We start from the raw sequence: 1,153,433 nt of genomic DNA, 5'->3' as shown, positions 1-1,153,433 counted from the left end.
CTGATTTCTCCAAAGAAATCTTACAGGCAAGAAGGGGCTGGAAAGAAGTATTCAAAGTCATGAAAGGCCAGGGCCTGCATCCAAGATTATTCTATCCAGCAAAGTTATCAATTAGAATGAAAGGGCAGATAAACTGCAACCCAGATAAGGAAAGAGTTAAAGGAGTTCATCATCACCAAGCCCTTATTATATGAAATGTTAAAGGGACTTATCTAAGAAAAAGAAGATAAAAAATATGAACAATGAAATGACAACAGACTCACAACTATCAGCAACTGAACCTAAAAAAAAAACAAAAAAATAAAAACTAAGCAAACAACTAGAACAGGAACAGAATCACAGAAATGGAGATCACAGGGAGGGTTATCAGTGGGGAGGAGGATGGGAAAGAATGGGGGAAAAGGTACAGGAAATGAGAAGCATAATTGGTAGGTGTAAAATAGAAAGGGGGAGGTTAAGAATAGTATAGGAAATTGAGAAGGCAAAACATTTATATGCAGGTAAGGGGGGAAATGCTGGAGGGTGGAGGGGTGCAGGGCAGAGGGAGATAAAGAGAAAAAAATGGGACAACTGTAATAGCATAATCAATAAAATATACTAAAAAAAGAGTTTTCAAATTGGAGGTGTCAATCAAGGAGAAAATATAACATTTACGAGTATTTGTTTTCAGTTTACAAAACCATAGCCTACTAAATTACTATAAATTATAGATACCTTATGATAAATGATTCCTTGTATATCAAGAAAATACAACATTGACATATGAACAACATGAATAACATTCCAAATGCAAAACACAATTATCCTTTATTACTTTGTTGATGTGTAATTAATTCTTACTCTGCTTAATCTTGGGTTGGCAGTCTCATGAACCCACTTGTTTCTTGCAAAAGTTCTGAAAATCCTGACTCAACTCACTGGTATGCTCTCCAAGTTATTTAACTGATACAGTATCATCAGATGCCTGGATTCAAAATTATCTGGCACAGACCTTTTCGGCAGGGCTCTGACAAAGTCCTTCTTTGTTGAAGACAAAGTACTCTGGCCTGTGACTGATGGCAAGGGCTTTCAGGGAAGCATCAGAGTAAAACAAAAAAACTGTCTGTTGATGACTAGAGACTTAAATGGCTTTGGTGAACTTATTACTATAATTTTCAAAAATGAAAGATCTGATGTGTGTTTATTTCCAAAATAATGCAACTGACAAGAAAAGTCAGTTGTTATGGTGTGCAAAATAAGATAATAAAATCAATTTTTAAAATTGGATAAAATATCTCTAAACATAATGATTAACCTTATTTTCACAGAACAGCTAATGTTGCATCTAATTTGTAAAAATGGAGGAATATAATCTTTTACAGAGAAAAATATGTTTACATATATAACCATCCGAAGACACAATATGCAATGAATTTACCAAATGGATATAACAACCTATAGTTAGACCATATCAAAAACATTAAGTAAAGAGATTCTATAAGCCTAGAGTGGATAGGAAACATCTGTATGTTAATAAAGCTTCATAGGTAAGTAGGTGAATCTTTAATTAAAAGCCATGCCCTGGAATATGCTAGATTCAAATTAAGGAAGTGAAATTGAGATCAAGTTAACATTTTTAAAAGCAGCTAAAATTGTGACATAATATTATACATGTATTGTGGATATCAGAGAAAGCAGCCGCAGAACTCTGTGGAGGGAACCATGTGAGCAGTGAGGGTGCTGACAAAGTCTTCAGTAACTTCCCACCAACATACAACTCCTGAAACATTTATATCAATAACATTTTCCATGCAAACCTAATCTAGCAAAGGCTAAATATCTTTCCTGATTTGACAACACTCTCCGTGCAACTAATCAATAGTAACACATCAAATACCCTATTTCTTGCACCTCTCTATAAACTGGAAGAACAAATCCTTACTGATATTCCAGGGGCCTACGGTAAAATCTCAAAGACAGTTGTAGCTATTGGATTAGTCAAAAAGTCAGTTTAGTTTTTTCTTTAAAATGAAAGGCACATTTTTCATTTTCATCAGAACTTTATTGATTTGGATATTTTGAGTATGTCAGCTATCTCCTGCTATTGGCTTCTAGTGAGTAGGGGCCGAAGGTGCTGCTAAACATTTTCTCATGCATAAGAAAGCCCCACAGCAAAGAATTATTTAGCTGAAATGTCAACAGTACCAAGAAACTTTGCAAACCACTTTGGACACATTTGACCAGTCACAGCACCTTCTCCATACACTGCACAAATCTTTTTGCATTTCAGTTGTGTTTTTACCTTTCTTGAAATAACAAAGCATAACACAGCAAAAATGTCACATATTTTCTTCCATCTTAAATATTAAAATGGCTACACAAAAATTCACTAATTTTGATAAGGCTTCTTAAATACACTCTGATAGATAGTTGTCACAGTACAGTCCAACAAAATTGTTTCAAACAAAGTTAAAGACAACTAAGCACTGCTAGAGCGATCTTCTGAAAAAAAAAAAACTAAACACACTTTTTGGGCAACCCAATACAAACTATATTAGTTAGAATTCAATTTTAGAAAGAAAAAAATAATAAAATTGTCAGCATGTGTGTGCTTGATTAAGGTAGGATCATGGGTCTTACCATAATAGAATTTAGAACTTTAAATATTTAATAGAAAAGAAAACAGATAGGCTATGGGTGACTGTAAAACAGTAGTTAGCTACCTATTAAACTAAGTGACAATAAACTATTTTAAAAGTAAATCTAGCAGGTAACATGATTGTAAAAATATTTAATTGTTTCATTTCTGAGAAAATATTGTAAATAATTAAGGACACAATAAAGTCAACATAGATCACAGACATTATTCTGGTAAGACCCAGAAGTTTTGCTATCTAGGTAGATTACATGAAATATATACAAAAACAAACAAACAAACAAAAACAAAAAAAAATCTTTCTAGCCTCTTAGTAAAAGCAGACCAATACTTCTGGAAAAAGTTCACTTGGAGAGAGAGAAAACCAAATTCTAGTAATGCACCAATATAACATTTACTGTTCTGGCTCTTTCTGAAAATCTTAGAAAGTCCATCATGACAGAGTTCTCTGTCCATGAACCTTTTGCTGTATATATCCATGCATATCCCATAAAACAACTTCTCAGGGTGGCAAAAATGGATACTTTCAGTAACAGCCTCAAGCATGTGTGTGTGTGTGTGTGTGTGTGTGTGTGTGTGTGTGTGTGTGTATATATATATATATATATCCTTTCTGTACACACAAAAATGAGAAGCAGAGAGTAGAAGCTTAAAATTATGCTTAGGGATTATACAGTCTATCTTAAGTAAGTATTCTTTCTCACTTAGAAATAACCTAAGTATCTAATGAATATTCACTCATTAATTCAATTTAGTGTCAATCCAAGAGTTTAAGTACCTAAAGATCTTAGGAATTATCACTAAGTTACATGCTACAAAACATAAGTAGTATTGAAATAAGTGTATCAGGATAATGATTCAATTTGGTTAAACCCAAGTTTACATTTTGCATAATGTTAGGCACTAAGTGGAAAAGATGCCAGCTTACTCGATCAGTGAACTTGTCCAAGTTCAGGAAGAACATACCCACGTAGAATAAAATCTATTTGTTTATTTCACTCACCACTGATAAATCAGAGGATACATAGTTTTTTAATTAAACCAAATATATTAAATTAGTTTTATTTGCCAAATATTTCCCAAAATTACATGATCTTGATTTCTCAAAGCACTTGATTTAGTTTTTCTAAGAATTTTTTAGCACATTTAAAGAACTGGAAGTTCAATTTTCTTACTTTCTGGGAAGTTTAGGTATATTCATTTAAGACAAGTATTTATTTATCTTTAAGCCCAATCAGAATACAGCGCCTTTAAGAGATTTTCTAATCTAATTTATTGGGACCATCCCGAGACAGAAAAATTGTATAATATTTGTATAATATCATACAATAAGAAGTAAAAGCATTTCTGAATTTCATATATAAACATACAAACAACAGATGGAGTGCATTTAGTTTCAATTCTAAAACTTTAGCCCTGGATCAAGAATAAACACAAACTTATAAAACTTACAATTTTGAATCAAAGCGTTCTCTTCTCAGGAGATATGAATTCTCAATTTGAGCTCAAAATAGACAAACAAACAAACAAAAGAGATCAATAAACCAGATTCTGTATTGCCTTTCACCCAACAGAAACAAGATCTCTATAAACCATCAATCCATTTACAAAAATTGTCAAATGGTTAAATCATGAAATCAAAAGTAACAGCACCAGAATCAAGTAAATACTCAAAAAATGAATACTCAAAAATAATCAATCAAATCCTTACTGTGCTACCAATAGACAAGAGTTCAGAACACAGGATCAGGAATCAGACACACCACCGGGTCTGCAGATCACTAGTCCTAAAAGACACATGGACAAAGCCAAAGGAGGTAGGTTGGAGGGTGGGAGGTGGGGATGGGTGGGGCAGAGGGGGCCCACAGTGGGGCAAAAATGGAGACAACTGTACTTGAACAACAATAAAAAATAAATAAAATAAATAAGAATTAAAAATTAAAAAGAAAGAAACTGAACACAAAGGTCTCTGAGAGGCCCCATTGTGGAGATGGAGTAAACAGGGATCAAAACTCGAGCTTCAAGTTCATCTAAGCTTCAAGCTCATCTAAGTCACAGCACCAAAGTATCAAAGGCAAAATTTACCAGACAGTTGAGGACATGATCTTATTAGCGCTATTGTAATTGGGGGAACATTCACTAATGAGAAAATAAATCACCTCAAAGAAAATAAATGAGACCTAGGAAGAGGCCGGTTAACAAAGGGGTCATCCAGGAGTCTTATGAGACAGATGAGGAAGGATGAAGGTGGGTCTTTATCTTAGTCATTGAGAAAAGTGGAGAAGGGTCTTATCTTACAATGTGGGAGAGCTAAAGGTCCTTGGTGGGTGTAGCCTGTCTCCGAGAACAAAAGGGTGAGGATTTCTTTACCTTGCTATTCTCCAGGAGAACCAAAGTCCTTTGTCAAATATAAGCTCTTGAGGAGACTAAGAAACTATGATGATAAAATGCAATGTTGTGTCCTAGAATGGATCCTAGAAGAGTGAATTATATGAGTGAAAGTAACATGAAGTCCAAAGAAAGTTCATACAAATGTACCAACATTAATTTCTCACTTTTGAAAAATGTGCATAGTGAAAGAGATATATTGTGGAAAAATAAGTAAAAGCCATATAAGAATTCTCTATACTATCTTTTAAACTTTTCCATAAATATAAAGTTTTGGGGGACAAAAGCATCCTGGAATACTACTACACACCAAGCTGAATGACAAAAATTAAAAGGACTGACACTTCCAACTGTTGGGAAGAATGTGGGGCAATAAGTACCCTCAGATACTGTTAGTTTAAGAGTAAATTTGTCTAATTACTTTAGAAAAACATTGGGCAATATTTTTGAAAGTTGAAAATGCATAAAATTGAATGTATACATACCATTTAATCCAAAACTCTACCTGTAGGTATATATTCAACATAAAAATGTGCACTTGTACCTCAAAAAACATATATAACATGTTCATAGCCATATTTTTTAACATTTTTAAAAAAAGTTTTACTTTTAGTTTTAAAGATTTTTCAGCTTTATTGAGGTATAACTGACAAATAGGACTTGTGTATATTTAACGTGCGCAGCTTGATGTTTTGATACATGAACATAAAGAAATGATCACCATGATCAACTTAATTAACATACTCATTACCTAACATAGCTTCCATTTTCTTTTTTTTCTCTTCATATTATATAATTCTTTCCCCTTTCCTTGTCTACTATATACCCATTGAGCACAACTCCCCACGCCTCCCTGCCCCCATCCCTGGCAACCACCATTCTATTGTCTACGTCTCCACCCTTTATTACTTCAGATGTCTTATGTACAGTAAGTGGGATCATGCAGTATTTGTCCTCCTGAGACTGACGTATCTCACTTAGCATAATGTCTTTCGAATTCATCCACTTTGCACACAGCAGCTTTATTTGTAATAGTTGGAAACAAAAACTGGAAACAAACCAAAGGTGCATTTACAATGGAGTGAATAAAGACACTGTGATGAATTTATTTTATGGAATATTATACCCAATAAAAATAACTGAACTATAGTTATGTGCAACAACAACATGAATAACTCTCTCATTTGGCTCCTGACTCAGAAAATCCAGGCATAAATAAATTCGTACTTAGTGATTCTGTTTATGGAAAGTTCCAAATGAGATTAGCCTATAGAATTAAAAGTAGGGCTGGTGTCTCTGTGGGTTCTGTGTCCTTGGGCAGGGAAGCAATGTGATGTAGAAACCAAGGGCTGGGTTGAATTGACAGAATTGTTGGTTATGCCTCTTTCTCTTAAATGCCAATGAGTCATTGCTTCTTTCTCAAACAAAAACAAAATCCTTTAGCTCAATCACAGACATATCTTAAGACAAAAACAAAGTTCACAAATAAAATCATGCAACAGAAGTCTAGTTTATTAGGAAATCAAGTGATAATCATGCAGGGTTGAGCACTGTGACTCAGAGATTAGAGCTTCTGTATACAAGTCCACCTCACACCCCCCAAGAGTAGTAAAAGATATTGGAATTCAAGGAAAACACCCTGGATATTATGTTGTACAATAGTTTACTGGTAGCTTACTATTATGAATGAGGCATAGGTACATAAGAAGTTCTAATTAAGGGAATTTGGGGGGGGGGATATTAAAGTTGTCCATTATAATCTTGAGAAGAGAAAGCACATTATCCCAAAAATCCTTCTCCAAAAGCATCCAGACCAGCACACATCACACACACAAGGTCGGCAGTTTGCTGTAAGAATTCCAGAAGGCATCTCCCCTTGGCCCTCTATTGTATTAAGTGAGTCTTTAATAATGAAGAAAATGATTCTTGTTTCTGGTATTAAACAGATAGTTTTGAGAAGGTATCCCAGGACCCTTTGGAGTGTTAGCTGCTAATTCTGTGAAATTTGTAAAATTGAGTCACATAAAGTAACTAGATTTGTTGAATCAAAGTGCTATGAATCTGGACTTCCTTTTTAAATTAAATTTATTGGGGAGATATTGGTTAGTAAGGTCATATTGGCTTCAGGTGTGCATTTCTATGATGCACGGTCTGTAGATTATATGTGTGTCCGCCACCCGCAGTCAGATCATTTGTCACTTTATACAGGGACAGGCAAACGTAAGTTTACAGTTGTTCATATGGAAAAAGATAGCAGGTTATGATTATCACAATAGCTTTATTATTTCAGTAGAATGTTACAATGACACCATGCACTTATATACAATCTCCTAAGTGCTCAAATTGCTGGCCTTCATTATTTACACATTCTTGCAGTCTACTCACTATACTCAAGCACACTTTGGCACAGAGTTCTTTATTGTCATTAATTTTTTAAACATGTTTCTCTTATGCAGCCAATCATATCATCCATAGTACATGGTTTTTGTGAAAAGACTTTATCTTTGACAACACTGCAAAAGAAGTCCACAGGGTTGAGAGGTGTGGTTATTGTGGTAGCCATGCCACTGGCCCTCGTCAACCTATTCCCCATTGGGTACTCACAACTGTAAACTTACTTTTGTCCACTCCTGTATTTTGCCCCTTTACCCTCTACTAACCCCCACACCCCTGCCCTCTGGTAACCACCATACTGTTGTCTGTGTCTATGAGTATCAGTTTTATTCATATATCCTACATATGAGTGAAACCATATGTGGGAAACCATATGTGGGTTCTTAGGTTTTTCTGACATATCATTTAGCATAATATTTTCAAGGTCCACCATGTTGTAGCAAATGGCAGTATTTCATCTTTTCTTATGGCTGAGTAGTATTCCACTGTATATATGTACCACATCTTTATCCAGTCCTCTGTCAAAGGAAACTGGTTTTCTCCATGTCTTGGCCACTGTAATAGTGCTGCAATGAACATAGGGGTACATATATCTTTGTGGATAAATGTTTTTGAGTTTTTTTGGTAGATACCCTGAAGAGGGATTTCTGGGTTACATGACAACTCTGTTATTAATTCTTCGAAGGAAACTCCATACTGTTTTCCATAGTGGCTGTACCCATTTTCATTTCCACAAGCAGTGGGTGAAGGTTTCCTTTTCTCCACAACCTCTCCAACACTTGTTCTTACTTGACTTATTGATAATAGTCATTCTAACAAGGTGTGAGGTGGTATCTCATTATAATTTTGATTTGCATTTTGCTAATAGCTAGTGAAGTTGAACATCTTTTCAGGTATCTGTTGGCCAAATTTATCAGATTTGTATGGAACTACAAAAGACTCTGAATAGTCAAAGGAATTCTGAGAAAAAAGAACAAAGCTAGAGATATCACACTATCTGACTTCAAAATATACTACAGAGCTATGATAATCAAAACAGCATGGTATTGTCAGAAACACAGACATACAGACCAATGGAACAGAATTGAGAGTCCAGAAATAAACCACATATGTGTGGGCAAATAATTTTTTGACAAAGGAGCCAAAAACACACAATGGAGAAAAAAAGCCTTTTCAATAAATGGTCCTGGGAAAATTGGAAAGCCACATGAAAAAGAATGAAGCTAGATTACAGTTTGTCCCCATGTACAAAAATTAATTCAAAGTGGATCAAAGACATAAATATAAGATCTGAATCAATAAATTACATAGAAGAAAACAGGCACTAAACTTATGAACCTTGTTTATGAATTTGACCCCTAAAACAAGGGAAGTAAAGGCAAAAATAAATGAATGGGACTATATCAAACTAAAAAGCTTCTGCACAGCATAAGGAACCACCAAAAAATCAAAAAGGTGACTAACAGAATGGAAGGTAATATTTGCAAACAACAGCTCTGACAAGGGCTTAATAGCCAAAATATATAAAGAACACATACAACTCAATACCAAACAGAAAATCCAATTGAAAAATGCGCAGAGGACCTGAACAGATGCTTCTCCCAAGACATACAAATGGATATCCTTTTTGACTGCACTCTAGAGATTAGATGTGGGATCCAAGTTGTCCATGTAGAGGAGCTGATACAGGACAGAACACAAAACCTGACCTAGGACCTAACATCTGAAAAACAATGACTCAGACTGGGTTTGTGTCAACTTACTATTCATCAACACCAAGCAGAGCAATGAATAAAGATTGAATGTGAATTCAAGAGAGTGGATGTGGCTTCCCATTGCTTCCCTAGTTTTCATGGAAGTTCAGTGGTTAATGCAGCCAGTGCAAAGCTTGAAATCTGTGGGGCGAGAGTACCTCTGAGACCCGGATCTCCCCCTTCAGGCTGAAGGAGAATCACCTCAGCACTCAAGCCTGTCCAGCAATGCATGAGGACACTATTCTTCTGCTCAGCTTGGGAAAGGGCAGTACAGCACCGAAATACACCTACTAACATGTAAGGAAGTTCTTGTCCTGCTACAGTCATATCCTTTAGGGCTACTCATAGCAGAACTCACCACAGTCTCCCAAATGCAGCATAAGAGGAGTTTCTTTGGAAGTCTGACAAGTCAAAAGAGCAACAGCAAGAATCTATCAACTTATATACATGGTATTCTTGCTCTAACAAGTTCCCTTTAGGTAGTAAGTACTACTTATTTAAGTGACATGTGGTTGAGATTGTAACTTTTACCTTTAAAGTGCCCATTGGGAGGGAAAGTTTAAACTTATGAAAAGAAGAAAAGTACAAATCCTAAGAACAGAACCAAAGCCTTAACTTCTAGATAGGAATTATAAGAAAAAAGCCATCATCTTTATTGGAAATTTCCATGAGAATATTAAACAGGTGGACAGACACTAGTAGTCAGCATAAAATAGTTGTAAAGAAAGATTACAGAAAATTACTGAATGGTTTCTGTCATCACTGAAGATCAAACTGGAACAGGATTATGGACATCTGAGTCTGGATTATTCTTTGTTGTGAAGAGCTATCCTATGCATTATAGGACACTTAGCCATATCCTTGGACTCTCCCCTGGCAAGATGCCTATAGTGACGTTCCCTCATCTTGGCCATCAAAATTGTCTTCAAGTATTGCCTGGGAACACTCAGAGCAGAGAGTTCATGGAAGTCATCCACTTCATAGGTAGGTGGATGGAGCTGTCAAAATGGAGGCAGGGATGGAAAGAAAAGGAGAGGCTGGAGCAGAATCCCAGGGATGACAAAACCCAGGAAAAATTACTCCCAGTTGGAAACCACTGACCTAGAGGAATGATCACAGAAAATTAAGGCAGAATCTCTAAGAGCAATGATTAAATCTTAAAAAGAATATCAGAGAGTGAAAAATAAACACTTCTAACAATGCGTTACTTAGCCTCCAACAAACTATAGCCCCGCCTAGAAGAAGGATGACAAGAAATTAAAGTCTCTTTTAGCACGAACTAGATCAAAGAGTTCTGTTGCCAGTGAAAAGCTTCCATCTACTGAGACTGGTAGAATTAAAACTTTAAGTATTTTTAATAGTTAAATAACATTACAAATTAAAGAAAGAGGAAATCAGAAGAAGGTAATAACCTTAGAAATAAAGCCTCATTAGGGCTAATTATAATAAGGATTTCCTTTTCAGAAATGACCTTTTCAATAACAAGCCAATTTGGATTACCTAATTATCATCTTTACTGTAGACTTTTTAAATGTAGGAAACTGGCTTTACAGATTTTGTGGTTTACATAAAGAAAGGTCACTAAGAAACCAAGGGTAACATACCAAACTTGTACACAATACTTCTGTGCTATTATTTGTGAATGCTTCACATGGAATTTGTTTATGCTAGAAGTTGTACCATCAATTCAACTCAGTTTAGCCCACGTGCCAGGCTTGAGGGGATAGAGAGATAATTGAGACAGTCTCCTTGTTATCCCATGATGGATGTAGAAATACCCTGAAATAAATGATGGTAATAACTGTCCTAAGGAAATTAATTTGATAACTTACAAACAAAGAATATAAATGACATTGGAAATGCAAAGAAAGAAACATTTAATTTCAGATGGCTGAGGTCAGGCTTGGGGGACACAGCAGGACAGAAGGTTGGACATTATTTAATGTAGATTTGGAACTGAGCCTTAAACTGGTAAGAGTTCAACAGTTACTATTACAGGATGGACATAAAATGATCTTATAGGTAGAAGAATCAGAAGGGTCAAAAGCCAAGAGATCAGGAGTGATGAATTCATCTATCACGACTGGAGTGTGCAATGTATGATGACACAGATGATGGTGCTAGAGAACTAGATTGCAGTTAGTTGTGGAGATCATTGGATGCCAGGGTAAGGTACAGAGGCTGATGATATAAAACTTCTGCATTTCACTTAGCATATTTGGGCTTTAAATTATAAACTGCTCTCATTGCTCCAGTCTCTAGACAATTGATTTAAATAAAGAGTACATTCTTACAAAAGTAATAATCTTTTCAAAAGCATAAATGCATCTGAGATGACTTGATTGGCAGCAATTCCAGAATTTATATTATAACAAAACGGCTCTTCAGATGCAGTGTTGATATTGCATTTGCATAGCAAATACACTATTTTTACTAGAATTTCAAATTCATTTGGAGTGGCTTTGAAGAAGAGGGTGGAGATTATAGAGTGCTTAAAGTTTTATAAAAATCTGATTTAGATACTACCATTGTACTTGATTAAGTAAGAAGCCATTGGGTTAAGGATTAACGAAAACTCTTTCTTCTCTGTTCAGGTATGAAGCGACACGTTAGGTCCCAAAACCCAAAACATTTATTTTTACATATACAGAGAATAAAAGAAAAAAGCTCTTTGGATGTTACAATGGATCTTCTGGAAAGTGCCCATTAGATAATAGGACAACAAAGGCAAACACTTTACATTATTACCTACTGTGCACCTTTCAAATCAATAAACATCCTTATGTCTGCCATTAAGCATTTTATGTTCTGCAGCAAGTTCTATCTTTTTACAGTTAGGAATCAAGGACATAACATAATGTCAAATTGATGTCAAAAAGAAATTCACAGTTTTACCAGAAACCTTCCCACTTAGCAGCTCACATATGAAAACCCCTTTGTAAAGAGGATTTGACATCTTTCCAATCTGAATAATCATGCATCTAAGAAAACAAAAATGCCTTTGTGAAAGGTGCCATAAAAATATAGTTATGTAGATTCCATTATCACTGCCCTTGCTCTATTAATATCATATTTCTGAGACACTTCATGTATCCAAAATCTAGGGAAGAGGTTAAGGTCTACTTGAATTATGTTTTTCTACTTGAATTACTGAGGGCAGCAGAGAACACTTGAGTGGAGAATTCTCAGAAGCCACCCCTCCATGGGTGGATGGGGCTGTCAACTGAAGTCAGGGAAGAGGAAAAAAGAAAAGGCTTGAGCAGTACCCCTGAAACAATAGGGGTGGAAATGTAGGAGCATAGAGGAAAATCAAACCAGCATCAAGAATGGAGTTGGGTATGGCACTGGGCAACTGAGAAAAATCTTTAAAAAACTGTTCTTCTTTAGCAGAATCAGAAAATAAGGAATATAGCAACTCAGGGAATTCGGCATTAATAACACTAACCTGTCATGTGGGGGCTTTACAGATTACCATGCACAGTCATGTCCATGACTTGATGGTGCGGTAGATCCATCACCAAACCCATACAATAGCCTAAGTTTAACTGTTCAGAAAGTCAAAAAACCTGCAAACCCCACTATCACACAAATTTGTAACCTTCATGTTTTAGAAATCAGTTCACTATATTTCTAACCTTATGTTAGAAAAGGGAAGCATATAACTGCCCAGACTTCCAACCTGTGGGAAAAGCACTCAAAAAATAGCTCTCACATGTTCTCCTAGAGAGCCTAGAAGTAATAAGTCCCCTGGCTAAACATTGCTGCACCATCAGCACGGTCACTCATCAATGCCTGAGCAATCGTAAACCCTAATGTCAGCTGGCTAACTGCTGGACCAGGGCCACCAGGCAGTGCCAGAGAGGTTAATATAGTGTGCTGAAATGTACTTCCCCCAAAGCTACCAATGCTGACTCTTCAATGGTTGCTAAGGGGGAGAAATAGCCTCTTCACTGCTAAGCAGCCCTCGTCTGGGAAAATTGAGCTCTTGGTCATCCAGGCAATTTAGTGGACTCTATGAATCACTGACCAGCCAGGAAAGAATGTTAAAGAACCCAGAGTCCTAAGTCTGCTGATTGGCTCTTTCAACAGAGAAAAATGGAGAGCCAGTCACTCTCAGTGAAGCAGGTCATATCAGAGATCCTTCCTGCCAACTGCGGCTCGCCTGTTTCTGTCCCTGGAGGACCATAGAGATAAAAGCTGCCATAAACCACAATTCCTTACAGACAGCAAAAGAAAGTGGAGGGAAAAAGGATGGATTGAATCATCCTGTATCCTTCAAAATTTTTCATCTTTGTCTCATAGCAGGAAAGAGTACTGAGATGAGTAGAGCCTTCATTTTTCAGTAAGAAACACCAAATTGATTGAGACACGACGCAAATTAGAAACAAGGATCTTAGCCTTAAAAAGGAAATTAAAATTCACTACCCTACCCACCCCCAAACCATTTTATAAATGTGAAATCTGAGGCTGAGAGGCAAAGAAGAGTGCCAAGTTCAGACTGTTCACTGATGGCAGGACTGAAACTAGATCCTGTGACTAATGTGCCCCCAGTCAGTGTGGAATAGATCAGGTTGCCATATCGGGTGGGCTGGACAAAAAGGAAGCAAAATTTTTTACAAGTGACATGTGAGGAGCTAGAGCATCAGCTGACTAGAAGCCGACGACTTCACAAATAATACATACTTTGAAGCCATGATTTAGTTCAAATATTGGCCCTGCTGCTTCTCCCAACTGAAGACATGAGGAGACACTTAAATTTTACCTTAGCTCCCTATCCATGAAATGAAGATAACACAATTTTACAGTTTCATAGGAATTCAAGAAGTTGATGCACCTAGCACAATGTCAAATACATGACAGATATCCAACAAGTGGCAGTATTATAGAGGTTTAAAAAATGGATTCTGGATCAGGAGACTTGATTTTGAAAAGAGTTTGGGTAAGATACCCTCTCAAACTAATTTCTTGATTATAAAATAGATGTGTTAATACTAGTGACTACCTCATAAGGCTGATTTGAGAACTGAATGAGAAAATATATACAAGGAAGCTCCTGATGGGCCTAGCACATGGTAGAAGCTCAGTAAATATTGCACGTCACATTGCTATCCTCTTTCTCACCCACTTGCTCTGCCACCCCTCTGCCATCATGTCAAGGGTGACTTCCCATCACTCATGCATCATTTGTTCCATAAAATTCTCTGGCCTTGGATGGCCCCATTATACCAGTGATATCTGATTCTGTTCTTCTCTAGCAACCCACATTATTTTCTGAAAGTTTAAATTCCAAATTCCACCTGTTTAATCACAACCTCATTTTTCCCACCCACTCTCTTCAATTCCCATTTCCCCACTCTCCATAAACTTCTGTCAGGCCCAGTCATCAAGGGTAGGATTAAAGAGAGTAAGCTTGCCATCCAATGTGCATGACCACCACCAGCCTCATCAGCTATTACCTATTGTTAACTTTCAGTTGCTCAGCCTTAGAATAAGACCTGCAGTCTAGTCAAGCACATTTGATCAGCCATGGCCTAATGAATACATCAGTGACCTAGTGGATTTGAAATCTCCATAGCCTATACAGTTTATCTGCTAGATTACAAAAGCACCATTTACTTCTACACATTTTACTCTTTGACTCTGTTAATACTCTCTTGGCAAAAGAAGGAACCTGAAATACTGAATGTAATCAGATCATTGGATGGCATGGTATTGATAGCAAGAAGGTTGTTGCTGTCATCCATGGCAACACATAAACCCTGAGGGAGTTTTTGCCTATGTCTCTACCCTAGGAATTTCTGATTTAATTGGGTTGGGATGAGGCCTGAGCATTACTGCTTTTTAAATGTAGCCCTGGTGATTTTAATATTCAGAAAGAGTTGAGAGCCACTGCAACAGAGGGAAAGAAGAGATTATTAGAAGTTCCTTCTATCTAACACCAATAACTCAATTATAGGAAGCTCACTGTTTAGCAGTATGCAAAAGTTGGCTTATACTAGTTCAATAAAACTGATTGTTAAGTTTCAGAAATTCTGCTAGCCAATTGGTTCACATTGGTGGTTTGAAAGCAATCATGTAGGAAAATTTACACCTTAATGGATACTACAAATCAAAATTTTCCTCTTGATTTTTGTACATATATCCCAAAGTAGAATTATGGATAGATTGGTGCTTCTTTTTTTTTTTTCATCTGACGTAACATTGGTTAATAACATTATATGTATGTTTCAGGTGTACAACATTACAATTTAATTTCTGTATACATTATAGTGTGCTAACCCCTAAAAGTCCCATTTCCATCCACCTTAAACTTTAATGCACATACACATAACTTTGAAATCTTGTTGACAGTGTTTTATTTTCCTTTCCCTCTGCTTGTCCTTGAATCAGAAATTATATGTAACTAAAAGCACTCTCCTCTTAATAGTGTTTCAGATGAAAGTTTTTTCCCTGTCGTTCACCATGAAATGTCTCTGCTTTCTCTTTTTTTAAATAGAAATGGCTGCCCGGAGTGAAGTAGCCCAGGGTGAAGTCGATAAATGCCTTCATAAATGGGAACTGACAGAGTTGAGCAGAGGGCCCCAATTTCTATGCAAATCTATTTACTTTCATTTCCTTATTGGTCTGGTAATTTACAGTTCCATTGATCTATTAGATCTATTAATCTAATTTTCATGGCTTTCTAGACCTGCTTGCGATCCTGCCAATACCACAACACAAGAATTACTATTTTCCATGTATTTTATCACAAGTGTGTAAAAGAAAATAAAATGTACCCAAACCAAACATGATGGCCAGAATATCAGAGAAGAGAATGACCTTAAAAGTTATCTAGCCCAAGCCCCTGATTCTGTAAATGGCCTAATAGGCCAAGAGATTTTAGGTGGCTTACCCATGGCCCTACAGGCACCGGTGGAGCCAAAACTGTATGTAACTCAGATCTCTTTATTTACAAGGTATTTTACTTTTTTCCTATGCTCTTATATTTTAGTGTGTGGTCTGCACACCAGCAGCTGTGATATCACCTATGAGCTTGTTAGAAATGCAAAACCTACTGAACCTACTATTAGGTAGTATGTATTTACATATTACCTACAATTAGAACCTACTGAAAGGTAATATGTGTTTCAACAAGATCCCATATTTATTTGTATGCACATTAAAGTTTAAGAAGCAATAATCCATCCAGTAACTCCACTCCTGGGTATACACCCAAAATAATTGAAAGTTGAGTCTCAAAGAGATATTTGTGCACACATGTTCCATTATTCACAATAGCCAAAAGGTAGAGACAGCCCAAGTGTTCATTGACATATGAACAAATAAACAAAACATGCTATACACATACAATGAAATATTACTCTTAAAAGGGAGTAAAATCCTGACACATGCTATAATATGGATAAACCTTGAGGATATCGTGCTAAGTAAGATGGGGCAGTCACAAAAAGATAATACTGTGTGACTTACATGAGGTAACTAAAGTCAAATTCATACAGATGAAAAGTAGAATGGTGGTGGTTTAATGGGTAAAGAGTTTCAGTTTACAAGATGGAAAGAGTTCTTGAAACTCACTACACAACAATGGGGATGTACTTTACACTACTGGGTTATACAATTAAAATGGTTAAAATGATAAATTTTATATTATGTATATTTCACCATAATTTAAAAAAAATCTCCATGTAGTAAAAAAAAGCAGTAATCCATACCTATTTAGTTCTGATTTTTGGAAGTTTTCATTCAACAAACCAAAAGGATGTCAAGTAAAGATAAAACTAAGTAGGAAGACTATTGAAATGAGTTGAATAAAAACATTTTTCATTTACTTGAAACTATTTTGATGAGGCTTTCTGCTAGCTCAGAATCTTCACAAAAGCCTTCAGGTAGGTGTTTAGTCTTCATGTTATCAAATAGGATGACCAACTTGACCTGGGACTTTCACTTTTAACAAGAAAAGTCCCATGTCCCAGGAAACCCCAGTCATAAGCCTATCCAGAGAATTGGCCACCTTATTTATTAACAAACTTCAGAGAGATTATGCAGCAGCTAAGTAGAGCCAAGGTTCAAACTCAGAACTGACTGACAAAAGAATCAAAAGAACTTCATTCAGGCCACCCACCCCTGACTACCCCTGGCTGGGTAGCTCAGTTGGTTAGAGCATCATCCCAATACACCAAGGTTGTGGGTTCTTTCCTGGTCAAGGCACATACAAGAATCAACCAATGAGTGCATAGCTAAGTGGAACAACAAATAGGTCCCTCTCTCCCTCAAATCAATTTTTAAAAATTGCAATCAAATGAATAAGAAAAAGAGAAGAGTGACCATAAAACCTTTAGACTGATGTCATTATGCCATAAGATATTACTATTGTAATACGAGGTCTATCTGGAGAAAGTCCAGCCATTGTTAGTATAACAAGAATGGTTCATACGACATCAAAATAATGTGGCAGTCAAAGAGAGTGGGCTGGAATGTGCATGTGTGAACAATGATGACTTCACTGTACTAGTGAGTGAAGGCAGTAGACACCATTGAGTGTGCATGGATACTGTGTGGCCATTACATTCAAAATGACTGAGTGAGTAGAGCAACGAATCTGCATCCAATTTTGCATTAAGCTTGAACATTCCTCCACAGAAACTATTTGGATGGTTCAGAAGGCCACAGCCATGGACAACTGGTGGTTGGCAGTTTCATCACAACAATGCACTCATTCATGCATCAGGTCTCATGCAGAGTTTGGTGAAACATCAAGTCACCCAGGTGACTCAGTCCTCCTTCTGCCCAAATTTGGTGCCCTGTGACTTCTGGCTTTTCCCGAAACTAAAATCACCTTTGAAAGGGAAGAGATTTCAGACCATTGATGAGATTTGGGAAAATACAATGGGGCAGCTGATGGTGATTGAGAGAACTGTGTGAGGTCCCAAGGTGCCGACTTTGAAGGGAACTGAGGCATCATTGTCCTATGTACAAAGTTTCTTGTATCTTTTATCTTCTTCAATAAATGTCTCTATTTTTCATATTACATGGATGCATACCTTCTGTACAGATCTCATATATCTTATTAGAGTTTGGGTTTAGATTTAAAAGAAAGTTAATATGCTATGTCCAACATTCTTAGCTAACTGGCTTCTCTGTGTCTACTTGTTTTTACTTACTAATTTTAGAGAGAGGTCAATTTGTTGTGCCACTTGCTTATGCATTCAATGGTTGCTTCTTGTATGTGCCCTGACCAGGGATCTAACCCACAACCTTGTTCAGGATGACAGTCTAACCAACTGAGCTTCCCCTCCAGGTTTCTGTCCCTATTAATGATGTCGTTATAACCATTATTCTTCTGGGAAGTTTGCAAGACTCTTCTCTTCTAAAGCAAATCCAAATCTCACATCTGTGCATTATATTTGGAATGACTGTGGGCACAGGGAATTAAAAACAGGCAAGGACCCTCAACATGTAGCGTCATCAGGGCTGTAGTCAATGTGTGCCCTAAACTTTCTTTATAAAGGACTCTGGAAGTGATGGAGTTTGGGTTTTAAAAATCACTGTTAAATTATCATAACTGCTTACGACATTCAAAATATAGCCTAACAATGGGATGGGCAAAGATGTTTGGATTGCAGTCAGGGAAAGACCTGATTTGAGTTTTCCTACATTTAGAGAGGGGGTGGAGATGGTCAGGGGAACAATGAAACCAGAGGAATGGGGTCCACCTGATTTCCTAATAATCCATTTGAGTTGAGATATATTAGACTACTTCACAGATCTGCCTTACCTCTCTCTTCTTCAGTCTTAGGTACTAAAAGAGAGAAATTATTTTAAAAAGGGCTGAACAAAACAATGGCAGGAAAGGGGAATGCTCCACTTCCAGGAAAAAAAAGTTAAGAATGAGAGCTCTGGCCAGAAATCACCTAAGAAAGAAAGACTGCCTGAGCCCCAGGGATATTTCAGAAGCAGACAGAAAATGGATTCCCTAGATCTCATTATGGATCAAGGAACCACTCTGATGATGCTATAAGGTCTGAAAAAACTTTGCCACTATACCTTGCAGCTTTGCTTGCTTTTCATTCTGTAAATTCATTGACATTAATAATAAAACCCTTAAGTTAGAGGTAGAGGGAAGAAAACTAGTGAGGACATGTACTGCTTCAGTAGTGCCTCTGGTATTAAGGTGATGGAGAACTGAGAGAAGAATTTACAGGTGTTTTCTGTGGAGGGAAAAAAAGAGAATGCTAGCTACCCTTGAGCATGTAGAAAGAGAAAATGTAGCTCTTAGAGCTGGCCTTGAATGAAGTAGGGAAGCAGCCCAGATGATTTAACCCTACAGCCACTGAAAAGTGCTCTTGTCCATTCAGAGACCAGCCCTTCAGAAATGAGTGCAGCCAAGCTAATTGTAAAACAGAGATACTCCCAACCTTTATCTTCTAGAACAAACTTGACAATTGATGTTCACATGCCTGGCAAACACCTGTGATTGCCTCTTCAAGGCTAGTCCAAATTGTCTTTGTCAACAAATTTACTCTTGCAAAACAGAATGCAAGGAAAAGTGATGTGTTTACCACTGATAGTTAATGAGGTATTAATAAAAGAAAGGGAGCTAACTAGATATTAATAAAGTAAAGAGTAGCAAAGGAAATTAGACATTGAGCTTAATAAACAGGGGAGCATAAACCTGTGTGCTTCACTAGAAAGCTACAGCTTCACACCCCAGGGGATTATAGCATCGTTCCACCAGAGGGATTAAATCTCACTTCCCCTTCTTATACAGGATTGTTGTGGGGTGGGGGGAGTTGCTTTACCAAAGAGTCCAGTCAGTGTTCTCTCTCTCTCCTTCTCTCTCTCTCTCTCTCTCCCCCACCCCCCATCCTCTTCCTCTTTCTCTGTCTCTCACTTGTGGACCACACTTGCTCATTTGTCCATGCAGTCTCTCTCTTGCCTGGGAGCACATGACCATGTGGGTCTAGCAGCTACTGGGCCCTGCAGCAGGTGGCATGGACTTCAAAAGGCTGAGCTTTAATAAGAAGCAGAAACTCTGGACAATGGTTTTGGTTTTGGCCTTGCTGAGAACATGGTTGGACTTTTTCATGGCAAGACAGAGGGAAGTGGGACATTGGAAACCTACGGAACAGTTTCTATTTCTATCCACACAAATCATCTTGCTATATCACAGCTTTCCTTGGAATGGTTTCCTTGTGATCCCATGAAGAGCCTAATTTGCACTCAAAATATCCAAATTAATAAAGTTATTGGTGAAAATGAAAAATGAGTCTTTTATTTTAAGGAAAAAAAAACAAACAGACCTTTTGGCCAACCCAATAATATTTAGTTAACTAACAATGGTAACAATGTTATGTGAATATATTTTTATTTTCCCCTCAAATTTATTATATAACATCAAAAAAGGCAACTAAGCTGCAAACCTTAATTCTTTGTCAAGAATGACAGCTTTCACCCAAAGATCAGTATGTTTATAGCATAATTATTCTCAAAAGTGAACAAGCGGAAACAATCCAAGTGTCCATCAGCTGATGAATAAACAAATGTGGTATATTCATGAATACTATTCAGCAATAAAAAGGAAGAAAGCAGTGCAAACAGATGAACCTCAAAAACACGCTAAGTGAAAGAAAACAGGCACAAAAGAATATATTATTTCATTTATATAAAATGTCAAGAAAAGACAAAAATATAGAAACAGAAAGTAGATTACTAGCTGCTCGGGGGCTGAGGGTGAAAATGAGGAGTAATTGTAAATAGGCTTGAGGTTTCTTTTTAAGTTAATGAAAATATTCTAAAATTAGGTTTTGGTGATGGTTACACAACTCTGTAAACATACTAAAATTCATTGATGTGTACACTTAAAATATATGAATTTTATGCTATATAAATTATATCTCCACAAATTGCTTTAAAAAAGAAAAAATCACTCAGAAAAGAAAAAGAATGGCTCCTGACATTCCTCATCACACATTCCTCCTCCCTGATAGAGAATGGCCCTGTGTATGCCTGCCAGAATCTCCCGCACCCAAAGCTGTTCTCTGGCACCTCCTGGCACTTAGTTCAAGATTTTAAAAATGTGCCCGGTGTCTTCTTTGTTGATAGAAGTGTGGCACCATCCCCGATGGCACATTGTCACATTTTTGTAAATATAATTATACCCATTATATTTGCAGAATTGCTTACGGTCAATGCTAGAAGCAGAGAAACCAGGAAGTGTTTTACATGGCTTGGTCTCAAAAACAAAACACAGGAAACAAAATGTAAAATGTGTTGTCATAACTTACCTGTTGTTTATCCTTAGGGCATTTCCCCAGAGGGGGAAAAATAATGATAATGATTTCTGGGTGTTGGTAAATGTTTTATATTAAAGAATATTTATATGTGTGAAATGAGAATATAAAGGTGGTATTTTCTATTGACACTCAATATAAATAACACTGGATTGCAAACAACTTGCAAACTCAGTTTTAACAAGTTCTTATTACAACATTCGGATCTGAAAAAATACAATAAACTGATTATAGGTTTATAATAACTTTTGCAGTTGGTATAATGCTATGAAAAAAGGTTTATTTAAGTCACATCTCTGATTGCAAAATTTTTAAATCTAAAATACGCAAATTGGAAGGGAACTAAAATAACATTTATCCAATGCCCCCCACCTGAGGGAACAAAGGACTATAATAGGGAGCTTGCTCCAAATCACACAGAATAGGGAAGGCAGTTGGGGAGCTGGAGACCTGGTCTCCTGACTCACTATCATGTGCTCTGTGTATTATAACTGTAGTTCCTAGTGCATGAAGACAAGGCTACACACTGGATAAATCAGCACAGAAATGGTGTGTTTCCTCTGACACACTCCGTATTCAGTCAGAGAAAGAATTAGAGTAGAAGTGACCAACTGTCATTTTGTGGACTAAATTTAGACTGCAGACAAGTTTGCTTGATCAACATGATTTTTTCAATTTAAATTAGTTGTCAGATGTTCTGGGGAGGTTTGTTTGTTTGTTTGTTTGTTTGTTTGTTTGTTTTTAAAGAAGATTAGCACTTGGGCAACACTGGGCCAGCGATTTTCTATAACAGCAGTCACTGAAGGTGAGCAGTGACTGTCCTGTGTAGGATGCTTTCCCTCTTCCGTGTGTAGTTTTTCTAACACCTGAACTGCATCTCTCATTTTAATTTCCCAGACCCTTGTAGGCATTTGAGTTGTGACACTGAGCTAGAGGATCTGGGAATACTGACTTCTACATTACATATATCAAGGTAGAACTTTGGGGACAGATGTGTGGAGCTTAAAGTCTGGCTTAATTATTCTCTCTAGTGGGACATAATTTATGCAGTGGACAGCCATTGGGAATACATGTCAGCAACAGATTTATTTAGGGACCTCCCAGAACTGACTTAGGAATTATTGGGTTGTTTTCAAGGACAGAGCACTGGAGAGCTTAAGATAAGTTTGCTCTCAATATTTGTGGGGCTCTGAGTAAGAATGTAAATAAAGGACCATGTATCCTATGCCTATATTTATAAAAATTACAGACTTAAGCTAACAGACTATTCGGCAAAATCTATATTCCATTGACAGTGTACTTAGCTTACATGGAGGCCAGTTTTAAATTTAAAAGTCTCAGACCTGTTGGAGTTCCAGGCCTGAACAAGATTACATATTGAAAATTAGCCAGAAGTCCCAACCCCACAGCCATCCCTGTCTCTTCCTCTCCCATTCTCTCCCATGAGGGGTTTCATGCACATATGTGTAGACATTCAGCCATTATACCAAGCCCTGCCCACACCCCTCCATGAAGCCCACTCCCTGGCCAGTCCTTGGGCCAAGACGACCTCACACAGGTGGTTGGCGAGGTTCAGTGAACCATGGTCTTCATGCTAAATCCAACCCACAGCCTGGTTTTCACATTTTTAAAGCATTGTAAAAAAAATCAAAGAAGAATATATGGCAGGAACTCAGTACCTGCAAAGACCAAATCATCTTGCCCATCCTTAGTCTAAGGCCTAGGGCAGTGTTCCCTTTTCCTCTGATCCAAGACCCAGAACCTTGTAAAACTATCATGGAGCAATTTAACATTTACTTGCATCCTCCAAAATCCCCCAATGACCTGGGAACCATCCCTCTAGTCCCACCTTTTGTGGGGTCTTCCAAATCAGAGAGGATTTGGGTGAGGTGGAGGGTAAAGGTCGTAGACTAGCCAATGTACATTGTACACCTCCTGTGTATCAGGCACAAGCTAAGTAGTTTGTGTACATCATCGTGTTCCAACCTCTCAGGCCATCTCCAGTCAAGACAGAAACCTAGATAGGTCATGCCCACAAACCCGGTAGGCAAGGAGGCAGGAAAAAGCCTGGTATTCTTGAGTTTGCTGAAATTAGCATTATCGTCAACAGCATCATTTAACTTTACATTGATGATGTCAGTGATGGAGAGGAGGATCAAACATTTAAAAATAAGTACAGTTTCAGTTAAGTGCAAAAATGACCCTTCCCACAGCAAAGGCATTGGAGAGCTTCGCTGCAGCTCAGAAATTGGGAGTTCAATAGCCTGGAGACCTTGGTGATTAAATTCCACCTTTGCTTCTCTGCTGTGCCTCTCCAAGGAGAGAGACAGATGGTGTGTCAAGCAAGGAAGGTCACGTGGGCATGAATATCTCTCACACTGGCTCAAAGTCAGCCTTACGTGAGGCCAGTGGTGTAGAAGGAATCAAATACTTACTTTAAGAGGGGAGGCATCAGGGAGTTGCCACATCATGAAGCTGTAGCATCTTATCTCACAACCTGCCTCAGGTATTATGACCTGCTATTTCCTTATACCACACAATGCACAACGCTCCCAAAGGAAAATAGGCTTTTCCTTCACACAGAAAAGCATCATTTCAGATCCCTGAACTGCTTGAAGAACAAAGAAACCTCAGAAAAACCATTCATGACCTTTCAGGTTTATCTGATTTTCTTATTCACAGCCATACAGATGACTTTTATTTTTTTATGAGCAAAGGCAAAAGCCTTGCTATAATTAAATAAATCAAGGAGTAGGAGGTTGATTTTTATGGGCTTTCTTCAGTAAGAAACAGCTTTATCTATTGCTAATACAGAAAACCTTGGCTGTAATCTGGCAGAGAATTAGGTGAAATGTTTTTGAATAATAATAAATACACATATACACATCACCAAGATCGAATAAGGTTTTGTCATAATTGTTTCAGATCTTTTTAAAAAATAAGTTGAATATTACTTTCGATTTCAATTCCCTTTTAAAGCACATCTCATGATCCCATCAAACCTATTATCTGATAAATTACATTAATAGTCTTAATTCTGAATTATTGTTCCCTACAGTAAATCTTATTTACTCAAGTATGTGTGTGTGTGTGTGTGTGTGGAAATACTGTGTCAAATTTTGCTTTTATGATATCATATATGATTTGGGCATTTATGTTCATTAGGTATATTGGACTATTATAATAACCTTAAAAATGAGTTAGTTATATAACCAGCCTCCTTTTTCTATTCTCTAAAACAGTTTGCATATTAAAGGAATTATTTATTCCATTTAAGTTTGGGGAATAAACAATCTTATTTAGCTTATGTTGGTAAGACTTCTTACTATTAATACAATTTTTAAAAGTTTTTTAATCTGTTAATTTTTAAACATTCTTTGGTCATTTTATATTTATAATTTCCAATTTATTGGCAAAAGTTCATATTATTCTTTTAATAGATCTTAAAAATGTAATTGTATTTATAATATGTTCCCTTTCAGATTTCTTTATTTATTTGTGATTTCTTTTTTCTAGTTAATTTTGTTAGATGATTGATTTAGTATTCAAATAATTTCTTTTTTTAATTTCACTCAAATAATTTTTTACTTATGATAATTTCTCTTTAATTCTTTATTTCACTAATTTCTGATTATTTCCTTTTCCTATTTTTTTCTGTATGCTCTGATTTTTTCTAACTCCTTGACCTGAAATTTGATTGCATTTATTTTCAAGATTCTTTAAAAAAATTAAGCATCACAAAATTTTATATGTAATTTCTGTGTTTTGTTCAAAACTAATTATTTTATCTATTCAATTATGATTACCTCTTAACTTATGCATTGTGTTTCCTTGTTTTCATATAAACTTACTTTTTAAAACTTCCAATTAACTTCTGATTTAATTGTCTTTGGTAATTGAATGTACCCTGTATGATATCGGTTCCTTGGAATCTGTGGTGAGTTCTACTGTGTCATTATAGCAGACCAATCTGGGAGAATGTTTTTGTGTATGCTTGAAAATAATTTAGGTTCTTTATTTATTTATTACTTTTTAATATATTTTTTAAAGATTTTATTTATTTATTTTGAGAGAGGGAAGGGAGGGAGAAAGAGAGAGAGAGAAACATCAATGTGCGGTCGTGACCTGCAACCCAGGCATGTGCCCTGACTGGGAATCGAACCTGCGATGCTTTGGTTTGCAGCCCACGCTCAATCCACTGAGCTACGCCAGCCAGGGGGTTCTCTATTTATTTAATGCTAAGTTCTATATAGGTGCTGCATCAAGTTAATTAAATGCATTATTCATATTACTACAGTACTATTATTTTTCTGCATAAGCTATCCATTTCTAAACATGATGTATTAAAATCCCCCTCTGTGATTATATTAATATAGTAAATTGCATTTATTGACTTTCTATTGTTAAACTAGTTTTGCATTCCTAAAGTAAATCCTACTAGGTCATGATTATCTCTTTTACTTATTTTGTTAATGATTTAAGGTTTTTGTTTCTATGTGTATAAGAGAGTTTAGCCTGTAAATTTCCTATATTCTAATATCCCTGCAATAAAAATGATTTGGGAAATGTCTCTTCTTTTTCAGTTCTTTAGGAGGTATTAAGTGGGATCATTATTTCTTCCATAAATGTTTCAAAGATTTATCAGAGAAATGATCATGGCCAGTATTTTTCTTTGTGAGAAGGTTTTTGAAAATGGATTCAGATTTCTTGGCAACTATGAGGATTCAGATTTTCTCTTTTTTCTTGCATCAGTTTTGATAAGTTCTACTTTTTAAAGAATTTGTACATTTTATGAAATTGTCAAATTGGTGTAAAGTTGTTTATAATACTTTTATTACTCTTTAAATATTTGTAGGATTTATAGCCATGTTGCCATTTTTAATCCTGATATTTGTAACCTCTGTTTTCTGTCTTTTTTTAATCAATTTTGTTAACTTTATGAATTGCATTAACTTTAAGGGTTTTGGTTTTCTATTTCATTGATTAGTGCCATTATCTTTATTATTTTCTACCTTCATTTTGCCTTAGTTTTAATTTGTTATTCTTTTTCTAGCTTAATAAATTAGAAAACTAAGTTTTAATGTTTTTTCTAATATATGCATTAAGAGCCATAATTTTTCCTCTAAACATTGTTTTAACTTACATAAACTTTGACATATCATATTTTCATTATTACTCATTTAAAATATTTTTTGATATTTTTATTTTTATTAAATTTGTTATTATTAATTTAGTAGTTATCCTAGAGATTGCTGCCTAAACCCTCAACTTACTGTTGTTTGATACACCTTATTACTTGTTACTACTTCTTCAGTATTGCCAGAATCTTAGAACATATTAACCTTATTTCTCTTCTTCTCTTCCTTTGCATTATTTTTATGACTTTTAATTCTACATATATAATTTTTAAACTCCACAAAGCATTATTGTTCTTTTCTAAAGTAAAAATTTATTTAAATTTACCAACATGTTTTTTTTTGCCTTTATTCTTTTTGTATATCTGCACTCATATAATTATTTTAGTGGAGGATACTCATGACAAATTATTTCTCTATTTTTCTCTTTTGAAGAAAATTTATGTTGAGTATGGAATTATAGATTGCCAATTATTTTCTTTGGGAACTTTAAAGCTATTATACCACTGTCTTCTAAATTTCATTATTTCTGTTCTAAGGTCAGTTGTCATAATAAAAGGATGAAATAAGGTCTGTCAATGAGTAAATTATACACACAGCAAAACTTGATACTGCCTATTTTATATCCTAAAGGACTTTTATTTTTACACCTCCCAAAGGCCCCATCTTCAAATACCATCATATCCAGGGTTAGGGCTTTGATGTATGAGGTCTGGGAAGAAACAAACATCCAGTCCATAATGCTCCCCAACCCAGGAAATCTACCAAAAGCACTTGTTAACACTTCAGCCACTGAAGAGCTGCTTTGAACTTGGTTTCTCATCTCCTCATTTTCCCACACATGTACAGCTAAGGCCACAGTGAAAAATTGTGTGTTGGGTTTATTTCTCTAAAGTTTCCTTTTCTCCATTGTCATGGCCCCTCACATCATAGCTGCTTTGGTTGCTCCTTGGTACTTTTTGACATCTGTGTTGTGTATTTTACTCAGCTTCTATAGCTGTTTTCAACAGGAATTTAGTCTGATACAACTTATTCCTTTTTGTCTTTAAGCAGCAGTACACTCTTTGTTTTCTGAATTATGCAATTCATAATTGCATAATTTGCACTGATGAATGAGAAAGAATAGAAAAATGTAAAACACATTCTTTCCATAATAAGGTTACATTAGAACTTCTCTTGTATTCTCTAGGATTTCAGAATGTGGTTAATACTGATTCCTTTGTCCTCCACTTTTAAATAGAGTAAGTTGGTAAATCCTCCAATTTTTAGTTCATTTCATGTGGAAAACTATTTGATCAGTAAAATTGTGCTTGCCTCAAATGTGCATTTGCTCTTTAATTCTAATTCAGTGTGTCATGAAAAATAAGTTTTAGATTAAAACATCAAAGGATGTCTTTGATGCTCACACCTCATGTAGCTATCATGAGGCAAGGGAAAATTGGAAATCAGTCAGCTGTGAGTAGCAAGACCGCAAATTTTGAATTCCAGGGTCTTATTGTACATTGCATTTCCCTGTTTCTGCACTACTAGGGGCTCTATATCAAGATAGTTGATAGATAGATAGATGATAGATAGATAGATAGATAGAGATAGACAGGTAGATAAAGACAGGCGTGAACTGAAGCATAAAAGGGTCTCAAATTTCTACTCATTATCCCAGCAAGAATAGAAATGAATAAAACTTTCAAGATAATTTTATTAGCCAGTTAATAAGCACATAAATTACATGTCAAACAATTCTCAGCATAATATTGGTGCCCTAACATATATGTCCAATTCAAATATGCAATCTCTAAGAAATGGATTATGATGTTTTGTTACGGTTACCCATGAGTTTCCTGTGTTACAATATTTCTGACTAGACTTCAACAAATTACTGTCACCAACATAGCATTAAGATAGTTTCTTATTGAAGATAAGTAGCAAGAGCAAAACTACTTAACCACTTGAATAGTGCTTTATATAAATTAATCTGCACTTGGCAAGTATTATCTTGTTCTCATTTAACAATTGAGAAAATGAAGACCAAAAGAGATTAACTTTGTAGAAGAGAATTAGCATCAATAGCTTAATGAGGAAATTTGCTTAGATATAATTATCTCATTTCTTCGATGCACTTCTTAGGCTAAAATTAACCAAATCATCAAAACATACCAACTAACCAAGTAAATAAATGAATACAATAACTCCTTTTTAATGAGGTCACACATGTCTTTTTTTTTAAACACTTAACAGAGAGAGACTGGAAAAATGTTATTATAAAAGATTCAGGCTATTCTGCTTTCTAAGGGATGGAGGCTAAAACTTCCAAGGAGATAACTTCCTTAGTTGTGGACAGGTAGGACATGGAGAATCCACTACTAGACAGGACAAGTGTCCATCCATTATTGTTGGGAAAGACTTTTCATGTGCAGTATAGTGACCCAAGTGCTGATGCTTTAGTTTAAAAACGTAAGGAACTGGTTAGTAATATAAATAAGATTAAATTTTTGGCAGATCTTTGTCATTTTAGGTAATGTTAGTTTGCTTTATGTTTATATGTTATTGCCAGATCCTGGTAGATGTAAATGTTATTATTCAAACTCTTGCTCACAAGAAACCAGCATAAGATCTCAAGACTTGAGCTGCAAAGAGATCCAAAGTCTGTGGCTGCATCTGCTCGGTCTTGGTGTAAGTGGGAAGGACCAAGCTGCACACCAAGCTTCCACCAGCCCTGAGCTGGAGGGCAGGTCAGCAAAAGGCCCAAGGCACCCTGAGATCTACCCCTCCAGTTTCCACCTGCCAGCTGCCAACAGGCTCAGTCACAGAAAGAGCCTCTGGCCCTATTCAAATTGCAGTAGATAGGTTCTCAGTGAGTCACCAGGTAAGGGGAGAGATGGTCACCAGATTAATGCAGGTTCAAACTCGGTGCCAGTGCTGGGTCTGAAGCCACTCAGCAAAAGTTCCAGGGTATATTAAGTCTAGGTGTCCTCTACCATGTGCCCGTAGACCCTTGTCGTGGGGCAGGATCTCAGGCAGTCCTCAGGGTGACACCAACAGAGTTTATCAGGCCCAAACTGGCCAAGATGTGGCCACATGTAGGGAGACCTCAGCACCAGTCTGAGTGCATGTGAGGGAAAAACGACCCCTGTCCTAGAGCCACACAACGCAGTCTGTCCCAGAATTTGCCAGGACCCTGAACTCAGCAGTGCGAGGTCACCGAGTCAGAAAGGTGACAATAATGTTTGTGAATCCCTGCCAGAGGCTATCCCTATGTTGGACCTTTATCACCTACAAAATTCACAGCTCTCACTCACTGTAAATGCTCAGAGCTAAAAACAGCCAAATTTTTTAAATATAAACATAAAATTCAAAAGTTGAAAAAACACAAGGATAATCACTTTTTTTTTTACCAGTAGAGTAAAAGCATTTGAATTCATATTGAATTGCTGGTCATTGTGAAATCGTAGCGCACTTTATAGCCTTGGGGACCACTTGTGATAAAGCCAGAAGTACCCTCTGAGGATCCCCAGGCCTCTATCACCGGCTCTGGTCTCCCTCCGCGGCGCTATCTCCATGGCAGCAGCTCCCAAAGAGGCACACTAAGAATTTCTCCACCATATGAGAATCCTGACAACTGATGCTCCCTTGTTTCTCCTGGTCTCTGACCCCCTCAGCCAGATTCAGTATACTCATACCATTGGGTGGTGGCTTTTCTTTTAGCCCTAGAATTTCTAGCCAGCCAATAACATTCACTAATTATTAACTGTCACTTTTATCTTACCGTGGTGATCGATTCATATTTCTTATCACATTGGATTCACATCATTCTTTGATATTTTTTTCTCTAAATGCTTAGTATACACCCTGAGTTGGTATCTTTCATATGGCACCTGGACATACAGTTATTTTTGTACATGTCTCTTTCCTTTCTCCCTCCCTCAGTCCCTCTCTCTCTCCCTTCTTTCCTGCTCCCTCCCTTCTTCCCTCCCTTTCTCATTTCTTTTTTCCTCAGAACATTTTCTGATATGTCATACAAACTGTCTCAGGACCACTCAGGATTTGTTTTTCAGAGCATTAACTCCTGGCAGGTCTGGATTCTGCATATGTGGTCTCTGAGCATGGGAAATGAGAATCCCAAATGGGGTCCTGAGGCACAGTCCTGTCAGACTCACCTGCATGAAGCTGGTAAAAACCCATATGGAGCCACGGCAGCAACTGAAATAAGAGACAGGTGAGGTGAGAGATTTTGAAGTGGTGTGCAAGAGGTGCCAGAAAGAAAAATCATGGCAGGTGGGAGGACTCCAGGTAGAGAGACTAACAAATGGAGAGAAACCAAAGCATGAAACAATGAACTGTGTACAGAAACCCATAAGCAGTTCTACTTTGGTAGAACGTAAAATTTAAGGAAGTAATGACAAGATGAGGCATCTCCCTAAACCTCTTTATAGAATTGAAAACTACTCTGTTGTTTTTTTAATATTTTATGTTAGTAGAGTTGTTTTTTCTAAATTTTATGGTTCATTTTAAATTGTATGGTTCATATGGGGCATGCATGTCTTCTTCTCTGCCACTGTCCAGTGCATGGTAGGGAGCGTGACTGAAGAAGAGTGCAGGTCATGGAGGGCCTGGTGCTCCTTTCCAGAATCTCCCATCCCTCTCTGAGATGCCTGAGGACAAGAGTCATGTCTATGTCATTCTCCTCAGGGGCTAGTGCAGAGCTTTCCACTGGTAGCTGCCCAAAGACTATTTACTGAAAGAACAGTGAATTACTTTTTTTTTATTGGTGTTCAAGTACAGTGTTCTGCCTTTCCCCCAGCCCTCCCCACCTCCTTCCCCTGTTTTCAACCTGCCTTGTTATCGCCCATGTGTCCTTTATAATTGTTCCTGTAAACTTTTCACCCTTTTCCCCCATTATCCCCTCCCTTCTCCCCTCTGGTCACTGTCAGCCTGTTCTCAATTTCAATGTCTTTGATTATATTTTGCTTGCTTTTTGTTTTGTTGATTATGTTCCAGTTAAAAGTGAGATCATATGGCATTTGTCCCTCACCTCCTAGCTTATTTCACTTAGTGTAATGCTCTCCAGTCCCAACCATGCTGTCGCAAAGAATAGGAGCTCCCTCTTTCTTTCTGCTGTGTAGAATTCCATTGTGTAAATGCACCATAGTTTTTTAATCCATTCATTTACTGATGGGCACTTAGGTGAAAGAATAGTGAATTAATTACTGAATTCTATTGAATTAAGGGGAAGGTATGGAAAAGTGTATGTGTGCTTGGGAGTCTGCTGCATTATAAAAGAGATACTGGGAACATGATTTGAATAACGTGAAAAAAGACTAAAGATGTTTTTGACATCTAGCTATTTTCCAAACTAACTTGACTAGACAAATCATAACACTCACACTAATTCACGCTGTCAGACTTAGCCTCAGAGTATCTTTTCTGGACTCTGGCACGTGAATTTCCCAAGACAACAGAGAAAACACTTGCTACTACTTACATTTATGTCTAAAAATTAATAGTTGTCACAGTGGTAAGGTGTCAGCTTTAGAATATAACTGTGTTTAAGGCCATTGAACCCTCATTGGCACCTGCTCTGAGACACAGTGCAGTCAGTGTCCGTGTGAGGAAGCAAACGTGTCTGCGTCCAGGCAAATTAACAACCTTTGCATCAAAGCCACCACACTTCTGCAGGTGCACACCTACAATTGTGGCATCTCTGACAAAGACCCAAAGCAAATATAAAACCTAAATAATGGAAGAGATGCCATTTCAGGGTTTTTTCCTTATCAAAATGGCATTTAACATTCCCAATGAATGCATCTGGCCCAGAGAAGACCAAATATACGAAGATGAAGGTCAATGAGGGCCTCCAGGGTGGTGCTTGATATTTGGCAGGGTTTTTACATGAGTAAGCCCATCAGTAGTTCTCTGGTGAAATCTTCTTACTTTTTTAATAAAAAAGAAGTCTACACTGTATTGTTTCCATAACGACTTGATAAGTTTAGTAAGAGTAAGATAGGCAACATCTGGTAGAAAATATGGAAGAATCTTTGGTAACTAACTTACATTCTAGAAAATAGGATCAAGATCTCAAAGACAGAGAAGGTACCTTAAAGATACTGTGGTTTACCTGGGAATTGATAACTTACCAAATTAAATCTGACATACAGATAGGTTTTATTTGATCTGCATTTGGTGCCCCCTCCAAAAAAATCTGAAGTCATTTAAAATTTAAGAAGTTTCCTACACATGTGCAATTCTGCAGCTTTTCTTCATCTATGGCAAGAGCGGACCTTTCTCTCTGCGTGGCAAGCAAAACCTGGAGCTGCCCACTGCTGCTCCCTGGCCCCACCTGTCCCCACTGTCTCCCACTGACCCACTTGAAGCATCATGGTTTCTGGCCTGGCCTCTGTAAGCATGTGAACTTCTGATTCCTGTACTAGTTTAATGGTAGAGGTATTTTAACTCTCATATCTTGACTACCCAAAGTTGAATAACTCATGTTGTACTCTTATCTGGCTAACATGGGTAATATTTGTTCAGTATAGTATTACCTGACAATATAAATAGTACAATTTGTTTAACATGTTACAGTTTTAAACTAATTAGGGATTTACTTCTATCTAATGAAATTTGCCTCTAGTAGTTTAATGTTATTTTGTTAGTACAAACTGTAAGTACCAAATTCTCTTTAAATATATCTTGCTATAAAGTCAACTTGAATGTATCAGCAATGAAAAGGAAATATCATTCAACAATATTCAATATATATGTATTTATATATATTCAGAGTTTTTCCTCCTGAACATTTTTCAAACTATAATACCAACCAGAATTAGAATTATTTTTGAATGGGGAAATAATTGACAATGAATATTCTGATGCATAATTGGGAATCTGATGCTCACAGTCAATGACTTGGCCTACTTTATTTAGCAAATGCTTATCATATTTCAAAATCTCTGTGCAAAGGACAATTGGGAAATATAAAGGTGAATGAGACATGGTCTTTGCCCTACAAATAACTTACACTCTGGTCAGGAATACAAATGCATAAGTGATTCCAGGCAGCAGGGCCAGGGGAGGGCAAAGGGGGTGGCCTGCAGAACTGAGCAGTCACCGGGGCAGAAATGGGGCGAAGGTGTGTGGTGGGGTGGAGGTGAGGGCATTACTCCAGGATTCTAACCCACTGACCCAGTGGGTGTTAGCAAGCCCACACACGCTTGGGACAAGACTGCAGACCAAATGGATGCTCGATGCTGCCTGAAAAAGGGTAGATTTCAGGCCCTGGTCTTGTAAGTAAGAATTTTTTTTACCAGCTTATGTAGCTTCATTAAGATGCAACTTGAAAGAGTTAAAGGTTGACTTCAAGGAATGTGAATATTAATCTAATGAAAGATTAATATAGCCTTCCTTTCTGTTTGGAGTTGTTTTTATTTTCACAGGGATTGTTGTGGATAATCCCAGTGAACTGAGTTTAATGGTGGTTGCAATATTTTCTAAGAGAAAAAATAATATTCTCTTAGACTGTGTCTGTATAACATGGAAAAATGGTCTATTAAAAACTTTTTCTATAATGAATTGATTCGGTGCTAAAATCAGCTAGATTTACTATTTGTTATCATAGATGTTAAAAAAAGAAAACAAATAATAACCATAACTTTTGGGTTAAAATATCCCTTTCCAACGTTTGCAAATTCTTCTGTTTGGAAAAATCTGGGGACATTAGGAAATCTCCCTTTAAATGACCAGACTTCACTTGGTACCTCAAGGGAAGGAGGTGGGGATTGAGCGGCCCGGAGCGTCCCTGATAAATGTGGTGGAACGTGTCTTCAGTCGCAGGGCTGCTGTAAAATGTCATTCCTGGTTACACATTGTTGGTGTGTGCTCAGCAGTAGCAGCTGGCCAAACGCAGACAGGAGAAAAGTGGGTAAGAGAATCTCACATTGTTAACTTAAGTTGTCTTATACTTTAGTTAAATCCACCTTTTCTCATCTGCTTAAGTGCCTCCATCAGGCCTATGTATCTGATTACTTGTCCTTTGCCAACAATTTTCAGTTCAACGTTTTCTTTTTTTTCTTTTCCTTTTTTTTGCCATTTTTTGTTATTTTTTCCTAAACACGGTCAGTGAACTATTTCATCAAAATCCACATTTATTGAGCAGAATTAAGGGAAAGCACTAGAACAGATATACAAGACACAGGGATGGAATGACTCAGTTGCCGCCTGCAATATGCTTATAGTGTGTGAGGGGAGGGAGACAGGAGGAGGAAGGGAAAGTCATTTGTTAAGAACCTGTAATTTCCAAGCACTGTTATCTCAGCTTCTCCAAAGTTGTTAAACTTGCCTGCATATTTATGGAGGTGTTCACGGAGAAATCAGGTACATAATCCAAGCTAGAAAATTATGCACCCCTCCAAACAGCCTTCAGTCTAGTAGCTGTTGCTTACCCCTTTCTTGTTGCACTGATAGATTTTTGTCTTCTAGTCTAGCTAATTGTGGGCATCTGCCATGGACACCATGAAATGCATTTTTATAACTCTAGTTCCTAGGTGAACATCTAGCCCTAGTAGGCACGCAGTGAATATTTATTGAATTAGTGGAATTTCCCTAACTAAAAACGAGTACTGGTGAGGAGATCACACATGGTGCTACAAAGCTGTGATTTAATGTCTTCTCGGCACAGGGCTGGAGCACTTCCACAGAGGTGGCAGAACACCTTCCTGTTAATCAGTGAGCAATTTCCCAGGTTGTCAGTTTTCCCCAAGAAAACTCAAAAAGTGCAGGTGACTTTAACTTCACTTTATTGGTGAATGCTCTGCGTGTATGAGCACCTCACTTCAGCAAAGCCTGACATGGAAATGGCTGGATGTAAGAGGCTTTTGAAAAATGAAAATTTTATGAGCTGGACTTCTAGTGCATTGTGAGCAGTCCACTGATTGTGTGATATCCATGTGTTAGGCATAAAGGATAACGTGAGAAAACAGATGAGGTGTATCTCTGCCTCTGGGAACCCATGTTTAAAATGGTTACTTTCCCAGACACACAGCCTCACCCCACAATCACTGGTCATTCTGTGATCAGATGTTCCTCCCGACCTGGAGGGGGCAGGCTGACGGTTTTACGTGCCCAGCCCCTGGTTCATCTCCGGCCAGTCTGCTCTGGAACTGAGAGAAAAATTTCTTTCCTTGGTTTGCTTTTCTCACCTTTTCTTCTCATGGAGAAAAGGTAAAAGGGGTGGACTTCAGGCAGCACAAAATACGGTCCTTGGATGTCTGGTGGGCTCTAGTTACTCATATCTATCCAGCTAGCAATTTCAAAGGAAAAGTGATAAAGCAATACAATTTTCATAAATTAGAAATTATTTTTCCCCCCAGAAATCATGTTACATCCTACAAATTTACATTCTCAAACTCTACACAATGTACTTTAATGGTGAAGTTGGTTATGTAGTTCAGCTAACAGTGTGCAGTTTTTTGCAAAAATATATTTCCCATTGTTTTCATATTATTGTTTATTTTGAAAAATTAACAGCTTTAATGATTTCTACTATGTTACATCACATTCTTTGAAAATGGCTCAAACGTAGGTCATTAAAGCGTTGGCTATTTAAAAAGTAATGCAAATGCAACTCTAATGAATCTGAAGTTGGAATGATTTTACACAAGCATCTGGAAAAAGGAAAATCCATATAAGAAATAAAAAGTAAGTATTCAAAAATCAGATATTACTGGACAAGGGGCCCATTTGCTCCCTGTCCCCAGTTCCATTGTCTATGAAACTGTCATTTAGTGGCATAAAGCCATAAGTTCTTTCATCATTCTGCCACAGAACAGCAGCCCTCCTGCTAAACCACTCACATGTTCTTGGAATGAAAACACTATAATGTTTTTTTGTTGCAAATTGATTAATTTTGTTATTAAAGTTAGATCTGACACAGAATTAGGCATGCATCTAAATTACTCAGGCATCAAAATAAGTCATTTTCATTACATACAGTAAAAATAGATATGTCACTATTTCCAAAAAGTATGTTAAACCAGAGACAAAGCAACATTTGTCATAAGCAACATTTTATGTAGAGAGAAAGTAGAATGAGTTCTTGGCAAATTTATCCAATGGCACCTTTAGTCTTTGTGTGTTATCAATGGCATGTGATGCGATCAAGCAATCGGCATTCCACAGGCATGCCAGGAGATGCTGAGCTTTACAAGGAGATGAAAACATTGTTTTGTTTTGGGGGTTTTTTGAGAAGAGGGTAGATCAGCTTTTGGCAACTATACTTTAAGTAATGAAAAATACTCAACGACTTCTTATTCTGCTTATTCCTAAAAATATATGCTAGAGAAGAGAGGCTTCTCAGTTACATAACACCTGATTTTGTGAGCCAGGACAGAGTCTGAAAATGCCATATTGGGGTCAGAACTGAAGGCGCACCAGCTACGTGGGCAGCAAGAAAGGGCTTCATCATGAGGATAGCAGAGGCTGCCCCTGGACGCCAGTCCACACACTGGTTTACTCACGGAGAACAGGTGCAGTCAATGATATACCTCCTGATCTTGATTCAGCGTTGAAAGAAAGAGTGAAACTTATGACTAATTCCACTGTAGATCCTGAGTATGTCTTTTAGCCTGCTGTTCAAAGAAATAGGCAGCAAGAATAAGAATCTCTCCATGTATAAGTTTGCCAATTCTTGAGGAGAAAGGTGCTCAAGATGAGAGGATGAAGAAGGTAGGAAATGAAACATATTTTATGGCCCTGTTAGAGTCAGCGAAGACCATCTCTATAAATTTAAGTGACTTGCTCAAATGGAATGATTTAACAGTAGAGTCAATCTCTGAATACCTTGAATCGATTATCCTAGAGATAAAATATAATGTTTAATACAAGGACTGTGCAGAAAGTATCTAGCCATGTGCTATGAAAAACAGAGACATTTACTGAAGAAGATACAAGAAACATTGCACATAGGACAATGGTGCCTCAGTCTCTTTCAATGTAGGCACCTTGGGACCTCACACAGTTCTCCCGATTGCCATCAGTTGCCCTATCATTCTTCCTGAATCTCATCGATGGTCTGAAATATCCTCCCTTTCAAAGGTGCTTCTAGTTTTGGGAAAAGCCAGAAGTCACAAGGCACCAAATCTGGGCTGTAGAGGGGCTAAGTCACCTGAGAGACTTGATGTTTCACCAAATAACTCTACATAAGATGTGATGTATGAGCAGGTATGTTGCCATGATGAAGCTGCCAGTCACCAGTTGCCCATAGCTGTGGCTTTCTAAATCATCCAAATAGTTTCCATGGAGGAATGTTCAAGTTTAATGGAAAATTAGATGCTGATCCGTTGCTCTACTCACTCAGTCACTTTGAATGCAACAGCTGCACATCACACAGGACACATGCTCACTCAACAGTGTCCACAGCCCCCACTGACTCATACAGTGAAGTTGTCATTGTTTGCACATGCTCATTCCAGTACACTCTCCTCAACTGCCAGGTTACATTGATGTGGTGCATACCATTCTTGTCTGGACTTTTTCCAGACACACCTCATATATCACATTTACTAAGAAAACTGAATTATGGTGAAGCCAACATGTCATCTGGGATTTGTATCTTTCTCAGAATTTGATGACTTTTTTACTCCGATCAGAAAAACAAATTAATAAAATATAAATCAGAATTTTTTAAAAGCATCCAAATGCCACAGCAGAAGACTCTAAATACATTAAGAATAAAAGCACTAGAGAGTAGATTATTAATCTACTTTCTGCTGTCTCCCAAGTTAAAACATCCAGCCTTACAGTTTTAAACATGATATTCCCAGTTAGGATGCAAAAGAAGGTTGAAATTACAGTAACTCGCAATGAAATGTCTCTCTGCCTTGCCAGGCTCTTCCCTGACCATCTGTAATTATCTGACAGAGTCATTAAACACTTGCTCCCATTTCTGATGACCTATAATTGTAAATTAGGATTTTCCATTTTCATTTTGCAAAAAAAGTTAAGAAAAAAACAGATATGAAATATGACTGGCAGCTCAACGTATATTCAATATAGAGCCAGGCATCCGTGTACTGATACTCGGTGAAAGGTGGAAAGGACACAGCTTCACTCTATTTCAAGTCTAGATAAACAAAAGCTCAAGGAGTTACGCTGAGGTTGGAAGTAAAACTCTCTTGGTTAATAGAGCGGATGACTTTGTCCTTTGCCTGCAGACACCTGAGGAACCTCCTCAGAGACCGTGGGAAAGATGGAGGAGAGGGCTGCCGAAGGTCGGGGTTGGAGGATCCTGGGTTTCCCACCATTTTCCTTTTCCTTCATCATAATTTATTAGGATAATTTTAAATTTTGCATATAAGTATCAGTATTGCTTTGAAAACATGTTATATAATGAAAAATTTTGTGGCATTTATGCTAGCTAAATTGGAATCTTTTTACTCTTATGTTTTAATATCTAATGTTATCCTTTATTGCAATTTCAATAATGACAATGCTTTCTACTCTTATTGTCTATTAAAACTTGGAATTGCATAATCATGCAGTTAAGTTCTCACAATGATAATAATTGTTATGTATCTCTATGTTTCTATGCAGAACATTTTTATTGCATATATCTTTATTTCAGTAATGCAAGGGTAAGCAGTGTTTCCAGTACAAGTGCAAGCTGTTCTTAATGTAAACATCAGTATTCCACCCACCTTACAAATCCACAAGCAATGACACTTCAGTAAGCATCAGCATTCTTATCTCTATTCCTCCAGGGGATGCATTTTCAGTTTGGAAATTTTGCCTGTATTTTTAAGATTAAATGTATGTTTCTCTTACACTGCAGTGAGGAGGAGCATCTCATTTATCTTAAAGCAGGCAGTCTGTCTTCCAACACTTAAAAAAATAGAGAGAAAAGAAAAGACCCTGCTGTCTAATTTGACTGCATACAAATTTTCCAGCATTTTGGACTAGGTGACGAGGGACCATTTCATCTCTGTCCATGGTAGCACTCATTTTAGGTGACAGATCAAACTGTAGAGGAGAGGATAGATATTTATTTGTTCCTCCTGTCAAGGGCCCATCTAGTTCTTGGTCCTACACCACTGCAGTGTCTGTGGTCAGCATTAAGGTGCTATTTCTGGAATGGCATGGAACCAAAGGGATTGCCCAGGACAGGTAGAAGCAGGTAAACTACAATAGGAGCCACTTGCTTTCTTTACTGTTTTTTTTAATTCTGTTTTAAACACTTGAGCCCAATGTTCTTTACCAGCAAGCCATGTTACCAAAACTACCACTCCCTAATAATAATTAATAATAAGTATAACTTAATCAGTACACACCGTATGCAAACAGCTGTGCTAATTATTTCACATGCATCACTTCATCTAAAACAGCTATAAGCCCCATGAGGGAGGTGACATGTCCTCCAAATGTTCAGAGCAGGCCGTCGAGGCTCGAGTTAAGTAGCCTGTCTGCGGCACTGTGGCAACCGAGCGTGGGCCTGTTGCCCGTTTGTCCTCCCGTGACTGTGTTGTCACACAGCCCCTGAGACTCCAACGCCTTGACTAATGTGATATGACAGACCGATTTTCTACGCCTTTCTCTTATTTTGTCCTACAAACAATATTCGTGAGCCCTTGAAGAAGAAAAGAAATAAACCTTCCTTCAGCCAACAGTAACTAAACGAGTTACCTCACTAGTCTCTCTGAGGAATACATTAAGTAAGACACAGATTCTTTCCTCAGGGAATTTGGGATTTAGGGATAGAGATTACAGACTGTAATCTAGGATACAGATCTACCATAGTTTGATTTAAGATTTTTCCACTTTATCGTGGTGTGAAAGAGGTATGCATTCAGTAGAAACTGTGCTTTGAATTCTGAACTGTAGTCTTTAGTCTTTCCCCAGGCTAGCAACACGCAGTGTGACCTCTCTCACGAAGCGGGGCAGCAGTTGTGAGGGCAGCTCCCAGTCAGCACATGACCATGAGGGTAAACAATTGATACTCCACAACGTAGTATTAAACACACTCTAAACTTACAATATTTTCATTACATTTTGTGTTTATCAGGATGTAACCCCAGCATAAGTCAAGGAACATATCTATATAGATGCCAAACTTTTTTAACACTGTAAAAAATGCTAGCTATCACAGAATAAGTACAGATGAAGTTCATTTGGTAGAGAATTAACTTGCACCTGGGGAGAGCAATCTTTATGATACAGGCCAGACATAAGCTGATGTAGAAATGTAAAAATGGAGATACGTACTAATAGTCTGACAAGAATACCCCACACAGCCAACCATTTTACAAGGTTCCCCAGCCTCTGTCATTCCCAAGGCAGGCAGATGCTGTGTGTTCTTGAACGAAGTATATTCTCTCTTCCACCTGCCTCTGTATCTAAGGCCCATAGGAACAACACGGGCCACATTCTATGGCTCTTCGCTTAGACTCTGATTGGATCTGTGGCCAAATGGAGAAGCAATCCAGGAGAGCTAGGAGAGATCTGTTACACACTCCTGAGCTACTATTGCAGAAGGAGAGTGAGATGGACTTGTTGTTGCTAAAAGAAGACAAAAGCTCTTCTACAAGCCCTAGAAGATCTGGTTCTGGGAAGAACCTGCCCTTAGCCATTACAGGATGATGCTTGATGTCCATGTTGTCCCAACCCTTGGGGGAAATATATTCTTACCTTGCCTTTTCATAACATGATTTAAATAGTACAAAGGGTTACAGGCTGGTCTTCAAATTCAGGCTGCTTCTTGGAGGTGGTTAGCAGACAGCCTGGACTGAGACGATTTGCATCTATTAGATTTCTAGGGGAAAACCCCCATGATGCTACAATTCAAGAAACATCGAACAAGTACCAGGCACAACAGTGCTGCGTAGTAGGTACCCACTCGCTCTCTACGGGAAGTCAGGAAAGGTGTGCTTGAATCAAGCTCAGGGCAGTTTTCCAAATGGTCTATCACCTCTTTTTCTGGTGGTAACAATTCCAGGAGCTTGCTAGAGATTTGAGACTCTTTCTCATTAGCCACCCTTTCAAATTATATTGGCAAAAAGTTCCTCTATAATTTCCAAAGGGAACTATGCCATAAAAAGTAGACATCGAATCAATGGACAATTAAGCATCCATTTATAAAAATATGCAGACTATGTTCTTAGAAAAGCACAAATGGATACAATTAAGTAGAAAAGTCAAAGAAAAGTTATTATATATGCACTCCATAATTACTATAATGGTTACATACCAAAAGATTTAAAATAGGCCAAGAGATGATAAAAAATAGTCCTTTAAGCACAAAGAAAAAGATACAATTCCTTGTGAAACTTATTTAATAATAAATTCTTTTTCTAATGAAAATGTCATTGTACTTTTTCTCATTGTTGTTAAAAATGCAAACCATGCAGAGAATGCAGAGATCCAGCAGACTGCTGGAACACCTCCAGGTTTTTAATGCATATATAAACTTACACATATTTCTCCACAAATAGAAACTTATTCTGCTTGTTTTATGTTTTTGTTCTTAACACCAATAGTTTTTAAGGATAGTTGAAATGATAAAAGCTAATCTTTCAAAAATAAAGGATAAATCATCAATTTAGGTACAAATAATTCTAGAGGTTCATATACAAATGACAAGATAGAGTCTTTTCCTTAATTTCCATGAAGATCCCAATCAGGTCGATCCCAACCGTTCCTATTTGCAGCAGCCAGGTAACCAGGCTGTGTCCTGCAAGGTCGGTAGGAAGGGCAACAGTGTGGATGGTGTCAGGGAAGGGGAGCAGGACTCAGCCCCATCTGTCATTCTGTGCCTGACCTTCAGGACAAGGATCCGTGGACTGCTCCGCAATGAGGAAGAAGTTGCCTCTCGTTAATTAAATAGTTGTTAATTGAATAGATGGGAGTCCATAAGTGAGCCACACAGAGGCGACTGGTGTTAAGCTGCCACATATGTGCCAGCGGACCCCACAGGCTTGATTTCGATTTTCCGAGTTTACGCTCTACTTTCCAAGGAGGCCTGCTATCCATATTCTCCAGTCTCGAGTCTGTGTGCTGTCTCTCCCAAGGGATGCTTCTCAGTTACAGAGGTTATTATTCATTATCCTCATGTCATTCTAGTTAATAGGACTGAGGGTTTCCTGAGGTCATATGGCAGTGCTGCTCCATCTTCGAACCAGGCAGGCTGGAAAATGCCTTCTCCTTCTGCGCTGTAACTAGGAGAGTAATGAAGTAATGGGAGGTTATGCAACTCGGCATATGGCATTTCCTTGGAGAGCAGAATTGTCGGAATGGAGGCCTAGGAAGTTAGTCTTTAGGTAAAACAGCCTCATTGAAGCCTCTCAGATACACTAGAATTGCTATTTTTAACACAGGCCTCATCAATTTGAGGACCTACAAATGCTGGCCACTGGAAGCATTTGCATTTTTCTGAGGTAAGAGCCTAATGCATGAATTGGGTCTTCAAAGAGGTTTATGATGCTCTAAAATGTAAAATTGCATGGCATTAAAGATCTTAGGCTGCCATCGCAGACACTGTGGGTGGCTAGCCAGATTCTCTCAAATTCCTTTTATTATTTCAGCACACTCTTCCCTCATTTCCTTTGTATTTTGCTTCTAAAGGCTCACACTTGTGACCCTGTTGAGAAGCACTTTGCATACTCATGCAGAAAGCAGACATATCTGGAGTGTATATCCCCCTGGGGTGGCCCTTGGCCAATGACAGACTGATGAAGAGATATGAAAGCCCAGCTCCCTTGCCCCCAGTGGGGCAATCTGATGTGCAGTTTACACTCCAGCGTGTCCATGGAATCAGGCTAGAGTCAGAGCTTTGCCAGAAATTGCTTGGCTTCTTCCCTTCCACATCATATTTCCCTCACTACCTTACTGGATTCTCCTGGGGACCCTTTCTTAATACATAACTCACTTACACACAAGTCCTGTCTCAGTGTCTCCTGGGAAACTTGTCCTAAGACACCTGCATACAGAATGCCGGCAGGATGTCAGCAGTCTCTTTACCCCTAAGCCTTTTACAAAACAGCTGATCACAACCTAGAAGTGAGATGGTTTATCATGGACAAGATGGGGGCATGCACAGTAAGAGGCAAAGAAAGAAAATGAAGCAGATGGATGGGCATAGAAGTAGGACAGAGGAAAAACAGAGGAAAGAAGAAAAAATGTTTCATAAGAAATTATGAGAATCTTGCATTTATTATGCATTTGGTATTGTTACACTGGAAAAGATTTTAAGTAAGAATTAAAGGATCTAGGTTCTTGTTTGGACTCTGTAAATTATCAACTGTTTGGCCTGAGACTAGACACTTAAATTCTCTGGGTTTCAGGATTTGTTTTTTTTTTTACTGTAAGTCAGAGATCATGCTACCTAATTCATAATATTATTGGGAGAGTCGAATGAAACAATGGAAGTGAAAATACCTTAAAGTAGTAAAGCATAATAAAATGCTGTCTTTCTTTAGCAGTTTTTTGAATGTCATTATTTGGACTAAATTAATACTTAACTAAGATATAAGAACATATAATACTGCCATACAAGAGGTTTTCTTCTCACTGGAGAAACAACTGGTAAGTATGTACCTATACACAAAATTATGTAGACAGTGAGGCTGCAAAAGATTTCAGAATATGGGGAGGTCCCAGCTGCCCAAGGGAAGGGCATGTGCATTGAGTCATTTCTCCCTGTTAGATGTCTGCAGGGCACCTGTTCTCCTTTTTGGGGCACTCCTCACATTGTTGGAAATTAGTTATTTAATGTCAGTCTTTTCCACTGCATTGTAAATACAGATCAGATCTGAGTTACTTGCCCAAGAATGTCCAATGCCTAGCATATAGTTAGGGCACAATAAGTATTTCCTAATGAATAAGTGATATCAGATGGACATTTTTGGGTAGATGGAATTTGAATGGCAATAAAAAAATATGTTGCAATGTGAAGGAAAGTAGAAACTGTGGATAATCCTAGTTAGACTCAAACAGGATTCCTGCTCAGTATTGCAGGAGAACAAACTGTAGATCTGGGGTAAGAGCCACACTGTAAAATTATTTGACTGCCAAAATGATGATGAGAAATTTGCGCACTGGAGTCATTGAAAGTTTTGTGGCAGAACAACGGGATGGAATGACACAGTAGGAAGGTCTTTCTGGCAGAAGGTGCGGAATGTGCTGTGGGGGTATGTCAGTGGTAGCCCAGTTAGAGAGCTGACGTGGCAACTCTGAGCCATTGCGGGGTGAGCAGTTGGACAAAAGAGCAGCAGTTGTCTAGAGGGACAAGGCATTGCCATAGGTCACCTATGCTTGTCCCAACTTCCCTACCAGAACTCAACCAGAACATTTGTATTAAAGGTAATATAGCCCCAATTCCTATTTCCCAACAAATGAATTGGCAAAGGGTAGATTTACATAACACTAGAAGGTCAAATCCAACTATCCATCTGATGCATTTATCTCCAGGTTTTCAAGTAGGATTTGGGCTATGCTTAACCACTGCCATGGCTGAAGACCTCACAACTTCTGAGGCAGCCTGTCCTCTACCAGTGTTATTGGAATTATGGAACTACAGGGCACACTGGCATGACTGTTCTGTTGTTGTTGTTGTTGTTGTTGTTGTTGTTGTTGTTGTTTGAGAAACTCTGAAAGAATTAGCCTTCCCCTTGGTATGGGACTGGCAGCTAGTAAACTTAGATTTTATTTGCCAATGTGCCACTAGGTTCCTAGGCAAAACTGAGTAAGTTGTTTCTTGTTATTTTACTTCAGTTTTCTCATCTTAAAAATGATAACGTTGGACTAGATCATTAATTTTTAGATGTGGATAATCATTGCAGTCACCTAGGGAACTTGTTAAAACCACACCAAACCCCCTGAGCCAGAATCTTTGAGAACTAGGCTCAAGCATCATACTGTTAACAAACTCTCAAGTGATCTTACAAAGCCAGCCTGGGTGTGGTGCAGGTAAAAGCCCGTGGGAACTGATGGACTCTATGAAGATCTCCGTGATCTTCTCCAGCTCTCAAAATTTGATTTAAGAATTTTGCTCTGTGGTTCCTTTGTTAATAATACAAATAATGATATAAATATAACTTTTTGTCAGAATATACCAGCCTAAGTTTTAAAAGAGGAGTGGGAGAGGCTATCAAACAACGTAAAGAATTTTCTCTAACTCCACCACTTCCTGCTATTGTAGATGGTCCAATTCCCCTCTTTTCAGGACTTCATGCATCACTGGGGTATACACTCAAAAACACCCCACTGCAGGTGTGGTGCTATTCCGCTTTTCTCAGGCTCCAACTGTGAGGCACATGCCTTTTCCCTGCAGTGACACGCTTGTTGTCTCTCGAACCCAGGAATTCCTCCCAAAACTATCTTGGTGCCACTGTTGTCACTAGGCCCTGCCGGTGACAATTGTGCCCTGCTGTCACTATGCCTGCTGATACAGCTAAGGAAAAGGACAATAGGCATCACTAAATTTCAGGTAGATCAAATGGGTTATGTCTTATATGCTAAGCAAGACCAATTGGCAGTGGGAATTTGGAGGCTGCTCAGGTTGGGGGGAATGCCATCACCAATCCTTTATGCTTGTTATGGGAACAAGCATGAAAAATAATGGTATGCCAAGGACTGGCCATCTAGTTCAAATCCCTTCTTTTATTTTTGGCTATTTATTCTGTTCTACAGACGGAAACACAGAAGGCCAGAGAAAGACCAACCCGAGTTTCCATGAGCACTCCAGGGTCACCAAGCAGAATTTTAGTTGCAGGCAGCTGACCAGTGTGCTGGACCTGAGGTCTGTGATGTCCTTCCGTGCGTGTTTCTGTGATGTGTGTGTTCGTGTGTTCCGTGAGGAGCCCGGGCAGTACTCCACATTATGACACAGGCCTTTAATGCAGTGCATGTGCACTTTTTAGATGTTTATCTGTCTTTTTGAAGTTTCTTTCTTTTTCTTGAAACTCTGTAGGATTTATCCAGGCAGCATGGTCTCAGGACAACTGCTGACTACATTTTCCAACAGCTGCTATCTCCCCTTTGTTGAAGGGTCAGCTACATAATAACGCTTCCCTTGCAGAAAGCCTGTGCTGCCAGACAGAGTCGATAACTCAGGGGATTCGCAGCAGACAGTGCGGCCTTTAGCCCTGGGTCACTGTTTCATCTCTCACCCAGATGAGGCCCGACAGCTGTTCAGGAGCCTCCCTGGAAGGGAATGCCCAGCCATTTGTCTCAAGACAACCAGCACCAAGTGATGGACCCTTTTGGAAAGTCTTGAAATGCTGTTTGTCATTGCTTTTACTTCAGTTGACTGTCATTCTGCAAATTAGGAGAGACCCCACAATGTCTGGATGAAATGTAGTGGCACAGAGCAAACAGGTACTGATGGCTGGCCCCAAAGCTCTGTCCGTGGGCAACATGTAAAAAGGTTGTTACCACACAGTGTAATCCTGGGTCCAGGCTAGGTGCTAGAAGAGCATCACTTTTGAATTGATGAGAGGTCGTTGGCCACATGTCAGTAGAGGTCTATGTGCCCCACCAGGCCCCTTCCCAGAGGAACGCCCGCCACAGCTACAGCACCACTCCCAGGCTGAAGTCCTTCGGTGTGTGGATTGACCTCAACTCAGTCAGAAACGTAACAGAATTCACCTCAGAAAATATCACTTTGCATGGTAATTCTCGTGACTGTTGCTTTTATCATAGGAATGAAGACTTAGTGGAAAAGACTACATTATAAATGGGGTATTTTTTAATTTAATCTTTATTGTATTTTATTCCATTACCATTTAGTCCCCTTAAACCTCCCCCCCCCCCACCCCGCCAACACCACACTGTTATCCATGTCCATGAGTTCTTTTTCCTTTTTTGCTCAATGCCTCGGGATACTTTTAATATTATTGACCTGGAGGAGTCTCTGTTCCTACAATTATGCTTTATTTTCATAGATGTACAACAATTATAAAAATAGGGTGCAGATAAAGGCAGGTCAGTGACAATTTTCAATTCAGGTTACTATTTATTTACATCTATTTGTAGCCAAAATCTTTCCACAGGAAGCTACAGCAACTCAAAAGATCCCCCATGAAACACCTGTTTTGATGTTGCTGCTGCTGCTTTGTTATTTTTCTGCTTTCATAAATATCATCAATAAGTTGTTGGGGATAATTATAGAGAATTGTTAGACTATCGAAGGAAGGTATTTTTGAGAACTGTGGTATGATGGAGAGACCTTTGGATTAATAGTCATTCTGATTATTAGACTGAGTATTAGCCATGCAAATTAATCTCTCTGAGCTTCAATTTTGTCATCTATAAATTGAAAAACATAATTTGTTTCTGCCTCACAGCAAAATTGCAGAGATCAAACACATGTACATGAAAGAAACTGCAAGCTACTAAAGTTTTGTGTGTTACTTATAATACACTTTTTCTGATTAGAAAAGTAATGGTAGTTTATTATGGGAAATTGCAAAATATTACAAAATATGTAATAAAGTAATGTAATTCATAATCTCACAATTCAGAAATATCACTTGTTAAAATTTTGACATGTAAAGAAACTTTGGAACTATTTTTTCTCTGCATATGTGTGTTTAAAAATCGAAATCATACTATAAACATGGTTTTTAATGTATTTTTTTCAGTTACAATATCTTGAGTGTTATGGACAGAAGTGTGTTCCCCCCAGATTCATGTATCAAAGCCCTAACTCACGATGTGACTGCATTTGGGGACTGGTTCTTTAAAGAGATAATTAGGGTTAAGTGAGGTCATCAGGGTGAGACCCTAATCCAGTCAGTGTGACTGGTTTCCTTTGTAAAAAGAGGAAGAGACACCGGGGTTGTGCACACACAGCGGACAGGCCAGGTGAGGACACAGGGAGAAGGCAGCCATCTGCAAGCCGCCAGGACCAGAAGAGATAAATATCTGTTGTGGGAGTCACCCGGCCTGTGCTATTTGGTTATGGCAGCTCTTGCAGACTAAAGCAGTGAGCATGTCCCTGTAACTATTTTAAAAGAATTTGATTTTTAAGGGCTACAGAATCATCATTTTGATATAATTATGTAATGAATCCTTTATTTTGGAATATTTAGGTCATTCTCAATTTTTGTTATAATTAGTGCTGCTAATATCCTTGTATGTTGATAAATCATTATTTAGTTGCAAAATGCTCTCCAAAAAGACGGTAGTACAAATTAATGGAAATAAACTATGGAAATTCTATGTACTATTTTTGCAACTTCTCTGGGTCATTACAAAGGAAGATATAACCTGAAACACGAGAAAATAACTATAGTATATTTCTACAAATACTATTCTGCAGCTTATATTATTTAGGTACAATAGCAGACACGCCTTCTTAGAGATCAATATATTGATTGCAAATACTACCAATCAAACCGAGACCCTAACATAAATGTGTTTTGTTAGTGAGAAAATGAGAACTTGATGAACAAGTATAGATGGGGGGAAAGGATGTTCTACAAGAAACATCTATCTAGAGAGCATTGCCCCTATGCAGAGAAGAGCAAACATGAGAGTGGAGGGATTCCTGCCTTAGCTGGTCTCTGCACGGACTTGATAAGCAGTGGCCAGGGCAGCTGTCACCCTGGGTTCTCTGTGTTATGGAAAGATTTGCTATGCTGGCTCTTACAATCAGAGTGGTGCACCCTGGGTTTTTCTGGGGGTATGACAATTCAATTAAAGTCAAATATTTACTAAGCACCTAATGTTTGCAGAGGTGTTTTTGGTTTTTGTTTTTTTTTTGAAGGTTACAGAAATGAATAAGGAAGAGCCCCTACCCTTTAGGTAGACAAACTGGTGAGACAGACTAATAGAAAGGGAAACCATGAACTATCCTAAAAATGGAAGGAAATAAGCCCCACTGGTGGCTGGAAAAGTGCTCAGCACACTTTAAGGAGATCAAGGCATCATTCATAGGAAAGGCAGCAATGCAGGACCAATAGGGTACTTGCTAAGCAGAGTCAGATGGGAAAACTGCGAAAAGTCTCTAACATCTGAAAGGAAATGCGGAGGGGTCAGAGGAGGTAGAGAGCATAGGGTGCATGATGGGAGATGAACTTGGGGGTTGGAGCCATGAAGATTGCCGTATGGATTTGGGATTACTAGGAAGCCACCGAAGCACTTTATTCAATTTGTATTTGAAGATTTCTGAGAAAGCTGCAAGGGATTAAAAAAGACTAAAAGAAAATATATCTTGCTTTCAAGAATGACAGAGGAGAAAGATTTGCTCCCTACACCACCCCACCCCACCCTATCTCCCAAAACTCAGTTGAGGAGGGGATCCTGTTACACTCCACAGAGCCAAGAAGTGAGTTCTGTCTTAGTCACACACTACGAGGCTGAGCTCACACAAAAGCATCCACACCTTTCTGCTGAGTGCTTGACAGATACATCTAATATTTGTTAAGGCTTGGAATAATGGTTAACTCTTCAGTTGTGTTCATGTATAATGCATCTTCACTTCTAAGGTTTAAGCCCTGCATCTGTTGATCACTGTGTGACTTTCTGCAAGTTACCTACCCTCTCTGACCCTCAATTCTTTCTTCTGTCTAATGTGGGTAATACCTACCTCATAAGGATCTTGTAACCATTGAACGAGATAATGCATGGTGAAATGTTTGTTAGCTATAATGTGTAATACAAATGTTATTGTTATTACAATAATATCTTTTTTTTTCTTTTAGAGGAAAAACAGAGAAAATATTCTGCACTATTTGGCCAGGAGGTGGCAGTACATTGTTTGCTGGCACCTCCTCTCTGTTTTAAATCTAGGGGGTATATTCTGGAGACTTCATCAGGCAACCATGAAAAATCTAATGGGAAGGTGAGTTTGAAGACCTCATTCCTTTTCATCCTTTTTTATTTTGTTATGTTCTGTTTTACACTATAGTAGGATTAATATATAGAAAAATTACAGGAAGCAAAGTCTTCTTAGCCACTCGAGTAGAGAAACCATTTGCTCTCTGGCCCCACCTCTGCAGGGTGTGCAACATTCAAGGCCTCACATTTGTGTCTTTTTAAAATGCCTTCTCTGCCGCCTGGTGTTTAAAGCAGTGGCTTATGCTTTGGTTTTATGGATCCGATTAACGCTTTTATCTAGTCTTGTCTCCTACATGTTAATCCACATCAGCATACTAACATGCATTAATTGAACACTTTCTGGCTGCAGATATGATGTGAAGGAAATGTCAAAAATGGTCATACTCTTCCGAATCTTACAGTCAGTTCTGTTGGTAAGACCAAGCATGAAAGTGCTTGAAAATAGTTACAAAATAACACATCAATGTGAAAAACAGAAGCACTGCTGGCTGAGTATTTGAGGTCCTGCAAATGCAGAAACGGTCAGAATGAGGAAGATGCTAAGGGCTCCTGGAGGAAATGCACTCTACATGTTATTTCAAATCAAAATTTCTTTGTGATGTTTCACAAGCTCCCCTACCATATACACACTCCAAACAGACCCAATACACCCTCCTCACCACCATTTTCCAAAGTGTTTTATTTATGTATATATGTATATTTTTTGTATGTATATTTTTAGAATAGCTTTTTACTTAATTAAAATATATTATTTTTAAATCCTCACATGAGGATATGTGTTTATTGATTTGAGAGAGAGAGAGAGAGAGAAAGAGAGAGAAAAAAAAAACATCAATGTGTGAGAGAAATATCAATCCATTGCCTCCTGTACATGCCCAGTCCAGGAATCAAACCCACAGCATTTTGGTGTAAGGGACGACACTCCAACCAACTGAGCCACCTTATAATGATACAAAACAGAGGTCTGGATATATTGCAAACCTCAGAGCAGCTTTAACCATCTTGTTTGAAATTTCTTTCCAATACTCTACTTGGATACCAGTGTTTCCTAAACTTGGCTTTGCTTTCAATTGAAAGTGATGATAGTTCCATAGTGCTGGCGCAATATCTAAGGAATGAAGCCAAATCTGGTGCACTGTCAGCTTCGGACTCACAGGCGCAAGACCAGGGCCCCACTCCTGATTCTGTCTCTGTGATTGATCGCTGTGCCTCAGTGATAGGAGTGAGGAAAGCATTCAGGTCTATAAATTTTTTTCCTGAAGCCTATGAAATTTATAATTATCACTGCCACCATTTCATTTCAGAATTAGTTCAAATATCTGTCTGATTTTTGCCCAAGATCCAATTTAAGTAGCCTGCTAGTGCAGGATAAGGAACGAAGATCATTTTAACCAGGCATTTCTTTGTCATATTACACAAATAACTAAACCACAGTGAAAGAGGTTGTTCTAAGACTGCTGGGGACATTTGCTCACACTCAGGTTGACTCACGTAACTCATTTGTCTTTCCTGAATCTCATTTTACCCATCAGTAAAATTTTTAAAAAGAAAAGAAAGGAGAAGGAGGTGGCAGAAGTTATCTCTGAGGTCCTTGCCACCTTTGGACTTCTGTGATTCTGAGAGAGGTCAAGTTTTGACCCATGTTCAGTACTAGGCCCCTACAAGGAGCAATGAGGGTCTTTTTAATTCAGTCCTTTCTGCTTCATGTATTTGTATCAGCACCTGAACAGGGCTGATTGACTGCTTGGTTGATAATGGGCCTAACATGAAAATTCTGCCACAGTATCAACCTCCCCCTACCCCTCACTCTAGCCCCCACCCCAGTTAGGCAGACACCTTTCAGGTAGTGAGATTTCCATATCTACACCACCCAGGTTCCCCCACAAATGTGAAGAATATGAACGCTGCCTCTGGTGAGGAGTGTCACGGAGCTAGAGGAATTGTAGCTACGGTTTGGCTGAAAGAGCATTTTCCCTGGAGTGATAAAGCTTAAAAGGAAACGTAGCTCTCGCCCTAACTTGATTTGAGTCCTTGGACCTGAGCTTCCATTTATACATATTTAAGATTTAAGAAAACCATCTACCTGCACAGCTACAATGTTCCTCAGGTGACATAACATATGTGAACTTTTATAAAGACATGTCATTCAGTGATCATTGAAAATCCACACTGTGGGAGAAATATGATTTTCAAGAACCGTTCTTGTTGTTTTCAGGGAATAGGAGCGTGGCAGGCATGTACAAAAGTAACATTAAAAAGGGCCAAAGCTGATAGGTCAATAAAATGACTACGAAATAGCATGAGCAGAGACTCCATTCACGTAATTTACTACATTAGCAGAGAAAATAAATTAAACCCTAAAATATTCTCAACAAGCAAGAACTAATAATGAAAAATAAAGTGCTTGATAAAATTCAACACCTATTCCTGATTATAAGCCATCAAAAGATATCCCCTGAAAACTTTCCAAACTAGAAAGAAGCCATATACCAGAAGCCTAAAACAAATGTCATAATAACATTAGAAATAGTCCTAGATTAAATACGAAACAAGTTAATGGTACACACCAAGTTACTACTCATATTCAGTGTCACACTAGAGATTTTATCCAATGACATAAAACAAACAAAAAAGGGAACAAACAAATCTATTAAATATGGGGGGAGTGAAAAATCTCATTATTTGCAGATAATATAATCATCAATCTATAAATTCATGAGAATCAACTTTTTAAATTATGAAGATTGAGTCCAGCAATATAGCTACAATTAATACTCATAGCTTTCCTAAATATGAGTAAAGCCAATTAGAAAATATAAAATAAAAATCACAATCACAGTAACAAAAAGGACAAAATGATATAAAAGGATGCATTCATGTTTTTTTCAAAAAACAAAGCTTTTCATTTCTATGTACGTGAGTGCAAGTAAATACCTAGCAACAATTAAAGTGCTTTCTTCAGGGAAAGAAGCTGGGATTGGGCCCAGGAAGGGATTCAGCTTTTTCTGTATTCTTAGAATTTCTTTGAGCAATATATATTTGTGTATCACTTGTGAGAGGTATTAATACCAACAAAGAGAAGAAGGGGAGGAGGGAGTATTTCCCAGATCAGCACTTTGAAGAGGAAGTTCTCGGCACGTGGAGACACGTGGCAAAGGCATTCCAGATGGGGGAAATGCCTTTGGGGGAGCAAAGGCTGGGGGAGCAAAACCGTGAGGGAGGCAGAAATGCTGCAGTTACCCATGTACACTGTGCGAGTTCACCCAGCACCCGTGTGAGGCACCGTAGTATAGTAGTTTACAGCAGCAATTCTGGGTTTGAATTCAATCTCTGCCTAGCTAGCTGCGTGGCCTTGGGTAAGTTCCCCACCCTCTCTGAGCTTCACTTTTCTCATTTCTAAAGGTGAGCTGATACAAGTACCTGACTTAGAGTCATTTCTTAACTAGAAAAACAAAAAGAAGAGGAACACTTAAAGCATGGGCACCCATCGAGGGCATTCTCACCTTTTCCAGTCTACTCTGAAGTTGTGGAGTTCTTCCATATGAAAACACCTCATCTTCTAATTTTCTATCGTGGAAATCATTACTATTTTATATGAATAATATCTTTACCAACCTCTTTCCCTGAGATGCTCTGTGATGAAATGTTAACAGATCAAGTATGTTTTAGAATTTGCACTAGACACACACACACACATTGCACTGAGCAGGGGCACTCCTCTGAGGCACAGGGGACTCCCTGGTCAAAGAAGAGCACTGTAGAGAAGCTTCCCCAGCATTTCTTTTCTTTCCAATTTGCTATGGATTGAGGCCTTTCTATTCTCAGTGAAAGAGGTGCGAACAGGATAAATGAGAATGCATAAGGCAGTCAGCTTCCAAAGAGAAAGCCACTGCCAGAAAAGAGGGGAGGCTTTCCCCTAGCATGGCTGAAGGTGAACCAGAAGTCAGCAACCGTGTTTAATATTTTAACAAGGATGCAGGCATGAATAACAACACTGCAAAATGTGATTCCATAAACCAGAGAGGTTGTACTGGTGAGTTTTTGTGTGATTAGGTTTTTGGAGAATGAAGAAGGAAGGTGATAGAAATGCAGTCAGAATTTTATTTTTATCATCTTAGAATTACAGGGAAGATGATGAGCCAGTAAAGCATAAGAGTTAGTGTTTAATATCCCAAGGGAATTCTTTATGTTTAAAAACCCCATGCAGATTGTATGAATTATGCATGTTGGAACTGAAGCTCCCAAAATCTAAATGGGAGAGTCACTGATCAATAAGAACACAGGGTAAATTCTGAGTTAGCATCAGTTTATTTTCCCCATTACTGTTCTTGTATATTCTGTAACATTCACTCCTCCGTTGAGAAAAAAAAAATTTAATGTTGTCCACATTCCTTTTTAACTTTCAAATTTCCTTAAGAGCCTGCCTAACCCATTCTACAGATAAGCTGATGAATTTTCAACGATGTAATTGGGAATAGTAAATGAGAAGCTCAATGAGATAACTTCTCTTCTCAACTCTCCTCCCCAATTTTTTTATGTACATCAGTTTATTCTCTTTGACACAAACCTTCTTCATTAAAAATCTCACATCGAGCTTTTATTTTAAAAAAATAAGCGCAATATTCACTAGACTAGAGCAACAAAAGACCTGTGTCTGACGTGCTCAGCCTGTGCTGGTGCCCCTGCCCTGAGGCCTGCCCGTTTCATTCCACGGCCCCCAGGTCCACAAGCCCAGGAGGTTCTCAAACAGACTCAGGCTCCTCGAACTGCCAGGTTCAAAGAGAGGCTGGAGAACTCTTTCAGCCCATGTCTCATTACCACCTCTGACTCCTGACTTCATCCTGTCACAGGCCCTTTGTAAAACCCAGAGCTAATTCATGAAAGTCCCCAGAGCAATGGTTACATTGTACATTACACTTAGTGGCTAATAAGTCATTTCATCATCATCAAAAGCATTTTTCATTGTCTTTTGCCAGAGGCAGTATATAATACAGAGTGCTTGCCGTGTGGGTCAGTGTTTAAATGGCTGGTCTGGGAAATGTTTTCTGGAGCAGCAGGGTCCTTAAAGGAATTGCAGAGTTAATAGTTTCTCACAGGTCTGGGTGTCACTAGGTTGATCCATGTGATCAACCCTAAATCATGTCATAACATGAACAAGCGGGGGCTGGGCCTGTCAGAAGCCAGAGCTAATGTGATAGAGGTCAGGTCTGATTCTATCGGAATCAGAAAAGTTCGGCAAAGACTAGGCCACACACAGTAACCCCAGGTCCAGCTGGGCACGTACAGATGCCTGTTCTTGTTTTTGTTGGGTGTAACTGGGAATAGCTTCCTACAGAGTCTCTCGTGACTCCTGGGGACAGAAACAAACTCACAACACATGCTCCACTGATGATAAGAAGGGAACGCTGGGCTCGGGGAGAAAAGACCTGAGTTTGAGCTGGGCTCCCTGTGTACATCTCGGATAAAAATGTAAATCACAATGAACTGCAATTGCTTCAATTGTAAGACAAGAATAATGGCATTGCCTACTTTGTAAAGTTATTGGAAAGCTCAAGTCCAGTAATGATTGTAAAAGTGCTTTGTAACAAGCAAAAAATTATTATACACACGCATACAAATATTTGGAATTATTTGTGTTATATTATCACCATTATTCTAAGAGGTGCCGATGCGCATATTGAAACATCTCAAACATCACTTAGTACAGTGCTTTAAATTTTTAATGTATATGAGAAGCACCTGATATTCTTGTTAAAATGTAGATTCTAATTTGGTAGATCTGGAATGAGACCCAAGAGTCTATAATCCCAATAAGCTCCCAGGTGATGATAATACTGCTATGTATGCAGCAAGGACTCAAGACAACTTGGGACCCTAAAAAGGGACAAAAATGCTTCCATATGTGACCCTGGGATTAAGAATCTGAATATCTTAGGTTATTTAATTTCGAACACAAAGACAGTTTTCACTTGGCACTAATAAGGTGTCCCAAGGGCACAGGAATCTGTCACATAACTTAGGCTGTGGACCATGGAGTCCGTGACCACAAGCTGTAAACGCAATCAAGAAATATTGATGACTGTGTTCTATACACTTTTCCTTCAGACTTTTCTTTGCCTAAATACTTAGCTACCCTTTAGAGAAAATTCAATTCGGCAGCTCATTCTGGCAGTCCTGAGAAATTATTTCCAGCAGAGAAGAGCTGTAACTGAGTGGCCCGAAAGGGGCTTTTCCTCTACACGTGTCCACCGGGCCCGGCAGCCTCTCGGCGGCTGTGCACACTACGAAATTCATCTTTGTCACAAATAGCAAGTCACGTGCTACGGAATATCACAATCTCGTTATGGGATGTCATCTCACAGCAAAAATACATTATTTTCTCCAGATTCATAGGCAGTGCAGCCCACGTCACCGCCAACAGGTGATGGATAGGCTCTCCCTGGATGTGTCCGGGTGTGTGATTTACACACGCAGGACCTGACAGACCTGACCACAGCCAGGCCCAGGAGGGCTCTGAAGGAGGTGCTCCCTCACAGCCTCTGAAGCACAAAACCTGGAAAATGTTGTGGCACTTACTTCAAAGGGAAAAAAAATAGGGACGACCCCAACCCCTCCCTGTAATACTTTTCTTAGCTTTTCCTGTATTCGAATTTAGAGCTCCTGGGAAGGGCTCTTCGGTGGTTTTCACGTCTATGCCATTAGATAGGCCAGCCGGTAAACATCTGGTATTAAATTTCATTCTCCAGAAAAACTGTAATTTAAGAAAGCATTTATCAGACATGAGAACTACTCTGCTGTAGCATTTCAGAATTTCTGTGGTGAGCAAATCATCTTACCAAGAGTATAAGAAGTGAGAAGGTTACCTGTATCCATTTTCAGTAGTCCACTCTTGTCCACAGGGGATAGGTCCCAAGACTACCCGTGAACGCCTGAGACCACGGGTACTACCCCACGTGCACTACGTTTTCTCCTGTACATAAATACCTTTTCAATAACAGGGAGCCCTTTACAGCTTCTCTTTAGCATATCTGAATTCCCAGCATCACTACTCCTGTGCTTCAGGGCCAAGATTAGGTAAGATAAGGGTCACTTGAACACAAGCACTGTGACACTGTGATACTGGGACAGTGGATCTGATCACTGAGACAGCTACTGAGTAACAAGTGGGAGGGTATACAGAGCAGATATGCTGCCCCAAACAGTGATTCACAACAGAGCAAGACAGAGCGGGACAGCATGAGATTTCGTCACACTGCTCAGATGGAGAGCAATTTAAAAGTTATAAATTGTTTATTTCTGGCCCTGGCCCATGTGGCTCAGTGAAGTGAGCACTGGCCTGTGAACTGAAAGGTTGCTGGTTTGATTCCCAGCCAGGGCACATGCTTGGGTTGCGGGCCAGATACCCTGCATGGTTGGGGGCGTGCAAGAGGCAACCAATCTATGTTTCCCGCTTTCTCCCTTCCTTCCACTCTCTCTAAAAATATATAAATGAAATCTAAAAAAAGAAATTGTTTATTTCTGGAATTTTTCCATTTAATATTTTCAGACCACAGTTAACTGCAGGGAACCGAAACCACAGAAAACAAAACCATGGATGGGGGTGGGGGAACTGCTGTACTTGTGGTCACTTTATTTCCTTGGAAAGAGAAAGCACATCTTGGAGAGAGATGGGACAATACAAATCTCATAATGCGGAATTTCCATTTTAAAAGGATCTAAAACCCCTCATCCCTTGTATTCAATGCTTTAATCTCTTCCTCACATTGTAGTTCCCTAATCTCTGTCTGGATATTTGGGATATCATCCTCTCTAAAAAGAAACGTGTTTTTATTTCTGAAATACTTGGGCTGTTGGAAAGTTCTTACACACAATGAGTCCATGTCTCCAATTCCCACACCCTGTTCAGTGCCAAGTCTTAGCAGCTCCCAGAATAAGTCTGTCTCCTCATTTCCCCGTTTTCCCAGCCCTCTGGCTCTCTAGATTTTGCCTTCCACCAACACGATCCCTAATATCATTAATGCTGTATTGGTCCTGGTGGGAAATTTAATTTTATGAAGTAGCATCATACACTAAATTTTTAATTTTTTTTATAAATTCAGTCACATATGCTTTTCAGAGAGAGAGAGAGAGAGAGAGAGAGAGAGAGAGAGAGACCTCATTATCCTCAATGAAGTTGGTGACTGACTGTGTTCCCCATTTATCCCAGTGATTGTGCACCGCAGGATAAGATGAGAATCCCTTTCTTTTGCTGGCTCATTTCCTGGTTTCTCCCACAGTACAGGCAACTTAACACACTGAGAGTGCTTTACGTACTTCAGATGATTTTTTTAATTGTTTTTGGTATAACATAGCACCTACACATGACCCAACTACATACTTCATTTGGCAAACTGCTAATATTTGGCAAACAAATATTAATTATAAACCAAGTAAATGTATGAGTTTTTTATTGCTGCTATAACGTTAAATTACCACAAACATATGAATGGGTACCCCCAAAAAACTGGAATTATCTTCTGGAGGGCAGAAGTCCCTTGCAGTGCAGGCTTCCCCTGCTAGGTGAGTGTCCTAGGAACCCATCTGTATCAGTGGACCAGCTGGCATTGTTGTGAGAGGGTGCATTCAGCTTCAGGGAAATTTTTTTTGAAGACTCTTTCAGTGCATTTGTCCATTTCATGATGGGTGATTTACAGGCTCACCTGCCCACACCACACTGAGTGTTCAGCAGTTTTTGACCAAAAACAGCATGACCCCCATGCTTCACCCTTCTGGGTTACCTGATCTCTACCCCAAGTGACTTTTTTTTGTTTCCCCAGATGAAAAAAGTCCTCAAAGAGAAACATTTTGCTGATGTGGAAGAGGTGAAACAAACAGCAGAAGCTCTAAAAGGTATCAAAATCTGTGAGTTCAATAACTGTTTTGAACAGTAGAAAAAAGTCTTGATAAGTATATTGCATCAAATGGAGACTACTTTGAAGGTGACTGAAGTTTAAACATTTAATAATAAATACTCAATTTTTTATAAATAAATTCTAGGGTTTTTGGGGGGTCCCCCTCATAGTGACCCAAACAACACGAAGGTATTTTCTGATAGTTCTGGAGCATCAGAGGTCTGAATATGGGGCGACAGGCTGACCTCGGTGCATTGGCAGGACTGTGCTCCTTCTGGGGGTATGGAGGGAAGAATCCCCCTTGCTCTTCCCATCTTTAGAGGCTTTCTACATTCCTTGCCCCATGACCTCCTTTCAACAATGGCGTCACTTCAACCTCTGCTTCTGTCATCACATCTCCTTCTCTGACTCTGTCCCTCCTGCCTACTTGTTATGATTTAGGTTAAACAGGCTAATCTCACTTCAGAATCCTTGACTTGATTATATCTGCAAAGTCCCTTTCGTCCTACAAAATAACATATTCCCAGTTTTCAGGATTAAGATGTGGGCCTCTTTGGGAGGTGAGGGGCATTAATCAGCCCACTACACTAGGATAAAGCAGAGGCAATTCTGCATTTCCAATATAAGTGTCTATTTCCTAAAATTAGCACAGTGAGAGAGCACAGGTGCCCCAGAGTTTGATCTTAGCATCTCTCCCCGCACTGTCTGGTGTCTGGCTGTGGGATTGGCCTTGGCTCACTTTCCAAGCTGGGACTAGGATGCGATGAGGAGCACATGTGAAGGCAGCACTTACCCTCAGGTGCCAACCTGCCCTCACACAGCCCTGAAAGTCAAGGTCTCCTTAAATTTTGAGCTCTGGGCACCTTACTTGTGGCATCCTAGGCTCTATATCACTTTATCTATCCACATTTTGGTTTTCTCTTCTGTGGCACCGCAGTATAAAATTCATAATCATTAGTGGTTTTTTATCTTGCTTTTTTGTTTTACTCTGCTTCATAAGAAACAAATGAACTAGTGGACATGGAAGCACTTTGTCAACGGTAAAATGCAATACACTCCATTTGGGACAACTAATATTTTCTTAGAGCATGAGGGTAGTATAAGTAATGCTTTCTACTTTTCATCCAATTAATATAAAAGTTAATTCATGTACTCAAAAAGTATTCATGTATATGTTTACAAAAGAGAAATCTGGAATGCCCAAAAGGAAGTGTATTCTTTTATGGTGATGATTCCCTCCCTTGGCTGCACATTGGAATCACCCAGGGAGATTTACAAAGCACCGATGCCTGGGTCTCGTCCCCAGAGAATCTCATTTAACTGCTGCGGGGTGCAGCCCAGGCACTGGGATTTTTAAGACTCCCCAACTGGCTCTAATGTGCAGCCACAGTTGAGAATCACTGGTTAATGACTACCTTAGAAGCCTCAGAAATGTGTTTTGAATTGATTTAAATTTTACAGAGAGTAGAGAACACACTTTTTCCATTTGTGGAATTTACTCCATACAATCAATGTGACAGGGAAAATTCACAGTATTATATTCTGATTCATACACAAAATCTGTATGTTAATGTATAGGAGGCATCTAAACATCAAAATGTAAGTAAATGTTTGTTTTCTCTCTCACACACACATACATACAAAGTATTGTGGATAGATAGAAAAAGAACAGCCAAACTCAGTGTCACTTGTGTAGACTAAATCTTGTCTAACACAGAGGTTCTTAACCTTGGCCCAGGCAATGGTTCTGGATCTTGGCAGCACATTAGGATGAACTGGGGGCTTTTAAAACCCTAATACCATAACTGCATCTCACACCAGTTGAGTTAGAATCTCTGAGGGTGAGACTCAGGGATGATACTTAACCTCCCCTTGTGACTTCCAAGTACCAACAAAGTCAGAATCCCTGACCTAATTTACATAAACTCAATATGGCCACATTTATTGAGAACAGACCATTTATTGTCAGAAACGACAAAAAGGTCACTCTCTATGCTCCAGAGGCACCCAGTCTAGTGAAGGAGAAAACCATGGGAATGTGTAGGTAAGAACAAGAAGCAGTGACAGCATAGAGGAAGGCAAGCTTGGCACTTCTCTTGGACGTGGCATGGGGAAGAAGAGTAAAACAGACCACTGCAAGGCTCTGCAAGGAATTTTGTGAAGGTGAGACCCGAACTGGGGCCGTGTGTGGCGAGAAGGGCACTACTATGAGATGATGTAGCATGTGCAGAGGATAAAAGCCTAAATGAAAGTCATTGACCATACCATACAAGATTACTAATTTTCTCAGCATAGAATTGTCTAAACAATGCCTATTGAATACAGAACATCTTAGCATTCATCAAATCACTTAAACACATTCTTAAAATACTACCCAGCGATAGAAAGGATTCACCCATTGATGAACACACAAGAAGGATGGATCTCAAGGGGATTATGCTGAGTGGAAATAGCCAATCTCAAATACTATATGCTGTGTGATCTTGTTTGTATGACATTCTTGAAAGGGAAGAACTATAGAGAACAGATTAGAGGTTTCTAGCAGTTAAGGACGGGGTGCGTGAAATGGACGGGTGTGAATACAATAAGTTAGAAAGGGGGAGGTTATTGTGATACATTTGTTCTGTAATTTGATTGCTGAAATTGTATCAATCGATGTGTGTGGTAAAATGGCATAGAATTACATGCTTACATTGAACCAGTGCCAATGTCCTGGTTTTCATACTATACTACATCAAATATATTTTGCATATATAAAGTAAGATGTCACCAATGGGGAAAAGAGGATGAGAGATACATTGGACATCTCCATACTGTCTTTGCAGTTTCCTGTGCAAATATAATAAATAATTTCAAAATTAAAAGAGTTTAAATGAACTAATAAAATAAAATATTATTATGAAAGAAATTCCACAATTCTAATATTACTATTCTATATCAAAAGGCAGTTTAGGACCTTAAAAAATAAAAATATATCATTTTCCTTTTTATTCCTATATTCTGTCCTTATTTCTCTTTTGCTCTCCTTCCTGTCATCCTTTCCTTCTTTCATTCTCTTACTTTTTCTTCTTTCTTCCTCACCTTCTAATCACTTTTCCAAGATTACAGCTTAAAGAATACATTATAAGATTATTCCAAACAATAAAAAAAAGAAAATATATTAAAGAGCTTAAGTGACAGTGAAAAGTTAATAATGTTCCAAAGAGTCTCAGTTGTTACTAGGCTGTGAGCCCATTCTCAGAGTTTAGTTTATAATTTCCACAGCAGGACACTCATGTGCAGTTTATTAATATGCCAGCTTTGGGCTAAAACAAGAACCAAATAACATCTCAATTACAACCAATTTAACTCCTTTAATCTAATGGTGATGTATTAACAACAAAGAGCAAATTTTGGGATAAGAATGAAAAACAAAGCTTTAATTTTAGAGTTTAGAATATTTATGTATTTATAAAATTGATTACACAGAATGATATTTTAAACTCCGTTTTGCTTAAAATTTTTTCACATAACAAAAATAAAATGGTATTTTATGGAGGGAATTCATATGCTAACCTCACTAATATAACTAATATGAATAGGCACCCCTGTTGTTGCTAAGTGCTCTTGAGAAATTATCTATAAAGAAAATCACATTTTTCTTTTGATTTCCATTTTGGCAAAAAACATTGTTCGTTCCATCAGTTCTTTCCAAGGATATGTGGAGTGATTAGAAGCTCCCCCTGAGGACTGGCAGCCAGCTCAGGCCACAGTCTGGGCCCAGGGCCTCATGTATGTCTTCCCTGCTCTTCTCACTTGGTGACTGATTTTTTGGCAACAGACAGATGCTGAAATTCACAGGCCTCAGTCCCTTCTCCATGAGGTACCAGTGCTGTGAAGAAGCCATTCATTGATCTGTAAATGTCATCATTTATATTTCCAAGTAAATAAGGGAGAAACATCTAAATTATTCAAAGGGATGAGTGGGCTTTGTTCAAACAACAAAAAGGAAATAAAGCCTTTTCTTTTACAAAGAAAATTACATACTTCAGAACACCTAAAAATATCTTTTAATTGAAGAGACTATGAATATCCCTTAAGGAAAAAGAAGTAACTAATTATACTAAGAAATTTCATTAGATGATTACATATCTTAATGGTTCTAGAATCACTGTGGGCTTTTTTTTTAATTGTTAAGATCTGTAGACTTGCTGACTTGAATAAAAAAAAAAAAGAACAATGGCCCCCTACTTCATTGGAAGCCATTTTATGAAGTTCTTCCAACTCCAAGCAATCAAAGTCAAATTATAAGAACAAGCTGTGAATTTAAAGAGATGCTGCGTCTTCTTGAAAGTGAAATATAAAGCAGATACACCAAGAGCTGCTTTCAAAAAATGAAACCCTGGGCCAAGTGCCACACCCCAGGGTGCAGACGGCAGGCTCTCATGCATGAGTCTGTTCCTGGCAACCATAGAATGTGATGCACTGGGGAGCTAAGCTAGAGAGCTCAGAGGACCCCAAGGATCAGCTCTATCATTAGAGACCCTCTGCAACATGGCAGGAACCTTCCTTCCAGCCTTTCTTTTGTTATCTCCTGTCCATCTCTCCTCACTCAGTTACCCTGGATCCTCTCTGGTCCTGATCCCACCCAGTGCTCTCCGCTCTCAGTGTGTTCCCCACGGCGGGTATTGCCTCTGTCGGAAAGACCTTGCTCACTCAGCACATGTTTGGTGAACATTTACTACCTGGCCAAGGCAGAGGAAAAGATAGGCAGGGTCCCTGCCTTGACAGAGCTTAACTGTAAGTAGGGGAGAGGGATAATAAATAAGTAAATAATTAAACAAGATATTGTTGGATTCTGATAAGAGCTAGGAGGGAAATCAATAGAGCAACGTGATAGAAATCAGCTGGCCAGAGAGGCGGGGTTGCTTCACACAGAGGGGGCATGAGGGAAGGCACTGCTGAAAAGATGACATGAAACCGAGAATTAAAGAGTGAAAAGGAGCCTGCCATGCAAAAAGCAGTACAGCAGCTTCCAAGGGTGAGGGGTGGAGGGATTGAGCAAAAAGGAAAAAGGACTCATGGACATTGACAGCAGTGTGGTGATTGCTGGGGGAGGAGGTATAAGGGGACTAAATGATAGTGGCAAAAAATACAATAAAGATTAAATTAAAAAATAAAAATTTAAAACAAAACAAAACAAAGAATAGGAACTTCCCAGGCAGAAGAAAAGAAAATGTGAAGGCTCTGCAGTGGGAATAGAATTGGTAAGTTCAGGCAATTGAACGGAAACAAAAAATGGCCACAATATAATAAATGATCCCAAGTGAGCTTGGAAGGCTGGGACTGCATAGCAGCTTGTAGGACATACAGGACAAGGCCGTGGGAAGGAGTTTATGTCTTATCTTTTATGAGATGGGAGGTCAGTGAAGAATTTAAAGCATAATAATAATTTCATCAAATTTATATTTTACAAATATTACTCTGGCAGAAAAAAGTACTTGAACAACAATTAAAATAAAAATTTTAAAAATATATTACTCTGTCTGCAGTATAGAAAGAGCACTTTAATTGGGCCAAACAAAATAAAAGCAGGAAAATCTATTTGGAAGTTATTGCCATAGACCAGCTAAGTGAGAAAGGCGGCTTGGACTAAGGTAGTAACAGTAAAGATTAAAGGAAGGAAGTGGATTCTAGTTATGTTTGAAGACAGACCCAACAACCCTTGTAGAAGAATTGGTCCTGAAGGATAAGGGAGAGGGAGAATACAGGACGCCTTGTGGTTGGGGACCAATCACTACTGCTAAACTCCCACCCATTCAGTTTTCTATCTACATTTGAATATATATACTTCTGTGTGTCTTCTCAGGAATCCTGACTTACATGTACAAAGAAGCGCATACTAAGATATTCATTATAGCATTGTTTGTGACAGCAAATATTGAGATCAACCATAGTGTTCACAAAGAAAGAAAGTGCCTCATAAACTGCACTACATTTATAATGTAGGTTCTCTGATAGTAGTTGATGGAGAGCCCCATTGTTGTGAAAAGAGAAAATCACAAAGCTATTTTCAAGTTAAAAAAGCACACAAGCTATAGAGTTACATATAATATTATTTCATTCATGGGAAATTGTGGATTGTACAAAGATAAATACATATGTAAAAAATCCATAAAAATGTGACTCCAAGAAGCTACATCTGGGGAAATGTCACTCATTTATTTTACAGAAGAGTGAAGCAAGGACAAGAGGAGGTGAAGTGCTTTATCAAAGTTGCACAGGCGGTTAAGACTGAACACAGGTCTCCTGATAGGCTAGGCTACTGGCTCTTAGGGATGTCGACTTGTGTCTTGGTTTTGCTATAACAGAATACCATACACTGGTTGGCTTATAAACAATAGAATTTTATTTCTCACAGCTCTGGACACTGGAAGTACAAAATGAGGGGCCAGGTCAGTCTGTTTCTGGAGAAAGCCATCTTCCCACCTGCAGACGGCCATTTTCTCCTTGTATTTTACTTGGTGAAAAGAGGCTGAGAGCTCTCCAGAGTCTCTATGGCACTAACCTCACAACAAGGGCTCCACCCTCATGACCTGAGCCCATCCCAAACACTCCATCTCTTAATACTGTCACGTTGGTGGTTAGGATCCAACACGTGGATCTTGGGGCAAGTGGGGAACACAAACATTCACCCACAAAAACACCGTTAGTATCTTTTGTTAGCACATGTGTAGGTTTAGTCTCATTTATTAAGTATATCTCCGGCTGCAATGTGTGGATTTTGAGAAAAAGATGTATGCAGCTAGTCTATAGGTAAATAATACATGTATTTTTCTCTCTAGTTGTGGGAATAAGAAAAGATGAATCCAAAGAGTTCAGAGTAAGCTAGACAGTTCTTGAATAAGCAGGAACTCTAATAAGGACAGGAAGAACTCCTGAGAACCTGGGATGACACACACCAGATAGAAGGAGAATCGAACAGTCTGGGTTAAACTGATGGACTGGCCACATATCCTAAGGAAAGAGCTGACTGCAAAGACCTACTTCCCTCCCCACCATGTCCTAAGAGACAATGCTTTGTCATGGTACCATTCATTAAATTATTATTTTAAAGTATAATGAAGTAAATAGTAAACTGAGGCAGAATTGTCTGTGACCAAGATTTGATGGACACGGGAATAAAAAGGGGTAATCTAAGAGAGAGGAAGGGGCAGGGAGCAGAGAAGAAAAGAACTAAAGGAATGCATCTCTGTTATTTCCATTTTTTTTCCTCCTTGCATTTCATTCAGTCTGCAGCTGGTTCTTTCAAGTAGGAATGAGCTAAATATTATCCCCGCTACACAGACTTCAACTTGTTTCTCAGAGACATTATCGTGGGGACTGGGAGGAAAATGCTTTTTTCACACTATCCCTTCCATGTGCTTCACTGCCATAGCAGCCAAGTCCTCTCTCTGCTTCCATCTCTCTCCTCCCTGTGGAGAAGAGGGGATGTGTCTGCTTGGTTAGGACTAAGAAATGAATCTGCATAATCTTGGCCCTCACTCTCCCCTTTTCCACTTCGAGATCTGATCTTTCCATGAGAAGCATGCTTTCTGCTCTTCTTCTCCATGCCCTGAATTTTACAAAGACATATGTGAGAAATCATTCTATTTCTGGGATCCAGTATTAGTAGCCCACTAGCCCATAAATAGAAACTACACCCTCTGGCATCAGCTTCCTTGATAATAAAATATGTTGGCCTCCCACATGCCTTACTGTTAAGTCTTACACATCCCTTGGTTCAGAACCCAAAAGGAGAAGAAAGGGCTATTAAATTGGCCCTGTTCAAATCTGAACAACTACACATGGAATGGTAGGATACAATCCTTTGGCCACACTGGATTTAAGGCTGGTGGCTTGGGACCTGGTAGGGACATACAGCCTCACCCTGTGTTCAAGTGTTCAAGTCAGAAAACAGTCAGCATATTTTTAGCTATTATTGAACAAATGTCACCATAGAAATAAACATTCTGTTATTAATACAGATTTGTATGCCCTAATGAATTAAAATATTTTTATTGCAATGAAAATAAATCTTACTGTCTGGATGACTTTGAGTCTCAGAAAAATGTCAGCCAAGTCTCTCTTGCTGTCACCTGAAAAATATGCTTCCTCCTTCCTCAACTCCTAAAATGCTTTCTTTGTGCTAGTCAAGCCACTTACCACAAACAGCCCTCTACAGCAGCAGCTATGGATATGTCTTGGCTTCCATTTTTAGTGTTGTTTGTTCCTGAAGCCCAGGGACCTTATCTCATTCATGGCTATGTGCACTGCAGTGTCGATTATAGAGACTTGTAATTTGTAGATAGCAAGGAAATGCAATTTTAAAATGTTTAAAGGCAAGCAGATCATAAACCAAAAGGCTTAGAGTTGATGGCAAATCATATCATGTATTAATACTTTTCCTCTCCATAGCCATTTCATTACATATTTAAAAACCAATGGGCATCAAGGACATTCTTAAAGAGGAGAAATTCCAAAAGAATAGCCTTGGGAAGATGAAAAGGGTGAAAAAAGGGAGGGGCAGTGTCTCTCATCCTATGTTATCTCAAGTTTTTCACTATTTCTTAACCTTAATAACACATATTTCTCAGGCTTTTGCACCCCACCAGTGTCGTGCAGGAATTGATCTCCCGACAAACTTCTCCCCTTTCCATTCTCAGATGGCTATCTCAGGACAACTTGCAAACATTTCTATCAATGTAGCCTACCCACAAAGCTCCTTGAGAGTCATGCAGTCCTTCTCCCTGTCACAGCTTCCCAGTCCTTGACTGAGGCTCACAAGCTCATTCTCTCAGGTTTCCCAAAGTTGCATTCTCAAGCTGCCAGTTGGATAAAAAGATAAGGGGTCCTCATAGATGCTAAGGACACTACCTCATTTTTCCACCCCACATCAGTTGGGTTCAAAGAAAGGATGCTTATGTTCATTGTCTCCTGCAGAACTTCAGGAAAAGAGTTCCTTCAGCATCTGCCTGGAGCCCATCCTTCTCTTTGTCCTTTCTCCTGCTAGATGAATGTACAAACCTCTTCCTCACTCTCCTTCAGAAGAAGAGAAATCCCGCATGAAAATTCATGCTTGGAGAACCTGTTCTCACCTCAGTTGTGTGCCAAAGTACTTAAACAAGAATTTTCCCTACATCAGTGAATCATTGCTTCAGGCTCTGCCTCATCCTACACTGATTGGTTAAAGAAACAACATGGAGCCTGAAAAACCCCCAAGAAGTCATCCCAAATTAACCATCCATATCATCCAGCTTTGAACCTGGGGGCTGAGAAACCTGCCACCTCTGGTTCCATCTCAGCGCTCATGAAAACAAGTCATTGCCCAGCACTGTCCACAGTTCAGACTTGGCCACAGTGGAGCGGAGCTTGATGCAGGAGTGTGAGAATATTGAAAAGAGCCCTGAGTGAATATGAACTGCATGGTCAATCCCTCTAGGGCCAATTATGTGGCTATATTTATGTAACTTTGGAAAAGTAACTGCCTCCAAGATGGTTAGACTCTGTGATCACACTGATCACATTGACATACTAAGCATAAATGAGCTCATCTAAATATAAATCCCTAAACATTAATTTTGGCCCTAGTTCAGTCACTTGGTCATTTAGACAGGCCCCATATAATTCCATGCTCATTCATATATTCAAAGGTTGAGCCCATTTAAGATTATACAAACTCAAGATTACTAATGTCGGAAGTCTTGTTCAGATCCTTTTAAGATAAGAAAATGCCTTGTTTCAGGTTCACCTACTGCATGAAGATAAATACAAAGGGCCTGAGAACAACCTAAGAAGGAGTGACTTTTATTGTTCCTTCTGGAATATCCAAACCTGTGGTGGAAATTTAGTAGCCAGGTAACTATTTGTGTTTTAAGTGAAGATGTTTTCCTTGGCTGAGGACATACACTGAAGCATTGGGTTTCATCAGACACTCAGAGAAAACCGGGTTGCAAAAGGAATAATAGAACTGGGGTTTGCATTGCAAAGCAGCAAAGATTAACCCTTAACTTGAGCTGAAGGAAGCCTATGCATTGCACAATTCACGTATGTGATAAGTTGTACCTCTTCTCTCAGTGAGAGGCTAGGTTCAAATTCATCTCATTAATTCTATTGACTTATAGTCTGTGTAAGAAAAAAATCATGTGATTGCATGGCTAACCCTGTTAATATTCCAGGTTCCTTGACAGGTTTTCTGATAGGTCTAAGAGTTATTTTTCCCTCCAGGCCATATCTTAAACAGTCAACCTCAGCATTTTCATAGGAGCTCAATATACAAGAGATCTCATGGGTTGCCCATGTTAAAACTCTCTTTCCAGCACAATGATCCACAATTTCTTAAAACTTCTCCTCTAAGAATCATCCATGTTAGGAAATGTTAGGAGAACACACTTATGTGGCAGGGAACTCATGACTTCTTTAGTCAATTCCTTTCATTTTTGGATAGCACCAATGATCAGAAAGTTCTTAAGAATCATAAGCCCAAAATCTGTCTTTCTACCCTTGTTTCAAAGTATTACCTTAATTTATAAACATTCAGTTCACCTCCTCACACATAGTAAATACTTGAAAAATAGAAAGTATGGTCAAGTGGTGGCAGAGGTGAACACAGCTTGCCTCCTTGCACACCCACATCAAAATTACAAGTAAATTATAGAACAACCATCACTCAGAACCATCAGAAATTGAGTTGAATGGAAGTCTGACAATTATGAATTAAAGAAACCACATCCATCCAGACTGGTAGGAGGGGCAGAGATGCAGAATTCAGAACAGGCTGATTCCATATCCACATGTGGTGGATAAAAAATTGGGAGGGATATCCTGAGAGCAAGGAGTGCAAGCCCCACACCAGGTCCCCCAGACTAGGGTTGCAGTACAAGGAAGATAAGTCCTCATAACTTCTGGTTGTCAAAACCCGTGGGGAATGAGTAGGTGAAAGAAACCTAGAGTCCCAAGTGGTTCCCTTTAAAGAACCCACATACAGACTTATTCAGATGCACTCCCTCTGAGCTCTAGCACTGGGGTAGCAGCTTCAAAGGTATCAGTGGCATACAGGGAGGAACTGAAGTGTCAAGGCAAAAGCTGAGGACAGCTTTCTCCCTGACACAAAGCTAGGAAGAAATTATCATCCCTTTTCTGAGCTCTCCCCATACACAGTCACAAAGCCAGTAGGAGGATGCCATATCTGAGACTCCATCAACCTGGCTTACACTGTTTGCCCTGCCCTGGAGATCCCCTGAGACTCTGTCCCACTCAACTCATGGGCCCAACTGTTAACTGTGAATTTTCCATGTGAATGACTCATCTTGACTCGTGCTTCACAACTTTCTAAATCCTCTCAAAAATGGAGCCAGCCTCAGTAAGTCCCCAGCATCCATACCTCTTGTTAATTGGCTCCAGGCCCAGCACTAGCAGCAATGAGCCAATATTCAGTTTGGCTTTGCCTGGGAATCTCCAAGCCCAGCAAAAGTAGCAGCCATCTAAGATTGCTTTATAGCTCCCATAGTGTGGCCCAGGCAGAACACAGAAGGGGGTTGACCTTGTCCCCCACCACCCAGGACCCTCAGAGCCTGTGAACCCAGTGGACAGCTGCAGACCACATTGAAGTATCACCATTCTGCCCCTAAACAGCTGATCCTCCACAGAAGGAGGAGGTTGGTGGTCAGTGGTCATAGCCACTCCTGCAGCTGACTGGCCTGGGAAAATCCCTCCCATTGATCATCCAACAGCAATCAAGCCTCAACTAAAAGAGGAGGGAGTACTCAGCCCACATGAAGGGCACACCTCAAGTACCCATTTGGGTTATACAGAGGCTGTGCCACTAGAACCTATAGGACATCTACTACATTAGGTCACACTACCAAAACACAGAGTCAAAGCAGCTCTACCTAATACATAGAAACAAACACTGGGAGGCTGCCAAAATGAGGAGACAAAGAAACATGGCCCAAATGAAAGAACAGATCAAAACTCCAGAAAAAGAACTAAACAAAATGGAGATAAGTAATCTGTCAGATGCAGAGTTCAAACTACTATTTATAAAGATGCTCAAGGAACTTAGTGAGGACCTCAATAACATAAAAAAGATCCAGTCAAAAATGAAGAATACACTAATTGAAATAAAGAACAATTTACAGGGAAACAACAGTAGAGTGGATAATGCTGAGAATCAAATCAATAATTTGGAACATAAGGAAGCAAAAAACAACCAACAGAACAACAAGAAAAAAGAATTTAAAAAATGAGCATAGTGTAAACACCCTCTGGGACAACTTCAAGCATTTCAACATTTGCATCATAGGGGTACCAGAAGGAGAAGAAAAAGAGCAAGAAATTGAAAATATTTTTGAAAAACTAATGAAAGAAAACTTCCCTAATTTGGTAGAGGAAATAGACATATAAGTCCAGAAAGCACAGAGTCCCAAACAAGATGGATGCACAGAGGCCTACTCCAAGACACACCATAATAAAAATGCCAAAGGTTAAAGATAAAAAGAGAATCTTAAAAGAATCAGGAGAAAAACAGTTAGTTACCTGCTAAATCAGACTGTCGGCTGATTTCTCAAAAGAAACTTTGCTGGGTAGAAGGGATTAGCAAGAAATATTCAAGTTCATGTAAAGCAGGGACCTACAGCCAAGATTGCTTTACCCAGCAAAGCTACCATTTAGAAGTGAAGGGTTAATAAAGATCTTCCAAGACAAGAAAAAGCTGAAAGAGTTCATGATCACTAAACCATTATTATTATTTGAAATGTTAAAGGGACTTATTTAACAAAAAGAAGATCAAAACTATGAACAATAAAATGGCAATACATACATATCTATCAACAATTAAATCTAAAAAACAAACTAAGCAAACAAGAAGAAGAGAGACCATGAACACAGAGAGTGTTTTGATGATTGCCAAATTGGAGTGGGCGTGGGGGATTGCGTGAAGAGGTGAAGGGATTAAGAAGTACAAATACATAGTTACAGAATAGCCATGGGGATGTACAGTACAGTATAAGTATAAGAAATGGAATAGCCAAGGAACTTATATGCATGACCCATGGACATGAACAATGATGTGGGAATTGTCTGAGAAAGTGGGGCATGTTGGGTGGAGGGGGGCCAAGGAGGAAAAGTTTGGACAACTGTAACAGCATAATCAAAAAAACATAATTTTTAAAAAGTATGACACAGGTGTTATACTGAAGTAGTTCACTGTAGTATGTCAAGGTCATAATGTTGAAGGCATGCAGGTCACAACAAATTTTTCTCCAAACCTCAATTTCCTCATCCATAAAATGTGAAAAACAATAGCTTCTACCTTATAGTGTGCAGAGGATTAAATGAGATCATGCAAGCCAAGTACTGAGTACAGCGGTTGATATTTAGTTATTTTTAATATTACCAGCAATAATTATTTATGGCAATGCTATATTCAATTGAAAAACTATCAGACACTGAAAGGAGATGGACAAAAACAACCTGTTGTGAGAGTTAACCAGAAGGTCTCTAACTGACGGCAGGAGCTCTCAGTCCAGCTCCTAATCTCTTTGTGAAGCACAGTTCTCAGCAATTTTTTGCATCCATTGGGATATTGGACCTATTTTACTATTGCTTATGTAGATGCATATCACAACCTATTATTTCTATTAATCAATGGTCATAAAGTTGGAAGGGGCCTTGGTGATTAAATTCATTCTCTATATTTCACATGTATTGAAACGGAGACTTAGAGAAAGGGAGCAATATGACCAAGGTCATCCAGAATTTTAATAAAAGAACTAGAACCCTCCCCCTCACCATAAAAAACCTCTGACTCCCACATTGAAATTGCTTTACCATCTCCTCTTAGTATTTTAGATACCAGGAAATGTGCAAACGCTTTTGCATTTTTGAGCTCTATTCTGTGAGGGTTCCTAGATGTGCAGCCTCCCTTTATTTTTGCTAGAGGCATTGACAGAGATTAGCTGTCCTTTCTCCCCTCTGCCCCCACCCCTAGTTATTTCCACATATTTTCTACTAAGCATCCTCTTAACTCATATCACTTATATGAGTCTGGCCTCTTAAGTGCATGTAACGGAAAACCAATTCAAACTAACAGAGGCAATGGGAAATTATTGGAAAAGACAGGCAAGTGTCCTCCAGAACTGAAGGAACTGTTAACTTTGGAAAGGAAATTCTGGGGTTTAGGGACCTTCTCCCAGAGTACTGCCATTAGTGCAACATGATTCCAATGACACCCAGTCTCTGACACTTTTGTTCTCAGTTTTAAATGTGAGAGAAAGAAAGAGAAAAAGAGTGACAGAGAGACAAACAGACACACAGAAAGAAATTAAATGATTCCAGCTTGGATCCAATGTCTAGCCTTAGAGCAGTTTGCAATTGTGAGAGTTAGAAGGTGATCCACCCTATATAGCCCCCTAGAGACCTCCCTCCCCCGGGGCATGAGGGGGCTCTATCTAGAGAAGAGAAAATCACTGTGAGCCGAGCGGCCACCTCAAGAGGTGTGTACTACATTTCACCAAGTGTATCTCCAAGCAGATTGTGAGATTTTAGAAGGCAGGACTGTCAATTTCACCTTCAAACAGCATTTTCCTCACATCCAATGAATGTTTGTGGATTTGAATATATTATATCTTCAGTTTCTCTTGATCCAGGCATAGCAAACCAAGCTAAGAACACTGTAGTATCCAACTAACAAAAAAGGGGGCCTCTGCAGTGTTTGTGGTCACTTGGAAAACATACATCACACAAAAGCACACAAGCAGTACATCTGACTCATATGTAGGTGATAGATCTTGGCTCCAAGGACAGCTGTCCCGACCACACTCCTCTCTCTGGCTTTCTGTGAGGACAGGGCCCCCTTTCCCAGGCAGCCTTCCTACTGAAAATGTCTCTTCCTGACAGCCTGGCACTGCTCCACAGCGCTGTCTTCCATGGTTAAAAAGGAGCCCTGTAGTGCTTAGGTCATTGGGATTCTCATCTTCCCTCGTCATATGACAGCCATCAAGAGGACATATTCTCCTCTCCTGAGAAAAAGCCCCAATTAAATACACTCATTAATGCCTTGTGATTCTCCTGCTTTCTTCAAATGCATAACAAAAGTGAATCATTTTCTGCTGACCCGAAGCCTGGACAGGGAGTGCTTGGCCCAGGTTTGGGCTGACCGCTAGAACCTTATAGGATGTAATGGGCATTTTTCACTCTCAAATGCCAGATTTTCTCTGCTGCCCCTCCATCTGGTTATCAGATGCTGGCAGGCAAATGCATAAGGAGCCCTGAAAAAAAATAGCACATTTTATCTAGAATCAAAAGAATGCTAACAAATTAAGGCAAAATTGAGTTCAAATCTGCCCAGTCCAGCCCCTAATTGACCACATCCACCATCCTTTGCTATGTAAGTGTAGGTGGTGATGCACTGTGGAGGTAGGACAGGAAGGAGATCAGAACACCTGAGTTTGCGCACAGGCCCTGCTACTACCTGGTTGTAAAATCTTTGAGCCTCAGGTGACTGTGTGAAAAGAAGATACTGCTAAGACTTTGGAGTTCACTGACTTTATTTTAAGGTATGATCCCAACAAACTTTACTACCACTGAAACACTACCACCACCACTATTAAATAATATTTATAAAATGTTTACTCTGTGTCAGGCACAGCTGTGTGCCTAATTGCTAATATAAATAGCATTTTATCCTTTGACAACCCTCTAAATGAATTTAGTAATATTATTCTTCCTATTTTATAGATGAAGAAACTAAGATTTAGAGAATGAAATAACTCGGCCAAGGTTACACTAGCCAGTAGAGGACAAAGCCTCAGACCCCATGTTTTGCTCACCTGTGTTACCCCAGTGGTCTCTCAGCTACCAACACCAATATGGCGACGCTATGCTTCCTCTTGGCCTCTTTCTACCCAAAACACTTGGTTTCTAGTACTAAGTACATGGTTTTGCCTCCTTTAGATTGTTTCACTATTTCTACATTAAATGACCATTTCTGAAGACTTTATCTCCTCTAAAAATTAGTCCATCTTTGCCTTCTAAAAACCACCAAGGTATAGCTAGTCTGTATTTGCTCTGACCTCCATAAATTCACCATCTGCATTTCTCATTTGGTAATGAATATGTTGCCTCATTAAATCATTATTTTTATTATTATCACTTATCTCTTGATTATCTTTTGCTATTTATGTCCTGTCTCATCAACCAGATTGAATAGCTTGAGGATGAGGACAAGGATCACACTGCTGGGAACTGCTCTTAGCTCCTGACACAATGCCTTGGGCCAATCAGTAAATGTGAACTGAGTTTGGGACAGCTTCTTGCCCAGCTTCAGCCTGAATTATACTCCTCATTAGTCAGTGTCTATATGATGATAGGTGTCCTCTGCGGAAACCATGGTATTAGAATTATTGCCAAAAACCTGGTGGCTTTCATTGTGCAGGCAGCATACCCTGACCTAGGCCCCTGCTCCTGTGCCAGCCTAGGTGTACCACTTATGCCAGAGCCTCACCACATCTGTACACTCCTGTGTGCCTGATGGTATCAAGACGAGCTTTTCTGGTGATGCCAGCCAAGAAAAAACAGCTGGCAAATGTGGGAAAGACATTACCAGGCACTTGCCATTTCTATCAGTTTTCTGTGCCAACTTCATATGTTGCATTAAGGCTAACATTGAAAGTAAAAAGTAACTATATCTTCTCTCCTTTCCAGAAACTGATCTATGGCTGCCAGGTCCATAACAGTCATCCATTGGGCTGTCTGTCCACAGCACTTGCAGCTCAAACAACCAAATCTAGAGGTTGCCAAGACCTTGGCATTCCCAGGGTATAACAGCAATGCCAAGGGCTGAGCAGGTGATGAGTGTCCAAATTATCTTGTCACCTCCCCTTGGAGGTTCCAACAGCCAAGTGCTGAGAGGTTTTCCAGGTGCATTGTATTTTATAAGCATCATGCATTTCAGCAAACAAAAGTGGTACAAAATGATTTAGCAAATTATGAAGTGCTCGGTAATTTTCAGGAGGGATAATGTCCTTTTATTGCTTCCACAATAATGAGTTATTAACAACCTTCAATGTGCTTTTAGTAGGCAGCTTTTCCCTAGTTTTACTGACAACAAGGCAAGATAAACCAACTTTGGGTACAGCAAGAGAAGAAGGTTCCAGCCATAGTTTTGAAGTTGTACTTCTAAGACTGCTTTCAAGAAGGTGATGAGCAGGCTGGCTCCAAACAGAGGGGAATGGTAACAGTGGGAGTAAATACAGAAACATTTTTATTATTTTAACTTCTGTAAAGATAATTGACATTTTAAAACAAAAACAGTTACAATAAACTGTGGGGTTTATAAATAGGTAGAAGTTAAATGTATGACAACGATAGCATAAAAGCCAAGAGAGAAGTAGAAATATATTCTTATAAAGTTCAAAAACTTGATGTGAAGTGATATAATCTCACTTGAAGATAGACTAGGAAAAATTTAGATGAATAATCCCTAAAGTAGCCATTAAAATAAAACCACAAATAATTATAGCTAATTTGCAAAAAATAATATAATAAAATAGAATCTTAAAAAAATACTCATTTAACCCAAAACAATACAGAAAAAAGGGAAGGAGAGCAAAAAACAGATGAGACCAATAGAAATGAAGTATCAAGATAGCAAATTTAAATCCAATGATGCCTATAATCACATTAAGTGTAAATGGTCTGAACACCCCAATTAAAAGGCATAAATTGTCATATTGGATTTAAAAAACAAGGTACAGCCATATGCTGCCACAAGAAACCAGTTTGAATATCAAAATAGAAGCAGGTTAAAAGTAGAAAAGTGGGAAAATTCCAACCATGTTAGCATTAAATGAAAAAAATAAAATATGGAGTGGCTTGATTAATAGCAGGCCAGGAAGATGTCAAAGCGAAGAGTATTAACAAACATAAAGAGGATCATTTCACAGTGATAAGTGGACAAACTTACAGCAGAGCTAAAAACTGGTATCCTGTTTTAAAGTATTTATTGAGATGATTATACGTTCATGGATTGGAAGTCTTGATATTAAGATGTGAATTTTCCCCAAGTTGATCCATGAATTATAAGCAATTTCAATTAATATCCCAGCGGGACCTTATAAAAGAGACTGACAAGCTGGTTCATCCAGAAATGCCAAAACAACCTAGAAGAAGACCAAATCTGGGGGAATCACACTGCCTGACTCTAGTATTGAGCACAAAGTTACAGTAATTAAGATAATGCAGTAGTAAAGGTAAAGAGAACATAGCAAAACAGAAAGTCTGCATAGAAAACCACACATATAAGGTAATTGATTTTTGATGTAGGAGAAAAGGTAATTCAGGAATGAAAGAATTGTCTCTTCAACAAATGGTAAGGGAAAATTGAATATTCATAGGCAAAAAAGTGAGTTTTGATCCATACCTTTCCACATATATAAAAGTCATTTCAAAATGGATCATAGACCTAAAGGCAAAACCCAAAACTGTAAATCTCCTAGAAAAATATCATAGGAGAAAATTGTCATTGCCTTGAATTAGGCAAAGATTTGTTAGATATGACACCATATGCAGGATCCGTTAAAAATTTTATAAACTCCCTTCAGTGAATTGCATGTGCTGTGCTTTCACATGACGAGCAGTGCAGTAGGTTTGTTTCCACGAGCATCATCACAAACACGAGAACGTGTTGCATTACTACATTCTAACGGCTACAACATCACTAGGCAACAGGAATGTTTCAGCTCCATTGTAATTTTATGGGACCACCATAGTATACATGATCTGTTGTTGGCCAGCCCATCATATGTGGTGCATGACTGCAAAGCTGTTATGAACACATATGAATGCATACATATAAACATAAACATATAAACACTGGAGAAATTTGAAAATTTATGGAATATATTATCCAAACATCAGAGATGTCATAAGTAAGTGCTAGCATGAATAGAACTCCCAGAGTTTTATTTTGCTTTCCCAGCTCAAAAAGTTATTTCTGTTTTCCTCAGATCACCTTTGGATCTGTGATGTTTAAGTCCATGTTACTCATTACCAAGAAATTTAATTCCTAAGTGGTTCCCCCTTTTTTGTTACAATAGTGACAGACTATAATAATAGGAGGAAGCTTTTCAGAAATTTTCTCAATAGGGTTGAAATAAATTCTAATGTTGTTTTCTAGTTACCTGTATATGTGCATTGGCATCACACTCCCCTGAGAATTAGATCTGAAGCTGCTGCACCAGTCCAGCTAAAAAGGCTGCACAAGTTAAGTACGCTGGCTAAACTGTGGTGCTGGCAAGTAAATAGATGGTGAATTTATTAGTTGGTTTTGAAGATATGGGATAAAGGAGTTTATAGAAATCATTTAATTTCCATGAAGTCACCTTGAGTTCAATCAGTTTTGAATTCATATCCCCAGTTAATCAGCCAAATCACCAGACTCTGTGAGAGACTGCACTGGTCATGACTATGGAGAAAGAAAGGAAAAGTAAGTCATGGTGCCTACTTCAAGGAATTTCCAATCCAGCTTGGTGATCAGGCCAATAATGCCCTGCAAACAATAGGCATAATAGAGAGACGATGTCCTGGGCAAGTCCTCTGATCTCTTTGTGCCTTAGTTTCTTTAGTGCCACAGTCACTAAGCTCCAGGCACACTGGCCCTTTGCCCCTCCAATGCACCAAGCTCTTTCTTGTCTCCATGCCCTTGAACATGCAATTTTCTCTGTCTGGAAAAATTTACCTTTCATATAACTGACCTCTTCTTCTCTTACAAGTCACACCCTCAGAGGAGTCTTCCTAGACCTTTGTAGGCAAAGTCACTCCCTACTTCATTCCACTTGACTCCCAGTCACTGATTATCATATACCTTGATTTTTTCTTTTCTAAAAGGTCATCAACTTTTAGAAAAGAAAATGAAGAGAAAAATGTTTAACTACAGGCCACCTAACCCATCCCCTTTGTTTCACAGGTGAAAAAAAACAGAGGTTTGGGGAGGAATGATAACCAACCAGATTTGCAGCTGGACCAGAACTCAAGTTTTCTGTTTGGGGGCAAATCCTCCCATTACATCATGCTGCATTCCAAGACAAATAACAGAATCACTTCTTTGTCAAATTAGGTGAGATGCCAATGTTTATAAAAGATTTATTTTTGCAATTTAGGTTGGTTTGACTTATTGTGAAGATCTTGAAATTAAATAGTTGTAGATATGATTCTGTCCCCCTCAGGGTTCAGATAAAATTATATTCATTAACCACATATCAGAATGGCAGACATTGAGCCAGTGTTTTCCTTAATGTAGCAGGAAGGGCAGGGATCTGTTTGGACCTGAAACAACTGGTAATGGGGACTAGAGCACTGCAGAGCTTCTGTCGCCATCTGTCACTTTTGCTTCCCTCTGATCATCATTTTATTCTCCCATTTTGATAGATACCTCTGTATCTGGTTCTCTTGGCTGAAAACAAGATCTGCAACAGCTGTGGAAAGATGTTATACTGTCAGTAAATGGCGCAGCTCCCTTAGTTCCAGTACTAAATTCCCAATGAAGAAACAATAGGCCCAGGGTGCCCATCCCTGGCTCATCAGTTGTAGCCAGGGGCTCAGAAGCACACTGTACAACATAGCTGCCCCCTGAGTAACTACAAGGGTGGGAAGGGCAGTTCTAGGAAAAATGGGAAAAGGCTCAGACAAAACACTGATTCCAGTGTACATATATGAATCAATTTAACACACTACTCCCATTCACTAAATATTTATTGGATGCTGTTGCTTTTAGATAATAGGGATACAGCAGTGAGAAAAATAAACAAAAAATATAAAAACAAGATGAATAAACAAGGAACTATATTGTGCACCAGATAGTGGTAAGTGCCATGGAAAAAATAAAGCACAATGAAGAAGAGTAAGGGTGGGAGGGAAGGGGGGTGAATGTGCATGCATGCACTATTTTATGAAGTGTGGACAGAGAAGGCCTCATTTAGAAGAAGATAATTTCAGTTGAAATCTGAAAGAAATGAGGGAGCAACCAGGAGGCTAAGAAATAAATACATTTCTGACAGAAAAACAAGTGCAAAGATCCTGAAGTTGAAATGTGCCTTGTGTATTTGAGAAATAGCAAAGTTGCAATGGCTCTCCCAGAGAGAGAGAGGGAGTGCCAGGAGGTGATGTCTGAGAGGTGAGAGAAGCCAGATCATGCAGGGCCTTGGGCTCTCTGTCGATCACTATAATGCTTTTACCCCAAGTAAAATGAAACATTATACAAAGGTGTTAAGGCTGAAAGTAACATAAGTCACATATGTCTATTGTATTGAGAGGGTGGTAAGAAAACAGGGTGGTAGTTGAGAAGGTGGTCAAATATTGGATTTATTTTGAAGGTGGAACTAATGAGATATGCTAATTGATTGGATATAAGAAATGAGAAAGAGGACATTTAATGATGAGTTTTGGCCTGAGCAGCTAGAAAGTAGAGTTGTTGTGTACTATCATGAGGAAGAATAGAAAAGAAGTAGATCAATGAGGGAAAGGGAACTGAGAGTTTGATTTAAGACATAGTAAGCCTGAGATGCTTTATATACATCCAAGTGGCTACTGAGTGGACATTTGGCCACAGCAATATTGGGTTCACTTGGGAGACTCTGCTGGCGATAAATATTTTGGAATTATTAGTACATAGATAATACTCAAATCCTTGAAAGTAAATGGTATCCTCTTGGAAATAAATATCTATACAGCAGAGGTGAGGACAGCAGAGTGATACCCAGAGCAGTCCAATATAGAGAGGGAGGTTGAGGAGATGAGGCAGGACTACAAAGTCTATTAAACAGGAGAGTACAGGGAGGTCAAAGGGAACCAAGAGAGAATGGTATTCCAGAAGCCAGGTCAAAGGGTTGTTTGAAGGAGGGAAAAATTAAGTCAGTCAATAGTTCCTAATACTCCTTTCCAGACAAGATCACTAAATTTAACAACATGGAGCTCACAAATAACTTTCTAATTTCTTTCTTTTTTTTTTCAATGACATTGTGGTGACAAAATCCAAGCACAGTGAATACAAAGAGAAAGTGAAGGGCAGAGGAGCGAAACCAATGACATCTAGTATGGAAAATTCTGCTGTAAAAGTGAACAGAGAAGTGGGGTGGTAGGTGGAAGTCCGGAAGATTTTGTTTTGTTTGTTCTCAAGATGAGAGTATTGAAGTATTATCTGCTTATGTGAATGACCCCATAGAGAGAGGGGAAAAACTGATTGTATGGGTGAGAGAAAGGAGATGTGCTGGAGGGATATCCCTACGTAGGTAAAAAAGGATGGAATATAGGGCAGGAGTCTGAAAGTTGACTTTAGATATGAGAGAAGGTTCAGCTATAGTAACTGGAGGGAAGTGAACCCTATGGGTACAGATGCCACTGAAGTGGTAGATGTGGTGGTAGAAACATATTGAAATTCCTTTCTTTTCCCAACTTCTCTTTTCCAAGTGATGTAAGAAGTAAGGTCATCAGCTGAGAGTGAGGATGGAGAAAGGGATCTTGGAAATCTGAAGAGATAGGAGAGAGTATGGAACATAAGCAGATAAGAGATTAGCTGGACCAGGGAAATTGAATAGTGTTACCAGGCTTCACTAGAGGCCCTTTTGAAATATGTGGTCATGAATTTACCAGACAACACAGTTAACTGCTATTTTCCAGCGACATTTAGCTTCATGCCTATAGTCACAGTGTGGATGAGTGTTGGATTTAGCCAGCTTTGGGGTCTTGTTAAGCAAATTTGATCAAGGAAGATAGGGGAAGAAAATTGAAAATGTTGGTAAAGGGATGATTATAATTATAGACTATAAAAAGTAAGCTGAGTGAGGTAGGAGAAGAGGACCTGAAGAGGCACAAAAGGAGCAAAACGAAAAAACGATCAATGACTGTAGATCTCTGGGGTTAAAAAAAAATTTAAAGTATAAGAACAAGTGAACTGCAAATCTACAGGTTGGATCAGAAAGTGAAATGCATATGAGATACTGAAATCAGGAGTTGTGATTAGAAAAAGCCATAATTGGTAATTCACCTGAAAGCTGGTGAGTGGGGGAGTTAGTTTCCAGTCTAGTCTATTGGGCCATGCTGACTGCCATCATCAGTATTCTCCTGGTGTAACCGCCAGAGCTGATGCATTCTCTGCCTTCTGTCCATCCTTGTTTCCCCCACACCCTCTTTTCTAATTTTCTCACTACAGATGACTTCCTACATGCACAACAGGAAGCTGAGGTTCAAAGAAGATAAGACCATTGCCAGAAAGTGGAATCATTTGCTACTCAAGAGGCAGAATGAGAAACATGCCAAAGAATTTAATGCTTCCAGTGAAAGAAATAACAGTGGTGTAGAATTCAGATGAGGCATGAGCAAGCTTTTGTGGTAGCCCGGAAGTCTCAGAAACCCTTTTAGTTTCCTCTCACTTGCCCCCTAAATGTTGGGTGATGAGGGGTTGGTCAGGGTGGAAACCTCAAAATATTTAATAATAATTTTTAAAGGTCATTACAAAGTGCTTTATGACTGTTCATCTTCATGTTTCAAGTTCTGTTGTGAGAAACAGGAAGAAAAATAAACAGGAAAAGTGCATGAAAACCCCCAAAGGGATCCAATAGAATAAAAATAGTGCTAACAGGAAACAAACATCTTAAAACTCTAAGCGCGGAGGGGCGGGGCGGGGGGGGAAGGCAGGGGAAAATATAGATTGAGAAGTTCTACCAAACTAATTGCTTTTAATTTATATGGAAAAATTCAATTACTTAAATGGAGCAGTGACCAACATTTGGGCAATGGCTTATTACCTCCTTCCAACCCCTTTCTGCCATGTTAGACATTTTCCCCTAACAACTATCTGCCAGCACCTATAAAGGAAAGAGTATCAGACTTGGCAGTGTCTCTGGATTAGTGGCCAAGTTATGCCATCATATCTTGGCCTTCTAGGCAAGTACCTAAAAATAATAGCCAGCATGTATTGAGAGTTACTCTGTATTAGACCTTGGTCTGTGAATTTTACATGCAAAATTTGAAAGGGGCAAGAAAAATTGCCATACCTAAAGAGTTGCTCTTTCATTTGAAACATTCCTACTTTATCATTTCTAAGCTGCGATTAGCTTTCAGTGCCTCAAATGTGAATAATTGATTAATTTATCAGATTACCCAGAGTTTAGCTTATCACTGTGGACACAGAGATAGACAAGACACCATCCTCCAAAAGCCAGTATTCTGGTTAAATATTAAGGTTTGTATTTGTCATATCTGTACTATATTGCTGCCTACTATGTGTTGCTTAGTCAAAAGAATACTTGATTAGAAACCAGGAGACTATTATTACCTCCACCCCTCCCCCCACCCGCCACCCACTAAACTGTGAAGGCTGTAGGTGGATCATTTCCCTCCGCTGGAAATGGAGGAAAATTCCCTACAATTCCAACTGCATCTTTTGAAAGAAATGGTTTGGCCCACAGCCCCTCCATCTCCTTCCAACACAGACCTATGAGTCTCCCACTATTTTGTTTTTATTCAGTCTACAAACATATAAAAGCACAATGTGCTGGGCACTTTACAAATATCAACCCCCTTATTAGTATAACAATCTTATTATATAGTCACTGTAACTATCTCTAAGAAAACTATATAATAAATATAGTAATAAAATATGATAATAAAACTACTATTGTTAACCCCTCTTACAGATGATGAAGTTGAGGCACAGAGTCACTTGAAGTACTTGAGATTTATTTTACTTTTGAGACACCTATAAATTGTTTACTTTGGTTTTGCTGAGTGATTTATGGCAGCCTTTGATATTTTATTGCCAGTATAGTTATGTTGCTGGTGCTGTGGAATCTGTTTCCTACTTGGATAGAACAACGGCAGTCATTCACCAGAGACTGTGGTGCAATGAGGATTCCATGTCACACTCGCAAACACGCACACTTGAACAGTCAGTGGGGAGCTCCTTTGCGTCCGTCCATCCTTTCTGTCCCCACCCTCTACACCATCCCCATCCCTCTCTTCAATGAAAGAAAGTATGTGGAAGTGCCCAATGCAGAAACTGTCTCACTGTACGCTAAAAAAAGATTTTAAAAAATCCCCTTTCCTTCCTCCAATTTTGTTTCCTCTCTCTCTCACTCAGTCTTTCAATCTCACCACCTTCAAAGTGATGTTCTTTTCTGCCCTTCTAACCATTTCTACCCAAGAGTAATTGCTAAGTTCCATCAACAAACTGCCAATGTATCTAGCTTATGATTCTAAACTCCTCTGGACTTCCCCTCCCTCTCCTCCAGAGTCCATTTATCTATCCGCTGCTGCTGTGACCACCCTGCAACTGGACTCCCTGCCACAGCCCTGCAATCTGACCTAAAGGGCCCCCCCTTTCCTGCTACCACCAGCTCCCTCTCTACAGCATCCATGCCCCTACAATTCCATTTTTCTGTGTCGTCCCTCTACTTTGAAATCTCAACATCAAAAGGCTCTGTAAGAACCAGGCTTGACCTGATCTACACCTTCTTAACACCCTACCTATGTGACAACATGAAGTGAAGTTTTAACAATGTGACTTCATGATATATTATTGCATGGTGCCCAAAAGATATCAGTTTTAGACACAACAGCATGGGCAGAGCAACAGTTTTTTACCAGTCACTTGATTCTAATATTGAAAGTACTGACATTTGCAACTTTTCCAAAATCAGAGAAGAGGCAAGGTGATACCTATATTAGTGTAAGTCGTTTGCATCATGACCTCATTCTTGAGAAGCAGAGATAAAGAAAGATACTGCTGCGCTGGCTGTCCAGCTATTACGCACACTCTGGCTCTGCCCAAGGGAGAACCTCAGTCAGGTGAGCATTTCTTATCAAACATGTCATGGGGGAGAGGTGTCAAAATCCTGGGGAAGGGAAAAGAACATGAATTTTAAGTCAGAAGCCTTGGGATTACATCTAAGCTTTCAATTTACTTATAGTTTAACTTTAGGAAAGTCACCACCTCTGTTTAAACCTTGAAATTTATTTAGTCTGTAAAATGACAAATTTGGTATATTAATCCTTAAGGTCCCTAATACTTTCAAGTGTTAAGAGTGTATGATTCTATGCTTATTGTTCCAAATACCCAAATGTCCAACTTATCAAGTTGCATGTAATGCAATAATTTCTAAACTCCCAGTGGTCCTCAGTGATGAGTTCCACTGTGCTAGAGTGTAAATAAATATAAAATATGTTACATGTCCTCCAGGAGTCTTACTCTATTTGTGGAGAAAACAATTGGTAAGGATAATTATTATGAATAAGTGAAATAAAATTATTCTAACTCTAGTTACGCCTGATACTCTGAATCATAATTAAGAATTGGAGTGATCATGATATTAACTCAAAGCTGGGCTTTACAAAATGGGCAGATTTTTAAAAAGATTTTATTTATTTATTTTTAGAGAGGGGAAGGGAAGGAGAAAGAGAGAGAGAGAAACATCAATGTGTGGTTGCCTCTCACGTGGCCCCCACTAGGGGCGTGGCCCACAACCCAGGCATGTGCCCTGACTGGGAATCAAACCTGCGATGCTTTGGTTCACAGTCCCCACTCAATCCATTGAGCTATGCCAGCCAGGGCAAAAATGGGAAGATTTTGATTGGTGGACAAAAATGAAGACTTTCAGTAGAAGGAACATAAATAATGAGTGTTTGAAAGGATGTGTGGAGAATGTGATTGGACAGTGAGAATGGGACTATATTAAGGAGAGTTTAGAGAAAGTTAAGCAGCAAATTTCAGATTTATTTCCAGGAATGACTGGAAGCCATTAAAGGTTTTTTAAAGCAGGTAAGTAATGTAACAGAAGTACAAACTAAATAACAAACTAAAAATGAAAAACTATATATCAATTCTGGAATTCTTAAATGTAGTAAGTCCCACAGCCAAGGGCATATTAGAAGTTTAAAAATATAATTAAAAATTTTTAAAGGATGAAAATCTCTTGCCTCTCATTTTCTGGTACTTCAATGTGAGGACCATTAGCTGAGCAGTTGAGAGTTTTAATTGCCTGTTAATTGACACTGTGTGGGGAGGGAAGCAATTGCTAAGGTAACCAGGTCCCAAGCCATATGGGGCTTTGCAGAGTCATTCCAACACCTTGAGCTACCCTTGGAAATGAACAGGCAGTCCTGTTAGGCAGCTCAATCCATGGCAGAGCACCTGCTCCTAATAATCACTTAAAAGAAGGCAGGGCCATGATCTGGGCCAGGTGATGTTTTGGGCTGATTTTAAAAAGTTTGATTCTGAAATCTCATTAGGATATGTGAAAATATTAATGTCTCTCATGAAGCATAATCTCTCCACTAAAACAATTTTAACCGGACATTGTACAAATTTTTCAGCAAAATTTTGTAGCCACATTGTGTTAAAGCTGGAGTTGTCCTGAGATGCCAGCATATTGGGGAAATCAGCCCAGAGTGGAGAAGGAAACTTTTCAAGGTCAAATTTTAATTAATGGCAGACCTGAAATTAGATCCCAGGTTTTGCAGTTCTCACATTAATTCCTTGTGAGTTAAAGAAGGAATTCTGGGCTCTACTCAAGAGGAGTGTGGTGGTTAGCAATGGTGAAGGTAGAAATGGGGGTTGGGGTGGCTTCTCTAGTTCCTTGAAATTCCCACGCATGTAGAGTACTACCTGAGAAAAAGACTCTCCAATTCTGCCAGGCTATTAGCTGTAACTACATAGTGAGGGAGACCTTAAGTTTAGTGATCCTGTAAGCAAAACTGATTATTCCTTGACAGAACAACTTCCAGAATTCTGAATACTGTGACAAAACTATCCTATGTAAAATCCACTTTTCAAGCTACTCCTTCTTGTTCTCTATCCTCCTTTTGCCCTTCTCTACTTTTCTCACCTATAGTACTTATGACTTTTTAAATTACTATGTGAGTTTTTTAATTAAGTTTTTTGCGTATTATGCACTAGATTGTTAACTCCACCAAGGATCTTTGTCAGTTTGGTTCACATTTGTATTAAGGACCTGGAGAGCTAGAAATATAATTTGAATGAATGACTGAATAATAAATGGATCTATTATTTACTTTGAACAATGGGCATACTTTAAATTTATTTATTTATGTATTTATGTATTCCTCACCCAAAGACATGCTTATTGATTTTAGAGGGAGGGGAAATGAAGGAAAGAGAATAGGAGGCAAACATCAATGTGAGAGTTCACACCCTGACTGGGGACTGAACCCAAAACCTAGGTATGTGATCTGACCACGAATCAAACCTGTGACCTTTCAGTTCACAAGACAATGCTCCAACCAACTAAGCACACTGGCCAAGGTACAATGGGCATACTTTTAAGCCATGGTTTCTACCTGCAGAAATGGGCAGAGTGGTAATTCTCATGTAACAGGATGGTACGAGGATCAAATGAAGTAATATGGGAATGTATCTGGCACAATACTGGACCCCAGTGTGGCACTCATTAACCACTGGCTCTCTTCCTCTAAGGGTTTAAAATCACAAATACCCACCTCTCAGTCATCGCACTCTTTCTCTGACTCAATCCACACTAAGGACTGCACATCTTCCTGCTAGATGCCTTGGCCTCCTTCCTGTGGCTTTAGATGGTAGTGATGGGGCTTGGGGGCATGTTGAGTAGAAGCAGTAATGAAGTTGTGGGACCAGGGAGGAGCACTGGCTTTACAGACAGACCCAATGTTGAATCTTGGCTCCGCCACTCTTCAGCTATGTGATCAGCTATAAGATCACTTGGAAAGTGATCTTATTTTTCTGAGCCCTAGTTTGCTGCTCTGAAGAATGTAGATAACAATGCCCAGTTTCCAGATTCAGTGAGAGCTGCTAAGGACATAATGTGTATGTTACTTCTATAATCATAAATGCCCAGAAAAATAATAAAAGCACCTATCATTGCTGGAAAATTGGTTTGTTGAAAAGTTGTCTTTCAGAAAGATGAGCTCAAAATTAGCATATCTGAAACCCTCCATGATTGGGTATTGACATATATCACATTAAGACTGGTATATTTAGGAATTACAGAATTTTACAACCAGACTTTCTACTTACATATCTCATTTTGCAAAAAAAGGCTCATTGCAGAGAATGCTAGCATAAAAACTCAATCTATTAAGGAGTATTTCTTAATTAAAGCAATTCATAGATGTAAAAACCCTTATAGTTTTCAAAGAACTTTATAGTTTACACAGCACTTTCATACCCACTACCTCATCCCGTAATCCCATACCCCTGGACAGTGAGTTAGCACTCTGTCCTGTATCCTGTCGGTCATCCTTTTTGTTGTTCTCCATTTATGTCCTTACATTCCAGCCAGGCTTTTCCCCACTCCCAGATCAGGATTTGTACTTGTATTCATCCTTTCTCCACACCTTCGTTCCTTCTGATTGGAATGGCCTCTTTTGTCTAGTCCCCCAACTCTATGTTTTCAATTCCTGTCCATTTATTATAGCTTAACTTGAGTCCTTTCCCTTCCAAAATCCTCTCCAGGTCCCTTTAGCAGATGACTGTAGAGTCCTGTAGAGGACCTCTGTTGTTTTGTTTGTCTAGCATCCTTCTTATGGCATCGATGAAGCTTCTTTTCCAAGTGGTCCTAGTAAAATGATCAAATACAGTGCTCAGCCTTCTCCTTTTCCAACCTCTACACCACCACCACCACCACACACAAATACCAAGGCTGGACGTATGATCCAAGCCAGGCAAAAGGTGGTCTGCTGAGAATGTAGCGTGGGGTCATAGGGTGGAGGGTTATTTTGTTGTAAGCTCTTAAGTCTGGAGTTTTCTTGGTAGTAGGATCCCAAAGACACTCTTCATGACCTCAGGCCACGAAGCTCACAAGAGTTGCCTTTGTATTCCTGTATTTCCAAGAACTTGTTGGTATCAAATCTTCCTTCAATTTTAAGAAAGGCTAAATAGAAAAAATGGGGGGTGGGGAATAAAAATATTTCTAAGTGCAAGCTCTGTTTCTCTCCTTTAACACTCAAATAATTTCACACCATTCTTGGAATAAAACCCAAAACCCTTATGTGGTGTACCACTCCACGCATGATCTGGCTCCCCTCCACCTCTCTCATTTTATCCCTTGCCTTTCTTCCCCTCGCTTCCCTGTTCCAGATATACTGGCCTTCTTCCAGTTTCTTGATTTCTTCATGCATCCTCTCTCCCATAGAATACACCCTCCTCCTTAAAAAGTAAAAATAAAATAAAATTCTTGTCTTTTATAGACATTCAAATGTTATCTCAAATGGCTTACCTTAAAAGGCTTCCTGTCCTGAGAGAAGCCTTTTCTGAGCACTGGAACCCTCTACCCCAAACTGGAGGAAGTTATTTAATATTTGGTCTCACATTTCCCTGCTCTTTCCCTTAATTGCACTTGATAGTCCAGTGTTATATACCTGTGTTGATCAAGGTATCTCTCCCCCACTAAATGGTAAGTTGCCCAAGGAGCCAATCACTCTACTTCCAGGACTTAGCCTCTTTGTGTGCCTGGCACAAAAGACAGTTGAATAAATACTTGCTAAATTAATGTCAATTTTCTTAATCTTCTGATCAGATTGGTAAACATTCCTCACTTGACTCCTTCATCTGTTATTGCATTACCATAGACAGTGAATGTCAATGTATGGTCCCTGGATCAGCAGCATCAACATCACCTGGTAATTTGTTAGAAATGCATGTCCTTGGGCCCCAACCCAGGCTCACTGCATCAGAAACTCAAAGATGAGGCCCAGCGAAGTGTTTTGACAAGCCCTCAGGTGATTATGTTGGGCAATGAAGTCCGAGAACCACTGCTCTAGGATATCATTAGTTTCGGCAAACAAGAAACTTAATTATCAAATGGTTTAATCTCTCTAAAAGTTTCTGATTCAGTCATCAGCAGTCCAACATGAGTGCTCCACAAAGTCACGCAGAGACCTGGGGCTGACAGGCTTTACAGCTTTAACATGTGGCTTCCAGGGCTGGCCTGGACTGAATATCCAATGGAAAGTGGAATAAGAGGGCGTGTTGATGGGGCACCAGCTTCTTAATCACCATGGCCTGGTCGTGACATGTAACACCCACTCACATTCCACTGGCCACACCTTTCATGTGGCTCCATTGAGATGTAAGGAGTCTGGGGGACGTAGTCAGTCTTCTAATGCACAGCAGCTTCTCAGCAACAACTCTGTACTGTGGAGGAGAATACACATGTTTGATGGATAGTACCCATCTATGCCAGTTATAGCATGAAAATGTTACTTCTGAAAACTTACTTTTCTATAACTCCCTGCTTCAGCAAAATATCTAGGTAGCAGGCTCAAAGTCTCTCACTCTGGTTCCCATGGTGTAATTCACATGCGCTAGAGCCATGTTAGATAGAGCCATGCTAGCCATTTCATCCATTTGGTGGGATTTGCTCCATCTCCCACTCTGTGCTGGCTATGAATTCAGTTCCTGATGTCCATCTTGTCATCAGGTAACCTTGATTTGCCACAGCCACTCCCCTGCTGCGGTATCATAGCCACCATCATGGCATGAAGGGTGGGTTCCTCCAGGCTTCCCTTGGTCCCCTGGTCCCTGGTGGAGGAAGAGAGTGGGTAAACACACTGTGGTACACACATATAATGGAATGTTATTCAGCCAAATGAAAGGAATGAAGCACACTGGTTCATGTTTAAAAGTGAAAAACCGCTTTTCACTTATGCTAAGTGAAAGCAAGACACAAAAGGTTACATTTTGTGTGATTCTATTCATATGAAATATACAGAGTAGGTAAACCTATAAAGACGGGAAGTAAATTGAGGAGCTGAAGGGAGGGAAGAATGTGGAGTAAGTGCTTAATGTATGTGGAGTTTCCTTTTGGGGCAATGAGAATGTGTTTGGAACTAGATAGAGGTGGTAGTCACGCAACAATGTGAATGCACTAGATTCCAATGAACTGTTACCTTTTAAAGGGTTAATTTTATATTATATGACTTTCTTCTCAATTAGAAAAACCTGACATCCTCATTCTAAAATCACAGCTACATTTTTGAAGTCTTTAATTAATCATTGGTTTTTTAAAAGGTAATTCAGAACAAAGCAAATGAAGGCATTTTTAAACAACATTACTTGTTAGCTGGTGCTCTGATCTCAACCACTGTAAATAAAGATTCTGGCACTCAAAAAGGTATAAGAAATATTTCCAAACAAAAATAAATAAAAGTGCAGTAATAAACTTGGATTTAAAAAATTACAGATTTTTAAACATTCCTTTCGTTTCAGTAAACACTGTAAAAATGTTTAAAAATAAAACTTGCAACTTATTCTAAGGTACTGAGATATGCTGAGACCCTGTGCTATTGTTTTGATATATGGTAAATCACTAAGAAACTATGAATAACTAAGAAAAATCTGTGACAACAGATGGTGTAGGGCCCTATTTGGTAGCAGAGGTCTATTATAAGCGCAACAAGAGACCTGAATTAGTGGAAGCATCTTGAGTGTCCTGGAAGTGTGTCTGAAGGATATCAGAGTCAAAGTCTTTGCCACCGGGGGCAGCTCTGCAATGACTGGCAAGCTGAGCAGCTTCACTGACAAAACCGAAGTCTACAGCGTTAGAGGTAACTGCCGGTCTCAGCTCTACCAGGACTGGTGATCGCCCAGACATAATGGTATGCACTGATTTGCCCTCAAAAGGGTGAAGTTTACTGAAGATTGGTATTTCCCCTCAAATTCTTACTGACTCCTGGTGCAGAATACAGTGGGTTGGCTCCCTAAGGAGTGGTGGTGTAATTTTATCAACAGCATTTCCCAGGACATTCTTGCCTCCTCCACTTATTTTTGAGCTTATACCAACAGAATCTTTTTCACTGCCTCCATCTTTGTCTCCTTTGTTTCTCTCCTGTTTCCTTCTCCCCTCTCTTTTTCAACAGGGAATTTTGATGCTATGGGTTGGAAGAGAATGTGTACTAGTTGGTACTCGCTGTTCACAAAAGCAGACCTGAGTAGAGTCAAGACAGGCCTTAAACCTAAGGGATTAGTTTCTTCTACTATGTTTAAGCTAACTTTTAGCTATCTATGATAACTGATTAAAATAATGTATGATTGCTAATAAAAAAAACCCAAAAGTTACTATTAGAATGTATCTTAGGCTCTCATTTTGATGTACCCTCTAGGAAAGGTCAAAAGGATGAATGTGAGAATTTGCCTTCTTGCAACATCGGTGAGAAAGACAAATGAGGTGTGAAATGGAAACAAGGAAAGGTGCGAGAAAGAAAACAGGGTCTCGGACAAACCACTGACAGGATAACCAGCCTCTAAAAGACTCATGATGAACATTTTGAGCCCCTATCTTCAGCCAGGCAGTGATCTGGACACGTAAAGTGATGGGACAGGGAAGATAGAGTGAAAATGATAAACAAATCGTGGTCACCACCCTCCAAGAGATGGAATTTGAGCTGGGACTGGACATTACTCTACCTGATTGTAACAGTCAGCATGGGGGAGTGCGGTTCTGCCACACTGAAGCAGCAGTCAGCGTATGATACCTGGTGTAATAAACTTAAAATTTTAAGTTTGACTCTTGCTTGTTTAGGTGCTGATTGCCTAGTCTGTTTATAGTCTTTATTCATTTTAGGGTTTAAACTTTTCTTTCACTGCAACAGATTGTCATCATTCCAGGTTTGTACATATTTTGGAAATTTTGTGCAATCTTAAGTACTTTGCTTATTACAGCTAAAATTGATTCTCCCCAGCAGAATAACTCCCTCCCTCCTCTGTGTTCTCATAGTGCTCTGTTCACACCTTTATGGAGCACAGATTACACTGTGTATTAATATCTGTTCGCTTTCCTGGCTCCTGCACTAGAGTGGGAGCTCCTCATAGAATATGATTACATCTTGTGAGAAAGGAAAACATAGCTGTTAGGCATTTAGGCTCTCAGCTCATTCTCCACAAGTTTAAATCCTTGCTCCACCATTTCCTATCTTGCTGTATAACCTTGTACAAATTATCTGTTCACCTCCCTGTATTTCAGTTTCTTCCTGTTGGTAATAATGAACCTGCCTCATAACGATGTGTAGTGAACATTAGACTACATACAGGAGGACCTTTCTTCAGTGTTTGGCGTATAGGAGATGATCATAAATACAGGCTCTTATCCTGTAGCCCATGTTGTTTAGCATGCAGTAAGTATTGAATAGAGTTCATAGAAATATTAGATAAATAAATTAGTTTACAAGAGCTGCCTAGTTTGGGGAACCATTGTAGCCTAATTTTGCTGCCCAAATTTCCTTTGGATAAAAAGAGAAATCCCCTTTCAGACATTCCATGAGGCTGGGCTGAGTCACTCACTTCCCTTTGGTTTGGTGGGGAAATGACGGGGACTGTTTCTTCCTCATCTTGCCCAGAAACTGCTGGGCTTAGCTGAGAACTGAAGACAGGGAACATTAGCCAGAGACCTGGGGTGGGGGGGGGGGCGGGGAGGAAGAAAACTCCCTGGCCTTCCTAGTCTCTGAGGGCTGCTTCTGATCATCTTCATGGAGAATATACCATGGCCTGGTGAACACTTTAGCATCTCTGCAAAAAAAGATGTCCCCCTCCAGAGATACTATTACTACACATCCTGATTTTGTTAATAATGTAGGTCATCACCTATTCCTATGATGAGTTAATGCTCCTCTTCTGTGCTCCCTTAATACCTACATCATGACAATTGCTAACCTTAATTGAGTACATGCATTAAAACATTTAATCCATACAACAAATCTACTAGGTTGGTGTTATGACCCCATTGTGTAGGTGAGGAGGCTGCAGCACAGAGAGCTGGGGTAGCTGGTGCTAAATCACACACACAGCTGCTAATGGAAGAGCTGGGATGTGAACTGAGACCATCCACTACCCGAGTTCATGCTCAACGGTCCAAGAGACTGCCTCGCTGATTGCTTTCATGCCATGTATTCCCTGTTGTGAGAAATCCTTAAGTGGTCACATCCCCATGGATTCCCCTGCTACTGTCACAGTGCCTGTTGCCTTTTAGGTGTTCAGTACACATTGAGTCAATGAGTAAATGAGAGAGTATCTTAAGACATTGCTTTAGGCAGAAGATCTTTTGTTGAGTTGAGTGAAAGAAAAGGAAGCTGATGAATCATTTCCACCTCAGGCTCTGTAACTAGTTGGGATCCTTTCAGAAGAAGCCTCAACTCTTCCAGATCCAATGACCCAACATGGTGAAACTAGAGCCCTCCTCTTCATACCCCTCAGCAAAACATTTCAAACAAATCATCAAATAGGAATTCTTTACCTTGCCCATCCCCACTTTCACTGCAGGCTCTGAACACTCCTTTACCTGGCTCAGGGCCTCCTGGTGGGGTTTAATTTCTCCATCAGCTGTAGTAACAGACTCCAAGCATCTGCAAAACCCTCTCAAGAGAAACAGTCCTCAGTGGCTGGAGATATAATATGTCCAGGAATTGGGCTTGTGAAAGCATAAGAAGCCCTTTCTGCATAGACCTTTTTGCAACATTTTTATCCCAAGATTGAGCTGCTTTTTCTGCCTTTGATGGGTCCTCTCCACATATGTCTAAAGACAGAACTGGACTCTTCTACTGAGCTACCCTGTTGACTAAAGAGTTCATGAAGAATTTCACAAGGATTAAAGATCCCACAGTATTTTGCTGAAGAATAAAGCTTGGTTTGTACCCAGGAATCTATGTGCACAGCAGGCTTTGCATGGACTGAACTACATTTCCCCAGCAATTTCCTTCATTTCTGTCTGCAAGAGCTTGCCATCCCTGCCCAGGTTGAGAATACATTTCTTTCCAACTACCCATGACCACATGACTGTTAAACAGCTCCCCTTCCTTTAAACAGCACACAGACATACATCATCTATTCCAAAAACAGCTGAATTCAGGACTCGCTCAGTGATTTCATAGACTCGAAAGTAAAGCCTTGTACAACATGCATCTTTAGGTGGTTATATAAAACATTTCTATAATCAACTTTCAAAAAAATTGAGTTAGTTAATGCAACATTCTCAAAAGGTATGTCAGTGTTATTTAATTTGTGAATTAAAAATTACCAGTTCATCTTTAAAAAAAAAGTTGCCCTTCTCATCTGTGTTTTACTGACAGTAAAAAATGAAAATGACCCTTTTTTTTCACCTGGTATCATCAACCATTTTTTGCTCATCTAATATTTATTGACCCTCAATGGGCAGAGCACGGTATACTCTAGTGGTTCTTTTCCATTGTTCTAAATAGCCAATTTAGAGATAGAACTAAAAATGAATTCATATTAAGAACAGATTACAACCAGAAGAGGTAGTGACTTGAGAGGAAAATTTTTAAAAACTCATGGGACCATGTATACCAGAGTCTTTCTAAAATTTTCTTCAGTTTCAAAAACTCGTCACATCATATTTTAATTGAGAGCTTGATACATCAAATAAAGCCATTTTCCTACTAGAGGCTGATGAAATTCAGAGAGGATTCAAGACAAGCCAGCCAGCACCTCCAATTAAGTTCATGGGGGCACAATAGGGTCTAGTCCTCTTATCTGTAGCCATGAAAGGTTGTCCCCTCCTGCTGAACTGCAGCCTCTCTCACGTCGAGAAGCTGAGTCTTACAATGTCAGGGACAGAGTGCAGACTTTAAAACTTGCAACAGGACTCCTGGTTCTTAGCCTGAGCTGCTGACAATATATCTGCTTAGGATGAGCACTAGTCCCCTCTGGATTTAGAGAATGTATCTGTGGTTCAGGATCTCTTCCTGGATCTAGTGGAAAATAGTTAGATCCTAAAGAATTTTAAATGGAACGGGAGTGGAAGAGTAGTGAAGGCTTGGACGACTTGGACGGCACTGGGGAAACTGGAATTTTAATATTATATGAAGAAATACAAAGCTGTAGCCCTACGTTATGCCACATTTCAACGTGGGTTCCAGGTAGACCAAGAACCTAAAAGTTAAAGAAAAATCTCTAAAGCTGTCAGAAGAAAACGCTGGGTGTCTTTGTAAAAAGACAGAGAAACTCTTCTAAAGGAACATCCCATATCATACACCATAAGGTTTAAAATTGATGCTTTTGACTTCATCAGAATTAAGAATTTTTGCTCAGTGAAAGACACAACAGACAAGCAGTAGACAGAGAAGAGACTGTAAGAATGCACTTGGAACATCTATAACAGTTAAGGATGATTATCCAGAATATGTAAGGAACTCCTGCAAATCCACAAAAAAGAGAGAGGAAAACAAACAGAAAAGTACTCAAAGGCTATGAAAAGATAATTTATAAAAGAAAAGACCTTAAATAGGTCACATAAGAAGTATGTGAAAACATTTATAATCAGAAGACCGCAAATTGTAACGATGCAATACCACTTGACTCTCATCAAAACGGCAAAATAAGAAAGATAAAATCAAATATTGACAAGGATATGAGCAGACAATGAGGCACTGCTGATTGCAGTATAAAACATATAGCTTTGGGGAAAAAATCTGACAATACTTAGTGAAATTAAAAATGGATATATCCCATGACCCAAGAATCCCACAAATTGGTGTACCCAGAGACGTTCTCCCATGAGTTCACTAAAGGACACTTAAAAGGATATCAACTACAGAATTGTTTGTGGTACCAAATACAGAAGTTACCTAGGATCCACCAGAGGGGAATACAAAAGTAAAATTTGGTAGTTAGTACTATGGACTACTAGGCTGTGGTCAGTTACTTAGCTAAATAAATGTATAGCCACATAAATAGGCCTAAAAGCACAATGTTGAGTGGAGGCTTTTGGCACAATACATTTGGCACAATACATTCAGTAAATTAAAACACATACATAGAACAGTATTTACATAGTTCGGAACAGATCATATACTGTGGAGAGTCCAAGGGGGAGACAGGGCTGGGAATGACAAGCGTGAACAAAGGATAATACACGTGATAATAAGGCAGAAGAGAGTATTTTCATGCACTAAAAATGATAGCATTATATGAACAGATGAATAATCAAATAAATGCTGCAAAACTGGGCTTAAAGAATTTAGGAAGAAAAGAAAATAGGGAGGACCGTGGTGGAGAGGTCCTGCGGGCGGGAGACCTGGGTTCCCGTCCTGACTCGCCCCTCACTGGTTGGCGCCACAGCACGTGCCCCGGAGGTTCTCCAGATTTCCCTTCTCCCCTTTGATGGGATAAAGATACTAGGCTAGAATTTCGAAGGTCTTTTCCAGCTTTATACGTTGAGTATTCTGTTTTCTGTCTTCCATCAATAACCTCCATGATGTCATAAGCAGCAATAAAACCATATCATCCATTTCAGAACATTTTTATTCACAATGAAAAATAATCTAACTTCTGAGAAATGTCTTTTGCTGAAGGTGTGTTTTCATATACTCAGCTGACGGAGTGGCATCATTACTCTAAATGCGCAGGCTTTGTCATCTTAAAGTAACAGTTTCCCTTTTCATGGAGCAATGGACAAAGGAAGAAGAAAGGTTTTTTTTTTAATGATTTAAATAATATTCAGGAAGACTAAGGGTACTATAGAAGCAAGAAGCCCCTCCTGGGTGACCAGAGCCTGGTTGATGAGGATGATGACAATGACGACAAAAAAGATACACAGGTTAGCAAACCAGAAAACCGTAAGTCCAGAAGAGTTCAGCTTTTGGATGGCTAGCCTACAGAGGCCACAAGGCTTCTAACTGGCTCTGGGTTCCTCAGCTTCTAGCTGACTCTGGGTTCCTTTAATTTATTTTCAAACACAACCTTGAGCTGGGAGATGAAAAGCATTATAAAATGAAGACAGCCACTTTTATAGACCTGTGGACTTTATTTATTTGTAAATTAAAATAACAAGATGGAAAAATACATACTATCATAGAAAATCGATTCAGCATTGTGCTGGAGGAATCCTTTTGCCCTTTTAAAAGCTCATTAAAATGCAACAGTGCTCATCTTAACCAATTAATATTTGCCTGTGAATAGGAAAATGTGTGTAAATGGCAAGTCCAGGACAAACTAAAACATTTGCATGACACCAGTTCTTTATTAGGCTGCATAATTAATCATTTGGGATTATCTATTTGTAAGCATAATTTTTTCAGTGTCAGAAGAAATTATGTTTTACTTATTAAAATACTCTAACGCATATTTACAACTATTATTTACTGAGCACCAACTCAGTACCAGGTATTATACCTGTATTAATTGTTGTGCTCACTGCAATATTATACAGTAAATATCATTATTCCTGTATTTTGGGTTAAGGGACAGAAGTTCAGAGAGGGTTATCAACTTGTCAAGATAACAAGCAATGCAAAGCTATGAATGACTCTCTGTGGGGCTCGTGTACCTTTCACCATGGCATGCAGTCTACTCTGAAGATTTTTCTTCTGAAAACAGTGACTCCATATAAACAGCTAATACTTCTCGTGCCCTCACTCCAGGCCACTGCACATGCAACTTTATATACATTGCCTCTTTTAATTCATCAAACGCCTTTATGAAATGTGGAAACTTATATGCATTTGAGGTAATAGAAACACCTGCTTCAATATACAACAGCTAGAAAGCAATGGAATCTGGATTCAAGGTCTTGGTATCAGTTCTCTTTTTTATTTTAGTTTTTAAATTTACATATAGTAAAATTGACCTTCTTGAAGTACAGTTCCATGCATTTTAACACATGTATAGATTCATGTAATCACCAACAGTCAGTATACAGCATAGTTCCATAACCCTGGAACAACCCTCCCATGACTCCTGCATAGTCCCACCCGCCTCCCACACCAGCCTCTGCACTCACTGATCTGGTCTCCGTCACTGTAGTTCTGTCCTTTGGAGAATATGATATAAATGTAATCATGTAGTACACAGCCTTTTAAAATAGCTCTTTCATTCAGTATAATGCCTTTGAGCTTCATCCATGTTATTGCCTCCATGTCTGTTCCATTTTATTGCTGAATAGTTATCCATTGTATGGATGGGGTTTTTCCATTCATCTATTAAAGGAAACGGGTTGTATTCAGTTTTTGGTGATTATGCATATAATTGCTATAAACATTTATGTACACTTTTTCTGTGTGAAATAAGTTTTCAATCCTAGTGTAAATACCTAGGAGTGGGGTTGTTGAGTCACATGGTCACTGGTTTTTTAATCCTATTTGTAAACGAAGTTGTCAAACTATTTTCCAGGATGGCCTTACCATTTACTCTCCAGCAATGCAAGAGAATTCCAGTCCTTCCACATCCTCATCAGCAGTTGGTATCGTTAGTTGTGGTAGTTCCTTAATTGTTTTAATTTTAATCAGTGTGTAATGGTATCCTATGGTAGTCTAATTTTCATTTCCTATTGCTTCCCTTTATGCACTTATTTGCCATCTATATCTCTTCTATTGGCAAATGTCTGTTCAAGTTTTTTGGCCATTTTAAAATTGGGTTGATTGCTTTCTTGCAATTGAGTTTCAAGGGTTTGTTATGTGTTCTAAATACAAGTTTTTTTGTCAGAAATATGATTCCCAAATATTTTTATCCAGTCATTAGCTTGTCAGTCATTATGGTAATAATGTCCTTTATAAACTCTAAGTTTTAATTTTTATGAAGTCCCATTTATCAGCTTTAGCTTTCCCTTTGCCTGGACCACCAGGGAGTGCCCACCGAGCACACTGTGTGTCCATATATGCATGCAGCATAGTCATTTCCTGCATCTCTGTGCTGGGTGCCATTACAGGTTCCGAGGAAGAACAGAAGAGAGAATACAAAAGGTTTTTCCATCTGTGAAGCTTATGGCAAACCAGTAAAACCTAACACAAGAACAAACCAAGTGGTTATTCTCTGGTGAACCAAAACTGGGTAAAATGGGAAGAATGACTCAGACGTCTTAGATTGCTTGGCCAAGGAAGGATTCTCTGAAGAGGAGACACATTGAGATCTGAAGGGCAATAAGAAAGCAGATGGGTGAACACTGAAGAAAAGACCATTCTGGGCTTTTAGTCTGAAGAGCCTTAGATGAAAACAAGTTTGGCGTGTTTGAAAAGCAAACAAACAAAAAACGCCTGATGTTGCTATAGAGGAGCGAGCCAGGGAGAGAGGAGGTATAAGACAAGGTCTGAGACGTAGGCAGAGGGGGGTTGAAGACGGGCTTTGTCACCAGGACAGGAAGCTGGGTTTAGCTCTGTGGGAAGCCGTGAGGCAGTTTAAATTTAGATGGGTCATGTGACCAAAGACAAAGCTGTGCTCCCAAACAAATGGGGATAAGATGTAAACTGAATCTCCCCAACCCCCATTCCCACCAAAAATAAAAGTTCCCTGCCTACATTAAACCATTCTCTACACAGGCCTAATGTGCATACAATTGTAAATCAGTAGTGTTCAGGGCTTTAGTCCTCAATTTACTTGTCACTTCTTCCTCACATAGACTCCAAGGGTGCTCTGAGAGGGGAGCGAAGTCCCTCTCAGTCTTGCATGGGAGGACTTTCCAGGTATGGGGGGATCATAGCACTGGATTATATTTCCGAGCAGGGGTGTGTACAGAGTCTCCCAGAGACCACATTCTTTCTGTTTATTTAAACACCACTTTGGATAATAAACACCGTTGGGGAAACATAAACACAGCACCTCTTCCCCAGAGTCACAATTTCCAATTCTATGTCTTCCCTTCTATTACCAGTATGTATAGGTAATTTTTATGGAGTTATAATCCATGCGATGCTTGCTTCCTGGTGTTCAGTTCTTTGCTTAGCATTGTTCCATGTAGCAGCACAGTGTAAATGTTTACCATCTGACAGAACTATGCAGTGGTACAGTACAGTAAGAACAGTTCACACTTACATAATAATCACTGTATGCCACACACTCTTCCAGGCACTTTACCTATTTTTACTCATTTACTGTTTTCTTCACTACCACTCTCCGAGGTGGGTACCATCTGTCTTCCTCTGCCTTCAAAAGAAAGCAGAGCCTGAAGTCAAGGCTTCCACACACTGCTTTATCCTGGGGGCAAGTCCAACAAAGCAGGGGCGAGCAGAAAGTGAAATGAGGCTCGGAGGATGGGGAAGAGGTGATGGAGGGAATGTCATCAAATCGGTTGCCACCAAGGAGATGGATTGCTCCTTCTCACAAAACCGTCCTCCCAAGAGACCATCCACAAAGAGCTGCATAAACTGCATCTCAGACAGTCGTACAGGGAAGGAAGGAGAAATTGTTTATCCACCAGTTTTCATCCACTCAGGAAACTTTTTCTCCACCCTACCACATCCCCCAACACACACACACACACACACACACACACACACAAACACACACACATTTCTGGTTTGCCACATGCCACACCACACCGCAGTATCAGCAGGGAAGTCTCAAAGTAGGTGACAAGAGGCAGGCTTAAGGGCTTTAGGCTAGGTACTCTGGAGTTTGCCCACACAAAATCATTAAGTGGATCAAAGCCCACATAAACCTAGTGTGGCAGCAATGGCTGAAATATACAAGAGGTTCTATTATTGCACTGATTTTTTCAAATGCAACACGAAGAGATTAAGTATCTGCCCTAAACCACTCAGCTAGTAAGTGGCAGAGTTGTGATTCAAGCCTAGAAAGCCAGATTCTTAATAAGGATGCTAGACTAGCTCCTTGATTTGGGAAGGTCTCAGTTGTTTTCAGCTTTTCACTGAAATGCTTCAGAGCATAACAGAAAGATTACTGGACAGGAATAGATTATAACCCTGGCTCAGAACCTTGGGAAATCATTTTTTATATAGGACTTAAACTGCTCATCTGTTTTTGAAAGAGCTCAGGCTCCATGAATTTAGCAGTTTCAATTTCTGAATAACACGATTTAAAAAATACTTGAACAAATAATATTCTTTTTTAAAATACATAAATCCTTAGCATATGAATTCAGAAAATAGACTACTGGATCATAGGGTAGGACCTCTTTATAATTTGCAGTTTAAATTAGCAGATTCCCTTTGAAAATAGTTGTACCAATTTAAAGCATTTGTCTCCTTCTTTGCCCGATCATCATTGAGATAAAATTAAATTACACTTACAAATATTCAATTTTGGGTGACTTGATAGATGTGAAGTGGTGTCATAAAATTATTCTGTTTTTCATTTATTTAGTTACCAAATAAGTCAAACATTTCTCCAAGTGTTTTATGTGAGATTTTCTCTTGTGCTAATGTATTTTTAGCAAGTTATTTCCCCTCTCTGTGGGATCCACGTTGTCATCTCTAAAATGATAGAGTAGACTGAGATCTCTAAGGCTGTTTTGAGGGTTGAGAGGCAGTGCCTACTTAAGTACCACCTCAGTTCTCTAACTAAATGAATGAGTATTTCTATGAGTCTGGAAACCAGCAAGCATGCCCCTTGACAAGAAATTAAAAATGTCATCAGCCAGATTCTCTTCCTCTCTGAATTGTTCATATTTTAGTCCTTCCTGAAAGAAGGAGTGATGAACTTAAGTGAACTGCATGTTTTTCCCCCAAATCCAAACAGTTTGTGACATTATTACATGATGAAAAACATTTACCAAATGGCTTCCCAGAAGGTAATGGGTTTTCTGGTTATTTCATTTGGCTTAAACTTCCAGTTTTGCTCTAATAATTTGTTTTCACTTTTTATTTATTTTTTCAATATATTTTATTGATTATGCTATTACAGTTGTCCCATTTCCCCCCTTCACTCCCCTCCACCCTGCACACCCCCTCCCATCCACATTCCCCCCACTTTAGTTCATGTCTATGGGTGGTACATATAAGTTTTTTGGCTTCTACATTTCCTATACTATTCTTACCCTCCCCTTGTCTATTTTCTACCTACCATCTATGCTACTTATTCTCTGTACCTTTTCTCCTTCTCTCCCCCTCCCACTCCCCTGTTGATAACCCTCCATGTGATCTCCATTTCTATGGTTCTGTTCCTGTTCTAGTTGTTTGCTTGGTTTGCTTTTGTTTTTGTTTTAGGTGTGGTTGTTAATAATTGTGAGTTTGCTGTCATTTTACCGTTCATATTTTTTATCTTTTTCTTAGATAAATCCCTTTAACATTTCATATAATAAGGGCTTGGTGATGGTGAACTCCTTTAGCTTGACCTTATCTGAGAAGTACTTTATCTGCTCTTCCATTCTAATCGAAAGCCTTGCTGGATAGAGCAATCTTGAATATAGGTCCTTGCCTTTCATGACTTGGAATACTTCCTTCCAGCCCCTTCTTGCCTGCAAGATATCTTTTAAGAAATCAGCTGACAGTCTGATGGGAACTCCTTTGTAGGTAACTGTGTCCTTTTCTCTTGATGGTTCTAGGATTCTCTCCTTCATTTTAATCTTGGGTAATGTAATTATGATGTGCCTTGGTGTGTTCCTCCATGGGTCCAACTTCTTTGGGACTGTCTGAGCTTCCTGGACTTCCTGGAAGTCTATTTCCTTTGCCAGCTTGGGGACATTCTCCATTACTATTTGTTCAAATAACTTCTCCACTTGTTGCTCTTCCTCTTCCCCTCCTGGTACCACTATAATTTGGATGTTGGAACATTTAAAGATGTCCTAGAGGTTCCTAAGCCTCTCCTCATTTTTTGAATTCTTATTTCTTCATTCTTTTCTGGTTGGATGTTTCTTTCTTCCTTCTGGTCCTCACTGTTGATTTGATCACTATTCCCATCACTATTGGTTCCCTGTACATTTTCCTCTATTTCACTTAGCATAGCCTTTATTTTTTCATCTAATTTGTGACCAAATTCAACCAATTCTGTGAGCATCTTGATTACCAGTGTTTTGAACTGTGCATCTGATAGCCTGGCTATCTCTTCGTTGCTTAGTTGTATATTTCCTGGTGCTTTGATCTGTTCTTTCGTTTGGGCCATTTTTTTGTCTTGACACACCTGTTATGTAGTGAGGGATGGAGCCCTAGGTGTTCACCAGGGCAGGGTAACCCACATCACTGTGTTGTGATGCTGTATATGGGGGAGGGGTCCGAGAGGGAACAATGTCGCTTGCTCCACTCTCTGCTGGATTTCAGTCACTTCCCCTGCTTCCCACAGGCTAAGTGAGCCCTTCTGGTGCTGATTCCCGGGTGGGTGGACTTGTATACATTCTAGGATCCTGTGGGTCTCTCCAACAAACTCTCCTGTGAGGCTGGGAGTTTCTCCCGCTGCCTCCTCAACTCCCACAGGGGTTTTCAATCAGTGGTTTGAGGCTTTATTTTCCTGGGCTGGGGCCCTGGGTTGCTCCATCTGTATCGTTCCCCAGCTGTTCCTCCTGGTTTATCTATGCTCAAATGTGGGTCCGCCCACTGTTGCCTTGCTGGCCAGCTACAGCCTTGAGCACCCTGCTCCACAATCCAGCACTTCACTGGGCCTGCCAGCTACCTCCTTGCTAGGAATCCTCTCTGATCGCCTGTCTCTGCCCCTCCTACGGGCCTGGATGAGTCTGTCTTCTTTAACTCCTTGGTTGTTGGACTTCCACACAGTTCAATTTTATGTCAGTTCTGGTTGATTTTTGTTTTTAAATTGTTGTTGTCCTTCTTTTGGTTGTGTGAGGAGGCACAGTGTGTCTACCTATGCCCCCATCTTGGCCAGAAGTCCCCTCTAATAAAATATTTAACATATTTTTTCCAAAGAGTGGTGACCTACTTATTCTAAATCTCAATCTTTCAGCAGCTTAGATTAAAATGATCAAATCAATTAAGTCATCATAGTCATCCTTTGGAGATTTAAAAGAAATAGGGCAGCACTCTCAGACACCAGGGGAGTTGGGGGCCTTGGGAACTGGGAATCTGCAAGCAAACAACCATGTTTTCATCTTGGGAACTAACCAAAGAAGAGGTTCTGACTATAATAAAGAACATAAAGCCTTTATTTGGGTAAAAAGAGTTGCAACCCAGAAAATTCAGATTCAGGTAGCAATCTAAACTGTGCTCAGGAGAAAACAAAGAAAGGTGGGGTTTATAATGGCAAAACCCACAAACCATAGTTCTTTCATGCAAATGAAGGATGGCTGGCTAGGTGAACAGGGATTGGTTAATTCCAAGAACAAACAAGGGTTGGGGTGGCAAACTACAAGGAAGAGATAAAGGCCAGTATGATCCATGTAGCTGTTGTTCTAGGATGTTTATGGCTCAGCCTTGAGCTGAGAGTAACAACAGGTTTAACAACTCAAGAGCAGCTCTTAGAATGGAGGCATAAGATGGGCATAGACCCCGATTCTTTAATAACCTCCTGATTCCCTTTTAAGTGACTCTTAGCAATGCTTATTCGATTTTATTTTCTTCATTATCAGGACAGAGTTTAAAAAGAAGTAAAAAGAAAAAAAAAAGCAGGAGCTGATCCTTGAAGAGTTCCAGCCTCCTTTCTCTAAGCCTCTTTCTCCATCCCACGGCGCTCCACCTCTTTACTTTTATTCTCCTGTGAAAATCTGTCTTCAGAACTGAACTAGGAAACAGAAGAGATGGATTTGAGCCCAGTTCTGCCACTTGATACTCCTGTGGATTTTAGTAAGTCCCTTCTCTTCTTCGAGTCTTGATTTCCCCATCTGTTCACTCTGACTATTCATTCTCCACTAATTTGTATGTAAGATTCTTGAGTTAGGAGCAATACCTTGTTTACCCCTGTGTCTCCCATGAAGGCCCACTATAAAATTTGTCATAGAAAAGTGCATTAGGGTCCTGCATGGCCTTCCTGGCCAAGCACTGGGACTGGCTCTGTGGCCTCCAGAGTCAGTTATGTAAACAAGGAGGTCCGGGGCAATTCTGAATTTGAAAGTCATCCTCCCATTCAGCAACAAGTTGCTTATGTCATTGAAAATGAATGGAAATGACTGAAACTTTCATATACATCCTGATAGTCTTATTGTCTTTCTTTTTAACTGAAAATCTCAACCAACAATTACATTCAAGGCACACTCTTATCAATGAGCAGGAACCACATGATCAATGTCACTATGAACTGACCCCACAGCTGCCTCCTGCCTCCCTTTGTCCCTCTTAAGAATGTCTGGGCCTCCCTTCCTCATGATGGACCAGCTGTAGTCCAGGCAGATGTGACCTCTTCTATGCATCACTTGTAGCAACAGTTTAGTGAGTGAATGTTCGTGGATCTCAGCATTTCTGAACCCCCACCCTCCACCTGGAAAATGTCTCCAGACTTTTCAGAACCAGTGACACTGGGGCTCAGAAATGTCCCCAAATGCCCTGCCTTATGTGGTACTTGATTTAAGGCACCCCTCAGATACCACCATGCCTCTCTTTTTGGAGTCTCCAAGGTGTAACTGAATGTGGCATCCAGACTTCCCTAATTCAGAAACCTGATGATTTTGCTGCTTGAGAAAAATGGATGGAAATATTTTCTCTCACCTCCTGGGAAAATAAGAAAACGAAGCCTTTGCCATCATCTAGGAAAACAGGACTGGATTTAATAGGTCATAAGAAGATATTCTGATTAGGGAGAATTGGAGTTTCAGAAGTGGGTGGGAGGAATCTCTGAGGGACATGGGAAGAGGGAAAGAAGCATTTTCCTGAAACAGAGGCTGGATGAGGATGAGAGTGACAGGCTTTGCTCAGCACAGTGACCTCATGGGTCCCAGGTCTACTTCACCTTCTGCTCCATCCAATCATTCCATGTGGTGCCCCACTTGGTGAAAGTCCCAGGATACCCACCAACAAAAGAAAAGTAAGGAAACCTTAGAGGGAAAAATTTAGAGCCTGTGACCAGTAAAGCTGAGTGGCCCAACATCCCATCCTCACTTCAAAGGGGAGGATGGCCCAGGCATCATCAGCCTCTGCCCTCAATGCTCTGGGAGGAAATACCCACCACATTTGAGAGAGATTGTCCCAAAGAAATCTTCTCCTCAGGCCTCTGCAGGCCTTTGGGAAGGTAGAGATAGAGAGTGGGCAGCATGTGACAACTATAAACCTTGGAGTCCTTCTTAATGATGAAGGAGTTGATATCTTAATTCAGTTTTTAAAACTTTTGTTTTTATAGCTAGTCTCTTTCGAAGATTAGTAAAGAAATATGTGTTGGGGGAGTGCTTTATCTTCATTAGCAGACTGAATTTTTATAAATTTCTCCTTGTTCCTGAGGGAAACCACTAACATCCAGTGTTTCTAAGGTTGCCCCAGTGCATTAATTGCCTAGAGCTGTTGTAACAAACTACCACGCACCTGGTGGCTTAAAATAGCAGAAATGTATTCTCTCCTGGTTCAGGGGCTAGATAGAGGTCCACAATCAGAGTGTCCATAGTGCTGTGTTCTCTGAAAGCTCAAGAGAAGAATCATCCCTTGCCTCTCCCTAGATCCTGATGGTTACCAACTATCCTTGATGCTCCTTGGCATGTAACTGCATCACTCCAGTTCCTGTCTCTACTGCTGCATTGCCATCTTCCCTCTGTGTGTATATCTTTCCATGTCTCCAAATCTCTCTTACCCTTATAAGAGCACCAGTCATTGGATTAAGGCTCAACCTAATCCAGGAGGGGCTCACCTTAACTTGATTGTATCTGTAAAGGCCTTATTTCTAAACAAGGTCACATTCTCATGTTTCAGGTAGATGTGAATTTTGGAGGACTACTCTCTTCAAGCCAGCACACCAGGACATCCCTATATCCTTACTCTTCCCATCACATAGCTTGGACCTTGGCTCCTCCCCTCTTCACAAAAAATCCTTCCCCCAGAAGGACTCCCCATCACTGGCATCATGATGGTCATCTCCACAGGTCTCTGTGACAGGAGGCTCACCCTCCTTCAATGCCTCCATCCTTGTTCCACAGGAGATGCTCTTAGGCTAACCTCATAAAAATGACAGCTTGGTTATCTTAACTTCCCTGCTCAAACTTTTTGATGTTCCCTATCACCTATGGCATAAGGGACATACTTCCTCAGAAAGTCATTCACAGACTTTACCCCTGACTGCAACTCACCCGTCCAGTCCTATTCTCACAGTTCTCCTCCAAACACAGCTCAGGTGAACTGATCTGATATCTGCCCCCATTTCTCCTCCATCGTCTTGTCTTTCCCTGGCCATCTGCTTTATCACACTATGTATTATGCCCACCACACTTGAAAAGCTACCTCTTTTTCAAAGTCTACCAAGATCTCCAGCCCATGCCCATTCAGAGCAGTTACTGCTGCTCCAAACTCTTATACTATTGGGCTGGCCAAAGAGTTGATTTTGTGTTTTTTTTTGTAAGATGGCTCTAGTAGCACTTGGCTGTCTTTAACTTCATTCAAGACAATTTTGTTAGAGTGTATTGTGACAGCTGACATATCAGCATGAAATTAAAAATGAACTTATCAAAATTGGTAAATTTTTGTATAGTCATTTTAATATTGAGGATGGAAGAAAATAAGCATCATTTTTACATGTTATGCTTTATTATTTCAAGAAATGTAAAACGCAACTGAAATGCAAAAAAAAGATTTGTGCAGGGTATGAAGAAGGTGCTAGGACTGATCAAACATGTCAAAAGTGGCTCAGGAAGTTTTGTGCTGGAGATTTCTTATTAGACTATGCTCCACTGTTTGGTAAACCAGTTGAAGTTGATAATGATCAAATTGAGATATTAATTGAGAACAATCAATATTACACCATGCGAGAGATTGCCAACATACTCAAAATATCCAAATCAATAAAGTCATTGATAAAAATGACAAATGTATTTTTTATTTTATGGGAAAAAATGTATGTACTTTTGACCAACCCAGCATTGTGCACTTCACTTGACACTTTTCATCTACATCAGTCATGATCGTACTGTGTCTCTTGTTAAAACATGAGCTCTTAAGGGCACATCCCTTGCTCATTCTCCCCATTTCTGGTTCTTAGAAGAAGATGTTTAATGTACCAATATTTTACAGAGAGAAAGGAAAGAAGAAAAGATTCTAAAGTAACACTTTTCAGAAGGTGCTTCAGTAAATAGGCAAATTTTTTTTGTATTTCATTAATAGTCAAGCTGATAAAACTTAAAATGCCATCTTCACTCCTAATTTCAAATTTTCACATTTTTAAAAGTAGTTTACTTCTTTACTAAGCAAATGCTATACATTTGAACTTACCAAATAAATACGTATACTTTAATACAAAGTGTTTCTATTTCATAAATAGATTCTGGGTAAGATTTTATTGCACTGTAGCAACGGGGTCATGCATTACCCTTGGCAGATGAAGTATCTGTGTTTCCTCTTTGACCCTCTTAATCCCAGCAGCTATGACGATGGCTGAGTTTTTATCCTGTGTGTGAGGTTAAAGGAGAGGGATGCTGTAAGGCCAAGAAGCAGAGGACAGTAATGGGTTTTGAAGTCACCAAGACACTGACAATGCCACCATTTATTAATTGTATGACTTGAGGAAAATTACTTAACTTCTCAAAACCTGTTTCTTGTTAATATAGAGATTATACAGCTGTAACTCATAGGACTGTTGAGAAAATTGAATAATATATGTAAAATGAATAACATGAGATGTTTAATAAATGATATCTACCTCAATTACAAGTTCTGGTCAGAGTTGTGGTGGGTGGTTTTTGACTTGTCTGGTGACTTGCAGCAGTAATTCTAACAGCAGCTGAGAAAGTGGATGAGTTGGCCTTAACCTCTAAATTGCCCCAAGGGAGAGTTAGCTAATGAAAAGCCACAAGAGTGAATTATCTGCTGGCTACACTCTTTTGCTGAAGTACAAAATTACTTTTGTATAGATATCAGTTTGCTAGTTATCTTGAAAATCAAATGAGAGGTCTTTCTAAAGTCCTGCCAGTGACCAAGAAAACATATTAAAGGAAAAAAGCATTGAATTTTACCCAAGAATCAAGAAAAACTCATTTTGAAATTAAATAAGTACTTAAATACACAGCATTTGGTATGAATTTGGATTAGATGAAGCATTCTCTTGACTGGGGTCCCCCTTCTTCAAGATTTGGGTAGAAAAAAATTGACAGATGACTTTGAAAAAAAGGAGTCAGGGAGTCTTCCTGAATGTATTTGGATGTTTAAAAGAAAACAACTGATTTTTTTCTTTTATGAGTCAGGTTTCAAATCTTACAAATTGGGTTTCAAATGCTCTGCACTTCCTGAAAAAGGTTCCTCCTGGGTTTGACTCATTAGTCCTAGGGGCTTTCACCCACTTAGCCGGCTGTGGCTGTAGCTTCACTTTCATTACTAGAGTGTCCCAGAGAAGTATTCCTGCCCTTGTAGAGCTTTTCAGGAACCTTGCTCTTCCTCTGAGTAACTTCCTAACAGTAAGCCCTCGGGCCATTTCTCAGACCTAGGATCTTTTTATCTTCATTGCCTTAGGCCTCCAAGAATTTAGCCTTCTGCTCCTCTCCCTCTATCTGCTTCCATCACTTCCCACTCTATCCCTTGGATAAGCTACCAGGAGTCTAATTTCAAAAATTTTACTACCAATCAGAATAGGAAACAAATATTAGCCAACAGGAACTATATGGGAGAGATGGAAAATTTCTAGCATCTTACAAAGTATGTAGAGCCAGCGTCCAGAGCCAGGACGGACATCCTAACCCTTTGCTTTCATTATTCCAGTAAAGCTTGATCAAAGTTCCACATGGGAAAATTCCCCTAGCACCCTCACGCTCACACACACACACACACACACACACACACACACAGAAACACACATTGGAAGAAGCCACCCAGACAAAATAGATGTCTCTGGCTATTAGGAGTACAACTTTGTCTCTGAACACTCCAGACTGAGGATCTCTGAGCCTTCCACAGGAATGGTTGACACAGGACATAGTACTGCGGAGGTGACAAGACTAAAATAATTAGGGGATCAGATTATTCGGTGGAGGGACTGTATTCTGCTTACTCTTACACTCTGATCTCTTGTCATCCTGCAAACTCGGCCTTCAAGTTTGATTTTGAATCAAGCTGGTCCCTTCCTGATGGTTCTTAAGCTGCTTAACCTCCTGTCTCTGAGAGGATTGTTGATTTTCTCCAAACTTCAAATTCCCAGAGGGTACTCAAAGTCACAGGCTGAACATGACTTATCTTCCTGGTCTATAGTTCTACTCACAGATAAGGAATTTTAAATGCAATCTTTATATTAAAATAAACAGGTATAATAAATGGTAAACAGAAAGTAGAGTTCTTATATTAGTTTGAACCATAGGAAATTGCCAGTATTCAGCCACCATTTTTGGCCTATAAAATGACAATTCCAGCCCTGGCCTGTGTGGCTCAGTTGGTTGGAGCATTGTCCCATGTACCAACCAAAATGTTGCGGGTTCGATTCTCAGTCAGGGCGTATACATTTGTTCAGGGTCAGTGCCCCGTGGGGGAGCCTATGAGGGGCAATCAATTGATGTTTCTCTCTCTCTCTCTCTCTCTCTCTCTCTCTCTCTCTCTCTTCTTCTTTCTCTAAAAGCAATGAAAAAATGTCCTTGGGTGAGGATTTTTTAAAAAATTACAATTCCATGGGCTTTATTCTAATACATTTAAACAGTAACAGAAATGTTTCACTTTGGGCTTCATTCCCAGGCCCGTGGATAAAACTTCTCTTTCTGTTGACATTAGGGATATTCAAACAAAAGTTTGAGAAGCAATACTTTGATGAATAGTTCAGTTTATTCAACGACATTTGGAATATTCATTGATATTAGGAATAGTTGGCTCTGATTCAGAAATGGCTATTTTCCCAAGCAACTAGCACTGGATTCTGAGAGCGAAGATGAAGGTGATAGGCTGCACTTTTTGAGTTATCTTAAAAGCATCAGCTCCTTCAGAGTCCTTCAGTCTCTTACTCCACACCAAAAATGTCCCCTCTTCTCTTGCACAGAACTTGATTATATAGATTTATTCAGTTTCTCTGATATTTCCCCTATTTCTCAGAGCCAAACAATAGACCATACACAAATCCACATCATGTCCTATGTGTCTCCAGGGGGATTGCTCTCTATCTGCTTTCTTTTGTGAATTAGGCAAAAGTAATATTTTTGGAAAGATGAGAGGGGTGAAACTGAGCTGTTTCACGAAAGTTGAGGGGTCAAACTGGAAGAAATCTAGAAAACCCACACATATTAAATTATGTTTCATTCACATCTGCATTAAATTTTATTCATGTGATCAGGAACCTGTTACTCTTCTTTCTCTTTTTCTCCCCCTCTCTCTTTCCTCTCATGTATAAAATGTAGGCATTTAACTGCATGAAAAACCCTTCTAAGTCTAGCATTCCAAGATTCTACAATTTAAGAATATTCAAGCATGTTAATGAAGCTAAGAACAAGGTAAAAATACAACCGTTTAGCTTCCCATTAACAGGGGACATCAGCTGTTGTCTTTGGTGATAGAGCCAACCTACGTTTTTCATATTCTCACACATATTTGCTTTATATGTCTAGATTTCAAGCTGTTTTGCAAAGATTATAGATCCAAAATATCTAATAAATGCAAAAGGAAGGAAAGTATTAAAAATGCTAATATGAGAGGCACATGATAATTATGTAAACAAGGCAGGGTATATTTAAATTGTTTAAGTGGCATGATTCACTAGAGTGCAGGAAAATGTCTAAAGACAAAGAGCTATTCATGAAGTGTATGGGCCTGTCTACACCTTGCAATCGGCAATAATCATTAAGAGCAAAAGAAAACTGACTGATGAATCAGGTTACCATTTAAATGTTAGTAGCAATGTGTTCATTTAGAACAGAGAAGACCATGAGTTTGTTAAAGAATTTAAGGGTGAAGCTCAGTACCATGCCGATGAGACCTGTCACAGGCGATGAACAGTTTGTGGGTTTAAGGATCTTAGTGAAAGGGAGTGTAGAAAAGAAACTGAAGTACTGTGGGTTTTCTCATAATACTTAGAGGAATTATCAAGGAGGAAAGGTGGCCTGACTCAACAGATTTCCAGTATATGAAGTAAATTGGTTATTTTTGCCAAAGAAGTTGGAAGAAAGGTATACCCCTAAGGAAAAATATGAATACTTCAAAGTTTTGAGGGCCACCCTCAACTGAGGGTATACATGATTAGATTCAACTTGTCTGAACTTGTTAAGGTAAGTTCCAATTCTCACTGGCTTAACACAATAAAGGTTTCGTATTTTTCAGATTATAAGATGTACTCCCCCCAAATTGGGGAGGAAAATGAGGGTGCACCTTATAGTACAAATGTAGCTAACCTGGCTTGCTGGACGGGGGGTGAGTGGAGCAGAATCACAGGTTATTAAATATTTTACCACATATTTTGCTTCAATTTTTTCCCCCTATTTTCCTCCTCTAAAATCTAGGTGCGTCTTATGATCTGGTGTGTCTTATAGCCCTAAAAATATGGTATATTTTTCAATCATGTAAGAATTCAATCACAAGTGATGCTTCTGGGGTGACCCTTCATGTGCAGGAAGTCAGGAACTCTCCATCTCATGGCTTAGTTGTCCTTTGGGTCTTAGGAGGCTCTCTACTCACCTAATAGAGAGAAAGTGCTGAGGGGAGACCACAGCCACCTCCTACCCTCCACCACAAGGGACAAACATCACTCCGTGTACCTCCCATCAGCAAGAACTAGCAGGAGCAAGTATTACAATCCCAGGCTGGGCATCACTTTCTAGCAACAGCCCTACACTATAAAAGAGGGCTTGGGGGTCGGCTATCCAGTTCTGCTTCTCCTTCTGATTCCAGTTATGAATAAAATGATCTACAACTCACTTTTCAGACCCTGACTTGTTTGCATAGAGAGAAACAGAGAAAGTTCTGCGTTAGGTACTAAAGGATAGGAGCTATGGTTCACAGCATTGAGTGCCTACAAAATGGAAGTATAAAAGCAATTTTTAAAGGAGCAAACTACACTTGAAAGAAAAGAAAGGTGTTCTATTTTAGATGGCAAATGTGTTAAAGTCAAGTGTGGGTAATGTGTGCGTGTGTAAGCAAAATATCCCATCTTTTGAGAAATTACTCCACTTTCATTCTGTAAACATCTAACTCAAAGTTTGCAGTTAAATGAGGTGGGGGAAAACTGACCAGAGTCATCTCTCTACCTGAGGGATTGTGTATGGCCTGGTCCTGGCCAATTAAACAGTGTCATCCCCCTGCCCACCCCTGAGTTTTCAGGGAGGAGTAGCAACCGCACTGGGCCAATCAGAGCTCATGATGGGTGCCTGTCTCCAGAGACTCTTTCTCAGAGCCGTGATCTCTGAAACCCATGCCAGCCTGGAGCTGCTGACAGCCATTTCACCACTGTGTGAAGATAGCCTGAGAAAGAAGCCAATCAGAGAGCTGATGACGTGATTTGAATGCCTGGGCAACCATGACAGAAGTCCACTACTTGAACTTTCTAGTTATATGAGCTAATAAATTTCTCCCCTTACATTTATCTTTTTTCTTGGCTTAATTTGATTTATTTCTGATAGTAAAACCTTCAAAACTTAGAGCCCTACCTATGACGCTTGATTTGGATTTTTTATATCTTTTCATCATGTTACTGTTCTGTTCTAAAAGCTTTCACAGGCTCATTAATTCCTCGCAAAGCCAAATTAAAGCTCCTCTACTTCACTTTCAGAACCTTCCACAGAAAGGATTTACCATCCTAATCCAAGAACATAAACCTTAGAATGCCCAAGCACTTATTTCTTATATTGACATCTGGTTTTAGTCTATTTCTGCTCCAACCTGTCTCAACCTCTGAAATTCACACATGTTAGCACAGTTCCATGGAAATTATCACCAGTTTGAGGGTAGGGATCAAGTCTTACAAATAATGGTAATCAACACACCGACATCACCATCTGCACCCCTCCCATTTGCAATAGTCCAATTCTTAGCAGGGTACAGAACCCATAGAACACTAGGAAATACTTGTTGAGTTACGTTTTCACAGTGCTACTCATTTGATAGGTAGATTTTTTAAAATCCTTGCCTGAGGATACATTTTATTGATTTTTTAGAGAGAAAGGAAGAGGGAGAGACTAAGAGAGAGAGAGAAACATCAATTGGTGGCCTCCAGTATGTACCCTGACCAGGGATTGAACTATAACCTAGGCAAGTGCCCTGACCAAGGATCGAACCTGCAACCTTTTGGTGTATGGGACTATGCTCCAACCAACTGAGCCACCAGGCCAGGGCTTAGAAATAGACTTTTAATTTTGAAGGGTCTGCAACTTTTTTCTTTCTGAGGAAGGAAAAACTATCTAAGTAGACAATTTCAGGAGTAATTTACAGCTTGAAAAGGTGCTGAATTGTCCAAAGCTTACTTGGAGGCCAGCATTAAGGTCACTCTTTAAAAATTTCATTTTCAACACAGTTATAGCTCAGGCAGCAATTCAGAGTGGGTTTTCCAGTAACTGATCTAAGTGGTAGTCTCTTTTAAATGTGGAGAAAGAAATGAAGTTCTTCACAGATCGGCTATGCTGACAGTGAACTACCTGTTCCTCATTATTCCTGGTGCACCGTGGTGCATGGTGTGTGTTAAATGAATGAATAATATTCATCTCTTAAAGTCTTTCCTCCAACCCCAGGACTCATTAATTCCTGAGAAATATTAGGAAAATGTAAAATTAAGGTGTAACAATTTCTTTTTTTAAAGAAGTTTGTTTGTTTGTTCATTTGTTTATAGAGATAGGTGAGGGAAGGAGAAAGAGAGGGAGAGAAGCATCAATGTAGGGGAGATGCATCAGTTGGTTGCCTCTCACACATTCCCATCTGGGGACCTGGCCCACAACCCAGGCCTGTGCTGACTGGAATTAAACTGGTGACCTTTCGGCTCTCAGTCTGGTACTCACTCCACTGAGCCACACCAGCTGCGGCAAAGCGTAACAATTCCTCATATCTTCCATGCATGTTTACAGTTTATTCACATTCCTTCTATTAAAAATTTTGTAGCTTAATGGGAAGGAAACTGAGGCTTAGTAAAGCCAGGAAACCTAAATGTCCTACAGCTGGCAAAACAACAGATCCGAGTTGTCAGGCATCCTAACACAGCTGCACCACTTCCCTCCTGGCACTCCATGTGTTGCCCCACGTTCTGGGAGGGGACCAGGAAGGTAGCCCAGAGTGGTGGTCAGGATCATAGAAGTCCAGGTGTGCTGCTTACTACCGCATGATCAGTTCAAATCTCAGTTGGCTCCTCTGAAAATGAAAATGGTCCTACAACCCTCTAAAGATGTTGTGAGGGTTGAAATTTGCCACAGTATCTGAAATTTGATAAGTGCTCAGGAAATACTAGCAGTTAAGGACAAAGTTGTTAGAGAATTGGAGAGCCAGCCAAGTGCAGAGAGTGATTACTGCAGGTCTGAAAACTGGACTTCGAGCCCCTTCAAGATTAAATACACCAGTTATTTTGTTTATTTAATGGCCTGTGAAGGGCTGCCACTGTGGTAAGTACTCCCTCATTGGAAACCATCAAGAATAGGTTGCTAGCATCTGGTCTCTACCTCCATGGGTTTATCACTGAAACGTTATCCCTGGAGGAACATATGAGGGAATCACTCCTTAGTCTGTGTAAACTCAGGCTAAGACCTCCCAAGGAGGGCAATGGCGAGATTAGGATCCCGGAGTGGAGGGGCTGGATGTCTGCTAACCCTGTGCCAGCTGAGACTTCCTGTTCCCAAAGACATTTCTTGCTCTCTCCTAACACGTCAGTGCTCAGTCCTTTAACGATCAGCCGCACCTGCAGCTCTTCCAATCCACTCTGTGGTGTATTCGAACCCTGGGTGAAGGAGATGGCTCACCTTGCTGACATTCCTCCACCCACCCGCAACTGCCCAAAGGAACCTGACCCATCTGGAAGTGACTCTTGACATTCATACTCTTCAAGTTCCAATTCCAAGTGAGTGAGGCTTCTTCTTTTCTATCCACCTTGGACCTGCCTTAAGTACTTTTCTGAGTCCCTGTATTTGCCATAGTGATTGTCTCCGAGAATGTTCACTCTTTTTAGGGGACACTCTATCACTTTGGATAGAAAGGCAGAGTGTCTATCCTGAGACTAGAGTGAAACACAATAAATTAACCTCGTTACAATAGATTATTACTCACTCTTGGAGGGGAAATTTTCTTTAACAGCAACCATTGGATAGTTGGTGTGATGACCATTTATCTTCATGCTCCATGACTGACTCTCCAAACCCACCCTCCTCAAAGACTCACAGACACCCTCCTAGACACACACCTACTCAGGTGTTATTTATGTGCTGTGAAGGTTACACTCTGCCCTCCAAAATGTGATCCAATAGTTTGTGAATCTATGGTTTGACTGCCCTACAGGATTATTGTGGGGGTTAGCATTGAAATGATGTCGTATACAATAAATCTAAAGCATTATGTAAATTAGAAATAATATGCCTTTATATAGGGTTCTTAGCCCTTACACGCTTTCTAGATCTCCCTACCCTTGGAAATAATACATGAGCATCACCACAAGACAAATATTCAGCTCTCTGCTGAGGGGGCTGAACTTCGGTCCCCCTTGAGCAGTCTGCACATCTGTGAACATCACTCCTTGGTGATGTCCATTTATTTAATACCTCTGATCAATAACCTCATCTCTCCCCAGTCTCCCATTTACCAGTTTCTTTGATAGATTTAATTAAAGTAATGTACTTTATGGAGCCGTGCAGCCAGGCATCGGATGACATCATTTCCTGGTGTGGGTCCTCTGCTTCCTCTTCACACAGTGGGAAGTAAAAGGGGCAGAAGGGAAGGAGAGGCACAGTTCCCTTCCGCTCAGTTCACAGTGATGTGAAGCTGAATAAAGATTTCTGTGGAAACTATCCAGAATTCCTCTAACTCCTATAATTATCGTAATTTAAAAAAATGTTGCATTAGTCTCAAAGCCACACATATTGTTTTGGGTGCCATAAACCAACAGTTTGGAGAACAAATACATGGGTGACTAGCTCAGTGGTAGAAAACACAAATCCTATGCAGGCAAAAGGATGATTGAGTTGAATGCAGGGATAGGGGAAGCTGGTTGTAAAGTAAGGTAGGGGCCACATCTACTTAATGATGACTTGCTAAACCAAGAGCTATTCCTTGAAATGAAGGAGGCACTTAGCACATGCAAACAAGATGGCTGATGCTGAAAGGAGCTGTAACAAACGGAATATACAAAGCATGTGGCTGTGAAGCAACAGGAGCCCTGGGTGAGTTTGATTTTCTCGTGAATGCCAAAGCTCCTATGTATCTTTTCTCTCCACCATAGCCATCCTCTGACCATAGCAATTTAACTATGGTACAAAACCCCAGAAATACCCTTAACTGAATGGTGAAAGTGATGAAGTTTTAATTTTATGGTATACAAACCTCTGAGCCACTCATTTGGGTCATTGATATCTATATGTTCATTAAAAATTAGGGCCTAGTAAATTTTTTCATTTATCGAAGAATAACATGATTTTTTCAAAGATAATTAACTGAAACAACAAAGATAAAGCATAGTCTCCTTTCTCAGGGATGGTAAAATCATTCTGGAAGAGTCAACAATATCTAATATTTGAAAGAACATGGCACTGACTTGTGTGTAAAGGTTTTCTGTGTGACTATGCAGGAGTTTCTTGATCTCTCTGTTGCATCTGCAAATGTTTTAATATTTTTAGAATGAGTAGTTGAACAAGCACTGAGTAATCACTGGCTAAAAAAGAGGTTTTGATGAATGCTTTATATTTCCAAGCCAACTGAACCACTTCATGTTTCTATACACATCACACATTCTCCTGACTCTGCACTTTTGCTGCTGCCATTTCTTCCACCAGGAATCCACCCTCCTGCTTTCCTTGTTCTAATTTAACTTGGTCTCCAAGGACAAGGTTAACTGTCTGCTGTGTTTTCAGCTCTTCCTGATTTCTTTACCTGGAAATATTGTTTCTTTTTCAGACCCTCAAAGATAGCTGTTGTTCTCTACTTCTCTTATGAATTTGTAGAGCCATATTTCCTATTTTATGTACTTATTTAAGCAATGACTTAGTTTCTTCCTTTAGAAGGCAGGGACTGTGCATGATTTATCTCAGAACTTGACATGTGATAAGCAGTTAATAAATGTTTATTGGCTAGATTATATGATGATTAGTTTTATGTGTCAACTTGGCTAGGCCATAGTAGCTAGTTATTTAATCAAACACTAATGTAGGTGTTACCGAGAAACTATTTTGTAGATGTGGTTAATACCTACCATCAGTTGACTTTAAGTAAAGTAGATTACCCTAAATGATATGGATGGGCCTTATCTATCAGTTGAAAGTTATCAAGAACAAACAGTTTTATAGAAGAAATTCTGCCTCAAGACTGTAGCATTAACTCCTATTTGAGTTTCCTGCCTGCCAGCCCATCCTATAGATGTTTGACTTGCCTATTCTACAGATTTTTAACTTGCCAGCCCTCACAGTCTCAAATATCAACTCCTTGAAATAAATGTCTTTATATATGTAAATGCTGTTGGTTCTTTTTCTCTTGAGAACCCTAACTGATACAGAGGGAGAGGTTAATTATAAGTAAATACATCCACTTTATCATTTAAATTAAGTGACTTGAACTCTTAAGTTGCAGGAAGACATGAATTTTTTTTAAAGGTTTTATTTATTTATTTTAAGAGAGAGGGGAATGGAGGGAGAAAGAGAGGGAGAGAAACATCAATGTGTGGTTGCCTTTGGAGCACCTCCTACTGGGAACCTGGCCCACAACCCAGGCATGTGCCCTGACTCGGAATCGAACCGGTGACCCTTTGGTTTAAAGGCTGGCACTCAATCCACAGAGCCATACCAGCCAGGGCAGCATGAATATTTTTTAAAGATTTTATTTATTTTTACAGAAAGAGGAAGGGAGAGAGAAACATTGATGTGTGAGAGAAATAGTGATCAGCTGCTTCTTGTACAACCCCAGCCGGAGACCTGGCCTGCATCCCAGGCATGTGCCCTGACCAGTAACCAAACTGGTAACTCTTCAGTTTGCGGGGTGATACCCAACCCACTGAGCCACACCAGTCAGGGCAGGACATGAATTTTTGCTTTGCTCACTGCTATTACCTAGTGACTAGAGCAGTGCCTGTCGCATAATAGGAATTTAATAGATAATTGTTGAATGAATAAAAAATAAAAAAGACACTTTATAGAAAATACAGCTTTTGGCTATTTACTGGGCTTAAACTTACCCTCACATACTTTGGCTCCTGTGTTGATATGTATGGAAAAAAAATCCCAGTCCTGCATCTGTGTGTTCCCATTGGCAAGTTACTTCCATTCTCGGCACCCCACTTGGTCATCCGTATTATTAAGGTTTCAATCAGGTAGAATTCTGAGTTCCCTCCTACACTTCTTTGATGCCAATGACTTTTATACACAGCTATGAGGTCCTTAATCTCGCATCTGTTTTTGTCATCATACACACTTGAATGCTATTTATTGCATGATGATTGTAATTATTTTTATTACTAATAAAGCTATCATCAATTACTGCTTGAGATTTATAAAGTTACTTTTCTCCAAAGCACTTAAAAAAAATTTTAGCCTAGCTGTGGCTGGGTAACTTAGTTGGTTAGAGCATCATCCCCATACCACCAAGGTTGTGGGTTCAATCCCTGGTCAGGGTACATGTAAGAGGCAACCACTGGATGCATAATAAGTGAAACAAGAAATCAATGTTTCTCTTTCTCTCAAATGAATCTAAAAAAAAACAGATGGAAGGAAAACATCAACCTATATTTCTAGGATCAGACTTCTTCCATATCATGGTTGTAAAGAAATAAAAAGATGCCTTAAAGCTTTTTGCCTAAACCACAATTCCTTGTCCCCAAGTGCTTTATAAGCCAGCTATAAAGGCCCATAAATATATTCAGTCTGCACCTGGGCTTCAAAACATTAAAACTTTGCTTCTAATTTTAGGGCCAGGAAATTATTTTGTAACTGTTTTGTAGCCTCTTGTAAATAAGTACTTCCCAGGGTACTTTCTTTGGGTAACCTTTGTTTCCTCTCATCCTGTGGAAAGTAAGATTTTTGAGTCTGAATTTACCCGCTGAGCCTTGGCCGAGCCCTAAGGACCCAGAGGCCGATTACCCACACCCCAGGGCCAAGCTACTGAGTGAATTTCAGCCGCAGGCTTTGCTTCATCTGCCACCAGCAGAGAATAAGAGGCTATTAGCCAAGATGTGCCAAAGTGGGGGTCTTAATACACAGATTCTGTCTTGATTTCAGGCTAATTGTTTTAGAGCTGAGATAGCCACCCCTCCCCCCCGCAAAATTCTTGTAATGCCCTACTATGGAATGTCAAGCTGTGCAAGGATAGACTGGGGAAAAATAAACAAATAAATAAAATGTGGTAAGAAATTGTACCGAGCACAAGATTGCTTTATTTGTCTTTTTACGTCAGTCCCAGTCTCAGAATGTTGCACCTGGGTGACACCTTATTCCATTCATTTATTTACACTTGAGGAAAAGGAGTTTCTGAGAAAGGAGAGGACTCTCCTCTGATCCTAAAACTAACTAATGGCAAAAGCCAGACTAGAATCAGTCCTCTGACGCTCGGCCCACTACTTTCATCTGAATTTATTTATTCATAATGTATATCTATATACCCCATCTCCCCCTGCCTTCCCCGAAAGAAACCAAATGAACCTAAGGCAAGTCAGTGTACAATGCGCACGCTCATATCCCCAGGGCAGTTCAAGTAGACTTGAGTCATCAGAAATTAAATAGAGCCAGGGGCAGTGGTTTATTTTTTTTTTAATTTCCTCTTTTTCCCCCCTATATTTCTTTTTTTTTTTGTCTGTTTTTCCATTAGACTATGTAGAACTACTAGGGAATTTAAGGAATTCAAGAGGATCTTTGGTTTTGCCTTTTTTTTTTTCCTTAATAACTAACAAAGAAAGAATTAGAAGGCATAGTCCAGAAAGTGTATTTACACTTGGGTTGGGTGCGATAAGGTTGTCAGAGCCGAAGGAATGTCAGTGTTTTCCTCAAATGCCCTCTCTCCAGGTTTTGCAACTTGGAATTTAAAATGAGCTTTGAACCACAACTCAGCACACCAGGTCTCAGGATCAGGGGAAACGCCTCCTTCCAGTCACGTTCTGTGTCAGGTGGGCATAGTTCGGGGGTGGGAGGGAGCCAAGGTTTTCAAACAAACTTGTTACGGTGCGTGCGGGATATAGAGAATCATCTTCTGACAAGCTTTAGAAAATAAACAGGCATTACTGTCATTCTGTAGTCGATTTTGTAGGCCTGCTCAGGGAGCTAGCTTTTTGCATCACAATATGAGAGTGTAAATAAATATGTTAAAGGAATACCTTTTGTTTCTTCTTCCTGAGAGCTTCTCTGAATGCGAATTTGGTGTGGAATCTGTGTCTGATGTCTGTGGCACGTGCTGTACACGGCACTTCTTTGTGTGGGGTGGAATGAAATTGCCAGCCAGAGCTGGACAACAGAAAAGCCAGAAACAATGAAATATGTATGTATTTTAACCCTAGAAAAAGAAAAATACAATCCTTAAGCACAGGACCTTATGTGAAAATGAATATAAAACACTTAGTATTTAGAGTGTGAAACAGTTCTGTTGTGAGGTGGGTGCTGGTAGGGAATGTAGCTTCTCGGGGCTGAAAGGCACCTCTGGAGCCAGAGCCCAAGCTCCTTACCCCGTCAGGAACTCCCTGGAGCGTAACCCTGACAGATGAATAACAGGGTTCTGAAGACTCCCGTGATGGGGAGTTTATTAATTCATAAGGCAGCATACTCCATGCCGTGTGGCTTTCACTGTTAGAAAATGCTTCCGTGTCCTGAGAAGAAGCCTGTACTTCTCTAACTGCCACCCGTTTCTCCTGGTTCTGCCCTCTATAGCCACCCTTCAAAAAATACAAATTAATTTCCCCTGTGACAATCCTTTGTTTAATTGCTCACGGCAGAGCACAACAAACATCTCTAGCCTTCACTGACAAAGTATTGCCCTCCACTCTCAGCATCTGGCCCAGCACCCAAGGTGCATACAAGGCAGGATATGAATTGGTATAGAGGACCTACAGTCTAGACTTTTGGCAAGTTCAAGGGCTAAAAGGGGATGGAGCAATGTCAAGGGATTGGTAAGAGGGTCTCCACAGTTTCCTCAATCATCAAAGTTAAAGCATTTTTATAGAAAGGATTTCTAGGGCAGTTAATCATTTTGCTTTTTCTTGCCTGATGTGTAGAGGTCAAATCACCTAGGTTTCCCCAAAAGAAGAAGAATTGAAATTTTTGACTTAAGTTTTGTTTTATTTTCTTATAGAGTTTCTTGAGCAAATGACCTGAGCTCAGATTTTCAGGTAGCAAAAAGAGGAACAAAAGCTTTGTTTGCCATGATGGAACTTGAATTGAGTTCTAGGATCAGATTGTGTGTATGAAATTCTGGGCAAAATTTAAAGCCTTCCAAAATGTAATAGGTTGTTGGTGTTTTTCTGGATGCTCTGTGGTTGCTAACAACAGTCAGTGGAGTTTGATGAAAAGAACGTAGGTCATAAATCAAAAGATCCGAGTTTGGGATCTGAGCCAGCCACCCAATTCATTTACTCTTTCATTATCAAACATTTATTGAATAGTTACTGTGTTCCAGACGCAGTAAGAGGCACTGGGGATACATCTATGATCAAGATAGACACAGTCTGTGCATACATTAAGCACTGGTGTTTGTTAAGGAGACAGATAAGTTACCGGGCAGCTACAATGCAGTGTGAGGAAGGGTGAGAGAGTCCAATGGCGATGTTTACCTGACCTAGACTTTGGTATATGGGGTGGAGTTGGTTCAAGAAAATCTATTTACCAGCAATTACATCTAAACAGAGAGCAGAAGGATGACAATAATTAGCAGTTGACCTCAGAAAAACTACCATCTCCCTGAACTTCAGTTTCTTATCTCTAAAATGGGAATAATAATAACAGTTCAGACTAGGAGGCTGTGATGATCAAATAAACAATAGATTTTTATGAGAAGTGACTTGTTGAATCCTAAAGTGCTCTATCATTGTAAGGAATGACAAATTGTAAATAATTGTTATCAGGTATTGTTATTGTCAATCCCAGAGTCTATTTTCTTCTTTCTACTTAAAGAGATTTGGCTTCCCTGAGAATAATAGGAGTAGAAAACCAAATGACAGATTTGGGTGGAGAGATTTACATTGCTAGTCCCTTCACAGCTAGACCACCAAGGCCCTCGGGTAGGAAGAGTGTGGAGAAGGGCCCTCTGAACCGTGTGAATGCACCAGAGGGGATGGGCTTCACTCCGGGCCCCCCTAGTGAGAACAGAGTAGCTGAATCAAGAGGCTTATCTCCAGTGTTCTAGGAACCTCACTAATATTGATAGGGGACTGAAGAGTTGGAAAATTTTAGTTTAAGGTAAATAGTTAAAAGCCTAGTAAGTAATGCATATGTTAAAGCTTTTGTTTCAAAAACTACAGGTAAGGCCCATCCTGGCTCCTGGGAAAACAGCTGACCTCCTAGGGCACTGCTACAGATTAGCGCCTGGGGACAAGTGGAGGCCTCCAGGCCCTAGTGTTTCAGGGAGCCACAGACGACCACCCATCCCTGGGAACAGCTAACTGCCCAGGACAAGAATGTTGCTGTTTCTTTCACTTAATCCTTCCTGAACTTCAAACCCCTTCACCGCACCTTGTTCATTCCCTGTTACAAAAACGTTGTCCTGGAAAGAAAAGATAAGCTGGTCTGTTAGAGTGTGAACCCACCATCTTCTGGGATCACCGGCCATCTGAACAAAGCGCCCATGAAGATTCAATTGCTGTCCTTGCTTATTGGGTTTGGTAGTGACAGGCAGACGGAATGCCAGTGTCTTTTCCGGTTTCAATATTACAAAGGCCTAATCTCATCAGAGGTAAAATTGCCTGACTTGCCCCAAACCAGGCTGTGTGCACCTGCATGACTTTGTGAGATACCAGAAAGATTCAGCTCTAGTTCTAATATTCTACCTGTTGGCAGGGGAAAAGCAGTAGCCCAGTAATTCCCAACGTCAGCAGTTCCTGGTTTATTGAGATTTAACTTTTGCATGCAATGAGTGTATTTTGCCCAAGGCCTACTCTCTTCTTTTGATTTAATTATGATTGTGGTTAAATTTCATGGCATTTTTCATGTCCCCTCTGCTGGTCTGGAAACACTATAAATATTTACTAAATTTGAAGTTAGTTATGGAAAATAGAAACAGCACTCACTGTCTCTACTATTTGGGCAAATTTCCTTTCTCTTTCTGTGTCTCAGTTCTCCTGTCTGAGGAATGAAGGTGGAGGGAAAAGTGTATCCCTCAGGTGCCTTCTACTATCAGCATTCCATAGGACTATGCTGTTTGCCTCTCTTTTTCCTGCCTGCATTTTCAAATCATAAGAACTTCTGGTCACTTTCCTTTTTTAGACTTTTATTGAAAATGAAACTGCCCCCAAAGGCCAGATCTTGTAGCTTTGGTTGCTATTTAAATCTGTCTGACCAGAGAATCCTTGTTTAAAATTACATTTTGTTAATCCATCATATGGTTGCGGAACTTGCTATTTTTAATACATGCTCTGCACAGCCCAGTTATTCATGGCTGAGAGTTTGCCACAAACAGCTCCAGAGAGGTTAGAAGAAGGCTTCTTTCAGAAGCTAACATAATTTGGGAGTGGAAAAGTAGATGGGCAGTTCTGCCTATAAGTGGGGCAGCAGTTTAGAAAGGCAGCATGTTCCTTTGGTCTGTTTGATGCTGCAAGAACAAGCACCGGAACAACCTACCTTAGTGCTCACTTAGCTGGTAGACTCCACTGACCTTTCCTGAGTCATCTTTCCAAACTCTAGAAATGTGTGCTTTTACCGTAAGACCCAGACACTCTTTAATATCGTGTAATAATTATGCTCTGTTTCTCTCTTCACTTTTCTTTTACCCTTCCTTCTCTTAGGCCACATAGCATACATAGGGGGAAAAAGGCATGAAAATATAAGCACTTAATTAAACTCAGGCAGAAATGCCTATATTTATAACAACTCATAAGTGATTGCTGGGAAACTATAGATAGCTTACATTCAGATATTTAATTGTAGCAAATATTACCTAATGCTGGCTTCCTGGACTTTGAGAAATGGTACCAGTTTTTTCATTCATTTATACATCTATTCATTCAAGCATATTAATGAAGGTCATAAGATGGACTACAAACTATATTAAGTGCAGTGTTTACAAAGATAGAGAGGCACGGCACTTGCCCTTGAGGAGCTCATAGTCTACGGGCCCGGAGGATAAAACATCTCCTAAGAGACCAATTCAGGAAATTATGGTTTCTTTCTTTCCTTATTTAAAAAAATATTTATACCATTTTATCAGATTCCTCTAAGAGCAGAAAAAGGTATTTAGTTAACTATTTAGTACATTATCTAAATATACAGGTTCATTGAAAGTCAGTGATTTATAGAATTCTGATCTGGCTGATGGACAGTAGGACAGACAATGAAAAAGGGAGACCACTGACTCACTCATTTAAAACGTTCAAGACCCATGGCTAAGGCACACTCAGAACAATTCCTGCTAGCCACCTATTTTCTCTCTATGAATATAAGTATCACAAGGAAAGTAAAACCAGGGAAGAGCAATGCTTTTGGAAATTAACAAGGAGCGTTTTGGCTTTTCTGCCAGAATTATTTTAAGTTGTATTACGTAGGTTGGAGGTTGTTGCTTCCATGGGTGAACTAGGGTCCTTCAGATTTACAGTATGACTGTGGCTCGGCCAGCTGCCTCAGATCCATCAGTCATGACAGAAGCATTGACAGATGGGCACGGATCAATTTTTGTTGCCGTTCCAACCACTTTCATGGCTTATACCACTGCCCAAGTAATGGTAACACACTCTCATGACTGTGTACGTGGTAGCGCAGGAGACCTGCAAAAGCCAGATGCTTTAAGAAGCTGCCTCATTAGTCCACCAGCATTTATCTGGTCATGCATCTGCCCTCTTTAACACTGAGTGGCTGAGAAAGCTTGTTTCAAAGAGAAGGATACCAAAAGCAAAATAAATTAACTAGTTATGCCAAAGCTCTTTACTCATTATTTTATTCAATAAACATTGAGGACCCTGGTGCAGGGCTAAATGCTGTGGGGTAAAAGTTTATAACAACAATAGTAGCAGTGAACATTTAAATACTTATTATGTCAGGCTCTGCACTAAGTCTTTGGCCCATTTTATTTCTTGTAATCCTTAAAAAAACCAATGAGACAGGAATTATTATTATCTTCATTTTGTAAGGGAAGGCATGGCCGAGCCTAGATTAATTTTTTAGTCTAACAAAACAGTTTGTATTCTTGGCCATGAGATCCCAGGTAAGAAAATAAAAAAGGTCTTGCCTAAATCAGGGACTGCAGTATAGAGAACAGATGGATTTTGGAGAATTACCTTTGTTTCTAAGAACCAATAGGCCTCCTATTTGTTTGAGTCAAAACCTCATAAACAATAAAAATACCTCTGAGATCCTATTTTAACTAAAGGACCATGACTTAGAAGGAACCTGCCATGTCAAATAAGTGTAACTCCATTGTAAGGACTACGTCCTTTGGCTTCTTTGTCTTATCACTGTCCACCCAGATTCTGGCACTCTGCCTAGCAAATAGCTGGTGCTCAAATTGTATTTGTTGAATGAGAGGATTTTCACCTTGTCATTCAACAGTCATTGGAACCTGAGGTAATTCCTCCTGTTCTCCCTCCCCCACACCTACACCCACACTAGTTTCCCTAGCTTTATATTGGAGCAGGCAGAATCTTATTAACTCATTATATGTTAAGTTGAATAAGATGTTATCCAGGAAAATAAATTACCCTGGGCAAAGGTAAGTGATACTGTAGTGGCTAATTCCTATTATGAGCCTATACGGGGGGTGGGTGGGCACTCTATTTTATTTATTTTTGATGCGCTTAATCCTATCTTGTTTGGCAACCTATGCAGGAGGCTGGTTTCATAATCCTTAAGGCAGGTTCCTTCATCTAAAGACATTAGGTTCATTGAGATGGAAACGCTTCCGTAGAGATATCTTCGCTCAGGACACCGCCCTTAAAATCAGATTGAAGAAGACTCCCTTCTCTTAGAATAAGCTTGGCAAGCCCTGCCCCGCAAGAGGGTGGAGGTAGAAAATGAATACGTCCACACCTAGCACGTCTGCCCGAGCACAGACTGGCAAGTGGCATTAGGCGCGCAGACCTCTGTCATTTATTTTTCTTTCCACTGGGTGCGCTGTCCCTTTAAATGGGGACGCTGGTGCTAGCTCGGTAGCACCGGAGCCGGCAGCTTGTTGATTTCAGAGCTGGTGAATTTCACATTGTTTCCACTTCACTTTCCTCGCTCTGGGGGAGGTTTGGGTTGGCGCTACGGCCGCTGTCGCTGCTGTCAGCGAGGGCCAGGGGAGGGCAAGGACCTGCAGTACCAGGGCCGGCGTGGGGCCGCAGGAAAGGGTGCTGGGGCCACACACGCACCCTCGCTGCAGTCCAGCTCCTTCCGAAGCCGGGACACCCGGAGCGCACCCAACTGGGACCGCCCGCCCGGACGCCCGCCCTCCAGCCCGCCCACGGGCCGGGGCTGGAGCCTGGGAGCCGGCGAGGGGAGGAGGCCCAGGGGGGCGGGGTGGGGGGCGGGGGTGGGTGCTGCCGCCGCCGCGGAGCTGCTACTCGGCGCGTTTTGCATGAAGATGGCGGCTCCCACCGCCAGCAAGGCAGCCTCCTTGGGCTGTAACAACAAGCCTACATTCCCGGAGCTGGATTTCAGGTCCGGAGCTCGAGTGGAAGAATTGAACAAACTCATCCAAGAATTCACGAAGCACGACCAGCGGGAATATGACGACCAGAGAGCGCTGGAGATTCACACAGCCAAGGATTTCATCTTTTCCATGCTGGGTAAGAAGCAAAAAGGGGGAGGTGTGTGTGTGTGTGTGTGAGATGGGAAGCGGGGGAGCGAACCCATTCCCCCTTCTTGCTCTCTCTTTCCTTCTTGGCTTCCTGCCCGGAGTCGGGTGCCTGGGGTATAACACTTCTCTGTTCTGCCTCTCCTCCTCTTTCTCTACTGCAAGCAGAGCTCCCTTATCTCCCTACCGTACTATACTTTGCGCCTGGTCCCTTTCCCCCAGCTGTTAACTGGCTCTTTTGTTAATTTCTCACCGGCCAGGGATGGTGGGCGGTGAAGTGTTCATGGTGAAAGGTATCACCGGTGCGGGGAAGCTCCTGGATGCAGCGCTGACCAGATGAGACCCCGCGGCGCCTTTCAATGAAGGGATTTGGCCCCTTAGGCTCGGATCTGCGCCTTCCCAACACAGAGCCTCTAGTCCGCTCCTGAGCTTGGAAGTGAGGATAGCTTGGGGCTTTGGCTCAGCGCCCGAGCGACAAGTTGCTTCTCTAGTCCTGCGGCGCGGCGCTGTCACGCCAAGCCCCCGGTGGCCAAACTTGTTGGGTGTTCCTTAGTAACCCGCTGAAGTAGGCTGGGCGCGGGGAGTTAGCAACTTCGATTTATAAATCGACTTCCCTTTGAAGCGGTCGGAAGCATTTCCGGTGCTTCCCCAGGGCTCTGGCGGAGCTCGGAATTCCCAATTCGCGGACCCCTTGGGGCGCTGGCACCCTCCTCTTTGTGTACGGTCGTTGCTCTGGCTGAGAGGTGCCCTGAGATTAGAATCTGGGAGATGTCGGGGGTTAGAAATATGCCGCCCACTGCTATTCCCCGAAACTAGCACCTACAGGTCTTTAAACTGATTGTTGAATGGTGTGTGAAAGAAAATAATGGCCTGCGAGACCGAACCCCTCCTCAGGTGCCCGGTCCTTCGCATTATTGCTACTGAAGTGTGGTGTGAGTGTCCGCCGTTGGGAGCCTCCTTTGCAGCTTGCGGCTCCACCAGTGCCACCTTGGCGGGCATGCCAGTAAGTGGCCTGGCCGTTAACATCCCGCTGATCTGGGGTGTCTGCGTTCTATCTTCGGCCAATTTTCCAGATAGTGGAAAATTTGATCGAAAAAAGTCTTCGACCAAAGAGGAAGACAGAGCTCTTTTGCCTTTCTCCTGACCATCTGCTTGGATTTCTGCTGGCTGGCTGTTGTTGCTGGTTCTGTCGTGGAGTACCTTTTCCCTCTCGGCTTTCTTGTTTTCCGAAGCCCAAGGAGGGGGTGGGGAGTAAAACAGATTGAACTTGTGGACTCTAGTAGTTGTAACGCTTTCAGAAGTTGGATAAAGCAGATTAAACTTGGGGCTGGATTTTACCTTTTGCTTTACACTCCCTAAGTGTAGCCTAGATTGTGTATGGGTTTGAAAAGCTCTCTATTAGGATATTTGACAATTCAACTCTTTAGATGAATATGTTTTTTTAAATTGATGAGGGGGGGAGAGGGAGAGATATTTGTTGTTCCACTTAGTTAATGCAATCATTGGTTGTGTGTGCCTTGACCAGGGAGAACCCCCCAACCTTGGTGTGGAGGGCTGTTTTTATTTATTTTTTAAATAACTCCCAAACTGGGTGGAATGACCTTCCAGAGGGAAGTTTACAAGCTTACAAAGCTACCAGATGTGAAAACCAGCACAGTGATTGTCGGGAAGGTGGGGGCACACAGAGAGGGTTCAGAGCAGTTATTTAAGTTGCTTAATGAGGGCCTTTCTCTCTGACATAAATGATGGAAGTCTGCCAGTGTGTTGTTATGGCCCTGGCATCGGTTCTGGTGTCTCCTGCCCTGGATCGTTAGAAAAAGATGCTAGGTCACTACCAGTCAAGATAATCTTGGAACAGAAAATGGGAGAACATGGGGAGGGGTAAGTTTACATGTCCAGCACATTAGGAACCCCTCCACTAACGCCACAACCAATACACTGATTTAGCAAAGCCTTATCCAGGTGTGAAGAGTCTTATTCTTAGGTGCTTAATTTACATGTGTGTTTAATGGTATGAGTAGCATTGTGTTGACAGGTGAACTAAATTCTCTTTTATTCCTTTTTACTCAGTTGACATTGCAAAAGAAGTCTTTCTTGCCCCCTGAGAATTTGAGAGTTCCACCTGCAGGAAAGGAAAATCAGGACAGTGTGTCATTTAAGCCTTTTGCCCTTCTGGACACTAGAAGGCAGATGGTGAAATGAGCTTGCCTTGTGTGTGGCGCTACATTCATTTGTGAGTTCCTTGCTTTCCCTTAATGAGGTGCTTGCTGGCAGCTCTAGACAACTGAAAGGTTGGAGACAGCAAGGGTCCCTGTGTGGATTTACTTTTTCTAAAGTGGATTTTCACTTGGCTTAAAAACCAAAATCTCTTTTTGTGCACTTTGTCTCACTTGCCATGGCCTTGAGTCTTTCATGAATATGCGGATGAGGTATCTTAATGACCCTCAGCTTGTTAAGGTGTCACTGGGGTGGCACCAGGCCTTTATTTCTTGGAGTTACGGGGGTGCTGAGTCCTCCTGGCTTTGTTCTGCCTCTGAGCTGTACCTGAGGATTGTCAGCAGCTTAAAAACATTATCCCCCTATACAATGAAATGGCAGAGCAATTTGGTGCAAGCCTCTTTAATGGAGCTGTGGATGAGCTCTCTGTTTTTAAGTGGTTGGCAGCCACTCTCTATATAAGATTGTTAGCTCCAACTAAAGCCCCCCCAGCTTCCCAAACCTTTATCTGTTTTTCTAGTTTGGAGGCAACTATATGCAAAAGAAAAAATGGTGGTAGGCGTTTGTCATAACCAATGACCTTTCAGCCCATCCACGCTGGGTTCTGTAGGCTGTGGAGTTGATCAGAGTGTGCTGGTGTCATTGTGGTCTCCGTGGTCTGTCTTGACATCATCTGTACAGAGATTCTTTTGGAGGCAGGTGTTCTGTGGAATCATCTAGACTTCTTATTTCTCTACACCTTGGTCTTTTAGAAGAGTGATTGCTGTTATTATCTAGTTAATATTTGAGAGCCCAGATTGTGTGAGAGGCTGGCAGTGCATAATAAACACCATTTATCAAAATTCAGGGAAATTGCCAGAGTTCATTAATGTTTTAATAATATTTGGTATTTGCATAATGTCTCTATCAGCTTCTTTGTTATCTTCATTCCCTGGTGAGGTCCGGTGGAGACTGGTCGTGTCCCCATTGAGCAGATGAATAACGGGGTTATGCAGAAGTTAGAGAAGCCAGGAGGGAGACAAGCAGTCACACAAACTTCCTAAAGTCTGAATGGTCACTACCATGGCCTGGTTATTAGAATAGCTATAAATTACTGCTTGCCTTTTGGATGCCAGGAACTTCAAACAACCTTAGGAATAATGTTTTCTCATTGTACAGAAGAGGATATTGAAATTTACTGGGGTTAAGAGTCATCCAGGGCCCTATGGCTAATAAACGGTAGAGATACGGCTAAAATACATACGGGCCTGACTCTTAACATTCTCCTCTCCTACCTGAAACTATTAATAATAGATGCATTAAGTCCAGAGAAAGGTCTTTGTTTAAAAAAATATTACTGCCTCTTCTTTCAGGATTTCGTTCTGGATTTCTGAGTTCAGCTGTCAATATTAGGATGATCCAAGCAGCCTCTGAGGTGATTTCTGGAGCAGTCTGAGTTTAAGTATTTTATTCCACAATAAAATCACTCGTTTGAATTTCTGGTTAGGAAAATGATGGCCATTGTAACAAAATGTTAAAATCTGTACCCATTCCAGTTTGCTTCTTGCAGGTTGCACAGTCTTAGTTTTTTCATCTACTAAACATTGATAATAGTAGTGCATCATTCCAGAGTTGTATGTGAATGTGAAGTTACTTCGTAAACTGAAAAGGAATGTATACCTGATTTTTGATATTTACTGTACGAAATCGGTTTTATTAGGAAATCTAGTGAACTTCAACTGGAATTACATCTGCAATTTGGTATCAGAAAAACTACGGAGTATGATCAGAGGCAGCCTAGGAGAACATGGGCACTGACTATAGTGGGCATGATTAATTCAAATGTGCATTGTCATTCGTTAAGCTCATACTGGGTGCTGGCCATTGTGTTGCCTACTTTGCATAAGTCCATTAGTTCATGTAATTTTCTTCTAACAACTTTGCAAGGATAAATATTATCATGCCTATTTTGGAGGTAAAGTGGGTTGTGTTATCTCCTTTTTAAGATGAGACACTAAGGCTCAGAGTTCTAGTACTTATGCCAAGGTCATACAGAGTTTGAATTTGAACCCAGGTATGTCTGACTCAAAAGCTCATGTTCTTTCTGCTGTACTAGCAGTTACTTTCCATCACTCTTGATTCAGACAACCAAAAAGACCCTACTCCCTGGGGAATGCTACACTCAGTAACCTACTTAGCCTATAGGAGCAGGAATGGCTTCTGTTTCTTTCTTTCTCTCTTCTTACTTTCATGCACTCAACTAATATTTACTGAATGTTGTATTGCCTGCAAGCAGTATGCAGGGTCCTAAGGACAAAATAGTGAGCCTGAACTTTGAGAAATTCATATGGTCCTTTGGAGACCCTTCTTTCTTTTCTGGGCACTGACTCTAGGAAAAGAGTTTTGCTGGCTCTTGTCTCTTTTCAGGCCCTTGAACACCACAAGACCACTTCTAAGTTCTAACTTATGGTGTGGTACTTTGGAGTGCTGCCAGACCTACCGCATTTTAAGACACTTTCTGTAACTTCAGAGGAGGCCACTTTGGAGCCCTGTCTCTCCAGTGTTTGAATGCCACTTTTCTCTTCATGAATCATCCAGCAGTATTTATTGAGGGGATTTGTTGCAGATCATTGCTTGGTGGTCTTCCAAGTCTTGATCAGTTCCTTAGCGTTCAGATCTCAAGTGTGCTGTATCTGTATAATGGACAAAATCATCTTTGACTCCTGTTTCAGCTCTGGCAACATTATGCATCTAGAGCAGGAAGGTCCCTCAGAACATTTATTTTTGATGCTGGTTTGGGTTGACTTCAGTTCTCCATGGCTCTGGGCAGTTGCTGCCCTTTGTTCTTGACAGAAGAGCCCTCGGTTTGTTGATGATCCCGGTCTTCCCATGATGTCCTTGTTGTGTCATCCATTGGGTAATGCATTGCTCAAAGCTGAGAATGGGACCCTTTTGTATTCACAGAAGTATTAGACTCTCTCTTGTCAAACTGAGAACTTGTCGTTGAGTGTTAGCTCTTTAGACTCCCCTGGAGCTTTTTAACAATTTGGAATCTCTGGTCGCATTCTGAATCAATCCCTAGAGCTAATAATTACAGTCATGTGTTGCTTAACAGCGGAGATCTGTTCTGAGAAATGCATTGCTGGGTGATTTTGTCAGCGTGCAAACAATGTAGAGTTGCTTACAGAAGAAGCCTAGGTGGCCCAGCCCACTACACACCTAGACTATAGGGGACAGACAGCCTGTTGCTCCCAGGCTGCAGACCTGTACAGTTCGGTACTGCACCAAACACTGCAGGTGTACATAGAACATAGGAAGGGTACAGTAAAAATGCAGCAAAAAGATAAAAATGGTACACTTGTATGGATAGGCACTTACCATGAACGGAGCTTGCAAGACAGAAGTTGCTCGGGGTGAGTTAGTGAGTGAATGGTGAGAATGTGATGGCCTAGAACAGTACACTACTGTGGGCTTCATAAACACATAGGAATTTTTCAGCTCCGTTATAATCTAATGGGACCACCATTGACTGAAGCATCCCATGCAGTGCATGACTAAATTCTGAATCTGAAAAGTTTTCTGTAGTGCAAAAGAAGGACATTTCAGAATTCTAGTACCAGCTCTGTTTTGTATTCTGTGGTGTGTGTCAGCCTGAAGAAAGCCTAACTTCATTTGGGCATGCGTTTTGCCCAATTTCCAGCTATAGAAAATATAAAGATGAAAGTAAAATCACTTCCAAATTCTAATTCCATTAATATTTGATGTACATTTTTCCAGACATCTGTGTTTACACACATGCTTACACCCACTCATTCTTACGTGCATACGGTTTTACATCACAGTATTCATAGTGAGTATGTGTTTTTTGGTAAATCTATCAATATGTTGTCATCTGCCACACTTTTATAAAGAAGCTACCACTTGAAACCAGTGGAAAGATGTTCTGGCTTATTTTCATTCCTCTTTTATTCCAAAAGAAGACCCTATTCTGGAACTTAAAGCACATTCTGTGATTTAATAATTGAGGATGATGAACCTTCATATTTTTGACTTCTGAGGGTTTAACTGACCTTTCAGTGTCATCTCCTATCTGTGTTTGCATGTTCTCCATGGTCACACAACATGCCCATGGTTCCCACTTTCTTACTTTGTTTAGGCTGCTTTCTCTATCAGTTCTTAACCTGAGTCCATGGAAACAATAGCATAGAGTTTGTGAACTTGACTGGGAAAAAGCTACATCTTTATTTTCATTAACCTCTAACTGAAATAATAGCATTTTCTTCCATTATAAAAGTTGGTAACAAACCATAGTAGTATCTGTGCTTTTTGTTTTTGTTGCCCACAGAAATCACAGATATTTTCACTTCATGTTAAAGTTGTTACAGATGTCTCAAAAAATCATCTATTGCTGCTTTGAACTGATGTTGGCTATTAGACTTGCTCCTGGATTTTATTTACTGCTTTAATAAAGAATCGCATATGGTACTCTATCACAGATTTATTTTTTGAATGCATTTTGTGTTTTAATACCATTTTCTTTGAAGTCCTATATAATTTTATCATATTCATTTTATTTTTTGCAAGGGTTCATTGGCTTTTCCACCCCATCAAGACATCTTTGTTACAGAGGCAGTTAAGACCCAGCTTCTAAATACCTTATCTCCGCTTTGTTTTCTTCTCTCAGCTCAAATGCCACTTGACTCCTGAAGCTTTCCTCTATCTGTCGCTCCAAGGAGAAAACAATTTACCTTTCCTCTGTGTTTTCCTAGCACCTGGTCCCCTTTATATCCCTAACACATTCTTTCCCATACTCCAGGTTAAAGAATCCCTGGCTCATTTATCTTTGCAGCACCCACTGGGGGCCTATCTATACACAGTAGGTTCTCACAGAGTGTTAAGTGACTTGATTTGCTTTAAAAGAGCCCTTCTGTGTAAAGCTTGTTTCAGGCTCTGTGTAAGGAGTGAGCACTTTCTGACATTGTCTCTTTATGATTTTCCCTCTCCTTGATGTCCTGCTATATCATCTTTGCTGTGGTCAAGAAAATCTTGATCTGATCTCCTTATGTGATTAGCGGAATTTTTACTGCACTTCAAGAATGATGTCTTAAAACTTACCCTGTAGGGTAGTTTAAGAAATGTCCCAAGTGATCTCTAAGAGCAGTACACAGTGACTTGTGGGAATGTCCCCTTTCTTGTGGACCCTGACTTTTCTTCCGTGGGCATCTAGGGTGCACATGGACCTCCCGCATGCCCACCCTGGGGGCCTTGCAGAAGGCAGAGGAAGCCTGAGTCATCCGCTGCGTGGAGGTGTTCCGTGTGTTCATCAGTCAGCCTGCAAGTGTCCATTCAGGTGCCTGCTCTGGAATTCAGATTGTAGTCCTACTTTATTGTTATAAACTACTATTACTTGCCATCAATAACTCACCTTTGTACAGTGCTTTATTGATTGTAAGACACATTCACATCTGGTATGGTGTGGTGTTATTCTTTGGACAGGCCTCTGAGAAAGGTTATAAAGAACTATTAGTCCACATACAAAGGTGGGATTAGTACTGAGACTGGGAGGTGAAGTGACTCAGAGGTCATGGAGTAAGTTGTAGAACAGGACTCAACCCAGATCTCGAGTGTCTTCTGCTGCAGCACACTGCTGCCAAGAGCTCGTGGGCTTTTTTACCCTTGGGAATCCTTCATGGGTTGCTGGGGTGAGCCTGGATTCTCGACCAGACAAGGGCGGCAGGGTTTTTCTACCATCCCCCTGAGCCGCAGGTGTATAGCTGTTGAGGCTGACTGATGGTGGACCAGGTAAGCACATGCCCTATAGCTATGCATTCTGCATGTGTGGTTGTTAGGCCCTGCCCAGCTGGTTCTTAGGGTCCATGTCTGTTTCACAGTGGACTTGGGCGAGTACTTGCCTGCTGAGTAATTTCTTTAAGGACAGATTATAATTATGCCATTACAGGAGGCCCTTTCTCCAGGAAACACCTGATTTTTGTCCACGTACGCGCCTTTCTGTGAATTCCCTCTATACAAGATACAGAGACAGATAACTAGGGCCAGGGCTGCTTTGACTAAAGCTGGCATGGGGAGCTGTCGTTCCTTTTGTTTAGTTTTTATATTTTTTCCTCAATGTAAGAAGCTATGATTACTATTTGTGAAATGAGGTAAGTCAACAGTGGGAGTTGGTGTAAGTCTTCTTTAGTTTTTTTGTTTCTTCTAATCAGTATTTGTATATGTGCAGTGTGCACAGAAGGGTGTTGAGCATTCACTCATTAATTCACAAATTCATTCAGTGTATGCTGCACTGCGTGTCATGTACCAGTGTGATTACTGTGTTACATTACTGTGTAAGTGCACAGACTGGAGAATAAGACAAGCAAGGTCACTATGTCCGTAGGACTTCTCTGGGGGAATTCAGCGGAACATAGGCACACAAATAACTGGGGATGTGTGCTATAGAAAACAAAGTGCAGAGAATAATGATGGAGGGTAACTGGGTGGGATGGAGTGGAGACTGGCAGAGAGGGCCTCTCTAAAGAGATCCTGAAGTGGAAGGGTAAGGAGGACCTGGCCACCGGAAGACTAGCTGCAGGAGCATTCCTGGTGGCCAGGACAGCTTGTGCGAAGGCCCCAAGATGAGCTTCAAGTTTCAAGGCTGCTTAAATCACAGCGAGTCTGATTTGGTCTCTACAAGGAGGAGTGTTCTATGTTCTGATCAGCCCCCAGGTGGAAGGAATGGGCCGCCTGCCTTGGAAGGTAGTGACCTTTTTGCAGGTGAAGGTTTTTCAGGTGGGGCCACTCTTTGGCTTGGCTCTGGTTCCTGGCATTCAGGGATTGCCGGGGAGGGATGCAGTGCAGAAAGGTTGGGTTACAGGTCCTCAGAAGGCCCCTTGTAGTCATGTGATTATCTGATTTCAGTAGATAGCCCTTGGCAGAAACAGGGAGTACTACCTTAGACGATTTATGAGTCAAACACCAATTTTTATGGGACAATAACGAGCCTTTTATCTAGTGCTCCACAGTTTACAAAATACTTTTACATGCACAGTCTCATTTTAACTATTCATAACAGCCATATAAAGTAGATATTACTTGTATCTGTTTTAACATAGGAGGAAACATGGTTAAGAGCAGTTGACAAGGTCAGTCACTAAAGGGTTGAGGTAGGATTGAACTTAAGTCCTTTAAAGGTTACCTTGAATTCTTTGTGTTAACGCTAATTCTAAAAATCTCCACTATCCACTTACCCTGTCCCAGACTGTGGCAGAAGGAAGATTTCTGGCCCAGGGAGTCAGGGAGGATTGGTAGGAAGAACAGAGCCAGTTGATTGCGAGTCTGCATGTGTCTGTTATTGGTATTCAGCTTGTGAGCACTTTTCTAGGCTGCTCCGAGATCACTCTTTTAGCAGCTGCAGCTGTTCTTACAGCAGCTGTTTGTATGGATTGTGATTAATAAAGGAAACTCAACAGTTTGTTCATTTAACGGTGCCCTTGGTGTGTGTAGCCTGCTGTCACACAGGCTATGGTTCTGATTTGGAATGAAACAGCCCTGGCGTCAGTGCCCGAGGTGCTTATAGCCCAGTCGTGAGATGGGGTGGTCCACCTAGACAGGAGCTGATGCGCCAGAGGCCCACCAGGGACTAGACAGTAAGAAAACGAGAGTGGTGGGCTGCTCAGGTAATAATGCCAGCTGGGCCTTGGGGGTCAGAGTCAGGGACACCTGGGAATGGAGGGCGTGCACTGGGGAATGAGTCACCTTTTACATCTTTCTTCTAAAAGAGGCCACTGCTCTCAGTGCCTGCCCATTTTCCCTCTGCTGCAGTGCTTCTCCAGCTTGATTTTTTTAAAAATATGCTTTATTTAATTGTGTTATTATAGTTGTCCCAGTTTTCCTTCTTTGCCTCCTTCCACCCGGTACCCCCATCTCCTCTAGCAACCTTCCCCCTTAGTTAAAACAGATTGCCAGCCCCATTCCTGCAGTTTCTGATTCTGCAGGTCTGGAATCCAGCCTTAAGGATTTGTATTTCTAGGAGGTCTCCAGCTGATACAGCTGCTACTGGTCTGGAGCCCACACTTTCAGAACCACTGCTTAAAGGGGCCAGGGCTGATAGAACTTGAGATGTTTTAAGAGACCTGATATTTAAATATTGAGAATAAAATCAAATGTTAAAGGAACATAATATGATTTAAAACTGCAGGTCAAACGGAATGCTCTGGCTGCCAACATATCGCCTTTGATCTGAATACTTTTAGGGCAACCTTATGCTGTCTGCTTTGGAAACCGAGGCCCAGAGAGGAGCAGTGTTTTGGTTTATGACATACGAGTAAGCATGCAGCTAGTTTTGGGGCAGAGTCATAATTAGGACCTAGGTTTCCTGTTTGTCTGCCGTGTGTGAGTGTGTGTGCATGCGTGTGTGCAGGCGTTAGTCCTAATGTGCTCTTTCCCAGATATTCCCTTTCAGTAAAAGTTATGTAACTTTGAAAATAACCACACTAGGCACAATTTTTACTTTATGTATATGAACTGAGTTAATCCTAATACCTACTCTATGAGGAACGGTTATTCTTCTTGTTCTTATTTGCTGATGGGACTTCCAAAGCACACAGAGATTCATATGCCCAAAGTCACAGAGCTACTGATAGAGTGGGGATTTGAACCCAGGAAGTCTAGGTTCAGGCAGAAAATGATAAGTAACTATGAACCTTCTTTTTTATCTCATTAAAAAAGATTCCTTTCTCCCTGCAAAATGGAAGTCATTGATGGAATGCTACAATTTTAATGTTGCTAGGAAACTTGGAAATTAGTTGGCCTGAATTCTGCCCTCCTCCATTGTAAAGAAGTGGAAATGGAGGCCCAGAAAGGAAAGGGGACGTGAGCATCCTGAACACTGAACACTGGGCTGAGTGGAGGTTAGGGAAATGTCCAGCAGTAACTGCTTCTGAGAAAGCTGCTTCTACCTGGGACCATTCACTCTGAAGAGTTTGCTCCCCATGGGGGTGGGGGGGTGGGGGTAGGGTTCTGCCTGGGTTTGAAGGGAGGGGTAGTCCCTCTGAGGGCCGTGCTTCGAGGTGAGGAACCTTCCCCCTGCTCCCAAGCTGCCTTGTGTAGTTCTAAGTTCTCTTAATTGCTGTAAGACAAGGGATGCTAAATAAATAACCCAGTGGGCACAGTGTGTTTCTGGTCTTTCGTGTTTGCTTTTGTCTCGATTGTTCCTTGGCTCTCCTTGCCTGGTTTCCTTCTGCGAAGTTTGTCCTTTTCTCACGCCTGTACTGCTCCCACAGCTGTGAGTATCACGAAGATTTTCATCTCTGAACCCTCTGTATCTATAGTAAGGAAGTGTGGACTGCCGGACTCTGCAGCCAGCCTGTGGTTGGGAGGAGCTGAAGCTCCACGGGCTTGTAAGCCTCTGGGACCTGACCTGACCTGTCGGACAGCCGGCACTACCTTCCCTCCCTGCTGCCGCTCTGAGAGTTCAGAGCCTGAGCAGGATTTAGAGTTGTAATAGGATTCAGCGCATTATGGAGGAGCTAAGCCATTGGGAATCTTCCTGAGATCAGCTCATCCACCCCATGATTTCACTGGTGGGGAAATTTAACCCCATGGTGGACAGTGACTTGCTCAAGGTCAGACTGATGGTCGTAAGGATAAGGGCAATCTTGGGAAACTCTTCCCTGTTGTTTGCCAGGTATCGTTCCAGTTGCTTTAGGATCCTTCACTCATTTAATCCTCACAGCAATCCTGTGATGAGGGTGCTATGACCATCCCCACTTTAGAGGTAAGGAAGCTGAGTTAAGTCACGTTCAAGCTGGTGAGAGAGGATGGATTCAAACGTAGGCAGTCCCACTCCATCCCTTTTTGCACTTTTCCAAAACGTGAGTACCATCACGATGCCAGGCTCTGTGTTGGTTGCTGGCATATCAACATGAAGTGGGGCCATGCCTTGAGGCAGAGGATGGAAATGTGGGAATAATGGGTGGAGTGGAAAAGGTGGTGGTTTGACTGTCCTGGAAGCCGTGTGTTAATATGGACATTGTGGTCCCTGGTCCAGAGTCTTCCCATTCCATCATTTAGTCTTCCTTGGCAGTCCTTCAGAGCAAACATGCTGTTGATGATTTTGGTTTATGTTTGTAGAAAATCCTTTGCATGACACTGTAACCAAGCAGACAGGGGCCCGTCCACGTGGAACCTTGGTGAATGACTCAACAATTACTGCTGGAAGGAGTAGGTTTTTGTTTACACTATCCCAACCTTTGGGGGCTCTCAGCACTTATGCTTGGTGCCCTCCTTTCCCATGAGACCCAGCACTTCCCTTGTTCCGCCAAGAGTTACAAGCTAAAAGCAAACCCAGTAGTACCCCATATTCTTAAGCTGGCTGTGCAAACAGTTCTCCAGTCCCTCTGAAGGTACCAAAGTCTCCATCCTCATGCAGCCGCTCTGTCCTTCAGGATCTGGGGTACGTTGTCATCAGCCTCCATGTTATAGCCCAGGAAATTATGTGCTGTGTTACACTGGATCATGGTGAAGTCCAGGAAAGGCACAGGTCTCAAGAGTGCAGAGAGAGTCCGGGTTTGCAAGGTAGTGGGTCAGCGTCTTGCAAGGCAGGATCCCTGATGGCCTCGGAGTTGGCTAGACCAGGCACGATCAAAGCAGCATGCCTGCTTTCTTACTGGCCCATGGCGAACCAGCTTCTGCAGCCTGCATGGCTCCTGTGTCACTGCTGGCAGCCTGCTGGACTCTGCCTTCACTTCCAGCTGCATGGTGGCTCTTCCTCCTCACTCCTCACTCACTCACTCACTCACTCACTCACTCACGGCTCTCTTCCTTCACTGCCGGCAACATGGCTCTTCTTCACCCCTCCAGAATGGCTCTCCTCCTCATGGGGGCCCACCCTTAGTTTAAATCCTGACCTGGAGCCTCCTGTGTGACTTCATCTCTACTCTTCTGACTATGAGTTACATTTGCCAGTTTTCTGTCTAGTTTACATTCTGTCTGCTGCCATCCCCAGTCATGGCAAGAGTCACTCAGTGATGGGGGGGGACCATACCCCCTGGCTATTTCAAGATATATCCTGAAAGTCACACCCACCTTGCCCCTGAGGGGGTAGCACAGCTATTATTTTGCCTTTGTTATGTAAAGTACTTTAAGCCTGTATTTCCCCCCTTCCCTCACCCCCAACCAGGGGCTGTGAGGACCTTGGGGACCCCTTGCTGGACACCCTATTACAAAACCACACCTTATCCATAGTCTCCTCATTCTGAAAGTAAGAAGGTGTGCCTTTGGGAAGTGATTGATCTAAGGCTGGGTAAAGTCAGTGGGGCCCTTGATGATAAGTAAATTGGGGCAGTCTTAGGAAATCATCGGCTTTTTCCTCTCTGTCCTCCACTCTTCCCCCACCTGCAGTGGGTTTCATTCCAGATTTAGAATGTTTAATTAGAACGTAGTTAATGCAGTGTTACCATTGTGGGGACAATGGGGAGCACATCGTTTTTTTTTTTTCAGGGAAAGGCAGAAGCGAAAATGTAGTCTTAAAAAAGTTACTTGGAAATCAAAATTGATATGTTGAATTGGGTTTTATGTGAACTAAGGGATCTGCCTCTTTAGTGCTGTAAGTGAGTACTTTTGAAAAGTGAGCATTTGTTAAATAACCCAGTCCAGTTGCCGTGCTTTTTAAGGGCAGATGTTGGCGCATTTTTTTGTCTGAAAGCCTTGAAGCATGTTGGCATCATGCTCTGAAATCTCTTGTTGGGATGAAATAACTTCTTGAGATCTTAGCGCTGCTCACAATTCAGAGGTTTGGAATTGGAATGCTCAGAGAAGCCTCATTTCCAGCCTACTTTTAACTTACGGTTTTCCTGCAATAAAATATCAGTGGGAATGGAGATACCCTGGATTGGCAAGCCCACGTGGACAATAGAGAGACTCGTGGGAGAGGATTTTACACTCGCTGGTTCTTGGGGAACAGGATTGGTGGGAAGTGATTTTACTAAGTATTTTTGTGTAATTCAAGATCAACCAACCCCTGCTCCTGTTTCCTGGATCCCATTCTTTCTCTGGCTCCAACACCTCCCCTGGGGATTATTCCTGCCCCCTTCATCTGTCATTTCTCCTTCGTTACTGATTCCTTCCTAAACACTCATGGCTGCATTCTCCATCCACTCCTTCAGCAGAGACCTTGGAGAGCCTCTGTGCAGCGAGTCCCCCACCAGGCAGTAGCAGTACAATGAGTCATAAACCGTCATCTTGTTTGTACAAGTCTTAGGAGGAGACCGACAATGAAGAAAAATATACGGATTACAATTAATGCCCTGGAGAAAAAAAAAACAGGGCAAAACAGAACCCAGTGCTGTGGTCTGTCATTCCTCCTCCAGGTTGACACTGTTGACCATTCTCTCCCGAACTCACCTCTCATGGCTTCTGTAGCAGCATACTCTTTCTGGTTTCTCCTGTTCCTCAATCTCGACGAAAGGACAGACTTGAATTCTTTTGTCTGACCCTTGATGACTACGTGTCTCTTCTCTCCTTACACCTTCTCCAGTCTACCATTTTACAGCAGTGTCTGCTGCCGCCCCCCAAACCTTTGTCCCAGCCTGGACCTCTTGACTGCCTCTGTGCCTCCTGTGTGTCCCAGACCTGCCCCAGTCAAGCATTGGAAGGGAATTTGTGCTCCAGACCTGCTGTTCCCCAGCAGCCACGCTGCCGTTTGCCGGAGCGCCCAAAGCAGGAACTTTGCAGTCCTTCCCCTGTCCCAGTGCTGGGAGGGAACTGAGGCCTGTAACGCCGTCCCTTTCCTTAGACTCTGTTTTCTGATTTCCATTCCCGCTGCCACCACTACCATGCAGTTCCTGAATTTCTGCAGTAATCTCCTCACTGGGTTTTCTGCTTCTGGTCTTACACCTTTTCCATCCATTCTCCATGCCAACTCATCTTTTCAATAGGCCTGAACCCTCCTGGGCCAGCCCATTATTCTGCATGTGAAGGTGAAACTCCTCAGCCTGTTTGAAGAGGCCCTCGAAGACCCAGCGATTCCTGCTCACTCTCTGGCTTCGCCTTGTGCCACCATTTCAGTTTTACTACATCCTCGTATTTCTTGCATACCCTGCTCTGAGATGGGCACCATGTGAGGTATTGACGTTGTAATCTTTTTTTTTTTTTTTTGTGACGTTGTAATCTCTTAAAAACTCAAACATTCTGAACGTGATTAGAAAGCCTCAGTGCTCTGTCTCCTCTGACCTCGTCAGCCTCAACTCAAATCTCAGAGGCCCTCACGCTCTTAGTTTCAGCCACACTGGGCTTTCAGTTCTTTGGAAATACCACATCCCCTCCTACTGGGGGCTTTTGCTGGAATGTCCCATCCCTTCTACCACCGTCCACACCACTCACTAACTTCTCCTTACCCGTAAGATCTCAGCTCAGTCACATCTATTCCGTAAGGAGGCCTCTCAGGCCAGCACAGAACAGGCAGGTCAGCTTCTCCCCAGCTGGCAGCTCAGCCTCACAGGTTTCTTAGCTGCACTGATCCGTTATGAATTTGTAATTACTAATGATTGATGTCTGACATTTCCCGTTGCCATAAAAACTCAATTCTAGTCTATCGCATCTGTTTTTTGTTTGCCTTATTTTTTTACTTGCCTGGAACATGATTATTCAATAAATATTTGGGAGGGGCTCAGTAAATATGGCTGGTATTGTTGGCTGTTTTGCTTTTGTTCTTGAACTTGGTTAGCAGTGAGGTCGTATACAGTTTGTGATGATGGCTGCATATGTACTGAGTTTTAAGTTTATACCTGGGTGTGTTGGGCAGCTGCTTTTCCTTTCCTCATTCCCCACTTCTCTGCTGCATATAATCATGGAATTGTAAAAATGGGGACTTTAGAAATTGTCTGGTCCAATCATTTTCATCCTTTTCCAAATACATTTGAAGACTCAAATGTTAGTGGTTATAGTTTTACATTGGGGAAAATGAGTAATTATAGAAAGCTATTTTGAATTTAGTTTATCATGTACATTGCTCTGAATATTTTAATAATAGCATCTACGCATAGTTGAAAACTAGAGTGTGCACACATGAGAAACAGGGCGTGGGGGTGTGTGGCTTTAGAACATCCGTGACGCCACGCCACGCCACGCCCTGGGGGTCCTGGCCATGTGATTTGGGTCTTTGTCTCATCTGCATCGGACTTAGAACTGGTTACCTGTGGGCTCCCTCCGTTTCCTCTCTATATGCACCTGATTTGAACAGCATGGTGTTTTTAAAAATCTAGAGTGTTTTAAAAAGGTGGGAGATTTTTCAAACATGCGATGTCCAACTTACCACATTAAAAGGGTGAGGCCTTATTTCTTGGATGGCCCAGATCACCTGGTCTTGAACAGCAGGTGCCTCCTTTCGAAGTGCCACTTTCTTAAGTTTGTCACAGTCCTCACCTATCTCTGTTGCTACATTGCATGTTGCAGGTGTGAATGGTAACAGGAAGCCTAGTGACTTTGCCCCTAAGTGGGGCAGGCCTCCTGCCCCTCTCTCTCAGGCTTGTGAGCGGAAAGAGGGGCCGAGGAACCTGGGGCCTGGTGTTCTCACCGTTACCCACTAGCTTGGGGGCCTCGCACAAGCGATGTAGCTTCTCTGAGCCTCAGTTTCATCATCTGTCACCAACTTATAGCAAATACCTCTTGGCCCCCAGAGAGCTGTTTGATCTGTGGAGGGAAAAATATCCGTGCAATGGAACATGTCTGTTATTAATTCCCCCATCTTCTCCTTCCTTGCCTTTTCTGTCTCATGGATGGGATTTATTATTTATTGTTGCCCCTTGAATGAGAAGGGAGCTGTTGGCTCTCTCTCGTTGTCTCCCCACTGTTTCTGACCTGTCATGTCTGGAGGCAGCTCTGCTCCTTTCAGCCCATGTCCTCTGCTCCTGCTGGGGGTCCCGTAGCCATAAGCCATCCCCTGAAATGACACCCAAGACACCCCAGAGTTGCACTCAGAATATCAAAGAATTGTAGTTGCTGTCGTCTGTTGAGATACTCAGTAACTAGTTAACTGCGGCGTTGTAGAAATCCATGAAATGCTAACAGGACGTGAGGCTCCTGTCCTTGTAGGCAAATTCTGTGTTTCTACGTAAGTAAAATGTTATTGTTTGAGAGGAACAATACCAGTGCTTTTGTCCTGCTTTATCCGGAAGAGAGTGCAGGCATTGGTGCCACAAATAGGAAATATGCAGGCGTGTCTGTCTCCGGGGTGATGGAAGCAGGGCAGGGTGGGGCAGTGGGAGGAAGGAATGTGGACTTTGGAGTCAGGCAGACCTTGGCCTGTGAGGGGACAGCTGTGTGAGTCTGGGCAAACTGTCCTTTCCGAGCCTGTTTTTTCTTTAATCAAGCAGGGATAAAAGGTGTCATGGGGCTTCGTGAAAGGTAGCAGTTCTGGAAAAGCTACTGGGGATGAGACAGGTGCTAAATGGAATGAGCTGATGGGTACCAGCCGCCAGTCCAAGAATTTGTTTAAAATTCAGAATTTTAATGGTGACAAATAAAAAAAAATCCTATTCATGATAAAAAAGGACATGTTTTATCTTTTAATTTTATACTCAGTTTTACTAGTTTTTAAAGATTTTGATGAGAATGCCAACTTCATAGGGTTGTTTTAAGGATTAAATGAGCAACACAGCACATGAATCTGCCCTTCTTTCCCAGGTTTTTCTGAAAATACCTTTGTTTTTTTTTTCACCTCTTCTACGTAGGATTAGTGGGTCAGCCGGTGAACAGAGAAGCGGTGTAAAGTATCTGCCCAGGAGTCCCAGTGGCCTAGTGTGATTCAATGTTCAAACACCTTGGCTCAGCCTTTTCTTGTGTGGGTAGAATGGAGCTCCTCCTGACTTTTAAAATTTTCTCTTGTAAACAAATGCCAGCTAGATAGATTTTCCAGGAAAAAACTAAAGATATTTCTTCTACCTTAATAATTTCCCAGACAAGAAAGTGTAGGGTGGACCCAGCAGGACTCTTACCTAGTCACTCTGTAAATGCAGCTCCAGGGTCTTCTACGGCGGGGACTTGGAGGGGCCGAATGGACTGAAAACCTCTTCCCCGGCTGCTGCAGGGAAGTAACTGGTGCTTACACTAACAACTTGCACTTAGAAGGGAGGGAGATGAGTTAGGGAGGCCTGACTTGGAGAAGACAGTGGTATGTGCCCAGGGGTGGCAGCTGGGGGAATTCCCACTCAAAAGTCTGCACGTAGAGCTGAAGATGCCCCTATTCTTTTTAAGAATTTAGGGTGGGCCGCAGATGGGCACCTGCTGGTGAAATGAAGCAGGTGGGCCCCAGACCAGAAGTCAAGGGTTGAGAAGACGCCTGTGCTTCTCCAGGTCTCTCGAGAAGGGGCTGAGAAGGGGCCGTGGAGAGTTCCCTGGCAGGCCCCCACTCTCCTTTACCCTGCCCCCCATCCAGTTCCCTCCATTTCCTTCTGTAGGACTCAGTCACTGGTGGATTGTGTGGAGGGGGTCAGTGAACTTATAATGAGGTAGATACCAAAAAGAATCTTGGAAAGACTGAGAACTTGGGAATGTGTCCTGAGACGCGAGACAAAGATAAGATTAAGATTTCTTATCGATGCTTCTGTTTCTTTATCTTATCTTTTTGTATTGGGATTGGGGGGGAGTAAGCCTAAGGAGCCTTTCCCTTGAGGGATGGCTCCTCTGTGAAGTGGGTGCACCCCACTGAGAATGCTTGCTCCTGCTGCCTCTCTGCTGTGATGAGAGGCAGAGAACTCCAAGGAGAAAAAGGGCCTGTGCTTGTCTTCAGAGGGTTCAGGTCTACGGCTGGGCAGACAGGAAAGCCGCAGGAAAGCGGGGGTGGGGGGGTGGGGGGTGGGAGACCGTGCTCTACTCAAAAAAACCAGCCGGGGGTGGGGAAAAGAGCCTGGGCATGGGGAGCACCTGGCCTGGCCTGCGCCTGGGCCGGGCTCTGGTGCGGGGAGCCTGACTCAGCAAGGCTGAGGGTCCTTAGGGGTGTTTCCCCGGGTCCTTCAGGAAATGGGCTATTGTCCTATCCTGGGCATCCGAGACCATGTTCTATCACCGTCAGTAAGTTACTTCCCTCTCCAGCCCTCACTTTCCCCTTCTGTCAAATGAGGAAATTGGGCTGTCCTTCTAGTCTATGGTCTTAGGATTTAGTAAGTTGAGTTATGCTCATGTTGATATCAAAACTTAGATAACAACCCTTTTGAAATTCCTGGCATAGATGTGGAGATTAGCTGCAGCGCTTGGTTTGGGGGCTGTTATTTATTTTTCGAGGGAATGTCTGGAGAGCAGTTTCTGTTCTCATCTGAGGAAGTCATGGCATCATGTCACAAGATGTCACAACATAGAGCTGGGCAAGCTCAGATCCTCTCCTGGGTCTTTCAGTGGGATGACTCATGAAGCTCCGGAGGAGCTTGGCCCAGGCTAGAGGTTGGTAACCTGGCCCCTGCTGCTGCTGGTGGTACAAAAGCTCAGGGTGCCCACTGAGCTGCTGTGCCTGCACTGTGGAAGGCACTGAGAAGGCCCTGAGCAGTGTACACTGACAGGGGCAGCCAAATATTTTCATGCAAATTAAATAGGACACCAAATGGGAAATTCATTGTAATCTTCTTTAAATACTTGCTGCTCATTTGCCAAGGTTCTAAGTAATATAATTTCAAAGGTTCAGAGATGTCTAATACAATTTCTCCCCCTCTGTACAAAATTCTATGCCCATTGTGTAACTATTAGACACAGGGTAATTAATAGAGCTACTTTCTTCTTTCCAATGCTGTAACATTAGCCCTTAGTTGGCTTGTATTGGCTGTATTCATAAGCAATGACTGAGAATTAAGAAGAATTCAGTAGACTCCTAAATTAAGATTTTTTTTTGAGCCTTTCTACCTAGCATTTATGTGCTACTACAGGCAGGCAGGCTAGTACGCGGGGATGTGTTTGGATTAGATGTTCAGAGACCCATTTTCTAAATTCTCATCTGCAAAATGGGGACGGAACCATCTGACTCCCGGTCAGGGGTGGATGTGAGGCTCAGCGCACCTGTTGGGAGTGAGGGCACTTTGAAAGTGATGGTGGACCATCAAATGGTGAGCAGGGAGGGTTGCTAGTGATTTAGCATCACTCCTGAGGTGTGGGCGACAGGGAACTGCCACTTTCTTCTGTGCTCTGGGTTGTCTTATACATGTGTTTCCTGGAATAGAAATCTTATATTTAATATGTGGGCTAGCAGTTGTTATATTTGATATGCGCAATGTATTTTACCCCAAAACCCTGTGAGGAAAATGTTTTTTGTTTTATTTTTTAAATTTTCCCATCCTGCACACCAAGTAATTAAGGTGCAGATGGGTTAAGTAATATGACTAAAATCAGATTATACTGTTCTAAAATAATTTGCTAAAACTTTTGTCTGTGTTCACAGCTTTCTGGGATTTTCTTATTTGTCACATTTTACTTTGGGAATGGCTTCCTACCCGCTGTAAAACAAAAATGATAGCAGCCCTGGCTGGTGTGGCTTACTGGATCAGGCACCACCCTGCAGACCAAAAAGTTGCCAGTTTGATTCCCAGTCAGGACACATGCCTGGGTTGTGGGGCCAGGTCCCCAGCTGGGGGCATGCGAGAGGCAACCAATCAGTGTTTCTCTCACACATCGATGTTTCTCTCCTCTTTCTCCCTCCTTTCCCCTCTCTCTAAAAATAAATAAATAAAATATTAAAGAAGAATATTGGAGCTTGGTCTATGCCACATGGTACAGATGAGGACAGCGAGGCAGCAGTGTTAAGTAGCTTGTGTTGAAAGAGGCACAGCTAGGTAGCAGAGCTGGCCAAGCTTTTTCTACTGCTGCAGATAAAGCATTAACGTTTCCTGCTGGTAGGTGCTGGGCACTGTGTTAGATAATGCCTGTTTAGAACCTCATTTGGAGACACACCACTCTGGGAAGGAAGCTTCTGAAAACGTCCTACCTGTGGGAACTCTGTCATCTCCCCTCTCTCAAAGTCCATTTGCAGAATCCTGCCTTTTGCTTTTCTCTCGCCCATTTGGAAACAACCAAAGTTGGTACCTTATGAAGTTTTTCTTACTCTCCTTCTGTTGTCATTATTCTAATCCAGCTGTTAGGTATTGTACTGACTCTCTGCAGCCCGAATTTGGCTTGTACCCTGTGTCATATTTGGCCTTGATTGTATTAAACACAAACCCGCAATTGAATTAGGTAGTCACATCTAAGAACTCAGGTGGCTATTAAAACAACTGGACTTCCTCTGTCTCTTGGAAACCTGTGGCAGTGCGGGATCTGCTTCTTCACAGACCAGCATCAAACTATGTACTCCCTGTAGACGGGAGTGATCTTCAGTTTTTCTCCCTGTCTCTTTCCTCATTCCTTTTCTAACTACCACACTGTGATCGCTAGGAGTGTATGCTCTTTGTAACTTTGACATAGAGAAGAAATTCCTTAAGGGTATGTAGAATTCAAGTCGGTGGTTTAAGAAACAGGTTTAGTTTCGTCACAGAACACTTGCTGTGGGGGAGGTGACTTGTTCTTGTGGTACTGTTTTGCATAGGCAGGCGTATAAGTCTTCATCTGTTATGCTTAGAAGAAGGGCTCTATCCCACTGCTTGAAGGTTTGTGACTTGTCAGAAGTTAAAAGGTGACATATTTAGACCCACTCTTGATAGAATTACTTTTATGGTACCACCCAGTATAAGGGAATATGAGGAAATAATATTTTATTTAAAATAAATTATAGATTTGATGAGTTGAATGAGGTAATGCGTGTGAAAGCACTTTGTATATTATTGGGTATATTGGAGATGTTTTGAGAACATTGTCACTTTATCATCATTTCAAGCTTGGATTTTTTAAATCTTTGCTCTCTGCAGCTTTGTACCTGGCTTGATGAGCCACTCACCTTCTCTGAGCGTTTTTCATATCGTGTATATAAATGTGGCAGATGTAACCTCTTCGTACCCAGCACAGTGCCTGGTATGGAGAAGGTGTTCAATATTTTTATGTTGGGTGAGTGAATAAATAAACAGGGATTTTTGAGGCCTTACTGAGCTAATGCACCTAAACCATTAGGCAGCGTGTCAGCATGTATTAAAATTTTTAGTGTAGGCTGTTTTCTAAAACTTTCTCCCAGACACAGGCTGGAGGACGATCTGTGCTCTTGGAGGAAGGGGACCCAGAACTAGCAGGTGAGCTGGCAGGCAGGTGACAGGAGGCCACAGAACTCTAGCTATGTGTGAGACACCGATGGACAGAAGCAAACTCATGTTAAGCACCAGAGCTACCTGGAAGCTCTGATCTATATTCTTTCTATGTGGAGCATGCTGGGGGCAAGTGATCGGGCAGGGACAAGGTGCGTTCCTGTGTGTGGAATTCCGGACCTGTAGATTAACACTCTTGTAAACAGCATGCTGGATCTTAGCAGCCAACAGGTCAGCCCTTTCTTTTCACCAGTGCTGTCTAGAGATACAAACAGCAAGCACTTTGGGGTCGGACAGTCCTTGGTCTGAGTCCGGGCTTTGCTTTTTCCTATCTTACTGTTAGCACCAGGGTTAGCTTCCTTGACCCCTGTGGCACTTGCTTGGTTATTATTGAAGCTTAAATTAAGTGTAAAACATTTTTAGCACATTATCTAATGTGTAGTTTGTATCTAAGAAAAGTGACAGCCATCATTATTACAGAATGGAAATGGGAGCCCAGGGAGATATAGGGATGGGTGGTCAAGGTACTGGCTGTGGGGTGTGGAGCTGGCGCTGCCACCTGCTGACTTGGGGGCATGGAGGGGAGGGGAGGAGGTGGGTATGCATTGTGGCCAAGATTGACTTGCCTCTTCGGGGAAGTGAGAGCTAAGACAGCAAATTTAGGAACATCAAGGCAGGACCTTTAACTCTTTGAGATTAAATGGCTCACCCAATTCATTTGTCGAGCAAGAAGCTTCAAGAGGAACTTTATACAAGTCAGTAAATGATGTGTGTTTTGCATTTAAATAAATCTTTGGTTTCACCTTCCCTCAAGTGGTGGTGTTTTTCTTTGAGATAAGCTGTTAAGAAATGATGAATATGACCTCTAAAATACAACTTTGAAAAAAGTCACCATCATTTTTCCCCCCACCCAAGACAATATTTGAATTTCTAGTATTAGGTAGTATTTTTTTAATCCTCACCCAAGGATATGTGGAGGATATGCTTTTTTTAAAAAAAATATTTGGAGAGAGGAAGAGAGATGGAGGGAGAGAGAGAGCAAGAGAGGAACATCGGTGTGAGAAACATTGATCTGTTGCCTCCTGCACGTGCCTGGACCAGGGATCAAGCCCACAACCTTTAGGCATATGGGATGACACTCCAGCCAGCTGAGTGGGGTTGGGTAGTATTTTAAAATTGCAATTCTTTCTCCCTCTCCCCATCGCTTAGCCTAGACCTGGTACTTAGGGACTTTTGAAAGGCACATGTGTCCTATATCAGTATCCACCTGCCCTGGGGTATGTGATGGCAGCATTATGGCTTTATGTCATAGCCTCACACTGGATATCATTTCTGCTGAAATTCACTTGTTTTGAGGGTTTTACAAGATAGCACAACCACTTGGCTTCAAGGCTCTCAGAATTTATGAGTTTGTGCCTGTGTAGTCAGGAAGGGTCATGGTTTTTTCTTTAATCATCGCTTACAATGCCGATTGCACGAGACGTTGTCAGTACCTAGAACAGTACCTAGAACAGTACCGTGCAGGAAGCTCCAGTTTGCTTTTTGTCGTGATGCCCCATCAGGCATTAAAAGCTAAGCCTGCCATCCTCCAAAACCCAGGCTTTCTTTAAAGGGCAACTTCGAGCTCTTTGTTTATTTTGAAATTTTAAGATACACTCAAATCATCTCTTTAAGTCTGAAAAGTTGAAAAAACTAGGAAAAATCCTCTTAGTCCTTTTATTTCTGATGGGAATTTCCCCTGGCAGCTGTGATCTGTGGAAATAGACTACACAATGATGAAACTTTTGGTTAGTGTCTGCATGCCCTGTTAACGAGTTGCTTTTAGTGACAAAAACCAAGAACCTACAACCTACATGATTCTGTCTAGCAAAGCTATCATTTGGAATGGAAGGGCAGATAAAGTGCTTCCCAGACAAGGTAAAGCTAAAGGAGTTCATCATCACCAAGGCATTATTACATGAATGTTAAAGGGACTTACTTAGAAAAGAAGAAGATCAAAACTATGAACATTAAAATGGCGATAAATTCACAACTATCAACAACTGAGTTTAAAAAACTAAGCAAACAAGGAGAGCAGGAACAGAATCATAGGTATGGAGATCATTTGTAAGGTTATCAGCTGGGAGGGGGGAAGGGGAGAATGGGGGAAAAGGTGCTGGGAATAAGAAGCATAAATAGGTGGGTACAGAATAGACAGGGAGAGGTTAAGGACAGTGTAGGAAATGGAGAATCCAAAGAACTTATATTTATGACTCATGGACATGTACTGAGGGTGGGGGATTGCTGGAGAGGGTAGGTGGTACTCGGTGGAGGGGAGCAAAGGGGGAAAATTGGGACAACTGTGATAGCATAATCAATAAAATATATTTTAAAAAAGTAAATTTTTTTTTTACTTCAAAAATAAATAAATATTTGATCCTCCCACCTCTTCTGTGTTGGAGCATTCTTTGGTTACTTATTCCAAGGAGCTGTTAAGAATGTCAGGAAAAGGTTGTTCTTGTTTCTGTGTATTCTGGGAATTAAAAAATAAAAATAAAAAGAGCCCTGGCTGGGTGGCTCCTTAGTTGGAGTGTTGTCCCTTTCACGGGAAGATTGTGGGTTTGATCCCTGGTCAGGGTGTGTGTGGGAGGCAGCTGATCGATATTTCTCCCTCACACATGGATCTTTCTCTCTTTTTCTCTCTCACTCTCATTCTCTGTCTCTCTCAAATCAACATACATATCCTTGGGTGAGGATTAAAAAAAAGTGAAAAATTATTTTTCTTCTAGTTGTAGTTTCAGAAATAACATTGGACTTTTCTTACTTCTTGAAATCCATTCTTCACTGAGAAGACATTTCTGAAGTTGAAACTTTGGGTTCCTTTGGGTTTCTTACTAAGCAGTATTTTTATTATGTTTCTTTGTTAAACCTAGTGTCATGTCTCTGGATGTGGGTGTTCTGACCCTGAAGTCTTTCTGTCAGAGGGTTTGGACTGGGTTTAACCTTAAGAATGGTGGAGTTATTTCTCATTGTGGATTAAAACCTTTACCATAATGTTTCACTGGTAGGCCACACACTTTGCAAATCTATAAAATACTTTTAAAGCCTTTGTCCTTTTTTTCATTCAGTATTCTGGATGCCAGCTGGGCTCTGTGAGCCGTCCTGGAACATGCCTCTCGAAACTGGGAGCGTGTTTTGTTGTCATTCTGGGGCAGACAAGTAGGCCAGGTAGGGCCCAACCTGGACAGGTGACTTATAGTTTCCTGGCAGGTGATAGCCTCAGGGAAATGCTTCTGGGGCTAAGCCCACCAAAACTTAAAAAAAAGACTCCATATTAAATAAACATTTAATATTAAGTGCAAATTTGGACATTCAGAGCCAAGAAATCTCTCCAAGTTACCAGTGTGTTTAATTCTCCTCTCCAGCGAGCTCTAGCCGTCTGCGTCTCTGCATTTCAGCCGTTCCACGCTGCTCACTGCTCTAGGGTTTCATGTGCTTCAGTGCTTTAGTCCCTGTGTTCCTTCTTAATGTATTATGAGTACCTGTATTTGAAGGCGCAGCCTGAAAATTATTTTAATGGAGACTTCCTTAATCCTTTTCTCAGAAGGATTCCCTCTGCCTGTTCTAGAGAAACTACTGTGTGTGTCAAATAAATATATTTCCATTTTCTTGCTGGTGACTTTTCTGTTGCATTATATGTTGAAGGCAGGGAGTGTGGGTTTCTTCTGTACCCCCTCCTGGGGTCAGTCTCTGTCGTGCCTGTGTGAATGGTGAGGGGAGGGGGAGTGCGATCCATTCCTCTGGATTTTGACAGCTTGAACCTGGAATTCTCAGGGAGGAGAGTGTGGTGCCTTCTCTGTCACATCACGCCCTGTGGAGAGAACCAAGAATTAACATTTTAGGAAAAATATTTGCAAAGAATGGAGGGATTTAGAAGCTTATAATTAGATTTCAAAAGACAATGTGTAAAGACATCGTTTTAAGTGAAATAACTCACGTAAGGTATTTGGCACTTACGGAGCGCTCAGCAAGCTCTCAACAAATGGAAACTGTGTGATGCTGTGGTGACTGTTCAGTCACACGCTGGCCCGCGAACCGGGGAATCCTGAGTTGCAGTCCCTGCCCTCTGGGCACGGCTGGTCTGACAGACAATGGAGCTGTCTCTAAGGACTGAAGATTGTGGTCACGTCCCTCTGATGACCATAAATTAGAGGAACTAATTGTATTTTGTGGACAAGATTTTTATAGGTGAAATTCTTTCATTTGTTCTTCAGAGATTTGATGATTGTTCAGGAATGGGCACACATAAATGGATTTTATTTCTTTATCAGATGGAATTTATCAGAGCTTCCAAGCCAGTTTGCTCTCTTAACCTTCTTACAGTATGTTAATGATTCCCATGTGTTCCTGGGCCTCTGAACTTTGACTTCTGGCTGTGTAGCTTTGGTTTAGTCATTACTTAATAGATTCTGGAGCTAAAATCTCTCAGGGCAGTGATTTTTCATTGTTAGTTAATGAGTTGAGATGGACATGACTGACCCTGAAAAAAACAAGTCCAATTTCTAGGATTCTTTTGTTTTGTACTGTCCTCCGTCTTGGTGGTTGCCACCGAGTGAATGGCGAGGCCTGGTGTTGGGATGCAAGGAGTGGGGAGACCTTTCTCCAGGACGGAGCAGCAGTGTGGGTGCCCTTCTTGCCCCCAGGGAAGCAATCTACATAAAGCTTCGCTGGCATCTTCCCATGCAAATAAATGCCTGCTCCCTGCCTGTAGGTCCCCTGTTGCCTTGCCACTTAATGGGTGACCCATGGCAGCTGCATCACCTTCCCGACCCTGTCCCAGACCTGCTGATCGGCAGCTGCATGTTAACAAGGCCCCAAGTTGGAATCTGTGCTCGTCAGGTTTGACTGGCACTGTCCATTCTAGCACCACAGCCGGCGAAGGGAGTGTTGAACCGTTCGTATTTGAAAATACGCTGCTTTTTATTTCCACCTAAAAGCGAAACAGCTTGTTAATGAGATGAAGTTATTTTTTGTTTGGGTTAAACCTTTATTTAAGACTTTTTATTTTTGAGAACTGTAATCATAAAAGTAAGGAGCCTAGCGTATTAAACCCACATTACTTGGCCCGTAGCTGCAACAGTTAGCAACTCAGTTGATTTTGTTTTCTCAGTAATCCCCATTACACCCTGGATTATTTTAAAGCAAATCCCAGACATAGAATTTATCTCTACATACATTTTGTCCCTTTTTTCAAATGTTTGTGGTAAAATACACATAACATAAAATCTATCATCTTAATCATTTTTAAGCGCACAGTTAGTTCAGTGGTGTTAAGTATGTTCACATCCTCGTGCAGCCATCCTCAAGAACTCTTCATCTTGCAAAACTGAAACTCTACAGACATTAAACAACATCTCTTTCCTTTTAACATAACCACAGTATTGTCACACTTGAAAGAAGTTAATATTATCTCTTTCGTAGCATCAGATACCTGGTCAGTGTTCAAGTTTCCCAGATTGCATTTTAACTTAACGAAATGAAGCCATTGAGTTCAGCATCGTCTGTACAGGAAGTTAGTGGGTCTGTCTGTCCTGTGAAGAATCTAGAGACAGCCCTGGCTGCTGTGGCTCAGTGGGCTGAGTGCCGGCCTGTGAATGGGAAGGTTGCTGGTTCGCTTCCCGGTCAGGGCACATGCCTGGGTTTTGGGCCAGGTCCCTGGTTGGAGGTATGATGTTTCTCTCTCACACCGATGTTTTTGTCCCCCTCTTTCTCCCTCCCTTCCCCTCTCTCTGAAAACAAGGGAATAAAATCTTAATAATAATAATAAAAAAAGAATCTAGACACGGTGGTGAGAATGGAGGCTTTTCTTTTTCTCCTGACCTGTCAGCTGGCAGGATTTTGTGTAAAGGTTTTGTAATTTCCAGTCTTCTTCTACTTTCAGAAGTCAAGAGTTTTCCTGGAAAAAGAGCATGAACTTTGTGTAAGAAGATCTAAGTCTGAGTCAGTCATTGCTTCTTAGGTCTTGGCGAAATATTTGCTCTCATCACTTTAGGCACAAGGTTATGGTGAGAATTGAATTAAATTGGAATATCATATAGCAAGCAATTAGAATGAATGAACTAGTTATATTTCCAACATGGGTAAATCTCAAAAACAAAGTTTAGAAAAGTAAGTTACAAAATGATTTGTACCACATGACACCATTTATTTTGTGTTAAACCATAAACAGTACTATAAATTATTTGTTACTACACAGGTGTAGGAAAGTCTGAAAAACTGCTTGAGAATGATACCTGCGCATTTCAGGGTAGTAATCACCTCTCTAAATGACAGGGCAATAGAGTGGAATAACTGACTCTCTGTTTTTTTATTATTAAATTTTATTCTGAAGAAACTGTGGCAAAGTGTTAAGATTTGCTAATGCTTCCTGGCGGATGCATGAGTGTTCATGGTATTATTTCTGTGATGTAGTTCAGAAATATTGCAAAACAAATACTTTTTAAAAATTCATCAATTTATGTGCAGTATTTTGTAAGCTCAAGTACTCAAAAACGTTAGTAAGTATGATCTAATTATACCCCCAGCTCATCACAAAAAAGTACAAAAATTACGAAAATGATTTAATTGGTGAGGTTCCTAGTAGAATTAAAGACATTAAAAAAAAATTAAAAGGAGCCACTTGTGAAGTGTTGGGCCAGGGCCATTTAAAAAATTTTATTGGAATTTGTACTTCTGCTGCTTCCAAGGAATATTCGAGGCGACACTGTGCCGGGTCTGCTGCGGCCTTACTGCACGCACCCAGCCCGCACTCTGCCCTCACCTCCATCTGTTGCTGTCCCATGTGTGGATCGCACTGCTTCCGAGTCCTCTGACACAGGCGGTGGTTTTAAAGGTCACCAAGGAGGGCTTCCGGGGCCTTCCTTGGAGGACTGCTGCACGTTAATTGCCTTTGCCTTCACCATGGCCTTCCTCACATTCCAGTTCTGCTGCTGTGCAGGTGCAGACAACCGGTCACCCGTCACCAGTCTCATGACGATAATCCTTGCCTAGATGGTGTGTTAAAGGTCACGCATAAGATATTTATTCATGAGTATGGAACTGAAACCAATCACTGAGGATGTTCTTTCTGACAGTCGGGAAGATTTAGGCTTTTACAACAGAGTATGTGTGCTGGGGGTGGGGAGCAGAAATGTTAATTAAGCCATGCTGACAAAAACGATAGAATGCTCCTTGCCAAGAGTTTAAATAATGTGCTGTTTCTGCAGGTTGTCTAGCATCATGATTCCTTGGTGATGGGTGTTTTATTGTTAGTAATTAAGTTGAGCTTACAATGTATCCAGTACCTGAAGACAGCCCGAAGGTTTGCCTCTGATCCTCATGGCACCCTTGCAATTATGATTTTATTTCCCTCATAGAACTGGTTTTTGTCCCCTTAATCATACTTATTGCTCTTATCTCAACTCTCAAATATCTCTAATCTTCCAGAAACATATATAATTGTCTTTGCCAGGTGTAGCAGAAGAATTGCTTCCTGGCTCTTGCATGGCACTAAATCTGTCTATATCAGGTTTTACCTCTTTAGGAATGAGACTCTGTCCTTTCTCTCTCTAAGTGATTCATGGATTTGTCCTCTTGTTCACGTGTTCATCAGATACTGACTGAGCTCTCTTCTGTGCAGGGTGCTGTGGTGGGTGATCTCGGGGAGATGGCATCATGAGTAAGAAAGAGATTCTCAGTGCAGCCTCCAAGTTCCTGTTTGACTTTGATCAGGATGGGGACAGTTGCTGGTTTTGAAATAAGCTCATGTACCACTGTGTAGCTCAGCCTGCTGCCACTGCTGTAGTTCACTTTCATTTTCACTTGCAGGTAGTTAAAAAGGAGAGAGGGTTAGTGCAAAATCACAGAATGAGTTAGTATGTTTGTATGGTGGGGACGTTATGGAATGATTCGTTTAGGTTATAAGCAGTAGCAACTAAGGAAACACAGTACACTTCCATGCTAACATCATTGCATAGACACTGGACCCTGACTTTGAAAAGTAAGGGAATGTTTCATCTGATGTATCTGATGTATTCCCATGTTAAGACTTTGAACTTGGTTTTTCATGTGTGTGAATCTGTGTTCTTGTGACTCTTAAGTGATTTTGAGTCATGTCTGGCTGTTTTGCTGTGACAAGGAGTCTCAGGTACCCAGAGACAACCATACACACAGACCAAACCTGAGCGGATTGTGAGATTTCATCCAGAATCGACTGGTGCTGTCAGGCAGCAGCACCATCATTAACAGAGCTGATTTTTTTTTTTTTAAGCAAATGAAAGACTCTCCTGTCTCTGGCTAGCACAGTGAGATGCCTCTACATGGAATGAAAGCTGTAACAAAGGTGAATGAACTCTTTCAAGTCAGGGAACTATTAAATAATTACATAACTGTAGCTGGGGACTGGGATTCAGAGCGAACCGACTCCTGTTTCACAATAGCATCCCTGAGACTGAAACTTCAGTCTACCTGACCCTTCCCACAGAACTGCAGCGGAGATTACAGCTGCTGTATGATGTTTATAGGCACCTTCTTCTAATGGATTGTTTCCTTTTCCTTCTCCTTTTGGAGAGTGTCAGGGATTTATATTCTTTATAATACCCATAGAACCTCTTTGTGAACTAAGCTAGAAGCAATCCTTTGAATTCTCTGTACTTTGGTATTTCTTTATATCTATCTGCAGTACTACCCTTTCTAATCTAAAATGTTTGTTAACATGTTTTACTTCCATGCTGGGTGAGAAACTAGATTTTTTTAATTGTATTTCTCCTGTCAATGTATAATTTTTAAAAGAAGTTATAAATGTGATACTCATACAAATGTAAAATTAGCACATGTCAAAGAAGTATTTAGTTCATAAATGAGGGAGCCAGTTGGAAGATAAAGCTGGTTCAGAAAGCATTGGAGGAACTTTGTAATTATAATCACTGAAGAATATTGGAATAAGAGTGGTAGGTTAGATACAAAACTAGTTAATGTCCTACAGGGCAGTAAAACAATTATATTTGGGGAATTTATTTCTATCAATTAGAAATCTTATGCATCTATAATGAATAAAAATGGACAAGTTAACATGCATCTTCACAAAGTATGAAAACCCAAATCAGTGGTAATTAGCCCATCAAACCAGGTACATCTTAGAGAATCATATAATCCTTGAGTGTGTCTGTTAGATCATACTCCGGTTGGGTGCTGAAACTACACACTGCCTTCCTTTTGCCTTATATCCAAGCTTGGCATAATGTTTTTCTATTATCCCTAGTGTCGTTGCACTTAGCCAAGGAGCTTATGCATTCATTTATTTGTTTATTTTGTTTAATAATTATTGAATGTCAGTTTTGTGCCATGCAGCGGGGAAGGCATTAGAGACGTGCCAGTGAATGAGACAGGCGCTCCTGCTCCCTCGGGCCTCGGAGGCTGCTCCGCGAACATCCTCAGAGGGAGGCAGGGAGTTGTTTTCAGGAATCAGGAGCAACGGGAACGATCTTTAGGAGCTCTCATTTCCTTTAGGTCTCAGTGTTTACAAGGCTTGGATAAAACACAAATATTGCAGAGAATGACAACCAGAGTGCAGTGCCTTCTGGGACGAGAGCAGACAAACACCGAGGCCACTTTTTTTTCTTCATGCCCCATTTCTACCTTTCTAGTGATCAAATTTCATAGGATCAAGATTTTGCCATCCAACATGGAGGGCTTCCATTGGCCTGTCCTGCCAGGTGTCTCCACACGCCCCCCTCTCTTTGCTTCCACAGGTACAGATGTGCTTGTTCTTGGTTTGACCAGTTTGGGACATGAACCGCAGCAACTTCTGGAGTGAAGGTCTGCCAGAGCAGCTGCTTCTTCCTCCTCTGAAGGGTTTTGGTAACCGATAGCTCAAACTTCCTGGCTGGCAGTACAGTTTTCTTACAGCAGATATACATACATTTATTAAGGGTATTTTGGGTGTGTGTCAGTTCAGTTTACTTTCTCGTTTTGAAAAATAATGAGGTGGGGGAGTGGCTGACATTATCTTTAAACTATAAAACATCAAGTTGCAAGGAGTTTTAGAGCTTTTCCACCTTCCCATGACCCCAGCTAACAGGTGGGGAAACTGAGGTACAGAGCGGCCAGAGATCAGCCTTTGTTCTCTGAGGTAAGTCACTGCTGGCCCTGAGGCTTTGATGTGGTCCTGGGTTCCTTCTTCTAGGGTGCAGGTCTCACCTGGAGTCGTGGGTGGGATGTAGCGGTCCTCCGGAGAGGTTGCTTTGTTTTGATGGAGGTTGCTCCATCTCTGTATCCGTTTACAAAGATGGAGCCTTGTAACAGGAAATTCAGTTAATACTGAAAGATAATAAGAAAGCAAAAATCCCCCAAAATGATAGCACCCAGAGATGAATATACTAAACATTTTTGGAATATTCTTCTAGACCATCCTCTATATAAATATATGCATCTACATCTGTATTTATATACAGATACAGATGTATATATTTTTATACTTTTAAGTTGATGGGCTGAACATTCTTTTGTGATTGGTTTTCCTTTAATCTGAAAAAATGATTGTCCACTTAAAATACAAATGGAGATATTTTCCTGTTGGTTTCTATTTTGCTCCTATTAATATATCCCCAGTAATACTACTTAAACTTTTAATATTCTTAAAGTTAATCATAAGTATGAGGATGAGCTATGTGTTTGGAAGAGGTGGGTGTGCTAACCGCAGAGGTGCACCACTGGGGTTTCCTCCGAGCGAGGGACTCGCCTGGCAGTGGGGTGGAAGGAGCCCGCAGACAGCCTGTGCGAGCTGTCAGTTCCTGGAGGGTCCACTTGTGCAGACAGCTGCTCACTGCTGACCACGCCCTTCCTGGGGCACATGTCTCTGGTGCCATCTGGCGATATGGAGTATTAAGTCTCTGCAGATACCAGAACAGCCCACTGATAAGCTGAGCTGTCTGGTTGCTTTGGCATTCCATCCCTTCTTCTGCTCAATCCACTCCCACTTTCCTTTGCAAAGGTCAATTCCTAATAAACATCTTTACCTCACACTCCATCTCAGCTTCTGCTTTTGGAGAGTCCAGCCCAAAACGGTGGGTTTTGTCATTGTGTGTGGAATGGTACCGTAGCCATCGGTGTGGGATGGGCTACTGTAGCCCCTCCTGCGGCAAAGCCCTGGGAGCCAGGGGCATCTCCTAGGAGCTCAGGATCTCATAATCCATCCCACTCCTCCGAACGAGCTCACCCTCCACTTCCCAGGACCTCCTCAGACGTTTGGCATTTGAAGGATTTGGCCTTAGGCCAGGTGCTGAAGCTGACTGCTCAGTGGTTTTAAGGGAAAACTTAAAAGGCTTTCTTGCTGTGGACTTCTCTACAATAAAGATCTGTTTTAATTGTTTGTGACATTAATCAGTTAAAGATTTATCTGCTTTGGGAGAAATTTCTCTATGACAGTTTAAAAGCTCTTACCTAGGAGTTGATTAAGAAAGGTTGCTTTTTAAAAAAATTTTGTGTTTATTTATTTTTTTAAATTTTGCCTCCAACTGATCCTCCCCCCACCCTCACCTTTTTTGGCTCTTCCTACTTTCAACCTGCCACAAGATGAATAATTTCCTCTCTTGGGATCCCCTATTTGCATAGCCTCTCCAATCACTCTTTAATTTCCAGCAGAAATTATAATTTCACTAACCAGCCTGAAGCAGATATGGAGATGGAAGGAGATGCTTTTTTGAAGCCTAATGGGGGTTTGTTCCAGTCAGTGCATCTGCTCACATGCTTCGTTGTCTTGGTTAGTGCTGGGAGCAGCCGTGGACCCTGTCCTTGTATCTTCCTGAGGACCTCAGGGAGAGCTGCATTCAAGACTGTCTGTGCTGCCAGCTCTTCTGCTGGTGGCATCTGGCTTAAAGACAGCCACACATGCTCTGGGGTCCCTTGGAATCTCTCCTCTCTCTCTATTAAGTGTCACTGGAGGCAGAGAAAGTCATTCTTGATTCTAATTACCCCCTAATGCCCAAGACTCAGTTTATTGTGGTGTCTTTAACCTTCAGCTTTAGTCAGTAACTGCTGTGTGTATTTTAGAATCTATGTGAACTTTAGGGAGATAAGGACGACCTGCAGTAAGTTTGGCCATTGCTCGTTTAGCACCCTTTCCCGTCTTTTGGGGGGCGGGAGGGCTCCTTGAGAATTTTGCTGACACAGTAATCCCGCTCTTTGGCACGAGCACCTACCACGTGATCAGCCTGAACCCTAGCGAGGACTTAAGAGGTCTGCAAGACATAGTTCATATAAATGCAGACGTTCAAAGGCCTCACTTAATGGATGCTTTTTAAAGCTATAAAAAGTTATTTTTCCCTGAAAGGGCCAACTAGATGAGAAGATGCTGCTCAATCAGTCTGTATTTCGTAAGAGGTAATAGGCAGAGACTAGTATCAAAGAAGTTGTTAAGCTTTTTATCCTTGCCCAATAGTCTCTGTAGGGGGAGAAAGGTCTACAAAGGTACTCACTCACCTGTGTCCACCTTTTTAATGACTTAGTCCTGCTTGGGGAAAGGGAACTTGTGAGTAGATAATACACCATAGAGTCCAAAAGCCTTTTGAAACCATTTTGGGTGGTGGGAGATGGGGAGGCAGGGAGGGGTTGTTGAAAGGCAGGTGTCGGTAGGGCAGCCCCTGCCTCTTCCAAGTCCTCTCACCGCCATCGTGCTGCCTCTCGGGGTCCCCCATCCCAACCATAGCTTCACGTGAAAGGGAGGTTATAGTTTACTTGGGAACCTCAAATTCCAAACCACAGGTATCTTTGGCCCTTCGGGTTTTAACAACAAAAATGTCCATCAGAATTTAGATACAGAAACTTCTGTAATGAAAGCTCTGTGCAACATATGCATCAGTCTGGAATACTTGCATGTGAGTTTACCAAACCCCCTTGTCCTCCGATCTGAGTGCCTGGTATCATTCAGTTGTTACTTATTCTTGTTAATAAAGATGCATTGGCTAGGAGTTTGAGCTAGATTCCTTGGGCAAACATTAACTACAGATAGTGACATGCACACACAGTATGTAACTGCAGATTAACAGTGTATATTTGAGTAATTATAGAGGAACGTGTAGCCCATGGGAAGATCTCTGTGTGAAGGCGTGTGGGAGGAGAGTGAGAGAATGCTACTTCTAGTGCCACAGGTGTGGATGGCCAGGGGAGCCTTTGTGGATGAGCTTGTAGTTGAGGTGCGCAGAGCTCAGAGTGGAGAGGTGGGAATAGCAAGAAGAGAGTTTCAATACGGGAAAGGTACATGCAGGACCTGTTTGGTGGAGGGTAACTAGTTTGAACTGGCTCTCAACACTCAGAATGAGTGTCAGATTTCATTACCCTAAAAGTTTCACGTCAGTTTTTTTTTAACAAATTATACCTAGATAGTTATGGGTGTTCTTTTAAGATGAGCTTGGAGTCACCTATAGTGATTCGAGGGTAGCACAGTGAATACAAAATAGCAGATAATGGTGAGTTGTGAAGGGCACACAGGGAATGTAGTCAGTTATGTTGTGATGACTTTGTGTGGGGTCAGGTGTCACTACACTTACTGGGGGGACTCAACTCTTAAGTTGTGTAAGTGCCCAGTAAATGCACACCTGGAACTAATATAATATTGAATGTCAACTGTAATTGAAAAATTAAAAATGCTTAAAAAACAAAGCCCTCCAGATACACACGGTGATCTCTGAAATTCTAAGAAACTAAGGAAATAGAAGTGAGTAGCCGAGGCCTTTGTGGACTCCTTGGGTCCTGGCTAGGACAAGTTCTGAGTAGCCCAGAGTCTTGGGCTGGCCTACAAATTGGTTGCTTTCCACCCCATCCTCCCTTCTTTTCTTGTGCTCATTCTCTTTCACGGATGTATGTTATTCTTGTGCTCATTCTCGTTCATCCATGGATGTATATTAATTACTGTGGGCTGGTCCTGGAAATAAATAACGAGCAGGTCTCTGCCCTCAAGTTTCACTCAGGAAACAGACACCTACCATCCCGAGTAATTGGTATCAGGTACTACAAGAGCACTTAGGAAGAGCACCTTACCCAGTTTTGTAGTCCTAAGGAAGTTTTTGAAGAAAGCTGGAGCGTGAACACCAGGCCAGTTGTAGAAAGTAGCTGGACCAAGGAGGAGAAGCGGGGGGGCGGGGGGGGCGGAGGGGGGCAGCCTTTCAGCCAGAGGGCGTATTGCATTCAAAGGCCAGGAGCCCAGTGAAAAGCCCCTGAGGGAGTCACCTGCAGCTTAGTGTGACTGACTGTGGACAAATGGAAGGAGTGGCAACAAGTGAGGCTGAGAGTAAGAAGGGGCAAGAGCCTTGTGCACCAACCTCAAAATATAGGGCATCAACCTCAAGAAATAGGGCAACTGGAGGGTTTTAAGCAATGGAGTGAAATGCACATTTGGAGGACTACTGTGGCCCCTGAAGGAAGAATATATTGCAGTAGTCCAGGAGAGAGATGGTGGGAGCCTGTTATGGAGAAAAGTGGCCAGGTTCAAGAGAGAATTAGAAGGCAAAATGGATCAGTTGAGTGTTTTTGATGTAGATGGTCAGGAGAGGCAGAAATCCAAGGTCTTGGGCACAGGAGAGCCTGGTGGAGCCATTCACAGACAAGGAGTGTGGAGAGCAAAGGGGAGCAAGGTTCCGTGTGAGATGGAGTGCGTGGCATTGGGCCTGTTGGGATGACAGTGCCTGGGGAACATCCAAGAAACTAGATTGACATTCTGCCTCTGCCATCGGGCATCCTCACACCGCAGGCCGTGAACATAGAATGTCAGAACCACAGGGACTCTCAGGTTTGCCAAGGAACATCTGATTTTATGCATGAAGACAATGCTTAGGGTCACGCAGCTACTTACCGGCTGACCTGGATCTGGTACCTAAGTCTCCACCATTGGTCTAGGAGTGTTTCTACTCCTGTTTGCTGGTTTAGTAGCATCTGAAGAAGGTGCAGAAATAAATGTATGTAGCCATGCTTTCCCTCTCTTGGGAGGAACTGCCGACAGGGACAGTGAGGGCCATAAACCCACGAGGGGACTGTTGCCCGTTTACATGCCATTTGATTCCATCTGCCCTGCCCTAACGCATGATTGCGGCAACTTTGTCGGGCAAGTGGTTGTTTAACACAGTGGAAAGTCTTAATTACTCTTCAATAGCTTTGTACAGAGAGAGAGCCAGCTTTAATGTTTAAACATTTGGTTGTCTCTTGAAAAAGTTTTTTTTAAATGTATTATGTTTGTGTGCCTATATAGATGCATCTTTTTTACATTTCCATTTTCATTCCAGGTTTCAGCAACACAAAATAGTTTCCCTTTGAAGTATAATTGCTATATAAACAAAGCAAATTTAATGAAAAATTAAAAATTAAAAATCCACCCACAGTCTTTATATAACAACAATAAAATTCAAGCTTTGTGTGCTTTTACTTCCTTTCTCTTCACGTCCATATGGTAATCCTGGTTTACATTCACTTTTCTAACTTTTTTCCCCTTCAAATATGTTACCATATTGTTTGTTTATGCATTTATTCATTCACTCAGTTGTTTCATTTGCAAACATCTGAATATCTTACAGAGGCTGGGACTCGGGCAGGTATTATGAGGCAGTGGGGGGCCAGGTGTGGCGGTGTCAGTTCTCGTGAAGCTGACGTTTGAAGAACAGGATAACGGTTGGGTGGGTAACTTACTAACAGGTACCAGATAAGACCTAGTGTTGAGTTCGTCAGCCTGGCGCGGCTTGCTCCCACCCTGTTGCTGTAACCGAACTACTTTCTTGTTGTTCAGGACGGTATCAGTCGTGGTCTCAGGAGCAAACAGGTGGCACACTCAAATCAGGATGAATAATGGAGGAGGGTTTCCTGGAGGGACAAAGGTGTGGTCTGAGTGTCAGGAAACCACCAGGATGGTGCAGTTCTTCAGTGCTTGTGACTGTAAAGCATCTCTTCACCTAAAGGGGCAGGGGAGGGGGCATTTAAAAATGAACCTTTCTACGTCACCTTCCATGTGGTAGGCCGTCCATGTGCTCAGTGCTGAAGACAAGGGAGCTGACGTACCGGGGGTCCTCTACCCCCAGGGAGTAAGCTTGCGGACCAGGGCAGCAGGTCAGAGTGGAAGGGGAGGAATGAAGTGGGAGAGGCACAAAAGTCACTTGGTGTCTTGTGCTAGGAAACTGACTGAATGGTGGGGAGGGAGGGAGGGAAGGGAAGGAAGACTGAGTTGACCTCAGTTGTTCCTTCAGGCAGAGCTTTTCAGCTCTGGGCAGTGGGTGGGCTATAGATGGTGAGGGGGAGTGGGCAGGCCTCCTGAGACTGGTTACTCCTGGCCCTGGCAGCCTCTTCCTGTTGACCTCAGTATCACAGAGACGTTATCAGTGTCCTTTGTGTGCTGTGACCCGGTGAAGTTGGGGAGTGTCCAATGGCTCTTCCACTTATTGAGCCCTGTCTTTCTAGAAATTCTCCCTGAAGTGTTGGAAGCTACTCACTTGAGTAATAATGGTAATCGCTCCTCAATTCTAATGGAATCATATCAACAGTAACTGTGTGTAAAGTGACCCTTCCATTGTGCAGGTGGAGGAGGGCAGGCAGATGGGGCTGGGGCGGGGTTTCATGTTGAAGAGTGGGGAGTGAGGCACACACACACTCCTCCCACTGGTCGGTGCGTGGGACAGGGATGGGGCTACTTTGGGAAACCTGTCTTCTGAACTTGTGAATTTGATTTTGGTGCTTGGCCAAGCAGTGCCGATTTGGGGATCTGTTGGGTGGGGGAGCTAATGAATTAGTCACTTATGCTGAGCTTCACAGGGAAAAAGGGAATGGAGGTCAGAATCCAGTGGCAACTTGAATGGCTGTGTGTGTGTGTGTGTGTGTGTGCATGCGCGCGCAGGCACGCCTTTGAATGAACAAATCCTTGGCTGTATCCTCAGTTTTTGAAGGGCACAGCGTTGTGTTTTTACTGCTATCAAACAATTTATTTTTCCCTTGTTCCGTTTTACTCTCCTGATGAAGGGAGAGGGGCTTGTCCAGAGATGAGTCTGGACACACTGATTGTGCACCTTTTTTTCATTTGTCCCCTTACTCATAATTCTTTACTTTGTATTGAAATTTTGGCTGTAGAATCTGAGCCTTGTCCCTATCCCAGCTTTTTAAATTGGCTTTTACAGAAAGGAGAGAGAGAGAGAGACAGTCAGACCGACAGAGAGATTTGTTGTTCTGCTTATTTTTGCACTCATTAGCTGATTCCAGTATGTGCCCTGACCTGGGATTGAACCTGCCACTGTGGTGTGTCAGATGATGCTCCACCAGCTGACCATCTGGCCCGAGCCCAAGCCTCGTTCCTTTGGGTGGTGTGGCCTCTGGGAGTGCTAAAGGCCAGCAATGAGCCCCCCTTCACCTTGGGATACGTTTTGGTTGGTCTCTCCTTACCTTTTTTATTGTAAACTGCCTCAAGTCCTTTTTTGAAACAGTTGGGGGTTTGAGTAGTAAATGAGTAAATTTTCTTTTATCCAAATCTAAGTAGCCAGAAAACTATGCAAGTTTTATTTCCACATTTCAGTTTTATGAGAGACAAACTTGGATTTTGATTGTTAAAAATAATGAATGAGTTGTCTAGGCCATGTCAGAAGGCTAGGTCAGCTCTACAGGTAATCTTTCACAGTGCTTCATTGTTTTTCTTCATATCTCTGCACCACATGATATCGCTATCTAGTACCCGCAGGTCCTTTCTAGTTACTGAAGTGCCCTGAACCAGCCAAGGCAGTCTTAGTTAATTGCTGTCCTCACAAGCTGTTTTGTCCCTATCTTGTCACTCCTCTGTTTGAAACCTTTTATGGCTCTCACTATCGTTAAAGTAAAAATCGTCTCTGCACGATTTAAGGAGCATGTCTTTAAGGACCACCTAGCCTGTGCCCACCTCCCCACCTCATCTTCTGCCTCCACTCTCTTCGCTGTCTCCACTCTGCATTCCTTCAAGGTCCTTTTGCCTGATTGACTGACTCCTGACCTCAGACCTCAGAATGTGCTCTCTCTTCCCTCTCCCTCTCTTTATGCTTCAGGTCTTTCCGGGGCCCCATTGATGAAGCTAGATTTTTGTTATGGTCCCACATCTGTACCTTGGAGTTATTATTACTTATGAAATGTCAGTCCTTCTCCATAGAAGATACTTCCTATGCAGACAGATTCCGTGTTCTTGTTTCTGTTGTATCCCTGTCATCCTGCCCAGTGCCTGGCAAACAGTGCGTGCTCAGGAAAGGGTTGTTGGGGGGGGAAAAAAAAGAAATGTGTGCTTTATAGTAGTCAAGTTTTTTGACATTAGTAATTCGTCTTTAGCAGGTCCCATCCACTCTTAGATAACTATAATTTTAAACAAGCTAGCATCCTTCCTTTTCAGATAAGTCTGTATACTTTCAATCTGCAAATATTTGTCATTTTTCATGCCAGGAGATTGTCACGGGGTGGGGTGGGTGGAAGGTGAATTGTATGTAGAAGTGGCTGAGTCAGCCCTTGCCTTCGTGAGCATGCTCACTTTCCACGTGAACTGAAGCTTTACAATTGGGAATTTTCACTCGCATGATCTCTGTGATGGCCTCATAAAACCCTGTGAACTTGGCAGAGCAAAGGTCTTTATCCCCAACGCACAACTTAGAGATGTTCCCAATGGTAACTGAATAGTGTCTGGTTGAGAAGGTGCATTGAATATTTGCCCTCCTGGAATGGAGATGACCAGCAATGTCATGCTGGTTGGAAGGAGAAAGGGGAGAAAGGGGACAAGTTACAACAGCCACGGTAGAACTTTCTGAGTTGGAAAGTCAGGTATTTTGCTCTTAACAAGGTATTTGATGAGAAACTATCTTTGGACCTGCCTGTTTCAACATGGGTTTTGTGTTTTTAAGCATAAGGGTAGCAGGACCGAAACTCTCAGCTGATCCATTGTGCTCACTCATTGCACTTATTATCCTTAAATGTTTCAGTTTATTTACCCATTTTACAGGCATGAAGCTGAGAGTCTGAGGCTGTCATTTACCAGGAGACTCAGTTGGGAGTGGAGGTGGGATTCAGATTCAGGTGTCCTGACTCACATTGGGTGGTCTTCTCTGTGCACCCGGAGTGAGGGGCAGCCCTGATTGCGTGGTTCTGGGATCATCGTGTGCCTTAATCAGTTCTGGCTCAAGATAATCAGAATTTGGTGATTTGGTATAGTTTATTTCATGACGATTATTGTTGTCCTTCGTCAGTGAGCTATTCTGATACGTTTCAGGCCCTTGTTCCACTCAGGCATCATCCATTCAAGTGCTATTATTGTACAATTTATTGTCCTTTAGGAATTGCGCTGTATGCCTCTAACATAACATGCATTCTGCAGCTGCCCTATTTCCTGCAGTTCGATTTCTGTTCTGAGCTCGGTTCAGCAGACTGTAGACAGTGTTGGGGTTGCCTGGAGAGCACTGGTATTTTCCATTATTCATGATGCTAGTGACAGGTTGGTGGCTTTGGCCTGTGCAGGCTGGAATAGGCTCATTGATGGCAGCAGGTGCAGCTGACTCTTCCTTTCTGTAGAACTAACTGGTCATAGTCCCAAGTGCATGCTGAGGTCAAGGGCTGTTGGGTGAGGTTTGCAGAGCAAAGAGTTTCATATGTGTAATTGGCAGCTTTCACTTTTCTTTGGCACTGCCAGCAAACCCAACTGTGATTAGAACGTGGGGCAGGTCAGCCACATACTAAGTGACTCTGGATAATTGTGTGACCAAAGACAGGGTGGTTAGACCATCAGCCCTCAGCTGGAGCCCCATCCAGTGATTCTGGATGGTTTCATTCACTGTGTCCATCTCCTCCACCACCCAGTACTGTTCCTCTTCCTCTTACTTTATTACTGAGTGCAGAACATTTATTTTAACAGCTAGTCTGTGGCCTATTTAATCACTTAGTGTTGTATTTTATGCTACATTTTCAATTAGTAGCATAGTCCCCAAACTTACCATTCATTGGCTTCAGCATTTCCCACTGTGCTTTCTAAGGTGGTTTGCTTAGCTACCCATTCAAACCAGTCTGCTGGATGGCCTCCAGATTTTCATGATTGTATGTGGCAGTGAATGGCATGGAAGGGTTGCATTCACAGAATCCCAGGGATGGTGGAATCCTTCCTTCCCTGGACATAGCTCTGTCCAGTCTTTGCACTTTGAAGACCAGAAATGGGAGCCCTGATATGCTTAAAATTTTTGACTGTGGGTCTTTTCCTCCCGTCTAAGAAGAATTCTTTCTTTGCCACTGATGACTGGTTGTCTAGTCAGGGGTAGGGCTGGCTTGGTGAAGAGAGTCAAATGGTGTCATCAGTCCTCATTTCTTCCATTTTTCTGGCTTTGTTTCTCATTGTGTTGCTCCCTGAATTTCAGAGATTCTCTGCTGTTTCTCCACCTGCCTCTTCTCTGTTTCAAGTTCAGTGGTATTGGTGGGAGTGTTGGGAAGCTCAGCCTCTTCTCCAGCATTCCTGGCAAAAGCCTTATTGCGCCTCCTTGGCTTTGGGTGAGTCAGTTACCTCCCCCTGAATCAATCACTGTGAACAGAGGGATGATTAGGCCAATGGGCAGAGGGGGTGGGATTACCTCTGGAGTAATGGGAGCCTCTTCTTTTATGTGGACTGAGAGTGGGGAAAGGGTGGTGCCTCAAATGAAAGTCTTGTTATACGGGGACGACTCAGACAGTGAAGGTCCAACATAAACATTCACCCAGCCCTCAGACCTCTAGATCTGGCTGCCCTGGTGAGGATAGGATGAGAAGTGGAGCACCACGGAGATGCACAAAGGTCACAGTTGTTAGAGCTGGAAGGGCTTTTACTGGTCCCCCTTTCAGTGGCTGCATAAAAACCACCCTAAAACCTAGTGGCTTAAAATAATTTATTGTTTCTGAGGATTCTGTAAGTCAGGGGTGCTGAGTTTATTGTTTCCCTCCAACCCATGGGTTGGTGCCAGCTGGTGTGGACACATGCCCTCCAGAGGGACAGGAAATGGTTTCTTCCAGTCCCTCTCCATTTCCTCTCTTCTGGGAGGAAGGAAAATTTACCACCTTCCCTCACTCAGGGCTTGACCTCTGTTTCTAGGTGTGCGAGGCAGGAGGACGAGATGGTTAGAGAGGGTGGTGCAGGGCATCGCAGCAGTTTCTCCAGCAACCAGTGAACTCTCCTCTCCTAGAGATGGGACCTTTCTTCTCTCCTCTGAGTGACTTATACCTGGTGTGAGGACAGATGGTTTTTTATGTCCTTATGTGATCACCCAAATGTCCCAAGGGCAGGCATCATCTTCATGGAAATGCAAGACAGTTCAAGGAGTTGAGAATTCATCAGCCTGGGCTATCTGGAAAATTACAGATGTGCGAGCGTGTGTATATGTGAGTGTGCCCATGTGTGCTGAGATGCACTGTGTCTTTAACATTATACACCAGGCACAAAGACATCCTGTAGAACACACTTTTTGGGCTAGGGGGTAGGAGGAGGTAAGGAGATTAATTAAATGTAAAGGTTACATTTGTAACCTTTATTTATTGCCTTGTATTAATTTCCTTTTTAATCAGAGAGACATCCAGAAGATGCGATCTATTTGATGCTCTTTGTTTTTTAGTCCTGGCAAAGTAAAGGGACAATGCCAGTGATGTCCTCAGTGCCGACGGGAAGAATGTGACTCCTGTGAGCACTCGTACCTTGTAGTTTCAGTCCACATTTAAGTTTACAGTTGCTTTCTTAACATGGATATTTGGGAGAAACTCTGAGTCCTGGAAATGAGCAATTAGCTTAATATAATGAAATTTAAGGAAAAGTCCATGAGGTACAAGGGGCGGTGCTTTGTTCTCAGTTTTTGGTGAGTTGATTGCATCATCATTTTCCCTGATAGCAGCGACTTGTGCTTGTGTTGTTTGTTTGTTTGTTTGTTTTGTTTTCCAGCAGGCAGATATGGTCCTATATTGAACACGGGAGAACGAATGGTGGAGCTGGGGGCTGGGGAGGCACTAGCGGGGGCTGATAGAGCAGGTCTGCTTCCTTAGCTCTGTCCTCACTAATGCATCCCACAACTCGAATTCTTACTTTACTCTTGACTCATCTCTTAAGGCTCCCACATCAAGAATGCAGGTGTGTGGTTTTTTCAATTGTGTGCATGAATGTCAATCACTTGTAAGATGAAGAAAAGCAGGACTTGCTCTTTTTGTCCTTCCACTGGACTCTTCAGCCATGTGGTTGGAGTAGGTTCCACTCACTCCCGCTGAACTATTTTAATCCCAGAAGCTCTGTTTCATGCTTCAGAAGAAAAATATACAAAACTGTGATGGCAAGAGCATCCTGGGGGCAGGAGACGGAGATCAAATCTGGGTCACCCCCTAACTGGCGGTTCACCTAACCCCTGGGCCTCCTTTTAGCCCCATCGACACCACTCGGCTCCCTGGGTTGCTGTAGGAATGATACTCAGTGACTTGAGAGAGGGCTTGGGAAACGGGAAGCTCTAAATGCAAGAGGTTATGCAATTGCCTTCTGAGGATGCTCACAGCTGTCAAGTGTGACACTCTGACATCCTCCCATGCTCCTCCACTGTTGGGAAGCAGCTGTTAGTTTCATCTCTGCCTCCCTTCTCCATATGCCAGAGTGGGGGGGAATGAACGGTTTAGAGGTCTGTTGGGGGTGGGGGAAACCATCTGATGTGTCTTCTGTTCAGCTTTTCATCAGCAAGTATTCGAGGTTTTGATATCCCCACTAAAACCTCAAGGTGGGCACAGGACCAATGTAGGGGAAAGAATGTGAGGTCTGTTGCCTCTGGAATGACACATGATGATGACGTAGTGCTCTGGGTGGGAGGGGAGTCACTGGACAGGCCTCTAGAATTCGGACTGGGAAAGAGCCGAGCACCTGTGAGGTTTCCTGGACTAGATTCATTCACGTTGCGGTGCCTGTGAGACTGATTTCTTGTCCCTCCGTTTACTCTGCATTTACATGTATCTGGAGGAGTTAGGCCCAGGCCTCTGAACGTGGGCTACTTCCCGACCTTGTTCACCGGGAGAACTCCTATGTTGAAAGGTCTAGTGTAGATATAAAAGTCTCCCCTGTTAGGCACTGTCACAGGTGACCGATCCTGTCTTTTCCTCATGTCTGTGTTTATAAATGCCTCTGTCACAGCCCCCGTCACAGGTGTGCAGACATGTGTCTGGTTATGGTGGGAGGTGGAAGGTTAGCTCTCTGAAGGCAGGAATCGTGTCTCCTTCATCCTTGTGTCCTCCAGCCTTAGGAGAATTCTTGTCACATATTAAGTACATAGTGACTGTCCAGTAAGTGCAGGAATGAGTTAAAAAGAGAACAAAATTAAAGCATTTTCCTGAAGTTCCTCTGATTCAAGAATTCATGCTAGTGCCTCATCAAAGTTTTTGAGTAGAAAACAACCATCGGTTCCGAAGACGTAGACAGAGCATCACCAGGTTCAGGCGCTGACACGCGTGTTCATTCCCAGGGCTGCAGTAGCACGTGATCACCCGCGGGGTGGCTTTGACAAACAGATTTATTCTCTCACTGTTCTGGAGGCTAGAAGTCTCAGTGAAGGAGGTGGCAGGGCCATGTTCTCTCTGGAGGCTCTAAGGAAGAATCTGTTCCTTGCCTCGCCCTGGTTTCTGGTGACTGCTGCCTATTTTTGGCATTCCGTGTGTTGTGGCTGCATCACTCCAGCTTCTGCATGCATCTAACATAGCCACTTCCCCTCTGTATGTCTGTGTCCAGATGTCCCTCTTCTTTGAAGAGTACCTGTTCTTTGGATTTAGGGCCCCCCTGAATTCAGTAGGCTTCATTTTAACTTGAACGTCTGCAAAGACACTATGTCCGAATAAGGCCCCATTCACAGGTAAAGGACTAGAGGGAGTTGGGACTTGAACATAATCTTTTTTTTTGCAGGACACAGTTCAGCCCACAATGGTGCTTTGACCTCTTGTCAAGGAATCTGGACTCATTTCCCCCTCTCCCCCACTCCCAGGGGTGGTCAGCCAGCTTCTGCATCTCTAGCCCTGGGGAGTTACTTCCTTCAGAGGCAGATTTTCCATATTTCTGAGGCAACTGTTGGGGGATTTTGCCTGTGATTAGACCTAATGCTACCTCCCTGCCATCTCCTTCATTGTACAGTCAGGGTGAATATGGAATTAATAAGCTTATTCCTTTTTGGGGAAAGAGTGGGAGCTTCAGGTTTTGAAGACGGTGCTCCTGGCCTCCAAGGCTCCCTCTAAATTTTCCCAGTTTCTTCCGAGCCTCCAGGGTATAGTTTTATCACCAGGCTTCCTCCACAGTGACAGAACTGCTCATTCGTCAGTGTGTTGGGCAAAACTAAATGAGAATCTTCCAGGTGTGGTAGGAGCACAGAGCCAAGCAGACACATCTGCTTCCAGGAAATCCATTTCTGTTCATGCAGCCTCAGTCCCACTGTCTTAGTGGCTGTAGCACACCCTTGAAACATTCGAATTCGCTCTTGGTAGTGTGTCGTGTAACTAAGTTTTGTCCTCATTTCGCATGTAGACCTCGAGAGTGGGGCCTGGCCTCGTGTGGTTATACTGTTCCCTGTTGCACTATGGCTGAAACGGCTCTTATCATGGAGTTGTCATTGCAGGGGGCCCGATGGGGAGGACCGAGCAAGGGGCCGTCACTAGAAGTGGGTCTATGTTAGAGGCCATTGTGCTGTTTCTTGTTCCCACAGAGCTGGTCAGACCCCAGATATGCTTTGGGGCTATGGAAAAGGCTTTAGAGTTTTCTGTTGTTACTCTGATTTGCTGCTGAGGTAGGGGATAGCTCCTTCCTACCACTAGGTGGGAGGTCTCCTCTAACACTTGGGTGCTAGTTGGGTGCATGTAGGCTCTAGTGGCCCCAACCCTTTCAATTTGAATGAATGTACACAGATGGAAAAATGAATGCCGTAGATGGTCAGAACTAACAGGGACTTGGAGATAATAGCCTGAGGGCTGGATAGGGTCCGGACGAAGAACACAAGCCTGGGAATCAGGTGGATCTGCACTCCTGGCTCCATCTCCTGTTTGGAAAAATTCTGTTATAAAATGAACCCATTTTACAAAGAACCAGGTAATTTTTGTAGTTAGGAAGGGATGCCAAGGCCCAAAGGAGTCAGAGGATTTGTCCAAGGTCAAATTTGTCCGAACTGGTGTGTGCTGTGCCAAACCAGTTCAGCTCTTTGGTTTCTAGTTGAAGGCTTTTTCTCTAAACCACTCCAGCACTTCAGAAATCATCAGTTTGTTATTTATTGCCGATCAGCTGTTGTTTATGGAATAAAGAGAAATAAATAAAATTGGTATTTAAAGCCTCTCTCACCAGAGCACTGAGTGTCTCTGTCGTGTGTGTATAGATTTATTTCAGAGGTGTCTGGATTGCTGGTGGGAAATGGTTGCCCTCTGAGCCGGAGGCATCAGTGGAGTTGCCCCAGCCTTTGGCAGTGTCACCTGTTTCTGGTGGGCAGCCCCGGTGGCACTGGCCCTGGGGGCAGGCAGGCACAGGGCAGAGGCGCTTAGTGCCTGCATCCTGAAGTCCCTTACCTCTGATTAATATGCACTGTGTACTGTATTTTCTCTCAATTTCCTGTGAATTGGAGAGGTGCACTGTGCCAGCTTTCCTAAATTGCCGCAATCAATATTGTGCTGCCTTTATTTTTTATGCATGCTAATGACTTTTCTCCTTCTGAAATGTACTTGTTTCCCAAATCAGTCTTTGCAACTTTAAAAAAAGAAAAACTTGAAAAAGTTAAGCCCCTCTCTATCACCAGGAGAGTTTCTGCCTGGAGTTTTGGGGCATGAATGTGAATAGGGGTGGAAAACTCTACTCTGCAACACCGGAGAGACCAGCTGGCCTTTCTGGGCAGCTCTGCCGAAGCCAAGGTGGCTTGGAGAGGGAGGCGGGGTTTTGGCTCAGAGAACCTCCAGGCCTGTGAGCAACAGCCTGAAGGCCCGAACTACATGCATCGGCCTTCAGAAACCATTCCCGCATGGTCTACCCCCACCCTCTCAGCTGAATTTCTTCCTAACAGGGCCTGTGAGCTTGGGGATACCAAAGTAGCCTCCTGAGATTGGGTGGTAGCCTTCTGCCCCTATTCATACAGTGTTAGGAGTGTATTCTTTACCGGAACTTTGGGGCTCCATTTGGCATTATTTCTGCTTTAGTTTTCTTCTTTCATCTTATATTTCAGATGAAGAAACCCCTCACTGTGTGATGTGGCACTGTTTGTACCATCTGTGGCATCTGCTCTTGTCCCTCCTTCATGGCGGTGTCTGTTTTTCCTCTGGATGCCGTCTATCATTAAGCATGAGATCAACTGTTCTTTTTCCTGCAGGCTTCTGTGATTTCTGTTATTAATTTATTTGGTTTCAATAAGCTTTTTACTGAGTACCTCACATGTGCTCAGTGCTGTGCATGAAACACTGGAGAAGACAGACAGAGATCACTGCCCAGGGCCTAACCTTCCGCTCTGGGGGAGGGGAGGAAGGTTCATGTGGGCTGTCAGGTGACGGAGATGGTGGCGGACAGGTGAGTCTGCTCTCTCCTTTGGCCCCAGTCTCATGTGCCTCTCACGGTTTATACGTGAAAACATGTTGGCCCTACCTTTTGGGTGCTTTTAGGGATTTCCAGAGCTTTTCATAACATGTGAAGTTTGCCTTACCCATGGACTTAGGGACCAATTTCCTGGTGTGATTCATTCCCACGTTTTTCCCCGTCACAGGTGAGGAAACTGTCAGAGGGAGGGATTTCCCCCCACCCTGCATGAGAAACAGGGTGAGTGAGAACTGAGCACACGCCTTCGGAACCTGCAACCAGGGCTCTGTCCTCTTCAGCCTTGTTTCCGTGATACCACAGCGATTGTGTGCATGCGGCCTAGCAGTGCCAGTGGGAAGAAAGGAGCCCAGAAGCTGGGCAAGATGTGCAGGCTGGATGGCTGAACAGGCGTGGTTGGTTCCCTTTGAGTGTGTGGCGGTCCTGGGCCGCCTCCCCCTCCTCTTGGCCTGGGCTGGAGACGCCTGTTCTGAAACCTGTAGTGGCTTCTCTGTATCTAATGGATTCAGGCTGACTTTGAATGCTCCCCCGCCCCCCAGCCCTTGCAGTTCTTTAAAGCCCATCTGCCACATGGAACTGGCAGGTTCACTTAATTATTTGGGAGCCAGATAAAAATGCTTGGTTCTTTGTTCCTACATTATGCCATTTCATAGTATCTCTTCTCCCACAAATTGCTGAGACTGTTCAATTTGAGCCTTCAATTGGTTCTCTCAGAGGCAGATCTTTCAATTTATATTCCAAGGCCTGTTCTTTTTGATTACATGTTTAGGACATCAGTTACATTTCTTAATCTATTCATTCATATTTGTTTTTGCCCTTCTCGTTTTCTTCCTGTAAATGTGTTCCATTATGAAAAGCATGAAGTCATGTGACTGTAATGAAATGCAAGTACCTTTTTTCCTCTTGCTGGCTATAGTGAATGATTTTTTTTTTTTGCTTAATTTTCCCTATGTTTTTAGGGTCCTGGCAATGATGATGATGGAAGTTTTCTCTTTTTAAATCTGTTCCTGCACTTAGATATCAAGTAGGCAGGAGGTTATTCATGGACAAGAGAGACACCTAGGAAACCATGACCCAGACTTCAGAAAATGTGCCAAGTGCAATGCCAGATGTAAAATGCCAGGCACTGGGTCTCTTTGCTCATGATGCTTTGAGTGTGGCTTCCTCCAGGTTTCCCCATTTATCCTGTGGGGTACACACTGGGTCTCCTTTAACCCACGAGGAGGCTGAGACTAAGGCTGCTGAAGTGATGGGCAGGAGCTCACACGGAGTAAAAGGGTCAGCTGGGGTTCACACCCACCTGCGGAGGCTCCAGGCCAGTGTCAGTCTGTGAGCCAAAGGAAGGCGCCCCAGGACTCCCGCCTCAGCCGTGAGCTCTGATAAGACAATGGAGGCAGCCCCTCCTGAGAGTAGTTGGAGGCTCTCCTGATTACCTTTATTCAGAGCTTTGGAAACATTACTACACGCATGTAGGTCTCTGCTGCATTTGTCGTGTTTTACAACTTCTCCAAGCTTCATTTTTGTTTTCCATTCATTAAATGGAAGCGAGGGGGTGGTGTTGCAGATGGAGGAGAGAGGAAGAGGGAGAGGAGGTTAATATTCCAGAGAATGGGTTCTGGAGTCACCATACTCACTGCAGAGTCCTGGCTCTGCCATGTTTTGACACTGTGATCTTAGAACTTGAACTTCAGTTTACTTATTTGTAAAATGGAGATGATAGTACCTACCTGAAGGGTCACTTGAGGACTTAATTGAGAAAACAAACAAACAAACAAATAACAGAAACTTACGTGAAACATTTAGTACAGTACCTGGCATTTAGCACAGTGCAAAATAAACATTTGCAGGTATCGTTTTTCTATTGGGGGTCATTTATTCGTTCACGTATTCGGTGTGCATATACTGAGCAGCACTCAGGCTGTCATCCTGACACTGCTGTTATAACCCTGATTGGGGCCCGTGTAGGAACTCAGTAAGGCTTTGAAGATAAGACATGGCTGCATTTGTGGTGAGCCAAAACTTGGTGAGTGTGAAATGATAAAATCACATCCTATTAAAATGCTACCTTTGTGTGAAAATCACTTGTCACGGAAGTGCGCTGTGGAGAAAGGAGTGTTGAGTTCTGACAGGGTCACCGGGGAATGGAGTGGCTGCTGGCTGGTGGAGGGATGCGGCCTGAAGGGGCCTGACGGGGAGGGGCCCGGAAGGCCCGTGTGGTTGGTGGGCACGTGCGGTCTTTAAGGTCAGGTTACAAAATTTACACTTCATGCAGGCATTCATTTGTTCGTTCGTTCGTTCATTTATAGTGCTGGAGTGTGTGGAAGATGGATCAGGGAGCCAATAGATTAAAGATAAACCAGGTCAATGGAGGTCAAAATAATCTCAAAGGGAGAGGGATGATGAGGGCTGGATTTGGGGCAGTGATAATGGGAAAGAAAAGTAGCTGAGAGAATTCAAAGATGATGAGATGGTTTAAAAGCCTTTTAAAAAAAATGGAGTTCTGGGTGGTCATGGAAGGAGAAACAGGCAAACCCGAGTGATTTGGACCAGTAGTAAGAGTGCTCCAGGCGGGGACCAATGGGCGACTTGATTACAGTGACCTGCAAAGACTGGGCAGGCTGGAGTGCGTTCTGAAAATTCTTAGGCATGGTTTGGGCCTGGCTGGACAACTGAGCTTCCCCCACTCTTCATCCAATTCCTGATTGTGTCAGTCCTACTCATAACTTTTATTTTGTTTTCATTGTTTTAAATTTTCTATATTTAGAGCCTTCCTAGCAAATGGCAAGAAAGAAATTTTATTTTTTCTCTCCACCATAAAATAGACTATTTTTCTTTTCTTGTTTGAGGCTATATCTCATTTGCCCTTCTTCTGTTTTTTCCCTCCTTTAAAAATTTCTGCTAAGAACATGTATATGGAACAGGTTGCAAGGATGGCTCAGCTGAGTGCTGGAATATATTTAAGAATTCTTTACTGTCTGCCAGCTCAAGCAAAGAAACTGTTGCTTTGAAATATGTGCCTATTTATTTCCTGTGGCATTCTCTCTGCTTACAACCCTCCTTTCCGGTTCATTTATTTTTGCAGCCATCACATCGATTAGAGAGACTGTATAAATAGGTCTGCATGTTGGGAACTGATGCTGTGCATGCTGATTGCCGTCTCTGGTTATGAACCCAACTGAAAGGATGAGGTAGCCCCCCCACACTGCCTTTTCTCTCCCTGATCACGTTCATCCAAGTGCTGCCCCTGCTGGCAGAACCTGCCTTTGACCCTCAGCCACAGGGAGCCGGTCTGTGCTGGTGCTCCTCCAGATGCCCAGGGGATGGAACTTTGCCCAAGTTGGCCAGTCATTCCTCACAGCTGCTTGAGTGGTGCCAGTTGTTGTTGATATTTCCTAGAAAATTTTGGCTCCACATTTGTCATTGATTACGTGGTTTATTTGACACTTAGCATGTCTTGCAAAGTTTTGTTGGGGACCTTAGGGAAACATGGCAGTAAGACTGGGGCTCCTAGTATTTGCGGAAGACGAGGAATAATCCATACTTCCTTTTTTTCCAGTGTGTAATTGAATGGTTTTAGTATATTTACCGAGTGGTGCAGCGATCCCCATGATCTAATTCCAAAGCATCTTCATCACCTCAGAGAGAAAGCCCATGCTCCTGAGCACTCACGTCCCTTCCCCCCTCCTCCACGCCCCCTGGCGTTCAATAATCTACTTTCGATACCTACTGATTTGCCCGTTGTAGACATTCTGTATAAATGGAATCATATACTCCATGGACCCTGTGTCTGGCTTGTTTCATGTAGCACAGTGTCTCCAAAGTGTTGTTGCCTGAATCTGTGCTTTATTCCTTTTTATAGGCAAATAATATTTTACTGTGTGGATATACCACATTTTGTTTATGGGAACGATATCTTGAGTGTCAGCCTTGGGTGGTTTCTGTGTCCACGTTCCCTGAGCTGTACCTGTTTAAGTTCATTTGTCCTCGCATTAAGCCTGCTTTGTCAGTACAATGATAATCGCCGTTTTATGTCTAAGGAAGTACGTCACACAGCTAATAATTGGCAGAGCAGACTGGGTTTAACCACAGCCTGTGCTCTTAACCACCCCATAATTCCACCCCCCTTATAAGTCAGGGCATATAAGACATATGTAAACATGATTATAAACATGGAAAAAGTTACAACGGCCTTAAATGACTACTCTGGAGGTCAGTAGCTCAGAGCTGGGTGGCCTATGGTTCCACAGTGGCTGATAAAATGTGAGCCATTCTTACGTGCCCTTTGGGTTATGTGCTTTCAGGCCAGCAAAAGTAATGGTGTCCATATGGAGGTGGGATGGGGCTCCCAATCCCCGGACTCAGTGGGAGGGGCTGAGCCTGGTAAGGAGGGTTTTAGGCTGTCTGTGTATCTGGGTGGGGCAGGGGAAGGGGCAGGCAGGGACTTGATAGCAGACAGCTGTTTTCTGCTGGAATGCAGAGGAGTGTACATGCAGGACTGAAGGCGGTGCCTGGCTCACCACACATGTGGTGAGTGACCGAATGAATGAGAGCTGCCATGGGTGGGTGCCAGATTAGAGAGCCTTGAGCCGCAAATGATAGAGTCCACACCATGGGGTGCCTTGGAGGGTGTTAAAACTTGCAGTGATGAGATGCTTGCTTGTTGGATGGTGTACATACATCCTGCCCGAGTCTGCCCGCATTTGTTACTCTGCTGGAGCTTCTGTCCAGCATCTGTCTGGGGTCCTTTCCAGGTCCTTTCCTGTGGCATTAGATAGGGTCAGTGCCCTGGAGATGGGACCCTGCAAGCCTAGTCTTTGCCCCATGGAATTGTTTTGTGATAGAATGCTCCTGTTTCTGCAGACCAGTTAGTCATTCAACAAATATCTAAGACCCTACTATGTGCTAGGGAGTGGTCTAGGGACTGGAGACAGATGTCCTTGAACAGAATGGAGGACTCCCACTCTCTTGGAACATAGTTTATCAGGGGAAAGCGGAAATAAAGAATTGGCATGACAAATTATTTTGTTTTTCATTTAATACAGTGAATATTGCAAAAAAAAGAGGAAAAGTAAAGCACAGTAAAGGGGGATGGGAAGAGGTGGACATTTTAAATAGAGTAAGAAGGTGATGTTGCAGCAAAACTTGCAGGTGGTTAAAGATGGGCTAGAAGCCAGGGCAGAATTCCGGGGATGTTCGTGGAGGAGGTGAGTGCAGCTGGTGTTTGCACAGGGGCAGTGGTGGGAGCAAGGCTTGTCCCTGCTCCGGTCATCTGGGGACTGTGGCTTTTCCTGTGAGAGGAGTGGCACATTGTGGGACTGAACAGAACATGACGCGTTTGCACATGTGGTTTACAGCGCTCTCTCTGGCTGCAGCATTGAGGATCTTAGAACGATAATGAATCTGTAATATGTTAAGCACATTTCTTTGAGTAAACAGATGAACTACTTATGACGTAAAAACTCATGACTGCCGTGGGTCCAGGGTGTGGGAGTTCTGGAATATTTTTTAGGCTCCCAGGGGCCCTCTGAATTCATTTGCTTCTTTTCTTGTCTTTGGTTGACCAAAGTCTCAAGGGGAAGCGCCCACCTTCCACAGCAGAAGCTCAGCCATGCCTCGGCCATGATGGATGGGTTTCCTGCTACTGGCTGTACATGACCAGGCCTTGCGGGTGATTTGTTCTAGGAAGACTTAGAGATTAGTATTGAATCATTTGCATACTTTATCGTATCTGCTTTAAGACATAACTCTATGTCATATAGCTCCTGGATGCTAGTGCATAAACTGTTTTAGGTTGACTTACTTTATTTCACAAGGTTTTCTTCAGCTTTAAAAAAATGAACTCAGAAGTGTCCTTTTAGTCTGCCAACTTACCCCATTGGAGTAGGAAACAGGTCAAACAGGAGTCACGTTCTCTACTGTATGAATGGACAGCCCCCTATGGCATTTATGCCACCAGTGTGACTTGTTTTATCGGGGTGGTGTGGGGCCTTCTTTGGGCCAGAACTTTGGGAAGATACTTTGGTGTTTGAAATTCACGTTATAGCTGTTGTACTCCCTTCTCCCCTCCCTGTTAGAGAGTATGCGATAGCTCTTTGGCAAAATGTCAATTCAAATGTTTGTAGAGGTGGGTGAATGAATTAAAAAGCAGAGCAGGCATTTAACTGGCAGGCTGAAAGGAAAATGTCAGTTCTGCGGGTTAATCAGGATCTTTGCAGCATATTTAGCACTTGACTTCTTCCAAATTTGTCTACATGAAATAACCTCTGTTTTCACACAGGAAGTATTTGAATAACTTTGAAACATGTTTGTAATGCTGGGTATGTGACCAGATGGAAGAGCATTTCTGGGCCAATGAGTGTAAACAAGCTGCCACTAGTGTTGATGTTACAGCTGTAGACTCAAGTGTATTTTTGTTGATTATATTTTATTTTGGAGAGTGTACAGTACTTTGAAGCTAAGCCCAAATTGGGTTTCTATTTGAATTTTGTTGACAGAGCTTTCATTTGTGTTATTGATTTTACCTGCCCTTATTGGCTAGAATGTTTTATCACCGTGTGTAACGGATATAACTGTTTACATTTTTCAGATAGTTTCCAAATAGTCATTTCTATTTCTGCTTTCCCTGGGGGGAGAGCGCTTTGCAAACAGCTTTAGGATATTGTAGTTAAAGTAAATTGTCGGAAGCTGGATGGATTACTGAGTCTGTAGAGTCTGGGTAACTGATCTGCTGCTGTGTTGAATTGGGAGGCATTTGCCACGCAAGAATTTAGACCTTTGGAATGTCACGAGGAGTGGTGTTTCCTTGCTGTGACCTGGCAGTGAAGGCAGGTGAAGGACCTGCTGTCTACCTATTACTAGCTGTCTTGTCACATGCCATCTTGTTTCATCCTAGCTCATCGTGCCAGTCCACCTGACTCCTATTTTACAATGTGGAAAAGTAGCCTTGGAGAGCCAGAATCCGTAACATCCCATTGGCAGAGTTAAGATTTGGACCCAGTTCTAACCTATTCTAAAGACCAGGCTCTTTTTGCTGTCTTTGGTTGACCCTAAGGAGGGTGCAAGCTGATGTTTGTCAGCTTATCCCAAGTGACTGGGTTGGACAGATGTAGTGTTTCTTAACCTCTGGACAAGTACATGGAGAACCAGTGCCTTTACCTGATGATGAATTTATTTTCAATATTTAATAAGTGTAGTCTGGGTCTGTGAGACCCACTCACCTGGATCTTGTTTTGACAAATAATTGTGTGACTGTCTCGGGGACTAATGAAGCCTTAGGTCTCTTCCAGCTCTGTGATCCTGAGACCGTGAGACTCAGGAATGGCTGCCTCCAGGGCTTTCCAGAGCCTCTGCCTCCATGTGGTGGCTCCTCTTCTCCAGCTGGGCCTCGCTGTCTCCCAGGAAAGGAGTCCAGGGAACCCTGAAACCAGATCACTTAGGAGATCTTAAATTAATTGGCATTTAATAAAACTGTTTGCAGGAATCAAGGTGCCATGCACACAGTTGCCTCTGGGTGTGCCACACGTTTGCATCTTGGCCCAAGTGTGGTAGAAGCGTGAAGACGGGTCCCTGGAGACCATAGACTAAAAGGCTGTGATATTAGGAGCGGGAAGGACCTCTGGCCCCTGGCTCTGGGATTCTAGGGAGCTCTTTCCGGCAGTGCCTGTCTGAGTGTGGCTTGGTCAAATGATGGCTGTTTCTCTGGTTTTAAATCAAATTGTATGGCAGGGTTATTCACTGTAGTCTTGGAGTGTTTCAGTAGAAAGAGATTTGTCTGGGATCCCAAATCTCCTGATTCCACGAGAGGCAGCACTACGAGTGGGCTAGGAGTGCGATGGATATGTTAGGAGTGGGACCAGTGGCGTGGACCTGGGCGTGTGTACAGAAGCGCATTGATCCATGTGTGTGGTTTGTGGCATGGAGGAAGGAGAAAGAGGGATTGGTATTCTGGGTAATTACCGTATTTTGCCTTGAGAAATGCATTCCTGTGTATCATGCACACCCACGCCTTAGCATGAATTCCCATGTATAATGCACATCCTTATTTTTCCTTCAAAAATTTCGGCAATAAAGTGTGCATTATACATGGCAAAATATGGTAGCTATAAAAATAAAGCAAAACAAACAAAATGCCAAAGCAACCTATGTCATAGAATTATAATGAGGATTTACTGAAATAATATACATGAAATGCTTTACACCTGGCTTATAGTAAGTACTCAATAAATAGTGCTTTTTATATTTTTACTCTTGCTTCTTTTACTATTGCATTTATACAGGGCCCGGCAGAAGTAATGCCTGCTTGAGTGTGGTTTGTAGTTTAATGATATGGGTGTAATAATTTATACTTTTAATTTGAACATTTCACCTAAAATGTCATATGGTGTGCTTGAGTGTGATATTGTTATGTTACAGAATTACATGCTCATGATTTTGTAATAAAAATGGGTGTTATTTGTGCTGGACCCCTGTCCTCTGTATCTGTGTGTGTGTGTGTGTGTGTGTGTGTGTGTGTGTGTGTATGAAAGACTTATGAACGAATAGGTTGCTGTGTAAGTCTTATAACATTAATAACTGATAGAATTAGATGATGACTATAATTGGGGTCTAAACCAGGCAGGTGAGAAGTCTGAGTTTCCAGTCAGAATTTTACAATGATTCTGCTAAAGGCATTATTTAAGACAGTAAAGTGAATGTGGACTCTCGGGTGCCGCTTGTCCCAGACTCTGGTGGAGGGAAAGAGGAGTGGGCCAGAGTGACATTTGACATTGCAGTCTCTGCCCTGTCCTTCCCGTGAGGCCCTTCGGAGTGGTTTGGTGGGGATGGCAGAGGTTCCAAGCTGTCAGGGAGGAATCATTCGCTGCTGCGATGCAAACTGTAGGTTAAGGAGGCTAAGAATTTCCTCCCGGTGTGACCCTTCTGTCTTGCGGATTGGGGCACAGGCGAGGATGCTCGGCAAGGCAGGGCATGGGGAGAAAACATTCTCTAAATGGCAGTTTTGATTATAGACACAGATGGTCTCCACCACAGACTCTGTGCTGTGACAAGAGTCGCACTGGGTGTCAAGGCTGCTCGCTTGAGTTAGGGATGGGCGGCACTTTGTTCTTCCCTCGACTCCTAAGTGATGAACGTTACTTTCTCTGTGGCTCTTAATTACAAGGGGGAGAAAACCTTACTCAGTAAATTATGTCATTTGAAGACTATGTGGCCGTCACCCTGCAATCGTTCTCTTACAGTTTTTTTAGAGTTTTCTTTCACCATTTGGTCCTCAACTTCCGAGCTTCCCAAGGAAACCAGACAAAGAATACATGTGTTTCTTTTCATTTTGAATCAGATGTACTTAGCAGCCAAATCTATAGTGAGCAGAGGATCACTCTTGTTCAAGAGGCCGTTAATCACCAATTGTGTAAGTTCCAATTAGGGACTAAAGGCCAGAGCTTGACTCTTGTTGGCCTTCCTCTGGAGGGAAATAAGGCAAGAGGCTGCCAACCGCCTGGCTGAAAGATGGGAGGGTGAGAAGCAAACTTTCTCCTGCAGATCAAAGGAGGGCCCTTTGCTTATTCCAGTTTCTCTTTTTCAGGCAAAATATGGCTGCGTGTGAATGGCATTCTTGTGAAGGGACAGCCTGGAATCGGGCCCTGAGAGCTGATGTGGGGAGGGCCATGTTGGGGGAAGGGTTTGGAAGTACTTCATCTCTCCCCAGAATCCCCTGGGAGCTCTGTTATCGGGGTGACCTGGGGCTCCATCTGATTTCTCTCAGTGGGTTTTGCTGGTTCTGTTCGCCAGTGCAGAGGAATGATCGGGGAGACCTCCTGGTAAAGAAATGGGCAGTGCCCGTTGGTTTTCCTTCCTCATTTGTTGGGTTGTACTTGAAGCTTTGGCATCACAGTGGCTATGAGGTGTATCTGCCAATGTACCCATCAGTTTGTGGAATGGAAGGGGAGGGTGAGGAGCACTGCAAGGAAACAGGTGCCTGGGAATTGCCAAAGGTTTTGGGAGAGGGTGTTTCTGTCTCTGAAATAACCACTATGGTGTGGGCATCCAGCCCATACCAGGGCACTGAAATCAGGGAGATTTAATGTCCGTGAGTACTAACTCGGATTTGGGAGTAACAAAAAGAGTCTAAACCCATTCCCTCCAAAAAGTCTGGATGTCGGATACGCTGGAATGTGGATGGGTGCCATGTACCCCAGCCCAACCATCCCGGAGGCACGGACCTGGCTGCCTCCATGATCTCCTCCAGCTGGTGGTTTCAGTGTGGGCCTCTGGCCAAGGGAGGCAGAACTAGAAGGAACAACAATGCTCAGGAATCAAAACCTGGACAGGGGCAACATATTTCATAGTTGGCAGTGGTGTGCGAGGATGGAAGCAGGGGTGGTGGTTCTGGAGCGAGGACGGCAGGGGTTCTGGCCCCAGTCTGGCGGTTTGGACTCAGCATACAGACTGGGAGCAAGTTCCAGGGGCTCCTGGTCTGATTCTGCCTGGAGAGGAGCCATGGCTGCTCACAGGCCTGGGCCGGGGGCTGGAAGCACGCCTCTCCTGTAGTCTTCTTGATGGGTGGGCAGAACAGAGGGTGTTTTTATTTTTACTGATGGAGAAACCAAGGTTCAGGAAAGTGAAGTACCCTGCAGGTCACCTGGCTGGGAGGTGGCAGAGCCAGGGTGGGAAATCCGGTTTTCTGACCAGCTCTTCTCCTTCCCTGACCAGTGCTCGTTCGTATCTACAGACCGGACACCTTTCCTCGGGCAGATTTCACTGTTTCACAAAGAGAGACACGTTTATGTTTCTGTGAATTAATTGGGTTCAGTTTCTATGAGCAGGTTTTTCTACCTCTATTTCTTTTGCGCCTAGAAGGACGCTTAGCATCTCTGTAGTCCTAACACAGTGCGGGGCGAGCAGAGCTGGCTCCGAAGCTGGGATGACAGTCCCTTTCCATCACAGCAGATGGAGAGGCAGGCTACTGACGCCGCGTTGGCAGTGTCTTCCCTCACGGGAAGGCAGACCAGCGTGCTGCCACGACATGTCAGCAGCAGGAAGGAGCTCCGCTAGTCTTTCATAGTTCCGCTGATAGGACTCCGTGGCAGGCAGTCTCTCAGCAAGTTACAGACGTGGGTGACTGGATCCCGTTAGTTACTTCCTAAGCATGGCGCAAGCATCCATGTCTCCCTACTGTCCGTGAGGTCAAGTTTAAACAACTTCTGGGATTCCAGGCTTCTGTAATTTGGCTCAGTCCTTCCTTTGCAACTGGTCTCCATGATGACTGTCCCTCCCAGGCCTCCCTGAGCCAGGCATCCTGCCTAGACCCGGGCCTTCTGGGCCGTTCTGAATGGCCTTTGCCACCACCTGCTTGTATCGGGACACCAACGGCCTTTTGCATGTCACTTTCATTCTGTTCCCCCTTCACTCTTGACCACTTTTTCTTCTAAACTGACCCATCTCTGCTTCTGGAAGCTCATATACTCCTCTCTACCTCACAGGACCTAGAAGATGGCTGCATTCATGGGAAAAGGATTCAACTTTTGTCTCTGAGTGAGATCAGTATATCTCAGAGCATAGTGCATTCACTGGACGCTCTTTGGGAGACTCTTCCTTCATCACTGTCTTCTTCTTCATCAAGGGGTTAAGTGAAAGCAGAAGAATGCTGGGCTGGGGGTTGAGAAACCAGGTTCCCCATCCTGATCAACTGTCCCGCCTGTGTCACCTGGGCCAGTAGATTTGCTCCCCTTTCAGCCTCATTTTCCCTAATTGCAAAACGAGTGTGGGTCACACTGCCCACCAGGCATGCTTAACCGGATGGACACTAGCCTTGCATGTCTGGGAAGGAAAAGCCACATGTGTTCTTTCTTTCCACCCCAATGGCATGTTGCTTCCTTCCCTCCGGGCCCTCACAGCTCTGCCAAAGACATCCTGCCCACAGGCAGGGCCCTTGGTCAGTTTTTCTGCTAGTGTCACTGGAAGGGCCGGAGCCCACCCGGCATGAGCAGCCGCTTCCACAGTCTCTGAGTAATTGCACAGTGTCCACTTCCCAGAGAATCCCAGCATCCTCATTGAATCTCCACTGGCATTTTGATGCTTTTTCTCCTGTTACTTTACATAGGATGACTGGACCAGATTGATAATACTAATATTGCTTCTCAGTGCTTTCCTCTTCAGACCTGTCACTGTGGTGAAAGATTCTTGAATTTTCTGTGTATCACTTCCACAGTCCTCTTTTATTAGTACTTGACTTTATTTTATTGAAGATAACAGTGTAATTTGGCGTCAGCTCTTGCAGTTGAGGTGATATAAGAGGAGACAAAGCTTACACATTCACTCTGATTTTGTGACTGTAACATCTCCAATATTTATGGCATTAATTTTGTAGTGCAGTGCCTTGTACACCAGGACAGCGTGCCTGAGTATGCCTGAGCGGCGGCGCTTTGATGGAAGGCTGTGTCCCTCATAGTGTCGTCATCAGGCGTGTAACTAAGTATGCACACAGAGGAAATGACTGAGGGAGTGTTTGGAAACCCCAGCTCAGGCAGGTGGCGTGGGAGGCTGGTGCGTGACACGGTGGACCAAGTCCGTGCTGTGCCTCCTGTTCATCTCTTCTCTCCATTCCCACTTCAGCTACACCCTGGCTCAGCTCCTCATTTATTTCCTCCCCGGGTCCCTGCAGATGGCTCCTCTTTGACTTCCTTGCCTCTGTCTTAACGTGGCTAATCCATCTTCTGCATGCCCACCACTGGGAACTCTCAGTCCTGGGTACTGCCTAGGCATTTTCTTGCTCAAGGACCTTACTTGCTCTCCGTTGCCTGAAGAAGTAGTGGTAGACACCCTGGCCTGGCATCGGTGTCTCTGTGGACTGCCCACTGAACTTGCCTGATGCTTTCCTGCCCCTCCGCCTGGTTCACTCACGTCTGTGGCACATTACCACCCCCTCACCACTCACTAACTCATCCTTCAAAACCTACCTTCCTGACAAAACTTCCAGCCTCCAGGACTTTCTCCCTCTCTCTTCCAGGCCTTGCAACTATTAGTGTAGCCTAATGTATTAGTTATTTACTGATGGTAACAGATTATTCTACAACTTAAAGCAACAAACCTATATTACCTCCCCCAGTTTCTGAGGTCAAGAATCTGGGAGCGGTTCAGGGGAGTGGTTCTGGCTCAGGGCTTCTCATGAGGGTGCAGTCAGTCTGTGAGCCGGGGCTGCCGTCATCTGAAAACATGAGCGGGGTTGGAGGAACCCCTTCTGAGCTCACTCTGGAGGCTCTAGAGAACTGGCAAGAGACTCCAGTTCTTCTTTATGGGGCAGCTCAATGACAAGTAGCTGGCTTTCCCAAGGTGACTGATGAGAATGAGAGAGAGAGAGAGAGAGAGGGGCTAAGATGGAAGCTGTGGTGGCTTTTGTGATCTAATCTTGGAAGTAAAGACCATCCCTTCTATTGACCAACTGGCATGCTGTGGGAGATGACCACTCATGGATGTGACTAACAGAAGGTGAGGTCATCAGGGGCCACCTTGGAGGCTGGTTACTGGGTGTGCCTTGTCTTTCTGCATGCATATATTTTATTTTTCCAGACAGCTGGAAAGCATTTGAGACCAGAGGCTGGTCTCATTCACTGTTGAGACTTTCATAATTCATTTAGAGTGCTTTTTGTGGACATGTTTGTCTTACCTTTTGGGCTTCTTACATTTTATTTTTTATAAGCTGATGAGGGACACTAAGGCTCAGAGGAGTTACATGGCAGAGCTTGTGAATTCAGTACTGGTCTTTCTGATCTAAAACCTGTGTTCTTTCCACTATAACATGGTTTGCTGATTGTGATTTCTGTGTTTCCTCCACCCTGCTTCCTGTCTGTTAGCTGTGGTGATAATTAAGAGGAACAACTGGATAGCACCCAGTGATGTGGGGAAATATTTGTATACAGCAGTTCCCAAATAGGGAATGTTTCTAAGGAGTTGTTTAAGGCAACTGAAACCTCATCTTCCTGGCCTTTACTTATTCAGCAGTTGTCCATTCAAAGCCTCTGATTTGTCCAACTGTTCTGGACAAGGCCCTCAGGAGGCCACTAAGAATGCCGTGTTTCGGCAGGAGTGTTCATCCCCGGCTATCTGGGGAGATCCAGCCGCCACCTCCCACTGGGCTGCCCTCGCTCATCTGTTTCACACAGGGAAGGCCGCTGGAGACAGACTCTGGGTTCTCCAGACTTAGTGGGATTGGTCTGTAATCTAAATTGGAACATCTGATAAATTGCCCTAGATACTGTGATTCAGCTTCAGAGGGTGTGTGTGTGTGTGTGTGTTCTGTGTGTTGGGTAGGAGGTGTTGGGGAGATGGGAAGAAAAGAAAAGAAGAAAGGAAAAGTTCTTGCTGTACCCTCAAATTCAAAAGTTATGGTGGTTGAATTAAAGGAGCTTTGATTTTCTTTTTCATTTTGAACAAAACTCTGGCCCCCTTACCTGACTTTCAAAGTATGGAATGAGTGTAAAAGTTTCTAATTTCAGTCACTCTCCTTTTATTTTCTGCAGAAAGGGGAACACCACAGGTAGGTTTCTGAAGCTTGAACCCCCGATTCTTTTGTGTTACCGCTCAGCATCATCTTTTATGTCTGCAGGGGACATTTTCACTTCCTCTTAAAGTTCTCCTTGGATTTTTGACTTGCTGGCTAAAGATACATTTTTCAAAAGTTCTATTTGATTTGGGTATGACCTCCACCCCTCAGTGCTTCCAAAAGTATTGAGTGTTGTTTTTCCAGCACTTTCCTTATTTCTGCATGGATATTCTTTTTTGTTTTTTTCCTGTAACGGCCATGAGTCTCCCCCAAACTGTGGAATTACTTGGTTCTCTAATTTAGGGAATCTAAAAACCCCAGGGAGGAGGAAGGGATGAGAAGGGATTTGAAGAAGAATGGGGGGTGAGCTTTCTCAGGGACTTCCTGCCTCCCGGTGGTTCTGAGCTGGTTTTGTGCATACTGTGCATTTCTCTGCAGTTGTTCTCTGAGTCAAACTCTTTTCCCTGGAGCTCTGAGGAAGACCCTGTGCTGCTGGCAGTAGAATTCCGTCTCCCTATTTAGTTTTTTAATTCTGTGTGTATCTACATTCATAGACCGAGCTAGATGAATACTATTTAAATGTGTATCGGGAGACATAGTGCAAGCACAAAATATTTCTAGAAGTGTCCATGTTTATTTGCAGTTGCTTCTCACTCTGACCTTCAACAGTAATGGCCATTTACAAACTGAAGGGCGCAATTGTATGTCCTCGAGAGGAGTTACCTCATCAGGTAGCTTTGGGCAGTTGCTGAGGCACATTTTGCAGGGCCTGTCCAAACATAATTGCTAGAAACACCACAGGTAGGACACGTCCACTGGGAAGGAAACCCAGTGGAGCAGGGAGTGGGAGCAGGGAGATGAGTGTCCCTGTGGGTGGGATTTCCTCAGAGAGCACCAAGGGGCTGCCTTACCCCAGAAGAAGGTACACAGATCTAGAGGGTGGGGTGGGTGTAAAAGGAATTAAGGTGACTTGGTATATTGGCCTCATCACCTTCTGAAATGTATGCCCTGGCTTATAGTAAACATGTTAGTAATCGTGATTGTTAGTATGTGTAGCTCTCAGTGATTTGTCCAGTTTGTCCAGTGCTGGCACAGGCTTTACCTTCTGTGCCTTCACGAATCCCTGCCCCAGGTCCAGCCTGACCCACGAAGTAGAATGTCTGACGAATGGGGTTTTGGAATGAATACACGCACACACACATGCATACACACACACACTCGCACTCGCGCACACACACACACACACACACACACATCATCATCATCATCCTTTGGAGTGAATATATATCCACCCAAGGATTTATATATATATATAAATTTTTCGAGTTGATACAGATGCAAATAGCCTGACTGTGTCCAAGGAATATCACTAGGGAACAATTGAAGTAGAACCTTTTCCTTTTTCTTTAATTCAGTTCCAGTAATTAAGGTTCACTGTGGGTAATTACATTTTCGTTTTCTTTCAGGGCCGCATCTTAACTTCATGTACAGTAGTGGGGCATGCCTTGGGATGATGAACCCTTGGTACAGCTGCTGCTGGGTCCCGGTTGGCGCCCCCATCTGGCGCTGGGCATGGAGCCTTGTACCCGATCAGGCATGTGTGTGACCAGGAGCAGAGAATGGAAATAGGCTCCAGGGCAAATATTGAGTCTAATGCCTGGTGTTAGTTTTAAAAACAGACATGTTTATGTTTGAGTGCCTCTGTGTGTACAGACTTCGGAAGGCCCCTCGGGAAAGAAAAGAGCACCGAGGAGAGCCAGGAGCTGTGCGAACAGAGCGCTCCCTGGAGGGAGGGAGCTGGCCTCCGGATGAAGGGAGAAGTCTTCATGCCGGTTCTGGTCAATAGATGCTGACAGAATTCTGGGCACAAATAGGGCCTATTTTAAATGTGTTTTTAGCTCTCTACCGAAATATCATAATCCACATATACAATGAGTTCTTCCAACATTATAACTGTACACTGGGTAGGCGTTCTGATGCGTATCATTGGTGTGTCAATGCCAAGTTTTAATGTTTTGTTGTATAATCTGCATTTTTTAAAGGAAAAAGTTCAAGTGGTTGAGGGTACAATAGTAAGAGCTCTGTTCTAGTAACTCTTCCGGCATTAAGTAACTGTGTGACTTTGAGAAAGTTATTTTCCTGCTTTAGAACAAAAGTCTTTTCACTAGAGAAGGGAGAGATAAAGAGGAGATGATCTCAGTTCTCATCTGAACAGATGAATCAGCTCAGCGTTGTATTAGCTGACCAAGGCTGCTGTAACAAAATACAAGACACTGGGTGGCTTAAACAACAGACATTTATTTTCTCACAGTTCTGGAAGCTGGGAAGTCCAAGGTCAAGGCGTCAGCAGGGCTGGTTTCTCCTGAGACCGCTGTCCTTCGAGTACAGATGGCTTTCTTCTCACTGTGTCCTCGCATGGTCTTCCCTTTGAGTGCCCACATTCCTGGCGTCTCTTTGTGTGTCTAACTTTCTCTTTTTATAAGGACACTAGTCTGACTGGAATAGGGCCCATCCTAATGGCCTCATTGTAATCTGACACTTCTTAAAATGTCCTATCTTCAAATATAGTCACATTCAGAGACACTAGGGGTTAGGGCTTCACAGCATGAATTTTGGGGGAACAAGTTTACCCTTTATTAAGCATACAAATTACTTTTGGGTACTAGAGATTTATTATGGAGCAGTGGCTGGGGGTGGGTATAGGGCACCCCTGGGTGTCTATAACAGAGGTGGAACAGATAGAGTAACCCCCCTGAAGACATCTGGTTCTTGCCCTACTTTTCCAGAAACAAGCTCGGAGGTTATCCCTATGTGTTAGTACAGTCAGAGTCACAGAGCAGTGGCTATTAAGGGGAACTTTGAGTAATGCCCTTATTAATATTAGAGGGTGCTGAGGCCCAGAGAGAGATTGTGCTGTGTTTATGATGTAGTCTTCTGATTTATAGTCCACTTGCATCTACGGGAAGACAAATCAGAGTATATAAACCATACTTCCCATCTCACCTCTCCAACACCTCTCTGGTACCCCAGCTGGGGTACCATTTTTCATGCTCCAAGGAGGGAAGGATATAATGGTATTTCACTGGGAATGTGCTAAGCATGTTAAAAAATTGATGACATTCTCTAATCAAAAGCTTTTTGTCTGAGGGAGGGCTTTCTTAATTTTTTTTTTTTAACATTTTCTTGTTCTTCCAAAGAAGGGTGGGTTTTCCACCATGAGCTGTTGGAGCAAGGCTAGTAAATCTTCAAATTACAAGTTTTGTTCTATTTAAACAGGTAAAGAACAAAGAAACGGTAGTAGGAATGGTCCACTTCTTTAGTCTAATTCCAGAATCAGGACTAGAAGTGACTTTTGATATCTAAATAGTTTTAGACCCAATGGACTATTAAACTGTTTAAGAAATTACATCCAGTTGTCATCCTTTTTTTTCTAGAATGGATCAAAGACTTGGGAACCAGAAATGTGGCCTGGCCCTTTCTCTGGGTTAAGTGGAATAAAATTTGCAATTGTTGTTGCGGGCTTTTGAGAAATTTTTAAAAGAGCAGTGGACAAATGAATAAGAATAATCCCCTGTGATAGCTGTACCTGTGGAAGAACGCACCCGCCTGGGAGCCAACAGGCATCTAAGTCTTCCCTGGGAAAGAGATGCTGCGAGCAGCACGTGGATGGCCCCAGTGTGTTTTCTGTGGGTAAAATCAGCAGCTGCTCCTTGCTGTGAACCTGCTGAGGGAAGAAAAGCTGCTGCACATTCCCCTGGAGTCTGAGGCAGGGGCGTCTGCATGGAAGGCTGCGTTATTCATAGAGGGAATTACCTGAATGCAAAAGCAGAGATGCCTTTTCATGTTGCAATAAGAATGATTTGTGTCCTTATTGTATGTCTGCTGTTCATGAGACAGAATATTTGTGCCACCGGCCCACTCCCTGTTTTTGGAGAGTTCTTAAATGATTTATTCATTCAACACATATTTTAGTTGAGGCTTCTTGCACTGGGCACTAGGGTTATAGCAGTAAACAGCATCCACAAAGACGTGCTTCTACTCTCAGGGAGTTTATGTTTTAGTGAGAAACATAGGCCTTCATAAAATAATTGTGCTTTTCAAACTATAACTGCATGTTGGGATAAGTTAACTCTCCAAAGGAAAGGAGCGTGATTGTAGTGGATATGGGAGCAGATAGGAAGGAACCTGCCCCCTGGCGGGAAGGCTTCCCCCTGAGAACTGGTTTGGGGTTGAGAAATGATGGGTGAGGGAGACACGAAGTTGGAAGGTCTGGGAGGTGGTTGGTGGCAGAAGACCAGGGTCAGGCGGAGGAAACAGTGTGGGCAGAGAGGTGACGTAATGGAAAAGCACTGGGCTGGGAATGAGAGTTGGATTTTTGTCTCTCTTGTTTTTGTGTTTTGTTGTGTGAGTGTTCTGTGTGTGTATAACTTTTGGGGGGAAAATCACTTCTTTGGGCCTGGTGTCCTTATTTGCATAATGAATGAATTTGAATCAGAGGATTTCAGGGACCTCAAAGTCCCTGAACTAGGTTCTTTCATTCACACAGATCTCCCGAGTGCCTACCATCTACCAGGTAGTTTGCTTGGTCCTGCAGGTCAGATGAATCAACTTGGATCCTTGACTTCAAGCCGCTGATCTAGGAGGAGTAGTTGACAGATGAGACTACCAAACGCGGCGCCCTGTTACGATGTGGGAGGGTCACGGGAGGACGGTGGGAATGGGGGGGGGGGAGAGGGACAGTCTGCAGAGGACTTCATGGAGTAAAAGGCCTTTTGCCAGAAGAACAGGATGAAGTTAGACTGGGCAGCCAGGATGGTATGAAAAAAGTTGTGGAGTTTCAAAATATTCATTGGAACAACAGTGAGTAACACTACTACATACCCCTGAACTATTATTGCAAGTTAGTCATGTCCTTTTGAGACTCCATGGGTGCCTTGGTCTCCAAGGTTGATTATGGAAACCTTTGCCCTATGTCTTCCTGCTCCTCAAGGCTGGGAAGAGTGGGAACGGCTGACATGCTTTGGTTTGGTTTCCCATCTGTTAGAAAATGCCCTTTTCACAGTAGGGTTCTATTGACTTAATTATTGTCTGTGGGTTATTTAGAAGTGCAAGTCAAGGATGAATTTCTGGTGCAAAACCAAAGGCACATGAGTAAGATGTTTAAAATGAAATGGGAAGTTTTTGTTCTGTTTTGTTTTTCCAGGGGAGAATTTCAATGGTCTGATCTGCTGCCGTAGTTGGATCAAATTGTCAGAAAATTGTTGTCCACCAGAGAGAGACAAGGAGAGCCTTTTGAGGAGCTACGTTAAAATTATTTTCTGTTTATTCTCTTAAGTATTTGGCTTGAGTGGAAAATACTTCCCTTGCCAAGGAAGGGCTGACATCCTGTGGTGTGTTAGCAGCTGGCCACGGGATTGGCGTGAGAGGGGCTGACCCACACGGCTGGAGGCAGAGGTGCTAGAAATGGGGTCGTGGTCGCTTAGTCTAACTGTGATGAGAAACAGAACAGAACAAAACAAAACTAACAGTATTGACTTTTAAATGTATTTCCTGTCTACTTCCAAAAGGACTGGAAGGTCTTAAGCAAAAAAGACGTGACACAGCATGCCCATTGGAGTGTAGGGGACAAAAGCAATGCCTCACAAAAAGGCTCCTGTAATAGCAGCTACATTGGTCTTTTTGATCAAGGTATCTAACTATTGTTAGTGTTGTTATTGTTTTGGGGAATGAATTTTAGGTGAAAGTTTCCTGGTAATCGCAGCAAAAAAAGAAAGTATGGTTGCCCAACAACTTTTATTAATGGATGAAGAAGGAAATTGGTCAGCCTACCAGGAGATGTATTCCTTAATATATATAATAAAAAGATGTCTGTATTATAAACATTGACTAGTATAATTTTCCCATTACTCAATAAGTTTTCTAGCCAATGGCAAGCCCTAGTTGGTAAGACAGTTTTGTGGGGTTTTTTTGTTTGTTTGTTCATTTGTTTTTTTCCATTGACCTTCAGTAAAATCTTATACTGGGATGAAGGCATTTTTTTATATGGGGATGTAGCTAAGGAAACTGGTTTTAAGTTTTGTACTATGATTTGATGTGAGGAAAAATATTAGCAAGTGGGTGGGTATTATCTTGTTTAGATCAGTGTTTTAAACCTGTGTGTTTATAAGAACTGCCTGGGGCCCTTGTTAAATATGGACTCCAATGCCAGCCCAGCCCTGATGTATTGAATCAAAATCTCTAGCAAGGGGCCTGAGTGTATATTTAACAAACGCACCAAGTGATTTTCTAGGCTCAAGCAAGTTGAGAGAGCACTGCCGTGGGTGGTTTTCTGTGACTGTTGTTGGGCTTTGTAGCAGTCATTCTGAGCATACATTTTGATAGGGGCCCAAGGCAATAGCATTAACAGTGAGATGATGACCTCCCAGTAGAGCCAGCCTAATTAGTCAGTCTGGAATGGTAATTTTGTTTCGCTTTCTCAAGTCGTGGTGCTTCATGATGCTGCCATCAGGTGCCTCCAGGTGCCTTCTCATCTGCTGTATCTTTCATCCTCACAGCATCTCTGTGTGGTGGGCAGAACAAGTATAAGGCCACAAAATACATTGATTTAATATGCACATTTCCCCACAACTTTTCATCTCTAAATTAGTATGCATTTTAGAATCCATGATGTATAAATTTGATGACACCTTTTTTTGGGTTAGTGATATATGAATTAATAGGGCAGCTGTATGTTTACAGGTGTTGAAGATTTGATGAACTGTGGTTGTTCCTTTTACAGATGAGACATCTGAGACACTAAGAAGGCTATGTGACTGCACTAACTGGGGGAGCCCAGTCTCAGACCCAGCTCTCTGTCTTTGTACTAGTGATTTATAGGGGAGTGAAAAAGTATCCCAAAGCTTAGTGGCTTAAAATAACATTAAATACCATCACACAGCGTTGTGGAGCCAGGCATTCGTGTGTGACTGGGCTGGGGGACTCTGGCCTGGGGGTTATCTCCTGAAGTTGCAGAGAAGGTGTTGGCTGGGCCTGTGATCATCTGAAAGCCTGACTGGGGCTGGTGGCTTTCCTGACAAGCTGAGTCACTCACGTGGCTGGGAAGTGGATGCTGCTGTCAGTGGGAGGGAGGCCTCAGTTCCTCCCCACGTGGGCCTCTTCACAGAGTCTTGGAAGTGCCCATGGCGTAGTGACTGACTTCCCCCGGAGTGAGTGATCCAAGGGACCAAGGCAGGAAAACATTGCAATGCCTCCTTTTAAAATTTTATTTTTCAATTATAGTTGACGTTCAATGTTATTTTATATCAGTTTCAGGTGTATAGCATAGTGGTTACACAATCACATACTTTACAAAGTGTTCCCATCGATATCACCTGATTATGGACTATGTTCCCTGTGCTGTACTCCACATCCCCGTGACTATTTTTTGACTACCAAAATTTGTACTGCTCAATCCCCTCACCTTTTTAACCCATTTCCCCAACCCCTCGTCCCTCTGGCAACCACCCGTCTGTTTTTGCATCTGTGAGTGTTTCTATTTTGTATATTCATTTATTTTGCCCTTTGGATTCCACATATACATGAAATCATATGGTACTTGTCTTTCTCTGTCTGACTTACTTCACCTAACATAATGTTCTCCAGGCTCATCCATGCAAGCTGCAAATGGTAAGGCTTTATTTTTTATGGCCGAGTAGTATTCCATTGTGTACATGTACCACAACTTATCTATTGAAGGCAGTTGGGTTACTTCCATGACTTGGCTATTGTAATTATACTGCAATGAGCATAGGGCTGCATTTACCTTTTTGAGTTAGTGTTTTGGGTTTCTTCAGATACATACCCAGAAGTGGAATCACTGGGTCATAAGGCAGTTCCATTTTTAATTTTTTGAGGAATCTCCATGCTGTTTTTCACAGTGGCTGCACCAGTCTGCATTTCCACAAACAGCACATGAGGGATCCCTTTCTCCACATCCTCTCCAACACTTGTAGTTTGTTGATTTAGTGATGACAGCCATTCTGAGAGGTGTGAGGTGATATTCCATTGTGGTTTTAACACCAAAAGAACAATCAAATTTAAACATGGTCCGAGGATCTGAATAGATGCTTCTCCAAAGAGGACATACAGATGGCCAATAGACATGTGAAAAGACACTCGACATCACTAATCATCAGACAAATGTAGTGCCTTTTGTGGCCAGGCCTCAGAGGCCACACACTCTCATTTGTACACATTTGATTTGTGACAGACCAGCCCTGACTCAGTGTGCAAAGGGCTGACACAGCACGTGAATATCAGAAAGTGAGGATCCCTGGGGGCTGGCGGTTTCCTTCCCACCACACCGCCTTTCCAGAGCAGTTTTGTCTTGAGCTTGCGCATCTTATGCACATACATCAAGTTCTTATATTGAGTGATTGAAAGGGCTTTGGGATTTCTATACTATTCTAACACTCCCGAAACTTTAATATACCCAGGAATTCCCTGGGTCGCCTATTAAAACACAGACTCTGATTCAGGAGGTGCAGAATGCAGCCTGAGAGTCTACATTCTAATAAACTCCCATATGATGCCCTTGTTTCTGGTCAGTGATCAACACTTTGGGTAGCAAAAGGAATAGAGCCAGCAGGCCTCCAGTAGCACTCTCTGCAGGGCTGCACTGCAGCCAAGCCCTCTCCCCTCCAGGGGTACTTGCCTCCCCCTTTTATTTTGGCAGAGAAACAAATGATTTGGGGGAAGGAACTAGGGAAACCAGCCTACCTCGCTAAGTTGGTTGAGGGAAAGAGAGGTTAAAGCAGATAAGGGTCCATGTTTTATTAGGTAGGCAGCCACTGCAGCTGGGAGCCTCTTCACAGTGAAGGTCAGATTTTAGACAGCAACAGCTGGGTGCTCGACATGGGGAGGTAATTAGCCCACGAGTGGTGGGGGTGGGATGGAACACACACAGTGCTTAAAGTGAAACGTGTCAATGCATTATTCAAAGCTCATTGCCCATCAGTGGATTTCCCAGTCCTCCTTTCTTACCTCCTTCCTTTCTCCCCCTTACACTCTCTCTCTCTCTCTCTCTCTCTCTCTCTCTCAGAAAAACTCCAAACGCACAATCCCATAAACACTGCCACACTTGAAGGGGCTTGGCTGAGACCTAGAATCCTGGCCCTGGAACTCTGCCTTTCTTCTTGTTTATGGCAAAACTTCTGCCCTGTGTCTTCCTGTGTTTTCCTGCACATCAGTTAAGAGGGATGTATTGGACTGGAAGCTCAATAAGAGAACAACTGTGCCTGTTTTGTTGTTTACTCTCTCTTTCCTGCTGCGACGTGCATATGTGTATACATTATAAATAAATAGAAGAATGAGTAAACCAACGTAGTATTGGAGAGAGGAGACCCCTGAACCTTGTGAAGCCCAGCTGGAAAGCGTGGCGGGGTCACTGCTGTGGGACACAGGGAACATAATTTGTTCCTTCTTGTGGTGGTTGGGGCCCTTTGGAAGGGGATCCAATTTATCTCCTTCTGCTTCTTCATCAGCCACACCAGTCTGTAACTGTAGAAGCTAAAAATTGCTATTTGCTGAGGATGTACTATATATGCCAAGCATATGCATTGCATCACTTACTCTTCCAGCACCCTGAGAGTAAGGTAATCGTCACTTCCGTTTGTGGAGGAGGAAACTACATCTGTGAGAGGTGAAAGCATTTACCTTGCACAACTAGTAGGTGGTAGTTTTGTGGTCCATCTCAGGTGGGTTTCAACCTGAATCTGGCATTTAGTGTCTACCAAGTAAGATATCCAGAGAAGGAAGAAGAGAATAATGAGACTGTCAAAGCTGGAAGGGCCCTCAGCACTAAGTTCGTGCACTTACATTGCTTCAGTCCTTATGCTGTCGGGGGTACTGAGATGCATTTCGTGGGACCTTTGCTCCAGATGAGTCAACACATTAATGAGACATTGTTAGGAATTACAGTTCTCTGAGCCTACCCACCGAATGAATATCAGCCAGTGGGATATTCCCGCCGTGGCTGGTGGGAATGCAAAATAGTACAGCCACTTTGGAGAACAGGGTGGCCATTTATAAAATAGTTAAACACATGTTACACACTTACCAAATGGCACAACTTTCATACTCCTGAGCATTTACCTGAAAAAAAAATGGAATTCATGTCCCCACACAAAGGCCTGTACACAAACGTTTACAGTGGTTATTCATACTAGCAAAGATCTAGAAACACCCCAGCTGGCGTCAGCTGCTGTAGAGAAGCAAACTTTGTCACATCCGTGCAGTGGAATACTACTCAGCAGTAAGAAGTAGCAAGGTGTTAATCTGATGAAGTCAGTGACATGGATGAATCTTAAAAACATCATGCTAAGTGAAGAAAACCAGCCACGAAAAGGTCCACACTCTGTCGTGTTTGTGCTGTTCAGAACATGGAAAGACAGTAGGGCCAGAAATCAGATCGGAAAGTGCCTGGGGGCCCGAGTTGACTGTAAAGGGGCAAAGTCAATCCTGAAAAAACAAGACTTTCAAAAATGTGCCAACCAGTTCAAACCCACTGTGTTCCAGACGGGGACACCAGCCCCCGCTGAGGAAGTGACTTGTTACAGCAGCTGCTGGGTCGGGAATACGGGTTCGTTGGCCTCAGTCCTGAGGCAGGAGCGAGCGGACCCTGACCCCCGGTCCAGGTAGATCTCAGCTCCCCGGGCAGTGCCGTGGGCGGCCGTTTAAAACCCACCGTCTCCTGTGCTGCTCATCAGGCTGTTGACCCGAGATGGGCCAGGGGGCTCCTAATTAGAAAGTGAATTTGCAGTCAGCCAGACTCCAAAGAACAGAGAACTCCAGCAGTGAACTTTTCTGGCCATATTCCATTCTCCTTTTTTTTAGAGGGGCAAAAAAGAAAAAAACAGTACTATTAATTTGTTCAGTGCCTTGTAGGGCATTGCCACCCAGCCAGTCTAGAAAGAACAAAATGTCCCAGAGATCGACACCAACCCCTGGTCTCAGAGAACAGGCGAGAGTTCAGGTGAGCCAGACCTGGCTGTAGTTCCCAAATCTTTTACTCTCTGACTCCCTGTCCTTAACTAGCACTTAAGGTCTCTGTAAGGTAGTGAAATTCTTGCCTCCTAGGGTTTTGTGAGGTGTGAATCAGGGACTGGGAGACAGCACTTAGCCCACAGAGGACAGACTTCCCCTGTGTGTTCCGGAGTGGGCTGGGTGCTTTCCGGTCCTTATCTTAAATCCTAGCAGTTGTTACCCCACTAAGCGGACGGCCAAGCCCAGGGTAAGTGATGTCAGAGAGTGCAGTCCACCCCCGGCCAGAGCTGCTGGGCTACTCGTGGGTTCCAGTAAATGCCCGTGGGTCTGAACTGACCTCTGTTTATAAAATAATCGGTTAGGGAGGATAAGGATTACAATTCTGCTTCTTGATTTGAGAGAGAGCCTTGTTTCAATTTTATTTATTATTTTTTTATTTTTTGCTTCTAGGGAGAGCCTTGTTTCAATTTTATTTATTATTTTTTTATTTTTTGCTTGAGGCAAAATCAGGGCCCTCAGCCAGCGCCAAACCCCCAGCTGAAAAGAAGGTGTCCTCCTCACTCACAGCCTTACTCGGCCTCTTCTCTTTGTCCAGAGAAGATGCCCTAACAGTTCAGGAGCCCTTGTGCTCCTTAGGGCCCGGCTGACACCTGAGAGCTAGGAGACGGTCCCGTGTCCCCCAGCAGGGTGGCTCTCTGGGGACATTCTCTGTAATCGCAAACCCTCTCTGCCTTCTGAGGCTTCGAGTCTGGTTTAACACTAACTGAAATAGGGTTGGTTTTATGAAACTTAACCAAGTAAGTTTTCTCCCATTTTCCCTTGAAAATATTTCTTATTCCTTCCCATAGCCAGTAGAGTCCTCGATTTACGAAACACCAACTAGTGTTAATAATGAGAGACACCTGGCAAATGTCAATGGGCAAACTTACTGAGGACAGTAGGGTTGGTTTCTACACGTGTGTTTAAATCCTTTCATTATATACCTCTTGTGCCTGGGCTCAGTTTTGCCTTCCTCGCCATCATCTTCCAGCGTGAAGGGGCCAGTTAGACTTACAGATCCTAGCGCATCCTGCCAAGCACTGGGCACCAGTGTATGTCGTGGCTGTTGTACTCAAAGGGCGTGATTTAGGCTGAAAGTAAGCCAGCCAGGTTCCAGTATGTAGAGAATTGGATAAATGTTAAAGCTGTGTATGGTGGGTGGGGAATCCCACATGGTTGAGGTGCCAGAGACTTCTCCCCTGCCCAGGGCAGAATTCTTATTCTCTTAAATAGTTTGGGGTCTGGGGGCTAAAATTCTGGAGTCAAGGCTTGAGGTCAGAGTGAGCCTTCGAGGCAGTCTCCCAACATCCAGCCCAGCCAGAGCTGTTTCTGCTGGCTCACACCACGTTCCCTTTGTGTGGGTTATTTAATAAATTCATTTCACAACCCGTAGAGCACAGTAGGAAACAATGCAATTACTGAACCGTAGGAACACAGCTGCCAACATCTTGTTGATTCGGAGTTGTCCAAACACTTCCATGTGGGGGTGGGACTGATACAACTTGCTGGTTCAACAGTTGACATTGATAAATTGGAGTTTCATTTCCTCAGCCTTCTGTTGGAGGTGCTAATGAGCACTGAAAGGCTAGAGAAACACAGGAGGGAGACAAGGAGACTCTCGCCTGATATACGTACTAAGTAATTGAGCCTGGGTGATGGGGGCTTGACACCCCTAGGTAATAATAGGTGGACAGGTTTGAAAGCACTAATAAAGGTCAAATAAAATCAGCATTGTGAATGGTTTAGGTTCCACTTGCACATTAAGTGGACTGGTATCTTCATTTATTAGAGAGAATGTTTGCTTTTCCTACTATTCTTTTATATGTGTCCTGAAATGTTATTTTGTGTCACCCGGGGCACTACGCCAAAATTCCTTGACTTCTGGAAAACGAGAGGGCTGGACCAGATGATCTCGCCTGAGGTCTCTTCCATGCTCCTTCTTGACTGGCTTGGCAAGAGAATTTGCCTGCATCAAATTGCATTCCCCGCTCCGCTCACACACAGTTTATCCAGGCCTCCGTTTTCCCCATTCATTTCCTCATTTGTTCAATAAGCATTTTAGATGCTATGCACCAGCTGCTGTGCTAGGAACTGGAAATGCAATAGGCACTAGGCCAGAACACCACCGGCCCCTCACTCTCAAGGGCTAACATTCTAATAGGGAGAGAATTCAGTCACTCGTGTGTCGGGGACATGCTGGGGGAGCCCACAGCAGTACAAAAGCACACAGGAGGACCCCTGAAGTCAGGCATAACCAAGGAAAGCTACGCAGACGATCTTGTAGTTGAAGTTGCTCTGTAAACTGAGAAGGTGAAGACTGGGAGGAAGAAGTGTTTTGGTGGACTCCCCTCTGTGCGCCTCTTAGGACGGTTCTGTGCACCTTTCCTGTACAAAGCAGAAATGGGGATTATGAGAATGTGATAAAACATGGGCTGAGCTTGGTGTGGAGAGAAGGAGGAATGGTATTTGGAGAAGGGATGACAAAAGATGAACGCTGTAAATGCTGGCATTATTAAAAGGCTAAAAATTTAAAATAAAAACTTTAAAAAGAGAAAATTTTCTCCTTAAATAGAGTCTGTGGACCACAATGGAAGTCAGACACACGTTTATGAACATCAGCTATTTTAACCAGATTGTTAGAGATGAAAAAATTTTAACTTGTCTATACTTATTGTTTCACACATGAGGCAATTGGTGCCCGGAAAAGTTCATTATTTTTTTTCAGAAATCAGTTTAATGGCAGAGCCAGCTCTAGAATCCCACCCACATTCCAAGCCATCTTCTTTCCAAGTTCGGTTTAAGATATCACCTCCTTAAGAACACTTTGTCTTACCCTTTACTTATTTTCTAGTGAACCCCAACTTTAAACTTTCCTTCATTAAAAAAAAAAAACTTGAATTTTTGGCCAAGATATTTGACGTCTTATTACACCCCCTATCGTTCTTTAGTAATTTTTTTTCTTTTTTTATCCATCATACGTACATTGAACTTTCACAGTGGGGGTCTTAGGCATGTAGCACATGGTCCCAGCCCTCAGAGAGCTGGTAGTCTAAGGGAGGAGAGGGAGAACAGGTCTTAAAAACTGGAATCTCACGTTCTTCCTTGGAATTTAAGTCCCTCAGTGACCTGAACCTGTTCCTACTGTCCAGGATTCTTGTAGTAAAGCCGAATGTATTGCCAGCACGAGAGGTTGCTGTTTACACCTGCAGAGTCCTCACAGAAAAACTCCTACCGAATGCACATCAGCATGGAGAGGAGGTGCCGTGATTGCTAGTGGTCTTTTTGCCCCAAAGGGCACAGGCTGTCTGTGGGATGTCGGAGTGATTTTGTTATGTTTTGGCATAGGAGCCAATTATTATTTCCAGGATTTTTATATTTTCTCATTCTTTTAATCTGTCAGTCTCATTAAGGAACAAGTCAGTTTGGATAAGTCAGGCTGGCATGAGTGCTGGTCCTTCACGGTGCACCTTTCGCGTCGTGGATGAGCACCTGCACGTCCAGGCTGGCCGCGGCCAGTCTCTCCCTGTGCGCTCAGCGCTTGGCTGGAGAGCAGACTTCGCCCGGAGAAACCCCGCTGGTGGAGCTGCGAGTAGACCTGGTTAGGAGTTCTCCAGCTGCCAGTCACCTCAGAGGTTCTCAGATGTTTATTTACACAGTGTTTTTTTTTAAAAAAGCAAATTGGGTCTATTTTTGTATGACATTAATGAAAATCAAACCTGTTTCAACAGATTTTCCTTACAGGTAATCTTGATTTTCTCTCTTTTAAATGTGTTTGCTTAAAGCCATCTATAAATAAACCACAGCTCAGAATATTCAGTGTGAAAATATGTGTGAAAATGTAGATTTAACTTTGAGTGAATACTATATTGGCTTATAAATGTGTCCAAATGACTTCTATCATTTTATATTCTATCCTTTCTGTAGTAGAAACTGTAGAAATTGAATGTCAGCTGATTGTTGGCATTGGTATGGTAGGCTGCCTGTAAAGGATTGATGTTTGCACATTTGTAGTCCATCTCACCGCCTCTCTGTGCTAAAACTTGACCCTGATACTAGGGTATCAGAGTGCCAGGTTAAGACTTAGGAGGCCTTGATCTCATCATGGCTCTGCCACTCACTAGCTCTGTGGGTTTAGCGTTCAGTGTTCTCCTCTGTAAACTGTCGCGGTGAGACTGGATGTTCTGAGGACCCATGCACTTTTGAGATGAATCAGTGTGAGTGATGGAACGTTTCCTTCCGTTTTGCACACAGAGAAGAAAAAGCCATATAAGCTAGTGACCTACTTGTAGCCACAGAGAGTCACCAGCTCAACTGGGATAGGTCCGGCTCTTTCCAGTTTTTAGGTCCTCCCATCCCTTTGGGCCTCATGCTTCCTCAGAGTCACCCTGATACCACCCACCTGGTATTGGACTTTATTGTTTTCTTTCCCTTTTAAAAGGTGTTACTCATTTATTTTTAGAGAGGATAAGGAGGGAGAGAGGGAGAGAAATATCAATGTGTGGTTGCCTCTGGAGTGCCCCCTGCTGGGGACCTGGCCCACAACCCAGGCATGTGTTTTGACTGGGAATCAAACTGGCAACTCTTTGGTTTGCAGGCCAGACCTCAATCCACTGAGCCACACCAGCAGGGGCTGGACTGTATTGTTTACAGTGCCCGGTCATTTGAATTTGCTGTTATGTCTGTTAGGACAAACTCTAGGTGGATATTTAAAAGGCATGAGAATAATAAAGTTGGCAAGGTCCTATTTTAATAATGAATTCTCTCCCACCATGCCAATCAAAATTGGTGTCTTAAATAAACTTAGATTACCTCTTCTGTTGAATCTCATTTTGGGGAGAAACCAGTAATAACAGTGAAACAAGAGAAGCCACTCACTCCCCAGGGCTTTACAGGTTTCCTCTTCAACTGCATTTACAAACAGCATCTCTCAGGAGTGAACAATGTGAGCAGGTTCCCCACTCCCTGTTTTCCTTCGGACGAAAAGTAGTATTAAGCTTGTTTGTGGCACTTGTAATTAGCCTGTGACTTTCTTTGAATAATGCCTCTGGACAGCCACATATTGAGGAATATGAGGGGTGTCTAGGGCAGGGCCAAAGTAGGTTTACAGTTGTTCAGATGGAAAATAACACAGTAATTAATACGTAAGAATACAAGAACACACTCCGTTGTGCACACTCACACCTGTAAGGCTACTTTGGCCCCACCCTGTATACTTGTATTTGATTGCTTAGAAGCAGATCACATATTTCCATGTGAAACACCTTCATCAGTTCCCAGGTGCCATTTTAACTCAGTTTGCATCTCAATGGTAGTATTGTCTTACAGCTTGTGTTCGGGGAGCAGGAGTCTACATAGGAGGAAGGAAGAGGAAGAGAAGTGAGCACAGCTTTGGAATGAGCTAGCCGTCTCCTGGGTACTGCCCTCGGGACCCTGCAGCACGCGACGTCCCACCACGGTCCTTTGTTAGCCTGTGAATCAGTGCACTCGGAGTCACACGACCTGTCCTTCAGGGCAGCTGGTCTGCACTGTGGTGGGAATGCCCCACGTGGATGGAGCACATTTCTACCCGGAGTCAGTGCTCATTGAGCCTTAACTTCCAAGAAGAAATTTCTGGGTTTTTTTTTCTTTTTTAATGTGAAAATGACCCCGATGGTAGAAATTCAGGCATAAGGAGAGGAGAAACACAGAAAAACAGGCCTGAAGTGGTTGCCAGGTTCAGTTCTCGTCCGCCCTGTGCTTCCTGGCTTCTTTCACTTCCTGTTTGAAAGCCTTCCCTACGTCACCATCTCCCAGGGAAACAGCGAAGCTGTGGGAGGGTGGGAGGAACGGGAAGGGAAAGCAGACATGGGAAGTCGTCACCACTCACCTGTGTGAGACGTTTCTACGTCTGCTCTGTCCTTTGCGTCAGAGATGTGGGTTCAAAGATCAGAGCCACAGGCTGTGTGACTTTGGGCAGCATTTAACCGCAGAGTCTCCATGTCTTCACTACGCAGGGGCGTCGTAAAAGCGAAAGATAGTGCGTAAAAAGCCCTGGGACCAAAGTAGATGCTCAATGAATAGATTATGTTACTAGGAGGCCAGAATGGTCGGATAATAGTATGCAAGATCTGGAAGGTGGCAGCATCCAAGAGAATTTCCTAGTAAGTCGTCTACGTTGTTATTGGAAGAATGGATAATGTTGGAGTATTCTGTTTGTTTTACATAGATTTCTGGGAATGGAAAACAGGTGGTGAAGCGGTGAAGCTGTGAAGCAGGCGCCCCAGGGGTCATACCTCCAGATGTATGCAGATGAGGCCAGCTGAGCTGCTCTGAGGAGGCTTGGGCCTTTGCAGAGGGAGCCTGGTGCCAGATGCCGGAGGAGGGTTGCAGGCCCAGCTGAGCAATCACTGAGCCACACGCACTTTCATCAGTAGTCATCCATCGTCCGTCTGAGGCGAGAATCAATACCAGAAGGAGAAGGTGACAGGTCATTCATTGCCTATAGACTGGCTATAAAACCAGTGCCCGTTATTTTCTTTGTAACCACTTTAAAGAAACCTCCACCCACGTCCCTTCCCTGCGGCCCAGAGCCCCACCTCAGGGCTGCCAAATGGATCTGCAGTTGCCCTTGTGGTGTTGGGAGTCGCTCTTTCCAGAGGATTGGTGTATCCCGTTCCATTCTGCACAGGCTACGTCAGCATTGATAATGTCTTCCCTCCCCGCAGTCTGTTCTTCAGTACTCATGAATTTTAGAGAAATAATCTCTCTGAAAGGTCTATTTGCCTCTGCGTGTGTCTGTGAGGCATGCGCTTTACACCTTGCTCTGACTTACTACAGACTTGCTTTTTATTTTACCCTCCTCCAAAGATATGTTCAAGGGTCCTAGAAAGAGAGAAAAAGTAGGAGAGAGAGAGAGATAAACATCCATCGGCTGTGTCTCCCTCATTCGCCTGACTGGGGATCGAACCTGCAACCTAGATATATGCCCTGACCGAGGAGGAAACCCAGCCTTTGGTGTATAGGACGATGCTCCAACCAACTGAGTCACCTGGCCAGGGCTACAAACTCTCTCTTAACACACCTCCCCCTCCTTTCTTTCAACTCAGAAACACAGACACTCTTTTTCTGTGTAGACTCCCAAAAGTCAGAGAGAGCATCATGGGCTATCTAGTCCAAACACTCTCTCGGTAAGTGAGGAAGAAGCCAGGAGAGGTGAAGTGACCTGATGCCCTCTCAGGGAGCCCCAGGGCGGGGCCTGGCTGTTCTGCTTCACGTTCGGAGCTCCTTTGGTATCCACCGCCTCTCCCCAGGGCACAGGCCGCAGACCTGGAGGGTCTGCTTTCCAGCTGCCCGCACCCCGCAAGCTCCTGAGCTGTCCCAGAATGTCAGGAAAGGGGTAGAGATGGTCAGATGAGCCAGGAGAGTCCGTGCAGAGCGAAGCCTTTTTAGACAGCATTGGAATGATTAGAGCAGGGACTTGGGGGCCCCGCAACAGCATTCTGTAGAGAGTAGATCTTTTGTAAGCACTGATTTATTTTTTTCCGCTGGAGACCGGCCTCAGGCAGAATTGGGAAATAGCCAGATAAATATGGTGCAGTGATTTTCAAACCTCCCCCCCCTTTAAAAGGTAGGACTCTCACTTCAAATAGAAGCATCTGAGGAAGCCCAATACGTAAAACAAGTAAAGGCGTTTGAGGTGGGGGTGGGAGGCACACAGTCTCCCGACACTCCTCGCCTGCCGGCACCCCCCACTCCTTACAGGACCCCAGGGCAGGCTTGTCTGGGAGCCACCGCTGCGGGAAAGCCAGTGTCTGGAACTCAGACAACCCCTGTGGGAGTTACCTTAGGCGAATCCTGTAACCACTGAGTCTGACTTTCTTTTCCCGTAAATTGAGGCTAAAGGTTCGAACGGATTTTTGCATATAAGTATTGAGATAACAAACAATATACTTGGTTCCTAGGAGCATGTCCTTTGTAAATGTTGTTTTCTACCCATTGTTTATCTTTTTTTTCCTTTCCCCCTTTCGGTCCCTTTCCCCCTTAGGTGTCCTCTCCCTCTTGGGGAGCCCAGCCTCCTCCAGCTGCAGCACCCTCCAGACATGCTCGCTCTGCAGGAAAATTACGAGTCACTTACAGCCTAGTCTCTGCCCTGGTCAGCCCGTCCTCCTCCTGCGCCTCTCTGGTGCTCAGTTAGATGAGGCCTGGCTTGAACAATTGACGTCAAGGGAATTACCCAGAGGGACTTTACAATTGCCAGTCATTCCTTTCTTGTGACCGGCTGTCTGACTTCTGTCTCCGGTCATGTACTAGTCTAGACATTTATGTAAGAAAACAGTGTATGCATTCCTCAACATCCTCATGTTCTATGAAATTGCCTTCTAAAAACAACAGGGATTGTGGGGGAAATAGGGTTATGAGCAAATCACTCAAAAGAAACCCATTCGACTTTGTAACCAGGATGTTAGTAAAAACAATAACAATACTAAAAAAGAAAGAAACATCATGCTAAGATGGGACTTGACCTTTAAAAAGAGGTTAAAGGTGGCTCGATGAAAAGGGTTGTAAAGAAGGGATACAATTGTTAAACTTTGGAGGCAAGGGTAGCATGGACTAAAATGATAATAAATAAATACACGACTAAAAACCCCGCGAGTCTGTGACAGACCACATGCCAGTCTGAGCCCGGAAGCATGTGACTGCCATCTCCACAGGTCAGGTCACTGCAGGCTGCTGTGATCCAATACATTTGGTTTGGTGCCTTTCCTCGTGCACATGAACCGGCACTACTTTTACTGTGCTGATTGTTTCCACCATTTGCCAGTTCTGGACAAGCTAGTTCATAGTACCGCATCTCATTCTGCATCAGGACAGTCTGTTCGAGATGTCAGTAACCTCGCACCCCGATGGAGAACTCAGGGGGACATGGCTAAGTGAGGCTCCATCCCCATTCTCAGGAAATAATGTGTCCCGTTGTGGGGGGTTAGAAGGCAAAAGATTGTAGGAGGATTAGAAGTGGCAGGATTTTATGAGGTGAGGATGGGGGGCAAAAAGAAGAGTGAGCAAAGGCTGGGAGCCAGAAAGCACAGCACATGTTGGGGGGACCAGCGGAGTCTGGGGGCTCCACGCTGGGGCTGGAGCCACGGGGACGCCAGGGAGCAGGAAGATGAGGTTGAAATGGGGTCGGCTTCAGAATGTGCACGGCCTCGGCTCCAGGGGTGAGGGTGGGCGCCATCAAAGGGCTGTGAGCAGGCAAGAGGGTGATTAGAGTCACACCTGGAGGAGCTCCTGTGGCAGCGTGTGCTGGGTGATGGCAGTGGGGAGCGGAGACCAGTTAAGAGGCGTTGCAGTTGTCCCTGTGCGAGATGTGGGGGCCCGAGCTCCACTGTGACAGTGACACACAGTGGCAGTGGGATGCGTGGGGAGGGCGCAATGCAAGGGACATTAGAGACAGAATCTCAGCATTTATCAACCGAATTGAAGGGGTAGGGCTCTGGTAGGTCCTGTCTGATGATGACAAATTGACTGCTTTTGCTGAGGGTAGCCATGGGAGCTTGGTTTTGGAACGGTTGAGAGCTCATGCTGAGGGCTGGCCCCAGGCCGCTGGCACACTTGGATTCTGTGACTGGGCTGCCCTGAAAGGTGACCCTTAGGTCCCTACTGGGTGATCCACACAGAGTAAAAGAGGTTGCCCTCAGTTCTGGGAGGGGACAGGGTGTTCCATCTGTGGACAGACCTGCTCACCTGAGCCCCAGCCCCCGGTCATGTTCCAGACCATAGCATTTTTAAGTTTGGAAGATCTCTGAAATCATCTTATCTCTAAACCGTTTGCTACATGTAAAACTATGGCCCCAAAAGGTCAAGTGTGTATCCAGGGTAAGGCAGAGGCAGAACCCAGACTAGAACCTAGGACTGTCCCTTCTAATCTTTAGAAAAATCTTTTATGACTTTCTTTGTATTAGCATCATTGAGAGAGAGAGGACCAATGGGACATAGAAGGAGATTTCTTACGAGGATCAGCTCACGACATAGGAAGGCTGAGAAAGCCCCCTTACCTGTTGTCTGCAAGCTGGAGACCCAGGAAAGCCAGGGGTGTCGTTTGGTGAGAGTCCAAAGGCCCGAGAACTTCAGGGCCAGTGGTGTAAGTCCCTGTGTGAGGGAGGGAGAGATCAAGAGATGAGGTGCCCCAGCTGAAGCAGCGAGGCCGGAAAAAGGGTCAGATTCCTAGTCTTCTGCCTTTGTGTTTTGTTCAGGCCCTGCAGAGATTGGACGCGGCCGCCTGCGTTGGGGACAGCAGTCTCCCGAGGCCACCGATTCCATTGCTAGCTCCATTTGGAAGCACCCTCACAGACGCACCCAGAAAGACCTGCCCAGAAATCTGGCACCCCCCTGAGGCCGGCAGGTCGACGACACTCACGTTCACCATCACAGGCTGTTGGGAATTGTCAGCCACGTGCTCTGCTCCTTCTCCGGGTGCTTCTGCATGCCAGTTAGAGAACCGCCATGGTGACCAGACGGCATTTGTGCACTGTGCGGGATTTCGCCACATTTTGCTCACAGACCGTTTGTCAGAGAACAGGAAAGGTGGCATTAAACTAAAACTGGCCATACAAATCAGTACATCTGCCTTTTTCTCTTTCTCCTGTTTCTCTTCCTCCCCCTTGTTTCCTCTCTTTGCCTCCCCCACCAGCCAGGTGCTTCGTGGTGCCGTCCACTAAACATGTTTCCTCACAAAGCTGGGCTGTCGGGAGCTGTTACTCATGCAGCCCATGTGGCTTGGCCCTCACACAGCGTGGGGGACACTGAAATCAGAAGGGGGGAACAAGGAAGGAGGGAAGGAGAAGGTTGAGTAATAGATAAATATTGGATCATTTCTTTAAAAAAAATAAGTCATATGCCCAAGTAACAAGATAAAAAAAAAAACAGTGTTGTTAATTGACCTAGGAAAGTGTGAGTGGAATGCTATTTTGAAAACAAAAAGTACATTTTCTCAACATCTGTGAAGTTCCGGGAACTGTATTGGGAGCTTTGTGTGCCTGTTTCAGTCACGTGAAAGAGGCAGTATTATCCTCATTTTTTAAAACATGAGGAAAAGTTTCAAAAAATCAGCTTAACCCAAATGTCATCCAGCTAAAAAATCATGCAGCTAAGGTTCTCCCTCAAGCTTTTCTTGTATCTTAGATTCATAATCTCTCCATCACATTATCCACATTATCTCCTGGTATCTCTTGCTTTTCCATCTGCCTTTTTTTTTTTTTTGTCCCAAAGCTGTGGCGTTTGCGCATTGGGTGTATGGCATCCCACTGTCTCAGTAGGGCTTCTGCAAACAGCGTGTGGGCCTGTGGGCCTCATCAGTGAGAAGCACTGTCTCTGAAACCCGGATTCCTTTCTGACTCCCTTTGAAAGCATTGCAGTAAAATCAGGCATGAATTTTTAAAAGTATGTGTATCTCCAGCCTTCAGGCCCTCTTCCTCTCCTTACCTTTTTGGTTGGAGCCAGCTCGGCAACCGGAGAGAAAAATTAGGAAGGTGTGCCCTCTAGTGGAATCACTGAGAACTGGGGCATGGTTTTGTTGGAAGGTGTCTGTCCAAACCACCCCCTCCTGCTGTTTTAACGGAATTACGGAATTTTCCACCTGAAAGTTACCCTCGTGACCAGACGTAAGTCTGTGCACAGATGCCATTTGTGTCACTGCCTTCCCAGTGGGCTCTCTGCCTCTCGGATTCTGCACTTGGGTTGGAGTCCTTCAGTGACCTTTCTCACAAGTGCCATCTTCTCCGCAGCTTCTCCTGCTCCGCATTTCGTCTTTTTCTTCCTTAACTAAAAACCTAATCTGACTGGATTTTCGTAGGGACTCTGTTTGAATGTGAGTGTCTAATTTTGCTTCTAGGACAGTTGATACATTTGGAAATTGTACACTTCTGCTCAAACGGTGTGATCTCCGGTTCCGAGGACTGAGCGCAGCTGTGCCCATCAGCACAGGTTTATTGTCTGATCGCCCAGTCAGCCCCACGGCGGGCGCTGACCCACAAACGTGCTCCCAGCGGAGGGGGCTGCATGCCCAGAGCCCTGAAGGGTTTTTGGTTGATCATACAATTGCTTTGTCCGAGCTAAGGATTGAACAGGGTACAAAAATCAGCCATTATCTGCTGCATGGAAGGAGGTAGAAGGTGTTAAAAATATATCTTTTTCATTCAAAAAATAAAAATAGCTGGGGGACTGGGGATATTAATCTGTCTCCCGTGGTGAGGAATGAGAGATGTCCTATCTTTCCTGAATCTCAATTACTGTTGTGTTCCCAAAAGTTCCGCCAAAGTCGTTTTTCCTGATTTGAAGACTAGGTAACCTCAGCACTTGCACACTTTAGAGATTGATTGTATGGTGAATCCCTTCCCCTGATTTGTCAGCGTTGCCTTTCTTGAGTCCATGCAATTAAATTTTCTGCTTTAAAATTGAGGGAGAGAGCAGACAGTCTCAGTTTTAAAAGCATTCACATTAGTGGTTTAAAATACACATGTTTCCTTGGAGATGGCACTTTGGTCCTTGTGGGGTGGGATGTGGGACCTGTATTTTCCACTGGCCCCTTGGTTAGAGATCCTTGGTTATAGGCAGGTGGGGTGGAAAGAACTCTGGTTGGGGATCAGGACTTTGCATTCTGTTCTCAGCTCCTGGGTCAGGTGCTTTGCCACTTAGCCGTTTGGGCTTCAGCAACCTGGTCTGGACCGTGGGAGCTGGAGCACATAGCTCTGCAAGTCAGTTCTGGCTCTAGCTGTCTGTGCTTCCTTCCTTGTCTGCGTGGGGCATACACACAGAACTTCAACTTCATCCCGTGGAGTCCAGGGGTTACAGAACTAGCAACTGATTCAAACAACATTCTTCAACACTATAAAGTTTAAAAGTTTTAGCTCACAATTTCTGGCTAGACTACTGAGTTCACATTTTTACCCCCAAACCACTGATTCTTGCTCCATTTCTTTTTTATCCTCACCTGAGGACATGTTTATTGATTTTGGGGGGCAGGGGTGGAAGGAGGGAGAAAGAGGGAGAGAAACAGAAACATCAGTTGGTCACTTTCCTTACGCACCCTGACCAGGGATGCCACACACAGCCCAAGTGTGTGTCCTGACTGGGAATCGGACCCATGATCTTTTGGTTTGTGGGGTGATACCCAACCCACTGAGCCACATTGGCCAGGGCTCTTGCTCCATTTTTTGATGTTTGGAGTAAAAGAAGAGGAAAGAAGCCATCTCAAAATATCACTTTCCCCACATCAGCATTATGAGACTTTCAACCTTCTCTTTGACTTCCCTTCCTTATCGTGCAGGTGCGGATTTAAAAACTCGGCAGCAACTTGCCCCTGTTTCAGATTCTCTGCTCATGCTTTTAAACTGCATATTTCAGCTTCCCCACAGGGCTTTGATTGGTTTGTTTTTTAAGTCTGATTTCTTTTGATGTGAACATTTTCAAGCTGAGACAATTAAGAGTTTTTACCTGGATACCGAAAGTAATTACCAGGTAGGGAATTGTGTTCAGAAGTGGATTCTACTCTTCACTAGTCTCTCAGGCCGTCAGTACTTTGTTCCACGTCTGTCTTCCCTGGAAACACTGGTTTGATCACTCAGCCCTTCTTTGAATTAGGGGGATAGGCATAGTTGTGCTCATCTGAAATTTGGAGTGGAACATTCCAGTTTCATGCTGTGGGAAACATGACTTAGAGGAGGAATTTCTTGAAACAGCAGAATTTTTTTTACATTACTACTCTGTTGTTTGGAAACCTGATTGAGGGTGTCACTGTTTGAAATAACATTCATTTAAATGAAGATAAATACAATACAGGTCATCATTATTCATGTTAGGTATTACAACAAAGAGCCGTTTGAAAAATTGATTAGTAGCTATTGATATCTACGTGTGGGGTATGTTTACCCTGCCGGTGTAGATGAGGAAAGAGGGCGGTCTCTCAGTGTCCCAGTCAGTGTGGGCGTAGCTAAGATCTCTGAGTTTACCCTCTCCAGATTGCCCCTGGCGAGCAGCTTGGCGTTTTGAGTCCTTTCTTGCCCTGTCTGCCCATTCTCAAGAAACAAATTGATAACTTGGTGAAGAATCCGAAAAACATGCTTTCTTTCTTCAAAATAATAGTGTGTGGTCAGACTAGTTTTCAATCTAGTAAGCCAAAGAACTGCGTGGCTGCTTTATGCACTTACGCAGACTAGTCAGGCTCCTAGAGCCTCAGTTCCCACACTGCAGTGAGAGCTGGAGTGCTTGGGCACAGTCACTGCTGGGACAAATGGGAAAACGGCTGGGGATCTGCAGAGCGTCACACGGTGTGAAGCGATAGATACTTGTTTTGAGTTCATTGAAGCCAGGCTTAGAAAACCGGTTTTCTTTTTACTCATCGTCTGGCCTCCTGCCACCTTTTAGTGTATTTATTTGTAATCAGAATCAAACAGTTTTGCAAAAAGAGTAGGGCCTCATCACAGGACAGATTTCTTCTGCTTTTTCTCCACCTTATTCTTGGCACCTGAAGTTTTACATGTTTTTCCCCCTTTATCTCAGCTGCAACAAATGAGACAGCTGAAACTCCGTGTCTTGTGACAAGGTCTTCAATACACTTGGAGAATCAGTTGTCAACCATACTGCCTGCCTAGACAAAGCATCTTTCAGTCTTGGTTCAACTTAGGTGGAACCTGTGAGCTCCTGAGTCACTAGGAGATTTTCTGTGGGAGACGGAAAGGCCAAGTTGTGAGTCACTGGGTGGTACCTGGGAGCAAATAGGTCCTGGGGTGATGGTTTTAATGTATTCTTAGCTCATGCTAAACCTCTGTTTTCCCAGAGCTTTCACTGGAGGATTTAATGACTTTGGAGCCCAGCTCATGAGAATCCCTTCAGTAAATGAATAGAGTGAGTGTGCCATCTGCTGGCGCTTATTGAGAATTGCTTAGTAAGACAATCGACAGTATCTGTTCTTGCACATCAAAGGAAAAATTCACCATCATGATCTTTTTAAAAAAATCAGGTATTAGCCCTGGCTGACGTGGCTCAGTGGATTGAGTGCTGACTTGCGAACCAAAGAGTCGCCAGTTTGATCCCAAGTCTAGGGCACATGCCTGGGTTGTGGGCCAGGTCCTCAGTAGGGGGTGCTTGAGAGGCAACCACATATTGATGTTTCTCTCCCTCTTTCTCCCTCCCTTCTCCTCTCTAAAAATAAATAACTAAAATGTTTAGAAAATTAAAATAAAAAATCATGTATTAGACTTTGATCTTAGATCACACTATAATTATATAGTCATTTTTCTCCTGTTCTCTGGCCATGATTGTTGACTGAAAACTGGTGCTTCGGGAGATGTCCCAGAGTTGAACTGTTGTCGGAGAACAAGAGCAGATAGATGCCCTTGTGTAGCTGCCATATAGTTCACGATCAGCTCATAACAAGCTCCTAGCTTCTCTCTGCCATCTCTTCTGAGTGCATAATATAATACGACTTCCTTGCCTCTTCAGATACAGTGCCTCTGAAATCTCTCATTCCGCCTGGAAATGACAGTGTCACGTGGACCCTGCCAATCTGAGTGTCTCACCCTGACAGTTTTCATTCTGGATGAATCCTGTAAACTGTTTCTTCAGGCTGTACCTTCTACTCATTTATTCAACTGAACTGCGTTGTGTCAGGCATGGAGCTAGGCCACAGGTGATCAGACACAGGGACACTGGCAGGTCAACACATGATTGATAATTGGCCCCAGCTAAAGAAAGGGTGGACCAAGGTCATTGAATAGAGAGATTAAATATGTCATTTGGACTGTTTTCCTAGGCCAGTTTGCAGAAACAGGCAGAATAATCCCAAACAGGCTAAATGAGAAATGGTATTCTGATCTTTGTAAATGGCTTGAGATGTTTGCATCTGAATGAGGAGGGTCCATCTGAACTAAGCCCCACCCTGAAGCTTGCTTCCCGCTGCCAGCTGGGAAGCCAGACACACCTATGTTTTAACTTTGTCTCTGTGAACCTCCCTCCCCATTGTTTTCTTTGTAGTTTGGGGAAGAAATGCCTATCTCTAAGTGATGTGTGAATTTACATCTCTCCAAAGTTCTCCACAACTGGAAAAAGTTTAGAATGTTCTTTGGTAAAGGAGAAGAATCGGGTTATCAACAAAGCCAACAATGAATAGGCCAGGTGCTAACTAAAAGCACTGGGAAACGTGTTTGCTGATGGGAGGAAGGTGACGAAGTCTTTTTGAACACAGTGCTCCGATCCAGTTTTCTAACAGTCAGATACTAGGTCTGTGACTTGATGTGGGAAAGAGCAAGTAATTCAGTATCATCGGCATGTGCTGCTGTTCTTATGGCCTGTTACACATCTGAAGTGTTATGATCTCATCCAGAATTGCTAGCAGATGTGAGCCCGTCTAGCACTGTTAGACACACACACACACACACACACACACAGTTTTAGAGATGAGAACCACCTTGGTGTGGTGGTTCCTGTAGGAGGGGGTATTATGAAGCACAGGTGTGGAAGTAGAGCAGTTGGAGCAGAGAAGCAAGAAAAGTCAATAAGGGTCTGTTAATGAGCTCAGTGAGCATTTTAATCTTGTGGGACCCCCTGCAAAATTGTTTAGAACTCATTTTTGAATTCTTCTTTTTCCATCTTAGAATTACTCTCTGCCCCCGTGGAGTCTGGAGAAGCTAGGGCATTTGTCCACGGACTCCTGTTGGTTGAGGGGTGCCCCCTGTGATGTCAGTCCCCCGGCCTTGCCTCCACTGCGACTCCCCTGCACATCCTGGTAGCTCCTGGAGTGGAATCACTGGCCTTGAGGAGGGAAGCTGCCAGCTTGCAGGAAACTACCCACCAAAGCTCCAAGTGAAGTCAGGGGCAGGCTCGGGGTGCAGGCAGGGCATCAACAGTGTCTCCTCCACACACACCAGGAACACGTTCATGTGTTCACATATATAAGGAAATGGTAAAGCCAAGTGAAGTCTATACTAATAATAATGAATTATTATTAATTTTATCTATATGTGAGAGTGGTGCATATATATCACCAAGTGGGAAAGGAATGTAGAATGTATACCACACTCAGCTGGGTCCTAGGCAGAGGGGATTAGGATACAGTTGGCTTATTTCTGAGCATCGCAAGTTCATTGCTGCTTCTGAAGATCACGAGAGGTGGTCTGGTCCTCACTGATACATTTCTGTATCCTGATGCAGCCATTGACACCATATTGGCGTTACTCTTGCTTTTCCCTTGCTGTTGCTTTTGTCTGTTAAGAATGAGCGCTCCTCTTGTCAATCGAAGGTCTGGCTTTTGTGCCTTGTTGTGGCTGTGGGAAACTGCTACCTGGGGCTGACCAGACTCCTCTTTATTCTTCACAGGAAGTTCTCATGGGCAGAAACCATGCACTTTCTAACTGTGCTAAGAACCTAGAAGAAGGGAAAGGGAAGGTTTCGTGGGTGTTGTGCTCGCACAGGCCCAGAGCCCTGTGCTTGCTGACTGCCAGGGAAGCACCAGACCACACGCTAAGTGATCTGGTGCGTTTTCCTGTCTCGTTCCCATGGCTGCCCGGCCAACTTGCAGGTGTTATTCTCCTACTGTATTTAAGGAAATGAGCCCAGGGTGGTTAATTATGTTGGTCATGGAAGAATTGGAAAAAGTAGGCTTTTTCCCCTTCAACTTGACTTTTGGGTTATTAGTAAATGATTTTTTTAGACATATGCTGACTTTATTTCACATGATATCCTGTAGCAAATTCCGTGATCCTGGGGTTATGGTTAATGAGGTATCGAGTTGATGGAAACAAATGATACTTTCAGTAAGCTGTTGCTTTCTAGCCCAGGGTCTGTATTAGCCACTGCGGTAGTAAAACCTTGACGGCCTTGCCGACTGAGCTTACAGGCTGTTGACTGTGATCCTGTCTTTCATCTGCCAGTTACAGTGCCAAACACTTCTTATCAGGGGCGTCCAACCTTTTGGTGTCTCTGGGCCACACTGGAAGAAGTTGTTTTGGGCCACACATTAAATACACAAACACTAGTGAAAACTGGTGAGTGAAAAAAAGGTCTGTGCACAATTTCCATGATATCTGCCACCATAGATAAGCAAAAATGTCCTTACATAATAACCCTAATTATGCAGTGATGCTTTTGATATGCTTTTAAAATCATTGAGCAGGTCCCAAGTTTGTGACTACTAATACAGAAAATGTATATATCTATGTAATAAAATATCAGTGATCTTTAAAATTTTTATATTATAAAAGTATAAGAAAAGAGGGCAACATAAAACTAGTGGGTGTTTGACGTTGTATTTGAGAAACTACTGCATACATTACCTGGTTTGAAAGCAGTAGTTGCAATTCTCAGTGAGTTCTCAAGGGGCTCATCAGATATTTTGGTTCTAATTTTACTCGTAATGTGTTTCATTCTTGAAAATAGTTGCTCACCAGTTTAGGTGCTGCCAAATAGTGATGACATAAATAAGGCATGGTTATGAAGCAAGGAATATTTGTCCCTAGGAAGAAAGGACCTATAAAAGTCCAGTAAAGAGACATGATCAAATTTCTCTTTATGTTGAAGGTCAGTTTGCAGCTCTGAGTGTTCTATTTGAAAATTGTCAGGTAACATATTAATGTTGATTGAAAATAGAGTCTCAAATATAGAAAAAGTTAACTATTTTCCTGGAAATCTTGAAATCTGTTTTCAAATTCTTGTATCAAATCGAAAAGCAAGAATGCATGTTTTTTGCTGTTCATAGGACTGTGTTTAGCCCACGTGTCGAAGTGCATGAAATTGCTTGCCTCATTTTGAGCTTACCATAGTCTCAGTTTCATTTGGATGCAGTTATGGTTTGAAACATGGTATTGATAAGCTTGTTTGCATTAAATTTGGTGGCATGTTTTTGCATGTAATGACTTTTCCAGTTATATAGTCTTTAAAACTTGTACAAATTCCCTACAAAATAAGCAGAGTACCTTGAAGATGCATGTTTCACTCACTTAAATGAGCAATTAAATCCACTAAAAATGCTAAATCTGTAAGCCAGTTTTCATTGTCAGATTCTGGCACACATTTGTTTTTTTTGACACCATAAATGACTTGATAACATGTTGCAAATCATAAAACCTTTTCAACTTTTGGCTATAACTGACCCATCTTCTGGAAAGCAAATGATGTCGCCATAGTCAGCAACAATACTTTTAAAGAATTCCTGGAACTGGTGATGATTCAGTCCCTTGTTTCTTATGAAATTCACAGTCTTGATGATTTGCATGATGTTACTCATTTTTAAAGCTTTTGTGCCTAAATTTTCTTGATAAACTGTGCAATGATACTTCATCAAATGTCAGTTTGGGGCAGCAATTGCAGCATCTTCTGTTAATTTTACAAGTACCTTCCTTTACCTGCCACCGCTGAGCACCATCCGTACCTCTACCAGACATGTTGACAATGGACAAGGAAAATCTCTTTAACATATTTTTTACTGCTTCATGTAAATCTCTTGATTTAGCTGTGTCTTCTAATGACACTAAAGAAGCCAGTTCTTCAGTGAGATCATGTTCATCATCAATGCCTCTAATAAAAATAGCAAGTTGAGCCGTATCTGTAGCATCAGTGCTATCAGCCATTGCCGAAGCATGAAATTTAAAACTAGCAGCTTTACTCTCCAAACTTCTTTCAATGGATTTTTCAATTTCTTCAATTCTCGTGGCTACAGTCTGGTGAGACATACTGATTTTAGAAATATCCTGCTTTTTTTCAGGGCAAATTGTACCTGCCATGCTTTCTATACATTGCTTAATAAACTCACCATCAGTAAATGGTTTTGACATTTTTGCTATTAAGTATGCTACCACATAATCAGCTTTTACAATGGAATCCACCTGAGGTATAAGTTTTTGAAAAAATTTTTGATCAGAAGACAGACTTTTTTCCTGTTCCACTATTTTGTCCTAATGATACAGTCCTTCCTACGCATTGAATTTGGCAGCATGTTTTTGCATGTAATGACTTTTCCAGTCATATAGTCTTTGAAAACTTGCACAAACTCCTTACAAAATAAGCAGAGTGCCTTACTGTTTGCCTCGACAAAGAGTAGTCACCTGTCCAATTTTCACTGAACAATCTTCCTTCATCTGTAATTTCATTTTTGGAGTTCTTTTTTCTTTTGAGATGTTGTAGAAGCCATGCTGGGATTAAAAAAATAACAATAGATAAGGGACTGTATGTACTTTTATTATGAAAAGTAATTGACAGGAAAATAGAAAGCAAGGTTTGGGCCCTTCCACAGCTCTCACAGCCGCCTCTCTCAGGGCAAGGACCCATTGTAAAGTGGGATGGGCAACGTACAAGGTGCTGCTGAGGTGTGGAAATACCTTTAGTAAGCAAGTAAGGACGCTTACCTGACTTCTAAATAACATTAAATGCCTAATGTTGCAGTGGTTGGTTGAAACATTATTGATAATCGCTGCCTTACTGAGTCACCACAAGCACACACAATGTCTGACGGTGTCAGTTCTACTGTCTGCCTTTGGAAGATGACACGCTGGCAGCCACACACCACCATGAAACTGAAGCCACACATGCGTACATATAGCGAGAGCATATGTACATTTATTTAATGTGACATTGTGACATGCAATCACACACACACAAAATCTCATAATGTTTTAAGTAAATGTACGATTTTGTGTTGGGCCCTGTTCATAGCTGTCCTGGGCTGCATGCGGCCTGTGGGCCATGGGTTGGACACCCCTGCTTTGCATTGTCTTCTTCCTTAGGAGGGAAACTAGGCCATGACTATATGACCCCCTGTGACAGCAGGTGTGGAAAGTGCTAGTGTAAGAATCAGGTCAAGACCCTTCGCAGGGGTGGACAGGTCACTCAGGCCGCGGGGAAGTTGTCCTGAGGGAACAAGGAAGAGCTAAATCCAGCCTGCCTTCTACCGTGGCCTCCACGGAAGCAGGCGTCCCCAGGCTGGCAGCCTGCTGGGTGCAGCGAGGGGAAGGAATGGCCATTCATTCCCCTTCCTCTCACATGGTTTGTATGCCGCTCATGGGCCAGAGGCTTTAGGGAGCTTACCTTGTTTGGGTAAATTTTTAAAACAGCTCTGGGGAATAGGTGTTATTTGGCTATTACAGTTTTATAGGTGGTGGAGAAAGGGAAGAACATATGGGAAAATTAATTAAATATCTACTATGTGCTTAGACATTTTATATCAACTCTAAAATGGCAGTTTTATGGGGTTTTTTTGTTAGTTTAGAATAGATGCGGTATTAGAAGCTCAGGGAGGTTCAATAACATGTCAGGCTTAAGTAGTAAGTAACAAACCTAGGATCCAAACCCAAACCTGTCTTATTCTGACTCTGATGCTCTTGCACACTTATTAGTGTCAAAATTAGACAAGATCAAGGAGGACTTCTTTAAGGAGGCATCTTTTGAATATGTGTGTGTGTGTGTATACATATATAGTAACCATATATAGGTTCACTATGGTTAGTATATATAATTTGGTCAATAGTCATTCCCATATGTACATTAATGAGTTTTCAGAAGATTGAAATAAAATGACATGCAGATAGCTGAGAAATTATGCCAAATAAAACTGACTCTTTGATTTATAAAACATTACTATGTTAATATTAATGATCACTCAGCAGATTATTGAATAGCTGGGAAGCTCTATCAGTGTCTCACTTCTGTATTTCCTGTGTCTGATAGTATATTTAGTTGTGAACACAGTACTAACAGCTTCTTGCCAGCCAAATCACGTCCATTCTTTTTTATAATAAATGTGCACGGCCAGCTGTGTTCTACTGCGTGTCCAAGATCGCACTAAGGCATTGACCAGTGAAAGCACAAAGTCGGTGCTTTGACCTGAGACCTCTGCTGCTTCCCCTCAGAACCACTATATATATATAGTGGTTCCATATATATAGAACCATATATATGGAACCATATATATATATATATGATTTTATATATAGAAACATTCTATATATAGAACCATATATATATATATATGATTTCTAGTCATAAGTGAGAAAAATATTAAGGTATTTTCCAAACTGAGGACATTAAACATCCCACAGATGGGTGACTTTGTTAGAAGAAGGTGGCCATGCCTGCTTCGAGGAGTGTTTCTTAGAATCTCAAGTATGCTTGGCAAAAATAGTTGCCTTTTTGAATCATAAATCTTAATATTTTTATTGGAAGGTTGCATATTGTTTATTAACAAGGAAACTGCTCCCCTAGTGGACGCCTCAGAATCACAGAAGGCCTTTTCCAGCCCGGCCCCACATAGGGTGCGCCCTTCCTCCCAGTCTGGGTCCTCCTTTACCACGATGGGGCATGGGGCGCTGCTGTGGGTGCCCCGCAAGTTGGGACCAAGGAAATAACGCTTTCTTATGCAACAATAAACATTATGGAGATAGGTCCTTTTTAGCTACATAGAAGTTTTTGTATGTACATGGTCAAAGATAGAGATAAAATTTAAAACTTTAAGACATACACATTTTACCTCTTTGAGAGATTTTTTTCTTTTCAATATAGGTAACAGTTTTTTTTTTAAAGGAATCTATACAGGTACTCATTTTACCTAAGTGCTTACTATTTACTAAGCCTCCTGCTGGATGTCAAATGACACCTAGTGCTTGTGCTCTGTTAGTGATCTGGCATCCTGCATCCCAGTGACGGAGATCAGTTATTTGAATTCAGTGGAATGTGCTAAAGGTTTACTCATTAGAATATAAGGGCATCAGGGACAGAGTTACAGCTGGCAGTTGATTGTCCAAAGATAATCGGCAAAGAACAAGGTGAGTGACAGGGAATTCATTCCTTCAACCCAAGGCCCCAATGTTAGGGTCTTCTTAGGTAGGAGCTATGAAATAAACTGAAGTCAAGGAATCAGTTACAGGAATTAAGGCCATTGTACTTTGTGGTTTAAGAGCCGAAATGACATGCCAATGTTTCCCTGAAAAGAAGAGACACCTGCCCAGAGGAATAAGCTCTTTCTCCCTCCTTTTCAGTGGTCAGTGTGCTGCTTCCTTCTGTTGGGCAACTTCACTAATAGCTGAACAGCCAGAGTCACTCGACGACGTACTGTCCTGCAGTTGCACACAGATCTTTGGATCAGTCAGAGGTGGCACTGGCTGGAGCTGATGCCTACAGCCAAAGTGTACAACCAAATTGTTCTCCTCCTCTCTTTCCCTCCCTGCCCCTGGCTGGGTTTTAGTTGCATGGCAACCCATCTGCTGTGATAGCTGATGTCAGCTCATTTGCACTTAAACTTAGCCCAGGAAAGTTCTCAAGACAGCACTTGCGTTTGTGCAATGCTGGGGAAGGCTCCAGTTTGTGTTACCAAATCATAATACTGCAGACTGATGGGCTGGGGCAGGCTAAATATAAATGCGGATGTCACATGGGATTAGCTTCCAGAACAATGTGGCCTGAGGGACTTTGTTTCTAACTTTTCGGAGCTTAGCAAATGAGCCACAGCCCTATTCTATTTGCTGCTCAAGTTCTTTCTGCACTTTGCAGGAATAGGAAGTGTCCAGAGTTACCCTAACTCCTGAATATTAGCATTTACCTAAATACTTGATATGGATTTTGTGGAAGAAGGGCCAACATTTTACCTAGGTGCATAGGCAGCAGTTGGGAGGAAAGAGTATATAGTAAGTATTCGAATGAGTGAAAAATATAACTTCTGTAAACCAGCAGGGGGCAGAAGGGAGCTTTTGCTTTTTCTCACCTGTGACTATCCAAATTTGTGACAATCTAAGGTAGAATTCAGAGACACGTTTGTAAACAAATTATCCTCAGCCTGTTACTGCATGAATCATTTTGGTTACAAAGACAGGCTCTAGTTGGTGTGCTCAGAGCCGATACGGCCCTGTCTGTGCGAAAGGACGGACAGAATATTGAGTTATTTATGCCTCAAAGGGGACAACAGTGTTGTACCCAAGTAGCAACACCACTTCTAATCGATTCAAATGTTAGTCACTAATGGCAATACAGCATTTTACAATTTTTCCTATTTACAGTTATGACACTCTAAATGCTAGAATGAAAGAATATTTGCAATAAAGATGAGTAAATTTTTTGATTATCAAATGTTTCCCTTTTAAAGTGACTGGACCTCCATGTCACTCTATAAAATAGTGAAAATGATTTTCATAACCTACTCTGGCTTCTAAAACATCAGCGTTATCCTCTCAGAGCAACGTGGGGTGGCAGCATCTGTGCCACTGTAAAGATGGGGTAGTACTGACATATGATGACGAGAAATGAATCTCTGTCTTGCTGTTTGTATGATTTTAAGTCGTGGTTGTTAACGTTTGGATTTTAAAAACACTTTTAAAAGGAACATAAATTTCCTGTGCTGATTTGTAACGAAGACTGTTTTTGCTTGGGTAGTCTGTTAGTATCTTTTTTTCCCCTGACTTTTTTCTTTTTTTTTTTTTATAGCATATTAGTGTCTTAATTTGGGTTCCTCAGGAAGCAGCCCCTGAAATGGAGTTGGGATATTTATCAGGGAGCAGCCTTAGGCTCCGCAGCTGTGGAAGGAAGGGGAGGGAAGCAGAAACGGGCAGAGGAAGAAGCTGGATCTCCCCGCAGGCCCAGGACCAGCCTTAGCTGACTCCACAGAATCTCTGGATTCAAATGGCTCTTCAGAGTGTCCCGAACGGGGTGATCCCGCACCTATCAGTTACTGGGCATGCACCCTCCGCCCCCACCCCAACCACAGGACATGAGCTTGGTTGAGGTGGCTCTTTGCAGCTGACACAAGTCATCCTTCACTGAAGAAGGATCTGGGTGCGGCATCATAACACAGGTTGTGTGAGAAGGAGCCCAAAAAATCAGGCACCCTGGATTTTCTTTTTGATAAATCGACTCATTAACATTAGATAACTTACTGATTGCTTTAAAAAGAAAATGATAGCTTGCTGTATTTCAGTCTGTATGGAAGGAAGCGGTACTAAATAAAAGACTTTTTTATGGTTTAGTGTGGTTTGAAAAATAGGATTTTAAAGGATAAAAAAGAGAACTTTTTTTAATAAATCAGCATTAAGTTCTGAAATATAGTGGTAGCATAAATACATATATGTGGCTTATGTATTTGCATTGGGGTTGTCCTCTGAATAACAAACGGCTGATTCAAGGTGATGTCAATGAATAATGGAATTGTCATTTGTGATGGTTCTTTGCAATTTGTGGGGAGAAGTTGTTAAATAAGTCACAGAGAGTGATGCTGGCAGTCTCTCGGCTAATAAAGCACAAGTAAGTATATTTTAAAAGACAGGAGGCAGGGAAGGTGCATTTGTATGTTGTTCTAGAACAGTCACTCGTGTCTGGCCTTCATTTCAGCACTTCGTGTTTAATTCCCCCGAGCCATTCATCATTCGGCCTTCGTGGCGGCTGTGTGTCCGCTGGGCGCAGCCCTGAGCCGGCTCCGTGTGTGCTGGAGACACAGTTCTCACTCAGAGAGCCCAGAATATCATCTAACAGTCACCTCTGTTACATTACCACCAGTCTCATCAGAAAAGTGTACTATTTGGGAAGATGTGCAGCTCATGATGCAGATGATTTTTCTAAAAGTTAATCTTTTTATGGAAAGCTCCAAGTTTTTTCATTGGCAATAAATATTTCCGTTGTTTTCGTGAATACAGTGCTCCTTGTGGTCCTTTGTTATGAAGATGTCTATCAAATACCTGTCTGAATACCCGTATTTTATCAATTGTTTTTTAAAGTAAAAATGGGGTTCCCTGAACAAAGCAGCTAAGTTAGGCCACAACTCAGAGTCACATGTCACACAAGTACTTTATTTATTTATTTTTTAATCCTCGCCTGAAGATACGTTCATTGATTTTTAGAGAGCGGGGGTGGGGGGAGGGAGAAAGAGACAGATAGACATCGATCAGTTGCCTCCTGTATGTGCCCTGACTGGGGATCGAACCTGCAAACTTTCGGTGCATGGGATGATGCTCCAACTATCTGAGCCTCTTGGCCAGGGCATGAATGCTTTTCTTAAGAACAGTGTTTGTGTTTCATTATGAAGAGGATATAAGCATTGGCACCACTGTCTTGACTGAGATGAAGGTGTCAGCAGCTTTGTCCTCCATTGCTTTTGTACTGTCCACTCAAGTGTCCATGCAGTGAAAAGACAGAGTGTTAGTATTCTGAAAACAATTAGGACCTCACTGCCCTCTGAAAGTGTCCCACTCTCAGTGTCTGTAGCCCATGTTGACTTCCACTGGTATAGAGAGCCTTGTTAAGCAGGGAGAGCCCTGGGGGCGGAGACTGCTTTGGCAGGAGACCAGAGAGCCTGGCTTTGTGTGATGGCCCCAGAGCTAGAGAACTAAGAAGGAAGAGTTGAAGCTTGCCAAGGTTTTTCAGCCTGAATGACTGAGTGGATGGCAAAACCATTAACCAAGGTGATGATTGGGGAAAGGGCAGCCCTGGTTTATGATTGAAAATGATACTGCTGTCACTGAGGAGGAAGAATCTATCACAATTCTCCCCTTTGGAAAAGGATGGGTTCCCTGTTCATGGGTAATGAGTAGTGGTTTTTGGAAGCTCCATACATGCTGTATCAGTGCATGAGACTCTTGCGTCTATGCTTCCTGTAATAGTACTTTTCTCTTTCTGTTTCTAGGAATGGTGCAAAAGCTGGACCAAAAACTTCCAGTGGCCAATGAGTACCTGTTGCTCTCTGGAGGAGTCCGGGAAGGCGTGGTAGACCTGGACTTAGATGAGCTTAATATCTATGCCCGGGGGACCGACTACGATATGGACTTTACCCTTCTGGTGCCAGCCCTTAAGCTGCATGACCGTAACCAGCCTGTGACACTCGACATGCGCCACTCAGCCTTGTGTCACTCTTGGCTGAGCCTCCGACTCTTTGATGAGGGGACGATCAGTAAATGGAAGGACTGCTGCACCATCGTGGATCACATCAATGGTGCCACCAACTACTTCTTCTCCCCAACCAAAGTGGCTGACTGGTTCTATGACTCCATCAGCATTGTCCTATCAGAGATACAGAAGAAACCCCAGCGAGGGATGCCCAAGGTGGAGAAGGTAGAAAAGAATGGGACCATCATCTCCATCATTCTGGGTGTGGGGAGCAGTCGCATGTTGTATGATATTGTCCCTGTGGTATCTTTCAAGGGCTGGCCTGCGGTGGCCCAGAGCTGGCTCATGGAGAACCACTTTTGGGACGGGAAGATCACTGAGGAAGAGGTCATCAGTGGGTTTTACTTGGTGCCTGCTTGCTCCTACAAGGGTAAAAAGGACAATGAGTGGCGGCTGTCCTTTGCCAGGAGCGAGGTGCAGTTGAAGAAGTGCATCTCTAGCAGCCTCATGCAAGCTTACCAGGCCTGCAAAGCCATCATTATTAAACTCCTGTCTCGGCCGAAGGCGATTAGCCCCTATCACCTCCGGAGCATGATGCTCTGGGCCTGCGACAGACTTCCTGCCAACTACTTGGCTCAAGAAGACTATGCAGCCCACTTTCTGCTGGGCCTCATCGATGACCTGCAACACTGTCTGGTCAACAAGATGTGTCCCAACTATTTCATCCCTCAGTGCAACATGCTGGAGCATCTGTCAGAGGAGACGGTCATGCTCCAGGCGCGGAAGCTGTCCTCCGTCCGCTCAGACCCCGCGGAGCACTTGCGCACCGCCATCGAGCACGTCAAGGCTGCCAACCGGCTGACGCTGGAGCTCCAGAGGCGAGGGAGCACCACCAGCATCCCCTCCCCGCAGTCGGACGGAGGGGACCCCAACCAGCCCGATGACCGTTTGGCCAAAAAACTGCAGCAGCTAGTGACTGAGAACCCGGGGAAGTCCATCTCTGTCTTTATTAACCCTGATGATGTCACGAGGCCCCATTTCAGAATTGATGATAAATTTTTCTGAGCATTTTGCTGCCTTTCCCCCCCACCTCTGGTTCTAAAACTCTCATCACGTGTTGTGTGGTTTGTGAGCTGTCTTTCCGTTTTTTACATATCCAGCCTAGATTGGATCTGTTAAGAACACATTGTAAGTCTCCTGTTTCTGCAGGATGGTGCAGGCTCTGAAACAGTATATTACTATTTCATATTCTGCCTCTGGTTTTGTTTACTTTTTATAGTTACTGTCACATAGTTAGTTTTTGTTTTTTAAGGAGAACTTGAGCCATAGGTGAAGATGCCCAAGAATTCCCTTGCTTTTTGCTATTTCAAACTTTGTGCAAATTTGTTAATGGGAATGGGGAAACACACCTCTTTCTGACACACAAGGATTCTGTTATTCTTTTTGTTTTGTTTGTCTTTATTTTTTTAATCAGCCTTCATCACTACAGATATTTGAGAATCACCTGAACATGGGAACTACCTGGTATATTAGCTGGATCAAATTCTTTTGACCAGTGGCCAGAGTCGTTTCCCCTTTTCCAACAAGCAATGTAGACTTTGAAAGTGAAAATGCCACAAATTCTGTTTTGGAGCAACTTCATTGAATGTAATTGTCCTCAAATCAGAACTTTGGAGGTTTGGAAGGGTGTGTTTGATAACTTTCCAAACAGAGTTAAGGTTTCCAAATGGTAGTTTTAGTGTGTGTAATTATTTGAAGCCTTATTTAATCCTTGTTAAAGAACATACCATTATAATTGTTATTTGCACTAATGAAATCTTTGCCATTGTCAGAGTCCCAGTGTGTGTGTGTTTCAATATAATTTGATGTCTGTTGAAATGTGATCTTTTAGTTTTTTCCATTTAGCCCATTTCTCTCAAGCACTGGAATGATTCTTTACGTTTGTTTAGCTCTCCTTTAACCCTGGGCTCCCATTTTGCCCTCTTTCATATTCCTGGTTCCTATCTTACTGAGAGAAGTTTTTAAAGCTTTATACCTGCTGGGTGACTTTATCTGAAACTGGGAAAACTATATACTTGATAGAATAGGTGTCTTTGTATGCATTTCTTTTGGGGTGATAGAGGTAAGCTTTTTTCTAAAGTCTCTTTGCTAAACTCTCTACTGAGAGTTTTGAGGAAAACTGGCAGGAGGAGTTTGTAATCCCCAGGCAGAAGACACCATGCCTGTCCAAAAGCAGGCTTTGCTACAGAGCAGGAGCCAGGACACGTCTGTGGGCAGCAGCCTCGGTGCAGAGCCATCCCGTCTTCATGAATGGAATGTCCTGCCAGTTTTAGGTGCCATGGGCATTGATTCCCTTTTGGTGTGGACTCTGCCAGCTGTGGTGTTTGCGAGGTCAGGGGCCTGCTGATCTCCCAAAGAATGACCGGAATGTCTACTGTTGAAAAGGTCAAGCAACATTTTAGTTTTGATCTTGAATGTCCAGACTTAGAGGTTCGCTTGAAATCGGGCATATGCGGTCTTGGGTTTTTGCATGGGAATTAATGTAATGTTTATAAATGAAAATGAAATCATTCAACCATCTTAAGTCAAACACAAACATGATCATAATAAAAGAAACGTACTGACCTTGGAATGTTGTTGTTGTTAGTTTTTAATCTGGAAACTATTTTCTTATTAGTAATCCCAGTAGTAATTTTCAGTAAAGTTGGGGCTTACTATTGTCTTTGAAGCCAGTTGTTCATGGAGTGAACACCCAATATCCTTTCTTCCCTTCCCCTAATTTTTTAACTAGTATCTGCCCATCCTCCACATAATCCATGTCCTTCTTGGGGAATGACTTTATCCCCAGCTCCATACTGCACCCTGACTGGTATAGGCTGATGGATATCGCCGTTTCCTCGGCCACAGCCATAATTTAGGGTTTGGGCATGGCCTGTACGCTGCTCCAGTCAGGGACGTGCTCCGGATTCCAGCTGGGGATGCTGGGCATACCATGCACCCTGGACATGGACGAGGAAGCACTTGGCTTCTGTCCCTGTGACAGACATCACACAGTCACAACTAGAGCCAGCCTGAGGATGAAACTGGCGTTGAGTGACACTGGAGAGCTGGGGGTGGGGGGTGGGTAACATGATTCACCGGGCTCTGCCTTCCCCATCCCAAGTCTGAGACCTCTCCTCCTACTGGACTTTCTACTTAAATGAGTCAACACTTAGTTCTTGTAGCAATTCAAACATGGTTCAATTCATCAAAACGTTTAAACTGGTAGACCAAACTATTTCAGTGTATTTAATCTGTTTAAGTTGGTATGTGTCTCTTTTCTTCCTGAGGATAGATATCAAGGGTATCCATATAGTTTATCAAGAGCCGGTATATGCTGATTTAATTAATTCCAAAGACTAGCGTAGCCTCTATAACTCACAAATATGTACCTGGTGAAGTCTTAGCATTTATTATACTTTGGTCATTTTACTAAACTTCCTAGGTTAAAAGAAATCATTACAAACCCCTGAAGCAGCAAACATATTCAAAGGCATTGGTTTCCTTTAAAGTCAAGTTTAAACGGCTGTACCTGTGCTTTGAACTGGCACTTCCAACACAAGTAGCAACATTGACGGTATCTGAAATGCTATTTGCACACGACATCTCATTGCAGGCGTGATAAGAACTTGGCTTCGGCAATCCTTTTGGCACCTCTTTTTCCATTTGCCACCTGTAGGTCTAGTGAGAACCCTACAGATTCTTGGTTAAACTTTATGGAAACGTCCAGAGGCCCCTGGCATCTAATGATTTTAAAAATTTCTTTTTTAATCCCTGGAATTGCTTTAAGTACTATAAACCTAAGACATTGCTGAAGGTAGATAGAAATAGGATATAGTCTGATTCCTTTCCTTGTCTGAAACTTAGAAAATCATTGAATTACTAATCTCTTCTTCTGAAGCCTAGAAGATTGGCTAATGTCACTTCTGTTTTAAGTGCAATATAAAATACCTTAAGGCTGGAGTTATAATTTCAACACTACTTATTACTGATTTTTTTGGCTGTGGGAATTTACAAGCAGTAACTCAACAGGTTTTCAATTCTCTCATGAGACCTGGTTTCACTTATTTTTAGAGTAGCTTATTCTGTACTCTCTGTCTTTGTCACCTGATATGGAAGATCCCAAAATGTAAGTATCGATTAGTTTTAGAGTGAACGAACCCTAATCCAAAATAGGAAATTCCCTGAAATTCCTGTACAGAATTGTTTCAGAGAAAATGAGAACCAGGCGTACATTGCTAATTGTACTTTCAGGTGGAGATGTGAGGAAGCAGGAAGGCAGGTGGCTCCCATGATGAGTGAAGAGTCCTTAGTGACTTCTGCCCCACCCTCTTCACACACACACACACACACACACACACACACACACACACACTTGCTTTCACATCACCAATTGGAGGTTTCTTTAGGGTGACTGTGTTGTAACGCTTCCTGGGAGGATTAAGCCCATTGGCTGATTGTTTTGGATCAGATCATTTACCTTGCTGAAGAAGACTTCCTGCCAAGCAGTTCAGCCTTAGGTGGGATTGCTGGGAAGAAAAAGGAAGCCTGTGCTTTGCAGCAGCTGCGGGACTCCAAGGTCGGGGCTGCCTGCTGCTCCAAAGCTCTGTCGTGGTCTTCAGGGATGTCCCTGAACTTGTGTTCTAACCAGCTCTCTCCAGAATCTCTTTCCCTGGAGTTGTCCGAGAGCTTTGTATATGGCTGTTTCACTCCTCAGCTGGTCATTAATAGGGGTCGGGAAGATTTTTATTCCACACTCCCCGTGGGCTGACCTGGAGGGTAAAACTTGGCCATTCAATGGAGCACTGACTACTATTTACACTAACGGAAGGATGGGCATCACTTCCTGTTACTGTTACTTTGTTAATGTGCGGGAAATCCACATGTGTTTTTAACTGATTGAATTGATGTAATTAATGCTCCTGAGGAAAATAGCTAATTTAAAAAATGGACATCCTATGATGTAATTTACTCAGTGGGTAAACATAATGTATGACCTAAGCATTGTTTAGAATAAATATTTGCCAGTGGAGAATTATTGGCAACATGTCTAAAATTCTACCTTCTGTTTATCAGCTGGAAAATACGTAATTTTTTAGTTTTTAAGAAAGCATGCATTGTATATGGTAGAAATCAAGCTGTCATAATTTAACTACAATAATTGTGTTTTTTCTCCATTTTATAGTGATATCCTGTTAGCAATACATTCAGAAGCATCATGTTTCATGGACCACTTGCTATATGGCTCTGAACTTTGACACTAGTGTAGTGTGATCCTGGTTTTCTAAGTTTAGGTGGCAGTTTCAATCTACAAATTGGGTCTAGACGTCCAACAAACATCAGAGAGCTCAAGTGCTTGGGTCTGAGTGGTTAAGAACAATACAGAAATTTCAGAAAAGTCAAATATTAATCTTCCATGTAAAAGTACCGCTGTTCAAAGATCATTCAAGCCATATTTAGCCTTATTTTGGTATGGCAGTTGAGATAAGAATGTTTGAATTTCTGGACTACTTTTCCATTTCTTTTCAGGATGAACAAACTCTTTAAAAATTTTTATTGTGGTTTTCCATTACCATTTAGCCCCTTCCAGCCCCCTCCCCCCGCAGTCACCACAATGCTGTCTGTGAGTCCTTTTTCCTTTTTGCTGGAGCCCTCCACCCCCTCACCCTGCCCCCATCGCTGTCTTCCTGCTCTGCATCTACGAGTCTGTCTCTGTTTTGCTTGTTAGAGGGTGGACAGACTCTTAGCGTGACTTTGGTGGGGCAGACACATGGACGCACGTTCCATCCGCTGTCTTCTGCCCAGTCACAGACACTGAAGGGGCCGAGTGTGAGGAGAGGCTAAGGCTTGTTTTTCTGACTTTACATCCTTATCTGTAACATGCAGAAATGGGGTAGCCCCTGGCTTCTTTTCTGGATTTCCTAGTCTAAGATTGCCAAATAATCTTAATTTTAGATTTTTACATTTATTTAGACACCTGAAATTATGGCTGTTTATGACTGATAAATGGGGTTTGCAGACCCAGGCAGGGGCTCCGGACCAGCGGAGCCAAGGTGGGTAGGAATGGCAGGGAGCGCTCAGACAGGGGAGGCTAGTGAGAGGAGGTTGCTTTTGCGCATCCCTTCCTGCCCCTCCTTTCACTCCAGGGTGGCTTTATTGTTCTGAAAGCTCCTTGGGGCCAATCTCGTGGTAGGTACGGATCTCACTGTGCCCTCCACACAGATGTCTTTGTGACATTTTACAAAGTGATGGCTTACAAAAGGATACTACTGGAAAATTGAAAGGTTTTTTTTGACTCTCAGGTCACTAAATATAGCTTGAGTGTTGACCTTGTTGAACTCCACACATCAGTTTTGTTCAGCTTTTTAAATACAGTAATTCTGAGAGAAACAAAACCAAGAAGGTAAGACTATATAGGGTACACGAGTATAATACACGTAAATTTGGTCTCTACCTACCGTGTGTTCACCTTGGGGTAGGAACCCTTGGGGCAAAGTCTCCCATCATAATCCTGTGACTCTGACAAGATCACAGCATGACTCCAGCCAGCGAGATGCTTCCTTGCTGTCATAGTGACCTTCTAGTTTGCCAGTGGGTTTTTTTCTTTATGCTGATAGTGTGGAGCAGAGTCACAATAAAGCATAACAGAGAGCAGGACAGAGGAACATGGTCCAAGAATGGTTTCCTCATCTTCACAATGAAGGCCCTAGCCTAGAAGATCTCTCAACCTTGGCACTGACTGCCTGTTCACTTTCTCTTCGTTCTGTGCCCACACTCAATCCTCTTACAGTTTTAGCAGCATCTATGTGGGACGTTGAATGGCCCCAGGTCATTACATGAAATTCCCTGTTTTCTACCTCCTGCCTTGAAATACCCTGCAGTCTTTTGGTAAATACAAAACTTCATGCTTCCATCTCTCCTGGTAAAATTCTCTTAGACACTCCTTTTCCAGATTCCTATTATTACAGAATCACCGTCTTTTAAATATTTCTACAGCCAGCGAAAAAGTATTTTGACAAGCTTTCTGAGGTTTGTATTATGAAAATTACAGGTACCAGGGATCTTTAAAAATAAATTTATAGACTATGCTTTTTTAAGCTACACATTCTAATCCCAAAATGCCATTACACACCAACAGTCTCCCCATTAATAATCATTTATCTACATGGAAGGGCGAGTGGATATTAAAGGAATTAACTAATTCTCTCCTGCCTAAGTTGATTTCATAGAAGTACCTGTCTCCCTGGAAAGGGCCACTCACATTGAAATGTCTCGGTAGCTAGTTGATCCACAGATTTTGTTTAAGTCTTGAATCCCCATGGTGGAGAGGGACCTCATGGAATTTTTAACCTAGTGAAATGGAGATGAATATTGTTCAGGGAGGTGGTGAGCATCAGCCCTAGATGCTCAGATATTTAAAAAAATAGTTCTAACTACATACACACAGTAGCATAGTGTGATATTTAATTAGTTCAATTAGTTCAATAATATAGGGACCTTTGTCCTGCTCCTGCCTTTCAGGGCACTTAATGAAAAATGCAGCTTCAATTAATGATGGGCCACTGTCTAGTCTTGTGACTTTATTCTAGTTACTTCTACTTTCTACTTCAGTTTTAGTTGTTATCTGAGTGTGATTTGAATGGGTTGGGTTTTCAGTGTTCATGTTAGGGGATCCCACCATCTTCTGGCTATTGGGCTCCAGATCCCTCCTCCCCTTTGACTCGAGATGGACACCCCTGGTTTTGTCTAATTTATATATTAGAGTTCCCCATGATAAGTTATGTAAAGGCAAGCTGTCACTGTCTTAAACATTACAAAGTATGTAATGTGATTATCTCTGAAGGTCCTAGATTTCTCAAGGGTCAGTAGTTCTAGAGAGCAAGGGTTAAACCAATGTGTTGCGGAGTGAAAGAAGTGTGCATAACATTTCCATACTCCAGTATTCATTCGACATGTTTCCGGAGCACCTACATAAGAGAGAAGGACCAGTTTGCAGCCCTGTGAAGTGCTCAGTCTGGTGACAGGGTAATGAATGTTGAAGGAGGACATCACGCCCAGATTCTCAGATACAAAAAAGCAAGTCACATGAAAACTTCATTATCAAGAAGATAAAAATGAATATTGAAAACTATTTTCACATATCCCAGCCCACGTTGGTACAGTAAATGAGGGTTTCTCAACCTTGGTACTACTGACATTTTGAGCCGGATAATTCTTAGCTGTGGACAGCTGCCCTGTGCTCACAGCATCCCTGGGCTCCATTCACCGAAGGCCAGGAGCATCCTGCACCTCCCGCTGTGACAGACTAAGCGTGTTCTGACATTGCCAGATGTCCCCTGGGGAGCAAAACTGCCTGCGGTTGAGAGCCGCCGCAGTAAATAATTCTACCTAACCTTTTATTTCCTGGGGGCAGAGACAATTTCATCTTCATTTCTGTGACTAGCCGAAAGTAAGTAAATACCTAGGGTATGTTGGGTGAATTAAATTTGTAACAGCAGAGTGCCGATAAGTCTTACCATACTCCTTCATTCATCACTTTTATATTTGTAACTATCAAAATACTTGCTCAAGCAGTTAATGAACCAACCTTTTCCAATGTTTTAGCTATTGCCAGCAGGGCCTACTGAGTTACATTCTAAGGTGTAGCTCTTTTGCTCAAGGAACCTAGTGTTTATGGGAAATACTGGTTGTGTAGGTGGATATATAATAAGCAGAAAAAGTTATGTACTGGATTGGCCAAGAAGTCTGTTACGTTTTTTCCATATGATGGCTCTAGTAGTGCTTAGTTGTCTTTAACTTCATTTGAAACAATTTTGTTAGATTGTATTATAGTAGCTGTCATATCAGCATGCTTTAAAAAAACTTATCAAAATTGGTGAATTTTTGTGCAGCCATTTTAATATTGAAGATGGAAGAAAATATGCAACATTTTTGGTATATTGTGCTTCATTATTTCAAGGAATGTAAAAATGCAATTGAAATGCAAAAAAAAGATTTGTGCAGTGTATGTAGAAGGTGCTGTGACTGAACATGTCAAAAGTGGTTTGTGAGGTTTCTTGGTACTATTGACATTTTGGCCAAGTAATTCTTTGCTGTGGGGCTGACTTATGCTTTGGAAGGTGTTTATCAGCACCCCTGGCCTCTACCCACTAGAAGCCAATAGCGGGAGGTAGCCGACATACTCAAAATATCCAAATCAATAAAGTTATTGGTGAAAATGACAAATGTTTCTTTTATTTTACGGAAAAAACTAAATGGGCATTTTGGCCAACCCAATACATACAGAAAGGGTCAAATGAAAGAGCAGCTAATATTATCACAGGAGCTGAGCTTAGAGAGAAATCTTGGTCTGGGATGTTGAGGGAAAACTCTGACGGGTAAGAGGCTTTATAAAACTACGCAAATGGTTGGGAGTGTGGTAGAATGAGGGAGAATCTTAGGGAATGAAAGATAAATTCAGGTAGTTCCACTTTTTTCATATATTGAGGTATGAAAATGCTGCTGCAGCTGAAGTTTAGCCTTGGCAAATGTATCAGCTGTAAACTCATGTGGAAGTGGAATCTCACTTCTTGTTTTAACTTTTGACAGCGTGGATAGTGAGATTCAAATGTTAAGTTGTCACCAAAATGACTTTATGACTGGATAAGTTTTCACATGTGACACTGTTTTGTCCAGTTATTTTTGGTTGAATTCATTAAGAAACATCAAGCTTGTAGCAAGAGCTATTTTCCAAAGCCATTCAAGGTTTAACAGTAACCACTGAGGGCAGTTTTTCTCATTCGGAAAATTTGTAATCTTGGCCCTGTGCCCCCAAATCACAAAAACTGTTTACCGGAGCTAAGTTCTAACGTCCTGTGTGGTTGGACAGTTAAAGCTATCCCACTTCCAAGTTCTTAGAACTGCTGATGGTTATGTCTACAAGAGCAAACGAAGTTCATGGTTGGTGCCACTGTGTTTACAATGCATGATCGATTCAAATATTGCCTCAGATACCTGCTGATGAATAGCACAATGAATAATAATAGGTTTAAGTATTACATTTTTACAAGTTTTATAAATTTGTCAATCTAAGCTTTTGTTCTGCGCCCCCGCCCCACCATATTTTGACTGCCATCAGTTGTGTGTGACACATCTCAGCAGATCCCACTTCACATTGTGCAGAGTTAGGGGTTTTCTCAACTTCCTTGAAAATGTTCTCATACTATGTGTTTTTCCACACAGCCTGGTCTTCAGTCACTTCAAACTCTGTGTTGGTTCCTCAAATAAACAACAACTGAGCAGTATTGATAATACCTATGAACTAACTCATTAAGAGCGCAGGAAAACCACTCAAAATCACTTGTCTTGGTTTTAATTGACTGACTATTCATTTTGTCCCCAATATCATTTTGTCTTCTGTTTGAATTACCCATTCCCGTGGTTTATTTTTTTATTTTTTTTCTAGCATTAAAATTAGGATAGGTTTTGGTTTGACCATTTTGGGAAATATTTAGCAGTTCCCTGGAGTTTCACTTCAGCATATATATTTAAGGGTTTTTTTTTCAATTTGAGAAATTTTTCTTAAAATACAGTTTAAAATATTTGTTTATGTTTTCATTATTTGGGGGAGAAACATTCTATTAATACCTCTATTTCATTTCCTTTGCTGGTCTTCCGTATCTGTCATTCTCTTAAAATCTTTTTCTTTTCTGTTTTATTTTTATTTCTTGCCATGTTTTATTTTCTTTGTTTTATTCTCAGTTGTGTTTTTTTCTTATCTTCTTTCTAATTTACTCTTTTTTGAAGCAGTGTCAAACTAGGAGAAAATTTCAAAGTACAAATGCAAAAACATTTTCCCCCTGAATCTTCAGAGAGTAAGTTATAGGTGTGATGCCCCATTAGCACCAAATACTTATGTGTATTTCCTACCACCAGGAAAGTTCCCTAAGTAACCACAACACAGCTGTCAAAGTTGGAAAATTGACACTGATATACTGTTACTAAGTAAGGCTCAGACTCCATTCATGTTTGGTCAATATCCCTAGCAAAAGGATCCAGCCCAGATTCTCATGCTGCATTTAATTGTGTCATTTATTTAGTCTCCTTCACTGTCTAGAACCATTTTTTCAGTCTCTTCTTAGCTTTTGGGGCTCGGCACTTTTGAAGATTACTGGATTGTTAACTTCCATGACTGTAAAATGTGATGCACCTCAGTGACAACTTGTCCTGCATGTTTAGAATTATTTTTTCGCATCGTTGGCCATAAAAACAAAATGTATGAGTTCTTGAGGCAGTTCATTATTTAGATTTTCCTATTACTAGTAATGGGAATTTGATTAAAATGTTGTCCGCTAGGTCTCTGTGCTGCAAAGTTAACTTTTATTCTCAAAGAAAGGAAGTACATTCGAACTATGTAACTATCTTGTTCCTCAACATATTATTGCTTAGTTCATTTGCTTAAATTAGGACAAATGTGGATTTTTTAATTTAATGTCATATAATCTATACTATGATTGTTTATTTTGAGATTTGAATTGTCCCGGACTTAGCCGGTGGGAGTCCCCTAAAGGTGGCTTCTTTGTCCTCTTGAATTGGCCCCATTACTGTTGGAGCATTTCTTTATTTTCATGTACAGTGAGATGTTCCAGGCTGGTCTTGTACTTTCCCTGCCCCAGGCATGAAATCATTCATTTCCCCAAGGAATTCTGGTTCCTTTTAGTAGAAAATGGCATTTAGAAACCAAGATCTGAATGCTGGGTATGCTAGTTACTATAGTATGTCACTTCTCCCAGGACCTGTCAGTGGAGAGAACTGGGGTACACATACACACATATTTATTTCTATATCCATTTATATTTTAAAAACAATGAGGTCATTCCAGTACCTTCAATTCCAGTCCTCTTCCACAGGATTTATTTTAGTTTCCTACTTTTGCATCTTTTCATATTGTGTCTTTACTCTCTGATAAATCTGTTTGTAATATATTTACATATTTGATCAATTTCTCTGTTTATAAGTAACCTTTCATTCTTTCTGCCCCTGTTTGGCACTCTTGGAGTTCTGACATGCACTGCACCCCGCCCCAGGCTACTGTCCTCCTCCCACCCAAGACACTGCCCTCCCCTCTAGCGCATCTTCTCCAGGCTAATATACGCCCCCACCCCACCAACGCACAAACACACAACCTTCACATGGATGTCTACCGTGTTTGGTTTTGGCTAATAGTTTTGGACTGAATCTCCTGAAGAGAGGAAAACTTTTTTTAAATTATTTCCAGAGATCTCTTGGTTCTTCTTTCATGCCCGCCATATAATTTCTAATTAACTGCTGAGCTTTTCTACTTTTGATCTGTGCTGTTCTTTCAAAGGTGCAAGGATTTTCTTAATGTGCTTTAGCTCATTTTGTAATCTTAGTTTTTACCTAATTCATGGGCCCATTTTCTGTGTTCTCATAGTCAGAATATTATAAGGTTCATTTTAATGTTTTTGTTTCTTATAATTTGTATTTTAAGGGGTTAAATTATACTTTTGTTCCCCATGTTTAAACAAGGCGTGTCTTCCTGGGCTGTTAAGAGCAGTTTCCTGGTGGTTGGGAAGAACGGAGGGAGATATCTTTCCCAGCTTCAGAGCTCAACAGCTTCCTTCTCTTATCATGAAAAACTTAAAACAGGGCCTATCTGTGCAGCTTTGTTAGATTGTTACGTTGGATTCCAGCACCAAGTAGGGTTCAGTGAGATTTTCTGCCTCTGGTCCTGTGTGCTCCAGCCTCCGCCTCTATAGGCCTTGCTTCCTGGTAGGTGCTCTCTGCTCTTCTCTCACCTCCTGGGGTCTGCTTTCTTAGACTCCTTCCTTTTATTCTCTTCACTGTCCTGCTATGCTCAATTTGCTCCCAATATTTTCCTGGAAAAGAATATTTGGTGGTTATGTCTGAGGTTTATGTCTGATGGCCTTAGTGATTTTTGATCCAGATGGCCTTTCTTTTCTTCCTTTATATGTGCCAAAACTCTGACCTTATGAAATATTTCCCTGTTGATATGTCTCAGAACAGTCCATACAGGTTGCCCGTCATGATGGTGTGTTCTCTTCTTGTAAATGAGCACTTGGTAAGGTTTTAAATTGCGATAGCTTTGAGGATATGATAGTGGACTTCCACCACACAGCAGTTCTTCCATGCAAGTCTTGCTTCCATTGATGGTTTTGCCCAAATGGCTTTTGGTGATCTCGTTAAAGGTGTTCTTCATTCTTCCTTCCCGCGCCCCCCCGCCCAGGTTGATGGATATGTTTCTCTTTCAGGAAGCTTTGGTAAAATTATAAACAACATCATACAATGCCAACTTGTGGCTAGTACCTTGGTTTTAGAATACAGTGATTTCTTCCTGGACTAGTTATTTCCAATAGGATAGTTTGGAAGGGCCAGGAATTCTCTCTGGTTCAGAATGCAGTCCCAGTGACACAGGGTTTGTGGTTATGAGGAGTTAAGCCCTGTTCTACACTTTGGATGAGAAAGATGAGCAACGGCAGAGCTTCTGGCCTGTCACAGATCCTCTCCTACCTGTCGTGTAGTAGCTGGTGCTCCTTACTGAAAGCTTCTTTTCTTTTGTTCCTTTCCTCATTTATCCTTAATTCCTTTGCCTCTCTCTCTGTGGTATTAAAGGGGAACCAAAGAAGTTCCCAGGTGCTACTTCCTCCTCTCCAAATGAAAGGTCACTGATTTTGCCCCCTTCTATGTGCCTCATACCCAGAGGCAAGAGGTTAGCTGCTTTCACTCGAGCTCTGTAAGGAGCGTGCCTCTTCCACATCCTCCCACCCTGGTCCAGTTCTTACCGCCCTTACAAGTTCTTCCTCAAATATATAGCACTTGGGGCATGGGTGTTTCCTAGTTCTGTCTCAGAAAAGATTTGCCTTTTTCTCACTTCAATTGATTGCTACAAAATGTGACCAAGGATATCTTTGCTTCACTGTTTTACAACTCTTTGGCTGCTTATTGATTTTTTTCACATACGGAAATGTTGAGATTTTTTTACTTAAAACCTACTAATCTTTTTGTTTATGATTACTGGTTTTAAAATTTTTCTCAGAAAGGTCTTTGCTTATAAGAATGTTCATGTACATTTCCTTCTCATGTTTTAACATTTAACATTTCTGTACATTTAACAATATTTAATCCCTAATCCTACTGGATTTTTTTTAATGTAAGGTTTAACCTGAAATGTTCCAACTATGGCAAATGTAATTTCCACTCTTATTTCATTATATAGGTTTTTAAAAATAGTAACTAGAGCTAGAGAAATTTTTAATGTCAAAAGATAAGACTGGTCTCTTGAAGATAATTGAAAAGATTGCCATTAAAATTCACTTAAAGGGTTTAAATATTAAGAATAGTTTATTCCTTGAATATTTAAAGAAATTCCATTAAAACCAACTAAGACTGATGCCATGTTGTGGGAGGGCTACATTTGCATTTTAAAAATTTTAATTGATTTGATAGGACACAAGAGAGATAAAACCATCCACTTAATTCAGTCATATAATAAACATCATATGCCAGTCACTGCATAGTGTTAGGGTTACTGAGACAGATATGTTCTTTGTTGCTTAGTTTCTTGGGAATTTATTTTAACTTATTAAGATGTCAAATATTCTGGTATTAAATAATGATCACACTGGCAAAATAATCTGAGTTTAAGATCTTTTCACAGGTCTTTCTTTTGATGTTATCACTCCTTAAACTAATTCTGGAAGGTTGACTGCTATGATCCTAGAAAGAGTCATTGACCAGTTTTCTACTTGAGCATTGGCAGTCTTTTCTCTATCCACACCCAGCACACCAAAGGGCTATGATGCTACAGTATTAATGCCAGTGAGCCATTGAGTTTGTGTTTAAATTCTCTGAGCAAACTCCGTGCTGGATCCCCACCACCCACTCCACACATGTGAAATCATCTTTTTGGAGTTTATGAAACTTATAGAAATCCCTTTCTTATGTATAACAGATACATAATTATACACCTATGTGTAAGATATTACAATTTTTTTCATTTGCTTCTCAGAATATCCTATGGGATAGTTAGGGCAAAGATTATTGTCTCCCATTTGCAATTGACAAAACTGAGGCTTAAACAGAATGACTTTTCCTAGGACAGAAGGCTTGGGGAGGGGCGCTTAAAAGGCATTGTTGGAAGAGGTCATTGAGACGACGTGACCTTTGGTTGACGTGAGAGCAGGACCCAGGCAATCAGGCCAGGATGGGGAGGTTTCTCCACCCGTCCCCAGCCCTCGGAGTGAGGATTCTGCCCACCACGTCCCACAAGGACACACCTTGCGAGAAGACCATGTTGCTGAGACCATCTGGGTGACACGTGTAACCAAAACGCATTAAGGCTTCTATATTAACTTTTAAGATTCTGGCGATCTGGTGAGAAGATCTCACGTCTTGCTGCATCAAAGATGAGCCTTGAATGTAAGTCCTCTTGCTCATCAAACCTGCCACCTGCCACCCGGAGTTCCCTTTTCTCTAGTTCCTCTTGCCCCTTATGTATAGGGGCCAGCTTTCAAAACACTGCCATAGATCCAGTCTTTTTACTCTACATTTTGAAGAAAGTAGTTTTTAACGTACATAGTTTTTACTACAGGGAGTGATGTTTTCATTGTTTGGGCCTAAATTCTACAGTGACTAAATTTGCTTTTGAATTATCTTGTAACTAGAGAATTCTCCCTCTGTGCCTGGCAATGCCTCCGATGCTCCCTTTGAAAACAAGAGCTACAAACGGCCCTTGGGTCAGCCTCCCGACTCAGCCATTGGGCCCTGGCAGGAAGCGTAGGAGTTGCTTCTCCATGAAGATGCCTTGTTTTACCTTTCTAATCTTCTAGTTTTGTCCGACTCCATCCCAGTTTCTTATTTGTAACTTTTTTCCTGGGGAGGATAGAAAACAGCCTGTGTATTGAGAATAGTAGGGAGATGTAATTTCATGTTATTGAGATATAATTTTCTATTATACTTTGTATTTTATAATGAAAGGAGAGCTTTAATATTGTGTCATACCTTTGGGATTATAGTCTTTAAATGAGTGAGATAATACTTCCAAGAGTAAGCATGTAATTATAGGCAGATTATGAAAATAGAGTTCATTTTTATGCTGTCTATTTGTTTTGAAATGTAATTTCATTCAGAAAATAAATGAAGTATAAAGATACAATGTAACTTTAACTAATTTTGATAAAAGTAAATACCCACTCAACTACCACCCAGATCAAAAAACAAGGACCTGCTTTTGTCCTAACAGATGTAGCTTGGCTAATGTTTTGATAATCTCCTATTCACAGGTTTTCTGTATGTTGCTGCAGTTGGATTGTGTACAGTTGGATTGTGTTTTTGAATTGTGCATATATGGAGTCATTCTTCTGTGTTCAATTTCTTCCACTCAACTGTATGTTTGTAAGATTCATTCCTGTTGTTTCAGGAAGCTGTAGTTTGTGTATTTCCAATGCAATCTGATATTTCATTACACAAATCCACCACTATTTATCTAATTATTTAGTGGTGGTGGATATTTGACTTGTTTCCAGTTTTTAGTTATGATAAATAATACTGTCATGAATGTTTTTTTATTCATGCCTCCTGGTACTTAGGTGCACACATTTCTTTTTGACATAATTCCTGGAGTAGAATTATTAGTTATGAATGTTTCAAATATCTTCTCCCACTCTGTGACTTGCCTTTGCATTCTTTTAATCATCTTTTGATGAGCAAAAATTCTTAATTTTATCTTAATGTAAACTTATCAATTTTTTCATCCTGTTACAAATTTCTTCCTCATCTCATGGTTGAAATTATTCTTCCATATTATCTTCTAAAATTTTATATATTTTTTCTTTTCAAATCTGTGTCTACATCCATCCAACATTAGGTTTGTTTCCAAATTTTGCCTCTTTTTGGCAGTTTAAATATAAAGGTCCAGTGTACATTTTGTACATGTATTTTTATTGGCTATGTACTCTTGTTCCTCTTGGGTATATATCTAGAAATAGAACTTCTGATTCAGATGACAGCCGAAAATTCTAAACAGTAATATAAAGAGTTGTGCCAGTTTATACTTCTACCAGCAATGTAAGAGATTTCCAGTTTTTCCACATATTTGCCGAACATAATAGTGCCCGTCTTTTTATTTGTGGTCATTTTGGTGGGTCTATACTGGTATCTCATTGGCATTTAATTTGGACTTTCTAATATGTAATGATTTTGAATAATTTTTCTAGTGCTGATTGGATATTTATACATCTTCTTTCAAATTATGTGTCCATTTTTTAAACTGTTTTTTTTTCTTATTAATATGTAGGAGTTTTCTAAATATTCCAGGAATGTCCTTTATCATATAAATAAAAATATTTTTCTCAGTCTATCTATATCTTATCTTTTTCAATCTCCTACTGATATCTTTGACAACAAAAGTTTAATTGTAACGAAGTCCACTTTCTCAAGTTATTTTCTTTTAGGATTATTGTTATGTGTATTCTGTTGAAAGACCTTTGCCTGCCCTGGCCCCACTAGTGGCTCAGCTGGTTGGAGCTTCACCCCTTATACCAAAAGGTGGCAGATTTGATCCCCTGGCAGGGCACGTGCCCAGGTTGCAGGTTTAATCCTCGGTCAGAACACGTATAGGAGGCAATTGATTGATGTTTCTCTCACATTGATGTTTCTCTCTCTCTTCTAGATCAATGAACATGTTCTTGGGTGAGGATTAAAGAAAAAATCTATGCTTACCCCAAATGCCACGAATGTATTCTTTTTTGTTTCTTCTAGAAGCTTTATTATCTCATCTTTTGGCATTTAGATTTATAATCTATCTTAAATAAAATTTGTGTGTGAGATAGGTGGTTAAGATTTGTTTATTTTTCCTTATGACTATCCAGGTGACCCAGGACCGTTCATTGACAGGTAACTTTGTTAAAAACCAAGTGAACACACACACATACACACATTTCTGGACACTTTGTTCTGTTTTATGGTTGATTTCTCTAACCTTGTGCCCATTGTCATACTGTTTCAATTACTGTGGCTGAAATCTGGAGGTGTCTTTTGTATTTGTTCTTCTTCCAAACCTATTCTAGATTTTATGCAATTCCACATAAGTTTTAGAATCATTTATAATCAATTGTCACACACACAGCTTGGTGGGATTGATTAGGATAGTGTTGACACAGCAGATTAATCTGAGCAGGACATTTAATAATTTTTTTGGAGAAGATGCAACTAAAAATATTGCATCTTCTGATCTATAAATATGGTATAGCATTGCATTTATAAGATATTCCTTAATTTCTTTCAGCCATGTTTTTTGGTTGTGAGTTAAAGGTCCTGTACATATTTTATTAGTTTTATTCATAGGTATTAGGCTTTCTTGATGCTATTATAAATGGTGTTGTTTTTAAATCTTATTTTCCAGTTATTATTTTTTACTAAGTCAAAAAATAATAATGTTTTCAGTTAAATCTATTTCTTTGGGCATCTTTTTGTGTTAAATGAGAAAATTTTGTGTTTTCTAATTTTTCCTAGCTTCAGTCCATTTTTATTTCACAATCCTCCCATTTCTTTGTTTTCTTCTATTCTGGTTTTTTAAATTTCTAAATTTAAATGCTTTTTCATATCTACAAATTCTTAATTTTTTGAAATTTATGCTGGAACATTTTTGGTACATTTTTCTTTACTTGGCCATTTTTGTTTCATTTTGTAAATAAAGATTTCTTTCTTTTTTATTCTTATAATAGCTTCATATGGGTGTGGCCTGCCAAAAATCTGTTCATTTTTGAAATGTCTTGGGTTTTCCTATATTAACTCAAAATTTAGATAACATCAAATTTAGGAGTAAAATATTTTCTCAGGTCTGTAATCCTAAACATTATGAAAATCTATTTAACTTATGTCTCTGCTGATTTTATTGTGAATTTCTAGTGACATAGAAATGTCTCTGCTCTATATTTAATTCCTTGGTTTTTGTTTCTTCTGTGACAATTAAGTTAAATGCATTTATTTAAAGCTCCTAGTCCTGATAACAGTAATATAGAAAATATTTTGCATTTATTAACACTAGTTACTTTTATTAGAGACTTTCAGAGCACTTTATGGGCATTCTCTGGTGAAGAATGTTATAAGAAAGAAGCCCCAACAATTAAGATCCTTTCTGCATAACTTCATTGTGCTTTATTTTTTTTTTTTGGTTTTGTCTAACATGTAAAGAAAGAACTGAAGTTTTAGAAAGGCTGAAAGACTAATCTAGTGTTTTATTATTTATACTTCTTCTGGGCTTAAAAATTTTGGAGAAATTATTTGAAAATGTTGAATATGAATCAGAAAGAAAATGTCCAGATACTAAGTATAGTATCTGGTGCCAATGTATTGCAATCCTGTGTACAAAGTCTGAGATATTTTAATATAAGCTTCATATTATGGGAGAAAGTTTCAACCCTGAGGCTTAACTTATTAGTGTATCTATTGCTTGTGATTTTTCAGAGAAATGAACATTATTCTATCCTCATAGATCCATCCATCACTTGGATACTCCCTTGAAGGTCGTTACATCAGCAGAACAAAGACTGTGTGTGCTGGCCGAGATCCCCCAGGGGGCAGCAGAGCGGCAGTTGCCATCCGCTTGGCAGTAACTGGAGGAGTGAGGAGTCCAGGGGTTATGGAGAAGCCCCAGCCTGAGAGGAGGACCAGGAAACAAGAGCAGAAAAGTATCAGGATGTTAGGATCAAGGAAAAATATACACATATAATCTAAAGGCAGGACTGATACTGAACTAGAAATAGGAGCTGGGTTTGTGGCAATTAAATAGAAAGCGCAGTATTTCTACTTTTCTGTCGAATGTTCCCCGAGTACTAACAGGCCCATGAGGGATATAAGTTTTCCACCCAATGTAGTGTTAAGACACATGAACAAGTAACTAAGTACAATGTATTAAGTGCCTTGAAAAACTGCACAAAGTGCAGTAGAAATTCAAGAACAGTGACTACAGGGGTGCAGGGGTGGTGGAGAGGAGGGCTTTGGATGAGGATGCCATTGATCCCAGGCTGTAGAGAAGGAGGAGGAAGAGAAAGAACAGGGAGAGTATAGGACGTACTGTGGGCCACGGTGAGCTGTCGCTGCTGCAATGTGCTGTCCACGTGAGGCAGTGTGGAAGGTGCAGTGGCCAATGTTCCTCCAGCACATCCCCGTTCTAGAGCAGAATGTCTCTGAAGATAAGATTGATGAACCCCCTTCATAAATATCACTTGTTTTCATGGGTCTTTGGGGTTCTTAAGAGAATAAAGATTAATTTGGTTTTCAGAAAATTGAGAGGTTTTAATATTTTGTTGAAGCCAGAAAACCCCAAAGGAAATAAGCAGGGGAGCCCTCGGTCTGTGACAACAGTGCAAGGCAAGGACACGAGGGTTGGGAGCAGGGACTTTACTAGGAAAGACAAGATACATCAGTTTACCACACAACCTTTGTTCTTTGTGCCCCTGGCAGCTTCTCTGTGAGATCTAGGCACCTTGAAATTCTTGGGCTTCAGTATTGAAGAATCTAGGATTTTTCAGTGCCTGACTCTTGGGTACTTCCCTCTCACTTGGTATCAGTGTATCAGACAAGCACCCAGAGAAACACAGATCTCACAAGTCAGCTAGTGGAGAGGTGACACACATGCCATGAGAAAGGAGGTGCTGGCGATCACTGGCTAGCTCGTTCAATATTTGATGTTATATGGGATAGGGGGCGGGAGGGTAGTAACATGGCCTTATTCCAGTGTTAAAATTCCAGACTCCCAGTGCCCGAGTAAAGGACCCAGAACCTTTTCTCTATTCATTTGCAACAATATTTAAACTAACATTAGCGCCTGGCACAGAGTAAGTACTTGGTCAATAGTTGTCAGATACAGAGATGAATGAATCATCAATCAATCAATTGGACTGCATGAAAACAAAGACATTTATGAGAGTTTCTGGCCCTGAATTTGCTCTCTCTAGCCATGTCTTTAAAAAATTGAGACATTGGTACATGTGAAAGACAATGCTAATTGTTCTCTGAAACAGAGCTTCCCAGCCAGTGTACTCGGATCAGATTAATGCATGTATTGTAGAAATTGATCAACTTGCAACCGATCAGGCTCTGCAGCAGCCTGGGCTCCCAAGCCAGCTGCCTCAGGTCTGAGTCTCCGTAGAGGGCAGCATGATTGTAGACTTTGAGGGTGTGCCCCATGATACCTACAACTGGAAGAATGAAGGCCAGCATTGTCTGCTCTGACGGGCAACTCTGAGTGCCCAAGGAGGTTCTCCTCCACCCAGAGTTCTGTCTCAGCTGCCAACTGCAGAGAGTGGCTGACCATTTTGGACAACAGGAGTGCACTGATGCTAAAAGTCATGTTCCAATTGACTGAAACGTATTGCAGATATGGCCTACGGTGCAGCCAGTGAGGTTTGTGGAGGGCTGCCCATGAGCTCCTGGTGGTAGTTTTCAAATGTCTTCATTAATATCTGATACTTTTGTCATTTTGGGGGGACAGGGTATCCTTTTAGTGTAGTCTGAGCCAGTTTCAGTGTGACTGTGCTATAACACAAGTACCATCTGCAAGTGAAAATGTTTTTTGTCACCATTTTGAAATATTTGATATGAAAAAAATTTATTGCATTCAAACCTGCCTACAAGTCACAAGAAAATTCACTATTATATTTTTTAATAGTTAAAATTTATTTAACTTCCATTTGATAATGGAAGTTAAAGAAGAGTTGTTAGAGTCTTTAAATGTAATTTCAACTGTTTTAAATATTTAGATAGGGAAAAAGTGGCTCTAAATTTTTTATAATCTACTTTTGCAAATGGTTTCTCATCAACAATGACTATCAAGAATTTGAAGGGCTCATCATTAAGAAGTCTTGTCAGGAATCAGATGTCAGTCACCTCAAGCACAAAACTTTAATTAAAATTTTTTTGTCCATTGACAAAACTTCAACTTTCTCTTCACATTTTTAGAATACCTGATTCATAAATTTTATCAACATCAAATTTAATATTTAATATTTTTCTAATATATTATTTTCTTTATCTTATGATTATATATTAAAAATAAAGTCTAACAAATTTTTTTACTAAACCTAGAGAATTTCCAAAGTAATATTCTCTAGTGTGCCATACCAGTATTATCACTTACCACAAGTACCAGTATGTAGGTAACCACTCCTCCACACCCACGCAAAAGGAGGAACGCATGCTCCAAGTCTCTGAGACTGGTTAGGACACTTGACTTGACTTTGCTGCTGGCCCCTTGAGAACTGTCATCAGGTTTTATGATTTAATTCTTTACACTGGATTTATGTGTCACAGATCACAAAGTTGCTTCATTTTCAGCGTTTTAGACGTTGCTTATTAAGTTATCCAGATTGCATGAGCAGGAACCTTTTTGAACACCTTATTCCCCTAATGGCCTGGTGGACTGTGACGTGAATTTCTTTACCATCTAGTGAGATGGTTCCTGTTTTCATTGGCTTCCATTATGGTGATCTCAATTGCATTGACAATTATCCTTAGGACACATTTGAACTGTTGAAGTTTAATATTAAAATAGAAAAATTATGCAGAAAACAGGCAAAAATTATAACCCCTCTCATTGCAAATAACTTGATGTTACATGAACTAGTAAAGCATAATCACCCAAATTGATCTTCATACAGATTTTTCTTTTCTTTCCTGTTTTTCTACCAACATTTTAAATAATGTCTTTGCTGATGCCTACACATTGTCCTTGCCTAGTATCATTTTTTTATAAAGATCCAGACCACTCCCCTATCCTCCACATATATAAAAGTCAGGCAACTTAGGATCTGCACAGACCAAGCAGCTGGTTATGACCTGTGCGAACTGAAGTGGTGTGAAGCATCGACATCTCAGTTAGCAATGCTACTTACCACAGAAAGGAATGAGGTCAAGCTGGGGAGTTGAGGGCATTGAAAGTCTTGTCTTTCCCTGGTGCACTGTTGGTGGGAATGCAGACTGATGCAGCCAGTGTGGAAAACAGTGTGGAGTTTCCTCAGAAAACTTAAAATGGAACTGCCTTTTGACCCAGCAATCCCACTGCTGGGTTTATTTCCTAAGAACCCTGAAACACCAATCCAAAAGAACCTATGCACCCCAATGTTCAGAGCAGCACAATTTATAATAGCCAAGTGCTGGAAGCAACCTAAGTGGCCATCAGTAAATGAATGGATCAAAAACTGTGGTACATTTACACAATGGAATACTATGCAGCAGAAAGAAAGAAGGAGCTCCTACCTTTTGTGACAGCAGGGATGGAGCTGGAGAGCATTATGCGAAGTGAAATAAGCCATGTGGTGAGGGACAAATACCATATGATCTCACCTATAGGTGGAACCCAATCAACAAAACAAACAAGCAAGCAAAATATAACCAGAGACATTGCAATTAAGAACAATCTGACAGTAACCAGAAGGGATGTGGGGGGAAAGGGAGAAGATTCTCAGGAACCTGTATAAAGGACACATGGACAAAACCAAGGGTGGAGGATGGAAGAAAGGGAAGGAGGTGGGGATGGCTTGGGTCAGGGGGTAATTGTAGAGGATAAATGCAGACAACGGTAATTGAACAACAATAAAATAATTTTTAAAGCATTTTTATTTACTTATTTTTAGAGAGGGAAGGGAGGGAGATAGAGAGAGAGAGAAAAACATCAATGTGCAGTCGCTGGGGGTCATGGCCTGCAACCCAGGCATGTACCCTGACTGGGAATCGAACCTATGACACTTTGGTTCGCAGCCTGCACTCAATCCACTGAGCTATGCCAGCCAGGGCTTAAAACAATTTTTTTTAGAAAGAAACTCTTGTAAAACTGTACTTGAACAATGATTAAAATAATAAAAAAAAGAAAGTCTTGTCTTCTACTGTACATAGAAAAGAATTTTTAAATGATTTTCATAAATGTGGGTCAGATTACAGATTTGGGGAACACTAGAGGTAGCACATTGTCACATTGTCTCTTCCATGGTGTCCCTCAATATAGGACCATAATAATATTTTCAAAATACCTGTGACCCAGCTTTTTCTGTTTTCAGAACCACTAGTTCCTCATGTCCTTCTTCTTCTTCTAAATTGTGAGTAATATCTGTTCTTTCCTATACGTGGTATATATTAAAGAGAGAAATTGGCAGGGGTGCTTATATAGTTATATTTCTTAGGAATTTATTTATTTATTTTTCTTAAAGTGTAGTTGACATACAATATTGTATTAGTTTCAGGTGTACAATATGGTGACTCAACACTTACAAAGTTTATGAAGTGGTCACCACAGTAAGTCTTATAACCACCTGAAGTTATGATGATATTATCGACTCTGTTCTCTGTGCTGTGTATTATATCCCTGGGGCTTATTTATTTTATCACTGGAAGTTTGTACTTCTTAAATTCCTTCAAGTGCACCACTAATTTCTTCTGTTACTCTGAATAATTAGAAATGAACTTCATTATATCTTATCTTTAGCACCTGTCTACCTGGGGTCTTTCAGATTACATTCCCTTTGAGGACATGTGCTCATCAGGGCTTGTATCTCTTTAAGAAATCTAGCAACCAATGAGTATATTCATGAGTATTTTCATTAGTATGTTCTAATGAAAATAATAGATGCTTACCCTACTCCGTTCGATTTTACTTAATACAATTTGACCTTAAAAACGGTATGAACAGGTTAGGAGTCAGCAGACTGGGGACTGGGAGAGCCCTGGATTCCCGAGTGTAATTTTGGTGCTAATTTGCATTGTGGTTTTGGGTAGATTTTCACATGTTCCAGTATTGTTTTTCTTACCTATAACATTACAGGATTTGAGCTAGATGGTCTTTAAACTGTCTGTCATCCTATAGTTCTGATAAAATTCTGTATTTCTGCAAAAATAAATTATTATAAACCTTAAAATATCTTTGAGTTAGCCCTGATTAAATTGAACATTGAAACCTGAGTCTGCAAGTCACTTTTTTTAAAAGCAGGAAACTTGAGGGCCGGCTCAGGTGTTGGCAGAAGTGCTTTGAGAATGGGAGATGGGGTAATTACTAGTTTATGTTTAAACAGGGAATGGAGAAGGTTGATAAATGTTTACATATCATCATTTACTATAAAATGCATATAAATGTGTGCTTACCTGTGTCTAGCCATTAAAAAAACAATGGGATATATATCTCAATTACTTTACTAAAAGGGACAGATAATTTTTTCTATAATATTAAATTTTTTATCTTAGTAGTTTCAAAGTCAGTTGGCTTATATACTTGCAATTATATTTATTATCATTAAATGTATTTGATAAAAATATTTGTTGAAAAAACCTTTTTTATTTATTTAAAATCTTAGTGTTTAACATGGGAGATTATGCATGCTCAAAAACTGATAATTAACCTGGTATGACCTTACCAATTTTCCTTAATTAACTCAACTAGTGCCAAAACTGTATATGTTCTCTATGAATGAGAACACATCTTAGGCTTCTTACACATAAAATAAATGTTTAACAGATTAAGTTTAAAACTTAAGACATAGTATTTGTTACAATTGTTACTCAGAAATCTAACAATCATCACAACTTGTTTTTGAAAATTGAGTAACCAAATGTTTTTTCTTTTTCTTTTTTTATAAAAAGTCTCACATTTGATGATATAGGTTGTGGAGCATCTTTTCATATGCTTCTTTGCCTTCTGTATATCTTCTTTGGTGAGGTATCGATTTTTTGGTCCATTGTTAATAGATTTTTTAACTTTCTTATTGTTGATTTTTAAGAGTTATTTGTATATTTTGGATAAGTCCTTCCTTAAATGTCTTTGCCAGTGTTTTTTCCCTGTTTGTGGCTTGTCTTTTCATCCTCCTGGCAGTGTTTTTCCCAAGCAGAAATTTTTAATTTTAATGAAGTTTAGCTTATTAATTTTTTTTACGTGGATTGTGCTTTTGGTGAAGGAGTGTATGAAATATGTACTTCATATATATGACATATTTTTAAAAATAAATGCAAGTATTTGCCACTTCACTTGAAGCTGAAGGTGTTTAAAGTGAATTTCTTTATTGTTGTTCAATTATTGTTGTCCTACTATAGTTGTCCCACTTTTTCCCTCGGTTGCTCTCCCCTGCCCCACCCCGCTCCCACAGTCAACCCTCACCCCGTCGTCCATGCCCATGGGTCCTTTATACATGTTCCTGGACTTGACCCTTCCCCTTCTTTCCTCTATTATCCCCTTCCTCCTTCCCTTCGGTCACTGTCAGTTTGTTCTTTATTTTCATGTCTCTGGTTCTATTTTGCTCACTTGTTTGTTTTGTTGATTAGGTTCCTCTTATAGGTGAGATCATATGGTATTTGTCTTCTACTGCCTGGTTTATTTCACTTAGCATCATACTCTCCAGTTCCAGCCATTCTGTCATGAAGGGTAGGAGTTCAAAAAAATTCTGTTTTCCACCATTGTCAATCATTATAAATTAAACATGTATTGCCATGTAAATCAGTGCTTCCAATACACTGAATTAATATATTTTGTCTGGAAAAGGTTAAATTGATTGCAATCTCCATCACATAGTGGCATGTAAAATATAAGTAAAAATGTGCTTGAAGTTGACCTTCCAACCAGGCCACTAACTTTCTCACTGCAGCATTATCCCAAGCTTACTGTTGTCTTTCAATTACTTTAGATACCCTGAAAATAATTTCTCCCTTTATTTCAAACACCAACCTTGTACTCAGCAAATCTAGAGCTTCACTGATGACGAGAAAACCTAGAGGTAGTCCCTCTAGGGGACTAAAAGGGACTACCTTTTAGTTACACAGTTAGAAGTTACACAAGTTACACAAAAAGAACCCCTTTTGTGTAACTGTTTTTTTTATCAACTTGCTTATTCAGAGAATTGTCACATTAGTGCCTCAGACCCTAACCATTGATCCCAATTATTTCATTCAGAGGCAGGCATACATAACACAGGCCAGGTTGGCGTCACGCCCCTCTGAGAGTTTTGGTCTTTGGGCTGAGAATAGTGTCATTGTCTCTGTGCGGGATGAAAACATCATCATTGTTCATGGCCATGTTCCCCGAAGTGTGGAGAAAGATGATCTATTATAAGAGGAGACCGAAGCCACTTTCAAAGTGAGGCAGTGGGAAGAGGTGGAGGGCATCCCAAGACTCTCAATCCTTGATTCCAGCTATTCTGGGAGCCAGGTATAGCTCTGCTGTCCAATTATTTTATAAGATACTTATGTATTCTACCAACATAGTCTCATATTATTTAAGTCTTCTGAGATTTTTGTCACTTATACCAAATAGAATCTAACACATCTTCTTTTTATTACCATGGGTATTACCAACAGTATCTATGGAACTAGTCTGAAATGCCATATTATTAAATGCCATGATATCATATTATATCCATGGTCTCTTCAGAATGAGTTCAAGAGCGAAGGTGAAGATTGTAAAAACTAGTGTACCAATTATTTCTTATTTATCAGTAAGTTCATACTCTGGAATACTGAGTTAACTTGGAATAGTGTATATGAATACTCGCCCATAAGGGAAAATACAGATATGGATGTGAATCTAAGCATATTTTTAAGGGTGAGAAAAATACATTAGAAGTGGAAGTTTTTTTTAAGTGATCATCTAATTCTCATTTTTTTCAGATGGATAAATTGAGGCAAGGATTGAAAATTGATTTATAGTAATTAGCAATGCAACTATGTTTTCTTGACTTCTGAAGCAATTCCCATGAAGAGAGCACTAACCTGCTGTACGACCTTTTCTCTCTGGGTCTCAGTTTGGCCTCTATAAGCTGAGTGGGTTATACCAGATAATCACTGTGATTCACTCCAGCGCCAATATTTTATGACTCAATGAATTTATGGTGCACATGATCATTATACAGTGTTCATGTAATGCCAGAGGCCTTTGATTTTGTTTGAAAATCTGGATTGAAATTGTACTTAGAAAAGAGAAAGAAAAGACTGAGTGATGAGAGGAGCTGGGTCAGAAGGACAGAAACCCAGAAGTGTTACAAAAAGCAAAATTTAATGGATTTATCCATTGGCAATTTACAAGTGGAATCTTTATTGCCATTTATATCAGGCTTGCAAACAGATTTTGCTATTTACTCTTTCGCATTTAGTCTACGCACAATGTTTTTCAATTAAAAATATATCATATTCGGGTTTGTAGAATAATTCAGTGAAGAACACTTACAGCATTAGCCTTGAAGATGAAGGGGATGAAATGGGTTATAGTTTAAAAGGCTTAGCTATAAAGATACTATTGAACTAGTCATATCTTAAAGCAAGTTATAGGGAGGCCATTAACAATAATGTACTTCTGGGTAGTGTAAAAATTTCTATGACATTTTAAGAAAGACAAATTAAAACACACTCATTTTATTGATAGATTTTGGTTTGGTTCTAATTTCTAGGACTTACTACCGGTGTGTCCTTGAGCAATTTAAACAATTTTTCTACAACTCAACTTTCTTTTGTGTAAAATGGAAATACTACTTATGATTAATTCAAAGGATTGTTGTAGGTATTAAATGAGAAAATACATAGAAAGAGCTTACCATGGGACTTGGCATGTAGCAAGTTCAGTGGCTGCTTTGAGTAGTGGGCTCTGTTGAAATAGGACATTTAAACTGTAGATAACTCTGATAAAATGGAAAATCTTCAGGCAATGTGGACCTCAGATTTCTCTTTGCATTCTTATAAATAAATAATCTTATTAAATCAAGCACATGAGTCTTTAACAATGAATGGGAAAATCTCAGTATAAACATATGTTTTAGTTTTTTAAAATTTTTATTTATTTTTTTTTTAGAGAGAAAGAGGAAGAGGGAGAGAGAAAGAGAGAGAGAAATTTGTTGTTCTGCTTATTTATGCATTCACTGGTTGATTCCTACATGCTCTGACCAGGGATTGAACTTGAAACCTTGGTATATTGAGACGATACTCTAACCAACTGAGCTACCTGGCCAGGGCACAAACATATATTTTAGATAATTGAAAATAGCACTTATTATTGATAGAGTTTGTAGTCTACAGTGCTGTCAGATATAAATAAAAGTGTGTGTGTATAATTTTGATTTTTTTCCTGTTCACTAAATAACCATATTGTGATTTCCACTCTTTTTTTTCCAAAGATTTTATTTATTTATTTTTAGAGAGGGAAGGGAGGGAGAGAAAGAGAAACATCAATGTGTGGTTGCTGGGGGTCATGGCCTGCAACCCAGGCATGTACCCTGACTGGGAATTGAACCTGTGACACTTTGGTTTGCAGCCCATGCTCAATCCACTTGATTTCCACTCTTTAGATGATGAACTGCTTTAGAGAGCTGAAGTTTACCCATAGTGGGTTGATGTTGACAGTAGCACTTGAAATCAGATTTTCTGACTGCTTCTGGTATAGTGCCATATTTAATGAATGTTTACTGAGCCCTTCCTTATAAGGAACAAAGCACCACGATGGGCACTAAGAGAGATGCATCGTGATGCGTGCCCATTGTTGTCTCATCCAGCACTTCTGCCAACTGTACATCCTAGGAACTTCCCGCAGCTGTCTGAGAACTGCTGATAGTCACCAAACTCTAAGCACTGGGTGATTGAGAGGGCTTCCATGTTAACTTCAGCATCATCGTTCTGGGACAAGAAGGAGAGAGAGGATATGAATCTGTACATGTATTTGTATAGTGTTTACTTTGAGGATAAGAGACACCTGATGTTGCCAAATTCAAATCCTCTTCCTGAGAATCCGTACCTGTAGGAGAGGAGGTCATCTGGGTGTATGGACTTAGCATGGGGCATTGGGGAAAGGCTGCAGTCACAGTCAGCCACTGAGGACAGGAGAAAGTCTGGCCGAGTGAGAGAGAAAAGCCAAGTGGATATTCAGATGTCAGTTGAGATGTGAGACAGGAAGGGTCCTGGAGGTAACTTTCCAGCTGTTCTTGAGCCAACCGCATTCTGTCTTGGTGTTTCATGATTCACTCCCTTCATTAACCATAAATCTCTCTTTCTGAGAGATTTATTAACTTAAATTAGTTAGAATTATATTTTTGCTATATGTAGTAAAGATTTAGAATTAATGCCAACATCAAGATTAAAGACATGAGGTCTCTGCTTCTGTGAGTAAGAAACCAACACTAGCATTTTCCAAATGACTAATATTAGGGGGATTGCAGAGAAAGTGCTGGGAAACTTGTTATGATGCAAGTTCTAGAGCAACACTCCCACAGGTCCTGGTTCAGGATGTCTGCAAGATGGCCTGGAGGTCTGTATTTTAACACAGTTTTGAAGTGGTTCTGATTCACGTTCAGAATAGGAAACGTCTGGCAGAAGTACTTTTGTCTATGTTTTGGGGACACAGCGCTGTAACTTCAGGATGGTACAGGTTTTATCAGTTATAATACACCAGCTATACTGAAGGTTGAGCAGGGATTAGATGATAAATTAAGCATTTCTCTTATGTGGTTACTATCTCTTTCATGTGTTAGAATGAGGAAAGGAGAAAAGGCAATGCAGTCAGACTTGGGGACAAAGGGTTTGGTGGAGAACGGGGAAGAACTGAAGATCAGCATGGAATGTTACACAGGAAAGGAGCAAGGAGTGGTGAGCAGAGGGAGAGGAGTCGCTCCTGGCCGACTCACAGGGGCAACTGCAGTATGAGGCACGTCTGGCCAGAAGCCAGAGGAAGAGGAAAGCCGAGCTCAAGCTCTTCTGGTGGAGGAAGTCATTTTCATATCCTTGACCTGGCCTCTGCTGGGACAGTAGTTCATACCTGATCTTTTCGTCCTCATCTCATGGGCTATGGCTCGACGGGCATCTTGGGAAGAATTACTTACCACCCTCAAAGTGACCCTGCTGTAGTTTATGTTTACCTCCACACCCTGCAGAAATGCAGGTCATCAGAAATTCATGGGGCAGCTTTGACCACAATCAAGGACACTCCTGTGAGAAGTTTTTCCAACTGAGAAACACCAGCAGCTCCATCGATCTTACCAACACCCTAGAGGTAAGTGTGAGAACAATAAAAATGGTCCTGGGGGTAGAGTGGGGAGGAGGGATGGCATAATGATTCTCTAGAGTTGTTTCCTGGCTTTGCCAAAAAGCAATAGTAGGAAATGGAAACTGGGTGTGGTTCAGTTCTCAGTCATTTTGGATGTCATTGCAAGAAGAACACTTAGAAATTATCCAGTGCATAACTTTCTGAGCCTTGGAGAAAGGGAGTGACCTATCTAGGCTCACACATCTACAGGTGGCAGAGCCAAGTCAAGAAGTTGCATTTCCAGCACTGAACTTTGTATTCAATAAATGTTCACAAACAGCACAGCATCATTCTGTGTACCCCAAACAATTTGAGTAAACTGAGTAAGTTTACTCAAATTTACTATGAGTAAAACTCATGACTGTGTTTAAGGCATGAGAAGACAGCCAACATGAGAGGAAAAATTATGACAATAATTGTATAAATCAGCCTGGCCTACAATAACAAAATATCACAGCCCAGGTGATTTAAACAACAGAAATTTAGTTCTCACAGTCCCTGAGGCTGAGGAAGTCCAAGATCCAGCTGCCAGTCAATTTGGTTGCTGGGAAGACTCTCCTCTTGGCTTGCAGGCAGACAGCCACCTTCAGAGCACTCTGCTATCTCTTCTTGTAAAGGCACCAAGCTCATTAAATTAGGGTCCCTAATTTGGTTATGACCTCATCTAACCTTATTACCTCTTTATGGAGGTGTATCTCCATATAGGATCACTTTTTGGGGTTAGGGTTTTAACATATGAATTTTGGAAGGACACAATTCAGTCCATAGCAGTAATTACCTTCACACTCGCCCTCATCCTTCTATCTTTCCAGTGTCCCAAGGCCACACTGATGATTTAGGTGGAGGCAGGTACTTGTTCTCACTGCTAATGACAAAGATGCTGCTTTTGAAAGAAAAAGAGGAAGCAAAAATATCTATCAATAATGGTACCTTCTGTCTATTTTGGTTTCTGTGGTGGTTCCTTGTGACATCAGGAAAGGTCTATAGGGAAAATCAACTCTGCACATGCCACCTAACATTGATAGCTGCCTTGAGAGATGTATGGAAATCTCAGTGTTAGTTGACTTGAACTGAGTCATTCAACTACTGAGAAGTTTTACAGATCCACAGTCTTTTATCTACAATTCCAAAATCCAGGATGCTCCAAAATCTTACTGTTTTCTGGAAATGTGCAGCAAACTCACTTGATGGCAAAACCTGACTTGTCCTGATGTGAGACCATTTGTAGTCTTTACTGTCCCACAGTTGAAATCATTCCTGTGTTTTGCTGAAGAACTAGTAAACCATTTGCTTATGGGTCCTGTCCCAGATCCTGCTGAGGTATTTGTAACATATTAAGAATGATCTGAACTATCTTTCTAAAATCCAAATGAGTGTGAGTTCTTAAAACACATATGACCTCAAAGGATTCATATAGGGAAATCAGAGTTTGTAGTAAAGTAAATCCTCTCCAAGGACTGAAATTATGTGTGATATGGTAGCAAGGTTAAGCAGAAGCGATCGCCCAAAGTTCCCAGGAAACGAGCTGTTGCTGAAGCCATCAGAACAGGTATGAGTGAGAAGGTGACCGAGTTCTGCAGAACCAGCACTTCTCCATCTGCCTGATTCCAATTACCTCAAGTAGGGTCACGGGATTCTTCAGATGAAAATTTTAGGTCAAACTATATGGATCTGTATCATATAGGATTCTGAAGAGGAGAGCAATGGTGATTTGAAACAGCAAGAGAATGCAGTCATTTCTGCAGTTTGGTGATGTGTCTCTTCTGGCATGTTGGCCTCCAAGGACAAACCTGCTGTTTGCTCTTTCCTTCTTATTCATCTCATCGTGTTGGAACTTGGCCAGATTGCTTGGTCTCATCTCAGCGTGGATGGTGTGAATAGCTTTCCTTATCATGTTCTGGATCAATACATGAAATATCATTTTTAAAAGATTTCAATTCTCACATAGGCCTTGTTTGGGAGGTTACTTGATAGCACTGCCTCTGGTTCAAGTGGAGAGACTTCTGGGCAAGGGGGGGGGGCACCAGGAGTCATGATATCACTTTCAACCTTGGTATTAATTTCCAGTGTGACCTTGAGCATGTCACTTCCTCTCTCCAGACTTGTTTCCTCATTTAGGAAACAAGAAGCTTGGAACTAATAATCTCTGAGGTCTCTTTTATGGTTAATAACACACTTGCAAATAAAATAAATCATAATCATTATAGTGGGACCCCAATTTGTTTAGCAATTTATAATTTATAGACAACATGCACATCCATTAAGTCATTGGATACTTACAACAAACCTGTTAGTATATGTGGGGCACCTAGGCATTATTATTCCCTTCTGAAGAAGTTTAGAGAGAAGGGAAGTGGCTTGACCAAGGTCACAGAGAAAACTAGTTCTAACAAAGAGATGGCCAGAACAGATCTTCTGACCTCTAACTGCTTAGCATGTATTTTTCCCACTCCACCTCACTAAATCACTAGTTTCGAAGGTGCTTTGCTCAAGAGCTTCAAGAAAATGCATGCACACTTGTTTGTTCACATTAGAGGACAGCATTACTTATGACCAGTTAAAGGCAGAAAAATTTCTTATACCTTATTTGGATTTTATTTTATTTTTTCCTAAAATACTCTTTTTTAAAATATATTTTATTGATTATGCTATTACAGTTGTCCCAGTTTTCTCCCCTTGGCCCGCCTCCACCCAGTACTCCCCCCTTCCCTTCCACAATCCCCACCCTCAGTGCATGTCCATGGGTAGTGTCTGTAAGTTCTTTGGCTTCTCCATTTCCTATACTATTCTTAACCTCCCCCTGCCTATTTTGCATGTACAAATTATGCTTTTTAATCCCTGAATCTTTCCCCCCATTCTCCCCCTTCCCTCTCCCAGCTTATAACCCTCCAAATGATCTCTATATCTATGATTCTGTTACTGCTCTGGTTGTTTGCTTAGTTCGCTTTTTTAGATTCAGTTGTTGATACTTGTGAATTTGTTGCCATTTTAATGTTCATAGTTTTTATCTTCTTTTCTTAAATAAGTCCCTATAACATGTCATGCACTAAAGGCTTGGTGATGATGAACTCTTTTGGCTTTATGTTGTCTGGAAAGCACTCTATCTGCCCTTGCATTCTAAATGATAGCTTTGCTGGATAGAATAACTTAGGTTGCAGGTCCTTGCTTTTTATCACTTTGAATACTTCTCACCAGTCCCTTCTGCCTGCAAACTTTCTTTCGAGAAATCAGCTGACAGTCTTATGGGCACTCCTTTGTAGGTAACTAACTTCTTTTCTCTTACTGCTTTGAAGATTCTCTCTTTATCTTTAACCTTTGACATTTAATTATGATGTGTCTTGGTGTGGTCCTCTTTGGATCCAACTTGTTTGGGACTCTCTGTGCTTCCTGGACTTATATGTCTATTTCCTTCACCAAATTAGGGAAATTTTCATTCATTATTTTTTCAAATAAGTTTTCAATTTCTTGCCTTTCCTCTTCTCCTTATGGCATAGCACCCCTATGATTTGGATGTTGGTATGTTTAAAGTTGTCCCAGAGTTTCCTAAGCCTATCTTTGTTTTTTTTAATTCTTTTTTCTTCCTGCTGTTCTGATTGAATGCTTTTTCCTTCCTTGTGTTTCAAATCATTGATTTGATTCTTGGCTTTATCCTTTCCACTGTTCCCTGTACATTTTTCTTTACTTCATTTAGTGTAGCCTTCATTTCCTCCCTTATGTTTTTGTTGTACTCAATGAATTCTTTGAGTATCCTCATCATCAGTGTTTTGAATTCTGCATCTGATATGTTGGTTATCTTCATTTTGTTTAGTTATTTTTCTGAAGTTTTTGTTTGTTCTTTCATTTGGGCCATATTTTTGTCTCTTCAATTTGGCAGTCCCCTGTGTTTGTTTCTGTGTAGTAGGTAGAACTGCTTTGACTCCCTGTCTTAGTGGTGTGACCTATTGTAGAAAAGGAGAAAAGGCATTTGTAAATTCTGTGAGGTGAAGCCTTAGATATTCACCTGGGCGGAGAAACCCACTTCACTGTTCTGTGACTCTGTGTGAGGGGAGTGCTTGGAGAGGGGACTGTGCCGCTGCCTGGCTTCTGGAGGTTTGCCCAGTACTCACCACTTTTCCAGTTACTTCACCCACTTCCAGTATGTTACTGGTGCCCTTCCACCTGTTTCCCTGGCGGTGAACCCCATAGTGGATAGGTTTGCATATGTTCTAAGTCCATGCAGACCCTTTAAGCTGAGTCTCTTGAAAATCTGGCAGTTTCTTCCACTACCACAATCCTCCCCTGGTTTTTATAGCCAGAAGTTATGGGGGCTTGTCTTCCCAATTCTGAAACCCTGGGCTGTGTGCAGTGTGGCCTTGGGCTGTGATTGCTTGCTCCCAAGGTATCCCGCCCAATTTTTATACACCATACATGAATGTGGGATCTTCTGTTCTACCACTGCTGCTGCCTCTCCACGTTATACCGCATCTCCATGCCTCTCCTCCTGTGTCTGTGACTCTGCCCCTCCTACCCATTTGGATGAATGTGGCTTCTTTAAATCCTTGGTTGTTGGACTTCATGTGGCTCAATTTTCTGATGGTTTTGGGCGTTATTTGTTTTGAGATCTAGTTGTAATTCTTTTGCTGGTTGCTCAAGGAGGTGAAGAGCATCTACCTATGCCTCCATCTTGACCGGAAGTCCCCTTGTTTGGATTTTAGTAGTTGGCACCAGGCTCAGAGCAAGGGCTTAGGCAGTTAAAGGTGATGTGAAGAGGGACTGAGTGTTACTGCACCAATGAAATTCTTAACCAGAGCACACTGGGAGAAGTTGAAGGAGGCAAGGAAACTCAGTGTGGGATGAGGCACCATGGTCAAGTGGAGATGCTGGCACATTTCCAGGGAAAACACTGTGACCTGGGTCTTGTCCAAAAGCTTTCTAAAGCCTAGTCTGGGTCTAGAATGAATAGCATTTTTTTTTTTTTACCTTTTGACTATATTGTATTTGGGGAGAAAATATCCTGGAACAGTTTTAGCTTTTGTAAGTCAAGATAATGGTTTTCCTTGTTAGCTGACAAAATGTTGGCAGATGCAATTTCAGAAGTGTGTGAGACAAAAGAGCAAAAAGAGGAGGTCCTACCTGGGCCTGGTTTTCTCATCTGTAAATGAGCCTGCGTTTGCATTCAAGGCCACTGCCACCTGACTCAGCCTTCTCTGACACTGCTTCTCTGTACACTCTACCCAGACATCCAGCTTCTCTCCTGCCCATGAGGCAATCTGACTCCACTTAGGCTTTGCTTAGCCCTTCTCATCTTGATTTGTTTCCCTCATGATTCTAATTCTCCTTGTTTTTAAGGCCAGTATGAATGCCATGAAGCTTTCCCTCCACACCCTAACTGGCAGTTGGTGCTCCTTCCTAACCTACCAGTCGCTTGCAGATGACATGCAGCCTGATGTGCAGATGATACTTAAAAATGTTCACCCTGCATTATAGTTGTTTGTTACATATTTCATGCTGTAGCCTGACTGGGGTCCTTGCTGACAAACACATCACTGTGCTCTGTCCCTCCCTAGACCTATGCACTTGCACTTGCTTCGCGGTAAAGGAAGAGCTAAATAAATATCTGAACAAATGGAGGGATGAATGAGTTCTAAGGCCCTTTGTAAGACCAACTGTCTATGATTTAAGGCAACATAATATCTGTTTAAAAACAATGTTACCAAAAATCTATTTATAAGTAAGATACTTTTTACAAAGTTATAATTGAGACTTATTAAATCAAAAACTGTTGGCTGAATTATTGCTGTTTCTTTAAAATTAAATTCATTTAAAAGTAGGTGCCATGTCATAGAAAAAATGCTGCCTGGGGGTTTTTCCTTAGAAGAGTTAATTCTGAGATCATGTTATATTCCTTACTAGCTGTGTGACTCGAGGCAAGTCACATTACTTTTGTGAGTCCAATTTCTTCAACCTGAAGAAATGAGTTCTCAGGACTGTTGGGAGGAGTTAATGAGATAATGGGTGTGCAAGTTCTTTGCAAATGGAAAAGAACTCCACATTTAAAAAGGGTTATTATTATCTTTATCATTATTATTATTTTAGCAGTCATTTCCATGGAACATAAATGCAGTCTCTAGAGCTTCTTTGAGCCTCTAAGTGTACAGCTTGTATTTAGAACTTTATATCATGCCCAGTATGCAGTTGAATAACAGCTAATCAATGCTAATAGCCTTGGGTCTTTATTTACAGAGTGCCCTTCCTCTGAGCTCAAGAGCCGTTAAAAGCTGGATCCATCATTCCTCAGTCAATTTCTATTCAGTCAGTCATTCAGCAAATATTTACTGTATGCCTACTATGTGTCGGGCAATATTTTTGACAGTGACTGGGTTGCTGATATTGTTGATGCCATTTCATGGCAGGAAACTGCAGATCCATAGAAGGAAAGGAACTTTTACAAAGCTGCATGCACAGACAGGGTGGAGGGTCAGGGGTCAGCCCAGAGCTTAGGGCAGGTTGTGGCCTACATTGTGCTAACAATAATTGTTTCATGAACTGAAGCTGTGCCCCTTTGGTTTGAGTCATAGATCTTCATCTATAGCACACTGGGCCTTTGCCTTATTTGCTCCTAATGTGACATGATGTCATCGGCTGAAAGGCGTATCATGTGACCCAAGGTACATAGGTTAGGTTTCTGAACTGCTTTGGTTGGTTCAATTTCAGACGCTTTGGAAAGAAAAGTTTAAATGTAGCCATCGATTGAGAGAGATTTGCTTCTGTCCCAGAGCTGACTCCTGCGGAGCCTGCACCTGGCTGCAGACACATTTCACAGAGTTGCAATTCCACTTTTATCCTCCAGAGAGAATAGGCTTTTTTTTCCAAGTGGAGGATTTTTAAGATGCTGGGATGAAAGCTCCCCTTTCATGTGCGGTGACTCAGAGAGCAGGGAGTCAGCAAGAATGTGGTAAGCCAGCCCAAGGTGCTACAAGGGGAGTATGAGGCATGTTCCCCATTTTCAGTGTTGTTGCCTCTTAAAGGTATTTGCTACAGGGTCTCAGAGTGAGCTTCCCCAGCTTTGGAATAGCCCTCACAGTTTTAGCCAGAGCAGGAACATAACATAGGTCATTTGTACTGTTTTCAGCGATATGATTATTGATAGTCAATTTGACATCTGTAGGGACTATTGACCTAGAGAAAGACACAGAGGTGACAGCACCTTCTCTCTCCAAATGCTCAAAATGGGGTGATTAAGAATATGCAAAAATAATTAGAAAGGGCCACTCAATCAATAAATAGTTTCTGACAGAATTTGTTTACTCAAATAATGCAAAGAGTAAAACAGATTTGGTGGAACCAAAAAAAAGGTTTTCCATTTTGTTCTATTTGTAGGATATGGTGTTTGGGATAGTTTTGTAGAAACTAAGAAGAATTTTGGGGGAAACGTTTGCTCAACTGATATAAGGTTTCAGTCATGCAAGATAAATACCAGTAAGTTTCTAGAGATCTGCTGTACAACACAGATCTCCTGTAGTTTAGTATAGTAACAATATTGCATTGTGCACTTAAACGTGTGCTAAGAGCATAGGTTTCATATTAAGTGTTCTTACCACACACACACACCCCCCAAACAACAAAACTAGATTCAAAGAAACTTTTGGAAGTAGTAAGTATGTTCATTACCTAGATTTGGTGGTAGTTTCTGGGTTTATGCATATATCCAAACTCATCAAATTACAAATTAAATATGTGAAGTTTTATTGTGTATCAATTATACCTCGGTAAAGCTGTTTTAAAAAAGGATTGGTTAGTGAACAACACCCTAGGCACAGACAGGGGGAAGCTGCTCCTTGGCACTGGAATGGCCACCTTAGGATAGACTGAAGTGGGCAACAGGCGAATGTTATGGGAGAGGGTTCTTGTCAGTCACCACAATAGCCATCTTCACTTCTGTTTCATTGGGTACACAACATTGCAAAACTTTGAAAGTGCTATTTGGAAGCATTTAAAGAATACTCATCACAAACTAAATCCTTGGTCAGAAGTTACTATCATGATTCACCCAGTCTCTCATAGGCCATAGATTTTTTTCCAAGCAACTGGAAATTTGGCCTCTACTCCAATTATAAATTACATTAAAATTCCTGATAAATGAAGGCTTAGAAGAATATGAGAAGGGACCCTCAAAAACCAGAATTATCTTCTGGAGGGTGGGTCCCTTGTAGAACAGGCTTCCCCTGCTATGTGAGTGTTCTAGGAACCCATCTGTATCAGTGTATCAGCTGGCGTTGTTGTGAGAGGCTGCAGTGAATTTTTTTGGAGACTCTTTGAACGTGTTTGCCCATTTCATGATGGATGATTTGTGGGTGTACCTGCCCACACTATCTGAGTGTTTAGCAGGTTTTGATCTAAAACAGCATGACCCCCATGTCCCACCCTCCCTATTCACTGGATCTCTCCCTGAACGACTTTCATTTGTTTCCTCAGATGAAAAAAGTCATCAGATGGAAAGAGTTTGCTAATGTGGAAGAGATGAAATAGAGCAGAAGCACTAAAAGCCATCAAAACTGACAAGTTCAAAAACTGCGTGAGCAGTGGGGAAAACATCTCTATAGGTGTACTGCATCAATGGAGAGTACTTTGAAGGTGACTGAAGTTGAAACATAAGAATAAATACACAATTTTTTATAAATCAATTCCTTTTTTGGGAGGGTCCCCCCTCCTGTGGTTTTCCCAACCACTATCTTAGTGGGGATTTGGTATAAATACCGTGCTTTTGGTAAAATGGCCCTAGAAATTCAATAACCATATGGGTCATTAGTTTTACTTGATAAATAATATTTTGGCTTGAATGAGACCAAAAAAGAAAACTTCCCTATCTTCCTTTTGACTATATTCCTTTGAATCACAGAATAACCTTTCTCCTTAGTTTACGTATAAGTAAATATATAGGTATATTTTTAGAAGTAACTTCCTCTTGTTCTTCACTTTATTGTGAAGATTGCAATAGACTGATTTCAATATTCCTAGTGATTTAGGAATTGGTATATTTACCAAGGTGTATAGTTTACATCCAAGTAATGTATTTACTTTTAAGTATTTCTGTTTCAAATTTCTTCAGAAGTTCATCAAATGAATACATCTATTTGTGCATATGTATAGATCCACTCTTTAAAAAATACCCAGAGCCCCAACCTAGGGGCACCCATAGACGTGCGGAATGTTGCATTGGGCCTGGCCCAGGGATGCAAGGAGAATGGATTCTACAGGGACTCTGCCAGTTATCAGCTTTGTGATGTTGGACAAGTCACATACCTGCTCTGGGCCTCAATTTTTTTCAGGACCGCCCCCCTTCCTGCCTTCAAGTGGTATTTATTATTGTCTGTTAGGTGTGCTGCCCTGTGGTAGATATGGTACCTATGATTCCACGGTGCTTTACCTCACAAAAGTTAAAAAGTCTGCAAGGCAAGACTAAGGTCGCCCAGCAATGTAAGTCATGAAAGAGGAATGATCGGGTTCTGTGCACACCCAGGGTGAGGAGCATCGATCACACAGAAGGAAAGCTCCCTGGAGGGGCTCAACCCTGTGCTGAATTTTGAAAAGGGAGCTATAAAAAAGGGGCACGAAGTCTTCACAGGTGGAGAGAACAGCGCAGATGAATGCACAGATACATGACACAGAGTGATGTCCTTGGGGGAGTGAGGGGAGATGGGTGGTTGGAGAGAAGGATGGGCATGGGCTGAAGTGGGGCGTGGGGCTGGGAATGTCTCGGTGAGAACTCCACTGCTGCTCAGCATAACTACCTTTTGTTTACTGGAATGAAAATGCAAGTTTAGCATATTTGTAGAGTTTAAAGATTGGCAAAAGTACTGTTTTAGAGAGCCTAGGTTTTTACCAAATAGTCACTTCTGGTACATATACCATTTCTCAAATGTAGGCAAGTATTAAAAAGATCTGGGGGCTAACTGAGACCTACTAACAGTGTCAATGGCTGAGGGTATGGAACCAATGATATCCTCCCACGATACAAAATTTTACAGATGGTCACTTAAGTACTCACCGAAGTGCTGTGGTAAACTAGTCCAAATATTAGCATATTCTTGAGAATAATAAGACTTCTGGTACTTGGTATTATTTGTCCTACTTGAGTTCTTCTGAGCATAGACATTCAGGATATTTTTCATTTCTCGGCACAATTTCCTGAGCATTCAGATTAAAATAATTTTTCATGTTTGTTGTAGTGGTAGCTTATTAAAAATTAAACAGAAATAAATTGGAGAAAAAAGTTAAAGTAGAAATTGCAATGGGAGGGAAGCATTGAGGTTCAGTTCACCAATGATTACCAATTCCAAACACACGTGAACTTCAACCACATTTGTTAGCCTTATTTACTTGTACCCTTGTGAAACTTGGGACTAATCATTCACAAACTTGAAGAGCTGTAAGGATTAAATATAATATATATGCAGTGCACAGTACGTAGAGTAAGTGGTATAAATTGTACTATCACTTCTCAGGCTCTGGGCCGAGTGTTCTCTTGACCGTGCCCCCAGGGGAGGGCAGATGGGAAAGGTGAGCCAATGGGACTTCTGGGGGAGCAGCAGCCCTAGAAGAGGTATAGTTGGAAGGGCTTTCTGAAGGTTGTTCTAGAGCTTGTGGAGTTAAGAAGGAGAGATAAAAGCACAGCTGGGAGGTCAAAAGTTGGATCTTGCATCATGCTGATTAAGGAGGTAATTAAATGCAAGTCTGATGGAAAGCTGGTGGCAAGGAGAGAGAACGACTTCAGGATCAAACAGCTGAGTGGATGAGGTCAAAGGATGAAGATGTACATTTGCCTGTGGCCACGATTTGTTTTGTGCAGTCTCAACCAACTGGAAAGTCAAGCTCGTACTTTCAAAGGAGCTGCATTGGAAGGGATAGGTCTTGGGGAAGACATATGTGCAAGACACAGTCTTTGCAGCCAAAGAGCAGAGCCTGATTGATCAAATAAATGTGAAAACAGGAAATGCTAAATCCAAGGGAGAGCATTCCAAGAACTTTAACGAAGGGAAATAAGTGACACTTGGGGGCTCTTCCATTCAGGCAACTCCTCTGCTTCAACACTGTAAAAGCTATCTGAAACAGCCAAGGCCACTGGGGCAGAAGTTAAAATTGGCCCCTCAGATATGGCACCAGGGATACTCTAATGGGAATCCTGAGTGGTATGGCCCCATCTTCAATTCAGTACCTCTTTTCTCTCCATCTTCTCTCCACTCCAGCAGCACCAGACTAGTAGCTGCACCTCAAATTCACTCTGCATCCTACTCCACTGAGAGTTTAATGCTACCTCTTATGCTAGAAGTAGCTTTCTTCTCTTCACTGGAAAGGCTTTTTCATCCTTCAGGGTTTATTGCCCTTCTCCAACTACTAAAGAAATGCGCTGTCTCTCTTGAGCTCCTGAAGCACCACTTTATCCAGAGACTGGTGGTGGAAGATGTCCTACCTACCAAACATATGTCCTTGAGGCACGTGCAAAGGCCAAACATTTAAATCCTGAAAGTAAGTAGTTGGGTTTCTAACTTTTAGCTCATTGGCCAGGTATTTTGGGCAGATAATATATCTTTTTGGAGCCTCAGTTCCTTATCAGTGTCAGTATGGGGATTTAATTAGGTAGTATATACAAAGCACCAGCATGATGTTACAAAAATTAAGATGTTTGTTAAAGTCAGTATATGGAATCCATAATATAAATAAACATAAATATAAACTAGCCAAATATCTTTAAATAGGTCTTATGGGCTACCTTTAACTTGAGAGAGAAGTTTGCTTTCCTACATTGTCACACTTTGATACATTCTCTGATGCTACAAGAACAAGTCATTCTCCTCTCAGTAATTTTATGAGAGTCATAAAGTGGTGACATTTTAATCTTGTTGGATACATGGTCTACAAAGGAAGATGCTTAACTTAGTTTTAAAAATTATTGGATTTTCTCAGTGTTGATATCTCTTCTGAATTCTGATTTTCAGTTTATAATTAAGATGGATGAATTGTATTCATTGTTTTTCAATTTTATTTTGGTTGCATTTATACTCTCCTGGTCCTCCATTCAGGGTCTAGGTGACACCTGTATAACTGCCACCTTTTAAAATAATTAAGAAACAAAACTCAAGTGTAAGAAAGGACCATCCTGTTGGTGACTCTCCCCTTTCCATCAATGCCGCCCCAAAATGTTTGCGTTCTGTACTTCTAAGACATTAGTCTTTTGGCATTCTTATCTGGAGCAAATAATGCTGAGTGTAATAATAGCAAATGATTTGGCATATTCATCAATGTGGAGATGAGTTTACAAATACTCAGTAATGTATCCCACAAGAATACATCATCTTTTTAAATGCGTTTTTCTAACATACTTATGTTCAATTGGGAAAACACCACATTCATTATTAGAAAGGTAGAGAGGCTCTTTGTATTCTGGGAGGATTCTTGATAGATGACTGCTGTGTTTAGCCAGGGAAGCTAACATTTCACTTAAGAGGGGAAATAAAAACTATCTATTCAGGGAGAAAACCAAGAATTGAGTTATTTTAAGTTCCCTGCTTAAAATGAGAAATAACTGGATCTCATTGACAGTCTGAGATGTCTTCCCTTTCAAAGGTGAGTTTAGTTTTTTGAAAAGCCAGAAGTCTCAGGGTGCCAAATCTGGGCTGTAAGAGGGCTGAGTCACCTGGGTGTTTCGATGTTTCACCAAAAAACTGCACGAGACATGATGCATGAGAAGGTGCATTGTTGTGATGAAGCTGCCAATCACCAGTTGCCCCTATCTTCGGCCTTCTGAATCATCTGAATAGTTTCCATGGAGGAATGTTCAAGTTGAATGAAAAATTTGATGCAGATTTGTTGCTCTGCTCATTTAATCATTTTGAATGCAACAACCACAAAGCACACATGCTCACTCAATGGCATCTACCACCCCCAATGACTAGTACAGTGAAGTCATCCCTGTTCATGCTTGTACATTCCAGTTCACTCTCCTTGGCTGCCAAGTTACATCAGTGTTGTGCAAACCATGCTTGTTATGTTAACAATGGCTGGACTTTTTCCCAGACAGACCTTGTATTCAGGAGTTGACCCTAGAAAATAAAAATCCATGGAATATTTGTCACTCATGCATTACTTTGTCCAAATCATTTCTTCTTCTCTTGACTGAGTTACAATGCTGGTTCTGTTTATGGACATTTATGATGCCAAGCAGGGGGTGAAAAAGAAAGAAAAAAGTGAAAAGTTTATGAGAGGAAGGGGCATTGGAGCATGTGAAAAAAAGACCATTTGGGTCAAATTTTTAACTGTTCAGAGGTTGAATGGCATTAATGGGGCCTAGTAGACTGTTTTCACTTCAACCTTGTCTCTGTTTTGTACTCAAGTGCTTTGTACTTCATTAAGATAATAGTTAAAAGAACTGATTTTGAAGTCTAGAACTTCCAAGTTCTTATCCAAGAGTCTTACCCTCCATCGGCCTCATGTTTCTTATCTAACTAAAGGAGCCCTAGTGGTCCTTTGAGCTCTGACATTGGAGCCAAAAGGAAGGTGACATCCTGTGTGATAACCAAGGGCTCTTGTGCTCTCTAATGAGGAGGATGCTGTGGTCCATGTACACAATCTCCCAGTGTTAGGGCTGGAAGGAACTCACAGGTCGTTTTCTCCAATTCTTTCCTTTCAAAGGAAGAAATCAGGATTAAGTCTCAACCCCTTCCCAATATCCTTTTTGTAACAACTAATAATTATTAACTCTTAATACCTTGCCATTCTGCAGAGAAAATAAAAAATGTTTGTTGAATGAATTTGGAAAAGATTGGGTAGACTGCACGAAATGTTTCCCAGTCATAATGTATAGGCCTAAATTTAAGATCAGATGAAAAGCAATAGGTATTTTAAATTGAGACAGACTTTGGGTGACTGAGAGAAGTTGTGGGGACATCAGCAGCATTATGACCTCACTACCTCGGGATCTAGAAATCAGTACACAAGAGAACTTTGTGCGCAGCAGCAGTCTGAGTCTCATCTTTAACTACAACCCTTGTCTTTGCTGTTCTTAACAGCTTGTCCAATAGAGTCATTTCAGTGGGGTAGAATGATTAAAGAGGAAAAAAGACAATGTAAGGCTCTAGAAAATACTTTTTTAAAAGATAACAAATACAAAAATCCATTTGGCTTTTTTTTAGTGAATTGTGGAGTGTCAATATTATCAGCATTTGGTCATGATCCTCCAAGTTCCTGTTAATGATGCTCTTGGGTTCATACACCTATGAGGTCCATTGTGATATTGTGCTCTCTTGATGTTACTTAATTTCATTTGGCTGAAATTACTTGTTATTTTTTCCACTTTTTTAATAGTATGTTTTTTTTGGCATTAGTAATATGGCTAATTGTTTCATTTCTGCATTTGACTTTGCCTGGATAGCTGCAGCCACTAAATGAATAGGAATTTGAATATAAACACAAACAGAAAGATTGTCACCCAGTAAGAACACTGGTACTGAGTGAAATCTTTGCTGTTATTCATCATGCAAGTGTATTCATAATACACTTGAGGCACATCAATCAGGCATCATGTAGGGCACATTATAGAGGCTGTTTCTGGCCACATATTTAGTTAGTATAGTTAGCATTTTTTAGTCTTGCAACAAGAACTTCCCATTGTGTTTACCAAGTGAAATGAATGAAGTTCTGAAATCACAGTTTGCAGTGTAATGCAAATAGGACAAATCCTCCATCCGAAGAATGCACAGTGTGCACACCATTATGGAGAAAGCTGCAAAGAAATGGGCCTTAGCAGGCTTGGCTTCTAATCTTGTTTGTGTCTTGCCACTTGACTTGGGCAAAGTTGCCTTTTCCCCACTCTAAGCTCCAATTAATTTTCACTTTTGTATAATGTTTAAACTAGAAGATTTATGAAGTTTCTTCTAGCTGTGAAACTGCTATGTAAGCACTGTGAGTCCACAGACTACTGGTATACCCCAACACCTAGCCTGGTATCCAGCATATGGCAGATTCTCAATAAATATGTATTAAATGAATTAATGTTGATTTTTTAGAGCTACTTATTCATGAGATACTTTTACCAGAAAAAATATTGAGCATCCATATATTTGAAATTTGGGGCATGGAGAGTACAGGGTGAGCCAATGGCTTTATTGCAAATGTCTACATTCCTCTGAGGCAGCATTGTAATGGTGCACCTTTAGACTAAAAGTTGATGTGCATTTGGTATGCTCTTATCATGGAACTAAAGGATTTAGTTGGTCTTCATAATGATCCCAGCCAAATTCAAGAAGTTACTTTTACATGCCATTTTGCTATTGTTATCCCCAGAGCATAAAGGCGCAATCAGTTGAAAAGTGCTTTCCCCCCAGTATTCTGTTTGGGCTGATTATTTCAACCTGTGTCTACTTGGGACCTAAACATACTGAGACTGGCACACCCCATTTTAAGTAGGCATCGTGCTAGTGTAGCAGATGGCCCTTGAAATTGGCAGTTAATAGTTTATGTATAAATCTTTAATATTGTCAAGTGGACAAAGTCCTTAACAAGAGATGTCACAAATGCTTGTCAGTTGCCTCTAGATGCCTTCCCTCTGCACCATTACCGTGCCTCACCAGTGCAGGTCTCTTTAGACTCGTAAGAGCCTCCAGAGAAACGACTGTTAACTGATGTAGACAGGTGGTCCCTTGGGCAAAATACACCCAGATGACCTGTATCCTCTTTTGCCATCTCCTGTATTTTATATATTGTTCCTTACCTACATTGTGTACCTGCAACCTGAACCAATTCTATTGAAACTTTATCACGTCATTTTCTTCTTAGGAAGACTATTATTTCACCATCACTCAAGGAATAAAAACCTCATGCATAGTGTATAATCAAGATAAGTTCCTTTCTGAGAGACATGATCTAATCTCAAGCAGGGGTGTCTAACCTGTGGCCCACAGCCTGCATGCAGCCCAGGATGGCTATGAATGAAACTCAACACAACATCATAAATTTACATAACACATATGATTTTTTTTGTGATTGTGCATTGCAATGTATTTAATGTGTGGCCCATGACAACCCTCCTTCTTCCAGGGTGGCCCAGAGACGCCAAAGGGTTGGACACCCCTGCATTGTCACTCTCATGGGGCTTTGCCACATTGACTCATCACTTGTTTTCCTTTGAAATTTTTGTCATCTAGTTTGTTCTTTCTTCTTCTGTAATTAATTTCTTCCAACCTCCTAGACTCATTGTGAAGGCATGGTCCACCTATTAGTCTGCCTGAGAGATGCTTGAACCAAGGCCTGATAATTTATGTTTTTTTCCCCAAGAGTAAACAATGAAGATATTTGTTAACCCCCTCTTGATAATCCCGTTGCCTCTTACAGGTCATTTATGCCCTTGTTTATGTCATCAGGATTGCTGACTGATGCCAAGTGAACTGGTTTTGTGGCCATGGAAAAAGCTTTATTTCATTAAACTCACTCAGCAGGTGTTATATGAAACCTCCTAAGTTCCACACACTGTTCTAGATGCTGGAGTTACAACAGTGAACAAATGGACACAGTCTTTGTCCTTGTGGAGCTTTCATTCTGTGACGGCTTGGGACTGACACCCTCAGTAGAGACTGTGAGCTGATCACCTGTTCTGTCCTACAGTGAATTCTCGTTTGTGGTGGTGAGCTGATCTCACTGTCATCATCAAAAACAGTTCTAAATGGTCAACTGTTATTTTCCTTACAATAGATTATGCAATTATAAATGATGAATAGGAAGAAAATAATTGGACACAAAGAAAAGGTCGCAAATTCCTCTCAATTTATAATTAGCTCTTCTGGAAGAACAGAGGGAATATATGGAAAAAATCTCTGTGGGCTTGAAATTGATTTGATATATTATGGAGTCTCTTTAAATTGTTAATTATAATTTAACACATTGCTGTGAATTACTCCCACTCATTTTTATTGTTTCTGTACCTTCTGGTAGGAACCAATGCTAGAGACTCTGAATATGCACACATAGACAATCAATTACACGGGTTACTCACAATTAGGCTGGAGGGTCAGTGCAGGTGGTGCTCCTCTGATTCATCTGTGTAGTATATATAATATGGTCGTGCAATTAGTTGTCCAAACTAGGATAGTTTCTGATCATGAAGGGCATACACCAAATTCAAGGGACTTAGTTGCACCTAATTTTGGCATTCTGAAATAGCAAATTACCAGGCTACTAATCTATTTCCTTTTTTTTAAGGTCATCATCAAGCAAATTCATCAAAATTAGGTCAAATTATTTCTTATTGACACTTTCTGTTTTTCCCTTAATCCTTACTCGAGGACATGATTATTGATCCTAGAACGAGAGAAAGGGAGAGAGGGAGAGAGAGAGAAGAGAAGAGAGAAACGCCAGTCAGTTGCCTTCAGTATGCACCGCCACCAGGGACCACTCCCAAAACCCAGGTGTGTGCCCTGACTAGGAGTAGAAACTGCAACCCTTTGGTGCACAGGACAATGCTCCAACCAACTGAGCCACCCTGTCAGGGCTCTTACTCACACTTTTATAAAGCAATTCTGCCCTTAAATCCTCTCCCACTTTGGTGGTAGAGGGGGTGGGGGTGTAGACCCCTATCTTTTTTAACAGGGAGAAGACCTTGAAGGCTTCCAGCCTCTGATTTTTAAAACCTACCTACAGGCTGGCTCACTGCCTGTCATCTTCTGTGCTCCCAATCCAACTGCGATTGTCTCTGTTTTACACTTTATTATATCTTTTAAAATTATTTATGTTCCTATCATCTTTAGTAAGCTTTATGCCTCTGTAGGGCAGAGGTCATATTTTATTTATACTTTAACCTCTCTGTGCCTCTGGTTGCTCATCTTTACAATACAGGTAACAGTACTAACCACATAGAATTTTATGAAAATCAAATTAATTAAAACATTTGGAATTCTTATAATAGTGCCTGGTACTTCTGGCACATAATAAACTGTTAGTAGTGTTAGCTCAATATTATTATCATCATTATTTGTTATCATAGTACCTAAAATCAATGTCATATACACTATATATATATATATATATATATATATATATATATATACACACTAAATATTAGTAACTCATCAAATATTTATTATTGTTTTCTGTATTCAAGATACTCTATCCACTACAAAGATGATCCAGGAACACATTTTTAGTAAGGATGGGGAACAGGAATGAGATATGCATATAAGTAATTATAATAAAAAATAAAAAGTAATAGGTGATGTAAGAGAAGTAAAGATACAGCAATATTGTTATTTTTTAATAGAGAATATTTTCAGATGGAAAGAATTAGGGAAGACTGTAGAAGTGAGATGGAATTTTAGTTGAATCTTGAGGAAAGGACAAGATTCAGATATATGGACTTTTTTGTTAGGGGTGAAGACATTCCAAGGATGACTATGTAAGTAAACTACGGAAGAGGAAAATCTTGTAGCTTGCTTAGGATGATGACAAGTATTTTCTAGGAGTTAAGCTTGGAGAAAACTTGAGAGATAGCCTGGAACCAGATAATGAAAAGATCTTGAATGTCAGACCACAGATTTTGTATTACATTTGATTTACTTTCTATTTAATAAAGCATCTGGGTTTTTAAAATTATGAATAAAATCATGAAAATTCATGAACTAGGAGGCTCTCCCTGTTCTTGTTCATTTATCTTGTAGATAATGGGGAGGTGGTTACTTATGGTTACATAAGAAACCATCCTAGAATAGATGCATTGCCTCTGCCTGTGAGGCAGGACCCTCAGTTTCTTTTTTTTAAGGTCATCATCAAGCAAATTCATCAAAATTAGGTCAAATTATTTCTTATTGACACTTTCTGTTTTTCCCTTAGTCCTTACCCGAGGACATGATTATTGATCCTAGAACGAGAGAAAGGGAGAGAGGGAGAGAGAGAGAAGAGAAGAGAGAACCCTGATCCGGGTTCTGCCGGTTCTCCCCTATGGGACTCTTTTCAAGTCTGTACCCTCCCTGCCTCTTTATCTGTAAAAGAGTAAATATTAGGGTGTATGTAGATGGCCTCTAAAGGTATCTCTTTCTAAAACTTTTATGGAGGAAAGAGGATATAATAGAATATAGTGTTAGGAGCAGAAGTTATTTATCCCAAAGAAATGGAGTACTGTTTTTTTTTTTTTTTGAGTAGTCAGGCTTAGAAGTTGCTTTATTGTACTTATTTGTTAAGCAAACTATATTTTCACATTATTGAAAAATAAGATAAGGAAAGAGAACATATAAAACCACTGAAAATACTGTCTCTAAGAGATCTGCACACATTCTGCTCTGATGGTTTTTATCCATTGCCCCTTTCTGGGTCTGATGGTGGCACCTGCCCGGTCCCCTTTTTTTCCTGTTCTCCCCTTCCTCACCTCTTGGTTGATGAATTCTCTCATGTGTGTTTTTGTGTATATTTCTCTTTCTAACCACTCACCTCTCTGTTTGTTATTTCTCTGACCATCTGTCTCTTCATCCACCTGCCAGATGTATATTCATCATAATATTTTACAAGATTGTGAGAGTGAGAATAAAAGTATCAGAAAAACTTCATTAAGAGTAAGTTTAAGGAAATAATAGACTGTTGTTCTTAAGGAACAACTCTACTCTCACCCTTAGCCTACTTCCTAAACCTATCCAAATTTAAAGAAATCCTGAGGTTTTCCAATGATTTTCTTGGGCGTGCAATTGGAGAGCCCAAAAGTTAGCAGCCCTCAGGTTGCAGCCTCTGTAATCCCCCACCCACTCCAGTGCTTTAATTCCTCAGTGTTGCCTGGAGGTAGGCTTTGCTGAGCCACAGCAGTTCTTCAGCAGGAGTCCCCCACTAATAAGTGTCCCAGTCTGGCTGAACCATCATGATTAATATTTGTAATCAAGGTCTTCAGGCATTACAAAATTCCAAGATGCCTTCTGAATCACCAGAATATTCAATTATAATCGGCCTCAAGTTTCTTGTTGGGAGTACATTTTATTGTACTTAAATGTTTTGAAAATTGGGATTAGAACTTTACTATGGCAGGTTCTTTGTGTAACCTGCAGTGTGTGATTAATCCAATTAATCTGCACACCTCTCTCCTTGGCCATTCCAGATAACGTAGTTTTCTAGATTTGTTGTTATGCCTGAGAATAAAACTATTATTCTCGAGGAGAGAATATTTCCTTAGGAGAATTTTGACTACTGAAAGAATAAAAGATGATAAACACACATTGCCCATTAAACATTTTGCAGATAAATTAAATACACTACGGGCTTTAAAAATATTCTCTTATGAAAATGGTACTTCACAGAATTTTTGGTTTTATGTCTTTCCCTAGAGCCTTATACACAAGAAAACACTCTTCTTCTCCATCTTCATAAAACGCTCATGTATACAGTTTTAAAGAACTTAACATCAATAAGCTGTCTCCCCACTTTTGGAGACTCTACGTCTTGGTAGAATATTGGAAAAAGATTAAAAAGAGGACCCCAAAATGTCCTCAGTGACGGTGTTTGGAGAACTTTCCAAGCCTTGGAGCCTAGTCATTGAAGTTTTGTGGTAGAGGCAATGGGAATCTCAGGAAGGCAAGGAAATTCAAGTCTGAGCAGCAAAGAAGTGGGAGAATATTGACCTTGGATAGCTCCAGAACTACTCCTATCCCATCCCCGAAAAACACAACAAATACGGGAATGCAGAAAGACACATGAAGCCAGTTGGGGAAGTGGGTCCTCGAGGGGGAATCGTATATCTGGAAAGTTACTGCAGTAGCAAGGAGAGAAACCTAAATTATGACCCTTAAATAAGACTCGTAAATCTCCTTCTCTCCCTTCCCTCACTTCTGCCTTAGGAATAAAACTGTACCCAGCTCCGGGACCATGGTTTCCTTTAAGGCTTCTGAAATCCACACTGGGAAATTGTATGGGACTAAAAGCACAATCTCAATCCAATCCATTTTCTGGTTCGCAAAAGAAAATCCAGTCCGGCGTTTATTTTTAGCAGCGCTTCCCTGTGACCAAACGCTACCGCTCCTCAGCCAGGATAACAGGGGACCGTATTGGGGAGAGAAACGAAGGGGGCGGGGAGCAGGAGGCGGTGAAAAGGGGAGGAGGACGTCCTGCGCATGCGTGCCAGTGCCCAGGCAAATCGTACATCCAGAGAGCAAAGTGGGATGATCTGTCACTACACCTGCAGCACCAAGATCCGAGGACAGCTCCTGCTTGCCGCTCTCAAACCCAGGTAAAAAAAAAATCTGAGCGGGCACTGTGCATGCATTTCAATGCCAGATGTGCTTCGCAATATATCCCCCATTGAGGCAATCTGGTGCTGCTGCTGCTAACTGTCCTTTGGTGGCTGATTGCAGCTTCAAGGTTTAAGAAATCCCATCTTTCAGGAAGCCTGAGGGGAAGGAAGGAAGTACGGGCGAAATCATCACATTGGCTTCCCAGATTTGGGAATCTGAAGCGGGCCCACATCTTCCGTCCAACTTCCACTGAACTTCCCAGCACTTGAAAGGGACCGAAATGGAGAGCAAAGGTATGTAGCTGTCCCCATCAGGGGACTTCCCGCTGCATGCGCGTGTGGCCAGGGCAGTCCTCAGCGAGGGGACTGCAGTGCTTGGGGAGCGAGCATCGTATTAGGTCGATAGGAGGAGATGCTATGTCCGTTGCAGCACCCGGGAATCCTGGCAGGAGGGCCACTTCTTTTTTAACTCCCTCAGCTTGAAGACACTGTTTAATACTCCATCAGTTGCTTAGTGAAGTGTGATGAGTTGTTTTTATTTATTTTTTCTTTCTTGGGTGGGGGAGAGTCCATAGATGGTGGGGGAGGAGAGATGTGTTGATAAAACAATTTCTCTTCTGTGGAATGGATGGGTTCAAATAAATAAAACTCATTTGCTTTAGGATTGCTGACAGTCATGTTTGTGTCCGATATCCAATAATGCATTGCTATGAAAAATGTTTGGATACCTCCACCCCCACCCCACAAAGATGGTATTTCTGGGTGTGTATGATCACATCCTACTGCATTTTCAATATATATCAGCAGAGAAATTGGGTCTATTTGAAATGGTGTGCGTTAGAACTGACCTCCAAGAAGAACAGTGTATCAGGAGTACTGCTTCACTCCCAAGCATGATGCATTTACTAGTTGTGGACATGTATATATTAATATTCTCCTCCTAAGCAATTCTGCATGGTGTACACATACTAACTGGGAAATGAACTGTGAAATTCAACTTCTGAAGGCATATTTAATACACATTAAGCAAAACGGTTGTTAAAATTGTAAGGTTGGATATCCTTTGAGTTTAACTCCGTAGATGCAGGTCTCCTCTTCCTCCCCTGCCGCCTCCTTAAAACGCCCACCTGGTTGCAAGAGCCTTGAGCGATGTAGTCAGATGCCCAGTAGGAATATTGGATGTACTTAATTTTGGTAAAATAAGAAGAAATGATGTCAACTTTTATGAAACTATATTCATTACCCAGCACTTGAGAAGCTATATTTGAAACAAGGTTTTATTTTTAAACCAGGAATGTCAGTCATTGTGCTAATGTGCTCTGGATCAGGGAATGGTGGTGGGTTACCTATTTCTGGGCTGATTAATAAAGCTAGCGTATTGAATGGTAGCTGGTATATTTTCTAAGTATTTTAAGTGTTTTAAGTATTTAATTAGTAGAGTTAACTATTTGAACCTAGGTAAGCATTTACAGACAGTATGAAAAGAACTGAATTGACATGGATTCAGACTAAATGGCAATTTTCAGTTTAGGCAAATTATTCTTATGATTCACTGATGGGCATTTCCATGACTAACAGCAATGTACGTGGGGAAATCTTTGTCTATAAATATAATGAGGCATATATTTATTAACTGTATTGTGGAATCCATTTAAAAATGAGAAACTTCTTAACTCATAGAGGTCTTCCAGTTAAGTATTTCTAGAACATAAAATTAATGATAGAGTATCATTCTACTATAAAACAGTTTTTTTGTGTGCTTAGATGACATCTGCTATTTGGTTATTAACTTTTTTTTGGCAAGGATTCTTGGTAACATTTTGGCCTCCAATTTATGTACTAATTTCTGATCCATCATAAAGGGGATGTATATCTTAGTAATAAATTTTTATTTCCCTTCCTTGCCCAGGAAATATATTACATGTCACTCCAAGTTCCAGGTAGTTTATATCTCAATTTGATAGCAGCAGAGTTCTAGATATTCTGCTGGTCTTGGGAGTTTGGAAGGGAAAAAGAATCTGAGAAATATGTCGGAGGAGGATCAGGCCAGAACTTCTTTGCTGTCCAGATAACAGTGATATTGACAGGAACCGCAGCACTGACTGAAAGGCCATGAAGAATTTTGCCCCAAGCCAATATTGTGGTAATTTTGCAGAAGTACCTTAATTGCCTGATGTATAAGACTTGATGAAAGTCTTTATGCAAGTTAGTTCTCAGACTTCTTTTACAGAGCTGAATTAGCCAGGTAGTGATCTCAGAAAGAATGGCTAATTTTTGACATTCTGGACTTATTTCCCAAGTTGGTGCAAACGGCACAGCTAAAAGTTGTAGCTAACTTAAAATTTTTACTATAGAAGAAATACAGAGTATATTAAGAGGTGTGTATCTGTATCTTATTCAAACTGGCACATTTTTCAGACTTTATGCTCCTGTGTACAAAAAGTTCTTTCCCCAACAGATTCAAATCTATTTCTAGGAAAACATTCCCAAATGTAACTACATATAATCATTTTTTTCTACTGGAAACTCTTTTAAGATAGATTCAAAGAGTATTATGGCATAAGCCAAGTGAGGGTTCAAGAATTTTTCACCCCCCCCAAAATCTGATGGCCCAATTAATCTTGAACCCTGTCACCAGCATTTGACAACCTTCACGTTACCTCCAGCATTTGAAAACCTTTCTCAGAGCGTTTGTCCAGAGTCTCCAGCAAGTTGATCTTCAGTTATTCACAAATAAGGTCAATTTTCTTTTGCCTCCTTATTTATTGCTTTGCATCACTTCCTGTCATCCAGCATAAAAAAGAGAGGAAAATAAATCAATTGACCTAGCAATCAAGTTACCATCTAATTTTAGTGATCTTTATGGACCAGGGTAATTAATATTGCTTCACAAATTTGGGGTAGTTGGTACACAGTCTGAACAGCTTTGGCAGAATTTGGGCCTTGCAGTGGTTCACGAACTTTGTTGCCCACTAGAATCATCTGGAATGCATTCTGACTATCTTCATGCCCAGGTTACACCTCATACCAATTGCCTCAGAATGTTGGGGTGGAAGAGATGTAGGTAGTTTTAAAAGATTTTTATTTACTTATTTTTAGAAAGAGGGGAATGGGGGGAGAAAGAGAGGGAGAGAAACATCAATGTGTGGTTGCTTCTTGCGCCCTCTACTGGGGACCTGGCCTGCAACCCTGGCATGTGCCCTGACTGGGAATTGAACCAGTGACCCTTTGGTTTGCAGGCCGGCACTGAGTCCACTAAGCCACACCAATGGGGGTGGTATAGGTAGTTTTAAAAGATCCCAGATTCAGCAATGTTTGGGAACCACTGATTTAGGCTCTTGATAATCAAAATGTTGTTTGAAAGCTAGCTTTTTCAAATGCAGAATCTTGTTCTTATACTCCAGGACTACTGAGTCAGAATCTTAATTTAGCAAAATTCCCAGGTAATTTGTACACACATTAAAGTTTGAGAAGCATTGATGTAGAGTGAGGAAAAAGATTTGTTCTATCTATCTATGTATCTATCTATCAGTCATCACCTATCAATCATTTCTCTCTTTCTCCTCTTTTTTCCCTCTCCTGACTACTTATTACAGTTTTGGGTTTTTTTTTGATCCAGCTGTGTTCTCATCATCAGGCTGGCATATTAGAAACACCCGTAGAGCTTTTGAAGTGTAAAGATGCTCAAACCACATTTCTAGACATCCTAGTTTAGTTGGTTCTGGAGTGGAGCCTGGGCATCAGTATTTTGAGAAAAGCTCCCCAGCTGATGCTAATGGAGAGCTAGAGTTAACCACTGGTCTAGGCCCTTGCTGCTCAAGGCGTGCTCCACAGACCACATTGAGAGTAGCATTGAAGCAGCATTAACACGACTTGGGAACTTGTTAGACATGCAGAGTCTCAGGCCCCACCCTGCAGTTGCTGAATCAAAACTGCAGTTCAGCAAGATACACTGGTCATTTATATACACACTGCAATTTAAGAAGCACTGGTCTAGATCTTGGGGAACTGATTATATCTGAGAATGACATCATTTCAGGCACCTCAGTAGAGATTTGATAGAATCTAACTAATCAATATGGAAGCTCCTGGATATTTATTTATGATATAGATCTTCTTGTTGCTTTTGGACAGAATGGAAATGATAGAAAAAAATAGACTGCCCCATGGTTAGATTAGAAAACAAACTCACTTATTAAAATATTTTTATTGAATTTCTTGGGGTAACACTGGTTAATAAAATTATGTAGTATTCAAACCCACTTTTAAATGGCCTCTCTGCTCTTCTTCAAGCCGTTTACTTTAAACCCCTGATTATCTTTGAACACTTATTTTCTAGGTCCCCTTCGAGCTCCTGACAGTGTCCTGACAGGCACCCTTGCATGTCAGGTGATGCGACAGGAGGCTTCCTAATCAAGGCGCATTTAACAGAGTGGATATAGCTTTGCCCTGTGCCCATTGCCATGTGTCTCTGTTCAGTTCTCCTGAGATTCGTCTGAGTGGCCCTCACTCCATAAAGTCTCCCCTGACCTCCCCACATCTAATCCATATTTTATTGGCATACTTGATATGACCTATGTACTGATTTGTCCCTTATATACTCCATTTCTTACAATCAACGTTATGATTTTTGTGCTCCTTATTTTAACAAATGTTTATTGAGCACCTGCTATATTCCCAGTGTGCTTAGTTCAGAGAACAGAAAACTGAGATGTAATCTCTGATCTTAAAGATTTCACTCTCATATCTCCACTAATAGATTGACTGTATTGTGTGAATAACATTCTTGCAGCTACCCATGAGCCTGCCTCAGATAAAACATTTTCATGTACCTTTGTAAATGGGTACTCTAGGGGCTTGGATTGAACAGCTTTCATTAGTTTACTATGCCATGTTTGTGTAGCAGGAGATTGTAAATTAGGAGAGAGAAGATAAGTTTGGCTGGCAGGAGAGCTACAGAAACATCGATTTGATTCCAGAGCGCAGAAGTCAGTAACGCGACCAGCTTTCTCTACAGAGAACTGCATATGTGTTCCCAATGAAGATTCAACCCTGTTCTGGGTTTCACACCATCCACTGGAGTCCAGCCAGGGCCATCAGCTAACACATTTAATGTATAGAAAAGTAATTTCTCTGAAATCTGGTCGGTTTACCCTACGGGAGAGAAAGAACATGTCTATGTAGTACTCATTTAAGGAACTGGGAAGTGATTTTAAGAAAAACTACTTTGTGGTTAAAAACAACAACCAAAACGCAGAGTTGATCATGGTGGTATAAGTATAATATAATGCAGTAAAATAGAATAGGCATTGGACATAGGAGATCCCTGTTCTTACCCCAGCTTTAACGGCGTTACACCGTTTAGACAAATCATTCTAACTCTCTGAATCTCAAGATTCTTAAATATTACAGGAAGCTCATTTTATTTAATTCAGTATATTTACTGAGTTGCCACATCATTGCGAGCACATTGTTAATGCAGGGGATAGAGGTATAAATAGTGCACTGGCTTGCCTTCTAGGAGCTTACATTCTAGGGACACACGAGCCAGCTTAAGAGCTGCGGATTTTGAACATTGTATGCCTCTTATGTATGTCTACCATTGTATGTCATTTGTCCTTCAGAGTGTGAGTAGGTTACCCAGCAGGCTGGAATATAAAATCATGTAGTAATTAATGACCACCACAGAGGCACCTAACATTTCACAGCAATAATGCCTACCTTTTGTTCCCTCTTTGGGTTTTTTAAACAAAATTGTTGTGTGGGAGAACGTTTGAACTCATGCTAAATATCTGCTCTAAAAGCTGTTCCGGTTGACTAGATTCCTAGCCAGTAATCTATTGTCTGAGTTAGGTGGCTGTTGCAAGGCTTGTTAGCATTAGGAATGAGTCTGGAGGTGGCCAGTTAGTTATTTTCTGTTGTTCTCTTATCCCTGCCCTTTTCTACCTTTAAGCTTCTGAAGTACTAACCCTCCTAGGCATGGTTTTTGTGCCAATTAAATGGCCACTAATGGTGTATTGGATTTGGTAATATTTGGTTTCCTGATTTTTTCATGTATTAAGAGCCATAAATAACACTCGTGAGCATTTTGTATTTTTCAAAGGGCCTCTATTATGTCATTTCCCTTAAAACCCTGCAATTAGACATTTTATTTTATAGGTAACAAAACAGAGTCTCACAAAGACTAAGTTAACTTAGGCGACTCATCTTAAATTTGCTTCTCTGTGAAATAAAAATTATCTTACTCACCTCAGGCCCCATACCATGAGTATGAATTAAACTCATCCCAGTGAAGCATTTAGAGCTCTTTAGAATGAGTATTGCATTGGGATTGGCTGCGTTTGTCCTTTCACTAGACGGTGAGATCCTGGAGGGGAGAAACTGGTCCTTTGCCATCTTTGTGGTTTTAGCAGCGAGCATCCTGCATAGACACTCAACAAATCCTCTCCATTGACTTCCACAAAAGCTTTAATTTACCAAAAGGGATTTCTTTTGAGCTTACTTATTTACAGTAAGTCCTAGAACATCCGAATTTGTTTCTATGGTGCTCAGGCTTAGTTTTGAGGCAGTTATATAACATCTTGTTGGGTTGGGGATGGAGAGATATTAGGTCAAGTATTACACCTCGGGTGGGTTTAAACACAGACTGTGAAATCTGGCCGAACAGAGATTCTCAATCAGAGGTGCACAGCAGGATCGTGGGGTACCCCATGGTACCATGGACCCAGGTGTTTAAGAAGCACCTCAGGTGCTGAGGTCATGCATTCTCAATCACAGATCAATAGGTGAGCTACAGGGTGGTTAGTGTGAAACTATAGCATGTACCTGTGTCCCTTATGAGGAGGACAGCAGGACTCATGCTGCCTGGGCTTTGACTTTGATTATCGTCCTCTTTAGTGTTAAAAAAGTGTACATGAAGAAGAGAGACCTAATTTCTGTACTACAGGCTGGGGATAGAAAATAGACATGGGGAGTGTCTGAGGCTAAGATGACACATTGTTTCCGTAACGTCTTCATGCTCATCTCCTTATTAGCATCCTTGCATGCAGAGCACGGTGGGATTTTTTCCAGGATCTATGTCTATAGTTCTAATTTTAGTTTGCCCATCTTTTCAGTTACTTTTGGAACAGTCTCTGTCTCCTGGTCTCTGGGAGTGTAGGACTCCCACCCAAGCAGACTGTGGCAGTTTGGGGCTTTGGTGCCATGGATGGTGCCTTGGCAAAATGCCAAAGGACACCTGTTGTCTCTCCACAGACATTGTCTTTCTTTCCTTAGCACAAACTGCCTTGCATTTTACCTGAAACTAAACCTACTGCCAGGAGTCAGAGAGGACAGATCATTGAAAGCAGGGCTTTAAACTCTGAAAGAAGTAAAAGGAAGCTGTTATTCTGTGGTTAGGGTTTTGTTTCTCTTCTCTTTGTGGACTGGCCATAAGCCTGCAAAGCAGCCCAAAGGGACTAGACTGCAGGAAAAGAATCCAGTAGCTTTCAGAGGCCATTCAGAAGATGACTAAACACATCAAGCATTCCCTTAACCAGCCGGCAGGAAGCAGCAGCAGTGCTAACCTGCCGAGGGTCCCTCTCTCCCTGTCCCATCCATCTCTACGCTTGTCACTGGTGTGAAACAGGTTTTATCAAACCCTCCGACATGGCTAACATTCAAAGGGGGTGAATGAGCCTCAACACCAGGCAAGTTAGGAAATGCATTCTCAGCTTTTGGAAACTGAAAATCTAGATACGTGTGACTGCAAAAAAATGTTGGGATGTCTTAGCCCTTAGTCTTGGTTGTTGGACTTCCAGGCCCACAAATGACAGAATTGCACAGGATTTATCATGTGATCACTCTTATTGTTATAATCTGGATGGTTTAAAATCAGATTATTTAAGCAGTGTTCTCCAAAGGCTCTTCTTTCACTTCAAAATAGTTCCAACGTTTCCAGCACAATTTAAATTTGCATTTGGTTTACTTCTTTCTCTCTTCTGTAACTTCAGGGAGAAATATATGTATCAGAAGAAAGGCTTCCGTGTAAATGTCACTTTATTTGCAAGCATACAGATAGTTGAAAATGAGATGACAAGGGTATGTTTTATCTAGGGACTTTGCATCAACATCATCCTAAAAAGCAAACTGATAGTGCATGCAAATATAGCAAACCCTCAATAATACCATGGCAAAGGAGGCAGTCAAAGCAATTTTAAAACAGGTAGTTGATTGCTTTATTTAATAAGAAGCGTGTATTGAATATAGACTACGTGTTAGATTCTCTAAAGCCAAACTTTCAAACTAGGGTGTGCATGCTGGTGGGATTATGAGAGTGTATACTGGGGTGATTCAGTGAGGCATAGAAAACACAGTGCATGCTCTGATGAAATAAAACTAATAAGAGACAACACACTAGAAAACTGAGGCTCAGGTTCTAGTCCCTCTATTCAGTGGTGGAGCCTGGGGGAAAACTCTCTTCTTTCTCCTCTCTGGAGCTTAGTATCCCAAGCTGTTTTTTAAAACTCTATTTGCTTATTGACTTCTACTTTCTTATTACAAAGAAACTGTATTTTTCCTTTACTTGCTCTTCTTTAGACTTCATGTCTATAGAAAGTAAAACAGGGTGGGTATAATCACCACATTAATTGTTAAGTACCCACTGTAGGTTTGAGCTGGCTTTTTAATGCTGTGAGTTATGTGACTGAAGTTGTTGGGTCCATAGTGGGGTCAAACAAGGGGGCTGGGTCAAACAATTAATTTGGTTCCAAGTGAGAAAGCACTAAAACTGGGGGGAAATTGCTCTTTGGCTGTTCATGGATCCTTGACTGTGACCACAGTAGAGGCCCATATATGTCTGAACCGATGTGTGACTGCAGGGCCTTTTGGAGAAGACCCTGGCTTGGGGGCCTGGGAAGTTGAATTTGAATCCTGAGTTCTGCCCCAGCACATGTGTGAGATTAAATTGGTCACATCCTTTCTCTGCCATTGGTTCTTCATTTGTGAAACAAGGGTGATTAGAGGCAAGATTCTTTTCAACCCTGCAATTGTAAGGACCAGCATTTGTGATGTGTTGATGTAGAACCTGCAGTGGATTGTTTGTAAGGGTTTTTGGTTGGCGCCTCGGTCCCTTCTATGTCTTTGGCTAACTCAGTGGCATTTTTGCTCAGCAGATTGTACATTATGTTTTTGTAACTTTTTTTTACCCTCACACATATCTTCTTTAAAATTAAGATTAGTTTATTTATACATTAGTCATATGTAAAGTTGATTTGGTGAATATAGTTTTCTCTTCCTTCCCAACCCTAACCAGCATGTACCCACTACAAAAGGAAAAGACAAATGGAATAACGCTAAGAGTTCAAGAGCCTAGTGTTTTACTAACATTATAGAAAGGATATTTGACAGTTCTCAATCATTAGGAACGTATTATTTAAGGTAATTGCACTCAATCCCTCATTGTCTTCAAGCAATTTAAAAACCAATAATCACGTCTTTTGACATTTGACTGGCTACTCATCATTTTAGATAGGGGAAATATTTTTTTTATTTCCAGATGAAAATTATCCAAAGTATAAGAGTTTTATGGTTGATAAGATGAATTTCTGGATTGTGCAAAAAAAATAAAACTCAGTGATGGGGTAAACTATTTAACAACTATTAACATCTTTACGAGCATGAGTTACAATTGGAAATACTTGTGGTATGATGATAATTACAGAAACGGTGATGTGAGTGTATGTATTGATTGCAATCATGTGAAGTTTGTGTGTTCACGAACAAAGAATAGATGGTAATATGCAAGACATGGCAATATTTAGGTAATGGTGATTGGATTGTGAGCGAATTCTTTTCCTTTTTCAAATCTTTCATCAATAGTTTATTATAGTTTTTTAATAAAGCAAAGTACACTAGATATCAGATGCAGTCATAAATGTTTAAATCGATCTACTTAAAGAGAACCCAATCAAATCTCTTCATGCTTCATGTCATGGTTTCCTCATATGAAACACTGAAAGGACACTGGAGGAGATACCTGAGTCTTTTGAAATAATGCTTATGTATCTTCTACTATGTACAAAACACTGTGCTTTATAAATATTGACTCATTTAACCCTTATAACAATCCAGTGAAACAGTCAGTATTGTTATTCCTATTTCAGGGAGTGGAAAACCCAGGCATAGAGACGTTAAGTAACTTGCCCAGACCACACAGCTAGTAAATGGCAGACTGGATTCAGAGTCTGTGAGCTTAAAACCACTAGCAACCGTCTAAGATATACTTTTTTCAAGTCTGGTAAGTCAATTAGTTACTGAAAACTAATAAAGCTATTTACATATACTTAAAATTTATTTTTCACTTAATTAACCTTCAGAACTCCTGGTTTCTGCAGGCTCAGTGTCCCCCAAACCCTGGGCCAATGAAAGCCAGGCTTGGGGAGACATTAGCAGCTCCTCCCTGCTCTCAGGTGGGTTTGAGAAAGCTTGCTGCTCTCCAGTGCCTTAGGTCGGTTCCAAACCCTGGGGCTTAAGTGAGCATGGAGTTGCAATTTCCTTTTCTCAGCTCACCTTGAATAGCTGTTCTCCCTATCTGGGAAGCTTGTTTGAATGTCGGAAAGATTACAAAACTTGAAATCACATGCATGACTAGCAACGTGTTAATCCCTATGACTTGCGTAAGATATGTCTGTATCTTTACATCCTCATTTATACAATGGCTCTTTCAAGTTTAGTGGGGCAAATAAAGAGAATCTATAAGAAGAACCAAACATAAGATCAGTACGCACTAACAACAGCTTCTGCTTTGGTGTTTATTATCTGACCTTTAGGCTTACGACTTCTATTCCTTCTGTGTGGCTGGGTTCTTGCCTTAAACTCCCCACCATGATGGTAGCCCTTTTGCGTAGAGCTAGATGCAGTGATTTGTCTCTTTCGCTCCACCACGTGAGAAATTCCTGATGCATGGAAGCATTCCTACCTGATGCTGCAACCTGCGCCCTTGTTTACCCTAACTACCGTATTCCTTCCCTTCCCTACCATTTCCCCTCCTCCCTCCTTTGACACAGCTGTGATTGGTCAGAACTGGTTTCATTCCTTCATATTCCATCTACAGACTGCTCACCTTTGCTGTTCTCACTCATTTATGCCTTCATCATTCCTGCTTCCAGTTCACTCATTTTTCTCTGTTGCAACTACCAGGGTGCCATGGGACACTGCTTAAAATGACAGTTTTTAAAGACATACTGGTTTGTCACATTATGAAAATTAGAGTAGTAACATCAATTAGTTCATCTACTGATCTCCTTGATCCGAATTTTACTAATTTGTTCCCATTATCTGGCCTCAAATGAAATCCAGTTCCTTCAGAAGAGAAAATATGACTCTTGTGATAGGGTTGTTAATACTGTTGGTGAGTCTAGGAAACATTCCACAGTTCATGCCAGAATAGCAAGGACAGCCTTCTTCCCAGGGTGCCCAGTCAGGGGTTTTCTGACCAAAGTGTGCATCATGATAACCCACAGGCTCACTGGCACACATTTTTCTGGGTTTCGCTGCCATAGTTTCTAGTTCAGTGGGGCTGGGGTGGGCCCAGGCATTTGCATTTCTAACAAGTTCCCAGGGCTTCTGATGCTGCTAGCCTAGGGATCACATTTAGAGAACCACGAGTGCAGACAATCTAGTCCAAGGTTCTCTTGTACTTGGATATTCCATCGAGACATACATGCATCTTTTGCTGACTAGTGAGGAATGTCAGAATAAGGGATCATGAGGTAGCATTCTTATGAGGTGAGGAAAACCCCCAGCTTACAAGAGCATAAACAAGATTATATCTAAAAATTCACCTAGCATTGTCCACAACCACACTGGTTAGTTAATTAAGGAATGATCCATGTTTGGATATATGCGTTTACCCATTTATCTGTGCCACGCACATTGCTTGTCAGTGGGACTCAACATGAAAGGTGATATAATTTCTGACCTCATGCAGACCTCACAGATTAGCTTTGGAAGATAAAAGCCTATGAAAAGCTGACAGCTGGCAGTGCATGTGAAAATTTAGATTAAATTTTACATTTACTGTCGTATCTTCTGCGTGGATATCTGAAGATACGTGTTGTAGGCCAGGAGCCAATGGGTGAGACAAGGTTCATATCCTTTACTGTTATACCAGTTATAGATGTATAATCTGTGGGAATACAGAAAAAAGGAGTGGGCATTTGAGCCTAGTTTGCAGAAGGGATGGGGCTGAGCCATTGGAAAAGTATCCCAGGCTGATAGCATAGTATAAGCAAAGGTAAAAGAGTTCTTAATATATATATAGCAACTAGGAAAAAATAAAGGTTTGGCTAATTCATTCATCTAACCCATATTTGTTCTGCTGCCCACTGTTCTCGGTGCTGAATAGGGCAGTGAAGAGGTAAAGAACCTGCCCTCATGAAGCAGGTAGGGTGGAGAACAGGGTACAGTGGATAATAAATCATCAGAGAAAAATTGGAGGGCGGATTGGGGAGGCCCATTACAAATTATACAGTGTGGGTGATAAACTAGATTTACAAAATATTAACTAACATAATTGTCTTTTACAAATTAGTTTTTCAGAGTTTTTAGAATGCAATTCTACTTGCAAATCTTCCATGATTGCCTAGGTTTTTAACAAAATGTCAGCTGTAGGAAGCTAGGCATGTCTGGAGCTCACTGCCACGGCCAGAGGGTGTGGTCCCGAGTTTCATTCCGTGACCTGCCAACCATGGTGCTGACACACGCCCTTTCCTTAATGGACCAGTGCATTTCATTTCTGGTCACTTCTGGCTCTCAGTTCCCCCCAATTTTTACATTAAAACTTGATTGGCATTTTAGGGAAAAGGTCCAAAGACTCTTTTTGAAATGTGTTTGTCTCAAAAATTGCTCCCTGAAGATCAGTACATTATTATCAAGTCTCAGAATTAGAATGAAAGGCAAAACTATACAAGTACTAATACACATGGTTGTTGTAACTATTTATGTGAAGGTCCCTCTTCTGTATTTAAGTAAATGAAAACCCATGTATGAAATAAATTTGCTTCGACTTCACCATAACTCTTTCAATGATACGTTTTGATGTCCTGGCTCTTTTTCTTTAGAGAACATAGAAAAATTAAAAATAGCAGTTTCTGAACCAAATTCTGGTTTGTCTGTCTATTTCTAGCTGAGGATATTGGGCAAGGTTACTGATGTCCTTAATCCTAGATTTTTTCATCTATATAATGGAGATAACACTAGTCTCTATTCATAGAGTTGTTTTGAAGATTAAGTGAGATAATACATTAAAATGCTTACCACACTGCTCGGCATATATTAAGCACTCAGGGAAATGTAGCTATCAGTTAAGTATCTCAAAACTGCCCTTATGACCTTTGGTACAAAATCATAGCCACAGGCTTTTGCTGAGTCTGTGGGAATCAGGTTTACTTAATTGTTTAAATGAATTCCAAGCATAATACTTTCCATTCTGAGCTTTTAGTGGTAACTGAACATAGAGCTGTAAAATACAGTAACCTCACAAAGACATTGTTTTGGGATCAAGTCTTGAAACTGTTCCAGCAAGACATTGTCAACTGGACCGCCTGAATCAATGGTTACAATCTAGAGCACCACCTTGTGTAGAGACGGTCTGGGCCTGGCTGGTGAAAGATTTATGGAGAAGATTTTTAAATGAAGGTCAGCAGATGATTTTCATCTAATAACCATAAGGAGCAGTTAGACAGATGGCCAGGACAGCTTTGTCTTTTCTCTGAACAACCTCCTTTGTTCTCAACTGACCGTCAAATCAGGTCTCAGAAATGTTTCTGGAGCAAGGCAGGTGCAAAGACAATTCCTCATGAATAAAATTTGAGGTGGTTTGCTCCTTTTCTTTTTCTTTTTTTACATGTTATTTTTGTTACATAGAAAGTGTATTATCAAAGTTCCTTGTCTTCTTTTTCAACGTTTTTTCTTTTCAGAGATAAACACTTTCAACTCTTTTTGATTTTTATCTCCATATTCTAAACAATATTCTCTTCTTACTGCCTCTCCCCTTCTTACCTCCATTTTTCACGCCCCACCTTGGAAAATGGAGTTTTCGTCTCTCTCTCTCGTATTCCCGTTCTCACCATGGCAGGCTTCCTGTCCATCCCACTGTCTTCCCAGGGCTCTTACAGTGTTTTGCTTTATTTTATTTTTGTCAGCATGCAGTCATTACATTATTTTAACTAGGTAAGTACTTTTTATGTCTAAGCCAAGTTAAACTATGATTATTTTTGCTTTCCTCTTAAGATTTTGTTTTTTTCTGCGGTTGATAGTTATCTTGTTGTTTTGTTTGCTCAGCTTTCTACATACTTTTCATTATTAACTCCAAGTCTCTGCCAGTGGTGTGAGCCTCGTCTCAAGACATTCAGATACACAGATTTTTTAAAAAAATTAAGTTCATCTTCTTGACGTAATCCCTTTCAGAACCTTCTGACTTCCCTCTACACCCTGAGCATTGGCCTGATCCTGGGATCTCCCTTTTCATCACCCTGGAAAATTTCTGCAGGACCCTTTGTCTGAATGTCTGATTTTCCTGAATTCCCTGTATTCTTTCCTAGCTCATGCCCTTATTTAGGTCGGAAAAGGTATGTAGTAGATAATTTTCTAGGCCTTTGCATATCTGAAAATATCTCCATTTTCCCTTCATATTTGAACAATAATTTGACTAGGTACAGAATTCTATGTTGAAATAATTTTCCCTCAGAATTGAGACAGCGTGAGTCTAATGATTTCCCCCTCCTGGTTTTGTTGTGCGGGTCTGATCGTGTTCCGAATCCTTATTTTTTGAACATGCCTGATTTTCTGTCTTTGAAAGCTCATAGAATCTATATTTTTCCCAGAATTTGAAAAATTATAAAGATGTGCATTGCTGTGGTTTTCTTGTCATCTGTTACACTGGGTACTTAGTAGGCTTCTTTAATGTGGGAACTCATTTTCCTTACATATAGAACATTTTCCTGAATTTTTTTTCTTAATGATTTTCTATTCTCAGTTTTTTTTCTTTTTTAGTTGCTATCTGGCTTCACCTTTCTGGATATCTTGTTACTTAGATATTGATATCCTAAATTTATTTTTTATGTTTTTATTTTTATATGATTTATTTCCTATTTTCCAACTCTTTTACACAGTTTTTCATATTTTCTAGATAATAAACTCAACTCTATCTTCTAGTCTTTCTCTTAGAAAGATTAGAAGATTTATTTCTGATATTAGAGTTTTAGTTTCCAAGATCCTTATTTGTTAGTTTCTTTAATGTTTGATTTTATATTATGCTGTTTTGTTTCACTGAGATAGTATTTTCTAATACCTTGCTGATAATATTAATGATATATATTTGAAAACTTTTTATCTCCTTTCATAGCCTTTGTTTCCAGTAAGCTTTTTATTTTCATTATACATAGTTAAAAAATTTTTATTTGTGTTTTAATTGAATTTATTGTGGTAACATTAGTTAATAAAATTATATAGGTTTCAGATATACAATTCTACAACACATCATCTGCATACTGTATTGTGTGTTCACCACCCAAGTCAAGTCTCCTTCTGTCACCATTTATCCCTGATTTACTCTCTTTCCCTCTCCTCACCCCCTTTTCCTCTGGTTATCACCATACTGTTGTCTGTAAGTTTTTTTTGTTTGTTTAACCCATTCACCTTTTTGCCAGCCCCCAAACCCCTTCTACTCTGACAGCTGTCAGTCTGTTCTCTGTATCTGTGAGTCTGTTTCTATTTTGTTTGTTTTGTTCATTAGATCACATAGACAAGTGAAATCACATGGTACTTGTCTTTCTCTGACTGGCTTATTTCACTTAGCATAATATTCTCCAGGCCCACCCTTGTTATTGCAAATGGCAAGATTTCCTTCTTTTTTTATGACTGAGTAGTATTGCATTGTGTACATGTACTATAGCTTTTTTATCTGCTCATCTACTGATGGGCACTGGGGCTGCTTCCACATCTTGGCTATTATAAATAATGCTTCAATGAACATAGGGGTGCAGATATTCTTTTAAATTATTATTTTGAGTTTCTTCAGATATATTCCCAGTAGTGGAATCACTGGGTCATAAGGCAGATAGATTTTTAATTTTTTGAGGTAACTCCATACTGCTTTCCACAGTGGCTGCACCAGTCTGCATTCCTGCCAATAGTGCATGAGGGTTTTCTTTTCTCCACATCCTCCCAGCACCTGTAGTTTGTTGATTTATTGATGATGGCCATTCTGACAGGATTGAGGTGATATCTCATTGTGGTTTTAATTTGTATTTCTCTGATGATTAGTGAGGTGGAGCATTTTCTCACATGTCTATTGGCCATCTCTATGTCCTCTTTGGAGAAGTAACAATTCTGGTCCTTTGCCCATTCTTTAATTGGATTGTTTGTTTTGGTTTCATTCATGTTAGAGACTTTCTGCAGATGTTTTTATACGTGATTACTTGTTCATATTTAAGAGTGGGTGTGGGGGCTAAGAAGGTTACTGGAAGCTCTGTGCACGTGGGTGGGGCTTGTGAACAGTGATCTTAGTTGTAGGGTGATCTTCATGGGCTGTTCATTGCAGAACTCCTGATATCAGTATCTTCAGGTGTTGCCTCCTATTATTTACAAGATTCCTCAAAGAAGACTCTTCTGCCTGGATGGCAAAGACCTGGCTGCCAGGCTTTTGTGGGTCTCAGAAATCAGTGTCCCCTTAGTCTCCCAGTTTCAGTGCGGCCTCCCTCTGCCCCTGTACAGAGCACTTCTGCTCTGTCGTCTACAAAGAGTCACTCTCCAGCCTTCTGCTGAGATTGGGGAGGGCCACTGCAAGATGCTCAATGTTTAGGGAAAGGTTTGAGATTATGCCTTCTTGAAAACAAACTTCCACCAATCTTGCATATTTTACTCTTTTCCTTTTCACCCTACTTTTAAATAATATGTATATATATAATCTTTGTTATATTTTTTCCATTACCATTTAGTCCCCTTATGCCCCTCTGCCCCCCGGCAATCACCACTCTGTTGTCCATGAGTCCTTTTCCTTGTTTGCTCAATCTTTCTACCTCGTAACCTCCCCCCACCAATTACACTAAGTAAAATAAACCAGTCAGAGAACGACAAATACCATATGATTTCACTCAAATGTGGAATCTAATGAACAAACTGAACGAGCAAGCAAGACAGAGACAGTTTCACAGATGGAGAACAGATCACCCTACTTTTAGACAAACCTTGGGCTGCCACTGTCTAATCTCTTGAAGATTCTTTAGTCTCAGTTAGGTTGCTGATTGTCTTCACTCACTGCTGACTTAGAATTCGGCTCTCTCTGGTCTGCTAAATCCTTTATATCTCCACCAGCTGGTTTCCCATTTCTAAAATGTGGTTGTGGTTGTCTTCTGTCCCTTTTGCTTCATCTTCAGAGATGTATCAAACACACACATGCGCGCGCGCCCACACACACACACACACACACACACACACACACACACACACCCTTTATTGTATGTTCAATGGTGTTTCAGGTAGGAATGAACTTAAAACCCTGTGTACAATCTCCCCATCTTTATTTAGATATCTCTTTACCTTCAGAAGATACTAAATAATATTGCAAAATGATAATCTTAGCTCTGAGGCCCTGGAGATAGCATTTTGGGGAATTCTCAGCAGTGCCCTGGCCAGCTTCCTCTCTTTACCCATTATAGTTAGGTTTTGGGCATCAGGGTCATCAAAGTAGTCTTCTCATGAGAAAGCACCTGTGGACAGACACCTTAGAAGAATTACAAGGTTAAGAGACTGCCAAGATCATTTCTAGCTAGTTTTGGAAAGTTGCCTTGACATACTGACTCATTCATTTTCCCACTACCTGCACATCCATTGGACACTAACCCTGACTCATGCATTATTGGGCATTAGCAAAACCATGAATAAGAGACAGTTCCTGAATTCTTGAATCTTCCATGCTAGCATGAGAGACACCACTGCCCAAGATGTAATATGGTAAATGCTGTAATGGGAACACTGCCAGAGGCTCTAAGAGGTGGGAGTGGTTAAGTCTACCTTCAAGTTCATGATTGGAGAGAAGTCTCAGGTCTCACATTTCAAACAATAGTATCCCCAGAAAAAAAATCTTCTTATGGATTCCAGCACTGTGGTAGGATCTTTATGGTTAGAAGGGATTTTGCAAGTCATTTTTAGCTTCTTGATTTTACCTGGAAAAACTGAGGCTAAGGGGAAACAAAACTCAGTCCTGCTAAAGTCAGGACTGAAGCTCATTCTATACACTAAATCAAATTGTGCCTTATCCTAAAGCCCAGTTATTATTAAATAGGATTAAAATTATTAAGTCCAGCTCTGAGTCTCAGAGATCTGAAAGTACCAGTTTTGGAAAACCCTGAAGATGTCTCTAAAAAGAGTAATTCAAATGAAGGAGCTATGCTTTGTACCTGGGTACAGGACTCCAAACTCTTTTGTGTGATGTCCTAAAGACAGAATGGCTTGGAGTTCTCATTATGTCTTTTGAAAACAGGGCCATAGGTCTTCAACTGGAAGAACAGTGCCCTTTTTATTTGCACAGGTTAATACTGATTGAATTCAAATTCACTCAGCAAGTTTAAAGGACAGCTTCCCCAATGAAGCTTTGGTTATGCTATTCTGCAGTATAGTTTTGAGATTTTTCCATGTTTATATTGTCTTGAAAGCACACAACAGATGTACAAACATAGAATTTATACATTTTGAAGAGGCAGAGAATGTTGTCTTCAATGAACACTTAAGAATGTAATGTATTCTGCTAAATTTATAGTTTCATATGTAACTATTAGCAAATATGCTAATAGTATATATTGTGGGGGAGCTAAGAAGTATAAAAACATTGTTCAATAGCAAATTCTTTATCAGCAATATAATACTAACAGTGATTCCATTACTCATTAAAACTAAACACAACTTAAAAGAGATCTTATAATATCTTCCCAAATTATAGAGTGGCACAAAAGTAGACTTATAGTTGTTCATATGGAAAATAATACAACAATTAATGAATAACAATACAGGAATGAACTCTGTATTTTACATACAGCTGTAAACCTACTTTTGCCCCACCCTGTATATAAAATTCTTATATCCACAAATAATGAGATTGTAATTTCCTTAATAAAGTGTTTTTTGGTCCTCCTCTGATGAAAAGTCTTTCCCTCCTCTTGTCCTCTCCCCCCTCCCCCACCCTCCCCCAGCCCTGCAGTGTCGATTTCTCTCTGCAATGCATGTAAGTCTCTGGGCGCCTGGCAGAGCTGCTCTTCTAGGCTATAAACATCATGAAGGCAAAAACTATTTCTTTCTTCTTTGTAATCCCAGTGACTTGACGCATATGAAATATACAATACAAAGTTAATTGAGTGCGTAAAAATATACAGTCCTTGATATATAATAATATTTATTTGTTTCTTTTTTTTGTACTGCTTTTTATTATACCTGCATGGACACAGACATAGCACGAGCACTCGGACACATGAGTAGCGCACAGTCTCTACTTGCCCTTCCTTCTTTCTGGAAACATCACCCAGGGCTCATCCCAAGCTCAGATGCCCTGTAAATAAGGGATCACATTCACTGTGACTTAACCTCCTATTGCCAATGGGAGAGCACTATCAATCTTCATCCCCAGGAAATCTAGTTAGGCATGAAAACTTCCCCTTTCACTTTGTTAGAAGAAATTTCTCTGCTGTTTCTAAAATGAGAAATAAAACAGTCACTTCTCTGCTCTTCTTGCCCTTGTGCAGTGGGGGGTGGCATGATTCTTCATTATTCTCTGACCATGTGTACCTTGTCACCAGTCTTCAGGACCTCCCTGCCACCAGAGCCATCAGATCCTGGCATGCTGTTCTCTGTCAGCTCCCTTGAAGACTGCCTGGACACCATCATACATCCTAACGCTTGTCTTTGGTTACATCCCTGACCCTAGTGACTCGGAGGTACTGTCTCTACTTCTCAGGAGCTTCTGCATGCCAAAAAAAGAGAGACTTTTGTATTAGTTCATATGGGTGCATTTTTGGAGCCACAACCACCACAATTTTTGTTCTTCAAAATGCCTTGGGATTTCTGCTTTCTGGGAACTGGTGGTAAAGGTGTCTCAGTTCCCTCAGCTCAAAACTGGAGGCTGAAATAAGTAGGTAAGGAAGGCCTTTCTTGTCCTTGATGTCTAAATCATTGTGCTGGACATGCATTTTGGTGGCTGTTCTGCCCTGTTTTTCAGTTTATCTATCCCCTGTACACAGGTTATTCATCTGGTTCGTGTTCAAGTTCTTTTGAAATAGCCTTTACATTCATAAGCCCTTCACAAAGTTACTGCGGAAGGCCCCGTAGAATCTTGGCTTAATTGAACACAGATGAGGATACTGGTGGAATATCTTTTTTCTTTACCTGATGGTATCTTTGGAACAGAAATTGATGTGAATTTATATACAGGGAGTTAGGTTTGTAGTAAGAAAAGTCTGAGTTCAAATTTAGCTCTGTGACCTTGGACATCTTACTTTACATTTCTGGGCCTTAGTTTATTGTAAAAGGAAGTACATCTCCTGTCTCTGGGGTTTTGGGACAGAGTCAGGGAGAGAGTCTATGGGAAGTGCTTTGTAAACCATGAAGTACTATAATAAAGTGAGTCGTTATTAATAGAGGTCTGAGGTCTGACCGTTCCCAGGTGTTTTCTCCTGGTCAGTTCTGGATGAATAAATTGGAGAGGACAGGAAGGAAGGAGACGGCACTGAGCTGGAGTCAGGTGACCTGGAGTCTATCCTGGGGCTGTTCAGCAGCACTCGGTCACTGATTTGCTGTGACCTTGGCAAAGTCACTTTACCTCATGAACTTCCCTTGCATCATCAGTAATATGAGGTGGGCTAAATAAATGATTTAGAGACTCTCTTCCAGCTTGAAAAAATTCAAGGTTTTTTTTGAGTATAGGTGATAAGAAATTGTTATATATTTAAAAGTATTACTAACTTTAGATTATTTCATCAGAAGTGTTACCAATTATAAACCCACGTAATATATTTTGAGTACATGATTTTAAGGAATTATGTTAAAGAAAACAGCAAAGTTTAACCTTTTAAGCACTGAAAATGAACTAGTGAAATATCCTATCCATTAACTTTTTCTATTGTCTCTTGGAGGAATGTGAATGTTGAAAAGGAATGCTAAGTATTAATCACAGGTGAAATTCTGTACGAGAAATTATGCCTACAACACCTAAAGCACATTTGGTTGTGATGCATTTTCTAGTAACTTTAGATGTGTTTTTTCCTTCATTAACCAAAAATATTATTGATTATTTGTTTTAAAAATGGCACTATGCTTAGCACTGTAGATGGACAAGTGAGTAAGACAATTTCTTTTAGAAGACATGGTTGTTCTTACATGGAAAAGAGCGTGTGCTAAAAATTTTAAGAGAGGTGAAATAAAGTTCCAGTAGTATAGGTTAAGGAGAGATTAATTTTGCTAAGGAGATGGAAGGAAAGTAAAGAAAATATGGTATCTTTAAAATGTTCTGTTGATTATACATGTTTTCCCATATACTATCTTGTTTAAATATTACATAAACTCTGACAGATATAGAAAAAGATACCATCTTTTGGAAATTAGTTGGGGATTCTTGGAAACTCCCAAAGCCTAAGCAAAGTAGAGAAAATATCAGTATATAATTTTATTTTAAAAATTAAGGTGGGTACCTATAAACAAGTCGTTCAAATTTCTGAAAGTTTTTCCCAAAATAACTTATCAGGACTATTTTTTTTTGGTCATGAATATCATCCAATTAACCATCCTCTTTTAGAATGAGAAGCTGTAAGAAACTCCCCAAGTTACATGAGAATTTAATTCCATTTATATTTTAAGGTGAATTTATCTAATATCTATACCACATTGGTTTGTGATCACAAAGCTAGAAGAGGTCTTTCTTCAGTTATCTATCTTTATAGATAAGGAATACAATATGCTCTTAAAAACTTATTACCACAAAAGAAGTGTCTTGCCTAGGTATAAAGTGAGGATTATAATCAGGGTCTCCTGGGCCAGTTTCTTTGTCCCCACACCGCAGCCCAGGGTCTGCTGAAAGAATGGCAGCAAGTAAAACTTCACTCGACATGGGAGATTACTAAGATGATCTCCATCTCTGTTCTGCTGTTCACACTGTATTATTCAATGAATGCTTTTTAAGATAACTAATGCTGTATCCAAAGTTACTAATACTGTGCAATGCTAATATTTCAAGGAGCATGACTCTTTGGTGGTACCAACTGCTTTAATAATGTATCTGCTCAAATGTGTTAAGTGTTGAGAAGTCATTGCTTCATCTCCACTTCATTTTCGGTGAAAAATCTTTTAAAAATGAATGTATCTTTTTATTTTGATGCAACAAGACTTTGTTTCATTGCAAAATGAAATTCTAATTTTATTTTATGTGAGCATGTTGAATATAGCAAATCTTTTACTTTATTTAAAGAAGTATACTTTCTGGGTTCGTGAATGTGATGTATGGTTATATTCTGTATTATCTGAATATTTTAAAAGCCTTGTGTCCATTTTTGTACTCTGCAGTTTAGAACCTAGTAAAAATAGAGTTTCAGCATCTAAAATGAGCACTTTAATGACAGGTTGAGGAATTGAAGTTGCTTAACCTGAAAAAGAAAGAGCTCTGGACATGTGCTGATGACCTCACTCAGGCTTCTGACGTGGCTTTGTGAGGAGCCCTGTGGTTTCCTCTACTCTGAGAGGAGCGGTCTGGGTTCTGTTAGTGGTTATGGAACATGGCCAAGATTCAGCAAGGGGACTGACTCTTGCTGAATCTTAATTCATTTTTTTTAAATCTTCACCCAAGGACATGCTCATTGCTTTTAGAGAGGGGGTAGGGAGGGAAAGGGTGGGGGGAACATCCATGTGAGAGAGAAACATTGATAGGTTGCCTCTCGTATGTGCCCCAACCTGGGACTGAACTCGCAACCTAGACTTATGGCCCTGACTGGGAACTGAATCCATGACTTTTTGGTTTACGGGATGATGCCCCAACCAGCTAAGCCACACTAGCCAGGGCCTACTTCATTTTCTAAGACCAGAACTGACACCCACCAGGTTTTTAAGTTACTTTTTGTTGTGTCTGAATAAAATGGGATTTTCCAAGTTATCTTTAAGTTCTGTTGTTAATTTTGGAGCAGAGACATTCAAATGATTTTTTTGCAACAATGGTGATTAGGTACATTATAATAACTGACTCAACAAATGTGGGAATTGTCTCGCCAACCCCTTATCCTACAGAACAAGAACTGGAAATCCAGAGAGTGGTGGAGAGAGAGGTCATATGAAAGTCTAATGACACTTAAGTCAGAGTTTTTTCATCTTTCTGCAACACTTCTGAATACTCACTTGACTTTGTGACCTAATGTGCAATGGATTTGAATGGTCATTACACAAAATTAAGGTGATGATTTGGATGGGAGGGCAAGCTCATGGCAAATGGAAATGCACCTCCTCTTTCGAAGTAGTGCCTTATTCTGTCATATCAGTGGCTTTCTGCCAGTGTGGCTAAGGAAGACTAGATTTGTTAATTGTGGCTGATAAGCAATTAGGAATTATGGAATGTTTGTTATGTGTCCTAGATCATTGCGCTCTTCTCTCCTGAGCTAGAAATAAATGAGTAGGACTGGGTATCTCACACCCCACCACAGCCGAAGTTATTACTTGAGATTTATCACACCCAGTAGTGCTGTTAATGTCCCATTAGGTACAGCTTCCTGAGAGCCATGGTCACCACTGATTCACTGCTCTTCTGCACCTTCCAATTGTGTTGGAAACGAGAGGGCAGAAAGGTCCAAACAGATTTCCTTGTTGTGAAAAATACTAAGTAAGGTATTGCAAAATTACATGAAAGCTATTTTACGCAAACCCTTGTCTTACAGATGTAAAACCTGAATCCGGAAAATAAGATGTGGCTGGTATATGTGGCAGGTGAGGATTGGAAACCAGAAATGAGAAGGGAAAAAAAAACACATTTGAAAGTCACAAATGTATTAGGGGACTTCATTGGGAAAGGATGACTGCAGTTTTTTTAAGGACAAAGACAAAGTTATCAGGCGTGTCTTTAGACAGGATAAGGGAAGATTTCTTTCTCACGACATGTAATTCTCTTTGTGGCATTGACATAAGAGAGTTTTCTGAAAGGGACAAAGGGACTCATGTTTACAAAAGAAGACAACAATATGATGGGACTTCTGAAGGGCTTAGGAGCTGTTGACAGCAACTCAGATTTTCCTCCTGGTGTTTTGTGGTTTCCCTTTGAAAAATGGGAGTGATCACCACCTTTTGGAAAAGGATTAAAAAAATAGTAAGAGCTCTGTTGCTGTTTGTTCATCTTTGGCAAATATCTATGCCTTCCCCATCTCCAGAGAAACAAAGGTAAACTGTAGAGCTGGCAGGAATGTCAGAATTTATCGCTCCTATTCAATATTAGGAATCTAATCTGTTTTGGATTAATATTTAACTTTTCATTACATTTTTGGCATTTCTGTTCTTGCTCTCAGTGATGTAAGTAAGCTCTATTGGAACTAAAGTCTATATTTAGCTGGTCTTCATGTCCTAGACACACAGTTAATATTCAGTAAATATTTTTTATTGCTATTGCTATGTATGAAATTACCGCTATTCTTAATTTTAATATTACATGGTGTTGGTATTTGGGGGAGACTTAGGAATCTGGTGTAATTCCTATATTTTGCAGTAGAGACTGAAGTTAAGAAAAGAGCTACTATAAATTCATATAGCTACATAGCTGCTGGTCCCACACAGAACTTACATACCAGCTTTGTTTATCTCCCAGACCAGAACACTAAATTTTAAAGTAAATAATATTGTTAGAAAAGCATGTGTATATTATATATGCTATATATATATAGTTATGATGAGCAGCCACCTTATCTGGGATCAGCATCTTAGTAACCCCATTATTAATTAATCACATAATGAATTAAAAGATTTATTTATTTATTCACCAGTATTTCTTCAGGCCTATTGTGTGCTAAGCAATGGCCTACATAGAAAAGTGAAGAAAAGAAAAACTTTCCTGACCTCATGGAGTTTATCTTGGTAGAAGAGCAACTACTGAATTAGTGGAACATTTATGTCAGATACTGAAGAAAGTACCATGAAAAAAATGAGCAGGAAAGGTGGGTCGGGAAACTAGTAGACATTGTGGGGTTAACTTAGGATTTTAAGTAGGTAGGCCATGGAAAACCTCACTGAAGAGGTGACACGTGGGCAAGGACCCAGACAGGTAAGGGATCAAGCAATGGGAAAGCAAGGATCCATCTGGGGGAACAGCATTCTAGGTGGGGGGAATGACAATTGCAAACATTCTGAGGTGGGAGAGAGCCTGGCAGGTGTGCCCAGCAGCAAGGAGGCCTGTGAAGCCAAATGAAAGAGAGGGTTGGATATGAGGTTTGGTGAGCCCTGGTACATCTCCATCTCCATGCCCTATTTCTCCCCACAGTGGCTTCCATCACAGTCACGTCTCATGTCCAAGAGGACACCCCTGGGACTAGTCAGTACACTAACACACCCCTGTCGTAGGGGTACTTTCCTTCCCATCCACCTCCTCCAGACAATAACACTTGAGCCCGTCAGGAGAACAATGAGTGCTCTGGAATTCTGAGCTGAGACAGGGAGTTAACCTGCTGTGAGTGCCCTTGTATACCACAAATTTGGGGCAGTACCAATAATTTTCCCTTAGGAAATGTGAACATCTTTTCTGATCTTGCTGGAGCCTCACATTGCTGGTGGAAGAGACAAAAATGCAAATGAGTTTGCAAAAGGCAAAATTCTCTTGATCCTGTTTGCAAAAGCAATGTGAGTCCAGAGGATACCTCTGAAGAAATGCTGGCAATCCAGACAGACCCTGTTTTATTTTTAAAGGAGCTGTGTGTTTTTCCACAGGGTTCTTCAGAGACTACCCATCCCATCCCCCAGTTACTTTTGGGGATTCATTGACTTGCTAAATCACTGCATTAGCCTACAGCCTTCTGGAAAAAGCCAATCCCACTGCTTCTGTCTGAGGGAGAAGTCAGCCTTTGGGCTGGAACCAACCACATTGACAACAAAATGAGAGGTGGGGGAGGTGGGGAAGCCCTCAAAAAGAGGTGCAAATCTTCAGGGTAGGGTTGGGTACAAGCACCCCTAAAAATGCTGTACTGAAGCATACCCAGAGAAAGCACCTGTTTCTATTATTGCTAATCATAATACCTTTCCTTAGTACATTACAGTTGATAAAGCATTTCCCTACCCCTTCCCTCATTCAGTCTCCTCTGCGGTCCTATGTGACTTTGTTATCAGAATGAGCTCTACCAGCCAGCAGATCTGCATTACCCCAGAGCTTGTTGGAAATGCCTCACCTAGACCTACTAAGCTAAAATTTGCACTACTGAGACTCTTAGCCCCTTAGCCCCTTAAGGATTAACAGACACTGCTGTAAGGTCCCTAGGACACTCATTTCTCCCCATTACAGCAAGGAAATGGACAATCAGCATGGCTGGGTGAGTGAGACAAAGTTACCTACCTCAGTAATGGTGAGGCCAGGCCTCATACTCCAGCTTTGTGCCTACTGGCCCAGCAATCTCTGGGCTGAGGTCACTTCTTTCCACCCCAAGGTCCCCTTTGTAGCTTATTTGCGACAGACTAGCTTTCAAAAGAAATGCAACTGTTCTTCTCTGAACCTAGAGCATCACCTTCTCTTACTCTTTCCACCAGTCACCCTGTGGAGGTGCCCCTCCCTCATTTGCTTGCTGGTACTAGTAATGCAAACACCCTGAAAAGCTCTGCAGCATCACCAGAGTGGAGCCAATAATGAGTGAATCTGATAAAAGCTGCTGGCATCACTTACTTGCACTGGACATCTTTGCAAAACCTTTCTAGCTTCACTGAAAGAAAGGGTTACAAAGTTGGAACAAGACAACCGAGGAATGTAGCTGGGACAGTCTGATGGGTGCACATGGGTTGTTCCCACTCTTGCTCCTGGTTATAGGATGACAGATAACGTTTAGCTTAGTACCGTGGGAAACCAATTGTATAAAGCTCTTTCACGTCTGCAGCAAGCTCTCTAGCCCCGCCATTCACCACGGCTCACTGTAATCTTGAAAGTATTACTATTCCCACTTTCGAGATGTAAAACTATGCCTTGATATCACTTATATGACACTCAGAAAGTGGGTGATTCATCCTTTGCTAACTGATTAACCTGACTGTAGGCAAAACTGAGTCTACTGGGTAAATAATTCCTATGCATAAGAGTCGTGCTTTGGGTAAAGAAAAGCTCTAGCAGAATTTTGAAAATGTGACTCAGATCCTGAGCTATAATTGTTTAAGTAACTAAAGCTCACTAATCTCAAATTGAATCTTCATATTTTAGTCAGTTTGTTCAGTGAAAAAAGATATAAGACACCTACTGTGACCCTATTATGTGCATGGAAGTCACCATAGTAGGTGGTAGAAAGGGTTCAGTAATGAATGAAAATCCTCTCAAAGAGAAGATTTCATTAATGGAATGTACACACATGTATAGAACAAACTAGAATGAGAGTCACTGCCCCCAACCCAACCCCCACTCAGAGAATGAAGGCTCAACCTAGGAGGTGGCATGTGAGTTCCTCTGGACTGAGGCAGGCTTTGTACATTCAGAGTCTGCCCGGTAGGCAAAGTCATTGGGGTGAGGAGGCAGTGTGAGCAAAGGCACAAGATGAAAATGCTGTTTGTATTTAGAGCAGAAAACAAATGTTGCACTGAGTCTGAGTTGTAACCTATTAGCTCAGAGGCAAAGCAATATGCCTTTCTTTTCTTTCATTTCAATCAACTTAAATCTGACTTTGATTCCCTATGCCTGGTGGTAAATGCATTTTTGGGCCTTATTCCCTCTCCCAAGCGGAGTCAAGTGGAGACCCCACCTGGGTCTCTGAGCCTCAGAGCACTTGTGGTCATTGGCCACTGTTGTAAAGAGGAGTGGAGTGTATGCCATGCCTGGGGCGTGAGCATATTGATTGCTACCAGGAACTATTCTTTGCCTGGGGTTCAGCTCCCCAGGAAACCATGCCACCATCAGTCCCCAGAGTGCTCTGCTTCCCTCCTCCCTGCTGCCCCCAGCATTCTCTTCCATGTGTTTTTAGTCCCAAAGGAAAATTTCCCCCCATCTAGGTGCTATTAAGAGAGCCCTTGCATGGTCTCCTCAATGACTCCCTTCTGTTCTAGGAGCCATGCTCTTCAGGTAGCTTATGTTTTTCTTACTGGAAAAATGCCTGAGTCAAGGAACTACTACCTTAAGTGCCCTACTTCAAGTGGCAAAGGAGAAGGGGAAAAATGAAAGTTAACATTTTCATAAAAAGTTGTACCACATTCAGAGTACCTTGGGCAGGAGGTGGTGGAAGGATCATGTGGGTGCTCGCCCTGGACATGCTGTCGGTGGTGGGGGTGGGGGGACAGAGAGTGGAGGTGGCACAGCCCACTGACTCCAGTGACTTTCCTGACTAAGATCACAGGGCCTGCAGTTCGGTCTTAACCCCAGCTCTCTAACCCCTGTCATCATGTGGTATAAGAACTTGCCTTCATCTGTGCCTGTCTTTCCCTCTTGCTTGTTGAGAACAAGAATTGGCTTTCTATTCTAAGTGAGTCAGCTTTTACCCTGGATCCTGTCACCTTGTGTGTCTTGTGGGACAGATGCTGTCAGCACTTACTCCTAAATCTCTGGTGTTCTCATCCTCTCTACGAACTTCTCAGCTTATTAGCACGCTCAGGTCTATCCCACTTAAACACAAAACCAGCACATGACAAGTCCTTCTCTTTACCTTCCATCTGATTTTAGCTCCTTCCTTATCTCTCTCCTTTCTTCAAAAAATCCCTGATTATCTCACAGCCTTTCGCCTCTAGGACTGAGAAGTGCTGGAGAAGCAGCCTGGACCACTCCACTCTTAGGCAGATGGGCTCTGCCACTTACAGTATATTCTTTTTCTTTAAAAGAAGATTTTATTTATTTTTAGAGAGAGGGGAAAGGCGGGAGAAAGAGAGGGAGAGAAACATTGATGTGGGAGAGAAACTTTGATTGGTTGCCTCTTGCACACCTCCAGGTGGGGGCCTGGCCCACAACCCAGGCATGTGCCCTGACTGGGAATCGAACCAGCCGCCTTTCAGTCTGTGGGACAATGCTCAACCCACTGAGCCACACCAGTAAGGGGTCACTGGGTATTCTCAAAAAGTATATTATAAGGCTTTCTGAGTCTTAAGTTCTTAATTTCTAAAGTGATAGCAGTGAGACCAACCTTGAAGTACTGTTGTCAGGATTCAGTAAAACATAGGTAGTTAACACAGTTTTGTATATAGCAGATGCTAGAGATTTGTCAATATTGATAGTACTCATGTATATTTGACTCTTGGCCTGAAAACCTACTCTCATCCTCTGGCATCTCTCTAGTTTACCTGGCAAATTTCAGCTCATCCTTTAGTACCAGCTCCCTGGGCTGATACCTGCTCCCACCTGCCTTCTTTCCCTCCCCTGCAGTCCCATATGTTCCCTCTACTCTTTCACAGTACCCAAGAAGTTGTTTTATATTTTTTTAATGTTCTGTCTTCCTCTCAACACTGCTGTGGGAGGTCCTTGATGACAGCAACTGCAGTGTAACTCTCCTGTCTCCTGGCCCTGTTTTAGGACCTGATAGGCGGGAACATTCAAATGCTTCTTGAATTTCATGTTATTTCACAAACTTCGTAATAGTGCTTATTATGTGCCAAGCACTTTATCAGTATTAATTTGTTAATCTTCAAAACAAAACTGTGAGGTGGACCCTATTATCTTCGTTCTACAGATTTAAAAAACCCTTAGGCACAGGGAGGTGCAGTTTTCCAAGGCCACTTGGCCAGTAAGTGGGGAAGCTGGAGCTGAGATTTGAATCCAGACTCTAGCTCTCGCCCATGTCTGGGTGCAATACTCTCAGCCCTGGGGTAAGCTGTGTATGTGCCTGTCTGTTTGAAGAATTATCACAAAGACTATGACAGATAGAAGGTGAATTTTGTAAACTGCATAATGGTGAATGCATAAGGGAGGTGTGTTCTTTGATTTATGTTAAAAGTGCTATAAAATGTGCATCGTGACGACAAAAAAGAGATCATTGTAAATATAACACCATGAAAATTTAATGAATATCACCAGAATATTTTTACCCTGATTTTGAATTACTGAAAGAAGAAATTACCATTCACATTTTCTTTTCCATCAAAGGAAATAAAAAATGGAAAGTAGTTTAACATATGCCACCTCTGGAGTGCGGTCGCCCACTCGTTTTTCTGCAAGGATCAATTCTATTTGAGAGCAGCTGTTGGGAGCAGATGAACTTCCTAAAATGGCCCTGGGGAGAAAAAAGCAAATGGACAGCTGCTTGACCTTTTTCCAAGTGAAAAAACAAGCCCTGATCAGTTGGTCTTGATTGGCATGTGCAGAGTTGAGGAGTCTTTGATCAGTTTTTATAATGAATCATCCGTGATGATTACTCACTGCTCACTAACATTACACCACAGATCTGGTGGGTCTGATGTGTGTTTCCGTTTTAGCTCCATAAACACAGCCAGCTGTGGACAGCATGTGCTGGTGCCATGACAGGGGTGACTTAGGGGAGAAGCACTAGAGGCTATTTTAGTGTTTCTATAGCTCATCAATGTTAGGGTCACCTGGAAGGGTTAGCCCATGCAGGTTTATGGGATGCAACTTGGATCTACTGATTCAGACCCTCTTTGAGACATTGCATGGAGAGTAAGCACCCCCAGGGTGACTCGTACAACAGCACAGTTTGAGTACCGCTATCTTAGTCAGCCTGGGCTGTCTTCACAAGACACCACAGACTAGATGCCTTAAACAACAGGCTTTGTTTCTCACAGCTCTGCAGTCTGGGAAGTCCAAGATGAAGGCGCCAGCAAGATTCAGCTCCTGTGGGGGCCTGCTTCCCTGCTTCCTGGCTTATAGAGAGGAACCACTTTCTCACTGTGCGATTACATGGCCTTTCCTCAGTGTGAGAGCATGGAAGAGAGAAGGAGTAGTGGAGAGAGAGAGAGCGAGAGAGAGATAGGGAGAGAGAGAGATAAAATGTCTTCTTCTGAGGACACCAATCCCATTGTGAAGTACCCCCCCAATGACCTCATCTAAACCCAGTTACCTCCTGAAGCTCTCACTTCCAAATACCATCATTTTAAGGTGTGGAACTTCACCCTTCACCAACATATGAATCTTGAGAGGTACACAAACATTCAGCTGACCACTGAGGTACACAAACATACAACCACTGAGGTGGGGCCATCTTTTACAGTGTGGTGCAGGGAATGGCTTAAGAACTTAATCTAACTGTTCCGGAAAGGTTGCCACATTTGCGCGCTCTCTCTCTCTCTCTCTCTCTCTCTCTCTCTCTCTCTCTCTCTATCTCTATGTCTATGTCTCTCTCTCTCTCTCTCTTTTCCTGCTGGTTGTGATCAATTAACTGATACTTATAACTGCACAGGAGCTTAGAGATTGACTTTGCATTAGAACAAAAAGATATTCTTTAGTCAGTTTTGGCTCAGTTGTGTTAATGATTTCCATTCTGTTTCCCATGCCTGTAGGAAGGAATAAAAGGAATGAATTTTCTGGATGACCAACATTGGAATTGCTTGAGAATGATAAAAACAAGCCTCATAGAGCAGTGGTTAAAGAGATGATGTATTAGGCAGGGCTTTAGTCAACACCTGAATGATGGCAGCTGTCCCCCAGAAATTTTTTTAAAACTTTGTAACAGCTGCTTAATATAGCAGGGAAATGTATCTCTTTAGAGCCCTGCTAGGAGGTGCTGGTGCAGATGAGTGTGTCCTTTCTGACATTTTGGAACAGTTCTTCATGTCATTTATCACACCAGCAGAACCTAATCTCAAAATGATGGCAGCTGATTTCTTGTAACCACACAACGGCCACGCTGCTGCCAGAGCACATCACTGACTGTCAGCTGCAGAGCATTGGTGGCATTTGTCTAAGGACATATGCAAATTATAATTATTGTCCAATAGGTGTATCCCATGCAACACTGCAGTTCAATTCAGACGCTGACCACCTGGAGTAAGCACCTCCTCCACAGGTTGAAGGCCCAATCTCCAACAAGACCGCCCTCACTTCAGATGAATTCAAAGAGGGATTTCCTGGGAATCCCTCATATTAGATAGTTTGCTAGAATTGATCTTCCCATAGAACTCAGGGAAGCACTATACTTAGAGTTGTTGTTTTAAAAGCAAAGGATGGGATTCAGGACCAGTCAGGTGAAGAGATGCGTAAAGCAAGGCCCGGGAGGGTCCTGAACACGGGGCTTTCTCTCCCACTGTCTGTGGAAATAGGACGTGTCACCCTCTTGGCACACGGACGTGTTCCCCAACAAGAAAGCTCACCTGGGTCTCAGTATCCAGAGATTTTTAACTGGGATTTCATTACATACGTATAAATTATTGAATCATTGGTCAAGTGAATGGACTCGTTCTCTAGCTTTCCACCCCTCTTAAACCCAGGCTCAAAGCCCCAACCCTCTCATCTCAGAGTTGGCCTTTCTGCCACTACCAGCCCCTTGGTGAGTGATCTCCTTAAAATCAGCTGTGGTTCAGGGACCCACCATGAGTAAAAAAGACACCCCTATGACTTGGGAAAGTCAAAAAATTTGGAACCTCCATCCCAGAAATCCAGGACAAAGACCAGACACACTCTTTATCACTCAACACTTTAACTGCCAGAAAAGTATACTTCAGATAAAATAATCTTAGTCTTCAAAGCCTCATACATTGTTAGAGGAAGAATGAATCTTTGAAATGATTTAGTGCAAAACTCTCCCTTGACAAATGAGGAAACAGGTCCAGAGGGGAAGGGCATCCCCAAGTTAGCAATGACTGACCAGTAGAGGTGGAATTGGAACTGCAACAGGTTTAGGTTTTCTCATCCCAGGGCACAGACTTGAGACCAGAGCGGAAAGTGTTTTAGGAGAGCTGTGCATCCAAGTGGGAGACAGCGGGGCTTGGGGACTGGAGGGGGAGAAAAGACACGCGTGTTGGCACGTGCACTTGCGTGAGTGTGTGAAGGGCCTTGCAGCCAAGAATGTCGGGCATCTGCTGTTCCCCTTGCTTGTACCAGGGCTGCCTTTTGGCGAGTAGCTCTGTAGACCACTGTTGGAGGAATCACTGAAACAAAACATCTTGAGGTGTCTGTCGCTCTTTGTCCCGGCCCAAGGAAACCTCGCTGTAGAAGGGAAGTCAAGATTGAGGGCCTGACTCTGTTTTGAACCCAGGTCAACACGTGAGAAAACGGTCAGGAAACATTTATGTCTCTCATTCTCTTAACATCTCCATTTTTATAAAACACAGGAGAGAGAAGAGCATCACATCCTGACTCTATAGAATGTCTATGAAACACTGAAATTTTTTTTGAGGAACTAATAAAATGAAATGTAAAGAAAACAAACCTGGTCATCGCATTGTGACCCTGGCCATGTCCTCCTTCCTCCTCTTCCAGATTTAGGGACTGGGCTGACTAGGTGATGTTTGTGTCCCCAACCGGCTTTTAGAGTGAGTATGTGGCTGATTGTCTTTGCTCCTTGCATCCTATATAGATACTTCCTTAAAATAAAAGGAGGATTTTTGTAATGCTTAGAAAAGGAAAAAAACAAAAACAAAATGTCCTCCAGCTGGCTGATATTTTTTCTTTTTTATGAACTTTCTTTCTTCCTTTTGAAATCTCTCTGGTCAAGGAACAACTTTTAAAAGTCGGTGCCCTCTGCTGCTAGGTTTCTCTTTTTTAGAGAAGGAACAAGGGAAAATAGAGGCCTCAGCGGAGCCCCTCTCTGTGGAGGATAGGATGTACTCCTTGTCTTCAACTGCCTTCTGTGTTCCTATGACTTGTACATCTCCATGCCAGAACTTTCTCCTGAACTTCAGATCCAAAGCACCTCAAACTCGACTGGCCCAAACTGAGCTGTTTATTTCCTCCCCACACATTCTCCTTTCCCTGTTCTCTCACCTTACCAAATGGCACCACGGTCTACTCAGGCACTCGAAGCAGAAACATAGAATCACCTTTAGCAACCCTCCTTCTCACACATTCTGACTTCATGTATCCTTTTATCACCTCCAGTTTAAATTACAATGTCCCTGTCAGACACTCTTCACCTCTTACCTTGTCTCCTGAAATGGGCACCTCCCGGACCTCCTTTCTGGACTGTGGCCCTTCTCCCCTCTACCGTTCGCAATGACACATACATTCTGTGCTGTATATTATATTGAGTCAGTTGGCTTGTATTCAGGAACAGTATTGAATGAATAAAATATTTACAAGTGCATCCCTTGCTGACTATATTATTGAACAACAGAACAAGTTGGGGACCTAGTCTTCAGCATCAGACCCTTATTAAATGCCTTTGTATAAATACCACAGTATTTGGACTAGATTAGGGCAGGCTCCAAGTCTTCCTGTTTTGTGATCCTGGCTGCTCATGAGCCTGATCCTTAAAGGTTGGGTCACTTTTGTGTATTTTTATGGGTCTAGCATCAAACTGTCTCCAAATAAAAGGTGCTTCTATTTTTGTGGACTGAATGAATGCAAGACAATACTTCCTCATGTACTTGAGAACTAGGAGACCCTCACAGAACAATTCAAAGCATTCATTTACATATTAATATAGAAGCTATGGTTAAAGAAGAGGAAGCAGGTCACGTAAACCTGAACTTGCCTGGCTGGGCTGTTCTGATGCCTCTCACATCCCGGTCCCCGTTGGGTTTCCTGCTGTGCAATCACTGCTCTTTTCTGTCGCTAAGTTTTTTTCTGTTGCTAAGTTTTCTTCTGTCTTCAGCAGAACTCACCTTATGGTCTAACCTTTTTGGCTTTCACCATGTTTTGACCTGAATAACCCCTGCAATAAGCCTTTTCTTCATTGTCCTTTTCTACCACCACCTCCTGTCAGCTGAGTCCACTTGGGAGTACAGGTCCTCTGGCTCCTTTCACGTCATCAACCTGGGCAGAGTCTCTTGTTCCCTTCGCACCACCCCCTTCTGCAGCAGTCACCACCCCTTCTGTCTTGTTTTGCTCCTTGATTCTTTAATGACTCCCCACTCCCTCTCATTCTTTGTTCAGAAGCAGATTTGCGGCAGTGATGCTTACTTCCGGACTTGGCCGAGGGTCCAACAAAATCCCTCCGCTGCCATATCTCTGCTTTTGCCTTTTAATAACTGCTTTCTTAGCATTGAGGGAATGGGACACATGGGGAAGACTATTTTTTCCATTGACAGAAGAAGCCCACAGTATAGAAATCCTTTGCCAACACAGAAGCCAAAGAGAAGATTTGTTTTTGTTATTTCCATTTCTTATACCGTGATGTTTTGTAAGCATTCATACAGCTGGTGGCAAAGGGAAGGGGAGAGAGAGAATTTTACGCTCCTCCAGCTCAGGAAGAATTATGCTCTCCTGCCCTGACATTCTGAAATGTAACTCCAAGTCCAAAGCCCTGTTTCCTGTTTGGCTGGGCCCCACAATATTGCACAGCTATATGGAGGAGCTGCATGAAGCAGCCGTAATGGTTTAGAAGCTTTAGGACAATGAGATGTTTGTCTCTTGGTTCTGCTCCTTGAGTGTGGTAGGTAGTGGGGCTGGGAGCTGGCGCCTCTATAGTGAATCCAAATTTTATTATGATCTGAACATGAAGCTGAACTGCTTATCTTTTGGGTCAAATCCAGATTTTCTGCTTATCTACCGATGCCCCACTTTGCACATCTATGCCCCAGCTTTACCCAGCTGCTGGTGTTACCATACACACCTGACCTTCCATGCCTCCTTTATTTCCTTCATTGCCTTACTCCACCGGGGAGCTGCTTACTTATCTATTTATTTCTGTTTGACTTGAAATAATTCCTGTGCTTCAAAGCTGGGATCTAGAGCAGTACTTCTCAACAGTGTGGCTCCCAGTCCTGCCCATTAGCTTCCTGGGGGAACGTGTTAAGAGTACAGATCTCATGCTCCATCCCACACCTCCTGAATCAGAAACTTCAGGGCAAGGGCAGCAATCTTTGTTTCAGTGAGCCCCCCAGGGGATTTCTGAAGCACATTTAAACTTGAGAAGCTCTGCTCTGGAGTGAATTCCAAGTCCTCCCCATGCCCGGGTGAGCACTGTCAAGGTCCCATTACAGTGGACGTTGGAAGGGGGGCCTGCGATGGCTTTCTGGAACACCCTGGATTCAGATTCACGCCATGGAACTGACTCTGGGTTTTTTTTTTCATTCCTTAAATGTTTATGGAGAAAACCTTACTAAAAGCAAAGGAATAGAGTCTAATTTGGGGGAAACTTTAGACATGACTCAACCACGAATTTTGCCCATATACACACAGTGGGAAAAGGAGGAAGGTTTAGGGTTCGCAAGAAACGATGAAGGAGAAATTGTCAAGTGATTTAAGGGGAACCTAGAAAGTTGCGTGAAGGGAGAGAATATTTCTTGTTAGGGCCTAGGGACACCAATGAATTTGAGTCATTCAACAACAGTCATTAAATGCAAGTGATGAGGACAAGGCTGAGAGAGGAGGAGTCCCCAACCTCAAAAAAATCATAATGAAGAAAGAAAGATAAATTCAAACCATGGCTACAGTGCAAGAAGCAGTCTCGCATGGTGGTTGAAAGTGGGAACTCTGCCACCAGCTCGGCTTCTCATTCTGCACCTGCCATTTACCAGTGAGGTGAATTTGAGCAATTTATTGAACCGTTCTATCTCTGCTTCAGTTCCCTCATCTGCAAAGGGGAATAATAAAACTATTTCATAAGGCTGTGGTGAAGATACGCACACAACAATGAGTAAAAGGAATCTGAAACATTTGGCCTGGCATGTGAAGTATTGTGATAGAAACTGGTCTATGACATCCAGAAGTGGGTGTTCTGTAGTATAACTGTCCTTTTGATGCTTTACCAATGACAGAAGAGCTATAGAAAGCATTCAGACAGTAAGCCCGCCCCGCTGGGCTCAGTGGAGTCACGTTGTATTGGTCAAGAATATAGTGCCAGGACTCGCTTAATTTGGAAATGGCTTCCATGTTTCTTCTCTTGGTGAGTGGATTCTCAATCAGTCTGTTCCAAACTTATAAGCTAGTATGTATTGCCTAATTCAGAACTTCTGATGCCTGGTCCACTTTGGGTACAACCTTTGTGTGAGATGGAAAACAGGCCAGAAGCTCTTTTTGTCACCCATAGGCCTCTGCGTAGGGCAGCTTGCATTGAAAAATATAAATAAAATGGTGAGGTCCCTTGCATTTCCATTGGTGCCATGGCATTCTGCTCAGACATAAACCAAGTGGCTTTTATTTTTAATTTCCAAATTTAGAGTTATCTATTTTTTGGAGTCATTTGCATCTTCCTATTAGAAAAAAAGAGAATATATTGAAGTAGCTAGTAAAGTGATTGGAAAATATTCCTGATGAAGCAGTTGGAAATACAGCTCAAAAAGAAGGCAATTTTCTCCATGTGTATGTGTCTGGTGCCCTAGGCCAGAGCTCTGAGAGCATCACTGTGCACCTAGAGTTTGCCTGATGCATCCTCCAGTTTCTTTCTGGCCTAGCCTCTGCAGGGCTGAGATAAGGAATGAAGGGACAGGATGAAATGATCTCAATCCTGAATTTTACAGTTATTATACATGCTGGGCTCAGGTTTACCTACAGGACTAGGCTCAGTCAACTCTCAGTGTGAGAGCTGAGGGGTCTTGTGCTGTTTGTTTGGAGGGTTATAGTTTGAAAGGTGAAGAGGCAGTGAGGCCACTATTTGGAAAGTCATCTTTAGTGTGTGTGTTTGGGCTGGGATCAGGAAGGCAGCCTGTTACTATGGAATGAGAAAATCCAGACTGAAGACCAGGGGCTTATTAGGCATTGGTGAAATACTGTGTCTATCCCAAACTCATGGTGTTAGTTTGCTGGGCTGCTCTGATAGAATACAAAAACAAAACAAAACTGAGTGGCTTAATCAACAGAAATTTATTGTCTAGCCATTTTGGAGGCTAGAAGTCCAAGATCAAGGTGTTGGCAGGGCTGGTTCCTTGTGAGAAAAATCAGTTCCATTCTTCTCCCCTTGCTTCTGATGGCTTCCTGGCAGTCTTTGCTCTTCCTTGGCAGAGAGAACCCTCACTCTGTGTCTGCCTTCATCTTCACATGAAGATGAAGGGGATGAATGCTCTCCCTGCACGCATGTCTGTCTCCAAATTTCCCCTTTATATAAGGATACCAATCACATTGAATTAGGGAGCATCCTCTTGACCTCACTTTAACCTGATTTACCCTTGTAAAGACTCTATGACCCTATCTTGAAGTATGATTACATTGCAAGGTACTGGAGGTTAGGACTTCAATATATGAATTTGTGGGAAATAGTGCAACCCACACGCTCACATAGACCGAATCCACTCTAATTTAACCCCGTACACTAGTGCATGGAGAGAGTGGTGGACCATGAGACATCAGGCCTGAGAGGTGATGCCACCTATACCCCTAATTTTCAATGTGTTATGGACACATAGACTCTGAGGCCTTGTCCCATTCTGTAAAGAGAGAGCTTGGTGTTGCTCTCTTAAATGTCTTCCAACCCTGCACCTCTTTCTCTGAAGTTCTCATGTCCTATCTAGGAAGTATTGTGTTGGTTAATAGCATCATACTTACCCTTTTGGCTTGTTGTGATGTGAGCTGGGGTAGGGACTGCCCTAACAGAGAAGTCCAAGCACTTATCAGTCACAATGGGGGAGGTGAAACTGATTTATGCTTTTTTTGACCTTTCAAGAATACTTGTGCAACCTTCAGGTTTTATGGATATTTGATGGGTCCCCCCAAATGCTCTTATTATCTTCTCTATTCTCCACATGAAGAAGCCTTGTTGAAAGTGTAACCTTTCCAGTTTGACACTACCTAGGACATGCCAACCTGAACGAGCCCGAGCAGAGGTGGTGTCCTGGGTTTAGGACCCTACTGGAGTATGGACACTGCTGGATCTCACCACGTCTTCACAGCCAGTGCACATGATGAGGCACACGGCACAAACCTGAGTTGTTTCCATTGCTCTGCTTAGCCATTCTTGAGTCTCTTATGAAGCACCCCTGGGGAATATTGAATTTTAAAAATATCAGTAACCAATTTTTTATGTGCACCTGACCTTTTGATTCTTAATTTGTTTTTCATGTTTTGTATGTGTATACTCATATATACTTTATTAGAGCATTGATTATCGAGTACTATAAGCTATTTGTATGTCTTGGGCAAGGTGCTTTGTGTCTCTGTGCATCAAATTCCTCCTCTCTAAAACAGGGATAAATACTTCCATTCTCTCCCTGTCTAAGGATTGTGAAAATGGATCAGGTGAAATGTGGACTGAGAGCAAAGGACTTTATGGAGAGAGAGCCTGTATGTCCCCCTTTATGTCTGTTATCTCGGGTTGAAAATTAGTAGCATCTCCTTATACTCGACTTTGAGTTTACATTTTATAAAATAATAAATATAAGGATTCTTGGTTTTATCACTCATGTTACTATATAGATGATTCTAAATTCTGGGTTCTTAAATTGTTCTTAAAACACTTGAGAGCCCTTTTCTTTGCTGACTTTGAAGGACAGAATAATCAACTGAACATGAACTCTATCCAAACAAGCCCATTCATGTAATTGGTGTTGTGGGCCATGGTGGACCTCGGGTGGACCCTGCTGCTGCTTTACCCCAGGACAAACCCAGGCCCTGCCAGTGCTCAAGCTGTTCACAGGTTTCAGTCATTCAACTGCTCTTCCCCTACTGCTTACAGTAGCCCTAGGACTGGCTACAGGATAATACTGGTAATTCACCCTTTCCTGTCTGCTCCTAAAGACAAGTAGTCAGGCCATGTCCATTCTGAGAATAAAACCACTGATCACACTGGTAGGCAGATGGTGCTAAACAGAATAAAAACATGGGAAGCCTGTAAAACTTAAGAAAGCATATGATGTTTTTATAAAGTCCTTGGTCTGTATTTCCCTACTCTCTTGGTCACATCAGCAACTACAAACCTCAGTGGCTTCTATCCCCTGCATTTGTGCCTCTGGCTGGAACCACCGGTTTTCCTTTTCCTTAGACTCCATTTTCTCCTTTGGAAACAGCACACCTCTCTCAAAGTCTTGTGCCTCAACTAATGCTGAATAACACGGTAAAGCCTTTCCCTGAGTGAGCATTTGCATCTTTGAGGATTTACAGATGGGAGACTACTCATTTAACAGGAACTTTTAGTCATATTATTGCATATTTTTTATTATTATGATTCAAACTTTTATCAGTGGAAAGCTACTCAGGGATCACAACATACGCTGGGCCCCATCTCCTAGTGTACAGTTGAAGAAAGTGGACACCCAAACATTAGTAACTGTGCTTTAATCACAGAGTAAGCCTCATGCTAGGTCTCCAGGCTCCAGATGCCTTCCTCACATACCGTTCACAGTCATTTATGTATCATTTTGGTCCTCACATGCTGTATTGAATATAATAAGTGTTAGCTAATGAATAATGAAGTTCTAGATGGATTGTATAATTTCTAAATGCTCAGCCTCTTCTTTCTGTGGGTTACAGCGGGCAGATTTGGCATCGGTACTTTTAACATTCATGGTGTTTTGTTCATTTACAAAGCAATTGACCAAAGTTTATGACATGTAATAACTTGTCATGTAATTATTATATAATTCTCATGTAATAATTATGGTGTGTGATAATTTGTCACAGAACAATAACTACCACTTGGGTGGCTCTAGGGACTACATGAGACAGGGCAAGAAGAATTCTGAACATGAATGCAAATTCCTTGGGCTACAAAGCTGAATGTGGGAGTGATTACTTAGTAAGAAAGCGAAGTCATAAAACATCCAGCATTGACATTTGAATGAGTTGGATTCAAGGATTGGGTGATTTGCAATGGTCCCTGGATATAATTTTCATGAATGTAGGAGGTCTATTATAATTTTACATAATAGCGTTCTTCTCATTTTTCTTGCTAGCACCATGGCCTCTTTATGGTTGGCCTCTTTTTGGTTGCCCCCTCTCTGGGGCTGCTTGAGGCAACCTGCTAGCATGAACATGTTACTTGCAGAGCGGGAATTGGGAATGATAGCACATCCTTTTGCTCAGGAGGCCCAGGGAGGTGAACCACCTGGATTTACTTATTTCATAGACAAAAACTATTCCTCTAATCCTTAATTTCCTGCCAAGATCTGGTTCAAACAACATCTCCTAGTCAGAAGCTTCAACTTGCAGTGATCACTCATTCCTCTAAACCATGGCAGCTTTATCTCTCTCATGTATGCCTGCCTCTTACTGTCTTTTATACTGCTCTCAAGTGTATGCCTTATTTCTCTCTGTATCTCCCGGCATGCCTTGCACAGAATCTGACACATGAAATGTGCACTGAAATTGAGTTGAGCAGGGAAGATAGGGTGAAGGGACTCAGTGGATCCAGGCCAACCCATTACTTCTAGTGAAGCACTTTCAATTCTTCTCATTAGTGCCAAGGGTTCTGAACTTCATTTATTTGCGTACCTGGGCTGCATATTTCTATGGCTTTGACATGTTGCTTGGCAGTAACTCGGCAGCAGAGACACTCAGAAACATTTATGGAAATTTAAGCGAACTAGTTAATAAAGGGGACAGAAGCCCACACAACCTTCTCCTCCTGTTCTCTATTACTTTGAAAGAAGCCTGTTTGTGTTATCACTTCAACAGTTTGGTAAATATCTGTGCCTTCTCATGGATCTGTCCTCTTGTTCTTGCAGTGGTAAAGTGTGATGATTAATTGTGGGTGAAAGCTGTATGTATTTTTCCAAGCTGCTTGGCAATATGCATGCAGGAATTGGAGGTAAATACAGATGAGTACATGGGTGGCAGCTTGGAGTGACAATTTTAATGTGTTCATCAACTTGGAATTTTTAGGTCAGTTCCTACCAAACAAAAAAATTTCTGACAGTGTAGTGATTTTATTATATTTATTTTTTGGCAGCAGGAGAATCTTATTTTTCAACACTATTATAAAAATTCAGAATTCTTCTTAAAGCAGTTTGGCTGGGAGGTGTGTGTTGGAGGGCTTGCCTCTTTTTATTGCCTCTTCCCACCCAGTTGCTGGCCCTTCTTATAACTGTTGGGCTCTATGGAACACAGAAAACCTCTGCGTTTTTTCCACAATTATATTCATGCAGTTTACTGTGGAAGACTATTGGATTAGAATTCGAGAAAGATCACCTCTAGTCCCAGCATGGCCATTAATTTGCCATAACACTGAGTAAACCAAATACTCTTCCTGTGCTTCAGTTTCTTTAGTGAACTAAAGAAATTTGTATGATCACCTTGGTATAGTGCCCTAAGGGCTGACAGTTTTATTTTAGTCTAGTTTATAATGAAAAGTTTTTTGTTCTTTTAAAATTAGCTGCAAGTCACATGATTTTAGCACTGACTGTGGGCTTGGTTAGCTTCTGAAGTTTTACATGCGTTTTTACATGCTGTTGGAATTTCATTTCACTTTATTTATTTATTTTTGTTGGCCAAGATACTTTGCCGAATGCCTCCATTTCACAATAACCTTCAGCTTCTCACCTAACTAGAGAAGTATTTCTGGTCTGTAAGGGACTATCCTATCCATCATCTCCTTTGCTCTTAAAGAAACTGTGTGAAGTATTAGGGAGGGAATTTCACCAACTCCCCTGATGTCACACAGCTGGTAAGTGATGATGGACATTCCCCCTACTCACCCAGTGATTCTAACACTGTTGGGTCAACTTTTGACTGCTAGGAAACTGGTGGTTAGAGAACATAAGTAATCCATGGAATTTCCACTGAAGGCCCATGATTTTTTTATCTTTAATAATTGACTTCTTTGGTTCCTGTTTTCCTAATCCAGAAGAAATAACTAGTGGAGTGTATAATTTCTAAGGAGTCTCTTAACATTTCACCTAATGTCCTGACTTCTGCTATTGTCTCCTCCAATGAATCTTCTATTTTAGAATCAGAGATATTTTTTCTAAAGCACAAAATAATCTCCTTTAATGTTTTCCTATGTCTTCCTGGCAGCTCTGTAGGGTAATCTAAGTTCCTGTGCTTGACATATAAAACAATTCATTATCTGGTCTTTGCTTTCCTCAGCAGCACTCCTCTCCACCCACTTTCTATGTCCTCCATTGATTTGTTCAAAACCAACTTTCTCACTCATGATATTCCACTTTTTCATGCTAATAAATATTAGCGTGAAATATTGCTGATTCTTAAATATTACTGATTTTTTAAAAAATAGCATACCTAAATATGAGAAGAAGATGACAATGCCAATATAAAAAAACTGCAAATTTAATTCTGATTTGGATTCCTTCTAAGCTAGGATGGGGATGAAAGGTGATGAATGAGCTAGACCCAGGTGATGCCCTGTCTAGATAACCATCTGCAGTCTAGCTGAGCATGCTCGGTCCAGTTTTTGCTTCCATTTCCTCCATCCTTCCCCCACTGGCGAACATCCACTCACCTTCAAAACTCAGTCTCTATCACCTCTATGAAGCCTTTCTTTTACTCTCTATGAGAAATGAACTAAACTATCCTTTTTTGTTCCCATTGTACTTTGTACATATCTCTACAATAGCTTTAATAACATTTTAACCACATTCGTTGGTGTACTAGATTGCAGATGTCTTGAAGGTAGGACATTCAATAAATATTTATTCAGAGCATTACAGTTTGTGAGTCATAATACTACACAATCAATAAACCTCTGCCCAAGAACACAAGACAATTTGCTGTGTTTGTATTATTTTTAGAAAGGTTGATATCTCTTAAACTCTATGCCAGTGTATTATCTTTTGTGTTAGGTCCACTTCCATTTCAACAAAGTATACTGAGACTCCTGAATGATGCCGTTGGCTTGAGTTAAACTTTAAAGAGCAACAGAAAGTGGCAGCTAATGGATGATTGAACCAGAGCCTTACCTATGCTACAGACATTTACTCTTGACATAAACCTTCCTATTGCAGACATATAAATGAGGAAATAGCTACATAAGAGCCATGCATTGTGGCCAAATTAGATTATGTAAGATCATTTACTATTATGTTATTTAAACATAAATGAACATTTACATATCATTTCAGCTTCATTAGGAATGAAAGATTTATCTTTAGAATCTTAACTATTACTGATTTTTTAAAAAATAGCATACCTAAATATGAGAAGAAGATGACAATGCCAATATAAAAAAACTGCAAATTTAATTCTGTCTTGGATTCCTTCTAAGCTATTGTTTTTAGTGTATGTTACTCAATGAATCTACACAAACCTATCTACCTTCCATTTTCCAAAGTTATCAAAGAAAACTTGTTAGCAAATGAACATATAATTGCTCCTTGAAATTGAAACTTGTGCTGTGGATCTGTGCATTTCTAATAGGTGTTTTACTCTGAATCCAATCCCTACATAAAATGCATGCATTCAGTTGAGAGATAATGTTCTGTGTCACTCTCCAGACACAGGTTCAAAGTCACCTCCTTTAAATACCTTCCTAGGTAGCCCACCCATCCCTGAGCACCTCCTTAGCACTTGGGGCACTTTTTGGAATTCTAGCCATTCCTGCTAGTTGGCATATTCAGTGTGTTTGTCTCTTTCTTGTTTTCATGTTCATTCAATCAATTTTTCATACTCCACTGGAGCTCTATCATGCATCTGTCTGTTTTCTCTTATTCTCAAACAAAATTATGTCTTCCCCCTTTCCAGTTAATCTATAAAACTGATCAAGATTTATAACCATATATTTTTTCTCAATTCTTTGCTAGACTATGAGATCTATGTGGGGATGGATCATGTCCTTTTTGTTCACTACTGCTAAGCCGTTGCCAAGATAACATTTGTTAAATAACATTTCTTCAATAAATTTTTACAGAAAATTTGGAAAATTCAAATACATATAAAGAATAGAGGGAAAATCACCAAATGGCTACTAAGTATCAAACAACCAATGTAACATTTTTGTCATGTGTACATATTCTCTTTCTCTCTATATATGATATCAGTATTTATTTGTAAAACAGGATCATATTCTATATACAGTCTGACTTACTTTTTATGTATCATATCATGGCCTTTGTATAGTGTGTCACTATATATTATTTACATTATCATTAAAACTATTCTTTAAAAATATTATCCATATGTTATCAGTTCTCAAATGTTTTGGACTTCAAAATTACTGAGGATTCCAATGAACCTTTGTTTGAGTTGTGTGTATTAATATTGACCTTATTAGAAATTAAAACTGAGAAATTTGAAAATTAAAATTATCAACAGGGAGGCAGAGGGAGGAGAATGGGGGAAAAAGTACAGGGAATAGGAAGCATAAATGGTAGGTACAAAATAGACAGGGGGAGGTTAAGAATAGCATAGGAAATGGATAAGCCAAATAACTTATGTGTACAACCCATGGACATGAACCAAGGGGGAGGGAATGCTGGTGGAAGGGGAAGTGCAGGGTGGAGGGGGATAAAGTGGAGAAAAAAATGGGACAACTGCAATACCATAATCAATAAAATGTACTTAAAAGAGAAAAACCAAAAGAATAATAAACAAATGATTATATATTAATTTGAGCAACACCTTAAAAATAACCAGAACTTTCAAAACAAAAATATTAGTTGCAAAATAACATTGTTTTACATTTTCACCAATTTCTTTTCATGTCTAGCTTAATAGATGACAGCTGGGTTCTCCTATCTGCTTCTGCATTCAATCTGTGACAAATACTATTTTGGTTAAAGTATATTTAAAAAAAATTCAGCTTCACACAGACATATAGTTGGAAAATGGAGGAATATTTCTATAGTTCTTTCAAATAACTGTGTATTTCTTTTTTAAACACTACATCAGAACACAAAGAGTGAAGTTTTCTTAAAAGTTCGTTACAATTGAATATTTTAAGTCATACCAGTAAACTTTTTTTTACACTATGTCTTACATTGAATGGATCTTTTATGCCTGCTTTATGTTTTAACATCTTATATTGATCATTTAGAAAATATTTGTTCACTGAGTTACACAGATCTTTCAAACGTTGACACAATTTATTATACAGTGTTAGCACATAGCATGGGGCCTCTAAGAAACACATTGTCATAAGAGATTGATAATGGAAAAGACATAAAATACTTTAATGTTATTGCAGTAATAGTTTTGACCTTGTGGATCCCATGGAAAGATCCCAGGAACCCAGGATCCCAGATCCTAGGATTCTGTGAAACACACTTTAAGAGTTGATGCACTCTGCATTCCCACCAACAGTGCACTAGGGTTCCCTTTTCTCCACATTCTTGCCAGCACTTGTTTGTTGATTTACTGATGATAGCTACTCTGACAGGTGTGAGGTCATATCTCATTGTGGAAAGCAGTATGGAGATACCTCAAAAAATTAAAAATGAACCTGCCTTTTGACCCAGGAATCCCATATATTCTGGCAATGTATCTGAAGGAGCCCAGAACACTAATCTGAAAGAACATAAACACCCTTGTGTTCATTGTGGCATTTTTTACAATCACCAAGATCTGGAAACAGCCCAAGTGTCCATCAGTAGATGAGTGGATAAAACAACTATGGGACATTTACACAATGGAATACTACTTGGCTACATAAAAGAAGGTTTTACCCTTTGTGATAGTATAGATGGACCTGAAGAACATTGTGCAAGTGTAATAAGCCAGCCAGAGAAAGACAAGTACCATATGATTTCACTCATATGTGGAATCTAATGAACAAACGGAACTAATAAAGAAAATAGAGACAGGCTCATAGAGAGCAGGTGGACAGCAAAGGCGGGAAGGGTAGAGGATGGAGGGATTGAACAAAAAGGAAAAAGGACTCATGGATGTGGACAGCAGTATGGAGATTGTGGGGGGAGAGGGATAAGGGGAATAAATGGTAATAGAAAAATACATAAAAAATGGGAAAAAGGGTTGGTTCAATCTGTCAGTCAGGCTTGTGTCAATGTTCAATTCTTGAAAATTCTCAGAGTGGGAAGAACTTCATCACATTTTCTTCAGGTGGGCAGTGCAACCTGACCTTCAGGATTTTTTTGGTGAGCCCATCTTTACCTCTCCTGCCATGCACTAGTCACATTTGTTTTCCATTGCATGTTCCCATCAAAAATCCTGACCCAATATGTACATGTGTTCTCAACCCCCTATGGATGAGTAGCTTTCCCTCTGTTTACTCCTATGGGTTGCCTCTGTTTTTGCCATTCAGAATTTGTCCATTCTTTGTTGAGAGTATTCTGTTTTCAGTTGTACTTAATTGATGTGGTCATTTCTTTTTATTTATTGTATCAGTTATTTCTGAGTTCAATGTGGAAGAGGGAATTGTTGGTATATGTTTAAGCTGCCATCTTGTCACATTCATCCACTTTAAGAGTTTTTCAACATTTATTAAACCAATTCTCCATTATTGGATATTTGAGTTGTTTCTAGTTCTTGTTATTCTAAACATAATGACAAACATCTTTATAGCTAACTATTTGCATGTATCCAATAGGACATCCTTAGATCACATTTTCAGAAATAAAATTATTGGTGACTTCTACATTTTTATTATACAGGTCTGACCATGTCCTCCTTCCAATTTTTTTTTATTAGCTTTTCATTGCCTTCAGGATAAAGTCCTAACAGCATGGTGGGGTGTTAAAATGCATCACTGTCTGACTCCTATTGACCTCGTTAGCCTTATATTTTGCTACTGTTCTTCATTCACCATACTTGCAGTTCTCAATATGCTATGCTCACTCACTCCCCTGTGTCTTTAACTGTACTGTTCCTTCTATCAGAGATCCTTTCTCTCCATCTCTTTGCATAGTAAGCTCCTGCTTTAAAACACTGCTCAGGTGGGCCCCCTGCTGTGGAGTGCTCTGACCTTTCCATAAAGTGCTTCTCTCTTCTGCACTATTGTGGTCCCTCTATTATAGCATTTACTTCTGGTATTATATGCTTGTCTCACCGCTAGGTTGGGAAATTCTCAGAAACCGTTGTGTGGACCCCAGCACTTAGCACAGTGCATGAGACACTAAAGGTACTTCCTTGATCAATGTATAATTGAGTAATGAATGACGTTAAATAACTATGAATAATATCATGTTAAATCACATACTTTGTTTTTGCTTCCCTAATCACACAGTAAACTTGTTTTGGGTGAGAACTATATCAATGTTATCTCCTATCTAGCTCTATCTATCTATCTATCTATCTACCTACCTACCTACCTAATCTATTGTAGTGTCTTTTTATCTCCAATCTACTAATGCAGTGTCAATCATATTCTCAGCACCCTCTGAATATTTATTATTTGATCAACTATTAGGAAAAATTGAAGTATCAGTGAGGTTTAAGAATATTCATTGTGGAGTTCTGCTGTAGGTCATTACACGCTAGATCTTCAGGAAGTTTGCACTCAAAACTGAGCTGCTTTCCCTTTCTTAGTTTTGTTGGATTAAATCAAGTCTTTGGATTTGAAGACCTCCAAGAGAGCTTCCAGCTGTAGTAGCTTATCTTCCTACTTACAATTCCAGTCCATTGTCCAAACCTAGACTATGGCCCCTGTTCTTTGAAAAGTGAGTGAGCTACATGTTTCATAATAGCTCCTGTTTGTAGTGTATGTCTAGAGTGCTGGGAGAGGAGTCATAACACTTGTATTTATGTTTTAACATACATCTGAAAAAATGACTTAAGCAATTTCTACAAAGAAGGCTTATAAATCTTTCCTGAAATATTCTGACTACAGATGAACAAGTACTTGTATTTCTGGTGAATTTGGAAGTGATAGAAAAAATGACAAACCCTTTGTTGCTTTCTAAAGTCAATTCATAGAGTGAAAATAAATTCTTAAATTAAGCAAAGTTGAATAAAACTGAGTAGAAAACAGCTATAAAACTTGATAGCCTATTGAATTCATTGTAGAATAGGAAGGTATAAAAGTACAGCCTCCCTTTTCTTTATTCAGGAATTTATTTCCTGCACTCAGGAAATATTTTGTCTGGATTTCAGTAAAAATCTGCATCTCTCTAACACAGAAATCATATTTATGATTATGCTTTGATCAACTGTGGGCCTGATTTTGCTGGATTTTTAGGATGAATGCACTAAAAATCTCATTGAACATGGAGTGTAGTTCCTGGATATTTTGTTTTGCTTCTTTATGCTTATCTTTGTTTTATAGTTTTTCTATACTAGGCAGTATAACTTAGCTGTACAAAAACTAAATGTTACTAAAAATTTTCAGAGTAGAGATCACTTAGATTTGTACTGGATTTTGTATTCCTTGCAGAAGAAATAACAATAGACAATCAAATGGATGTGGGGTTGGCTTTTTGGTGATTAAAAAAATTTGTCGTATAAATTAAGAAAGTAATGCTTGTGATAGTTTTAATGCTGTCATCTAATTCCTCAAATCAAAAGCTATATAGTCCTAGGAGCAACTGTGGGGAGTGGTTTTAACCACGTGGCAAGTCTGTCGCTCATTTAAACAAGAAGTACTAACATTCAGTGATATCAATTGCTACTGCTTGTCTAATTTAAGTAGTGCTAATTTTATTGGATTATAAGAGCTCTTCCTCTTATTATAAGGTGTCTTTTTTTTAATCTCATGGAGGATTTATTTGGTTGGCACAAAATGAATATTAAGGTACGGTACAATGAGGAAGACATTGGGTTAACTTCAAAATGCCACACGCTTCCTGTCCCACATGTCTTGAGAGAAGTGGAGGTAGATAATGTGTTGGAGAGCATGTTAGTCTCCATGTTTATAGACCCAGGATCTTCTCTATCTCTCAGTAGCAGGAATCTGAGCAGCCCACATGGCACTTTGATCCTCAGGAGCTTGGTGTCTAAAGTAGGGGTATTGCTACCTGCTAGTCTAGCTAACAGCATTACATAATGCAAACACGCAAGTGAAAATGCTAGGGTAACTGCAAAGCATAGAACAAATGGATGTTGTTAGCATTACTGTAGGATCTATATGTATGGGCAACAGTGAAATGCTTGGAAACAAGCTGGAAGATTTTTTCTTTAGCCTCCCTTCTGCCAAAAATGTGTACTGATGGCAGCTGGAAGGAAACCATTCTGAAAGGAAAATTGATGCTGAATAGGTCAGAGCCTGTTTAATATTCTGAAAGCTGGACCATGTTTCTTTATGTTTCATAATAATAATTTAGCTTCTAAGTGACTTCTCTGACATGAGGAAAGCTACAAAATGCTCTAAGTTTTCCCTCAGGGAGATGCTCAGGAAGGGGCCAGCGGGACTGGACAGTGCCTTTGCCCGAGGATACTCAGCTGCCTAAGACTTTATAGACTTCAAAGAAGTCAGTTCTGTGGAAAATGAAAGACCGAGAGAGCTAGTCACCTACCAGCCTTGGACTTCATCTATTGAGACTCTACAGTGTGCTAAACTCGGTGATAGATTCTTTGACTAAAGTATTAGATTTGACCTTCAGCACAACTCTTCCCGAAGAGCACTGCTATGCCATTCATGCACGGAGGAAAACTGATGCTCCGGGTGTGATGTGACAGTCTCTACACTGCAGTTATGCTGAGGTCATCTCATTCTAAATCCAGTACTCTTTTCCTTTTATAGGCTCACCCCACTCCCCAGCACATATCACTGTATCCATAACTATGAATTTACAAAGTGCTTCCGCACAAATCATTTCACCTGATTGCTGCTTTCTCTGTCCTCAATCTTTCCCAGGCATGCCTGGGTGTTGTTTCTTTCTGAGTTCAGGTGGATGCCCAAAGAGAACAATGACAACCAGAACTCTGGCCTTGCCTCCTTCACTGTGTTACCTCAGTCCCCAGCAGACAAGCATGGCCTTCAATCTAGTTAGTTGGTAGAAGCCAGAGAAAAACTCAGGTCTTTTTAAGTTCTTTGGAGGAAAAAAAAACATACTAAATAGATAAGTAGCTGTGCATTTGCTGAGGTTATTATTTAATTAAAAACATTAATTATGATTTATTCCTTTGGGTAGTAGGTAAACCTTTGACTGTGAAATGGGATAAAGGAAAACAGTGTTAGAAAAAGATTTGCTGTAAAAGTGTGGTCCTAACCTATAGTTAAAATGACACTTGGGGACAAAGAAGAAGAAGCTGTGTGAAGTTTGCATTATTTGTAGAAGTCCCAGCTTTAGACATTAAATCTGTACAATATTGGGAAAGAGTTTGGGCTGTCTTTAAGAGAATATTTCACACCAAGTACCCGTCTCTTTTGAGGGCCCAGGTCAGCCAGCCATAGAGTGAAGGCATATTAAAAGTCAGCCTGTCTCACAGAAAAGGAATGTGCTAGAAACTTACTCTAACCTGGGTAGCTTTCAGGTAAGCCTAAGGGTAGATCACATTAGAGTGCTAATTAATGTGCTGACTAATGTAGTTATTAGAGGCTATTATTTTGGATTTTTCAGTGACTCATATTTATGAAAATGAATTTGTAATGAAAATAAATGACAGATATAGCTAACAAGGGGAATGCTTCAACTACTCAGGCAAAACTGCCTCTAAAAATAAGACAAGACTATCACCTCTGGAGGACGGTGGTAACATGTCTTTGGGGATATTTTATGAAAAGTTAATTGTAGTTCTCTTTGGAGGTCAGTTGCTGCTACTCCAGGGAGGGTGATCGTGAGGCTACTTCCTTCTCCCTCTGACATTTCCTTTCTTTTCCTGACATTACATCTCTGGACACACCCTGGTGAAGGAAAGGCGTGGGACATGGAGTGAGGAGTAAGGAACCTATTCACACCGAGTCAGATGCAGTAGGAAAGGAATGAAAGGGATTTTTCATTACAGAGGCTGATGTTTTGGGGTGAGAAAACTTCCAGAGGTAGCATTTTTATGTCAAACTCAAGGCTACATTATTGCCCACCCTTACACAGGTTGTGAGTGGTAAAGCCATGATTTGAACTGGCTCCTTCCGGCTTGAATACAGAGGACCCAAGGAATTACCAGGTCTGATTCTCATTGGTCTGGGATAGCAGCAGATGACCCTTCAAATGCCAGTCATTATTTTATTTGCCAGATTGATTACATTTTGTCTGGAATATGGTCATCGTAATCTCGCTCTCTGGTTGGTTTGCAACTGAGGAATTCTTTTCTTTATTTGTTGGAATGTTAGTTTTATTCTAGTAGGTAAGACTTGTTCTTCAGGGACCAAAATTAATTATAACTATAAATCTGTACTCTTGGTTATATTTATGATCTTCCCTTTCATAAACTTTCATATTTTCTGATTTGAGGGAAATCCCTTCTTTTATATCAATGGTTTATCTATTTTTTTACAGTGCCAATTTTGTTATTTTCCATTTCCAATGTAGATTTAATTTGGCTTTTACTACCTTGCTAGTCTCAGTCAGGTTTCTTAATAATTTCATTGTGAGTGTCTGTAAATTACTTTTTTATCTCCTCATACATCCCTTCCTTTAACAAGTCTACTATTCCACATATTTACTGGAAAGCACAAAGCAAACATTTTCAGATGTTTTTTAATATTAAATTTTTAAAAATACAATTATGACTTCCTTCTGCACCTTCAGAGTAATTTCCTCTCATTCCAATTTTGTAGCATGGGTCCCACTGGTGTGCTTTTTCTCTCCCTCTTTTTACTCCTTTTTGAGCATGGAACCAAGCTCAGCATTGTTCAATAACTAAGCTTCAGTGTTCTCCCTTATTCCACAATAAGGAATGTAGTAGATTCCATCTCTTAGACATTAAACTGGAGGTTTATTTGATGTGCAAAGCTATTCACTGATTTTTAGGAGATCAATTAGTAAGTCTCTACCTACATAGGGAGTCTCTTTGGCTTCTAATGCCTGTGTATTCGGGTGCTATAGAGAAAAAGAACCAGCAGGATATACAGTGACTCACATGTTTATGGAAGCTGCGAAGTCCTACAATCAAAGCATGTGATCTAATTTCAGTCTGAGTTCCAAGGCCTGAGAACCAGGGAAGACAGCGCTATAAATTACAGGTCTCATCCAAAGGTCTAAGACCAGAAACATCCATGTCCCAGGCCAGGAATAGATGGATTTATCAGCAAAAACCAAAACCAAATGGTCTTTTCTTTCCCCTTTTTCTTCCAATCAGGCCCTGGAAAGATTGGAAGTTGCTAGTTGGCATTGCTCAGTTTACTGATACACATGCTAATCTCTCCCAGTAACTCCCTCACAGACACACCGGGAAGAATGTTTTACCAGCTACCTGACCATCACGAATTAACACATAAAATTAACCAGCACAGTCTTGTCCTTTGGCTGTGAAAAAGTTAATTTTGTCCCCTGAGTGATCTGAAATAATTTTCTGATGTTTTTTGAGAAACAGAGTAGACAACTCTTAAGTTTCTTCCTGTCTTCTCCAGTGCCCACCACCAATTCACACTCCTTTCTTGAGCTTGGTCTTTTTGTACCACTGGGCATTCCAGTTTGCAAATTTTCATTTAAGAGAGCACATTAATGCTGCATTAGGAAAAGAGTAGATATCAGGCGAAATGAAATAATCTCTGCTTGCACAGCAACCCATTTTCTTGCTGTACGGGTGGGGAGGTGGATGTTGGGTTTCTCTCTCCTGTGTCTCTGGGGTAGAAGCACACAGTGGAAGACTGTGATGGTGGCTGCCTTTCCAGCCCTGTGTGGACACAGCATCCCAGATTGAATCCATAGGTTTGTCCCTTACAGAGGAGTACCTCAGAGGCTGAAAAATTGTTGCTATATTTATCAGTGTCTATTGCTATTGATATCATATCATATTTCTGTTTCTGTGAGTTTTAATGTAACATGAAGAGAGAAAATGAAGTGCCTAAAGATGTATCAACACTCCTTATGATGTCACACTAATTAATGTACTGCCATAGACTTACCGTCAGTGGCTGCAATTTCCTGGAATCTTTTTAGAAGAGAAGATATTTATCCTGAGCTCATGTTTTTCTATCAGTGGCAACTTAGCCTCAGCAGCCTAGTCTAACAATCTTGTGATTTCCAAACCTGATTTGTTCTGTGCCACGATCCACTCAAAGCACGTGGGGAAGCAGCTCAGCATCCTGGATAGCCAGCTGAATCCCAGGAAGACAGGGTTCAAGTATAATTTTTTTTTTGCAGTGCTTTGCAAAGGGTCTAGTTTGGGTTTCTAGAATGTACCAACTTATGGATATTCCAGAACAAGTGCAGAGGCCTGTGAAGGTTTCAGGGGAAAACACTGGTTGCCTTTTTAGTCATTACATCTTCAGGCCCAATTGGATAACTATTTTGATAGGTAGCCAATGAGTTTTCTGATCATCTTAACTGTAGTGGTAATTTCATGCTGAATCTCCCACTGGAGAAATAAATTATTTTCATTGAAAAGTTAAGTTATGTAAAACCATGATTTAAGAGAAAGGCAGAATTTTTAGCTCTTCTTAAGCCCACCCTTTATGTTTCAAATAAACCAAATGCCCTGCTTTCTAGGGTAAAGCTAATGCCCTCTAAAATTTCATCTGCTAGTAAGCATGCTCCAAACTCTGCATTGCTCTGCTCTCCACAATGATCTCAGTGCAAAGGCTGAAGCTTGCTCAGCTTCCTAAAGTCAAGGCAGAAAGTAATGAAACTGCTGGTAGCAGAATTCAGGTACCCAAGGGAACACTCTGGCAAACCAGCAGATGATTTTGAGTTGAAAGAGGCCAGCGGTGAGCCACAGAAGCAATGCAGTGTTCCAGAATGCCAAGCTCTCAGTACCTGACAACTGGCAATTTCTCTTTAAAAACAACTATTTACTTTTATTGTTTATGCTATTACAGTTGTTCCTGCTTTTCCCCCATGTCACCACCTCCACCCAGCCCCATCCCCGCTCCCCAGGTCAGTCCCCACATTGTTGCCCCACATTGTCCATAGGCTGTGCATAAATGCCCCTTGGCTTATCCCTTCACCATCTTTCATCCAGCTTTCAGCCAAAGCATGGGTCTGTTTTGTTGACATAAGGCTATACTAAAATTTTTTTAAATATGATATTTTTCAAACAATTGACTGATAGGTTACTGAGCAGTTTTTTCATTCTTTGTTTTGCCATTTCCAGAATCACTGATGTGTCTGATTGCATTTTGTCCTGGTTAAAGCTCACAGTGTCCCTGCCGTGCACCATTTTGCACCTGCAGCTGGAGATAGGGGTCTATTTTATTCTCTAAAGGAGCAATGATGGAGTGAAAAAAATCCCAAAGATCTCGTGGGCTTCATTGGGGAAACATAGCTTTCCTCAGAATAAAACAGCCTTTAAAAATTCATATCTTGCCATGTTTATTAGTTTTGATAATTTTATTAGTATTTTAATCCTTTTCCAATTCCAATTTAAAAATAGGGAGCCACATGTTTAAAAACTAAAGGCATTGCTTGGGTTCATACAAGACCTGTGTTTTTATTGATAAATTTGCATTTCACTGTTAGACATGCTCAGTGTGGGGGAAGCATAACACAACACTCCATGAAAATACATTTGGCATGAAAGTCCTACATGCCAAATATAGGATTTTTTAAATTATGATGAATAAAATGTCCATTATGGTTAACACCTCATGAGTCTGAAGCTCCTATATTCAACAAAGTCAGCTGGCTAGAACCTAGCTGCAACGCACGAAATAAAGCCACAATGAATTTGGAAGAGATAAAGAGATACCTTGAAGTTTCCATGTTCTCAGTCCCTCCCTCCACCCTACTGTGGGATATTCTTTTAGGATGTAATTTTAGATACCGTTCTCATAGACCTCGTGGTTTTTTTTCTTCTTCACATGGAAGACTAGAAGCCCCTGAAGGCAGGCATAGTGGAAAAGGCAGTTACAACTCGGCTAGAAGAGGTAGAGAAAGAAAAATGATAAAAACCCAGGCAGAAAGACTAAAAGCATTGGGGCATCCGGTGAAGAGACAGGAGGCCCTGTACATTTTATTAGCTTCAGAGGACATGGCAGTACAGGAAAATGTGGATATTTGTCTCAACCATTCTAACAGGTTAGGAAAAGATTAGACTAAATTATGTTAAATACTATATGCCTAGTAAAGAGCAGAAATATATAATGTATTTCAGGAAGCACTCTGTGTAGGAAAGCGAATGTTTTTATGAACTTCAAGGGAGAAAAATGTTCTCGACTCGCTAAACACAAGTATCCAGAATAGCAGCAATTTCATGATTACATATCAGGCTTCCTGTGGTTGTTTTACTCTGGGATTTTTTTTTTATTTGTAAGTTCTATGACCTTGGACATGGGATAGTCTCTTTCATAATCTTACATCTTACAGTTCTCGTAGTAAAATGATTATAATCAGAGCTACTCCACAGGAATGTTCTGTAGGTTCAATAAGATTTCTTTATAAAGTTTTTTTGCATTACTCCTGCTAAGTAATGTGTATTTAATAATTGTGGCTATTATTTATTTCCAGCCTTTTGTAAACAAGGAGATATAGTGGAGGCCTAGTAGTACCAAATATTACAAACCATACATTATATTTGTATGATACTACACTGTTAGGTGTTTTCTTGTTAAATGCTCTGAAAAATATTCCATGAACTAAACATGAGCTCATAAATATTATAGAAACTAAAAGATGGTCAACACTGGAGAAACTGCACCATCTCCTTGAAGTAGCTGTACTTTGGGTGGGGTAATTTTTTCTGAGGTGAGGGCTGTCCTGTGCATTACAGTGTGAGTGGTTAACAGCATCCTTAGCCTCTGCCCACTAGATGCCAGTAGTACCTCCCCTCATCCCACTGGTAATGACAGCTCAAGAGGCTGGGGGCCAAACCACCTTGGTTGAGAAGCTGATGTGTCAATATCAAGTGCAGAGTTTTAAAGGCAGACACAAGTTAATGCTGAGTGTTTTAAAATTCCCTTTCCCTTCCTACTTTGAGGCTTTGATAATATGTAACTGCTGTTGGCAATTACTTCTATGTGTATGTTTTCTTTTTTTATTTTTTTTTCAATTTCAGGTCAGATTCAGTATTATTTTGTACTGGTTTCAGTTGTACAGCATAGTGGTTAGACAATCATATTCTTTACAAATTGTTCGTCCTGATATTTCTAAGACCCAACTGGTTTCACACATAGTTATTACACTATTATCATTGATGATACTCCCTATGCTGTACTTTACGTCCCCACGACTGTCTTTCCCCCTTCAATCTGGTGTTCTTTAGTGGCAGCTAAAGGTGAGTGAGAAAGGATTGGGCTGAAACAGTGTATCTCGTGCATGTAGTCTTTTGAGAAGAAGGCTTCCCAAGTGAACTTCAATCATTGGTTTTCTGGATAGCTATAAATTAATCAACATACATTTATTGAACATATACCCATTGTTAAATTCTATGCCAGATATTGCAAGAGAAAAAAATATTTTTTCCAGAACTACTGGGTTACGGGAATTTCTTTTCTGACTCCTTGTCTCAGGGGGTTGGTAATGCTACCCCCTTAAGTTCCAGACAATGTGCCTTTCCCTCCAGCTCCCTTAATCTTTTGCTCTGAGGTTCTCATGCCATACTTCACCCCCCACACCCTTCACCCCCACCTCTGCTGCATCATTATGCAGGTTCCAAACACCATCATCTTTTTTTTTCCTGGCATGACTCAGACTCCTGATGAAGTTCCATTTCTGGTTGCCTATTTAGGGAAAATTATCTGCTTCTTTTAGTTCATGTTGGTATGGAATACTGGCCCATCTATTACTCAGTTGGTCCTTAATTCTAAAATTCAGCTGTAAAGTTTTTCTGACTTTTTATTCTGTCCATATTTGGGGGGTTCATAAGTTATGATTAAACTGGTCAACTAGTCACAGAGATCTGAAACAATCATAACTTAAATGAAATGGAATCGACTTTTCCCTGACACAGAAGTCAAGAGGTGGGCAATCCAAAGCCGGTTGGTGGTAATAGCGTTTTATCCGTCTCTCAGTTTTCCTCTGTCCTTCCATTCTGCCACTCCTGTTGGGTGGCTTCCATCTTCAAGGTCACTTAATGGTCAAACAATGTCTGTCCTCAGCTGCAATCACTACATCTGAACTTCAGGCAGAGAGAGGGAGAAAAAGAGAAGGGCAGAGGGAGGGCCTGCCAATGGAATACTTTCTCATTTCCCTAAGTCCTTCTTAAAATTGCTTTGTTTAGATTTGAAAACCTATCTGTGTAATATGTAGCTGGGTACCTACCTGATAGAGACTGTTAAGAAGGAGGAAGTAAGAATAGATATTGGTCAGGTAGCAGACGTCTCTGCCACACAGAGAATTTGGGGAGGAATTCATATTATGGACACTATATACTGGATGCATGAAGGAGGACTTCAATGAAATGTTTTATATTCTGTACAGCAAATACTCTGCATTATGTTAGAATGGAGTTTTTACTTCTGGCCTACGTTTCTTATTCTTAAGCACAGAATTGGAAGGATTCTTTTTTTTTAAAAAAAACTTTTTTATTGTTGTTCAAGTACAGTTGTCTCCATTTTCCTCCCACCACTCCCCCCACCCCAGCCACCCCCACCTCCCATCCTTGATCCTACCCCCCTTTGGTTTTGTCCATGTGTCCTTTATACATGTTCCTGAAACCCCTTCCCTTCTTGCCCCCCCCGCTTTATCCTCCCCCGGATTCTTCACTTATTGTTTCAGTGGATGAGGTAGAAAACTGTAACATTCCTTTGAAAAGTGAAAGATGTGGTCAGTCAATCTAGTTGACTGTTTCTTTCCTCTTCTGATTTGTCAGAAATGGCTGAGGAGTGGTGGGGTTTTCTGCACAGCCAGAGATGATCAGGGAAGCCTCATGAGAACACTCTTTCTCTTGCACACATGAAAACTGTGAACCTTTTTGACATGCACAGAGAGGAGTGGTACTCAGGTCTGTCCCACCTGACGTAGTATGTGTGGGAGAAGGAATGAACTGTGTTCAGGAATCTTCTGTTTGCTCCAAAGCAGCCACTCCCAGGTTCTTTTACTTTTGCCACTCTCAGGCTGCATTTTTTATCTATAAAATAGGGCTAATAATTTTTAACCTTCCTGTTATTTGTTTTGTCCTTTTGTTTTGTCCTTTCTTATGGATATATTGAATGCCCACCTATGGCAAGAAACACTGGTAGGACAGAGCTTAATTGAAATATCACATATAATAGCATACGTACATTCAAAATGTTATTGCTTGCTTTTATTATGTAGATCCAGATCAGATTTTAGCCATTCGTGGTAGCAAAAGGCAACAAATAAACTCTGTTTTTCTAAAATTATCTTGTATCCATCAATTATCTAAAAAATAATCCTTCCTGTGTGATGTAACGACATATCACCTGTTAATACCAGTTAAGGAGGGCTTAAGAAGCATAGCCAGATAACCAGTAGCTTACTCCTAGCTCCCTTACTTGCCCCCAAAATACTAGGTTCCTTCATACCTACTCCCAAGTCTAAAATTCGTAAGTAACATAATAGTCCTTTATCTCTTCATGAAATGGCAAAACCCTGAGGTCCTTTATATATCTGTTATGCAACATGTAATATTTATAAATTCTGTGTGGCACTTATCACCGTAAGAATTCCAAAATGAGGAATAGATATTAAAAGGAGTTTTATTTATTTATTCTGGTTTAATGAAAATTTGACCCATTGTCTTTTCCTTACTTAGAAATAGTTTCCATCAAGGTTTTCTTATGGGGCTTATAGAAACTAATGAGAATATTTTTAATAATATAGATAGATCTGTTGCATGTCCCCAGAAGGCCACAGGCCTCTGTAAAGGAGAAATAAGTCTTTGGTCTGTGTTGTCTAAGAGGAGATTGTATATGGTGGAAGGGGGACTAGTGGCAATGGAGGCCAGCTTTGACAAGTTTCACTGAGCAGAGACAGTGAGGCTGGGACAGCATTTTTGGAAGGAGCTCCTAAGACAGGAGTCAGAGAGACTTCTAGGGGTAGCTGGGGAAAAGTGAGAACAATTTTGAGCATTAAAAATAAACAGAGTATAAACTCCTTGAAAACAAGAACTGCAACTATTACGCATCGCCACCTGCTGCCTAATCATGGTGATGACATGGAACTCGGTGATTAGTTATCAAATTGGATTGCAAGGGTTCTAAGCTAAGCCAGAAGCTTGCAGAAAAATGGGTGTACCCATAATCTCTTCCGTAATTGTCACACTTGAAGGTGGCAGAGGTGTTCCATGAAGAGTATTTTTCAATTCCCATTTGTGAGCCATTGAAATGTGGTATTCTAGAACGGCTGACATTAAGTCCTGTGTCACAAGAGAAGTTTACCCCAGAGAGAGCACCGTCTTAAACAGCATCCACTCAAATCAGCAACAGTTCTGGAGAGTGGTGACTCTGTACCTCAGCGAAGTTCCTGCTTCATTCCCAAATAGTCCATTTTACCTTTGGTCACCAAACTTAACACACACACACACACACACACACACACACACACACAGATTTAGTCTGCAGACTTAGGGCAGTGGCTCAGGGCACTTGGCTTAGGGCACCTGGTCACAAACCTAATTATTAAAACAAAGTGGGACCCCACTCCCAGAGATTTTGATTTGTTGGGTTTGTGACTAGGGACTGATCACTTGCATTTCTGCAAGCTGCCAGGTGATGCCAGTGCTCTTGAGGGGCACAACACACAGTCAGAAACTTTCTTTAAGGCTATTCTGAAGCCCAAAGCAAGTAAGCACCCTCTCAGGGAAAGCTTGGAGCATTAAAGCACAGGGAGGGGGCTTACTGCGCAGCCTCAGAGCTGGCCTGGCTTTCTCTGAACAAAGCTGGTGCCTGTTCAGTCTTCATCTTGCCATCCTGGCCAAAAGAACTGCCTCCCTAGATGAGCCTTGCACTCTCACCATCTGAGCTGTGACACATGCGTTTCTTTTCTCTTTGGCATGTCTTCCCCTCCTGTGTCCCTGTTGAAATACTTCTCATTCATCAAGGTCCAGCTTAGTGCCTGAGACTCGCCGTGGTTCTCATAAACAGAGTGAACTGTGTAGACAGTGTACTGCCATGGCTCTTTTTCTGTATCTCTGTGTGGCAGGTGTAACATCTGCCCTGATCATCTAGTTAGTTCTGTCCATTTGAGTCTCTCCTGTACAAGTACAGGCTGGGAGTCCAGGAGGGCAGGATGTGGAGCGGGGGTTGGTTTTCCCTGGCACCTAGCAGAGTGTCTGGCATAGAATAGGTACCTGGCAAATATTTCTTGAATGTGTAAATAAATCCTTTATTCCCTTTTCCTCTCACGTAGCAGCATCCCCTTCATGAATAATGTGACCGAAAGACTAAGTTTGATAATAATTGAAACTTAGCTCTTCATTTAATGGTTGTCTGACCTGGGCCATCCACTGACCCTTTCTGAACTTTAGTCCTGTTATCTGTCTAATGCAAAGAATCTTAACTACTAGAGATTTATTGAGCATTAAATGAGATACTGTATTTGAATGCTCTGGCAAACTGTAAATCCTATGTAAATATAAATATGATGTTAGTTGCTTAAAATTTCTATGTATACCAAAAGGATGTACCTCTTCCAGCATGACCCAAAAGAACAGTGGTTTGAACACATTTGTAAAATAATAATGTGCTAGACTCAATGTTTTGCTGATCCAGATTAAATGTGTTGCCTATAGGAAAAATAACTGGTTTTGTTTTTTTGCTTATCTTCAATTTAGAAGGACATCTATTATTTGTCACTTACCCATGACTGTCATGCAACTTCATCATTTTCTGCAAACATGAAATAGGCCTGATAGGATGGGTGAGGTGGGTGCCCTCAGTGATGTTCCCTCGGCTCCTATCTTAGAGAGAAGGAACTACATAGTTCACACAGAAGTCATCTCCCCAGGTTCACATAGCTGGTTGGTACCCAGTGCATCCCACCTCAAAATCCCAGCCCACGGGCTGCAACAAATGTCTTTTATCTACTAAGCTTAGTGTGTTGACATTCCTCAGCCCTGGGATTGTTTCCACCAGTTCATTGACCCAAATAATTTGGACACTTTTTTGGATTGTGGGATTTTACCTGAATTTACTCTTTTAGGTTCTAGTAGATATCTTTGTATATGAATATAGAGGAAAAAGATATAAGATTTTAGCTGAAAACTCTTGTTCTGATGTTTTCATCACCATCATCTTTGTGGCAACTTGAGACACTAGGAATGAAGTATATTTATCTTAATGTCTTATTCATTGTTTTAGCATTAAGTGTTGATCAATAAAGTGTGTTAGTTACATTTTTATTTATATTATTCATATTTTCTCAATAGAAAATCAGAATATTCCCCAACTAGCCTATGGTTGATGACAGGACAGAATTTTTAAAGCTAAGATTGTCTCGTTAGAAATATATTAATATGGCACATCTATGAGAGTGAGTAATAAAAACAAAATAAAACCATGCTGGCATCCTGACAAAAACAACAACTTTGTTTAAAATACAGTGTTTTCTCCTTTAAGTCATGAATACATCAGCTTCATTCACAACCTTTTACGGAACATTTCCATGTGCCAGGGACATTGCTAACTGTTAATGATACAAAGTTGAGCAAATGCACAGGTCTTGTTTGGAAGAAACTTACAGACTGATGAGAAAAATGTCCTTAAAACAAATTATTACAGTGAAGTAGAATAAATGCAACGATGGAGTAAGCGATAGGTGGAAGGTTGGCACACGCGAAAGGGCGTGGGCAGTTGTTTGGGTGGCTCATGGAAGCACCACAGATGGGAACTCTCTTTCAGAACGAGTGGGAGTTCATCAGAAGCCAGGCTCTAGGGGAGGGGCTGGCGGCTTCAGTAGCGGAAATGGCAGGTGGGAAGGCACGAAGATGTGGAACAGTATGCCGTATTCAGCAGGTGGACATAATTCTGTTGATAGCTCTGGAAGGCAGAATTTGTATAGGTAGGTGGTAGAGACCAAGGAGCAAGAAAAAGGTAGAGCAAGTTTCCAGAAGGCCTTGCCATTGCTAATACAGGATTTAAACTTTGTTCTTCAGGCAAAGAGGAGTTTCGAGTGTGTGTAATTTGGGGGACATGGGACGTGGTCAGATTTATATGAAAGAAGGTATTTTTCTCTCTTTGTTGCTTTTCCCACAGTTCTCTTTGGTTCCTCTTGCTTGTAGTCTATAACAGAGTAAAAGATGGTTTTTGTCATGAGATAGACAAGAGAGGCAGGGGACAAAGTTGCATTTTGCCAAATGATCAAAGATAAACCATTTGCTTCAAAACCAATGATTTTCCCCACAAGAAAAATATCAGGAATGGCATATACCACAGAATAACCTTAAACTGAATTAAAGAAGGACTATTATTTCATATGAAAAGCATTCATCAGTGAAAACACTAAAATGAAATTTTAGTATAATTTTAATAACACACAAAACCCAGGATATTTATTACAACCCAAAGTTAAAATAAGAAGGGGAAAAGTAGATTGTCAAGGTAATCTATGAGTTAAGAACTAAAACTGTTTTTAATTAAGCAACCAAACTTACGGAGAAGTCAGTCAGTAACGGGGTCCACTGCACTTTGAGAGGGCCACCCCTCCTGCCTGGGAGCACACATTATTGTTGAGTTGCCCCATTTAGTACAGTCACTTCTGTTGTGTGGAGTGGCTGAGGTTTTGGCTTTGGGGATTAGTCCTCTGCTGACGGATGGGGGATAGATGAGATCGTTTGCTGGGTCACAGTAATAGATTTCCCACTGTCTGGGGATCTGTTTAATCAGATGATGGCCCATTACAGGTGTATTGATCCGAGAGCTGAGATATTTGTTTGCAGCTGAGTAAGCTGACTCATATGCCTTTGACTTTGACACCCTGGTTGTGCTGATGTTCGGTATGATCTAGTGACTTCTCAACATTGACACTCCCCTTCCTCCATACTCCACATCTATCTTCCAAAGATAATAATGACAAAATAATTCCAAGAGTGAGTCCATTGATCTACTTGAGAATCCATTTTGTAGATTAATCAACCTTAAGTTCAAGGAAGTTTCTAACTGCCTTCCAGCCTCTTACTATAAATTTAGTTCCTATTGAATTATTACTCAATTGAAAGCCTTATTTCCAGGACAAATTATTCTACTTTCTGCAAGTTTCATTTTTCCTCTCTGTTTTCTCCCTTCTGATGATATTTCTCATCTTTTCCTATTTCTCCTAAATTTGGGAGCACAGAGCAGAATCATGAGTAAATGACTTCAATCAATATAATTATCATTTATTTTGGAGATGCTTAACTAGTAGGAGAGGAAGGAAACACAACAAAAGATGGAAGTTTGGTGGGTGTTAAAAAGAATTTCTTTCTGGCCAAGGCAGAAACAACAATGATGTGAGAATATGAAATGCCAAGAGCTTAAAAGAATTCTAAATATTCTTTGTTTCCATAAAGCTGGAAGTTAAGGCTTGACCATCTGGTGGCAGAGTCCCTCATTTCGTGTATATATGGGTATCTTAGGGCCTTGATTATTTTTAATGAAATGAACAAAAGCAATGACAAAACCAACAAAACCAACTCTTTTTTTCAAAAAATGCATTATCTTCTAGGCTACTAACCAGTTTTCATACCATAAACCATTATTCACTTTCTATCTGTAGTTTGTGTCTATCCTTTTTATCATGTGATAATAAAAATAACAACAACAATAATGAAAATAATGATAGCAGTTGGGTCATGTTAGAAAAGCACTGGACTTGATGTCAGAAGATGTGAGCTGATATGAATCTGGATAGGCCACTTACAAGAAGTGTGAGTCTGCCTGGTGGCCTTCCCCTGATATGTTTGCTTTGCCTCTCTGTGAAATGGGCCCTCCTTCCTGCACTGCTTATTTCATGGAGCAGATGTGAAGATCCACTTGTTAACAGATGTGAAAAACCTTTGAGACCTATGAAATACTGACCTATTTTTATTTGTAAATACTTTCAACCTGTTTCTTCTGAAATGTGTTCTCTACTTAGTTTGCTTGCTTGTCAATTTACTTTTTATTTATTTCTTTATTTGCATCATATTTTCTAACAAATTTACTAACTTGATGCAATCTCCATCATATAAATTCATGTATCTATTTTTCTCTAAACACCCAAAATAAGTATCAGGCCATGTGACCCAGGTTGATATAAATTTCAGATAACCACTTGTTAATTACTAATCATCAAGAGGAAACTGAAAAATTAATAATAATACTTGTTTCTCAGTACTTTCTGAGTACTTGACAGGACAAATCAAAATCTTGATAAGTCACTGGGCTTCTTTTTTTAAAGATTTTATTTATTTATTTTTGGACAGAGGGAAGGGGTAGAAGAAAGAAAGGGAGAGAAACATCAGTGTGTGGTTGCCTCTCACTCTCCCCCAACTTGGGACTTGGCCTGCAAGCCAGGCATGTGCCCTGACTGGGAATCGAACCAGCAACCCTTTGGTCTGCAGGCTGGGGCTCAATCCACTGAGACACACCAGCCAGGTCTTGATAAGTAACTGGGCTTCTTAAATTGGAAATATATTAAGATTTTAAATCTTACCTTGGCTGTTTTCAAAATATTGGATATATTTAAATCTCTGTCCATTTTCTTGACTGAAATCAACTAGTAGGTTAGTACTGGAAGGATAAATTGTGTGTGAAATACATTTTCTGGTTCACTGATATATATGTCATGTCAGTAAAGTCCAAAGCCTCATTAAAGCCTGGTATATTATGATTCTGCCTCATTTTAAAATCTATCATCCTTATCATTTAGCACAAGGAATGAGACCCCTTGGTAGTAAGTACCTTTATAGGGCAGTAAGTGGCAATGCTTTATAAGACACTTGGGCTCTATCTTGTTCACATTGTTTATGTGATAGATTACTGAAAACTTTTTCATCATCTTTCCAGGTAAAAAACATCTTATGGAACTGTAACTCCAAAGTCATTATTAAATGCAGGCATAACTCATTCAGCCACAGATGCAATATCACATGCAATATCAGCTTTAAAAAATTAATTCTGGTAAAATTCTATATAAGCATGCTATCTGGATTAGTCTATCTTTATGTCTGTCTATCATCTACTGAGACCAACAGAATGCAGGGAGGAGTCCCATGAGATGTTTTTATTGATACATAATTCACATCCCATAAAGTTCACCCTTTTAAAGTATACACTTCAGTGGTTTTTAGTATATTCATAGAGTTGTGCGTCCACCACCACCATCACATTCCAAGACATTATTATCACTGCAGAAGAAAACCCCATACCCATTAAGCAGTCATTTCCTACTTCCCCTTCACCCAGGCTCTGGCAACCACCATCTACTTTGTATCTAAGAGTTTTTCTGTTATGAAGATTTTGTATTGATGGAAGCACACAGTATGTGGCCTTTTGGGTCTGGCCTATTTTACTTATGGTATCTTCAAGTTTGTCTATGTTGTAACACTATTGATATTTCATTCCTTTTTTTATGTCTGAATAGTATTTCATTGTATGGATATACCAAATTTAGTTTATCCATTTCATGAGGTCTTCAGTCTCACAAAAGTACGTAATCAATCCCTCCTCCAACTCCCAGAAGAGAATGCTTTTTCTGGGAGAAATCAATCGTGAATGACAGCTCCTTTATTCATATTAATTGAGAGGAAGAGGCTCATTAGTACATACCATATCATGTTTGGAATTATAAAAATATGTTCTTTTACAGACTTTTCTTCTCCTGTACCCCTAATTAAGTCTTGATTTCCTATATCCCTGGGAATGATTGATTAATTGATTATTTGATATTGTGTCCCCGGCTACATTCCTTCCCTGGATGATTGTCTGCTTGAACTCACCTCTTCCTACCTCTCCATCCTGGGCTCATGCCTTATGTTCTGATAATATCTACCTTCTCTGAGTATTTCAAATACAACTAACTCTAGCCTTAGGGCCTCGCATATGCTGTGCTCACTTGAAGTGGTCTCACTCTATCAGGTTTTAGATCTCCATTAAATGTCCCATATCTCAGAAAGTCCTTCCCTGAATGTCCCACCTTCCACCCAGTTATTCTTTTTCATTGTACTTTATACTTTTCCTCTACAGCACTTAAACAATTTGTAATTGTGGATTTATTTGTGGGCTGTACAATCTTAACCTCCACTAGAATGTTGGGTCCAAGAGAGTAGGACTTTTTTTTAAACCTGTTTTTTTAGCTGCTTATTCCTCAGCATCTAAAACAGTTTCTGGCACACAATAGGCATCAATAAATATTTGTTGAACAAACAATTGGCTTTAATTACCACCTATATCCTGATGACCCCAACTTGGCCTCCCAGACCTACCTGATGCTCCATTCTCGTGAGGCTGCCATCTTGCTCCATTCTCCTGGGGTTGACATCTGTGTCTGGATATTCCCCACATGCACCAGAGTCAGCATTTCTTAAACTGGGCTCATTATCTTTCTCCTCCAACCGGCTTCTATCTGCCCCGTCTAGTGATTTTTTATTATCCAGAAATGTGAACATCACCTTAGATTATTTTCTCTTTATCCCTTCATATCTAATTGGTCATATGGTCCAGCTGATTCAGTCTGCTAAACATCCCTTTAATATGTTTTCTACTTCCACCACCACTACCTAAGTTCAAGTTTTCATTTTTCTCAGTTGTGCAATTGTGGTGACTTCCTAACTCCTATCTTTCTCTCTATCTCTCTGGTTTTATTTGCTACATATTTCACACCACTGTGGTCTTTTTAAAATCTGAAATCTGACTACATCACTCTGCTTCAAAGCCTTTGGTGATGAGCCATTTCTGCAGGTGAGGTTCCAACTCCATTACTTGGCCTGCAAGACCCTGCCTGCCTCTTCAACATTAACAAGAGCTATAGTATCACTTACTCTAATTATGGCAGGCTTCTTTTGGTCCCCCAAACATGCTATTGTTTAAAGTAATGCACCCTGTTCTGTAGTGTTCCCTCTATCCACAATGTCCTCTTTCTCTTTTTTCTTGTAAACATTTTTCCATTTTTTAAATTTACTGTTGTTCAGTTACAGTTGTCATGCCTTTTTCCCCATTGCTCACCCCTGCCCCGTTGCTCCCCTGAACTCCCACAGTCAGACCCCCCATTGTTCATGTCCATGAGTCCTCTATTCGTGTTCCTTTGCTTGCCCCTTCTCTTTCTTTTCCCCATAACCTCCCTTCCCCCTCCCCTCTGGTCACTGTCAGTTTGTTCTTTATTTCCAAGTACCTGGTTCTATTTTGATCATTTGTTTGTTTTGTTGACTAGGTTTCACTAACAGGTGAGATCATATGGTATTTGTCTTCCACCACCTGGATTATTTCACTTAGCATAATACTCTCAGGTTCCAACAATGCTGTCGTGAAGGGTAGGAGTTCCTTCTTTCTTTCTGCTGCCTACCATTCCATTTTGTAAATGTACCACTTTTTTGAAAAAAATTATTGTTGTTTAGTTATAGTTGTCCCATCTCTTTTTCCCCCTTGCTCCACAGTTTTCTGAACCACTCATTTACTGATGGGCACCTAGGTTGCTTCCAGCCCTTGGCTATTGTAAATTGTGCTGCTATGAACATTGGGGTGCATAGGTTCTTTTGAATTGGTGTTTCAGGATTTTTAGGATATAGTCCCAGCAGTTGGATCACTGGATGGGAAGGCAGCTCCATTTTTAGTTTTCTGAGGAAATTCTATACTGCTTTCCATAGTGGCTGCACCAATCTGCATTCCCACCAACAGTGCACTAGGGTTCCCTTTTCTCCACAACCTCACCAGCACTTGTTTGTTGATTTGTTGATTTGTTAATGATGGCCATTCTCACTGGTGTGAAGTGGTATTTCATTGTGGTTTTAATTTGCATCTCTCTGATAGCTAGTGATATTGAGCATTGTCTCTTGGCCCTCTGTATGTCCTCCTTGGAGAAGTGTCTATCCTCTTTCTCTTGTTTGCTCACAAACTTACAGTGATCATTTATAATTCTGCCCAAATGCCATCTAGTCCTTTAAAATTTGTTTAACTACCCTCAGAAAAGTTAGAGTTCCTTCTATGCTCATGACACTGTATATTTATCTAAATAATAATAGCTTGCACCACATTGCTTTAGCCGTTATGGTAAATGTCTCTCCCAAATACTACATATAGTCAGTCAAGGGAAACACTGAGCTCTCCTGAGGTCTCAGACTTTGGACAATGACAGACTTGGGTTAAAATCCTGATCGTTATTTGCAGCTCTGGGCTTTGGCTGAGGCATTTGACATTTTAAGTGAGGAGATGTGTGTAAAGTGCCTCATACAGTACCTGAGATACAGTGAATGTTTAACATTAATAATAATTATTGACAATATTATTTTTAATAGTAGGAGAAGTGACTCTACTGTCCTTAGGGCAGGACAGTGGCTGTTATATGATAACAGCATTTGTTGAATCCATGATTAAATAAAAATTTATGTTTAGTTTTAGTGAATCATGATCAAACTGCCATAAAATACAAACAGACGTAAATGTAAAGTTGTGAGCTGGGTCCTGAAAGACAGTTGCACAAATATGAATGAAAGAGATATGACTTGGTTTGGAAAGAAGGCTGGGTGAATCAGCCTCTCTTTCACCCTAACTCTGCTGAAGACAAAGTCCCAAAATTCTAGAGGATTTGTAAAAGACTCCATGATACCTGAGGTGGGTCCTGACTAAGCTATTTACTGAAGTTATGGTTTCTGGAGGAATCTTCTAAAAATGTACATATGCAATATTAACAGGAGCAAAGCATGCACACATGTGCTTGGGTTTTGGGAATGGACGTCAGCAAGAAAGGCTGTTAGGAAAGGAAGCATGATCGATGGAGAACGTATGGGCATACAGAGCCAGAGACCTAAGTTTTAGTGCCGGGCTGTCCACTTTACCTCTTTAGATTTCCATATTTTATGTGTGGGGCTGGAAGTTTGGCCTGGCAGGCCCCTTAGCTTCTTTTAAGTTTGAACATTCTAAGGTTACGTGAGTCCCTCTTCAGTAGGGGTGGTGTTGATGATGTCTCTGAGCAAGAAAACTCCTGAGCAGTGAACGGCGATCATTGTTCAGTGAACGATGAGCAGTGTGGGGACTTAACTTTTTTCCCTTATTATATTATTTTACCAAAATTAAGGTATCAAAAACCTTCTATCACATACCAGTCTTTTCGACTTTTTAACATTTGGTCTGGCAGCAATAAAAATATGTAAATTATTCATAATCCTATCACTCATACAGACAGTGAAAACCAGAAGGATGGATGAATAAAATTTAAATGCCATTGGAAATGGCTACCAATAGAGTTGCATAGGAATTCAGAGAGACAGAGCCTTGAAGAGTGGGCATGATATGAATACAAAATGTAAGAGGAAAGGCCATTCATATCATTTAGAAAGAACAAGGAGAGGAAAGTATAACATGACAGTTCCGGGAGTGGGTTGAGAGACAGTATAATTTGCATGAAGTACAGTAGCTGGTAAGATTAAAAGTATAGTATTATGCTAAATGAAATAAGCAAGGAGGTGAAAGACAAATACCATATAATCTCACCTATAAGTGGAGCCAAATCAACAAAACAAATAAGTGAGTAAAACAGAACCAGAGACATGGAAATAAAGAACAAACTGACAGTAACCAGAGGGGAGAGGGGAAGGGATAAGGGGGGAAAGAAGGGGAAGGGTCATCAAGGAACATGTATAAAGGACCCATGGACAGAGACAGTGGGGGAGGTGGGAGGTGGGTTGGGCAGGGGACAGCTGTAATTGAATAACAATAAAAAATATACAGGTTAAAGCCAGATTGCAGGTCAATTAAATGTATGTATAATCATTACTTCTGAGATTCATACTGGACAACATTCTCTTTGGTGGCAGTTTCCTTACTGATTAAGAGAATTGGACTGGATTACCTGCAGTAGTCCATTCAATAATGATGTTCTTTAATTTTATAATTCTCCAGGATGCCTGGATCAACAAACGATAAGTATTCATGCTGCCTAGAGATAGATAGATAGGTAGATAGATAGATAGATAATCTATTCTAGAGAATTCCCAATTATTTTCAGAAGATTAAAAGAGTAAAGAATGGCCTTAGTAATTTTGTCTCTGATTGGAATTATTTTTTAAAAATTGTGATTGCCAACTATGTGCAGAAAACTCTTTTGTGCAACATCATTTCTTGAAGAAACACGTATTGATTATGAATATAGTGCAAGGACATTTGTTACTGGTAAGAAAATGTAATAGACAGCTGGTCTTACTGTAAGTCATAGCATTTAGTAGTAAAAAGAAAGAAAAGGGAAGGAAAAAGAGTGTGACCTGGGGTGGGTTACTCAGGACTTCCCTCCACACCCCTCCTCAGTTGCTTGCCGGGGCTGACATGATGACAGGGAGCCGTGATGCCCCCACCATTTCCTTTAAGCTACAAATAAATGGCCCATTGAAATGGGCTTCATGGCAAGTGCCACACTGACGTTAGATTAACATTTAATTGGAAATTCTCTTTTCCTTGGGGCCAGTGGGAACCATGGGCCAGTCCTTTCTCAAATAGAAAAAGGCAGTTCATACTAGCAGGAAATGCTGCCATTTGGTTATCCTCTATTAGTTTGGATATATGAAAACCTTATTTTTTGAATAAGTAATATATGCACATGGCACAGATACTAAAAAAATATATAGTAAGTATCCCTGAACTCTCTCTTCAGCCAACCAGAGACAAAATCCTTCCCAGACAGTCTTCCAAAGACAACTATGCATGGGAAAGAATTAGAACTTGTGTTCCTATAATGTCACACTTATTACATTTTGGGCATTTCCTACCCCAGCCACGACTGTGTTTGCTTCTTTGGATGGAGTGCTGCTTTCCCAGGGGTGCCTGGGTTCTGGGGCAGGGCAGGGCTCTTTGGCCTCGTGCTCTGTGCTCTTAGGAAAGTCGCCTGAATATTCTGAGCCTCAATTTCCCTTTCTGTAAAGCAGAAATAGTAGTTCTTTCCATGGGCACCTCACCTGGTTTTTGTGAAAGATTGATGCAATAGTGGCTGTGAAAATGTTTTAAACAATGAAGAACTACATGAATATGGTTTGAGAAGAGAGTAGTGATGGTTGGGAAGTTAGAAAAAATTCTCTGACACTTGATATCTTGGATGGAACAGTCTGATAAGCTCATAGATGTGTAAATAAGATACAGAATTGAATTCTGGTTGTCTATAAACAAAAGACAATCTGTTTGCAGACATATAAATATACAACGTCTCTGAGAAAGATATAAATTGAATTCTGGTTATCTATAAACAAAAGATAATGTATTTATAGACATATATATGTATATTTAATGATTTAATTTATTTATTTTTAGAGAGAGGGGAAGGGAGGGAGAAAGAGAGGGAGAGAAACATCAGTGTGAGGGAATCATCAATTGGTTGCTTCTCTCTATGTGTCTCAGCCAGGGACCAAACCAGCCATCCTGGCATGTGCCCGGCAAACTTTCACTTTGTGGGATGATGCCCAACCCAATGAGCCACACTGGTCAGGGCTTGCAGACGTATAAATATGTAACATAGCTCTGATATATGTCATTTAGAGAAGGAGTCAGCAAACTTCTTCTGTAAAGAAACTGGAGAGGGAATATTTCAGGCTAAGTGAACTACGTGTTCTTTGTTGCCACTACCTAACCCTGGCATAGCATGAATGCCACCACAGACAAGGAACAAACAAATGAGCAAAGCTGTGTTTCAATAAAACTTTATTTATAGACACTGAAATTTGAATCTCATACAATTCACTTACTGCAAAACATTATTCTCTTTATCGTGTCCCAACTATTTAAAAGTGCAAAAACTGTTTTTTACTCTCAGCCCACACACATTTGGGCTGCAGGCCAGGTTTGGCCTGTCAGCCATCGTTTACCAAACACTAATTAGAAAAATTTGTATCAAGAAAAATGAACTGTCACCCACCAAAATTTTTATTTACTTACTCACATGTTTAACATAGTCTATGCAAGACTGGCCTGATTGTGCAGAGGTGGGCAGTCCCCATTATCCTCTCAGCCCCATTCTGCTTTCTGCAACACGAGGGAGATGCATTTGTAAGCTTTTAGGAGCTTTCCTTCCCTCACATCTCCTGGTTCAGTGGGTCTGGAAAACTTCCCACTATGGGGGTCCATCTTTACTTATAATGTGATATATAAAATGCAGCCGTGAAAGCCCTTCTCCCAGCAAGCTTTTGCCATCTAATATTTTAAATACATTTATAACTAGAGCTTGATTTCTACATCTTGGTAGTTTCAGTTTTTCTTGGTTCTTAAGTTTCTCTGTATTAAATGAGCTGTTTTGGATGTGCATTAATTCCTCAGTGCCTCCTGGGTATCACCTGGGGCACTGCCATGTTATCGCTGCATTGCCCAGTGAATCGGAAAACATTTTAATTCGATGGAATTTTTCCTACCCAATACTCCCACGAACGTGGGTTGCAACTCATACTAAATGAGCACATCCATAAAACGGAATTAATCCCTACCTTGTGGGCATGCGGTGAAACTTAATTAGTTAATGCTTCTAAAGAAATTTCAAATCCGTGGATAAAATGTATTATTCAATTGCTAAGAGCTATTATTGTTTATTATTTCCTCTAGATATTTCCCAGTGGGTGCTTTGCTATTAGGATAAAATGGCAGTAATTTGGAAACAAGTTGACATCTGAATGTGTTTGCAGAGTGCAGGAAGCTACAGGTTACGTTTTAATGAAGTCTTCTCTCTCTTCACCCCAGTCATTAGGTGCACAGTTATTACCTTCTTCTAGATGTTCATGTGATTTATTAGTATTTAATAGTAACATTGCTGTCAGTGTAAGAAAGGATCAGTGGGAAAAAATTTTTCCAATTATATCAAGTGATTCAGTAACATATCTAAGTTTGTTATTTTCTAAATGCTAAGTCTGTGTCTAAAGCGAGTAAAAAAGATATTATCTAGTAATTTGCTAATAGCCGTAACTGACCTTTCATTGTAATTTGGACAAGAGCCATTGGACACAGCCCTTGATCACTCTTCCATGAGAGGTGAGTGAGCTTAAGAGGAGCTGCAGTTTTTAGATGTTGTACCGTTTAGAGCCCACTTGCAAACCTGTGAAAGCCAGCTGGCGTGTTATAGTAGAAGGGACACTGGGCTGGAAGCAAACAACCCTTTAGAGACTTAGCTTTTCCCCTTCTTGGCAAGTTTCTTCTCTCTTTGGGCCTCAGGCTCTTTATTAAGTTGGAATATACCATTGGTTTTCAAATTGTGCCCCTTGCCATTTAAGACTCAGAACAGATGTTTTAGGGTTAAGTGTTTTCCAAACATTGAAGATTTATAATCCCAAAAGGCCTAATTTATTGCCTTTTCTTCTTCTATATGTTGAGCTTCCTTTTAAATGTGCATCTGCATATTTTCATTGCTTAGGAAAAGATTTCAAAGGCACTCTGTGATCCAAAAGATCCCCGCTGGCTCTGTCAGCCTGTGATCCTGCATCTCAAAAGGAGCTGAGTGACAGGCACACACACACAGCTATTAAAAACAGCGTTTGAAGGTTTCAATCACAGGCTGTGGGACCAAAGACAAGTTTAATTCTTCAGGCTTATGCACCAGAGGACTTCTGTTAAATAATAAAATATTCAATGAATAAATAAATAGCATTCAAAAGGCACATGCTCTGTGAAACTGCGACGGGAATGCTTGGCAAACTACCTGCCTTAATTTTTCTCAGTATTGATTCCCTCCTCAGTATTTGCTGTAGCCAAATTTTCACTTCCAAGATCTCTGGACTCATTTGAAGTCAGGGAGGTGTGGCTGAAGTGGGAAAGAGCTGCGACATGCTGGCGTAAGTGCTTGCTGCCCCGGGAGTGAGGTAAGCAGGGAGAAGGATGGAACTGAATAACCTGTGTTATATTAGCACTTTTTATTTCACAAAGTAGAGGCTTTTCAAGTGCTAGTTTCAGTGCCTGTGTATTCTTCCCCTGTGGAAACTTCATAGTTCTGACCCATAGGAACCACTGCAGATGTAACTGTTAAAGGCTGGGCTTGCAGTTTTCAGTTGCTGCACAGAATAAAATGGTAGGCATATATGCAGTGTGTGTGTATATCTATATTCACATATATTGGTATATATATTTGTACACACATATACCTTTATACTTAGAGGCAGAAATATTACCTAATCTTGTCAGTGTAAACATGTTTTGATTAATAAATTAAAAAAGTGCCCAGAATCACCTGTTGATAGCACTCCATCTCAGGTCCTTTAGGCTGAAAAATAACTCCACCCTTAATATTTTGTGTGACCTGTTGTATCACCCATCTGAAAGCCAGACTTCCCAGGATGCTGTCATCATTGCCTGTCACTTGGAAAGATGAATTCACCAATGACACCGTGAGACGGGCATTACCGTATCTGCTGCTCCTTGTAGGCCTGGATTTTTGAGTTCATCATACAGCACAGAGACTCCTTCACCCGGCGTTTCCCACCATGCACCGCCGGCAGTGTACTCTGCATAGCTAAAGGATAAAATGAAAATCTGCCACTGAGGAGCCCCTGTTCTGCTACATTCTGATTTGTGACCTTGAACATGTGCTGTTTCTGGTGTACATCTCAATTTCTTTCTATGTGAAAATGTGGACATTGTGCCAGAAGATATTTAAGGTCTTCTCAGGCACAGGGCAAATATCAGCAGTCAGGCTCACTTTGTATTTAGTTAATGCCCAACGACTATCGTGAGCAATGCCCCTGTGTTGCGCATTGTGCTAAGAGCTTTACTTTCATTATCTCTTTAAAACTTGACCATTCCTGAGGATACTGTTGTTCCAATTTAACAGAAGAGGAGAACAAGGCTTAGGGCAGGGAGCTCTCATTCTGAAAGTCACAGTCAGCCAATAGCAGAGAAAAATTTTGATCAGAAGCAATCAGACTCCAGAGCTCACAATGCAATGCCAATGCCGTTTAGGGCACTATGCTGGACCTGTCTCAGGCCACAAAGACCAGTAAGGCACTGTTCCTGCCTTCCCACAGCTTACAGTTGTATTTTTGCTGAAAAGAAATACAAGTGGAAGGGTTAAGAGAACTGCCCAGCAGCCTTGCATTGGTGGCCAAAGGAGAGGTCCTGAGAGAAGAGCAGTAGGCACTTGGCACCACCGAGGTGTCATTACAGAACCAGCCAAAAGCATTGTCAGCATCTGGCAAGATTTCCGTTGCCTTTCCAAAGAAATTGGAGCAGGAGGGAAATGTGATAAAAAGAAGAATAAAGGAAAGAGCTATTTATGAGATGTGTTCTCAGTAATCTGTGATGGGGCTGAGCTGACAACCTATGATAGTCAGGCCAGAGGTGGTTTGCCAGGTGATTCTGTGCAACCCAGTGCATCTTTAGCTTCTCCTCTCCCTCATCAGTAGCACTCTCTCAGTGCTATTGCCCTTCTCCTCTCTCTGGCTTTATAAACACCTTGTCCCCCTAGAAAATGTCTTAGTTACCATTTGCGCTTTCAGTTTAGGATTATGAAATGGCAGAGTTTTAGGACAGGCCTCTTTGATAACATCTGGTTTTTCTCCTGTACACCTGAGTCACCTCTGCTGACCAGCATGGCTAAGTCACCTCATGGCAGAGGACTCAGCAGGCCAAGCAGCCAATAGCTATGACTCTTTCCCCTTCCCACATCAAGTCTGGCACACCCACACTCTTGTAAGAGACCAGCCATTACTGTATCCCTGACTCAGAGAGAGAAGCAGTGTCATCTTGGAAGAGATTTATGAACCCATTTGGGAAGGGTTGACTTGTACAGATTTGAATGTCACAAAACGATGATGCTTTTATTGGAAATTTTGCAATTCTGCAGTTCTGTTGGTTGTTGAAAGTTTTGCAGTGCTACTCAACAGAACTCAATCTAGGAGGATCTAGCCTACTTGTGCTAATATTAGTATGGCGTCTTCCTAGTCATATCACATGCTTTATGAAGTGGTTTTCTGTGCAAAATTGTATCCAAGGTCCTGAGTGTATCATGGGCTCAGAATTTATAAATTTCTGAGGAGTACATATGTGCCGTTTATCCTCCAGACCGCAGGCTCCGTCTCTGCATCTTCAATGCATTCTTCCAGGTAGTTAGTTGGTCAGATTTGTCAAGAAAGAGAAACCTGTTTGCCATCTCTGAGGTAAAGACAAAAACTTTAGTGTACTTTGATACAAATATCTTCAATGAGAAGTTGATGATGGTATGAATTTAAAGTCTTATCATGAGATTGTATGATTTCTTTAATTAAAAGAGAGTAAGTTCAATGTCTTACTGAAGTGTGGATTTCTTTTTAGAAGTTCCACAGAAAAACCTTCTCTGCAGCACTAAGTTGATGGCCTCTGGCTTCCAATAAATCCCTTCTCCTTACATGAAAATAGAACAGAAATAAAAAATGTGCAGCACAGATTTTAAAGAATCAATTTATTGGCTTAAATGAAATCCAATAACTGATTGTTCTCTATTTTTGGTATCATGTATACTTAACCTCAGGCCAAGTCATGACCATTATAAAAAATGTATTAAGGTCAAGCACTATTAGGTCATGGTATACCTAGGGGAATCAATGTTAAGTTACTAAGGATTATAAAGTGACATTGCAAAATTAACAGGGCTTTACTAGGTTTGCTTAAGTAAAACACTAATGCTTTATGATATATTTGTATGTGATCACGTCAGTTTCAACATTAAATCTGTGGGCATCTTCATGATTTTGACGCGGATATTCTTAAGTACAACTAGGCTTGGCACGAAGGAAGAAGAGTTGTGACTATGCAGGTACTTGAAAAATATTTAAAATATTCTAAACACTGAAGTAAAATCCAAGTGTTTTGGACAGGTCTGAAACCATGTTGTGGCTCTGATTAAATTTTTTTTCTCTTTTTTATTTTATTTTTTTCTATTACCATTTATCCCCCTTATGCCACACCCCCCGCAATCTCACCACACAGTAGTCGGTGACCATGAGTCCTTTTATCTTTTTTCTCTATTCCCCACCACTCCTCCTGCCCCAACTGGCTGTCAACCTGCTCTCTATCTATAAGTCTGTCTCTATTTTGCTTGTTAGTTCAGATGGTTCATTAGATTCCACATTATGAGTGAAATCATATAATATTTATCTTTCTCTGACTGGCTTATTTCACTTAGTATAAGTTCTCCTGGTCTATAATTATAAGAATATTTTCCACTTATTTTGTGATTATAGTAATCAGTCATGGTATTTTTCTAAACAATTCTTATTTCTTGCTAACCATGAATTTATACTTAAAATCCTTTCTTCTTTTTAAGCTCTTATAATTACTTCATTCTTAAATATATAAATGTATTCATTTATTTATTAATGATTTAGTACCTTCCTGATAGAAAATGCAGTGCTATATCTTCTCTGACATAATTAGATGTTAGCCCTCCTTTCTAAGCGTTTGGTTTCTATGTTTGGTGTTAGGGTTGTGTGTACATGTGTACATGTATGTATGTACATGTGTGTATCTGCACATGTGTATGTGTGTATATAGAAAGAAAGAAAGAAGGAAAGAAAAAAAGAAAGAAAGAAGAAAGCAAAGAAAAAAAGAGGAAAAGGGAACAATAAAGTCTTATTCAAGTTCAATTTTGATTAGTACCATCTTTAAGCAAAGAAGTAGTCTTAGGAATTAACAGGACAGAGATTTATATCTGCCCTTGGCCTATAAAGGTGAATTTGGACTTAGGCTGATTTTGAGCATGCAGAGGGCAAGTACATTCCAGGAGAAGAAATGAGGGTATAAAGTTATAAAAAGGCTGAAGAAGATGGGGACAGTTAGTCAATTCATCTTGTTGAACTTCAAGGTTGAACATGAAGGGAGGCTGAGGTGTGAGAGAGATCACTGGGAGTGACGGTCAGGTGCTGACCAGGGTATCGTGTGTGTGAAGACCACGAGCTTTCTGCTGTTGGCTGAAGGGGGTTGTTGGAAGCCCTGTAGAGAACGGTACAGATATTCCACTCTGTGTTGATTATCATGGTTGAGAACAAGTTGCATGAAGCAGGGGGTCCTTTGCAAAGTGACACAGAGTGACTCCAGTGCTACAGCAGCCCCTCTGAAATTGTTTGATGGGAGCAGCAGAATCTCATGGAGGGAGCGTGCGATGTGAATATGGCTTTCTAGACCTTTGAGTGGGGCTCAACTCCATAACTGATTAGCTGTAGGATTTTTGGAAATAATTTAACCCCTTCGTAATGGGTTCAGTTGTGTCCCCCCAACAAACATGTCCACCCAGAACCTCAGAATATGATTTTACTTGAAAAAAGGGTCTTTGTAGATGTTGTTAAATTAATTGATGTTGTATTAGCTTAGACTGTAAATCCAATGGTTTGTGCCTTTATAAGAAGAGGAGAGGGCCCATGGAGGAAAACACTATGTGGAGACAAAGGCGCAGATCCAAGTGATGCCTGTGCTACCAGGGAACCCCAAGGATTGCTGGCAACCGCCGGAAGCTGGAAGCGTGGCACTGGACAGATTCCCCCTCACAGTCTCCGAAGGAACCGACTATGCCAACACCTTGATTGCAGACTTCTGGCCTCCAGAACTGTAAGGGACTAAATTTGTATTGTTATGAGCCCTCCCCGAGTTTGTGGCACTTCGTTCTGGCAGCCCTAGGAAGCCAATATACCTCCAAACCTTAACTTCCTTCATTGTACATGGGGATGATGATGCTTACCCTCTGAGAGTTTTGGTGAGAATTAAATGAACAGGAGTTGAAATAAGAAGACATTTGTCAACCGTAAAGTGGTCTACAAATATTTGCAAATTTCAATATCGGTTTTCTAGGGTTGTGAAATCCGAGTTACTGAGCATTAACTGTGTGTCAAGGGAAGTGTTAGTCTCCTACCTTCTGCCTGTTATCACACAGTAGAATTAGCAGAATTTATTGTCTAATACCATATCATTTTGCCTCCTTGGTATTTGAAACTTAATGCCAATAAAATTTTATAGACATTTACATACACGGGGAGGAAAGTGAGCGCTTTAGCCAAAATGGAACAGTTAATGCGTTTGTAGCCTTTCTGGCAGTGGTTTTCATTCAGTCAGAATCACTTATTTCCCCCCACAGATATGCACACTGTTATGCTATGGTTTAATGAGTAAAATATATACATACGGTTAAAATAAAAATCTCCATGAGCATTCAGATTCCATGTTCCGCTTTTCAACGACCACTTACTTTTCCCTGTAGAAGCACACATGTGCGTTCCTGCCTGATTGGGATTAGGTGAGGGTAAAGGAACTCCATGTACCTGGAGAAAATGTGTGTGTAAAGCTATTTAGCTCAGTTAATTTTCAGGTGATTTAGTAAATATTGGCTAGTTTGTTCTCATTGCTTTCCTGAGAGATCTATGGGTTGTGTCCTTTTGTAACACAGATGCTGAAATTGGGCAGTTCAGTGAGTTACCAAATGAGTAAAAGGAATAGGTGTAGCTGCTGGAGCTCAACTCCTGGAATTTTAGGATTCTACTTACTAACGGGCCCCCTCCCCACCCCCTGCTGACATGAGAGGACCCCAGGCACCCCCATCCTGCTCCTGACCATGCTGCAGGTGTTCAAAAAATTTCAAGGCTTGCAATCCATTATTTATTACAAAACCTTTTGCTCTTTCCTGAGAATCCTAGTTTCTAATCCATTGCCTTATATGTAGAAATAACAATGGTAAATATAATCACTGGACTTCACCCCCTGCCTTCAATGTGCTGTGTCTAGTAGGGGATATTTGCAATTATGGGACAGTGTGGGAAGTGACATGGCATTTGTCAGAGTTCAAGATTAGCTGGACAAGGCTACTTACCTGTATTTCACCATGAATAATGCACACTTTATTGCCTACATTTTTGAGGGAAAAATAAGAATGCGCATTATGCATAGGTGGTACCTGAAATACCTTGAATCTGTTCTTGTGTTTTGTGATTATTTGTTACATAAAATTTCTTATACCATAATATATTCAAAAATAAATGCTAAAATTCCTTTAGAATACAAAAAACAAGTATCTAAATATAAATATATAAATAAAATTTTGAATTAAAAAATCAAAATGAAAGATCTTTTCCTCTGAAAGTTTGGGCCAAAAACATGGGTGCTCATTATACACAGCAAAAATACAGTACTTTCAGCAGGATGTGGCAGAAATGAGTAGACTGAGACATCCTGGTGCTAGACTTGTCAATGGGGTGGCATGGAGGTTGGGAAATATCATCCCGCTTTGGGTGCAAAGAAGGGACTCAATTTGGATAACAAAGCATGTTAGCAAGATTTTCAGTTGTAGCTAAGCGGGAGCCACGCGAAACCGGGAATGATCTGTTGGATGAAGTAGTGTTGTATCCCGACAGCTGAACTACATGTAGTGATAAACACTCTGGGGCAGCCTGTCTCAGATATCTGAACAGTTGTTCGAGTATAGGGCTCAGCCACTGGCCTCTGGTTGAGGAATGCCTTTTCTTTATGAAAGGGAAACTGAAGAGCAAATTAGGGCCAGCAAACACACAGGGGGCATCAGATTATGAGGCAGGTTCACAGACAAAGATCCGTGTTATGAGAACAAAGGCAAAAAAAAATGTGGCCAGAGTTTGGGAACTGGGGAGTGGGATAAGGGACAGACTGCTAGCAAGAAGGACCTGATACTACGAACCCCAGAATGGGGACTGGAGCCAGCTGAGTAAATTGTGTCATGAGACCAAGTTTTAGGGGGAAACAAGGATTGGAAATAAGCTTGCAGGAGTGAAATACAGCCCTAGCCTCAGCTGTGGGGTGGATGAAGGATAAAGTTTGTAATCATGCTGGGACTTACACAGTTTCTATTTTAAAATGTGGATTTTTGCTGTTGTTAGAGAGCATGTATCACAAAGGGTCAAGTATACATGAAAGAGCACGAGTTCTAGTTTCAGCCTCTGTTAGTTATTAGGCGCATGACTTTAACTTATTGGGAAAATTCTTTCTATCCCAGATTTCTCTATCTATAAAATGAAGGTGTTGCTCTATATTAGTAGTTTCCAAATGCCAGGCCACAGGACACTGGGTTACTAGTAAGAATCTCCTGGCAAGCTTATTGCAAATGCGTGCTCCTAGGCTCTGCCCTTTAAGATTATGCTTGAAACAGTCAGCGATGGAGCCCGGAAGTCTGTGCTTGTAACAAGTACCTCATGTAATTCAAATGAAGGAAACTACTGAGACTACATAAAATTAGCCACTGGAATTTCTTCAATGTTCCGTTTTTATTATTTTCTCTTTCAATCATTTGCTTTGTACCTCTTTGTATTCATGGGCTGAGCTGATGCTCAAAGAATCAATAAGGAAGTTTATTGGCCTATTATTTCCCACTGACACTTGAAGTACAGGAGCCCAGTAGTGCAGGTGAGCTTGTGTTTTGTTGCCTTCTCAGTGCTCACAGCAATGCCAGCCGTCACAGGTCTCACCATGGAAGCTGCTCTCGCCTGACTCCAGAGCCCATTTTTGCAGAGCAGGATTTGGCTTTCTTGAGATTTCTGGTGTTCCTTTACTATGGCAGGAGGCTTTTCTGAAGCCTAATAAGTATCATCTAGCTATCATTTGAAATTCTTTAGAGAAACAGAGTCTTCATAAGTAATTATAGGATGAAGCTATCGTGAAGATTAGGGAATTTCTATTATCATGTAGGACAAAGGGGAAATTTCCCTTGGAGTTCATCTTAGATGAAGTAAATCAACATGATGTTCCATGGGATATTTGAGGGAAATAATATATCCTAGGGCTCACATATTGTCTAGTTCCCCAGGACAATAATTTCCTAAACAGTAAGCAAGTTAATTTTTTCTCTTTTTTTGTAGACACTTCATATTCAGCCACAGAAGTCTGTTTTTGTCTTAGATTTATATAAAATTAAAATTGAAAGGACTATTGGGAATTTTCTGGCTTATTTACAGGAAAACCATGTCCCAGAGAGTTAATGGCTTACTCAAAATCACACAGCATGTAGTGGCAAGATAATCGCGATCTCTAGCTCTTAACTCTGCATTCGGTGGCCAATAAAAATATCCTCCACACCTACCCGAATGGCCAAAACAAAAAATAGTAGTAATACCAAGTGCTGACAAGGATGTGGAAAAAAGTGAATTATTCATATATTACTGGTGGGAATAAAATATTGTGCAGCTACTCTGGAAAACAGTTTGGTAATTTCTTATAAAATTGAACATTAAATGACCATGTAATCCTACAACTATAACCAGAAAGAGGAAAACTATGTTCATTCAAAAACCTGTACATGATTGTTCATAGCAGTTTTACCTGTGATAGTATATAACTGAAAACAGATGAGGTATTCTTTGTTGCTCGTGGGTCACCGGCCAGCAGTGACCACGGAACGCTGTGGATGGCTCGTCGAAAAACACGCGAGAAAAAACACATGCACAGAGACAGACTAGTTTCTGTGGGGAAGTAGGGACGAAATGGCCACGCCCCCTAGTGGGGAGTGTGCCGATTTACAGTTCATACCTGCTTTTATTGGGCTCATTTTGCATAATAATTCAGGTAAAGTACAGTACTCATTAGGGGGAAGTAAGGAACCATAGAAAACAAAGAACTCTGCTGGTCTATTTTGAGTTGGGGTCAAAGAGCTGTAAGACTTTGAGGAACAAACTAACTTCCTCCTTGGACCCCTCTCATTCAACTGAGAGCATTCTAAACAAAGAAGGTTTCACAGTAATTTACATGTTCTTTCTTAGGCCTGATTACTCGGGGAATCCGCCCTTTTCAGCACAAAGCTGCACCACCCTGTCATTGTTTCAGGCTTAGGTGGAGCAAGGGAACTAAGGCAACCGGGAGACAAGGAGGTTTTCTCCCAGACTCTGAGAACTCAGGCTATGTCAAAGCTGAGGAGCGAGGGTCCATCACCCCCTTTTGCTGCAGCCCCCCAAGTCCTTCTCTTGGGGGGCCTCCCAAAGTGATCGTGCCTGTCTTAGGTCGTTCCCCCTTTGGGGAATCTTCCCCGTCTTTGGCTAACCGACCAAGCTTTGGGGTTCAGTTATGATAAAGCAGCAGAAGCAGCATTCCTGCCAGGGAGATAAGCTCTTGTCTCCTTGCTGGCTTACGGTTCCAAGGGCATTCCCTTAGCCTTAGCCTAGGCGGGGGTTTCAGCTTCTGATACCAGGCAGGGCGGTTCCCAACAATTCTTCAACAGGTGAATGGTTTAATGAACCACTGCATCCATACCATGGCCTAGTACCATCAATAAAAAGGAACATACTATCGGTATGTACAACAAGCTGGAGGACTCTCCAGGGAATTATTTTGGGTGAAAAAAATCCAGGCCCAGAAAGTATATGCTGTATGATTGTACTTGTATCACCTGGTTTCAATGACAATATTTTGGAAGTGGAAAGCAGATTTGTGATTTCCAGGGTTAGTGGTGGTGTGCTGCAGCGGGCAGAAGGGGAAGTGGGTGTGGGCATAAAAGGGCAGTGTGAGAGATTCTTGTAGTGAGAAAAGTCATGAGTTTCTTGATTGTGGTGGTGGGCACATGAACCTCTGTGTGAGATAAATTCGTATAGAACTACACACACACAGTGCAAGTCAAACTTGGGAGATCAGTGGGTTATATAAGTGTCAACATTCTGGCCTGTGATAATAGCTTTGAAAAATGTTATCATTTGGGAAAACTGGGTAAAGTATACATGGGACCTGTCTGTATATTTCTCACAATTATGTGCACATTTACAATTGTCTCACGCAAATTTCAGTTAAATAAAAGATACTTTTATTAATAAGCAAGTTAAGTACTGTTAGTATTTCTCTTTTGTCAAAATTAATAAAAGGATGCTTTTATGCTGCTCTAGCGTTGGTGAGGACAGAGTTAACAGACATTTTCTACACTGTACTTCTGGAAATACAAGTTGCTACACTTTTGAAAGTAATTTTACATATTAAAGTTTTTTGATGATATATACTATGAAATGGTCCTATGATATATATCTATGAAAATATTGAGATATGAATTGTTTCTGCACAAGTATTTTCACTATAGTATGTAGTAAAATTTATACTATACATTATGAGATATATTATGATAGCAAGGAACCCAAAAACAACCCACATAATAAAAGACAGTCTTTTTATGTACTTCATTAAAATCATATTTACCCAAAATATTTATTAATTGGAAAAATGCTTGTCACAAATATTAAGTACAAAATATAAAATCATATGTTATTTTTTATATTAGGAACTCTATATCTACATACAAACTTGACTCTTGCACCTAGCAGCTATGTGATCATGGGTAGATTGCTAATCTTCTCAGGAGAACTTTTATCTTACAGTGGGGATGTAATAGTCTAATTCAACCTTTCTTTTTTTTTAATGACTGAAGCTCTTCTAAGGTTATCTTAGTACATAAATTTAAGTTGGTAGTAAATAATAATTTCATCTGGGTAATAATAATACTCCCCATCTTTACACTCTTCTGAATTTTAGAACTATTCCATAATGATCATGCAAAACTGTGTATTTAAAAAATGTTATATGTATTGAAAATATTTAACTTGAAACTACTCTAAATCCTATCATGACTAATTTCTATTGATGCTTGATCATACCCAGAATGCCTGCAGCTAGCCCATTTCTCAGAGAGAAGGACTTTGCAAATTTCTATCCAACTGAAACTTTCCTTAGAGATTCTCTTAGAAAGGGAGAGAGCTGTTGAACTATTTAATTTTTTAAATTTTAAATGTGACCAATTTTACGGATTATAGTTAAGAAATATGGTTTGATTTTTAAGAACAAAAACAAAGTATCGAGAGATATATACTGTTCATTTTGGCAGTAGATTATTAAATAATTCCTCAGAAAATTAATCACTGGTGCAACCATGAAATCAATAACATTGCTGATTATTTGTAAAAGATGTCTATGGATATTGGTGATTAGAATTGAGAACTCCAACCATTTACTGGTTTATGTTCTGAAGAACTCAATCATTTACCTATTCTTGATGAACTTTAGTCTGCCTTAACAATGGCTGTCATTGTAGTATTACAGTAGGAAATTCTGTAAACCTCACACATTGCAACCTTGTCAGGGAAAAGGGTGATCTTGGGAAAGCAGACTCTACAGAACACGCATAAAACTGGGGACTAGCCCATCTATCTTACTCCAATACATCTTATCCATCCAGCTGTTCATCAATTTATCAGCCTACCTCTCTTTAACTCTTTACCCAAACTCAAGATCTTATAAAAAACTGTAATTTATGACATTAGGTTTCTAAAGTTTAAAAATGTAATATTTAATGAATTGTTTGTTCCAGTGTTTACTCTCACTCTCCCTTTTTTAAATATGCTTATTAAATGAAGTATAATTATTTCATAATGGCAAATGATTTTTTAAAGTTTACAGAGAAGAACTAGGCTTTACAATATGGAAATCAGTTTTTTGTTTCTATTCATATGTGAAAAAATATAAACACCTAAATAAATGAAGCTCTTCCTCCTCCACTTCTCCTCCTTCTCCTCTTCTTCCTACTCTTTCTTTTTCTTACCCTTATTTACCTTTTTGTAGCATTGATTACAGCTGAGAGGATTTTAAAATTACATTCACTGAAGTATGAGTACATGGATGGTTCCTGTGAATTATATTTCTAAAGTCATTTAAATTAAGTGTTCTCTATGCTCAGATAAATGGTAACATACCATTCTCATTTTAGTAGGATGCTTATTAGTTATTGATTTAATTTCATTTGGAACTATATTTTATTGAAAAATAGGGAGTATTCCATATTTGCCAAGGGGATGTATGCCTTATGTATTTATATAAAGATCATCATTACATTTCACTACTTTTGGTGTAAACTCTTGAGAAGATATGGAAAAAAGGAGCTTAAACCATGGAGCCTCATCATTCCATCCTGGTAGGATCAAGATACAGAGTGTTTTCATATTTAATTAACCTCTGTCTAATGCTGTGATAACCCAATCTTAAAACTAATTATACACTCTTGAACATGCTTTTGGAGGCTCCATAAAATAATTACACTTCAAACCTGCAGTTTTAGCACCTACCCATAATTACGTCTCCCTCTCGTAAGGCAAAGAAAGACTCAGATCTGATGTGCCACGAGAAACCTCAGAGCTCACACAGGAGAGGCAGGTGAGATTATCAGACCACTTAACTTTCTACTTCCCTGTAGTGCCCCATCCCTCATGCTGCTTCTGCCCCAGGAGGAGCACATTTATGTCCTTAGGAGCCAGCACTTCACTCTGGGCAAACAGAAAGGAACCCAGTGGCTTTCCATATTCATAATGAGTCAGGCACTCTCTACAAAATACCAACACACCTGGGTGGAAAACAATGCAAAATAAATACCAGGCCTTTCTGCACAAAAAGAAGGGACAACAACAATTTTTAGGGCATATTTAGAGGAACTTGGAAGGAATTAAGTCAACCTTGTGGTATCACCTTCTAATTGGTTACTGTACCTTACATTTGTGTTCAGCTTTGAATATCAAAACGCAGTTTGAACAAACATTTTAATCCCCTGATCAGAAAGTTGATCCTGAGTGATTAACAAAAACCATATTTAGCATGTTTAAATTTTCTTTCGTCTGGGCAGAAATAGATGATACCTCTCTTGTTCCTCTCCTGGGCTATTTAGCACTTATTTTACTTAGGCCTTGTTATTAGTGGTTGTTCACCATCCCCCATCCCCCCACCCCACCCCCACTCCCTAGAATGTGAACAAGGACAGGTGTGGTGTGGGTGGAGCCATTTCTCTATCCCCATCTCTCCAGCAGGGGTACTGAACACAGTTGTCACACAGCTGATATCCATTTGATTGAACTGAATTACGAGTGATGCCAGAGTTGCACAAATGTAAACAGCTAGAGGAAAGGGTAAGCTAGGTCTGAAATATAAACTGGCTCTATTTCTAATATATTAAGCTCTTGCTACAAGTGTCATAACCTTAGAAAGGTGTTTGGTCATCCCTTGGTGTCTGTGAGAAGAGGTGCTACTGGTTTGCTCACCTACCTGCCAGCATCTTAGGTTAACTGCACAGGCCCTGAAGAAAACAGTGAAGCCCCAGTTTCTCTAGGTGAGAGAGAGAGAGAGAGAGAGAGAGAGAGAGAGAGAGAGAGAGAAACATCAATGTGCGGTTCCTGGGGGTTATGGCCTGCAACCCAGGAATGTACCCTGGCTGGGAATCGAAGTTGGGACACTAGTAAGGGCTGGAAGCAAAGCTTACTCCTGGGTCTATTAGAAAGGGGAAGGATGGAATTTCAGAATCGCCTAGAGAGTCTTCAAACTTCACAGGTATCCTCCCTTAGCAGTGTTTCCTGCTTCCTTTTTCCCTTTGTCACTGTTTCCATGAGACAGTGTTGTATCCCTGGGGTGTCAGGATACAGTGGGGATTGAAAACTTCTGACCCAGTTATTGGACTCCTAGGTCAGTGCTTTCTGCTCAGAGAATTTTCTACCAAATAGCTTACCTATCGTCTCATCCCTTGGACAGTAATTCTAAAGAATGGCTCCAGAAGAGGTGGAAGGGAGCTCTTGACCAGGTTACTGGGATCCAATCTGGCCCTTTGCTTCTCTTTGCTCTGCTCTGTAGCCTTCCTATCTCTTGGCCACTGCATTTTGCTTGGCATCCTTGGGCTAAAGGAGGGCATGCTGTGCAAAATGATTATATCTACACGCCAGTTGGCAAAAGGAAGCCACGCTGTGCATATTCATTTGTGCGCATGGCACTTGACAACCGTTAGGTTTAAAATTTGGCTTGCATCCGTCAAGAGACGGGGAAGGAGGCCTCTTCCTCAGTGGGCTGCTCACCAACAGCTGTGAAGATCTGAGTGCTCAGTCCTAGTGAGTTACAACTTTCTTCATGTGAGTCTGGCAGTACTTGACTGCACAGAGCAAAAATGTGGGATGGAAGTCATATACCCATTTCCTTATTGCCTCAGGGAGAATTTGTGGTCATACCATTTCCACTATCGGTGAAGGAATATGGTGCCAAGCACCTTGCCAATCTTTCCAAATATTCTGAGCTCCCTTCTGGTTCTGAGATCTGTGATTCTTAGGGCTGGAGATGGGAGGTTGTGTGTGTGTGCGTGCGTGCGTGCGTGCGTGTGTGTGTGTGTTTATTTGTATTTGGTTTTTGCCTATGATTTTCCTTACTTATTTAACTTAACCTTGCTGCCCCCCTAAACTGGAGATGCACTGTCCCACCAGTAGGAACATCTACTTTGTGTCAGGCCCTATGCTTCAGGAGTTATCTACATTATCTCTGATTTCTAAAATAGCCCCACAATGTGAGGACTATTATTCCCAAAACCCAGTGGGGAAAATGAGAGACTATGGTACTCTGTGAGACCACCACAGCAGAACTTGAATTTCAACCCTGGATTTGTCAGGTTTCAAAGCCCATACTTTATCATACACAGTATTAGATAGCTAAACTACATGGAACCTTAGTTTTAAAAATGGTAACAATTTCTTATAGTGTTTCTTACTCAACCCACTGTCCATTGGGGGAAACTCTTATCATTTTGAGGAAAGAAATTTGTCTATAAAGTTAATTGGCTAACTGCAGGAAGGAAATGTAAGGGAAAAGTGAACCTATCATTTTAGGAGAGGGTGAAAATAAAAGCAATGATTGGATTTAACTACAGCAATAGGTTAAAGAGAATGGAAGGATCAAGAGAGGGGTGTTTGGCATTTTCAAGTTAAGTATAATCATATTTTCTTAGTTTGCCTGACCAGAAATGCAAAATTCATAAATTAGAGTTAGGTGGTACTGGGAGTCTACCGGCCATTTTGCAGATGGATGCTAAGAAGGTGATGTTCCCGGAACTCACGTTGGAAATGTGTAGACGTACAACTTGAGTTTCCTTATCTCAGCCCAGTTCTCTTTTGTGGCTGCCAAGATAAGTTTTGGTCACCCACAAGATGTAGGGGTTTTGTGCTTTATCTCAAAGTTGAATCCAGTGCCCACCACATTGATACCCAGTTCAGAGCTGAATACATGACAGTTTAGACACTCTGAGTGTAACAATATATCTGGAAACATTTCTGGGTCAGAATGGTCCTCATAAATAAAACATAACTGTGACACTCATAGACTGAAGCTCCCAGTGAATGATACACTAGGGAAAACAACCCATTAGGTCTGGAGTGACAATGTGACCTCTCCTATCAGCTGTTCGTCAAGCAAGGAGCTTGGGCAGCAGGTTGGAAGCATGCTGGCCAGCTTTGGCAGAGTGGCATTTTTCCTACCTTACAGTTTTTATGCAGAGCACACAGCATGCAAGTGATTCCCAGCGGGGAAGGATACAGATTACTTCTTGTGTATTACATCCTTTGGGATAGCTGAAGTATGGGTCCTGGAAGCCTTTTTGGCAAACTCTCCAGCTACCATGAGAAATGCTTATAAGGAAGAAATGCATGTGGGTTCTTCTTTAGTTTATTGAAAGCTCAAAATGTTTCTGGGCTTTGAGTGTGTGTGTCCATTTTATTTTATTTTTTTAATTGAATCATGAATAGGTTTTTGTAAATTCAAAGTTGGAAAAGATTTTCAAGTCTCCCTCACTTGAAGCCGTGGGGACGGAATGGGCAGAAGTAGAGCGGCTGCCGGGGAGAGCTCGTGTGAATGTGGGCAGTCAGAAGGGCTCCAGTACGCTCTTCTAACCCGTCGCCCAAAACGACCACAGGATATCCAGGCCCGAAACAATCGATAGTTTCTTCCATAGAGTGCTGTTGTCCTTTTAACCACCTCCCCCAAGAGTTCCTGAGAAGCCCTTGCCTCCTGGGTTATCCCAGGTTGCCACACTCCGTGGCGCGGAGCCTGCTGAAAAATCACCCAGCTGGAGATGGCTTTCTGATTTAGGACAGGACTAAATAAAGCATAGTGTTTAGAGATTACCAATTTCTCCTTCAGAGTGTTGAGTTTAGAGTCAAATAAGCTTGGAGTAGGGCGGTTTATCTCAAATTTCTCTCAATATAGGAAAATTAAACAAATTTTCAATTCTAAAACAAAGTGTCAGAATTGAATTTAGGTTGGAAGAGGGCATCATAAACCTCAGATTATACCAGGGCCAAAGTTGCCAGTGAAATGTCTGCAGTAAATAAAGGCTGTGACCTTGATGAGAAGCCCTCAAAGATGTCATCAGGAAGTGCTCAGAGGAGCTGGGCAGAAGAGGCTGGTGGGGATTCCAGGTAAGTCCCAGATGCACTTCTCTGGTCTCAACCTGTACCTTCCTGGTATCCACACCGGTCAAGTACACCTTTTGCAGCTTCTGTATTGTGTTCTCTCTCCTCTCTGCTTTTGTACATGCTTTGTCCTCTACCTAGAAATGCCTGTTCTTTTTTTGAGGCCAGACTCAAATGTCACTTATTCTATAAAACTTCCTCTAGGTTCCCACCCCTAGGGGAAGGAAGAAGGATTAATTTTTCCCTCATCGGTGATTCAAAATATTTTATAGCTCTATTTTAAGTAGTGAGCATGCTCTATTATTTTCAATTGGATATCTGACTGCAACCTCCATCAGACTGTAAACCAGTCCTTGCCTGTGCATCCCCAGCCCTTGGCAAGTGCTTCACACCTGGTAGGGACTCAGTGATGTTTGTTAATTTCAGGTCAGTTTTTTAAAGCCATTCTCAGCGAAGGAGCAGATAATCTTACTTGTATGCATGAGACAGTCAAGTTTTGATCTATGAAGGCAGAGCAGCATTTGTAATTGTGAACAGGTTTATTACTTTTCTTTTGTCCATCCGTGTCTGATCTAAAAGCTTTAGTGGCTAAGATTTTGAAGCCTTCAATTTCTGGGCCAGAAGAATAGGGAGAATATTTTTGGCTCTCCTTCTGGGGAGGAAAATACTCAAATTTATCATTAACATGATGTATTTCTTATATATTACCAAGCTCTTCCTATTTTACTATATATCATACTCTTTAAGTTTCTTTTCCCCTCCCTCCCTCCATTTTTCCTTCCTTCCTTCCTTCCTTCCTTCCTTCCTTCCTTCCTTCCTTCCTTCCTTCCTTCCTTCCTTCCTTCCTTCTTTCCTTCCTTCCTTCCTTCCATCTTTCCTTCTTTCCTTACTTTCTTCGTAGTTTTCAGACTCCACCTCAATTTTCAGAAGTCCATTTCTTTATTGCCATCCTCTACATCTAATGGCATATAGCTGCCAAAAATTGGATGGAGTCTAATCGAAGTTCATGACACGCACATTACATTAAAAGACTCCTATGGATTTGGAGTCCAATTCTATTGGCAGTGTTCTCCCCTTAATTTAGCTCATTTTAGTATTTTTCTTAGCTCCTCAACATGAGCACTCTTAAAAAAAACAAAAATACATAAAAGCATAAGCCATGAGTGTTCTTTGTAGCCTGGGTGATTCCTTTGTAGAATAAGAACAGGGTAGAATAAGAAAGGGTCTTGGCAATCATCTGAACAAGTCATCTGTAATTCCTGTGAAAAGAGTTCACATAGTTTCAATGTGAACACTTGCACTGAAAGCCATTAATTATTTTCCAAGTTGGCACATTCCTTTGTTAGTCAGCTTTGATTCTTCTTTGCCATCGTGTGTGTATAGGTGGAGTCATATCTATATAAAGAACCCGGATTTATTGTCCTTTTCAATCTACGTGTTCCTAAAATACATAGACTAACGGCAGCACTCCCAGGGTTTCTGGGAGTGTTTGGATTGTAGGTGGTGGGTAGTTCCAGAATATTCATAAAACATCTTGTCAGCTTCAGCCCCTGTTTTTCAGCATCTCCCCAATTCCGTCTTTCCCACTCTGGGTTCTCCTTGTCAGTTTCTTCTCATCATAAAATCTCTACCAAAGTCCTACCTAGAGGTTGCTGGACTAACATCACCAGCATCACCTGAGAGCATTTGAAATGTGGAATTTGGGTCCCACAGCTCAGTCCCACTGAACTGGATCAGCAGTTTTACAAGGTCCTCAGATGAGGTTTTTGCACATTTGGGTTTGAGAAGTGTTGCTCTGTTTAAACAGTGCTTTATGATGCCGTGGCCCTGCCCCGCCTGCTAGCACCAATGTCACAACCAAACGAGGTGCTGCTGGATGGTTCCCAGTTCAGAAGATCTAGTTGAGGCAAGCTTTGTGCAGCAATTTGGAGATGACCACTCCAGTCTTATGACTCACTTTGTCTCCTGAGAAGGGCCTGTGCAGTCCCTCCCCCTACACATCCCCCTCACTTCCTTTGTATGAAAACTGCTCCTCAGTCTTCTTTTCTTCTCCAGTTCCCTTCTCAGAAGGATAATCTGCACTTCTGCACAGATACCATCATGTCCTTTCCAATGACGTTTTCAAACCTCCCTCCAAGCTCCAAATATATCTCTTACTCTTTCTCCCTCAGCCTGAAATCACAAAGCTTACCTAGAAACCAGCTGATGCCAATAGACCCTTATGGACTCATTGGTTGCCAGCAATACGCCTGAGGCACAAATGAGTCTGAATTCCCTTTGATTTAACTGCACCACACCTATTCACTTATATTGAGCTGACATGTCCCTTTCAAAAACTCCTTTAGTTTCTAAGTGTTGTCTTCTGGAGCCCTGAAAAATAAGCTTTACATTTCTCTTCTATGTGACTGTCTTTTAGGTATTTGAAGAATATTTTTACACCACCATTCTCCAAAACTTCTCATTTCTAGGCTTTTTCTTACGATAGATTTTTGGTTATTTCTCAGAATTAGCTTAACAGATGATATTCTCATCATGAATGAGGGAGCATATAATAGAGCAGAAGACTTCCACCAGCAGCCAAACCGGAAAATAATCCTGTCACTTTACTGCTGCTCATGTATTAAGCAGAAGAGCTACTGGTATTCTCTTCTTAAGGTATCATTGTCCATACCACCTTTCCCCCCAGTTTTTTATAATCTAGGTTTTAGTTTCTCAGAGCTCATTTTAGGAGCTCTTCAAGAAATAAAGTTCTGAGAGTCTAAGCTTCAAAGGCTCTGCATATCCAGGGCTATTCAAGTTATTGAATATCAGAAAGAGTAAATGTAGGGATGATAATAAATCTGCTATAAGAATTGTTATGGTGGTTGAAGCTTTTATAAGCTGATGAGATGCATATCTAAGTAAACACTAAACTATTTTAGAATCATAGACAAAAATGACTTGTGATATTCTTTTGTTTATCAGATTGCAGGTCTAATGCTTTAGAAATAACAAAACAAACAAAAAATACATCAAATAAAATTTTCAGTGCTTTTGAAAATTCTCTGAGCCTGAGACAAGGTGACACACTTTCTTTCCTTTTTTTTTTTCCTTTTTGACAATGATTCAAATAATCAATGTAACCTAAGTTTAAACTTGTGGTAAAATTTACTCCATTGGAAGAGATTACATATTGATAACTATACAATATAGTAGTTATCAATAGAGTACACTTAAGGTTATATGTATTATATTTAAGATATATTTTTAAATATAAAGTTAATAACTACCTATTATAGAACTTTCAAAATTATAAATTATTTTAATCACAAAAAATTAAAATCACCTATAATTCTATTAACTCTTTAATAAGCAATCTTTTCATGTACTATTTCCTAATCTTCTTTAACTAATGGAAAATATGAACATATACATAGGTATGATCGTTGATTGTATATAATTTTGTATTCTCCTCTTACTACCTGCCATATTATCATGCTATTAAATATTCTTTGGCTTTAATTATTGCATACTATTTTGGGGCATGAATAGACCCTAAGTTACTTTGCCATTCTGTATTATTGGACATTAAGATTTTTCCACTTTTATTTCCACTAGAATAATCCCCTGGCATGTAAATTTTGACCACTTCATTATTTCCTCATGAAGAATTCCATGAATTGGGATTGAAGAGTTAAAAATTATGCACATATCATGTATATCTTTTAAATGTACAGGGTGTTTACTTTGTCAGGTAATGAAAATGGCATTTAATACATGACATTTGGGTGAGGTGGGTGATACGTTTTATTGGAGGATGTGGAGAATTAGCATTACATATTTTCAGGGAAAGAAAAGGAAAATGATTTGTTAGTAAATGGTTTTAAGACCTTACCAGATAACTAATCTGAAGTACTCAAAAATATAATTTTTATGATGGAAATCTTAGTTCTGTAATTATAGGAAAGGGAGAATTTCCAATCTTTTGGTTTCCTAAAGGAAAAACACATAAACATTTAAGTGTATAATTAGTTGTCTATTTTTACACAGACTGTCAGTATTGGAAGATTGAATAATCACTTTTAAATTCCTTAAAGGAGGTTTATAATCTTTTTATCACATCATAAAAGTACAGACACAGAAGAGCTAGATTCCGGGCCCCACGAGGCAGAGGCGGCAGCTGCTGCAGCAGGTCTGTCCCTCAGCCCTGAGTGGAGCTCTCGGCACACGCAGAGTGCATGGTGGATGTCTGACAGTGTAGCCTTCATGTCATGGCTGTTTGAGTATAGAAAGATCTGGTCAAGATAATTTTATTCTCATAAAAATTCCCAAGTGGAGGGCAATAAAATGGAAGAGAAAATTCTCTGTCAATGAATACATGGAATCCACAGAAGACACTTATCTCCCTCGTTTTTCAAAGGCAGGTTGCCTGAAACCCTGTTGGCACAAGACTCTGGTCTCTCCTGGCCTTATTGCAGCATAGAAAATATTCTATAACACTTTGAAAAGTGTTTCCTTTCAAAATTTAATCTAGTAGTACTGAAAAAAAAAGAAATTTAATTTAAAATATCTAAGTCCTAACACCTATAGCAGCATGAGGGAAACATGTTTTGCTGGGTCAATATATTTGAGGTAATGAGCAATTTTAAGGAATAGTGCAGAAAAACACAAAAAGTTAATTTAAACTAAATATTTTCTCTCCTGAACTGACTCAAATTCTTCTCCAGCTGTCAGTGAAGGTTTTTTGAGGTTAAACGAATGGTTGAGGACTATAGGCTTTTCCTTCTTGCCACCAGTTAAAAGCATCCTAAATACTGAGATTCTGTTATCTTCATTTTAGTCTAGTTGTAGAAATAAAATGGCTAGTAAACAAAGGATCTATACAATAGATATGATCAAAAAGAAAGGTTTATAGAAAATAATTTTAGCTTTAACCACAGTGAACATAGATCCTTGGGGAGGGGGATCATAAAAAAGCAATTAAAGGACTACAAAAAGTATGGATGAAATTACAATTTAGAAATAAAATGATCTGTGTAGGAATGCACAGAGTACCACATGGAACATTCTTTCTCACCCCCAGTGCTCCTTGGAGCAAGCCTGTATGTGTGTGTGGGGGAGACGAATGATAGTGTCTCTCCGGGGGAGCAGTGGGGATGAGGAGGAATGCTAGGATGCCAGGGAGCTGTGGCCACTGGTACTTTGAGCCAATTAGTAATCCATCCATCACACCAAGGTTGATCATTCTTGCTGCTGATGAATTAATTTACATTCCTTCATTTAATGGCCTTATTATAATTGTAAATTTATAAGTGATGTTTTGGGATCTTATGTATAATTACTGAGAAAAGAAAGTTGGCATTTTGAAACCTGCACATGGTGTTAGAATTTTACTCCTCAAAGATTGTATTTTGGACATTCCCTATGATACAACTGTCACTGGGAATGTCTTTGAGGTTTGTTTATCTAATGTACTGGGGATCATTCATTCTCTACTCCCCTTAATTGGAAGGATAATTGGGAAGATCACTCTATACCAAGAAACATTTTTGAGCATGCCATAATTCTTGGCAAATATTTGTAAATCTATGGAAAACTGAAATGTCGACAGGTCACAGAACATTGGTTACAGAGTCATTTACTGGACTGTTTACTGGTCACTTGTATTTGGGCCCCAAACACGATCATCCATCAGATCAGGGGAAATGAGTTGGATACTGCACTGTTTCGCTTTCAGTCTTCAGTGTCATGTTTTTGTGGCAAACACCTCCTCATCGCACTGTTCTAGAAAAATAAAAGAGCAAAATATCCGTGGCGCACCTGTGAGGAAGTTGTCTACATTACTTACTTGCTCCATGATAAAAGCCATTAATATAAAAATGCTCATAAACAAAATGAGAGAGAACTTGGGGGCAATCAATAAGGCGCAAATTGCACGATAAAATCACTAATCTCTTTTCCGAGAAACTTTTCAGCAAGGAAATTGTGCAAAGAAAGTCTTCAAGGAATAATTGACTTCAACAAGCTTTCTACTGGTCAGCAAAACCCTTTTTTGCTTTGAAGGAAAAAATAAAACAAAAAAGATCAGCAAAAGAGCAGCAAACAGGAATAATACATCTTCCCAGCAAGAAAACTGAGCAGGAGAAGTCACCCTCTTGTGTTATTAGCATTATTTATCTCACAGTTTGTGGTTCCAAAGTATTTGAGTGTTAATTTGTTTTTGTTGTTTGTTGTTTTTAAAAAATCGGGGAATATTCAACTCCAAATAGTTATGCCAAATTAATTCTCAAAGTAAAATTTGGTCATCATGTAGCCTGTTTCTTGGAGGAGGGGTGTAAAGAAAACTGATTTCTCTTTATTTGCTTTTCATTAAAACACCACAAATTATTAGCTTTAAGTTGTCTCATTGTTTTGTTTTGAAATTAATATGTGCTCACCTAAGGAGATTTCAGAAATATGTAATAGTCAAAGAAAATAAATAGCATTCATAATCTTATTTCATAGATATAACTTTTATGTCTTATTTTGTATCATGTTAAAAATATCTTTGTATCTTCCACTCAAATGTTTTTTCTTACCATATGGTGAGCATTTTCCCATGATATTTCTAATTCTGCAAAGTTTTCTATCATATTCATCCATCATTTAAAGTCTTCTTTATTATTTTTGTTTTGAATTAAGGAGCATATTATCAGTTGAATAAGAAATCAGGCAAGCCAAACGCAGTGATGAAATCAGATAATGTTCATTACAGATGCTAACTTAGCAGAACAAAGTACAACTTGTCTCTCTCCAGAGAGATTTAGAAGGCAGACAAAGGAAACCATATACATACTCCATAGGTTAACAAATGCAAAAGTCTGGTCCAAAACCATGAGGAAAATTTGAAGAAGACAGAGGTAGGAGTGCCCAAGGGAAATGTCATGGAAGGCAAACCGGAGCATACTTCATCTGGCCACTTGAAGCGTGTTGTAAAAAATGTAGTAGTCTACTTCTCTGGATGACTTGCTTTCAATGGCAAAGAACCGGCTTTGCTTACCCCTCTCCCTGGCTGAGATAAAGGGCATATGTGGAGCTATGTCCCCAAAGATGATTCTAACCCTAGAGACCCTGCATGGCCCTTTTTAGTGGGGGCTAAGCCTAAGAAGGGCTTTTCCTAGCACCTCTGCCTAATCTCCCACAACTCCCTGCAGTGTGGAGAGGATCTCTGGGGCACTGAGTCTCCAGGGGGAATGGGAAATAAGTAGTTCTCCACAGTTATTCAAACACAAGGCTGTTTATTTTCCTTCAGACCCAACAATTAACTTTTTATGAATGAATGCTGTTCTTTGGGACAAAGTTGAGGAACTTAACTTTTTGAATTGAACTTTTTTTTGTTTTGAATTAAGGATCATCTGATTAGAAGTGGTTACTCTCTTGCAAGTACACCTAACTCATATCTGTTGCACACTCAGTACCTGTACCTTTTATGTTATAACCATGGCAAATCCTGGGATGAAAATAGAATCACTTGAGGAATACTTAAAATTCTCCCCTTGTTCTTCAGATTGTCTGGAACTGGGCACCAAGCACTGGCTTGTTTTTAAGTTTCCTGGATGATTCTCTTGTGCAGCTGTGTTGAGAACCATTACCTGATGGCATACTTTTTTCTTTATGCATTTGAGAGAATGTACTTAGTAGAGCTTCAGATTCATAGGGACCTTGCAGATGGTAGGTTCTCAAAAAATATTTTGTTGAATGAATTAATACAGCCTTAATGTAATACTGTAAAAAGTATTGAAGTGATCAAATATCAAAGATATGGAAACAATCTCTGATTGCTGCCTCTTTTTCTTGGTTGTGTGGGTTTTAAAAGCTAGAAATAATTTTGAAAAGTAGCCATAAATGCTTCCTAAGTATGCTCTGATCTTTTAGAGGCCTATAGAGTTTATTTTTTTTCAGAAGCAAAGTAGAAAGCAGAATTTTTTAAAAATGTTGAGCTACAACCTGGGAGGCAACCCACTTTCCTTCCTTCCTTCCTTCCTTCCTTCCTTCCTTCCTTCCTTCCTTCCTTCCTTCCTTCCTTCCTTCCTTCCTTCCTTCCATGTTTCCTCCTTCCTTGTTCACTTCCTTCCATTACTGATTATTAAGTGATTGCTATATAATAGACACTTCTCTAGACTTTGAGAATATGCTAGTGAACAAAAATTCTGATTGTTACGGGCATTACAATCTAGTTGGGAAAAACAGCATGTATGCAAGTTGACAATAAGGGCTAAAGAGGAAAATAAAGTTGGAAAGGGTATAGGGAATTGAATGAAGCTGCAATCCTTAGATGGTGGGCTAGCCAAGGCCTCACTGGGAAGGTGATACTTGAGTAAACAGTAGAAGGTGAAGGAGTATCTAGGGAATAAGTTTTCCAAGACAAGGGAACAAGAAGAGCAGAGGTTCTGACCACACACCCGGTATAGTCCAGAGATAGCCAGGTAATTAAGAGTAAAGAAAAAGCCAAAGGAGAAATGGGGAGGCCAGGTCTAGCAGGGCCTTCTTTTAGGTGAGGTGTGGACATTGGCTTTCATTCTTAAAGAGACAGAATATCACTGAACATTCTTAAACAAGGAGTGACCTGAGCTGACATTTTAACAAACTCACTCTGGTTGCCATGTTGAATAGATGGAAGGAAATAATGGGTGAAAACAAAGAGAATAGTTAAGAAGCAATAGTAACGATCCTGGTGAGATGGTGATGGTGTGGACACGAGTGTTAACACTGGGAGATAAAGAGTGGTCAAGGTTTTATGTGCATCACTTTTTTGACCTATAGGCCAAATGTATGAACAGACAGTTCATACTGGAGAGAACAGACAGTTTCCTCCCTGGACGTAGGTTGTAGCAACCTTAATCTTCAGATTTTTCTGGAGCTCTGTGTAAATGCAAAATAAAGGAAGAAAAATGTGATTCACTTTTAACAGTCCTCATCTTACTTTTCTTGAATGCTTTTCTTGTGAAGAAGCTGAAGTTGGCAAGGGAGGGGGGCTTCTGTACCCAGGAGAGAGTGGAAATAGATGATCATGAACATTTCTTGTGATACAGAGATTCTATGATTCTGTGATCCTTAGTAATGCTGAATGTTAATAGTGACACAGATTGTCACAATAAGTTGGAAACGAATACTAGTGATCATGGGTGATAGTCAAAATATTTTCCAACTGGCCCCGCACAGACACTGACCAAGTCAGAACAGATGCCAACTGAAAGCAGCAGGTGCTGCCACCCGTCTGACCAAGCATCCGTTCTGCTCATGCGCGGGAATGAATCAGCGCAGACTTCAGCAGACATGGTTTTTGACAAAGGTCAGACAAAGGTCTGCGTCAGTTAAGTCAATTCAATTGAACAGGTGTAGTGAACATGGATTTTGTGCCTGTCACTCTGAGAGGAATATAAGAGAATAATAAGTTATGGTTCTGACTTCTGAGTGCTTTTAACCACTTTAGAAAACTTCACTTTGCACACAGAACAAATTGAGAATCACGCAACCTAGGATGCAATACAAGTACCTGATAGGTTCTCGGCCTCCTGACACTTTAGTACATGTGTTCTTGCTGAGGCCTTGGCATAGTAGGATGAAAGAAGAAACCAAGCTGACTTACAAGATTTTAGAAAATGTTGTTGACCTTGATGCTTGCTTGGTGGAATCATGGGGGTAGAAATGCAATGTTTCTAGCAAATGGCACTAACTTCAGCTGTGAGACTGAGATTCATCTTCCACGATCACATCCCGTCCTAGTTTAGGTATTTCCCAGTGCAGCCCTGTAAGAACCAGCAGTCATAAGCATATGTATATATGAGTGGAAAGGAGCATTCCTAGAAATGCAGTCTTTTCACCTGCTTCACCCCCTCCCGCCCCCAATTTATGGTTCGCTTTAAGAGCGTTTTTGCTGCATGGGATCTCATTAAGTATATTCAAGGCTTGGATCAGATTCATCCATTCAGCACTTAAAGCAAATATCTTCATCAAGGTTATGACTATTGTCCAGAATCAACACACCAGGACTTTATAACAGAATTTATAGAATTTTAGTTTACTTGACCTACTTAGACCTCATTCGTTAAAAGGTGCCTATGGGGAGAACAGCGCTAAAGGCTCTGTCCGGAAGGAACATGGAGTTGCCAAAGTAAACTCACTACAGATTCTGCCCCTTACGCTCGATGCCCATTATAGCTCAGCCAAATGCCTTTTTTAGTATCTCCCCCCCCGAGCCTGCCTTGCTAAGCCAGTTAAGAGCCAGAATATGTGGAACTGACCATGCCATAATGGAGTTCTCCTGTGTTAAATCTTTCAGAACTGGTAAATTTAGACAACTTAAAGAGCATATTACACCTGTACTGCTTATCAAATTGGCCTAAGAGTTACTGACTTAAAACTGAGACCTGGATTTTCCCAGAGGTCTGAATTATTTAATCGTCAGCAATTTTGAGGTTCACATTGAAGTAGAAATAATGGAGTTACCTCCTTCTACATGTAAAAGCCTCTTCCCAGAAGGTTAGAAGGCATGTGCAACCTTTTTTATTATTGGGTGGTCTGGGTCCTGCCCAACAGGAATAGTTTATCTGAGCAGAGATGTGAGAAGATTCTGTTATAGAGCAGGTTCTGTGCAAATCAAAAAGGCAGACTCTGCACCTCACTGATTGCTCCCTGTAAGGGGGAAAATCATCAAATTTGCTAATACTCCTCTCCTTCTGGTAAATATTCTTCCACATAGCTTTGGAGCTGTGGAGTCATATTCTGAATCCTGCATCTATCACCGACTAGCTGTGTGACTTGGGCAAATTACTTACTGCTCAGTCATGGTTTCCTCATCTGTAAGATGGTGATGACACTGGCCCCTCCCCAGCAAGGTTGTTGTTGCAAGGCTGACTTCAGTTTCTTTGGGATGGTGACTGGCTCAGAGTATGTGCCCAGGGAATGTCAACTACTCTTATTTGCTGGTGTTAAAATGGAGGCAGCTGAAAAAATTTCTATCAAAGGGTTTGTGTCTTTTTTTTTATTGTTGAAGTTGTATTGAAATAGATGGAGAGCTTAAATAAAATTAATGAAGCATGCACTGGAGTAACGAGGGTAATGATCAATTTATTTTTAACATGATGGATTGAAAATGAAGAAAATCCTGTACCCCAAACAGAAATCTGTACATTTGGAGAGCGTGCTGTGTATCAGGCAAAGGTTATAGCAATCATCACATTTCGCCTCTCCTCACCCTGGAGTTACAATCTGCGTTTTATCATGAATGCAGGGCTAGTGATCAGCAGGGTGAAAACTCAAGTCTGCCATCTTGACAACTCCTCCTTTCCCACTAACTCCAAGTACATTTATTTCTCTTTCCTCCCCTTCTTGTTCCAAGCCTCAATTTCTTTTCTGTGATGTTGAGATACCCTCTCTCCATGCTCCCTCTTAGCAGAGTTGCTCCTCTGGCACGGCCCCTAAAAGCCCTAACAGGGTCCCCCCTGATGCAAGTGATTTCACAGGAGTTGCTATGTGACAGCTTAGCAACAGCTTAGTTTGAGTTCACCCCTCAACTTTAGGCATATAGCAGGCTTTCTATGTCCAATAGTCAGTGGCTGACTAACGACTCACTTTGTGGTCCCACAATGAAAACATTTCAAAAGTTACTGAGAATCAATCAGAAGATGAAAGGTAAAGTTAGGGTCAAATGTGCACATGTGTACATGTGTGTGCATGTCTGCACGTGTTGTCCTTGAAGCTGTGTCTTTGCAGTCTTATTACATACCAGTAATAAACATTTGTATTCATGTGGTTTACTCAGCCTGCTACTGTGATTGCTCTAGGATACAGCACTCTGTTTGGAGAGGAAGATTTACACTTCTAAGTCAGAGGAAGGGCCCTCTGACAAGTTTGCCAGGGGAGAAGTTCCTGGTTGGAAGTTCTCTGGCAGCCCGGACCTCGCAGTGGCACAGACCTGGGTTCAAATCTTTTCTCTGGTTTTTAATAACTTTGGTATGACCTTGGATAGTTTCTATAACTCCTTAGCATTTTTTCTTCCTGTGTAAAAAGATAATAACTCTATTTTTGGTACAGGGCTTCCTGTGATGATCAATAGGTAATGAGAGTCAAATACATGGTACAGTTGATCAGCTAGTGCCAACTGAATGGCAGTCATTATTACTGTGCACTGATTTTAATTTTAAAAGCCAGATATTCTTAATCAGCAGTGTTTTTCCTGGGTTATACACAGAATGGTATCCTAGATAGTCTCCTCAGCAAGTACCTACTGTAATTTTGCCCTCTAGATAATGAGTTTAGATAACACCCTATGGCAGCAATGCATGCACCCCTCAGAACACACACTTCTCATCAGCATAATTCAACTTTATGTCATGCCCCTGAGAATATGCGCAACCTCCAACATGTCCACAGACACAACATGAGCTGAAAGCTTGAGAGAAGAGGTGAGGCTGGGTTTGTGTGGTTGGCTCCCTTTCAGCATTCAAGTTTTACACAAACTCCACCTCTTCCGAGGAAACTTCCCTGACCACAGTATCTCAAATACCCCTCACCCTACCCAGCCCTGCCAGCATCTCCCCCTGACTCTCCTCCCTCCCTCCCTCTTTTCCTTCCTTCCTTCCTCTCTCCCTCCCTCCCTCCCTTCCTTCCTTCCTCCCTCCCTTCCTCCCTTTCTCCCTCCCTCCCCTCTTTCTCTCTCACATAGATTTTATTTTTAGAGAGGTTTTAAATTCACAGCAAAATTGAGCAGAAAGTACAAAGTTCCCATGTACCCCCTTTCTCCACTCATGCATGACCTCCCCCAATATCAATATTTCATACCAGAACACTGTATATTTTATGATCTACAACCCTACATTAACACATTATAATCACCCAAAATCTGTAGTTTACATTAAGGTTAGTTCTTGGTGTTATACATTCTGTGGTTTTGAGAAATGTATAATGATGTGTATCTACCATTATAGTATTATAAAAAATATTATTTTATTGCCACAAGAATCCTCTCTGCTCCACCTATTTGCTCCTCCTGTCCTGACTCCTGACCACCCTGATATTTTCACTATCTTCATAATTGTGATTTTTCCAGAACACCAGTAGTGGGATGCTTCCTTTGAAAAAATCACAATATTTATGTATGTATGTATGTATTCATTGTTTTTTCCTCCCACTGGAATGTCAGCTGCATGGGGACAGTGTCATTTCCTGACTTCTTAAATGAGGGATCCTCAGTCCTTGACTATGCCTGGCTAAGAAGAGCCCTCAATAAATAGGTATTAGTTTAGTAAATGAGTGTAATTGTCCCCCATCAAAATTACTCTCATCCTCCTGTTTAAATTAGAAACTAGTAATTGGAGATACTTACATAAATGGCAGTGATAACATTGGTTGTCATTTCTATTATCTCCCAGATGCCAGGTACTATGGTATGTATTTTAAGTATATCATTTAACTTAATCCTCGTAACTACCTCCTGAGGTAGGAGACGTTTAACAGATAGTGTGTAAGTATTCTAGCCATTTTACAGGTGATAAAATGAGGTCAGAAAAGTTAACTCACCCAAGGTCACAGAGTTAATACATGACAAAGTGAAGGCCCACACTTGCATCTATAGGATTCCAAAGCTGACATTCTTTTTTTTTTAAATATTATGTTTATTTATTTTTACAGAGAGGGGAAGGGCAGGAGAAAGAGAGGGAGAGAAACAGCAATGTGTGGTTGCCTGTCACATGCCCCAGGCTGGGGACCTGGCTGGCAGCCCAGGCATGTGCCCTGACTGGGAATCGAACCTGTGACCCTTTGGTTCACAGTCCAGTGCTCAGTCAACTGAGCCACACCAGCTAGGGCCCAAAGCTGACATTCTTAAACAGTGTGTTGCAATTTGGAGCGGGAGGAAACCTAGCTAGTCCATTGCTCTCCTTGGATTTGGAACATGGTTGGCTGCCCTAAGTGCCATGACCTTCACCCTGGTCCACTTTGAGTGTATAAAGCCCCCGCTACCGGCTGTGCCATCTGCTCTAGGGCATGACCTGGATAGCCTTAGCAGTGCGGAATCTCAGGTTCTACTCCAGATGTGCTGATACAGAATCAGCATTTTAACAAAATCCCCAGGAGATTTATGTGGGTGAGATACGTATATCTGAGAAGCACTACTCTTCAGGGATATCAAGACCAAAAACTCCAAAGCTCTGACTAATAGATTATCCAGGGTATCAGCTTTCAGAGAAGCTTGTACTTTGGAGGAGGAAATAGTCACCCACATAAAGTGCTTATCCCACCCCTCAGCACAAATATATTTTTGAAATTATTATTAATGACACAAGGAATGAAATATCAGCCAGGTAGAAGAGTTAAATGCAGCTGAATACAACCAGGCCAACCTCCAGGCATAATATGTTCTCCTCCAATAACGCACAGGAACAACAGCTGTTTTCTCTTGCCATGACTCAGTGCTGGTGGTGGGACCTTGAGGGTCAGTGTCAGGCTTTTCTAAATGCAGTTGGTTGCATTTCTGTAATACAGGGTAAACTGGAGCACATCTGCAATGACACGGACGTGAACATGGCACAGGATTGATGTTTTACTACAGATCACAGAAATCCTGCCGCATTTCCATCAGGGAAGTTGTGGGTGGTCAGTCAGCTTCAGCACCACTGGAGGCTGCTGTGTTCTTACAATAGGGAACAAAGTGTTAGGTGTTTTCTAACATCAGTCAGGCTCAACCTTCACCACACACTTGATTGTTTATGAGCATATACACCAGGGAAAATGCATTTAGCTGCTCCAGATATGCCATCTATTCCAGCATCCTCTACATCAAAACGCCAGGTTGCCATCCACTGAGGCGCCCCGTTTCCTTGTAAATTGTATTTGAGTTGAGGATGAATTCAGCACTTTGATCAGCGGCTTTGTTTTCTGCTTTGTCATACACATAACTGGCAACTCCAGCCCCTGCGCTGTTTGCAGAGGAATTCTTCCTGTGTCTGGAATGCAGAGCAGGCCAGTTGCTCAGATCCTCTTCTCTTCTTCCCTGGCCAGCACCACCCTTTCCATTTGTTCCCAGCTCTATGCAAACCATAATTGTGTGTATTTTCTTTCATGCCACTTACAATTGTATAACATTTCTGCATGAGGATGAATGCAATTCATCCAATTTTCTTTCCCTTTCTCTTTTGTAATTCAAGCTGTTGCCTTGTTCTTTCTCATTGATTTCTGCACCACAACACAATCAAATGAAAATACATTATGTTACACCTGACCTATCCATTTAAATCACCTGCTGTATGCTAATAGGTGCTGACAATTTCTTATTGTAGCAGCCAATGGTGAATCGTATCAGCACTGCAATAATATGCCCGTCTTTGCTTTTTCTGGAATATGTGGTGGTTTGATGCTTGAACAATTCAACTAAATTGTGAAGATTCAGTGAGAATGAGCAATAGATGTTCACCCAACATCTTGATGTTTGAATCCTAGTGGTCCCATTGGATTCTTCTGCTCTTCAGGGAACTAGAGTGAAGAAGGTAGGAGCCAGCCCTTATTGGCCACTTCCAGTGCTCTAGGCCCTGGACTAGGTACTCTTTATGTTTATCCTTTCTTTACATATATTTTTGCTTAATTTTTAGAAGGTTTTGATGTATACATATCATTTATTTTATAAATAATGAAATTAAAATTCATACAGATAAGATGATCTCTCAGGGTTTTGCAGCTGGTTAATGACAGAGTGGAGATTGGTCATCCATCCCATTTCCACACATTGTTTTCTCTCTTTGCAAAATGTTATTTTATTTTATTTAGAAGAATTTATTTATTTATTTTTAGAGCAAGGGGAAGGGAGGAAGAGAGGAGAGAAACAGCAATGTGTGGTTGCCTCTCTAGCGACTGTACTGGGGACCCGGCCCACAACCCAGGCATGTGCCCTGACTGGGAATCAAACTGGTGACCCTTTGGTTCACAGGCTGGCACTCAATCCACTGAGCCACACCAGCCAGGGCTCTCTTTGCAAAATTTTAAATTCCAGAAAGGTCAGTGCACTCCTTTGCTATCTGAAGCTGTTCGATTGGGTGCATAGAGTTCATTTTTTATCGTATTCTAAGTGGACACTGACAAACTGTTGTGGGAAATAGTTTTTAAAAAAGAATAGATGTCTTCTGCTCTTTGTGACCAAAATATTTTTACTGTGGGCCCAACTGCATTTTAAGAATTTTTTAGTTTTCCATAAGCCCTCATGACACTATCAGTCGGGTCATTGCGTGTCCGTAAGGAATTCTGCTGAGCAGCACAGAAGATACAGTATCGGCCCTGGTGTTGTCATGCGTTTTCTGTGTTTCCTAGGGAAAGCCATGTGACCCCTGCGACACAGTATGATGCACATGGCTTCTTTACCTCATGCAAATGCTGTGAGTGTCGAATGAGATAATGACTGTGAAAGGCTGTGGACACCGTCAGGATGGATAGACATGTGTCAGTGAAAGTCAGCAGGGATCTTCTGGGCCCGTGCTGTGAGCTGACATTAGGCACTGCCCTGGGAGGGAAGGCTGCAGGGACTTTCTTGCCCTCGCGGAGCTAAAAATGAAGATAAATAAAGAACAGAGTCATTGAGCATGGCCTTGACTTTATAATACATTGACAATTGCTATTGTTTTTCCTTCAGTACCATCAACAGTTGATTCTCAAGTGGAGGAAACATCTTGCAAAAATGCTCTCCATTATCTGATATTTCATAACTTACATTTTAAGAGTTTTTAAAATGAAACTTACTTTACTGTGTCTTGCTTTCAGCTTGTCAGATTGTTATAGTGGAAAATATCTCCTCGCCCATGAAGACCAAGCTCAAGGCCCATCACTTACTATCGCAATGATTTTCCAAGTGTGGTTTCTGCACCAGCAGCTTCAGAATCACCCAGGAACTTGTTAGAAATGAAATACACATGGTTTCACTTATCTGTGTAATATAATGAATGGAATAAACTAACAAACAAAACAGAAACAGACTTCTAGATACTGAGAACAGACTGAGAGCTGTTAGAGGGCATGGTATTGGGGGGTGGGTGACAAAGGTGAAGGGATTAAGCAAAAAAAAACCCCCAAAACCCTCATAGACACAGACAACAGTATGGGGACCAGAGGGAATGTGGGGCAGGGGAGGTAGAAGTGGATAAAGGGGGGATAAATGGTGATGGAAGGAGACTTAACTTGGGCTGGTGAACACGCAATATAATATACAGATGATGTGTTATAGAATTGTATACCTGAAACCTACATATATAATTTTATTAACCAATGTCACCCCAATAAATTCAAATTTTAAAAATCTTAAAAAAAGAAAAAAAGAAAATTCTTGAGCCTCACCCCAGACCTACTGAGTCAGAGACTCTTGTGGTGAGCCTCAGCACTCTGCATTTTAACGAGTCCGCTTGGAGAGTCTGCCGGGGGTTCAGCAGAAGAACCACTACTCCAGGGAACCCTCCTGGTAGAAGCCAGCAGTTATGGACAAATGGCCTAACAGGCCAGGAAGGATGTGTGAGTGAGGGAGGGGGCTGGGGATAAGATTATAGGCAGCAGGAGGAGGGGACTACTGCATGGAGAGCCCCTTGCTTAATGGTGGCCGCTACTGATTATTTCGGCCATAGGATGCACTTAAGAATGTGAAGCAGGTCCAAATAAAATTTTCCAAAAGATAGACTGTCTTACAAACACAGTGAATACCTGTCAAAGATAAATTTAAATAACTCATTAATAAGAAATTAGCAAGGTGATAAATCTTTTTCAAAGGAAAAAACGAGACACTGGCATATTTAAGTGAACAATAGAAGAAAGTATGGAAAAAAAGCTTAAGCAAGTTATAAAACTGATTAACTCTCTACAGAGCAATAAAGCTCTTACCTGTGGGATTATTTTTCCTTGTGGACAAAAATAATTTGCAACCAATCTTCTACAGGTTAACATCTAACTTTAAAGAGTCTTGACCATAAACAATAGCAAATAGTAAAGCAAACACTATCGCATCCCTGGAGTCTGGGGATGAGGCAATTGTGTGGATCTTAGGAAGGCTCATTACACAATGCTTCGTCTGTTATGACTGAAGAAGCATATAGGAATCTTTTGGAGTTACTTCCAATGTTTAGATACTTTTTGCTTTTACAAGTAAGAATGGCAGACTTTCCACTTATAAAAGAAGACTAAGAATCAGGACCTACATGTGAAAATTTTCCACGGATAAATACAGACTAGCTAAAACACACTTGAGGACAGGTAACTGTGTACTGCTGCCTTGCAACCCAGGTATAAACCACTATTGAGTTTGCAGACTCCAAAAATACTCCATTCATCAATTGGTGCCACTCATTCTATTCATTTTCTCCATTGTGTCCAGTTAAGCACTCTGTGTTTTATTATTAAAGCCTATTATTTGACGTTTGAAAGCAGAGCTCACAGGGCAGCTTTTTGTTCAAATGTCCTTAGCAGACATTTCAGACCTCAGCTCCCCCTGTGCTCTTCAAAATTCAGCAGCTTTGCTTTCTATTTTATAACTTCAACCTAAGACACAAGCAGCTTACCCTATTAATATTTAAGGAGTTCCAGGCAAGATTGAGAATGAGAGAAGTATCTAGGCGCAGTAAGGCCAAAATGATTTAAATCCTTTCTACAACATTCTTAGGTAGAGGGATGTGATTTGAGGATTTTCATAAAAGAGGAGATTTTTCTTCCTGCTTTCCCCTCGTTGTTCCAGAGTTTTCTGCCTGTTGAGCCCGTATCCTTCAAGCCTCAGAGGGAGGACAGATGTAATCCAGAGCAAAGAAATCAATGCTCAGCTTTGAGTTACAAAATAGAATTTTAAAAGTTCCCAACAAGAGGAAACAGCCTTGAAACCTAATGCAATCTTCCTGCGAGATTTGTTTTTCATTTTCAAAACATTGACTTTGCATAAAAAGAGTCAGAGTTTGACTCATAGTTTAAAATTGATTCATTCCTCTATCCACTCACTCATCCCACAATTAGTTATTGAGCATCTAAAATGTACTAGGTGCTGGGTATACAGTAGTGAACAAAACAAAGTGTTCTCATGGAGTTTACATCCTGATGAGTGGAGTTGGACAGTAGGGACATCACAAATAAACAAATGATAAGTCGAGTGGCAGTAAGTGCCATGGGGAGAAAAGGGCCGAGAGAAAGAGACGAGAAGTGTCACAGAGGAGGTACAGATGCTGTTCTATATACAGTGAGGAGGGAAGGGCGGCCTCTCTATATGCAGTCTGAGCAGAGAGAACAGCCTGTGCAACTGTTCGCGTCAGGAGGTGGCTGGAGCGGTGTCCGACAGGAGGGAAGGGCAAATCGCATAGGGTTGGACAGGTCAATGTCAGGGCTTTGGACTTGACTCTGTGAAGAGGAAATCAGTGGAGAGTTGCGTTGAGCAGAGGACTGATGATATAAGTTATGTAATTTGCATTGTCAAAGGCATCACTGTGGCTGCTGCTCTGAACACAGACTCTGGAGAACCAGGGGAGGAAACAGAGGGGCCAGCAAAGAGTCGGTTGCAGTGATGCCAGTGAAGAACGAGGGTGGCTCAGGCCATGATGGTGGAGAGGAGAGGAATTATCAGCTTCTGGATATATTTTAAGTAATGAATCAGAACCATAACACACAAAAGGGGATAAGATTGTGACTAGAGGGCTGGAAGAAGCACCTGGAAGAGCTATGAGTTGAGCTGACATGCACTGGGTCTCCAAGAATGGCCCAGCCCAAATTTTCCTTAGCCTCAGGCCAAGCTCTGGAGATAAAAGGAATAGAGGACCCTTGGGTGGGTTGGAGAGAATTCTGGAGCAGTCGGTGTTTGTCCTCCCCATGGAGAAGTGCTGAGCCTGGCAGGATGTTAGGATGGCACAGTGGCATCAGCTGGATGAGGAGCCTGAGAAGATGGACAAGAGGACCACCCTTCAGACTCTTATGTACACTGCATGGTGAGCCAACAAAAATTTCCCATAACGCTGAGAAGGAACTAATGGCAAGAGAAAAGAAAGCCAGCAGATGCAAAGGATCTGTTGCCAGGAGTAGGGTCCATGGCTGAGTTGGAGATGCTGGTAGCAGCAGAGGAAGAGGATTGGATTCTAACACCCAAGACCAGGTAGCTCCAGCTGTCTCTGCTGGCATCTCTTGGGGCAGTTTACAAGGACAGATTTTCCTCTTGCAAAGGAGAGAACTTAGCCTACAGAGCTTTGTATATAGTATGCAGTCTCCAACAACGCTAAGACAATACTGATAAAACAACAGCTCCAGACAGAATTCCTGTTGACTCTATCAGGGTGGAGTTGAAGGAGAAGCAGACATAATTCCAGGGTTATTTGCCCTAATAGAGATTTCCCCCCTTGCCTAATCTATTTTTTTATTGTCTACACAGCCTGTAGCAAAGTAGAGTGAGAAGAGTAGTCACTTAGTTGTTCTTATAAAATTCTCTAGCTAAACATTGTAATTAGGCACCATGGCAAAAAAGTGCTAATAGCTTCGAATTTGATTCCTGGTGGCAACAGTCTCGGCCCAGCTTCCTGACTATGCACACTCATACATCCCCGCCCCCGGCCCAGGTCATAAAGTCTCCATCTGTAAAATGTAGGGCTTGTACAGAAAATCTCTATACTTCCTTTTTGTTTTCTTTAACTCCAAATTAGTGGACTTTCTGAAACTAAACATTTTTCAGCTAACTGTGCCCATTCCTATCATTCGCCTCAGCACCTGGCACAGCGCCTTCCTCATACTGGGTTCCAGATGACTTTTGACCTCATGAGTAAATGATGAATGAGGAGGTCACTGCACACTGAGCCCACTGCAGGGCCTGCTCCTGGTAAAGGGCCTGATGGACGATGGCCTGAAGCCTGCTGGGGGATGGGAATAGGGTAGATAAGGCTGGGAGCTGTGGCCACCTTATTTCATAATCTGTTCTCCTTGGTACCCCACCTACTGCTTCCTGGTTTAGTCCCTTAGAAAATACAAGAAGCACATTTGAACTCTACTCATCCTTTCTTTTTCCCTCACTCTTAGCTATTTTAAGGCATTGAAACTGGGAGCTGGCAGTGTCCTGAAGCTAGAGACCCTCTGCTGGTGGCTTAGTCTCTCTCTCTCTTTTTTTTATGCTGCATGTGACAGGGTTCTAACCAATCATCCACAGGACTGGCTAGAAACTTCCAGTGACCAGGTTCATTCTTGTTAGGGGCATAAAATGTCCTTCTCAGAGTGAAGCTGCTGCATTGACCGGATGGTGCCTGTGAAGGTGCCCGTTCTGCCTGGTCTGTCTAGGTGCCTCTCTCCTCACTGACTTCATCTCCGCAGCTTCAGCAGGATACTCAGACTCATGCCGTTTCCTATTACTAGGTCGGAAGGGATGGGGACAGAAATGGGGAGAGGAGATCCCACAGGACCTAGGAGAGGTAGAGGTGGGCTGGTGAGGAGGGGAGGGAGTTGCAGACGCAGAGAACTGTCACGGCAAGTATGCGAAAGGGGATGGGGGAGAGCAGGGCTGCGCAGGGAACAGCACCTATCAAGTCATTGATTTATCTGGAGTCCCGGTCCAGAAACGTGACCGGGCCAGAACCGTGAGTTCATGGTGCCATTTTTAGGAAGGTTTAAAATCTGAGGCCAAGAAGTCTGCATTTCACAAAGTCAATAATTCAAGAAATCAAGAAAATGTGGCAAGGGACGTGTGGCTTATGCCAGATGTGTGGTGCAGAATGTAGTAGAACACGAATAATTGTGACTCACACCTCCATCTTTGGCCTTCACACAAAAGGAAGTTATTTATTTTAAAGATGGATGTGTAAATAATTTTTGAAAAATTTCAAGCAGCACTCGGTGTCTGTGGGCTTTTTGATTTGGAATGAATAAATGTCTACATTATTCAATTTCTTTGCACTGCCGGGGAAAAAAATGTTTTGCTGCTGAGAAGAAAAACCTTCCAGTTTTTAGAAACCTTTTTGAATTCTCTGGAGTTTCTATTAACATATTAACATAAATTTTGGTTAAGAATAAATGAATTAGAATTAAAAGGATTTAATTTCCTAGAAACTATCCATGTTTTCTCAGTGAATGAACTCATCTCTAAGGTACCAACAGTGTGCAAGAAGGTTTAGGCTTTAATGTTTTTTTCAGACTTTTCTCTATATCCTCTCTGTAGAAACTGTATATTTTATAATTCTATATAGAACCCTGGTTCTGTACATATTCCAGGTCTGGATGAAACCACTAGGTTTTCTAACCTTGAACACCCGTTCCATAATTTTTGACTGAATTGTATGTCTGCAGCTTAAGTTTCAGATTGAGCACAGCGGTGCAGTGGAAAGAGCAACCTCAGAGATGGGAGAACCAGGGTCAGAATCCCCATTCTACCACTTCATAGACTAATGGCCTGAAGCAATTCTCAAAAATTCTTCCAAGATTATTTTTTTCTCATCTGTATAGTAAACAAATGCTGCCAGCCTCCAGCTAGTAGAGAAAAGAAATGCGAGTTTCTCTCTGCAGCTTGCAAGTGGTAGGTGCTGAATAATGACTCCTTCTAGTCTCTCTTCTCCTTTCCTCACCCCTCTCCTCCCCCACAGAATGTAGTATTTGCTTGCTCCATCCTTTGCTTAAAAACTCCAGTTGCCACTCAAATTACCACCCACTGTGATTTCTGTCCTCTAGGTGTTAGTCACTCTCCGTTAAAGTGAGGGGAATAAAGGTGACTGCTACCACTGTTATTCGGTGAGTTTAGGGACTTCCCAGCTCAGCCTTTCCTCAGCTGGCCGTTCCCTCCCTCCAGCCGATGAATCCCATTTCGTTCCAGTGTAACTTTCATTGCAGGTGCTCTGTATCAGACACACCTGGCCTGCTGATAAGACTTAAACTTCAACATAGGCTAATAGAATTTGCTGAGAGCTACATATGGAGCAGTGTTTTTCCTCTTGTTAGCTGACTTTGTTTCATTTCAAAACATTATGATTTGCAAGTCTCTGATAATTTTATATCTTCCTAACAATTTAACACAATCTGCTTGTATAAGTGATTTGTTACCCACTCCTCTAACAATGACATTAGTTACTCTTATTTTATAAAGATTTCTTTTATTTATTTTTAAGGTTATTTTTTATATTGTTGTTCGTGTATAGTTGCCTCCGCCACTACTCCCCCAAAACCCCTACCTCCTGCCCTCAATCCTTCCTCCCTTCGGCTTTGTCCATGGGTCCTTCCATGGGTCCTTTGTACATTTGCCTTGATGAAATTTTCTCCTCTTTCCCCCCTTAGCCTCTTCACCCCTCCCCTCTGGTTACTGTCAGTTTGTTCTTTATTTCAATGTCTTTGGTTATATTTTGCTTGCTTGTTTGTTTTGTTGATTGGGTTCCACCTATAGGTGAGATCATATAGTATTTGTCTTTCACCATCTGGCTTATTTCACTTAGCCTAATACTCTCCAGTTCCATCCATGCTGTCACAAAAGGTGGGAGCTCCTTCTTTCTCTCTGCTGCATAGTATCCCATTGTGTAAATGTATCACAGCTTTTGATCCACTCATTTACTCATGGGCACTTAGGTTGCTTCCGGCACTTGGCTATTGTAAATTGTGCAGCTATAAACATTGGGATACATAGGTTCTTTTCAATTGTCGATTCAGGATTCTTAGGATTTAATCTCGGTAGTGGAATTGCCAGGTCAAAAGGCAGTTGCAGTTTTAGTTTCCTGAGGAAATTCTATACTGTTTTCCACAGTGACTCTACCAGTCTGCATTCCCACCAACAATGTACTACGGTTCCCTTTTCTTCAAAACCTCACCAGCACGTACTGTTTGTTGATTTGTTAATAATGACCTTTCTCATCAGTGTGAAGTGGTATCTCATTGTGGTTATAATTTGCATCTCTCTAATGGCTAGTGATGCTGAGCATCTTTTCATATGTCTGTGGGACCTCTGTATGTCCTCCTTGGAGAAGTGTCTGTTCAGGTCCTTTGTCCAATTTTTACTTGGATTTTTTATCTTCCTGGAGTGGATTCATGTGAGTTCTTCATATATTTTGGAGATCAAACCCTTGTCTGAGATATCATTGGCAAGTATATTTTCCCATATAGTTGGTTTCCTTTTTCATTTTGCTGATGTTTTCTTTAGCTGTGCAGAAGCGTTTTATTTTCATGAAGTCCCATTTGTTTATCCTTTCCTTTATGTCCCTTGTTCTAGTGGACATATTGGTGAAAATATTGCTGCGTGGAATATCTGAGATTTCCCTGCCTATGTTCTGCTCTAGGGCTTTTATGGTGTCATGACTTATATTTAAGTGTTTTATCCACCTTGAATTTATTTTTCTATACGGTGTAAGCTGGTGGTCGAGTTTCATTTTTTTTTTTTGCACGTAGCTGTCCAGATCTCCCAACACTATGTGTAGTTTCTAATAGTAAATTCCTTTGTGTCATTATAGCTGATTTATGTGCTTTAAATATAATTGTATGGCTTGGTTTTGAAAATAAGATAATAGAATATGAAATTCTTGACTCTGGCACCAGACTGATGCAGATTTCCAGGGACCTCTATTACACCTTATTTAGTCTCTGAACTTGGGTATGAAAGATTCTGTTGTCAGATCTGAAGAAAGAATCACAACTGTCAATACTTGTAACTGCTCATAACGTAAAATGATAGGATGTTCCATTCCTTGAATCCCTAGAAAACTATGAATTACTGATTGACTTACATAAAGAAAAATCCCAAGAATTCCAGGATATTTTAATGTGGTGAAAAGAACTCTGAACTCAAATTAGAAAACCTAGGTATAAATACTGTCTCCCACTTTCTAGCAATTTGACTTGAATGAGAACTTTCTGAACTGTAGTATTCTTGAGTATAAAGTAGAGATAATAATCCCTACATCCTAGGATGCTCCATGGATTAAAAGAGTTAATATATATTAAATAACATGAAAAGTATAAAGCACAAAAGTTGTCATTATTATAGAATAACTTTCATTTTGTTCATAATAACACCATTATATTATATTATATTATTTAAATTTTTATTATGCAATACCATATGCTGGATCTTAACGTGTATGTCAATGTTTTAAAAAAGTACAATAAAACCCAAGGAAATCATAAATGCCCCCCAAACTAATAATAATCATTAATGCAATAACTAAATTAAATACCCAAAAGAGAGGGCAAAAATAAGTTTATTGTTTGTTTTTTTTCAGCCGCCGACTCTCAAGGTTGTGCCCAATGTTTTAGGATTGGAAATTGTTTCTCTGTCCTCACCCTTGCAAGGGTGTCTTGAGTTGATTTTGAGCATGAAACTACTTCTTTGTCATTGTACGTGAACACAGACCAGACATTTAGGTGACACCTTTCAGTAATACTGTCTGGAATGTTATAATATTGAAATACCGTATTCTGCTGATGCAAGGCTCTTCCATTACCACCACCTTAGCCTCTGCCAGGGGGCTCTTCTCCAACCCTCTGCTGCCCAGGAAGAAATGGGTTAACTCCTGAAACAGCTCGGGACTTACAGAACTCTCTCATCTGAGCACTGAAGACATCCCTTCTAGCTGATTGATGACCTACAGGACTTATTGGTAGCCGCTTTGAATACCACTCTTAACTTAAGTTCTATATCAAAGGTTGAGTGGCTCCATTACAACCGAAAGGTGGTATCTTTTCATTGAGACAAGTGCTAGATGGAGAGCATATGAGCAGCACTTTCCCTTCATATGCCTTACTGGCACTAATCTTGAATAGCTAATGTGATTCTGAAATTGATTTGAGACCTAGAGCTTTTGAATAAGATTTGAGCCCCCAGGATTTAGAAAAGATAGATAGTGTATGTATAATATATGTGTATATTACATATACATATACTATATTAATATGATCTGTATATTATATACATAGTGTGTATATTTTGTGTGTGTATATAATATAATGCATTATATATAAAGTCAGGCACAAGTAGGTTTACAGTTGTGAATACATGAAACACAGAGCTTATTCCTGTCTTATTTATGAATGACTGTAGTATTTTCCATATGAACAACTGCAAACCTACTTATGCCCCACCCTGTACATTACACACATTACCCTGAGAAAATCACCAGAGGTCAGTGACTCCAAAAAGTTTAAGAATCATTGTGTTGGTTCTTTCTGATGTTAATGTTACTAGATTTACAGAGGAGAGACATGAGGTAAATGTGCATAAATGGAAACCATACTAACAAGACATATAGTTGTCAACATTTTAGTAGGAAAAGTTTTAACAAGACTTGAATTATTTAAAAGGGATTGAAAATGAGTTTAGTCTTCAGCTGAACACATGCACATTTCCATCAGAAACAAATGGATCTCCATGGAGTTCCCAGACTTGCAAGTATATTTACTAAAGTTCCTCTGCGAGAGTGAGAGGATGAAAATTACTCTTTCCTACTTTCCTCTGGAAGAAAACAGAGCTCTCCCTGTGGACTTCCTGCTCTCTGCTTGTTTCAGGTGAAGTTCTGGTGCCAGAGACCATGTGTTAGCAGCCATCAGGCTTTGCTGGTGATGGTGAAGTCAACTTTTCAAGCACCATGTCTGAACAAAATAATAATCATAATAGTAATAATAGTAGTAATAATAATAATATCTATGGTAGCAGCTGGTTTTACAAGTTCTGTTATAATAAATAATTTTACTGCTTACTAAGGGTTTATTTACTATGTATCAGGTATTATACTGGGTCCTTTCTTTATATTATTTTATTTCATCTTTATAACAACCAATAAGATGGATATTACTATGTCTTATATACAGGTGAAAAAATTGGTGTTCAGAAAATTAAACTTTTATAAATTTACAAAGCTAGTAAATAGCAGAGCCAGGAATTCAATGTAGATAAGTCTTAACTGCCTCAGTATTCCAACTGATCTGATAATTCTCTGGATCAGTTGTAGGGGATGTTACCTATTATTTATCTGTTTGTTACATATTCCTGTCTCATTTGGGTTATTCAACCACCCTATTGAAAAATAACAATAATCACAAGTACATAGTAAGCAATGGCTGCTGACCTCTGCATTTAATTTTTGTAGAGTTGCTTTTTACACATGGATATGGCAAATTTTTATGTAAAATAATCATGATGATAATAATGAATGTTTTCTTTTATGGGCCATGCCCTACTTTTTCCAACAGTAAGCTCTTACCTCTTGCCAGTTTAGGCTCAATACAATATCTTATCTTCATATATTATTATAGCAGCTATATGCTCTTTTCACTAGCTCTAAATATGTATAAACTAAATATGTATAAATACATTTAGCTAAATATAAGTAATCAAGGGGTTTCATTGTAAAGATGCCCTATTATACATATACATAATATTCAATTTCTGTAAGGATAATTAATCCCCTTCCCCACCTCCATACAAGGCAACTGACAGTTGGCTCAAGTCTTCCTACTGTGGTTATTATTTGCCTATTGTTTTGGGGAGTAGGGTGGGGAGTTCATGGAGGGCAGGAAATGGCATGTGACCCCTCCTTGGAAACTAGGGATCTGTAGAGTGGGTCCTGGAGTCTCTAGAATTCTACAAACCCAGTTTCCCTGGGTCAATTTCATGAGACAACTACTAGAATCTCTGCTTGTGTCTGAAAGCCCCTAATAGTCACTGGGCTTAAAATCTCTATGACATTTAAGTGGAACAGCAAAATTACCATCAGGTGGTGCCAAACCACACTTGAGGGTTGGAACTAATTATTTACCTAAAACTGCTCCCATGCCCTACCACTGCCCCCAGTTGAAAAGAGGCAAATTCTCATGGAAAATATACAGACTTGGTGTTGAACAGACCTGAGTTGTATCCTTTTGCTGCCAAGGTTATTGTGAAGTCTAAAGGGGCACAGTAAAGCTGGTATAAACAATTAGGAAGCACAGCACTCAGCATCTGTGAGGTGCTCTATATGTGTCATTTGGTATTGACCTAGACAGATCCGACTTGGTCTGAAATTTGCTCCTTAAATATTGAATTGACTTCTGCATTACTACTTTCACTTTATTGAAAGCAGAGCGACCTTTCCTCACTTGATGCTGAATCCAACAGAACAGCCTGATTCCAGAATGAGAATTTTATGTCAGTGATTGACCCCACACCTTGTCTTTAACTGATTCGCTGGCTCCCACAGGCACCCAGCTCGGGCCTGGCATAAACTACAGAAACGCGTGGGCCCTATATTCCAGAGATGTCTGGGGATGGGAATGACATTTTCTGTAGAGGATCTCTGTGGAGGATCGGAGCTTTGCTGGCAGCTTCCCAAGGATCCGTCAAAAGAGGAAATGCAACATTGAGTAATAGCCCAAGGAGAGTTGGTACCAGAGGAGGCATCTTAACCAAGCAGAGGGAGCAGAGAAAGGAAAGAGTCTTAGAAACTGATAATAAGACACTCTGGGAGCAGACAGTGTGGGACAGCCTGGCACCACTTAGATGGGTAGGGCAGGAGTATCAGATTTCATCTACAAATTTTGGTGATGAGGTAAAAGATGGATAATGAATAAACAGAAAATGTGGCTGAAATTCTGGTATGTTACTAAAAGAAACCAAATCCCCTATGTGAGAGCAACAGGGAGGTGATCCATTAGATGTGAAAGCCTCAAGTTCTAAACTTCTAGGCCCAGAGGTACCTGTGAGTTGGAACTCAGATTCAGGTGAACTGCTCTCTAGACCTCTCTGGACCTCTGTTTTCCACAGGAATTTCTAGTGTAACTACTAGATAAACAAATTTAAAATAACTGTGTACTCAAACATGGAAGAAATGAATGCAAATACTTCTGTATGGGTAGGTGCAATTTCACATCAGGCAGAAGAAAATGGCCATGCCACTTTCAGGAAAAAGGCTACAGCTTTTTCATATCACAAGTGGGAGGAGCTGCACCCAGGCCCTGAGGAAATGGCCAGTGATTGGAAGAATTAACAAAGTGTCAGGGAAACAGTAGTTATGATGGCTAATCTTCCAGCACTTTAAAAATTTTTTCTATTCTTCCTAAAAAAGAACATAGGATAAAGCTGGTCCTAGGTCCTTGAAATGGCTTCTCGTTGAATTCAGAAACACCTTAATCATTCAACTTCGTGATTCCCTGGTACATCAGTTTGATGTTCCTTCATATTGCTAAAGAAGATTATGAGCTCAGATATCTTTTTTAACTCAGTAGAACCATATTTTTCAAAGCAGTTCAGCAGACTTTATGAAGCTAGTTAGACAAAATTCGCCCCAGGATTTAAATTACCAGAGAAAAAGATAAAAAGATAATTTCAGAAACAGATTTTAAGGCCTATAAAGTAAGCTAAATCTGAAATTCAGTTTTAGGAGAGAAGATTTTTGTAAAAGATGTCTTGGGTTTCTCGTACTCTTGCGGGACTCATTTCCTGCCTCATCTTCTCATCACCAGCCATCGGGTCTGAGAGTCCACCTTGCTCCAAAGCTCTTCAAGCCATCTTGGCTTCAGACCTTCAGGACCCCCTCACCTCTTTGCTTCTCTTTGTGCTACACTGGGTGTTACAAGGCTTAGCAGCTGGAAGGCTTCATCATTGTCAGGGGTCAGCTCATCCTCTTCATTGCTTGCTAAGCTTTGTGCTAGGAAATACTAATCCAGGAATAAGAATGAATGGCCGTAATGCTGATACAAACCTTAACTTTAAGGAGGTAAAACTTTTCCACTTTTTCAAGGCAAGTTTCTCCCATTTGTGTTTATGGAATGCAACTTGGAAGGATATAAAAAATAAAATATAAACATGTTTTTTATATTACTAGTTTTGACAGATCTGCTAGAAGCCTTAACTGTACAGAAAAGATTCAAAATGCACAGCCATAGTTATTTTTAACAGCTTAAAGTTATTTTTAAAGCTGTCATAATTTGAGTGATTCTGAAACAAAACAGCAGAGCTTAATGTGACGTTGAGTTACGTTGGACTCAGTTCCGCATCTGCAGAGGTCCTATGTGTAGCTGCGTGATAGTCAAGGGTTTCAAAGGACTACATTTTTACTGGACCTAGCATTATTTTATTTTTTCTTATATTCTAAACAAGTGTGAAAGGAGCAGAAACATTGTCAATGAGTAAAACATTGAGTTTATTAGAACACTTGAATATTCTAAAGCGCGGGTGGCAAACACAAGGCCGGCGGACCGAATCCCACCCTCCACCTTGTTTTAGGAGCTCCTTGCCCCTAGTGAAGGAGTGGTTACATTTATACAGTCTTAAAGTCACATTTGGCCCTTTGAAGGCTGCTGCCAGGCTGATGTGGACCCCGGTGAAAATGAGTCTGACACCCCTGTGCCTAAAGAGAATAAAGTGTTCATAATTTTAGGCATTTTCATATCTGCTCTAATATTTTAGCAAATTCAACATGATGGTATTTTTGAGGTAACTATGCTCATCACATTGATGGATTAAAAATTCACCATGCCATTTGGATTCAGAAAGATGTGGGGAAGTTTTGAATTATAGTTTCCTTAGAAGACTAAGAAGTCATTGAGTCATTTGGATTCTGAAGGATAGGAAATTTTGCATTCTTCTAAATTATTTTCATTTACATTTTAATGAAGATTTTCAAAGGCCATAACAACATATCTAACATTGATCTCGTTTGAATTGTGAAAGAAATAGGTGTTCATTGAAGAAAATGCGTATAAAAGAGAAAAGTATTAAGAAGAAAATGAGACGATTGATTTACCCTTTTCATAAACTGGCTTTGAACCTGAACCATGTGTGTCGGGGCTGCAGATGCAGATTGAAGCGCATCAGAGGATGTCTGTGAGGAGCTGACTGTGTCTCAGACAAGCGAGCTCACAGTTGAAATGAGGTGTGCAATAGTGGTACGATGGCCGGAGTGCAGGGTGCTGTGGTAGCATGTAACAGGAGCACCTGACAAGGGGGAACTTCCTGGGGTAGCTGTGAAATCCAGGTGGACACCTGAGGGTGAATATGAATTCTTTAAGTGAAAAAGTGGTGGAAGTTGAGTGTTTCATCTAGAGGGGATGGAAGGAACACTTAAGGACCTTGGTTAGAAAGATCATGATGAAATTTGGGATGTCTCATTGATCAGAGTTAATATTTTTGACATTCTTGCCTATGCTATTCCTCTTTTAAAAGACGTCTTGAGTATGTATGGTGCCAGGTGGGAACTGGAAATATCGGGGGAACACTTTGTAAAGTGCATGATTGTCTAATCGCTGTGCTGTACACCTGAAGCCAATATACAATAATATTGAATGCCAACTGTAATTAAAAAAATTAAAAACAGATGTGTTGAAATATATTTTAACAGACTTTGAATCATAGTTTTTTTACCCGCTTTATTCACTTAGTCATAAATTGTATCTATGACCCACATCATTGCAATTCTTCTATATAATGTTTAATGGCAGCAAAATTATCTATGTAAATAATATCATAATTAACCAGTCCCCTTTCTTTGAGTATATTTTGCCCACTTTTTCTCTATTATGAAAATAGAGCATTTTAATAGATATTTTATACATATCTCCATTTCCTTAATGTTAGATGTAGTTGTATTTCAAATAACAGCATCACCCCTAATTAAACACCACCATAAATGAGTGTCCTTCAAGGCTCTTTATTGAGAAGCATTTATTGAAAACCTCACACATGGAACACAGACCAGTCGTCCTCAGCAGCTATAAATGGACTTGGTGCCATACAATAGACCCTGGTGTTGGAATATTATGGCGCATTCCCTTAGCAATTCCTGCTCCGTGGTTTGGCAGTTTCTATCTGTATCTTCCGAAAACTCCCCGAGTTGGACTTCAGGGAAAGCTTGAAGTAGTTTTCATCTCTGATTAATTTTTTTTTTCAAAATAAGGATTTCAGTAACATTTGCAAAATGCAGAAATCTTGACTCCACAACAAATTCCAGTAGTTTGCGCTAATGCCACACATTGGCAGTCATCTCTGTAGCCAGGGACACAGAACAGTTTGGAACTTTAAATAGTTCATTGCAATGACCTGAATTGGCTCATTGCATAAAGTGCCTTCACAAAAGATAGTAATGGGATTACTATCTTTTAAATGAACAAATAAAGACATTGGCTACTATATTGCTTGTCTCAGATTTTTATAAGAGAAAAAGAAGAGAGCGAGTGCCGAATCCAACCTCAGAAGACCCAGCACTGGTCTTCCTGCCTCCCCAGACTGTAAATGCCTGGAGGCCGGGAGGTAGGATCTGTCATCTCTGTGTCCCTCTACTGCCTTTGACAGCACTAGCAGATGGCACTTAGTACAATCAAATTGAATGAATGAATGAGTGAGTGGGTGAAAGGAAGAGAGGGAGGGAGGGAGGAAGGAAGGAGAAGGGAGAGAGAGAGGGAGAAAGAGGAAGAGAGAGAGAAGAAGAAGACGAAGGAGGAGGAGGAGGAGGGGAAGAGGAGGAAGGAGGAGGAGGGGGAAGAGGAGGAAGGAGAAGAAGAAAAGGAAAGGAAAGGAAAGGAAAGGGAGGAGGGAAGGAAGGAAGGAAGGAAGGAAGGAAGGAAGGAAGGAAAAGAAGAGGAGAGGAGAGGAAAGGAGGGGGAGGGGAAGAGAGGGAGGGAAGAGGAGAGGAGAGGAAAGGAAGAGAGGGAAGGGAAGGGAAGGGAAGGGAAGGGAAGGGAAGGGAAGGGAAGGGAAGGGAAGGGAAGGGAAGGGAAGGGAAGGGAAGGGAAGGGAAGGGAAGGGAAGGGAAGGGAAGGGAAGGGAAGGGAAGGGAAGGGGGAAGAATTAAGCCCGAGGCTTTTAGGAGAATCAAATGTGGTTTACAGCAATGTGGATGTAGTGCTTGTACATCCTGAGCCCATCCACCTGAGAGGGAATATTTCCATAGAACAGAGGGGGTGACACAATTGAATAGGTATCTGCACCCCTTTGCTCAGGGCCATGTGTGAACAACTTAGTTTTTAATCTCTTAAATATATCTTGAGGGAATGAGCTTTAACTAAATAAAGAGCTGCCTGCACGTTTTTTCCTTTTTGTGTGTTTTTAAGGGTTATTTCTCAGTGTTATTGCAGCCAAGTCTCATACCTTGAGAAAAGATAGATCATCCTATTTTTTCCTTTGAAACAGGCTTAGTACCAGGCTACAAAGTAGTGTCTCCCCAAATATTAACAATTTCCTCAAAATGAAGAGCCATAGATGGAAGTAACATTAGAATCCTGCAGTCTAAAGATCATTGTCTATGACAGCAAGCTTGGCTGATGAGCATCAGGTACTTAGTTGAAAAAGAATTAGTGAAAGCTATGGAAACCAAAGTGAATGAAAAAGAAATCATAGGCTTATAGGAGTCTTGGAATAAAGATTTGGTGATAGACATTTTACAAACCAAGGCAGCGTGGGAGGGCTTCAATTTATATTTTTAAATGTGAGCAGATGGGCGAGCGTTCTTGTAGAAAGGGGATGTGTGTGTCTCTAAGATGAAAATGTAGTTCATGAAGGCTGTTCCTTTGCAGGTGGGAATAATATGAGCTTACTCACTTTGCAATGATAAGAGAGCTAAAAATCAAATCTCCAAAATGTTTCACATATGGTGACCCAGTTCTTATTTTCTCATTAATTGTCTGGAGAGTTGTTCTTTCTTTACATTTAACAATTTGAGTGAAATATACTATTTTCAAAAGAAATCCGCATGTCGGTCATATAAACATGAGACATGACACAGCAGAGCTCTTATCTATTGTGTGGCATTTCCAATCCTGGAGTCACAGGAGTTAAGGATGGGGCGGGGAGTGAGGGCATGCTTCCTGTTTACAGATCTCCTTTGAGAGGCAGAACCACCAGGGCTTGAGAAAGAGCAGTTGATAAGTATGTTTGTTATACATACATTGGTGTACACATTGTTGTTGTTTCCCCTTGAAAGATGGTAGAGGGTTGGAAAGAATGCAGAGTCTGGAGCTACAATGCTTGAGTTCAAATCCTGGCTCTGCTACTTCCTGGCTGTGTGACCTTGAGCAAATCACTTAACCTTCTGCTGCTTCTATTCCCTCACTAGTAAAATGGGAAGGAGAAGAAGAGTACCTATCAGCAGGGACATTTGAGAGGGTTAAATTAGTGGATGCATAGAAACTGTTTCCAGCAGTGTCTGGCATACTGTCATTGTTATATACACACAGTGGTTGCCTGTATTATTACTTACTTATTAGTATTCTGATATAATACAGGTACCTAGAGTCTGAATTTCAGACAAATGTACCAACACTATATTTTTGGTGACCATCGATAACCCCTCTTACCAGACCTACTGTAAGCCTGTACCTTTTTGTGGGGTATTGTGGGTATTTACTCACATTTGCTGTCATAAAAATGACTTTTTTAAAACTGAAAGATTCTTTTAGGGCTTCCCTAGTGATCCCATATTAACATTTTCAGATGTATTGGATAAATTCATGATTATTCAGCCTACAAACCACCATTTAGTTCAGGTACCTGCTGTCACCCAGGACTGTGCCCGTCACCATAGAATTAGAAAAATGAATCAAGAATAGTTAGTAGAGAGATTAAAACCCAGTGGGATTCAAACATTAACATGTATGATAGATTGTTTTATGAACTTCAATCATTTCACTCATATCCCCTTTGTCTTAATCTGCCTCCATCTAAGATAAGTAATTTTTAAATGAGTTCTTTTATGTCATAAGGAAAAAATTTCTTCTCCTTTCTTCTCTGCCCCAGCTTTTTCCAAAGTACATTCCAGCTTCCTCTCTCTGACATTGCCAAAGTGCACACAGTATTCCAGGTAAATCTGGCAGGAACATGTTTCCACTTTGTTACCAAAACCGCTTCTGAGAATTTTGCTCCTGGAATTGAATACAATAGTACGTGAGTCAAATATTTAGGAAACCACGCACAGTGACTCTCAGGACTGTTTTTTCATTAAAACATAATAATTCTTTTCTTGTTCTAAGAACAGCAGTATGTGCACAGTTCAAAAATAGGAAAATATAAAATAGAATAAAGAAAGAAAAGCCATTTATAGTCTTAATATGGAAAAGAACATATTTTGGTATTTTTCATTCATTTCCCCCCCATTTCACTCAACAGATATGACATTAAACTTGTTCTTTTCTGCTTTCAAACATAATGTTATTAAAATGTGGGCACTTTCCCCACGTCACTAAGTATTCTTAAAGGACCCATCTGATGGATTGAACTATTATGATTTATTTATGATTTATTAATCAGTCTCTTTTTATAAGCAGAGGTCATACTATTCAAATAAGGCATTTACCTGGTTTCTCCTCAGCACCTTTATAAAACATTTCTCTTTAGTTTGAATCACACAGCACTTTCTTATTTTGTCTTTTCTAATCAGCCTTCCTTCTAAAACATTTGAGAGTTATGGAGAATGTACAAGAGTTAGAGTCAACTATTCTTATACTTGTGTTATAGCTTGTGTTATTCAGCAAGTCATTTCCTCTGAGCTACCTTCAGCCCTCTCATCCTAAAAGGGGGTAACATTCCTATATTTCATCACAGCACAGTTTCTGTGCAGATGAACTGGGATGGTACCCTTGAAATTATTCTACAGATTATAAAACCAGGGCTTCTTCTCACTCTGTGCTTGACTTTTCTAACCCAAAACAACATTGATTTTTTTTCCAGGAGAGAAAGGCTGCATTAGGTGCTTGAAAAAAGCATTATTCAACTACCTAACCTCCCAAAGGATTAGTTAGTGTTTAACCTCAACTCACCCCTTTCTCACACTGACCTGATTTATGACTATTTAAAACTAAGGTTACTTGGATGGTGAAAGTACAATTCTCAAATGTCCATTATGAAGAGCAAATGCCAATTACTTCTCATATGCTTATTATAGACTATAACTTTACAGTTATAACATTAATATTAATATAATAATTACAATGTATCAAGTATCTACAAAGTGACAGCTAGGTACTTCATGTATCAGTTTAAATCTTCTCAACAGCCTTACAAGTTACATATTGGGGTGAAATGTCTATCATGAGGCCAGAATCACATAGAAAAGAGATCCAAAGTAGACCTTAAATGAATCAGTCTTAATTAGAAAATAACTAGACTCAAGAGAAGGCACCAAAGGCAAGTCTAGTGGCTAATGGAACGAAACAAAAGAAAAACAAAGACTCCAGCATGGGCGCCCTCTAGTGGGAGACAGAGAGAAAGAGAATTCCCACCCTCTTCCCATTGCATTGTGGGTAGTAGCTCAGTGAAATGTCCTTCATTCCAATCTTGACAGCACTAGGACTGTACCAACGCCTGGATCACTTTTTATTAATTATTTTTTTATACTTACTAAGTATAAAAAAGTGTAATCGAAGTTGAAATGGTCCAGAATTAATAAAGTGTACAATCTGGTAAGTTTTGATATGAAATTACCATCACAATAAAATCAGTGAACGTAACAACCATGTCCTTCTGCCACCCCTTGAAATCCTTCTTCCCCTCTTTGCCTCCTCTTCATTCCTAGCTCATCATTATCTGCTCTGTCATTACCAATGAGTTTGCTTTTTAAGAATTTTATGTAAATGGAATCATACAGCAAGTACTCTTTACTTTTGACTAGTTTATTTCCCTCAGTGTAATTATGTTGAGATTGTAAGCATAATGTAGGCTGTTGCGCGTGGGTCACTGGCCAGCAGTGACCACGGAACGCTGTGGATGGCTCGACAATAAACACGCGAGAAAAAACACCACATGCACAGAGACAGACTAGTTTCTGTGGGGAAGTAGGGACGAAATGGCCACCCCCCCTAGTGGGGGAGCACGCTGATTTACCGTCCATACCTGCTTTTATTAGGCTCATTTTGCATAATAATTCAGGTAAAGTACAGTACTCATTAGGGGAAGTAAGGAACTATAGAAAACAAAGAACTCTGCCCTGTCTATTGAGTTGGGGGGTCAAAGAGCTGTAAGACTGAGGAACAAACTAACTTCCTCCTAAGACCCTTCTCATTCAACTGAGAGCATTCTAAACAAAGAAGGTTTTCACAGTAATTTACATATTCTTTCTTAGGCCTGATCACCCTGGGAATCCGCACTTCTCAGTACCGAGCTGCACCACCCTGTCATTGTTTTCAGGCTTAGGTGGAGCAAGGGAACTAAGGCAACCGAGAGATAAGGAGATTTTCTTCCAGACACTGAGAACTCAGACTTTGTCAAAGCCGAGGAGTGAGGGTCCATCACCCCCCTTTTGCTGCAGCCCCCCAAGTCCTTCTTTTGGGGGGGCCTCCCAAAAGTGATCGTGCCTGGCTTAGGTCGTTCCCCCGTGGGGAATCTTACCCGTCTTTGGCTAACCGACCAAGCTTTTTGGGGGTTCAGCAGCAGAAGCAGCATTCCTGCGAGGGAGATAAGCTTTTGTCTCCTTGCTGGCTTACGGTTCCAAGGGCGTTCCCTTAGCCTTAGCTAGGCGGGGGTTTCAGCCTCTGATAGCAGTCAGGGCGGTTCCCAACAGTAGGCATCAATAATTCACCTCTTTTATTACTTAGTAGTATTCTATTGGGTCGATATGCCACAATTTGTTTATCTTATCCATTTGTCTGTTCATAGATGTGCACATTATCTAATGTTGCAAAATGGATTATCACAAAATTTAGTGGCTTAACACAAGTGTTCATTTACCAACACTTTTTGTGGCCCAGACACTTGGGAGTGGCTTCGCAGGGTAGTTTTGTCTCAGGGTCTCTCACAAAACTGCTGTACAGATAGATGTTGGCGAAGTCTGCTGCTGTTTGAAGCATTTCCTGGGGCTGGAGGATTCACTTCCAAACTGGCTTTTCTATCTTCTGTTCCCAATACTGTGCCTCGAGTACCACTATGTATTTATAGTCATATACTATATGTGCATGTGTGCTGCTGGAATAGGTTGAACTATGATTATCGACATCTTTAAATTTTAAGCTAAGCAATTTAACACTTGTCCCTTTCCCTCTTCCTCCCCCCACTTCAGGCTATGGAGAATCAGTGCAGGGTTTAAATTGGGGGATGTGCTGGTGGTCTCTGTTATAAGAGTGTGGTTTCAATGATAGGAGGTGGCTCATTTTTCAGTGGAATAACCACCATCAAAATGGGCAGTGCTGGTCAGAGAAGTTCAGAGTTTTATTTTCTTGGTCTTATCCTTTAGGCAAAAGTGTCTATGGAAAAGGATCAGAATCATAGATTATGTTTTAGGAGAAGTAGGTAAAATTATAAATTGTGGAGGAATCACCAAAACACCAGAGTCCCATATATTTGAATCCCATGTGGGACCCCTTCCCAAAACAGAATGATGGAGCCTCCAGCGTTGGGGGTTATCAGTCATGTTTAATCTGGATGGATAGATATTTCCCTCACTTCCCTCATTAGGGTGTGGCTGGGCAGCAGCCCAAACTGCAGGCGACCTTGGGCTGGAGAGTCCGGGGAAGGAGAGAAGTGGGTTAAATCTGTCATCATACTTTTGTTCCTAACTCACATGAGAACTAAGTGACATTTACTAAATATGTAAGAGGCAGGGTATAATCTGATGGCAATTAAACAATGCTGATCTTTTTAAATTCAGACCTTTTAAGATGACTTCTTGCCATTTATTTTGTATATCTTAACAAATTGCAATTTTATTAAGTGTTATTTTCTCAAAGGTGTATTATAAAATTAGTAGGTATTGTATTAAAAATCAGAGTTCTCCAGAGAAACAGAACCAATAGAATGTATGTAAATGAATATGTATAAATAAACTATATGTATTTGATACATATTCATATATATACATATATATATAGAGAGAGAGAGAGAGAGAGACTTATGAAATGCAATTGGCTCATGTGATTATTGAAGCTGATAAATCCAAATCCACAGAGCCAATGTCCCAGTTGAAGCCCAAAGGCTAGTTGGATATCTGCTGTAGTACAAGAAAGAGCTAATGTTTCAATTTCAGGGATGACAGGAAAATCCTCTTTTACTCAGGGGACAGTGAGCCTTTTGTTTCTCTTCAGGCCTTCAACTACTGATTAGATATGGTCCACCCACCTCATGGAGGGCAATCAATTTAAACATCAATCAGTCTATCAATTTCAAGGTTAATCTCATCCAAAAAATGTCCTTGCAAAATCACTCAGAATAATGTTTCAGCAATTATCTGGGTACTGTGTGGCCCCATCAAGCTGACATATAACATTAACTATCACAAGTATATTGACTATGCTTTTTTTTGTTTTGTTTTGTTCTAAGTAAGCATCATGGGGCACTTCCCACTCCACCTATTTGCAAGATGCTGTTTAAAACTAGTTCAGGAGTATGTTACATGAGCGTTGGAGAGCAAGAACCTCTACACTAAAGAAAGGATCATCTTCCTCCAAAAATACCTTTATATCTCTGACCACCAAATGTAGAATGGGATTCTTTAGTATAAACCTTTGTTTATCACTCCAGAGCTCAGATGATCCAAGTATCAAAAACACCTCTTTTAAATGACATTCCTTTGCCCTGGGCAGGTAGCTCACTTGGTTAGAGTATTGCCCAGAGGGGCCCTGAAAGAGACCCCAGGAGCACAGACAGCTTCTGGCGGGAGGAGCTCAAGGCAGACCTCTGCGAGGCATGGGCGCTGGCCATAGGGATAGCCTGAACAACCAGAACGGGTTTGGCCTGGGGTGGAAGCAACAGCTACTTGCATTGCTTTAGCAGCGAACAGACTCCGAACAAGGGGCAGATTCAGAGGCAGAATATGGATATGACAGATTTCTTTTATTCAGGCTCCCAAATTCTATTAAGTTGTCTATCCTCTAGTAAGGTAGACATTGAAAACTTGTGACTTTCTTGGCTGCCAGGGCGCACTGGGCCCCGGCCCCTCAATGCCGTCCTGCTCCCGTGCGTGGTGCTCCGCTCTGGCAGCGGTCCTCGAGCTGCGATGAGTCAGTCTTGCACTGAACCTCGGCGTAATGGAGAAAGGTGCTATTTTGGGATAACAAGCATATGATGAGCTCTTTTTTGGGCAGATTTCACAGGCCGCTATGTTTGCAGAAATAGCGACTTTCCAGAATGCCTCCTTTTCTGCTGGAACACAGAAAACAATCTCATGAAGTCGTTGCCTCTCTGGCTGAAAGGATTTCACATTGGACATTGACAGCCCATTGTGCTAACCACAGGGTTGGCTTCAGAGCAGTTTAAAGGAAGATGTTTATGTGTGGTGAATAAGCTGCATTGCTTTTTTTTCAATGGTAGAGAGAAAAGGGGAGAGTAATTCAGAAGGTGTGGAGGAGCTATGAAGCATCAGAAGGTTAATGGAATCACAAAACCCTAACTGAATCGAACTCCTGCCCTCTCCCCTCCCCTTTCCGGGGCCGAGTCACTTTGCTTTCCTCACCTTCCTCAGACGCGTGCCAAGAAGCAGGCTTCCAGACTAGAATAGTTACTAAGGAGGAATGTGCTGGCTTTGCAACCAGTTTTACTTTCTTTTTCTGACAAATTTCATTACCATTATTAGTTCCAGTAAACATATATTCTTTTGGTAATAAGCCAAGACATATATCTATAAAAAGATTAAAAATAATGTGTAGGTCTTGATTTCAAGGACTACGAAATTTGGGGACTGCAACCTACTTGATCTAAACAATGTGAATGCTGTGAATACAGTGGGTTTTAATCCTGTTTCCAGATGCCAGCACTCAGGTGTGCTTCTGCTTCACAAACTTAGTCCATCATACTGGGGAAACTCTTTTGGACTCAGTCTGAGTTAGACGGAGAGATCTACGGTGACGAGAATGAAGCCCCTGCCGTCAGAGGCACTTTAAACCTTTGCATCTCACAGAGCTCGCTCCGTTCTCCACTGTCTTTTCTCTCTCCCTTGTCAGTTTCACCAGTCATGTGATCAGGACATGACTTTTGCATGTTTTCCCCCAACTACTTATGTGTCAACAAAGCTTGTTTTGATAAGCGTAAGAGATATGAGCTGAAATGTCTGCTGGAGCTGCCTACTTGGATCTGCACAGGCCACTCAAATGCAGCCAGTTCCCATGCGAACCACCTGCGCCCCTGCCCCCAGAGAAGAGGGAAACGAATGAGCCCGGGCAACCTGAGGTCCTGCCTCCGCACTTGGCGCCTCGCACTCCCAGCCACCCAAGCCGGACGCTGCTCATCCTGTTCTGTCCCTCTGTCCTTTGTCATCATCCTTGATATTCACATATCCATTAAAATGGACATTTTATAAAATGGATAGTCACATATCCATTACTCCGATTGCTAGTTACCTTTAGGTCTGTTGCCTCCTCAGACCTCAGTTTATGCCCCGCCCCGGTTAGGGCCTTGTGATTGGCCCTCAGAAAGCTTTCAGAGTTCCACTGGCCTCGAGGCCTCAGTCTCAGCCCTCCAAGGCATTGTTTCACACACATCTTTATAAAATTCAAATAGGATTTTTAGTCCCCCTCCTATAACCTTCAATACCTGCCTTTTTTCCTGTGGGATAAAGTCCAAACTCATTTGTGTGGTTTACACATTTCTCATTAAAGAAAAGTATGGGGTCAAGAGTTAGTGCTGAGTTCAAGTCCTGATTCTACCTCTTACTGGCCGTGTGACCTTGAGTAACTTCTCTGTGTCTCCATATCACCAGCTGTGAAATAAAAATAATCATGGTAGCTAGTTACCGATGCTAAGTCTTATTTCCGTCCCCCAATACCCGCTTCTCCTCCAACTCTGGACATGACATTTCTCTCTCCTTTTAAGTTAGCTGTGCCCAAATGACCTGCTTAAAAATGTAAGCAGTCATGGAATGTGGGACTTCTGCGTGGAGGCAATCAGTTACTGGTACTGGAGTCTCCAGCCCGGTTTTTTTTTTTTTTTTTTTATGAATGTGAAAACTCCTGTTGATAGGAAGGTGCTATAAGAATTAAGTAGAGTGGATGCCCCAGATTGTGTGGGTAAGAAACATGCATTCGTTATGTGAAGCAGTTGAGATTTGGGGGCTGTGTGCTACCTCAGCACAGCTTAGCCAAAAAGAACATTCTTCCTGCTGTTGTGAGAATTATGGAATGCATGGAGGCTTTTGGCATGGTGTTTGTACAAAGCAAGTGTCCAAGTAATCATAGGGATAATCATGCCTATCTTTCCAGACAATATTTTATTTTATTTTATTTATTTTTAGAGAGAGGAAGGGAGGGAGAAAGCAAGGGAGAGAAACATCAATGGGTGGTTGCCTCTCATGCGCCCCCTACTGGGGACCTGGCCCAAAACCCAGGCATGTGTCCTGACTAGGAATCTATTGGTCATCCTTTGGTTCACCAGCCAGTACTCCATCAACTGAGCCACACCAGCCAGGGCTTTCCATATGATATTTTTTCCTGTTTTCCTTCTTTATTCTGAAGGCACCTGTCCACTTGCTGTTTCACGTCTCAGCATTTTTAGACATCTTGATTACTCTGCATGTACTGTTGTCTATGATCTTGCTTAGATGATGGAATTTATTCAACCTTCAAGAACCAACAGAAGTGTGTCCCCTATGGAGACTTTCCTTACACCTGCGTCCTTACACCTGAGCTCCTGCGCTTCCTCGCTCTCAGATGTAGACGCCCTGTCCATAGCACTTCCACACTGGAGCACAGTCAATCTGGTTCTGTGTCAGTCTCTCCTGCAGGGGGTGGGGTCTCTGAGAGAAGGATGCTGCCTTGCTCCTCTCCACAGTCTCAAAACCGAAAACACTGTCTGCCACACAGGAGATACTTAATAAGTTGTGAAAATAAACAAATGTACAACTGAAGAGGGAGATAACTAAAGAGGGAGATAAAGAAATTCCACTACAATCTGACAAGTGATTGGCATAAGTGCCCTCATTTTTTTCTGAAGCCTTCTCTGTTCTTCATTTCCTCTCAGACTCTGCAGGCTTTTGGCTTTGTGACCATTGGCTGGTCTAGCTTTCTCATCTGACAGAGAAGGAGACGGAGCCCAAGGAGAGAATGCAAGTGGCACAGCAAGATAGTGTCAGACTCTGGAGCAGAAATCAGATGTTATTGCTCTGTAACCACTGAACAAACAATTGTGAGCTCCCCATAGGCAGATATAAGGAAAGTAATGAGAACATTATAGTGGGGTGAATGGCAGCCCCCCCAAATATGTCCAAATCCCAACTCCTGGTACCTGAGATTGTGGCTTTATTTGGACAAAGGGTCTTTGCAGATATGATTCCAAGATGCCGTTCTCCTAGATTATCCTTGTAGACCCTCCATCCAATGACAAGTGTCCTTATTAGGGACACAGAGAGAGGAAGAGCACATGAAGATGGATGTAGAGATCGGAGGCCCAGAGCCACAGAAGCTGGATGGACAAGGGAAGATTCGCCCTTCCAGCCTTTGGAGGGAGCGCAGCCTGAAAACGCCTTGCTCTGGGACTTGTGGCCTTCAGAACTGTTGTGTGAAGGCACCAAGTTCATGGTGGTTTTTTATAGCAGCCCCAGGAAACTAATACAAGTATTATTTGGAGGGTGATGTCTTTTCCCCCAGGCTTACTTTCTTTGGGTTTTGCTTTCTGTAGTTGTTTTAGAAAAATATGTTAATCTTTGTTATAAAATAATAAAAGACTTTTTCTCCTCTTCTTTTTTTTTACTTTATTTTTTTCTATTATGGTGAGGAGTTTCTTACAGCCCTCAATCCCTTAAAGTATTATCAGTTCTGTCAAAAATATTGGACTTTTTCCTTCTGAAGTCGAAGGTGCAGTATCCCCGTTTATGTGTTCTTTCCCCTGAAGCACATCTTACCAGAAACAATGGCAAAATGTTGAGCTTTGCCTTAACTTTGAGCCTTTGAGGCATTTCTGGTACCTACAGCAAAACTGCTCTTTATTCTCCACAAAAGTCAAGATCCTTGTGGACTTTGCATGGGGGTGGTCAGGATAGGATGAGAAATAGTATTTTTGAGAGTTTTCTAAACTGTGAAAGCTTTGTGGAGATGACAATTATATGTCAGTATAGACTAACATGTATGAAATATACACAAAATACAGGGAATCTGATAATGTTTACTACAAGGCGCCCTCCAGGACTGCTTCTCAAGCTGCTTTTATACTATACTTTGCTGCCATCTTGTGGCATTTTTGGTAATTGTAAGTGATGATTTTTCTAATAAACTTGGAGCCTTTTTTTTTAAGGATTTTTCCTGTTTTCAGAACAAGATTGGAAACATGACTCTGAAATTGTCCAATATCTTTCTGTTATTATTTGATAGAAGCTGGGAGACTTGGTGTGGAAATATTATTTGAAAAATTATGGCTGATAAATCTAGAGATTGAAAGTCTCAGGCTGGTCAGAAAGACAAGGACACTACTGGGGACTTTAGACAGAGGAAAGACCTGGCCCCATCCAGGGGACAGCCACCAAATACTGTTGTTGGAGTTTCAACATTTCCTGCATATAAAGCAATAGTTCAAATGTTCCTGGGCCCCCGACAGCAGGTGGTCTCCATGTCTTCTTAGTTCCTTCTCTGGTATCTTTTTTTTAAAAAAAGTTTTTATTTATTTATTTTTAGACACAAGGGAAGGGAGGGAGAAAGAAAGGGAGAGAAACATCAGTGTGTGGTTGCCCCTTGCGCTCCCTGCACCTGGGAACCTGGCCCACAACCCAGGCATGTACCCTGACTGGGAATCGAACCAGCAACCCTCTGCTTCGTAGTCCTGCGCTCAATCCACTGAGCCACGCCAGCCAGGGCCGGTATCTCTTTCATTTATTTCACAATCTCCAGCTTTATGATTATCATGTATTCCTGGTCCTTGTTACTTCTTGTCTCAACCATTTCAATACCTGGTCTCCCCATCCCCATAATCTCTCCCTTCCATTTGTCTTTCATACAGAGCTAAATGCTTGTCACAGAGCTCTAGAGACAGGTACAGAGCAGTGGCAAAGGGTAAGACCTGGAGCCAGACTGCTGGGATGCGATTCTGACCTCCATCATCCTGGTTCTGCCCGCACAATCCAGGGCAAGTCCCGTCACCACTCTACACATCAGTCTCCTTATCTGTGTGATGATGATAGTGTTGGTAACCACTTCATCTGTTTAGGATAAAGATTAAATGAGCTAATCCATATCAGAGAACAAAGTAGTTAGTGTTCAGTTAATATTCGCCATTATTTTTCCCTACTAGAGTGTGAATTCCTTAAACACAAGACTGTCTTGGACTTGCCTTTGCATCTTCAGATTTATGTGCCAGTTTTACATCGTAGTCATTCAATGACATTTTCGGTTATGTCGTAGGTGAAGAATCACTAAGTTTATTATTATTATTATTATTATTATTATTATTCTGTATTTTCCTATTGCCACTTATCCCCCTTATACCACCCTCCCCACCACAATCACCACACTATTGTCCATGTCCATGAGTCCTTTTTCCTTTTTGCTCAGTCCTTCCACACCCTAACCCCTAACCTCCCCCCTAATAGCTGTCATCCTGCTCTCTGTCTATGAATCTGTCTCTTTTTTGCTGGTTAGTTCAGTTTGTTTATTAGTTTCCACATATGACTGAAATCATATGGCATTTGTCTTTCTCTGACAGGTTTATTTAATTTAGCATAATGTTCTACAGGTCCATGCATGCTGTCACAAAGGGTAACTTTTTCTTCTTTTTCACAGCTGAATAGTGTTCCATTGTGTATACGTACCATAGTTGTTTTATCTACTCATTGACTGATGGACACTTGGGCTGCTTCAATATCTTGGCGATTATGATTAATGCTGCAGTGACGATGTGGGTGCTTATAGTATTTTGAATTAGAGTTTTGGGTTTCTTCAGATAAATTCCCAGATGTGGAATCACTGGGTCATAAGGCAATTCCATTCTTAAATTTTTGAGGTATCTCCATACTGCTTGTATAGTGGCTGCACCACTTTGTATTCCCACTAACAGAGCAAAGGGGTTCCCCTTTCTTCACATGCTCACGAGCTCTTGTTTGTTGATTTATTGATGGTAGCCACCCTGACTGGTGTGAGGTAATGTCTCACTGTGGTTTTAATTTGCATCTCTCTGATGATTAGAGATGTTGAGCATCCTTTCACATCTATTGCCCACCTGTATGTCTTCTTTGGAGAAGTGTCTATTCAGGTCCTTTGCCCATTTTTTATCAGATGTATTGACGACCATATTCTGTCATTCAGTGGGTTGTCTTTTTATTTTGTTGATGGTTTCCTTTGCTGTGCAAAACCTTTTTATTTTGATGCAGTCTCATTTGTTTATTTTTTACTTTTGTTTCCCTTGCCTGAGGACATGTATTAGAAAAAATATTGCTACAAATAATGTCCAAGATTTTACTGCCTATGTTTTCTTCTAGGGTTATTTTTATGGTTTGGGATCTAACATTTAAGTTTTTAATCCATTTAGAATTTATTCTTGTGTATGATGTAAGAAGGTGGTCTAGTTTCATTTTCTGCATGTATCTGACCAATTTTCCTAATGCCATTTATTGAATAAACTACCGTTAGCCCATTGTGTGTGTTTGCTTCCTCTGTGAAATATTAATTGACTATAAAGACATGGATTTATTTCTAGGCACTCTATTCTCTTCCATTGATCTGTGTATCTGTTTTTATGCCAGTATCATGCTGTTTTGATGATTATGGCCTTACAGTATAGCTTGGTATTAGGTAGCATGATTCCTCTAACTTTGTTCTTCTTCCTCAAGATTGCTGTTCCTATGTGGGGCCTTTTGTGGTTCCATATAGAGTTTTGAAATATTTTTTCTAGTTCTGTAAAATATGTCATTGGTATCTTGATAGGAATTGCATTGAATCTGTAGGTTGCATTGGGTAGTGTGGAGATTTTAATGGTGTTAATTCTTCCTATCCATGAACACACTTGTTTGTATCTTCTTTAATTTCTTCAGTGTCTTATAATTTTTTGAGTGCAGATCTTTTATGTCCTTGGTTAGATATATTCCTAGGAATTTTATTCTTCTTGAAGCAATTGTAAATGAGATTGTTTTCTTAATTTCCCTTTCTGATAGTTCATTATTGGCATATAAAAATGAAACTGATTTCTGGATATTGATTTTGTATCCTGCTACTCTACTGAATTCATTTATCAGGTCTAGTAGTTTCTTGGTGTAATCTTTAGGGTTCTTTATGTAAATAATGACAATTTTACTTCTTCCTTTCCAATTTCCATGCCTATTATTTCTTCTTCTTGTCTGGTTGCTATGGCTAGGACTTCCAGTGTTATTGAATAATAGAGGTGAAAGTGGAAATGCCTGTTTTGTTTCCTATCTTAAGGGGAATGCTTGTAGTTTTTGCACTTTGAGTATAATGCTGGCAGTGGGTCTGTCATATATGGCTGTTATTATTTTTAGTATGTTTCCTCTATTCCCACTTTTTTGAGAGCTTTTGTCATAAATGGGTGTTGGATTCTATCAAATGTTTTGTCTGCATCTATCGATATGATCATGTGGTTTTTATCCTTCATTTTATCTATGTGGTGCATCACATTTATTGATCTGCAAATGTACCTACCTTGCATTCCTGGCATAAGTCCCACTTGATCATGGTGTATGATCTGTTTGATGCATTTCTGTAGTTGATTTGCTAGTATTTTGTTGAGGATTCTAGCATCTATGTTCATCGGGGATATTGGCCTATAGTTTTCTTTCTTTGTAGTGTCTTTCTCTGGTTTTGGAATTATGATAATGCTGACTCATAAAGTGAACTTGGGAGTCTTCCGTCCTCTTGAATTTTCTGAAGCAGTTTGAGAAGAAGAGGTGTTGGTTCTCAGAATGTTGGGTAAAATTCTCCTATGAAGCCATCCGATCTAGGGATTTTATTTGTTGGGAGGGTTTTTTTTTTTTTTATTACTGCTTCAATTTCACTAGGTGCAGTTTAATCTGTCTATTTAGATTCTCTGATTTTTCCTGATTTAGTTTTGGAAGATTGTATCTTTCTAGGAATTTATCAATTTTGTCCAAGTTGTCCAGTTTGTTGGCATATAGTTGTTCATAATCTTTTCTTACAATCCTTTGTATTTCTTTGGTGTCAGTTGTTATTTTTCCTCTTTGATTTCTGATTTAGTTTGTTTGGGCCCTCTCTTTTTTATCTTGATGAAACTGTTAAAGTTTTGTGAGTCTTGTTTATTTTTTCAAAGAATCAGCTCTTGGATTCATTGATCTTTTATATAGTTTTTTTAAGACTCTATTTCATTTACTTCTGCTCTTATCTGTATAATTTCCTTCCTTCTACTCACTCTGGACTTTGTTTATTTTTATTTTCCAAGTTTCTTTAAGTGCAAAGTTAGATAGTTTATTTGAGCTTTTTCTTGAGTAGGCATGTAATGCTATAAATTACCTTCTTAGGACTGCTTTCCCTGTGTCCCACAGATCTTGCGTTGTTGTAATTCCATTTTCTTTTTCTTTCTTTTTTTAAATTGTATTTTTCCATTACCATTTATCCCCTCATACCGCTCCCCCGCCACAATTACCACACTTTTCAGGGGATCTCCTCTGGCCACGGAAATAGCCTTCAGAACTTCAGCTGCTGCCTGTGGGAGCCCAGCCAGCCCTCTTGAGCTTCCTCACTCCCCACCAGTCTTGTGGCGGTGAATGGTTTCTCCGTATAACCAAGTCCTTGGTTATACGGCTTCTCTCCAGCCAGTGTTCAGTTGGCTATTCAGGATGATTTTTCTATAATTTGGTTGTAATTCCAGTTTAGTACTGGGAGGAGGTTAATGTAACTTCCCCCTGCTCTGCTGCCAACTTGGAGAGTCTGTCCAGGAAAAATCAAGAATCACTAAGCTTTTAATAAGTACATTCACTTCACTTCTTGGAACCCTCATATCATCCAAACATGCCTAAGGCCATACTATGATATTTTCCCCTAAAATGTACAGGAAGTTTTGAAATGCTGTATTTAAAATTAACAAACAGTGATTAACATTTACTGAGTGTTTACGATGTAATAAATTTATTCAAAATGCTTGTTACAGTAGGTAAGACAATGATCCTATTCCAAAAGCATATTATTTAACATCAAAACCAACCTTCTGCTCCAGTTGCTGGCTTGGGTTGAAAAGTCTTCCCCAGATTACTGTGACCTTGAAGCTTACGTAGACCTGAAAGATGCATTTCCTGAAGAAGCAGAGCAGTCTAGCTCCCAGATCTTCTAGTAAGACTGTACATGGTCTAGTTTTTAGACTTGGTCCCATTGTCCTTATTTTTACCCACATACCTATTTTTATGGTATGCCTATTTATCCACACTATAAACAATTATAAAGCATCCTCTAAATCCAAAGGACGTAAGGTCACATAGAGATTGTGTCTTTCCCAAGTGAATTTCATCTATCTGGTACATCTTACTGCACATAATCTCTCATTTATTTTTTCATTCAAAGTTTATTCAAAACTACGCGTGATCATGTACTATACCTAATGGTGCCAGGTGTCAAGAATATTAAATATGGTAAATATATTTAAAAGTAGATATAACTGTAACCTAGGCATCATTTTATCTTTTGAGATGGAAATTAAAGTGGTTGGAATTTTTATTCCTCCTTCCTCGTCTTCTTTCTGGTATTTTCTAGGGAAGCTGTATGTCTCCTAGACACCTCTAACTCAGCATGCGGCCAAATTTTGTTGAAGATGTAGGGGGTAGGAAAGTTCATGTTCACAAGTTACTTCTGCCAACCCGCCACATGGAATTTCTCATTGGCCTCATTTCTGTTTGGGATTTAGTTGAACACTGCATGGTGACAGGACTCTGCTATGGTCTGAATGTGTGTGTCTCCCCCCACATTCTTATGTTGAGAACCCACTGTCCAAGGTGATGAGGAAGTAATTAGTTAAGAAAGGCATAGCCCTCATGAATGGGATTAATGCCCTTATATAAGAGAGCCTCAGAGATCCCTAGCCCTTTCTGTGAGGACACAGCAAGAGAGGCCAACTATAAACCAGAAAGTTGGGCCTTCACCAGAGCTCAACCATGCTGGCAGCCTGATCTTGGACTTCCCAGCCTCCAGAGCTCTGAGAGATAAATTTCTGGTTTTTATAAACCATCCGGTCTGTGGTATTTTGCTACAGCAGCCCGAGCTGACCAAGACAAGAATCCATTCTTTCTTTTCTCATCTCCTCTCCCCTCCTTCAAGACCATATTCTTAGTTGCCTTTGAAGCTATAATCCTGACCAAAAAAAGTGTTGTCTCAGGAAAATTTCTTCTTTTTAACTGATATTTTTTTTCTGATATACAGAAAATTTGAACTTTAAAAAATGTATGCACACTATATGGTAATGATCAATTATTAATAATAAATGGGTATATATTGCTATACATTGTTCTTAAGCTTGAGATGAATTCATTTAATGCTATAAAATTCTATGATATAGCTATTCTCATCGTCCCTATTTTCCCAGAGAATAAAACTGAGGCTTAGAGAAGTTAGGGTTCCAATCTAGGCAGCTGTGCTCCCAAGCCCGTGCCTTAACAATGAAGGCATACCAAAGATCACTGAATCTGTGATAACTACCTATCACTGCATTTAGGTATTGATAATAGCAGTTAGATATTGATTGATTCTGTTGTTCTCTGACTGTCTCAAGACACTAATGATACATACTTGTTAATAAAGCTCCTCCCGTGGCCTTTGTTTGGATGAAATTATGTTCACGCATTTATATATACCAACTCCTTTCAAGACGCCCTCCTCGGCATGCTTTCACTTGTATGTGGAGTCTAAAAAGAAAAACAAAACAGGAAAAAACAACCCCAAAACAGACTCATAGAAACAGACCTAAGTGATGATTTCCAGAAGGGAAGGTCTGGGGGATGGGTGGAAATGTGAAGGGGAATAGAGTCAGTAATATCGTGACAAGTTTACACAGTGACAGATGATCACTAAAATTCGTTGGGCGATCACACTGTAAGATATAGAGATGTTGAACCACCATGTTATACACCCGAAACTAATACAACAAATGTAAGATTGTATACAAACTGTGCTTCAGTTTAAAAAAACTGTTAAAAAAAGATGTCATCCTCAAACATAACCATTTTTTTCTTTCTGGGTTTAGCTAGATGTTTACTCTTTAGGAAGTAGCAATAAGGAAATTAACTGGGTTCTCCTAGGTCTCCAACATCAAACCATCGCAGCAGCTGGAAGCAAGCTAGGAGGAAGACGGGGCTGTGTATGTGAAATCATAGTTGTGTGAGCAACTGCTGAGCATGTGAGTTCTGTTAGGAAAGCGAGCCTTAAACTACTCTGTCATGATTAGAAACCAAAGTTCTAGAACGTTATCCATTATGTCTTCATTTAATAGGGCATATACAACTCATTCTTGGCTGTTAGGGCTCCTGACTTAAGTGACTCTTTAAATCTCACAGTTATGTGTACTCCAGGGAAAGGGAGCTAAAATCAGTGCAGTAATAAATTTTGCTCTTTTTCTTAAAAGAAATTAACAAAAAGAGGTTTGTATTCTTTAAAATATTTGAAATAACTAATGTACTTTTTTACTTCATTTGTTGAATTCATGACAAAACCTTTATTGACTCCTGTTTCTTCTTGAATGAACTCTGAACTCTCTGGGTGCGTACTGGAAATCCTCCATTGTGTAGCTCCAACCTGCCTGTCTGCCTTTGCCACCTGTGTTCTCCAACCTGACACTCTAGTTGCATTTGACTATTTGTTCTTTCAAAAACAAGCCCTCTCCCTTTCTTTGTAGCCTAGCAAAGATGACCTGCTGTGTTCCTTATGATTCATTTTCTTATCTCTGTTTTCAAATGTGATTTCCCCTCCTTCTTGTTCCCATATATGATGCTTCCCACATTCTACTGAGAATAGCCATTATTCTATCATTAATAAAAAAATGTCTACGCCAGTCTCCTTTTTGAGTCGAGCTCCTTTTCTGCTTATCCTAATGTCAGGCCAGGAGTGTGGACATCGGTGCTTCCTCTCTTTCACTACTCACCTGCAGCCAGTCACAAACTTCCCCCAGTTACCTGTCCTCTGCATCTCAGTCCACTCTCTATCTTTATTTCATAGCATTTGCCCTCATTTAAGGTCTAACAATTTCTTGTCAGAACAACTTGGTCTCCTCCATCTTAATCCTGCTACCAGAGTCACCCTTTTCAAATACACATTTGATCACAGTAAACCTCAAATTAAAACCTTTAAACGGTTTTGATATAATAAAATGTCCAGGTTTCCTAGCCTGGCCAACCATTAGTATAATTAGGCTGCCTGGTATAGTTTAAGGAAACATGTCCTAAAAAACACTCGCTTTAATGCCTACTACGAAAAGCAGTAGGGGTTTGTGGTAAGGAAGCAACACAAAGATTTATGAAAGGCCATTCTGGAAAACAAATCAAGTGAACTTTATTTTCAGATTTCAAGAATTGTAGTTGTGTTTTAATATGTTATTGCCATAGGAATGTATCGTAGGTCAGGTGTGAGAATTGGTTTTCCTTTCTGATATTTAGGTTAATAGTGTCAGTTTTTTAAAAATATAGTGTGTTGTTATTTGAGTAAGAATGAGTAGGAATGTCAGTACATGTGTTTGGAGGGCTGCCGCACTGCAGCTGAGTAAATACATGCCTGCTTGTCAATCTGCCTGCTTCTGGCACAGCATGGTGACAAAGTCATTAGAGAACAATTACCATCAGAATTAATTATAATGCTCAGAATCTGACTAATGCATACTTTGATGAATCAATTGACCCCGTCCTAGGAATGGTGTGCTGGTTCTGGGACCTTTTGGGAGGGACTCTGTGCAGATCAATGTCAGACACTGCCTGTGACCAGCCCTGGGATGCCTGTTAGGAGCTACGAAGTGATCCATGGCTGGTGGCTTCCTCTGCTGGGTCTGGGTTTGCATGGGGGAGGCCAAGCTGTGTACCAAGGCCAGCTTCCACTAGTACGGGGCCTAGGGAAGGTCAGCAAAAGGCTCCTGGCACCCCGAGTCTGCCTCTGCCTGTCTCCTGCCTATTAGGCTCAAGGGGCCAAGAGCTTCTGGTGGTACCCAGGCTGCATGAAGCAGGTTCTCAGCGAGTCACCGGGTAGGGGTGAGTGGTGGTTACCAGGATGATACAGATTCTAGCTTGGTGCCAGTGCTGGGTCTGAGTCCACTCAGCAAAAGTTTCAGGGCACAGCAAGGCCAGTCTCCGCCTGCCTGGGACCTGAGGACCTTTGCAGCGAGTCACAGTCTCAGAGGGGGATCGGGGGGAGCCCGTAGAGTTCATCAGGCTAAGGCAGATTAAGGTTTGGCCTGCGGAGGGAGGACTAGGGAGGTATTTCTGTGTGGATACAAATCCTGTAATCTTCAACATTAGAATAATAGTTCTCCCATTCACCCAAATATTTAATATAAAAGTGATTATCCCCATCCATTATTATTATTCAATCACATTAATTCATTCAGCAACACTTAATTTTGCAAAGAGCACTGCGAAGAATATAAACAAATAAGATGTATTTCTAATGCCCCCAAAGAACTTAAAACCTGCTTCTGGAAATAATGCAAATGTGGTTAAGAATTATAACTAGCAAAGGAGAACAAGTGCGATCTACGAGAACGTCATTTCTTCGCCGCGCATTTCCTGAGCCCGACCTAACCTAGAATTGGTCTCTCAGAAGTCTGCTCAGAGTGTTAAACTGGAGGGGAGAGCTAGTAACTAGATTGCTTGCAGCTTTTCTTAGCATTGTTCACAAGTATTTAAGCAGAAAATAGAGATCCTGAGTAAAATTAGTTTAAAAAACCCCGCCGTGTTGTAAAAACCCACTTTACAGAGAGGGATGGAGACGCGATGCTGGGCACTTGGGCTGGTTTCGTCCACGGTCAGGACCGCACAGGCTCCCTCTGTCAGTTTATTTATTCAGTTATCTACTTATCTATTTTTTAATTTTTATCTATCAATTCATTTATTTATTTTCTTGTTTGAGGAAAGGGCGCTGTCAGGAGTCACAGTTCACAAAGGCCAAGGAGACATGGGGCTGTTCCTCAGGGAATTTCCGTGCTGGAGGGAGCGGTGTAGATGCCTACAGGGTGCCAGCCGGTCCTCTGACTGGACACTCTGTGGAAGGGCTGACATTCGACCTGGCTCTTTTATTATCATCATTTTCATTCTCAACTGAGGGTTTTTTTTTTTTAATTTTAGGGAGGGTGGGTAGAGAGACTGAGAAACATCGATTGGTTGCCTCCCATATGCTCCTTGATTGGGGATTGAACCTGCCATCTGGGTATGTGCCCTGACCAGAAATCATACCCGTAACCTTTTGATGTCGGGGATGACACTCCAACTAACTGAGTCACCTGGCAGAGGCTGAACTGGCCTGTTTAGAATTTAGTAAACTAGAAGAGATGCAGAGGACATTCTGGACTAAGAAAAGAAAATGAACAAAGTCTCACAAGTTCAAGAGTCTATGACCAAGAAAGCAAGTGCAAGCTCATAATCCACTATTCATAATTTCTAAATCCAAGAAGCTCTGAAAACCATTATATTTTTCTTGTTTGTAGCAAACTTATTTGGTAGCACAACCTGACTGAATTGACATGAGGCTGTTTATAATCATTATTTATTCCACTTATGACAATATTTGTAGAATTTTCTACAGAAATATCAGTGTTTTCAATTACAGGTGCTGTCCCAACATACAGATTATGCTAATATTCTATTCATTTACTGTATTACTTTAAAAAATACCATCTTGTGCCCCTAAAACCTGAATTGCAATTAACTCCTTTTCCCAAGTGTTTCAGACAGAGATTATGGACCTGAAGTAATTACGGTCGATGCAATGTTATAGAAGCTATAGTCAGAAAGCTACATAAAGATTATGCTTGTCCATGAATGCCTTGTGAAAGATGTTGGGAATTCTACATTAGGTTGGGTGATAGAGTTTTAAAGAAGGTAGTCAGCAATGTTTTATCAAGAAGGACACGTGGCCCTGGCTGGTGTAGCTCAGTGGATTGAGCGTGGGCTGTGAACGAAAGTGTCGTAGGTTCGATTCCCAGTCAGGGCACATGCCTAGGTTGCAGGCCACGGCCCCCAGCAACCACACATTAAAGCTTCTCTCTCTCTCTCTCTTTCTCCCTCCCTTCCCTCTCTAAAAATAAATAAATAAAATCTTTAAAAATTTTTTCAAAAAAAAAGGACACGTGGACAGAGTCAAAGCAGGGTAGGATTGAGGGTGAGAGGTAGGGATGGCTGGGGTGGAGGGTAGTGGTGGTTGTGGGGAAATGGAGACAACTGTACTTGAAGAACAATAAAAAAATAAATAGAAATAAAAAAGGTTAGTTTGTATTCCTGATGTACTCCATTTTAAATTTGTTTCTCCAAACAACCACTAAACCTGGGGTATTTTCCTTCGAGGATGATAGTGGTGTCAGATGAACTGCCTTTTGGAAATAGACATTCACATCCATCATTTGTTCCCTTGTGAAGGCATGTGGGAGAAATGGGGTTAGAGAAAGCAATACAGAATAGTGTGCCGATTGCTATGTGTTGTATTGTATAAATATGATCAGGATTTGGTGTCCCCAGATGACTTTGCTTTGAAAGTGCAAAAACTGGTTCCTGGAAGAAAAACTAAACCAGCAAAATACCACAAGAAACACTTATATATTTCAACTTCTATCACATTCTCTACAGAACAATTCCATTTTAGTTAGGTTAGGAAAAGTATTTGAAAATGGAAGATGTTGTCATTGATGGTGTTGTTGTTATTAGTGTGTGTGTGCGTGTGCGCACGCATGTGCACCCCAGTGAGGTTTTAAACTCTGTGGCTGGAAACAAGCAGGAAGAGGTTGGGAATTAGAAAATTGACTCTGGAAGGCACACATCTCATTTTGTCTTGGCGCATCTGGAGAGTTAGGTGGTTTCTCACTTTCCCTGAGTTTATGATTAATCTCAGGACCCCAGGAACAAAAGTGCATTTTCCTTTTACTTTAAAAAATGTCATTTGAGGGGCTAAAAGCAGAGGTAGGTGTATGTGATAAAACTGTAAACTGGTATAGCTTCGAAAAGAGTGTCTGGTAGCTGCATTAGGAATATTACTAAATGCACTTCCAGGAGGTCATATTTTAATCCCTATAAGTCTGTTCAGGAAATCAGAAAATTCCATACAATTCATAACTATGCTTTTTCAGAAAATTTCAACATTTGACTTTCAAAGTACCGAGAATAATAATAGCATACTTGCAAACACTTCATGACTCTCACTAAATCCAAGGACCCCCCAAAGCAAGACTATCTTCTAGAAGGTGGGCCCCTTGTAGTAAAGGCTTTCCTGGCTAGGTGAGTGTTCTAGGAACCCATCTGTGTCAGGGCGCCAGCTGGTGTTGTGAGAGGCTGTGTTTTTTCAGTGAATTTTTTTTAAGACTTATTCAGCGTGTTTGCCCATTTCATGATGGGTGATCTGTGAGTGCACCTGCTCACGCTGCACTGAGTGTTCAGCAGTTTTTGACCAAAAAATGGCAGGACCCCCGTTCCCCATTCTCCCTATTCACCAGATCTCGCCCTGAGTGCTTTTATTTTCCCTCAATGGAAGAAGTCCTCAAAGGGAAATGGTTTGCTGACATGAAAGAGGTGAAGCAAAGAAAATGACAGAAGCACTAAAAGGCATCAAAATTGACAAGTTCAAAACTGTTTGAGCAGTGGAAAAACATCTCTATAGACGTATTACATCAGATAGAGAATACTTTGAAAGTGACTGAAGTTTAAATGTGTAAGAATAAATATACAGTTTTTTATAAACAAATTTCTTTTTTTTGCATCCCCCCTTCTTTATTTGGTCATGAAAAAAGTGTTTTTGATGCTGTAACCTCAAGAGTTGTGGTCTGAATTTTTAGCATTCTTATAAGTTTTTAAAAAATTACTTATAAAAATATGCTTATATTTAAAGACATAATATTTACTTCTGCTTTTAAAAGTATTCAACACTAGTTTTGGAAAATTTTAAAAATATGGAAATGCTGGCATAGAAATTGATGATAATATCTATGGCGTGTTTTAATGTTCCGCAGGCCCTGTACCTCATGCACTGTATACATTATCTCAGTTAAGCATTACCGTGTGATATGTTATTATTCTCATTTTATGTAAGTAGAAACTGATGTGCAGAAAGGTTAGGTGACAAGCACAAGGCATCCTGGTGGGAAAGGCGAAGGGGAAACGAAGCCCCGGAGGTCTAGTTCCAGCAGTCACCACAGTCTGCTGCCTCCCTTCCACTGCCAGTGCCCAGCGAAGGGTCACTCAGAGACAGTCACCGTCTGCTTTGCCGTATATAACTGAAATCCTAGTGCAGACATTTTTTTCACCTTTGTTGTTGGACTTTTTAAATAGTTAAACCTGTTAAATAATAAAATGGCAAAGGTGTGATCTTGGTTTACTAATCCAGAATGGAGCCCCGATTCTGAGTGTCTGAGTGATGCCTTGTATTGAAAACAAACCAACAATGACCAAAAACCAAACAAAAAAAGAGACAAAAAATGAAAAGAAAAACACTCTCCTGGAGATCCTGCTAATGTGCTCTGTGAAGCAACCACTGTTTCCATTTCTCATCTCGAGGTGTCAGTGACAGCATAAGGCACCTGATAGAAAATGGAAGAGGGACTGATTTTCCAAGTGTTATCTTTCTATTCCTTTCCTTCTCACATACAAGAATTCAAAGCAAGGTTAATAACCTTAAAGTGTTAGAATCAGTCTTTGAGACAAATATTTTTATTTGTGTGTACAGATTATAAATTGTAAATGCAGGAGTGGTCAGTGGGTGATTTATACCATGTCCTGATTAAAAAAAATTAAGCCCCTTTTTAAACATATACTAGTCCTTGTAAGCAGAAAGAAAATCTTGGGAAAAAGAGACAAGAAACATATTTGTGTGGAGTCTGTAAGTGTTGAGCTCAGCCTTAGGCATTTTCTCCCTTCATGCCTCCTCCACCACCCCCTTATTTTGTTACCACAACTCTGCCCGGCAGATTATTAGCCTCACTTTGCAAATGAAAAAAGTAACATTCAAAGGAGCTGAGAAATTCATCCATGAGCACATAAACTGGTAACTAGTAATGCTGGGATTTGAACTCAGAAATGTATGCCTCTGAAGTCAATCATTTCAATTAATGTTGTGGTTGTAAAATAGGCACACTTGCTTTTTATGATGTTTTAAAAAATTTATATTTAATTTCATAAAATGTATCATAAAATGCACCCTTTGAAAGGGCACAGTTGAGGGTCGTGTGTGCACATGCTCACAAGACTCTGAAAGCACCACCACTGTCTAATTCCAGAACCTTTTCATCAGCTCCCAGAGAAACCCACCCCATCAGCAGTCACTTCTTACAGAGTTGTGATGAAGCAAAACTCTTCAAAACTGTTCTACCAAAAGTCCAATTTTCTTAGCTTCTTTCCTCAAACAAAAATGGTTCTTAGTTATTTATATAGATGTTGTGGAAAAGTTATAAAAATAATCTCAAATAACAGATGATTGATGTTGCTGAATGTATTTTTAAGTGAGGAAAGGTTTACTAACGGCAGACTTTTCCAAAGTTATCAGTGTCAGTAAAATCCCCACCACCTCGACAACCATCATTTCCATTGTTGACTGGGCACTTCTGCTCCGTCATGCACAATACTGAGATATTCTGTTTCATTTAATTCTGACAGCAATCCTGCTAGGTATTTATTAGTACTCACACTACTGTGCAGAGAAGTAAAAATAAAGTTTGGAGAAGTGAAACTTAAGTGTCGGGGCTGAGAAGTAAACCCTGGTCCCATTTGATTTGAAAGCACAAGTCTTATCCAATGAACTTCTCCAAGGGAGAGGAAATGGATCAAAAGAGAACACAGATCTAAAGTGTAATTAAAATTTGAATCCAAATGGAAAATTTATACAAGCCCAGGATCCTGAAGAAGGTCATTCAGTGTTAGCTTCTGGAAGTATTATCCCAGTGACTTATATATTCACTTAGTCAGATAAATACAGTATATACTTGCTTACGGCTCTATCAGCCAGATTTTCCTGATCCTTCCATTGAAAAAAAATGATAATTAACCCATCAAACCAGAAATGGGAAACAACTGCAAATTCAGGAAGTGGGAAACCTTTCAGATTGGTTCTCTAGAAACCTCTTCTCCCAGGCATTTGTTGGTCTTTCACGATTGTTATGTTAGACTATTCAATTAAAGTTTTCTAAATACTGCTTTTCTCCTGGACCAAGGTTCTTTTCACTTATATGAAGGCCTCCTTTGTGTTTGTCATACCTGCCACCATCTGGAAGGTGTGTCATTGATTTTCAGGAAAGGCAGAATGCATGACACGTGTTGCTTTTATATGTAATTGCCACATAAGGTTATAATGAATGTGATTAAAGCCCTATTTTCAGATGAACAATAAGGTTAACAGTATCTTGAAAGAAAATCATATAACTATTCTATGACACAGATGAAAATTTACATTCCATTCAGCAGATATTTGCTGACCATTTCTTATGTTTTGAGCAGAGTCTGTGTGTGGAGGAATGTAGTAGTGGTAGTGTGATACCATGAGTAAAACTCATACTTTCCATGAAAGGGAATAGTGTGTGTGTGTGTGTGTGTGTGTGTGTGTGTGTTTGAGGTGAGAAAATGTATGTAAAGCATATGCCCAAGTAATTGTGATACGAGGCATGGCATGGTAAGTTCTTCAGCTTTTCCTGATTCTTCCAACTAGACCAACACTCACCCCCTACTTTACGCACTATAGCACCATGTACTTTCCTTGTTTGTACCATTCACAGTTGCAGTTGTTTGTGTGATTATTTGGCTAAAATTTCAACAAATGCTTTGGCTCTGCTATAACTCTATCAGATATAAAGGTTGTAAATTAAATGGATCAAAGATTGCTGTTGTGAAAGTTCTGTGCTATGAAATACGCATAGGTGAATCCTAAAGAGGAGCATCCAACCTACTCAGGGAAGGGTTTTGGTGGAGGCGACTCTGGGCCCTGCTTTTGAAAGACGGTTACATGTGTCCACTGGGATAAGAGAGAAGGCAGGATGTCCCAGCAATGGGGAGAACATGTGAAAAGATACACACACTTGAAAATGTGTCTCAAGGACGTCAGAGGATATCAATGGAGTTAAGTTCATGGGGAAGATGGAGGAAAATGAGGCAAATCACGAAGTGTCTTTGGGGGTAGCTTAAATTGTTGACTTTATCTTGAATGCCCTGAAAAGTTTCTAAAGAACAAAATCCTTCAGGGATTTGAGTTTCGGGGTGATTATTTTGGCAGTGTGGAAGGTAAACTGAAGAGGGCTGGACTGTCTTTCACAATGATGTTGCAGTAATCATGCAAGAGGTGAGTGGGCACTGAAAGAAGACAGGAACGAAGTGGAGGGATGTGTGAGATGTTAAGGAAATAATATCTCACCCTCTGCCTGATTGGAGGTGAGTTAGCAAGAAGAGTCTAGGATGGTTTACAGGTTTTGGAACTTGGGAACCATATAGATGGAATCTTTTACTAAAATGTCCAACTTTGGGGGAAAGAGATGTGCACAGATTTGTTGTTTAGTAAGTGCCTGTGGGTCATTTCAGGAACACTTTCTAGGAAAGCCTGGGTATATGAGATTAAAACTATGGAGGGACTAGAAATCTGCTCAGCAGTCATCAACAGACTATGACATATGTAGAAGGATGCCCAAGAAAAGTAAAGAAAGGGAAAAGATAAAAGGATGCAACTCTGGAAACAGTAGAACTTGGAGCATGGCCAGGTGGGAAACTAAGAAATTAAACAGAGAAGTAAAAAGCAATGACAAGAACAAGAAGAAATGGGTGTCTCCAATGACAAGGGGGAAGAGCTTTATGAAATAGAGAATGATTAATAATTTTAATACATATAATTACAGTTTGTGTATAATTAAGAGAAAATGCACCTACGGAAAGTAAAAGAGCCTATTTTAGAAGAAGAGCATTAGTGGGGTGCATGGGCAAAAGGCAGAATGCACAGGCTTAGGAGAGAGTGAAAGGTGCTAAAATGGAAGCTGTACAGGTACTTCTTTTTAAGGCAGGGATGTCAAACTCACCTTCACCGGGGGCCACATCAGCCTCAAGGTGGCCTTCAAAGGGCTGAATGTGATTTTAGGACTGTATAAATGTAACTACTCCTTAACAGTTAAGCAAGAGTTCAGTTCAGTCACCAGGTAGAAACAAGGTGCTGGGCCAGATAAAACAAGGTGGAGGGCCGGATTCAGCCCGCAGGCCTTGTGTTTGCCACCTGTGTTTAAAGGTGTTTGCATGTTTATAGGGAAAAAAGGATAGAAAAAAATGCACAAAGAGGGGTTTTGAAAATTTGACATGAAGCTCTTGCATGGTACATGCAGTGGCCATCAGGGCCTCACACTGTGCTCTGCAGAAGCACAAGGACAGGCACACATGTATATTTGTGAGTGCATTCGTGTGCATAACAGGCACCTTAAGGGACGCTAAAACATTCCCTTTCTAAAGTCTGACATCATCATCAAGTCTTCGCTATGGCTCAAGTCAATGGTTCCAGTTAGTTCTTCCCCTCCTCCCCTGTCTTGACCATAGGTCCACAACCACTTGTATTAGCACAGTTAAAGCTCATTGTTATCACAGTTAGCCCAACCCATAGCTAAGACTCTCTCCCAGACCCTATTCGGAAAGCTGACACTAGTACATACCATACAATCCCTGTAAAAGCAATGTTATATTTGCTGCTGTCAGGTCTGTAAATGACTGACTGCCCTCTGCTTCTGGAAAGCAGATGACTTTGCAGAGAGAACATTTAATTTTCAGAAAAGGGAAAACTCCCTGAAATAATTTCTATGTTATTTTATAAAATAAATTTGAGTTTTACACTATCAAAACCAGAAGAAGCACATAGTGTCTTGTACAGAATGTTGCACTGAAATGTTTTTTTGGTTTTTTTTTTTTGGAATGTAGACTGATGTAACCACTGTGGAAAACAGTATGGAATTTCCTCAGAAAACTAAAAATGGAACTGCCTTTTGACCCAGCAATTCTGCAGCTGGGATTATACCCTAAGAACCCTGAAACACTAATTCAAAAGAATTTCTGCACCCCAATATTCATAACAGCACAATTTACAATAGCCAAGTGCTGGAAGCAACCTAAGTGCCCGTCAATAAATGAGTGGGTCAAAAAACTGTGGTACATCTACACAATGGAATACTATGCAGCAGAAAGAAAGAAGGAGCTCCTATCCTTCATGACAGCATGGATGGAACTGGAGAGCATTATGCTGAGTGAAATCAGTCAGATAGTGAAAGGCAAATGCCATATGATCTCACCTGTAAGTGGAACATAATCAACCAAACAAACAAGCAAGCAAAACAGAACCAGAGACATGAAAATAAAGAACAAATTGACAGTGACCAGAGGAGGGGGAGGGTGATAACAGGGTGGAGAGGAAGAAGGGGAAAGATCAAGTCAAGGAACTTGTATAAAGGGCCCATGGACAAAGACAATGGAAGGGGGAAGATTGAATGTGGAAGGTGCAGGGTGGGTAGGGCAGGGGAGAGTAATGGGGAGAAAATGGGGACAACTATAATTGAACAGCAATTAAAAAATGACAAAAAAGGGGGGAGTATTGCACTGGGAGGCAGTGTCCTGATGTGAGTGGTAACTCTGCCACTAGGAGCCATGTGACTTTAGGGGAAGTCACTGTCCCCTTTTTAGCCGTCAGTTCTGTGAAAGGATAGAGCTAAATATTGCCTATTTTTGTTTCATTTATGTTGAAATTTTATTCCCTTAAATCCTGAATGGAGTCATTCCACAAATAAATTTCCTTTTCCTATCAGTCATTTGGAAAAACTCCATTCTTGTCAAATGTCACTATATTGGAGTTTATCTTTTTGTCCTTTACCAACTTCCTAGACAAATGAAATTGACCCCTTCATTTTTGCTCTACAATAGTTTTCAAGCATCTTTATCCTCATCACCACTATTTGTATAGCTATCTGCTCTTCCCCACAGCCTTACATATGAGGTCACAGAGGGCAGGGGGCATCTTTATGATATGCACTGTATGCTCAACAAACATGCATTGAACAGGAATAAAAATCATTTAACTCATTCCACAGGTAGGCAGTATATACGACTGGTATCAACAATGGCTGGGCTTTTTTGAGACAGACCTGATTCATACTATAGAGTTAAGGAGACTTAATCTGGCAAGAACGGGTGATATGAAAGCTAGAAGGGGTTGGATGAGTGTTTATTATGAGTTGATGGGGTCTTTATTGTTTTTTGTTGCCTTTAATACCCAAGATTGTTGAAATTCCTCAAAAGCATGGGGGAGTCAAATACAGTTTATTTCTATTGTAAGCTAATATTAACTATTTTCTCTCACTGTCACCTAAATTTAAGACCTCACTTAAAAAATTAGTACATAAATTATAATTAAAATAAGAGAACTATCTCTGACCTATGACACTTAGTACTTTTCTCATTTTTTATGTCATGTACCCTACTCATTGTAGAGGACAAGTCTTATCTATGTGTAAACACTTCTTGGGATGAACATTCTGTTGTTAGGCATTGAGAAGGTGGGATTCTGACTTAAGTCTGCTGACTCAGGGCATCAGGACCATATTCTATCGGCTAATTGGAAATGACATTTTCCATTTTCAGTGTATCTCCTTCTCTTTCTGTATTTTATAATCAGTCTCAGTAATAAATACTTTTTTAACCAAAACAAAATTTATATATTTAACTATGTGACTATATTTTATATATCCTTTGTATTGAAGAATTAATGTACATACATAGTACCACGTTTTAAAAGTACAAAACGAGATGCAGTCCTCCGTGCCCTAGTCCCCTCCCTAGACCACACCTGCTGCCAGTTTCCCGTGTGCCCTTTCAGAGAGAGTCTGTGAATTTCCATACACAAATGTAAGCACATTCTTTTTATATCACACAAATTGCAGCATACTTTATATTCTTTTACATGTTTGTTAAAGTTCATGTATCATAAATTCATGTAATTAAATTTCAAATAATGAATTTTAGAGGTCTTTCATATCAAGACAGAGTTGATAATTTTTAAAATTTCAGAACACTCCCTGCTGACGGGTCAGCATCATTAGTGTCAGATAGTGCATCGGCAGAGTGGCACTGGTATCCTGTGTGCTGTCACTTGTTCACCCCACAAAACTGTATCCGGATGTTAAAGCCTAGAAAAGGCATTTGGGAAAAGTGGCTTTTTAAAGTTTGATAGATGGTGACAAATTGCCATCCATGAGTATATTCAGCGTGTACTCTGCTCAAGAATGTAAGAGTTCTATTTCCTTTACATTCTCTCTAGTACCCTGGCTTATCAAACATTTTTATCTTTGAAACCCAAATAATTATATTATTGATATTTGATATATTTTATAGTTCTCTGATTGTGAGTGAATCTTATGAGTTTTCACACGTGTAAAAGTGAATTATATCTCCTGCATAGTTCAAATCCTTGCTCTAAATTCTTTGTGGGTTGTTTATTAATTTGGTGCACAGTTGTAAAATACCTCCCAAATGAAAAATCCACAGTACAGTCCCCATATTATTTTACTTCAGCAATGTGAAATATTAAATGTTTATTAAATATTAAATGTTTATTTAATATTGATTTCATTCTATCAATATTTAATAAATAATTTATTAGAAGTTCCAGGTACTAAGATAAAAAAATGAAAGATATAGATACCTCAATTTGTAAGTAAAGGAGCTCATAATCTCTTGAGGGAAGAGACATATGTGCAGGCAGAATAAAATTAATTCTATGGTGCAGGAACAATATTTGTTACGGGAGCCCTCCCATATGTGTGAATGACTTGGGGTAGAGTTAGAAGGCAGCAGAGAACATTTCCCAAAGGAAGCTGGTGGCATTTTAGGGCCTGAGTGGGGGTTTTAGGGTCTGAGAAGAGTTCAGGTGACAGCAGTGAGAATGCCCACTTAGAACTCTGCCATCCTTTTGTTTGTTTATTTTTTGACCCTTGCCTGAGGACATATTTATTCATTTTTTTTAGAGGGGAGGGAGAAAGAAAGAGAGATCGGTTGCCTCTTGCATATGCCCTGACCAGGGTTCGAACCTGAAACCTAGGTATGTACCCTGACTGACTATCAAACCCACAACCTTTTGGAGTACATGGTGATGCTCCAACCAACTGAGTCATACAGCCAGGGCAGAACTGTGCCTATATTTTGGTAGTGAGTTTTGACTAATAAGCGACTGTTGTTTTCTTGAATTTCATGAGTATCAACTATCTTGGATTGATTGACTTCATATTTCTCACATAAAAACAACTCGTACTTGGCTATGATGAGGTAAAAACATTTTCCTTCTATTTGACTTATATAACTCACATTTAAAGGTTTTTTAAAAATATAAATGACAAGCTCTGCATTGATTCCAAACAAAATGTTACAGAGTTATTAGAATGGCAAACCTCCAACGCTAGCAGCAAATCCTGAAGTATTATTTATTTGAAGATTGGTATCTAGGGTGGGATGGTTGGAAGAAAATGCATGAAAGTCTTATACCTTAACTGGATGTCAGAAGGTTTTACCAGAAAACACCTGTAAAAGTAACAACATTATTTGTTGCCTTTTTTTTTTAGTCAGTAAGGTAAGATGTAGTGCGCTTAGGTTAAATGAGAATTACTACCCTGTGTCTCCTAGTGATGTGATGGAACATAGGGCAGGGTCGGGGGTAAATACAGAGTCTGAATTTGGGTGCTGGGTCTTTCAGGGGTGGAGTTTGTTCTTTGGTGGATGTAGTGCCCATTAGTTGTGGCTAGGAAGTAAGATGGTAGCATTTGTTAAGCTTTGGACATTGGATGTTTAGAGGAGAAATGCCTCCTTCAGTTCAGCTCACATTTCTTAATCTACATAAAGCTTTTCCTAACTGCTGTTTCTCCCTCAAAAGATAGAATGACCCAGTTTTTTCTGTGTATCTTCACTGAGCTCTGTAGTGCTACCTGTATTGCAAAGCTGTGTTTTACTTATGGCTTATATATCTCTCTTTACTAGCTTTTAGGGCAGGGATTTAGTTTTAGTTTCCAAATATTTATGGAAAGTATGAACGGATGAGTGACTGAAAAGTTATCTTAAAACCTTACCCCCTTCTTCTAATGACAATGACCTTGTTTTGAACTTCTGTATCAAAAAATGTTTAAATTAGTATAATTTAATTCCACTGCCCTTCTTGGTGGTGATTTCTGGTATTTTATTTTATTTTCTTAAATATATTTTATTGATTATACTATTATAGCTGTTCCATTTCCCTCCCTTTATTCCCCTCTGCTTTGTACCCCTCCCCCCACCCACATTCTTCTTCCTTAGTTCATGTCCATGGGTCATATATAAAAATTCTTTGGCTTCTAAAAGTGGTGTTTTTTTTTTCCTAGTAGCAAAATGGGAAAATAACATGAACAGGCAATTTCTTTGAAAAAATATAAGCTATCAAACAAATTAAAAATGTTCAAACTCACTCATAATTAGAGACATGCAAATTAAGGTGACATTACAATTACACCAACAAAAATAAAACAGTAGGACAATACAATCTATTGGTGGGGCAATGGGGAAACAGGAACTCTCATACAAGGAATTTGTGCAAGGTTCTTAGGACATTACAGATGTTTTACATACTTAAATAATGGAGAAATAAATCTAATTAATTTTAGTTAATTAAAATCAGCCAGTATGGAATACAAGTAATAATAAATGGACATAACTGGATTACAATCAAATAAACTACACTGAAAAGGAAGAGGAAGAAAGGAACTAATCTAAGTCATTTTGAAAAATATTATTTTGACTAGACAATGTAAAAGGCTAAAGATAAAAACATCACTTCTGTGGCATTCTTGCCAAAATTAATAACCTTTGACTAATCAGTAGAAAACACCAGAAAATCCAAATTGAAAGACATTCAATAAAATATTTGAGCAACATTTATTAAAAATGTCAATGTCCTGAAAGACAAGTAGAGACTGAAGCTCTCTCATAAACTGAAGAAGATTGAGGAGACAACTAAATGCAGTGTGGGTCCCAGTTGAATCCTGAAACAGAAAAAGAAAGGACATTAGGGATTTAAAAACTGGTGAAAGTTTGCAGTTTATTTTAATAGCATGGTGCATGTGAATTTTCTGGTTTTGATGGTTGTACACTGGCTATGTAAGTTGTTAACATTAGGAGCTGGGTAAATAGTATACATGAGTGCTGTATTATTTTACAACTTTTCTGTAAGTCTAAATTTATTTCAAAGTAAAAAATTTAGAGAAGAAGAAATAGAAGAACAAATAATAAAGAATAAGAGGAAGAATATAAATTTTTTTTAATATTTTCTTTTTTTAAAATTTATTCACTTTTAGGGAGGGAGGGAGGGAGAGAGAGAGAGCGAGAGAGAAACATCAATGTGCTGTTGCTGGGGGTTATGGCCTGCAACCCAAGCATGTATCCTGGCTGGGAATCTAACCTGCGACACTTTTGGTTCGCAGCCTGCGCAGCACTGAGCTACGCCAGCCAGGGAGAATATAAATTTTTAAAAGACTCGGGTGTTAGCTTTCTTTGAAAATAGTTAAAAGTTATTTAGACCTTATGTCATTAATACAGTAAACTTAGCTTCTAGTGGCTATTTCTGTCACATTATCTAATAAAATTGATTTTATTGCCATCTCTGTGTGTTTGGGCTATTCTAACAAAAAACACCATAGACTGGGTGGCTTAAGCAACAAGCATTTATTTTTCACAGTTCTGGAGGCAGGGAAGTCCAAGGTCAAGTCACCAAGATCCTATGTCCATTAAGGACTGGCTTCCTGGTTCACAGATGACCATTTCCTTGCTATGTCCTCACATGATGGAAGCGGAAAGGAAACTCTCTGGAGTCTCTTTTATAAGGGCAGGAATCCCATTCATGATCCAGAAGCTTCCCAAAGGCCACACTTCTACTACCTGAGGGGCTAGGAATTCAGTGTAAGAATTTGAGTGGGGGATACATTCAGTCTGTGGCAGTTGCCTATCCAAATTGGATTTGAAGGTATTTCTGATACGTGAGATACAGGCCTGGTTGCACCCCAACAGTCAGTGGAGTACATACAACACAGACCAAAGGTGCTATCACACTGATGTTGGTCTTTTAGTTTCTGTGTTGGTTTCTGTTTGAAAATATAACTTACTCTCCACTTGATAGACATTTTGTCATTAGTATACTCATTAAAAGTTTTTGGCCTGACACAATTTTGAATATCTTATTACTGATTCAATGTGAACTTCCAAGCAGATAAATACACTGATTAATTGCACAGCTGTTGCCAAGAGTCGGCAGATTCCTATGTTTAATATGAACAGAAAATGTCTTAGATAAGCCACCACTTAAAAATGTCAGAACTCCCTCAGACAATTATTAATTCCTACAAACTATGAATAAATAACTCTTTATAAAAAGGAAAACTTTAGATACTAGGAGTTTAAACAAGCTCACCTTTCATCATGTACCAGATTTTCTAATCACTCTTAGAAAGTGATTATTTCAGCCTGAAGCCACATGTGTGGGTCACATGCTGGAGCTGGTCCAAGGTCAGTTAAAAACCAGAAAGAATGCCTAACGTAAAAAACAAAAACAACTCAATAATTCAATCAGAGACAGACACATAATTTAAAATTTGGTCATTAAAATAACAATGTATCCTGAATTTAAAATTTAAAAATATAATTGCCAATACAATTTTGATTTTGTCTTATAGAATAATACAAACAGAAAGCAGAAAATTTGGAAGTTTTGCTTAAACTTCGATTTGCCACATCACTACCGTCCATTGTGCTCCTGGCTAGTACTGTCTGTCTTGTTTTGTCTTGTGTTTGGATGGTGTGGTGGCTGTACAAATGTATTCTCCTTGAGTACCGCCCAGGACACTTTAGGAAGACTACATCTGTGTGCCTAATAGTGGAACTGGAAGTCCCCTTAGGAGTTGCTTTAACAAACAGGTACATTGAAGTCCTGATAAGGGTAAGAACCTTTATTTTTTTAATAAGTTTAAGTAATAAATTTCTAGTGATCAGTAAATACTATTTTATATCTGTTTTGATCCAGTTTCTATAATGTATAGTAAGAAAACAATTTGCATTAAAAGGCTCTGTGCTTTCTTTGATTTAATCTGAACTCACTTGAGAGTTCAGTGACTATAAAAATCTGTTAATGTGATCCCTTGAATTGGTTTTTCAACTACTGTGATGATTCATTTTCTTTGTGCTGAATACGCTTGGACACAAGAATCACTTCAACAGCCATTTAAACAGAAGACAACAGACCATTTGAATATGAATTGTGACAGTTACCTTTCCTGCCCTGCCTTCTAATAGTTTATAGTTTTGTTGGGGAGGCAGAAGGTTCACATGTAAACCCTTCCTGTAATGAAATAAAAGAGCTAGTATATTAAGTCCTTGAGGAGCACCTAGAACCCAGGAAGTTGGGAATAGCACCTTATCTTGCAAAGCTAATAAAAATCTTCAAAGCACTTTCACGAGTTTCACCGCACCGAATCCTTGCACTGACTCTGGCCAGTAGGCAAAGAGGTTCATTATAAATACAAAAACTGATACTCAGGATGTCGTGTGTATTTTAAATTCACACATGGACCTACTTGTCTGCTCTGGTCCCTTTGACGGTATCAGGATCTTGCCTCATTTGTGTGTGTGCATGTGTGTGCTATGTTTCAAGGAAAGCATTTACTGTATCTCAAAGTAAACAGGTAACTCTGGCACTGGGTTCCAGAGCAGGAGCGCTCTACCGGAAAGCTCTCTGCCCGTGCTCCAGCATGAAGGACTATTTTAAGGTGTTTTTCTTTTGCTAATTGCCTCTCCCTCCATGGGGAATTTCTATGGTAGAATCCCCAGGTGAGCCAAGTTTCTCACTAATTCCCGAAGAGACCGGAAAGACGATGGCCCTGACCCAGGTTGCCCAGAGATGACAGTGCAGCAGCGTTAGCAAGATCTTCAAGGACCTTGCAGCCCACAGAGCCTGGGTGATTCTAGGGAACAACAGTTCTAAGAGATGATTGGAAGAAAGGCCTGGATGTATCTTACTGAGCCCTGGAAGCACCTCTAATGACCTTATCTGGCTTGAGCTAATTCTGAAAGGAACTAAGAGAGTGTGGAGCCAGGGGTGGCGGTGGGCTCAAGGCCGTCCAGATGTTCTGGCTTTCTTCTACCATCTTTGAGAGGAAAAAGGAAGTGACTTCTGAAAGAATATTTTTTTCAGACAAAGTCAATATTTTCTTCAGCATTTAGAGAACATCATAGGAACTGTGAAGTCTTAGCCTAGAGAAGAGAAAAAGGAAAGCGGTGTTGAAAACCATTTTTACTCCTTTGGAGGGAGGAGCTAACTAGCTAGTGCTAGGTGTCTGTGGGACAATGGGTGGAACAAACTTGAAGTTTTTGGCTCAGTGTTAGTGTAAACCTTCTAACAGGTTTTGTGCAATGAACTAACTTGGGAACTGGTGATTTCTCTATGCCTGAACTGGCCAAGCAGAAATGCAAGCAGAAATGTCGACACTAGTATGGACACTAGTGTTCGCTGGAAAGTGAAAGTGGTGGAAAACCCTCAAGTGGGGTGCTAAGTGATCATCGTTAACACTATTATAGCAGTTATTTTATATCAAGTGTTTTCTTAACCCTCAACAAGGGGTGTATAAGGTAAATGTTGTAACTTTTTTAGAGATGAGGAAACTGAGGCACAGAGAGGTTAAATAATTTGTTCAAGGTCACATAAAGAAAGAATTTGAATCTAGGCTGTTTATCTCCAGTGTTTATATTCTTAACCATTTGCTATATTGCTGAGTCCTCTACAGTCCCTCTTGCTGTGAGATTCCAGGTAGGGTGGGTGGAGTTCAGTCCCACTGTCGGCATTCTTTGCAGGTTTTGTGCATAAACCTTCCAAAAGGGCTTTGATGGCTTCCCCTGGGAGCAAACAAATGAACACTCTAACCATCAAGTCAATAAATAAAGCCAAAGAGGTTGTTGGTGAAAAAATAATCAAGGCCTTCAGACCCACATGGGAAGCTCACTGGTCATCTTTGGGGTCAGGTGGCAGAGGCAGAGACATCAGAGTTTTGAGCCAAAGGGAAGTGCTCTTGTTTCTGATTATCTTCCTCCTCTGCCTCTTCTCCCTGGTGTCCGGAGCCCCCTTCTGGCCTCCCTTTCCTTTGCACTGGCCTTCCCACTGGACCCGTGTTAAACTTCTCCAGGACACTGGAAGGCACAGGGACGATCACGAAACAACCAATTCTCTATTCCATACCCTTCGCCACCCCTGTATACAGAGGGGCAAGTGTTATCCAAGGTTACAGAGCCCCCATCAGAAAATCCAGGTGCCCAGACTCCCACATCAGGGCTCGGCGCACACCTAGGCACACCTTCCACTCACTCGCGCACCCGTGAGCTTTCTTTATTCCATATCCCCTCCTCCCCACCCCTACTCTCCAGTTCCCTGGAGTCGCATCTTAAGCTTTGCAGGCACCGGGGTCCAGTCCTTCCAGCGGGCGCTTCCCTTCCGCCGCATTCCCACGCCCAGTCGCCCTCTGCACGCGCGCAGCCCACGGGGGCCCAGGGTTCACCGCCCCACGCTGAAAAGAGGAGTAGGGCCCTGAGCCAGGAGTCCAGAAGGCCAGGGCCCGCACGGGACCCCCCCTCGTCCCCCCAGTAGTCGGCACCTGGAAAGGGGCACCGACCCAGTCACCCTCCAGCCCTCAGACCAGTCGCCTCTTGGAAAAGTCCCAAAGTGTCACGTTCGCTCCCACGGGGGTGTGGCCGCGCCTGTGGCTCCCCGAGGGGCTGCCCCAGCGGATCCGCACTTCCTCCTCCCCGCGCCTGCAGTGGCCGGGGCGCCTGGATCGCTCCTGCCCTGCGCCCCGGATCCTGCCGGGTCGCGGCGCAAACTGCTCTCTACCTGGGACGCGCGCACGATGGACGCGAGAGCCGGCCGTACAGGACAGGCCGCCTTTCGGCTGGATCAGTAGCGGAGGTGGGCGGGGAGTGGACGAACCCCACACACGCGCTTCTCCATGAAGATTCTTGAGCTTTCTTTGAAGAAAGGAGTGCATATGCTGCAGTGTCTCTGTGGAAGGAGCCTGAGGACCAGCAACAGCCTAAGTGGTGAGAAAATGTTCTTTCCTTAGTCCTAACCCCCCCACCCCCGCCCCTCCACCACCTCGTTCAGGGCCTCGCCTCTTCCCTCCCCTTCTTTATTCAGCGCGGTAGGTGGTGGTGTGGGGCGAGATAATGGCCCCCGTCGCGGGTACTGCCTTTTTTTTTTTTTTTTAAATCCCTGAAGTCATCAGCGCTTTATAGAGCGCTTTAGCTGTCACCTAGCGCCTGAACTGGAACCTGCGGGTCTCTTTTGGAGGGGAGCTTTCAGTGACCTGCTTTCGCACTTCCTCGCGGCTCGCTCCTTGTGACTGGCGAGGGCGGCGTGCGACTGGGAGTTTCTCAGTGCCTCCTCCGAGAAGTTGCCGGTGCGTTCGACAGGAGAGGGGACTTCTAAACAGGTGGCTGGCGAGGCAGGTATCTTTTATTTTTCTTGCTTTGTTTGAAAAGTAGACATCTGGCCGTCATCCAGGAGTTCGTTTTGCCCTGGAGATCAAGCAGTTTCTGTCCTTCTTGCGGGGACAGGAAAGCTCCTTTTAGCTCGGGGGCTTCCCAAATCCGGTCCCCCAGGCAGGGCACAGGGAGGCGAAGAGAAGCTGGCTCTTTTTAAATGACCAGCGATATTGAGAAAAACAATAAAAAACTTAATGAAAAAATAACAAACTAAAACAGTGTGATTGTTTTCTGCGAAGTCCTTGGAAACAGGGTGCTGTTTTACAACATTTTCCATTGTCCATCTTTTTCTTTTAAGATGTGAGTCCCCTGGAAAATGATTACCTCTAGTAATTTTGCAAGTGCTAATCAACTTTTTGTGTCTTTGGTTTTCTCTTACAAAATGGGAATAGTGTGTGGGGGCAGAGGAAAGCTACCGCTGTCATGTCTAAACAAGTGTGTCTTCTAAAAACAGTATTTTGGGGCCCATGAATTACAAATGACTTTAAAGTTCAAAAATTCAGCAATATTATAATAGGATTCATGTTTAAAACCTCATATGCTATTTTGGTGGGTCTGATTCATTTGGTTACTTACCTATTTTCACTCTTCTGGAGCAATTAAGATTATATTTGGACAGACTGGAATATATATAGGTTTCATTCATCCTTCCTAAAACTTGGACTTCTGGTTACTCATCACTCCAAATGTGAAATAAAACTGTTTTAAAAGAAATAATTAGATAGTTTAACTATATGTGAGATATTAGAATGTATACCTTTGAAGTGAAATCAGTCATGAGATCTCATGTTTTTACCTTTATTCAATTCAGAATATTATTTAAATATTTTTAGCCATGTTTATAAGTGCTAAAAGATTCTGAGCCACTATATTCTAAACTAACACAGTTGATACTGATGTTTTATGTTTGAAAATCCATATTTCAGGAGGCCAATGAAGATGTCAAGTTTCCTGTTCTAAATTAAATATGAGTTGATTGTAACTTGAATATCTTTCCTACATGTAAAGCATTTTAAAGTATGTATGGTGTGTAATGAAGACAGGGCACTTCCTCATGGTAAAGTAGTAAATATATTCAATTTACATGTAAAGCCAGTTTCCCAAATAGTAACAGATCCAAACAGAATTGATTACATATGTGATTGGGCAGCATAGGCTTTTGTAAGATCATGAGACTTAGAAGACTTAGTTCTACAGCAGTCTCAATAAAATCACTAAGAATTTTTTAATTTAGCATTATTATCTGAAAAAGTGGAAATAAGGATAGCTCTAGCCTGGTCCCTGTATCTTATTTAATCTTAGATTTAACATGTGACCCTATAAAAACAATTGCATTTTATTTATGCATGCATTTTTATGTAGTGGGGTAATTGGTTATATGGGGAAACTATCATTCTAGGGGAATTCTTTTTAAAATGGTGTAGTCATCATAGTGAAGGAAGGATGAATTCTGCTGAGATATATGTTAATCTCTCTGAGTTTGAAAGCCTTTAGGAGTTCAAAAGTGAGCCTGACAAGGCCTCTAATGGAAAGAAACAGTATCTTTGGATATTTTACTGGAAGAATGTATATGAATTAAAATAAGATGTGGGTATAAAAAAGCAGTTTTTAAAAACAAAAGTAAGTACCCTACAACTCAATTCAAATGTAGCTAGCATTGCTCATATTCAGATATCCTGCCTAGTTATTTATGTTAAACCTCTTCTCTGAATGTACTTCAACATAAGTTCATTTATTCATGGCCAGATATAATTCATTGGCTTCTAAGGAAGGTGCAAATTCTATTCTGTGAGTTAGAAAGGGACATCCAGGGAGTACTTATACTTCTGTTCCCTCAATTTCCATGAAATATTTTAAAACAATGAAACTTTCCTTTGTACAGCTTAGCCTATGAAATTACTACCCTTATGGCATATTATTTTCATTGTACAATGCTATGAATCCCATGCCCGAATACTTCTAATGCTATTAAATGTTGCAGGGCATTTGCATTTCATAGGGAGCCAATCAGAAAGACACTGAATCTGCCAAGACAATCTCTCTTGCTGAAATGATATTTCTTGTTTATACATAAGCTTCTAGTACCTTCCTACCCCCTCTACTCATTACTGTTTATAGAAATGATAGCATTGCAGTTGGTGTCACTGATTGCCCACGTTGTTTCTTCAATGAAGCCAGCTGGGATTCGATTGCATGGTCTTTAAATAAAACTTAGTGGCACAAAATCACTGTCTCTCTCTCTCTCTCTTCTTTTTTGAGGGGAGAGGGGTTGTTGCTGCTAGCTGGATCATTCTCTAAGGCACTAATTATTTGCTTAACTTGGAGGAACTTGAGAATCAGTGAACGGCCCTGTCGGCTCAGTGTCTGACCTCGGTGCTAAGGAACTTGTGGGTAGATAGCATAGTTCAAGTTTTCAGAGAGCCATTCCCGAAGTGACAGTGATAACGCCTTACCCCCTAACCCATGTTAGCCCTCTGCAAGTAATTCATTGACTAGAGACAGCGGATGTGCCTGTGGTTCTGGGTACTCGAAGGCCGAAGCCAGAAGATTAATCGAGACCAGGAATTCTAGGCAGTAATGTTCTCTGCCAGCCTGGTGACTGTCCTGTGTCCACAGACACCATGGGGATGACCTGAATATGTTGAGAAATAGAGTGAAAAATTGGTGTTGCATTTTCTGAAATTGCCGCATATGGAAAATAGAGGCTATCAGTCACTTCTTTGGCCTTTTGGCTTCCAAACTTGAATAAGGAATTGACTTAGTAGAAAGGCTTGACAAGATAGTCCCTCTGAAAACAGAGGAGATTCTGACAAGGGAAATTCTAATTTCCAGCCTAGTGAGCAAAAATTACTAACACCTTACCCCCTCCCAAAAGATATCTATCTAGTTAAAGAATGCTAAGGTTCAGCTTCATTGGCTATCCTATTGCTTAATTTGTTTAGCTTTGGAAAAGCAAGGAAATTATGGAACATCACTTCATTTATATATTTATTCAACTAGCATTTACTGAGACCCACCACGTGCCAAGCCGTGGGCCTGGCCTACAGGAACCTGGTTCTAAAACAACTTATTATTTGATAAGGGAGATAATATGTGAGCACAATAAATCCTAGTGAAGGTATTAGTGGTGTCTATAGTGTGTCATTCTTAGTCAGCACTGCCATTATTCTAGAACGGACTGCAGTATTTGGAGTGGCAGTAAATTCTCCTCAATGCTTTTTGCTTTTGTTACCTTCTCTGATGATTACTTTTCGCTTCTGTGATTGCATGTGTTCAGTTCAAGTTATGGTTGAGTAGATTGGTTGTTAACTCGTTTTCATCACTCTCAGCTGGAGATGGCTTAGTTGTAGTTGACTTTAGGCTGCCTAGCCCTTGGTGAATGACCATGTGATACTGTTTTTCCAAATGCAATATTATGGATTTCATTACCTCAACTGGAAATGGGCGTTCATGGCATTGGAATTTGTAGGGCACTAAAAAGAACAGAAGGTCAAATTATGTATTGGATTGACCAAAAAGTTCGTTTGTTTTTTTCCGTACGATGGCTCTAGTAGCGCTTAGTTGTTTTTAACTTCATTGAAAACAACTTTGTCAGATTGTGACAGCTGTTATATCAGCATGCATTAAAAAAACATCAAAATTGGCAAATTTTTGTGTAGCAATATGGAAGAAAATATACAACATTTTCAGCATATTATGCTGATTATTTCAAGAAAAGTAAAAACACAACTGAAAGGCAAAAAAAGGTTCATGCAGTATATGGTGAAGGTGGAATGACTGATCACATGTATCAAAAGTGGCTTGCAAAGTTTCTTGGTAGAGATTTCTCACTGGAAGATGCTCCATGGTCAGTAGACCAGTTGAAGTTGACAATGATCAAATCAAGACATTAATTGAGAGCAAACAATGTTATGCCATGCTGGAGATAGCCAACATACTCAAAATACACAAATCAATAGTTATTGGTGAAAATGAAAAAATATCTTTCATTTTATGGAAAAAACCACACAGGCTTTTTGGCCAATCCATTGTTTATTCTTAAGGATAATATACAGAAATGGCCGGTTATTAACATAACAAATACTAATATACTTAAGACTCAGAATGAACAAATTAACTTTATGCCATATGTCTTTCAGGTATTTTTAAAGTAAAGAAGTCCAGCCTTACTGATTAATTAAAGTCATTTGGAACCGCTCCCAGCTACATGCCATAGTCCCTTCCTTCTCAGGTGTGACACCTAATACCTATAAAGGCTTTGACAAGTGTCACTCCAGTCCATGTGTTTATATTTTTAACACATATCATACATAATATTGTTTGGGGTGTTTCTAAAATTATATAAATGGCAGGGAGAGCAATGGGGGAAAATTGGGACAACTGTAATAGAACAATAAAAATTATATAAATGATTTTGAACTGTAATTATCTCTCTGCATCTTATTTTTTACTCAATTTTATGTTTTTGAAATTCACCCCTATTAATACAAATATTTGAAGTTCAGAAACTTGCACTTGTGATGAGGTAGTCTGTTGTAGTCTGTTGTAGTGGCTGAGAGTGTGGTGCCAGGATGTTTGGGTTCAACTTGACTGTGAGACTTGCCAGCATGTGACCTTGGACAAGTTCCTTAACCATCTGCCTCCCAGGGCCTCAATTTCCTCTTTTGCAAAAAGGTAGTAACAATAGCACCTACCTTATGGGGACTGTGATGAGGAGTAAAATGAATTAATATACATGGTGCTGTTAGAATGCTGTCTGACATGAAGTGCCACATATGTATTTATTATCTGTATGTTCATTAGGGGTGTATGCTGATTTGTAATAGGAGAAGCAGCCTTGTTTGACTAGCACTACCTGATTTTTTACATCCAACATCATGCTAACTAGAAGAAAAACCTCTTTGTCCAGGGTTGGATTTCTGTCAGAGGCCATTGGGCATTGAATGGGGCAGAAGGAGAAGTAACCTGAGCTGGGGAGGTTAGTGAGTCAGTGTGAAACAAACATCTTTTGATCCAGGCTGTTGCACAGTGGACTGGAGTGAAAGGAATTTGCACAACTGCTGAAGAATTGCCTATTTGAGGGTTTGGTTTTATTGTATCGTGAGTCCCCAGAGACAACTGAAAATGGTCTGAAGTCCAGTCTGTTTGCCTTTAATTATATGCAACACCTTCCTTTCCCTTCTCTTGGGAATTATAAATAGGTGCACTCTGTCATCTCACCTTTTGAATTGAGAGGGAGTGATTCTTGGTTGAGCTGGAACTATACTAAATGCATAAGACTGAAGCACACCCCTGGGAGATTTAAGAGGAAAATAAATGAAAGAGAATAGGTGGAGCTGAGATTGTCCAGTGACTTCAGATCTGTGTCAGCTCTGTTTTCCAAGCCACCTGATCCTCCTTAGCGGGTTCCTTGCAGCTGGGAATAGCCAGCTTTCTCAAAGAGATGGAAGTGCCTTTCAAAGGCAGATGTTAAAACTGAGCTAAGGCTTTCTTTTGATTGATCTCGCTACCTCATGAAGCTTTTGAGCATAATCCAATTTCAGCAAATGTAATGAATCTTGTTGTCATTATCACCACATAGACAGTGAGAAGCAAACATGAAACCGGTGCTGTCATCTTCTAAGGAGGGCAGGCCAACGATCATATTGTGCATGCAGTGTAAGTGATGCAGATATTGAATCATGGTCTTGTATTTGGGTGCTAGCAACAAGTGTAGGAATTGAATACATACTTTTATTTGGTAGATGAAGACACTGAAGCCCAGGTAGCCTGAGGCAGCTGCTCAAATCCCATGTCTGTGTAGTGGCTGGATCTTCAAATCCAGGATTTTTAACTCTTAGTATATTTGGGAATTGGACTCTAATGATGTAGATTGGAATCTGGTTCTTTCATTCACTCCATGCATGACCTTAAGTAACTTTCTTAACCTCTGTAAGTCTCAAAGTTCTCATCTATAAGGTGGTTATAATCATACTTACTCCATCGAGGCATTGTTTGAAGTCTAAATAGTGGAAGTGCAAAGTGGCAAAGCCTAAAATGCATGATACAGATACAACTTATTTATTGTTATTGTTATGTTTGGTGCATTTATGACACAAGACTATCCCAGAGATAAAATAAAGCTCCATTTTATATTGTCTTGAAGAGGGAGTTAGTGGCAAAATTAATATTGGCAACATGTAATTTATTGCTTCTTTAGAATATATCTTCCAATAGCTATGACATTGTGTTGCATATAAGTTTTTCTGTTCTACATTGTTATGACAAAGAACGCTGTTTCTATCAATAATATAGAACCTTTTTAGTCTGTATTGTGAATTGGGACAACACAATAGAGGTTAGGGCCTTCTGTTGATTTAAGTTTACTTTAAACTCTTTCACTGATGACTCATAACCAGAATATTGCAAAGGCTGTGATAATGGAATCCAATATCTAGACCAGGGATGTCAAACTCATTTTCACCAGGGGCCACATTAGCCTCGAGGTTGCCTTCAAAGGGCCAGATGTAATTTCAGTTCTTTAACAGTTAAAGAGTAGTTACATTTATACAGTCTTAAAATTATTTCGGCCCTTTGAAGGCAACTGCGAGGCTAATGTGGCCCTGGTGAAAATTAGTTTGACATCCCAGATCTAGACTAGCTTCTATTATTGAGAATTGGCTGGCTCTGGTCCTCAGTCAATGGTGAAAAAATAGGTACTACATCAGGGTATAGAGAACAAATAAACTACTTTTAGGCATACTCACCGTTTTAATAAATAGCAGCTTCTGATTAAAACAACTTGGCATAGACAGCAGGAAATAGGAGCATCCATGTGAGCACTAGTGATCAGACCTAGTCTAGGCATAACTAGATTCCTACATGTGCTTGGCATTGGGCATATAAAGAGAAATTAACTCCTGCCCCAAGGAGTTCACAGTATGGCTTGAGAGCAAAGATATAAAAAAAGCATATCTTTGAGGGTAGGTGCTAAACTAGAGGTAGGAAAAACTGATCTTAAAAGCAGAGGAAAATGAGAGAAGTTCCCTTTGGTGATGTGTGTGTGTGTGTGTGTGTGTGTGTGTACTCAGGGAAGCTTGTCTGGGAAGTCTCCTGGGGAAGATGTCACCCCAGATGCATGTTAAAGAATAAATAGGCAATCAACTTGCATAGAAAATGAGGAAGGGCATGTTGTGTAAAGAGAAAAACCTGCACCAATGCAAGAAAGAACATGCATTTCAGGCTAAATTTTCTCCTTTCTTTCTTCATTTCTTCACTCATTTATCAGTGACCTACTCTTTGCATAGTACTATTCTAATTGCTGGGGTATTCAGTGGTGAACAAAACAATGTCTATTTTTAAGAGCTTACTTTCTAGTGAATGAATAAAACAATAAATAAATAAACAACTGGCCTGCATGTAGTAAAATAAGTGCTGTAAAGAGACATAAATGCATTAAGGAGACAGACAGTGAAAGGGAGAGCTTTTTGGAGAGTGCAGTCTCCTCTGAGAGAACAGCTTCCCCCCTAAAGACCAAAGGAAGTGGGGAGCAAAGGAACAGAGGGAGACCTTGCTGACGCTGTAAGGGACAGTGAGTGTGAAGGTCCTGAGGCAGGACTCTGCTTGGCATATTCAAAGAGGAGCAAGGAGGACTGTGTGGTAGTAGTAAAGTGAGGAAAAATGTAGGGAGGGAAATTGTTTATGGTCCTGTACACCTTTGGTAAATACTTTGGAATTTATTTTGAGGGTTATGGGAAGTCATGAAATAGTTTTGAACAGGGGTGTGATAAGCCACTTACCATTTAAACGGACCACTCCGGCTTCATAATGAAAATAGACTGTACCAGGAAGACTATTTAGGAGGTTGTTACAATATTGCTGGTGAGCAGCTTGGAATAGAATCATAACAGGTGGATCTGAGATATATTTTGAGGTAGAGCTGACAGGATTTTCTAATTGAGAGAAAGACAGAAGTCAAAGGTGACTCAAATAACTAGGCCTGAGCAAATAGGTGAAGAGGGATGTTTTTTGTTGAGTTGGGAAACAAGGATGGATAGAGTTGCTTTGGGGGGATAAACTCAACTGTTGTGTTTTGCATATGTTAGATTTGACATAGAGTATAGGTACTGGATGGAAAGATAAAGGTGTGGAATTTAGAGGAGGCAAGGTCCGGGGATATAAATGTGTGGTTCATCAGCATATAGATGGTATCTCGAACTCCAGAGCTAGATTTAGTCATAAGGAGTTAGTGTTGATATGGAGTAGAAGAGATATAAGGAATAATCCTAAAATACTCCTTATATGTAGCCATCAGGAGCTAAACCCTGTCCAAGAGACTCCAAAGGAATAGCATGAGAAGTGGAGGAAATTCAGGAGATTGTGTGAACAGCAGTTAAGTGAAGAAAGTATTATCAAAGAAAGAATGACCAGCTGGGTCACATGCTGATGAGAGGTCAGTCATATGAAGAGTGAACTTGGATCTTCCACCGGGGAATGTGGAGGTTATCCGTAACCTACAATGAGCATAGGAAGTCTTTCTAGGAGTTTTGCAGTAAAGTTGTGTGGAGAAATGACAGAATGTGGGATCATGGTAGCATTGTTTTTATGAAAAATATTGTGGTATATTCACATGCTGATGAGAATGATTGCCTAGGAAATTGAAGCTGTGCCAGAAAGGGCCCATGTGCTTGCACTTTTCAAAAGCTCCCCCAGATTAGAAGGTATAGCTAGATTTAGGAATGTCTGTTTTAGGCCATGGTGGCGAGAGTCCATTGGCTTGAGTTTGCGGAAGACAGGGCTATAAATTTTGACTTTTTATAAATGTTTAATCTCTTAGCTTTGGCCTATCCTTTCCTTTCCTTTCCTTTCCTTTCCTTTCCTTTCCTTTCCTTTCCTTTCCTTTCCTTTCCTTTCCTTTCCTTTCCTTTCCTTTCCTTTCCTTCCTTCCTTCCTTCCTTCCTTCCTTCCTTCCTTCCTTCCTTCCTTCCTTCCTTCCTTCCTTCTTTCCTTCTCTCTTTTTTTTTTCTGTATTTCCCCTCCTATTAGCATTTTGTGGCTGAAGGCTGCTAATAGTTTTTGGAGCTCATGTGGTTTTCCTGGGGGATATTAATGGAAGTGTCTGACTGTTACTATTTGTGATTAGAAACACTTTTATTAATATTTTAGGCAAACAGTTATCCATTGAAAAAGTGATGGGTCATGTGTTTTCTGTTCTTGTACAAATATACAGAAATAGCCATGAGATTGCCAAATCAAGCTCCAACATGTTCAAAAAATTAGGTCAAAGGGGGCTACTAAGATTTACACCTAACATATAGAGTCTTAGAACCAGACTAGGTGCTCAAACACCTGATTATTTAGGGAGAATAATACTGTGGAGAGGGACTGGATCTGGAATTCAAAGGCTTGGGTTACAGTTTTGGCTCTGTAATTTACAGATTCTGTGAATTTTGACAAGTTTTGTATGTTCATATGAAAGTGAACATGTTAATTTTTCCCTACTTTCATCTTAGATGTATGAAGATCAAATAAGTGAAAAATATTTCATGATTAGTAATGATTAACAAATACATAGTTGTTGATATGATAGTGAAAAATAAATTTTGTAAACGTGGTTTCATATTACATGACATAAATATCTTGGAAAGATGCCTGTTCATATTCCACCACCATTTGTGATGCAATGCAAGACTGATTGAATAAAGTGTATACATATATACATTATATATACATATATACACATATATACACATAAATGCATATGTAGGTGTCTAACTTTGTCCACCTATGGTTAGTATAACTTTTTTATTATCATTAATGAGACTATAATGAGACTATAGAAATTACACATTAACCCAGACACCAAAATTCTTCCTACAGTGGTTTCAAAAGCAGATAAGCCCCAGAGCTTCACTGGTACCTTTCTCTGTGCTATAGCTATGTTTCAATCTGTGTCCCCAAAATTAGGGGAAAAATTACAAATGAGAAAGGAAATAGAAAGATAGAGTAGGTTGTACCTTTGTACTCCACACTAGTCGCTAGATGTTTGGAAGTGGGAAGCAGGATACTGTATCTGGTCTTGGGTGTCATGCTTCCCAAGGGATATTACTGCACAATAATGCAAATAGGAGATGATAACCAGAATAGTAAGAAGACTTGAAGTCATGACTTCTAAAGATTAGGCAAAGGCCACAAAGATACTTAGCCTAGAGAAGATTGCAGTGGAATATGATATTCTGTTGATTTCAGGGAAGTAGAAGTCGGTTTGATGGATTGAGTTTGGAAGGTAGCTCTGGGATGAACAGGAAGTGCAGGGACTGCGATTGTAGAGACCACACATGAATGTTTTGCCTGCCAATGAGCTTCCAGTTATTGTTAGTGTACACGCAGATGCTCTGTGATTGTACAGATATTGCAGCGGGATGTAAACCTCCGATATGAAGCAGGAATTGATGACCCGTGTTGTCTTTTCTAGCTCCAACACATTGTGTCAAATGTAAGATTTCATGTGAGAAAGAGCTAGTTCATTTTCTGAGCTCTAATGGAAGGTCAGGGAGAACACAGGAAGGCACAGATGGAAGACATGGTTGGTTGTGCTAAGCAGTGGGAAGGATTCTGAGTTTAGTTTAGAAGATGCCAAGGAATACAGTACTTGCCATTTCAGCTCTCAAGTCCTCAGGTACTGTATTTTTAGGACTATAAGATGCACTACCCCCCTCCCAAATTTGGGAGGAATAATGGTTGTTAATGCTGCTGTTGAGTTCTGTTTACATTTACATTGGTGAAATGTTATGTTATTTATGTTATTAAACATTTTACCACATTTTTTGCTTCAAATTTTTTTTTCCTATTTTCCGCCTCTAAAAGGTAGGTGTGTCATATGGTCCAAAAATACGGTAAACCCCTGGGTGTATGTTGTCATTGTCTTGTGATCCAGGCAGTCAGGACAGTGTCACTGGTGTGTGCTTGATCTCTTCTAAATGACAGAAAAAGTGTCTGCCTCTGGGGCTTCTTTAGATCCTTCTTTACAGGGTAAAATTCACTGTAGAATAATAAAGCCCTTGAACACACAGCTCTGAAGAAGTAGGTATATTGAGTGGAAGAAGCATCAATTTAATGTATGCTCCACCTGGTTAATAATAAGCAATAATAAGTCTATTTGACATATTTAACAGCTAACTGTACTCCTAATGCAGAGTTAATGTTTTATACTTTGACTCATAGATTGATGTTGTTGGCAGGAAGCCTGGAGAAATTTAGTCCTTTTATAGATGAACAAGCTAAGTTCAAGGAAGAAATATGCTTAAAGGCACACAGTCCCAGAACCGACATGGAGAACCACGGTCTCAGGTGCGCCCTAGCTCCCCACACTTCGTAGTCTCCTAAAGTAGTTATTCCTTTGATCACATAGTAAGATGCGCATTTTTCTATTTTTCCTGGATTAATTTAATATTACAGTATTATTACTTTTTATCTTTTGAATCCTATCATGAATTAAAGTAATTTTTTGGAGCCGACTCACAGGAAAGTGTCACTAAGGAGACTTTTCCACACCTACTGATATGTAAGGAGCAAATATTAACTAAGACAGTAGCTCCCAAACTCTAGACATTCATGTACCTCCTGCATAATTTTGCTATATCTGTGTGCTCCTTAAATTATTTTTTAATTTAAATTAACATTTTAAAAATTAACTTAGTCTTGATCTAGCAATTGTATCTTTAAAAGCACATGTTTAACTTTCTGGAGTTTTTATTTTATATTTATATTTATTTATTTATTTTTAACATTATGAGTTTTTTAACATTAAAATAGTAATTTTACTATAACCTTAATTTCTTAAAGTTTTATTTGGGTGTCACCAAAAGTCATTTGCATACCACACTTTGGGAAATACTAAAGGAATAAAACTATTTCAACAAATTCTCTGCCAATGTAATGAATGATAGTCATTTCTTCCTCTTCAACCTTCACATTTTACTACTAATATCTCACTAATTTCAGAGGAAGAACACTAAATCCTACCTGTGTGTGGGGGGGCAGTGTATTTTTTCACTCTTTCCCCATGGGAGTGGAGAAAGTAGAAAGGGAAAAATTTAGAAACGATTTGTTAGAAAAGGAATGAATCAGGTTGCATTCATTCATTAACTAATGATAAGTATCCTCTGACTAGAAAACATGATTAAACATGTGAAATAAGTGTATTCTTCCCGTTCAGATATCAGTCAGTTGTTTACCAACTCTGATTAGAGATGTAAGATGAAATAAAGGCTGTGGTGCCACCAAGAGATCCCCGTGAACATGAATGTGAACATGAATAAACACAGCAATGTACGTTCCATTTTAGACATTGGAGTCCGTGGTCTGATGCTTTTACGTGATAGGCAACACACCTGTCTAGTTTTAGCTGATGCTTGGGATGGTCTATCTCATAGACCTACTTTATGTGCTTGAGCTCAATTCACCAATGGAGACACCCAAAGAGGGTGGGACAAAAGTAGGTTTACAGTTGTGAATACATAAAACACAGTTCATTCCTGTATTATTACATTTCCTAAGAACTGTATTATTTGCCATATGAACAACAGTAAACGTCCTTTGGCCCCACCCTGTATTGCTTGAAGGAGAGACAAAAACCCTTGATCCCACCTGAGCCAGAATTTTTAAATTTAATAAATTATGGTTTTCTAGAGTAGGGCTTTCTAACCAGTGTGCATTCTTACTGTCTTCCTGCGCTGTGGAGCCTTGTCATTTCACTCAAGAGTGGTGCAGTAATTGTAACGGTCTAGGTGTGCCACGACATGGAAAAGGCTAGGGAATACAACTGTAAGACAAGGAAGAACAGTGTCTATAGCCTGCATGGTGCTTTGGAGTTTACAGAATACTTACGCACATCATCTCTCTTGAGACACATAGCATTCCTGTGAGGCAAACATTATTTTCCCATATTACAGGCGGGGAAACTTCAGATCCAAGAGGTGAAGTTACCAGCATACATTTCCATGGCTTAAATGATTGGCAAGGGAAGATTTACAAGTGAAGGTGTTGCATTTTTAATCCAGAGAACCTTAAAGAACACTACACCTGCCTTCAGAATTTCAAATATTCATATTAATAGATTATGAAAACCCCAAAACAGACACCACATACCAACAACTGATGTACATTCTATTTGAAAGGAAGCCATTTTGAATTCACACTTCATTCAGAGGAGTTTCCTGACCTAATTTGTGCATTGTAGTGTGAGATGACACAGATGCGGTCCTCACCTTCAGGGAGCTCACAGTCTTGCGAGGAAGGGGGGCGTTGCATATACAAACACTTTAATACTAAGCAGCTTGGGATATTTATAAGGAGTTAAAATTCTATGGAGGAATAAGAGAGAAAAGTTAAATTAAAGTGAAGAAGAAGCCAGAGAAAGGATTATAGGAGAAATGCAGTTATGTTAATGATTTTTTTTGGCATGCCTAAACTTTGTTTTGGAAATCTTTTTATTTACATTCTACATATAGAGAAGTATATGAGTAATATATTTGTAGTTTAGTATAATTTCACTAAGAAAGCACAGCCATGTAAGCGTCGTGCAGACTAGAAACACAACATGGCCAGCCCCCAGGTAGCTCTTCTTATGCCTCCTTCCAGTCATTACCTTCCTCAAGAGCAGCAATTATCTTGCTCTGACACTATAGATTAGTTCACCTATTTTGAAACTTTAAAGAAGTGATACAGTGTATATTCTTTTATGTCCGGCTGCTTGGTCCAATATTGTGTTTGCAAGACCTATCCATATTCTTGCATGTAGCTATAGTTGCAATTTGTTCATTTCTGTTGCTGTAAATCTAGCACACATTCATTATCCATTTTACTGTTGGTGGCCATTTGGGTTGTTTCCAGTTTGTGGTCATCACAAATACTGCTGCTATGAACGATCTTCTACCTGTCTCCCTGTGAATGCAACTATGCATTCCTCTTGGGAACAGTCCTAGGAGTGGATTTTCTGAGTCATGGGATATGCTTATGACAACATAGCTTTTGATGAGGAAAAACAAGGATGGCAAAAGACTGCTAAAAGAGGACGAACCATTCACAAAGACCCAGGGTGGACCACAGAGAGAATTCAGAGAGTCATGAGCAATTTGGGTACCATAATTATACTGTGTATATACTGTGTTTGAGAGGTCTGATGGTATTTAGATTTGGAGAGAGAGAAAGGAAAAAGGGAAAAATTTTGGAGAAGCCCTGAGCTGTTTTACAGGAAGATAATCGTATAAGTTAGAAAGGCACTTATCTGAAAGTTACAGAAGACTTCAGTAAGTGTCTCAGTCAACTGGATTGATTTTTCTCAAATACTAAGAAATATGGAAGTAGACATTTTGTTGGATTTCATGCAAAATTCAACAAAGTCATCCAGGATCTAGGAGCTGTGTTTGCACTGTGGCATCCTTAGCATGTTGCTATTCATCTTCTTAACTTGCTATTTTACCATGAAGATAGTTGCTGTAGCTGCAGATATCCAGGCTAAACTCAAAGCAAAGGGTGAGAGAGTGAAGCCAACCACATCCACTCTCTCTTATCCGGGGAGCAAGGGTTTCTCAAACATCTCCCAAACACTTCCTCCCAAGTCTCACTAGCAAAAGTGGGTGGCCCCTTAGCTGAAAGTGAGGCTAGGAGTTGGGCATGATATTATTAAGATTGGCTTATATTAATTACAGCACATTGGGTCTAAGTGTATCACTGCCCTGAAGTATACCAGAACTTTGTTAGCAAAGAAGAAAAAGAAATGGATATTGAATAGGCAATTAAATGGGTCTTCCATAGCAATGGTGGTCTCAGAGTGAAGAATAGGTTAGGAGAAAAGGTTTTAGGTAATGTGTAATTTTATATCCACATAAAAATGGAAAATTTTTAGGGAGAAAATTAACATAGTATTTGATGTGATGATTTAAAACATCTCCAAGGCCTTTTATTATTACTGTTTTTTTTGTATTATTTATTTAGCGAGATGATGAGGTAGAGATTTATCAGATGGTATCTTAGTGAGCTTGTCCTAGGAAATTATCAGTTCTACAAAATGACTTCTTACCAGCTTTCCTATGATAAAGTGAAACCAAAAGCAGGCGGGCATCATGAGCTGCGGTGATTGCAGCAGAGTGGTGTGAAGAGATTTCTATGATGCATAAATTAAAGCATCCCGTCATGAGGCTAACAGATCCAAAATAGCCCTAATTTGGCCTTTCATGTGACTTTATTTCTATCTGCAGCCTGCAGTTGTTGATTTCTGGTGAATTGTCATGAAATCAGGTGAGTTAGTGCACAGGAGGACAGAGTGCCGAGTTGGATGTTTTCAGAAACCCGTATGTATTGCTGTGAAGAGGGAAGAAGGCTCGTATGAAGTTCCTTTTGTGATAAGCAAGTCTTAGAGATTGGATCAGTCTACAAATTCAGTTTCCTCACAATTTATTCCCTACCAGGAGCACAATGAAGTGCTTGTTTGTAAGGTTCACAAAACATACATCTGTCTCTAGTGGTTGTTGGTTCATTATTTTGTTTGGTGATGTGGTGGCACTATTAAATCAGCGAGGGTTAGAGGTGTCTGCACTGGGCAGGACTAGAGAAGTAGAGCGGAAGCACAACTGTGTCGTCTCCAGAGCGAAGTTGACAGAGGTGGAGCTAAGGGCCTGAGAGGCTCTCATTTCATGCTGAGGGTGATGAATGTCTGTTCCACTCAATTGGTCCTAGGCATGCATGCTGGCTTGGTATTACTGAATTTTCCAGAAATAAAAAAAAAAGCCGGTGATGCAGGAAATCCAGATATTTTAGGTAAAAATCTCAATTTTCATAATTTTTACAACTTAAAATGAAACAAAAACCACCTGTAAGCACTGCCAGGGCTCCTGGTCCTTTGAAGGCAGCTGTGGCCCCAGGTGAAGGAGGCTTTGGGGTTTTGTCCACGGCATATCTAGCTGTTTTTCCCACTTCAGCCTAACATTTTTTAAAATATAAATTAGATCTTATTTTTCCACTGCTGTACTCCTCAGTGGATTCCTATTTCACCGAGAATAAAATAAAAATCCCTAACATGGCTTTCAAGAGCCTGAAGGAAGCTCCATGCCTCCCTGCGCTACCTCATTTTATCCCATTTCCCCCCATGCTCGCTACTGCTCAGACACATCACTCTTTTAGTCCCTAGGATGCACCACTGGTTTTCTGCATCAGAGGTCTATAATTTCATATTCCCTCCTCCGGAATAGCTCCCCTTGCTGCCCAGGTCTACTCTTTGTTCAGAGGGCTTATTTTTCCATCTGGGGATCACCTTACGCAATATGCTCTTCAAGAAGCCCCTCCAGATCATCTAATCTCAGCCGATCCTCCGGCTTCTGCACTTACCATCTGACCCTCTTTACTTCCCTCACACCACACACTGCTGGCAGTTGGAAATTTAGAAAGCAATTGTTTGTTCATATGTTAATTTTCTGTCTCACTCATTTGGTTTTAAGCTCTCTGAGGCTAGGGACACGTCTGTCTGGGTCCCCGCTGTGTCTAACACACAGCGGGCATTCCACACATGTGAGTGAGTGGGTCGTTGCCGCAGAGGACCTGGCAGGTGTGTGGCATTCATATGTGGAACTGGTGGCGAATTCTTCTGACCCAGATCTTCTAGAGCAGTGTCCCTCCAATTTAGGTAAGGTCATCCCCTCTATTAATGAAAAACTATATTAATGGCCATCCAGTGCAGTTTAAGTTCTTTTTATTATGTCTTATAAGCATGCATTTATATGGGTAAACTCTTATTTATAGCTCTTGTAAAATTACAAAAATATAAAATTTACAAATTATGCTATAAACAAATCTATACGAAAGCAGTTCAAGTTAATATTCACATCATGTTACAGGTGATGTTTTGATGACAAAAAATTACCTCAGCTCAGGTGTAGTTCTATATGTAATGTTTCTCTGCTTTCATTTTAATAATAGTTCTGCAGAGAATACTGGTTCACATAAGTGTGTTGAACAGAATTAATACTTTCTTGGTTTTCTTTGTTAATTGAAGGTATTTGAGCTTATACTTAACCAAATCTCTGTGTACCAGATATCCTAAAGTGTTAACTTTGCTTGCATATGACTCCAAATTTGTTTTTTCCACCTAAAGATGAAGTTAGTGAGGCAATATTACTGAAAACCACCTTAAAGTGTTGTATGAACTAATTGCTGGAATGGGGGACAGAGACATTTTTTATTGCATATTTGCTATTTATTGTTATTGTGAATAGTTGTTGCAATAATGTATGCCCAGAGCTGGGATTTCTTTCTTTCTTTTCTTTTTTGATGTGAATTATTTTTTTAATATATTTTATTGATTATGCTATTACAGTTGTCCCAATTTTTCCCCCTTTGTCCACCTATACCCAGTAACCCCATTTCCTCTGGCAGTCCCCCCTTAGCTCATGTCCATGGGTCATACATATAAATTATTTGGCTATTACATTTCCCACACTGTTGTTAACATGCCCTGTCTGTTCTGTACCTACCAGTTTGTACTTCTTAGTCCCTGCACCTTTTGCTCCATTCTCTTGCTCACCCTTCCCAACTTAACCCTAACCCTCCTAATGATCTCCATATCTATGATTTTTTTTTTTGTTCTGCTGGTTTGCTTCGTTTGTTTGTTTGTTTGGTTGGTTGGTTGTTTGTCTCAATTGTTGATAGTTGTGAATTTATTGCCATTTTAATGTTTATAGTTTTGATCTTCTTTTTCTTAAATAAGTCCCTTTAGCATTTCATACCATAATAGCTTGGTGACGATGAACTCCTTTAGCTTTACCTTGTCTTGGAAGCACTTTATCTGTCCTTTGATTCTAAATGATGGCTTTGATGGGTAGAGTAATCTTGGTTGTAGGTCCTTGCTTTTCATCACGTTGAATACTTCTTTCTAGCCCCTTCTTGCCTGCAAAGTTTCTTTTGAGAAATCAGCTGATAGTCTTATGGGAACTCCCTTGTAGGAAACTACAGGGAACTCCTTTGTAGGTGCAGCATCCTCACCATTCTCTGCAGTGATGAGGTTGGTATGTGATAATGACGAAGTCTTAAGCACCTGGGCCCAGAAGAACCCATTAGTGGCAACGCCTAAAATCATCCTACCTTCTTCAGATGGCCTCTCTGGCTCTTCATATGTGGGCAAATAAAAATGTGCTCAGCATGCTCTAGGAATCGTTCTCCTGGTCTCTAAGTGTCGACTCTGGGAGAAATGGAACAAAACCCATGGTGTGGTGGTGAGAATGTGTCTGACTTGAGTTTATGGCAAATACGACTGTGTGGTTTAGACACCAAAGAGATCATCTGGCTTGTTTTACCGAAAAAATCCAAGGGTCAGTCAGACTTCAGGGTTCCGTGGTGTAACTTTCTCTTCAAAAACTTGGTTTCTCCTCTTTCGCTCAGCTGCCGACAACGCTGTTGGCATCACTCTTAGGCTGGTGCCGCCTGTGGCCACAGGCAGGCTGCTGCCTGATGCAAACTGGGAGCACACCCAGGTGGGAACAGTTTGGTGCCACCAAGTAAAACATGTAAAAATCTCCCTGGATGGAGAATTGTCATTCGTTAACGGTTATAGACTTAATTTACCTTAAACAAATGTGGTGAGTAGCATTACCTGGACTGATAAGGATTAATTAAGATTTACCCCTAGAGCTGGGGGGTAGTGGTAAAACCTGTTGGGAACCACCCTGCCTGGTTTCAGGAGCTATAACCCCCCATGACTAAGGCTGTGAGTGACCTTCGAACCTTAAGCCTCTAAGGAAACAAAGCTTATCTCCCTGGCAGGAGCGCTGCTTCTGCTCCTTTACTTCATCCATAACTGGCCCCCAGTGCTAGATCAGTTCGCCAATGAGGGGTAAGATTCCTCAAGGGGAGAACGACCTAAGACAGGTATGATCACATGGAGGCCCCAGGGAAGGACTTGGGAGGCTGTGGAGAAAGGTGGTGATGGACCCTCGCCCCTCGGCTTTGACAAAGCCTGAGTTCTCATTCTGCCTATCTCTTGGCTGCCTTACTTCCACTGCCTGACTTAATCCTAAAACAATGACAGAGGGCAGTGCAGCCTGTGCTAGAAAGGGCGGGTACCCTGGGTGATCAGGTCTGAGAAAGAATACATAAACTCCTGTGAAACCTGCTTCACTAAGAATGCTCTTAATTAAATGATAAAGGTTTGAGCAGGAAATGAGTTTGCTTCCCAGAGTTTTGTGGCCTGTTAGCTAACAGACCCTGACTCAGGATAGGCCCTCAGAGTTCTTTGTATGTTATCTATTGTTTGATCCTTACTGCCTGACAATGCTTAATGAACTTTACCTGTATTCCTGGGCAAATTAAAAGCCAATAAAAACCCTTTGAAGGAATGACCGGGGCGCCCTCCCCTTGAGAGGGTAGCTGTGCCGTCCCTTTTCCTCCACAGGATTTGGTAGTCCGTGTGAATGTCTCATGTCTCATCCATGATGCTGTGGACACAGCAGGCCAGTGTCTGCATCAAAACCTATCAAAACGAAGGGTCTGCTCTTCAGTGGTTACTGAAAAGGAAAACTAGTATCTTGTAAATATCAGGATAAATGATATTTTTCACCCATTCAAGCCATTTATGCTTTTTACAAAATTCAAAGAGGTTTTAAAAAATTTGTGTCAACATACCTTTACATGAAATTTATTCTGGGGACTCCTGATGAAGTCATTAATCAGCAAACCCTAGAAGCCTTTGAAGTAAAATGTCTATTATATACAGTATTCTGAGCTGGACACGCAGGGAGTGGAAACTTTCATCTGTCAGAATTATAGTTACCTCCGTTGGAGGGAGGTTAACTTCAGCATGTTTTTGTCAGAAATATAAATTAAGTGCATGAAGCATTAAACCCTACCATTCTCTTCCTTGCTTCCATGATTACATCTAACCAGTTATAATGCGATCTCCTCTGATTACTTTTAAGTGGATATGGGAGTAATTAATCTGTGTTAGCACAACATGTTGACAAAGAAAACACTTTGATCAATCAGTAGCAATTGAAAGTGTCAAAAGATAATGCAGTTAAGATGATTTGGTTTCCCTTCTAAGTATCAAAATGTACTGAGCTATCTTTCTGAAGGCAGAGTACGTAAATGGCCTAAGACTCTCTGTGACTTTGCTGCGTCCCGTATTACTAACGATTGGGACTTTGGACGGGAACTTTTTATGTTGGTTAAGTTTAGGGAGAGTTAAAGGAGATCTCTTAATGTTCCCCCATTGTGAGATACCCATGTTCTGCACTTAGTAATTACTCCACTCAATTAGCATCTTTATTTGCGAAATACCTTGCCCTTCTGTTGTGTCTGTACTTAGCACCATTTGCTTCAGAATCCCCTTAGAAGATGGGACCACCTTCTCTATTCATCAGCAGACTCTTTTCCCACTGGCAAGCACAGCAATCCTATGTCTTTTCTGCAATGAGCGACATTGCAGAAAATTAGTCCTGGGTTTTCATGCTGACATTCAGTACTGTACTTGTATCTAGAAAAAATGGATGGAATTTAATGTTGAGAGTTGAAGTGATTATACCACCTGGAATGTTAGGGTCCAATAGTCCTAGTTTTGTGGGAGAAAGAATGGACTTAATGGGAAAGGGTGAGAAGAATGATGAGGTTTCTTTGCAAAGTTTCATGGTTATTTCTTTTCTCTTTATTCTGCCTTTATCATCATCAACATTTAGCATTGTGGTTACTTCCAATGAGTTGTCATTGGATTATGTGATTCCCAATCTTCATCCTCACCCCCATCAGTACCAGAGTACCGATGTCCTCTTGGAAATGATCTTTATACCTTCTGCATGACAATCTGGAAAAGCCTTCTTCCCTCTTGTTCCTGATCCAAATTCCGTCTTTGAAACCCAGGCCGGCTCCTAGCTGTGGTACACACTCTTTCACAATCCTCCACTGATAACAAATTCCGTATCTTATGTGCTACAGTCTTTAGGGTCCTGACAACCCACAATTTTTATTCTTTAGCCTAACCCATCTTGCTGCTTTTATAAGTGTTATGCACATTAATATTCTGGGGAACGGGGAATATGACAAAGATTTCAATGCCCAGAACTAGATATGCGGGACACACTCAATTAAAATGGACTGAGTGAATCAGGCAGCATTAGTATGAGAACATAAAACATGCTTTTGTTTAGCCAGACCAGATAGACCCGATCACTAGACTGATTCTGTCAGTCTCCCCATCTTGCACCCAACATTGAGGAACAAAGAATGTGTTTGTATTTGTTTGGGTTTATTATTAAAGATATTTGGTTTATTGAGTCTATAAACTTTTAAAGTTTATAGATTTAAAAAAAGTGTCAGTTTTTTTTAGTGAGGAAGAAACTATATAATGCTTAAAGTCTCCCAGGGTTTTCACAGTTGGACAACTGATCGCAGATGTTGACAAAGCCTGCGTTACTGACTGCATGCGGCTTTACGGGATGGCATGTTCCAGTGATGTCTGGCCCAGGTGGAGACTGCATCCTTGTCCAGGTGGGCACCCACTCTGTGCAGGGACCCATCCTACTGGTCTGTCTCTTGAGATAGCCACTGCTGCTGGCTGAAGGGGTGACAGAGTCTCCTGTGGCCTTGAAAGAGACTTGGAAGTGGGAGCATTTCCTATATTTATTTATAAAAATAATTCCCGTTATTTTAAGGAGAAGGGGGAAAGGCTCAGACATATTGCCTCTTCAAAAGAGAATGCATGGCCTGTATCCAGTGGAGAGGAAGTGGAAGGAGAGCGGAACTGGACTTCAGAGGCGGGCACCTGGGTGTCTGATGGCGCCTTTCACGCGGTGCGCCTCTTTTAGGCTTCTGTCTTTTGATCAGTGCACACAGCGAGGGCTTTATTCTGTTTCATTGTGTCTGTTTGACAGGAAAGTGGGCTGAGCAGGTTCTGAGGAGAAGAATGGGTAGTCAGAATAAAGATACACAGCACATCATCAAGACAATGCCGCAGAACTGTTGCAGGCTTCCCGGGACATGCGACCATGCCTCTCCGGAGTGCATTCACGTCAGCACTCCTCCTGAAACAGCGGCTTTATTCTGAAGAGCAGCTAATAAACACTGTGGTATTAAGGGAAAGCTTATGGATTCCTTAGTTTTCTAAACTTTTCTTTCCTTTCAGTCAGCGTTCAGTTTTCAATTACTTTAAGTATGCTGTCACACAACCTAGTATTTGAAAATGTTGCCTCAACACAGGAAAACACAAAATCATTAATATACAATAAAGATATATAGGTATATGACAGGTGCATTGAATTTGAAAAGTTTTCCTTAGGAGGTGGTGATGAATGTCAGGATTCATAAAACAAAACCTGTGCATTTATATAATATTTTACCTTTGCACAGAACTTTAACTTTTTTTATCCTCACCTGATCTCAGGATCATGTTTATTGATTTTAAAGAGATTGGGGAAGGGAGGGAGGAAGAGAGGGAGAGAAACACTGATCAGTTGCCTCTCATATGTGCCCAGACAGGGGACCAAACCAGATACGATTTTTTTTTCATTTGACACTGAAAGACTATTATGGGATAGGGGGACATAATGTGAGAGTGTGTAGTTTGGAGTGAAGTCGAGGTTTGGGTTCACATCTTGGCAGCACTGGCTGCAAGGCTATACGTAAATTACTCAACCTCCATCAACAAGACAGGTTTCTCACGGAGATAACAGCGGTGCCCGCGTCTTGGACTGTTGTGGTGAGTGGGGGAGACAGGCGCGGTGCTTGGACTCAGTGAGCAGTGAGCACTCAGTGCATACTTTCCGTGAGAGGTCAGACAGAGCAAGGAGGCTGGTTAAAACGGCCAAAAGACTTGCCCAGGATCAGAGGGCCAACATGGGACTAGGTCTCAGGCCTACTGAGGCTATTTTAATCTCATCAATTCTTTGCAGAGCCAAGCCAGGGGCATAAAAGTGTAACCCATGGATATCCACGTGCAAAAGCAATGATCAGGAATTGAATAAAGTATCTACTTAAATGATATAAAGTACAATCACCTAGCTCTTGATTAGGATGCACCAAAATGTGTTTGTGGGATCTTTCTATTTTGTCATGAACTTGAAAGATAATTGATCAGATGGCATATAAAACTATTAACATCAATATGTGGCTTCAAGTGAAGTTAATTTTTAATTATCCATGCTCAGTTGTCTACTATTAATAATTCTTAGCTAATTTTTCACACTACATCAAATTATCTTGCACATACTGCTACACCAGTCTTGACTCTTCCCCTTTGTCTGCCCCTACCCTCCCTCTGAGTAGCTGTCATACTTGTAGAGACTTGAAATACAATGTAATTGAGTTGAATGTTTAAAAATAAATATGATTATGTTACATAATCATTGGCTATAAATTATCCTGTGCACTGGTAACAATTTCAGCTCTTCTGTCATTGTTTCTGTTTGCTCTTCATCTCTGTTAATACAGATAACTAAAAATTGTCTCTAAACTGCAATAGAATTGTCTTTGTTAGTTGGAAAACTTTGAGCCAGATAGATTCTGCTTGTGTTTCCAGATCTCCTCTGCACTCTCCTATTTCTGCTTTCTGCCTGGGAGGCTACCCTGTGTGAATTCTTCCAGGGGCTCCTGTATACAATGGCTGCCTATTGGATTTGCCCAGCGGGGAGCCTTGCCAGGAGGCAGAAGGCAGAGAGAGTGAAATCAGGGTATTTATTCCTCTACTTCCTTTTCTATGAAGCCATCTCTGGGTAGCCACGACAGAATGTCACTGCTTGTTTCTGGGCAGGCTGCTTTGCACAACGCTGTCTCCTGGGTTTGAGCAATCCCTGTTTCTTCATGTCCCTTCAAGCTAGTACAGCTCTGCTGGTGTTAGCCCAGGGTTCCTATATTCTCCTCGTAGTTTCTCTACATCTTGCTCTCCTTCCTGTAATTAGTGCTTCTGAAAGTAAAACCTTTTCAGATTGAGTGCAAAAAAAGAAACAGAAATATGTTTCTTTTTGGATCCAGTCTTACACCAGCCTCAGTAATTCAAAAGCCTTTATTGGACACTTGCGTATGTGTGACCCCAGTCAATCCCGTTCCCCCTCCCTTCAGGAGTCATACAGTGGCTCCCTATTGCTTGCAGCATAAGGTCATTGGCATCTACACAAGTTGCATCTTTTGTAGGGGCTTCGTTTAGCTTCTCAGCCTTCTGTGGCCTGATCATTCCAATGAAAGATGAAGGGGAAGGCGTCTTCTCCAGGTGCAGGTTGCAGCTCAGGGAAAGCCTGTCTCGGGTCCTCCCTGACTGTGAGCGGGAGCAGACACTGGTTTAGGGACTGTGGGTGGCAGGCTCCAGGAGCACTATGTTTTACAAGCCAAGGACTTGGATTTGGATCTGCTTAATGTTTTGCTCTATTTTTGTTTATAAAGCCAATGGTTGAAAGCTACGTTAATTCAAGTTCATTAATTCAATAGTGTTTCTTTAGTTATAGATGCAGAATCTCGATTTGAATTTAAGTAAAGAGGGGGTTTTAGCAAGACACCAGGATTGCTCACACGAGAAAGAACTGCGTGGATGAAGTTAGATGTGGGACGTCAGAGACTCGGCAAAGGACTCCAGCCCTCAGAACACTCTGCCACTTCTACCGGTCTCCCTCGGTTGGCATTGTTTTGTCCCCCCCCAACCCTGTCCCCCTCCAGTGCTGTTTGGGCGTGGCTGCAGACTGATGCAGCAGTGGGTAGTTTTCTTCACCCATTTCAGTAAATGCAAATACAAGAAAAGGGTATCATCTTGAGTCATATTCCTGTCCAGTTAGTCACTGTGACAGAAAAAAGGGAGTGTGTGATTGGCCAGATCTGGGGCATGTGCCTCGTACTGTGTCTTAGGAGACCAGTGTCCTGTCATTGGAAGCTTAATCACTTGCCCCTGAGCGGGCGGATGTTGCTATTGGAAATGGAGAAAGAGATTCCGAACTGACCAAAACAACAGATGTCCAATGCACAAAGGGAAACTCATTTTTAAAGTTTTCAATTCTCCATAAACAAAGCCTGTTTTACCTTATTGTACTTATACTCACTCAAAAGTGTTTATCGGGCACTTTTCACGTGCCAGATTATGAAAAGATAAATATGATGTGTTCTCTCCCCTTAAAAACATAAGTTTTAAAATAATTTACCCTCTGTATTAGCTGGGTTTGCTCCCATGGGCTGGGTAACAACCCACCACAGACCTCAGTGGCTCACGGTGGTTGGTGTTTAATTCACACCTCCGTCCCACACACGCTGCACATCCTGAGCCTGGAGTCAGCACAGCTCCTTGTGCCCTTTCACGCTGGAAACCGCTGGAAGAGCCAGCCCGTCTGAGACACGATGCTGTCCTGGTGGAAGGCAAGAGCGAGAGAGCTTGGGCCACACCACACTTTATGTTGAACTCTGCTTAACTCAGTACGGCAAACATCTGCCTACCATTCTGGGGGCCGTTCATGTCAAGTGGCCAAGCCCCTAATCCGTGAGGCAGGAATGCGGTCCTGTCCCACAGACTGCAGGGCAAGTCACGGGGCCGTGGGCAGAGCTGTGGGGTCCTGTTATAATGGAGAGGGAGCAGACGACTGAGGACCGTAGCACAAATCACTTCCCTGCGCAAAGCAGTGTTGTTTTCACTCGTACTCACTGGTGTGCACCTGAAATAATGACACGTTGGTAAATAACTAATAATTGCCATCCCTTTGCTTTAGAGTGGATGGAGGTTGGACAGATTGTGGTCAGCCTACCTAGTGTCACTTCCGCAGTCAGTTTCCTGGATTCATCACCCACGTGTGCAGGCCTCGATGACTGCTGTGTCTTCAGTCCCCCTGCTTTACTCAGCTACTCATGACAAAGGATTTCGAGTAATGGCAGCCGGTCTAGAAAACCTGTTGGAATCGGCATGGGAATGAATCAGTAAAAGCATTCATCAGTCAGTCTCAGGCATTTCTAAGGCTGAGTCAAACCTTTGCTGTTTACAGGGTGAGGTGTGGCCCAAAATTTCTCCCTGTCTGTCTCTTTTAAAAGATATTATTTATCTTTAGAGAGGGGAAGGGAGAGAGAAAGAGAGGGAGAGAAACATCAATGCGTGGTTGCCTCTTGTGCACCCCTTTTTGGGAGCCTGGCCTGCAACCCTGGCACATGCCCTAGACTGGGAATTGAACCAGAGACACTTTGGTTCACGGGCTGGCACTCAGTCCACTGAGCCACACCAGCCAGGGCTGAAAATTTCTCTTTAATGCTAACTTTCAGTTGGTGCAAAAAGGTTCCCTGTGTCCTCCGTTTCTTCTGTTCAAACAAATGTTTACCCATTTACTGAACATGCACTAAGAGTCCGATTTAAAAAGGAATAAACTCATGGACCCAAAGCAGTCACAGTAAGTAGAGTGAAAAACATGTAGATAATAGATGCTTTTTTCAAGTACAGAAATAGCATTAAAGGAAAAATAACTCTCTGGAGCTTGATGTGAGCAGGCAGGCAGAGACTGGGAGACACTGCCCAGGACAGGGGTGCTTGAGCAGAGCTGTGAACACCGGATAGGGATTATTCAGGCAGAAACTGAATTTATGCAGCAGGAGCACCAAGGAATGGGAATAGCAACTCCAAACTGAGAATGAGGGAGACGTTGACTTTTTTCTCTTTGTTTTTAAATCCCCTTGGTAGGAATCAGAAACATGTCTTGGAAGGAGGTGAGGAAACAGGACCGAGGGGCCCAACAGACGAGAGAGCAGGAGAGCTGGAGGAATGAGACCCTCTTCCTTCCTGGAGGAAGGAGAGTGTTCATCCTTCTTCCCCTCCTGCTCCTCTTTCTTCTTTTCGGAGTAGCTGCATGTTCTTTAGCAATTTAGGTTATTGGGCTTTGGGGAATTTCTGGGAGATTTGAAGTTTTATTTTGGAGGTCCTTGAGCTGTGGGCTTTTGAGCATCTTTGGACACTAGGAGATGGTAGAAATCAGAGGGAGCAAAAGCCAAGTCACAGCACAGAATGGCACAGAATGGTGCCCAGGTTCCACGGGAAAGGGAAGCTGTCATCAAAGGGAGCAGTCTGTTTCACTCTGACTGGTGGAGCCCATAGGACGGGGTAGCAGGAGGGGGCGGTGGGCAGTGCTTCCCAGCACAGGCAACAATGCAGCATCGTGCTGGGACATCTGAAAACGCTGATAAAGCCGAATGGCATCCATATGCCTTTTATCATCAGCCTTTGCAGGCGATTCGAAACAGTGTCACAGATAACACGCTACTGTTACAAAGTCTGCTGCAGTTGCTCACTGTTGAGTTTTGAGACTATATATAAGCTTCAGATTAGCACATTTAAAAATTTCTTAGCCTTTAAAACACTGAATTCTACATGGGCACTAGTCTGGAGACCTCTCAGTGATACAGGCAGCCGGTAGATACATGTACGCTCAGAGCTACCTAAGTCCATTTTAAGTGAGTAATGGCTCCCAACAGAGTGCCTGGCTTTGGGGGCAGGGTGTGCCTGCACATTCCTGGATTTAGAGAGCAGATTCGACAGGGCTTGTAAAGATGAATAAAAACTAGAGTTGCTTTAATTCTGTGACCACCTGGAGAGGTTTTGTGTCCAAAGTTTAAAATAGTGAATCAGAATGCCAAATATGGTATACATTTTTCTTCTAAGAATTACATGAGTATAATTATGTTATTTTTTTATTGTATCATTTTGATATTGTTCCTGGCCCGATGGTACATAGGGATCAATAGAGTAGCTTTTTGCCATTTGCATTTCTTTCTGTTACTACTACTAAAATAATTTTGTGACATATGGAGGGAAATTTGTAAAGTCTGCTCTGGGTGTCCAATGTACTTGTCGCGTGCCTGGCTCCCGAAGGCGGGAGTAGAGGCGGGGTCTCAGGGCGAGCTCTGTCCCAGGATGAAGCCTGCGCCCGAGTGATGCCTCCCCCGCGGAGCACACGCCTGCAGACCGAGCAAGGCCTTTTCGGGGCAGCCAGTCCTTGCCTGGCACCGCCCCAGGCGCCTGCATCGTGGCAATGAGCACGTGTGAAGGGCCATGCCTGACGGGAAACTGCCCAGTGAACACAGGGAGGAAGAGCGGTCTGGCGGAAGGGTGGGCTGCAGCAAAGGCGCAGACGGGCTTCACGTGCCCAAAAGACAGAGAGGGAGAGAAGGGCTCCATGGCTGCAGTAGACGGAACACGTGGGGGGTGGGGTGGGGTGGAGGTTTGTTTCCTGTTGTGGGAGGAAACCGACCTTTTGGAGCCTAGAGAAACAGCAGTTGAGCTCTGGTCTGTGTGTGTCCACGATCGGTATCAAACTCCATCATCCTAACGCTATATTTAATAGATCAAGTGTTGGATTTTCAAAGCATTGTGATTTGTACAACTCTCACATGCTAGTTCAAAGGTTTTCAACACTGACTTAAAAAAAATCTTTCTTACCCTTGAACTTCTTGAGGCTTTGAATGACAATAAATTTAATACAACTAAAAACTTTATTTTCAAATTAATTTTATTATCATTCTTTTTATTATTTCATTGATTTATTGTACATTGCCTAGTTTTAGGTTTACCTCCAGTGAGGAAATCAGAATTAACTATACTCTTCCAGTTCATCACACGTTATCATCTCGGTTCAGTGAAAATGCATCATCACTCATTTTATTTTATCCTAAAATACTTTTCCCCTTTATACACAGTTTCCACTCCTGTTCTCCTTCCTGCCATAATGTGCGGGATCTGATACATGCCAAATACACACACACGTCTTTTCAACATATGTGGTGTTTTATGTAGCTATGTGTTTTTAATGTACATAAAGGACATTGTTATTTCTTTTCTTTTCTTTTTTTAAAGATTTTATTTATTTATTTTTAGAGAGGGATGGGAGGGAGAAAGAGAGAGAGAAACATCAATGTGCGGTTGCTGGGGGTCATGGCCTGCAACCCAGGCATGTACCCTGACTGGGAATCGAACCTGCGACGCTTTGGTTTGCAGCCTGCACTCAATCCACTGAGCTATGCCAGCCAGGGCTGTTATTTATTTTCTTCTGGCTTTTCATTCAACGCTGTGCTGGAGGTCTGTCTGTCCATGTTGTCTGCATGTCTTGTGTGTTGCACAGTAGCCCACGTTTTGCATCCGTTGCCCGTTCTGCTTCCACTTTCCCAGTAAAGGATGCCAGGTTGTCTTCAGGCCTGACACCTCCAACCAGCACTGCGAGGCCGTTATTATTCACATTCCTCTGTAGGCCTGGTATATTGAACGGATGGAGTTTTGAGTCATAAGACATGTAACTACTTAATTTCACTTAGCCTGGTTTCAATCCTCCATGATTGAACAGAGTTTGTCAAACACGCACACGCCTTTGTCTCAGCTGAGCTGGTGATCGTGGAGGCTGTGCGGTCAGTTGTCTTCGGAGAGCAGGTCTTCCTCCTCAGAGAAAGAGTGACAGATGAAGACATGAGGCTGACGTCATCCCGTGGTGTTCGATTGGATCTACAGGTGTCAGCAGGAACTCATAGTACTTAATATGCATGCAGGTAGACAAGGAAATACAGGTGTGTAAATATACATGCGCTCGTAAATGCACACATATTTCCTAGGCCTGTGGACTGACAGGTTCTAGAGACAAAGGCATGCCAGCAGCAGTGAGCACCCTGAGCTCACACAGAGTTCAGTTTCTAAACAGCACTCGGCCACACAAGGGGCCAAGCTACCCTGGAGAAGGGTTTGGTCCCAGGGCTGGGGCAGGCCAAACACCAGAGGAGCTTGGAACCTTTTGTGAAACCAGAAACTAGGAAAAAGCTAAAAAATGAGTGAGGGCTTGTCAGCAAACAAACAGCAACACCGCCAACAAAAACCAGGGGTCAACCTGAAGGGGCTTTTTAAGGGCCAATACAGGAGCAATTTGAGCAAGAAAATAAAAAATGATAATACATTTTAATCCATAGGATAAAATAAATATCCATGAGTTCATAGTGACATAAATAAATGATCAAATAAATAAGTAAATGAGGGGAAGGATGGCTCCTCCTTACAGAATTCAATTAATAAGTGCAGAGGGAAACGGAAAAATTGCTCTTAGACCAACCCCTCAGAAACAGAGACAGCAGCTAACACGCCTGATGGAGAAACAGGGTATGTGTATAGTTTCAAAGTCTTTCCCCCGCGGTACCTGTTCTTTCCAGCAGAGAAACCCGGCAGATACCACCTTAACTACGTGGTCAGAGTTCGTGTCTCTGGGAAGGAGACACACCGGCGGGTCCACTCCTCCGGAAATGTGCTGAGATGGGCGCGCGGTGGCGTCTGCGGCTTCCGTCCCCGCAAATGCACAAGCTCAGTCTAATCACTTGAAGAGATCGGATAAGCCTGCATTGTGAGACAGTCTGCAAAGTGACTGGTCATTGTTTCTCCAAAGTGTAAAAGCCATGAGAGACCAGGAAAGATGGAGGACCGGCTTCAGACTGGAGGAGGCTGAGAAGTAACAGTGACATACAACTGGGGACCTAAATAGGATTCCGGAATAGAAAAAGGACCTTAGTGGGAAACCTGGTAAAACTGAAAAGTATGGTATAAATATTAATTTGCTGGTTTTGTTCATTGTACTTTGGATGTCTAAGTTGTTACTGTTGGGGGAAGTTATATGAAACATAGTTATATGTTTCATATAAGTTATATGAAACATATAGAAGAACTGTACTGATTTTTCAATTTTTAAATAAATCTAATATGTACTTTATAAATCTTATACACATACGTATGAGCTGTTTGAATCTGTATGTCAGGAGCGGGGTGGGCCATTTACACGTGGTGTCCCAGTGAACCAGAAGTTCAGCAGGCCACAGGCACAGAGCACTGTGAACTCCTTCACAGTTCCAGTTTAAATGAATTTTCTGAGAAAGCTCTGCTGTTTTAAGTCCAAGATATTGGCCTGGCGGGTCAAGGAGCTGCTTTCAAGTTTGAACTCTGCCATTACCCAACAGTGAGGCACTGGGCATGAGGTAGTTCTTTATAGGCATATTAGGGTTATCTTTTAGAAAAGTACATAATCACTACAGCCTTTTTCAGCTTTTGCTTCTGTGAATTTACAATCATTTTTCTACTATAAATTTATCATCACAAACTCCGTTTTTAAATTAAAAACAAACAGAGACCCTTTTCTCTGTGTATGTAGCAGTCCTTCCCAACACAGCATACGGCAGGCAGCTAACACGTGAATGCTTCTTGCTTAAAGAAGGTGATTGCAACAGAACATAACCTTCCATATGCTCTGGGTGGCTTATCACCCACTCTTCTCGCACTCTGATAAAGTAATACTTTTCTGCCACCTGCTGGCTTATTGTAGGTACTACAGGGCCAGGAAACAAGTAGCAAACAACCCAGGAATTACAGAATCATAGACCTTTAGAGGTGGAAGATCTCTCAGGCTTCATCTAAGTGAGCCCCTTTGTTAAAAAGGAAATTGGTGCCCAAAGAGAGACAGTGGCCTGTCTTGTACTACTTAGTGGTCAGTAGTAGAAGGGGGAGCAGAATCCAGAATATTGCCAAAGAAATTAATTTGTTAAATGTTTAATAACAAAGGGAAAATATTCCAAAATTTTTGATTAACTGAAAATATTCTAAAATCTACTTGGAGCAAGTTTTCAAATATAATATAATTGCCTCTTTTTATTTTTTATATGAAGATGCTACAAACACACACAAAATTATATCTGGAAACAGCCACCACCTGTTATTTCTATAAGCTTCTAACAAGATAGGTATTGTAACCCTAAAAAGGTAGACTGCAATTAAAAATATGTGGCAACTCTTTTATGTTATGTCTTTATTTTTTCTCATTTCCCTGGGGTGGGGGGTGGTCATGCGACTTCTTTGCTGGTGGAAGTGCCTGCACATCACCTTTGTGGGGACTGCTGGCATCTGGGAAGGAGGCAGGGGCCTCGGATGTGAAGATCTGGGGCTGAATCAAACTCCATCACACCTGTGAGTGTGAAGTAACATTACCTTTATGAAAGCATTGGTTTCCTGCTTCTGCTCCTCCATTTCCTCATCTATAATACCTTCCTTTCAGGAGTTTTGTGAAGATTAACTAAGAAAATTAAGGTAACTGTACAGCAAAATAAAAAAAGCTTTTAAAGCCCTGGATGCTGTAGTTCAGTGGATTGATCGCTGGCCTGCAAACCAAAGGGTCGGTGGTTTGAGTACCAGTCAGGGCACATGTCTGCGTTGTGGTCCAGACCCCAGTAGGAGGCGCATGAGAGGCAACCACACATTCATGTTTCTCTCTCTTTCTCCTTCCCTTCCCTCTTCTCTAAAAAGAAATAAAATCTAAAAATATATTTAAAAATAGGCTTTTTAACTGTGATTGTGGACTGATTTTAGATGAGGTGAATAAATTTGTCAATGATATGAAAGCCTCAGAGACTGCTGTTCCCCTCCTGCTAAGGGAGGAATGGTTAGTAAATGCACTTGGCATATTGTATGTAGGTACATGTGGCATGTTGTGCTCTGGTGCTGAGCCACTGTACACATGTGAATTTATTATATGCTTAATTTTCCTCTGAGTGTGCATGTGTGTTTAAGTGCCTGTTTCCGGGACACTCAAAACTACCCACACATTCTGTGATCTACTGTGAAGACCCACAGGATTCAGGGTATAGTTTTACTTACCGCTAAAATGAATCACAGGGAAAGGTTACATGATAGGATCAATGGGGGTGGGGAGGGGGAAGAAAGGCAGAGTCTGTAGAAATCTGCCTGCAGGCTCCTGGTGCGTTCACTACCCTATGAGGGACCACACCCAGCCGGTTCCTTTCTCCAGTGGAGGAAAATGCAGAAACAGGTTGCCTTGTTTCTGCCTGGAGGAGTTTGTTGGAGACTCTGGGAGGATTTCACTGTGGGACTGGTCACACAGGCTCTCTCTGCCTCGTAGCTACCCGAATTCTGGACTCTTAGAAGGATGCAGGTGTGCAGCATAAGGCATCTTGTGCAAACAGTTTCAGTGCAGTGACTCACTGTCAGTGAGACTGGAGAATGGAGAGCCCACTCTAACAGCCAGTTCCCACAAACCAGGAGGGCCAGCCAGTGAGCCTGCCGTTCCAGAGTCGGCAGACTCGCAGATGCGGGCCTACTTTATTCAGTGTGCTCTGCCCAGGGCCCCAGACTCAAACCGCTGGTCAGGAATTGTTCCCACAGACCTGAGTGCAGGGAAGTCTTGGGTTTATTTTATCTTGGCATCTACCTGTGTTTGCAGATTTGTATGATAACATTTTAAAATGGGGATTCTTTTGAAGATATTAAGTCTTTCCCTGTTTCCATGCCGAGTAGTACTTTTTGAAAAGTTAAGTTTTTCAGTGAAGTTAAGTTTTTCAGGGGATTCACATGTGGGAGAACTTTTGTGTTGCCTTCTTCACCAACTAATTTGAGTTTACCTTAACAGAAAGTTCTGCAATGTACAAATTCTCCCACAGCCTTTAGCGAATAATTGGAACCTTTTCCCCAGCTCTGAGAGACAACCGGCATGAGGTTGTATAAGTGGGAGGTGCACAGAATGTTGGTGTAATGTGCTTTGATGCTGCAAAATGACTAGCACTGTAGAGTTAGCTGCCACCCCCATCATGTCAGGTGACTACCATTCTTTGTGATAAGTTAGCTTACACCCACCTCCACCATGTCACATATTACCACTTATTTCTTTTTTGTCAATGTTCAAGTATATAATACAGTATTTTCAAATATAATTCATGCTGTAGGTCAGATCCCCAGAACTTACTCACCTCATAACTTGAAGTTTATACTCTTTAAATGAGACTTTGAATTTAGATGCTGAAAGGGTATTTATATTAATGTGCACCCACAGAAATGCCCTTACAGAATAGAAATTGTAACATGCTGTATTAATTATAACATATGTGATCTCTAATAAGGAAATCTGTGATAAAAAATCAAAACCAAAAGAAAAAAAATCACTAGAGACTTAGGCCTTTTCTTATTAACTTCAGAACTATGAACATGAACCAGAATTTTTTTTTTTTTTTTTTTTTGCATCAGCTTACTCTTTTGGCCACGGGGTATTTCTCTTCCTCACAGTCAGACCTCTTGGAGGCATTTCCAGCACCCACTGTCTTCCCTGCCCCCTGCTCACTCCTGCACACACTCAGATGGGGCTGTGCCACCCTCTCCCTGTGTACTGGAGAGAGCTGTAATCCTGATGTGCAAGGCAGAGACCCTTCCTGCCCAAGTGCATCAAAGAATGAAACACATGGACAGTAGGTGCTGTGGTTGAAGTGTGGCAAAGACCTAAATCTCTGCCCCTAGGCTCTTCTCTGTCTTCCATAACCCTTTCGAGAGATTCCTTAACATGCCTAGAGCTTTTAGAAGCAGAGTTTCACAGTATCTGTCTAGGGTGGAGCCACCCACCATGTTGGGCTGGAAGATGTCTAATGTTCATTGGAAATCAAATGCACAACTTGAGTGCAGCTCCAAGGATGTGTGAGCTTGCCAGCATGACTAGGTACACTTGAAGAGTTCATTCCCAAAGGTAGAACAGTAGCCAACCTCAGTTAACGAGAACGAGGTTAATTCTTCCAGTGTAGGGAATATTGATTATTCCAAAAAGTTGAGAAAAACAGAAACAACAACAGCAAAATCTTCTATCATCCAAAGATGACAGCTTGACACAGTTGGGCCTATTTCTTTCAAGTCTTTTTTTTTTTTTTAAGATTTTATTTATTTGTTTTTAGACAGAGGGGAAGGATGGGAGAAAGAGAGGAAGAGATGCATCAATCATTGCCTCTCTCACGCCCCCTACTGGGGATCTGGCCTACAACCCCGGCTTGTGCCTTGACTGGGAATTGAACCAGTGACCTTTTGTTCACAGGCCGATGCTCAGTCCACTGAACCACACCGGCCAGGTCGCATCTTTTTTCTTTTTTAAATTTGATGATATATTGCCCCCCTACACATCTGGGGCTTTATTATATTTATAATTTTATAGTTTGCCCTTCTCACTTAACAGGATAGCATGGGCATGATTTCATATCTTTGCAGACTTTTCCTCTGGCTTATTTTTCATGTCCCTGCAAGCTTTTCGTAAGCCATTAGAAGAGAATGGGTTCCATAAATTACTTTTTGTATGGTAGGATGTTCTAATTGTTTGCATTTAATTATATATTATTTTACATTATTTTATATATTAAATGCGTTTTATATATTATGTGTAACTTTTTACATGAAGTTTTCTTTAAATTTTTACTTAAGGCTATTTCCTCTTGTGGACACTGAGATTAAAAGTTAGGGACCATTGTCCTTAACACCTCAGGGAACTCTCCCAATAGTGGACCTTGGTGATGCCACCTTGGGCAGGTAGACTCCTGACAAGACCTCTGTCAAGAGCGATTTATATTCCCATCATTTCATTGGCATTAGGAATTCTTACTAGTTTCAACATTTTAAATTATATCTTTTTTGATGTGCATTCCTTTAGTCACTAGTAGGTTTAAAAATATACCTTTTAAATTTAAAATAAAATAAAGCCCTATTTTAATTATTTCCCTTTTCACTCAATAATCTTTAAATAAAAATTATCTATTTTAAACATTACACACACACAGACTTCTGTTTAGGGTCAGATAGTTAGAAAGTGAATTCAGTTATAATCTCAGCTTTATGCTTTGTAGAGATGAAAACATAATGTTCCTTTAAGATATGAGAAGCCATTTGGAATAAAAGTATTGGTTAGGATTTAGTAGATGCCAATTTGTAATTTCTTTTATACATAAAATATAATTCCAATCACTGTTAATACTTCATAGGAATTCTTTGTTTCTCTCTTACTTTGGGGTATTTAATGGAATTTGGGTGTGTTCTATAGTACTGATTTTTTTCCACATTGCAATGCCAGTAATTCCCATTGCAACAATTAATTTGTCAGGTGTGTTTCTGCAAAATTTTGTTTATTTTTTTATGATGTCAAGTCTATTTTGTGAATTGGAAAGATGCATGTGCATCATGCTTTTGATGTCTTCAACTCTTAAAGAATATCCTTGTCAATGTAATTCAATGTAATTACATGACATTGTTATTCAAAACTATAACAAATATTTTATACTATTTATTTTAAAATGCTCTCTTGTTTATATAATTGAATTTTCCAAGTAAACTTCAACCTGGGAAAAATTTGTCCTTCATGGAGTATATTTTATTATGTTGAAAAAATATTGACCTTCTGTAGGCAGAGGTTATAGCTTATTGATTTTCAAACTGTTCTCCCTCCACCCAGGTCACTTCGCATGGTTCTGAAAAGCACCACGTGTTTAATAAATGCACATATTTTGGTTGAAAAGGGAAAGTTAGTAACAGCACTTCATGGTGGGAGGTACATAGGAATTACAGTGCTTGGTTCCTTGTTCCCGTTTGATTCAGGGGACGGGAAATTTCATTTCCTCTCTCTGAGCCCCGTAATCCTTACAACTGCACTGCTTCAAAGTGTTCTTGTAAGAAGGAGGTTAAATAATTCATGGGAAAGATGTTGCCAACTGTAAAGCATTATCTAAATGCAAGGTGGATGCTTTTTAGGGTAAGAAAAAAAATAGTACTTTTTAAATACTCAGGAGAGACATAAAGAAATTCCTTCCCAGTTCCATCTTCTTTTTAATGTTAGATTCAACATTTACTGAGCATCCCGCTAGTTGTCGATGGTGGGAGAAAGCTGACACAGACCTTGAGAGCCGCAGTCCCTGAATTCAAAGAGCCCAGAACCCAGTGGGAGAGGACTTGGACACACAGCTGTGAGATTAGTGTTGTTGCTATGTTAGAGTAAACTTTTCTTTTGTAGAAAAAGATTTGCTGCAAAGAGTATGTTGTGTTACAGTGGCAACAGCCTCCTGCATCTTCTGTTGATCGTGTCTCTTGATGGCATCATTTTCTCTTGTGCTAGATTTAACATGGTGTTGTTTTGTGCAGTCACAGATGGGCAGCCTTGTAGCCCAGGAGCAACAGGCTCTACCATACAACCTCAGTGCACAGTAAGCAGGCTACACCATCCAGGTTTGTGTAAGTTCACTCTAGGGTGTTTGCACCCCGGCAACAAAATTGCCTGAGGATGTCTTTTCCTGTGGTTAGGTGGACATGACGGTACTCTAAGGATCCATCATGACCTAATTGGAGAATCTGTAATTTCCTGCTGAAGCTTGTTGTCCCAATCAACTTTGCTGAAAACTGCACGTCCCAGGGTGGGAATTAGAAAATGCTGTAGGCAGGCTGCAGAGGTTGAGAGGAAGGAGAACATGTTCTCTCTCCTGAGAGTGGCCTCATTCGGCAAGGGCTGCCATGGTTACCAGGGACAGGTAACAGGGAATCCTGACGGTGATGAAAGAAAAGCAGGAGGTAGGGCCCTTGTTGAACCGGGTGAGGGGTGAGGATGGACAGTGTAACAGGAAATGGAGAATTTATTACAGTCAAGGCTCCGATTGCCTACACACATTTATTCCCAAACTGGTTTTCCTTCCAGCACTTTGCATTTTGACAGCCACCCCTCACTGGTCGTGATTTCTCAGGAAACTGAATGCATGTTCCTGTTAGCCTAAGCAAACCTAAGGCAGGTGTAAGCCTTAGGTGAAAGCTCATGTCTGGTTTGGGTAACTTGTGCTACTGTCTCTTCAATGATATGAGTTAAAAGTTGTTAACAGCAAGGGTTAAATTCTCCTCGGAACTTGAAGAAGCCCCAGTCCTCCAACAGTCTTCTGTGGCCCAGTATGTTGGAGTTTTAGTTTGTGGTGTAAGTGAACATCATCTAGAAGATCCCGAGTACGACTTAATCCGCTCTTGTGTTCTGTAGGCCTCCTCTTCACATACAGGTGAGTTTACTTCTGTGTCAGGAGATGAAACCCTTCTCTTCTCTGGAGAAGGCACTGGATTATGTTGCCAGCCAGGTGGCCCAGGAGGCCCGCGTGTCTGTCAGAGGACGTTCTGAGCTTCATTGTCATTTGTCCAGCTCAGGTCTGGGACTCTAGGTGAAGCTCCGAGCATCGAGATAGGTTTTTGAATTTAAAAATAACTCTCTCTCTCTGCCCAACATGAAGATGAATATGGACATATTTGTAGGAGCCAAAAGGCTAGTGCACTCGGTTCCTTTGGAAGAGGAAGCAATTCAAGGAAGGAAGGAGATTGGAGCAGGCTTTATATTTTCTTTGCCTCTATGTTTTCCTTTCTCATTAAGTTGTTAATAGCTGTGGCTCTCTGACACATGACGTAGAGTTCACTTTACTTCCCTCTCACCCACCCAAACTGTCCTTATATTCCTTATTGCCATATTGTTAACGCATCTGTTTCTCCCTATCCTATAGGACACAAAGATGGGGTTTAGTTCACCTCTGTAGCTTACATACCTAACACTGGCCTCCTCACATGGAAGATACTAAATAAAGGTTTTATGAATGTTGAAACACACACACTGATACACAAACACACAGAAGATTACCTGTAGGGTTATTAAGATTTTTAAAAAATATGCAGCTGCAATTATGAGCATCACCATATTTTATCTAGTCAGATTAAAGCACATACACTTCCAAATTAATTTATTTTTCCTTTTGAAAATTGTACAACTATTCTAAAATCAGTTCTATTGGTGCTAATCCACGTTGACCTTTGAATCAGTGCACGTGTTGTGCCCAAGTGCAAGGCTCATGCAGAACAGTGCTGTTTCTGTCTTCTTAGAAACAAGTTTAAAATTTGTCTGGTTTCCATGGGAACCAATCCACAGACATAGAAGAGATGAAATAAGATTCATAGTTTTGTGATTATTGCTGCTACATAGAGTTTTTCCAATCATTTTACTTTGAAGGTGGCATTCCCAATCAGCAGGCATGAAACAACTTTAGTTGACCAACTTTGTCTCCTAAGTGCCACACAATTTCTTTGAATAGCAAGAGAACCAGAAAAGGCCTTTTTTTTTGGTCTTGTCATTTTGCATTTGCAGCAAGACTAAGGCTTAACTTTTAGATCTGATGAGTTTATTACCTGAGTTAGTGGAACCAAGCAGCCCCAGTATTTGAGAATTCAATTCTGAATTCCTATGAGATGTAAGAAATTATGGCACAAAATTCACTACGATGACTTCCCTAACTACCTGAGTTTTTTATCTTTTGGTCTAGAGGTGAGTGAACAGAGTTTGTGTGCGCAGGGTTCATGTATTTCTGCAGCGATATCTCTATCACTGGAAACTAGTTTAACTGAGTCTTGAGATGTTTACTAAGCATCTATACTGGTCCAGGCTCACAGCTAAACACTGCAGGCTGTGATACTTACTGTATAGTCCTTGTCTGCAAAGAATTCAAAGACTAGTATGGAAGACAGAATGAACTGACTTGTGATACAGACAGACTCTAGTAAGTGCCAGCAGGGTTTAGGAAGAGCGCATGGTGAGATTGCAAGGTGGAAGGGACTCCTTCTGGATGATTAGACTGGGGCCTGGTGTAGAAAGTGCTCAGCATCTGCTTCATGAATGAATTGTTCAATCATAATTTTAAATAATAATCTTAAATGTTTGTACTAACCAAAGAAATGTAAGAGTAAAATATAAAAATAAAAATGAGATATTATTTTAGCACATATAGGTAGCCAATTATATACTTAGGAAATTCTTTTTTCTTTAAAAGTGGATATATTTAGCCAATTCTTTTTCTTCAAAGCGAAAATGCCTGGTGCGGATGAAGTCATCCAGAGCTGAGAGAGGGAGGGAGGAGGGAAGCATGTTTTCATCTTCGTGGGGTCTTATGCATAGGTGTTGAATTGAGTTCGGTGGGCCAGTGGAATTGTCGGCATTTAGTGTTCTGGAGACACGTGGTTATTTGGATTGTGTTCTCAATTCTATTTATTCCTTCAAAGGATAAAAATCCCAGAGTCATTTATGCTGGTAGAAACTGAAAATGCCCTGCCTCTGCAACAGTAGGGTAAAGACTGCGTTCCTTAGGAGAACAACTTATTGGGCTATTATTCAATTATTGATAATTTTATAAAATGCTCTCTAACAACAAAACATGTGCTTATTATATAATGTGGAGTGAGAAAGCTGTAAAATGTGACTCATGTCATAAACACAATAGGCCGTGCACCCTTCCAAAGTAGAGATCACAAGAGGGCAGGGGGCTCACCCTGACCATCTGTCCATCTAAATACATTATTGTTTCTGTTCCGCTGGAGGTGCATGTTGTTGGTGTAAAGGTTCCCTGCAAGCAGTGCCCTTCCCAGAGTTTCAAACAAAAACTGGGGCCAGAGCTCTGTACACTTCCAGTTTCTTCTTCAACGTGTTTCCGTCTTCCTGCCTTCAGCTCACCCTGATCTGAGACCGGCGTGATGGAGGTACTGGGACGCCGAGGGCCCCAGGCAGCTTTTGACCTTTTTCCTCTCCCCTCTAAAAACCCAATATTTCTTCCTCAAAATGTTTCTGTGTCCATTTTCCACTCTGTACCTGATATTTTCCTTTCCTACTCTATAGACTTTTAATCTAGGAACACGCTTACCCACTCACTCCTCTCCAAGCAGTAAGTTCTGTGATTTGGCCTTGATACCAGAAGTTCAGTGGAGGTAAATTTTTCACCACTAAGAGAAAAGTACATTTGGTTGGGGAATTATTTCACAGATATGCTCCCCACTTCAAATGAATAACAACTAAAATAAAAGTAAATGTTAGTGTATGTTCCAGGGATGTCAGTACTAGAAAACTATCTGGGACTGAGGTCTCCAAGCCCAGAGACACCCAGTGTGCCTGTGAGGTGGCTGTGAGCTCATTCCAGAGTCTTTGTGATCATTGTGTTCACATTCGGGTGTCTGGTTCTGTACTAGAATTTTTCTGAGTGTCACCAGACTCTTTTCCTAGGGTGACATCTTGCCCTCCTCAGATCTGCAGTAATAAACCACCAGTATCATTTCCTTCTTTGATGAAGTCCTGGCTGGTGCTTGGTACCCTTCATCATTTTCTAGAACCTTCCTTCACTACATGAAAAGGGGTTATTCACATAGTCTGTTGAACATGCTTTTCATAATTTGCTTTGTTTCTGTCCTTACTGCTTCTTAAGAGGATTTTCCTATGTTTCTGTGCTGTATTTTTGAGGTGTTCACCACCTCTTTCTTTCTTCTCTTAACCAGTGAGCCTCTTCTCTATTTAAACTTCTAAAGAAGAACTTTTATTCATGAACTTTTGCTTTTTCTTCTCCTCCTGCCAGACATAGTTATTTTTTCTTTTGTTATATATCTCTCTCTTTTTAAAGACTACATTTATACTAGACACTCCCCATGTTCATTCCATTCTGCTGATAAAACAGAAAAATTTATATTTTTATGTGAGAACTGTGGAATTGGAACATGCAAGGTTTCTTTTGAAAAGGAATATGGATATGTACATGTTTATATTTTTGCCAAATCTTGATTAGAAATGAAATCATTGACCAAGAATGCTGCACACAGAGAAAAAAATCTTCTTGGTCCTAATACATATTATTTACACAGATGCACAAGTGCCATACTGTTTTTTAGAAAGATACTTTGATCTGATTTCAAGAAAGAAATTTAAGCCTAAATTAGTTAAATTTGATCTAAATAAATAGACTTGGTTATGATGTGGACTCCGGCTCATGGGATCTGCAACATTGTGGATGAGACATGACCAATTCACACAGACTACCGAGTCCTGTGGAGGAAAAGGGACGGCACAGCTTCTCTCTCAAGAGGAGAAAAGCTTCGGCCCTTGCCTTGACAAGCTTTTATTGCTCTTCTGGTCACATTACATGATGGTCCTCATTTACATTCACAAGTTCAATTTAGGTGGTTATCTTTTACAGAAAACAAAGGAGAGGATGCCACTAATCACATCACAAAAGAAGGATATTTGCAAATGCAAAGGGAAAAGTGGTTGAACTGGTTACACTTGTCCTTGGAAGGTTTAGCATGGATTTTAGGAAGTTACTTTAAAGATATGCTGTAAACGTTTGCTGCCTCAATTCAGGGTGAGGGAGTTATAGCAAAAGCAAGCCTCAAAGTGACCTAGGCACATTGCAGGCCTGATTCCCCACCAGAGAACCTATCCATGAGCATGGGTCCTGTGCATCTCCCAGTGGGAGCTGGGCCCATTCCATGCAGAATGGTCTCCTATATGGTTAACTGACTAATCAAGGCAAAAGTTGGTATGAGTGTGACATTGGCAGCCATTATGGTGGGAGAACTGAGCTCGAAATTTCTGCTTTTAAGCAAAGACCCCCTTCCCCCTGCCCCCCAACAGGCAGAAGTGGTCACAAGTCAGTAGCATCTTACAGCTTTAGATAAAAAAGGGGACAAATTTGAGAATCTTCTCTAGAGGAAAGTTACTAAAATGATCATTTTTGAATAATACCCTAAAGAATTATAGTGCAACTTCTAAGAAGATGGACAGATTCTCATAATTTAAAGATATTAGATTTGATCAAATTTTAGCTTGCAATTAAATATTATCAAACTGTAAAAAAAGGGATAAGTCATTCTTAATGAAAGTCACCAAGTACAACAAATATCATATTTAGGCCCTCAAAAACCAAAATTTTTATATATTAGAATCATCAGTTTCACAATATGAAAGGGATCTCCATAAAATATTTTAGAAATATGAGTTTAAAAACTTTTCATGAAAAAGGAACAAAAGATTTTCAAATGTGAACAAATTCATTTCCTAAAATAATCAAATGTGACTTCAGAAAAAGAAAATTCAGTGGATGATTTAGAAGCAAATCAGGTACAGCTGTAAAGAGAGTTTGTGGAGTGGAAGCCATATATGAAATGATTCTCCAGATCATAGTAATACAGAGACACAAGAAGACAGACAGTGTGCAAGGTTAAGTGATATGGCAGCTGATAAATATGTAAATACAACCAATTAAAGCCCCAGAAGGAGAGAACAGAGGTAATTGAGAAAACAATTGACTGAAAATTACCTGGAAATACATGTATCATAGATTCATGAAGAAACATGTGTGCTAGTTTCTCAGTCCAGCTGGGCTGCTGTAACAAAACAACCCTGGCTGGGTGGCTTGTCAATAACAGACATTGATTTCTCGCAGTTCAGAAGGCTGTGAAGTCCACAATCCAAGCACTGGCAGATTAGGTGTCTGGTAAGGGACCTCTTCCTGAGTCAGAGATGGTATTCTTGGTGTGTCCTCACACAATGGAAGGCACAGGGGAACTCTGTATTGTCACTTTTGTAAGGGCACCATCTGCATGGCCTAATCACCTCTCAAAGGCCCCATCTCCAAATTTCAGCACATTGGGGATTAATTTTCAACAAATGGAATTGGGAGGGACATAAACATTGAATCAATAGCAATTAGATAAGATAATGAAAAGAAATACATACCTATGCATAATGAAATAATAGAACACCAAAGGAATTATAGTGAAATTAAAGGGAAAGAGACCTTGAGGGTAGCCAAAGAGAAAAGACTAATTACTTGCAAAGTAATAATAATTAGGTAAAGAGGAAACGTCTAAAAAAATGGAAGCCAGGAGACAGTGGACCAAGGCTGTTAAAGTTTTGAGAAAAATCACAGCCAGGCTGCTGCATGTAGCACACAAGACCGTGTGCTGACAGCCCCATGGGCGCCGCTAGCACAGGCCGCAGCCGGTACACAGCTCCCTGCGATGGCCAAGGCTAAGGAAACAGAAGTTTGGACCCAACAAAATTGTCTTTCAAGAATGACTCCAAATTGTTCAGGAAGTAGAGGAGAAAGCAATTCCAAACTCAATTTATGAGGCTATCATAACCCTGTTACTAAAAACCTGACAAAAATATTAGAAAAATTAAAAATAAAAATAAATTAGAAAATTAAGAACAAAAAAGTTCTTAATGCAGCATTAATTAATCAAATCTAGGAATATATAAAAAGGATAATAAACCATGGCTAAGTGGAGCTTATTCTTGAAAAACAAGTTGGGTTTTTCACTTGAAATTCATCAATCAGTCTAATTCACCATATTAACAGTAGAAAGGTTATAAAACCACATGATCATTTTGACAAATACAGAGAAAATATTTGACAAAATTAAACACCCTTTCATGAAAAAATAAAATAAGAACCTTGAAGAAAACTAGAAATATAAAGAATTTTTCACTTTTATAAAAGTCATCTGTAAAAAAATAGGGCTTATCTCAAAATCAATAGTTAAATAGTGAATGCTTCTATTACAGAAAATTGGGAAGAAGGGAAGAAAGTCCATTTCATTAATTCTGTTCAGTATTATACTGGGGGCCCTTGCCAAAACAGAAAGGCAAGGAAAAGAGCATAATCTGCTAGTGCTGAAAGTATGCATTGCCTATAATTGTTCTGCTTTGAGGCAAATGCTGTATATAAAACTCTCACACGCCACCGAGACACATATAAGAACGTTTAGACAGCATTGCTCAGACTAGCAAAAGTCTGTAAACAACCCAGGTTTCATTAACAATGGAATAGATAAATAAATTTTTATACAGTGGAATATTACTGAGCTATGAAATGAATGAAGTATGACTGTATATTACTGGAGGGATGAGTTTTAGAAACAGATTGTTGAATAAAGAAGCAAACTGCAGAAGATTAAATGCAATCCATTAAATATGTGTGAAACTGTACTAGATCTCAACACATTCTATGTGTGTGGGCTTTTTAGTAACCTACTAACTTTAGTAGTTTCCTCATTCCCCAACATTACTTATCAGCAGTTCATTTGATATCCAAGGGCCTGATAATCATCACAAACATAGCTTTTTATGTGATAGTCCCCTGCTCAATAGTCATAATGACACCAGATAAATTCCAAGTTCTGTAGGCTGGTTTCAATTCTCATGGTTTGGCCATAGACAACCTTACAAAATTATTCTGTTGTTGCCAAGTGTAATTCATATCCTGCTGTCAAACTGGTAAGTCTCATAGTCCTATCCATTCAGCTCTCCCCCCCCAAAGCCTGATTTTATATACTTAAAACTCGTCTGTTGACATTTGCAATGGTACAATATGAAGAGAGCTCTCAGAAAGTCAAGAGGCTTGGATTTTATTCCTGATCATTCCATACACCTGTTGCGTGACCATGGGAAATTATCTAAATCTTTATGGTTGAGCACTATCAGTATGGAAACCGTTGTGTTTGCAGTTTTGGCAATAAACCCTGCCCATGCAAGATATTCTGTCCCCAAGTGACATAGTGCATCCCAAGAAACTAAGGGAGATATATAGGGGTGGGGGGTGGGTCCATACAAAGCAGAGCACAGTACACGTCACAAGAGAAGCACAGACTGTCCTGCAGGGCTTCCAGTGACGGAGAGTCACATTTCATGTTGTTAGTGGAGACGAGGAAAGGCTTCATGATTGAGGTGGCATTTGAGAGTAGGGGTTGAACATCATTGGAAATGCATTCCAGGTAAAGGAATGGTCACGCACAAAGGTGAGATGAACATACATGAGAAAGTATACCCTAGGGAAATTAGATAAGGTAATGAAAAGAAATATATACCTATGCATAATGAAATAATAAACACCAAAGGAATTATAGTGAAATTAGATTCCCTAGGATATAGGTACTATTCCAGGGTACTATTTGGGTGAGTTCTGGAGGCTGAAAGAAATGCAGGATTGACATAGTTTAGTATTTTTACTCTGTTTGAAATGAAGACCTTTTGGCAAAGCGGTTAAATGATCCGTTCATTATCAGAAATTGAGAAGGAACCGAGGCCAGCTTCGTCACTCTGGATGCTTAATTCACTGAAGTGTGTTGCATTGGATTTTCTTTAGAGTCTAATTTTGGGAGCCAACTTTCATTTATGTGCTAAGTAAATGAATCTTGACTAGGATGAAGAGTCAAGTATCTTTTCTATGTGGTTCGGTTTATTTGAGTGAGCCATAGAATTAGGGCCTGATAACACAGTGTATGTTACAGTTATGTAGTCATTTCATCAGAAGTTAGGATGTTAACCTACTCAGTGTCCTGCACTTTACTTGGTGTCCTGTGTTCAGTTTTCCCTGAGTATTGCCCGTGGTTTCCAGGATTCACTGTGCTTCAAGTTGGACACAGAGTCTATCCTTGGTTTTGCTCCTTACGAACCCCTTCAAGCCCATCTCTGCATCAGTGTAGGGCTTGCTGTGTTGTGATGAAAGCATTACGCTTTGCTTTTGTCCTTGAGCGTCTCAGATCGTGAGTGGGAAGGAGGCTGCTATAAGGTGACACAGAAGCCAATCATTTTATATAGTTCAGAATTTCTTTCTAACTTAATATGCCTTTATTCATGGAAAGAGTGTTTTGCTATAGTGGAAACATAATAGGATTTTGGAATTAGAAAATCTGGGGTTTGGCCTTGGCTTTGTCTGTGCTTCACTTGAAGTTCATCTTGTAAGATAGTGTATCCGTCAGGGTCTAATCAGGGGACAGAAACCAGACACTAATTTGAAAAGGGGACATTTAATATAAGAATTATTAACTATAATGTAGACTGAAGTAATGGAAGAAATAAAGAAATAAAGGAAGTGCTATAAAATGTAGAAATGACATATATGAAGAACAGCTGCTACCCATAAGTCCAGGGAAGGGCCTCCACCCCCACCCAGGCTGAGATCCAGATCTCCTTGGGGAGGGCATAGCCACGGCTCATTGGGTGATGGAGAAGTAACTCAAGTATTTCACCATTGGGACTTGCTAGAAACCTGCCTCCTGGGATACCAGGAAAGCAATACACAGGGAAATTCTGAACCTCAACACTCCAGGTTGTTGGAGTCAGTGCTGGGGGAAACCGTTTGCTTCTGGGCACTGCTGGCTACCAGATGCTACAAGAACTATGAGCTTCAGAAGCCTTCCTCTGTGGCAATGGGGCACTGGACAAACTGCAGAAGTCTGATGCTGGAGAAAGCATTCATGCTGCAGGAGCTGACTACTGGCAGGTATGCAGGGAGAGCTGGGGTGTCAGGATCTTGCTCACCTGCAGCGTGATATAAGGCCTGGGGTACATGGCATGTACATTGGGAGATCCATGCCAAGCAGGCACTGGTCTGGGGTTAGGGACACAAGCTCCCTAAGGGAATGCCAGTTCTGGGCATATGGCTTGGGCAGAGCACCACTGGATTCCCCTCACATAATAGCTGCTGGCTCCCATAGAGTAAGAATAAAAAGAAAGGGTGAAAAGTTTATGGGAACAATTATAAAGGACACATGGACAATAGCAAGGGAGGTGGAAACAGGGGAAGGAGGTGGGGAGGGCTGGGGTGGTGGGGACAGCTGGGGTAGTGGGGAGGGGTGGAGGGGAAAGGCAGACAACTGTACCTGAACGACAATAAAAAATGCTTTTGTCCTTGTGGCCATTAGGTATTAATCACAAATACTCAGCTCTGACATTGTAGCAGTAAAGCAGCCATATACATCATGTCAATGAAGAATGTGACTGAGTTCCAGTAAAATTTTATTTGCATGCACACAAAAAGAATAAAAAGAAAATCAGTGTAGTACGGCACACCAGAAGCAGGAAGAAAATCTCCTTCCTCCAGCGCCCTCTGCTCACAAAGATTAGTATTGCACTTTCTGCAACTGATTGAGACATAAACAGTGCAAGTTCATTATCACAGAGCAGATGGAGAAGAATGAATTTGAGCTGATACAATAAATTGATAACTTGCACAGATGGAGTCATACCCCCAAATATCAGACATGTTGAATTCAATTTGAATTTAGAAGCACTTTTGAACTCTCAAATGGAATACAAAAATGACTCATTGTTGCTACACTTACAATCTGCTGTAATTAAACATTTTACGGACATAAGCTGACAGAGCCTGAGTTGGATTGTGCTGTACAAAATAGGCCATTCTATTTTTTAGGGAATATATTTCAATATCATATGTGAGAAATGTTTCATCTGAACTTAAACTTATTTGGTCCCTTAAGCTAAAATACATTGCACGTTACTGGCCATTAGTCAATAAAAAAATGTTTATTGAAATCTAATTACATGGCAGGCATTAAAAATGCACTTACTCCTGCTAATACTACTATTATTAGCCCCATTTTAAAAATCAAGAGCTGAGATAAAGTGACTTAACCAAGACCAGTCGGATAGAAGGAGTTGAACTAGGATTCAAATTCAGATTTTTCTTATTTCTAGAACCTGTGCATTTAGGGTAGAACCAAAGCATAGTATCCCCCAAGCTTAGGCTGGTGTGAAAGAGCTACAATGTGGGGAAAGGCATATTTCCCTTGGACTTTCAATGTCTATGTGCAGCTTTCCATGCTGCTAAGGTGTTCTTCCCCCACCCCCTTTTCTGTCAATGAATGTTTCCTTTTGTAATTGGTTGCTCCTCTGTCACTCACAAATTTAGCACTACACTTAAAGAACAGATGAGGAGAAATTAGAGTTGGTTGCCTAGCTCTAATATCAGAAAATGATTTATTTACAGAGTGCAGAATAACTGGATAAGACCCATTCAGGTAAAAACAATTAATCTTCCTCAATGGTGGATAGATTACTGTGACTTATTTCACTAAGATGTCTTTCAGGCTAAAAATATAACTACATTGAAACCAAGTTCAACATAAAGACGTATTTGTAACAGTTCTAAACAAGAAATAATCCATGTGTCCAGGAACAGTGGAATAGATGATAGAGTATGGGATATTTATATAATGAAGTCCCTTAAAGAAGTGAATATGAATGAATTGCTATGCTGAAGAGCATGGATGAATATCACAGATATAATGTGAGCAAAAGAAGTCAGGCATGAAAGACTATGAAGTTCAAAGACAGGCAAGACTAATTCAAGGGAGTATGAGTCATAATAATAGTTACCTTTGGAGGTGACTGCCTGGGGAAGCACAGATGGGAGGCTTCTGGGGTTGTTAACATTAAGAATGGATGCGAGTGGTAGTTATCTGTCAGTAAATTTTATAGAGAACAGCTGAGATGTATGCACTTGATTATATAATATTTCAAAAAAATTTTAAATGGTTAAAAACTTAAGTTTTAAAAAACAGGAAACGAGTAAGTAAAAAATAATACAGCAACATGATTGAATCTTTAAGCCATTGAATGAAGCTTATGGAAAGTTTTTAGACGCCAAGAAACACGTGCCCCGGTTAGAATGCTGCTAGGAAATGCGACAGAGTCCAACCTGAATGTGCCCTACAATCCCCGTTGTATAAAACAAATGTCTAGAAAATTACTTAAAAAAATCATATGACAGTGCTGTAGAGATGGATCATTTTTATTCTCTGTATTTCACTGAATTTTTCAGATTTTCTGCAATAAATGCATAGGTGCTCTTAATAATCACCTGTAATAGTTTTCCGGAAAATGACTATTTGGGGAGCCTCTTCATCTTCAATGACCCCACTTTCTTCCCGTCACCTGGACCATAAGCCAAACCTACTTGTCTGGTTGCTCAAGGTCTCTGGAAAACGGCTTCAGCCCAACTTTCCAGCCTGAATTCCCAGCTGCCAGAAGCATTCTCTGCGCCTTGGCCACATTGCACTTTATCATTTTATTTATTGATTTAACACATAATTTTCAGCATCGTTTTGTTGCTAAGCACTCCAGACATACAGCTGTGGATAAGAATGACAGCGATTTCTGCTCTCCTGTCTTCTGTTCCCTCCACTCAGGGAGACAGAACATAAGCGATTGTCCTAGAAGTTGATTAGGTTGAAAATGGGAGGAAATCAGGGTACTACGAAAGTATGTATAGCAGGAAAACCACATCTGGTTACAGGGACAGGATTATTGCCCAGAAAACAGCTTTGTTTAGGCAAAGACTGAAAGATGGGTAGAAGTTCTCCAGTTGTGAAGGGAGAGGAGGTGAGATGTGGGGTGGGGGTGAGAAGTGTGAGTGCCGGAAGTGAGGGGGCGTTGAGTCGGAGTCGGACGACAGCGGGAGAGGTGGGTTGCTGAGTGCGGTGGAGGACAAGATGACTCAAGGTGAGGATGCCCATGATCTGAGAGCAGGTGTTGGACGGGTCATGTTCGTGGATGTTGGCCTCGCCAAGAAAGGCAACGGGGAAGGGGTGCTGGTCGGCTGCTGCTCATGCCACTTCCACTGCCTCCGATCCCTAGCCTGGGCGTCCTTTAAATAAAGGCCTGCATAAAACAGACTTGCTTCTATCAGACCATCCCTGAATTATCCAGTTTGATACATGCTCCCTTCCTGTGATGGCCTAGCATCTAGTGGCTCGTTACACTTGTTGCTGCTCAGTAAACATTTGGTGATGTAATACTTCCACGAGCCGTCACTATTAGAAACAGCCATGTTGAGCTGAATGAACACTCTGTTTAAACTAGAACTATTGTTATATTCCAGTAGTTCAGAAAAATTGACTGACTTTTTCTGAAAGCATTTTGTCTAGAGAATAACAAATAGTGTTTTGCATTTTGTATACAGCAACATTGTTTAGAAAAAAGTTTTCACATACAAGGTGGAGCAAAGTAGGTTTACAGTTCATGTGGACAGTAACACAACAATTAAATAATTATACAAGAACAAACTGTGTGTTGTGTATTCACAACTGCAATCCTACTTTTGCCCCGCCCTGAACTGGTGCTAAAAAGACAAACGTATGGCTTTTTAAGTCGTGCTTCCGTTCAACGTCTGGCTGTCCTCTCACTTTTGTGCAGATAAACCTGCAATCTCAAACGAAAGGCATGATTCCGGTCAGATGCCTCCAAATGTCTGGGATCAAGATAAGTTAAATCACGTGTCTGCCATAGAGAATGCCTCTTTTGACATTATGAAGCAATTTGTTTAATGACACAATTGCTAGTGTGTGGAACGGATGACTGCCACTCAGGATTCCCCGGGGCGCTCACTGCGGGGTGCTGAGTGGCTGGGCCCTGGCTGGCATGTCTGGGTAATTCCACAGTCTCAGTGCCCGAGTGGGTCAGGGGCAATGGCTCTGTTCCACTGGAGGCGGTTGGTTTGCTGCTTTTAGGGCGGGTGGAAGGCTGTTTTCTAGTGGCTCTAGTCTTCTTGCTTGGCTAAGTCTTCGAAGCCAGAAGATTCCAAGTGCAATTTCAAATCTTGCCCTTGGGCAATATGCCCCAGCAGGTTGTGCTGTGGGGTCCCATGAACAGATGAGTGAGGGCACCCCTCCTTCCAGTGTCTCAGCAAAGAGGCAGGTCTCCAATGAGTTCAAGTCAAAAAGGCAGAATAAAATCACTACTTGTACACATGCAGTATAAGAATTTGATGGGGCTGAAGGATTCAGAGGGGCGCATTTGAAATTTCTGAAATTAATTGGGAAAGCTTCCTAGACAAGTTTCCAAGACGGCGATTTTCAACCCATGTGCCACGAGGGTTTTGTAAACGTGCACCAGCTGCCTGTTCGGTTAGGGCTCCTTTCCCTTAGCTCACGACAACAGCCAGCACAGCGGTAGCCCTCTGGTGTGAACGAATCGAAATTACACCTATTTTTTTGTCAGATTGTCAAAAATATATTTTTTGGTATGCTGCAGAATTGTAGTAATTAGTTTACATGTGCCATGAGATGAAAAAGGCTGAAAATCGCTGTTCCAAGAAACTCAGCTATGAAACACGAATAGCCCAGCGTGCAGGAGTCAGGGCAGTTGTCTTCCTACGTGGCTTCATTTCTGGACCCAGTGCACAGGGTGCTGGGTCCCTGACTGGAGACAAGGGGATGAGCTGGGTGCTAACTTCAAGTGCCCATTCCTAGGTTCTAGCCCCCGAAATTCTGATTTAATTGATGTAGGGTAGGGCCCAAGTAACTGCAGGTTAAGAGAACATTACAAGTGATTTTAATGTAAATGGTCCATAAAGCATTCTTTTGACAGTCCCTGGTGTTAAATATGTAAAGATAGCTAGTTTTGGTAAAATGGGTGGCAGTTCCAAGGAAGGAAGAGATTTCCTCAAGGAAAATTTAATGGAAGAGTAGTAATTAGTGCTCTGCTTTAAAGCATGGGTGGAATGCACTGCTCAGATACTATGTAAATTTTAATGTGAATGCAATCTGCATAATTAGAGCCCCCTTTTCTCGGAATGTCTGACTGATGCAAATCCTCTGTTTAAAGAACGGAAGCTAGGGATTGTCCTTCACTTTAAATTTTACCTGAGCACAGATTCATTGTACAGATATTTCGGCTGCTACTCAGAAAACACCTAGAATGGAGAATTCATAAATTCAGGATTCGCTTCAGTGACTGGAAGGTGTTCAAGGCATTTAAAGTACAGGTCTCTTTTATACGTGTTTTGAGAGCTAAACTGAAACTCAGTCTAGTTCACGGAATGACACATTTTCTGTTGAGTCCACGAGGTGGCGCCCTCCTACCATCCCTGGCCCCCCAAGCCTCGCTAGGGGCCTGTTGAAGCCTCGGGAAGCCGAGAGCATCTGAGGAGATCCCGTCAGCATTATGGAACAGGCTTGCTTGAATTATTCTTAGAACATTAGGGATGACAATATACTCTGCTCTTTTCCCACTTGTTCCAGTCTTGTCTAATGTTGAAGGTCACCTTATCCTGTTCCCGAAGCAGTGTTAGAATCAATTGGCCAAATAAAGAACACAAAAACAACCTCACACAAAGGCAAGGGTGGGGCGGTGTGGTGGGAGTGGGGAGATGAATGAAAAAACAGTAATGCCAAAAAACGAAATGAGTTCTGAGAGTGACAAACATGTAATATTTCTAATAAACACTGAATGGGAAGCATGGGGAGGTGAGAGGGGGGAAGGTAAGTGTGGCAGATGGAGAATACAGGTTCAAAGAAATTGAACTCAAATCTTTCTTACCCTTTTCCCAAGGTCAGCTCTCAAGGTCAGGTTGGCCAGCCCTAGAGGGATCGAGGGCCTTGACATGCTGGTCCAAGTTCTAGGGCTTGGCTAAAGAACCTGGGGCAGCCAGATGGTCGGTCATTTTTCTATTTCTTTCCCACAAGCAAATTGTTTGAATTCATGCAAATGTCTCTGGTCCCGAACAACCTTATTATTTTATAAAGGACTTTAGGAACTCCAGAAATCCGTTGTCCCTGATTTTGAGGATAGATCCTCGAGTCCCTGGATGGGCCCGATGCCTGGCATTCAGTTCCAGTGCTTCCCGGCTATTGTGTGTGGCCCCCCTGTGGCCGCCTGGCCCACGTTGCTGCTCTCCACCCTCCCATGAGGTAGAGAACCTTGCGCATCTGTTGTGGACCACCTTGACTGTGAGGGGAGTTTTCATCCAGGTTTTTTTCTTTTTTCTTTTGTAAGCAAATGCCTTAACTATGAGAATGAAGAGCTAAAGCAAAGTCCACACTAAAATGCAGATTTTGCTGAGCTAAAAACGATCTTTAAAACCACTGTTGTTTTCTAAGCTTGTAAAGAATCCTAAGATACATTTTGAACTCAGGTCCTAAACAAAATGTTATTTAAAATAGTAAGCCCAAGTAAAATGATTGGCTGTATATCCTAAAGCAGAATGCTAATTGTGTCACGCCCGCTTTTCGAAACCCTGAGAAGCCTGAAAGACGAAGTCGAATACTAGGTTAAGTATTCAGTGTTCTCCCTCAACCTTCCCAGCCTGTTTCTTACCACCGCCTGTCACCTTTCAAGTTATTTCTTTTTTTATGCAATCTCATACAGCGTCATCTATATTTTATGAAGATTTTCAGGTAAGAGAAACAATGACTATTCCGTTCTGACTGTCACCTTACAGTGTGGACTGAAGTCGGATGTTGGAGGGGCTGTACTAGCGCTGCCCAGAGCTGAGAGAACCTCACCGAGGGCTGTTCCCGAGTGACTACCTGCCGTGTCTGCCTGTGTCACGCAGATGTGCATCTCATGACAAACGTCTGAAGTTCTTTGTAACATCTTAGCTAAAATCCAGTCTTCCCAAATAAAACTCACCCTTTCAGCTTCCTGGTAGACTCCACTGGTCATGGAAGACATGTGGCTTCTGTTTTCCTATCTGATAACAGTAATGGGTTCTTTAGTTAGGGCTCATCTCACTTACCTGGCAGCACGGTTCTGGCACCAGGCAACCACACTCTGATTTAGTCTATGTGGTACACAGCAGATCAAAATCAGGCTTCCAGGATGTATGTGCAGTTGATGGGATTGAGGCAAGTTAGCAGCAAAGACGGTTTTTTATTGCCGTTCTTTCTCAGGGAAGTAGGTTGCACTGAATTGATAGAACCTAGAGAATTCAATTCTGGTACAACTCTGGACCTTTGACCTATGAACAGGGAGATTCTCTAATGGTTGGAGAGCAATTTGGAGTTGCTCTTCTGGAAACCCCGGCCAATCTGTGTGGTAATTGGTATCTGCCTGTTTCTGCCCCACAAGGTCCTGGCTTTGGAATTGATGAGAACTCATGTGTTAACCAACCTCATGTCTCCTGAAGAATTTTTCTTGCCATCTCTTGCACAGGGAGAGGGGGAAATTAATACAGGCCTGACCTGAGGGGTCCATCTAAGTGCTGTCACCTTCTGTTTGAAGAGGGCTTTTCACACTGGAAAGGGACAGTGCTCTCGGTTATTGTCCCCCTCTTCTTTCTCAGATGTCACTGAGTGTGGAGCATGGCTCCCTGGCTCTGGGGCTGTCACAGTAGGATGTCAGAAAAAAGTCCAGCATTGTTGGGAGAGGTTTCATGTGGGAGGAACCCCAGGCACAGACCGGACGAGACTGATCTGGGGTCAGAGAGGGAGCCAGGGGCTGAGCTGAGGTTGGGTTCCTGACTACCTAAATAATACTCTTTCTGCTCACTGCATCTTCTCTTGGCTTTACTTATTCATGTATTTTCACATATTCATTCATTTATACCTTTATTTATTCAGCATTTACTCAAGAAGATAAGGGAAGTCACCGTGGTTTCTGTGATACACACTCATGTTTTAAGGTCCAGGATCTTATTGGAGGTGGCTAGTCGACACAGTGAAGCCCAGGGGAGGGAGAGAACTTGCTCACTTTTGCATAGCTGGTTAAGTGGTGATTCTGGCGTTAGAATTCAAATCCCAAATTTAATTCTCTTTTGATTGTGCCATAAACCACGATATCCAATGTGCTCAGAACAGTGTCATGAGCTGGGAACGTATGGTATGCATTGTGTCTGAACTGAGGTGCTTTATCCTAGAGTACCTTCTACACCTGCGTGGAAATACCAGCTGCGGTTCCTACCTGCAGTGGGCTTGCACTTAATTTGAAGAGAGATTCTACATGTGCTGAAATTGAAGAAAAAACCATAGGTCCAATGTCATCATTAAGTTAGTATAATATTTTATGGGCTGGAGAAATTGTATCAGCCTCCTGACGGATGCTCATAGGGTCGGGGAGTTCGATTGTGTGGCTGGTGAGTAAGGCATCATTTCTTTTATTTTCAATTTGTTGAGTGATTAACATGTATTAGAAGAGTAAATAGAGTTGGATTTTCAAATGTGGCAGATGTTTGAAATCCTCCTACCATCTGCCACACAGGAGATTTAAAGAAATGCCGCCTTACATCTTTTTGCCCTCTTTCTCTTTAATTTATAGAGTTTCCAGAAGAGAACATTTTAAAATGTTCTTTAAAAGTAGGAAGAAAAAGAGGGTCAGTGAAAAAAAAATTGAAGCTCAAGGCAACAAAATTCCAACTTAGGATCTTATTTCTCTGTCGCAGTGCTGGTATGTTCGGTGAATGGTGCCCATCCCATCCCGTGGTACCAGGACCCCAGGGTCACCTCTGACTCTCTGAGTTGCTCCTGACCCACATTCCAGCTGACTGATTGTGGAGCGCTCCACTGCCAGGGCTTTAATCTTGCTTGTTTCACCCAGGCTGTTGCAAACCACTCCCATCCAGTCCGCCCTGGGACTAAGTGCCCCCTCACTGGAGAGTTTCCCAGACTGCAGCCACAGAGACTTCCCAACACGCACAGTTTCCATGTCATCCCACCTGACGCTTTAGAGCCTTTCAATAGATTTCCCATTGCTCTGAAAATGAAGACAATTTTTCCCTTTCAAAAAACTCCTCTTATTCTACATGCTTTCACACCACACAGTCTTCCTACATAGAGTCTCCATGACCTGCAAAAAGTGTTCACTGAGGCGCCTCCACCCTCAGGCTGGGGACTCCGGCTCAGCATTTACATCTCCAGGAAAGACATCCCCGGCTGGCCTCTCCCTGCATTATTACCCCCACACCACCACACACCTCTCCTGCTTCCCAGATGCAATTTCACGTTTAACGTGTGTGATTATTTAATTCCACCTGTCTCTCCTACCACAGGATTTAGCTCAGTGGAGTCAAGAACCAGATCTGGTTTTTCCTGTCATTATATCCTCACGCACAATGCCCAACATGGAGGAGGAAGTCACTAAACATTTGTTGACTTCAGAAGGGAAAGGTCAACTTGTGGCTCAAAAGGGATCTTCCTGGGAAGCTGCACTGCACTGAAAAAAGGTTGAATTTCCTTTCAGCTCTGCTGAGAATGGGTAAAAGGCCTCTGCACTGTGCAGGATATAAAGAAATATTGGGATGAATTGCCAATGGAGTCTGTAAAATCTATATACAGAATATTGATAGTTGCAGAATATGTGTAGAGAGATAATAAAGGCTGAACCAGTGGACTCCCGAAGGGGCTATTGTAGAAAAACAAAGTTACTTTTTCAATAAAAACTTTCAGGCAATTTTACATTCTTGCCTGAGTCTTAGACCTCAAGTCTGAAACTGATTGCCCTTTGCAATCCTACGTAGGAATGTGATAGAGGCGGACGATCCCATGTGGGTTATACTGTATCTTGGACGATACTTGATGATTCATGGCAAAGCACAATCACACTTGTGATTGGACCCACATACTAAGTGTTGTAGTTCAGGACAAACTGGTCCACACTTTGTGACTCCCAGGTAGAAGCTTTCTTATTTCAGATTTAGCCCTGTGAGGTGCTTCTCTCAGGCTAGCCATTCTTCCTCGGAAACCAGAGGGCTGTATAAAGCCAGAGAGGCCTGCAAGCCCGTGGAGCTCTGCAGTGTTGCAGCACATGCAGACTGAGGTCTTAGTGACGCCCCACATGCCATTGTGATGGCATACTGGTCAAGCGTGGACTTCTGCTGGCATTGGGATAAGTGTCTGTCTTGGACAGGGATGTTCCCCTCCTATTGATACCTGCCTGATGACAGCAGCAAACCTGTGTCCTGTGGGTTCTCTGCTCTGGCTTTTACTCTCTAGGCTGGAGCAGGAGACTTATTAACTAGTGGTCTGACTGCATGGGCAGCGGAAAATAAAAAGACTGGAATCTCTTGTTCTGCCTCTTGATTGATAAGGAGAGTCAAGTCTATTCAGATTTCCTGAGGATGGCTTCTTCTAGATTGGCTCTAAGTTCTCAGGAGGGCTTAAAATCAGCCCTCTGTAGCAGTTTTTCTCTCCCCAAATCAATTTAGCAGATGATAAGTACAAACCTCATTGTTGAAGACATGCAGAATAACCAGGCATATGCATTGTCTTCAATGATTCTGGCATCTGAAAGAGGTAAAATCAGGAACCATCATTATAATGCTGTAGAAGAAAGCACAAATGTGAAAGTCACATCCAGTTAGAATCAGAGATGCTTTCATTGTACATTTGAGATTTCTTAAATGGTAAGATCATATCAATGGGTGAAAATGAATAAAATACTACCCTTCAGTTTGAGGCGTCTCAGGGATAACTTCGAAGATATGTCCGGAAGCAACTGAAAATGAGAGATTCAAACTTAGGATAGTTAAAGGTGTTTGAGAGAAAGATTGGTTTTGGACTACAGAAAAAATATTTGTTTAGTCAACTGAGGTGAGGTGACTTCTGAAGAAGAGTAGGGTTCAGACAGTACATTTATTCAAGGAAAAAAGGACTGAGAAAGACAGACAACAGAGCTGGACACGAGAGTGGAGTCAAGTAGGAGGCGGTGCCTGAAGCTCCAGGAAGCTGGAGTTTTTACACGGGAGGCTTCTCAGCAATGTTCCCAGGTTATGGAGGGCTGAAGAAATCAGTAATTTTGGAAGGGGGTCACCAGCATGTATTCTCTCAGTCTTCTCAGAAGTGCCCCAGGCCTTTCCTTAAAACTTCTGGCTACAGGATAAAGCTGTTACCCAATGTGTTCTTTTTAGAAACCTGTTTCTCTTTTATCACCTTGTGCATCATGGATGCCTTTTTTTAAAGATTTTATTTATTTATTTTTAGAGAGGGAATGGAGGGAGAAAGAGAGAGAAACATCAATGTGTGGTTGCTGGGGGTCATGGCCTGCAACCCAGGAATGTACCCTGATTGGGAATCAAACCTGCGACACTTTGGTTCACAGCCTGCATTCAATCCACTGAGCTACACCAGCCAGGGCTTCATGGATGCCTTTTAATAACAGTGGTGATATTTTTATTTTCCTAATGACTTTGAGATGGGATTGTCACTGTTATTTTAATTCTTGCAGCTCCATCAGCTTTTCTCCAGTCACTAGCCACTTCAATAACTCTATTTCCTACCCCCTTCCCCAAAGAGCCCTTCCCCATCCCTCTGCTTCCTTAATTCTGACCCTTTCTCCCAGCATCTCTTGCTCCAAGGACATTCCGATGAATCAAAGGTGCACACTACAAAGATACATCTCAGGTTATATCACTCCCATCCTTAAAAACCTCCATAGCCTCCTGTTTTCACAGAGAAAATTCCTGAGCTCCTTGACCCAGTGCAGAGTGAGCTCTCAGGGAATGTCTTCTAAATGAGCAAGTTAGCCGATTAATCTTTGTGTCCTTCAGCACCTACCCAGTGTGTGGTGTGTCCCAGCTCTGTGTTCTGTAACATGCAGTACAATGCTGGCAGACACCTTCTATGTAGTCAGTGATAGAAAAACAAATATGGGCTGCATTTTAGTCTTTTCTGGGAAATGTTATGCTAAGCATAGCTTTATCTAGACGTTTGAACCCACAGGGAAAGAAATCATTAATCAGGCAAGCTATTCAGAAACAGATGTCAACTTAAAAGTATCTTGTAAGTGCAGTGATTTGGGGAAAGCAGCATCATCTAATGTAGCTGGTGGCTACATTGGTACACCTGGGGGCTTTCGAACCCTGCTGACGTCAGAGCCTCATTGCAGACTAGTTGCTGGGCTCACCATCATTCCTTTCAGCTGAGGTTCTCCGGGTGTGGGCCTCATGCCAGCAGTGTTACCATCCCCTCTGAACCTGTTTGAACTGTAGACGCTTGGCTCCACCCATCACCTTCCGAATGAGAAATCCAGAAGTGAGGCCCTGCAATCTGTTTCCACAAGCCTTTCGGTTGATCCTGATGTATGTGAACGTTTGAGAACCACTGAGTTTCGGCACTAAGCTCTGACTTGTTCCCACTGTACTTCAGGGGTCAAAGCTAGATGCAACAGAAAGCATTTGTCTTTGGTACCTGACTACACCAAATTGGATCATGTTGGGTTCAGGGGGCTTCCACTCCTTATCCGTTAATGTGGTATCACCATCCCAAAGGAGAACCGGCTTCTGGAAGACAGGACTCTGCCTGTGTCACCCTCGGCTCACGTCCTTCTCTCCCCCTCAGAACGCCAGCACGTAGCACTTGGGCTGAGAAGGAAACTGAGGTTCACTCATGCTAACTGGAAGAAGTAGATGCTTTAAAGGTGGTGTGTTGTTTTTCTTAAACTGCGTTGTTTCCAAAATACTCTTAAAAATATTCTCTTTAAAAGTGCTAGAGAATTATAAAATTTAGTTATGCAAATGTTATGTGTCATTTGGGCTTCTGAAAATATGATCAGGAGGCTTAGCGACTCTGCACAGGGAAAATGACAGCGGCAGATCGGATAAGCGGACACCAGACAGAACAAGGAGAAGGAATGCTTGTTTTAATTAATGCTCGGTACACTTCAGCAGCAAGAACAATAGCTTATTTCACTTTTCAGACTAACTTGCCTTTTAAAAAACAGAATTTGTGATATGGAAAGACCTTAAGAAGTAGCTAGGTAAGCTTCCTTTCTTTACAGATGTGGAAAGTGAGGCTCAGAGACTCACCCACAATTCCCTGGCTGAGCAGTGCTGTTCAAGACCAGAACCTGACCGTCAGCACTTCCTCTGACACGCCGAAATGGTGCCCCGGCTCCTCAAACTTGCAAGTGGCCGGGACCCCTGAGCCTGGGGGTTGCCACAGGGAGGAGCTCTGGAAGTAGGGAGCCAGAAACCCAGGGCTCTTTCAGATACTTTGCTAATATTTCCTATCTTTTATAAGTAACTCCTTTTTCTTTTAGTATTAGAATTGAAATTCTCACTGCTTTTTTTCCTTTAAAAAGGTATTCCTCATTTGCCATTCAAAGAAGTCAAGTTAGTTATTTTTTTAAACTCTAGTATTCCTCTAAATGAGAAAGAGATCTGGAGTAAATCCGGGATATTCCCCCCACTCATAGTCCTGAATGTTTTTTTCTTGTGGTGGTTTGAAGGTAAAAGCATAGATCATAGAACATTGGCACAGCTGTATAACCCCTTTCCCACTGAGGAAACTGAGACCAAAAGAGGGGATGAAATTATCCAAAGTGTTATAGGTAGAATGATTGTGATAATGAGACATATGGCCATTTCTCCTACTTCTTTCTTCAGTGTAACCTTCAGAGGGTAAGAAGTCACCACTGGGAGACCTGCTCATAGATCTGGGAAGCAGCTGGATGAGGGTCCTGCTGTCCCACGAAATGGCGAGAGAAGCCAGTGTGAGTTAGTTTATGCAAAGTGGTTTTGATATCCTGCTCATGGGGGTGTCAACTAGCATGCTGTGGTCTGGACACAGAAGACCTGGGATGAGCTTTTTAGTTACTGCCGAGTCTCAGTAACTTTGGGCAGCAGTGACTGCTGTTCATGGTCCCTAAAGTCAACCCCACCACCCATTCTGCCTTTCTACAGGCTACAGCTGTAATCAAGTAGAACAAATGAGAACTCAAAAAAGTTAACTTAGAGCACTCACTTCCTTTCCTATCCTTCAAACACATGCACATACACATGTGCATGAGCATACACGCACATAGGCACACACATGTAGGGCCACAGGTTTGCTCCCAAGACCGTGCACATAGCAGATGGTGAAGAGTATGGGTTCAGGCTGTTGGAGTTGAAGTCCACCCCCACCCTCTAGTGGCTGTGGGACTTTGGGAAGTTATTGAATAGTTCCATGCCTTATTTTCCTCTTTCCACAAAGAGCCTGATTTCTCAGTTTTCAAAGTAAAGCTGAAGTTTTGAACCTCCGCTGATTAGAGGCTAATCAGCCTTCAGCTTCATGGCTTCCTCACTTGCAGACGCCCTTCCAAGGCCCTGAGAGGGGCCCTAGTAATGTGTTCACTGGCTGATATGTTTCTGTCTGTTTTCAAAAGTAAGGTATTTGGACCACAGTTGGTTAGGGTCACTCGCTTTTTCTTCCTGGCCATCCCTATTATCACTCGTTCCCTGCTGAAGGACAGGAGAGTTGTCACTGCCATTTGGGGGATCTGGCTGTGAGGACGTTGAGCTGGGGATACATTTAGTTTGGGTTCCCCAGACTAGCATTTGTGTTCACAGTCACTTCTGAGTAAATCATTGTCAGGCACCCTAGTTGCCCACTCTGCTGACTCACTGAGGGGCCCTGGCACAGTGCGGGGCCAGAGACTGTGTTGTGACATGAACTTAATACACATGGAGGGGAAATTCTTTCAAAGTTTATAGCTCATCTGTAATAGAAGTTAAGTTTGTCTTTAAATTAAATTTGATAATAATCCTAAATATCTACATGACATTGACAGTAAGGAGTGGTAACACTGAATTAAACCTTTTAAACTTCTAATAATTAAAAACATGTAAACCAATCAAGTTAGACACAAAGTTGAGTCATCTATTTTCTCTACAGAAAACATTAGCAAAATTGATATGTTAAGACAACGAAACCATATTCAGACAAAAATTATAAAGAATAATGATTAAAGCTGCTTCTGGATGTTGTGATGTTTATGTTACTGGTAACTTTTCTAAAATGTGCAATTTGGCCTGATTTATTTAAATTAATATTTACTTGATAAATAATTTTGTATTTGTTCCAAACTGCATGAGCTTCAGGCTACACAAAACTTGGCTGCATTCCTGCAGTTGCTGAAATGGTTTGATGTCCTCAGGAAGTTTAAAAATGCTACAGACCCCTCGGGCTCATTTCCCTTAGGGGAGGTGTATTAATTTTCTCTTGCTGCATAGCAAATTATCATACATTTAGTGGTTAAAGCAACATGTGCCCATTATGTTTTGTGTGTCAGGAGTGTTGGCAGAGCTGCCCAGGATCTCATAAGGCTGCAGTCACTGTGTCTGTGGTTTGCAGTTGGAGCTTGGGTTCTCCTTTAAGATCACACCAGTTGCTGGCAGAATTTAGTTCCTTGATGGACTGAGGCCCCCTTTCTTGCTGGCTGTCCTCTGTGACAAGTCTCAGGTCCTGCCCGCTGTCCCCAGGACCATAACACAAGGCCCTCCCCACGGGAAGTTCACAGCATGGCAGTTTGCTTCTTCCAGACCAACAGGTGGTCCTCCTTCTCCTCCTGAGGAAGAACCTCGTATCACATACCCTGGCCCAGGGAGTGACTGTCCCATCGTCTTCACAGCTCCGCTCACGCTCAAGGGGACAGGGAGAGCCACCTTAGACTTCTGACTGCCACAGAAAGACAAAGGTGTATTTTTTGAGTACTGACCATTTACTGCTCTATTTATGTTCTTTTAATTCTCACAATAATTCTGTGAGACAGGTGTGACTGTCTCATTTTTAACAATCAAGATACTAAGACTTGAGAAATCAAGTAATTTGCCCAGAATCAAAGACTCAGGGTCTGGATTTGAATCCAGGCCTGACTTGGAAGCCTGGGATCTTTGCAACACACCCACGGCCTCAGGAACTGATTGCCTGTCTGCACAGAAAGACCTTTTGTGGCCTCTCTGAGCACATCAGCTCATATAGAACATGTGGTTACTTGTGATGTGTCCTGTCTCTTGCAGGGGCCAAGGCTTCATCAATATAGGGTGTATGTATCAATGATCAATAATTAATGCCATATATAAGGAAAAGGGTACATGTTAAGTACCCCAATACCACCTCCTCAGTTTTAAGTTGTCCAACTTTCTATTTTCAATTTAATTTAGCAAATATGTCTTGAGTTTTCCATGTGAAAAGCAGTAGGGGAAATAAAACTTTACTAGGAACATTGTTTCTAAATTCTCACTTGAGGATATGTTTATTGATTTTAGAGAGAGAGAAGGGGAGGGGATGAGACAGAGACAGAAACAGAGAGAGACATCTATGTGAAAAATATCAATCGGTTGCCTCTTGCACTTCCCTTGACTGGGAATCGAATCCACAACCTAGGTATGTGCCCTGACTGGGGATCAAACCTGCAACCTTTTGGTGTACTGGACGACACTGAATCAACCGAGCCGTCCGACCAGGGCTGACAGCTGTTTTCATACACATCACCTGGCAGAGCGCATTAAGCACTGAATGCAGTCCGGCGTCCGGGGCCCAAGCGCCTTCATTCACCAATCACTTCAACTTTCCAACCTGCAGTTTCTCTCGTCTGTAAAATTTGTCTCAGAAGGACACTTGTGAAGATCAAATGAAACTTGATTTATGAGACTACAGATTTTAAACTATAAATTATTACAACTCGAGTTTCATAGGCTGTCCCATATAGGCTACTTAAGGTACTGTAGAAGCGTAAGGGAAATAATGCTTCTCTTTCCCTGAAGGATTTGGGAGGCCTCTTGGATGAGGTTGAGTTGAGGCTGGGCCTTCTTTCCAGATCTCAAGACCCTGTTTGGAAAGTAGGGCTTGTGTACAATGGAGGAAATGCTTGCCATTTGGTTTGAAATGTCTGTGGGTAGTGAGTCATTTCCACCGTACTGCACACTTGTGTCTCGTGTGCAGCCCTGATTCATTTCATACCGTAGAATTCGTGGGGTGCCTGGCTGTACTGCAGTGACGATCACTCGAGTGACTTTCATTTAGGACCTACCCCCAACATTTCTAAGCATAGTTTTTTAAATGTCCAAGCTCAGATTATTTTATCAAGGAAGAAGAGTTTGAAGTAATTTACTTCTCAACATCTTGCCCAGTAAAATGAAGAAGCAAAACTTCCTTTCCTTTGAACAACACACACGACGGTGAAGCTGATAGCTGTGCAGGTCAGAGGCTGTGTGGCAGCACACACGAGGTAACAGAAATGCACGGACAGACCAGACCCCGAGTTGGCTTTGCTCTGCCTAATCAGGGAGAGTCCCAGCATATATAAATTATATATAATTATCAATATATTGATATAATGTTATGGTGTTATATCATGTTATAATATTATATTAATATATTATATATTATATATAAGGTCTGGCAGAAATAATGCCTGCTTGAATGTGGTTGGTAGGGTAATAATATGGGTGTAATAATTTATAGTTTTGATTTGAGCATTTCACCCAAAATGTCATATGGTGTGCTTGAGTGTGACATTGTTGTGACAGAATTTGTGCTTAAGATTTTGCAATAAAAGATTTTGTAATAAAAAAGGGGCGTTATTTGTGCCAGACACTGTATATCATTCTATTTCTTTGATTTGATTTGGTCATGTGATTTTTAAAAGATTGCTACATGTTTCATTGTATATATACACACTTTTTAACTGATACCTTAAACAAGATATTTAGTTAGTTATTTTTTCAGGGCATCACTTACATATTCCAAATTGTCTTCTAAGACAGCTGAACAAGCTGGCCTCTTACCCACTGCTCTGCCTCATCTGCCTGGCCAGCTCTGGGGCCGCCTTTCGGAAACGTGACCTGAGTAGGGCTCATGGTGCGTGGTGTTGTTTAGACCGTGTCTTATTCTTGAAGGCCTGGGTTTACTGTTACCCTTTCTTCCACCTGAATCACGACTCTCACAGCACTTTGAACAAGATCATATTTGTTTATTCTGCCCTGTAGCACAATTATGTATTCAGTTCTGTTATGTTCATTCGATTCACAACTACTTGAAGACAAAGATTATCATTCATTTTTTAAATGTCTGTTAGTGCTTAGGGCAGGGCCTGGAGCGTAACTGGTGTCAGTAAACATTGAACATTGGTTGTTGAAATAAGCCCCTTGAAGAATGGGAACTAAGGGTGAGAAACCATAGGCAGGCAGACCTCGTGTGAAAGGTGCTGCCCGGGAGAGTGCTGGTGGGAGCCCGGGTGAGGGCGTCACAGTGGCAGGAAGGTAGGAAGGAGGCAACAAGGAGATGTTGTGGGCATAAAGTGTTGAGTAAGTATGCCTGTGTGCATGTGTGTGTCGTGCTTGGGGTGTGTGAAGGAGAGGGTAGTTAAATAGGGTGCCCCACCTTCCTTTTTAATGACCTTTTTAATGCTGTCACCTGACAGCTGATGGAAAAGGTAGGCTGGTTTGACATACAGAGTTTAATGTCTCACCAACATTTCTAGATAACAAAAAGAACAGTCTAAGTTACACTTTATAAAAACCATATATTGAAATCCACATGTGTAAGTAATTTATAACCTTTATGAAGTTGAAAATTTTTAAATTCATTTTTTAATGAGTAGAGTTGAATTTACCTAGGACTGAGGGCTAACCTACTTAGAGGTGACAGAGATGTTCGAATTAAGAAAGGTGTTTAAAACCAGAGTGCATTCAGGTGGGAGAGGCCTGATCGATTCTCTGAGGAACTGCTGAAGGAACTAAGAATGTTTTGTTAACAGAGACAAAGAGCAAGAGAAAACATAACATTGCTCTCTGCAAAAATGTGAAAGGCTGCCCAGGGAGAGAGGTGCTAGGATGATTCTGAGTGCCCCCACATGGTGGGTCGGGCTGTGGGAGGTCCATCTCCTCTTACCATGAGAAGGACATTTTAGTAGCCATAGCTGACCAAAGACAGAGTGGTCTTAGAAGGTTGAGACCGTCCATCGGTGGAGATTTCCAAGACATGTTTGTCATTGCAGAGGAGCTGGACAGCCTGAGCTCCAACCCCAGGATTCTGAGATTCTACCAGAAGTGTTTCTCCGTTCAGTGGGTTTTGTGTTTTGAGTGGACTTGTCACTTTTCCCTGTCATTTTTGATTATAGGAACTTGATTATACAATAGAATGGTATAAATACAGCAGTGTCTTGTTTTTCACTTGTTTTCTAGAATTAGTTACCAAAGAAATATAGGAATAAAGTGGTAAACTTTTAAAATTCTCCTCACACTTTCTCTTTTTAATGTGGCTTTACCATCAGGGAATCAAGCAATTTCGCTTCTCCCTGTTAGCTAAGATCTAATCAGCCCCTTTCTGTTTGGGCTTCCAAGCCAATCAAACTGATACAAACCTTAGATTGAAAAGTTGTCACCTACTACATACTGCTTACATCACCACCCAGGTTTCTCTGTTCAGACCTTAGCCACTGAGTAAGCAGAGAGCTTGTCTCTCAGTCCCACTGTGGGTGGTAAAGGCAGGGTTTGCCTTTGTTAGAGTGATCCAAGCAATTCCTCCATTCAGACCCCATTTGTGTTGTGGAGTTTCTGAGATAACTCTTGCCATTATCTGTCCCTTCATTCCTGTGGCTTACAGGATCTCTTCAAAAGGATACTGGGTGTTTGAGGACAGGGGTTTGACTCCACTGCACGGTGGGGCTGACAGGCAACCTCAGGTTTCTCTTGAAACAAAGAAGCCTTCAGTGGAATGGAGAAATTGTCAATATTGTGCATAAACTCATCCGTTAGAGTAACTTATGTTTTCAGAAACTGAGATATTCAGGTAACAAATATGCCCCAATATATTGATTATAGTATAGAAGCAGGTTTTTTGATTCAGTGCCAGTAGGACTCTGACCTGTACTCACTAAGATTCTTCTGGCACTGGCCTCCTTAGAATATTTTCTATTAAAGAAAAATATTCAGTGAAATGCTTATCTTCTTTCTTCTTTTCATCCAGAGCCAAATACACTTACCTTACCTATAACAAGGCTAAATATCTGAATAGGATACCTTCTAGCCAACTTGCATGTCACTTTGAGAAATATTTGTCTGCGGTGAGGTAACTATGCAGAGAGTGGCAATCAGCCAACTGGCAGGGCGGGGTTGGCGTTGTTTCTGGCACACTGTTTCAAGGAAGATCCAATTGAAAAATTAATTATAAAATATGCAACAAAATTGACCATTTTACATCTTTCAAGTGTTCAATTCAGCTGTGGTAAGTGCTTTCACACTTTTGTGCATCAGTATTCCAGAACTTTTTCATCTTGCAAAACTGAATCTCTGTACCCACTTAACTGCAGCTCCCCATTCCCCCTTCTCTCAGCTCCATGGAAACCACTGTTTCTTCTGTTTCCATGGATTTGGCTATTCTAGGTGCCTCATATGAGCGGAATCATGTAGGTTTGTGTGTATGTGTGTGTGATTGGCTCATTTCACTTGGCACAATATCCCTAAGGTTCATCCACGTTGGTGCATGTGACAGAATTTTCTTCCTTTTTGAGGCTGAATAATGTTTCATTGTATATATACCACCTTCTGTGTATTCATCCACTCGTGGATATTTGGGTTGCTTTCACGTTTAGGCTGTTGTTAATAATGCTGCTATGAACATGGGTGTACGTAAGAGGTCCCAATTTCTAAAGTAATTATAATTCCTCCAAAAATGAGCTTATCTTAAAATTGCTAGTACTAACAAAAATGGCATAGTGACAGCTGACATAATTTTTTTTGCCATTGAAATCCCACTCTGTGTAGCTTTGAAGGAGGCATCTGTACCTAGGTATATTTGTCTGATTGTTGCAAAGAACATCTTAAATGCCTTAACCTCATTTTATTTTCTTGCTAGTACTTTCTGACACAACACACCAGCAATGCTTTTTTCAGAATGGCATTAACAGACTTCCTCTCCAATCCATAAATGTTCTTATCTACCTTAACTCATTTGTTAAGGTCAATAAACAGCCACATGTAGGCCGACCTCCACCAAAAGTAAGATAGATTATGTTTTCAACCAGCAAGCATCATCACCGACTAGTTTTTCTCTTTACTTCTTTTTATTGTACCCCTCATTGAAGTACACCTGGCCTTTGGGGTAAAGGGAAGGCACATGGTTCTGGAGAAGGTGTAGTGGATGTAGAAAGTGGGGAGGCACAGCTTTTAGTATTTCATCTTTATGGAAGGAGAGAGAGCACGCGAAGGAAGTGTAAGAGGAAGGAGAGGAGGAAAGAGTGGCGTTAAGAGAGGAATCAAAGCATTGTTTCTTTCAGTCCATCTCTCTTTCAAAGACACTGTGCTACAGAGGACCAGGTCCTGCCCCTCCCATCACAGTAAATCTGTTCTTTAATGATCCCTCACAAGCCTGGTTTTTAGAAAGTGTTTTATTATTTGAAACGATTAGACAGCGAGGGCCATTAGATCAGAGCCAGGTGTCTTAGACTTCACAAAGGGTTAGCCTGATGCTGGCCTCCCTCCAGTCTCTTTCAGGGAACTTGGGTATTTTAATTTAATATCAATTTGTCAAGTCTTTTTTTCAGGCATTTGCAGGTGGGTTAGATAAACATGGTTCCTGTCTAAAAGAAACTCATGGTTGAGTTGGGAAAACCAGCATCTATGTTGTAAATTAAAGTGTAGAAGAGTGACACAGTGAGCTTGGAGGAAGGCTAATAAATTGACTGAGAGAAGCAGGCAGGGTGTCAAAGAGGAGGTGACATCTGAGTGGGGACAGATAAAGGAGAGGTAAGGCCTGGCAGGAGGATTACCTCATGTGGAGTTGTGGAAGTTTCAAGGCATGCAAAATATTCGAGGAAACAGCCTCAGATGCTTCACCCGAAGTTAAGGTGCTGGAGTGATTGATTTCCTGAAATCCCTTCTTAGTCTTCCTGTGACGCTCAGGTTTACAGGTATTGGCTCACGGCGTCCGCTCTCACGTTTCGCTGTTTTCTACTCCGGTGTGGTCCCCAGGTTGGGGACGTGTGGGGTCTTGCCCAGGCTTGGAGCTCCTTCTCTCATATCCTGAAGCCCTGCTCAGTTACGAGAACAACAGGGTAGATTCATGGACAGGCGGTGTCCCTAAGTGGTGCTTTTCCTTTCCTTTTTACAAAATTTCTAATATTCTAACTATTTTGTCATTTTAAAAGGGAGTTCTCTGAATTGTTTGGTGGTCACGAGAGTAAAAAACAACATTATTATCAGAGTGGTTGGCTTGAGTCACAGTAATTTGTCCTTATTATTTTCATACATGTGAACTTTCATTCCCCCTTTCCTCCCGAATCCCTGTTTCTTCTTTCCAACACAGCTTTAATTAGAACACCTGCTTCTGAATGAGGACATTAGATTCCCTGCCTTCTAGGAAATCCAGTCCAGTAGTTGAGAGAGGATACGACTGAAGCACATATCAATATAATGCAAATCAGGATGCTCTCTTTGCTATGAGAAAGCCCTTACCATATATTCAGGTGTGTGTGTGTGTGTGTGTGTGTGTGTGTTTGTGTGTGTGTGTGTGTGTGTGGTGGGGAGTCCTGTTAGGAGTTCACAAGGGACGTGTCGATTGGGAGGAACCTCAAGGGGCTTGAATAAGGAATACATTTCCCACCTGACGCAGCTTTCTACACTGTTAACTTCCCGTGTGTTTGGTTGGAGAAGCACAGTTGAGGTTCTGCGATATTCTTGGTGGCTAGTTACCTGAGTGCTTCGCGTGTGCGCTCTGCTGTAAACAAATATGAAATTAGCAGGGATATTTTGTCAGATGCCATCAGGCATAAGAAGAGGCCGGCGCCCCATACCTGAGACTCTGCAGGCGGCTGCAGTAAGTAGGCTTTCTCTCTGCTTCTTGGAAATTGTGTGGAAGGGGGGGGCTCTGCTCCCTGCTGCTGTGTCTTAGTGGCAACTGATGCTCTGTCAGGACTGTACCAGCCAGAGCAGCTTAAGTGCTACTCAGTATCTTCTCAACGTGGTGCTTACACTTCCTTTCACAAACGCATACCATTAAATGAAATGATGTGGGAACCACTATACCATTATTCATATTGTTTTCCCCAGTGAAGAAAATGTCCACTGTGTTGATTATAATTAACTTTGAATTGCATTTCTTTTTCCATCCAGATAAAACAAATTATAGATTGAATTTCCCCTGCTGATTTAAAATACTATTTGTGTTTTTATGTTTATTGAGTCTAGACTGTTGGATATTACCACATGTTATACAAAAATGCTACACTTACCTACTGTTATGGCTCTCTGCAAATGTTATTGAAAAGCCCCAGATGGTCACATTCCAAAAAATAGTTACCATTTATTCAGCACATACTATGTGGCATGAACCATGCCAAGTAATTTATGTATTTTTTCACTTATGTCTCAAAATAATTATGTTACTAATTATTTTGTTCTCGTTTTTTAATCTGACTGCCAAGCTGAAGTACAATATGTTAGTAATTAACCTAAGGTTCTATAACTACTTAGTTAAAGAATTAAAATTTAAACTTGGGATTCTGATTACAAGTCAGACGCATTTCTACTCTGAAGACATTTGGTTCTTTTGACTCCTGCTGCTTCTTATGTAAGCGTCTCTCTCTGAAACGTAGCTAAAGATAAAAGTAAGTGTGTGCACTGTCTCTTCAGCTCTTAATATAGTTCCTGGGGTGTTACCATCTTTCTTTTGTATCACACATTTTATTACCTACAATTCTGAAATAATTTAGAAAACTAAGAAGGAATATTACTGTACATACTGGATTGCCATCTCTGAAATGGGGCTGTGTCTGGGGTAAAATGGGACATCTATTTGAATAGCCAAATTGCTAAATTTGAAGCCTAATATATTTTCAGTTGTTATAGTCTGTTTGGGTTGCTATAACAACAATACTATAAAATAGCTGGGAATCTTATGAACTACAGAAGTTTATTTCTCACAGTTCTGGAGACTGGGAAGTCCACGTTCAAGGTGCCAGCACTTCCAGTGTCTGATGAGAGCCCACTTTCCAGTCCGTAGATGGTGCCTGGTAGAAGGCATGGCTGAAGGAGCAGTATAGCGAGGAAGCTCTCTGGGGTATCTTTTATAGTCACTTTCCAACGGTTCCACCTCTGAGTACCATCACACTGGGCATTTGGGTTCCACGTCTGAATTTGGCATGGGAGGGCACAAACTTTCAGACCATAGTACCTTCCTACCTCATCTTTTACTTTATACCTTTATTTGTTAATTTTTAGACAAACAAGGAAGAGGATGTCATGTTTTTCCCTCAGAAGATACTGTGGGGTTCATCACCCAACAAAGTATACCCGGCCTCCTGCTGTGCTAAGTGTGGGAGCCGATGGGGTGATATCCAAGGTCCCCATCCCAACAGCCTCATTGGAACCACAGACCACCAGAGCTCATGCAGACTATGGAGGGCCCCACTCTGCCCCGGCTTTTCTAGACGAGGGGCCTGAAGCCCAGGAAAAGGAAGAGGCACCCCGGGTCTTAGGGCAAATTAATGGTAGAAGCAGTACTAAATCCAGGTCTTATGCTCTCTGTCCTGCACGGTTTTCCATGTTTCAATTTAACTTAATTTTAATGTGATAAATTGAATCTGGTTACTACTAACTCTGTTGTACCACATTTATTCCAATTGTTTTGATTACACAATGCAAGAGCACAGAAGTTTATTGATTAAATTGTATCCCAGTCATTTTTTAAAACTTTCAATATCTCTCTGTTGCCTCCAGGATGGGACACAAATTCCGTAGCGGTACATCCCATTCCCTGGGGATTGTGTCTCCAAACTTCCTCTATAAACTGAGTTCTGCAATATGTTTCCATACACCTTGTTTTCTGAACCCAGTGAACTGTCAACACTCTTCAAACACTGTTTATTCATTTACTGTTTTGTTTAATCAATTTAGTTTTATTAACCATGAGGTTGGCAGATAAGATATAATAATGCGCCCGATGCACAGTCTCGGTCACAGCCTGCCTGATGCTGGGTGCCTCTGCGCTTCTTCTCTTTTCTCTCGTTAGAAGGCCATGACAATTAGTTCCTTTCCTGGGAGACCACATCCTGCTCCCCTGGAGTGCGCAGTTCTCCTGTCAGTCGTTGCTGAAACTTTGCACGGTCACTCCAGTGCAGGGGAGTGGGATTCTCTCCTGCCCATCTCAGCCCGGAGCCCATCTTGCTTAGGATATGTTTCCTCCTAGCTGTTATCGCATAAAATATCAGGTTTATCCACCAGATAGTAAGCACTATGTGGGGGAAAACAGTGTTTTATTTTCTTTATTTCCCCTGTGTGCTAAGCAGTTTGGCATGCAGTAAGTATCCAGTGACTGAGGAATGGTGGGACAGAGAAAATGTATGGATAAGTAAAAATAGAGATACAGATAGATGTAGAAGGAAAGAGAAATAAATATTTTGGTATAAAACTTGGGAATAGAACACATTTCATCCCTTCAGTGTCCTTAGCAATTAAAATCTACATATATCTATGTGTATAATATAAAACTATGTATATGCAAAATTTTCCATGTATATAGTGGAGGTGAGTTGTTAAATACAACAAACATGGGTATTTATGTAGGAACTCTCTTTCCCTGGTGTGTGATTCAAATTACCTGTGTTTGAGATGTAGGCAAATTCATTTCTTTACTGAATTTTTCCTAAGCTGTAGTTGTTTTTAAAGATGATTTACAGGCTAATAAACACTCCAGCAATGAGTTGCAAATTTTGCATTTAATTTAATCTTCAAAGCCAAAGAAGCACAAGGGGTGAACTAATTAAAGAAATTATTTATGTGACTCTAAGATGCTGCAGCATCCAATCCATATATTAAAGGCAGTGCCTGCCGTGAACTGACCTGATGGAGAAGATCCCTGGGCGAGATTAGCGCCCACCGTCCAGCTCAGGCGCAGTCCCGGCCTGCCGCAGCAGATGTTTCTCCAGCAACACACCCTGGTGAAGAACATTCTATTAGCATCACAAAGAATTCTGCATCTTGATGACACATCTGTGGTTACAAAGAGAATTATGAGTCCTTTATCCTATGCAATAAAACCAGTAAGAACAATCCCTGTGGTTCTAAAGACTCTCTATCTGAAAATAATGTTGAATGAAGAGGATGAGGGAGAGTGGGCAGTGAGGCAAAACAAAAGAAATGCCTACCTTATCTGCTAACTGGGGACATTGGGGGAAAAGCATTAATATAGCTTGGTGAAGATTTTATAAATATTTGACTTTACCTAAACAGGGAGGTTTAAAGGGGGAGGATGAGTACAGTCCAAAGAAGGAAATAAAGAATTTCAAAGGAAGCAGATCAGTGGGAGAGAGAGTACAGATGCCATCATTTATCAGAGATGTGACCTTGGCCTACTCCCTCAACAGTCTGAGCTGTTTATGCATCTGTAAACCGGGCATGTAATAATAGTGATAGCAATATGTAAGTAACTTACTGGGTGTTTGTGAGGACTGAATGGGAAGTATGCTATATAAATTCACTTTTTTAAGTAATTAATTAATTATGTCTTTCTTTAAAACAAATCCTAAAATATAACCTTTAATTTAAAAAATCAGTCTTATACTGGAGAGACTACTGACTTTAGAGTAAGAAAGCCTGATCTGTCCTTGGCCAGTGTGGCTCAGTTGGTAGGAGCCTTGTCGTGTGGACCAAGGGATCGTGGGTTCGATTACTGGTCAGGGTGCACATACCCAGGTTGTGGGTTTGGCTCCTGGTCACGATGTTTTTTTTCTTTTGCATTGATATTTTTCTCTCTCCCTCCCTCTTTTCTTTCCTCTCTGTCTAAAAGCAATGGAAAAAAATGTCCTTGGGTGAGGATTAAAAAAAGAGAGCCTGAATTGTATTTTGGCTTAAGCCACTGATAAGTATGTGACCTAAGGTATGCTCCATCCTTCTCAGTCTTCAATTTCATAATCTATGAAATGAGGGCATTGGCTTGGGTGGTTTCCTAGGATTCCTTCCAGCCCAGTTCTTATGTTCAGTGATTCCATATCTAAGTCTTTGTAGCAAAAGACTACTGCTTTCATTTTCCAAATGATCCTAAGGAATAAAAAGGATAAGCTGTTTGCTCAGGCTCCATCAATAAGCAAACAACACTTATGCATTAAAATGTGAAATCCCAGAATTTGGTGACTTAGTCCTGAATTAAGTTGCTCTTCTAGATGCATACTAACACCTTGGCTCCCTAAGACTGAGTGTCCTGAAAAGGAAATCCGAGGTTGACATTTTATGGATACTGCCAGTACAATTCTTTTTAAGTCTTCCACACATTTTATTGGCTCTGGGAGAACTGGTTAGCAAAGCCCTACACATTTAAATTACACAGATTATGCAACAGGGGGCTCTCTAACAAAGAGGAAAATTAGTGAGATACACATTTAGGCTTGATTCTGCTTCAGAAGCAGAATAAGCCTCGATTGCAGTTTTCAAGGAAGCAGAGTGAGATGCTGTGCAATGACAGGGCTCGGTTGGGATTATAAACTCGTGGGGATGTCGGCATCAAAGATTACATTTTGATGACTGTAAGACAAGAGTGAGATATTGGGTGGTTAGTGTTCTGCCTGACAAAGGCAGCCACACTGTGAATCCTGGTAAAGCATTCTGAGCAAGCACAGGCCTGCCAGCACCTGGCCCTTGGTGAGGTTTTGGGCTGAGCAATAAAGAAAGATAGAGGAAGATTTGTTCAATGTATCAGAGGAAACTGTAAGGCCTGGAAGGAATTGGTAGAACCAGTGACTCAGAATGAAGAGGACATCCCTTTGGAAATTGACAGATTTAAGTCCTGACTAAATAAATATACCCCGCTTTCAATGTTTTGTGCTATAGTAGGATAATACAATAATAATGATAATCTCTGTCATGCCTATCCCACAGGATTATTGTGAGGATCAAATGATTGAAAACACTTCAGTCCTCAGCTGTGACAGGACTTTTCTCAATGTCATCTCTCAGGCCCTGCCTACCCTCAGCTACCAAGGAAGGAAAGCCTGGCCTGCTCCCAGCCTCTCTTAGTTGAGAGCGTTTCTCATGTCAGGTTTTCCACTCTGCCCAGCTGTCGCATGCCGGGCAGTGGAGAAGGGCTGCGCAGTCATCACTCTCTCCAGCGCTCCACCCTCCTTCCCCCGCTACCGCCAACCAGTACCATGTCACTGGGAGGTGCCTGATTAGTAAGAGGCTAGACTCAGACTTCCTGTGTTCAAATCCTGGTCATTTTGTGTACTGCCTTATAACCTTAGCTAACTTGCTTAACTTTTCGTTCCTCTGTTTCTTCACTGATAATTATAATACCTCCTTCATAGGACTCTTGTGGGAATTAAGTAAGTTGATACATACAGAGTGCTTAGACCAGTTCCCGATAAATCATTAGCACTCAAGAAATATTTGCTTTAATTATTATTGTTTTTACCCAGAGTTATAAAGTAATGCTTTGTGTTAAAAGATAACCAGTCAGTGTCCCAGTTTCGATTCCCAGCCAGGGCACATGCCTGGGTTGCAGGCCACAGCTCCCAGCAACCACACATTGATGTTTCTCTCTCTCTCTCTCTATCTCCCTCCCTTCCCTCTCTAAAAATAAATAAATAAAATCTTAAAAAAAAAGATAACCAGTCATATTTAGTTCTTCGGGGGACTGAGGGCATCTAGCCATGGGCCATGAGGTAAAGGATAACCAATCACTCTCTTTACTTTAGTTACCTACCCTGAAATTAGAAGGGAGGTAAAAGGAAATATCCTAGGTTTTTATATGAGTAACATGATGCTGGTGAGCATTATAGTTAGGGTCATAGAATTTTAGAAAGGTAAGAGATCTTAGCATTCACCTCTTTATCTCACTTAAAGAATGAGAAAATATGCTCATGAGAAAATGGAGACAAGTTTCCATGTTGAATAAATAGCCTGAGAATGAGATTTGAGCTCAGGCTAGGAGTAGATCTATTTGTAACATATTGCTTCTATTGACTCTCTTCACGGTGGAATCATCTCTTTCTTTGATATAAGTTATTACAGAACTGCTTATTAACAGTCATCTAAGAAATTGCACACAGGGGGAAAAACTTAAAGACCTCTGAAATCTCCATGTGATGGGAACAGCTTCATTTTGTATTATACTATCTCGGCCACTATGGACCACTTCATCATTTCTTATTTCTCCTCCATCACCACTCGGGTAGAGATAGAGGGACCCAATTTGAGCTAGAGGTGGGAGAATTTAGCAGCTTCAGAGAGTGCTGCTGGGATGAGAGTCATTTGTTCTCATGACAGCATTTGCTACAGCTACAAATGTTCTTTCTTTTAAGTATGTGGTTACATCGCAAACATTTTCTGTACCTAGATTATATACTTTTTTGTGTGTGTTTCTAAAACTTAAAACTAAATGTCACTATTGGTTCCAGGACACTTGCAAAAGTAACCTTCCATTAGAGGACTTAAAACAGGTAGATCATCTGTTATCCTTTCAAAATTTTCTCATTGATAGATGGGGAAACTGATGCACAGAGGTTAGATGACCTCTCTGTGGACACGCAAGCTTCTCCTCAAAAATGCCTCAGAATGGGGCATGTGCTTCCTCCCCAGTTTTGGAGATAGTACCATGTATACAGTAAGTTAAAAATTGTCAAGCAGGACACAGCGTGGCTGCCTTTCAAAATTCCTAAGTTCAGGAATGGGACAACTGTCAGTTCACCATCTAATACTTGTCCGTCTTCCTCACTGTGCTTCAGAACATTGAGTTAAGAAATCATTTTGTAAGAATATTTCTGAGTTTATAGTAAGTTTTCTCACATTGGTTCGAGTTTTCTCCCCTTGTGATTATTATTATTTTTTTCTCAAAAACAAAATCAAAGGCATGATGTTAAAATCTGTGACTGTGTACCTAGATTTAAATATTCCCTTTGTTTCACCATAAATTGAGTCTCTAGATTTGTCTATGATTGCTGATAGTAGAAATGATGGATGGAGCACACGATTGCAACTCCAGGCCAGTGTTGGTATTTGCTTTTCACACTCCGCTATGAGCCCACATTTTACCAACAGAAGACCATCTACTCAGAGAACCCTCAGAGAACTCCTAATACAATTCTTTGCACTACTCACCATTTTCCTTTGGTTCTCTGTTCACCTTTAAGCTCATTAGCTTTTGGTTACCTTAAAGTCTCTTACCTGAGTATGGGGTCTTTTCTATACAGGCACCTAGAAGGTCAAAGACTATGCTACACAGAATCCACTGTGGTCTTGATTCATCCCTTCAGGCTTTTTACACTGTTCTTTCCTGGGGAGCTTTCCTCACTTACATTTTAATAGGTTCATATGTTTTCTTTTTCTCACTCTAGAATGCTATAACTCAGAGGAATATTATCATGTAGCATTTCAATTGTCGATGCAGAAGCAAAGCCTTTGATCAGCAATGTCAACCTGTGCAACACACATTGATACCGTATAAAAGAAGTGTTAGCCTTGCACTTTCTTTGCAGGGTTATCTCGATATGCTTTCCTTGACAGTGTCCTTGAATATCGAATCTTGCTCCCTTCTGCTATTATTTTTTCCCACCTAGCAATCAGTTTCATCATTCATTTATCCTTACCTTTTCCCTTTCTTTAAAAAAAGTTTTGCCAAGCATTGCTTTGGATGCAGTGTATACTGATTTTGGTTCTTTCTCCATCCTAGCAGTGCTGACTGTAACCATTATACAGAATATCCTTCTCAGTTCTTGGGCCACTCCTCCTGCCCTACTGCTCCTCATCTTGACTTGATTGTCTGTGATGAGGGCAATTCACTTCCCCATTGTGCTAAGCAGTCTATTTCATGGTTTGCCTGCACTTCCTTATATATCACTGCTTACCTGAACCCAAGTTTGCCTCTGGACACACAAGATACCTCGTTCTTTTTTTCAATAAGAACACATCAGACACTTGAAGATAGGCATCACTTTCCTCAATTTCTCTTTTCCAGGCTCTGGTCATTAAGCTAGGACTTCACATGAGGCTGTGATCCCTAGGGAACAATAGTGTGATGTCTCTGACTTAGATTCTGAGTGGCCTTAACTCATGGCTTCTCTTAACCTTTTTAACACTCAGTAATATAAATGATCTTATAAATTCATGTTGTGGATCATCTAAAAACAGTCATGAAGAGAGCTGTGGATTTGGAGTCACCTAAGCTACATTGGAATTTTTGACTGGGTCCAAACTTGAGACAACTAATTAACCCTTCCGACCTTTAGTTTTCTCATTGTGTATGTGATGATAATGTTTGTCCAGTGGGATTATTGTGTATAGAGCCCAGTACTGTGCCTGACGCATTGCAGTTGCCTAGTAAATATTAGTTTCCTCTCTCCTTCCTACTCTATCCTTCCTCTCAACCTCTTCACCATCACTGTTGTCTTAGCATATTCAACCAACCAGAGACAGATTTCTGATATCCTTTTTAAAGTTTCTTTTCTTATGTTCTTTAGCTGATCAACATGTACACATTATCTAGAATGACTTGATGACCTCATGGAATCTCTTCTAGATAACCCTGCAAGTTTAAATACTAATACCCTGTCCAAAACATTACAAAAATATTATTTTTTCCTTCTTGGTTCAAATACTCTTAAAGAAATATCCTTATACAATAATCTTATCCTTTTCTGGACATCTGAGCAGTGAAATATGTATTTACATCTATCTATCTATCTATCTATCTATCTATCTATCTATCTATCTATCTATCTATTTACCTGTGTATCTACCTACCTAGCTATCTATCTTGGTTTAATTTCATAAACACACAGCCATTTTTACCAATGTCCCCTTGACTTCTTGTCACTACATATGCTGGATTATTGGGCAAAATTAGGCACGGGGGTACTGTTTTGTAAAAGGATGATTGTTAAGCAAATGATAGAATTTTACTAAGTGCTTTTATTTACTATCCTGGAATTGAATACTTTCTTGTTTGCCTCCTCATTATTCTGAAACAAAGCTTGCCAGATATTTTTTAAATTTTCATTTTGTGCTATTTTGCTTAGTCTAATAAGAATTTAGAGATTTTTACATGAAAGATACTGTATTTCACCCATCCATTCACCCATTTGCTACTTCATACTTTTTCTTGTTTCAAAACCAGTGCTATCTTTTGAATACATTATTCTAATTTATCTAAGTCTATGTAGTTAGTTTACAGGCAAATAAACTTAGGTTCAGAAAGAGTCAGTAACTTTATGCAAGGAAATATTATTTACTCTAAATTGCTAATGCTTTCTATTTTACACAGCATTTTAAGAGACATCTAAAAACCTGAAGTAGAAATGACCTTACATGTCATCTTGTTCAGACTCCTATTTGCTCCCCTGACAGTTTTCACTGGTCACTGTGTGTGTTTCAGTTCTTCCCATGGAAATCTTACTCAGTATCAAAACCTGTGACCGCAGGATCAGCAGGGCCACTCACTGATTGTTATTTTCCCAGATCCCAGATCCATGCACATACAGAGGACAAAAGTACAAATTTATTACAACTTTAACAATATAGCCTGAGTGCCAGTCATGTGCTGGGTGCTGTAAGAGGCTGCTATTTCAACAAAATCCATTCCCTGAAAATTTGGAGTCTAAAATTAGAAATGGGAGCAACCAAGAACAGTCCATGAAGAAAGCAGCTCCAAAAGATGGGTGACAGCATGGATTTAAAATTATCAAACCACTTAAGGTCATTTTGATAATATTCTGAGACTCTAAAAATTGACTGCTCTTTCTATATGATGTCCTTTCCTTATTGTTTGATCTCTTTTGTGGATGTGTGTACACATTTGTGTAAGTGTGTGTGTGTGTGTGTGTGTGTGTGTGTGAGAGAGAGAGAGAGAGAGAGAGAGAGAGAGAGAGAGAGAGAGAGAGAGAGAGTGAAGAGAGAGAGAGAAAGATATCAGAACTGAAATGACAGGCCTAAACTTGGGTGATGGGGGTTAGTCAGAGTATAAATCTAGGTACCATCTACCCTTTCAGGCTATCAGATTTTAGTAGATAGATAGAATTAAGGGAGATAGTTTTAGAGGTATTGATAAAGCAAAATGATTTACTTGGAAATGTGGAGGCCACTCTTGAGTTAACTGAGTTTTCTTCTTGATATTAGAGTATTTTAATTTTTAACTTAAAGTGATGGATGGATGAATAAATAAATTAAGCCATTTGAGTTCTTACTGAGCCTGTGCTATACACTAAATGCTATCTCAGGCCCTGGAGGTGGAAAAGTAGACAAAATGGACAATCTTTCTGCCTCTTCAGTTTTACATCTAATGGGACTCCTCTAACCATATGTCTCTTCTACAGATAGGGGGTGTCACTGGACTGGTGACCATGGAAACCAGAGAAGGGCTAAAATGATGGGTAGTCAGTTGAGGCAGGTTTTGAAACATCCTCAAACCATTGGGAAGAAGCATAACCAAGTACCAACCATGTGGTTCAAACCAAACCAATGTACATTTTTTTTTAGGAATGGGAATGGAAGAAATGTAATTTTATCCTATTTCAAATTTCCCTAATTCATGTTTTGATTTAGTTTCCCTATAGTTTTCTTATGAAGCTGAACTTGAATTACTGAACTAAGGAGGAGAGTGTTGACTGTGGAGGCTACACTTTCAGAACCAAAGGTTACCATCTTGTAGTCAAGACTGGGACAACCACCAGCTTAGTTAGCTCCCTGGGTGAGAGGCAAAAGCAACAGAAGGAGATTTGGGACATTTGGGTTCCCTCCCTTCCAGCATTAAATGGTCCCTTCAAGGTCATTCATGAAATGTGAAACCCTACTAGGGGAGCACTAGAGGGTGGTGAATGAAAGGGTAACATTTTCATTTTTCTTTCAATGTGATCTTAGTTAGGATATGAGAGACACTGAAGTCAGTAGGCCTGAGTTAAACTCACAGATCTTCACTCATCTGTTTGGTGACCTTGGGAGATTATGTCACTTATTTGGAGTGCTAGTTTTTCTGTAAAATGGGTTATTATTATCTCCTTAACTTTACTCACAAGGTTTTTGAGAATCTTAGTGAGATAACACATGGGAAGATGACTTTTAAACATTAAAACATTAAATACTGTATAAATGCAAATGATAATCCCTTTCTTTATTCTAATATTATAATTGTTCATGGTACCATTTTTATTGATATACAGTGTGTGGGGGCTAAACAAATACCTTTCTTCCCACCTTCTAAGTTCTTCTAGTTGACAGACAGATTAATGGGAGAAAATCAAATTTTAATATGTGCATGCAGGGAATTTATATAAGCATGCAGGGAATTCACATAAGCATAAAAATTCCAAAACCAGTGAGGTAACATTAGGTATGTACAGGGTCTATCCAGAAGGTATCTAGCCTATAGTATGAAAAATAGAGGCATTTATTGAAGAAGATACAAGATACAAGAGACAATGTACATAGGACAATATTGCCATAGTCCCCTTCAAAGTAGGCACCTTGGGACCTCACAATTCTCCCAGTCACCATCAGCTGCCCTATCGTGTTTTCCTGAATCTCATCGATGGTCTGAAATCTCTTCCCTTTCAAAGGTGATTTTAGTTTTGGGAAAAGCCAGAAGTTGTGGGGTGCCAAATCTGGGCTGTAGGGGGGCTGAGTCACCTGGGTGATTTGATGCTTTACCAAAAATCTTTGCATGAGACTCGATGCATGAGTATGTCATCGTGATGAAGCTGGCAGTCATCATTTGCCCATAGCTGTGTCCTTCTGAATCATCCAAAAAATTTCTGCAGAGGAATGTTTAAGCTTAATGCAAAATTTGATGCACATTTGTTGCTCTGCTTGCTCAGTCATTTTGAATGTGACGGCCACACAATACACATGCCCACTCAATGGCATCTACCACCCCCACTGACTACTACAGTGAAGTCATCATTGTTCACACATGTGCATTCCAGTCCACTCTCCTTCACTGACAGGTCACATCGGTGTCATGTAAACTGTTCTTGTTTTATTAACAATGGCTGGACTTTTTCTGGACAGTCCTCCTTATATGATTTTGGACACATGATAAAAGTGGGGGGAAACGTTCTTAGATTTCAAAAGTGAAAATGGTCAATTTGGGGTGGCTGAGAGATTAACAAATTCCTGTTAGGCAATTCAGAAACAATGGGACAGGGAGGGGATCTGGTTAACGGGCCATTGCTTGGAGCCTTGCTGTCCACCATACTTAATTCAATTTAGGCTAAGGTGAAAACACTAGTATTTCCTTCCTGGATCAGCTTTTGGACAGGAAATGGGGATGAAAAGGGGGAAAATGTTCTTTCTGAGTCTTTTGTTTATTAATTACCAGCTTAAAATCAATACCGTAAAAGACTCTTTTGGGGTGGCAAACGTTGGTCTCTTTCAAGTGTATTGTAGAGATAAAAAGAAGGCTCCAGAAATAAATTACATGGGTTACATTTGAACTCTACCAGTTCTTAACTGGGTGACCTTGATAAAGCAACTTAACCTCTCTGTGCCCCAGTTTCTTTATTTATAAAATGAGGATAATGGCAGAAATTACCTCAAAAGGGTTGTTATAAGGATTCAGTGTGTCCATAATTGCAGTGCACTTAGAACGGTGCAGGGAGCTTAGCATCAGCTCACATCAGTTATATCTTATATTTCTCATCAAAAGAGACATGCTCTAAGACATTGACAAGTTCTCTGTTTAAGCTAAGAGGATGCCACCCTTAATGTGTGTTATGAAGAAGAATTAGTGTATTGTCTTTTTTGTTTTGAGAGATAACCAAAACCAGAGGGAAACATATACCATGTAGTAATTCAATTGTTGAACTGTCAAATAAGGCACCATAAATAAATTTATTGTACAAAGGAATTCCAAAATTATTAGAAAGTAATTGTGCTTTTGCTGACCTATTTTAACTGACAATCTGGCAGTGAAAAGAAAATGTAAGTATGGTTACTGTATGGGATAATAATGAATGGAGAAGAGGTCTTCTGCCCATCAAGCCTGCTGTGTGAGAGCCTAGTGAGCTAATTGTTCACCAGACTTGGAGTCAGGGACCTGGTCTCAGAGAGACATGATGTATGTGCAGAGCTAGGCTCCTGTGTGTTCCCAACAGACAAGGACATTGACAATATTCCACTAATGAAAATTTTGTTTGCCATTCAAAGTCAAGGTTAATCATTCATTTCAAGTTGATTTCTAGCCTTCATTAAATGTGTTATGTCCAGGAGTGAATGATGACGTGTATGAATTACAAGGTATGTTTTACATTCTTTGAGCCTTGCAGCAGCCTACTTAGATAGGTATTGCTAGTTTCATTTTCATTGACTGTTTTGCACATGTACTGAAGAGAGACCAAATAACTTGTCCAGTAGCAAACAGCTAGTGGGTGATTAAGAGACAAATAAGGTCATGATGGCATGAACTGTAAGCTTGCTAAGGGCAGGGAAATGTAGATGTGTAGAGTTACCCTGGGTAACCAAAACAGCCTTGGATGCAATCTATGCCCAGTTCAGTTTCAAGTGAATGAAGACAATGGTCCTGATAGTTTGGTTTGGGAAACATGGCCTGTGAATGAGGGAAAGACTACTAAATGTTGTGTTTTGTCATTTTAAAATATGGAGATGATGAAGACTGTCCATGTTTTACTTGTTTGACTGGAGGTCAGGAATATAAATATAACTATATAATTATCTTTTCAATGTGTATCTGGCAACTTTCTCCAAAGTAATTTAAATTGTTTCCACCCAAGTTATCTTCAGAATTGTAAAGGGAAATTCTCAACTTTTGCAAAGAAAGGTAGCCGAAAAGTCAAAGCATTGTTATTTCTGGGATATTGTCCTTTAAAATAGCCTGATTGTTTCCTTAAACCATCAGTGGGCTGATTTAGTCTCATTCCTGGCCCTAAAATGCAAAGATATTGTAAGTGTCCTAGTTAGTGACCATGGAGGAAGGCTTATGAGAATTAATGGCCCAGGGAAGACAGTTATGAATTTCTGGATATCAAAAAATTAAGTATTGCTTCTAATCTCAATGACCCTGTACATAGGTCCTACATAACTTGTCAAAGTTCCCTGCACTTACTTCTTTCTCTCATTGGGGAGATGGAGTAAATGATGATGAGGAAGACTCAATGGGCCAAACAGCTGAAACGCACTCTAGCAATCGCTGCCAGAGTGCAAGAGAAAAGGTGAAGTCTTTGTTGTCTCATCAGCACATTCTTTTAATAGAGATCTGAAGACAGGAATGATGTCGTTCTCAGAGTGCTGGCATTTATTGTTTCCATTTTGTTCCTTAAATACCTAACTTGATGCTGTCGTGTCAAGACAGAGAGGAGAACTTCAAACAGCCACCGTTACCTGTATTTCCATCTTGTCTCCCATCACCCTTTTCTATCTTATGACTGCTACATTTGTTACCTTCTGCATCAAAACATCCTTGTTTCTCATAACCTCACAGAAAAAAAATCAACACATGAAAAGATTAGAGGACATTCATCCTCTTTCTAGAACTGCTGCTGCTTCCTTTTTTGGGGGTCGGGGTGGGGAACTGCAATTTTGGATAAATGTGTAAGATTTTGAAAGTCTGAGTTTATTTTTCCCTTCTAGTATTATCTACACTGAAAATATGTATTAAACTCTCACACTATGACTCTGAAAATCTTGTTAAAAAGTCAAATTCCTGGGTTCTACTCATAAAGATTTCTCCTTCATGTTCAGAGAAACCATCAGGAATCTGCATTTTAAAAAGCATCCGAGAAGAATAGTATGCATTTTCTTAAAAAACAAACAAACAAACACCATCATCATGCTTTCACTCATCTGGTATTTCCCAGTTTTCCAAATGCTCGCTGTGAGGTGGATGGGAATGATTATGAGCATAAAAAAAGAGACTCAGAGTTTAATGATGATTTTCTCAAGGCCTCACTCACTGTACACCCACCTCTTGCCCATGTCTTTAGATTCTTCACCTTAGCTGAACTTTTTACTTTTGGGTTTTGAAGTGAAAAGGGCAAGGAGTCCCCAAAGCCAGCTAGTACTGTCTGCCTTCCCCAAGATGCCTGCCTTCCTCAAGAATGAGACAGGTCTTCTGGTAGCCAAGGAAGAAAAATAATTTTATCCAAGGAAAGTGAACATTTGCATAAGTGGTATAGTGTTACCTTGATTTTAAGGGATGATCCACTTGCTCCATCCAGGTGCACTTCTGAGAATGCATTCACCTGTTTTGTTCTATTTTATTAAAATCCCAAGTTCTCTGTCCTCACTCAGACACACTGAACTGCTTCAGGGGATGCATGCTCCCCAATGACAGCTGGGATTCCCCCCTTGTTGGCACCTTGCTATTTAATCCTCCTTCCAACTGTCTGCCCCATAAATCCCTGTCTGCCTGTGTGATGCCCAGCTGTAGCATGAAAGGTCCAGGCCACCACATACAGTAGGGTTGTTTGACTTAGTGCCTAAACAACACTATAAACCTCAATCATTCTCATAGCCTAACTGAATTTCTGCTAAGTTCACAAGTTTGTGACTACACATCTAGAGACTTCCTAGAGCATCTCCTGGTCTCACATCCATTTTCAGTAGCTTTCAGGGCCTGTGTTTTTCTTGCCCTCTACTAGAGTGGTGCCAACATACACCTGTTTCTGCTTGGAAATCAGCCATGTAATCTATGGGCACTACCCTTGACACTTAGCCAGGTTTCTGTGACTGGGAGACATTAGAGATATTTGCAGACTAGTTGAACAGAGACTTTAAATATAACTGATACCCACTTCTAGACTTTGGCATGAATGGAAGATGATTACACCTTTTGTAGTTCCAGAATCTTTCATGCTGCATTTTAGCCTGGGTGACATTCTCTCCTCTGCTGAGTTTCCTGTAACATACAGCAGTCATCTCAAGCACTCCTGGAGACCTGATCGCATCCTCAAGCGTGTTGTTGACTGCCCTCGCCCACAGTCACCCTCTCTCACCCTACCTCCATTCTTCCTTGTGCAGGGTGCTCACTTGGCCCCTAATTTTAGAGACTGCGCCTGTTTTACAGTTTTCCAGATAGAACCAAGAAATCTAGGTTTAAAGGAAGCGGAAACACTTTTTCCTGTTCCAGAATGAGCTAGAAGTGGGGATCAAACTCAGGGCTCAAGAGGCTGTTACTTTCTTCAGTGTCCACTGCCTTCCTCCCTAAACAGAGAACTATCTCTGCTCTAGGTTATTGGAGACTGGGCGGACTGCCTTCTTTGAGCTCCCCCACCCCTAGCCCCTTCTTTGCACAGATGCTCAGGGTCCTCCAACCGGTTTGTCATAGTGTTTTCTCTTGGGGGAGGGACTGGACAGAGCAGACCCGAGCTGCAGTTCCCTTGCTCTGCCTGAGAATTTCTCATCCAAACCTCAATCACGTAGGATTGCGTAGAGAGGAGAAAAGGGGAGAGACAGAAGACAGAGGGGGAGAGGGGTGACAGGAAGGAGGAGGAGGGAGTCTGGGAGCAGAGGGCGCAAAGGAGGGGAGGAGAACCCGAGCACGGGGCTCTTCCAGCGCTCCAAGAGCCGGGCCCCCACCTGGCCCCACCTGGGCGCCCTGGAGCTCTCTGGAGGGTGGGCTAGCGCAGCAGGAGGTACTCCCACCGCCACCTGCTCTTGGTTCCATCACCGTCTCGGCAGTGGTCCTCCCTGCCTGGAGTTTCTTAGGGAGCTAGCGCTCCAGCCCAGCGTGCAGAGCCGGCTGGGAGGCGGTGACGGCACCCGGGAGCTGGTTCGGCTTTACGCTCCAACAGCCCGAGCCCCTGAATGGGAATCCAACCTGAGAGCCCCCTCCGGGCCCCGGGTCTGCAACGGAGGGCGTCTCGCTAGCCAGTGGCTCTGAGCGGCCACCCGCGCAAGTTGAGCGAGTTGGCAGCAGCCCGCACCTGCCTCCTGGCCTGTGGGGCCCCAGAGTCTGCATCCGGCCCCAAGAACCCGGGTTGGACGCTCCGCTGCCTCCTGCAGTCGCCTCCGGCGGCCCAAGGGCCCCACCTGCGCCCCAAGCACCGGACCATGGTGGGCAGCTCCGGTGGGGAGCCACAGCCACCTCCAGCCGAGGTCGCCCGCAGCCAGCCCCTACCCCACCCGAGCCGACACGCGGGTGTTCGCAGCGAGCTGGTCACTTCTTCCTCAGCCGGAATGGGTCGCGCAGGACTGAGCGATCGGCCTCGCGTCCGGCGGGTAATCCCCATCTGATCTGCTGCCTGTGAGCTACCGACTGCTGGGCGGCGCGAACCTGGGGGGCGGGGGGCGCGGAGATGACCTGATCGAGAGCACGCCAAAGCGCCCTCTCCTTTCTCTGCTCCCTTTTGAGCCTGTACGGAGACGCGCTCGGTGCTGCGGCCCGGCTGGACCATGGCGGGGAGCTCCAGTTAAAAGCGTGTGGGCGCCGAGCTGGAGAGGACACCTTCAGGATCGCTGCCTTTTTAGGGGGCTTATTTAAACTACTGAGTCATTCCAAATTTAGGATTCCCTAAATAATCACCAACTGTGCCCGTCTCCTGAAGACAGCAAGCGGAAAGAGAAAGAGCACCTGCTCTTTGGGACCCCGGTATCCCCTGCACCCGCCTCCCGCGGGGGTTTCTCCCTAAGGACTGCTTAGCCCTCGAGGATCTCCCTGCCGCCCCTCCTTCGTTGCCAGTCCCTCATTCTCTCCCTCCTCCCCGGCTTCCTGCTCTCTTTGCAGTGCTGCCGGCGGGGAGTCGCGCTCCCTCCCCGCAGCTGGAAACAGCTGCGCCCACCCCACGCCCATTCCCCGACTCCGGCTAACCGCTCCCACTTCGCGCCTCTCGGAATCTGAGGACGCAGCGGGCGCGATGCCATCCGTAGACCTCACCCCGCCGGGAAGGACCGCCTAATCTCCAGAACTGCGGGCCGCAGGGAGTTAAATTGCTGCCTTCCTCTCCTTCTCTCTTGCGGTTGGTGGCTTGTTCTCTAAAGGATCGTTTTATTCACTTTTTAGTATTTTCTACCGGGGGCACGCTACCCGCTGTGGTCCAGACTCTGCTTTGTAAACGGGTTTTATATGATGTGTGTGTAGATATACTTTGGACACCTTACAACGCTTGCGCCTCTCCAACAGGGGCACGGCTTGTTGTTTTGGACACCTTCCTCCCCTTCTACTTGGTACTCCCAAGGCAGTGTGACCAAACTCCCCACTGCCCCTTGGACGCCGATCGCCTTAGGGTGCAAGTTTGGGGTGCAAGAGTCGAGTGAACAGGAAGGCTCGGGAGCGCCCCGCCCCCGCCGCCAGCGGTTGGGGAAGTTTACATCTGGATTTTCACACATTTGGTCGCCGCTGCCCAGACTCTGACTAACCTTGTGGGCGCCGGGTTTTCAGAACTGCAGCCTTCTCAAATATTAGCACTGCCTCCCGCGCCTGCCCTGTCCCTCCGGGCCGCCGAGGTCCTGCCCTCACCCCGGGGGAGAGCGATCCCGAGGGCGCAGTGGAGCCCGGGGCCGGTGGCCCTCGCTGAGCAGCTATGGCTGCGGCTATAGCCAGCTCCTTGATCCGGCAGAAGCGACAGGCGAGGGAGTCCAACAGCGACCGGGTGTCGGCCTCCAAGCGCCGCTCCAGCCCCAGCAAAGACGGGCGCTCCTTGTGCGAGAGGCACGTCCTCGGGGTATTCAGCAAAGTGCGCTTCTGCAGCGGCCGCAAGAGGCCAGTGAGGAGGAGACCAGGTCAGTAGAAGCCCGGACCGTGGGCCCCCCTGGGGCTGACATCCCTTTCCCCTTCCGCAAGTCACCTGGGAACACCCAGGGAAGAGAACCAGGAACTCCCCTTCCATTCGCTCCCCACCCCCTTCTTTCTTCATTTTCACACACCTCGTTCAGTCGCCCTCTGTCAGTTTATAGCTTCTTGTCCCATATTTAGGGAAACACTTTATACCTTGATGTAACTATGGTTCGTCTAGGATGAGAGTTACACGCATGGTGTTTCTAGTCCTGTGCAGCCTGTAGAGTCCTTGAAGGCAGGGACTGCCTCATTCATTCTCTCTCTCCCCCGCCTGTCTGTCCATCGTCAGTCCGTCCATCCATCCAACCATCCATCCAGGGCTTATATTATTTACTGAGGACCTAAAAATAAAACCCTTTCTCTCTCTATCTCTCATAATATTAATAGTTCTTGATGCATACTAGTCACTTAGTAGACACCAAACTTATATTTATTCTCTTTTTCTAACTCTTCCTCCACCTCCAGCAACACATGATATTGCATCGTTCAGATCTTTTTATCAATTTCTCGCCTCCCCAATTTCCCACATGCCCTTTCCTTTCCTTTCACACAGGCCTCCTTTTCCTATGTTCTACCCCAATTACTCTCCTGGTTTCTGAGGGCTCTGCTGGTCAACTTTTCCGTCCTGTCACTCCCATTCTTTGTACACTCACACTTACTTTTGGGACACTAAGGGAAACATACAGCATCTGCAATTTGGCTTCAGGGAGGGTAAAGAAAACTTTAGACTTATTAGAGATGTTTTTTTGGCATAGGCTTTCTGAAGCTGATTCTCTTATTTGGCCTTTAATTAAAATGGCTGGTATATAATGTGTGTCTGTTTACAAAGGGAAATTGGATCCCTTGAGTCTCAGGGTGATTATTCCCAGCTCAGGCAGGCCAGTGTCCCAGCTGGAGAGAATGAAAGCAGAATTGCCGAGGTCTGTGCTTCCACCAGACTTTATTGATCCTCTGGCTGTGGTGGGCAGAGTCATTTGCAATCTGCAGATATTCTGTCCTTACAGTGGACAGCTGAAAGCAAATATTGTGTAGAAAGAAATCTTTCCTTCTGTCATTAGTTAACTAGTTTAGGTTGGCGTCTTTGCAACTCTGTGATGTTCTCCTGGGTTCCAGGAGTGAGGTCATTGGGGTGAGGAAAACACTTGAAAAGTTTGGACACTTGGGACTCAGAATTAGTTTAGAAATTTGGGATTAATTCTTGTGAAGAAGCCATCTCATCTTATGTTTCCATTGGGTTTTCATGACATTATTTCTTTCCTAGGGACTCATTTTCTTACTCTGTGATGTTTATAAACTAGTAAATTTCAGGAGTAAACAAAAATCATTATGATCCCAGAGCAAGAGCTACTAAAGTCTCTGTTATTTTACATCCAATTAATATAACCTGTTTATTTCTTAAGGTGGAGATTTATGCAAAAACTAGAGTTATCTCTGCACAGTAAATAATTCACATCAGGGGAAAATAAAATCCCTGGTATTGTGCAGTGATCTTTTGGGGGCCATCTTTTCTCAGGGTTTAAGTAGTCTACAAGGAACTTCAAGCATCTGGATTTAATGTGACCCACATCTCCGCATCTGAAGTATGTTCTTGCACTCTAGTTAGGATAATTATATGATATTTGTGAATAGACCCTACTCAGCCTCCTCAGTTCAAAACAAGGGAATAAAAGCGATAGGTGGATTGTGTTTATGAATGGGTAAAATAAACTCACCTGATCTTTTGTTCAAGCTGGTTTGCAGATGAGCTATTTGCATGGCTGAATTTTGCATAGGGAAATTGCTTCCTGTGGCCCTTCTCTTAGCACCTATTAGAAAATAGAGAATTTGAGGGGATTGCTGAGTTTATGGTTTTCTTATGTTCATTTAATCTGCTCCTCTTTTTCATCTACTTAGTGTGCATCTTGGCAGAGAGGATCCTGACTGGTGACTTCCTTTAGCTGAGGTGTCACAGTAATAATCTGGCAGAAATTTGACAATACCTGTTAAGACCAGCTCAGTGCAAAGGCAGTGGGCATGTATCTGCACATAAGGGGCTTCAGGTTGCCAAAGCTTAGCTTAGGAGAAGAATGGGAGTGTGGGGTATGGAAAAGCATTTTGGGAAGATGATAGTGTGCTGTTATCGTTATTAACAAAGCCAAATAATTAATCTGTTGATTTGCCGTCAGCAACTAAGATTCACATAGCATGGGATGAGCCTATTTGTAGGGAGATAGCACCTTCCACATCTCAATTTCAGAGAGGATTCTTTAACTGGATTGGGAGGAAGTTGCTAAACACCAAAAAGAAAAACTATTTGAGGGAATCTGTTTTATAAGGACTTTGATGTTATGTTCACTTAGTATTTGAGTTATTTTTGAACTCACTAACCCTTCTAAACAATATCCTTGTGAAGTCCAGACTGAGTTACATATGGCAAAGTGTCATGTTTCTTTGACCAGACTTCCCAGGGAGTGAGGCTGAGGCAATACAACTAAGTCAAGTATTGGAATGGCAAGGCCACGTATTTCTGATTTCAGGTCTGACACATTCAGTGTCTCTCAGCCTCTTATTTTAGCTCTCCAAGTTTTGGTATGTATAATGTTGAAACTTTATACATGAGGTAGGAAGACTGAAATTACAAGGTAAAGGTTTCAGATTTCAAAATCATGACATTGCAGGATGAAAATGTGAGAACCAGCAGGGTGGTCCTCACACCACACAGTTCCAAGGCCATGGCTCACATCAGACACTCTGTGAATGGCATCCCCAGAGCACAGCATGTGGCTTAGCCTGGATTGTGTGGCAAAACTATTATTTGGATGAGAAATCCTAGAGTCAGGGTTGGTAGTTTACAACCAACACACAACATACAAGGGTACACAACTATATTGTGGCAAAATTGGGATGAGAACTAGATCAGACTGATTTTTCTCACCTGGCTCTTTGTAACACAACACAAAACAGTGATATGAAGAGGAACTAGGTGTATTCTCTCAAAGGATGAAAATAATTTTGTGTATTTTTATTTTTGTTATCATTAGGGATTATTTTTGTTGTTGTCATTATTATTTTGTAATTAGAATAGGATCCCTGGCTGGTGTGGCTCAGTGAGTTGAGTGCTGGCCTGAGAACCAAAAGGCCATAGGTTTGATTCCCAGTCAGGGCATATGCCTGGATTGAGGGACAGGTCCCCAGTTGGGGGCATGTGAAACACAACTGATCTATGTATCTCTCACACATCAATGTTTCTCTCCCTCTCTTTCTACCTTCTTACCCCTCTTTCTAAAAACAAATAAATAAAGTCTTTAAAAATATTTTAAAAAAGAATATGCCAGATAGAGGAGGTAACTGGCAGGAGGAGGCATAGGCTAAGTCAGGCACATGGGCTCTAAAATGACCATCCCTTTGCTAGCATTACAGAAGTAAATCCAGTTGTGAAGACATACACAGCACAGGAACAGTTAGCTCCTTAGCTATTGTGTGAGCTGTCCATAGCTCTTTGGGAATGAAATTTTGGAAGGTTTTAAACTGTCAAATTGGCTGAAGTCATTGAACCATAAAAAAGCCTTAGAATATTTCTTTTTGTGCACTTTCTAATGAAGAAAGAAGCATTCTTATGGTCATTATTTGAGTCATTATTTATGTGTGAAATACCTGTATGAGCCAGACCTGCTAGAATATTTGCTTAAATGATGATGCCACTTAATTTGCTATATCTAAGCTATTAGTACTATGTGAATTACATGGCTTACTCATTTCCTGCATTTGTTTTACTTTTGACTAGAAATGCTTGTATAAAAGATTGACTTCAAAAGTATTTATGTTCTGACTCTGAAGTTACTACAGGTAATGTTTAGCACTCACAATGAAGAAGGGAAAGGTTTTTATATTGTAGTCTCTGAATGTCAGAGTGGCCATGAACCTGGGAAGTCATCCAGTATCATTCTCCCATTTTTCAAATCAGTGGCTCCCTGGAAGTAAAGAGCATCTAGATAAACCTAAAACTATGTATTTGAAGTGATTTTTGTGTTTTTATTATTTTTCTATAAAATTTAATTTCTCCTCTCAAACCAGAGCATTAAAAAATCAACAATCAGGGAAAATTCCTTGCCTAAGTAAAGTAGATATTTTTCATAACTGAAGTATTTGGTTTTATATTTCCATCCCTTTTTAAAAATGATGCAGTATATTTACATTGAGTGGATACAATAAATCAAAGAACTCATTATAATTTTTGCTAAATTTTATGGCTTTTCATTGTCTATTTTTCTGAGTTTTTGTTTCTAGTGTTATAAAAGTTGTGGTTATTCAGAATATTTCAATATTCCTCCAAATTGTTTTGGTAGATGTATAGTACTTAATGGTGCACTCAGTCAACATTTTAATATCAAACACATCCATTTCAGTAGATGAAGGAACATTACAGAATATCAAAACTTCAAGAAGAAAACTGATGAAAATGGGGAGATGATGCTTACTTATGTGGCCTATGGAATATAATTACATTTTTATAAACTGAAATAATTTTGGTTCATATATACATCAAGAATAGATTCATATAACAAGTGATATGTTACATGTATAGCAAGGACTTTTATTTCCTCTTTCAAAAATATGACTCATGCCTGAACTACACAGTCAGCTTGATCAAATGATATTTGGCTTGATGTTTGTTAAAAACAAAAACAAAAATAAAAAAACAAGCTTTTCAGAAATCCACCCTCGGGGTTAAACTGCTATTTTGCACATGTTTTTTAATCCTTTTTTTCTACAGCAGTGCATTTGCATCAACAAATTAAATTTTGATTGTAAGGACATTATAAAATAGCAGATACTGTGAGCTCTTGATTTCTCTCACCCTACAGAGACCTCATCAAGCCATAACTCAGGATTAAGTCTTTAAAGTTTTAGTGAAGTTGATATTCTTGAACAGAATTAGAAAAACAATTTATAGAAAATGAGGTAGTCTTTGCATTTGAGGAAGCAAGAGAAATATTTTGAAGATCTTTAGGAATTAAGGCTTTGTGTCATAGAATTGTATTTTAAAAATATAGTAGGCTTACTAGGATTGCATTACATTGCTTTGTTCCAGGGGAGAGCATATTTGTGTACGGGTATTACATACATTGTTGATTTGGTTTGGAAAATTTGTCAATAGTGGTTAATTTTTTATTGTCTCCTTCTTGAGTGCTTCATCATAATGTGTATTAGCTATTGACTTTTCCTCCTAGAATTACTAGAGATTTTATGAAGAGTCTCAAAGACAGCCTCATTAAACATAGGGGACCCCTGTAACACACAGTTTTGGATTCTATGAATGGTCCACCCACTATACTGCAGGGCTTTCCTTGTTGTCCCAAGGAAGATGCACCACAGCTAAAGAGCTGTGATTCCGAGGCCACCTTCTAAGCATCTGTGAGGAGGAGTCTTAGATGCTAAATGTCTACAAATTAATCATGTATACTAATAACTCTGAAATATAACAACTAACTACTATATGACTTCAGGATTTACAGATGCTTCACAACTTTTGCCCCTTTAGTTTTTTTTGTTGTTGGTGGAAAATATTATTTATATTTTAAGTATTTTTTTTCATTTTTTTTATTGTTGTTCAAGTACAGTTGTCTCCATTTTCCCGCCACCACTTTCCCCCACCCTCCACCCCCAATCCTTCCCCTCTTTGGCTTTGTCCATGGATCTTTTATACATGTTTCTTGATGACCCTTCCCCTTCTTTCCTCTGTTATCACCCTCCCCCCTCCCCTCTGGTTACTGTCAGTTTTTTCATTATTTCAATGTCTCTGGTTATATTTTGCTTGCTTGTTGGTAAAAGACAAATACCATATGATCTCACCTATAAGCAGAACCTAATTAACAAAACAAACAAGCAAGCAAAATATTTTTCTTTTTTTAAATTAAATTTATTGAGGTGATATTGGTTAATAAGATTATGTGAGTTTCAAGTGTATAATTCTGTAAGACACTATCTGTGTAGTGATCCACTGACATAGTCTGCCCCATCTTTGAAATAAGAAAACTAAGCTTCGAGGTGGCAGAAAAGCTTGTTCAGGTTCATGGAGTCAGGAGCAGGCTAAGCTGTCTCAGGACTCCCAGGCTCACACTGCTGATCATCTGTCTTTATCTTCTACCACCTTTAGCTAAGAAGGCTGAATCTGAATAATTCAGTTTGATTCAAAGTGGGAAATTGTTGTCGAGGGGAATCCAGTGAAGAGTTCAAGGAAGTGTGGAGTGTGATGACACGTTTGCTTTGCTGTGTGTCTGATCTAAGAGCCTCTGGGGGTGGGGGTGGGGGGTCTCCAGTGTGGAGGGCTGGGAAAGTGAGAAGGCTGGTGGAGGTCTTCAGGCCAGAGCTGCAGAAGCAGTCCTGAGTCTATGTTGTTCCGGGCTGGTGTCAAGCTCCTGGCTAGGATGTGCCTCTCTGCATGCCCGGGGCCTAAGAGATATCAAGGGGTGACACCTGGGCACCTAAGCACTCCCTGTGAGACTTGAGTCCAGAGGGACAGACTTTTTTTGACTGTAAACATAAACAATTGCTTCAGATGTTTTTGAATGTAAAGAGGTTAATATCAAGGTCAGGGGAGCCCTGTAGCATTTCATCTTTTTTTTTTTTTTAAGTTATGGTTTAAGTGACCTCAGTTTGCTGGTTCCTAAAATGAAGATATTATCTGTAGCATTTGGTCAGTAAATGTCTCTTTGAGTAAAAGTTTGTCTAGCACCCAATTTCAACGGTGGGTGGGGAAGGCAGTTCCCACACCAACGGAAATTCTCAAGACACCAAATGGGAGTCTTACAGTGAACTCAATTCTGACACTACCTAACTGAAGATAGTGTCAGATTCTACAGGCTCAAGACTCATTCTTATAAGACAATTTCCTCTTCCCCAATTCAGACACCTTTTGCAAGTCCAGGTTGTCACCTATGCTTTTCACCAACCAAGTGAGTATAATTAGGACCCTCTCCTTGGACTTCAGAAGCCAGTTGGAAGTTCAGGTTGTTGCCTGTACTTCTGACTAGCTGGTTATAAATCAGAGGTTCTCACAAACCCCTCCTCAGGTACAATTAATTTGCTAGAGTGGCTCACAGAACTCAGAAAGATTTCACTTGCTAGATCACTCCTTTACTATAAAACAATATAATTCAGGAATAGCCTGGTGGAAGAGATGCTGAGGCCCAGGTATGAGGACAAGGTGTAGAGCTTCTAGGTCCTCTCCAGGAGTTCCACTCTCCCCAAATCTCCCTGTGTTCACCAAGCAGGAAGCTCTTTGAACATGTCCTTTTTGGGTTTTTATGGAGGCTTCATTCCTTAGGCATGACTGAATCACTGGCCTTTGGTAACTGATTCAACCTCCAACCCCTTTCCCTTCCTTGAGCTTTGGGTCAGGACTGAAAGTTCCAACCTTTTCAACACTTGGTTGGTTCTCCTGGCAACCAGCCTCCATCCTTAGTTTTGGTCCAAAAATCACTTCATTAACATAATAAACACATCCTTCCACTCTCACAACTTAGGAAATTCCAAGGGTTTTAGAAGTTCTGTGCCAGAAACAGGGACGAAGGCCAAATATATATTTCCTGTAAATCACATGAGGAAGTTATTTAAGCTGAGTTCTGACAGATGAGGCAGGCAAAAAGGGCAGAAAAATGTTCAAGGCAGAAGAGAACATCTTGCGTGAAGATCAAGGTGAGGAGAGCTGGCTTCTTTTGAACCGGCTGAGGTGTAGCTTGAACAGCGAGAGCTAGGAGTACAGGTGATGTTGGAAAGATGGTCAAGGGCAGAGTTGTGCAGACCCTTAGAAGGATTTTGTATTTTAGTCTGGTTTGAAGAAGAGTTAGAAATAGGGGATGATATAATGTGACTTGTATTTTGAAATGGATTCCATGGCTTTGGAGAGGAGAATGGATTGCAAAGGGGCCAGAACAGAAGCAAAGGAATCATAGGCTTTGAGGACATCAATCTGGGCAAGCAGTTCTCAAAGAGGGGTGCAGGGGCCCTGGGAGCAACTTGGCAAACCTTTCAGTGTGTCTGCAAGGTCAAAACTATTTTCATAATGACATTTAATAAAAATACTATTTATTTGCCTTTTTCATTCATTCCATCATAGTGTTTGTTAGAGTTTTCCAGAGACCCTACGATATATCCACAGTTATCTGAAAGGGCTATTAAAATTTCCCTCCATTTGCAACCACATATCAGATTATATTTTCATACTTCAACCCAAACAACATATAGTGAGAGATTAAATGCAGAAGCAGATTTGAGAATTTGGCTGATTTCTATTAAGTCAGACATTATAGAGATTTGCAAACATCTAAACTATTCTTTCACTTTTTTGTTTTTGCTTTGGAAAATAAAACATTTTGTTTTATTAAAACATACTATTTATGTTAATATTTAATGGGCTTATTTTTTATTGCAGTATAATTGGCATATTATATTAGTTTCAGGTATACAATATGAGGATTTGGTATTTACATATATTGCAAAATGATCACAATAAATCTAGTTCAAATTCATCACCACACAAAGTTACACACTTTTTTTTCTTGTGATGAGAATTTTTAAGATCTACTCTCTTAGCAACTTTTAAATATACAGCATACAGTATTATTAACTATAGCCACCATGCTGTAAATTGTCATCATTTTAAATAAATATTTGAAAAATTTTACTGTAATTTCTAACCCAGGAAGCACTGGAAGGTGTAAGTCACCTAATCAAAAGCTCTTTGGAGCACTCAATGATCTTTAGGAGTGTACAAGGATCCTGAGAATACAAAGTTTGAGCACCAGTGATCTAGGCGATGAATAATGTTGACATGAAACATTTTGTCAGTGGCCATGGGCATGAAAAGAATAAGGGTAGTTAGAATGAGCGGAACCTGATAATAGGTAGATATGAATCAAGACAAGCGGTGGCTGTGTAAGCGGTGGCTTTGCTGAGATGGAGGGGAGCTAGGGAAGAAGCAGGGTTGATATGGGTCAGATAATGTGATTCCCAAACTACAACGCAGTATAAAACACTAAGGTGAAAAATTGGGTAACACTATTTGTTGTTTAATTGTTTTACAACATGGTAAAGATCGCGAATATCCCGTCATATATGTTCATCTGCTTTATTCTTCAAATCTCAAGGAAACATTCTAGGACACTCGCCCTCCTTCATTGGCCCAGGGCTCTTACCTTGCAAGGGCAATTCTATAAGGATTTCTAGGGAGAGAAACATAATATTAAGTAAAGTAAAAAACCTTAATAGTTTTTCTAATATTTTAAAATGAAAACAAAATATATTTACTATTTAATAGGCTTTCAAAGACATGTGACTGGCTCAGCCCTGAATATGTCCTAAATGTGATTTTCATAGGTGCAGCTCCTACATGGATTTCATACTTGAGTTTGGACCAAGTTCATTGGTCTTTGTATAATCAAGTCACTTTGAGAAGACAAACATAAAGTCTTCCTTATTTGTCTGCCTACTGTTAGTTATTTGATTAGTTTGTGGTATTTATATATCCCCTGGCTCCTTGCTTTTAACCACATGTCTATAATGTCTCCTAATTGGAATTTAAGTGTATACTGTCTTTTCTTAGTGACTTTTCAGGTGTTTAAGTCCTAATATCAAACTTGGTTCCTAGAGAAGAAGAATGACGTGGAACAAATGGGATGTAGGGTTGAATCACAAAATGTTAGAGCTTAGAGATTATATAGGCCAGCAGTATTCAGTCTAGCTACAAAATGAAATCATCTGTGAGTTTTTAAAATGTGCTAATGCCTCTTACCCAGGAGATTCAATTTAGTGTGTTTACTCGGGGCCTCAGACATCAGTTATCAGTTTTGTTTGTTTGTTTTTAGGCTCCTAGGTGATTCTAATCTTCAGCCAGGGTTAAGTATCACTGACCTGTTCTAGTTCCATTATTTCATATCTTGTGGCCCTTCAAAAACAAAAAAATAACCATCTCATTCATCAATGCCTTTAGGAACACATTCATGATGCCTAGAAACTATGTACACCAATTTTAATTATAATCGTGATTCCTTCCTGTTGCTGATTGTTGAATCTTTCAGGTGTTTAATGGTGTCCAGAACCTGAGTCTCATTATGTGATATGTTTGGGTGCCTCATCCTCCTGACTAGCATGCTGGCTCCCAAGGACAGGACCCATGCCCTGTTCCTCACTAGATTCTTGGAGCTGAGTATCCCACTTGTGTCGCTGCAGTTCCCCCATCCCTGTTAAATAAATGAGGAAATGATAAGCCGACTCATTGAATCTTACTTTTATTGCAAGCCTTAGAGGAAGAGGATTCTTAAGTTAGTGTCCCCAGTTTTCACATAAAGATGCTGAGGTCTAGGAAGCCTGGAGCTTCTCCAGAGCTTCTCAAGTTTATGAGTAGTTTGCAGTAGATTCTGGGTTTGAACTCAGGCTTGTTGTTCCTAGTCTCCTTTTTTTTTTTAACACTCTGCCAGCACTGGGAATGGATCTCAGTTTCTTCCTGTGAAAAATAGGAAAATAGCCCTGGCTGGCGTAGCTCAGTGGATTGAACGCAGGCTGTGAACCAAAGTGTCGCAGGTTTGATTCCCAGTCAAGGTACATGCCTGGGTTGCAGGCCATGACCCTCAGCAACCACACATTGATGTCTCTCTCTCTCTCTCTCTCTCTCTTTCTCCCTCCCTTCCTTCTCTGAAAATAAATAAATAAAATCTTTTAAAAAATAGGTAAACAATATTAAAGGATATCCAAGAGCCCTTTTAGCATGAAAAGTCATTAACTAGCCCCCTCTCCCAGGAGAAACACTCATGACTAGGGACGTGAAATACTCATCTGCTTCCCGCTTCATACTTACACAGGAAGTAGAAAAAATTTCTCCTAATCTGCCGTTGAGGATGTTCCTAACTGTGTTCCATGGTTTGATTACCTGCAATGTGCTATTAAACATATCTTGTCCAACTTACCAGTCTTTATTTCTTTTGACCTCAATTTAGGTCTATTTTCTTTCTTCAATAGCATGCTTTAGTGTTGTAGACATTTTTAGGGCCAAGGTCAAAAGGAGATTGAAATGAAGAATGAAAAAGATCCAGGAGAGAAAAACTATGAGATTACCTTATTATAAAAAAGAAAAATCAATAAAAATATCGACAAGATGTGTGTGTGTGTGTGTATAAAATTGCTATTGATGATTTAAATATTGTATTTTAATTTGGGGGATTCAAAAGATTACCCAGATCACCTTCATGGTACCCTAGAATCAGTTAGTACTCCTCAAATAATTAAGAACCAAGTAAAAAGTTTAAATAAGTACTAAAAGCAGGGATCTGTATTCACATTGCCTGGTTAGAATACGTGTCAGAATCTGTTTTTATACAAATAGCTCTAGCTGGATTGTCCACATAATATCCATTCCATCTGCGACATTATATTGGAGAGAAGACTTTAAGAAAGGATAGCCACCCAACATCACCTAAAGATACTAGAACAGGAAAAGGTTGGTTGGTGTCTGAGTAATTATTAAAAATGATGGAAAAGAAGAAAAATCTCCAATTCCAAGAAAACCAAGTTTCTCCCTATGGAGAGAGTGAAAGCAGTGGTGTTGTCATGTTTTATTGCTTGAAAAGGAGGACTGCAGTGGATTTTTGCAACCAGAGTGTAGCTGTGAAGTGATGGGCAAGTCGCATGTGAGGTGACGGTCCAGAAACTCAGAATTCTAGGAAAGGAATAACACTGATAGAAACTCAGGCTTCCTCTATAGTCCTTTTCTTGTGGGATATCCCCCTGAGAGACTGGAGATTTACCTTCCCTTAAGAACAGCAGAGAGGGCTCCTGTTTGCCTCCTTGCAGAACCTGTCTTTTCCCAGCATATCCCATGGCCGGGTCATTATCCTCCACAGCTTTTGCTCAGTGAAGTCATTGGCAGTATCTTGGCTGGGCTGCAACTGCATTCTGCAGCTCCAGGATCTTGAGAGAGGTCTGCATACTCCTCTCTGTCCACCTGCAGGTCATGAGGAAGGAAGTACTAAACAGGAGATTCCCTTTAAAATAATGCTTTTCCTAGTGTTTACACAAAATTCCTTTCTTTGAGCTGTTGATGGGCTGCACTTCTGTGCTTCCACATGGCTTCTTGAGTAAGAGTTCTGCTCATTATGGTTCTGCTAGTGGGACTACTGTCTTGGCTGGGAACCATAAGATGGCAGTTCCTTGGCCCTCTTGTTTCTTTCACCTGAACCACAGTCCTGCCCATTTTTTCCCCTAGATAAGCAACCCCATTCAGTCTGAAGCTTTTTCCTTTGGAGCTGGTGAGGCTGGAGAGCAACAAGCTTCATGATCCTCGATTCATTATTTGAATCCAGGCAATGCAAAATTTTGTTGAAAGACTCTAGTTAGAACTGACCCTTTAAGACTTCGCCTCTTGCCATTACATATCTGTAGTTGAAGGTGAGTATCTGTGACATCAGCCTTGGAAAGTCCAGCTAGTGGCGTATACAACTTAACGTGTTGGTGGGTTTGAATTGGAAAACACAGAGTTTATTATAATCACTTACCTTATGGAGGGGGGAACTGAGACTCCAAAGATGTAAGTTAGGTTATTCAACTGGGAGAGGCAGAGCAATCACCAAAACTCAGCATAAGCCAGTGCCTTACTGCTATGCCACAGTTGTTTCCCAGGGGACATTGCGAGATACTGATAGCAAGATCTCTTCACCCATTTCTGGTCGTCAGCAATTGAAATGTGGGTAGTACCTTTTAAATATCTACACTCAAGTTATATTTCCAGACACCTATCAAATATTTGTTTGCCATGTGCTTGGAGTCAGGGTATAGCAATAACGAGGAAGTTCCTGTTTTGTTTTTTTTTTCTGTGAGGCAATATGTCATCAAGATTTGTTAAATCTGATTAGATTTGTTTACTGTATTCCAAGTTGTAGTTTTGCTGTGTTCTTTTGGACAGTTTCTCTTTTAATGTCTATATTTCAAGAGAAATAATAACTTCTTAATTTAAAAGAAAAATAGCCACAATCTGTCTTTTAAAAATTCATGTGTGGGTTTGAGGCCTGGCTGGGAACAGACTGTTTTATTATCTATATTATCGACATGATTAGGCTGCACAATGAAGGTTTTTTCCACCTCTCCTCACACAATGCTCCAGCCAACCCCAACCTTGTTGACATTCCTGGGACATTTACTGCATTTATCCATTTCACTTCCTTTAGTTTATAGTTGTGGTTTCCACCAGGGATGCCATTAACTCCACACCTATCTTTTATTTACCCGACACAGCCCCTCGTTTAACCACCATGCTGTAGTCCTGCCTGCGCATTATTCGAAGCCCAGCTCAACTCCCATCCCTCCTGCCAGATCTCAGATCCTTCCAAGTAGAATGAATGAATCATTGCCTGCCTCTGGGCTTCATTTGGCTTTGTTACTGTATTGTCTGCAGTTCAGTCTGTCTTGTCTTCTAATTACTGTCTAAGCTCATGTCTCTGCCTTTGGAGTGTGAGTTCCTGTAGGAAGAGGACCTTGTCATTTTGATGCTCTTTACATAGTAGGTGGTCGGAAATAACTCATCAAAACAAAGTGAATTCGGTTGGTGTCTGATGTGCTCATGGCATCAGTTCTAGTTAGGGAATTTCTGCACAAATGTGAAAATGCTGAGCAAGAAAAGGAATTAGTACATTAGGCCAATATTAATTTACTTTTATTTGATATTAAAATGCAAAAAATATCATCAATCCATTTTCATTTGATATATAGCTTTTAGAAAAATATTTAGAATCTCATGTCTTCCTCCCCAAAATAACTTCCAATGCCAGCGCTGTTTCACTCAGTATGTACTTACCTCTTTCTCCACAGAGTAGCTGCTTATGAAGGGGTGCTTTCTATGGGAGTGCTAACAGAGGCATCATCTTTATAATAATTGATGTCTTTGCCCCAGAAACCAAGGGAAAGTGAGTGGTGTAACCAGTGTGGGAAAGGGCCCATTTCTATTTCAACTGACTTTGGTCTCTTAACACTGGGTTAATGAGAAATAACCTTTGCCATTGATTTCAAATTCAGTCGTGCCTGGTCCTTACATTTACAGTTGAAACCAACAAGTCATTTTAGTGTTAAATACCCTTGAGGGAACATATTTACTCTGGTTTCACTGTCCTTGGTAAAGCTCCAAGTGATGGGGGAATACAGTATTGATTGCGTCTAATGAAAAAGCTTTTCTCTGTCAACTCTTTATTACCTCATTGGCTTTTCTTCTTCCCTCTTCTCCTACTCGTAAAGCTATTGAGAGCAGCATTAAGTAAGTCTTTGGTGTATGCTGCAACCCTTTGTATTTATTCTTTTGCTTGCTTTGAAACCCAGCCTTCTTCTTAAGACAATATGAATAAACTAGACCTTTGATTTGGTCTGAGATAACACAGTGTTGTAAAAATAGCACTGGACTCCAAGGCAGTGTTTTTGATCTTGGGGAAGTCCTTTTTCTCTTCAGTGTAATTTCTTCATTTTCAGAATAAAGGGGTTATATCAGATGGTTTCTGAGCTTCCCTTCAGCTTTATCATTCTTGATGCATATTTCTGGTGTTAAAAGCTAGAGATAAAAAAGTGGTTAGATTTCAAGATATCTGTATGTGAGATATAAGAAAATCACTTAATAATATGTTGGTTATGAAATTTTAGAAGATTTGGCATGCATATTTAATGGAACAGCAAAAAATTTAACACATATATATTTTTTAATTTCTCTTTTCTATATTCTTTTTTTTAATGTCCATTCCTGTCTTTAATCTGCACAACAAATTTACTATACAGATGATATATGGGAGGCTTAGAGAAATCATGTATCCTGGGGTCAAGGCCATAATCTTGGTCTGTGCAGCAGCACCAAAGCCTGTGTGAGGCCCACCTGAGTCTCTTCTGTCTTGAACACAAATGACTGCATTTCCAAATTTTCCTTGTATGACTTTAGTTTTTAGCATTTTATTGTGCATTCAAGGTAGACTCTTACATAAGTTTGGACTTCAGCCTGAAGTGATTTAATTAGATGGCAGAACCATATTTTGTTCCATTTATTTACTAGTGCAGCCTCAAGATAACATAACAATACAGAATAGACAGTAAAAGGAATCATGTAATATTGAGTGAAAGTTGAATAATTATTTCTGAGTTAGCCAATATGAAATGTTTCACAACAATTTCAAATTAAACAGTGGAAATGTGGTAAAGCATGGGGTGCCATGGAAATTTCAGTGGCGGTAGAGAGAAAAGTCATGCCATAATTATCAAGTTTTCAGATTTCCCAGACCTTGGTATACACCTTATTGATATATTTTCCACTAAGACTTTATCAATAAAGAAAGAAACTGAATATCAGTCTTGACAGACTCTTAAGAATCATTACATTTATATTATGGACAGGTGCTGAAATTTAATTGTGGCCAATAGTGGTAAAATTATAAGATTTATAAAGGAAGGGTATACTTAAAATATTGCCTAAAATTGATTTTAGAGTGTCTGTGAGTTTCATTTATGTGTATCACTCATATCATCTGTTCCTGTAAGTGTTCTTGGTGTTCAGCCTTTCTCTCGTTTAGTGTTTCCCATGTCTTAGTTATGCAGTGTGGTGACAATGCACATGGGGGAAACTCAGTTTTCTCTCTTAAAGCATTGATCATGTTATTTCACCAAAAGTACCATTGATGCTTTCTGAGCATCTGTAACTAGAGTCCTCTTCATATAAACTGTTGATCCTTTGGGAAATCTGAGTTTGTCAGGTGACTTTTCTGACTCACCTTTACCCCACATCTTGGGTAGACATAGGTAGGACATGTGTAGAATTAAAAACAATGTTGGATACATTAACACTGTAACTATAGAGTCTCAGAGTTATGGGGGACTTGAAAGATCATCTAACTCACTTAATACTTTGACCCTGTCACCGTTGTTCATGTATTTACATTTTCATGCAATCACTGGACACACATCCACTGTCTAACTTATAACTCATCTAGCGCCATGGTATGGGGCATTAGAGAAAAGGACACAGGACATTTTCATACAGAGCTTGTGAGTTTGTAGGAGGTACAGAACACCAGGAGTTTCATGTGGAGTCAGCTTTTACCTTGAACAGTTTTAGAGTACTTCAGTTATTTAGTTTACTTCCATTTCTTTATCTGTGCAGTATGGTTATGGTATAAAAGGAGAAATTAAGTTTTATCTTTGAAGCATTGACCATATTATTTCACTAAAAGTAAGCTTGGTCTATTCCCTGAATCTGAAGTCTAACACAATGTAACTTTTAGGATTTATACCACCTAAAAAGGATTTCTAGCATCAAAAATTGCATAGTATATAATAGGCATGCTGATGATTCTGATTTTATGCCTCTGGACAAGCTCCAGTTTATCAGCATCCTTGTATAGGAGCTTGTCTGGTATCAGACAAATCCAGGTTTGGGCAAACAAACCCAGAGTAAAATACCCTTAGAGTTTAGAGTTTTCTGTGAGGTCCTCAGGAGGTCACTTTATCTCGCTGCACAGTAATATTTGGTTAACTCTTTTTGCAACCGCTGTTAATAATGTGTTTTGAAGAAAGAACTTTATAATTTCACAGTAGTAATTTTCCTCTCTTTAAATGTTAACCAGACTCTTAGGATCTTTCTGAGAGGTTTTTGCCTGCATTCTAAATTAAGTCTCCGGTTGGTCTAGATTCAATTAAATTGATTGAAGCACTTTCACAGGTAGATTTCACAGGATGTATCTATATGCTCAAAGGTCTTTTTGTGTTTAAGAGTTTTGAATAAACCTTGTTCACAGTTATAGTCTGTGTGCTAGTATAGTGAAGAGATATGCATTTACTGGTCCCCAGACAGTACTTACTGTCCTTTTGGTGCTCATGCAAACCCCACTCATCATATCTAGTCAGGTACCTCACTGAGTTGATCTGTCCAACGCTTTATTTCTTCATTTATTCACCAGATGCACCTTGAGGACTTTCTGGGAACTATAAGGAATAGTAAGATGAATCAGGTATAGTCACTAGCATCATATGAACTGATGATCTTAGTTTCACATTATCTTTTCTCCATCCCTTCCGTTGCTGCCAAGATTTAAGAGGCTTGTTCTGACCACCTGGATTTTTGTAATCTTCCACCTGGTGTCTCAACATTCCTTTACTAGAGGCCCTGATCATTACATGGAAATTTTGAAAAGACATACTTATGGTAATATCATGGTTGTTCCCTGGAAAAACCTTTCTAACTTCCTAATTGCATACAAAAGCACTTTTAAATGGCTTGAAAGTGGCTATAATTTCCTGAGATCTTGTTCTATTAATCTCTTTCTCCTCCTCTCTCACCAAGTGTGTGTATCCACAGCCCCCACACTGAGTGCCACATTAGAGCCAGGCCAGGGACAGTGAGATGGGAAGGACTTTGATTGGAGTAGCCGGGGGGCAGTGAGCACGGGAGCAAACCAGCGGAGTTGGAAAACTGTGTGGTTGCACGTCCCTGCACTTCTGTTTTTTGCTTCTTTTCACTCCATGAAGTCAGTTAAACATGAAGCAGTAGGAAAGCTTAGTGTCCTTTTTAAAATCTAAGATTAAGAAAGAGGATGTGCTTGTGCTGAAGGGATGGCATTAAAATGCGTGTCAGCAGTTCCCAGCTTTCCCCCTGAGAGACTGCTCAGTCCAAGTGGTCCCAGACCTCAGGGAGAAAGTGTGCAATGGATGTTGTTATGTTAAGTCTTTTTCCCATTTGTAAGTCATTCAATTCTGTTTCACTATAAGATTTTCTCCTTATTTTTAAAAAAGATTTATGTATTTATTTCTAGAGAGAGGGAAAGGGAGGGGGAAAGAGGGAGAGAAACATCATATGCCAGAGAAACTGATCAGCTGCATGTCGCAGGCCCCCAACCCGCCCCCAACCCCGGACCTGGCCCACAACCCAGGCATGCACCCTGACCAGGAGTCCAACCCACGACCTTTCAGTATTCGGGACAGCGCCCAACTCACTGAGCCACACCAGTCATGGCAGATTTTCTTCTTTTTTTGTTGGTTGTCTTTGTTTCCTTATGTATTGACTTCTCTTTCTCTCTCTCTTTTTTCATAATTAGGTATCACAGGCATCAGTATCAGGAAATAACTGGCAAAATTTGATGCTGCTTTATATTTCCTGCTTAAGAAATGAGTAAAAATTTTGTCTCATTTTGTTTTTCTTCTAATTTATGTTTCATTTAAAAAATAAATCTTTTAAATTATTTTTTCAAACTTGAGCACTTAATTAATATGGTATTTTGCAGTCTAGCAACACATATCATGTTGTTTAAAACATGTGAAATGTCTGAAAAATATAAATTTATGATGTCTTTAAGAAACAACTGGTATTAATTGTTTAATTTTTATTTTTTCTTCTATATTCCTTTCATCTACAACTCTTATTTCATTTATCACTGTATTGAAGTTATGTATTTGGAAGTTATACCTTTTCCCTAATAGATTTAATTCTTTTTAGTGAATGATTTCTAATTGTAGTCCTCACAACATCTAGTTTAATATCTGACATATCATTATGTTTCACTAGAAAAATTATTTAATATATGGCAATGTCTATAACTTCACATATTTTATTTTATTTTTTTAAAGATTTTATTTATTTATTTTTAGAGAGAAGGAAAGGGAGGGAAAAAGAGAGAGAGAGAAACATCAGTGAGTGGTTGCTTCTATTGGAGTCCTGGCAGCCCACAACCCAGGCATGCGCCCTGACTGGGAATCGAACCAGCTACCCTTTGGTTTACAAGCTGGTACTTAATCCACTGAGCAACACCAGCCAGGGCTAACTTCACATATTTTAAATATGCATTATATATCCTGATACCCTCTAGTATAACAATATATTCTTTGTAGTTGAAATTCCATTACACTGATTTGGATTGTTTTTCTCTGTAGTTATTTTCATAAACACATTTTAGACACTTTCAATTACATAAAATGAGTCATGCAATTTCTGTTTTGTTACTTTAGTTATTGAAAATAGCCCTCCTGATTTATTGAAAAAATGAAGACATAACATACAACCTATTTTTAAAAATTATAAGACTATTTAAGCAGAGCATGGCTTTCTATTCTAAAAAGTTATGAAAGATTACTTAAGGAGAACATGGCTTCCTGAACTAGTTTATTAATAATCCACTTTCCTTCTCCAAATCAATAAAAAAAGAGACATTCTTGGATGTCTAATCATCTAACAAAACGGCTAGACATACTTTCAGTTCATTTGAAAGCTTAAAATTCTAAGCTTCTGAGTGACTCCTAACGGCTCTTACACTTGTCACACCTATTCTGTGAAATCACAAAAGGGCCAACTGTGAGGTGTTATTGGACTGCTTCCTCTGATAGATCATCATAAAATATTAACCAGCTCCTTTGGAGGGCTTTCCCACAGGCAGGCATGCCAGAGCATGTTCTGATTCACCGGTAATAATGGTATCTGATTACAATTCTTGGATTCAAAGTGCAGTCATCCACATCTGAGACAGGAGGACTATCGATATTTTCCTATTTTTTTTCCTCAAACACAGTGCAGATTCCTGCTAGCAGTTGCTCTTTTTCATATTCATATCATTGTTATTCTATAATTGTTGTAGAATTCTGTGATGCCATATAATTAGCTCCCATGACCATCTGCAGTATTCAGAGAGGAGAGAGCGTAGAGTCAACCTTATGGAAGAAAATGAAGTATATAAAGGCACTGGCCCTGTGCTTGAAACATCATAAATGCCAGTACTATATAGTTTCTTTTTTGCCTCCTGGGTTTTGACACTAATTCCAATGTTCTTTCTATTAAATGGATTGTCTTTCCCAATAGCCTCTTCATTGGGTAGATCATAAATAGTTTTATTTCTGCACTTATCCAATTTGTGTTCTTCCCATACCTCATTGTTTCTGTTCATGCATTGCTATGTATGTAGAAGTGTTACCAGACAGAGTCCTGGCCCTCAGTGTGTCTGCCCAGGGCCAGTTGTAGTGCAACGGTTCTTGACTTCCTGTAGGAAAGATTTCACAACCTAAGTCCAGGTGACTATGAGGACACATTTGTTAGAGCTGGGGACAGTGAAACAAGGAAGGGCTTAGAACAGGCAACAGGAGAGCCTGGGCTGAGCTGCCTTTGTCTACTGGGAAGCAAGAGAAAAGGGAGCTTTGGGGACAGGTTCAGGGGATTAGCCTAGGGCAAGCTGCCAGCTACCCATTGCCTTAGAGTTTAAGAGACACGTGTCTGTGGGGGAAGAAGTGGGGGAAGAAGAAGGGAAAGGAATGGCACTGGTGGCTCTGCAGAGGGAGAGGGCGCTGGGTCCTTTGTCTTGAGCGTTTTTATCTTTTGCTTGCAGGCAGGAATCTTAGGGAAGGTCTCAGGGGAGGGTTTCAGCAGAATATTCATCAGTTCTCCAGGTGCACCATTTCAGGGTCACGGTCTCCTCCAGCTAGTCAGTGACAGGGCAGGGGGCCTTTAGTCATCGCAGTTGGTCCTGGCATTGCCTATCCTGTTTTGCTGCTTTTCTAGACCTGGAGCTGAAATACAACTGAGGCCTAGATGTTATCTCCAGAGAGGAAAGGCCAGGGGAGGAGAGGTTGCCCTGGGGGTGAGGTCCTTGTTTTACCAGTTTTGCCCCCTGCCAGGCACTGGGGCCTTCTGCCCTGGTGACCATCTGCACTTGGCTGTAACTTGCTTGGCCAGTTTGTTCAACCATCTGTCTCAGTTTCCCTTTTCCACTTGCCAAGGAATTTTCCTAGCTTCTTACTATTCTGTCTCAGAAGGATAAAAGAAAAAAAATAAAAATTATATATATTTCTCTCATAATGGTTATATCAGAGCATTTTTTAAACTTTCACATTCATATTTATTCTCCTGGATTTCAGTGGCTGAATGGACTTTATCATCAATAAATCATCAATTTTATCTACAATAAATTTAAGAAAAGAAGAGAAGTAATTTTTGATAAGATTGAATGTTGTTTTGGAGGTTAAGCTATGTACACATTTCATCCCTGAGTCATAAATTAGTCAGAATTTAAGACAGATGAAATTTGTGTAGGGGAAAACCCAATCATGGAATAGAACACAAGAATTGCTATGAATCATATTGAAGGTATGTTCCTGACATCCACTGCAGCTAGAATATTGTGTGTGTGTTCAATGCACATGCAAACTTACACACTAGCAAACAAATCTGGGAGTAAATGAAGTAGCACAAAATATACAAAGCCATAAAAAATGTATATAGCAATAGGTATTTAAGTCAGATCTGAACAGAATTAACTCTAGAGAGATGGTAACCCAGTTCATGTTCAGACAATGTCACCAAGTATGTGTCATTTCTTCTTCATTTATTCAGACTGTATTGAAAGCTTACCATATATTAATAATTGGGCTAAGTAACAGTCAGTTGCTTTACCTTTCTGAGCCTCAGTTATCTTAATGTTAAAAAATCTAATAATTACAGTAACAACTAATTATTCTTCTAATTCTTAGACAGAGGTCTTTGTCCTGAACTCTACTCTGGCCTTCCTTTAGGCTAGTCTTTCTCCATGGAGCAAAGAGGTCAAGGGGCTAAGGAAGGGTTCATGTTCACCTGGAGTCCATGCTTTCTCATTCTATACCCTAGAATTCTCTACCCATTAGCTCTGAACCCCTTGTCAGGGGTTGTGTGGGCCTCTTCCCCCAGGTCTGTATTTCTCAGGGCAAATTGCACTGCAAGAGGCATACCCTCAGACCTGAAGGATCACAAGGGCTGTTTGTAGCAGGTGTGGATGGTGCTTGGACTTGTGGGCTTCTGTGTGCATATGGATCTGTATTAGGCCCCAGTCAGTGTTGGCTGGCTGGAGCCTGGGGTGGGAGGATGAGATGTGAGCTATGAGCTGGGGTACAGATTATCTCAGTACTGCCCTTTTTGGCAAAATATTCTGAACAATTTAAATTTGACTCTGTGTTTTTGAGTCATTAGGAATGTATAATTTTCAAGTAGCAAAACCAAACATGTTTTATTAAATACTTAGTTACCTTGATTTATGAATTTAAATATTAGGCCTATGGTATATGGGTCTCTTGTCCTGAGCCCTACAAATATATGTTAAGAGTGGGTTTGAATAATGTCTACCTTAGAAGTGTAACAAATGGAAGTGTTCATGGAACAAATAGGCTTCATATCCATCCCTAATATTCTAACATATATAAAATTTTATTCAAAGACATCTGCACAAATTCAAGATATGTTATTACTATGCCATAATATAAAAATAAATAGTAACAGAAGGAGCTCAGTAGTAATGAGATACTTGATAATTCACATACAACCCATACAACCTTAGTACACGGTGCTCAGGACATTGTAAGAACTAACTGCCACGGCCACAGTGAAATTCATTAAACATGACAAGCCCATTCACATCTGTGTTTTTGCACATGCTTCCTGAAAGAAACATTTCTTATATCTTTTTCCTGGAATTATCTATTTATCTATCTATCTATCTATCTATCTATCTATCTATCTATCTATCTATCTATATCTATCATCTATCATCTTTTATCACCTATTGCTAATTCTCTACAGATGAAGACATTATAAAACAAAGCATGTAAATGACTTGCCCAAAATGATAGTGTTACGAATAGGGTCAGGTTCCCTTCGAATTTAAAGCAGTCTTTTTTTGCTCTTCTATCCTGACTTAGGAACACACAGCAAACTGGCCTTCCAGTCTGTCTGTGCAGGTGGCTCTCTGAGTGCCACCCCTGGAACTTGGCAGTGGGGAACTCTAGTGACTCTGTGATAAAGCCATTACTCAGACTCTGTGTGTGTGTGTGTTTCCCCGGAATCCTCACATATGTACTGGGAATCTTGAGAGAGAATTACCTGCTGTAAAGTGGGGCCACTGTTTTTAGGAGCTCCTCTACACTTTTGTATACGAATAAGCAAATAGACATCTGATTTATCTTTTCCTTCTGTTACAATGGAGATTTTTTTTCTATTTGAGACCAATCTTCTGTGTACTAAATTTCATCCCTTTCCACTTTCATATCTTAACTCCCCTCTCTCAGGTTCTTGTTGTTTTAAAATCAACAGGCTCAAATCTTTCTTTTTAAACCTTGAAATTACAGTTGGTATACAATATTATATTAGTTTCAGGTGTACAGTATAGTGTTTGGTCATTTATATAACTTATGAAGTGGTCACCCTGATAATTGTGGAACCATCTGACACCACATGCAGTTATTACAATATTATTGATGGTACTCCCTATGCTGTACCTTACACCCCATGACTGTTTTTATAACTGGTAATTTGTGCATCTTAATCCTTTCTCCCTTTTCACCTATCCTGGAGACAAGGAAGCTATCAGATGCAAAGTTTGAAACAGGCTTGGATCTTTCTAAAACAATCCAACAACCTTACTATAATCTCTAGTCCTTTATCAGTATTTACTTTTCTTTTTGTTCATGTTTAAACTTAAAATCCTCTATATTTATTGTCAATGTTTCTGCAGGTATCACCCACACCTTATCTTATTCTTATCTGGCTTTTACCCTCAACACTAACAAAACTGCTCTTGCTGTTGTTGCTAATGACCTGCAGTTTACTAAATCGTGTGGATATTGTCCACTCCTCCTTTTCGTGATCCCTTAGTAGCTAGCACTCAACACTGCTTTGAAATATTGTTTACCCTCATCTTCCTGGATTCTCCTTAGTCTCCTTACTTAGCTTATTCTCTTTCAGTCCACTGTTGGAAATGCTTGAGGCTCAGTCCTGGGACCCAAATACTCACAACGCAGTCTCATGGGTTTAATTCTTGAAAGTCAGCCATTGCCACCTTTCTACCCTTAGTAAAGTCTCCTATCTGAGCTTTAACTCTGTATATCTAACCTCCACTTTGTGCTTCAAGTGGACAACCCTCAAACTGAATTTGAGGGTTTAGGTCCAAATCTATTTTTCTCTTAATTTTCCTCTTATTAAATAATGGCACCGATATCTATGTGTTGTTTAAACCAGAAACCGTGGACTCATCCTTGACTCATTGAGATCTGACTGCAGAGACTAGTCTGGGGTCAACCATGGGGGAGAATGGCTACTTTTAAGATTGGCTTTTCACCTTTTGGTTTACTTTCACACCACATATGAACAGTGCAAAGAGTATGCACCAGAGCAAGGATACAGGATACGTCTCTTAAGTAAGGTCTACTCTATTTTCCTACGAGAACATTCGGGCTGTGCCATGGTTCCATACTTGCACTTTCTATTTTTTCTACCCTTGAATGCATCTCCTTCTCTGAGCACTGGCAATTAAAAACTAAGTCAGGACAATCCTACATCCTGAACAGCATTGTCTCCAGAACACTCTAATCCAAGTCTGCCCTCTCTTGATTGATCTGCTGTTGTTACTCCCTGATTCATTTCCCTGCCTATCCTTCTATCCATCCTTTCTCTTGCAGTCTCTACTGAGCTTTTAAAATGACTTGGATTGTATCATCTTCATGCTTAAAACTTCTCAATATATTTCCATTACTACTTGAAAAAGTTAAAAGTTTAAAATATAGGCATTTCTTCTACATGGTAATTTTTATAATCCGAATTTTATAATTATATATATTAGATTAATACAGTTGGGAAATAATCCATATAAATTACATAATTAGGAATTAACTGTTATATAATTATAACTTCTTTGGATTGATTATTTGCTCTAGGTTAGTAACAGCAAAGGAGGAAAACTAATTTTCTTGCTTGGGCAAACAAGCAGCTTTCTTTGAGTGACTCTACTTTTTTATAATAGTGATGCATTTTGTTATCGCTACAGGCAATAGAGAAGAGAACACTAATAATTAGTAAGGAAAAAAAGCTATTTTTCTTGGAAAAAAGGTATACAAAATCAAAGGCTACATTTGTACAGTGCTATTCATGTTTTTACAGCTATATATTTGAGTTTTTGCTCCATTGACATAGATAGGAAAGGGGTGGCCAGCGTGGGTGTAGATGGACCACTGTATCAGTGGTTAATTTGATGTGAATGTACAATAAAAAGTGTACCTGAACTTTCCCTTCCTATTGTCCTATATGCCTTCTGCTTTTTCAGTCCAGAGCTTCCCAGATGACTCTTGCTTTCTGACTAATTCTTTCAGCATGTCCTAAGCACTCTGAATGATCTTGACTTATCTTGGGGCACATTCCATACTCTTGGTCTCTAAACTCCAGCCACACTTTCAGTTGTTTAAATTCACCAAAGTTTTTTCTCCCCTTGAACCTTTGCTCTTATACTGCTGCCCCTGTGTGGAATGTTATTACTTATACTTCCCATATTTGTTCTCACCTTCCTGCTCCATCAAGCTAATTCTTTCTTGTTCTTCAGGACTTATTCTTTAATGTTGTCCTAATGGAACACACTGTTGACTCCCATCTCCATCCATTCTGGCTGCTATAACAGAAATAGCTCACACTGATTGGCTCATAAATAACACACATTTGTTTCTGGGAGGCTGGGAGATCCAAGTTCATGGTCCCCATAGATTTGGTGTCTAGTGAAGGCCAGCTTCCTCACCTAGAGCCATCTTCTAGCTGTAACCCCACAGGGTTGAATGGGGAGAGGGACTTCTCTGAGAGCTCTTTTAAGAGGGCATTGATCCCTTTCATGATAGCAAAGCCTGATCATGTACTAAGTGCCCCACTTCCTAATATCATCACGTGGGGGGTGAGGATTTCAAAGTATGAATTTTGGGAGGACAAAAACAATTCACGGCAACTCCGTTGAGACTAAGTAGGAGTCCTGGCTTTGTCCTCCACAGCTGCTGGGACTCCTTCAGAGCACTTTTCATATTTGTAATTAATTAACTGTAGGATTATTTAATTAAGGTCTCTCTTTCCCTTTACAGGGTCAACTTCACCAGGGCACTGACCAAAACTGTCCCATTCACACTTGCATTTCTTGGGACAATACCAAAAGCAGAGTGTTCATGGAAGGAATGGCCCATGTGAGGATGGAGGGAAAGGAGGCAGGCAGGCAGTAGGCTTGGGATATAAAATTTTTCCTCCATCTTTTTTGATATGTATTTTTCAGAACGTATGTGGTCTTTGGTTATCGCTATCTTTTTATTCTGAGAATTTACATTATAGGTTACTGAGATAATTGCTGCTTTATGTAGCAGGTACTTAGCTGCTGTTTCGAAAAATATGTCTATCAAGATATGCAGCCCTTTAGAGCCGTGCTGTTCAATATGGTGGTCACTAGCTAATGGGGCTTTTGAACACTTGAAAGTGGTGAATTCATATTGAGTGTGTTGTAACTGTAAAATGCACAGTGGATTTTGAGGACCTAGCATAAACATAAAATATCTTGGTAATTTTTATGTTGATTGCACATTTTGGATATATTAGGTTAAATAAAATGTTACTAAGACACTTTCATCTATTTATTTTTCTTTCTTAAACGTGACTGCTAGAAAATTTAAGTTTGCCTATATGGCTTGCAATATATTGTCTTGGACAGCATTGGCTTACGTATAGAACCCAGCATTCTTTCCCTTGCTAGGAGACCCTGCAGGCGAGGGAAGCCATTCTGCTGAAATGAGGTAACTGCCTTCAACAATGTTGTGCTGGAAAGTTTAAGAAGTTCTACTGTACTCCTCAGTAGACAAGTAAGGGCTGATTTCCCCAGGTTATTTTTACTATCTTACTATGATAAATAGAATTACTGGGAATAAACACCATTTTTAAAAGTAACATCATCTTTATTTACTTTCTTACAGCATTTTATAGTTTAGGTTACTTATTTTCTCTTGTGAATTTCTACTTTGATAGCCACCATCTCTGTTTCCTCTGGAATGTGGTTTGGTAAGTTTTCATTTAAGCAAATGAAAGTTAATATAAAGTTTCAAGCTTTGAAATAGCCTGAGAGCTTTCCTGACATGAAAGTAGATGTCAAAGTCCACCATAAATTATCTGGCAACCATTATTAAGTCCCAGAACTTTTGAATTCCAAGAAGATGCCAGTTCATTAAACAACAGATGAAATATGCCTTGCCCAAAGGTTTGTCTGCAGCACAGTCAATTGTAACTCTTAATAATGGGACACGAAAAGGAGGCCTGGGCACCTGGAAATGAAACTATACATTGCCCACTTAATTATTAAGGACATTAATTATTATTACTTAAAGTTGGAACTGATTTAGTGTTCTCACAGACTTCTGGCACAGCCTTTAATTTAGATCTTGTTATTAATATCTGGCTACTTCCCCCAAGCATTAAGCTATAAAACTTTTGTTACATACCACTGTGGTATTTGAATATGTTCAAATGTGGGTGTAGTGCATGGTACCCAACAACTAAAACATAATAAAATAGTAAGTCAAAAGCTTTATAATTACCACTATGATTGTTTTAAGACCATAGGATAAAATATCTAAAAATGATCTTGACAGTCTAACTCCTTTAATTTTACATGAGAAAACTGAGGAAAGAAGTAAATTGCCCAGTTGTTGGAGCAAGGGCTAGAACTTAAACCTTTTCACTTCTAGTTCAGTGTTCTTTCTATTAATTTCTTCTGAGAGTACACTGGTGTCCAAATGTAGAAATTAAAATGGTTAAACTGGGAAAATAAGGCAATATCCTGAGGTATGTGAAATTTAAGAAAAATCCATAATTATTATTTGTATATGCATGCTGCATTTGTACATGAGTGTGATGTGTGTGTATTGGGGCATTCTGGGGACTAGGCCCTCTGTATATTTCATTGTTTTATCATTTCCAAAAGAACTAAAGCTTTCTTAGTCTCCTTTATGCTCTTATAGTTCTTTATTTATTGCAGATATCAGAGTACAAAGGGAATTTATGACATTTTGCCTAGGTCGTCCCCAGAATGTATATTATAATTTATATTTATTGATACCTTTAGTAAACAGTCATACAGACATGTGTTTATGACATAGTTATATGGTAAAAGTAGGCATGAATTAGCAAAGCTAGATAAGAATTGCTTCTGAATTGAGTTGGGGAAAAGATGAAAAATAAACAAGAAATAACAAATAAATGTTATTTTCTTAAATCAGAATATAAACTATACTAGTCAGAGAATGTTATTCGGGAGCTATTTGCTTAAATGAACAAAATAAACAAAGCCAGTATGTTTATCAGTAATCTGGGATTTACCTTTAGTTTCCAACTGCAAAAGTATGTATGTCTACATCTTTGCATTTTTAGAAAAGTTGTATCAACAACTAGGAGAAAGGGTTCTGCTTGAATCATGATGAGTTTGTGATATCAGGAAGTATCATTTTTCCTATACTGGGGCATCGTTCCTTCACTTGTAAAATATAGAGGGGAGAATAAGAATAGCTTCCCAGCTGGGCGCTTGTAGTCCTTTAGGAAAAATGGTAACTGTTTTTATGTCTCATTTTCCTTTAAAACAATTGAATAAGTTAGTTAAAAATATTTTTCCTTTGAAATTTGAAGTTTGGGAACATATAACTACTGAGCCCTCTACTGTACTCCGGTCTCCTCAAATAGTGCCCGGCCTTGGCACGCTCTCAATTACTGACACTTTGCAGGGATTAGACAAATGTGCTCATTCATAATTCAGTCTTCAAGGCGTTACTTGTTTTTGTCCTACTTTATTGCACAGTTCTAACCACAATGATGATTTTGAATATTGTACACTTTTAATGTTGTCCACATAATGAACCATTTATTAAACACAAGAGACATAAGAAACACTGACGTTGAAATGATGAGACTTTGACTATTATAATGTGAGCAAGCTGTGAAGGAAGGGCTTTGCCTCCCACTTAAAAATACATGGTTAGACAGATAGGGACCAGTAATAGAGTCACTGCTCCTCCTGAGAAATGGTGAGTTAGAAAACTATCTCACTCACCAAGGAAAACTGAAAGGAGCTTGATGCCCACCTGAGGTGACGGGTGGAAAATGCTGCCTGAGAGGAAGTGGATACTTAAACCCGGACCCCTTCCTGGGTGAGGTCCAATATCAAACTGTAAAATAGTAGCAGTATCTCCATGTTTAGCAGGAATTCCAGTCTAAAAAGTTAGTGTAAAACTGTCTCTGCAGTTGGAGAAATCCACAAAGTATCATGCAAACACTTCCTGATGGTTTCAAAGCCCAACGCAGCACAAACCAACTCCCTCTGGAGAAAATCTGGTAGTCCATCCACAGAGACCACTGGAGGATGAAACACAACAAATTGAAGAATTCACACCCTAAATTCTAGATATTAGATCAATCGAATAAATTTTTTAAAAAGAATATTTTAAAGGTTTACTAATTAAACGAAGTAGGAGCAGGGTAGTGTAGGGAGAAAGTAGATTTTTAAAAAGTCTAAGAATAATTAATAGTAATTGCAATATTAGGAAAGAAAATCTATGCATCTGTTCCAAAGTAAATCAATCCCATTGAAAGAATATAAGGATAAGAGGCAAAGAAATGAAAAAAATAGAAAATAGAAATTAAGATGATAGAAATAAAAATAATGAAACCAGAAACTACAATGAATGCAAAATGATTATATTATGTTAGGAGACTTTCAGATCAGATAAAAATTCAAAATTTAAATGCATAATATTAATATAATGTTGAATGAGATTATCTGAATGCTGAAATGGTATGTGCAGCCTGATACATTTTATGCGAAAATGCACAACACACAAAATAGCACTATGTACTTTTGTGGGTACATCCAGAGGGCGTAAGGAACAAAACATGAAGAAGAAAGCTATAGACCACGTTCAGAAACATGTTTGGTTTTGGTTAGGAAAATAATGGAATGAAATTAGGAGATGCCTGTAATGTTTTAGTTATATAAGCAGGTTTGAAGCAGTTATGGAAAATATTAGATTTGTTAAATGTGGATGGTGAGGTCACAGCTATTAGAGAGGTGGAGAGAACGGCAGCATGCTTTGTGGGTTCTGGAGGCAGCCTTCCTGGACTCCAACCCTCCACACGCTTCTACTTATGAAATGGGGGACTTGGGGCAGTTACTTCACTTGGTGCCTTGATTTCATCAGCTGTAAAATGAAGAAAAGAAGTAACCTCATAAAGCTGTTGTAAAGATCAAAATGCATTTTATTTTACGCATATAATATGTGTAATTCTTACTGAGAGCTATTATTATCTCTGTATTTTTCACATGATTGAAATATTTCTTATTAAACAGAGAATTCAAAAAAATGAAAGAGAATGAGTATGTGAAATTATCATAAGTCTGCAAATTGTAATAAAGATAATTTTCACCAAAACCTAAATTAAAATTACTGATCAAAATGCCTTTTTTGGTACATCAAGAAGTTTTTAAAGCCTCGGTATTAAAGTTAACAGAGAAAATCTCATGAACATTAGATCTAGTTTGGTTTCACATTTATGACAGTAAAATGATCCACATAGAGTGATCCGTAGAGAATGAGTTTTGTGTGGATACTTGCTTGCAAAGGGATTCACATTTATTCTCTTATCTTGTCATTTAGAAACAAAGACAGAGATTCTAAAATCAAATCAGTTTTTTATAGAACTAGGTGCAACGTGTTGGAACATCAAATAAAAAACAAAATTTTTCCCATTTTTGATTCTGGAACACATAGATAAAGTTTAATGTATATTTTAATGCTTAGTTGTTTTTCCAAAAAAACCCCATAAAAATTAAAAATTTTATTAGTTGACAAATCATGCCTTTTCTTATTAGGATATGTCACATATAAATGGCAAATGGCAATTTTTCAACAGGTGTTAAAGGCAAGCTGGCTTTCTCTGAGATGTTTTGGAGATCATTAGCCGTGGATGGATCAACGCCTGTTGCAGTGCATCCCGAATCATACTTCTGTAGAGCGCGCCAGGAGATAAGCAGGCGTGTTTCTTTCGTTTGCTTTGCACACAGGTTTTTGGAATGAGAGGACTGGCCGCCCTTGGGAGCATTGCCTTGGCACTCTTGTCGGAAACACTGGTTCGGGTCTTTTCTGTGGAATTCTTTATGTGTGCCTGTAATGGCCCCTCGCCATGAGTCACGGTGGCAGTTCCTCCTACTTCACTTTCAGTTGCTTTTCAGTTGTTTCTGAGAGCATCCCAGTCATGTTCGGGTAGAGCATACAGCCTACATTTACGGCCAGGTGTACCATCCATATTTGATGAATACTTCTACTTCTTTTTTATGTATTATAATGTGAGACAGTAAGTTAATTACATTGTTATTGCCTGTGTAGATATTTTTAAATGAACTTTAAGTGATTTTTATTAATATGCCATGATGAGAGATATAATCTATGAAAATACTTTCTCCACTTTTAATTTAACTTACTGAAAATAGCTTGTAAGTATCTATTTCTAAGTCCATTAGCTTTTTGGAATTCTAGATTTGCAGCCGCTGAACGGTTCCAGTACTGCCATTTTACAGATGAAACCTGGAGCCCAGAGAGAAGAAACCAGCTCATTGTACAAAAGTGTTTATGTCCTGCATTGTATTAGTGGGTACCCTGCTAAGTACTGAAGCGATCGATAAAGATAACATGACTTCACCCTCATGGATGCTACAATCTAGAGGAGGAAATAGACATGAAACTAATAAAGAAAAATAGGTATCTAATTACAAGTTGGGATAAGTATTATGAAGGTGGAAATATAGTGTTGACAGAAAATATGAATATTAATATGAAGGCAGATTTAGATTGAAGGGCTAGGCAAGACCTGTATGAAGTTCTATTTAAGCTGATACTTGAATTTATCTCACGGAGAAATCAATCCAGGAGGAGGGAAATGCATGCGTAATGATCTTAGGTCTGAAGAGGAAGAAGGCATGTGTGCCTGGAGCTTAGTGAGCTTGAGGGAGAGTCAATTTAGATGATGATGGATAGACAGGAGCCAGATGGTAGAAAGCTCTCCAGGACATGCTAAGGGTTTGATGTTTTATTGTAAATGAAAATGGAAAGCTATTAAACGATTTCAGCAAGAGAGTGACATGATCCAATTTATTTTGTAAAATATCTTCACTATGGTGTGGTTTGGAATGGGAATAGGGTAAGAGTGTTAGTGAGGAGGCTGTTGGAGGAATCTAGCCAGGAGTTGTTGGTGGCCTGGACAAAGGTGGTTACAGTGGGGATGGAGGAGGGCAAACAGTTGCGATTAGACTCCAGATGTCAGGGTCCCCCTAGTCACACTTCCCACAGCACCACACTGCCTCGGCTAAACTTGACACTGAGTTGATGTAGACTGATGTGCTTTTGGAGCTACAAATTTTTTTTTTGCAGAAACTATTATTACCCCTTCAGCTCACTTTGGTTGATGCTGCAAATTTTTCTTGGTGAATGCTATAAAAAAGATGATAGATTAAGATCACATTTTATAACAATAGTGTTTCACCTGCAGGTAATTTTGATCTGTGATGTGTGAGGGAATTCCCCGGGCTTGCCAACCTGGATGAGCGGTTCTCCTCAGAGACTCAGGACAGTTTGAGGATGGGTCCAACGTGGCGCAGCTCCTCTGATCTCAGGGAACTGTCATACCTGTGCTTGCCCCGATAACCTGTCCTGTTCATTTATTTCTGGAGCCGAAAGATGTGTCTGTGAAAAAAGGGCCTTACAACCAACTGAAAAGATTTTTTCTATGCTCAGTGAGGGTTGTTTTTTTTTTTACAGAAAAATTTTTGTATGCATAGAAGTGTCTACACGTTTCCCCTTTTTTTGTTCCAGAAGGCCAAAAGCCATGGCTTCATTTAGTTTAATGTTTATTCCCGGCCTCTTGCTTTGTAGGGTTTCTGCCATTTTTGTGGGGCAGTCACAGTTAAGGAAGAAGGGAGAAACAGTGTGTTAAGCTTCTTGAAGAGACGATTGGTGATTGGCAATTGGAAGGCGTAAAGAGCAGAGGGATCTGGTTCTACATTTGGTTCTGGAACTTATAAGTAAATCACTATAATTGCTCTGTGATTTAGAGCAAGTGACTTAACCTCTGTGATCCTCAGTTTCCAATTTATAAAAATAGGCCCAATGATAGGGCCTGACTTAAGTTATTTCTGTGAGAATTCAGAGAGATAATCCACGTAAAGTCCCTCTGGTGTGGTAAATGCTTGGCAAATGTGGCCTGTGAATAATAAAACTCAGGAGAATTTGCCTGTTGCTACTGCTCCTGACCATGGGTCTTTGTAACCACATTACTTCTGTCTGAAAGTTAAGTCTACCACACACGCACGGCCACTGCCTGGTCATGTTATACACTGTCATGTGTATTCTTTGTTTAAATTAAATTTATTGGGGTGATATTGGTTAACAAAATTATATAGATTTCAAGTGTATAATTCTGGGATACCTCATCTGTATATTGCACTGTGTGCCCACCACCTAAAGCCAAATCTTCCATTCGCATATATTTGGCCCCCTTTACCTCCACCCCGCATCGTGTGGTCATGATTCCTTAGAAGAGCCTTCAGAAGCAGGACCTGTTCACTCAAACGTTTTCACAAGAAGCAAGCTATGCCTATGCACAAAGAAATGAAGTGTCTTCCTGGATACCATACAGCTCGTTTGGGTCAAGGCCAGGATCCTTCCGGGAAGCCTGAGACATTTTGTTTTAAGGGGCACAGGCAGAAGGACCGTGGTCTATGAGAGAGCCCTGACTCCCGGGCTTGGAAGACGGGTGCCAAGGGTTCCCCCTGCCGCTGCTCTGTGTCTTCGTCTGTACAATGAGGCTGGATTAGATCATTCTGGGTGGCTTTTCTGGTTCTAAACTCTTAAGATTCTAGGATTATCTTTATGTTTGAAATATCCTGTGTCCTGCATTCTCCGGAGCTCAGCCTTGAGTGGACTGGGAGGCACTATTCATTCCAGGCCTACTCCCCTGGGTGATACTCGGAGACAGACCAAAGAGCTGTGACTCAGTGAGGCTGGCCGGAGTCAACAGCCTCTTCATGGACAGAACTCATTAGAAAGGCAAAAAAAAATAATTTGGCTTTCTGAGAATGCTTATATTAAGCTTTCTTCGCCCTACATTTCAATTACATTTTACATTTAACCGGGGTTTCCTTCCTTAGAAGCCTAATGATTGATTTGGATTTAAGGACCAAGAGGTTGCACATTTCCTGGAACTGAAAGGAGTCGACACATCATGTCATCTCCTAAGTCCTGCCAAGCACAGGGAGTCCTCAGGTGCCAAGCACAGTGAGTCCTCAGGCTGACGTCTTCCGTTCACCCTCATTACCACTGCCTACCCAAGGCCCTTGTGATGTGTGACAGCTTCTCAAGTGGCTTCCATGACCACATTACCACCCACTCTAATTCTCTGTCTCTATTGTTACATAATTGGTCTTTCTAAAGTACTCTACTCATGCTGTATCCCCAGACTTAAAAGCCTTTAATGTTTTCCCATCACCTAACAGAGTGGTACCCGAGGCTTCTCCTACCTGAAGTGGGTGAGACAAGACAATTTGTGAAAAGAAACTATTTTAATTTTTCTTTATGCTTAGTAGTAGTCTCATTTAAACATTTCAACTTTGATTTATGCATATAATGTGTAATATATGAAGTAATACACAATTTATAAATAATAAATATACCGATACAAAGGCTATAGATTTAAATGTTTTTACAGATAGAGATGAATGATTATAACAGTTTGGAGATCATTGGTTTAAAGGATAAAGTAAAACTAACTAGATTTGCTTAAGACATCTTAAGTGTTCTGGACCCATATTTCTTTTCTGCTGTCACCTCCAGCCACTAGGTGCACCCTTTTACCCCTTCATGTCCCTACACTGACCATACCCATGTGCTTGCCCAGCCCCCTGGGCCACTGTTCCTGCTGATGCTGCTCAAAGCAACTCCCCCCCCACCTGTTTATTCAAGGTGAAGTGTAAATTGTCGCTTCATCATCAAAGCCTTTCTTAACTGCCTCTTGTCCCAGAACCTACCATCCCCCATAAAATTAGCATCACCACACTGCTCCTGATTCCAAGGCATATTGTTGGTTCCTCTATGACAGCACTTTTCCTGGTCCCTGCTCTAATGATTGGTTGTGTATGTGTCTCCCTGACGAAGCTGTGGTGCCTTCTAGGCAGGAACTGCATCTAACTCATCTTTGTCCCCAGCACCAAGTGAATGTCAGAAGTCAATAAGTGGTGTTTGAATTATTTTAAATTTTTATGAGCATCTTATAGAGAAGAAACTGGGAGAGGAGGGGGGCAAATGGTATGAGGAATAAAATTGGCTTAGTGTAAAGATCCCCGTCCTTATCAGCACTGCACATCCTAGCTCAATTTCCCTGCCCTGCTTCCCCCCTGCTCAGACTGTTTCAGTGATGCCTATCCTTTGAGAAAGCATGTCCTTTCTTTCCACTTAGCTTTGAGGCAGCATGAAGGTTAAGAATTGCCTGCCTCAAGGTCACTTGATTCCCATTGAAGTGCGAGGCAACTCAGGGCTTTGGAAACTGTGCAGTTTATGAAGGATGCTGCTGTGCTTGTCAGACTGTTCAGTGTGGAGCAGCAGAGACTGAGAGAGGAAGAAAATGCATTGAAGGCCAGAGGCATTATATTAAAAGGCTGTAACAGCTTCCTTACAAATGAGGAGCTCCTCTGAAAGTCACAGGTGACAGTGAAAAATACCAGTTATAACTTATCTACTTTCTTTCAACATATGAGCACTCCTCACCTACCCTGCGCCTGGTACTGTGTTAGTGCCAGGAGGGAATTGATGAATAATTCAAGGTCCCTGCCCTTGAGGAGCTCAGAGTTCCCAGTAGAGACAGCCGCATAAGCAAGCAGCTGTAACAGTGTGGGGAGTCCTCTCCTAACCTGTGCACAGGGAGCTCTGCAGAGGGAATGATTAATTTTCCCTTAGGGTGTCCGGGAAGGCCCTGTGGAAGAAAGCAGAGCTCAGAAGACTGAGGAGCCCCGGGCAGAGGGGGAAGGCAGCGGTAGTGAGTTTCAGGGGAAGGTAATGCATCAGCGAGGGTCTGGAGCAAGCATCACAAGCTCTCTCTGTAGGGGGCCTTCAGTAAATACCTCAGGCTTTGCAGAGTGTAAGGCCTCTGTTGCAACTACTCATCTTCGTTGTTGTAGCATGAAAGTAGCCAGTGCATGAATGAATGGGCCTGGCTGTGCTCCAATAAAACTTTATTTACAAAATTGGCAGCAGTAGGGCTGGAGTTTGCCAATTTCTGGTCTGCAGGAAGGTTCCTCAGAGAGCCTCTAATCCTATGGTTCCTAATCTTTTCAAGTATTAGGATTACTTTGCACTTGCGGTTTCCTGCCCTTGGCCTGCTCTTCTTTTACATATCCCCTGTGGCTGGCTCCCTCTCTTCATTCAGGTCTCTATGATGTCATCGTCTAACTACTCTGTCCACAATAGCACATGCATCCCTCTGTGCTGTCTTTTTCCATTGCCTTAATTTTTATCAAAGCACTTACACTAAACCTGTATTATATATTAATTGTACCCATCTATTCTTTGTCTTTTTTAATAGAATGTAAGCCTACATTCTTACATTCAGAGAATGTCTTGCTCTCTGTTATATTCAGTGGTGTGCTCTGGCTGATTAAGCTCGCCTCTTCCCAGCTCCAACTCTGCCTTCAGTGATGCCAAGTAGTAGTTTTAAATCAGCCATGGTGGGTATGTTTGCACCATGGGAATGAGTCCCATGGGAATCCAGTTGGAGGCATTCTCTTCCTCTCTCTCTCTCTCTCTCTCTCTCTTTCTCTTTCTTTTTTTTTTTTTCTTTTTCTTTCTTTGGCAGCTAGTTTAATAGCACACCACTGAGCCCCTGTGCCTAGAGGAATAATATCCACAAAAGCAGTGCTCAATAAATAGTTGTTTTTTGAATGAAATGTGCTATTAGTGTCTTTTGGTTGAAAAAATGCTGAGATAGATAGATGCAATTATTAGTACTTTACAAAGATTTCTATGGCTCCTTGCAGGTAAGTAACTGCTGGTGGTATCTGTCACCTTCATTTGATGGATGCAGAGACTGAGGACTCAGACAGGATGTGACTGTCTTTACTCTACATCACAGATTCTGCTAGGCCAGGTGACCAGTCTCCTGCCTTACGTGTTCCGTTCCTCAAAGTGCTCCTTACCGTATACCCACTGCAGTCTACTGGATGAATGAAGGGCCTCAGGCCTACGTCTCTTTTTCTAAACAACATGTATTTTTAATGAATCCCTGCAGCTCAGTGTGGTGGTGATTTTTGTAGTGTATTCAAAAGCCCAGAAAAGTTCTGTCCTCTTTCAAATGTCCTACTGTATCCCATTTCTCCTGATTTGTCTGGGACTTTGATTTATGGGGTGTAAATGTGCTATCGTTTATATCCTTTAGCCAGAAATGTATCTGTTTATGAGCAATTTCTAACCCTAACAGTCTAATTTTGAAATCTGCCTCCCTTGAGGCCCCAGTGGCACTTGACAAGAATCCCTGGGACAGCCTCCGCCATCTCGGTCTCTTTAAGTGGGCAACATTAAACCTTCACTCTAAGAGTCCTTCGTCAGCCCGCAGAGGCCAGCCAAAACACCTCATCAAACTATTCCCCATTCATGTTCAGGAGTTCCAAAGAACTTTGTACTTTCAGGATGCCTGGTTACATCTTTTCAGTTCTCTGTCCTAAACACAAACTGAAAACCAGAAAACTGAACTTGTATTTAGTGGGCCATCAGGTTTATCCTAAAGCTTTCCAGAACCTCAGTGTTGGAGAGGACCTTGCGTGGTCTTGCAGAATGCCTTGGCCTTTGGAGACACCCATATTTTTCCCAGCTGTTCTGACCTGCACAGTTTTCGTGCTTTTCCCTGTTTGCTCCTATCAAGTGGTAGAGAACCCATTCTTTCCTTAGACAGCCTGTTCTCTCTTTAAGTACAATTTACAGAAATTTCTGTTTTACCTGCCTTCCAGTAACTTTCACCCTTCGGCCCTAGTTCTGCTCCTGTGTAGCCACATGGGTCAAATTCTGTCTGCTTCTGTCTGCTCTCAAGAAAGCAGGGACAGCTCTCATGTGCTCTGAGCCCTCCCTTCTCTGGGCTGCTTACATGCTGTTCATTCAGTCAGTCTTCATATGAGAGTCCTTAGTAGCCTCTTCATTTGGCTCCCTTTCCTCTAGACAAGTTCCAGTTTTGCCAGTGTCCTTCTTAAAGTGACCAAACAGTGCTGGAGAATTGCTAGGACCATAGACTTTTAAGCTAGATATTTTTCTTCATTTACTCGTTCTGTAACCTTGGGTAAGTGATGTAGCTTTTCTGAGTCTCAATAACCTCATTTGAAAGATGAAAAAAAGTACATTGCACATTCAGTTGTAAAACTGTAGTAAAATCATCAGGGGAGTGTACAAAGTAGATATGCAAAGTAGATGGGTTCGAAATATGGCCTTTGTTTTCATGGTAGTACTACTAATTCTCTGGATATGGCTTCCAGGACAAAGTTTGGATCACGGCTACATTTTTTATTTTAGATTGGAGTTTACATGGGGTCATTTTCTCTAAGTCTGGGTGCAATACTGCACAGGTTCCTAGAATCCTTTTTCTTTATCTCCCTCACACTCCAATAACTCATGCACAACTGGGTGCTCCTCCCCGCTCCTTACGTCTTTGCCTTGTTCCCCCTTTCCCTCAGCTTGTACAGGATACCCATTATATCTTCACAGTCACTTTGGGCCTCAGGTTTTCTGTTTTCTAAGTCTGATGTTGATACTGAAAGGTATTTTGATGAAGGATACCCATTATATCTTCACAGTCACTTTGGGCCTCAGTTTTTCTGTTTTCTAAGTCTGATGTTGATACTGAAAGGTATTTTGATGAAGGAAGATATTGGTTTTCAAGGTACTTTCCAATTTTGAATTTTATTTTATTGTCTACAATCTAGTGTTCATCCTCAGATGTGATCAGGGTGCCTTAGGTCCAGCTCTGTTCTGGGTTTCCACTGTGTAACCAGGTGACTGCCCCACAGCACTGCACTTTAAGCCAGCAGAAATGTCTGGAAAGTGGCTTCTGGTATCAGCTTTTTAAAAGTGGCTTTGAATTCAAACATTTCATTGAAATTGCCCTGTTGTCTGCAGGGGAAGCAGTGTTGAATATGAGTTCTTATCTTTCTTTAATTTTTTAATTACAGTTTATACTCAACATTATTTTATATTAGTTTCAGATACACAGAACAGTGGTTAGACAGTTACATAATTTATGAAGTGATCCCCCCAGTAATTGTAATTCCCACCTGGCACCATATATATATTGTAGTTTTAAAAATATTATTAGCTCTATTTCCTGTGCTATACTTTACATCCTCATGACTATTTTGTAATTACCAATTTGTACTTCTCAATCTCGTCTTCTTTTTCATCCATTTGCCTGACACCCTTCCCATCTGACAACCATCTGTTTTCTGTGTTTATGAGTTTGTTTCTTTTTCGTTCATTTATTATGTTCTTCAGATGCCATGCACAAGTGAAATCATGTTATTTGTCTTTGTCTGTCTGATTTATTTCACTTAGCATAATACCCTTTAGGCCCATCCATGCTATCACAAATAGTAAGATTTCATTCTTCATTATGGCCAATTAATATTCCATTGCATATAAATACCACCTCTTTATTCATTCATCAGTTGATGGTTACTTGAGTTGCTTCCATATCTTGACTGTTATAAACAATGCTGCAATAAACATAGGGGTGCATATATATTTTTGAATTAGTATTTCAGATTTCTTCGGATATATACTGGAAGTGGGATTACTGAGTCCTAAGATAGTTCTATTTTTAATATTTTGAGGAACTGCCATATTGCTTGCCATAGTGGTTGCACAAATTTCCAGTTCTACCAACAGTGGGTGAGGGTTCCTTTTCTCTATATCCTCACCAGCACTTGTTGTTTGTGATTTATTACTAATAGCCATTCTAATAGGTATAAGGTAATAACTTATTGTGGATTTAATTTGCATTTTTCTGATGTTTAGTGCTGAGCAGTTTTATATATCTTTTCATATGTCTTTCATATGGCCACATCTCTATGTTCTCTTTGAAGAAGTGTCTATTCAGGTCCTTTGCCCAGTTTTTCATTGAGTTGTTAGATTTTTGATGTTGAATTGTATGAGTTCTTTATACATTTTAGATATTAACCCCTTATCAAATATATCTTTGGCAAATATCTTCTTTCATTCAGTAGGTTGTCTTTTTGATTTGTTGATGGTTTCCTTTACTGTGCAAAGCTTTTTAGTCTGATCTAGTCCCATTTGTTTGTTTGTTTATTTGTTTATTTATTTATTTATTTATTTTGCTCAAGAAGTTATATCAGGAAAATATTACTAAGAGAAATGTCAGAGAGGCTACTGCCTATGTTTTCTTTTAGGCATTTTTTGATTTTGAATCTTACATTTAAGTCTTTAATTCGTTTGAGCTTATTCTTCTATATGATGGGAAAGGTGGTCTAGTATTATCTGTCTGGTTCTTTCAACACCATTTACTGAATAGACTGCCTTTACACCATTGCATGTTCTTGCCTCCTTTGTTATGGATTAATTGACCATATAAGAAAGGGTTTATTTCTGGGGCCCTATTCTGTTCCATTGATACCTAGGTCTGTTTTTATGCTAGGACCATGCTGTTTTGATTATTATGGCCTTGTTATATAATAATTTGTTGTATAGTGTGATACTTCCAACTTTGTTCTTTTTTCTCAAGATTGCTGTGGTGATCTGGGGTCTTTTGTGGTTCCATATCAATTTTGGATTATTTGTTTTAGTCTATGAAAAAAGTCATTGGTATTTTTATATAGATGGCATTGAATCTATAGATTACTATGGATAGTATGAACATTTTAACAATGTTAATTTTTCTTAACCATGAAAAATGTGTGTGCTTCAATTTATTTTTATCTTCTTTAATTTCTTCTTTTAATGTCTTATACTCTTACATGTATAGGTCTTTTACCTCCTTGGTCAACTTTGTCCCTAGGGCTTTTCTTTTTGATATACTTTAAATGAGATTATTTCCTTAATTTATCTTTCTGATAGCTCATTATTGGTGTATAAAAATTGCAGTTGATTTATAACTATTAATTTTGCATTCTCCTACTTTACTGAAATCATGTATCAGTTCTACTCATTATTTACTAGCATCTTTAGGGTTCTCTGTGTACAGTATCATGTCATCTGCAAATAATGACAGTTTTACTTCTTCCTTCCTAGTTTGGATGCATTTTCATTTTTTTTCTTGTCTGATTGCTGTGGCTAGGACTTCCAGTAGTCTGAGTTCTTACCCTTTTTTTTTCAGCCATTTTCTCTGAGGATAAAATATCTTATTAGCGTCTATGGTTCTTTAAAATTTTACATTGGTTTTATATTTACAGGAAAGTTAAGATAGTACACAGAATCCCCTATATTCTACACCATTTTTCTTTTTCATATTAGCATCTTACATTAGTTTGGTATCACATCATATCAAGGGTACATACTATCAACACGATTTATGATTGTTGATGTTAACATCACGTGACTGAGGTAGTGTTTTGCTTGTCAGATTTCTCCACTGTAAAGTTGCTCCTTTCCCTTCTGCCCCCTTTTTACATTGTATCTTAGGAAGGAAGTCACTATGTACAACCGATCAACAGTTATTTCTTAGTCATCTGATTATTTGAGGTAGATATTTATGATGGCAGTCTTTTCTTCACCAGTGTATCACGGCCCAGAATTCTTGTTTTGCTGACATCCCATAGAGCTTTTTCATCTAAATCCAACCAATGTTGAGGAAAAGAAAATTTGGAGGAGAATGTTTGCTTTTAAAATCCATGGCCTGAAAATGGCACACATAACTGTCACTTAAATTCCATGTGACACTTAATTCATTTGCCAAACCTAACTTCAAGGAAGGCTAGGACATATGGTCTAGCTGGATGCCTAGGAAAAAGAGGAAATTAATTTGGGAGATAAGCTAACAGTGTTTGCTATACAACTTCAGAATACAAAAGGTAACAAGTTACCCCCTCACCCTTCTAATAATACAGTTGTTGATTAATTAAAAAAAAAGAAAAAATAATGAAAAAAACCATAATCTCAGAATCCAGGAGAATAATATAAATTAAAAAAAATCTTAACAAAACTTTTATTTCATTGACCCTATTTTTCTTATTTCACTGTTAACCTGTGAACATTTGTTGAGAGCAGTCACTCACCTGCACATCAGCATTGAGAATTTCTGCCATAGATTACACTATTCCAGACTCTGCATCATCCCCAGAGTCTACCATGCTGGTTTTTTGTGCCTCCCTCCATTGTTTTTATGTCTGGAATGTCCTTTCTCCCCTTCTCTGTTTATTTTACTTTATTTTATTTTTTGCCTGTGAAAATTCTACTCACTCTTCAGGTGACAGATGAGGTGCTTGAGACAGGATTATTCCCTTACTCCTCAGTGCCATCATGTCACATTGCTTCTATCCATCATTTAACAGTCACCCCACACTAGTATTATATATAAATATGTTTCATGCACCACTCTGGGTCCTCCCTGAGGACAGCCATGTTTTATTAATCTACTAGATCCCTATGCATTGCCTGAAAAATAAAAAGCATGTTTGTTGAATGCACCCAGGATACTAGATGTGTCAAATTTGGTTTCATTTTGACCCTCTTCCTTTAATATACAACAAAACATGTCCCCCCAGTTATAAAATTTGATCCTTGTGTATGGTCATTAAGCCTTCATAGAAAAGGTGATCTTGAGCTGAACTTAGAAAGGTTGGTATGGTTTGACAGAGGAGATTAAGGGTACAGACCTGTCAGGCAGGCAATACTGTTTTCTATGACACATCCTAGGCTCAGGACATTTGTTCAATGGATGGTCAGGTCTCCTTTGAAACATCTGTAGTGCAAGACATTCACTTTCATTGATCATCGCATAATTAGAACTCAAACTTGGAGTTTGTTCTTGCATTGCTCTTGGGCTGTGGGGGATGGTATAAAAGCCTAATGCTCATTATCTTGAACAGGAGTAACCAACCTGAATTCCCAGGGCTCCAATGGTGGGGGTGGGGTACAGAGAACTTCACCATAGCAAAAGAAGTGTTTAATTACTGCTACAGAAGAGGATCACTAAAAAACAAACAATCATTTGCAGGCATTAATGACTCATTACCAACCAAAATATAAGTTCTTAAAGTGACCGTATCAAGCTAATTAGAAAGAAAATATGAATTATAAAAGTTGTCCCTTTCATTCTATCCTTCTCTTGCCTCTACTCTTTACCTTCTGTTTACTTCAGTGACTTTACAGTCTAATCATTTTATTAAAACTGAAATCAGAAGACAAAGAGTCTGTTCAAAGAAGTCTCCTTTCATATCACGTTTCCTCAATTTTCATGGTTGAAAAATTGAATCTTAATTAGGATTTATAATCATATGGGGTTTTGCAGTTCATACTATCACACATATTTATTTATTTTAAATTCTCAATGATTAGAGTTAGCATAGGAATTATTTTTTCCCCTATATATATGTGGAAACTGAGGCTTAGATGTTAAATGACTTTCTCAGGACCACTCGGCAATCATGGTGCAAAGCTGGGTCTTCTGATTGCACGTTGAGAGCTCTGTGTGCCATGTCAGGACCTGCACGTCAGTCAGTTAGCCTCATGGCAGAGGCACCTGTGTTCTTCTCATTCCCCCTGATTATGAGAGTGATTCTCACTTACGATCTCCAAGTTTTTATGGAGGAGGTGACCTTAAGCTGAGCCTGGAAAAATTGGTAAGGTTTGGTAGCTGGTAATTGGGGTACAGGATGTGTTTTTGGTGAGTTTAGCTAGCTCCATGTTCTTCCAACATGTCCCAACATGTCCAACATGTGTCAGATTAAGTGGTGACCCTTGAAAGCCACAAATTGAAGATGCATTCATTCATTGATTTCTGCAAGAGGATTCTAATGTACTCAAAGCCAATAGTGACTCACAGAAGGGACCTAAAGTTCATTTAGTTTAACTTCTAGATATTATTGATGAGGAAATTAAAGCACACAAATTAAATTAATTGAATTTAACTTACAAAGATAATTATAGTTATCAATCAGAATGCCAAATTCTCAGTTTAGTTTTTTTATAAGCCTCCTTTCTCATTCCCAATTTTATGGCATCTTTTTGCTTCTTAGTATTGCTTTGAAAAAGATATGTTTATATAGATAGGCATTGCCTCATATCCCCAAATATACATGATCAAGTCATATGTACAAAAGGCTAACTATAGACAAATGTTGTAGGGAACAGATCCATTTCCAGTGAGTTAAATTAATCAAATCCCTAACTAGAATTCTTATTTAGACCTAAACATGAATAAATATGTCCAGCCTAATATACAGTGCCTAGCATGTTGCTTGACAGAAAAATAGATTCAGAGTGAAAATTGGTGCAAAGATAGGTAAAGGAATGAAATGGACTGTCAGTTGTAATTCAGTGATTTTCCTTTTCAGGGTAACATGTTGCTACTTCAGCAATCATATGATTTCTATCTTTGCCTCAGTTTTTATCATGAGAAGCATATTTTTTGTTCTAATTTTTATGAAATATTTAGGGCTATCAATGCACTAGAATAGTGTAATTTTTGTTCAACACTGAAGTGGAGACAAAAATGGTAGCGATGCTATAGAAAATAGATGTTTCTGGAAGCCATCACCCCGGTGAGAAAGCTTTAAATATTTATTTTAGCCAATGCACAAAAATTCAAATGTAGTATACAAAGTTCAGTTTGATGGTAGTAGTGAGTAGAGAGTTTTTATAAGCTGAGGACCACTTCTATTTTGAAACAGAGAAATACGCATGCATTGATTTATTTCAAGGCTGGAAAAATGACTGTAGTACTGGGGCTCTTCTCTGGGGAGGCATTTATCTGAAGGTGAATCTGTTTCCACATTTCCAGTGACATCTCATGCCCATCAGTTTTGCTCTTTCCTGTGATTCTCATCCAAGTCATTCTTTCTGGCTGAACTTGACCAGAATTTCAAAACCCAGAAGTTTCTGATGGATAGTTGACAGTCAGCAGAAATTGAAGTCTTCCAAGGGCTGATTATCACTGCTGGAAGCTTAAGAATTACAGTGGCAGTTTGGTCTAAACAGTGATTCTGGAATGGGACCATAAACTTTCAGTCAGACACTAGATACACGATATAGAGAAATAATTCACTTTTTAGTATGCCTCTGTATTCTGCTAACCATAATTAGCTTTTATTTATTTACATTTGGTTTATTGCTGCATAGTATTATGGCTCTGTCTCTTAAAGGAAAATGAAAGCGAAGATGTGATACTGAAAGACCCCCTTTCTAAATACGTATTTTAATCTTTAAGCCATTGGCATTTATGCATTTACTTAGAGGATGTTTCTGACAATTTGCAAGTGTGCATTTTTATAAACAAAATACAAATGTGAATAATCATTTCTTTTTCTTTTTCAGAACCCCAGCTGAAAGGAATCGTGACAAGGTTATTCAGCCAGCAGGGATATTTCCTGCAGATGCACCCAGATGGCACCATTGATGGGACCAAGGACGAAAACAGCGACTACAGTAAGCAACTTCAGAGCCTTGCAGTGCAATTACAGTGAAATGTTTGCCCAGTGTATCGTGGACTTAAACATGGCCAGGCTGCCTCCTAAACTATTTAACTACAAGTAAACTGGTGTCTTTTCTTTTATTTTTATTGCTATGATTCCCAATAGCTCGGAGACAATAAGGGAACAATATTATGTACTACATGAGAAGTTAGGAGGCTTGAAGGAGTTCAGTTGGTTACAGGACAAGAATAGCCTTCAATCCCAGTCAGCGTGGTCAGAGTGATGAGAAATATTTGGAGGAACAAGGCCCAGACATTACAGCACAAGATGGTGTTTTGAATCCTGGAACTAAATAGTCTAAATGTTAAGCTAATTCGTAGAGCACCATTTCTAGTAGGCCAAAATTACTTCTTAAGGTAAACATTGAATACATACATATGTATATTACATATTATTTTATTTGGATTTAGGAAAAATTGTTGGTTTTAAAAGAAAAGATATATTAAAATAGTATGATGATGTTTTATAGCACATATAATAGTAACAGGATAGTTAAGATCGATAAACTTAAAATTTTGTTTATAATTTTCACTATAAAATGCCAAATATTAAAATATTATTAATAATATCCCTGGAAATAGTTTTTAACTAATTTAACTAAGGAGTTGACAAGTTTAATAACTCAACAAAATCATCAAGGTATGATAGAGTATATTTGCATTTTGGAAAAATTTTGAATATAAGCCTCAGCACCAAGAATGATCACTCTCATCATACCTTTCATTTTCTGCCTAATGGTGTGAATATACTCAGGAAATTTTGTGTTGTTCTAAAATTATGTGGTGTGCCATACTGTGTTCTAAAGTTTGTCTATATTTATTCCTAGATCTTTAATGTTGAGTGCATAGTAAATGCTCATTAAGTGTATGTCCAACTGAATTGTCTTGTGATGGATATGATTTTGTGATCACAAAGACAGACTACCAAAAGGGATATTGCATAAGGTGATCCAAGAAGCCTGATAATTTTATGGTGAAGTATCCTTTCAATTAAAAATAAAGATGCGTGAAAAGATATACAATTCCTAAAGTGTGAAAATGCTCTAGTCCACCCCTTCTAAATTATTCTTTGTTCACTTAATATTACACATTACAAAATATGAATTACAGTAAAGAAAAGATTGTATTTTGAAGAATTTCATTCCAGTTTTCTGCAAAGTAGCTGATTAGCTCATTGTGGTTTGCATTGTTGGTTTGTGTTTGTGGGAATGTATTCTTTAGATGATTCACATTTTCAACTAAGTACAGAGAATGAGGATGGTTTTCCTTCCATGTAGGATTTCCATTTTTGCATCTGCACATGAGTGTGGATTTAGTAAAGCAACAAGTATAGATGCAGAGAACCAGGGAAATTGCTAAGCTGTGTCACCCATGCTGTCTCTGAGGAATCTCTTGGTTTCAGTTTATTTCTCTATAAAATGAGGTTGCTGGAGATAATGACATTAATATTATCTAGCACCATCCACCCCACTTAAAAGAGAAAGATTGAAAAATTTTAAATTGATGACAATAGGTTCAATCCCTAAGTAGGCCCAGTGGCCATACTCAGTTCCATAGGATGCAACTGTAACTCAGACCACTGCTTGGCCAATGTGTGGCGTGTGTCATGGGGCAGCGGGAGAAGGCTGGGCTGAAGGTGTGGGGTCATCTATGACAAATCCTTTCTTTACTGTTGTTAGAAATACAATTGCTGGTACCTTCTCTGCTGGCACTGGGTCCACAGCTAGTATAAATCCATGCTCATATATATATATATATATGCATAAATGATGCACAAGTTCTTACATACAAGGAGGGACAAACTAGGTTTACAGTTGTTCATGTAGAAAATAATACAATATTAATAAATAATAAGAATAAACTCTGAGTTTCATGTACTCCCAACCATAAACCTACTTTTGTTCCACCCTGTATGTATAATAAAATATATTTTTATGCATTAAAGTGTTGTTGTAACACACACATATACATTGAGGGTGATATATTTTGTCAAATACTTTTCAAAATTGTCTAAATTTATGAATTTAAAATATCTTATTTTTATTAAGATGAACTACTACACACACTTTTTGACATTTTGGTATTAAAAATAGTTCAGTTGTACAAAACAGTAAGACTAGGATAAAATCATCTGGGTACCTAACCTTTGGCTTAACATTTAGTCAAAACGGTCAGCACATTGACAGCCCGTGTGAGTTGCCTCAGGCAGAGTCCTGCTTTCTTCCAGTACCAGGCATGAGAACTCTCCAGCATTAGGCGTTTATGTCCATGCTCATTTGAAAATACATGTCTTCACATGTGTGCACTAAACCATTCATACTACTTTTGCATGGTTTGAAGTGTTTTATAAGTGAAAGCATTACTGTACTTCAATTTTACATGCTTTTCTTCCCCACTATTATGGTTATTAGATGCATTATGGTTATATATATGCTTTATACTAGTTATTTTCATTTATGTAGAGTAACCGAGTGCATGAATATACCCAATGTATTTATCCATTCTCTTTTTGGTGGATAATCATCATTTCTATTTTAGGGCAATTACCAACAGTACTGCCAAGATATTTCTTATGAAACTACACATTTCACCTTGGCTCTCTTTATTCTGATACCCTACTTTTTTTCTACTCATAGCTCTAATCATTTCCTGGTATATATATATTTTTGCTGTTTGTTTATTTCTGATGTTTCTCCCAGGAGAATATAAGTTCCATGAATGAAGAGATTTTGTTCTGATCTTTGATATATCTTTAGAACCTAGAATGATCTCTGATATATAGTAAGTACTCAACAAAAATGGAACAAGTGAATGAATGTCTCATTGTGTGGCTATGCAAAAGTTAACGCAGGTCACTGGCTAAATACTCTTCCTACCCACGTATTCTTTTAACCTTTTCTTTTGAAATAACTTTAGGGTTCAGAAAAATTACAAAGTAATACAGGGAATTCCTGTGTACTTTTCACCAAATCCCCCTCATGTATGTAACAACAATATAATTGTCAAAGACAGGGAATTAATATTGGTACAATACTGTTAACTGAACTTAGACTCTGTTCAGATTTCACTAGTTTTTTTGACTAATGTACTTTTATATGGTCACCCCTTCCAATATTTTCACTAAAAAATTTTCAATGAAAACAAATCATTTTTACACATTTTCTGAGTGGGGATTTAAAACATCAGAGAAGGATTTAAATTCTACTCAATTTTTTAATAGAAAATTATAAGCCTCTAAGGTGTTAAAATGCATTTTCTTTCTCCACTTGGTGTGGGTAGGCGTAAAAGCATATAATTGTTTGAAAAAAATCTTGTTACTATGAGCATCTGTCAGAATTGTGCTGTTTGGTTCACTAGACATTATTAAGTCCAACCAACCTTACAATGCTATCTTGCATAGAATAGATAAAGACACCTGTTCTTTTGTTCCTGAAGAAAAAACTAATTACATGTAATTGAGTACAAAAACAAATGGGTTTGTCAGCAGCAACAGATAAGAATCCCTGCAAATGTAATGATCACAAAAGATGCAAAACTGTGTTGGAACTGTGGCAAAAAAAAAAAGACAATTGCAGTGTGGAGAGTATTAATAGGAATATTTTACATAAAATTAGAAAGGTAATTATTCTGCTCAGCTAGTTACTAGAGGAGAAGATGCATTTGAAGAGGTCAACATGCTGGGGTGGAAACAATTAAGATATTCTAACCAAATGCATTGTTCTCTTCCTCTGAGCAAAAAACAGGAAGAGTCATTTGATGTGGAATGAATTGCCTGATAAATTAGCCCAATAGTCAACTACTGGGACTATTAGACTATTGGGACTATTAGACTACTAGGAGACAGTCAAGCAGATGCTATACTGGCACATAGACCTGATATCTTAAAAATCAGCTCTATGTTACGTGAGTTGCAAATAGTTTAACTCTGTTGCTTATCTCTAATATTTTTTGCTATGCTTTATTTATTTAATTTTATTTTATTTAAAATATGCTTTTATGCCCTTGTTGTTTCCTATTTAGAAAGGCATTACTCATTCCTAGATTATTTAAAAATTTTTTCCATGTTTTGTTTTAGTAAAGTGGTTTACAAGAGAAACCCTTTGGTGTGGGAGGAGGAGGGGGATGGTGGTGGTTGGCATAGTCTCAGAGCTCAGTGACTTTTAAAGTCTCCTTCAGTCCTGAGATTCTTTTAAAAATTGTTTTGAGTAGGTGAGATAAGTACATGGCATAAACTTGTGAAGGCACAAAAAAATACACAGTTGATCAAGAGCAAAACCGTCTCTGAGAGCCAGAAGCTGGCCTGGCACCCTCATCAGATCTACCTGTGGTTCTGTCAAGTAGAAACAATTTCACAGGACATTCGGATCAGACAAGGCCACTGTGATGCAGATGGATCAAGACAAAAAAAATCCTTCTGTAATTATATCTGAATGCATATAACAATAAGGGCATTGTCCAAACTACTAAAGATTGCAATTATTTCTTTATCTGGCTTGTATGAGTAGCTGCTTCTTCTTCACCAACTACAGCTTTAACCTTGCTCTGTTCTTCTTGGCTTATAAATAAGAATCATCAAGACAACCCGGTTGTGAAGTTACACACCCACTTCCTTAGGGCTTCCAATTGAAGTAAATCCATATTTCTTGGAACCTCTCTCCAGATCACACAACACTGACCAAATTCTTTAAGTCCTTTTTTGTAACTTCTTCTAAGGCATTCGAATTCTGCCATGTTATGTATTTTTCGTCTTTGCTTTGGATTCATCATTCCTAAATTTGTTCAACTACGCAAGTGTTTCTATGGCTAGAAAGCACTGACGTAATCTAAAGCAATTTTCTGTCCCTCTCTTCTCTTCCATCTGGTCACATTTCTTTGTATTCTTCCACATATAATCTATGCAATTAGCAACATATACAATACTATTTATCTATGTCCATATAGCATATGCCATGTTCAACACCTCTTTAAACTTAAAATGTCGTATCTTTAAGATTTTTCCATATTAGTACTTTTCAATGGGACAATTTTAAAACCTAATTTCCTGTTGAAACACATCTCCAGTCTTTCTAATGTTTTTCTAATGTGAAAATGCCATAAAGAATATCTTGCACATAAGTCATTTTGCATGTGTGCAAGTATATTTGTAGGATGAATTCTTAGAAGTGAAATTGCTGAGTCAAGTGTATGTGCTTTTATAATTTGGAAACATGTTTGCTCTTTGTCATACAAATTCACATAGAGAATATCCTCTTTCTTTACCCTCTAGTCAACAAAATGTATTATCGAACTTTTGGTTCTCAGTTGCCTAAAACCATTAATTGTTCTTATCATGAGATAGACTGAGCACTTGTACGTCTATTTTAAGAGCCATCTATACTTTAAAAATGTATATGTATATCTGTTTCTATAAAATGTCTGTTTTTTTTTCATTTCTAGGACATCTCTTTATATTTTAAAAGACCAGTTCTGCCCTGACTGGTGTGACTCAGTTGGTTGGGCATCACACTGCAAAGCCAAGGGTCACCCGATTTCATTCCAGTCGGGGCATGTGCCTGGGTTGCAGGCCTGGTCCCTATTTGGGGTGCATGCGAGAGGCAACTAATCGATGTTTCTCTCCCTCTCCTTCTCCTTCCCTTAGCCAATCTCCAAAAATAAATTAAATTAAAAAAAATCAATTCTGTTATGTGAGCTGCAAATATTTTCACTCTTTTTGTTGCTTGTCTCTAATTTTTTTTGCCATGCTTTATTTATTTTATTTTTCATTAAAAACATACTTTTATGCCCTCAGGTTTTTATTCCTATTTAGAAGGGATTTACTTATTCCAAGATTATTTTAAAACTTTCCCCATGTTTTATTTTAATATTGTTTCATCTTTATATTTATACTTAATATTTCACTAATTTGGAATTTATTTCTTGAGATTTTTAAATTCTAGACCTCTAATATTTTGAGTTCCTAACTACTGATTACAAATACAAATGTGTTTTTTTTAGATTTTATGAATATGTTGAATCTCCATGAGTTTAGCATAAAGAAAATCTTTTCAAAATAGTCTGCATCTGAGTTGCAGAAATCCAACTGGAAATTTAAAAATGTAGTCATCCAGTTATACTTTCTACACAACACCAAACGTGTGATGTTTTGACACCACCCATCACAAATATACAGATACAGCTAGAGGCCACAGGAGCTCTGCATTGCTAAACTATGAAAAGAAACATGATCCAAATGTTTAGTTGGGAAAAATTATCAAGGACATAATGAATGCTGCAAAGAATTATACAAATGTTTTCTCCCTCTAATGAGGGGCCTTTCTGGACATGGGATTCATCTCTCTCACCTAATGAAATATACACATTATAGTACTAATGGGAGAGTAAGGACTATGCCATATCCAATTATAATTATAGGGATATTATTTTCTTCTAGTGTCATTTGTACTTTAAGAATATGTCCTCAACTGGTAGGTGTGAAATCACACCTACAAGTTGGATGAAAAAAAAAGACATGCATGTGTTATCCTGCTGATTTTCTTTTAAAAACTGAATTCATTGAGATGACACTGGATTTATTGGGATAAAACCATGCAGGTTTCAAGTGTACAACTCAAGTGAACATCATCTGCACACTGCATCGTGCGCTTACCGCCCAAAGTTAAGTCTCTTTTCGCCCTTGTTTGTCCCCTCTTTGCCCACTTATACCCCCCCACTCTCCTTTCCCTCTGGCTATCACCACACTGTTGTTCATGTGTATGTGTTGTGTGATATATAATATATATATGATATATAATATATATATGACATACATATGATTATATGTGTGTGATATATATATAATTTGCTTAATCACCTCACCTTTTTTACCAGCACCTTCCCTTCTGACAGCTGTCAATCTGTTCTATGTATTTATATTTCTGTTCTTATTCTGTATCTTAAGTTATTTTGTTAATTAGAGTATACATCTAAGTGAGATTATATAGTATTTTTCTTTCACTGACTGGCTTATTTCACTGATCATAATTTCCAGGTCTACCCATGCTGTTGCAAAAGGTAATATTTTCTTCTTTTTTATAGCCAAGTAGTATTCCACTGTGTAAATGTACCACAGCTTTTTTATCCACTCATCCACTGATGGGCACGCAGGCCGTTTCCAGATCTTGGTTATAGTAAATAATGCTATAGTGAACATAGGGGTGAATCTATTTTTTCAAATTAGTGTTTGGATTTTTTTGGATATATTTCCAGAAGTGGGATCACTAGGTCAAAAGGCAGTTCACTTTTAATTTTTTTTGAGGAAATTCCATACTGCTTTCCAGAGGCTGCACCAGTATGTTTTCCCACCAACAATGCATGAAGCTTCCCTTTTTCCACATTCTCTCCAGCACTTGTTTGTTGATTTATTGATGGTAGCCATTCTGTCAGGTATGAAATGATATCTCATTGTTCTTTCAATTTGCATTCCTGTGATGATTAGTGACACTGAGCATTATATGTCTATTGGTCATGTGTATGTTCTTTTTGGAGAAATGTCTATTCAGATCCTTTGCCTGTTTTTTAATTGGGTTGTTTGTCTTCTTGGTGTTGAGTTGTAGATGTGTGCAAAAAAATGAAACTAGACCACCAGCTTACACCATACACACAAGAATAAACTCAAATGAATAAAATACTTAAATGTAAGTTGCAAAACTGCAAAAATGCTAAAATAAAACATAGGCAATAAAATCTCAGACCTTTCTCATAGCAATATTTTTTCTGATATATCTCCTTGGGCAAGGGAAACAAAGGAAACGATAAACAAATGGGGCTCTACAAACTAAAAAGCTTTTGCACAGCAAAAAAAAAATCAACAAAATAAAAAGGCAACCCACTACACAGAACCTGCTTATTTTCTTTAGGCAAGATTATTTATATAATCTTCAACATTCTGGTAGATGAAATGGTGTTACTCTCTTAGTGGCATATCTTTTCAAAAGCAAAATTAATATTCAGCCTTAGGTTATGAATGCAGTTATTTCCTTTCTAAATAAAGTATTGCCTTTTGATTTTGTTAGCTAAAAGTAAAGTAATGGACATTTGTTAGAAATGTGTTTTTGTTGATTATATTTTAAGTTTAGACTGTTCCTTCAAATGATATTTGTGGACAAGCTTGAACAAGAACCAATTATTTCCTTGAATAGTTTACTCATTCATGGAAAATCAAAAGAGAATTACTTCTCATACTTATTTTTTTAACTTGGCCTCTTAACTTCTTATTGGTCTTATATTTCTTTTTGATCCTAAGACTTTTGCCCTCAAATGTCCTTCTGGTCAGGAAAGCAAGACATCAGCAATTTGAAATTATCCTCTTTCCTAGTTTCTCTATGACTATTTATGGCATGTTAATAGGCAGTATACATAGTGGTTAAGAATCTTATGGGAGTCAATCAAGTTTATTCCTAGACAGAGCTGAGGACTGAGATTTTCTTTAGTCCATCCTTGGCTCTGTGAGGTTACCAGCACTTGGCCTTGGGTAAATCACATAAATTATTTCAGATTTATACAGTCTCTGATTTTACAAAATGAGAAGGACAGGGAATCTCTAAGGTTTTGATAGCCTTTCCTTTATTTGTATATATAAGTGAATATATGCTCAGTGGAATTGATTGACAGATTCCATTTCCATAAATACCACTTGTTCTTCAAAGTATGTTACTGGCAGGAAATTTTGGTTTACAAGTCCTTTGTGGTCAAGGAGTGTGTAAGAATCCAGAGAGACACATATAGATGATAGAGTCAGAATTTGAATCCAATCTATCTCATTTGAGGTTATGCATCTTTGAGTTAGTTTTTTAATCTCTTCACATCTTAGTTCCCTTATTTGTTAAGGGAGAGTAATCACAGTACTTTGATCATAGGGTTGTTTGGTAGAACACATGGGTTAATTTATGAAAAATGCTTAAAATAATACCTAAAACACAGTTCATTGCTGTTGGTTGCTGTTTTTGGTTATTGTTATTAGTCTATCAGTAGGGGCGAGAGTCCTTTTTTGCAAGGAGCTCATATACAGTGGTCATCTTAGCAGAAGTAAAATTCTTAGTTGTGGCAGCTTTCTTAACATGAAAGACTTCAAAGTCTTTAAGATGGGATGGGGGGTGGTATTGAAGAGTGTTCTAAATTAGCATTTCATAAACTATGTAGTCTTCAGACCACTAGACATCCTGAATCAGAATCCTGGGCTGGAGCTCAGCCTGCTGTGTTTTGACAGGCCTTGCAAATGTTTCTGATGCATTGCAGGAGGGATAACTGGTAACTCTCCTCTGCTTCCAGGATTTGGAGTGTTCACATATGCCAATGAAGGCAATCTCTGTCTTGGGACTGTTGTACTTAGTTCTCTGGGTACCTAATTCCTAATAGACCAGGGAAAGCAGGCATATGGAAAAGCATACTGAAATTCAGACTTTCTGTCAACTCAAGCATGGGTGGAATTTGTTCCACCCATTTCAACTTATTTTCTGGAGAGATTCAGAACTCAATTCTAAACAGGTATGTGATCAAATATAGGTTTGGGGAATTAAAAAAAAACATGTATAATGATATAAGTCAGTCTATACCACATCATTTTATGTCTTGGAGCTTTTACACTTGCTAATCCCATTTGCTTGGAATGGCTTGACCCATCTCATCCGCAAGGTAAACCACTCTTACCCTTCAGAACCCTTCTCAACTCTTATCTCCTTTGTCTGTCTGAGGCCTTCTCCAGCCATCCCCCTCAACTACCATGCCCACACAAAACTCCATGTTAATCACTCATTTTACTCCACTGCAATTCCTTACCTGCATTTACATTTACCCTATTGGAATATAACATCCTCATTTGCCCTTCTGGCTAGCACAGTGATGGACATTTTCCCAGATCTCAAAGTGAACACCTACACAGGTTTCATTTAGCTGGCAAATTTCAGGGAGGAAATTAGGTATTCAAGCAGTGGATGGCCCTTTTTCCTGTCCCCCCCCCACCCCCATTTTCCTCTTATCTGCATAGGCCCTGAAGATGTTTGAGTTTGGGATATTTGTAGCTCTCATCCAGTGTTTGTGAAGTCAAAATGATGGAATAAAACTCCAATAAAATGGAGAAGTACAAACCACTTAAATATCACCAAATGTAAGGCAAAGTAGCTTGGACTATGAGTCAGAAGCCTGGTTTTTAGTCCTGGTCCTATCCTTAATTAGCTCTGTGATCTTGTTTCAGCCATGTAAGCTCACTGGTCCTTGATTTTCTACTCTTTAAAATGAGGTGATTGGAAAAGATTATCTCCAATATTCCAGACAGATCTGAAACTTTGACAGCTGGAAAAAACTTGAAACTTTTCCTTTTCAACATATTGCAAAAAAAAAAAAGGCAAATTTGTGAGAGCAGATGGTACAATAATTTTTGCATTGAATTTGAAAACAGTAGTAAATTTACTCTACATTCAAAGTATGCAAAATTTGACCACTTTTCAATACCCTGTTATCACCACCCAGTCCAAGCTACCTTCATCTTTGGGATTCCGCAGCAGCTTTCTAACTGATCTCGTTGCTACAGCTTTCCCCTTACTTCTGTTATTCTCACAACAGCCAGAGTGACCTAGATAAAACACAGGTCAGATAAACTCACTTCTCTTTTATCACACATTATTAAGGATAAAAGCCAAACTTCATCCTTTGACCAATAAGCTTTTATATAATCCCACCCACTATCTACCCAGAGAGTTCTCTCTCCTCTTTAGCCTTCTTATTGTTCCTGGAACACACCATTCTCTTTCTGCAAAATGTTGGTACTAGCTATCCCGTATTCCTGCAATGTTCTTCCTCCAAATACTGGAATAGCCTACTCCCTCATCATCTTCATACTTTTATTCAAAAGTGAGTTTTTTCCCTCATGCAGGCCTTGTCAGGTGGATCTACATCAACTTCAGTCCCGATCTTCAACACTGCACTGTCCCTGGCTGCTGCTTCTTTTTCCCTTCCAGAACAATTACCACTAATGCACTTACCTATTTTATCATGTCCTCTCTCCTCTAAAATCCTCCCCATATGTACCACACATTTTACTCATTCAATATTTGTTTATGTTATTTTTTCCCCACTGATTATATCATCCTTAAAAACAAGATCAATTGCCTTTCAGTTTTGAAAAGTTTTCTGATTTCTATAACTGGAAGTCCTGCTTTTTCCTTGGCATACACAGTACATCTCTTAAGATATTTATGCAGTTTATTTGTATGTATTTATTATGTATTTGACTTATTTACATCCTTTGGTACATCCTTAAAGGTATTGACTATGCTTGATTGATCTCTAAGTTGGCATGTTAATCAGGCCTTACTATTTGATGTGGATAAGTTAATTCATAGTAGCAATAATGTAATCAGACTACCATGAGAATTGAAAGGCTAAAATGAAATAAGCTCCACAGGGGCAGGGAGCTTCATCTGCATTTTGCGCTGTTATATCTCCCTACCTAGGATAGTGCCTGGCACATGTTAGCTATTCAGTATCTGTTGAATAAGTGAATTAAACTGAATTCATAGAACAATCCCATCAAAAATGAATGAATTTGTGGAACAACATTTGGTTTAAAAGATTAATTCAAATTGGGTCACATTTGCATTTTGTTTTGAGATTGACAATTTTAGATAATTCAAAGGCTAGATAAGGAAGTCATTTCCATTATGAAAATAAGAAGAAATTTGAATATGCTTAGTCTGGAAAAGTGAACTCTAGCAATAATAGTAAAAGAATATGCTCTTTGACAGCACTAAATATATCTTCAAAGTGCTATGTGAATATATAGTCATAGTGAAAATTACAGAGACATTATTTTCTGAAAGTTCGTAACTGGTACATTTACCTGTAAGAGAGGGAGATGTTTCTTTTTTATTCAACTAGGACCAGGAGCTAAATTTAAGCTTGCATTGCAGAAAACATATATAAATATATGCACACACACAGGTGCTTTAAGAGTAAAAAAAGTAGGAGAGGGAGGTTATTGATGTAGTGGTAAGAGTATTAGAGTTGTGAGGAGTTAGAGATTATTAAAAATACCCCTGAAATTGCTTGTTTCTGAGGCTCTACTATATCTATATCCTGTGTTCCTTCCTCAGATTATTGCTTGAGAGGTTATAAGACTTGCCTACATTCTTACACTTAATATAAATAGTAATTAAGGGAAATGGCATTTGTTATATGTGGTTCGTTCACTTAAGCTTTCAGTCTGTAGCCACCAACTGAACAACTAATAAATCATAAATTTATTCTCATGTGGACTGGTGTTTTCTAACAACATTCTACCAGGAAGTATAAAGAAAGAGAACTATGAGGTCTGTCCAGAAGGTATCCAGCCATGTAATATGAAAAATAGAAACATTAATTGAAGATACAAGATACAAGAAGCATTGTATATAGGACAATGAGTCCTCAGTCACCTTCAAAGTAGGCACCCTAAAACCTCACATGTTCTCCCAATTGCCATCAGCTGCCTCATCGTATTTTCCTGAATCTCATTGATGGTCTGAAATCTCTTCCCTTTCAAAAGTGATTTTAGTTTTGGGAAAAGCCAGAAGTTGCAGGGTGCCAAATATGGGCTGGATGATTTGATGTTTTGCCAAAAAACTTTGTATGGGACGTGATGCATGAGCAGACATGTTGTGATAAAGCTGCTAGTCACCAGCTGCCCATAGCTGTGGCCTTCTGAATCATCTGAATAGTTTCGATGAAGTAATGTTCAAACTCAATGCAAAATTTGATGCTAATTTGTTGCTCTACATGTTCAGTCATTTTGAGTGTGACAGCCACACAGTCAACTGCCCCCACTGACTAGTACAGTGAAGTTGTCGTTGTTCACGCACACACATCCCAGTCCACTCTCCTTGGCTGCCAGGTTACTGATGTCCTGCAAACTGTTCTTGTTATATTAACAATGGCTGGAATTTTTTCAGACAGACCTCATACATATTTTCGATGAGGGATTTGGAAAATAAAATGATAACCTATGTGTCAAGCAATTCTTAACCTATGAGTTTGGGGCATATTAGCTAATAATGGCTAATGTTTATTGAATACTTTCTAAGAGACTTGTACAAATATGAAAACTTTATACATTTTATGCATTTAAATATCATAATAATCCTATATATTAGGTACAGTAATCATTCTTCGTTTGTAGGTAAGTAAACTGAGGTTCAGGAAGTTTAAATAATTAGCCCATGGTCACACATATTAAATGGTAGACTCAGCATTTAAACTCAGTGAGTTTTTTTGTTCTAGAGCTAATGCATTTACCCACTTTATACTAAATCCCCAGTTTCTCTTCTCTGGTTAATATTTCCCAGTGTATCATACATTAAACTTGGAGGGTTTTTCTCCAATATGGTGGAAGTATTTAAACTTTAAAACATTTTTTTGGAAATAGTAAACCATTAAAAAATAATTTTAAAGATCTAAAGTAATGTGTTTTCCTGTTTCACATATCTGACTTGGGAAGTTTGAGGTGTGTAGAGTGTGTGTGTGTATGTGTGTGTGTGTGTGTGTGTGTGTGTATTCATGTATTATTCAGTAGCCTAGATAGAGTGATACTGAACAGGCAGGCATCCAGCCAAGATTTAGTGAGGTTGCACTTAGAACATCTGCTTTTCTGGCACTGAGACAGAAAGTGGAGCAAACCAATGTCAAAATGTGTCTCTATTGCATTATTAAGCCGACTCCATAGTATTATAATTTGATTTTTTTAAAAGACCCCAAATAAAGCTTCTCTTTGCTTCCTCTTACTTAGGAATGGACAGAAGACATGATTTTTATTGTTCCTTTAGTGTACCAGGGATCAGTGTTGGTAGCTGGGGAAGCATTGTGGTGTGTGAATAGCCCACAGGGTTTTAGTGGCAGTAATGGGTATTAATATGCACTTCGCAACTTAGTAGCTCTATAAACTTGGGCCATTTTCTTAGCACATTGAAAGCCATAGCTTCTCCTTTGCAAATTCAGAATTGTGTGTAAAAGCTAAAGTATATAACATCACATTTACCCTCTGGGAAGGAAATGCTTTGTAAAGTCTAAAAAGGAGAAATCTACACTAGCTGAAATATGATCAAGAGTAATATTAGGGGAAATGTAGGATTTGAGTAGAGTTTTGAAGAATTGTATAATGGGCCTTTTTTGGCAACTTATCTTCAGTTTTAGCATTCTTTTAGGCTCTAGACCCAGCCTTCATATCTTTGGGGAAATTAAATTAGAGTCTGATTTAGACAGGATTAAACCTCACTGCAATTGGAATTTTCCTTTGAGAGGGTAAGAATGAATAGAGTTACACATGGTCTGTCCTCACTCCTTTGATTTGGCTAATAATCTGAAGAGGGAAAGTGCCATCAAGATGCAAAGGAAGACAGTCTACCTCCCACCTGTATCCCAGTTCTCCCAACAATAGCTCCAAAGTGTTTGCACATTAGAATCACTTGGCTAAGTTAGAAAACCTGATACCCAAGTCTTACTCCAGATCAATAAAAGCAGAATCTCTGAGGATGGAATCCAGACCTCGGTATCCTTTTAAAGTGAAACAGGTGATTTCAAAGTGCATTTAAGTGTAAGAACAGTGATTTCGTTTAGATTATTGCTGCTTATGTTTGAGCGTGCATCAGGATCACCTGGAGGGCTTGTCAAATGATTGATTTGGGGAACTTACTCCCAGAGTTTCTTTTTTTTATTTTTTAAATATGTTTTATTGATTATGCTATTACAGTTGTCCTAATTTCCCCCCCTTTGCCCACCTCCACCCAGTACCCCCTATTTCCTTTGGCAATCGCCCCTCCCTTAGTTCGTGTCCATGGGTCATACATTTAAGTCCTTTGGCTTCTCCATTTCCTATACTGTCCCTAATATCTCCATGTCTATTTTATGCCTACCAATTTGTACTTCTTAATCCCCGTACTTTCTCCCCCATTCTCCTCTTTCTCCTCCTAACTGATAACCCTCCACATGATCTCCATATCTATGATTCTATTTCTGTTCTGCTTATTTGCTTAGTTTGTTTTTTAGATTCCATTGTTGATAGTTGTGAATTTGTTGCCATTTTAATGTTCATAGTTTTGATCTTCTTTTTCTTAAATAAGTCCCCTTAACATTACATATAATAATGGCTTGGTGATGATGAATTTCTTTATGTTGTCTGAGAAGCACTTTATATGCCCTTCCATTCTAAATGATAGCTTTGCTGTATAGAGTAATCTAGGTTGCAGGTCCTTGCTTTTCATCACTTTGAATACTTCTTGCCTGTCCCTTCTAGCCTGCAAAGTTTCTTTTGGGAAATCAGCTGACAGTTTTATGGGAACTCCTTTGTAGGTAACTTTCTGCTTTTCTCTTGCTGCTTTTAAGATTCTCTTTTTATCTTTAACCTTTGGCATTTTAATTAAGATGTGTCTTGGAGTGGTCTTTTTTGTGTCCATCTTGTCTGGGACTCTCTGTGCTTCCTATACTTGTATGTTGACTTCCTTCACCAAATTAGTAAAGTTTTATTTCATTATTTTTTCAAATAAATTTTCAATTTCTTGCTCTTTCTGTTTTCCTTCTCACACCCCTATGATTTGAATGTTAGAAAGCTTGAAGTTGTCCCAGAGGGTCCTTGGCCTATCCTTGTTTTTTTGCATTCTTTCTTCCTCTTGTTGTGATTACATTTTTTTCTTTCTTATGTTCCAAATCATTGATTTGATTCTCGGCTTCATCCATTCCCCCACTGGTTCTCTGTAAATGTTTCTTTTTTTAAAGTTTTTATTTTTATTTTTATTTTCACTTAGTGTAAACCTCATTTCTGCCTGGGCCTTTTTATGCCATTGAAGTACTCAATAAGTTCCTTGAGCATCCTTATAACCAGTGTTTTGAACTCTATCTTTAATAGGTTGTTTATCTCCATTTTGTTTAGTTTTTTTCTCAAGTATTTTTCTATTTTTTCATTTGGGCCATATTTTTTTTGTCTCCTCATTTTGTCAGATTCCCTGTGTTTGTTTCTATATATTAGGCAGAGCTGCTTCGGTCCCCTGTCTTAGTAGCGTGGCTTATTATAGAAAAACTCACCTGTAAATTGGATGGGGCAGAGCTTAGGTAATCACCAGGGTGGGGCAACCTGTGTGAACCTGATTGGTGGAGTCTCTGATATGGTGTTCCCTCTCAGTGTCTTTGTATTGGGGAGGGCTCAGAAAGGGGACCATGCCTCTGCCTGGTTTCTGGAGTTTTGTCTGGGAAGAAGCTGTTCCCTGGCACTTACCCTGATGCCAGACTTCAGTTTCTCTCCACATGCCACTGGTGCCTTTCTAGCTGCTGCCCCAGTGCTGAAGCCCAGAGGGACTGGGTCTGCATAAGTCCTAAGTCCATTTGGGCCCTTTAAGAAGAGACTGCTGAGAATCCTGCAGTTTCCTCCACAAACCCAAACTCCACTGGTTTTTACAGCCAGAAGTTATGGGGACTTATCTTCCTGGCACTGGAACCCTGGGCTGGGTGGTCTGGTTTAGGCTGGGATCCCTTGCTCATGAGATAGCCCTCCTGATTTTGATCCACCACACATGGGTGTGGGACTGCCCATTGGTGTCTCTGCCCCTAGGATCCAACTCATCTGGATGAAAATGGCTTCTTTAATTCCTTGGTTGTCAGACTTCCATACAGCTTAATTTTCTGTCAGTTTTGGATGATATTTGTTTTGGAGTCCAGTTGTAATTTTTGCTGTGGTTTTGCAAGGAGAGCTATGTTTACCTATACCTCCAGCTTGACCAGAAATTCAGGATTTCTGATTTAGTAGGTCTGAGTAGGGAGTGGAGGGCTTGTATTTCTAATAAGCTTACAAGACCATACTTTCAGAATAACTGATCTAGAACAGTGCTTCTCAAACCTTAATTAAGTGTATGGTAATCATCTGGGGATCTTGTTAAACTGCAAATTTTGATTCAGTAGGTCTTGGATGTGGCCTTAGATTCTGCCTTCCAGTAAGCTGCAGGAGATGCCTAAGCTCCCCACGGCAAGCTTTGGCTTACTGACTGGTCAGGTTTAATATGGACCAGCATTTACTCTGAGCTTGTTAGAACTACCATAGAAATGCTGAGTATAAAATTGCTTTTTAAGCCTTATGTCCATTAGAATCAACTGAGGAGGTTTTTAAACAACTCCTTCAATCCTAAAGATTTTTATTTAACTGTCGTGGGTGTAGCAAGGCATCAGATTTTTTAAAAAAGTGACAACAAAAACCCCCAAAAACCTCCCCAGGAGGTTGTAATATGCAGGGGAAGAAAAACCCTTTGAGACACAGTTATGCAATATTTTTTAAAGTACAGTATAAATTGCTGTTATTTTATGAAATGTTTTAGGGTATTTTATTGTAAAAGCTGGAGATGACAAAGAAATGTCCCACATGCCCCTCCTGTGATCATGGCAGACATCACCAAATGTTCACAACATTCATGTGTCCTAGCCTCAGATGTTTTCTTAAGACATGGTTACAGGCAGCAACAACAAAATGATGAGAGTTTCACAAATGATGGCCATATCCATACTTTGTCTTTGTTAACTCGAACACATTGAAGGCTAACTCTGTTTTTGTTACTAGGTTACAAAGATGACTCCAATACAGTTCTTGCCTTCTAGCTGCTCCCAGAGCAGTAGAGGAGGTTGAATGTTTATGTAAAACAAAACTTAATGCAGACAAATTACTAGGTTTCAGCTATGAGAGAGATCCCCAAAAGCTAAGGTGCTTGGTGAAAGCAGATTTTAAATGGAATCTTGAAGAATAGAAACAAAATGTGTAAACTATGATCAAAAGAATTACAGTTCAGGTAAGGAGTCACAGAATCACCTAGTAAAGAAAGCTGCTGCCATGTTGGGGGGAAATGAGCTGATTAGTGTGGATAAAGCATAGAGATTGTATGAAAGTGTCACAGGACCATATTTTAGAGTGCCAGAACTGTCACAATGGGAGTTTAAACAGCCTATTTTAGGACATGGAAACCCGTGATAGTTATGGAGCAATTGCAATTGAGCGATAGATGAAATGTGGTGCTTTTGGGGAATAAAATGTGTAGCTAGGGATGTGTAACTAGAGATGAGATGAAGGAGAGATTTTAAGCTGGAGAATAATAATTAATAACAAAAGTCATCATCTTATTTTTCAAATCCTACTTCTCCCTCCATTTCTTAAAAAAATAGATTACCACATTTATGTCAATAAAAATATTTCTGGAATGAGTCTGATTCACTGGGTGGGGCAAAAGTAGGTTTACAGTTGTTTGTATGGAAAATAATACAATAGTTAATAAATATTAGTGCAAGAATGAACTCTGTGTTTTGTGTACTCATAACTGAAAACCTACTTTAGCCCCACCCTGTATATTTAAATCATGAGAAATAAATATAATTTTTGAGTGTCAACATCAACATAACTTGAGTGGAATTATAAATGTTTTTGTTGTGGCTATCTTACTGACTCTCCACTACTTAAATGTAATTGTCTTCAGTATTGTATGCACAGATTTTCAAAACTGCCTTCTTGCCCTGACCAGGTGGCTCACTTGGTTGGAGCATCATTCCGTACATCAAAAGGTTGTAGATTTGATTCCTGGTTAGGGCACATACCTAGGTTGCAGGTTCAGTCCCTGGTCAGTGTGCATACAGGTGGCAACTGATTGCTGTTTCTCTCTCACATCAATCTTTCCCTCTATATATCTCTCTCTTTCTCTGTTTCCCTCCCTCCCTCCCCTCCCCCTTCCTCTCTCTAAGTTCCAGGGGTATCCAACCTTTTGGCATCTCTGGCCACATTGGAAGAAAAAGAGTTGTCTTGGGCCACACATTAAATACACTGTGACAAGTAATCACCAAAAACCTCATAATTTTTTGTAAGTTTACAGTTTTGTGTTGGGCCATATTCAAAGACATCCCAAGTCACCTGCAGCCCAGGAAGATTCCCAGTGAAGATTTTTTTTTAAAGCAAATGTATCATTTTGTTTTGCTGTTTAATGATAATGAAGTGCTAAGCTTTGGGCATATCTAAACCATTTTAAGCAAGTTTGCTTGTGTTTGTCTCTGTGTAATTTTAATTAAGAACTAAAGATTTTATACTTTTGGGGTGGGGCATTTTTGCTTGGCTCATGAAACAATCTTTTTAAACTTCCAAATATATTTACTATAGTTCTATTTTTCCTTACTTTCTTTACAACAGCTTAGATGTGGTTAATAGAATTTCTCTTTTATTTTTTAAGAGCAGCATTTGCTTACATAGCTTTACAGCCGCCAGAGCCTAGGTTCACATCCTAGCTCTTCCTTGGTGAACTTAGTGACGCTAGGAAAACCACATCTTTTAGCTGCAGTGCCCTCATCTGTGAAGATGGATTCAGAGTACATATGTGGAGTTATTTTTTCCTAATTGAGACTGGCACCAATGTGGTGGCAGGAACCATGTCTGTCTGTCTTTATATAGCATTGCATTACAAGTGTATGCCTCAATGTCTGGAATATGTGTGATGAATTAATGTATAAGCCCAATAGGCCACAGCACCCATTTCGGCAACATAACATTTGATGGAAGATTTGTGGAAGACACAAATCCCATGGCTTAAAAACATGCAGAGATTTCTTGGAGGGTGTTTTTGCCCACTGATCTCATGGACAACACCTGTGCTATTCACTGAGCCCTTCAAATGGACTCAGTGAGACAAGTCTTCTGTGTAAGATGAATTGGCTGCTGAGGATGAGTGATGACAGGCATTTGCTTTCATTATCGATAGTGATGTGCTTCATTTTTCATCTTAAGGGAAAAAGAAGAATAGCATTGAATTGACTTGTTAATTATTCAAATTTCTGAACCTCTCTGAAGTAACACAGAAAAGGTTATATGATAATATCAGGATCAAAAGCCAATAGTAGGCTTTCTACTAGAGCTAAGGCAAACATTTCTATTAGCTTTCACAAAGAAAGTGATCATCATTTGCTCATTTTCACTATGTAGAAAATATAGAATGTTTGCTGTCAGCCAACACTTAGAAGAAAAATTTTAAGTCATTAAGCCCTAAACCACTAATCAGTTTCATAAATCAGTAAATTAAGTGTGCAAAAGAAATTAGTTGAATTATTTTGACCAATTGTTTATAAAATAGGTCATCATATTGAAAGCACCAAATCAACATAGCCTCAAGTATGTTGATTTTTATTCTTTTTTATTGTTGTATTTTAAAGTCATAGTTGTTCTTGCTTTCTAGGTCTTAAATATATAAGATGAAATGAATTACTGCTTTTTGTCCTACGACATATTAAAAATTAAAGGTAAAATATGAGATAATTATGACCCAGTTTCCCTGCTCCCACACCCCCAGTATAAATGGTCTAGATTTGGATGTTTAAAACCACCACCACCAAACACAATGCCAATAATAATACTTTGTATTTTACTTTTATTGTTTAACAAGTGCTTTTAAAAAATCATTCTAATTGATCTTTATGATGTCAATGAAACATTCAGAGCAGAAAATAAGTAAGGGTCAATGAAGTTAGTTACTTCAAGTTGCAAAGGTCACAGAGCTGCTGAACATCAGGAGAAGGGATGGTGAGCAAGAGCTCTGCCCTCTGGCTGAAAGTTCAGTCTTCGTCCCAGTCTTGTTTCCTTGACTTAATAGCTAAAGAACTAGGAATAATCACATCTTTCTCTTAATTTCTGTAAGAAAAGCTTTTTTTTTTTTTTAGAGAATTAAATTTACTGACCAAATTGCTTAGGCTTCTAGTCTACAACATAGTCTGGATAAAAAAAATATTTTATATTCTGAAGGAATTCTTAGTTTGCAGGGAAACTTAGGCAAATACATGAATATGAAAAAGCAACATGGTAAGTGCTGTGTATGGAATGCTGTGGAACTAAGATGAGGGAACAATTAATTTGCCTCACTATATTATAAAATTGTTATTATAGGAAAAGTTGTTCAAATAATGTAAATACAAAGTAATGTAGAAGTAATGTATTGACTTGTATCCATCATGTTGTTAATTAAAATATTTTATTATGTCCCAGATTTTATAATCTTTGTGATAGCTTTCAGCTTTTTAAAATTTAATAATTTTATACTATGATTTGTATAACCGCTTTTGTATTGGAGGATTTAAGAACTCCAACTATCTTCTAGTTTGTTAACTGTTACTTTAGATTATTTTCCTATTGAAAACAGAGAAGGAGAAAATTGACCTTAGTTAATGATAAATAAGTGCCAGACTAAATATTAATTCCATGACTAATGGGAAATTGAGTGGCCTACCAATATTATTGTAAATATCACAGTTACAAATGTTTGTTTTTTCAAGACACTCTAGTATTAAAGGGGAAAATGACATGATACTGACTTTAGGATATGACATTATTTAATTTCTAATGAAGTATATTTATAGAGAACATTTTGAAGTATGGGGAATGATACTGAATTTTCAAGACAATCTTATACTGAGAGTGCAGATTATACTCCCCAGTAGCTCCATTCTCTTCAGTATCATCCACTATACATTTACTTGGGTATTGAGTGGGCAATAAATTGCATTTTTCATTGCCTATTCAGCAAATTCAACCCAGAATTTTAAAATACAATTGTACTTTTTTATAGCTCTCCATTATTATAAGCAATAAGGAGTCTGTTCTTAGAAATTTCTTGGGAAGATACTGGATCTACCTGTTTAACAGCTTTTAACTGTAACTGAGCTTTTTTCCTCCTTCTCTCTCCTTCTTTTCTTCCTCCCTTCCTTTTCTCTTTCTTCTTTGCATCTTTATTGGTTGTCACATTAAGTGCTTTCTGATGTGCTTTGAATTGTCACCTTATTGTCACTGGAATAACTTGTGTGGGTAATAGGTACAAACTGAGTTGAATAAGGACATAGCACTTTTACAAAGTCCTTTTTTGGGTCCAGTATAATTTTACAATGTGTGTACTATCTTGGGTGTAATGGATTCCCTAAACTCCTCTCTTCCTCTTCATTCCCACAAAACCTGACTCACCCTGCACAGACTCGCCTATGCACAGCAGTGTCGTGCGTCTTATGCATACAGCCTCTCAAACTTTGTATCATGTAGGGTTTCTGGTTCTCCCTTTCAACTTCATGTGTAGTAAATGTTACCTTCATTTTGTTCTTTAATGCTTAATTATGGAAAGGTGACCTAGAAAAATATGTAACTAAACAAGTTTAAAGAGATCCACTGCTGATTCATAATGTATTTTGCAAATATTGAGTAGTGACATCTATGACCAAGATGCTATGCAAGGCAATGAGGTTAATGGTACAAGTTTCCAGTGCCTTCAACTTGTCCACAGGACACTAGGAGCCTCAGAAAGATTTATGGCTGAAGATAATTCCTTAGAGACCACATTTGTTGGATGCATCTATTTCCTTGGCCTGAGCATGACATGTAGCATATAGAAAGTGTGTAATAAATATTTGTGGAGAAAATAATTGACTTTTGAAGCAGGGTTATTATCAAGATATTTGCAAAGTGCTATATGAGAATTCAACTAAGGCCATGGAATTTTATACCACTGTTTAGGTTGGCACTTTTGATTCCCTTTATTTAACTACTTTTTACAAAAAAAAAAAGAGAGTAGGATTTTTAGCTCTGAAATACAGCAAAGTGGTCATATATTTAGTTTATTTAAAAAATGATTTTTTTTCCATGTCAAAATGCCTGGCATGGTGTCTGAAAAAAAAGTAGGCATTCGGTGGGAGGTGGGGTGGGTGAGAATGGGGAAGTGGTGGGGGGAAAATGGACACAAGTGTGCTTCCACAACAATAAAAAAAAAGAGTAGGCATTCAACTAATATAATCTTTTTAGTTTTTCCTTTCTTATTTGTTACTTTCTTTCATTCTCTCCTTCTACTTAAATTTTATTCTGAGACTGATGTAAATATTGTAGGTCCTAAAGCTTACATAATTTTGGGTACCCCTTTTGAAAAATAAATATAACACAATGAAATGAAAATTAGGTACATAAGTGGGTGGGGTAAGAAAATAAATCGGAAAAGAGTACATTTTAAAAGCTGAAAGCTATCACAAAGATTATATAATCTGGAGAAATTTAAAAATACTTTAATTAGCTGTTTGAGTCTCTACATATCTTTTTCATTACTTTGTATTTATAACTTTTTAACACCTTTTCATCTGATAATTTTATAATACATTCTCTGTAGTAAAAATAATTCAGTTTTTCCTGTATCATGAGTAATCAAAATTGATCCTTTATTATTATTATTTAATTTATAAAGGTTTATTTAAACTTTACATTTCATCATTGGTAATTGCATGTGCAAGTTGAGGATTATAATCAAATTTGAGAATTCTTTTATCATAGTATTTCAGGGCATTAAAACATCAATTCAAAAGAAGATATGCACCCTTATCTTCATAGCAGCCTTATATACAATAGCCAAGATCTGAAAACAGTTCAAGTGCCCATTAAATAGATGAGTGGATAAAAAAGCTGTGGTGCATTTACACAGTGGCATACACAATGTGGCTGTAAAAAAAAGGAGGACATCTTACCTTTTTCAGCAGCATGAATGGACATGAAGATTCACTGGACATACTTAGTGAACTATGCCAGGCAGAGAAAGAAAAATACTATATGATCTCACTTATATGTGGAATCTAGTGAACAAACTAATTTAACAAATAAACTAGCCTTAATTGCATGCAACAGCAGGGGTTTATGTATTGTTTCTGGGTGATTGGTGACACAGCTCAACTGATCTTTTCTGGATTACATATCTGAAGGTCAGTTACCTATCAGTTTATCTAGAATGGTCTCAGCAGAATTATTGAGGCACTCTGTTATTCTCTGTGTGCCTTCCATACTCTTCCTGGGACTGGTAGATTGGTTTGTGCATGTTCTTAATGCAGTGACAGAGAGGAAAGGCACAAATAGGAATGTACGAGTTCTTTCTCAAGACTCTGCTTGCATTTGCTAACATGCTATTGGCCAAAGCAAGTCACATGGCTGAGCCCAGCATCAAGAGATAGGGCAGAATATCCTTCTAGACCATTGCAAATTTACATAGCAAAGTACATAGATATGGGCAGGATTGAGTGTATCAGTGCAATTCATCTACTAATTTTTAACCATTTTATTTTTTTAAAGATTTTATTTATTTATTTCTAGAGAGGGAAGGGAGAGAGCTAGAGAGAGAGAGAGAAACATCAATGTGCGGTTGCTGGGGGTCATGCCCTGCAACCCAGGCATGTACCCTGACTGGGAATCAAACCTACGACACTTTGGTTCACAGCCCAAGCTCAATCCACTGAGCTTCGCCAGCCAGGGCTATTTTTAACCATTTTTTTATTACCTTTTTAAAGAACAGCTTTATAGAATTATAACTGATATAGAAAAATGTGCATACTTAATGTATAAAATTTTATGAATTTGGACATATGCATACACCCATGGAACCATAATCACAATCAATATAATGAACATATCCACCCATTTCAAACATCCTCATGCCTTTTGCTTTTCTTTGCTTTGTGTGTGTGTGTTAAGAAGATCTACTCTCTTGACAAATTTTTAAGTGCGTGATATAATATTATTTACTGTAAGTACTATGTTGTACAGCATATCTCTAGAACATATTCATGTTGTGCAACTGAAACTGTACACCCATTGAACAACATCTACCATTGTCTTTTCCCTGTAGCTTCCAGTATCTATCATTCTGCTCTCCTTTCATGAGTTCAATTATTTTAGATAATTCATAGAAATGAAGTGACACAGTATTTGTCCTTCTAGAACTGGCTTATGTTATTTAGCATAGTGTCCTCCAGTTTCATCCATGTTGTATAGGACTGGATTTTCTTACTTTTAAGTGCTGAATATTTTTCCATTATATGTCTGTACTGCACTTTATCCACACATGGTACTTGTTTTTGTGTCTCAGCTATTATGAATAATGCTGCAATGAGCATAGGAGGGCAGACATATTCTTGAGATCCTGATTTCAGCTCTTTGAAATATAATGCAGGAGTGGGATTTCTAGATCATATGACAGGGGTGGGTCCATATTTAATTTTTTTAGGAACTTCTTTACTGTTTCCCATAAGTGACTGCATTCCTGTCAACAGTGCACAAAGGTTCTGGGTTTCCTACATCCTCATCAACCCTTGTTACACTCTTCTTTTTCTTTCTTGCTTTCTTGCTTTTTCCCTCCCTCCCTCCCTCCCTCCCTCCCTCCCTCCCTCCCTCCCTCCCTCCCTTCCTTCCTTCCTTCCTTCCTTCCTTCCTTCCTTCCTTCCTTCCTTCCTTTTTTCCTTCCTTCCTTCCTGTTTGTGCTCCTTCTAACAGGTTTTAGGTGATACCTCATTTTGGTTTTGATTTGTTTTTCTGATGATTTGTGATGTAGAACACTTTTCCTGTATCTGTTGTGTTCATTTGTATATTGTCTTTTGAGAAATGTCTATTCAGATCTTTTGCCTATTTTAATTGGGTTATTATTATTATTATTTGCTATTGAGTTGTAACAATTACTTACATATTTTGGTTTTTACTCCTTATCATATACATGGTTTTCAGATATTTTCTCCCACTTTGCAGGCTGCATTTTTTATTCTGTTTATCGCTTCCTTTCCTGTGCAGGAGATTTTTAGTTTGATGTAGTCCCACTTGTCTATTTTTGTTTGTTGCCTCTGTTTCTGGTGTCATAGCCAAGAAATCACTGGTAAGATCAATGTGAAGAAGATTTTCTACTATTTTTTCCTAGGGTATTTACAGTTTCAGGTTTTATGTTTAGCTTTTTAATCCATTTTGGGTTTTGTTTTTTTTTTGTTTATGATATAAGTGTCCAGTTCATTCTTTGGAATGTGAATATCCAGTTTTCCCAACACTGTTTGTTAAAGAAACTATCCCTTGTCCTCATCATCTTTTTCCCTGGGGTTTATTGATTTAGTTTATGGGTCCCTAGAACACCAACTTCATTATTTCGGTTAAAAAATATAAGTGAGATTTACATAAGGATTTAGAATGAGATACTCCTTTTGGAAAGGACAAGATTGAGATGTTCAAATGTCAGATTAGATGCTTGGACTCTATTTGACTTACAATTTCAGTCTTCATTCAGCGAATGTTTACTGGGATCCTGAATATAAGTAGAATATATTCTGTCCTCCTTATTCTCTCTTTCAATATCTCTCACTTTGTTTCTTGTCTTTGTTATTCTCTCTTTCTCTTATGCCTTCCCTCTTGCCTTCTCTCCATATTATACAAATATGGCTTAAATGTGATCCTTTTTCTGGAGATCTCAAATTCTAGATATTTTAGGAGATGAAACATATTTTAAGGAAGAAAATGATAAATTCTAAATATAGTGTAGATCCAGGTCTTGGATAAGTAAGGAATGAGGGAAAGCACTAGGCATTTGGTGTGTCATCTCAAGCATGGCTCAGTGTTAGCCTGGAGATAGGGAAAAGTGATGTTTAAAGCCTAGGGGATGAAGAAAAAACATGGGGTTAAAAGGTAGGAGGAGGGAGATCAGATAAATAAGACAGGTCTTAAAGGATGAAAAGAGTTGACCAAATTTAGAAATGGGAAAATAGGCTTATTTAATAGAGGACAAAAGAAAAAATAGTTCAGCCTGGGTATGTTACATCTTTATCAATGGGGAACTTAGCAAATGGAAAAATCTCTATGAAGCTGATCATGGTGGATGGAATGAGTAGCAGGTGAAAGACTAGAAATGTGGTTTGGAACCAGGCTGTAAAGAGTTTTGAGGGCCAGAGTATAGACTTGAATCCATCTTGAAGACAATGAGGAATCCATCACTAGAAATTGTAAGAAGGGAAATAGTATGTGTAGGAGTAAAGGACTTTAATGATGTGACTTAGCTGCTGTGTGTTAGGACAGTGGCTTTGAGGATGAAGGGAAAGAGTGGAGAAAGGAGGAATTCTCACTGAGTAGCAAAGGGCTCCTGTGAGCTAGAGCCGGTGTGCTACACTGAAGACAAATAATAGATAAGGGTAAGTCATTTTCTGCTTCTCAAGAATTTAGGAGGCAAATGCAGATCCTTCTGAAGAGAACAGTTTGTAGCTTTTACCTCTAAACAGTCTAATTACAAATTGTTTACTGATTTTTTATGGACTTGTTAAATCTTCTAAACCATACCATTGAAAGCCATTATCATTTCATGTTTCACATAAAACTTTCATACATGTTTTTGGCTTTTTTCCCTGCCTAGCTTTAGTAATTTTCTCTCCTCAGATAGGTAAAGCTTTATAGTTGATTTTTAAAAAATTTCTGTTTTAGCTAAAAGATGTTCTGACCTTAGAAAGACATTGTGCACAATTTTGGATTTCATTATGTTTTTTATGAGAACTGTCATCAAACCTGCTGTTTTTCTAGTCGATGCATTTACTTATCATGTATGAAGAATCTTATATTAGTTTGCATCACCCATGTTAACTCTGCTTTCTTTAACAATCTCTATTGATTAGGAAGAGGATTAGCTGTTTCACAGACTAAAATAACAAGAACTATTTTTTCACATAAATGCCTGACCTAGGTAATTGAATGGGCAATTGGTGCCACTGCTCCACGAAGTCCTCTGGAACCCAACTCCTTCCAGTTTACCCACCACCACTCCCTCAGGAGGAGCCCTTGTTTTCACGGTCTGGGATGATCCAGCCCCAATACCCCTGCTCCATCAGCAGTATCACAAAGGGTCCAGAGCAGGGCAAGGGGCACTTTCAGGCTGTGTATGTGGAAGGAGGCTTGACACCTACAAAGACCCTTCAGTCTGCATCTTATTGGCCAGTGATGAGGCCATAGCCATAGCTAGCTGCAGGGTATGTAAGAAAACAGCTAATCATCTGTAACCTCACAGGAAAGTAAAAACATATATTAGGAGAAATTAAACTTAAAGGCAAGAAGGAGGAAATATGATATTTTGGGTAGGTAACCACATTAGAGAGCTAGAAAAGCTTTTTCAGATGCTGTTTAACCCAGGTTACCTCTCTGAATGTGTTTGCCCTCCTAAAAATTAGGATAGGACTCTGGCCAAGATGGAAGCATAGGTAGACACACTGTGCCTCCTTGCAGAACCAAAATAAGGACAATAAAAATTTAGGAAAAAAAAACAACCGGTATTGACAGAAAATTGAATTGTATGGAAGTCCGACAACCAAGGAGTTAAAGAAGCTATATTCATCCAGACCGGTAGAAGGAGTGAAGTAGGGCAGCCAGGTGGAGAGGACTCATGGCAAAGCAGTGGCTGGTGGACCTGGGTGTGCAAGGCAGAAGCGGGCTGACCCAACGAGGCGGTAGAGTATGGATAGGTGCAGTGTGCAAGGTGGCTGGTGGACCAGGCAGCCCACATTCACGCACAGATAAACCAGGCAAAATTGGGGAGCAAGACAGACCCCACAACCCAGGGCTCCAACTCAGGGAAATAAAACCTCAAACACCAATTGAAAACACTTGTGGGAGTTGAGGTTCCGGCAGAGACTCCCATCCTCACAGGGGAGTTCGTTGGAGAGACCCACAGGGTCCTAGAATGTACACAAACCCACCCATATGGAGATCAGCACCAGAAGGGCCCAGTTTGCTTGGGGGAAGTGGCGGAAGGGACTGAAATCCGGCAGAGAGCAGAGCAAGTGCCATTGTTACCTCTCGGACCCCTCCCCCACATACTGCATCACAACCTAGCCACATGGGTTGCCCCACCCTAGTGAACGCCTAAGACTCCGCCCCTCACTACCTAACAGGTGCATCAAGACTAAAAAAAAATGGTCCAAATGAAAGAACAGATCAAAGATCCAGAAATAATACAACTAAATGATGGAGAGCCAACCTATCAGATGCACAGTTCAAAGCACTGGTGATCAGGATGCTCACAAAACTGGTTGAATTTGGTTGCAAATTAGATGAACAAATGAAGGCTATGCTAAGTGAAATAAAGGAAAATGTACAGGGAACACATAGTGATGGGAAGGAAACTGGAACTCAGATAAATGAAATGGACCAGAAGGGAGAAAAAAACAACCAAACAGAAAAGAATGAAGAAATAAGAATTCAAAAAAATGAGGAGAGGCTTAGGAACCTCCTGGACATCTTTAAATGTTCCAACATCCGAATTATAGGGGTACCAGAAAGAGAAGAGGAAGAGCAACTTTATAAGAGCAACTGTATATTTTTTAATAATCTCCTTTATTATTTGTCCGAATAATAAAGGAGAACCTCCCCAATCCAGCAAAGGAAATAGACTTCCAGGAAGTTCAGGAAGCTCAGGAAGTCCCAAAGAAGTTGGACCCAAGGAGGAACACATCAAGGCAAATCATAATTACATTAGCCAAGATTAAAATGAAGGAGAGAATCCTAGAAGCAGCAAGAGATAAGGAGATAGTAACCTACAAAGGAGTTCCCATCAGACTGTCAGCTGACTTCTCAAAAAAGACCTTGCAGGCAAGAAGGGGCTGGAAAGAAGTATTTCAAGTCATGAAAGGCAAGGACCTACATCCAAGATTGCTCTATCCAGCAAAGCTTTCATTTAGAATGGAAGGGCAGATAAAATGCTTCTCAGATAAGGTCAAGTTAAAGGAGTTCATCATCACCAAGCCCTTATTATATGAGATGTTAAAGGGACTTATTTAAGAAAAAGAAGATCAAAAACATGTACACTAAAATGACAGCAAACTCACAATTATTAACACACCTAAAAAACAAAAATAAAAACAAAAACAAACTAGTCAAACAACTAGAACTGGAACAGAACCACAGATATGGAGATCATGTGGAGGGTTAGCAACAGGGGAATGGGAGGAGGAGAGAGGGGGAAAAGGTACAGAGAATAAATAGCACAGATGGTAGGTAGTAGATAGACAGGGGGAGGGTAAGAATAATATGGGAAATGTAGAAGCTAAAGAACTTATAAGTATGATACATGGACGTGAACTAAAGGGGGGAATGTGGGTGGGAGAGGGTGTGCAGGGTGGAGGGGAGTGAAGGTAGAAAATGGGACAACTGTAATAGCATAATCAATAAAATATATTAAAAACTAAAAATAATAAAAAATAAAATAAAAAGTAGGATAATCATTCTGTCCTAAACTCTTCTTAGTGTTTGTGGTTGTGGGTCAAATACAATAATGGATTATCAACATTTTGAAAATTAGGTGTTACACAAATATGAAGTGTATTATTTTTAAAAGTATTAAGTAACCTCCTGAATATAAGCTCAAATATTACTGGAGTGATATGTGAGTTTTTACATTAGATCCTATGCTAACCTTATTTGACATGCAGAAAATAATATATTAGTGACAAATAACTCACATTGACAGACCACCTGTTTTTGTGAAAAACTTTCAAGAATATGATTATGCATTTGATTCTTCTATTAATTCTGTGCAGTAAGACTTATCATACCCATTTTACAGAAAGAAAAGCTAAAGCAGAGAGGTTAAAGGAATGGCTCAAAACCATGCAGCCTCTGAGTGGTAGGTTTAGAAATTATGTTGTCTGCAAGTGTGATGCATTTTTGTAGTCTTGCTTCTTGACTCTTTGTATGTCAACTTCTTGTTGCCTATTTAGAAAAGTCTAGATCTCTAGGATTAGAATGCCAGAGTCTCAGTTACTTATCTATACTTTATCTACATGGTGTTCTTTTCCACATCTTCACAATATGAAATAAATCCTCCAATCTGCCAGTCCCTTCCTGTATACATCCTTTACCCTGAAGAACCACCTGATTTACTGCCTCACTAAATGTCCTTTTGTCCCTGGCTCACTCAACTGCTGCCCTTTCTGTTACTGTCAACTCAGGTCCCATCTTCTCTGTACGACATTTCCTGAATACTTCATTCCACACAGACCTTCCATTTTCCTGAACTCTGTAACATAGAGAATATATATAGAATGCATATTTTATAGTTAATTATAGAAATAAATTATACACTGTATCAGATGATTCCATATGTCTTAGCTCTCTCCCCCACACCTAGACTTTGAGGTCTTGTACAATACTTCTTATTTTAGTAGGACAAGGACAGTGGTAAGAAGAGAGAAAGAAGTTGTGGCACGTGTTACAAAGATCATAATTTATTAGTATTTCTGACTACAAGTATGTTCTGCTATTGAAAAAATTTGGTTTAAATTATTTGTTAATAAACAAACACCTTATATTACATGGTTTGAATATGTGTTCATTTTGTGGAGCAGAGATCTTGCACTCTCAGATCCTTGTGAAATAACCCCTTTATTGTAGGTAAGTTTATGTGGTTTGCCTGAAACTACATAGTAGTGGCACAGAGATAAGAAGGGCAAGTCCTTCTCACCCTTAGACAGACTACCTTCCTTCATTCCCTCCTTCCCTCCTTCCATTCTTCTGTCCCTCCCTCCCCCATCAATTTAGTTCATAGCTTTTAATTCTTAAGAATCATATTAATAAAAAGATGATTTATTCAAAAGATCACTGATCCTTTTTTTCTGTCTTTTTCCCCCTCTAGCCCTCTTCAATCTGATTCCCGTGGGCCTGCGCGTGGTGGCCATCCAAGGGGTGAAGGCCAGCCTCTATGTGGCCATGAATGGTGAAGGTTATCTCTATAGCTCAGTAAGTACCTCATTGTGTGTGTGTGAGTGTGTGTAAAAACTGACATTGGAGTAACCATTTTTCCATTATTTCAGGGAAAAAAATGGGCAGCTGATGTAATTTTATGTTTCCTGAGCTAGTATGTTGGGGTTATTATGAAGATTTTATCATTTAGAATGTTAAAGATCTTGTCCTGTTGAGAAAGAGCTAGATACTTTCCATGCAATATAAATTCTCTTTACCTATCTTCCACTTCTAGAGGATAATCTATTTTTTTAATTTTACCTTCCTGTTCAATGCAAGAGGTAAGTGATTTTTCCTTTCTCCTGTTACTTCTTATTCAGACACAGAGGATGATTTAGGAAACTAGATTCTCCTGTTTGTCTGTGAGTCTTCCCTATCTTATTATGGAGAAAGAACGTTCAAAATAGCTTATACTTTTGTTGTATTCAATACAATCTATATAGTACCAGATACATCAGACTCCTGGGGTCACTGGTCACTGTAAAGGCAACGTGAATTTGTGGAATGAGCTCTGGATTAAGGGCTGAGATATTTGAGTTTTATTTTCATTTCCATTACTATGTAGTTATCCCTTTGGGCAAGTCATGTCCTGCTGTTGACTTAATTTCTGGACCTTTAAACTTATAGAATTTTACAACTGAAACCTATATAATTTTATTAACCAATGTTAACTGAATGACTTTAAAAAATAAAACAAAATGAGGATATTGTCTAATGTCTCTTTTAAATCTAAAGCTAATAAAATTAGGTTACATCAGTGGCTACATTATCAGCACTGACATATTTTAAAGTAGTTAATGCTATTCTGATGCCTGTCTCACTCTGAAGAGAATAATTTATGCATTGAGAGAAAGTGTGGCTGCATTGGATCTTGTGTATATATAATTTCTGTTCTCTAATAAGGGAGTTATCTATTTGTAGTTCATGAACAAATATTCTTGAAAATTATGGTTACAGATTTCCACCCTTACTTTCTGTGTTCTCAGTAATTAATAAAAGGTTATTCAGGAAGTTCACTCATGCCTACTAGATTCTAAATTAGTTATTGTATAACTTCTATTAAACTTTTTGTGTATTCAGTTCAATGAATCTCTGATATATTATGCTTGATATTAATAATATATCTGTCATTCATAATAGAATTCTTAAAGTTATGGTTTTACTCTCGGAAATATTCAGATCTAAATATATGTACTAGATGTGTACATATACTTTTTTCCAACAGTTTCTACTCAAATTAATACTTAAAGGTAAATATATTTTTGGTCAAAACAGTGAACTGTCATTCTTAGTGTGTCTTAATTCTAACAGTTCCCTATGTCCAGTTACTGTGGGTCTATATTTTAGATATAAAATTAAAATAAGAAAAAGAAAGATAACAGGTTGTTATTTTGAATAATCCCAGTTCTCTTAAACCTTTAAAAACAACTTGAATGTACTACAAACTAAAACATGGAGATGGTTATAGAGTAATATTTATTTAAAGATTTAATTAGTCATTAGGCAAACAGCTGAAGGTTGAGTATATTACATTTATAGTTATATTGAGGTCATTATTTGTTTTTGTTTAAAAGATCAGAATTCAAGGTGTAATTCCACAAGAACTGTAGAGTTTATGTCTTTGGACCAAAGTTTATTTCCAAAGGTCTGGAAGGAAGAAAACAGAAAGTCTGGAAGGGGTACTCTAGGCAGGAGGCAGGTGTGTAGAAGCCAGTGTTTGTGTGTGTGTGTGTGTGTGTGTGTGTGTGTGTGTGTGTGTGTGTGGCAGGGGCCAGATGTGGGGGGAGGTCACCCTGTTGGATGCAGTCCCAAAGTTCATGGGAGGAGCCTGGGCATTCTGCATGAGATGACTGAACTTGGTACTCTGCAGCATTTGTAGAGGTGCAGGACTTGAGCCCAATAAGAGGAGGTTTTAAGAAATTCTTGCCAATAGAATCTTACTGTAGGTGCCTTTTCTATAAAGGAGCTAGTTAATACCTTAGTAAAGCCAGTAGTCAGCTGTGGTTGAGTTACCTGTTTAGGGTACCTAGCTTTTCAGTTTTCCTCTTCACTTAATGAAACCTGCTTCATACCAAGAATCTCAGTGACTTCCCTGCTTATGGTCTTGCAGAGCTCCTGGGATCAATTTGCCTTAATTATAAGTGTGGCATCACTGACAGAGATCATCAGGGCTCCTCCTTTGAAATCACCATCTTTCTAGATGAGAGTAATAGGAGATGATGCTGGTTTTTAATTTTAAACAGTGGGTATGGGTCTGAAGACTGTTACAGGACTAAAGGGAGCCCATATGGGGAAGGCATATGTGAAAGAGAATTTGGGTATCAAGGCTTTGTGACACTTCACACTGCTGCTGTCTGTGTGGTAGGCCCTGGTGGGAGAGTACTAATGCAGCCTGGATCCTTGCAGTGGTGAGTTAAAAACAGGCCATTAACATAGGCTTTCCTGGGTGTTTTGGGATGTATTGAGGATTAAAGTTATTTGGAAAGCAATTTGCGACATTATGTGAAACAGTGTAGTTGGGCACACCAGCAAGGGCCACAACTGGAGTACATGTGGGGAAGGGCTGGGAGAGGGGTGTGTGACTGATTTGCCACCTAAGATGTCCTAAAGAAACAAACCGAGCATCCAAGAGAAATTCACAGGTGTTATCATTGATAGAGTGTCATTTACATGGTTTGTATTCACATTTAAGCCAGGAATTCATTCCCTGTTACTTCGGATTTCCCTGCCACCCCCATCACCAGGAAAAGAAGGAAAGAATGGCAAAGGCAGAGTGATTGTCAGGGTAGAGTGAAGCTTTTAAGATCTATTCTGAAAATCTATGCTTTAATAGGTGAGTTTAATCCAAATGTATTTAATGTGATTGTCGATGCATCTGGATTTGTTTTTTATCATTGTAGTTTATATATTTTTGCTTCCATATTCTTTATTTCCTCATACTATTGAATAATTTTTTTTCTTATTTTTATTCTTTTGTTGCTTTGTAGAGGTAGGTTATAAGTCTATTCCTTTAGTGGTTTACCCTTATTTTTAACCTACATACATAAGTATACAGTTTGTTAAATATGTTTAGTGTTTCGGTCCTTCTAAACAGCCTACAGACCTCAGGGTACTTTCTTACTTAGTGAGCACCACCACCCTTCTTGGCAATTTGATTAGTTACATTTTAAAATAAAATCTAGTTAAATGATTCTATAGCTAATAGTTCAACTTACTGATCTTTAAAAGAATTTCTATGCATACAGTTTTTGTTTTGGTGTCTATCAAATTTGGCCCCTCTGAGTTTACTTTTCTTATAAAAGAAATCTTTGGTTTTTGTGTGAGGGTGTGTAGATGGTGAATTCATTTCATCCTGGTCTCTGTGAAATGCCTTCCTGTCACTTTCATTGTTGAATTACAGTTCAGATAGTTATACAATTAGAAATAGACTGTTATTTTTCTATTGCATTGACTTCCAGCATCTGTTATTGACTATGACAAGTTTGCTCCCAGTTTAATATTATTTCCTTTGTAGGTAACTGACGTGGAAAACTTAAAGGCTATTTTTCTCTTTATACTTCATGTTCTGCAAGTTCACTATGTCTAGATGTGAATCTGTATTAATTTATCTTGTTAGGAATTCAGAATTACCTTTTAATTCACAGAATCATGGTTCTTAAATTTTGGAAAATTTAAACTTTTAACCCACATACATTTTATTTCTCTATCTTGTTGTCCAATCTCCTTTGCTGACAATACTTAAATGACTTATGTTAAAAACTTCAAAATTAATCTAAAAAATTTACACCATATGGTTTTTAATGTCACTATATTTTTCAGGTTTGGATGTCTAATGGTTTTTGTTTAATATTTATCTGTTCCTGATTTATCTCCTCCTGTTTTTACTATCTGGCTTTTTTTATAATTAAGTCATCAACTCATTTGCCTCTCTGAGCATTATTATAAGACTTTGTCAAACTTTTCCATAAAGTTAATTTCTTTTGTAATGAATTCAAGTTTCAATTGTTGATTTTTTTGGCCACCATTTTTAGAAGTAAGTTTAGATTATATTAAAATTCAGAATGAGTTCTTGATGTGTTTGTAATTTTTATTTGCAGGCACATTTCTCTCCCTCTCCCAGATCTACTTCATTCAAGGTCTGCCTTCACTTCCTAGCAATGTTTTGGTTGCCTCTATCTAGCCTCCAGTGGCCCTAGCTTAGAGTAAGTTTAACAGTCATTTCTAAAAAAAAAGAGTCATTTTAGGCTCCTAACCTAGGGTAACATTAAGGTTAGGGAAGGGGGCCTAGGTAGGTTGTGGCTTGCTCTCGTTCTTCTAATTGTGAGGCTATGTCTACCATCACTCTTGAGTAAAATAGTAATAGCATTTTAGAAGTTTTACTTTGGCCTTTTAAGAGTGGGAGTAGGGAAACTATCCCAGCCTCTGGTATGGGCAGGTGGCCTGGCTCTGGCCCTCTGCTCTACACAGAGGGCTTTTATTGACATTAACCTGCACAGAGTACCATGGTGGGTTGCAGGGCCTCCTTCAGGACCTGAGCCCAGAAGGCCTGCAGCTGCTGCCTGCTCAGTCCTTTGTGTTTCCATCCTGTGCAGGTGCTTAGCTTGTTTTGATGCTGGCATTGTAATTTAGGCCTCATTTTTCATATTTTATTCATCATTGCTATTTGTTTGGAGCAGAATGGATACACCGTAGTTTGAACTCATACCTTTCCCCCTCTTTTATTTTTAATTGTGATAAAAAGCACATAGCATAAATTTTACCATCTTAATCATTTTTACATGTACATTATAGTAGTGAACTAAAACAACAGTAGCAACAAGAATGAGAGACAGCTTGATCGACTCATATCCTTGTGACCATTTAGAATTATATTCCTAAATCTCATTCTTTGGCAAGAGTAGAAAATATCAAGATTGCAAGATGATATTTATTTTGTATTGAAATGCTGATCAAGAATTACTTAGAAACATGGAAGGGGCCTCTGAGGAAGAAGAAAAGAGAAGGTCAATACTGAGAACCATAAGGAAAAGACATTTTATACTCACAAGGTGAATAATAGGAGAAAATACTTTTTATTGTATTCCCTTAATTTTTTTTGCTTCCCCACTATCCCAGATGCCCAAAATATACCATCATTTGAAGACCCAATACACTCTTTCTGGTTTGGCAGCCAAAAATAATTTTTATATTTTGTACTTTGATAAGATGTTTATCTATATTCTTCCTTTCTTCTTTTCGTTAGATTTATTTGTTTTTATGCCCTATCTAACCTGCCAGATGCAAGCTCCTTGAAGTTAGGGATCAAGTCTAATACAGATTGACATTTCCCATAACACTGAACACTGCAATCCCCGTGTAATGGTACCTGTTAAAATCCTGTTGAATCTGCTGACAGATGCATTTCATGCATTTGATTCTGGTAATATTTCATTGGCCATCTGGTCTAAATGGTTTTTATAAGAGTTTTCCTGATTGTGATTCTACGCACTTTCTTGTTCATTTAATTAATTCAGCTTTGAAGAGTCCATGTTTGTCCTATTAAAATATGGCAGGTTTGGTTGAGGAACTATATTGTTCATACTTCTCTGCATTTAGTCTATATTGTGTTGTAGTTTAAGATGTTGATGTTATGTTTTCCTTTATGAATTAAGTAGGGCTTCTAAAAGAGGTGGGACAAGAAGCAAAGACTGGACAGGATATTCTCCTGTGAAGCCACCTGGTCATTACAGTTCATCTCTCAGTGAAAGATTTCTACTCTATGATGAAAAGAAATAGATTTTTGAAAACGTGTCTAGAGCAGGGGTACAAAATTCTTTGCAAATTGAGGTTCCTCATTAAGCAACTTCCTCACGAAATATTCTGAAATCTGAAGTGTGTGCAGAACTGTTTCTTGGGGCAAATGGTCTCTCTAAAAAGTTCCGAACATTGAAGGACACTGAGAGTGAGGGAGAACACTTTAGCGCTTAATGCCAAATTAATCCTAGAATTTCGAAGTTAATGACACCTGAATAGAAAGAAGTCAAAGGCCAACTCACAATTGTTCAGCAATTAGATTGTTAAATATTCAGTTTAGGTCATTTACATAATTTTTTCTTCCGTATGCTTGTGGTTTCTTTGAATTTTTTGACATTTCTTTCTCATTTTAGGTTATTTTTTTTGGTCATAGCACTAAGAGAGTGATTACTTATTTTGTCTATTTTTATATATATATATGTATTCCATATATATATATGTATTCCATATATATATATATTTTTTTGAACTAATGGAATTCTGTCAGCCCAAGAATCTGGCATTTGTTACTTGTGAACATGTGACATAATTTTTTTGTTGGAACTGTGTTGCCTTTCTTTAGAAAGAATCAACAGATCATTAGTTATACTTTCAGTAAGGACTGAGTAATGATAAGCATCCATTTTTATCTTATTATGATATTTTCAGTTCTAAGTGGTATTGGTTTTATTCCAAGTGTTTATAGCTTCTGGAAAATGTTAATACTTTAGCTCCATGACTAGCCTTAATTGTGAAAATTAGCATATGTGTTCTTAATAACGCTTTTCTACCTAACATTGGCACATTAGGCCAACCTGTAGTCATAGCCCAAATTTCTAGATTATGTTTCTTTAGTCATTAGCAAATTAGGCAGTATTAAATAGTATTTAAGAATGCAAACTTTAGAAATAAATCATAGCTCTGTAACATACTTTTTCAGTGCCATTATAGAAGTTTCTTAATCTTCTAGACTCAGTTTTCCTATATGTAAAATGGGGATAATAATGAAAGTGCCTGCTGTATAGGATTATAGTGAGGATTACATGAAATGATGTGTGTGAAGTCCTGGCATTGTGCCTAGTACATTGTCAATTCTGAGTGTTAGCTGGAAGTAGCAGCTGCAACAGCAGTTGTAATAGCTGTATTTAAGAAGATGCTCAGTGTATTCTCAATTGATTTCTTACCGTCAATCCATGAAGTTCATGCAGGGTTAATTCTACTCTTTGTCTCATTGGGTATGACTAGTTTGTCTAATCCAATATCTTGACCCACGCTGCTCATGCAAGGTTGGTTGCAGAGTATTTGAGTATTTCTCATTTAATTAGAGCCAATTAGCTTCAGGCCCAAAAATTGACTTAATCTGTTGAGAGTTGCCTTTAAAAAAAAAACACTGAATTTTGAGCTGTGAGGATAAAAGGATGACAGCCACTTTAAAAGCACAAGGAGAAATCCTGTCTCAGAATGATTCCAACATTCAGAGGGCAAAGGGTGGAGGTAAAGGAGTAAAGAACCTGGTCTGTTCACCTCCTGTGAAGCTGCACATGAAGAAATACCTTAAGCCAGCCTTACCTCTGGAGTTTTCCATTCATGAGCCAATACTTGCCCTTCTTGTGTGAACCAGTTAGGTTTGTGATTTTTTAACCATATAAACTAATAAAGGGATAAACTCATATTCAAAGTAGTCAGATTTTCCAAGAAAGCTAAATGTTCATTCACTCCATGTTCTCTGTGTTGTTCCTGAAGGATTATCCAAGTGCCTCCTTCAGAAGAGTTCTGACTTTACCACGACTTTCTAGACTAGCCTGATTCCCTGTTCTGATTAGTTCCGCCTTCCCTTACTTGCTGTCCAAAACCAATGTACAGGAATAGCAATTATCATATATATATTTTTTCAGTTTCTAAATACAAAAAAAACCCATCAGAAGTAATAGATCAGTTTTTTTTTTCAACACCTGCCCATCCCTGCCCAAGCATAAGCCAGTTTTGCAATTTTCAGGGACTTTCCTTCTTCAAATTATTCCCTATGTAACCCAGTTGGAGGGAAATACACTACATGAAATAGGTTTGCATGCCATGAGTTTCAGAGACTTGAGGGAGGGGAGAAGGAAATTGTGAATGCTGAATGCAAAGAGAAAATCAGAAGGCTTTCAATTGAGATTCGAATGGAATGTAGATGTAGTGAAGCAGAGAAACAGAGGCCAGTCAGTCTTATGACCAAGTCTGCAGGGAAATGGGCCATTTGAGCAGACAGCATTGTGAAAAAAAACACTGAAAAGCAAAACAACAAAACTTTGTGGTAGGTGGCCAAATGAGAATGTTGGCAGACAGGGACGAATCACCGAGTGCTATATTTTGAGATTTTAAGCCTATGGCCTTATGCAATTATAAGGAACCTAAAGTTTGCTTCTGTACCACAAAATTTAAAATCTAGTAGTTAAAGTGGGAAAATGGATCAGATACATAGAAATGCATATGTCAAAAGTGACATATATTTCAGCCACCTCAAACTGGAAAGAACTTTATTTTGAGGTCACTGAAATATTGCACTCCTGTTTGGTATCTTTATGTCATGGTTTGTCCAGGAGAGTTCCAGTTTATGCCTGATGTCTTAGTGTAATAATGAGTATACCTGTTTGGTTTTCAGAAGAAACCTGGGTTAAGATTTGGGCAATGATTGTGTAGTCACTTTATTCCTGATCCTCTGTGCATGACTGTGTTGTATGTTTCAGTTGGTCATCAAATGGGGTGTCAATATGTGCGCAAAATCTCCCTGGCTCATTTGAAAATTTCCTCATATGATTTTACTTCCCAAGACCAACTAACTGTTCAAGGCTGTTTTCTTAAGTTAACTTTCCTGTATCAAGCAGGAATTGAGCTCAGCCCTGAGTAAAAGACAGACCCTTAAAAGTGGTTGAAAGGGATCAGAGGCTCATGTTACTGGCAGTCTGGAGATAGACAGTTACGGGTATTGGCTCCACAGGCCCATGAGGGTCAAGGTATTTATATTGATTTGGCTTTTTCCTCATGGTATATGGTGTTTTCTATATCACCAGATAATATGGTGATAGGTCTGGGCAATGAAATGGTGACTTTACCAGAAAAACATATTTTCTAGAAGTCACAGTGATGCTCATTTAGGGATAGACCTGTGCCACATGATCACTTATAGGACGAAAGAATATAGTGAAATTTCTGGGTTTTTAGTTTTGTTTTTAATTTTAAGCTACTTACCTTGCTGTATCCATGAAAACCAAGATTCTGTTAATAGGAAGGGAGAAATGGATACTGGGTAGGTGCCAAACTTCTCCAGACTGAACATTTAAATGGACATAGTATAAGACTTTAAGGATGTGGGGAGGGAGAGAGAATTAGCTCACAAGGCAGCAGATGGAGGAACAGATATGCATGTGTAGTCTCATTAGGTTGAATAAGATCTTTTGAGTCACTATAATTATTAGGTAAAAATTTACTGAACTTCTATTCAGAAGAGACTGGAGGGCATAAAGATTACCTGTTATTTAATTCAGATCCAAATAGATTAGCACTCACCTGGGATTTGAGACAGGAGCTTTCTGCATGTTTTCATGGTAGATTGATGGATATTTTCTCCAAAATTTCTTCCTATAGCTAGAGTGAAATTGAATAAGCATTACTACTCCAACTTTCATTCTCCTATTTCACTGGATATTAAAAGGTCTCTCTTTAGGGCACCATCAGCAGTAGTGAGGGAACAGAGAACCACTTGGAAAAGCACATCATGTTGACTTTTATGGGTGTGTTTGCCTGTGGTTTCGAGAGAGCTGCCTGAAAATCCAGGGATCAGCAGCTCTGTATGCTCCCATTTATCCTGTAATTTACTACCTATTTATTTAGAATCAGTGATATGGCAAACATTATCTTAGGCACTGAAAATAAAATGTAAAATCCTTCCACTGTAATGGGAGAGCAAGATATGTAAATGAAAATATGAAAATGTATCACTTAAGATTAGTGCTATGAAAGAAATACATATATGCCTGTAACAGAGAGTAATAAAGAAAACTAATTTAGAAGGCATTGCCATGAATATCATCTTTAAAGAGATGATATTCAAGAAAAAACCTAAGGGCTGAAAAGAAAACAGACATTACACTAGGAGAAGAGTGATTCAACTAGCAGAAGGAAGAATAAGGGCAAAACATTGGTAGGAAGAAACTGTGTAAACCTTACTGGTTTTTGCTCCTTTTGTCATCTTTCTTGTGTCTGAAATACCAGTTCTCATATTCGTTTATTTTCATTTGCTCATCTATTTGATTTTAAATATTTTCCCTTACCATGTGCTGAGTATAATTCTAGGTTCTCTAATCACAAGTGGAAGAGGGCACACACTGTGTTTTCATGCCATAATAAAAGATTGGAATTGTTAAGGGTCATAAAAAAAGGAAGCAGGGTCATAGAAACATGATATACATTATGTCTTGGCATATTTTTTTAATTTTAAAATTTGCATTAACTTGTGAATTTCTGTTATTTGTACTATTTGTGTATCTTGAATCTTTTTACAAAGAATTCAGCAATAAATTGTATGTTTTTTAAAATTTGTATGCTATTTGATGAAATGCTTTCTGTATTCGTAATATACCTAAGGGATTTCCAAGAACTTTCTTAGTTATTTCAATAAAAAGACTTTGTTGGCATTATCTTAGGACTTTGAAGTCTGATTAATAATAGCGTGTTGCCAATTGGCATCTGTATGTTCTCTCTGGAGAAGTTTCTATTAAGGTTCTTTGCCCATTTTTAATTGGATTTTTTGATATTGAGTTTTATACATTCTTTATGAATTTTGGATATTAACTCTGGATGTATTGGTGAATATGTTCTTCCATTCAGTGGGTTATTTTTTCATTTTGTTGATAGCTTCCTTTGCCATGCAAAACTTTTTAGTCTGATGTAGTTCCGTTTGTTTAGTTTTTGTTTCCCTTGCCTGAGGAGATATATGAGAACAAATATTGTTATGAAAAATGTTCAAAATTTCACTGCCTATGTTTTTCTTCTTGGATTTGTATGGTTTTGATTCTAACATTTAAGTCTTTAATCCATTTTTAGTTTTTCTTGTGGTCTAGTTTTATATTTTCTAAGTTATCTGTTGAATTTCCCCAACCCCATTTATTGAATTGACTGTCTTCGATACCAATGCCCCAATAAATTCAATAAAAAATAGCATGTTGCCAAAAATTATTTTAAAAGGTCTGCACTATGTGTAAAGAAATAACTCAGAATTGATCATGGACTCAAGTGTAAGATTTGAAACTATAAAACTCTTACAAGAAAGCATGGGGTGAATTTTCATGATGTGAGATTATGGAGGGATTTTATAGATATGATACCAAAAGCACAAGCAACAGAAGAAAAACAGACATTTGCTTTCATCTTAATTGAAAACTTTTGTGTTTCTAGGGACACAATCAAGAAAGTGAAAGACAACCCAGAGGAAGGGAGAAAAGTTTGCAAGTCATGTAGTTGATAAAGAACATGTATTTAGAATATATAAAGATCTCTTACAGCTAAAAATAAAAAGCAGATAACCCAACTAAAGACATGCAAAGGATCTGGGCACTTTAACAAAAAGATATATTTCCAAAGAAGATATACAGATGGTCAATAGCTACATGAAAATTTTCCCAATATCATTAGTCATAAAAAATGCAAACTAAGCCCTGGCTGGCGTAGCTCGGTGGATTGAGCTTGGGCTGTGAACCAAAGTGTCGCAGGTTCGATTCCCAGCCAGGGTACATGCCTGGGTTGCAGGCCATAACCCCCAGCAATCGCACATTGATGTTTCTCTCTCTCTCTCTCTCTCTCTCTCTCTCTCTCTCTCTCTCTCCCTCCCTTCCCTCTAGAAAAATAAATAAACAATTTAAAAAAAGAAAGTTAATTCCTTATTTAAAAAAATGCAAACTAAAAAGAGATACCCCTTTATACCCACTAGACTGGTTATGTTAAAAAGACAGGTAATGACAAGCATAGGTGAGGATATGGAGAAAGTGAGCCCTTCATTCACTCCTGGTAGGACTGGAAAATGATGTAGTCATTCTGTAAACTAGACTGGCAGGTCCTCAGAAGTTTAAACATAGAGAAACCATATGACCCAGCAATTTCACAACCAGGTATGTATCAAAGAGAAATGAAAACAGGTTCACACAAAAATATTTTGTATACTAATATTCATAGTAACATTATTGATAATAGCCAAAAAGTGTGAACAATGAGAAGGCCTATCAAATAATGAAAGGGTAAAGTATGACATATTCATACAATGGAATATTGGGCATGAAGTACTGATAATTGATACAACATGGTTAGATGGTGAAAACATTGTTAAATTAAAGAAGCCAGTCCAAAAGACAACCTATTGTGTAATTCCATTTATATAAAATGTCCTGAATAAACAACTCCATGGAGACAGAAAGTTATACACATAACTATATAATGATTAGATAGTGCTGAATGGCACTGGACCACTGCTGAAGGGTGTGGGGTTGCTTTTTCATGTAATGAAATGCTCTAAAGTTGGTTATTATAGTAGCTACACAACTCTATGAGTACAACAAAACACCATTAAATTGTACGGTTCTAATGGATGAATATGTGAATTTTATCTCTTTAGTGCTATTATTAAAAGGCATATTCAATTTTAAAATACCAATTCAATCATGCTTTAATGGAGATTAAAAAGCAAATAAAATCATTTTCCCTAATGGAGTCATGACACATTAATTGAATTGCATTTTTTAATTTGTTTAAAGTAACCCAAAGTTGTGAATTTGCTCACGATTGGAGAGGTGTGACAAAATGTTAACACCCTGGTATGGGCACAAAAAGTGGAAAACAGAGTAGAATTTGTGTTTTCATTGTGAACTGTGTCCTAGACATGTAAACACCATCAATTTTGACCACAAAATTGAAAATAATATTAATATTTGTGAGGAATGGTGGTATTTGAATTTACTCACTCAGCTTTGACTTTTAAATTTAAAAGAGCTTTAATAATTCATAAGTATCTGTTGATGAGGTGCTACATTGGGATAGGTATATGTTCAAGTCACAGGATGTATTCCTTCCTCTTCTCTTTGTTTGAATTTTAAAATGCTTGTGGCATTCTTAAAAATATTTATACATTAAAATAGTATCTTGGGGCTATTTAGTGAAAAAAGATATAGAAATATATGTATCTATTTAGCAATGCACATTTTAGTGCCTTGCAGCAGAACATATTACTTCTTTATATACAATGTGGAAACTTCAGATTATGGTGCAGTTTTAAATATGACTATTTTAAATAGGTTTTAAGGAATTTGAAGCCCGTGTGAATATTTAAAGAAAGGTACATACAGATATGATTTTTAAAGTGACATATTTATATTTATTTTATCCATGTTATGGTAGAATTACTGGAAGATCATCTCTAAAAAAACCTGAAATAGCATACAATTGACACATCTCCTCCATTCTCTGTTTAGCTTGTCTTGCCTTCATCATTAGACATAGCAATCGCATCTCAAGTCATGATGGAAGCCTGTTTTGCAAAACATGGTTATTAATCCAGCTTTTATCTCATGGCTTTGTCACAATTACTTTACCGCCACTCTCTTGTGTTCATTACAGCATTCATTATGTCTATTTTCAAGGCCAGTGGCTGGGTCAATCAATAGTACTTTCATTCAGTGAATTGGACGAGGTTTCAGTCTCAAAAGATTTACCATTTTGAATATTCTGTATCTAGTTAGCCTTGTATAGTTTAATTTAGTCCATCTAAAAAAGGAAAAGAGAAAAAATAGAAATACTTTAAAACAAATACCAGAATGCATAGAGTTTCAATATAATTTAGCCTAAAATAACATTTGGTTATTGAAAAGCTCCTGTTCCACGTGGCCACCCCAGTCCCGGAGACTTCATGCTGCAGTTGAGCAATCTGATGTAGTGCCAAGTGTTTGGAGCAGTCATCGTGGGCTGTAGTTTCCTTCTTGCTGATGGTTGAGTTCAGGTGACTTAAAGTCTCTGAGTTACTGTTACCATTTTTTAAATTGAATGCATTATATTTACTTCACATGTTTGTTAGAGGGATATTAAAAGGTAAAATAATAGCTAATGTACTCAGCTCAATAATGAAACAAATACTACTACTTTCACCCAGTAAAAGTAGTATTTTCTTTCTACCCCCTATAAAGGTCAAAACATTTGGTAAGACACAAGATATCTCAGAGTAGCACATATATTTTGCATGTTAAAAATTTATTACTTATCTATTTTGATTACAGTGGAAACATAGCTTTTACTTATGTTAATTCTCCCTCGTAACTTTATCATCTCTGTTCTCTGCTCTCTTCTCCAAACCTTTGCCCTTGCACACTCTGGAAGGGGGTGTTATGTTGCCCACACTATTTTTCATTTCACCATCTTAAGGCAAGCTAGCCCCTTAATGCCTCCAAAACCTGAAGGAGTTCTAGTAACCCATTCTATAAAATCCAGAATTCAATGATTGGCCTTCAATGCCCTTTTAACAATTGTACCCCAACATAACTCTCTGATTTCATGTTCTTTTTCATTTCTCTTTATGATATGTTTTCCTTTCATTCCCTTTTTGTCTTTTCTTCTTAAGCCGTTTGTTTCCTCTGTCTCACCTTTCCATGCACTCAGTCCTAATGCCTTTTTCTGTCATCTTTACTTATCACTGTCCCATTTTTTCTTTGACTCAGTATACCTTCACCATGAAATGTTCTTTATTACAACTACAGAATCAATTCTGCCTTTCATTATCCTTCCGTAGCATTTTGCTTGTATCTCTTGCATAGCAGTTTTTTCTGTCTTAGGCTGTTTGTACTTTTCTCTCCACATCTAAATTATAAGCATCTTCAAGGCAAAGCCTGTATCTGATTTATCCTCCACATCTTCATCTTCCAGTTTCCTGCAGACTTCCATCTCATTACCCAGCTGACAATACCTCCACGGAGGTGATGGAATTGCCTATTACCACAGTTGTTTCACCTTCTGTTGCTCTGCTAACAGATGCAATAGGTTTGTGGCCTGACGGTAGCTCCTCTTGAAACCATCAGATTGAATGTTTAGTGTTCTAATCTTAATGAAAAGAATAAAAGCTATGGTTGCTGTTTTGTTTTTTCCCTCTGCGGTCTAATTATAGAGGCAGGCCTTTTGTTATCAGCTACCTAGGGTTCTTTATTTTATTCTCTTCTTTTTCCTTTTGCATATTTTATAATCTATTTGACTATATGTGTGTGTGTGTGTGTGTGTGTGTGTGTGTGTAAAACTTTTGCATTAAAATGATGTGATATCCAGAAATGGAGTTGCCCCAGGTATTTCCTGCATAGTAAATTAAGAGTGACTCATCGATTTACACAAAGCAAGCAGTATTTTTATAAATGAAATACAATAATGACATTGTATTTTATGGATTACAAAGCATGATTGCATCCATGATTTTATTTGATTCCTACCCCTTTGAAGTAGGCAATGGCAAAAAAATATTGCGCTTACTTTATGGGATAGAAGGAGGCAGCTGTGGGGGCTTAAGAGATTTACCTCATGTCACAAGCTGGTGCCAAACCTTGAGCAAATTTTCTCATGCACGTTCTAAGACATTTTCTGTCATATAATGTGGACATATTTAAAATTCACATAGTTTGGTTTCTTAAAATGAGCTACCTCCAGTTACCCTGAAGTGCTCCCCTGATATGCTCCATCAAGTAAAATGGGTTACTGCTATAGGTTACTATTTTAAAGGGCCTTGTTTGGTTTGAACTTATTTAAATATATAAAAGTTGTTTTGCCATTAGACACAGACTGGTTTATCATCATGGAAGTTTTGAGTGCTTGGGTCATACGTGAGGTAACTATGTGATGGCGACAGTTGCAAATTGGCTTCTGAAGGTTTCTCTCAGGGTTTACTCATATGCCTTTCTAATGCCTGATTTTTTCTTTTAATTAAAATTTTTTTTCAATTACAGTTTACATGCAATATTATTTTGTTCTAGTTTCAGAGGTATGGAATAATGATTAGACGATTATATACTCTACAAAGTATTCCCCTGATATCTGCAGTACCCAGCCAGCACCACACGCTGTTATTACAGCATTATTGACTATATTCCCCATGCTGCACTTTACATCCACATGACTATTCTGTAACTACCAATCTGTACTTCTCAATCCCTTCACCTTTTTCACCCAGGCCCAAACTCCCTCCGCTCTGGCAACCATGAGCCTGTTCTCTATGTCTAAGAGTCTGTTTCTGTTTTGTTTGTGCATCTATATTTTTCTTTAGATTCCACATATCAGTGAAATCACATGGCATTTGTCTTTCTCTGTCTGACTTATTTCACTTAGTGTAATACCCCCTAGGTCTATCCATACTGTCACAAATGGTAAGATTTGAAGTGCATATTGTTAGAATGTGGTTGTTACTCTTGAAAGTTTTTAATGGTATCTGCTCATTCATCATCCCAGTAGCAACTGGCATTACTATTATAATATGAAATATAGGTATGGAGTATACAGTAGTAGTTTAATCCCAGTTTCATCCCAGTAGCAACTGGCATTACTATTATAATATGAAATATAGGTATGGAGTATACAGTAGTAGTTTAATATAATAAGCATACCTTTTTAAGGTTTCTTAATTGTATTTGTTTGTTCTCATTCTTAAATCTATGTTTGTAAACAGGCTGTTTTCCATGTCTAATTCTTTACAAAATAAAGAGACACAGCTGACGTCCCCACTATCTAGATACATTATGTAAAAATGGAAAATGGAGTTGCACAGGCCTTAAGTCTCAGATGAAAAATGCAGAGGGAAGTCACTGGCCACAGTCCAAACTCTTCTGAGAGACTGATCCAGTCATCCAAAATGGAAAATGAAGTTTCAAAAATGCACTCCCCAAAGAGTCATGATTCATCTTGGGTGGCAGTAAATATAACTCCCTGAGCACTGTTATTTATTTCACTGCCTCACTGGAGTCCAAGTGTCCTTATCTCTGCAAATCAGCTTCTCAAAAACTCTTCAAGCCAAGCCCAAATGCTTAATCTGACAATCTGCTATTTTTTTGTTGTTGCTTTAATTCTCCTAGTAGTATTGAGAAATCATCCTAATCTGCCAGTTCTGTATCTTCTATCTTGCACTGTGCCCACTGTGGCTTTATTTTTATGGACATCTCTTAAGATCAAGGACTTTATTACCTGAATTTTACACTGAAGTTGATTGCTAGGATCATCTTCTCTTTATTGTGCCTTTTTTTTTTGTTGTTGGTCTTGATTCTGCAATCTGTAGTCACAGGGAATGCGTGTTAATTGCTTAGCAGGGCTTGGCACATACTATTTTATCTAAAGCTGATGAGTGTTGTAAGGATCAAATTAGGTTTTCTATTCCTATGCCTATTGTATCTCTATTCCAATCACTTTCTATATCCATGTCTGTCTACCTACCTACCTATCTATTTATGTCTTTATTTTCCATCATATAGAATGATACCTGACACTTGGTAAAGGCTTTAAAAGTATTTTAAAAATTATTATTTCTTTCTTATATGACATATTTTCACCTACCTGGTGAAAACATTGAAATACTATAGAAAGTGACTATGGCTTCCATAGGAATATTAATCATTTCCAGTTCTTTATTAACAAAGAAGTTAATAAATATTATTTTTAAGTAAACAAATAAGCTATAGAATTATTATTGTTTTTTTAAATTAAAGGAAACATACAAATCATTTGGTTTAACTGATCCTTTCTTTTTCAGATTAGAAAATAAAAATCTAGAGTCTAGGTTTTTTTCATCCCCTTATCATTTAGAGCTCATGCTTTTTTAAAATTCGTATCTCTCCTTAAATGTGATATAATTCGTGCAAATGATTTTTTATTACTTTCTGCCCTAGATTAATTCTTACTGTCTCTCTGGGGCCACCAAGAAATCATTCATGGTTAATATTCATTGGTCACCATGTGTAAGAGATTCTCTGAAATTGCTTTTATTTAAAACATGGCTTCATTTTCCCTCTGAGAGTGGATTCTGGTGGATCAACTAGCTTACCTGATTTTCTGATATACAATAAATTTACAAAAATGTAGTTTTTCATTGACTGTACCCTTGCCCAGTAATAGTCTTGGTCTTTATTATGTTTCAATGGGTGGCTTGAACTAGATCCATAATAAATTGAATTCATGCTAAGTACAGCCAGGGGGACCAAGAGAGTGCTTCTGGTAGAGTTCCCATTATATGTGCTTTTACTTCCACTTGATAGTGATTTCTTTAAGTCCGAAGGGAATTTCATGCTGTTACAAAATGTTTTCCCTCACTAATATCGACTCTTTGAGCTCTCCTTAAATGTGCATTTTGCCTCTATTAATTCTTTTCACCCTTGCTGGCCCCAACCTTTTTAATAGAGTTCTCCCCTATCTTTGCCTCCCATTACCTTACATTCCAAACAAATCCCTACTTAGCATTTCCATTTGCTCCATTTATCATCACAGCCTTTGGGCAGCCTCAGTCTATACCTAATTCTTTTGTCACATATCCACTGAAAGCCTTTTTCTAAAATGTCTCATTCTCTGCTTACACAGAGGCCATTTCCTTGGCCAAATTTTTGGTAGTCAACATAATGCCCCTGAGAAAAATGATGCTCTTTCTCCATCATTGGAGAATTGGAATCTCCAACTCCTCTCAAGCTGGATGTTAAGGTATGTTTATATATGTATATACATACACAGATATGGATATGGATATGGATAGATATTAGATATATCTGATAGAGGTGTTGAGAATCAGATTAGGACTTCTATAAGAGATGAATTTGTACAGAAGTTCCCAACTTATTTTTTCTCCTACTATGTAATACAGATTCTTATAAAAGAAAGCATGTACCAGGAAATGTTTCTGACTGTGCATTTTTGTGTGCATTGTTTTTTATTTATGTTCAAGAAACTTTCATGTTTGTAATGTCATTAGATCCACATAAAACCCCAGGGAGGTTTATTAGACCAGTGTAATTATCTCTACATTAGAAATATAGTAAGTTATTCAAAGGTGGCAGGAGGCACCAGGACCAGTGTCTGACCTGAGATCTATGTATTTTATTCCTAAGCCTCTTTTCTCTCCCTTATTTGAAAGAGGAATGTTCCATTGCTTGCAGTAGTTGGGGTTTCTATGTAAGAATTCTATTTTAATTTTTTTTTTCATTTGAGGCCAGGGTATTAGCTGGGGTGTGTGTCTGGAAGGATGAGTAATGTGCTGTGAAGGTGTGAGAGCTGGACATAGAGAGTATGTGGCTCAGGGAGTGGGAGGCAAACAGAGAAAGGGCAACTCAACCTGTATTTCTGGGAAGGAATATGAAAAACAGAATCATATCTCTCCTTAATTGTTTTAGTGTTTAGCTTTTTAAATTTACATGAGAATTAATACTAAACTTTTATTTTTCTTTGATAACCTGCATGGTGCCTATTATCCTAAGCATCAAGAAATGGCATAGAAGAATGGCAATAGGAAACAGTGACCCAAAGGTTTTATTTAAAGTAGTTAAGTGTTTTTTAGATCTCTGCCTTTGTGTCTTTATTATCTGTGTTTTTTTCCTCCCATTTCCAACCTTTTTCTCTACTCCTCTTCCTCCATCTTATTCTTCCTTTCTTATCTCCCTTTAGCTCTCTTCTTTTTCCTCCATCACTCCAATCCTTCTTTTCTTATTTTTAGTATTTGTTTATTTAATACACATTTATTGAGCATGTGCTAAGTACAAAGTGAGCTAGGTGCTTGGGAACATGCAATACGAGGAAGGATATAAACTTTATGCTCTTAACAGAGCTTCTAGGCCAGCAGAGTAGGTGCACTATACAAAACTCAAGATATCCAGGGTGGAATCTGCCTAAATTTTAAGTATGAAATAAGCAGTACCTCAGGTGTTCAAAGTAGAGTTACTGGGGTTATGAAATGGAGAAGATATTTTAAAACCTAGGCCTGGAAATATAGTTTCTATCAATGAATCCTACTGATTGGAGTCCAGGAAAATACTGACCATTGTAACCTGTTCTCAACTGTGTGAGGGATTATATTATTGTACCATATAAACTAGGGTATACAAGGTCTGTCCAGAAGGAATCCAGCCATGTAATATGGAAAATAGAAACATTAATTGAATAAGATACAAGACACAAGAAACATTGCACGTAGGACAATGATGCCTCAATCCCCTTCAAAGTAGGCACCTTGGGACCTCACACAGTTCTTCCAATCACCATCAGCTGCCTAATCATATTTTCCTGAATCTCACTGATAACCTGAAATCTCTTCCCTTTCAAAGGTGATTTTGGTTCTGGGAAAAGCCAGAAGTCACAGGGCACAAAATCTGGGCTTTGTGGAGGCCAAGTCACCTGGGTGATTTGATGTTTTGCCAAGAAACCCGGCATGAGATGGATGCATGAGTGGGCATGTTGTCGATGATGAAGCTACTAATCATCAGCTACCCATCGCTGTAGCCTTCTGAGTCATCCAAATAGTTTCTGTGGAGGAAGGTTCAAGTTTAACACAAAATTTGATGCAGATCCATTGCTCTACTCACTCAGTCATTTTGAATGTGATGACCACACAGTACACATACTCACTCAACTGCCCCCACTGACTAGTACAGTGAAGTCGTCATTGTTCATGCATTTGCATTTCAGCCCACTCTCCTTGGCTGCCAGGTTACATTAATGTCACACAAACCATTCTCATTATATTAACAATGGTTGGACTTTTTCTGAACAGACCTCATATGTGATAATATATACCATGCCTTTTAATATTTAAAATTACCATATAAAAATGGAGTTGAGTGTGACATAAGAAGCTGACTACTATAGGTCCCTTAATGAAAATCTCCCATCCTCTTTTTCCTATGCAGGAGAGAAAATTGATAGTAAGATAAAAAGCAGATGCTCTGTTTAGAAAGACTCATGAGGAGCTATGTGCTTGGCAGGCCTGTTTAATCAAACATTACAAAGACTAGCCCATATTTGTATTTATGTGTGGAAAGGGAGGGTAGTAATTTCAAGTCCTAATGGAGAGGTACATGGGGAGGAGGCAAGTAAAATCAAAGTGAATAATTAAAGTCCAATAGGGAATGTAGAAAGCTTGGGGATATATCTTGTGTGTGCACAAATTAGTCAAAACACTGTGGAGGGTAAAGAGATTACTGTGCAAGGTCCCTTGAATGTGTGTGTTTTGAGTTCTACAGCTCATTGCTCTGCGGCCATTTAGTGGGAATAACAGCTCTAACCCATTTTACAACCCCTCAAGTTCTCACAGTAGTAAATGATGGAATGAGAGTGGTCATAATAATTATGTTAGTTAACATTTGTTGAGTGCTTGCTGCATGTTTGGACTATATAAATTTATTCACTCAATCCTCACAGCAACTTCTATAAAATTATGTCCCAGCATTGTCTTCTTTGGACAAGTGAGGAAATAAAGATGAAGTGACTTACTTACCTAAGATTACCCATATGGGAAATGAAGCTATTAGTTATATAAATACTGGTTCTCTATAATAAGACAATGTCAATTAGTATTTGTTCAAGTAGTGGTTGGTAATTTCAAAGGCTTTGATATCCACCATTATTCATGATTCATACAGCATTTCTGTGAGGTATGTTAGGTCAGATTATTTATTCCTTTTTAATGGATAAAATAATGAAGGCCCAGGAAAACTGTCATGTATAAGCACACATGGATAGTAAGTGATAAAACTAATATTCACTTCAGGTCTGTTTAGTCCAAAACCTAAACACTAATATATGGGCATAATTTAAACCTACATAGACAACTGTCCAATCAAACTGGTTAAAATCTGATAGTTTCTGCTGCTTGGGAATGTCGATTTCAGTTTCTTAGTAATTATCTTATGCATTATACTGTCTTCACTGGAGTTGCCAGATAAATGAGATGTCACTGCCCTTCCCAGCAAGAATCAATGCTGCAGGCTTTCCATTGGCTTCATCTGTTGCTAGGAGGAGTTGCTATCTCTCAGCAGCTGCCAGGCAGGCAGGCATTTCTGAGTGGAGCTGATCCAAGGTTGACAGTAGCTGGGAAAGGAATGTGTCCTAACCTGGCAAGGACATCCTTTAAGTCGATGTTTTTGTCAACGAGGCTGACAGAATCCCCAATTTTGATGCATTTCATTGCTTTTCATGAAGCCTATTTTTGTTCTTTTTCCTTCTTTTTGTTTAAATGTGTTTAGTTGCTGACAGACCATATTCATGCACCAACAAAAGAATAAGTAAATTCCAATTAACATCTGAAATGCAGAAGAATTTGGTTCCGGCTCTAGTGGGAGAGTGATATATTGTTTGATTAAAAGAAGTAAGAGCTATTTCTTCTAAATAAGGGCACACATCATTTTCCTGGCAATTACAAAAGGGAGCTTAAAATGTTCCCATTAGGATTTGGATGAAAGAATAAGAATTGTTCGATTTGGATGGCTTCCCATGTTTAAAATCCTGTTTATCTGCAACGTGACTGAAATAGATGCTGGAGAAGGGAAAGCATTATGTTCATTCTGCTTCTTGCCTATACATATCATGATCTGTCTGCCTGAAATGTTCTCCACCCTATTTAGTTAACTCTTCTACACTTCTTAAGATTAGGCTCAAATGCAAGACTTGTAGCAAAACTTTCCACATGCACCTCCCTTTATCATTGCCATTTATTCACTCCCCGTTTTGAGTCTTCAAAATGCTCATTTATATTTGTATTTTTGGGATTTCCAATAGTAAACTCTTTATAGTCACTATGTATTGCATGGCCATTTTCATTGCTAAGTCATTGAATGTCTAAAGGTTCAAAGACCATATTTTATACACTTTTAAATTCTCAGCACATAGCAATGTCCCTGGACCCAGTAGGTACTCCTTGGTAAACCCTCATCAACATCCTCAAGTGTTTAGTGAATTAGCAAGTGAATATTATGATGACTCATTTTCATCAATTTTCACAGAGCTCAATTCAAATTCGAGGGTCTTAAAGGAGAGACTTAAAAGGACAAATAAAGTCACAATTATATCTTTAACCTCTGAAATACGTATATGAACTGCTTTGGACCATTCTGACAGTTGGAGGTGTTGGAATATTCTCTAATGACAGTTTGGGAAATGGAGCACGGTCTGTTGAAACTGGAAGAGATGTCAGAGAGTCAGTTGACCCACATGCTCTTTGACAAATGTGGAAAAGAAGGCATAGAGGGAATGAAACCTGCCCAAAGCCACCATCCAGAGGGTTGATGGCTGAGCTGTGCTTCAACGCCTAGTGCACACTCTATTAGATTTTTCTCTCACAGTTGTTCTGTTCTACACTCAAGTGTTGTGTTTACTTACTTCTGTATTCTCCACAGAACTTTCCAAATTGTCCATTTTGGATTCTTAGTCAATACTGAAATGAAATAGGGTTTCTCTTATTCTCTTCATCACATTCTTCCGGTCTCTTTATTACAAAGGATATGAAAGGAAAAAGTTAACTCTGCTTTGGAGACTAAAAGAAATAAGAGTTGCCCCATCATCTAGGTTGAAAAGTGTAATTTAAAAAGTAAGAGGTACTAGCTTCTTTCTCTTCCAACCTGTTGTTTGCCTTTCCTGGGACACCCATTCCTGGAACTCTGCCCAGCCCACTCCTGCTCATCTTACAGGTCACAGGTTAAGTTTCACTCACTACCAGGCTACTTAAGTCCCTCTTGCTTCAGTATTCTTCCACAGTGCTTATCAAAATTTTTAATGTTTAGTTTTTTTGTGGGTGCTTATTCACTTAATGTCTGTCCCTCCAACTAGACTGTAAATTTCACAGGAGATCTTTTATAGCCTTTTACACTATTAGATATCCATTACAAGCACATGGCACCTGATTCATAATGGGTATTCAATAAAATTTTATTGAATGAATGAGTGAAGCATTTATTTGTAGCCCATCTTTGCCTAGTGACTTTTTAGTGGGACTCTGTCCCTTTAAGACCCTACCTGTAAGATTAGGAGAACACTTGCTGGATGTCCCTGAGAGTTGTCCTAGAAAGATTCCACTCCCTGCCTAGGGACGACCTTATCTTTGCTTCATTTAAATATTCCCACTTCCTGATAATACAAACACATTTTTGTTGCCCTTAGTTTTTCTTCCCCACAGTAAAAATTTAGAACCCTGTTCCTTTGTATTTTCCATACTTCATTTTATTTTCTTTATGGACAGTGACTTCTCTCATCTTTTTGGCCTAATGCCCTTAGGATGGTCACATGTTAACTAACTTCTGAACAATGTTTAGGGATTCTTGATCTTTTTATGCTATGGATCATCTTGGCGTTCTTTTGAAGCCTGTGGATTCCATTTTCAGAGTAATAATTTTTAATACATAAAGTAGAAAATACAGAAGTTTAAAAAGGAAACCGATTGCACATAAATATAATTATCTACAACTCTCACTTCTCGTAAGTGGCCCCAAAGAAGACCTGGTTTGACCAAAATCAACTTCCATCCACTTCCAGGCTCTAATCCCAGGTACAGTTGGAAGGTGGGGAGATTAGTTGTCCAGGATTGTGATGTTGTGCTAACCTATTTGGGCCTTGGTGTTTAAGCTAAATATTTAGGTAACCCATAAACAACTCTTTTGTTAAACTTTAAATAGCCTTTAATAGTTAGCCTCAATAAGAGACATGTTTCAGCAGATATCCAGTTTGACTCTAAAGTTGGTTACCCCTGCATTTATTGATATTTAAAGTGGATCATTATGATTACATAAGTACCACTGCCATACCACTGGTGGCAGGTGCTGAGAAGAGAGCTGCCATGTGATAGAGGACTTAACATTTTCAACCCAGGCCACTCAGTCTATAGATGGTAACAGCGAAACTGGGGAAAAGATCTTGCTGGCTCAACTACATGCCACCATGGAAGCCAAACTCACAAGACAGGTGTTGGTGAGAAGGAAAGTGGTTTATTTTCAGGTGCCAGCAACCTGAGAAGATGGCAGGCTCATGTATATACCTCAGAAATCATCTTTTTTTTTTTCAGAAATCATCTTAACATCTCATTGCAGGCAGAGGTGTTTATAAGGAGGGGAGGGAAAGCAGAACAAAGAGATCAAGAGGAGGGTGTTGAAAAGTCTTCTGCATGCAAACCTGCACAGTCCATTTCGATAAAGACCTTAAAACTGGCCAAGCGATGGTTTGGTGTGTGTCTCCCTGGTTTTACTTTTGAAAGACAGCAAATCTCCTAGAACTTGAATGCCTGAGCATCGGAGTCTGTATCTTTTGTCGTTCGTTCTTAAAACTCTTATTCAAACATGCTGTTTATGTACAAACTATATATTAGTCAGAGTCAGCATTTATAGAAACAATGTCAGAAATGGTAGGTTGGGTTACAGTTCCTCACTGTTACTATAATAGTGGCACTGGTACCTTCCTGAACCAGTCCTGGGGTGGCAGAAAGGATTGCCTCTGTTACCCAGGCTTTGCTAGAGTTTCAATTGGCATTTGTGAAGGGTAGACACAAACCATAGAGAATATAGGCATCTTTATGTTTCCAGTACTGAAATTCAGACCTCCCAGTAAGGAAAAATCCAGTAGAATCAACATACCTGTGGCACATTGGAAAGTATCTTAGTCTTGGATCTGCAAGAGTCAAGTTTAAAGGTTAACTCAATGCTTTGTGCCTTGCACATTGCTCAAAGGGTACTATTTAAAATTTCATGGGACATTCCAGTCATTCTCAATGTCATTCCTCTTCAGATTGTAAACTCATCAGGGAATGTTAACTTTAATAACCATTTATTGAATACTGATAATGTGTCAATACTGTTGAGAACTCATTTTAGGAACTATGCTGTGTCCTGACTAATGCCTAAAGCAAAATTAAACATACAACGTGTATTTGAAGAATTTCTGTAACCATGTTTCCATATAAGTAATTATGATGTCTTTCACCTAGTCTTTCAGCCTATATTCAAAAGAGGATTAAATTCCTCCATTTTTAAATATAATATACATTAGAGGGGAAATAATCTTAGGAATAGTATTTAAAATATATGAAAGAATAAGCTGTATCCTCAAACTCTATACAGGAACACATTTACATAGAATCAATTTGTATGATAATCACAAGCCAGTCTCATCCAGAATTTCTCAGCACCATGAGTCCAGGTTAAATTTACAGGGTGTAGTAAAAAATGATACAATTTGAGCTACAGATTTCCTCAGATGGGTGGCAGTAGGAAGGCTGTTCCTACAATTGGCCTTCCCTTAGTCTTCAATAAACTTCCCCAATTTCTTTTACCTATCAGAACCATTCTCATGCAAAATGCATGTAAAAACTAAATCTTCTCTAAGCATTGTTCTGAATGTCACCAAATACCAATGTTTGTTCCTTCTTTCAAGCTCCTATCACTCTATTTTGGTTCTTAATTATGTTCATTTTTCATTTACCTATCTGTCTCATATTAATTATACACTCCATGAGATCGAGTGACAGATTTTTTCTTTTTTCTTTTCTAAATCATCTAGTTCAGTACCTTGCAAATAGCAGTGTTCAATAGTGGTTGAGGAATGAATGAATGAACAAATGAGTAAATGAAACTGAAAGAATATTAGTTCTTTATTCAATGAAAATTTTGAAATTACTCTTAGGCAACACACTGTTTTTTATCTTGTGTATATGGGGACTGCCCAGAAAGTATCTAGCCATGTAATATAAAAATTAGAGACATTTATTGAAGAAGACACAAGAAACATTGTACATAGTAGGCACCTTAGGACTTCACACGATTCTTCCAATCACCATCAGCTATCCCAGTTGTATTTTCCTGAATCTCATTGATGATCTGAAATCTTATCACTTTCAAAGGTGATTTTAGTTCTGGGAAAAGCCAGAAGTCACAGGGCACCAAACCTGGGGTATAGTGGGGCTGAGTCACCTGAATGATTTGATGTTTTGCTAAAAAACTCTGCATGAGATGTCATGCATGAGCAGGTGCATTGTTGTGATGAAGCTGCCAACCATCAGTTGCCCATAGCTGCAGCCTTCTGAGTCATCTGAATAGTTTCTATGGAGGAATGTTCAAGCTTAATGCAAAATTTGATGCTCTATTCACTCAGTCATTTAGAATGTGATGGCTACACAGTACACATGCTCAGTCAATGGCATGTACCATTCTCACTGACTAGTACAATGAAGTCGTCATTGTTCACACATGCGCATTCCAGTCCACTGTCCTTGGCTGCCAGGTTACATCGGTGTCTTGCAAACCATTCTTGGTATATTAACAATGGTTGGACTTTTTCTGGATAGACTTTGTATGTATCATGGTGAACTTGTATCCGTTGCCACAGCACTGATGGTCTAAGTCAGCAATTTTCAACTGGTCTTTGGTGACACACCAGTGTGCCACAAGAATTTTTAAAACATGCAATACCCGACTACTTAGTCAGGGTCACTGACCTCTTTTTTCTTAGACCATCACATTTAAAAAAATGAAAACAGCCAACACAGCAATAGTCACCTGGTGTTAATGAATAGAAATTATACCTATTTTTTGTCAGATTGGCAAAAAATATAACATTTTTTGGCATGCCACAGGATTTTAGTAGTTTATGTGTGCCATGGGATGAGAAAGGTTGGAAATTGCTGGTCTAAGTTATAATGACACTGTAAACGTCTGTGTTAAAGACTATGTATTCAGAAATGTAGGGATTCTATCACTTTTGAGAATGTATGGAAAAATCTGTGGCTTTTAAAAATTTAGCATTCAAAGTATAGAAATGAACTTTTGAGAAATTCAGTGGACATAAAGAAAACAGTGTGGTTTTGCTATTGGTGTCTAAAAAATATTAGATGTATGAATCACTCCAAAAAGAGCACCGCTGATGTGTGGCCTGCCGGAGATGCTATTTCAGTCTCACAACAGGGGCTCCTAGATGGCCTTGTCCAAACTGTTTCCTGTTTGAAATCTTCTGTTTTATAATCTACTTCTTCTCCCCACAGATGAGTATTTTGAGGATTAATTACTGTAAAGCACTTTGCAAATTAAAGACCTATGTAATTTCTAAGTGGTGGTGTTCTATTGTGGGTGAGATGCAAGGGAAATGTTAACAAAGATCCCCGCTTGCTAAAGCCTGCATTGATGTATTTAACTCCTGCTGTGGAACAATAACTCTGGGGAGTCTCATACATTCTTTTCTTTAGATATATGAATTGGCAATTAAAATAATTATATTGCAGTGCTCATTGTGATGCCAGTCAAGAAATCTGCGTTGAACAACATGGCATGTGGTCTTTGAGTTTTAATTACCAAAGAGTACACTTTTCTCTTCCTTCATCACGTGATTATTGCATCTGGACCAGTGGAGCAGCCCAAAATCTTGCTTTTTTATCTTTTTAAATTTTTTGCTGTATAAGATATTTTCAGAAAAGTGAATGGAACATTCCTGTTTGTGGAATATCACTCAGATTGCTGGAGAATTCAAGGCAAATAGGTTTCTTTTTCTCCCTGCTCCATTTTTGTGAAGCAGGCATACCTGTGCATACATTGAGTTTAATACTTTAAATGTGCTTCCTAGCATGTGCTGGTAGAAGGAATAGCCAAAGGTTAGTGATACCCTTGCTGTGCCCAGCAGAAGCCTAGATGATTAACCTTGCACGAAGCAGTTTGAAAGAAGTGAGGCTGTCTCATTTTGGGCCGAATCTTCTGATTACCTGGATTTTCTCCTATTTGTAAATCTGTGTGTAAGCCTGTGTTCTCTGGTTTGGGCTAAAAGCTATTCAAAATCGTGATATCAGTGCAAGTGAGATAAGAGGATTAGATCGTGCCACTCCAAACCTCCATCAGGTTTCTTTTCCAAAATGTTAGGTTTGGGTTTTAAAGGTTTTTTCTTTTGTTTTCATTTAATGTACTAAATTTGCATCAGATTTTAAAAGGATTATTGAAGAAGCTTTAAGCAAAAATTACAGAATACTTGTGTGTGCTAGATTTGAAGACCTATGTTTTTTATAAGGAACTAAAGAATCTAGAAATTAAACAACTACATATTAATCTCTTATGTTTTGAGATTTTGCTTTCATATTAAGTCATGACAGTTTTGAAGATTTGGTTTAAAAGTAGAATAAAACATCTGTATTGCAGTGTTTTTATAAACCAGGCTTGTAATGGTTGTCAAATGTGGAGATATTTGTGATAAAAATAGTCTCTGTACTAAGTCTTGATTTTTTGGCAGACACTTTAGGGAAGAAATGATTTGATTTGATGTTAAATTGACTATTTTTAAAGAGCAAATCTAGATTGACCTTTAAAAATATTCCATCAAACAACAATTTTCAGTTGGTATATTTGCTGTAGTTTCTTGTTAAAACACTTCATTAGCATTTAATCAATAGTGTCCCTGCTATGATTATATTCAGCTGCTCTTAATTGGAGATAAAATTAGGGAAGAAATGCAGACCCTAATCAGATCCATCCACATTTGGATATTCTGTTTTTCAATTTTGTAAAAATACATTGCATGTAGGTATGTATGTATGCATGTATGTATGTATGTATTAGTTCTTCTGTTGATGATTTCTACAGGAAAAATGGCCCCTAAAGTCTGTAGAGTCATGGCACAGTGATTAGAGTTGTATGAATTCTGGAGAGATGCTTACCATGCAGTTGGTGCCAGTGGTTATTCAAAAGTGATGGCCTAGTCTGACTTCTAGCTCTAGTCCTGCCACTTGTGCAAGTCTTTGCCAGAAGGCTGTGGGCAAGGTTCTCTTGGGTAGGTTTTCCTTTGGAAGCCAGAAAGGGGGAGTGAGAGCCCACAAGACAGCAAAGGAGCAAGGCAGGGTTCATGTCGCACTTCTTTGGATCATTCTGAGTCTCAAAGCCTATCATGTTGTGTCACTAGAAACAATATACTTAACATTTCAGACTATAAGATGCACTTCCCCCTCCAAAATTTAGGAGGAAAATGTGGGTGCCTCTGGCTTGCTGTGGGGGGCGTGGCAGCCTATGTTATTTATGTTATTAAATATTTTACCACATTCCTTGCTTCAAATTGTTTACCCTATTTTCCTCCTCTAAAATCTAGGTGCATCTTATGGTCTGGTGCATCTTACAGTCTGAAAAGTTCGGTACATCTTCACAGACCACTAATCTTTGTAGATTCCACGGGCATCTACATGGAAGCCCATGCAGATGGGCTTCAAATAATGGGCATCATTATTTGAAGATAGAGCCCCATAGCCAATATTTTGAGGGTCTATGTCCCAAGAAACTAAGCTGTTTGATGACTTCCTTGTTCTACGTGCCCAAAGGAATCCTCTTCATGGTACACAGTGTGCATTTGTGGAGAGATCCTGTATTTTGTCCTGCAGTAGTCACCCGATCTGACTGAGGTTCACTTGCCCTTGTCACTTCCAGAGATTACTGTTGCTCACCTCACTCTTCTCTTCAATAGTGGAAAATGTTTACGTGTCTAGTCACTACTCTCTCCAAAGTGAATAAATTATTCTGCTTTCATGTGATCTGATATCTGTAGTTTTTTCAAACCTAAGTTGTCTTATTTCTTTGTTTAAGAACAAAGGAAGCTACACATAAAGAAGGAGAAAGAGGTAAGGATGACAGCAGGCAAAAGAGTGAGAGCTAGGGAAAGTGATGCTGCATGAAAAGAAAAGGCACGAGGATGTTAAATACGTCATAGAAAACTTCTACAAAAAAAAGAGTATAGAGGGTGCAAAAACCTCCAAACCATAAATAGCAATTCAGTATATTGCATCCTGAGAAGTCCAATTTACTAAGGTTTTACTCAACTAAATTGTTCTCTTTAAAATCTTGCAGAATTTGACACTTCTTTCTGATACAGAAGATCTCAAAGTGGTGGCAGATCAAGCCAGTAGAGTTATGCCTGAATCAAATTGGCATGAAAGATGTGGGGATACAGTTATGGAAAGATATGTTAAGTTTTAGAAAACTATCATATGACCTCACTTATATGTAGAATCTAATGAATAAAATAAACTGATGAAGAAAATAGAAATGGAGGCATGGATACATGGAACTGACTGACAGCTGTCAGAGGGGAGGTAGGAGGGGGACTGGATGAAAGAAGGTGAAGGGATTAGCCAAATCACATAAATGCATGACCCACAGACACAGACAGCAGTGTGGTGGTAGCTGGGGGGAAAGGAGGTGGAAAAAAGGGTGTCTGTAAGAGTGTCAACAATCAAAATAAAGTTAAAAATAAATAGGAAGGGAAGGATTTCTGAATGTATGAATGAATGAATAGGACTAGAATTCAGCAGTGGAGAGAGGACTAGAAAACTCTAGATACTTACACTTAATTTTCCCTTCTGTTAAAAAATTGTAATGAGTAATTTATAAAATTTTCTTTCATTTCCCAAGAGAAAGTGTTTTTCCTCTTCTATAACCCATCTTTATTTTTCCTTCAGAAAATATTACATGGGTTCAGAATTAGATTAACCAGAGAAAACATTGATCAACTTAAATGAAATCTCCCTTCTCTACTTTCATTTCTCCTTCTAATTTGTCTATGGAAGAAATCTATATGAAATTCTGAAAGTTTGATCAAAATCACCTGTTTTGAAGTCAGTTATTTAACTAGTATATGTGTGTACACACATATGTATATACACATATACATATATGTGTTTTTAGATAGATGGAGAGAGCCACTTAGAGAAAGAGGCTGAATTTACAAACCGGAAAATTGTATACACTTTTAAAATATTTCCCCCCCTTTTTACTTCACTACCTTAGACGTTACCATATTTTTAGGACTATACGATGCATGTAGGTTTTAGAGAAGGAAAATAGGAAAAAAATTTTGAAGCAAAAAATGTGGTAAAATATTTATTAACCTGAGACCCCACTCCACCGCTGCCCCACCCCCACAGTGAGCCAGGTAAGCTACATTCAGACTATAATACACACCCCCATTTCCTCCCAAATTTGGGGGTGCGTCTTATAATCTGAAAAATATGGTAAGTCAATTATGTAAAAAGCTGAGTAATGAATAAAATGTTGTTTTTCTTTAATATTCCCCGATGACTCAGTGGAACATATTGTATTATGTCTGTGTCTGTGTGATGCCAGATGGGTCTGTGAACACTGAAAACAATACTGGTTGGGATTCTTGGCATGATGCCCAACACAAAGCTACGGCACCTTTGGAAGGAAAATTCAGGTTTGGCAATAGTTGAGTCACTATGTGAATGAGGCAAGCCCTTTGAAAGTAATTATTATCATGCTGAACAGACTTCCGATTCTGAGCAGTGGCAATGAGTGGCTTTAAACTTAGCGTAGGTATAACTAAAATGGGGCATCCCTTTCAGCCATTTTCATATTTTGGTGAGATATGCCTGCACATATTTTAAGCTTTGATTGTGAAATCATCTTCCATTGCCTTCTTATTTCCACTTAAGTGGTATTTTGAATTGAGTTAGACACATGGTTCCAGTGCTAATTTGATACAAACCTCATCAGCCATCACACACTTTGCTTTTAGAAGGACTTTGGGAACAATAGTTTTTTCCTTTGAAGACTCACAGCCTGTTTTTTCAGGAGTTTATTTTCAACAGGTTACATAATATTAACATTTTTGTCTTAAATCTTGGTAAGAGAATATTTCCATGACTACATTATTGCCATGTATTTGTTTCCCCTTACTCATTTCCAAAGGTTTCTTACATATATACCTATTAATATATACCTTTTAATTTGTACTAGTAAACCAGTACTTCCTAGAATATTTATTAGAAGAAAAAGCCATATTTGTGGGGAAATATCCTGGAGTACTACTCCAACTATAGTGCTAATTAAAAGATAAAATAATACCCACAAGATTCCTAAACTCGTATGTCCACAGAATAATTAATAAATTATTTCATATGCCCAGATATTTTCAGATATTTTTAATACTCAAAAAACTCTCCTAGTCAATGGTATGAAATCCATTGGTATAATGGTATGCCAGTCAATGGTATAATGATAAATTTTACATTTATTCATGTAAAAATAATGTACTGTCCATGAACTGGAGAGATGATCATTTAATGCTATTTAATGAGCAAGGGCTAATGATAGTGTGTAAGTAGATAGGCTGATAGATACATACGAGTATAAATACATGCATAGATGTATTTACATATAGATGTAAATAACTTTATAGCTTATTGGATAAGAACTGCCTCTAAGCCCCTCAAATTAGTAACAAAGACATGACCTGTATGGAACTAGAGGGGAATACTTTTTGCTTTTAATGAAACATCACTTTAATAAAATAGAGCATAAGTAACTGTCTATTCTGTGTAACAAATAGATATTTCCAGCTGGTCACATAAAATAAGTGTCATGATGTCTTAATGTGGTAAAGGTCAAGTACCGACCCTGCTGCTTACTAGCAGTACAACTTGGGCGATCAATTTTCCTCTGTGAGTCTCTGCTTCCTACTCTCTAAAATAGGAATTCTGGTCTTTACTGTGCTGCCTCAACTGGCTGTTGTGAGCATCAAATGAAGTAATGACTCTGAAAGGACCCTGGAAGCCCTAAAATGATATAGATAAATGGCAATATTGTTTAAATGCTCTAGTGCTCAATAAGTTATAGCATGTGGTAAAAAAAAAAAGCTCACGTATAATTTTTGCAGGCCACTCAGAACTGAGGTCAGAACCCTCGGCCACAAAATGCCTATTTCTGCCTTATTCTTGCACATTATCAAGCAATACTCTGTTATAAGATGTGTAACTCATGTGAGGGACCCATTAGTAATGTAATATAGACCCTACTATATCACACTGACCTGTGATGCTGGATTCTGGGCTTCATCAGCCGATGCAATAGAAAGTTGTTTAGGTGAGCCAACTATATAGTAAGTCATTGGTTTCTCTCCTGTGTCCAAGCCATTATCTGCAAATATGTATAGTCTTCAATTTCTTCTATGTGTCATGTGGACTAGGATCTTAATTCCTTTATTTAAAAAATACAAGGACACGTTATTTAGTTTTAATAGGTATATTTCTTTCATGAGGATAGTATTCATGTGCAAAAATGAAAAATCATGATTTGATGATATTCTGAAAATACATTCTTTTTAAAATTACAGTTATAAATTGGTAATTTTTTAGCAAATGAGAAATGACATTTTAACTATTACAGCTACTAGTTACTGAACACTTGCCCTCTGCCACGTAGTATGTTAGGTGGATTACATGCATTACCTTATTTAATCATTAGCACATTTTGGTGCTATAAATACTGTTATTAACTCCACATTATGATGAATAGATGAGATGCTGAATTTCTGAAGAAGAAAGAGGTTTAGCAAGGGTCGCATGACATAAAGAATAGGCCACAGAGCCAAGCTTCTGTGGCTTCAAAAAAATTTGCCCTTAATCACATTGAACCTAAGGGTTGCCCTCCATGAACAGACGTAACTACCACAACTTTCCTTTCATTCACTATTTCATGAGAAGCTATTACCCCTGTGTCTAAAGCCATACTGATATGCTGTTTGAACATAGACATATAATTAATAGGCAGTGTAGTGTTGCCAGAGATCGTGGAATGAGATATTAGAAGACCTGGGCCACGCCCAAGCTCTCACAGAGCTGTTTTGCAAATGTCAGTTGATCATTCTGAGCTTCAGCTTTCTCACCTGTAATGGGAAGATGTTAAAACCTATTTTGCAGAGTTGTGGGAAAGTTAAAGGAGGCATTGTCAGCTGTAATTTTTAATTAGATCTAATATCACTTTTAGTCTCTACTGAATAAATTCTACTCCTCCCCTTAGTGAAGAGGGAACTAATATTTATTGAGCATCTAATATGTATCAAGTGCTTTATTTACGCAAATTAATATGAATTACAAACTTAGAAATTGGGTTTTATAACCCTAGTTTTGTAGTGAGTGAACAGAGGTTCTAAAGTGGTTAACTGTCTCACGTAATGCAAATAATAAGAGGTGAAGCCAACAATCCCATTTTGGACTCTGCTCTTCTCCTCTGCAGGCTGGAGTCGGGGTTCTGCAGTACCCAGCACAACCCCTGTTTGTTCCTCATACATGTCGAGGTTCAGTGGTCTTTATATTTGCCTGTTTGAATTCTCTGCTTGAGTTGTTCTTCTCTATATGTCCCATTGGCTGCTCCTTTTTGTTATTCTTACCTTCCTTTTGGCACAAAAGCTGAGAGGTGCTGTTCTGTCCTTTCCTACTCACCAGTCAGATGGCCTCTTTTGTTTTCTGTATGGCACTTGTCATTGCCTGAAGTCATTGATATTTTTATCTAGGTATCACTTGACCCTTCTAGTAGAAAATAATCTTCATGGAACCATGGACCTTGTCCATTTTGGTTGCTCCTGCATCCCAGCACATAGAGTGGGCTTGGCACAATAGGGGTAAAATCAAGGATTATTGAATGAATGGATGATGTTCATCTGTCTCTTAAAATCTATTTTCTATGTAGGCTGAGACTGATCAGGTTATTTTAAATGTAACTTTCAACTTCCCGAATGATTACCATTGTTTTCCTTGAGTGTCACTTAATTTTTTGCAAGCATTTTGTGGTGCTAATAGGCTTGAGTATTGGTGGATAATTTGAAATCATGCTAGGACAGCAAGGGCACAAGGGCAGAGTAGGGGGTTTTGACCACGATATAAAGCCAAGCATACAAGACATGGTACACAAGAAAACTCACAAGGAAGTTTTGAAGACTTGTAAAATGCAAAGAGAGTGCATGTATTTTCACTATATAGTTTGTAGTCAATCTTTAAAATACAGTTCCAAATATAAAAGTGAATTTATAAAAATGTTCAATGTGCCTTGGAAACAAACACTGCTAGTTTGGGATGGAGTCAGTAACTGAAGACTTTTGTCTACTTTGTTGTTGAAAACTAAAAGGATTGACCTAAGCTCTCCTCGCTTGAGTGTATCTATCAGAGCCAGAGTTGATTACTTTATGGTTGTTGATTCCAGAAATAAGATGACCATGGATGAACTTTCAGACTTAGTTGAAAATGAAGAATCATCAATTGAGATATAAATCACTTGGATTTTGAACATAAATTTAATCTGGATTTCATCTATAACAAAAAATAACATTATAATTTAGTGTATATTTTTAAATTAACTATATACATAAATCTAATTTTTAAAGGAAGATTCATGAATCCCTTGGGTGAAAAGATTCTGTGTCACGTTCCTCTTAAACGACATCCAAATGGCTTATATAATTGTGCTGCAGCTTTGATAATATTTCTTGATAGCTGGGTGCAGTCTGCATTACGGCTATAAATTGCTCTGGTTCCTTGTTGAGAAATATTGTTTTCTGTTACCTATTTTGTGAATGGTAGATCATTGTCAAACAGAGTAGTACTGCAATTTACAGACTTATTTTTCAGTAGTCACATTTTGCTTGAAAACTTGTCACTTCTGCCTAAAGTTATTCCTTTCATAAATGCCCAAAATAAATGCCCCAAATATCTGAAGCACTTTAGGCAAAATTGTAAATCTAAAGCCTTTCTTTAACTTACTTCTAGAAATAATATGTTATTACACAGTGACTGACAACGTTGCCTTTTCTCAGTAATGGGAGTCATCGAGGAAAGCTTGTCCAACAGGACACTCTGACTCAGGCTGAGTTAAGGAAGTGTCTTTTACTTTGCTCCTCTAGGGTGTTTACATCTATTTATAGCATTCATGACTTTATTTTGAAAGCAATACAATGTCTATCCATTAGTAGTGAGTTTCTCCAGAGTAGGCGATTCAACTGCCATGTCAACCTTTGTAAACTCAGGTTCCAGGATAGTTCTTGGCACATAGTAAGTATTAAATAAATAGTTATTGAACTTAAAATCTAGAAAAATGCTTTTTTCTTTTTAATTACCTTCTCAGAGTCATTTCAGGTTTTGCATTTATTTGCTCCTCCACTCAATGATCCCATTCTATTTTGGGGTTAGTGCTTTTATGGCCTTGGCTAGATTTTCCCATGTAAGCCATTCACACTGGTGTTAGCTTTCAAATACTTTTTTTATGGTTGCTGCTTCTAATCTTTTTTGATGCAGCAGACCAGATAACTAAGCACATTAAAACAATGAGCTAAATTTTACAGACTGTTAAATTCTGAACAACTTTGAACAAAGCTATATGCTTAGCCTTGTGTTAAGCATCATGGTGGTGCAAAGAAAATATAAGACAAAATTCCTCTCCAATTTATTTACAAAGGCAATATTTAAAAAGAATACAATATATATATTCACTACTGAATTGTGCAGTGCAGAGGACGGTAAAGGGAGTAAGGCTAAGGGAAACCAGAAATAAAAGAAGGTTTAAATTTTCATGGCAGGTTATATGATTCAATCTAAACCTTGAAAGTTAAGCAAAGAGAAACAGACCAGGGGCTTCACAGTCTTGAGAGGAAGAAGTCTAGTATAGCAAATATTAATTTTTTTAAAATTTTAAATCTAGAACTCTCCAATTTCTTCTGGGTCACTCGGAGAATTCTATTTATGTTTGACCATTAATTTTCTATTTAGTGTTATTTTTACATGGAGTTGCCTCATCATTTAGAATTGGATAGAATGTAACTTCTGAAGAAAATATTTTGACACTTTAGAAAGGATGATAATGTTTTACACAACAATGCTGATTAACGGGTCATAAGGTTTGGGTCTCTGCAATAAGCAGTGACACTCTGGACAGGACAGGTGTGTGTGTCACGGCTCAGCAGCAAGTGGATATGCTTAGAGTGCCCCATAAGCAGCCTAAACCCTCCTCTGACCTGATGGAACAATTGTATTATTTGATTATTTTCTGATAAAATGAAGACAGTTCAATAAAACATCAATCTCAGCATACTCAAAACAACAATAAAATTATTCTAAGTGTTTTTAAAATAGAAGTTATTACAGGATATATTACAGGAAATATAAGTTAATGAAAGGATTTTTCTTTATTGGCTTTATGAACATGTTCATCCCATCTTCTGATATGTGCCTTTTTGAAGACTGTTTAAAAATTCTTGGTGGAGACCTCTGTATTCTCTATTACGATACACATCTAAAACAACCAAAACTCTGATTATGACTCCAGAAAGCAATTGATTCAATCAGAATGTAGATTACTTTCAGCAAATGAAAAGAGAAGAACCAATTTCTGGGTGTTTTAATTCTCTGTAACTCCGTAACAGCACAGTACTCACTAGTGGTGACTGAAGGAAAGGTCTTTCAGTGGAGTCTACTGTTAATGCACATTTGACTTGAAGGGTTTTATGATTTAGCGAGACCCTCAGGGCAGCTAACTCATTGAGAGGAAAAAAAAAAGAATTCTAATAATCCATCATGAAATTTAGTTCTTTCTGATGGTACCAGTGAAATATATGATGGAAAATCCAGCCAGATATCTAGTTACATACTATTATTTATTTAGTTTTTATTAAATTTATTGGGGTGACATTGTTTAATAAAATTACACAGGTTTCAGGTGTACAGTTCTACAATACATCATGTCTACATTGTGTTGTGTGTTTACCACCCCAAGTCAAATATCCTTTCATCACCATTTATCCCCCTTTCACTTACCTTCTTCTACCTCCCATCCTCCCTCCCCTCTAACAATCACCACACTGTTGTCTGTGTCCATGAGTCTTTTTTTTCTTTGCTCAATCCCTTCACCCATCTGATTATATACTATTCAGAGCATCGAGATTAATCTTTTTTGTCCTTAGCTTCAAGTTCATATTGTAACCCAAAGCATCCTTACTTCAAGATTTGTTTAAATTATCACCTTCTTTTAGAAATCTTCTCTTGTATTAGCGGAATTAATGACTTTTATCTCTAAATCAGCCATTCTGTACTTATATCAATAAATAGGACATCTTTTTTTTAAATTGCAGTTATATCCATCTCTTCTAAGGTGTGGTTTCTTCAGGGATGGGCACTGGGTTTTGCTCGTTATTGTATCTCTAGTAGATAGTAGATACTCAGACAATTTTTGTCATTGTATATGAGCACACTTAGTATTGGTTTACTTGATAGTCTCTGTTTTTTTTCTACTAAAACAATACAGCCTTGACATACTATTGAATCTCACTTAAATATGCTTACAACAGGATATATTTGCAGAGTGGTAGTATTTCATCTACTTTATGCAAGAAATTTTAATTACTAAGGGCACCCATGGAAATAATTATGTTGGCCTGACCCAAAAGGTGGATCACAGCATGAAGACCAAAAATTGAAGTATAATTAGGTTTTAGTCATTTCAGTTTTTATTAGAGAGGAGTAGGAAATGAAGCAAGAGCTTTGGAATTTGAAAGAATTTCAGAATATAAAATAGTTTTTTTCCTGTGAGAAAATAGCAGTAACAAAACTATATCACATTATGGATTCTTAGAGAAATGTTTATTTATGACATTTATAAAAAAGGGGTGAATTACATGTAACAATATTTCATTTACTCGTTTCACTTATTCCCTATAATAAACTGATATTCTTTATAACTCATTGATCTAGAAAATAATTTCTTGATGTAAAAATATGTCTTCGGGATTATAGTGAAAAGAGCACTAAATTTGGAGCCAGGAAGCTTGAATTTTAGTACTGGTTTGACCCATTTAAAATTGTGTGGTTATGGCCAAGTTCCTCTATTTCTTTGAGGTTCAGATACTTCATCTGTCAAATGGAGAGATAACAATTCTAGTCTCAGAGGAATTCAATACTTACTTACCTACCTCTAAGAACCATGGGAATTAAGTGGGATGACAAATTATCCTTCATGTCATAGTGTATAATTCCAGGCCTGAACAGCGCCTTCATTTGCTAGGTCAGAGTAAATTTTACATAGGAAATAGTATACTGGAACAGCTTGTTGTATGTCTAGATCAGGGTTGTCAAACTCATTTTTACCAGGGGCCACATCAGCCTCACGGTTACTTTCAAAGGGCCAAATGTAATTTCAACTCCGTAACAGTTAAGGAGTAGTTACATTTATATAGTCCTAAAATTATTTCAGTCCTTTGAAGGCAACCATGAGGCTGATGCAGCCCCCCGGTGAAAATGAGTTTGACACCCCTGGTCTAGATGGTAATATACCTTTGAATACAGGCTACTTTCCCCGTGCACTCACTGGTGGAGCTTGACTGGGCTAGCTCCCAGCCAGTGCATTCAGCTAGTTGAATGTCAATCCCACTAACATATATAATTTCAGTGTCACCACTAACCTGGCAGGATCTCAGCACTCTCTGCACAACATTGGGGCCAAGGAGTCAGAGGTCCAGCTTCACCAGGAGTTTTTTAAGTGGCTTCAGGAACTCATTTTAAGATGTCTAACCCAATGATTCTCTGGCTCTGTGAAAGTCAATGTATTACAGGATAATCTGCCCAGAATTCAATGTTTTCTACATTGTTGGGAACTTGGGATTTGAAGTTCTGTTCTTTTTATTCCCTAACTGTATCGGCCTGCCCTGAGAGTCATGACAAACTACTCTCTCCCTGTGAAATAGGGGACAAAAGACAGCTCTGCAGTATGATCTGCTTCTTGAAAATCCAAATAAATTACTAACTTTTGTTTTTCCTCTTTTGACCTCCTTCTGCCTTCTGTTCCCATCCCCTGCAGCTAGCTGGAGACTCAAATCATTGGGAAGCCAAATTGCAAAACTTGTAGATATTTTTACAATTATGTAGGAGACTTTTGGTATACAGATTATTTGAAGGGCATGGTAGGAGACAGCAGTAGTTGGAGCATATTTGAGCCTGATCTTAAAGTGTTTGAATAAGCGATGATGATTTAACAATGTTAATTATCATCCATGATGGGCTAGGTGCCGTCAGATTACCCATATAGATGTTATATCAAGAATAACAGGCAAGCTTCTTCTTGCCATTGTGAACTTTTTAGTTTAGAAAGGATGTTGAAGTTTGGAGCTTTGAATATTGACACTTCTTTCTCCATTTCTACCAACAGAAAATAGAGACAGTAGTGCAAATAGGGACCAAATTATCATTTTTATCATTAGTGGCAGTGCCTAGTAGTTGGAAAAGCTACAACGCAGAATTCAGTGTTGACCTGAGACAAAAATGTGGGGTTATTACTGGGTCCCTAAATGTACACTTTAGAGCGACAGGCAACCTGTGAGAAGGGCTGTGCCAGGAAAGTATTCCACATGCTCTCACCTGTCAGCTACATGGCTGTGCTCTGACAGAGAGGGGCCGAAGGAAAGAATGGTGAGCCTCTACTTGTGCCGCAAGGAGAGGACCTGGGCTCTCCCAGAAGTGCTGATTACATGGGGATAGGAGAGGAAGGAGGGACTTAGTCTCTGTGTCAGAAAGTGAAATAGAATTGTTCTTTTTTTTCCCTCCACATTTGAACCTAAGTAGCCCTGTTCCTTTTTTGATATGGCCCAGTGAACACGAAATATTAACTAATAAAATTATCCACTTCTGATATAAAATAAAGAGGTAGATGTGGTAACTGAAAGTTTATTTCTCTGTTGTAGTAAAAGAGGGCAGTGGTGGAAGTTTATTCTGAAAGAAAATGGTGTTTTGTCCTAATAATGAGAGATAAAATGTGTACACAAAGAACTCCTATAACTGAAGTTTCATAAAAATTGAAATACTATAGCGACTTAATTATGTGTGTTCATTGAAATTATGTTAAATCCTTCTGGAATGAAGCCAGATATAAATAATCAAGTAAATACTTGTTCTTATCTTTTAATGAACAGTTCTGTTGGCTCTCTGATGTCAAAGAAATACAAAAATAATAATGTTTTATTTGTGAAGAAAACAAATTGAATCAAGCTTCTATGCAGATAATCATAATTGAAAGAGAATATGCCATACTTTTATTAATATTACAAATAATAATAATAGTTGTTTTGTACTAAGGTCCCATATAATCACTGAATTATATGAAAGGTAAATAGATTTCATTCTCATGCATAGCAAAATAACTTGTTTCTGAATATATATTAACATTTTAGACCTCCCATACTGGATATTGAATCATGATACACTTTTCTACATGATCTTGTCCTAAATTGGGAAACATTAGTTTCCTAGTTTGGCAGTTTTGTTCTCTAGCATCTTCATCTTCCAAGATATGTGGGATAATCATAAAGAGAGAATTTGCAGATAAAAATCACCATGTGATTGAAAGGTCAATCACTCACTTGGGAATCAGGAACCTTGATCTAGTTCTGCTTCGGCTTCTGATATGTAATGGGACTTTGGGAAGTTCCTTCATTCTTATTTAGCTAATACTCATGGAATATTTATTGTGTATCAGTAACTGTCTTAGACTCAGGAGATGTAATAAACAAAACATGCAAATATTTTTGCTTCTATGGGCATTAATTCTCGTTACCCTTTTTGAGCTTTGGTATATTTCCCTATAACTAAAAACACCCCACTTGATAAAGGAACCTGAAAATCTCTTTGGATCCTTTCATGTTTAGCACACCAGACTGGGATTATGATATATAATGGTTGTGGTAGTTAGGGGCTAGAAATTATGAATGCCGAATGGGAAACATTGTGCTTTTCCAAGATATTGACAGTACAGTGACTAAGTACAGCTTGGCAACTACAGGGGCAAGTATCATTTTACCACCACCAGGAAGGAATCCAGTCCCCAAACAGGGGACTTCTGCTTTGTGTCTAAGCTAGTCAGGCTTTGGTTCAGCTCTCAACCTGTTTTTTATTATTATTGATTTGCTAAAGTAGAAAGTTATTCTAAGAGAGGAACCACTTCAACTTGCAAAATGAGTGCTGCTAACCTATGTCAATGTGGCAGCAGAATTTGGGATTGTGTACAAACCTTGTTTACCCCATTAAGAATTTAATAAATACTGGGCAGCAGGAATTAATCTTCAGACTTCCATGAATATATGTTACTAATTTGCATTATTCTCTGAAACCATCTTACTAACTTTCTATGGCCTTTAAGAAATAAGACTGAATCACAGGGTTCTAATGTAAGCTTAAAAAATACTGTTTCAGAGACTGTCTGGTGTAGCTCATGTGAAAGGAAATATCAGGTGAATCAAAGCCAAACCTGAGAGACAGCACTGGAATCAATAAACAAGTAAATCATTAATTCTTGTTTGATTTTAAGTACACTATAACTTGCAGTCACTGCCCACAATATGCACATGAAATAAACATAATGTGATGTGATGTACACATCCTATGTACCTAGGGGTATGAGACAAGCAAAGCGGTGAATACATTTTTTTTATGAAAGACTTCAAGGTGGAGATAACACATGAACTGGTAATGAGAAGTGTTGAGGCTCTTACTGTTCTCTGAAAGACAGGAAGAGCATGCCAGGCAGAAGGAATAGCACGTATTGTGTAAAAAGTACAAAAGTGGTATGGAGTGACCTGTGAAAAGTGAGCTGTGGACTCCTGGTCTCTACCCCTGCATGCTGAGAGCTGAGAAGCTATCACTCCCATCTTTAGCACAGGAAAAGTGCTGAACACTTACTGGGCAATCAACTAATTGCTGGAAACTGAGCATGGACTAACCTGAGAGACAAACTCCCCGGACACAACAGTGGTTGGGGAAATACTCTCAATACTTCAGCTTCAGGAACCCCACGGAGATCTCCGGGTGAAGTGAAGAAAAAAGTCCTCTTGCATGAAAAAGCAGATGGAGGGAAAGTAGTCATTTTGAAATATACTGAGAGCATTTGTTTTCATTGACAAAGGCCTACCCTTAGGGGCAACTTCTTTGCTAGGGCCTAACCAGCATGGGTTTCACCAGGGTCAAAACAGTTTGGGCTTTACCAGAGCCTGACCAAGAGGACGAAAGGAAATGCCAAACTCTGTTGCCTCCCTAGCCTTCCTATCTCACATAAGAGGCAGGTAGAGACAGCCAAGAAGCACTTGTTAGGTCACAGCCCAAGGGCACAGACCTGCTAAAGATTGAGACGTAACCATAGGAATGGAGAACGTTTTCCTTACCCACTCACACTTTACCACTACATTTACAAGGTTCCTGTGTAATAACAGGGGATTTGAGGGGTAAAGACCTGCAAAGCTCATGCTTTATTTAAGAAAAAGCCTCTAGGACAAACCAAAGACAACAGGGAAGGCAAAACAAAGACAGTGGAAGCAATTTTAGCCTTTGACACCCAGAGCTATGGCAAACAGTAAACGTAGCCTGAACCCGGGCCACATAAACATAAAACCTCACACTAAAGGCCTATTTACCTCAGTTCCTTTCACCCAACACATTATGTGTGGCGTCAGGTAAAAATGACAAGACATACTAAAAGGCAAAAACAATTAGAAGAGACAAATCAAACATTACAAACAGACTTGGATATGACAGAGATTGAGGAATTATCAGATCAGAAATTTAAGAGATATATTATTAATATGATAAGGACTCATGTAAAAAGTGGGCAGCATGTGAGGACACATTGATAATGTAAGCAGAGAGATGGAAACTCTAAAAAGAATCAAGAGGAATAACAATAAAAACACTAACAGAAATGAAGAACGCTTTTGATGAGCTCACTAGTAGACTGGACATGTTCAAGGAAAGAATCAAGGCACTTGAATGTATGTCAGTAGAAACTTCTGAAAGTGAAAAATAAAGAGAAAAAAAACTTATAATAACATAGCCAAGTACTAAAAGGTACAGCCTGTATCTAATGGAAATGTCAGAAGAGAAGGTAGTCAGAGAGAAAAAGGAGAAATATTTGAAGATCTGAGGATTTCCCTGAATTAATGACAACCATCAAACCACTGATTCAGAAGCTTAGAAAATGCCAAAACCCACACCTGGTTATGTTATATTTAAATTGTAGTCAGATCAAAGAAAAAGAGACTATCTTGAATCAGTGTGGAGAGGTGGGATGATATGTGATAAAGGAACAAGCAAAGAATGATATCAGAGTTACCTTCAAAAAGCAAGATGAAAATGGAGTGAGATATTTAAAGTGATTAAAGAAAACAAAACCATTAAAGAAAATAAAAGCACAAACCCAGAATTATATATCCAACAAAATTATCTTTCAAAATTGAAATGGAAATAAAGATATTTTTAGAAAAGCCCAAAATGATGAAATTTGTTGCCAGTAGATCACTGGGTCAAAAGGCAGATCCATTTTCAATATTTTGAGGTACCCAACAATTTATAAAAGAATTATATACTGTGATTAAGTGGGATTTATTCCAAGTATGTAAGTCTAGTTTAACATTGAAAATCAATTGATGTAATCCATCATATCAACAGATGAAAGAAGAAAAACCATATGATCATACAAATAGATACATAAAATTAATTTGATAAAATCCAACACCCATTCACAAGTAAAGGGAAACTTCCTCAGCATGGTAAAGAACATATACAAAACCCTATAGTTAACATCACACTTAAAGGTGGAAACCTGAGTGCTTTCCCCCTAAGATGGAGACCAAAGGGGATATGTCCCTTCTCCTCATTTACACAACACTTGAAGTTCTAGTTAAGTTAATAAGACAAGAAAAGGAAATAAAAGATGTACAGATTCAGAAGAAAGAAATTAAACACTCTTTGTTCCAGGTGACATAATTTTCTACATAGAAAATCTGAAAGAAATGACAACAAAACTAGAACTAATAATAAACAATTTAGCAAGTTTGTAATATATAAGATTAACATAAAAAGTCCATTGTTTTCCTTTATGCCACAGTGAATAATTGGAAGTTGGAGTAAAAAATATACCACCATTTAAATGAACATCAAAACAAAATACTCAGATATAAATAAAAATATGTAATATTTGTATGATAAAAACTATAAAACTATGATCAAAGAAGTCCTGAATAAATGGAAAAATATTACAAGTTGGATAGAAAAAATTAAGTATTGTTATAATGTCAGTTCTCAGCTGCTTAAAGATCCAACACAATCTCAGTTGAAATCCCAGCAAATTGTTTTGTGGATATTGGTGAACTTAAAAGCAACATGATACTGAAGAAGAACAAAGTCACAGGTTTCACACTACCCATTTTCAAGAATTATAATACAGCTTCAGTAATCAAGACGATGTGGTATTGGTGAAAGAGCAAATACTTCAAGGAAGCAGATTATAGAACATAGCCCAGAAATAGATCCTCACCAATATCAGCATTTGATTTTTGACAAAGAAGTGAAGGTGATTCAATGGAAGGACAACAGTCTTTTCAACAAATGGTGCTGTTACGTCTGGACATCATGTGCAATAATTAAGTAACTAAATGAATGAATGAACAAATAAATAAATATAGGAAATGACCTTGCACCTTTTATAATAGCTAATTCAAAGTTGATATGCATCTAAATGTAAAGCACAAAACTATCAAACTTCTAGAAGATCTAGGCAAACTTTGGTTTGGTGATGACTTTTTGTATACAACACCAAAAGCTGGATCCATGACATTAGACATCATTGGGGTTAAAATTCTGGCTCTGTGGAAGATCTTATTGAGAGAAGGAAAAGACAAGTCACAGACTTAGACATGATACTTGCAAATAACATATCTGATAAAAGATTTGCTGCCAAAATGTACAAAGAACTCCACAAAATCAACAATAAGAAAATAAACAATCCGAATTTCTAAAAAATGGACAAAAATTCTGAAGACACATCCACCAAATAAGATATACAGATGGAAAACACACTTATATGAAGATTACTCCACATCATATGACATTAGAGAACTGCAAGTTAAAGCAATGAAACACTACACTACACACCTATTAGAATTGCTAAAACTTAAAACACTGACAAAATCAAGTACTGGTGAGAATATGGAGCAATAGGAACTCTTTTTTATTGCTGGTGAAGATGCAAAATGGTGCCATCATTTTGGAAGATGGTTTACTAAAATGTTACACGTAGGCTTAACATATAGTCTAGAAATCACAGTTATCGGTACTTACCCAAATGAGTTGAAAACTTATGTCCATACAAAAGCCGTGTATGAATGTTTACACCATCTTTATTCATATGTGCCAAAACTTGGAAGGCATAAGTATATTTTTCCATGCATGGGTGGATAAATGAACTGTGGTGCATTTATACAATAAATGATTTTCAGTAATAAGAAGAAAAGAGCCAGAGAAAGAGACAGAGGAACTTTAAATGCCTGTTGCTGGGTGAAAGAAATCAGTCTGGAAAGACGATATGCTGTATGATTCCAACTGTATGGGCTTCTGGGAGAAGAAAACACATGGAGACATTGAAAACATCATTGGTTTCCAGGGCTTCACAGGGAGGGAGGAAGAAAGAAAGGATTAGTTTGTGCATAGAGGAATTTTAGGGCAGTGCAACTATTATATATAACGGATATGTGATATCATGCATTTTCAAAACCTTTAGAAGTATACAACACAGTAAACTATGGGCTTTATTTAATCGCAATGCATCAGTATCAGTTTATCAATTTTAAGGAATGTACCACACTAATGCAAGATATAAATAACAGGGGAGACTGTGTTTTGGGGTGTAGATATGTGGAAACTCTCTGCAGTTTCTGCAAAATTTTTCTGTAAACTCAAACTTTTTTTAAAGCGTGAGCTGAACTGCTTAGTGTGGGAGATAAGAGTGAAAAATTAATTTGAGGGTCATATGGGGAAGTGTTATCTATATAAGCATGTTTTTTTAGAAAATGCTTTATCTTCATCCACAATAGATTTGAGATGGCTCATGGAAATGGACAATACAAAAGTTGCATGTCAATCATAAATGAATAAATCAAACCATGAAAAAAAGATTAAAGTAGGAGGTTAATACATATACACAGAAAGTCAGCTATTCAGAGCCTGCAGACATAAAGGTTTATGGAGCTTCTTTATCTGACATAACCAGTTGACCCAGAGCCACTTGGGATCCACAGTAAAAAAACAGATATATAGTCATTAGCATAGCTCTTATTATTTAATTTCAAGGCATAACAAGTGTAGCTACTCCTTAAATACATTTTTTTCAAGCAGCATTTTATAGGGACAGTGTTGAAGGGTGGCACACAACAGAAAATCATCCACAACAAAAGATAACTCTACTAGTATAAGTTATTTTTTATTGTAATAATGAGTGGGGGCATGTTTTATATTTCAGAGTCTAGTAATTTTGTACTTTTCTCTCTTTCCTCTAGATTCAGTTCATTTTTAAATTTATTTTAAAAATAAGTGTTGACCACCTACTATGTCCCAGATATTTATCTAGATATTAGGGATAACTGAAAATAAATGGAGCTTACACTCCAGTGAATTAATCAACAATTCTTCAGAAATATTTCACAGTGATAAGTTTAAGAATGAATGTTAAAATTATAACTTCATAATAATTTGAAATGCACATTTTTATACTATCATTTATTAAAAGAACTATGTGTTATTTATTAATCTTAAAGTGAATGAAGAAGAAAGAGATTTATAGCAAGCAAATAAGTAGAAGTTTGCCCTTCTATGTCATTCAAATGAGTGTAGGTTAGTTCTCATTTCCAATGTCTAGTATTACTAACAATTCATGAGAACAACTTGTATGAAATCTCCAACTGGACAGGCATTTTTATACCAGCCTCTGTAGTGTAGTCAGGAGGCCATTACAGAAAGTATGAGAATTGGAAACCTTGAAGCCTTTCCACCCCAGGATTGCATAAGGACTGTAGGGAATAGATTTGGAAGGGCTGAAGCCACACATTTTTGTTTATGTTTTAGGTGGGTCCTGGGTGTATTTCACCCAGAGGACTACTTGTAATCCCTCCCCTCCAGTCTTGTGAGATCTCTGAAACCTGTTTTCTCCAGGTGTTGCTAATTGCCCAGGCTGAAGTCACAGTGTTACCTTTAGCACGCATGTACTTGTTACATGGATACCGTGTTTGATTAAGGAGGGGTTACCAAATGACAACTCATTGCCCTGCCACAGTATATCCATACCACTTGCAGTGGGTTGAATAGTGTCCCTGCAGATTCATGTCTACCTGGAAACTTGGAATGTGACCTTGCTTGGAAATGGGCTCTTTGCTGAGTTAATGAGTTAAGAATCTCAAGGTGGTTTCTTACTTGATAGGGTGAGCCCTAAATCTGGTGACTGGTGCCCCTTAAAGAAAAGGCAAGGATGCAGAGACACATAGGTAATTAGACATGAAGACAAAGGCAGACATTGCAGTGTGTATTCAAGAGCCAAGCAGAGTGAGGATGTTGGGAATGCTCCCAAATTTGGAAAGAATTCTTCTCTAGAGCCTTTGGAAGAAGCATGGCTCCTCTGATATATTAATTTCGCACTTCCAGCCTCCAGAACTGTGAGAATAAACTTTTTGTTGTTTGAAGTCACCCAGTTTGTGGTGATTTGTGATGGGAGCCCTAGGAAGCTAATGCATCCAACACACACTGACTGTGGGGAATTGTGGAAAATGCAAGGAAATTGCCCAACCGAATTCCGATGCCTCATTATTCAGTGTGGTAAATAACAAGTTAAAAACAAAACCTTTCTTATAAGGCAGGATCTTTCCAAATCCTTTTAGTGATGAAACAATCCAAAAAATGAATAACAGGCATACATCTATATGATTTTAAGATAGTCCTTGAATGAAATTCATCTGATGAATCACATCTAAGCCTAAAACATTGTGACTAAAAATAAGAATATTTTCGGCATGTGTCATGATTATTTTTATCCCATTGTTGTCAGTTTGTCATGCACTTATTAATAGGCGGGGTCAGATCCTACTTACTGATTACCTTTGAGCAAGTTATTCTTTCTGCCTCAGTATCCTTATTTGTCAGATGGTGATAATGATGGTTCCTAGTTATAGGTTTGTTGTCAGGATTTAATAAATCAATAAACATAAGACATTTAGAGTGGTCCTTGACATACAGGAAGTTTCTAAAACATGTTAGATACCAGTGTCTGTCTGCTCAGCTACTTAAGATTTGTTTGGAGAGGCAGTAGCATTGTAACTATTGACTTTAAAATAAGGAAAAAGTTACAAAAAATGAAATTCTGGACAACACTATTATTTAATCATAGATAGTATCATTAAAATATTGAGTGATCAGCCCTGGCTGTGTAGCTCATTTGGATCCCACTATGCCAAGGTTGTGGGTTTGATCCCCAGTCAGGGTAAATACAAGAATCAACCAATGAATGAATAAATTAAGTGGAAATAAGTGGAAAAACAAATCAGTCTCTCTCTCTCTCTCTCTCCCCCCCCTCCCCCATCCTCAACCTCTCTAAAATCAATGAAAAAATAAAAACATATTGAGTTATCTTCTAATCTTATAACTAGCAAGTAAAAGACCAAATACCATGTTTCAAATTTTAAACACTACATTTTTATTGCATTTTTATTTAATGCTAAGCTCTGACAAGGAAATAAATGTGTTATCTGCTCCATTAACTAAAATTTGTTCAGAAAAAATACTCATTACATTTGCAAAGTAGGATTTGCAAAACAAGCTGCCAAGACAGCTGTGCAGTTCTAAAAATAATAATAATGAGTGTAAGGATAACACATCACACTGGCTTAAAAATTACATTTAGTCTTCTTCGAACTTTGAAATTGTTTATATTTTCAGCAAGTTGGCATGTTATAAAAAATATTTTTGATTGCATGTTATGTTAAGATAGCATTTTACAAAGGAGGATCTCTGAGGTAAATGTAAATTTTAAGTGTCTCATCAGCCATATCAGTCAGATGCTCAGCCGAATTGCATAATTTGCTATGCATTACCTGTCCACCACACACATTTTTTTTTCAGAGCTTGAAATAAAATCCAAAACTAGAAGTAACCCTTAGAGACTCTTTAGTCTATTGTCCTAGATGAATAGACGTGGAAACTGAAGCTCAGAGCGGGGAAGTTACTTACCACATAGCACATGGCAAAGAAGTGACAGACCTTCTGTGCTCCCTTCCTTCCTCTTTATCTTTTGCTTTATTCTCCACAATACAGCTAAGTGCTTACTAATTGACACAGGGGAAAGCCCATTCAGGATCGCTGGTTCGATTTCGACCTTGCTACTTCTGCTCTAGGTCACATGCCTACACTTAACACTGTGGTCTCTGGAGCCAGACCGGTCAGGCTTGATTACCGGCATGTCACTGGCTGGCTGTGGACTTCCGTATCTCTAGACCTCAGCATTCTCATCTGTAAAATGGGGGATATAATGGTGACTGCCTCCTAATGTTGCTATGAAAGTTAAATGAAGTAAATGCATAAAATGCTTAGAAGAATATGTCATTCAATAAAGTGAGCTATTAATAGTTTTACAGGATCTCCCTCAGATCAATTTCCTCAGTTATAACATGCAGGCATATTTATTGCACAGGAATACTGCCGGGATCAAATAAGATTCTCTGTGAGAATGTGCATGGTACATATACAGAAATATGTGTGAGCTTTATACATTAAATAAGCATGATTTATAACATGAAATCAAAATATAATTTAACATTTTTCACTGTCCTTTAAAAATGTGTACACTGATGTGAATTTTTCCGTATCGCTTTTCGTAAAGTTGCATTACACTCATTTGCTAAATTTCAGTTGTTCAGTTCGTTATAATATACATACCTCTTTATTCAAAGGATATTCTTTTCCCCACTGCTACCCCGAGTCAGCCACTAATGGGATGATACTTACCCAACTTTGTGTTCACCTCCACTGCCCACACACTAACCACTATCGTAAAGCCCTGCAGGGCTGCTTAGGGTAATGGAGGGGAGGCAGAGAGTTCGTCACTGACTGGTGCTACCACAGAAGATATTTGGGGGTGGCTCTTCCTCTCCCATGGTTTGTTATGGGTTCTCCAGCGACTCCTCCCACTGAGCTCTTCAGCAGCAGTTCTGTCAGGTCAGTGGTGGTTTCCCATCTTCAAACCACCACAACCCTATTTGCCCCTGTTTTTCCAGGTTCCAGTCTGTATGGACTTCCCATGCTAAAGACCCATTACTTCCATTACTTCCCATCCTGTCCTCTTGGATTGGAATTAAGATGTCTCTAGTTGGTTTCTTTCTGCCATGTGGCCCACATCTGGTGTGCGAGAAACACTCAGCCACTTTGCATTGACCAACTTTGAGAATGCACACCAGTCATAATATAGCCCTTCAATCAGCTCTTTTCCTCTGTCCTCTAGCTTTTTCAGGTGGGGATGTATTTTGATATTGGTTTGCTATGCTCCCTAACATGGTGGGAAGAAGATCAAGGTCTCCCAATTGTCCTACTGAAGGCTTTTCTCTAGGTTTGAAATGAAGATATTATCAAGCCCTGCCCCACCTTTCTATATTTTCCTTATGAAATTTAGAGCATTATACCAATGTTTACATCACTTGTTTTTAAATATTCATATTCTTGACATTATCTTTTGAAATTCATGTATATTATATCCTGATGCCTTAATCAATTTGCAGTTAAAAAAATCCTGTTATATACACATTACCTATTCAATCGATATTGGTTAAAAAATTGATGATTTTTCACTTTCTAGAACTAGTTAGTTAAGACAGGTCAATGTCAGGAATACAGTTCACAGATAGTCTGAAGTGCTTATTGCTGCCTCAGACAGCTGAGGGGAAGTGTGTGTATGTGGGGTGGGGCAGACGGAGGACAACTGTGGCAGCCAGATGCCCGTATAAAGGCCAGGGGTCTGGCTTCACTGTTCTGAACACATGAAAGGAGGCAGGAATGTTTAAATAACTCATGGAAACAGTAGTGAGTACTGCAGCAAAGGGATAGCTTCTGCAGCCAAAGGCTTTCCTCTTCTAAACAAAAGGTATGTAGATTTCAGGTGCCCCCACCACTCACATGCTGTGAGAAGATTCTGTGTTAATTAGCTTGACTATAACAATCATTTTCCTATGAATATGTATGTCAAATCGTCACGTTGTATATACCTTAAAAATAAAATTTGCATTTTAAAAAAGAAGCTTCAAGTGAAGACCCAGAGAGGATTAGCCAAACAGCTGTCTCCACTGCAGACCAAAAGTCATTCTTGGTTCACTTTTTTGGGGAACCGTCTTCATCTTCTGTTGGTCCTGCAGCACAGCTATGCATATGGATGAAGATATCTACAGATGCGTTCTCACTGAGCCAGAGAAAAGTAATAGATGGTTTATGGCTACACCTCGGATTTGGCTTTCCCTGCCAGCTTATGGCTTTCCCCTCTGGCCCAGGTTTATCTGTTACATCTGAATAAACTTGAGGCAACATTCTCAGAGAGAAGCAATCTATTCTCCAAAAGGAACAGCATAAATCATTTTATTGACGGTTCTAGCATATTAAAATGAGAATCGCTTTCCCATTCCCAGAAGACACTGGTTTTCTGTAAGTTTATTAAAAAACATAAATTTAAAAACAAATCGGAACAAAAAAGTTAGTGGATCCACATCCTAAAACTGTCAGATTACATTCAGAATATTGTGATTTTTCTCTGTATTAGGACTTAAGCAGCCTCATTCGTTTTACTCAGTGCTAGATTTCTAGAATTCATCTACACTGTTGCGTAGCCCTGGGTCTGGTCCGTTTACCCCAGGCATCTCCTCTGTGAGCGGTGCTGTGGTAGGGCAGCCAGCCCTTAGGTGCTTACATGTGGGCCACGGGCCCCAGTGAACAGGCCACATTGGGGTCCATCAGTCTCCTGCCAATGGGCATTTGGGTGGATTCAAGGTTTTTGCTTTTGAACACTGCATATATAAGCCTCTTTTAACTCCAAGGTTTAATGATTCTTGGTGAACTGCTGCTTTTAACATTTTTAATCTTTAAAGTTAAGTTACCATGGTTAAATCTCTCATTAGTAGATGCTGTGTTTGTTTAGGGTGGTTTGTTATGTATGAGATGCTTTTGGTAATCTAATTTCTGTTAGCTTTAGATTCCAGGGAAACAGGAATGCCAATCCAGCCAAACAGGGTGCCAGTAAGGTGACACCTTTAGGATGCTGTGATGTGGAGTTGTCTGAAATATGTGATTAAGCCAATCTTGTGTTTGTAACTTTTAGTGATTTCCTAGAGAACAAGAAATACAGTTCACATTCCTTGGCTTGACACTCATATCTCTCCATATTTTGCCCTTAAAGTACATTTTTAGTTATTCTTACTGTAAGCTTTACTTAAACTTTATTTAATTTTAAAAAGACATGTGAACATTGAGCAAATTCTCCATTATTTTTCAATCGTATTGTCCTGTATTGTTTCTATTAATCCTTCAAGATTCCACTCAGAAAACATTGCCTTCAGATGCCTTTTCTAGTTCCCTCAGGTAGATATAATTTAATTTTCACGCACACACATACACGCTAATGCCTGAATCCTTGAGAAAACTCTGGTGCCAGGTTCTAAACAAAAGAAAAAGCAGACACTATTCATCTTTAATCTGAAACATTCATACCCAGGTTTATCATTTATGTTAGTCAAGAGATCTGTTTTCACTTTTTAAGGATTTTTTCTCATTAAGAACAATCAAAGGGATATGTCCAAGGCTATTAAACCATCTTTAAAAAAATTAAAAAATCTCAATTGTACGATTAGTGCTGATGGCATTATTTGAAAAATGAATGTGTAACCTTTTATGGTGACTAAAATGGAAGAAACAGAGCTAATTTGGAAATGGTCTATGTTTCAAGTAACTTCATTTTTAGGGTCCCCCACGTATACATAATTGGAAATCAGTCACGCCAGTTTGAGCAAATGCTTATATCAATGTAAAGTATTCACATGTTGTTGGCCTTGACTTCAGAAAAGCCGTAAGTGTTGGTGCCAGCTGTAAGTGGAAATCAGCGTTGGTTATTCTTTTTCACTCCCATCCCTCTTCTCCCTCCCCCACACCCCTCATCAGAGCCCTGTGTTTAGACCCCGATCTTAGCTACCACCGCATGCTTTTTATGAGTTGCCACAAATATAAGCACTTTCCAGTTTTTATTAAATAGTTTTCTCTCAAGTCTGTTAATAAACTTTGAAAAATTGTGACATATATAGTTGGCAAATATGAAGAGTTTTATGTGTTTTGCTATGTTATTTACTCTTTTTATGGTACTATATGCATTTTATATATGTATAAACTTGTTACTATACTCCCCACTAGTGTAATATTTTGATATGTGTGCTTACTGATTTAATATGTTATTTTTCAGAGGTTGTTGTATTGGGGAATTTTTACCCTGCAATGTCTAGCTAGGTAATATTTGGGGAAAGATTTCTCCTATAATTTCAGTATCTCTCTGGATATGAGAAATAATCATTATTACCTACATTTCCTTCTATTTTTATGTTTATCTTCAAAAATACAATATAAGGAGTAACTACAGGACATCACAAGAGGTACTTAGGATGTGTTAACCTTGAGGCATGTATTTTAGGTTTTGTCTTCTTTAGCCTTAGTATAATTATCTGGCTAATGGTGATCAATCATTATGATGTTGATGACAGGCATTTTTCATTGTTTCTAGTTCTATTTTTTAAAAAAATCATTTCCTTGACATCCTGAAGACTCAAATCCTTGAATCAATCCACCAAGCAGGAAGGTCACAGGTAGCAAGTAGATAAACCAATCTCCCAGCTTGCTATCTCAAGGCTGTACTCAGAGGTTGAATCCTTTCATCAATTATGTTTCCTAGCATTTTTAAAGCAACAATTTTATAGAAGTGAGAGCAAGTTTTTCAAACTCTTGGCACACTCAGTGTCAGAAACACATTCATTCAGTTAACACTTACTGAAGTCTGGTTAGATGCAGAGTCTTGGGAAAGAACACTCACCTCCTTGAGAATGGTTTGCTGTCCCATCACAGCCACAAACAGAAAGTAATGTGAGGAGATGCCTCTTGACTTGGGAAGCTTAAAGCTTATTACAACGTGGGCTGAAGGTGAGGTCTGACACTCCATTGAGCCCGGCATGCTGGACTCTCTGATAAGCTCCAAATTTGTGTTGAAAACGTGCTTTCAGCCCAACAGAAGCCTGGTCCTTTAAAAAAAAACAGTTGTAATTTGTAAAGTTTTCTTCTTTTGCCTGCATTATAGTGTGTTGTACATATCTTTCCTTTTCCATGGGAAGCTCTTTAGAGTCAGGGATGACAGTGTCTCTCCACTTTGTCCTTGTCTGTAAAGGTAGACTGCCTAGTGCCAGAGTTTGAATGACTTCCCCCATTAACTCATTTATGTAACAGTGTGAGTGGTGCCATAGCTTTGTTAGATAGAATAGATTGGTATTTTCACAAGGGAAGAAAATCCCCTCACAGAGAATTCCTCTTTGCTCTGCACAAAAGTGATAAACTTAACTTGCCCTTCAATCTGTGGGAAGCACGGCCCTGTAAAATTCACCGTCTCCCTTTCCTGCCCTGAGTCCCATTTAGAGACACTGGTTTTAAAAGGTATTCATCACCTCTTTCTGCTCATCTTTACCGGTACTTAAAAAGAGATGACAGTTGAGACAGAGGGTATTTTTCTCTTAAAATAAACTGGACAGGAGTTTGTCTGGAAAACAGGGTATGAAAGTAATGGCATATCAAATTTAGCAAATCTCAAGTCAAGGGACATCAGACTAGGAAAGGCCCTTCTGATCTTCTGTATGAATGTCTTTGCAGTGACTCTACTTGCACATTCCCAGCAATGGAGAGCTCTGTCTCTTTCAGTGTGCACCTTCTCTGGCACACAGGGAAAATCAAGCACCTTGGAGTTTTGTGATAAATAAGCCATTGATAATCTAATGTCATCTATATGTAATTTCTTATTTATTTTACTGGAATACAGAAAGATTGTTTAAACTGGTAGCAAGTGTACCTTATACATACAGCCTCCTTTTTCATTTCTGAGGATTTCTGTCCAGTTTGTGGAGTGGTTTATTGCTTTCTGATAATTAGGTTCATATTTCTGTGTCTATAATCATGCAACAATATTTCATAGGTTGCATTTTGACACAGCAATTTCACAGAATCAGATTATGCATGTATATAACCTCCTCCCTGCCCTTTTTCTATCTGCGAAGGTACAAAGGTAAGCTTGAAAGGAAATGAGCCCTCTGTGAGCTTAGCTGCCACAAAAAAGCAATAACAGTTATTGAAAATTCCTGGAGTAATTGAGTTTATATAAAATGTTGGTTTCTTTTTTTTTCATTTTGGATTTGTCCCTGAGTGCTTATTTCATTTTCAGATAGCTCCAAGGAACTTGGGCTATTAATTTTTTTATGCATCACTCTGATTTTTCTAGGACTTGCCATCATTTTTATTAGTCATTCCTTATAACATCACTGGGAAGAAAGTCAATATTATTCCTCCCCCTTCCACCTGGAAAACCCTAGACCTGAATAAGAGAAATGAATAGTTCCAGATCAGATTCCAGTCCAGAATCGTTCCCAGAAGAGCACTTTTTAAAAGCCATCTTCGGGGGTCTGAGTAAACCAAGGGGTCAATTGATAGCCTGGGAAACTGATTCCTTGAGGTAGTTCTTCCTATAGTCCCTCAAAACTGATGCTCTCAGCCTTTGTACCTCTTCCTTGGGTCACACTAGGTCTCCCAGGCTCCTGCTTTAAGTAGCTTTTGAGTTTGTTTTCAAAATGTTCAAAGCCTGATACTATGAGAGTAGATTGATCTAATCTGGGGGCGGGGATTGGGAAACACATCCCGAAGTAGCAATGTTTAGCTGTATACCTGAAGGAAAAGTTAGGAGTAGAGAAAGTAAAAATTGTGAGGAGCCATTAGCAGGGACAGTGAAGGCAGAAGAGGTGGTAGGGTGAAGTTAAGATCTGGGAAGTGGATGGGGAATGATAAGTTAGCTTTTATAGGTTGAATTTTGAATACAGGTGGGGGGTCCTGATAGAAATTTAAATTCAACACCTCAGGGCCCAACCAGGTATTTTCAGCTGTGCTATTGAAACTTCCAGCAAATGGACTGAGAATCAGTCATGATACAGCTGGATAATAAAGTAACTTTATATTATTCAACAATGCAATACTGTTGTAATCTCAGGAAATGTCTGATGAATGAATGATGCAGAATACAGTGTAAAACAATTGGAAGGTAATTTGAACCTTTAAATTCATTAAAGACAGATATTTTGGATATCAGCACATATGAGATCCATCCAGAAGATATCTAGGCATGTAATATGAAAACTAGAGACTTTTATTGTAGAAGATACAAGATACAAGAAACATTGTACATAAGACAATGATGCCTCAGTCCCCTTTAATGTGGAACCTCACACAGTTCTTTCAGTATCTCTTCTACTGTTTAAAATGTTCTGCAAAATATTTTTTTTTGGAATTGCCATCAGCTGCCCCATTGTATTTTCCTGAATCTTATCACTTTCTAAGGGATATCTCTTCCATTTCAAAGGTGATTTTAGTTTTGGGAAAAGCCAGAAGTCACAGGGCACCAAATCTGGGCTGTAGTGGGGCTGAGTCACCTGAGCGATATGATATTTTGCCAAAAAATTTTGCAACAGATGTGATGAATGAGCAGGTGTATTGTCACAATGAAGCTGCCAATCACCAATTGCCCATAGCTGTGACCGCTTTCATCATATTGCCTCTCCAACCAACAAAGAACAGTGAGGTAGTACTCCTCATTAATTGGCCTGGAGGGGCATACTCATGATGGACAACACCTTCCCAATCAAAAACACAGTTACATAAGATGGAAATACCACACAGTACACATGCTCACTCAATAGCAACTACCGCCTCCACGGCCTAGTACAGTAACATTGTCATAGTTCACACATGTGCATTCTAGTCCAACTCTCTTTGGCTGCCAGTTTACATTATATCACACAAACCATTCTTGTTATATTAGCAATGGCTGGACTTTTTCTGGACAGATCTCATATATCAACATGAAGAAAACCCTGCAATTGCAAACATAAGCTTCACTCTTCCTTGGTATTCCAGAATGATGCATGGGTCTCTTACTTATAAAATGGTCATCATGTTTTGTGCCAGAGTTAATGACTTTTAGATGACACTTGGAGAGAGATTTGTAGCAATATCTGATTGGTCATGGTCCAATTTTCTAAAAACCATCTTCACAGCATGGAATGAGGTAGCCTGCCAATAATCAAGCTGAGAAACTCAGGATGGCAAGAAAAACCTATTCATCACTTCAATTTGAATTGGATTTAAGGTGTGTTGAGTGGAATTCTTCCATCCTGCCAAAGTCAATTGTCTCTCCCTGATATTCTTACCACTGAATTTGTGGGTAGTTCTCCTGCTTTTTACTTTTTATCTTGCCTTGTCCTATCTGTACTTTGGAAGAATGTACATGCAATAAAAATATAGAAACATATTTGTCATGTTAGTTTATTTTTGCTGAAAGTGCTAAGGATAATGTAAACTGTAAGATGTAGTGGTCCTCGTGAGCTTTTTGGATATGCCTCATCCAGAATTAGTTCAGTGGCTCCTGTAATGTACTCACTTTATTTCTTCCCCAGTACCTTTGATGAGTTCTGCTATGGTTCAATAATTTAGATTGAAGTTGTTATTTTTTGGGTCAAATGATTGAAATAGGAAAAAGGGGTTGTTTATGAAATGTGCATATAATTGGATAGCATGAGCAGAGATTTTCAGGAAAAATTCAGTTTTTTTCTCATGAATTGATTTAACAGTTGCCAACTAAGGTGCAGGGAAATTAAGTTCCATATGACACATAGCCTGAGGTTCCTTGGAGGGAAGAAAAATGCTTTCACTTTTCAATGAGCTGTGGGAAATTGTTCCAAGATAATCAGGAAAACTTTATTTCTGTGAGAAAGAGCCCTGTGGTCATTAGAGCAGAAGGATTTTGCAGTGTGAAAGGTTTCTACTGAAGAAACCCCTGGGTCTTGATGCCATTGACCTTGGATGGTGGGAGGATACAGAGCACAGAGCTAGGATTGTAACCCCACAGAAGGAATTCTCTTCTAGTAATGCTGCAGCATTACAAATATTCTGTGTTCTGTCTAAATGAATGAAACACCCAGCCACTAATCTGATTAAATGCTGTTTTTCTCTATTACATACGACTCAGTGTTCAAACTCTTTGCCCCATTTTTTCAACTCATAGAAATTGATTTTAATAGAATATTTTCAAGTAAGAAAAATAAAGTTATATATCTGAGCATATTTTTTCCAGTATTAGCTATAAGAGTGAAAAATGGAAACAATTTAAAGGAGTATACTCAATGATAAAGAAATTGTTAAATAAATTCAGACATACAGAGGTAAAGACATTTTGTAGCCACAAAAAGTTTTTAGGTAGACGATATAACTGTGGAAAATTGGTTTCTGTCTAATGTTATATAGCAGAAATGAATGACTAGTCATAATAAGTATTGCTAACATTAGGCCATTTTCCGTGTGCTAGGTACTTTGCATTCCTTCATCTGCACCATAATTTTATGAGGTAGATCCTGTTATTATCCCCAATTTAAACATGAAGGAGCTGAGCAAGGTTGCAGAGCTAGTAACTGCTGGGTCTGGAATTCAAAACCAGAGTGTGTGTCTGGAGGCTACAGTTCGCCATTACTCTGATAAGACCAGCAAACAAATGGGCACATTCCAATTGATCATCCCTGGTGACACTCTGGGTTCATATAAAAAGCTGGAAGAGAATATACAGAAATAAAATTAGTTAATGCTGTTGAAATTTGGAAGACACATTTTAAAAATTTCCTTCAGTGTTCTAACATATGCTTTTTACTATTTAAAAATATGACTTAGTAACATGTAACATTTGAGCACATGGTGCAAATTTTATTAAAATGGACCATTCACATATTGACAAAAGAGAGATCTCCATCCCACATAGGCACTTACTCCATTTGAAAACCCACTTCCAGAGGTCTAGTGTTAGCTAAAGCCACCATAGAGCTGCAGATAGGGGAAGAGTAGATGCTGGAAGAATGGGGCTTTTGTGGAAAACCAGAAGCAGTAGGATTTGCTAATTTGTAGGTCAGAGAATTGTCACCTGGGTCATTTGATGTTTTGCCAAGACACTACACAAGATGTAATGCATGAGTGGGCATGTTGTAGTGATGAAGCTGCCAATCACCAGTTGCCCATAGCTGTGAGCTTCTGAATCATCTGAATATTTTCTGTGGAGGAATGTTCAAGCTTAACACAAAATTTGTTGCAGATTTGTTGCTCTACTCACTCATTTTGAATGCAATGGCCACATAATACACACGCTCACTCAGCGGTGTCTACTGCCCCCACTGACTCACTGACTAGTACAGTGAAGTCATCATTGTCCATGCATTTGCATTCCAGTCCACTCTCATTGGATGTCAGGTACATCAGTGTTGTGCAAACCATTCTCATTATATTAACAATGGTTGGACTTTTTCTGGACAGACTTCACACATATAGTTAAAGGCAGCAGGAGCTGAACTACCTTGTGGAATATAGAATATGCGACTGAGAAAGAAATGTGTGACTTATGTTAAACTTATTACAGATGTATTGTGAGAAAGTTGTGATTTGGGATGTAAAATTATCTGTAATGTTTTTTAATGAGTTGAATAGCATAACATTGTATTTTATATGTTTTGTAATTAAAAATGTCTTATAAAGTTTTATTTTTTTACTTGGAGTCTATGAATGATTTAGATTGATAACTCTGCCCCTTAAAATTTTGCAAGTTTATATATGTGCATATGAGCATTTTCAAGGGGAAAACATCTGTGGTTTTCATCAAATAGTCTCAAATTTCTGTGATGCCAAAATTTACTATTACTAGCATTTTCACTAATATGTTACAACAAAAGACAAGGCTGGATGGGGGATGGATAGATAGATAGATTCTGTCACATGTAGTTGGAGAATTTTGTTGACTCTTCCTGTTAGGAATCTTCTCAATACATTGCTGGGACCTCTCTGTTGAAATGAAAATAGATAACACAAACATTTAAAAGCCTTTAGTCTATGGCCATTGGAAAGTATAATGCATAGGGATTTTACACTGGGGCTGTAGCTCTAACTTGAACCTGGTGTTTGGCCTAAAAATGGACCAGAAGTTTGGGGTGATGCCCCGAGGATCTTCCTGTGGATACCATGCTGCTAGCTTGTCACTTTAGCTACCTGAGGTGCATTAATCAGCAATGTAACCTGTGATGACCTCTCAGACAAAGTCACTGCCCCAAGGACTAAGCCTCCATTAAGCCTCCTTTGCATACTTTGGTGACATCTGTTCTTTGCATTGTTGGGAAATCTGTTGTCATTGTTTAGAAAGTTATCTTTCAGGTTTTCAAAATCTACAAGTAACCAAAAATTCAAATAAACCTAAGACCTCATCTGATTCATTAAGGCATTAGTTCTTAAAGCAAATAACCAATGAGCCAAGATTTAATCCTGATTTATAGCTCAGGTTTTATTGCTTTTTACTTTATAACAGCTTTGTTGAGATGTAATTCATATTCATTGCTTTTATTCGAGTTTCTTTTCCCTTTTGTTAGCTATAAAAAAGTGCGGGTGGTATTTATACAGCAAATTGACTTTTGAGAAGAATATGGTTAATAGAAACACTTGGGTTTATAATATAGGATAGAGTAACATTGTATGCAGAAAAAAAGAAATCGAATATATTCAAAGTTTCTAATTAACATATTAATTTTGTTACCTTTTCTTCCTGTAATACCTCCACTGACTCTAACAATTGCTATTGTCCTAACATTTTATAATTTAGCCAGTAAGGTGTAAAGTGAAGTACATGTCTTTGTTAGCAACATAAATAGTAACATTATATACTTGACAGACTAGTATTTCTTGTTGGTAGGTGACAGCCTTGCCCTGAGGTTCCCGAGACACTCCCAGTTTACACGCTGGCTATTGTTTGGGAGGGCAATAAACCTATTTAAATACCCCCACAAGGTTGTCTACCACTAGTGCATTCATTCAGTTTTTCATTTACTCAGCAAAGAACAGTTGCCTTTCTCCTATAGATATTGACCTATCTTTACTTGCTATGGGAGTTACAAAATTAATAAGAAAATTTCCCTGCTTTTAAGGAGGGATTTATAAATAATCAAAGTATAGTGTAGATTAAGGATTGTTCATAACAGGATGCCATGGGAACACAAAGGGAAGAATAGGAACTGAGAGTCGTAGAACGTTTGCGTGCAAAGGCAGCGTTTCATCACTGTGTTGAAGGGCAGGTAGGATGTTGGTAGGGGAAGAGGAGAAAGGGTGCTAAGACTTTCCACTGAAGGCAAACATTGATTTATTGAGTGCTTGTATGTGCAAGGCACTGTGCTAAATGAATGCTGTCCTATGAGCCGAGTTCGCTACTTATCTCCAGAATACACAGAAAGAAATGGAAGCCTGTAGAGGTTTGCTTGGTTCTAGGGGAAAAGGCGGTGGGTGCAAGCAGCAGAAACACTGCATTATTTGCTAAGCTGAGTGAACATATTTCTTTTGTTCATTGTCATGTCTAGCACAGTGGTTGGCAAACTTTCTCTGAAAGGGCCAGATACTAAATACCTTAGTCTTTTCACATTTGCAAAATTTTTATCACAGTTACTCACCTCTGCTGTTGTAGCTCAAAAGCAAACCATAGACCATATGTAAATGAATGAGCATGACTGTGTTCCAACAGAACTACTTATGGATACTGAACATTGAAATTTACATAATTTTCACATTTCATGAACTATGATTCTTATTCTGATTTTGTTCAACCATTCAGAAATGCTAAAGCTGTTTTTTCGCTCATGGCTCTACAGAATCAGCTGGCCAGTTGGATTCATCCTGTGGGACAGTTTGCTGACCCCTGATGGCACATTAACAGGTGCTAAAGTAAACATTGTGGGAAAGGATTAATGGAAAGAGCAACCTAGTCCTTGTCCAAGGCCAGTGCATTATGTAACTCCTTGGTTCTCCATTTGACTTGGAGTCTATGTGAATGGCCCTGCCTGCAAGCGAGGACTCTGCAGCTTGAGCAGCCAGTGGCTCTGGACTCCGACATGAAATGTATAATTTTGGACACTTTATACAGATGTATTTGCTGAAAAATAACAGGTCAGGAAATCATCTGAGGCATCAGGCTTTGATTCTGTTATGGAGCCAAGAAATGTTTACAAGCCTCCTCTTGAAATGAGCAGGTGGTCATTCCTTGTTATCTTGTTTGTCCATCTTTCAAGAGCAAGAGCTTTTTATATTATCTCCTTTAAGAACTATTGAGTTATCCTCGATGATCTCCTTTTGATCTCTTTTGATTAAAAAATACACATGAAAAAAAGCCCTGGCTGCATGACTCGGTTGGTTGGAACATTGTCCTGTACACCCAAGGGCTGTGGGTTGGATCCCAGTCCGGGTGCATGCAGGGGGCAACCGGTCAATGTTTCTCTCACACTGATGTTTCTCTCGCTCTGTCTCTCTCTCTCTCTCCTCCTCCACACCATCTCCATCTCTCAAATCAATAAACATATCCTCAGGTGGGGATTAAAAAGTTATATAAAAAAGTCTTGCTGTTTGATTTATTTATAAAGTGCACATGATACGTCTGATGATATCCTTAAGAACATAAGCACCCCTATGTTTGTTATAGCATTATTTGTAACCACCAAGATATCCCAAGTGCCCATCAGTAGATGAGTGGCTAAAACAACTCTGGGACATTTACACAATGGAATACCACTCAGCCATACAAAAGAAGAAATTTTTGCCCTTTGCAGCAGTATGGGTGGACATGGAGAACATTATGCTAAGTGAAATAATCCAGTCAGAAAAAGACAAGTACCATATTATTTGACTCGTATGTGGCATCTAATGAACTGACAAGTAAAATGGGATCAGACTCGTAGATAGAGAGCAAGATGACAGCTAGTGGCAGGGAGGTGAGGGGCGGAAGGATGGAGCAAAAAGGACAAAGGGCTCATGGACATGGGCAAGAGTGTGGTGATTGCAGGTGGGAGGAGAGTATAAGAGGACTAAATGGTAATGGGAAGCACACAGTAAAGATCAAATTTTAAAAAAATGGTGAAATACAACATACTTGAACATACCTAGCAAGATCAAGTAGTCTCACAGCAACAGATACAAAGCTGTTGGCATCAGCAAGTGGGTGCAGGGACATTCTAAAGTTCATTAGATAGTTTGCTGTACGTTCTTCGTGGTTAGGCTTCTGGAATCTCATCCTTGTGGGTCTAAAAGTAGAGCCCGTAACCCGAGTATATTAGATCTTTTCATACAGGTCTGACTTCAAAGGCTTTGACAGTCTAATAACTATGAAGGTTCCACTTAATAAAGTGTAAAGGGTGGCCCTGGCAAGTTATCCGTGCTATCTTTGCATTGTTTTCCCCTCTGGAAAGGGGAGTAAGGGGGGCTGCTTCTTCAGGTCCATGCAGGATTAAATGAGATGAGTCACTTTATTTTAACTATGCTCTTTTTAGAGCTTCTGTTTATTTTAAATTCATGGCAGAATTAAAAATAGAATTCAAGTTGTTCTCTGATATGTTTATTTTTGTAGCTCAATTTGTTTTCAGACCCTTTGGATGCCATGTTGAATGTGAACAAGTCATATTCTACCTTCATTCTGCCAACACTTGTCAAAAAGTACAATATGCCCAGCCAGTTGTACTCTGGCCTTTAAAAAAAAGGCTTTCTCCTTAAAACGTCATTTTGTTGATGGGGTGAATTAACAAAAATATCACTTACCAGTTTATTTACTGCGTACTAGGAGAACACTTATTCATTCTACAGATTTCTGATTATGCTATATAGTTATAATGATTTATGAAAACAAGTCTGAATATCTTATGCCAAATTCTTAGCAAGAGCCTAGCTCAAAATAAGATGTTAGTTTACATTATGGGAAGATTGATTCATTTGATTTTTCTCAAGGGAAAACAGTGTTTTAGTTTTAAAGATAAAATATATCGTGGCGTTAGTGACTCTTTAGCCTCAGTAAGGAGGGTTTGCTGTAATTCTACACAACTTTGCTCTGAAGCTCATTTCCACTGTGCATACTGATGCTTACCACTTAAGATAATTTTGCATCAAAGGAGAACAAGAATAGGATGTTTCGTTGGACAGTATCATGAGGGCATGTCTTTAGATAAACATGTTTCTCCCTTTGACCCTAAAATCAGTAGAGTGTTGAGAAAGGTCTTATAATTTTTTAAATATACTGCAAGTTTATTTCCTCTGATTTGAATTTTAAAACTCAATGTCTTATATTTCAATTCAGAGGATTCTGCTGCAGACACAACATTACATTTTGTTTACATCAGTGTTTCTCAACTTGGCTGTACCTGAGAACAAAGTGGAGAGTTAAAATGGAAAAGAAAGCTCATCCCTAGATTAATATGCATATCTCCCCCTTTATTGTTGTGCAATTACACTTGTCCCCTTCCCCCCATTACTCTTCCTGCACTGCCCCCTCCCCCTCCCACATTCAATCCACCCTTCCTCATTGTCTTTTAATTGGTTTGCAAGGACCCAGAGATAGGGTTTTCTTTTTTTCCCCTTTTTTCTTATTTTTAAAAATAATGGCAGAAGACTTGAACATGTACTTTGAGCTAAAAACAACAACAACAAAACAGTGGTATCAATTAGCACTTCTCAACGTTTAATGTGAATATAAGGCACCTGTGGATTTTGTTAAATTGCAGGCCCTGACTGTTCTGTAGGTCCAGGATGGGGCACTGATGGCGTCAGTATTGCTAATCCAAACATCACCTTTTTAACAAGAAAGATCTAAATGAAGGAAACATTTTAATCCATAAATGCCTTGACTAAACTACTTTCCGTAAAGTAATTAATTCATACTCTACAAATGATCTCATGCTCTACATGTAAAAAAAAGCCCATTCTTATTGTCACAGTGCTTAATTCAATTCTGTGTTTATCGAACACCTGTTAAATGCTGTTTTGCCAGCCTTGTAAGGAATTTGCAAAGTGGAAAAATACAAACCCTGTGAGGAGTAAAGGACTAATGCTGATGACGGCAATTCAAAGTGCAATACATCATAAAAGAAGTGAAATTTTTAAAGTTTTGGTTAATTTTGAGATGTTATGCCTTTTTGTTAGAGGCATTTTTTTAGGTTTTGGAAATTCTTAACATCAAAAGTCTTTTTTTCCTTTTCTTTTCTCTGAAAGACATCTGAGTGTGCTGGGAGGAGCTGGCTTTTAGATGTTTTCATCTGTTTTGTTGATGAGCACATCTAAAGCACATAGAACGATGCATGACTAACAATCTTGGCAAGTGTGGGTGGAAGGCCCGAGTATCTTTCTCCTTGTGTTTAGAAATGGTGAGTCTTGAAAAGGGCAGTGTGATAGGAAACCCAGAGGGGAAGGGGAAGGCACCTAGCATGTTATGTCACAGCTGGAACAATTGCATGAGGTGAAAACAGGGAAGGAATGGAAAGTCTTTGCAGGGTAACTCCTTTAGATCAGGCATTTCAATACCATACTAAGGAATAGAATTCTCTGCCCACTTTCTGTATCAGGTAATTAATCCTTGACATTCATTGGAAGTGGTTAAGAGAGAGGACAGTTTAAGCAGTTCCAGGCTGTGTGTCTGGAAAACTTAGTCCTCTTTGGGAAATTTTGAACCTACAGATGAAGAGAAGATCATGGGATCCTTATGAAGAATTTACAAATTTTACTTGAACAATGATGAACAGGTCTCTAAATATAGATCTTTTCTTCCAGTTTATTACCATATTCTTTTAAATAACCAGATATTTCTCTATTTCAGCTTCTTAAATAATCAAAAGCAAGTAGCAGTATTCTGTAGTACTTTTAGTATTTAGTGAGAATAATAATTATAATATACAAGATTTTTATTATTACATGGGAAAATAAATTTATCTTATGTCATTTATACTATATAATCACATGGTATAATTACATAATATTATCTCAGTGTCTCCAGTCAGATATAAAAAACTATTGTAAAAACTTCTTAAATTGTGTATCTTTTAGTTCTTAAGACATGTCCAATTGGAGACATTGTATTAATCACTTCTTTTGCCCTCAAACCCCCAGTTTAATATCTTTCAAAGAAGTAACAAAGTGATCAGCAGCTCAGTTGCCACGGGAATTAAAAGCAAAGTTTATGCCTCCCCACTGCCAGCTTACTTATACAAAACAAATGTCAGAGGCAGCTCCTGGGGAACTTGTAATGGTTTAATTTACATGTATGGAGTCAGCACAAAATTAATAGCGGTCTAGCACCAAGGTTTGTTAGCTAATTGCTGGGTTTTAATGTTAAGCAAAGGAGTGTGAATTTTAACAACACTATTTAAGAGCCTCTTTGGGAACCTGCTCTTTCCATTCCTCTTGGTATACTGTGGGTTTTAAGCTGTTTTCTGAATCCATTGTCTAATTCTTAAGTATTCAGGTGGCAGCCTCTGTTGTCTTGGGCTTCTGTCCCCCTCCCCAACACCATTCACTGGTCTCTTATCAGGAAACCTGGCCATGGGGCTCTGGTACTGCTTTTTTCTTTACATGCCCTCTTTCCTGTAAAGGACAGACAGTTCAGATTATCTCACAAGCTGCTGGAGAAATAATTTACGAGTTTTCTAGAGTCTAACCTTACATTAAATTACTGTTGATAGGGAGAACTCATTTTACTAAATTAAAGCCTAATCTATTTGTAACCAGTGTGTTAACATACGTCTTATGATGTAAACAAAACAGATTTTTTTCTCCCACTGTCCCATTACACTTTATTCAGTGGAGAATCCTTTTTATTCATCCCTAGATGTAACCTCTGGCTGGCCCATGACCTCTCTACAGCCCTGCAGACACTTTAAAATCACAAATACAAAGTCAATTCATTAATTAGCATAGATCCTAAGGCAGTAATCCAATCTTAACTGATTTATCAACAGTTAAATCCTTCCTTCTTAGGGTCTCTTCCTTACTATCTCTTATCATCTCTCTGCCCTATGAACTCTCCCAGGCCCTCACTTTTGTGGAGGGAGGGGATGTGTAAAAATAGTACAGGTCTTGTTTGTCTAGGTAGCTTCATAAACCCAGGGCCTTGGCCGATGTTTAAAACTTAGGTCTTTGAGTAGACCAGGCCAGTATAAAAGCTGTCTTTTTCTTTCTTGAGTGCTTTCTTATTTATTTATTTATTTATTTATTTATTTATTTTTAGAGAGGGGAAGAGAGGGAGAGAAACATCAGTGTGTGATTGCCTCTTGCGTGCCGCCTACTGGGGACCTGGTCTGCAACCCAGGCATGTGCCCTGACTGAGAATCAAACCAGCAACCCTTTGCTTCGCAGGCCAACACTCAATCTACTGAGCCACACCAACCATGGCTATTGAATGCTTTCTTCACAGAATTTTTAAGGATTCTTTGCAGTATTCTCCCACCTGAAGTTCCCTTAACTGGCATCCCTGTTGCAGGTTGTTCCTTTGTAGAGAGAGTCTTCCTCAGCTCTTCAGTGCCTTATGGTACATAGTCAGTCTTTGGGGTGAGGACCCTCTGCCCCTGCACCCCAATTTAGCCTACTCAAGATGACTCCCTCATCTCTCTCTCTCTGTCTGGCACAACTTAGATCTTAGTAAAATACAACATTTTTAGATGTGAGGCCCCAGTTCTCTTCCCACCACAGAGAGGTAGCACCCTCCGACCCTTCCTCTGTGGTGGTGGGGAAAAGAAGACTTAGAGCACAGCAACAGGCTTCTCTGGAGAAACCCGGTAAACAGTTTCCTCCAAAATCCTATTTCTGACTCTTGAACTTCTGTTTATATCTTACAGTGGCTAAAGGGCTCAAGAGTAACAAAATACGTTACCATTTGTCATCTATATTAATTCTGCATATGGAAATTTGTGCAATATACAACATGCATTCTGGTAGCCACGATACTGGTTCTTCAATTAGATCAGAGATAAGAAGAATCACAATTAAATATTTTATATATTTAAAAAAGTTGAGGATGGAGAGAATCGCATTCAATGTGGTTTCTTAACCATTGCTTAGGTACTGTTAATTAGATATACTATGGATTTTTATGGGAGATCAAAGATGTATATAATATAGCCATTGTCTTCATGGGCACACAAACAAATTGGGAAAGCCAGAAATGTGTAAATAGCTCAATATAGATGAATATGCTTATGATATAGTTGATCAAATTACACTGATATGACTTCTTATAGTTGGACAATCTAGATGATTTGGTACTTGACAAAGGAAAATGTTAATTTTCTAGGCATGGGGATATTTTGACACAATGATTTTGGTTTGGGAATTGATGTCACTGATCATTATAATAGATATGCTTCAAGAAATGGAAGATTGAGGTAGGAAAGGAAAAAACCTAACAGTTAATTAGTGTGGAATAGATTGCTGCTTATATAGTGAACTTATGCTAAGTGTACATATTTCACTGCAATTTCTGTCTGCAAAAATCATCCAGTTGAAGGCAATTAAGCATTAGAGACATATTTAAAGGACAATCACATAAAATCTCTCTGAGATGGGCTAATGATTGAGAATTCTGGTGTTAAATTCAAAGTGCTAGGTTTGAATCTCCAGTTTGATTATGAAATCCACCATCTGGCTTATTTTCATTGCTATACCCCATGCTTAGGTAAGCTTTTCCTTTAACCATTACAATCAGACCATTTCCATTGCTTTGTGACAAAGATTCATATTTTTCACATTATATGGAAAGAAGGAATATTCTATTCTTTTTTTCTTTTGACAAAATCTTTTTAAGCTGCTCTGAAGTTGTAGGTTTTCTTAGAGAAAAAAGTATAAACCACTTTCCCATTCCAGGTACAAACATTTCCTTGGAATCTCTTATCTCTCAGGCACAGATGTGCGTATTCATACATGGCATGCCAGGAACTCCCTGCATTGTACCCATACGCTTAGAATTTCCTTGTCCGATTGTGATGCTTTTGGGGTTTTGTAATAACATGTTCACCTTAGTTAGCTAATTTCCTTTTTTTGTTTTCTTTATTTTATAGATATCTCAATGGCTACATTTTCTATACAGAAAGTTACTTTAAACCCATTCAAACCATACCTTCAACATCTATTTTTATTACAGTTCTTACTCTTCTCTCAAAAATAGCAAAAAATAAATAAATAATTACAGAGCAATTCTTAGCTTGCTATACAAAATTTTTATTATAAAGATTCCCCTTTTTCAGTTTCTTGGCAAAACCTTCTTTGATACTAAACCAATATTTTCCTCTTCTGATTCTGTTTTGCAGTCATATTAATAGAGCGCGACTCCATGACCTTGACAAAGGGACTAAACAGAGAAAATGCCCTTGGGTATAATAAATTGACATAAGAAAAGCCACTCTGGTTGGATCTTAAATGCAACAAAGTAATTTGCTTAGAATCTCCAGAGAATGGTTCTGTGTCCTCTATTAGAACCAATTCAGCTGAATAATTGCAGTTATATAAGTGATATTGATGGTAGTGCAGATGAAGGGGATGAATAAATATGCACACACACACACACACACACACACACACACACCACACACATGCATGTGATAAAGTTTGGTTTATCAGTGATACATACAGTTCTTGAGTTGCTAGACATTGATGACAGCATACAATATTCAATTAATTTAGAGATACTAGAGTTTTTCTTAAGTTTTCTTGCTTGCTGCTTTCTTTCTCTCTATGTGGAACAAGGATTTTATTCATTTATCATTGATAGAGAAATGCCAGGTAGCAAGCTGCCAGTTTTTGTTCTTCTGCTCTTGAAGCAAACGTTTTTATACTTTCTTTAAAGGTATACAACTAAAATAGTTAACAAAAAATTGAATCTTTATATGGATTACAACAAAGAATTAAAGCAAAAGACTAAGGATTAGAGAAAAAGACTAAGGTGGTCAATACGTTTTCTAGAACTTTAAAAAATGCATCAACTTCAAAGCACTTATGATTTTAATGCATTTTCATAAGCAAATTAATGATTAAATTAATGATGCTAACTGCCATCATTTTCTTTTTTATTATGTTTATGAGTATGCATTGCATTTTTCCTCATGTAAAAGTTTCCTAGATCCAAAGAAAGTACCTTTCTACACAGGCAATTTGAATTTTCTGCTTGTTTTGTTGTTGTTTTACCAGTTTTCCTAAAACTGAAGCTTCAGGAGTTCTGAATCACAGGATAGGTTGATGATTAGAATTCAGAAATCCAATTCCTTTTGCTATAATACTAGCCCTCTCAGAAGTCAAGCCCAAATTTTAAAATAGAACATTTACTACTCTTGTTTAGAATGAGCTCATCCTATCCTGTGCAAAGTGCAACTTTGTAGTTCTTGTTATGAAATGGAGAGAAAGCTCGTTTTTACTATGACAACTGAGACACTGCTCTGAGGGAGACTGCTGGCAAGGTACTCTGTTCTTGCTTGATCATGAAAAAAATCCCTAGTCGAGTGACTAGAACATTTGGCTAACCCAACTAACCAGCAAAATCAGTGCCAAAAATTCCTTCATGATATAGATCAACTCCAAGTAATTGTCACTGCACCAGGGGTGGAAGCCAAAACGGCTCTGATGCAGAGGAGAAAGCCACTCACTGAGAAATAAAATTTTAAGAGCCAAAATCGTAGGATAATGTTGAGTAAGGATTTAAGAAAAATTACTCAAAAGTCCTGGAATACACACAATGACAAGAAATAGGTGTGCAACTGATACAGGGATTAGGACATTTCTGTTTCTCTGGTTTTGATACTGAGATCATTTAGGTGATGGCCAGGTTATATTTTTCTCGCTATTAAATAGGAAGTTGAGTCTAAATAAGATAGTTGCACAAAATAGACAGGGGGAGGTTAGGAGTAGTATGGAGAAGCCAAAGAATTTATACATATAACCCACAGATATGAACTAAGAGGGGGGTGTTGGAGGGTGGGGAGGTGCCGGGCAGAGGATAAAGGGGAGACAAAAATGGGACAACTGTAATAATATAATCAATAAAATATGCTTTAAATAAAAATAATACAGTTGCAAAACTGAGACATAGGTGGAAAATTCTGGTTCCACAACCAGATGCCAATGCTGAGACTTTTGATACCAATATGATTCCCCTCAAAGAAGGTAACATAGTATTTATTGAATTCAGTAAACTCTTGAGAAACTAGAAAAGGCATGAAGCAATAATGATGCTGATTTAATATTTTAAAGAATAACTGAGGTACATTATATTACCCTTGCATGGTGGCTAAGAGTTTAACATGGGTCAAGCTCTAGTGGGATCTTACATTTGAATCTGTATTTATGTCAAAGCATAATTGCAGCTTCTGAGTTTATGGAAAGCAGCTGTGATATGGGAGATTTTCTGAGAGGCAGTGATGTTTAAAATCCACATTTGAAAATTAAAGTTGGTGAAAACTAATATTAACTTCCATATGATCACTAACGATTGCAAATCTAATGAGATGAAAGTCCAGGCGCTCAAGTTATATCTCAGTTCAAATTGTCTGAGTCCAGGAATGCTTGTTTTCCACACATACTACCATATATTGATCTCTGCATCTTCGTATGAGTATATCACATAAAATCATAAAAGCAATTATTCTCAAGAAAGAGTTTGTAACTTACTTTACTACTTTTTGCAGTTAAGAAGAAATCTATTTCATTTTGATCCAATTAAAATGGTTCAGAGATAGAGCATACTGAAGAGAAAAAGCAAAGCAGTTTTTTTAAAAAAATACATATTTTTTACCCTGGCTGGTGTGGCTCAGTTGGTTGGAGCATCATACTGTAGCTGAAAGGTTGTGGATTCAATTCCCAGTCAGGGCACATACATGAGTTGCAGGTTTGATCCCTGGTCTGTTTCATATGATCTCAGGTCCAAGCACACCTGGGAGACAACCAGTCCATGATTTTCTCTTGCATTCATGTTTCTCTTCCTGTCTCTCTAAAAAGCAATGAAAAAATGTCCTCAGGAGAGGATTAAAAAATTTAAAGTATATTTTTCATTAAGTGCAATAAATATATAGCATATGCTACATACTCAATGACATGCAAATTAGTGTTTATAATTTTTAAAGCCAAGAAACACAAATATATATATGGTTTTCCTAGTGTCTTTACAAAATACAAGTAAATAAATGGAATATTTAGAAATAAATTTATATTTACAAGTAAATATATAATATAAAGGTATCAACATAGTAACTAGTTTGTCAGCTACAGTGTTTGTGTGTGAATGTATGAGAAAACGCAGCACTGAATTTGAATAGAAAGGACAAATTAACAAGAGGATAAATTATTGCAAAAATGTCAAAGGATTTCTCCTCCTTATGTATAATCTCCCTTTAAAAAGAAAAAAACAATATATATTTGGATAGATTATGATAAGTGTCAATTATTTAACTATCATAAAATTATATAAATTATAAATCAAAAGCTGGAAATCAGAGGAATGACTCAGTTGCCTAGGAAGTAAGACTCTGCCTCATTGTAGCTAGTTGGATACAATGATGTAAGATGAGAAGGATAAGATTAGGACCAACTAGCTTGGTTCAGTGTTCTTTGGTCCGAACTTAAATATTTATGACAATGAATCCATCATCTGGAATAGCACAAGCAGACAAGCCTTAACAGAAATGACATGTGGTTTCCCTTTCCACCAGAACTCATGTCAGAAAGCTCTATAAATCTCATTTAATAAGCTTTGGTACCTCCTTTGGAATGCCAACCAGAGTCCTTCCAGGTGGGTGTGCTCGTTAGATGGTGTATAACCTTGAGAAGGATGTTAATGACCATTGGAGAGGTTCCATAAGCTTGATACAAACCTCTCTGGGAAAAAATATATGTGCTTGGCTATAGGTAGATTAAATGTAACAGATTTCTCTGCTTATGGTAAACACTTGTTGACAGTCAGACATGAGAAATATATAAATTTAATCCTTGGCAAATATAATTTTTAATGATTGCTTTTTAAACAACTGAATTAGGCTTACCTCTGAGAATTTGAGAGTACAATAAAAATAGAAATAATAGTAGATGAAGTCGTGCCTATATTTGATATGTAAAACAGAATCTGACTTGAATCCAAATGCATGCTATGATATGTATATTAATATTATGCCTATGGTACATTCCTTGGTACCATAACTTTTTTTGCCTTCTATAAATCAACTTATACTTATTCATATGCATTCAATATGGTAAGATGCAGAAAGTGTTTTTTTTCCAGATCCTAATTTTAATATGTACACTGTGAGGTAAATTTTTAGGCCTTTGCTAAAAAAATTGAGTGGGAAAATGTCACTATAATATTAATAATTTTAATACTGATAATTTTAATTTTATTTATTGATATCTTAAAATCAGTGGTCCAGCAGTTTGATAAATGCTCTGTCTGCTGTATTTTTTTAATCCTTACCATAGCCTTTTATGGAAAGAATAGGTTTTTAACTTCCATTTTTGCAGATGAAGAAACCAAGGTTTTGGCAGATAAATTATTTTTTCCAAGATCTTACAGATGGTAAATTGTGGAATTATATAATTCATACCCTGATCCGTGTGCCTCCAGGGTTCAAGCTCTACTTACCATGTCACACCTGTGCCTCTCATCACAGCTAACCTAGGCATAATATACATGGCAGGAAATCTTCAGCAAAAATTGTGCAGCATTACCTAATAGTTCAGATAATTTGGAGAAGTTTTATATGTGTTCAGTATAAATCAAATCATAAAGTATTTGCTTACTTTACATAAGCTCCTTGCATTGAATTGTTTAACTTTTCATAGTGCAAACTGTTATAAAGGTTTAACTCATTATTTTACTGTAAACACTTACTATCTTTCAACTTGAGCTTTTAAAGTTTACATATAGCTCAGGAATCTTGGCATTTCCCTATTTGTAGAATCTGATATTTGTATTTAAAGGTAAGTTACAGATCATTACTCGTCCAGTGTCACATCCAAGTCAGTTGTCCTCTGTACGTGTTTCCTAAATAGCCTCTGTGATTATCTTAGGTGATGCATTTATCAGATAACTTACACTGTGTGTCACTGTGCTGCAAATAGCTGTGACATACACATGAAATTGAATACCTGCTATTTCTCTTACAAAAATGCATCATAATACTAAGATATTATTAATGCACAGGGCTCTTTTAAACAGTATAAATTAACAACAAATATGCTAATGATAATATATGATTCATTCCCTTTCTAAAATGAGTAATTTTCATAGATGGAATCACATTTGGGGTGATTTTTCTGCATTTTTATGCTGGGAGGCTCAGGAAAACTTTAAACTTTCTCTGCATTAATGTGAACAGTCAGAGCTCAAAACATAATTCAAGTAACAGCTTCCCGTCCAAACATCAGGCTTTAGCCACACTGAACCATTTTTTCCCAATATTTTTATTAATTCCTTTATTGACTTTAATTTGGGTCTCCAAATGCTCTCACAGAACATCAATAAAAAACCCTAATTTCCTCAAAGTATTGGTTTCTTACTCTTGGCTAAAGAAAAATTAATTCCTTCTCTCCTTCCATCTTTGTCTGCCTCTTTCCTCTATCCCTCTGTCCCTGTTGCCACATTTTTGTTACATTTATGTAATATACATTGTTTTTGCCAAGATTAATGATTTGTCAATATTGTTATACTTCCCTTTTTATTTATCTATTTTTTTCCAAAAAGATTAGTTCCATGTCTAGGAGCAAAGTCCAGGATCAATAAAGTGGTCTATCCTCACTCATAAATACTGTCTTTTGGAGGTTAAATGTAGGTGATGACACTTTTGTAAAGTATGCAATTGAGAGTAGATTTCAGGTTCCCAGAGCTCTGGGAAATCAGACCATATTTCTTCATCTCGAGTCAGGGCATATTTCTGTTCAGTGCAGAAGTAGGGAGAACAGACGATTTTTTGATATATTTTATATGCCATTGGTCAGAAATGATCTAAGTTTATTGATCAATTTATAAAAATATTTTCAGGGGAATGCATTTCAGACTATTAAAACATTTACTGAACAACTAACTTTTCAACAGGATTTAGTTCTTATTTAGTTGTTGCTGTCTTTCATTCTAAGACCAAATCAGTTCCCTGAGGGTACAATGAGAGAAATGGTAGAAAGGCAATAACATGAAAAGCACACTTGATATAATGCTTTTTATTATCATCAGTCTTTCTTGGGTTCTTTCTTTCCCCCCAGTTTCATTGAGTTCTATGTCTTATAGGAATTAAGTAGTGGTTTTCAGAATATTTGTTCTGATAATCCTTTCACAATTTTTTCACCATGTCTAATATTGATCAAAATAAAGATGATCACTTTTTACATAAAGAAGGTGATTATTTCTGAAGTAGTTGGCAGTAAAAAGCACTCTGACAGAACCATTGATTCTAGTTAAAAGCAACCAACCTAGGTACACACACTTTTATTTTCTCTGCCACTCTAGGGTTGGAAATACCTTACATTGCCTAAGTTGCCTGGATGTTTTATCATCCTATCAATAACTATTTTTTTCCTTGGCTTCATTTAAAATATCTCTGGTTTGCTTGTTTTTGTTCATAAGGAATATTGGGTCATAATTGTACTATAAAATAATTTCATAACTTGAAAGATAAATTGATCTTTGTGTTTGTAGATTCAACTTTACTTTTTCTAAGCATCACTTCATGGGGTAATATGTGGTTGTTAAATCTTCTTGATTTTTATATTTTTCATTTAGAAGGCAATTACAAATATGAAAAGTTGTTTGTGTGTGGGGGGGGGGGGCTGGGGTTGCTGAACAAAACCAGATAATTGTATTTAAGAAAGTCTACGAAGGAGAGGAAAGGAAGACATACTTACTGACTCTACTGAATGTAGCAGTAAATAATTCTTTGTTTTAAAACTCATCAGGACATTATTCCAGACCATTTAGTGATTACCTAATATTAATATGTATTGTACCTGATATTGTGCCAGATATAGAGTATATAAAAATGCATCACAGTTATACTAGTCTCTAGCTTCATGTAACTCTCAGTCTATGTTAAAAAGAATGTCAGAAAAACAATTAAACTTACAATTATTACCTTGTTTACCAGTGTATCACCAGTTCTTATATGAATACCTAGCATAGACTAGGTCCTAAATAATTATGTGACTTATTTTTGAGATATAATTTATAAACAAAGAACGTAATCCTTTTTTAATTTTTATTTATTTATATTTAGGGAAAGGGGAAGGGAAGGAGATAGAGAAGGAGAGAAACATCTATCAGTTGTCTCTTTCATGTCCCCAACCAGGACCTGGACTGCAGCCCAGGCATGTGCCCTGATCTGAAATCAAACTGGTGACCTTTTGGTTTGTAGGATGATGCCCAACCCACTGAGCCATACCAGTCAGAGCCAAAGTACTTAAATCTTAGGTGTAAAACTCTGTGTAACCACCACCAGGTAGATTAAACTTTTCTATTACTTCCAGAAGATCTCCCATATGAATCACATTGTTTTGTGTAACTCCATTTGATTCATTTTGTTGCTATGCAGTGTTCCTTTGTATGACGTACCCTAATTTGTTTACCCATTCTTGTGATGATGGACATTTGGGTCATTACCATTTGGGGGCAATTATGAAGGAAGCTGCTAGTAGTCATTGTATTTTGGTGGACATATGCACTCAATGGATGGAACTTCATAGGAATAGAATAGGCATTTGGTTAGCTTTAATAGATAGGGTCAAATGCATTTCTAAAGCTGTGGAATCAATCAATGCTCCTATATCGCAGTCAAATTTGGAAATATAATACTACAATAGAATTAAGGTCAACACATAGCATGACTAGGGCAAAAAGCACAATTTACTAAAGCATAACCAGGGTAGGCTCTTACCAATGATGAGATAGCCATGGAATATTGACTGCTCTTAGAAAAAAGAAGTTAAAAAGTGAGAGTAGATTTCAGATGCTCTTATCACACAGAAAACTATGTGAGGAAAAGATATGTTAATTAGCCAGGCTGTAGTAATCATGTCATTATGTAGATGTATGTTAAATCATCCTGTTGGACACTTTGTATATATACAATGTTTCCCTTCTAGGAGAATGTTGTGCTAAATTGTATGAGTTGGATGGACCTGGAATATTCAATCAGCAACAAATGTATGTTGTAAGACAAAGAGTTTCCTGGGAGAGGGCCAAAGTATGTTAATTTTTGTCCCAATAGCTTTTGGTTATTGACTCATATTCAACTGAAGACCTTTAACTTACCTCATCCAAAGTCCACCATCACAGGCAATGACGTGTTTTCTCCCAGAAGGAATTGCATCTTCTGCTTTGCTCTTTTGGACACCAGTGTCTGGACACCAGTGATTAAGTATGGTCCACCTGATTTCTATGTCTGAGAATTCTTTTTCTTCAGACGGACTGGTGGTCTTTTGCCCTTGTAAATTTAACCTTCTCTGGTTGATTTTAAATAAACATGCATTTAGGTGGTATCCTCAGTCTGTTGAGAAGGTTTCTTTTCTATATGGTAAGCAATGCCATATTTGTCCCAGAACTTAATGAACACATTGAACTATTTGCAGCATGAAGAAAGCATCCATTTTATGTTGAGTTTAGATTTTTCAGAAAAAAGGTTATAGCTCTAATCCCATACTGTTTTTCTTATGTTCTAAAAATCAGTTTTCTAAATATAATTATCATTGAATTAGTGTTAACAGGGAGTGAAAATTATTCTCATTATTTAGTTATATAAGGTATAATCAGAATTTTAAGGCAAAAGCACACTTTATAATTAATTTCTATAATATGCTAATATTCTTTACTTAATGAAATTACTTACACTTGTCATCGTGGCATTATTTTCTCTTGAGGTGTGTAATATTAGGTGGATACTCTCTGGTGCTCTAGTATAAAGGTGCCATGTTTTCTTGTGCTGACTGTAGCTGATATCAAATCCATCCAAATCATGACCTGTTTTTTTTTCTGAGTGCCTGCTTCATGAGCTAATGTTTAATGCTAGAAATACACCCCACAATCAAAACATATTTCTTGAAATATTGTTCTCAACCAAATGTGGCCAGAGAACCAAATTTAAAAGGCTATCGGAATAAACAGAACTAGAAAGGCACATTTGCCATCCCCTAAAAGCTAGGTCATATGTCAGATTTAATTTAAACCCAGATTTAATATAAATGCCATTTGAATTCTCAGTGTTCCAGTTTCTCCACATGAGTGCATCCTTTAAGTACTAACAAAAAATGGAGTCCTGGCAGGTGTGGCTCAGTGGATTGAGTGCTGGCCTGTGAAGCAAAGGGTCACTGGTTCTATTCCCAGTCAGAGCACATACCTGGCTTGCAGGCCAAGTCCCCAGTAGGGGGCACGTGAGAGGCAACCACACACTGATGTTTCTCTCCCTCTTTTCCTCCCTTCCACTCTCTCTAGAAATAAATAAGTAAAATCTTTTTTAAAAAAGAAAAGAAAAATGGAGAACTGAATATATTTATGAATCAATAATAATGTTTTAAAAATTCACTTTAAAATATCAGAGTGATGCCAACCATGTCTAAAACATTGTCTAAAGTAATGTAGAAATTCCTAAACATTTGTGTGTTCTGGCCAGACTTCAGCCTCTCTCATCATTTGTAGCTTTTTGTGTTAGAGCAAAGATGATGAGCCATTCTATGTCTTCTGATGCAAATGGTTTGAAGGAATCCCCAAAGTGCCTGTGGTCGGTATCAAGTAATAGGGATGGTGCAGTGAGTTATGATTGCCTATTTGTTCCCACAGCATAGAGAAGGCCACCTCACATACTTCTCTCCCTTTTTGTAGTCCTGGTGCCAGCAAAGGAAGACAGGGTTTTCTGTTTTCTTTTTATTCTGAAGTCTCCATGTGAACAGTCTTAACTTATCAGAAGAATCAGAGCAAATGATATCTTTCAAGCACACTCAAAATAGTCAATGTTTCCTAACAAGGAGAGCTGAAGTTTTCACTAAGTCATTCATAAGAACCAGAGTCTATGTGTCGAAAGAAAAAATAAAATCTCTATTCCTAAGGTGTTGGTATTGCATGAATATCTAAAGGTAGTATTCCAGACACTACCCACTGCTCATGAAGTGTAGATAAATCCTTTTAGTGCATTACCCTATTCTACATATACTGGGAGGGCTGAGTCAGGAAATTGCACTGCAAATTTGACTCACAGCAATTGTTTGATCAAGCTTAATCTGTTACTCACATATGCTTCCTGAGTACCTGTTGTGTGCAGTGTTGTATACAGTATAATTACAGGCAAGCTTTTAAAACAGAATGCTTTATTAACATGTACGTTTTCTATACTAGTATTTTATTATCCAACTGGCATTTAATGAACCATCTGCTTTGTGAAAGACATTCTTCTGAGGGCCATAAGGGTTATCTCATGTTCTCTCAAAGAGCTTCTGTTTATAATTATAATAGTTCAGCGAGCTGCATTTATACAGACTTTTTAATAAAAAAAGTTCCACCATGTTTATTATTTGATAATAAGAACTGTTCCATTTTAGTATGGTTGATTTATTATAACTTATGCATTTGCTAACAAAGTCTCATGCTGGGTAAAAAACAGCTGCTAAAACTGAAGTCCTAAGTACTCTTGTCTAACCAATGAATAATCACCAATTGTAATGGTATTTAAAGTGGCCATTGCAAATATGGTTTATCAGCTAGGTAGAGTTTGACTATAGGCTAATGTAATTAGATTAGGTGACAATAGAGTGCCCTCTAAAAACTAACTTCTGAAGAATTCTGAATTATAAATTCTGCAGAATTTATCATGACTATTAGTTCAGAGGACTATTAAAGAACATTAAAGACAAACCCTTGGATCATAAAGTCTTAACTACCTGAAATACTCAGGATAGCTTAAAGCTGCAAATTGAAGAATGTGATCAATATATTTAGTGTTAATACTTGTGCATCATGAATAAGGATACTTTCTATATTTAGGTAACTTTAAGATGTCAGGATAGGTGAAAGCAGTTGCACAGAGCACATGAAAAATGCCACATTGGCCCACATCTACACATCTTAAAATAGCTTCCAAGAACATATTGAAAATTACCAATGTTGTTCTCCATGATAATGTTTCAAGTTCAATATCTTTTTTATCTTTAACAGATATCTTTATTTTATATTTTTATTTTTATTTATTTTTCTTATTGTTGTTCAAGTACAGTTGTCTCCATTTTCCTCACACCACTCTCCCCCATCCCACCCATCTCCACCTCCCACCCTTGATCCTTCCCCCCTTTGGCTTTGTCCAAGTGTCCCTTATACATGTTCCTTGATGACCCTTTCCCTTCATTCCCTTGTTATCTCCCTCCCTGCTCCCTTCTGGTCACTGTCAGTTTGTTTTAACTTCAATGTCTCTGGTATAATTTGCTTGCTTGTTTGTTTTGTTGATTAGGTTCCACTTATAGGTGAGATCGTTTGGTGTCTTTCACTGCCTGGCTTACTTCACTTAGCATAATGCTCTCCAGTTCCATCTATGCTGTTGCAAAGGGTAGGAGCTCCTTCTTTCTTTCTGCTGTGTAGTATTTCATTGTGTAAATGTACCATAGTCTTTTGATCCACTCATTTACTAATGAGCACTTAGGTTGCTTCCAGGAATTGGCTATTGTAAATTGTGCTGCTATGAACATTGTGTTGCATAGGTTCTTCTGAATTGGTGTTTCAGGATTCTTAGGGTATAATCCCAGTAGTGGAATTGCTGGGTCAAAAGGCAGTTCCATTTTTAGTTTTCTGAGGAAATTCCATACTGTTTTCCACAGTGACTGCACCAGTCTGCATTCTCACCAACAGTGTACTAGGCAGGGTTCCCGTTTCTCAACAACCTTGCTAGCACTTGTTGTTTGTTGATTGTTTATGATGGCTATTCTGACTATTGTGAGGTGATATCTCATTGTTTTTTTAATTTGCATCTCTCTGATGGCTAGTGATGCTGAACATCCTTTTATATGTCTCTGGTCCCTCTGTATGTCCTCCTTGGAGAGGTGTCTGTTAAGCTCCTTTGCTCATTTTATGATTGGGTTAAGAAAATATCAGCAAAATCAAATTCAATATCTTAAACATTTTCAGGTTCTTTAATGGCTGTTAATAAATTTCCCATTGTGATATTTATCTCAGCACCTTTCAAACTTAAATTTATCATCTGGAGAGATGTTGAGAATTTGGCCCCATTGATACCAGATGGTAGTCTGCAACAGAAAAAAATATATTGCTGAATCATTTATCTCTCCCCAAGAACTCGTATGGCTGATCATAGAATGTAAAAGGAGAAATAGTCTTGAAGTGTCACATATTTCAGTTTATTAAGCAGTATATGGATCGTAATAAAGAATGTTTTTAAATGTTAATCCATCATCTCCATTGTGTGCTCTACCCATATGGCAGAACTCTGCTTTCCAAAGCTAAATATTTTCCATTTTCAACATCCCTCATTATTGGTTAGGTCTTATTTAAAGTCAAAATTCACTTCTCTCCTTTGGTCTTAATCTCTCCACTAAGCCACACAGAAGTTGTTGATTGTCTCTCCTTTTAAGTCCTTTCCAGATTTAATGTCTTCACTTTTTCATACATTCCTCACTAAATGTGATAGAATCAAAAAACATATAGTAATGAATGAATTAATTAAATTCTTGACCCTCAATTGCCATGCTCCTGCCACTGATCTCGATCTGCTGGTGTGGATTTCAGAAAGCTGTCCACAAAGTGAGTGCCATCACACAGACTCACATTGCTGGTATTCTGTCCTTAGACTTTGTTGACAGAGTGAAAGGCAGATGACCTTTAAATAGTGCTGTGTGCATGCTTGTCAGGGGAACAGAATGAATTGAGCCAAATCTGATCGCATCCTGGGATAGCCATGAAATACAATGACCTTTAAGCTAATCGACTCTGAATGAATGTTTTTGTAGCCAGGTAGAAAGACAAAATTACTTAGCAATTTAATACTTTACAGTGAAGGAACAACCCTTCAGTGCTGAATTCTTGTTGGGATGTCAAATTAGGAAATTTGCTTGTTCAATATTTGGGATTAGATTGGAAACATGCCTACAATTGGGCAAGAAGCTTTTTTCCACGTCTAAGAACCTCTCACACCACCATGCTTCTATCTTCAACATAAGGTTACTTGAAGTTGCATTCGGTTTTATCACTTTAATGTTTCTTTCAACTAGAACCAGGCCCTACATGGGGAAGCCTGTCATAATATCTGGAAAATGAGTTCTTAAAATCTTCAGTCAAGGAGAGTTTGTCTCCATCTACAAAATATTAAGAGTTTCAGAATTCCATGGGCAGCCCATACAAGATTCCAGATAGTTTGTATTTATAGTGATTATGCTGGGGCTGAGTCCCTGAAGATCCACTATATGAGAGGATTCTGTTCTTTCATATCTTTGCCCCATGTTATATACTTGTATTTGCTTCATTTATGTTAAAGATTAATTCTTTCTCTTATACTGTTTTCTGGGGCCATTGATACCACTATAAGTACAGTAATTCTTTTTGTTTCCTTTTTATTATTTTTGTAAACTCATACCAGTAATTATCCTAAGAAGATAAAAGATTTTCATATTTGAATTCATACGTGTATTGGAGCATGCTTTGTGAAGGACAATTTAAAACTAAACCTACAATTTCTGGTAGATGTTTTTTCTATGCTTATGTTCTGAAGGTGTTAAATAACATAGAATTCTTTTTAATTAGTTGAGATTCCCCAGGACTAGGAGTTCTATACAATTGCATGTGAATTCTCCCAAAATACCTAGTGTTTGGCTTTGATGGCTGTTAGCATAAGCACAGTGCTTCCCCAAGCACGTTTATGGGAAGTCAATGAGCAAAATGGACATGAAATGGAAATCTCTGTGAAGTCAAAACCTTATCCCACTGATCACATTTATTGTCTTTTAGTATTCACACATCATGAAGCAGGGGCTTGGTTTTCACTCTACTTCAGGAGGTCTGGCAGAGGTTCAATGTCCTCTGGTTTTGTAAAGCCCTCTGTTAATCTCCAGGAATTATCATTGCATCCTTTTCCCACTCTCCCTCACCTTCCCACTTGTTCATGGCTACTATTCTAACATAGATCAAAGGACATTAAATTCTTTTTCTTGTCTCCACTTTGATTTCCATGTGAATACCTTAAGAGCAAAGGACATCTTTGCCCCTTTCTGTTTCCAGCACCTTCTATTCTACCCAGCATGTAATAGATACCCAATAAATGTTTGCAAATGAAAGGCTGTGTTCAAGCAAATTCATAAATACTACTGCTTAAATATTTCTGAAGTTCACACTTAGAAGAAAGGGGCACTGCAGTTACAATAGAAGTCTAAGAATTAGCATCTTCAAAGGTGCCAACTTGTACATAGGCAATATAGTCAATAATATTTTAATAACTGTAAGTGGTGTCAGATGGGTACTAGACTAATTGGGATGATTACTTCATAAGGCATATAAATGTCTAATTACCATGTTATAAACCTAAAACTACTATGATGTTGTATCAGCTGTAATTGGAATTTTTTAAAATGAATCTTCACAAGGAGAAAAGGATGATTTGTTTGGGAGGTATAATGTTGTCTATGTGAAAAAAACACATTTCGTAGAAAACTCAGACTTGCAGTGTTCTTTGTCAACAAGGTAAAGCTATACTGATAGCTCGCCCTGTTGGATTGATCGGTCAACATCAATTTTAAATTAAAAAATTGTGAATCATATGCAGGCTTGGATTCTGAATTTCAAAATCAGCATTCGTTTTGGCTTCATTTGATCTTATTGTGCATTTGATTTTATTTTTCATGTTTATTGAACTAAACTTTTGTTGACTACTTCTAAATGATTTATTTCCTTTTGAAGAGGTAATATATTAAAAACTCAAAACCATAAGACATTAAACAGTATTCACTGAAAAATCTTCATTCCACCTGTCTCCAGCCACTGTTTTCATTGGCCATCAATGCTGTAATATTCTCACCCATAAGCTGGAGATGTTTTTATATTTGTCTGTATATTACACTGTGCTAAAAAGGTAACAGTTCTTCACACTATCACTCCACTTTGCTCTTTACAATTAATTATATTTCTTGGAGATTATTCTGTATCAGTAGACAGGAAGTTTCCATACTGATGCTGTGTGGCAATAATTATTGGTGAAACTTTGCTTCATTTTTTGCTATTACAAATAGTAGTAGCATCATTAAATGTATTTATGCACATTTTAAAATTTACTGTAGAGTAAATTCCTGGAAATGGAATAGGAAACAGAACATTTTAAAAATTGTTAGACGTTGTCAAATTAATCCCCACAGAAAAAGTACAGATTTGTACACCCTAAAGCAAAGTATGACCATGCCAAGTTGTCCACACCTTCACTACCACAGTGAGCTGTGTAACGTTTAGAATTTCATGGGTGACAAAATGTTGTCCGTTGTAGTGTTGATTTTTCACTTAAGATACATGGCTTTTAGTGTATTACATGAACATGAAAGTGGCTTAATGTTAGTGATGGGCTGTTATTTGTCATGTGTCTTTGTCTTTGTTTTTATTTAAATTTTGGCCTTTTACTTGTTGACTTGAGGTAACTTTATATATTTGGAAAATTAGCCCTTAGAAATGCTATATTTTCTGCAACTTTTGACTTAATTTATGGTGCTTTTTGTGATACAGAAGTGATTGCATTTTCACGAATACCAAGTGTTTGACAGACTCATTGACAAAAATATCAACATTTTATTAATTTTCTCTTATAGCTTATGAGATTAAATAAAATCATATTGAGAATGCCTTTGTTTTTCCAATGTCACTTAAATTCACTTAAAATGGCTAAAGTAAATGTATGGTTTTATATTTTATACTTAAATATTATATATTTGGAATTCATGTTGATATTTTTTCTTACCATAGAGTTACCCAAATATTTCAACACAATTTCTATTTTTTGCTCATTTCTTTATATTTCATTTTATTGTTGTTCAAGTATAGTTGTCTTCATTTTACCCCCACCACTCTCCTCTGAACCACCCACCCTCAATTCTACCTGTCTTTGGCTTTGTACATTGGTCTTTTATACATGTTCCTTGATGAACCTTCTCCTTTCCCCTGTTACTCCCTGCCTCCCATTCCTCTGGTTACTGTCAGTTCATTCTTATTTCAACGTCTCCGGTTATAATTTGCTTGCTTGTTTGTTTTGTTGATTAGGTTCCACTTGTTTGTCCTTCACCACCTGGCTTATTTCACTCAGCATAGTACTCTCTAGTTCCATCCATGCTGTCACAAAGGGTAGGAGCTCCTTCTTTCTTTCTGCTGTACAGTATTCCATTGATCCACTCATTTACTAATGGGCACTTAGATTGATTCCAGGAATTGGCTATTGTAAATTGTGCTGCTATGAACATTGGGTTGCATAGGTTCTTCTGAATTGGTGTTTCAGGATTCTTAGGGTATAATCCCAGTAGTGGAATTGCTGGGTCAAAAGGCAGTTCCATTTTTAGTTTTCTGAGGAAATTCCATACTGTTTTCCACAATGACTGCACCAGTCTGCATTCCCACCAACAGTGCACTAGGCAGGGTTCCCATTTCTCCACAACCTCACCAGCACTTGTTTATGATTTATTTATGATGGCTATTCTGACTGGTGTTAAGTGGTGTTTCATTGTTGTTTTAATTTGCATCTCTCTGGTGACTAGTGATGCTAAACATCCTTTCATATGTCTCTGGTCCCTCTATATGTCCTCCTTGGAGAGGTGTCTGTTCAGGTCCTTTGGCCATTTTTTTTTAACTGGATTGTTTTTCTTCCTGGAGTGGAGTGGTGTGAGTTCTTTACATATTTTGGAGATCAGACCCTTGTCTGAGGTATCATTGGCAAATGTGTTTTCCCATATAGTTGGTTCTCTTTTCATTTTGTTGAGATTTTCTTTAGCCATGCAGAAACTGTTTATTTTGATGAAGTCTCATTTGTTTATTCTTTCATTTATGTCTCTTGCTCTAGGGGACATATCAGTGAAAATACTGCTTTGTGGAATATCTAAAATTTTCCTGCCAATATTTTCATCTAGGACTCTTATGGTGTCATAACTCATATTTACATCTTTTATCCACCTTGAATTTATTTTTGTGTGTGGTGTAAGTTGGTGGTCATGTTTCAGTTTTTTGCATCCAGCTGTCCAGATTGTTGGAGAGGCTATACCATTTGTTGGAGAGGCTATTTTTACTCCATTTTATGCTCCTGAGCCTTTGTTGAATATTAATCAACCATAGAGACATGGGTTTATTTCTCAGCTCTCTATTCTGTTCCATTGTTCTATGTGTTTGTTCTTATGCCAGTACCAGACTGTTTTGATTACTGTGGCCTTGTAATATAGTTTGATATCAGGTATTGTCATCCCTCCTACTTTGCCTTCTTTCTCAAATTTGCTGGGGCTTTGCGATCATGTATGGTTCCATATAAATTTTTGAAATGTTTGTTCTATATCTATGAAATATGTAATTTAGTATTTTAATAGGTATTATGCTGAATCTATAAATTGCTTTGGGTGGTATAGACATTTTGATGATGTTAATTCTTCCAATCCATGAACATTGTATATGCTTCTATTTATTTGCATCTTCCTTAATTTCTTTCTTCAGGTCTTTTTCCTCTTTGGCTAGGTTTATTTCTAGGTACTTTATTTTTCTTGTTACTATAGCAAATGGGATTTTTTTCATGATTTATTTTCTGACATTTCATTGTTGTTGTACAAGAAGGCCTTTGACTTCTGAATATTGATTTTGTATCCCACTGTTTTGCCTAAATTCACTTATTAGTTTGAGCAGTTTTTTGGTGGAGTCTGCAGGATTTTCTATGTACACTATCATGTCATCTGCAATTAGTGATAGTTTTACTACCTCCTTTCCAACTTGGATGTATTTCTCTCTATTTTCTGATTGCTGTGACTAGGACTTCTAATACTATGTTGAATAGAAGTGGTAGAAGTGGACGTCCTTGTCTTGTGCTTGATCTTAGTGGGAAAGCTTTTAGTTTTTGCCCATTGAGTATAATGATGGTTTAGGTTTTTGGTATATGGTCTTTTATTATGTTGAGGTATGCTCCCTCTATTCCCACTTTGCTGACTGTTTTTATCATAAATGGATATACCTCATCAAATGCTTTTTCTGAATCTACTGATATGACCTCATGATTTTTACCCTTTCTTTTATTTATGTGATTTATTACATTTATTGATTTGTGATATTGTACCATCCTTGCATCCCTGGGATGAATCCCACTTGATTATGGTGTATGATCTTTGTAATGTTTTGCCAATATTTTCCCCATTAATATTAAATGTAATCTTAAATATACACATATTCTTTACTTATTTGGACTTCTTTACTTTTAGGCTGTCATTATCCTGTCTATCACACTGATTTAGTAATTGTAGCTTTACATTATTTTTTAAATATCACTAAGTGTACTTTCTCTCCCCACAAATTACTCTTCTTTTTTATGATTGTCTAGCTATTCTTCCTGATTTACTTTTCTGTATGAATTATAGAATAAGCCTTTTCATCTCCTTCAAATTTTCTGTTGGTACTTTATTTCCAGATTGACTGTTACTTCTAATGTGCTGATGATTGTTGACATTTTTATGAAGTTAAATCTGCCTGTTTAAGTAAATGGCATTCTTTCTTTTCCCTACAAAGCATTTTGATATTTTCTTAACATAGATCCTAAAAATTTACTATCAGTATTACTCACAATTATTTTGTGTTTTTTCTCCATTGTGACTTATGATGGAAGTTATTTGTATGTTAAAGGATAATTATTTCTTTTTTTAAACTTTATTGTTTCATATATCTTTCAGTGGATTTCAATAGTAATTTTTTTTTAAGATTTTATTTATTTGTTTTTAGAGAGGGAAGGGAGGGAGAAAGAGAGAGAGAGAGAGAGAGAAACATCAATGCATAGTTGCTGGGGGCCATGGCCTGCAACCCAGGCATGTGCCCTGACTAGGAATCGAACCTGCGATGCTTTGGTTCGCAGCCCGCACTCAATCCACTGAGCTATGCCAGCCAGGAGCATAATTATTTCTTTATTAATTTTACACTGAGACAACGTAATAAATTCTCTCATTGCTTTCAAGAGTTGCTCAGTAAAACTCACCTTTTTAGGTGAACAATTATATTAGCTACAAAACAACATCTAAATAATAAAATTAATTTTGTCTCTTAAATCTTTTTCCTAAACTTTTTTCCCTGTCTTATTCTAAGGTATAGCCAAGTATATCCAGAAGAATGGGACAGTGTTATATAATAGGGATCAGTTTTTGTTTTTGATTTTTTTTTAGATGGTTAGATTTTGCCAACTTTGTTTTTTCTTTGGTGATTCATATGTTAGATTTTCTATTTTTTTATTTTATTTTGCTATAACATTATCAATTTTATCCAGGTTTCTTATTAATTTGCAGAACTTATTAAATGGTCTCTTTTGATTTTGTTTTCCCTGACTGATGATTCCTTCCTTATGCTTTCTTACACTAGGCATTTGTGCTTTTTCCCCTTTATTTTTCATTGTCCTAGTTGAGTTGTTTCAATTGGGGTAGTTTTGACCCCAGAAGGACAATTAGCAATGTGCACAGACAATTTTGGTTGTTACAGTGAGGAAGGGGGAGTGGCTGCTGGCATCTAGTAGGAGCAAGCCGGGGACGTTGCTCAACATAACACACAGGACAGCACCTGCAGCAACAAGTGGTCTTCCCTGAATGCCGAGGTTCAAGAATGTTGGCAGCTAAAAATGTATTCAGATATTTGTATTTTTATTGTTTAAAGAATCTGCTTTTGAATTTTTACTAATCCTACCATTTTCTTTCTAATTCATTATATTCTGTTTCAATTCTTCTAATACTCTGTCTTCTGCTTCCCTTAAAGTTCAGAAAACTTTTAACTAATTTCTAAATGTTGACATGTAATTTATTTATTTTTCTTACTTGTTTCTTTATATTACTATTTAGTGCAATGATTTATTAATTTGAGTTCTGTTCTTTAGGCTCTTGTGCAGTATCCTTTCATTATTGGTTTCTAAATTCCATGTATACTGTAGAATACTTTAAAATGTATTCTGTTTTCTGGTTTATTATTAACTTGTAATTCTGTTGCAGTATGATCTGAGAATTTTTTCTTACCCTTTCTGCTATTTTGATTTTATTTGTGTTTAGTGTGCAAGCATAAATAAATCAGTTTTTATGAGTGTTCTATGGCCACTAGACCCATTTTGGGGTTTGGTTTGGCTTGCTTTATTTATTAGGTGCTTAAGTATATGAATGTTGCTACTATGTTATTTGGCATCAATCTAGTTAAAGCTCCATAATCTACTTGGTTTTATTAAATATTTATTTTATTACTTTAAGGGACACTTTATTGCCTTCCAAAAAACTTTTTTTGCCTTGAAATCAACCTTGTCCATATAGTGAGTTTTGTTCTTCTATTTTCATTTGCCTGATACATTTGTCATGTCTTTATTTCTAATTTTCTTAAGTCTTTTGTTTTAGGTGAGTTTCTTCTATCTGGTAGAGAGTGGGTTTTGCTTCTTGATGCAAATTTTCCTCCGTTTAGCCTATATGCATTTCATCCTTTAAACAACTGTTTTCAGGCCCATCATGAGCCAGACACTGTCCCAGCACTGGGCATGGCAATGACCAAGACAAAACCCTGCCTTCTTAAAGCTGTTAATAGGGAGGATATGAATTTAATTCTATCATATTATTTCATGTTATGCTTTTCTGTCTTTAAAGCTTTTTGTACTGTTTTTGATTACCGAGGTGTGTTTGTGTTGATTGTGATAACTGGGAAATTGGTATTTTTGACTTAGTATAAATTTTATGTTCTAAATACTCTCAGACCTCCATTTCTTTAAATGATATCTGATCTTCCACTACAGCCAACAATGGCATTAGTATCTTTCTTCTTTGTATCTGCTCTTCCTCTACTCCTCCACCTGATTTTAGGTAATGACATAATCTTTCTTAGTATTTTGCTTTGATCTATTAAATATAACCCATTACTTATAATGAAGTATTTAAAACTATCCTTTAAACTGGTATTAGAAGTGAGAATATGACCATGCTTATTCTCTCCCACCTGTGGTCAGGGCATGCAACATTTACATTCTCTGCTGTCATCTTAATCCTTGCAGATGTTTAAGTCTTCCACAAATGAACAGATTTAGCTTTCAGCACTGATCTTCTTACATAGTCTTTCCAAATCTCTCTCTCTGCTGGATATAATTCTTTCTCGAGAAATATTCATGGGGATAATGTTGTCTGAATTCTTGCATGTTAAAATTATTTTTTGTTGATGTTTCTATTCAAACAATACTGTGGCTTGATATTAGATACTTGATTATTCTTTAATTCCACTGCCTTCTAGAATTGAATGTTGCTGTAGATGTAAGTGAGGTCAGCTTAATTTTTGTCTCTTCTGGTATTTGACTTGTTCTTATTTTGTGACAGCTCCAAAGAATAACTTTCTTTATTCTCATGGTTCATTGTTTTAAAAATACATATCTTTAAAAATAAAAGATATGCAGTTTTGCATAATGATAATATAAAATGAGAGAGTATATGTAATGTAAAAATGTGGAGATAAGGATCTTTGTGAAATTGGAGGGATATTTTTTCTGACAAAATATAATTTTTTTCATAGGATTTAAGGTGGGCCTTGAAGGATTAAGACATGGCAGACTGGGAGGGAACAGGATTCAGGAGGATGGAGGTGGGAAGTTGTGTGATACAATCTTTGTGTACTAGGTCTTCTGTTTTACTAGATTCTGAGCAAGCACCTTGAAGTCAGCAAGTACTTCTGATATATCTTTTTTATCCCTTGCAACTTCTGGAACAATCTTTTCATAATAATAAGAGCTAAGGTAATATTTATTGTTGCATGTTACCACCTTACTTGTAAATACATTTAAAGTGGTTCTCAGAATAAGAAATGATTTTGTCATCAGAATACCATTCTTAATTCAGTGAATAGCCAGTATTTCTAAGTAGATGTAGAATATCAAAAATACCGAGCAAGTTATCATAGCCTTATTCTAACATTGATTTCACTTATCCATTTTGAATGACAAGTATCTTTACTGTTGGGTGAGAAAAATCCAAAAAGCTCTCCAATATGTGGCAATTAAATATAGGATTCATCTTTCATTGTGCTTCTATTGAATAACAAACATATGGAAAAATCAAGCATGAATGCTGTTTTTCTATTCCTCTGAGCCTTCAGCACACTAATGAATTCTTACACAGGTAGATACTTAATTTGCATAAGACCTGTGAAAAAAGTATAAGAAAGACATGGCTCCTGCTGAGTTCTGTTCTACCAGCAAGTCCAGATCTTTGAGCTTCCACACAAAGACTTTATTATTTCTGAGATCCTGACCCCTGCACACTTCCTGTCAAATACAACTCCTTTGCTTTCCTTTTTACCCATGTCCATGGCCCTAGGATATTTACTGGGGCTTTCTGACAGTAGACTTGCTTGCGACTTGAGGTACACAGCAGGATTAAGTCTGTCACAAACTTGAAGAGCTCTTGCTCAAATAGGCTTCACATAAATTAATGGTTTTGTCCCAAATTTGTAGTAAAAGTGTGGGTTGAGTGCAGTAACTTCTCCCATCATCGATCTCTTTCCTAAAATTTAGTGTAGCAGTTTAGGGATTTGTCCTTAGTTCCTTAAATGGAAGAACAAATCTATGGAAATCAGATAATTACAGCAAATGAAATAAATCCATGTGTATTTTTGTTTGTTTGTTTTACCATTAATCTTGACTACTGGTATAATGCATGATTGCTGTCATTTGTATGCAGGCCAAGTAGGGAGTAAAAAGGAGCTGGCATTTTATTCATCTCAGAGATACTTACTGGGCTCCATTGATATCTTGAATTGTGCATATTTCTAGATACTATATGTGAATAGTATGTCATTTTGCAAATACAAAGACTGGGAAATTTCTGCACCGAGCAGGCTCATTCTTTGGGATAGGAACTTTGATTTGTATTATGACTCTGAAATCTCTGTTCTTTCCCAGATACTGGGTGACCTTCTCAACTGAGTATTGTTAGTAGAGAATTCACTTCCCATCATAGTTGGAAGAATTAATTAACATAGGCTATACTGCGTGTGAATACCAGCCATCTATCTATCTCACTGTCCAAAGTTGCCATTGATAGCTCTTTGGCCAGAGGAATGAAGTGAGTCAGAGTAAAATTTGGAACTGTAAGGAACCTTTAAAGCTGTGGTAGGATGTTAGAAAGAGCAATATACTTGTAACAGACAGACCTTGGATTTATTCCCAGCTCTGATTCTCTCTAGAGATAACTTACTTCATTCCCTGAGGCTCCAATTTGCAGTTCTGTTGAGGGCAGGGTTGTTATGTAAGTCAAAATAAAATAATAGAAGTTTTGCATTTATTTGTTCATGATTTATTTCTACTTTTCAAATATAAGTGACATTCAATATTATTCTTATTAATTTCAGGCATACAGCATTGTGGTCAGACATTTACATAATTTACAACGTGATCCCCGGATAAGTCTAGTACCAACCCTACACAATACATAGTTAATACAATATTACTGACTATATTCCCTATGCTGTACTTTACATCCCCTTGACTATTTTGTAACTGCCAGTTTGTTCTTCTTAATCCCTTCACCTTTTTTCACACAGACTTCCAAACCCCCTACCCTCTGTCAACCAACAGTTTGTTCTCTGTGTCTATCAGTCTGTTTCTGTTTTGTTTGTTCATTTATTTTGTTCTTTAGGTTTCATTTAAAGTTGTTTTGTTGTTTCAAATTCAGTTGTCTTATTCTAGGGGTAACAAAACTGAGTCCCAGAGAAAGAAAATGAGTCACTCCAGGAGATACAGATCATTAGAGAAACAACCAGGCTAATAGATTAATAAATAAGCTCATGCCTGATCCACTGCCTTCAGTGTAGTAGGAAGCGTGGCCATACATCTTAAAGTCTGGGTTTCAGTGATAATGCCTCTGTGAAAGTAAAGTCACAAGGGGGAAAAAGATGTTATTTGTTTTACTACTGAACTCTCAAGATGTTATGGAGGAACTTGTCAGAATTTATTTCAAATGAGTACTTGTTGAAAATTTATTCTGAGTTATTGAGCAATGAAATAAATTCAGACATTTATCAAAAAGTGTTAACTCTGCATATCATAAGTAGAAGGCAGTGCTGAGTCTGGGCTCTGTCTTCTGCTGGTCAGTAATTTCTGATGTGTGAGCTGACTGGTCCAGCCTTGCCGAATGGTTGTTTCCTGGTTGTACCGACACCTTCCTTCTCTGTAACAGCCCTAACTTAAATACATAAGAATACTGATTGCAAGTATCTGTTTTGAGTTCCATGAAGCACTTTGTAACTCATGTTCTTATCTTTTCTCATTGCTATTGCTTCTCTGTGACTCTTGACTTTTAAATATTAGCTTAGTGAAAAGGGGTCTTGTTACTTGTCCAAATAGCCATTTTCAGATTTTCCATGCATCTCAAGGTTTGTTCAGCATGACTGAGAGCTGCATCAATAATATATCAGCAGCATTTAAAATAAAGGGAAGAATTCATAAGTCTGTCACAGGTGATTGCCAAGGCCAGACAGAACGGTGTAGGTTTTCCTTTCATAGATAAAATTAATCAAGGATATTATTCCAGGTGAACTTACATGTTTAATCAAATTTGACAATGTCTAGAGACTATAAATATAAACTGTTTAAGTGCTTACAGATTAGAAAGGTAAGTGATTTTCTTAAGTAGGTCATTCTTAGCTTAAACTGTTTAATTTTATCAAAGCTTTTATCTCTTGTTTTGAACATTCTGAGACCTTACCTACGATCTTTATTTTTCAAATCTGTCTCCACCAACTGAGAAGTCGTCTTTCCTGATATCCTGAATTAACATGATTTGCCACTCTTTGTGTTTCAGGGCTGCCTGCTGTCCATTAAAAAGTATATAGTGAGACTTTTATGACAGTGAAAAATAAAAAGACAAAAACAAAAGGATGCTTTTGCTTCCCATCTGAGATTCCAGGTCAGTCTGACATAGGATCTCATCAAAATTAGCTGTAGGTGCTTAAGACTATTCAAAAATACCCTTGTACTTTTACTATTCTGGAATCTTTATCCCTACCACATTGGAATTATTGTTACTGAGTTTCTTACTATTAGCTCTGCATCAAGAACATTTTTTAAAGTTCTTGCCTAATTATAATATTATTATCATCACATCTCAATGTGTGTTTTACATATTGTTTGGATAGGAAATAAACTGTTAGAAGGCAACTCAATGATATGAAGTCTAAAATATGCCACAGTGATGCAAAAAATAAATTAAATTAACACACTTTTGATTTGTAGGGGAATGCCTACTTACACTCTTAAAGAATAACACCAAATATGTGTGTGTCTGTATAAATAAGTGGCCATGGGTTCACCAAAGTTTCACATCCACCATTGGGATAGCCACTCATCCCTGAAATTGGATGATAAGATTGTTAATGTGTGTGTTCTGATTCAGCAGGTCTGGGTGGGCTCTGGGATCCCTCAGTCCAGTTCACTGCCGGGGATGGTGATGCTGCTGCTCCATGGCCACAGTGTATGTAGCGAGGGATTAGAAGCAAGCTCTGCCTTGCCCACAACACTGTCAATCTTGAGTATTCCTTGTCACATAATACATCACCTGTTTATTAAAACAGTTATGTAGAACATGTAAAAGGAGATGTATTTATTTTAAGGGGAGAATGCCAGAGTGAATGTGACTTTCCCCAGCTGTTCTAGTGTGTGAGCTCCTAAGTAGTAAATATAGTACAAGACCTCAGTTCTTCACACTCCACAAAGAGATGTTTTTCATTACATAATGTTCCAAAGCTATATGAGAATAATATCCTTGTTAGTTTATACCCCTTGACCATTCAAATTATGTATCAGCCATTTCATATTTTTCATAAGAATATATATTTACTTCTTTTTATGCTGTTAAAAGTTTACTTTCTTAAGTCTACAGAATCTGCTATTAATTTTTAAATCATTGCATTACAGTATTTAGTAGAAGTGATATTTGGCCTCTAACTTGGTAACACTATTCTAAAACCAGTTTTAGAGTTTCTCAAAAACCAAAATTTGATATGCAGTTACCAAGTAGTAGAAAAACAATGCAGTCAAAATATCTGTGTACTTCAAAATTAGCTCTTCTTTGTCCTGTGTGAATGAGGACAGTTAAAGAAATAAATCTGAAGGATTCCCTATGCACAAATGGAAGATGCCTTTTCTCACCAACTCTTATTTTATACAGTAAGTAAACATTGTGGCTTCATAAAGTGAGAAGACATTTTGGAGTTCAAATCTCAATTCCTTCCTCATCAGTTAATTCTGTGCACTTAACCTCCAAGGCTCAGTTTCTGTAATTTTATTTAGATCCATGGAAATTTACTTTGCTTCTACTGTATGCCAGATGCTAAACTAGTTATAGCATCTGGCACACAGTTTTTAATAGAGCGACATCTTTATGCTCAAAGGGCTTGCAGTTATATCATAGGCTCTGTATAGCCTGAAATTATTTGATCTACTATTAAATGAGGATGGCACTACCTATGTAACTCACAAAATTATTTTGAGAATTGAACAGGGAACCTTAGAAATATGATTGATCTGTGTCGCTGGAAACTTATAGGCTCTTATAATGTCAGGTATGCCTCCTTTCCTTTCTCTCAGACACATTATTAGTTGTACTAAACAGTTACTTTAATCCTAAATTGATGAAGCAAATGATATTCTTTGTATCAATCTTGATGTTACAGCACCCTAAGCAAACATGGGTTGCATATCCCCTTAGAATATAACATTCAATTCTTAGTATAACTCCTCTCCAAATAGTGATGATTCTTTGACTTTCATCCTGACAACTATAAGAATGCATCATTTTGTTGTTGTTGTTCTGAGGTAAAAACACTGGAGGGTATCATGATTTTTATAACGTCTCCATTATTTTGAAGGATCTCGTGGGTGCTGTGCAAGGGAAATAGGTTGAGTCCGAAGCATTGCTGAGTAGATGGGGTGCTGTTGTGGTGAGAATGAAGTTAGTTACATTTAACTGTTTTCAGTTTCTGAATACTGTTAATTGTAATTCCATACTGTTTAGCAGAATGGCAATGCAGGATTCAGAGAGAGATTTTTACTCTGCTGGTGAATGATAATATATGTTGATATCATTTCTAGTCACTTATATTTTATTTCCTATAAACAAAAAGACATTTTAAAGTAATAGGTTCCCTTGTAGAAAAGTAGGAAAAGGACACTAAAGTTTGTTGATTTCAAATGATTATTTTTCCTCTTCAGCTATTTGCAATTAACTTTCATCCTTCTGAATTCTAAATTTCTGCTGTAGGTGCATTTGCTCTAAGCACAAATTGAAAATAATGACCGTGTATCATGGACTTCAATAAGAAATACTTGACCTTTATTCGTCAGTGGTGGGTAGTTGGGAATGGCCTTCATTCCCAGATGTTGCTTTGATTTTCAGTCTCCTTCAATTTCATAGGCTTATTAATTACTTCCTATTCACTTACTGTGGTATGATAGGTTGGTAACAAACACTAAATGGACTTTTTAGCTTTACCAGCTGGAAGGGAGCAGTTTAGCCCTTGTTAAGCATAGCTACCAATGGTCCAATAATCAGACAAAGGGGAACACGGGAAGCAGTCAGTGTATTTTTTGGATATTGACTCTACTTAATAGTCTACGTCTGGAGGCAGAGAAGACTGAACTGACATCTTCCTAAGAACAGGGGAAAAGACATCACATAAGCTCAGAACAGAGGCACAGGATATGGGATTAAAGATCTAAATTTGAGTAAGTACAAGAGTTTTGCTTCCTGAGTTTTACTTCTCTTTCTAAAATTGCTGCTAAACTAGGTATTTTACTGATGGCAGCTAAGGGAGCAGGTAGCTTAGCTGTAAGCCTTTCTGAGATATGTTTGTCCATCCTGTTATTGAAAATGCCTGTCCCTGCGTTTGTGGATGCATCATGCATAGGTGCGTATGAGTACCTATGCACGCCAGCAGTGGCGTTTTCTTTTAGTGAGGGACAGAATCTTGCTTTTTTCCTTTTTCAAGGATTTCAGCATGCTCATGTTTCAAATGGAGATTGCTACATATAAAGAAAAGCACACTTGTGTTTTTGAAAAAAATGTTTGCTCTTTTACTCATCATGCAAGTATGGAGTGATGACTTTGCATGATACATTTTGGCAATTGCATAAAAAGCAAAGATATAGGCAACGTGTTTTAAATCAGAAGAAAACTTACACTAGCACTTGGGAAGAGGAATGGTTAACTTAGGCCAGGGGAATGGGATACATGAAGAGGGCCTATAGAAGAAGAACCGTGTATACCAAGTTAAGAAGCTTGGAGTTTTTATTTCAGTGAGGAGCCTTTGGAACTCCTTTTCACATAACAAAAAAATGCATCCCTTTACAGTGTATGATGCAGTGCATTTTAGTATATGCACAAGGTTGTGGAAACATATTGTGATGTTTCTACTACTGTCTAATTATCAGTGGGGAATCAAACCTGCAACCCTGGCATAGGGGGATGATGCTCTAAGCAACAGAGCTATCTGGACAGGGCAAATTCGAGAGCATTTTTATCTCTCTACCCTCCAAATATCCATGCTCATTTGCCACTTTTTCCCCTCTTAAACATGAATTTACTTTCTGTCTCCACAAATTTGCCTATTCTGGATATTTCATAAGATCATCATAGACTGTGTTGTCTTTCGTGTCTTGCTTCCTTCACTTAGCATAAAGTTTTCAAGGTCTATGTTGTGGCATGTGTCAGTATTTCAACCTTTTTCATGGCTGAATATGATTCCATCATAGGGATATAGCAGACTATTTATCTGTCAATCTGTTCGTGGACATTTGCCAGCTTCTCCTTCTTGGCTGTTACAAATCATGTAGTTAGGAACATTTGTGCACAAATGTTTCATGAATATGTATGTGTTTTCACTTATTTTTTTTCTCTTTTTTAATTTTTAAAATTTTTTTATTATTGTTCAAGCACTGTTGTCTCCACTTCACCACCACCCTCCCCCAACCCACACACCCCGACCTCCCACCCCCCTTTGGCTTTGTCTATGGGTCCTTTATTCACATTCCTTGACAACCCTTCATCTTCTTTCCTCTGTTATCCCTTCCCCCTCCCCTCTGGTTACTGTCAGTTTGTTTTTTATTTCCATGTCTCTGGTTCTATTTTGCTTGCTTGTTTGTTTTGTTGATTAGGTTCCACTGATAGGTGAGATCATACAGTACTTGTCTTTCACCACCTGGTTTTCACTTCTCTTAGGTATAGATCTAGGAATAAAATTACTAGTCATAGGCTAACCTCATTTTTAACTTTAAGAATTGCCTGATGGGTTTCCAAAGCAGCTACACAATTTTACATTCCCCACATATCCTTTAGAGGATGAGCACATTGAGGTTTTGAGATAAAAGGGGCATTTCAGAAAGTGACACCAGCTTCAGGGTTTAAGTTAAATTCAGTTTGGCACATACTGACCTGCTGGCAAGACATCCCAAGGGAAAGGCTAGTGGTTAGCTATAGTTTTTTCGTTTTTGTTGTTGTTTTTATACTGTGGAATTTTGGCCTTGAGCATGGCTTCATTTTCTCTAACTTGCACTTCTGTAAGTGTGATCCGTGGTAATGGGTGAGCAGGTGCTAGTACGAAATACAAGTCCTGGGAAATCTTTCAGACAAAGAAGATCAGAATTCTGCATGTGAGTTTGAGAGTTTGTATTTTAACAAGTAGATCAACTAACCTACTAGCATAAGAAGGGGTCACTGCAAGAACCTCGCTCACAATACTAACCCTCACTCCTCTGGGGACTATGGACAGTTGAGAAATAACGTTTAGGTTCAAGTCCGACCAGCATCATGCCAGACAATTCATATTCTTTCATTTCATCATAAAACATTTTTGAGGTAGGACTATTATAATCTTCACTATAAACATGAGAAATTTACCCTTGAAGAGTTAAGTAAACAAGTGATGGCAGGACTGAGATTTGAACCATAAAATTAGTGTTTCCATTTTACAAAACCATATTAGTATAATTTTTGTTTACTTTAAATAACAAGAGTTGCTGAGAAAAGAAAAAAGATTTTCTTCCAGCTGTGGATAGGGTATCCTTCACACTTATTTTTAACTTACTAGAATAGAAACATAGTTTTAAAATAAATGAAATTTATTTCTACCTCATTATTATCATCATCACCACCACCATCATCCAGAGGCACTTCACCTCCTTTTTGCTGAGCTGTGTGTGCACTGCACCTTGCAAATATAGAAATGCTATATAAGTTTGCCCGGTAATAATTATGGATGTGGTAATTGGATTTCAGAAAACATTGCAACTCTCAGGGTATCTTCCAAAATGCTAACCCTGAGGTAGTGTGTCTGGTAGATTAGTACTGGGCACTAGCCAAGGTGACCTTGGTTTTGCTGCTAACCAAGCTACTGTGGGCTTACAGAATCTAACAAATTATTCTGTATACAATTTATTTTTCTTCCTTTTATAGGCTATATGGAAGTATCTCCTCCAATAGAATGTATTACATTAGGCACAGAGATTTGTAGAAAGTTATTTCTGTCACTTTGGTAATAGTACAGAAAGTAACATTTTTACATTACTTTAGTAGTAAATATTGTAAGTACTTAATACAGAGTGCACTTTTTGTATTCTTTCAATTAGATTATGCATTTTTAGCTCCTAGAGGTCATCAATTATTCTTGTTATATTGAGAAAATGCATATTCTCAATACATTTTGTATGTAATAGGTGATTAATTAAGGCAACCATACAATTTATCATCCAAACCTTCATAATTTTCAAGTAAAATGAGGCACCATTAAGAATTTTTTCAGGACTACAGAATAAAACTAGGATTGTACCAGGTATGCTGTATGTATGATGACCCTACATTAACGAGTACTAAAAAGGTGTAAAAACAATCACATTATCTCAGGAACCACAGAATGAGATCTCATGAACTGCATCACAGCTGATATTAGAAACCATTGCTCTTGATCCATTATTCTATTCTTTAGCATTTTATGTTAAAAGCAAATCAGTGGTAGAAATAGAAGACAGATGAAGAACAATGTGAGACCAAAAAAGAGCAGTATCTATGTACTAATATGTACTTGTTAACCATTTCTTCTACCATTCCCAAAATAGAATTTTAAAGACATGGCTCTGCTTCAGTAAGAGGGCTTTGTGTTTTTTTAAGTGTAGTCACTGTAAGTTGCCTAGGTAACCTGTAACATTCAGCATTCAGGCGCATTTCATAAGTAAAATGTGTTGAAGGTACACAGCTCTAAGAAACTGGTTTATCTTTAGATGCTTCTAAGATTCCTTTAATGTGAGTTTATTTTACCTGAAAATATTAATGATGTCAGATTCACTCTGCTAACTATATACCTCTAGTCTAAGAAAAGTATGGTTAGAGGTGCAGTGCAATATACATAAGGAAGAGATAAAGATAGTCTAGTTATCTGAAAAGCAAAGAAATAAAATGTCCATAGGAGTAAGAGTCCACTGTGTGTATACACCACAACATCTTTATCCATTCATCCATTGATGGGAGCAGGTGGTTTTCATGTCTTGGCTATTATAAATGATGCTGTTGTAAATATGGGGGTGCAGATATCTTTAAGGTTAGTGTTTTCATTTTATTTAGATATATTCCTGGAAATAAACTTGCTGCATCATATGGTGGTTGTATTTTTAATTTTCTGAGAAATCTCTGTGCTGTTTTTCGTGGTGGCTGTACCAGTTTACCATTCCATCAGCAGTGTATGTAGTTCCCATTTCTCTACATCCTCACCAGCATTCTTTTCTCTTGCTTTTTTTTTTTTTGATGACAGCCATTCTGACAGGTAAGACATGATATCTCATTGTGGTTTTAACTTGCATTTTTCTAATTACAAGTTGAGCACCTTTTCATGTACCTGTTGGTCTTTTGTACATCTTCTTTGGCTAAATGTCTATTCAAGTCCTTTGTGCATTTCTGAAGTGGGTTATTTGTGTTCTTGCTATAGAATTGTTTGAATTATTTGTATGTTTTGGATATTAACCCCTTACCCCTTATATGATTTGCAAATATTTTTTCACATTCCAATGGTTATCTTTTCATTTTGTTGATTATATCTTTTGCTACGTAGAAGCACTTTAATTTGATGGAGTTCCACTTCTTTATATTTTATTTTGTTGCTTGTGCCTTAGGTTTCCTATCCAAAAAAAAAACAGCCATAAAAATGAGGAAATACCATTTGGGACAACCTGGATGGAACTTAAAGGCAATATGCTAAGTGAAATAAGTCAGACAGAAAAAAGTGAATACTGTAAAATCTCACTTATATATAGAATCTAAAAAATAAATTATAGATAAAGAGACCAGATTTGTGGTTACCAGTGGTGGGGGTGGGGATTGGAGGAAGGATATTAAAAGGTATAGAATTCTAGTTATAAGTAAGATTAAGTAGGGATGTAATACACCACATGATGACTATAGTTAACACTCCTGCATGATATATATATATATATACACATGTGTATATATATATACACACACATTGTTAAGAGGGTTATTACTGAGTGTTTTTATCACAGGATTCTTTTTTCTTTTTTTTCTTTTTATTGTATCTACATATATGAGAAGAAGGATGTTAGCTGAATCAGTTGTAGTTATATCAGTTGTAGTTATCATTTCACAATATATATAAATCAAACTATTAGGCTGCCTTAAACTTATACAATAATGTATGTCAATTATTTCTCTGTAAAACTGGAAAAAATGCTGAAGAAGATTCCCAACTGCATTGTAATGGAGATACTGAGTTTTAACTCAACCTTAATTTTTCTGAATTCTAATGCCTAGTTCTTTTTGCAGGAAAAGTAATGGAAGTGTGCCAAGCCAGAATGAACAGTCAGTTTGGTGAAAACAGCAGACAAGCTGACTGACTGAATAGATATTCCATTTTCCATTTTCCAACCTGTGTGTCAGGATGACTTGATAGGTACCAGCCATGCAATCACAAAAGTATGTTTGGATTTTTGCCTAGGTCATATACTGTAAAAGTATCATGCATTGGGATAGCCTTTTTACCTTTGACTGTAGAAGAAAGAACAGACATGTTTTCACAATTGAATTGGTATCTGCCAGTTCTACCTGCCAGGGAACATCACACCAGAGCAGGTAAAATCAAATGTGCAAAAACAAATACTGATTTTTTTTCATGTTGGATTTCCAGATGCTGACAATTTAATATTGAATAAACAAATCTAGAATCCAAGAATAGTTATGTCTAAGGAGATTATAAAATTCTTCAGAATAGTTACAAAAGTATCTGAAATGGAAGCTGATTTACCTCTGGACATTCTGATGAGCTGTTCTAGGTCAAAAAACCTTATCTGAATCTCTCCAATGGAGCTGATTATCATGAATATTTTGTCACAGAGATCTCTGTTGAGTATAAGAAAACAAGAAACCCCATTTTCATTGATTGTCCCTGTCCTATCCAGTTATTATGAACTCATTGCCACATCATATCCTACTTAGTAAGGCCCCACTGAGTTTTCTAGTTCCATCTCAAACTTCCTCTCTCAGTGTACTTACACTCTCTTTGGATCTATGGCTAGTGACTAAATATGCATCACACTTGGCATTTCTCTTTCTCTCTCTTCCCCCTTCACTTTTTCTTCTTACCACTCCTTTTGGACAAAATTGAATTCTAATTATAAGCCATCTCAAATGCCTATCTTTCTCTTTCACCAAAAGGTGTTTTCTGTGTGTATATTTGTGTGTGTTTGTCTTACTTCTCGAAATCCACACACCCACATCTGAAGAGCTGCATTTCTTGATAGAATCTAGTTAATATCAAAGGTAGTCAAACTGCCAGGTTTGGCTAAGACCCAGTCTTACTCTCTTACCAGTCCACCACCCTTCAAATAGACTTCTGAAAGAATAACATAAGTACATTAATTTGCTCCTTTGTCTTTCATGTGTCTGGGGCAAGATCTTTTAGGTTACTTGTGTTGACATGTACAGAGGACTTCATTGTGTTCCATTTCATCAATACAGAGAATGATAATAGAGGAATCACCTTGAAAATGGAAAGGAAAAATTTCCAAATTCTCCTTTTTAGTAAAGGATTGGAAAATTAGATATCAAATTTCAGTTTTTCCTTAAGTCTTTTAAAGAAAATTTTGAAAACATTTTTCTGTCTGTAGATTTTTAGGACATTGCTTATTCAATCATCTAGAGCTTAGCATAGCTCTGTTCACAGAGGCAATTATTATTTTTTTGTTAACTGAATAGGTGAATGACAATTACTGATTGACTGTGAATGGTGTGTGTGTGTGTCCCAGGATATAAAATGATATATGAGAGGTGCAATAAAAACATAAGGTAGTATAGAGTAGGTAAAAACTACTTTAGATTTGATGAATCAGGAAAGACTTCAGGAGAAAATGATGTTTGAGACAGTTGTACTGTGAGAACAATTTGGAGTATTTAAAAGACAAAATTTGGCAATCCAATTAGAGAAAAAAGTATAAGCTAAAATATAAAGTTAAAAATAAATGTGTAGTGATACAATTTAGGGTATTGTAAATCATTTATAATTTAAGGTTAGAAGGAAAGGGGAATGATGAGGAAGAAGTGTAAGAAGATAGGTAGGATCCAGGGTCACGGAGGGTCTTTGATACTGGATGGAGAGCAGTGAACTTATTCAATGGTATGCCACTGAGGAGTTCTGAGCTGAGTGAGTTTATGTCCTGGCTTGCACTGTAGAAAGATTAAACTTTCAGCAGTATTCATGATAGATTGGAGTGAGCAGGTACTAGAGGCAAGGAAGCTAGTTAGAAAACAATTTCAATGGCTAAGATAAGAGACTGTTTGTTTATGTTTTCTTTTGTTTCCCTTGCCTGGGGAGATATATTTGATAAAATATTGCTACAAGCAATGTCTGAGATTTTGCTGCCTATTTTCTTCTATAATTTTTATAGTTTTGTGTCTAACATTTAAGTTTTTAATCTATTTTAAATTTATTCATGTGTGTAGTATAAGAAGGTGGTCTAGTTTTATTTTTCGGCTCACATCTGTCCAATTTTTCTAACAATATTTATTGAATAACCCTTCTTTCGCCTATTGTATGTGCTTGCTCCTTCTGTCAAATAATACTTAATTATAAAAATGGGGGATTATTTCTGGACTCTCTATTCTGTTCCATTGATCTATGTGTCTGTTTTTATGCCAGTACCATGCTTTTTTGATTACTAGGGCCTGGTAGCATAGTTTCATGTTAGGTAGTGTGATTCCTCCAAATTTGTTCTTTCTCAGAATCAATGTTGCTATGCAAGGCCTTTTGTGGCTCCATACAAATTTTTGAAATATTTGTTCTAGTTTTGTGAAATACACCATTGGAATCTTGATAGGAATTATGTTGAATCTATAGATTTCTTTGGGTAGTCCCAAATTAAAAAGGGTTTGCACAGCAAAGGAAAACATTAACAAAATAAAAAGACAATCCACAAGATGGGAAAACATATTCAATGATGCATCTGATAAGGAGTTAATATCCAAAATATATAAAGAACTTACAAAACTGAACACCAAAATAACAAACTACCCAATTAAAAAATTGGCAGAGTTCTGGCTAAGAGGGAGGTATAGGTAGATATGCTTGCCCTCCTCACACAACCAAAAGAAGGAAAAAAACAATTAAAAAATCAATCAGAACTACCAGAAAATTGAACTGTATAGAAGACTGACAACCAAGGAGTTAAAGAAGAAACATTTATCCATACTGGTAGGAGGAGCAGAAATGGGCAGAGAGGGCCACAGAGAGAACTTGCAGCAAGGTGGCTGACAGACTGGGCAGGGGAGGCAGCACCTGGTGGACTAGGCAGTCCCACATTCACCTGCAGCTAAACCAGAAGGAATAATTAGGGAGCAAGACAGACAGCACAACCCAGGATTCCAGTGCTGGGAAAATAAAGCCTCAGAAACTCTGACTTTAAAAACCTGTGGGGGTTGTGGTGGTAGGAGAAACTGGCAGCCCCTTCAAAGTGCAGTGAGAACTGCACTGAGCAAGTGGCATTGTTCCCTCTCTGACCACTTCCCTACATACAGCACCACAACGTGGCAAAGTGAGTTGCCCTGCCCTGGTGAATACCTAAGGCCCTGCCTATTACAATGTAACAATTGCACTGAGACAAACAAATATGGCCCAAATTAAAGAAGAGATCAAAAATCCAGAAAAAGAACTAAGCAATGAGGAGATAGCCAGCCTATCAGATGCAGAGTTCAAAACACTGGTGATGAGGATGCTCACAGAAATGATGGAGTATGGCCACAAAATAAAGGAAAAATTGAAGGCTATGAAAAGTGAAATAAAGAAAATATACAGGGAACAAACAGGGAAGGGAAGGAAACTGGGACTCAAACCAACAATTAGGAACAAAAGGAAGAAATGAACATTCAACTGGAACAGAATGAAGAAATAAGAATTTAAAAAATGAGGAGAGGCTTAGGAACCTCTGGAACAAATTTAAACATTCCAACATCCGTATCACAGGTATGTCAGAAGGAGAAGAGAAAGACAAAGAAATTGAAAACTTATTTGAAAAAGTAATGAAGGACCATTCCCCCAATCTGACAAAAGAAATAGACATACAATTCCAGGAAGCTCAGAGAGGTCCCAAAGAAGTTGCACCCAGAGAGGAACACACTAAGACACATCATAAGTAAATTGCCAAAGATTAAAGATAAGGAGAGAATCTTAAAGGCAGCAAGAGAAAAGGAGACAGTTATCTACAAAGGAGTTCCCATAACACTATCAACTAATTTCTCAAACGAAACCTTGCAGGTAAGAAAGGGCTGGGAAGAAGTATTCAAAGTGATGAAAATCAAGAACTTACAACCTAGATTATTCTATCCAGCAAAACTATCATTTAGAATGTAAGGGCAGATAAAGTGCTTCCCAGATAAGGCAAAGTTAAAGGAGTTCATTATCACCAAGCCTTTACTATATGAAATGTTAAAGGGACTTATCTGAGAAAAAAGAAGAACATCAAAACTATGAACAATAAAATGACAACAAACTCATCACAAAACAATTGAACCTAAAGAAAACAAAAACAAAAACAAACTAAGCAAATAACTAGAACAGGAATGGTATCACAGAAATGAAGATCACATAGAGGGAGATTAGCAGGAAGGGGGAGTGGGGAGAATGGGGGAAAAGGTACAGGGAATAAGAAGCATAATTGGTAGGTGCAAAATAGACAGGAGGAGGTTAAGAATAGTATGGGAAATGGAGAAACCAAGGACTTATATGTACAACCCATGGACATGAACTAGATGAAGGGGGGAGGGGATGCTAGAGGGAATGGGAGTAACGGGTGAATGGGGGATAAAGGAGAAAAAAGAATGGGACAACTACAATAGCATGATCAATAAAATATACTTTTAAAAGATTGTGATAATTTGCAATGCTGCCAGCACCATTAATTTATAATTCTATAAATCTTTGAGAACAAAAAATAATAGGCAAAGACCTGAATAGACATTTCTCCAAGGAGGACATACAGATAGCCAATAGATATATGAAAAGATGCTCAATGTCACTAATCATCACAGAATTAAAAATTAAAACCACAATGAGGTATCATCTCTCATGTGTAAGAATGGCTATCATCAATAAATCAGCAAGCAGTGCTGGTGGAGATGTGGAGAATGGGGAACACTTTTCAGGTGCCTATTTTTTTTAAATTTCTTAGATGATTCCCAATGGGCAACCCTTCTGAAAACCACTAGTCAGATCTTCTGATGTTTGAGAAGTTAAATAATTGGATTTTACATAAATTAAAAATATTTTTATAACAGTCTATCATGCACTTAAAACAAATGTGTGTGCTTCCATCTTTGCCTACCCAGCTCATGACTAGGTGTGACATCCAGCTTAGGTGTACAATAGACAGATAGCTGAAATGTAGGGCCAGGATCCAGAAGATAAGTTTGGGCGGTGGACATAGCTTTGGGTATGTTTATGTAGCTTTAAATGTGGAACAAATCCAGCAACCAAATGAAAATCAGAAAGTTGTATTGCCCTAATCAAGTGATTATTTTAACAAGCCCTTACTCTTTTTCTACCTTTTCCCATTTTTTTCCCTTAAAGCTTTTTGTCGTATATGCAGCCATGAATTATATGATCCAGATTAACTGGTCCAAAACATGCTATATTTCCTTTTCATATCTCTTCACATATCACACGATCAACTCAAATGTATTGTTTTCAATTTGTCTGTGTAAATTTCTCCTTTTAGGTCCATTAATACAATTTGGTTTCCTGACATGGAATATTGGCCAGAACTCATATTTCGCAAGTCATAGATTACTGGTGAAAGTAATTGGGGCCTGATCCTTGTAAAATAAGATTGGAAAAAGACCTAGACAGGTTGTGTGTTTACTAAACTGTTTGTAGCAAAGCCATTTAGAAAAATATCTTCAAATTAGAACTTTCTATAATTTTCTTAATAAAATACTATCTTAATTGTATGTTATTTATAAAAGCAATTTTAAAATGATGGTAAAAAGATGTGACAGTCATTGAGAAATGCCTACAGATATTGTACAGTTCCACGTGCTTTCTTAGATTTCTCTGTTTGTGTTTTCTTATTAACAGAGAGCATTTACCCACAGCAATAGAATCATACTATTATGGGCATACTCCTCTGCCCACTTGTGCCCCTGGTTTGGGCTCTTTTGCTTTGGCTTTGTACTGATGTTGGACTGATAGCAAGTGAAAAGAGTGACAAAACTGAACTTGAAAAACATTTGGAAAAAATAATTATTCAGCCTAGAAGTAATGACAATACTGATGACAAAGACAATGGCAGACACGCATGCCTTCCTGTGTCAGACACTGTTTCATGTGCATTAAACATATTAAGTCATTCAGCAAAACCGACCTGTAAAGGATGAGAAAACTGAGGCTGACAGGGGTGACTTGTCCAGTGTCAAGAACCTAATAAGTGGTAGGGTGCGGAGTTGAACCCAAGTCTATCTGATTCAAAGCAAATATTCTTCATTGTCATACTGTATTCTTAATGTAGAGCAAGTACCGCCAGTAAATGTGTCTTCCTTGACAGATGGTTTATAAAATATAATAAACACAATTAGAAACATTAAATTATCTACTTCAATGTATTCATCTTATCACACCCTTAATATTTAATTATTAAAACATTTATCACCTACTGACATCAATGAAAAATTATTGTGAAATGAAATGATGTGTTGGAAACCAGAGTTACATCCAGGTCTGCTGTATACTTCCTGTAGTATATTAAACAAATAATCTACTTCTGTGGGCCTCAGTTTTTTCACCTCAAAATTATGGTCTCCAGGATTCTTTTAAGCTCCCAAATCTTACTAAATAAACTTTACTTCTAAGGTAAAATGAAAACAGAGGCATTATCTGTAAATTGTTTGCTACTATGACTGCTATTGCAGAATGGAAATGTTGTTCATAATTTTCTTTAAGATGAAAATTGTCATATGAAAATTGTCTGATTATCTGGTGTTTTCAAGGTGTGGTTTATTTACAGGGTATAAAGACATATTTTAAGAGAGAGCTTTTTGTATAACTAAATCATACTATAAATATTACATTTTACAGAATAATGTATAAATTCATTTGTTTTCTATGCAAGAAGGATCCTGTTTTGCATTTCAGAATAAGAGCCTAGAAAACAATTTCTCTCTTACTGTTAAAGACAATGGGCTGGGAAAGAGGAGTGTCAGGGCTGAGAAGAACTAATCTCCATACCTGGATGCGTAGATAACAAATGCTTGATGTGACACTGTTCAGTTTATAACATGTTCAGGTTAACAGCAATTGGGGAATAGTTCTTTGTGCCTGGAAAGAAAAGAAAAAGTCACTTAGAGGAATGTAAATGGAAGGGGATTTTATGTAGGAAAAAATTAGGGTTATTCTATCACAAAACATAACAATACAAAGCACCATTTCTGTAACAATAGCCTGGAAATTGGTTTCAGAGAGGAAAGTAAATTTTCCTTAACTTACTGTGCTCCCCGAGCTCCTTGCAGGGTCTATTCCTAGAGTTTAACACGATGCCTTGCACACTGTAGAAAACCAGGTGTTTGCTCAGTTAATGACTTGTGACTACATTTACCATTTTAATATTGGTATTAAGAAAGTGGGATGCACACAACGGAGGGTGGCAGGACGGGAAGAAGGAATCTTACATTAAGTCTTGTGAGGAAATGTTTAAAAATCTGGGAATGTTAGATGATTGTGTGTAACCAAAGAGTTATAATATTATATGAAAGAGTTGGATTTGTTTCATATGACTTTAAGGGATACCACAAGAAAAATTTTGCAGAATGTCCTCTGTAAGTGGGGGGGAGATTTTGGCGGAAATAAGGGAGAACAACCTAAGCTATCCAAAGATGGCCCAGAGCTATTTGGGAATGCTGTGAAAGCACCTTCGTTATAGACCTGCTAAGAGGGAGTCAACTCAACAAAAGTGCTGTGAAGGGGGTTTCAGCATTAAATAGTCTTATATTTATTGGGTGTTAGGGTTTTTTGTTTTTGTTTTTTGGGTTTTTTTTTTTTTTGGTGCTTAACGTCCATATAACTATGACTCAGGCACTAAAGCTTGGGTCCCGGTACTATGTGTGATAAATAGTGAGTACATCTTAATAGAAGGAACATAACTATTCTGACAAAATATTGCCATGTGAAGGACACCACGTATAAGGCTTGCAGTAGTGGGGTGAGAGTGAGAAAGGCTTCTTCCATTACTAGATGGCAAGTATTAAGCATCCATCTCCTTTCCCTTCATCATTGGCTCGGGAAAACAGACTCTGATTGGAGACTAGTGGGCTGTGACCTTGGGTGAGATAACTGTCAGAGGACCTCTGGGGAACTGAGAACCTGACGCATTTCTGCCAGGGCCACTCCCAGCAGCTGAGAAGTAAGTTCTCCATTCCTTGGGAAGGATCTGGGTTGCAGATGACAGTGTCCAAATCAATTATTTTTATATAACTACATTCCAATCAGAAAACATTGCTCCTTACAGAATGAAAAAGATCCTAAAGTCATTTTTTTCCAACCATTTTCCAAGGTCACAGCTTTCCATGCTGTTTGGCTTTGTCCCAATGTTGATATTTAAAGTAGCTGTTAGCCATTTGACCCAGCTTCAAGCTGGATAATATGATTTGACATTTTTAACCAGTTTTAACAAGTCAATTACCAACTCCCTTTCTTGTTGGCTTTCACTTTTGTGTAAGTTGCTTAATTATAACAACTCTTTGGAACACAGGGAAATGTGACTCAACTAGAAGCCAGTCGTTAGGTATGGCTTCCCTTTCTGTTATTACAAATGCGTGTTGTGTGTGATGATGTTGGCTTTGTGCAGCCACGTCCTCTTATTCCAGATCTGCCTTCATCAAAACTGTTTGATAGCATCATCACCTCTCCCCAAAAGAGTATTTCAAATAAAAGAAGTAATGCACGCCGAGATCTGTAGAAGAAAACTTGTACTTGCTCAGAGATTTACTGTTAATTTTAATTATCAAGTTTAGCTCTGATTCTGGGTATTCTCACTTATTAAATATGAAACATTGGGTAAGTGTTTTGCCTTTTCTGGTAAATTTCCTCATCAGTAAAGTGAATGTAACATTGACTTCACAAAGGTATTGTGAAAAATAAATGAAAGTGAATTAATAAGTGCTTGTGAAGCCTAACACACCATCGCATAGATGCTTGATAAATGTTACAGCCTGTCTCCACTGAAGAAAGTGCATTCTGTGGACTGAGAAATGACCTAATTGACAGTTTGACAGTCTAGTAATATGCATCATAATATTTGTAAATTACATTGACACATAGGAAGGAAGGTAAGGAAATACTCCACTCACTTTCCTTGACTTGGATTTATCTTAATCTGGCATCCTGGGAATTTACCCAGACCTGGGCTCTGTTCCGTGAGCAGCTGGAGCTCACTCACAATCACACCTGGCCACAGCCTCCACAATGATCAGTGGAGCTGAGAGTTCCATTGGAATAAATGGATCACGAACAGCCAAATTTTTGAGGGTGCCGCAGTCACATTATATAAGGGACAGCTTGGTTGCATCACAGCCTTCTGGGTAATCCGAGCTGTGTTCTGCCTATATTTTGGGTCACAGAGAGACAGAGTTCTTGTCATATTTGATAAGTCAGTTCTTTGGTTACACAATTCTATACTAATAGGTACCATAAATTCCTTAAATTAAGCAATTAATATTTAGTGGGTTGAAAGCTAGACTAGATCTAGGACTGTTGCCAGTGGAAATAAGGTTCTTCCACAGTCATGAGAAAAGCAGTTTGGGGATCCATGCATAAAAGGATGAAGTGTAGTGGTAAAATTTGTTGGAGCAAAAGCAAAGGACTGTCCCCAAGTGTCCCGTGGCTCATCCACAAACAGGTGGCTTAGTTCTGTCTCACTGTGGGAGAAATCCAGCTTTTTGGGCATCAGGCCTGTGCTTGTCCTCACCAAGCCCAGGAGTGCTGGGCCCTGCCTCTATGCGGTCCCTTCTGGGGTTTCATGCTCTTAGCAAATCTGATGCTTTGTCCCAGGCTAGGCCCCCCACTTTATGGTTGCCATCTTGGCTCCTACTACACATGCTTTAAAATAGAAGGATCTCTCCTTGTGCCATCTTGGTTTCTACTGCACATGCACCTAGCAAAGGAATGTCCCCCACTGTTTTATTTCTCACCACAATAATCCTGCTGCTGAGTTGGTTGTCCCCTGGGCAAGTGGAAAACTGATTCTTCCTGCCTGCTCAGAGATTGCTTGGGGATTAAGTCCCTTCAGCAGAGGATGTGGCGGTCCCCTGGGGAGCCTGTGAATACTGCAGCTTCCTAGTGAATCATCTCCTTAGTTTATTAGACTTGACTCCTGATTCCATTTTCCCCATTCCTTTATTAATAACTAGCTAGCTACCTATGCTGATGACATCTGCTCCTGTCCCTTCTACACTGAGTGAGTTTGGGATGTCAATTTCACTTGTTGACATCTCATCATCCCGAAAGTGGAATAGTAATATTAACTTTAAAATGGCTTTGCAAATAGAATGAGATAAATATTTATACATGAGCAAATAAAATGTCATGGTCATTTGTAAAATACAAAAGCATAATAATACTTCCCAGAAGATAGTCATGCGAGAGGTGGAGTTCCAGACGTGTGTAAGGTGCTCCCTTTTCAAAGGGCTATTCTCTACTGATTTATGCAGAGCTCTCCACTGACTGCAAATGCAGGTTCAAAAAAAGAATGTGAGGCACAGCTCCATCTCTAGCTCACTGGGACCGTTGTGCTTTAAAGGAAGAATGGAGAGTGACAGCATACTGCATTTTCTTGCCTGTAAAGGTAAGAATATTCTGTGTGAAACCCCCTTATACAGAACTTTTGACTTTTATTAACATAGATACATCATATCCTGACAAACTATGCTTAAGGAAGAACATGGTACAAAGACCACTGGTTTTGTGACGTTTCTGGGACTAGCTCAGAGCACGCAGCTCTGACTAGAGCTATAGCCACAGTAGACAAGTAATCACTTTCTACATTTCTCTTTACATTACACGGCATTGATGCTAACAAATTTTTTTTATTTTTTATTTTAATTGTTGTTCAAGTATAGTTTTCTGCCTTTTACCCCACCCCAGACCACTGCCCCAGCCCTCCCCACCTCCCTCCTGTTTCCACCCCCACCTTGTTATTGTCCATGTGTCCTTTATACTTGTTCCTGCAAACTTTTCCCCTTTTCCCCTGGTATTCCCTCCCCTCTCCCCTCTGTTTACTGTCAGCCTATTCTCAATTTCAGTGTCTTTGCTAATGATCTTATCTCCATTGGCAAAGTTCAAGGACTACCTTTTGAAATTATTAACAGAAATTGCCAAATTACCCTTTCACTTTTCCTTTCCTCCCTTCTTTTGTTCTTAAAATTCCCCGTTCAATAAATTTTTATGCTGAAGAAAATGGGAAAGGAGAAATGATCAGACTTTAGGATGCCACAGAAGGAGGCACACTATTTATGGCTTTTAAATGACAAATCCTGAAACTGCTTTGCGTTCATACAGGATAAAAGGTTGGTATTAAATGTGATCTTTCATTTCAGTGGTCTCAAGCTGAAACCTTCTCTTTGGCTATGCAATTTGTACTGTAAATTATTGGTCCAGTTCATTGCATTTTGAAGCAGCAAGGGAGAAGGGGCAGGCAGACAGCAGCAAAAACTATTTCTTGTCACCTACAGTCTTCCAAATAACAAGTTACTTGAATTTAACCATTTTTCTCCCCACACCATTTTTACATCACACATCTAAATACCATTTTTCCTGAAAGCAACTGAGTGAGCTAAATCAGGCCTTGACATTTTATGGCAAATCCCTTCTCTATTCCAGTCCTCAGTTTCCAAATCTATAAAATGACAGTGTCAATCTACGTGACAAGTATATTTGTTTCCAACTGTAAATCTTATGACTGTATAACCTCCTCCTTGGTTTAATTGTATGTGAAAGAATAATTCATGTCTGTTCGTCATGGCAACAGCCCGGCAGCTGCAAAGAGCATCCATATGTCTGAGATCTCAGTATTTAAAGGTGGGCCCTGCTGTGCAAGTCTATGTAAGTGACAGCCGTGCAACTTGAAGAGGATGCATTTACAAAGTAAGTTAGGCAAAACAGAAGTTAAATTGCAAATATGTGGTGCCCGAGTTGCACAATGGGCTATTTGGGGAATACCGTAGGCTGTTTAATGTTCCTGTGTATAACGTGGGAGACTGCACTGTGTAGCAGGAGTCTGAACTTTTGTGTTTTCTTGTTTCTTTTAAAATATGCAGTTATGTGGGGTTTATTATGTTCTTTGGAAGGAAAAAAGGATTTATGTTGTGACTTTAAAAAAAATTGAAAATTACCATGCTGCAGATCTTATTCTTTATTTAGAATTTTAAAAATAAATTTAGTGGCATCACTAACGCATCTGTCATTGGTTTCATGTGTCCAGAACTGATCCTTTGTCCGAAATACACTCAATCCAGTCTTTTCCTTTTCAGTTAATGGTAACTCTGCCCTTCCAGCTGGTTACAAAACAAACAAACCAGAGTAAGACTCTTGAAATGATCCCGAACTACTCTCTTTTTTATACCCCCATGTATGTTAGGAAGTTCTCATGGCTCTGTTTTTCTCAAACAGAAGCATCAACTGACGACTTCTTACTTTGTCCACAGTTTACACACTAATCCAAATCATCAGCACTTCCCCTCTGGAGTGCCTTTAACAGCCTACAAGCTGGTCTTCCAGCTTCTACCATTGGGGCCTAATCCAAGCAGCAGACCGAGTATCCTTCCAAACTACCTGAGTCACTATAGTGTACCTCTGCTTTAAACTCTGCAGTGTCTCCCCTTTTTGCTCAAAGGCACACATCTTTACAATGGCCTTATGGGATCTGATCCCATACTACATGTCTGACCTCATCTCATTACTGCTTTCCTATTTGCTTACTTCTCTCTGGCCACCCTAGCCTCCTTGCTGGGCTCTGATTTCATCTACCTTGATGAATGGATGAATCTATTAAAGATGTAGCATCCTCCCAACATGTCCCCACATCTTATTATCACTTATATTTTTGATAGTGCTTATTTCCTCCATATAACAGTTCTTATATTTATTGTCTTTCACAGTCTCTACCAGAATACAAATTTCATGAAGACAAGTTTATTTTTTTAGTTTTTCTTTCTTGCTATACCCCTAATGTAGAACAGTACTTTGTTCAGAAACAATAACTGGTAATTATTCTGTTAATTCTGTGACAGATACTAAGGTCAAGCAGAAATACTGCACTTGTCATTTTTGTTCAACTTCATAATATCCAAGGTGGCAATGCAACTGTCCATTCTTCCATCTGCTATCTATGATTGTAGTGTTGACTTTTCTAATTTTTTTTAACTTGATATTCAAAGGGGGATCTCAAAAAAACCAAAATTATCTTCTGGAGGGCAGGCCCCTTGTAATACGGGCTTCCCCTACTAGGTGAGTGTTCTAGGAACCCATCTGTATCAGTGTACCAGCTGGTATTGTTGTGAGAGGCTGTGTCCAGCTTCAGTGAATTTTTTTTTAGAACTCTTTCAATTCATCTGCCCATTTCACGATGGGTGCTTTACAAGTGCATCTGCCCGCACCATGCTGCGTATTTAGCAGTTTTTGACAAAAGCAGCATGACCCCCAGGCTCTACCCTACCTATTCACCCGATCTTGCCCCAAGCAACTCGTTTTGTTTCCTCAGATGAAAAATGTCCTTAGAGGGAAACATTTTGCCAGTGTGGAAGAGGTGAAACAAACAAATAAAAACAACAACAACAACAACAAAACAAAAGAAGCACTAAAAGGCACCAAAATCAATGAGTTGAAAAAGTGTTTTGAGCAGTGGAAAAAAGTCTCAATAGGTGTATTGCATCAAATGGAGAGTACTTTGAAGGTGACTGAAGTCTAAACATGTGAAAATAAATGCATTTTTTAAATAAATAAATCCCGAGGTTTTTGGGGTTCCCCTCTTGTTTACAAGGTAATTTCCTTCTTTGAGCTCTCTCCAAAGCCTCTCATATTACCAGGTTTGACCAAAGCCTCTTGAGTTATTATCAGGTTCTTCCATTCTGTTTTGTGGGAAACTGTTCCCAGCTCTGTATGAGCTCCAACAATTGTTTCTAGTGGGTCTTTCCCTAGCTCTGGGTAATTTCCTCTTCCACATGCACAGGTCAGCATCCATCTGTATACTGTGCAGCGGTGCTGACATTTAGAGTTTTCTTCCTCCTTTCTGATACTCTGCCCTGCAGTTACAACCACCATGGCTCCCTGAACTCCACTTTCTCGTTCCTCAGCTCTGTGAGTGTGTGGGCTGTTTGGGTTCTTCCCTTCTGTGCCGCTGCCTAGAAACTTCCTCATGAAGCAAGGGTACAATGTTCACTGTAGTTGTTTCCCTTCTTTCGAGGATGACAGATGTTTACTGCATATTTTCCAACATCTAAAACCATTTTCTGGTTTTGGTTGTGTAAGGTGCTAAGTCTAGTTGCTCTTACTCCCAAAAGGCCAGAACAAAACCTAGTGGAAAACTACTGAAGCCAAATCTCTCTCTTTTTTAAAAATTTTTTCTTTAAATAAAGAAGCGCATAAGTAAATCAGGTGATTAATGACATACAACAATATAACTAACTTTCACATAGAGAACCTGCAAGTTATCATCAAATAAACAATAAATTTTAGTCAAAGGGTTTGATTTCTAACTTCATCCGTTGCATTGTTGGACCCTGGGCAGGTCACTCCGAGATTTAACTTCATCGTCTGTTTGTGTGGAGAGGAGAAATCCTGCAGCTTTATCACAAGTTCCATCAAAGACTAAATGTGGTCATGGGTAGAAAAATTCCTATCTCTAAAATCCTGTACTTACATGAGGGGATATGCTTTTTCTCATCATCATTACCTGTTAAACTAGAAAATTCAGAATGATAAAAATTTCTCATTTTGATTAATTAAAAATTAATTCATTTTATGCATATTTAACCTGGTAAGTTATGTAGACTAGATTACATTTTATTAAGATGTTCTGTGTGTCAGAATTAATTTTCCCTTTAATATAAAAACAAGAATTCATAATATGGGTGGTTTAAACAAGATAAACACTTATTTCTATTACTTAAAGGAGATCTGACGCTATACATTCAGAGCTGACATAGGATTTTCAGAGAACATTGGAGATCCAGGTTTCTATTTTGCTACTTTTCCGTCCTCAGTGATAGCTTTCATCACTTCTTGATTCAAGGTTGAGGTCAGAATTCTAGCCATTATGTCGACATTCCATGATGGCAGCAAGAAGAAGCACAGGATAGCAAAATACTTTCCTTCAAGACAAATCAGCTCATTTGTATCAGCTTTTCTGAGAATCCTATCACATACCTGTGGTCACATCCTATTAGCCCTGTTTTAGACAGCTGGCCACATACATCTACAAGAAAGGCTGGTAAAGGATGTCTTTTATTCATTTTCTATAAGGTGCCTATTTAAGAATATGAATTTTGTTACTAGAGGAAAAGGAAGAATGAATGTTGAGAGACAGCTTTCAGTTTCTGCCACATAATTTTTTTTAGCAAAACAGGAGTCCCTGAATATGTTCAGTGTAAAATTCTTCATAAAGCACACCACGTACCTATACTTTACATACACACAACAGGGCACTCATGGACAAATAGCTAAGTTAGGATAGTCCAAAGTCTGTTGTGAAGGCCTCTCTCACAGAGGTTTCCCAATAGTGTTTTGAGCTGTGGTGGTTGAAATCTTCAGGATGCATTCTCTGCCATGTCATACACATTGTACTCATCTTAGGAAAGATCTGTTTCTATAAATTACATCTGGACATTTTTATAAATCGAATTCTTTTCTCCACTGATAAACAATAACTTCAAAAGTTATATTTTCGTCCCATGATGATTTTTAACAAGAATGCTTGAAACTCTGTCTTTATGATTTTCTTGACTTTCTCTACCTCTGTCTGGTAGCTAATGAACTGTAAAAGGGATGCCTAAATGCACTAAGAAATTTGCTATTTAAAGGAACTCAGTGTTCCTGAAATGAATCCTTTTGTAAAGCAAGGGTTGTTTTTACAGTGGAAATGATTACCCTGTAATTTATCTGGCCTTAAGTGGGATTTTCCTATGTTTAGTGTTGTGAGTGTGGTTTGCACTGATGTCCCGCGGGCACCTCACCACCAGTGTGTCTGAAATGGTGGCACAGAGCCCAGGTAGAAGACTATGGCTGTGTTTTGACACCAGTTTCTCTCCACTCTAATTCATCAGCTACTCTGAGGCCACAGGAATAATTCCTCAAAAACAAACCCACTCATTTCACTGCCCTGCTAAAACCTCTGCTGGATCCTCATTGCCTGCTGGGTAAACACCAAGTCCTTTAGCAGAGTGCTGATGGCCCTAGACATTGGGGCCCCAGCTGCTCTTCCAGCAACATCTCCTGCCATGGCCCTCTGCATGCCATATATTCCAGCCGCACTTCCCTTCGCCGCACTCTCCAAATATACCAGACATTTCATTCTTCTTTGAGTTTGCTTTTGGCTATCTTGGATAACTCTGTGTCCCACACCTTTTCTACCTGAAGAATTTCTCCTTCTGCAAGCCTCAGCCCCAATATCTCTACTCCAGCTCCCCAAAGAAAGTCAGTCATCTGCCCCTTTATTTCCATAACAATCTGTTCATGTCTGAGAGTACCAGTTACATTTTATTGCAATTATCATTATGTCTGTCTTCAAACTAAACTCTAAGTTTAGGAGCCATGACATAATAAAGCTTTCTATGGTAGAGTTGGGTAACATTTGAATGTTTACTAAATCCCAGATACTATATGCTTTACAAGCAATATCTAGTTAAAGTCTCTCAAAGCAATTATAAAGTATTATTTACACTTCACTGATTAATAAACAGATGTTCAGAGAAGCTTAAGAGTTTCTCATGGTCATACTGCCAATAAAGGCTAGAGCCTGGATTTAAACCCATGTCCAATTCCAAAGCCTAGATACATTTTTCTTAATATAATATGCTCCAAATGTAGACTGGCACAGTCACTGTGGGCAATAGTATGGATGTTCCTCAAAAATTAAAAAATGGAACTGCCTTACTACCCAGCAATTCCATTTCTGGATATATATCTGAAGAATCCCAAAACACTAATATATATGCACTGCTATGTTCATTGCAGTCAAGAAGCAACCTGAGTGCTCATCAATAGATGAGTGGATAAAAGAATTGTGGGACATATATATAATGAAATATTACTTGGCTATAAAAAGAATGAAGTCATCATTTGTGATAGCATGGATGGACCTACAGGGTATTATGCTAAGTAAAATAAGTTGGTCAGAGAAAGATAAATATCATATGATTTCACTTATATGTGGAATTTAAAGAACTATATAAATGAACAAACAAAGCTGAAACAGACTTATAGATACAGAGAACAGAGGCTGAGGGTTGCCAGAGGGGAGGGGCTTGGGGAACTGAGTAAAAAAAAGGCGAAGGGATTGAGAAGTACAGATTGGTAGTCACAAAATAGGCATGGGGATGTAAAGTACAGCATAGGGAGTACAGTCGATAGTGTGGTAAGAACTACGTGTGGTGTCAGTTGGGTACTGGAAATATCAGGAGAATACTTCGTTGAGTATATAATTATCTAAGCACTATTCTGTACAGTCTGAAACTAATACAAAGTAATATTGTATGTAAACTGTAATTAAAAAAATAAAATTAAAAGGAAAACCAGACATTAAAAAGGCATACAAGTAAACTCTGGGAAACACATTCAGAAACTAATTTGCACCTGTCCCCATCACATACGTTACCTCATGTATTACCCAAACACATACTCCGTCCTTGGAACTGAGCACCATGACTGATACTTAACATATGAAAAACATATGAAGTTGAGTTTAGGCTCTCTCCAAAACCTGTTATACAGGCACCCTTACAACCTGAGATTTCCCACTGGTAAGGTTAGTACGAAGGAAGCTTCTGAGGCTGCTTCCAAAGCGACCTTCCCGGAGCGTACAGAGGCAGGACAGTGCTTTAGAGTTACATGTGACTATTCTTTCAACTAAGTATCAATCTGCTGTTTTATTTTCCCTACCAAGTGTTTGTTTCAACAACAATGAGGCAGGTTTTCCTAATGAAGAAATAAAGTTACAGATGGGCTCTACATTACCTACCCTACCTTATTGAAAAGAGATTTTTTAATATGTACAGTAAAGATTGTTGATATGTTATAGTGTGATAAAGATTTATGACCATGGTTTGGAAACATTTGTTTACTAATGTAGATCAGATTGAGTGCTCTTAAAAATGGACCAAAAGACACAAGCAGAGAAGTACATCCATATTTCTTATTTAATTGAATAGTCTCAACTTGTATATAAACATGAGATGTATTTATGTTTTTCTTTGTTTTTCCTCTCACAGCTTTCAGGTTTACTTTGTCAAATCTCCCTTTTCTCCTTAATGAACTGCTGGGTAGAGTCTGCGATTCTCCATCCATGTGGTACACCTCAACATAAAACTCTGACTCATGTCTGATTTCAGCCTATGACTTTACTGTGTTGGAGACTAAAACTAAGATCCTTAACTTTATGGAGTAGAAGAAAACAGGGTTCTGTACAGTAACTTCTCCTGTTACCTATTCTTGGCCTGGAATGTTTAGTTTTTCAGGGAATAGGTAAAGGATAGGGAAGGCAGAAATCTCCTTACAGCTAGAAACACATAGATAGTGGAGTGCTGTCCATGAAATAGCTCTGGGCCATCCTGCTTCTGATGCAGTGGTCCCCAGAGAAGCAATATGCATGGGTTTCTTGGAGTAATATATTGAGTTTCCTGGGATACCCTCTCAGAGGGCCAATTGTGTTTCCAATTGACCTGATCAATGGTATACAATTATAACAACTTCTCTGAGTAGAGCATCCCATTTTCTTTGCCTGCAGCCAACTGGGCCTGTAGCATGTAGACCCAGAGGGGACCCAGGGATTTAGAGACTGGGGTGAAGTGGCTCTCACTACTTGCACACTGCACTATTACATGGCCTTCTCCACAATCTGTTCCAGCTGTAAACCTGATTTCCAAATCTCTGCAGTGGAATTGAATACTGTTTTCTATATTCTCATAGGCCCAGACATTGGATCAGACATAGGCCCAGACATCACACTCTTCCAAAAATTCTTGAATCACTTCTTACTTGAGCTACACTATCAGAACAGGAGGACTTATTGCTCAGTTTTGCAAGCATCCAGTCAGAGAGTAAAATGCCAGTCTCCTTGGCAAGAACTCAAGACTCATGAATGTTATTAAAGACTAACATTCTTCAAATGAAGGAGGAGTAGCCTCCTTCATTTGGCTCCATGGACCAGAGAGAGTCACTTCCCTTGAACCCACAAGAAGGGAAGGCAATTGATTGTCTTCATAAACTCTGCATTTCTCAAAAGGCCTCTGCTGTCTCTAGCCTTTCTCTTACGTTAACATGGGAAGACAGGGTGGTATGGTGGTTGGTGGAGAGTTGGTGGTAATTCTTCATCTCTTTGTCTGCTCTACAAAGGGTATATGGTTCTAATTCCAGCAAGCTTATTTAGAATGTGGTGCTTAATACTGAGTATTTTAATCTTGGGATTTGCTATAATTCTGGCACTACACACAAAAAAAATCCACTCAGCAGCATATTATAATCTAATTTAGTATACCTAAATTAGATTATATTATTTTTCTAATAGACTTATATACTAAATTAGTACTAAATTATTACTAAATTAGTACTAATATACTAAAGTAGATTATATTAACTATTTTTCTAATGACCAGAAGATAATACAGGATATTCCTGACACTGCTGACTCTTAGGGTGTATGTATGAGGAGCAAGAAGCAGCCCACGCTTAGGAGAGTAGAAGGCCAACAGCAACTATCACTAACCAAGATAGGGGATAATGAAGCAAAATTGTACATATTTTTGAGGAGTGATAGGAAGTCCTAGCGAAACTCTGAAGAAAAATGGACCCCGGATATTATGGGGCCTGGGTAAAAGGCAACAGTCTGACTTCACAGGTTATTAAAAGGCAGTATATTTATTATTAGATTAGGACATGGAACTTCCCAATTCTAGCTCCAGGAAAGTGTGATTAATTTCTCATGCTTTAAAGCTAAATTGCCCACTATGGAAGACTCTAGACATGTATGGATACTTAAATTTAAATAGTAGATCAATAATAGTAAATAAAATTAAAACTTCAGTTTCTCCATCATAATAAACACATTTCAAGTGTTCAGTATTCCCTAGGAGCTTTTGGCCACTGTATAGACAGTGCAGAAGTAGATCATTTTCAACACTGCAGAAAGCTCTATTGGAGAGCATTGCATGTTGAGATTCTTACTTGTTAGGTGATGAGGAAAATGAAAATTTCCTCCTTCGTCTCTGTTCAGATCTGCTAGTGTGGGACTAAAAGACTAGCAAGGATTAACATGGTTGAGTTGGATACCTTTTCAGGATTTTTTCAACTTTGATTTTTGGTGGCTTTTGTCTGACACCCAACTAATTGAAAAGTGAAAATTCCCTATCAATGGTTGATCATTTGTATCAAATAATTATAAATTATCAATTTGTCAAACTTCCTTTATTCATTCTTTGATGAATTGTTCAAATCAGTTGACTAATGTGACTAATTCCTTTCAGCAACATGAAGTCCTGGCCTTTATTTACTGCGAGTACAACCAGTTATTCTGGGAAGGCTCAGAAACTCCCAAGGTTAAGACCATGGTTAAGAGCATGAATGGACTCATTTATTAGAAATGTGTAAGCTATTCAAATGCAGCCTGTGTCCGTGCCCTTAGACACAGACATGTGATATTTATAGAGAAGTTTGAATTGGTCTCCCAAGCCTCAATTTTGGGGATACTTTTTAAAGCTGTGTGCAAAGAGTAAAAATGGAGTTCTAACTTATTGGTCAATTTCACATAATTCTAATTATTTTTCACTACATAAGATATTATTTAGAAGGATAATTAAACTAGGTCAGAGTGAAAAGCAGGTTATAGGACAAGTGCATGTAAAGTTACAACTTACTAGGTAAGAAAATCCCCAATTAGCCTTACCAATTATCTAGACTAGAGAAAAGCGTTATTTTTCCCCAGTATACATGTTTGTGCACACACACATTTGCATAAAGTCTTTAAAAGCATTTTTAAAGATTCCTGCAACAGTCTTGACTAATCTTTCCCCCCATCCCCCATGCCTGGACCAAGTTTTCAAAATAGAAAGAACTGAATCAATTAAATATTTTAGCTTTCTACTGTTACCATCAAGCATTATTTAGCAGTTGTCATTTCCATTTTCTTTCACTGATGAAGGAAACACTAGAAATGTAGAAGGTAAAAGTAAAATAATATAAACTATTAACGTTATTTTTTTCAGACTTTGTTTATCAGCTCCATACAGATAACTGTTCGCCATGTTATATAACACTTTGTAACTTCCAAGCTCACACCGGCAGAGTGATGGAGCTTCCCACTTCATTCTAACAGAGTAGTCTTTCTGCTCACCTCTAGATACAAGAATTAGTAAATATTTTCTTGATTTTTCCTCTCAATTGAAGAAATAAGTTGTCAACAACAAATACAAAATCCCCTTCTCCATTTTAATATGTCCCTATTTTAATATTTCCTCAGGAAATCAGCTAGACTTTTAAATGTTTCAGTAAAGATTGTATCTTTGTCTACATTAATTAGTGAGAACAGGCACATAGTAAATCTATGTCTAAGACCAAACAGAGAATTTGTTTCAACTTTAAAGACTTTATTTTTTTAGAGCAGTTTTAGGTTCACGTGAGTTAAGAGGAAGATACTGATTTCCCATATACCCCCTCCACCACACGTGCATAGCCTCCCCCATTATCAATATCTTCCACCAGAGTGGTACATTGGTCCCAATTTATGAACCCACATTGATGCATTATATAATCACCCCAACTACATAGTTTACGTTGTTTCACTGTTGGTATTGTACATTATTATATGGGTTTAGGAAAATGTGTAAGACATGTATCATCCATCATTGTGACACCACACAGTAAGTATGTTCACTACCCTAAAAACCCTGTGTGCTCCACCTATTCATTCTTTCCCCCACCATCCTTGGCAACCACTGATCTCTTTACCATCACCATAGTTTTTCTTTTCTAGAATTTCATATATTTATAATCATACAATATGTAACCTTTAAAGATTGGCCTCTTTCTCTTTGTAATACTCATTTAAGAATTCTCCATATCTTTTTTATGGCTTTATAGCTTATTTATTTTTAGCACTGAAAATATTCCATTGTGTGGATGCCACAGTTTATCTATCTATTCACCTACTGAAGGATATCTTTGGTGCTTCCATTTTTTGTTAATTATGAATAAAACTGTTATAAACATCTGTGTGGAGGTTTTTGTGTGGACATAAGTTTTCACCTCTTCTGGGTAAATTCTAAAGAGAGAGATTGCTGGACTGCATGGTAAAAGTATGTTTTGTTTTGTAAGAAACCACCGAACTGTCTTTCAAAGTGGCTGTACTATTTTTCATTCCCACCAGAAATGTGTGAGAATTCCTGTTTCTCCACATCCTTGTCAGCACTTGGTGTTGTCAGTGTTCTAGATTTGGGCCATTCTTATGGATGTGTAATGGTATCTCATTGTTTTAATTTGTAATTCTTTTATGACATATGCTTATTTGTCATTTATATATCTCCTTTGGAGAAGTGTCTATTAAGGACTTTGGACCATTTTTTAATCAGTTGTTCATTGTTAACAGTTTTTTGTGTATTGTGGATTAGACTTTCTAATCAGATGTGTCTTTTGCAATATTTTTTTTCCCAGTCTGTGGCTTGTCTTCTCATTCTCTTGACATTGTCTTTCACATAGCAGAATTTTTTAAATTTAATGAAGTTGAGCTTATTAATTCTTTCTTTCATGGATTCTGTTTTTGTTGTGTTTAAAATGTCATTGTCAAAACCAAGGTCATCTAGGTTTTCTCCTATGTTACCATCTGGAGTTTTATAATTTTTTACTTTGCATTTAGGTCTATGATCAACTTTGAGTTGATTCTTGTGAGGGGTATAAGTTCTGTGTCCATTTGTTGAAGAGACTATCTTTGCTCCATCATATCCCTTTTGCTCCTTTTTCAAAGATCATTGACTGTATTTATGTGGATCTATTTCTCAGCTCTATTCTGTTCATTGTACTAGTTATCTAGTCCTACAATACCACACTGCTTTGTTTACTATAGCTTTATAATAAGCCTTGAAGTGGGGTAGTGCCAGTCCACCAACTTTTCTTCAGTATTGTGTTGGCCATTCTGGGTCTCTTGTCTTTTCATATAAACATTAGAAGCAGTTTGTCTCAATCCACAAAATACCTTGCTTGGATTTTGATTGGGATTGCATTGAATATATAGATAAAGTTTGGAAGAACATTTTGACAATATTGAATCTTCCTCTCAGTGAACATGTAATATCTCTTTTATTTATTTAGTTTGTCTTAGATTTCATTCATCAGGGTTTTATAGTTTTCCTCATATAGAACTTATATATATTTTGTTAGATTCATACTTAAGTATTTTATTTTTGTTTCTAATGTAAATAGCATTTTTTAAATTTGAAACTCCATTTGTTCACTGCTGGTAACATAAAATGATAGATTTTTTTTATGTTAACCTTGTACTCTGCAACCTTGTTATAATCATTTATTTGTTCCAGGACTTTTTTGGTCAATTCTTTGGATTTTCTACATAGACAATCATATCATTTGAGAACAAAGACAGTTTTACTTCTTCCTTCCCAATCTCTATACTTTTTATTTCTTTGTCTTGCCTTATTGCATTAGCTAGTACTTCCAGTAGGATGTTGAAAAGGACTGGTGAAAGGGGGTATACTTTCACTGTTCCTGACCTGACCCCACTGTTAACCTTACTGGGAAAGCTTTGAGTTTTTCACCAATAGGTCTGATGCTGACTGTAAGGTCTTTGTATATATTATTTATCCAAACACAGAAACTTTAAGATTTCAAATTTTTGGACAATTATGTGTAGCTTCAAATACTTGGATATTTGCTATCATGTCAGAGTACCCATGACTTTCCAAAGTCAGACATCAAAACTCTATTTCCTTTCTTCTAGCTATTTTATTAGAGCCCCAGAGCAAATCTCTGTTCTTGGGAACTATGCTGTTTCTCATTCTCTTGCTATATCCTCCAGTTTGCATCCTGTCTATGTATGATATGATGTTTTTGTTGTGTGTTTTAATTTTCTTTCAAGAGCCCAGCTCAAAAGCCACTTCCACTTGAAATATTCTCTTTTTTTCACTTCTGTATTGTTGTTCAATTACAGTTGTCCCCATTTTTCTCCCATTACTCTCCCCTGCTCTATCCACCCCCCACCTCCAAAATTCATTCTTTTTTTAAAAACACCTTTTAAAAGTATTTTATTTATTGATTTATTTTTAGAGAGAGGAAGGGAGGGAGAGAAACATCAATGTGTGGTTGCCTCTCACACGCCCTCTACTGGGGACCTGGCCTGCAATCCAGGCGTGTGCCCTTACTGGAAATCAAACTGGCAACCCTTTGTTTCACAGGCTGGCACTCAGTCCACTGAGCCACACTAGCCAGGGCCCACATTCATTCTTCTGTATCTATCTCCAAATAATAGCTCAACTGTCCTAAGTTTCTATGTGTTTATTATTTTATTATTATATACAGTTTATTAGACATTATTTTATTCATTTGGGGGTATATAAAAAGAATTAAAACATGGCCTGTTCTTTTACAGCTTATTGTATTTCTAAAAATGTGTGTATATGCTTAAAGTTGTGTAGGTTTTTTTTGTTTTGTTTTGTTTCATTTTTGCTTTATGTGAATTAATTTTTTAAAATTTATTTTTTGGGACATAATATAAAGGAGAGTTGAATGTTCAATCCAGTTTTCATAACACTGATTATATAAAGATTTAGAGAGATTCATGTTTTATGACATTAAGGTGTAGAAATTTCAGACTTATATTTGTTAAATATAAAATCTCTAATGGGAACAGGATTTTAGAGGTTATGTATTTAAATTCCTCTTAATTTTACTACTATGTTTTTAAAAACCCAAGTGCTCACTGCAGAGGAACCTCAGCAATACATCTCTTTATGCATAGGAAGTACTTTTTGTATATCTCCTTGTGTCATCTGAATGAGATAAGCACAAAACTTTGACAGAGTAAAGCATACAAAAACAATTAGGTTATTGATATTAAAAGCATAACCAGATGTAAGAGGTTGTCAGAAAAAAAGACTTTTAAAAGAATACACTTTCAATGAGTATTTTCTCTTGGTAAATAGAAAAAAAGAATATTGTTCTCTAGAGAATCTAAGTGTCTATCCCATATTCGAAAATCAGTGTGCATGAACACTAGGGTGTTATTAAGAAAGTCATTAATTACTGTCCTGCTTGTTCTTCTGTTGGGAAGGATTTTCATTCATTTGCTCTCTCTGACTGACAAGTAGTAATAACTCTAATAAGCTAATGAGACATCAGTGAAATAAATGTGATTTTAAGTTAATAAAAGTGTAAACATGATTTTAATGAGTATTTATGCTAATAGAGTTTCCCTATTTATGGGCCAGTGTTGGTGGTATACTTAGAGGGATGAATATAAGATTGGTTTCTGGGTCCAGCTCTGTGGTTTACCAGCTCTGCAGCCACAACTGAGCTATATCAGCTCTCTAAGCTAAGATCTCAATGCTTGCCCCATGGAGTTGTGACGAGGCAGTGAAATAACCAACATTGACATTGTGGTTTTTTTAAAGGTGTTATTTTAGTGTATGAAAATGAAATGTAGAAATATGTGAAGTACTTATAATTTGGTGACTTTTTAGTTTTGTTTTTGCCCTTTTTCACATCTCCACCTTCATTTCAACTTTCTTCTTCATTTCCATTCACCCATTCATACAAGAAACATTTATTGGCCATCTGTTACATGTCAAACTCTACACTAAACTCAGCTTAGCTCCTTGAACCCAATGCACTTTTTTTTCATATTCCAAGTGTTAGCTAGCTAACTTGATAAACAAATATATTATACCCATGGCCTTCTCTAGATGACCTTTCACAATTAACACAGTATGTGGGGCTTTCTAGGGCTAGGGCACATTTTTAAAAAAATTATATATTTTTATTAGCTGTTCACCTAGCTATCAAAAATATTTTCACTACCATTAAAACACTTGGGTAGACTACCCATTTATTTCTGGTTATACTAAGAGTTAGTTGCTGATTTCTGATTAATAATGAAGGATGTGGCAAAAGTAGGTTTGCAGTTGTTCATAAGAAAAATAATATAAAAATAAATAATACAAGAATAAATTCAGTGTTTTGTGCACTCACCATTGTAAACCTGCTTTTGCCACACCTGTATAAAACACAGAGCCTCTCTTTGACATCACGTAACTGGAGTACAGACCAATAAGGATACAACTAAATTCATGGTGCTATAAAGAGTCTACATAGAATCCTCCCCATTTCCCTTTTCCAGTTTAATGGCCAAGTCAGAGAGAAGGGGTATGTTTTGTCCAGGATCACTTGACATGTTACAGGTAGAGTCAGTTCCTCCTTATCCAGCACTCATTGACACTAAAATCTACATTTGTGAGGCTTTGATCATTGCTGGCATGTGAACATGCTACAGTAATTAGTGGACACATAAGGGGGAAATACAGTAGTTTGGGAATTTATTTGGCTTTCCATGTTGATGTTTTTCCTTAGTTAATGTTTAACATGTATATCTTGTCAGTCTGGTATTTTGCTGTGTGAAACTGGATAAGAAAATGTAGTATATAGCAAGTGCTTTCATTCCTGCTTGGTTAGCATTTTCATTTTCATTATGACTTTAATATTGTTCTGTTCTTAAACATGAGTAATTTCCACTGCTTTCTTGATTGGTTTCTTTAGCATTGCTGTTTCCTAGAGTCAGGGAGCAAGCCTTTCATCTCTAGGACTTATAATCCCTCAGCCAGTGCACATATGTAGTGGGCCTTTGATATATGAATCATTCCAGTCATAAACCAAGATAATTTCCTTTACTTTATCTACATATTGATGGTTTTATTCTTGAGCCTAAGCGTACATAATATAATTACTTTCAGAGAGGGATGAAAAGGGATTACTTAGATTTCACAAACAGCTAGACTTTTTTTTTCTTCCCCTTTCCAGATTGACAAGGAAAATTGTGTGTATGCATTTTGAATAGCCACTCATAAGATTTATCTTTCCATAGATGGCCAAATAATTCTCCTTTATTTCTAAACTTCTCAAAGTAATAACTGGTTAGGTGGGCTGTCTGTATTTAATGGCACACATCTAAACAAAGGCAATGCATACATCTGATTTCCATCTGTCTGTTGCTTTCAGAAAGCTACCTGGTATCTTCAGACAGTGCTTTTTCTTTTTTTTAATCCTAGGCCCTCCCACATCCCCCACCAATAAAAGAAAAAGAGTAAGAAATCTCAAGTGTAAAAGATATCTGATGTGATCCATGGATGAAATGTTAAAGTGGATGAATAGAGAACAAGTGAGCAGGAGCAAAATTGGGTGTGCCCATCACTCAGTTCCTCTCCAGCCGTGAGAGCATTCTATTTTAGATTCATAGGCTCTTACACTTAGAAGAGATCTTAGAGACTATCTTGTTACTTTTCCTCTTCTCCCCCATTTTACAGATAAAGTGAGTGAAGTCAAGAAGGGTAAAGTAACATCTCAACATGCCCAATTTTAATCAGCAGTGTGACTGATGACAGCTGTTTTTCATTTGTTCCCATATGTTGCACATGCTTTCCTTGATACCGTGCAGGGACAAGCTTAACTAGCTTACTACTTAAGTTTATTCTAATTTGTCTAAAAAGCACATGCGTCCAATTTTTCAGAATCAGAGCTTACATAATTTGAAAATAGCCTGTGAATGAACCATTGCCTGGTAATAAAGAAATTATCTTAAAAGGCAGTAAGATTTGTGCCACTGAACATGCCCTAAAAGGAGCTGAATAAAGCAACATAAAATTTCTCCTTGAGAATTGACATTAGATGTTGATCATATTTACATCTTCATTATAAGTAATTAGGGTTTCCCAAAAGCATCTCAGTTGTTTACATATGTCTGACTATTTCAGTGAAGCTATTGGTTATTGTAAGCTTCAGGAATTTGGGAAACATCAGATTTAAAGGTATGATTTTTTGAACATTTATTATATCCCAGATATCTCAGTTTTCCTTTCCAATATTCTACTCACTCCATTTTAGACTCATGGATTCTTAGCACCTGGAACAGATATAGAGAAGTCATAAGAGGCAATGTAACATCTCAATATTTACAAATTTAGTAAACATTATTACTGATTTTAGTTATTTTTTCTATTGCTCAATGGCTTACTCTCTCATTCTAATGTTCAGTTTTGTGTTTATTCAGGTAATCAGTTAAAAACTAAATATTAACTTAGTAAACTATTGATAAATATATATTGTCCGTTTTAAAGGTTATTAATTTCCTAAGGGTCATCACTCAACATTTCATTTCTAATTAGATGCTTTGATATAGTCAGTCTTTTAAAAAGTGAGAATTCTCTCTTAATCTTATTTATGTAATTAATTTGCTTAGCATATCTTCTTACCATAATGCAAAATGCTCAGCTCCTTGTCTTTGGAATTGATGTATTTTTCTGGATTAACTCTGGGTCCTTCCTTCTATTCAAAAGTTATAAAAAAACTATAGAATTAAGAAACCTGTTCACAGCAAATGTGGAGATATTATATTATAAAAGCTAAAATTTGAAAGAACACTAGTCCTAATGTTCTAGTAGATTGACATTGAGAACACCCTGAAGGAAATTGTAAAGAACATAATCTTCCTTTTCCCATGAACACCTTCCCCATCTGTCCTGATTGGTCAGCTTGGGTACTATGGGGGTCCCTTGGACAGTAAAGAAACCTGTAGCTTTCCATCCACTGTTTTCAAATGCAAGGACTATGAAGTCTCTTTCGATTTCTATGATGCTTACCTCAGAGCATTTTATAAAAGCTTGGCAAGAAAAGAAATGTAACAAGAACATACTGCTCTTCAAATGATGTTATATCTGTAATTAAATTTCATATAATTCAGACTTTCATAGTTTCATCCCCAATTAAAAAACTCCAACTGAGTATTAAATACTTTTTAAATATTAATAAAGGAAACCACATGATACATAGTTAAAATTGATCTTCTGGTTCTGAGGTTAGTAGTAACTATTCATAGTGTTTTATGTAGATACTAAGAATACAGAAATAAAAACAAAAATGATGCTAAAAATATAGTTTTCTTTCATATTAGGACTTTCCAAAAAAGTTTCTAGAGAATTGCACACATACTTTCAAAGTAGACTCTGCTTGACCGAATCACAGCAACCAATAAAAGCAATCACAGCAACCAATAATTCATTATTATTCTATTTAGATAATTAGTTCCAAGGGAAATATTTTTTTAAAGTTACCTTTTTTTGGATTGCTAGTAATTGTATATGTCATCAAACAAAAACAGAAACCCCAAGGATCCCATATCTGATCTCTATTTGCTGGGGGAACTCAAAAGTTTAGCCTTAGTAGATAGTCTTAAGTAACTAATGCATGTGAAAGCCATTATTCCAAGGACTGGAATGCACGCCCACATGACTCCAGGAGGTCCACAATCAGTTCAACCTTTATGCTCCGGGAGTCTGCAAGCCATTGTGTTCAAGGGAGGGAATGACCTGGACGCAGATAAAGAATTGTTGATCAACAGATAAAGAAGTAGTACAAAAATTACCCAGGCTGCAACTCTTATCCAGTTAACCTCCCCCCACCCCCAAACCCCTTACCTATCCTTTCTTCTTCTTATGAGAAGGTCCACTTGAGATGAGGTGTTAAGGTGGTTTATAAGGTGGTTGGGGTTATAAGGAGGGCATATAACCTACAGTATTCTCAGATCACTATCATCTGAATAAAACACCCATAAAGATTGAATCCTTGTCTCTACTTATTGGTTCTGGTAGTGACAGGCAGCACTAATGCCAGCTTTTCTAGTTTCACATTCTTAAGGCAAAGTCCATTCAGTAGCACTGATATTTTCCCTAAAGTTCAGCCCACTGTCATATTAAGTTATTATTTTCTATAACCAGTCCTTATTTTATATATTATAAAACTAGGTATTTGTCTTCACAAATATGGCTTCTAAAAATCTATAGTTTTACTCTGTTTGGAGGAAAGCCTCAAAAGTCTAAATTCAGGATTGATTCTGAAAAACTGACATGTACCCTTATTCAAATTCATAAGAGCTTTAATAGGAGAAACTTACATACATGGGCAAAGCAGCTGCCCCCAGTGGTGGCTGAGGCTAGTTGGCCAGGAAGAATTCATGTCCCTCCCAGGACAGGATCCCTTTTTATAGGGGTAAATAGTAAAAGTAGATGGGGGGTAGTCACGTGATCACCAGAAAGAACAATGAATTCCTGAGTTAGCAGATAAGATCAGGCAGTTACCACACTCTATACATTCATTAACTTTTTTCCTGGGGGCATGACATTTATCTTTGAGCCACATTCTGGTTTTTTGAGTAGTCAGCCAAGCCTGAGGCTACAGAGATTAAATAGTTACAGAGGGTTAAACAGCTGAATCCAACATTTCCCAGGTGCCTTTGCTGCTAGAGCTATATTGCCTCTCTAAATGAGTTCCCTTATATCCTGTATCCTAGTTTGTGTTAAAGAAAGAGTGCTTAAGGCTGTCAAATTGTCACAGTAAACTAAATAGACTCAAAATGGGGAAAAATGTTATAAAATGCTGTCAAGTTTACTTTGATGGTTCACATTTAGAATGTTCTTCTTGAAGGAAACTAAGAAATGTGAAGCCTAGACTGTTTTACTTATTAATTCCATCTGTACCTGACATTCTTAACAGCTAAATGAATTGCTAATCACCATCATGTATGAATGAGATTTTTTGTCTCCTGGCCAGTTTAAAAATTCTTCTGCACCATCAAATATTGTTACATAATAAGCTCTAAATACTAGCTAAAAAAGAATGGTGGCATTTCATCTCTCTATTGTTTATAATGATCCCTCACCTTCAGGATTCTACATCTTGTTCTATTTCTAACACTCCCATTTAAAATCTCTGCCCGAGGCATTATAAAATGTGGTATTCATCTAGGCCTTAAAAAAAAACTCAACTTTATTTTGGTAAAATCTTTGAAATAGCCCTTTACTATTCTTTAAAATTAATTGACTCTGATTTTTCTCTTCAATCATTTAAACATTATCTACTTTAGTTGAAATGAAGCCTTTATAAAAATTTAAATTTAAGACCAACCATATATCAAATGCAAAAGAATTAATTTTGTTCTTGCTTCAAAATGAGGATTCTGTGTGCCTTTTTGAAATAGATAAGCAATTAGTGGACTCTGCTGGCCATGTGTAGAACTGCCAACATCCATTCCAGTTCTGACTCCAAGGCAGCTTCAATGGTGAAGAGTACACCTGCTAGGGGTGTTCCTCTCCACTCCGTTCCCAGTACCTGAGGACAGAATCCATCATTATTCTTTTACCACAACCCTTGGCACAGTGTCTGACCCAGAGCAGGAATCCTATAAATCCTTGGTATATAACTTAAATAACCTTAAAAACTAATATTGATTTCATTATGAATATTTAAAATTTTATATGTTATGTAAAAATGATCAAGTTCCTTATACTAAAAAGCATACCTATTGCTTTTTTTTAGAATGTCTCATGATAGTTTAATGTAAATTTGATGGAGATTGGATTTTTTTGAACTTTTAAGAAAGGTGCCTGTCTTTGACCATCTTCTCAGGGAAAAATGGCACACCCTCCAGATGCAACTCTATGATATTCATGCCTAGGGAGAGAAAAATTCCGCCAATTATCCAGTACTTTAGTCTTAGGGTTTCAAAGACCCGGCTTTATGAAAATCAGCCCATATGGAAATATTCTGATGTTTAGACCTGTGAAGGAAAGTTGTGTCCAAAGTAATATGAATGGGTAACTTGATGGTATTATCAGAATCATTTAGGTGCTGGGCCCTGTTTTCATTTCTCAAGTGGAAGAATGAGCATCTCCAGGGCTCCATAACTACCACTCAGTGTGATCCGTTAGTTTAGGTTCCCACCTGGTTTACTGTCCTTGCAGTAGAGGAGAACATGCTAATCTCTGGGTTGGTATGTAGGAAAGTCTCAGAGCACTCTTACTAAGCATGTGCTTTGACACTTTGGGCTGACAAGATACCCATAATGAGCTAAATCTCTTGTTCTCCATTTTATGAACTCTAACCTATTTGAGTGGATTTTTACTTTATATAAAGCAACTTGAAGTAATAAAGAATATTATTACAAAAAGTATGCCTCCATTTTAAAATTCTCAAGTTTATTTTCAACAGTTATGTAAGGAAAATCACAAATCTAATTCTATGTGAGTTATGAGGAGTTTGGATATTGTTTGAGCTAGAAAAGTTCTGCCCTTTTTTTTTACAACATAGTACACATACTTTCTGGCCCAGTGTGTACCATTTGGTAGAAAGGAAACTTGAGAAAGACCACCACCAGTCCTTACAGCCTAACTTGGGCATCCAAGGGTGACAACAGAAATTACTTTGCATGATAGGCTAATAGTACTCCTGGGAGTCACATTGGTGGTACACATACAAATTATGACATTTGGAATCCATATTTCTTCTAATATGAGGGAGGAATAAGGCTACCTGACATTTGAAAGTGTTTCAATATGGACTGAGAACTTATCCCAAAATAAGTGGAGCCATGCATATTTCTCTCAGTTGTGTAGAAAATGACAGATGATTTGGAATGAGACCATGAGGATATATAGACTTGAAATGTTACCCAGTCTTAACCAAGGTAACTCTTATCATCAGTCTCCCAGAGAACAGGTGTATTTCATAAGAGTTAAATTAAAATGTTATATTATATATTTTATGCATATTGTATATATACATAATATGTATATGATATATATACTGTTGAGAAGTTAAACTGATTATGGGAACCTACTTAAAAGAAAAGAAAGACTTGAATTGAATCAGTGTTGAGAACTGGGTCCCATATCTCATCAAGAAGAAAGTGAGCATCTTACTGGGTGGGTCATGCATTCCACTGTCAGTGTCCAGGACATGGTAGAGGGAGAGTGGCAGTGGAGGACCCAAGGTATAAGAGTTGAAGTCCTTATTTTCTCCCCTCAGATGAGATGATATCTAAAGTAGACATTTTCTTCTTGAAGCCATATTTTAATGGTTAAATTGGAAACCATGAACATACCTAGTGCAAAGCAAACAAGACCACGAGGTAAGCCAAATCATATCCCCTGGAATGGTTGAAATATTGAGAATATTTAATAATATGTATTGCACTTATAAAATATTTTCTGGTCTCTGAAAAACATGAGCCACAGGAATCCAGATTATCAAGACTAAAGTTCTGACTTATCTGGAGCAAATTCTGTCCTGCTCTGTGTAATCCTACTTCCCAACGGGACTATTATGACAACTAACTCTAATATAACTCCACTCACTGTGTAGGTGCTGAAAGTATTTTTGACACCACTATTTAAAGGATTACTGTGTTGTCCTTAATTCCATATTTTATTGTCAGTTTCTTGATACCAGTGGCTCCCTACTTAAAATGACAAACATCTCAATGCCTTTTTACATCTCAAGATATTTTTACAATGGTGTGTAATATGTACAGGGGTTTGTTTTGTGGATAAAAATAACTTCAGGTGTTCATAAATACATGTTGGGTCTGCACTTAGTGCAGGAATACAAATTAAAGATGCGCCTTTCATTTTGAAAATGAACCTTGAGGAAAGAATTTCTCCACTCAGGGGCTATTCCTTAGGAAAATCAAGCGGTCTCCCCTTTAAGTTTTAAACCATTGCAATCTGTGATTTCATGAAAAAAATCATAAAGTAAGCACATGGGGGGCTAATAACATTGGAAACCTCTTTTGAGTGTGAAGACCTTTCTTGTTGCTTGCGTTACTTTTTTTTAATGTGTTTATATATTTTAATTGTGTTTTGGGAAAACTGTATGTACATGCACGTGTGTGTGTGTGTGTGTGTGTGTGTGTGTGTGTGTTTGTGTGTGTGTGAGAGACAATGAGAGTGAGAGAATAAGAAGAGAATTTCTCTTCCTACTGAAAAGCCCATAATCACTGGTTTCATTCTGGTTAGCTTGTAAGAAAATCATAAAACTAGTAACCATATGATTCTTTCTTTACTAAGTGAAAGTTTGGTGACTAAGACTTTAATTTTCCTTTACTATATAAAGTTTTTGTATTAGCCCTGGCTGGTGTGGCTCAGTGGATTGAGTGCCGGCCTGTGAACCAAAGGGTCACTGGTTCGATTCCCAGTCAGGGCACATGCCTGGGTTGCAGGCCAGGTCCCCTATAGGAGGCATGTGAGAAGCAACCACACATGGATGTTTTTCTCCCTTTCTTTCTCCCTCCCTTCCCCTCTGTCTAAAAATAAATAAAATTTAAAAATCTAAAAAACAAATTTTTTTGTATTAAATAAGATTGAAATGTGATTTTACCAGTTTGTCCTGAAAATTAATTTTAAACACCAGAGATGACCACAGGAGCCCACCGGTGCCATCCCCAGGGTGCTTAAAGGCTCAGTGTTATCCTATGTCCATGTGACAAACAGACTAAAAAGGATCAGAAAATGTTTTAATCTGATTTCCTTATTTTCAGGGGAGTCTGTCTCCCATCCAGTTTGTACGTTTCTCTGTATCCCTGCCATCTGTTTAGGGCTTTGCTATGTTACTTGGGCAAATGCGTGGTGTCAGGGCCATCACTGGTGCTAGAAGCGGCAATGGGGAAGAGGTACCTGGGGCCGTTACAACACTCCTGTCTCATTTCACAAGACCTATCCTGCTGTCTCTTGGGCTCACTGTAATGGAAGCCTAAAAGGATGGACAGAAATAATAAATATTTTTGAAGAGGTCATCATTCTTCACAATAATGGGCACAAATGAGAATCTTTTGCATGTATAGGATACTTTATAATTTATGTTGCTTCTCATGGGTGAGATATTGACCTACTTGGACTTAAGAAGAGTATTTCAGAAAGAGAGTGGGGATTAGAATTTTTCAGAATCCTGTCATCAGTATACAGTGTGAAATGCATATTATAGGTCTGTTAAATAATTAGTTATATTTTTCTTTTAAAATACAGCTGCTTTACATATATTTTACATGCATTTTACCCTTTAAAACAGTTTTTATACACATGGAACTTTTGAAGCATAAAACTTCATGTCAGCTGCAACTTATATATTGTGTTTTATTTCCTTATTACTGAGAAATGTACTATGTGTATAATAATTATGAAATTTTGAACTCTGTGCTTGGTCTTAGAGAAGTGATGTGAATCAAATGTGTAGTTTATGTGAAATACCTTAAATACTTCATCTTTCTCGGGAGTACTTAAACAAACAAACAAACAAACAAACAAACAGCTTTGTCTTGACTCTCATAAACCAGATACCCTATATAAGGTATGCTTTTCTTCAACCTTCCTTCAACAACAAAATGTGGAAAACTACTTGAACTTCTGTGCTTCACACAGACTTTTCCCTCTCCCTCCTTGCACCTGAGTGTCAAATGCAGAAGTCCTTATTAATAGATCCTGATGAAAGGAAAGAAGAGTGGCAGAAACTTGGTAGCCAACCCAGAATCTTCTTCAGAGTGTATTAGTTTGCTAGGGTTGCCATAACAAAGCACATGCCAGTGTAATAAAATACTGCAGACTGGGTTGTTTAAACAATTAAAATTAATTTTCTCACAGTTTGGGGTGCTGGAAGTCCAAAATCAAGGTGCCAGCAAGATTAGTTTCCCCCGAGACCTCTTTGCTTGGCTTGCAGGTGTTTGCCTGCTTGCTGCCTCTTCAGCTGGTTGTCCCTCTGTGCATCCTAATCTCTTCTTATAAGGAACTTGGGTTCAGACTGGGTTACAGCCCTACCCAATAGGCTCATTTTTATTTAATTACCTATTTAAAGGCTGTATGTGAAAATATAGTCACATTCTGAGGTACTGTTGCTAAAAGAAAAATGAAAAGAATAGAAATAAGACTGAGGGGACCCATAATCTCCCCTCCTTCCTTCCCTTCCTCCTCCTTCCTTCCTTCCTTCCTTCCTTTTATTGTTGTTCAAGTATAGCTGTCTCCATTTACCACCCCACACCACTCTCCCCTGCCTCACCCACCCCCACCTCCCACCTTCAGTCCTACTCCCCTGTGGCTTTGTCCAGGGGTACTTTATACATGTTCCGTGACAAACCTTCCCTTCTTTCCCCCATCATACCCCCCCTTCCCCTCTAGTTACTGCCAGTTTGTTCTTTATTTCAATGTCTCTGGTTATGTTTTGCTTGCTTGTTTGTTTTGTTGATTAGGTTCCACTTATAGGTGGGATCGTATGGTATATCTCTTTCACCTCCTGGCTTATTTCACTTAGCATAATGCTCTCCAGCTCCATCCGTGCTGTCGTGAAGAATGGATGGAACCTTCTTTCTTTCTGCTGTGTAGTATTTCATTGTGTAAATGTACCACAGTTTTTTGATCCACTCATTTACTGATGGGCACCTAGGTTGCTTCCAGCACTTGACTATTGTAAATTGTTCTGCTATGAACATTGGGGTGCATAACCTCTCTTTCCCAGTCACACCAAGACCAAAGCCTATTCCAACCAAGTCACCACCGCTCCACCTAGTGGTAGCATTCTCTAATTGGAGGTTAAGTACCACCTCTGGAAAACAACTTAAAGTTGAAAGATAAACAGGTACACAGTTTCAGTCTTTAAGCCCATAGTAATTTTAGGAAAGGCCAGAATAGTATTCTCCTAAATGCATTAGGTCTTATGAAGCATAGATATGGAGGTGCTATCCTAGAATTCATTCCATTCAACCATCTTTTAGGTAAGGCTATCTCATTAGTGACTCTTTGAACCTTAGATTTCATTCAGAGAATCACATAAATATTGAATATTAGAATATTATATAAATTGATTATGAAATTAATAAAATAGTTCCTTCCCTTCCCTTCCTCTCCTTCATTCTCTACCTCCTATGTTCCAATGCATTACTCAAGGGTCAAGTACAGCCTCTTCCAGGAAGATCTTCACCTTGATCCTTACTCAACATTTTATTACTTGATTGTATGTCTCACAACATTTTGAACTCTGACTACAAGGACTGTCTATTAATTTCTGTATCATTAACCGATTAGAGCACATATAAAATTTAAATGTTTAAGGAAAGAATATATGGATTATATAATCACTTCACTGAATATCTGGGAATTAAATACCAAATATGCTCTTTTGTCAACCTCACATTAACCTTCCCTTGCTCCACCTACTTTGGCTGGCCCATCTATAGCTTATTTTCATATAAAATATACACCGACCTTGAAAATACAGCGAACATATACTTACATTTTTCTTGACCTGTTTATGAGAAATTGTTTTAAAAGTTGTACTATGTGCATTTTTGCCCTTGCTCAAATAAAGACTGTATATGTCAGAAACGAAAACTTGTCTAGTTTTCAACAAGCATGATAGCTCGTTCACATATTGTTCTGCTCTCCCACACAATTGTTTTAAATACAGCTTTTCAAAAGTCAAGTGCTAGAAATTTTCATGCTGATTCCATTAGGGAAAATGGTCAGATTCTATTCAGGCTGAATACAAGCTAAATTGGTAAGATGCTGTGACACTTTGCCACTTTGCTTCCAGTGAAGAGAACAGCAGCAGCTTTGAGGTTGGCTTCCAGTGCTGGGTCCCTTTCATAAAATGGTTTAGAAAACTTCCAGTTTCTTTTCAGTTTCATCTCTAATATTGCAGACTTCTATTAAGTAGAAAAAAAATTAAAACACTAATTTGCAAATTACCAGTATCTCCAAAGAGCAAAAACTCTCGTTGAGCATCTTTGACACACTTCAGGGGAAACCAAAGGCAAATACTAGCTGCTTAACAAAAATTGAACCTCAGACTTTGTTTTTTTCTGACCCGTGAAAACAGTCTGATCCATGCTAATTCATCTTCTAACCTTTTTTTTTCATTTTCATTGTCAACATTTTAAAATATTTTATTGTGCTTTTATTGGCATTTTGCCTATCAATAAATATGAATATTTTATTTATTTTTTCCACCCATTCCCTCACCCCCATTCCTTTGGTACTCTATATCTATGGAGGTGCAACTTTGAAACTAAAGCTGTAGACAGGTTAAGAAAATTTGAGGTTAACAGAAAAGGAGATATGACTCATGTTAGGCAATGGCTTTTTAATTATTTTTAAAAAATTCAACCGAATTTTTTCTTTTGTTTTCTTCTCTTTTTTACATAGGTGCAGAAAAATCAAAATAGGAAATGAATACAAATTATTTCCCTTTCAGATAAAATGGTATTCCACAAAATAAAATTTAAGAGAAATTGGATTGATGGTTTTTGTGTAGTCAGTGATCTAAAAATAAAATCCTTTATTCATTTGACATTTCCTGAACATGACTTTAATAGAATACATTTTTATATACAAAGGAAGTATAGCCTTCTTACTAATCAGGTTAAGATGTGCAGGAAAAAAAGTTAGGTACACTTCACTAAGTATTAAACAACATTTTATACAAGGCTTTATGAAAGAACTGGAGGTATATAGACAAAGGCCAGAAGAGGAACTGCAACATTTTACAGTACATCAAAAGCCAAGCAGTGAAAGACAAATACCATATGATCTCACCTTTAATAGGAACCTAAACAACGAAACAAAGAAACAAGCAAAATATAGTCAAAGGCACTGAAATGGAGGACAGGCTGATGGTGACCAGAGGGGAGAGGGGAGGGAGTTTCAGGGGAGAATGGGAAGGATTTACAGGAACAAATATGAAGGACGCATGGACAAAAACTGGGGGGGTGGGTAATGGGAGGGAGGTGGGGAGGGATGGGTGGGTGGGCTGGAATGGGAGTAAGAGGCAGAAAACTGTACTTGAACAATGATTAAAAAAGAAAGAAAGAAAAGAATGGGTTTACTCTTAAATGATGCACATGTAGTTTAGAAAGAATTAACATCAAAAAGAATCATTAGCATTCCACCTATATCCTTCCCATGTGTTTGCTTTGCTTAATACATGTTAGTGGCTTTTATCAAGTTAAATGTATTTGAATTTCTATGTAATTACTTGTCAATTCAAGAAAGGAATAACATCTCTAATAGACACTTTCCATGAAATCTCTATCTTTTGTAAGCTAACATAGAATGTGAAAAGAATGTGGATTTATATCTCTGTTCATTAGTGTATTATAGGCTCCTTCAAAAAATGTATACTTCTGTTTATTTAAAAATGTTTCTCCCTCTCTTTTTCATATACAAGTATTTTCTAAAAGAATAAATGATATTGTCTTTAGGCAATGAATTTGTTGACTATTAGCTGTAACTTTTAAGTCTCAATTATAAAACAAACAGAATAAGAGAATGTAAGTAGCTGGATTCTGAATTTTATTTCCATGTTGTTTCAATGGAAGGTTAGCTCTGGAAGATTTCTCTACTCGCATTGATGAAACCTTCCAAGGGCTGTCTCATCAAACTATTCTGGCCATTTGGAATAGGCTGTATTCATCCACTCATCCACTCATCCACTCATTCACAAACTTTCTAGAGAAGCTACCAGTTGCCAGGTGCTACACATGGGCAAAGGGGAAATAACTGAGAGACCCTGATTTCAAATAAGTTGTACTTAGTAAAGTTATATTTGCAAATGCACATAATATCTAGTGGCATGATGTTGATTATGACAATTTACCCCCCTGGAGACCTTGATTTCTTTGTAAAATGCAGGTTCAGGCTAAATATGTGCTCCCAGGCTTCTATGTGCATCAAAAGGACAGAACACATGGCCTTCATTTGCTTTTATAAAATCAAATAAGTGTCCTTGTCATGTCTTGGTCTGAATGATAGCACATTCAAAACATGATAGAGGTAAATTGTATTCAGTAATCTTCAGAGACATTCATAAAGTAAACTAGGCCCCTCTCTCTGCATCCCTCTTGAGTGGTGAATTATTCATCATCATAGCAAGAAGATTTGCAGCAGATTTAAAAAAAAACCACAATTCGAGCTTTTTACTTCTATCAGGACTGTTTGTCTAGCAGTTTACTCTTTCAGCCATTGAAATAAAAGTGTCTGGTGAGACAGAACATGCAGGCTTGATTGAGAAGAAGCAGAGCACACCTGTGAGAGGTGGTTTTATAGCTCTGCTAGGGATATAAAGTCAGGTCTTGGTCTACTCACACCCACTGGGTACCTGCAGGCTACCAGAGTTATTCTGCTTTGTTTTTCTTTAAATTTTTCATTTGTTTCAGATTAATAAAAGGATCTGCAATGTCTGTTATACTTCACAGCAACTTCACAGCCATCCTGTATCACTGGTGTTCTGTAGTCATGGTGCATCCCGGCCTTCATTTCTCATTCATTGACCATTACAAGAGCTCCTCGCTGAGAAAGGTTTCAGTCACTGAGCATTGGAATCCCTGCCAGGAAGATGTTTAAATGAAAGTGTAATTTGAACCCAATGAGCAAGCACCACAAACAAATGCTGGGTTTGTTTCTCCTCGGTGACAAAAGAGATGGCATGATAGCGTGCCTTCAGTGACATATTACCCCCAATAAAAGCCCTTAATGGCACTTTCACAGGTGAAATGTCATCACTGTCTGGAAAGCCCACCGTGTTTTATGTTTATGCCAGCTTTGACTGGAAATTCAGATAGTAATGGGCAAGATGTTTTGGGTCCCCTGGATTTGGGGATTGATCCAAATCATGGAAAGACTGAAAATGAAACAGGGAGAGTCCCACGACATAGATGATGATAATTTTCTAAGTACTGAGTACCAAGTTTATTCTGGTGGTCTCATTACCAGGACATGAGCGATGGGGCAAGTGAAGTAATAAGATTTATTTTCATTCCCTCCTTCACTCAACTAGTCCATTTGCAGTTGTTTAAATAATGAGGGTCTCGTTGATTTCTTCCCTCAGTAATTCTTCACAGAAAGTACCATTCTTTTATATGGACTCAAGGGATCTTATTCTCATAGTCATGAGGCTTTTGCTTGTCATGTGTGCCTGTGGAAGTAAATTCCCATTTCAGAGTCTAAGATTTATCACATTTAGTGTAGAACTGTTCTTGCAGCTGTACACTGTATTAGATGTCTGCAGCCACATTTAGCTAGTAGATTAATTTTACTTGACCAAGAGGATTTTCCCTTTAATTTAATTTACTGTTTGAAGCAGTAATACATGCATAGAGAAAAGTAACTTTATTTCTTACAGCTTTATTCTCCAGCCATCCTGATCTCTTCGCAGAAAGCAAACACTACTGTCAACTCCTTGTGTGTTCTTCAAGAGACTTTCTAAAATAATTTTAAAAATAACTGTTTGTGTGTATGTGCATATATTTAACACAAATGGTAGCATGTTGTGAACAAATACTTTTATGCTTGCATTATGCATGTGTATATTTAATACAAATAGTGGTATGTACAAATGCACACAGACTACTTCCTTTATTTAACAGTGTATCTGGGAGATTTTTCCATAGCAATTCACAATGAGCTGCTTTATTATTTTCAGCAGCTGTATAATATTTCATTGCGTGGACATGCTGGACTTTCTTAATCAATCCCCTAATGAAGGACATTTCATTGTTTTCAGTAGTTAGATATTACATATCTACCGTGAATATAATGTTGAATGTACTCCCTTTTGTACGTATGCTACCATATCTGCAAATCAGATTCCCAGAAGCAGGTCACAGGGTATGTGCTTTGTAAGATGAATAAACCTAATTCCTAATAGCAATGTTCTAGCAGCATCCCACAAATTTTGATATTTTTTTGTATAATTATTGTCCAGTTAGAACTAGTGGTACTACCCTTTATGCCTTCTTCCTTGTCCTATGGGTTTTCCATAGGTCTGGTGTTAACCTTAAATATTCAAGGATTTTTAAGATATTTAACATCTATTAATTTCTACTTTAATTTTGTTGCTGCCAATGAACATACTGTGTAAGATATCAGTCTTTTGACTCTTAACATGGACCCGAATTTATCTTAGTAAATGTTCAGTATTTGTTAAAACAAAAAAGACTCCTTTATTGTTTGGTGTGGTGTTATAAAATTTTAATTAGGTCAAGTTGTTTGATAGCACTCAGATTTTTTACATCTTTACTAAGTTTGCTATGTGTCCTAACAGTTGTTGAGAGAAGAATATCAAAATCTCTCATTATCATTGTGGACATATTCATTGCATTTGTGTGGTTCTGTCACTTTTTGCCTCATGTACTATGAAGCACTGTTGTGAGGCGCGCACACATGTGGGATACTTATGTCTAGGTCCTGACGCACCAATCTTTAATCCTTATGAAATGTTTCTTTGCACCTCTGATAATACTCCTTGTCTTAAAGGATCATCTGTCTGTTATTAATATAGACATGTCTACTTTCCTACACTTACTATTGGCTTGCTTATATCTTTTCCACACTTTTACTTTCAACCTCTGTGAGACTTAAGGCTATCACTTATAAACAAAGTTTTGCATTTTTGTTCAGTCTGACAGGTTCCACCTTTTAATTGGAGTGTTTATAGCTTTGTTCTAAAAGCACAATGGGGATTTTTACTTTAGACAGTGTACTTAGAAATAATACTAACAGACTTCACATACAGTATAAGAAACTTAAATGATATATTTTAATTAACACCCTGCCCTTTCTTCAAAGGCACGTGTATGTATACACACACACACACACTACAGATGTGTGTGTATGTATATATGGTGTATATATATGTATATGTGTGTGTGTATATATATGTATATATTGGGTTGGCCAAAAAGTTCTAGTTTTTTCTGTACAATGGCTCTAGTAATCCTTAGTTGTCTCTAACTTCATTCAAAACAATTTTGTTAGATGGTATTGTGACAGTTGTCATATTAGCATGCATTTTATAAACTTAGCAAAATCAGCAAACTTTTGTGCAGCCATTTTAATATTGAAGATGGAAAAAGACATGCAAAATTTTTGGCATATTATGCTTTATGATTTCAAGAAAGGTAAAAACAACTGAAACACAAAAAAAGATTTGTGCAGTGTATGAAGAAGGTGCTGTGACTGATTAAACATGTCAAAAGTGGTTTGTGGAGTTTCTTGGTACTATTGACATTTTGGCCAAATAATTCTTTGCTGTAGGGCTGTCTTATGCATGGGAAGATGTTTAGCAGCACCCTTTGCATACTCAAAATATCCAAATCCATACAGTTATTGGTGAAAATGAAAAAATGCGGTTTTTCATTTTATGGAAGAAACCATATGAACTTTTTGGCCAACCCAGTACATATGTTTTTGTTTTGCATTATAACTGTCATTGCAATGTTATTATTTTTTGCTTTAAAATTAAAAGAAGAAAAAGTATGTGCTTTTACATTTGTGAACATATTTATGATTCTCAGTGCTGTTTATCCTTTCCTGTATAACCTAGTTTTCCATCTGGTATCATTTCCCTTCAGCCCAAATAACATATTTTAGCATTTATTATAATGCAAGTCTGCTAGAAATAAATTCACTCATTTTGTTTATCTGAAAATACTTTTACTTTATCTTACCAGCTTTGAAGGATATATGCACTGGGTATAAAATCATGGGTTCAATCAGCTTTTTATTTTATCACTTTAATGACTTCATTCTCTTGTCTCCCAGCCTCCAATGCTTATGTGTTAGATGTGTCTTTTTTTCTTCTCTGCTTCACTTTAATTTTTTTCTTTATCTTTATTTCTCAGCAGTTTGGTTTCAATTTGCCTGAGTATAGTTTTGGTGTTTTTATCCTTCCTGGAGTTTGCTGAACTTATTCAATCTGGATCTGTAGGACTTTTTATTTTTACCATATTTGATAAATTTTAACCATTAGTTATTCATTTTTTCACCTTTATTTTATTTCCTTTTCTTCCATGTATGTTAGAGTGCTTAATATTGTGAACTGGTTGAGCCTGCTTCTTTGTGTGTTTTTTGAAATCTTTATTTATCTGTGTATTTTAGCCTGGGTACTTTCACTCAGTCTGTCTTCAGGTTCATTCATGCCTTCATTGGCCAGTATCTACTTATGGCACCAAGTACATCCAACATTTTCCCCCTTAAATGTTGTCCTTTCCAGTTCTAAAATTTCCATTTGGTTCTTTTTATTATTTCCATTCCTGCTGCTAGTTTCTATTTGATTACCAATTATGTCTTTCATTTTTCTTTAAGTCCTGTTACATATTTATAGGAGCTATTAACTCTAAACCTGAGTCATCTTTTGATCTTTGTATTGACTGCTTATATTGCTTTGCTTATATCCATGTTTTGTGATCTTTATCTTATGTTACACATTGATATGATATGTTGTAGAATGTATTATTTTATTCTCTGACAAAGAGTATGTTTTGGCATTTAAATTAATAACTAGTAGATCCTCTTATCTTATCATGTTGTATGTGTATGTTTGCGTGAGTATGTGTGTTGGAGGCAGAGGTGTTAGGCCTTGACTATTTTTCTGATGTCTTTAGCCCTGGGGCTGGGGGTGGAAGGACCTTAGCTAGGTATGACCGTTAATCTGTTTTTCTGAGGTTTTCAGTGAATGTCCAATGTGCTTATTAAGGTGTCTCCTTCCTGGTTTGTCTAGAAGTTCCTCATTTCCCAGTGCTGCACAGTCTCTGGTATCTTCCTTCAGCTCTCCATCTGCAGTAGCTGTTCTATGCTAGGCTTTGAGGACTCTTGTCTTGAACACGTGCGGTCTATAGATAAGCCCAGGGTCTTTGGGAATTCCTATTGAGTCCTCCCCCACACATTCCACCAGGTTCCTTTTCTCTGGAACCTTCATCCACATATCCAAGGCCCTTTATAGCTCCAAACCTCAATTTCTGCCTCCTCAGTTCAAGAAAAATTAAGGTGCTATACTCAGCATCACCCTTCCATTCCAGGGTTAAAAAGAGCCACTTGCAGGAAGCCAGAGTTCATGTGGTACCTACCTCATATATTTTCTTTCTCTTGAAGATCAAAACCCTGTAATTCTAGTGGGCAAGTGCCAGGAAACTATTGCAAGTGTTGTTTACATTAGGAGGTTATGCATGATACCAGTTATTCTGCCTTCAAGGATGTTGAAACATAGAGTTTTAAAAATAGGAAAACTTCATGTAAAAAACCCCCCACATTTCCAACCTCAGTTGATCATTTCTGGGGCTCTTTAGAATATTCAAAATAATTTGTGGAACATATTATGAAGTTTAAATTAAAGTGTGGGAATTTGAAAATACCCCCCACTTTCATTCTTATCCACACAGAAAGGAAGACAGACTGAGGCACCAGAGGCTCACATGCTCCTTCATGAATGTGCATGGGGTATTTGGTGTAGTTGCCTTGGTTTTCAAACTCAGTCATAGTGGGCATTTGGTGACATACCATGCACATGCTCACATCATAAGAACCAATGATGATTTTAGTGGAGAATTTCACAGTTTCTCCAATAATTGCTCTCTGTCTCCAGAACATTCAGATTCTTGGAAATAATTTTGATGATAACAGTGAATTGTAATATGATATATCCCTTCACCCAAGGGCCTCTTACTTCCTATTCCCACCCAACTGCTATACTTGTAGACTTCTGGCGAGAGGCTAAGTCCAACGGCTCTGTGATATTGTGCCTTATTAGGAGGTGTTAAGAACCTGAAAATTACATTGCTTCTCAGATTCATGTCAAAAATGTGTGTGTCAGTGCCACTGACTTTGCTCCAACTCCTAGCAACCCTATGAATGAGTGATCTCCACAATATCCTGTTCTCAGCAGCCCTTCTCAGCTTCTGTAAACTTGGGCCTATGACTTCCTTTATGGAGCCAGTCCATCTCATAATCAGCCTTCCTCTTTCCTTGCTGCCTGATGTTTTTCCCAGCATTATCTTTTCCAAAGAACCCTGCCTTCTCGTGGTATGTGCAAAGTAAGACAGAATTAGTTTTGTCATCTATGCTTCCAGCAATGTTTCAGCCTTGATTTGCTCCAGGACCCACTTGTTCATCTTTCTGGAAGTCCAGGGTATCTGTAGAGCTCTCCTCCAGCACCACATCTCAAATGAATCATTTTATTTTTCCTACCAGCCTTCTACACTGTCCAACTTTCACATCTGTACATAATAATTTGGAATATAAGGGTGCGGAAGATCTTAGCCTTGATCTTTAATGACACCTCTTTGGTCTGGGTGATCTCTAACTCTTACATTGCTGCCCTTCTGAGTCTCAGCCTTCCCTTGATCTTTTGGCTGCACTCTCCATTTTAATTGATGACTAATCCAAAGGAAGGGAAATCTTTAACGATTTCACTGTTTCCTTGTCTATGTTAAACCTGTGTCAAAAACATCCTCTACCAGAAAAAGAGAAATGGTCAGGTTTATTCATGTGCTTTCTATATAGAGGACCAAATTAACCTTAAGTAAGGTAGTCTTGATTAGCTTTTACAAGGAAGAGAAACTCAGGATAGATTACTTGGATTCCACAAATAAAGTAACTTTTCTCAACCTACTGCTCAGGATAATTTTTTCTCTTATCAGATATCATCTGAAGATTATAACTAGAAGTAAAGAAGGTGAGTAATATGTCAGATACTATGTTAAGCATGCCTTTATTGTCTTATTTACTAATCATAAACTTATAGTGAGGGTATCATTAGCCTTAATTCACAGATGACACTGAGATCCAGAGGAATTGAAAAAGTTTCCAAGTTTTAAAATCATGGATTTGAATCTGTCTATCTACTTCCACAATTGTGTTTCCTATATACCACAGTTTTTATCATTTATGATGACATAAATTTACTTGGTTGCTTTGTAAGATACTGGAAAGAATATGTTAACAAAGAAACTTTACTATTAGACAAATCAGCTAATTTTCTAGTAAAAATTATCTAGAGCCCTGGCTGGTATAGTTCAGTGGATTGAGTGCAGGCTGCAAACCAAAGGGTCACTGGTTCAATTCCCAGTCAAGGCACATGCCTGGGTTGCGGGACACGTCCCGAGAGGGGGCCACATGAGAGGCAACAACATGTTGATGTTTCTCTCCCTCTCTTTCTCCCTCTCTTCCCTTCTCTGTAAAAATGAATGAATAAAACCTTTAAAAATTATCTAGATAGTATATAAAGATTTCTGTATCTGTACTTTTAAGTTATAAAATTAGACTTGTTCTAGTAAAAATAATGCAGCCTTTTAAAAAATGTTTCATTCGAAATGATATATTTTAGCATTTTCTTTGTCTCTTGTCAAGATGGAAAACAATCATTGTCTTGCTTGAATCGAGTATTACTATGTCTGACAGTATACTATATAAAGCAAACCAAAGACTTTCAAGATCTGTGCATCTAAAAGCTGTTAATGAAGTTAGCAAACTAGAAGCTTCACAGCCAGATATTCAAAGGTTATATAATTAAAGGAAGTACCTGTCTCTGGAGTTGTTAGACATAAATTGTGTTTAAAAATAATCAATGTTTATTCATTTTTCCTTATACATTACCCAGTAAACAAGATTGCACAGCAAATAGGAAAGGTGCTTTTGTACATTGAAAAGGGTTTAGATTTGGGTTTTGATTTGAAAAGGAAAAAGATCAAACTGAGAGGATCCTTTGTAGATAGCATATGCTTGGAAAATCAGTAATTTTTACATATCATAGAGAGAATCATTAGTCATAATTACTAACATAAGAGCTAAGTTTGATTTCTCTGATTACATTCTTATTTATGTGTTGCATTTTGTTTTCTTAATAATATATTATCACCATTTTTTGATATGTAAGCCCTAATTTTAAAATAACAATTTTTTATATTGGCTCTTTAATTTCAAGGAATTATTTACTTTATATGAATGGTAAAGGTATAAAAGGCTTAAGTCAAAATGGATGCCTATTACTGCCTAGTTCAACAAGCATTTATTGTTTATATTTACAGGAACAGGGAACCTAAGAAGTTCCCAATTTCAACACAAATTAAAGATATGCAGGAATAAAGATCCAGCTCTTATACCTTATCACCAAATTATTTTGTTGGAGTAGTTGTTTTTTTCTAAATTGTAATAACTGTTGAGAATAAGAGGAGAATATAACCATGTGGCACTTACCATCAAGAAGCTTAAGTAGATTCATATATAATATAATGTGAGGTAGTGATATGAAGAAGAAAGCAAAGTAAAGGATTAGAAAGAGACTGGAGAATGTGCTAAATTATGTGAGGTAGTTGGAGAGGTGTCTAGGAGTCACATTTGAGCAGTGACCTTAATGAAATGTGAGATCAAGCTGTGTTAATTTGTTGTCAAAGAGGTTTTCAAAAGCAAAGGTTGTAGAGGACTTGAAATGGGCTATGCTTGCTGTTTCTGAGAATCAGAGAGGCGACCAGGACCACAATGTAATGAGTGCTTCTTCATTTCTTTCAATTTTATCCCAAGGGTTATTATAGCCAGCACAGTGAGGAGAAAATGTGGGTCTGCAAAGAACGGGAAAAAGATAAATCAGAAGTATGGGACAAGTTAATTACATTAACTATGCAGGGTTAGACAAGTCATGCATTGCTACTTGAGTTGGAAAACATATACTTGGCAGGTAAAGCTAGGAGGAGCAACAGTGGCTGTACATTTAGGACAGACCGACCCTTCAAAAACATCTGCTGAGCCTGTGTGTGCTGTTGTTTGGATTTGGATTCCCAGGGATACATTCTACAGGCTAAGGGCCACTCAGATACACAATGGCCAGTCTCTTAAACTTACGAAACATACTGGGATCAGAGTTTGGACCTGTGCATAGTCTTGATATTAACCCAATGAGTGACTTTAGCCTCTGTAGTTGTGTTCTGTAGGGTAAAAGCTTCTTAGAAAGATAATCTTGTTTTTCCATGTTGAATGATCCATCTTTACAACCAAGAGCTAGAAGAAATTATGTGCAATTCCCTCTCACGTATTCTTAACAGCGTACCTATATTTCAGGTTCATTGTATTTAATCCTTTCTCTTTTTTATATCTATATTTTTTTCTGCAGGATGTTTTCACTCCAGAATGCAAATTTAAGGAATCTGTGTTTGAAAACTACTATGTGATCTATTCTTCCACACTCTACCGTCAGCAAGAATCAGGCCGAGCGTGGTTTCTGGGACTCAATAAAGAAGGTCAAATTATGAAGGGGAACAGAGTGAAGAAAACCAAGCCCTCATCACATTTTGTACCAAAACCTATTGAAGGTAAGAAATGAACTTCTTTTCTTCTTTAGAATCTGACCAGTGTGTTTATGCCAATTCTTCTTCTTATCCCTTCATTCAGTACAGTTTCCTTAGCATGAAACACATCACAAGCATTCAGAAAGCACAATGGCACCTATACATATTTTTTAAAAAGAAAATTATATTACAGATATTTGGTATTTAGAAAAGACTGCTTGGATATGGAAAGGTACAAAATTCCTGAAAGTAGAAAATTAGTGGCAGTTACCATTTATAATAAAATATCCTTCTTTTTTGAACACAACAGTGTAATATCTCAGGCTACACCCTTAAAAACCAGCAATACTATGTTAGTGCTTTAAAGTTTTCAAAAGAGTTTTAGAAATATGTGTAGATGCTAATCTCTACATCTTTATGAACTTATCTAACAATATAATGTATTGATTTTTCTTTGTATTTTTGAGGAAAAAAATAGTATGCTACACTGTGATCAATAAATATTTATTTATAGTATGAAATTTTATCCTCATTTAAGACTGTAACTTCTCCTCCCCCCATTATTTAATATAATTATATTTAAGTGATATTTAATATGTGATTTATCTCAAGTTGAACAGCAGAATAAGTAATTTTATGCTGAGGAAACCCACACTTTGCAATATTTTTCCTGAATAGGATGAGACTGTGTCATTGGAGTGACCACATTTACCGCATTCAGACAGGTTTTCAATATGGGCTTGAAAAGTGACAATGGTCTGGACGTGTGCCACCGTAACACTCTTCTCCTTTAAATGTCACACATTTTGATTACCTAAAATATTAATTGAGGCTCCTTGTCTGAGGAAATGTGAAAATTGAGGCAGTCACTGCAATGCATTACGCACGTTATTCATACATGGTTAGTGGATATTTGGCCCTGTCCAAAATATCACAAAGACACATGGGTCATGCCACAAGATCCTTCATATTTGCTTCTGCCCAAACCTCCATGGAGGCGTTTGTTCCACACTCTGTGTTTTTAACCACACAAAACTGAACTTGCCTTTCTGCAATATTTTTCACTAATCTGGGCCCCATGCAGTTTTCTTTGCCCTTCCCTCCCCTCAATTTCCATGGTCTTATTGCCTGGACAATGCCTATTATTTCTTGTAAAAAAGAAGTAATTTAGCAATTAGTACTTCTGTGAGGGTCTCCCTGACTTCCTTCAAGTGGAATTAAGCATTCTGTCACCTTATCATTGCATACATTTCTCTCCCCTAGAAATTATCCCATTGTATTAAATTGACCCATTCTCTACTCTATCTCCTCTTACCCACAGTTAGCTCAGTTTTTGAATGAATGGAACATGTTTTAGTTTTCCTTTATTTCCTCATATCTCCTTGTATCTTGTGCAGTGTCTGGCATATCACAAACATATTCAATAATCAGTTGTCAAATGAGTAGTGAACATGTGAATAAACAAATGAATGAATAAGTAATACAAAGCAAAGAACTACCTGTTCTAGAGAACTTTATAATATTCTTGGAGACACGAAATGTGTACTATTAGCAATAGTTTAATGCAAAAGATATATTATACATTGCAGGAAATTCTGTTGAGATTTAGGTACCCCAGGCCTAGGCCTGGTTTGGAGCATGTGAGATGAGAGGTGGAGATTAGGGAGAATAAAAATGCTCTGGCAGACTTGTGATGTACAGCTTGTCGGGTTAGGCAGAGGGTGCCTGAGAAAGAGATAATATTTTCCATGGACAAATATATTGATTCTAAAAACAATGTTTTGGACAAATTTTCCTTTTAACTTTGCATTTAAATTGACTTTTTTTGGTTGTTATACAAGTATTATATGCTCATTAACAACTTACAAAAAGTATAAAGGAAAAAGGAAAATATCTGTGTGTTTTATTCATCCCTTTTATAACAAATATATTCCATACTGTCCCCCTCACTGACAAAAAATAGAAAGAAACACCTGTAACCTACCACTCTGATCATAACTGCACTTTGGTTAGCCAGGCTTCCTCCTGGGTCCGTACACACTTGGGAAAGAAACGTACATAATGATCTTGTTCCTAGAGCTGCTTTCACTATGTTTATTGCCTCATTTCAGCACAAATGTGGGAAGAGATGACTAGACATTTCTAGTTGTGTACGTTGAATGAGGTTTGCTGTATGTAACATAAAAACCTGTGAAGAGCATTTTAATTATCAAAAGTTTTATTCTCTCACAAACCAAACCTAGTGTCATTTCTCCAGGGCTAGGACTGTGTCCTTCCTGTTGTTCGGGATCCTGGCTGCATCCAGCTTTTAGTGCCTCTCCCCCTGATGTGTTGTATATGGTACACAACCTCACACAACGGCCCTGGCTCTGCCCTGACCCCCATGACCCAACTGGCACCCTCATTCCAGTCAGAGGACAGAGGAAGGGATGAAGGAGATGGAGGCAAAAGCCTGTGCCCATATTCTCTTCAACATGGTCTCCATCAGTTATCATACCATAGCTCCATCCTTCTGACCACAGTGTAGTCAGGTGGCCATATGTAGGTGCAGGGAAGACTAAGGCATAGTGTTTTTTTCTGAATGGCCACTTCGGAAAAAATGGGGCAACTAGAAGCCTCTACTTTGACCTGTCATCATCTTAACTTCAGAATAACTCTGATTTCCTAATGTTGTCATTGATATTTTTGATTAATTGGCTGTTTTATTTTTCTTACATACTGATGCCTTAGGATGACTTTCCTTTTCTAGGAAAAAGTAAGTTCCATTTTAAATCAGATTTGCTAATGCTTAAACTTACTTCCAAGGCTCTTTGTCTCTCTGGATCATGGGACTAAACCTTAGGTGTGAAGCATGTAGAATGTGAGGAGAATTGCTTCCAAAAATGAGAACAAGAACTGACATGGTTTCAGATCAAAGACCTTTTAATTGCCTAGAAATTTCTTTGCCTTTTGTCCTAGAGAGCAAGGCTCACTCCTTTTGAATAGTATTACGTAACAGCTTTAGACATGCTTGTTTTGTAATTATTGTTCTACACATATCTCAATTATTGCCTCTTTCAGTTTTCATTCCATTTCTACCAAGGAAATCCTAGTACTATCCCTGTTTTACAAATGTGGAAATGGAAGCACAGAAACATAAAGCAATTATTTTTGAAATTGAGCAGCTGTTAAATGGCAGAGCCAGAATTCAAATCTTCTTTTTAAATTTTCAATATTCTTGCTTCCTAGAAATAAAAGACCTTTTTCTTATCTTCACTGTATTGTTTTTCCCATTACCATTTAGTACCCTTTTACCCCTTCCCTTCAGCAATCGCCACACTGTTGTCCATGGCCATGAGTCATTTGTTGTCCTTTTGGCTCAATCCCTCTACCCCCTCAACTCCCCGCTACTGCACTAGCTGTCATCCTGCTCTCCATCTATGAGTCTGTCCCCATTTTCCTTGTTCAGTTTGTTCATTAGATGCCACATATGAAATCATGTGGTATTTGTCTTTCTCTGGCTGGCTTATTTCACTTAGCATAATGTTTTCCAGGTCCAGCCATACTGTGGCAAAGGTAAAATTTTCTTTTTTACAGCCATGTAGTATTCCATTGTGTATATGTACCAAGTTGTTTTATTCACTCATCTACTGATGGACACTTGAGCTACTTCCATATCTCAGTGATTGTAAATAACACCATAATGAACATAGGGGTGCCTATCTTCTCTCAAATTAGTGTTTTGGGTTCCTTCAGATATATTCCCAGAAGTGGGATCACTGGGTCGAAAGGCAGATTCATTTTTAATTTTTTGAGGTATCTCCATACTGCTTTCCACAGTGGCTGCCCCAATCTGCATTCCCACCAACAGTGCAAAAGGGTTTCCCTTTCTTCACATCCTTGCCAGCACTTGTTTTTTGTTGGTTTATTGATGATAGCCATTCTGAGAGATGTGAAGTGATATCTCATTGTGGTTTTAATTTGCATTTCTCTGATGATTATTGGTGTTAAACATCTTTTCATATATTTATTGGCAATGTATATGTTCTCTTTGGAGAATTGTCTATTCTGGTTCTTTGCCCATTTTTAAATTGGGTTGTTTTTTGGTGTTGAGTTTCGTAAGTTCTTTATAAATGTTGTATATTAACCCCTTATCAGATGTATCTGTGAATATGTTCTCCCATTCTGTAGGTTGTCTTTTTATTTTGTTAATGATTTCCTTTGCTGAGCAAAAACTTTTAAGTTTGATGGAATCCCATTCACTTATTTTTTCTCTTGTTTCCCTTTCATGAAGAGATATACCTGATTAAAAAAATCGCTCTGAGCAATGTCCAAGATTTTGCTTCCTATGTTTTCTTCTGGAATTTTTATAATTTCCAGTCTAACATTTAAGTCTTTGATCCATTTTGAATTTTTAGATTCATGGAGACCTTCATGCATTTATATTTTAACTTACTACATACACATGAAATTGGTGTGTACTCTTATGCCTCATCAATACTTTGATATCATTATTGTAATTATAAAACATACCTAATAATTCTCCAAGGAGAATTTTACATCATTAAATGATGTTTACTGGTTAGCATTATTATCAGGGATATGTACACTTGAGGCATTATTTTTAGGAAAACTGTTTCCTCCCTGCCAGGAACCATTATTGTTGCTACTATGTCTAGTCTTACTACTTCTGTAACAGTTTATCAATCTACTATTTGTTAGGCAGGTTAAATATGTTATCTAGTTAAGTCTTATAGCAGCCCTTTGTTATTTATTGTCATTTTATAGATAAGGAAACTGATATTTAAAATAACCTGTCCAAGTTCACAAGGCTAGATAAATACAAAACTGGGATTGCAATCCAGGAGGCGTAGTGCCAAAGCCTATGAACCCTCTACTGTACTGGCCTTCAATCCGAAGCAAGCTTATGCATGTGCAAACACTCTAAAAAGTTACAGAGAGCAAAGTGGAAATACTGTACCATGATACAACTTGAATAGTTAGCTGATTCTATGGCATGCAAAATTGAGGCAGTAAGCGTGTATATGAGGATATACATTCATACTGGTAGATGATCAGATAAGATAGTTATAGGAGCAACATGGTAAAATCAGTCAAGAAAGAATTAAGAAACACAACTTTTTTTGATGAATTTTAACAGGCTTCATTCCCTACTCTGTAAAAGAAGCATTGAGACCAAATGATTCCTACAGTTTTTGGCAATGACATTCTGTCATTTATAAGCACTTTTTATATAAGGTTTTATAAGCACTTTATTATAAAACCATATTCCTTCACGGAACCCAGCATAGGATTTACATATAACAAGATTCTAAACACATTTGCTTTATTGAATTATTGAATGAATATGAGCTATTTCCATAATGGGTGGTTTATGACTTTTATTGAAGGGGCAGGTAGAATGAGGGACATTCTAGCTATAATACTTAGTTTGAGTTCTTGATAATACTTTTTTCCATATGTCAAATATAAGGCATATAACTAGAAGATACTTTTAGAAAAGAAATAGAAAATGAAAACTTCATAAGAAGTTACACTGCTCTTTAACCAGAAAGGCTGTCAATTATTTTTAGTTTTTGAAGGAATTTTTGTAAACCCACAAGCTTAGCACTAGTACTGATAGCAACAGGATCAGTACTATAGACAGTAAATGTCTTTTCTTTGTGATGGGAACTGGTCCCTTATGGAGGACAGCCAGAGTAGGTTTGTTTTGTTTTTGTTTCTTTATTTCAAAAAGCTCTCCTGTTTTTGCAGTCTTGCTGATGATATAATTCTGAATGTCAGGATTCCCCAAATTAAGCTCTCCCAGTGTGAGGATCTTTCAGTGCCACACTGATTGCATGATAATATAGTATTTATCCACCGACCCCTTTCTCTGCACAGCTTCACCCTCCATCTGTGTTTAGAACACAGGAGGTGTTAATGAGGGGTTGTAAGAGCATTTTATTCACACAGATGGATGGACTCAATATTTAAACCCACTACTACGTGCATTGTACTTAAACCTCCACTTACATGGGTCCCCTCCCCTGGAATTTAAGACAACACTGCAGCCTTCACAATTCTCAGTTTTGCCCTTTTAGTGTATTGTTCACGCCACAGATGAGTAACTCCCCATATTTAAATTGTCCTGGTGGTGACCTCCCCCTTTAGCTTCAGATACAGCAGCTAAATACTCTTTCACAAAGAACAAGATAAAATCTCCTTTTTGCCTCCTTCCTACTTCAGGAAGCTCATTACTTAGCTTCAGCACAGTGGCTGGTATTCAGAATCCAGTTTCTTCCCTTTGAAAAGAATGTGTGCACTTTCTAAAGATTTAAGCATCAAGAACTTAATTCTGGAGGAAAAAAGTAGGTTTCCAAAATAAAATTAGTAAATATTAGTAAGAGCCATTGGTACAGAAGTTATTAAACCTGAAATAAAAGAATATTTACCCCTTTTCACCCATTTATTTTTTGGTGGAAAGACAGCACTAACACACACACACACACACACACACACACACACACACACACGGCAACTGATGGAAGTCCCAATAGCATGAGGTGGGTCAGGGCTTCCCAAACTGCTGTATCAGAGCCATCTGGAGAGTTTGTAAATGCTACAGATTCTCAGAACAAACGCCCAAAGTGTCTGTTTTACTTATTTATGACCTAGGAATCAACAGGTTTAAAAAATTGTTCAAGTGATTCTAATGGCAACGAGGTTTGAGACTCAGTGTTCTCAACTGAATTTGTTGTTTCTAGGCACACTTTGGTCAAATCTGGGCATTGGCAAATATTAAATTATTATGATCAATATATTGGGTTTAGCCTAATTTACTATACTATAAATTGATACTCTGATACCATAAAATTAAATATACTAAACATGTTACATTTTCACATAACCCCTAATAAGATGGGTGCCTGTTAGTGCTGGTTAAATTACCATTTGGAATTATTAGAGATAATACCCATTATTTTACTAAATTGATCACTGAGAAAGTGCAACCTAATAGAAATGAATTAATCATGGAGAAGTAAATGTCTAATTCTTCTGATAAAAGTTTTGCCTTTGATTTTCTTAATAAATTTGAGAAAATAATCTACTTTCTTTAACCTCAGTAACCTCTGAAAGTAAGGTCAACAACAAATTCCTTGCCCTGGCCGCATAGCTCGATCGACTGGAGTGCTGCTCTGTGAACTTGGACTAGGTTGTGGGTTCCGTCCCCAGCTGGGGCACAGATGGGAGGCAGCTGGTGGATGTTTCTCTCTCACATCGATGTTTCACTCTCTCCCTTCCTCTCCTTCTAAAATCAATAGATCAATAAAACATGTAATATGTATATAATAATAGTAAATTCCATCTGTTTACTAGGAATAGTATGAAGATTAGACATTATAAGAAAGTTGGATTTCTAACATCTGCCAGATCAGTGAAAAGTACCTTTTATTTTCCCTTGGAAATTGGACATTGCATTACTGTGCTATGTACTGGACAAATGCTGTAAGAGGTGACTTTGACTAAGGAATGAGAAACAATGAAAATTGAATTTGGAGGGAAAAAATAACAGAACAAATCAGGAGTCCTGAGATAAAGCTCCAGTTGGAAGGACACCAATGGCAAACTGATTTTGATATTTTTGTTTCAATTAACTAGAAAGATAACTATATGGTTTGTTTTCCAAAATCTCTTTTTGGGCCCAACCATACTAAATGACAGAAACAGAAAGATGGAGTAAAAATTACCGCCGATGCCACTGATTGCTTTAATTACAGAAAAGACGATAATAAATAGGTGCAAACACCTCTCCTCCATCTTTTGAGTTTGGGCTCTCTGCCAGCCTGTGAGTCTTCTGGCCCCGAACCATTGTAACTCCTTCGAAGCAGCTATTTCCTGCCTTTGGCTTCAGTCTCTCGTAAGCCCTCCCACTTCTCCACACCTCCTTCTACCATCTCTCTCTCTTACACACAAATATTGCTTCTGATCTCTTCCTAAACGAAGACAGATTTTTCTGTTCACATTGTCTCCTAATTCTTTATAATAAATATTTGCAGCATACTGGGTAGATTTTTTTTTGACAATATGTAGCTTCTGACCAGCACTTAAAATTCTCCTACAGTTCCAAAAGGATTCCATGTGACATCAATTAAGGTGTGAAATTTGCTTCATGTTAATTGCCCACCCTTCCATGATCTGCTATTAAGACAATTAAGTATCTTTAATGGTACATTAACTGGGAGAGCAATCTAGCCTTTCCACTTCTTGAAAATTACAGAGGGCCAAGGAAAATTTCATTGTATTGGTGATAATTGAAAAATTAGTCAAATTTTATTACTTTTCTTATGAAAATTAATACGGGATGGGAGTTCTTTATAGAATATCTCTTATGGACTTTATTACAAACTGGAGATAAAATGTCTCCATTTGGAAAACAAAGTTTCTCAACAAGGATTGCCCTCCACACATGGTTTCCAGCTCTCCATTGCAGAGCGGTGTTGCATTTACACCTGACTCAACCATTTACACCTGGCTTGCCCCATAACTGCCAGAACTGTCAAGTTTTAAGTGATTTGCAAGAAGCCAGAAGTAATATAAAAGTAGTAATTAGTAGCAGGTGTATTACCTCATATTTATTTGCATGGCTCATTGTTATTTTCAACATGTTTCCATAGCCAGAGTATCATTGGATAGTCACTAACACTTTGGGAGTATGCCTGTTAAGGTTACCATTATCAGTGGGGAGGGGAAGGAGGGAGAATGGGGGAAAAGGTACAGGGAATAGAGAGCATAATTGGTAGGCACAAAATAGACGGAGGAGGTTAAGAATAGTATAAGAAATGGAGAAGCCAAAGAACTTATATGAACAACCCATGGACATGAACTAAGGGGGGCTGCTGGTGGGAGGGGAGTACAAGGCAGAGGCAGTTAAAGGGGAGAAAAAAAATGAGACAATTGTAACAACATAATCAATAAAATAAAATGTAAAAAAATAAATATATAACCATAACACCAAAAATCCCCCAGATTACCAATCTGATTTTAAACCTGAGGAAACCGGGTTTAAGAGAATTTAAATAACTCACCTGGGTCCATACATCTAGAAAGGCCAGAGCTGTTATCTTCCTCAAACACTGCTTAGCACCCAGTATGCTGCCGTATAAGCATTGGCCATTGCATTGTAACATAAGGTCAGTAGTGAACTTGACGTTAGTGATTTCAGTGAAGGTAATGGGGCATAATGTCTAATTAAAGTGGATTCATGATATCAGAGGAGGAAAGTAAAAGAAGAAAGTTATTCTGAACGACAGTTTTGAGCAGGTCTGCTCTGAAAGGGAAGGAGAGAAATGGGATGTCCAAAAGCCAGTAGTTACATAGTGGAGTTAGTTTGCTTAATGTTTTAGGGTCTTCTATAGTAATCTTAGTGTATATAAATTGCAGATATATAATTAGTGCTCAATTAATATTAGCTATGATTATGAAGACAGCTGTTACTTAAGAGAGTGCCCACAGAATGGTACCTGACTCTTGGTTTATTATAGTTGCCTGAGTTATAAATAATAGCAGCTCCTGAGAGTTCACTTTTTTCCATACTTTTAAGAAAAACATTATTTTAATTTAGGTTTTCCAAGAGATGTTTTTGATAACTGAAATAAAAGTGCTTGTTGAATGTTAAAAGTTGCAAACAGGGAATTGGAACTATCATAATGGCAAGGAATGCCTGCATATTCTGATAACTGCATTTGCAACAGAGGTGCCAGTAAAAAGAATATAAAAGAAAAACATTAAATGGAAAGCCTGCCTTGGAAAGACCCATACCCGATATTACAAAGAGAGGATGGATTTTATTTTTAACAAGCATTCAAAGCCCAGCAATATACATTTGGACTTTTTCTTTTCTAATAGCACAATCTTGCATTTAAAACTAAAGTAAAAAATAGAGCAAATACCAATATTGTTACAAAGTTGGTAGCCTGTGGTCCTGTTATCACCTAGTGTAGCATTTTATCTGTGATACCGGACTGAAGGGCTTGCTATAGAGATATGGCCAGTGCATCTCAGGCAGCTGTGAAAATAGCAACCTTTGTTATGCCAAGTCATGAGGTAATAACCAGTGTCCACCATATAGATATGTTCTGCTCACATTAAAGGGTTGAGCTGGGGATTTCTACTGAATGCTATGTGTTAAAATAATATATGATGTGGGGTGTTGTTAAAACCTACGCTTGTGTCGGCAAATGAGGAAGAATACTCTCTCATCAAATCTCTCTGCTTCATTTTTACTCTGAGAGTTGAGATGAATTCTTTGGTTTCAATATACTATAGATCAAGAAAAGTCAAAACACGAATAAAAGGAAATATCCAGAAGAGGAGGAGGAGAATGAGGATGAGGGAGAAAAGGAGGAGGAGAAGGAGGCGGAAGGGGAAGAAGATGAAGAACTGAAAACATATATCAGAATAGATAAAAAATAGGAAGAAAACTTATTTTAAAACAACTACTAAAACCAAACAGAAATGCTTCCTTTTATAGAACATCATCTCCTTTTACTTCTTATCTAAAACTATTACGATATCACATGTGTTAGAGGAATAGTGACATTTATCTCAACAATGTACAGGGTAAAATAGAGAGAGAGAAAGTATATTTTTTCATACCAAAAAAAAAGGGAAGAAGGCAAGAAACGTGATCAGGGGCAACCCAGAAGGGCCAGAGGAATGAGTGGTAACATTGTTAGTCTTCAGATATTGCATCATCAGGACACTGAATATTCTTAAAATTTTTTGGAGAATTGGATAAAGTGAAATCTGAAACACACTTAGAAAATAGTTCCATACTAAGAGCCAGCATTAAATCGTGCCCGCTGAATATAAAATCCATAACAAAGAGTAGCCCACAAAGTTCTGAATGAGTCAGGATTAGATAGTAACGTTCCAGGTTGGCTAAATCAGAGGATTTGTTTCCAGTTGTTAAATGGGTAGTGGTACTCAATCTGAGTTTCTGTTTAATGGGATCAGGGAGCTGGGAGGACAAGAAAGATAAGGAGTTGGGGTTTGGGGTTTGTTTTTTCACTTTATTCCCAGTCTGGAAAGTACTCATCATCAAATGGAACCAGAATACCAAACTTGGCTCTTTTAGCTGTAGTGGACCAGAATGCATAAAACAGAGAGAATGAAAAGAATGTACTCAAGAACAAGACATTAAAAAAAGTTCTAGAGACTCCTAAAGAAAAGAAAATTGATTCCTTATAAAATAATAGCTTATTATATATAATGGAAAGTGAGAGAAAACCCCCCTTCCTAAATATCATCATAGTATGAACTACTGTACATCAAGAGACTGGGGTTGTTTGCAATTACTAATAAGGTCCTGATTATTAGGAAGAGAAAAATTTAATCTTGCATGGGATAGGAATGATTTGAGAAGCACAAATTCAGAGTGTAGAATTCACACAATTATTGAACGAAGAACAGAACCTAGACAACAACCTGGACGTGCTTCTTAAAGCTTTCCTCTAGAAGCTGTGTAACATTATGATTAGTGTTTACTGTACATTAAAGTATGTTATTTTCACTTGGGGGATTAGTAACTCTTGACTTATCAATAAATGCTAAATTAAGCACCCCACAAAATAAAAGGATAACATTTCTCAACATGTTAATGTCTTGACCAAGTGAGCCCCACCTTTCCATTGAAGTCAGAATTATGGTTCTTGAGGTATATTAAATATTATTCCTATTAAATAAGCAGCGGTGCCTCAGCTAGGTTTGTTTCTAAAACATAAGATTGTGTCCACATGGTATCAGAACAACTTATGAAGGTTTCAAATGCTCCCAGCCTGTTCTTATGGAATCCATGCAGTAGGATTCAGGCTGACTGATTCTTCTTGACTAATCTGACTGCCTGTATTCGAGTTATGTAAACATAGTTAGACTTTTTTCTAGATAAAGAAATTGAATAAATAGATTTTCCCCTATACACTCGTATACTTGATGGACATATTATTAACTCTGCATTCACTATCAAATTAAGGCTGATATAGATCATAATCATGGCTTAAATGGTCTAGCCAGAAATTCAGGAGGTCTGACCCAAATTAGTCCTGTCAGTCCTCACTGCCTCTCTATTTTACCACATTCTTCAGTCAGTCACTGTTTTTCTTACACAAGCAGCAGTTCATCCTTATTTATTAGATCATCCATCTCTCTAAATCTTCTGTATCTTCCAAGGTTAAGTCAACATCAGTAGGTTGTTTATGTGCTACTTTCCATGTAACTCTCTGCCTTGGCCCTTTCTACCCTTTGGTTTGTGTGCATACCTGTGATCTCTTAGCTTTGTGCTCCTTGAGGGCAGGAACCAAGAGGTCCTTTCTTGCAGATGACACAGACTCAGGCAGTTTCCTGGTACAAAGTAAATAGTCACTTGTTCATAGAATAAATGAACACATTTATGCTTGAACACATTCATTTTTGGCTATTAGCAAAGAGTAATTGAAATTTGAAAAGAGAAAAAATGAAAAGCCAATAATAGGATGAAAGTGATGCATGACTGGTTAAGTCAAGTTAAAAGGATTAGTAGATGTTTTGTGAACCAGTTCATCCTATCAAAGGGATCAAAGACACTGTCAATGAAAATAAAGGGTTAGGTTGTAGCAAAGGGTAAAAAGCATTTATTTGAGCAAAAGATTGCAACCCAGGAGGCACAGACTCAGATAGTGACTGAAATGGTGCTCCAGAGAAGAAAGGCAGCATTTATGAAAGCAAAAACCACAAGTGCAGCTGCCATTTAGGTCCCTGAGGCAAAAGAAGGATGTGGCTCACTTAACAAGGATTGGTTATGTCCAATATGTAAATAAAGGATGCAAAAACTTAGGTGCTGTTCCCATTTAGGCCCTTGATGTAAATGAACCATGTTGGCTGCTGAAAGGATTGGCTCCTTTCAGAGTGAAGATTGTAAATGGTCTGGGTCCCATTGTAAAGAGGAAGTTAAATCCATGATGTGGTTTCATGGTTAGCCTGAAGGTCCAAACATTCATGAGTGGGACCTGCATACAGCAAAATTCTTTCTAGCCTCCTGGGTTCATTATAGTTCTCTTGACAGAAATGACTGTATATTGGCACTCTTCATTCATGTCACTCTGCTTCTCCTAAGTCTACCTAAGGAGGTCAGGTCCAATCAGGTCAGGGAGTTTCCTCAACCAACCTCCCCATCATATAGTAATCTATAGCTTTAGTTCTAATCAAAGCACATCTCTTCCAGAGAACAGCGAATTCTCCTAAGACAGCACTATCTAATAGAAATAATATGAGATGTATACATCATTTAAAATTTTCTAGTAATCATTTTTAAAAATGTGAAATGCATTTTAATAATATATTTAACTTGATATATCTAAAATGTTATTATTTCAATATATAATCATTATAAAACATTATGACAAAGATGTTTTATTCTTTTGTGTGGTCTTTAAAATGTAGTGTTTATTTTACACTTACAGTGCATCTGAATTAGGACTTGCCAAATATTAAGTGCTCAGTAATCACATATGGCTAAGTGGATACTGTATTAGGCAGTGTACTCTTAAGATGTTCTTTCTCATCAGATTCTGCTATCCTCTCTTCAACCCTACACCCCTTCGATTACATCTCAACTCTTTCTTTCCTAGTACAGGCTTACAACTAATATTTTGAGAATTTGTGATTGTTTGGCCTTCCCATGCAAATGGGCACCCCTCTCTTTAACAGCCACTTCTTTGCTTATAGCTTATACTCAGATCACCTGTTTCTGTGTGTGTGATTTTTTTAAAAAAAAACTATGTGTAACTATTAATTAGGTTGTATAAAATGTGTACAACATCAAATTTGCCATTTTAAGTGTACATTTCCGTGCCATTGTTGCTGAACAGCAAGCGGGGTCCTGCAGCCAATGGTCACCCTCTAGGCAAAATTCCAGAGGCAAAGGTTTGGTGATGAAGGAAAGGAGTCTACTCAAAAGCTACACCATTTTGGAATAACAGCATTCCTCATTCATTGGTCACTTAAACCCTTCAATTAAGGCTAAGCTCTTTGACTCTTTGTTTAAAAGCTTTAATCACCTAAGCCTATCAATTAAGGCTAATCTCTAACTTTTTAATTTGATGAGGTCCCATTTGTTTATTCTTTCCTTTATTTGTCTGGGCAACTAATTTTTGACAAAGGAACCAGAAATGTACTGTGGAGAAAAGAAAGCCTCTTCAATAAATGGTGCCCAGGAAAAATGAGAAGCCACACGCAAAGAAATGAAACTAGACTGTTATCTGAGACCATGCACAAAGCTTTACTCAATATGGATCAATGACTTAATTATAAGACCTAGAACAATAAAATACATAGAAGAAAACGTAGGTACTAACTGTATGGACCTTGTTCTCAGAGAGGATTTTATGAATTTGACCCCAAATTCAAGAGAAATAAAAGCAAGAATAAGTAAGTGAATGGATTATATTAAATTAAAAAGTTACTGCACAGCAAAAGAAACCATAACAACAACAAAAACACAGTTAACCAAATAGAAGATATTTGCAAACAATATGTCTGATAAGGGGCTAATATCCAACATATATTAAAAATTCATACAACTCCACAACAACAAAATGAATAATCTAATTAAAAAATGATCAGAGGACCTGAACAGATACTTTCCTCAAGACCTACAGATGGCCATCAGATACATGAAAATACTCTTAACTTCACTAGCTATAAGGAAAATGCAAATCAAAACCACAGGATGCCACCTCATTTATGTTATTAGAATTTCTATTATCAATACATCAAGAAATAACAAGTGTTGGGGGGATGTGGAGAAAAGGGAACCCTCACACTTTGCTGGTAGGAATGTAAACTGGAACAGCCACTATGGAAAACAGTATGGAGGTTCCTCAAAAAATTAAGAATAGAGTTACTGGATGACCCAGCAATCCCTCTTCTGGGTATCTGCCCCAAAATTTTGAAAACTTATTCATAAAGATATATATACTCCTATGTTCATTGAAGCATTATTCATGGTAGTTAAGACATGGAAACAACTAAGTGCCTTGGATAACTGAAGACGTGGTTCATAAATAAAGTGGAATACTATTTAGCTGCAAAAAAGATGAAATACTGCCATTTGTGACAATGGAGAATGATTTTTAGAGTATTGTGCACAGCAAAATAAGTCAGATGGGAAAGAACAGGGACTGCATGATTTCACTGATATGTGGGATGTAAAACAAGGCAACAAAGGAACAAACAAAAAACTCATAGCCACAGACAATTGTATGGTGGTTACCAGATATGAATGGGTATGGGAAGAAGTTGAAGAGGTTAAAGGGGGTCAAATTCATGGTAACAGAAGGACACTAGATGTTGTGTGATGAGCACACAATATAATATACAGGTGATATAGAATTATACATTTGAAAGTTATGTAATCTTACTAATGAATGTCTCCGAATAATATGTGTAATAATTTTGCATGGTGTGCTTATCAAACATATTTTGCACATATATTGTGTACTACCCAAAGTGTAGTTTGGGTTTTACCAGCATCAGCATCACCTGGCATCTTATTAAACATGCAGAATCTCAAATCTGCAGACCTTTTGAATCAGAATCTGCATTTTAATAGCATGTGATTCAAATGCACATTAACATTTAAGAAGCTCCACTACTGAGTGCGTTTGAAGAAACCTGTCTCCTCATCACGAAACTAGTCTGAGGAGAGTCTTATCATATCTTAGTTTTCTCAATCTAGTATTGGATTTAGAATGCTTTTAACCAAAACAAGTTATCACTATGTTCTCTAAAATGTGTTATTCAAAATTCCCATGAAAAGATCAGCTCTTTCATTTTCTTAAACATCTTTGAACGCTTACAATATGCTAGGCATTTCATCCTCATAGAAATGCTATGTTTCTAAATGAAAATGTGTCTAAGTTTACAGAGATAGAAATTGGCTGAGTAATCATGAGGACCCAGGCAGCGTGGCTCCCAAATTGGTGTCTTATCTACCACATTACATCTATTCAATCACAGCCATTCTCAGGTCTCAAGTACCAGTGCAAAGCCCAAGGGAAGAAGCTATTTGATTACAAATAACACTCAGACTAACAAGGCATTATAGTGATGGTTCAGTACATGGAGAGAAGTACAAGTCAAGGATGAAAATAACCCCAGATATTTAAGTGAAATGTTTCATATGCCTTTCTACTGTCACATGTCTATCTCACAACAGTGTAATGAGTCATTTTAATGTACTCAGTGTGCTGATAGAATGTATTTTACCATAATAACTGTGACTTGAAAAACAGTGTTCTCTCTGTACAATAATACAGCAGCAGCCATGACAATTTACAAATGACTGAGCTTCAGAGCCAGACAAAACAATGGAGGAGAAAACAAACTATTTATGTAGATGCGAACTGAAATCACACATTTGCATAATCACTTTTCCTGTTGCTGAATAGCGAAGAAGCCATGGACTGTGTTCATTACCTTAGATGAAGGAAATCTGGAGTAATTGGGAAATTGGGAGATTTTTTAACTTTTTTCTGCCTTATCTCCTATTACGTATGTAGGATATTCTATGTAGGAATATTCTTATGTAGGATATTCTGAAAATGGACAATAAATATTTCAATTTACCACAATGTCACTTACAATGAGGTTAGATCAGAAGCATGTATATAAGGATTTTTTTCTATCCAAACTGAATTGCAGACTATGGTCTAAAAAACAAAATATTTTTTTCTGTCTTTTAAATGTTATACCCATAATGTCTCTTCTAACTCTAGATGAAAATCCTGTTATAGAGGTTAGTAGACAGTAAAGATGGAAGCCTTATCTATAAGAGAACAGAAACCACTCATATATCTGCAGTTCAAGAAGACACAGGCTGTTGTACTGATAGCACTGGAAGAGGATCGTGTGTATCCATTAAATACATTGTTAGGTTAAAACTTGTTTTTGTTGCAGGGAGAAGAGCTTGTGATAAGAATTAAAAATATTAAATCTAATTTGACATGTTTATTGAGACCAGATTGATGTCTACAATTACGATAAATAATTATTGCCATTTTGCTTTCCAGTGTGTATGTACAGAGAGCCATCACTACATGAAATTGGAGAAAAACAAGGGCGTTCGAGGAAAAGTTCTGGAACACCGACCATGAATGGAGGCAAAGTCGTGAATCAAGATTCAACATAGCTGAGATCTCTTCCCTTTGTCCCTCTCTCATCCCTTCCCTTTCTCTCCCCACCCTCCTTTACCCATTTCCTTCCAATAAACCCACCCAAGGAGAGAAAAATAAAATGGCAATGCAGGACCTAGAGGCTCCCCAAATCTTCATTTGTGTAGGACAGGAAAATTGAACCAAAGCTTTCCTGTTGCAATGTGGTAGAAAATGCACATGCACAAACATTAGCACACACATAAGCAAGGGTAAACTAGATCAAGACTCCACAAACATTAAAGTAAATTGCACAATTAACAGAAGGCTAATGGCAATGAAGATGTAACTGTGATAAAGATGAAATAAAGTTATTACCTTAAAGAAAAGGGTTTTGGAGAACTGAACTTACAAATTGATGTAATACCCTAAATAGCTTAAGCTCTGTATAATGCTGTGATGAGTGCTTTGTTTTGATTTTGTATTTTCTTTGGGCATCTGAAATTAACACATGATTACATCCTGTTTTCAGGATTTTTTTAAGACCACGATATTGAACATTTATTTATAGATTTTTTTCTGATGCCTCCAAAATAAATAACAAGGAATCATTAAACATCAAGTCAAATCTAATAGTATTAACCGACAATCCCTTCATAAAATGAGTTTTAGATTCTCCTAAGAGAATGTCATATTTTTATGAAAGGTATTAACCTAGGATCTCTTTTCTTTTTGTTTTCTTTAGTAAATTAGATAAAACTTTTTTTCTAAGGCTGAAGTAACTTTTGGGATTTTTTTGCTATTACCATGCCTGGGCACTGATGTACAATTTATGTGTTCTTACTGTTTGGTCTGATTTTTAACTTTGTGGACACCTTTGAGAGTGTAGGTGCATGTCTAGTTGTCTTAGAGTTTTTTACCATCTCTTGCAGCAGGAAAGAAGGAAGAGGGGTTTACCTAAGAAAATACATCCTAGAAAGTTGGTCAAAGCAAATCGTGTCTGCCTTTGTAACTTACCAGAGTTTTATGTGTACAGCATTTTCCAAACTCTGCCATGATGTCGGGAGGCAGGGCTGTGAAATTCCTAATTTACTATCTTATGAAGCAGGTGGCTTGTTTGTTACTATATATCCTCATTTGTAAGTCTAGGTGACAATAAATGTGTCTCCTAGAACACAGAAGGGTACTTGTAATAGACTGAATTTTTCACGGGTATAGAGAAACAATATAGATCTAACAGCTATGCTTTCAACAGAGTTATGAGAGAATCTTAAAGTAGAATAAAAATTAAAAGAAAACTCAGTGTAAGACTAGGCAAATGCATCATTAGGGATACTGAAGTATTAGAAAAATATAGGGAAGAAATGGACATTATTCAATTGCCTTGGAAATAGATCCTCTTAGTCCTACAAATCAAGTATGGTGTAGAGACATCCAAATTAAAACAACAAAACAGAATGTCAAAAAACGTATGCAGACTTATGGATGTTATCAATGAGGAGACTTAGCATGTTACTTCTCCTATAACTCTCCTGTCCAGCATGTACTGTTCCAAATATGACTCCCTCAAATATATACACTTTGCAGAAGCTCTAGGTCCTCACTTCAATGACCTTGCCATTGGTTGCTGTATTCTTTCAAGGTCACTGTAGTTTCTCTCACCCTACACAATCATTATTCTCCAATAGTGGTTTGTGTACTTCACCAAGTATTCTATTTATGTTATCAGGAGGTTAGTGGAAAACAAAATGGAAGAATTTACCTAATCAATTGCAAAGAAGGAAAGTTATGTACCTAGGCAAAGATTTTGAACATAAATTTGCAAGAAATATTTTTTAACCAAAATATTTGGAAAGTAGCAAATAAAGACATTTACATTAAAAAAAAGGAATGTTGCTCTTCTAGGAAAAGAATGCCCTTGTTTTAAAAAAATCTGATTATATTTCTCCTTGTCACTCTTGATTCAACTGGATTATAAACGTACCTGTCACTTTCAGGACCAAAACAAATCCCAAGCACAAAGCCTTATTTTCTTTGAAGAAATAAAAGGAGGCTTCTACAAAATGGGTCACAGGCTTGTGTAGCATGAAATGACATGAGCTTTTGTGGGGATACATACATACGCATGTATACACTCACCACAAACTCATCAGTAACACACAACAATGGACAGTTTCACGGAGTGTTATCCATTACATGGATGGCTTCTTGACAGAATACATTTAAGCCAGTTAAATATTATGAAAAATATAGAGATATGAATTTCCAGCAACATCCTTCCCTCTATTTTCAGTGGCTGTTCGTTTGTTATCTAGTCAGTTACATTTGTCTCCGTCCTGACAGCAGTTAAGAAACAGAGTTCTAACTACCCAATTTGTATATTTTTTCTCTATGTCATTTAAGCAAATGTTCACCACAGGGAAATGTTTGGGATATTCGCTTTGTCTTAGTCACAATTAATTTCAGAGAACAAGTTGGAGACCTTATATTACTGTTACACATTACCTGACAAAAACCGGTTTAGAGCAGATGTGAACATTTGCTGAACTGTTGCTTACTTTGTGAGCACATGAAACCTGTAATAGAAAAATGTCAGTATTCACAGTCTAGGCTTTTAAAAAATTGGCAAATTAGCTTTCTCCAAAAATATGAGCCAGTTTAATAGTTCATTTTTCAGGTTTATTCCAAGGAAAAGAGTTATTTACTTTGATATTTATTATTCCAATTTCTGGGTCTCAATTCATCCATTATTTATTCTCCTATAAGTGAACTAAGCTTTTATAAAAAAAATAATTCATCGAGGCATTCTCAGAAGAAATAGGACTTCTAGCAAAGCTTTGTAATTGGCTATGAACATACAAGTTAAGACATGTTTATTCTAAGAGTCCTAATTGTAACATGTTTCAAAATCAGTGGGTGTAAGAATGGGAAAAAAAAAAAACTTTTGAGACTCTCACAAAACAGTTTTCTGGTCAATATGCCTAACTTGGTTTTCAAGCTAGAGGTTTGAGGTACAGAAACAAAATGGTGCTGGAGTTCCATTCGCTAATTCAGAGACAGTTGTGCCTCAGGAAAGGAGAACAGGAAGCGAACCTATTCTTGATCACAGTAATGGTTTAGGTTTCGAGTTTTACACGTGAATTTTAGAGCACATTTTTAGCCACGATGAACTGGCCCAATGAAGAGGTATCAATTTGATGCACATTGTGATGCTTGATCAAGGACCTGTAATCCAGATAGCTTTTTAGACAAATCCTTCTATTTTAGAAAATAGCAATGCTGCAGATAGGTATTATATGTAGATTGGTGGTCCTTGATTGCACTAGCAAGAGATGAGAGCATTAAGACAAAATGAAAGGGTCAAGAATGGCTTAATGTGAATTGAAACTTTGAAGGTCCTAACTCAGGACCACCGATTCTTGGTGAAGAAGCATGACTACATCAACAGTAATTTTTTTAAAAACACAGACCCAGAAATAGCAAATCTACTATCCACTTTCATGACTTAATCTACAAGGCGTTGCTCCGCGATGGGTTTTCACGAAGTCGCTCCATTTCATCTGCACAAGGTGAAACACATTCAAACAGAAAAATGCCCCAGTCATTTTAATATCATAAAAGGCTGAGATTATTTCTCTGTCATAAGTTGTAAATAGCATTTTTTAAAAATCAGAATTACATTTAAATGGTGGATTGTTCTACAAATATAAATGTGTATATATACATATGCTTCTGAAATAGGGATATATTATATAGAGTTTTTATTTGATTTGTGGTATTTAGTCATAGGTAATCAAAAATAAAGAGACTTGAATGTAAAACTTTATATATAAATGTATATTTCTAATGATAGTAGAAATCGCCACTTTGTAATAAAAGAAGAAACAGGTGGGAACAATAATCAAAGCACATGTCCTTTGGAACTTCAGTGCTTCTGAATCCCCTCTTTGATTCAGAGGCAACTATTTTTTTATTTCTAAAAAGCTACCTTAAAAACCTATCCTTCCTGAAACAGACTCCATGATAAGTCCTAGCAAATTGAAAATCTATGGTTGAGAGCTGGAAAAAGATGCTAAATGCTAATCTTTATTTCTCACAACTTTTCCTGAATCCCAAGTTAAATATTTAATATTTAAAATCTAACGTGAGTGAAAATTGGTAATGTTCAGAGTTGATATATTGAATTTCAGGAACATACAGAAGCAAAAATATATTTAACATTGTGATAATAGCATAAAGTAATGTCATAAAATTGCATCATTTGATGTTTTATTAGTTGGAAAGAATGAGTTGATGCTTCTTTGTCTTTGCTCCAAGCACAACCTGAAATGACAGTGGCATTCATTTCATTTAAACTTGTTGAAAAGTCCAAACTATACTCCCATGAATAGAATTGGTACTAGCTCCATTATAAGGTTAAATGTTACAATCTTAAGAAATTATTGACACTGAAATGTTTAATAAATATGTTGTATGAGAAACTGAACAAATTCATGTTTTGTTTTTGCATTAAAGTTCAGATTATTCAAATCATTGCTTTTTGAGATCAGATTTGTAAAATGTTTATACATCAAACCTTCCTGAATTAAAAAGCAGTTAAAATCTTGAGATGCTCATGCATGTACACACAATACTTACACTTTTTTTTGCACTAAATTTCTTTGGGAAGTGTCTCTCTTTTTTGTTTTTTAAATGTGTTTATCCCATAATGTGTCACTGAAAAAGTGCCATGCCTTGTAAGATCAAAAATGGACTTATAGATGGGTAATAAGTCAAAAATATTTGAACATTGCAGTCAAAAGTAAAAATTATTTTCTAAATATGAAGCTACTTCTGGTAAACCTGATATTTCACTTATCTAGGATTAATTAAGAACTAGAGCAATTCATTCATTCATAAGTTACTACATGGAAACTCAGTTGAGTTTAGGGATCATAAACAAAATTAGTCTAAAAAAATCCAAGAAATGCAGAAATATAAATAAATAATGAATAATCAAAAGTAAGTGTTACAATAAATATGTTACGAAGATTTTGTATACAACTGATAGTGCAAAAATGAAACCTTGAGGGAAGACAGGGGTTGAGAAAAGGTTAGCTTTTACTGAGTAATAAAAGACAAGAAGAGGCCCTCAAGGAGAAGACGTAGGTTGGAGAAAAGTTATGAAGATGAACGGTGCAACTTGTGCAGGAAATACTCACGAATGAAACAAGGAAAGAATGTTCAGAGGAGGAGGTGGGAAAAGGCTGAGTTGAGATGAATAAAAAGGAAAAGTTATTCACAGTTTTTGTCAGTGCACACTGGATTTCTTTGAGCCTCTGTATCTGTTACGATACTTCTGGTTGCTTCATAACAGAATCCCCAAACCAAATGGTCTTCATCTAGAGGTTCACAGCATCATCACTGAGACTTACTTTGTCCGTATTTCTCTCAGCTCTTCTACCTCTGTGTATACTAACTTCTCTCCTAGAGCCAGGGATTCTCTTGCAAGTTGCAGACACCACATATTTATATCATCTACTTTCTCTTAAAACACCCCACCTCTGAAAACATCTCCTCAAATCTCTCAATTTGGGCCATTGTCCATAATTGAATAAACCACTGTGGCTAGGAATACTTGCCAATACATGCCAATAAATATTTGAGATATGTTGACTAGTTTAAGTGAACCAGGGCCTTTTCCTAGACTTGTAGGTGAGATGTACTTTTCCAAAGATACAGGTCTGCATGGATGAGTGATGAAATTCACTTGAATGAAAATAAAGTGAATTGAGTGATGAAAATCACTTGAATGAAATTCACAGTGATTTATTAAGAGGAAATGCAAATGAATGCTGAGTAGCAAAAAAACAAAACAAAAAACAAATCTCCATTGTCTGTTAATGTATCTAATTCCTATCACAGTTCATTGGACAGTCTAAAAACTGGCAGAGAAATGCAAATATTGACAAGTAAAAGTCACTTTCATAAAGTGGGGTTACCGACAAAGGCTGTGAAGATTCAATTTCCCTTGCTTTATTAAATGCCTGCTGTGCCAAAGGCATTGTGTGGGTCACTGAGGAACCTAGAAACAGCTGCAATTTTAAACAAAACTGGTCCATTTGACAATAACTCAATATATCTGGTATGTCCAATGCATTTATTTTTTAAAGGTTTTATTCATTTTTCCAGAGAGAGGAGAGGAAGGGAGAAATATATAGAGAGGAAGATTGATGCGAGAAACATCAGCCAGTTGCCTCCTGTATGCATCTAAGACCAAGGACTGAACCCACAACCCAGTCATGTGCCTTGACCAGGAGTCCAACTGGTGACCTTTCTCTTTGCAGGACCACACCTAAGAAACTGAACCCGGTCAGTCAGGGCATGTCCAATGCATTTAGATGAGGATAACAGAGTACATGGAATAGAATATTCTATTCTATTTAGAAATAGAATTTTTATTCTATTTAGAATAGAAAGTGCATCCTGGCTATTCTAAATCAGAAGTCCTTATCATATCTACTTTTTTCATAACCATAAAAATACTGCTTAGATTATAAAATTACAAAATATTTCTTAAAATGTCACTCAAGCAGTCATTCCAGGTCTAAAACTCAGGTCTATTTGGGACCTCAAAAACCTGGGACAGCAATACATGCCACTATTGAATCTTCTCTGCAGATCATAGTGTATGTCTGACCACTTTGAGTTATGTTAAATATCCCGAAGCAGCCTATTCCATTTGTAGGCAGTATTGGTTTTATAATGTTCTTACTGATACAAAGTAACTTGTTCTGTAGCTTCTAACCATTGTTTCAAATTTCATCCCTAGGGCTATTCAAGGTCACTTTAGTCCTCCACCTACGTAGGAGAAAGTCTTACAGATATTTGACAATCACTGTCATTCTTTTTCACACTTCTCTTCAAGTATTCTCTACCCATGTGGAATATCTTATTTTAAATATTTTGTTTCCTTACCATCATGTTTATTTTACTCAAACTCCACTAATTTGGAGTGCACAATACAGCATGATGTTTCTGGTATAATCCAGTTGGTCCAAAACACTTCAATACTTCCTCATTCTCGATATTATATATAATTTATATATAAATACTGTTGTATATATAACATATATACACATATATACATATATATATAACAGTATACTGTAAAATTGCATTCACTGTTTTGATAACCTCATCAAAAAAATTTCAACATTCATGTTCATTTCTATTTTTTCACCTTTTCATCTCTATTAATCAAATTAAAGCAGAGGTGTGTTAACAGACTGGTAAGAATAATTCTAATCTAGTAAGTGTGAGAAAGGTAAAGTATAATAGACACATTGTTCAGAATTTTTCAGATATACTAGAATATTTCCATTCAGTGATTGATAATGAATCCTCCACTTAAATTTGTGTTGTATCTAATTTTGTGTGATCCAATCGATCTGTTCTCAGGGACTAAGCACAATGCATTTTCTTTCTCACCTCAAAGGCCTTTGTCCTTAGGAAATATGTGTTCCCATAGGAGACACATGGTTTCAATTCATTGTAAATTCTATCTCCTCTCCTAGTCACTCTTAGTTAACCTAGCAATCCCTTACACACTTGGTTTTTACTAATCACAATTATTACTTAACTACTCAGTGACTCATCATTTTATTCTGTGATTTTAAATTTTACTTGTTTCAATAAAGGGCATGGGAAAAGTAGGTTTACAGTTGTCCACATGGAAAATAATACAGTAATTAATAAATAATATAAGACTAAACTCACATAATTACAACTCTAAACCTACTTTTGCCACATCATGTAATTATTTCCAGATCTCTTCAAATTTTTATTCAAAGTTTTCTTCTCTGGCTCTGTTTATAATGACAAAAAGTTCCTAAACTGGTAACATTTCTGAGGCTTTGAGGACCTGGTATGCTTTTTGCTTGCCTTTGTCTAGGAGTGACCACTTGGGTAGGCATCCAACCCTTGGGTGACCTTTCATAAAATTCCTCTGGTTTTCCACTGACCTCTTTTTTTTGTTGTTGTTTTTGCAGGGGAGGTTCTTTGAAAGTAATATACATTCTCTGAGTAAAAGATTCCCCAATTATTTTTCTTAGGAATTTAAAATGTTATCGGTATTTCATGTTATTTTTCTAACCCCTTTGGCAAGCTGCTCTAGAAGACAATACTAATTAATTACTTAATTGCTGTACTATGTCCCTTATATACACACTCACGTACAGTCACCTGCTGCTTAAAGATGGGAATACCTTCTGAGAAATGCGTTGTTGGGCATTTTGTAATTGCACGAACATCATGGAGTTTACTTACTTACACAAACAGAGAAGGTAATTGTAATTGTATGTGCTATACGTTTATAGAGCTGGCAGCAGAGATTTGTTCGCAACATCACTACAAAAAACGCTGAGCAATTGTAGCCTAAACTCTGACAGCTGGCACTGCTTTGTGTAACGCAAGTGCCAGCCTTAGCTGTGATTGCAGACACATCCACTTCCATGAGGCTATTTGGAATAAACCCATCACCAGCCACAGGACAAGATAAAGGGCCAGGCCACCTGCCCCCACTGGGACCCCTTAGTTTTTGAAAACTTCATTGTAATAACTGACCTTTGGATTTCTTGCTTATTTTCTATTTCCACACTTTAAATTCCCATTCTTTTGTTTAAAGTCATTAATAAAGAGTTAGTCCCTGAAACCCTAGGTCCCTGAGTAAAACTCCAATAAAAGCAGAATTCCAGGCCCATGTTGGTCCAGCTGATTCATTGGGTTCTCTCTCTCCCTGCTGTGTTCCCTCTGGCACCCCTAGTATGCTCCGGGGCCTATAATAAACTCTCTTTTCCTTCAACATTTCCTAGTGGCTATTGCTGAAGGCATCTTGCAATTGGAATAAGAACCACACAAGTCAGGTTCAGTTTTAAGGCTGGTGTACAAAGGCGGGATATCTGTGGGAGGCTCACTGGGGCCCAGGCAGTTTCAGCATGTGGCATTACCACCAGTGACTGAGACCTGCACCAAACCATGATGCACTGCATGAAGACCTTAGGAAGGGTAAGGGGTCACTAGGTCATAGGACTTTTTCAGCTGCATTGTAATCTTACAGACCACCATCCTTTGTATACGTGGTCTGTCATTAACCTAAATGTCATTGTGTGGTGCATGTCTGTATTAGCCCTGCCTCTTCGGTGCTGTTCGTTGTCTAAAAATATGTGCATGACTCAGAGAAGCACACAAATACACGAGCAAGGAGAACACACTAGAGGAAATCTATAATGTATGAATTACACATCAGTTGGTCTGTGCTCTGGCTGGCCTCTGCCAATTCCAGTTTCATCGCTTGCTTCATCTGTTCACTCCCTCAGTGCATCTCCAAATTGTCACACCACTTGTGTGACTGACTTAGCTCCTAACTCGTTTACACTCTTTCCCTAATTTTCTGAATAGTTATTTTCCTTGGGCAGATAACCCTGGAACAAGCTAGCACAGACTGGGTTGGCTCAGCATATCTGGTTAAGTAAGAGAGTGGCCATCTTCACACCCTATGTGTTGGTCACACTGGGGTACAATCCCACCCACACTATTGTCAGATAGCCTGTGTGGCACTTCTAGGCACATGTACAAACTAAGCATGAGTTATGGACAAGGGTGACACTGACCTGCTTGACTGACACACCCCATGTGTGTCTAGCATCTAGAGATGCTAGAACTATCTCTGACTTGGCTCAAAAAAATGACTGTGGCCCGTTAAATGCAGCCAACATAGCTGTCTGTGGACTTGCATGTAGCTCTTCACTTCTCTGATGCAGGGTATGTAGTTATCTGGAACCTGGGTCTCAAAGCAGGAATTGGAGGGGTTAGCTTCCTCTCTTCCTACTTCCCCAATCGGTTGCTTCTACAACTCAATCCAGGTTCTGGTCGGGTGCATGTAACTGTCTTTCAGGTGAAAAAGTCCAACAATTAAATCATCAGTCAGAATGTATAAGGTGATTTAATTTCCACTCAGAAATTCCCTTATCAAAATTTGATAAATATAAATTTTCATATTTAAGGAAGCAAAGGGATGCATTCATTTCTTAATCCTGATTGCATATTAGAATTACTTTGGTTCAAGTTCTTCCCTTTCTCCACCTCAAATCCCGAGGTAATTGATTTAAAGTGAAAACACGGGATTATCATCTGTAACAGTTGAGAACCACTCAACTAAAGGAACTTCTACAAAACCATTGTTGATATTTAGGAAGTGACTATTTAAGCTGGATGAGTCTGCATTTCCAGGCAACTGGTAAGTTGTCAATAACCATATGAATAGAAGACTCCCTTTCTGAGGAGGCTTAGACAGTTTAACAGCAGGCGATGTTAGATGCCAAGCCAGTGTACAAAGTCTGGCATCTAGAGATGGTGTAAGGGTATATTTAGAGATTTCTTGATAGGAACTTGGTTTTGTATTAAACTCTTGTCTATATACTTGGAGTTGAGTCAGAGGCATTTCGGAGTAGAGGGATGTTTTTTTAAACCACCCCATGAAATGGCTGTTTACTTTCTGCACAAGATATTTAGACCTGGATGAGGGCAGTGGAGTGTGGCTGCTGTCTTGGAACAGTAGCTCTGAAAACCATCAAGGGCATCTGTGACCTGGACCTTTGTAGAAAACTGGCTTTACTCCTTGTCTCTGCTGTCATGGTCCACAATGCCATTTTGTTTAGTGTGAACATGCTAAGAAAGGCTCCTTTGTTACGTGGAAAGAAGCTTACGCTTCTTTCCCCAGCAAGTGCAGTCCTGGCTGTTAAGCTGCCTCCTAGAGCCGAGGTCTGTGTGATTTGTTCCCTTGGAGCCGATCATCAATTCCCAGGACAGAATTAAGTTGCAATAGTTTTTTCCACACTTTCACTCAGAGTCCCCTGCAAACAAAATTGTCATCCCTGATAATTTTCTTCTCTGCCCAGCACTATATTCTAGAAATCAAAAAGGCAACATAGAACTCTTCCGATACCATATACACATGGACTGACCCTGTCACAAGCAAGAAAAGAGAACTCTGTGTGTGCTCCAGGAAGCTAAGAATTCAGTTATGTTTATTACAGTATTTTACCATTTAATCCCATCTACCCTGTTCTTGCCCTCATCATTTGTATTTCTCCTGTTCTTGCCTTCATCATTTCCCTCGGAAACACAGCTTGTCAAGGCTCATAAACCCACTTATTTTTTCCCAATGATGAGAAGGGAGAGTTAAAAATTCACTTCAAGTTGTCTCGAGTTCCTGAGCTCAGAGCCTGCTAAATGTAATCAGTGTGCATCAAAAGAATACACACACACACACCCCTGGGAACCGGCGCACTTTCTCTGCCTCTGTTACAATGCCAGCCAACTCTTCTTGGGAAAAACCTGAGAAAACTTGCTCTTTTATTTTCCAACAGAAGAGACTAGAAATTGGGTCACACCCAGTCTGATCATTACAGGGCTTGATGCCCTTTCGTATGTCTTTGACTCTCAATTCAGTCCTGCCAGGATGCAGCCTCTGTGTTCCATCCCATCATTATTATTGTTGTTTTTTTTATTTTAATCTCAGCAATATGCTGAAAGGCTAGAGGAGAGTATTCAGTAAAAGTAGCAGGTGATAAAACTTAGAAAGTTAGGAAAATTCTGATCTAAAACTAGCTGCCACAGCAGCTTGAGCAAGTCAATTCCTCCTTTAAATCTCTTCTTCCTCCGTGTAAAAAGGAGGTGGTTTGCAAAACAGGGGTTACTGGCAGTTTGATTTTCCTTACTCATTTTGAAAATCCCATGTCTTTTAATCAGTGTGTCTTGATCATTTGCAGTTAATGCAATTATTGATATGTTTGGTTTTGGTTTATTGTTTTATTTTCTTTCTGTTTGCTCCTTCTGTTAGCCCTTTGTTGTGCCTGTCTTCATTTCTTCCCTTTTAAAAACTTTTTTTGGATAATTTGGTAATTTCTCTCAGGATTAAAATATACATACTTAACTTTTTATAGTCTATTTAAAATCTAATATTTTACCACTTTGGGTGGAATATAGAAACCTTACTACCATATAGGTCCCTTTAGCCACTCTTTTTATATTATAGTTATCTACATACATTAAAAATTCCCAGCAAATATTCAAATTTCTGTTTTCAACTTGCAAGAGAACAGAATCATCAATTATATTTACCCAGATGTTTGCCGTTTTTGTTGTTCTTGCTTCATTCCTATAGATCCAAATTTCTTGTTGATGTTATTTTCCTTTGCTTTAAGGAACTTCCTTTAGCACTTTCTTTAGCTTTTCCTTAGTTTTTTATTTCACGTTTACTTCTGATGTGTATGTCCACTGAATGTAGAATTCTGGTTGACAGTTTTTGCCCCAGCAATTTAAACCTTGTGTCACTTCTTTCTGGCCTCCCCTGTTGTTCTTTGCTTGGTAATGAGTCATTTTTCTCTGAGGGTTTATAGGATTTTTCCACCTTTACTTTCAGCAGTTTGATTATGATGTGTGTGGACATGAACTTGTTTATCCTGTTTGGCACTCACTGAACTTCTTGAATCCTGAGGTCTAGTTTATTTGCCAAATTTTGTACATTTTCAGATATTATTTCTTTAAATATTTTTTTTTCTGCACTAAACTTTTTCTCTTCTTTTTCTGAGACTCCAGTGACATCAGTGATAGATTTGAGGGGGAGTTATTTGCCCACAAATCTCTAAAGTCTTTTCACTTTTTCAATCTCTTTTGTTTTCTCTGTTCAGATTTGATCATTTTTATTGATTTATCTTCAAGTTCATTCATTCTTTCCTCTGTTATCTCTATTCTGCTACTGCATTGGTCAAAGGAGGATCTTGTTTTTGTTTTTGCTTACTGTGTTTGCACCTCTAAAATTTCCATTTGGTTCTTTCTAAATATAGTCCATTTATTTAGAGCACTTTCTATTTTTACTTTGGTTTCAAGAGTCAGGTAGTTCAAACATCTTTGCCATCTCACCATTAGTATCTTTTGATTATCTCATCCCATGCAAATTAAGATTTTCCTGGCAGCTGTATGCCAAATAAACTTTTAATAGTATGTTGAACATTTTGAATGTATTATATATTTTGAAACCCTGGGTCTTCTTTAATCCTAGGAGAATATTGACTTTTGTTTTTTGTTTTTGTAGGAAATCATCCAGGTTAGGTTCAGATTTTAAAGTTCCAGCCAGCCTTTTGTGTCTGTAGTTCCAACGCCAGAATGCTTTTCAAAGCATTCCCAGTGCTTTTTGGCTCTGTCCAGTGTATATGCCACCTAGTGGTCAGACTCAGGCATGGGCAGTGGTATATCTCTTCACTTTTTCAAGTGTTTTGTATGCTAAATAGCATCAGATCCACATGAGCACAGCTTGGGAATGAGTCCTGTCCATGACCTCCTCATACTTTCTAGTTTCTTGCCTCTCCTCTGTGTCATGTCAACTAGAGAACTGGATTTTAGTTCTCCTGCTCAGCAGCATATATCTGAAGTGTGTCCACATCACTAGCCAAGGACAAGCAAGACAAAAAACAATGGTGGTTTGTCCTACTCTCTTGGAACTACCAAACCTCAGCTGAATGTAGAAGAAGGTTTTTCTGCTCAGAGCTTTGGTTACTCTGGCCTTCCCTATGCCACAGGATTACTTCGGCCACAGGAGAACAGGAAAAAAGAGGGAGAAATACAACAGGGGATTTCCACATTCCCTCTGAGGGGTGTGAGTCCCCTTTCCTGCTCCTTGAGCCAGTTCCAGAAGGCCCCTCCTGATCTTGCTCTGTCTACTACTTTGTGCCCACTGCAGTGTTGGTTGGGGGATATGGGAGGAAAATTGGTAAAGTCACCAGCCATTATTCAGTAATTGAATTCTGGACCTCTTTCCCAATTTGCCTGCTACTTTTCATAGTCCTCAAATTACTGCTGTATGTATTCTGTTTAGATTTTATTCTGTGCAAAACACAGAATGACTGGTGCTTTGTCCATCTCATCTAGACCACACCCTGGATATTCTTTAAAACTCCAAAAATTTATGATATTCATTTATATTTCAATTATCCTATGTAGTCAGTTTACTGAATGAAAGTCTTCCCTTTATTCCTCAAAGGCCAGGTACCAAACAAAGATGTAAAAGCCAGAGAAATCACAATCAAATATTCCAATACTCTACCAATCTTGCATGATTTGAAGAAAAGTGAAATGTCCCATTCAACCCAGTTGCCACCTGCATATAAAATGTGATACTGAATGATGGTCAAAATATGGATTTTGAAATAATCTTTTTTAAAAATGAAAAGATATAAGTAGCTATTTTATGCCTTCCTATTGAGTCTACTGGTACAGATTTAGAAATTTGCTGGAAAACTGCCTTCAACTGAACACTTTTAAAGGTTGTCATAGGTACAACTTAGTGCATTTCTTCTGCAGATCAGCAACACTGCATCATACATAATCACTGCAAAGCCACACTGACTGTGGGGGCCTGCTAAACCCTCCTACAGGAGACTCACAGAGATTGGAAAAAATCACTTCTCTGATACTTACATATCAGTTATGAAATGTTAAACACCAGTAAAAACACATATACACTGCATCATTCTTGACATATCCTCTAAAATATTTATTTATTTAAATTCAGGGTCAGTTTCCATATTTAGGTCATGACAGTTTTTGTGAGAGTTTTTTTAAGAAGTTTTTCTGAATTACATGTAATAATAATTATAAGTAAAATAATAATTATTATAAGTAATAATAATAAGTAAAAGTTAATGGTTTTTCTGAATTATAAGTAACCATCTGGTTTTTAAGAAAAGGATACAGACAATATAGGTAAATAATATGCTTGCTCTGAGAACCATGGTACATTTTCACCTTTAAATATAATTTGATTTTTTATCTTTGTACACTTTCTTTCTTGCACAATAATCTTTTTGATCAGACTGCGAGATCTTTGAAGTTCAGAAATGCAGTTTGTTCAGATATGTTGGCACAAAACATGTCTAATTTAGTAATTAGTCTTCATATTGTTTCAAGTATGTAAAATATCAATAATAAATTTCAATAAGATTAATGTTTTAAGGTGGCTATATCAGAAAGAAAGAAAGAAAAAAGAAAACAAATGCTGGCAAGACATTTAAAAATTATGAAAAAGGCATTTTATGCAAAACAATCTTTGCCTTTTAACTATAGTATCTGGCATTCACTGTACTACTGCGGGTTTTTCTTCTTTATTCAGTTACATTGCTGGTGGAAAACTTTAAGCCAGTATTCTAAGTAGTGTGTGGGAGTCTTCTCAGAGCACATATCTTATTGATATATAATGAGATATGTGCATATATTTTAACTCCCACATAATCTTCTAAACTGCTCTCCTGAAGTCTGTAGAGCATATAATCTAGTTAGATGCTTTCTGCCTGGGACTCTGGCTGAAATCATCTCAGGGCTCAATGCAACCTTCCGTAGTGTTCAGATTTAATGGAAAGAAAATTCCTCCTTTCAGTCAGCAAAATCTTCACTCCAGAAAGAATCTCCAACATTCTGTGGTTACCCAGGATAAATGATGTAGAACAGCATTGTCCAGTACAGACAAATCGAGAGCTATATATATAATTTTAAATTTTCTGTTAGCTACATTAAAAAGGTAAAAAGAAATAGATGAAATTAATTTTTACAGCACAATGCATATATCCCAATATATTTTAAACATTGTAATCTCAACAAACAATTCATATAACAATTATTAATCAGATATTTACTTTTTGTGTACTAAGGTTTCTAAATCTGGTGTTTATTTTATACTTATAGCACATTTCAAATCAGACTAGCCACATTTACAAGTGCTCAGTATTAACATGTGGCTAGTGGTTAACTCAGTATATGTAGCATAGATTTAGAGGAAATAAAAAACAGAATGAAAAGGCCAGAAGGGATCATTGAAGTTCTCACCCTGCCTTTTACCTACTATTTGAATATTCCCATATCATCGACAGGAGTTTTTCTCTAACCCAAAAATGCTCTCCATGTCCTGCATTTCCCTGCATGGTTTGAAACCACCTTCCTACTAATGCAACTGTCTCTCTCTTTGTTCTGTGGCATCACTTTGCAATGACTGAATCCCAGCTTGTGGGGAGTCTTTCACCGTGTCTGTAGCATTCACAGTTTCAACCCACTATTTGCCTCTCCTCCCTACTTTTTTGACTAACCAATTCTCTCAGGACTCAAATTAAAATTATCCAGCTCAGGAAAGACTACCCTGAAGCTCTAAGAGCTCTCTGAGGGCGAGTAACTGCTGCCTGCATAGCACTGACTACGGAGATTCCCCTTCTATATCAGGTGAGACAGTCATGAATGAGGTACATTTTAAGTACTCAGTATTGCTTGACCAAATGCATGACTGATTAAATGAATAAAAAATTGGAAAGATCAGAGAAAGAAAGTGATTTGCTAAAGATCAGTAAGGGTTGGATTCTGGAGCCCAGTCCAACTGAGCCCACAAAATTCAAGCATCTTTAAAAATGCAGGTAAAAGGAGACACAGTCACTACCGTATGAACAAATACCCACACATTCTAGAATTTTTGGTCATGGCAAATTTCCCATTTGTGAAGGTAAAATAAAACGAAGTTCTGAGGGTGGGGCAGAGTGGTGCAGGTGTTTCAGGCAGCAACGTGTCAGTACCTAGAACTTACTTATGATCTAGTCAGTCCATGTTTGTATGCCTATGCCTGAAGTTCTCATACAGGTTCATAAGGAGAAAGGTATGAGGATGTCCATTGTAGTGTTGTTTGTGTTGGCAATGAATTGTAGACAATGTAAGTGTCTTCCACTGGGGGTGAGGGATGAGTAAAATGTGGTGGACACACCGGCCTGTATTATACGGAAGTTAGAAGCAACAGACTAGATGTACACATAGGCTCACTGGTGGGTCTTTAAAAGAGCACCAGTGGAGAGGCAAGGGACAGAATAAGGTGTTTATATAAGGCACCATTCATATAATTCAATAATACACATGTATGCACAAAACAAAGAAGCATTTTAAAAGAAAATATAAATATAAACATCAAAATATCACAATTATCTATAAAGGGAGGGTATAATGGTAGCAGGAAATAAAGGCAAAATAAAATGATGGGTCACGAATTAAAAAGTGTAATTTTAATTTAAACTCTCAGAAATCAAAATCCAAAAATTAGAAACAAAAAGAAATAATTTATATAATATATATATAAAATACGTACCTTGTCTAACTCACTCATACTCTTTTTGAGATGTACCTTTTACAAAACTATTTCTTTCTTTCCTTTCTTCTTTCTCATCTTTCTCTCCCACTTTCTCCCCTTCCTCTCTTTCCTTCCCTTTCCTTCCATTCCTCTTTCTGTCTTCCTCTCCCCAGTCCCTCTCTTGCCCCTGCCAGAGCTATCACTCTCTCTTCCTTTCTTGTTTCCTCTTTAGCTAATTTGGAGTGGTCATTTTAGTGATAAACAGCTTTTTGAGATGTTAGTGCCTTGTGTCATCCTGCCAATCAGCTAGACCCAGGCAGTTAATGAAACAGCTTGTTAAGTGGACACAGTGTCCATGTTATTTATGTAGATAACTTGGCTTGACTATCCCCTAATAAAAACAAGGCTATGCCTCCCCCAGCTAGTCCTCCTTCTTGACTCAAATTCTACTACATTATCAATTTATTTTTTTTCAAGTGTTTATTTAATCCAACGTTGTTAGATGCTCTGGACAAAATCATTCAATGAACAAACCCAAATAGTCACCATCCTAAATGATGGACATATAGAGATTGATGTAATATAGTTCCCAAATTCTGGAAGATCCCATTCTAATGAAAAGTGTATAACAAGTGATTTCATCATAAATGAAGATTTATAGACTTGGTTATTTACATAGCATTGTGATAGTTGTTTTAATATGAGCCATTTTATTCCAAAAATTTAATTTTTATGTACTGATGTTTAATTCATATCTCAGAATCAAATAGCAAGGAGTTAAAAACAGACCACCAACCCCACAGATTCTTAATAAGAAGTCCATTCATACACCAAGATTTCAAGATAAAGGGGGAAAAATTAAGATAGTACCTGACCTTTACTAACAAAAATATCTAGTAGAGGTTAAGGACATATCTAAAAATAATGAAAATGTAAGACTAAGGTGAAAATAGTAACTCAGTTGTGGCACAAATTATCTGATGTGTGGATGGATCCAAAATAGGCTGGCATTTGGTTTCGCTGATTGGATTAGGGACTGTTTCCTGGAGAAGTGGCATTTGAATCAGAAAGGCAGAATTGGGAAGAAGACACCTGGAACAACATGTACAATAGCCCAAAGGCCAGAATCTATGTGATGGGTAGGAAAAATAGTAGAAACTTTATTGTGACTAAGAGAATATGTATAAAGGACAGATAGTACTGAGGCTGGAGAGATAAGCCAGAGGCAAATCTTGCAAGGGCATTAGTAATGGAAAGGGTAACACGGATTTCTGGTAGATTTAAAACAGACGATGATGGTTTTAGTAACAGAAGCAGGGACAGACATGCAGATGTTCCTCATTTACAGTTGATTCCCACACTTCATCATAGCACTGGTGAAAAGGGGGCATTGGAAATCATGATTTTCAAACCACAGTTAACCATTGTATCATACAGCATTTTGTCTCTGGCCAAAGCCTCCTCTAGATAATATTCTCTAATTGAGATTTGTTTCTATTCTCTTGATCCCCTTTTCATGGGAAGAATGAGTGATTCCTGTACTTCTTTTGTGTCAGTTAAGCTGCCAGAAGCTTCCCTTTCATCACCCCCTACCTGTGTTCATTACTCTTGAGGGTTCTTGATCATATTTTTTACTGATGTGTTTAATTAGTGTTTTTAATATTCAATAACCCAAAGACTGGCTTAAAGAGCATTTTAATTTATCTAAGTTAAAATATTCTAAAGTAAAAATGTCTCAGTATGTGGCATTAATCTAAATGAATTGACATTACCGCCCACTGCTCTTAGATAAGCTTTATCTTGCAATTCTCGCTATTTTAGGGGCCATTTGTTTCCAGTTTCCATGGTGAAAATTCAGAAATTTGTTCCCTCGTGAAGGCTGGTCCTTGGTTATAGATAAATTGAACTGTAATATAGGATTAGTTCAAATGTAACAAACTAGAAAAGTTAACATAGGTGATTTGAAGTTTTTTTTATAACCGTGATTTCTTATTTACTATGGATTCTTGTTACATTAATATAAATTAGAGAGGTTGCTATCAAGCTTTCTAATTACTGAATATCATTAATTATGTTCACTATTTGGTAATAATTTCTCCTGGACTTAGACATAAATTTAACTCCAAATATTTTAGAATCAAAATCTCTCTAGAACATACATTCTATTCACTTGATGACTTTGATACACTAATTCTTTTTAAAAAACTCACAAAGTATGTTTTAGTTTTATTTGAGTCAACTTGGCTCAGTCACACCTACCTTTTCTAGGATTTGTTCTTCTATATACTTCCACATCAGCGTTGACAAAAAACAGAATTTGTGAGATGTGAGAGGGAAAAGTGAAGCAGAAGTCACCCTGCCTGAAGGACGCAGTGTTTAGATGCAATGAGAGACCAGGAGGTCATGGCGGGGGTCAGTGTGTCCTCACTGACCCGTGCTTCATGTCCAGCTCTTTCTGACTCCTGGTCCTGCCGATCAACTGCAGCCAGAGGCTCACCACAAGATGCAGAGGAACAGCCCCCAGAGACTTTCTCATCAGCTCCCTGTTGTGGTCACACACCAGTGGACAAACGTGCCTGGTCTCCCAGACCACCATGCAAACCCTGACTTGTCCAGTGTATCAAGACAGAGGCTGAGCAGTTTTCTCTGATCCTCCAGCATCTCCACTCTAAAGCTTAATTTCTAACTCCTCCCACAGTTCTGTAATATCCAACTCCTATAATAAATAATAAATGTAATAAATAATATCCAACTCCTATGAATAAATAATTCATAATACTCCTGGTATTCCTACTTCTTGGGTTGAACCCTAGTACAGTACTTAAGGGTAACTGCATTCTTGCTTTTATTAAAGAAAACACAATAGTTTTCTTCTGAGTACTCTTTCAGCTGATGAAGTCATGATCCCCTTGATAATTTTGGTTTAGAAGAAACTTACTCAGTTCCAGGAAAACTTGTTTCATCTTTGCAAAGCAGGGGGAAAAAAAGAGAATATTATATACATATCCTATGAAGTGTTCTGGACATTGTCTTTATTAAGTAGGTTAGAAAAAAAAGTAGATACTAATATGTATCAAATGCTTAGAATTAGTCTTTAGTCATCAAAATAAATTTCTGGCTTATATCCGAATATGTTTATTGAAGGGGATATGTATACATAATGTGCATATAATTTAAATACATATCTAAAAAGGCCAATTTAAAAACTGATTTTAAAATCACTTAAAACATTAATTTTTCTCTAGTGAATTACATGAATGCTTATTTAGACAAATGGAAGAGCTGATAGGATGTCTTTATGAATAGAGAGAATCTTATCCATATGTAAGACTGGTCTTCATCTTGATATAAAATTCTATCTAAATCAGAGTTACAACTTGTGAGTTAAAAGAATAGGATAAAATGTGAAAATCCACAAGAAGAAAAATGGCAGGAGGTAAGAAGGTAGTTGGTATTGTATTTTCACTTTTGTTTGTGCCATTTCAGTGGAATATGGGATTAGTAATTATAATAGTACCACCATCACACATACTAAAAGTAGCTAGCTCATGGGTAAAATGGTCCAGATATGAAGAAAATATAAGGAAATAGTAAAATTATGTGCAAATGTTCAGTATGGTTATGATGACTTCCACTTTCTATTTTCCTCTTTTTTCTGCCCCGCAGTCATAGAGGTTTCTTGCTTATGTGAGCTAATTTGATAAAATAACCCATAAAACTCTGCCAGTGGGAATTGTTCTGTTCCTACGCAATAAATACTTATAAACATGTCTTTCAGAAGCCATGATTCATCATTGCTGAGTCTGAAATGACATTTAACAATGGAGATCTTGAGGGAGCTGGTTCTTTTAGTGGCCTAATCAATTCCATTCAGGAAATAGTACCTGAACACCTACACTGTCCTTGCACATTCGTTCCCTTGTTGGGAAGCATGAGCCAGGGTACTCAGCACAGACAGTCCCCTCAAGCACCAGCCCTCCTCTCATGGTGTTCCCAGCACTGCGGGGACAGGAACCACACCACAATTATTTTAATACATGATAGAAAGTATATAAAGCACTACTATGAAGATATACACTAGATGTTAGGAAAGGAAGTGATAAATGAATGGATGAAACCAGAATCCCAGAAGAAGAAATGTCCTGAGCAAATAACACAGGTTATAAGAATGCAAAATAGGTTCAAAGTTACTTGAGGGGTTATCAAGTTCTGTTAGATGGTGAATATTGTGGGAGTATCTTTTATAATGATGTTTTACAAACTTCAGTGATTTAATGACTTTTGCATTTTTGCTCTATCCAAATACTTTGCCAAATATACCAACATATATGAGTACCATTATTCAGTTTTTATTTAAGTAATATTCTACATTGATTTTATTGTTTAGATAAAATTGTTCTAAACATTTGAGTTTGATATACTAGCGACATTTCTCCTAATGAACATTAAATATATTTAAAATTATCAATATTAAAAATGTCTATCCTTCCAAAATAATCTTGAGCATCAGCAGTGTTGTGTTACTACATGCTGAGAAACCCCATGATGGGAGATGAGGCGGGAACAGGAGGGCAGCGTCCTGTTAAGGACTTCGGATTCTGTAGTATGGACTGGACTTCATGCTTAGATATGTAATAGTAAAAAACATTGTAATGATGATTAATCTATTTGATGAATTTAATTCTAGGAGCACTGGTTTTAAGAAGTGAAAAAACTAGAAAGAGGAGATAAGGCTAAGAGTGAACTTTATGTCAGCTTCCCCCCTAGATTTAATAATTAATTAATTAATTAGTTGATTGATTAACTTACTTTTTAACTACAGTTTACCTTCAGTTTTATCTTGTATTAGTTCCAAGTGTACAGCATAGGGGTTAGACAATCATATACTTTACAAAGTATTTCCTCAATATTTCCAGTGCCCACCTGGCACTGTATTGTTGACTAAATTTTCTATGACGTACTTTTATGTCGCCATGGCTATTTTGTAATGATTAATTTGTACTTCTTAATCCCTTTACCTTTTTCATCCCCCAACCCCTCCCCTCTGGCTACTATCAGTCTATTCTGTATATCTCTGTTTCAGCTTATTTTTAAGAACCATTTCAAGTGTTACCTTTTTGTGAAACTCGAAATAACTCTTCTGGGAGCTTAGCGACTTGTATGTGACACTTTATTATTAAGCATTCTATGTATATTTACCTATGTTTCTTTCAATCTCTTTACAAATATCTCCTGCTCCTCTGTGAGTTTCTTGAAGACTTGTCTTCTTCCAAACTGAGTCTCCAGACGTGCAGAGTGTATGAAAGCGGCAGCGGATTGACATTTTGTAAACTAAAAGAAATGAGACAGGGAGAGTAGATAAAAGCTGTTTAATAGTTCAAATTAAGAAACAGGGTCTAAAATAGGATGAAATGAATTCCAGAGGTTCTTGTGATTATGTGACTGGAGACACAATAGAGACAGATGGTTCTGAATTCCAATCTTGTTGAAGATTATAACAGGAGGAAACATACTTCAAGTAAAAACCTGTCTTCTGGGAAATTGTGGTCTCTGAGCCTGTAACACCATGTTGTTTCACTCCTCCAAGATAAAATTAATTTCTTGTTACACATGTGAGATCAGTTACATGCATAGGGCTATTGCACCTGATGGCTGATGGGATGATTGCATGCATAGTTGCCTACTAAAATGCTACTGCTTTGTAATGGAAGAACCATGAAGCTTTTCTAGTTTTGGGTCTGTCACTAGTCAGAGTGTCCATAAACTGAGCACTCTATCTCAGCAAATTTCAGTAAGAGTGTAAGTCCAGTAATCATCTCCCTGCCTTCTTTGCATGTTCCAAATAGGTAATAAATGTGAAAATAATTTTGAAATTTCTTTCACTCTTGTACCCACCATAGTCCATCATGTATAGAACAAAGTGTGATCTTTAGAAAATATAAATCAAATTATATTATTCTCCTGTTGAAAAGTTTCAAAAAATTTTTATCTCATTTAGTTTAAATGCAAACAACTTACTAGGATGAAAGGCAGAGCCTTTTCACACACTGTGGCCCCTATTTGTTTACTATTGTACTGTAGCACTTAGTATAATGCCTACCACATATCATATGCTAACAAGCATTTCATTAATATGAGACTGCATAATGGAAAGAGTAAGTCAATGAATCAGTTACTGTGACCTCTTGGCTAATTACTTGGTGGAGTTAGGTTGGAAGATGGGTATCTTGATTCCAAGGCCCATTATTTCCATTGTGCCCAAATTGTTCTAACTCAAGAAATTTTTATCTTTGACCACCATGGGCCCAATGAAAAGGGCATTAACTTTTGAGATGTTTGCCTGAAGCTAACTAAATGATCTCTGGTTAAGGATAAAGTTATAACACAGTTTTACCATGCACTAGAGTTTGAAATCATAGCTTTTTGGCCTTGTATATTCCCCAACTGATGTATGTAGCACACAGGAGCTGTTCACATATTTTCATGTCATAATGTAGCCATGTGTATTTATCTGCTTCTAATTTTACATTTTGCAAGAAACTTCCATTTAAAATTTATTCTGACACAATGAGATGCCATTCCAGAATTTAATATATTATAGAAAGCCAGGTGGAAGCATGATTGGATTCATCATGTAAAGGTTAAATAATTCTGATTTTGAGCAATAAATATTGATTGCTCTTTTAAGATGTATTTTCAGAGTTCTTGTCATTGAGGAAAACATTTATGAAGGGTCTCTTGAAATCCATTCACATGTAGAAGGGTAAAGAAGCTATTGTAAACAGATGACTTTTTGTATATTGTTTTGAAATGTGCTCTTCTTTCCATGGGAATAATAGATATCTCTGAGAAATACTATAATCAGAAATCCTTGCAAAATTGTAGCATAACTTTATGTTAGCCTGCAATACACAGAAAAATAATTGTTGAACATTAAAAAAACAGGCACTCCCTTCTCTGGATGAATTTCTGCCAAGCCACTTCCCAAACTCATGTATGTCTTATATTTCCCTCCATCATTGAAATAAAAAAAAGACATTCATAAATCTCTTATTGAGTTCACTGCAACTCATGCTATCATGTTATAGCTACTTTTCCCATGTCTCCTTCTTTCTCCAGTTGACTCTTTAGTTCATGGGAAACTTTATTCTAAAGTTTAACTTTATTTCCTAAGAGTCTTATTGCTACCCTTACATTTTTGTACACACAGGCCTCTCCTCTGTATTAGGAAACTCTCAAGGCAATTGGAGCTTATTTTAGTGACCTCCTCATTACATTATGTTTTATACATATTTTTATATATTCACTCAGCTTCCCCCCTTTTCCTATCTTGAGAAGAGTAATATTCCTCCACTCTAGCATTTTCCCCTCTATTTTTATTTTTCTTGTATTTGCATTTTCTCCTGATTTCTTAGTCTATTGAAATGTTTGTATCTCTATCAGTTTTAAATGAACCAATGCACAACAGACCCTCATTCCTTATAAATACCCAATCCATCACAGCATCTCTTCATTTTCACTACTAAATGACCTGGAAGGACATTGAAGATTTCCCTTCTCTAGGACCTCAGCTTACATTCAGACCTCCTCCTGACTTCCTCACTTGCCACTGTAGATTCCTAGAATGGATTTTAGAAGCCAGGTAATATGATTCATTTCAGTCTGTCTATATTCCTCCAAAACATTCCTGACTAGTTGGATATTTACTATAGAACTTGCTCTTGTGAAACACTTTAATATACAGTTAAACTAACCAAGGTTTTTTATTGTTCAAAATTCATTCTCTTTATTCCTTGTCTTGCTTGTCAGTTGACTATTCTGCACTTTTCAATTCTTTTTTTAATGTTTTGCTCAAGGGATTCCCTTAGTATTTTTAAAAATCATTTTTACTGTTATTCTATTATAGTTGCCCCAATTTCCCTCCTTGCCCTCCTCCATCCACCCCATCCCCTACTCCCATAGTCAATTCCCATAATGTTGTCCATGTCCGTGCATCATTCTTCCATGTTCTTTGACTAGTCCCTTCCCCTTTCCACCGTTATCTCCCTCTCCCCTCTCCTTTGGTCACTGTCAGTCTGTTCCATGTTTCCACGCCTCTGGTTCTATTTTGTTCATTAATTTATTTTGTTCATTAGATTCCTCTTATAGGTGAGATCATACGGTATTTGTCTTTCACTGTTTGGTTTATTTCACTTAGCATAATACTCTCCAGTTCCAGCCATGCTGTCACAAAAGGTAGGAGTTCTTTCTTTCTGCTGCATAATATTGCATTGTATAAATGTACTTAGTTTTTAGATCCACTCATCTATTGATGGGCATGTGGGCTGTTTTCAGCACTTGGCTGTTGTAAATAGTGCTGCCATGAACATAGGGGTGCATAGGTTCTTTTGAATTGGTGATTCAGGATTCTTAGGGTATATTTCCAAAAGTGGACTCACCAGGTTAAAAAGCAGTTCCATTTTTAGTTTTTTTGAGGAAATTCCATACTGTTTACCACAGTGGCTGCACCAGTCTGCATTCCCAACTGTGCACTAGGGTTCCTTTTTCTCCACATTCTCACCAGCACTTGTTGTTTGTTGATTTATTAATGATAGCTATTTTGACAAGTATGAGGTGATATCTCTTTGTGGTTTTGATCTGATTGCTAGTGATGTTGAGCATTTTTTCACATGTCTATTAGCCCTCTGTATGTCCTCCTTGGGGAAGTGTTTGTTCAGGCTCTTTGCCCATTTTTTAATTGGATTGTTTGTCTTCCTGGTGTGGAGTCGTGTGAGTTCTTGTATATTTTGGAGATCAAATGTTGTCTGATGTATCATTGTCAAATATGTTCTCCTATATGGTCAGTTCCCTTTTTATTTTGATGATGGTTTCTTTACTTGTGCAGAAGATTTTAGTTTGATGAAGTCCCATTTGTTTATTTTTTCCTTTATTTCTCTTGTCTTAGGAGATATATCAGTAAAAAATATTCCTATGAGGGATATCTGAAATTTTCCTGCCTATGTTTTCCTCTAGGACTTTTCAGGTGCCACGACTTATATTTAAGTCTTTTATCCATTTTGAGTTTATTCTAGTGTATGGTGTAAGTTAGTGGTCTAGTTTTATTTTTTTTTTGCATGTACAAGTCCAGTTCTCCCAACACCATTTATTGAAGAGGCTATCTTTACTCCACTGTATGTTCATGCCCCCTTTGTTGATATGGTCTATATAAATTGACCATAGAGACTTGGATTTATTTCTGGGCTCTCTATTCTGTTCCATGATCTGTGTGTCTGTTCTTATGCCAGTACCAGATTGTTTTGATTACACTGGCTTTAGAGTATAGTTTGACATCAGGTATTTTGATCCTTCCTACTTTGTTCTTCTTTCTCAAGATTGTTGAGGCAATTTGGGATTTTTTTCCATATAAATTTTTGAAATATTTATCCTAGATCTGTGAAATATGCCATTGGTATTTTAATAGGAATTGGGTTGAAAATATTTTGCTTTGGGTAGTATGAACATTTTAATGATGTTAATTCTTCCAATCCATGAACAAGGTATATGCTTCATTTATTTGTATCTTACTTAATTTCTTTCTTCAATGTTCTATAGTTTTCTGAATACAGGTCTTTTACCTCCTTCATTAAATTTATTTCTAGGTACTTTATTTTTCTTTTTGCTATAATAAATGGGATTCTTTTCATAGTTTCTCTTTCTGATATTTCATTGTTGTTATACAAAAATGGCATCGATTTCTGAATATTGGCTTTGTATCCCACCATTTTGCTAAATTCACTTATTAGGTTGAGTAATTTTTTTTGTGGAGACAAAAAAAATTGTCTCCACAAAAAAAGGGTTTTTTATGCACACTATCATGTCATCTGCAAACAAGGACAGTTTACTGCCTCCTGCCCAATTTGGATGCCTTTTATTTCTTTTTCTTGTCTGATTGCTGTGGCTAGAATTTCCAATACTATGTTGAATGAGAGTGGTAAAAGTATGCACTCTTGTTCCTGATCTTAAACAGAAAGCTTTTAGTTTTTGCCCATTAAATATAGTGTTAGCTATAGGTTTCTCAAATATGGCTTTTATCATATTGAAGTATGCTCCCTCTATTCCCACTTTGCTGAGTGTTTTTATCATAAATGAGTGCTGGATTTTTTCCTTCATTTTGTTTATGTGGTGTATTGCAATTATTGATTTGTGAATATTGTATCATCCTTGAATCCCTAGGATGAGTCCCACTTGATCATGGTGTATGCTCTTTTTAATGTATTGCTGAATCTGTATTGCCAGTATTTCATTGAGGATTTTAGCATCTATAATCATCAGAGATATTGGCCTGTAGTTTTCTTTGTTGTGTCTTTACCTGGTTTTGGAATTAGGATGATACTGGCCTTATAAAAAGAGTTTGGTACTCTTCCCTTTTCTTGAAATTTTTGAAATAGCTTGAGAAGGATAGGAGTTAGTTCCCCCTAAATGTTTGGTAAAATTCACCTGTGAAGCCATCCAGTGTAGGTATTTGTGTGCTGGAATATTTTGTTGTTGTTTTTTGTTTTGTTTTGTTTTTTATCTACTTCAGTTTCACTAGTTGTTATCAGTCTATTTAGGCTTCCCACTTCTTCTTAATTCAATTTTAGAAGATTATATGTTTCTTGAAATTTGTTCATTTAGTTCAGGCTATCCAATTTCTTGACATATAGTTGTTCATAGTAATTTCTTGCAATTCTTTGTATTTCTGTGATATCAGTTGTTACTTTTTTTTTCTTTCTGATTTTATTTATTTGGGTCCTCACTCTTTTTTTTCTTGATGAGTCTGGTTAAAGGCTTGTCAATTTTGTTTATCTTTTCAAAGAATTAGCTCCTGAATTCATTGATCCTTTAAATTATTCTTTTAATCTCTATGTTATTTAATTCTGCTCTAATCTTGATTATTTCCTGTCTTCTACTCACTCTGGGATTTATTTGTTATTGTTCCTGTAGTTCCAATTCTAGTCCTACTGTTCCTCTAAGAACAGCAATAATAGTAATATCCATGCCAAACAAGCTACAATTTATAAAGGTTGAAAGAAAATAAGAATATTATAAGAAGGGGAAAAAGAATGTGAGCTGACTAAAGGAAGGAAGAATGATTTTGAGAGGATGGAACTTGAAGAAATACTAAGAGTAAGGGATAGGAACTAGGCATGGGAGGAAATAAAATTTACAATGAAAATAACAAAGAGCAGGATGTAGGCAAAATGGAGTAAGGCAAGGGAAAGATAAAATGTGAGATTTGAAATAAAAATAAAATAAAACTATACATATACTATCTAAATAAAAATGAAAAATAGTGAATTTTCACTAAAATAGTGAAAATTTTTTTCACAAAAATAGTGAATTAGTGGGTGAAAAATTAGTGAATTTTGTGAAAAAAATTTTTTCAGAAAAATAGTGAATTAGTGGGAATACAATTAAATCAAAAGAAGAAATATTAAAAGGATATACAAAAGAAAGAAGAAAAAAGAAAAATATAATGCAATTCTGAAGAAGAGCGAGGTGGAATTCATCTCAGCAGTATTTGGTGTTTGCCTTCTGCCTTCTCTTTCTGGATCCACCTCTGGCTTTTTATCAGCCCAAGGTCCTGGGGTGGGTCTGTGAACTTCTGGTAGGTCCACTTGCATCACCTTCACTTGTCTCTGGAGGGGGCTTCTATTGCAATCTGGAGGGTGAGACCCCTAGGTGTCCCCTGGGAGGCACTGTTCAGTCTTCTGGGAAAATTGTGGGTGTGTTTCCCCACCCCTGCACCACACATCTTGGTCTGTCCCAGCTTATTTCCATTAATATACAGTTTCTGATGAATTAGCTTTCCATTTCAAGGGAGAGGCCAATCTGTGTAAGATCCACTTTTCAATTCTTAAATGACCCATTTTCTTTGGTTCCATGATTCCCCCTTGCTTTTTATTCTCCAACCTATTTAATATTTTTTACTTCTACCCTCCTTCCCCTTTTACCCACATACACCTGGAAATATGGATATACACCACAAATTTGTCTATAGTCTCCTTATATTTCTCTTTATCCTCTTCATGATCTTATTTACTTCTATCCTATAATCACTGCTATATACACAAATCACTCAAGCCGATAGTGACAGCTTTCCATGCAACTTCTTGGGTATTTCACATAAAATTTCTGAGGCTACTCTGCCCAAAATAGAGGGCCCTAGCCACGTGTAGTTTTTGAGCATTGGAAATGTGCCTAGTCTGAATTGGGGTGAGAAATAATTGTATAATATATATTGGTTTTAAAGACATAGTGCCAAATCTAATGCAAAATACTTAGCACTTTTTTGTATCAATCCACATATTGAAAGAATGTTTTGGGTACACTGAGTTACATAAACTATGTTATGAAAACTAATTTTACCTTCTTTTTTATACTTTTTAAAATGTGTCTACTGAAATGTCTAAAATTAATATGGGATCATTATCTACAAATAAACTTCATTAAACATAACGTCTTTACTCAAAAAAAACACACACAAACCTTTCTTATTGCCTGATGAGTAAAGTTCAAACCCTTTAATCATTGCTCAAAACTACCAACCTTTCCAATTCTATCTTTCCTCAGGATAGTTGCATTTTCTTCCATCTGCTTGGAGTTATTTTCTAGTCTTCATAGGTTTCCAAGGACTGCCACATCAGCGTACCTTTGCATCTCCATTTACTGACACCAACCTAGTATTCAAGTTCTATTTTATGTATTATTTTTTCTATTAATTTGGTCACAAATAGTTTCTGCCATGTCTGATTTTTGACAGTACTTTATCTATTATGGCACTTCACACTTTTTAACTTGTTTTGAATTTTCTCATTCATTATTTATTTCCTATTTATAAACATTAGTAGCAGGAATCATAGATTAATCATGTTTATACCCATCTGCAAGTGGCTGTAATGGTGCCCACAAGTACTCAAAATTATTTATTGAGTAAATAAATGTGCAAAGAAATTAATAAGTGATGATATAAAAATACTTTCTACAGTTAAGGATTCCTTTTGGGAAATTTCTTCCCAACAGCATTAATGGCCTAAATTTTAGTTACCGCATTATGTTTTTTTCTTCAAATTTAAGATGCAAATCATTGACTTTAGCAAAACTAATATTTGAAATGCTTAAGTCAACAAAAAGGGGCATATTGAGAATCAGTGGAAGCTGCTACATCTGTATCTTTTCAATACCATTTGTCTTCCAAGTTGTTATATGAGTCCAAATCCCATTCCAGTTTTACTGGTCCACAATAGTAGAGCACACAATAGAAATTTCAGACAGACTGAAAGTATTTCAATTAGATAATTTAGTTGTAGAAGCATGGTCTTGATGGATAACCCTCCAGGGATTGTAACAAATACATCTTAATTGGCTTATTAAGTAAAATTTACGGAAGCCAGGAGCCTTAGTTTGAAAACTTTTCAGGAGGCATCAGGAGGGATGGGTTTAGCATATGATAAATGTGATAAATGTGATAAATGTGATAAATGTGTTAGAGGGTTGGTGAACATTTTCTGAGTTAGATGACTAGCAAACTGAGAAGTAGCATCTGTAAGCACAACTACATTTTTTTAAATAATTGAGGCAAAATAAATAGGCACCTTGCACTAACAATGAGAAGTAAGCTTCAGTATAGCATCTTGTCAAGAAGTCATGGCCTGAAAATTAGAATTCATAGATTCTAGGTCTAAAATTATAAAACAGAATTAACTTTCTTATTTATATGGCAAGGTCATAATCACAATTATTATTCCACAATTCTGAAAAATAAGTCTTTGTATTTGCACATTTATTCCTTATATAATTATACCTGTATTCAAGATTTACAAATGTGGTTTTGTGCATGTGTGTGTTTGTTAAGATCACACATGTAATGCTATGTGATGTCATGGATGCATCATGAAAGCAATAATCACTTTGAGTTGGAAAAAATTTTTCTATCACCAATTTCTAAATATGTCATTTAACAAATGGGCAAAGAAAGAGTCGGAAAAGGCAAGAAAATCCTCCATGGACATAGTTATTCAAAATCAGAGGCCTAGACAGTTGGCCAGGCTGGTTTTGAAACCAATGTGACTGGTTTCCCAGTTGGTTGCTTAGGTAAGTTTTACAAATAACTAGCAAACAGTTGCTTCCAAGGCAGTGGCACAGTGAAGAAAATGAAGATAACCTGTAAAAGTGAAACAGTGATTTTGGAAACTAATGAAAAATGCAAACAAATACCATCCAGAATTTCCTGACTCTGGCAATTTGTGCTCAATTTAACAGGAAATTAACCATGATTTCCAGAAAAATCCTTTTTATCCCAGTAGATAAATATAGTCACCATGAGGAACAGATATCTTTTTTAACTTAGGGCGTTATTCAATAGTGTTATTAAGGTAATATAATGTAATTTACGTCCTTGTGAGAATGAAAGTCAATTACATTTAAATTGATATGTATTTTAATACCCTACTGAATTTAAATATTATTCTAAGCAGTTTTGGAAATATATAAATATATACAAAAATAATCTATTATCTGTGTTATATTACACTTTATAAAATCCCTTAATTAGGTTGAATTCTGTCCTCACAAAAGAAGTTTTGAGGTGTTGAAATACTAAACCCTACTACTTGTAAATGTGTCCTTATTTGGACATAAGGTCTTTGTAGATACAATAGAATAAAGTTGAGATCATAAGGGTGAGCTCTAATCCAGTATGAGGGGTGTTATTGTAAGACAATGTCACGTGAATACATAAACACAGATGGAGGACACCAGGTGACAACAGTCAGAGAGTGGAGTGGCATAGCTACAAACCAAGTAATGCTGAGAATATAAGACCACCATGAGAGGCTAAGAAAAAGCAAGTCAGGACTCCACACAGAGCCCCAGAGGGTTCATAGACTTGCTGACATTTCAGATTTCTGGCCACGAGAGCTATGAGAGAATCAATTCCTGTTGTTGTAAGCCATCCAGATCATCGTACTTTCCGCTGGCAGTCCTAGAAAATTAATATCTTCTTTTTCCTAACTATCCAATTTTAACTCATTCGGGGCCTGCTTTAATTTGAGCTTAGATTTCTAATGGCTGCAATAGGGGTTTCTAACAAAAAGAGCCGGCACGAGGAAGACTGCGGGCAGGGATGGAAGGCTGCCGTGGACAGAGCTTGGCGTCTGGTTGGTCTGGCACTGTTTCTAGCCAGTGAGAGCTGTGGAAAGTGAGCAGGGCCACTGTCAACAATTTGTACAGCTCTTTTAAAGAATGAACACTAAAACTGAAAACAATGGGCTACTGACTTCAAATTATTTTAATTATCTCCATAGTCCTAGGAAGAGAGGTAGGATGTGTCTATGTTTTGTCACCACTGTTTTTATAAAGAGGAAGATCATGCAATTCAGCTCATTTATGGCAATAAAAATCTTATTTTCCCCATTTCATTAGATCTTAAGAATATTGAAGAGTAGGTAAGAAAAACAGGGAAACTGATAATCATACAATCATGAGTATCTGGATTATAAAGGATTGTGGGTATGTCCTGACAGCAGCACATGTGGGTCATAAAGACCTGTGTATCAGAAACTTATCTCCAACTCTTTCTTCTTGGTAACTCACTTGAAGAAGCTAATTGGAGATTAGTCACTAAGTTTATCCAGGAGAAAATTGGTCAGATCAAAGACAGAGGTTTCTGTATTAACAAAGCTTTAATACATTTCCACGTTTACTGTTGTTTTCTAGGAAATACAGTTTAATGTTATCATCTTGATCCTTTTTAAATAATAAGAAAAACTCAAACATATTGTGAGTTTTCTATGTGCTGAGAACTAGGTGTTTTATGGGAATTAAAATTTTAACAACCATCCTCTGAAGCTTTTGCAGGTGATGAAGCAAATTTGAGATGGTGAAGTAACTTAACCAGACTCACACATCTTAGTGGCCAGACCAAGTTTCCCCAGCAGTCTTGCTCCAAAGCTTGTGCACTGAGCCACTCTTCTCTTCTCTCTCTAAGAGCTGGGTGTTATATATGCTGAATACCAAAATCCCCAGTGTAATTATCTTCTCTGACATCTATTTTTTTCAAGCCAAATACCTGTCTTCACCTATATTGAGTTTTAGCTGCAAGAAGTCCATGGTAATTGAGACTGTTTCATTTCCTCTTAACTGCAATCCTTTCCCCCATAAACTGTAGGCGACATCTCCCTGCCTATTCTGGGGGTCTTTCTCCCTCCCTGATTCATAACGTCCACATAGGCATAGCTCTGACAATCTTGACATAACATCATCTTTTATTACAATGTAAACTCCTTCACATCATGTCAGGCAGGATGTTAGGTTCACTGCCAGTACTCCCAGAATTCCAGGCACAGATGTATGTAGATGAAACTGTAAATTAATATATTAACAAATATAAGATGATATTACCAATGCTTTGCCATATTCTGCTGTTGTTTACTTAGGACTTGTATTTTTTTGTTTTCCAACTTCATTCTTTGTTCTAAGCCAAATGTTAAAACAGATTCCACAGGGTAACATCTCTCACTCCTTTATTTACTTTCCTATTATGACTCAAATGTGAACCTATATGGTAATAAATTTGACATTTTCTAGGTAATAGATTTTATATTGCTTCAAAGAACTGATCATTTGAAAGTTATGTGTATCTCTAGATATTTTTCTTTTATTTCATTTTTTAGATAAAATATTCATTCTCTTGAACTGCAGGAGATGGTTGCATCGGGGGAACAAATTGTCCCAGCAAGAGAAAAAGTTGTTTAGCACCGCTGGCATGCCCAAGCGTCAGTAATCATCTAGGACACCAACAAGCTAAAGCTTCTCCCACTGGTCTTCAGAGTACTAGTTCCTTCAAGCTGCAGAACAGAGAATACCAGCATCTGTTGATTCATGCACTAATTAAAACAGGATATTGCTCCACCTGGTTAAAGAGTACAATTATTTTTCAAAATTTGTAATAAAAAAAGAGAGAAATTTAGAAATAAAATGTGGCAATCACTCCATTTTTTTTCAACCTTCCTAACTCAGCTTTGAAGTTGATTCCTTTTCCATTTCCTCCTTTTCAAAAGCTTTTGTGCTCTAAAACCCTGGGCAGAAAAGAAACACAGAAGAAAAAAAGGCAGAAATGAGGCCCCCTAAGGATAATGTCTATGGAATCACTGACTGGAGAGACACTTGGTGTACTTAAACGAGTGTCAGAGAAAACGAGATTTGTCCTAAAGGCCTCGTGAATAATGGGCAGGCTTTTTCTCACCTAGTTCTGTGTACCCATTGTACTCAGCTGGAGAAACTAATAAGTCACGTTTTCTTCCTACTCTGCAAGAATTTATTGTAAAATGTGCATCCCCTCGATCCCCCAGGAATCCCTGTATTAGATAAGTAGCTGAAGACTCTCAGTTTCTCAGCCTATGAAGACTTTAATTGAGATGGATCAACAAGAAGATCTTGCTAGAAGCACTCAGAAGAGACACTTGCTTTGGTCTGGGAGAGTGACTTGGACAATGTCAGGTCAGAAGCAGCTTCCTCTGTGTTAGTGTTCCAGTCCTGTCCCTCAGTAACAGCTTTGCTTGTGTCATTTGAGGGACTGAAGCAAAGCACTAAACACCTTTTGTTAACTATCATAGGTGAAGTCCTAAATCTACTAAATATTTGCCGTACCGGGAGGCCCAGCTATCATGGAGGAGCAATCTGTTGGATGTTTGGGAAGGAATTCAATAGAGTGGACAAAAATTCTATATGCTATCAAAATGAGTTTTTATTTTTTAACAGCCACATGCCTGCTAATACTGAACTTACTCAACACTTCAACCACTCATATTAGGATGAAAAATTTCTAAGCCTTTGAAAGGCTAACACAGTCAACATTTACTGGCCATTAACTTTGTATGAGGCCTTATACTATGGAAAAATAAAGAGATAAAAAAAGACAAATAGACATGAGCTAAGAAGCTATTATCTGTGTGAACTCTCTGTTAGTCTCTTTGCCAAAGAACTCTATATTTAAGACTGCTAAGAAGACTCGTTGCTGTGACTTCCAAGTTCAAATGCAATTTGTCTTGATACATTTTACAAAACTGGAATTACCAGTTATTATAACTGGATACCAAAAAGCATGACTTAAACATACTTTAAACAATCTTTTATGTGTAAATATATTTTTATATTAACTTTGCATATGTATAAATATAGTTCTTCATATTAACTTTGTGTACACACTTATAGCACAGGGACCAATGTTTTGGATGCTGGCTGTATGGCACTGAGAAATCTTACAGTAGTTTCTAATGAAAAAGACTGTGAAAAGTAAGTTCAAAATCACAAAGAAAAGTATTTTTATTTGAAAATAAGCAACCTAGATCTGACATATACAGTTATCCTCAAGTAATCAGAATACTTTATTAAACTGAGTACTCATGTATTGGGACATGGCTGAAGGCAGCTCAGTATTTTTTGCATCCTGTGTATGTGTCTACATTTGTGCCTTCACCAATAGCACATTTTTGGTAATTTCCTTGGCATGGATTCTGTTCAGATTATGAAAATAAAGATTCTGGATTTACTTTTTACTATTTCAATCTCTAAAATTCCAGCATTTCAGCCAGAGAGAAGAGATGTGACAATCACTACACTTAATTACAGATGCTGATCATATGACCAACTTTTTCAGTCTGTCTGCTGGTTCTCTTCATAAATTGGGAGGTTATCTCATAATTATTCAAACAGCTCCAACACTGCACATGCAGCATGACAGAGCCGAGCACACCATGCTTCAGCAGCTCCACAGTCATTTATCACGATTAGAAATTCTCAAGAAAATTATGTTTTAGCTTTGAGGATTCAGTAGAAAGGGGAGAAGGCAATTACATTTTTAAAAAATCTTGTGGATTTTCATTATTCAAGTAATAGTGAAGAAGATATTGCATAAGGAAGGAATTTACTTTTTAAACATTTTTTAATGAAAACATACATAATTAAGTCTTAGCTCTACTTGTAGTGAAATATACAATAGCTTTTTTAATCTAAAGTGTCCATGAAGCTATAAAATTGTGTGAACAATATAATATAATAAACATATATTAATATTGGTTATATTAATATGACAAAATATATATGATCCATTGAGAATCATGGATGTTAAACTTGGTTTTGACATCATTATGGTAGAAATAAAATGTAATCTACTTGTTTATTCAGCTATGTATTAGACCACCAAATGACTTTATTGTTAGGAGATTTCAAAATCAATTCTTTTTGTTGGAAAATCTTGGTGAATCAGTAACTGTTGGTAAATCTCTAAATATCTTTTCCAGAACATAACCTTGGTGAAATATTTCTTAGAGAAAAACTGTTAATGAGATACAGGCCTAAGAGCCCCAGACTCAGACATAAATGCTATGGGTTGAAGTTTTAGAGTCCTTAGTTAATAACTGTAATGTTAGCCAAGCATTCATTTCTCAGAATATTAGGCTAATTTTCTTTAACATAGGAATATTAATTTTGTCTTAGAATGCTACAGTAATACACTAGATCCATCACTTTGCAAACTGAAATGCAATGTACATTATTACAACATACAGTTTGTGTGTGTGTAGGTTGATACAAATAAATTGCACCAAATACTTGTTAAAATGTCAAGGAAGACTTTATTCAAGACTATTGAAACAGGAGTCAAGGTTATTGAAATAGGAGAGAACTGAACTCAGTTCTAATGAAACAAACAAAAGGTGGGAAGGGTTTTTTGTTGTTGTTTATTTTTATTGTTTATGTTATTACAGATGTCCCCATCCTCCTCTTTGGCTGCCTCCCACCTGCTCTCATCCCCTTCCCCTGACCATCAGCACATTGTTGTTTGTGTCTATAGGTTATGCATGTATGTTCTTTGGCTAATCTGGGTACGATAATGAGAACATACTAGAGGACTTTAGAATGAGAGATTGGTCAGTGTGATTAGGCTATCTGTGTTCACTAATTGGCACTTATTAAAGTTAGGCTCCTACTTTAACTCATAGAGATTGGGAGACCCAATCTTCATTAGAGATTGTATTTAAAAAGGAAGAGGCTGAGGGCAGATTTACAACTCAAAGAGGTGGAATAAGAGTTTCTAATGACAATTTTTCTAAAGTTAATGCTTTAAGAAAATGGAGGTTGGAGGGAAGAAGACTAACATTTAGTCAAGCTGAGGGAACTTTAAGAACACCTTGATCAATGTGATGTCAAGATTGTCCAACTCCACAGGCAAAAACACAGAGCCAAATCAGCAGCCACAGATCTACATTTTGTTTGTTGCTTCTGTTCACTGCCGAGGGACATTCAGCCATCATCACTACTATATTCCTAAAATTATTTTTTAGTGTTAGAGTTGTAAATGCATAAGCAATGACAAGCAAATGCTTAACGAAATACCAAAATGACAAGAACTTTTGCAGTAAGGTGTTTTTTATCTGAGATTAACTGATCTTTGTATCCAGATGAACTTATTTGGCAATAAATATGTACAAGATTTATACTCTGATGCAAGTAAATAAAGTAAGGGAATTACACAGTTTTGACAAATCCTCTGGACATTGCTGCCAGAAATATATATTATCCATGCAGAGTCACATGCTTTTAGACAGCTTAATTTTTCCTGGCTCCTTGTTCTGTAGTTCTGTGGGCAAGAAAGGTAATTGACCTTCCTCATCCTTTTTTCAGTGGCCTTGCATTTTGATTACAGAGCTGAACTGAGTTGGTAAGTAGGCTGTAAGATGAGAGGGCTGTTCTCTGAACATGTTAAAATGTTGATTCTTGATGGCATTTTCCAATACAGTCAATGACCTAGTGTTTTAATGAATTGGGATTCAGAATTTAAATTCCAATAATTCATAATAATGAGAAAATAAAAAATAGCAACCACAGCACTTGTTTATTTAATACTTAGAGTTATAGCACTACCATACTCATGGATTTTTTTTTTGTTTCTTACAACAACTTTGTAAGTTTGGTCAATTTTGACCTTATTTTACAGACAATAAAATATGCTTACACAGAGTATGTGACATGTGAACATTTTCGCAGAGGGTAAGGGTGTGAGCTGGATCTGGACTTTTTTTGCTCTCTACAGAGTAAGAGAAACAATATCAAGAAGTGTCCAGAATACAACATTAGAAACATGCTAGACCTGAATTCAAATTCCTGACTGATGAAATGACTTTATGTAAATTAATTCAAAATCTATCAATTCTTCCTTTATTTGTAAAAGAGTGTATACATTGCCTTTCCACTTTCTACCACATTTTTTTCTTTTTCCCTCTGGTTGTGAACCTGCCATTCTTTCTATCACACCATGCATTTTTGCCAAAAAGTAAGTAATGAAATTGAAATTAGCCCTGGCTGGTGTGGCTCAGTTGGTTGGAATATTGTCCTGAAGACCAAAAGGTTGCTGGTTTAATTCCTGGTCCTAGCACATACCCAGATTACAGGTTTGATCCTTGGTGCATATGAGAAGGCAGTCAGTCCATGTTCTCCCATCTCTCTCTGTCTCTCTCTCTCTGTCTCTCTCTCTCTCTCTGTCTCTCTCTGTCTCTTTCACACACACACACACACACATACACACACACACACACACACACAATGGGGAAAATGTCCTTGGGTGAGGATTAAAAAAAGAATTTGAAATTATTACCTTAAAACTTTAGAATCAACTTTCTTTAGGTATAGTTTGCATACAATAAAGTTTACTCATTTTAAATGCATGTTCACATGAGATTTGACAGACATACCAGTATATGTTTGACACAGATACAACAGTATAACCACAACCACAATCAAGAAAGACAAATACCATATAATTTCACTTACACGTGGAATCTAAGGAACAAAATAAATGAACAACCAAAACTGAAACAGGCTCATAGATACAGAGAATAGGCTGATGGTTGTCAGAGGGGATGGAAGTAGAGTGATTGGGTGAAAAGGTGAAGGTGAACTTAAGTTCAAATTGGTAGTTATAAAATAGTCATGGGGTGTAAAATACAGCAAATGAATATGGTCAATAATATTGCAATAACTACATATGATACAAGGTGGGTACTGGAAATATTGGGGTGGATATTTTGTAAAGTATATGACTGTTTAATCACTATGCTGTACATCTGAAACCAATACAAAATATTATTGAATGTAAACTGTAATTGAAAAATGTTGGGAAAAAACCAATCAATTTAACCAGCAAATTTACATCATGCCCATCATTTCCCTTGTGCTCCTTTTCAGGCAAACCAATCTCCATCCCTGCGTTCAGCAATTGGCAACCTTATAGTTTCCCAGAATGTCATGTAAATGGAGTTAAGCAGCATGTAGACTTTTGAGTCTGGCTTTTTTCACTTAGCATTGCTTTTGAGATTTATACCTGGTGCATGCCTCAATAGTTGGTTTCTTTTTATTGCTGAGTGTGGATGTATCATCATTATTTTTTTCCATTTTCTTGTTAATAGACATTTAATCACTTTTCAAGTTTTGGTTATTGTGAATAAATCTTGATAAATATTTGAATATAGGTCTTCATGTGGACTTGTTATTTCATTCTTTTTGATTAAATACCTACAAGTGGAATTGCTGGATTATATAGTAGGTATATAATTACTTTTATAAGAAACTTCCAAACTGTTTTCATAAGTGGCTGTACTATTTTGCATTTCTCTGAACAGTATTTCAGAGGTCCAGCTGCTGCACACTTTGCCAACATTGGCCACTATCAGTTATTTTATTTTGGACATTCTAGTGGGAGCAACCACATTGTGTTTTTGATTTGCATTTCCCTAATGCCTTATGATACTGAGCATCTCTTTATGTATCTCTTAGCCATTTGTATAATTGTTTTTGATTATGTACCTGAATTACTTTTTCTATTCTCTTCATCTGTACATTTGCCTTTCCTCCAATGCAGCATTGGCTTGATAACTATAGCTTTTTAATACATTTTAAAGCAGTACAAGTCTCCTATGCTTTTAAGTTTACCACCTAACAATCTTTATATTTCCTAATAAATACAAGCATCACTTTATTAACTTAAAAGAAATCTTACTCATATTATAATTGGGATTACATTGAATCTATAAATAAATTTGGAAAGAATTAGGATCTTAAACTATTATATCTTTACATCTATTTAGATGGTATATTTTCCATTTATTTAGGTCTTTAATTTCTCTAAGCAATGTGTATAGCATTAGAATACATCTTACATATATTTTGTTAAACTTATTTTTGAGCATTTTATGCTTCTGATGCTATTAAAATTGTACTGTTTTCTTAATTGAAGTTTGTTACCAGTATATAAAAATATAGTTGAATTTTATTGGTTTTGTATATCATGACCTTGATAAACTCATTTATGTATTCTAGTAGAGTTATTGTATATTACTTATGACATTCAACAAAAAACAATCATGACATTTATGAACAAGGAAGATTTGATTTCTAATATGTTTGCTTCCTAGTTCTTTTTCTTGGCATTACCAGTACTTGAGTAGAAGTGGCAAGTGCTGATCTTAGGAAGGGGTCATTCCATTTTTCACCACTATCATGTACTACCTATGTTTTATCTTTTAGAAGCTCTCTGCCCCAGTTGGTGTGGCTCAATAGTTGAGTGCCAGCCTGCAAATCAAAGGGTCACCAGTTCGATTCCCAGTCAGGGCACATGCCTGGGTTGTGGGCCAGGTCCCCAGTAGAGGGTGTGCGAGAGGCAACCACACATCAATGTTTCTCTCCCTCTCTTTCTCCCTTTCCTTCTCTAAAAAATAAATTAATAAAATCTCAAAAAAGAAAAAGAAGCTCTCTACCAGGTTGATATAGTTTTCTTTTATTCCTTCTTTGTTGAGATTTTTTTATCAAAAAGTGGTATTGAATTTTGTCAGATTTCTATTTGAATTTATTGACACAATCATAATCTATTTGTTCTATAAATTTTTGGAAGAGGAGTATTGAAATCCCAAATTTAATTTTAATTTATCAATTTCTTCTCTAAATGCAATTTTTGTTCATGAATTTTGAAGCTGTTAGGCATGTACATATTTAGGGATTTTTATGTCTTCTTGATAAATTGTCTCCCTTATCATTATGAAATAACCTTTTATTAATTTATCTGAAACTTCTGATAATTGAAGTTTCAGCAAACATTAAACACAGCCTAATTCCTAGATTGCCATAAATTCTAGCACCATTTATCTATTTCCCAACATTACATGTCTAGCTTTATGCAAAATATTGCAAGTCATGCTAAAAGGCAAGAAAAAAAATCTGAAGAGACAGAGCGATTATTAAAATCAAATTCAGATATGAGAGATGCATTGGAATTATCAGAAAGAGAATGTAATATCACTATGATAAATATATTAAGACCTCTAATGAAAATAGTAGACAACACATAAGAAGAGGTATGTAATAAAAGCAGGGAGTTTCTTTCCTGAGAAAGGGCATGGGGGAAATCAAAGTCAATGTACCATAAATGAAGAATTCTTTTTATGTGCTCATCAGTAGACTTGAAACAGTTGAAAAAGGATCAATGAGTCTGTGGATACATCATTAAAAACTTCCCAAACTGACATGCAAATAGAAATGATAATGTAAGGCAAAGAAATAAAACATTGAAGAATTAAAAATGGGCAAAGGACCTGAATAGACACTTCTCCAAAGATGACATACACATGGCTAATAGACATATGAAAAATGCCCAACATCACTAATCAGCAGAGAGGTGCAAATTAAAACCACAATGAGATATCCCCTAACACCCATCAGAATGACTATCTCAATAAATTAACAAACAACAAGTGCTGGCAAGATGTGGAGGAAGGGGAACACTTTTACAGTGTAGCTGGGAATGCAGATTTGTGCTACCACTGTGGAAGAGAATATGAAGTTTCCTCAAAAATTAAACACGAATCTCCCTTTTGAGCCAGTGATTCCACTTCAGGGAATTTATCCAAAAAAACGCAAAACACTAATTCAAAAGAATATATGCACCTCTATGTTCATTACAGCATTATTTACAATAACCAAGACTTGGAAACAGCCCAAGTGTCCATCCGTAGGTGAATGGTTAAAACAGCTATGGTACATTTACATAATGGAATACTACTCAGTTGTGAAAAAAAAAGAAAAAAGGAAATTTTATCTTTTGTGACAGCATGGATGGACCTGGAGATTATTAAGCTAAGTGAAATAAGCTAGTCAGAGAAAGAAATACCATGTGATTTCATTCATATGTGGAATCTATGAACAAACTGAACTAACAAGGGGAATTGAGACAAACTCATAGAGACAGAGAACAGAATGACAGCTCTGGGGAAGGAGGTTCAGGATGGTGGGAACTGAGAAAAAAGAAAAACACTCATGGACAGAGAAAGCAGTGTGGTAGTTGAGGGGAAGAGGGGTGGGTGGAAGTTGAAGAGGGTATAAGTGAGATAGATGGTAATGGAAAATAATGCAATAAAAACAATTTAAAAAGAATTGTGGGACAATTTCAAAAGATGACAGAAGAAAATAAAAGAGACAATGGAGCAGAAAAATATTAGGCTGAGAATTTTTCAAAATAAATGAAAGATACAAAACTATAGATCCAAGGACCTCAGAAAACAATAAGCATAATATGTATGGAAAAAAAGTACATCAAGACATATCATGTTCAAATTGAAAAAAACAAAAGAAAAGAGAACAACTTATAAGTGGTTGGTGAACATATCGCCTACAGAGAAACAAGGAAAATAACTACAGTGGACCTCTCATCAGCAAGAAGAGATGAGTTAACATGCAAGAAAAGACTTGGATGAAACATAATACATATAGCCAAATGTAAGAAGTCGGTCTAAATGGAGTACAAACTGTGTATTACAATTATTTAATTCTGAGAAAAGCAAAACTGTAAACACGGTAAAAAGATCGGTAATTGCCATGGGTTTGAAAAGAAGTGGGAAGGAGTGAACAGATGAAACCCAGAGTGTTTTAGGGGAGTGAATCTATTTTGAATGATACTGACACTAACATATTTGTCCAAACCCACAAATAAACCTGATCTACGCAAATGTAGAACACTATTTAGGATGATGAGGGACCCTAGGATATAATGCATTATGTGATGAAACAACCACCTGTACTAAAGATACACGAGTCAACCTCACCAAAAAGTGTAGAGGGCAGGGTGGAGTGCTGACAGGTAACTTTGGACACTAAAGTGTCCAAAGAATAAGTGTCTGAAAGACTAAAGGTAAAAGAAGTTGAACACCAGTGTACTGTAGTAGCAATGGGAATACTCAGAGCCCTGATTCTGATTTATAATATTATTATCTAGTAAAAAAAACAGGTATCCTTAGGAAAATGTTTCATTCTAGGATTCTAGGATTAGGGCAGGAAACATACAAGAGGGACCTGGAGCATCTTGTAGTGCTAGACAGTAAGGAAATACTTCAAAACAAAATGAAACAAAACAGTGAGAGCGTTATGACAAAAGGATTCAACTGACAGCACTTCCAATGGTCAAATCTGGAATGGTTGGAGCAAAAAAACCAAAGGAGTATTAGATTATAACCCAAAGTATAAAAGTGATACCCATGAATCCATACTATATAAGTAAATATTTGAATAACAATAAATAAAGTGGGGAGAAGAGACAAATCAGTCTTGCAGAAGAATCACATGATTTAGGTAGAAACTCCACCCATAAAAGAATGTGACCCACCTCCTCACATCAGAAGCAGGGTCTCCACATGGTGGCTTCTTGCTGAAGAATAAAGTATGGTGGAGGGGAGAGTGACCTGAGAAAGGTGACAAATACTACCTTATCCAGGTAATCAAGTAGATTACCTGATTATAGTGATCAGCATGTGGATAAGATGGACCTTTGATATATAATAATATGATATAAATGGTGCTTTACCTCAGGGGTCTTCCTTTCAAACTCCATTAACCCCAGTTTAATTATAAGAAAAAGCATCTGACAAACTTTATCTGAAAGACATTCTAGGAAATGCTTCATCATTGTACACGTCAAATCTGCCAGGTCATCAAAAGCAAAGCAAGACTGAGAAACTGTCCCAACCAAAAAGATCCCAAGGAGACCTAACTACTAATCATAATCTTGTACCCCACATGGAATCCTAAGGCAGGAATTGCATATTAGGGTAAAAACAAAGGAAATCAGAATAAAGTATGGATTTTAATTACTGATAATGTATCAATAGTGTTCAATAATTCTAACCAATGTGCTATACAACTGTAAAATAATAATAAGGGAAAGTGGGTATGGAAACATGGACCTCTCTGTACTATGTTCATAATTTTTCTGTAAGTCTAAAACTGTTCTAAGATAAATAATTCATTAAAAAAATAAACATCAACCATTGCAAAACATCCATCCAAGCCTCTAACTAGAAATGAAGGGGTCCTGCTCCCCTTTCCATATTCCTCAATGACATGTGTATCATCAGGTTCTAATTCTACTTCAGTTTCTTTTTAATTTTGTTCTCTCCATCTGCCATGTTTGCCCCATCTCTCATCATCTCATCAGGTCTTTCTGGAGCATTTCAAAAGCCTCCTAACTTGGGCCATGTTTGCCTGTCTCAAATTAAAAAATAAAAGATGTAATGGACTAGAAAAACCCAAACTATAAAATATATTGACAAATTTTTCCTTTTACATTAAGGCTGTTGAAGTAGTAAGTTTGGTGGCCCTGAGATCATTTGGCAAAAAAAAAAAAGGTGAGGTGGGGGGAGACTGTGATGATTGAAGAAGAAAAGATTAATTAAGCTTCTTTGGTTTTCTTGCTATACGTAAGTCCCTTATATCTTCCTCATGTTTTCCTAGACTATTATTTCTCAAAGGTTTTTGCCAAAGTATAATTTACATGACTGTCTAGCAATGTCTTAGGAGAACTTGCTCTGTAGTTAGTGTCATTAGGTGGTTGGTTTTTCTTATTTATGGCTTTGGTGTTCTAGTCACTGACAGTGAAAAATGTAGAATATTTGTATGTCTATTTGACAGTCTATTGAACTTCCAGGAATTATTATTTAAGTTGCCCTTGTTTCCTAGAGCTAGAATAAATTATTGATGAAGTAGCAAGTAACAGAATGATTTATTTGACAATATACCTTTTAATGACTGCCCAACAATGATGTAGTTATCTATGATTGCTTTTTGTGGGTTTTGACATGAAAGAAATAAGTACATATTAATTGCAAATGATCAAATCCAGCCTTTTATAAACTGCATGGGATGATAATTAAAGTTGGCCTCTAATTTGTTTTCACCTTTGTGTTAGGGTTCCACAGTTGCAGGGCAACTCTGTGACGAACTGCCATTTTTACCCTATAAAAATTCTTATTGTTAATCTTTGTCAGGCAAAAATTTAGTGCCTAAAGGGAAGTCAAGCTGCATTGGCTATGTGAGTTGTTCTTATCTACAAATCCACACCTGCTCTCCAGGTAAAATGTTCATTGATCTGTCTATGGTCAAAAGATTTTACTTTATGATGTGAAGCATCCTGCCGTTTTCGGCCAATCCAAGAGTTTGACAAGGGAGCCTGAGGGAGTGGCAAGAAAATATTTGATTTTGAGGCTCAGACTTTTTTATATGGGAGTGAAAATGGCACCTACCAGGAACTGCACCAGCTAACTTCAAAACTCCTTGGCTGAAAAAGCAGCCTTTGATCTCTGTTATATTCCTGTAAGGCATGCTTATCAGAAAAGATTGGGATTGCAGGTTCCTCTCCCAGCAGGAATGCTGTCCTTGAGGCTTTCCCTAACCTGCCACCACACCTATTTCTTCACAGCAGTGAAGCAACTGGTAAAGTGCTTTATAATTCTCAGTATACCTGACACTTGTGAACATTCACTTTGGAGACAAAACCAAAAACTAGAGCTGTAAAGAACAAACACACTTAAAGGAAAAAAAATCTTTAAATAAATTACAAAATAAGTGAAGTAGTAAGATGGCCATAAATAGTACAATGGATGGACAAGAACTGAGTGGAGAAAGGTGTACTGGGGTGGAAAAATAAATTATTTTGGCACACAAAAAGTGGGGGGGGGGTGGAGGAATGAAAAATAAGTGCCAACAAATGGAAGTGTGGAATTAAGAAAGTGTTCAGAGAAAAATTAGCGTGAAGGGGAAAAAAGAGAATAAGCAATGTGAGTATTCTCTCTTCAGTGAAAAGTGGAGAGAAAAGGACCATTTCCTAGCTGTCATTAGCACTCTCAGAAGGTAATCCGCAGGGCCTGAAAGGCAAGGAAACTGGTTGTGCTCCTTACCTACTCCCAGCTCGTAGCCCTCAGCCTCGGCAGCCCTTCTGCTGCCCCAACTGCCGTGTGTCCCTGGTGTGCGTGTCCATGACTGGTTAGATCAGTCTTAGTACAGTCAGTCACACTGTGCACTTGCCTCAACATCCGTGCTACCTAGTGTGTTGTTAGAAGTGGTTTTCAAGTGTTTTTGTGGAGGAAAAATTTGGTGGTGGAGAGATAGGGGGTAGGGGGCAGGGGAGAGGAAGAGAGGTCAGGTCACCACTGGGCAGTCTCCAATCATGGGTGTGGACTGGGGCAGAAGAATGTCGCCAATCAATTCTCGCATTCTCTTCCTTTTTAATCCTTAAGAAGTTCAGATGGTGTAAACTGATGGTTGCTGGCACCATTTCAACACCAACGAGAATCCCCAGTTTGGAGTGTGGTGAAGAAGGAAACTTTTTTCAGTGCAAACAGTGATGCAGCATGGCTGTGAAAACAGTGCGGCTGTGGAACAGCTCAACAGCGCTATCGCACGATGCGGCTGTGGAACAGTTCTGGGGACCAGGCTCCTCTTCCCCTAGACCTTCTCCCCAGAGCTCTGCTCTGCTCCTTGATGCTCTCCGCTTTGCGCTGCTCTTTGCTGCTCTTCTCTGGGGTAGTTTCCATATTTCATTCAGACGTCAGGGAGACAGTCTTCATTCCTGGCAGGGAAAGGAAAGTAAGCTGAGGGGACCTGGCTTATAGACACATGTCCCACCCTCTGGTTCCCGATTGGTCTATCCTCATGCAAATGAGGACACTGAATCCTCAGAGTTTGGTCGAAAGGGACTATCTGGATTGGTCAGAATAGAAGTGCGTTGATTAGTCAGAGCTGCAGAGCTCTGATAGGGTGGGGAAAACCTCTGTCGTATTGGTTGAAATAGGATTCTAGGAACTCCTTTATAAGGGCTGGCTCAGATGGCAGAAACAGTGCAGGCAGGCAGTTCCCTGCAGGCTTCTCCCTGAAGTGAGGCCCCTGTGCAGAAATGGCTGCCAGGCCTCTGGGGTGTGTGTGTGTGTGTGTGTGTGTGTGTGTGTGTGTGTGATCCCTGTTAACCACCGGGAACCTTTCTTAGTACGTGTCTTTTTTCAGGGTCCATGCTGGTAACCATACTATTTTTATATTATTATTATTATTATTATTATTATTATTCAAGCATTTTTCTAAATCCAAGTGTATGACTAACAGGCCTGAAGAAGTGCACTAACCTTCTACACTTTCAGCCAGCTTCTACCTACTAAACAGGAAGACAATATAAAGGAACAGGTGGGAAGGAGGGTACCTCAGAGCTCAGAATGGCCTTTCCTTTTCTCTCACTTGGCCTCTTACCCAGGAAAGTTACAGCTCCTGAGTCATGATTCAGCGGGGGCTGTCAGTAGTGGCAGGCCCGTCAGGAGCCACAGTTTTCCACTAGCTGCCAGCTTTCTGTTCCAGCTGCCAGGAAGTGGAGAGGGTGGTGGAGAGGGCTGACTCACTGGAGCAGAGCCAAAGAGAGTGACAAGCTGACAGGCACCTCTCTGCTATGAAGAGTCAGGCTGCAGCTGGACCCATCAAAGAGCTCCACGGAGTGTGCTCAGTGTGACAAGATAAGGGTAGGGTTGGCCCAGCCAGGTTCTTCAGAAACTGAAATGCAATTTTCAAAGTAGCAGCAACTGTGGGGCTTCTGGAAGAATAACATGGCCTGTCGAGGGTTCTGATCACTTAATTTTGTCATTGGCTTTGGAATAGGAAACTATCAAGCATGCAAGCTGAAAATTAAAATAATCATAGCCAGAGATGATGAAGTAATAGTTATGTTCAGCACACTGCAGGGTGATGCACTCAATGCATTGCCAAACTGTAGAACTTTACTATTAAAAAGAAGGTGAATTTTTTTCTTAAACTTTCTAGATTTAAAAAAAAAAACACAAACACTTGTCTTTTGTCTCAACACAGCCCTGGGAGGTTGGCAGGACAAGAATTATCAACCCTTCGATGCAGATTAAGGGCTTAGGATCAACTGAAACTGTAAAACTGCAAATGTTCTCTGACCACCAGTCCGTTCATGGCTCCTTTTTCCTTACCCCTCGGTCCTGTAGAACATATTCTAAGTAAAGTTGGGTATAGCAGATCATTATTTTTCAGCTGTGGCAGTTTCTAAAGAACTATCAGCATGATGTGGGCTGAAGATAGCTGAGGTTTTGATGAGGCTCCAGTCACCATTTTCCCCGACTTCTATGCTGATACAATGTCTCGTTTGGGCCAGAGAGCCCTCATTTTCCAATGGGATCATTGAATTTATGTATTATCTTAGACTAGAAACTAAAAGTTTCAGAGAGGTTGTTCTCTCTTTTCTCCCCTCCCCCAGCCCCCTGTGACTGCAGAGGCATGCCAGCAGCTTCCTTGGCAGTTGCCGCTGGGTCAGGGGCAGGAGCAGTAGTGTTGCAGACCCAGCCTCACGGCAGCTTGTGCAGCCCTATGTTTACCTGTAACAGGTGGGTCTTCTGGGTAAATTTTATTTGAGGTATTCCCATTCCAAACATAAAAGGTTTGGAAATAACAGGACCAGATGCTTTCTAATTTCCTTCTGGCTTTGCTATCCTGTAATTACATGGTTCCTGTCAATACTTTAGGTTTAGGAGGTAATGTCCTCACTCTCAGAACAAGGAAGTCTTGCTCTGTACTCTGATGAAATACAGTATAGTAAAGAATAAACCATCTTAACTCTTATAGGGGGAGATGTCCCTGTATGTGGCAGTTCTAGAGCATTTCACTGTGATTTCCACTATCCTCCTTTTTAATCCCTCCCGTTGGCCAGGTCTGGGGCTGATGAAGTGGGGAATGAGGAGTTGCCATCTTTACACGTGGGCATGTGCTGTCTTCCCTCAAAGATTCATCTGTACAGTGGGACTAATAATGTCATTGCAAATGGTTAATGAAATAAAATAGTCCATGTTCTTAGCACACTCTGTAGCACATTGCAGTGCTCACAGATCGTTAACTTTCTCCTCACTCTTTCCTCTGATTTTATCTATCTTAAGATGTTTACCAGCATGTAAATTATCTTACTCTTTTTTTGAGATAATACATAATTTTATCAGTAATAAATATTTACTTCTGAAGATATAATTAAGTTGTTATTAACTTATGTAGCTATAGATACCGGGCAAGTAATATAAAAATAAAATGTCCTCAAGGCAAGGTAATATGTAGTGATTTGCCTGTGCCCAACTATTTGTTTTATTTAAATGAATTTAACCGTTAAGGTCCATGGGTTCTGAGAGGCTCAATATCTGTATTCTTTTCTTTTTAAGAAAATATATATATATTGATTTTAGAGAAAGGAAGAGAGGGAAACACTGGTTTGTTCTTATACTTAGTTATGCATTCATTAATTGATTCTTGTATGTGCTTTGACGGAGATCAAACCTGCAACCTTGGCATGTAGGGACGATTCTACAACCAACTGAGCTACCTGGCCAGGGTATCCTGGCCTGGTTATCTGTATTCTCATTAGAAATTACCCATTTTTAAATGTTGGTCCATTTTCTTTAAACCCAAACACTTCAGTGGTGTGACCTTTGACAAACCAACAAAGTTTATTATACTGAATCAGGACTTTAGAAGGCAGATGGGAAGATTCTAAATGTATTTTATATTTTTCTGTTTTACACCTCTGTGCAATTGTACTTGAGGTTCTTGGGTGACTGATTCAGTATAAGCTCCAAGGACTAACCCTGAACTTTTCTTCTTATCCATACTTGTCCTTCGTGCTCCAAGATACAGTTAAATTAAATGGAGCTGTTTCAAAGCCTGGGTTCAAGGGTCAAGTAGATAGGAATAGAAAGGAGTCATGGTATTGACTTTGAGTGGGAGTTTTCTAATAACTTGTGTTGTCCAAAAGTGAAGCGAATTGCACAGAGACATCCATTTTGAGTGAGTGTTGAAATAGTTCGTGGTTGTACATAAGTTAGGTTTGGGGTCTTGGTATTTCTGAACTCAGACAGAGGCTGGGATTATTTCACTTCTTCCATCCATGTCTCCATGCTCTGTCCAGCAACACACCCCAGCCATCCTGGCTACCTGTAGAGTATAACTGCTCCAGGGCAGAAGCCCTCAAACACAAAGAGCATAAAATCATTTAAAGGACATTATTTTCTTTGGGGCTTTCAAATTTATTATCCATGATTTTAAAATTAGCAATTATAAACCTGTTTTTGAAAGATGCAAAAATATAAATGAGCAGAGAAATACTCTGTATGCAATTATACAGACATAGCTGTATTATTTTTCACATTCTCCTTTGACAGTAATGTCACTGATCCTGATAAAACAAACATACATGGGTTTCTATAAACATATTTTGCTTATAGGAAATTTTTGGCAAATGCAAGTAAATCACTATTTATTACACTCACTAATTTTTGTCCCTTTATATTGTTATTCTCTCTTTTTTAGCCCTTTAGAGCAGTGCTGTTCACCTGACTGACACTGGAACAACAGGGAGGCTTTAGAAAAAAATACCGATGCCCAGGCCTATGCCCTAGGTCAGATGCAACAGGAGCTGGGAAATAACGATGAGCATCTAATATTTTTCTATTTTGAGATGATTCTAGCATTATGGAAGAATTACATGAAATAACTGAGGGAACTCCTATAATCCTATTACCCTTTAAAGACCCAGCCTCCTCTGATGTTATCTTAATCATAGTATAGTTATGGAAACTAAGAAATCAACATTGGTTCAATACTACTATCATTACAGAGTTTATTTGAATGTCACCAGTTTTTCCACTAATAAGCCTTTCGTCCATTTTACCATCTAATTCAAGATCCCACATCACATTTAGTTGTTATGTTTTACGTTAGTCTTCTCTAGTCTGTGGCACTTCCTCAGTGTTTCCTTGTCTCTCATGCCCCTAACACATTTGAATAGTTCTGGTTAGGTATTTTGAAGAATATTTCTCAATTTGGGGTTGTCTGATATTTTGTCAAGATTAGATTGAATGGGCAAAAGTACCACAAAGTAATGCATCTCCTTTGCACATCAATATATCTTATCACTGGTTATAAGAACATTACTAACATGGTTAACATTGTGTCTGAAAGATTTGTGCTCAGTAAGTTGCTATTTCTTCTGTTTATCGTTAATAAAAATTGAGGGTGATATACATTGAGATTGCACAAATACTGTGTTTCTCCTTAAACTTTAACCCACTAATTGTAATATTCCATGAGTCTTGCCTGCAGCAATTTTACTGTGAATTTTCAAAGGTTATTTTCTATTTTCCTCTTTCTTTCTGCATTAATTAATGCAGATTCTTCTGTGAGGGAGAGATGCAATATTCCCCTCTCCTATTTATTTAACCATTTGTTTGTATAAGCATGGAATCATGGATATGTATTTTATTCTTTGTGTTATAATCCAATTCAATAGTTATTTATCGTGTTGCTCAAATTGTTCCAGTTCGTGCTGCTCTGTCAATTTGGCTCTGGCATACTTCTCAACATGCAATCACTTTCTTAGCAGTTGTCCTAAGGGTTACTATATACATATTTAATTAAACAGAGTTTTTCTTCAAGTGATATTAGCTTCATGCTCTGTAAATATATATATTCTCATTGTCTATCCTTTGTGCTATTGTTTTTATGCCTTTTAGTTTTACATATGCCATAAACATAAAATAGATGGCTACAATTCTGCTTTTAGCACTCAGTTATATTTTAAAGTAAGTAAAACAAAAATATATATTACCTTTATTTATATAACTTTTCGTCCTTTTTATTTCTTTGTATAGATCCAAGGTTCTGCCAGGTACCATATTCTTCCTCCCTGAATACATTCATTTTTTATATCCTTGTAAATTCCCAGTCATAAATTCCCAGGAGGCTTGTTTTTTTAGAGAAAGCATTTCTTTTTTATTCCTATAAAATAACTTTATTTGGTATAGAACTCTAGTTTGAAAGATTGTTTTTAGTACTTTAAAGATGTCAATTCGTTGTTTTCTGCATGATTTCTGAAAAGGGATGTCTGCGATAATATAATATTTGTTCCTCTTTGTGTAATGTATTTTTTGAGGTACCTTTCAGATTTCTCTGGTTTTCATTTTCAGCCACTCAAACACAATGTGCTAGGGGTGTGTGTGTGAGTGTGTCTGCATGAGTAAGTGTCTGTGTGTGTGTGTGTTTCTGTGTATACGGTGTTCCTCTCCCCTGCTTGCTGTGCCTCACAGAAGCCCTGTCTATTGCAAGTTACTTGTACTTCATACATGCAAGCCCGGGAGGCGGGGGGAAGGGCGTTGTCTGTCATGACTAAGTCTCATCCTCAGCCAGGCACTGTGTACCTGCAATCCAATGAGCCCTTTCCTTCTCAGTATTCCTGTGTAGTTTCGAGCTCAGGATGCCTTTAATTCTCATTACAGTCATATATATTAACTATAATAGTTGTGGGTAATTTCTTCTTGGTAGAAATCCCCATTCTATTTAGTATTGATGAGACACAGGGCTCTGCAATTATATTTGTTAAGTATGAGACACACAGTTGACACTCAGCAAATGATGGTATTTTCCTTTTTGTCTCCACTTGAAATGTTGGGGGCTTAGGGGATATTTTCAGGAGGGAATGAGGATTTGAGCAAGAAACAGATTTTCTTCTATGCTAACACTGTATTCAGACTAGGCAGACCATGGAGTCCCTTTGCTTTGTAACTCTGTAATTACACATTTACAGACTCAGCAACTGGCAAGGTCACTCTGACCTTCCTTGAGAAGGATTCTTCTGTTAGAAAACCTTTTGAACTCTAGCTGTTTGGTTAATGTGGCTTTTGGGGTTTGTGGGAAACCTGACACATTTGTAAGACTATTCATGTTCCCTTTGCATTCTGGTAAACAGCTAATTAATTCACAAGCATCTTCTATAAACATTTATTCCAAACCTTGTAAGGTTTGCTTTTCCAAATAAATGGCTTTTTTGGTTGGTTGTTAAAGGCAGATTTTAAAAATAACAACATTTCAAATATGGCATCTTCCATGTCCATTTCTATATCCTATAGAATTTTATTAAGATAAAGAGCATTTACAAATGGTGTTAGTGTATACTTGAGGCTTTTCTTCTCTGTTATTTGCCTATGAATCAAGTTGATTTCCCCAGTCTGGTAACATTGAAGATGAATAGAAATGAATGTGATTGCCTAATTAGAAAACAGGTTTCCCATGTAGTCAGTTAATTTTTACCATTTTCAGAATAATTTTATTCCATTTGTTATTTAAACAGTGGATACTTTCAATCAAGACCTGCATGTAGAGTTGAAGGGCATGAAAAAAATCAGAGAGATGGATGCTAGATGAATCATACACACATTCTTATATTAATATTTAAGAATATGTTGAGAAATTGGTCTTTTGAAAATATGTTTCCTTCAAAATGTCGAGGCACAGTGTGTGCCGATGTCAGCTCTGTGATTAGCATTCTCAGACGATGTGCATACCTCCATCACACACGACCCGCCCCCTTGCCCTTTGGCATGGCTGCGTCAAGGTCTTTCTAGAGCAAGATCCACTTCTTTATGTCAGATTTTTATTTGATGCCTCTGCTCTTCTTTTACTTTGTTCTTGAGAGATTGTTTCTCTCATCTTTCAAAGAGATAAGCTTTCTTTTGTGTGTGCTTTGATTTGTCCAAGAATTTTTGAATACATCAATCTGGTAACTGTCCCTTCTCCTGTATAATCATTCTTTTCATCTCTATGGGCTGTTGTCCCACAGCCTCCAATGTTTGCATATCTTCCCTATTCTCCCACACACTCCCGCCATCTCCCACAGGCTCCTCCTTGCCAACCTTCCCAAACAATGGATTGCCTTTTGTGCATTTTCCCTATTTACATCAAATTAAATCTAACTGACTGCATTTACTTCCTCACTACCTATTCTGTATTTCTAGGCTTGAATTTTATGTTAGCTGTGTACTTAGTTCACTGAGTCACTAATTCTACCAGACTTGTAAAAACAAATAGTGATCCTCAGACCCTTGTTCCCATTTCTCCTTTTCTAGAGATAGTCATTTTTAGTGAACTCTTTTTTTACATACTTTCATATCTCTGAATCTTTTAATATCTCCAAGTACCACAATGGTAGCACTAACTTTTTCTCAGAGTTTAAGCTTATCTATTGACTTCCCACTATGAAAAACAAGGATTTATCTTTCTCCTTACTACACATCTCCAAAGATGTAACCAAACCTCATCTCATCATTCTCCCAGTAGAGATTTATTGCAGTTTGGTTAGATCTGTACATAATCTTAGAAATTTTTCTTAAGTGATTTAACTCCTTTTTTTGGCTCCACTTTCTCCATCATTTGGACTATCTTTCTGAGATAACTTCAGCCTTATCTTGAAAAGATTCTATTGAATTTTAAATTTCTTTCTTCTCCTGTTTAATTTTTGTAGGATATGTTTGTTTTCTGAAAGATACTTTTTCACAGTGTCCTAGAGTTGTTTAATGAATTCAATATAAAGTCTTATTTTTTGACATTATCTATGATACCTACATTTTTTTTCTTTTCTGCAAGTTCCTTTGTTCAATCTATTGTTTTTAATGCCTTATTCTGTGTTAGAGACTTTCCTCAAACACTAAGTGATCATCTTTTTTTCTTCATATTCAGGTGTTGTGAGCTAAAAGCTTGACTAACAACTCTCAGCGTGTGTATACATCTGAATTGACTAGTTGTTTCACCATAGCATGATTGGGTCAATTCTTTGTTGAAAAACCTCTGATGCTTTTCTGTTGCTAGGAGTTAGATTCTAGGAGGACTCTTCCCATCTTTAGTCTGAACATTAAAGGTTTAGTTGCCTGTGTTTGGAACATTGGAGAAGGCTGGGAGATCAGCATCTATATGCATCAATTTATTTGACCCCACGGCTTGCATAAGCTACACCAACCATCAACTCTTTTTGCAGTACCTCAGTTTTGACATCCTCAGTGGTCCACTTGGTTCATCTGGGCCATATATTTACTAGAATCACTTTCCCTGTATTGTTCCAAGTTAGTCTGGGCCAGAAGAGAGACTTAGTAAGATTTAAAAGGAAAGAGTAAGCCCTGGCTGGCATAGCTCAGTAGATTGGGCGTGGACTGCGAACCAAAGTGTCGCAGGTTCGATTCCCAGTCAGGGCACGTGCCTGGGTTGCAGGCCACGGCTGCCAGCAACTGCACATTGATGTTTCTCTCTCTCTCTCTCTCTCTCTCTCTCCCTGCCTTCCCTCTCTAAAAATAAATAAATAAAATCTTTAAAAAAAAGGAAAGAAAGCCTTACTCAATATAGTCTGAGCTCTTTTCTTGGTCAAATAGGTCAGACAGATGTTGACGGTTGGTAGGTTCCCACTTGCACTCCTTCTCCTGAGCTCCCCATCCAGTTTTTCTTCCTGAGTCTTGGCCATGCTGACCCCAGGGGCTCCACTGTTAGAGCTTGGCTAAAGATTCACAGGGGCAGTAGTTACCTAGAAGCTCTCCATAGACCATTGCATGAGCTTTCTCTCTGCTGTGTCACTTCACTGTTGGACATATTTGGCTTTGCAGATTGATGGGGTGATCCTTTCTTTGATTCCCCAGCTTCTTCCACTATTGTATAAAGTGATCCCTGTAATACACACCTAATCACATGACACTTGTAGTCACGCTGCTGTGCTCTTTCAACTCTGACTGGTAGACCTCAGCTTTATTTTTCTCAATGGATAAACCTGCCATCTTCTACTCAGAGATATGCTAAAATATAGGTCCTTACAAACTCTTTTAGAAACAGTTGGATTCCTAGATGGGACACACGTGACTAGAGAGGGAATTCCACCAGCCTCCCTAAGCACAGAAGTTATACTCAGTACCACCACTCCCAGAGCTGGCCAGTGCTGTGAACTCCTCAAGAAGATCCCTGACTCTTCTCAGTGTATTCTTGGGGTTTGGCTTTCTCAGTGAACTAAATTATTTGTCTCTATTCTATTTGTTTTCTAGTATCTGTGATTCTCTGATTCATGTCTGTAATTCTATTCTCCCCATCTTTGTAGATTTATACCTTAAAAATTACTGGATATTGCAGTGGAATATTGGTTGTGCTGGGGTTTCAGGAGAGAGTGAATCAGATAAATGTGTTTAATGTATGAGCTTTACTGATCCTTCGTTCACTTTCTAAACTTTGTGATCTGGCTCTTGGCTCTCAACTCTACCATTGCTCCTTCCTTATAAATAACCTAATTGTCAAATCCAAACTCTGCTTCTCCAGCCCTTGTTGCCCTTAGTTTTTCAAAAGTACTTGACATTACTGCCCCTTCTGCTCAAGTATTTCCCCCTCCCTCCTTTCCATTCCTTCCTTCTCTATCGTCTTTTCAACCACCAACATTTATTAACCATCAATTTTATGCCAGATTTTTAGTCATGAATTACCCTTTGCCTTTGGAGAGTGCAGGATACTGAAACCAAAAGGTTGGAGAGTAGGAAAGCACTTAAGATTATATTGCGCTCCATTGATAACAGGTGAACAATTCCTCCCACTCCTTGAGGAAATGACAGGTTGTGAATTACCTCATGCTACTAGGGTTTAAAGCAGACAGCAACTCTGTCTGCATGAGCGCTTTCTTCTAACAGGGCCTGGCTGTCCATTATTTCAGGGTTTCTAATTCTCCGAAGAACATCTGGTTAATAGCATGTGGGCTTTGGTTCTGCTAGGCTAAACAATGCACAGGCAAATCGAGTGAGGATATGGAGCAAGGTCCTTTTCCAATATGCTGGAGATGTGTCGGGTCTGAGGGAGGAGATGGACTTCCATTTTTGTCACAAATCCTGCATTGAAGGACAAAAAGAGCAGCAGTCACCGAGGGAGTAAACTCCACCCTTGTCACTAAGTGCAACTTATAAAGAGAGAGGAATTTTTTTTTTTGGCAAATAAAATCCTTGTATGAGCTTTTTAACTGCATGTTAACTTTTTTATAGGGGAAATAAACTGTTTTTTTAAGGTTCACTTTAATTTTCTTATAAAAAAGCTTAGCTATAAAAGCAAAAGATATTTCTCAAAGGATATTAGCAAATGAAAAAATTATTGTTGAATTAAAAAACAAGAAAGACATTTTATATGAGAACATTCAAGCAGCAGCAGTATTTTACTTTATTTTATTTTTAGTAATTTATTTAAGTATTGGATTTTTAAATTGAATTTATTAGGTGGTATTGGTTAATGAAATTATATAGGTTTCAGGTGTACAACTCTATAATGCATCATCTATATATTGTACTGTGCAGCAGGCACCCTTTAACAAGCATCAGTACAGCAAGTGATGCAAAGTCCTCTGTGTGGTGATAGAACCACAGCTGATATGGTTCATCAGCATCAATGTTTATTCCTCTCTTGATCCTTCCTTCCCTAATTTGGATCATCTTCACATAAGACATTTCACTTTTCCAGCTTGAAAAACAAACAAATAAGTGAAATAATGTCCTTTATAATTTGTAAAAACACTACTTACTAAGAAAAGATAGGACAATTTTCCATGTCTCTCCTGGATAACCCCAAACTAGACTTGAGTACCATTAATCCTCATTATTCACCTACTCTGAATCTGCCAATTTTCCTACTCACTAAAATGTATTTGCAAGCCCAAAGCATCAATTCTCATGTGGTCATTCTTAGATATGTGCAAAGCAGCAAAAGATTTGAGTCACCCAATATACGTGTTCCCTGCTGAGACAGATCAAGGGGACACTGCTTTTATTTGTTTGTTTGTTTGTTTGTTTATGTTTGTCTATCTTACAGTGAACAAGCGTCTCCTTTTTAAAAAATTTATTTTTATTTTTATTTTAATTCTTGTTCAAGTACAATTTTCTGATCTTCACCCCCATCCCAGCCCAGCCCCCAGCCCTCCCCACATACCTCCCATCTCTAACCACCCCTTGTTGTTGTCCATGTGTCCTTTATACTAGCTCCTTCAAACCCTTCCCTTGTTCCCCTGAAATTCCCTCCCTTCTTCCCTCTGGTCACTGTCAGCCTGTTCTCTATTTCAGTGCCTTTGGTTATATTTTGCTGGTTTGTTTGTTTTGTTGATTAGGTTCCTGTTAAAGGTGAGATCATATGGTATTTGTCTTTCACTGCCTGGTTTATTTCACTTAGCATAATGCTTTCCAATTCTATCCATGCTGTCACAAAGGGTAGGAGCTCCTTCTTTCTCTCTGCTGCATAGAATTCCATTGTGTAAATGTACTATAGTTTTTTGATCCATTCATTTACTGATGGGAACCTAGGTTGTTTATAGCACTTGGCTATTGTAAATTGTGCAGCTATGAACATTGGGTTGCATAGGTTCTTTTGGATTGGTGTTTCAGAGTTCTTAGGATATAATTCTAGCAGTGGAATTGCTGGGTCAAAAGGCAGATCCATTTTCAGTTTTCTGAGGAAATTCCATACTGCTTTCCACAGTGGCAGCACCAGTCTGCAATCCCACCAATAGTGCACTAAGGATACCTTTTCTTCACATCCTCTCCAACACTTGTTGCTTCGTTTATGATGGCCATTCTGATTGATGTGAAGTGGTATCTCATTGTGGTTTTAATTGGCATCTCTCTGATAGCTAGAGATAGTGAGCCCCTTTTCATGTGTTTCTGGACCCTCTGTATGTGTCCTCCTTGATGAAGTGTCTGTTCAAGTCCTTTGCCCATTTTTTAATTGGGTTGCTTGTCTTCTTAGAGTGGAGTCGTGTGAGTTCTTTATATATTTTGGAGATTAAACCTTTGTCTGAGGTATCATTGGCAAATATGTTTTCCCATATGGTTGGTTCTGTTTTTATTTTAATACTGTTTTCTTTAGCCGTGCAGAAGCTTTTAATTTTGATGAGATCCCATTTGTTTATTCTGTCCTTTATGTCCCTTTCTCTAGGGGACATATCAGTGAAAAATATTGCTGCGTGAAATATCTGAGATTTTCATCCCTATGTTCTCTTCTAGGACTTTAATGGTGTCATGACTTATATTTAAACCTTTCATCCACTTTGAATTTATTTTTGTGTATAGTGTAAGTTGGTTATCGACTTTCATTTTTTTGCATGTAGCTGTCCACCTCTTCCAACCAAGTGTCTTTCTCTTGGTCTATTTAGTGCCATGTCTTGGATTTTGTGCTTTGTTGGTGATTTCAGTGTTTTAAATAGCCTTCCTACTGCAGATGTGCTGTCTAGGGTTCCTAAGTGCAAGAAGGCTGCCCATGCCTTGAGAAGAACCTGATGTGTTAGAGAAGCTTCACTGAAGATAAGCTTTACTCAGACATGGATTATAGTTAGTTCAACATTTCCAAAACAACAATATATATTAAATAATGTGTCTTGGAACAGAAACACATATAAAACAAGGTTATGTACTGATTCACTGACAAAAATGTGACCAGGACTCATAGGAAACCTAACTTTATATTTTCCCTAAAAGCAGTTCAGTGCTAATTCAATGTTTGCTACAACTTTATAGAATATAACTACCGTGAATAATGAGAATTCACTATAGGTACATAAAGAGGAAGAGGTCAAAAAACTAATTTTAAACCTATAATATCTGTACTATGTAAAGTACGTTTTCCTGTAATGTATGTGTTTACATTTTGTTCTAAAATTTCTGAGTTCCCTCTATGGGTTAATTCAATATTCATTTCCCCCTCCCCACCCAACCTCCCAGTAAATGAAATTGCCTTTACCTGAAATTGGAAGGTTTTCTCTTCTCATTATTATTCTATTCTCCAAATTTTCCAGTATTGGTCCTTAGTGAACTATGAAACACATTATTTAATATTTCAGGAAACCAGAGAATTATGGAAGATGTTTTAAAACTATAGCAAGGGGAAAGAGAGAATGTTCCTTAAAACGGGCAATAGCTCAATTTCAGGATGATTAAGAATTAAATAAGGGAAAAGTGAAAGAAGAGAGGTGTCTAATAAAAGAATGATATTGCAGTAAGATAGGCTCATTTGGGATTGAAGGTGGTTGGCATGAGAGAACAAGGCACGGGCCAGGTGGGGATGTAGGCAGAACTCACTCTATGAAGGGGCTTGACATTTGGGCAAGGGGATTTTGTCCCCTTCATAAGAAACACATAGAGAGATTATAGCTTCTTGTTGGGGTTTTTTTTTTTTTAGAATTACCTCTCTAGTTATGTTAGGAGGCTATTTTCATATTTTTAACTAAAATGATAAGGGTCTTTACCAAAGCAGTAGCAATGTAGAGGAAGAGGAATGTATAAATTGTAAGGATGTATAAGCATTAGAATTTAAAGTGGTAACACCTACCTGCATGTTGAAACTAACTTGAAAGGAGAAATCTAGAATGGCTCCCCAATTTTGATTTGTATATCTTAATCTTTCATTTTGACCTTGTTTATTAACAACTATGACAATCATACATATTAGTTTAGGGCCTAAACAGGTTCAGGATCATCTATATTACTGTCTTCCACCTCCCCATCTTGTCCCACTGGAAGGTTTTCCGGGACAATAACTCACATGGAGCTGTCCCACCAACCATAACAATGCCTTTTGGAATACCTCCTGAAGGTGCTGCCTGAGGCTCTTCTTCAGGAAATAACAGTCTTGTCAGAAATATGTCCATGGTGCTTTGCTTGGTTTGTTTATTATTTTTTCCATCACTGATTTGCTTCTAAGCAGATCATGCACCATGAATATTCCTCTTCATTAATGAAAACCTTTCATTATTGGGATTCATGTTTTCAAACTTGTTAAGGAGCTTGCTGGGTTCTGCAAAAGCTTCTGCTAGAACCTTCACTGTAAAAATCTTCTTGGGGTTTCTTTTTCTTTCTTCTTTGTAGTTTTCTTTTCTCTTGTCTTTTCTTCAGCTATCCTTTCCTTTTTCATTTCTAACACCTCCCCATTTCAAAATTCCTCAAGAACCACTTCTAGAAGTTTCTCAATGTCATTCTCACCCACACCCAGGTTAAAGTTGATTGCCATCTCAACCACAGCCTTGTTAATTTTTGCAGCCTTCTCATCCTTGGCAAGCCCTTTGAATCATGGACAAACCTCTTCAGTGCCTTCTTCCAGGTGTCATTCATACACTTTTTGGTGACATCGCCTCAATTCCAAACAACCTTGATGCAGTTATAGATGTTGTAATCCTTCCAGAATTTCATCAATATCTTTTTGGTATCTTCCTCACTTGCAACAATAGCCCAGCCAAGGGTCTTCCTCAAGTAGTAGACTTTAAAAGTGGCTATAACTCCTTGATCCATTGGTTAGATCAAAAAGTGGTATTTAGGGGGAGAATACCACTTTGATATTGAGATGATTACCAAAATCTCAAAAAGTATGTTACTCTCCAAAGAGTATTTCTCTACTTCACTGGCATAGCAATTCAATAAGACATCTTGAAAGAGAATATGCATGCATCATTCATGACTTCTTATTGCTTACAGTATGCTGGCAGTGTATGCTTATTCATTTGTTTGTAAGTTCTGAGGCTCTCACTATGCCAAGTCACAAAGAATTTCACCTTGTAGCCCTGTAGCACACTGCCCCCAAGCAAGACCATTATCCTGTCCTTCAAAGTGTTGAAACGTGGCATTGACTTAGCCTCTTCATGGCTGAAATTCTTATCAGGCATCTGTTTCCAAAATAGGGAGGTTTCTGTCCATACTGAATATTTTCTCTGACAAGTAATTTTCTTCCATAATGAGCTTATCTACTTTTCAAAAAATGCTTCAGCTGCCTTCACAGCAGCAATCACAGACTCACCACTTGTTTTCACATTATGTAATGAATAATGGTTCTTGAATCATTTAAACCACGCAGAGAATACATTCAACAGCATAGTTGGGTCCAGACTTTTCTTTCAACATTGTTAACAAACCTTTTGCTTTGTCTGTGATTATCATGGTGCTGAGATGGTTGCACTTCTGTGTCTGGTCTTCAATCCAAGTCATCAGAAATTTCTCCATGTCTGATATAGACCCCTGTTGAATATTAGTCTCATTGCCTTCGATGAAGCAAACCCTTTAACAGCTTTCACCACTTTGTTCCTGTCCTTCAAGATCATAGCCACAGTGAAATAATACATACCTGGCTAGCAAGCAATAGCATCACTGATTTTCCACATTCTTCCTCCTTATTTACTTTTAATTTTGGTTCCAGCTCCATCTATCAATATGGTCTCTTCCTGGCAACACTAAGAATGGATTTTGTAATTATGGGGGCCATGATAAGCAAAACAGCATGAGATTAAATAAAGCAAAAGAGACAATATTCCAGTCGAAGGATGGGTACAACATCACTAGGTGATGACAATTTTTCTGCTCCATTGTAATCTTATGCAAACTGTGGTATATGTGATCAATTGTTATTGGAAACGTTACATGACTCATGACTTGTTTTTTTCACTTATCATTTTATCCCCAAACAAATGTCTCTTCTTTCTATATTTCTCATGCCTCGTCTCTAGCAATCTTTGTTTTTCTTCACTTTTTTCTTGCCGAAGTATGACTTCTCCCTTTATTCCCAGGATTGTGTATTTTATCCACCTCTCTTTTTCAAGAGTGACAATGACTTTACAGAAAAGCTAGTTTTATGTAATTTTGAACAAAACTGAGAGGCAGCTCTGCTTAAGCTGAGTTAACCTGTAATACTACAGATTATATCTTGATAATTTCTGTCTATTACATCTCTAATGTCCAGTAGAGTAAGTGGCACACAATAACTGTTGCCCTGTTTGGTGTGGCTCAGTGGGTTGGGGTCATCTCACACACTGAAAGGTCACCAGTTGGATAACTAACTGGTCAGGGCACATGGGTTGCAAGAACTGCCTGGGTTGCAAGTTCTGTCCATAGTCAGGGGCATGTGAGAGGAAACTGCTTGGTTTCTCTCCCTCTCTTTCTCCCTCCATCCCCTCTCTCTAAAAAATAAATAAATAATATCCTTTTTAAAAGATCAATAACTGTTCCCTCCAACTTTTAATAAGGAAACTAAAGTTTTAAGTGAGTATGTGAAAACCCTCCTGCTGATTTTTGTAGTTTTGTTGCCATTAGGTGTGTCCATGCAATGAGCTTTGTACTTCTGCTACCTGAGTAAAAATAATGTGTACAACACGCTGGATATCTCCCTTAGATGCTTTTTCTGGTTTCTGTTTCCTCCTTTGTGGTAGTTGAATAATGGTAATGACTTATAACACACTTGGAAACTTCTCCACCAGTCTTTGATTACTCACTTTCTAACCATTACATTGAAAACAAAAATATTTTTAAAGATTTTATTTATTTTTAGAGAGGGAAGGAAGGGAGAAAGAGAGAGAGAGAGAGAGAGAGAGAAACATCAATGTGCTATTGCTGAGGGCCGTGGCCTGCAACCCAGGCATGTGCCCTGACTGGGAATCAAACCTGCGACACTTTGGTTCGCAGCCCACGCTCAATCCACTGAGCTACGCCAGGCAGGGCTTAAATATTTTTCTTATAAAAACCACCTTTGGGGATATCTTTCTAGATTTCTAATTGTTAAGCATTTCCTGAAAGGACAATGGTACTTGGAAGTGGGATACTATTAAGAAGAGTACGTGACATGGACAAGGTAGTGGATAAAAAATTCACAAACACTGTGAGTTGGAACCTAGAAAAATGTCATTATGCTTTGGCAACATGCTCGGGAACACTGTTGTTACTATAACTTGGAAAGCAGGCCATGTGCTCCTGAAACTGTAGCTCTGAGGACATCGGTTAGCAAAATTCAGAATGATTCCATGTGTTGGTTGTTATTTCTGCTTTTAACAAGTGACTGCAAGTAGGAACTGGGCATGAAGAAGAATTGTCAGATTTCATGTGGAGACAGACCTCAGAAAAATACTAAAGATTTAGGGTGGCTAGAAAGTTAAAGTGATGGAAAGTCCAGAAATTTGGGGTCTTTTAAAGTAAAAGAAATCTAACTATATCTGTGCCTCAAGTAGCAAGAGACAAGATGATCACCCAGAATTATGCAAATGTAAAGATGAGATCGAAGACATCCATTTTTTTTCTATTATTTCAGTTATCTTCATGGGACCAGTTAAAATGTTTGGCCTAAGGTAGGAGAAGGTGTCACACACGGGATAATGATCAAGTGCCACAGAGCTAGCAGGTGCATAGACTGCCAATTTGGTTCTGTCTGTCTTTCAGGAGGGCAATGGGTCCCAAACTTCTTCCCTTATTAAAATTCATTGGTTTTGTTAAGTGTGCATTTTCTTAATAAATGGAAGATGCTTTGTTTTTGGAATGCATAACAAGAACTGATTCTACACAAAGTAAAGAAAACCTGAGTTCTGACAAACAGCCCATTAAAAATCCACTGTAACAATGGCATCTTATTGGCACATTTATAATAGTCTGTGGAGGTTAAGCTGCTTGGATAATTTAATTTCTTCTAAACAGAAGAAAAAGAGAAAATAACCCAATATTTAAAGGACACAAGTGGCTTTGGGAAAACAATTAAAAATAAGATTTTTGGCCTAAAGGGTGGACTTGCAGAAAAGCCAGTGAATAAAGGAGAAAGACTGCAGCTTGAATAATATGACCTACTGAAGTGCTGAATGTCCTCCCCTTCACTGTCCTGACCCCTCCCCTGGGGAATTGTGTTGCCAATGAAGCCCCAAGCCTTTCCACAAGAGCTTCTGTCTGATCTTCAGAGCAAGCTGTAAGCCCCCAGATGTTCACTGGCATAATGTGGGCTGTGAAAGCTGCCCAGCTCCGTACAAGGAAGCACTCTGCAACTCATCGTATTTCAGAGTCAGTCACACAAGATTAAAGATATCCCACAAGCAGGGACTGTAGCAAACAATGGGTAAGGGAGGTATTCTCAGAAGGCAGAAACCAGGGGAAGCCAGAGGCAGGCACAGAGGAACTCCCTGCCCCACAGAGATGTTGTGATTTCTGTCCATTAGGCTTTCATAGCTGCTGTAGAACTCTCACTACTCGGTGTTTCCCACATATTTCCTCTTTCTGAACGCTCATTTTATTATGGCTATACTGTTTTCATTCCATCAATATATGTTAGGAGAGAAGAAAATGGCTATCTTATCATGTAGTTAACAGATTGCTTGGTTTTTAAAGAGCCAATTCCAGATATGATGAAGGGACTACACATTATGAAATCCTGGATTTTGAGCAGTAAATTCATGATGCCTAGGTAGCCAGAATAGTTAATTGGGGTAATTCTGAATGCCCTCAGGATAAATTTTTCTATTCTTTCTTTTAGAAATAGATACTCTGATTTTAGCTAGATTCTATCATCCAGCAACAGGCTATGTTTCTCAGTCTCTCTTACTGCTAATTATAATCAAATTTGGGCCAATGGCATATGAGAGAAAATGATGTATGCAATTTTCAGGTCATCTCCATAAAGATTCTTTTGCTGGATATTTTCCCTCCTTGTTGGCTATGAAATAGCAAAAATTGTTGCTACTGAGAAACTGTTATGTTTAAGATGGTGAAACTTCCCTGCTAGCCCAGGAACACTGGGTTAAGAACAGACTGTATTATCAATAAAGAAATTAAAGCCATGGTTCAAAATCTCCCATTGGAAAAAAAGAACAGGCTATAAATTGGGAACGATGGAAACAAATAGTTAGGAGGCTATCTCAGGAAATGAGCAAGAGATTAACATAGTGGCTTGTGCAAATATTGTAGCAGTGGAGGTAATGAGTATTCAGAATCTGAATATATTTGATTTTAGAGCCAACAGGATTTTCTGACATATTGCATATGAAGTTTGAGAGAAGAAGTGGTGTTAATGATATTTTTAAAGATTTTGGCATAAATGCCCTGGCTGGTATGGCTCAGTGATTGAGCACTGACCTGCAAGCCAAAGGGTTGCTGGTTCAATTCCCAGTCAGGAAACATGCCTGGGTTGTGGGTCAGGTTCCCTGGTGTGGGGCGTGTGAGAGGCAACCACACGTTGATATTTCTCTCACTGTCTTTCTTCCTACCTTCCTCTCTGTCTAAAAAATAAGTAGATAAACTCTTTTAAAAATCTTTTAAAAAAGATTTTGGCACAAGCAAGTGAAAGGTACAATTTTCATCATAAGAGCTTTGGAAGACCACAGATAGATATGTTTTGGAAGGAAGGATCATGTGGTCATGTTTGGTCATGGAAAGCTGGAGATCCCTGTTAAATATCTAAATGGAGATTTTGAAAGCTTCATATAGCGAGATGCATAGGAAGCTAAGTGAGCAATCAGGACTGAAGATATACATTTAAGAACTGTCAGCAATTATTTTTGATTAATCTCCCTCAATTTTTATTATATAATTTTCCAATATACAGAAAAGTTGTTGCACAAGTTAAGATAATTCATCTTTAGTAATTCAACATCAATTTCCTAAATAAATTGGCATTTTACTATATAAGTCACAATGCCAATTCACAATTAAGAAAATTGATATTTCTCCAATATTATTTATTGAAACCATATTAATATTTCCCACTTATTCAAAATATGGTTTTTAGTACCATTTCCTTCTCCAAATTAGAATATAGTCAAGGTTCAAACACTGCATTTGTTATTATGTCCTTTACTTCAAAAGAGTTATTTCGAATTTTTGCCATGACATGGATTCTTCTAAATGACCAGGCCAGTCTGCTTACAGAGTATTCCATGGTTTATATTTTTCTAATTGTTTTTTCATTATGTCATAACTTGTTTTTATACCACATATATTGCCCATAAAGTGAAAGTTAAACTAATGTCTTAATTCTATTTGGGTTAAAGCCACATTACAAGACAATTTCATTGGTGAGGTTGTATATTTATTTATATCATAATTAGAAAGTACATAATTTCAGTGCTTTTCACTACCAGTAAAGTAAATGTAATCATTCCTCCAAGGGGGGTGATAAATAGCTATTTACATTATAAGGATATACACTTAGAAAGACACGTGCACACACTTTTAAAGTCTTTGGGTCTGCATTTGTGTATAGAAGGAGGGGTGATTTTTGTGCATTGTATAAATATTCTTTCTCAAACCACTTTTGAAAAAAATGGTTGTAGCAATTGATGATCTCTGCCTGAAACAATTATTTTATTGTGGATCATGTAATTGTAATTTTAATTTGTAGCATTATATGTAATATATATTTGCTAGCATTATTCTATAAAGAGCTTTTTGTTATTACCATAGGAAAAATAACTAATTTCTTCATAAAAAGATAAGGCAATTGCTTTTGCTTTAATTAAAGTCTTAGTGAAATAGCCTACTCCAATGATGACAATTTAGTTCCTTTTTCCAGTCTCCTTTGAAGTATATCTATTCTTTCTTAGATTTTTATTTACTCAATATTATACTTAGAGTTAGTAATTTTTTATATTCAAACTTTTCAAAATTTGCCTGAAAGGAATCCTTTGTTTAAAAGGATTTTTAACTTCTGTATCCCTTTGACAGATCTCAATTAATTTTGATGTTCTTTTTCTGTCTGGCAAAATAAGATGTCCCAGCATCACCTGAATGTCACCTGAGAAGATGCTATTTATTCAAGAATTTTGGTTTCTTTACATGGAAAATGATACTTAGAAACCAAAATCTGCCTCTAAGTGTGCTTATTGCTGCTGATATCTTTGTTTCTAGGTTCCTTCCTTGGATAAATCTAAGTATATATTTAAAAAAAAGTTTAAATGAATATTTCTGATTCCAATACAATATTTCATGACTTCTCTTAACTGTCATTGAATTTTCATAAGCTACTTACAACCTATACTGTTCTTTTGAAATAAAGCCTTCAACCAAGTGACATATATCCCAATAAAGAGCCATCTTCAGACCCCCATGTGGAATTTGGCATTGCTCTATTATCTTGGAGAAGGTTGGTGAATAGAAGAGAGAGCAGGAGAGTCTGACACTGATTGAAATATGTTGAGGTATAGCTTGCTCAATGACTTTTTTTTTCAGAGTTAGTGTCTGCAGGGAAAATGGAATAAAAACAGAGAGTAAAAGAAGAATAATAATTCTTAGCTCTTTTGGCTGCTATAATTTTGGAAATTAGCATAATAAACCTTATATAGATAAATATGCATTATATAAATAAATATTCTTTTAAAACTTTCAATTTTCTGTATTTATTCATTACAATATGATTTCATTCCTTTATATTTTCATCAAAAATCTCTCTCAGTAAGTCCACTAGACACTTTCAAATTTCTATATCTAGTAGACCCTTTTTACTGATCTTACTAGAGTTCTTTGCAACTTGACCAGACTCAACTTTATAAAAAGTTATGCTTTTTGTATTTCTATGACACAACTGATTTTGTCTCAGCTTCTTCCTTCTATCCCCTTGGTTGCTTTATTTTTTAACTAATTTCTATCACCATTTATCCCCCCATACCCTCTTCCATCTCCACCCACCCTGCACACCCCCGCAACTACCACATTGTTGTCCATGTCCATCCATTTTTACTCTCATTTTTTCCTCTTTTGTCAATCCTTAACCCCAACTCTCCCCAGAGTTGTCAGTCTTCTATCTATGAGTCTGTTTCTATTTTGTTTGTTAGTTCAGTTTATTCATTAGATCCTATATGGCTGCATTTTCTTACTTTCAGTGGTCCTCTTTTTCTACCATCCTTTTAAAGCTGTGATGCTCTTAAACTCATCCATTGGTGCTTTCTCTTTTTCAATACTTGCACTTTCCATTTTATCAGTATACTTTAATTTGTTACTGTTCACTGGAACTGATGTAAGACAGTTACACCTTATCACTTGCTTACCTAATGAAAATAGACATATGCACAACTGTTTGAGCACTTCGAAAACTGTCTTTTGGTTTATGGACCACCAATGCTTTTCAATAGCAGGTTACTGGTGGTTAGAGGTAAACCAGAATACTTGGGGATAATAAAGAAAGTAAATTACAGGACCAGTTTTATAGTAATTTCAAATAAGATTTAGATACTTTAAATATGGCTCAATCATCTTTGCAGGATTTATTTTATGAACAAAAGATATTTGGATTCTAATCAGATTTTACAAATGAAAATAGAACTTGAAAGAAAATTTCTAAGTTATCTTTTCAGAATAATTGCCCTTTAAATGCATTTGGAATAAATGCAGAGGAGACAGGCGTGGCACTCAGAATGAATCCTTGTACATTACATGAATAATGATAATTGTGGAGCCACACTTTAACAGAGGAGATAAATTTAATCGACAAATGGGCTGCCAGGGGAATGACTTTCAAACTCACAGCTCATTTATTCAAGGTTATAACTATGATTTGTTTGCAATCATAATTTCTTTATTCACCTTTGAATCCATTTAATTTTCTCTTTATGATTCACATTCAAAAATTACATACTTATACAACATTATCACCAAAAAATGGTGGGGTTATTTGGGGGGGGGAGTATATTTATACTTTACCTAATTAAGTGAAAAACAAAATTTATGAAGCAGCACGAATAACTTAGCCTTATTATAATAAGCTTTAAGTAATTATGAATTGTATCAGGAGAAAAATTTCAATTGGTAGAGGTTTAAAAACTTGGAATTCTAAGGGGCTTGTTAAAATTCATAGCTATTAATATTTCTACTGTTCAGTTAACAGATTTACTTTATTGATTTGCGTTAGTGTCCAATTTATTCTCTTGCCACATATGTGACAGCAAGCATTATTAAAATCAATGCAAAGTATTTGCCAAGATGAACAAAACCATTTTTCATTCTTTCAGACACATTATTCTAATCCAATGGAGGTTTATATAGCTTGGGAAAGGAAAAAAATAATGCCATGTTCAGAGAAGCAAAATAAAAGATAAGATTGAATAGACATGCTTTATAACAAAATTTCAAAGAACATTAGACTTCGAAATTGATGCTGAGAGGAATATTACAGAAAACACGTGCAGGTTACCTTGGTGATTTCAATATACATGAAAAACACCTATATGTACACCTTGAGCTAGCACATATTCATGTTTATATATTACATCTTTGCTTATTTGTTTAATAATATTTGTGAAGTATTGATAATACCTAACTTTGAGCTTGGCTCTGAGTTTATAGGATTTCTCAATATATGAAGGTGTCTAAATTGTAGAGCTACTGTGGAAATGTCCATATCAGCTCTGTCCAATGGAAAAATAATGATAGCCACACACACGTGACTATTTAGAATATTTTAATGTTCTATTAGCCACACTAAAGAGGTAAAAATACTGGTGAAACCCCTTTTAACAATATATTTTATTTAACTCTATCCCAACTATTACCATTTCAACATATAGTCAATCTGAAATTATTAATGAGACACTTTACATTCTGTTTTCATATTAATTTTTCTAAATCCACTATGTATTTTATGCTTTTGTCTGTTCTCAGTCAGGGCTAGTCTCATATTTCCGTAGCCACCTGGTACTAGTGACTCCTGTACTGTACAGCACCGCTCTATGTAGTTGAATTGTGTACACTGTGGAGTTGCAAGGCGTTATCAGTATTATCCAATAAATCATTGCTGCAATTACTTTACCTTTATGCTTTTTTTCAGTTTGTATTAGTTTCCAATGGCTGTTGTATCAAATTTCCACAAGTGTAGTGGCTGAAACAACACACATTTGTTATCTTACATTTCCTAAATCAGGTGTTTAAATCAGGTCAGTGGGACTCTCTTCTTTCTGGATCCTGTCAGGGAGAATCAGACCCTTGCCTTTTTTAGATTCTGGAGTCTACATTCTTTGGTTTGGGACAGTATCCTCCTAATCTCTACTGCAGTGATCACATCTCTGCCTTTGACCTCATGCCTCTCTCTTGCAAAGAATTTTGTGATTACATTGGACCCATCTGGATAATCCAGGATAATCTCAAAATATCCCAAATATTTAACTCAACCCCACCTGCAAATTCTCTTTTGCCATGTAAGGCAACATATTCACAGGTTTTGGGGATGAAGAAATAAACATATTTAGGGGAGGTAGTCTACCTTCCACAGTATACAATTTTGTTCAAGGCAAGATTAAATCTAGAAAATTCTCTAGTAACTATACACAATATTAATCCTAGTTCAAAACCTTTTGTTTCAGTTAAATAATGACACTGACATGGATGTAGTCCTTAGCCATAAATATTTCTAAAATAATAGTAAGACTACCTTTCACTTAGCAAAATACAGTAATTCATTAAAAACCTTTGATAATTAGCAATGACAAATCTGTCATTTTAAAAAATATTATTCACTCTGTGCAACTCTGCTCATCAGTAGCTATTTGGATGCATGGCTTCATGTCCTTTCTCCAGTTCCCATCTTTCTCTTGCTTCCCTGCCTTCCTCTTCAGTGGACCTTATTTGATTCTCAAAATACTTCTGCTTCCTCCTTCCACAGGGCCTTTGATTGTACTATGTTTCTGTCTAAGACACACTTTTCTTTCCTCTTTAAGTAATGCCAGTTTTAAGAATTTTTTTGAAAGTGTAGCTCCAACTAAATTTTTAACCTCCTTGTCCTTCTCTGTTATTGAGGTACTCATCAGCCTGAATTTATCATTCCTGTGTGTGTATGTGTGTGTGTGTGTGTGTGTGTGAGAGAGAGAGAGAGAGAGAGAGAGAGAGAGAGAGAGAGAGAGAGAGAGAGAGAGAGAGAGAGAGAGAGAGAGAGAGAGAGAGAGAGAGAGAGAGAGAGAAGCATGAGTCATAGCTTTTGCTTACAAAATCTTAAGAGGTATTTTTCTCAGTCCAAGTCCAAGCCCAGTTAGAGACAGGCAACTTTTCCTAGTTTAGTAGTTTACAAGATAGTCAGGAGGGTATGAACCCAGACATTATGCAAGGATCTCCCTCCTAATTGCTCATTTGGCATGGGGCCCAAGGCTGCCTCTGATCCCCAGCATGGCCGTGGGAAGACAAGGCCTTGCACTGTCAAACCCAGGGCCTCCCTCAGCAGTACTCTTCAGCTCATCAGCTCACTGTTTTGATAGTTAGATGTCCTTGTTTCTCTTATTATTTAGGATTTCTGTTCCTTGCAAACTCAGCTACACACACAAAAGGATGTTTGCTATATTTTATAGTGCATATCTAGATCATTTGTGGAACACTTCTGGATTTATTTCCACATTCCTAGAATCAGAAGCCCTCTGTACTTACGTATTTTCATTTATTTGATGAGGTTTAATTCTGAAAATCACACTGTCATCTACATTCTAGCAGAAAAAGAAAATGTCATCTATATTCTGGTGAATAAAAATGAGTTTATGGATAAATAACAAACAACTAAAGGAAAAAACAACAAAATTATGTCCATGGGAAGGTTTTATATGTCCTCCTTCTAGGTATGTCTGACACACATTCGGTGTCACCATCATTTCTATGCATTTTGTGTTTTAGCAGTAGAGTCATTCAACAGGCAGCTCCCACACTTTGACTGGTAGCCTCCCAGGGTCAGAAAGTGAGGAGGAGAAAAGAGGTACTATTTTAACTGAGCTCAAATGGAAAGGAAACTCATGCTGGATTGTAAGATTTAGTACATACGGGGGAACCTAAGAAAGAATACAGGGGCTTGGAACTCCTGTGTCCCCATCTAAAAATCATTTGTGTTGTGTTGTGTGTATGTAGCACACTGAGGTTGCCCCAAAATTTTCACTACTCTTCATTTGCAGTAGACATTTATTAATACATGTGTTGTATACTACTGAGCTCCTTACAAACTCTGGCAACACTTGCACAGGTCTTTTATTTTGGGTATTCACTGGAGTACAATATAACACTCATAAATCATTTTTTAAAATCACAGAGTATGATACATCAGTTTAAAATTCAATTTTAGAAGGACATCAGAAAAGGAAATATATAATTTAGATGCCTATCAGTATGTTTAATTTAAAAATCAGATTGTATGGGTTGGCTTTCATTACTTCTCCTTCCCTCCTGACTTTCAATCTCTCTCTCTCTCTTTCTCTTTCTCTCTGTCCATTAGGAGGCGATGGAGCTGGTCTAGGATGGTAAATAGGAACATTATGGCTATGTCTATGAAGAAGAGCTGGACATATAACCTTTGGTGAGCGTATACAGGATTTGAAAAAAAGTGGGAACATCAAGGACAACCTCAAATGTTTTTGGCCAAAGCAAATGACAGGCTGAGGATGCCTTTACTGAGAACTGGAGATGCATGTGAGGGAGATGGGGACAATATGAGAAAGCCAGGACATCGTAAGTTTGAGACATCAATTAACCAAGTGAAGATGTAGAGCACTGAAATGTACAGATCAGGGATAAGGTCCAAGCTGGGACATAAGCTGGGGGGTTTTCACCCAGAAGATGGTATTTACAGCTCAGAGACTGTGTGAGATCACTAAAAGAGTGAGGGTATCTTCACTCTTTTAGTGAGTTAATCTTCAGTGCACACCCCTAAAAAGAGCTCCTATATCTTAAATTGTCTCCTTTTCTGAGGAATCCAAACCAAGTCAGTTAGTACCAGGTGCAGTGCAAGAAAGCAGACACTGAGATAGAATTTGGGAGTGGCATCTCCTACTTGGTGGGATGGAGCACAGATAGACTTGGCATGCTCATTCAGTGTCACACTAAATGGAGGACTGGGAACTTACACTCTGTATGAATGAGAACGCTCTCCTGGTGCAATACGTCAGGTGAATGAGATGTATCAGGAAGTAGTCAGTGAAAAGCTATGGAATTGAATGGCCATTTCTAGGTCTTATTGATGCATTGGAGAAAGACAATGAAAGTCTAAGTGTGATTAATTATTAATTCAAGGTGAAGTTGAAAGTCAGAGGGTGTCCTTGCCAGCTTGTAATCTTATTTAATCAGAATAGATGAACAGAATTTGACAAGTATAGTTAGGTTTGGTAAAATACATGGACTCCAAATGATGGTGCAAAAACACTATAAAGATTCAGAATTTCTGCTGATCTGAGAAGGTATTAAGTGTTCAGAGGTTTAGGGCAGCTGTTGGCAAACTTTTTCTGTAAAAGTTCAGATAATAAATATTTTAAACATTGCAGGACAGTCTTGATCACAACTACTCAACTTTGCCATTGTAGCATGAAAATAGCCATAGATAATTCATAAATAAATTGTCATAACTGTGTCAAAATGAAACTTTGCTCACAAGAAAACAGGCAGCAGGCTAGATTTGGCTTGTGGCTTATAGTTTGTCAGTCCTTGGTGGTGAGGGCATAATGGGACATCCCATAAATAAGTAAAGAACAAATTAATGTATTTTCCAGCTTCTAGCACTGAAAAGGAAGCACAATCTTTTACGGGCCTCTGGATTCTGAAGATAGCATATTTCATACATGGGAATACTACTCTGGTCCAGTCACCTGGTGATAATGGAAGGCTATCAGTTGTGAGTGGGTTCCAAAGTATGAAAGGACCATGTAACAAGTCCAAGCTATAGTATAAGCTTCCACCAATAGCATGAGAGCTATTTATAGCAAAAAATATAAAAACCAAAAGACATCAAATGGACTTTAAAGCAACCTCCAATAGAAAAATCAAAGCTAACACAGCTAGTTAGTGTGGAGCTGAGGTTTGAATCTAGGTTTGCCTGTGTTGTCAGAACACACTTTTTCTTACATGCTTTAAAGCACCTAGTCCAGTTTTACATAACCTAGGGGTCAAACAAAATGATACTCAAGGGTGCCAGTGGATATGCAGTCTGAGCAGTCAGAAAGTATTTGTTAGCAACAGAACCTGCTCTGTGCCTGCCACACATTGTCAATGAATTGTCAGTTGTTGTCCAATACATTTAAACAAATACTGCCAAATGATTTTTATGCACAGTAAATTTTGCAGCACACAACTTAATGTTTAACAGGCTACCAGACTGTGGGAAGAAGCTCCATTAGGAGTCACGGTTAACTTTAGGTACGTTTAGTTGTAACCATGTTCTTTTTCCAGAGTCCCCTAGAGTTGGTGGGCATCTGAAAACATTCTCCTTGCCACAAGGGAAGCACTGATTTTTTCCCCTTCCTGATTAGCAGAGTATTATACCATGTTTTAGTCTGATTTCAAAAAAAATCTTAGGTTTTGATATCAAGTAAGATCAATTTTTTTTTAGAATGCTTACTCACATCTGGAGAATTTTAAATGCCCCTGATTAGAACCAAGGGTGAACAGCCAAGTGACTTATCAAGTTATCTCAAGCTTGAGACCTAAAGACACACGAGTGTTGGGCAGGTTTGCGTTTCTGTGCCTGTTGGGGTAGCAGGAGGATCTTAGCTGTCACTGATATGGAATTTGAATCACAGAGAAGCCACAGGGTCAGGAGAGGAAGCTGAGGGAAGAAGACAGAGACTAACAATGCAATATAGCAACATGAACAGCTCTTACTAAGCCAGACATGCCTGTCGGTAGCACAGGCATGTGCTACCGGAGTTTTCATCCAGAGTTTATATAACACATGGTCTCTAATCTTTGGCCATGTGTCCTGAGTGGAAAATGATGAAATCAAGAACATCTGCTAAGAGCTCATTGTGCGCAAAGCCCTGAGGTAAGTATTTTACAGAAGCTATTTCATTAAGTTCTCAAAGAATCCGTTCAGTCATTTTATAATTATTTTATAAGTGAAAAATTAAGGTTTAGAGAGGATATGAAACTTGAGATCCCAAGTTTGTCTTATTTCCAAATCCATAAACATAACTGTCATGTTTTATGTGATGGTTGGCTAAGGAATTAAAAATTAAGAGTTTTCTCCTTCTCAGGACAATGGATAGGTTATGTTTATCCAATCTGTCTACTAACAAGATTTCACTGATTAAATTTTCTTTTGTTGTTGGAATTGGAACAAAATTAAGCACCTTGCTCATCTACCTTTAGAGGGCATGCATCCTGTTAAGATACTAAAAACTTTATAGGAATGACGGATTAGTCCTTAGGTCCAGTGGTCAGTGTCGTTGACAGTCCATTGTGGACCGATGTGGTCACTAGTTATTGGACCACAGAGTTTCTGTATGAAGTCTCTAAGATTTTTAATTTGTGGTAAAATAGTACATTATATGAGTGAAAGAATAAAGTATGAAAGGCTTAGAAAAGTAAAAGTGGGCAGGGAGCTTGGAACTGGATACATCGGCTGGGCTGTAGTGAAGCCCAGGGTGGAGAAATGGAGAGGCCAGTCTGAAACCAGAGAGCCACCGCTCAGAGTGTTCAGTGTGCACAGCCTGTGTGGCGGGTGTATGCAGCAGGGCCCTTGGAATTAAGTAGCCAGTGTTTTTCATTCCAAACCTGTAAACAGCAAGGAGTGTTCTCAGTGGGCAGCATGGCGACAGAAAATTGGCCAAGGTTTAGGATCAATTCTCCAGTGACATATAGATTAAAAAGAGGACCTTTCATTTTTTAAAAAATACTTTATTTATTTAAGTTTAGAAAGAGTAGAAGGGAGTAGGACAGAGGGAAAGAAGCATTGACGTGAGAGAAACATCAACGAGTTGTCCTGACCAGGAATCAAACCAGTGACCTTTTGCTTTGTGGATGACACCCAACCAGCTGAGCCACACAGGTCAGGGTGGACCTTTTAAACAATAATTATAGATAAAACGTCAGAATATTTTAAATACTTAGATTGCATAAATATTTACTCAAGCCATTTCTTCTTCTTCTTTTTTTCTAATTAAAGGCTTTTATTCAAGGCAGACACTGAGATCAGGCCAGCTGAGTCCACACAGACAACAGCAGCGATGGAAAGGGTAGGAGGGTTTTTATGTGTGTGGGAGGGTGGCTCACCCTGCTGCTCACACCTGCTGGGTACAGGTGTGTGCAAGACAATGTTCTCTGATTGCGGAAGGCTGATTCGGTGACAGAAAGTCCTGGGAGATTTATGGGCCTTGTTTCTGGGAAAAGCTTGAGGGAGAGGGGAGGGGCAGTGAGGAATCAAACAGTTTCCAGCAGATGCTGGTGGCTATGCCTCAGGTGCTTTTGATGATGGGGAATCTTGTGGGCAGGTACTTAGCTGGTGACTAATACCTTCTTTCTTCCAGCACAGGCAGTGGCTCAGGTCTTCCACGTCCCAGTACATTCTAACACTAACTAGCATAGTGCCATAGTGGAAAATGTTCCCAGTGAAGATAGCATAATAGTGGAATTAGAGAGAAAAACCTGTTTTGCTCCAGCAGGGGTGTCCAACCCACAGACTGCAGGCCACATGTGGCCCAGGATGGCCATGAATCCGGCCCAACACAAAATTGTAAGTTGACTTAAAACTTTTTTTTTCTACTCATCAGTTTTTGTTAATGTTTGTGTATTTAGTCTGTAGCCCAAAACAACTCTTTTTCTTCCACTGCAACTCAGAGACACCAAAAGGTTGGACACCCCTGCATTGTTCAACAGTTACATTCAAAGGGTGCTTTCCATCGTACCACAAGAACCAAAGTACCTGGGTGTTGTGGCAAGCCATATCTTCTCTCAGTATTATTTTTTCAGTAGTAGGAATGGATACACATACATATACACACACTTGCACACACTTAATATAGCCTCGCACCAGCAAGATGAGCACTAAGAGGTGCTCCAACTTCACACCTCCATCGGGATTTCTGAGGCTTTTTCTCTTTAATTTTCCAATTAGATCAAGGTGATTGATAGTGCTATTCAGTTCAACTATATATTTGCTTATTTTCTGTTTAATAGAGCTATCCCACTGGTAGAGGTGTGTTGAAATCTCCAGCCTTAATTGTTTGTCTATTTCTTCTTGCATTTTTTATCAGTTTTTGTCACAATAGTTTGATGTCCTGTTGTTAGGTGCATATGTGTTAAGGATGCTTATGTCTTCTTTATAATCAACACTTTTATCATTATGCAATGCTCCTTTGCATCTCTGATAATTTTCCTTGCTCTGAAGTGAGCTTTGTCTTCAATAAATGCAGCTATGCCAGCTTTCTTTTGATTAGCATTAACATAGTACACTTTTTATCCCTTTACTTTTACCTACCAGCATTCTCATATTTAAGGTAGATTTCTTCTGGACAACATATAGTGGGGTCTTGTTTATTTTATTCAATCTAATAATTTTTGTCTATTAATTGGTATCTGTAGACATTCACATTTAAAGTTATCATTCACATAGATTAATAATTACAATTGGAGAGTAGCCCCTTGGTTTGAAGAATGCTTTATTTATATTTTAAAACACGTTACATTCCCCTTCTAGGACAGTAAGGAAATTTTTATTGCTTCTCTGATTGAAAATCTTGTGGGGTTCCTATAGGTAAAAGGCATGAAAATATAGGTGCCCCACTAAGACTGTGACCCTCAGGAGTTCCTTACATTCCAGTTAGTCCACACTCATCCTCCAGCAACTTATCAGAATTACCATTTAAATGTTCCTATCAGTTTGTGACTCCAGTGGATCTTGCTCCAGGTTCATAGATTTCCACTCTGTCTCTCTGGATGTGCCTGTCTCTCTGGGTTTGAAGTGATGCCTTTGACCTCAGTTCTCATACACATCAAAAAAAAAGTGATTTTCAGATTGTTTAGCTTGTTCTTATTTTAATGAGTAAGAGAAACAGCTTCCAGACTCTTTACATGTCAGAGCTAAAATGACGAGTACAGATGTTTTCCTCTATTGTTGAAATCAAGCCCTAATTTTATATCCTGGCTGCAGTGGCAGCTTTGATATATGGTGTTACATACATAAGACACAGACATAATTTCAAAGTACAGATCTATTGCGCTATCAGTGTGATCTGTGAATAAGACATATAACCTCTCTCTAAGATTCAATTTTCTTATCCATAAATTCATTCATCTTTGCTTAGATTAGTTGTTGACTTAGATAAATGTTAGAAAAAGACCAACTCACTGCGGTTAAAAAATAACTCTAAATGTATTATCAAATAATATTATCAAATATTTATTTATTCATTGTAGAAGTTCTGTGATAACTTTAGCCTTTAGACATTTAAAGAAGTCATTCTTAGTTTTTTTAAATATATCAAAGTATCCTCTGCTCTGGTGTCCTAAACATCCAATAAGAAGCTCATGATATGAGTGACAATTTTTAATGATATATTTTATTGATTGTGCTATTATAGTTGTCCCATTTTCCCCCCTTTATTCCCCTTTGCCCTGCACAGCCCCTCCCACCCACATCCCCCCCACCACCATCCCTGTTTTAGTTCATGTCCATGGGTCATACATATAAGTTCTTTGGCTTCTACATTTCCTATACTATTCTTAACCTCCCCCTGTCTATTTTCTACCTACCATCTATGCTACTTATTCTCTGTACCTTTTCTCCCTCTCTTCCCCTTTCTCTCCCCTGCTGATAACTCTCCATGTGATTTCCATTTCTGTGGTTCTGTTTCTGTTCTAGTTGTTTGCTTAGTTTGTTTTTGTTTTAAGTGTGGTTGTTAATAACTGTGAGTTTGTTGTCATTTTACCGTCCATATTTTTTATCTTTTTTCCCTTAGATACATCCCTTTAACATTTCATGTAATAAGGGCTTGGTGGTGATGAACTCCTTTAACTTGACCTTATCTGAGAAACACTTTATCTGCCCTTCCATTCTAAATGATAGCTTGGCTGGATAGACTAATCTTGGATGTAGGTTCTTGCCTTTCATGACTTGGAATACTTCTTTCCAGCCCCTTCTTGCCTGTAAGATCTCTTTTGAGAAATCAGCTGACAGTCTTATGGGGACTCCTTTGTAGGTAACTGTCTCCTTTTCTCTTGCTGCTTTTAGGATTCTCTCCTTATCTTTAATCTTGGCTAATGTAATTATGATGTGCCTTGGTGTGTCCTTCCTTGGGTCCAACTTCTTTGGGACTCTCTGAGCTTCCTGGACTTTCTGGAAGTCTCTTCCTCTGCCAGTTTGGAAAAGTTCTCCTTCATTATTTGTTCAAATAAGTTTTCAATTTTTTGCTCTTCCTCTTCTCCTTCTGGTACCCCTATGATTTGGATGTTGGAACATTTAAAGATGTCCTGGAGGTTCCTAAGCCTCTCCCCAATTTTTTGAATTCTTGTTTCTTCATTCTTTTCTGGTTGGATGTTCCTTTCTTCCATCTGGTCCACACTGTTGATCTGAGTTCCAGTGTCCTTCCCATCACTATTGGTTCCCTGTGCATTTTCCTTCATTTCCCTTACTGTAGCCTTCATTTTTTTCATCTAATTTGTGACCAAATTCAACAGTTCTGTGAGCATCCTGATCACCAGTGCTTTGAACTCTGCATCTGATAGATTGGCTATCTCTTCATTGCTTAGTTGTATTTTTTCTGGAGCTTTGATCTGTTTTTCCATTTGGGTCATTTTTTTTTGTCTTAGCACACCTGCATTCACACAGCTGCAGCTCCTTAGAAGAAAGTATGTTCTCGGTGGAAGAGATGGATCACAGCTCTTTTCTTTCCAAGTTTTCTGCCTGCCACATTCCTTTCATCCTGAGTGACATTTTAAAAAATATTTTATTTATTAATTTTTAGAGAACAATGAAAAGAAGAAGAGAGGGAGAGAAACATCAATGTGTGGTTGCCTCCCACATGCCCCCTACTGGGGACCTGGCCTGCAACCCAGGTGTGTGCCCTGACTGGGAATTGAACCAGGGACCCTTTGGTTCACAGGCAGGCTCTCAATCTGCTGAGTCACTCTGGCCAGGGCTATGAGTGACAGTTTTAAATTGACACCTACATGAGACATTCATTGCACATCTTCCAATGCTTAAATACTTTGAATACTGCACTGATAAAAATATTACCGAAGGTTAAAAAATGTAAGTAATTTCTCCTAAAATCTTTTATATTAATAATACAATATGAATAGTAAGAAAGTTTTCTCTAGGTATTATACATCACATCAAACATAATTATTATAATTTTAATGATGGATTACTATTAATTACTTAATTTTAACTTCTCTTTTATATCTACTTACCATATTTTTCTATCAGAGCAAGCAAAGGAGAAAACTGAAAATTTCTTTACTAGTGCTCTACTCTCTCCTTAAATTTTTCTTAACTTGGCATCTACACTGACTCTAAATGCTCTAGAGAAACTTGGATGATATTGAAAACTCTTGGAAGAATATTTATAACATAACATACTAAATACTTTTTATGTCTATAATAAAATATGTGCAACTCACAGTGAATTTAATCGATGTTATTCAGGACAAATGACTTGCCAGCCACTCATGATATAAAGAAAATAAGATCCGATTCTAATTTGAAAGAGAGTAGGTCTAATATAGGAAATATATGTGTAACTTGTTCATATATTTATGGTGTGTTCTATTCCAAATGTATATAAAAAGACTATTTGGAGATAGTTTAGACAAAGAAGGTTGACAGGAGGTCAGGGATATGTCACAAGGGAGAAAATGTGTCTTAAGGAACAAGGATAGTTTTCCAGATTGAGAAATAAATGGTCAGACCTTCAGATAACATCCAACTTGTATTTATTAGTGGGCTTGAAATTTAATAACTGAAAGAAGAATAGAGTAATAGGAAGTAAGGCTGGAGATACAGTCAGACACAAAATAATAAAGAGCTTTGTGTGCTATATGGATAAAATTCCATCACACCAAAATATTATCAACTTTTTTAAAACAAGAGTTGAGGGAAAATGGTGGATATAGTTTGACACATTCCTCTGGACTACTTTTCTTCATGGAATTTATTTTTTCTCCCAACCATAGTGGACTGTTGCTTTATTTAATTTTTAAAATGTTCATTTTTAAAACAAAAGTATTAGTTAGAAAAAATTCTGTGCTCTGAGGCATTTTCAGACAGGAAGGACTGCAAAAGAGTCTATGGACTGTCCTTCCTCTGAGAAACCTGGGACTAAGAGAACCTTCCCCTCTATCAGGAATGCTCTAAGAAAAACGGATTTAGAGACAGGTTATTGAACACTGTTAGTGAATGCCCTTACCAGGTCCTCCAACCAAATATTTCAGTGATTTTGTGATTTTTAGAGTGCTGCAAACAAGCTTTGCAAGTTCATGATAAAATTGCAAAGCAGCTTATGGTTTGCAAAGATTAGTGGGGCTCTCTGAGCCCACAGATTAGCCTTTATGTTCTAATGTGCCTGCTCTCATTAGAGGCCAGAAATGGCATTGCTCCTTCAGTTCCAACAGGCTAGGCAGTGTCAATTATTTTTCCAGTCCTGGCAATACTAATCTCTTCAGTAATCAGCCAGGCCTATTGTGGTCAAGGTCATACATAGAATTGCTAGCTGGCAAATATAGAAAAAGGTGAAGCAATTGACCCTGTAAAAGATGATTAGGAGTAATTGCATAAAGGCCTAGAATCTCTGAATGGGAAATTGCCTTAAGGTTACTTAATTAAATTTCCATTTGAATTCAGGAATCTGCTCAGGATTTCATCTGACCTTATGTTTAGGAAGATGAGCTGGCATGAACAATCATCATAGGGAATTCCTTAGGACAATCTGCGCTTACTCAAATAGATAGCAGTGTTATTTCAGGTCACCCTTTGGAACCAAGAGCTTAGATACTCCCAAAGAAGGAAAATAGCATTCAAAAGGAAGAAATTCTAAGAAGAAACATAACTATGAAAAGAAAGTGACATATATTTAATTATTAACTCTCAAGGACACTAATATCAAAGAATGTTCTGCATGTAGCAGAAAAGCACAGGTATTCAAAGAATAAAATTGATTCTAGAACCACTCAGATATGTCCATGGATACCCTTGTGGACTTTAGCATGGGAAGGGCATTGATCCTTACTTTAGATTTCCACCCACCTTCCAACAGCTGAGAGGGAGGGAAAGGAGTCCCGCCATACACACCTTTAAGAGCTCAGTGTATTTGTCAAACAAGAGTTTTAATCTACTTTTACCCGAGAGTTCCAAACTCCTTCTTCATATCTTACTGTTAAAGTGTGTCATGAGACTGTGGGTAGGAATAGCAATCATTTGTGAAACACTCTTGAATTATTGTGAGAGGCTATTTTTTCCCAAGGAAGTCTTGTTTGGCCATTAATCATAATAAAAATGTACTTGGTGATAGCAGTCTCTCCCCATCCTTGTTAAAAATGACCCATGAACTTCCCAGAAGAATTTGTAATGATATATATATAACTTGCTGATAAGCAATGCCTTATTTATCCAGTTCTTCCCTTGATCATCTTCTTCTTCCATCTGAAGAAGCTATGGGGCCTGGATCCAAGAACCATTTGTATTTCCTTGATATCAGCCAAATAAAAATTATACAAATTCTGATTGGATGCTATCACAATATATATATTTTTACTTTTCACTTGTGAATGATTACAAGTCATACTCCTAGGCTTATATAGCACTAAAATTTACACATTGTAAAGATTCTCGAAGGCTTATGATACCCTCCATCATCCAGCCTTTACATCCTTACTGGATCTCTTATTTAGCCCACTCATGAACAGGTGCTTACAGAGATTTAACCTTCTGGACTCTGAAAGAATCTTGGTTTTCTTACACATCTGAGTGAATGATTCATAAGAGACATATAATATACTTTTATATTGTCAATAATTCAGGTTTCAAAAATTGTTTAGCTTATTTTTCTTTTTTTAGTATCAGGACGATAATCCTCTATTATACCTTTAATTTGTTTTTACTTAATTTCTATTTGGATGATGTAAATGCCTAACTATATTCTGCCACTAAGTGACCAGGACATCATTAGAAAAATTTTCACAGAAAAGGGAATTTAAGCGATGTACTAATCATAGAACAAACTTTGGTGGCATAATAGTGGTAATCAGGAGCCTTTCTATGCTATCTGTATGACTTTTCTAGCACTGATAATAAGAAAAGTCTTCCTGTACTGTCCATGATTAATAAATGTCAGTTAAGGCAAAAAGACAAAAAATATGCTAATCTGACAGAAAGGGCCACTTTCAGAAATTTCAGATTTGGGCATAGAATTTTGGGGTGTCTCTAGACTTTTTGCTTTTTTCCTGCTGCCTCATCTTGGATAGAAAGTCTGTAAATACTAAAAGAATCCTCAACTTTAATATCCATAAAGCTTGATTGAAGTGATTCTTTAAAAAATGAGAAAAATTAGAATTAGAGAACTATAGAATATGCCTTTGAATATCTTTGAAATACTTAATACACTTTATATCAAATAATTTATCTCTACCTTTGAAATGAAAAATTTGCATCAACAGCTTTAGACAGTTTTATGGTGGAATTTGCCAGATCACGTTAGTTTTTTCCTCCCCAAATAACTTTGTCTATGACACTATTTGGGTATAAATTATTTTGACCTCTACAGAAGGCACTTCTGCCTACAGAGTCATGTTTGGGGGATCAGAAGGAAAGAATGTGTCAAGGTAATTGTAGAGGGAGGGCACTCCCTTGCCAGAAGCTGATTCATCAATTTCCAGACAGATTCATGGTTTGTGAATCAACAGATGAGAACTCAGGACCTCTTGGCTAGAAAGGAGCAGTTGCAGTAGGTTCACTGACAGCCATCTGTTATGTCTGTCACAGAGCGGTATGGCTCAGTGGTCAGTGTTTTCATCTTCTATGTATTTCTAGACATGAAGGAAGATTTTATTTAAATTGGATTGAGCTAGAGGAATTTTTCACAGTAATTGTGACTTTATCATTTCTTATCAATATTGCTGATATAAAGTGTCACTTTACCAGACTGCTATTGATATTGTAATAGTGAATTTGTGTTGTAGCCATATGACTACTTTCCTAATTCAGTAATCTATTAGTTATAATTGGTAGTGCATCAGATGAATTGTTTGGCTATAAGATACAGAAAACTACTATACTTAATTTAGAATAAAAATAATGTACTACTAGTTTGGTGGGAAGCATTTAACGAATCACAGGAAAAATTGAATAATCGATACTCGAAAATAAAACAGTGTAGTCCTCTGGAACAGTTAATTGATCCAGCTTTGTCAAATAACCTTCTCCCCATTACGGAGTGGATACATTTGTTGACCTTGCCTGAAAGGTAATTTGGTAGAAGTAGGTCCTAAATGAAAATCAAGGTTTATTCATCAAAAGAAAGAGAGAAAGATGCTGGTAGTCACAAACAACAGATGCCAACTACCTAAAACTGTAATTGCAATTTTTAATTAACTTCTGTGAGGAGGGTTTGGTGTTAGTTTCATCAGCAGAACATTCAATCATTCACTCACTGGTTCATTTGAGAATTATATGATGCCTATTTCTGCCAGATCCTGTACCAAGTGCTGAACTGTGAAACAGAGAAATGCAGTTTTACTCTCACAGGATACATGCACCTCTTACAGACATATAGTTCCTCTTTACTAAATATCATCACTGACTGGCATCAAATAAGACTGGAGGTGGAGTAATCAAACATATTTCAGATAGCAACTTTAGTGACAGTTAATTCTAGTTGGTAGGTATTGGGTTATCATTAAAGTTTTGGGGGATAGGATAACAACTTAAATTAAAAAATGTCTTGAAAGAAAAGTAATCTGGTGGTGGTCTGACAAACTTGACTCAGATGTGGAGTGGCTTAAAGGTGGCTTGGAAGCCAATTAATTACCAGAAACTTATCAATTTCTTTTCTTCTAACAGAGTCCAGAAAAAATGTCAAAATAAAAATGACAAAATCCTGGTATTTATTTATTAACAGATTAAGTTATTTATGAAGGGGCTCCCCCAAGATCCACGAATTCATTTATAAAAAATTGTGTATTTATTCTTACATGTTTAAACTTCCTTCACCTTCAAAGTACTATCCATTTTATGTAACACACCTATTGAGACTTTTTTTTCACTATTCAAAACACATTTTGAACTCATTCATTTTGATGCCTTTTAGTGCTTCTGCTGTTTTTTGTTTCACATCTTCCACATTGGCAAACTGTTTCCTTTTGAGGGCTTTTTTCATCTGGGAAAACAGAAAAGAAAGTTACTTGGGTGAGATCGGGTGAATAGGGAGGATGGGGAACAGGGGTCATGCTGTTTTTGGTCTAAAACAGCTGAACACTCAGTATGGTGTGGGCAGGTACATTTGTGAATCACCCATCATAAAATGGGCAAATGCATTGAAAGAGCCTTCAAAAAAAATTCACTGAAGCCAAATGCCAGCTGGTGCACTGATACGGACGGATTCCTAGAACACTCACCTAGTGGGGGAAGCCTGTGCTATATGGTGCTGCCATCCAGAAGATAATTCCAGGGGTTTTTTGTGTGTCTCCCCTCACATATACATACATTTACTCTTTCCCACATTTTTTCTTTACAAGGAGGGCATATATAAGGTCATTGAGATCCAGAGATTTGCCTTAATTTGAATATCTAGAAAGTAGAGGAGGTAGGATCAATGTAGGTTAACCTGCAGCATTTTGATTCTTTAACTATTTAACTATTGGTGGAGAGGGTTAAAAGACTACATTATGCAGAAAGCAGAGGTATTAGTCAATGAACTTCATAATTTTGACTGGGACTTACTATGGAAGATAATAGATTTTCTTTCTCAATTAAAGCTGAATCTCAAAGGGAAATACTTTTGTTCTAGAACTTTTGTTAGAACTTTTTATCAATCAGATTTTAAATATATTTATGCAAGTTAACTATTTTAAACAGTGGATTTAAATCACCTATGATGCAGAATCAGATAAAACAGCTCAGATCTTTTGTCACACCTATTGATTCATTCTCTAAAGAAATGTGTGCCTATGAAGTTTGAATTTATTTCTAATGGTTTTTTTATTTTTATTTTGACATATAAAGAACAGGATTCTCTGTACTGGTCCTTTTTTCTTTTAAAATACATCATTTGAAAAACTTTGATCTATTTTCCTTATGTAGAAGGTTATTTTAAAGTTTATTTGTCACATCTCCTATTTCTACTTCCCATTTCCCTGCAAGTCACACTCATTTTTAAATGTGGCAGGCAAAGATCTATTAAGCCATATTTTTACCTGTGTAGAAATCACATCCTTGTGTTTCTTTGAATAAAGTTGATCTTATTTTTAAATTGATTGCCTACTGTGACATATAGAGAAGAAAAATGGAATAAGCATATAGAACATATTTATAAGACAGTGTTTTTATCCATCCATAAATGAATATTGTAAATGTAATGACTCCTTATCAGCTCACAAGGCTATGATGTGAAAGAAATATTCTAGTCATCCTGTCTTCCTAGTTTTCCCTTACAACAGTGATAGAAAAATAAATTGTGAACTCACAAGACTTACAAAACAAAATCCATAACAACAGCTTTACAGCCTTGATTGATATCATCAGTCTTTCTCAAAGACACAGATACTGCTTGGTTACTTGAACAATCTTTTTCTCTACAGAAATATAATGAAGATAGTCAATTAATTTTATCTAGCCCATGTCAAAGTGAAAAAACTTTAAGTAAGTTGTTTTTCTTTTTTTAGTATTTGTCAACCTATGTGTTTGAGAATTTATCTTTTTTAGTATTTGTAAATGTATAAGTTTAAGAATTTATCTTATGGAGAATTTAGCTTATGAAGGACATATGTAATAGAACAATAACTTTGGGTAAAGATGAGAAGGAACTTTATGGAGAAGGGCTATTTAATAGGCTGAAAGAATGACTCAGCATAGAAAAAGGTGGAGCTATGGTGTCAGAGAATGAAATGATCTTATCTGTTGTTCATTTGATATGTAAGTTCAATGATTGCATCTTTACAGTTCTACTGGGATTTGCTTAGAATATATTTGTAAACACATGTTACTGTTTGATTGAAGTCACACATTGAAATTCCACAAAACTCTTCTGACCCCTAGAAACCTAATATTAGTGAGGGATAAACATGTTTCTGCAAATTAATGGAGTATAAGTTCAAAAATCTCAGACAATTACACTGACTGGAGCTAAGTTATTTTAAGTACTCTTCTTCTGTCTAAATGGAAGGAGATGCACAGAACTACAATTTAAGAATGTAGACTATGTAAACCAACTAGTCAAAACTGGAGAATCCATAATCCATGTTGAGGTCAAGCAAAGAACTAGATCCTCCAACTCACATTTTTCTTCTAATTGACAGTTTTTATATTTTTCATTCTCATGCTACTTTCCCACCTCAAAACACATTTTTAAGTTTGCAAGAAAACATTTTAATACTCTCCCACATTTTATGTTATTCTTTGATAAGTTAGAGTGTTGACAAACTAAAATGTGTCAAAAAAAGATAATTATCATGTAAAGGGTCAGTCAATTATCATGTATGAAGAATAGAAAAAGGGACAGAGGGTATTTAGTTTGTAGAAGAAAAGGGTGTATCATAAGTTATTTATGTATAGGTTGTCCTTGAAAATATAGGGAACACTTATTTGGGGTAGTTATGTACTAGTATAATTATTTCAGATGAAAATAAAGGAGGTATCTAAAGACATTGTATTGTTTTATGACTCCCACTCACTTATTATTCCTTTATTAACTAACATTTATTCAGTGCTGGTTGTGAAAATTAATAAAATATGGACTCTATTCTCATGAAATTTATACTCCACCCAGAGTAAAGGCACAATATCACATGTGTAGTACAGTGTGATTACTGCTGTTAATAGACATGAGTATCAAGTTAGCTTTTGACCTTTTATAGGCAACAAATGCCTTGACTCATCTAATCTGTGCTCCCTCACAGCTTTATATTAAGGGATGCTCAGTATTTAAATGGAGTAATTGGATTCACACATCAAAGAGAATCGAGTACCTTGAAGTACATACGAGCTCCACCCCAGGGAGTGTTCAAGACATAGTCCCATCTGAGATGCCCTTAAAGGCATTTCAGTATTGAGGGCGAGAAATTTGAAATAGATGAAAAACCCCTAACAGCTCTCACAGCTTTAAGTTTTTGTGGGTCTGTGCCTAAAATAGGAAAATGGAAATCAATTCTTCACTTTATAACCATCTCAACCTTAATGAATGTAGCTCTCCACAGAGAGCTCAGGAGATAATCTGCTTATAAGAGGTCTCCATATACCATCAAAATCATGGTAACAATTTGAATGTCAAGTAAGTGATATAAAAACAACTAAATATTGATTATGCCTAATTATCATGTCTTCTTAATATCAAAAACATTTTCTTTAAATAATGTAATGCCTGTATAAAAATAGAATTGGCAACAAAAGCAGCCAAGTATTCTCCTAACATTGATTATGTTTGTGAAAGCCACTTTGTGAAATATGTCCTTCTTAAAATTCAGAATCCTAAACAGGGAATAATGAGGCCATTAAAATGACTTATGATGACAGTGATCAATTAAGATATATTATAGCAATATAGACCTTCAGGGAAACTGCTTCATCGAGAACTGTATTTGTAGGACTCAGCTCTTCATCTTAAATAAATGTTTTGTCTGTGTTTATGGATGTTATTTTGTAGGTTTAGATGATACACTCAGATTCCATGGTGAGAAGAGGGAAAGAGACAGAGAGAGAGAGAGAATCCCAAAAAGGCAACTGCTCCTTGCAGGAAAATTCCATTTATTTGTAATTTATTTGTACTTAAATGTAGTATTATGATGAATGTTTACAAAAAGGGAGCATTTAAACCAAAATGTAGAGGCTTAGGGAATGTTCTGATTTTGAGTTTTGGGTAAAGTAGTCCTAGAAGGAAAACAATTTAAAGAGAAAATACATTATTTTATAAGACATTTTCTGACCTGGCTAGTGTGACTCAGTGGATTGAGTGTGTTGGCCTGTGAACCAAAGGGTCACCGGTTCAATTCCCAGTTAGGGCAAATGCTTGGTTTGTGGGCCAGGTCCCAATAGGGTGTGTATGAGAGACAACCACATATTCACATTTTTCTCCCTCTCTTTCTCCCTCCATTCCTTTCTCTCTAAAAATAAATAAATAAAATTTTTTTAAAAGGCTTTTTCAGTTTATATAGCATTTTAACAGAAAATTTAATCTCTCTCATTAATCCTGAAAATAATCCTGTGAGGTTTTGAACAAAATATTTTTATAGATGAGAAAATAAGGCTCAGAGAAGTAAAATAATCCGCCTAAAGACATTGTTAGAAACTATCATACTGGAAGTCAAGTCCAAGCCTCCTAGCTCCAAGTATTTTGTTCTTCATCCGTCTACATCGATGGGGATTTTGTCTTGGAAATTGTACAAATGGAAAGTCAGCTAATGATAGCTTGAGAAATAACTCTATGTGACAACATCTACTACATGCAGAAGACCAGGTAGAATACTTCAAATATATTTTGCTTATACAGGCAAAACTTTCCTCTTCTGAGGACCATGTGAGCTCAGAGAAGAAAGTGGAGAAAGTAAAATGGTCTATGTTTTGGAGAGAGTTTTCTAATTATAAAAGTACATGAAAGTCAGAAAGAAATTATGCACAATCCAGCATTCACTGTTGACCATGTAGTTTTGTTTTCTTTTTAGTTTTTTCTTCTATGAATTTTGATGTAGTTGAGATCATGTCATAGTTACATATTATATTTTTATTTACTCATATAATATTGTCATAACTATTTTTCCACAACTAGAACTCTCTGTTAAGTGGCATTTCATTACATGCATTTTAATAATTAATACAATTAATCATTAAAATGCATGTAATAAATAAACATATTTTCACTTCAACACTTTTTTAATATATATATTTAGGTTGTTTTCAATTTGTCACTCTTAGATATGTTCTGATGAAATTGCTCTTTACAGAATACCAATCTCTACATTGTATTGTTATACTATATAAGCATTCTGATTTATATAACATAGTATATATTATATATTATATATTACATGTTTTATTACATGGTTATATATTACATGGTTGTATGTTACATGGCTAGCATAAAATGATTAAAGCTAGCAGAAATTTTAAAGCAAGCTATCTAGACAGATAGATGAAAGACAAAAAAGAAAGGAGGAAAGAGAGAAATAGAAGGGAAAATAAACATTGATAGACAATGGTAGTTTAAGCGAGAAAGCATAAAGAAAGCATTCCGAAACAATATGCACAGAAACCAGAGGGAATATGTTTCTTGGAGGGTGAGGGTCATTGCATGTAAAGGAAGAGTAAAAAACTGTTAAGAATGGGTAAATTTGGGGGAACATTTAATATTTAGAGAAGCTAGCAAGAGCCAGTTCAAGTCCTCTTTAAATATTTGATTAGTGGGGCAGTCTTAGGAAACCTGATATTGATCCTATTAGAATGCAGAAAGGAGAGAGAAACCACACCAATTATTTGACAGAGATTTAATATAAATAACTTTAATTAGGTGTAAAATTGCCAACTATTAAAAGAATAAAAGAAAAATTCCAAGGTCTAAAATAGGGGGGGACATGGGAGCTGCTGTCTTGCCTACAGCTGCGAGAACAAAGGCAAGGGGGAGGGGGGTCCAGGGACCTGAAGCTTAGCCTGCTCAGGGGAGAGAGCGCTCTGGGGCCACTGCTGGCATCTCTGAGCTCAGAGGAGGGGCCTTGTGGGCCCTGACCGAGACCTCTGAGAAGGGAATGCTGCCGCTACCATGGGGACAAAGCTTTTTTAGGTGGTACTCACAGGGACCTCGAGCTGACAGATCCTTCAGGAAAAGAGGCAAGGAGCAAGCCCTGTCTTCCTCTTACAAACTTGCAGCCTCCCTCTCGCGCCCTCTGTTGACGATGACGTCTGTCAAAGAAAGACAACGGAGAGACAACGGAGCAGAAATCTGCAGTCTCAGGCCCAGCCTCCCAGGATACAAGTGTGGGTTTGCAGCTGAAAAACATCTTAATAACTGATGCGGATCACATGTTCTGACATGGATTGAATAAATGGATTGTTGCAGGCAATGCATCTAATTAAGATTAGCTAGTTGGAGCCAAGACCCTTTCCTTTCTTTCTGGATTGTAGAAATGAATTCCAATGAGTTACCATCTTCCTGTGCTTTTAAGAAAGAGGATTAAACTGAACATCAGCTTACATGGGTCAGAGATCCTACTTGGATTCCAGAATATCTATTATGACCCTGAGCCTAGTTTGGGGTGGTTTTTCTTGTTTGTTTGTTTTAAGTCTCACAATGTTTTTGCGAGGGCTAAAATGAGATAATAAACAAAATCACTTTCTATATCACCAAATCATTGATTTCCTTTCCAAATCCAAAGTTTATAAGTATGACAGGGTAAGTTTTTCCATCACCTCTTAAATCTATGTTCTCTTATTCTTGTTATGACCACCTTACATTAGGTATATGTTATATAATCTTTTCCTAGTGGACTTTAATATCTGATTTTAATTTCTTTTCTCTCCAATGTATTTTGCAAACACTGATGGAACTCATGGATTAATCTTGTAGAGTATTGCTTGAAACGTATTGCTCTCTCACCTCCCTGTTTTTCAGTCTAGCCTGCCCACATTGAAGCCATACACTCATTAAGCATCACCTTATTACATTTTCAAACATCTTCACCCCACCTATATCTACTCAAATCTTTCTCTGTACCATATTTTGTATATAATTACAAACAGGCATAATTTCCTTTGAGCTCCTACAGCACATTGTTTATTCTGTATGAGCACACGATGCATGCCAGCTTGTAGGGTGAGCTGGCTATTCTGTAGCATATTAGTCATTTATCTGTTTATAACATTCTTCCTATGAGATTTTAAGCCTTTCAAGAATGGAGGTCATTTTGATACCAGTGCCTCCTGCAGTGCCTTGCAGGTCATAAGCACACATAAAATACTTGTTGCGTAACACATTTGCAGAAGATTTGGCAGAGCTTTATGTTCAGTTTGATGTAATAGGTGAGGAAACCAAAGATGACTCATCATTGTGATCCCAGGAATGACCGGGACTTTTACATAACATAGAAATTTGGAATAAGTGATGGATTAGAGGAAGTTTATGAACTCCATTTGTCAACATGCTCAGGTGTGGTTGTTAGGACAATGTTAATTGAATTGTCTTATTCAATTAGAAGACTTTAGAAATTTGGTAAAAGTAGAATAAGCAATGTTACTATTACAGGTTTGTAATTTAGAGGTTGAAATTGAAAACAAATTAGTGGCTGCCTTTCCTGAGGAAGGAAGAATAGAAAGGCCTAGGAGAGTGTCATTTGCCTAATGAAATTTATTAAATACATCCTATGGGGAGGAGGATACATTGATACATCCTACTGAATACAGTAGATAAGATCCCCAACTCTCATGAAGCTCACAGTTTTACTGCTGTAAGTTGGGAGAGGCAAAGTATAGAATAGGAATGGGCAAGTGTTTAAAATAATTAAACTCAGCCATGTGGTCTCTTTTTATAAAACCATATTCACAATCTTTATTCAACATACTTGTTGAGTACCACTCATAAACTAGTTGATGGGCTATATTCTTGGGGCTATAGCAACACACAAATCAGAGAGTTTACAGTCTAGAAGAGGAAACCCAATAAAACAAATAGTTAAAATAAATTTGATAAGTGGTATGAGAGAGCAAGGCATAATATGCTTGGGAAACACTTGTCATGGGTGTTCAGTGGTCTGCCGTGGTCAGGAGTGTGAAACACAGCAGGGCGCAGTGCCGTGTGTCCAAGGGGAGACAGGCTGAGAGGGACAGGTGGGATCATGCAAGGAGGGACTCAGGGAATTATGTTATGAAGCCAGAACCTCAAGCATGCTGTGAAGCCACTGGTAGCTATAACCAATTTGTGGAATAAGTTAAACTCAAAGAGGATATAAATAACATGCCTTTATTTTCTCCAATGACTACCTCTAACCAAATAATACTAATTTCTGTTCTTTTTTATTTGAACACATGGTGGGCACATCTCACAGCTTTTCAGTACTTCCTTCCACTCCCCAATTTTTAAAAAACTACTTTACTGGGTGTTATCTCAATTTAAACATGTGTACAGATTTGAAGGGTGCAATTTAATACATTTTGCCATATTTATATACCTATAAAACCATCATCACAATCAAAGCAATGAACACATCCATCGCTCCCTAAAGTTTCCCCATACACTTTGTAATCCTCCCATCTACCCTCTCCCTGTCCCACCTTCAAACCCACAACCCCTGCCTGCTTTCTGTCACTGTAAACTAATTTGTGTATTCCCAAATTATATATAAATGAAAGTATACAATATGTGTTCTTTGTGTCTGTTTTATTCCATTCTATATAATGAGTTTTATTTTTTCCTCAGATATTCTTTATTTTTAACTTTACTTTTATTGTTGACATTATTACAGACGTCCTCATCTCTGCCCCCCGCCCCCTTTGCCCACCTCCACCCAGCCTCTGCTGGCCATCACTCCCCTCTGGCCATCCCTGCACTGTTGTCTGTATCTACGTGTCATGCATGAATGTCCTTAGATGCCTCTATTTCATAGCATGCATCAATAGTTTATTCTTTTTTATTGCTGAACAGTATGCATTATTTGTCCATTGACTTGTTAATGAATATTTGCTTCTTTCAGGCTGTCTTTTCCTTGGTATTGACCAGTTTTCTCACACACGTGGTATCAGTACTTAGCTGAAGACTTTGAGAGATTTCCCCACAGATACCCAGAACCCTTTCTGTGTTCAGGGCTTTGCTCTCCAGCCTCTGCCTTAAGAAATCCAGATGCCAAACATTCTGGAACCCCAGAGATTTCTTTTAATTTGGAGGGACCAGCGGGCTTTGCCATGGTTTTTCTCCCTACGCTGTGAGATACACACTCTCTCTAGACTGTAAGCTGGGGCCATTTGTACAGCTTATCTTATTTATTCTCTCAATCAAGAATGAGTATCTAGTGCCATCTAAAAACTGTTGTTTCATTTTTCTATTATTTTATTGTTTTAGATGGAAATATAAATAAAGGTCTGGTTCACCATCTTCACTGAAAGTTGATGTTTCCTTTCAGTTGTAGAAGTCCCATCTTATAACTACAGCTTATTTTGAGATATTAAAACACAGTTCCAGTCAATTTCCATGCCTCTTTCTTCTTTCTAGTTGAGGTCTAGCTCACAGCTCGGGGATGGACAGTAGGACAGAAGTCACAGTCAGTTCTTTTCCTCTGGCTCCTGATACTCTCACCCCCTTATGCTGTTGACTCTGCTGAGGTGGAGACAGGGAGTAGGGACTAGAAGAAAGGAGGGAAACTTTGTAAGATTCGTACTCTATGGTTTGAACTCTTAGTTTTTGGTGTCCACAGTATTTGTAGAGTTTCTCCTGTGGCTTGTAGTTTTGGGTTATTTGAAGGCCCCACCAAAACCACCAGATGAGTTTTATACATCTGGGAAATGTACTTCTAATGGGATTTTTGCAGATGCTTCCTCCGCTAGGTGCTACTTGCATGTTTTACCACATTCATATCCTGAGGTCCATTGACTCCGCTACTCTCTGCAGTAAAGTGGCTTCCCTTTAAAAGAGTTACTTTTCATGACATCAGTTAGACCAACAGAAAGCTCATCACTCTTGCCACACCCAACAGTGGAACTGCAGATGGGCCATCCTGCTGCCCTCTTTCTTTGTCCTGGCCTCCAGAGCAGCTCTGAGGAGCCTCCAACCTTCAGAATTACAAACTGAAGTCTCCATAGTTTAGTAAACCTTCAAGAACAAGGCAAAATTCCAGTTCTCATTTTGGCAAACAACTCAATCTCTCAAGTGTTTTCTTTCTCTTTGCTTCTCCAGGCACCAATTTCCAAATTATGTGTACTACTTCCCATCCCTGAGGGGACATGTTTCAAGCTTGCCACAAATGTCTTCATCTTTAGTCCAATGATGAGCTTGTAAGTCTCTGCAGTTTAGTAAACCTTCAGGAGCAAAGTAAAATTCCAGTTCCTCATTTCAGCAAGCAACTCAATCTCTCAAGTGTTTTCTTCCTGTTTGCATCTCCCTCACTTGGCTAGATGAGGCAGATAATCCCTCTCCCTTATTTTCCCTTGGTAAGGATAAGATTAATACGTATTGAAGAACACACTATTTCTCTTTCAATGGCTCCAGCTTCTGCTCAAATGCATTGTTAAAATTCATGCTTATTTTACTGCATTTGCTGTGTTTCAGCAAGTCCTGCATGAATGTATCCAGACATATTTTAGAATATAATTTATTTATTCATTCCCAGTCAGATACAAGACAAGGAACATTCTCATCCAATATTCTGTTGATATAGGGTCAAATTTTCCTTTTGTAATAATCACTATAGCCATAATGTGGGAAATAGAATAGAAGAAGGGCTGATAGGACATTTAAAATATTGTGGCTACATAATATCAGGTATCCAGCTAAAATTCCTCCCAAAACATATGGAGAGCATCCTAACTCTGGATTCATTAAAAGCCTCAGAGACCTTGCAGGTAGGATCTAAAATCCGAGGGAACCAGCAGGTAAGCGTGTGGAGGCTGTGAGTGGTAGAGGCAATAATAGCTAGCATGTGCCTTTATTTGTGTCTGAACCTGGGTAGTGTCTTCTATTTGTCTTGGTATGCTTGTGAGCAGTAACCCACGTTCTCTGGTCTCAGATATATCTGATCTAATGCTTAACTCTTGGGAGACAGTGAGGACACTGCTTTGAAGAGTACTGCTAGCCTAACCAGGAAGGTGTCCTAAATCCAGATGATTTCTGTCTTGATGAAGCCAAAGGATCTTAAATTCTCTCTTTGGTAGATATTTTTCACACCTCAGGGGAGCAAAAGATCTGGATCCATCCCCAGCGGTTGTCAGGGCACAGTTTGGCTATGTTTGTCCCCACAATTAAATGCTATGCACTAGATCCTAGTTTAGAAAAAGAGACACTTTTGGATAAATCAAACTTCTGTTCAGAAGCTACTTCCTCAGAAATATGTCTGTATCACAAGAGCAGCCGTCTCTCCCTATCTCTTTCTCCTGTTTCCTTTGTCCTTAGATTATCTGAAATTATTTTCTATATCTCTTTTTATATCTATGATGGGGAATCCAAAAAATGGAATTTATAAAAAATGTATATTTGTTCTTACCTATTTAAACTTCAGTCACCTTCAATGTACTCTCCATTTGATGTGATACACCAATTGAAACATTTTTTCCACAGCTCAGAACAGTTTTTAAACTTGTTGATTGTGATACCTTTCAGTGCTTTTGCCATTTTTTTGTTTCACTTTTTCCACATCGGCAAAATGTTTCCCTTTGAGAATTTTTTCAGCTGGGGAAACAACAAAAAAGTTGCTTGGGGTGAGATCAGGTGAATGGGAGTTAGGGGTTATGGCATTTTTTGTCAAAATCTGTTGAAAACTCAGCACAGTGTGGCCAGGTATGCTTCTAAATCACCCATCATAAAATGGGCAAATGCATTGCAAGAGTCTTCAAATAAAATCCACTGAAACCAAACCCAGCCTCTCACAACATTGCCAGCTGGTACACTGATACAGATAGATTCCTAGAACACTCATGAGGTGGGGGAGGCTGGTACTATAAGGGGCCTGCCCTCTATAAAATAATTCCATTTTGGGGGAGTTTCCCCCCATATTTATTATTTGTTTATCCCATTTGAATGTAAGTTTCATAAAGATAGAGACCTAATCTCTTTTGCTATTACTTTATCTCCAATGTCAAAAACAATCCCTGACAAGTGACAGGTATTCAACAAATACTTGTTGAATTACTATGTTGAATGAAATGCTGGATTTTTTATTAAGAGTTGCCAAAACATTATTTTTATTATTTTCTTATAAACACTTGATGCTGAGGTTTTTTCTTCACAAGGTTATCTAGCACTATTATACAGGGAATAGGCGCTGTACTTGGCATGTCTTCACATCTGGACATGGGGTTCAAACACCTAAGGTGGTGTTTGGGAAAAAGACAGTTTGTCATTGGGACCAGACCCAGGGAAACAAGTTAAGAGTCCAGCTATCTGAGTCAGTGCACATGAACCAAGAAGGGGCTCTTTTATTAGAATGGGGACATATGAATCAGCAAGCAAGCTGGCTTATGCAAGAGACTCCTTTGCATGGATCCACAAAACTCCTTCCATTGCTTTTAACTGATGTGTCGATTGTTAGCAGAGTCTAGACAGAACTAATTCTGAAGTGGAGGGTGAAGTGGCACCACGTGGGTGAAAAGGCAAACAAACTATGAAGAAGCAAAAAGGACATATGGGGTTCCTATGTAGCTGTGGCAATAGGAATCCAAACAAGTCAGTTTACCCAGCCATTCAAATTGTATGTTACCTGAGAAACAAGACTTGCCTGATTAAGGTGAACACAAATCTAAGTCAAAATTATCAGTTGGTGAACACTTCATAAACACAATACAATAAATGATCATATGTATGGCCAAAGACTATGAAAAGATTTGTTTATAGAAATTTCAGTGATAATTTCTTTGTGTCATTTAGTATCTATCTACCATCCAATGAGGAACAAGTACTTTTTGCAACAATGTTGTTGAAATCTAAAGTCCATGAAATCTTAGTCTGTGAGCATCTGATGCTTCCATAATTAAAGTCTTACTCTACATCTCAGCAAATAATAGAGGAATGATGTATTAAAACTCGAAGTTAATAATGTTTGAACATAAATAGCAAATATGTTAGAGCACATAGCCTAATGTTTCACGCAGTGTCATCAATAAAATGCAATTAGTCAGGAGAGTGTGGTCAGAAACGTCTTCAATGTCAGAGAGTACCAGAAGAGGACTCTACCCGTCTTGGTGTTGATGGGTTTATACCCTGTAGCTGCTGACTCAGAATAAATTATTTTTCTTTTAAGTCTAGACGAGATTATCTCTAAGATGCTTTTCAATGTTAAGCTTCTGGTGCCTTCAAACTGTGTTCTTTGTTGTCCTCTGTGTTTGTCCGAGTACCATCAAGGCCCAGGATGGAAGTGAGGAGAGGGTTCTGGTCAAGCAGGCCCTTCAACCAGAACTCTACTTTTATCTCTTTTAATATTGGGGTCTGCATATTTTCATGTGAAGAAAGTGTTTTGTGTGTGAAAGCAAAACATTTGGGGCACAAAGAGGATACAATGGGATGAGTTACATGCCAATGAAAAGGACAGGCTTTGTTAATTATTGATTTACATTTCAACTTGATTATTTGTTTTTCCAATGGTTGCTAACCACATTTAAATGTAGTTAGCTATATTACCTCTATTACTTGATTTATATTTAAATATGGTTTGTTGTATCACCCAATTACCAATGCATTAGACCAGGGTAAGAATTCATGTTCTAAGAAAACACATATTAATAAATAGCTTTCATGAAAACAGCAATTTTCTGAGGAAGGGAATATTTATGGATCTGGGCATGCTACTTAAGTGGGATAACTAATATATTTCTCCAATTAGCTATGCATGATAGACCCTGATGTCTGTCAGCAAAGTGTAACTGAAGTCCCTCCCAGGAATACATTTAAAATGTTTTAAAAACATATTATGGGGTCTTATTAATTTAGTGGGAAAGCTTGCTTCTTCATACTTACACAATACATTTAACTGGGATAATGAGATTGCAGGGAAGTGGTATTTGAAGAAGAGAGCTAATGGGGTGAGGGAGATTTGGAATCCAGCATTATCAAAACCCAAACCCAAATAAGGTAAAGCTTTTGAATAAGTTATATTTTAACAATTATCATATACAACACCCTTTAACACAGAGCCATTTAATGTTGCATTAATTGTTAATCCTAGGTTCTGTGTCTTTGAGAAAGCATGGATTATAATGTGGCACTGATGATTGGGGGATTACAAACTGATGACTATGCTGATCGGAACCTTGAATTTAAGAAGGATGTTGAAAAGTCATTGAGTTAGATGCCAAGGCATTGGGATTTGGGGCTAAGTTTTACCAAACATTACTGACCATAGATAATTAGCATTTACTCTCTAGGTCTCAGTGTTTCTGTAATTGGAGGAAATTGAATGAGGGGTTTCTAAAGCTCCTCCCAGCTATCTCATTATATGAATTCAAACAAAACAGAAAGCTTGAGCTCACAGCACATGTGATATTTCAAAGAATTTGTAATACAACCTAGTTGAGATAGGAAGAAATTAGATTTTATAGCAATCTGTGTGCAGGGGAAAAACAAGTTGAAAGATAAATAGAGAGAATCATTGTCAAAGGTTACTAATAAACATGTCTGAAGAAAACACACCTGGCATGCATGGAGGAGGACCCTGCCTTTCTCAAATGGTTTTTGCTTGAGAACAGAGTGGTCTTCTGTCGCTCATTATTTTTTGTTTTTGTTTTTAAATTATTTTAATAACTGGGATTTTAGTTCAACCAAATTTGAATTTGTTTTTAAATACTCTAAGAAAATTCCACTGCTTGAAAATATCTCCTGACCTAAATCACCACTATGCGCGATCATTCACCTTTTGAGACATGAATCATACAGAGGTCTTAACTGCAAAAAACAGAACCCACTCCACTAGTTTTATCACGAAGACATTTATTTCAAAGCCTATGGGGTAGCACAAGAAAACTTGTATGGGCCAAGGACCAGGCTGAAATGCTAAGTATCTAGGAGGAATGTGTCCAGAAAACATATATCCAAGGGGAATACTGAGGGAATGTTGTAGCAATACATCATTTCTACACTTGGGGTTTATAGCTGATCATACATGGAACTCTAGGAAAACCACCTGAGAAAAAATTAAGAGCCTCCACCTGCCCATTTCTCAGCAGATCATGTGGAGAACAATCTCCTAATGATGCTCCTCACCCAGCTGCAGGACAGACCAGGACAGTGGAACTGTGAAGTCACTAAATGGTCAAGTATCAAGATGAAAGCAGCTTGGATTCTTGAGTCTCTGTGTGGAGGAATGTCACCAAATAAGAGATCTGACTGACAAAGAACCTTGGTATCTGGGCACATGAGTAAAGATATGGTCATTAACATAAAGATATTATGTTAATTCATTGATTTAATCCACAATGTATGGATTATCTGCTAAAAGAATGACTACAAGTTACTGTAGTTTTCACATGGGGAGAAAAATGATATAATTTATGAATACATATGTAACACAGAAAAATAGTTTGAGTAGTTTCTAGTCATCTTTTCTATCACTGGTCACAACGTTGTGCTTTGTAGTCATGGATGGCTTCCTTCCAATAGTATCAGTCTTGTGCCTCTGCTCTAAGTGAGCACCTTATGTGTACCTGGAAGGGTATTTTACTTAGGGAGGCTTCTTAAACCTTTGTTTTGAGTGTCTGATCCTATGGTACCTGCTTGTTTAAGGTTGCTAGTATCATAGAAGAAATAAGGAGTTTCTCTGCAGGGGCATAGGGGTGTCCAACCTGCAGCCCTTGGGCCGCATGTGACCCAGGATGGCTATGAATGTAGCCCAACACAAAATCGTACATTTACTTAAAACCTTTTTTCCTGCTCATCAGTTTTCATTAGTGTTTGTGTATTTAATGTATAGCCCAAAGAAAACTCTTCTTCCCCTATGGCCCAGAGATGCCAAAAGGTTGGACACCCCTACTTCAGAGGATCCTTTGTGTTTCAGACAAATCCTTTCTGGCCTGCATTGTATAGTATCAACTTTTACCCCCTTGATAATTAGGATCAACTGCTTTTTTTAAACCTCAATGTTCACTGATAAGTGGAGCTGAAATAATTTATGTCCATGTCATCCTGTAATTAATTAAAATCATTATTTTTTACCTTAGTGAAAAAATCTTTTTCTTGTGTATTGTATTATTTAAGCTAGCAAAGCCCACGTCAAGGAGAAAAAAAATAATGAATACTACTTTCAGTTCAACACCTAGTTTCTACATATACATATTCTGGCTCTGGGAGACACAGCCTGAATATAAAGCAGTCACTAGTGCAGCGAGTGGACCACATTCTGAAAGAAAGAAACTTAGCTTGGCTTGGTGACGTGTCCCAGCTGTTATTCTATTTGTGTTGTCAACAGACAATTCTACTTTCTATCATACTGGATGCTTCTATCTAATTGGCCACATGAGAAGTAGCAATTACCATGAACATAAGCCTATTATATTGCTTCTGATGTGTGATCCAAAGTAATTTTATAGGTCTTCTCATTATAATGAATTCATTGTTGTTGGAATATAGAGAATAGGGAAAGAAGAAGCAAACCTGATACCAGTGTCTACCCTAGTAAGGACAAATCTCTGACCCTTTCACGATGGAAGTAGTCCAACGTGTTCAACTTCACACCAGACAGTTTCCTTGTCCCTCTAAATATTGTCCCCCATTGTGGCTTTGACATTTTCCTCTGCTTTGGGTGGATTGGACAGTCCATATTGTTCACATCACCATGAGATAAAGGCCATGCTGTTCAGTTTGTATTTAAATTCTTTCCCTGACTTCACACCTACCCATTTTGTTCATGAGCCCTTTGAGCAAATGCCAGATTACAAGGGGAAATGGAATGACTCATCTTAATATTATTATCACATTTTTGTAACTCTCTTGCAATGGAGTTCATTTTGGTGAGTATTCATGTGAGATACAAATATTCTGATATTTGGCTTATATCTCTTTTCCAAATTCTATGTCAATAATCCTATATTTTTATTTCTTTCTCATGCCTACCCATTGGTTCAGACCATTAGCCATGGCCAGTGAATCAGTAGATCTGTCCTTGGGCCATGACACTGAATGCACCACAGTTTCTTTAACCACTCATCCACTGAAGGACATCAGTGTTGCTTCCACGTTTCATCTGTTTCAAAGGGGTTGCTATGGACCTGTGTGTACAGATTTTTGTGTGAACCTGTGTTTTCATTTCCCTGGGATAAATGTCCAACAACACAACTATTGGGTTGTTTGAAAGTTCTGTATTTAGGTTTGTTTGTTGTAAAGAAGCTGTCTAACTATTTTCTAAAGTGACTGTACCATTTTATATTTCCACCAGCAATAGATGAGTAATTCAGTTTTTCCACACCCTTTCCAGCATTTATATTGGCACTATTTATTATTTTAGCCACCCTGATACGTGTGTAGTACTATGCTACACATTTTTTATGCACTCATTGGATATCTTCCCATGTACTTATGTAGTCACTCTAATTACATGCCTGGTCATGTCTCTTGCCAAGTTTCTTAGAGGATTTACTATAATAATTATTATTATTATAAAATGTTCAATTATGAGAATACTTCATATATTTGATATTCTAGTCCTTGTCAGTTACATGGTTGTTGAATATTATTTTCTTTTCCATAGATTGCCCTTTTTATCCTTTTCACAAGTCTTTCTTCTTTTTAAGATTTTATTTATTTTTATTTATTCTTTAGAGAGAGGAGAAGGGAGGGAGAATGAAGGGGAGTGAAACACCAATGTGTAGTTGCCTCTAGCACACCCCCTAGTGGACCCCCAACCCACAACCCAGGCATGTGCCCTGACTGGGAATCAAACCGGTGACCCTTTGGTTTGCAGGCCCGCACTCAATTCACTGAGCCACACCAGCCAGGGCCCTTTTCACAAGTTTTTTGTGAGGCAAGAGATTTTTATTTCCTTCTAAATTTTAATGAGGTCTAATTTATAAACTTTTCCTCTTATGAGTTTTGGTTTTGGCTTCAAGTCCTAAGGATTCCTATAGCCTGATTTTTTTCTCCTATTCCTTGGTTTTTGATGACTTGACTGAATTCAGTTTTTTTGTCAAATTCCGCTTCCCCCAAATTGCACTTCATATTCATTTGATAGATGAAAAAGGGCATGAGAGGAGTGGAAAAGACGAACGATTTAGTGTAGTAGGAAGATCACTGCCTTTGGTGCCAGATAGACCCAAGATTAAATCACCTAATTAATTAGACTCAAGATTAGTTCAGCCACATACTGGCTATGTATCATTGGTGGATTTACTCATCTCCGTATCAATTCGTTGACTTCCAAAACAGAGATAATGATATCTATGTCATGAGTTTGCCTTATAAATAACAATCTTTAGCACAAAGCCTGGCATTTGGTATATACTGAATACATAGAAAAAAACAAGCTGTTGGTGTTAATATTATTAATCAAAAACATATATCAAATCATGTGTCAGCATCACCAGCATTTATTGGTGTAGGGGAATTAGGGAAATTTAGTTATGAGAACCAGTCTTAGGTTGGCATTCAGGGTAATGAAGAAGCCTATATCTGAGACTATCTTGTGCTCAGTGAGCATTGTTTTGGGTAGCAATAAAGGAAATAAATTTTTTAAAAAGGCATAGCAAGAAGAAAGAGTAAGTTGGGAGATGTGTTAGATATTTTCAGTGTTTCTTAGGGTATTGTTTTCTCTTTCTCCCAGGCAAACAAAAAGCTATACTTCCTAGTTCCCTCATTTTGGTAGGGTCACGTGACCACATCTGCCTAGTGGGTGATGATCAAAAGTAAGCAGGTTGGGTTCCTGGGTCCTTTTGGAAGGGAGCTGCCATTGAAAAAACATGACTTTCAGAGGACTTTGAATCAGAGAAAATAAACATTTCTGTGTTAAGTCAGTAAGATTTCATTTTGTTTGTCATTGCATCTTGGGCTAGCTGAAAATCTTACCAATATAGAATATTTTCCAACAATGTCAACAACTCATATTAGAAGAACCTCTTACTCAAAACTGTCTAACAGGGTGTTTCTCAATATTTTTACATTTTAATTCTACTTTTTGTTAGTCTACCCAAAAAGATTAAATGTAATTTTAAAATAATAATATGTAGAAAATTAAAAATAATATTACAATAAACTATAATACATGAGTATGTATCACAATATGTGTTAAAACTATTTTATTAATATTATGAATACAGTCTGTTACAAACAATAATTATAAATTTTTAAATGTGATACCACATTCTGACGGCTTTTAACATTGCACAAATATGAGGACATATTTAATATTTGTGAGATTTTTATTCTTTTTTGCATTTGTTTATTAGTAAAAAATGAAAATTCATTTTGTTAGATACTTGTTAAAATATTTGTAGGATCTTTTGTTAATATATTTCCAGTATTTTGTTAAGACATTGCAGGATTGTCTTCTTAATATTAATCTAGAACTCAGAAAGAATTTTAAGAACATTGTAAAAACATCACATCGTCTTTTGTCTTATATATAAAAAACAGAATCTGTTATCATCATCAAAGAAGTCATTTTCTTATCTAATCTTATTTTTTTATATCCAAGAAGAGGCAATATTTTTTTTTTACAATGTTACCAATTACTCTGTAATAAAAGAACCACCATATCGGTACTATAATCTGATATTAAAGAAATATGTTAGGATTTTTTCTGTTGCTCCATTCTATTAAATACTTGTTTTTGTCTGAAAAGTTAACAGCTTGTGTTTAAAATTTTAGATGTTTCACAGTGGTTTTGCTTATCGGTGTTAACCCTGCCATGTGAATTATATATACTTGCCAAATATGCTGATCTAGATGGCATATGGCAAGCTAAAGCTATTTTTTAATTAATCTTTTTATTTTCTTTTAAAAATATACCAATATTTCTTAAATACTAACAATTTGAAGTCTAAATACAACATTTTAACCTTCTTAAGAACTACCCTAGTTTTGTGTGCAAAACCAATGTTCATACTAGCTCTTAATAATTTAGCAGTTAGACAGCTATGTTTTAGTAGTGATAATTGATTTATAATTTATACTATAATATATAAATTATAAATATATATAGTATAGTATATAGTTCAGTGTGATCATATACAAATTTTAATTCAGTAAGTAGAGTTCTTGCAAACTTCTTTATTTAAAAAAAAGCATAACATTTGTGTCAGCTTGAGATCATGCTAAGACTCTTACCTTTAGGCTCCTCGTTGTTACAGGACGGAGTCAGGGATGCAAAGACAACGGGCAGGGAGTAGAACAGGAAGAGAGTGAAGTTCACAGCCATCCTGAGAACAGCCTGACTTTCTGGGCCTCCAGCAAAGAAGGAGAAGCACCTCACACCCTGGAAACTGACCCAGGGGCATAACAATTTAAAAGTTGGGGATTGACTGAAAGTACAACCATAACTGAGGCCCTCCAAGAGCTGAGAGTAAAATTTTTTTTCCCACATATTTTGTCTGCCACTTCCTTATTCTTGACATGACATTCGCCAATTCCCACACAAAACCTTCCTTTTACTCACTGTGAGCAGCCTGGCTTATCCCAGCATCCTGAAGCTCCACCTTTGCTCCATCCTCTTTTTCCACATATGAAAAGCTTTGAAAAAGCTTTGAAAAAGCTTTTCACATCTACTATCTTATTTGCTTCTTACAAGACCTTTTCAGAATGTTATGGTATAATCAAATTAGTTTAAAATATAATTTTTCAGATGAGGAGAACAGAAAACAGAGACCTGTTTTGACTTAGTACAGCTCACACAAATACTTGATGAAGAACTTGACTGTAAGTAATTTGTCTTGAAATAGAGGTTTTATTTTTTTCCAATATTATATATGGCCCCATAAAATCTTTCACCTTGCAAAATAATATAATTTAAGAATTGGAACTGTTGTTGTAAATACAATTTAGTTATCATTGACTCTTTCTTGTTTTCAATTATTTATTTTTTTTTCTGATAAGCTTCCTTGAAAGATAAAATGGCCCCAGCCTGTTGTCGGTGAATTAGAGTTCAAGAAGTTATTCATGGTTGCATATGTACTAAGTCTGCCTTGAGAGCTTTGCCTTCGCGATTCATTTTGTCACACAGTGACCATCAAAAAGAAAACAATCTTCATTGAGTTCAACATGATTGCCAAAGACTGATTTTTGAAATGTCAATTTGTCCTTTTCATGTTGTGGAACTTATATTTAGCCAAAAATGTTAAAAATCAAACGTATTCCAAAGGGCTCAGACTTACAATGTAGAGTTTGAATTGACTGGTCAAACTTGCTGAGCTTCAGATTTAGACTTTCACGAGGAACTTTGATTTTCCCAAAGCGACACATGAGCCTTTGAACGGGCTTTGCTTTACTCAGTCATCTGATACCCTTGTAGAGCCTACTGTCTTTGCAGTAAGTATTTTGATCCCCAAAGGAGTGCCTGTGGGAAATGTGAAACCAGTGGAAATCAAAGCTTAAATGTGCCTGCTGCTCCACTGCTACTACTCTGTGCCTTATTGAAGCTTCTATACCTTTATGGACAGCAAAGAGGTTGAAACAAATGAGAAAGCTATAGCTGGGGGTGGAGGTGGGGTAAGGGAAAATAGAAGAAGAGATTACGTTTTGTCAGTTCCTTTTATTCTTTATCTCTAGTTTCTAGACTTTTGGACAAGTAGAGTGAGGTGAAAAAAGGTCCCTGCTGTCTTATTAAAAGACAAAGCTACAGTTCCTGGTGCTCAGGTACCAACCAGAGTTGAATACATCACAGCTAAATCGTGGTGAGGCCTTAGTTCTCCACTGGCAGAAAAAAAATGCACCTGTACACAAGTGGGCTAGAAAAAGACATTACAATTTTTTAAGAATTATTGTGGCCACGGAGAGGGTTGACAGAGCAACTGAAATTCTTAAGACTTTTATTAGATTATTTCTATTCGTGTTGCCTTGTGTATTTGAGGGCTTGTTTAGCTTCACTGTGCTGTTGAATGTTGAACCAGGATTCACAGAACTGATTCCATTATGACTTCAACATTCTTTATCTCTGTAACTTTGGTCTAGTTTAAAAAAAAATGCACAGAATTGAAACAAAGTTCTACCTATCGGACCTAGATAAATCTGGGCCTTCCTAGTCATTTAAATGGATTATTTGTATGGTAATGATTATTTTTTAATCCAAATAGTTTGTTACTATAAATATTGTAATAACTAGCATATTTTACCTTAATATTCCATATTTAGAATTATTTTATTTAATCTAATTTCCCAGACAGTAATTCCTGGGCCAAAAGATAAGAACATATTTAAACTTTTGGAACATATTGGCAAATTGCTTTCCAAAAAGATTACATGACTAAATGCTGTTACTCACAATGCATAAACGTGTCAATTTTTACATACAATTATCAGCACTGAATAATATGCTTTTAATAAACTGCTTATTTTATGACTTTTGTCAACTTTTTGTTTTCATTTGTTTTATATTCATTTGTTTTTTAAATGACATTGCTTCATGTATTTGAGTAACAACTCTCATACATTATTTTTTACTATCTAATCATATTTATGATTTTCCTAGGTTTTTATATTCCATCTTCACAGCTAACTCTCATAAGACCATTATTAAGTGATAATAGTACTAAACTTAAGCCCGATATAACATATGCATTTACTGTATATTAATGTGGTAATAGCCTATTCCCACAACTCATTACTTCCATAGATGTAGAAGTCAAGCAGCATAGATGAGTCTTTTCATCCCATTGTGCTAGCACTGAAGCATGCTGATTCATTAATGCTCTTACTCTTTCTCCTTAACCTTGTGAAAATCTTAGAATATATAATGGGCCCTCCTTTTATTGCCGAGTACCTTGCTTACCTCTTCTAAAATTTGAAACTCACGATCTCCTAAATGTGTGCACTTTGCCTGAGTTTTTTTTCCCCCATAGTTTGTGGCTCCCTGTTTTTTATATAGTCCCCAAGTCCCTGAGATACTTTTAGAGGATACATATTTTTAGCTCTGAAATATAGAGCATCATTTTCAGAGAAAAGCCCTTTCTTGGAATCTTCAGGACAAATTTCCCTTTCCCTGGGCTGAAAAATGTTTCAGAATGAGGGTGGGCCAAAGTATTTGCTGTCTCCTGGGAGACCATCTGCCTTCATCTTGTTCAGGTGATACATTGTTAAAGAAAGTGCTTCTCAACCCAATGCCTCTAAGCCAAATACATTCTGTCTTTTGTTTTCCTCTTTAAATCTTCATAGGAATTTAAACAATAATTTGGTGTATAAGGCCAACACCCATGCTAAGTTATAAATCCTCCAAATTTTTAGTCTTAAATACATGAACAAAATTTTAGATAAAATTTAATGGTAGAAATTACTGGAAATATGTGAGTATATGAAAAGTTTAACTATGAAAATTTAATAGTGAATTAATTCATTTTTCTGAAATTTAGAAAAAATACCATAACCCAAAAATTTCTTGTGCTTGAGGAAATTTACCCTTTTTATGTCTCCCCAGAAATCATTTTCATTTATGATTCTGCCCTTCCTTCTGATATGAAAATTATTTATCTTATAAGGTTGTTAAGGTTTAGAATAATGTTATTCTTGGTTTCCTTAAATAGATTGCTTAAGTTAGCTCCTTGATGAGGCTCTTTTCTCAGTTGTATTTTGGAAAACCAATTTGTTTATGTATGTGTGTATGTGTGTGTGTGAGAGAGAGAGAAAACAGACAGAGAGAGAAAGATAGAGCAATGCAAAGATGCAGATAGAAATATACACAGTTTTATTTTGCTATATAACACAAAGAAATTTGTAAAAGGAAAGGATGTGGTAATTGACATCATATGTAAGTAGGTCATATAGGGACTTAAAAAATTCTAGTTGCCTACTAAAAGAATGACTATCAATTATCCAAGTAGAGATTTTTGAGAGTAAAAGCAATTGCTAAAATAATAATAATACATAATTTAATGTTTATCCATTCTTGTGTTGATGGGCACTTGTGGTGCTTCCACCTGTTGCTTATTGTAAATAATTCTGATACAGATGAGTATACCCGTATATGTTAGAGCCCCTGCTTTCAATTCTCTTGGCATATACCCAGAAGTGAAATTGCTGAATCATATGGTAATTCTATTTTTAATTTTTGAAGAAGTATCATACCGTTCTCCAAAGCAAGGGTACCATCTTACGTGCCCATCGGTAATGCGCAAAAAGACTCCAATTTCTTCACATCTTCACACTTGTTACTTTCTGGGTTTTTGTTTGTTTGGTAATAGTGATCTTAATGGATGTGAAGTGGTATCTCATTGTGGTTTTGATTTGCATTTCCCTAGTGACTAGTGATGAGTGTCTTTCCATGTGCTTTTGACCATTTATACATCTTCTCTGGAGAAGTGTCTATTCAAATCTTTTGCTTTATTTATTTATTTGTTTATTTATTTATTTATTTCCATTTATATCCATTATTTATGTGTTTCTATTCATATCCATTATTTATTCATTTTTATTATTTATTTATATCCATTATTTATTTATTTATTTATATTTATTTGTATCCATTATTTATTTTATTATTTATTTCTATTTATATCCATTATTTATTTATTCTTAATTGAATTTTTAAAATTTTGTTAAATTTATTTGGGTGACATTGGTTAATAAGATTATAAAAGTTTCAAGTGTACATTTCTATGATACATGATCTATACATTGCATTGGGTGCCCACCACCTGAAGTCAAGTCATCTTCTGTCACCATATGTGGTAACAAACATGCTGTTTTTTGTGTCTATGAATTTCAGTTTTGTATCTCACATATGTTGAAATTATATGGTTCTTAGCTTTTTCTGACTTACTTCACTTAGCATAATATTCTCAAGATCAGTCCATGCTGTCACAAATGGCAGTATTTCATCTTTTTTATGACTGAATAGTATTCCATTGTGTATATGTACCACATCTTCTTTATGCAATCACCTATCAAAGGACACTTTGGCTGTGTCCATGTTTTGACCACCATGGATAATGCTGCAGTGAATGTAGGGGTGCATATATCTTTGTGAATAAATGTTTTCAAATTTTTCAGGTAGGTACCCAGAAAAAGGGTCGCTGGGTCATATAGTAACTTTATTCTTAATTTTTGAAGAATTGTACTGTTTTCCATAGTGGCTATACCAGGTAACATTCCCACCAGCAGTGAATGAAAGTTCCTTTTTCTCCATAACCTCTCCAACACTTGTTATTACTTTTCTTGCTGATAATAGCCATTCTAACAGGTGTGAGGTGGTATCTCATTGTAGTTTCAGTTTGAGTTTTGCTAATAACTAGTGAAGTTGAGTATCTTTTCATACATCTGTTGGCCATTTATTTGTATGTCTTCTTGGGAGAAGAGTCTGTTCAGCTCTTCTGCCCATTTTTAAATTTAATCGTTTGATTTTTTGTTATTGAATTGTAGGAATTCTTTATATAGTTTGGCCATGAATACCTTGTCAGATATATGATAGCAAATATATTCTCCCATTCTATGGGTTGTCTTTCACTGTCTTGATAGTGCCTTTTAATTAATTGTTATTTTTCTCTATTTTTTCTGTTGTTCTTCTTGGATAATTTCCATTGATCTATCTTTAAGTAAACTGATTTTACTAGTCAAGAATCTCTAGAGGAATAGAACTAGCAAGATGTGTATATATAGAAACAGAGAATTATTTCAAACAACTGGATCATGTGATTTCAGAGGCTTGATAAGTCCAAAATCTAATGGGGGTGGCTGGTCAACCAGAGACCAAAAAAATGTGTTGCAGTTTGAATCCAAAGGCAGTCAAGTTGGACTCCAAAAATAGCTCATGTTTCAGTTGAAGTCTAAAGGCAGTCTGCTGGCTGAATTCTTTGGGGGAGATCAGCCCTTTGTTCAATTCAGAACTTCAACAGATTGGATGAGACTCACCCCAGGTTATGGAGGAAAATTGATTTACTAAAAGTCCACCAATTTTTTTTATTTTTAAATTTTTTTTCACATTTTTTATTGTTGTTCAAGTGCAGTTGCCACCAATTTAAATATAAATGTCATTTAAAAACACCTGCATGAAAACATCCAGGATAACATTTAACCATATATCTGGGAACTGTGGCCCAGCCAAGTTGACACATACAGGGTTTGACAAGAATAAGTTTCAATTGTTAATGTGAAAAATTATATGCAGGCTATAATTATTGCAATAGCTTTATTAACTCAAAAGACTGTCACTCACAACTGTAAACCCGCTTCTTCCCACCCCTGTATATATAACTATTCTAGTGCCTCTTGCTCCTCTCATTTCCATTCTGTTACTAAGTCTTCTGGGAAACTTTTATATTTTGGTTATTGTATTTTTTCAATGTAAAATTTTAGTTTGGTCCCTTTATATCTTCTATTTATTTGCTGATACATTGTATTTTAATTTTTATTTCCAGAGCACTTGCAATTTCTTGTTCAAACATTTTTTAGCAGTTGCTTTTGAAAGTGTTCATTGAGCCCTGGCTGGCGTAGCTTAGTGGATTGAGCATGGGCTGCGAACCAAAGTATCCCAGGTTCGATCCCCAGTCAGGGCACATGCCTGGGTTGCAGGCCACGTCCCCAGTGGGGGCCACCACACATTGATGTTTCTCTCTCTTTCTCCCTCCCTTCCCCCTCTAATAAATAAATAAATAAATAAATAATAAAAAATAAAAAAATAAAGTGTTCATCGAAAAGTCCAAAATTTGTATCTACTCCATGTTGCTGCCTGTTGACTACATTTTTCACTTTAGTTAAGATTTTGTGGTTATTTATATGCTGAGCACTTTTTTTCTTATTACAAACTACACTCTCTGAATATTAAGTTATGTGACTCTGGGTATTGTTTAGATGCTAGGGAGAATGTTTATATTTTGCTTAGCAGGCAATTGACCTGGTTAGGTCCATGTCACATGTTCTAACTTGCTTTCTCTTGTCTGTGGTTCTTATGTCATTTCAACTGTCAAAGCCTTTGCAATGCTGTTCAGATCTGTCCTATGTGTTCACCTCCCAGCAGTCAGTCTGGGTAAATTGGCCCAGTCCTCTAAGTTTCTGGTATACTGATCAGGGTCAGAATCACATGTATATAGGACTAGAGTAAGCCCAGGAGTGTATAAATGACTGGGTTGTTTTCCAAAGGTCCCCCGTTTCTGCAATATCCCTAGTATTGTCCAGTTTCTGGGTATTGACAAAGGAGGTAACATGGCAGTCTTGCTCTCTTTAAAAAATAACTGCTTTCAAAGTTGGTCATCAGCTGACATTTGAGAACTTGGATTTCAAGAGGGTTCCCACCATTCACTGATACCATTGGCTCACTGTACTTAAATTCATTATGAAAATAATATGGTTTATACTAAGCTCCTGCTTTCCTTCTGGGAGTCAAAAATTTTGGCACATGCTATGTGAAAAGTCTCCAACAAAAACCATGGAAACTGAGTCTTTAATGAACTCCTCTGGCAGACATTTCATCCATGTTGCCCCAGCTCACTGCTGTGGGAGGTGAGTGCATTCTGCGTTACTGCACTGGGAGAGGCTTTTGGATGCCGATTTCTGGTTTCCTCCTGATGTCACTCATGGGTCTTCCCTTAGCTTGTCTGGCTTTGTATCATTTTGTTAAAAGAAATCATAGCCGTGAGTACACCAGTATGGTGGGTTTTTTGGTGAGTTTTATAAAAGCTAAAATTTTGTTATTTACCTAGCTTATTCTTATGGTCAGGTAGGGGTAGTTGTCTCTTGCAACTTTGTACTTTGTAATGATAGTAGAAATTGTCAATTGTATATGACAGTCTTATTGCTCTACAGTCTTACCAACACTAGTATTTTTGGTTAAAAATGTAAAAAGTTATTCTATTGGACAGGTGTTGGTATCTCACTGTGATTTAAATTTGCATTTCCCTAATGAATAACAATGTTAAGTAGTTTTTGATATACTTATTGACTACTTGAATACCTCCTTTTGTGATAGAGTTATTCAGATCTTTTGCCCATTTTATAAATTGAAGTGCTGCTTTATGCTTCATAGTTTGGAAAAGGTATTTATATATAATTGGAATAAGTACTTTTCTGATATTCATATTGCAAATGCCTTCCCCTTTTGTGATTAGTTTCTTTACTGACCTCACAATGCTGTTGATGAACTAAAATTATTTTTAGCTTTTCATAGTTATTGTTTGTGTACATGTACAAATGTGTGGGCTGTGTGCTGTGTGTTTGTGCTTGATCGCTCCTTCTTATTGTTCATGTTCTGTTCTTTAGAGAAAATAATCTAGTGCCTGTCTTGTTTGGAATAATATCCTTTTACTACTTTATATATCTGTATCTATTAGTTACTTAACAACTTATTTTCATATTGGATAATTTTTAAGGTGCATTTTGCAGAAACCAAAGTTCTTACAGAGGAAGTGACTCCCTCAGGATAACACACCAGCTGGCACTGGTGCAGGCTTCAGATCAAGATTCTTTGTTTCTGCCCCTATTTCTAAGTGCTGCCCATTTACAACAACCTCTAAATAATAAATCAAGCAGATCCACTTAAAGGTTTTTCTTTTTTCCCACAGTCTTCTGCCATTTACTTCCTTAAAATATAGGCTATTTAATTTTTTGGACAGTTCTAATTATTTTTTCATAAGTGACCTAATATTGCCAAAAGCTTCCACAAGTCTGAGGCTGTTTCTCCTGACAGGGCAGGACTGGTGAAAAGACTCCTTGGGGTAACTTTGCTTTGATGAGACTTGACAATTCACACGTCCTCCCCAAACCCTTACTTTTCCTTTGATCTCAAGTTTGATGTTTTAAACTGCTCTGTTGCCAAGGAAAAGAAGATAAAAGCAGGTCAAGGCTTCACCCTAACATCACTGTACCGAAGAGGAGGCCAGAGTCTTATGGTTGTAGTCTTAAATAAACACTTGATTTCAGAAAAAAATAACTTAGAAATATGAAATTTCAAATGAGCTAACAGATGCTATTTTAAATGATGGTCTGAAATATTTTGCATTTCCTATTAACTTTTATAAGCAATGTATAAATATCAACAGTGGGCATAAATATTTCTCAAAATAAATTTTCACAGCCAACACTATTTTGGTTGCCTGGGAAATCACAGAACTTTCTACTACAGTTAATACAGGTACTTCACATGTCATTTTACATCCTGAGTTAATAGTCATTAGAGACTGACAGGCTCAAACAAACCTCCATGGCAACCCATGCCTTGGAAACAGTGTGATCGTACCACAGGGATGCCACTTTGCAGCTCCTCAGAAATCATGCTTTCCATATCATAGTGTGTTTAATGGGGATAGCTGTAAACAGCAATAGATTTACCATTTCTAGTTATCCTTTTTAAGTTACTGACATAATCTTTGACTACTCTTGAATTATTAACGTAATATTTGGCTACCACCTCCGTTAGTGTTTGAAATCTAAGCAGTTGTCAAATCCTGTTGCTTTGGCAGCAGTAGTAGAAAAGCACAGAAAGGGGATTTATCACTTGTTCTCCATTTCCTCGGCTATTATTTAAAAGAGGTACTATTATTTTTACCTTGAGTGGTTACAAAATCTCCACCCAGTTTCCATTTCTCTCAGCTCTTCCTAATCTATCCATTTTCAGTCAAGTGGTTAATTTTCCAACAACACTGATGGGGTGCTGCTCTGCCTTTGTTCAGTTTCTGCATTATTTCTGTTTTATGTCAATAATGTAACAATCCAAGGGCTTCAGACTGATACACATTTCCACATGACCTTGCCTTAAGCCTTTTTGTTTTTCTGAACTCCCCTATCCCCATTATCCCCTTAATATTCTTAATATTTAATTCTCCTAAGTCTCTAAGATTTTCACACTAGGTACCATTGTTTAGTGAAATCCTCTATCACAAGGCTTGTAACCTATTCATGTTGAAATACTAAACCTCTTTTTAAGATAATTTTAGCCATTTTTTTAATAAACACATACACAAAACCTCCTGATTAGCAAGCACTAGGGGAGATTATCTCAGATCAGGCAAGTAGTTACTAGTGTTAGAATAAAATTATGTGTTAATTTCTCTCTGGTGGAGTAAATCACCTTTTAACTTCTTTTTCAGATAAGTCTTGCCTAAGCTGTGGTGTTTCTTCTCGTCATGATTCAATGACATGACATCAGATAAAAGTGAAGACGCCCACATTAACTGAAGTGAGAAATAGGCAGAGTGGGCTCACTTTCTCTGTGTTCATCTGCTGTTTTACTTACTTAGACCTTTATATCTGTCCAATGACTTCACTTTTTGTGGCATAAGGAGATAATTTCCAACAAGCAAGACAATGTCAATGAGCACAAGTCCCATAAATGAATCTGATTTAATGAGATTCAAACAATGTTCTCAGGAGGAGTTTTAAAAGGTGACTCATCACCAAGAACTAGATTCATCGAGACCTCATTCAAAAGCATTGAGCATGTGGTATTTCACATAACTGAATTTTTCAGGTAGTTCAAATTTGCACTCTAAATGTTTCTCTTTAGAAAAGCCTCTTGAAAAGAGATAACATCCCTTGTTTTCTGTAGCACAGGGTACTGATCAGTTTTGTTGGTGGTGGAAGTGGTGATTGTGGGGGGGGGGTTATCGTTATATTATTCATTAGGTTGTTATAAAACAATATAGTCTATTCTTTGTGAATTCAATGTCTTCTCTTCTAATATTGGGCAGGCATCTGGCATTTCTTAATTTTGCTCCTCACTAAGAATATTTATCTTTCTCTCATTTCAGTCTCATTTCCTGCCTTTATCTTTTGTCAACAGAAAAACATGTGGCCAAGTATATCAAGAATTATATATTGTATAAGAAGATAAATACTTGTATGTGGCAGCTCATAATTTATAAAAAAAAATTAATATACATTATTTTGTTTACCAGAGAAAATCTGAGTGGTAGATATCACCTACACTTTAAAAATACTTCAATGGAAGGTCAGATAAATAGATTATATTTCATAAGTCCATATAGTCAGTAAGTGTTAACTATAGAACCTGAACCTAAACTTTGTGATTCCATGTACAGTACATTGTGCATTGCCCAGTGGTTGCTAGTAATATGACAAGGCTCAGAGCAAGAGCTCAAGGGGTACTAGGCAAGACTTTGTGAAAGTAATTTCTAGTTGTTAATGGACTTACCATTTTTTTATCTTAAGTTCAAAGCTGTTTCAAAGAGGGGTAAATTCTCCAGAATTATGCTCATTGACTGGATGAGCGGTAATCCTGCTGTTTTTATCTAGCGATCATTACAATTTAGCTCGGCTAGCTGTAAAATACAATTCTGGACATCTTTCCTCTTAAACATAGTCAGTTCCTAGATGTGGAATATGGATGCTTAGTGAAATTAGGAGTTCACCAGTGTTATCTCCATGGGGACTCAAAGACATTCTTTTTGATAAACAATTAACAAGAACAACAATTTCCAGTTGTAGAGTTTCCTAGTTGAGCCCAAACTGAGTTAACACATAGCAGGGCTTTTGGCTTTGAGGACTGACAATGGAGAAGAGAGCAGGTTTCCACATTTTCTACTTTCATTTGCCCTTGTCACAGAGCCAAAAAAAAAGAGAGGAGCGGGTATCCAGAGAGCTGATGTAGGTTCTGCCTCCCCACTCAAAATGGATTTAATGCCCTAGAAAGAAAAAGATGATGGTACTTTTGAAGATGAAGAATATATCTTCATAGAATGCTTTATAAATTTCTGAGCATAAGGAGTATTATTTTCTAGTCAAAATTTTAATATATGACTCCTCATTTGAATGAGGACAATCTTTCTACTTTCACATGGGGCCAGACATAACTGTGGCACTAACAATACTAGGGTGCTCTCCTAGGAGACTTTTTCATGGTGGTTCTTTGGAGAGCGGAGATATGAAAGTGGATTATATAAAGCAAAATAATAAAAACATGGAGCACATCTCATGGTGATTATAGCTGACTTTCATTGTGAGACACCCATTTAGGACTTGCTGGAAGGACAGAAGACAGAAGTTTATGCAAGGGATTAAAGTTCACACAAGAGCACACTGTGTGTGGAAAGTGAAGGAAATGGGAGTCAGAACAAGAAGGAGGGGTTTATATGTGAAAAGATACACAGAGAATCTTGGTTTATTGATGAGTATGCAACTCCATTAATGTCTATCATCTACAGTGGCCAGACAGTATCATTCAACACTTAACATAAAGAATCCTTTCAGGCACTGAGGAGTCAGCAGGGTACTGTGGAACTTTTCTGCTATATTAGAATAAAGAGAATTTTTGAACTGCTAGAGGTTTAAAAAAAATGAACAAAGTATTTTAAATCCTCTATTTCAGGAAGATTCCAGACCAAATGAAAGGTGACTACTTACTCATTTGTTAAATATCTATTTGTTGATCTTTCTGGCTAGAAGATTGAGCTCTAGGATGGAGCAAATAGAACAAATAATTTGAAAGAACATTTTTTTGTCCAAGATATAGAAAACAATAATATCCAGTGAGTTAAAAACTAAATTTAGGTTCCCAACTATATACAATTATCAAATAATTTATTAGAGAAGTATAACGAATCAGGTGAATGTCCCAAACTTAGGCTTATCTAGAATGGTCTCTGGCTAATTGCACTAAAAAAGAGCCATCTCCTAGAAATCATAAAGCACTGAAGTAGAGAAGGGCCCTTTTCATGAGGCCTGAGCTCCTTTTGGGATTGGGAAATTCTGAACTAAACTAAAGAGGGGGAAGTGAATTTAACACACATGGATTCCAAACCACAGTATCAAGCTCTTCTGACTCTGCTTAATCACTTTTTTTCCCTTTGTCACATCCTTCTTTTTATCAGAAAATCTCAAGCATGATAGTAAAATATACAAATTCCTAAAACCAAAGGTAATCATATTTTTGCTGCAGTGAGGCAACTCATCACTGTGAAGAGAACTTAATTTGGTAGATCTATACATTACCATCCATCTCTTCGGTGTTCCTAATTTTGACTTAAACGGCAAGTAATCTATATCTGTTCCTAAAGGTTGTGTCTCCTCCATGATTACTAGGCCAAACAGTTAGAATAACTCATCACCACATTATATAAAGAGAACTGGAGACATACGTATCAGGTTTTCTTATGAACCTTATAATACAATGTAAGAAATAGCAAATTAGGGTTGTAGATATTTTTAAACAATTTAAGAAGGGGAAAAAAAAGGGGGAAATCAATTTGCTAGAGAAGAGCTTTTAACTGATTAGAAGGCATTTGACACTAGAAGCCAAAAGAATGTAGTTGGTATAGGATTTTTCTTTTCTCAAGTGAAATATATCCTTTCTGCTTTAATAACGTTGAGGTAATTGTATTTCCCCAGGCATGTTTTATGCAAAAGAAGTTGCTCAGTATGAATGCCTGTTAATAGGCTATAGCTCATAAAGCAATAACTTACCTGGGTACATCAACAAAGGGAATATAAAATTGTATAGTAAAACCTTCTGGTTGGACTCATTATCAAAGAACATGGTTAATGACCTTGAAAATGGAAATGAATTTATAGTTCAAAGTGCCAAAATATGTAAACTTGTACCTGGATATTTTGTCCTCAATTAACTTATAGCATGTTTCCTATTTTGGGTAAAAGTCTAGAATATAGCTTGATATTTACTGGGTAATCCATTCCTTGATGTCTTATGTTTGCCCTGCCCACAGGTCATCTCTCACTGAAATATTTTTCGTGCCTTACTTGGGTGAGGCAGCTACCATTCAACCTTCAAGATTCCTCTCAAATGGTACTCTTTTGTGAGAGATTTTCTGACATGTAGGTGAATAATTTTCTCAGGCCACCCAACATGTTTAGAAGATTCTTCATCACATCCCTCTGAGACATATGCACTTGTGCTAACTCAAAGAAGGTACCTCTGAGTGAAATCCTTAAGGTCAAATGTCTCACTGAAATGCTAATGAAAGTTAAGCATATGTATGAATATTTTGTCCTGAATTAACTGATAGCATGTTTTCTATTTTGAGTAAAATTTTACAGTAAAACTTAATATATTTGATTCCATGGTATATCTTAGGAATATGTTCTCCTCACAGAGTCTAGGAAACTGAAAACTGGTATTTAACAAGCTTCTAAGAATATAATATCCAAAGATGCTTCTGTCATTAAAAAAAAGTACAGAGAACATTTCTTTAATCTCTTGCACCTCTGTGTAGGCAACCACACATAATAATATATATGCGAAAATGTTCCACTTTAATTAATCATCTCAGTGAAGGGTGTTTTTCATTTTCACTGCACATTAATCATTTCTAATCAAAAGATTATGCCCCTCCACACACATACACACAGACTTAAGGGAGAATGATATTCTTTCTACCTTGGGAAGAAAAGCAGAGAAGAAGACATCTTTTGTTAGTGAAGTGTGGTGAGTTGGGGATTACTTATCATATGACATATGGGATAAGGAATAAGTTACTATAATATGCTTAACATATATATTTTCCTTTAAACAAAATGCTTATTCCTTCAGGAATGGCTCACAAAAAAAGCAAGGTGTTTAAGTTTCGTGTGTTGTATTGACACTATTTTTTGTCTAACATGTAGAAAATTCCATTAATGTCTAATAACTTTTGCAGACGAAAGGTGACAGATCATATGATTTAAAAAAGAAAGGTGGGTGGGGAGAAATAAACTCACAATCTACTATAATTCTGAGGCCTTGAGTACACAACTAAATTGTCCCAGGGTATAGGATACGAAGATGACTGACCCATGAGTTAATAACAGAATGTAGCTGAATCTCTAGATAAATGGACCAACAGGCTCTTGGGCGCATGGCTTCACTGCCACTTTTTCCAGCCACTTGTTTTTTCCAGCAAGAATATTTTTCTGAAACCAGAGTCATCTCTTCTCTCTGTGCCTACTTTGTGAAACCCAGTCTTGGGAGAGAGAGAATTTCCTTTGGACATGCTCCCTTTTCCTTTCTTTTTTTTCTGACTATTCCACTGCAAAAGTTTTAGACTACTTAGGAAGTTGAATCAAGGTGCTCCTAGAGAGCATATAGATAGCATGGGGCTGGCCTTTAACTCCACTTCCTGGGAAGTAACCTCTAAATCCTTGAACTTTCCCAAAGTGTTGTTCTGATTCATGGTGAACCTTTCAGTTCACACCTGATTGTTTATATGAACGAGGTGACTCACAGTACGCCCCTAGTTAGTTTATGCAAAGCAAATGACTCCAGATGAGAACTGGCCAGGCCAGAAAGACAAATTGTGCTATTAGAAATTTGGGACTTTGAGCTATGTGATGTCAGCCCAGCTTCTAGGGAAGGAAGGAGGAGCTGGAGATTGAACTCAACTGGGTGGTCAGTGATTGAATCAATCATACTTACATAGCAAAACTCCAATGAAAACTTTGGTGCCAAAGCTCAGGGAACCAGCCCTGGTTATTATTAGTGTGAGTATTGTCACATGTCAATGTTCTGGGAAGGTATTGTGACCTGGGGACAAAGGAAGCTTTGCATGCAAATCCATCCTAGACCTTGTATCTCTCCCTTTGACTGGTTCTGATTTGAATCCTTTTTGGTATAGTAAAGCTGTACTCCTAAGTTTAGTGCTTTCCTGAATCCTGTGAGTCTTTTGAGCATATTATTAAACCTGAAGAGGGGGTGGCAGACTCTAAAATTGTAGCCATCTGGTTAGAAGTGGGGACAATCCCAACTTGTGGCTGGTGTTTGAAGTGAGGGCAATCTTATGGAGAACTACAACCTTAACCTGTAAAGTCTGGCCCAAGGTAGTTGGTGTCAGAAGTCATCCTACCTAAGTTATTTTTCTGTAAGGGTGAATTTGAGCTAAGAGAGACTTAGTAATGTTTCCAGTGTTAGACCGTGTTAACCAACAACCAGGATGAGAGTCAAGTCTCATTGCCCTCATCCCAGGGGTCTTTGTTATACCATGCTAGATATCAGCCTAGATTTTCACCTTCATCTTCAAAGTAGAATTGTGAAAAAGAAATCAAAGCAAGCACAGGAATGGGCTGTCAGAGTAGGCAAAATCCCGTTTTGATGCCCTCTGATAGAGGCTGGTAATTACTATTTATGGGAGGCTTAGAAAGTGCTGGACACTTTACCATACACTTGCCAGCCATGATCTTTTTTAATCTTCACAATCTTTTAAATATCTCCATTTGACAGATAAAGAAATCAACATTCATGGAATCTAAGCTGCTTGCTTCAGGAAACAAAGATAATAAATCACAGAACTATAGTTTTAGAGAGGCGATATAAAGTCTTAAGAAAACAGATTCTGGAGGCAGCTAACCTTGGCTCCTATGCTGGTTTGATCTGAATTGTGAGGTGTTTTACAATTTTCATTTTGATCCTTTCTATAGAGAAATATCAGATTTAAAATTTAAAAGGTTTCTTTAAAAGTAGCTAGTGCATGAATGCAATGCCATCTCTCCCTCCCACACCTTTTTCCACTTTATTCTTATTGAAGAAGTAATACCCCATTCACAATAAGAACCTGGACTGAAAGTTATGTGGCCTTTAACACACTCATTAACCATTTGACCAGTCAGCTTTTTGTTCCATTAAATAGAGGTAGTACCTGCTTCATGAATTTGCTATAGGATAAAAATGCCTTAGCACAGTTCTTGCCACATAGCAAACACTGACAATAACTATTACTAGAGTTTGCATTTTTGATAATTATTGTTTATAGTCAAACAACTCAACTGTTTGTCATTGTTTAGTAAAACACATACTTCTGTTTTGGATCCTTATATGGAAGAGAAAGAATATTGAGGAAGAAATCAAATAACAGAGGATTTAGTGTGACACTGAAACAGCCGACTTCAAAGCTCTGGGTACCTTAGAGACATCAATTCTCTGAGTCAGCACAAGTGCCAGCTCAAATAAGCGATGTCCCATGAAATCCTTAAAGTCAAATGGCTCAAGGAACACGTTAACATCATCAGTTAGTTTGAATAAATAACATAGACTTTATCTACAGATATTGGAGATGTGTAAATCATCCCAGGAACTTCACCAATATGTATAGTAAATTTGTGAGATTTGGTAAAAAAGAAAAATAACTTTAGATTGGAGCAGAATGCAAATTTATACTTGGAAGCAGTAAACACATGTGAAAAAAGTATTAAGGTACCGAAGGAGCACGTGCAGTGGAAGTCACAGGAATATCAGAAAAGCCAGGATTCTTTGTCACTGAGGCCAGATTCCTGCTGCTCTGCTGCTCTACTCAGTCCCTCCTGGCATCTGGATGGCCATGGTTAAGTAGGATAAATGTTTCACACTGAGCTTTGGAGTGTGCACTAGCAAAACAAGGCTGCATTACCAGGAATAGCAAAGAGCACTCTAAATTACTTTGTGTCTCAAGGACACGAGGCTGTGGGCAGAGGTGAAAGCAAATAAAGGAAAAACAGACTACTCACACAGCCAGCAGAAGTTGTGAAATTTCAATTTTCTCAGTTATTAGAAAGAGCTAAGAGAAGACTTATTCACTGTTTTTAAATAGCCTGATGCCTCTCTTCTTTTAAGGATATGTGTGAATGTTAGGTTCTCATTTATTGATAGAAGCCACAAAGCTATTAGCAACATAATGTGAGAATTAAACTTTTTTTTTAATAAAAAGGCATCTCATTAATTAGAAGATTTATTAGACAGCCAGGTGTTTTAGTGAATTAGTTTATGATTAATTCAAGGAAAATAATACTGTTTTCTAAAATATGGATACATTTGAGGGAAGACTTTAAAAAAGTACAAACAAAATTATCTGGATAATGGGATTCATTAATCACTGAACTGTGTGTGTGTGTGTGTGTGTGTTTATAGGTGTGTATGAAACAGAGTCAAAGTCACCAGTCTGAGAAATGCATTGTTAACCTTGAATTCAGTGTGTCAGAACTTGTGTTATAATAAAATATGCCTGTGTTAAAAATACAATTCAACCAAGTAAATTTGGATACCTAATTGGCTTTATTAAGTGATCATGAATCTGCAGCATCTCATCCAGCAACGAGAAGGGCACTCAGAGGGGTTATTACAAAATGGAAGATTTTTATAGGAAGAAGGGTGGAGCTATTGACAAAGAAAAGAATTGCTTTGAGGCCAGAAAATTTTCCTTTGGAGGAAGAGAAAGGGAAGGTTTTTTATGATAGAGACTGTCTCTTTTTTCTGTGGGTGATAGAGAGGGCCTACCTGATGAAATCCCTTAGTGGTGTTGGACCAGAAAACTTCAAACTGGTTGATTGAGATCACATTTCTGGGAGAGGCTGAAGCTGCAGTTAGGTCAGGTATTAAATCGAAGCTTCCCATCATGGGCTTTTTGCACTAGAGATGTCATGTAAGGTCTGTGGGTTTTTCTTTAATGCCTGCAAAGAGTAGCATGGCTACTGCTGGGATATGCCAGCACTAAGGAGCCTTGGGTATGCTTCGGGTATGGCCCTGATTGGGATACTGTTGTGGGTGTCTTTCTCCAAGTCCATCACCTAGACCCCCTCACCAAGGAAGGACCAGCCTGCTGGGAACTCCGGAGACAAATCCTGTCATTCCAGAATATAGTCACTTTAAAATAAGCTGAAGTAACTTTACCTGATAAAATATTTCTATGAGCTATGTCTGAGATTTTGCTGCCTATATTTTCTTCTAGGATTTTGATGGTTTGGGTCTAACGTTTGTCTTTAATTAGTTTTGAATTTATTCTTGTGTGTGGTATAGGAAGGTGGTCTAGTTTTATTTTTCTGCACATATCTGTCTAATTTTCCCAACTCCTTTTGTTGGATAAACTATCTTTAGCCCATTGTATGTGCTTGTGTCTTCTGACAAATATTAGTTGACTATAAGGGCATAGGTTTATTTCTGGACTCTCTATTCTGTTCCATTGATCTATGTGTCTGGTTTTATACCAGTAATATGCTGTTTTGATTACTATGGTCTTATAGTATATAGTTTGATATTAGGTAGTGTGATCCTCCAACTTTGTTCTTTTTCAGGATCGCTATTGCTATGTGGGGCCTTTCATAGTTCCATATAAATTTTTGAAATATATGTTCTAGTTCTGAGAAATATGTCATTGGAATCTTGCTAGGAATTATGTTGAATCTATAGATTGGTTTATGTCTCTCCAGGCAAGGAAAACAAAAGAAAAAATAAACAAATGGGACTACATCGAACTAAAAAGTTTTTGCACAGAAAAAGAAACCACCAACAAAATAAAAAGACAACATCCAGAATGGGAGAACATATTTACTGATAAGGGGTTAATATCCAAAATTTATAAAGAACTTACAAAAGTAAACACCAAAACAACAAACAACCCAGTTAAAAAATGGGCAAAAAACCTAAAAAGACACTTCTCCAAAGAGGACACACAAATGGCAAATAGACGTATGAAAAGCTGCTCAACATCAGGAATCATCAGAAAATCCTAATTAAAACCACAATGAGATGTCACCTCCCACCTGTCAGCATGGCTATCATCAATAAACCAACAAAGAAGTGCTGAGAGGATGTGGAGAAAGGGGGACCCTTTTGCACTGTTTGTGGGAATGTAGATTGGTGCAGCCACTGTGGAAAGTGTACCAGATACTTCAAAAAATTAAAGATGGGTCTGCTTTTTTGAACCAGCGATCCCTTCTGGGAATATCCAAAGAAATCCAAAACACTACTAAGCCCTGGTTGGCGTAGCTCAGTGGATTGAACTTGGGCTTCGAACCAAAGTGTCGCAGGTTCGATTCCCAGTCAGAGCACATGCCTGGGTTGCAGGCCATGACCCGCAGCAACCACACATTGATGTTTTTTTTCTCTCCATCTCCCTCCCTTCCCTCTCTAAAAATAAATAAATAAAATCTTTAAAAAACCCTCTAATTCAAAAGAACATAAGCATCCCTGTGTTCATTGCAGTGTTTCTACAATCACCAAGATATGGAAGCAGCCCAAGCATCTATCAGTAGATGAGTGGATAAAAACAACTATGGTACATGTACACAATGGAATACTATTTGGCCATAAAAAAGAGAATTTTACCCTTTGTAACAGCATAGATGGACCTGGAGAGCATTATGCTAAGTGAAATAAGCCACTCAGAAAAAGACAAATACCATATGATTTCACTTATATGTGGAATCTAATGAACAAACTGAACTAACAAGGAAAATAGAGACAGACTCATATATAGAGAGCAGGATGACAGCTAAGGGGGTTAGGTTAGGGGGCAGAGGGATTGAGTGAAAAGGAAAAAGACTCATGGACATGGACAACAGAGTGGTGATTATGGGGGGCAGGGGGTATAAGGGGACTAAATGGTAATGGAAAAATATAATAAAAATAAATTAATTACTTAAAAAATAAACTGAAAAACTTGTAAAAACAGATTTTATTTATTTTTATTTATTTTTTAAAGATTTTATTTATTTATTTTTTAGAGAGGGAAGGGAGAAAGAGAGTGAGAGAAACATCAATGTGCGGTTGCTGGGGGTCATGGCCTGCAACCCAGACATGTACCCTGACTGGGAATCGAACCTGCGACACTTTGGTTCGTAGCCCGCGCTCAATCCACTGAGCTATGCCAGCCAGGGCCCAGATTTTATCTTTTAAAAAAGAAATCAGCTTACCTGTTATTTATTTATTTATTTATTTATTTATTTATTTATTCATGTTGATTTTGGAGAGAGAGGAAGGAAAAAAGAGAGACTGAGAAAGAGTGAGAAGCATCAAAATGAGAGAGAAACATCAATGGGCTGCCCCCTGCCCCAAACCCGTCCCTACCAGGCATCCCAGGTATATGTCCTGACTTGATATTGAATGCACAACCTAGGTATGTGCCCTAATCTTGGATCAAACCATGATCTTGGCATCTTTTTGTGTACAGGATGATGCTCCAACCAACTGAACCACCCAACTAGGGCAGTAAAAAATTAAATCTAATTCACTTTGCTCACCCTGGGGAGATGAGGTGCAAGGTTCAGGCTCTCAGTGACTTGTTGACAGTGTGTCTGCTCCTCTCTGGCCTGTGCCTTCTGCAGCCTGCAGGGTGAGTGTTTCGAAACCTCCACTCAGCTTTCTTTTGTCTTAAAATCCACTGCTCTGGCAGGGCCTTCTTGCAGTAGCAAATACATAGGGGTCTGGGGACTGAGGGGACAGTTTTCTGCAGGGATCATGTGCCTGGCATGGCAGGAGGCTACAGGGACTGACTCCATCCCAACTCTCTGTTTAATTGTGTGATTTCCTCCACCACTGACCTGAGGTGGTCCTTCAGGGCTGAGACACTGGCCACCTCGAAGGTACATCCCTGAAGCTTCTTCAGCTTGAAGCTTCAATTCATTATAAATCTCTGTATTGTGCTTTGACACAATTGCAGGCATCTGTGTCTAGCAGTTTTCCCAGTTGACCAAATAGTCTAATCTTCATTTATATGCAAAAGAGATAGTTTTAAGTAACCTTTTATATAGCAAGATGATAAAAATGTCATGTACTCTAAATTTCCTCCTTATATGACCTTGTATACTGTACTTTTATTTTATTTCTGGTAATTAAGTTGCAGAGCAGAATCTAGTTTCCAGAGTGGACACAGTGGGGGCCACAGAGGAGCCTAGGTTCATCCTGCAAGGCCCAGGCATGGGACCTCCAGGTGCCTTGCACTTAATCTGTCCTCTGTATGAAAGGACAAGGGCTCTGAAACGTTCAAGGTTTCTTTTCTTTTTTACAGAAAATTTTGGACCAAAGTATTCTCTTTTTTTTTGTCTGCCTTTAATGCTGTGACCCCTTAAGGTGCTTCAGCAGCTCTGGAGTCTTACTTTACTGTCCCCTTTACCTTATGCAGTCCTGCACTTGTGCATCCCTGGGCACACACCTCGTGCTGGCTGGCCCCTCCTCTTGGGCCAGCCTCCTGAGTGTTCATGTCGGGGGGGAGGGGGGACAAGAGTATAAATATTTATAGTTTTTTATACCTGTTGTAACACATGAGGGGCAGCAAACACAGTTTTTTTATGATGGCACAAATGTACATTTTGGTAACAGCAGTTACAGGCTTAGTGCTATAACACCACTAAACGATGATGCATGGCACGCTCCTCAGCTCACCAATGGCTTATAATTGGAGAGAACTGAATTAAAGTGATTTTACAACAACTCTGCCTTTTCTGCAGGTTTTCTGTTCACGTTGTAGATGGCAGTCTGGCCAGTCTGTACTAGACTTTGAATAAACTCTGTATCCTGATTTCCTTAAAAAAAAATCAAAATAGACATGGCTTCTATAAAAATAGATCAGAAAGTCATAAGGGGAAATTAAGAAGCTAAAAATGGAGATAGAAGAGTGAGAAAATATAGACAGAAAAATGGAAATAAAACATCAGAATATGAATCTTCATTGAAAGTATCAAATCAATGATATAGTTAATAAACTTGAAACTCTCAGAATGAGGAAAAAAGAGGCAAATTACTGTAACAGAATAAAAATATGACTGACACGGCCAATGAACAAGCCAACACCCTGCTGATAATTGATAGTCCTTGGGGAGTGAAGGCAGCAAGAAAAGAATGCTATCAAGTAATAATAATAATATGAAATAACTACCACTAATATTTATTAAGTGATTACTATGCTTTAAGATATATGCTCTGTATTTTCTTTGGGCTATTAAATTTAATAAACACAGTAGACCTATGAGTAGTTTTATATTAACCTTAATTCACAAATGTGAAAGTTGAGCTTTAAAGGGTATAAGAATATTATCCTAGGTTATTAAATAAAGTCTTTCTCATAGAATTTTACTTTTAAAAATCATTGAAAACATGGACATACATATCCAGTAAAAGTTTACTTATGTATTCTGTCAAAACTTTTGTACTATTGATTAAAGAAAAATACCATACAAGTATTCTTAGCTGCATTTTCTCTATCTCTGTTTCTCTCTCTTTCTCTCTATTCCTCCCCCTCCCCCGTTCTATCAGCAAATAATTCAACTTCGTTTGTCCACCACCAGAACAGAACATAGTCCTCCATGTTTCTCTAACCAACAGCTATTTTCAGTTGTAGTTTGCTGTATTTGCCACTGTTGACCTCTCAAGATTCTGTTTCCTTAGATTCTCTGGATCCACCTGTTTCTGTTTTTGACATGCTATCATCTTTTGGGAGTGGGGGGGGCTCTGTTTTATTTGGGTAGAGCATTGATGTTCTTCTTTTGCTCAAGCATTCCATTGGATAGCCTTTTCTATTTCCAATCCCATCTCTCCCTGTGGAAGATATTTGTCCTCTGCCATGTATATGCCAATCACTTTCAAGGTTATCAAATTTCTCCTCTGTTATCCAGACTCTGTATTCTTCTGGATGTCAATATGTGTCTCACAGAACACGATTTTTCAGATTCTTGTCATTTTTCCTACAGAAAACCTCATTCCCTTTCCTTATGTTTATCTGACACAGGAAATGGCATTCCTCTGGTGAGTCCAATTGCTCAGGCTAAACATTTTAGACTCACCTCTGTCAACCCTTTCTCTAACACTGGCCTCTAATCTATCATGAAATTCTCTGGTCACTATGTTCAAATAACCCAATTACAACCACTTCTCTACTCTTCTATCGCTACCATTCTCGTGCCATCTGGATTACTGGTCTATGAACTGTTCTACCCATTTCTGCACATAAAGAATTCCCCATCACTCAACTCTCCCACCCTTCAACCATCTTGCATTCAACACCCAGAGAAATCCTTTTGAAAGGTACATAGAGCATGTTACCCCTTCTTCTCAAATTTCCAATAACTTTTCATCACACTTAAATAAAATCTAAAATCACTGATCTTTCTTCTGAATGTCTCTCTACCTCATCTCTTACATGCTTCTCCTTCTTCATTCCATTCTAGACTTTCTTGCCTTGCTGATCCACACACATTCTTACCACAAGGTCTTCCCATTTGCTATTCATCTGTCTAGAATGCTCATTCCTGAAATATTTCTGTAGCTCATTCCTACTATAGCTACATCTCAATTCAAATATCATTTCCTCAGACTATATTTCCTGACCTAGTATATAAGCTCTAGGAAGTCAATGATGCTGTCTTTTGTTCACTGGTATATTGGCTAAAACTTAGTATGTGTAAATTTCTTTTCTTTTTTCCTCTGTTCTTTCTTTTCTGTCCTTAATTCTTTCTTTCCTTCTTTCCTTCCTCCTTCCTTCCTTCCTTCCTTCCTTTCTCTCTCTCTCTCTCTCTCTCTCTTTCTTTCTTTCTTTCTTTCTTCCTTCCTTCCTTCCTTCCTTCCTTCCTTCCTTCCTTCCTTCCTTCCTTCCTTCCTTTCTTTCTTTCTTTCTTTCTTTCTTTCTTTCTTTCTTCTTCATGACTGAACCTCAAACTCGACATCTCCACCATTAGGCCACCATCACCTTTTGTTCATATGTTAAAACCTCTCCGTTTCTAACTTATCACAATGTGTAGATAGTTTACTGAATTGTATCACCCCCTCAACCAAGTTTACAAAAAAATATAATTTTTTGTCACCACTTCAGGAGTCTTCCTTCCTTCCTTGGCTGATTTATTCAATGCATTTATTCTCTATTTAGTACTCAGAACCTGCTGTCAAAATGCACATACTTCAGATTAGTAACAAAGTAGGTCATGGTGAGTCTTTGTAAGAATACTTTACATATGAGAGTTGTGTTCAGCTGGGACCTCAAGGAAGTAGGAGTGGTAGCTATCAGGGCTGGAATACAATGCCTCAGAAAAACAGTTTTCAGTATTTAGTTTATCAGAATTACCCAAGGGCTTTCATGAGTCAGATTGCTAGGCTGGGATTCCTAGCTCTTCTGATACTATAGATCTAGGGTGGGTACAGGAATATGCATTTCAAACAAGTTCTTAGTAATGCTGATGATATTGGTTCAGTTGGTTCAGGGACCACATTTTGAGAATTAGTGCTTAGGAAGGCAACACTGGAAAAAACAGTCTTGGAACCATTGGAAGGAGATAGAAAGTAGAAAAAAAGTGAAGCACCTAACAAAGACAAAACTGTTCTGGACATATCCACTCATTTCCTACAGAGAGGAGAAAGAGTGGGGAGGAGGAAAGGGAAGGAGAGGGGAAGGGAGAGAGAGACAGAGAGAGAGACAGAGAGAATGAGAATGAGAGATGTGGCCTGTTCGAAAAGAAGATAGGGTCTCTAATCCAAGCTCCTCTCTAAGTGTGACCTTAAACAAGTCTTTCCAACTCTTTGATCCTCCGATTGTTGGTATGAAGGGACCTAAAAATTATGTCTCACTCACATGAGTTGTTATAAGAATTAAATAATGTTTTTCTGTGAAAAACACTGGCACAAATTAAAGTCTCAAAAATATGTGTCACCCTGCCTGGTGTGGCTCAGTGGATTGAGTGCTGGCCTGCTAATCAAAGAGTTGCCAGTTTGATTCCCAGTCTTGAACACATGCCTGGGTTGTAGGCCAGGCCCCCAGTAGGGGTCACACGAGAGGAAACCACACATTGATGTTTCTCTCACTCTTTTTCTCCCTCTCTTTCCCTCTCTAAAAATAAGTAAATAAAATCTTTAAAAAATTTTGTGTCCTACTTTCATTTTATAAATTCCCCAGATGTTATACTTTCCCATATCCACACTCTTAATTACTATTTATACTCTGATATTATATCTTTAGCCAGAATCTAAAGTAGAAATATTATAGTGGGTTTATGTCCAAGTATCCACTTTATCTCTCCAAACTTGTCATCACTGTGATAATTTCCTTTGTCTTTTTTTAGAACTTCCTCAGCATGTTGATGTGTTTCCCAAGATTTTGCTAAAATGAATAATATCGCAATGCATTTATGTGGTGTTCTGACTTGGAGATCAGTATTCCTGGCTGTAGAACTGACTTGGCCAAAAAGGTAGCTGCATGAGCTTATATAAATCACTTTTCCTGTGTTTTTCTACTGTCTAAAAATTTGAATGATGCCTAATTATTCCAAATATCCAGCATGTTTGTGGGAAGAAATATCAATTACGCATGTTTTCATCTGTGAATACTAAATCCTGTTAATATGGCTTGAATAAACAGGACTTAATGGTTTTCTTGTTAAAAAAAAAATCCTTAAAAAGGGCAATTCACAGTAGTGAATCAAAGATTCAAGTAAGTGATCAAAGATGTCACCAAGAATCCAAGCTCACTTTATTTTCCTGCTCTGAAATTCTTAGTATAGAGGTTGACAAACTTTTCTGAAAAGGGCCAGAGAATAAATATTTTAGGCTTTGTGAGCCACAAGGTTTCTGTTACCACTACTTAATTTCTCCTTTGTAGTGTGAAAGTAGCCTTGTGGTGTAGCATAGTATAGTGTAATGTAGTATAGTGCAGTGTAGTGTAGTGTAAACTAACAAGTGTGACTGTGTTTCAGTAAGACTTTATTTAGAAAAACAAGCAATGATGCAGGTTTGGGAGAAAGGCTCTAGTTTACTGGCACTCTCACCTCAATATGGCTATCGCACCTCTAGAAATCACCTTAACATTCCAGTTTAAAAGAAAGTGTGCATCAAAGAGGGTGACATGCAGAAGGGCCATACCCACCAAGTCTACATCTCTCCTGCAAGCCCTGACCCAGTGACTTCCTATTATATTGTATTGGTCAGAGTTGCATCTGTGGTGGCCACCACAGCTATTCCCTAGTGTTCAGGTTCATCTCTTTTCAAGCACCTTCTTCACACTACCTCTCAGAAATAGTGTGGCCAGTGACCTTCTCTAGTCAATTAAATTAAAGTGAAAGTGGCATGTCTTTTCTGAGCTGTACCCCAGTATGCAGGCTGTTGCACTTCTTCTCCTAAGTCACTATCTACATGAACATCCCAGATAACAACTATATCTCCCCAAGTCCCAGAGTGAGGGCCCACGGACCCAAAGAACAGAGTTGACAATGACTTTCCTTATACGTAAAACCTGGGTTGAGAGACATATCTTTGTTCTTTTAAGCTTCTTACATTTAGTGATCATTGTTATTCCAGCATCACCCAGTCCCTCTTCAGAGATACAAGCTCACATAGACAGTGAGGAAAGTCAATGGTTTTTCAGTCTCTATTGTAAAGCAGTGGTTCTCAATTTGTGATCCATCCCTGCACCAGCAGCAGCACCATTGCTTAATACCTTGTTAGAAATGAAAATTCTTATTGCCGTTTCAGAGCCACTCAGTCAGGAATCTGTGACTTGAGCTTTTTAGGTGATTCTAATGCATATTTTGCTATCTCAATAGTAAAGAGGAAAAGGAGAAATGGCTTTTGGTTCTGTTACTATACCCAAGAGAAAGGATATTGAATCATGTGGATGTTAGATGTTTTACAACCTTCTTCAAATACTATTGTTATAGAGTTTCCTTTTTCTTAAATGAATGTTTCATTTACAATTATGAGTATATGTTTCAAAAAATATTTTGCTTATACAAGCAAAATATGTAGAAGATATCAGATGTAGAGTTGCAAAATAATTCAATTTTATTTTCACATTTGATGTGTAAAAAGCTAGTTCTGCAATGCAGATGCTCATGTGACTGAATACGTTAGAAAGCTTCTATGTGAATCTAGTGATCTTTAGCCCAAAAGAAAATGTCTGTTGCAATATTTCACATCTTATCCAAAAAATAAATTAAGTGGAAGAGTGAATCTACTTTCATTGTTTTAAGCTTTTAGTTATGTAAAGGTAACAAAAAATCACCCTTTAAGAAGTTAAACATATATGATAATCTTATGTCTAAATTTATCTTAATAGTATGGGAAGAAATGGGGAACACCTGTAAACTGTGAGTGGCCATCATTGCTCAAATATTCTTTCCCCTTGTGATAAATTATGTTTATGCAGAAGAAAGTGAAATATGAAGAGAGAGTAAAAAGACTGCCTCCTCCCCAGGCAGCTTCACTCTCCCCATCTGAACAATGGGCCAGTTCTACATATTACACCAGGTGTTGCATTTGAAAGCACAATGCAAAAATGTGTTGGCATGTGAGACTGTTTATGCATTTATTCATCCATCCAACAGATATAAAAAGTAATTAGTATTTGAAACACTTTGAGAAGCACCACAAATACGATAAATGCCCTACATAAATATAACCCCTCATAAGTTTATGTTCTGATAGGGAAGAGCTACAACAAAACAAATGACCTCAGAACAGTTTAACACTTGCTGCAAAAGAGGTAGCAATAAGGTGTCTTGCTCTCTTCCCTTAACTTCTCCAGATCTCCTGTCAATATCGCAGCTCTGATCCTTACCATGTCTTAAATGAATTAGCATAGTTGCCCCTTACTTCTCTCTAAAGGATTAGTGTTACATCATTTCCAGTATATCTTCCACTTGACTGATGGGCAGTTGTAGGGAAGCAAATCTGAACATTTATTCCATTGCCTACAAATTCTTTAATAGCTTCCCAATGTCCGCAAATAAATTCCAAGCCCCTTAGCTTAGCATACACTCTCCAGCTCTGGCCTCTACCTGCTTACTAGTGGGATCTCTTTCCATTCCTCTGTAAACTTTATCAAACTGGTTGAGTTTTCAAAAACTGGCAGATTATTTGCCACTTCTGAGCCTTCACCTATGTGCTTCCCTTCTATTTGGTTAGCACCTTGTTGCACATGATTTCAGCTTAAATATTACCTTCTCAGAAAGACCTTGGCAACTCTATATGCTTCAACTTACTTCCTAGTTCTTCTTCATCACATGACCCTGTTATTAGCTTTGTTTCCTTATGTAATGTCTGTCTCTCCAATTATAACATGGCTCCTAGAGGCAAGGAAACTGTTTCTCTTGGACACTTTTCTATCCCTGGAGTTTAGCACTGTTTCTGTTACATGATGGCTGTTCCATGAGTACAGGTTGCGTGAAGGAAGTGTGGCCCCACAGCAGAGTCAAAGGCTCATTCTGCTTCTAAATAAATCATCTGCATTATGGGGATGGAAGATTAGGGCAAATGGGAGGGCATTGGACACGCACCCTAAACCCAGTTCTCCAGCAACACAAGCATGTCTTAACCAGGGTGTGGTGATTGTTTAAAGTGGGGCAAGGATGCACCCAATCCCAAAACACGTACCTTGCGCCTTATATGATGTTGAACCTATTGTCACACACATGTTGGCTATTTGAAGTTTCTTAATTTCTTGATTCCCTTCTCTCCTCAGTTTAATCTTAAAAACTCTATCCTTGCCTTTTTTGTCAGCAGCAAACTGTCCTTCATATCTTCAAACTAAAATTGTGATTTCCCAGTGACAAAAGGATAAGAACAGTAAAAAAGAAATCTATCTTGTTCAATGGTTCTTAATTTATTTTGACACTGTTTGGTATTTGATTCATATGCTTATTAAATCAGCATTGGGAGGCACTCAGAAGAAATAGAGTCCCTTTCTTCTCTGAAACACTCAGCATAAAGTAGGGGATATGAGCATGATTGAATAAAAATGTAATGGACAATTGCACCATGGCATGGACAGAGCCATGGTGCATCTCCAGGGGAGATCGGAGGAGGGAGACCTGAGTTCTCCTCTAAATCACTGGGGGACATTTGGCTAGTAATGTTACCTTTCTGGGCCTTAGTTACTTTTGTTGTCAACAAGGGACGGGAATTATATAATAACTAAATTAACTTTTAATACATACAAGTCTCTGTAAATTCAGGAAAATGAAGTTTAAACAAAATGCCTGCCTCTCAACTGGCAATTATTAAATAAATAATTCTCAGGTTAGCAAATTTCTAAATTGTTTGCAGATATGTAAATTAGTATAATCTATTTTTAAGGCTTAAAAATGTGAGTTGAGCTTGTAATTCTAATTTACAAGAATTTTTATTATAATAAATACATTAATATTTCATGGTCCATTCCAAACATTAATTTTATTTTTGGAAACTCTTTAAAGTTTTACAAAGTGTTAGGCCCTTTTCTAGGTGATACACAAATATAACCTGATTTAATTCTCAACCACAAATGTGTGAAGTAGACACTATTAGTATAACCACAAGGCAGGTGAGGTTATAGTCTGGAAAAATGGTAATAGTGTCAGAATATCAACGCCATTACCCAAGCTGTTACGCACTGTGTTAAGCTCTGTTTTACCATGGCATAGAGTATTCTAGCATGAAGCAAAATATAGAGGATGGATCCAAGGTAAAATATAAGTGAAAAAAATTGGAAATAATAGGTGAGAATTAATGAGGATGAGATGACAGTAGAATTGGAAAAGAAGGATACATAGCTTGACATATACGTAGCGGACACTGTGGAGAATGAATGAACTAAATATAGAGGAAGATAAATTAAAAGGGTTAATTAATAATGGTATTAATAATTATAATAATGACATTATTATTTATTAAGAACCTACTATGTTTCAAACACTGCTAGTCATTTAATATACCATCTTTCAGACAGAATTTGATTAGCAAAGATAATTAGGTTTAATTCAATTTTAAACTTGTGCAGTTTGAAGTGTCCAAGGGACTTCCTTACTGTTAAGATATCTATGGAGACTGCAGATGGGAGTGAATGATGCAGAATGAGTCAGAGAGGAGCCAGGATGGAGGTTCCTCCTCCTCAAGAAAAGCACAAGGTTTCAATCATCGATCCCACCACCCTGTCGCGTACTTCAGTTTTATAAGCATGAATTTTTCAAGTTAAGAAAGAACTCACCCCTCCCCGCCCCGCCCAAGTTGCCTCTTTATTTTTCTCATGAGCCTTCACTCACTAGGTGGTGACTGAACAAACATACAAACAGGAAAAAACACACAAACAGGAACACTATTTTAAAACATTCCAACTACTTGAACAGTCTCTGTATGCTTTGGGGGGACTATATTAAAAAATTTTTCAAAATTACAGAAAAAAGCAGAAGCAAACAGGATAGTCTCCATTTACTGACTTCATACATTCAATAATTAGTAACACTTTACTAAGCTGGCTTTATCATTTTTTTCAATTGTATTGTTATGCCTCTAAGGTCTTTTTCAACATGAGTGGGTCTTGCCTTTTCCTCTTATACTACTGACTTGCTACAGATGCAAGGTCGCTTGTCCTGTAGAATGACACAGCATTTAACACAAACACTATTAATATGAATACTTTGTAGATGATACTGGTTGCTTCATAGTACATTATGTCAGAACATACATGACTTCTGGTTGTCACACTGTTAGAGATGCTAACATTCATTGTTATGTTATGAAGTTTATAAAGTTATACTTATTACTTGCAATAAGATATTTTATCAATTGATACTTCATAGTAATGTAAATATCCAATTATTTATCAACATTCTGTTTAATAGTTTTATCATTCATTTATGACCCTCATCTGAACAAAGTATTTTATTAGTGTTTCAAAACACTCAATCTCTCTCAAATACCTGAAGGGGACCCCCCAAAAACATAATTTATTTATTAAAAATGTGTACTTATTTTTAAATTGTGTACATGTTTAAACTTCAATCACCTTCAAAATACTCTCCATTTGATGCAATACATCCATTGAGACATGTTATTTTTCCACTGCTCAAAACAGTTTTTGAACTTGCTGATTTTAATGCCTTTCAATGCTCCTGCCTTCTTTTGTTTCACTTCTTCCACATTGGCAAAATGTTTCCCTTTGAGGGCTTTTCTTATCCAGAGAAACAAAAGTCATTCAGGTTGAGGTCCAGTGAACAGGGAGGGTAGGGCATGGGCCTTATGCCATTTCTAGTCAAAAACTGCTGAACACTCAGCGCAGTGTGGGCAGGTGTGCTCTGCCCACAGCCTCTCACAACAACACCAGCTAGCACACTGATATAGATGGGTTCCTTTACCTAGAGGAGGAAGCCTGTACTACAAGAAGCCTGCCTTCCAGAAGATAATTCTAGGGTTTTGGGGGGGTCCCCCCTGTATATTCAATATTTCAAACATTTTCACACTCACACACAGGCATACTTTTTTTTCAGTGCAAATTTGGGTGCATGAGTGGGTTTACTATGTCTTTGAAGGCAAAAAGCAGAGAGGGCCTCAAACCTACATAAAATCTGCTAGATTCTCTCTTTTTTAAATTTATTTTTAGAGAGGGAAGGGAGGGAGAAAGAGAGAGAGAGAGAGAGAGAGAGAGAGAGAGAGAGAGAGAGAGAGACATCAATGTGTGGTTGCTGGGGGTCATAACCTGCAACCCAGGCATGTACCCTAACTGGGAATCGAACCTGCAACACTTTGGTTCACAGCCTGCGCTCAATCCACTGAGCTACGCCAGCCAGGGCTAGGTTCTTTTAACTATGGGTATTTTACATCAGTGAGCTTACTGTGCAGTCTGCTGGCATTGACAGCTCAATACTATGATGGTACAGCTTCTGATCTGTTATCTTTCTTCTTAGATAGGGCCTGACAATGCTCCTACCCAATGTTGCCTCATCTGGCCTCTTATAGATGCATCACAGCTTCTGTATGTCTGCCACATGCCCCATGGTTCCTGGGCCTGAACTGTTCATGCCAAACTATTGCCATGCAGTTTCCTTACTCTGTTACTGTGCTTTACTACACAGGGGGGACTAGCGCTATTAAGTCAGCTATATCTGTGCACCAGATCTCCATGAGAACACAGGAAACTTGAGCTCTTTCTCCATAAAGAAAATGACTATGGCTTAGGAAATAAGATGACCCCATATTGTGGTTTGCCTGGACCTGGCGTTTTCCTAGGAAGTGGGAATTTCAGTGCTAAAACTGGAATAGTTCCGTAAAATCTAGGACAGATGGTTACTCTATTGGGAAAGCCTCCCTCTTGCAGTACCATGTTGTAGGGGATGCTTGGCTGGGATTGCTCCAGGTTGGCCTCAGACTGACAGGGGCAGTGGTCTTTCAGCGACCCCTCTGCCTGCAGCATCTCCCTCAGTATTTCCAGCCCATCTCTCTCCTCTGGCACTTTGGCCTAGAGATAGGCAGACCTCCCTTACTCTTGACCTTGTTGGTGAAATAGAATTCTTTCTTTTCCCACAGTCTCGTAGGTAGAAGATTATATATATATATATATATACACACACACACACACACACACACACACACACACACATACACACACACACACACACACACATATATATATATATTTCTCTCTCTCATATTCAGGATTTTTCTTCAAGCCCTGGCTGGTGTAGCTCAGTGGATTGAGCTCAGGCTGCGAACCAAAGTGTCGCAGGTTCGATTCCCAGTCAGGGCACATGCCTGGGTTGCGGGCCACAGCCCCCAGCAACCGCACATTGATGTTTCTCTCTCTCTCTCTCTCTCTCTTTCTCCCTCCCTTCCCTCTCTAAAAATAAATAAATAAAAATTAAAAAAAAAAAGATTTTTCTTCATCACTGGTGAGACAGGCTATGTACTTCCTTCTTTCAGGTAACAACTTTTTGACTCTAGCCTGCCAGCTAAACCTTAGTAGAAATTAGGCTACAAGAGATAAAAGTAGCCTTTTTGATAAGGAAACCTGGATTGTGAGGTGCTGCAAAATCATTTTATCTCAAAAACCCATTCTTCCACATAGAAACTGATACCTCTCAAATGCTTTAAAATATTATGTTAAATGTATTGAGGCTTTGAAAATCATGTAGTATTAAATGAGAAAAGCATCCTGAAAAGATGACAGAAAATTCTTCTTTTCTATTACATGAGTTGGTTTGTGATGGATTGAATGAAATTTGAAACATCTAGAGAATGTTCTAGTATTGGTCCTTCTAAAATAGTTATGACTATTTTTCTTTCTCAGTCAGATTTATATCAGCAGCAAATCTGACATCCATTTATCTGGTAGATGCCATGTGGCCAATAAAATTTCCTAATATTCCTTAAGCCATAGGGCATCTATCTCTTTTAAATTACCTCAAGTGCTATGACTACTAGTGGTATAGGTGCCATAGGAAATCTGCACAGGAAGTGGAGTGATTTATAATACACAGAAGTGGAACATAAACTCTGTTTTCTGAGTTTCTGTTCAACATTGTTATCTGTTATAGCAAACTGTTGATTGTACCCCTATTGGACTGAAAGCTTCTGGAAGATAATGTGCCTCCGGGAAGGGAAAGCACATGGAATAATAGAGAGATGTTTTCCATCTTTTTCTCTAAGCCCTACAGAAAGGTAGGGCTTAGAGTGGGGTTGCAAAATCTAAGCAGTCCTAAAGCCTGCTTCATCTAAACACCATGGTTTTGATTAAAATTTGAGTTTGTTCTAGTTCCTTGATTAAAATCTGAGTTTTCTTGCTCTAGTTTCTCTTCTTAAAATTCTAAAACAGTTGTTATATATAAAGCTTTCAGGAGGATGGCAAAAGACAGCAGACAAGTTTCATGCAAATAACTGCACACATTTGTAGTCATAACAAATAAAGTAATACTCAAATAATACTCAGCCATGATTACAGTGTGGTTTCATTACTGAAGATCAGTCCAACCTCAGGGTATAATTATTTCCCTGTTCCCATATTTGTTAGACTACTGATTTCTCATGGCTATGGCTTACATTCTTTTATTTTTATTTATATTTCTCTTTTAATTTTTCTATGTATTACAAGATCCCATATCAGACTAGTTACATAGTTATATGATTCACTCTTGTGACTAGTTCCCAAGGCTTTTTGTCAGAATTTACTCAAAATTCTTTAATAAAAAAGTAGTTTTTTCACAAATATAAGACTTGATTAACTTCATTTCTACCAGTCCAATTACATCTTCTTATTATTAGCTATTGCACAGAACTGTAGAAATTCTGCAAGTTTAGGAGATATTTGCCTTCGCATGAAAATATGTTTACCTGGGCAAGAAACTCTAGCAACTCTTCCTCTCTCTCTCTCTCTCTCTCTGAATGATTTAGAAGAAAGTTAAACAGGCTTTCAATTTTTTTTTCTTATCTTGAGGTAGGAAACAGAATGGTTTGGGTTACATTACCAGAAACTTTCTCTCCATGAGATAAAATCCCTTTTATATATGATATTATTTCCTTCCTCCCTCCCTCTCTTCTTTCTTTCTTTACTGCAGAATCCTGTCTTACCTAAGACTCTGCACTTCCCAAGTTGCCCACATTTGGAAAATGCTGAATTTTACCTTACACCTTCCAGCCTCAATGAAATTTCACTTAGTTGTTTTGTGCTCAGCACATACAAGTTCCTTTTGTATCTAATACCAAACTCACTGGCCTGAAATTTAGAATACTTTGATTGCAGTTTCCATCTTAATGCAGTGTTGCTGTTTGGTACCAACTGATCCTTCCCTTTTCTATATTTTAACTCTTCCTTCTGGTGCATGGAGATGTTTTCCTGAAATATTGTTGAAACTTTCATTATCGAAGTTACAGAGCTGAAAAATACTACCCACTGTACTAGTACAATTGTACTGTCTAATGTACTATCTAATGGTACATTCTATGACTAGCTTTGGAGAATTTCATGTGAAATTTTACAGATTTAGCAGGACTATGGACATGTGAGAGGGCTGCTGAGTGAACTACAGATATGAATAGTAGGGTTACTATTTAGTATTCAAGAGACCTTGAATGTATTGTACAACCTCTCAGATTCTTAGTTCTCATCTGTGAATGAAGATAAAGAGGATCTCCCATGGGTTTTGGGAAGACTTGGGGACCTCCTTGTGATTGATGGCTAATAATAGTCACTTTATAATTGTTAGCTATTATTATCACTGAAAAATGTATAATGTTTTTGCCAGCCCAATTTCTTGTTTAAATTAACATTTGTGTTTGATTGTATATAGTTTCTAACTATATACGTAAGTATTAATTTGCATGACTTTGTAATGTGTAAAGTACTTTGAGCTGTCAGAGAAAAAAAATTATGCAATTAGAGCCATTATTATTCACTGCACTGATGTGTGAATGCTCAAGGGTTCCAGGTGCATTCATCTTAAAGGAAATATTAACTTCAAAATTTGTATGGACCCCATAAATGCACATTTAATGAACACTGAAATTTATAATTTTTTACTTTTTTGTTAAAAGTAGAAGCAAAGACAAAAAGTTAATGTAACAGAATTTATGACATGATTATAAACTGCTAGAGTTCAGTCTTTAAGTCTGTGTTAACCTCTTGCTGATTAAATGTAGGAAATTATAATAAAAGACTTTCCCCATTGTTGACAATTATAGTTGGTTCTGTCTGTACATTTGAGCCATGTATATTTTCATGTTATTATATTAGCATCTTATAGTAATACAACATTCTTGTATGTTTTTAATTCTCATAATTATCCTGTGAGAAAGAAAGTCAGGCCAGGAGATGAAAGACAAATACCATTTGATCTCACCTATAAGTGGAACCTAGTCAACAAAACAAACAAGTGAGAAAATTATAACCAGAGACATGGAAATAAAGAACAAACTGACAGTGACCAGGTGGGAGAGGGGAAGGTGATAATGGGGGAAAGAAGGGGAATGGTCATCAAGGAACTTGTGTAAAGGACCCATGGACAAAGCCGAAGGGTGGTAGGACTGAGGGTGAGAGGTGGGTGTGGGAGGGGCAGTGGACCATGGTGGCAGGAAAACAGTGACAACTATACTTGAACGAGGGGAGGGGGGAGGAAAGAAGGAAGGAAGGAAGGAAGGAAGGAAGGAAGGAAGGAAGGAAAAGTAAGTCAGGGATAATTAGTCCTTTATTATAAATGAGAAAACAGAGGCAGGGAGAGCTTAAGCCACTGGCGTATAATCACATTAAAGATCTAAGTTTACGCTATATTTACTCTATTGATCGCCATATATAGAGCTTGTAAAGGGAATAGTAATTGTTCCAATTTGATTAGAGCGTAGATTTGAGGTGTAGGTTAGAAGAGGTTGCACAGATACTTGAAATAAATGCCAAAATTTTGGGACATTTCAATGGATAGAATTGGAGGGAAAATCAAAGGTTCTTAAAAGACCCTCCTCATCAGACCTGTGCTCTGAGAAGGTCAATGTCATAGAGCATGACAGTAGACTGGAGACAAACAGGCAGAAGCAGAGGTTAACTGGGTGACTAGACTAGTTCAAAAAACAAAGCCAGTGATAAACAAAACCATGAAGGAAGCAGTGTGAATGTAGAGAAGGCTAAATTATTAAAAGACTTTGGGAAATAAGGATTGTAAAGAGTAGAGAGAATACAGTGATTAAACTCCTCTCCTTGAGTTCTGAAGCATTTATGAAATAAGGCACAGGAGTATAAAATATGTTAATAAGTAAGTTTGCTAAATGGCTGAGGCTGTGGTTTAACCAGATTACAGCCAATTGTCTAAATATGTTTCAATTAACAATTTTACACATTAAGTCATTGTCATGACTGAATAATTTTAGGCATCCCTGGTGGGCTGCCTTGGTAACCAGGTATGGGAAAGCAGGAAGTGCCTAGAATGCATGCATCTGTGAGCAATCTGTTTCTGAAAAAAGGAGGGAGGGTGGAGCTAAAGGAAGCGTGTTTAATCAGAAAGCACCTTTCTTCCTGTGACGAATGGAGACTAGGACTAAGGAACATGACCAGAGTTTGACAGAAGATGATTGCAGGGACTTTTCTTCACAGGAAGACATGCAGACTTGGCAGTAAGTGAATAAAAGTGTCCTCGAATGGCTCCTTTATAACTTTAGCCTATAGGAAATAATCAGCACTAAGGACATATTTGACCAAATAATTTTTTTGTTGTAGGGGCTACCTTGTTCATTGTAGGACATTTAACAACATTCTGGGCCTCTGCCAATATCATAGCCCCAGTTTTGACACCCAAAAATGTCTTCACACATAGCCAGATTTCTTCTGGGAACTTCATCATTCCCCTTCCTCCCACTGAGAATGGGAGGAAGGGGAATGATGGAGAGGGCTATGGACCATGGCTTTTTGGTCATCTCAGTGATCTAAGTTCTAATCTTTGTAAATTAATCATGCATTAGTCTTTACAAGTTTATTACCTTACCTTTATTTTTAGGTTCAAAAGACTATGTCTGTCATACTGAAGAAAATATAATTTATATTAGACCTGAGATTTTAGAAAAGACGTTGATCGCTGGAGTGTCGAAGGAGTGTGAGTGGGAATTTACTATACATAATTCTTTCCTAATTTGGAAGGCTATGATTTGGTTTGTAAAATGCCTTTAAAATCCTTTCTGTCAGAGATAAAAGACTGTACTTATTCTACAAGGAAGCAGGTAGGAAAAAAGCATGCAGGTGCCACTGTGATTAATAGCACCCCTGTCATTATGGCCGTCTTTCCACAGGCATCCAATTATGTGTTCTCTGAAAATGTTACTTCAGCTCCGAACTATGCTTATATCCATCTGGAGTGGGAGGGAATGCCACTGTAGGAGGTATGAAATAAAAAATAAAAAGCCATAAAATGCAAGTTGCTACCATTTTGGTTAGAGCAAAGAGCATCAGGATTACACAGCCAGGGCTTGGTTAAGAGCCCCTTTTGCTCCTGATTTGCAGTTTTACCTTGAAAAAGTCATCTCTCTAGGATTAAAGTGATGCATGGGAGCCAAAGCAATCCTCCACAATGGTGTGTAGATGACTTGGAAATTGTTTTCCTAGTTCATATTTGTCCCAAAGACATAATTCTTTGTTACATAGGGAATCTCCAATGAGATTCCTGCATCTGGGTAGATCTTGGGTTTTGGCCTCTGTTTTTCTCATTACAAAAGTCAGTTTCCTGTCTGGTGAAGTTAAGCCCTCAGTGCAAAAGTAGCTTCCAGCCTGAATTTGCAGCTTTAGTTGGTACCTTTCTCAGAGGTTCTGGCTTGGCAATTTTTTCCCTGTGTTTTCTGCTGTGTATGGCTTTTTCAGAACTTTCATTGTTTTAATGACAACATAGTTGCCATTATAAAAAACAGGACATATGATACAATTAATTAAATAATTGAGACAGTAAACTGAGTCATAGAACAATTAAGAAGTGCCACAAGGTAACTTCCAAGAACAATTCCATGAAAATTTTTGGACTATTTCCTTCTGTTTTTAACATGGCATTTTAAAATATTCATATTTTGTATACTAACCCTGGTATCAGATGTATCATTAGCAAATATATTCTCCCAGTCAGGGGGTTGTCTTCTCATTCCTTTCCTGTATAAACCCTTTTTAGTTTGATGTAGCCCCATTTGTTTATTTTTTCTTTTGTTTCCCTTGTCCAACAGATATATCAGAAAACATGCTGCTACAAAAACATAGCCAAGATTTTACTGCCAAAATGTATAAATAACTCAAACAACTCAATGCCAGTCCCTACTCCCCCAAATAATCCAATTAAAAATGGGCAAAGTACCTGACTAGACACTTCTCCAAAGAGGACATACAAGTAACTGATAGACATAAGAAAAGCTGTTCAGGAATCATCAGAGAAATGCAAATTAAAACCACAATAACATATCACTCAGACCTATCAGAAGGCTCATCATAAATAAATCAAGAAACAATTGTTAGCAAGGATGTGGAGACAGACAGCTGACAGTGGGCTGAGGGATGGATGAAATAGGTAGAGGGATTAAGCAAAAGAAAACAAAACTCATAGACACAATCCGTATGGTGATTACCAAGGGAAAGGGAGCAGTGTGGTGGCCTGTAGAAAAAGGTAAAGGTGAGATAAATGGTGACAAGAGAAGACTAGACTTTGGGTGGTGAACACACAGTATGATATACAGATGATGTGTTATAGAATGGTGCACTTGATCTATATAACTTTATTAGACAATGTAACACCAATAAATTTATTGAAATTTTTATTTCATATTTTATTATATTCAATTCATCATCACTTTAAATTTTATTCTTGTCTTTAGATTATTTTACAAGATATAAATATAATTAAATATTAATAAATACAAATGACTAAGAGATATAAATAAAAATGGTGAGATGAAGATTATGTACCCAATTTTCAACTTAAACAGAATATCATAAATTCCATTATTAATCAAAGATAGTAATTATTCTGAATTTTTTGTTTACTATACCTTGTTCTTTTATCATTTTTACTTTCTTTCATGTATTTGTCACATTTTTGTGGTATGAAAATATGTATTAATACACATTGATGATTGAATAGTGTTTAATAAATTATATATCATAATTTATTATAATATATATTTGTTTTCACTTTTGCATAAATAATTTTGCATTATCCATTGCTATGAATAAAACTTTGTTCATATTTTTGAATAACTGGGTTATAAACCTAGAAATTAAATCAAGGCATTAAAGTATATGTATTTTTTAAGAGTTTTGATACAATGTTCTTAAATCACATTTTAGAAAAGTTTGTGTTGATTTTCAGCATTGTGCTGCAATTAACTAGGTGGAATATTTAATCAGGTCATGTGAATTAAAACCTCATTTTACCCCTAGCTAACTGTGCTCTTGGACAAGTGCTTAATTGTTCTGTGGCTATTTATTTTTTTAGTTATTTTTTGTAAGGTGATGCTAGTAAGTACTACTGCATAAGGATGTTGTGAATATTTAATGGAGTAATATAACTTGTATAAATATGCTGTATGCAAAATATTTAATACAATAACTCCTTGATAAATCAATAACAATATGAGTGTGCTGAACTAATAGTACACCTCTGTGAACATTAATTTATGATTTATAAAATATCCTAAGTAAATTATATTCTCATTTCAATTTTTATGACTTTGATTAGTATTTATTTTCATATATGTATTAATAGTATTATTTTTATATATCAGAAATACATGCTTTATTCATATAAAGGGGTACTGTATTTTTATTCCCATGAAGTTATATAAACTCCCTCATTACCAAGAAATTTAACTGTTTTATGCAGTAAGTTTTATAATATCTTCCATTTTATAATTTGTCATTTTGGTTTTTTGTTTTATGACACAGGCTTTAAAAAATTTTAATGTAATAAAATATTTTAATCTTTTCCTTATTGACTTCTTTCACTGATTTTATGTTTAGAATGTGTTTCCTTATCTTGGGGACAATAGTCTAGATGTTTTTAGTTAAACCATTGTATTTTCAAAATTAAATATACCAGGAATTTACTAGGGTCTAAGCATGTCATGTATGCCCCTCATTAATTCCAGAATCTTCTGCAAATAAACTCTAGGGTTTTGAAGTTAAGGAAATACGTATTGGAAAATGATGATGGGGTCTCTTTCTAATAGCTAGAGCTCTTATTTATTCGTCGTACTGCTATTTATTGCAGGCTTAAAGATGTGGCCCCAGGATTCCTCTGCTAAGTGTAATATTGGCTACTGAATTTCAGAATAACAGATGTTTATTACATGAAGAAAATATTCTTCTATTTTCAATACACTCAGCATTTTCATGGAAAGTGGTTGTTAAACCTTACTAAATTTCTGTGTGGCACTGTTAGCTATATCTTTTTGGAGGAGATATCTGGAACTATATGCTATTTTGAGTTTCTGAGGAAAATATGCAAAACAAACATTTCAGGTAATTGTTAATTATACGTTATTTGTTAGGCCTTTGAACTTAATGTCCTGTGTGTTGGCTTATATCATGTTCTGTTACATAGTAGGCTAAATTCTTGCTATTAATTTTTCCATACAATACCATTAAGGAGATGATGATGATGATGATGATGATGATGACAATTATGATGATGAGAATAATAACTGTAATTAAACTGACTGAATGTTTACTGTATATAACTTTCTGTGCTATATAAATTTTAACATGCTTTGTTTCACATAATCTTCTTATTAAATGAAGAAAGACTGGCAGAGAAGACAAGAAATATTAAAAATGTAGCACATAAATAGAAGGGAGTGTGAGAGCACATATTTGAAACTTGGACTCAAGATTCTCAACTTTATTTCTTCTATAATTTATCCTATCAAAAACCCAGCTGATAAGATTTTGTTTTCCTGAGTTCTGTGGAGACCCCAAAGCCCAAATCTTCCACATATTTCTGTGGTCATCACTCACTGTTGGACAGTTGAAATCTCTACGGAGATTTTGCAAGAAAAGGAGAATAGGGCATAGAGGGAAAGAAATGGGAACAGGAGGTTCCCTGGTTACTCTTAGTTCATTAGATTCCCTGTGCAGTTGGAGAACTGCTGTTCATTTCTCATACTAGTTAGGCCTTTCCATCCCCAAATTACGGGAACAATGAAGTTTAATAAATTTTTTCTAACATTTTTTATGTTGTCCATATATTTCCTATCTGAAGATGGAACATATGGTTACTAGCTTACAAGAGTGTTTCAAAACATTTCCTCAAAAACAATGTAATTGGGGGCAAAATCCCTCTGAATTTTGGCATATGTTTTTCTTCCATATTTACTTTACAGTTCTGTTGTTGCTCTCTTTCATTTGGTGCCCATTTTGATAGGATCAGGGTCACAGCTCTACCAAATTCCCTAGTCATATAACCTGGACATCTTTATATATCTAGTTTGCTATTTGATGATAAAGTAAGTAATACTGAATTTGTTGAGTCTTACATCTAGAATTACTTGGATGATGTAATAATTCTGTAATTATATTTAAAGTCAATTAAGGCAAATATTTTTCCAGTATAATGTCCAAAAATAAGGGATGATTGAGGATTAACTTTCCCTCCCCTGGAATAACTTTAGTGCTGCTGGCATTAGATGAGTCTTAAGACATTCAATATAGGGATTAACTAATTGATTTCTGGTCATAAAAATCTTAACAAACTTCAGGTAATTGAAATAAGATGACCTGAAAATGGCAGTAGTTGAAACATTTACAGATATGAATGAATGGCATGCATATTCAATCCTTCCCATAGGTATCAAAGGATGTCTAAATTAAAAAGTCCCATTTTCTTTTTCTTTTGCTTTTTCATGAAGAAGAATGGAAGCAGTAATTTAAAAACTGAGGGAAAGCCTCTTCTACTTCCAGGCAACATGAAACATCAGAAAGCTGACTTACCAACTACCAGAAACAATATAAAAAACAGACAAATACATAAAATGATAGTATTCATGGCACTGAACATATGGCAATTAAGGACGGAGTCTATGATTTCCCCCAGTTTACACAGAGAAGAAGTTTCAGGGCCTGGCACCAAGGATGTAAAAGGCGAACCAAGACAGACCTCACAAAATATCTGAGTTGAGGACGCAGAGTTGAGGGTTCAGGACACTAGCGTGTTCAAGGTAGAGTAACAGAAAGGAGAGATCCATACAGAGACAGAGTCCCGAGACCTGAAGGAGAAGACCCGTGGATAAGACACAGGGCCCTAGGTCAGACAGGCCCAGGACGAGTGATTTTTCACCAGTCAGACTAGAAAAACCAACAGGGGCATTGGGTAGATTACTCAGAAATGTCTTGCTCAGTAATGGAAGTAATTAGCCTAGACAGAACACTGTTCAGGGTCCAACTAACAAATCATAAAAGCTAAGGACTGAATTGTTCCCAAGTGTCTTAAGTGTACCTCAGAACAAAGATCAAGAGTATCTACAGAAATCCAAAAATACCTAACACATAGCAGGGTAAAATTCACAATGTCTGATATCCATGATAAATTATCAAGCATACAGAGAAGCAGAAACATGTAATCCACAATACTGAGAAAGACCAGTCAATAAAAGCTGACCAAGACTGGCCATAGATATTATAATTATCAGTAAAGGGATTAACAGACTCTCTGCAAAAAAGGGCATGCAGATGGTAAATTGGCACAGGAAAAGATGCTTAATATTATCAGTCATTAGGGCAATATCAATGAAAACCATTATGAAACCTCTGCATACCAATTAATATGACTAAAATGAGAATTACTAACTGTCTGAGATGTTAGTGAGGATGTGTCAGAAGATTTACTCTCAAATACTGCTGGTGGAAATGTAAAGTGGTAAGAATATACTGGAAAATAGTTTGGCAATTTTTAAAAATTTAAATATACACTTAAGATATATACACATTACATTTCTTATTGATAGACCATAATGCTAAATAAAAAATTATACCAATAAAACTGTTATGGCCATTTGTGCATGTCTTTGTATATAGTCACTGATTTATTTTTCTTGGATGAAACTATAAATTCTTCAGAGCAGAGGACTTCTCTGTCTTATTAACTGTCCCAATCTAGCGCCTAGTCCCACGTCTAGCCATAGTAGTTCAAATAGTGGTTATCTAAAACAATGTGATTTCCTGTGGACTCTGTCTACCAACAAGTAAATGAATATACAAATTGTGGCATAGCAATATCATGAGATATATTCCTCACTGAAAATAATGAACTATTGATTCATGTAAAAAATGGATAAATCTCAAAAATAATTATGCTGAGTAAAAGGAGCTAAACAATAAAGAGTACATACTATATGATTCTGTTTATGTAAAACTCTGGAACATGCAAACCAATCTATAATGACAGAAAGATCAGTGATTATCTGAGGATTCAGAGAATCAGGAGACATAAAAGGGGCAAAAGAAAACCTTTGGGGTGATAAATACATTTACTATCTTGCCTATGGTGATAATTCCACAGGTTTATACATACACCAAAAATTATCAAATGGTACAGTTTAAATTTGTGCACTTTATTGTATGCCAATTATACCTCAATAAAACCGTTTAATCAACTCCTCTTGCCACAAATAAAGTAACATCTGTCAGATTTTATCTTATCCTAGATAAGGATACGTGTTGGTGATATATATTTGTTTCTATAGTCTCCTGTTTTGTTTTGTTTGCTACTTTATCTGCTTCTGCCTTTCCTTTAAACATTGATATCTCCTAGAATTTTTCTCTCCTTGGTCCTCTTACATCTTTGCCCTATATGTCCTCCCTGTATGATTTTTTAATACTTGATGTCTTCAATCCACCAAATCTTTCTGTCATTCACATACATTTCTGTAACTCTCCATCTATATCCACCTATATATTGGACATGATCACCTACTTGCCCATAGGCACCGTGAATCTACATGTCTAAAAATAAATGTCTAAAAACATTCCACACTACGCAACCAAGCAAGGTCTTCTCAGGTGAGTTCTCATGTGATATTTTATATATATATATATATATATATATATATATATATATATATATATATATATATATATATATATATATAAAATATTTGTTTATATATATAAATATATATAATTGGTGACGGTATATTTCATATGAAATATGTGTTCTCTCACACACTTTTAACTTAAATATACTAAAATATATGAACTTTTATTTTATGGGAAAGCTAGGTTACAGAAGAACAAGATAAGTGAATAAGCAATCAAATACTCTAGAAGGACATTGTCCAAATGTGGAACAGAAGCAAAATCTTCATCCTGGAAAAGAAGTATCTTTGGGATTTGAAGTGAAATAAATCATCTGGGAGCCATTACATGATGGTACAGGGGTTTATTTGAATAACGAGAAATTCAGCTCAGATCCTGGTGCTCATGAGAAAACAAGTAAACTATTTCCATTCACGCTTTTGTTCTTTTGTCCTTCCTCCTCCCTACCCCCACCCACATCTTCCTCTCTCTCTGTATAACATTCACTTATTTAGTGTAGAATTTTTTAACAATATACTTTCTTTCTTGTTATCATGTTTTATTCTTCTGGAAATCGTGGGATTTCTAAAGTGCTAGTATTTTTAAATCATTTTTTTTCATTTCTTAGGGAAATTATATTTAGAGAATCCTATATCTACCAACTTCTAGAGTCAAGGTTGGATTCTAGATATTTGAGTTCTGAATTCTTCACTTCAAAAATATAAGCAAATATTTGTTTTTTCTCTGCAATTTCACATGAAGGCTTCTATAAAAATTCTAAGTATTTCTGTGTCTTAGCAAGAGTATTTATTTTTGCATATTTCTTAAATGATTGCAATTCATATTAAATGTTGAGATCTTCTCCCATGGTTTTATAATAATCTAAAAATAAATCAATACAAATATTCTCTAATGTTTAATGTGGTGTTATTTCTATAGTAATAAACACAATTTACCCTTTATCAGAAGAAAATGTTGTAAAAGGCATATTTTTCTCTTGAATCCAACAATTATTTGGCTCCATTAGTGCAGCCAAATAAACTACTATTTTTATTGTTTCCAAAATGAGATGAAATGCATTTATTTGCATAGTTTAAGATGATAAGTTTTTGCCTATATAAGTAATTCTCATATCTCCTTGTTATTATATGGTTATTATTAAATCCATTTCTTTACCTTCATGTCCCTCAAATACTTAAGATTATGTTAAAATGTTTGAATGAAAAAATATAAGATCACATGTCCACATACATGAAATGATTAAATAAAATGATATATGCCTCATGGTTGATTATAAAACAAACAGGTAAATGTTTAATGTGATACTTTTTAATGTTTTAAAAACAAATCAGAAGCATTTCTGGTTAAAGCTCTGACATATAAATAGCTTGAAAGTAGTCAATTCCATTTTTACAATAAGAAAAATGCTGAGCCAATTGAAAATCAACAACTTTCTTAGATCCAGCTGAGAATTGAGGTCACAGGGAAAATCAGTCCTCCAAAATCTTGAGACACAGAGGAAAACAAGAAACCAGACAAGATCATATTACTTGAAACCAAAACTGCCAGAGCCAGAAACCATTAGGATCTTTTAAATGGTAATTGTGATGAATTGCTAGAGGCTAAGGGTAGACTAAACTCAGCTTTATTTATAATCGCCTAAATTTGGCAGCAACCAAAATGCCCTTCATAAGTTAGTGGTTAAACAATGTGTGCTACATCCATACAATGGAATATTACTCACTGATAAAAAGAAATGAGCTATCAAGCCACACTCTGACCCATGGGAGACACTTGAATGCATATTGCTTTGCCAAAGAAGTCACAGACAAGACTACATACTGTATGATGCCAATGATGTGTTATTCTGAAAAAAAAAAAGGCAAACTTTAGAGACAAAGAGATCAGTGGTTGCCAAATGCTCAAGGGAAAGAGAGGAGTGATGGACAGGTGAAGCACAGGAGATGTTTAGGGTAATTAAACTATCGTGTATTATACTCTAATATTGAATCTATGATATGTATAATGGGGGACCCCCAAACCCCAGAATTATCTTCTGGAGTGTGGGCCTCTTGTAGTATTGGGTTTCCCCATTAGGTGTGTGTATTCTAGGATTCCATTCTAGTGTACCAACTGGTCTTGTTGTGAGAGGCTGCATTTGGCTTCAGTGAATTTTTTTGAAGGCTCTTTCAACACATTTGCTCATTCCATGATGGATGATTTACGAGCACACCTGCCCATACCACACTGAGTTTTCAGCAGTTTTTGACCAAAAGTGGCCATGACCCCCATGCCCCACACTATTCACCTGATTTCACCCCAAATGACATTTTTTTGTTTCCCCAGATGAAGAAAGTCCTCAAAGGGAAACATGTTGCTGATGTGGAAGGGGCGAAACAAAAAACAGCAGAAGGACTAAAAGGTGTCAAAATCGAAGAGTTCAAAACTGTTTTGAGCAGTGGAAAAGATGTCTCAATGGGTACATTGCATCAAATGGAGAGTACTTTGAAGGAGACTGAAGTTTAAACATGTAAGATTAAATACACAATTTTTTATAAATAAATTCCTTTTTCGGGGCCCTCCTTGTATTTGTAAAAACACATTGAATTGTATAACACAGAGTGAACATTAATGAAAACTATGGTTTTAGTTACTAATGTGTTTGTTCATTGGTTGTGTTGATCCATTTCCTGTAACAAACCCATTGCACCATGGAAAATGTTAACAGTAGGGAAAACTGCCTGAGAGTATCAGGGGCTGATGTAGGAACTCTTTGTACTATATATTCAATTTTTCTTTAAGTCTAAAGTAATTTAAAAAATGAAATGTATTAGTTAAAAATATACCAACCAAAAGAAATGAATCAAAAATTTTCTCCAAGAAAATCACTGCAAAGATGATTTTATCTCTATATGAAAACAATAAATAGTTATCAAGTATATTTAAATTTAAAACATACTATTAAAATTATATAAGGATATAGGTACATAGGATGATTCTAATAAGAGATGTGTAAGATTTCATGCAGAAAATTATGATGAAATATATTTACTAACATTACAAATACTAATATATATGAAATATAATTACTAAGACTATAAATAGAAAGATATATATTCTTTATAAATGAAAATATCAATGTTATAAATATAGTTGTTCCAGAATGATCTATATATTCACTGTAACCTAACAAAAATCCTAAAACTTTTAGGAAATGTAAATAACCAAAATAACCATTAATAATAAATTTTCCCATAAGTTTTTACAAATTGCTATGAAACCATAGTAGTTAAAACAGTGACTTATTAACCTTGGTTTATATACTTAAGCCAACAAATCAGAATTAATAGCACAGAAACATATATATATATATATATATATATATATATATATATATATATCTCATATGATATGATAGAGGTGGTTTTACAAGTTATTGAAGAAAGGTCAAACCTAACAATTTGTGTAATCCATGTTGAAAGTAAAAATTGAACCCCTACCTCACACTTTATATAAAAGTCAATATTATTTAGATTGAGTACATAATGTAAAAACCATAACTATAATTATTAGAAAACCATATAAGTAAGAGTTTATTATTACCTTGGTATAGAAAGTATTTCCTATAAAGGACACATGGGCAAAACTAAATGCGGGATAGGATCAAGGATGGGAAGTGGGGATGGCTGGGGTTGGGGGAATCCTGAGGGGAAAATGCAGACAACTGTATTTGAACAACAATAAAAAAAAGAAGTGAAAAAAAAAAGAAATTTCTTATCTATTTCCTAGATAAAAGCATACACATGTACAAACATAAAGGAAAAAATATTGGTAACTTATTAGTGGTGATTAAAATTATACACAGTTTTAATCTAAAAAAATTTATTTTCCAAAGATATAATATTGAACCACAAAATGAAAGAATATATTTTCAACATATGAACCTAGTAAAGATTTAGTGTTTTGAATATATGAAGTAAATGTATCAGTATTAAGAATAAAAAAGTAAAACTGAAATAAATGGACAACAGAATAGAAAGAACTATTATTAAATTAATGAAAAATAAATGGTATAAATATAATGAGTAAATATATCCCATAAATATATGGAATAAATAAATAAAAAGATGTTAATTATCAATACTAACAGAAAAATGTAATTAGAGACCACTTGAAGGTACAATTTCACAATCAATTCTTTGATTGGCTAAGAAAAGTGACTGATTTTCACTTTGTTCACTTTTTGTAAGGATGAAAGTGGCAACTTCAAGCTTTACATGTCAGAGCTGAAACTGAATGTCTTGTGCTTCTGTTCTTTATAACACACTATTAGGTGGCAGGAAAACAAGTCAGAACTGTAGGAAAATATTTGTGCACAATATATCAGATGGAGAACTTTTGCCTGTAACATATGTAAAACTCTTATCTTTTGTAATAGCTCCAAAATGTAAACAACCCAAAAGACCGTAATTACGGATTGGATAAAAAATTATAATACATCAGGCAATAAAAATGAATTAATTATTGATCATGCAATGATACAATGAACCTCAGAGTAATTGTGCCATGTTAAAGCAGCCTGACAAATAAGAATACTTTCATCTGGGTTCGATTCCCAGTCAGGGCACATGCCTGGGTTACAAGCCAGATCCCCAATGGGGGCCATGTGAGAGGCAACCACACATTGATGTTTCTCTCCCTCTGTTTCTCCCTCCCTTCCCCTCTCTCTAAAAATAAATAAATAAAACCTTTTAAAAAAGAATATATTCATCTGTCAAAATTATATGATTTTGCACTTCAGAATTGTGAAATACATTGTATGTCAATTTTAATTTTACATCAGTTTTTATGCCAAAATATTTTAATGATGTAAAAATATCTATGAAATTGAAAAATTCTTAGAAGTTAACTTACCAAACTGATTTAAGAAAAAGAAATAGAATGACCAATCTGTCCTCTATTTTTTGAAAAATGAGGAAATTGTTAAAAATATGCAAAATCACATACAATATTCATTTGGTTTCACTGAATCTTCACAGAACTGATCATTTGATCTTATATAAATTCTTCCAGGGAATAGATATCCAAGGAGACAATATTCATACTATAAAGCTTCTATCAATTTTCTTTATATTTACTTTTTTTAACTCTGTTCTTGGAGAGGGCCTTTTTTCCCCATTTATTTTGTGTCTTTGAGATCATGGATGTTTACTTAACTCTTCTGCATTCTAGCACAATTACTCTATCATTTAACTACTTTCATTTTGTAACTTAATTTCTTATTTATCATTCAATTAAAAGTGCTAATGCCATGTTTAATTCATGATTCTTTCTTATCACCAGCTTTTTCACAAATTCCTTAGCAATTCTATCATTGTCTTTCCTTAAAAATCAATATTCAGTATTGCCATCTTTCAGAGAGTAGAAGTCTTTTATCCTTATAAGGTTTATATGAGAATTTCTTTTTTAATGTGATTTGCTGTTTGTCTTTCTCTTGAACTGATGGTGATTAGTAACAGCAAAGTTCATTGAACCCACTGCTTTCCCTCTATCCCACCACAGTTCAATCTGATATTTTGCAAAGATTGTTTGTCTGAGCAGATTAGTTTGAGGTTTCTTGTGTCTGCCAATCATCAGTGTAGAATGTGGCCTTGGGGTTTCCAGGCCCAGGTGTGCCCCCTAGGTTCCACTGTTTGAATGACAACACCATTAGCTGGGGCTGTAGAACTACAGCACAGACTTCTGAAGGTGCTTTATTCAGTCTGCAGAATACGCCTATTCTTCTCTCCCTTTCGAGTAGTCCCACATTCCCTATATCTGGAAAACACCCATCATAATTTTTAATTATAAGGGGGTATTTGAAAGAATATTTGGTAACTTAGTTAAATATTGGAAATTTTACTCTGTGTATTGTACTTTTCTCCTGTTCAGTGGTTTCATAGAGGAAAGTAAAACATGTTTTTAAGATGCTTTATAGGCCAAATATCTGTGAGGATATTTTCATAATCTTGGAGTTGAGAAAATCTTAAACAAAATATAAACCTCAGAAAACCTAAGGCTAAATTTTGACAGATTTCTCTCTGTGGAAAAAACAGAAGTCACATAGAGTAAAAGATACAAAAATAAAATTTGAAGGACAAAAGTGAACCAGGATGACAATATATACAACACTTGTAACAGAATACTTGTAACAAGTATATACAATACTTGTAACAGAATAAGACTTAATATTAAATATAATGGGTACAAAACAAAGAGCTAATGCAATAGAAAATTTATACATGATAGGAATCAATTTAAAAATTTTGTTAATAAATGTCAAAAAATGTTCAACCTCATAATTAAATGGGGAAAATAAAATAAGCAATATACCACTTTTATCTTTTATCATTTCACACAAATAATTGACATCTTAAATGTATACACATAATTTTATGTAATATTGTAGATAATATACATGTAATATTTTGGGAAAGTTTCTTAGTTCACACTTCTATAACAAATTACCACAAACTGTGTGACTTAACAGACATTGATTTCTCACAGTTCTGGAGGCTGGAAAATCCAAAACCAAGATGTCAGCAAATACCATTTCTGGTGAGAACCTGCTTCCCGCTTTATAGATGACCATCTTCTCTTTGTACCCCGACGCGGTGCATGGCAGAAAGGGAGAACAAGCCCTCACACCTCTCCTTATATGGGCACTTATAAGGGCTCCACCCTGAAGACCTAATTATCTCCAAAAGGTCCCACCTTCTAACGGCATTATACTGGGGACTGGATTTCAATATATAAATTTGGGGAGGCCCACAACCATTTAGTGCATAACAGAGGGCATTTGGGCATTGTCTGTTAAATCCAATAACTTTAACTCAAATTCTACATCAAGAAATCCCTACTATAACAATATTGACACAAGTGCAAGGGTGGATAGATATATGCTTACTTATAAATGACTATTCGAGCATTTTAATAATAATGAAAATTTATAAATATCCTAAAGTGCCCACAGATACGAAATAATTATATAAATCATCATACACACACAATGCAAAATAATATAAAATACATTGGAAGGAATGAGGTTGGTTGTTTGATTTTTTGGGGTGGGCTAAAATGGATGGATCTCTTTGCAGCTTTAAGTGACAAAAGTAAGTTGAAAAAAATACTTACAGAATATGTTCATAATCACTTTAACAAACTAACCTGGGGGGAGGGGCATCTTATATATATGCTCTATATGTGTACGTACATAGAAAAATTCTGGTTTTAAACATACTAAATTGATAATAGTGGTTCCTTCTAAGGAGTGTGTGTGTGTGACATGTGAGCTCCATTTTCATTTCATATATTTTTGTGTTGAAATTTTTCATTGAGTATCATTTATGTTCGTAATAGAAAGTAATAAAGGAAAATGTGCATGACAAACTCACAATATCCCTGAACAAACAGACAGACACACACGAAGTTCCTTCCCCTTCCACAAACTGGCTGCTCTACCCCGAGAGTTTCCTGCTGCTTGAGTTATAATAGGAGTCCATTTCAGATGTGCAGACTTGTTGTGGTCCTTGAAATGTCCTTATTCTCTTTTCACATTAACTTGTTAAAAGTTGTTTTTTGTGCTTGCATGCTGGGTCCCCACCTTACCTTCTACCCTTGTCTGAAACAACCCCACTGTCCTGTAAACTCCTAATCATCTTGTACAGCTTAGAAGTAACTCAGTGCAAAGCTTACTCTAACTCAGATCAGAATTTTAAAAATTTCATTTCTCTGATTCCAAAACTGTGTTGGACAGCAGTCTAGTATGATAGTTATCTTATTTCCTAAACTTTTCTTTTGCTTTGCCTCTACTTACAAGCTATATCCAATCTGATCTGAGGTGATTGAAAAAAGACAAGATAAAAAAAATGAGTTGCATTTAATGACCAAATTGTAGGTACTATAAGCTATAAATTAAGTATTTCAATAAATCTGAACAATATGAGATTGTTATTATTTCCAAATCCTATCCCCAGCCTCAAAGTGGGATCCTTAAAACATCTAGTAAGTAGCAGCTCATGGTTTGAGAACAAAACTGATTTCAGAGCCTATGAGTTCTTATCGCATAGGCTGCCTACCTTTATTCTGTGCTGCAAATGTTTTAGTCCCAGACCTTGCACAGTAGTGGACTCAAGAGGTTCTCAACACACCTAAACAGGTGAATAAGTAAATGAACACTAAGTTTCATTATATTATATTTTCACATGATGGCAAGACAGATTTTTGTCCTCCAGAGTTTTGTACTCTACAACACAAATAATCACAACATAAAACATTTCACATAGCATGACAGAAGTAAAAAGAAACCTTATGCAATGTAATATTTAAAAAATATATATATATATACCATATTAGTGGAACCTAGGTGTGTGTACACTCTCTCTCTCTCTCTCTCTCTCTCTCTCTCTCTCTCTATATATATATATATATATATATATATATATGGAATCTAATCAACAAAACAAACAAGCAAGCAAAATATAACCAGAGATATTGAAATAAAGAACAAACTGACAGTTACCATTTACTTCCAGGGAAAAGAAGGGGAAGGGTGGTCGAAAAACATGTATAAAGGACTCATGGACAAAGCTGAAGGAGGCTAGGATCAAGGGTGGGAGGTGGGGGTGGCTGGGGTTGGGGAGAGCAGTGGGGGGAAAATGGAAACAACTGTTTATATATATATATATATATATATATATATATATATATATATATATATATATATATAAAACGTAGGTTGTAAGGAGTGGAGAAGCACCTAAAAAGGTGTCATAAAAGTGACATTTGAAAAATGATTTGACAATTAGGTGGGATTTCACCATACAAGAATGGAGGGATTGAAGGATAAGGGAACTAAGCAATAAGCAATTCTAGTTAGGAAAGGCACAAGGACACTCGAGTAAAAAAAATGTTTACAAAATTGTGAATAGTTCAGTCTGTTTTCGAGAAAGCAGCAGCTTTAAAACCAGGTCAGGCAGATAGAGCCGCCTTGCTCTATAGGCAAGGGGAAGAATTTGAAGAGTCATTTGTACCTGGGGAAATAGGAGCACAGTTTGTGTTTCAGGATGATTACCTTACAGAAGTGCATTGTGTGGCCTGGAGGGGAGGGGAATGTGGAGACAGAGCAGAGAGAAGCGGCTTATGACACACTCGCAAGCACTGCCATGAGAAACAATTGAAGCTGAAATGAGATATGGGTAGTAAAAATATAGGCAGGGAAAAACAGGTTAATTAGAAAGAGATTGTGAAAAATGTTACCTTAACATCTTCATTTCAAATTCCTATTAAGTTGGTGTTCAGCAGTAGTTGTTATATAAATTGTGGTTTCTAATCAAGAACACGAGAATTTGGGTGCTGGGCTTGAAGGGTCAATATCTCTCATCTAACCATACCAAAATGTAAGCTTGCTTTATGAAATATTTTGTCTTCTGAGTACAGGTTTTCTACTGTCTAACAAGCATATTCCAAAAAACAAAGACAAACAAATCAAGATGGGCATATACCTATAAATAAGACATTAAGTCATTTTTAATTAACTATAAAGGCAATTGAAGTCATTGCTTTCTATATTGTGTGGTATTTACATCAAATGTTCTCCTTTCAGGCAGACAGTCAGACTTGTTATAAATTTGATAGGAAATCATGGCCAATAACAACTGAGTAGAAACAGATGGGCTGGAAGATTTCCAAAGGCCTTGCATGAAATATTTGTAATAAAAGCGTGAAGAGAATTTGCCCAGGACATTGGTTTAAAATTTACTACTTTAATGATGCTTAAAAATGGCAGATTTTAGAATTGAAATTTCCTTGCATTTTCTCCTGTTTTCCATACTCACCAGATTTAAAATGAAAACCACCCTAATTGGAGATCAGACTGCCATACTAAAGTGTTTATTTTAGCACATGCATTTTGTTACAGGTGCTGGATAAGGAAAAAGAGGAGCACATGAAACTATTCTTTCGGTGCTAAAACATCAGAAGACGTGCATTTTGTCCTATTTTTCATCTATTAAATCCACTAGAGACATATACGGACTAGTCATTGCAGACATGAGAAAGAAAAAAGCAACACAATTTGTACTCTTAGTGAAAAATTTGACTTAGTATTGAGAACACTGCCCTATATCCAGTACTTAGTTTTGCTAATATGATGGGAATTTAGTGAAAGCTTTATGTGGACTATTTATTGTGAACTGGCCAGAAGATGAATTTTTTTCTTGCATTTTAGCATGGATGAATCATCAGCATCATACAGCAGCCCAGAAGTGCTGATTTCAGGGAAATTTAGCTTCAGTGAATACTGGTTGTTATATCTGGAAAAACATTTACAGTGAACTTTATCAAATGAAAACTTAATTAAATCATTGGATATTAAAGACCCATTGGATGCCCCCTTTACCTAGAATCAAAAAATGCTCTTGTAGCCACTGATCTCAATTGGGTCACCTCTGTGAGATGCTAAAAGCACAGATGTCTAGAAAAGCAATAATGAGAAGAAATGGAAAGAATGGGGCTCTCAAAGGTAAAGAGGGAAAATTAAGCTGAAGCACAGAAAGAACAGAGGCTAATCTCATTCTTTCTGCTTATCTTATCCTGTAAGCACTTCTATTATAACGGAAGGTTCTCTTTTATTTCACAGAGACTATTTATGTATGAATATATGAATGTATGTATGTATGTATGTATGCATTTATGTGTATATATATTTAACAGATCCTTAAGTGGAGCTTATTATGTATCTGGTACTGTTGAAAGTACTGTACAATTTCTAATCAATATCCTTTCCATAACAACCCAAAAGGTATTAATAGATAATGCTATTATTCCCTTTTTATAGTTGAGGAAACTGAAGCACAATAGTTTAAGAAACTTGCCCACATCACAAACACACAAGTCAGGTATTTGTAAAAAGAGGCCTTCAAATTTACATAGAAGCCTCCATTGAAATAACTGCAACATAATTACTTATTCTAGCAGGTGAAAATTTTCAAACCACTCTACACCTGTTATTTTCCTTGACCTTCACAATACCCCTTGCAATGAGCAGATCAGGAACAATTATCCCTGTTTGAAAGATGATAAAACTGAAGCCTGGAAGATTCACAGGGTTTGCTCAAGGTCACACAGCTAGCAATGGATTTGTCATTCAAACTTAAGCTGAGATTGTCATTCAAATCTGTTTTTTTTCCATTCTACATCTAACATCCTTTCCACCCTACTTGCAATAACACGTGAAGCTTATTGCTGACCATTACCGACCAGGAAGCATCCCATTATCTCCTTGCACTTTGCAGTACTGACCCACCCACATAATGTTACCCTTTCACATGGAGAAACAATTGACTTTGATTCTTCAGGCTGTCTCAGGTTGTCTGTTGCCAAACAAAAGCAGGCCATCTTTGACATTTTCATGTCTCAGGTACAGGTTTCTCCTGAAGAATCTGCCTTGTGCATGTCAGTTCCAAATCCTCCCCCTCTGTGATGCCAAAGCCGAACCCTAACCTGACCTCAGACATTCATGGGCTTCGCTTCTCAATGATCTTGTGGGAGACTTCTCAGCTCCACAGCATCAACCATTTGTACTCATTGTTTCGATTGACATTAAAATAATTTCTGCACTGCTTTCACTGGAGAAATCCTTGAAAGCTTGGATGAAAAATACTGAATTGTATTCTTCAACAAAACTATCCTTAGGGGAGAAAAGGAAAACCTATGATGATGACCCTCTCAACTTTTGAAGAGTCGGAGTCCACAGGTTTTTATTTCTTTAAAATTGAGAAGCAGAATTTTAAGTACAGAACAGAAATAATATTCCTCTACTTATCAGAGTAACATAGAGGCATTCTCCCTTCTGTTCCAATTTCCCAACAATTTTCCTAAGCATCACCCTCCAGCCAAAACCTGAGCACGTGTGTTGCCTTTATAAGTTGCATTTTTCTAGGTCTCTGGATGTTCCATGACACTTACTCTTCTTACAAAGAATTTCCTATTCTATTTCCCATTTTAAATATTTGAAACCACTCCCAGCCAGGGTACATGCCTGGGTTGCAGGCCATAACCCCCAGCAACCACACATTGATGTTTCTCTCTCTCTCTCTATCTCCTTCCCTTCCCTCTCTAAAAATAAATAAATAAAATCTTTAAAAAATGTTTAAAAAAATATTTGAAACCGCATTTAAGACAACACGAAAAGCAACCCTTTACCTTTGACCTCTTAAAAAGTTTGCAGAAACTTTGTGTGGTCATTAGCACTTTCATATTTGTCGTAGTTAATAGACATACTTCCTCTCTGTAACGGACTCAGAGCTCTTCAAAAACAGGGTCTGTCTAGGTGTCCTCCCAGGTTTGTATAGGATCACATCTAATTTATTGAATCCAAGTGTGGAGTCAAGTCAGACACTTAATTGTCCAAGGTTTTGGATTTTTGGATTACTCTGGGTTAAAAATAAAAGAAAAAGAAAGGAAAGAAGTACAACACATATTAAAAAGCACCCACATTCTAAATTTTCACTCAGAATATTACTTCATGCAGTTGCCGTCATTAATCCATTATCTGAAGGCCAACTGGTTATATATTTTAAGACCGATTTTATTACTATTGATTTTGTTGGACCCAGAAAATTACACATTTACCTAAAAAGTGACAGAGCACATAAATTAATTTAAATCTAATTAAAGTTTTTTTCTAAGTGGGTTTAACTGACTTTTTTTTTTACTTTTCACAAAATATAGGCTAAATTTATTGGTAACTTTCAGTTGTCAAGCTACAAGCCAAGATGATTCCACCTCTGACTGCTATAAGGCAGTAAGGGTCACTAGTACGCATGCTGGATTAAAATCTCTAAGTCAAGGTACAGAAGCTTTGAAACACATTCTGAGGTTCAAACTAGTGCAGTCACTGAGGGCTGGACATTTTGGTATCTTCCTCTCAAATTCAGAAACAGGTCACCACTGGGGAGAAAAGAAATAGTGCAGTTTGGTATTGATTTCTGCTGAACTCCATAGAGTGTCCTTCTGAACATTCCATTAGGATAAGTTCTTCAAAGGTCAGACTTCTCTTCCAATTTCTGAGAGTCAATACAACTCAAACTGGTCATTTCTACAGATGTCCTCTACTGTAAGACTCTCCTCATACAGATGAGGAATGCAGTGGAAAATTTTTTATCATATTGTATTTAGTTAGGAAGCAAAAATTATAACTTGGCAAAAATTATTCAGGGCATATTCCTAAATTTATACTAAGTATTCTTTTTAGATGATTTATATATTTCAGGCTTTATATAATACTTTGCAAATATAAATTAGTATCTAATTTTTATTCATTATTCCTAAAACACTGCATGATATTCCATTCCCCTGCTTATCAAGGCAAATTAGTCATTTATCTTAGGGACACAAATAACTGGTATTAAAATTTTAAGTCTCTAAACTCCAGTCTGCTTACCTATGCTGTCACTCATTTACATTCTCACATTCAGGAATTTTTAATTTTCTCTGAAATAACAAGTTTGACCCAGATAGGATTCTTTTCTTGATTAAGCAGAATAGTGTGTGTGTGGGTGTGTGAGTGTGTTTGGGTTGTACTGCAGCAGGTACGGGCACAGAGGGATGGGATCCATCAATACAAGCATAGACTGTACCTGCAAGATGGAAATTTAGAATGTTTTGAATGAGTTCTGTTCAAGTGTCAGAGAAAATAGATCCAATTTTACAAGTGATTAAATAAATGTCAAATTCCCTTTGCATTTTTGTTAATTAAAGCAGACTTCCTAACAGCTAATTGACATATTCAAGCCTTTTAAAATTTACTCTGACATAAAATAACCTTTAGGAAAGGTATATGTCATGAGGTATGAAAATATATCTTTAGGAAACTCAAAATATCAAATTCAAGTAAATCAAAATATGTACATGTCACACACCAAACACCCTGCTGAAGAGAACTGAGATGAAAGAGAAAATCCCTGTACATTTGAGGCGCTTTATGACATCTATGGAAAATTAAAACATGCATGCAAAAAACATAAAACAAACATAAACATTTAAAAGCATCATTGTACTAAAATAACTGTAAATTTCCCTCCAACTGTCAGAGAGCCCAGGTTTCCATAATTTTGAAAGGCAGGAAAGGAAGAGGTTCTTGGTAGAGTTTATGGTTACTTACAGAATTTCAGATTTTTTAAGTGGGGAAGTGCTCCAAGTTAGTATAGGAATTATTAGAGACAAATGTAAGTAAAGATATAAAGCAAGTGGCAGACAAAATACTTGATAAACTTTTAAATTCAGGAGTTTTGCTGAAGAATATAAACTTCATCCTTCAAGAGGCCAGCCCACGACAGGGAGCCCTGAAGTACACTGATACAGAAAGCTGGATGGAAATCGGAAAGCTACCATCAGTCAACTACCATGTTTATGCAGTCTGGCATAAGAGAATGCAAAGAAAATGGCCTCTGCACCCAAATAAACAAGGGGGAAAGAGAGAAATCGACATATCATCTCTGGGATGTTGCACATACCAAGTCAACGATGAGGTTGAATTGCAACTCAAACTCACTTGACCTAGAGGACAAAAAGAAAAAAAAAATCAGTCTGTTTAAGGTGAGGCCACTTAAAAAATAAAACCTAATTCATCTCTGAAGCTACCTAAATACACAGGGAAAACATATACCATAAACAAAACCAGCAGAAAGAGACCCAAAAATGCTTCTCCTAGTTAAGCCCAGATAACTGTTTACTAAGTCTTTAAATATAAAAGCAATGGTAAGTTTAGAAAATTATGAAAAAATCACCATGCCACTAAAATTTCCAGAAATAAAAAACTCTAAGAACCCCAAATAAAACTCAGTAGAAGGAATTAAATATAGACTAGCTATAACTAAAGGAAGAGTGACTAAATTGGTCTGGAATTGACAGCAATAAAATGAAAGATGTCACAGGTTAAGATTGAGATGTTCCAAAATATTTTTTTTGGAGCTTCAGAAAGAAAAGAGATTCAAACAGAGACTGGAGTGGCAGAATTTTCCTGAACTGATGAAAGAATCTAATCCACATATCGGGAAATCTAGCCAGCTCCATACATGCCACATAAAATAATACCCACACTTTGACATATGATCTGAGATATAAGAAGAAATAAATCTCAAAGAAATGATAAACATGTGGATAAGATTAAATGTGTATTGGCCACATAAAACAATGTTGTTTTAGATAAGACTTGCAGATTAAACATGCATAATAGTATGTGAGAAGTGAGGGTGAATGGAATAAAAATGTCTTAAGCCCTCATATTGTTGAAAAAATAAATATATAACTGGTAATTATACAGGTTATAGTTTCTAGTTTACCACTGAGTGATTAGTAAGTGCATAAGTTTCAGACCAGTATGGATAAAAATGGGGTAATAATGATAAAGTGATGAATCCAGAAAACATACTAAAGGCATAAAAGCAAGAAAAGAAAGGCAGTACAAAAGAAACACAGAATAAGATTATAAATATAAACCACATGCATAAATCATTATAATAATTAGAAGTGAAAATATTTTATAATGAAATTATTAGATTGGCCTGAAACAAATTCAAATTCTAAGTAAATACTATTTATAAAAAGATGATGCATAATTTAAAGTCACTGAAGGGCTGCAGCCAAAACATGGGGAAAAGATTCCCATGCAAATAATACCTATGGAAAAGTTGATAGACTATATATATTAATATTAAGTAAAATTGTCTTCAAGGAAAAAAGTATTTTTAAATATCATCAGTATCACCACATAATAATAAAGGCTTCTTTTGCCAGAAAGATATAATAAATTTAAACTTGTAAGCTCTTGATAACATAGCCTCAACCTAGGTAAACCAAACTGACAAGATTACAAGTGAATATAGACAAATCATAGTGGAGAGTTTTTAACACACCTTTTTAAGTAATAGATAAAATAAGCAATAAAAATTTCAGCAAGGATACCAAACTTGTTAATAACATGGTCAACAGAACAAACTTGATGGAAATCTATCAGACACTGCACGCATTATCTTCAGAATACAGAGATCATCACATTCAGTTGTGTGGGTAATTCATTACATTGCTCTAAAGGAGGCCACATTCATGAAATAAATACAAATGGTGCTGTCGGACATTCTTCAATAAAAAAAGCATAACATCACACCTTAATAGTTCATTGTTTTTAAACACACACTGAAAATACGTAACTAGACCATATCCTTAATCGTTTACTCGCTCTTTAATTGATTCCAAAGAATAACTATGTCTAAGCTCCTGGGCTACAGGATTGCTGTCTTAAATTGCTTCAGAATGAGCATCGTGTCTAATCCAGAAGACATTATCATTGCCTGAAGTTTGTTGGTTTTATGTATATGCAAATAGTAAATGAACATTATTGGAGCCTGTAGTGCACTCTGTTGAGCTAAACATGTCTGCATGAATAATAATGACGCTGTTTTAAATTTGCCATTTCCATCTTTGAGAAATTTAGATAAGAATGAGGCAATATACAAGAGACCATACATACTGTAGAAAGCCTGTCAACCCATGCTTATAATTTGGGGCTTGATTTTATATATACTGAGCAGCACGTAAATTTTTTATTGCAGGGCATTAACATAAGCAAAGTTGTATTTTACAAAATCTGGGGTAGATTTGCTAGAGAAGAAACAGGAAAGAAAGCATATCAGTAAGGAATTCATTGCAGTATCTGCATGTTTTTAGCTAGTCTGCACTTTTCAATGGTAATAGGACATAGTCTAGTTTGAATAAATAAAAATGATCTCCATGTAACCTTGAGGAAAATGTTAATGATACCATTCTAGTGTAGAGAAAAGAGAAAACTCACAGTAATTCTCAGTAAAGGGAAACTTTGGTTATAAGAAGACAGACACCATCAGAATAAGATAGTTCTCTATCAGCTGAGACTGCGTGGGGTCAGCCTGAATGAAAGAGAAACAGTGCACCTCCCTGGTGAGCCAGTGCACTTTGTCCTGAACAGGGAACTGGCTCAAAAAGTGACCCACCTCTCTGGAACTCTCCAAATACAATAAGTTCAAAGATGGATAATTTTTTTGGTGGGGGGAGTTTGCTCTAGACTAATGTAAATAATTGACACTCGTATTTGTTTATACTACCTTAGCAAGTAAAAACTAAGTAAAAAATATATATTGTCAGGATGATTTTGGGGACAAAGGGTGTTTTTGGAACCAATGGTTTTCTGTCATTCAACTCAAGAAGGATAAAAGGGATCTAGTTTCAAGGTACAAGCATCAAATAAAGGCAGTGAAGTAAAAAAAATTAGCATCTCATGTCTGTGCTGTCTTCCTTTATGTTCCAATGTTCAGAATTGTCTAATTTTTCCCAGAATAAATCCAAGGCCTGTATATTGCTTCAAACAAGTATCCTCAATAAAAGAGTTATTTAAAGCCACCCATTCTTCTTAATGGAATTACCCTTAGAAATATAAGGAATGAAACAACAATAACATAATTTAAATATTTTTTTAAAAGAAATGGAAAGAAAAAAGAAATATAATGAATGAAATAATGCTCCTTTGTATATTGTATTGAGCTTAAGATAATAGGATATTTAGGATCAAGGACAATTTTTATGTAAACTGTAAAAACATAAACGGTACTTTTTATTGAGAAATAATATTAGGACATCTCAATAATGTTCTTATTAAATTGCATTTACTACTTTTTAAAAAACTGCTTTATATAGTGATTAATAAAATCCATAAATTTAAACTCTTAAATAGTTTATGAGAAATTAAAATTAGTAGTTTATAAGAAATATGATATTTATATTTCATCTGTTTCTATATTCTAAAAGTAATTAGCTAGAAATATTTTAATTCTAGTCATTGCAATATCAGCATCCATATTTTGAGGGAATAACTAACATTTGGAGGAGAAGCACTGGACTTAAATTTTAAGAAAACAAGGTTCTAAAAAAAAAAAGGTATTTCTAACCCTGATTAATAAAGAAGTCAGTAAACTGCTTTTAACTCCCTTTTCTCATTCATAAATAGGGCTCATAATATGAAATCACTGTACAGAATGCTATACCATTTTACACACTTATTTTAAACTTTTGCTATGCATACATATTTCAGTGTGGGTGTAGTTTCACTCAATGAGAACTATGTCATATTTGCTACTGGATCTTCTGTTCTTCCATAGTTGAAAGATGTACACTTTTAAATTAAGTTGGTTGGTTGTCTTTGTAAAGGAAATGCTAAATTTTCTAGTAAGAAAACAGGCACAGCACTTGCGGTACTGGTTAGCTGTGTTATTCAGGGCTGAAGTGAGTGTCTGAAATTTACTTTCATTTTCCCAAGAGGGAAAACTGGCCGAGACATTTTAAAGATTTTATTTATTTATTTTCAGAGAGGGGAAGGGAAGGAGAAAGAGGGAGAGAAACATTAATGTGTGGTTGCTTCTTATGTGTCCCCTACTGGGGACCTGGCCCACAACCCAGGCATGTGCTCTGACTGAAAAGAGAACTGGCAACCCTTTGATTCCCAGGCTGGTGCTCAATCCACTGAGCCTCACTAGTGGGCCTAGATGTTTTAGGAGGCATTTGTCCAACCAACCCCATTTCCCTAGGGATTGTCTATGCACAATTCTTCCTCTTCAGTAGTTTCCCGGTAATAAACATTGTGGTACCAGTTTTCTATGGATGGACAAACACTTTGCATTTTTTTAATCTGTTTTTATTGTTATTTAATTTTGTGTTTAAGAAAGAATTATTTCTTTGTTTAGAAAAGTTAGATAAGATTTTTAATATGTCATATTTTATTATACCTTATCTTAGATTTAGTAGATGTATATAGAGAGCATACCTCAGTCTGAGCAAGGCATTGTGCTTTCTGTGAAGATATGTAAGACAGTTTTTGTCATTGAGGAGCTTACAGTCTAGTAAAAAAGCACTGAAAGCTAATCAATGGTGCTCTGTCCACGACATAACAGTATGCTCTGGGAACAATTATGAAGAAGTGACTAACTTTGCCTGGGGGATTTTGAAGAGTGGGTAGGAGGTTGACAAGAGAAGAAAGAGGAGGGAAGAAACATTCAGACAGAGGGAACATCATGCTTAGAAATATCCGTCTGTGAAAAAACTTGGTACATTGGGAGAAGAGCTAAGAGATTTGTTTTATAAGAAAAAGGGTGATAATGTTTACAGGGTCTGTGTGCAGAAGACATTGAAGAAGAGAGAGGCTATAGGTCAAAAGAACAAATCAGAAATAATAGTAAGTGAGATACAATGAGGGTTTTGAGTAAAAAGTTTTAAATTTTTTTCTTAAGTATTAACAAAATTTGAGGAAGGTCTCAAAGTATAGACAGGGTATGCTGTCAGAGTTGAGATGTTATTTTATTTAAGCTGGCTCTAATATTGGCATTCAGGCTAGTACAGGAGAAGCGAATTATTCCTTTATTCACATTCTCCAAAAGTGATACCTTTTAAACATTTAAAGCATTATGTTGATTTATAAGGGTGAAGACTGATGAAAATATAGTAGAAGAAGCAATATGAAAGAGAGTTTTTCTGGCTGGGGTGGATTGTAACATGAGTGGTTGGACCATATAAACTGGACACACAAGAATTGTTGGCGCCATGTGATGGGCCTTCTGCCTCACTCTCCCCACACCCTACTGGCAGGATCAGTTTCCAAGCCTGGCCTTGCCCCCTGACTTCCTCCCACTAAAGTCAGATTCTCAAAAAAAAAAAAATCTGACAGATTAGTGCTTAATAAATGCCCATTAAATAAATGGGTTTAAACATTAACACATGATGGCAAAAGGCCAACCAGCTATATAGAATACTAAATAGGCATCTAAAGGAAGTAGTTAAAGTACCAGGGAGTTCATCTCAGCAGGTGAAGACAAACCTACTTCTGCCATTTGCGTGCAACACAGTGCTGACAGTTACTAAAACTTGAGGATTGGTTGCATAGTCTACACAGGAAAATGAAAAGGCTTATATGAATCGTCATTCCAGGAAGAGAGAAATGCATGTGTTCTCTTTGCAGCGAGGCTGGGAGAGGGCAAAAAGATGCAGGCTGGGGCCGCAAAGGTAGGCAAGGGCCAGACCTCGGAGCACTCTTCAGATCACATTAAAGTTTGTCTTTTATCCTGAACACAACAGAAAATATTGAATTCTTTTAAGAACACAGGTAAGATGATGAGATTTGTGATTCAAAATTAACACTGTTTATAGTGAGGAGACCTTGATAGAAGACGACCAGAGTGAATGAACGAGAAACCAGTCAGAAGTTTTTTGTGGAGGCTTGGGTAACTTACTTAAACTAGCTAGGATGGTGACCTTAGAGACAGAGAATAAAGGATGGACTGAAGAGACTTGTAAATTAGAGTAGACAGGAGTTAATAATGAATTGGAAACAGGATGTAACGATTGAGGAATAAGAGACGTAAAGATATCCAGCTTGCATGAATAGATGTGTGGTGGCTTCTTCCATTCAGGTAATCAAAAATTAAAAAATTCTCTTTATGCTTATAAAAATTGCATCATTTGGCCTTATAAAATTTACCAGTTTAAGTAGTCCATTGTTCCTTGGTAGAAATATCCTGTCTGGGTGACTTTTCATACTTCTTTGTTTGAGCAGATATTAACACTTCAATCCACTGGTATTTTAGAAGTATGTGCACTCATCTGTGAGAGATTTAGAAGACCTTCTTTCACAACCACCAAGGAAGAGCAGAATTCCACACGAGGCAGCATGGTTTGATTGGGTCCAGGAACTCATTATCTCAATTGAAATATACATAGTGTGTTCTTCACTTGAAAGGAACTTCAGTCATCAAAGGCCTCCCAGCTTGAATCAATAATATTTTAGAAAGGCTAGGTGTGACTGAAAGAAACCAAGGGATAAGTTTACCTTTATCTTTTTATTTTCACAGCACTGAACAGCTCTTTTAGCTCAGTTATGAAAAGAAGCCAGATTTTATGGATAGTGCTCTGAGGAACACTCGTTAATGATCCGTTAACTAAAAAGCAGGATTATGGATTTAGGTATTTCATGTTTGAAAGAGATGGAGCATAATTACTTATTTTATTTTATACATATTTTTAGACAATGTAAACATAAATAATTGGCTGTTTCCTAAAATTTTCTAGTGGTATAATAATATTGCAGTGCCTTTCTCTGAAGAGTTGACGATTGTGGGGAGTCTCGGATATTAAAGTTGGAAGGTAGCTCAAAATGTGTTTCCAAGACTGAGTTACACTGGGAGACCTACTGGGAGTGAGGGAGACTTACATAGCCATTTAGAGTTATAAACATTCCCATAGGACAAGGGAAGGATACTATGCCATTATTTTGAGGAATTTAAGAATACTAGACAGATAGTAGATTTTAGGCCCAATTATCTTCCAAGTCTACCCTATAGAAGTAAATATGAAAAGTAATACAAATTCTACATACACACTGGCAGCATGATAAGAGTTAGTCAGACACACCATTGGGTTGTGTCAGACACACTACTGTAACCCCCCACTTGGTTAAGTTGATTGATTGTACGTAATGGTGTCAAAACCTAGAGGAAATGGACCAAGGATGATACATGAAAATGTCAAATGGAATCGTCAGTCTGTAGCAAAAGCATTGATCAATTGGCTGAATAGCTAACAGAGGGTACTCAAGGAGACCTTGAAAGAGGGACAACCTAGCTTTGCGCTTTTCCATACTATTATTCTAATTCATGAATTAAATACTTAAACATATTATCAAGCTTGGATGAGTATGGCCTTCTTAATAAGAAGGCAACTACTTTGACTATTTTCAAGTGGTACCAATGGGGTCTATACATGCCACCTGTAACTCTCTTACCAGGTATTTTTTGGGAGAACCACTAGAACCTCACGTCATTGTCAAAGAAGATCATGAGGATATCTAGAAGTTGAAAATATCTATACTTGCATATGTTGGACATTCCAAGTCTATACTTTTCAAATGAATATAACTCAGCAATGTTGATTTGTATTTTCAGAGTCTGGATGCACTTTCTTTCATAAATAAATGTTCATATATTGACTGATTTATGACAAAGAAAGAGTTATAGTAATTGCAAACCTTCCTATGGATGTTTATGGCAACTTTATTCATAATCACCGAAACATAGAAACGATGGATATGTTCTAATAGGTAATAGGTAAATAAACTGTGATACATCCAGACAATTATTCAGCACTCAAAAGCGATTGAGTCACTCTGGGGTGTCACTCTGGGGTGAATGCTGATAGTGGGAGTGGCTGTGCTTGTGTGGGGGTAGGGCATACATGGATGCTCCGTCCTTTGTGCTCAATTTTGTTGTCAACCTAAAATTGCTCTAAAAATACATTTTATTTAAGAGGGGGACAAATTGAAAGCCTTTATGACTCATGTGACTCTTTCCTGATAGACTGTAGAGAAAGGAGAGAAAAAGATGGATGGGGAAAGTTGAGTACAATTTCTCACAGAGAATTGGAAAACTATTAGCACTTCTTGTTTTTCTTCTTTTCAATAGCAGTACTATTTGAATTACTTCTGAAATTGTGTTTAGTTATTTAAGGAAATTTCAGCTATAGAATAAGCAACAAGTGGAGAATGTAGATGAAAAGAGCAGGAGCTTGAAATGCACTATAGGAGTCAAAATTGTGGCACTAGTTCTGATTCATTGTGGTGAACTGATTATATATATTTTCCTTTTTTGCTTTGAAAATGGTTAAGAAAATAAATGGAAAGAGTAAGAAAGATTTCAGTACATATTTTAGCAGACAAAATAAAGATGGAAGAACACTGAGTGATAAACAGCAGAGAAAGGTGGAAGATGCACTATGCCCAGAGTGAACTGAAGGTGGAAAGAATCAGTCTAGTCCCTTGAGTATTGAGGCTCTGGACTCAGAGAAGACCAATGAGCCAGGTAATGGTGGTAACACATGGTGATGAAACCAGGTGGTTTAACTGAAAAACTTTCAAAAGTAAGATATTTTCCTTCTCTCTTCATAAGCACTTAGAGCACCCTAGAGCTAGCTCAGGGAAACTTATAAATGACTTCAAGACGACTCATATAGTGCAAATCAGAAGAATCTTGTAACATTTGGTGATCAGGACTGAGAAGTATAGGAATTGTGACCTTGGGTCCAAAGGATAATTTTAGCCCAAATCTTGACTTTTTAGTGAAGAATATTTACATTACCATAAAATATAAATAATGTGATTCAGTTGCCAAATTTTAGTAATAGTCTATAATGAAATCTTGAAAAATGGCTATGGTTTCACAATAGATATGAATGTTAACCTCTCTACACTATAAAAATAAATGTCTATGAGGTAGATCCTGGAAGTGCCACTGGGGCTGCTTCCTAACAGAAGCCATGGGGGTGTCTATGGAAGGAGGGATAGATAGAAGTCTATGGACAATGAAATGATAAGTTATGGTTTAGGTATGTAACCTAAATGTCAAAGTGACAAGAAATTTAGTGACATGATTACTGGTTTTAAAACGATGGGGTGATAGTATAAATAAGGTAAATTTTTACCTCAGTACAAAATTAAGAGACAAGGATTACATTCATTAATCTGTATTCATTATAAAACTTCTTAATTGAATTTACATTTTCTTTACAGCTTTATCACTTTAACAGTACTTCTTCCTTTTAATTTTTGAGTTGCAGTAGATAGTGCTTTATAAGATAATCTGAGATCTCCAAAATTTGAACTTTAACTTGATCACAGGACAAGTGAATGGTACTATTTGTCACACTGCTTTTACTACAGAATAAATTTCAAATTTCCTAACATAAGATCCAATGCACACCTTCAGTCAAATAACTCCAGTCATTGTTTTTTTCACTAAACATAGTGGTGTATGCAGGTTTTAGAATGAGGCTATGCTCATTCCAATCTTATCTCTGCCATGTACAAGTTACATAATCTTGGATAAGTTCTATAACCTCTTGGTATGAACCTAATTACATATTTATAGACCTTAGTCTCTCTTTTTTTCAAAGTGGGTATCCTTATCATTTGGAAAAATATTATTTACTAAATGCTTTGCATTTTGTCTGTCATACAGAAAGTGCTGAGTAAACATTAAGTGTTATGAATACAATTGGAATGCTCCCATCTACAAAATTTTCTTTATTTAGCTGAAACTATATTCACATTGTTTTACTCACAGAATTATAACACATTCTTTTTTGTGGCACTTTGCTGGTATCATCAGTTATTTAACACTTTTTATTTGTTAAAATATCTCTCACTCACAAATATAGGTTATGCCTTTTTTGAAAGCAGAAACCATTTATATTCAATTTTGTATCTCCTAACTTGTGACTATTGTGCCTGGTGTATAAAATAGATATCAAAGTAAAGTCTCTTAAAATAAAATAATAGAAAAAGTTTGAGAAATTATGTGAAAATCTTCATTAAAATCTCAAAATACTGGCTTTAGGAGTATACATGTATTCACAATTTACAGGAATTTATAATTTAATAATTCCTTTAATCTTCAAATATTTGGTAAGGAAAGTGGTATTATTATTCCCATTATCAACAATGTCACCAAGGGACAATGAAGGTCTCTTTTATTTACTGATCAATAATTAGAATAATAAATGATGAATAATAATAATAAATTTTCTCCCAAGTTATTGTTTGTTATAGTATACTGTATCATATGGAAACTATTAGAAAGTGGCCAAACTAGAATTGAAACACATGTCATAATTCCTCACATAGTATACTATCACCAAACCGCTCTGTTCTTTGTCTCTGCTACAAGAGAGATAAAGGAAAACTGCTTCATTTGCTCATGATGCTGAAATTCAAAACAAAAAGCACTAGCTCTCTGAAATTCAGAATGACATACAACATAAAATGTTGAGATGTTTAAAAACTGCTAAGGGCAGAGGATTAGATACATATTTTAGGAAAAATACGGAACAGTGATAAAACCAAATGGCTTGAGGATGTTTGGATAGCTTTTCAGTCACAGAATAGCGGTTTTATTGTCATATAACATCTAGAAGTTATTTTAATCATAAGCAAATATGTCATGTCATTGGATGATAGAAAGCTGCCATAGCCAGGAAGAAGTTAAGCTCTGCCACTACTCCTATGTCTGTCCTTGGCTAAATCACTCCAAGTCCCCATGCTCCCATTTCCTCATCGGCAGCATGATGCTCTCAATGTTCCTTTCCAGTCTAACATACTGTAAGTCAATGAAAATGCCTTTAAGTAAAATGACCAACTAAATAGCAGAAACAAAGAAGACAGAGGATTACTAACCACTTTGAGACAGAATAGTATCTTTATCCAATATACTATTTTTCTGTACTTTCAGGATGACATTGCTTTTCACAATTACTAAAACTTGCCAAATGGATAAAAAAGGAAATCAATATGTTGTGATACTATAGCCATAAAAATAAATATTTTTTGAGCTGAAAATAAAAGACTTCACACCTTCACAATGATTTCCATTTGAAAAGAGTTTATAGAAAATAGCTTGCACTCCTTCACCTTAAATTACAGAGCATTCTCCCATTGCACTAAAAAGACATTTTTAAAGTTGAAACTCCCTTTGGGTGATCAGACTATTATTACACATCTGTAAGACTCAGAGACTGCCAGAAGGAATGCTGTCCCTGAGAGAGGAAGATTAATAGCAGTAATAGCAGTCCAGATTTGGCCCTCTGATAATCTGAAATCTCAAAGGAATAGCTCTCAAAATTACTGTACCTAAAATGGATTTACAGAGAGGAGCTAGGGCAGTGAGTGGAAGTTTCAAACTCTAATATAGAAATATGGCATTTAAATTTATTTAATGTTGAAAAATTCAGGGATATATATGAAATCATGTACCTTTTCATTTGAAACACATTTCTAGAAGTAGTAGGCAAATTATAGTGTTATGGGAACTACTAAACCATGTAGTATTTTATCAGATTTTTTATTTTGAGATTCCATAAAAATATCTTGTATCACAGCAGCCTGTAGTAACATGCAGAATGAGAAAAAACCAAGGAACATCTCTGTTAAAAATTTTTTTTCAGGCCTTTTGGATACACCATATGTCACTGCTGAATCCACAGCTTCCAAAATCTTATGGCCAAGGTATAAATAAATACAGCATATCCATTCCAGCAGCAGGAATTTTTATTTGTAGTAAAACATTTTGTGTAGACCCTTAAGCTCCAGATTTGATCTTCAATTATAGGCATTCACTACTAACTGCAAAGTCTTGAGCCAAATATAAAACAAGAAAGATCCTGTAAAACTTTAGTCAGTACATTTTGGGGAAGCAAATGAGTGTTCTTCAGCCTGCTGCTACTTTTGGAACTGTCTTGCTTTCAGAGAGCATTGTCACTATAGGACGGAAACATATGTGGAATTCTAATGATGATACATGATTGTCCTCCCTGTTTATTTGTGACTTCTGTTTCTCAGACTGCCTCAGGATAGCTCGCAGCTGGGGAAAGAGGAAGACAACTGTTAGCGGGTTAACTTCCAGGCAACAGACGAAAACACTTGCTTTCACAAGTGTTTCACTTGACATCTGATAGGGGAAAAGAGGAAAGTTTAGCCTATCAAGGGTTTCTGGATCACATGTGGAAATGACAAAGGAACAGCAACTCTTTTTAAGGCATTTTCACAGTAAGATTAAGACTACTGAAGCTATTTATTACTCTTAATTATATGCATAAGCATCTGGTGAATAGAATACACTCATAAATTAAGACACCTTTAAATTATACAAATTAAATAGATTAGGATATGCTTTGAATACTTTATAAATTGGTGAAAACTATCTGTGGAAAGTAATATTGCCATTTCCTATTGTTGGTAACTATAATTATTTTTAAAATCTGGGGGAATAGATGGAAGGTTATTCAAATAAGTAAAAGGAAAGCATATTAGATTATTTGTATGAAGAGAGGTACTTGGGAAGGTAGATAGTGATGAGATTTATGAACTATATAAAGCATTGATTAAATTAGAGCTTGACCAGACAATTGAGTGGCAGTCACCTTTGCTATCTGGGATCTCACATTATCTGTTTTCAGTGTTATGTGCCTGGAAAAATAAGCCAAAATTCTCTTTCACCATAATATTGCAGGATTCTATAAAAAGTGTAAATTAAATAAAATTTGTCTATATTAACTGGCTTGCTTATTATGGTCAGCATTCTCTTTTATGGGTTCTTTATCTGTAAGATTAATTCATTTATAATATTATATACATACAAACACTGTTATCTGAAATGCATTTCCAAACAGCTGTAATAATGTGCACACATACACAAATTTTATGTTCACTTTGCATCTGGTACTATGTTGACACCTCGTATGAATTGTTAGTAGTTATTTGTGTAATATTAACACTTTGAATGTCAATGAAAGGCAACTAATGAGGATTTGAAAAGGAATTGAAAATTTTTCTATACAATTTTAATCAATTATTAGCAATATTTGTAAAAATTATATTGTTAACATAATTTTATTAACTTTTATCATCAAGATTAATCTTAAAATGTAAATCTTAAAATGCCAAATTAAACCATTTTATTTTAGATATTCTCTGAATAGTATTTGTTTAGATATGACCTTCAGAATAATCTGAGGAAATAATACTTTCCTGAGTCTTCTCCCTCAAGTTCTCCATACATTAAAACATGTATAGAGCATCTGCTGTGTGTGAATAACACTCATCTCTAAAAAGCATTTGTTTTTTAAAGATTTTATTTATTTATTTATTTTTAAAGAAGGGAAGGGAGGGTGAAAGAGAGGGAGCGAAACATCAATGTGTGGTTGCCTCTCACACACCCCCTACTGGAGACCTGGCCCACAACCCAGGCACATGCCCTGACTGGGACTCTAACTGGTGACACTTTGGTTCGCAGCCTGGCATTCAATCCACTGAGCCACAGCAGCCAGGGCATAAAAAGTGTTTTGACAGATTCACAGAAGTTAACCAACAATTCCTGATGAAAGCTAAAACCCATTATTTTCAATATGTAATTGTCCTTTGTCCCAATTTACATAAATGCAGACCATTGAGAAGGAGGATAATAAGCCTGGAATAAAATGGCTGTTTCACAGATTGACTTAGAAGAGAAATGCATGTAAAGGTAAATGTTAGCAAAGTGAAAGAAACCACTGAACAGATGAACCAAACATTTTCAAGCAACATGAATAAACTCCTTCATCCATTCCCTAATTTCTTTTTGTTTTGTTTTGCCTTCCTTACAGTGTTTACAGGTAGGAGCCTAGGGAGCCAGGAAATGCTGCTTGCGTCCAAAAGTCGGTCTTGTATAAGTCTTTTCATTTCTCAGTAGTGTTTTTCTCTTGAGGAGCATATGGAGATAAGGCATAGAGATCATCCCTTAATAAACTTCAGAGTACAGTGCCAATATTCTAACTATCTTTAGTTGCTTTGAGTAAAAAAGATAGATACATCAAGTTGATGATTAGACTAGATAATCAGCAAGATGTATTGACCATTTGCCCTATAGCTGGTAGATTATAAAATTGTTCTGTACTGATACTGTGCCCTGGCATGGCCTGGGGGATTCCTGCAAATAGAGTGTATGACATAGAGCAGGAATTTAATCGATATATATTGAATGGAATATTATAAGAAATGAGTTAGTCTTTTCAGTTGTATTATCAAAAGTCTATACGCATTTTTCCAGACCATTTGGTTTCACCTAACATTTACTTGATAGATTAACATTATGTCCAGTTTCTTTAATAATGCATTCTGTTATTTGTTCAATTATGGATGGACTTAAATGGATTCATTTGTTTAACATGCAATTATGATAATCTTCTCAATATAAAATACTCTTTTAAAATGAACAAGATATATTCCATGCACCTGAGTTTACAGATCATTTTTGGGAAACCAAGATGAAAAGCAATACCTTAAGGTAAAACAAACTGATTTTTATCTGTGGATCAAAGACATTTTCAAAGTGACTATAATTACTATTCGATAAAATAATAATGGAGAATGGGCATTTCTCCTACAAAAAAAAACAGCATATGTAAAATTGCATAAAGCCATGAAATAATGTGTATTTAGAGAATTTCACATATTTTTATAAGTTGGAATATAAGACTATGGTTGGTGTTTAAATACTAGAAAGACTGGTTGAGCATAAAGTGGGAAACTTCCAATAAAAGTTTAAATGACCCCTGACTGGTGTGGTTCAGTGATTTGGATGTTGTCCCACAAACTGAAAGGTCACCAGTTTGAATCCAGATCAGGGCACATGCCTGGGTTGGGGGCCAGTCCCCAGTTAGAAGCAAGAGAGAGGCAATCAATTGATGTTTCTCTTGCACATTGATTTTTTCTCCCTCTCTCTCCTCCTCTCTTCCCTTCTCTCTAAAAACAAATAAAATATTTTTATAATAATAAATGAAATTAAAAAGTTTAAATGAGAACTAGGCAGGGAAAATTGTCTAAGGGATCTCTTTTCTACACATTTTAGTTTTAATTTGATTCAAATTATATGATAAAAACCACATATGTTTACATACTTGGAACACATGGGTTTCTTCACCTCAGCTCATACCTCTTGTAGAAGCCACCACTGAGATATTTTGACTGAATTCTTCAGCCTTACAGAAATCATTAAAAATTCTTACATAAACCAGTTTTGGTGTTTACTATAAATTTGTAATTGAGAAATTTAACACTCAGAAATCAATTTTATAACATACCAAATAAAAGGTGTTTTATAATTTAGTTTTAGTAAATTCTTTATATTTTCTGAAGCAATGATAACTTACCATTTTTGGATAAAAATCTATCTAGCCTGCTGTATCATATTTTTGTACAGAACACCAGGATATTCAGATGATGCTTGGTAAATTAGAATATTGATTTCTTTCTGTTGCATTGGCTTTATTATTTCTCTTTTCATACATCTATTACTTATATCCTTGGGTAAAGCAATTTCCATATTATTTATGCCAACATGTATGGTATAAAAAACTCAACATCTTAGCCTAGAGTAATATGCTTCTATTATTACTATAACTTTGATTTCCCAATTAAAAGTGTTTATTCTCCATAATTCTTCAAATTAAAATGCTCCACATAACATTAAAGGCTATCTGAATGTTTTAGAATATAGTAAATGCACATATTTGGATATTTTTAATATCCATGCCCATTTGAATATAGTTTTGATTCAACTAGCTTTAGCTGGCATGTTCTGAAACTGTCTTCAAGTTATTTTCTGTTCTTTTTCAATTTTTTGAAAATTAAATTTTTAATTCTGCTAATACATATTTAATATAAGAAATGAATAGCAATAACTAGGCTTCCCTTTAGCAACTGTAGGAGACTAGATGTTCTGTTTATGATCCAGTGGTTTAATTAATGAATATTTCCTTTTGTTTGTCCCTTTTTCGCCTTGCAGCTTTTGCGAGGCAAGAGGAAATTCTAATAGAGTTACAATTTAGTACAGAGAACACATAGTGTTTACATATAAATTAAGAATACAAATGACTTATATATGAGGAAGAATAAATTAAATATAGGTTCTGCAGAACAGCACAGAGCCTGGTAGCAGGGATAAAATATACCAGAGTAATACTCACTATAAGAGTGTTAGTAGAACATAGAGTTAAGAATTTGGCCTCTAAAGACATGTGGGCCAGGCTTGGATCTCACCTCTCCCAATTTCAAGTTGAGGTCCATTGGGCAAGTTATTTGACCTTGCTTATCCTTAATTTTCTCATTGTAAAAACAGAATATTAGTACCTTCTTTAGGATCAATGCAAGTGTTAAACAAGAAAGTGTGTCTAAAGTGCTGAACATTTTACTATTGTATTATTATAAGAGACATAATAAAGGTGAATTAAAGTGCCACAGGAAGAAGACCATGATTATTATTAATGTTGAGAGATTCAAGAAGCAGCCATTGAGTTGGGGCATAGGATTTTTAATTTCTGACAGGTGCTGAGACTTGGAGGTGGGGAAACTGGCAGTCAAGATTGCATTTACTGGGAGTGTTGAGCTCCTGGGAGGAAATACTGAAAAATGGAGCTGACAATGTAAAGACCAGTGTGGAGAAGGCCTTATCTGTCAGTCTGTCTCAAAACTACAGAATAGTGACTATCTTTTAGACATTGGATTGTTTCCCCTACATTTTTTGAGCAGGTTGCTATATGATTTCCAGTCACATAAACTTTACAATATTGAAACTAAAAGTCCTACTAAGTATTACGTGTCTTATACACACACTTAGAAATTGTTACATTAACATCCTCCAGGCACACACACACACATATACACACTTCAAAACAATCATTTAGTAGCATTGGTTAGCAACTATTGCAAATAAAATGATATTATGAAGACAACAGGCTGCATAACCATACTTTGTGAAGGCCACGGTGGCTCTGTTCAATGCTCAGAATAATAACTGAGTGAGTAGGTCACGATAAGCTTAGGCCTCTTTATTTTGTATAAACTATCTTATTGTTGATTTGTCCTTTTTTCTGTATACAGGCTATAAACTACAGTGAGCATGGATGATCATGTAATGTGGATAATGTTCCTCTGTGTTATTCAAGTCCAAAAAGAAAGGGAAATAGCAGGGTATGTGGTTATCTTCTAACAATTGATTCTGTCAGCTACAGTCTCTGTAGGGGATAAGAACCTTTTAATTTGTGTGTGTCTGCCTACAATATCAAGCTTTCAATGGCTTAATACTAAATAACTCACTTCAGTCAACTTCTACAAAGCATCTGTTCTAAACCAATTGCTATGCATGCCTCGGATGGAGAGAGCAAGGAAAACAAAATGACAAAAAGCTATGGTCTGGGTCCTCCATGAATCCAAACATTTCAACAAGACGATGATCAGAGCTAAGAGCAGGTAACAGTGGACTCAGGAGGGAGATTGTCCTCAGTGGCAGGGCAGAGATGGGCCATGAAGTGACAAAGGGAGTGAAACATAAGGTGGAATTTAGAAGATGGTTAGGATTTTGATAGCTTAAAATGTTTACAACATAGGGAATATTTTGAGAAGTAATTTAATTTGAAAGATCTTTCAAGCAGAAAAAGAGAGCAAGGAAAGACCTGGTGAAGTCCATGTATATTCAGAAAGCAGACCTAAGATGGTCCTTTTGATGAAAAGTTTATTTTTATATATTATTTCATTTGAACCTCACAATAACATGCAAAGTAAAGATCCCCATCACCCCAAAGAGGTGAAATGGCATGTCCTGTTTGGGACAACAAGGAATTTTGACAGAAACATGTCCATCTTTGAGGTTTATGCTCTTACAGGTACCATAAAGGGCCGGGATGGGATAAAGTGAGAAGTATGGGAAATGGCTGGCATGAAGAGGAAGGTGCCTGGCACCAACGTGAGAGCCATACGCTGGAGTACATAGAGAGGACTGGTGTTCGAGAAGAATGGGGATTCTGGGAGCTGACTGCTACAGCTGTATTCTTGCCATACTTTTTGCACATGTGTAATTTTGGTCAAGTGATTTAAACTCCCTAAACCTCATCTTATCTTCTGTCAAGTTGGGGTAATAATATTAATCAGTACCTCAAAGAGCTATTGTGAGAATAAATGCTCAGCCCATTGCCTATAACGTTCTTAGAGAGTAATAAATATTAGCCATCAATACCTTTATTACAATTATAATTTAATTATTATTATAACTCATTTATATATGTTGAACCAAATAATAGAGCTTATATAAGATTAGGTGCTGCCCAAGGAAACTCAAATGTGAAATGGCTTTAGATAAGGAATCCCAGGGCCCTCTCAAATTCCAGCGGTCTGATGCCTAGACATTTAGGAGTCAAGTTAGCTTCCTATTTGTAGCTCAAGGATTCAGAAGTGCTTTCTCATTAATTGCACAGCATGATTCCTATACCCATATATTTAATTCTTCCTTTTAGTGCAGTTCTTTTAAGAGTGTGGTTGGCTAATTATGTAAATGTGTTTTGCCTTACCTCATCCCCACTAACTGAAATCTCCCTAGTGGCATGAATGAGGCTTAATTCACCTTTGCATGCATTTTTATGTTTAGTTCATAGGAGATCCTTTATGAACATTTGCATAATGAGCGCCTGCTTAGGTAAATGAAGAAATTATGAAATTTTAGAAGATCTCTCAAGGATCTCATCATATGGTTTTACTGATATATATATTTCCTTATTTTCCGTACGCAATTACAGAGATCTTTGTAAGCAGTAATATAAGTTCCCTGACCTCTTGCTAGAGTAGTTTTTATTCATGAGGATGGAGCACTCTTAAAAATCTTCTCATTTCAGCCTCTAAAAATAACTTAGGATTTTGCCTGTCCCAGAATATGTACTTGGATGCTCTTTTTTTTCCCTTTGTCCATTTTCTTAAGTTTTTTTTTTTTTTTGGTAATTCCCTTACTGATTTGTAGGAATTTATATATTTTTATATAAGGCATTTATTAATTATATGTATTTTAAATATCCAATCTCTGGCTTGCCTTTTTATTCTCAGTGATGTCTGTTTGAGTAGAAGCTTTTTAATCCTTATCTCTTTATGATTAGTAATTTTTATGTTTTTCGATATCTTCCTTACCTTAATTTTATGAAAATATTTTGTTTTCTTAAGTTTTTTATAATATATTACATTGATATCTGTAGTCCATCTATCCATCTGGAATTCAATTTCTGTGTATGGCATGAAGTAGGAGTGATTATTAGTTTTACTGTATTTGGATATCTAATTAACTCAGAATACTTTAATGAAAATACCACCCTTTATTTACTGAACTTTGGTGTCACCTCTCTCATTAATCAAGTAACTATATGAGAGTCTCTTTTGTATTTTCTACTCAGTTTTATCCATCTTATTCTATTAGCTTTCTACTGTTTTTATAGATAGTAGTGTAAATTCTCCAGCTTCATTCCTCTTTGAAATTGCCTTTGTTTCTTTGAGCCCTTTTCATTTCTCTATAAATTCTGAAATCAGCTTATAAATTTCTACAGAAAAATTCTTCTGGGGATTTGTTTGAAATTACATTCAATCTGGTATCTCATCAACAATAACATAGGTAAGAGACAAGTAAGACAAGAATTGACACTTGTTTAAGTTTAGTGTTGCCATCCATGAATACAATATATCCATCCATTTACTTAGGTTATCTTTGATTTTTCCTAATAATATTTTGGAGATTTTCTCGTATAGGTCTTAGGTGGTGTTAATCCAAGTTACTCACAGGTGTTTGATAAATTTGATGCCATTCACATGGCTTTATTTTTAAACTTTTATTGTTCTGTTTCACTGATATATAGAAAAATATTTAGTTTTGTGAATAGATTATAAATAATCTAGCAAGTTTATGTTTTTCAGTTTTTGCTGAATTTATTAGAGTGACATTGGTAAATAAAATTTATAGGTTCCAGTGTACAATTCTATAACACATCACCTGTATATTGTATTTTGTGTTCACCACTTCAAGTCAAGTCTCTTCCATAACCATTTTTCCTCTTTTTCCTTATTGTCCTCCCTTATTCCCCATCCCCTCTGTAATCACCATACTGTTGTCTATGTCTAGGAGTTTTCGTTTGTTTATTTGTTCTTGCTTAATCCCTTTACTGCTTTTTATTGAGCCCCCTACCTGACTGCTGTCAGTCTGTTCTTTGTATCTATGAATCTATTTCTATCTTGTTTGCTAGTTTATTTTGCTCATTAGTTTCCACATATAAGTGAAATCATATGGTACTTGTCTTTGCCCAGCTGGCTTATTTCACTTAGCATAATACTCTCCATGTCCATCCTTGATGCAAGTTTATTTTTAAACTCCAATAAGTTCCTATTAAATTTCAGCACACATAGTCATGGCCCTGGTTGGTGTGGCTCAGTGGGCTGGGCATAGTACCATATACTGAAAGGTCATTGGCTTGATTCCAGGTCAGGGCACATGCCTGAGTTGTGGGTCAGGTCACCAGGTGAGGGTATTCAAGAGGAAACTGATGGGTGTTTCTTTCCCTATCTTTGTCTCTCTCCCCCCCCTTTCTAAAAATAAATAAATAAAACCTCTGAACTAATAAATAAAACATATGAGGTCTATCTGGACAAAGTCCAACCATTGTTAATGTAATGAGAACGGTTTGCACAACATCAATGTAACCTGGAAGCCAAGGAGAGTGGACTGGAATGCACATATGTGACCAGTGACTTCACTGTACTAGTCAGTGGGGGCAGTAGTCACCATTGAGTGAGCATGTGTACTGTGTGGCTGTCACATTCGAAATGACTGAGCTAGTAGAACAATGAATCTGCATCCAGTTTTACATTGAGCTTGAACATTCCTCCATGGAAACTATTTAGATGATTTAGAAGGCAGCAGCTATGGACAACTGATGATTGACAGCTTCATCATAACAATGAGCCTGCTCATCTATCACAACTGGTCCAGAATTTTTTGTGTTTTTTTAAAGATTTTATTTATTTATTTGTTTGTTTGTTTGTTTATGTATTTTTTAGAGAGCGGGGAAAGAAAAGAGAAAGAGAGGGAGAGAAACATCAGTGTGTGGTAGCCTCTCGCGCCCCACAACAGGGGACCTAGCCTGCAACCCTGGCATATGCTCTGACTGGGAATGGAACCAGCAACCCTTTGGATTTCAGGCCAGCATTCAATCCACTGAGCCACACCAGCCAGGGGTTGTCCAGACTTTTTTAGTGAAACATCAAATTATGCAAGTAACTCAGCCCCACTACAACCCAGATTGGGCACCCTGTGACTTCTGACTTTTCCCAAAACTAAAATCACCTTGAAAGGGAAGACATTTCAGACCATTGATGAGAGGCAGGAAAATGCAACAGGGCAGCTGATGGCGATTGGGAAAACTCTGTGAGGTCCCAAGGTGACTACTTTGAAGAGGACTGAGATGTCATTGTCCATATACAATGGTTCTTGTATCTTGTATCTTGTTCAATAAATGTTTTTATTTTTCATATTATATGGCTGGACACCTTTTGAACAGACTTTGATAATCATGTTGTAGCAAATAATGACAACTTAATTTTATTTCTTTTCAATTTATGTGTTTTTATATTATTTTATTTGCAGTTTACACTAGCTGGGATCTTATTGCTAAGTATAATAAAAGTGGTTGTCACCATTAGTCTTATTTCACACTGATGTTGGAGGAGATTTTTCAGTATTTCAATATTAAATAACATGTTTATCAGGTGTTTCACAGATAATCTTTTTTTCCAAATAGAAATTTTCTTATTTCAAGTTGTTAAGAGATTTTACTTTAAATGGCTATTGAGTGTTAAATACTCTTTTTACAAATTAATTAAAATAATCACATACATTTCCTCTTTTCATTTTGTTTAATTTTGTGAATTATATTATTAAACTTCAGAAGTTTAATCCATCCTTGCTTTTTTGGGATAATTCCAACAATGAATTATTCTTTTTCTATATCTTTAATTTATGTACTGTTTTATGAATCATTTTTTATCTATGTTTATGAGAGTTATTGGTCCATATTACTTTTTAATTCCTATATTAGTGTCAAAATATTGATAATCTTATAAAATTAATTGGAAAATTCTCTCCCTTTTTTCTGTTCTCTAGAAAAGTTTACATAAAATTAGTGTTTTCTTCCTGGATATTTGGAAACATTCATCAATGAAACAATGTGAGACTGGAGTTTTCTTTGCAGGCAGATTCTTCACTCTGGACTTAATTTATTAGCTCTTTAAGGATATTCAGATTTCTATATTTTGGGCAGTTCTACTAAAGTTTTAGGACCTAGCTATTTTTTAATGTATTCTAGTCTCTGTTATTAAAGTAACAAAAGTTCCTTCTTTTCATAGCCATTCTCTTTGCTTATCTCCTTCATAGACAAGTTTTTAAAATGATTATCTATACTCAGTGTCTCCATTTATTCAATTTCCATGCAACTCAATCATGCATTGCTTACATGGTGCTAAATGCAACAGGGATTTTTGTACTCATGTTATCCAACTTAGAATCTTTCCAATTCTCTTGATGATTTTTTCTTACATAGATCTTTTCTCTTTCATTTTACTTATTTTTTCAAATATTTTATTTATTTTTAGAGAGAGGGGAAGGGAGAGAGAAAGACAGAGAGAGAAGCATCAATGTGTGGTTACCTTTCACACGCCTCCTACTGGGGATCTGGCCCTCAGCCCAGGCATGCACCCTGACTGGGAATCGAACCAGTGACCCTTTGCTTCACATTCCAGTGCTAAATCCACTGGGCCACACCAGCCAGGTCTCTCTTTCATTTAATGATTAAACACTTTGTTTTCTTCCTTCCTGTCTGGACATTTCTTTTTCTTATTTATTTATTTATTTATTTATTTTTATTTTAAGCACTGTTCAAGTATAGTTTTCTCCCTTTTACTCCCAATCCATTTCTTATTCAACTATTTTTTACTTTATTTTCTCAACCAAAAAAGTTAAATGTTGAGGTTTCTTCCAAGATGTTTATTTTTTTAATCTCCATATAATCTCTAATTAAGTTCATCTATAACCATAACTTCAATATCACTTATTATGAATTACTCAGAGTTCCTCAACTTCAGCAATGTTGACATTTGGGGCCAGATGATTCACTGTTGCTGGGTGCAGTCTTAGGCATTATAGGAAGTTTACCACCATCCCAAGCCTCTGCCCAACTGGATGCCAGCAGCAAACCCATTCATACTTACCAGTAGGTCTCCACTTCCAGCGGTGAGAAATGAGAATGTCTCCTGTATAATCAAACATTCCCAGAGATGGAAGAAATTATCCTCCATTGAAAGTTATTCTGTAAACAAATATCCTGTGAGCACCACATTCATATATCCTCCTACCTACTTGATGTCTCATTTATGATCTCTCAAAGACACTCTAAAATTAATTTTTATAAAATCAACCAGAATAATCTGCCCCATACATAGAATCTAAACTCCTTGAGGATGTAACACAAATATTATCTTGCCTTTTTAAAAAATGTATTTCCTCCATACCAAGAATATGGTAGATGTTTAATAAGTAGAGATTAAAAAATATTTGTTGACTAACTAACTGCAGAGAAACTCTTTTAGACCATTCAGAATCTGTGTTATACTCTTGGTAGTATGTCAGGGCTGGTAAATTTTTGATATTTTAAGGGTAAATTTGATTTTGAAAACTAGCAAATAGCTCAGCAACAAAATCGTATACAGGGTGGTGATAAAAATGAACACATGATTTTGGTGACAAGGGAGGATATAGAAAACTTTTTTATCTTTCTTGTGGTGCAGAAGTTCTGAAGATAGTTCTCAGAGAGAAATGAAAACCGTCTGTCTATGATGATCTTCATAGACAGAAGGTTACACAGTTTTATGTACCAAACTTAACAAAATCATCAGGAAATTACATTTTAAAAATGGGAAGATAAGAGATATCTAAACTCCAAAAGTTTCAATGATTGGCATTTTTTGTTACTCAAAATACTTTGAAGTGTTCAATGTTGCATTTAAAATGATAAATTACCCACTTAAATACTACAGATAGTTAAAACTATCCCTTTTCTTTATCCTTCCCAAATACTTGTCAGTCTTTGGACATAGAAGTGGTAACAATTTTTAGATTATGTGGAATTCTATATCTTTTATATAGATTTATTTATTAATGCAAATATGCACATATGTAACATTGGTTACTATTGATTTTTTATAAATTGAATGTATCATATAGATCTTTTATTTATTTTTAGCTTTATTTTTAAATTAATTACTTATTTTTAATTGAATTTACTGGGATGATATGGGTTCACAAAACCATACTGGTTTCACGTGTATAACTCAATAAAACATCATTTGCATGCTACATCGCGTGCCCACTGCCCTAAGCAAAGTCTTTTTTCATCCCCTATTCCGCCCACTTTGCCCACTTCCTCTGACACCCAAACTCCCTTTTCCTCTGGCTCTCACAACACTGTTGTCTAAATGTATGTATTTATTTTTTGCTTAATCCCTTCACCTTCTTTTGAAAGGCCATGTTGTGTGTGTGTGTGTGTGTGTGTGTGTGTGTGTGTGTGTGTGTGCAGAGAGAGAGAGAGAAATAGAGAGTCCATACTAAAAGTAAAGGTAAAGCTTATTTTCCTTAGAATTAATGCTAGATGTTTAAAAGAATAAATAATAAAAGCTGCCCATGGTTTTGTGAGCAAGAGAGTAACAGTTCAAAACATTCAATACATAATGACTTACTAGCTTTTCATTTCTAGTGTGCTGTAGGATTAAGTTTCAGCAATAAAAATTGGTTGGTCAAATAAATCTCATACTTCAATGTTCCTCTTTGAGGAGTTTTATCAATACTTTTGAGGCATGTGGGAATATTATCTTAGAGAAATGATAGAAATGTTTCTAAAAACTCTCCATGTCCTGTCTTTTTATTAGTTGGCATATGTTTAATTCAGTACATTTCATTAATTAAGTCCTTATTGACATGGTAAAATACATATGTGGAAAATATTAAAATAATAAAAAAGGATAGAAATTACATCCCAAAGTCTTCATTTCACTGTTCGATCTCACGGCTCTGCCCATTATTCACTATTAAGGGATTGTTGCATGTTTTTCAGATCATTTGCTGTGAATTATCTATCAATCTATCTCAGACCATGCTCTTCTCAAATCATCATATTTTTAACTTAATATTATTTTTAAAAATTGTGAGTTATATAGATCTAGCTCATTGTTTAGAATTCCCACATGGAATTCATAATGTTGATATATTGTAACTTATTTACACATTGCCTTTAAGTATGCATATTTTATGGCTCTGATTATTCATTATTGTAGGTATTGTTAAAATTACAATGATATGATTATACTTGTTTGCATTGTGATTATTTGTTCAGAAGATATGTCTGTAGTGCATTTTTCAAAATTTCAAACATTTTAAATGTTAACATGAACTCAAATTTGAATTTAGGGGATTGGCATTTATCTTCTAATACAAGACCTAAAGCTGATCTATTTGTTTGTTTGTTTGTTTTTGTTTCTGAATAACTAAAGCAAGATTTAAAAGAACTGATACGTGTTTTGTCATGGTCTTTACTTTGCATCTTATGCCAGAGGTTTCTCTTATCAACAAGCCTGATGTTATTTCCATCCTTTATCTCTTAACTTTCTTCAGTTTGACTTCCATCTCTGAAATAATGCCAGGTTCTGAGGTGATTTTCACTTTATAGATGTAGGCTCTAATAACACTGCTCAGATTTTTTCAGGGCCTGTATTAACTAGAACTGTTTTGTTTGCAAATTACTAGAGTACATAATTTGGTGTGAAAGCTACATGACCCTGCTAATGGACTGCCACATCATGCAAGAAGTCACCATGTAGTGGGGGACCAGACCAAGCTGGCCCCGTGGGATGTGATTTTCTCCTGGGGGAACAAAGAAGAGTGTGTGTGTCTTGTGTCAGGCTGACTTCTAGTGAGAAGAAAGGTTGGAACTGAGTCAAACGTGTCCTACTTTACTCCTGTTAGCCAGTTATGTAAGTCACTCTACCTTCCCTGAGGTACAGAGAAAGGCCAGAAATTATGCTAATTGAGTTATCTCTAAGTGGAAAGAAATTTGTGTTTTCTCTGAGTGAACTAGGAGACAATTTATCTTTCAACATTATTCACATATGTTGCACTTGGTGCTGGCTATCAGCTGAGTTGTGTGTTCCCAATGGTTTTGGCTGTTTTTTTTCACCCAGAGACTTAGGTTCCAAAAGGAGAGAAGAAGAGAGAGACAGAGAGAGAGAGAAGGAGAGAGGGAGAGACACCTAGTCCCAATGTGCTAGTACTTTTTCAACCACTGACTGTATCACATTTGCAAATATTCCATGGAAAGTCACATACGCAGGCCCACTTGATATGAGAGGGAACAATGCCGGGATGCGTCAATATACTACATCGGTGATGACTCAATTATAAATAGAAACTACTCCCATTATCAAATTTCCAGGGAGACTTTAAAATAACAAAAATGTACATAACTTTGACTTTATTATTACAGTTCAGAGAAATCTAAGTCTAAAATTATTAAAGAAAAAGTCAAATATCATTGCTTTTGTGAATTAAAATTGGAGGAAAATAAATGCCTTTCAAACTTCTTTTTCCATTCAATTACAATCAGAATCATCTCCCTCTGGTGCCTCATTGAAATTAGGTCTTTTCATCACTAAAAACTGGCCATCTTCCACTATAATTATTTTTAATTACACAGGATCTTATAAATTAATTTTGTCTCTGCATCTTACTTTTAAGCAGTCCAAAAAATAAGGACACGCATAAAATTTTACCACTATCAGCCCAAAACCATAGAATTTCAAAAACAAGCCAATTATCTAGCCTGCAGAGTGATATTCCAAAGCAAAATGTCCCCAGGAGCTAGAGCACAGTGCAGTTTAAGCCCTCATTATTGTTGCCAACTATTAGGGCAAAGCCTCAATAGTAATTGTGAAAAGAAAAATTGGCTAAGCAAATCTTGGTTTCAATCTCACTAATCTTTGCCAGTCCTACCAGGCATCTTTCACCTGTGGGAGAAATTTCTCATCAACTCTTTCATGCTGGCATTATGCTGTATTTTATCTAGGAGGAAATTCCCCTGTGCGACATTTCCCTTTCTCTGAAAGTGGTTGAGCAGCCATGGATTTCAGGCACTCTGGCTCTGCAGTGAGTCTCTACTCTCTTGTGATTACATACCTTGCCTCATACCTGGCTGATGTCACTCAAACTGAATAAGAGATGATATTCCCACAAACTGATTAATTATTTTTTAAAAAAAACGTGCTGAAGGGGTGCTACACATTGGTCTCCAAAATCTGAATCCATGCTCACTTAGATAAATCTTGTCTAACTACACAAGCCGGAATCAACAAGCAGACACAGTGGAAGGGGATATAATTACTGTGTGTAAGTGACTGTTTCATCTACTGTTTTCTCCCTTAGTCCTTGCTCATAAACGCAAATAAAAACAGCACAGAGAGAAATATAAGGTGGGGCTGCCAACCAAGTACTGCCTGTCGATACTTGTACCCACCTAGCACACTGTTGCTCTGTGGTGGTCCAGACCTTGACTGTGTCTGAAATTGAAAGCTGCAGCTTTCAGATATGCCTGAGGAACACAAGAAAACCAGGTAAGTTTTGTCACTTGTCAGTGTCTTCAAGCTTGTTATATGCCATTTCTGTTTTGAGGTAAGCCTTATTGAAAAATAATTGTAGTCAAGTCATCTGAGGTAAAAGCTAGTCTTATCTGGGTCATGTAAGATGGGGAGGCTTGTGTACAAATCTAAAATGAGTTTTTGTTGTGTCTTCATGTGGCATTAAATACCTAACAGGCACCCACTGAGTTGTAAAGAACATGAACAAGTCTTAGGCACTACCAACCACTTAATTTGTCCATCAAAAGTTCATGGGTCGCCTTACTAAGGCTTAGCCTCAATGCATGCACTGGGGGCATACTAGGATTCTTAAGCACTGTTTGGTTGGTTCACACAGGCTGGGCCCATTTCCCACATTTCTTACTGGAATATACCTCTCCATGCAGACTGACTATATGAGGTCTGTCCAGAAAGTATCCAGCCATGTGACATGAAAAACAGAGGCATTTATTGAAGAAGATACAAAATACAAGAAACATTGTACATAGGACAATGCCACTTCAGTCCCCATCTCTTCCACTGTTCAAAACACTTTGCAAAATCCTTTGTTGGAATTGCCATCAGCTGCCTTGTTGTATTTAACTGAATCCCATCGAAGGTCTAAAATCTCTTCCCTTTCAGAGGTAATTTTAGCTTTGGGAAAACCCGTAAGTTGCAAGGCGCCAAATTTAGTTCATTTGTAGCAGTTTGAATCAAGTCATTAGCAACTGCTGTACGATGTTCCTTCTGCTCTGGTAGCAGAAACTATAAAATGAATTTTGCCACAGTACATTTCATGCAAAGATCCTGTGTCAAAATCTCAGACAGTAGTTTTTGGAATCCCCAGATCAGCTTCTAGTTCTGGCACTGTCAGTTGCTGATCTTTGTTTATTGCAGCCTGCACACGTTCAACATTCTCAGATATTCTGCTTGTTGCAGGCCTTCCAGAATGTGGAAAACTTTGACCATCTTTTGAAGCACGTGTGACACACTTTTATTTGTGCTGCTCTCACTGCATGATCCCTGAAGCCTTCTGAATAATCTAAGTAATTTCCACAAAGGAATGTTCAAGCTTAACACAGAATTTGATGCAGATTTGTTGCTCAATTCACTTATTCATTTTGAGTATGATGGCCACACAGTACACATGCTCACTCAATGGTGTCTACCACCCAACTCACTAGCACAGTGAAGTCATCATTGTTCATGCATGCACATTCCAGTCCACTTTCCTTGGCTGCCAGGTTACATTGATGTTGCACAAACTGTTCTTGTTATATTAATGATGGCTGGACTTTTTCTGCACAATGTTTTCTCTTCCAGGGAATGCCAACTAAACAACTAATCAACCACCCAACAAACAAACTCAACCTACTGTGGACAAAAAAGGGGTCATTAGTCATCACAGCTGGTTCCAGTGTCAGCCATGGAGTTGCACCACCTGGCCTTGCTGCTTTTCTGGGCCCAAAACTGATATACAACTGAGGTCTAAATGTTATCTCCAGTTAAACCAAAACTTTGTCTCTGTAGTAATAGACCTGAGACTTTGTTCCTAAGATTATTTGATGTGAGTCAGAATCTCATTGTCCTGAGGGCCTAATGCTTAAGGGTGTGGTCATGCAAGGGTTTGCATGAAAGTCTTATGAGACTATTTTATGGCCCATTTGTTCCTCCTCTAAGAGAGTCTACCACATGACTAGCAGCATGCTAAGGGACAGAAGGTCAGGGGAGAGTCCAAACTGCATGACGCCCTGGTCATGACCTCCCCTACTAAGGGAGGAAAGGTCAACTGTGGGGTGTGGGCGAGGTCCCTCCCTACAATGGTCTGTTGCTGGGCACCGGGGGCTTTCCCCCTGGTAGCCTTCTGCACCTGGCCCATCATCCTTGCTAAGTTCATGCTTATCTAACTGCCTACTTCATGATCACATAAAATTTATTCTAAGAATTCGAAATTATTATAACATTAAATTACCAACCAATGCAGTTAAACATAGCAACTGACCAAAACAGAAAAATTTGTATAATAACCTCAAATACTAAAGACAAATGTAGGAAAGAGAAGCAAAGTAGTCAATTCTTAGAATAGAATAAGCCTTACCTTATGTTTTCTATTTTCATGATAAACTAAGAGCTCTAAAGCCACAAAACTAGAAAAAATATTTCTACCCAACATTGTCTATGAAAGTTTAAGAAATTTGTTTAAATATGAGCTACAATCAACAGTTATCACATTCTGGGAAGATGGACAGGAGACAAAATGGAGAAGTTACTAGCATAATGTTTTTCCCTGATCCAGTCACCTACTGGTGGTCTTGGGCATATACCATGAAATTCTAGATCTGTTATTATAATGAAGAATTAAATGATTATAGATGTCAATGCTAACATTTTGTTATTATGCTGAGTATATACATGTTTTTTCTTCTTAAAAGATCCCAGTACACCCTTTCAGATATGCTGATACACCTAAATTAGAAAGTAGAACCCATATTAGTAGTAATTAAAGTAAGACTTCATTTTACTCTTAGAAATATAGCCAACTTTATAGCATATTTTGACAGTAGCAGTGAGATTTGATATGCCCTGAAATACCTTTCTTACAGATTGGTCATTTTATTCATCTTTGACTAGAAAGTCTAAATTTACTATTTGAAGACCATTTTACAGTTAACAAACGTCTGAGAGGTATTTTGTATTGTCTGATCCCTTAATGTCTCTATCTGGGCTCACCTGGCAGCCTTCTGTGCAATAGGATACAATACTGAAATCTCTGGGGTGGTTGAGGCTTGGCTGACTTGGATCCCCTTCCCACTGTGGCGGGAGGCCTGACTCTGCATACCCACTGTCAGTAGGTTGGCAGAGCAATTCTGTTCTATGCTTTTAAGTTGACCAACAGGTTAATTGGACATGTCCGTCTCACAACAAGGGCAGGAGCGGAACAGATCAAGACAAACAAAAGAGATCTCTTAAGGTCTAGACTCATAAATAGCATGCTTTTACTTCTACCCCACAGGTGGCAAACACAAGGCCCACAGGCCAAATCCGGCCCTCCACCTTGTTTTATCTGGCCTGGCACCTTGTTTCTACCTGGCGGCAGCACCGAGCTCTCCCTTAACTGTTAAGGAGTAGTTACATTTTTACAGTCCTAAAATTACATTCGGCCTTTGGAAGGCAACCTCGAGGGTGATGTGGTCCCCTGTGAGTTTGACACCCCTGTTCTATCCATATTCTCTTGGCTAAAGCAAGTCATGTAGCCAAGGCCACAGTGGAGGGGCAGAGAAGTATTCTCTGTCCGTGGTGACATCAGGACTTGGGTGTGGATGCAAGGACCAATGAGAAATAGGGCCAATAATTTACTCTGGGAAAATAAAAATGTCACAGGCTCAATAGCACATAGACCATAGACACTAGAGCATTATTTTTTCTAAGTGGCCTATTTAAAATGCACGTCTCCACTGGAGGGGTGCCACTTAATGAGCACAAGCTCAGGTGGCGCCTAGTGTTATTGAGTACATAGGCTATTTTTTGCTTTATCTGGTGAAATATTCTGGCCTTAGATGTCTGGGATCAAGTCGTAACTGTCACTAGTTTTACCTCTGTGATTTAGTACAATGGCTCTCAAACTTTGTTTTAACACATCGGAGTCCTCTGGTGGTCTTGTTGAGACACAGATTCCTGGGCTTCCATCCCAGTGTGGCATTCAGTAGCTCTGTGGTGGGACTTGCGCTGTTGGACCAGGTAGCACACCTTGAAAAATAGGTTTCAGAAAATCCAAAATGTAGATCATTAATAACTATAATAGTTGGTTTCTGTTTTAGGAGGCTCCAGGAATCTGTTCTCTTAATTTTCATTGCTTTCAATTTTAAAGATAAACGGTTTTCCTCATCCTGTATTACTTGCTCCATCTTCTATTCGCAGACAGCAATAAATCTGAGCGGATTTTGAGCTTCAGCTGACCCTTGGTGATTTACAATCATTAGATTTACAATTCAAGCCTGTGTGAATATCAAACGAGCCTGTTTGCCTCATCAGCTAACTGAGCAAATTTCAGAGAAAGAGTCTGCCTCCATATTAATTAAAAGCTTTCAGTATTTAAATCCATCAATCTAAATCTGATTCAATTCAGCAAACAAGTACTGAGTTTCCATTCTGAGATCTTTAGCTAAATGTTCTTGAGCAAACAGGGGAGATGAAGAAAAGGACTCTATTAATATATACACTGTATCTGTAATATATGAATTCACTAAAGTAGCAGATGTTGACTACCAGAGACTAATGAAGATAACAATGCCCAGAAAGAATTATGCATTTCTTTAGGTGCATTTGGGGGATGGCAGAGGATGAGCTAGTGAGCATGATTGTATTTAAAAAGTGGTAAGCAAATGCAGATCGTAGAGTATGGAGTGGCTGTGATAGGAATCGACTCACATCTTGTTATTAATGCTGCTTAAAATAACAATGACATCTACAACTACAACAAACCCAAGTTTTTTTTTTCTGGGCCTGACTTCCCTCTGAATTAACAGTATCTTTTAAATAGAATATTTTCCATCATTATGTTTTAATCTTCTTTGCATAACATAACTAAATCTAATATTCAGGGACTGCAGCAGTAGCAAATTATCCATTGTACAAATGGAAAAATTAGGTCACTTAAAAAGATGTTCTCTCACTCTGGCCAGTGTGACTCAGTTGGTTGGAGCATCTGTAACCAAAAGGTTGTGGGTTTGACCCTTGGTCCAGGTGTGTGTGGGAGGCAACCAATCAGTGTTTTTCTCTCACATTGGTGTTACTCTGTCTCTAAAAAGCAATAAAAAAAATGTCCTTGAGTAAGGATTAAAAACAATTTTTAAAAATGTTCTCAAGGTAACAAACTAGTTCAGCAAGAGAGATGGGACTAACATAATTGATCTGTGACGTTCTATCATTCCTAGACACATGCTGGGTGAAATATGTCCTCTTTCTCCTGTATTAAAAACTAAAGGATTAAAATACTAATGCCAAAAAGTCATTAATCATGCTAATTACAATAGAAGCAACATTAGAAAGGGTCCCCTTTTGCTATTGCTGCTGTGTTGTAGCATTTTTTTTTAAAAAGTTACAAACAATGTGTTATTTGGACGAAATATGAATGATGTTTATTTGCTGGGTAAAGAGGCAAGGGGGATAAGGAAATGGTGGCGAGAAGATTTTTGAATGCTCTTGTGCATCAGATTTGGTGAAAACATTTTAAGGGAGAGGATGAACAAATTCTCAGAATCAAAACTTTGGCAGCTGCGGAAAAAAACAAATACCTTCATATAGCTCATAAAGGAGCAGTGGGAGATAGGCTTCAAAATGAAATAGGCTAGATGTTGACAAACATGGAAGAATTTGGGTTTTATAACGTCCATCCCTTGCATCTGTCCATACCTCTGATTGCAGTGCTAGGCTTAGAAATTGGGCTCTAGAAGTCTCATATAAACATTCAGTCAACTCATCTGCTCTCTCTTTAAATTTTCACTTCATATTCAATACTATCCAGTCGTTTGCTATGCATTTTGTGAAATGCACTAAGTTAGGTAATGAGCTTTTAGAGAGGTGTGGGAGATGGCTCCTTGCTTCAGGGAACTTGCAGGTAGTGAGATGGACAGCTGTGCAAGCAAATAGCTAAACTACAATTTAACAGAAGCTAAAATGCAGCTTTGTATAGGCTGCTGAGAAATTAGTTTTTCCCCTGGGAGACTTTGCAGAGAAAGGTACATGTAATTTAATGCTTGAAGAAAAAGGAGTTGTTTTCTATTTGGCTAAAGGGGAAGAAGAATATTCCAACACAGTGTTTATGAAGGGCACATGTTAAAGATTGTGTGAAATCAGCATATACAATTACGAAGATCATAAGTACTTAAATACTATTAGAAAAAGAGTGCTGGGAATGCTAGGTCTGCCTTTATCCATAAAGACTCTCATTCCTTATAAGGTCCCTGAAGGAAAGAAACACTCAAAGGAAAGAAAGGCCAGAAAATACATATTGTCTTATGAGCTAGGCCTTTGACAGCACACCCCAGTACTATATTAAGTGCTTTTATCACAGAGTGGTTTCTTTATCTGGCCTAGAGGCTGCAACAATTTTCTTCTGAATAAGTTCAAACCAAAATGTGAGAATTTACCACTTCAATGAGACTAAATAATTACATAAATAAAAAGCCTGCTTTCACTGGAAGAATAGAAGCAGAGAACTACAGGGTTCTGCCCATAGGTGAAAATTACATGGCCAGCACAGCCTGTCCTGGGCTTCTCAAGCAAGGAGTTTGCATCAGGCCTGGGTGGGTACAAATGAGGAACAGAAGCCCATCAGAATGGGGACAACCTGGTTTGCCAGGAGCCCAGGGCTCTTCGTGTAGCTAAGAGGTAGATACTGAAGAACAACACAGCTGATGATCTCCAGATTCAATCTGTTCTGCATTTATTCTACAGTGATTAGGTTTGTATGCCAGAAAGAAAACTCAGGTACCAATGTGGAGGTGTAATAGTTTTAAAAGTATGGGTAAATCTATAAGAAATATTTTGAGTTCTCCACAATGTCAGCGTCTGGACTATGTCAAGGTGAAACTGGAAAAGTCGGCGTTCGTGCCGACTGTCACCGCCAGACCCAATAAGCAGAGACAGGAATTAAATCTTCAAGGGCACTTTATTCAGGTGGTCTGAGCAGACAGAGGGTTATGTGTCCTAAAAGACCATCTTACATTTCCTTTCAAGCCAACCCTTTTTATAAAGAGGGGGGAAATAATAGGAAATGGATTTGGAATTCAGGGGGAAAAGTATAGAGAAGGGATTTGGAATTCAGGGCAGAGGTTAATCAGATAAAAGCTACTGTCTGGTAATTTCTCTAGCCTCCTTTCATCCACTTATCTGTGTCCTGTCTCCTGTGTCCTGTGTGCTGTGTGCTGGGTGGCAGGGGTGTCTCTCCCTGGAACACAATGGCTCAGATACCATCCCGATTGCTTGCGGTCCCCCTGGGACACAAAGGTGGGTTGCTTGTGGTCTCCTGGAGTCATGGTGGGTCCTATCTTCAGTTCCTGAAACAATAGCTTTTTACTAGCATTAACTACTACGTTTATTAACTGTTACTTAAAACTAAAATTTTCCAACTCTGAGTCCCCTGTCAAAGGGGGCATCTTGCATTGCTTACCAGGCCAAAGTGCTGCAGGCGGGGGTCTCTGGGTATTAGTAGCCCCATGAGGGTATTGGAAAACCCTGCATAAATTGCTATGGGGCCATCAGACCACATAATTTTGCACATTTTAGTGCATTACAAAAATTAAATTACTGTAAAACTCATCAATATTTACTGGCAATATAGCTTTACTGAGGACTTTATTTTTTTTGGCTTTTCTTCTTTTCTCCAGCTTTTTTGAGGTGTAATTGCCAAGTAAACTGTATGACATTTATAGTATAACAAATGATGACTTGATATATATTGTGAAGGGAGTCCCACTCAAGGAATTAATGTATCTGTCACCTCACATATTTATCTTTTGTGTGCCTATGAAAACATTTAGGCTCTACTTTCTCAGCAAATTTCAATTACACAATACATTGTTATCAACGATACTCGCCTTATTATACATTAGATCCTCAGACCTCATTTAATTAATGACCAAAAGTTTATACCCTGTGACCAACCACTCCCTATTTCTCCATGCCCCCAGGGCCTTGGCAACCACTTTTCTACTCTGTTTCTATGAGTTAACTTTTTTTTTTTAAGATTCCATAGGGAAGTGATACCATGCAGTATTCGTTTCTCTCTCTTATTTCACTTGGCATAATGCTAAATATACTTAGCATAATGCCCTTCAGGTTTATTCACGTTATTCAAAATGGTAGATTTCACTTCTACTTGAGGCTAAATGATCTTTTATTATAGCTATAGATAGCTATACAGATACATATCTCACGGTTTTTAAAATCCATTCATCAATCCACGAACATGTAGGCTATTACATACCTTCACTACTGTGAATAATGCTGCAATCAACAAACAGATACAATTACCTCCTTGAGATAATGTTTTCATTTCCTTTGGATGTGTACCTAGAAGTGGGGTTGCTGAATCATGTGGTAGTTTCATTATTAATTATTTTGTGAAGCTACATACTGTTTTCTATAGTGGCTGTACCAATTTTCATTCCCAACACCAGTGCACCAGGGTTCGCTTTTTCTCCACATTCTCCCCACCAACACTTACCTCTTACCTTTTAGAAAATGGACATCCTAACAGGTATGAGGTGATATCTCATTATGGTTTTGATTTGCATTTCTCCAAGTATTAATGATGTAGAGCACATTTTCTTGTACTAATTGACTATTGTATGTCGTCTTTTTTTTTTTTAAGAAAAATGTCTAGGTATTTTGTCCATTTTTTAACTGTATTTCTTTCTTTTTTTGCTATTGGGTTCTACAGAGTTCTTTACGTATTTTAGATAGTAATCTATTATTTAGTACATGGCTTGCAAAAAATCTCCCCCCATTCCATAGGTTGCCTGAGTTCCACAAGTTGTCTTTTCATTGTTTCAGATGGTTCTCTTTACTCTGTGGAAGTTTGATGTAGTCCCCCTTGTTTCTTTTTGCTTGTTTTCTTTGCTATCGGTATCAAACTCAAGATCTATGTCAAGAAGCTTAATTCCTGTGTTTTTTCCCCACCCCCTAGAAGTTTTACAGTTTCAGGTCTTATGTTCAAGTCTTTAATCCATTTTAAGTTGATTTTCCTGTTTGGTGCAAGATAGGAATACCATTTTATTCTTTTGCATGTGGATGTCCTATATTTCCAACATAATTTATAAAGAGACTGTCCTTTCTCCATTGTATGTACTTTGCTCTTTTGTCATAAATTAATTGACCACATATGCGTGGGTTTATTTCTAGGCTTCCTCTTTTGTTCCACTGATCTATGTGTCTGGTTTAATGCCAACACATGGTTTGATTACTATAGCCTTGTAATATAGTTTGAAAGCAGGACTCATGATGCCTCCCACTTTGTTCTTTCATAGGATGCCTATTTGGGGCCTTCTGTGTTTTCATATAAATTTTAGGACTGTTTTTCTTACTTCTGTAAAAAATACCATTCAAATTTGGGTAGGGATTGCATTGAATTTGCATGTTTACTTGGGTAGTATGGGAATTTTAACAATGTAATTCTTCCAATCCATGAACATGGAATGTCTTTCCATATATTTGTGTCTCTTAATTTCTTTTATCAATATTTTGCAGCTTTTAGTGTATAGATCTTTCACTTCCTTGGTTAAGTTTATTTCTAAAAATTTTATGCTTTTTGATACAGTTGCAAATACAGATAAGATTGTTGTCTTAATTTCTCTTTCTGATAGTTCATTATTAGTGTATAGAAGTACATATAGATTTTGAACCCTGCAACTATACTGAATTGATTTATTAGTACTAACAGTTTTTGGTGAACATATTAGGATTTCCTGTATATAATGTACTGTCATTTACAAACAGAAGTAATTTTACTTCTTACTTTTTGACTGGATTCCTTTAAGTGCTTTTTCTTGTCTAATTTCTCTCACTAGGACTTCCGGTACTATCTGGAACAAAAGTGGTGAGAATGGGCATACTTAAACCTTTTCCTAATCTTAGAGAAAATGCTTTCGGCCTTTTACTTTTCAGTATGATGTTAGTTGTGGGCTTCTCATATATAGTTTTATGTTGAGGTACATTCTTTCTATACATAGTTTGTTTAGAGTTTTTTAAATCATAAATGCATATTGAATTTTGTCAATATTATTTTTTCTGCATCTATTAACATGATCATATAATTTTTATCCTTCATGTTGTTAATATAGTATATCACATTGATTTATATATGTTGAATCCTACTTAATTGTGGTACATGATCATTTTAATATATTGTTTTACATCTAAGTTCACCACAGTTATTGGCTTACAGTTTTCTTTTCTTGAAGTGTCTTTTTTTGGTTTTGGTATCATGGTAATCCAGGCCTTATACAATGAGTTTAAAATGTTCCCTCTTTTATGGCCAAAGGAATTTGGCCGTAATTTGTTTGTAATTTGTTCTTACTATTTAGCTGAATGTTCCCAGTTTGAGTGAGTTTGAAAATTAGAACAGTAACCCGAGGGGAGAGGGGAAGGGGGTAACAAGGCAAAGAAGGGGAAGGGTCTTCAGGAACTTGTATAAAGGACCCATTGACAAAGACAAAGGGGGTAGGATTGAGGGTGGGAGGTAGGGGTGGATGGGGTGGGGAAAAGTTTGGGGGGGAAATGGAGACAACTGTACTTGAACAATAATAAAAAAGATAACACAACAACATCAGAAAAAGAACATTAGAATAAACTTTTACTTATTAGTTCACTTCAGTGAGAAACTAAATACACTACAGATGTTCTTCAACTTAGAATAGGGATACTTCCCTATAAAACCATTGTTAAAGTTAAAAATATAAATAAAAAATGCCCTTAAAACACTTAACCTACTGAATGTAGTAGCTTAACCTGGCCTGCTTTAAATGTGCTCAAACACTTGCATTAGTGTACAGCTGGGCAAAATTATCTCACTGCAGCTGCCCTGTATTATAAGAGAGTATAATAAGTTAAACATTCAAAGTGTGGTTTTTACTGAATGAATATTGCTTTTACACCATTACAAAGTTGAAAACTTCTAAGTTGAACCACCACAAGTCAGGAACCCTCTGTATTTGCTTATAAAGATCTAAAATATAATAAGCATTTAATATAAAATATTAATAGGGTTTATTCCTAGGGCCAAATTTATTTTAGTTGATTGGGAATTCCTGCCAACCTGAAAGAAAATTGTAGATTTATTTCTATTCAAAGAAACATTTTATAGGGCGTCTAAATGTTAAGATTTGGTTACTGTTTTTACTTAGCAGTGGACTTCTTGAGTGAGATTTGTTTTTTACATGGAGATTTTATTCAGATATTTTCCATTATATTTAGATTATGTAGACTGGTTTCAGCTCTATTTTCAAATATTTGGGATGTTTGTGAAATCACCTAATCACCTACTGTTAATGACTTTTTGCTGAGATTCAATTTTCACAATACTCGTAATACTCATCCCATCTAGGTGTATGATTCAGTGTTTTCTAGTACTCACAAGGCTGTGCAGTCACCACTGATTCTAGAATATTTTCATCACCCAAAAAAGAAAGCTGTACCCATTTCTAGTCATTACTCATTTGCTTCTCGCCCACATCCCAGCCAACTTCGAATCTTCTGTTTCTATGGATTTGCCTGTTCTGAATATTTTATATAAATGCAGTGGTGCAATGAGTGGCCCATTGTGCCATGCTTCTTTTATTTATCATTATGTTTTCAAGGTCTTTCCATGTTCTAGCAGGTAGCAGTACTTCATTATTTTTGTTTCGTAGCTGAATAAGGTTATATTGTTTAGATATAAAGCCTATTTCATTTATTTATTTATAAGTGGGTATTTTAGCTGTTTGGACTTTTGAGCCATTATAAATAATACTGCTATAAATATTTGTGTACCAGTTTTTGAATCAACATAGTTTTCAGTTCGCTTGGGTATGTACTTTGGAGTGAAATTGACGAGTCATATTGTAGTTCTGTTTAACTTTTTAAATTTTCAAAGTATTTTCTATAGTGACTGCACCATTTTTCAATCAACAAAGTATGATGGCTCCAACTTCTCTACATTTATATAAACATTTGTTATTATTAATACTTTAATTATATTCATCCTAGTGAGTATGATGTGGTGTATCATTGTAGTTTTTCCCAGTGGGTAATGATGTTGAGCATCTTTTCACATGCTAATTGGCCATTTGTCTAAGTTTTCTGGAAAATGTTTAAATCATTTGCTCATTTTATAATCAGGCTATCCATCTTTTTGTGTTGAGTTCTATATATATTCTGCATATTAGACCCTCATTAGACACATGATTTGAAAATATTTTGTCTTCTCATTTCTTTTTTATGACCAGATCTATTGTGAAGTTTACTTTCAAGTTTAATGGTGCTTCTTAGCATCCAATATTTTTTGGTAGAATCAATCACTTTCTGTTAGGCTTTAAAATATCCCATGATGATATTGACCTTGTAAACGATGTTTCTCACTATAGATATTTTTGTACATTTACACATTTTTCATTATTAAGTCACAAGTCATATTGTGACCCCTAGGGGCCACCAATAGAAAGAATTGGCATTAAACAGTTGAGAAATTGGCACTTTGTCACATATTCATTAGCCTTTTATTAATAAGAATTATCTCTTTTTAAAACCAATTATAAGATCATCACAGACAAGAGAATGTCAATGATCAATTTAACAATTAGAGTCAGTGACGCAATTGTTTAAAATATACCCTAAATAAACATAAAGAAATTTTAGCAAGTATTCAAACATCTACATCAATCATTATATAATTTTTTCATGTCATGTTCTGACGGGATTATTAATTGGCTTTATTGTACACCTATCCACATGCCTTTCTCTTAAAATAAAACTTCTGATGTAATATGATATACATTGGATGGTTTAAAAGGTGCACAGATATATAGATTGTCAAGTCCTGAGGTTAAGAAAACACATAATGACCAAAGTAATGTATTATAACCACTTTCGATTATCTTTATACCCTTTGAAAATTAGTTTAAAAAAACTTACCTCAGGTATATTATTTAACCAAATGTCCATTATATCACTTGATCATCTGGAGATAAGAAGTGGACCTGAGAGTCTAGAGTTTAATTGTTAATTTTGGACTCTATATAAATTTGGTTGACTGAAAAACTTTCATCTTCTGGCACTTGACTCTGAGCCTATACAATAGCTTTTTTTAGAGGACAGTCCAATCTGTGCTCAAATGAGAGTATCTCATAACAGGGTGAGCAAGGGAAGGAAGGAGGATACTTGTAAGAACAGTTTGGTTGTGTGAGGTCTGTTTTGGAATGTTTCTGCAGCTGTAATTAGTGTTGCATAGTGCAAGCTCCTGTTTCATAATGCAGGGCACTCCTTCTGTAAGAAAGTGCGTTCAGTGTTTCCCTGACTGTGGAAGAAGAGCAGAAAGATTCCTACTGAAATGTTCTACTGTAGTATGTAATAAAATATTCAAATATGTAGTAATGTTCAATCTGATGATTATCTTATATTCCATCAAATCTCATTCTTCTCTACAAAACCCATTGCTTTGATCCTGAATGATTGAAATTTCAAAATATTATTTTTTTCCCAATTGAGTTAGGACAGCACATCTTTGAAGTTTGCATTAAGTGAAAGGCTGTTATCAAGTGAATATTCTTCTGTTGGCACAATGATATATAAATATTTCATAAAAGCTAATTAAGAGAAGAAAATAAACTAGGAAGGTACTTCAGTAATCATGTCGTTGAATTAACATAGAATGGAAATGAGGCTTATATGTTTAGATACACTACAATTTACTTCAACATGTTTAAAACCTGTTATTTCTTTCCACATTTTTTTCTTTTGTCCCCCCTCTACCACACGATTTTAATTGATTTTATATATATTTGTGTTCACACATATTATGCATTGCTTCAGTATCAGCAATAGTGACAGTTGAAGTCCTGAGTTTGGAATTGTAATAAATATTTACATTGTTATTTCTCTTGAAACATCAAGATTTAAATAAGGTTTGGCAACTTAAAGCCAAAAGGTCCTCCTCACCTTACTATAGTGTAGAAATTTAGAAAACAAATCTCAAAGCTCTCAGTTTGCTAAGATAAATGAAATCTGTCACAAATTTTGTGACCTTGCAGAGGTTAGTTGGTCTCTCTGGAGCTTTGCTACTTCATCTACAAAAATTATAGAACATAAAGGAATCCATACAAGATAAAGATCTAGTCTTTTCTTAATCTAACAATCTACAAACAAATGATCTTTTTACACTTAGTGTTGCTGAGCAAGAAAGTCTGTCACTAATAAGCATTTTTAGGCAGGCCTGAAGCCAAGGTAATTTTGAAAATCAGCAGGATAAGTTCACAGCAAATTGAAATTTCATTAAAATTCAAGTCATTTTCTCTGAATGACAGATTTTAAAGTACACAACAAGGAACCAATAAAACAAGTTTGTATGCTGGTTCACCTTAAATTTTGAATTACATTAGAGAAAAATCCTAAATCTCATGTCAATAATTAATTGAGTTTACATCTGTGACGCAAAAATGGTCTGTTTATTTAAATTAAATTGAATTGAATTTATGTGAATTAAATTAAATTTAATTAATACCTAAAATGCAAAAGTTGTGTTTTCAAAGTTTGACTGAGTGTCTCACATGGCTGCATCTTCCTTTAGCTCCTTTATTACATTTATACATTTAGATTTATTACATTTATAGAGAAAATAAATTTTGCCACTTTATTTTACAGAAAATATAATCAGCGAGGATCTTAATTTCAATGCTGATAAAACTAAAACGCATTGGAAAAATACTGAAATTCTTTCAGAATGAGAATTAAAAAATTATGTATGAGATAATACTTTGGCACACTTAAAAGTTATTAAAATGATCTCTATAGAAATAAACAGTACCACATTCTCTAAATATTGATGGCAAAATATAAGAAAGTGTCTTATCTTTATGATGCCATAATTTATACATTTTGTTCATTTTCTTTTTTCTTTTGTTTTTTACATACCTGGAAACCTGCCAAAGGAGAGGTTGAACTCCATACTGCATTCTCCAAAGTCCTGTAGGTTTTAGTGGAAGTTAACTTTATGTTTGCATGATAAATAGTTTTAGCAAATTAAAAATAAAAGGCAATTACACTGACCTGCTAAAGGGAATCTTAAAAACATCATATAGCATGCATTCTATTAAAGATGAATTAATGAAAGCTTTTCCTGTGAGATAAGAATGCCTGCTATACAGAATACTTTTCAACACTTAAGTGGAGATCTTAGTGACCTTAAACTAGAAAAGGAAATTAAAGGCATAAGGACAGAAAAGGAGAAAAAAATAATCATTATTTGGAGACATTATTTTGTATGTAAGAAATCTAAAAATTCTACAAACTAAGTATTGGAATTGATAAATGAATGTGGTAAGATTGCTGGGCACAAAGTCAATAAAGGCTAATTGTGTTGAAACACAGTGGCAAAATTAAACCTTTCTTAATGAATACTATTTGTAATAGCATAAAATGTTTAGGAATACACATAACAAAGAATATGCAAGGTTATACCAGGAAACTACAAACTGTTAGTGGCAAAATAGAAGAAAACCTAAAGAAATGTAATGAAATATTATGCTCATAGATTGGAAGACATAATGTATAAAGATGTCAATTTCCCACAAATTGACATGTAGATTAAAAATACAATGTCATTCAGAGACTCAGAACCCCAGAAGACAGTCTTAGTGAGGGTGATTCAGTGCTGATTCTAAATTTACATGGAAACACAAGCAACAAAGAATTTCAAGGCAATTTTAAAAATTGACAATTTGGAAGACTTTCGTGAATGAACATCAGATTTTATTACAAAGCTATCATAATAGTATTATATTGGTACAAAGATAAATAAAAAGGCAAAAATAGAGTGCAGACTATACATATATATATATATACTAATGTATACTAATACTACAAAGGCAGCACTACAGTGTAGTGGGGAAATAAGTATACTTCTCAGAAATAGTACTGGGACAGCTGAATACTTTCGGCCATACACAAATATTAACTTACAATAGACAATTCGAAGTTATAAATACAACATAAAAATAAAGCTTTTAGAAGAAATTATAGGTAAATTTATTGGTGAATTGAAATAGGCTTTTATAAAGAACATACACAAAAATAGTTGACAAAACTGAATTAGAAAATTAAAATTAAGACCATATGCTCACTAAAACACAGAGTTAAGAAAATGAGAAGGAAAGACATCACCAAGTGAGAGAAATCTTTGCAATATTTATATGACAAAGATCTATTGTCTAAAATGCATAAAGCAAAACAATGATAAAATGACAAACAAATCAATAGGAAAATGGTAGGACTTGAAAGGCATTTTACAAGAAAAGATAGTTAAATGGAAAGATGAGCAACATTTAGTAATAAAAAAATGTAAATTAAAGCCAAATGTAATCAATAGTTCTACATAAGAGTCAAATAGATTTTAAAAGAAAGTAAGAGTAAATTTTAGTCTAGTTATAAACAGCTGGAAATCTGGTACATTGCTGGTTAGGAATGTAAATTTCTGGAACCACTTTGGAAAATTGTTTGATACCATACAACCCAGGAATTTCATGCTTAGGTATGAAATCCAACGGGAGTGCATATTTATATTTATTCTTCAAATGTACCTGAATACTTATAGTAGCAGTCTTATAGTAGCATGTCAAAATGCCAATCAACATTATTGTGTATCCCTTTGATGGAATACTATACAGTCATAAAAATTACAAATCTCAGATACAACAGAGGTGGTTCTCATGAGCAAAATATGGAATAAAAGAAGCCAGGTATAAGAGAGTATGTGGTTTAATTTACAGAAAATTAAAAGCAGACAAAACTTACCTGTGTTAGAAGCCAAGAAATATTAATTTCATGCACTGTTGTCACTAGAAGGGGAAATGAAGGGAGCTCCTCAGGTGCATGTAATAACTTGTGTCTTACTATGATGTTGATTATGTACATGTGTTCAATTTATGAAAAAGTAATTGCAGTTCATACTCTTTAGTTTTCCACTTTTCTCTTATACAACCTCCAGTAGAAGGTTGAAAAAGAAAGTGAGCTGGCTGCAATAGATAGACCCAAAATGTTACCCCAATGCATATCTTACTTCATTTAATTTTTATTTTTGAGTTATTTATTTAGAATAAATTACTAATAGTGAATCTCTAGATGAAAGATGTAAAACACTTTGTAGTTTCCCTTGCAATATTGCCAGAACATTACCCATAACGAAAATCAAATCACTATTCAATTCACACAAGGGAAAAAATGATATGGTGATATTTTTGTAAGTTTATATTTAATTTTATCATGTTTTTTAAAATAGCATCTGTTAATTAAAAAACATCTATTATTTTTAAAATTGTATTTCATTTTACTTTAAATATTGACTTCCTTTTTCCTTTGGAAGAATTCTCCTTTGACCATAAAGAGGCTCGGAATTTGGCTTCATTTGCAAATTTCAGTCTGCAGAAACATCCCGGCCCTCATCTTCAAACAGAAGGTGTTCGCTGTGCGCACAGTTCCCAGACAGTCATAAACTTTGAAAGCAATCTAGGACAGACTCTGTGCTGGGTAACTGCTCCTCCCGACCTGCTGAGTCAGAGTTCGTTAGAGAAAACATTAGGGGGCTGCGTGTCTCTCCCCCCATTCCATGTGCAATATCTACGCACTTTAATGGGATTTACATGCACACCATCAGGAGAGTTTCAATAGGTAAAATTTAAAATAACCGTTTTCTAACTGCAGTGAAACACTGCAGGTTTCCCAGTTATATGAAGCTCTTGGGAACCAGATTCATTTAGCCTTTGACTTCATTTAGCATGGTCTACCCACAGGAAGACTTGATGGCATTTTAAGTGAGTGTGCTATCATATATTACTGCTCACACAAACGAAGAGCTACGCTCGCATACTCAATTTCTGAGGCCATAGTATTTTTCAGTTTTCATCATCAGACTTTGGCTTTATGTGGTTGCTTGGATAAGGGAAAAATTGGTTTTGTAATTGAAGTGAGCCTCAAATTTGCCGGAGACTCTTCCTTTTAATCAGAGGTTTTATTTTAAAAACTTGTAATTGGAAGTTTTAAATTAAAAAATAAAACATTCAGCCTTCTTTTCTTACTTGTGCTTTTCTTTGCACAGCCAAGTCCTAGATCTCTGGAGTTGTCAAAGGAGATGACCCGTAAAATCTGGGCCTCTAATGCCATTGGGCTTGTTAACGGCAAATTGTCCTTCTAGTTTTCAGTGTGACAGTTGTCTGAGAAAATTATAATACTGTGTCCCTCCTCTTTTCTCCTGTGGCTCCCTTCAATAAAGAAAAGTGCAGTGGACCTACTGCACTTACACAAAAAGGAAATGGCATCTGCCTGGGTTTATCCAGAGTTTTAATAAGCAGAAGTCCATTTTTCAGATAAACAAAACTAATACTCTTATATGTTTACATTTTTGGTAGGAATTCATAAAGGCACTTTATAAGCATGTCAGTATTAAAAGTACATCCACATTAGGCAATCACTACAGAGGAATAGATTTAATAAGTATGATATTCTATTGGTAACAAATTTTGGCGCACCTCAAGTGTAACTTGAACATGGTGGTTGAGACTGCTTTGTCTAAAGGCTCCCTGGGAGTTTCTCGTTGCTATGTCTCCACTAGCCACTTGCTATCTTCACGCAAAGTCTCAATCTTTTCTGGCTCCATCACTCGTTTCAGTCACTCTCTGACTTTTGTCCTTCTACCTCACATATTCTCTAGAGGCAGAATGTTTTAAAGTTCTTCTGCACCATGCTGCATATTCTAAGACCTTCTCTGCAGTCTCTCTACTGGGTGATTGCTCAGTAGTCTACCAATCATTTACCATATATCCATGCATCAGTACCTACATCCCCTGATGCTTCCTGACTATATAACATGAATTTATGTTTCTCCAGGAAACCAGAGAAGTGTTCTTCATCCCAATCTGAAGGATCTCAGTGTAGCTTAAATAGTAGAGTAAGGGATAGGATCCATCCTGCCTTTCACAGAAGCACCCACCCTAGAGTTTAAAACATGAAGTCAAGCATGCATCATGGTTCCCAATGCAAGATATTCAGTTTAAGCTCTAATTATGACTCTGAATTATGGATATAATTAAAACCTATATTCATGCTACAGGATGATTGATGCCCAGCTACTTGCTATTTTAAATGAGAAGCTAATGCATGCCATCCCCGTGCTATTCTGTTTTCCTTGATGACTTGTCCGAATTTTTTTACATAAAATTAATTTCAAACTACATTAAATGCATTTGGACATGCAAAGGGCTATCTCTAGTTTTAACCAACTTTAATTAATTATGAATTATTTGCTTAAAAACTACAAAGTTTTGTTTACATTTAATAGAGTTTACTCTTAATGCATTTCAAGAAAGCTTTCTATGTTAATCTGCTGTTACCTCAGCCTGGAATGGTCTTCTTGCTCCTACTCCAGTCTCTACCCCTTCTCCTTCCATGAAAATTTTCATATTTTGAGGCACAATTCAGGTTCTGGTTTCAGTTATTCTTTCCATCTTAGTATCGCTTGTGCCCCTAATGGATGTTTTTACAGGGCTTGACCTTGTTTGAGTCATTTTTTTTTAATATCTATCAGTGCCTAGTAAGGTACTCAGCCTATGGAAGTAACAAATATTTTTATTACTGAAAGTCACCAATTTAGCCCTGACCAGGTAGCTCAGCTGGTTAGAGAATCTTCCCTATACACCTGGGTTGTGGGTTTGATCTGTGGTCAGGGCACATACAAGAATCAACTCATGAATGCATAAAGAATTGGAACAACAAATCCATATTTTTCTCCCTCGTTCTCTTTCTCTCATTCCCTCTCTAAAATTAATAAATAAATATTTTTTAAAATCACCAATTTGTTAAATAGTTACTCAGTATTGGCAACATTTCAGGCTAAGGAAGAGCCTGGCATTACAGATGAAAAGAAGACATGGTTCTTCTCTCAGAGGAACTCACAGGCATGCAAACTGAAAGGTTAAGGGAAGATGCAGGTGTCCACACCAAAAGTATGAAACAGTACAACAAGCACTATAAAAAAGGTATAAGTAACTCTTGTGAGTTAGGGAGGACTTTCATAGGAAGTGACACATGAATTTATTTTTTAAATTAAAAACATCATTGGCCAGGAAGGAAAGGAAACATCCAGAGTTATCGGCATGTAGGAATCACAAAGTTGCAAGTCATCCTGGGAGGCTGGGGAAACAACAAGTCTTGCTTGCCAGAGAGTGTCATATATTAGGATGGTAGCAGGGTATAAATTTATGCCTTCAGCACCAGTCAAATACTTCTGCCTCTTATTGTTACCTTTCTAAACATGTAGTCTCCTCTAAAGGATGTGCAAATGATAGCAATTAATGAGTGGAAAACAACACCCCTACTTGTAAGAAAGTACTCATTAATCTCTCCTACATCTTGTCTCCAAAAACAGAAATCATTCAGCCTAGCTGAGATTCAAGGCAATAGCCAAATCTCTTAGAACAGCTATTTTCAACATTTTTCATTTCATGCACACAAAAACTAATTACTAAAATTCCGTAGCACACCAAAAATACATATTTTTGCTGATCTGACAAAAGGGATAATTTTGATTGATTTATTTAAAAAAATAATAATAGCAATTACCTACCTTTCTTGTTCCAAAGTGACTTTTCAAAAAATCAGGTGCCAATACTTGCATATAAGTATTTCTGGTATGAAGAATTAATGAATTAGAATAAACCTTATTTGACGTGATCAATAAAATGCAACTCTATTATGTAACCTATATAATTATGATTCAAGACAGGACATTCACACTGAATGGCTATTATATTGTGTTGGCTCTTGTCATTTTTTTTTTCATTTGAATATCTCAGAGGAAAGAAAGTGCTGCTGACTATATAGTCAGGTACTGCATGTTTTAAAAATTCTTGCGGCACACCTGTTGAAAACCATTGTTCTCCAAGTATGGTATCAGTTTTCATTTTCATGTATGCAATAGCCACTTACTGAAGACTAAAAATTTACATGGTACTTGGCTGGTTACTATAGAAGGTACAAAGATAATTCAGTCAATATGATAGAAGGGAAGGCAGACACAAATCATAATAAACATATTCTCATATAGAGAATATGCACAGTGTGGGCATACGGAGCAGGGAATGATGACTCACAGCAGGGACAGTCTGGGCGTGATTCGAGGGACAGACAGCAAGCAAGTTCAGTGAATTTTACATGCAGGACAGCATTTGAAACAGGAGAAGGGGATCTTAGTGAAAATGGAACAACAATTGTCAGTGGGTTGTAAATGTGTATAGTAAGTTCCACATTCCAGAAGGCCCTTCTTAAATTAGGAGTTATTGCCTTGCCTTTCAGGGCCACGTGCACTGGTAAAAACAGTAACATTTGTCACTGACTAATTTTGCAGCATCTGAAGATGGACAAAGAGAAGCACACCTGAAAGAAGGTTGAAAGTCACTATGAGTGCACCCATAAATTCTTTCAACCAAAACTTAAAGAGACAATAAATAAGCAGCTTGTTTAAAAAGAAAGGGAAAGAAACAGTAGTTATGGGTGTTTTTAGAGCAGCATGTACACTGCTCTCTGTTGGTATCAATGAGACATAAATCATGTAGGTTTATGTTAATAATAGTAAACAAAGTCATTATTTCAACGGTGTGAGAGCTTCTTCCATAACTGGCTGTGCTAGCATCATCAGTGTTCTAGAGAAGCCATTGGGTGAGGCGTTAGGATGTCATTATTTTTAGGATGTTATTTATTTGCGATCAAGCTTTCTTAGACTTGGAAGCACTGAAGCAATATGCTGGCTGGTCAGATCAACATAACAGATGGAGTAAGCTGACCTTTGCTTTTCCTTGAAGTGAGAAATATTTATGAGGTTAAATTTCCTCTTAGAGTGCAAAGCCTTGAGGAGAATCATTACTCAGATCCTGTCACTCAACACAACAAACAAAGATGTGCAACTTGGAGTCAGGAGATCTGACAGCGAGTTGTAGTCCTACCATGTACAAGCTATTTTATTTTGATGAAGGCACTCAATCTTTTAGGCCCCTTTTCTCCCCTGGAATAAAGGGATAACCATGATCTGCATTGTCTACAGGTTTGCTGTGAGGATGACAGGAAAAAAAAAAGTGTTGTATATAATGTACATAATTGTCCAATTCATATTATTACTTTATAACTGAAACCTCAGTACAGTGAAGTGTGCTATAACTAGGTTGGAACAATCCACGTATCTTCTCATTTTTCTTTTCTTATTACATGTTAAGATTTTCTGCCCAGAGATCTTTTTCAAGAGATTGTATTTGCTTGTACTCATGTTTTCTTTCTTTTTCACTCTCTTAAAATTTCTTCCAAAGAAAAACCATTTAAAGTGGCAGTTTCTAACTCTTACGACTTTTGCCATTTTCTTAAACTGCATTACCCCATCTGGTATTTGATATAAAAGATACACCCCCATGATGTGTTAATTGTCTCCAGAATGAAGCATCCCAATTGTAATTACTTCTTTTTCCAGAGTTTCTTCCTGCCATGGATAGTATTTTTCTGAATAAATGATCATATGGTATGGTTTATATTAGAACAACAGCCCATTATTTCTAAGAATGTACATCTTAGGAGGCAGAAATTCTTCTGTAAAAATTGGCCTCTCTCCTGTTACCCCATTATTGTACCCTCTATAGAAGCAAAGTAAAAATGCACCAACAGACATAATCAAGGAGATATGCTTTACTAAAAAGCAATTAAGTTTTAGAGCCATTCTTTTATTATACTTAAAAACTACAACACAAGCGGAATATAAACAAATTAATGCAGAGGTAATTAGAATTAATATTAATATCAATTAATATTAAACCAGAGGTAATTAGGATTGTGAATTTAGCATGTCTGACTGTAAGATTTTTAAAATATAGCAATCACAAATAATATTTAAGTGCTATGGGAATTGAGCGACACTTAAAATGTATTTTAAATTATGATTTGTTACTTATATCATAAAAATGAAAAGATTCTTACAATGGGCCTAATAATACCTTAGCAATATTTGTGATGAGACAGAAGATCTGAGAGACAGTTTTCCAGGGACAAGTAGAAAATCACCATCAATGATAGCTCCACAGGGCAACAGTGAGGCAAGGAAAGTACTTAACCATGCACAAAATGCAGTGTGTTACAACAGGTGGTGTTGGAGATACAGACACATTTCTAGAGGTTAAAGATTATGAAATAAGCCTGTGACAGTGGGACAGTGGGAATTAAATATCTTAAAGAGAAATTGGGAAAAATAAATTAATAACAATGAGTAAATGTTTTAATATAAAGATTGAAAGAGTAAATAAAAGTTAAAAGAGTAAATGGTAAAGAATAATTTTCAGGTATTGATTACTAGGTGGTATCAGTCATTCATATGGGAATTAGGGTGAAAATGAGGACAAAAAGTGTATTGATAATTTGAAAACTCTAAGATGGGTACATTTTGGGTTATTAAAAAAGAAATATCCAATAGGCAGTTAAGGTATATGTGTGTGGAGCCTGGCAGAATGTCAGGGCTAAGTTTACAGATTTGGAAATCACTTATACATAGATACTAATTCAAACTATGAAATGGAATAGAAGTGAGAAGAACACAGAAAATGGATACCAAGGGTAGGCAGAAGAAGAAAATTTAATAACGGAGGCTTAGAGGGAGTAGTCAAAAAAAACTGGGAAAGAAAAATTTTATTAAACTCAATGGAGGAATAATTTCATGAGAGGAAAATTGAACAATAGCGTCCATGACTTCCAATATAGACAGAGATTATAGAGGATTCATTGAACTTAGCACCTGATATATGAAAAGCCCTTTGTTTCACTGTAGTAGTTTTGGTAAAGATACCAGTGGGCTGTGGAATCTTGGAAGAAAAAAAATATTAGAATTACAAAGTGTAGGCATGGCTGACAAGAGGAAGAGAGAAAAGATGATATAGGGAAAAGAATGCAGGATCCAAAAAGAGCTTTTTGTTTTTTTTTTATTTTTGCACAGGAAGGAAAACACACAGATTAGTGTAGTCAAAAGAAAAGAAACAAATGGAGAAAGGGCTTGGAGCTAAAGGAGAGGAAGGAATATTAAGTGAAACAAGAATACTGCAATATGAAATTCACTTTAACACAAAGGGAGGCACTGCTTCCTTGGAGAATGGAGTGATGCAGATGAACTAGAGCCCAGTGTAGACAAGTGCAGGGAAGTTGGATGGAGAATTAAGGCAGTCTAGATATGTCTATTCATGTTCAGACATATTTACACGTGGAAGAAGCTTTGGCTTATGCATGCCTGTACATGTAAACAAATTGGCTTTGGGGGAAAATATATGCAAACTATGGTTGATCACATTAAAAACATAGACATCATATCTGTTAAAGCTATCTGTTAACTCTATCTAAGGGACTTTCCTACCCCTGTATATATGATTATAGACCTAAATTAAGCAATTCACAGAGTTATAACTTATCTTCTACTCATCTTCTTAAGTCTGTATGGGATTGCTTTTCTTAACAAATAAAATACATAGAATAAAAAGTCCAATAGTTTCTGATTTAGAAGACCTCTCTAGCATATTAAGATAATATTGGCAGATAACTTTTTAGAGATGAATCTTAACATTTTCAAGAAGAGTCGAGATGCATTTGTTTTCATATGAAGAAGAATGGCCCTTCAGAGAGGTATATTGATTTCATAGAGATTTCAAAAAGAATAATGGTTCACTAAAAATAGCAGTGGGGGTGAGAAATGATGCTGCTGTAATTCCTTAGTAAACATAAGAAATTAAATTAGGCGATGGGCCAAATAACCTGATTCTTGCATTCCCAAGAAATACCCTATGAAGTACATTCAGGGCTGAGATTGCACCTTGGTCTTTTCTAAAGCTCCAGAACCTAGAACAGTGTTTGGCATAGGAATAGAAGAAGAAAATGTGCAAAAACAGATAGAAGAAAAGAAATAATTTGCATTGCCAAAGTTAGAATATATAAATAAGTCTATATATAAAAAAGAAAATCCATAAAGGGATTGACTAAACAGCAAGAAAAAGAGTAGGAACTCTTCTCTCAATAAATGTAACATAGGAAGATGAGAAGATTACTGCTGACCAAATCACATCTGGAAGTGATATACAATCCTGGATGTCAAAGTACAAAGAAGGTGCTGAAAAACTGTCAGCAGAAGGAGACTTTCCAGAAGAGAAAAGAGTCTAGAAACCATGCCATGAGGTAATAATGGGAGTTAAAGAAATTGTAGTTATGTAAACAAACAAACAAACAAACACACAAAAAAACAGGAGCAACAGAGGTTGGGGGTGGAGGGATTGAGCGAGAAAGAAAAAGGACTTATGGACATGGACAACAGTGTGGTGATTGTGTGGTGGGGAGGGTGGAGGTAGAAGAGGATATAAGGAGGGTAAATGGTAATGGAAAAATACAATAAAAATAAACTACAAAAAAGAGAGAAAGAGAAAAGTTAATACTGTTAGGACAATCATGTGGAAGAATTAGACTTTTTATTGTGACTTCAGAGGAATAGAACACAGTAGTTTTATTTATTTTTCTTTTTGGGATACTGGAACTATAGGAGGTTGCATCAATAACACTATTCAGTTTATGGTAAATTTTCATCACTGTTCTTTAAAATACTTTATCTATTGCCCTGACTGGTGTGGCTCAGTTGGTTGGGACATCTACCAAAAGGTCGCAGGTTCAATTCCCAGTCAGGGCACATTCCTAGATTGCAGGTTTGATCCCTGGTTGGGGCGTATGTGTCAGGCAACTGATCGATGTTTCTCTTTCACATTGATGTTTCTCTCTCCCTCCCTCTCTTTTCTTCCCTTTCCCTCTCTCTAAAATCAATAAGCATGTCTTCAGGTGAGGATAGAAAAAAATAAAATGATTTATCTATTACTTATTCTCTTTATCCCCATTATATGATTTATTCTTTCCCTACTTTAAAAGCAACTCTGTTTAACATATGTAATATTATATTTAATTCTCTCCTTAACATTTTAAGCTTCATGTTCTTCATAATATCTGCTATGATATATATACGTGTGTGTGTGTGTATGTGTGTATATATATATATATATATATATATATATATATATATATATATATAATGTTTTCTTTAACTTTTTTGTTTTGTTCAAGTACAGTTATCTCCATTTTCCCTCCATGACTCCCCTCAACTATAGCCATTCCCACCTTCCACCCATGATCCCACCCATATTGGTTTTCTCCATGTGTCCTTATAGATATTCCTGAAAACCCTTCCCCCTTTTCTCCCCACCACCAGTTTTTTCTTTATTTCAATGTCTCCAGTTATATTTTGCTTGCTTGTTTGTTTTGTTGATTATGTTCCAGTTAAGGGAGAGATCATATGGTATTTGTCCCTCACCATGTGGCTTACTTCACTTAGCATAATGCTCTCCAGTTCCATCCATGCTGTTGCAAAGGGTAGGTGCTCCTTCTTTCTTTCTGCTGTGTAGTATTCTATCATGTAAATGTACCATAGTTTTTGACCCACTCATTTACTGATAGGCACTTAGGTTGCTTCTAGTACTTGGCTATTGTAAATTGTGCGCTATGAACATTGGGGTGCATAGGATCTTTTGGATTGGTGTTTCAGGGTTCTTAGGGTATAATCCCAGCAATGGAATTTCTGTGTCAAAAGGTAGTTCCATTTTTAGTTTTCTGAGGAAATTCCATAGTGTTTCCCACAGTGGCAGCACCAGTCTGCAATCCCACCAACATTGCACTAGGGTTCCCTTTTCTCCACAACCTCTCCAACACTTGTTGTTTGTTGATTTGTTTATGATGGCCATTTTGATCAGTGTGAAGTGGTATCTCATTGTTGTTTGAATTTGCATTTCTCTGATGGCTAGTGATATTGAGCATCCTTTCATATGTCTCTGGGCCCTCTGTACGTTTTCCTTGGAGAAGTGTCTCTTCAGGTTTTTTTCTCCATTTTTTAATTGGATTGCTTGTTTTCCTAGAGTTTCCATGTGAGTTCTTTATATAGTTTGGAGATCAAACCCTTGTCCGAGGTATTATTGGCAAATGTATTTTCCCATTCTGTAGGGGAACATATATTTTAAACAGTACAAACTTATAGTTACAAGGTGAATAAGTTCTCAGGATCTAGATAAAGTACAGCATAGTAACTCTAGTTAACAACATGGCATTGTATACTTGCAAGTTCCTATGAGAATAAAGTTTTATAATGTTCTCACCACACAACCACAAAAAAAAAAATTTGGCAATTTTGTGAGGTGAAGGGTGTGTCACCTTAAAATGGTAAAAATTTCAATATACATGTGTATCAAATCATTATATTGTATACCTTAACCTAACACAATATTATTGCGTGAATTATATATCAGTAAAGCTGGGGGAAAAGAATGGCTAGTAGTTAGCTCTATCTGTAACATATTATTAGAAAGAGAAACTTGAAGCAAATAAGAAAAAAATTTAATTGTTAAATCTAGGGAAGAACTTGTGTACATGTTTTATATGTGTTACTTTTAATGATTTTCCATATTTTAAAAGTATTTCAAAATAAAAATAATTTTTACAAACAGATTGAAAAACATCTAGAATTTATTGAAACACTATGTTTTAAAAATTGAGTTATTAAAATGTAACTTAATAGACCCAGCTCTGTAATTGAATTTAACTGCTTGACTTACTTTTAAATGAGATTCTTGTTCAGATATTATGAAAGTTAAGACAGAGCCCAGGCTCGTGATGTTTAGGATTTCAGCCATACCGACTTATTCTTTGGGGCATGTAAGAAGAGTAGGTACATTAATGATAAAGTAAAAACAAATAAACAAAAAAAACCCTCAATTAATAGAAACTTTATGTCAAAAATATGCACACAAAAAAACAGACTTAAAGGAGGCAACCTGAATTTCAAATTAGGAAGCAATTGCACCAGTAATTGAATTTTACAGAACCAGATGAGTTCTCCAAAATGATGAAAAAAAATAAATATTTGCCAGTTCTAAGAACCTACCGGCTGGGAACAGTACAAAGATAGGTGGCTTCTATCATTACACAGACCCCTAGTCACCTCATTCACTGTCCAATATCCAAGTCCTCCAGGACCTAAACCCTTGAAAGCATTTATTTTTCAAAATTATCATAAACAGATTGGTTAATGTAATATACCACATTAAAAATAAAGGATAAAAATCAATTTCATCATTAAATTCAGAAAAAGCATTTAAGATACAACATTCATTTATGGTTAAAACACTGAATAAAATGCCTGCAGAAGGAAAGTATCTCAACATAATAATGGCCATACATGACACATCCTCAGCCATTATCATTGTCGATGCTTAAAAACTGAAAACTTTCCTCTAAGATTAGGAGCAAGACAAGGATGTCCATTCTCATCACTCTTGTCAACATAGTACTGAAAGTCCTAGCCAAAGAAATCAGGCAAGAGAAAGAAATAAAAAGCATCCAAATTGAGACTGAAGTAAAAATATCACTTTTTGCTGGTGACTTGATTCTTTATACAGAAAATACTAAAGACTCCACCAAAAAAAACTGTTAGAAACAATAAACAAATATAGTAAAATCACAGAGTACAAAATTAGTGCACAAAAATCCCTTGCATTCTTCTGTACTAATAATGTAATTCAGTAAAAGATGACAAAAACAATTCTTTTTGCAATTGCAGCAAAAAGAATAAAATAACTAGGAATAAACTTAAAAAAGGATGTGAAGGACCTATACACTGACAACTACAGAGCATTATTAAAAAAAAAACATTGAAAAGACATGATGAATGGGAAAAATATCCCATGTTCATTGGTCAGAAGAATCAAATAGTTTAAAGGTCCATATTACCCAAAGCAAGATACAAATTTAATGCAATACCCATCAAAATCCCAGTGACATTTTTTAAAGAAATGTAACAAGAAATCATCAGATATGTATGGAATCACAAAAGACCCCAAATAGCCAAAACAATTCTGAGGGAAAACCTTTGGTTTTATTACCTGACATCAAATTATACTACAAAGCAATGATAATGGAAACACAATGGTACTGGCAAAAAGCTAGACATACAGAACAATGGAACAGAATTGAGACCCTAGAAATAAACCTACAAGTATATGGCAAATAATTTTTAACAAAGGAACCAAAAATATACAATAGAGAAAAGAAAGCCTTTTCAGTAAATGATGCTATGAAAATTGGAAAGCAACATGAAAAAGAATTAAACTAGACTACAATTTGCTGGAGAACATTTTGCTAAGTAAAATAAGCCAGAATATCATATGACCTTACCTATAAGTGGAACCTGACCAACAAAACAAACAAGCAAATGAAATATAACCAAAGACATTGAAATAAAGAACAAACTGACAACAGCCAATGGGGAAGCAAGGGGGAAGGGTTTTCTGGAACATCTATAAAGGATACATGGACAAAATCAAAGGAGGCAGGATCAAAGGTGGGATGTGGGGATGGCTGGGGTGGGGGGAAAATGGAAACTACTGTACTTGAATAACAATAAAAAAGTTAAAATATATAAACTAGATTATAATTTGTCACCATCTACAAAAGTTAATTTAAAATGTATCAAAGACCTAAATATGAGATCTAAAATAATAGATTACATACAAAAAACATGTACTAAACTTATGAACCTTGGTCTTAGAGAAGATTTTATGAATTTGACCCCAAAATATGGGAAATAAAAGCAAACATAAATTAATGGGACTATATCAAACTAAAAAAGCTTCTGCACAGCAAAATAAACTGTCAACAAAACAAAAAAGGCAACCAAGCAAATGGGAGATAATATTTGCAAACAACAGCTTCAACAAGGGATTAATATTCAAGATATATAAAAACTCATACAACTTAATACCAAACAAACAATCCAATTAAGAAATAGAACACATGAACAGACATTTCTCCCAAGAAGACATACAAATGGCCAACAGATATATGAAAAGATAAACTTCACTAGCTATTAAAGAAATGCAAATCTAAAACTACAATGAGATACCAACTCACACCTGGTTAAAATGGGTATTATCAAGAGAAGTAATAAGTGTTGGAGAAGTTGTAAAAAAAAAATGAACCCTCCTTCACTGCTGGTTGGAATGTAATCTGGTATAGTCACCACGATGGAAAACAGTAAGGAAGTTTCTCAAAAAATTAAGAATAGCATTACCACACAACCCAGCAATACCTCTTAAGGGTATCTATACCCCAAAATTAAAAACATTCATTTGCAAAGATATACATGCACCCCTGCATTCATTACAGCATTATTCAGGGTGGCCAGACATGGCAACAACCAAAGTGCCCTTTGATAGATGATTGGATAAAAAGATGTGGTCCATGTACATAATGGAATACTACTTAGTCATAAGAAAAGGTAAAATACTTCCATTTACAACATGAATAGACCTAGAGAATATTATGCTAAGTGAAATAAGTCAATCAGAAAAAGTTAAGAACCATATGATTCCACTCCTATGTGGGATACAAAACTGAAAGTAACAAATGAACAAACAAGAAAAACAAAAACTCATAGACACAAACAACAGTAAGGTTGTTACCAGAGAGAAGTGGGTTGGAGGGGAAAGAGTAAAGGGGGCTGAAATGTAGTGAGGGAAGATGATGCCTTTGGGCACACAATGCAATGTGCGGATGATGTATCATAGAAATGTACATTGAAACCTATATAATCTTATTAACCAATGTAAAGCCATAGTAATTTTTATAAAGAACATGGTCTTGCAATTAGGGCAGTACACAGGGCCCTGTGCACAGAAGAGTCCTGCATTAGGTTTAATGATCTCTGTTGCAATCCTAAAACTGTTAATAATTTTTGAACATGGAGTCCTCCTTTTAATTTTTCAATGTGCCTGTAAATTTTGCAGAAAGTCTACATTGTACAAATGCAGACTATATGCAATTCTACGACAGTTAAATATATTGTACATTGTACAAATGCAGACTATATAAACAATGTGGCAGATGTAGCCAAAAAATGAGCTAGGAAAGGAGCCCTGCTAATAGCCTCAGATGAACTTATAAAAATATCCTCATGGGTATCGGTAGTGATAGGACCTGCATTCAGGAGCTACCACAGTCACCTAACTCAGCACTATGTTCATTAGGCACCTGTTGCCCAACTATTGGATTGGCCAAAAATTTTGTTTGTTTGTTTGTTTTTGCAAGATGGGTCTAGTAGCACTTAGTTGTTTTAACTGTATTTGAAATAATTTTGTTAGATTGTATTGTGACAGCTTTCATATCAGCATACATTTAAAAAATAATCAAAATGTGTAGCTTTAAGATGGAGGAAAATATGCAACATTTTTGGCATATTATACTTCATCATTTCAAGAAAGGTAAAAATGCAACTGAAACACAAAAAAGATTCGTGCAGTGTATGGAGAAGGTGCTGTGACTGATTGAACATGTCAAAAGTGGTTTGTGAAGTTTTGTGCTGGTGATTTCTTGCTGGATGATGCTCCATGGTTGGGTAGACCAGTTGAAGTTGATAGTGATCAAATAGAGACATTAACCAAGAACAATCAATGGGAGATAGCCAACATACTTAAAATATCCAGATCAAGAAAGTTATTGGTAAAAATGAAAAAAAATGTGTCATTTTTTATGAAAAAAATACAGAGTTTTTGGCCAACTCAATATTATGTGAAGCTTACTTAAAACAAAGATTGATTCCAAAGGCAAAGGCAAACACAGGAAGAAAAACAAATTTACAAATAATATATAGTACAGAGACCTCTCCTTCTGCCTAGAAGGTGGTGGGCCATGAGAGACCAACACTCTCAATGTACAACCAGAAACAGGTGAATAAACATCAAGAATTACAGTCTTAGAGCAGATTTGGGGGGGGTCCTTTTTCTTTTTTTTTTTTTTAAATTTTTTTAAAGATTTTATTTATTTATTTTTAGAGAGGGAAGGGAGGGAGAGAGAGAGAGAGAGAGAGAGAGAGAGAGAGAGAGAGAAACATCCATGTGTGGTTGCTGGGGGTTATGGCCTGCAACCCCGGAATGTACCCTGGCTGGGAATCGAACCTGGGACACTGGGATCCTTTTTCTTACCTCTCTCTTCCAGTTTCTAGAGGCCACCCATATTTCTTGGCTCATGGTCCTCTTTATATATCTTCAAAGCTAAAAATGTTATATCTCTGTTACTGAGCTTAGCCAGAAAAGGTTCTCTCCTTTAAAGGACTTAGTTGATTAGATTGAGCTCTCTTCCATGATCCAGGAATATCTCCCCAACCTCAAGGTGCTTAAGTTAATCACATCTGCAAAGTTCTTTTTTTTCCAGGTAAGTTAATATATTCACAAGCTCAGGGTTTTAGGGTGTGGGCATCTTTAGGGGTAGGTCATTCATTCTCCTGCCCACTAACACATCCCTGGCACACAAAGAATAAGAACATTTGAACACTTAGCAGACTAAACTAAGCATACAGAAAAGTCTAGTGAATAATCAATAATGAAAATCTTCTCTGAAGCTACGCATTTACCTAACACCAGAAGCTGGAAGAGGCAAGGAAAAGGGTTGTTCTTAAAACAGCTTTCTGATAGCCACATATTAGTTTGCCTGGTATGGTCCTATCAAGGAGAAGTTAAATACATTAATAAAAGGATTTCCTTATGTTCATTAGAAATTATTAGTAAGTAAAGAGATAAAATTTTAGATATATCCTATTGTGTTTCACTTACTGTCATATAAGAATGAGGGTAATCTCACAATATCACAGTGGTAGCCAGAATCTCAAATTAATTAAAACAAACAAAACAAAACCCCAAACTATTGCTCCCACAAAGTTTGATTTTCCCAGACTCATTGAGAAATAATCAACATGTATCACCATAAAAGTTTAAGGAATACAGTATGATGCCTTACTGGTTTGATTTACATATATTGTGAAAGGATTATCACAATAGGTTTAGCTAAATTCAACTTCTCCTATAAATATGATAAAATGAAAAAAATATTTTTATGATGAGAACTCTTAGGATTTTTTCTCTGAACTTTCCTATATATCATTCAGCAGTCTTAGCTACAGTCATCATGTTGTATACTACATCCTTAGTACTTATTTAATAACTGGAAGTTTGTACCTTTTGATCACCTTCCTCCAATCCCCCTTCCCCCCACCCTCCAAGTCTGGTAAAGAGATGTATGAACTCTTTTCCTATTTTTTTTTATTTCACATAAGTAAGACTATACAGTATTTGTCTTCTCTGTCTGATACTTCACTAGCATAATGCTCTCAAGGTCTCTCCATGTTGTCACAATGATAGGATTTTCTTGTTTTATACAGACGACTAATATTCCATTGTACATATACAATGGAACTTCTTTATCCATTCATCTACTGATGGATAGGTAAGTTGTTTCCATGTATTGGCTGTTGTAAATAATGCTGCTGTGAACATGGGGTGCAGATACATTTTTGAATTGGTGCTTTTGTTTCCTTTTGATGTATTCCCAGAAGTGGAACGACTAGATCTTATGGTAGTTATATTGTATATTTTTGAGGATCCTCCATGCTGTTTTTCATAGTAGCTGGACCAGTTTAAAATCCCACCAACAGTGCACGGGTTTCACTCTTCTCCACATGCTCATCAGCTTTTGTTACCTCTTGTGTTTTTGATGATGGCCATTCTAACAGGCATAAGGGGATATGTCATGAGGTTTTAATATGCATTTCCCTAGTGACTGCTAATGTTGAGGATCTTTTCATGCACCTGTTGGCCATTTATATATCTTCTTTGGAAAAATGTCTACTCAGGATTGCTGCAATCCTTGTTGACAAGGATTGCATTGAATCCATAGATGGCTTTTGGTAGTATTGATATTTTAACCATATTAATTCATCCAGTTTATGAACAAAGGATACCTTTCCACTTTAGTAATTGGGATCCTCTTCTGGGCTTTACAGGTTTGCAGAGATCATTCTTCACTAGTCACTTCAATTTGGGTTTCTTGGATATCTGTTTGTAGTGTCCTTAGGCAGGTGCGACCTGCTATTATGGTCTATTTTTAGGAAGGCAATGTTTGAGATCTGAGGATGGGCATGTGAGTGGGTGGTGGTTGTACCTCAGGCTGAGAAAAAACGGATAGGACTGCTGGCTTGGTTCCCTACCCAAGTGAGGCTATAGGATAAGCTCCACAATCGCCTGGAGTCTCTGGTGAGGCTTTCTAGATGGTCAGGACTGGCTAATATATTCCATAGTAGGTGGAACTATGAATGCTTCTGTGCCCTGACCAGGCCACAGGATAGGATCCAGGGTTTGTACAGATTGTTGTGTGGGAACCCAAACAAGGCCAGAGAGTGCACTGAATTTTCTGGTCAGGTGAGGGCACCAGTTTTGCTCTGCAGATAGGGGAAGCCACGAGTTGCATTCTTTGTTCAAGTGGCACTGTAGATAGGGCTGTTGAAAGGGCTACAGTGCTATTACCTGTGTGCTCTGGTTAGTTTCCATGGTTGGACAGGCTGAAGGCTGTATTCAGTAATAAATGGAGGTACAAGTTAGATTCACTGCCTACATGCAGTGGGAGAAAGAGCTCTAAAGTCAGCAAAGCTCTTTGTTTTCTTTACTTAAGATGACCCACACCCAAAGTTCCCTAGCAAACAGGACCACTGGCTTCACCAACTACCAGCTGTGCCTGCCCTTCTCTCTGCTCAAGCACTGCCAGTATGCATAGCTTGCAGGAGTTGTCTCCAGCCCTCCTAGTCAGCCAGGGCTGGAAGAAACCCTCTACAAGGTATGATTCTGTGCCTGGGCCCCTTGCCTTGGTTTGGGCAAACCTAGGGCTGGAAAAACTCCTCTCTGAGGATATGAATCATGCAGATCTGCACTCCACTGTGTTCCCTGGTCAGAGTGTGTCCCCAGCTTGGTTCTGCAGATGAGTAGAGCTGCTAGTTGGGAGTACTCTTTGGGCACTGATGGTGTGAACTCTGCCTGACAAGCCCCATGTGTTAGTTGTTTCAAGACCCTCTTCCCTTCTCTTTTAGTGTTGTGGTTGATCCCCACAGATTCCCCTACAACCCCTGTGGTGTGAGATCAGAAAAGGAACTGCCACAAAGTGACCCCGATGCTGGGGAAGACTGGTTGTTCCTCTTGGTTTCTGTTTTCCTGCTGGAGGAATCAGAAGCTCAAGGGAGACCTCTCTGCGTGGTACTGCAATGGCCTTGAGGAGGGGTGATGTGGCCAACACACAGGCACTTCTCATGTAGGCTTTCCTGGTCTCTGTGGTGCAGTGCAGTGCTTCATCCTCACCCCCGAGTGCTAGGATTCTCCCATTATTTTTTTATTCTTGAACAGTAGTTGAAGACAGTGGTACCTATTTTGAAAAATCATTATTGAAAATGAGAATTTATGAACTATGAAAGGGACGGTGTAAAGAGGATTGAAGGGATTATTTGGAATTAGAATGTATAGTCATTAAAAGTTATGACTGGAAATATTTTCAGTTCACAATCTCATTATTTGCTGCACAATTATGTTTGAGCTAATGTTTGACAATTTTTGAGTTTTTAAAAATATTTTATTTATTTATTTTTAGAGAAAGGGGAAGGGAAGGAGAGAGGGAGAGAAACATCCATGTGTGGTTGCCTCTCACGCATCCTCTACTGGGGACCTGGCCCACAGCCCAGGCATGTGCCCTGACTGGGAATCAAACCAGCAACACTTTGGTTTTCAGGCCTATGCTCAATCCACTGAGCCACACCACCCAGGGCTAATTTTTGACAATATTTTAAAAAGTGTTTATTGAATGTATTGAGGTGATATTGGTTAATAAAATTCTGTAGGTTTCAAATGCACAGTTCTATAATACATCATCTGTATGGTGTATTCACTAACCAAAGTCAAGTCTCCTTCCACCAGCACCACCACCTATCTCCCCTGTACCCTCTTCCACCTGACCCTAGCCCCTTTCCCTCTGGTAATTACCATACTGTTGTCTGTGTCCATGAAGTTTTTTGTTTGTTTGCTTATTTTTGCTTAATTCTTTACCGTCTTTCCCAGCTCCTAAATCCCCCTCCTCTCTGACAGCTATCAGTCTATTCTCTGTCTGTATGAGGCTATGCTAGTGAGGACGTGGAGAAAAGGGAATCCTCATGCACTGTTGGTGGGGGATGCAGATAGGTGCTATTGTTACAGAACAAACGGGGCAGGGCGGGGGCTGGGACGATATACTATTACTGAAAGAAGCCCCCAGGTCTGTTATGTCTGCCGCCAGAGGAAAGACATCTCTCAATGCCAGAGATTTGTGAAAAGGAAATGTTTATTTAATGCTATACCTACTTAAAGTAGTGACCTAATGTCTTCACCAAAATCCCAAGGTCCCTTAAAACACCCACAAACAGACACAGTCCTTCCTTCCTTCCCCCTTTGCTCAGTCCAGAGTACCATATCTCAGGAAAGGAAATAGAAGTCCACGGCTCAGGCAGTCCTCTGGTTATTCCCAGTTAGTACTCCATCTCGACTGGGAGACCTCCCTGGGTTCCCGGCACCCTTAGCTGAGTCGCCAGGATCTCTTTTAAAACCAGGTGGTGATTCCCCCTTCTAAAGCTGTGGGAGTCTTTGTTACAGAACAGAACAAGGGGGGCCTGGAACGATATACTATTATTGAAAGAAGGCCCCGGGTCCATTATGTCCGCCGCCAGAGGAAAGACGTCTCTCAATGCCAGAGATTCGTGAAAAGGAAAGGAAATGTTTATTTAATGCTATACAGACTTCAAGTAGTGACCTAATGTCTTCATCAAAAATCCTAAGGTCCCTTAAAACACCCACAAACACAGTCACAGTCCTTCCTTCCTTCCCCCTTTGCCCAGTCCAGAGTACCATATCTCAGGAAAGGAAAACGAAGTCCATGGCTCAGACAGTCCTCTGGTTCTTAGTTAGTCCTCCATCTCGACTGGGAGACCTCCCTGGGTTCCTGGCACCCTCGGCTGAGTCGCCGGGATCTCTGCTAAAACCAGGTGGTGGTTCCCCTTCTAAAGCTGTGGGGGTCCCCACTCTGTCCAGGCCGCGTGGTTCTCCCTCTCTGGGATGCGGGAGTCTCCACTCTGCTAAAGCCGCGTGGTTCTCTCTCCTAAAGCAGCACGGTTCTCCTTCTCAGGGCTGTGCATGGCTCTCCTTCTCAAGGCAGCATGGTTCTCCTTCCTAAAGCAGCATGGTTCTCTCCCTCAATGGCTGCGGGAAGGGGAGAGTCCCCACTCTGCCAAAGCTGCGTGGTTCTCCCCCTCTGGGATGCGCATGGCTCTCCCCTCCTAATGGCCGCCAAGTCTGGGTTTTAAATCCCCGCAGCCAATCTTCCTCTGCAGCCTCATTTCCGACTCCTCCCACACTCAGCTTCACATGCCAGAACTCATACCCTTCCAGGTTTACTGGACTGCCATCATGAGTCTGGGCAGGTGTGGCCCCATGTCCTGGAGCCAATCTTCTCCGAGCTCTCACGCAGGCGCTGTAGCTTGGGGGATCTGCCCCCAGTCACGTCTTGGTGGGGAAGTTACTTCCATTCCCCTGGCTCAGGGCATGGCCACAGCTATTTAACATATCCATGCAACCAGCCAAAGGCTATAGATATGTTAAATGACCATGCCAGAGGGTAGCTGCAAGGCTGTTGCTATGCAAAACAGCTCTCAATGGCCCTTGCTCCATTTGTCCCTTCCCCCCAACCCACACCCTGGGTGGGGGGGATGGAGACATCTTAAAATCTCCTGGACACCTTAAGTTCTGGACCACATTTCAAATGCCCATTTGGGGTCCCCCCTCTTGGCTGCATCCTGTAACATCTTCACTCTGGCAAAGGCACGTGGTCCTCTCTCCCTCAGGGCTGCGGGAGTCTTCACTCTGCTAAAGCTGTGTGGTTCTCTCTCTCAAGCCTGTGGGAGTCTCCGCTCTGTCAAGGCCGCATGGTTCTCCCTCTCAGGGCTGTGATCCTCTCTGCACTTCCACAGCCGCATGGTTCTCCCCTCTCAATGGCCGCCAATTCTGGGTTTAAATCCCCGTGGCCAATCTTCCTCTGCAGCCCCATTTCCGACTCCTCCCACACTTGGCTTCACATGCCAGAACTCATACCCTTCCAGCTTTACTGGACTGCCATCATGAGTCTGGGCAGGTGTGGCCCCAAGTCCTGGAGCCAATCATCTCCAAGCTCCCACACAGGCGCTGTAACTTGGGGGACCTGCCCCCCAGTTATGTCTTGGTGGGGAAGTTATTTCCATTCCCATGGCTCAGAGCATGGCCACAGCTTTTTAGCATATCTAAGCGACCAGCCAAAGGCTATAGATATGTTAAATGACCATGCCAGAGGTTAGCTGCAAGGCTGTTGCTATGCAAAACAGCTCTCAATGGCCCTGCTCCATTTGTCCCTTCCCTCACCCCACACCTGGGGGGGTGTGTGTGAGGACATCCAAAAATCCCCTGGACACCTTGAGTTCTGGACCCCATTTTAAATGCCCATTTGGAGTCCCCCCTCTTGGCTGCACCCTGTAACACTATCACTGTGGAAAACAGTGTGGAGTTACCTCAAAAAATTAAAAGTGGAACTGTCTGATGACCCAGCAATCCCAATTCTGGGAATATATCAAAAGAAACCCAAAATACTTATTCGGAAGAATACATACATCACTATGTTCATTGTAGTGTTATTTGCGATAGCCAAGATTTGGAAGCAGCCAAGGGTCCATCAGTAGATGAGTAGATAAAAAAGCTGTGGTATAATTATACTCAGCCATAAAAAAGAAGGAAATCTCCACTTTTGCAATACCATGGATGGACCTGGAGAGTATTATACTAAGTGAAATAAGGCAGGTATAGAAAGACAAATACTATATGACTTCACTTACATATGAAATCTAATGAACAAAATGAACAAACAGAAAATATTTTTAAGATGAATTAGAGTGGTAAAAAATTCCGTATTCAGAAAATAAAGATAGAGTGATCAGTCTAGGATAGTAGCAGAAAAAAATGAAAAAAATATGGATAAGCTATAAAAAATAACATACCTTGTTAACTAAAGTTAAGCAGATATATGTAAGACAGAGATGATCCAAAGTTTTATAACCTGAGTGATCAAGAGAGTCCCAATGGACAGTTATGTTTTGGGAAAGACAGTTAAATTGGTTTTAAATTTGATTTAAATGTGTGTGAGATAACTAAAAAAAGCTATTCAAAAATGTAATGAAGGAAGAATGGAGAGAGTTGAGAGGCTACACCATCGAATATTTCAAAAAGTACAAAACAAAACTACATCAAATTTAAAACCTTCATAGAATGAGTGTTTCATATATACGGCTAATGCTTAATCCTTTGTTAACTGATGTTAGAACTGGGTTGAATGACATTGATTTTTAAGAGATGCCTGGGTCAGCTCGTATCACAGAAGTAGTAAAGGCATAATTAGACAAAATAAAAACACATGGGAGTCATATTTGTCAAAAGACTGTCCTAGTCCTACACCATCCTATGGTCCTACACCATAAGAAACTCATGCAAATGCCTTATCCAAAAATGCTAAATTGTTCTTGAGGGAGGAAGATCAAGCACAGCATCAATATAAGACACTATAAGAAAATAAGGGATGGGAGCATTAAAGCTTACTAAGAAATAAGGAATATATGTCAGGAATGTAATATTGCAGGGGGAAAATTATAAAATTATAAGCAAATATTTTGTTATAAATCTAAGTAAAAATAAGTAAAGTAAGTCAATAAACTTAATGAAGCAATTATAACTGAAACAAGCAAAAGGGAAATCTGGTTACTCATCTAATTTATTATTTATTTAAGATCTTTCCCCCAAAGAAAACATCAAACTCACATGAATTCCCCCATGAATTTTTCTAAACATTTAAGGAAGAAATAATATAAATAATAAAAAATTCCCTCCTAGAGAACAGAGAGAGTGAACACACTTTCCATTTCACTTTATGAGGTCAGCATAACCTTGATGCTAAAACCTGGCAAGAATATTGCTAAAAAATAAAACAAAACAAAACAAAACTCAGGCTAATTTCTTTTGAACTTAAGTACAAATAAGTCACTTGCAAAAATAATATCAAATAGTATTCAGCAGTGTATGTAAAAGTATACATGCCTACCAAATTATTACCACCAAATTATGTTTATTCCAAAAATATTAATTATCAATATAAATCATCACATTTTCTTTCTGAGGGGAGACATTCAGATGAATACTTAACAAATTAAAAAAAAACATGTCATAAGACTTAAAATCATCAGGATAAAAAAATGAGTTTTAGTCAACTACAAATATAAGGGTCTTCCTTTGATACAGAGAATCTTGAAAAATAAAACTATAGCAAATACTCATATGCAATGATGCAATATTTAAAGCCTTATACACAATTGGGACAAAACAGAAATACTTGCCCTCACTGCTCCTATGCAACATTATCTGAAGATCCTATCCAGTGCAACTATAAAATATATAAGATATAAATATTTTATATGTATAAAATCATAAGTATATAAAAGGAAGACATAATTACCATTATACACAGATAACCCAATTTGTTATATAACAAGTCCAAAATAACCTATATATAAACCACTAGAGTGAATCAGTTAATTTAGGTTTGCTTGATACAAGGTCAATGTGAACTAGTTTCATTGTTATATGTCATACAAAAATTACTGGAAAGTTGTCATTCCAATGTTATTACTTATAACTGTGCTTGTAAACAATGTAATAAAAATATGACATTGCCACAACTATAAAGTATTACTGAAAAATATTTAAAATTTTCTAAATAATGTAGATATAAACCATGCTAATGGAATTGAAGATTCAATATTATAATGTGTTCAATTGTCCTATAGAATCAATAAAATTCTAATCAAAATTTCAGCACCATTTTTTAGGAGGGAGATAGGAGCATTAAAGCCAATCATAAACTCTACATGGAAATGCAAAGAATCTGGAGTAGAACAATAATTTTGGTTAAAAAATATAATTAAAAAGACACCAGATCCCCAAGATTTACAAAATGACAGTAATTAAGACAATATTTTTCCAGTGTAAAGATTATGAAATAGATCGATGGATCAAAACAATTTCTAAAAGCTAACCTATATATGTATGGGGGGACCCAAAAAACCCAGAATTATCTTCTGGAAGGTAGGCCCCTTGTAGTACAGGCTTCCCCTGCTAGGTGAGTGTTCTAGGAACCCACCTGTATCAGTGTAGCATCTGGCATTGTTGTGAGAGGCTGCTTTCAGCTTCAGGGAAATTTTTTTAAAGACTCTTTCAACCTATTTGCCCATTTCATGATGGGTGATTTACCAGTGCCCCTGCCCACACTGAGTTGAGTTTTCAGCAGTTTTGGACCAAAAAGAACATGATCCCTATGTCCCCCTAAATGACACTTTTTTTGTTTCCCCGGATTAAAAAACATCCTCAAAGGGAAACGCTTTGCCCATGTGGAAGAGGTGAAACAAAAAACAGCAGAAGCACTAAAAGGCACCAAAATCAACAAATTTAAAAACCATTTTGAGCAGTAGGAAAAAATGTCTCAACAGGTGCATTGCATCAAATGGAGGGTACTTTGAAGGTGAATGAAGTTTAAATATGTAGGAATAAATACACAATTTTTTATAAATAAATTCTGGTTTTGGAGGAATTCCCCATAAGTATAGACCTCTGATTTATGACAAAATTGGTCATACAGGAGAGTGAGGAAAGTAAATAATTATTGTCAAATTGGATGGCTGTATGAAAAATAGTTATGGTCCTTATTTTATATGATATTGAAAAAATCGATGTTAAGTGGCTTATAGTTTTATATGTATGACACAAAACAGTAAATCTTTTAGAAGATAACATATGTGAATATCTTCATGACCTTGGGGTAGAAAAACAGTATTTAAGCAGGAATATAAAAAGCACTTCTTATCATTAATATATTAAACTTCATGAAATGTAACAGCTTCTGTTAATCAAAAAAATGACTGGTAAGTAACAAAAAGGTAAGTACAAAGTGTGATATTTATCATATACATCATATGGAAAATAAACAATTAGATTCAAAATGTAAATCATAATAAATGACTATTTTAAAAAGCCAAGCAATTCAATACAAAAATGGGAAATGTCTTTTTATACAGGTATTTCACAAAAGAGGACATCCAAACAGGCAACAGATTCATGGGAAAGCATTTCAATTCATTCAAGAAATGCAAATTAGAAACCACAGTAAGATGTTCTACACACATGCCAGGGGGCTAAAATGAAGACATTGACAAAACCAATTATTTGCAAGAATGTGAAGAAAAAAGAAATTACATACATTTTGATAGAAAGGCAAATTGGTACAACTACTTTGGATACTCTAGGGTAGTTATATATAAAAGATGATATGTGCATACTCTCTTTTAAATCCAGGCTTTGTGATGGGTCAGCAACCTCTAAATCATAGTATTTACTCTACTAGGGGTGTCTACCCCACAGCCCACAGGCTGCATGCGGCACAGGATGGCTATGAATGCAGCCCAATCCAAAATCATAAATTTATTTAAAACCTTTTTTTTTTGCTCACCAGTTTTCATTAGTGTTTGTGTATTTAATGTGTGGCCCAAGACATCCTTCTTCCAGTGTGGCCCAGAGATGCCAAAATGTTGGATACCCCTGCGACATAGTTCCTTCCTGCAATGAATAGAGCTATCCTCTGTAACTAGCAGAATATTGTGGAAATAATAGTTAGTGTATGACTTCCAAAGCCAGGTCATAAAAGATATTGTGGCTTCTACCTTGTTTTTTCTGGGATCACTCACTCTTGGCAAAGCCAGTTGCCTTATCATGAGCCTTTAAGCAGTCCCAGGAAGGGCCCCCCTGGTAAGGAACTGAGACTTCCATTCAATAGCCACTTGGGTGAACCACCTTGGATGCAGACTGTCCATCCCCAGTCAAGTCTACAGATAACTGCAGCCAAGGCCAACATCTAGACCACAGCCTTGAGACAGACCTTGGTCCAGGGTATAGGGCCCAACCATTCTTGAATTCCTAATTAATTGAAATTGTGTGAGATAATAAATGTTTGCTTATGTTTTAAGCCACTAAAGTTGGGATAATGCACCCTCTGAGTCAGCAATTTTACTCTTGTGTAAAAACTTCAAAATATTTGTGTATGTATGTGCACAAAGAGGAATGAAAAACATTGTTTATAACAACACTGCTTGTTGTAGTCTATAATGGGAACAAATCAGTTGTTCTTCAATATTAGAATACCATATAAGAACAAAAAAGAAAGAACTTCTGCTATAAGCAACAACACAGATTAATCTTGTAGTCACCATACTGAGTAATGGATGACACATACGAAAGAGCCCGCACTGTACAATTCTACACTTACTTTCAGTAGCAGGTAGAAAATCTGTGGGGAAAGAAATCAGTTCCTCCTCAAGAAAGGTGTAACTGAGGAGGAGCACGAGGGGGCTACTGGGTTGCACGGAACATTCTGTTCACTGGTCTGGCTGGTGGTCTCATTGACATGTTAATTTCATGAAAATGCATCAAATGATTTAGGGTTTGGGATATTTTTTTGCATTTTTATGCTCCAATAAATGATTTTTATAAACATTTTATATGAATTTTGTCTTTCCATCCTTCATAGCCCTTCATCAAAAGTAAGTACTATGAATATGTATTGAATAGATAAGTTAAAGAATAAGCTATCTTAGATTATATGACAAATGATACTTTCTATTCAGTTTTCTACATATATTTTTAAATTAACAGTATTTGATTCCCTATAAGCAAAATAATAAGCTGAATATGTATGTATGTCATACATTTACACATATATGTAGATATATACATACATTTATAATTTAAATGCTAATTTTAAAAATTCACTTAAGATTTAACAAACAAAATGTTAGCAATTTTAGTTTATAATAAGAATTAATAAGCCCATTTGCAGCTGATAGATTAAAACTTAGAATTTCTGATTTTTAAAGTTATTAAAAGCTTCTTGGGGATAATTCAATAGTTGAAACTAAGATTAAAGGAGAATCTTACATTACTTTTATGCAACCATTTGGCTCATGCATTAAAATGAAAGTAATTCACAAAGATTAGTGAATTCTTAGATGTGACTCCAACTGTTTCGGCCTCCACTTCCCACTAATTGACACCCAAGTCTGCTTCATGTTATGTAAACCAGTAAAATCAATGTTATTCTTTCCTTATCTTTCTGGTAATAAAAAATAAGTAAATGAGCAAACGTTTGATTAGAATAACCCTGAACTGCAGAAAATACCTTTTCTTCCAGATTCCCTGTCATTTCTTTTCCTTTTGAAAGAGAAGATATTAATCTTGTAAATTTAATGTTCCCACATTATTCCACATAACATCTCTATGATAATAAAAATTCAAATACATGAAGATTGCATCAGTGTCATAAATCAGTTAAATTTTAATTATGTTTACTCTAATGCTAAAGTTAATTCTCTTAAGAGAGCAGTCCATTTGCCTGTATTCAATAAACACTATGGCAGACTCATACAATTATCATTTTAATTATATAAACAATGAGTCTGCACTTATCCAAGAATTATGTAGCCACAATCTGCAATCTTGTTGGATGGCTACAATCTCGAGTCACTGAAGGGGACGTCTGCTTGGAGATCCTCTTGGAGAGTTTGTAAACTGGACTAGCTATATAGACACAAATTGCACATTGATTCGCTAAGCAAGAGGGTGGATGAAACTCATTGATTAAGCATTATATGATCATATATAAATGTTTATTACTACCTATGATAAATCAGACACTGCAGAGTGTATGAGAATTAAAAATAGAATGAACTTACAGTTTTGTAGATTTCAGCAAAGAAAAGGAAACAAACACATATATGGAGGTGTAAAATGAACAGCACCAGGGTGAGTATGGAATTATCTACAGACACAAAGAAGTAAGTGAGATACTGTGTTTAAAGGGTAAAAGGAAGCTGAACAAAGGAGTGTGTGTAGGAGGTTTTCAGTGGGCAGGAGAGAAATATTTTAGGCGTAGTCAAAAACAATTGCAAAGGGTAGATGCTTGAAACATCATGGCATAATGAGGCACCTGCTACCAGTACTTCAAGGGAGTAATGTTTGAAGATCAGCTGTGAGAAAAGGAAGGGACAACAGCATTAGGCAAGATCTATGCCATCAAAGACTTTATATGCCTTATATACAGAGCTTGAACTATATCCTATAGGAAATCATGAACCACCGAAGGATTTAAGGAATGCTTAAATCCTAAGTATGTATTTCAGAGATCCTCTAGTTAGCTTGGTTTTCTATCAAAGCAGACCCTGAGGTGTTGGGGAGCTTTGTCTGCAGAACCCCCCATCTGTCACGGAGGAGAATAAGTCCACCAAGTCATTATCTGCTTGGGGAGGAAAGGTGGCTGATCTCTTGAAGGAGAAGGACCAAGAGCCTTTTCCTCAAAGGCTTTTATTGGGTTTGTTTGCATAAGAATTCAGGTAAAGCTCATTACTCATTGCCCAGAAGTATGGATCAAACAATAGATAACAAGGAAGTCTGAGGGCCTATTTTGAGTCAGGGTCAAAGAGCTATAAAACTTTAAGGAACAAACTTACTTCTTCCCTAGACCCTTATCATTCAACTGAGAGCATTCTAAAACAAAGCAGGTTTCACAGGATTTTACATATTCTTTCCTAGGCCTGATCACCCCAGGAACCCGACCTTTCCAGCAGAGGGCTGCACCACCCTCTGTCATTATTTCAGGCTTAGGTGGAGTAAGGGAAGTAAGGCAGCCAAGAGATTAGGAGATTTTCTCACAGACAATGAGGACTCAGGCTGTGCCTGAGCTGAGGGGCGAGGGCCCATCACCCCCTTTTGCTGTAGCCCCCAAAGTCCATCCTTGGGAGCCTCCCATGTGATCGTGCCTGTCTTCGGTCGTTCCCGCCTTGGGGAATCTTACCTGTCATTGGCTAACTGACCAAGCATTGGGGACCAGGCAGGGTGAAGTAAAAGGAGCAGAAGTGGTGCTCCTGCCAGGGAGATAAGCTTTTGTCTCCTTGGTGGCTTATGATCCAAGGTCATTCCCTCAGCCTTAGCCTTGGTGGGGGTTACAGCTTCTGATACCAGGCAGGGTGGTTCCCAACACTGAGGGAGGACTTGTGATGTGATTTTTTTTTCAAGATGATCCTGGAGAGCCAGAGCAGCATTCCTTAGAGACTGAGGCAAAAATAAGGAATAAAGAACATAAAAATTTAGCAGTGAGATCACCATTGTGAGCAATATGAACTTGTTTCTACCTAGAACCTTTGAGAATTGGACAAGTGTTTACCAGAATTATCTTCCTGAATGGTATGAGGTAGAAACATGTTGACTGGCTCCTGTGTGTCCACCCTGAGTCAGGGGTTACCCTTGGGAGTTTTAAGTCCCTCCCACTTCTAAGGTCTATTGGCACCCCCCAGTGAGATCCCAGGGACAGGTATGAGGCAGAACAGAAAGACACACTTGTAGAATACTGCCAGAAGAGAACTCCTTTCCAAAAGGTGATAATAGGAATACCAAAGGCATCTAATACAGAACTTGGAGCACAGATTATTGATGGCTGACTGACTAGCAGCAAGCACGGTACCTTAGGACATAAATATGAGAGAAAAATGGTAGGTGCTAGGAAGGAGAGCAGCCTTCCCAGCTGTGTTTGTAACATGCTAATGGACATGTTTGACATTTGTTTAGAAAATATCACCAAATGTTGCTTTTATCTAGGTATTTGGCTTGGGCATTGTTGATTGCAAATCCCAAGAGATAGTATTGTTGTTCTTGACTAATACCTCAAATAATTTAATTTTTTAATTAAATGTATCAGAGTGACATTAATTAATAAGATCATATAGTTTTCAAATGTACATTTCTATGACACATGATCTTTACCTTACATTGTGCTCAAAGTCACATCATTTTCCCTCACCATGTATCTGACCCGCCTGCTTTACCCTTGACTATCTCCCACTTCCCTTCCCTCTAAAAACCCTCATACAGTGGCCTGTGTCTATTAGTTTTTGTTTGTTTTTCTTGTTTATTCATTTATTCATTTGTTGCTTTCAGTTTTAGATACTACCTATGAATAAAACTATATGGTTCTTAACTTTTTCTGTCTGCATTATTTCACTTATTATGATATTCTCAAGATCCATCCATGTTGTTGCACATGGCAGTATTTCATCTTTTCTTCTGGCTGCTCAACACCAAACAAAAGAACAAACCAATTAAAAAATGAGCAGAGGATGTGAACAGACCCTTGTCCCAAGAAGACATACAAATGGCCAACAGATACATGAAAAGATGTTCAACTTTACCAGCTATTAGGGAAATGCAAATCCAAACTGTAATGTGATACCTCTTCACACCTGTCAGAATGACTATTATCAACAAGACAAGAAATAACGAGGGTTGGAGAGGTTGTGGAAAAAAGGAATCCCCATTCACTGCTGGTGGGAGTGGGAGCTGGTATAGCCACTATGAAAAACAGTATGGAGGTTCTCAAAAAATTAGGAATAGTGTTACCATATGACCCTGAAACCCCTCTTCTGGGTATCTACCCCCAAAATTTCAAAACATTTATTCACAAAGGTATCTGCACCCCTATGTTCATTGCAGCACTACTCACAGTGACCAAGACATGGAAACAACTGAAGTGTCCTTTTGATAGGTGATTAGATTAACAAGATGTGGCACATATATGCAGTGAAATACTACTTGGTCTTAAATTTTTTTTCAATGGAAGCAATTCAGGCACAAAGCTTGGCCAGTAACATGGTTGCAATTCAAAATTTTCAATTTAATATGCATTATGGCCAAGGACATAATTCTATATGTGTTAAAATTTTAATAGCTTTAGAAGTTTTATACTTAGTACTCTTGTTCATTTGTCATTAGTGTTTGTCCAAAGCAACAGTGGTTTCCTGTGGTGAAATGTTTACATCAGCATTTTTTACGACTTCATGCAAGGCTTTTATATGGCACTGTGACTTACTTATTTTTATGGCTCATTTCTTTTATTTCATAAATGTCATTACAGACAATCCTTCAGAATTTGACAGAAAGACAGTCAAACGCAAGAAAGACATGTTAGTCTTTTCATGGTGTATATTTTTAAAATTTGAGATGGAGTTTTTATGAGAATTATCACTGTGCAGATTTTAAAAATGAAACACAGCCAAGGTAATCTGGAAGTCTCAAAAACAAATGCTTCCATAAAGACAAAAACCCAGGTCTCTCATATTGTTAGTATTGGCTATTGGTAGTCTCCTATCCTTAAATTAATCATGAACACACACACACAAACTTGTCAAAGTAATGAACAGATATTTTAATACTTAATGTATTGAAATACATTAGTAATGTATTGAAATACATGTTGTTCCAGCTCCATCTTCTTATTGCTTCATTTTTTAGAATTGTCGTTTTTTAACTTTTAAATTTATTTATTGATTTTAGAGAGAGAGAGGGAACATCAATTTATTGTTCCACTTACTTATGCATTTATTAGTTATTCTCGCAGGCACCTTGAGCAGAGATCAAACCTGAGAGGCCGGTGTATCAGGAAGACACTCTAACAAACTGAGCTATCTGGCCGGCTCACTATTCACTTTTCAATTTAGAGTTAATGTTCTGTGCATCATACACATGGAAGAATTTTATGAAATAAAACAGATTAGGCTGTCCTAATTAGACAAAAGCTTCCTCTTTGGACAATAGATTTCATTGACTAATTCTCACCATATTCTATGCTGGATCAAAAGTCATAAATGCCTCTCTGATACCTACAATTTAAAGATTTCTTTAATAGAATATCAAAACTCTCCATGACACAGATTTCTTGAATTATTTTCCACTATCTGTTTGATTTCCTTATCACATGGACTGTCTGCTTACTATTCCTTATAGATTACATTCACGATCACTACTTTCATGCCTAGCATGTACTATCATTACAAACTTAATTCCCCTTGTAGAGGTCATATTATTTACATGTGAGAGAGCAAGACAGGACTCATTTTACCTTTCACCATCCCCCTCAACACATCATGTCCAAGACCTAGAAATTGAGCCTCTTTCCTCTAATGCTTTCTCTTCTTTTTTGACACATACATGTATTCTGGCATGTTTTTATGTATGACATATATACATCTTTATGTAAGGAAAAATATGCAAATAGCTTTATCAGTTGTGGGCTGTGTGAATATTTCTACATCCAAACTGCAGCATTTGCTATACCACCTATAAATGGATGAATGAAAGAGTTCGCTATAACCTCACAGAATACATTTCAACTTTGAAAAAAAAATCACTATTGATGTTGGCTGTTGGACAAATGCAATTGTAGGTCTAATGCAATATTTTTCTGTTCCTATTCATCATCACAACTAAAACTCCCTACATCTATTGATCTTAGACTATATGCCCACTACTGTATAAACATTAGGAACTAAAAATAAATAAATAAATCAGACAAGGTCCTGTCCTCAATTTGCTCACAGCCTAGTAGAGAAAACAGGTTATGTGCCAAAGAACACATGACTGCCCTATAAAGGGCAGCCTGATGTGGAATTAGTGGAACAGACAATAATCACTACCATGGTTTAGAACAGGGTATCAGCTCTAACAGGGATCATAGATAAACAGGGCTTCTCAAATTAAGCCCAAAGACTACACTTAATAACCAAAGTTCTAATGTAACTATTCATAATAGTGGGGTTTTTTTAGAGAATTTAATTTTTGGTGCTAAAGTATTAGGCCAGGCAGTTATCACTAAACACTTTTTAAAATGAGAAAGTGAAAGTTCAAGGTGTTTTCTTGATTTTCCAAAGCCCATATTCATTTGAGCTATTAGACATAGATTTTAGGTCTGTTGACTCCTACTACCAGTAATGTCTGTTACAACAGTGATGCCATAGGAATTTTTAACATATTTTTAAGTGGACTGTTTCTTTTGTTACTGGATGCTTAATTTATTTGAAGCTATCAATTTTTTTTATCATGTAAATTATAAATGATCTATTAATATTGTTTGAGGTAGGCAAGTGATGTAATTATTTGCCCTATAAAAATGTGAAAACATTTAGAAAGACAATTATACTCACTGCACACAGAGCTGAGCTGGGTATCTCAAGTAGGTATCCAAGTTGATATCTGCCTTCAGGTCCAGGATTCTTTCCACAGCCCCACAGGTGCAGAGAGTTCCATCAGCTTGTACATGACAGTTCCTGTGTAACTCTCAGAGTAATAGGACTCTACCTGAAAATGTGGTTGAAATAGTGTCTGATTAATTATAAAGATTATAAGCACTTGAAAAAAGATAAATCAGCACAGTCACACTTTTTAACCCTAACAAAGATATTTTCTAATAATGCCTTACTGGTTCTTATTAATGATAATATTATTAATGATAATATACCCTAATTTTCTTTGTGGAAAATATTATTTTTATTTCAACAAATATCATTTCTTATCTTGGATCATTACAAAGATGGTATCTCCAGGGCATGTGCACAAGATGGTATCTCCAGGGCACATTGCTAATGTGCCATTAGCAATGGTCATGGTTTACTAAGTCTGGTTCTGAGTTGAAATTTATGTTCCAAAAATATGAAAAGCAGATTGAATGATCTTTAAGATACAGTTTTTGCTCTTATTTCTTTAATTTACATTCTTTACTACCCTCTTCACCCTACACACTCTCACTCCACCAACAGTCCAACTTTGCCCTAAGCAAAGGGATTTAGTGTTGAAGAAAGAAATATTCAATGACATGTCTTAAAGATAGAAAGACACTCTTTATTCAGATCCATCATGAGAGGTGGACTCAACTCCAAATACAACATGGACAAAGGCAAATTTAAAATCAAGAAGGAAGTTGGAGACAGTGGTTAAAAAATTACTAAGAGGAAATATCAGGGGGAAGGGGGATTTTGTATAACTCAAAATAACAGAATTGTTTGCTGAAGACATGCTAGGATAATTAGATAGTATGGTGGAGGGAGGTGGACAGGGGAGGATGAGAATTCCAATCATATATCAAGGGTGATCAGATATTGAGGAGAAGGGGTTAGTTGGTCCTGGTTGAACTGAACTAGCAGGGTTCTAGGTAAAACTGGATTTCACAAGTAAATGTATAAATAGGCCTACAATAAGGTTCAGGAGCCTGACTAAGTTTGGTCAAGCAAGGAATCTTTGTCAAAAGGAAATGGTACCTTTCCTCTTGTTAAACCTTGTTAAAAAGCAAACCTTGTTTTTATTCTATATTTCATTTCCTCTTTCCACTTAAATATTCAAGTTCCACCACTTCCTTTTCTTTTAAATCTTCAACAATTTTGAACTTTCTAGTTTTTTATTCAGTAAACGAATATGATTACATTTCTACCACTCTAAAAAAATTCATCCCAGAAAACTCTTTCATGTAATCTATTGCTTTAGTATGGATCTAGAATCTGAGAGGTTTGAACATATTACACTTTGTGGGTCTTCTTTAAGAAAAAAAACAGAAAAGTATTCATACAAGTTTAGGTACAAGTAAATATTTATTATGACAAACAGAATTTCCCATAAATGAGGAAGGACTAGAATATTCAGGCTCTTTCTTCTGAGATTTCTTTGAAAATTTATGAGAGTTGTTTACATGAAAATGCTTCCATTGCAACTGAGCATAGAATATTCCAGGCCTCTCAGCAATATTTTCTACTCGTGGATGCATGCAAATGATGTGTCCTGAAGCTTAAGTTTATTACCTAATGGAAAATCAGCCTTTGCTATTCCCTTGATTTTCTTTTTCAGAGCCAGGCTTTTATAAGAATATGCAATGCTCTGTTTCCATTTTTTTCTCTTCTATTCAATTATCTTTAAAATATATATATATATTTATTTATTTTTAGACAGATGGGAAAGGAGGGAGAGAATGGAAACATCAATATGTAGTTGCCTCTTGCATGCCGTGCTCCCTACTGGGGACCTGGCCTGCAACCCAGGCATGTGCCCTGATTGGAAATCGAACCAACAACCTTTTAGTTCACAGACCAGCACTCCATCTACTGAGCCACACCAGCCAGGGCTTCCCTATTCAAGTTTCCACTCAACATGCACAACACGCTCTGCTTCATCGTAATTTTATCTGAAAGTCATCTGTAATTTCTTTCTTGCCAAATAAAGTTGATACTTTTCAGTGTTAGTTGTCCAGAATTTATATTTGTACTTGGCCATTTTTCCCCTTGACTGCCAACATTTTCTTCTAGTTAGCTGTTGGGTTCTTAGATATCCTTTTTGTTTTGTTTTTGTTTGTTTTTCTAGTTTAGTTTTCTTAACTGTCTTCTTTGGATTTTATTCTTGCAAACTTTAAATGTATTTTTATCTTAAGGTCTTGCCCTCAATTTGTTGAAGAACCACCATGGAGGCTAGTATGTCAGAATCAATGAGTGAGCAGAGTGGGTAGGAGATCAATGAGAAGAGTTAGTGCAGCATTTATCCACGGAGTCCTTGTAGTAGAGTGGTTAACACTTTGCTTTCATTTCTTTTATTGTTTATATGACTTCACCTCTAAACTGACCTTCTTGAAAGAAAATATAGTCTCCTTCCCTCTGCTTCCCTTTTTACTTATGCATATTTTATTGAGTATATAAGTGACTAGAAGGAGTTCCATGGGAATTGATCTAAGTAATTTGATTTGAAAATTAATGACTCCTGGTAAAATATCTGTAACATTCTTCTTATAAGAACACAGCTGAGAATTCTTAATGAAATTTCAAGTGGAACTGCATATCTCTTTTTGTTTAAAATAAGTCTATGACAGAATTAAGTGAGATATTGGCATATGGAAAGTATTCTATTTGCTTTCTGTATTTCATTTAACATGCAATTGCTTTATAAAATGGTTTTAGAAATATGTAAACTTTCTAAAAGTGCATATGCTTAAATTTGGTACACTGAAAGTTTCAGCAATAAACTACCTCTTTAATCTAGAGTACTAAATGAAATATCTTCATTCAGTAGTTGTTTATATTTGATCACTTAAGTAGTTAAAAAGAAATACTAGATACTGTGCCCACATTATCCATGCTCAAGAGAGAGACACTAAAGCTCCATAATAATTCAAAGATCTAAACATTTCTAAAATGATCCTTCCCTTAGACAGCTATCATTTATACTACAATTGCTTTCAATATAACTATAAACCAATCATGCACCAAATATTTTCACCTTATTTATTAAATGGATTCTGGTAAAATAAAATAAAATGTGATTATGCTATCAGTGTAGTATTTACATGTGCTAAACATTTCCTGAAAACCAAGATGATATTGTACACTTTTACTTTTACTTTTACTATAGTATAGTATAGTAAAAGTAAAACAAAACCCATGAACACCATCTTTAACAATCTAGGAGTCCGAATATTCCCAAAACCCTAGAATAAACATAAGTATGGCCAAAGCATAAACATCAGCAGGACTTGCACACATTCAGTAGCTCTGTGGTGGGAGCAGCAAAAGAGGAGGAAAGCACTCAAATGAGATGTCCTGATGGTTTATCTCAGTTCATGGTGCAAGCCAAAAATGGATGGTAGCTCCCAAGGGGCAGAGCTGCAAGTAATGCACTTAGCTATTTACTTTGTGGAAGAGAAAAAGCCATTTGAAGTGAGAATAAACAGGTTTGTGGAAAATAGCCAATTGCCTGGTCATTTGCAGACTGAGTGATCAGTTACAAAGAACTTAGGGATATGAGCATGGGCGCAGACTCGAGAGTGAGCACAAAGACTAAAAATTTCACACTCCCTCTTACACAGCCACCATAAAAGAATCACAGCATAATTGAGTGGATAAAATGACCTGTCTGATCGATGTTATTCAGCATTTGTCATTCACCACCCCAGAACAGGCATTACTGATGGTCAGAGGAATGGAGTGGTCACAGTGGCAGAGACAGAAGCGACACATGGATCCAGCAGCACTGACTCCTATTTAAAAGGAACATCCAGTTGCATCTGCCTCAAATAATCAACAGTCAGCAGCGAGACTGACACTGAACCCCTAGTATGGCACAGCTCTGTCAGGGGATCAGTTGGTCACTTGGAAATAATCCCCCCAATTTTAAGAGTCTCCCATATTGCTGAAATTTATAGGAACCCTGTAGTCTGGGGCATATCGAGATATTTCTTCCAAAGTAAAGGACAGTTTCCTGAATCTGTCAACTAAGAAAAAAGCACAACCTTTAATGATCCTCTTTTGAATTTGAGGTCATAATATAGCACATTTGTGCATGCTACTTATACTCTGATAAAATGACTAATCAAAAAAAGCTTCCAGTTTTGAGTAGATTTCAGAACTGGAGAAAAATCTGTAATAGGTCCAGGCAGCCATACAAGCTACTATGCCACTTGGACCATGTGACCCTCCAAATCTTCTGGTTCTTGAACTGTGGCAGATATGGATTATTTTACAGGCATTTATAGGTGAATCATAATACGGACCTCAGGGCTTTGGAGAAAAGCTATACAACCGTCTACAGATAACTATTCTCCTTTGGGAAAAAGCAGCTTTCGGCTTAGTGCAGGGTTTACTGCCAATAGAACTCTTGACCATAGGCCAACATGTTACTGTGTGACCTGGAGTGATCATTAGGAATTGGGTATTTTCTGACCTACCACATCAGTTGAGTGTGCCCAGTTGCATTCCATCATCATGGAAGCAGTATGTGTGACAATTTTGAGAAAGTTCTAAAAGTATAAATACATTTCATGAATAAATCACAGAGATGCCAAGGGTTCATGGTGATACTCTAAGCCCCTCCCTCTTAACCTGCATCTAGCTCTCAAGGAAAAATGCCTATGACCCCATGATTCAAGAAGAAGAAATCTAGACCTAGTAGCATACCTAGCACTAAAATTCCACCAGCGTGTACCTGAAGAACAGTCCTAATGGAAAATTCTCCAAATAGGTATAATTCTTTTAAATTAATAAATAATTTTTCAGGCAGTTTAGGTTTATAGAAAATTGAGAAGTTAGTAATTGAGTTCCTGTATAACTATTCATCCCCCACCCTTACCTCCTGTCAGTCCACCCTATTATTAACATCTTGCATTTGTGTGGTATATTTGCTACAATCAATGAACCAATACCAACACATTATTTTTAACTAAAGCCCCTAGTTACATTAAGGTTCTGTTTTTGTGTGATACCCTTCTAGGATTAGACAAATGTGCAATACATGTGTCCATCATTACAGGATTGTGTAGAACACTTTCACTGCTCTTGAAATCCCCTGTGAGCCACCTATTCACCCCATCACCTTGAGTCCCCGAAAACCACTGATACTTCACTGTCTCTGTAGTTTTGCCTTTTCCAGAATGTCATATAGTTGGAACTGCACAGTATTATGTAGCCTTTGCCAAAGCCTCTTTCACTAAGCAGTATGTGTCAGGAACTGAGCTGGGGAGAGTTGAGCTGTCAGGTGTTAAAGTGGTCAGTTAAGGCAATGGGCCAAAATGAAAGTAACAGTCACTCTCTTGGGCACTGACTGCAATGAGTAAGCGAGAGGCTAGCTAGGAAAGAGCACTGTTCCCTCAGTGCTTCATTTTCCCCAGAGGAAGGTCAGCAGTATCAGTGCAGATGGGAGAGTCTACTAAGGGAGCCCTGAAAGAAAGGGTCTTGCTGTTTTATTATGTTCCTCCTGGGAAAATGAAGAGAATAAAAGTCTAAGAATGGAAAAGTACTGGAAATGGAATTCCAGTGGAGAAAAAGTCTTAAATAAGGTGGTCATGACAGAGGCACCTGAGAAAGCTGTCAGATGAGAGCTATAAACAGATCTACAAATTGAGACATTTGGGTTAAGAATGTAGATATGCCTACAAGCATGGCCAAGCCTGGCAGGATAGCTCAGTTGGTTAGAGTGTTGTCCCCATATGCTAAGTTTGCAGGTTCAATCCCCAGTCAGGGCACACACAAGAATCAACCAATGAATGCATAAATAAGTGGAACAACAAATGAATGTCTGTCTGTCTGTGTGTCTCTTTCTCCTTTCCCCTTTCTCTAAAATCAATCACTAAATAAAAATTTTAAAAAAGAAAAAGAAGACAGCCAGCTGGGGTGCGGGTGAAGAGGTGCTGAGCACTTCATTGTAACTCCCTTCAGACTATGTATTGAGTTTGATGTGAGGCGGGCAGCTTTCACTCATGAGGCCTGCCAGATAAGGGTTTTTCAATTGCTTATCGTCAAGATTGCAACAAATAGGATTATCACCTGGAGATGGGCTCCACATTGAAAGTTACTCCATATTTTTTCCTGACATTCTGACTCTTTTTTTTCCTTTAATCATTGAATAGCATTCCATTGTATGGATGTACTGGTTTGTGTAGGAGACCGTTCTGTGTGGCGTGGGCCCAGCTCCCACTCAGAGATGCACAGGACCCACACCCACAGATAGGTACTCCCATGAGGAATCAGGCTTGCAATGTGCCTAGGCCTCTTTGGGTCTTCCTCTTGCTAAGGAACTCCCTCACCCTGAGTTGAGGACATTTACTGCAAAGTAACTTCCTAAAATCTATACTAAACCTCCAAGGATGAATGTAACTGGTTCAACTACTTTTCCCTTTTCATTTGCAAATATCCCTCTTCTGTGATGTGATTAGCAGCACTGGTTCCTTTGTTTTCTGTAAAAGGTAACCACCTAAAGTGAACCTGTGCATAGTAAATGAGGACCATCATGTAATGTGCTGGGAGATAGAAATAAAGGCCTGTCATGGCGGAGGCCATGGCTTTTGCTCCCCTTGAGAGAAAAGCCATGCTGTCCCGTTTCCTTCACTGAACTCAGTAGTCCCTGTGAATGTCTCATTTCATCCATAATGATGTGGAACTGCGGGCCGGTGTCTGCATCAGTTTGTTTCTCTAATCACCATTTAAAAAGCATCTTGTTTCCTTCAAGTTTGGGGAAATTATGAATAAAATTGTTATAAACATTGATGTGCAGGTTTTTGTGTGGACATAAGTTATCAACCCATTTGTGTACATACTCAGGAGAGTGAATGCTGGGTCATCTGTTGAGAATATGTTCTGCTTGGAAGCAACTGCCCAGTGATATTCCAAAGCAGTTATGCCATTCTGCACTCCTCCTACCAGCAATGAGTTCCTGTTGCTTCACATCCTCTCCACTGTTTGAAATTGCTAGTGTTTTGGATTTCAGACATACTAAAAAGTGTTAGTGATCATCGTTTAAATTTTCAGTTCCCTAATTTGCATGTTGTTGTGAACTAAATGTTTATGTCCCCCTAAGATTTACGTGTTAAAGGTCTATCCTGCAACGTGATGGTATAAGGAGACAGGGCCTTTGGGGGGTAATTAGTTAGGGTTAGATGAGCTCCTAAGGGTGGAGCCCTCAAGGGAGGAAAACAGGGACAACTGTAATTGAGCAACAATGAAAAAAAAAAAAGAAGCACAGCTTGTTTCCTCTCTCTGCTCTCTATCTGAGGTTGCAAGAAGTTAGCAGGCTGAAAGAGGGTTCTCACCGAAGTCAATGTTAATCTCAGACTTCAGGCTTTAGAAATGTGAGACTGAAGTGTGAGACAAATTCCATTGTTTATGCGTCACTAGGTCTGCAGTGATTTGTTCTGGCAGCCTGAGCTAAGACACACAAGATGTTGAGCACCTTTTCACATGCCTATTCACCACCTCTGTCACTTCTTTGATGAGGTGCCCATTCAGATCTTTTGCCCATTTTTAAATTATTGTTGTGTTGTAACAGTCCTTTGGATATTTTAGATATCATTACTTTATTAGATATGTGTTTTCCAAAGATTTTCTCCAGGTCTATAGCTTATCTTTTTTTCTCTTAAAAGTACCTTTTGTAGAACTCAAGTTCTTAATTTTTGCTCTTAAATTACAGTTCCATCTCCAATTTATTTTTATTTTTTTAATTTTATAGGATTTATTGGGGTGGCATTGGTTAATAAAATAATATAGGTTTCAGTATACAATTTTATAATGCATCATCTTTATATTGTATGTTCACCACCCAAAGTCATCTCCTTCCATCATCATTTTTCCCCCACACCTTTACCTTTTCTACCTTCCCTTATCCCCTTCCCCTCTGGGGATTGCCATACTATTGTCTGTGTCTATAAGTTGTTTTATTTGTTTTGTTTTGTTTGCCTATCCTTTCACCTTTTTTACCCAGCCCCTCATCTCCTCTCCCCTCTGACAGCTGTCAGTCTGTTCTCTGTATCTATGAGTCTGTTTCTATTTTGTTAGTTTATTTTGTTCTTTAGATTCCACTTTGCCCAGTTTTAAATTGAATTTTTTGGTGTTGAATTTTATAAGTTCTTTATAAATATTGGGTATTAACCTTTTATCAGATATATCACTGGGAAATATATTCTCTCATTCTGTGGATTGTTTTTCATTTTTTTGATGGTTTCCTTTGCTGTGCAATTTTTTTTTAGTTTGATGCAGTCCTATTTGTTTATTTTTTCTTTTGTTTCTCTTGTCTGAGGAGATATATTAGAAAAAATATTGCTATGAGAAATGTTTGAGATTTTACTGTCTTTGTTTTCTTCTAATATTTTTATGGTTTTAAGTCTTACATTTGAGTCTTTAATCCATTTTTTGTTTATTCTTGTGTATGGTATAAAAGGGTAGTCTGGTTTCATTATTTTTCACAAATATGTCCAATTTCCCCAACACCCTTTATTAAATAGACTCAGTTTTTCCCATTTTATATTCTTGACTCCTTTGTCAAATGTAAATTGACCATAAAAACATGGGCTTATTTCTGTGTTCAGTATTTTGTTCCATTGATCTATATGTCTACTTTATGCCAGTACCACACTATTTTAATTAGTATGGTCTTATTGCATAATTTGATATAAGCTAGTGTGATTCCTCCAACTTTATTTTTCTTTCTCAATATTGCTATGGCTATTTGGGATCCTTTTTGGTCCCATACCAAATATTCCAAATATTACAAATTTTTGGAATATTTGTTCTAGTTCTGTAAAATATGTCATTGGTATCTTAATAGGAAATGCATTGTATCTATAGATTGCTTTGGGCAGTATGGACATTTTAATGATGTTGATTCTTCTAACTCATGAACACAGTATGTGCTTCCACTAATTTGTATCTTCTATAATTTCTTTCTTCAGTGTCATAATTTTCTGAGTATATGTCTTTTATGTTCTTGGTTATATTTATCCCTAGGTATTTTTGATGTAATTGTAAATGAGATTGTTTTCTTAGTTTGCCTTTTAATAGTTCATTATTGGTGCATAAAAATGCAACTGATTTCTGGACATTTACTTTGTATCCTGCTACTTTATTGAATTCATTTATCAGTTTTAGTAGTTTTTCAATGGAATCTTTAGGTGTCCCTATATACAGTATTATGCCATCTGCAAATAATGACGTTTTTACTTCTTTCTAATTTGGATGTCTTTTATTTCTTCTTCTTGTCTGATTGCTGTAGCTAGGACTTACTGTACTATGTTGAATAACGTGAAGAAAGCAGACATCCCTATCTTGTTCCAGGTCTTAAGAGAAAGGCTTTTAGTTTCTACCTGTTGAGTATGATTTTAGCTGTGGACATGTTGTGCATGGCCTTTATTACATTGAGGTGGGTTCCCTCTATTCTCACTTCATTGAGAATTTTTACCATAAATTAATTCTGGATTTTATGAAAAGCTTTTTTCTGCATCTACTGAGATAATCATGTGATTTTTATCTTTCATTTTGTTTATGTGATATATTATATTTACTGATTTGTGGATATTGCACCAATATGTTGCATCTCTTGAATAAATACCACTTGATCAAGATGTATATGATTTTTTTAATGTATTGCTGGGCCTGGATTGCTAGTATTTAATAATTCAGGATTTTAGCAACTATATTCATCAGGGATATTGGTCTATAATTTTCTTGCAGTGTCTTTAACTGGTTTTGGTATTATGATAATGTAGGCATTGTAAAATAAACTTGGGAGTCTTTTTTCTTCTTGATTTTTTTTGGGATAATTTGAGGAGGATTGGTATTATTTCTTTTTTGAATGTTTGGCAAAATTCACCTGTGAAGACTTCTGATCCAGGACTTTTGTTTCTTGGGAGACTTTTTATTACTACCTTCAACTTCATTATTTGTAATTTGTTTATTCTGTTTCTCTGATTCTTCCTCATTTAGTTTTGAAAGACTGTATATTTTTAGGAATTTATTCATTTTATCCAGGTTGTCCAATTTGTTGGCATATAGTTGTTCATAATATTTTCTTACAATCCCTTGTATTTCTTTGGTGTCAGTGGTTACTTCTCTTTCATTTCTGATTTCATTTATTTGGGTTTTATTTCTCTGTCTCTTTTGAAAAGTCTGGTTAAAGTTTCATCAACCATGTTGATCTTTTCAAAGAACAAGTTCTTGGTTTCATTGACCTTTTTGTATTATTTTATACTCTATTAATTTCTGTTCTGATCTTTATTATTTCTCTTCTATTTATTTTGGCTTTGTTTGTTGTTCTTTTTCCATATCTTTAAGTGTAAAGTGATATTGTTTGTTTGAGATTTTTCTTGGTTTTTGAAGTAGGCCTGTAATATTATGAATTTCTCTCTTTGCATTTCTTATGAGTCTTATGATTCATAATTTGTAATCTTATCAATTTCTCATTGATTGTATTATCCTCTGGCAGCCACTAAAGTGTGCTCATTAGAACACAAAGAGCACTATTAAATGGGGTTATTAGCACTTGTGTTTGTTTTTGCTTAATTTGTGAGCAAAGACTACATACACCGGGTACGGAAAATAAGTCCTCTTTTGCAACCCAGAAATCATTGTTTGGTATGAGTTTTGATACATACAAGAAGGAACATGATAAAAAAGGAAAAAAAGTGGGGTTATAACAAGTTGGTATGGTTCATGGGGGATGGACCTCAGGAAGAAATTATCTGTCTTACTGGACAGCTGAGTCAGAGATGTGAGTTCAATGCTGTCAGTGGGATAGCATTGCTAAGGGTGAAAACAGGGAAAGAAACCTCTACAAATTAGAAGCTTCAGGATCTGCATAAGATACCCTTCAAATCCTTGGGTAAGTCCTACAGTACACACACGTGAGTCCAGTTTCCAAGGAAAGCAGCACACAGAGGCCTGAAATCTCCAAGAAATATCAGCCATAGTACAGTTCTGTGAAAATAGAGTTGGAAATTCACATCTTGTAAAGTTGGGCTTGGTAAGCCTCTCAAAATTTTTAGTGAGACCACAGCAGAGTCATATTTTAGTAATAAGGACCATATCTCAGGACAAAGGAAAAAAATAAAAATGTCTAAAGCCAATCTTTCACAAGAAAAATATGATGTTAGTAACTTAACAGCTTGTTAGAGTAAAACTTATAAAACTCAATATCTTTAATTAGATGGAATTCAGAGTTCTTACACTGTATCACTCACAATGTCCAGTAATAAAAAAAATTATGCCCTGGCTAGCATAGCTCAGTGGATTGAGCTCAGGCTGTGAACCAAAGTGTTGCAGGTTCAATTCCCAGTCAGGGTACATGCCTGGGTTGCAGGCCATGACCCCCAGCAACCGCACATTGGTGTTTCTCTCTGTCTCTCCCTCTCTCTCTGTCTCTCTCTCTCTCTCTCCCTCCCTTCCCTCTCTAAAAATAAATAAATGAAATCTTTAAAAAATTTTTAAAAATTACTATTCATGTGAAGAAGAAAAAGAAAAACCTGTAGAAATGTGATCAAATAACTTTCAAAACCACTACATACTGTGCTCTATAACTGAGGAAACAAAATAAGTGAAACATACTGAGAACTTTGTAAAGTCTATAGGAAAGAGATCTGTTTAACTTTGTTTAACCCAATATTTCCCTAACTTATTTAACAATAAAAAAGTCATAAAAAAGGCCTTAACCTTTTGCAAACAAAACTTTCACTCATTATAATATATAATAATCATTCTAGTTTGGTAATTCATTTTAATAGAAGATGTAAGTGTGTAGTGTCTCTCCAAAACCCTTTAAAACTACTATATCAGGTTAGCAGACTACCATGTCTTTAGGGTTTCTTATTGTAAGCACACCTATATTGAATCATTTCTATGAATAAGTATTAATATTTCCTATATATTCTGTTTCAGTTATCAAATTCTGACTCAACTTTTTGTGTTTGTATCATTGAAATTTATTTAAACCTTCGAAAATATTGAACACCATACAATACTACAATAATACACATGTTAATCACATTTAAAATAAAATGGTGTTTAGTTTTTGAATGTGGGTTCCTCAGAGAGCTCCTGATTTCTTTATTTTTCATCTTCATGCCCAATTTCATTATCAACCCCCCTAGAGAACATTATAGTCTTCAGAAATTGTGTTTATGTATATGTTTGCTATTGTTTGTAAAGCTTCTGGGACCATACACAAGGAATTATGATGACTAATTCTTCGGGGTTCCTCTCTAACTCCAACTACTGAAATATAAACAAGGACAAATAAATAATCAGAGTTGGGTATTACTCTGCTAGGAAAAAATTGGCAGTTAGTTTTTAAAGATAAGAAATGTTTTTTGACTAGTTCTCAATTAAGAAAGGAGGAATTAAAATGATTATTATGAGTTTAGCAAATTCTATACATCAAGCAAATTTCTAATTTCAGAGAAGATTCAAGATTTCTTTCCATTCAATTTCTAATTATATGCATTGAAGTGATTTATCTAGATTTTTACACCAGAATTGTTTCTTCCTTTTTCCTCATATAGGGAAAAGTGAAGAACATCTGTACCTTAGGAGAAGTACCCTAACGTGCTCTACCCCCAGCCACAGTCCCATATCAGCATGTCCCCAGCCTGGCTATTTAAATCTTGACATAGAAAGCCTGTGTACCACCATTCCCCACACACTTACATAGGAATTCTAATCAGTCTTTGTATTCAAGGAATAAATCGTTTGATATGGCACTGTTATTTTTTAGAAGAAGCCACACATAAATTATGTGGTTGGATTACCATGACTTGTAAAAAAAACAAATAGTTTGAAAAGAAGAACTTAAAGGACAAGATGGGCATTGATATGCTTCTTATATCCTAGGAAAGATTTGATTGACAATTTCATTCACTGAAAATGAAAACAGATTGCAATGGAAAGACAACAATCAATTCTAAAAATGATCACATCTAAAAGTGGTACGACCAGGAGTTGTGTTCCCCTGATGTCATACACTGTGAAGTACACAGCTCCAGGGGAGGTACACTTGCCAAGAACACTGGACCTGAACATAATCGACCCTTTATCTCAAAGAATTTCTAATTCATAGGATACAAAATATACAGAAAAGTAATTTAAATTATGCTATAAGGAAGCAATCAGACAAATCCTGAATATGGGCCAGAAGATAAATGATGTGGTTTCTTCAAGTCACTTGTAGAAAAAAAAGGGCAACAGTAAACAAGATTAATAGAGAATTTATTTGAAAGTGGGTTCAGACCAACAACATGTAAAAAGCTACTTTGAGGACAACTGGAAAAATTGAAAATGGATTTTGTATTAAAATATGTTAGTGTATATTTTACATTTTTGATGATGTAATAATAGTATTATTATGTAAGACAATGTACTCAGGTTTTTAAAGAAGAAACTATAGTATATAGGGTTAAGAGATAGTAGAATTATTAAGTAGTTTTGAAAAATAGAGACATTTGAGAATAATAAAACAGTTTAAAAAGATAAAATAGGGGAAAGGTTTACATGAACAAGTATAATGGACACATGGACAAAAACTAGGGGCAGTGAAAATGGGAGGGAGGTGGGGAGGGCTGGGTGGGTGGGCTGAGATGGGAATAAAGGACAGAAAACTGTACTTGAACAACAATTAAAATAAAAAATGGGTACTAAAAATAAAAGAAAAGGTAAAATATACACAATTAGGTGTTGATGATTGTTAAATCTAGAGGATCATTATTGAATGTTAATTATTCTATTCTCCCTATTTTTATGCAACATGTGTTATCAAATCCTAAATGCTACCTAATGCACCATTAAAGAAAAAGGGGCAAAAATTATACTATGAGGCACCATCAGTTGTGAAATATTGATGTATTACAACCTCAAAGATGTTAAAAGCTAAAAAATTATGTGTGCCTCAGAATCAATGAAATTTTTTAAGTTTAGAACTATTAATAAAAAAGAAAGAAAAATGAAAGGAGGTTTTGGAAGTTACAAATGTGTAGAAGAATTGGAGGTGAGGTGGTAGTCAGAGAGGTGAATGATCTTAATACTGTTAGTAAGGACTCTGCCAGGTAGAAGAGGTCACTGTGCCTTCTTCTGATGGAGAAGGCAGGTTAATCCATATGTATTTTGGTCTGTGTATTTGTCTAGAGAATCAGGACAAGGTACATCAGTCACACAGCTCATTGACTTAGAAATTACTCTCCTAGTGAAACATAATCCAGGGTGCCCTGGCTCTTATATTTTAGGCAGAAAAATATCCTAGATAAGAAGTAACTGTCTTTGGGAAGATGCAAAAATTCAATAGAGGAGGATGTGTAACAAGGTTGTAAGTCAAAATATAAATCTAGTTTTTCTCTGTACATGTTCTTCTTTTTTCTCTCCCCCTTATTCCCTGAAGGGCATCCTCTATTCCATAAGTCACCCAAAAGCCAAAGCAAAGCTTCAAGGGACCAACCTCACCTCAAGTACAAACATCTAAGTACCTATGTAAAATCTTAAGTGTAGGATATACATTTTTTTTTCTTCTAATAGGAACTGGATTACCCAGGACCTAGGGGAGAGGAGAAAGAAGTGGAGTGTGTCTCTTCCTGACAAGTGGAAATCAGAGGATGCCTGGGTGAAGAGGACTACAGTAGAAGGAACTCAGAGCTGTTCTTAGGTGTGGACTTCATCCATAGAAACCTAGCACCTAAGAATGGCCTGCCATTTGACAGCCCTGGACATTTGTCAGAAGGAGGTTTGAGCCCTAAACTAAGTTTCTAAGTTAGAGACAGGTGGTTTGTGCATGAGTCAAATTAGAGAAATCTAAAACAGAATATAGACTGAGCTATAAGTTATTTCTGGGAAATCTTGAGGGCGAGAGAAACACTATGAACTTTGGTGGCAGGGCCAGGAGAGTGTGACTGTGCAGGGGCTGGTCTCTGCTCACCTGGAGGTTGCTGGGAGGGGATTAGAGGCTGTCCAGAGTCCAGCCTGAAGGGTTGTCTGAGGAGCCTAGAAAGCCTAAAAAGAAAATCAGTAGAATTATTTCTCCAGATACACCCAGCTGCAGAAGGAAATTCTGCAAACTACTGCTGTGAAGAAAGAGGTATCAGGAATCAAAGGGGGAAAATCTCTGCAGGAAATCTGTGAAAAGCCATTAAAATGCCCCAAGGGAGAAAGAAATCAACTCTAAACATCTGGCACAGAATAGCAGAAATTCAAATATTACTCTCTCCTCTACCTTCTCCCACTTCGACCTTGGTGGGAAAGCTACACAGCAGGGATTGAGGAGAGGAGAGGGTGAGCAGAGAGAACAAGACTAAGCAGCTATGCCCTGATTTCCCATAACAGTCTGCAGTGTCTTAAACCAAGGGGAGGAGATTTAACACAAGGGGACAGCAAGGTGGTCTATTACCTAAAACTCAGAAAAAAGTTCATGACTTTGTTGGAGTTCTTATCTAGTGATAGGACAAAAATAAAATTGTGTTTTATTTTGTTAAGAATTATGCTTTTCTGGTATTTAGTTAAATATAATTGCTGCTCTTCCTTATCCATATCTGTTCTTCCTCAAGGGTGGAGCCACATAAATGCAGGAGAGCCTACCTCAAATCAGTATTGGGGTGACTTGAATTTCTCCTCGGTGAGTTTATGTTTTCAGGTTGCATTTGCTGGACCTGTGACATCAACTAGGATCCTGATGGAGTCAAAAATAACATGTCTTCGTCTACTCTCCTTCCTCAGGTAGTGGGTTCTGGAAACAAAATTTTGTCTGGTATACTACCCACGGACTCAGATGGCCTCATTCTCTCAATGGAGTAATTACTGAGTTAAAATCCTGATAATATGGTGTGTCCCATCAACGCTCAGGACTTCTGAAAAAAATGAGGCGTTCCAATGGTAAGCACTGAACTAGCACAGCCTCTGAGACCCCGAAGCTAATGAGAGGCCTCCTGAGTGTCGGTGTCATAGAAAAAACCTAGATGCCTTTCCACAGGCGTCTAGGACGCTTCCAGGTGAGAACTGGCAGAACAAAATACTCTGTCCTGAAATCTCTTTAGACATTTACTTCAGAAAGACATCATTTTATTTTAGGATGTCAATTATTTTAAATTTTGATATCTTTGTGTCTTTAACTTCCAGAGACTTTTGACCATTAGGCTTTTACTTTGTATGGGATTTTGATATGATATTAAAATTTGGGGCATCTCAGCATTGTAATCCCCTAGCCTCAGGAAAAGATTCCTTCAGCTCTTCCATGAAAAATATGAGTCAACCTAACACTTAACTTCTGTGTGTTTTACTTGACTTGTTCTCTGATTAAGTATCTTATATCTACTTCTTCCACCAACCCACTAAGAACAGGGACAGCACCTTCATAATCATTAGACCTTCCTGTCTTATAGTTTAGAGTTTATACAGGGATTTTACACTCACTGTCTAATCTGCCACTCCTAAACACATGCAAACTAGTCAGAACAGCGATTCAAATTATGTTACAGAATTTTTAAAAATTATTTATATATTTAAAATATTGGGGGTGGGGGATGTGCAAAAGCTACTGTGCATGCAGAGATGACTTCCCAGTCTGCAATTCTGCAACAGGGATATTGGGCTTATTGGTACTGAGAATGCAGAATGATTATTGGAAAGCCAAAACTGGATTAGTGTTCTTCCTGATCTGGCCATGCCTATGGCCCTTACTATTAATTTATCTCTGCTTTGAGTCATACCCTCCACATATGTGTTATATATAATTTTTTGTGCAACCTCTGTTGTTTCTTGCTTGTCTGCTACTTCTCATACTTCCTGGAAAATCCTTCTCCTCTAATCCATAACCCAACTTTCAGTTATTCTCCAAGACTTTGCAAGACTTACCTTCTCCAAAATTTTCTTCACATCCATGATCACCAGATATGCATTTGCTATTGCTCTCTGTACCACCATAATACTCTCTGAGTGTTTGTATTGCTGCATGGTCCATGGTGTGGTACAAGCACCTTTTTATTTTTGTTTATCTCACCTTTTTTACATTGATGGAAATTTAAGGTTAGATATTTCATCTCACCCATACCCATAGGCCCAGAACAATGTTTGGCATATGACAGGACCTCAGTACATGTTTGTTGAATGAAGGAATGAATGAATATTTAAAGCACAAGTCAGCTGCTTGGAAAATCATTTTGCTTTACAACTTACTTTATGAATTCCTTTTAACTATAACACATCATGAAGGGACATTTAGATATCTGGGACAACACAATAAAATGCACTGACTTCTAATTGATAGAATAGTCTCCTATTATAACACAAAACATCAATTATATTTAAATACATATTGTAATCTAGAAAAACAGAAATAACATGTTTATATAGGAAATTTAATTATTTAATATACTAGAGCATCAGTGAGAATTTTAATCCTCTCTTAAGATAAACAGAATAATTAACTGACTTAGAATTAATTATTTGCTTAACTACCTAAAAGATCTGAAACTTTTCCTTGACTTTAAATTGCTCTTGTGATATAGTGTCTTGATTTCTGAAAGTAGCTCTTTTGTGTAGTAAAGGAAACAAACAGAAAAAGAAGTGTGTAGAGAAACTCTCCTTAATGCTGAAGTTTTTATGCCACACCCCACAAATTGTGTTATTGAAGGTCAAATTATTTATAAAGAAGAAAGCTGCTGCAAGGAATTTTTAAAGGTACAAATTAGTTAACATGTGCTGTGTTAATAACATCTAAAAATATTCCAAACATTTTTTCCATTAGCACTTAAACATCTGTTGGTGTATGCAAATATTCTCTTGGAATCCACAAAAAAATTAAATGAAATTTACCTGAAAAGATTCTAGAATATGACAATAGACTACTATTAAGATAATTGCCCTGGCTGGCGTAGCTCAGTGGATTGAGCGTGGGCTGGGAACCAAAGTGTCCCAGGTTCGATTCCCAGCTAGGATACATTCCTGGGTTGCAGGCCATAACCTCCAGCAACCACACATTGATGTTTCTCTCCCTCTCTCTCTCTCTCTCTTTCTCTACCTCCCTTCCCTCCCTAAAAATAAATAAATAAAATCTTTAAAAAAAAGATAATTGCCTAAAAATGATACTGTCAATCAACCAATTAGGTACTTTGGTATTGACCAATGTTTTGATATTTATAGGTTTCATCTTCCTGACACCAATAAACATTCTTAAAAGGCCCACAAGCAGAAGATAAAGACTACCAATAAAAAATTGTTTGGGATTTAATATTAATATCAACAATCCACAGAGTGACCAAAAATCTTATGTAGCACTAATGGCAATAGCCAACCTTTCAAAGAGTTATGTGGCATTAATATAACTATCGATAAATCATTGCTATATTAATAATTTCTGCTTATTGCAGAATAGTTTACTAATATACCATCTATAATGGCAAATAATAGATTATGTTACAGTTAATCACAACAACAAATCATTTATTTATTCTTCAAGCAGCTCCTTAATATCTTCTAATATCAGGCACTGAGCTAAATAATGTTTGATTTATTGATTTAGGACTTAGATTTAGTGATTTAATTTGATGGCGAGAGATAAGAAATGAGAAAGACTAAGATGATTTCCATATTCTCAACTTGAAAAGCTGGGTGGTTGGTGATGCTATTCATTGAATATCAATTATTAGAGAGACATGGATTTTTTTGGAGAAATAATACAGATGTGATCACTGCCTATGGAAACTCAGTCTTTGTAGACCAATAGGCAAGAGAAAGAATTTTGGAGAGAACATAAATATTAACTCAGCCAATAAATGTAAGTATGTGATACAATTGAAATAAAATTAACTATATAATAATGAAAAAAATCATAAAAATTTATGTCACATTTTATTAAAAGTATATATGTATATTTCTAAAGTTAGTAACTTACCAAATATGTAACAAGAATGAACAATGTTAATGGTATATTCCTTTGTTGGGAGTAACCTTCCTGCTTCAGCAGCAGGCATATTTAAAAGTGACGGCAATAGGCACATCTGTGTCGATGTTATTTCAGGAGCTCCTGGAAAAAAACAAACAAACAAAAGCCCACAATGCTCTTCTTAAGATACCTTAGACCCTGAATTTCAGCCTTAAATATATATTCCCCTGGGACAAACATTGTATATTTCAAGTAAATTCTTGTAAACTGTATACACAGTGGGGGTGGTAGAGGAAAGGAGATTACAAGTTTATCTTTCATCCCTATCTCTCTCTTTCTTTCTTTCTTCCCCTCTCTCTTTCTCCCTCTCTCTTTCTCTCTCCTTCCTTCCTTCCTTCCTTCCTTCCTTCCTTCCTTCCTTCCTTCTCTCTCTTTCTTTTGAGGTGTCAACTGTTTTTTTTCTCACTGTAGAATATAGGGGCAGGCCCTAACTCCTAACAAAGTAGCTTACTAGTGGTAAAAGATGAACTAGTCTTCTAGTTTTGTATGTTATTTTAAGTGGCTCTATTCTAAACTTCTAGGGAAGATATAATATCTTCCTGCCATTTTTTCAGGTTTCATTTTGAATAAACTGTTAATTCAGACATTGTATTGAAGTTTTTGTACAAAATTGTCAAGCTCGAACTGCTTCACATTTTGTATAAATTCTACCCAGAAGTTGGCATCATGTGTCTGATTTGTGGAAATTTTTTTTTTCCTTTTCTTGTACCTATGTGGACATTTTTGAGAAAGCTTTGGAAAAGGTAAATTGGAGTTTAGTAGGCAACAGTAATCTTGAACTGGAGATATCAATATGATTTTGTACTTTAACAATTTCAATTGTATTGTTCAGATTGTCCATTTCTTTTTATCTGCTATTGACAGAGGTCTTAAAATCTCCCCATGATTGTTGGTATATTTATTTGAACTTTTATTTCTGTCTGTTTTATGAAGTTATCTATTTTTTAAAGATTTTATTTATTTTTAGAGAGAGGGAAAGGGAAGGAGAAAGATAGGGAGAGAAATATCAATGCGTGGTTGTCTCTTACAGGCCCCCAACTGGGGACCTGGGCATGTGCCCTGACTTGAAATCGAACCAGCGATCCTTTAGTTCATATGTCAGTGCTCAGTCCACTGAGCTATACTAGCCAGGGCCTGAAGCTATCTTTTTAAGAATATAATATTTAAAATTGTTATATCTTTCTTACATATTTAATCTTCTATCCCTATGAAACATCTTTATATATCTCTGCTAATGCTTGTTAAAGGCCACATTGCACTACTTTAGTATAGCTACACCAGATCCCTTGAGAGTTATTCTTATGATACATCTTTTCTACCTTTTCAATTTCAATTTCTTTTTTTTTCTCTTACAGGAAAAATACAGTGGATAGTTTTAAAATTAACATGACAATGTTCTCCTTTCATTTAGATATACATTCCATTTACATTTAATGCAATTACTAATTGACTTCAGTTTACACCTAACATCTTACTATTTCTTTCGTGACATGTTCTTCAGTGTGTTTTCTCTCTTTTTTGCACATACAGGAATAACAAAGTATTTTGATATTATTTACTTTTGGCTTGATTGGATTGCTAGTTATATATTCTTTCACTGTACTTTTAGTGATTATCCAATAACAATATCATCATTACAATAGCATGCCTGACTTAATAAGTTCTGATATAATTTGGACTAGTTTGCAACATACTTTGCAAATAATGGTAGAATCATTGTGCAAATAATACTAGGACTTCAGCACTTTTCAATTCTGTTTGCCAGCTCTCATCTTTATTATATTGTGTTATTGTAGTTATTTATTTTAATTTTATGTATATTTTAAATCACACAAGGCATTATAGTGCCTGTTGTTGTTGTTGTTGTTGTTTTTTGAATGGTCAAATTTTAATTTTCCCCTTTTTTTGTATTTCTATTTTTCTTTATTAGTATCTACATTTCTGTGATTTTCTATTGCCTGAAATACTCCCTATAATATTTATTTTAATGCAATTTTGCATGCAGTTATTTGCTAGAAATGTATTTAATTTGCCCTCCTTTAAAAAAAGAGTATTTTTACTTGGTGTAGAATTCTGGGTTGGCAGTTACTTTCCCAGCAATTTTTAAGGGTGCCATTCTATTGTTTTCTGCCTTTATTTCTGTTGAGAAGTGAACAATTAGTCTATTGTGGCTCCTTTTAAAGTGCTTTAATTCTACATGCTCTTAAGATTTTTTCTTTATCTTAGTCATTAATGTTTTTACTATAATTTGCCCAGGTACTTTATTTCTTACTAGGGGTTTATCATAGCTCTGATTCTGTTAAATTTTTTCACCAGTTTTGGAAAATTCTCTGTCGTTATCTCTTCACGTATTGCATCTACAACATTCTTTCTCTCTCTTTGTCTCTGTTCTGGGGTTTCCAAATATATCCATTTTGACATTTATTTCATGACCTGTTTGTATTAATATCTTATATATTTCGTTTTTCTCATTCTTTCCTCTCTGAATGCAACAGTCCAGTTTTTTGAAAATAATTTAACCTTGAAAATAAATGTTGTTCTATAGAAATATAATGCATGCCACATATAATTTAAATTGTCTATTAACTGTATTTTAAAAAGGAAAAAAGAAACTATTGAAAATAATGGAGTGAATCAAAGTAACTGGTACATTTACACAATAGAATACTATGCAGCAGAAAGAAGAAGGAGCTCCTACCATTTAGGACAGCTTGAATGGCTTGGAGACCATTATGCTAAGTGAAATAAGCCAGGTGGTGAAAGACAAATACCATATGATCTCACCTATAAGTGGACCTAATCAACAAAACAAACAAGCAAGCAAAATGGAACAGAGACTTAGAAATAAAGAACAAACTGACAATAACCAGAGGGGAGGGGGGATGAGAACAATGGGGGAAAGAAGGGGAAAGGTGGTCAAGGAACATGCATAAAGGACACATGGACAAATCCAAAGGAAGGTAGGATTGAGGGTAGGAGGTAGGGGTGGGTAGGGCAGAGGAGAGTAATGGGGGAAATGGGGATGACTAAAACTGAAGAGCAATAAAAAATTTAAAAATAGTGTTAATAATATAGTTTTTTAAGCCAAAATAGTTCTTTTAATATTTTATCAATGTGACAATATTAATGAGCTGCTTTACATTATTTTGTACTAAGCCTTTGGAATCTAACATGTACTTTATACTAACAGTGCATCTCCATTTAGAACAGCCACTTTCCAAGTGTGCCTGTCTATTGTCTATCATTTTGGACAGCACTGGTCTATATGGTCATCTTCTCACTAAGAATGTCTCTGCTGTTGAATTATTACTTTCAAAAACTTTTAAGTCTGTAATTTCCATTTGATTCTTTTAAAAATTATTTTATTGTTCTTCAATTACAGTTGTCTGCACTTACCCTCCACCACTCCCCACCACCCCAGCCAAGCTCACCTCCCTCCCTTGCTTCCACCCCCACCACCTTGGTTTTGTTCATGTGTCCTTTGTAGTTGTTTCTGAAAACTCTTCCCCCCATTATCCCCTCCCACTTCCCCTGGTTACTGTCAGACTGTTCTTAACGTCAATGTCTCTGGTTATATTTTGCTTGCTTTTTTCTTTTGTTGATTAGGTTCCAGTTAAAGGTGAGATCATATGGTATTTGTCCTTCGCTGCCTGGCTTATTTCACTTAGCATAATGCTCTCCAGTTCCATCCATGCTGTCGCAATGGGCATTTGATTCTAAGAGCTTTCAGTTTTCTGGTAAAAGCTTTTATTTTACCATCTATTTACTGAAACATATTAATCACCGTTATTCTGAAATAATTATCTAAGAACTTCTGCAGATCACCTGTAGATCTGTTTCTACTGTTTATTTTCATTACTTTTGGTTTATTTCAAAATAAACCAAAAGTAATGAAAATATTACTTTTAAAATATTACTTTAAAAATAAAATTTTAATTTTATTAATTAAAATTAATTAATAGACAATGTATGAAGAATTGCACAGGATTCCTCCATAGCAGATTTCCCTCATTCAGTGGTGGGTTGTTAGAACAGGAGCTTCTCTCTGCAACTCCACCACTTATCAGGTTGAAGTATTATTTCCAATTTATAAGAATGCAGACACCTAAGAATTCTCCACTTTGATTTGTAGTCTCCCAGGAACTGTGAGAGTGTATGGGTGGGATTTTCACCATGATCCTCAATTTTTGGTAAGACTAGAGTTCCAGCTTTTGTCTCCTTGGCCCTTCAGGCCCTGGATGACTCTGATGCTCCCCAATCTGTTCACACAATTGTTGGTGATGTCTTTATAGTTTTTCTCAGTTTGAGTATTAGTCCACTACAAACTACTCTCTCATAGCTGGTAGCGAGTATTTCCAAATTTTATATGTCACTTTTTATTGATTCATACAGTGGAAATCAATAAAGTTCCCAATATTATGGGAAAGTTTATAAATTCCAAGAGGATAAACTTGTTGATGTTTTGGTTAATGTTTTCTTATAATTTCTAATATTATTTTATTATGATCAGGGACTAAGTCCACCTCATAGAATTATCAAATTATGAAGAAAAGAAGCACTTCCATCTTCTTAGAAGCAAAAGAAAAGTTTTGTTATAATGGGAAAGTGAATTTCAGGTGTAGCCAGAGGAAAGTGACTTCCCACTGGGTGGTTTCTATTTTGTGTGCAAAGTAGGAAGCAAGGACAGTGTCTGAGAGTGGTTGAGTTATGGCAGTGTACTAGTTTTCTTTTGTTCTGCAACAAAGCATCACAAATTAACAGTTTAAAGCAACACACATTTATTATTTCAAAGTTTCTGTGGATTAGCAGTCTGGGTATGGTTTAGCTGGACTCTCTGCACAAGATCTCACCCAGCTGAAATCAAGGTGTTGGCAGACTGTGTTCTCATGCAGAGGTTTTCCTAGGAAAGATTTCGCTTTTAAGCTCATTCAAGTGGTAAGCCAACTTCATTTCATTACATCTGTAGAACTCATGGATACTTTCTTCTTCAAAGCAATCAGGAAAACCTCTCTGACCTCTAGACTCTATTTTAATGGGATGAATTGACTAGGTCAAGCTCACCTAAGATAAATTTTCCTTTGATTAATTTCAAGTCACTGATTAGAGACTTTAATTATATCTGGAAAAGCCTTTCATCATGGCTATATCCTTATTGGTTAGAAGCAAGGTACAGATCTCACACTTAAAGGGATAGATGATACAAGTGTATAGATCATTGGGCAGGTGCGGGGCTATTTTAGTATTCTGGCTTCTGAAAGTGCTATAGAAGTTTTAAAATAAGACCAGAGATTATGGGTCAAATATTCTAAAGAATGTTAAGGATAGATAACTATTTGGTATTATTTTGGGGCATTGTTATAAGTTTATCTAAGAAAGAAGACTGCACATTTATAATAGCATTAAATATGTTTTTAATGGTAAAAATTCTCCTATCAAGAGATGGGGTATGCATTCCTTCACTTGAATCTGGACTAGCTTATGACTTGCTTGTAATCATAAAATTTGTCAGATGATACTGTGTGACTCACAAGGCCAGGCCAGGATAAATAATATACCTGTATTTTTTAACTATAAGACACATCCACCCCCCAAATTTGGAAGGAATAATAGTTGTTAATGCTGCTGTTGAGTTCTGTTTACATTTATATTGGTGAAATATTATGTTATTTATGTTATTAAGTATTTTATCACATTTTTTGCTTGAAAATTTCTTTTTCTATTTTCCTCCTGTAAAACGTAGGTGCATCTTACGGTCCAAAAAATATAGTAGATTCCTCATGAAGTCTCAATAAACTATGGAAGTTCAACTTCTTGGAGGCTTCCATGCTGGGACAAAGCCCAAACTACATGGAGAGACTCTACATAGATTCTCTGGGTAACAACCCCAGCTGAGGTGACAGTCAATAGCCAGAGTTAATCACTAGGCATATAAGTGAAAGTTTCTTCATAAGATTTCAGTGTCTAGCAGTTAAATAACTCCTCAGCTGTTAAGTCTTTCCTGCTGAGGCCCTAGGTATCAAGGAACAGACATAAGTCATTCCTGCTGTGCCCTGTCTGAATGCCTGACCCACAGAATTTATAAGTATAATGAAATAGTAGTACTAGGATACTGAGCTGTCATAATTTGTTATACAACACTAGTAACTATAATGGACACCGATTTGAAGGTGGTATAATTTCCTCCACTATATCTAGGAGTCTAGACATAGCACATATTTTGAGAAAATCATGAAAACAGTTGTGAGGAAAATCAGAATTTTTCTGGATACCTTACATTTATGATTTAAAATTGTGTTTCTTCTGAATTGCATATGGCAGAGTGTGAGGGGAAGCATATGTACATTAACTTTCATGTCTGCAAATGTCTTAATCCAATTTAGAATATAGCAGGTAAGAAGGTGACATATGGATGGATCTGGAGTAAATATGCTACAGATAAAAGCAATGGGTGAACATGGAGTTGAAGATTTTGGCAAATGGGTGAAAAGAGCATCAGTGGAATCTAGGCTGAATGATATCAGCGGGCTTGGTCAAATGTGGCAGTGACTAAGTGGTGGTAATGAGGACAAATGGCTCGAAGGTCCCATGCCTTAAAGCACAAGGTTTTTAAATGAGTAAAACAGCAATGCCCTGGAAATACAACTGTGTATGTAGAAAAATGCTGATACCACTTCCTTACCCTGGTTGGTATGGGGTATGGAGGGAAATGAGACCATCTGTGTAAGACACATGCGGTGGAAATAGTATTCTTAGAAGAGAATATATTTTCAGTTAAGGGCAAAAAGTAGCAGAGTTGGTTACCAAAAACATAGACCCAGAAGATAAAGAGGTAATGTTTGGGAGATTAATAGAGTAGTGAGAGTTTGTGTCAAAGAAAAAGAAGCTTGAATTATGATGATGAAAGTATAGCATAGAAGCAAAAACAGTTATAGCACGGTGGGCTTGACTGACTAAATGGTTGCCAAATTTCTTGTAAGGCAGTAAGGTTGAGGACTTGCAGAAAGTCAGTCAGGGGCTAGATTACTTGTGGTTGCAAATAGTCCTAGAATGGACATGGTGAAACCATAAGCTAAATGTGGTGCCAGGGCTGAAGCTTTATGTGGAAACAGCAGGTGCCTTTGTTGAATGGTGAGATGTTTGACTTGTTAAGTTCTTGGATAAATCTTCATTGCTAATTATATCTTTTATTAATATCATATGACTATGTTTGCTTTGAGAGCTTTGTTTTGAATTCTTTCTATTATTAGTATAATTATCACTTGCATACATTGCTTGCTTTCAAATATTGCCCAATTTTTAAATTCATATTCACAAAATTTTCATTTTAGCATGGCTCATGTGAACTACAAATAATTTTAATCCAATTAGAAAACTTTTGCTTTTACTTTAGGATGAATTTCAGTTTCATTTACCTTTCGAAATGCTTAGTTAGCTTTTGTGTATGCATCACAGTCTCTTCCTCCTATTCATTTACATATTCTTGCTATTTTTTTTTGTTGTCATTGCTGTTTTTACTTCTTTGCCCTTATCTCCTCCAGCGCTTTGTTGGAAAGTATACATTTTTTTTATATTTACTAAAAGCTTGATTAAATTTCTCTAAAAATATTATATAAATAGTCTTTTTAATAAAATAACAATATATAAAGAAACACATGAAACAATGGTTAATAAATAATTAGCATTGCACATATTTTTGATAGATAGCAGTAGATCTAACCAGAATCAAGTATTAAAAGTTTGGTTTTTTAGCTCTTTTTATTGTAACAATTAGATGACTACAATACTCATTTCTTCTTTTCCTTCATTTAATTTTAAACATTTGTTAAAAAAATGTGATTTTTTAAATTTTATTATAAGTTTTGTTGCTGTAGTTATTCTGAATTTTGCACATATGTTCATTTCAATCAGAGTTTATGCCATTGGGTTCTTATCATCCTGGGCTTTTAAATTTATTCGAGTTATTTGGAGTATACTTGCAAGTTTGTGTTTTTGTTTTTTAAATAAGAAGAAGGATATGCAGGTGGCATATTTTAGAACCAATGAACTTTTGATAATCTGCTTTCTTCATACAGAAAGAACTACTTGGCTGCATATAAAAGTGATGGGTGACAATAATTTCCCTCATAATGGATATATCTCCTTCTACTGTTTAATAGTGATAAAAATAAAAGTACACACTGACATTTCATGTTTTATACTTTTTAAATTAACAACACAACTAAAACTTTTTGCCTGAAGATATCTTACTGTTAACATCTTTCCCATAGATTAACCTTTCAGATATGTTGCTCTTTTGACTTGCATTATCAGGTCTTACATCAAAGAAGTGTTCTTCTGCTATTGCTTGGGATTCATTTATTCCACTACTTTATTCAAAGACACTCAAATACATGTTAGCATTCCAATCTAAAATTTCCACAATTACTATCTTATTTCTCATAATTTTAATATTCTTTTTTCTTTCTACAATATCTTAGAAAAAAATCCCAAATGTGTACTTCATGTTACTGATACACACACACTCAAAATGAGTTCTGGTTTTCACCAAGTCCAGTGCTGATTTATTTCTGCTATGACATTTTAGTTTCTTTGAAATTTTTCCCTATCTCATCCATTTCCTTCCTGTATAACATTTAGTTGCCCTTTTATTTCAAGCCATTCTTTTTTATGGTTATGTCTCTAATCCACAGAGTTCCATATCCTTATGTATTTTTCTGAGGAGGTCAAATAACTTTCTAAAAATTTATTCTCTTTCTAAATTAAACAATTTTATAAGGAATTACCTCCAAATATTCCTGTCTCTGTTCTGTAGACATTTTCTATTGAACCTCCCAGAACAATCTCTATGTACCCTCAAACAACATGGAATTAGGGTAAACTTGTATTTGTTAACAGGCAGTAGCAGATTGCTTTCATCCCACTCTCTATTGGTGTGGCTGTTAAATGGCATTTACAACCTCAAGCAGGGAACAGATTACAATGTATACCTCCAAGTTCCCATTAGTCTTCCACCCAGGGTATGCCTGCTCTTTGGTAGCACTGTCTTCTTTTCTTTACAACAAGACTATCTAGGACTCTTGGAAAGCTGTAATTCCTAGTGGTCAGTGCTGCCGGAGCTTTACATGTGCCTGCCTCTGCCTGTAGTGCTTTTTCAACACCCCATAAACATTCCAAAAATATTTAATTGTCACAAATATTTAATGTGCCAAGTGTTCTGCTTGGTGCTGGCATATAATGGTGATCAAAATAGCACAAAGCCCAACATGTCCCTAGCCCTACAGAACTATTGATCAACTAGAGAAATAGATGATCAAATAACCACACATAAACAGTAACAGGCTCCAATGAATATGATTTAATCATTAGATTAAATATCTAATATTTATAGATAATATTTATAGAGTACCTTCTACGAGCCAACCACTATTCCAGACTTTTTAAATAGATCAATAAATGAAGACAAATTTTCTGCTACCATTCAATTTCTTTTATTCTAGTTGGCTAACTCATTGTCATGAAAAAACATAAAAATGGATCTGACCTAATCTAGCCTTCATCAAAGTCTTCTCTGAGGATATGACATTTGCATCGCAATATAAAGAATCAGTGAGAGTCAACCCACTGAATCCTTAAAAGTGAATGGGGTGAGAGGAAAAATACCACAAGTGGAAATGAAAACAAACACAAAGGTCCTGAGGCAGGTTTGGAACAGAAAAATATGTAACAATTTTAAAAATCCCAATAAAAGTGGGATGTATTCTCTCCCTGATTAATTTTTTATAAATCATTCATGTCAACATTGTGAAGGGCATTTCTTTACAAATTTTTCCAGAAAAACCCTTAGCAAACTCTACTAGGTTCTTCCAGCCAGATGACATTTAAACAGGGGGTACTAAGCCCTGTTGTAACAACAAGTTCAGTTGCATCACACAGTTTCTTATCTCATGTGATTCTCTTTATTTCAGCCTCTCAGCCAGCCGCCGTTCATCTCAGCATGTTGTCGCAGACTGTGGCTTTATCTCATCTTTGAATTTGTTTCAAAGGTCCTATGTTGTGTTGAATCATATTGAGAGCAAGAACCAGAGGCTGTGTTAAATTGATTTGTTTCCTAGTGCAAATCTACAAATAAATGTTCTTGTTCTACTTCTCTTTAGTATTATATGAATCTCATTATTTTAGATTGCAGAATTTTTTCATAGATCTCATATCAGTTGCAACAGCTCAATCCCTTACCACTTAGAAAAACAAATAATTCAACTGGAGTTGAATTATTCAGGATCTGGAATCCAATTCTCTTGGAAGCTGAGTTTCAGTCTAGCCCCTAATCCCATATTGTGAGCTAGAATCAAACAAGAAAGCAAGGTAAACAGCATGTTTCCCCAATGAACTGGATTAAAGTATTTCACAGTGGTTTGGACAAATTACATATAGTGTGTATATGTAATATATACATAATGTATATATGCATATATGTACATATATTTGGTGTGTATTTGCATATATATTAACATACATATGCATATTGGGAAAAAATTGTATTTATTTATATTTGTCAAGTGGTTATAATAATTCTAGGCACTAAAATGAGGTACTTAAAATTTCACCCTTTTAATGTCACATGTAGTAAATCATGTCAAATCGCTTTTACAAAAATGACAAGAAATAATATGTAGCAATGCACATAATAAAATGTGTGCACATAAAGCTCGTGGAAAAAGTTCCAGTTTCTTCAGTCCCTTGAACATAGAAGGACCATCTTTAAGTCATGTGTACCCACGCAATCTCACCAGTGCTCAAAAGGCTAGTATTATGATGTTTTTATTTTCCATATAATTTGAACACCAAATCTTAAATACCAAAAAAAAAGAAGAAGAATTTACTAGTCACTGGAAAGTTAATTTTACTACGTATATTTGGTTCTCTCAATTTCAAATAATTTTAATTAATGTAAATCAATCTCCAAAACTGATCATCTTTGATAGAGCCTAACTGTCTGCACTTGCAAAACTAAAGAAAAAACACTGGGCCATGACGACCTCACAAAGGAATGGCACCTAAAATGGCAAAGCAGCCTTCTCCTGCACGCCGTCCTTTCGGGTCCAGCACCACGAACCAGAGCCAGCCTAGACAGCAGGTGGAATTCATAGCCCTCGATGCAGCAGCAACTCCCTTCAACTCCCTTCAACTCCCAGATAGCTCTCCCTTTAAAATTACCATGAAGCTCGAAGCATCACTTTGAAGAATTAATTCCAAGAGCCCATCTAAAAAAATCCATCTTTAAAACAAGAATAGGTTTGAAATCTATGTGCATACTTTAAATCAATCTCAGTTAAAACCTAGAGCACTACCACTTAATAATTTCAATGAGTAAAGAGATGCCGAACTCAAAAACAATACAGTCCCTCACCATAACATTTTAGGAATGGTGGAGTAATGTAATGTCTACAAATGTTTCTCCAAAGAATTTTGGGAAAAGCAGGTCTCAGGCCATGTACCAGTCTTCCCTTCAGTAAAGTCTAGGGAGAAGATGGAATGAAACTTCCTATCCACAAGCAGGTGCCAGTGGAGTAGGTAAGATACATATGCTTCTAAAAAATCAAATTAAAATTATTATTATTTCTTTTAATAAGTTAAAGTCAGGTTCTACCTTTAGATATATAATATTAATTTATAGGGGATGAAAAAACCATGTTTTTAGTTACAAAAGGATGATATTAGGAGTGCCTGATTAAAGAAAGTGAGGCTGGACTTCCTCATTGTGATAAAATCCTGAGCTCAGTCTATCTGAGCTCAGATTTCCATGGGCTCAGAAGTACACTCTTTACAGCTCACTGTAAATTCTCATTCTACAGTGTTTTAACTGTCATATTGCAGTCCATGTACTTCTCATATCAATAACATGCAATTTAATAAAACCACTATAGAAATATTAAGTCACTAATTATATGTATTTAGCTTACTACTTACAAAATAATTCAAATTAAAATTCATTAAATTTACTTTTTTTAGGTCTATAAGAATATGGAAATTCTGTTGATATAATTATGATCGATGTCAGTCGGGTGATTATAGGAATCTTCTTATGCACAAACAAAATATTTGTATATGCAATGTATTCTTTCCTTTAAAAATTTACAAAAATATTTATACAAATCTTCTCATTCATAGAAGTCTAAATTAAAAACTATTATTTTCATTGTGATGACCAAAATATTAAGACTAAAAAAAATAGAATGTGATATCTCTATTTCATAAATATAAAAGGGAAAGTATAATTTAATGTAGCTTCCATTTTATTTAACTAGCACATACTATAGCACAGGAGGCAAACAAGGCCTGTAGGCCGAATCCAGCCCTCCACCTTGTTTCTACCCAGCGGCAGTGCGGAGCTCTTGTTTAACTGTTAAGGAGTAGTTACATTCATACAGCCCTAAATTTACATTCGGCCCTTTGAAGGTAACCACAAGGCTGATGTGGCCCCCGTGAAACTGAATCTGACACCCCTGTAGTAAATGAATTACAGTGATATTCTAAATAACAAACATGGTAGTGGAAGATTAAGAGAAGGATGAAGGGATTTATCAGAGGAAAGAATCTCTCCACCACAGCTGTCAACCTCTGTAATTTTTTTTGAATTCTGTTTAGCAATTCCCTTCTGAAACACCATCACTCCAAATCACTTCAGTGATATTTCTCACCAAGCTCTGAGTTTCCTTGGTGAGTTTCTCATGCAGTGTGAGGCATCTTGCTGCTACCCTACCTGGGACAGCGATTTCTTTGTCATACTTCAAAGCTGCAGTGAGGAGGGCCGGCTTGCATGGCTGCCTAGGAAACTGAGTAGGAATTGTGCTTGTTTCCCTCTGACTCATACCTGGCTTACAGTTGGGGCAGGGTTGGGGTAGGGAAACATAAAGTCTAAATTTCTAATTACTTGTACAGTGAGAGAGAAGAGTATTTTCTTTGGCACATCAACTATAAAATGTTACAGAAAAATAGCTTTCATATTAGATTCCATAGACAATGTTTACTGGGTTAGTGCTCAGATACCTAAAACTTAATGAAAAATCAATATGGCCAATGGTTTGACCACTGTTTATCTGCTACTAAAGACAATAGGATATTAATGCTAATTTCTTCTCTATTTAACGGTTTGCTCATTTTACTTAGTACTGTTGTCTTGAATGGGCTTTCTTAGCACAAACTGTTTTCATAAACCAAAGCATTCAGCCTTAAACCGATAGAATAAATACAGTCTATTGCCTTAACAGAGCATATGAGATACAGATGTACACAGTTAGGACCAAATGTCTATGGTTAAAAAACAAAACTAAATAATAAATTTCACACTGAATGTAACAATCACACATTACTGATACATGCTGTTCTTGTTCCTAACCCATGTGACACTGCTGTCACTGGTAGTTGAGAGTGTGTGCTCAACATGTCCACGTGTGCACACAGAGGTGTGCACACACCCTTAACACCAAGACCTGCTCCTAGTCTGTCCTGGGTGATTCCGTATTCTGCTCTATTAGCTTCTCTAGCAGAAGAAAGTATGGACATTTTTACAAAAAACATCACCAAATGAGCTTTTTCAATCATGAAAACATAACCAGAGAAAGTAAAATAGTACTGGGTCCACTTATTGTTATCCTTATTTACAATGTTTGAGAAAGGCAATGAAAATCTCTGTATGGGTCACCAGTGGATGAGGTGCACCTTTGAGATGAACCTTTGACGGAACAAAGAAATATTTAATTCCCTGTCCTGTTAACACTTCAGATAGAAAATCCTTATGGCTACAGTGGTGCATGGAATTCTACTGTTCCATTCCTCCTGGAAGAAGTCATTTCCACTCTCTCTCATGAGGCCTGTAGTGTAGCATCCGCCAGCCTGGCAGGGAGTTTGGCTGTGTTCCCTGTGTGCTCTGCCTTGTTAAGGATCTGTTAGTCTTCTGCCAACAATGGAAGTCTGTGAGAAGTGACCCAGATCTCTCAGTAACAGAGTTACCAGAAATCTGATGTGTGTCACTCATGTAAAGAATCAATGACCTCTAGAATTTAGTAATTTTCCCCAGTTAAACTTGAACTGGCATTTAAACCTTGCTGCTTTGTGCAGGAAAGTCCCCTGAGCTGGGAACAGAGAGCTAAGACACTGGGATTCTGAGGGCCTTGGTACAAGTATTAAATTTTGGGGGACTCCAAAGGAGGAGTGATAGGAAATGTTGACATAAGAAGGGGAAGAAAGTCTGCCTAAATTCCTCAGCTTCTTTATTTATTTATGGCAAATCACTTTATCATTCTTTGTATTAGTTGCCATACCTGTAAAATGGGAGTTATATGCCCTGCTTTATCTGCCTCACAGGATTATTGAAAGGATCAAATAAAATAATTACATGAAGGAATCTTGTACACTTAGGGAACACTATCTAAATATGATGAACTCTTGTAGAAAATCCTATAAACTACTAGTGGCTGTTTTATTAGCAGATGTTTTTCTCTGTCAGGCTGTAAATCATTTTCCATTGGAAAAAAAAACCTAAAAGAAACACACCTATTGTAAATAAAACTTGATTTATGATCTTTCCTAATTCATGATGCCCAAAGGCAATTGTCAAATGATAATACCCTGTTTATCTGTATTCATGCTCTCTTCATTCTGCTGCTCTAGACTGACTCTTAATGTGGTTTATGCGTCAGTTAATATTTGACCTAAAGCTTATTTCTTCGAAAATATTTTTAAAAGAGGAATTTCCTTTTCAAGTTTAGGCATGAGGAGATATTTAATGACTTTGTACAATGATTACAGAGCATCAGCCACAGACAGACCCAGGCCATGAGAAGCAGTAACACAAAGAAGGGCGGGTGAGGGGAAGGGGTCTACAATTACTTTCCTAATAAGATACATTCCAGAGACAAGGTCAGCTATTACGTGTTCTCCTAGCCATTTTTTTTTTCAGGAAAAGATCTTGATATTCTTAATATCACCTGAGATAAAAATTTATCCTCTATGAAATAACTAGTAACTATTTTGAGTATCATTTGTTTCTGGAAAATTTCTAAGCATCTCTTCCTTTACTGAAATACAAACTATGATATTCTGAGATCAGATTTCTGGAAAAAAGAATACACACTTTCTCAGGAAACAGGAGACATCACAGAAAAGGAGGCTTATAAACACATCTGAGCTGATTCTTAGCATAACATACCACCAGTTTGCTACATGACCTTGAGAAGTACCCTCTCCTTCTGAATATTAGTTGCCTCATTTGTAAAATACACAGTTTGAAATTAATAACTGTAAGCTAAGTGAGTTCTAAAGTGAGTTAAAGTTCTAAGTTTTACTTCTCACCTTTTGTGATTCTAAAATATACGGGGAAAAGTATGAAAAACACAAAATTATTCTGTACAAACTGTATGTAAAAGTAGAGAAGAAAGATTTATTTCTATTCCTTTTTAGACACTATCCCTGTGGCTTCAGTCACTTTTTATTTTTTTACCTGTCAGTGCTTAAGCCTGAAAATAAATAGTTGCATTATTTTTCTGTGCAGGAGCTAATGGCCTTTTAATTGTTTTTAATAGAACATTTTAGAGGAGCCCTGTATTTCCCACACTGTACACATTTTTTAGTATAAGGCTGATGAATTAACACAGAGCTTAGCATCATGTGGTGCAATAGATTATTTTTTTAAATACTGAATGATTTTAGTCGGGCAAATGTATAATTATTTTCACCACATAGTTTTGGCTCAACTGTGGTTAATATTCATATTGTATTTGAAAGACTTGTAGACTTGTGTCCTTCAAATAAGGTCACAGTTTCATATAGTTTTTCTATGTCTATAAACCAAAATACCACTGCCTTATTTTTAGAGAATATACTATAACATAGAATGAAATGAAATGATACCACAGTGAAACTGGCTGAAAATCCAGGATGGGCAGAGCAGATTGACAACCAGCTCATTTGTTTTCTGCAATTCTAAACACATGTTCTTATTGTCACCGAGTCCCAGCAGCAAATAAGGGCCAGAGAACACATAGATACATTTGAGGAAACTATGGTCATATTTAAGTTACTCATAACTAGGACTGGGAAAAGAATAGGACTGAAAAAAAAAGTGGCCTCATTTCCAGCCCAATTTCATTTACATAAAGAACATCATGGGAAATCACCCATTTTTAAAAAACTCTCTTCATCTGTTAAGAAAAATATTGGTTTGTCACACCTCACCACTAGACTCCTCACCACCAGAACCTAGGGTTTGGCAAGCATTTCCCACCTCATGAAATAACACCACCAGGTCCAAATACCAGACTCTCCAAGCTCCTGTGTCACCTGGCCCCTCTCTCATCACCTTGTCACCTGCCCGCCTGTGCTCTGCATTGTCCACGGCATTCCATCCACAGTGCCCTCATTCCTGTTTCTTGAACATTCCAAGGTACTCACTCATCTCAGAGCTTTGTATTCTTTGTTCCTTTTGTTTATAACATTTTCCCCTACTTGAAAACATGGCTGCCATCTTCTCATTTTAATTTTGCTTCAAATGTCTCTGAGAGGTGCTTTTTATTTACCCTATTTTCACCATTTCTCCATGTTCTAAAGTTACATGCAATTTTATTTTTAAATACTATGTAGTGCCTCTTTCCACTCAAAAGGTATAAGCTTCACCCATAAATGGGTGAAAAGAATCAAAAGTATGAATGTCCAGGGAAAAATAAATAAGACATGAGTATATAATGTACAGCATGGTAGCTGTAGTTAGTAACATTATTTTTATATTCAAAAGTTGCTAAGAGAATTGATCCTAAAAGTTTTAATCACAAGAAAAAAAATTTTAACTATGTATGTAATGGATGTTAATTAGACTCATTGTGCTGATTTCTGGTGATATATACACATATTGAAGCATTACATTGTATACCTGATACTAATATATTATGTCAGTTATACCTCAATACATTTTTAAAGAATTTTTTTAAAATATAAGCTTCGTGAGGTCTATAACTCTCTGTCTTTTTCAATACTATATCCCCAATGCCAAAGAACACTGCTCAATATACATAGGAAATCAACATATATATTTTTACAAATTTATTTAAAATTTGTTTTTAATTACAGTTGATCTTCAATATTACATCAGTCTCAAGTGTACAGGATAGTGGTTACACATTTATATAACTTACAAAGTGATCCTCTGATGTGTCTAGTACCCAACTTACACCGTACACAGTTATTACAGTATTAATGACTATATTCCCTGTGCTTACTTTATATCCTCATGACTATTTTGTAACTGTCAATTTGTACTTCTTAATCCCTTCACCTTTTTCACCCAGTCCCCTCCCATCTGGCAACCATCAGTTTGTTCTCTGTATCTATGCATTTGTTTCTATTTTGTTTGTTCATTTAAATCCAAAACATTAATTTGAAAAGACATATATGCCCCTATGTTTATAGCATTATTTACAATAGCCAAGAAAGAAACCTAAGGGTCCATCGTATAAAGAAGAGGTGGTACATACATATAATGGAATATTACTCAGCCATAAAAAGAATGAAATCTCACCATTTACAACAATACAGACTGACCTAGGAGGTATTATGCTAAGTGCAATGAGTCAGATAGACAAAGATAAATACCATATGATTTCACTTTTGTGTGAAATCTAAGACTCAATATACATCTTCAATTCACTAAAGGAGCTGAATAACCTCTAAGATTTATTTTGGCTCTGGATTTTATGTTTTTGATATTTGCATAAAAAGGAAAAATCATATAAATAGAAATAACCCTTTTCCACACCCATGCACTAAATAAACTCTTTAAGGTGGCATTCAGCTCTGGAATTCTGTAATTGTAAAAATACTTGCTGTTACTTGTTTTCATTGTCATATGCTTATCCATTTTATTGCTGTTTTCATAATAAAACTAATTGATGTTGCAATGTAAAGGGTAGGGAGATCAAAAGGAAGTAAGATCATAAGAAGATAAAATAGGGATGAGGAGCATTTCTGACCAAGGGCAGGGGTTGAGAAAAGAAAACAAAATTAAAGACCATGTCAAGATGGCAGCCTCTGGTGACAGGATTTTAGATTCTCCTTTATGTTATGTTTAAAAGGAGTTGATGCTTCTCTATTAAGCCTCTCATTGCTATGACTTGGAGGAACAGAGGTACTTACAGATGGCTGGTAGCTTTCATGAGGTAGGAAAGGAACCAAAAAATAGTCTTCGAGGAAGAAAGGCGAAGGTAGAATTGAGCTAATGCCACACCCTACCTTTTTCCTAGTCACATCACAAAGCAGAGTCCTAGAGAAAGTGCACAAAGCCTAAACTCTGGAGCGAGAGTATCCCATAACTTTATGTCCTGTAGAGGACTGAGAAATAAAATGATAGTACTATGGTTAGGTGAATAGATTCACAGCCCCAGTTTACCCTGAATCATCACTGTCCATATGCAAACTGTATACTTGATGTTAGTGTTAGTGTCATTTCTGTCATCAAAATGATTACATCATTGAGTTAAGTGAACTTAGAAATTTCGGAAAAGGGGAATGTGCCCTTTGACAGCATCCCAGGGAACAGCTTCCTGGAGGGAATTACCAAGCACAACAGGAGTTAGTAAGCTACCTCTTTAAAGAAATCTTAAAGAGAATGCAGGTCGTAAGGCTGCAGGCAAATTCGCAAACAGATCATCAAACACTAATCATAGAGGGCTTTCCTGAGAGAACAAAAATAACAGTTTGCTGAAGAAAGAGAAGAAATATGGGTCACATTTTGTCCTTTAGGCATAAGATTTTATTTTAAGCTTCAGAGCATTTGTGTTTCCATTGTAAAAATGTTGTGGGCTTTGTATAGAAATATCTCTGTCATCCAGAAGCTTACATTTTTACAAGCCATTGGAGGTCCCCAAACAATTATAATACTGAATACGTGTGTGTTTCTTTAATAAGAACTAGCAGCTACTGAGAGCCTGGTGTGTATGGCATTCTCTTAAATATTCACGTACTGACCTGTCTAATCCTTATATGTAGCAATATTACAGTGTGGGGCAAAAGTAGGTTTACCATTGTGAGTGCAGGAAACAGAGTGTATTCTTGTATTATTATTTATTAATTTTTTATTAATTTCCATATGAACAACTGTAAACCATCTTTTGCCACACCCTGTATTTTCTTCACATTATGGGTAAGGACACAAAAGCTCAGAAAAGGTGAATTATCTACCCAAGTTTGCTCAGCTCTCCAAGGCCTGAGTCTTATCTCTTAATTACTGTGCCAGATTTCCTAACTTACTTTCATATATAAATATATGATATTTTCCCATAATTCTTACAACATCCCTGTGAGCAAATCAAAGAAGGTATATTCCCCTTTTGCAGCTGAGAAAATGAATATGTATTTTGGGGAACAATAACTCCCCTTGTTAGTTACTGGCTGAGCCAGATATCAAAAGTTCTAACAAAATATTTTAAATCTTTACAACATTGACCTATAATATCTAGAAATCTGCCTTTTCTATTAAGAAAGTCAGCTAGGTCGCTGTCAGGGGATTTAGTGAGGAAAAACTAATAAAATGTGATTGTAAAATCCTAGAGAATTGCTGAAGGATGCAGTCTGTTGTGCTTTCTCTGGCTGGCAGCATTTTAGAAATAAATCAGAGCAGCGTCCTGTGTTCATTTGAGGAAGGCGAAGGGAGAGAAGCAGAGATCCATTATGCGCTGTTTCCCGGAGTAGGACACAGGCCAGCCAGCGGTGCCAGACTCAGATGTGAAATATTCCTGAGGATGTAGGTGCCTGCCCAGAATAGGCTGCACTCTGGGGAAAAGTATCCCACCCGAATCAGAACAGGAATTTCCTTTGTACTGAGCTGGGGAGATGATGGCATTAATTTCACACTGGGATTTTGCCTGCGATTCTCATTATTTGCTTTGCTTCTAAATCCAAAGCAGCTCTCAAAACAGCTTCAGCAGTAAGGCCAATCCATGTTCATGACAGTTTCTCAAACATTGTTGTAGATATTATGTTTGTGATTATTGTGACATTAGTTTTTCCTAAAGAAAAAAAATTTAAATAATGTATTTAGGTCTAAATGACAATATTTATAACTCTATAAAAAATTCTTATAGGAACTCAGGGAATTCCAATTAGCTCAAGTAAGATGGATTATTCTTAAAAACACATATTCTAAGACCATGAAAATAGGGAAGATCATAAAAGGATTCTATAATATACTAACTACCCAAAGGCAGATTTGATATCTTTTTCTTTAATGTTCATAATAGTCATTTTATTTTTTAAATTGTTTAAAGATTTTTTGTTGTTATCCTATTACATTTTTCCCAATATTTCCCCCTTTACCCTCTCCCACCCATCCCACCCCCTGCTCCCACAGTCCATCCCCACACTGTTGTCCATGCCCGTGGGTCATCCAAACATGTTTTTTAACTAGTCCCTTCCCCTTGTTTTCCCCCATTATCCTCCTTCCCCCTCCCCTGTGGGCACTGTCAGTCTGTTTCATGATTCAATATCTTAAATGTGCTTTTAAATTTACTGATTTCAACACACAGTAAAAATTACATACATATATAAGTTCTCAAAGGGAAACATTTTGCTGATGTGGAAGAGGTGAAACAAAAAACAGCAGAAGCACTAAAAGGCATCAAAATCAACAAGTTCAAAAACTGTTTTGAGTAGTGGTGAAACCGTCTCAGTAAGTGTATTGCATAAAATGGAGAGTACTTTGAAGATGATTAAAGTTTAAACATGCAAGAGTAAATATACAAGATTTTATAAATAAATTTCAGTTTTTGTGTCTCATATATATATATGATATGGTGGTATCAGATTAAATTGTATATATATGGGGAACAGATTTTATGGGAGAAGGAAAGGCAGAGGGAGAGAGGTAAAGGCAGCAGGAGAGAGAAGCAGAAGAAGAGGGAGAGGAGAAAGGAGAAAAATTTTCCACAAAACAATACTACCATAATTAATACATAGTGCACTCTGATATTTTCTATTCTATTTCATTTCATTTTACACCCTTTGACTCAGTTTTTCAGAATATTGCTCATGATTCCTTAAATTGATTACCATTCATTCTTAATCTGCAATTTGAAAGAGATATAGAAGATTCTTCCAACTAGAACAACAAAAATGCTGAATCACATTAACGACATGTACATATTTCTGTATGTGATGTATATTCCTGGAAAAGAAGTACCAAAGTTTGCTTCTACTCTGAGTACATCTGTATAACCCCAGAGAATTAAGGTTTTCTTCATATACTTTTCCAGGGTATAGACATCAGGGAATAAAATCAAGTGCCAGAAATGAGTAGTGATAGAAGTTTTAATATGCCCTGGCTGGTGTGGCTCAGTGGCTTGAGTGCCAGCCTGTGAACCAAAGGGTCGCCTCTTCAATTCCCAGTCAGGGCACGTGCCTGGATTGTGGGCCAGGTCCCCAGTTGGGGCATGTGAGAGGCGACCACACATTGCTATTTCTCTCCCTCTCTTTCTCCCTCCCTTTCCCTCTCTCTAGAAAGAATAAATAAATAAAATCATTAAAAAAGAAAAAAATTGTAATAAACCCTAAAGAACTTTAAATATGGGCTTTTCCTCCCAAACATGGACTGCATTATAAATATAAGCCATATGATTAAAGACATGAAAGAAAAGTGAAAAACATAAGCAGATAATATTTGAAAAATAATCATTTAGAATTTTTAAAAGTTAAATTTATATAATATAATGGTGCTCCAAATCAGTTGGAGTGCCTTTCATAATGCCTAACAAATAGACTGAAAAGAAAAAAAAAGCATTCATAGAGGCAAAGAGATCAAAAGGAATGACAAAAATTTAAATAAGTCAGGAAAATATAATAATTCTAAATTTATAAAATACAAATTCAAATAATAATAATAATTTGTAGGCTATACTGAGATTAAAAATCATCATATGGGGAGATTTTTAATATGTAGTTCAGTAATATATCTACCAAGTAGAGAGCAACTCAGTAAAGCAACAGAAGATTTGAAAGTACAGTATAAATTTTAAACCTTATGTAAATTCCAAACTGGAAATTATTCCTTCTTTTCAAGCTTATACTGACCATGTGCTAAGCAACACATTTCAAAAACTTGGTAGATAAGAGATAATAGTTTCTGTTTACAGTGTAATTAAGACACAAATAAGTAGCATAAACATAGTTAAGGAAAAAATCCCCATACATCTGACCAATCATATTCATGAACAGGGAAACAAATTCCTTTTAAAAAAATTAGAAAACTGAATCCAGCAATGAGGTAAAAAGTTAATTCATTAAGACCATGCTGGATTTATTGCAAGAATGCAAAATCAGTTTCATGTACTATCTCATTCTATTGGGTTAATTGTAACCATTATATAATCTTATTAAAGTAACTTCCATTCTCTACTCATCTGTCCTCTCATTCATGAAATGGTGAATTAGCTCCATTCTATCTCTATCTCAGATGACAAAAATGATCAAAGGAAAAGTTCAATGACTGTAAATGTGATTTGTAAACTGAAAAACATAATAACAAGATAATTTATTTTATTATGCACAAAAATGTTACTAATATTTATTTTTTTTCCTAAGCACATGTGAAAATAGTTGAAAACCATATAGAATGTTGTGGTCAACATAAGGAATGCAGGGGTATCTAACCTGTGGCCCACAGGCTGCAAACGGCCCAGGATGGTTGTGAATGTGGCCCAACACAAAATCGTAAATTTACTTAAAACAAGATTTTCTGTATGAAAATGTACTTAATGTGTGGCCCAAGATTTCTTCTTCCAGTGTGGCCCAGAGATGCCAAAAGGTTGGATACCCCTGTATAGTTTATTCCTAAAACAAAAATATGAAATGCACATATAAAAAGGTTCACATGCACAGTTTGAAAATAATAACATAAACACTTTTTTATGCATCAACAGGTTTCCTCAGAGACCCAGTTTATATCTTCCTTGATCATACCCACTTGCCCTCCACCCAAAGTTCATCATAATTCTGAAATGTGAGTTAATTCTTTTCTTGGTCTTCCTTATAGATTTACATATGTGGGTATGTGGATAACTGTGTGCATAGTTTTACCTGTTTTTGGAATTCAAAGTTGTGGAATCATACTAGTTGTAGATCTATGTGACTTGCTTCTTTTGTTCAACCTCATGTTAAAATTTTACAATCGTGACATCTATAGATGTAGTTCATCAATATTTTCAGCTGCTAAGATTTCATTGTATAAATATACTGTAGTGATATCTATTTTATTAATAATGAACACTTGAGTTACACCAAGTATTTTATTTGGTTCAAACACTGTTACAATATGCACTGTTGTCTGTCCATGTCTCCACATCTCTAGCTACATGTGGGCAAAATTTTACCTAGATTTTAATCTGAGGAGTGAAATCATTGTCAAAAGGTGATACATTTTAAATACACTGGGAAATTTCCAACTACAGAATATGTATCTACTTACTTTCCCATCTGCAGTGAGTAAGACTTCCCATTGTATTACATTTTCAAAATTCATAATATAACCCAGCTTCTCAATTTTTGTTACTATGATTTTGTCATTTCTTGAAACTTTGCATTTATTTTCTCTTCTGTGTAATGCTTCTTCATGTTTTAAGCCCTTTTTAGTTTTAATCATTTCTTACTAAATATTAATAACTACAAAATAAGAGTTAAACAATATACCTAAGATATAAAAAATTACCATATATTAAATTCTGGTACACTTTAAAGAAAAATAAATTGTCTTTGACTTTTCTGTGTATCTTTCCTCATCTCATTACTCTCTTTCTCGCCCATGAATGTAACCAATACTAAAATGTGTGCTTTCATGTTGTTTTTAGCTTATCACTCTCCTGTATGATTTTACATTGTTTTACAGCATATATGTGAGTTATAAACTTTTCTCCTCACCCTCATTCTCAACAACATTTTTCCTATTATCATTACCTGAACTAGTCAGTATTACTCAGGAGTTTCAACCAACTCCTTCAAATATATTCCTTCAACAGATTTCATAGCTGCCTTTGTGAATAGCTGCTTAATTGAAAATCGTTGCCTGCAATGCAAATCACCAGCTCTCTGACTGTCAGTTGTAGGGTTATGTTTGAACTGACGAGGTGTTTCATTCTCTCTCTCCTTTGTATGTAATGTGATATTAATCATCACATCCATCTTCTGATTTGTATTAATTCAGGACTCTCAGTATATATGTCAGGTTTCTCTGAGCAATCGGTATGGAGGTGAGTGTGTATTTTGTTTCTGTATTTTATACTATGGTTGTATATATATTGTACATAAATAATTCACAATATTAGTTTATTAATTTCTATAACTAAGCACACAGTTTTATACAATATATATGTAAAAATACTTTTTAAAGGTGTTCTAGTCACCTTTATTCACAAAACAGTCCCTATTAAAGAACTCTAGAATTTCTAGTTACACTATCAGAGAGTAAATGCACACTAGCCAAACCCTCTAACCAAATACAGCTAAAAACTATGGGAAAAAAATACAGAATTAACTAATTGAAGATGTGGAAAAATAAACACAGGCTGAGTATAAAGGGAAAAAAATTGAAAAGGTGACCTGTATTAGAAGGAATTTCTTGTATCATTTTACTTTATTTTTCTCTCATGGCTTTGCCCTGAGTTTGAATCCTAGACACAGTGCTATTAGTGGCACTTGAGCAAAACTCAAATAGAAACTTGACAACTTCTCAGCCAGAAGAACCAGGGAAAGGAGTTCATGTGGGCCACTGTGAGGGGAGAGTCCCAGAGGAAGAGATTTAGAAATGAAGAGGTTCTAATCCTGGGCATCAGTGTTCTCAGTTCTCAGTCAAACCCCTGGGCCAGATGTTCATGAGACACTCATAATGCAGTAAGGTGAAGGTTTAGAAACTAAACTAAGATTTGTGCAATAGAAGGAAAGGCAAAAATTACCACCTTTAAATAAATGGCTAAAAGACAAACGAATATAATCTCTACAGCATTGTATCTACAATGTCCAATATTAAACCAAAATTATTCAATGAAAAACCAGTAAGATATAATTCACCATCAAGACTAATGAAAATCAGTAAGTGCCAACTGAGAAATGACCTACCTAGAGTTTGGAATTATTAGACAGACTTTAAAGTAGCTATTATAACCATGTTGCAAGGGATAAAGAAAAATATACTTGAAATAAATAGAAAGATAAGAAGTATTAACAGAGAAGTAGAAAGCATATAGAAGAACTAAATAGAAAATATGAAATCTGAAGTAAAAGACGGGATTGTCTCACTAACAATGTAGATGAGAAAGAAAAGTCATTAAACTTGAAAGTAAATATAAAAATTACCAATCATTTTCTTTCTATAAGAGGGCTTTAATATTTTGTATAGTATAGGTCTGCTAGCAGTGAGTTCTTTCAAATTTCAAATGTCTTAAAATGTCTTTATTTGCCTTTTTTACAACACATTTTGTTAGTTATAAAATTTTAGGTTGGTGGTTTTTTAATTTCAGTAGTATAAAAGACAAGGTTCCACAGTCTTCTCATTAGTTTTACTGCCAATGTGAAATTTGCTACCATCCTTAGCATTGCTCCTTTGTAACTAAAGTAACATGTTTTCTTCTCTGGCTGCTCTAAGGTTTTTCTCCTCATTGGCAGTTTTTAACAACTAAATTATAATGAGCCATTTTCCCCACCAAAAAAAAGCTTATTAAGCCTCTTGAAAATCTGTGGATTTATTTTCATTAAATTTTGAAAATATTTGGCAATTGTCTTGAAGTATTTTTTCTGCCCGCACCTCTCACTTCTCTCTTGCAGGGATTCAAATTAAAGGCATGTTAGGATGACTGAAGTTGTCCAACAGCTCACTTACTGAAGCTTTGGTCTTTTATTATTATTATTCTCCGTGTATGTGATATTTTAATACCTTCTATTGCTATTGCGATGTCTTGAAGTTCAGTGATTACTTTCTTTTTAATCTCTAATCAGCTGTTAGTTCTATCCAGTGTACTCTTCATTTCTAGAAATTAGCTCTGGGTCTTTTAAAAAAATTTCTTCCAACTTTGTACTTAACATTTTAAACATATACAGTTATAACAGTTGTACAGTTATAAATTTTTAAGTGTCCCTGTCTGCTTATTCTAACATCTGTATTAGTTCTCACTGGGTTTTAATTCATTAAGATTTTCCACATTATGGGTTATATTTTTCTAGTATCTGACCAGAAATCAGACATTGTGAATTTTACTTTATTGACTGGTATTAGTTTTATATTCCTATAAATATTATTGAGCTTTCTTCTGGGATATTGTTGAGTTACTTTTAAACAAATTATTCTTTTGGGTCTTGTTTTCATGATGATTTAAGCCTGTGCAGAGCAAATCTCAATCTGGGGTCAAATGTTCCCTAATACTGAGGCAAGACCTTCCTTAGCACTCAGTTCAATTCCTAGGGAATTATGATTTTCAGGCAGGTGAGAAAAGATGCTATGCCTAGTTTTTCTGAGTGCTGGAGACTATTCCATCTAATGTTCTATCTGACTTTTTCCCTGTGTTTAGGTACTTTCCTCATATACATATGTGTAATCAATAGTAGTGATCAATGCTATAGTATAGTAATCAATACTCTGCCAAATATTTGAAAAAAACTTTTTCAGGCCTCTAAACTTCTCTCTGTGTATAGTTTCCTTTCGTCTGTCATCTGACCCATATACTCTAACAGCCTTGACCTCCCTGGTCATCAGCTCCATCTCCTCAACTCCAGTTATCTGTTGGGCTCTCCCTCAGTTCTTTCTTACTCTGCTATGGCCTGGGGTCTCTCTCAAGGCAGCAAGTGGGGGCAACCATAGGGCTCATCTCATTTGTTTCCCATCTTTTTGTTTCCTGCTGTCCAATACACTGCAACAATACTTTATGTATTATGTTTAATTATGCATGTGTGTTTTAAATGTTGTGGGTAAATTCAGTCCCTGTTACTCCATCTCACTAGAAGCAGATTTAAAAAATGTTTCTATTTAGATTTTAGACACACGTATTTTATAGTATTTCTCTCATTTTATAATACAATATTACTTTTATTCAATATCTACAACCATCCTTATAGGTAGTACATTTTCTCATTTAACTGATGTTTTTGCCATTATTTTATTTTTAACTGTTTTTTTTTTCATGTACCTTGAGGTGTGGAAGCATGGTACTTCAGTAATACACCTATAACAAAGCTTCATAAGTGCATCTGCTGGAGTTCTATAAATTCTGCTCAGGTAGTGGTTATATTCATTCATCAGTTTGAAATGGATGCCACTATGTGAATAGCTTACATTTACACTTCAGCCTCACAAGTACTGGAGACCCGTTTTTTAGATTTGCCCCTCCTGATTCTTTTCCCATACAGGTCTATCCCTCCGCTCTGTCCTTCACCCTTTCCCTCTCCTCTCCATCCAGGTTTCTCTTTTTCTAATTCCAAACTTTAATTTTATGTCAGAACCTAATACTTGCCTCTTTAGTGCATGTGTTAACCCTCATGGTGGGAATTAAATGAGTTGCTGAGTTGTAATAGTTTTTTTTACATAATATGAATATAAGTACATTATTATGTATATAATTTATAAATGTCTTTCCCCCTTACATGGACTCTCTTCAATTTCTTGATGATGACATTCGAAATATAAATTTTTTTTTGCATATTCATGTATCAGGTTTACTCCTTTGATAGGATAAGCATTGAAAAATATGTAAAAGAAAGAAAGATGACTACTCCTTGAAACATAAAGTTTTCAACTTTAATGCAGACCAATTTATCTTTTCTAAAACATGACTTGCTCTTTTGGAGTCATATCTAAGAAACTATTGCTTAATCCAAGATCCCAAAGATTTCTGTATTTTTGTCTAAGAGTTTTAGCTTTTACATTTAGATCTACAATCCATTTTAAGTTACATTTTGTATATTGTATAAGATAGAGGTATAAATTCATTCTTTGCAAGTGCATATACAATTGCTCCATCACTATTTGTTAAAAAGATTATTGTATCCAAAATTGGATTTTCTTGGCACCCTTATCTAAAACCAATTGACCATAAATGCCTGGCTTTATTTCTGGACTTTCAATTCTAGTCCTTTTCTAATATCAGTGCCACATAGACTTCATTACTGTAGCTTTGTAGTAAATTTTAAAATAAGGATGTGGGAGTCTCCAATGTTTTTCTTCTTTTTTGGTATTGTTTTGTTTACTCTCAGTCCTTTGCATTTTAATTTGAGATAAGAACTTAATGCGTTTCCAGTTGTTTCCTGAGCAGATGAACAGCCTTATTCATGCAGTGACCTTCAAGAATCCCAAGAATATGGAAATTATTTTCAAAGAACGTTATAGACATCTCATTGCTCAGTTTTTCTCTCTTTTCAGTGAACCTCTTATGAGCCCCAAATGGCAGTGCCACCTCAGATACCTCAATGTTAAAAATTGCCACTATTTCTGAAAAATGCTCTGAGAATAGGACTGTTTACATGGAATGAGTTCCGACACAGGTCAAATAAGGAGAAGCCCTAAAAATGAAACTTTTCAGTGAGCTTCCAGACAGTCAAATAGTGATAATTTTCTAGGAGTGGGAAACTTGGCTGCTAGGATGCTGGTAATGCTGTTAATTTTTAAGGCTGCCATGGAGTTGGGGAAAGAGGACAGAATTAGGGCAAGTTAAAAACACATGGACTACACCAAAATAATATGAGAAATGATAAATGAATTCAGTAAAGTAGCAAGACACCAAAATAATGTACAGACATTGGTAGTGACATTTTTATACACTAATAATAAACTATCAGAAAGGAGAACTGAAAAATAATCTCATTTACAATTGCAACACAACCACCAACAAAAAAAAGCTACCTACAAATAAATTTAACCAAGAAGATGAAAGACCAGTACTTGGACTATAACAAGATAGTGAAGAAAGAAATTAAGGAAGATACAAATAAGTGGAAGCATATATTGTGTTCATGGATAGGAATATTAACATCCTTAAAATGTCCATGCTACCTAAATTAATCTATAAATTCAATGCAATTTATATTAAAATATCAATGATATACCTCAAAGAACCAAAAAAATATTCTAAAAATTTATATGGAACTAAAAAAGACCTCAAATAGCCTCAACAATCTTGAGAAAGAAGAACAAAACTAGAGGTTATTGAGCTACCTGATATCAAATTACACTAAAGGGCTATAGTAATCAAAACAGCATGGAACTGGCACAAAAATATGCATATACATTAATGGAACAGAAGAGAGCATAGAAATAAACCCACATCTCTAGAATCAATTAATATTTGACAAACAAAACAAAAAACATACAATGGGGTACAGACAGTCTATTCAATAAATGGTGCTGGGAAAATTGAACAGATACATGCAAAAAAATAAATTAAACCACCTTCTTACACAATACACAATGAACTCAAAATAAATTAAAGACTTAAATGTTAGTTTTAAAACTATAAAAATCCTGGAAGAAGACAGATGCAGCAAAACCTCTGACATTTCTATTAGCAGTATTTGTTTTCTGATATATCTGGAGGAAGGAAAACAAGGGAAAAAATAAACAAATGGGAATACATCAAACTAAAAAGTTTTTGCACAGCAAAAAAAAAAATCAATGAAATGAAAAAACAACCCACTAAATGGGACAACATATCTGTCAATGGTACCAAAAACCACAGGAGATTAATATCCAAAATTTATAAAGAACTTTTAAAATTCAACACCAAGAAAACAAACAGTCCAATCAAAAATTGGACAGAGGACCTGAATAGACACTTCTCCAAACAGGACATACAGATAGCCAATGGCTATTTCAAAAGAGGTTCAATGTCACTAATCATCAGAGAAGTAAAAATTAAAACTACAATAAGATATCACCTCACACCTGTCAGAATGGTTATCATCAATAAATCAACAAACAAGTGCTGGTGAGGATGTGGAGAAAGGGGAACCCTACTGTACTAGGTAGGAATGCAGACTGGTGCAGCCACTGTGGAAAACAGTATGGAATTTCCTCAAAGAATTAAAAATGCAAGTGCCTTATGACCCATTGAGTCACTTCTGGGACTATAACTGAAGAATCCCCAAACACTAATTTGAAACAATATATGCATCTCTATGTTCACTGCATCGCTATTTACAATATGCAAGATTTGGACACAGCCCAAATGCCCATCAGTAGATAACTGGATAAAAAAGCTGTGGTACATTTACACAATGGAATATTGGCTGTAAAAAAAACCCCTTACCTTTTGTGGCAGCATGGGTGGACAAATACCATATGATTTCACTGATTTGTGGGATCTAATGAACAAAAGAAACAAACAAATAGAAACAGATTCATAGATATCAGAGAACAGATTGATAGCTGTCAGAGGGGAGGGAGGCTGGAGGACAAGGTGAAAAATTTGAAGGGATTAAGCAAAAACAATAAAAAAAAACAGATACAGAGAATAGCATGGTGAATACCAGAAGGAAAAGGGAGGTGGGGATAATTAAAAGAGGGTATAGGAAAAGGGGGAAGCATTTTCAGGAAATATATAAAGGACACATGGACAAAACCAAAGTGGGGTAGGATCAAGGGTGGGAAGTGGGGATGGCTGAGGTGGGGGGAAATGGAGATAACTGTTCTAGAATAACAATAAAAATTGTAAAAAAAGAAGAGGGTATAGGGGAAATAAATGGTAACAGAAGGAGTCTTGAATTTGGGTGGTGAATGCATAATGTAATATACAGATGATGTATTAGAGAGGTGTACACTCGAAACCCATATAATTTTATTAACCAATGTCAGCCCCAGTAAATTCAATCAATCAGTCAGTCAATGAATAAACCATGAAGATCAGTGTTATTACTGAGATACAGCTGTTTTTCTTGAGTAATGCTCTTTGGAATGTTTTAAACATTTGGTTAATTCCAAGAGTTCTGAAAAAGAGATTTAGGCAGATTTGATCGTGTTCTCATTGCTTTTATAAAGAAGCAGATTTACTGAGGTCCCTAATCTGGCATTCCAGAGTGTTTCTATCTGAACAGGCTGTAGAGTTCCAGTTTCCAGCAAGTCAGGGCTGTATCTGCTCTAGATCCCCAATAAGTTTTTCCCATTAAGTTCCACTTGCTAATTTGTGCTTCTTCACTCTAGGTTGTTGTTGGTGGTGGTGGTGGTAGTGGTGGTGGTAGATTCAACCACCACCACTGAGGGTAGAGAGGATATATTTTTTAATTTAACTTTAAACCCACAATTCATGTGTTTCTATTGAGAAGGGTACTTTATACTTGAATTCCACACAAAACATTGTATAAAACTGTAAAAATACTGGGTGGATCAAAGATAGGGTTATAGGTGTGAGTATGCAAAACACAGAATTTAATTTTGTATTATTTATTAATTTTTGTATTATTTTCCATACAAACAACTATATACCTACTTTTACATTATTCTGTTCTTTTAGAAAAATGAAGGCAAGAATTTGTTAAAGTGAAATGACTTAAAGATTAAAAACAAAAAGGTAAACTTTACAAAGTCACAAGTGGTGGTTAAGAGTTGAGATCACAAAGGTGATAGCATAGCTCTTGGTCATAAAAAAGCCAACTTTTCTGTTCAAATAAAAAGAAGAAACTAGGACTAGGAATGGCAGAATAGTAGGAACTCTAGAATTGTGAGAATGAGCAAGTAAGGAATTTCTTGTCTCATGATCTGTTTTTTCTCAGAATGGAATATAGAAAAAGGTTGGAAATGGTAGAATAAGTTATTTTAAAATATGAAGGCATGTTGAAATAACAAGTGTAGAGGATGGAAGGAAAAACCTTAGGATTCAGAGAATAACGTTTTTGGTGTTGTGAAAATCATAAATCTGAAATGCCAATATGACACTGGAGATCCATCTACTGGTTCCAGCCCATATGGTATCACATCCTTGTCCACAAATACACCATGCTCTTGTATACCTCCATGCTTTGTTCAATGCCTTTTTTCAGTTATCGGTAATAGGAAGCATGTAGTTTTCCTTCATTTCTCATTTGCTTCCTTACAAGGGAAACCTATGCTTTGTCTGATTAATGGGTTTGATAAAGAGCCACAGCCTTCATGCTAAATGTATCTCAGATTACTCTTTGTGCATATAGCCCTGCTGTGGCAGGGTGCACCTGCAGGGACAGGTCTTTCCTGGCTTGTATGGAAAGCACTACTTAGCTTCTTTCTGGAACAGTTCTTGGACTGTAATTTGCTTGAATCAATCAATTGATTTGGTAAGTTGGTAGTTAAGAAGCACATTTTTATATCTGATTCAAGCTCCATTCTCCATTAATCTCAGTTATAAAAAGATGGTTTGGTCCTTAGTTAGTCAGGCTACTTTATTAAGATGCCATAGAGTGAGTGGCTTATCCACAACAGAAATTTATTTTATAGAGTCGTGGAGACTGGGAAACTCAAAATCTAGGTGCTCACCTGTCGGGTGACAGCCTGCTTCTCAGTCATGAACTGTTTTCTAGCTCTGCATTCACATGGAGGAAAGGGGAAGAGAGCTCTTTGGGGTCTCTTTTATTAGAGACATTAGGTCTGTTCATGATGCCTACACCCTCATGACCTTCCTAGTGCCTCACCTCCAAACACCAGCACATTGGTCATCAGGACTTCAACATATAAATTGGGGGAGAGGGTATACAAACACTCAGCCTGTAAAAATCCCCTTTTGTTTATTTCAGGTTCTATATAATTATCATCCTCAAATGCCAGCAAGCTTAAAGAAATTTTGACATGCTGTTGGTCTTCTTTGTGAATGTATCTGTTACTCTGTATTAGACTTTAAGCATCTGGAGTGTAGCTAGCATGTTTATCACCATTGACTACTTAGTATCTAACCAAGGGACCAAAGCATGGCAGGCACACTGGAATTGTTGACTGAAGCTGAGGGCAGTTTCCTTATGACAAAAGGAAGAAGAATGTGGAAATTTGAGGCAGGCTTCCCCCTTCCATTTTGTTTTAAATGGGCTCTCTATAAGAAACTGCCAAATAGAGCAGTATAACATAAAAATAAGCTTAGAGAAAAGAGAGATCCAGTTGAAGTAATAGATAGATCTAGTTTCTTTCCATGACTCTACATAAAATGTCAGGGAATGAAGAACCTTTACAAATAATGTGTTCTGGTCTTAAAAAGAAATGAAGAGTATCCTTGCATAGTTCTGTGGCATGATCTCTAGGGTGTACTGGGAATGGGTAAATCAGGTGGAGAAAATTTGTATAATATGCTAGTGCTTATATAAGAATTGGGAAATGCAAATATATGTAGACATATATTTTTATTAACAAGATATGTAATAAAAACTTAGCAGGTAAACATATAATAATTAGCCTCCAATTAAATTATAAAATTTCCCTTATTTCCAACCTCTGGTTGTTGGTTCCCCCCCCCACCCCCAAGTATATACCTCTCTTAAAAAGACACTTGGAAAACACCTTTTTTGATCACATTATTTTCTACAAGAAATGTGTGATCTCCTTGAAGAGTGCAGGTGTTTGCCTGTGAGATCTGACACTGGAGTTGCCAGGGTTACAGTCTGCTCCTTGGTAATAAAAAAAAATCAGCACTAAAGTAAAAAGATGTGCAAATAGACCAGCTACAAAGTTTATTTTTAAAAATGTGGCTTGTTTCAATAATGAATGAAACACAGGAAATGGGAGCTCTCAGACTCATTTTCAGTTTCTCCCTGCATCTGAGGCAGCTCCTCCTCAGCTCCTTGCCCTCTGTCCTGACACCCCCTTGCTGTCTCCCTCATCCTGCAGAGGAAACTTGCTTCTTTGTTTAAGGTGTGAATAACTTTGTAGCTTATAAAGGGTATCATTTCCCCCAAAATGATTCTCTTCCACACTAAAAAGCTAAAAAGCATTCATCCTGGCACTCTCTTCCCCTCCCCTGACAACCCAGGACTTTTCAAAAGATACTGAAATAGTAGCACTTACCTGTTCTTTCCCCAAGCCAGAGATTTAATTCATTGGTCCCATGATATCCTTGCCTGAATATTATTACTCCAAAATGATGCTTTCTGAATTGGGAATATTGAGTCTAAAATCTGGAAAATAATTTCTATTTTAAGGAAAAATAAACCAACTGAGTTCTAATATTCTACATTTATTATTAATGATTTATCCAATCAAGGGCAAGATGATACATTTAAAAATCAGTAAAATCTCTGAACTGAGGTAAAAAGTGGAGAAATTGGATTTTGCTCAATCTGGTGATCACACCTATTTTCTTGAATAATTTATTTTCAGTCCTCTCACTTAAATTTTCATTGGGATAATATGGATTAGATAGATATTTTCTGAGTTATTTTTTGCTTTACCATTTTGTAAGTCACTTTTTACAATAATTTCCTTTTTAATAAAAGGACACTAAAATGTGATTTTCATTGTATGGCATTGTATAAAAATAAATTTGAAAATCAAATAATTTCTGTATAATATTAGTTCAAGAGAGTTGGAACGATGCAGCAAAATTTTCAAGGCAGAAATTGAGTTCAGTCACTTTAGAATTCAGAAACCCACTAATGCCCTGGCTGGTGTAGTTCAGTGGATGGAGCACAGGTCTGTGAACCAAAGAGTTGCTGGTTCAGTTCCCAATCAGGTCATATGCCTGGATGGTGGGCCAGGCCCGCAGTACGGGCCACATGAGAGGCAACCACATATTGATACTTCTCTCCCTCTCTTTCTCCCTCCCTTCTCTTCTCTCTAAAAATAAATGAATGAAAATCTTGAATAAAAAAAGAAACTAATATGACAGTAATACAATCTTAAAGGACATAAATTTATAAATGTGCTAAGATTAGGAGAGGAGGATGCTGACGTCCCACAATTCTTACACATTTATGGAAGACATTAGGAGCATAGAATAATTTTGACAGGTGAAATGCAACTAATTAGCAAACAAGAATGCCTCCTTGAAAGTTAAAAATATAATCTGAATTAGACTTCCATCAACACTAGACAAAGAAATGCCTTCAAAGCAAGTATGAGAGCAAGTTATTTTCAAATATAATATTTTAATAAAGCTTCCATACCTATTAAAAAGCAAACTCCCACAAAATATTTCTACATGTCATGTAAAATGCTCAATATGGCACCTTTTTAAAAATGGCATGTAGATTCCTGTACCATTCAACTCATCTGTTCAGCCTCCTTCCCTTGGCTCTCTTCCTCCTGAAAGGCACAGTCCACACTGCAACAAGTGACATCTGAAATGTAAGGGAGATGATGCCATTAATGTGATAGATTCATGTTTGAATTCTCCAAAATCTTCCCCCTGGCTATGGATTAAAGCTCTGACCTGACTCACAACATGGACTGCAAAGCCCTGCATGACCTGGCCCCTCCCAGTGCCTAGCCTCATCTGTCCCACTGACCTCCTCTCCCTCCAGTCCCATGCATTGTTCAGTTTCACGTCTGTGTCATGCTTTGTCATATCCTGGGGCCTCTGTGCAGATTATCCTCTTTGTCTGAAACATTTTCCAACTTTTCTACCTGTTCCTCATTGCAGTTGGGATGAAACAAAATGATGTAAGGCCAGTTCTTCACCCCATCTAAAGGCCCTGTAAGAGTCAGCCTCTACCTAACTCTGTAGTCTCATTCCACCCACTCTTCCTGCTCCCTGGTTCCAGCCACATCAGCCCCCTTCACACTCCTGTAGACACCAAGTTTTTTACCATCTCCAGTTTTCCACATACACTATTCTTCCATCCTAGAAGTTTATTTCTTTCCTCCATTCTTCACCTATTTAACCTCTATACACCCCTCAGGTATCATTTCACATAACATTGCCTCAGGGAAAATCTCCTCAAATTCATCCCTATATTGGACCAGTAACACTGTTTTATGTTGTCAAAGCACCCCATATTTTTTCTTCAGAGTGTTTCTTATATTTTAATCATGTATATTTTTATGTGCTGTTAAAAATTAATATTTATAATCTACCATGAGATTTTACAATTATTGGAGGCTTGGTAATTTTTCCTTGACAAGAAATAGAATTCTTTTAGACATCCCAGCTGCTGGCAGAGCACTGGACAAACCTACCAGTCATTTGATAAACACTTACTAAGTGAGTTATATTAATAATTTACATTTAAAGAAATTATTATCTGATGAGAAAAAAATGACCACACTTTCTATCTTTTTATCACAGAAATACAGCATAAACCAGTGTGCCTACAAAATTTGCACACAGACTTTAAAGAAGCTCAATGGGAGTTTAATGAGTTAATACATGTGAACAACCACACTGATTCAGCATTCAGCACTTAATTAGAATTCACTTCTCATCGCTTCTCTTCAGTCACCTGCCTTCACACAATGTCATATAATGAAGATTGAAAACCATAGTCCCTCTTTTCATTGTAATTGCATATAAAATGTTGTTGTTCTCCTTGAAATTGTATATTTGAACATGTGTATAATAAACACATTCCTTATGTTAAATGCAAACGATTCCATTTTCAAATAGAGACTAACTTCCTCTAGTATCAGTTTGCTCAAAAGAATATCTTTTCAATTTCCTACAATTAAATGGGCACATTAATGTAAGTTTTTTTAAAAAGATTTTATTTATTTATTTTTAGAGAGAGGGACAGGGAGGGAGAAAGAGAGGGAGAACAACATCGATGTGAAAAATGTTAATCAGTACACACCTCTCGTACATGCCCCGATCACATACTAAACCCACAACCCAGGTATGTGCCCTGACTAGGAATTGAACCAGCAGCCTTTTGCTCTGCAGAATGATGTTTAACCAACTGAACCACACCAGTCAAGGCTAATGTAAGTTATTTTGACACTCTTATTTTTTTGGATCTTTAAGAAATCCTGAAAGGTTTTTGGACAGAGTATATATTCCTATTTGGAAGATGAAGAATTTGAAACCCAGAGAGATTGATTTGCAAACACTTGTTCTTGAAGTACTGAGAATATAAGGTTGAGAGGTAGAGTCTTCTTTTCTGTTCCTACACAGAATCTAATATGATATGTATCCTGAATTACACTACAAATTATAAATGTGTATATATATACTTCAAGCATAAACTCCATTCCCCAAAGAGGGTATGTCTCTTAAAAAATCTTTATATTGAAAAAAAATAGTGGTTTTTTGGTGGGATCATTTTCTTTTTGTAGTTTTTACAAAACCAAATGTTTATTGCTCTTTCCACTGGCAGGTTCAGCTTAGCTCTGTGGCTTTGATCAGTCATTGGATATGCTTCACCTCTTTTCATCAACTTTCTTATTGCAGGATAAAGGTGTGTCTCTCATGTGGACCAAGTACACCTTCATGCCAGAGGACAAGTGAGCCAGAGGCAGACAGAAAGTTGGGCGCCTGTGAGGGTTTCTGATTAGCTGTATAGTATTTTGCTCACAAACCATTGGCACAAGCTTACTACATGACTGAACCCATGTCAACGTTTGGGGGATATAAACTCTTCCAATAGGAGGCACTGGAAATTAACACAGCAGTTAATGAGCAAGTATAATCCTCTTACAGAGAAGGAAAAGTTAATGATTGGGAAAAATAATCTGATCTATCAAAAGACTTCTCTTTTGATTACACATATTTACTTCTCTCCTTTCTGCATGCCAAATATTCTATTTATTTTCCCCAAGGAAGATAGCCTAAAATTCCATCCCACCATGCTCTCAGCCCTGAGGTCCAAGATCGCATGATCGTCTTTACATCAGATCCAGATATAGCTCCTCCTGGCCTGGAGACCTGTGAGTTTAAAAAAAGGTTTCTGGTCCCCCCCACCAACCATACACTAACACACACCTCATTTTAAAAAGGGAAAAAGAGGAAGTATCCAGAAATCACTGGGCCTCAGAAATCCTTAAATTTTATTGGGCAAGTACTAAATATCTCACCCTGAAGTTTGGTAATGTGCCTTAATTGGACACAGATCCTACTCCCATAACTGACTCCACAGTTCATTACTCTTCGTGAGTCTTCATTCTGCTCTCTGAAACACCCTTTCTTTTCTGTTATCCTCTTTGTTCAAATCAGAAGCAAGCATTAAATTATATGACCTCCCTGGAAACTGAGCAGTTGTTTTTTTGTTTAATTTATGCCTGTACATATTTGAAAACTAGTGATTGTTTCACATCATAAACAGCCACAATCACTTTAAATTTAAGTTTGATTTTAGTCAACTGTTTGCAGTGTTATCCACAACCACAATACTTTTCAACTACTTCATCTCTCTATACTGAAAGCTGCTTTGCAATAACAATTTTAATACCCTGTTCTTGAGCTGTGATGCCCAGACAAAAAGATAAACTGAACTCTATAGTGATATCTTATAGGGAATCGTGGTTTTGTTCTTTATTTGGTTTATGCCTTGAGATTACATCTGATTCTTTGAATAATTTCTCTATTTGAGTAGGAGTTGCAAATCTTAGTCCTTCCAGACTGAGAGTTTCTGGATTCTTTCTTTACACCCCTGCTCACAAATGAGCAATTCTTTTCTAAGCACATATAGTAGTCCTTGTATTACTTGCTTAATGTAGTTAAGAAAAAAAACTATAGGAAATTTTGTATCATAAAACCTATTCCCCTAAACCCACAAATTATTGAGTACATTGTTTGCTTTGCATGTACTCAGTACCCGCAGTGTGCCTAATGTTTACCACTGCTGATACCTGTAGACCTTTTTTCACCCTCCCGTAAAAGCTCTATCACTGGCCTCCTACACATTTCTAATGACTTAGCTTGAGGTATTTTCTTAGGGCAGCACCCATTTCTGGCACCACTTTTTGTAAAGCAGTAAGCTTTGTTGTACTAAAACCTCAGTGGTTTACAAAAATAAAATTTCTTACTTGTATTAAATGTATGTTGACTGACTGCTATGGCTTAGTTTGTCTCTTCTCCATATGAGTTTTTGTCCCAGGAAGTAGGTTGTAGGGGAACCCTTTGTCTAGAAGATCATGACCTCCTTGAAAAATGAGCAGTTTTCTCAGCTTACTTTATGCCTGTGGGTATTTTGAGAACCAATGATCATTTCACCTCGCAAATAGTCACAATATATTTATTCTTATGGCAGAGGTAAATAGCAAGAAGTATTATAGCATTTTTAAGCATAAATGAATGCCTTAGCATGCAGGTAAGAGTGTTGGATTTTTTTTTTAAACAATGTTTTTCTGTTGTAACAGAAGCCCTGGTGGTACTATGAAGTACCATGAAGTACCTCACCATAAAGAGGTACTACAGTAGTTACTGTGAGCTTTATTTTACTGCTGCTCATCAAATCTTAGGTTTGTTAGATCTAGTAGACCCTCCAAGGTTATATAGGTAAGCTTATTACTATAAAAATGGGGGAATCAATGGGTAAAGATGTAAACATCTTTCAAAGGTTTATATCCCATTAGTTAGTGTCTAACCAAGGGACAGAATTTGGCTCATCTTACTTTTAGTGCAGAATTGTTTCCACTACTTTATGCTTATTCCTTCTAAAGAAATATGAATTTATTTAGTAAAACCAGTGTTTTTGTTATTATTGCTGTTTGTGCTGTTATTAATATGCATAACAAAGGATTCTGCATTCATCCTGTCTTCATCTCCCTTTTTTTAGTCTCATATGCATATACACTGTCTGTGAGCGTGGGCTAAATTATGCAGTGTGTCTCCATCAGTCCATTTAGACTGCTAAGATATAGGAACAAATGACCCCAAAATCTTAGCCTTAAAGTGACAAGAATTTATTTCTCACTTATGTTTATATGTATTTTAGGGTGGTCAGGGCTCTGTTCTCTGTCCTCTTTCTTTCATTACTAAAAATGAGAAGATGTTATCTGGGATATAACTGTCCCAGGGTAGTAAGAAAGATGATACAGCCATGGGAAAACTCATTTTTTTCTTGGAAGGTCATCTGAATAACTTCTGGCCATATATCATTAGCTAAACTGATGTTAATGGGACTGATGCAGTAATTCCCATAGGTAAAATTTCAGAGTAGAAAAAGAGGGAAGGTAGAAATTATTTTGACAATTATATAATTTGCATGCACATACAATATCTCAGAGAAAAATAATTTGTCATCTCCATTACTTTATTTTATTGGAATAATAGATTTTAAAGTATGTTTGTTTAGAAAAGGGCTGAAATATATAAAAAATAGTGTTCTTGTTGGTTTTATCATGAGATGCACATCAGGATTCTACATGCAGCATAGAAAAGTAAGTTCCTCATAAACCAATCTTCCCACAAATAGGAGCTATTGACTCAAAAAACAACTACCCAACAGCACTGGAGATGGAAGCTGAGCAAGCATCCTTTGAAGAGAAGATGATACTTGAAACATATAAGCAGCAGGGAGTAAGTACCTTCTTTTTTAGCTGCACTATGCAGGAAACAATCACAGCAGCTGCACTGGGCATGGGGCGGCTGTCACAATGATAGAAAAAAAGACTCACCCTCATTTAGGGAGAGAAATTAGTGGAGAGAACCAGAGCTCTTGGAGAGGAAAAATCCAGAGAACAAGAATCCCTAAAACCCAAGTTGTTGACATTTGAAATGTATAAGCACAAGCAAGCTGAAAGCAATTAGGAGTTAAGGTCAAAGAACTAAACTATCTATAGTCTAAGCCACTGACACTACAGACATATATTCTTTAATTCAAATCTAAGTTAATTTTCTGCTAAACAAAAGCTTCAACACTCTTTAAAACACTATAACAAAATTTAGAACCTACACAACCTAACATTCATGATGCTCCAAGCCAAATGCAAAATCACTTCATATTCAAAGAACCAGAAACAATGGCCCATTTTAAAGGAATAAGGAAATCAACAGCTGTCAACATTTAAGATGAACAGATGTTGGAATTAGACAAACACTATGCTCAGTGAGATAAAGATGTACTTGTAATAAGTAAAAGATAGAAAACCTTAGCATAAAAATAAAAATATAAATAAGAACACAATGGAAATATTATAATTGAAAAATATAAGATCTGAAATATAAATTTCCTGGACAGGGCTAAGCAAATGGAGATGGCAAAAGCATGTAAGTGAACCTGAAGACAGATCAATAGAAATCATCCAATTTGAAGACTAAAGAAAAACAATATATAAACTGGGCTGTGAAAAATATACACTGGGCCTCAGAGACCTGTGGGTAATTTCAAAAGCTCTAACAGAGAATTAGTATCAGAAAAAAGGAGCAGGTTTATGGCAGAAAATTTCTGAAGAAATAGTGAACTAAAACTTCTAAATCTGGTAAAAAAAAAAAGCACTAATGCATTTATAGATTTCAAAATACCAGCAAGCTTTGAACAAAATAAATTTGAAAAGAATCATATGTAGGCACAACATTATAGTCAAACTGCTGAAAGGCAAAGACATGGAGAAAATTTTAAAAGCATCCAGAATATAAGAACAATTTATATACTGTGGAATTATCATTCAAATGATGGTAGATATGACATCAGAAACCATTATAGAAAGACAAAAGTCAGACAACATATTTAAAGTCTAAAAAGAAAAAAAGAAAAAACTAATGGTTAATCCAGAATTTTGTATCAAGAAAAAAATAAAATAGAGTTTAAAAAAGATATTTTCAGATAAAGCAAAACTACAGAAAATAATGCAAATAACATTCTTCAGGTTTGAAGATAATTGACATTAGAAAGAAACACAAATCTTTGGGAATAAATAAAGTTTAAATAAGTGAAGATAAAATATAATACCTGATTAAATATAAAATAATAATATCTTATAATTTCCTTAATGTATAAGATTATTATAAAAATTGACTTGGTTTTACATACCTACAACAATTGCATGGAAAATAAAATGTTTAAAAATTCAATTTGCATTCACTTCAAAATCATAAAATGCTTAAGAAAAACTTAACAAAATATATATAAGACCTTCACAATATAAACTATAGAGAATGAGAGAAATTAACAAGAAACTAAGTAAATGAAGAGATATTACACATTTATAGATAGAAAGAATAAGTATTTTAAGATGTAATATCTCTCAAAAATTATTTTTAAATTAAATAAAATCCCAATGAAAAGTCTAAATAACTGTTTTGGAGAAATTAACAAGTTGATTCTAAAATGTATGTAGAAGTGCAAATGACCTAGATAGGTGAGAGCAACGTGAAAAAAAAAAAAGAAAACCTGGTAGACTTATACTATCAGACTTTGCAAATTAAAATAACACTGAAATAATAGAAACAATGTATAGATAAATAGCACAAAATAGAGTATCCAGAAATAGACCTAAACATATTTATTTTCAACAAAATTCCAGGTCAATTAAAAGGGGGAAAATGTATTTTGAAAAGTGGCACTGGAACAACTTGCTCTTAGTTTGAAAACTACATAATAAAAATAATCCCAACCCTAAATCACACAAAACTGACCTAAACAGATAATAGGCCTAAATGTAAATGCTTTAGCCATAAAACACCTATTTGAAAACAAAACAAACATAATGTTGGAGATGTAAGGATTGGAAACACATCTTAAATAAAACAATGAGGTAGAATCACAGTAGAAAATTTTGTAAATGGGACATCATAAGTGGTAACATGTTCACTCTTCAAAGTATACTATTAAGGAAATAAAAGCAAGCCAAATAAAGAAATGTGTTGATTTGCAAGATGTATCTGAGAGGCTGAGAAGCCATGCAGAGTTTCTGACATTATGATGGGATTCATTAAAAAAACTGGATCTCAAGAACCACCAATAGGTTTCTGGTAAATATCCTGGTTTACATGTCTTCAAGCATAATTTCCATGTAAACTGAGGACTAAAACATAAGTATTGAGAAAGAAGCAATAATTCTACTTGGAGGGAAAAAACACATGAAAGAGGTGATATTGATCTAAGCTTTGAAGATGAGTTTTATCTTTGCTGGTGAAGTAGTAGGGAGATATTTTCTAAGCAGAAGAAGACATAATTAACAACTAGTGTTTCATACGGTTGCTAAGAGAGCTGCCTTCTCTCAGCATACAGCAGAAGGAAAAGACAACAAAAGAGATTCAGGGAGGTACTGATGAAGCTCTAGCCTTTTCTCAGAAAAGACAGCTATTGTCTTTGCTTGCCCAGTTCCTATCCCATGGTTAATCTACACGCGTTTAGAGGCAGAGTAAGTCCTACAGGCTTTCATTTTCAGTAAGCTGTTGCTGTCAGGAATGAATTTAAAATATTATGAGAATGAGCACCCCTGCTTCATTTTAATTTTTCTTCTTTAAAATTTTATTGAGCACCTCTCATTTAGAGCCTTTTTATTCTTAATATTATTCTTCAAAATGACCTTATTTTTAGGTAAATATTGAGTAGGAAAAACGTTAGCAGGCTTTTTGCCAACCTTGATGCTGATCTCGTGGTCAGAAAAAATGAGTTTTTCTTGTTCCACTAATGTTCTGCCTTGACTGGGTGTTTCATCTCCCTGAGCTTCAGATTCCAACAATGCCATCAAACTAGAACATTATATCGTAAGTGGCGTGACTAAAATGACAGAAGAAGAAAAATTACAGGGAACCAACAGTGGAGTGGATGAAGCCAAGAGTCAAATCAATTATTTGGAATATAAGGAAGAAAAAATATTCAATTAGAAAGCAAGAAGAAAAAAGAACGGGAAAAATAAAACAAGGATAGGCTAAGGAGCCTCTAGGACAACTTCAAACATACTAACATTCAAATCATAGGGGTCCCAGAAGAAAAAGAGGAAGAGCAATAAATTGAAAACTTATTTGAAAAATAATGAAAGAAAACTTCCCTAATTTGGTAAAGGAAATAGACATACAAGTCTAGGAAGCACAGAGAGTCCCAAATAAGATGGACACAAAGAGGACCACACCAAGACACATCATAATTAAAATGCCAAATGTTAAAGATAAAGAAAAAATATTAAAAGTAGCAAGTGAAAAGGAGATAGTTACCTACATAAGACTGTTGGCTGATTTCTCAAAAGAAACTTTGCAGGCTAGAAGGGACTGGCAAGAAGTATTGAAAGTGATAAAAAGCAAGGGCCTACAACCTAGATTACTCTACCCAGCAAAGCTATCATTTAGAGTGGAAAGGCAGATAAAGTGTTTCTGAGACAAGGTAAAGCTAAAAGAGTTCATCATCACCAACCCATTATTATATGAAATGTTAAAGGGGCTTATTTAAGAAAAAGAAAATTGAAACTATGACTACTAAAATGACATTAAATTCACAACTATCAACAACTGACTCTAAAAAACAAACTAAGCAAAAAAGCAGAACAGAAACAGAATCCTAGGTAGATATGGAGATCATTTAGAGAGAGAGAGATCAGTTAGGAGTGGGAGAGAGAAGAACGGGGGAAAAGGTGCAGGGATTAAGATGTGCATGTTGGGAGGTACAGAATAGACAGAGGGATGCTAAGAACAGTATAGGAAATGGAGAAGCCAAAGAATTTACATCCATGACTCATGGACATAAACTAAGAGGGAGGGGATTGCTGGAGGGACTAGGCGGTACCAGGTGGAGAGGGACAATGGGAGAAAAAATGGGACAACTGGAATAGCATAATGAATAAAATATATTTGATATTTTAAATGACAGAAGAAATATTAAAATGTCTTTAGTCTATTTGGTATGTACCAGGCTACAATAAGAATCAGTAACACATTCTGCCTACTATGTGGAAAATCTCATGCTAAACCTGCTATCACTGGTGAGTTATCCAGAAACATGGGCCACACTACGATAATTTCTGTGAATCTTAAAAGACTGATGAAGGTTTTCTGTATTAAACATTAGGATCATATCCAAAGGGAACTGCTTCTCGTTAATTTTCTAACTTTCCCTTCATCTTAAACTTTCTCATTAACTTGGCTATTACCTTCCCTGGATCTAAAAGCAGCTAAGGCAAAGAGCCACATTTCTGGTATAGTGATGAGTTTGATAGGATCAATTTTTAATTTTTAAAATACTTTGGAAGGCAAGAGAGGCATGCAATTATAACAAATTACAACTAATAATGATTATCTCTAGGGAAAAATTTCTTCTGGTATTTCTAGTATCATACATCTCTTATAAAACTAATTCCAGGTCCCTTCAAATTTAATTGTCACATATAGATTTTTCTCCTCTTAACATTCTCCTTTAATATGAAAGTTGAATCCTTTGGCAAAGATCAAGTGTGTGATAATGGATCTTGAGACATAGACTACAGTTCAGTCTAATTGTAAGTTTCCACAATTTATAATTTACATAATGTGTAAAAACACACATATTCATACACACATGTCCATCAACTACAAATACCATCTGTAGGATTTGGTGAGAGATTGTCATTTTTTTTCAGTGTTTCAACTTTGTTTGTGTTTTAACCCAATATATAATTTCCTTTTTAGTTGCCTCTCACAAGACATTAACTGCCAGTCTCTGATGAAAAATAGTGAAAGGAAACCATTTTCATTCACTAATTCTTTTGGGGAAAAAAATCAGTCCAATAAGAAATAAGGAGCCACTAGTCTGATCTTAGCCTCCTGATGGAAGGTTTTCCTCTCTGGAAAAGAAAATTCATCTGCTTAATTGTCTTGGCCCATTCATCCTGCCTTGAATGCATATGTGTAAACCCTTGCTTCTTAAGAATTAATAAGGTCTAGATAGTTGATATGATCAAAGGTAATCCAATCTGGAATGAACTACTTGAAAATATATTGTTATATGTGGTCATTAGATAGCTTCTTTGCTTAAACTCTACTTTCTCAGGTATTTTGACATCTGCGGTCAGAATGCATACTCCACATATCCTAGACAAAGCATTATTAACCATTAAATGAGTTGGTGCACATAGAGTAGACCTATGCTTGGCATATAGCTAGAGTTCTATGAGTATTTTTTTTATTTTTGTTTTTATTACCTGAGATCAAAATGCTTGTATCCATATGACTACTCAGTGTCTTCATTTGAATATTTAGCATCAAACTTAATGTACACAATCCCAAATTCTGTTCTACATCCAAACTCACTTCTCCCTATGTCTCTCCCACCATTAGCATTGTTGTCCCTGCCAAAAAACCTGAGATATTTTTATTACTCATTGTACTTCAATCCTTATATTCAACAATTCAATATCATTGTTGGCATAACTCTAAAAAATGCATCCAAATCTGATTATTTCTTATGACCTCAACTGCTATCACCTGGTTCAAGCCACTCCCATGTCTATCCGATCCCTGCAATATTGTGCCTGCTTTCGCTTTTGTGCTGCTAAACTGTGTGCTCTACAAACAAGCTAAAATGATTTATTTAAAACATTAATGTGATTATTGGCTTCCCTAGTTAGACTACAATGACATTTCACTGGGCTTAGGATATAATTTTTACCATGTTCTGAGGGATTGATAACTGTCAGTGTCTTAGACTTTCTCTCTTTTCACTTTTTCTCTCTCATCCATTCAACTTCACTGACACTGGGTTTATTGGTATTCCATGAAGACAGCAGCGCTCCACGACTCAAAGGCTTTGCCCTTACCAGGTCCTCACTGTGGTGCACCCTATACCCACAAAGTAACGTGGTTTCCTGCCTCACTTTATTCTGGGATCTACCCAACTCTCATTTCAACAGATACTGTCCCTAATGGCCCCATTTAAAATTGCACAGTAGAAGCAGAAAATAGTAGATTTGAACTAAATTACCACAAACTCTTAAGATTTGATTAGTACAACTGAGAAAAATCACCAAAAATTTTTGCACTTCACTTTTCTCATCAGTCAAATGGGGAATAATGATGCATGATCATAGGGAATGGCAAAATTCTGAGGATTATACCTGCATGATAATAGCTCACTAATTGCCCAACACAGGAAATGTATAAGATTCTATTTCATGAGTGATTGAAAATAATTGAAAGCAATATTTGTCTGACAGTGGTGAGGTGGCAAAACCATACTATACCTGTATTTACAAATGGTTATTTAGTGATCCTCAAAATGATCCTATGACAATAAAAACATATAGTACTATTATCATCACTCATATATGAGAAAATTGAGACCCTAAACAGTGAAATAACTTGCACTCATAGCCTACCATTAGATTGCATATTTATTCCAACATTTTTACAACTGCAAATTTAGTAATTTTTGTATAATACTATACTACAGAAGATATAAATGTCAAGGAGGAAAAAGATATAAATCTAAATAATCTATCTAGTTAAGATTTATATTGATAAATTATCCAGTAATTTCTAATGTGTTGATGCAAATATTGAAACATTTCTGCTTACACAAGGAAAGACACTATTTTCATTACTACAATTATAAAAGCAAATAAGTTTCAAAATGGTTTAGAGAGAGTTAACAGTACTCCTTGAGTTCCTGAGTTTGTCATCACAAATGAGAGGCTTTCATCGACCATAAAATTAACTTTCTCCATTGCCAATTGTGCAGCTGCATGAGGAGACAACTTGCACGTATTTGTTAATTGGATGAAGCAGGCTTGCTCTGTTTTCTTTTTTCCTCACTAGTGACACAAGCTGTGTGAAGTTTTCCAAAGGGAAAACCCTCCTTGACAAGACTTACTCCTGACAAGCTGTCAAAGCAGTGTAGAGGCAGGGTTCCAAGGAGTGAATATAAACAAATATTGCCACCCTAAACACATATGCAGTCAGGAGATTTCTTCAGGTCACAGATCCTTGAGGTGTATGTTCTAGAGATTTAAAAAATACATTAGTATTTTGGACATGAGAAATATTGTGTGGCTACTCAAACTTTATTTGACAAGCACTCAGGAGTCATCCTGCTTTAAGTCAAATGTTTCATTAGCATCCTTTACTGATCATGAATTCTAAACTTTAGTGCATTATTATCAGAAAAATAAGCATACCACACAAAGTTTTCAATTTGCAAATATATGTCTTTTGTTTGAATTTTTATTGAATTTTTATTTTTGCCTACTATGTGCAGAGTTCTGTATTAGATGCTAAGGGGGCACAGAGAGTAGTGTTGCTTTTCTGCACTGTGGTGGTTATGGTCTAGTAAAACTGATGAAACATTTATGTAGATGACTATGGGACACATACAAAGTAATAATTGCTATACAAGCAGAAGAAAGTACTGAGTTTGAAGAGTTTGAAAGAATGACTCATCATAGATTCTAAGTTTTAGAGCTGGAAGGTAGTTAGAAATCATTTACTCTGTTCTCTTCTGTTTTGATATGAAGAAATCAGAGCCCTGAGTAGAAAAGTAATTTCTCCCAGTTCAGAGAGCTAATTAATAACAGACACAGGAGGAAAATAAGTTCTCCAAGTTCCCTGTCTTCTGATATTTATAGTAATGGATGTTGACAGTGGTTAAGAAAAAACAGCCTTGGGGTTGAGGAGAACTGAATGCCTGGATATGTTTAATACCAGGTGGCCAACGAGTTGCCACATTCATCATCTTGGCTAACCTACTTTGTTGTATCCAGCTGTGTTCCAGTGGGAACCCTTTAGGGAAACAGATCAGGATATTAAGAAAAGAAGTAAAATCCAGTCCCAGCCTTCAACAATCCATAAAACATCTAACTGAAATTGTGTTGTAGCTAAGGATTCTGGCTTTCCATCTACAGCCATTAATACCAGTGCCATGAGCACTGCCATTGTGGCACATAAATCTCAATTTCCTGGCCAGTCTTCCTTCCAGTACCCAGGTTCATACAGCCAGTTCCATCTGGATCTCAGTTTGTACCTAAATAATATATTTAAAGCTAATTTTATTACCTCCTTTGCCTTGACGTGCTTCTCCTGTTCTATTCTCCTTCTCTGTATAATTAGAAATGCAAGATACTAAAATAACTTGTAAATTGTTTATTAATAATTCATGCTATATCCTTATATCTCTCTCTGTGAAAGCTCCTCTGGTTCTTCTTTCCCCTAAGCTCTACCACTTCCTGATTTCAAGTTGCTTCAATTCCCTGGGGGTTGGCATCTTCAGTTGTAAAATGGAAATAGGACCTTCGTTTACCCTAATGAGGTAGTTATGGTGGGACCATTGGGAGTTATTGGATGACTTTTTCTGTTTAACTACTTTTATCTTACTTTCTATATTTTCTCTAAAGAACATGTACTTACTTTAATAATAACAAAAAGACTCAAAGAATTAAAGCAAAATATTCATTTTTTCATGTTATTTGTGTGATTATTTTTATAGAAAAACAATATAGATCCCTTGTTTAAATTCAACCAGTAATTATTGGTTATACAATAAAGAGTAAGTTCCTCCATCCATGACAGTAAAATTGTGTTCAGCAAAATTCATTTCCTCTTTTTCCTAGGCACGGCTGAACAACTACATTTTTATCCTTACAGGCAGTAAGGTACGGCCATATGACAGTTTCCTAGCCAACATGTAAAAGAATAATGTGTTACTTCCAGTTGTTCTTATTTAAAAACAAAACAAAAACAAAAAACAAACAAAAAAACACTCCCATGTACATTTCTTTATGTTCTTTGCTCTTGTTCCAGCAAAGTTTCCATTTCTGGGTAAACTTTGGAAACCATAGGAAAAATAAACTACACACTCTACCGCCTTGAGTTCCTGAATGACTGTATGAAATAAGAGATACCAAGCTCCATCGTTATAATTACTGTAAAATCTCCACGGATTGGTAAGTGAGCAAAAAATAAACTTCTGTGACATTTTAATCATTATCCAATTTGGATTCTATATATTACAATAATTAGCCTTTTAAAAATGCATTTGGCTTCCAAATTAACTACTTATAGTAATTAGGATAGTCTGTGTTTGTTCTCTGGTAAACCAACCCCCAAATCCACAATGGTTTTAACATAGCAAAAGTTTATTTCTTGTCTCTGAAAACTTCTCACCAGTCCTAGTGACCCTCAGGCAGCTGTCTTATATGTGAGCCAGCCATTCAGACTGCTTTAATTTTGTGGCTCCACTTTTTTGACAGACTTTCTGCATGAATGTAGGGAGAGACTGGAGAGATTTTAAAAAGCTTTTCATTTTTGTCAGCTAAAATGTCACTCCCAGTCACGTTTTCTTTACCAGAACTGTATTCATAGCTCTAGTAATTGCAAGAAGTTTGGAAAGTACCGTCTTCTGTACATTTAAGAAGGAAGGGAAGAACTGATATAAGTGAACACCAGTCATGTCTACCATATGACTGGTATCTATTTCTCATGGTTTCTATTTCTCAAAAAGATTCTAACACATGCAAGCATATTCATAAAATATTAGATAAATGAGGATCTACTATAAATGGTGTTTATCTCTTGCTTATTTATTTAATACAATTTGCAGATTAAAATATATCTTATTCTTTTGTAACTGCTTGATTTATTTAATATGTCCCTTATTGGTAGACATTTAACTAATTTCCACATATTTTCTACTGCAAACAATATCACAGTGAAAATTTTTTGAGTATGTACAAGACTATCTATGGGAAAAAATCCTAGAAATGAAATTACTAAGCTATATTTGCAGTTTTAACTTTGATATATATTTTTATGATTATATATGTTTAGACATAAATTCCTTCCAATGAATCTGCATCAATTTATACTTCTACCATGAGTTTATAAGGACAGTTGTTTCTTTTCAACCTCATAAACATGATATATTAGAAAAATTGTGTGAGGAGAGTATCATGTGTAGTCTGCACAGTATCCCATCATATATTTATATTTAATGAAATGAACTTTGCTCAACATTCACTTTGTTTCCAATATTCAAAATTACTAAAAATGGAGCAAATAAATATGTACACACATTTATTTTATTAGAATGTATTTTTAGAAGTAGATTACTAGATCTGAGATTATGAAATATTTTAGGGTTCTTAAACATCAAATTGTTTTCAAAAAGGTTTTTTTTTTACCAATTTACACTTTTATCAGAGTTATATGAGGACCAATCTTACGGCATCTTTATTAATATTAGGTTTTTACCATATTTTAACCTTTGAAAATATACAACCTACATAAGATTAGTACTGAAAATTAATAATGCAACCTTTAAAAAACTAACTCATGAGATGTTAGTATGGGGAATTCCATTAATAAAATACTCTAGGGCATCAATTTTCAACCAATGTGTTCCAGTACCTTGGTATGCTGAAAGAATTTTTAAAACATGCAAAACCTATTTAGTCAGGGCACTGACCTCTTTTCCCTTGGATTGTTCAATAAAAACACAATAGCCAATATAACAATAGTCATCCCATGTGAATGAATCAAAATTATACCTATTTTTTGTTAGATGAGCAAGAAAATGCATTTTTTGGTGTATCACAGAATTTTAGTAATTAGTTTATATGTAACATGAGATGAAAAGGGTTGAAAATTGCAGCTCTAGGAGTATATATGCTTCTTAATCTTGCATCCTTTTAAAGTCTAGCATCCTTTCTTTGGGGAAATTGCATTTCCTTGGTTGCATGTGGTTTCTCTGAAGTTGTTAATTACATCAGCCTGTTGTAGGAATCCTCTATTGCCCTTTGTGGCCAAATGCCCCAAATTGTGCCAACTCAAGATCTTCTTTAATATTGATAGAATTTGGAATAAAACACTTCTTGCTTCCCTTAGGATTGCTTTAAAAAATGAAAGGAAATAATGCTGGACCTGCCAGGGACCATATCTTATTTTAAATATGAAGAATGAGGCTTTTTGCAGAATTAAGTTAAACATAGATCAGGAGAGAGAGAACATTTTAGCAGCGCTGAGTGCATAAATCCTGCCCTAGATTCTTTGTTTTTCTATAGCTTTTTCTTTTCACTCATAAACTACCCTCATCTTCCCAGCCAGTGAGGTGATTTTTGTATAAACTTACCTGAGGTGAGTTCTTGCCATCTGCAATTGAAATAATCCTCATACACACACTAAAGCTGTACACTTTCTTCCTTCTCTGCTACACAATTCAAATCTCACTAAATTTTATAAAGAAAGCAGTATTAGATCCACATGTGCCTCCCAGATAATCAAACAGAATTTTTTCCTGATCTAAGTATAATTTTAATATCATTTATTAAATTGCAAAGTAGTATTAAAAGTTGACAATTCTTTGAAATAAATAATGATTTAAAATGTGATAAGCCAAAACCTATTAGCATCTAATACTGCTGGGTATCTGTTTCGGAAAATCATTACTTGGTGCCTTTTGGGAGAAAAATAAGAGTCAGCAGGCTCAATTTGGGAATAAGCATTAGACGAAGAAACAGAGGCTTGCATCTGGACATCTGACTGTTAAGTCCTCAGTAACACAAAGTAGCTAGTTGTATAACCTTTAGTAAAGCAGTTTACTTCAGCTTCCTCATGTAGAAAGTACTCATTTGAATGACTTCTGGAGTCCTTCCTGGTTCCCAAATTGTAATTAATAGCAATTTGGCAGTGAATTTAATTTCAAAGTAGTAAGTCTATTACTAATCCAATACAATGTATTTTGTAAAAAAATATATTGCTTTAATTTATTATCCAATTCATATAAAAATGAACTAGAGATTTTAGAAATTTGTTTTTATCATGACATTTAAGTTACAATGTGGTGCTTCTGAAGAACCTAAGGCAATAAAAGTATAATATAATTCAAAAAATGTATATCATTAATAGAAAAATAATATTACTGGTGGATTGACTGTTCAGTAATGAGACCAAAGATTTCTATGCAGAAAATTTCCTAGTTATATTCAGAATAAGTAATTGCATTCAACATTTTCAGATTTCTTACAAGAACTTTGGTTTTAAATATCTTTTATTTAAATTATCTCACCATTTGCTAGATTTCAGTTTGGTAGATATAGACAACATTTTAGAAAGGAAATAAATCAAGATTCCTTTGAGGGTACAATGGCTTTTCCTTGAAGGGAAACAGAATATGCCACCCCAAAATGTGCCATTTGGCATGTAGATTATTTTAAGCTGAAGACACTGAAGACCCAGCCACCTCAAGAAGAGTTTTTTATCTCTCCCTTAACTACCTACAAGAATTTGGATAGGTGTCCTAGCTCAGAAAGAGCGCTATCACCACAGCTAACTTTTGTCTGAATGGCCTATCTGTATGGAGGGCAAACATCTAATAACCAAACAGCTGCTTTCCATTGTGCTGTGAATTACACACGGGGGTTTGGAGCCCCAGCCCTCCTTTCTGAGTATCCCATTTCTGAGCCCCAGTATCCCACTTCTGAGCTTCACATAGCATATAAGCATTAGCAGCCCAACGTGCCCTTGGATTGCATATTTTCGGGGAACTTCAAATGAGCAAAATTCAAAATTTGTGTTTTTCTTGTTAATCTATCTTAAAGCAATTTGATTTAATTATTAGACCAACCAAAGAAACTAGAAGTGTAGAAGGAGAAATTTTCCCCTTGATATGAATTTTTTAAGTTAGCATACTAAAATTTAGAGTTATTTTCTTTATGTTTTCATCTAACCAAATCCCCAATAATGAAATGATGTTACAATAGAAACTACATTTTGCAAAGTAACAGTTGCAATTACCTACTGGTTTTTCAGCCACATTAATACAATTCTATCAGTGAAAAAGTCTACTTACTATTTCTGGCCTGCAAGAGCATGTGTCAGATATTACAGAGAGTTAAAAGATGAAACCGAGGGCACTTTATTTTGCAGTTGAAGCACTGTCCAGCAAAATAGAATAATTCATACAGACAGAAATATTAATTCAGCCATTACATATTTATTGATTATCTGTTGCCTCCTGTCACCATTCTGAAGTGTTGTGATGTAACAGAAAATGGTATAGACAAGATGTCAGCAGACAAGGAGCATATGTATAATGAAGGAGACATAATAAAAGGGTAACTTTTTCAAAAGTGCTAGAGCCAAAGAACCTATATGTATGACCCACGGACAGGAACTAAGGAGGGGGAAATGATGGTGGGAGGAGGGTACAGGGTGGAGAGGAATAAAGGTGAATAAAAATAGGATAACTGTAATAGTATAATTAATAAAATATATTTTAAAAATAAAAATAAAAATGCTAGAAAGTAAACCATGACAATAAAATAGCCAGTGACTGAGAAGTTACTTTACCTTGAGTGGTTGGAGACCCCTCTGTGGTGGTGAAATCTAAGCTAAGATTTGAGTGACAACAAAGAGTCAGGCAGAAGGAACTGGAGAATATATTCTAGGATGAGGAAACAAATAGTGTAATGACTTAGGACCTTCGTTATATAACATACCTAATATAATATGTAGTAAATGGAAGAGTGTACTAAGGTGCCCTTGGACAAAGGGTTATGGGTATTCAAAGGTAGAAGAAGAAGAAGATGTGTGGAAGTGGAGATAGGGGATTCACAAAGTAATCCAAATGAGCCTCAAGCTTGAGTAGGTTTTCATCAAATGGACATAAACAGGGTGGAGCAAAATTAGTTTACAGATGTTTGCATGGAAAGTAAAATAATAATTAATATTAACACAGGAATAAACTCTGTTTCACATACTCTAAACTGTAAATGTGCCTTCGCCCCACCCTATATGTTTCAAGGTCAAGAAGTAGAACTCAAGTTCTAGAGATCTGCTGTGTAATGTATTGCTAATAATTAATATGGTGTTGCATATTTAAAAATTACTAAGAGGGTAGATCTCGTGTTAAGTTGTCCTACCACAAAAATAAAAGGCATGAAACAAATCTTTTGGAGGTGATGGTTATGTTCACTAGCTCAATTGTGACGATGATATTAAGGGTATATATAAAGATGTCCAAATTCATCCACAGGCATACATGAAATATGTGTAATTTTTGTTTTTTAAGTATACTACATTGAAGCTAGAATAAGCATAAACTAAGAATTCTAATGATCACAATCTTACACTGCTTTATGTAGTGAGGTTTAACACTTGCCATAATAAAATAAAAGAGATATCTCAAGAGGTCCTTGTGAACTTTTTCCAAAAATATAATATAACATATGGTCACTTTTTCCAGAGCCTCAGATTAATAATTCTCTCTAATATCTGAAATAATAATTTTAGAAAAGAAAATTAATTTCAATTTTTAAAACTTGGAATTATATATTGTTTGTCTCCATTTTGTGAGATTGATTTTTTTAGTATTCATTTACAAAGTCCTTCTATCTCTCAGAATTTCCTGGATAATAACTATGATTATCTGAGAATAGTTTATTAAAGCATTTGTATAATTAAAAGAAAGAGATTTTAGCCCTGGCTGGCGTAGCTCAGTGGATGGAGCGCGGGCTGGGAACCAAAGTGTCCCAGGTTCGATTCCCAGCCAGGGTACATGCCTGGGTTGCAGGCCATAACCCCCAGCAACTGCACATTGATGTTTCTCTCTCTCTCTCTCTCTCCCCCTCCCTTCCCTCTCTAAAAATAAATAAATAAAATCTTAAAAAAAAAGAAAGAAAAAAAAAAGAAAGAGATTTTAAAGCTCACCTACTTCAAAACCTCACTTTATGTATGAAGAACCAGCGTGGTAGATAACATCCAAGAGCACAAAAATAATTGGAAAGATAACCAGGACTGGAGCTCTGTCCTCATGATTCCCACCCATTCCATTGTTTTTGCATTTTTTCTGCTTCTTCATTCCTTAGTTTTTAGAATTAGTCCATCTTTCACATTCTATCTCAGAAAGAGGAATTCATTCTAATTTTCTGAAACTTTAAAATAATTGAGAGGGCCCAGGCAACAACAAAATAAAACATGAAGTGTATTATATATAGTTTCTTAAGGTAAAATATTTAAGTATTAAAATATATGCATTATTTTCATACTTTCAATTAGATAATTCAAGTTCATTTCATTAAATAATGTCACACTCATTCACTTGTATTCAGATATGCTTTCTAAAAGGGTCAGGAACAGGTAGAATATGGAAGATTTAGTGCCACATTGGCAGTAATCTATCTAAAATATTATACTCCCTTACAGTTCACTCAGCATCTTTGAAGTTTAACCTTAATTTCGCCTAAAAACACAGTATAAAAATGTGCAAGTGCAATTTCTGAATATTTCATGCTAAAACATCAAGATACAGGGAAGAATTGAAGAAAAGGGCATAAGACTTTTATTTTACTTTATTTTGACTAGGTTAAGGATGATTGAGAAAAATATAGGGCTTTAATTAATTTTTAAAATATAAGGATATCTACATGAAAGCACAGCAGGTGTTCTTCGAGTAATAATTGACTTCTGTTAAAATAAATCTATCTCTTTAAAAGCTGCTCACATTGTGAAACCTGTCCATAAGTACCTAATTTTCACCTAATTGGATGTAAAATAGACTTGTAAAAAGCTATTACAATAAATGATAAAATGGCTATACAGCAAATACACATAATATTTCATTTATTCAGTTCATAAATTGCCTTACAAACTGCAATTTTTGAGTGAATCATCTCTTTCATCACTTAACAATTAACTGCTTTTGGATAGAATGCCTAAGCTCAATAGTGGCAATGACATCAGACTTCGATTTAATGAGAATGCTATTGCTGGGTGAAGGAGAGTAAAACAAAAACAATGAGTACTGGACCAGGTCTTAAGAATGCACATAATCTCCTTTGGATGGTGGCTAACTGATTTTTAAATGTTGCCCTAGATGTCTCCTTTTATCCTACTAATTTGATATTCCATTTCTCTTTCATTTCTACATGAGATTCATTTATGCAGTGAGCACCATCATGGCAGTTTTCAAAACCTGCCAAGGAGAGATACTTTCCAGTGAGTTGGGCAATTGGAGTTGCTGGCTCAAAATATGAATTCAATCATGAGATGAGAAGCAGCTTACTGAAATGCAATACATCAGATAAGAAGAGGACAGAATAATAGTTCAGCCAGGGTCTGTCTGAAGGTGAAGAACACAATGAAATTCTCTAATATTTGATTGGCACAACTGTAAAGTTTAAATACTGGACTCATAGCCTAAATATTGTTTTGATCTTACAAACTTTTAGAATGCAGTGTTAGGTAAATTTATAGATCATCTGGGATCTACGAACTCCAAAATGGTCCATAAAACTCCTGAATTTGAAGAGAAATCTCCATTCATTTATTTCTATAGAATGTTTCCTTAGAAGTTAAGGCCAAAGAAAAATATTCAAGAATTACTTTTAATCTTGTAAAGATCGACCCACATAAAGAAAATAAATCTCTACAATTCACATGTGCTGTAGCAGTAATTGAAAAACTTCATCTTCTGAATCATAGGCGAATGTTCTTTATAGGACATCAGATGCTGTCTAGCCCTCTTTCAACTAAAACAGTTTGTTGGCAATACTCAGACTCCTTGCCATCAATTCAGTGTGTTTCAGTATCATTGACCAAGATCTTTGGCAGATTTTTGGACTTAAAAATAATCCTATAGTTAGCCGAGATTGGTTTCTCTTAGCATGGACCTCAGAAAAACAAAATTCTGAAACAGTTCCCATGGATAGTGAATAACTTCTTACAATTTTAATTGGGAACAATATTCTTCTTTATTTTCCCTATACCCACATTTCTGCCCAACTATCTATCTAACCCCCAACAAAACCAAATATCTGCAATCAAGGAAAACTATGAGTGGTCTTGCTTATTTGGGTTTAGTATGGGGTCCTCTCCAGCATGGAAATGTCAGAAGATACCTAATATATTTTCCAAGTAAATGCAGCATGTTAAATATTTCCTCAGTACCCCTAAGCTCCCTTGTTGCTCAGACCCACTTAAAAATCCTCCCTTGTGATTTACAAACATCTACTATTTTGAATTACAAGTGTTAATTATTTTTGCCTTTAAGTATTAAAGAGAAGAAGAAACAAAGGGACAAAAAATAAAGAAGCCTAATTTTATTTTTAAAGAAAATAATGCTGGAAGATTACAATTAATATTTCCTTCTCATACTCCTCATTGAGAGAAAAATATACACATAGTTAATATACACTGTCTCAAAAGTAAAATAAAACTCTCAGAAATCAAGTTATGTGTGATGTAGTCACAATAGTTTGTGGTGGCTTCTCACACAATGCCCTCGCTGACTCAATAAATCTGACACTCATCCTGTTGAGCTGATGTAATGTAACATCTCACCTCACTTCAATTTGTCTGAATCTCTTTGATCAAAATTGTCATATATCCTGATGCTTTGATTTATAACTAAGAAAACATTTTGGATGCTGTCTTCAACTTTCATCTAAAATACCCAGATGACACATTTTAAATCAACATCTGACCTCTCTGTAGCTTAATTATTTCAAGTGCATTCTGGTATTTAGCTTACATATTTTTAAGTTGCTAATAATTTTCTACCTTCAATAAGAGGTACTATTTTCCTTCTGGCAATCAAATTGCCTGTCTTTCACTCTGCTGAAAGTTGTTATTCACCTTTCTATAAAGAAAGCAAGGAGGTTCAAAGGCAGAACAGGCAGTGCAGAACTTTGATCATATCACACTGGCATTGGAGATGCATGGCCTCAAAAAGGCTTTAAAAGATCCAGATACTTCAGGTAAAATCTTGTGAAAAGTCCACCTGCCACCATTCTGTTTAAGCCACAATTCTTCTTAACTTTGACCTAATCTTTTAGATGGATATAAAACCTTAACATTCTATAACTTTCCCAGCTCTTGCTATTGGGAGGAAGATTTCTTTGTAAATCTCTCCCCGGAAACCAGCAGTTTAAACTGTTAGACACAGAAATTGTGTAATGTAAATGTAAGTTACATGCTCAACCAGAGATTCCTTGCATGACCTTGGGTAAATTACTTTACTTTTCTCATCCTCATCCATTTTTTAACTTGTGGAGTGAATGGATGTTACAGCTTTCTCTTTTGCTCTTGTATGGGATAGACTAGAGGAAGGACATGGGAGAAGAAGCATGCTACAGCACTGTATGTAATTACTTACAAGAAGAATGTAATAGAGAAAGTAGTAAGAATAAGTAGACCCTAAATATTATCCAAAAGAGGTGATAAAAATATTACTAATTTTGTGTGTTTCAGCTGAGTGTAAGGTATATGATTATTATCTTTGAAATGAGACAGATATGGGGTCTTCTTCGATTGATGTGACCACATCATGGTAAGCATCTCCAATCTTAGCTTACAAAAGTTTTCATAAAGCATACATTATTATCTCTACTTTAGAAATACCATATTCCAGGAAAATAAATAATCCAGACCTAGACACATCCTAAGAAATTTTGAGAAGAAGGAGCTCACTTAATTCTAATACGTAGATACTATTTTTTCATACAATCTTTAATAAGCAAATAAAGTAATATATGGTAGTTTTCTATACTAACATTTGTAGCATTGCTTGTGTTAATTATCAGAAAAAGATACTAGATTAGAAAAAATTCTAAAATCCTTTTATTCACTTTAAAAATAAAATTGAAGCCCTGGCTGACGTAGCTCAGTGGATTGAGTGCGAGTTGCGAACCGAAGTGTCGCAGGTTTGATTCCCAGTCAGGGTACATGCATGGGTTGCAGGCCATGACCCCCAGCAACCGCACATTGATGTTTCTCTCTCTATCTTCCTCCCTTCCCTCTCTAAAAATAAATAAATAAAATTTAAAAAATAAAATAAAATTGAGTAGAGCACATAACGACTACTGTCATTGTGAAGAAACTTGGCAATGGTTTTCTCCATCTCAAGACACACTAACCTGAATCATACTGTGGTATTTCCTTGGTTAAAACAAATGACCTCTCCAATATCAGATATCATATGCCATCATTAAATGTATTTATCTACTGACTGTTGCGATTTCTATTGACTCTCCTTAAATGGCACTATATATAGACTAAGTCCAACAACTAAAAAAACTAAACTAATTGAAAAAATATAGGGACAGTAATTTTTAGCCATGTAGCAGATTAAACAGAAACACCTCTCACAATAGGACAACTAAAGTTGATGAATAAAATGAAGAAACAAAAATCCTATGTCCTAAATGGGATAGTATTCTGGGAGCACTGGAGCATGCAATAACATGGGGCCAACTGTCAAACCCATAAAGGTGTGGACAGTGAAATTATCAGACAGGAATATGATGATGATATATTCAATATATTTGAAAACAAGATCCTTTGGATAGTATAGCCAAATGGATTTTTAAAAACCTGAAATTTAAATTTTAGGCATGAATATCATTATTAAATTTAGAAATTTAATGGACAAAAAATGTAGTACAGGAGGAAGATCTAAAGATTCATTTTGCATTAACATGATGTAAAATAGAAATGAAGAAATTACAGAGATAGCAGAACATAGGATAATAACATAAAAAATTAAAAAGAGACTGTAAAATACATTAGATAGAGTAAGAGGATCTCATATAACTTATTTAGATTTCCTAAAGGAGATAGCAAGCAAAAAGAATGGAGAAAACCAATAGTTAAAGAAATGTGGATGACAATTGTGGATAACTGATTGAAAATATCACCACTCACATTTAAGTAACATAATTAATCCCCCCAAAAATAAATATTTAGAGAACCCAAATTAGAAGCATAGTAAAATACCAAAGATAAAATTAAATCTAGTCAGTGAGAACATATAGATTAGTCTAAGACTAGGCCTCTAATTAAATATTGGTAATGCTAAAATTCAAAAGACAGTGTGATATATCTTCATAGTGATGACTTAAAAATAAACTGTAATCCTGGAAATCTGTATCTGGGGAAATTAATGTTGAGAAATGAGGGTAAAAATAAAAGTATTTTTCAGACACAAAGCTAAAAAAAATGTTCAGCTAATAGATTCTAACTAAAAATATTTTTAGAGCATACTTTTTACTAAAAATAATTAATTCCAAAGTAAAGTCTGAGGTATAAGGAAAAATTCTGAGCAAAAAAAAAAAATGACATACGTCAGGAAAATTAAAAACAAAGATTAAATATATTAAACAACAATGATAGTATCTTAATCAACAAAACAAACACATGAGTACAAAAGAACCAGAGACATGGAAATAAAGAACAAACTGACAGTGACCAGAGGAGAGGGGGGTAACAGGGGGAAGGAGGGGAACAGGTACAAAGGACCAATGGACAAGGATAATGGGGAGGAGATTGTCTTTGGGAGCAGGCGTTGGATGGGGCAAGGGAGAGCAACAGGGAGAAAATAGGGACCACTGGAACTGAACAACAATAAAAAAATAAAAAAGAATGTAATAAAATAAATTGATGTAAAAGAAAAAAAAGATGGTATCCAATATACAAAATTAATCATAAGGTAGAAAAAAATATCCTGGCCAATAAATGGAAAAATAGTAATTAGAGGAATCATATTAGTAAGGAATTAGACATAATCAATTCTTCTTTCCACAAATTGTTTGATAAGCAATTAGCTATAAAATTTATTACAATGTTTATGTAAATTTTACAGGTTAGAAAAAAGTAACTAAATATTAGACATAGATTTGAAATGAATTCTAAACTAATAGGTAGAAAGATTCTGACTGAAAAAAAGAAAAATAATTTTCAAATGGGCCAATAGAAAGTACAAACAAATCATAATGTACAGAGACTGTATGAATTTTCAGTCTATACTTCAAAAAATTTATGCACACAAAGCATTGGAAGTCTAAGAGGAGAAAAAATACATCAGGAAAAATAAGTATATTGGGCATATATACAGCAATATTACATATATATACTTTAAAGAAATTCTAATAAAGAGTCATAACATTTAAAAAGATTCAATTAATCACAAAAATTATAAATGTGAATGTACCTAACACCAAAGTTTCCAACTATATAAGAAAAAAAAATGTTAATTCTTCCAATCCATGAACATGGTATATACTTTTGTTTATTTGTATCTTCCTTAATTTCTTTCTTCAGTGTTCTATAGTTTCCATGAATAGGTCTTTTACCTCCTTGGTTAAATTCATTCCTAGGTACTTAATTTTTTTTGTTGCTATAATAAATGGAATTTCTTTTCCTAGTTTCTCTTTCTGATTGTTCATTATTGGTATATAAAAATGCCATCAATTTCTGAATATTGGTTTTATATCCCACTGTTTTGCCAAATTCACTTATTAAGTTGAGTAGTTTTTGGTAGGGACTATACGGCTTTCTATGTACGCTATCATGTCAACTGTAAATGACAGTTTTTCTTCCTTCTTTCCAATTTGGGTGCCTTTTACCTTTTCCTTACCTGCTCACTGTGGCTTGAATTTCCAGTACTATGTTGAGTAAGAGTGGTGAAAATAGACACCCTTGTCTTGTTCCTGATCTTAAGGTGTCCATGCTACCCAAAGCAATCTATAGATTCAATACAATTCCTACTAAAATACCAATGGCATATTTCACAGATCTAGAACAAAATTTCAAAAATTTATATGGAACCAAAATAAGACCCCAAATAGCCTCAGCTTTGTGAGAAAGAAGAACAAAGTAAGAGGGTTTTTCTCCTCTTTCTCTCTCCCTTCTCCCCTGTCTAAAAATAAATAAATAAAAATCTTGAAAAAATAACAGTCTGGAGCTGAATGTTATTTTTGGCATAATCACAGACACATAGATCAATGGAACAGAATATAGAACCTAGAAATAAACCCAAGTCTCTATAGTCAGTTAATAGTTGACAAAGGGGGCATGAGTATATAATGGAGTAAAGAGCCTCTTTAATAAATGGTATTGGGACAACTGGTCTGGTACCAACTTACACCATACACCTCCAGAATAAACTCAAAATGGATAAAAGGCTTAAATATAAGTCATGATGCCATGAAAGTCCTAGAGGAAAACATAGGCAGGAAAAGTTCAGATATTCCCATGTAGCAACATTTTTTGCCAATATATCTCCTAGAACAAAGAAAATAAAGGAAAAATAAACAAATAGGACTGTATCAAACTAAAAAGGCTTTGCATGGCGGAAGAAACCATCATCAAAATGAAAAAGGAACCTACTGTACAGGAGAACATATTTGCCATTGATACACTGAACAAGGGTTTAATTTCCAAAATATATAAAGAACTCATGTGATTCAACACCAGGAAGACAAACAATCCAATTAAAAAATGAGCAAAGGATCTGAACAGACACTTCTCCAAGGAGGATATACAGATGGCCCATAGATGTATGAAAAGATGCTCAACATCACTAGCTATCAGAGAGCTGTAAATTAAAACCACAATGAGAGAAAACCTCACACCAGTCAGAATGGCCATCATTAATAAATCAACAAACAAGTGCTGGTGAAGTTGTGGAGAAAAGGGAACCCTACTGTACTGTTGGTGAGAATGCAGACTGGTGGAAAACAGTATGGAGTTTCCTCAGAAAACTAAAAATGGAACTGCCTTTTGACCCAGTAATTCCACTGTTTGGAATATACCCTAACAATCCTGAATCACCAATTCAAAACAGCTTATGCACCCCTATCTTCATAGTTCTGCTATGTACAATATCCAATGCTGGAAACAGCCTAAGTGCCCATCAGTAAATGAGTGGATCTAAAAACTGTGGTACATTTACACAATGGAATACTACTCAGCAGAAAGAAAGAAGGAACTTCTACCTTTTGTGACATCATAGATGAAACTGGAGACTATTATGCTAAGTGAAATAAACTAGTCAACAAAAGAAAAACACCATATGACCTCCCTTATAACTGGAATTTAATGAACAAAATAAACTAACTAACAAAATAGAACTATAGGCCTGGAAACATAGAACAGATTGATAGTGGCCAGAGGGGCTACAGAGGGGGATAATGCTGGAAAGAAGGGGAAGGAACTAGACAAAGAGCATGTATAAATGATCCCTGGACATGGACAACAGTGTGGGAATTGACTGCGGGAGCAGGGGGTGGGATGGGAGGAGGAGGGCAAAGGGACAAGAATTGGTAACTTTAATAGTGTAACAATAAAAGTAATTTGATAAAAAGAATAAAAGGACAATCACAGAAAGAAAATAAATTCACCATCACAATGAGATTTTTACTTAGCTCTCTCGAATATTCATAAAGGAGACAGGCTTGAAAATGTTCATTGATTTTTCAAGTCTTTTTTCCCCCACTCCCTCCAGAGATACAATTGTAATGGGGCTAATGGAATAAAAGGAATGGACCCATGACAGTGAAAATAGTGGGGAAATTACCCACAGTGGGTGAGTTAATTTAACAAACTTCTGGAAGACAGAAATATGAAAGTAATAGAAAAAACAGAATAGGAGGAATAACAGACTAGAATACATAAGAGAGAATGGAATGGAAGGAAGGAGATAATTTTCCAGGCACGAACCCAAAGACATCCATGTCTGAAAGTCTAATGGTATAGAGAAATTCCAGCAAAGTGGAAGTTAATTTAAAATACCTGAATAATCTGGCTTGGGGTTTAAAAATCTTCTATCAGGTTTTATAACTATAAATTCTCTCCATTATTAATTTAGAAAATAATTAATATAATAACAGATATGCAGAAAAAGCATACAATAAACACCATAATGATGTTTTTCTAGTGACATTTCATTAAAATGAGAAACAAGACACACACTGTTTAGGATGCTATAGATCATACAACCTATTCTTCACTCTTTTTCTAGCAAAACATGCTGAGGTATAAAATTACATTTTCTGCATTTTGTTGCAGCCAGTAATGTGAATAAAAAATAGAATCTGCCAATTAGGTGTACGCTTATAAAGTTTAGAAGACACAAATGATCTGGTAGAGACCATCTTTCTGCCCTTTTCAGCTCATCTGCAAGAAAATATTGTCATGAAAAAGTAAAACTACTCTGCAACACTGTTGAAAACTATTAAGAGACAGTTGTAGTAGAGAGATCAGTGGCACTCATATCAGTGAAAGTTTCTTACTGCAGAGATTATGTCGCTGTATCTCAGTTAAGGAAACCCATGCTTCACTTTCTGAGTGTATGTAAGAAGTACGGCAAGTGCCACTGCAGCAGTGATCTGTTGTGGTCTTAGAAACAGTGCTCCCAGGTGAAGGTAGTTCTGTGTTGCTCTGAATCACATGCCTGAAGGCTTACAACATAGTCCTTGAGCCTCTTCGGTGATTTTGTGAACTGCCATCTCCTTTAATCAATTTCCTTTCTTCTTCAAGTATATGGAGTAGTTTCTGCACGTTAGATCCTCAGGACTTAATCATCTTAGACCGGAAGTTTGTCCTCTTTGACCAACATCTATTACCCCCCACCCCATGACCCCCGCCACCAGCTCCTGACAACTGCCATTCTACTGTCTTTCTATAAGTTTGACTTTTTTTTTTTTTAGATTCTACATAAAAGTGAGATCACACAGTCTTTGTCTCTCTCTGTCTGGGCTATTTCTCTTAGCACTATGTCCTCCAAGTTTATTTGTGTCTTTCTATTATTTCTGAAAACTCATGTGAACACACAATTATAGCCCAAACTATTAAATTTACAGAAACATGAGATGCAGCTAAAGATGCAAATGCTTGTATTGGAAAAGAAGAAAAGTCTACATGAAAAGGGGGAAACAATCAGTGATTCAAGCCTCAACCTCTGGTTGAAGGAAGCACACCAAAATAAAACCAAAGTAAGTCAAAGATAGAAATAATGAAGAAACAGTTGAATAAATAAAGCTAGAAAACAGACATATAATAAGATATTACCAAAACCTAATTCTTTGGACAGATAAACTAAATTATACCATATAAAATTGATATGGGAATACAAAGGACCTGGGATTACATTGCTAAGCACTCTCTTACAAAAATACAATGTTAGAATATGTACCACATTTAATATCATAAAGCTACAGAAACCAAGACATTTGGGAGCGACAGGAGTCTAGGCATATAAAGAAATGGGATAAAATCAAGAATGCAGAATAGATCTACAAAACTGTAGTTAGCTGATTTTTCACAAAGGTACCAAGATAATTCAATACATTAAAATTATTTTCAATGAATATTGCTGAAACAACTAGATTTTCATGTGAATTTTTTAAAATAAGAGATCCTTCTCTAATACCATAAGCTAAAAATTGTACATAGACCTACATGTAAAACCTAAAATTATAAAATTTCTATAGGTTTTAAGCAAAGGACACAGAAAACATGACAATTATAAAATGTGGATAATTAAACTTAAAACATAAAACATTTTTCCTTGAAATCACTGTTAATAAAACCAAAAGGCAACCCATACACTAAGAGACAATATCCACAACACATGTCACACACACACACAAAAATGTATCCAGAAAATATAAAGAAATCTCATAACAAAAAAATAAAAATTAAAACAAAACAATAGAAATGGGCAAAAGATTTGAAAAGCATATCAAAAAAGAAAATGTACAAATGGCCAAAAAACACTTAAAAAAGATTCTCAATGTTCTCAGTAATCAGTGAAGGGATAATTAAAGCCACAATGAAATGGCAGTATATGACTTTTTAAATGACTATTAGTAAATACAGGTTGAAAAAAAAGTGTGGGTGAGTGTATAATGCATCTAGCCCTCCCACACACTGCTGGTAAAAATTATAATCAATTGTAGAAAGTGGGGTTGCTGTAGGAGAAAAAGTTTGAAGACTTCAGGTTCTTTTTACAGAGAAAACAGGTTAAATAATAAAGAATATCCTTGTATCCCAATTCAAACATGACCTATTCTCTTAAATTTTATTTGCCACCTATCTCTTCCACAAAGCTAGACAAAGTATCCCCTCACTCTACTTTTTAAATATGTACTATACACAGGGCACATACCTACTATGTATGTACATACCTATTATGTACGGGGTACAAATAATGTCCTTTTTTAATTATAAAATCTTATACTACAAAATCATGAGTATGTAATTCTGTAACATAACAACAACTTATTCAAGCACACCATATGACATTTTAGGTGAAATGTTCCAATCAAAACTACAAAATATTACACCCATATTATTACCCTACTAACCAAACTCAGGCAGGCGTTACTTCTGCTGGATTCTGTGTTACCACCTTGCTAAGCAATGAAATGAAAAACAGTAGCCAAGACACATATTCCTGACTCTCTGGGAATTTAGAATACGTGTTTTCAAAATACTTTGTTGTTATCTCTACTACAGCATAATGACAACATTTTACATTCAGCATAAGTATGCTTGCATTCTCCACTAGATTGCTAGTTGACTATTGAAAAGAATGTATGTTAACTTGGTTTTTTTTTTTTATTTCACAGCACTCAGCACAGTGCTTGACACTCAGTAGGTACTATGTGGGTAGGAAGAAGGGAAGAAAGAATAGCAGATTTTGTTTAGTCTTTATTTATTTGAATATTTCCCAGAATATTAGGTAAACAACATTTCTATAAGGTTATGAAGTCAGCTCCTACAGGGGCGTGTATAGTTCAGAGATTTGGTGATTGCAACACCACAGGCCTGAGCACATGTGATGGGGACCTGCACACTACGTGGCAGAAGGCAATGGTAAACCACTGCTGCATTTTCTTTCCTTATTCTTTTTCTTAGTTCTTCATTTTACCTGAAAACCCTATGATGAGATAGTCCAAAATGAAATATGAGACAGTGCTGAAAGATGAGACTCCCAGGTTGAAAAGCACTGAAACGGTTACTGTAGCAGAGTACAAGCAAATAGCACTGTTGCTGGTGATATAACTAGACCAGGGCTGGAAGGATGTCTTTTGGCTGATGTGCACAAATACATGCCTGGGAAAGGTAAGTATGATGCCGCACAATGCATACAATCAGAACACAAAATGTCAGAAGCATAAACCAAAGTAAACTGGAAATTGTAAAATGAGAAATGGAATGTCCAAACATTGGAGTGTTTAGTGTTAATGAACTAAAATGGACTGGAATGGGAAATTTCCAGTAAGGTAACTATGAAGTTGCTATTCTGGAAATGACAAACTCAGAAGAAATGGAGTGGCTTTAATACTGATGCAAGATGTAGCACAGGAGATTGAGGCTATAGTGCAAGATTGAACTGAATAATATTGAATAATATTAATTGGATTTCTAGGAAAAACCTATGAATATAACCATCATTTAAGTCTATGCTTCAACTATAGAGGCTGAAAATGAAATTGAAAGCTTTTATGCAAGTGTCGGAGAAGAAATTAATCACACACTGAAATAAGGCATGCTGATAATTACAGGTGACTAGAATGCAAAAGTAGGAAATCAAGCGAAATCAAACGTCATTGGAAAACTTGGGCTAGGGCTTAGAAATGAAGCAGGAGATTGGCTCATGAATTTCTGCAAAGCCAACAGCTTGTCCAGCATGAACACATGCTCAAACAACTGAACTGACGACGGTACACATGCACATCACTAGATGGGCAATATAGAAATCAAATAGACTATGTAATTAGAAGCAGGCGATGGAGACACTGCATTCTCTTTGCCAAAACAAGAAGAAGTGCATATTATAATACTGACCATGAACTGTTAATATCAAATACTAGAGTAAAGCTGAAGAAGACACTAAAAGAATTTTAATGCCAAAACATACATTAAAAATATTTCTGATGTACTTAACGTCCACATTAAAGAAACAGATTTCCTGTTAAAATTTAATTGATCCATGACCAAAAGAACTGTGGAATGTAACTAGAAATATTATTAGGAAGGAATATGAAAAAATAATGCCACAGTTAAGTAGAAAAAGAAATTGAGATGGATGGCAGAAGAAATGCGAAAACATGTTAGATTCTTAGAGACAAGCGAGAGGCAAAAGCAAAAATTGACAAAATCAGTACTAGAATCCTGAGGACTGTTTTCAACAACTATCACATGCAGATAAAGAGACCTATTACAAGTAGTCAATGTAAGGAGATAGAAGAGAATAACAAAAGAAAAAGAGAAAGTAAGAGATCTCTATAAGAAAATTTAAGAAATAAAAGGGAATGTACCAGGAGATGCAAGATGACAGAGGAGTAAGTGGAAGCTACACAAACCTCCTCCCAGGACCAAACTGGAATTACAACTAAATTGTAGAGAAATCATCCTGAATAACCAAAGTGAACACTAGCTTGAGAGAAGCCTTATAGCCAAGGACAGACGGAAGAAGATACATCACTACAACGAGATTGGTAGGGAGTGCAGAGGAGGCACAAGAGGGATGGCTGGGCTACCATGGGCAGCAGCTGAAGTTCCCAAGATATGTTTCAGTGGCCAGGGGGTTCTCCCTGAGAAGTGTGGGGTCTGAACCCCAAGCTGGGCTCTGCAACCTATGGCACCAGAGCTGGAAAGGATGCCAGATAACATCCAGTTGTAAAAAGCAGCGAGATTTCTGTCCACCAGGGACCGATGGCTGGAGATGCAGAGAACTTCTTAAAGGGCCAGTGCACAAAATTCCACTTGTAGCCACTTACCCTGGACTCTAGCAGAGGGGGCACAGAGTGGACTAGAGATGCATGAGGGGAGTATGGGGCTGGTGGCTCTGGGGAGAGAACTGAAGGAACAGCCACCAGAATCCCTGGCTGCCCTGTGTTGAGTCATTCTCCATATTATAGGAGTCATCTTTCTCAGGCACAGCACTCCCCTCCTAGTGGCATCAGCCTGAGGGGAAGCAACAGCCCTGCCCACAGGAATTACTCTGCCCCACCCGATGGAGTTTAAGCTGGGCTGCTGAGGAGTACAGATGGAGGTTATCTCAGTGATTAAGTTTAACAACAAAGGCAGATCTCGGGACACTTCCAGACATTAGGTGACACTTTGCCAGGCCTGGTACTGGTAAAAGTGAACTTGGTGCACAGTCTGGTTCTTTTTTGCCTGTACCCAGGCTCAGCTGAGGGAGCCACAAGCTGTGGATTGCTGATAGCTCCAAACAAGATGCCCAGGGCCAGTCACAGGCAGTGTCTGACATGGGTCTGAAGTAGAGTCTTTGAAGATCTACCTAATACATAGAAACAAACACAAAGAGGAAGCCAAAATGGAAAGACAAAGGCCCCAAATGAAAGAACAAGAGAATCCTCCAAAAGAACTAAATGAAAGGGAGGAAAACAATTTATCAGATACAGAGTAATGATTATAAGGATACTCAACAGCATAAAAAAGACATAAAAATAATATAAAGTACCAGTCAGAAATAAAGAATGCAATATCTGAAATAAATAATATACCAGAGGGAATAAATAGAAGGTTAGATGAAGCAGAAGATCAAATCAGCGATTTGGAATACAAGGTAGAAAAAAGAAAACCAAGCAGAGCACCAAAAATTGAAAAAAAAAAAGAAAAGAATGAGGAGAGCTTAAGAAATTTTGGGGACAATTTAAAGCATAATAACATCCATATCCTGGGAATACCAGAAGGTAAAAAGAGTAAGGGATTGAGAAGCTGTTTGAAGAAATAATGACTGAAAACTTGCCTAGACTGGTGAAATACACGAGAAAAGGAAATACAGGGAGTCTACACAAGATGGACCACAAAAGGCTTACACCAAGACACATCAAATTAAAATGATAAAGCTTAAAGACAAGGACAGAATCCTAAAAGCTGCAAGAGAAAAGTCGGTAGTTACCTACAAGGGTGCTCCAATTAGACTGTCGCATGATTTCTCAAGGGAAACATTTCAAGCTAGAAGAGATTGACATGAAAAATTCAAGATGATGAAAAGCAAGGAACTCCAGTGAAGGCTATGTTACCCAGAAAGGCTATCATTTAAAATTGAAGGAGAAATAAAGAACTTCCCAGCCAAGAGAAAGCTAAAAGAGTTTGTTAATACTAAACCAGTACTGAAACAAATGATAAAGACCTTGTTTTAAGACAAAGAAAAAGAAAAAACAGAAAAAGAAAAAAGAAAAAGAGAGGAAATAGTTTAAAAATAAAATGACAATAAATACATATCTATCAATAATCACCTTAAATATATATGGCTTAAATGTTCCAACCAAAAGACATATGGGAGCTGAATGGATAAAAAAGAAAAAAAAACAGGGCCCATATATATGCTGCCTCCAAAAGATCCACCTCAAATCAAAAGATACACACATACTAAAGGTAAAGAGATGGAAAAAGATATTTCATGAAATGGTAAGGAAAAAAATGCTGTGGCAGTGATACTCATATCTGACAAAATGGACTTTAAAAACAAGGCTATAGTAAGAGACACAGGAGGATACCACATATTTTAAAAAGGAATAGTCCAACAACAGGATATAACCCTACTAGGCATCACTCAACAGGACATAACACACACACATGAAGCCAGTCAATTTTAAAAAAAATAAATCTGCCTCCCAGAAAGCTAACACAGGGCACTGGGTCCATTCTGAAGTAACTATCCAGTTAATTTGACATTTAAACAGAAGTCTGGTTACCAAGCTGAAAGCCAGTTTAGATAATATCAGCAGCTGTTTCACAAGGATTTTCACAAGTGCTCATTTGTGCCTGTATGTGTGAAATTCCTGCTGAGAATCTGGTTTGAGGGCCAGCCATGTGCAACATCCCAGCTGGGCCACCATCTTTCTGTGCCAGTCTTGCAGCCCAGTGCTGAAGTAAACACAGCTAATTGCTCTAGGTTCAACAACTGCCTTATTCTCCTCTCAGCCTCCAAAACCACAGCTAGTATGTTGGTTCACAACCTCAGGAGTTTCCTGGGTGAAACTCAAAACTAGCCCTATACACAAGAAGAGATGAGAAAGGGGAAGGCCATTTCAAATTGGTAGGTGGCAAGTTTATTAAAAAAGGAAACCTGTGTATGAGGCTTGTCTTGGGCAACAGTGTTCAAATGCATATAGAAGCCTTAACAGAGTTCAGTCACACAGCATCCAGTTGGTCCCAACAACACATTGCTCTCAAGGCTGTGTCTTTGAAGAGGCTCCTATTGCAGAAACAGTGAGAAGAACATACATTCAAAGGACAGGGGAGGGGTGAGGCAGAGTGAGGAGCCTCTGAGTGTCCAGGTCAACCAGCAGTCATGTCCTCGTGATGACCCCCTGCAGCACAGTAACATGACAGCCCATGGATGCCATATTCCGATGGTACAACAAACTGGATGTCTGAACCTACCTTATAAACCTCTCCTAATGTTTCCAGAAAGATCCTCTTTTCTTGATGCATTGGAGTTATGAAGGAGAGACTCTAACTCTCCTGGCTACTGTTGTTTAGTTTTATAATATTGCCTCCAAATTAGAGTCATAACTAAAACAGAAAGGGCCAATTATCACTGATTCAGAAATCAAGAAGTAAAGAGATAATACTGATAATAATAACCAAACAACAATAACAGTTTTTATTTTCTAGTGCCCTAACCACACATAAAAATTAAAAATAAATTTAATAGATAAAACTATTACACTTATTATCCAAATAAGAAAGTGAAGGTAAGAGAACAGTAAGCATTTAAGTCATTGAAGTATAGCAATCTGGAGCTAGAAGTGGTTTTAGCTCCCCACCTAAAGACAGAAGAGACTTGAAGGAAATAATAAATATTACTGTGTTACAGAAGTAATTAAAATACTATCTTTGCTACAGAAACATTAAAAGTGATTTTACTCGTAAGAGGGACAAGCTATCAGGGTGTCCAACCCATTGCCCATGGGCTGCATGCTGCGCCGGATGGCTGTGAATGTGGCCCAACACAAAATTGTAAATTTACTTACAACATTGATATTTTTTTGTGATTACATGTCGCAATGTATTTAACATGTGGCCCAAGACAACTGTTCTTCTTCCAGTATGGCCCAGAGATGCCAAAAGATTAGACACCCATGGTAGTAGTTCCATAAGGGAGGCGAGCCTGAGTCATGTTCATTTGTTTCTAAAACCATTGCAGTGGCTGTTTCCTCTGCCTAGAAATAGCATTTCTGAGATTATTTGGTTCAATTTCCAATCTTGTTCATGTCCCTTCTTAATACATGTCACTCCCCAAGTCATCCTTCCCTGACCACTTACTTTAAAATAACATCTTCTGTCACTTTCTATTTCTTGATTCCATCTTATGTTCTTTATAATGGTCATCACATCCTAAACACATACGTTGTGTTTGTCTACCTATTTATTTTCTGTCTCCCCCTCTAGAATATAAGTGTTGTGATGGTGGGGACTTATCTTATGGCTACTTTGTCTTATGGCTGTATGTTGAATTAATGGATACATGAATTTTCTAAGCAGCACAGAAAGGTCACTGTTTATAACAGTGTATAACAGTATCTATGCATCCCCTATACATGCAAACACATAAACATGCGCACACAACAGCCACACTAAAACATGTACACTGGCACACATACACAATAAGTTTTGTCTTTAGTGAATTTAGCAAACTGTATCAGGATATCCACTAGGTTCTGTTCATTTGGGTACACTATGTTATGGAAGAAAAATTAGCTCAAGATGGGGTCTTTGCCTTCAGAGAACACACTGACCGGTTGTAATGAAGGAGGAGAAAGCATCCTGTGATGCAGGTGTTTATCTTTATGGTGCCTGATGACAGAAATGGAAACCACTATACAGGTAAAAACATATTGCCTTATGACATCTTGAAAAAAGGTCTGGAAAGGTTTCCACAAGAATTCTTGGAAGAGGTAAATAAGCAACATATCAATCAGTGGAGAAGGATGGAGAAAGACATTCTAGATAGAAGCAACAATGCAATAAATGACATGCAGAGACCACGTCAAAGTTCCTAAAGGACTGAATATGTGGAGGAAAGTGCACTGAATGAATACATTGGTGCCAACTGTTGGCAATATTTGAATGTCACTGTAGGCATTTGGAGTTTATTTTCTTGGTAATGGGAAGCCATTGATGATTTTGCCTAGGTGAGAAATATTAAACAGCAATTTTGTAGTGTTTATTTAATATCAGGCATAATTCTAAGAAATTTTAAATACATAATGTTATTTAATCAATTCATTAAGTCTGATAATAAGATTGTAGTGTTCAGGAAAAAGACTGTCAAAAAAGATAAATAACCTGAAATGGATGAAACAGCTTGAAAAGGCAAGAAGCAGGATTAAGAAAAGTCTCCAAATTTTGTGTTTAGGGTTGTTGCATTTCACCTGCCCTGATTAAAATTCCAGTTTAAAACAATATTTTGAGGAAAAAAATCTAATTATGGAGTTTATTGAGGAATCTTCTGGAAAAAAATGAAATGAGATACTGAACTAGAATAGGGAAGTAGAAATGAAAGGACAGATGGGATAGGTAGTGTGAGGTTATTGCACAGACCACTGGACAACTGGGTATTTTCCCTCTGGGGTAGTTCAATTTTGAAAAAGAAAATAAAAATAAATTGCATTTGATTATTTATTATTTATTTATTTGGTCAACTAGCTTAAGGGAAGAAAAATGAAATTAGCAGAATGTAAAAACAGGTGCTAAGGAAAACTTTTCAAAGAAATGGGCACTATAATTTCTATTTTTTCTCTACCCTTCTTTTAAAAAGGACACTAAAGCTTTCAATATTTGTAGGTTTCCAAATCCACCCACTTACACCTGTTCAGAAACATCTGTTTTTTGTAAAATGGAAACTGCAAAAATATAAAGGTTGGTTAATAATAACATGTTGAAGAGAAAGACTTTTTGTTAGTTTATTTCATTTTGTTTTTTCTTGGCTTAAAATGTAATTTTTAGAGTGGAACTTTTTAGAACAATATTGTACACTATTGGTCAAACTTACACATGGATCTTGATTCCTGCTATTCTCTTATTTCTTAATGCAGTCAGTGTGTTTGTTATTTTCACATAGGTTTTCAGATATGTGGACATTCTGGGTATTTTATGGCATTTTTTAAATTTATTAAAATCTGGAGCTGGAGAGAGATATAAATAGATAATGAATTCTATTATCTCAGAATACAGAAAAAGTTGCTGACATCTTTTATTTTAGGTCTACAAAGACCCTGATGGCTCTAAATAAGTTGTAATCTAGCAAAACAATGAACCTGACCATGAATATCTAGCTAAGATCATATATTTGACCTAAAAAAATGAGTGAAAAAGAGAACCATACTAAAACCAGGACAGAGACCATTGCAGATAAAGTTAATAATATTATTAAGTAAAGATTCAGAGGTCAGAATAAGCCTGGATTTTCAATGGGCAGTAAAATCCAGTGTGAATGAGGTACTATGAGCATTGAGAGGGGAAGGTATTAGTAGAAAGGTCTGCAAGAACAAGCTCATGCTTGCCTTGGAGGCCAAGGATGAAATATTTTTTCTACTTAATAGAAATTTATTGAACTGTTTCATTTAAGAGAGTAGCAGGTCCAATTTATGCTTTTGAAAGTTTATTCTTATGACTGTAGATAGTGAACATCAGAGGGCAGGGGTAGAAGCAAGTAGACCCATTAAAAGATGTTAATTATAGTTCATATAAGAAATGATTGACTGCCCTGACTGGTGTGATTCAGTGGATTGAGTGCCGGCTGGCAAACCAAAGGGTCGCAGGTTCAATCCCCAGTCAGGGCATATGCCTGGGTTGCAGGCTGGGACCCCAGTAGGGGGAGAGCAAGAAGCAACCGCAGACTGATATTTCTCTCCCTTTCTTTCTCCCTTCCCTCCCCTCTCTCTAAAAATAGATATACAAAATCTTTTAAAAATTTTTATAAAGAAATTATTGAAGTTTTGGATTAGAGCAATGAAAATGATGGTAATTGTTCATATATGGGCTACCCAGTGGAGGAATAAGTATATCTGGTAATACATTAGCATGGGATATGTCTCTAAATTCATATTTAGTTTTTCTATATTATATGGAATATCCTTCAATTAATTGATTAATTAATTTGTTTATTTTTGTGTAAAGCCTTTTATTTAGGGTTAGCTTAATGGTAGAGTATAGGATTGAGAATGAATTGCAATTAAAAATTCAGGTTAGTTCTAAACATGAGAAAGTTAATAGAAAAAGGTAGAGACAGTGTCTGTTTTATTTTACTTTAATTACTTTTTATTTGTATTTATTGTTTCTCAGTTACAGTTGTCCCGATTTTTTCCCCATTGCTCTCCCCTGCCCCGAACCCCCAACCATTCTCACAGTCAATATCCTCCCATTGTCTGTGCCCATGAGTCCTCTGTTTGTGTACCTTGCCTTGCCCCTTCCACTTCTTTCCCCCGTTACATCCCTCCCCACTCCTCACTTCACTGGTCACTGTAAGCTTGTTCTTTATTTCCAAGTATATGGTTCTATTTTGCTCATTTATTTGTTTTGTTAATTAGGTTCCACTTATAGGTGAGATCATATGGTATTTGTCTTTTACCACCTGTCTTATTTCACTTAGCATAATACTCTCCATTTCCATACATGCTGTCATGAAGGGTAGGAGCTCCTTTCTTTCTGTTGCATAGTATTTCATTGTGTAAATGTACCACAGTGTTTTGATCTACTCATTTACTGATGGGCACTTAGGTTGCTTCTAACACTTGGCAATTGTAAATAATGCTGCTATGAACATCGGGGTGCATAGGTTCTTTTGAACTGGTGATTCAGGATTCTTAGGTTATAATCCAAGAAGTGGGATTGATGGATCAGAGGGCAGTTCCATTTTTAGTTTTTTGAGGCAATTCCATACTTTTTTCCATAGTGGCTGCACCAGTCTGCATTCCCACCAACAGTGTACTAGGATTCCCTTTTCTCCACAACCTTGCCAGCACTTGTTTGTTGATTTATTAATGATGGCCATTCTGACCAGTGTGAAATGCTACCTCATTGTAGTTTCAATTTGCATCTCTCTGGTGGCTAGTAATGTTGGGCATTTTTTCATATGTCTCTGGGCCTGCTGTATGTACACCTTGGAGAAGCATCTGTTCAGGTCCTTTGCCCATTTTTTAATTGGATTGTTTGTCTTCTTGGTGTGGAGTCCTGTAGGTTCTTTATATATTTTGGAGATCAAACCCTTTTCTGAGGTATCATTGGCAAATGTCTTTCCATATAGTTGGTTCCCTTTTCATTTTGTTGATCTTTCCTTTAGCCATGCAGAAACTTTTTAATTTGAAGTAGTTCCATTTGTTTATTCTTTCCTTTATAGCCCTTGCCCTAAGGGATGTATTGGTGAAAATATTGCTGCATTGAATATCTGAAAGTTTCCTGGCTACGTTCTCCTCTAGAATTTTTATGGTGCCACAACTTACATTTCTTTAAGTCTTTTATCCATCTTGAGTTTATTTTGGTGTACAGTGTAAGTCAGCAGTCTAGTTTAATTTTTTTTGCATGTACTTGTCCAGCTCTCCCAATAGCATTTATTGAATAGGCTAGTTTTACTCCATTTTATATTCCTGTCCCCTTTGTCAAATATTAACTGATCATATTGACATGACTTTATTTCTGGTCTCTCTATTCTGTTCCATTAGTCTATGTGTCTGTGTTTTGGGGTTTTTATTGAAATTTACTTTCTTTTTTAAATGTTTTTATTGCTGTTCAAGTACAGTTGTCTCCATTTTCCCACCACCATTTTTCCCTGTTTCACCCACCCCCACCTACCACCCTCAATCTTACCCCCCTTTGGCTTTGTCCACAGGTCCTTCATACATGTTTCTTGAAGAATGTTCCCCTTCTTTCCCTTGTTATCCTCTTCCCCCTTCTTATTAAAACGAAAAATATAAAAGATAGTATGTGATGTTTTGAATAATGATAAATGTAGTGAAGTACTTAAAACATAGTTGAAAACTAGAATTTCTCTATTCAATACACAATAGTTTCAGTGCCAAAATTTTCCCTAGACATTATTAATAAAGTAATTTTACATACAAGAGAACATTGAAAATATACCCTTAACACCACACACAATTGCTCACTTATGTGATTTATTCCTCATAAGAATTACTCAGCTTTATTAGGTCACATATTTGCTTTTAGACTTATTGAATTATTGTTATTTTAATTGTTGTTATATTTAGCAGTTATTTAAGGAATGTCTTATATATGAATTTCTACAAAACTAGGTTATTATAAACACAGAACTATTTAAAAGTTCATTTATTTCCCATGTATATGAGACTTAGGTCATGGGTTTCTCTGTGCATGAGTAAAATGTAACTGAACCATTAGATGGTAAACACAGCTAATCTTTTAAATGGAAGTCTATTCTCAATCCAGAGAAATGCCTGTGTGGCTGGAACTATGTGAACAGCTGATATTCTCCCCTAAAGTACGCCAAACTCCAGTAGCGCCTGTGTAATGAGACGGCCCATGTGAAGCTCTAATAATGGTTTGCTGCACGATCATCACAATGGTAATGTGTGTAATTTATCACATCTGCCATTGAAGGGACTCTAAGAATTTCACAAACAACCCCTCATTAATCTATTCATTTAGCTCCTTTCCTCTTGAAAGTTTCTAAAGCTATTTAAAAAATGATGTAGCAACTATAGGAAAGAGAAAGGTTTTGAGCACTCAGTAAAAAAGAAATAGAGTGAGGTACAGGTCACAAACAAAGAGACATTCTAAGTGAAACTATATGGAGAACTGTCACAATCACATATGTGATTGATTCCTGTTTTCTTTAAATGAGAAACACCCTAAATTATTTAGACCAAGTTTCTTATTTTAGAATCAAGCCTTCCTGTTTTGTTTCTTCTCATCTGCTCTCCCTGGAGGTTTGATGCGTTCTGTGAACATCTGGATATCTGTCATTCTAAAACAAATCTTTGCTCCAGTGCTGTATAATTATGTATTTAAAATTGCTTCCCATGTAACTAAAATTGATGTTATATTCAAGTGTAATATACTTGATATTCTAAAATATTATTTATATTGCTTAGTAATTAAGCATAAAATACATTCTGAAAATATTAGTTAAGGTACATATGAGATCTGTACAGAAAGTATCCAGTCATGTAATGTGAAAAATAGAGACATTTACTGAAGAAGATACAAGATATAAGAAACACTGTACATAGGACAATGATACTTCAGTCCTCTTCAAAGTTGGTATCCTGGGACCACACACAGTTTTCCTAATCACTATCAGCTGCCCCATTGTATTTTCCTGAATCTCAATGGTGGTCTGAAATCTCTTTCCTTTCAGAGGTAATTTTAGCTTTTGGAAAAGCCAGAAGTCACAGGGCACCAAATCTGGGCTGCAGGGGGGCTGAGTAACCTGGATGATTTGATGTTTCACCAAAAATCTCTGCATAAGATGTGACACATGAGTGGGTGCACTGTAGTGATGAAGCTGTCAGTCACCAGTTGCCCATAGCTGTGGCCCTCTGAATTATCCAAAGAGTCTCCATAGAGGAATGTTCAAGCATAATACAGAATTTGATGCAGATTGTCCTCACTCGGTCATTTTGAATGTGACAGTCACACAGTACACATGCTCACTCAACAGTGTCCACAGCCCCCACTGACTTGTACAGTGAAGTCATCATTGTTCACACATGCATATTCCAGTCCACTCTCCTTTGCTGCCAGGTTACATCAATGTTGTGCAAATCGCTCTTGTTATGTTAACAATGGTTGGACTTTTTCTGGGCAGACCTGGTATGTTCTTGGTTGGCATAAAATGGTAGGCTAGCTGTTGTAGAATGTTAACAGATAACAAAAAATTGTTCTTTAATACATGACTCTTCATATAGCTATTACTATCATTAGAGTATTGATTTTCAAGCACTTACAAAACACTTTTACTTGACAAATATTATATAATTTCCCAAAACTCTACATCTTAATCAAATATTTCTTCAAGGATGATAGATATCCTGAAAAAACATTCTCAGGGACTGGGGTAGGGATGGATGAGTAGGTGGGACACAGGATTTGTAGGGCAATAAAATACTTTGTACAGTATCGTGACAGATACATGTGAGTCTATTTGTTCGAAAACACCAAATGTGTAACACCAAGAGTAAACCATGATGTGAACTATGAACTTTGGGTGATTAGAATGGGTCAATATAGACTTATCAATTGTAACAAATGTACCACTTTGCTGGGGGATTTTGATGATAGAGAAGGTTGTGTATGTATGGGGCAGGCTATATATGAGAGATCTGTTCACCTTCCTCTCAATTTTACTATGAACCTTATACTGCTCTAGAACATAAAGGCTTACATGGCTGGACCTTTGGGTCCAGTAGGCAGGCATCAGGACTTCAACCCCAAGGCAGATCCTCAGGGAAGTGGCTGGATTACAGTCAAGGAGCGTTTAGTGCTTATAGAAGGCTTGAGGAAGACTGCCTTTTCTGATCGGCTCCACACTGTGAACAAGGTTGGGGTGGAGCCTACTACGTTAGTGCTGGAGGATCAATGTGTATACTTAAGTTCTGACAATGTGGAAAGGGCAACTGTGCTGAAAAAGTACTACAAAACTCCCATGGAGTTACTGAAGAGTGTTTTGTGCCTTGACCCCCAATATATTTTTGCCAACCTTATTGCCCCCATAATTCCAGTTTGGCTTTTAATGCAGCCACTTTATCTGCCAACTTGAACACAGTTGTCATTAACCCCTGAAGTGACAGATTGAGTACATCAAGCAGGTTGAATATGTCACACAAGCTCGTTTTGCAAACTATTGTGTGTCACTGAAATGGGCTACTGGTGGTGACTGTTTTTCTAAAAGAAATCTCTGGAGCAACTCTCATAACTCAAAAACTCTGGCCAGTGATCTGCCTTTAGAAAGCCTGTCAGTTCTGTGTATAAAAGAAGATGAGTGTGCTCTGCATCCATCACATCACAGAGCAGCATGAAGATTCGTGAGTTAAAGTCATGTACTTTAATGTGGTTGATCATTTTAATTGCATCCTGCAAAATGTTCTTATGTTCAGGTAACACGTTTCAGCTAACCAGCATTTCTCTGTGGATGCCACAGTACATGGACTCACATTCAGAAGCAACCCTTTTGACCCAACTAGTGAAACCAGAAAGCCAACCAGTCATGGCAGCCACTCCATCTATGCATATACCAACACAAATGACCAATTCAGGTTTCCTGATATGTAATCATTCAGAGACTTGAACAGTTAGTTCTTCAGCTGTGGTGTTGGTTGGCAACAAAAGTGCACATAACATATCCTCCTAAGAAATACATTGCACAAAAATAAGCATTGTTGCCTTGTTGTCAACATCAGGAGACTTGTCAACCTGGATTGTGTACGACTGTAACTCATTAATCCTCTCTAGCAATTGTGCCTCAATATCCTCTGCTATTTCATCAACTCGTCTAGTTATGGTGCTAGCCAATAGAGAAACACCTGACAACTTTAAACTGCAGCCTCTCCTAAAAGTTCACAAGAAATGTCTTTAGCAGCAGGCAGGATCACCTCTTCACCAGTAAAAAGTAAAGGGCTTCTTAGCTTTAGCAATGTGGTCAGCCATTAAGAATGATGCTCTCTGTGTAGACACATTTGATTAAGTGGTGGCCTTCAATAGTTGCTTTTGTTCTTTGTGTTCACATTTTTTCTTTGAAAAACTCCAAAGGCTCATCTTTTAATGCAGGGTGCTTGGTCTGCATGTGGTGAAGCAGTTTTGGGGGTTTCATGGCTTCGTTGGACAAATGGCCACCACATATTATGCAAAGCGGGCTGGGACAATGTGCATCACCTGTTGCAATGAACCCATAATTGCAGTAGGACTCTTGGTATTTTCTTTTGAATGCAGTTTTCTTTTTGTTGGCAGTCTTAGAGTCTTCTGCTGTCTCTAGATAAGTCATTAGGTCTTTCCCCCTTTCCAAAGAAGCTCTCCAGTGACAACTGTTTTATTGTTCATTTTGACTAGGGTTATCTTGTGGGCTCACCAAATTTGTGACTGAGACAACTATGCAGTGTGGGAAAGAAGCGCAGGCAGAAGTGGTAAATAAAATAATGGGTGGGCCACATGCTGATTAAAATAAGTGTAGGATTCTGACATAAAGCTTGCCACCAGATGCAGCTGTACAGTTGAAGTACATCAACTCACTTGCCATTATGACCCTGCCACCAGATGCAGCTCCATTGTCACTTGCCACTCACTGATAGGGTTGTCATATGAGTCTGCAAGCGACTGACTTCTTATGGTCTCTGTGCAGTCAAACCTCTTAGCTAATGAAAATCTGTATTTGCAGCCACTCCCCAGCAGCAGCATCACTGCCTCAGCTTCACTTCAGATCATCAGGCATTAGATTCTCATAAGGAACACACAACCTAGATTTCTCACATGTGCAGTTCACAGTAGGATTGGTGCTCCTATGAGAATCCAGTGCCACTGCTGATTGGATAGGAGTTGGAGCTTGCATTACTTGATGGTAATGCAAGTGATGGGGAACAGCTGTAAATACAGTGAAACTTTGATACTTCATCCACTGCTCACCTCCTGCTATGCAGCCCATTACTGAGGGTTGGGGACCCCTCCTCTAGCCCACTATCTGACACAGAAGTAAATCAGATCAGATTGTTCAGAATGAGCTTCCTTCAGAGAGTTGGACTGGAAGGCCCATAACACAATGTTTAGAGCAGGTACATGGTACCTGACTCCTGGACTTCCAATCACAGCTAGTGAGAGACTGAGGTATGTATGTTCTCCACATCAATTATGTGACATTGCAAATATGACTTAAATTCCATATACCTCAGTTACCTTGTATGTATAATAAAAATGATAGTAATAGCACAATAACCTCCAAGGTTATTATGATATTGTGAAGAAGAGTTAATATAGAGCACTTAGAACAGTTTTGTCACATGGTAAAAGCACAGCAAATTTTACCTATTGTTAAAACATCATCATTAGTACACACTCAAAACAAAGCCCATTGCGTATAAGGATACCATGTTCTGCTTGCATGATATCTAACACTTTTTGAATTATGAAACACTGCAGTGTCAAGGGAAGAAACTGTGTCACCAAGAACACACACATACCCCACATGAATTGATCAATTGATTGTAAGTTTTTTTTTAGTTTTTATTTTATTTTATTTTATTTTAATTGTTGTTCAAGTATACTTTTCTGTCTTTTACTCCCATTCCAGCCCACCCCTCCATCCCTCTCCACTTCCCTCCCATCCTGAAATTCCCTCTCCTCTCCCCTCTGGTCACTGTCAGCCTGTTCTCTCTTTCAGTGTCTTTGGTTATATTTTGCTGGCTTGTTTGTTTTGTTATTTAGGTTCCTGTTAAAGGTGAGATAATATGGTATTTGTCTTTCCCTGCCTGGCTTATTTCGCTTAGCATAATGCTTTCCAGTTCCATCCATGCTGTCACAAAGGGTAGGAGCTCCTTCTTGCTTTCTGCTGCATAGAATTCCATTGTGTAAATGTACCATAGTTTTTTGATCCATTCATTTACTGATGGGCACCTAGCTTGCTTCCAGCACTTGGCTATTGTAAATTGTGCTGCTATGAACATTGGGATGCATAGGTTCTTTTGGATTAGTGTTTTGGGGTTCATAGGATATAATCCTAGCAGTGGAATTGCTGGGTCAAAAGGCAGATCCATTTTTAGTTTCTGAGAAAATTCCATACTGTTTTCCATAGTGGTTGTACCAGTCTGCAGTCCTACCAACAGTGCACTAGGGTTCCCTTTTCTCCACAACCTCTCCAACATCTGTTGTTTGTTGTTTTGTTTATGATGGCCATTCTCAATGGTATGAAGTGATATCTCATTGTGGTTTTAATTTGTATCTCTCTGACAGCTAACGATACTGAGCATCTTTTCATGTATGTCCTCTTTGGAGAAGTGTCTGTTCAAGTCCTTTACCCATTTTTTAATTGGGTTGCTTGTCTTCTTAGAGTGGAATCGTGTAAGTTCTTTATATATTTTGGAGATTAAACCCTTGTCTGAGGTATCATTGGCAAACATGTTTTCCCATACAGTTGGTTCTTTTTTTATTTTAATACTGTTTTCTTTAGCCCTGCAGAAGCTTTTTATTTTGATGAGATCCCATTTGTTTCTTCCTTCCTTTATGTCCCTTGCTGTAGGGGACATATCAGTAAAAATGTTGCTGCGTGAAATATTCGAAATTTTTTTAAGATGTTATTTATTTGTATAGAGGGAAGGGAGGGAGATAGAGAGAGAGAGAGAGAGAGAGAGACATCAATGTGCGGTTGCTGGGGGCTGTGGCCTGCAACCCAGGCATGTACCCTGACTCGGAACTGAACCTGCAACACTTTGGTTCGCAGCCCATGCTCAATCCACTGAGCTACGCCAGCCAGGGTGAAATATCTGAAATTTTTAAGGCTGCTGTCTTTGTGTCTAGTGCTAGAGCTGGAGGTGGAAAGGGAAATAAATGTTACACAGGAAAGGCTGGTGAGGGGGCACCATGCACTGAGGCAGCTCACTCACACTGCTGCTTGCAATTGGCTCACCGTGTTAGTTTGTGAGGCGGTAGGCTGAGCAACTGTTGCTGCAGTTCCCACCAGAGTCTCCTTCAGTTTCTCTGATTTCTCTCTCAGGTGCTGTCTATAAACAAAGGGCCCCAGCATTCCTGTGGGACAGACACATCATTCAAGTTGGAGTCTTGACCTTGATGACAGACCAAGATGGGTCTCAGCCCACTGTGGGTTCAGTTGTTGCTTGTGGGTTTGTCCTCACTCTTATCACTTTACATCCATCTTCCATTTCCAACTGCTGGTTGATTCACTGGGTCTTCAGAATTTTATTCAGAGAATCTTTTGTGGCCCTCACTAACTGGGAACTCTTCAATGAAGGGGATTCTTGGAAATACAGTCCCAGTTTAGCAAAATGGAAAGAATACAAATCCATTACAGTCCACCCTTTGTCAAGTTGGCACCTATTTACACCTCTTTTAGCCTACTAAAGTCAATTTCCAGATAATGACCATTGCAAATCCATGCTTCCACCTAACACAATGCAACATTCCCTTGCAAAACCAAAAACATGCTAATCCTCTACTCCCTAAAAGACTACACATTTCCTGAATCTATTCTGGAGTGATGTTTTTTCCTCCTTTAGCTGAGTCACATTTCCCATTTGATATTCTGAAATGCAAACACTGAGATCTGAGATATAGAATTAATTACTATTAATACATTTTATTGTAGATGGTATGAAAATGGGAAGAACAAAAAGTTAGTTAATATATACAGTATCTCTTCATATCAAAATAAAGGAGAAATGTGTATGTCTAATATAGTTTACATTTCTGGTACCTTCTTCTAATACATATTTTATGTTTGTTTATTCCCAGCAAATACTTCAGCTGGTCATGGTTACTTGCTAGATAAGATCTTCCACACTTTCATTGTTGAAGGGTCTGGATCACTCACAGACCGGCCTGTATTAGGCCATTAACATTTAATCACAGCATATGCAAGTATGAAGAGGCATCTTGGGTGATCTCCTTGAGTTGTTACAGATATACTCCTTCCTATTCTCATTGTGGTAGAAATATTTAAAACCATACACACATACACACCTGTAGTTTTGTATTGTATATAATATATACACACATATTATATATGATATATGCATGTATATAAAATCAAATGAAGTTTTTAGTATTAAAATTTTGACCTCTTCCCATTGCTGGGGCTAATTAAATAGCCATGTGAGGCTGTTGTGTACAAAGCAGGAAGTGTAAAGGGAAGATGGGTATAAAGTTAGTGAGAACATGGAAAAATTGCAACCCACAGATATGAAGTGGAACCCATGAGGATGAATAGAACCTCACATTAGGGAGGCCCTTTTTTTTAAGATTTATTTTATTTTTTATTTTAAAGAGGTGGGGGAGAAAGAGAGGAAGAGAAACATCAATGTGTGGTTGCCTCTTGCATGCCCCCTACTGGGGACCTGGCCTGCAACCCAGGCATGTGTCCTAGACTGGGAATCAAAACGGTGACCCTTTGATTCTCAGACCAGCATGCAATTCAATGAGCCACACCAACTAGGGCTCCTTTTTCAAATATAGAGTTATTTATTTAGGGATGTCAATGTTAAAATTTCAAATGAAATCAATGATCTGTCCAATTGTTATAGTTATTAAAAACAACAAATCATTGTATATCTTCTAGGAAAAACTGCAGCAAAAACTAATACAATATAGAGTAGTGAAAACAGAATTACATTTAAAACATAACTGAGAAAACATATGCTTACTAAGCAGTAAGTATAAGTAATTGTTGGTGACAAAAGTTAATACCAGTGAAATACTGGTATTTATATAAATAAACATATAAATAATATCAGTAAATACTGGTAAATATATAAATAATATTTATATTATTATGTGTGTATATATCATAAAGATAACAAAAACAGTGTTTTAACTTTTACTAGACATGAAATAAACATATAATAGGAAATACTCTCACTTTATTTTATCACAAAATTCTCTTCTATATTCATCATCTCCAAGCATCCAACTCTGGTGCTGCAGGTATTCTGCAGAATATGCTGATGACCTACAACCTGGAGCTAAATATGTACCTGGCCTAGAAGCTGAAGAAGCCAAAAAATGTCCCAGGTGAACTACACTGATTAGGAAATATGCATAGAAAGATATTCTGGAAAATATAATTTCATCTACCGAATTGGTGTAATACACATCCACAATATATTCCAAAGCAGGCAAATTTTTTTTTTTGCTCTGGGTTAGATAATGTTAGAAGTTTCTAATCTAGTTTTCATCTTCAGTGGCCTTTCTCCCAAAATTACAGATGTACTTCCTATTTTAACAATGAAGAACAGTCTTAGAAATCAAAGTTCTGCATTCCAGACTTAGTTTTACAACTCAATAAATTCATGGTATTTAGCAATTTACTTAACAATTTTAAGGCTCTGTTTCCCCAGTCATAATTGGGACAAGTAAATCCAGGCTCTCCTCATTCACTGATTTGCTGATATAAATTAATGAAATAATGGATGTTGAAATAGTCTCTCTAATTTACAAAGAGTAATGTACACACAAGTAATAGAAATATGAAACCTGCTTTCACTTTTGTGCACAACAGGCAGATGATATCGTCAGAACTACAGAGAATATAGTGGCCCTAAGGCCTCAGCCCAAATCCTTATGACATTTTCCCAACATTTCAGCAAGCTGCCTACTTTCCTTGTGAGGCATTTTCTTTCCATGTGGCCAGCAGCAGGAAATGAAATCCAATATACCCCCATGGAGGTGGTTAATTTGTTTGAACTGTCTTTTAGCTGGACTTTCAGTGTCTTCCTAACGATCCCCCTGGTGCAATGCAGTGAAATTCTTGCAAGTTTTCTGTCAGCAAAGCTGCAGCTTTAAAAGATGCTATTTGCTTTTACTTTGTAGATTAGAATCCTTTAGTACTTTAATGAAAAAACACACACCTTATGTAAAAATCCCACATAACAATGCAGGAGGTATGCTCCTCCACATTAATCTCGGCAATGGTTTTTTTTGATTTGACACCAAAGCAAATAAAGGAGACTACCTCAAACTAAAAAGTTTCTGCACAGCAAAGTAAATTCTTTTTTTGTGGGAGGCTGCTCTGCGTGGCATGGGCTCAGCTCCCACTGGGAGCTGCACAGGACCCATGCCCACAGATAGGTTTTCCAGTGGGGAATCAGGCCTGCAATGTATCTACTACACTGCTATGAGTCTTTCTCTTTGCTAAAACTCCCTTACTCTGAATTGAGGACATTTAATGCAAAGCAACTTCCTAAAATCCATGCTAAACCTTCCAAGGATGAATGTAACTGGTTCTGCCACTTTTGCCTTTTCATTTGCAAATATCCCTCTTCTGTGATGTGATTAGCAGCATTGGCTCCTTTGTTTTTTGTATAAGGTAACCACCTAAAGTGAGCCTGTGCAGTTAATGAGGACCTTCTTGTAATGTGCCCAGTAAGACAATAAAAGCTCATTGGAGCCAGGGCCAGGGCTTTTGCTCCCCTTGAGAGAAAAGCCATGCTGTCCCTTTTCCTCCACTGGATTCAGTAGTCCATGTGAATGTCTCATTTTCATCCATAATGATGTGGACCCCACAAGCTGGGGTCCATACCATTTTTTATTAAGTTTTTTTTTACTTGTTTATTGTTGTTCTATTATAGTTGTCCCAATTTTCCCCCATTGCTGTCCCCCCTGCCCTGAATTCTTAACAAAATGAAAAGGCAGCCTGCAGAATGGGAGAAATATTTGCAAATAATGTATCTGTTAAGGAATTAATATCCAAAATGTATGAAGTATGCACACAACTCAATAACAAAAAAATCCAATTTTAAAAATGGGTAGAGGGACTGAATGAGGGAGTTTCCAAAAAAGACATGCAAATGGCTAATATGTACATGAAAAGGTACTCAACATCACCAATCATCAGAGAAATGCAAATCAAAACTGAAAGGAGATACTTACTACCTAACACCTGTCAGAACTGTTATCATCTAGAGAAAGAGAGAGAGAGAGAGACATAAGGAAGTGCTGGAGAATGTGGAGAAAAGACAGAGTCATGGTGCACTGTTGACGAGGGTGTAAACTGACACAGCCACTATGGAAAACAGTACAGAGGTTCATAAAAAAATTTAAAATAGAACCACCATATGACCCACCAATTCCACTTCTGAGTGTACATCCAGAGGAAATAAGAACAGAACGTCAAAAAGATACATGTACACTTCCATGTTCATTGCACCATCATTTACAATAGCTAAGACATGAAAAAAACAAGTGTCTACCAATGGATAAATGGATACATAATATTATATATTTTTTCATAGTATAATATTCATCCATGAGAAAATAAGAAATACTGCCTACCTTTGGAGATAATATGAATGAACCTTGAAAGTAGTATTCTAAATGAAAAAAATAAACATGAGAAAGGCAAATGCTGCATCATGTCACTAATGCATGGAATCTACAAAAATAATTCTACTCATAGAAACAGAAGAGAAAAGTGGATTGCCAGGGGCTGGAGCATGGGAGACAATAAGGAGAGGTTGATAAAAGGTATATATATACAACTATAAAATGAATAAGATCTGAGGATCTAGTTTATAGCAAGGTTACTGTAGTTGCTAATAGAGTTTTGTTTCATTGAAATTTGCTAAGACAGTAGAACTGAAATTTTCTCACCAAAAAACAAAAGATAGACCTGTGAGGTGATAGATGTGTCAATTAATAAGAGTTGGGGTGGGGATCCCTTCACTAATTTGAAAAACAAACAAAAGGACACCATGTAGGACACTAGGCCCAGAATTGCAGTAAATTTTGGCGGGGTTGGTGACTGTTGAAATAAGAAGAAAGAAAGAAAGAAAGACAAATAATTTTTCTGCCTATAAAAAAACTCAGTCTAGTAAGGAAAATATATAACAGAACAAATTGAATAAGAGAGAAATTGTGATTGGAGTCAAAAGAATAGGGGTTAGTTAGGAAAAGGGCAGTTAGGATAAATGACATCATAAAGAAAGATACATTTGGGCTCCACAAAGAAGGTTCAGAATTTCAATAAGCAGAGGTGGGATGTGTGTGTGTGTGTGTGTGTGTGTGTGTGTGTGTGTGTGTGTGTGTGTTGAAGACATGATATAGAGCAAAGGGAAGAGAAAAGATTTTATCTGGAAAAATTTGCAATGAGTATGGTAAATACGGACTAAAATAAGAATATGGATTGTGTGTGTCACAGGTAGTAGACTTGTGAATGCTCACCTACTCCATTAGACTCATCCATAGGAAAAAGTGAGTCATGTGAACAGGGCTGGTCTTAAAATAAAAGCACTGTTTAGCTGTGAGGTGGGGACCAGAGTCTGGGAAAATGCAAGGCTTGTATTAATGTTTGTGTAGGGGAAAGGCCAGACTGGTCCAAAAAAGGAATGGATGGGAGATGCAGGCAGCAAAGAATAAAACTGAAGACACTGTGCTGCATCTGGTCTGTGTCCTTTTTAAATCATGACCTGTTCCTGTCTGAAGTGAGATATAGTTCCTTGACAAAAAGAAAGAAATGTATAATATCAGAATTATTCAGTGTAGCAGCATCTTTTTAAAATACTACTGCTAAAACAAACATTAAAAGCAACCCATAAGTAATTAGGATTCTATAAATCCCTCATGAGCCTTGTCCGCATCATTTCAGCTCTGAAGGGTTTGCATGCGGAAGACCACTTCAAGACACAGAAATGAGTGAACGCAGATCCACTCTGGGAATGGCTTCGGGTACCCACAGGTGAACTGGACCATCATCCCACCTCCATCGCTAACCATAAAAACTGTGGCATGTTTGAAATTGGAATGATTCACATCTCTTCCCCAAAACATGACTGAACTGCCATCCAAAACTGTGTTCACTGAGGAACAGCATCAGCCATGTTTTCCTGTTGGATTCCAAATTAATGTAGCACAAAACTGGCCAGAGGCGAGCCTCCCATCTTACCTTCATCATTTGCATTTCTCATTTCATCTTTACACTTACAATTTCCCAGACATCCCATGCTGTTTTAATTATGCATGCTTCCATAATTTTGCACATGCCACATGCTTTTCTCTTTGCCTAGAGTTCTGTAACCCCCCAATGCAATCTGTCCAAACAATTATTATTCTTCCTCAGGAACTCAGGGTAAATAGCATTTATTCTAGGACATCACTGACTCAATCAAAAGGCTTTGAGAAATATCTAGAAATGTATTCTCTCCCTGATCTGTGAAAACTGAACCATATGAATACTTTGTGTTATACTTAATCACATAATGAGTTATAATGATCAATTCATATATATCACTTAGCAAGTCTATACTATTCCATAGCCTGCATTTTATGCCATAACCCATCTCCAGCAACATCTTATTGCTCTACCCTTGTTTATCTTTCACTTTATCTTCCTCACCTGCCTCTAATTCCTATTGTTTTAACAGTGTGTAACATTTTATGGAATATTTTAAGTCTTTATGGGACAAGATGAGGTATATAAAAATTAACAAATGTATGAATAAACAAAGAAATAACCTCTCCTATTGTTCATGCAATCCTGGAAGCAACCACTGTCTTTTGGTGACCTTTGATGTTCTAGAATGTAGCAAAATAGATAGCATATGGCAAGTGCTCAATCAAGTTTGGTTCAAAAACCAAACTGTAACTTTTCTTTCAGAGCTACTTTTGGATACTTTGAAACAAATAAATTAGCATCTCCAACTTAATTGATACATTCATTGGGTGAAAATTCACATGCTTTTAAATGTGAATAAAATGTTATTCTGGTTATATAGATAAGCAAGAATATTTTTGAAGTGTTTTTCTCAGTGATATCAAATTGACCAATTTCATTATATTGTAAATCTTCATGCTGGAGAAAAAGCATAAATAACAAGGAGAGGCATACTATGCTAATGTAAACTGACAACCTCCTACTTTAAAATCACTTCTCTGCATAGTGCTGACCTTATGACTCCATTGCTTTGCCATAAAAATAATGAAAATTTATTTAAAATGTGCATACAAGATTTCCAGTGAAGATGGCAGCTAGGTAAACACGGCTCACCTCTTTACACAACCACATTGAAATTACAACTAAAATATAGAACAACCCTCACTTGGAAATATCAGAAATTGAGTTGAATTGAAGTCTGACAACTATAGAATTAAAGAAACCACATCCATCCCAACTGGTCGGAAGGGTAGAGATGCAGAATGGCTGCTCCCTCATCCACGTGTGGTGGGTAAAAATTCAGGAGGGATATCTCAGGAGTGAGGAGCAAGGAGTTCCAACCCCACACCAGGACCCCAGACCAAGGTTCCAGTACCAGGAACATAAGTCCTCATAACTTCTGGTTGCAAAAAACCAGTGGGGATTGAGTCAGTGGAGGAAGCCCTGGAGTCCCAAGCAGTTCCCCTTAAATACCTACATACAGACTTACTCAGACTCAGTCCCTTTGAGCTCCAGCACCTGGGTAGCAGCTTGAAAAGGACCAGTAGCATACAGAGAGGAACAGAAGTGTCTGGTATCAAGGCAGGAGCTGGGGACCATCTTTCTCCCAGAGACAAATTCAAGCAGAGGATTGTTGGCAGATCAATGGGAGGGATTTACCCAGGCCAGTCAGCTGTCCCTTTTCTGAGCCCTCCACCCACAGAGCCACAGAGCTAAAAGGTGGATACCATATCTGAGACTCCATTACCTGGCTAACACTGTTTGACCTGCCTTGGAGATCCCCTGATATTCTGTCACACCTAACTTATGGGCCCAACCATACTGTTAACTGTGTCTTTTCCATAGGAATGGCTGATCTTGGCTCATGCTTCACAACTTCCTAAATCCTCTCAAACAAGCAACAGCCAGCCTCAGTAAACCCCTAGCCCCCATACCACTTGCTAAATGGCCCCAGGCCTGGCACTAGCAGCAGTCAGCCTAGATTCACGGCTTGGCTTCACCTGGGAATCTCCAAGCCCAGCACAATTAGCAGCCATCTCAGATTGCTTTAGAGCTCATGCAGGCTTACCAGGCAGAACACAGGTGGGATCTGATCATGGCCTGCACCATCCATGAAACCCCAGAGCTTGTGCAACCAGTGAACAGCTACAGACCACATTGGAGCACCACCACCCTGCCCCTGAACAGCTCATCCTCCATAGAGGGAAAAGATTAGTTGTCAGTGGTCACAGCTAGTCCTTGCAGCTGACTGGCCTGGGTAAATCCCTCCCATTGATCTGTCAACAGCAATCAAGGCTTAACTACAAGAGGAGGGTGTACTGAGTCCACACAAAGGGTGCACCTTGAGTACTGAGATTAGGTGATAAGGGTAGCTGTGCCACTGGACCCTACAGGACACCTACTACATTAGGCCATGCCTCCAAGACAGGAAGTCATATATAATGGCTTTACCTAATACATAGAAACAAACAGGAGTTTAAAAAGAACTAAACAATATGGATATAAGCAATTATCAGTTGCAGAGTTCAAAACAATGGTTATTAGGATGCTCAAGGAACTTAGTGAGGACCTCAACAACATAAAAAAGATATAGTCAGAAACTAAGGATACATGATTTGAAATAAAGAACAATTTAAAGGAAAACAACAGTAGAATGGATGGAGTCAAAAATCAAATCAATGATTTGGAATATAAGACAGCAAAAAACAACCAATCAGAACAACACGAAGAAAAAAGAACCCAAAAAATGAGGATAGTGTAAGCATCCTCTGAAACAACTTCAAGCATTCCAACATTTACATCAATAGAGTGCTAGAAGGAGAAAAGAAAGAAAAATAAATTCAAAATCTATTTGAAAAAATAATGGAAGAAAACTTCCTTAATTTGGTGACAGAAGTAGACATGCAAGTCCATGGATGCACAGAGAGTCCCAAATAAGATGGATACAAAGAGGCCCACTCCAAGATACATCATAATTAAAAAAAGGCAAACATTAAAAATAAAGAGAGAATCTTAAAAGCAGCAAGATAAAAGAAGTCGGTTACCTACAGGAAAGTTTCCATAAGACTGTCAGCTGATTTCTTAAAAGAAACTTTGCAGGGTAAAAGAGACTGGCAAGAAATATTCGAAGTCATTTAAAGCAGGGACCTAGAGCCAAGATTGCTCTACCCAACAAAGATATTATTTAAAATCAAAAGGCAAATAAAGACCTTCCCAGACAAGAAAAATCTTAAGGAGTTCATCATCACCAAGCCATTATTATATGAAATGTTAAAGGGACTTATTTAAGAAAAAGAAGGTTAAAACTATGAACAATAAAATGGCAATAAATATATATCTATCAATGACTGAACCTAAAAAATAAACTAAGCAAACAAGAAGAACAGAGAGGATACAGAGAGCATTTTAATGGCTGTCAGTGGGAGGTGAACTGTGGGAGAATGGGTGAAGAGGTGAGGGGATTAAGGAATACAAATAGGTGGTTACAGAACGGTCATGGGGATGTAAAGTACATGCCCCCTAGGAAATAGAGTAGTCAAAGAACTTACACCTATGACCTTTGGACATGAGCGATCGTGTGGGGATGGCCTGAGGGAGTGGGGGTTGCCAGATGGATAGGCGAAGGGGGACAAATTGGGGCCACTGTAATATTATGATCCATAAAATATAAATAAAAAGAAAAAGGGTGCATATGTATTTAAAATAAATCAAACAGTGAATAGATAAAGGGTGTGTTTTTTTTAAATAGCTGGTTTGCTCAGTTAGATTGTACTGTTTTTTCATATAACTGGTATCTCATGCAGATATAGCTGATGGACTAAAATGCATATACCTGTACAAATGTATATTGGAAATTTAAGAAAGATGATAGGTTGAATATTTGTCATGATGGTATAATCATATTACAGTTTTAAAAATAATCTCTTCTGATGGACCCATATTGTATTAATTAGTTAAACAAATAATTATTAAGAACCTGATTTATGCCAGGCCCCTGTGTTATTCTGAGGACAAAGCAGTGAACAAAGCGTGTGAAATTCCTGCCCTTAGTTAACCATTATTCTAAGTAGATAATCAACAAATACATGGGCAATACATTTGTTAAATAATAATAATAATATAACAAAAACCAAATCAATACAAGGAAAACAGGTGAATTGTAGTGTTGTTTTAAGTCAGTTGGCTAAAAACAAATCTCTCTGAAGAGGTATCCTGGCCAAAGAAACAGCACGTGCAAATGCTTTCCTATCGTTTTACTAAAGATTCCGCACAAACTATCTCAGCTCACTTAAATGATAAAAACTGCACAATAGAAACAGTTGGTACACAGAAAGAGCCTCCTCAAGAAATCAGTTATTGATGTTTTGATCAAGGAAGAAGCTCTTGTACTTCCTTTTGTTATCTTGCTTACTTATTGTTAGTTACCATCATCTTGAGCAATATAAAAAGCAAAAATAAATGTGTAGATGTAATGAAATAATAAAACATAAAAGAATCAAATGCAATATAATGAGGGAGTTGATGTTGGCCCAGAAGAGTAATGAGTTGAAAGTCCTGAATGAACAAGTATTTTCTTAAAGGAGATGTGAAACCAGCTAGAAGTCCCTTGCCTGCCTCCCAACTCCAGCAAGGCTCATCTGTAATTATTGATTTTAAAGGAGTCAATGCTAAATAGATTTCATTATTTGTGATGATAATTATGAAGTAAAAATAATAAAGAGATTAAAAGCTGCTTCTTTGATGAAAAAATATACAGGATTAAAACTTTAAAAAGCAGACACAGTATTAGGACACACTGAAAAGAAAATCATTCTGGAGATTGATGGCATGACATTATAGGCTTGAAATATTGTCTTATGACTTTAAATTCACATTTTGATCAACCACTTAGGCTTGTGACATATTAAAGTCTATTAACCTCAGTTATTCTGTCCTCTAAGGAACTTTGGATACTGCAAGAACAACTTTAAAATGAAATAGATTTCTTTCTGCATTATAAGATATGCTATTTGACCTTTTATGTTTTTAGCAGAAATGCTTAGTTATTCTAAAAGTGGTTTGATTCACCATTACATTGGCCATAAAATATTTCTTCCCATAATGTCCCTTTTGCCCTTTCTTTCATCATTAGCATATATTTTATACTTTCAGTCCAATGCCCAAGATCATTTCCATGGAGAGAGACTCCTAGATGATTTGTGAAATTAAAATACTATACCCAGGTCAAATTCATTGGTAAGAAAAATATGTAAAGACTTGAAACATTTTTTATTGATCTTCCCTAGGCTCGAGATGCAGATGTAAATACTGAGGGAGGTAGGGAGGGAAAGGCATAAGAGGAAGAAGGAAAACATTGCTGAAGACCTATTGAACAGAGGCTGTGGGCAGACGGGCCTGGTCCTGACAGCACGGCTTGGCTGCAGGTGAGGCCAGAGCCAGGGCCCAGAGTGAGCGAGGGGCAGACAGACAGCTGTGCTTTTAGACAGTGTGCCCCTTCTCTCTGTCACCCACAAGCTTAACCATGGCCATGACATCACATTACCTTGAGAAATAATTTTAAATGTTCACTTCACGGGAAAGTGAGCAGTCATTCCCTACCTTTAGTGTAGCTATACTGGCATCTACTTCTGGAAGCAGATCAAGTTTGGGTCTTCAAAGCTAGTATCAAATGTTACCAGAGCAAGAAAATCAGTTTCCTGACTAGTCCTGGGGAAAATACTGCAGATCTGAATGAAGGCAAAGGGGAAGGAAAAGTACGACTGGAAATTCCAGGGTAAATACAGAGAAGAGCCTTAGAGGGGTGTCCAAACTGTGGCCTGCGGGCCACATGTGGCTCAGCATGGCTATGAATGTGACCTAACACAAAACAGTAAATTTACTTAAAACATTGTGACATTTTTTTGTGATTATGTGTTGCAAGGTATTTAATGTGTGACCCAAGATACTTCTTCTTCCAGCGTGGCCCAGAAATGCCAAAAGGTTGGATATCCCTGCAGGCTTAGAACAAGGATCAGAAACTCAAGGTTCTAATGGGAATACTAAGGTCGAGTGTGTGATGAGATTGGCCAGGTGAACTGGAGAGCACATGCTTCATCGAAAGCTTCAGGCAATGGGCCAGTGCAGAGACAGGGCAGAAGAAGCCAGAAAACTAGGGTTTGTGTAAACACTTCAAATTTTTAATTATTTAATTAATTTATCTATATTTAATATAAGTATAATTTTTATTGCTTTTGAACTTTTTTCCAGCTTTATTGGGGTATGCTTAACAAATAAAGAATTGTACCTTTCTAATATATACAATTAGATTTGGACACATGCTGCAACTGAGATACCATCACTGGAGGGGGTGGGGGATGGGCGAAAAGAGGAAGGGAGCTATAGTCAATAATTATGTGACTAGTGACAGATGATTGCTAGAATTAGTGGGGCTGATCACATTGTAAGGTATAAAAATATCAAACCACCATAGTATATACCTGAAACTAACATATAAGATTGTATACCAACCATAATTAAATTTTTAGGAAAAGAAGGCACATGGGAAAGATTTCAATATTTAGGCTGAGTGCAGCTAAAATAATTTCCAGTTACACAGGGGTACATTAAATGAATTCAATTCATAATGTTTGTTTTGAAGGACGTCTGTTTCTATATGTGGGCAGATTTTGCATATATATATATAATTATACCATTATTTATGTATGAATATAGCATTAATAGTAACATAATTAATAACAACATATAAAATAGAACTAAATTGTGTGTATGTGTTTGTGTGTACGTTAAAAGAATTAGGATGCCTGGGAGAGAATCTGAGGAACATTCTGAGCATTACGGAAGCTCGGGCACTTCACCCCACTCATTTAATCCCCAGTGTACCCCTTGAGGAGCAGCGCCCCTACCATTGCCTGGCAGGAATGCTATAAGGATCAAATCACATTACAGGTGAGAGTGTTTTGTCAAAGCCATAATGTTTTAAGTAAGCCTTAACATTTGGTAACACACTCCTGCATTTTTCATACAACTGCTTCTTGAAACAAAGGAGAAAACATGAGACCTGTGATAGTTGACATCACTTAGTCACGGCCACAGCAGGCAGAGCACTGCAGTATAACTTAACCCCAGCAACTTGTCAGTATGGAAGTGAGCTGGCTGTTTGCCAACAAAATCTCTCAAACCATTTGCTTACTGAAATCAATAAACCAGCAGGAGAATTCACTGATAGGGGCTTAGAACACATGTGTCTTTTGTGGTTTAGAAAGAATATCCTGCAAATCACCCTTTCTTTTTGTGGGATTCTTAAACATTAAATACAGCTTGTCATGGCACAGTATTACACAGTTATTCTACTTGAGTAACCTCTTTCCAAAAGTGCAATAAAGAGAAACTGATCATACGTTTACACAATACTCATTATTCAACAGTGTCAACATGGCCATCGAAATCCAGAATGTAGTCATAACAACAAATGAGAAGCTCTGCTAGTCCTGGGCATCACGGGAATTTCTTACTCAAGCCCTCACAACTCACTGGGTGGATCACCATAATAATACTTAGAATTTTACCCAAGGCTATAGAGCTAATCCTTCTTGATGTGAGATCGGACATCAGTACGAGTTAAGTCTGTATTTGCAGATTTCATTCCTGCACATTGATAAGAATTAAGATAAAATTATCAGTTGAAAGAAAGTTAGGAAAACTATATTTAATCCCAGTAAGACCACTTTTAGACTGCCCTGTGACCTCAGACAATTTAACTCCCATTTCCTCATGTTAGTGTCCTAATGTATAAAACTCGAAGGTTGGATTAGGTGCTCTCCAACGTTCCATGAAGTTCCAGTTTTCACTTTGGAGTTTAAGAATAAAAAGTTGACATCAAGCAAATACCAGAGCCATGTGAGCAATGAATAACCATTTATTATTATTATTCCACTTTGGCTCATTGTTTTCTTTCTCTAAAACATTCTGAAATGATCACTGCTTTAAATATTTTTATATCATTTCTCTTTTGTAAGATGTTAAAATTTTGTAAGGTTAAAATTAAATTTACTCAATAACTTTTCTGAATTGGGAAGTGGAAAGATAGTGTACATATTTTTATTTATGTTTTTATTTAGCCTCGGGTATATTTTGCATATCAATTTCAGAGATGAAAATAACCTTCAAAACCTTCAATGCATATCTGAAAGTATATTTCTGTAGAATAATTCAAAGAAGTTCTCCAATTTCAAAGACCCTGACAGGGCACTAAGCCCATGTGCCAGCCTTTATAGAAATAATGATACCCACAACTGCAAAGTCAGGTAATAACTGATGACATAGTCAACAGGTGTGATGTGATTTCTGCTTTAATGTGCAACTTTTTCATAAGCAGTGTCTCCCAGAAAACATGGTTTGAAAAATAGCAAATGCCTTTTGATTTATTTATCTATTTCCATAGAGGGAGAATTAACATGTTGTCAAACAATCTCCATAATACACTATTAGTCTAAAGAACTGCAATTTATTTTACTATCTTGTTCTATACCTTTCAAAAATAATTTAGAATTAAGGTTAAATTTCTACCTACAGACATGGTTAAGATCGCTTATCAACCACAATTACTTATTTAGTACAGGTTACATTTTTTAAGTAGTCCAGTGGTGGGAGGGGTTCAAATACAAGACAAGTCCTGCCCCATCATGAGATAGCATGCATATGTATGCACATGTGCATTCACACACACACGCACGCACACACACACACCATTAGATAACGACAAAGGCCTAAACTGCATGAAACTAACAATCGATGAAGAGTTTAGAACAGAGAAATATCAGTGAAAGATCTCTACTAAGGAACTCTCCCTTGAAGCAGATGGGACTTGAAATAAAGCATGAAGGATGGGTAGATTTTGAATGGATAGAAAAGATAGTGAAAGGACATTCTCAGGAAATACAAAGAAAATATGTTCAGAGCATTTGGAGCTCAGCCTGGTCAATTTGTTGGGAAGAAAGAAACTGTCAAAAAAAGTGTTTCTACTTTATATCAGGGTGTAATAAATATATTGAACAATAAGGAAGGGCCCTGTCAAAGGGCCCTTCACACTGGGTAAAGATCTTCATCCAATAAATAAAATGGAGTTGGAAGTATGGAAACAATCCATTAAAGAGAAAATGTGGCAATGCCACGAAAGATGGACTGACTCTGTAAAGCAAGAAAAAGCTAGGAGACCAGTTAGGAGACCCTTCCAAAAATCTCAGTACAAAGTGAATATGGTCCACAATGAGAGTAGAAAAAATTGACAAAACATGGCATTTGAGGAAAAACATTGCTTTGAAGCAGTTATTTGCATAACTGCTTCAAAGTGGAAAGTAGGAAGAACCTTGAGAGACTGAATTAAAATCTCCAGTACAGAGAGAGAAATAAAATCTTTAGGAAGAGGAGCCAATTTGAGATAGATGTTGCAAGAGAAAAATAGAGGTGTTGAGTTTGAATCTTAATGTGGCAAATATAGAATTATAGAATGCAGAAGAGAATTTGAATATGATGAATATATTTGAGAACTATTGACTTGAAACCACAAAAGTAGATGTATTATATATGAAAATAAATATGGTATGGTTTGTAATATTTGTAAGGTTACAAAAACTTGGAGAATATAATGAAAGTTATAAATCTTTTCCCCAGGTAAAAGAAATGCTCATACTAAAATAAACAAAAGTTTGCATGTAATTTCAAGAGGTTTTCAGACTCCATTGATCTTGTCTAAATCTCAGGATAGCAAAGTTTGCTTTGGGTAACCAAGAGCATGAGAAAGTAACATTTGAAAAAAGATAATATCTACTATTTGTTTAGCACTGGTTATATGACAAATATTATTTTAATATTTTCATACAGTAATTTTATTAATTTCCATAATAGTGAATGATGTAAAATTATTTTCTTATTTTTCAGGAAATTGTCAAAAAGTGAGAAGAAAATAAGTGAATTGAGGATTCTTGCATCTGAGCCTGATACATCATCTTTACCTTTGTTAAAGAGAAGTTATTCTGATGCTTTTAAAATGGTAAAGAAAAAAAGATTTTATTTGAAACGGTTGCAATAGAGGAGAGAGCTTGAACTCAATTTCAAATACAGCAAAGACAGCTGGGAATTTATATCCCATGAGCAGAGTAAGGGAGTCAGCAGATGAAAATTTATTAAGGAATTTGATTAGATATTAAGGGGATAGTGCTGGCTAAACTGTATCATTGATAAAGGCAGATAAAGGTGATCAGACAAAACTATTGGTGGAAGTCTCCATCAGTCTCTTCCCTTTGCAGTCATATCTTCATTCAAAAATGTTTATTCATCCCTAATTACATGATACGCACCAGGTTAAAGATACTAATGTCAATTAGGCAGGTATGTCCCTACCCTTATGAAGCTTGGTAATTTCTACTCCTTTACATACCATCTCAGAGATACACTCGCCTCTGAAGACTTACTTGACTCCACCTCACCCAGACCTACATCCCCTACAATAGACGTACCTCCCCAAGCTACAACTCTCCCCATTTTACTATTTATGTATCTTATTAGATTATCAGCCCTATGAGAAAATTGGTTATTCCAGGTTCCCTCATTCCCAATAACAAGCACTAAACTTCGCCAAGTAGTAACTCAGAATGTAGTTGATGTAGTTTGCAAAATATAAGCAATGGAAGCCAGAAACAGACTAATGACACCAAAGTGCTAACCAAGAGAGATGCCAAGAATATGCTATTTCTCAGATAGAAAGACCACAGAAAAAATTAAATGAATGAGGAATTGAAAATATACTATCAAAAGCAGGAGTACCAAGATCCTTCTGAGTTCCCAGGAGGCCAAATGACAAAGGTTCTGGGAGTTTAAATACAGTCCATTAGAACACAGAACATGAGCTTGATCCCAAAGCAAATGACTCTTGGCTCTGGAAGCAGCTATAATACTTGTAGCTAATAGAAGTTCACAGAGCTCAGTTTAATTCATGATTTAGTAAATTTCATTTTACGGACCTTCCTTTTCAGTAAAATGTAGGCTGGGGGTAAGGGGAGTGTCAGGAGTGAAACACATAACTACATAGTGCAACCCATGTGAGCAATAATTCTAAGCTCTGATCCCTTGGCCAACATGTGTGTTTTTGACTCAGAGGTTGTTAAAGGAATTAAAGAAAAAGTGAGAAGGAAGTCATGGTGGATAATGAGGTCTAATTAATAGCATATCATTTCTATCTTTGACAGCCACTTGCCAGCACAACTATCATTCCTTATTTTCAAACTGAAAATATAATGATAAAAGAGCATTGACTCAGGGAAGAAAGATAATTTGTTTAGAGAAAAGCACATGGACTCTAAACACCAATTGCCTGAGTCGAGTCCTAACTCTGTCACCTTATAGCTTTGTGACCACAGGCAAATACCTAAACTTTCTGTACTTTAATTTCCTCATAAGACAAATGGGAATGATCATACCTTCTTAGGAGAATCACATCAACCAATACCTGTGCAAAGCAAGAGCATTACTTGGCACATAATAAAAGCTCCCCAAATGCTTGATATTATTACAAAGAAAGGATACCAAAATCAGTTGAATAGCAAGTGTCAAGCACTATAATAAGCATTTTTTACATAAATTATATCATTTGATTCCAGCTATGAAAAAACTGTAGATCAGAAGTCTAACATTCAAGTCTTTTCACTGATCTCTACATCTGGGTGTGTCAGTGGTTCTTATTACCCAAGTACTACATGTGGGCTGTACCTGGTGCCACTCCAACTTTGAGTATTATTTGAATCTTATAATTAGCAGTATGAGGTAAATGTTGATTTAAAAACAAGAAGAAATTTAGAAGCCTCTTCATAATGAATCTCTCTAGGCTTTTTCATATTTTATTTTTCTATAATTTAATGTAACTACTGACTTTTCTATATTTGACTAATCTATTTGAAATGACAGCCCAGGACATTATTTCCCTTAGTATCACTGAAAATCTAGAATAATATTGAAGAACAAATACTTCTATTGTTTGCTAACTCTGAGCCCAGATGAATCCATCTGAGTTCCTATGAATCCAGAGTTCCTATTTTGTTTATGCCTAAATTGATAAACAATTTAGGTTTTATGTTTTTACCTATCTATCCAGTACAAATAACACAAATTTTGGTCTCATTAACCCATGTATGAACAATAAGTTCAACTTTTCATTATTAGTGATGTGATATTCTATAGCCCTAAAAATAACAGCAGTGTGTATAGAAAGTAAAGTGAGTTGGATCAGGAACAGAAATTGTTTTCAACTTTCCTCTTGTCTCTGATTTCCTCCCAAATGATCATTTCCACATTGAGAATGCTTTGCCAAACCCTCAAACAAACATTTAGAGTTTTAAATGCCAATATTGAGCATCTGCCTGCTTTGGAGCAATGATTAGAGAAAAAAATTGGACAACATGAATGTGGTTTCTCATCACTATGTGGTTCTGGATATAATGTGCCTTTAATTATTGGCACTTGCATTGCAAATTTCAGTTTACAGCATAACCGTCATGAGTATTTTGTCCTAATAACAATCCTAGAAGTAGGTACCAATTTTCTTGTAGTCAACAAACTATGAAACTGAGGTGCACATGAATGAGTCAGTAACAGAAGCAGGGAGGGCCAAACTCTCTGAGCCTGCTGCCATGATTGCTGTCTCTGTCTCTTCCTGCCCAGCCCTGCTCTGCTAATTCAAACACCACTTTCTTCACAGTGCTAAGTGTAGAATCACATTCTATAGTGATTTCAAGTCTATTATCTGGGTTTTCGTGAGAATATAGCAACGTGTTAACAATAGAGATGTGTAAGAGAACACTACACTCAGCCCATAAGCTCTCATGAAAATAATAGTCCAATGCTTCATTGGTCTATTTATTTTTCAATAACTTTCATTTTGAAAAATAATTTACTTTTGCTACTTCACCCTCAAACCAAAAACTCTAGACAACTGGTTCTCTTTGCAGGAATGAGCTGCATACAGAATGTTAATTGTTGGTGATCTGACAATGCAAAGGTCATGTGCACCTTGTTCTGTTAACAACTGTAAAAAGATAGAAATTTCTAAATCCTATCAGGTCAGTGATTCTCAACTTTGTTGCACATTACAATCACCTGGGGAGCTTTTGAAAAATACCAGTGCCCAGGTCCTATTCCCAGAGAGTCAGATTTAATTGGTTTGGCATGCCGCCTGGACACTAGGATTTCTTAATTGATTTTATTGGGGTGACATTGGTTCACAAAACCATACAAATCTCAAGTGTACAAATCAACAAAACATCATCTGTACATTGCATTGTGCTGGGCACAAGGATTTTTAAAACCTCCTGAAGTGATTTTAATGTGTAGCCAGGGTTGAGAAACACTAACTTAAGACATAAGCTGGAGCAGTGCTCCTCAATATTGACCATACATTAGAATTCCTTGAAGTACTTTTAAAAATACTGATGCCAAGCCCTCATCCCAAACCTGATAAAATCAGAGGCTCTGTAAATAGGTTTCAGGTACTGGTAGTTTTTAAAGCTCCATGGATGACTTTGCCATGTAGTCAAGTTTGAGGATTACTGCTCTAAAATCCTTAAAACAACCCTGGCTGGTATAACTCTGTTGGTTGGAGTGTCATCCCGTAGACTAAAGATCGCGGGTTTGATTCCCAGTCAGGGAACATGTCTACATTGCAGGTTCAGTCCCCAGTTGGGGCATGTACAGGAGGCAACTGATCAATGTTTCTCTCTCTTTCTAAAAAATAAAAATAAAAAATAAAATAAAATCCTTATACTCAATATGGGTCTATAGATATCAAAAATAGTCAACTTAACAAAAAAGCAACAAAAACACACACATACTAGCACCTGAAAGCACACTAGAATTGGAGAGTTTCTGGCTCTAAAAATATACTAAATCAAAATCTGCCTTTGAACTGCATCTCTAGGTAATTAGAATGCATATTAAAGTGTGAGAAGTTCTGTTCTTGATTGCTTTTCTAAAGACCTGAGGGTAATGTTAGCTTTGCCCAATTCTCCCATTTCTTCTCATTTGACACCATTTTCAAGTATTACAAGAAAATGTACTACTAACTAGGGTAATTGAGGAAATTTGCTTATCATGCCTAATTGCCACACAGTAAAAATAGTCACTTATACCTTATTACCATTAAAAAGTTATTTACTAAACTAAATCCTGAGCCTGAAATTCAGTACCCTTTATAATATAAACTGATTTACTACTTTCTTTCCAATCTTTCACTATCTATTCCCATCTTACACTATTCCCACATATAGAATGTCATGTTCTGAACCCAGCCAAGCCTGATCTGAGCCTTCCTGCCTATGCATCCATCTCTACCTGACATGCTTTCTTTCCATGTTCAAGTGCATGCTTTGAAGCTCTGTGCCACTGAGCTCACTGCTTTAATGCCATTGCTCCATGAAGATTTCTCTGATTCCACTCCATCTGCAAATAGTAATAATCTCTCCTAGACTGAATATTCATAGCATCCTACCTATAACTCTCTTGGGTCTCATTTGACATTCTTCTTGTCAGTTTTCCAGACTTGTGTTATATCCTCTCTTAGGTGATAAGTTATGTTAGGAAAGGATCCATGAATAATTTACTTTTATAAAATTCACACTACCTTTCTTGGAACCATATGTGTAGTAGGTATTTTTTAATCTTATACTTCTTACAAGTTTTTTACTTAACCAGTTCAAGCCAGTCTTCTTAGTAGAGTGACATGTCCTACTCCCTCTGAACTTAAACAGCTTTCATTTTTCTCTGCTCATCAACTCGTCCCTGAACAGATCAGCATTTCACAAGCTACAGCCTTTGCAGCAGAGTGTGAATTGTAAGGGACTAAGGAAGATAATTTATGGGATAGTCTGGAAATTTTATTCACCCAAACACCTTTTCTAGGAAACTTTTCACAGGCATTGTTTGCTCTACATGACACACTTTGGGATATTTTTGAATAATAGTGAGTGATAAGTCATCCAAGATAAATTAGAACTACTGAGGCTTCCAAGGCTTTCAATATTATCAACATTTCTTCCTTTCCAAAAGAAAACATGGGAGTTCTGGCAAAAGAGACAGAATATCACAATTGTATGATTGTCAGACTGAATGGGTGAAAATTTGGAATCAAACATCATCATAGGAAGAAGACAGGAAAATACCAAAATACTGTGTTGTTTTTCTTAGGGAAACTCCTATGTTACAGGTAGATTCACTAAGGACCCTGGCATACTATTGCTATGTTTGAGAAGTAAGAAAATAATTATTAAATTCAAACTATCTTAGGAAAAAAGTTGCACTAGTGATGATCTTAGATGATTTGTATTCTACTCTGCTTCCTTGAAAACTATTAAAGAAAAGAGGGAGAGGGTATGAGTAGGAAAATACTTTTATCACTGTCAAAAGTCTCAGAAGCTTCTATGATTTTTGAGAAACAAGAACAAAGAAAGCCACGGCACCAGATAACAGATGATACTAATTAGTAACTTACAATTCATTAAAAACTATGTCAAAGTTGATCTGATATTTACAAAAATATGTCTGATCAGTTGTTCTAAAAGTACTTTCCTAAAATATACTGGGATATACCACATCATTTTATCAGTGTTTAAAAATCCAAAAGAATAAGGCAGGAGTATAGACACTATTTTGTTATTATTGCCCAGCCCCAGCAGTTCCTTGTCAAAGGCAGTGATAAAGCACCCCTCCATTTCCTACTAGATGACATTAGAATGGGGGGATAAGGAGAATGGAGTGGGTAAGTAGCGTAGTCTCTCCATAAATAAAGGCTGAGAAAAAGAGGTCAGATGTATTTGTTTTATATCTTTCTGATATCTGTATTTATTTCTCTTGACTCCATATTCCAGGCAGTCCTGGTGACTATGTCCTTTATTCTTATTTCCTACAAAATAATAAAAAATACATTTGTGAAGCTTTTAATTGATGATTCTCAAAACACAAGGACTAAAATGGTAAGATTCTTGGTACACAAATGTTTCACAATGACTTTGAGTCTTTTCAAATGTTTTTAAAATAAGGCCCATTACTTCTGTAGCATTGGTTACGTGGCATTGAAAGTCTTCATGTAACACACGGCTTTCCCTAGCCATAACCTTTAATGTTTTGTTTTGTTTCATTTTAATCACTCATAAATATCTCTGCCAATTGAACTGTCAGAGGATTTAACAATATTTTGCTATCATTTAAACAAGTAGTTCTAAAACTTACATATACACTGAAATTATGTAGGTGTTTATAAAAATATCGATGCCCAGGACCCACCTTCAGAAATGCACATGTAATTAGTGGTCTGTATGGCCTGAGAACCAGCATTTTTATGTCTTCTATTTAATTCTAAGATGTAAACAAGGCTGAAAATCAACAATGTAGGTCATGGATTCCAATATTTGTTTTACACTTCTGTGCACTAATGACATGAGTACTAAAACTCTACTTCATCATTTTATTTCAGGTTTTTACCAGATACTCCCCAAGTTCAGGAAGTTTTTCTTAATGCCAGACTCCAAATCTGAACACAGATGAGCTACTTAACAGGACATTGATACATAAAAATTAGCAATTGTCCTATGGAAGCCCTTTCCAGGAAGAGAAAGAAACGTAAATGCATAGATGCTACCCTCGTTACCTCTCAGAGCCATCTGAAATGCAGACCACTTGTTCCCCGCCACTGCACTTATATCCTGGGAACCACTTTTTCCCTCCATCAATTTCAGACACTACTAGTTTTACTATAACATTATAGGAATGATTTCCATTTTCTTCTTTTTTATTTTGCCTTTTTCTATTTCCATGAAAGTCATAGTAATGCATGATTTAAAATAAAATTCTGATCAATACAGGCATGAGCTTGTAAATCAAATTGTAAAACCTATTTAGAAGTCTCATTAATAAAATCCAATATATAAAAATGTAAATCAATGAAAACATTGATTAGATCAATGTGACATTCATGACGCTTCTCCTCCTGGACTCCATGTTCTCTCTAGTGAAACACTGGGTATATTATGCGCCACATGGAAAATATCCAAGGCAAATAGCCTTATAAGAAATAGTTCAATCTTGTGGGAAATAATTCTTTCTTGTTGAAAAACAGCTCAAACAGTTAGAAAAACTGTTAAGCGGGGATAGGTTCCATACCACAATGGAACAATAGTTATGAACTCCAGTCTTTCATCAGTGCCCCCATATATTCCCCACTCCCATGCTTAATTATTTCCTCTTTCAAACTGTAGGAGATGCTTTCTGTGAGCTGTTTTAAGCTTATCTGCCATGTCCAAGTCCAGGGCCCTTTGACAGATAACAGGACTTGCTGAAGAGGTTTGAGTTTGGTAAACTTTCCCCAACAACCTTGCTATTAAATTATAAAGAGAGAATCTCAGAAAAATAAATCGCCTAAATAGAGATGTTGATTAACTAAACATCTCTGATAAAGTTAGTGCAAGATAAATTATACAATCTGTTCTGGACCTTAAGAAAGCCCAGTCTTATTGTTATTTCAGGGATCAAAATACCACCTTGTAAGAGGCAGGATTCTGGTATCTTATAGTTGTTACCCTGATAGTTTTTGCTGGACAAGAAACAGTAGGAGTTTACAGCCAGATAGTGGATAATTGGGAATTTTGTTGATGAAGGGTACCAGCCTTGTTGGATTCTTGGACATTGTTTATAAAAGTGTATGCAGTGTCTCTTAAACATTTCTGACAATCCATTGCTTTTTTAGAAAGTTTTCATTTCACCATTTAAGGACAATTTCTAGTATTCATCCATTTATTGCATTAATAGGACACCAAGTTCACTCATTTTTGGCATCAGGATGGCAACTAACAAAATTTTGATTGTAGTTCTAGAAATACAGATATCATATTTAGCTTCTCCTCAGGTTGAGGCTTCCTAATGTTCAGAATGAGAGTCCCTGAATAGAATTCCAGATGTACCTGGGGATTACTTACACAACAGTTATAATTATACCTAGTTCTACCTACATATATACACAAAATATATATAGTATGTGTATATATACACATATATACATATGTTATGTATGTACATTATATACACATTTCTGTTGTTTACATATATAATATTGTCTACACTGAAGTATTTAACATAATTTAGTCATTATATCAATGCCATTTCTGCTTCTGTTCTGGAAGTTGTTTCCTTCTTGTTTCATAATTATTTTTTCCTGTCTGCCTCCCTTACAGAATGAAAAGCTCCTTGAGGACAGAAATACATTATTTATTTCCACGATCATGATATTCCACAAACAAATATGCTTAATATGTATTTGAAATAATAAACTATCTTCTAGAAGTTCTCATTCTCACTCTGTTTAACTTTTGGCTTTCAACTTCTTTGAAATTCATCTTCTTTAAAGTTATGACTTGGGCTGCTTTTCCAAGGAAACATCCAATGGCAGATGACGCTAGTGATGAGGGAGGGTTCAGAGGCCCCAGACACCCTGCAATGGGAAGCTGCGGAGGCTTTGGAGGATTTGGCAGTGGCATCCAGGGACTGAGGTCTTGCCTGGGGCCGCAGTTAGGGTCAAGGCCACAGAGCTCGCAGAGGCAAGGTCAAGGACAAGGAGTGGGTCCCTGTCACCAAACTGGGCCACTTGATCAAGGATGTCTTTGATCAAGTCCTTGGAGCAGATTCTATCTCTTCTCCCTGCCCATCAAGGAATCTGAGATCATTGACTTTTTCTTGGGGGCATTTCTCAAGGATGAAGTTTTGAAATTTATGCTCATGCAAAAGCAGACATGCGCTGGCCTAGGACTTGGTTCAAGGCATTTGTTGCCTTTGGGACAATGGACATGTTGCTCTGGGTGTTAAGTGAACCAAGGAGGTAGCCACTGTCATCCTTGGAGCCATTATCCTAGCCAAGGTCTCTATTTTCCCTGTGCAGTGAGGTTCCTGGGGGACAAGATCACAAACCCCATACCATCCCTTGCAAGTAGATCAGGCACTGTGGCTCCATGCTGTTGTGCTTCATCCCTGTCCCCAGGGGCACTGGCATGTCTTAGCCCCCGTGCCCCAGAAGCTGTTAAGGATGGCCAGTATCAACGACTGCTACACCTCAGCCAGGGCTGCACTGCCACCCTGGCCAACTTCACCAAGGCCACCTTTGATGCCATCTTCAAGACCTATAGCTCACCTCCCTGACCTCTGGAAAGATGCTGTGTTGACCAAGTCTCACTATC

General features: G+C 38.4%; 2 protein-coding genes, 1 non-coding gene and 1 pseudogene across 10 annotated transcripts; all 4 read left to right on the top strand.

The window, feature by feature from the left end:
• Window positions 1-128,482: 128,482 nt before the first annotated feature.
• MB21D2 (Mab-21 domain containing 2) lies at window positions 128,483-233,081 on the top strand. Of its 3 annotated transcripts, none has more exons than XM_045852009.1 (2): window positions 128,483-129,073; window positions 230,250-233,081. In XM_045852009.1, exons 1-2 carry the CDS (start codon window positions 128,863-128,865, stop codon window positions 231,512-231,514), a joined length of 1,476 nt encoding a protein of 491 aa, XP_045707965.1. In that variant the 5' UTR covers window positions 128,483-128,862; the 3' UTR covers window positions 231,515-233,081. The 3 variants fall into 3 exon arrangements, with proteins under 3 accessions (XP_045707965.1, XP_045707967.1, XP_045707966.1); XM_045852011.1 differs by lacking the exon at window positions 128,483-129,073 and adding an exon at window positions 191,494-191,514; XM_045852010.1 differs by lacking the exon at window positions 128,483-129,073 and adding an exon at window positions 209,981-210,088.
• Window positions 233,082-282,672: 49,591 nt separating this feature from the next.
• On the top strand, window positions 282,673-786,649 carry FGF12 (fibroblast growth factor 12). Of its 6 annotated transcripts, none has more exons than XM_045851677.1 (6): window positions 282,673-282,765; window positions 282,920-283,062; window positions 580,460-580,570; window positions 612,104-612,207; window positions 764,772-764,970; window positions 782,034-786,649. In XM_045851677.1, the coding sequence occupies exons 2-6, from the start codon at window positions 283,050-283,052 to the stop codon at window positions 782,150-782,152; spliced, it is 546 nt and encodes a 181-aa protein (XP_045707633.1). In that variant the 5' UTR covers window positions 282,673-282,765; window positions 282,920-283,049; the 3' UTR covers window positions 782,153-786,649. The 6 variants fall into 6 exon arrangements, with proteins under 6 accessions (XP_045707633.1, XP_045707635.1, XP_045707632.1 ...); XM_045851679.1 differs by having other exon boundaries at window positions 282,679-282,765; window positions 282,890-283,062; XM_045851676.1 differs by lacking the exons at window positions 282,673-282,765; window positions 282,920-283,062 and adding an exon at window positions 445,760-446,043.
• Window positions 786,650-1,035,625: 248,976 nt separating this feature from the next.
• On the top strand, window positions 1,035,626-1,035,755 carry LOC123827639. The gene has a single exon (XR_006787295.1). It is a non-coding gene; the product is annotated as a small nucleolar RNA SNORA40 (small nucleolar RNA).
• A 116,897-nt stretch (window positions 1,035,756-1,152,652) lies between these two features.
• The window catches only part of LOC123827216, an 864-nt pseudogene continuing 83 nt past the window's right edge, over window positions 1,152,653-1,153,433 (top strand).

The sequence above is a fragment of the Phyllostomus hastatus genome, unplaced genomic scaffold, assembly GCF_019186645.2.
Source record: "Phyllostomus hastatus isolate PE091 unplaced genomic scaffold, TTU_PhHast_1.1 phas_contig_86, whole genome shotgun sequence".
Lineage (NCBI taxonomy): Eukaryota > Metazoa > Chordata > Mammalia > Chiroptera > Phyllostomidae > Phyllostomus > Phyllostomus hastatus.
This window is presented reverse-complemented; position numbering and strand designations above follow the sequence as displayed.

Excerpts from the sequence above, each read along its gene's own strand:
- MB21D2 (XM_045852009.1), top strand. The coding sequence starts at position 128,863 with ATGAAGATGGCGGCTCCCACCGCCAGCAAGGCAGCCTCCTTGGGCTGT. Across the intron at positions 129,074-230,249 it reads TTTCATCTTTTCCATGCTGG|GAATGGTGCAAAAGCTGGAC; the intron begins GTAAGAAGCAAA and ends TTCTGTTTCTAG.
- FGF12 (XM_045851675.1), top strand. The coding sequence starts at position 534,819 with ATGGCTGCGGCTATAGCCAGCTCCTTGATCCGGCAGAAGCGACAGGCG. Across the intron at positions 612,208-764,771 it reads AAGGTTATCTCTATAGCTCA|GATGTTTTCACTCCAGAATG; the intron begins GTAAGTACCTCA and ends TTTTTTCTGCAG. Across the intron at positions 764,971-782,033 it reads TGTACCAAAACCTATTGAAG|TGTGTATGTACAGAGAGCCA; the intron begins GTAAGAAATGAA and ends TTTGCTTTCCAG.